The following is a 1,147,554-nucleotide window of genomic DNA, read 5'->3' as shown; positions in this document are numbered from 1 at the left end:
CAGAGGGCGGTTCTGTGTGGGAAGAGCCTGGGACCCAGCCCCGAACGTCTCTCCGTGCATCCATTCCACGTGTGTGTGGCTGGGTTGTGTGGACAGACAGCACACAGACCAGCACGCTCGTCACACAGCCATGTCCAGCACAGGAAGGAAGTGGCTGCTGGGAGGCAGAGACGGTGTGGCCAAGGACAGTGGGGACTGGCAGGGGTTCCCCCAGGAGGACCAAACTACAGGGGCCCAGAGCAGAGATCAGGGGGATGGAGGGGAGTGAGGGCCTTCCTTCTTTCCCCTTCCCTGGGACTGCCCCGCCTCCGCTGTCATCCATGCCCCGGCCTGTCCCTCAGCAGCTGCCCACTGCACCGCTGCAGCATGGGGACACTAAGCCACCTAGGGCCTCCCTCCGAATGCTGGCTGCCCTTGGCCTGTGCCAGCTGACTTAGCACTGAGTTCATGGCTGCAGGACAGCGTGGCCCCAGAGCTGTCTGGATGCGCGGCGTCATGACCACAGGGCTGTCTGGCTGAAGGACATCTGACCGCGTGGCCACGTGCCCTAGGGCCCAGCCAGGCCCCACACAGCCCTGCTGGAACCCAGGTGCCCCCTCGTATGAAGATGGACGGCCTCCCCTTCACACTGGCTCCCCAGGCCCTGCCAATGCTTGTCTGTACCTCATGCCTCCTGCTTTCCTGGGACAGAAATGTGGGCCTCAAAGCAATCCCAGATACCAAACACTCCCAACTCATGTGTGCAAGTGACCTCTGGTAAGAGGGGTGCCCCAGGGGTCACTAGGAGTCCTTGACTGCGGCTTCCTGGTGCCTGGCAGGTGCTCTCAGGAGGGAGGGCTGTGCCAAGGAGCACACAGAGGATCTGAGAGTGGGGCGCAGAGAATCTAGGGCACAGCCCTCGAGCAAGCGGAGTGGGTCCCGGCACAGTATCTAGGGCTCCACTCACCTATCAGCTGTAATCCGAGGCGGCTTTCCAGGCCAGGCCTCCCCACACGCACTCAGCACGGCCCGCCCCACCCCACCCCGCCCCGGAGGATTGGGCTGGATGGGGAACTAGGGGCTGGGCCTATGAAACAGCCCTTGGTTTGTCACTGTTAACAGCGCACCTGCTTTGAGCGAAGCTCCCTGGGTCTCAGAAGACCCCATATTCCAGCAGGTCCTGGGGGCAGAAAAAGCTGGTGCCCTTGGTCCAGCCAGAAATCCCAAGGCTGCTTCTCATTTCCAGGGGCACAAATAAGGCTGAAAGCAAGGCCCGGGGCCAGCAATGAAACAGGCGGAGAAGTCTTCAGACCCTCTGATATCAGCCAGCGAACTCATTCCCTAAACTGGGACCAGACTGGAGACTCCTCGCCCTGCACACATCCGGAAGGCAGCGGATGCCCCCACATGCCCGCAGGGCTGACCCCCTCAGCTCCTGAGTTGCCATCCATGTGGCCCAGGCTGCTGTGGCTGTGGCTGCAGCTGCATGGTAGCCCCCCCACCCCCCCAGGCCGGTTCCCCTAGGTCTGCTCTAGGGCTCCCTCCCCTGGCTCCTGCTAGAAAGCTCAGGGCGGGGGGGGGGGGGGGGGAGATGTCCAGGCAGCTGCCACCTCCCCTGGACACGCGCTGCCCCAGGATGCCCTGTACCCCGCAGGTGCACACAGGGAGGGGCCCCTGAGGCTCAAACAAAGCAGAGGACTATTTTGGAATTTCAAAAGACAACTTTATCCAGATAAGAACCTTTCAAATAGAACAGAGATGTTAGGCGGCAGTTATTAAAATACACTCTTTGCCAAATGCTTCCACATGAGACGACGACAGGAGCTGGGGAAACGCTGGCTTGGGCATGAACCAGCCCCACCCTCCTCACGGCCCTTGCCCCAGATCTGCACCTCCACCCCCAGCTCCTCCCCAGCCACCTCCAAAGTTGGAGGAGTCAGGCACCGCTGTCCTTCCTAAGGGGAGGTCACAGCCCCCTGGGCACCAGTGAGCAGGCTGGGTCTGTGCATTCCAGGGGGTCCCTCGGGCAGGCCATTTTAGGGGCAGGCCAACTCCTTTGATCAGCACAGTGCCCAGTGCAGAAGGACAACTGGCATATAAAATTGTTGGGCTGGGGGTCCTCAGAAGCCATGTAGGTGCCACCTTCTGGTCCAAGCAAGGGAAGTCAGGGCCTGGCACTTTGTGCCAGGGCAGTGGGACTCCCTGGGTAGGGCAAGAACCAGCATGCTCAGGGAAGGACCCCAGAGAACGGGACCCTGTCTGATAACACCCCAGCGGGGGCTTCTGTGGGGACCAGGTCCCAAGGGTGCATCATGAGCTCACGACCTCAGGAAGCACTGCAGGACGCGGGGAGGCAGTCTAGAACACGGCAGTGGGTCCTGAGGGAGTGGGCAGGGCTCAGGGCTGGGGCTCGTGCCGCCGGGGATGCTCTCAGCAGTGCTCCTGCGGGGGTCAGGCCACATGTGGGGCACTGGGAGTCCTCAGGAGGGCTGGTACCTGGTCTTGATGGTCAGGAACGGTGGCCACAGCAAAGGCCACTTGCTAAGGCACACAGGCCCCAGGTGGCCGCTAAGACAGTCTGGTTGCCAGAGAGGCAGGTAAACCCGGGTTGAGAGACAGCACACGCTGCTGTGACCTGGGCGGGCAAAACTAAGCTGTAAGTCAGGGCAAAGACCCCTGCCCCACACGCTGCGGGCATCTGTGTGACTTGTGGGTGGGCAGTGCCCTCAGCAAGCAGTCAGTCTGGCATGAGGACAAAGGGACCACTGCATCCGTGCAGCCCAGCTCCTCCCAGCGCCGGCCTTGGCCTGCTCACCCCCAGCCCTCGTGCCCGCCTGCAGATCCGAGCCCCCACTCTGCCCCCTCAGCCCTGCAATCAGGGCTCACCCTGACTTTACTGAGTTTCAATACAGTCAGCGCACAAACACAACCCTAAGGCGGACCGAGGACCAACAAGGCTGGCTCCAACCTCCCCGGGGGCCTCGCACAAGTCGGGGGCCCACGGGTTTCCCAAGGGTTAGAGACGAGCCCTTCAGTGTCTGTGTGAGTCACTCAGAGTTTATGGTTTCATCTGGCCCAAGAATACACCTTTGGGGGCCTCAAACGAGCTTTTCAAAAATCCCCAGACATGTAAATTTGAATGTTCCCCAGCCCCAGGCCCTTCCACAACCCCTCAGTTCCTGCCAGGAGCTCCCAAGTGAAAATGTGTCCCCACGCGGGTCTCTCCACGGTGGCTCTGCTTCTCCAGGGGCTGCGGGTCTGATGTGAATGGCCGGGCCATCTCGGCACAGGGGGCCTCCACAGGCCGCCGTCACATGATAGCGCAGCACGAGTTCTGTTTCCGGGCCTGGACACAAACACACCGGGGCTGGAGAGGCAGAGGCGGCCAGCAACCCCCCCCAAGGCACAGAGGCTGCAGAGTGGGCTAGGGGGACTGGGATCACCCCCAGGTGGACCGAGCATCTGACTCTGTGCCAGCCTGTGTCCCCCGGCGCCACCCGACCCCGTGTGCAAGGAGAATGTCTTTAGAGAATGGGGCGGTTCCCCTCTCCCCTCAGGTTCACAGATCCCGAACCCCACTGCTGTCTCCCTCCCAGACTCACAGGAAAGCACAGGGGCGTGCAGAGCCCTGCTGTGGTCCACGCCAGTGAACCACTTCTGTCGAAGGGAAACAGAGGCGCAAGGGCCGCTCTGGGAAGACTGGAGGCCTCACCACTCAGCAAGCAGCAGGAATGTGCAAAGCCCCGGGTGAGGGGAGAGCAGCCGGAGCGGGGGGGTTGGGGGGGCAGGCCTCTGCCCATGTCGGCTCCCCTGGCGCCTGAGTGACCCTGCACTACTGTCAGGCCTGGGCCACCCCGTCTGCTCTCCCCACACGTCACTGAACATCCTAGGGACTAATGCAGTGGCGAGAGCCCGCAGGACGACAGCACTCACTGTCTTATAGAAGGCTTTGGACTGTGTTCCCAGCACTTCGGATTTGGACACCAGGTCGTCTAGCTTCTCCCCTCGCTCCAGCAGAGACTCCATGGTGTTGTGCTGGACACAGAAACAAGCAAACACTCTACTGTTCACGAAGCAAGTGGACACGAGCCCCTCCTGCGGTTCCGCCACAGAAAGTGCTTCTCCTTGGGCTCCTCTCCCCACATGAGCGCTGGGAGCGTCCCAGGTGAGCAGGACCCAGTGCCCATCCTGGGGGACCCCCAGCACAGGCTCAGACCGCTGTGCTCTAGGAGGGGTCGCTTACATCCACGTTTACACACGCGTACTCCTACTGGACAGATCGGCCCCCGCTTCCCGAAGGGGCTGTGTGCCAACGTCGGCCCTTACGGAGGGCCTGCACCCTGACGGCTGTCGCTGGAGCAGCCGCGAGGCCCTCATGGGCTTCACTGAAGCAAGGAGCACAAGCCTAGGCACGTGAACATGAACTGGCTCAGGAGGAGGAACGAGTAAAAAGGTCCTTTCCCTCTACACAGAGCTCGACAACCCAGGTGGCTGGCACAAGGAGTGAACCAGACGAAGAGACACACGGGAAGGAAGGCAGTGCAACCTGCAAGCCCATTTCTGCAGGCACGTGGGGCCGGCTCCGCAGCTGCACCTGCTGTCCAAGCTCAGAGAGCAGGACCGGCGGACGTCCCGTGGCTCTGTGCAGCCCAGGGGCGCCCACAGCCGCGGTGCAGTGAGAACACACGGAGAAGCCCATGAAGAGACGGAGACACCTGAGGACTCTCACACCTCACTTTCGATCCAAAGCCCCAAACCACGTCATTCACAGCATGATGTCTGCAGCCCCCCAGTGGTTTCTGCAGAATGCAGCTTCCTGGGTCTGGCCCAGGCCGGCGTCCGACCCCAGGGGACGGGGACGCGCATGAAGCCCAAGGTGGAGCCAGCAGGGTTTTTCTGGGCACCTTTGCTGGGCTTTAGATCTACTCACTTAAGGTTCATTAGCCGCTGGACACTGGTGTCCCATGTCTGCCACGTACTGGGAGCAGGGTAGGTAAGGACAAGCTCCCGGTCCCGAGGGCTTACATGCCCTTCAGGGAGACCAGCCCTGCGCGTGGGGCACTTACACGGGCGCTGGGCAGGAAAGGGAGAGGCCACGAAGTGGTGGGGTGGTGCCAGGGAGCGTGCACTTGACCCCAGAGCTTTCCTGAGAGCTACTGAGGGACGGTAAGCGGAAGACCCACAGGGCGATGGCTACTGTCCGGACACACTGGTGGCAGGTGGGAAGCCAGGCACCAGTGACAAGGCAGAGGACACAGGACCAAACTCGAGGCGAGAAGAGACAAAGCGAGTGCCAAATAGAGCTCCAAGTTAGAGAGAGAAAGGGGGAAGGAGGAACAGACAGAGGAGGAGGGAGAGAGACAGAGACAGAGAAGGAAGGGGAGAGAAAAGCTGAAGCAGCAGCTACAGACCAGGAGAGCGTTCAGGTGAGACGTGGGCTTCCTGCTCTCCTGACCGGGCCTGAGGACCCCAGGTCTGTGTTTAGTGAGCACGGGCGGCTTCTCCTGCCCCCACAGCTCACACCCTGCGAGGGAGGCACCTGCTGGGCTTGGGAGGCAAACCGCGGGAGGCAGCAGTACACGGAAGCAGAGCCGCAGAACGGAGACCGTTGCAGCGGGGAGGGATCAGGGCCACACCAGGTCTCAGGTGGGGCCATCGTGCAACAAGAGTATTGAACCCAGACGGGTGCAGGCAACACAGACTCAGGGTCACCTGGGCGGTCTGGCTTTGGGGCCTCGGACGCTTGGAGAGAGGTGGGCAACCACCCTTCCAACAAAGCATTTGCATGAGGGCACCCCTCCCCCCCAGCTCCAGGATGCACTCGCCCCTGCCTCCGCTTACCAGAATGATTTTGGTCTCGTCCAGCTCAGCCTGTACTTTAGTCATGGGGTCAGCTTCTCTGGGGTTCTAGGGAAGAGCCAAAAACAACATCAGAATTAGAGTGACCCCCTGGAAACAAAGCTCAAACCAAGAGAGCCGGACACAGTTTGCCAAGTTCACAAACCATAGGCTGCACAAACGCACGGCAGAGAAGGGAAAGCCTGAATGGAGCTCTGGTTCCAGGTCCCCATGAGGGTCCCTGCGTGTTCCACGGGGACGCCGACACCAAGGCTGCCAGGAAATCGCCCACAGCCATGACCTGCAAGGCTGCTCTTGGAGGCTTCTGTCCACCCTACCTGGTACCGACTCAGGTGGCCGTCTAGGGCCGCGTAGTGAATGCTAGCAGGGGATCCGACTGGCCACTGTATCCTGTCCACTTGCTTGGAGAAATCGTCTAGTACCTGCAGGACAGAGGAGCCCATCAGCACCCGCAGCCGCAGGACCTGAACGGGGAGCCCAAGAGGCTGTCAGGCCGGGAGGAGGAGAACAGCTCACAGCCAGGGACAAACCTAGGCTCAAGTTTCTAAGATTTCTGGCAATTAAAAACGAAGGGTACCCAAACTAACACAAATCTCATCTGGAGAAAGATAAAAATATCAGAATTTTAAACTACAGATTTCCCCTTCTATCAGGTTATACAATTCTAAGAAAAAAGGTATCTAGCCTCTCATTTTCCAAAACAGTTCTTCAAAAAGGGAGCTAGATCCTTTGGATTGAAGGAACCAGCAGATCTCACGTGCCTGTGAACGTATCAGTGCTCAGGGAGGCCAGAGGCCGGCGTCCCCGAGAGGTTTCTGACGAGCACTGTGGCGCTAAGTCCCATAGTGGTGCTGGACGCACAGGGGGGAAAGGAGCGGCCTGGGGTGCAGGGATGGCCTGACCGAGGTGGGTGGCCACAGGGCAGAGCACGGAGTCGGCCGTGGCTTGGAGGAACCACAGCCCCCACCAGGGAAGGCAAAGTCAGGAAGAGTGGCCAGAGCGGTGGCCAGGGCTGAAGTGCAGCCACAGCTGACCTCAGGCCCCGTCCCAGGAGGAGGCTGTGATGCTGCTGTAGACAAGGGTCGAGGTGGCACCAGCGCCGTGAGCCCAGATACAGGCAGGATGAGGCGCAGATGAGGGGGAAGGGATGCCCGACCGTCTCTTGGTTTAGAACAAGAAGAAAAACTAAAAATGGGTTGATTTTGGACACACGACTCCATCCCTTCTACCTTGGACACTGTCCACACTTGCCCATCCAAGGCCAGCCTGGCCACACTGCAAACTCACCTTCTCCAGCAAGGAAAAGGCCACCCGGGACGGATACTCGCTGTCAGCGATGACCACTCCCGCGAGACTGTCGTTTCGCACGTAGACGTGGCACAGATATTCTAGGGAGAGGTTAGACACACGGAGAGTGACATGAGGGCTTTGGACATCTTCACCCTGATCATGAGAGCGTCACAATGCTGAGCCCTTGCCTGGTGGCTCAGTAAGACTCACACAGGACAGCACCGGAGGGAGGCTGCCACCAGCATGGCCCAACACCTGCTTAGGACGAGTAAATGCCCAGAGGCCCAGCGCGCAAAGCCACGCTCTAAAGGAGCCACCAGGGGTGCAGGAAACAGCCCAGGGGACGCAGTCCCAGATGCATTTCCCAGGCACACCCTGGAGCCCCAGCTCTAGCTTGGCCGTGTCTCCGGGAGCCACAACTCTCTGACGCTCTGCCCTGCTCCCGAGCTGGAGACCCTGGACAAGACCAGCAGCCTCCAACTGCTTAAAAATCCCTACGAGAGCGGCCCTGCGTCAGGTCCCTTCATCAGGAAATGACCTCTCCGGGCATCAGGTTTCCTGCTGTGGTGGGCTGGAGGGGTGAGGGAGGGAGAGGAGAGGGAAGAAGAGAGGAGGGTCCATCTACAAAAAATGTGGCCCTGCTGGCCATGCTCTCCAGTACTACTGTGCAAAATCATCAACTTATCCAAAGGTTCAGTCGGTACAAGGGCTTCTGCAAAATAGTCATCATTCGTGATATCAATTTTTGTCAATTCCAAAAAGCTTTAGACAGGACACAGCTAACTATGCCCCCAAGGAAAAGGGAACGTGAGGATTACAGTGGACAAGTAAGAACCTTCTCGTCCCAACAACGCTCACCCAGAACAGCCTGATGCCAACCACGGAGGAACAAAGAGGAGGGGGAGAGACCATGAGCTCCTGAAGTCAGATGAGGGCAGTGCTAAATAACAGCAGGGCCGAGGAGGACAGGATTGCCACCGATGCTCCCCAGGCTCTGTCTACGTCCCCCAAGTAAGCAAGGTGTAAACGTGCTGTCGAAGTGCATGTGCTCCCCACCGCGGAGAAGCTGGGTCAGTGCCGGAGGACACGGCTCTCAGCGATCCGCTGGGGAGGCTGACCCGGCCGGAGCGAGACTGACCACACACCAGTGTTCACCGTCCAAGCTCACCTCTGGGGTGTGGGCAGCACAGGGAGGCCGCAAAAGGCACACACAGGGAAACCCCCCCCCCATCCCTGGGGTGAAATGGACATTGGCATCAATGACACACAGCCTCTGGGGCCACGGCCCTGGTCTCTGCCCGGTGAGCTTCCCGTGATCTGTCTGGGTGACACAGCTGTCCTTCCCAAGTTGTCTGTGTCACACAGGCTTCTCAAAGAAAAGCCTCAAGATTCTTACAGGAAATCTGAATTATGAAGAAGTGAACATAAAGGCCAAGAGAAAACGAGTTTTCGGATTCCTGGTCAAAAACTTAAGGAGCACAGGATGCAGTCTTACTGCAACCGTTGGGAATCCTTGTCTGCAATGTGTCCAATGTGGGAGGAAAGACAAGAATTCAGGAAGGCCACTCGCTGCTCCGCAAGAGCTAGACCCCGATCTGCAGCAAGTCTAAGCTCTGGGGTAGAAACTGAATCAGACAGCTCAGATGCCAGCGGTGCGCGCAGAACCGTGTGTAAACAGAGCAAAGAGCAAGGAAGAGAGAACCGGGCAGCAGGGGAGCGCGGTCCTGGGAGCCTCGGCGCGGGGCAGTGCCTGTGCGGGGAGCTCCGGGCTACCCGGGGCGGGGCGGGACGGATGGTGCGGCACACGCACGAGGCAGCGGGTCCTCTTACCTTGCTCTTTGACGGAAGCTCTGCTGCCTTTCGCCGAGCGCTCCACAATCAGCTGACTTGTGAAGGTCATGAATTCCTGAACGCTAAGAAACATAACACATATTACCTCTTCCTGTCACCTTGTCCCCAGAACCAGGGGAGGTGACCTTAGAGTGTAGACACCAAGGGGCCGCGGCTTCTGGGTCTCATTCCTTTCCCTCCCAACCTTAGTCCCTCCAGACCTCAGTGACTAACGAGAGATGCTGTTTTGTCACAAAGCCTCACAGCCATTCAAGCCACACCTGTTTGCTACCTCGTTCACCAGGACAACCCGCTTCCAGCCTTGTGGGCATTTTCTACCACTGTAGTCAGGGCAGGATTTGGGACACGGGGAGAAGCAGAAGCCAGCGTGTGCACAACCAGCTATGGCCGCTGCGCACGCCACACGCTGCGCTGTGACACACGTCAGCCGTGAATGCGGGCCACAGCATGGAACATGGCCTCAGGCCTGCTGGCTCACCCTGGCATCCCATCCAGGGCACTCTGGAAGCCAACCGCTCAGCCAAGGAGGAAGAGGAAGTGACTTGTACACAGGCCGAGAGGGAAGAGGACACTCATGGGCCAACAGAGAGATGAACCAGAATGGAAGAGTCACAGGTGACAACAGCTCGGCTCATGAGACTCTCTGGCAGCCCTGCTGACTCCAGAGTGAAAACCTCCAGCCGTGGAGTGCATGTCCTGGGCTGGGAGCCGTGTGACCTCCAAACCCATTACTTACTGCCCCGTGCCTCACCCACAAAATCTAGGTTCGCTGTGAGGAGAGTACAACACATAGCACAATACCTGGTGCCCAGCATTACTTCGAGAGAGTGAGGTGATCAAAATCACCCCATCAAGAAAAACTCTCCAAGTAAGAAAGTACTGGCAGTAAAACCAAGCAGAGACAGAGCTCGCAGCGGGACTGTGTCCAGATACAGGGAGTCTGCATTCAGGGGCGAGAAAAGCTGGGGACCCATCTGAAGGTTTTATAGCTCGGGGTCTGGTAGCCACGAGGCAGCAAGAATGGAGGTGAGAGGCCTGGACTACATGCCGCTTTAAGAGGTGCCAGTGGGGGCGTGCCCAGAGTACGGAGCGTGTCAATCATCACAAACTGGCAGGGGTACCCCAAAGCAGGGAGCAAAGGTCTCACACTGAAACGTCGAGCACCTTCGGTATACGCAGGCAGCAAAGAAGAAAAACAGCCAAGTTGGCACGAAATGTTCCATCATAGAACAGCAGCGACACAGAACAGAGAGCAGAGACCATGGTAAAGAAAGCCAAGCATCAAGAAGATACTTCCCCAAGGACCCGGACCCAAAAGAAGCCAAAACGTTTCCACAAAACAACAGAAACGGTTTTAGATCCTCCCATAGAAAGCTGTGCTCAGAAACTACTGCCTGGAAGCAGCGAGGACAGAGCCAGATGGCAGCGTCCACTGGACTCAGAAACGGGAGGGTCCTTCTCTGGCAGTGCCTGAGTCACCCCACCCCTCCCACCAATGGGCTGAAGCGTCTGTGGCATTCCTCACACACACCTTCTTGCAATTACGATGTCCAGAAATACTTAAGACGCTTGTAAGCCCTACACGTCCCATGCTTCCTTCCACATCTTCAGCACACACCCTTCTGTACCATCAGAGCTCAATCAAAAAAAGCATAAAATGGGGGTTTGAGTCCTGGCTGGCTGTGGTATAATTTCTTGTCGCCTCACGACTTCATACATAAAACGGAACATAACAGTATCTCTCCTACTGAATTGTTGGAAATACCCCATCAGATAATATAATCTGGCTCTCAAGGTGGGGCCCCTAAGCCGCCTGGGTTCGCAACACTGGGAGGAAGGCGTCGGTTTAAAATACGTTCTCCTGGCCTCCACCTACTAGCTGACCACGTCTGCGCGTGAACCCGGGTAATCTGCACTTCTTCAAAGTCCCCTTGTGATTTTATTAGGACGAGAATGTGGAAAACACTGAGCATAAAAACAATCTTCCAAAATAGCATAAGCCTTTCTCCAGCGAGAGGAGGAGGATTCCTCACAGATCGAGTCCACACACCGAGCAAGAGGCCATCGCAGCGCTCCAGTGAGGGAGGGCGAGCCCCCCCGCCCACCCGATCCCAACCCCGGGCCTCACTCCGGCCTCCCCCGACCCCACGGCCCCGTCCCCCCGCCCCGCGGGCCTCCCCCGACCCCACGGCCCCGCCCCCCACCCCGCGGGCCTCCTCCGAGCCCCAGGGCCACCCCCGACCCCCGGGCCTCCCCCGACCCCCAGGGCCCCGTCCCCCACCCCGCGGGCCTCCTCCGACCCCCGGGCCACTCCCGACCCCCGGGGCCTCGCCGCCCGGGCCCGCTCACCTGGACCTCTGGAAGAAGCTGAAGGAGGACACGTCGTACGCGGCTTTGAGCAGCACCGCCTTGGGGTCGCCTTTGTACAGGACGCTGAGGCTGTACAGCTTCATGGTGCCGCGCCCTCAGGCCGCCCGCCCGCCCGCGGCACCGGCTCGCAGGGAGCAGCGCGGCCGCCGCCCGTGGGGACCGCCGCAGGCTGCTGACGGGTCGGACGCCGGCTTCCCCGCCTGGCTCGGGGTCCACTTCCGGTTCCGGTCAGGGGCCGCCGCCCTCGCCCCAACAGAGGGTTTTTCGTGTCCCGGATGCACAAAGAAGCAACCGGAAACACGAAGGCGGTGGGATGGGAGGGGCGGGGAAAAGAGCGCAGCGTATGCGCGTGCGTATAAGCCCGGCCCCGCCCCTCCGGCCTGTCTGGGGCCGCCCTCTCCCTCCTGCAGCGTCCGGAGTCCTCCCGGGCCTCCCCGTCTCCGGGACCTCTCCCCTCCCTCTTGGGGCGTCCCGCCCTCTCCGGGGCTTACCCCCCTCTCCCTCTTGGGGTGTCCCTCCCCCTCCGGGGCTTCCCCTCTCTCCCTCCTGGGGTGTCCTGTCCCCTTCCAGGCTGCCTCCTCTCTCTTGGGGTGTCCAGAGTCCTCCCAGACTCAGGCCCTCCCTCCTTCCTAGACTGTCCTGAGCCCGCCTGGGCAGCTTCTGAGAACATACCCAGAGCAGCACCCACACGCCAGTGCTCTAGGAACCCTAGAAAGGAGCTTTGATTTACAGGAGGATTGCCTTCCTGTATTTTGTAAATCAAATCTCCTTTAAAGCGAAGGGCAGGAAACTTTTTTTTCTGGATGCTCCTGCAGGGATGTGAAGGCATGCTTTTTGTCCTCACCAGCTCTCCCTTCCGCCCCTGTGGGAGCAGTCCCTGTTCACACAGGACCCCTCAGCAGGGGCCTGCAGGGGTGAGGGCTCCCTGGGCCTGCCCACTACCCGTCTAGGCACTGATGTAGGAGGCTGCTGACCACAAAGGGCAGAAAATCCGCTCCACACTTAGGGAGCAGCTTGGTGCACAGTGCCTTTTAGAAGGCCCCGTTTGCCTTGAAATAATGCTTTGCCGATGGGTGGGGACGAATCAGGCACAGTTCCATAAGAGTTCCACCTCTTGCCCATTTCTTGTTTATTAAATGGTATTACGTAATCGGCATCTCCCAGGCCACATAAAAGGGCCTTGGTCTTTGGCAGTTGGCAGTAAGCTCACACAGTCATTATGCCAGAAGCAGCCAGATCTGAGATGGTGGGAAGAGACGGCGTATCTGAAGAACCAACAGCATCACTTCTCAGCCCCAGCACTATCCATGTTTTGGTTGGATAATGGGGGCTTGTCCCCAGTTGTTGGGGGTGATCCCATGCAGTGCAGGCAGCATCTCAGGGTTCATACTCACTCGATACCAGCACCCCATCCGCCATTTGGCAACCAAGAATGTCTCCAGATGTTAGCAAATATGCCCAGAGGAGCAGTGGTTTAGAGAAAAATGTTTCTGTGTCTGAAGGAAGGTCCCGCCACCTGCCCCCTCACTCAGCACCTCCCTCACCAGCCCTCTTCCCTGGGCATTTTCAAGTGCAGAGCATGGAGAGGACTTTTCCACATCCCCCCCTGTTGGGGTGCAAAACAGCAGGAACAGATAGTGGCCAGCACCAGGCCAATCACCCGGAGACAGGCTCTCCAGCAGGCCAGGCGGGGTCCCTAGATGCTGTGCTGACACCGTTGTCCTATAGGGGGCGGGCGACAGCCGTTGCTGGAGAAGATGGAGCCCCTTTTCTCCTTTGCCACTGAAAGTTGTTCAAAATGACAAGGGAGGACAGTTCTTGCTTGGAATGGATTTAAATGTGTTCGCTTGTCCCATACCGGTGGATGTCTTACCGTTGGCCTTACACCAAGCGCCCCCCATGCGCTACCTCATTCAGTCCTCAGAGAAGAGAGGAGGATTTTATCATCACCTTACAGACAAAGAAAGAGACTCAGGTCAAGGAAATTGCAAGTCAACACCACAACATGTAACACAGCTCAGCTCCACTCCCAGGGGCTCTCCCCTCCTCTCTGGCCTGGCCCCGCCTCCACCTCTCCTCTCGGTCTAGGTGGTTATAGACTCCCCAACCTCATCATCCCTCTTACTGAGAAACAAGCCCACCTTCCACTTCATCACCCAGCTCGGGTTCGGTCCCAGCACTGCCACAAGCCCCCAGAGCATAAAAGTGAACATAGCACTAACCTCTCTCAGTCTCTCTCTCTCTCTCTCTTTTCATCTGTAAAACTGGAAATATAACCCTTTCCATTGGTGTGTTGCTGGGAATGGTAAAACACCATATTCCAAGCTCTGGTCTTAGTAGATGTTTTACGAGTAAAAACCATGACGATGCCCTGCATTGTTATCGTTTATGGCAAAAAGGAGAGATTATCATGGGTTAAAGGCATTGGGCATCCTGCAGGAAGCAAAGATCTGACGGGCTGAGTGAGGTCTACGGAGTGGAGAATACTATTGTATGTCTTATAATTTCCTGGTTTTGATCATTGTGTTGTGGTTATGTAAGAGAATTCTTGGGTTTTGGGAAATCCACACAAGCACTTAGGGGTACAGGGACACCACGTCTTCACCTTACCTTTGCAGGATTCAGAAGTGTTTGAGGTACGTGAAGGGTAACGCACACACGGTAAATCGGAGGAGTCGGGATGCAGGTATCCGGGAATGCTTTGTACTTTCTGTAAGTCTACAATAATGGGGATAGGAAAGATTGTAGGGAAGAGGCACTGAGTTATGCATGCAGCACCCGTGGGAGTGGGGGTGGCCAAGCTCCCTGAAGTCCAGACTCTCCCTCGTGCACCGGGCCCTAGAGGAAGAGCGCCCATGCAAACAGGAGTGGAGCCATGCTGCCCATGACACGTGGCCCGGGCCCATGAGTTCACCCCTGCCGGGCAGTCAGGTGCCCACCCACCTTCAAGGCCTTGCTCAGCTCACGAAGGGACCCATTTTTAGCTGCACAGCAGAACCCCCACAGAGCTGGATCAGAGCCAGCTGAGGGGCATGCCAGGGGTTCCCGGGGAGGGGGGAAACCTGGCCATGCCGTGGCCTTGGCCTCCCCACCCCCTTGTCCGGTCAGCCAAGGCCAGGGCAGCAGGGCTGTTTTCACTGTAGTTGTAACGTGAACTTCTGCAGCCTACCCAGGACAGGAGCCCTGAAAGGGACCACAGATGTGACCAGGGCCTGGCACTCCTCAATGTGCCGATTTGACATATTGCCTGCTTTGAGTTAGTGGCACCCAACAGACAGCAGAGGCAAGAAGCCCACTCTGACCCTCCTTTTTATTCTTCAAAACAGGAGATTAAACCCCCACATGAAAGGTGCCCTCTGGGTAACAGGAGGAAGACAGTCTTAGCACCAGAGATGAATGAGGCTGAGAGAAATGTGTGCAAACAAGCCTCCTCTTGCAGCAGCCCCCAGCAATGTCCTCTCCTGGCCCCAGCCCCTCTGTCACGTCGGTTCTTCACTAAGTGTTTCTTTGTCACCAGAGTGTTTGCTATTGATTGTTCCTGCTCTGGTCACTTCTCTGGGTCTTCATTCTCTTGTGAAGGCTCCCGTGCACCTGTAAAAACTTCAGTAAAACGTGTATGCTTCTCTCCTGTTGATGGCAGCTTAGTTCTTAGGTGCAGCTGGAGACCCGAAGAGGACAGAGAATGTGTCCTCCTGTTCACCACCAGCCTAAGGAGCACAGACTTGATGCCATCAGCCCACCCCGGCCCCCAGGAGCACTGCTCGCTACCATAACCCTCCCAGCAGATTCCCCAGGCCACCAGCCCGGAGGGAACAGGAGATGTCAGGGCAGGAGAGGACAGTGGCATACTACAAGAAGGTTTGCCTGGGGGCAGGCAGTGACCAGGAAGGGACCACAGCCGGGGAAGACTGGAGGCACGTGAGTCAGCTGGGAAATAGTGAGACAGGCCCCTCAGAACCGTCTCCCTTGTAGGGGCTTCTCGGAAGCTCTATTTGTATTCTGAGACCCCTCCCCAGCTCTGGGGCTAGGGGTGGATGTGTGGCCCAGGCTGGTCCCATGGTCATTTAGGCTGGGGGCTTGACCTTCTGAGGAGCTGCCCTGCACAGGAAGTAGGAGAAAGTCTGCAGAGAAGGAAGGGGGCCTGGGGGTGGGTAGAGCCCTGCAAGAGGGGAATCTGGGCCCCACAGCAGCTGGTCTCCAGGACTCCCAGGAACAAAAAGCAGGATGGGAGTCATCACAAAGGAAAAGTGGTCAGGAAGGATGTGAAAAGCAGGGGCGCAGTTGAGAAGATGCTGAGCACCCCCCTCCTTGAGCTCCCTAAGCTCCCACACACGCCAACAAAGGCCCTCTGAGGTCCTCTCCCCCAGCCCCGCTGAGTCCCCCCCATGAACCCAACCCTCTAGCCACCCCCTGCCCCAGCGAAGCCCCCTTCCATTTAGCCCTCCAGAGAACCCACGTGAGTCCCTTGGTGAGCCCCCAGCACTGTCTTCTGGGCCTCCCTCCAAGCCCGCCCCCTCAACCCCCCAGCCCCCCTTAGCCCCACTCTGAATACCACGCCTAGCCCCCCTCCCCAGCAAGCTCTCCTCCCCAGCTGGAGCTTAAATGCCCCCACCACTGAAGGCTCTGTGGCATCCCCCCCTTCCCATGTGCACCCCCCCCCAGTGCCCCCAGCAATCCCCCCCTCGCTGGGTATCCCCCTCCCCCAAGGCCCCCTCTGAGCACCCCCCTCCCCCTGAGCCCCTCTCTGAGTGCCCCAGCCCTCCCCCATTGCTGAGCACCCCCTTCCCCTGTGCACCCTCCTGAGTGCCCCTAGCAATCCCGCCCCTCCCCGCTGGGTACCCCCCTTCCCCCTGAGCCCCCCTCTGAGCGCCCCCTAGGTCTCCCCCACTGCTGAGCACCCCCTCCCCCTGAGCCCCACTCAGTGCCCCCAGCCCTGCCCCACTGCTAGCACGTGGGCGCCCACAGATCGCAGCCAATCAACACAAACCCATCCCTATTGTCACAGCAATTGGTTTACAGATGGGCACGTGATCCGAGCCTCAGCCACCCGGGGTGGTTCGTCCAATCAGAGCAAAGCCCAGGACTCAGCGTTTGGCCCTCCAAAGAAGTCCTGGGGTTTGCAGAAAGTCCGAGAACCGTGGAAAGTATTAAGGCGGACTTCCGGTTAAATGTGGAAGGTTCCATGAGTGTGTTCGTGTGAACACCCGGGCAAACCCTCCGCTGGCAAAGAGCCGCAGAAGCGCACGAACGAGCGGGAGATGCTTCCCAGGCCAGGCGGGGGCGAGCCGAGAGGAGGTGCGCGGAGTCCCGGAGAGCTTCCCAGCCCCGCTCCCCGCTCTTCAGATCCCTGTCCCGCAGCCCTGCCGGCACGTCCGTCTCCCGCCTGCACCACCACCGGCGGGGAGGAGGGCGCAGGATTGCCCTGGGGGGAGTTGATTGCTCGGAAGCTCCGCCGCTTCCAGAGTCCGCCTAGGGCACGTGTGTTCTGGGAGGTCACCCCCAGGGCTCTGGGGGCGCTGGATCGGGGCTGGATTGGGTGACAAGCCAGTCAGCTGCGGTGAAAGCTGCCACCTCTGCTTGAGGGACCGCCTTCCCCTGTCCTTGGCAGGAGGCTGCAGCAAGAGAACAGGCAGGCCTTTGCAGCCCGGTCCCCCAACCCGCCCAGCCTCAGCGACCTCAAGTGAAAGCGGTGGTGGTAATGCCATCCCTGCCTTCTGCCCCCAGATCTCTCAGCAAATGACAGGCTGAAGACAACAGTGCTTTGTTCATCACACATGTTTTAATCAACATGGGTTATAATGATAATTACCCTTCTAATAAATACATTGCTTTTCTTTAGGAATAAATCAAACACGGAAGGTGTAGATCTGTGTGAGAAAAACAACTCACCTGAAGGACGGGAAGGTAGACCTGAACAAACGGAGTCACGGACATTTCTGAGCGAGGAGACTCGACATACAGATGTCTGCTCCCTAAAATGTCTAAGTCCACAAACTGCATGCGTTCCAACGAAAATGCGCAGCGCCATTTTGTGAGGGAGGATGAGTAGATTCTAAGATTTACATGAAAGAGGAAAGGCTTATGGGAAAGAAAATGTGGGGGTGGGGAAGGTATACTTGTCCTACCTGTTGTGAAAAAGTTACAAAGTTACACCAACTGGAAAAGTGTGAATTGGCTGCCAGTGAGCTGGGAAAGGACAGAAGCCTTGGTTCTTTCCACCCCGGGGGGAGAATGACAGGACAGCCAAAGGAAAGGGTAGGAAAGGGTAGGAAAGCAGAGCAGAGTTTTATTAAAGTACACTCCAAGGGAGGAGGGGCCGGTCAAGTGACAAAGGCCCAGAACGTCCAGGGTGTGGGCTTAGATCAATGTTTTCTGTTGCGTGGGCCCTCGGGTTGCAACATTTGAGTGACAGGCCTGGATTATATAATCATTAGCCAACTAAGCACTGTCCTTTCTCAAGAAGTATTCAAAGTGCCTGCAAGGGGTAGGAAACCACAACATTATTTCTGTTCTGAAGACATAGGTCAGATAAGGACAAACGGCTGCTTTCTGCACAAGTGCAACTAGACGATAGACTTAACCCTTCCTCCGCCGGACATTGTCACGGAAAACCGACAGCTAGATGGGGGGACTGGGGTGGCCCCTGGGCGGTCCTCGGTTGGGGCTCTCCCGCAGGGCCCCAGGACGTCTGAGGTCCATCCACCTGTCGCTTCTGTCTAGCTTCTTGCCTAACAAATGGACAGACAGACATCCGACACACAGGCAGAGCTGAGGCCAGGCAGAGCATGAAGAGCCACGTTTATGTGCAGACGATTTGTTACTGACAGCAAAGAAAGAGGACCCAAAGGGGCCACTCTTTGTCCCGTGCACCACCAAGGACAACATCCAAATGAAAGGGGACAGCTGCCTGCACCCCAAATCACGGCGTCTCCTCTGGCTGAGAGCCCATTCTAGACAGCAGCCACACCCCACGGGGCCCGGGCAGAAAGCCTCACATCTCAGCACGGGAGACTAGAGGAAAGCCTCCTGACGGCCTCCCGGGCAAATGGGGAAGGGAGTGGGAAGTGGTTTCTGAGCCAGTTGCGAGTCTGCCCTCCCTTCCCAGAGGGGCACAGAGCTACGTGACAGGTTCAGCCTAGCTGCAACTCCAGACCTGGCTTCATAGCCTGTGGCTACTCCTGCGAGGTGACCAGAGCCAAGGTGGTCCCTTACAATAGAGAAAGCAAACAGTAGGGGACGAACCCTGTGCCGCCAACATTACACATCAGTGGGGAAACGATCGCCTACCCAACAGATATTAGACACGTATCTCACACCGCACATAAAAACCTAAAAACAAGTCCCAGAAGGAATAAAGTGCTCAACAGTTAAAAAAAGAAAAGAAAAGAAAAGAAAAAGAAAAAGAAAAATATTAGAAGGAAATGTGGGAAAGCATTTTTCCGATTTTGGCTAGGAAACGTTTTTCTTAATAAGACATGAACCTCAGAACAAGAAAACCAGGACTGAAATTCGTAAGAAGGAAACACTTCCTAGTGTCAAAGACACCAGTAATCAAGTCTGAGCTTAGGGTAGACTGCAGGAGACATCACCGTGGATTCCACAAAGGATTAGTAGGTATTAGAAATGGAACATGAGAAACCCGTTACTGGGTTTCTCCAAATCGAAAGGTAAAAGACATTCAATAACAAAATGGTTAAAAAGTATAAACAAATCATCCCTAGAGAAAAATGCAAATCACCCGTGAACCCACGAAAAGGACCCAGCGCTTTGCAGTTTAAATGATAATGAGACAACAGATCAGCAAAAAAATATCAAGATTTATAATCTCAAAGATGGGCCATCGTGCAGCCAAACTCCTAATGTCGGTGGAAGGATTAATAAATTGGCAGAGCCACCGAGGGAGCACCGTAATCTCATCAACCCGAACGTAAAATGTGCAGAATTTGATCTAGCAGTTTAGCCTCTAGGAATCATCTGGAAGAAATGTGCACCAAGAAGGGGAGCTGCCCAGATGACCAGCAGCAGGAAGTTGGCTTGAAATGTGACCACACGCCCATCTGGAATCTCACTGGCCACTGCTCTTCGCTCCCTCTGCTGGACCCCGGGCTTGGTCCTGACCCCACTTTGCTCTGTTCCCACACTCTCCCCAGGGCAACCACCGGCCCCGCGCGCTCCCAGTGTGTCAGCGCTGAGACGCCCTGAGAGGACGACGCACACCAGACTTCAGAGGCTGAGGCCAGAAACTCCGATTGAGACAGTCCTTGGTCTCCCACTGTTTGCTCCCGATGGTTGAGCTCCAGCACCTGGCCTCCCGCTGGGTTTCCGGGGTCCCGTCGCTGAGGTGCAAGTGGGTGTGCATGCATCCCGAGCTGAGGACCCAGGGTCCAAGGGTCTCTGTTCTGTCCGGGCCCACTGTTCCAGCCCAGGTCAGCAGGGAGGGTGCCCCAGAGCTTACAGGTGGCCAGGCTGCCTGCTCCCGACCCTCTGGGTTCCACACTCGCAGGGGCCTCTGCTCCTTAGGGCATGAGTTTAGAAGACCCTGTGACCCTGCCCTGGGAACTGGAGAGGTGGCAAAGTCCGCGGTGACAGGGTGATTGGGCTGTCACTATGGTGATGGGGACGGAGGCCTTTGCCATCAGCCCCAGTTTTCTGCATGGCAGCTCTAATGACAGGATGGTCAGCCCTGCAGAGGCCGGAGGCCTGCCAGCGCAGAGGCCCTGCTCCTGGTTGCCATGGCAGCACGGGCCCTCTGGGGAGCACAGAAGGCCCGGGTGGGGGGACTCCCCACTCCACACCTGGTTGGAGCAGGAAGTGCTGGGCGGCCTGGAGCCCGGGGAAAGCAGGTTGGGGTGTGAGAGGGACACGGTCACCTACAACCTAATTACTCAAGAGTTGTCCCTGGCCACAGGAGGGGAGCAGACCCTTTCTGCTGAGTCTGTCTAGAGCACGCCGCGCCGCCAGAGCTCTGCACAGTCTGGAGAGAAGGCTGACCGGCGCTGGCCAGCCCCGGCCTCCAGTGATGGCTGGACGGGCCTTGGTGGGGAAAGGTTCCAGCAGCGTCCCTGAAGAGAAGGCTCTCTGGCTTGCTGGTCAACAATGAAAAGGAGGAAACTCTATGTCTGAAGCTCAAGCCAGAAGCCGGCTGCAAGGTGGACCATAGCCTCTCTTCGGATCCTTTCTTGGCTGGCAGACGCCTCGCGGTCTTTCTGCTTCAGAAGCTGTCGGGGAACACTGAGGGGTCCCAGCTCACGGGAGCGGGCCGCCGCACAAATGCTGGATGACAGAGCCAGGATGGAGGTCACCAAGAAGGAAAAGGTAACGCACCAGCTCGTGCGCTTCTCCTGAAGTGGGGGTTGTGGTTTGTTCAGCACAGATGAGCCTTGGCTCCCCAGAATGGGACTCCATGCACAAGCTCCTTAGGGGAGGCCTGCTGGGGAGGGAGCCCAGGGCACTGAGTGCATCCGGCAGGAAGGCCCTTTCTTCCCAGCACGCCAGGCCCTCTCCTGCTGCTCCAGGCTCCAGCCCCGTGACTTGGAAAGTAGGCTGCCTGGAGGTCTGGCGACCGACCTGACCGACCGTTGGCTGGGGGGGCCTGGGGAATTTGGAGCCCCAGATCGGGGGTTGGGGGCCTGGGGTCTCCGTGGGCAGAGCCAGCTGCGGGCCATGAGGCAGCACTCAACAGGCACTGTGACAGGCCCCAGACCCCACACTTCTTCACAGGAATCCCTCCAGAAGGAGGACCGTTGCTCCTGGCAAGGAGCAGAGAACAGTTACTTTTTCCACAACAAAGAGAAATCCAGACGTCCTTGCAGCCAGCCGTGTGCCCAGGCAGTGAGCAAGGAGACAGAGCTGGTGCCAGGGTGGGGGGAGCATGCCTGCAGCCCCGGGCCAGGGATTGGGGCAGACCGGGGGAGGTCGGGGAGAGGGCCGGGATCCAGGCCCTTTGGCATGGTCTCCTCCTCACATGTCTTCACTTCTCCTTCTGTGACTTGACGAGGTCAGCACAAACACAGAGCTGGTTCCGCTCCCGGCAGAGCTGATGATGTTAGAGGGAAAACAACCGGCCGGAGCCAGGGCGCCGGCAGCCAGGGACAGCGAGGCAGCCCGAGGCCCATACTGGGTCCCGTATCTGCTGGTGTGGTGGCAGGAGTTTGGAGGAGAAACCCTGCCCGAAAAGGGGCCCCGGGAGGCTACCTGGGGAGAAGGGAGGCGGCCTCTTGGGCACAAGCAGAGAGGCGGCTTGGGGACTGTGGGCATTAGGGCCTGGGGCCTGCTGTGCAGAGCTGGCTCGAGAAGCCCATTTGCAGACTCTGGGGCTGGTCCTCGACCCTGCCCGTCCGTGCCAGGGGACATCGGGCCCCACAGGTGAGGGCGTGCTGGTCCCAGGCCCGGAGCCAGGGCTGGCTCCAGAGCCCCAGGCCAAGCGCAGAGGGAGGCATCAAAAACATCAGTCACCAAGACAAATAAGATTTTCATGCAAATTCTAGAGAATCAAAATTAATGCAAAAAAGTGGGAAGAGCAAAATAGCAAAGGTGTAATGAGAGGCAGCAGGACTATTACGATTTTTCCATGTGTCCCAGCCTGTGTGGCTGTTCTCTAGGGTCGGGGAGCCGGTGCAAGGAGGGGGAGGGGGGCGCTGGGCAGAAGACCCACGTCTTGTGTGGAGCAGTGGGGAGGCTGGCTTGGGGTCAGGGTCATCTGAAGGAGTGGAGGTTCCGCTGCTGGCCGGCTCTAGCCCTGAGTCCCCTGGGAAGTGCACCTCCACCCCAGGCCCGCATTTGCCCCAGAGCAGAGAGTGGTGCTCTGTTCTCGCCTTCCAAGGTGTCCCTCACCGTTCAGCTGCAGTTGTGTCTGCCTTAGGCTCCCAGGAGCAGAGTGTCCTGGAGGCTTTGGAGGGAACCCAAGTGCCACTCTGCTTCTGCTTCTCCTCTGCTTGTAAGCAGCTCTGTTGCCTGTGTTGACCTTTCGACCCTCACCAGCGATCACCCCTCTGCTGTCACCCTTCTAGAATCTGTACCGGCGGCTTCCCTATGCCTATGTCAGCCCCGACACGGCTTCTGGAGCTCCTTGGGGGCAGGATTGTGTCTGCTGCTGCCCCCACCCCCAGCCTGCTGCCGCCTGCAGCCCCATCACAACCAGTGTGTTCCTTTGGCGTGGAGCTCAGTCTCTTGATGGCGCCCCTCCTGCGTTGGCCCTGGGAACCCCCTCGGAAGCCTCTGTGTGTGGCTCCCTCCCTCCTCTGTGCTGGCCCAACACTCTCCAGGAGCAGCCAGTGGGCAGGAAGGAGGGGCTCCATAGCACGGGCAGTCAGCTTCTCGGGGTGGCTTTGGGGAGCACTTGCCAGGAAGAAGCTGGTAGGTGGCATCCCCCCCATCTTCGCTGGGGTGGCCATAACCAAATGCCACACACAGGGGTTTCAACAACAGCTGTTTGCCTCTTACAGTTGGGGAGACTCAAGCCCTGGGTCGGGGCGCCAGCGGGGTCGGGTTACGGTGGGGGCCTCTTCTTTGCTCTGCTCGTGGATGGCCACCTTCCCGCTGTGTCCTCACCTGGTGGAGAGACAGAAGTCTCTGGTGTCCTCCTCTGGGCCCCCTATCGTGACCCCATCCAGTCCTAGTTACCTCTGAAAAGCTGATCTCCTCATACCATCACACTGAGGGTTAGGGCTTCTGACATATGAATTCGGGAAAACAAAATTCAGTTCTGTAATCTGTAGAACGGAGTCCCCTGAAGTCAGGCCCTCCGGCTGCCTGGGTACAAGGCCCCGCAGAAGGAGAAGCTCAGAAATAGGATGAGGCTGCCCAGGGCCCTCTCAGCCAGGAGCCGCTGGCTTTGCACACACAGCCCCAGCTGTCCCCACGGACTCCTCCGCTGTAGGGGGCTGGCTGGAGAGGCCCTGAGGGCAGAGGAGAGCAAGCTCGATGCCTGTGTCCCTGCCCTCTGGTCAGAGCATGTCCCTGGGAGAGGCAGTGGTGTCTGGGGCACCTTGGGGCAGGAGCAGGCCGAGGGGACCAGCAGTGAGCCCCGGCCAGGCCCACGTCTGCTCCTGTGGCAGCTGGACCAAGACAGAGAGGCATAGGCCGCCTTCCCTGTGCTTCTGCAAAACTGGCCCGAAGCAGGCCAGAGCCAGACAGAGCCGGGCAGAGCTAGACAGAGCAGGACAGAGTGGGACAGGGTGGGACAGAGCCGGGCAGAGTGGGACAGAGTGGGACAGAATGAGACAGAGCCGGGCAGAGCCAGGCAGAGACGGGCAAAGCGGGACAGAATGGGACAGAACGGGACAGAGCCAGACAGAGCTGGGCAGAGTGGGACAGAGAGGGACAGAGCAGGGCAGAGCCAGACAGAGTGAGTTTTAGAGGCCTGGTCACAGGCTCTTTCTTAAGTAGCGGGTCCAGAGGTGGCCCTGGCAAGGTCTGAGTGGCTCTGGCCTTGCCTGCCTGGTCTGCAAAAGGGGTCAGAGCGGCATGTGTCCTGTAGGATGGGCATGGAGACTTCTCGGAGGTATGGCCAGAGGTAAATCAGCTGGGGACTTGTAGGGAACCAGGAGCTCCTAAGGCAGGTGCCGTCTGAGACATCCCACGGCTCTGAGGAGATGCAGGTGCTCCTGACAATCCCCCCAGGAAGGGAGGACCCTATCCATCCAGCTGCGGTGCTGTCCTGCCCAGATGGGTCACTGACTGCCCCGCAGGGTGGCGGCAATAGCTGGCTTTCCGTGTTTCTTGCCTGTGAGGCCCAGCAGACCCATGCTTTGTCCCAGAGGAGGAAAAGGGTGGGAGAAAAGTAAAGCCCCTTGCTGCCCCAAAGAGCAGAACTGAGCTGGGCACCCTGGAATGAAGGACCCCGTTTCCGCATCCAACAGCAGCCTTCTCCTTCCACCCCTGCTCTTCTGCTGGGCAGCTCCCAGGCTTCAGTCTCAAGCCTGCTCTTCCCGCTCCCAGCAGGGAGGCATTCCCCAGCCTGCAAATCCCTCCAGACCTCAGTCCCTCCTAAAGTGCCCCCAAGGCTGTTGTGAGAGGTGTGAGCCCCCAGCACACCTCCTCGGGGGCTCACAGGCCCGAGCAGGGTGGGAGGCTCGTGCCACGTCACCGTGCACTGGCCTTTCCAGAATCACTGTGCTTGCACTGTGAACAGAATTTCAAAACGGTCCTGCAAGTGTCCAGATGAGGGAAGGAATGTGTGCCCCCCCCATGACACAGTCTTTTCCAGAGGAGGCAGGACCCCGCCCAAGAATGACATCATTAACCCACAGACAGGCTCCGATCAAACCCGACACGTGGCTCCCGCCAACCTGCAGGGGGCCCAGCCAGAGCCCTCAGGGAGAAGCTCGGTCTCACACAGGCCATCCGGGCAGGCATGCCTGGGGGGAGCACCGCCCATCTCCCCCTGTCCCTGGCCCATGCAGCCCCCAGGCTCACCTGTGGGCATGGTGCCCCCTGAGCATACTATGGAAAACATGAATGCATGGTCGTAAATAAGAAGTACAATGAAAATGAGTGTTAGCCGGCTATTAAATTGTGCCCGAGAGGCCCACTAGTGGGCGGTGATTTCAGTTGATGACGAAGAAATGCTGGGCATTCCCCTGATGACACAGACACACACACACACACACACACACGCACACGCACACGCACCCACACATACTCAACTCCCGACTGACGCGTCAGCTGTTAATTACTTAGAAACGATACTAATCGCGTGAGCAAACATCAGCGGGCAGGACACCGGGTTCGCAGTAACCGAGCTTTTGATTCTGTCCAAAGGGGAGGGTACTGAACTCAGCCTCTGCCCTCCTGTGGTCCAGCCTCACTGTGGGCGAGGCCCTGCAGCCTCTGCACCTGGGAACCCCCCCGCCCCCTGAGCCCTCTGCTCCCTCACAGTCCCACCCCGCACATCCTGGGGGGCGGACAGCAGGCACCCCCAAGCCACCGCTAGGCCTCAGGCCCAGAGGTGTGTGCTGTGCAAGGAGCATCGTGGACACCCAGCCCTGCACAATTAAACAGAATGCTTCCCCAGGGAAGGGTGGCTGCCACCTGTCCACGTCCACCCTTTCCCTGGAACCCCTGTGCACAGTAGGGTCCGTGTGCCAGTGGAGAGCTTTGGAAATGACCTCTCAGTCCATGCAGCTGGGTGTCAGCCTCATCAGCAGAGGCTCAGACAAACTTGCTCTTTTTAGGAACAAAATGTAACTGGCTTCAAAACACAGCCCAATCATCAGGAGACTAGCCCCGGACCGGCAGCGACGAGCTCCAGCGTCTTTCCACAGCTGCCAGCGTCTGCCTGGCTCCCTCCTGACCCCTGCTCCAGGCTGGGGCCCGGCCCACTGGAAGGGTCTCCTTGAATTCCGCTTAACACTCGTCCTCCGCGGTGGGCACAGAGGTCAGCTCAGGCTCCGGCTCCGCCCCGGGCTCCTGGGTCTCTACAGCCTGGGGTGTGCTGTAGTCTGTGGCGTGCGCCCCCGGACTGAGACAAGATCTCATGACCTGGCCAAGTCCAGGAGAAGAGACGGTGGCCACCAGCCCATGAGCCAGGGATGCCGTGGCAGGGCCCATAGCCAGGTGACCTGGCCCTGAGCTTCCCCCTTCCCTTGTGCCCGGTTTCATCTCCTACGTCTCCGCCGCACTACCCCCTTACCTTTGGCCCCTCCTAGTGCCCTGGTATCTCCCAGGGCCTGCCAGCTGGAGCCCGCTACCCTGTCCACACCCCTCTGGCCAGCGCTGTGCATCCTGCTTATGGCAGTGGTCCTCCCTGGGGAGGTGAGCGCGTGGCCCCAGAGTGGACAGACAAGCCGCTGTGAGTCCAGCACCTGCCATTCGGCCTCCTTGGACATGCCTGCCTGCAACCAGAGAGAAAGGAGAGCCCTTCCCCATGAGTTTCAGCTAGACACGTCCCTCCCCTGTGCACCTTGGCCTTCTGGGTCTCCTGGAAAGGACCCAGGGCCACCGGGCCCCAACCAGTCCTTCTGCCTTCCTGTCCTCACACCTTCATACAGCTCTGCCAGCTGTTCTGTCCACGTCTGTCGTCCTTGCTGCTCGCAGAGCGGGTCCCCTACGTGCAGATCCAGACGTGCCTCCCCCCTTGCATAGATGCTTCTACAGCTCGAGCCTAGAGCCAGACCCTCAGCGGGCAGCCCACCCTCCAGCCTCACGGCCCCACGCCCACCACCACACTCTGGCTGCCCCAGATTCAGCACCCTTCCCCGCACCCCCTGTCCAGCCGTAGCCTTGGTGGTTGCTGGTGCCAGGCCCTCAAGTCCCTCCGTGTCGTCGTCACCGGGCTTTCCATGGAGCAGGCTTGGGGGGAGGCCAGAGGAGAGAAAAGAACCCAGAGGGAGCCTCTTCAGAGGCCAATGTCGCTCATCTCCTGGGTGTCCGGCTTCCTGGTGTCCTAGCCCCGAATCCTGGGGCATGTGATCAGGTAGTTACATTACTCAGCATGTGCTTCTCGAAGAGGAAGGGGATGCTAGGTGCGGAGTGCTGCGGAGATCCCACGGGGCCAGGATGGAAACGGAACAGCCAGGATTTTTGTCATGATCAATTTGTGAGACGGTGAGGGTGCAGGACCGTGCTGTTAGGCTTTGGGAGAAACAGGACCCACGGTAGGAATTCCCAGCAGAAAAGTTTCACTACAGGGCATTGGGTGCTTAAAGGAGCAGAGCCAGGGTCCACCCTGTCATTCCCGCAATCGAGTCCCAGGGCTGGGGCCTGGTGCTGTGTGGAGGGGTCAGTACCCCGTGTCTGTTTCACGTCAGGTTCCCCGGATGTAGAGGCTGAAAGTGGGGATTCCGGGGAGAGTGGCTTACGGAGGGAGAGCTCTCTGCAGAACCTGGGAGGCAGTGCGTGGGGCAGAGCAGGAGAGGGCCCACGCCGGGGGTGAGGTGGGTTCAGCCCCATCCCCGGGGAGCTCTGCAGGACCAGGAGCACCACAGAGGGAAGGGGGCCAGCCTTCCGTACCCCGGAGCAGAGCCCTTGGATAACCTTCCAGGCATTTCCAGCTCTCACAGCAGCTGGGGGCTGGGGGGCCCTGCCTGATTGGTGGGGGGGGCGCCAAGGGTACCCACTGCCTTCCACCCCTAACATGGCTCAGACCTACTGGATCTACTGGCCTCTCATGTCAAGCCCACTCCATCCCAGCACAGCGTTCCCAGGATTGTGGGGGAACCTGCAGTCGGAGGCTTGCCGAGGTGAACTACAGCAGCCCCCACATCTGCAGGTGGTCCCAAGACTGTAGATCCTGCTCCTTGCCGCCCTGAGCCTGGGGCGTCACACACACTCACGTCCGCGCCTCCCCTGCTCATTAGGAGGGCACTGAGCGAACCCGAGCTGACATTGGGAGCTGCTGGCGTCCCATCCGCCTGGTCATTTGTGGCCTCTTCTGTGGCACTTGGTTCCTGGCGGTGGGTAAGCCTCCGGCGTGCACCCCGCCCCTCTTCCCCACAGCTCTCGTGGTCCTCGAGGTCTGCAGGCTGCTCCTCACCCCTGCCCGTGGGTCTGTGCCCATCTTTACTTTGGGCCACTTGACTCTCCACGCAAAGTGAATAACCGCGTGCCATGTCCAAAATGCCGGCCCTCAAGAGGATCTGTCCTCACCATGGTCTCCCAGGGACACCCCTGAGTGGGGCTCTTTCTTCCCTGCTTGCACCAACACACTGAACTGAGCCGTCCGTGAGGCCAGCATTGGCGGGACTTCTGCCCTCCTCCGGCAGCTGGGCAAAGGGAGGCCTCTGCTGTGAGGCCCCACGTGGTTGAGCTGAGGGAGAGGCACGGGGGCCTCCCTGCAAGCGTGGTGGGTGACGGGAGGGTCTGGGCCACCCATTCCTGCAGCTGACCTCAATTCTGAATCTAGACGTGCCACCTCCTTCTAACGGGGGATGGCCACTGTGCCCCCTGATCGGATGGCTCAGTGGGCCCCAGCTCGTGCCAGGCTGTTCTGGGCACCCGGGCGCTTGGTGTCCCGTGGTCAGCTGCTCTGTCCCTCCCGGGGCCTGGTGGGTGCCCACACTAGTTGGTTCTCTGCTGAGGCGGCAGGAACTGGCGCCGTTCTGCTGACTCTCCTGTCGGGCTTTCCCCGCAGTCTGCACCGGGTCGCATCCCCGAGCCCGGCTGCCGGCTCACAGGACCTCACGGTCACAGCCGGCCATGCACCCTCTTGCTCTGGCTTCGCTTAAACCGTCAGCCTCTGTGTCTCCCGGGAGATAGGCTGGACCAGTGTCGCCGAGCGCACGGGATGCTGCCTCCGCCGTTTGAGGAGATCATTAAACAGGGGCCACCTTTTCTGGTGATAAGAGGAGGCACCACCGTTTGTCACATACTTTAGAGAGATTGTGCTGGCGTGTCCCGGGCCGCCAGGCCCCCACGGACTTCGCTGCTGTGACAGGCCCCTGATGTTTTCTCACCTGCACACCTCGGGGCCTGCTTCTCCTCGCTCCGGGGCGTCCTCCCAGTGTCGTCAACACAGCGACTTGTGCAGTGCTCTGTGGGAGGCCCAGGTAGCCCAGGTCTCGTGGGAGCGCAGACCACCCTGTTCTTCCTTCCCGAGGGGTCTTGAAAAAACAAATGCCTTCGCTCCGGCTGCCATCAGAAAATGCCACAGACCTTTCAGCCTGTTGTGGAGGCCGGAAGTCTGACATCAAGATGCCGGCAGGGTCGGGTTCCGGCAGGACCCTCCTCCTGGTTGCAGACGCGTCTGTGCCACGGTGGTGGGGAGAGCCTGAGCTCCCTCCCACCTCTTCGTCTCCTTCTCAGGGCACCAATGTCATGACCTCGTCTAACCGCGATCACCTCCAAGTACTGTCACGTCGGGGAAGGGCTTAGATACATGAACTTATGGGGGACACGTTCAGGCCGTAAGGATAAACCTGCCAGGTCAGTAGAGCCGATCTGCTCTGGAAGGATCTGCCTTCAGCACATACCTGCCACCAGGCCCCCCTTGAGCTGTTCATGCAGCCGGCGGTCCTCCAGCCTGGCCCCATCGGTCTGCGTGGGGACCAGACTGGAGAACTGAACGGTGACAGGATGGGACCCGCCACTCTGAACCTTGAGGTCTCTAAGAACCCAATAACATCTGTCATTCTTCTCAAGACTGATGCTTTCCTTTTGCCTGGTGGGTGTGTGTGCCTGTGCGCATGCGTGAGTGTGCATGCACAGGTGGGTGAATACGTGTGTGTGTGCGCGCATGTGTGAGTGTGCGCACATGGGTGTGTGCGCGTGCACAGGTGGGGGAGTAAGTGTACGAGTGGGGTGAGTGTGCGTGCGTGTGTGTGCATGTGTGAGTACGCGTGCATGGGTAGGTGGGTGCATGTGTGAGAGTGTGAGTGTACATGCAAGGGCAGGTGTGTACGTGTGTGCATGTGTGTGCGCGCATGCATGCAGCAGTTTCGGGGGCTCGCACTTGGCCGTTCCTATGACAAATCCTATAGGTCAGGAAACCAGTGTGCGGGTTCTTCCAATAGCTAAGTAAATCCATTCCAGTCCTACACCCAGGATCTCCGAGTGGGTCCAGGGAACGAGCAGATCCTGTGTGAGGCAGACGGAAGCCTCCTCACCCCAGTATGTCCCTACGCTAACCGGGGGGGTCATGATGGCACTTTGGGACCCGGATCTCAGTGTTAGTTTTCATGAAACAGTCATCAAAATCTCTGAGTGTTACTCTTACCCAGTGTATCCTGGAACAGGCACGCTCACTTTACTATACTTCACGGATTGTAGTGGGTTGGGTTTTGGGTTTTTTTCTGTTCTGTTTTGTTTTTTACAAATTGAAGGTTTGTGGCAATTCTGTTTGAGGAGGTCTCCCAGCGCCATTTTTTCCAACAGCATTTGCTCATTTCACGTCCCAGGGTCACATTCTGGTAATTGTCGTGATACTTCACACTGTTTTGTGATTAATGTATTTGCCGTGATGATCTGTGACCAGTGATCTTTGATGTTAGGGTTGTAAATGCATTGGGGCCACGGACCGCACCCATATAAGCTGGCGAACCTGGTCCCGAAATATGTTCTGACTGCTTCATCCCTAATCGTTCTGCTCTTCAGGCCTCGCTCTTCCCTGAGACACAAGGAGATTGAAATTAGGCCAATTAATTACTCTACAGTGGCTTCTACTTGTTCAAGGAAGAGGCACACATCTCTCACTTGAAATCAGAAGCTAGAGGGGTGCCTGGGGCGTTCAGTCATTAAGCGTCTGCCTTCGGCTTGGCTCATGATCCCGGGGACCGGGGATCGAGCCCCGCATTGGGCTCCCTGCTCAGCAGCGAGTCTGCTTCTCCCTCTCCCTCCGCCCCTGCTCGTGTTCCCTCTCTTGCTGTCTCTCTCTGTGTCAAAAAAATAAATAAAATCTTTAAAAAAATAAATCAGAAGCTAGGAATGATTGAGCTGTGTGAGGAAGACGTGTTGAAAGCCGAGAGTCCCAAAGCAAGGCCTCTTGCACCAAACAGTGAGCAAAGTTGTGAAGGGAAAGGAAGAGTTCTTGAAGGACCTTGCACGTGCTGTTGCGGTGAACGCAGGGCTGGCGAGAGAACAAAACAGCCTTATTGCTGACGTGGAGACAGCTGTAGTCATCGGGACAGGTGATCGAATGGGCCGCAGTACTCCCGTCAGCCAAAGCCTCACCCGGAGCAAGGCCCTGACTCTCTTTGGTTCTGGGAAGGCTGAGGGAGGTGAGAGGCTGCAGAGATGGGTTCACGAGGTTTAAGGAAAGAAGCATCTCATGGGGGAGCAGCTCGTGCTGATGGAGAAGCTGCAGCAAGTCACCCAGATCCGGCGAAGGGAATTCAGGGCGGTGTCTACACCCCACAATGGACTTTCAGTGTAGATGGAACAGCCTCCTGCTGGAAGAGGATGCCGTCTGGGATTTCCATAGCTGGAGAGGAGAAGTCAGTGCCTGGCTTCAAAGCTTCAAGGCACAGGCTGACTCCTGGAGGGGCGAATGCAGCTGGGACTTGAAGTAGAAGCCAGTGCTCACTGACCTTTCTGAAAATCCTAGCACCCTTAAAATTACGTCAAATCTGCTCTTCCCGTGCTCTAAAAACGGAACCACAGAGCACATCTGTTTACACATGTTTGACTGAATCGCTAAGCCCACCACGGAGATCCACTTATTGCGCAAAAAAAAAAAAAAAAAAAAAAAGGATTCCTTTCAAAATATTGCTGCTCACGGACAATGCCCCTGGTCGCCTAATAGCTCTGCCGGTGATAGACGATGGGATGCATGTCGGTCCCATGTCTTAGCACAACATTCGTTCTGCAGCGCGTGGATCAAGGGTTAATTCTGACTTGCAAGTCTTATCAGTTTGAAATACTTTCTGTAAGGCCGTAACTAACCCTTTTTTTTTTTTTTTAAGATTTTATTTATTTATTCGACAGAGATAGAGACAGCCAGCGAGAGAGGGAACACAAGCAGGGGGAGTGGGAGAGGAAGAAGCAGGTTCATAGCAGAAGAGCCTGATGTGGGGCTCAATCCCAGATCGCCGGGATCACGCCCCGAGCCGAAGGCAGACGCTTAACCACTGTGCCACCCAGGCGCCCCCGTAACTAACCCTACACAGGGTTAGATTCTGAGGAATCTGGGCAAAGTACATCAAAAGCCTTCTGGAAAGGATTCACCACGCTCGATGCCATTGAAAGCATTCATGATTTATGGCAGGAGGTCACCACATCGGCATTCATGGGAATTTGGAAGGTGATTCCAACACCTGTGGAAGACGCGGAGGGGCTCCAGCCTGGAGCGGGGAGTCCCTGCAGGTGTGCTGGAAACAGCCGGAGATCCAGAGTGCAAAGTGGGGCCTGAAGACCGGGCTGATTTGCGGCATCTCAGGATAAAGAGACGAAGAGTTGCTTTTGTGGACCAGCAAAGAAAGTGCTTCTTCAGATGGGCTCTCCTGCTGGTGAAGACCCCGGGAGGATCGTTGAAGTGACAACGAAGGGTTTGTGATATCACATGAACTGAGTTGATAAAGCAGGGCTCGAGAGGATGGACTCCAAAGCTGAAAGAAGTTCTCCCGCGGGTGAAATGCTGCAAACAGCATCACAGGCTACGGAGAAGATTTTCATGCAAGGGAGAGTCAGTCAATGCAGCCAAGTTCATTGCTAGCTTTGTAAGACAACAGCCCCAGCCTCGCCAACCTTGAGCCGTCACCGCCCTGATGAGTCAGCAGCCACCAACATCCAGGCAGACCCTCCACCAGCAAGAAGAGTGCGGCCGTCCGCAAGCTCAGATGACGGTTAGCATGTTTTACCAGTACAGTATTTTTTAAAGATTTGTTTATTTAGAGAGAGATGGGGGAAGGGGGACAGGCAGAGGCCATTCCTTGAGTCTCTGAGACATCTGCGTGGTCTTTAAGGGAGAGGAGGCGTCCCTCCTACAACCAGGCTGTTCTGTGAGCCCAGAGGGCTCATGGCAATCTGGAAGTTCGAAATCCTCGCATGCTCAGAAAACACCCCGCGCGCGTCTCCATCTCGTTCAGCGATGCCACAGTGACACGTGGGGAATCGGCCTTGGAGGGAAGACCAGCACCATGAAACCCAGAAAATGCTCCCGACCGGGGCCTCTGCCATCCCTGAGCGCCAGTCGTGGACCATTTGTGGGCTTGCTGCTGGCCTCCAGGTCCTCCTCTGGCCCCGCCGTGCGGCCCCCCTGCCGGCCCTCCAGCTCCGTCCGCCTTTGGCTGCAGGAGACAAATTCTGCCCTGCGACGCTCTTCCTCTGACACCTGGCTTTAGATCCAGAGCTCTGAGCCTCCCGTTTTCTCTTCTCAGTGCGTCATGCTTCATCAACAGCCCCTGGGTCGCACGGCCCTTGGGGCTGATCTCTCCCTCCGAGCCCTCGTCCCAGACACCACGCGGGTTATGCCTCCTCCCAGCAGCACTCGCACACACAAGTGGGGACAGGTGACAGCTGCCACCACGGCCCTTGAGGTGCCAGTACTGTCCCCTCCCTCCAGTCACCCTGCTGCAGGTAGCCGCCTCCACAACCCCACCTGGTTTCTAGAACCATCCCGGCACGAGAAGGGAGGTTCCGGGGAGCGTTTGACAAGTCTTCCGGGGCCCACCGTTCAGTGAGAGATGAGGCCCACGGGGCATGGGGGGAGGGTAAGACTGGGCCGGAGGCAGATTCGGGTCTGATCCCACAGGGAGCTCCTGGGCATGACCAGCACCATGAGCTGTCCCTCCTGAGGCCGGGACAGACGTGGTCCCCGTACCGCTCAGTCACTGGCTGGCACTCCTGGGGACCGAGGCTAGGGCCGCCGATTTTGGCAAATAAAACTTCCAGAATGCCCAGTTACATTTGAATTTCTTTTTTTTTTTTTAAAGATTTTATTTATTTATTTGACAGAGAGAGCGAGAGAGCACAAGCAGGGGGAACAGCAGAGGGCAAGGGAGAAGCGGACTCCCCACTGAGCAGGGAGCCCGATTCGGGGCTTGATGCCAAGACCCTGAGATCATGACCTGAGCCGAAGGCAGATGCTTAACCATCTGAGCCACCCAGGCACCCCATCTTTGAATTTCAGATAAACAACTAAGAAAGTGTTCATGTCTGTCCCCAGTATTGCAGGACATACTGTAATTCCTCTGCCCATCCTCGGGGTGCACGATGTGTTTCTGGGTGGGGTGACTTCGTGGCTGGACGGGGATCTTGGCAGCTCCAACACCGTGTGTTACAGGCGAGGCCAGGACGCAGCCACTGTTGAGTGCTGGGGGTTAACTTGCTTGCTATTGTGCAGAAATCCTTGGAGGATGGTTGTAGAGTTTTCATGACATTCGGAGACTTAGATGGAGTTTTCAGGGGCCTTCATCTTTGTCACTTAAAGCAAGTAGCATAGGCTCCTGCTGTTGTAAATTATCTCCCCCACGCATTTCCACGGTGGCTGCAAAGGTCATGAGTGTGGGTCAGCCACGACTAGGACATTCGTGTGGGGAGCAGCGTCCTCCCGAGTTTGGCCAGATGAACGGTTACCCCTGGAGCGAGTCAGAGGGGAGAACCGAGTGCTGGCCTCGATCTTTCAGACACAGCCCAGCCCACCCTGTTTCTAGTTGGCGGGGCCAGAGTAAGGGGGCAGCGTGTGGAGAGTCCCCGCCAGACCCTCTCAGATGTGGCCCAGGTGGGCCGGAGGATCAGATCCCGAAGCCTGGGGCGGGGGGGCATTCTGCTCACCTTCTCCGCTCAGGCCTTTTCCCTGGGCAGCTAGCTGCTTACCGATTTCCAGCACAGCACTGGGTTTCCCTCACCTCGAGGCCAGTCCAGCTCCTGCCTCGACTCCTGTGGGCTTTCTTGGGCCCACTCTGTTGAAAGTAACTACCTACTGTGCACCCCCCATACTTTGTTTCCCACGTGCAGCAGAACGGAATGCCTTGTTAGCCCCCCGTCCTTTAGGCTGTACCCGGAACCCAGCTAGCACGACTCTTATCTGCAGGGCCCGTAATCTCACATAATAAATAGTTGGGAGCAGGTGACTCCCAGACCAACACAGTGCCACCCTGATGCCAGGCTCTGGGTCAGCCCTGCTGATTTCCCCCGGCTCCCCCTTACGGCTGCAAGGTGCGGCCAGAGCACAGCGATTCCAACAGATCCATGATTCTCCAAAGCAAGGAGGGTGGGACTTCTGCCAGCATGTCTTCTCAAGGGGCCTTCCTCTTGGCATTTCACAGAAGACGGTGTGCAACGGTGAGCAGTGAGGCCAGGCAGGTCCATCCCCCAGAGCTGGGTGTACTGTTACCTGACCCTCAAATGAAACGGAGGGTCCCTGAGCAAGAAGAAGGGGGATGGGCTGTGGTGCCCAGAAACAGCGTCTGCCCCCACCCTTACCTAGGAGCATGGATAGCCCTGCTCACAGCCCAGGAGCATGCCCGTCCTCTGGCCAAAGCCAAGGCATGTGACAGCGGGCCGGTGGGACCAGACCCGGTTGCAGGGATGGCTCCCAGGTCGCCCTGGCTCCAGCTAAGCAGTGCAAAGCCACGGTAGGCCAGGATGTCCTCTGGTCCTGGGGCTCGGGATAGATGGGGTCTTGCTCTCCCGGGCACTACCTCTTAAGAGCACAAGAAGGCTGCTTTTTTTTTTTTTAGTAAGTTTCTTTTTTTTTTCTTTTTTTTTTCTTTTTAAGGATTTTATTTATTTGAGACAGAGAGATACAGAGAGAGAGAAAGAGAGAGAGCATGAGCAGATGGAAAGGCAGAGGGAGAGGGAGAAGCAGACTCCCTGCTGAGCAGGGAACCTAATGTGGGGTTCGATCCCAGCACACTGGGATCATGACCTGAGCCGAAGGCAGACGCTTAACCATCTGAGCCACCCGGGCGCCCCAAGAAGGCTGCTTATAGTGATGCTCTCCAAGTGGCCTTCGGCTGTGGCCCAGAGAAAGGGGAGCTGGGCACAGACAGGTGACGTGCCTGGGGACCCTGTTTCACAGGATCTCCTCGCCCAGTGGACACAGATGGCTCTGGCTTTGGCAAAGCTGACTGAGGTCGGGACACTGGACGGGGCGGGGAGATCTCCTGACCCCTTTCGGGCCCAGATCTGTCGTCCAAGTAAGAACAGACAATCTTGCAGAATGGGGGCCTTTGTCTGTGTAGAGCTGCAGCTCTGCGGGAGGGGGCATCTCACTCCTGCTTTATAGGCGCAGAAACTGAAGTTCCGTGGGAAGGAATGACTTGTCTGAGGTCAGGTAATTAGCCCTGAGGGAGCTGGAACCATGACTCCAGGTCCCACTGCAAAGGCAGGCTGGCGGTCCCCCGGGGCTCCTGTACCTTCGCACCTCTCCCCCTATTCACCCTACTCTTGGACCCCCGGACTCCTACTCTTCCAGCCTCACCCGCTGCTCTTCCTCTTGTAACTAGGGTATGATAATAAAATTCACCCCTTTACCGTACAGTCTGCTAAGTTTTGTCAGATGTATATGGTTTCATGACCGCCACTACCATCAAGATCCCAAAAAGTTCCCTTGTCCCGCCTCCTTGCTGTCAATCACCCCTCCCACTCCCAGATCCTGGAAACCATGGGTCTATTTTCTGGCTCTTTGGTTTTGCCTTTACTATGTAAATGGAATAATTGAGAACTTCCTCATCTCACCTTAGAAGAAACTGCCAAGCTGCTTTCCAAAGTGAGCTGTGCCATTTTGTATTCCCACCAGCAGTGTTTGAGGTTTCCGGTTGCTACATAGCCTCCTTGACTCTTGGCTTTGTCTGTCTTTTAAACTTCATTCATTCTGGCTGGTATGCGTGGGCATGCCATTGTGGTTTGCATTTGCATTTCACAGACTGATAACGTGTATATTTGTATATACTTATTGAGTATTCTTCACTGAGGCTTTTATAATTGGGGTGTTGTCTTCTTGTTGAATTGTCAGAGATCTTTATATATTGTGAATACAAAGCATTTAATCAGACATGGTTTTGCCGCAAGGTGAGAGTAACTCTACCAGGGTCCTAGTAGGAACCTGGAAGCACGTTCTTCCAAACTGGGTTCACAGCTCTCTACTCCCACTGCCTACACTCTGGCAAGAGCCCCTTGGCTGTCATGGTGGCCTTCCTAAGCTGATGTCCCAGCTGGCCTGTCCTGTCCCCGCTCCTCCAGAGGCAGGATAGTACAGTGAGTGGTAGGAGAGGCTCTGGTGACAGAACCTCGTGTTTGCAGGCTGTAGGAGGGGCGGCTGACCTCTCTGGGGCTTGATGTCTATGCTGCACAGTGCGTGCACGGCTGTGACCATCATCACTGTCCCCCAGCCTTGTCCCTCCTGGGCTCTGCCTTGTAACCTCCTTGCCTCTGGTCACTGTACTGTCACCAGCCACACAGCCTGGCGAATACTCGGCAGTGTCCCAGCTCTGGATCCCTCACACACAGCCCCTGCCTGGCAAGTTTTGTCTACTTGTCAGCTCATTAAATAAGCATCTACTAGGACTTGTCATGGGGGGGCACCTGGGTGGCTCAGTCAGTTAGACATCTGCCTTTGGCTCAGGTCATGATCTCAGGGTCCTGGGATTGAGTCCCACGTCGGGCTCCCTGCTCAGTGGAAAGCCAGCTTCTCCTTCTTCCTCTGGGGCTCCCTCCCTGCTTGTGCTCTTTCGCACTCTCTGTCTCTGTCCAAAAAAAAAAAAAAAAAAAAAAAAGACTTGTCATGGGCCAAACCTTGCATCAGACATTTCCGTGTCCATTTTTTTTTTTTTTTAACTAGCCAGCCAGGTCTAGTGTTCCGGTTAGGGGAAGGTTTTTGGCATCTGTTAAGTTTTTTCTTCTTCTAATCCATCTGGTTAGGCTTTTGTATGTCTTCCTGAGTCGATTCTGGTAATATGTTATTTTAAAAATCATCTCTTTTTCTCCAGATTTAAAAAAAGTATTGAAGCAAGTGGCATATATAACTCATAAAACTTTTCAAGCTCCCTTTCTTATCATTAAAGTTGTTTGTTGGTTACTTCTTTTATCCTTGATCAGATTACCAAGTGTTGGCTATTTTATTGTGCTTTTCCAAGAGTTGGGTTTGGGGTTTGTCAGTCAAGTTAGCCGTTGGTTTTGTTTGTATGTTTTCTGTATCATGCGTTTCTGCTTTTACCATTATTGATGTTCTAATTCTGATTTTCTTTAGGCTTACTTTTTCTCTGAATGTTAGGGCGTTTAGCATCCTGAGAAGCAAGCTGAGCTCGCGGATTTTGTCCTTATTTTCTCTATGTGCATGTGAGGGTATTAAATGTTCCTTTGAGCCCTGCTCTGGCTATTAGCCATACGTTCTGTACTCAGCACACTCATGGTTACTCATTTATAAAGGGTCAGTAACCCAACCCAAACTTCCTGTTTTGCCCAAAGGCCATTCACAACAGCCCCACTTGCTGGGGGTGCATTAGTTCAAGCCGCTCTAAATATCTGTGTTTCTCCAATTGCCTCTGACAGTGTCCTGCTGGGCCCTCTTTGGGGAACGTCCCTGTTTACCTGCCACTTTTCCCTCATATGCAGGGCTGTAGGAATGAGTGTTGAGAAGCCCTGTTCCGAGTGCCAGAACCCCATCAGTGTCCTGCACGGCCTCAAAAGATGCCTACCTCCACCCGCGTTGGCTTGTACTGGTTATTTGCTAGTCTCTCCTGCTAGATTGTAAGGCCCTGGAGAACTAAACATGAGTCACTTCCGTGACCTCAGACCGAGCACGAATCAGGTGCTCAAGAGTGTTAAATACACAAAGGCTTCAAGTCCCTTTCCGATCTCTGTTTTTGGTCATTGATGCCATCATTCTGGGTGTTAATTAAGGCATGTTTAATTGCTGTAACCAATACACCAAAACAGGACATGGATCTGCTCTGTAGTTGTCATTCTTGTGCCCATGATAGCCAAGTGCAGGTGTTAGCCAGCTGATGGGTTTCTCCCCTTCTCCTCCTCATCTGCGTGTAGCCCAGAGAAACGTGAGAAAAAACCCAGAAGAGCCCTTCTCTTCTGAAAAGCCTGGGCCCCGCAAGGGGAAGCATCATTTCTGCTCACATTTCACAGATGCTTCTCACTGCAAGAACCGCAGGCCAGCCGCACGCCTGGCTTGGTTACCACGGGGCATCTGGGCCCACAACTGGCCGTGTCTGTCACAGTCCACTGCAGCCACCACGTGTCCGTGCATGCCTTTCTTCCTTACACACAGAATGCACACTGACTCCTCCCCGAAAGCAGTGACCCAAGATCCCACACGGTCCCCGTACCAGGGGCAGGTGCAGGCATCTCGACAAGGTCTGTCCTTCCTCATTTGTGGGTGTGGGCTGCGTGTCCACAGCCAACATCCCCCGGGGGAAGGGAAGGATGGAGAACAGGGAAGACCGTACCCTGTGGGGAGACTCGGAGGCCCAGGCCCCACCCTGGGGGACATCCTTCTCTGCCTCCCACCCTCTACAAAGGTAAAACCCCTTCTTTCTGATAAAGGGCCCAAGGGTTATTCTGTGGCTTGAGACAGCAAAGGCCTATTCAGGCCACATTCATGGGGTTTGGGGCACTGCAATTCCTCAAAAACTTCCTAGGGGTCTTACCTGTTTGCTCCCAGGCAGTAACTGTAACCAAAACTCTCTCCCAGACACTGTTTTCCTAGCTACTCCTATTTCTTTCTTCTCAGCTTTCAGCCCCTTCTTAGCTTAGTGACATCTCAAACAACAGGTCACGGTAACAAGAGACTTTGCCACGGGGCTGAGACCCTTGTTTACCGAGATGACTGAAGGAGGCTTCTCAAAACACTCTCCAGGCTTACCTGCAGTTTGGGGGGAACTTGGAAGTAGCTGCCTTCCCCAAACCCTGTTCATACCCACGTATCGTCTACAACTGTGCAGGGCGCCTGCTGGGGAGTGTTGCTGAATGAACGAGTGCACGAGTGTGCTTCGGGGGGCATCCCATTTGGGGAAGTCAGAGACATGCTCTTGCCGTAAAAACAGACCAGCTTGTTAGTCCTTCTGTCTTTCTTTCATTGTGGTAAAATACGTAAAACATAAAATTCCCCATTTTAACCACTTTTTAAGTGTGCCAGTCGGTGGTGTTACATTCACAATATTGTGCAGCTCTCACCGCTTTTTCCAAAACCTTCTCCTTGTCCCAGTCAGAAACTCAGTGACTCCCCATCCTTCCCCCCACACTCCCCTGGGAACCACTGTTCTACTTACGGTCACCATGAATTTGTCTATCGTGCTATTTTGTCTAAGCAGAACCCTATGACATCTGTCCTTTGTGTCTGGCCCAGGTCACTTTGCATAATGCTATCATCCGTGGCTCGTGTGTCGGGATTTCATCGCTCTTTAGGACTGAATCGTGTTCTGCTGTAGGGGATACTGCACTTTGTCTACCCATTCACCTGTTAACAGAAAGTGAGGTCACTTCCACCTTGGGGCCGTTGGAGATGATGCGGTCTTGAGTACTGGCGTGCAGGCATCTTTCTGAGTCCCTGGCTTTGGTTCTGTGGGGAATATACCTAGGTGTGTCGTCTCTGGGTAACACGCTGTATCTAACGTTTTGATGATTTCCACAGCAGCTGAACCAACTTGCATTCCCACCAGCAACGTGTGTGGGTTTCACTGTCCCCACAATCTTACCAACACTTCTTTTCATTTTTAACCTAGCCGCCCTCAAAGGGTTGATGTCGTACCTCACGGTGGTTTGGTCTGCATTTCCTGAGTGACTAGCGATCTTGAGCATTTTCTCATGTGCTTACTGTCCACTCCTCTGTCTTCTTTGCAGAAATTCTGCTCAAGTCCTTTGCCCATTTTTAATTTGGGTTGTTTGTCGTTGAGTTGTGAGAGTTCTTATTAAATCCTGCACATCAGACCCTTATCCGATGCAAGATGTGCACAAGTTTTCTCCCACCGAGAAGCCCAGCTGACGGTGTGCTTTCTTGTACAAATTTTTAATTCTGATGAAGTCCAGTTTACCTCTTTTTGGTTTGGATGTCATATTTAAGAAGAATCACTGGCAAACCCAAAGCCATGAAAATTTACACTTATGTTTTCCTCTCAGAATTTTATTGTTTGAGCTTCTTGAATATGTATATTCATGTACTTCATCAAGTTCGGAAAGTTGTTTCCCCATTATTTTTTCAAATACTTTTTCTGCCCCTTTCCATCTCTCAGCACCTGCTGGGACTCCTACAATACTCATGGTGCTATGCTTACTGGTGTCCCACAGGCCCCTTTTTCCTTTCTGCCAGGAAGCCCGGATAGTGCAGTGGCCTTACCTTCATGTTCATTGACTCTTTCTTCCGCCTGCTCAAATCTGCTGTTGCCCCCTCCCACCCCCCTCCCACCCCATGCCAGGATTTTTAAATTTCATTTCAGGTATTGTACTTTTTGGCTTCAGAATTTTTGTGTGGTACCTTTATATAATTTTTTAAAAGAATTTGTTTGTTTATTTACTTATTTATTTATTTATCAGTGAGAGAGCAAGAGAGAGAGCACAAGCAGGGGGAGTGGGAGGCAGAGGGAGAAGCAGACTCCCTGCCGAGCAAGGAGCCCAACTCCAGGCTCGATCCCAAGACCCTGAGTTCAGGACCTGAGCCGAAGGCAGACGCTTAACTACTGAGCCACCCAGGTGTCCCACCTTTATATAATTTCTACTCTTTTTTGTCATTCTCTATCTGTTCATACATCATTCTCCCAACTCCTTTTAGATCTTTATCTGTGTTTTCCGTTAGCTCATCAAACATGTTTAATGTCTTTGACTAGAAATTCCAATGTTTGGGCTTCCTCAGGGAAAATTTCTCTTTTTTTAAACACATTTTTTTAAAGATTTTATTTATTTGTCAGAGAGAGAGAGAGCCCAAGCAGGGGGAGTAGCAGGCAGAGCGGGCAGAACAGGCAGAGGGAGAAGCAGGCTCCCCTCTGAGCAGGGAGCCTGATGGGGGACGCAATCCCTGGACCCTGGGATCATGACCTGAGCCGAAGGCAGATGCCTAACCAAATGATCCACCCAGGCGTCCCCCTCAGGGAAAATTTCTATTAAATTCTTTTTCTCCTGCGAATGAGCCATATTTTCCTCCTTCTTTGTATGCTTTGTACTTTGGGGTTGTTGTTGAGAACTTGACATTTTGAGGCATATCATGTGGCAACTCCAGAGGTTAGATTATCCCCCTCCATAAGGACTGGTTTTCCTGCTTATTCGGGGCTGCAGTTGTCCATTTGTATAGTAACTTTTCCAAATAATTTTCTACAAAGTCTGTATTTCTTTCTTTCTTTTTTAATTTTTAAAAATGTTTTTCAAAGTGTGTGTGTCTCACGTGTGGTCCCTGAAAAAGTTTCTGTTCTGATGTTTCTGTAGTCGGCCTTTGACCTGACAGAGAATTTCTTAAATATCTGGATCAAAAAAAAAAAAAAAAGAAAGAAAAAAAAAAGAAAGAAAGAAAAGAAAAAAGAGAGAGAGAGAGAATATTTAACTGGCATTGTGTTTCTCAGGCTGAAACAGAGGCAAGCTCTGCACTGAGCCCTCAGGGAGCCCAGACAACCGAAGTGCACAACCCCAGGCCCTGGCTGCCAGCCTCCCTCCAGCCAGCTGCTCTCGGGACATGGGTGCTGTCCCCGTGGCCGTGACAGGGATTAGGCGTGGGAGCTGGTTTGGGCATACTGCTCACTCACAAGCCATCAGTAACTTCTTTCCTCAAGCACTCCCCTGCTTGCTGTAACTGTCTGATTGGGCTCCCCAGTTCCCAAATCGTTTATTTTGATCCTTTATTCTAAGTAACGGCTGTTTTGCTGGAGGAACTAATCCTGGAGTGTCCTACTGCACCGTTTTCTGTGACATTACCCCGAATCCTTCTCTTTTCAGAAGAAAAGCCACACTGCCTTAGGGTAAGGCTGGCATCAAAGAGACGGTGCCACCTGCCTGTGTCCTTAGAACACTCCAAAATAATCAGCAGGCACAGGCTGGGAGTCCGGCTTTATACCAGCCGTAGATCTGGAGAATTGGATGGCCTGTGTTCTAAACTCTGACCCAGGGGCTAAAGCGTCCTCTGGGAGCAAAAATAGCTACAAGTTATTGAACAACTTGGACTGCCAAGAATCTTATCTGCATTACCCAGTCGGATCCTCTCAATAGCTCCGTGAGGGAGGTACGCTGTTATCTACACTTCACTGTTGGGAAACTGAAGCACAGGAAATTGAGGGACTTGACCAAGTCCTACAGGCATTGAATGGCAGAGGCAGTCTTCAGACTTTGGGCTGACGACCTCATGCTCCTGTCCTACCCTAGCAATATCCTGCCTCCCCCACATGGGGTCCTGGATGATCCCCTCACTCCGCCTCCCCCTCCCCAGCCAACAGGCAGGATGCTCCTGTTCCCTCCCTCTTACTCTGCCCCTTCCCCTCCCATGGTTCTGGCCTTTGGGCCTCCACCCTGACACCTGGCCCCAGGCCTCCAGCGCCACCCGCTGTCAGAGGCAAACACCGGGCAATGCCAACTGTGGTGGCCGTGACCACTCCCACCCCTGCCCCCTGAAGCTGAGGTCTCTGAACATTTCCAGCCTGGAAGCATCTCCAGAGGCTCTTTCCTGGCCCCTGGGTGTGCTTGGCCCTGCAGGAGCCCTCCATCTTGTCAAGACTAACGTGCCAGCACACCTAAAGTCAGGCCGAGCTGGGGATGAATCCCAGCCACATCACTTGCAGCTGTGGAATCTTTGAAGTCCCTTCACTGCTCTGGGCCTCAGTTTCCCGATTTAAATGGCAGCCCTAAGCTCACAGGTCAGTTGTGATCCACATAAAGCGTCGGCACAGCAGGCAGCGTGTGGAGGCCACTGGGTGCTCGTTATCGTGACCCGAGTATGGGCTGCTGTCTCTAGGCTCATTTCCTCCTTGCCTTTGTGCCTGACATCCTGGCCACACTGCCTGACGTTGTCCTACCCCCAGGCCCCGGCCTCCCTCACACAAGGGCACAGCCCATCTACCCTGCAGTAAGCAAACACTTGCGACACCATGCTGACCTCTAGGCCCCGTTGCATCAGTGCAGGTGAGTGCCCGCACAGGTGCCCAGTTGGTGCTGAGGGCCACCAGGCCTGGGGGTGGGGTGGGGCTGGCATGCCAGGCTCTCGGGTTCCCAGCCCCATTTTCTATCCCACTGGAACACGAGGTCTGGAAAGTTCCAATTTAACTGTGAAACTCCATCCTTCAGAGTCTGGGCCTCAGAGCTTCTGGGCAAACATGGCAGATGAGGCCTAACTACCTTTTTTGTTTTGTGAACTTTATTTGAAGGGGCGCCTGGGTGGCACAGCGGTTAAGCGTCTGCCTTCGGCTCAGGGCATGATCCCGGCGTTCTGGGATCGAGCCCCACATGAGGCTCCTCCGCTATGAGCCTGCTTCTTCCTCTCCCACTCCCCCTGCTTGTGCTCCCTCTCTCACCAGCTGTCTCTATCTCTGTCAAATAAATAAATAAAATCTTTAAAAAAAAAATATTTCTTGGGGTGCTTGAGTGGCTCAGTCGGTTGAGCGTCTGAGTTTTGGTTTGGGCTCAGGTCATGATCTCAGGGTTCTGAGACAGAGCCCCACATCAGGCTCCATGGTCAGTGTGAAGTCTGCCTGGGAATCTTTATCTCCCTCTCCCTCTGCCCACCCCCCCGCTCACGTGCCCCCCCCAAGATACATAGATGTTTAAAAATATATATTTGTCTATGACTCATCCATTGCAGAAAAGCGTAGGAAATACAGATAAGCAAAAAAGAAAATAAAAGCACTCCTATTTCCACCATCAAGATAATTACTCTTATCATTTTGTTCTATTTCCTCCCATGTCTGTATTATATGTAGTGTATACATCTATATGACAAAAATGGATCCTGCTGTATTTCCTAACCATTTTCCCTCTGTATTAGTCAACTCTTGCTGTATTAGTCAACTCTTGCTACCTCAGAACTTCGTGGCTTGAGACAACAAGTCTTTATTACCTTACACAGTGTCTGTGGGTCAGGACTCCAGGCGTGGTGCAGCTCGGGGGTTCTGGCTCGGGGTTTCGTGAGGTTGCAACCCAGAAGCCGGCCGGGGCTCCATCATCTGAAGGCTCGACTGGGGCAGGTGGATCTGCTCCCAAGGTGGTGCACTCACCTGCCTGGCAAGTTGGAGCTGAACCATTGGCTGGAGGCCTCAGATCTTCTCAGTAGCCCTCCCCGTAGAACCAGACTGTCCTCACACTGGCTTCTCTCAACGTGAAGAATCCAAGAGACAGCAAGGCGGAAACCACCATGTCTTTGATGGCCTAGCCTCAAAGGTCGCACTCTGTCATTTCTGCAATATCCTATTAGTTACACAGGCTAGGCCTACTCAGCATAGGTGGGGACCCCACGGGGGCAGATAACAGAGGGGGGGCTCACTGGAGGCCCTGATGGCGGGTAGCCACCACATTCCTTTCGCAGGATGTCAGGGACATCTTTCCGTGCTAGCGGAGGCAGATCAATCTTATTATTTTTAATGACTCATAAATGTTGCATAATTTATCGAACTGATTCCCTGTAGCTGGATATGAGGCTTATGGGCCATTTTTTCATCCTGGAATCTCCACCACTGAACTTGTCAGATTATTTCCTAGAGGTAAATCAAGAAGAAAATGAAATCGTGCCTGTTGCCCTCGCTTCATGAGTGGCCAAGGGGTGAGAATATTGGCTGGAACACAGAGCGAGGTCCCCGGGATCCCGCTCTTTCTCCCCGGTAAATGGGGAGCTCACTCTCTACCAAAACATCCCAGCGCATGGTCAGGCAGTTCTGTGTTGTCATTGTTTTTAACAAACCCTAAGCAGAAACTATGTTCCTCCATCCTCTTTAGGACCTCCCTTGAGATACCAAAGACTCTAAGTATGTGCCTCTTAAACCATTTACTCTGAGGTCCAACCTGTCCTGGACCCTCTTCTCTGGACAGGTCAGACCCTCACCTGAAGCCCAGAGCCACCGATGTCACCTCCCCATCTAAAGAGGAAGCAGTGAGATGGGGCAAGTGATGGGCCCACAGGAGGGCTGGTATAAGGACTGGGAGTCTGGCTTGGCAAGAATGCCTAGTGTGGGGAAGTGGGGACCCCTTCCTGCGCTACTGTTGCCGCAGAATGCAGGGAAGGGGCCCAGGGAAAGGCCTCTGGGGAAGGATGCTTGCAGCGGAAGTCCAACAAACGAGAAAGGGGGCCCGCGTGCCCCAGCCCTTGTCCACTCCAGCCTCCCCGAGGAGAGGGCTGGAGGATTTTGAGCCTCTTCTCAGGGGCTATGTGCTCGCTCCAGGAGAAGGGCAGCTGCTTCTTCACCTGGCTGGTCCAGAAGGAACCCTTCCACCCCCCATCCAAACCCAGGATGAGCCCCATCACAGCACACGCAGAAAAAACGGTGGCTCAGAGCCAGGGGCTGGTAGGTCAGTGACCTGTCACAAGTGGGTCTGGTGAAGGTGCTTTTGCTCTATTTTAGGAAAGGGATCGATCGTGTCAAGGGTTTTCTTCAGGGTGACCACACTAGCCATTGGCGGGAGAGTCTGGCATTCTGTCCATCCACCATCCCCACCCTAACCACTGCAGAACTCCTGCTAATTTTAGCAGGGCCTGGCAGGTGCCAGCGTGTGGCGTGTCCGGGGCGTAGCAAGTTCACTCCCCACAAGGACTGGGTCGGAGGGGAGGGGGAGAAGTGGGAGGAGTGGGGGAGGCTGCTTGCTGTTCAGCACCCAGAGCGAGCTCCCGCCTGGACCTCTACTGCCCAAAACCCAAGAATGATCTGCCGACCTTTAGAGGCAGACCCAGGTTTACAGTTTATAAGACCTGACAAAAGCAAGCATTTTTCACTTGCTGGGGGCCGGCCCTGGGCCAGGGGCAGCCGACTGGGGTGGCGTCCCACCTCCCAGTCTCGAAGATGCCCTCTTTCCTTCCCTGCCCCTCCCCAGTCCCCTGGCCCAAATGAGGGATTGAGCACAGCCCCCCCCCATCAATCCTGCGGCCTCATTGACCAAAGGGACACGGGCACCAGATTTGAGAGGGGTGGGGCAGAGAAGGGGAGGGGGAGTGCCTTTTGCATCCTGTGGATGGGGGGGGCAGGGTCTCTTCCGGCCTTCCTGAAAATCTGTCCGGGATTCCTGTGGCTGCAGTCTGACCTGAAGGGCCAGGACCTGGGGTGGGGTGGGGGGGCCTCCCTGTGCGCGGGGCTCTTCACTGCACTTTCCTGCCCACCCCCCTCCGGCAGTGTGGCGACCACCAGCCCTGGCACCTCCAAGGACTGGAAGGCAGATAGACTAGTTCTGTCCCCTCCCCGGAACCTGCGGGCAGCTAATCCCCACACCCACCGGGGTGCAGAGAGCATGGGCACCGCCCCCTGGCCTTGTCCCCTCGGCTCTGGTCAGCCCTGACCCTGTGCAGTCCTCCTTTGCCCTTCAGCCCCACCTGACCTGGTGGCAGTGAGCAGAGTATTTCAACAGCAGCTGGCTGAGCGCTCTCCCTGCAGAAGCACTCACCTGCACAGGTGGGCCTCGGTCTCCAGGCTGCAGCCCAGCCCTGCACCTCAGCAGGCCGGAGCATCTCCACCTCCCCAAAAAACCTACCTCTTGGCCCCTCAGAGAGATGGCGATGACTGCCACAAGAATCCAGGCCCAGCCAGCCTCGAATCTGGTAAGGACCATCCCAGAGGGAGAGAGAGTGCTTCCCCCCCCACACCATGCACGGGGGGTGGGGGGGCAGTTTGGCACTGGACCCCTGCAAGGAGGCATTCAGGCTGAGGGGCAGCTGGGCCTGTCACTGATGCCCTCCCCACGGCCCCCTCCTGACACCCACGGTCCAGACTTTCCAGGAGGGGTCTGTAGGGTTGGCGTCTTCTAGGGCCCTCGCTCCTGGAGCTGACAAGGCCAGACTGTCCCCTGAGCTCAGGCCTCACACAGCCATCTGCCACTTGGTACCAATGTCCCCTCAGCTAACAGACATGCCAACATGCTGAGACCAAGCTTCTGGTTTTCCCACCCCACCCACCCCATCTCAGGGAATGACACCTCTCCGGGTGCCCAAGCATCAGTGTGTAGACAGTCCTCAAAGCCCCAGGCCTGGACAAGGTCATCGGGTGTCAGGTTGGAAGCGAGCAGGAGGGGTCAGGCTGTGTGGGTGGGGATGATGGGGGTTACATCTGGGGGGCTCAGCTGGCAGGATGCCTGCCCCCTCTATGCAGTGTTCATTGCTCTGGGACCTCCTCCCCAGCACCCAGAGAAGAAGGCAGGATACCTAGGGGTGCCTCTACTTGACAGATGAGGACACTGAGGGGAAGACCCGAAGGCCCTTTCTACCCCAGCACAGTCCTGGGAGGCCAGCCTGTATGGAGCTGTGGGCCCCTGAGGACCAGGGAATGAGGTCCTTGCACAAATGCCTGGATGACCTGTGGGTTCCAGCACCTGGCCCCGTCTCTAGCGGCCAGTGTGAGCCTGTCATGGGTCCAGCGGCAGCCTGGGTCCTATGCTTCTGGGATCTCAGGTGGCTGTGGATACACAATGGGTGACCCTGGGCCAGTTGCTCACATGTTCCTGGGGTAAAGGATCCCTGGGCCGGGAGCCCAGACCTGCCCTGAGCACCAGGAGAACCAGGCAGGAGAGCCCCTAATTCAGAGAGCACTGGGCAGCCTGCCTATCTGCCCTGCGGAGCCCAGGCCGGGGCACGAGAAGCCCTGCTTGGAGCCTGGGGGTGACACTCAGGCAAGAGACCACCCCCTCATGCTTGGATGTAGCCATGAGCCCCAATGATGTGTCCTGTGACCGCCTGGCAAGTGGGGGGTGGGGGGTGGTTGTGGGAGGAAGGGGGGAGAGGCTCTGTCTGAGCTTTGTTTGTCCCCCAAGGTCTGGGGTGGGGAGGGGGGAACAGGCAGCTTCTCAGGGCTCATCGGGCGGCACCCGGCCTTTCCCAGCAGGTCCTTTAGGCCAGCTTGACTGACCCAGCAGGACACTTGCAGGAGACTTGTGTGGCTGGCTCTAGGCCCAAAGCGGGTCAGGAGGTAGCCCAGTGGGAGGTGGGGCTCGGAGCTGGCGCCCTAGGTGCAAACCTGGAGCCCTGGGCTGGGGAAGGCGTGCCGGAGTGCTCAGCTTCCTCTCTGAAAGAAAGGGGGCTCCTACAGTACTTGCGTCCTGGGGTGATTCCTCATGATAAGGGCAAACCGGGGGTGCCCTGAGCAGGGCCTGGCACCCAGGGCCTGCTCCTGGGCAGGCTGCAAGAGCTCTGTGAGGCAGACTCCCACCCCGTGACTTGAGCCCCACCCATGTCCCCCAGACACATGGTCCTGGGGGTTGAGGGGGCTGCACAGATCCGAGCCCCCTCTTCGCAGGGTTGCAGCGATGCATGTGAGGAGGAGGCTTGCACCCACCCCAGAGGTCACTCCTCACAGTGAGAGGCAAGGTGTGTCGGAAGCCAGTGTCAGTGGGGGGGCCACCTAGAGGAACCTCCCAGCAGCACCCCTCCCCCACCTGTACACACCGAGGAACAGGAAATGCACACAGTATGGGGGTCCAGGGGGCGTGGGTCCCCCACAGTCCTGTGGTGTGGACAGTGCTGGACCCTACAGAGCCTTGCCTGGGCAGGGCCCAGCATGAGGGCGGGTGACCAGGTGTCTCCTGCACACACCCCCACTGCCAGGGACAGGCTCCCCCCCACGCACCCTGCCCAGGTGGGTGGCCTCCCCACAGCCCCAGCGAGAACGCAGCCCTGCTTTTGCAGAAACACTGCCAAACCCAGATTTGTCTGTTGTACAAGTGTCTTTATTTAAATGTTGGCAGCAAACTTAAGCTTTTGAGAGTGTTGTACAGGACAAGTGAGATCCACAGCCAGATGCAACTTTATGGATAGAATGGAATCATCTCACCCTTCCACTCCTGCTGTGTGCTGTCCCGGCAGGTGTCCCTGCAGGGATGGGACATCCCGGGGCAGATGTGGGGTCTTTCTGAGTCCCTGTGTGCCCGTATGTGCTTCCAGGACCCTTTCTACAGAACGGATTCTTGGAGAGAAATGACTAGGTTGAAATTAAATGTTGCTAGGGACCCCAGGTTGCCCTCTGACCCAGTGGTAAGAGGCTGTGTTGTCTTACATCCGGTCCCTCTGGACACTTCTGTCTCCGGGGAGACACCCAGCCCGGCAGCCTCTCGGGGACTTCAGACAGCACCTCTGGTGCGTGCGGCCCTGGGTGCCAGGCATGAGGCACGCGGCTGCAGGCAGCTCACAAGAGGCTTCTGCGAGCCTGGGCTCTTCTCGAAGCCGCTGCCGGCACCTCCTCCCAGCCTACGGAGGAGGCACGGCAGGTGGGGTGTTAGTGTTTCTACTCCTTGCTGGCACATTTTACATTTGAAAGCGTGTGAAAGACAGACAGAGGGGGCCAGCCTGTGGCTGCGGGCCTCTGAGAACACCTGGATTGTTCTGCCAAGGAGGAGGGCGTCTCTGGGGCTGCGCTCCCACCCGGCCCCAGAGCTGCAGAATGGCTTGGCAAACACCAGTGCTTGGTTGTGTGTGCTTTGTCACGGACTCTGTCAGTCCCATCCCTTTGTGACCTTCCTTGGGTTTAAACTATAAGTGCGGGGACGCGGTCCCTAAGGAAGGACCTGTATCCATTAGGAAGGCTGTCGGCTGTAGGGAACCAAAAACCTGGCTTAACTATGGCTTCCAGTGATTCATGTTTGCTCCCACAACCAGCACATGGAGGTGGGAGGGTCCAGAGCTGGCCAGCACCTCGGGGCCAGGCTGCTCTGCCTCTCTTCCCATCATCCTGAACCACCAACAGCCTCGTCTCTTCATTGTCACAGGACAGCTGCTACAGTGCCGGCCATCACACTCTTACACCACCGTGTTCACACTTTCAGAGTGTGAGCTTCCCAGGAAGGGAAGATCCTGCTAAAATCAGACACCTCTTTCCCTGTCATTGGCCAGAACTGGGCTACATGCCTGGCACGAAACCGAACCACCAGCAAAAGGGCTGTCCCATGGGCTGGGGAGGGGCTGCCTTGCTTAAGAGAGCACACTGGCCCATTTATTCCCTCAGTGTTAATTCTGGTGGCAGAATGACCAGATCTTTGTGACAGGCCAGCTGCCCGCTGACCTCCAGACAGGCTCTTCCCGCCACGTCTCACCCACTCTGCTGGTTGGTGCCTTCCTCCTCCCCCTAGCGGGCGTCCGAGCTACGGAGAGGGGCTGCCACATCTGCCTTCGCCCCTCCCCTTCCAGCGTGCCTCAGGACGCACGTGCTTAGGGGCTACTCTTGGACCGCTACTGCCCTAGCTCTTCAGCTGGTTTTAATGGGGAATTTGAACTGAGGGGTCATCTCGGACCCAGGGCCAGAGAGCAAAGGAGACCCCCCTGTGGGTGGGGGACGCCCGCGAGTTGGGGCCTCCAGGCCTCCGGCCCACGCAGCTGCTCCCCCCACCCCTGCGCAGGCGGAGCAGATCCTGGCGGACTTCCAGCTGCAGGAGGCTGACCTGAAGAAGGTGATGCGGCGGATGCAGAAAGAGATGGCGCGGGGCCTGCGGCTGGAGACCCACGAGGAGGCCAGCGTGAAGATGCTGCCCACCTACGTACGCTCCACCCCGGAGGGCTCAGGTACGCCGCCCCGGGCGGGCAGGGAGGCGCCCCGCACGGCAGCCGGCGGCTCCTCCTTGGGAGGCAGCCGGCCCCAGGCCCCAGCAGGGAGAGGCCCCCAGGTCCTCGCTCATGGCTCGGACTGTCCCCAGAGACCCCAGTCTGGCCCTCCCCACGTCGGCCCCGACACAGGCTGATTCTCACCCCGAGCTCCCCCGCCCCAGCCCTGGGGTCTTTGCCCCCGCCTCCCGAAAATGGGCCGTGTGCATCTCACAATATGAAACTCGTTCTCCAGGGTCCGTGGGGGGAACCCCCGCCCAATCCTGAGTCTGGGCCATTTCACTCGGTCTTCACTGGAGACCTGGGCTTGGGATGGTTTCGGTCCAAGGCAGGGAATTCCCACCGAGTTCCCCAGTTCACCTTTGACCCCACCCACAGTTGACGCTAGGGCCCCCCCAGATGCCTGGCGTCAGCAGCCCCCGGTCCAGCCCCTCTGATTCCCCCCCACTCCCTCCTCTCCTTCTCTCCCTGGTCTTGGGGTCCTGCCGGGCAGTGCCCCGAGGCTGATGCGCTTCTCCCTGTGGCTGCAGAAGTCGGGGACTTCCTCTCCCTGGACCTGGGCGGCACCAACTTCAGGGTGATGCTGGTGAAGGTGGGGGAGGGCGAGGAGGGGCAGTGGAGTGTGACAACCAAGCATCAGATGTACTCCATCCCCGAGGACGCCATGACTGGCACCGCTGAGATGGTGAGCCGCGGGCCAGGGGCTGGGGGCCGGGGGGCCGGGGATCCAGTCTGCCCAGGATCTCTGAGCTCGCTAGTCCTGGTGGGAGGGCCCACCTGTCTACCAGGGCCAGGGCACCTGTGGGCAGGAGAGCCAGCCAGCCTCTGAGGGCCCAGGGAGGCAGCCGAGAGGCCTGCCTGGACCACCACCAGGCACGGCCACAGCAGGTCACCTCCCTGCCCAGTTTCCCAGAAGGATCACTCATGGGACAGGGCAGCTGAGAGAACACGCTGGTCCAAGCAGGCAGCACACAGCCCATACGTTCCGCCTTCTCCCTATGTGTCCCCCCCTCACCTGCCACCAGCAGGGACGCCAACTGGGGTGACTGCAGTCCTGATAGCTGCCCAGGCGGGAATGCTACCCTGCCCGTGGGGAGGGCTCAGGAGAGGGTATAGAATTACAAGGAGCCCTCCGGGGAGGCGGGTGGAGGCAGAGGCCATCCCCTGGGGGCCAGGGTTTCAAGGCAGGAGTCCAGTGGCAGCCTGGTCCTCGCCACACCCCTGCATGCCGTCGGACTGGCCGTGAATCAAGGCAGCGGGGGTGGTGTGGATGCCTCATGGGGACCCAGCACCCAGCAGGGCACTCAGCAATACCCAGTTCTGTGGTCGGACCCACACTAGCAGGGTAGGGGTTAGTCCTCAGCAGGGCCGGGCTTGGGGCGGCCAGGACACCTGGAGGCCGTGAAGGACACTCTGGGTGGTAGAGACAGAAATCCGAGTGATGGCCACAGCCATGCCTCTGTCCGAAGTCTACAGCTGATGTCACGGGGTCCAGTGAGAGGGACAGGCTGACAGCACACAGCTGGGCTGGGGACCAGACCAGTCCTAGTGTCACGCTGTCCCAGCGGCAGCAGCACTCAGGACAGGGAAGCCAAGGGCAGGCTTGGAGGCCGTGTTCTCCCGGGACCCACAGTGGGGCGCTGTGGCCAACGGGCAGCTTGGGTGTGTCTTCCAGCTCTTCGACTACATCTCTGAGTGCATCTCCGACTTCCTGGACAAGCATCAGATGAAGCACAAGAAGCTGCCCTTGGGCTTCACCTTCTCCTTCCCCGTGAGGCATGAAGACATAGACAAGGTGGGGCCAGGTCGGGGGGTGCACGCATTCCCCAGAGAAAGACGCCCCAGGAACTGCCCGTGCCTTCAAATGCAGCCCCGTGTTGGGAAAGAGCCTGGGGTTCAACCCGTGCCTCTGTCACTCACCTTTTGTGAGACTTTGGGAAACGGAGAGACAGCTGACTCCGTTTGCCCAAAGTCCCCAGAGCCCGGTGAGGCCGGTAGGATTAGGCTGAGCAAGCGGGAAGAGGGTGCTGGCAGGTAGCTAGACGCCAGCGCAGCCATGTGACGCTGGGGCCACAGGCAGGACTGTGCGGGGGCCGAGGCTCCACCTGCCACAGTCATGCACATACACGCACGCACACAACTTAGACACATACACACGTGCATATCCATGCACACGGCCATGGAGAAGTGAGCCAAACGCGCACCTATATGCACACACAGGTCAATCATATATACACTTCAACACACTCAATTCTACGTGTGCGTACACGATACATGCATACACACGTGTGTGCATGATACACATATCACTTCTGTGTGTGCAGGATACGTGCATACACATATGTGTGCATTATACACACACGCACACACATCAATTCCACGTGTGTGTACAGGGTACATGCATACACACGTATGCATTATACACATGTGCACGCATCAATTATACACACATACACATGTGTATAAATTACACACACGTCTACATACATCAGTTATAAATACATACAAAATAGATACGACCTCTCGGAGATAGTCAGTGCAGTGCTCCTTGGTTCTCCAAGCCCGGGCGCCACGGTGCAGGAAGGACAGGGACAGGCCGGCTGCTCCGGGGCACGGGGAGACTGTCCAGGAAGGGGTGACGCCACTATTGCTTACCCTTTTCCACTTGGGTGTACTTGGGGGGAGGAACCCCAACGTTATACAGGTCCGTTTCCTCCGGACCTCATCCTTCCTCTGGGTGATGCCCCTGGGCTTTCCATTAGAAACACTCTCACATGGGCAGAAATAGAAGTATTCATAGAGTCGTCTCCAACACTTCTCAAAGCCATGGTCTGCTGAGCAGGACGCCTTCACGCTGCCCCCAGCGGTCGTCAGCAGCCGCAGGCCCTCCTCTTCCCTCAGGGCATCCTCCTCAACTGGACCAAGGGCTTCAAAGCCTCGGGAGCAGAAGGGAACAACATCGTGGGGCTCCTCCGTGACGCCATCAAACGGAGAGGGGTGAGGCACCCCCTGATCGCCCTGGGAACCCGCCTTCCCTCCGGCCACGATGCCAGGGACGGCCTCCGGGGCATCCCTCCCCTGGCTGGATGAGCCCAGAGCGGCCCGAGCTGACCCCCCAGCCCCATCACTGCTGCCTCTGGGCCTCTTGGCAGGACTTTGAAATGGACGTGGTAGCGATGGTGAACGACACGGTGGCCACGATGATCTCCTGCTACTACGAAGACCGCCGGTGTGAGGTTGGCATGATTGTGGGTAAGGATTCCCGCCCTGCTCTCTCCGGGGGCCTCAGTGGCACAGCGCCTCTGCCTGCCTTTGTCTCCGGCCCCGAGGCGCGAGGGCCGAGAGTACCAGGCCAGGGATCATGGTCAGAGTAGGGCCCCTTGTGCCAGCTGTGGACCCCACAGGTGACAGGGTGTGGGGCGGTCTTGGGGAGATGCAGGGGACGTCCTGAATGCAGCTAGTATAGCCAACACTTGCAAGTCCCTGCATCACACAGTGTACGGGCTACAGGTCCGCCTGGCCCATCAGGATTTCATTAACTCCCCTTGTCTGGTAAATTGACCAAACTGGACAGATTTGTGGAAGAGGATAAGCACAGGTGGCATCATTCCCCACCCCCACCCCTGCCGGAAGGTCTTCCCATCCCTCCCCAAAGTGAAGGCTAGGAAGGGAGCCGCACCGGCCCCAGAGGGCCTCAGCCTTTCCCAGGAGCTCCTGAGCGTCAGTTATCTCCTGGGCACACAGGCATGTGAGCACTTTTCTGCTGTCTCCGGGCTCTGGCTCCCCAGAAAGTCAGTGGCGAAGTTGTTTGCTTCGCTGGGCCCCTCAGAGCCAGCCCTGACCCTGACTGCCCATCTGTGCTCACAAACCCGTCTCCAACAACCCATCCACACCCTCAGCTGCTGCCTGACCTCGCTCCGTCCCTCCTCCCGTTGCTCACATCTCCTCCTGGAGTCTGCTCTCCTGGCTGCCCCCTTCAGAGCTGCCTGGTGCAACTGAGTCGGGGCACGGCTCCCCAAGACACCCTGTCTTGGCGTCTGAGCTCTGCACCCCTGCCTCGAGCACACCCCTGCTGGAGCAGAGATGGCCGAGGGTGGCCTGGGCTCACGTCTGCCCTGCAAACACTCTGCTCAGTGCTTAAAAACGTCTTTATGATAATGACCAAGATCCAAAAATTGGGAGATGCACATCAAAGTCCGGATTTCCGGGGTTTTTTTCCCACACACGCACCAAAAAAATGGGAAGGCCCTGCCTCACTGCGGGGCAGGTCCACTGGCCAGCATTAAAGCTGACGTCCCTGATGGTGTTAAGGGCACGCTGCCCATGCTGTGACACTCAGAAACCATTTCGAAACGTCATAATTTCTCAGCAAAGGACATCACGTGTTCACTTTGCAAGGGACTCTGCAAATTACAAATTCCATAGCCAGTACCACCTGTAGTCCCAGGGACCCAGGCTGTGTCTTACTCACCTCGGGGTGCCCCCAAAACAGGGCACAGGACAGGGAAGCTCAAAGACATGTACGTAAAGCTGGCAAAACTAGTTGGCAAAGCACTTTGACACGTTTCACTCCATCCTCCTAAGTACGCAGGTAACATTACCATCCCCTACTGGGGGTGAGGAACAGCCCAGAGAGATGGGCTCATCAACGCCAGGTCACACAGCAAACCCAGGTCCTTCAGTGCCTGGGAGAGCCGGCTTTCTACTTCACCAGGCCAAGCAGGGGTGGGTGTGGCAGCAAGTTAGCAGGGAAGCTAGGGTGGTAGGGGGCTGCCTGCAGGGGTGCAGGTGAAGAGAATCAGGAGAGGCGGGCTCCCAGGACTGCAGCCCCTGCTCCACACACCCTGCCCCCCGTGGGGCCTGACCCCGCGGTCCCCACAGGCACGGGCTGTAACGCCTGCTACATGGAGGAAATGCAGAACGTGGAGCTCGTGGAAGGGGACGAGGGCCGCATGTGCGTCAACACCGAGTGGGGTGCCTTTGGGGACTCTGGAGAGCTGGACGAGTTCCTGCTGGAGTATGACCGCGTGGTGGATGAGAACTCCCTGAACCCCGGCCAGCAGCTGTAAGGACCACCCCCGCTGCCCCGCTCCCGCCCTGCTCAGGCAGGCAGATAATGGGCTTGTTTTTAAACAACTCTGGGGAAAAGCAAACCAAGCTGGCTCCTCCCTCCTTGCACTCACCGGCCCCCTGTGAACCCGGAACAGTGAGAGCCCTGAAGGTTTAGTCCCCAAAAAGAGGGTCTGTGGACAGATGGGCCAGGATCACCTCCCTCCCGGCAGGTGACCACGGCATAGGGAGGCTCTGAGACCCCCCAAGGAACGTTCACCGGGTTCAACCCAGAGTTCCCTGGAGGAGACATCTGTCCACGTTCACAGAATGAACAGTAGTGTTTCGCGGACTGATGTGGTTTGGCCTGGAAGGCTTGAGAACCAGCCCGCACAGGGCTTGTCCTAAGATATGGCTATCCTAATTAACCGCCTAGCGACCCGGCTCATGCTAATCCCTTCATCAGCTTCGTCTTTGGCCCTCAGAAACCTCCACTAGGTCAGTAGGATTCAGTGTACTTAGAGATGAAAATGCAGAGGCTCACAGAAGCCCAGCTCGGCAGATTCCGGGAGCCCAGGGCCCCAGGCAGGCCACCAGTCCTTCTGAGTCTCAGTTTCCGCAACCATACGGGGCAATGAGAACTGCACCCATCACGCGGCCGTGGGAGGATGCAGCGGGCTCAGCGCAGGGCCCTCGTGAGGAAGGTCGCAGCCTAGACCAAAGTCCCGAGGCCCCCGACCGCTTCCTAATCCTAAAATCCTGGTTGATAAATGAGGGAACGGGCACGAACCCAGGTTGGCAAGCAGGGTGTCACCGTGGCCGCGCGTGGGGACCTCCCTGCCGCGGATGACGGGGATGACCCGGCCGCCCTCTGGGCAGGTACGAGAAGCTCATCGGCGGCAAGTACATGGGCGAGCTGGTGCGGCTCGTGCTGCTAAAACTCGTGGACGAAAACCTGCTTTTCCGCGGGGAGGCCTCGGAACAGCTGCGCACGCGCGGCGCCTTCGAGACGCGCTTCGTGTCGCAGGTGGAGAGGTGCGCTGGGCGCGCTGGGCGAGGGGCGGTGTCCAGGGGGGCGGTGCGCAGGGGAGGGGCCGCGTACACGGGGAGGGGCCTGCGCCGCGGACGCAGGGGCCTGGGGCGGGGTTCAGGTGTGGGCGGGGCCCCGAGGGTCCGGAGCGAGGGTCTTGGGGCGGCGTGTGGCCCGCAGGGAAGCCTGCAGCCGGGCAGTTGACGCAGCCCACGCGTCCCCTCCGTGGCTCCCCACCACCGTGGACATCGTCTCACTTCATCCACGCGACAGCCCCGAGGCGCGCCAGTGTCGCCCACGTTAGAGCGGAGACCCTGGGCTTAGAGAGAGGCACAATGACCAGCTAACTGCTGGTCCCTGGCGGAATCGGACCCGCTCCCCTCCGGAGCCCGAGCCCCAAGCGCTTTGCCTGGGTGAGGTGGGCAGGGGGAGGGGAAGAGGCCGCCGCTGTCGGGGTTGGGCTGGCCCGGGGCCGAGCGACCCTCCAGCGACGCCCTCCCCCCGGCCGCCCCCGCCCCGCAGTGACTCGGGCGACCGCAAGCAGATCTACAACATCCTGAGCACGCTGGGGCTGAGGCCCTCGGCCACCGACTGCGACATCGTGCGCCGCGCCTGCGAGAGCGTGTCCACGCGCGCCGCGCACATGTGCGCCGCGGGGCTGGCGGGCGTCATCAACCGCATGCGCGAGAGCCGCAGCGAGGACGCGATGCGCATCACCGTGGGCGTGGACGGCTCGGTGTACAAGCTGCACCCCAGGTGAGAACACGTGGTCGCCTGCCCTCTCCAGGGGCCCAGCGGCCCCTCGCTGGCGCGCGTCTGGAGGGCGGAACGCGAGCGGAAACCAGCACTCCGGGGCCCCAAGGGTTATTCCTTCGTCCCCGCCCTGGGCCCCCAGACCAGGAGGAGGGAGGGTCCCCTAGGCTTACTCCTCGGCTGCGGGGCCAGCGGGGGCGAGGCGGTCTGGGAGTGCAGGGAGGAGGGGAGTGCAGGGCGGAGCGACGGCAGCCCTGCTTCCCCTGCTCAGCTTCAAGGAGAGGTTCCACGCCAGCGTGCGCAGGCTGACGCCCAGCTGCGAGATCACATTCATCGAGTCGGAGGAGGGCAGTGGCCGGGGCGCGGCCCTGATCTCCGCGGTGGCCTGCAAGAAGGCCTGCATGCTGGGCCAGTGACAGCGGAGGCCACCAGGCAAGGAGGAGGCAGTGGCTCGCTGGGGACTGGCTCCCCACAGGTGCCCCCAGCCTCACCCAGGAAAGAGGGCTCTCTTTGTAAGGACCCTGGATGCCTCCCATCCCCACTGCCACCGTGAAAGATGGGGAAAGGCCCATGGAGGATTTCGGGGCCACCAGCAGACCTCTTCTCTCAGAGGCGGTTGGTGGGACAGCCCAAGGCCCTGACTGGTTTGGGGGCTGAGGTGAGCAGGCATGGAGACCCCCAAAGTCCCTCACCTGTCTCGCTGGAATCAAGGACGCAGAAGGGAGTTGCTCACTCAGGACTTTGGTGCATTTCCGCACTGCCTCCTCTTGGAGCCTTCGGCCTGACTCAGCCTCTCCTGGGCCCTGCTCTGGGAGGGTGCTGTGCTCTGGACCTTCCTCCTGCCTGGGAACTCAACCCACTGGGGAGGCAGCCCTGCAGACCTGGCCAGACCTAGACCGGGGTTCTTGCCTGGTGGGGACCAGGAAATGGGAGAGGACCACCTCCACGGTGGATGCTGCTTGGGCCCTGAGACCTGGCGATGGTGGCTTTTCTGCTCTCCTGTAGCCATCCATGAGTGTGGTTCTGGAAGGGACCCTCCCAGGTGGTGCAAGACACAGAGCCCCCAGAGCCCCTCCCTGCCCAGAGGGACACAGGATGAGGAAACTCCCCCTCACACCCCCAGGCAGGCCTGGGAGCACCTCGGTGGTCGAGTCCTCGGCTCCCGCAGGGCTGGCCTGGAAAGAGATGTCAGCACTCAGCACCCAAGGGACCACCCGGGCCTCTCTCTTCTCACCAGACCTCCATGTACCACACCAACCTCTCATGCCCAACCTGGGACTGTGTGTTTTTTTAATTAAAAGTTTTAAAAGTTCAGAAGATGGTCTTGACCAGTGTTCTTTGATCTCTGTGCACAAGGGCCGTGGGACAATATGGAGACGTGGTCACAGGCGCACAGACGCTCCGCAAGTCTCAGTGTCTGGGAATTCGCCATCCCCTCCGGCCAGCTGTGTCGGGGAGCGTGCAGGGACACACAGGCTGTAGGGAGAGAGGCGGCATCGGCGGGAGGGTGGTCAGACGCATGGGACTAGCCCCGGGCCCCGGCTGGCCGTCTGTGGGATGTGTGTGGGGACCCATGGGCTCCGACAGCCTCCCGGAGTGCCTGGGAAGGAGCTGGGGGCCGGGGTGCTGCTCTGGGAGGTGGGACAGGGCTGGGCTCAGCAGGGGCCCCCTTGGAGCCACTTGGGTTGTGACAGTGACGGGAAGGGGATAGGGATATACGAAATCACATGATTGCCGAGGTCCTTCCGGATGCTCCTGGGTGACTGCCTACTCTGAGTTAGCCAAGCCGAGGGCCTAGCGCCACCTCTCAGCTCCGCCCCGTTACACGTCAACACGTTTGTGGGATTAGAACAGGCGCTTGCTCTTCAGTGAGAGGAACGGCCCAACAGCGACTGTCACTGCGTGGACTGTTACTTCATTCAGAACTTAATCCAGAACCGTGGGTCTGAGATGTTCCCTCGTTTTTCCGGGTGTCTCATGTGGGATCGGGTCAGATCTTTCTAGTTCTCTTGAATCTCAGTTATGCATTAGAAGGTTGTGCGAGTGGCCGGTTACTCCCTCCGCAGTGCTCGTGTTGTGGCATTTGTGCTGGACCCCATTTTGACGTAAACGACTTCTTAGCTGTTCTTTACCTTCAGCTCCGAGAATCCTATTGATTTTTAAAGTTCTCTTTGTGCACAGGTTACACATTTTAGGGATTTCCTTTCAGGAGAGTAAAGGAGGCATTGCCAAACACTTCTCATTACACGAAACAGGCATTGGGTCTCACGGACCATGCAAACTCCTGCTTTACCAGCTGGTCTCTTCATTTGTCCCCCTCCAGGAGCAGGCGACAGCCATGCAGAGCCAGGTTCTGGGAGAGGGAGTGTGGGCAGCCTGTGGGCCCCCTCCTCTGCTCCGGGTTCCAAGAGGGCAGCCAATGGGCCCACAGTGTTTGTTCTAGAAGGTCCCCAGCTCCCATTCCTTCTCTGGGCCCTAAAGGAGGAGGCAAGCCTGCAGCCCGGGCAGAACAGAGGGTGTCTGACCCCTGGCTCCACAGCGGAGCCTCACATGAGAGGCTCACGACCACTTTCATGGAGGTCCAAGGAGAGGCTTGGGGTCCAGGTCATGTACCGTGCTCCACAAGCATCACTCACAGGTTCTGTTGGGGCCACGGCCAGCTCAGGGCTGCCTTCTGCCCCTCTGTCCGAGGAGCCAGAGGCCAGGGCCACTGTCCACCCAAACTTCTGGGAATCCCTGGGGGACTCCAGCCAAAGACCATCCTTGGGACCACTTACTGCCCTTCCCAAGCCCTGTAGAGGCCCCAGGCCAGTCCTCCGAACGCTGTCCTCTTGGACTGGGCAGGTCTGGGCTGGACCTGCAGGAGGGACACTCAGATGGGGGTAACAGGGGAGACTTCTCATTCCTGGGGATATCTCATTCAGCACCCAGAGTGGCGAGAGCTGTGAGACTGTGAGCTCTGCCCTTGGAAGCCGTTGTAGCTGGATGTCCGGATGTTAGACATCAGGGGGCCTGAAGGTCACCAGGAACGTGGCTGGAATCTGCCTGGGGCCCTGTCCTCCCCCAGCCCAGGCAGGGCTGCCAAGTTTGGGCCTGTCTTCTCTTCCTGTCCTTATTTGGCTTTCCAGGTGATAAGGGAAGCATAAAAGGGGATGGGGGCCCCTTGCAGCAACCCAGCTGCCACAGAGAGAAGATGGTGAGTGCCGGGTGGGGTAGCCGGAGGCCAGCAGGCTCCCAGGTGCTGTCCCGTGGGATGGGGGAAGACAGCCAGTGACTTCTGTCCTTGCATTGGGCCTGGAGAGGTAGTCTCCAGAGACAGGAAGAGGACCCTGACCTAGGCTCTCCTGGGAACGCTCCGGGAGTGCGCATGGGAAGGGGGGAGTCTTTGGGGAGCCGGGGAGAGGACCTCTTCCCACCGACAGTGTTGCAGGCCAGCAGGAAGGCGGGGACCCGGGGCAAGGCCGCGGCCACCAAGCAGGCCCAGCGAGGCTCTTCCAATGTGTTTTCCATGTTCGAGCAAGCCCAGATCCAGGAGTTCAAGGAAGTGAGTGCCCCGGCCCCGATGGCCTGGAACCTGGTCTTGGCACCCCACCCTGCATACACCCCCTCATCTCTGTACTCAGTGGTCTTGGCCCCTGTCCTTGCTCCTTCCACCCTTCAGGACCCCTCCCCACCTCCGGCCTTCCCTGGGGTGGGGGCTCTTCCCACTCGGAGACTGTGCCCCCCACCTCGCAGGCCTTCAGCTGCATCGACCAGAACCGCGATGGCATTATCTGCAAGTCGGACCTTCGGGAGACCTACTCCCAGCTCGGTGAGAGCTTCTGCCTTCCCCCTGCTCTGGGGCCTGCTCACAGCGGGGAGCAGCTCTGGGTCAGCCGGCCGGGCTGGTGGGAGGCCACTGAGAAAGCACAGGCCCCCTCTGCCAGGCAGCGCTGGCCTTCCCCCTTCCCTGCTCACACCTCCCTCCCCCTCAGTCTCCTCACACACCCCTCCCCCACTGGTCACAGCTCCCCATCACTTCCCGCTTCTCCACCCCTCTGTGGCTGGGAAGGAGGGGAGGCCGGCCTGAGCCCCACGTCCATCGCGTGCCCCACCCCCACCAGGGAAGGTGAGCGTGCCAGAAGAGGAACTGGATGCCATGCTGCAGGAGGGGAAGGGTCCCATCAACTTCACTGTCTTCCTCACGCTCTTCGGGGAGAAGCTCAATGGTCAGCCTGCAATCTGCCTGAACCCCTCCTGAGCCCCACCTGGATGTCAACTGGACGCTCCCTGGCACTGGCCCACCCAGAGCCTGTGGAGTTCTCCCCTTCCTCCCAGACCCATGGGCACCGGTCACTCCTCCTCCCAGCTCAGCCTCACTCCCAAACCCCGAATCCCAGTCTCCTGGCCAGGCCTGCCCACAAAGAGCGCTGGTCTTGGCCTCTCGGAGCCCCAAGGGACACTTTGTATCAGGAAACATCCTTCCGCCTCTTCTGGGATGTGAAGGGCCCCCTGCGCCCTGGGGTCCTCCTGGGTGGGGGCCAGGGAGGCTGGGGGCACTGGTGCTCACCTGGCTCCCCCGGGCTCCCAGGGACAGACCCCGAGGAAGCCATCCTGAGCGCCTTCCGCATGTTTGACCCCAGCGGCAAGGGTGTGGTGAAGAAGGATGAGTAAGTGAGCGAGCTGGGAAGGGGCACCATGCAGAAGCGCAGGGAGGGAGACCCCCGGTGAGGGTGGCCGCTGGCCCATGGGAGCCTTCATCGCCCCCGTCCCCATCAGACCACCCCTCTGCTCTCCCCAGGTTCAAGCAGCTTCTCCTGACCCAGGCAGACAAGTTCTCTCTGGCGGAGGTGAGGATTCTGGCTCCTCGGACATCCCCCCCCCCCCATCTTCACAGGGCCCTTACCCTGCAGGGCGCCGGGCAGGCCTTGCTGACCCACCACCCTCGTGGGCGCCGAGCACGGCTGTGTGGAGGAGGGCCCACCTCCCTCGAGCCCCGGAGGGTGAAGGCTGTGGAGTCAGAAAGGAGGGGGGTGCGCCAGACTGGGAGAGCTGTGTGTGCAAGGCCCAGTGATGAGAGAGTCGCACTCCAGCATCTGGAAGAGGCTCCGTACATGCAGGGTCAGGGCAGCACAGAGAAGAGACGGAGGCACCCCATCGCCAAGGTGGGCCCTCCGAACCACAGCCCCCTTCAGACCCCCCCTCCACCCCCATTTCCCTAGCCTGCCCAGAGTCAGACAACAGAAACACATTAACTCCGAGTCTGGAGTTTGGAGCTGGGAGTCAGGGCGCAGGGTGAGGGGTCACAGGTGTCCCTCAGGTCATGGCCACTGGCCACCCCAGGCCTCCCTGGCCGGGCTGCCTCTTACCATGCCCCCCCAGGTGGAGCAGATGTTCGCCCTGACGCCCATGGACCTGGCGGGGGACATTGACTACAAGTCTCTGTGTTACATCATCACCCACGGGGACGAGAAGGAGGAGTGAGCCCGGCGCGGCTGGGACTCGGGGCAGCCTGCGCGGCCACCGCAATAAATGCTGCTTCCCAATCACACCTGCAGTGGTGGCCTGTCTGTGACAGATGGGGTGGGGACAGCAGGGGGATCGGAGGGACCCAGACCCCTCGCCAGCTCGGCTCTATCCACCCCACACTGCTCCGCGACGATGGCCTGGCGTAAGCCCATGTACGGAGGAGGACACGTCTCCAGGAGAGCGGCTGGTGGGCTTTGTGCGGCCTCCACCAGGCCCGCGCCAGCCACGTGGTGGGCCCTGTGCTCCGCATCCTGAGGCCACCGCACAAACCTTCTGCCAAGGGCCCAGGTGGGCCTCCCTGCACGTGTGTGTGTGTGTGTGTGTGTGTGTGTGTGTGTGTGTGTGGCAGACGCTGAGGAACCCATTTGAAAACACATGTTTACTTCACAAGCACGGTGCCCCCACAGCACACCAGAGCGTGCAGACTTCCACAGGAAATCGGACCGGGCCTCATGACTCCCGGGGATGGGGGTGGTGGGTAAAAGGTGGGAGAGAGGGAGAGTCTTTCTTTCTGGGGAAAGGACTGTTGGTGTCCCATCCCCCACCTCATCTGCAGAAACCAGGGGCTGGAGGGAGGACATGCCTTTATCCTGGAACTGGAGGGCAGCAGGGAGATATGGGGGGGGAGGGGAGGAGGGAGAAAGGGGCAACCCCTTGCACAAACCTCCCTTCCACCCCACCCCTCCCACAAGCCTGGCTGCAGCCCCCCAGCTGGAAGAGATGGGGAGCTGAACACGTTCCCTCCCTGAAGGCAAGCAAGAGGAAAGGCATTTTCCCCCGAGAGGTGTTCAGTTTTTATTTTTATCTAGGACTTGGCAATTTCAATCACGACATGGAGACTTGAGATTTAAAGTTCTAGCACTTTCTCGTACTTATTTGTGATCACGTTGGTCCTGGGATCGAGCCCCATGTCAGGCTCCCTGCCTGAGCAGGGACGGGACAGGGGAACGGGGACACAACCAGTCCCGCTTAAGATCCTCGATTCTCAATTCGATTCGCACACATGAGTTCTGCTTGCTCAACAAACCGATTTCAGAAAGTAAGGGGTATTATCATAATTTAAGCCTCTGCAGAGAAACCTTGTGAAAGACGCAGCAGACCACGAAGATCACGGGTGTCTTCCAAACGGGGCGCAGCAGAGCCTCCGGTTGGCTCTGCGGGGCCTCTAGGTGACCAACAGCAAGGCCACGGTGCCTAGACCTGCGGCCACATGTGGTCCCCCCTCCTCTGCGGGGGACGCCAGCTTTGCACCTGTTAGGAGAGCAAGTTCCTTCCAGCATCGCCGAACTGTTCCCCCGACCCTGAAACACACGGGTTTGAACTACAGAGAGCCACTTGCAAACAGATTTCTTCCCAAGCAATACAAGACAGCACCACATTTCCTCTTCTTCGTGAGGTTCTTCACATTTCTCTTCTCGGGCTTACTTCACTGCAAGAATATCACACGCAACACGCACAACCCACAGGACACGTGTCGACTGCGCACGTCATCGGCAAGGCTTCCGGCCACCAGCAGGCTGTTAGTACTAAGTTTTTTGGGGGGAGGGACAAAAGTTGTAAGTGGATTTTCAACTGTGGGGGGCGGGTTGGTGCCCCTCACCCCTGCATTGTTCAAGGGCGAGCTGTCTATGCATCTGCTATTTGAATGCCCCTCGGAGCCCCTGTAAGATGTTATTGGTCCCCTCGTGAATTAACGAGTACATAAAATCTGGGTGTTTTTTTTTTAAGATTTTATTATTTGAAAGAGAGAGATAGCAAGAGCAGGGGGAGGAGAAGAGGGAGAGGGAGAAGCAGACTCCCCGCAGAACAGGGAGCCCGGTGTGGGGCTCGATCCCAGGACCCCGGGATCATAACCCGAGCCGAAGGCAGATGCTTCTCCGACTGAGCGGCCCAGGCGCCCTGAGTACATAAAATCTTTAACAGGTGTTCATTGTATATCTGTATGCAGGTCACAATTCTGCTTTTCAAAAAGTTTTCTTTTCCCACCCCTGGTGTAGTTACCTGGTACGGTTAGTCCTTTCTGCACCCAAACTGCCTGTATTAATTAGTTGGGAGTAAACTGAGAGCAGAGTGTTTGTGTGTGGGGGAGACGAAAGACAGAGATGCGGATGCAGGGAACAGACTGGGGACAGGAGAGAGGCCTGTACTGTCCAAAATGGTAGCCACTGGCCACCTGTGCCTATGGAGCGCTTGAAATGTGGTGTGAGCTGAGATGGGATGGTATTCTCAAGATTTGTTGGGAAAAAGAATATAAAATATCTCATTGAGGATTTGCACACTGATTACATGGTGAAATGCTATTTTCGATATATTGGGTTGAAAACAAATACTACTAAAATCAATGTCACCTGTTTCTACTTCCTGGACGTGGCTACCAGGCAACTTTAGATGCCGTCTGTGGCACGCATTTCTGGCTCCCGCTCCCTCACCACCGGACGGCGCTGAGTTAGCTGTGCGGCCGGCCTGCAGTCTCTCGGGCGCCTGGATTCTAACCCAGTAAATGGGTCACGCCAGCGTTCTCTGCAAACCCGGCCCAAAGGAAGCCCATTTTGTTTGGACAGGCTTGCATCTGCTTGTTCTGCAGAAACGAGGGAAGGTTTTGTTTCCAGAGAGCAGAGACCATACAAACAGGCTCACAGAGGGGCCACCTTGTTGGACACACACACCTGAGGGGCTGAGCTCGAGCTTGGAGTCTCAGGGTCTGTAGCCACCTGGGCCTCCCCAAGGGGAACCTCATGGAGGCTGCATCCAAATCCCCCTGACTTCCTGTTTTCCTACAAGCTCTGGAAACCTCATTGCTGTGAGGACCACACCCCCCCCATTCAGGCAAGGCAGTGAGGCTCCTGGTCCTGGGGCGCCCTCGCCGCACTTCACCCACAACCTGCTCAGGGGAGTCCATGAGGAGGCCTCCGGGGCCTCCTGCCCTCACTGGGACCAGAATCTCCCAGGGCTCTCTGGGAGAACTTCCGACAGCTCCACCCCCTTCCTTCACTTCTGCCAGGGGCTCACGTTTGGGGGGGGGGGGTTGCAAGAGAAACACCATTCCATCTCCTCCAGCACCCTGCAGAGCCTAGATGCAAAGGCTGATGTCCCAGCAGCGGCCCAGACCTCACAGGGGGGGCTGGTTGGAAATACAGACTCAAGAGAGACACCCCCCCTCCCCAAACACTTTTGTTCAGGAAGGCCCTTGAGCCCGCTGGGCCTTGGAGTCCCTCAGCTGGGCTCGGAGTGGTGGCAGACAGGGACGCCTGTAAAGGCAAATGCACATTAAAAATAAGACGAAGTTAACACTCCCTGCTGCAAAAAAGGAAACAGATTTTCTCCTCCCTTTCTTAGCACATTCTCTTTAGAAAACGTGTAAGTTCTGTCCCTCTTTTTGCCTCCATCTATTTGACAACTAAAGAAGCTTCTGGCCAGTTCTACAACCCAGGTAGAGCCCCGAGCAGCTGGGAGCCGCCTCTCTGAGTTTTCCCAGTTTCCTGGGAGGGTCAGAGCCTCAGGCACAGGGACTCCAGCGAAGCCTACTTCTGGCCCTAAAGAGGGGACAAGTGTGGTTTTCCGGACGAAGGCAGTTAGCAAACCCAGGTGCCTGTGAGTGGTCGGTGCCCTCCCCGGAGAACCCTGTGGAAGGGCTGATCGGGCTGTGAACAGGCAAGACTCCTGGTCACTGGGATCTCTCAGCCGCTGCCTGTGATGAGTGCTGAGCTCTGGTTTAATGCTTATTCAGTGACTTTGGTGGAGAGGTTTTCTGTGTCGGGGGATTCTGTTTTGATTGCCTCCCCAGCTGGGCAAGCAGCTCTCTCCCCCAGAGCCGCAGGCTTGCCGGCTGGGTGGCCAGGGAGCTCCTGATTTTGTCCTGAGATCCCTCAGCCCCCCCGCCCCCCCTCCCGGGCTGGGCCCTGCCCCCACGCCACCAGAGCGGGGGAGTGGCAGCCGTGGAGCACACATCCTGCTCCAGGGTCACACCACTGATAAAGCTCAGGACAGGACACGCGGAATCTGTCTGCCGTCTGCCGGCGGCTCCAGGAGGCGTGGGCTGTTCTGAGGTTCCTGAGCTGTGGCCGTCCCCTCAGTCCCCTCCGCCCACCCTCCAGCTGACCCACTCCACCACGGGCTGAGCGGTCCACCTTCCCAGTTTGGGCGGGAGGGTCTGTGAGACCAGTGCTGGGGCTTTGCCCTGAAACCCTGCAGCGAAAAAGCAGGGGACTGTCGTCATGTAGAAAAGACTAGTAAATAACAGGTCCAAATACCCTGGCGTCTTCTCTGCAGCGAGCCTTCTGGACTCTGCTGGCCTGACAGGTGGGGGTTGTGGACATACAGAGGCACTGCTCTGGAGAAGGCCCTCTTGGAGGCTAAGGCACAGGCCTGGCTCCGGTCTCCCTCCCTGTGTGCGTGCATGACCTTGAACGCCCCTGCTCTGGGACTCGGTTTCCCCCTCTGTGCAGGAGAGGCTGGACTGACACTCACAGAGCAGTCCGGTGCCAGGCTGTGCCGAGTGCCTCTGTGAGCCTGCGGCCCCCTTCTCAGGCTCACCTGCTGGTGGGTGTGACCAGGCGGGTGTCAGGACCCGCAGCGTGCAATAGCTTCGTCTCATGTGCCCTCCTCCCCCTGCCTCCCTGGACCATGGCTGGCACGTGATCCTCAGGGCGTGGTGACCCCCCTCCGACAGCGGGGGGCACCGTGCCACACCTAGAGCTCCCGTTCATCTCTAACACGACGAGAAACTAGCTTCTGTGTGACCGAAGCCCTGTTACTTGGAGTTTCTTGTGCTTACAACGAAGCCTAGTCCCAACCAATGCAGTTTGACCGCCACCCCCACCTCACAGATAACCTGAGGCACCCCATGGCCGAGCGACTTGTCCACGGCCACACAGAGCCCGGCGGGTGTGGGTGCCCCTCTCCGGGAGTGTCGACTAGCCTGCTGACACACTGGGTCCCCAGGGGTTGAAAATGAAGATACCTGAATGACACAGCTCTTGACAGCACCCAGCATGCCTTCCCACCTCCCTGCCCAAGGGCAGCCCAGAGTGAGTCCCCACAACGCCAGTTCTAATTCAGGACCATGGGGCACGGCCACAGGGCATGGCCACCGTGACACTGGATTTTACATCTCTGACCAGATGCACTGATGGAGGGACGTGTGGTTGCACAGGGGGATGGGCTGGTGCCCTAGACAGTCTTGGGGTGCTGTCTGCTCAGGGGACCCAACCATTTCCTAGCACAAAGGGGCGGAGTGGCAAGGCCAGCCACAAAGCTGCCGGTCTCAAGAGCCTCCAGGGGGCAGGTCCCCTAGAAGCCACAGGTGGTGTCCACACACCCCCCGAGGGAAGTCACACGGTAGTTACAGGGTCCAGCGAGTCAAGTTTCTGTGGAGCTGCTCCGATCAGAAGTCCCAGCCTGTTTCTCTGCCTGGGAACCCAGGCTGGCTGGGGGCTTGTCGGCCTCGAGCAGCCTGGTGGTTCCGCCCTCACATCTGGGAAGCCAGAGGCCACCACACTGAGACAAAGTCCAGGATAAAAGCCCCCGTGAGGGAGAGGCATGGCCCTCCACCCTTGGGACAGGGACCCCAGTCCCATGCCTATGTCCCTGCTCAGGCGAGAAGAGATGGGGGCTGCCTGCACGCCGTGAGAAACGAGGAACTGACGTTGCTTTAAGTCGGGAAGACATGAGGTGGCTTGTGAAGCGTGTAAGATGAGTGACACACCGGCTTATGCTCTAACCTGCTGAAGACAGATGGATGTCACCAAATCTTATGAAGCAGCAACCCCAAACTGAGATTCTTGCATTCATTTTAACCTTCCATTGTAGGAATGGAGGCCGGCTCCAATAGGGTCACCACTCACAGACACTCCAGACCACTGTGGGTTTTGATTAGACTTACTGGGACCAGTGCCTCTGATGGAGGGCCCAGACTAGAGGGGGCTGAGCCAGAAGGTGCTAGAACAGTCCCGATGGCAGCCAGGGTCATGGCGCCTGAGCCTCCGTCTGGCGTCTGGCCTCCCTCGCTTCAGGCCCCAAACAGGCGGCCCCTCCCCAGGAAGCCACCTCCTGAGTCAGGTCTGGGCCGCTCGGCACCCAGCGGGTGCCCGGCCCAGCCTGACGGAGGTCAGCCTGGCTTCCCAAGAGCAACGTGGGGACAGGGACGTGCCCACCTCTAGCACCACGCCTGGCACGCGGCAGGTGCTCAGGGGGATGTGTGGTGATTGAATAGGGTGGTATTATGAATCTCCAGACTTCTGGAAGCTGAGACCAGGAGCCTTTGTGGACTCTGTGGGTCCAGAGACTTCTTTTCCGCAGCCTGAGGTGGTCTGTGTCCTGCTGTTTCCCTGGGCCCTCCCGCTTAGGGGGTGGCTGCAGAGAGAAGAGATGCCCTGCCAGTTCTTCTCCCCACCGCCCCCATCCCACTGCACCCTCCCTGCCCTGTCTCCCCCACCCCAGGGGTCTGGAACAGCCTCTGACCTCCCGCCTGCTGCCGGCCCTCCTCACCATCTGGGGACCGTCCCCACAGGGATGTGCTGCTGACGCGCAGAGCCACCTGGCACCAAAATAGAACTTTGTCACCCCGGCCTGCCCTGCTTCACGTCAGCAACACCTCCACCATCCCTCTCCCCGACCCCCTCCTCACTCCCTGCCTCCTCCTCCTCCTCCTCCCCTCCTGTGCCCCTCTCCCCAGTGCCGCCCCGGACCTGCCAAAGTGCCCCGGTCAGCCCAGCTGCGGCCTGTCCCGCCGCCCCCCTGCCAGGGCTGACTGGTCTGGACCACCTGGAGTTCCTGCCAGGCTCCATCCACAGCCCCCTTGCTGGGGCCCCCAAATGGGGACCCTGTGTTGGGTCACAGGTGACTGGACTGGAGGGGTCATTGATCCCAGAGGGACAGAGACCTCCCCGCCATCCTGTCTAACTGGCTCAGAGACACCACTCTCCAAATTGGGGGGGGGGGCGGAATCTCTGACCTTGGACAGCAGAGCCACACACTGTCGCCCAGCCCCATGGCTGCAAGGCTGCCCTCGGAGAGCCAGCACGGTCTGTAATAAACCTTACCAGGTTCCCCCCTCTGAACCTAGTCCCTTTGAGAGGCACTCACTCTTTTCTCCTCAGTCCCTCTGCCCCTACTCAATTACTAAGTTGAGATTCCCCAGGAAAGTATCGTGCCAGAATTCCTTTCTCCCCGGAAGGGGAAGATAATTCTGGAATCTGACAGTAGCTATCAAAATAGCCAACCAGGGGAATTCAATGACCCTCTGATGTCTTTTGTTTGCTCTGTCCCTGGCGGGACCATAGCTGAGTCTCGGGACACCGATCATTTAGTCCTATTGGATCGGCTACCACCCTCTTTCTGGGCACAATTCTCAAATGATACTGGTAAAAACCACAGCGCACCTGCCAACAAGATTCAGATAGATCCCTCAAAACCTCTCCCTAGAATTAATCAATGCCCTCTAAATAAAGAAGCCCTTTGGGGCATCAAGCCCGTGGTGGAGAATTTTGAGGCTCAGGGCCTCGTGATCCCCTGTACTAGTCCCTATCACACCCCTACATTATCTGGGAGGAAACCCGATGGCCGGGGACAGAGCTCTGTCCGTGACCTCTGATGCAGTAAGTAACAGTGTCACCTGTCAGGCCCCTGTTGTTCCTAACTCCCATGTGCTGCTGGTACCCATTTCCACTGACAGCAAAGTGTCCACGGTAATTGGCCTGTGGGGTGCAGGGTTAGTATTCCAGTCCAGAAGGACAGCCAGGGTCTTTCTGCCTTCACGTGGGAAGAACAGCAGGACGGCTGGGCAGTCATGCCCCAGGGTGACACGGAGGGTCCTTTAAAGGCTGATTTGCATGACACAGAGTTTTCTGCAGGCTCGACTTGGTTACAAAGTGTATAGATGATTGCCCTTCTGCTCCCTTCTCAGACCTCTTCACAGGAAGGCAGCAGCCCCCTGTCAAAATATTTGGCCTGAAAGGGACCTAAAGTCTCCAAAGAAAAAGTGTAGTTTGCTCAAACTCGCTTCCGAGGCCTAGAGCATCTGATCTTGAAGCAAGGACTACATCTGGATCCAGAGGAAACCCTTCACAATGGCTTAACGTTGACACATCACCTTTGGAATCCCTGTGACAATTGACAGAAAACTCCTCTATCCGATGCAGGTGCTTAAGGATCTGCCGATGGTTTTTTTTTTTTTTTTAAGATTTTATTTATTTATTTGACAGAGATAGAGAGCCAGCGAGAGAGGGAACACAACCATGGGCAGTTGGAGAGGAAGAAGCAGGCTCATAGCGGAGGAGCCTGATGTGGGGCTCGATCCCAGATCGCCGGGATCACGCCCTGAGCCAAAGGCAGACGCTTAACCGCTGTGCCACCCAGGCGCCCCTGATGGTTCTTGTCTAAAGGACGAGAATGGTACATATCGCGCGAGTCTGCCACTGCAACTCCTTCCCGAAGTCACGGAGAGAACACCGTTGGCTACGTCAGCCCGACATGCTTACCCGAGCGGGCGTCTGAGCCCAGGGGAAGGCTGCAGACGTTTATATTGACAGCTGGCGTGCCTTTGCAGAGGCTCAGGCCTTGGCAACATCATGGAAACATCGAGGCATCCTTACCTCCGATGGGATAAAATTAAAAATGGCTCCTGGGGGGGGGGCGGCTGGTGGCTCAGTTGGTTAAAGGTCTGACTCTTGATCTCAGCTCAGGTTTTGATCTCAGGATTGTGAGTTCAAGCCCTGTGTTGGGGGACTTTTAAAAAAAGGCTTAAAAAAAAAAGCTCCCCTGTCCAAAGCTTATTAGCTACCACACTTCCGCCAGCCGCTCTGGCTGTCATTAACGTTCCTGGGCGTTCCAGACTCGACTCCCTGGAGGCTGGAGTAAACCACCCCACTGATCTTTCTGCCAAAAACACTGTTCTCAAGCCAAACCTCTGTTGTGGTCCAAAGAGACGTCCTCCCAAAAGATAATTTGGAAAAACTGACAAGAGACGCCCAACAACGGGTCCCGGGAAAGGAAAAACAATATTGGAAATCTAAGAATTTTTGGATCCATAAAAAGACAACTCTGGTTTAGGTCAAATAACAACCTGGCCCTACCAGAAACTCTAAAATTCCCACTACTTACCACTGTACATGCGTTAAACCATTGGTCTACTGACAAAATGGTAGCATTCGTGAACCAGCATTGGTGGGCAAATAGGAATAAGGCCACAAGTGCCTATGTCATTTGTGCCAGCTGGCCGAAGTATAAATCCAGAGAAACCCGTTCAGACAAATGGACCTCATACAGCTTTCCCGTCTCATGGATAGCAATATGTTTTAGTCCCGTTTCCCTTGCTTTCTCACTGGACCAGAGCTTTCTCTTGTAGCCAGGCCGACATCTCTTCCGTGGTTAAACTTCTATTAGAAAAGATTATCCCCTACCTAGGGAACCCCTCTCACTCTTTACGGTTATCAGGGAACCCACAGTCAAGTCTGTGCAGTCTGACTGGCCTTATAATACTTTCACTGTGCATACCAGGCTCAGTCCTCAGGGTTAATAAAATGCACTAAGAGCAGTGTTAGGATGCAAGTGGCAAAATTCGTAAAGACCTTCCAAATACCTTGGCCTAAAGCACTGCTGTTGGCCTCTACATCTCGGATCCGCCCCCTTGGGAGCTCACAGATTCTCATACTTTGAGGCCATCCCAGGGCGTCCAGTACGCTTGGCCCCTGTCTCCTCTGACCCACACTTGATAAAAAAGGAGATGTGCTTTAACATTGCAAAGGCCTAACTGCTCCAATTAAAATAGTCATGCTTTGGGCGCCTGGGTGGCTCAGCCGGTCAAAGGTCTGCTTTCGGCTCAGGTCATGATCTCAGGGTCCTGGGATCGAGTCCCGGATCGGGCTCCCTGCTCAGCAGGAAGTCTGCCTCTCTCTCTCCCCCTACCCCTCCATCCTCTCATGCTCTCTCTCTCACTCACTCTCTCTCAAATAACTAAACAAAATCTTAAAAAAAAAAAATAGTCATGCTCTGGTGGAGCACTCTTCACAGTGCGTCCCCAGGAGACAGGGACCTGCAGCGTCACGCCTCGCAACCTGGAGATTTTGTCTGTTGGAAGAGACACCTCCAGAAAGACTCTTCGGCCTCCCTGCAAAGACCCTTAATCAGGATCTGCTAACCAGCCTCGTGCTGACACACTCCAGGGGACAGACCCTCAGATTCACGTGACGCATCTAAAGAAAGCACCCAGGACGCCATCTGGTGCAGAAGCCTCAGAGGCCGCACGGCAGGGGGTTGACAGCCTCACGAGCTAAAAAAAAAAAACTCCGTTGAGTCTGGAAAACTGTCCTTCAGAAAATGAGGGGAACATGAAGACATTTCCAGATACACAAAAGCTGAGATTTCATCACCACTAGGGCTTCCCTGCAAGAAACGCTCAAGGAAGTCCTTTGGGTAGAAATGAAAGGACCCTGGACAGTAACTCAAAGCCAAAGGAAGAAATAAATGTCCAGTCAAGGTAAAAATACAGGGACAATTATAAAAGCTAGTGTGAAATAGCAATATATATATATAGATAAATTGTTTTCTGCCCCGACTGCTGACACGGAGCTCCTAAAACAAATCCTTGTAATTTCCTAAGTAACCAGAGCACCGGAACATATTTTGTCCTGATATTTGGCCTCTGATGCCAGTTCCTGACACAGAGTTCCTAACTCTCTTGGAATTTCCTGGGTGAAAGGAATGTCTTTTGTTCTAATAAGGGGATTCTGAGTGAGCTCCTGGATAGCTTTAGGGGGAGGGCTGGTCACCAGAAAGATCAAGCCATGCTTAGGAGCGTGGAGTGTTCAGCCCTGCCCACCCCCAACCTCTGGGAAGGGGAGAGGGGCTAGAGAGTGAGCTGATGATTGATCATGCTTAGGTGAAAAAGTCACCATATAAATCCCTAATGTATGGGCTTCAGAGAGCTTCGAGGTCAAGGAGTACATCCACGTACCAGGAGGGTGACACGGTCCAACCTCACAGGGACAAAAGCTCCTGTGCACGGTCCAGCCTCACAGGGACAAAAGCTCCTGTGCTCACGATCCTTCCTGACTTCACTCTATGTATCTCTTCATTTGGCTGTTCGTTGGTCTCCTTCGCCATATTCTTTTGGATGATAAAATGGTGAACAGAAGTGCTTCCCTGAGTTCTACGAGCCATTCTAGCGAATTATTAAACTCAAGGTTCAGGATTGTGGGAACTCTGATTTACAGCTCATTGGTCAGAAGTATAGGTTACAGCTAGAACTGGAGATTGGCCGCTGAAGTGGGGGCGGTCTTGTGGGTCTGAGCCCCTCCTTGTGAGATCTGACAATAACCCCAGGTAGATGATGTCAGAATTGAAGCGAATTATGGGACACTCAGCTGGTGTCACAGAGAATTGCTTAATGTGTGGAAAACCCATACATCTTATGTCAGAAGTGAATGTGTGATAAAGGAGAAACACAGAGGAGTGTCCTTCCCACTCAGCTAGTAGTACTGTACTTGGTTTGTAATTCCATCCAATGGTCCATAAATCCACCAAGTGGGATTTATTTCCGAAATGCAAGAATGGCTGGACATATGAAAATCAATCACTGTAATACACCACATTAACAGAAAAAAAAGGGCCACATCATCATCTCGACTGACGCAGAAAAAGTACTTGACAAAATTCAACATCCTTTCATGTGAAGAAAAAAAACCCCACTCAACAAACGAAGAATAGAGAAAAGTACCTCAGATAATAAAATACAGACATGAAAGACCCACAGCCAACATCAAACTCAATGGTAAAAGACTTAAAGCTTTTCCTCTAAAATCAAGAAGACGAAGATGTGTGCTTTCACCAACATAGTACTGGAAATCCTAGCCAGAGCAAGTAGGCAAGAAAAGGAAATAAAAGGCTTCCAAATTGGAAAGGAAGAAGTAAAACGATCTGTTTGCATATTACATGATCTTATACGTTGAAAACCCTAACAATTCCACTAAACACAAACACACATGCATTAGAATAAATGAATTCAGCATAGTAGGTTGCAGGACACACACAAAATCAACATACAAAAATCAGGCGTATTTCTATACACTAACAATAAACAATCGGAAAATGAAAATCTTAAAATCCATTTACATAGCATCAAAAAGAATAAAATACTTAGGAATTAGCATAACCAAGGATGTGAAACACTTGTACACTGAAAACTAAAATACACCGCTGAAAACAAATAAAGACAGCCTCTCTCATCCTCCACTCCATCTTCCTGAAAACCTCCACGCCATGAGAGCCAAGTGCAGGAAGAAGCAAGCACTCAGTCTGAAAAGAGAAAGACGAAAGAGGAGGCCAAGGTCCAAGTAAACCGCTAGCTTGTGCACCCATGGAAGCCACAGGAGCAGAAACAAGGAAAGCCGGAGGCCAGGGACTCTGGTACCAATCATTGGACTGCACATCTACTTTCTAGAGCTTGAGTCAATGAATCTAGGACATCCATCACCATCTGATTGCAATGACCACCTTTCAAAGACCCACCTTGTTCATACCAAAACAGTCCCTTTCAGTCCTTTGTTCTGGACCAGTGACTTTCAGGACTAATTCTGTTTTCATTTGTGGCTGAATGTAACACGTGTACAATCAATCATCTCTTCTGCTGTCTCAGCTGAAGGAAAAAAACAACTAAGGACATAAGTGGAAAGACATTCCATGTTCATGGATGGGAAGATTTAATATTGTTAAGGTGCCAGTAGTACTCAAAGCGATCTACGGATTAAATGCAATCCCTATCAAAACTCTAATGATATTTTTTTGCAGAAATGGAAAAAAAACCCTTCCTAAGATTCATATAGAATCTCAAGGGACCCCAAATAGCCAAAACAATCCTAAAAAAGAACAAGGTGGGAGGACTCACACTTTCTGATTTCAAAATCTACAACAAAGCTGCAATAATGAAAACAGTGTGTTACCCGCATAAAGACAGACATACAATGGGGAGCCTGGGTGGCTCAGTCATTAATCGTCAGCCTTCGGCTCAGGGCGTGATCCCAGGGTCCTGGGATCGAGTCCCGCATTGGGCTCCCTGCTCTGCTGGGAACCTGTTTCTTCTCCCACTCCCCCTGCTTGTGTTCCCTCTCTCGCTGGCCGTCTCTCTTTCTGTCAAATAATAAATAAAATCTTAAAAAAAAAAAAAAAAGACAGACATACTGGCCAGTGTAACAGAGAGCCCAGAAATAAACCTTTGCATGTGTGGTCAAATGATTTTTGACAACGATGCCAAGACTATTCAATGAGAAACGGATAGTCTTTCCAACACATGGCATTGGTAAAACTGGATATCTACATGCAAAAAAATGAAGTTAAACCTTTACCTAAAGCCATAAAAAAAAATTAATCCTACATGGATCAAAGACCTAAACCTAAGAGCTACAACAATAAAACTCTGAGAAGAAACCATAGGGGGCAAACTTCTCGACATTGGATTTGGCAGTGACTTTTTGGATATGACATCAAAGGCACAGGAGACCAAAAAAAGAACAGAGTATGATTGGACTGCACCAAATTAAACTGTGTACGTCACAGGACAGGGTCAGCAGAGTAAAAGGCAACCCAGGGAATGGCAGAAAATATCTGCAAATTACATATCTGACAAGGGACTGATATCTGGAATATATAAAGCGCTCCTAAAATTAAAAAACAAAAATATAGGGGCGCCTGGGTGGCACAGCGGTTAAGCGTCTGCCTTCGGCTCAGGGCGTGATCCCGGCGTTCTGGGATCGAGCCCCACATCAGGCTCCTCCGCTATGAACCTGCTTCTTCCTCTCTCACTCCCCCTGCTTGTGTTCCCTCTCTCGCTGGCTGTCTCTCTCTCTGTCGAATAAATAAATAAATCTTAAAAAATATATATATAATCCAATTAAAACATGGGCACAGAACTTGAATGAGAATTTCTTCAAAGATACACAGATGGCCAACAAGCATAGGAAAAGATGTCCAACATCACTATTTATCAGGAAAATGCAAATAAAAAACAACTAAGGCGGCACTTCATACCCGTTAGGATGGCTATTATCAAAGAATCAGAAAAGACCAAGTGTTGGCAAAGATGTGGAGAAATTGAAAGCCTTGTGCACTGTTGGTGGGAATGTAAGATGGTGCAGCTGCTGTGGGCAAGTGTGGCGGCTCCTCAGATAATGAACCATGGAATTACCATTTGCTCCACCAATTCCACTTCTATCTATATAACCAAAAGTGCTGAAACCAAGGCCTCAACAGATACATGTACACCCACATTCAAAGGACCATTATTCATGATAGCCACAAGATGGAAACAAGCTAAACCACCACTGACGGACTGAATAGATACACACTAATGTGGAATCTATGTCCAAGGAGGTATTATGGGCTCCTAAAAAAGAAAAAAGTTCTGACACATCGTACAATATGGATGTACCTTGAAGATATTAAGTGAATAAACCAGATACAAATACAGACAAATACTGTATAACTCCACTTCTGCGAGGTACCTGGAATAGGCAAATGCATGGAGACAGAAAGAAGACGAATTGATAGGGGGTGGAGGGGAGTGGGGAGCCGGTGTAACGGGTGCAGAGCTCCAGGGTGGGAAGATGAAAAGGAGACGGATGCTGGGCATGGCTGCACAACACTGTGAATGCACATAATGCCATTGAGCTGTACACTTCATGAGGGTTCAAATGTCTTATGTCATACAGATTTTACCAGGATAAAGAAAAACACATTAGTGAGCATCATGGAAGGCCCTCTCCCTGCCATGCCGGTCCACCCGGCCCCGGCTTTCCGTGGAAACGCACTTATTTTGAGGTACCCCAAAGGTACCGCTTCCGTGAAGCCTCCCGGGAGCCCCAAGTCCTTTTGTCATCTACACATTTAAGAACATCTTTGGTTTCACGAGGAGAGAACAAATCGGGTTCGTCTCCTGCCGTGATGCGCGGAGTTACCACTGGTAGGTGGCGGGGCAGCCGCCACGCTGCAGCGGTGCGGCTGCAGGACCGGAGGGAGGGGAAGGGCTGCAGGCCGGCCCAGCATGGTGACAACAGCACGTTTCCGGGAATGCTGCACGGACGCCCCCCACACGCCTGTCCACCGTCCAGGGCGCCGGGGCGGCGGGTGGCGAGCGGGGAACCCTGGCACACACACACACACACACACACACACACACACACACACACACCCGGACCGACGGCGGGGTTCCTGCGGCTCCACACCGGCCCCGGGGGCCCCCGCCGCCTGCCCCGTCCTCACGGGGCTGCGGGAGCCTGAGATGCACTAGCCCGCCTGACGCGCCCCAGCCGCCGAGCTCTGGGGCCACCGACGTCACCACCCCCCGTCGTCGTGGAGACGAGGTCCGGCACCGGAAGCGGCGCGCGAGGAATGACGCGACGCATGTGCGACAGGCTCCGCAGCGTCGAGTATGAGCGAGCTCCACGGCTAGGGCGCTTGGGCTCGCCTCGGGGCCTCAGTGCCAGTGCGGAAGAGGGCACCCCGCAGCGGGGGCTGCGCGGGATGGAGGAGGAGGGAGACCCCGGTGGAGGCTAGGCCACAGCCCGTCCGCTTCCCTAACACTAACCCTAGCCCTAAGCGCTGCTCCGCCGTCCGGGATCCCAGTCCCGGGCCCTACCCTCCGCGGGCTGACCTTAGATACCCGCCTCCGGCCTAGCAAGCGCGTAAGTCCCACGGCACCCACAGGTCCGGCGTAGTCTGGGAAACCCGGGGCGCGTCCAGAGGCGGGGCGCTCGCGGATTGGCTGGAGGCGGAGGTGGGTGGGGTGGGTCGCGCGGGAGGCGGGGCGCGGAGGTGGGCGGGGCGGCGCGCGCAGATTGGCTGGAGGCAGTGCGCGGAGGTGGGCGGTGCGGTGCGCGCGGATTGGCGGGAGGCGGGGCGAGGAGGTGGACGGAGCGGCGCGCGCGGATTGGCGGGAGGCGGCGGGAGACAGGCGGCGCGCTGCTCGGGGACTGAGGTTCCGCGTCCCGGGAGCCGTGTGGCGGCGGCGGCGGCGGCGGCGGCGGGGCTGGGGCTCCAGTGTCCTCGCGTGACCGAGGGGTGGGCGGCGTCTCGCAGGGCACCTGCTGCACGCGCCGAGCCGAAGCCAGAGCGCGGGCCGGGGTGGCGGGGCTCCTTCCGGGGCCGCGGCCCGGCTCCGCACGTTTGGGCCGGAAGTTAGTTCGGGCTCCGCCGCGGCCCAGAGCCGTGAGGCCGAACCAGGGTACGAGCGCCTGGCAGCCGCGCTGAAAAGGTATACGGAAGAGGAGAGACTGTGAGCCGTGCCCTGCCGACCTCCGGTGGCGGCCCGGGCTGCTGCACTCCGGGAGCTCGTGTCCCAGTCACGGGAGGCAGACCATAAACTCACAAGAGGTTCCTAATGAATGCCACGAAAATCAGAATGGGAGACGTAGAAGTGCCAGGGGACGGTTGACAGTGAGATGTGAGCAAAGACAGCGGGGAATGGGGAGCCAGCGAGTCTGCAATGTGCAGGCAGGCACTCGGGAGAAGAGCTGGGGCAGATCTCAGGCCCTTGTAGGGACTTGGGGTTTCAGTCACTGCAGTGGGGAGCCTTTTGAGCAGAGGAGTGACTGTGTAGATTTTGTTTTATTTTTATTTAAAATAGGCATATTATTTCCTGGTAGCTTATATATAGTAAGGTTAGCCTCGTGCCTGAGATGGGGCAGGGGCAGGGGCAGATGCTATGTGGGATCTGAGTGCCAGATAGTTGTCCAGGAGTGAGGCAGGCAGCGGATGCCTGGTTTGGAGAGGGTTTAGGAGAGCCCCAGGTGGGAGACGCATTTCCTAGCTTTCCTCGTCTCCGTTTTTGAATGAGCATGACAAGGTGACACGTTGGGATCCAGCACCATTGATGTGCTGTTCTGAGCCATGTCTGGGATGGGCTGCCGCTGTGCCATCCTCCTCCCATGCCCCTAGGTGCAGTGGAGCCGCGGCGGGAAAGCCATGGGTGGGCAGGGGCTGCAAGGCTGCAGGGCTGCGTCTGTGTTTTCACAGTGACCGCCACCTCCTGGGCCTGAGCACAGCCATGTTTTCGGAGCAGGCCGCCCAGAGGGCCCACACTCTCCTCTCCCCACCATCAGCCAACAACGCCACCTTTGCCCGTGTGCCTGTGTCCACGTACACCAATTCCTCCCAGCCCTTCAGGCTCGGGGAGCGCAGCTTTAGCCGGCAGTACGCCCACATTTATGCCACCCGCCTCCTCCAAATGAGGCCCTTCCTGGTGAGCCGGGCCAAGCAGCACTGGGGTAAGTGATGCGTTCGGGGAAGTGCTTCCTCCCCGCCCGCCCAGAAGGGACCTGGGCTTTTGAGGAATGTCCTATGAGCGACCAGGTACAGCTGCAACCTTCTTTAGTTTACCCCACTTCCCGGTTATCTTGGGAAAGTAAACCTCTCTGTGCCTCAGCTTCTTCGGGTAGTTACGAGGATTAAATTAAGGAACGAGTTTAGTTCAGAGGCTGGGTTGGGGTAGGGCTTCGTTCTGGTGGGAACAGTGGTCATCTTACTGGTGTAGGGATGTTCGCCGTCTGGAGTGCAGATGACGTGCTTGTTTGCCCACGCGTGGCCACCCTGTGTCTCAGTGCAGCAGGCCAGGTACCTGGCCCCGGGAGCCCAGGTCCATGAAGACAGATCTCCCCCCCCTCAGAGGGGCTCCGTGTCTGCTGCTGGTCTGGGCCCTCCGTGCTGGTTGGGCATGAATCTCCCGTCCCACGGGCTCTTCTGTCTTTCCTAACCAGGGGCCTGGGCAGGGCTCGTCTTCTTCTTTCTTCCCCGGCTTGGTCCTTGACCTTGTCCTGCAGTTACATTATTTGTAGTGGTGAACAGGCCCCGCAGCTTCAACTTCCGGGCGATGCCACATTCCTCAGTCTTACTGTGGATCAGAGTGGCTTTCCGAGCCGTTTTCAGTTCATCTGAAATGTTTACAGGTGGGACTGTGTCTTATCCATCCACGTGTATTGGCCCCAGCCCTGGCCTTGGTGGTCCCAGCTCCAGACTGCACTGCAGAGAGCAGTGACGCTCAGACCCGTCCCAACGAGCCAAGAGAATCGACTCTGGTTTCATTACAAGGCAGCAAGGGGAACTAGACCATCACATCTGTTAGGGATGGCTTCTTTTGTCTCTGCGGGAGGCACGAGTGCTGTTCGCGTGTCCTCTGCCACGTAACGAGGTCTCCTTCCTGTGGCTCCCAGTGGCCTTTCCTTGCTTTCCTTGAAGTCCTTGGTGACATCCTCCTCGGCCCTGTGTCATTGCCACCTTTTAGGTTCTTTACGACAGCACCCACTCTGGTGCAGGTTTCTCTCGCAGTCACCACCTCTGCTGGCTGACAGCTGCCCAGTGACAGGAACACAGCCCCTCGGTCTGCCCACAGACGGGTCAGGAGTTCAGACAGTGGCCTGTGATGAGTGCAGCCTTGGCTGGGGGATGGATGGCGGCAGCACTGTCCGCTCGCCAGCCTGGTGGTGGATGCTGGCTGCTAGAACGCCTGCGTGTGGCTTCCCCGCGTGGCTTCCCCACGTGGCCAGGCTTTCTGACCAGAGGTTAACCTGTCTTGGGACTCGTCTCTCTCTCTCTCTCTCTCTTGAGCTTCCTGAACACGCTAAGCCCTTTCTTGTTGGCATTCCCTTCGCCTGGCACACTCTTTCCCTGTCTTCCCTCATGACCTCAGCTTAATGTCACATGCTTCGAGAGGCCTTGTCAGCCACCAGGGGCTTTCTCCTACCTTCTGCCTCAGCTTCTGTGTGTCCATGGCACTTGTCACAGTGGCCGAGCCCTTGTTCACTGCTGTCATCTCTCTCCCTCTGGGTTGTAAGCTTGGTGAGGGTGTGGATGGGCCATGCCATTCACTCTCGATGCTGGTGCTTGGCCCGATGCCCGCATGCCATCCAGCTAGACAGATGTCCTTCCCTCGACACAGGGATGTGTGGTTCTGCCTGGTGCTTAGGTGTGCACCTTAGATCCCAGCTGTGCAACCTTGGACATGTTACTTAACCTCTCTGTGCCTCCGCTGCCTCAAGCATGTGGTGGGACAGTAGCATCTCCCCTGCGTGTTGGCAGGCGCGGATGAGTGTCCCGGACAGTGCTCAGCACAGCCCCCGGGGGCTGAGTGAGGGCTCGGCAGATAAGCTTTGGAGTCTGTTGTTTCCGTGGGTGTCTGGTATTTCTCTTGGCTGCTGGCGCCCTCCTTATCTCGTTTTGAACTACTAGCCTTCACTCCCCAGGGTTTAGCTCTGTGGAATGTTCTTGCTTATTCCGGGGCAGAAGGGGCAGCTGAGCTCCGGAAGGGGCTGGTCCTGCGGCCACATTGTCCCATCAGCTCCTGGCAGCATTTTTCCCAGGCTCAGGGTCTTTACTGACAAACCCACAGGCCTTCTGGGACTTGTGCTCCTTCCTCTCGCCAGCCTGGGTGAGCCCTGCGCACCGTGCCTCTCTCCGGTTTTAGGGCAGGGTGCTTCTTTCTTAGAGTGAGTGTTACCACTTAGATGTACGTTGTATCCGTTTCCTGGTTGCTCCTTGCTGTCACAGACAGCAGAGTCCCAAACCGAGCAGCTTACCACACCAGAAACGTATTCTCTGTCCGTTCTGGAGACCAGGAGTCTGAATGCAGGTGTCTGCCAGCCGGGAGCTCCTCTTCCTTGGCTCTTCCAGTTTCCGGCAGCTGCCCATGCTCCTGTCTTTGCGTGTCTGCCTTTCTTCCAAGGACACGGGATACAGGGCCCGGCCACATCCCTCTGTCCTCCTGGGGCCGAAGCTGCTGGGCGGGGGGGGTCCAGTACTTGATGTTCTCCTTCCCCCTGGAGGCCGGGCCTGTGGTCTGTGGTGCAAACGGAGGCCTGTGCTCTGCCCCTTGGTGGGCGGTGGGGGCGGGGGGGGGGCCGGGTCCCTGAGCTCACGTCACGCCCATCATGCCCAGGTGGTGGGGTCCAGGTGAAGAAGCTGTGTGAGCTGCAGCCTGGGGAGAAGTGCTGTGTGGTGGGGACCCTCTTCAAGGCCATGCCGCTCCAGCCCTCCATCCTCCGGGAGATCAGCGAAGAGGTGAGGCCGGCACACTGCCTTGGGGGCACCGATGGGACCACCAGCTGAGGACCCAGGGAGTCAGGGCGGAGCCTCTGTCCCTGGAGGGAGGGTGGCGAGGGCTGCAATGCCATCTCACTGATGGGGCCTGGGAGCCCCAGGACCCAGCCTCTGGCACCAAGACTCCCTCCCGTCTCCGCCTTCCAGCACAACCTGCTGCCCCAGCCTCCTCGGAGCAAATACATCCACCCCGACGACGAGCTGGTCTTGGAAGACGAACTGCAGCGCATCAAACTTGAAGGGAGCATTGACGCGTCGAAGCTGGTCACAGGTGGGGGGCGGGGGGCAGGCCTGCAGGTGCTAGGACATCCCTCCGTCCCGGAGCGGTGGGCTTAGGGTCGGGCAGTGTGTGAGGCCCCGGGAGGGGGTCCCTGGTTCCTGCCTCCACCCAGAGTCTCGGTCCCGAGTCCTAAGTGAGAATATTCCGGCAGCTGGTTTTGCCCCCGCGGCGCCTGGAGGGAGGTGGCAGCCTCTCGGCCTTCCCTCCTGGAGCCTGACCCTGGTGCTCCCCAGGGACGGTGCTGGCCGTGCTCGGCTCTGCGAGAGACAGTGGGAAGTTCCTGGTGGAGGACCACTGCTTTGCCGAACTTGCCCCTCAGCAGCCCGCCCCCGCCCTCGACACAGACAGGTGAGAAGCAGGCGCTCGGGGGCCTGGCCAGGCGTCCCGGGGAGTCACGGCTGCTGGGCTCCGTAACCCCTGCTCACCCGTGACCGTGGCAGAGCTCTGCCAGTGGCCAGGGTGGGGGCGGCGGGGGTTGGGGGGCACCCGCTTTCTCAGCACCCAGGGGGACCCTGACTTCTCCTGCAGGTTTGTGCTGCTGGTGTCTGGTCTGGGCCTGGGTGGAGGCGGGGGCGAGAGCCTGCTGGGCACCCAGCTGCTGGTGGACGTGGTGACAGGACAGCTGGGGGACGAGGGGGAGCAGTGCAGCGCCGCCCACGTGTCCCGGGTCATCCTCGCCGGCAACCTCCTGAGCCACAACACCCAGAGCAGAGATTCCATCAACAAGGTGCGGCCCCCGCCCGCCCGCAGTCAAGCCCCTCCTGCCTCAGGGAGAGTCGGGGCACGGGGTCTTGCATGTCTGGTGGCCAGTGCCCCACAGTGAGGCTGGGGTCTCTGCTCTGGCCCTGCCTCCTGAGCGTGGCGGGGGTGGGGGCTGTGGCACAGAACCACCAGAGCAGGGGGGCTCTGGGCGTCCCTTTGATCTGAGCCTGTCTTGGGGCCTGACACCTGCGGACTTCTGTCCCCAGGCCAAGTACTTAACCAAGAAAACCCAGGCAGCCAGCGTGGAGGCGGTCAAGATGCTGGATGAGATCCTCCTGCAGCTGAGCGTGAGCGAGCTGGGGGTGGTGGCTGGGGATGAGATGGAGTCTGCGAAGCTGCAGCGGGCACCGGAAGGTGGGCCGGGGGGGGGGGGCGGATCTGGAGGGCACCGGGCCCTGCAAGCTCCCCTGCCCCTGTGCCCTCCAGGCGTCAGTACCCGTGGACGTGATGCCAGGCGAATTTGACCCAACCAACTACACGCTCCCCCAGCAACCCCTGCACCCCTGCATGTTCCCACTGGCCACTGCCTACTCCACCCTCCAGCTGGTCACCAATCCCTACCAAGCCACCATCGATGGAGTCAGGTAGCCGGTTGCAGCCACACCCCTGTTTGACCCCTGACCTTGTGCCTCTGTGGCACCAGGAGGGGAGGGTTGGGTCCAGGGCTGCAGAGGGCCCATTGGATCTGGGCTCTTTCTCAGAGTCGGCTTGGGACACCCACGGCGAGAGTGCCGGGGGAGCTCTGGGCTGCCTCCTGTGGGAGTACAGGCGGCGGCCCCCCGGGGTCGGAATCAGTGGAGCCTTGCCTTGCAGATTCCTGGGGACATCAGGACAAAATGTGAGTGACATTTTCCGGTACAGTAGCATGGAGGATCACTTGGAGATCCTGGAGTGGACCCTGCGCGTCCGTCACATCAGCCCCACAGCCCCGGACACGCTAGGTAACGGGACTCAGCCCCGTGGGCTAAGACCAGAGGACCAAGGGAGTCCTGATTGGGGGCCTTGATGCCCAGAGGGTTTGCAGCCTGAATTGGCACTCGCCAGTCCTGCCATGACCTAAGGGAAAGCCTAAAAGGTTGACACTAGTTCTGGAACCTCCTCTGGAATCTGAGCTCTGTCTACAGCCAAGGCCCTGCGTAGGGCTGAAGCCCACGGGGAGCATATTGGGAGCTCCGGCTGGCAGAACCCAGCACCCTGCCGCAGTGCCCACCCAGCAGGGCAGGCTGACCTGACCCCAGAGCCGTGGGGCCATGTCACAACAGGCAGGGCTGCTACCAGCAGAGCCCAAGCATGTGTGAGGGGCAGGGGTGGGGCCTTGCACCCTGACCGTGTGCAGCTGAGAAGCCCCAGCCACTGTGGGCTTTCTCCAGGTTGCTACCCCTTCTACAAGACTGATCCGTTCATCTTCCCGGAGTGCCCTCACGTCTACTTTTGCGGGAACACCCCTGAGTTTGGCTCTAAAATCTTCCGAGGTGAGTCCTGTCTTCTGGGGGCCCTGGGCCTGGGCTGTCACAAGGGACTCTGTCCTGGGGACAGGGCTCACAGAGAAGACCTCACTGGAATCCCCAGGCCCCGTGGGGTAGGCGGCGCACCTAGTGGCCAGCGGATGGAGCATGTCTGGGCAGGGGCTGATCGGTCCACACCTGTGCTGCAGGCTTAGTGCCCAACTCCGGTCAGCAGGGCTTAGCCTTTGACCTTTGTGCTGCCTTCTGTCCCTCCGTCTGGTCCAGAGGAGCTTCTGCAGCCAGCACTCCCTCGGGGCTGACAGGGATCTCCTGTTGGCTTCTGGTGACTTCCCTTGGAGCCAGGGCCCACCTAGAACCCAAGCGGGGGGTGCCTGTGTGGCTTCTTTACAGGCCCAGAGGACCAGAGGGTGCTGTTGGTGGCCGTCCCAGACTTCAGCACCACGCAGACCGCCTGCCTTGTGAATCTGCGTAGCCTGGCCTGCCAGCCCATCAGCTTCTCGGGCTTCGGGGCAGAGGATGAGGACCTGGGGGGCTTGGGTCTGGGCCCCTGACTCACAGAGACCCCAGCTGTCTGTTCTGTGCAACATTGACACTGCAGCGGCATTTACTTTATAATAAAAGCCCGAACAGGGGGCCTGGGTGGCTCAGTCCATCGAGCATCTGACTCTTGATTTCAGCTCAGGTTGTCATCTCAGGGTCATGAGATCGAGCCCCATATTGGGCTCATGCTGAGCGTGGAGTCGGCTTGACATTCTCTCGTCCTCTGCCCCTCCCCCCCCCCCCCCCGGTCTCTCTCTCAAATAAATAAATAAGATCTTTTAAAAAAAAGGCTGACCAGTGTGCTGGTGTTGGGCTCCGGGGCAGAGCTGGTGCGGGCTCCGGGGCAGAGCTGGTGCTGGCCCCGGCACTCGCGTGCATGCCGCTCTCCCTCCTCCCCCTCCCCGAGTGCTCAGCAACACGTCTGCCATGAGCTTGCTTTATTGGTGCGGCTGACGGGGCAGATGGCGGTGGAATCTGTGCGCACCGGGCCCTGCGGAGCCCGGCTCAGCCCGTCCAAGGCGGCCAGGAGCTTGCCTGCACAGCCTGGCTCCGCGGTGCCCTCCCGTGTGGGCCCCCTCCGGCCGGTCTACACCGAGGGCAGGGGGCTTCCGCGTGCTGATGGCGGCTGAGCGGGCTCGGGTGCTCAGAAGTCCCCAAAGTTCACTGTGTAGGTCTCGGCTGTGGTGAAAGGGAAATCTGGGCCCATGACCACCACCACCTCCTCCTCCTCCTGCTCCTCCTCCTGGTCCTGGTCCTCCTCCTCCTCCTCCTCGGGCCCCAGCTCTGTCCCAAACTCCGTCCCAAACTCCGTCACCACCTCCGTGTAAGTCTCCGTCTCCAACTCCTCCCAGCCCGCCGTGCCCGCCGTGGTGGCCTCGGGCGCCACGTGCCAGGGCCCCAGGCTGGCGCTGGGGGTGGGGGAGGCCGTGAGAGCGGGGGTGGGGGGCAGCGTGGCGGTGGGGGGCGCCGTTGTCGCGGGGGTGCTGGGGCCGGGGGTGGACGTGGCATTGAGGCGCCGGAGCCGCATCTGCTCGCGCATGCGCAGCCGGTACTGCAGGCGGCGCCGCTGCATGCGCCGCTGCTGGGGGGTCATGGGGCGCGAGGGGTCGATGCGCGGGATGGGCCGGTTCCCGTTCATGGCCATGATCTCGCGGATGCGCTTCCAGTTGGAGCGGGCCAGGATGAAGTTGCACTGGGTGGCCCCGATGTCATAATCCACGTTGCAGGTCTTGGCACTCGGAGTGTAGCCCTCTGCGTGGGCCGTCACGCGGTACTCACCCGGATTCAGGATGCGCCAGTAGTCACCACCGCTCGCTGCAGCGGGAGGCCGGGTGCTGCAGCCCAAGACGTCCCCCTCCCAGCCCCCAGCCCTCCCTCTGCCTCGGGCGGACCCCCTGGGGATGGGGGGGGGAGCATCTGGCCAAGACCTCGCACAGATCTGCCTCCCCACCTCAGGAAGGAGGGGCGGCCGTGTGCACACAAGGTACCTGTCTTCACACCGTGGTTAATGCCGCTCACGGAGATGGTGGCATTGGCGATAGGGATGCCCTGCTCATCGGTCACAACCCCCTTGATGCCACGGTGAACCTGCGGAGGGAGGCAAGGCCGGGGGTCCACATGCAGGCCCCACGCAGCCCGCACCCAGCTCCCCTGTCCCGCCGGGCCCCTCTGGGCCTGAGTTCCCCAGGACCCCAGCCCAGCCCAGTCCCCCCCCCCCACCTGCTCCATGAAGGTGAGCAGAGCCTCCTTGTTGTTCTCCCACTCGCGGGGCAGCTCACTCTCATGGGGGAACTTGTCACAGCCCAGGTAAATGGAGAGCTCCAGGCAGTTGGTGTGCAGGTAACTGAAGTCGTTGATGGCTGCGCAGGGGCAGACAGAGCCGCAGTCACCCGCGGGCCCCACCGGACGCCCCACCTGGCCCCTCCCAGGCTGACTTACTCCCAGACCGAGGGTTCCACTTGGCCCCGTTGACGATGCCCATGCCGCTGGTGTAGTCCTGTGCTTGGCACCCTCCCCGGTACGGCTCCGTCATGGTGAGGTGGGCAGAGGCGAAGGAGATGGCCAGCCAGCGGAAGATGGCGTGGTCCGGGGTCTCCTGGGCCTCAGACACCTCGTCTTCGTCTTCTCCCCGGGCAGCTGCCATGGCCGCGGCCAGCAGCTGCTCCTGGGTGGGCGTTCGGGCCATGTCGTAGGGGTAGGAGACGAGACGCTCACCACCGTTCAGGTTGGCCCCCAGCACGAAGGGGTTCTTCTCCATCCAGGCGATGATGGCTCGGACCTCTGTGGACACCTGGGGGCGGCCACTGTGTGAGGTCTGAGCCACAGCCTCCATCACCCTCCTTGCAGAAGTCCCCCCCCCAAGTACTCATGCCCCCTCTGTGTCCCCAAGCCTCTGCAGGCTCAGTGCCTAGCCTCAGTCACCCACCAGCGCACCCCCAAGTCCGGAGCTCAGGACCCCAGGGTCCGGGCTGCTCCCCCAGGCCTGCTAGCCAGGCTGTGGCCTCACCGTGGCGTCTGGGGAGAGGTAGCGTTCAGGAATGGGCAGGTTATTGTTGGGGACCCGGTAGGGGACCCATTTCCTCTCCTCCGCTCCCCAGAGCACAGAGTTGAGATCTGGGAAGTCTTCATAGATGTCAAAACCCTCCTCAGTCCACAGCCCCATCGCCCAGTTCCCAAACTCGGAGCCCTGGAGGAACCAGCGGGATTGACGTCAGCCTGCCCCCCCACCCCCCGCCCAGCCTAGCCCTGCCGCCCCCACCCACCAGCCCAGTGTCCACCCTCCCACCCCTCCGCTCCCCCACCCACCATCTGCGCTGCCACCTCGTAGCCATCGGGGTTCAGCGAGGGCACCAGGTGGATGCGCGTGTCCTGCACCAGGCTGCGCACGCGGGGGTTCCCGTCTCGGTACTCGCGGCACAGGTACTGCATGAGCAGCAGAAGCAGCTCTCGGCCCAGCACCTCGTTGCCATGGATCCCAGCCGTGTACCGGAACTCGGGTTCCCCTGCAAGGGCAGGAGCCTCAGCAACCCCCGGGGACCCAGAGGAAGGACCCAAACTGGCTCACACCCAGGCAGATGGGGGCAGCTGAGGTTTGTTGGGCCCGACAAGGCAGACGGGGACCCCCCGAGAGGCTCCAGAGACAGGCCCAGGGACCAGCTGCAGTGCCAGGGCCTTGCTCACATCCACGCCAGGGAGGGCCCTCACCCAGCTCGTGATCCCCAGGGTTGTCCGAGATCTCCATGGCGTAGATCTTGAGACCGCGGGAGCTCTTTCCCAGGCTGTACGTGCGGGTGATAGTGGGGCACTCCTCGTTCACTACCTTCATCAGCTGGACGCGGTGGGGGGGACACCGAATTACACAACCCACCCCCCATGGAGGCGGCCCTTGATGCAGCGAGTGCCAGGTGCTCCCACCCCCCTGGTCTGTTCCGTGGGGACGGCGTCTATGGTAGGAGTGGCTGCAAGCGACCCCAGCCCCTTTTGGGTCCTAGCACCAGAGGGAGACGCCCTGTGGGTTCCCCCTTCCCGAGGCGAGCGGGGGGCCAACCTCCCTCTCACAGGCCGTGTCTGGGATGGGAGCCCTGAACACAAGCTCCCCCGTGAGCCCTGAGCCCAGCTGCCGGACAGGCCCCCACGGCCCAGGGACAAGCGCCCTACCTGGCGCATGTCCTTGTAGCTGTGGTGTCGGAAGTCCAGATTGTCTGTGGTCACCACCTCGTTCTGGGTGTAGTAGCTGTGGACGGCTGCAGGAGGCGGGCAGGGCCCTGAGCCGGCCACCTGCCAGCCTGGCCAGCCCCCTCCCCGCCCCGGCTGCCCGCCAGCCCCCTGCACTCACGAGACATGGGACACCCCAGCACTTCCAGGCGCAGGCACAGGCTGCCGTTCCAGGTGAGCGGGTAGACGCGGATGAAGCGGGCCACCACCGGCTCCGGGAGCTCGCTCAGCACGGGCGTGTCCTTGTCCACATTCCCGTGGAAGGTCTGGGGAGAGGCCGGCCTCAGAGCAGCGTCGCCCCCGCCCCCGCCAAGAGCCCCCTCCAGCCCCAATGCCGGGGCAGAGCTGCGAGCTCAGGTGCCCACCATTTCCTCGTAGCCATTGGTGTACATCGTCCACGTCTGGCTGTCGTTGCTGAAGCCCACGAAGAAGGAGGTCACGAAGTCATCACTGGGGAGCAGATGGCAGTCAGGGCAAGGCTGCTCCCCCTGCCCCAGGTCCCGGGCACTCAGGAGCTGCCAGGGATGTGTGGGGCTTGCCCCAGGCAGCAGGAGCGGCTCCCACTCCCTCTACGTGTCATGGATGGCTGAATGCACATCCACGAGGATTGGGGGTGGCATGTCCTGCGTGGGACGCAGTCCTGGGCCCAGAGCCATCCACCCCTCGCTAAGTGCCTGTGTGTCTGGCTGACGTACTGGATGCTGGAGTCACGGCCCTGGGTGATGACGCCTGTGAACTTGGTGGTCCTTCTGGTGTCTATCTCGATCCACTGTCTCTGAGCGTCATCCTCAGCGCACCACGCCCCGTCATAGTAGTCGTCCTCCGTGGCCCCTGCCTGGTGCGGGTGGTGGGGACGATGAGCCGGGGAAGAGCCCCCCACCCAGCTGCAGGATGGGCGCCGCCCAACACCCACCTGCATGTTGAGCCTGCCTCGCTGTGCCCCCAGGCCGTGGCGCAGCATGGACGAGGCCCGGATCTGGTTGTCCTCGATACGGTGGGACTCCATCCCGATGGGGGGACACTCTAGGGACACGGCACCCAAGCCTGGTGGCCCACTGGCTCTGGCACTCCCTCCACAAAACCCAGAACGAGGAGCCCAGAGCCCAGGGCCCTTACAGCAGGGGGCGCTCGTCAGGGCAGCTGCGCCCCAGCCTGTGCTTCCCCTCCCTGGGCCTCAGCTTCCTCATCCGGAGAAAGGGCGGAGGCCGCCAGCTCCAAAAGGCCACATGCTCACATGAAACTACAGGGAACAGCTACCCCAGAGCTCAGCCCCTCGTAGGCACCGCCTGCATCAGGGCCATCTGCACACCTGCCTTGTGCTGAGTTCTGTCCCCGCGGGTTAATCCCAGGGCAGAGATACTCCAGCACCTGCCCCTTCTGGGTCCCAAGAATTTAAGAGCAGGAAAGGATTCTGGAGGCCTGGACCATCATCGGGAAGTCCAGGATGAGGATCCACATGTGACTTTGAGTCATTTGTCCAGCACCCTTACCCTGCTGTCACTGCATGGACCTCAGCCCCCCCCAGCCCCTTACATACTCCAGCCCCCACACACATGCCAGCCCCCCCACCAGTCCCCACACCGACTCCCCAGCTCCCCAAACCCCAGCCCCCACACCTACCCCTCAGTCCCCACACACACCCAATCCCCCCCACACCCCAGTCCCCTCAACCCCCAGACCCCACATATACCAGCTCCCCCACATACCCCAGACTCCCCACATATACCAGCCCCCCACATACACCAGTCCCCCACATACAGCAGCCCCCCACACACTCCAGCCCCCCAACCCCCAGCCCCCACACCCACCCGCCATTCCCCACCCTCTCCCCAGCCCCCGCAGCCCCCAGGCCCCTCACTCACTGACTTTCTCCGTGGGAGCCCACTCCTCCTCCAGCTCCTCACCCTTCCGGGGCCCTGGAGGCAACAACGGGACAAGTGGTACAGAGGGTCCAGGAGCCTCAGGAATGCAATTGCTCTCACACAGGGACCCCGGCTGTGTGGCTTCAGCCCCCAGACACACACCTTTGTGGTCCTTGCTCTTCTCCACAGTCCACTTGTCATCTGTCTCCTCTTCCTTGGGGCTGCCCTCCTTTTTGGGTTTCTCTGAACAGTGGAAGGTAGAAGAATCCTGTTATCTTAGCCCTGGGCTTCAGGGGGCAGGGGGCTCAGGGGGCAGGCCTGCACTGGGGCAAGGAGGTCAGGGGTCAGGTCTGCAGGGGGTTCAGGGGTCAGGCTTGTGGGGGCGGGAGGCACAGGGGATTGGGGGTCAGGCCTGCACCGGGGGCAGGCCTGCAGGGGGGGGTGGGCGTTAGGCTGAGTGGGGCAGGGGGGTCAGAGGTCAGGGCTGTATGGGGGGTGGGGGCAGGGGGGGTCAGGCCTGCACTGGGGGTCAGGCTGGGGGTAGGAACAGCTTGGTTCCACTCACTCAGCTCCTCCTTCTCTTCATCTGTCTCCAGCTCAGTGTGGGGTTTCCTGGGTCTGGGAGGCCCGAAGTAATAGTCCACTGTGGGGAGGCAGAGCCCTGCTGAGGTGGCCCAGATGCTGTCCCCAGGGCCCCTCTGCGAGCCAGAGCTCCTACATCCACAGGGGCCCGGCCGGCAGGACTGGGAAGGGGGGAGAGCATGAGGAGGAAGTGGGATCAGGGCCTGCCCATGAAGAATCCAGGGAGGCAGGGATGAGGAGGGAGGGTCTCCTGGGGGAGGCCCCCTAGGCACAGGTAGGATGAGCAGAGCCTGGGAAGTCACCAGCTTGGGGAAAGGTGGGCCATGAAGTCTGGGCAGGGAGTGGGGCACACACAGGACACACCTTGCGTGACACCTGACACCTGTGGCCCGGAGGGAGGGGGTGGTCTTGAGTGAGGGCTGAGCTGGGGCGAAAGGTCAGTGGGAGGGATTGGTGGGGACCTGGGGGCAGGGAAAGGGCAGGGCCCGGCTCAGGCCCACGGGGACACAGGCGCAAGAGGGAGAGGACAGTGGCTGCCCAGAAGGAGCTGGAGTCCTGTGCCATGACGCCAGGCAGAATGGGAGCAGGGGACGGAGAGTGAAGCCCACTAGGGTTCGGGAGGGACTGGCCCGAGGGAAGAGAGACGAGAGGGCTGTGAGCCCATGTGGGCACGGAGGGGCACGGGAGGGCCTGCGCCAAGGCAACTCCCACCAAAGCCCCGGAAGCAAGGGGGTGGCCAGTCGGGGTCCCGGGCACTCACTGTCATCATAGTGGGGGATCACGTAGCCATCCCCGTAGTCAGGAGGCAGGGGCGGTGGCAGCGGCTTCAGAGGCGGCTCTGTGGAGGCGGGAGGCAGGGGTGGGCCCAGAGGCCCCATGCCGGGCACCCCTCCCTCCCCCAGCTGTCCCCATCCTACCGATCCTCTCCTTGGGGGCCTCTGGCACAGGCCCAGGCAGCTCGGCCTTCTCCTCCGGGCGCTGCGGCCAGACCCGCTCGGGCCTCCTCCTGCTGGGGGGCGGCCGGTGCTGCTTCTGGCGCCTGATGTACTCAACTGAGGGGAGGGCGGGCTCTGAGCCAAGGCAAGGCCCCCTGGAGGGCGGTGGGGTGGGGAGGGCAGGGCCTCGGGGTGGACCCACCATCGGCGGGCCCTGGGGCCAGGGGTCCGGATCCAGACAGGGGCAGTGGGCTCCTACTCACAGTCCTCGTAGTCCTCCCTCTCTATCTGGTCGTTGTAGTCCAGCGTGGGCGGCTCGGCCTCCTCCTCCGGCTCTGGGGGAAATGCTCAGGGCTGCCTTGTCGAGGACACTCACAGATGCCCCTCCCCAGGCCCACGCTAGAAAGCCAGCCAGCCGAGGCAGCGAGTCCCCAAGGGCAGGTGGATATCGGCCACTCACCAGACTGGCGCTCCGGGTCAGTTTCTCCTCCTGGACCCAGCCAAGGACTTGGGAGGGCCCCGCCTGCAATGCAAAGCCCACAAGCCGGTGGACAGGAAGCCCGCCCTGACCACTGGTTGTATAGGGAGCCCCCCGCAAGACCTAGGCCCTGACGACAGCTCCCGAAGCCTGAGCTCACTCCCAAGAGGCTGGGACCGCTCTGGCCTTCAGCACCCTGCTGGCATCTCCTGGGGCCAGAGAGCTGGAGGGCTTTCTGGGGAGCCCAGGCCCCAGCAGGAGGGCTCCCCAATGGCTCAGGGCTCAACAACACACGGGAGGAGGGATCTGCGTGGGGCCCGGGGGACAGATCAAGGACACTGGAGAGCAAACGCCATTCACAAGGCTGCCAGGTGGCCCCTACCCAGAGGAGGCAGCCACCCCGAGGGAGCTCCAACCAATGGCTATGCACCTGACTACAGCGAGCTTCCCGAGCCCACCCTCTCTGAGGCCCTCGGGATCTAACTGCAGGAGGCAGAGGCCTAGGGACCCCCTCTCCCTCCCAGTAGCCTAGCAGCTCAGAGCCCCACAGCCCCAGGATTGCCGGCACACACCTCCCTCCTGCGGCAGCTCCTCGGGGCCGGGGCCGGGAGGCAGGGGCCGTGGCCACCACGGGGTTTCTGAGGGGGTCGGGGTGGGGGGCCTCTTCCCAGCCGAGGGCTTCTTGGTGGCCTTGGGTGGTTTCTCCTTGGGCTTCTTGGTGGCCTTGGGTGGTTTCTCCTTGGGCGGTTTCTCCTTGGGCTTCTTGGTGGCCTTGGGTGGTTTCTCCTTGGGCTTCTTGGTGGCCTTAGGAGGCTTCTCCTTGGGTTTCTTGGGTGGCTTAAGGGACCCCTCCAGGGGTTGCTTGGTCGCCTTGAGGCCTTTGTCCTTCTTCCCTTTCTTCCCTTTGTCCTTGGCCTTTTCCACAGGTGCTGTCACAAATGCAGGTGTAAGTCAAATCAACGGAGACTTCGCTCCATACCTCATGTAGCCGCCCCAAGGTGCCCACAACCCCAGGCACAGCGGCTCCTGCGGGTCCTGTGTTTCTTGGATTGGGAAACCGAGAGGTTAAGTCACTTGCCCTCGTGGCAGAGCTGGGATCAGAACCCAGGCTTTCTGTCTGCAGCTCTCTGCCGCCAACACCACAGCTTGGCCCAGGGAGCAGGCCCTCACCCTCCCACCTGCCAAAACTCAACAGAGGCCCCTCAGCATCCCCTTCTTCCCCACGTGTCCACTCAGCTGATCAGGGAGCGTTATCCTGTGCCGGGCACGGAACAGGCAGAGAGGTGACTGAGCCATCCAGGCCGGGGGAGTGCCCGGTGTAAAGGGGAAGGAGGTCTCATCCCTGCCAACTGCCACACAAAGTCAAGGGCCTGGGCCTGGGACCTCCTTGCAGGGGCAAGAAAAGCTTCAAAGAAAAGGGTCACTCATGCCTGTTTCAAAAAGTAAGGGGTCTGGGGTGGGTTGGCAGCTCTAACCAAGAGGGGGTCCTGGGGCCACACAGAGGATTGGGGGGCTCTCCCCCCAGGCACCCAGCTGCTCAGCCCTCTCAGAGTCTGGGGGAGGAAGCAGGAGCAGGGCACGGGGCAGTCTGTGGGAGTCCCCCAGGCCCCTGAACAAGTGCAATGGAGAATGTGATGGGGGTGGTGGCCGGAGGCCTAAACACAGAAAAATTTACAGAATGCACACAGCCAGGAGAAACAGGGCTGCCACAGCGGCATCCAGGAGGCCAGGACAGTAAGCCTGGAATGGGGAGTAGAGGTGGGGGGGGAGGCCATGTTGGGTCCTAGGACCCGCCCCCCAAGGGGTGGGGAAGGAGCCAGGAATGATCTAGAAGAGGACGCAGGGGAGGGGCCGCTGACCTCAGGAATGATGAATGGTGCTTTGGAGTCTCCTGGGAGAGAGAGATCAACAGGACCCTTGCCCCCCTGCAGAAAGTCACCACACACAGCTGAGGTTTACTGACAACTGATTATGTAAGAAGCCCTGGGCCACGTGCCCTGTGATGCACCCCCACAGTGAAGCCCCGCGCCACGGAGACTGTGCTGCCCACTGCTCCTGGCAGCCCCCTCACCTGCCTCTGCGCTCTTGGAACAGGAGGCCGGGCAGGAGGGTGCTGGAGACCTTCCCAAGGAAGGTCTGAAGCTGGGACTCTGGGGGTGGCGTGGGCACAGCCACACAGGGTGTGCCACACACAGGCCCCATGAAGACATGAGGGCAGCTCACAGGACAGACTTGGGGAGGGGGCAGCAAAGTCTCCACGTGGCTCAATGCTCATCCTTCTGGGGGGCAGAGGGGGGCTGGGGGTGAGGGACCGGAGGGCCCAAACCTCCGGCCGCAGACCTGCTGGATGTGCGTCCATGCCGAGGGCTACGAGCCAGCACTGACCTCTGTCTGGCGCAGGGTCCTGCCAGACATCTGGGCTCTCTTGTGCCTCACAGAGCAGACTGGACAGCGGCCAAACCCCTGCCAGGGCCTGCCATTGTCACCTGAGATGCGGGGCACCCCGAGGTCCCCCATTGCACGGTGGGCCACCCCCCAGGCACGGCGCCCCTGGGGATCTTACCCTCTTTGGCCACCCCCGGGCGCGCCCCAGGCTTGCCCCCCGTCTGGGCTTTGCGGGCGCGCAGGGTGGGCTCGGGGGGCGGCGGCGCCTCCAGGTCGTCCTCCCGGGTCTCGGGCTCCAGCTCCGACAGGAAACCCTCGAGGAACTCCTCGATCTCGTCGTCGGTCAGCACCGTCTGCGGGCGCCCCCCGGGGCACAGCGCCAGCAGCGCCAGGAGGCAGCCAAGCAGGGGCGCCCCGCGCACGGCCGCCATGGCCGGGCTTGCGTGGGGGGCAGGGGCGCGGGGGGCCCCGGGGACGAGGGGCGGGAGACTCTGGGGAGGGGCGGCAGAGGGGTCTCGCGTGGGCGGGGGCTCCGGGGTAGACGGAGGGCTCCGGGCAGGAGCGGGAGGGAGGATCCGGGGTGGGGCGAGAGGGTTCCGGGCCGGGCAGTGGCTCAGGAGAGAGTGGGGGGCTCAGGGGTGGCCGGGGGCCTCTGCGGCGCTGGTGGCGGCTGGAAGGTCCGGCCCCGCGTGGCGCGCTCCCGCGCGGACCGCCTCTCCAAAGCTCCAGTGGCGGCCGGGGCGGGGGCGCCGGGGCTTCCGGAGCCGGCTCCCCCCACCCCTGGGGAAGGAGGAGGAGGAGGAGGAGCCGGGCGTGGACGGAGGGGCTGCGGGGGCGGGGGGGGGGGGTGCGGCGATCTGTCCCGGCGCCGCGCGCTTGGCACTTTCCGGAGCGGTATCTGGGGCCGGCGTCCCGGGCCCGGAGGCCTGCGCCTAGGACGGAGGACCTGGGGGAGGGGGAGGGAGAGTCGGAGGGGACGGGGGTCTTGAGGACGCAGGTCCCAGGGGTCCAATGGCGCCCCCCACCCCCCGACGCTGGGTCTGCAGCACCGCGCTCTAGTAGGCTGGGACCGGGAGGCGAGATGCCACCAAGACCAACGGAGGGGATCGGGAGCCCTGACGGCAGAGCCCAGGGTCTGGGCTTCCTTCCGCCTCTGGTTTCTGAGACCCCCCATTTCAGGGCTCTGGTCTGGCGGTGAGGGCTCTTGGCCAACCGATCCTTCCCTCTCTCTGGAGGCTTGGGCTGGCAACTCTGGAACTGTCACCAGCTTTCCTTCAGACGCCCAGCTAGTTTCCCCGGTCCGTGAGCCCTGTGCTGGTTCCCGGTGAGGGACAGCTCTTCGGGAACTCACTCTCCAGTGGCAGGCAGGTGCAAACCTGCCCTCAGGGCAGGCCAGCTGCTCTGCTGGGGCTGGGAGTCTCTAAGTAATGTCCCCCTCCCCCCAGGTCCTGGCAAACAAGGGCAAGTTTGGAAGGGGGCAGAGAGAGGAGATTCCTTTCCAGTTGTATTAAATTTGTGTATAATTTCACAGGAATGGGACTCCGCACTCACGCAATGATTTCCATACAAGGTGAGGGGTTTCCTGCCCACTCCTACACCTGGATCCCCGCAGCCCGCTTACCTGTCCTCTCCAGCAAATGGTACAGCCTCAGGTCAAGCCAGGCCTGGTCAAGGGAAGATTTACGGGTAGTGCCTGTGTGCCCAGATCCACATGGAAGGTACAGGAGCCACAGAGGCAAAGTAGACCAGACGCTGCCTCCGAGGACCCAGCTGGGGAGAGACCTTGTGTGCCTTTAACCCACCAAAGCTGTGTGCTGGGGTGTGCCACGGGGACAGTCACTAGACACTGAGGCAGGAGGTGCTACTGTCTGGGGCCAGTCCCCTCCCCTAGGGTTTCTTCTGTTTCCTGCAGTGAACCCTGCCTCACCTCTGTGGACACACGGCTTTCCCACCAGCTCAGATCCCAGCATGGACGGCCATGTCTCTCGTTCCTCTTACCAGAACCTGGTTCTTAAAGACTGTTCACGGTAGCTGCAGCCACTGCATGGACGGGGCGGGGGGGGGCACATATATTGGGTAGTGGGAGAATTTCAGGATCAATCAGTAATATCTGTATGGGTGCCAGCATAGATCAGAGAATCCAAAATAGATTAGTAATGTCTGCCATGGGTGCTGGCGTAGGAAGTTAGGACACGTGTGTTTCCATAGGCATCTTGAAGGGCAAATGTCAGCTGGCCCCAAATGGGCCTCACACCTGAGGCTGGAGCTCCCAGAGCAGAGGGAATGAGGAAGCGAGAAAAAGCACAGCTCGATTCCACGGGTCAAGTTTAGCAGCAGTCAGCCCTGAGCCAAGGTTGGCCCCGTGTAGTAGCTGGGAAAACCCAGGAGCCCCTGGGATGATCGACAGGCAGTTTGGACCTTGGACTAAAGGGAAAGAGAAGGAGCAGGTCAGGAAGCCCTTGAGCCTCTGCACGCAGCCACGGGCAGCCTGAGAGATACTGTGGGGGCTGCTGGCTCAGCCCCCGGACCGGGAGCAGGACCCAGGAAGGCTCTGTACGCCTTCTGTTCAAGGCCCTTCCCTCCCTTCTCCCTGGCTCACCCTTGTCCGTGCTTAAAAAGGCAGTGGGACCATGTCAAGAGCTGGTCCCGAGGGTCCCACCCCAGCTCCGCCCTCTTGGCCATCTGAAGGCAGCAAGTAACCCCCTGAGAGCCTCAGGTGCAGAAAGAGCGTGTGCTCTGCCTGGCACGATGTCAGCGGTGAGAACACGCCAGCGCCCAGCTCTCGTCATGTCCCCCCAGAGACCACGGCTGCCCACCTGAGCTCTCAAAGAGCACCACCCACCCTCTGCCCCCAGCCAGGCCTCCTGGTCCCTGTGCTGTACTCGCCCTGTCATGTGTCCCCAGGCTGGTCCCGGCCATAGAGATGAAGCAAGCTCTTACCCGTAAATGTCCTCTGTGAGTCTCTGAATCATCGTTCTTGAAACTTTGTCTTGGAATTTGCTCTGCGGCCCCCAGTTGAGTGTGTCGAGCAGGGAGGCTCAAGGCTGGGGGTGGGGGTGGCGGGGGGGGGGGATGCTGGGGAACGTCACTTCCCTGGGAACGCTCCTGAGTTCAGCTGGCTCACACATGGATCAGATTTGGGCCCAACATCTCTGCCAGGGAAAATAGAAACCGTAAAAAAAATCAGAAAGGAATAGAAAGAAAGTTTTCCTCAGCCACAGTGAGTCACCAACGGGGACATGAGCAAAAGCCTCGTGGGGAGCTGGGCAGGGGGTGGGGGCAGGGAGTTGGGGGCCCTCTGCCCCCAAGTGTCTGGGCAGGTGGAGAGCAGGATGGACTGCTGTCCAGGCCGGGCCAGGACCCCCCGGTCCGTGGGTGGCGCTGGGACCCCTCTTCACTTTCAGACTCGCACCCTGGAAGGCCCTAGAGCTGGGCCCAGGTTCTGCCTGGGGGCAGGGAGGCAGCCACAGGGCCTGTGAGTCTGGCAACTAGCCAGACTCCCCAAGGGTAGCACAAGGGAGGTGGGGGGGGGGGTGGGAGGCTCCGTTCACCCTTTCAGGGCCCGGTGTCTCCTGCTCCCAGGTGCGGCATTGGTATGCATGTCCAAGGGCTCTTGGAGCTAGTGGGGGTCTGCTGGACACCCTGGCCTCTGCACCCCCACCTCCAACTTCCCGAGAGAAGCCTGGGCCTTCCACTCGCTCCCCAGAAGGGTCTGCCCACGGGGCCACAGTAGGACTGGACTTGCCAGGGAGAGGGAGAGGGAAAGGAGAGTGATCTCTCAGCCTGGTAGGCCCACTCTAGCTGCCTCCGGAGAGAGGAAGGAGTGTTCGCGGAGGAACCTGTGGGCTGATGGTAAGTCCTCAGGAGAGAGAGGTGGAGGGGCTCTCCCTACCCAAGGTCAGGAGTGGGGGCCCTCAGAGGTCAACACCAGCGCCGTCCGGGAGGAATGGGGAGTGCGGAGGCCCTAAGGCTGCCAGGAGGGCCAGGGGACATGTAGGCCAAGCTGTCAGGTGGGGGGGGCCCAAGGCAACGTTGCCCCTTTCAGTAATGCCCCCCTGGCCCCAGCAAGGTGTGCTGGGGGAGTCAGGAGCTCCCACATTGGAAGGGCAAGAAGAATGGGAAGGAATGGAACCCACCCTGTTTCCAGTCTCCTGGGGTCTGTCCCACAGGGCGGGAGGGGGGGGGAAGGAAGATGCTGTGGGCAGGGCAAGGAATGGGAGCTTTGGTTTAGATCAGGCAGGCTTTCAGATGAGGCAGCTTACCTCCCCACAGAGACCGCAGGATGGGCCTGGGGCAGGAGGGACAGGAGATTTCCCCCTTCCTGCCCCCATCCCAGAAGTCAGTCTTAGAACTGTGACCTCGAATAATTCTGTTGACTGAGTCTGTGTTAGTATCTGTCTCTGCAGCTCAGTTAGGAGGCTGTGCTGGCCTGGGCCTTGGAAAGTGTGAGGGTCACTCCCATCCTTGACCCCCACCCCGTGACCTTGGCCCTGTTCCCACCACCCACCAAACCTCAGGGTTCCTGCTTTCAAAATGTGGTCACTGGAAGCACTAGGGAATGCTGGTGGGGGGCCATGGGGTGGAGGTAGGGAGGCCTTGGGGGGAGGCAGGGAGAAGGCCCTCTACTGGCCCTTCTGGGGAAGAGCTGAGCTCTGGGCCAAAAGATGTCCCCAGACCAGCCAGCGGGCCAGCAACCCCAGCAGGGGACTGCCTCCCCCCATATTGCTATGGCTGCAACATCCATGGTCTCAGTGCCCTCCCCCTCCTAGTCTCCAGCCCACAGCCCCCCACCTGGTGCCAGCGCCCTCCCCTTTGGGCCCCCAGGCAACATGTGCCATGACTCCGTGGTCGTGTCTCCTGGACTGGCTCACTGGTTCCTGGAGCTCTCAGCAAGGGGCCAACCTAAGTGTGGCCCAGAGAGCCAACAGGCATGGAGGCAGTCTTCCCCTGGAGACGCTTAGGCTGAAGGGCACAGGACGTCAGGGACTGGACGGTCCAGAGACAGAGGGCAAGGAGAGGGTAACAACCCGTGGGGAGACAGCGTCCTGGCCTATGGGAGAAAAGGCAGGGGGGATCTCAGTGGGGGAGAGACTCAACCCCCTTCCCCCAGGCTGGGACTCCCCCGTCAGGCACGCACGCACGTCTCCGGTCCTGGCACATGGGTGGCAGACGGGGAAGTGATTCACGGTTGTCCAGTAGGCCGGCATCTTTCCCCATCCCTAAGTGAGAAAGCAGCCGCTCCGGGAGAAGTGATGTGTTCAGGTCACAGCATGTCACCGACGGGGGAGGGCCAGGCACAGACTTCTGAGCCAGACTGAATGCTCTTTCCATCTGGGCTCCACAGCCTCTGGCCCCGGGCCACGGGGCCGTGGTGGCTCTAGTCCCTCCTGCTGAGGCCCGAGTGTCACCAAGAGATACCCTGGTCTCGGCCTGGGCAGAGATGGGACATTGACCCACCAACAGCACCGCTTGCCCACGGTCTGGCTGGGGCAGCCGCAGGGCAGAGGAGCTGGGACAGGCAGGAGTGGCAGAGCCTGGGAGGCCTGGCGGAGACCCTCCTAGGCTCCCGGGGCGTCAGGGGAAACAGCTCAGGTACCAAGGCTGGGCCATGGGGGAAGCGAAGCCTCAGTACTAAGGTGGCCGAGTGGGGCCTTCAGAAGGGCCTTCCTCCACGGCCCGGCCAGCCAGCCCACGTGTGGGGGTGCTCTCTCTCTCAGCCCATGTGTGGGGGTGCTCTTGCTGGGAAGGCCTGGGAAGCCCGGGCTCTGGACGGCAGGCCCTAGGATCACATACCAGCTCCTCTCTGCCTCCTGGAGCCCTGGGTTTGTCTCCAGGGAGCAAGGAAGAAGGCCCCGGGCCCATCCCTCCTGCTCGCTTCCTCTAGGAGCGGCCCCTAGGAATGCCCCCTTGTCTGCAGTCTGGATGTTACTGGGGGTGGGGGGGTCAGGCCGCTTGGGGGCCATGGGACCTGGGGTCTCCCAGACAGTGTCTAGTCGTCCATACAACTGGCAGAACAATTTCCCTGGTTTCTGACATGTGATTTTCCACAGTTCGGTGTCCCCGCCCAGCTCACCAGGCCTGCTCTGCTGAGTGAGCAGAGTTCACCCGGATTCCTTCCACTCACCGCAGGACCCAGCCCCCCGGGGGACCGGGGTCACCGCAGCCGCGGGGGCGCTGCCCGCTGGCGGGGGGCAGGCTTCCAGCGCCCTGAGAGAGTCTGTGTCCGCAGACGGGACAACGGCGTGCGGCACAGGCAGCCGGACAGCCTGCCAGTGTCGCGTCCCAGGGGAGTGGCTCCAGATGGCGTCTGGTGGGAAATACAATGTGGATCCTAGTACCCCGTCCTCACCCAGATTAACTCCCGATGGGTGGAAGATAGAGCTGTTAAAAGAGAAGCCATCACGGTCTTCAAGGAAAACAGGGGTCTGAGTTTGGGTTCCTCTTGGGAGAAGTTTCTCGGCAGAAACGGCACAAGTTTCAAGAACTTGGGCTGATTAAAGTTTTAGCTTTCATTTCAAAACATACTGAAGCTTAAATTAACAGGCAAAAGAAATGCTGGGGAAGGACCGATGGCCCCAGACAGAGAGAGCATTGTAAGGGGTGCACCACGACCTCAGAGCGGCTGTCTGAGCCTCCGTTTCTCCCCTCCAGCAAGGTGTCACAAGGGCATGAGGACTCCCTCAGATAAATCTAGAAAGCTGTGCCCCCAAAAAAGCGTCTTTGCTAAAAGGAAGCTGTTCAATAAAATTCTTTACATTTTTAAACCAATCTGACTTGGTTTCCGTGATGACACAGAATCCGGCAATTCACAAAAGTACAAACGACCGTGGCCAGTGAATACTTGCAAACTGTCGACCTTCTTAAAATTCAGGAAAATGCAAATTAAAATATGCTTAGTGCTACTTTTCCTATGCAAGATGCTCCAGGATTGAACGGCTCCTGGTGTAGGCGGTGCTGGGGAGCCACTGAGCACTGTCACTCAGGGTCATTTGTCTGCAAAGAACAGGACGGTGTTGTGCTTGCTCACCGTGTGTGTCCGACGGGGCTGGGGACGCCCCAGAGCGGGTAAAACGTTACTTCTGGGCGTGTCCATGCCGCTGAGGCGCATATGCGCACTGGGACGGGCGGACCCAGGCGTCACTCGAGCTGAGATAGACCTCTTCTCCTATCCTCTGAATTCGGCACCCCAGGTTCCCAGGCCTTTGAGTTTGGACCGAACCACAACCCCCCCTGCTGTTCTGGGCCTCCAGCTGGCAGACGGCAGACCGAGCAAGACTTCTCAGCTTCCGTAATGGCCTGAGCCCCACCTGCATGAGAGATCAATCTCTGTCCCCTTCCCCTTCCCTCTCCCCCCCCACACCTTCTCTCTACATCTATGTATCTGTATATATAGTATGTACATACACATTTGTTTATAGTGATACACACACGTATACCCTATGGGTTCCATTTCTCTGGAGAACCCTGGCCAGTAATACCTCTTCCACAGCACCCGAGCCCAGACCAGCCATCCCACGGACCCCCCCCGCCGCCCTGGGGACCCCTTTCCTCTGCAGCCCAGCCTTCCTTGCCCCCCAGGCCCCCCCACACCCCAGGACGTCAGCTCACCACGTGTCCCTGGGAAGGCTGGGGCCAGGTGACTGGACTCCAGCCTACCCCTTGTTCCCATCGACCTCAGCCAGAGGACCGGCCACATGCACACCACACGGGGCTGCACCGGGTCCCCTCCCCGGGCACCACGAGAGGACCTGAGAGCGGAGCAGGCCCCAGCTCGTCATCTCGGGAAACTGGATGGCAGCCTTACAAAGAGCACAGGCCCCAGCAACCCCACCCACAACACTCTCCCACCCTGAGGTGGGCTGTGGCCACATGGAGGAGCTCTGTGGCCCTGGGGGTGACGAGCCTGGTTGCTCAGCCTGTCCACAGGGATTTTGGGGAGCAAGGTATTGCGTTAGTCCCTGAGAAATCCTCCCTGGGCCCACCCAGACTAATACAACACTTTCCCGATTTTAGTGGGAGAAAATGCCACCAACGTGGGGGGCGTGTCCTGTCTTGGGGATGCATTTGCTATTCCTTCTGCTGGGGCACCCTTTCCTCAGATATCACTACTTTCGGTCCTTTACCCAAAAACCCCCTCTCTGGGCACTGGGCTCCCCGCACTGCCCTGCACAGAACTTCAGCCCTGTCCCATGTCCCCCGAAACAGCCCACCCCATGCCCCCACCTTATAGCTGACATATTGACCCACGGGGCCATCCTGACAGCATTAATAGCTCCAGGTAAGTGGCCTTCCTGTGCTGATGGCCTTTGCCCTGCACCCTGTAACTTCGTAGGCCCCTCCCCCTTTGACTACAGGCTTGGCCACGTGGCTGCCCTGTCCGGTGGAACAAGGAGAGACTCGCTCAAATAGAGGCTTGAAGAAGCACTTGCAGTGTCCCCCTCCCTGTCCCCCCAGCCTTCCAGAACTGTGAGGGCAAACCTGGGCCGGCCCACTGGAGAACAGACCACAGCGGCAGGCTGAGGCCCTGGGGGGCCAGTACCCTGCCAGTGGGACCATGAGGGCAACCAGGGAGGCCAGCCAAGCTGGGCTCAGACAGGCAGGGCAGCCTGGGGAGCTGGCAGACATGTGAGCTAATAAATGTGATTGCTTCCATCTGCTGAGCTAAGTTGTTGGTCCCTCAGCAAGGACTGACACCTTGTGCATTACCTTTCTCCCACCACCGTGACATTTACTACACATCCTCCCTGTTTAGAGGATGGCCCAGCACACAAGGCCCGGATAAACATCTGTTAAGTGTCTGAATGCGGGACAGATACCTTCATAGGATCCTGTGAGCTGGAGAGCAGCATTGGCTGGAACCGTGTGAGGATAGGAGTATGGTCGGCGCTGGAGCTCACGAGGAGCGTGGCAGACCACGAGCACCCAGGGCTCTAGATAATTGATGTAGGTCATCCGTGAGCTTCACAATGAAGATTAGCCAAGAGTCCCCTTCCTCTTCTGGAAAGGAGTACCTTTGCCTTATAACAAACCCTGACGAAGCCTAATAGAACACTAATAAGAAACATCCACAGGAAAATGCTGATAGCTTAGACCCACATCGCTGAGAGGACAGTGCATCAGGCACTGCTGTCCCTGCAAGACTAAAAGACTACATCATCTCTGGAAAAGACACAAAGTCTCCAAAACGTAAAATCTACCTGAAAGAAACGATTTAAGGGCTCCATAACGTAGCAAGTAAAACTTTAATAAAAAAAAAAAAATTTCAGTCTAACACTTAGGTTTGAATAGCTTCAGATAACACAGAGGGTCCTGTTTCCTAATTGATTGACAAGGGGACAATTGATTAACAACTCGTAACCTACAACTTCTGCTTGCCCAAAATGGCTTTTCAATTACAATAGGATTAGCTATGAATGATGGAAAGCCCAATGTAACAATGGTTTACATAAGGTAGAAATTTATTCCTTCACATAAACAAAAGTCCAAGGCAAGCAGTCCAGAGCTGGCATGGCAACCTAAGAATCACCAGAGATTCCGGCTCCTTTCATCTTGTTACTCCCGCATCCTCAACTTATGGCTTCCATCTCTTGGTGCAAAATAGCTGCTTGAGATCCAGCCATCAGGCCATCATCCCAGCCAGCAGAAAGGAAGAAAGGAATAGCAGAGCACAATTTCTTCTTTTAAGAAAACTCTCTGGAAGTTCACACAAACCTCCAAGTTGATTCCATTGGCGTTGGCCAGAGCTCGGTCACGGGTCATCCCCAGCTACAAGGGAAGCTGAGCAGTGCAGCCTTTTTCCAATGGCCTCATGCCAGCTAAATCTCAGAAGTTTTGCTACTGAACAAGGTGTCGATAATAGATGCTGAGGAATAATTAGTCTGTGGCAGACGATATACTCTCCTGAGTCTGGCGAGATTACGAAACTCTTAGGAAGTTATAAAAAAAAATAGCCAGTATGTGGTGGAGGAAGGTGTCAAAGCTGCAATCCCAGGAAGTGTAGGAATAAGAAACGAACCAAGGCATTAGGAACGTTATGATCCGTGTGCAGGTAGGGTATTCACATTCCCGCGTGTTTGTCTGCAGACCTCAGCCGAAGGCCAGCCGACGGAAACAGGAAGCAGCACCCCGCTCCAATGGAGAAGGAGGGACCCCGGCAGGCGTGGACCCCAGCTCCAGAGCTCCTGCCGCCAGAAGGGGTTCTGGAACACCCCCAGGGCTGCTGTGGTGCTGGAAGTGCTCAGGGCTAAAACCTGCAGCGGCTCTCTCTCTCCCCTCCTCCTAACAGCTGAGCTTCTCGAAGACGTGGTCCACGCTCCTCTCTCTGCTTCCTGTCTCAGGCAGCTGCACCTGCATCCCCCGGAACCGCCCAGGGCCACCACGGCTCCTTTCATGACCTCCTTCTCCTGGACCTCTGGGCTCCCCCCCCTTCCCCTGCTTCTGGGGCGGGGGCCTCTGCCACACATGTCCCTTCCCAGTCCATCACCCAATGTAGGCCCAGACCCTCCCCCTCTTAAATCACCCACTCATAGTGTATAAACACTGTCCCCACAGAAGGGGAGTCAGACTCAGTGTCTAGAACCCCAAAGACGTGGAAGTCTGGGGAGACCCTCATCCCATGTGTATTCCAGGTCGACCCTCAGGGACTCCTGTGGGGATGTGTAAGCCCAGCCAGGCCAGCCCTAGGCCGCATGAGCTCACCACGGGCACAAGGGCATCTCCTGGTAGGAAGAGCTTGCCAAGGGCGGGAAAAGTCGGGTTGCATGCATTTTGGGCCAGGATGACTTGCTGAGTCAAAAAGCATTCATAGACTGGCTCCATGAGCGGGCACTGCCACCCCAAGCCCATGCAGGAGGGACCCCCACCCCTGGGAGTCTTCCGTCCAGCAGAGGAGACAGATGCTATCGTCCAGCAGGCTGAAGGACACGCAGGAGGGCCAGCCAGGGCTTCGTTACCCGCACAGGCCTCCTGGAGGGAGGGGCAACTGGGCTGGGCCAGGCAAATCCCTGCAGGGAATGGATGGTGTCCTGGAGAGGGGCATGCCCCTGCCAAGGTCCAGAAGACCCTGTTGTAGGGGAGCAGCCGAAAGGATTACAGGACAGGGACAGTGTGGACAGGGGTTTAGGGGCAGTGTGTGGCCTAGGTGGGTCTGCAGGAAGCTGACTCGCACTGGGGTTCTGTCCCGTGGGCAGAGGGCCTTCGTGTGGCTGAATGGAGTCACAGAGACTAGAAGGACTGCGGGGTGCAAGGATGCCAGGCTGGGGACGATACTGGGGCAGAGCCTGCAAAACCTGGGCTCAGCAGATGGTGAGGGAGGGGATAGCGAGGCCACTGGTTGTACCGGGTGGTTGGGGGTCAGAGGGGAGCCCACAGGAAGAGAATTTCCATGGGAGGGGATGGGCAAAACAGGGTGGGGGCATGCTCTGCAGACAGCTGATCACACATTTCTGAACCCAGGGGCATGACCTGGGCAGTGTGGATTTGGGGGTGACTGATGGGTGAGGGGAAGGTCAGACGCACCCAGGGAGGTTGTGGGGAGAAGTGACCCTACCCCATCCAGGTTTGATGTAAGGATCAGATGTGATGCTGAGGTGGCCACTTGGCCCTATCCCCCCTTGAGATGTCACTTCCCCCCAATGAGTGCTCGTGGGGCTGGCAGGGCCCCCAGTGCCTGTGCCAGGCTGGACGTCGGGTGGTCCCGCCAACCATGCCGTTGGGTCTGCAATGCTACCAGCTGGGGGTCATCAGAAACTTGGGTGGCGCCCCTACCTGCCCCACCCCCACCTTACCCCTGCACCCCAGCGGGCTCAGCGTCCCCACCTGCCAAACCACTGAGGGCTGCTGGCTATGGGTCTATTGAACACTCTGTTTATTGTGCAAGCAGTGTGTGCTTATTGCAGAAAAATAAGAAAATAGGCAAAACAACAAAGTAACTATGGTTAAGCAGTATCGAATGTATTCCACCTCCCAGAGAGAACAAGTAACAGTTTTCACATCATCAGCCCCTGCCTCTAGGAAGCACATCGGCTCGGAGGTCTGTGATGCAGCCAGGCTCTCTGGGTCCCGTCCCTGAAATAATAGAAAATACATACAGCAGTCTCTGTCCCCATACCTGACACAGAACTCCCGAAACCCTTGGACTTTTCCAAGCGACAAGAGCACTGGGAGCATCTCTTGTTCTAACTTACAGTCTTTGATCCCAATCCCAGAATAGAGTTCCTAAATCTCTTGGAATTTCCTGGATGAAGGGAGTGTCTTTCGTTCTAATGAGGCAACTCTGGGTGGGCTCCAGGATGGTTTCAGGAGGGGCGGTGGTCACCAGAAAGATCAAGCCATGATTAGGAGCTTAGAGCATTCCGCCTCACCCCCATCCTCCCGGGAAGGGAGAGGGGCTGGAGATTTGCTTGATGATGGATGTTGCCTCCCTGTGAAGAAGCCTCTATAAAATCCCTACGGTACAGGGTTTGAAGAGCTTTCCACGGTGCTCTCCAGCTCCGTGGGGCCAGAATCGACTGGGTCAGTACCCTTCTGGACCCTGCCCTGTGTGTCTCTTCATCATCTGTGACAAGTAATCTAGCAGGGAAACTGTTTGCCTGAGTCCTGTGAGCCAGGCTAATACATGATCAGAGGGGAACCCCAATTTACAGCCAGCCAATTAGAAGCACAGAAACACCTGGACTTGAGGCTGGCATCTGGAGTGGGGCGGTGGCTGAGCCCTTAACCTATAGGAACTGTAGGACAGTTTCTCCATCTGAGAATGGTCCAGGGTAGCTGTCAGAAGTCGCGTGAGCATCAAGGAGACGCAGGAGCGTTCTTCCAGGACAAGATTCCAACACTGCTGTGCAACGGCGGGCAAGTTACTTGAGCTCTCTGTGTCTCTATCTCCTCCCCGGCAACAGGGGAGGGAGCATGGAGGTCATCCAGTGATGGGAATGTCCCGGGCATCGATGAGCTGACACGTGTAAAGAGCTTAGGACAGCGCCCGGCAGAGAGCGCTGATCTCATTACATGTGTGCGCACGTGCCTAAAAAACGTTTTATTATTAAAATCTCAAACACGTGCACCAGTGGAGAGATGATATGCTGCACTGCCTGCCCATCACTAGCATCTAAGTTATCGATTCATGGCCCGTCTTGTTTCTTCCGTGTCCCACCCTTTCCTCTACTCAGCACCATTAGAAGCAAATCCCAGACATCATATGACTTCACCAGGAAACAGTTTGTTGTGCATTTCTGAAAGAAAGGACTGCCTCTGCCTCTCTCTCCTTAACGTAACCTACGATCAGTCTTCACCGCAATTCCCGTAGCAGTCACAGCAGCTACCGGTCAGCGCGCACACGTCTCCAGCCGCCCCGTGCATCCCACTTTCTGCAGCTGGTTGTTTGAACTGGGATCCAAACGAGGCCATGGTGCTGTGACCGATCGCTCTGTTCCTTGTATGTGTCAGGGGCACTGAGTCCACACATCCCCCGATGCAGGAACGCACCTGATCATTCCCTGTTACGAATCAGGACACAGGCCGGTTATTGCCCAGAGAACGGGTGATGGAGCCCAGCAGCACTCTGAAAAGGGTGGGGGAGGAAGGGCATCTGCAGGATGTGAGGACAGGCCCTTCCCCACTCCCCACCAGAGGGGCTGCGGGGTCAGCGCCCAGCCACCTTCACACCCTCAATCCTCACCTCAGGTGAGCCCTCAGGGGTCCGGGGTCTGACACAAGTGGTCACACCTGTCGGTTTCTAGGACAGCAGATTGCCAGTTCTCCCCAGGCCCGGGGACAGTCTCCCTCCTCCACGATGGGGGAGCCGGGCTCAGGCTCAGTGTCTGCACATGGGGGGAACTCCTCGCTCCCTTGCTGGAGCTGCAGACACCCCCATGCCGAGGGGCTGGCCCGATTCTGTCCTCCTCCCTTGGTTTCCACGGGGTCCCAAGGACCAGTCTGTAGCCCCACTCCTGAGCTCCTCAGGACTCGGCAATCCAGCCTTTCTGAGGCTGGAGGGGGTCCTCCCTTCTCCTCTCTGACAGCCAGATCCAACCCGCCGACGGGTCTTGCCAGCTCTACTCACACACCTCGCCCTGGTCTAGCACCTTCCAGCTGGCCTCCCACAGGGCTCTCCTGGCTTTCACCCTTGCCCTGAGCTGCTCTCTGGACAGCAGCGAGGGCTTGTGGAAGCTGAGTGGGGTCACATCCTGCCCCCGCTCAAAGCCTCTCCTCTGACTCTGGGTAAAAGTTAAAGACCTTCCTGTGGCCAGAGGGGCCTCACTTTCTGACCGTCCCCTGCTCACTCTGTGCCGGCCACACAGGTCCTTGCTCTTCCTGGCAGGTGCCCCCTGCGAGACCCCTTACCCGGACCTCGGAGGGGTCACTGCTCAGATGTCCTCCACTCACTGAGCCATTGTGGGCCTCGGATTCCAGCTCCCTCTCCAACCCCGGCCACACACACACACACACACACACACACACACACACACACAGCCTCCCTCCTCCTCTCTCACCATTGTTCCTGCTACCTGTTGCTGTGTAACGAGCAGCCCCGGAGCTGAGTGGCTTATAGCAGCAGTGAGAATTCTCCACGTGGCATCGGCTAGAGTCCCGTGTGCAATGGTGGCCAGCGGCAAGCAGGAGGCACACTCCAACCTCCGTTCCCCCAGCCTCGAGACACTCCGGGGCCAGCCCAAGCTTCCCTCCATGGCAGCTGCAAGCCGTCTTCAGACGAAACCCAGAGGTCCCACAGTGTCACTCCTGCTGCATTCTGTTGGTCAGAGCAAGTCCCAGGGCCAGCCCAGAATCAGAGGGGGCTAGACCCCGCGTCCTGCCAGGGAGAGCATCAAGGTCATGCTGGAAAAGGGTGTGCAGCTGGGAGGGCTCCATGCAGCCATGCTGCCGATACCCACCGTGCCATCTGGCATCTGGCACAGTACGTGTTGTCACTTCATCGCTGTCCCTATTGCTCCCACTAAAATGCAATGAAGGCAGAGATCTCCGTGTGTCTCGCATGCCGCGCCCACCGTGCTCAGACCAGAGCGTGGCACACAGCATGATTTTGCAGAAACGATGCCTCGGAGGTCAATCGGCCAGTGCTCAGTCATAGCTGTGCCTCTGTGCCCTTGGAAAGAGCACTGCAGCTCCAAGCCTCAGTTTCTCCATCTGTAAGATGGAACATGACAGTAGGACCAATTCCACACCACCGAGGACAGAAATACCAACGTAACAAGGAAGTAACAGAGTCCTTGACCTCTACCGAGCCTTTGGTAAATGACAGCAGTGTACTTGATGAGGACCCAGGGCCGGCCGCGGCACCCAGACCCCATCCCTTTCCAGCTGCACGGGGCCCTGACCTGGATGCCCCCCTGAGCTGCAGCCCCACTGCCTGTCTTCCTCTGGGAAAGGACGGACTCCGACCTTGACCTGCCCCACAACCTGGGGCAGCCTGCTGCCTCCTTGTCTGACTTCTCAAGACCCTTTCCCCTGTGGGCCGCCATCCAAGGCAACCTTGGCCATTTGGCCAAACTTACCAGCCCAGGGCTGTCCCTGGAGTCAGTAAGCTAGAACTCCCCGTCATATCTGTGTTTTATTTCAATGATAACAGTAGCAAATGGGAAAATACCTAAAGAACATGGGTTCTGTTAACCTTAACAATAAAAACTACCAGTTATTTTACCAGGAACAGATGGGTTTATTCAGGGATAAAAGAGAATTGCAATCCCGGACAAACAAGCTGGGCAAAACCCTAGGCAAGTCTGGGGAATGAAGGAGAAAAGGGGTGAATTGGGAGGGGCTGTTATGAACTCAAAGTGCGTTGGAGGAAGCTGGAGAGAGAAGTGTGGCGGCTTCTCGGTGGCGGAGCTGTGGCCCTGGGGACGGGGGAAGCGTCTCTCCCTCCTGCAGGGGTCACAGCCTTGGGCAAGGTCCCGTCCAGGTAAGGGCGAGGTGGGCTCTTCCTGTGGGGTGAGTGATGGACCCAGTGGGAGGGTTGGGAGCGCCCCCTGCCGGAGCTTCCAAACCCATTACTGATGTGCAGTCGTGTTCATTCAAGAACGTCGTGAGGTTATATTCTGTCGTGATACAAATGCAATAAACTGTGGTGGGAAGAGCAGACAATTTTGTCACTTTGGGATGGAGTTTGGGTCAGCAAACATCCCTCTGCTCATTAACCGCCTTCAATGGACCCCTTAGCTCCCCACTACCAGCAACCACACTGAGCCAGGGCTGGTTGGCAAAATGAACCCAAAAACTCCAGTAATGACATGCCTCTACTCCATCGTTCTTGGGCCAAATGCCCGTGGTGAGGGGAGTAGTCAGGGGCTGTCCTCCACCCTCTGGCCCCGAACGCCCACTCCAGATCCTGACCCCGGGGCCTCTTTCTTATACAGAACCCGTTTGTATAGACACCCAGGGTGCTGGATTTAGGAAGTGGGCTTTGAGACGTCATTAGGTCATAAAGGTAGAGGCCTCCCGGGTGCGATCAGGGCCCTGTGAAAGAGGTGCTATGTCTCACCCCTTCCGCCGTGTGGGGACACAGCCAAGACGTGTGTAACTCTCCCCAAAACGGAAACTTCAGTTCCAGCGTCCTGAACTGTGAGAAGTAAATCTCTGGGGTTTATAAGCCGCCAGTGCCAGTATTCATCACAGCTGCCCCAATGGGCCAAGACAGCATCCAACCAGCCACCCACCTCCTTCTCAAAAGGCAGTGTGGTTTCTCAATAGTAAAGCACGTCTGCGTTATATAACCTTCCAGGCCCTTGGCAAGCCGCAGCCCCTAACTCCAGCACGTCTATTCCTGTCACAAACAAAACCCTGTGGCTACGACAGATCTTTGCAGATCAGGGAAGGCTGGCCACAGAGCCCATCAGCAGAGTCGAGAGCTGAGCCCAGGTCCGAGCTGCACGCTCAGAGTGGCAGGGTGAATGGTGGTGCCCCCAGTTCATGTCCACCTGGAACCTCAGAATGTGACCTTATCTGGAATAAGGGTCTTTGCAGATGTCACTAAGATAAGAAATTTCAAGGGGCGCCTGGGTGGCTTGGTCAGTTAGGCGTCTGCCTTTGGCTCAGGTCGTGGTCCTGGGGTCCTGGGATCGAGTCCCGCATCAGGCTCCCTGCTCAGTGGGGAGTCTGCTTCTCCCTCTCCCTCTGCTGCTCCCCTTGCTCGTGCTCTCTCGCTCATTCTTTCCTTTTCTCTCTCAAATAAATAAAATCTTAAAAAAAAAAGATAAGAAATTTTAAGATGAGGTCATCCTGGATTAGGGTGGCCCGTAAACCCAATGACTGGGGCCTTCATAAAGAGGAAGGCACGGGGCGAGGCAGCCTTAGGGGTAATGCAGCCACCAGCCTCGGCCTGCCAGGAGCCCCTGGAAGCTAGAAGAGGCAGGAAGGGTCCCCTCTGGAGCCTCCAAAGGAAGCACGGCCCTGCTCACTCCTTGATCTTAGAACTCTGGCCTTCAGAACTGGGAAAGAATAAATTCCTATCATGTTAAGCCACTCGGTTTGTTCTGGATCTGAAAATACCAGGTGCTAAGGGCTGAATGATGTCTCCGCCCAACCCTCAAATTCATACGTTGCAACTTTAACCCCCATTATGGCACCGTTTGGAGATAGGGCTTTTAGGAAGTTACACGGTTAAATGGGGTCATAAGGGTAGAGTCCTGATTCAATGAGATTAGTGGCGAGTGGCGAGACAGAGAGCTCTCTCTTGCGGTCTCTCTCCAGAGATCACCAACAGGCCCTGTGAACCCGGAGAGAAGGCCTCGGAATGAAGTCTACCTGCCTGCATCTTGACGCTGAGCTTCTGGCCTCCAGACTGAGAGAAGTGTCTGTCATTCAAGCTTCCGGTGTGGTATTTTGTGACGGCCTGAGCTGACTGACGCAGCAGGTACCCCACACCCACAGTGGTGTGGAGGAAAGCTCAGGAAGGCCCCAGGCCAGCGGCCAGAGCCACAGGGCCAGCAGCATCAGCAGTCTGACCACGTGCCCTCCGGAATGCTGCCGGCAAGCAGCCCGAAAACACAGGAACCCAAAACCGGGGTGGGCCCCAGAGCCGGGGCAGAGTCCTGGCCCCACCGGCTAAGGGCAGGTGCAAATAGCACCAAAGGAACTTTGGAGAAGGTGGTCCACAGGGAGGTTTTGTGAAGGTCATGAGGACTGAAAGATCACCCCCAAGGACCTCTCTGAGCTGGAAATGGAAACAGGAAATAGCTAGATGGGATTCATCTTGGAAAAATGCAAACTCCCATATCTGGGCAAAACTAATGCACACCACAGTGGGAGACGGCCACAGCGCAGAGCAAGGGGGAGGACTGCAGTCCCCAGGGTGGCCGCGAGGGCCCAGGCGAGAGGCCATCGGTGTAGCCTCTCTGACTCTTGAGGGGTGATCTCAGCATGGGGAGAGTCCCCGAGGCTGGGGACTGACGTGTCGGGGAACCCCAATTTCCCAGTTTAGTGGGAAATAGAGGGCTAAGGCTTCTACTTCCCAGTGGGCCAGACGGTGACCTAATGGTCCAGGGAGTGGCAGGGAGAGCACCCCACCCAGCAGTGCTGTGGCTTTGCCCACTGGTGCCCAGGCCTCCACTCAGTGGGCACGGGGGTCCTCGTCCCCCTCACAGAACCTCCCCCGGCCTGTGGAAAGCCCTGTGTTCCTCAGTTTTGCAAGTTGCCGGGCATTTTGAAGCACGCAGATGTGATGGGTCATTAGAAGTTGCCTCTGCCTCTGGGATAGTACCCAGCTGCCCTCCCCATTAAGAGGGAAGCAAAGGGTTTCAGGGGAGAGATGGCCGCCCCCCTGAGGAGAGGCAGGACCGACAGGTGGGGAACGAGGCTCTGATCCCTTCTATAGGCCCTGGGAGTGCCTCCTTCCCTACTGGCCAGAGAAACAGGCACAGGGAAAGGAGAAAGAGGCCAAGGCCCAGGCCTCCTGGCTGGGGAGCCTGCGTCCTGTGTCCCAGGAGGGCAGGGAGGTGTTGGAGGTAGAAGAGGCCTGGCTGAGGAACCAGCCTCCCTCAGCCCTGTGCCCACCAGCTGTGACAGGAGGCGTCCGGGGAGAGAAGAGCAAGGAGAGGGGTGAGAACAGGGCTACACCTGGCCTCTCGCACCTGCTCACCTGAGCATGGGCTAAACCAGCTGCAGCAGGAGGAATCCACCACGTAGAGCCAGAAAATGAGAGGAACACTCCACCCTGTCAAGATGTCGGCTTTCCCAAACTGATCTAGACAATCAAAGCAACGCCAGTGTTGGAAAAGGAATGGCTGAGTGTGGTTTTTGTTTTCATTTTGTTGGCTATGGTTGCCAAACCGGCTTCCAAAAAGTCCTTCCTACAAATTGCCAACTCCCTCACACCTGACAGGTGCACAGATCAGGCAATCTGGTTCAAGTTTAGAGTAGGGTTCATCTGTGAAATTCCTACAGGTGTTCTTGCCAATTTTTCCATTATATCATTGTCTTTTTCTTATTTATCTGTGGACAGTTTCACAATTACAGGAATTAATCTATTTCAAAAATACATCACACACACTTTCCCCCCAGTCTGCCTTTTAATTTTAATTCTTATCACATTTTCAATTTGAATATGGTCGTTTACTATTAATTTTCTTCCCCTTCTCCAGGTTTATTGTGATAGACATTTGTCGACTTTCCAGGACCTTTCCTGTTTGCTTTTCAGATTTGGAAGTTTTATGCATCTGGATTTCATTTTGGTGTTAAGGAGTGACACAGAAAGCCAACTTCTGTTTTTCCAAATGGCCAGCCAGTGGTACGTACCAACGTCTAGGGATGGAGACACCTTCCCGGGTTTGCAGCCCCTCAACCAGCACGTTCCAACCTCCCGCTTCCGCCCCGCCACGGCGCCAGTGCCCCCACCCCCGCTCTTCCCCCGCGCCGCCGGCCGCCCCCCCCTCCGCACCGGGCTCCCCTCCTCCCCTCCGCGCTCCCTACCCCGCCTCCGCCCGCAGGGCCCCGGTACCGGGCTCCCCCGCCGGGCCCCCCGCCCACGCGCGTCTCGCCCCCGCCGCGCTCTCCACCCTGCCCCGCTCTCCCCGCCCCCACCCCACACGCTCCCGCGCCCCCAGCCTCTAGGGCCCCCGCTCCGGGCTCGCCTGCCGGGACCCTCTACCCCCGCGCGTCCCGCCCCCGCTCCGCCACGGTGGCCCCAGCTTCCGCACCGGACTCTCACTCCGGGCCCCCGCCCCGCCCCTCATCCCGCGCTCCCTAGCCCCGCCATCACTCCGCCCACCCCCATCACTCCGCCCCGCCCCCATCACTCCGCCCCGCCCCCATCATTCCGCCCCTCCCCCGCGTTACCCCGCCCCGCCCCCCAGACCCGCGCTCCCCGGCCCCGCCTCCGCGCTCGCCCCCGCGCTCCCCGGCCACCCCGCTCACGCCTCGCCGGCGCGCTCACTGGCCCCACCCCCGCCCCGCCCCCCTTCTCCCCGGCCCCGCCTCCCACGCCGGCGCTGTTCCAGTTCGCTCTGCGAGTTATTTACATAAAAGGCGTGGCCTCTGGTGCTATTTGCATGGAGACGGGGCCTTCGGCGCGAAAGCAATCCCTTAAGAGCCCCGGACCGCTCCGAGCGGCCTAATTTGCATGGGGCAGGGCCTGCTCTCAAGTACAGCCAGGTGCCGCTTCCCCTTCCAGCCGGCCTCCGCCTCCTTTCTTCCGATTTCCGCGCGCGTTTTTCCGGCGCTGACCAGCGGCCAGGGCCAGGATGATCCCGAAGCGGCGCCGAGCGCGTGTCGGGTCCCCCGGCCGCCCTGCCTCCTCCACCCCACCGCGCTTCCCCGGCGTCGCCATCTACCTGGCCGAGCCGCGCATGGGCCGCAGCCGCCGGGCCTTCCTCACGCGCCTGGCGGTCTCCAAGGGCTTCAGGGTCCTGGACGCCTACAGGTGCGCGGTCGTGGAGACGCTTGCGGCCGGGGGTGGGGCTCTTGCCCGCCGTGCCTTGCGGGGGGGGCACCCGTCTGGGGCTCCTGCCCGGGGCGCCTTGCCGGGGGGTGGGGGGCACCTGTCCCGGGGCCCCGGCCCGGGGCGTCTTGAGGGGGTCACCTGCCCGGGGGCTTCTGCCCGGGGCGCCTTCATGTGGGGGGGACGCCTGCACGAGGGGCGCGGGGCGCGTGCTGCGCCCACAGTGGACCGAGGGACGCCTGTGTGGGTATCGCCATGCCGTCATGCCCCGATGACACTGGTGCGTAGTGTGAGGGCCTAAGCACAAAATGCCTGTGCTCAGAACTTTGCAAGTGACCAGCCACTTTCACAAGCGGTGTTTCTTTTCAGCTGAGGATATTAAGATCTAAAACGACTCACCTGGCAGCTGATCCCCAGGGTGGAGGGGCACCTGAGGTTTCGGATTCCGAGTTAATCCTGGCACTGCATGCTAATGTGGCTTTTCTCTCAGTGTCCTCTTCTATAAAAGGGTGCTGGCAGTTAGGGCCAGGAGTGTTCTGTAGGACAGGAAAAGAATATATGCCACAGCCTCTGTAAAGAGCCATATGGTCGTGTGGGATGGTTAAGGGTATCACTGGCTAACTGGCTTCTGCCCTTGGTGAGTTCCTCTTGCCCTCTTAGCCAAACTGACCTCTCCCCTCGGGGCTAAGACAGTGATCTGAGTGAGGCTCCAAGATCAGCAAAAATTATGGGCTACAGAGACACCGCTGAGATTAAGGAAATGGGTTTCCATAGGTTTGAAGTTGGGAGAGCAAACAAATCAGGGGCCAGTCCCCCAGCAGCTTTTTTGGTTTTTGTTTTTTTAAGGGATTTAACCATTCCCAGTGGTTAGACCCGCTCAGAGAGGAGTTTAGTGTACTGGGTGCTGCCCTTTTGCTTATGAGTTTGTTTAATCTGTGTAACAATGCTACACACTAGATACATTATTATCTGCTTTAGAGAGGAGGAAATCAGGGCACAGAGAAGTAAGTGAGATGCCCAAGGCCACACAGCAAGTACGTGGCAGAGCTGGGGTTCAAAACCAAGCAGTCTAGATGCAGCACTTAGATGAAGAGCCTCTGGTCCTGCCCCCTAAGGACCTCCTTTCTCAGGGTCCAGGAGAGAGGAAGACAAACGGAAGACAGACGAGTTGACAGAAACTTGGGCTGGGCTGCAGCTCTGTGGGTGCTGGGGTGGCAGGCATGTGCATCTGCGAGAAGGGCTTTCTGAGGACGTGGCATTTAAAGAACGAATGGGTGCTCACCAGGCAGAGGGGATAGTAAGCAAAGGCCTGGACGCACCGAGCGAGGCAGGAAGGACCTCTGGGCATCAGCTCTGTCCCCTCTCTCTGCCCAGCTCCGAGGTGACGCATGTGGTGATGGAACAGACCTCAGCGGAGGAGGCCAGCTGCTGGCAGGAGCGCAGGACGGTGGCGGCCTCTCTCCGAGGATGCCCCCACCCGGAGCTGCTGGACATAAGCTGGTTCACGGAAAGCATGGCAGCTGGGCAGCCCGTGCCCGTGGAGCGCCGGCACCGCCTGGAGGTGACCTGGGTGGCCGGGCGTAGGGCCTGCGGAGAATGCCCCGGGGCAGGCTATAGCTCGGGGGCGGGGAGAGGCGCAGGTGGCTCGTCAGCAGCACCGCCCTGCCTACAGATGAAGTGAGCAGTGGGACTCAGCGCAGACCACCAGGGGCCCTGGGAGGCCAGGCCATCCTGGCTTCTCCTTTCATCATTCATATGAGCTCTTGGGGTCCACTTATTTTTAGCATCCTCAGGCCTTTCTTGTTTAAGTAGTGGGATGGTAACTCCCGGTGAGGTGACCCGAGGACCAGCAGGTGGGTCTGTGCCTCTGTCCCCGGGGATGCAGGTGTGGACTCAGAGTCAGGCTTCCCATGGTCCATTCCTGGCTCTGCCTGCGGGCCACGAGCCGGTGTTCCTGTCAGCGAGGTGGGGATGACATGCACTGCTAGCCCACTTGATTAAGAGGGTTTCGGGTGGTGGAGCACATGCGTCATATGTGGCGACAGGAATGGTCCTCCATGAGAGTCCGCAGGTGCAATGCCTCCTGCTGCTCTGAGCGAGGAGCCCCTCCTCGGCCTGCTCTGACCCTCCTGTCCTTGTCAGGGGCAGGGCTCTGGGGGCTGCCTGGCCCTGCCAGCCCTCAGCCTCCAAGTGGCCTCTCTATTGCCCCTCACAGGTGGCTGTGCCCGGGAAAGGGCTGCCCAGCCCAGTGAGGATGCCACCCTATGCCTGCCAGCGCCCCACACCCCTCACACACCACAACACCAGCCTCTCGGTGAGCCTTGGGTTCCCAGCCTCCCTGGCGTGGGGCCGGGCCTGTTCCCGGGAGCCCTGCCACGCTGCCCTGTCCCAGCCTGGGGACAGGTGGGTGGGAGCTGGGGCGGGGAGAGTCAGGCCCTTCCGAGCCGGGTCACGGAAGGGCCTCTCCTTGCAGGAGGCTCTGGAGGTGCTGGCGGAGGCTGCAGCCTTTGAGGGCAGTGAGGGCCGCTTCCTCTCCTTCTGCAGAGCCGCCGCGGTGCTCAAGGCCCTTCCGAGCCGGGTCACGGCCCTGAGCCAGCTGCAGGGGTTGCCCCACTTCGGAGAACACTCCTGCAGGGTCGTCCAGGTTGGTGCTCCGCACGCTTGGCAGGGTGGAACCGTGAGTGCAGGCAAGTGGGTGAGGCGGCCTGGGGATCGTGAGCGCGGGGGGTCGGGGCCGAGTGCAGCTGTGGAGGCCGGCTTCCGGGCCTGGGCAAGCGACCATCTGTGTAGATTCCTCGTCTGTAAGTGGGGGCCATACCGTGTGGCTGGGAGGGACCGGGCAGGACGGGTAGCTGGCATTGTTGGCATCGGCCCTGCTGTCTGGGATGGTGGAAGGGAACCCCTGACTTGAAGCAGCTCTTTTTAAAACACAAAGAATTTAAGGACCCAAAATGTTCGGTCCTTCACGTGTCCTGTTAAGTTGTACCATCTAAGGGGTACACTTGCTGCTGGGAGAATATGTGGGGACCAAACATACTTTTGAACTCAAGCTTTTAAGTGAAGTACCATTGCATACGTCACCCATGTCTGGAAAAACCATGGTTTACATATCTTGGGACTTGTCATTCATCGGAGAGGTCCCCTGTGTTCCCTGGGCCAAGGGCCATGAGGCCAGAAATGCTGGTGCCCCCCGGGCGTGCTCTCTATTTCCAAGTGCCCCGGGTCCTGATAGGACGAAGCTGCCCTGCTGAGTGTTGGGGTTCCGCCTGGTCCTTGGGCCCCAGCTCTTGTCTCCAGTCAGGCTGAGACTTTTGCTTGGTCCCCCAGGAGCTGTTGGAACACGGGGTGTGTGAGGAGGTGGAGAGGGTCCGGCTGTCAGAGCGGTACCAGACCATGAAGGTACGTGCAGGGCGGACCCAGCAGGGGCTCGGAGCCCTCCCCCGGATGACAGCACGGTTCCAGCCACGGACGGGAGGCAAGCCGGGGCACCCAGGGGTCAGAGAAGGTCTCACTGAGGAGGTGGCAGCTAGCTGACACCCGATATGCGTGAGGCAGCCCAACAGAGCGGGGCGAGGAGAAGCTTGTGTTTAGCACAGAGGCGTTTGTCGATCGCTCAGCACCATCTGTTCTTATTGGGCTGTCAGTGGAATATTCTCCAGTATGTTTTATCTGCCGGCATCTTAAACAGAGTGTGCTGGATAAAATGTGACTTCCTCCCGGAGCTGAGTCTATGGGGCTGCTCCTTGCACTCTCTCCCCCTATGATCTGGCGTCCTGCTTGTCGCCCTGCCTGCGTACCTTCCCCTGTTCTTACTGCTTCCGACCTGACGTGCCAGAGCTCGCCTGGCCGCTTCCATCTCGCTGCTCTGACCCCTGTCCCATCAGCTACCTGTTGGGGGTGGGGGGCTTCCCTGGCAGGGTGGGTCATCGGTGCTCTGGGAGGTGGTGCAGAATGTGGTGAGGACCAACGGGGGCCTTCAGAGAGAGAGAGGAGCCACGTGTGAAGGACGGAGGGTCCCAGGTAGATGCCCAGGCCAGCAGAGAGGTGGGTCAGCAATTAGGTTAACAATTGGGTTCTGAGCATTTCTTCTCTCCGGACCCAGGCTCTTGGTTCAGGGGATCGAGGGAAGGCCAGCCGGCATAGCCCAAGATGGCAGAGCTGTAGCTGGAGGAAGCAGGGCTCAGGGACCCAAGTGCCACCAGGGTCCTCCTCCTTTCCGCAAGCTGGCCCCCTCTGCCGGCCACCTGGTCACCTTCCGTGGGTTAGGCTTCCACCACCACACAGCCCTGACCTGCTTTGCTTCCAGAAATTCCTGGGGAGGAGATTGGCTAGAGCAGGTGCCTGCCTCTGACCAGTAAGCTGGGGTCAGGGAGGAAAGAGTGACTTGCTGGGGCTGGGGTCCGCCACACCCCTCCGCCCCATGTGGGAGATCCGAGTGGGGCCGGCCGCCCCCGACGAGAGGTTGGCTCCCACGCTGTAGTTCGTGTGGCCGGGCGGTGACTCCAGCTCCTGCTAAAACAACTGTCTGGTTTGCTAAGGAGGAGAACCCCAGTGCGAAGCCCTGGCTGCTGTTAGGTGGGAGCGGCGTGGTTCCCAGTGGACGGGAGGCTGTGGGGGTGACTCGTGTGTGGTGCCAGAGTCACAGGCTGAGCTGCACGGGCTCTGGGGAGAGACTTTTCCAGCACAGGGGGCCGAGGCCCTCAGAGGGAGGTCCGCTAGGGTCTGCCTGGGCTGTCCCCCTGCACAGGCCAGCCTTGGGGTTTGAATCCTCCTGTACGTGCACCGTGTGGCCTCGGGCAGGCTGCTTGAACCAGACAGCCGTGAGTGGCCACGGGGGCGGCCTGGGACGGTACCGCCCTCGCCGACGGCTGTGGCCATCTGTGTCTTCTGTCAGGACCTTGCTCCTGACCACACTGTGCTCGTCCCCCAAACAGCTTTTCACCGGGATCTTCGGGGTTGGGGTAAAGACTGCTGACCGGTGGTACCAGGATGGGCTGCGGACCCTGGACAGCCTCCAAGGGCAGGCCCAGAGGTTGACCCAGCAGCAGAGAGCAGGTGAGGCTCTGAGAAGGACGGGGCCCGGGCCCCCCACACCGCGGAGCCCGCAGCAGTGACACACGGCATGTGCCGGGGGGCTGCCTCGACGGCAGGGATGGGGTCAGTGCACGGAGGTCTCGGGGGCAGGCAGGCCCCTCTGTTTGGTGGAGTGGAGTCTGGAGCCACTGCAGCCCTTTTGCAGTGAACAGTGGTGGTCACAGTGGCTGCTGTGACGTTCACACCTCCCGGCTGGACCAGGAAGGGGAGGCTGTGTCTCAACGGCCCTGTGCACAGCTTGCCGGCATGGGGCTGGGGTCCTGGTGCTCTGGCGGATGGCATGGGGACCTGCATGGCGGGAGAGGCTCAGGATAGGGCCTGCTGAGGGCGGGGGGCCCTGTGCAGTGGAACGAACATGACCTTGAGAGCGTGTCAGGCCTGAGTTTGAGTCCTGTCTCGGCCACGTACTAGGTAGGTGAGCACGGCCCTGAGACTTAACTTCCCTGGGCTTCCCTTACGTTCTCTGGGAAGCACGGGGTTCTATGAGCTTCTCCGTGGGAGGCCAGCGGGTAGCAGGTGTTAGACTGTCCTCCCTGGGGGGCTGGGGTTAGGGCCTGCAGCCCTAATGGACCTTTGAAGGTCTTCCCCGGGCGGGGGGGAGGGGAGGGGAGGTCATGTGGGGTCGGAGGGCGGTGAGATCCATGGAGTCACGTGTCCGATGGAACAAGAGATGATATATGCGCTGGGGCCCCTCAGCCACCTGTCCCCATGACGTGGTCTAGAACCGCCTACTGAGAGCCGGGCCGCCAAGCGCCATCGCTGCCCCTCTGAAACCTCTCCTGACCGTGCGGAAGGCAGCGGTCCCCCCACAGGGGCGGAGGTGGGCCGGGGCTCCGGTGAAGGGGTTCCTGAGCGGCAGAGGCACCTCCGTCACGGCTTACCACCCTCTGGCCCATTCTATGGAGGAGAAAACTGAGGCCTTCAAAGGGGCGATCTGCCTCGTGACTGCATCCACACCAGCATCCTGATGGGACGGACAGTAGTTCTGCCAGATGTTGCCGCTGGGGGACTGGGCAGGGAGCACGGGGGGCTTCTGCCCTTTCGTGAAGCTGCCCGGGGGTCTGCGGTTTCCTCTACTTCAAAGGGAGGAGGGGACGATGGAGAAAGCGAGCGGGCGCGGCTGGGACAGTCAGGAGACCCTGCTTCCTCAGGACTGCAGCACTACCATGACCTGAGCGCCCCTGTCCAGCGGCCGGAGGCGGAGACCCTGCAGCGGGTGGTGGCGGCCAATGCAGCGCGTGTCCTGCCTGGGGCCACCGTGACGCTGGCGGGCGGCTTCCGGAGGTGAGGGGTCTGTCAGCCCTCCAGGGAAGGCACCCGAGCTGGGCCCCGGAGCTGGGCTGTCCCTCGCGGGCAGGACCTGGGCGCGCACAGCAGCCACACCCCCGTGTGGCCCACCGAGTCAGACGGCGCCCCCTCAGGGGGAAGTTGCAGGGCCACGACGTGGACCTGCTCATCAGCCACCCCCAGGAGGGCCAGGAGGCAAGGCTGCTGCCCAGCGTGATGCGCCGCCTGGAGAAGCAGGTGAGGGCTCCTGCTGCCTGAGCCAGACCATTGCCAGGAGGACCGCCGGGACCCTGGCCCCTGCCCCGCGGTGGCCTGCCATGCCTGGTCTGCCCACAGGGCCTTGTCCTGTACCACCAGCACCACCTCGGCCGCCCTGAAGACGCCGCCCACCGGACCCGACAGAGCTGCACCATGGATGACTTTGAGAGGAGTTTCTGCATTTTCCTCCTGCCACAACCCCCAGGCGCTGAGGTGGGGGGCGCCCAGAGCCCCGGCCCCACCGGGAGGGCCGTGCGGGTGGACCTGGTGGCTGTCCCCATCAGCCAGCTCCCCTTCGCCCTGCTTGGCTGGACTGGCTCTAAGGTAGGCACGTGCTGCAGGGGGCAGGGCCTGGGGCTGGGGTGGGGGTAAGCGGCCCTGCCACAACCCCGCTCTCCCCAGCATTTCCAGCGGGAGCTGCGCCACTTCAGCCGGAAGGAGAGAGGGCTGTGGCTGAACAGCCATGGGCTGTTTGACCCCGAGCAGGTGTGTGGCTGGGTGGCTGGGGGGGTGGGAAGGCCTGGGGAGGGACCTGCTGGGCTCCTGCTGCCCTTCCCGACCCCTCCCCACGCCTTTCTGGAGGAAGCCAGCACTATGGGGGGGGGGCAGTTCCCAGGTCATAACACCCCCCCACTCCTGTTGCAGAAGATGCATTTCCCTGTGGCCTCCGAGGAGGACATATTCAGGCACCTGGGCCTCGAGTACCTTCCCCCAGAGCAGAGAAACGCCTGAGCCTGCCTGCCAGCCCCACTGCACTCTGGCAAGCCGGCCTTGTGGGCTCCAGGGAGAGGATGCACTGCAGGCCCAGGTCCTGGACCTTCCCGACCCCCCACCGGGAGCCCCACTATGTGGGGCACAGCGCCCCACCCCCACTTCCAGTCCAGGATCTAATGAAATGAGCACGTGGACCAAACCAAGCTCTGTGTCCTGGATGTGTTGCTGTGCACCTGGCCCCCATCAGCTATGGGGTGATGGTTGGGGGCGGGGGGCACCATGGTGGTGTGCCACTGGGACAGCGAGGTTGCGCACGGCGCCGTCTCTGTGGTGGGGTGCTTGCAGAGCCCGAGGTGGCGGATGGCGGTATCCTGGGGCTCTGAGCTGAGGGATGAGGGCCTAGAGCTCTCCCCCACTGGGAGTCTTCCGTGGGGGGACTGAAGGGTGGCCAGCATCTAGAGAGGGATGGGACAGAGATAGGAGCTGGGGTGGGGGGGAACTTCCGGTGCTGGCCCCCACCTCCCAACCAGGCGTCCGGTCTCTGCCTTTGCTCTTCCAAGCTCTTCTCAGAAGGCCTGTAACAGCAGGTCACGTGGTGTCCCCCCTTGCTCCCTGCGCTCCAGCGGTTCCCTACCCTGCTCAGTAATTTCAGAGTTCTCACCACGGCCCCCAGGGGCCTGGCATTCCTGTGTCCCCCTGACCCCTGGCTTCCTCTGCACCCGCACTGCTCTGACAGAGCCGCAGACACCTGCAGGGCCAGTGGGGGTGTCAGCGTCTCACGGAGGGGCACTGGCCGCACGGTGTTGTCTGCTCCTCAGACCCTCAGGCCTGCTCTGGCTCCGGTGCCTTTGCCGCTGGACCGTCCGCCTGGAATACCGTCCCGACTCATAGGTCTCAGGTGAGGACCCCCCCCCAACCACTTCCTGCAATAAAAAAATATTCTTTAGAGTAACTTGCAGTAACGTTGACTCTTTTTGATATATGATTTTAAGATTTGTAACCTGTGTAGACCTGTCCACCTCCACCAGGCCAACCTTGAAAATAAAACAGCCAGTTATCGTATCGGCAAACTGGGTTTATTTGGGAGTGGCCAAGGAACTGCGGTCCAGGACAGGACCAGGAGGAGGAAGCTGGGAGGGGCTGCTCTGTGTAAGTCCAATGGAGGAGGTCAGGGGCTCGGGGTGGTGCCCGGGCAGCAGGGCAGGCTTCTTCCCGAGCTGGTGCACCGGCCGAGCCTCCCTTCGGCCTCCAGACTCTTCTAAGGGGGGTTGCCTTCGCTCCGTGTGCCCACTCAGCGTCGGGACGCCCCCGTGCTGTCCCATTACAGTCATGTGCTCTCCTGGTGCTTCCCTGTCCCTGTGGTTTTCCTACTGCGAAATGTCCTGTGAGTGTAGGCGGGCTCCGCGTAAGCCTCCGAGACTGGCCCCTCTGCGTGTGCCTCTGCGAGGCCTCCGGGTGGCCGCAGGGCCTCTGGAGTTGACCCGTGCACCCGTCGAGAACGTTGTGTCCAGGCTCCAGTGACCACGAAGAGAACCGCCATAGACTTGGACGTACAGGTGTCCATGTGAACATAGGTTTTCCTTTCTCTCGGGCACACGGTGAGACACGGGGTTTCCAGGGCTTACGGGGTGAGTGTGTGCCACTTTCTAAGACCGTGCTGGCTGTCCCACCTGGGCCAGCTCGGCGTCCCAGGAGCCCGGCTCTCTGTCCTCATCCACACTCGCTGTCTCCTGTGGGCGCGCCCCTCCGTCTACAGCGCCGAGCATTGTTTCACTGCTACACCATCTGTGTCTCTGCTCTGCTGACGGGACCACGTTATTCACTCATTTTTTAAAACATTGAATGCTTGGTTTTCTTACCGTAGGATTTTGAAAGCTCTTCCTGTGGTCTGTGTGTGGGTCCGTTGGTTGTTTGTGACGTGTAGCTGTTCTGGGTGTGGATTGTGTTTTCATTTCTTTTTTTTTTTTTTAAGATTTTATTTATTTATTTGACAGTGAGAGAGAGCCAGCGAGAGAGGGAACACAAGCAGGGGGAGTGGGAGAGGAAGAAGCAGGCTCATAGCAGAAGAGCCTGATGTGGGGCTCGATCCCATAACGCCGGGATCACGCCCTGAGCCGAAGGCAGACGCTTAACCGCTGTGCCACCCAGGCGCCCCTGTGTTTTCATTTCTTACCAGGGGATTTCTCAGAGCAGCTTTAACTCTTACGAAGTCTGGTTTACCAGTGTATCAGTGTACCGTTAGTTTTTCTCCGTTTTCTTGTAGAGCGAACAATTTACATTTAGATGGAGGAGTCATTTTGAGTTAGTGTGTTTAAGTGTGTGGTTTAGGTTGAAGATCTTATAACTGCAGTTAGATGCCGGTGGTTCCAGCACCTGTGTGTCGACAAGACCATCTTTATCCTCCCGAATTGCGCCAAACCTTCCTGAAACGTCCCTTGGCCATTTCTGTGTGGGGCTGCTTCTGTGTTCTCCTCTGTTCCATCTCTGTCTGTGCCCATTGCTTCAAAAGTACCATCCTAACTCGACTAACCTGAATTGGAGAGGAATGCCTAGTATCCGCTGGTGTGAGTCCTTGAACTTTGTTCTTTCCAAATTGTTCTGCCTGCTTTTCTTTAGACTTTCCGTATAGATCTTAGAATCAGCTTGTCTATGAAGGAATACTTTGGGATTCGTGAACGCAGGATGTCTCTGAACGTCTTTGATTCCTTCCATCAGTGTTTTATGGTTTTTCAACTTAGACACCCACGCCTGCTCTGTTAGGTTTATGCCTAATTCTCTTTCCCTTGGAGCTGTTTCAGATTGTTTCGGTTTCCAGTTGTCCCCTGTGAGCACTCAGAAACCCGTGCGTGGATGTTTGTGCTGATACCTGACAGAACTCACTGTGAGTCTGGATTCCTGGCGGTCTGTCTGTCCACATAAACAGCCGTCCTGTCTGTGACTGGGAACAATTTCAGGTCCCCTGTTATTTGCTTGTGTGGCCTCCAGGACTCTGCTGGGGGGTGTGGGCCTCTTTGTCCCGCACCCAGTCCTGGGTTCAGCGTTTCCCCATGAAGATGACGATAGGGGTCCTGCTTCTGTAGGTGCCCTTTATCAGACGAAGGAAGTTCAGTTTTATTCGTAGTTTCTGAGTGTTTTTCTCAGGAAGCGGTGTTGGATTTTGTCAAATGCTTTTTTTTTTTTTTTCATTGAGATGTTCATGAGTTATTTTTGTCAAAAAACAAAACATTCGGGGCACCTGGGTGACTCAGTCAGTTATGCGTCTGCCTGCAGCTCAGGTCGTGATCTCAGGGTCCTGGGATGGAGCCCCACGTTGGGCTCCCTGCTCAGTGGGGAGTCTGCTTCCCCCTCTACCTCTCACCCCTGCTCGCAATCTCTCTCGCAAATAAAGAAAATCTTTAAAAACAAATTCTACTGATATAGTATATTAATTGGCTTTCAGATTTAAACCTCCTGGCATAAATTTCTTGGTGTATAATCCATTTATTTGTTGCTAGATTCTGTGCTGAAGTTTGTACGTTCATAAGAGGTCTTGTCTGCAGCTGTCTCTGATGTCTTTGATGCGTGAGGTGTCAGGGTGACTGCTACCGTTCACTTGAACCAACATGCATTATTGTATTCAGGGCGAGTTCCTCGAAGCCAGCGTGGAATTGGGTGATTTTTAGGAGTCCAAACCATAACCTGCCTTTAATTCAATGTCTTTGCCTGTGATATTGCGATACAGTAAGAAATGCATAAGGGCATCTGGGTGGCTCAGGTGGTTCGGTGTCTTGACTCTTGATTTCAGCTCAGGTCATGATCTCAGGGTGCTGGGCCCAAGCCCCATGTCGGGCTCCCTGCTCAGTGGGGAGCCTGCTTCTCCTCCCCACTGTTGCTCTTTCTCTCTCTCTCTCAAATAAATAAAATCTTTTTAAAAAATAAAAAAATAAATACGTATTTTGGTCTTCCTGTCCACCTCCTGGCCAGAGCTCCGAAATCCCATAAAATGTCTTGGGTGAAAGGAGTGTCTCTTTTCCATGAGGCACTCGGTGGGCTCTGGGACGGCGTCAGGATGGGGCTGGGCTCCAGAAAGTTCAGGCAGTGATTGGAAGCCTCGACTGTACAGCCCAGCCCCATCCTCGAGGGAGGGGAGAGGCGCGGGGGATGTTCCAATCAGTCACACCTGCGTGAGGAAGGCTCCGTAGATCCCTGAAGTACGGGTTCGGAGAGCTGCTGGGCTGGCGAGCACGTCTCTGTGCCAGCAGGGTGGGGCACCCCAACTCCACAAGGTCGAGGAGCAGAAGCTGCTACAGTCAGCACCCTTCGAGACCTCACCCTATGCACCTTGTCATCTATAATCACTTTTATCAGATTATTGTATAACCAGCTGCTAAGTGAAAGAGTCCCCCTGAGTTCTGTGAGTTGTTCTAGCAAATTATCAAACCCAAAGAGGGGCTCGTGGGAAGCCCGATCGGTAGCTGATTGGTCGGAAGTACAGGTGAGCACCTGGGGCTTGCGATTGGTGTCGGAAGCGGGGGCAGTTTTGGGGGACTGAGCGCTTCCCCCGTGGGGGTCAATGCGGTCTCCGGGGAGATGGCCTTAGAGCCGAGTTAGGTGGTAGGACCCCTGGTTCGCCTTCTCGGTGGAGAATCGCTTGATGGGGAAAATTCACAGCTTGGGTGTCAGCGGTGCTGTGAGGAGTGGAAACAGCCTCGTTTCCGTCAGTTGCTGTGCAGAAGACGTGCCCGTGTCTGAGCCCAGACCCCTCCCGATTAATGAAGCGATTGCTTGGGTTGGGGTTAGGCAAACAGTTGTTCTCTGTTTCTTCTTTCCTGCCCTGCTGCTCTCTTCCCGACTGTATTTCTTTGTATATATAATATTTGTGGGGGCACCTGGGTGGCTCAGTCGGTGAAGCATCTGCCTTCTTCTCAGATCATGATCTCAGGGTCCTGGGATCGAGTCCCGCATCAGGCTCCCTGCTCCGTGGGGAGCCTGCTTCTCTTCTGTTCCCCCTGCTTATGCGCGCTCTCTCTCTCGCTCACTCACTCTCTCAAATAAATAAAATCCTTAAAGAAAAATATTTAGTGGTTCTAGGAATTATATACACACTTACCTTTCATAGCCTGCTTAGAATGAATATTTTACCGCTTTGTGTGGAATGGAGAACCTTCACCACGATACAGGTCCCTTTACCCTTCTTGTTGTAGTTTGATTCCCTCTGCATGCATTGGAACCCCCAGCGGACAGTGTTCTAATGATAAATTCTAAATGTATAAATATAGATATCTATGTGTATATATATTAAATATATATGTATATATATATTAAATATATATATATATAAAACTTAAGTTTAGCTATATAGCTAAACTTAATAAAAACTGCCAATTTATCAGGAACAGATGGGTTTATTCAGGAATAAAAGAATTGCAGTCCTGGACAAACAAGCTGGGCAAAACCCTAGGCAAGTCTGGGGAACGAAGGAGAAAAGGCGTGAATTGGGAGGGGCTGTTATGAACTCAAAGTGCGTTGGAGGAAGCTGGAGAAAGAAGTGTGGCGGCTTCTCGGTGGCGGAGCTGTGGCCCTGGGGACGGGGGAAGCGTCTCTGCCTCCTGCAGGGGCACAGACTCGGGCAAGGTCCCGTCCAGGTAAGGGCGAGGCCGGCTCTTCCCGTGGGGTCAGCGATGGACCCGGTGGGAGGGTTGGGAGCGCCCCCTGCTGGAGCTTCCGACTCCATCTCTGGGAGGTTTCCCTGTACTGATTCTCACTATACATGGTTTTGTGGGTTTTTTTATTTTAAAAAAAGGTTTATTTATTTTAGAGAGAGAGAACAAGAATACAAGCAGGAGGGGCAGAGGGAGAAGGAGAGAGAATCCCAAGCCTGATGTGGGGCTGGATCTCAGGACCCTGAGTCAGGCGCTCAACTGACTGAGCCACCCAGGTGCCCCAATATATGTATTTTTACAATTTGTGTTGCTTTTCTTGTATTCTTGATGTTCTCAATTTCCCTACAATACCGTTTCTCTTCTGTCTGAAGAATTTCATTAATATTTTCTTCAAGAGCAGCGGCTCTAGGTATGAATTCTCTTACTCTTTCTTCATCTGGGAATGTCTTTATTTCAGCATCACGCCCCAGGGACATTTTTGCTGTGTAGAGAATTCTCGGGCTACAGTTCTTGCACATCAACAGTTTAAAAATATCGTTCTGCTTCCTTTTGGCCGGCATGGTTTCTGGTGAGAAACCCAGAGCCTTGCAAAGAATTGCTCCCTAGGTGAAGTGAATCATTTCCCTCTGGCTGATTTCAGAATTTTTTCTTGGTCTTTAGTTTTCATACATCTCATCATGATGTGTCTGCACAAATTTCAATTCTAGAATACGGTTTTGTCAGTTGTAATCACCATGCTTTACATTAGATCTTTAGACTTTATTCATTTTACAGACCTCTCCCCGTTTCCCCCACCCCCAGCTCCTGACAATCACTTTTCTATTCTGTTTTCTTTATAGATTGGACCTTATTCTTTTTCTTTTTTAAAAGATCCCCATATAAGTCATACCATGCGGTATTTGTCTTTCTCTGGCTAATTTCACCTAGCATAATGCCCTCAAAGTCCATCCATGTTGTTGCAAATGGCAAGGATTTTCCTTCTCATGACTGAATAATATTTCATAGTGTGTGTATTATATATATAATATCTATGTATATATATGATGATATGTGTGTATCACATCTTTATCCGTTCATACATCAGTGGACACTCAGCATAGATTTCTACATCTTGGCTGCCGTGAATGCTGCAGGGAACATGGGGGCGCCAACATCTCTTAAAGATTCTGTTCTCGGGGCGCCTGGGTGGCACAGCGGTTGAGCGTCTGCCTTCGGCTCAGGGCGTGATCCCAGCATTGTGGGATCGAGCCCCACATCAGGCTCCTCTGCTATGAGCCTGCTTCTTCCTCTCCCACTCCCCCTGCTTGTGTTCCCTCTCTCGCTGGCTGTCTCTATCTCTGTCAAATAAATAAATAAAATCTTAAAAAAAAAATTCTGTTCTCATTTCCTTCACTACACACTCAGAAGTAAGATTGCTGGAGCATATGGTAGTTCTATATTTTTAATCTTTGGAGGAGACTCCATACTGTTTTCTGGAGTGGCTGCACCAGTTGGCATTCCCACCACAGCGCTCGGGGGTGTGGATAATCTCAGCAACACTTGTCATCTTTTGTCTTTTTGGTGAGGGCCATTTTAACAGGCATGGGATGGTATCTCATCGTGGTTTTGATTTGCATTTCCCTGATGCTGAGTCATGGGGAGCATCTTTTCAGCACCTACTGGGACTTCCTTCCCTAGGACTAAGGGTTGGCTTCCAGAGACACGTGGCTGCAGCACCTTGCAACTTCCAGGCCCTTCTGTGATACCCTTGGCATTTCCCAGGCCCAAGTTCAGGTCTAAAATACAGATATAGGGGCTCCTGAACTCACGTCCTTCTCTGGACATGCCAAATCCCCAGGTACCGAGAAGCAGTTCCCTCTAAAAAGAAATTCAGAAACTAGCTGAACGGGGGCGCCTGGGTGGCACAGCGGTTAAGCGTCTGCCTTCGGCTCAGGGCGTGATCCCGGCATTGTGGGATCGAGCCCCACATCAGGCTCTTCCGCTATGAGCCTGCTTCTTCCTCTTCTACTCCCCCTGCTTGTGTTCCCGCTCTCGCTGGCTGTCTCTATCTCTGTCAAATAAATAAATAAAATCTTAAAAAAAAAAAAAAACTAGCTGAACGATTCCTACATACTGGGCAAATGTGAAAATACCCACAGCAAACTGGTCACCAGTGTCTCCCTGGAAGGAGCTGGTGCCTGTGTCTGCTGGCCTGGCTTTGGCAGCTGCCATCCAGAGGACATGCCCCTTGATCACCTATTTCTGGTGGCCAGTGGGGTTGCATTTGGGGGGCCCCACAGGACTGTTCAAAGAAAGATACCGTGTTTAAACAGCTATCTGCCCAGGGCTCAGCCCAGAGTATGCAGACTGAAATCCTATCTCCCCGGGTTTCCATGAAAGAGGACTGCTAGGACGGTGGCCTCCACCTGCCAGCCTTGGGGTGCGGAGGCTCCCGTCTTAGGGGCGCAGACCTGGGAAGCTGTCCCCTGGGAGGACAGCAGGGCTGGAGGGAGAGATGTCAGGGCTTCACACACTCAGGTCCGGGTCTCAGTGTAGTAGCTGACCCCTCTGCTGGCCTCCGGCACACCCTGTTCCATTTTCAGGAGCGTGAGAAGGTGAGGGTGTGGTGGCTAGGGCAGTGGCATGGGAGGAGCCAGGGGACCCTGGGCAGGCTCCCTCATGAGGCCACAGCTTCTGCCCCAGTGGCCTTTATACCCCAAAATCTGAACGCAGGGGGCTGGTTCCCCAGCACCAACCTCGTCCCGCTTCTGGGTGCTCCTGCTGAGCTGGGCAGGAACCCAACAACCAGTACCTCCGGTCCTGGAGGCCCCTGGGGGCCATGACTCTGGGGTTTCTCTTTCTTTGAAAGGTGGTTTCAGTGGGGAGGGGCCAGCCTAGCTTGGGTGAGGGCAGATCGGCTGGGAGAGTGCGAGAGCACCCTCTGCTCCCCTCTGGCCCAACCCCTCTAGCTCCCTGGGTTGTCTCGGCCACGGCTCTGCCCTCGCTCAGCTCAGCCCCCTGCCCACATCACCAGGACAGACTGCCCGCCCCAGGGCTACGGCCCCCACCCGCTCCCCTGGCTCTGCCCACAGCGACCTGACCTTTTGCTCCCTTCTGTCCCTTGAGGGGACTAGTGGAGGTGACGTCTCAGTGCCTCCCAGCCTGGCCCTGGGCCACAGGCTCCCTCAGGACTCATTCCGTGGGCAGGGCAGGGCAGGGCAGGGCAGGGCAGAGGGAGCTGGGGAGGGAGGCCAGGACTTCTGAGGAAAGCCCCTGTGCAGCCCCCACGCCCGGCGGAGCAGAGCAGAGCCCCTGGGGGAACCTCCTGGCAGCTCACGGGCACGCGCATATGCACACACATGTAATAGACACGGACATACGTGTGTACATGTGACACCGGACACGCGCACCTGTGCACACATACGTGTGCACATGGGCAAAGACAGGGCCTGCACACACATGTCCCCGGGCTCCCCTTGACACGGGCCAGCTCCCTTAGCGGGATGCACGCTCGCCCGCAGTTGTGCCCACAAGGACTGGCAGGAAGCGGCTGGGGACTGCTCTGCTGCTGCCAGCCCCACCTCTAGGGCTTGGCTGAGACTCCTACCCTTCTCGCCGGGTCCTGCGTGCAGCCCCACCCAGCCCAGGCGCTGGTGGCTGCCGGGGCTATTTTAAGGCCAGCTCCGGGCCTGCCCTCCCCCCAAGCTTCGCTACTGGCCACCTGCCGCCGCCCGTCCTGCCTGGAATGCTGACTGGCAGTTAGCCGGGGTGGGGGCTGGGGATAGACTGTTATAAAACTGGGTGCACCTGGGAGGCCGCCGTCCCTGCCCACAGCCCACCACGGTCCCCCGGCGCCACCATGGCCACCCACCGCCTCGTGATGGTTCGGCACGGCGAGAGCACCTGGAATCAGGAGAACCGCTTCTGTGGCTGGTTCGACGCCGAGCTGAGCGAGAAGGGGGCCCAGGAGGCCAAGAGGGGCGCCCAGGCCATCAAGGACGCCAAGATGGAGTTCGACATCTGCTACACGTCGGTGCTGAAGCGGGCCATCCACACCCTCTGGACCATCCTGGACGGCACGGACCAGATGTGGCTGCCCGTGGTGCGCACCTGGCGCCTCAACGAGAGGCACTACGGGGGCCTCACAGGCCTCAACAAGGCCGAGACGGCCGCCAAGCATGGGGAGGAGCAGGTGAAGATCTGGAGACGCTCTTTTGACATCCCGCCGCCCCCCATGGATGAGAAGCACCCCTACTACAACTCCATCAGCAAGGTGGGGCTGCTTGGGGCGCCAGGGGATGGGCTGGGCGCAGGGCCTTGAGGATGGCAGCCCTGGCGGGCGGGGGGGTGCTGGCTTTCTGGGGAGGGAACAGCAAGTGTGGACGCCCCCAGGAGCGTCGGTACGCAGGCCTGAAGCCCGGGGAACTGCCCACTTGCGAGAGCCTCAAGGACACCATCGCCCGGGCCCTACCCTTCTGGAACGAGGAGATCGCCCCCCAGATCAAGGCTGGCAAAAGAGTGCTCATCGCCGCCCACGGGAACAGCCTGCGGGGCATCGTCAAACACCTGGAAGGTGAGGCCCAGCCGTGTGGGGGGTGTGGGCGGAGGCAGGTTGGAAGGGGTGGATGGGGCACGTGCCCTTGAACCAGCTGGCCCCCAAATTCTCATCTCAGGTACGTGCCCCTGCCCAGGCAGCTCTGCACACATGAGCACTCGGGATTAGGGTTCAAACTGTGAACTGGGAGGACTGAGAAACCACTTAAAAAAGCCACTTTGCAAAATTTTTGTTTCACTTGTTTATGTACTGGGACATTATATACAATGAGTTTCCTTCTGGAAGGAGATGGTGGGTGGAAACGTCTGCTGCTCTGACCCGGGGCCGGGAGGCCTGGAGCTGGCCTGGCTTCCCGGACACAAGCCTGGGAGAGATGGGAAGGCTGTGCCCAAGGACACACGGGTCCGGGGCCGAGGCGGGGCCATCTGGCTCCAGATCCATTTGCTGTGTGGCCCTGGTCAAGTCACTTCACTTGCTGGGTCTCAACCACCCTCTCTAGGGTCAGGGCGGGGGGCTTGCAAGGCCCAGGGCAGGGCCCTGCCCACGCTCGTCCCCAGCACCCCAGCTTACACCCACGCAAGGAAAAGGTAAGACCAGTCAAGAGGGTGCAGGGGTGGAGCAGTCCTTGCCCCCGGCCTGTAGCTGGGTTCCCACTAGGGAGCCCAGGCCGTGCTCCTCCACCGGGCTCCCTGATACTTCACAGAGCCTCGGCCTTCAAGCTTGTTGGGGTTGTGGAAAGGGGAAGAAGGCTGGTAGGGTGGGGGAGCCCCAAACCCCCTGCTCTGGGCGGGGGGAGGTCAATGGGTAGCTGGCCAGAGCACAGACAGGGGGGCCTCCAAGGCTGGGCCAGCCCCGGTCCACCATCCCCAAGACCCCCTAGCGCCCCTCCTTTCTGGGGGCCGGGTCTGGAAGAGAAGCGGCACTGCCATGTCCCACTGCCTGGAGAACTGGGGGGTGGGGTGTCAGAGCTGCAAAGGTCGAGCTGCTATTCCAGGCCAGGGGCTATAGAGGCCGGCAGGGTCAGGTTTCCCTGGGAAACCTTGCCCTTTCCACCCAGAGCCTCCCCTCCACCCTGGTCACAGGAGGCCCTTCTCGCTGTCCCTCCACCACCAGTTGTCAGGAGCACCCCTGCTCCTCCCGATGGCTAAAATTTAGACCGCTCTAGAAAGCAAACAGAAGAGACCAAGGGCGCGGGTCCGGGTCCCAGGGGCTCCCGGTTGGGGGCACGAGGTTCCCGTTTATCACAGCTATTTCTGCAGGCCCCTCGGTCTCTCACTTCTGGCTCGACCTCCGGGGGCGGGAGGGCTGCTGCCTGACTGGCCCAGCTCTCTGGCCCATAAAGGTCACGGGGCCTGCTGAACATGAGGGCGGGCGGCTGCCTGGCGGACTGGCCGAGGGGACTAAGGACCCTGTTCCCCCCGTCCAGGGATGTCGGACCAGGCCATCATGGAGCTGAACCTGCCCACGGGGATCCCCATCGTGTACGAGCTGGACCAGGCGCTGAAGCCCACCAAGCCCATGCGGTTCCTGGGTGATGAGGAAACCGTGCGGAAGGCCATGGAGGCTGTGGCCGCCCAGGGCAAGGCCAAGTGAAGGGTGGGCTTCTGGCAATAAAGGCCCCACCTTCTACCACCTAGAGTCCAGTGTGGCCCCGGCATGCCTGGCTCCAAGGCCTTGAGCTAGGGGTTCCACAAACCCTGCCCCAGGGCACTCAGCCCCTGCTGCCCACCCCCATGAGGTGTGAGAGCCCCAGGAACCAAGGACAGGAGTCTGTCCCAAAGCCAGGCTATCAGGTAACTTCTAACAGGCCCCCTGTGATGATGCCAAAAACCGAACAGCCCCCTAGTAACCTTGCTTTAGAATCGGGGTGCCCTAGCTCTCCCCAGTGAGCAGGGACTCCAGCGAGGACACCACTTCACGGCCAGCTTCCCTCAGATGGGCTGTCCTCCGCCATCCCTGCAGCTGCACGGTGGGCACGGTGAGGTGGTACCAATCCCCCCCGCCCCGGGCACCCCCATCTGAGGACAAGCCCACCTCGGCCTCAGAGCCTGCAATACGGGACTCCCGGAGCCTCCGTGCTGGGGGGCGGACAGTCAGGGCTGGCGAGAGGCCTGCCTTTGCAGCCTAGGGGACAAGAGGGGCCATCTGCCACCACCCGGGGCCAGTGGCCTTAGTGCAGCCGTCACCCCAGGCTGCTTCTACCTGGCACCTGCCAGAGCACCAGAGGAACGGTACCTGCCCACACGCAGCAGGGGCTGGGCACCTCGGCCCCTCCCAGAACACGGACACGCGACAGGCTGACTTGAGTCACATCTTTACGTTTATGCCTCTCCCAGTGGCCATGGTCGGCCTGAGGTCTGAGGGTGCGTGTGCGCACACACACGTGTCCGCACCACACACCGCGCACACACCGCGCACACACCCGGGAGGGGGTCAGCTTCCACACAGGGGCATTCAGGCCACAACGGGGCAGTTCTCGCTTGGAAAGCAGACACGGGTGGGCCGGGACAAAGAGGGTGAGACAGCGGACATCAGCGGCTCCGGTCCCTCTTCCAGAACGAGAACCGGTGACAGCACACACCGGGGCCGGCGGAACAGGGCGCACCATGGAAGGACACGGGTTCGCTGATCACACACTGGGGGGGGCTCGTCATCCCTGTGCCCATGGCCCATGCTCCGCAGCCCAGGCAGAGGGACAGGGAACTGAGAGCACGGGGGGGGATCCAGAAACATGACCTACTGCTCCCCAAACCGTCACCACCCACTCAGACTTTGGTCCCACACGCTAAGGTCACTGTTCCCGAGGATTACAGACAACTGGAGCCACCACCCTTCAGAGCCAAGAGGAAAGGGAAGAAAAGGCAAACCCCCTGCTCGGACGGCCCCACGCGGCAGCGTCATTCTCCTCAGGCAGAGGCCACCGAGGGGCCGGCCACGGGCAGGGCTTGGCTCCATGTCCTCTGGGGGTTCAAAGGCCAGGCTGGCTGGGAGGGCTGGTTTGGGAATCACGGGGTATTGCTGCATCTAGGGTGACAGGCCAAGCACCCTAGTCTGAGGGAACCCAAGGCCTTGTCTTCTTTGGGGGGTCCCATTCCCGGAGGACTGCCGTGTGGCTCTCGCGCCACGCGCACCACATCCCCGGCAGCAAGGAAAGCACGTGTGGGCGGGGAGGGAAGGACGGCCTCGGTGCGGCCAGCAGCGAGGGTCCTCACTCAATGAGCTCCACGTAGTTGGCAGGAAACATGCCAAAGTGGCCGTCTGGCCCGTAGCCACGCCACCAGCCCTCGTCGATCACCTCGATGCCCGTGATGAGATTCTCGGGGTCGAAGGAGATCTCCGTGTCGTCGGCTGCGGGAGGGGGAGCCGGGGGCTGCACTGGGGCTGCGGGCCTTTCCCGATGCCACTTCCCCCCGACACACCTTCCGGCACGACCTGACTCTGGGCCCCGCACAGCAGCCTGCTTCCTGAGCCTCTGGCCAGGCTCACTGGGGCCCGGTGTGGGGCTCGTACCCACCCCTCTGGTCACGCTTTCGGGCTCTAGCACAACACTGGCAACTGGGATTCACGCCCACAGATGCTGGGTAGCTGCCCAGAGTGGATGGGAAGGCCTGGCCTGTGTATGTGCAGGGCGTCCACCCCACCCTCCCCTCACCCTCCCGTCCCCCCACAGAAGCCTCCGATGCCTGCCTCCTGACGGGGGGCCCTGCAGTGTGAGTGGCCGGGCCGCCGCACATTACCTGCCTGGTAGTCGTACAGGGCCCGGGCACAGAGCCCTTTGCCGCTCAGCCCCGGGTAGTGGTCCACATGCTCAGAGCCGGCCTCTTGCTGCTGCACCTGTCCCCGCATGGAAAGAAGAGAACCCTGGGGTCCTCGTTCCAGGCTCTCAACAGGCCTGGGGTAAGGGGCACAGCACACAGAGGGCAAGGGCTGCTGCCATCCCACTGCCCCCACGGTCTTCCCCCCCCCCCAGGACCTCCCGCCCCGCAGAGAAGTGCCAGACAGCGTGTTCCACGGGGCTGCTCCAACGTCCCACGAGAGAATCTACAGGTAGCAAGCCGTCGGAAAGTCAGGCATCCCATGACTGGCATGGGTGAGGAGGGTGTTTCTGGGCACGGGCCCCTTCCCAGCCACGCCCTGCTGCAGGGAACCCACCATCGGGGGCTCCTCATAGAGCGTCTCTTGCTCTGGGGGCTCCTCGTACACAGCCTCCTCTTCGGCCTCAGCCGGACACGGCGGGGTGCTGGGTACCGGCTCCTCACGGACATCTGCACGGGAGGGTGCAGTGCACCCTGAGCGGACACCCTCCTTCCCCTCCCGCACTCCCACCCCCAGCCCCCCGCGGGGTGGCCAAACGCCTTGCCTGCCCTGGGCCTCGAGGAGGCCTGGGTGGGCTCTGTGCTGCGGTGCGTCTCTGGCTGGGTGAGCTGTCTCTGCAGGAACGGGCTCCTCAGCTTGCCTGCAAACAAAGGTAAACACACCAGCGCTGGACGAGGGCAGACGAGCCGCGTCCACGGTTTCTGTACCCTGCACTGCCTGGGAGTGGACCTGTCCCGGGACAGTGGCTGTCACACAGAGGGAGGGGGAAGGGAGGACGGGGGACACGCAGCCGCTGCAGAAACACATGACACACACACTGTACGCTTCGAGCAGCCCCCTAGCGTGGGAGAGCTGACGGCGGTGCCTGTCCTGTGTCCTCGGGGGCCAGAGAGGTGAGTGACAGAGGCTCCGGGGCCCAGCCATCACGTGCAAGCTGCACCAAGGGTTAATGGGGCCGGGCTGGAGGGTCTCCCCTCTGAAGTCACACGTGGCCCTTCCTTTCCCGGTCTCTGCAGGATGAGGCCACGGGCAGGAAAGGAACACCTGAGGCCCAGGCTCCCCTCCCAGAAGCCACCCTTAGGAGCACAGGCTCTCCTCGCTCACTCGCCTCTGTCACCTTCTGACACATCTGTCGCTACCTCTGGGGACCCTGCACTGGGACCCCAGGCTCCCCCTCAGCCTGCCCCTGCCTCGTGGCTAGACCCGGAGGGAAGACTCACCGGGCTGGGGGCTAGAGATGGATGTGGTGGACATGGCCCTCTCCTTCTGCTTGAAAATCTCGCGCGGATGTGCGGGCTGACTGCCGGGCTCCTAGAGGGGTGCGCGTGCATCTGGCCGTGAGGAGGGGCGCACGACCCTCATCCAGGACCGGGCTGAGGTCCATGCTGGCCGCTTCTGCCCTTCACTGTCCTCTCCACTGCCACATCCGGTGCACCCAGATGTCCCAGGTTCCACTGAACCCCCCCCCCCAGCATCACTGCAACAGACACTCCGGGGGTGGGAGCACCCAAGTCTCACCTGCTCCTCTCTGCTCCTTGAAATCACTTCCTGCTGCTCACTCTTCCTGCTGGGATGGGCAGAGGGACGAGCTGCAGCCCAGCCGCAGCCCACTCGGGACCCGCCCTCCACCTTAATTCTGGAGCCTCACCTCTGGGGTCCGGCCTCACTGCCCTGCTCCTCCCGATAGCGCTGCTCCCGGCGGGCGGCCTCACGCAGCTCCCGCTCCCGGCGCTCCTGCTCCAGCCGCTGCCGCTCCTCCTCCGCCCGCCGCTTCTCCTCCAGCCTGCGGTTCTCCTCCTCCTTCTGCAGGGAGCGCCGGGCCTGTCTGCCCCACTCTGCACGGGCACCGCAGGCCAGCCGGGCCTGCCCTGCCCCCCCCACGCCACCCAGACATCCGCTCAAGTGCCGCCTGGAAGGGCCACCACCGGCCTTGTGACCCAACCCCGCTTGGCCTTTGCTTACGCGCAGGCGCTAATGAGAACACACGTTCTGTGAGTTTATCGTGAGAACCGAGGCACGGCCAGGAAGGCACTGTGGCACCTGGCACGCGCCATCTCCGGGAGACGCAGCTGTGCTCGATGCACCTGGCAGCACTCACCTCTGCTTTGGCCCAGAAGCTATCTTTGCCAACCCTTTTGATCTCAGATATGGCGTTGGTCTTCTGGTACACGGAGCCCTGCGGAGGACAGAGGCTCACTATGGGGCCGCCCTCGGGAGCGCAGGACACAAGCAAGCCACGAGGACAGCGGCCGGCAGAGGCGGCAGCACTTGGCCTGGGGCCTCTTCAGGAGACCAGCAAGCAGCAAGACGGCCTGAGGGTCCTGGAAACCGCCATGCAACGCCGAGGGGGTCTCTGGCTGCACCAGGCCCCTGTGGATGGAAGCCTGTCCACCAGCCTGAGAGAGCTGATCACCAGCAGTGTCCAGAGACTCTCCACATACCCCAGCCATGCCTCGGGGAACTGGGCTCCCCAGAACTGGGGTGTCTGGTGTCCGCCCCTGACTGGGAGGGGCCTGCCCATCCCCCACCTCCAGTTCCTCTATGGCGCCCACCATCTGAGACTGTGCAGGACACGCTGGTGTCGTGGCCTCGTGACTGGGCTGTCCCCGGAGTGTAAGAAGCTCCTAACAGCCAGTGGAGCCACCAGGCAGGGTGGGGGGCTTGTTCCTCATGGCCAATTGCACCTGCCCCACAGGGGGTGGCTCCGGCTTCCATGCAGCACGGGGTCACTGTCTGCACCCTGATCTGGCTCAGGGACTGGAAGCCAGGCAGGCAGGAGCCCAGCCCCATGAGGGAGAAACCAGCCCATCTGCCGCTCCCGGCCTGCCACCCTCGGGCCCAGGCAGCACTCACCACGGGGGCCTGGGGGCCCGTGTCCTGGAAACGGCCACTCTCCTTGTGGAAGGCGTAGTTGGCACCGGAGGCTCTGGCCACCTTCTGCATGATGCACTCGGGCTCCACGTCCTCCTCGGCCCTCGCATTGATGGTCACGTGGGCCCCCTGCGGCAGGACAGCACTTAGGCGATGAAACTCCAGGAGAGGACAGGATGCACGCCTCAGTGCGGACAAGTGCTGCCCAGGGCTCGAGGCCAGGAGACCCCTCTGGGAACCAAGGCACACTCTCCTCAAGGCTGACAACCCGCCTTGAGGCAAGCACACTGCACTCGTCCCAGCACGGGCACGGGGCCCCCGCCTACAGCTCGTTCTGAGGGGCCGGATGTCCGCTGCCACAGGCCCAGGCACCAGAGAGCTCCTTTCTAAGAAGGATCTGGAAACACATTTTCTACAAAAAGCAAACTACCGATTTCTTCTTCTTTTAAAAATGTTAAGTTTTATTTATTCAAGTATCTACACACCCAAGCTGGGGCTTGAACTCAGAACCCCGAGATCAAGAGTTGCCTGCTCCTCCCATTGAGCCAGCCGGGTGCCCCAGCCACCAATTTCTTCCTGAGAAGTCAGACCCATGACCTCACTCACTGTTAGTAAAACCCAACGAGTTTGGGATCCTCTTTCAGCTCCTAGATGGAGAAACTGAGGCGTATCTGAAGCAGTGTTGGCTGACTAGAAATCAAAGTCCTAAGTCTCTTTCCCAGGAACCAGAGATACACAAAGTTACCTGACAAGTAAACAAATATTTGTGGACCTAACTGAGGTTCCACTGTGAGGACTGATGTTAATACACGCAAAGGTGGGCTGGAAAGGAACGCATACGGGAACGGGCACGCTGAGGGCTGGGCACACGCAACTCTCCCTCGCCTCTAGATCCTGACAACACGGCTGAATAAACCCTCACAAAACCAACAGAAGCCAAGGCCTAGCCTTGCCCCAGGACTAGCTGCAGACAACCCTCCCCGTGCTTGAAAAGGACACAGTCATCCATCCTTCCTCCCTGTGGAGGCCGGCTTGCTGGTGACTCTGGCCGCAGTGTGGCCTCCCAGGCGCTCGCTGAGCAAGACACAGCAGCCTCTGCTCACACCCTCAAGTCCAGAGAGAGAACTGGGGTGTGGACACACTTCCAGCTCCGGCTGCGGCTGCTGCTCGCGCTCGCCCAGGAACCTTGTGAGGCCCTGGGGGGTGGGGGGCAGCCCTCACCTTCAGAAAGCTGGCCATGGTGCTGACGTGGTTGGCGCATGCTCCCTTCCGCACATCGTTCACCCCCTCGCCTGTCTGCAACACAACACATCCAGTGTGACCCACCAACCCCCCCAAAGCCACTGCTCTCCCTGGGGGCCCAGCAGAGGGAAAACTGCGACCCTAAAGCAGAGGATAAAGCGAGCCCCACACCTCCACTGGGTGGGGGCTGGGAACTTCCTAGTCCTCCCCAGGGGTCCTGTGCTCTCTGAGCCTTCTCCAGGCCCTCTGCTCCCTGAGGACCACTACTCTGAAGGGGACAGAGGCAAGGGTGTCCTGCAACTGCACTCTATTCTGTCAGAATGCTTCTGGGCTGGGGGGGGGGGGTGGAGGGTGGGATTCTGCGCTGGCAAGGCCCCACTGTCCTTCGGGCCACAAGGACTTCACCCACTCTTCTGTTCATTCACCACCTCCGAGCTGCCCTGAAGGCAAGTCCTCCTCTGTTCCAATCACAGAAGGCAAAGGAGGAAAGAAGGAAAGGCAGTTCTTCTGGGTCACGCCTAGATGGGAACTCAGAGCCCCCCAGTTCTACGTACCCAGTTGATGAGGACAAACTTGGGCAGGCCGGAGTTGGGGTCCTTCACCCTGCAGAAGGCGTACATCACCTTCCCGCTGTTGAGCTCCTCCACCATCTCCTCCAGGCCCCCCTCTGCAGCAGGCACAGGGAGGGTCAGCAGGCCCGGCAGCTGCTGCCGGCCCTGGCACAGTGCCCACCAGGAAAGGAGACCCAACCTGCCTCTGAGCCAGGGTTCTCAGTGCCACCTGCACCGGAATCAGATTCCTGGTCCTGCCCCTACTAAGCAGACTTATAGGAGCTGGGGGGGGGGGAGCCCAAGGATCTGCATCTGTGACAAGGACCTCAGGGGATGGTTTCCACACCCCAGTTTAAAAACCATTCCTAGAAAACCCACAGGGAGTTTCAGAATTAAAAAATGTAATTTCTGCTACAAATTAGGCATCAGGCTTCCAAATGGATGGTCTCTGTAACAGCCTGCCTGCTGCGTGGACCCCACAAAGGGCCCTGAGCAGATGGGAATGTCCTGCAGTCATGCTCGGGCTCAGCTCTTAGACCCACCCCATAAAGATAAGGGAGTGACGGGGGCCCGGAAGCGGGCCCCTTCAGCCATTCTCCCGACACGGAGGTTGTGGTTATCAAACCCAAACCCTCCCAGGCTGCGAGGACCCGGGTCCAGTATCTTAGCTGTAGGGCTGCACAGATGCAGGGCAGTGCCGACCCCCGCCCCGGGCATTCACAGCAGAGCCCTGAGTACCACTGGGGGTGGCGCCTGAGGCATCGCAGGGTGCACGAGACCCCGGCCAGCTACGGTCCTCCGAAAAAGATGACCAGCAGGGAGCAGGGCTCACGAGGGAGCGGCCTTCTAGAACAGATGGCCAGAACCACTCTGTGGCAAGCGGAAAATGCACGGGTGAGTGTATGCTGAGTAACCAGGCGATGTGTGGCTCCCCGACACTGATGCTACCGTGGGGAGGTTCACGGCAGTCTCACCACACGAGGGGACACCTGTGTGCCTCCGGCTCCTTCTGTTCGCCGTGACAGCTGAAATGCCGGCCACCAGGAAGCACTGATGGCTACAACATTCTCCCTCCCCCACACCTGCTTCCTGATGCCTCCCACCCCCTACCAGCCCACTCGTGTCCTCACTGGGTCGTACTCACCCCCAGTGCCGGCCACACGGATGTCATTGCTGTTCCCCTCGTAGGTAAAGAGAGCCCTGAAACAAAACACAAACAAGCTCTGTGGCCAGCGTTCTGGGGGTCGCTGCCCTCACCGCACCGACCACGAGTGGAACGTGGCAGCCACGCGGGCCCCCCTCTGACCCACGAGGCAGGAGCTCAGCAGGGCTCCCAGAGCTGTGGCCTTCTCAGTTCTTATGCACAGCGGCTTCTCCTGAGCCTCTGTCTACTTTGAGAAAAACTAAGCTGTGAAGTTTGTTGGTTTGGCTCCACGTCCAATGTGGGCTGGAACTTACCACCCCAAGATCAAGAGTCGCACGCTCTACTGACTGAGCCAGCTGGGCTCCCCAGAGCTGGAAAGTTCTATAAACGCAATTTTCTACACCTTCCTGAACCCAAAGCACCCCAGGAGGAGCAGGAAGCCCCGTGTGCATATCAGGCGCCTGGGAAGGCCGCCCAATGCCCTCGTGCACGTCTGCTCTGCCTTCCGAAAGCCTGAGGGGTTGGTGGAGCAGGTCTCTCTGGGCTTGAGACTCTTCTGGAAAACCCAGAAGCCACACGGGCCATGACTCAGCATGAAGTCAGGCTCCTCACAGGACAGATTCCTTGGTCAGGCAAAATTCTCTTTCTGGAGGAGCCCTAAGTCTCCACAGGTGACCCTGGGCTGCCCCTTTCTTTTCCCGTGAGACTAATTATTCCTAAGAACTCTGGGAAGGATTCCTGCTTATGAACTTGAGCCCCAGAGGAGTTGAGGAAATATGGCAAATTTTATTATATCTGGAGCATGGAAAGTCCCTTGCCAGAGCGGAGGTTACCCATGGAGAACAGTCTGGAAAAGGTGGCTTATCTGCACAGTCCACACGGAGCCCAACCATCAACACCAACTCTGCCGCAGTTCAGCCCTAGGCAGTGCTGGCAGACCACGGGGTAGGGGTGCTGACCCAGCAGACAGCAAGTCCAAGGCAGAACCCGGACTAGCAGGCCATCCCCCATGCTCTGAGCACAGGCCTGCCAAGGACAGCCAGATAGGGGCTGCCGAGTAAGGGTGCAACAGGAACCGGGATGCCTGGCTGGCTCAGTTGGTGGAGTGTGCGACTCTTGATCTCAGGGTTGTGGGTTCGAGCCCCACTCTGGGTATAGAGATCACTTAAAAATGAAATCTGGGGGGAAAAAAAAAAAGAATCTGACAGGAACCAAATCAGCCTCCCCTCAGCTTCCCCAGGGCCTTGCTAAGGCCACCAGGCAGAGATGCCTAGCCTGAGAAAGTCAGGAGAAAGGAGACCCAGGCCCCGAGGGTCTGGGCGGCATGGAGGACAGGCCTCCGAGGAGGAGAGACACTAAAAGGAACACGCAGTCAAACAGGGAAAAGAACATGGGAGTTGGCGGATGTCCAGACTGGTGGCCAGGGTCCTGGTCAGCCCTCCTCCCGGAGGAAAGAAGCCCACACATCTCAAAGCCACTGAGCCCTGGCTGCAGAAGACGGGGACACTAGACAAGCAGCAGGAAGCAGAGACTGCTTCCAAGAAGGGACCTGACAGCTAGTTAAGAGCCAAGCTCCATGCCTGCCGCCTGCCCTCCAACTTCACTCCCCTCCACCCCGGGCTCCAGCATAAGCCACCTTCTTACATGTTCCCAGTTCAGAGGCTCATTCCTCCCATCCTTCTTTCAAATCACCGTGGAAGAGAGGTGTATTGGCCTGGGCACAGCACACAGAGTGTGCCACACTGAGCGTCTTGTAACGCAATCATCCCTTCCAAACACACGTATTGAGAACCTACTCCTTGCTGCTCATGGGCAGAAGCTTCCAATCAATCCCCAGACACCCTGACCAGTGAACTTACTTTCTAATGGGAGACAAAAAAGAAACACACCAATACTAATGTCCTGTCAGGTAGTGAAGTGGGTGCGGGAGATAAGCAAACGTGCCTCAATCTAGAACAATCTGGGGAACCAGGACAAACACCTGTGCTGGAGAGCTGACGTGCCTGCTCCCCGCCCCACCTGGCTTCAGGGCCCAGCCCGATGCCACCCACTCTGCCTGTGAAATCTTGCATGACCCACCAAACCGGAGACCACCTCCTCTTGCCGGTATCCTCTACCACATCTTCTGTACCCTTCTCAGGTCACTGTGCATCCGGGCGCTGACGGCACCGGGGACAGAGACAGAGCCCAGCCCTCCGGTGAAGGGAACGGTGCCAGGAAAACCAGCGAAGGTGTCTGGCACATGTCTGGGGAAAGTCACACAAGGAGCCAGGAGTCGAGGAAGGCCTCTCCAAGAAGGCAGTGTCAGAGCTGAGAAGTGTGGGGAGCCCCCCGGGACAATGTGGAAGGCGCTCTAGAATGGGGAAGCAGCAAGAGCAAGGGCTCTGAGGAGGAAGCAGCTCGCAAGTTTGAGGAAGAGAAAGACGGCCACCGTGGTGGCAAACAGGTGTGGCCCCAGTGTGGTAAGTGGGAGGGGTGGCGGGAGGGGTTCAGGAGCTGGCCATACAGGGCCTAGCAGCCGAGGTGAGGTGTCTGGGCTTTATTTAATGTGAAACAGGAAGCTGCTGAAGTTTAAGCACAGAAGTGACATGGCCCAGATACTTGTTCAGCTAATGAGTGGGGACCCGCCACACATTATCTGTTGAGATGCTTAATGCCTGTGACAGTGAGAGCAGAAGCCGGGGGTTTGTGCCCGAGTGGTACGATCTGGAGAGCTGCCAGACGGGTGGGCTCGGAGGCAGGGGAGGGGAAAGAGGCTCAGCACCCTTATGAGGGACGGAGAGAAGCTGGGCTGCCTAAGTTTCAGACCAGGGTGGTAGCATACAGCGCTGAGAAGAAGCCTGAGGAAAAGCTAGAAACACAGGAGGCCTGAGCTGCCAGCTGGGCAGTGAGACATCATCCCCAAACCAGTGGTGCCCCCTGAGGAGGAGGAGACCTGAAGGAAGTCTCGCAGGCACGCCAGAAAAGGCTACAGCAGATACTCAAGAGCACATAAAATAGCAACACCCTAACTGAGCAGGACTGGAGAGGGGCAGAGATGCTGCCAGCTCAAAGGCAGGTGGCCACAGGTGGACATGAAATGGGGCACTCAGCATGGTGACCCCATCAGCAGCGTTTGGAGTAACGGCCCTCTGAGAACAGGAGAGAGGTGGGGTGGGGGGTTGGCATCCAGAAACTCTTAGAAAAATACGTGCCTGAAGTGTGGCAGAGAAATTCCACCGGTTACCAGACACCTTTCCTAACTACTTAGGTGTGTTCCGAGCAGAGGAGCTGCTTGCCTCCCCCGTAACACTGCGCACAAGTCCCATCAGGGTCAACAGTGTCCCAGGCACGAGAGGAGTCTGCACACCCAGGCAGCAGGTGCTCTGAAGCTGTTCCCCAAAAGGCCCAGGGCTGAAGGAAAGGCTAGCACATCCTCACTGCACAACAGTACACAGTATGATGGCCCCAGGGACAGCTGCGAGCACCAGGGCGTGGAGACCAGCCAGGCACAACAGCACAGTCGCCCTGAGAGCGGCCTGCCCCTGCCATGGGAAGAGGCTCCTCACAGCCGGTCACCTTAGTTCATCATACTCAGCGTATTTCTTAGGACTGGAAGTGCTCAAAACTGGTCAGTGAAAACAACTTAAGTAAACGGGAGAGCGACCATGCAAAACAAGCAGAGGGCTGACCCTGGGCGTGGGCTGCCCAGGGCTATCCCAGAGAGGTCAGACCCGGCTTCCAGAGTTAGAAAGTCCCATCAAGTGCACGAGGAGAACTACACACTGACGGCCTAGTGGAAGGTGTCATGGGGAGACGGAGGGATGATGGGGTCTTTCTCCAAGTAGGTAGCCAGCATCGCTGTTTCATTCGTCTCCGCCTGGCTCACGTAAGAAAGGGTATTCTTGGAGAGAGGGAGACTTTGAAATTCACATTCCCAGAAACCCAGAGACCCAAACCCCTGACCTCCTGGTCTGCCGTCTGTGGGGCAGGGCTCCCGTTCCCGGGCGGGGTCCGGGACGTTCAGAGGCCCCTGCCTGAATGCAGCGCTGGGAAGACCCCGGGCTTGGCTTCCGCTCCCTCAGAGCGTCCTCCGCCGTGCGGGGAGCCCCTTTGTCCAGGGAAGTCCCCGGGCAGGGAAGGAGAACCTGGAGGAGCCACCGAGCCCAGCCAGCCGCACAATCCAACATGGAGGCCGGTGGAGAGGCGGAGCCGGGGCGCCGCGGGCCCCCCACGCACGGCGGGGCTGCGGGAACAGCAGCTCGCGGGGCGCGAGGGGCGCAGCTGTGGGGTGAGCGGGGAGCCCCCGGTCCCCCCTCCCGCCCAGGCCCGCCCCCCGCCCCGCCCGTTCTGGCGCCCACCAGTCAGTCGGGGACTTCTCCGTTACCACCCGCACGTAGGCCTCCTGCAGCGCAGGCCCGTTCCGGCTCAGGTTCGCAGCCATGACCGACCCAGCAGTCGCGGAGCCGCCACCAGCACTGCCGCCGCCGCCGCCGCCGCTTCCGGGCCCCGCCCACCCCCGAGGCCGGAAGCCCCGCCCCCGAGGCCGGAAGCCCCGCCCCCGAGGCCGGAAGCCCCGCCCCCGAGGCCGGAAGCCCCGCCCCCGAGGCCGGAAGCCCCGCCCCCGAGGCCGGAAGCGGAAAGCGGGGTGGGCGGGGCCGAGGGGAGGGGGCGCGGTTGGCCGAGAGGGAGGGGCTGGCATGGCCGGCGACTGGTTGGGTCCGCTGGGCGGAGGAGCCCAAGCGGGGCCCCTGGTAGCTGCGCCCACAGAGGAGCGTGCATTTCTCTCTTCTCTTGTCGCAGCCAGCTCACTGGTCTGAGAATCTTGGGCTCGTGACAGCCTCTGTGTGGACCTTTCGCGTGCGCCTGATCCTGTGACTGGAAGCGAGCACGAGCGAAAACGAACGCTACGTGCCGGCCACAGCAGCACCAGCCCAACTCGAGGTGCTGCCGAGCCTCCTCGCCCTCACCTGCATTCCCCCCTCGCCCTCACCTGCATTCCCCCCTCGTTCGTGGAGGATGGGGTGGCGCGGGGAGCCCCGCTCCCTGCCCTGCACACGCGTCCCCAGCACAGGTGCGCGAGTCTCTGGAATTTCAGAAAGGCGGCCCCGTGCTGATCTGTGCGCTCGGGGAGCCCTCCCGCAGGATCCCATCCTGCAGTCCAGCGCGCTCACATCTCCGCAGCGATGTCGGTGAAAAGTCACCGAAGCGGGTTATGGAAAGACTCCGTGGCCTCGTGGCAGTTCGGTCAGGACTTGCTGCGAAATGAGCTACCGTATTCTTAGGGTGTTGGGGTCTGATTATGCAAATAAAGGCTTGTCAACTCCATTTGGGCACAAACATTGTTCACAGGCTATGTCCACTTGCACTTCTGTACGTCATTGATGTTGGTCTCAGGCAGAAGCCCTGACATCCTCTGACGGCAAAGCAGCTGTCTCCTCCCAACTCCCGGACGTCTCAGGGCCTGAACAAACACTCCTTCCCTTCAGCAGCTTCTGCCTGCAGCCCCTTCCCTCCCCCAGTCCTTCCTGGGTCTTCCCTTATGCAAGATGCAGGTCTCCCCCATTCTCCACTCTGACTTCAGAAAAGTGAGCTCCAGCAACTGGAAGCCTCCCAGCTCTCCCAATTTCTTATCTTCCTCTCTCTTTTTAAAAAAGTTAAGTTCAATTAGCCATCATATAGTACATCATTAGTTTCAGATGTAGTGTTCACTGATTCATCAGTTGCGTATACCACCCAGGACACATCACATTACGTGCCCTCCTTAATGCCCATCACGTCTTTTCTTTTCTTTTCTTCAGTAACTTCTCCTCTGTCCTTGTTTTTCCCTCAGACCCTCTCAGGCGACTTTATTCTCCATATTCAGGGAGGTTCAGCCCTCAGTCTTACTGTTCTAAAGTCTTCTTTTTGGCCCCAGTGCATCTTTGTTTTTTCTTCTTTCTCTGGGAATGTTTTCTATTTCAACACCTCCTGTTATCAGTTTCTTCATTCACCTGGCTTCCAGGCCCCAGCTTGGGGTCCCTGGACCCCTGGGAGGTCTGGGAGCACTTCTCAACATTTCTGTCAACTTGGGGAGAACCCACCTTGCTTGAATCAGGCTATGCCAAAGAGGCAGGTCTCTTTGTTCTGGAGATAGGTCGGCTCAGTGTGGTCACCAGGTGCATCCACACGGATGAGGGAAAAGCAGGGAGACCTGGGCTCCACTGAAAGAAAGCTCTTAGGTAGGGGTCCCTGGTGTGGGAAGGTGGGGGCGGCAGAATTCTGCTTTCTGCTCTGGGATGTGGAAGTCTATTTCCATTTGACAGGCCAAGAAGGGCCTCTCCGGAGAGGTTAACACTGGAGCGGAGACTGAATATGGGGAGGGGAGCACGACCGTGGAAGATCTGGGAAGACATGCTCTGGGCAGAGGGAACAAGATGTGTTGGGCTCTGGGGTGGAAGGCAGCCTAATGGTAGGCTGATGATCAAGCACAGGGCGAAGGAGAGGGAGGGAAGCTGGGTCCTGGAGGACCCTGTAGGTCAGGGAAGGACTTTGTGCTTTGTTCTAGGTGTAACAAAATCCCTGGGGACCTCTAACCAGAGTAGTGTGATCTGGTGATGTTTTAAGGGGTCTCTCTGGTTGCTCTCTAGACGCTTCCATGCCTGTCCCTCCAACTGCGGCTTGTCTGCGTTCCTGTTTCCTCAAAGCCATCACCCTTTTTGGTCAGCCGCTCCTCGGTCTGAGAGCATGAGATGTCCCCAGAGGTGACCCTAGGACTCTGCTGTCTTCTCCTTAACTGACTTCCCTCTGTGGTCTTCTTGCACGAGGGTAGACACAGCTGGTTTACTCCTGGTGGGTTCAGATGACAGATCTAGGGCACAAAACTAGAGCCAGAGCCTGTGTCCTCCACGCTCTGAGGACAGTTGGCCATGTGTCATGGTGGCTGCCAGAGGGAAGGGTGGGTGAAATAGGTGGAGGGGATTAAGAGGTACAAACTTCCAGTCATAAGATAAATAAGTCACGGGGATGAAAAGTACAGCAGAGGGAATATAGTCAGTAATATTGTACGTAGTCACCTTGTGCGGAGACAGATGGCCACTACGCTTAGCGTGGTGAGCCCTGAGTCACGAATTGTGGAATCCCCCCGTTGTACACACTGTAGGTCAACTATACTTCAGTTAAAAAATACACATTGTCTCCCTGTAAGACATATAGTAACACTGTGTATACACACTTGTAAGAGAAATGACTATTGAATTAAAAAAAAAAAAAGGAAGGACCTGACAAGTACAGCAAGGCTCCGTGTTTCTGTCCATGTGCGCTTCTCGAACAGAACAACACACACTGGGGGGCTAAAAAACAACGGAAATGTATTTTTCACAGTTCTGGAGGCTAGAAGTACAAGATGAAGGAGCCAGTAGATTTGGTGTCTGGGGAGAGCCTGCTCTCTAGCTGATAGATGCCTGTCTTTCCTGTGTCCTCACCTGGGGGAAGGGGTGAGGGAGCTCTGTGGGGTCTCATTCATTAGTGCCCTAATCCCCTTCATGTGGGCTCCACCCTCATGGCCTAAAGGTCCCAGCTCCTAGTATCATCACCTTGGCGGGTAGGATGTCAGTGTGGGAATTTGGGGGGACACAGTCATTCAGACCATCGCAACCACTAAGAGGGGATAGCTGTGTATTCAAAGCCTTCATCAACAGGCGAGTCAATTCGCAGAGAAATCATTTTCTTAAAAGCCACCAGGATGACATCTCTCTGCTCCAGTAACCCATGGCCGCGTTACTGCAGTTAGAGAAATGGATGGATTGCTCTTCCGGCCCGAAACAGGAAACTCACTTGTGTTGCATGGTAAGCAGAGTCCAGTGAACAAAGACTTGCTTAAACAACACCACCACCTTCCTAGGGGAGTGGCAGGGAGGCGGGAGAGCTGGCTTCCGGACCCTGGACCCCCTGGACCGGGCGGGAGAGTGTCTGCAGGGGTCTGCTCAGCATTTAAGGCTTGGCTCTGAGGGGTGGCCCACAGGAGGGACAGTACGTCCTCCTGCAGCACTGCAGCACGGGGAGTGCTCTCTCCTGCCACGGCAACTGTTTACAAAGCCACAGAAAGGGCAGCTTGCCACATGTAGCTCTTGCTGGGAGGGTCTCCCGCTCCTCCGGGTTTCCTGAGACCCCTCCACCACCAAGACCGGGACACACGTGTGCGCTAGCCAGGCCCCCTGCTGCGCAGGCTCTCTGCTCTCCGAAAGGCTCAAAGGGAACAGGGACATGGGCGACGGGGATTTTGCAGTTTGACTACAACTTTGCTGACATGTTCCCCTAAAGATGTCAACAGATCCTGTTTCAGGGCGAAAGCATCCTGCCTGTGGTGCTGCTTCCCTCAGAAAGGCAGCTGGCCCCACGCCCCTGGCCTCTGCTGCGCTTCCAGCCGTGTCTCTATCCCCGTTCGGACAGTGGGAGCTGGTGGCTCATTTGGCCTCTGATCATTCCTGGCTTTCCTGTGCTCTGGCCAGGCCGTGATTGCTCCTGAGAACAAACTCTGAGGCAAGGCTGGCCTAAGCCCCGGAGGGCACTTCCTTCGTTTCCTCACACGGATAGAGGGACAGAGGCAGCTTGGTTCCTGTGCTGCGCCACTGAAAGGTCTCTGCTCCGATCGGTGAGAGTGATTGTTTCCCTAGGGGTCTAGGGTGGGAAATGGTCACATGCCAGCTGCCATGAATTGTGCCATTGACTTAACAGGAACATCTGTACTCATCTTGCCTGATGCTTCCCTGAATCCATTTACTCCGGTGATCCCTGTGGCTCCCAGAAGTCAACGGGGCCCCAGTTTGGGGAAAGCCACATGAGGGAGTGTCCCCAGGTGCCAAGCCAGCTCCCAGAATGCACTGTGGTTGTTCCAGAGCCCAGTGTGCAGGGAGGTGCTCCCTCCGTCTGCACAGTCCTCCTTCCCACCCATGTGTCAGGCATGGACCTACTTCCTTCTGAGGGTTTCTCCACCCCGTGCGTGGTCTCCCTAATTCTCTTGGCCTCCCTTCCACAACTTGCACACTGTAAGTGTTCAATCAACGCTTGGGTGAAGCGTCCCAATATCATTAGGAAGTGATCGGGATGGCTAGCCAGCAGTGACACACTTCTCCCATGGGCAGCCCCAGGTGCTGTTGTGGCGGGGGGTGGGGGGAGGCAGGGGGGTGCAGCAGGGTGAGAGGCAGGCTCCGAGGGGGGCAGCCCTATCATCACCTCCCAAAACGGAGCCCAGCCTGGCCCCTGCGTCTGGAAGCGGCTCTGTGGCAGGTAGCCTGTGGGCCTCTCTGAAGGGTGTTGAGTGGGGGTCTGGGAGAAGTGGGGAGGGCAGGGAAGGAAGGAGACATTTTTCAGGGAACTCAAGAAGTTGCTCTCTGGTCGGATAGGGGTTTTACAGATTCTCTATAGAGAGCATTAGCTACTTGCTCCCCTCACCAGCGGACCTGGCACCACAGGGCACCAGGCTGCTGTCGTGGGGAATGGCAGCCACAGCCTCCATGGCTCAGAGGACCAGCCCTCACCCAGCACTGCTGGGGAGGCAGCCTGTGTCCCAGTGAGAAGGGCCAGAGGAGGAACAGAGGCACAGGAAGGGGGGGTAAGGGCCCATGGTGACCTTGAGGCTCTTTCTCAGAACCACTTCCCCCTGGGTACCAGGGACAGACCTCAGGCTGAGAGATCTGTGGATGAGTCCCCCAGGCACCTCCCTGGCCCTTAAAGAGGTTCGCTCTTGCATCGCAGAGACAGAAACCTGCCGTCCTTGAGCATTTACAGCGAGGTGGTGTGGCATCCCACGGCAGGGACGTCACGCTCGGCGGTGAGCTGCTAGGACTGCTAGACATCTGCGTCCCAGCATTTTAAGCCCTTGCCAGAAGATTTTGACCCTGTGCCATATTCCTGGCACTCCTGGGTCTTCCCGGAGCCTGACAAAGGACCGAGATCTCAGCACCAGCCAGCAAACCCAGACGCCTCTGGCCGGAGTTAATAGTCATCTGTCCGTGGCGGATCAGTTGCTTAAGATCCTGTATCGTCCTGAGCTCTCTGGTCCACAGAGAAGAATAACACATCACCCCCCACAGCTGGGTTTTTGGATCTGCTCTCCACTTGCTGACCTGGAACTTGCCCTGGAAACATGGCATCTGAACATGAGTGACACAGGGGTTGCTGGCACCGCGGTGTTCTCGGGGCTGACCTTAGCCCTGGAAGGCACGGCCAGCAGGTGAGTTCCCCAGGGGAGATCCGGGGGACGTGCAGAGACAGGCCTGTGGAGTGGCACCGCGGGGACCTGTCCGAGGGGTCTGGCAGGTACAGGGTGGAGCTCACGCTTGCACAGGGTGAGGGGTAACGCACAGTGTGGACCCTGAAGGGCTGGCTTCGCTCACTCTGCTCTATCTCTCCAGCACAGAGCTCAGGCTTGCAGAAATTCTGCCTGGACTCAGAAAGTCACCAGCTTCCCGGGTCATAAGATTTAATGCTTGAAAGGCCCAGCGTGGCACCCATGGTCTCAACACCAACTTGGGCCTAGATTTTCCCTCTCTGAGCCTCTGATTTCCTCTGTGGAATATGAATCAGCCCCACCTTCCTGTGCTTTGTGATGCTTGGCTACAAGGTCCGAGGTGGCCACCGTCTGGAGTGGCAGAGCCGCCTGCTAATAAACTTCCCGGGGGATCTGGTGATGATGGCATTCTCTCTATCTGTTTAGATTTATCATCTTGTTTAGGCAAAGACCAAAGGGAGAGCAAAAAGACAGAAATGTAAATGGCAGTCCTCACCATGGTGAGGCAGGGAATGGGGCCCATGGAATCCAAATAGTAGCATTATGGTAGCAGAGGGTCCTCAGTGGGGACCCCCACGAAGGGGTCAGACCAGGCACAGACTGCTGCCTGTTTTGCTAAGGAAGCGGTGGCATGACTAACCTCAGTAATCTCATCGGAAAGCTTCAGCAATGAACTTGTGCTGTAATTTGGGAGTTTCTGGAGCAAACCAATGTCCTGTGGTAACCTTTTGCTGATCCCCAGGTTGAAGGTCTAGAGGCTTCCTTCTGAACTCTGCAGGCCTGTAAAGGCCCCATCTGGCCTTTGACTGCAGACCTTTACTGTTCCCAGTTCCCAGGGGGCTCATGGGCTGAGCTGAGACTTCTCAGGACAAGGTTTGCTGCAGACGGGATGGGAGGCAAGTCTGCCCAGTCTGCCCCAGACAATCCGAATAGAGCTGAGTTCTAAAAGGTAAAGAGCTGGGGCGCCTGGGGGCCTCGGTGAAGCATCTGCCTTTGGCTCAGGTCATGATCCCCAGGGTCCTGGGATCGAGTCCAGCGTCGGGCTCCCTGCTCAGTGGGGGGTCTGGTTCTCACTTTCCCTCTGCCCCTTCCCACTTGCTCTGCTCTCTCTCAAATATATATTTAAAAACTCTTTAAAAAGAGGTAAAGAGCTCATGGCAAGGGGCTCGGCTAAGGCCCCTGTGTGGCACAGTGGTGAGTGATGCTGGAAAGGGGACACACAGGGCACTGTCCCCCCAGGAGATCGGTGGTGGGTCAGGTGGAGGAACTGATTCCTGTGAAGCCAGGAAGGCTGTAGATCATACCATGTCTGCTGATTTGGCGTCAAGAAGTGATACTGTCCAAGGCACAGTGGCACCACAGGACACCATGCTGCTGTCATGGGGAATGGCAGCCACAGCCTCCATGGCTCAGAGGACCAGCCCCCACCCAGCGTAATGAGGGTGGCTCATCATGACTCTACTTGGTCTCTGATGGCCGCTTCTCTCTCTGTCTCTCTCTGTCACTCTCTTTTTAAATAGGCTTCATGCCTATCATGGGGCTTGAACTCACAACCCTGAGATCAAGAGTCACATGCTCTACTGACTGAGCCAGCCAGCTGCCCCAGTGGCCAGCTCCTCTTGAACAACGTTGCAGTAAAACCTTGGAGGCAAGCACATAGCATGTACCCGTGCTCCCACGAGTCCATTGTACCCGAAAGGAAAAGGCAGAGGGGGTGACACCCTCACCCAAAATGTTCGCGTCTTCCAGGGCAGAGTGGAGAACACACCCAATGCAGAGGGGGTGCTGCTGCTTCTTGTCGAACACCTGGGGCAGATGAGCGAGGGAAACAAAGGGCAGCAGGTCACAGGGCAGGGTACTGCGGGGACCAGGGATTCTGGTCGTTCCCGTGACTAGCTGCCACGGGACGTGATTCTGCGACAGACCTCCTCCCCTCCTCTCTCCTGCCTTCAGCTTGGGTGCGTGGGGTCGGGGAGAGAGGAAGAGACCCCTTGGGCCAGGGCCAGGCTGTCCGGCACACGGACTCTGGGGTGTGGGCTTTGGAGCCTGGGGGACAGAGCGTCCATGCTACCCTGGGGCAGGGCCAGCGAGTGTGGACATTTATCCTCCTGATTGGACCAAGATCTGGTGCCACGAAAATGTAAGTAAGAGAGATTTGTAGTCCGAGGAGGCAGTGCAGAAAATCATTCTTGGTAGGTCTAAAAATCTCATAAATGTTCAATAAATACGGACAAGTTAAAATCTAGTCAATTAAAATCACTGTCATTCAGAAAAGCTGAGCGAGGGAAATAATCAGATCTATAACGTTTTTGAGAAAAATATAAGTTGGAAAGACCACATTTCATTTTAAGCTCTCCAGACAGAAGAGAAGTTTAAACGAAGAGACTCACTGGAGATGTTCTTTGGAAGACCCAGCGATGCCCCCTGGCCCCAGGCCCCATCCGCTGAGATGCTACTCGGCTCCCAGGGTCCCTGCCCCTGATGCCTGTGCCTTTCTCGCCACTCTGTCCACGCTAGAAGTGACCACGTGGTGGAAGTGAGTCCCTCCCCGCACCTGCGTCACCAGCCATGGACGTGCATCCACACTGCCTCCGTGGTGTTGTGCCTGGCCAAATGGGCCGTAATTCTTCAATCCTGGGTCTGGTGGTTGGTGTTTAGACAGAGTGTTGGCGGGGAGGGTCTGTCGGTAAAGCAATGGCGTCCTGCTGAATTCTGAGCCTCTGTCTGCAAACTGACCACAGCGGTGTTTCCTGCCTTGACTGGCCTCGCCCTTGTACATCTGAGCAAACACTGCCTTGTCTTACACTAGAAACCTGAGAATTTCATCCAGAATTGTCTTTTTTTCCCAAAGATTTTATTTATTTATTTATTTATTTATTTATTTATTTATTTATTCATTTGACAGAGAGAGAGAGAGCGCACAAGCAGGGGGAGCAGCAGGCAGAGGGAGAAGCAGGCTCCCCACGGAGCAAGAAGCCGGGCTCGATCACAGGAACCTGAGATCATGACCTGAGCCGAAGGCAGATGCTTCACCGACTGAACCATCCAGGCACCCCTGGAATTGTCTGGCTGTCATTCTTCTGAGTTCATTCTCGGTTGACCACTGACTGTGCTGGCCTCGCAGGCAGGCTTGGCACTCAGAGTTTCGGGTTCGGTCGAAGCAGCTGATGGGCTGCCCAGGAGGGGGACCTGCTTCCACCACCTTCTCCCTCCCAAGAGTCAGAGGATATGTTGGCGAGAGGGACGGGGGTCCATGCCAAGGGCGCACACTCTGTGGGAACCTGGTTCATCTGGAGACCGCAGCTTGGGGTGGGGTCCCAGGGGCAACCCAAACGGGACAGCCACTTGTCTCTGTCGGCTGTCTCTGGCAGCAGAGGGCCGTTGGGGCTGAGGTCCCAGAGCAGGCAGCCGAGGGATACGTGCCTGGGGAGGGAAGACTAGCTGGGTTGGCTGCATCCGGGAAACTGCCATTTGGCCTGGGTCTGGGGAGCGCCCCCGCCCCCCTAGAGCAAGTCTTTCCTTCAACACGCATCTGAATTGTCCTGCTTGACATCCCAGCTCTGGGGCCTCGTTCTCTGCTCTGCTGGAAGCCACTATCTTCCCCCACACTCTAGCACCTGTGTTGCCTGGTCCCAGGGGACCCCTCCCGCTAAGAAGGACAGTAACTTTTCCAAGGTCACAGAGAAAGTGCTTGACTAAGGCCAGGGCTGCCATGTGTCACATTTCTACCTCCCCTGATGCCCTCCCCACCGTGGGGTGTGCGGCACGTCCCAGGGCTCTGAGGGGGAGACTGAGGACATCTGAGTCAGTCTTCTGAGGGGAGGGTAAACCCCAGGGTGTGGGCCTCATGCACGAGGCTGGCTGATTCCCTTCCTCCTTACCTGAATTCGGCCTGCAGCTGAGCTCACCCGCAAAGACACTCCTGATCCTACCTCACGTCTCTGGGCGTGCTGACCATGCGAGTGACCCCCCACCTCTCCGGTCATCCTGTGCTTATGCTACGCCGCCTCCCCCCGCCAAATATAATTGGCCACAGTGAGTATTTGCACCACAGAAGCCAGCAAGCACGAACGTCAGGGCCACATCTCACCCCAGAGTCTGGTTTTCAAACACCCACCACGACTCCACTGGTCAGTTCTCAGTATCCTGTGTGTCTAGATGGGTCATGCGTGGTCAGCACTCAGGAAGCAGCACAGTTGTCACGGCAGTGATGAACTTGGGGAACTAAGGTCATGTGAGGGGACCAGAGGACACACTCAGAGGTGCAGCGAGGCTCCAGATACTTCCGCAGGGCAGTTTCTTTCCTGCTCACTCGGGCTCCCAGGGGCTTGCTTGCATCGTCTGCAATGCTGCGTGAACGAGTGAGCTTCTTGACGCAAGGTCCGTTAGGGCAAGTCCTGGAGAAGCCGTGGGAACCACGGGGGGCAGGAGAAGCTGGCCGTACCTGCTGATTCCCTGATGCCCCCAGCCCGCTGGGTTTCTCCACAACACTGGCCATTCCCTGCCCCGAGAACACACGTCCCTCTTCAGGGAGGTGGTGAATGGAACATTCCCCGAAAGGCCAGAAGTGGTCTCCACTGAGACACTCCAACCAACAACGAGGAGCTTCAAATGCTGACTGGCATTTCAAGGGAGCACAGAGTGATTTGAAAGAAACTAGTTCACTTGTGTATCACATTTCTGTGCTTATCAAAGGCGGTTGGAAGACCCAGGTCTGAGCCCGAGCTCTATGACTGGGAACATCACCGTGGCCTCTTTGGGCCTCCGCATAGTTATCTGGTGCGTTGTAAGGACACTTGCCTGCCACCTGGCCAGCACTGTCATGCGGCTGTGCATTCTGGGGGGTGTGGATGACGTACATAAGTGTGTCTCGTACAGAATCAAGGATGCTGTCATCAGTGCTGTAAAGGGAGGGCTGGGGAGTGTGGAGAAGGTCTGCAGGACTGGAGGAGGAAGCCGCTAACCCAGGTCACCCTCAAGGAGAACAGGAGGACAGGCGTGGATGCGACTCTCCCTGGAGACCCCTTGGTACCTTATGAATTTTGAAGCCATGGGAATTTATTACCTACTCAGTATATATATAAATAAACTACTTGATTAATTGTAAAGGACCATACAGGGTGAAATTGTGTAGTAATTATTGTTACATGTAACAAAGATAAAAACAAGCCCTCGAACAGGGAAGGGCGAAAGCGCAGAGTATCACCTGAGGGAAACAGTCAAGCAAACCACCCGATACACTCAATCCTTTTACTGTGTTTCACTGAGTCCACGATGCCATCCCACGTAACATACAATTTTATCTCATGTGCGACTAAGAAACAAAACATACTGGCGATTAAATTAAGACCGAGTGCTTTCTTTACACACGAGACTTTTAATTTTATTTTAAAATTATTATTTTTTTAAGACTTTATTTGAGAAAGAGAGAGACAGAGAGGAGAGAATGAGTCGGGGGAGAGACAGAGGGGGAGGGACAGATTCTCTGCTGAGCAGGGAGCCCATGATCCCAGGACTCTGAGATCATGACCTGAACCGAAGGCAGACACTTAACCAACTGAACGACCCAGACGCTCTTAAAATTATTTATTGAAAGAACACTTTAAAGCTCTTGGGCATAGGCTGTTTATATTATTTTTAAAATCAAGTATTACTCGTGCATGCAAAAAAAAAAAAAAAAAAAGGAACAAGATGTGAAATAAACACATTGGTTCTATCCGTTTAGAGTCCAGAGCTCACCCTGGGTCATGGATGTCCTGTCAGTCACGCTCTGTGCCTCCCGGGCAATGTGATGTGCAGATTATCTTAGAGTCCTTCACTATGATTTCCGCCATGGATGCCCGTTCTGCAAAGCCCTGCATTATACAATCTGTCTGCACAAACATCAGCAAGTACAGGGGACCCAGCCTCCTGGGTTGGTGGTACCTTCCTTTCTGGGATCCACGGAGCGTTTGGTGGCATGGAGATAGGGATTGCAGTCCTTCCTCCAACAACAAGTATTTGCTCTGCTAACATATAACGTATTCCCTATGGTTCTGTTTCTGTGTCTGTGTCCACACAAGCTTTTCTTCTTAGTGCTAAACCACAGTTATCTTTCTGAAGACATTTTTAAAGCAATTAAACTCAATGCACCAACTATGACCTTAACACAGTCGTCACTGCCGTGACCGGCTCATACATACAGATGGTGACGACTGAGTCACAACTGTTGCCTGGCTGACGGCGATTTTAGGAAGCTTTCCAACTTCAGAGATGTGAAAATGTGAAAAAATGTTCACCTTCGAGTAGATGCAATATTGTATTATTCATACTTCCTTGGACTTCCAAGTTCTCTAAAGATCAGAAAACAGTTGACTAAACTTTTGAAAAGACAAATCAAGTGTTATGCAGTCATTGAAAATTATAGTTTCTAGGGGTGCCTGGCTGGCTCAGTGGGAGGAGTGTGCGACTCCTGATCTTGGGGTCATGAGTTTGAATCCCGTGTTGGGGGTAGAGATTACTTAAATAAATAAGACCTAGAAAATAAGAAATTATAGTTTTTTTTAAAAAAAAGATTTATTTATTTGAGAGAGAGAGAGCGAGAGAGAGCGTGAGTGCATGCACGCGGACGTGGGGTAGGGGCAGAGGGGGAGGGGGAGTCTTAAACAGACTCTGTGGTGACAGCACAGCCCCACGAGGGGCTCAGTCCCGCAACCCTGAGATCCTGAATGGAGCCAAAACCAAGAGTTAGACACTTAATAGACTATGCCATCCAGGTGCCCCCAAAATTATGGTTTCTAAAGACTACAGAGTAACACGAGAAAATGTCATGACATTAAGGAAAAAAGAGTGGAAAAAGCAGAATATAAAATTGGGTGTACCACGTGACTACAACAATCAGAAACACACATGTATGGCAGAGACTGGAATGGCATCTATTGAAATGTTAGCCACAACTACCTTATGGGGCTATAGATGATTTTTTTAAAAATTGCATTTCCAGGGGCACCTGCGTGGCTCAGCCAGTGAAGTATATGCCTTTGGCTCAGGTCATGATCCCAGGGTCCTAGGATTGAGTCTGGCATTGGGTTCCCTGCTCGGTGGGGAGCCTGCTTCTCCCTTCGCCGCTCCCCCTGCTTGTGCTTGCTCACTCTCTCTGTCAAGTAAATGAATAAAATCTTAAAATAAAATAAAATAAAATTGCATTTTCAGGAATATTCCAAATTTTCCTAAAGGACATGAATTGCCTAAAAAAGAAAAAAATTGTCATTCATTATCAATAATTACCATATAAACATTAACCTGATGCTGCCACAGAAATCTCTGTCCCCATTAAAGACATTCAGAAATGTTACATTGACACGTATTCAGATTTTTAAAATGTGCATTCTTGTTTAACGGAAGTAAGATTTTATCAGTGAAGTGAATGTTTATCTACAAATATTTAACTCTTTGGAAAAAGTTTTTACAAAGTTTGGTTGGCAAGGGCTGTGGGTCAGTAGGTGAGGGGGTAGCTAGTGGAGGCCACACTCTTGACTCCGGTCTCACACTGCTGCTAGCACCCACTCCCCTTTCTCCTTCCTGCAGAGCTCCTGTTCAGTTTGGTCCCTCAGGAGAGGCAAATTCACCCCCAGCAACAGGTGTAAGAGTAGCTAGACCCCTTGCTATTCACCGGCTCAAGAATGAGCAGGCGACTTAATTTATAACAAGGAGGAGAAAGAAAAATATATAATTGCTGGGCTTTTTGAGAATTTCTGGAACCCACCATGTCTCCTCATTCCCAGGGGATGTCCAGTGGGCCATGGGGGCCAGAGCTGGACAGTCCAGAGAATGTCCCAGAAGCAGAGCAGGAGCCCAGAGTTGCTCCCAAAGTAATGTGGCCCTCCACTTCTATGAGCAAGGGCAGCGGGGTCTCTGTCACTAGTCAGCCCGGCTTCCTGCCTCGTCCCAGACATGCCTTCGCAACATGCTCTTGAAGTTAGTATTTTCTACAGTTGTGTCGTTTCTTCCAGGACTTGCTACATTAATTGGCAAAATGAAAATGTAGGGTCTCTTGCAATTATTAAGAATTTCAAGGTAGTGACTGCACACCATTAAACCAAGGGCAGGACTCTTCATCACGAGGACCCCTTACCTGTAGTGACTAAATGCATGGGTGTGGGTGTCACAGGGACCTGGGACAGAGCATGTCACTTACAGTGGGACCTCAGGCAAGGTGCTAACCATTCCCAGCCTCCCTGTCCACACGTTTGTATAGAAAGTTAAATAAGATGACACATGTTTAGCAAGTACCTGGCATATACCAAGCACTCAATATGTGTTAACTGCCATTGATATTCTAAATCCTCATAAAATAAATAATGCCTTAATGAGCCTGGTTGTGCAGTGAGCTTAGGTTTGATTGCCACAGATGGAATTACAGGGTCTCTAAGCGTATGACTAATTTCTTACACACAGTTCTCCAAAAAGGAATGTTTTTGGCCCATTATTCTCTGAAAGGGGTCATCTGTCATCCTAGGACTTGGAAGCCGGTGAATCACATACTGCGATCTGTTACAAAAAGACACCTGTGGCTGCAATGTTGCTGGAGTGGGAGGGGGCATGGAGGGTACTGTGAACATCCCCCAAAGACTTGGCTCAGGTGAGTGACTGTGGGATGGGACACCGAAGCAGGAGCAGGACTTGGAGGACGTGACAGAGGTGGAATGGACAGGACTTGAGGAAGGGCATGTGGTGAAAGAGAGGGACGGGATCTGGGTGGGCAACTGGGTGGATGGCAAGGTCGTTGCCTAAGTGTGGAAACAGAAGTTCAGTCGGAGGGCTGGGAACAGGGTGGGGGAGATAAGCAGTGTCCTACAGTTTGGAACATGGAGGAGGATGAGATCTGTAAACAGGGAACTGGGAGGAACCAGTATAGACCGTGAGAATAATGTGGAAGCCACAGATACAGGGAACTCAAGTCCTTTTTTTTTTTTTTTAATTTAAGTTTTTATTTATTTATTTGACACACAGAGAGAGAGAGAGACAGGCAGTGAGAGAGAGAACACAAGCAGGGGGAGTGGGAGAGGAAGAAGCAGGCTCCCAGGGGAGGAGCCCGTGGATCCCAGAAGGCCGAGATCACGCCCTGAGCCTAAGGCAGCCGCTTAACGACTGAGCCACCCAGGCGCCCCTGGGAACCCAAGTCCTAAAACGAGTGAGAACTCCCCTGAAAGGAATCAGTAAAGGAAGACCCCCGAGCTGGCCTTAGTTACTACAGGTAATGGTCAGATAAGTCACTGGTCAGGTACTTATGCCATGTTAACATAAAAATTAGTTATGAATACTATTTCACAACATGGAGAATGGCCACGTTTAATGCTGTGAGAAAAAGTGGGATACAAAATACAGTACAATTATTGTTTTTTTTAAAGTAGAGGAAAGACTGGTAGCAGATATGCTAGACAACCAACGGTGAGGTGGCGGAGTTAGAAATTCTCCTGTTGTACGCGTTCCGGATTGTAGTTCATCCACGAGGACTCCCGGTTACCTGTGGGCTAAGACAGCGATCCCACCACTGCCCCGAAGGTCAGTCCCGCCAAACCACGCCCATCCCGGCCACAGCCACCCGCTAAGCCCCCGCCGTCCTCTCCCCGCCCCACGCCGAGCCACGCGGGCTCCCTGTGGCCAAGAGCATCCGTGTCCCTTTCTCCACCTGCAGAATTCCCACTTCTCCTTACGTCCCAGCTTCAATCTCGATTCCTCTGCCAGCCCTGCAGACACCCCGACAAGGGTAAGCGCTCCTTGCTCAGGGACTCCCGCCGTGTCGCGGTCCGGGGAACCCGGTCAGAAACTCAGGCTCCGCAGGGTGTCAACCAGGACCGCGGGCGAGAGGCCCCGCCCATTGCCCATCCGACCCCGCCCAGCATGACCCACCCCCTTCCCTTAGCTCCGCCCCTCCGCCCATCAGACCCCGCCCCACCGCACAGCTGACCCCGCCCACACCAGGATCCGCCCCGCCCCATCGGACCCCTCCCTCAGGCCTCGCCCCGCCTCCCATATGACTCCGCCCCCGCACCGCCCCATCTGGCCCCGCCCCTCCGTTCATCGGACCCCGCCCTCAGGCCCCGCCCCGCGCGACGAAAGTCCCACGTGACGCCCCTGCTTGTCGTGCCCTTTTAAGGCAGCGCAGCGGCAGTTCCGCCGGGCATCCTCGAGGTTGTTAGTCGCTGCGTTCTCCGGGGACCGGCGGTCTGCGCGTGCGCACCGCGGGGCGCTGTAGGACCTGCGCCGGCGAGCCGGGCGCAGCTGGCGAGGTGGAGCGCCTCACAGTCCGCTGTCTCCCGCCCGCAGCAGGCCTGAGCCTCGGATCTGCGAGGGCGCGGGGTGGCCGTGGCCTGTGTTCGCCCGCTGGGCTCGCTCCCAGGCTATGGGGCAGTCCCGAGGGCCGTGGTTCTGTAAGTACCGCCGCCCGCGCGTGTTCTTTGCTGGCGGAGATGCGCGCACACCTTCGGCCATGGGCCTCGGGGGACATGGCTGCCCCGCCAGGGCTCGGAGCCGCGGCCTGAACCCCAGCTGTGCCAGACTTCGTCCTCCTTCCCGCCGCGAGACGTGCGGGCACCCGGGTCCACGCCAGGAGCCCACCGGGTGCCGCGGGCGCGGTGTGAGGGATGCAGCCCACATCTGAGGAATGAGAGAGAGACAGAGTGTCAGGGCCTCCCGCAGTGGAGGGGAGAATTGTGCGGGTTCTAGTGTGTGCGCGGGTAGGGGAGAATACTTTTCCCTCCACACTTAGGCAGTTTGTATGTGTTTCTAAGATTTTCCTGTTTTAAGTCATCCCCACACCCAAGGTGGGCTCGAACTCACCACCCCAAGATCAAGAGTCTCACGCTCTACGACTGAGCCAGTCATACACCATAAACTTAGTTTTGAGTGAAAGGACGTGCAGTGTACTGACCCTAGGACATTTGCGACACCCTGGTCCAGCAGGACATGGGGTCACCCGTGTGTGCGTCCTCAGAATACAAAGTGTGTTGCAGACATTGCCCCGGCCCCCCAGCCGTATCCCTGGCCCACTCAGTTCTTTCGTTACTGAGCTGTCTCTTTAATAACATGTAAATTAATCAAGATGCACCCTTGCCGGGCACTCTGCAGGGACGCCCCGCGGCCTGCGGGGAGGAGTACGCCGTCATCTAAGGTTCTTCAAAATCGAGCATGGTCAGTCTGGCTTACAGTCGAGAGTTTCCGAGTTTCCGTCACTCCCCCTATTACCTTCCTTACTCTGGGCCACCTTCTGCCGGGAGAAGTCCCTCCCTCCCCTGAGGCAGAGCCATCACTCACCTTCCAAAGCCAGCTGAGGCCTCACCCGCCTGGGCAGCCCTGCTTGAGCATCTCTCCCTGCTGTCTCTGCATATAGATTTCTTAGTCCATAAGTTGTTACGTGGCTCTCCTCCTATAAAATAAATGATCCCAAGTGTTTATAAATAGTTATATATTTGTGTAAGACTAGAAACCTCCATGAAAACAATGGCTATCTGGATGGTGAGTTTGCTAATGATCGCAATTAATTCCGAAATTTCCGTAGAGGATTTGCATCAGTTGTATAATTGGAAAAAAGAAACAATTGTGTTGAATAGCAAATGAAAATCCATTTCTACGTCCTGTTGGTAATTTAGCGCATATTATTTTAGACTTTTTACATAAATTTTTATAGTTTTTTTATTTTGATCACTGCCTATTTTGTACATCATCTTTTTATTTTGATTGTTTATTTTGTTCTCAGTCTTCCGTATAATTTTCGATGTATGGAAGTGTTGCAAATACAGTAAAAGATTTAAAAATTGATAAATTGGACTTCATAAAAATTTAAAACTTTGGGGTTGCAAATAGCTCCATGAGAAAACAAAAAGACAACCCACAGAATAAGAGGAAATATTTGCAAAGTATATATTTGATAAGGGTCTGGTATTCAGAATATATAAGAACTCTTACAACGCAATAAAAAAGGCAAACTAATTAAAAACTGGGCAAAAGATTTGAATACACACTTCCTCAAAGAAGATAAGGAAATGGCCAATAAGCAGCAAAAAAGCTCAGTGTCCTTAGTCATGAGAGAAATGCAGAGTTGCAGCCACAGTGAGATAGTGCTTCACACCCGCAAGGGTGGCTCTAATCAGGACAGACAGTAACAAATGTTGGAAAGGATATGGAGAAGTTGGAGCCCTCATACAATCCTGGTGGAAATGTAAGCCGGTGCTACTGCTTTGGAAAACAGTCTGGCAGTTGCTTAAGTTCCTTAAGCATAGAATTATATGACCTAGCAATTCCATTCTTAGGTGTATACCCAGGAGGAATGAAAGGAAATAAAGAATTAATGCCCACACAGAAACTTGTACAAAAATGTGTATAGTAGCAGTATTCATGCTAGCCAAAAGGTCGAAACAGCCCACATGTTGAAGGGATAAAATGTGATATATCCACTCAATGGAATACTTTCGGCAATAAAAAATGAAGAACTGATGTGTGCCACAACGTGGATATGCTAGATGCTGGGGTTGCTGTGACAATGCACCACAAACCGGGCAGCTGAACAGAACTTATTGTCTCACAGTTTTGGAGGCTAGAAGTCTAAAATCAAGGTATTGGCAGGGTTGGTTCCTTCTTAGGGCTGTGAGGACTGTGCCTCTCTACCAGCTTCTGGTAGCCTCAGGCGTTCTTGGCCTGCAGATGGTGTTCTCCCTGTGTCTTGACATTGTCTTACCCCTACATGTGTCTATGTGTCCAAATTTCTCCTTTTTATAAGGAGTCCGTGAGTTTGGAGCCCACCCTAATGACCTCATCATACCTTGACATCTGTAGACATCCAATTTTCAAATAAGTCACATTCACAGGGCCTGGGGTTTAGGACTTCCATCTTTTGCGACATAACAATGGATGAAGCTTGGAAATACGGTAAATGAGAGACCATTCACGAGACTGCATACTGTATGATGCCACTTACATCAATTGTCCAGAATAGGCAGCTCTGTAGAGACAGAAAGTGGATTAGTGGTTGCCTAGGGCTGGGAGGGGGGAATAGAGAGTGATTGCTAAAATGTATGTAAATTATATGTATATGGGTGGCAAATTGTATCTCTGTAAAGCTGTTTAAAATATGACAACAACAGGGGTGCCTGGGTGGCACAGCGGTTAAGCGTCTGCCTTCGGCTCAGGGCATGATCCCGGCGTTACAGGATTGAGCCCCACATCAGGCTCTTCCACTATGAGCCTGCTTCTTCCTCTCCCACTCCCCCTGCTTGTGTTCCCTCTCTCGCTGGCTGTCTCTCTCTATTGAATAAATAAATAAAATCTTTAAAAAAAAATATGACAACAACAACAATACATAGTTCTTGTTCACTCACCCTGCTTATCCTAATGTTAGCATATTATGTAACTAATACAATTAGCTAATCCAGAAAATTAACATCTGTGCAAAACTATTAGCTAATTTACAGACTTCATTCAGATTTCATCAATTGTCCAATTATTGTCTGATAGGATAAACAAATACCATGTTGCATTTGTTTATCCTATCTCTTAGCCTTCTGCAGAAATTCTAGTCTTTTTTTGGTCTTTGATGACCTTGTCATTTTTGAAAAGCATGGGAAAGTTATTTTGTAGAATGTCCTTCAGTTTGGATTTTCTGATTGATGAGATTCAGGTTATACATTTTTGGCAAGACTGTTACAGAACTGATGCTGTGTCCTCAGTGATCGTATCAGAGGGTACATGACATTGATAAGTTTTATTACTAATTAAGTCTGATCAGTTTGTTAGGTTGATATTGTAATTGTAAAGTTAATTTTTTTTCTTTTTAAATTAACAAATAGCTTGTGGGGAGAAATGCTGAGACTATGTGGAAGTTTTTTTACCACACTTTCATCCACTAATTTTAGGTTACAGTCTTACCTCCAGCAATTATTACTGTGGTGTTTACCTGTGTTTTTATTTCTAGTTCTCTTTCTACATTTATTTTTATTTTTTTATTTTTTATTTTTAGATTTTATTTATTTATTTGAGAGAGAGAAAGAGAGAGCATGTGCAAGAGAGCGTGAGCCGGGTGAGGGGCAGAGAGAGAAGCAGACTCCCCGCTGAGCAGGGAGCCTGATGTGGGGCTAGATGCCAGGACTCCAGGGTCATGACCTGAGCTGAAGGCAGATGCTCTACGAACTGAGCCACCTGGGTGCCCCTCTTTCTACATTTATTAAATGGAATTCTGCTGTAAGGAAGAGCTGTCTTTTCTCCCCCATTTTTATTATTTGTCTATAATTTTTTGTTTTATTTTTTTAAGTAATCTTTATACCCAGTGTGGGGCTCAAACTCATGACCCTGAGATCAAGAGTCATATGCTCCACTGACTGAGCCAGCCAGGCACCCCTTTTCTCCCCAGTTTTTAAATTTACTTTTTCAGTTGTTTTATTTATATCAGCATGGACTCATGGATTTTTATTCTATTGATTTCAATCTGTTAGTGTCATTATTTATTATGTTGCTCAAATTGTCCCTGATTTGGCCATTGAGAGCTTGTTGTAGCGAGCCTCTAAGATAGCCCCCAACAATTCCCACCTCCTGGTATTCAGGCCCTTGTGTAATCTCTTCTCCTTGAGTGTGGGCTGGATTTAGTGATGTTTCGTGAATAGAAAAGGTGATGGGATGTCATTTCTGAGATTAGGGTAAGAAAAAGACTGGCTTCCATCTTAGGCAGCCTCTCTTGCTGTCTCCTTCTCTTGCTTCCTTGCCGCCTCACTCCCTTGCTTTGATGGAAGCTAGCTACCATATTGTGAGCTGCCCTATGGACAGGCCCCTGTGCCAAGGAACTGAGAGAGGCCTTTCAGCAACAGCTAGTGAAAAACTAAGGCCCTCAGTCCAGTAGTCCCCAAGATCATCCTACAACCTTACTACTATCCAATGGTGTACTGGATGTTATAGCCATTTCTATAAAGCAAGGAAAATAAATAAAATGCAGACAGTGGAAAGAAATAAAAATGTTTTTATTCACAGACCACATGCTTGTCTGTACAGAAGATCTGAGGGAGATTACAAAAAGCTTCTAGAACTATTAACACTTTAGCTGTTACAGATGCAAAATCATCTATAGACATTAATTGTATGTCTATGTGCTAGCAACAATCAGAAATTGAAAAAACATTTTAATGCCATATACAGTACTATGAAAAATATTAAATGCTTCTGAATAAACTTGAGAAAAGATATGGAAGACCTTTACACTGAAAGCTACCAAACATTGCTCAGAGAAATTAAAGGTCAAAGTAATGACAAGATAGGCTGTGTTCATGGGTTGGAAGACTCAATGTTGTTAAGATATCAGTTCTTCCTGAATTAGTCAGAATATTCAATGTAATGAAAATCAAAATCTCAGCTGGGGTGCCTGGGTGGCTCAGTCAGTTAAGTGTCTGACTTCAGCTCAGGTCATGATCTCAGGGTCCTGGGATCGAGCCCCACATCAGGCTCCCTGCTCAGCGGGGAGTCTGCTTCTTCCTCTCCCCATCCCCCTGCTCGTGCTCTTTCTCTCTCTCAAATAAGTAAATAAAATCTTAAAAAAAAATCCCAGCAGGCTTTTTTGGTAGAAATTTGCAGGTTGATTCTGAAGTTTATATGGATACACCAAGGACTCAGAATGGGAAGACCAACTTTGCGGAAAAAAAGTGGGAGGACTCAAGCTATATGATCGCAAGATATATTATAAAGCTATGCAATGAAGAAGATGTGTTGACATAAAGATAGCCAAGTTATCTTGAAATAATGAAAGAATAGAAGATGAAATATGAAAATGAAAAAAGAATAGAGAGTACAGAAATAAACCCACATGTTGATTTTCAGAAAGGTGCTGCCATAGACTGAATGTGTCCACCTAAATGTTGTATGTTAAATCCTAATCTCTAAGGTCATATGGTATTAGGAGGTGGGGCACTTTTCAATTAATTAGGTCATGAGTGCAGAGCCCTCCTGAGTGGGATCAGTGTCCTTATAAAAAAGAGACTCTAGGGAGTTCCTTTGTCCCTTCTGTCATGTGAGGATACAGCAAAAAAAAAAACAGTCATCTATAAATTAGGAAGTGGACCCTACAGATACTAAATCTGCTCGTGCCTTGATCTGGGACTTCCCAGCCTCTGGAACTTTGAGAAATCTCTGTTGTTTATAAGCTCCCCAATCTATGGTATTCTGTTACAGCAACTCAAATGGACTAAGATGGACGCCAGAACAATTTGATGGAGAATGGCTCTGGAACAATTAGATAGATGCATAAAAAATAATCTCAACTTTACCTCACATAAAAATGGAACATAGACCTAATTGTTAAATTAAGTTAGAACTATAAAACTTCTAGAAAAAAAAACACAGAAAATCTTTGTGACCTTGGGTATAACAAAGATATTTTAACTATAACTTAGGCATGAGCTATACAAGAAAAAAATCAATAAATTGGACTTTATCAAACCATGAGGAAACTCTGAAGTGTGGAGAGAAGATGGCAGACTTGGGAAGGGATCTTGGGATCTGAAAATGACATGACAGCGAGTTCTCTTTTTACTTAATACATCCTGGGTTTGGTGCTGGAGAAGCCAACAACCTGGAAATACCAGTGGGAGTTTGGGGAGGGGGGAAGCCCCAACAGATTCCTGTTCTCTTTCACCCAAGGACCAGGAAAGGGGCAACTTAGCAACACAGAAAACTTATAGGCAATAACTGCTTTGCTATAGCCAAACACCATGGAACAAAATGGGGCTCCATCCGCATTAGCAAAGGTTAAGTGGGGAGCCTAGACTTTGATGATAGCCATGTTGTAAAGAGGCAATCCTCCTTCCTTGCTGGGGTGATGTCAGAGGAGGCCCAGAGGAGATGGGATTGTCATGCCCCCCACAGTGATGATACCTTTTCTGTCTCACAGTGAAGGCCACATGGGGAGCAGTTACAAGGCATTCCTCACCCTCTGTATTGGTGTTCTTTAGAGAAACTAGGGTGGGGGGTGGGAAAAGGGAGATATATTTATTATAAGATACTGGCTTATGGGAATATGGAGGCTGAGAAATCCAATGATTGGCTCTGTACAAACTGGAGACCCAGGAGAGCTGGTGGTGTGGTTTGAAGGCTGAGCACTGGAGAACTGGTGGTGTGGATTCCAGTCTGTGTCTGAAGGCCTGAAAACCAGGAGCACTAAGATTGATGTCTTAGCTCAAGCATTTAGGCAGAGAGCCAATTTAACTTTCCTCCACTTTTTTGTTCTGTTCAGGCCCTCAACAGATTGGATATTACCATCCACATTGGGGAGGATCATCTGTTTTATTCAGTCCATCAATTCAAAGGCAAATCTCTTCTGGAAACACCCTTACAGATGCACTCAGAAATAATCTTTAACCAGCTGCCTGGGCATTTTGTGTCCCAGTCAAGTTGACATATAAAATTAACTATCACATTCTTGCAGCCAGGGTGGTGGATTTTCATCTTCAGTTGACTATAATAAGGTGGGGTCTTCCTTCTTGTGCTTGTGTGATGTCAGAGGAGGCCAACAACCTGGAACTGTGAGAAAGAAATCTCTGTTGTTTGTAAGCTCCCCAGTCTATGGTGTCCAAATAGGATATACCTCAAAAAAGACCATGCCAAGATGCTTCATAGTCAAAATTCTGAAAACCAAAGACAAAGTATCTTGAAAAAAAAATAATATATGGAAAACAATCCAAATTATAACAGAATTTTTACCAAAATCCAAGAAGGCCAGAAAAGAAAGTGGTATGGTATTTTCAAGTGTGAAAACAAAGAACTGTAACTCAGAATTCTCTATCCAGTGAAAATATTCTTCTGGAATAAAGTGGAAATCAAGGCATTCTCTGATGAAGGAAAACTAAGAGGATTTTGTCACCAGCAGATCTACCCATTCAAAAAAGAAAGAAAGAAAGAAAGAAAGAAAGAAAGAAAGAAAGAAAAGAAAAGAAAAGAAAAAAGGCTAAAGGCACTTCTTCAGTTTGAAAGGAGATGATAAAAGAAGGAATCTTGAAACATAAGGAAGGGATTATAAAACAGTAGAAAGAGTAAATATGTAAGTTAACACGATGGGATTTTTTTTTCTCGTCGAATTTTCTAAATTAAATTGGATGGTTGAGGCAAAAATTGTAACGTTGTCTGATATGGGTCTCAAAGCATACAGGGGGAATCTTTAGGACAACTTTATTATAAATGACAGGGGATAAAGGAACTTAAAGGATTGTAATGTTTTTACATTTCACTTGAACTGGTAAAATGTCAACACCAGAGTGCTATGAAAAGCATGTGTAATATAAAACCCAGAGAGCAATCACTAAATGTCTAGTCAAAGAGAAAATTTCAAAAGCACTATTTATAGAACAAAATGGAATTCTAACAAAAGGTACAAGGAAGGCAGAAAAAGAAAAGGCAGATGAAGAACAGAGGAAAGAAACAGAAAAAAAAAATGAAACAAAATCCCCACTGAAGTCCTAGTATATCAATAATTACATTAAATGTAAATGTCAGAATATGCTGATTATGAGAGAGGGACAGAGTGGACAAAAATATATAGTCCCCACAAAGAAAACTCAGTTCAAAACTAATGGTATAGGTAGGCTGAAAATAAAAAGATGGAAAAAGATGTGCAATGCAGACAATAATCAAAAGAAAGCAGTAGTATTCTGAGGTAGATTCCAGAGCAAAGAAAATTACAGGGACAGAGAGGAGCATTTCATAATGATAAAAAGGGTCAGGCTATCAAGACATAGCAATCCTAAATTCATATGCACTAAACAACAGAGCTGTAAAACATGTAAAGCAAATATAGACCTGAGAGGAGAAATAGACAAATCCATGATTATATTGGAGACATCAACACCCCTCTTTCATCAACTGATTAAAGTACCCAGAAAATCAGCAAGGACATATAATAACTCAATGGTACTATCAATCAACAGGGTCCAACACACACAATACCTCAATAGCAGAATAGGCGTTCGTTTCAAGTTCTCACGGACAGTTTACCAAGATAGACCATTTACCACAATAGGGCCACAAAACAAAATTCAACATATTTAAAATAATTGAAATCATACTGTGTGTGTTCTCACCACAATGGAATCAACTAGAAATCAGTAACAGATAACAGGAAAATCTTGGAACAGTTGGAAAATAAACAACAATTTGCTAAATAATTTATGAGTTAAAGAAGTCTCAAAGGATAATAAAAAAGCGCATATTGGACTGAATGAAAATGAAAGCAAAACATACCAAAATATGTAGTGAATATGTAGCGAATGTAGTGCTAGCAGGAAATCTTATAGCACCAAATTCTTACATTAGAAAGAGAGTAGGTCTCAGGGAAATAATCTAACTTTTCAATTTAAGATCCTATAAAAAGAAGAGCAAGATAAACCTGGAGGTGCAGAAGGAAGGAGACAAGAAAATCAATCAATGAAATTGAAAAGATAAAAACAGTGGAGAAAATAAAAGATAGTTCTTTGAAAAAATCAATAATATTGACAAACCTTTGATAAGACAAAGAAAAAAGGATGACACAAATTTCCAGGCAGGAATGAAATGTGATATCACTACAGATCTTGTAGACATCAAAAGTATAATAAGGAAATATAACTATACATATATAAGGTTGACAACTTAATGGACTAATTTCTCAGAAATCATCCAATATGAAAGATAATTTGTATAGTTCTATAAATAGAGAAATTGAAATTTTAATTTTAAAACATCCAAAAAAGCGGGGCACCTGGGTGGTTTAGTTGTTAAGCGTCTGCCTTTGGCTCAGGGCGTGATCCCAGAGTCCTGAGATGGAGCCCCATATTGGGCTTCTCCACCGGGACTCTGCTTCTTCCTCTCCCACTCCCCCTGCTTGTGTTCCCTCTCTCGCTGGCTGTCTCTCTCTCTGTCAAATAAATAAATAAATAAATAAATAAATAAATAAATAAATAAAATCTTAAAAAAGAAATCCAAAAAAGAATCATGTTTTCAGTGGAGAATTCCACCAAACATTTACAGAACAAATTCTAAACATTATCTTCCAGAAAACAGAAAAGGAGAAATTTCCCAACTCATTTTATGAGGTCAGTGTTATACCCAAACCATACAAAGACCATCCAAAAAAGGAAAACTACAAATTAATATAGCTCATGAATTCAGATGCAAAAATCCTCAATGAAACATTAATAAGTAAAATTCAGCAATATATAAAAAGTTATGAGATATGGGGAAGATGACAGAGTAGAAAACACAGAAATCTGTCTTCCTGCTTAGACAATTGTCCTGGCAGAATCTGCTTGATTTAATTATGTTGAAACTCCATAGTTTCTTCAAAGATTTGCAACTTCCTTGAGGCACCTGGGTGGCTCAGTACATTAAGCATCTGCCTTCGGCTCAGGTCGTGATCCCAGGGTTCTGGGATCAAGCCCCTCATCAGGCTCCCTGCTCAGTGGGGAGTCTGTTTCTCTCTCTCCCTCTGCATGCTGCTCCCCTTGCTTGTGCTCTCTCTCTCTCTGTCAGATAAATAAATTAATTAAATAATCTTAAAAAAAAGATTTGCAACTTCCTGAAGAAGACTTGAATGGTAGAGTGCAGTTAATTTTGGTCAGTTTCACCAGTGGTGACCCATCCCCCATCTTCAGCTCAATGGCAATCGGTTATGCATTTGTTCCAGGAGCAGCTAAAAATCTAGTTGAGCCAGGGTGGACAATATGGACCCTGTCCTCCAAAGATTAGGAATCTGTTTTCTCTTCCTGCTCCTGATCATAGAAGTGCAGATACAGGAGCAGGCAGCCATTGCTGCACCTCTCCCATTGTTTCAAGTACTTTGCCCTACAGCTGAAGTGGCTTCCAGGAGATTTAAAGAGCTGGCACCTCCCCACCCCACACCTTTATCTCTTTTTTTCATTTTTGGAGCCAGACGTTTAAGGACTAGGTGATTCCAAAGTGACCACACATACAGGGGAATTTAGGAAGTCATTGTGCATGCCTAGGGAAAAGCTAACCCTCAGAAAGAACTGAGAAGGCACTACGTTTACACCTCAGACTGATTTCTGGCACAGAGATACTCTACAACAATTAAACAAAGACAAAAACAAAAACAAAACCCCCAAAACCCAAAAGAAAATCCTAGGGAAAGGGGAGAATCTGATTTCCAGGCTTAATATATTATCAGATTCAAACATCCAAGTTTTCAGGAAAAAAAATCACAAGACACATAAGGAAACAGGGAAGTATGCCAATTTCAAAGAACAAGACAACAGACAATGTCCAGTGACAAAGGCCAGATGGCAAATCTACTAGAGAATGACTTTGAAAAACTGTGTTAAAGATGCTCGAAAAACTAAAGGATGTGGAGAAAGTCAAGAAAATGATATATGAGCAAAGTGGAAATATCAACACATCACAAAGAAATTCTGGAGCTGAGAAGTAGAAGAACTTAAGTGAAGAATTCACTAGAGAGATTCAAAGGCACATATGAGCATGCAGAAGAATCAGTGACCTAGAAAAGATCATTGAAATGATTAAGTCTGAGAAAAGGAAAGAATAAAGATTGAAGAAAAAGAACAAAACCAAAGGAAACTGTGGGAGACCTTCTAGAGGATTAATGTTCATTGTGGAAGTCCCAGAAGAAGAGAGAGAGGGGCAGAGAGATTATTTGAAGAAATAATGCCTGAAGACTTCCCAAATTTGAAGAAAGACTTGAATATAAATATCCAAGAACCTTAATAAGCTCAAAGTAAGATGAATTCAGAGAGACCCACATGGAGGCACTTAAATTGTTAAAAACAAAAAAAGAGAGAATCTTGAAAGCAGCAAGAGAGATGTGACTCATTACATTAAAAGGATGTTCAATAAGACTATCACCAGATTCCTCACCTGAAACTTTGGAGGCCAGAAGTCAGTGGGCTATCATATTCAAAGTGGTGAAAGGGGGAAAAAAAAAAACTCTGCCAAGAATCCTATATCCACCAAAACTGTCCTTCAGAAGTGGAGAAATTAAACCCAAAGCTAGCAGAAAGAAAGAAATGGTAAAGATCAGAGATGAACAAAATATAGAATAGAAAAACAAGTTTTTGAAATTGTTTCTTGAAAAGACCACCACCACCACCAACAACAAAAGACTAAGGAGGATTCTAGGAAGATGGTGGAGTCAAAAGCACCAGCAATTTGTTTCTCTGTCTGGACAATTGTACTGGCAGAATCATCTGATGTAACTGTTTTGGAACTCTGGAGTCTTTTGAAGGCTTGCAACTTTCAGGGGAAGGTTTGGATAGGAAAGTACTTGATTTCGGTTCTAGAATGGTAATAGCTACACATTGCCAACCCCCAGCCACTTGGCAGGCAGCTGTGTTCCTGGACCAACTTGCACACAACTTGTGGTAGCCAAGCAAGCAAGAAGGATTCTGCTCTCAAAATATCAGGGATCTTTCATCTGATCACTGATTGCTGCTTCTGAACACAGAGGTGCAAAGAGGCAGGGAACCATTTTATTGCACCTTCCCCATCTGGCTCAAGTGTCTTATAGGATATTTAAAGAGCCAATGCCCCCCCCCTTCATCCTTCATTTTTTGCTGTGTGTGTGTGTGTGAGAGAGAGAGAGAGAGAGAGAGAGAGAGAGAGAGAGAGAGAGAGAGAAAGAGAGGAGAGAGAGGTGGGGAACCAGGCATTAAAGACTAAGGTATTCAAAAACACCTGCATATACAGGGAAAATTAGAAAGCGATTGTGCATGCCCAAGGGAAGAAGGAGATGTTAAATCTATACCTTGGGCTTATCCTGGGCACAGAATGAATATAACAATAAAAAATAAACAAAAATAACAAAACCCAGCAAACCCTGGGGAAGGGAAAGAATCTGATTTTCAGAGTTATCACATTATTAGATTCAAATGTCCAGTGTGCAACAAAATACCACCAGGCAAGGAGACAGGAAAGTATTACTCATTCAAAGGAAGAAAAAAACACAACAGAACCTGTTCCTGAAAAAGACTTATTGGAAGATATATTAGGCAAAAACCTCACAATAATGTTCTTAAAGATGCTAAAAGAACTGAAGGAAGATGTGGAGAAAGTCAAGGAAACAATGTGAGAACAAAATGCAAGTATCAATTAAGAGATGGAAAATCTAAAAAGAAATCAAAATGAAATTCTGGAGCTGAAACGTACAATAACTGAGATTAAAAAAAATCACAAGGAGTCAAAGGCAGATTTGAGCTGGCAGAACATAAATCAGTACTTTAAGAAAAGACAATGGAAATTATTGAGGTTCAGGAATAGATAAAGATGAAAAATAGCAAACACAATTAGATGTCTATGGGAAACCACCAAGAGCACCAATATACGCACTGTGGGAGTCTTGAAGAAGAAGAAGAAGAATGGCGGAGGGGGAGGAAGAGAGAATATTTAATGAAATGATGGCTGAAAGCTTCCCAGATTTGAAGAAAGACATGAATATAAACATCCAAGAAGCTCAACAAACTCCAACTAAGATGAACTCAAAAAGACCCACTCCAAGACACATTATAGTCAGACTTTCAAAAGCCCAAGAGAAAGGGCTAACCTTGAAAGCAGCAAGAGAAGACGGTTGTCACAAACAAGTGATCAGGGATCATCCAGAGATTTTTTTTTTTTTTAGTCAGAAACTTTGGAAGCTAGAAGACAATGGGCAGGTATATTCTAAGTGCTCAAAGGAAAAAAAAATCAATCAAGAATCCTATGTCCAGCAAAACTGTCCTTCAAAAGCGAGGGAGAAATCAAGACATTACTAGAGAAACAAAAATTGAGGGAGTTTGTGACCACTAGAACTGCCCTGCAAGAAATGCTTAAGGGAGTCCTGCAAAGTGAAAGGACACTAGACATTAACCTGAAGCCATGAGGAGAAATAAAGATCTCAGTAAAAATAAATACATGGACAATTATAAATGCTAGGGTTATTATAATAGCTTGTAACTGCACTTTTTTCTTTTCTATCGGATTTATGGTACTAATGCATTTAAATGAGAAAAAACCTAATTACTAATATAATTATTACTGTAACTTTGATTTGTAACTCCAAATCGTATTTTCTACATAATTTAAGAGACGCATTTAAAATAGTAATTTATGTTTTGGAGCACAGAATGTATAAAGATGTGATTTGGTAATGTCAACAACCAGAAGGGTTGGGGACAATATAAAGGAGCAGCTGTTTTGTATATTATTGAAGTTAAGCTGCTGTAAATTCAATTTAGAATGTTACAACTTTAGGATATTAAGTGTTAATCCCCATGGCAGCCACAAGAAAATAGCTATAGAATATACATACAAGGAAAGTAAGAAGGAACTTAAACATTTTGCTACAAAAAATCAAACACAAAAGAAGATAGGGATGCAGAAAAAGAGGGAACAAAAAAAGCAATAGAGCATATAGAAAACAAATAGCACAATGACAGTAGTAAGTGCCTCCAAATCAGTAATTACTTTAAATGTAAAAGGATTAAACTCTCCAATTAAAAAACAGAGATTTGCAGATCAAACTATATGTCTGTCTACAAGAGACTCACTTGAGATCTAAAGATACAGACCACTTGAAAGTGAAAAGAGAGAAAGATATTCCATGCAAATAAGTAACAAAAAGAGAGCACAAAAGACTATAATTTCAGAAAAAATAGACTTTAAATCAAAAAAGCTTACAAGAGAAAAAGACATTACATGTTAACTAACATTTTAACAGCAAGAAGATATAGTAATTATAAACATTTATACACCTAATGATAGATTATCAAAATATACGAAACAAAAAGTGACAGAATTGAAGGGAGAAATAGTTTTATCATAATGGTTGGAGACTTCAGTACCCCACTCAAACTAATAGAACAACCAGGCAGAAGATAAAGAAATAAGGACTTAAGTAAGACAATAAACCAACTAGTTCTAACAGACACATACAGAGCACTCCACCTAACCACACAGCATATACATTCTTCTCAAGTGTACATGTGAGATTTCCCTGGATAGACCATATGGAGGGCCACGAATTAACTCAATTGATTTTAAAAGTTAGTTGTAATCCAAAGTGTCTTCTCTGACCACAATGGGTAAAGTTAGAAGCCAACAACAAACTAAAATACACAAAATTTTGGGCAGTAAAAACACTTTTAGGGACACCTGGATGGTTTAGTCTGTTGAGCGCCTGCCTTTAGCTCGGGTCAAGATCTCAGGGTCCTGAGATCAAGTCCCACATTGGGCTCCTTGCTCAGTGGGGAGCCTGCTTCTCCCTCTGCCTGCCACTCCCCCTGTTTGTTCTCTCTCTCAAATAAATAAATAAAATCTTAAAAACAAAAACAACCCCCCTACACTTTTAAACAACCAATTGAAGAAGAAATCACAAGGGAAATTTGAAAATACTTAGAAAACAAAAACAACATACAAAACTCACAGGATGCATTCAAAGTGGTGCTAAGGGGGAAATTTATAGCTATAAATGTCTACATGAGAAACAAGAAAGATCTCAAAACAACAACAAAACTTTACAACTTGAGGAACTAGAGAAAGAAGAATACGCTAAAGCCACAGCTAGCAAAAGGAAAGAAACAATAAAGATTAGAGCAGAGATCAATGAAATAGAGTGTAGAGAAATGGCAGAGAAAATCAATGAAACCAAAAGTCGGTTCTTTGAAATGATCAACAAAATTGACAAGCCTTTAGCTAGATGGACTAAGAGAAAAGGAAGTCTCAAATTACTAAAATCAGAAATGAAAGTGGGGACATTAGTATTGATTCTACAGAAATAAAAACTGATTATAAGAGAGTACATGAACATTGTATGCTAAAAAATTGGATAATGTAGATGAAATGGACAGATGTCTAGAAGTACAAAACCTACCAAGACTAAATCATGAAGAAATAGACAATCTGAATAGACCTATTATTAGTAAGAAGATTGAGTCAGTAATAAAAAAAAAATCTCCCAACAAAGAAAAGTGCTGGTCCCGATGGTTTCACTGGTGAATTCTACCAAACATTTAAAGAAGAATACTTTTTCAAACATTTCCAAGAAATTGAAGAGTACACTTTGTAACTCATTCTATGAGGCTGGCTTACTCTGTTGGCCAGACAAAGCCAGACAAAAACTACAGACCAATGTTCCTGATGACCATTGATGCAGAAATCCTCAACAAAATACTAGTAAACAATTCAGCATTTTAGGAGGATTTTACAATCACAACCAAGCAGGATTTATCCCTGGTTTGCACAGATGGTTCAAATTATGAAAATCAATCAATGTGATGCAACACATCAATAAAATGAAGGGAGAACACACATGATTATCTCATTTGATACAGAGAAAGCATTTGTCAAATTCAACATCCTTTTATGATAAACACAACAAACTAGGAATAGTAGGAAACTATGTAATAATGTAATAAATGCTGTGTAATGAAAGCCATACGTGAAAAACACAGCAAACTTAACACTCCATGGCGAAAGACCGAAAACTTTTCCTCTAAGATAGGAATAAGGCAAGGATGCCCACTTTCACTACTTCTATACAATATAGTAATAGAAGTTCTAGCTAGAGCAGTTAGGCAAGAAAAAGAAATAAAAGGCATCCAAAGTGGAAAGGAAGAAGTAAAATCTCTGCAGATGATACGATCTTATAGGAAGATCTTAAAGATGCTACAAAACTATTTAATAAATGAATTCAGCAAAGTAGCAGGATACAAAGTAAATACAGAAACCAGTTGCAATTCCATACTCTAACAATGAGCAAACTGAAAAGGAAATTATGAAAGCAATTCTTGGGGCACCTGGGTGGTTCAGTTGGTTAAGCATCCAACTCTTGATTTGGGCTCAGGTTGTGATCCCAGGGGTCATGAGATGGAGTCCCGTGTTGGGCTCTGTGCTGGGCGTGGAGCCTGGTTGGGATTCTCTCTCTCCCTCTCCCTCCCCACCACTCGCACACTCTCTTTCTATAATTAATTAATTAATTGATTGATTAATTAAATAAAAGCAATTCTATTTATAATAACATAACAAAGAATGAAATATTTAAGAATTAACCTAACCCAGGAGATGAAAGACATACAACGAAAACTTCAGAACATTGCTGAAAGAAAAGAAGACATACATGAATGAAAAATGGAAACCTATCCCATGTTCATGGACTGGAAGACAATATCATTAAGATGTATTACCCAAAGTGATCTACATATTCAGTGCCATTCCTATCAAAATCCCAGTGACTTTTTTTTCATTCCATTCTAAAATTTATGTGGAATATCAAGGGACAGTGAATAGCTGAGGCAATCTTGAAAAAAAGATCAAACCTGGACTCATAGTTTCTGATTTCAAAACCTACTACAAAGCTACAATAGTCAAAATGGTGTGGTGTTGGTATATGATAGACATTTAGACCAATGGAATAGAACAGCTCAGAAATAAACCTGTACATCTCTGATGATAAGTGATGATGAGCGTCATTTCATGTGTCTGTTGGCCATCTATTTTCTTTGAAGAAATGTCTGTTCGTGTCTTTGGCCCATTTTAAAAATTGGATTATTTGTTTTTTGGGTGTTGAGTTGTATAAGTTCTTTGTATATTCTGGATACTAAACCTTTTTTGAAATAAGTCAGAGAAAGACAAATACCATATGATTTCACTCATATGTGGAATTTAAGAAATAAAGGGAAAAAAATAAGAGAGAGAGAAATCAAGAAATAGACTTTTATATAGAGAACAACCTGATGGTTACCAGAAGGGAAGGGGGGAGGGGGATGAGTGTTGTGTGAGCACTTGAAAGAATGTATAGTCTATAGATATTGAGTGTAATATTCTATATATGTGTGTTAGGTCAAGTTCTTTTTTTTTCATGTATTCTTTATGCTTATGGGGTTTTTTTGTGTGTATGTTTCTCAAGTACTGGATGATGGCAAAGGAAAATTAAGGTTGCAGATGGAATTAAGGTTGGTAATCGGCTGACTTGAATATGAAACAATTATCTGGATTAGGGGAAGGGGTAATGTCATTAGGGGGTCCGTGAAGGTAGACAGGAGGCAGAAGAAAAGATGAGGAGATGCAAGTTTGCTGGATTTGAAGAATGAGGAGGGGGCCGTGAGATGAGATCAATAGGCCACCTCTAGAAACTGGGAAAAGTAAGGGAACAGAATTTTCCCCAGGGGCCTATGGCAAGAAACAGCCTTGCCGACACCTTCTAACCTACAGAACTGGAAGATGATGGACTTGTGCTGTTTTGCCATGTGACATGATGTATTCATAGGCGATGGGGATTAGGATATGGGTATCTTTGGGAGACCATTACTTTTCTTACAACTCTTGCTTTAAAAATTTTAAAAAATGTAACCCACAATACACTATTATTGTTTCTAAAGCCAATGTTTGTTTAAATTACTATTTTCTATGCTCTTTATTACTTCACGCAGCCCACATCTTCCATCTGCCAATTTCCTCTTACCTAAAGTACATCCTCTTAGTTTTATTCATTTCACTCTTATGTAAACAGGTGTTACATAACTAATTTGCTTAGCCCTTTGAAGCTGTAAGGTGGTATCTTTCACCAGTTTTGGAAAATTCTTAGTAACTATCTTTTCAGATATTGCTTCTCCGTTTTTCCTCCTTTCCCAGCTGGGTCCATAATTATATATATGTTAGACCTTCTGACTTTATCTGTTATGTTTCTTAACCCTTCTTCATATTTTCCTTCTCTTTGACTTTTTGCTCCGTTACTGATAATCTTTTCATTTCTATTTTCCATTTCACTAATTTCAGTGTGTCTAATTTGCTATTAAACCCATCCATCATGCTTGTATTTTCAATTCTGTTTTATCTAAATTTTGATTGTTTTTCAAGCTCATCCTCTTTTGTATATATTTCATGGCTATTTTTTATCTGTTTTAAAGTATTAAATATAATTATTGTAAAGTCTATGTCTGATAAGTCCATTTAACTGAAATTCTTAAAGGTCTGTTCCAGTTGATTTTTTTTTTTTTTCTCATTCATGGTGCCTTGTTTCCGTTTGTGTTATTTTTGACTCTGGAAGTATATTTGGAATTTTTCTTTGGGATTTTATTTTTCTTGGAATTTTACTTCATAAATTCTGAAGCCCATTTATCCTGAATCCACATTTATCCTGATGCCCAGGATAAATGTGGATTTTTCCAGAGGAAATTTGTGTGTGTCTGCCAGGCTCTGGAAGCACTCCCAACCCAGGATCACTCTAAAGTTGTTCTCAGTTTTCAGATTACCCAGGTGGTGTGAATTCAGGCTGTGCAGACTTGAAGGAGCCACTTGTGGTTTCCATATTCTCAGGGGTAATCCTCTCCTGAACCAGACTGGAGACAGTCACCTCTTCTCTGGGGTGGAGGCCAGTTATTTCTATTTCACTGTCAAAACCGTGGGTATGACCCTCTGGAGTCCCAACCCAAGGGAAGGAGGCTGCTCTTTTAGAGCCCCTGCCTTGGATTGGTCCTAAAGGTTGTTTTCTGTTCCTCAGACACCTGTAGCTGTGAAATCCCACAGGCAGGTCCTCTGGTCTGGCAAAGGCCCCCAAGAGAAGGAAGCGGTCGTCACTCTCTAGGCTCACCTCTTTGCTTCTATGACCTGACCAGAGGATCCCCAGCTTTCTTACCGATTGATAATTCTAATTTTAAAATAATTATCCAAAGTTTTAAGTTGTTTTTAGGATTACGGTCCAATTAGGTATATAGCCTGCATTTTCTGAATTAAAATTCACTCTTTCAGACCTTTTATTTCAACAATATATTTTTAAAATTTCTGAGATTTCTTTTTTTTTTTTTTAAAAGATTTTATTTATTTATTGGACAGAGATAGAGACAGCCAGCGAGAGAGGGAACACAAGCAGGGGGAGTGGGAGAGGAAGAAGCAGGCTCCTAGCAGAGGAGCCTGATGTGGGGCTCGATCCCATAACGCCGGGATCACGCCCTGAGCCGAAGGCAGACACTTAACCGCTGTGCCACCCAGGCGCCCCTAAAATTTCTGAGATTTCTAAATAGATTCTCTTCAAACATTTTTTTTTGTCTTGGCAAAATGTATACAACATAAAACTTACCATTGTAATCATTCTAAGTGTACAATTCCGTGGCATTCATTACATTCCCATGATGTCCAACCATGACATCACTATTTCTAAAACTTTATCGTTCCAGAGATTCTGTAACTACTAAGAAGCAACTCCCCATTCCCCCATCTCCAGCCCCTGGCAACCCCTAATTCACTTTCTGTATCCGTTTGTTAGTTTGCCTACTCCAGGTTCCTCATGCAAGTGGAGCCCAGAATATCCTTTTGTGTCTGGCTTATTTCACAAAGCGTGTTTTCTAGGCATATCTCTGTTGTAGTGTGTGTCAGAATTCTTATGAATGAATAATGTTCCATTTTATGTTTATACCATATTTTGTTTATCCATTCAGTTGTTGATGGGCATTTGGATTGTTTTCACCTTTTCACCATTGTGAATACCTACTACTGTGAACCTTGGTGTACAAGTAAGTATCTGTTTGAGTTCCTGCTTTCACTTCTTTGGGATATATACCAAAAAGCAGAATTGCTGGATCATATGGTATTTCTATGTTTAGCGTTTTTAGCAACTGCCAAACTGTTTTCCACAGTGGTAGAACCATCTTACATTCCCACCAACAATGTACTAGGGTCCCAATTTCTCCACATCATCATCAACACTTGATATTTTCTGTTGTTTGTTGATTGCCATTTTAGTATGTGGGAAGTGGTATCTCACTGTGGTTTTTTATTTGCATTTCTTTAATGACTAATGATGTTGAGCATATTTTCATTTGCCATAAGTTTATCTTCCTTGGAGAAATGTCTGTTCAAGCCCTTTGCCCATTTTTAAGTTGGGTTGTTTGGATTTTTTTGTGGTTGAGTTATAGGGGTTCCTTATGTATTTTGGATATTAATCCTTTTATTAGGTATATGATTTGCAAATATCTTCCCCATTCTGTGGGTTGTCTTTTCACTCTTTTGTTAATGTCCTTTGATGAAGAATTTTTTTTAAATTTTGGTGAAGTCCAATTGATCAAGTTTTTCCTTTTGTTGCTGTGCTTTTGGTATCATATCCAAAAGAATCATTGCCAAATACAATGTCATGAAGCTTTTCCCCTATGTTTTTCCAAGAATTTTATCATTTTAATGTTTAGGTCTTTGACCAATTTTGAGTAATTTTTTAAAAAGTTTTATTTATTTATTGTGGGAGAGAGAGCACACGTGCAGGGGAGAGGGACAGAGGAAGAAAATCCTCAATGGACTGAGCCACCCAGGTGTCCCAGTATTTTGTTGGTTTTGATGCTATCGTAAATAAGACTGTTTTCTTAATTTCCTTTTTGGATATATTGTTTGTGTATAGAAATGCAACTGATTTTTGTACGTGGATTTTTGTATCCTGCAACTTTACTGAATTCATTTATTCTAACAAGTGTGTGTGTATGTGTGTGTATGTAATCTTTAGTCTTTCTATGTAGAAGATCATGTCTTCTGTAAACAGAGGTAATTTTACTTCTTTCTTTCTGATTTGGATGTTATTTATTTATTTATTTATTTATTTATTTATTTATTCTTACTTAATTATCCTGTCTAGGCCTTATAGTACTGTGTGGAATAGGAGAAGCAAGAGTGGGCATTCTTGCCTTGTTACATACTTTAGAGGGTAAGCTTTTAGCTCTTCATCTCTGAGTATAAGGTTAGCTATGGACTTTTGTAAACAGCCTCTACTGTGTTAAGCTAAATTCCTACTGTACCTATTTTATTGAGCGTTTTTATCATGAAAGGGGGTTGAGTTTTGTAAACTGCTTTTCTGAATCTGTTTCAATTATCATGTGATTTTGATCCTTCATTCTGCTAATGTGGTGTCTCACATTGATTGATTTGCATAATTTGAACCATCCTTGCACCCCAGGGATAAATCTTACCTAGTCGTGGTGTACTTTCAATGTGCGTTTAATCCAGCTTGCTAGAATTTTGTTGAGGATTTATCACCTATGTTCATCAGGGATAATTATTTTTGTTCTTTCATTTAACTTCTTTAAGAAAATTATTTTGAGTTCTTTGTCAAGTAGTTCATGGATTTCTGTTTCTTTACCTTTATTAGGTTTCTTTGTGGTGTCATTATTCATGATCTTTCTAGCCTAGTGACGGTGGGTGTACATTTGAAGGACTCACCCCTCCTAGTTCTTACTGGCTGGTTTCAAGTAGGGAAAGACCTCTCCAAAGAGTGGTCAGAGATTCGGAGGGTGCTGGCTGATGGGCCTATGGATGGACTTACTGCTGAGGTCTTTAAAGGGACAGGCCTGCTGCAGGCGTCTGCAGGTGCATGGCCTGCTGCCATCATCACAACTGATTTTTGCATGTTGATTTTTCTACTTGCAACTTTGCTGAATTCATCTGTTAGGTATTATAGGTTTTTTATTGTTGATTTTTTTTGGATGTGGAATTTTTGGGACTTTGTGCATATATGATCATGTCATCTACAGAGATAATTTTACTTTTTCTTTTCCAATTTGGATGCCCTTTGTTTCTTTTCCTTGCCTAATTGATCTGACTAGGACTTCCAGTACTGTGTTGAACAGAAGTGGCAAAAGTGAGCATTTTTTTCTTGTTTCTAATTTCAGGGAAAAACTTGCAGGCTTTCACCATTGACTATGGTGTTAACTCTAGGGTTTTGTATGCAGCCTTTATTGTGTTGAAGAGGTTTCCATCCACTCCTGGTTTGAGTGTTTTTGTCATGAAGGTTGTTGAATTTTATCAAATGCTTTTTCTGCATACATTGAGATAATCATGTAGTTTTTCTGCCTTCATTGTATTAATGTAATATATTACACTGATCCATTTTCATATGTGGCACCATCCTTGCATTCCAGGAATAAATCCCACTTTGTCATTGTATATAATCCTTTGTCTGGATTCTGTTTGCTAGTTATTTTGTTGAGGACTTTTCTATCAATATTCATAATGGAAATGGTCTCTAGCTTTCTTGTAGGGTCTTTGGCTTTAGTATCAAGTGTAATGTTGATCTCATGCTCTTTAATTTTTTCAAAGAGTTAGAGGATTAATGTTACTATTTAAATGGTTTGTAGAATTCACCATTGAAGCCATCTGGTCCATGCTTTTCCTTGTTGGGAGGTTTTTTGATTACTACTTCAATGTCTAGTTATAGATCTGTTCAGATTTTCTATTTCTTCATTATTCAGTTGATTGTGTTTCCAGGAAATCAGTTTTTTCGTTTAGGTGATGCAATTTGTTGGTGTGCAATCATTTGTAGTATTCGCTTATAATTCTTTTTATTTCTGTGAAATCAGTAGTAATGTCCCTACTTCCGTATCTGGTTTTAGTGATTTATGTCTTCTCTCCTTTTTGGTGAGTTTAGCTAAAAGTTTCTTAATATTGATCTTTTCAAAGATTCAGCTTTTTATTTCATTGATTTTTCTATTCTTTATTCTATTTTTCTCTTTTCAAGTCTTTATTATTTCCTTTCTTTTGCTAGCTTTGGGATGGTGTGCTCTTCATTTTTTTCCCCCTTGAGGCATATAATTAGGTTATTGATTTGAGATTTTTCTTCTTTTATAACCCATATTTACCTGTATGCAGTTCTCTCTTAGCACTGTTTTTGCTATATCATGTTTTGCTATGTTTTTATTTTTGTTGAGGCATTTCCTACTTTCCCTTGTGATTTATTCATTAATTTGTCCATTGTTTATGGCATGTTGCTTAATTCTGACATATTTCTGAATTTTCCTGTTTTATATTTTTGATGTCTAGCTTCATTCTATTGTGATAAGAAAAGATATTTTGAATGATTGAAATACTTTTTTAATTTATTAAGACTTGTTTTGTGGCCTGACATGTGGTCTCTTCTGGAGGATGTTCCACGTGCGCTTGAAGAGAATGTGTGTTATGCTGCTATTGAGTGTTCTGTATGCGTCTGTTGGACACAACGGATTCGTAGTACGGTTGAGGTTCTCTGTCTCCTTCTAGATCTTCTGCCTGGTTTTCCTACCTACTGTAGAAAATGACTACTGAAGTATCCAAGTATTATTACAGAACTAGTTTTCCCTTCAATTCTGTGAATATTTGCTTCATATATTTTGGGGCTCTTTATTTGGTGCATATATGTTTACAATTGCTATGTCTTGGTGAATTGACTCTTTTTAAAAATATATAATGCCTTTCTTTATCTCTTACAACAGTTTTAAACTAAAGTCTATTTCATCTAAGTAGCTTACCCAGCTCTCTTGGTTACCGTTTGCATAGAACATCTTTTACCATCCTTTTACTTCCAGTCTGTTTCCATGTTTAGACTTAAGGTGAGTCTCTTGTACACAGTATATATTTGGATTATTTTAAAAAACCCATTCTGCCAATCTCTGCCTTTTGATTGGACAATTTAATCCATTCACATTTGAAATAATCACTGATAAGGAAGAATGTACTACTGCCATTTTGCCTTTTAAAAAAATTATTATTATTGTTATTATTTTGCCTTATAGCTTTCTCTTCTGTTACTGCTTTATTTCTAGTCAGCTGATTTTTTGTAATGACACGTTTTGATTCCCTTCAAATATATACTCTTCTATATATTCTATAGAGATTTTCTTTGTAGATACCATGGGGATGACATATAACATCCTATAGTTACAACAGTCTAATTTTAATGATTTGAACACCTCAACTGCATACAAAACTCTACACTTTACAGTCATTTCCTCTTCAAGTTATTAATATCACAAATTACGTTTTTATACCCTGTGCCCAGTAACATTTTTTTTTTTAAGATTTTATTTATTTGTCAGAGAGAGAGAGAGACAGAGTACAAGCAGGGGGAGAAGCAGGCAGAGGGAGAGGGAGAAGCAGGCTCCCCGCTGAGCAAGGAGCCTGACAGGGGACTCGATCCCAGGACCCTGGGATCATGACCTGAGCCTAAGGCAGATGCTTAACCAACTGAGCCACCCAGGTGCCCCCCAGTTATATATTTATAACATAATTACTTGTATGCATTTGTCTTTTAAGTCCTATTGAAAATAAAAAGTAGAGTTACTATCAAGATTAAAAATTTGGTTTTTGTATTTCCCCATGTATTTATCTTTATGATAGATCTTTACACTTTCATCCTGCTGTGAGTTCTGGTCTAGCGTTATGTCCTTTCAATCTGATGGACTCCCTTTACCATTGATTCTAAGGTCGTATGCAAATAAGGCCTGTCCAAGGCAGTAAGTATGTGGGGATTGGGAAACAGGATCTTATCTGCTAAAGGCCAAGACCACTGCTACCCTGCGGAAGGGGTTGGGCCATGCAAGTAAAAACGCCAGAAAACTTTCCTGCAATTTTAAATATGTCTTTTTCTTGCTTGAATGTTTACTTGGTTGCTGTAAATCTTTGGTGTTCAGAGCCCCTACAAAATTAGTTCAGACACTTTCAGGTTGTTTTCTTCACTTTTCTGTGGGGAAATGAGAGCTTGGAACTTCCTGGTCTGCCATTTTGCCAAAATACTGGTTTTTAACCTACCAAATTGGCAATAAAAGGAATTGTTAAATTTATAGAGCAAGTTTTGGGAAACTGGGACTATCATCAGTGTTGGTGAGTGTGCTGGGAGAGTAATCTATATGTGAGTGTATATATGTATGTATACATACGAATGTGTGTGTATACATGTATGTAAGCATATATAAGTGTATATATATGTGTGTTTGTGTATGTGTGTGTGTGTGTCTGTATATTATATATGTCTCTGAAAAGACTTACTAATGCTAATATCATCTGACCTAGAAATTCAACTTCTAGACACTTGGCTTAAGGCAATAATCATGGATGAATACTGGATGAAATAATCATGGATGGAGATATTTATTGCCATATTTCTTATAATAATGAATACTGGCAGCAATGTTTATGTGCAACAGTAGGGGTTGGTTAAAACATGATCATCCACCAGGCAGTGAATTGGCACATACCCACTAAAATTCATGTTGAGGAAGAATATTTCAGTGAACTTATATTTAGTTATTATTTTAAAGCACATTTTAAAATCAACTAAGTTGATTTAAAAAAATTATCTGCCTTCCCTCACTCCAGTAGCAATCATTACTATCTTGAATCAGGCCATTTAGCAGTTTCCCCTTCCCCAAACTCTTCCTAACTCTGGTCCTCTTGGATTTATTCCCAGTTTGGGTCTCACAGCCCCTGTGGCTTTACTTAGCTAACTTTACAGAGCATTAATTACCTTCTGAACTTAAGGCAACAATTTCTTGGCCTTCCATTTTACCCAAGGGAACAAAGATGCTCAAAACATTGGATGGATTCTCAGGAAGGAAAAGAGACCATGCACCAGCCAATGTATCACTCACTTTACAAATGCTAACTCCTTCAACCCTCAGAGAGAGGAAGGGACCTATTTTTACCCCATTTTTCCAGTGAGGAAAGGACAGCCCTGAGAAGGTTCTCTCTTGCAGGATCTCAGAGTTGCTGATGGGTGGAGCCCAGATTTCAACCCTGGTCTTCTGGCTCCTGTCTTGGCTTTGCTCTTACTCTTATTAGCAGTAAAAACAGAATAATTATCAGTAATGTCTAGTGTAACACAGAAATGTGATCAACAGTGGTTTACATTTTCCAAAGCTTTTTGTTAAGCGTTTTCACTTACAAGAGCTCATTTATTTTTGGAAACTCGTTGTGCTGGATCAGGAACCGAGGCTCAAGCACTCATACGTGGTGCCCACGAAATCCCCTGTAGGAACCCCAGACTCATTGTTATTGCGGAATAACACAATGTAGGGGATGATCAAAGCGCTCCACAGCCCTTAGGGCTGACCAGTGTAATTTTATACACATTCTACAAGAGGTAGCCGGCTCAGAGAGGCCAGCAACTCGTGCAAGACAGCACAGCAAGTAATAGCAAAGTTACCACTTGCTTAATAGTAGTGACTATTGGGGTGACAGCCTTGCTGTCCTGGGCTAAAGAAAAGGCTTTTCTTACGGAAATAAACTCCTGTGGTAGGAAGGTGTCAACTTCACCCGGTCCCGCAGCTGCTTCGTGACCCCGGGGCAGGTTTTCGGCTGGTTTTGCCCCGCAGGCACCTCTTCCGGAGTCCTGGCCTGCGGGCACCTGAGCAGGTGGACCGGTGGGCGGGTTGGGGCTGCAGGCCGCCGCGGCCGCTCCCGCTCCCGGTACCAACCTTGCACTGCCTGCCCCCCCCCCCCCCCGCATCCCTTCCCTTCGGCAGCTCGGGGGCGATACCGGGACCCTCCCCACGCCCCCCGCTGCCCCAGGCTCGCTCCCCGGGCGCCCCCCGCCCCTTCCCCGCCGCCCCGGGCCCCCTCCCCGAGCGCCCCCCGCTGCCGTCTCGGGCCTCTCCTCGGGCCCCCTCCCCGAACGACCCCCGTTCCCTCTCCGCCGCCCCGGGTCCCCTCCCCGAGCGCGGCCCCCTCCCCGCGCCCCCGCCGCCTGGAGCGGTCCGGGCGGGCGGCAGTGGCCGGCGCGAGGCCCCTCCCCGACGGAGGCGCTCGGCGCGGAGGAAGCGGAGGCGGCGGCAGCGCCGAGACCTCGCCGCGCTGATGGCGTCGCCCGGGTGAGTGCGGCGCTCAGGCCGCGCCGGAGAGGGGTCTGCGGGCCGCGGGGTGGAGGGGCCCCTGGGGTGCAGGTGCGGGCGCTGGCCGCGGGTCCCCGGACCCCCGCCCCCGGCCCCCGCCCGGATCCCCGCCCGCCGGGCTCCGCGGCCCTGCCGCCGACCTTGGGCGGGCGCGGCCGGGCAGGGGGGCGCTGGGGGCGCGGGCCGAGGCGGCCGGGAGGGGCGGGGGCGGGGGGTCGGGTGGGGGAGGGCGGGCGCCGCCCGGGGCCTGGGAGCCGCTGGGCCACGAACGCCCGGTGCCCGGCCGGCGCCCCCGCCCTGCCCTGCGCAGCTGTTTTACACTTGCTCGCGTGGGAGAGGATGCTGGGCTCTCCCCCGCGGGGCGCAGCCCGAGGGTCCCCGAAGGTCGCGTGCGAGGGCAGGGGGAGGCCGCGCACCCGCTGGGCCGGGGCTGCGGGTCTCGGGACTCCGGCCGGCCCGGTCGCGGGCCCTGCTAGGGTGGCAGCCCGGTTCTGACATCACCGCCTTCCACTGCCTCGGTGTTAAAATGTTCTTTTAGGGAAACATGGTGACACACGCCGAGTTTGTCATTTTTGAAAAAATCCTTACTTGCAAAATAAAACCTCTGCCATTAATTATCATTAGTTTTTGCTTCCATAATTTAACTAGTCGTGCAAACTGGAAATGACAGTCCAGTACCTTCACAGAGGAGCATTAGTCTCAAGGTCATTGCTTTAGTTGGTAAAATTCTTAGTTTGACCACCGTGCACATTCAGAGGGTCTTAGATGTGGTGGCTGGGGTAGCCGTTCCCCTGGGGTAGAGAGCACGAGTATCAGTCCTCTCACGGGGGAGGCCCTGCAGTGCCATGGAGTGAGCTGGCTCTGCCCACGGCCTTCATGACGCTGGCCGAGTCATGGGCATTCCCATCTACCTGCTGGCTTCCCAGCTTTGGGGAGCTCTGGTCATAAAGTACCCAGTACTTTGAGCTCATAAATAGAATAAACACCTGCCCATCCCTCCGAAGGCCAAACTGAGTGAACCGGGAGTTCAAGGTCCCACCCCATTCCTGCCCCTCTTGTCAGGAAAAGGGGAGGTGCGGTGGCCTGGCAGCAGCGAGATGTCTGGGACTGTGTGGGGCTGCCGTGAGGCCTGTCCGATGTGATGGTGCCTTTGGTGTCCAGACACACTACTCTGTAGAGCGGGGTCAGAGGTGGGCTTAACGGTGGCCTGCTCTGGGGCCAGCAGGCCCTACACAGTGTCCCTGTAGTAGGTGGCATTAGTGTAGATTTGATCTTGTCCTGTTGTGAATGACCCCATGAGTCTGCAGGTGGTACTCCTCTGTAACGCTCTGTACTCCCTGGAAAGCTGAGGTCACAGAACTTCTAGTGTCCTTTACTTCATTTTACAGGGAGAACTGTGCACTATGACGTATGACTGTGGCATGTATGCATTTGGGGATAGTCCACACGTGTCTACACTGCAGGTTTCACTGGTAGGGCAGAGTCCAGCCAGGAAGACCCGACTTCCTGGGACTTTCTGGCCTGTGTCAGTCAGCTGACCCGCAGATGCTCAGTGCTGTGGGAGCCAGGCAGAGCTTCGGGGCAGGGTTGCGAAGGGATCTGTGATTTCTGCCCGGCTGTGCTTGGAGGAGCCGTGCACTCTGGTGTTCTTCCCTCTGTGAATCACTGCAGGGGAGCTGGGAAGGACAGAGGAGGCCCTTACCGATGTGCTGGGCATTAGGCATAAGGGCCTGGCCAGGAGCAAGGCCTCAAAGGAAAAGATACGCTGGAGGTGACCCACAGCCCAGTGGGTTTGGGCCTACGTAGAGATGAAGATGCTGCGCCAGACTGTGTGACCTGGCCTCGTGTGTGGGCTCCCTGCCCGCCGCTCATGGAGGGGGAGTCCTCCTGACAGCAGCGTGGAGGGGGCAGGAGAGATGGAGCTTGGGGACCTGCTTCCATCCCTGCTTCCGTCCTGCGGGCCTCGTGGCTTGTTCCCTGTACTCTGTGCCTTCATGTCAGTGCTTCTCGGATTCTGTGGCCCATCTGTGCTAATCCCAGCACGTGTTCTCTGCCACACGGCTTCTGTTTTCTATGGCTTGAAACGTTGTCTAAGTCAGAGGTTCTTAACCCCGGGAGCCATGACTCACTGGTGGGCTTCTGGGGTTCCTGCAATCCCTTGAAATGGTGCGCGGTGTCAGGGGTCAGTGTGTATGTTGCTGGGACCAGGTCCTCCAGCCCATCTGGAAGGGGCTCTACTTCAACAGCTTTACGGCCACCCGTCCACACCCTCCTGGAATGCAGGTAGCAAGCCTGAATTACCTGGGCTAAATAAATATATTTTTCAGATTTTTCTTAAAGATTTATTTAATTATTTATTTGAGAGAGAGAGAGAGAGAGCACGAGCGGGGGGAGCCGCAGGCAGAGGCAGAGGGAGAAGCAGACTCCCCACTGAGCAGGGAGCTGGATTCGGGCCTCCATCCCAGGACCCTGGGATCATGACCTGAGCCGAAGGCAGATGCTTAACTGACTGAGCCACCCAGGGGTCCCTGTTTTTCAGATTGTCAATGGTAAATAATTAAAAAAAAAAAAAACTATTAAACAAAATAAAATTCAAATGTAATCTGAATTTCCATAGTTACCACTTTTACAATTTTGGTGTATTTTTAATTAGGTTGTTATTCTTATCAGAGAGATAGCCTTCAAGATACAGCTGGGGTATCCCCCCCCCACCCTGTCTTAGCTAGGCAAACATCCTGACATTTTCCTTTGCATTTACATGTTCTGTCTGTTCTTTGCTCTGTCCCCTCTAATTTTTTTTTATTGTGGTAAAATAGACATAGTAAGGTTTGCTATCTGGACAATGTATTTGTTCTGGTTTTACTTAAATGCTCTCATAACAGCTCTGCAGCTTGCTTTGTTCACCCGGTGGTACGGTTTGCCGTTCCCCCCATGTCAGAACAAGGATCAGATCTACCTAACTTTTGACATTCATAGAATATCGTGCAGCACGGTCCCGTTATGTAGTCAGAGGTTCCCAGTTTTCTCCGTGAGATAATGCTGCACATCGCCTTTCCCTCTGGACCCGTGCAAGAACTGGACGTTGGGGCCAGGGGGCCTGTCTTTTTTAGTTGATCCTACTGAAGCGTCCTCACGAGTGGTCGAACTGCCTTCCCCTCCCCCTGCCAGACTTTAAGGGCTCTCTGCACCTCCCAGCCCTGACATTAGACTTGAAAAGTCTTGCCTGTCTGATGGAATTAATTGAGCTAAGAACTAGGAATCTTTGCTCCCCGAGACTTCCTACCGACCTCTTGTCTGTCCCAGGGTCTTTGATCCCATTGTTAACATCAGGTTCTCAGCACCCACATCCCCTCAGGTTTTTGTTTCCGGAAGAAACCCAGTGAGGCCTGCCCTCCGAAGGGTTCAGCTTTCCTGCCAGAGCCTGGCCTGGTCCCAATGGGCTCTTCACACTGGGTGGAGGCCCAGGGGAGGGAGGGGAGGAGCAAGGTGGGGTGGAGACACTGGGGGACCCAGACAAGGTGTGTGTCTGCTCCAGGACAAGTCCAGCGGGAGCCCTTGGCCTGCTCAGTAGCTGCCGTGGCTTCTGAAGAAGAGACGTGGTCTTGCCAGCAGGACACAGACTTTGCCACCACCCCCCTCCCCCCCTACTCCTCATGGATCTGTGATGGCCCTGCGAGCCACGCCAGCTACCCAGTGTGTCCCCTCTGCAGAAAACAGGAGTGCTGGGACGGGGGTTGGGGGCAAGGCGTCCCTGGCTCTGCAGAGCAGCTCAGCAAACCTCCCTTACGTGTGGCCCACGGGCCGGCCAGCGCCGTAGGAGACAGTCGGCCATGCCACCAGCCTCCATCCAGCTCGGGGAAGGGCTTCTTCCCCAGAACCGCCAGGTCAGGGAATGTTCTCTGAAAGCCACATTCTGTCTGCTTCTGAGAAGAGTGTTGTCAGGCCCTCCTCCAGGTACCTCTCTGCCTGGGTCAAGTTCTGCGACCTTCCGCATGGGACAGACGGGGGAACCGAGGCTCAGCGATGCAGTTTAGGTTCAAACTGGATGCAAACTCACCGCGTTAATGATGACTGCACTTGTGTTAAATTTAGTCACTGAGGCACAAACAAAAATCTTGGTTCTATATTTCGTCCTGACCACAGAGCGCAGGTCGTGTCTCCGTGGCGTGCTCTGGGTGAAGCTGACCTAGGGACGTGCTCACACGGTTTATTGGAGAAGAAGCTGTATTCGCGGGGCCCCTGGGTGGCGCAGTCCTTAAGTGTCTGCCTTCAGCTCAGGGCTGATCCTGGCGTTCTGGGATCGAGCCCCACATCGGGCTCCTCCACTGGGAGCCTGCTTCTTCCTCTCCCACTCCCCCTGCCTGTGTTCCCTCTCTCGCTGGCTGTCTCTCTGTCAAGTAAATAAATAAAATCTTAAAAAAAAAAAAAAGCCGTATTCGCAGAGCGTCTGAGGCTCGGCGTAGGGTTTTGCAGAGAAGCCTCTAGATGGATGCAGCGCGGACACAGCTCTCGCTGGAAGAAGGGCCCCCACTTGGGGCTGTGTGTTCCCAGGCCCACCTGCCTCCTTCACACGGGCTGCTTCTGTTAGGCTCTCTGCATTGTGACGTTTTATGAAATTGCTGGTCGCCTTATTTTTAAAAACAAGTAATAGGCACACGGTACAGGTTTCAAAAGGCGTAAAAGGTGCAGGCCTGTCGCAGCCCGGGCACTGCAGGGCTCTGTGTGCCCTCGTTTGTTTTAAGCCCCAAATGCGTTTTGCAGAGGCCCTTCCTTGGCTTTTTCTCAGGGATTTGTAGTTCCTTGTATGTGGAGAAAATGAGCCCCTGTCATTTGTGTTACAAATACTTTTCCTCAGTGCGGGCGGCCTTTGCCTTGTGACGTTATGAAGCCTTCTTAACTCTGAGTTTTAAGGCTTTATATTTCCTTTCAGTGCATTTTTTGTTTCATTTTCCGGTTCACACCTTAAATCCAGTTGATATGCATTTTGGAGAAGGGAGTGGCCAGGATCTGCCTTTATTTTCTAGGTTCTCTCTCTCTCTCTCTTTTTTTTAAAAGATTTTATTTATTCATTTGAGAGAGAGAGAGAGAGAGCGTGTGTGCACAAGCAGGGGGGAGCAGCACAGGGAGAGGGAGAAGCTGAGCAGGGAGCCTCATGAAGGACTCGATCCCAGGACCCTGAGATTATGACCTAAGCTGAAGGTAGACGTTTAACTGACTGAGCCCCCCAGGCGCCCCTATTTTTCCAGATTCTTATGCCTTAATGACCCCAGACACTCTGAACTCCCAGGGTTGGAGACGAGGTTCCCGGCTGATTGGGGAACCGTGTTTCTCTGTGACTGAGCTGTATCTCACGAGCCAGGCCTGCAGCCTTAATTTCTGGCTGCTGGTCCTGTGTTTTCCTCTCTGCAGGCTTTGTCCTCTCTCGTTACTCTTCTTTTTCAGAATTTTCCTGATTGTTATCATACAAATATTTCTCCATAGAATCATCTTACCTGTTTTTCAACCTAGATGCGTCGGTAAGAGTTTTCCCTGACGTTTCTAACCTTCTGCTTGTCTACAGGGTGGCAGCTGGGTTTTGATTATTTTATTTGCAAATAGAGCTGGAAAACTGCCCCCCACAATGAGAGAGTTTGGGAAGCTGGAGACCCACAAATAGTTTCTTTACAACCGCTCCCAGGCCAGCAGCGCCAGCCGCGCAGGGTCCAGGCATCCCTGTCTTCCCATCGTCTGTTTTCTCACACACCTGCTGGGGTCGTTCAGCCCCACCCCGTGTCAAGGCCTCTGACCTTCGTTACCTCTCTGCTGTTCGCAGCACCAGACGGGCATGTCACCTGCACTCAGAGCGCTCTCCAGAGTAGAAGCGAGTCTAGTCTGTGGCCTGGAAAGCTCAGTCTTTCCCAGGGTGATGCCCTGGCCCCTGCGGCGCCTGCGCTCTTGTGCCCCTTCTCCAGGAGCCCCCCCCCCCCAGCAGTCTGTTCCCCTGCTCCCCAGCCCAGCCTCTATTTAAAACTTGAATAGTTGTGTCCTGCACTGAGCTATCCCCAACTCCTAGGGAAGTTCCTGGCAGGGAATAGATATGTGAGTAAGTCCTCGAGAACTTTCACTGCCTTCTGTGAACCTGCTTCACTCCTGTGCTTCTCTCCGGACCCTCACAGCAACCTGGGGAGGGGTGCGGGGCGGGGCCGGCCCCCTTGGCTCAGAGATCAGCGCGGGTGTGACCAGCGCTAGTGTAAGCTCCCGGAGGACCAGGCTGTGTTTTAGCGCCCCTTCCCCTTTCTCAGTGTGCAGGCTCCCCTGCCCTCGGCGTGGGGGGGGGGGTTCCAGGTGTAGAAAAGCAGGAGGGCAGCAGGGGGCCTCCCCGTCCTGCTCCCTGCATGCTCCAGCATGTTTGGGGGTGACGCTGCCAGGCTGCAGAGTCCTTGCGTCCTACCTGTGCTGTAACATCCGACCTCCTCGTGGACCCCACACCCACCCCCATGCCCCGGGAGGGAGCCTTGTCGCCGGATGTTTTCTCAGCCAAGGCCTCCACTGCACAGCGAGATGTGGACTTCAATGTGTGTGATCACCCTGCTGAGGTCGAAGGGCCTCTGGTTTGGGCTTGGATATCGCGACAGGTTGAATCGCGTCCCCTCCCAAACGTGTGTTGAAGTCCTAGCCCCTGGTACCTGTGAATGTGACCGTTTTTGGAAGTAGGCTCTTTGCAGATGTGATTAGTTAAAATGAGGTCAAGCTGGGTTCGGTGGGCCCTCATCCAAGGACCGGTGTCCCTACAAGAAGCAGGGAAGAGACGCGGACAGAGGCAGGGGCGAGTCCCGCTGTCCAGAGCCGCACGCAGGCCGTGTTAGTGGCTAGAGATGCGGTAACACAGCGTCACCGGCTGGACGGCCTGAAGACTCTTCTCCCGCGGTTCTGGGTGCCAGGAATCGGAAGCGGAGGTGTGGGCCAGTGGGTGCCTCCCGGAGGCTCTGAGGCCAGTGTGCCCCTGCCTTTCTGCTGGCTTCTGGTGGCTGCTGGCCGGCCCCGGGCCATCACAGGAGCGGAGACACGGCAACGCGACTGCCCTGTGTCTTTCTCCCTGCGTATCTGTCCTCACTTTCCTCTTCCCACGATCCCAGCTGTCGGGTCGGGACCCACCCTACCCGGTGTGACCTGATCTTCATTTAATTGCATCCCCGAAGACCCTTTTGTAAAGAAGGCCACGTTCGCCGTACTGGGGTTAGGACTTGAACATATCTTTTCGGGGGACATGTTTCAATGCACAGGACACCAAGTTGGCCTAACGAGGTTTAGTACTAATTTAGTGAGGCTTCCTGGGCAGAGCAGTTGGCTTCAGGTTTTATTTTGTTTCAGGGGCGGTAATGGGATGAGGGGTCCAGCCAGTGCCAAGGGAGGGAGTCCCCAGGCTTTCTTGTCAGCTGGCCTAGGCATGGGGCAGGAGGGGACGTGGTAGGACTTAAAAGCTGTCGGCATCAGACAGCAAATATCGAGTCAGCCTTTTTATTATCCAAAGCAATTAATAATATGTTGCCGCGTGCATGCCGGGAAGTGAAAGTACCTCCATTTGTCTAGCCTCCTCCTGTTTGGGATGGTTTTCTCTGTCTTCTGGTTTCCTTGGCACCACCTGGTGAAGGAGCTGGGTTTGTCACTGGGCATTAGCCCCGCCTACGAGGTTCAGACAGTTCGTTCTGGGCACTGAAGGACACTGTCCAAGGAGGGGACGGCTCTGAGGTGGGCAAGTGTCTCTGTTGTCAGAAGGGGGGTCAACGAGCATTGAACACCCTGGTCCCTGGAATCAGACTCTCCAGGTGTAAGTAGAAAAGTTCTGCAGGTCGAGCTGCTGGGCAGTTGGAAAAAGAGAGACAAAGGAGGGAAGAGGACAGTATGCCAGGCCGCGTCACCCAGCAGAGACAGCCAGTGAGGCTGCTGAGTTGTCAGGGCCCTCATTTCTCCTGCAGACTCGAAGGGAGCCTTCGAAGGGTGCAGACCAGAATGTCTGCTTACTGACTTAGGGAGGAAGAACCACTAGATGCACTGGGTCCTCAGGGCTGCGGGCAGGTCACCCCTTGTCTGTGCGGGGAGACTCCCCCCACCCCCACCCCCCGCCCAGTTCTGGTCAGCACGGAGGCCAGGGGCCCACGCCCACCCTGGGTCTCTGTGCCCCCGGCCCCCAGCAGGACCTGAGCTGGGCTCTGTGTTTGGCTCCACACCCTGTGTGGGCCTCACGAGAAGACTGACCCCTGAGTGGGGTTCACTTCACCCTGGGGGGGGGGGTGGTGAAACAGCCTCACAGAAGCTGGAAGCTAGTCCTCTAGGGCCAGTGGCCAGGAGGAGAGTGACTGGATGAAAGGAAGAGAAGATTGGTTAGTATGTGGAGTCATTTTCAAAAGGGCAAAGGCATTTTCTTGGTACTTTGCTGTATGTTATATTTGTCTTATTTTGGCGACTAGAAGAAGATACTAAGGATCTTAGTAGTTTTCCAAGCCTGCTTTGCGGAAAGCCCCCCAGGCTGCACGTGGGGCCCCGGGTGAGCGCACTCGGTTCCTGCTCTCTCGGCCACAGCGCGCTTATTAGCAGGGCTGTTGCTCATGACAGGGCTGGGTTGGGAGTTGGCAGATGGTCCGATTTTTCTGACTTTTGTAATGACTAGCTATAATTGTGCAGTTACCTAAAATCTGTGAGTCTTCAAAGTAATGAGCCCGAAGGGGACCGGAAGACTCACGTTTGGGTCTGGCTGTGTTTGCTCGCTGGGGGGTGTTGGGCAGATCTTCATGCCCTGGTCCACCTTGCAGGATGGTCTGGGGTCTTAACGCTCGTCTGCTCAGGGCGCCATCACGAGGCCCACGGGCTGGGAGCCTTCAGCAACGGGTGCTTGTTTCTCACTGTCCCGGAGGCTGGACGCCCCGATGGCCGTGGGGTCAGCGTTGGGTTCTCCTGAGGCCTCTGTCCCCGGCTCCTCGCTGTGTGCTCACGTGGCCATTTCTGTGCAGCTGCAGAGACGGCCCGCTCGCCGCCATCTCGTCTTGTAGGACGTCAGAGCAGGGACTCCAGCCTTGGGACCTCATTTAACTGGGATCACCCCCTGAGATGGTATTCTTGCCCCTGTTCTAATGTTGTATGTGTGTGGGGGTTCCTTCTACACCAAGAATTAGGAGACACCAGCAGGGTGTCTGACCCTGTCTACCTGGACACAGCATCAGATCCCTCAGGGTCAAGGTTCAGTCCTGTGGAAACCCCCCCTCCTGCCAGCTCCCACCCCCACCTCGGATGCTGCCATGCTTGTGGCTGACGGGCTACAGACTGGGGGTCCCGGGAGCAGCTCCAGCCTAGGGTTCCGGTGGCAAGAGTCCAGGTCATCATCTGTACGTGGGGCCGACCGGCTGTAAATCAGAGGTTCCTGTGACCCCTCCTTGGGTTCTTTGAATTTGCTGGCGTGACTCACATTCCTTACTAGATGACCCATCTATTATAACAGGATGTAACTCAGGAATGGCCAGATGGGAGCTGTGCACAGGGCGAGGGCTGTAGGAAGGGGCAGGGAGCTTCCAAGCCCTCTCAGAGCCTGCCCTTCTCCCCAGATCTCGAGTTCGCCGACCCTGTCCTCTTGGGGTTTTATGGAGGCTTCACGACACAAGCATGCTTGGTGAACTCACTGGCCATTGGTGATTGGTTCAACGTCCAGCCCCTCTCCCCTCCCCGGATGTTGGGGGGGGGTGAGACTGAAAGTTCCAATCACACGGTTGGTTCCCCTGGTAACCTGCCCCCCCATCCTTAGGTGCTTTCCAAAACTTACCTTTAGGAGCTGTGTGCCAGAAAGGGAGACAAAGACCAAATGTCACAGGCCCCGTCTCCAAATACAATGACATTGGGGGTTAGGGTTTCAGCATCGGGGTCTGGGCACAGTTTCGGCCACGCGAGCTTTGCAGGTGGCACAGGACCAAGCCGAGCTTCTGTGGTCTCCTGCCAGGCTGGGCCCTGCCTGCGGCTCCCAGCACAGGGATGCGATCACGTGTGGACTTTGTTGACGAGGATGGCAGGCAGAATTCTACGTACACGTCTATAAACCAGCACAAGCTCCGGTCATCCCTGTGATAATATCACTTTTGTGCTTTCCTGTGTGGGAAGGAACGGGTTGAGGTTCAGCCCGTGTCCGGGGAGCCCGTGTGCTGTGGGAGAAGGCCTGGTGACATGGGGCTGGAGACACCTGTCCTCTGCTCCCCCCCCCCCCATCTCAGGCGGGATCTCGGGGCTGCTTCTACTCTGGGGGTTAGTTTTAACCTATTGTATTGTTGTCTATTTTTAAGGGGTATTTTTTCTTACTACAAAAGCAATGAAAATTTCTCATTTTTCATTAGCGTCAGGGTCCGAGTGTTGCTTTAGTGTTCTGCACTGGACAGGGGCTGAAAGCCACGAACACAGTGACTGCAGCGGGCAGAGGACGAGACACCCAAAGAACATGCCGGAAGAGCCACCAGAGGGTTCCGGAGTTTCCTCTGGGAGGGTGGATTTGATGTGTTTTGTGGGAGAATTAAGGGGAGCTGGATCGCTGTGTCTGTGTGGGTCCTTGCACAGAGTTCAGGGTCAGTGCAGCGTTGGAAGAGGCCATGGAGAATCTGGTCTCCTCGGGGCACCCACATGTCTCACTCCCACCCAGACCCTGCTCACTGCCTCATTTTTATTGCTCTTTCAATCTTAGTCAATCAATACGTACTTCTGCTTAAAGAAACTCAAATAGGACAAAATAAACACATGTCCCTGCTACCCAGCGAGAAGTGACCACTATTACATTTTTATATTTTTTATTAAAATAATTTGTACCTAGAGCTAAATTATAAAAATAAAAGCCTCCTTATCCAGAGTCTGCTCTTTCCAATATTTTCACTCAGATTCTCATTTCTCATCCCCTCTCTGTCGCTGTTGTACGCACACACACACACACACACACACACACACACACACAGACACTCACGCGTCATGTTTTCTTGACCGTTAGAGAGTACGTAGCACACGTCGCCAGCCCCACGCTCTTCCGTGTTCTCCTGCAGAGCACTGCACTATCGTCAGTGCCCACAACACCTGCATCTCAGTTCTGTCCCTGGACCCCAAGGGTCCCCTTCCAGTTAGGGATCCAGTGTGGGCTCAGGGTCTGCAGCATTTCTCCCATCCTTGTCTGGTCCTTGGTGACATTCGTCCTTGGGGATCTCACGTAACTTTCCACGTTGAATTTGTCCCCATCGTCAGACCAGGGCCAGGTGACGGCTGTGCCCTCTCTCAGGGTAGGGCAGCTGGGCACACAGTGGCCATCTGTGTCACTGCCCCTGATCGGAGCCCCCAAGGGCCTACGTTATAATCGCTAGGGCTCTCCTCCCTGGCACCTAAGAAGCAGTCCGCGAGGAGCCGTGTTGAAACTGGGCAAATACCTTGCCCCCTATCCACACAGTCTCCTCAGAGCTGGCATTTGGTGGTGTTTCTGGCCTGAACCAATCTTCACTGAGGTTGAGATGGTTGCAGAACAACGCCATCCCACCGCAGCGCTCCTACACATCCGGTGGTTGTAAGCAAGAGCCCTCTGCCCCCGCCCCCAGTTCGCTTATTCGTTACCTGTATGGACTCATTCAGTCCTGCCCTTCAGTGGTTTTTCATTAATTGCTGTATTTATCACACCTGGGCTCAGATGGCCCCGGACTTGCCAGTTCCAAGGCAGGCCCTAGCATTTTTCAGGCACTTCCTTATTTTCTGAAATAAGATGCTCGGACTCCTCTTGTTCTCTCCCTGCCCCGGCCCTGGCCTCTGCCATTTCTCCAAGGAGACCTGGTGTCTTTCAGTGTGGAGTGGTGGCACAGGGCGCTCGGTGTGCTCGTCGCCACTACGTAGTATCTTCGGTTTTTGGCCCATGCAGTGGATGGAGCTGGGAAAGGATGCGTGAGAATCAAATGCGCATATGCAGGAGCACACGAGCGTGTGTGTAAAAATCGCGTGTTCACGCTACACCTCCAGATCCAGCATATCTATGGGAGTTCTTTCTCTAACCTCCTTCTTGCCATATTTGTTCGTTGTTTTTTAAAAGGTTTTATTTATTTGAGAGAGAGAGAGCATGAGCAGGGGGAGAGGCAGACGGCAGAAGGAGAAGCAGACTCCCCACTGAGCAGGGAGCCCGTTGTGGGACTCGATCCCAGGACCCCGAGATCATGACCTGAGCCAAAGGCAGACGCTTCACTGACTGAGCCCCCAGGCGCCCCCACCTTCTTTCCATATTTGTATGTCCCTTCTTCAACAGTGGAACTCTGGATCCTGACAAAATCAACACATTTACTCATTCCTATAATAAACCTCAAATAATTAATTCTTTTTTTTTTTTTTTAAAGATTTTTTTAATTTATTCGACAGAGATAGAAACAGCCAGCGAGAGAGGGAACACAAGCAGGGGGAGTGGGAGAGGAAGAAGCAGGCTCATAGCGGAGGAGCCTGATGTGGGGCTCGATCCCGTAACGCCGGGATCACGCCCTGAGCCGAAGGCAGACGCTTAACCGCTGTGCCACCCAGGCGCCCCTCAAATAGTTAATTCTTAAATGGACTACATTTCCCAAATCTGAAAAGAATTCTGGGTCACCCCTCCCTGCCCACACTATTCACTTTTGATGAGCACCCTTCTAGGTCTCCTTGTACACCTATAGATAAATATATAAATACACACGATTTCATTAACACGTCATCATCTTTATATATTCCCACCGTAAATATTCACGTATTTCCTCCCACTAGTGTACATGTCATTAACATCATTCCATAGCATCATCCACCATCTCTTTGTCCGCAAAATGAGATCTATACAACATTTCCTAATGACTACAGAATAAGACTGTACCGTACGTCTCTGTGATTGAACTTTGATTTTAAAAGGCATCCAGTTTTTCGCTATTATATGTAAAGCTGGCATCAACATCTTTGTAACTAAATCTTAATTATTTCCTTAGGGTAGAAGTGGAATTACTGGTCAAAGGGTATGTATATTTTTATGTCTTTTTGAATGGCGGTTTGTGCTCTGGCGTGCAGTGGTGGAGGACGCTGGTTTTTCTGGACTGGCGCTTGTCCATGGTGGCTGCACATGGGAATCATCGAGGGCACTCTTAAGAGCAGTGATACCCAGGCCCAACCCCCAGGTCGGATTTTGGTGGTCTGGGGCGTGGCCAGGAGTTGTAGATTTTAAAGGCTCCCCAAGAGATTCTGATATGCAGCCAACGCGATAGGTAGATTCAAAGTGTGGTATCGCTTCGTTACTTTAATTAGAATTTTCTCTTGCGATTGTTTCAGACGTTCAGATTTGGGAGACGTGGCCCCAGAAATAAAAGCATCTGAGAGACGAACAGCGGTGGCCATTGCAGGTAAATGTGGGGCTTGCAACCACGCACCCAAGCTCATGTGGCAGGTTCTGGCTTCCAGAACACCCGGGACAGGGGAGTGCAGGCCTCAAACATACAGAGGCTTAAAGCCGTTGTTTCTACTTTTATGAAAAGATTCCATCGCAGGGTGTTTTAAACTTCCTTCATCTCTTCCGAAGAGGATTCAGTTTCACATTGGTGATTATCCCACAGTTTACCAGGAACATATCGTCCCAATCCGAGGATGTCATAACTGCCACCCCTAGTCCAGCTTAGGGTGACTGTCTAGTTTCTGACCTGGGTGCTCCTGAGTGTTTGGTTGGGACAATAGCTCTAAACTGGAGCTGTCCTGGGCAGACTGGGGTTTGTGGTCTCCCTGGCCGTGGTTCGCGTGGGCTCAGTCTCTCTCTGTGGATCTGGGGGCTGGGTCTGTGGCTGCCCCTCATGACTTCAGCTTTAAGGTGTGGTGGCCACACTCCAGGCATCTTTTCTCTTAGAAGCTCATTTTGGATCTCTCATTAATTGGGCACGTCTCAAAATAAATATGTCCTATTGGATTTGATAGTGTTCTGCAAAGATAACCCGTAAAAATAGGCAAAGTAGCTTGGATTCACCAAATTTTGTTTTATTCATTTAAATGAATATTTACTGAACACTTAACATGCAGGCATCATAGTAGGCACTGTGAATATAGTAAACAGTAGTGAGCGAAATGGCCCCGATCCCTTGTCCTCGTGGAACTTACATTCTAGAACATAGGCACCGGGGGGGAAGTCATGGCCAGGTCAAGCCTCACAGCAAAATTGGGATCCAGCAGTAGTTGGCCAAAGCCCTTCAGTTTCTCAGGATCCAGAATGGTACTGTTCGGTACAGGAGCTGCTAGGCGCACAATGCAAATTTAAACGCTATTAAAAATCACATTGCTGAGTCACTCTAGCCGTATTTCAGGTGCTGAGGAGCCACATGCAAATAGAGAACATTTCCTTCCACAGGCAGCTCTGTTGGAACGAGAGTGTTGCTCTAGAGAGACTGGGGAGACAGTTGGGGTGGGCTCAGGGGAGGGAATGACCTCCCTGGCTGCCTGCTGTGAGCCAGGGGATTGGTTATCAGTGGTCCTTTGTTCCATCTGGGGAAACTGAGGCTCAGAGACACTCCGGTACTTCCCCAGAGTTCCATCTTTATTATCTCTCCAGTGAAGAAGCCTCCCATAATTATTTTTAAAAATTTTCTTCTTGAGGTATGTGACTTCCTCTTCAGTGTGTTTCATTAATAAGACTTAAAGCAAACTCTTCAACATACAGGATAAAAAGAAAAAAGGTGTATTGAGGCTCGATATACATGTGAAAAAGTGCCCATTTTACGAGTATGTAGCTTGATACATTTTCACAAGCAGGAATGGACCTATTTTGAGCAGCATCCAGATGAAGAAGACGAACACGTCATCCCCCCGTAGACCCCTCCCCACCTGCCTCTGCCCGGGATAACCGTGCCCCCGCCTTCTAAAAGCATAGAATAGATGTGCTATATGCAATCCTCCTACGGAGTTTATTTACCTTATCTCAGGTCTGAGGACGCTAATTACTTCATAGCTCATTCTTTAAAAGAAATTTTAGAAAACCATTTAAGAGGATTCTTGGAAGATGGCAGAGCGGGAAGCACCAGGAATCTGCCTTCCAACCCGGACCGTTGCACTGGCCATATCTTTCCATGCACTGTCCTGTACCTCTGGAGTCAGTTGGAGGTTTGCAACTTCCAGGGGAAGACTTGGAGAATAAATTTCCAGCTAATTTGGTCAATTGCATCTTTGAGCACAGTAGCAGCTCCCTGTCTCCTAACCCCAGACAAGCAGCAGACAGCCATGCACACAGCTGGTGGGAACCAGCCAGAGTGGGCAGAAAGAACCTGTCCGAGTACCGGGGTCTCTGTTCTGCCGAGACTGAAGCCACAGACTTCTGATCACAGAGGTGCAGACAGAGACGGGTGGCCGCTGCTGTTGTCACCCTTTCCTCATTGTTTCTAGCCCCTCCCCCTCCATCTGAAGTGACTTGCAGGGGATTTCAAGTCCAGCATCCTTCCTCCCATTAACTTTTTGCTCTTTCCCCTTTTGGGAGGCAGACATTAAAGACTAGGACATTCAAAAACAACTGCACATGTGGGAAAATTAGAAAGTGGTTGTGCGTTCCCAAAGGAAATCTCAGAAAAAAACCTCAGAGGACCTAAATTGTACACCTCAGTTTGATCCTGGGTGCAGAGATAGCCTGCAACAGTCCAACAAACAAAAACAATAACAAAAAGCAGCAAACCCTGGGAAAAGTGAGAGGAATCTGATTTCCAGAGTTACCACATTATTAGATTCAAATGTCCAGTGTGCAGCAAAGAAAATCACAGGGTATACACAGGAATAGGGAAGTATGACCCGTTCGAGGAAAAAAAAAATTATTGAACAAAAGCTGTCTCTGAAAAGACAAAGTAGCAGATGTATTAGATGAAGACTTTAAGACAATGGTCCGAAAGATGCTCAAAGAGCTAAAGGAAGATGTGGAGAAAGTCAAGAACGTGATGTGCGGACAAAACAGTAATATCAGCGAAGAGCTAGGAAGCCTAAGAGACCAAAGGAAAAGCACAGTAACCAGAATGAAAACTTCACTCATGGGGTTCAAAGGCAGACTGGGGAGGTGGAAGATAGAATCAGTGAACTTAAAGACAGGACAATGGACTGTATGGAGGCTGAGGACCAGAAAGAGGAAAGATTGAAGAAAAGCGAACAGAGCCTAGGACGCCTGTGGGATGCCATCAGTAGGTCTTCGTTGTGGGGGTCCCAGAAAGAGGAGAGAGAAAGGGGCAAGAGAAGATTTGAAAAAATAGTGGCTGAGAACTTCTTAAAGAGACATGAATTATAAAGTCCAAGAAGCACAACAGACTCCAAGTAAGATGAATTTGAAGAGACCCATGGAGACATGTTGGAATTAAACTTCCAAAAGACTGAGTCTTGAAAGCAGCCGCAGAGAAGCAGATCATCCATACGCAGGGTCCTCTGAGATCATCTCTCGATTTCTCATCAGAAACTTCAGAGGCCAGAAGACAGTGGCCAGATATATTTAAAGTGCTAAAAGAAAGAAGAAATTGTGAGCTAAGAATCCTATATCCAGCAAATCTGTCCTTCCAAAGTGAGGGAGAAACAAACATTCCCTGGGAACAAAAGCTGAGGGAGTTGTTGATCACAGCACCCTGCAGGAGATGCTCCAGGGAGTCCTGCGGGTGGAAAGAAGGGGCCCTAGACAGGGACTTGAAGCCGTATCGAGAAGTAAAGATCTCAGTAAAGGTAATACCTGGGCAGTTATAATAGCTAATTTAACAATTTTAACAATGGTTCATAACTGTGCTTTCTGATTTCTTTGTGATTTAAGAGACTAATACATTTATTTTTTTGGGGGGGGTTTGTTTTTTTATTATAATAATTTTTTAAATTATATTATGTTAGTCACCATACAGTACATCCCTGGTTTTTGATGTAAAGTTCGATGATTCATTAGTTGCGTATAACACCCAGTGCACCATGCAATACGTGCCCTCCTTACTACCCATCACCAGCCTATCCCATTCCCCCATCCCCCTCCCCTTTGAAGCCCTCAGTTTGTTTCTCAGAGTCCATAGTCTCTCATGCTTCATTTCCCCTTCTGATTACCCCCCCTTTCTTTATCCCTTTCTTCTCCTACCGATCTTCCTAGTTCTTATGTTCCATAGATGAGAGAAACCGTATAATTGTCTTTCTCTGCTTGACTTATTTCACTTAGCATTATCTCCTCCAGTGCTGTCCATGTTGCAGCAAATGTTGAGAAATCATTCTTTTTGATAGCTGAGTAATATTCCATTATATATATGGACCACAACTTCTTAATCCAGTCATCTGTTGAAGGGCATCTTGGCTCCTTCCACGATTTAGCTATTGTGGACAATGCTGCTATGAACATTGGGGTGCATGTGGCCCTTCTCTTCACTATGTCTGTATCTTTGGGGTAAATACCCCGTAGTGCAATGGCTGGGTCATAGGGTAGCTCAATTTTTAACTTTTTAAGGGACCTCCACACTGTCTTCCAGAGTGCCTGTACCAGCTTGCATTCCCACCAACAATCTAGGAGGGATCCCCTTTCTCCACATCCTCTCCAACAATTGTTGTTTCTTGCCTTGTCAATTTTTGCCATTCTAACTGGCGTAAGGTGGTATCTTAGGGTGGAAGAGACTAATACATTTAAAGAAAAAACAAAAAATGTAAATCTAGTATCACTGTAAGTTTGGTTTGTAACTTCAAATCTTGTTTTCTGTAACTTCTGAGACTAATGCATTTGAAAGAATTATTAGTTTATGTGCTGGGGCACTCAGCATATGAAGATGTGATATCAACACCCAAAGAGGTGGGGATAGAATTTTGTATGTAAATAGGGCATACAGAAAACAAATAGCACAATGACAGAAGTGCGTGCCTCCTTATCAGTGATTACTTTAAATGTAAAGGGATTAAAGTCTCCAGTGAAAAGACAGAGATTGGCAGAATGGATAAAAACAGGACCTAAGTATATGTTGTCTACAGGAGACTCACTTGAGATCCAAAGATACGAACAAGCTGAGAATGTAAGGATGGAGAAAGATCCTCTACGCAGACAGTAACCAGTGGATAGTAGGAGTGACTGTACTAATATCCGACAGAATAGGGTCCACATAAAAAAGGGTATGAGAGACAGACAAGGACATTATATATTAGTAGAGGTCTCAGTACAGTGAGAAGATACAATTAAACACTCACACATCCGATGACAGACCATCAAAATATTTGAAACCAAAACTGATAGAATTGAAGGGAGAAATAGACAACTGTACCCCACTCCCAATGATGGATAGAACAACCAGACAGAAGACAAGAAAGGAAGTAGAGGATTTAAACAACACAGTGAACCGTCCTCTTCTAACAGAGACGCACAACACTTCACCCAGGCACACACTTTCTTCTCAAGTGTACACAGGACATTTTCCAGCATAGATATATGCACGTCCACAAATGAAGTCTACATGGATTTTACAAGATCAATATCGTACAAAGTGTCTGAACACAATGGGATATAATTATAAATCAGTAAAAGAAAACTGAAAATTTTTTAAAATTGTGGACACTAGGGGCGCCTGGGTGGCTCAGTCATTAAGCGTCTGCCTTCATCTCAGGGCGTGATCCCAGCGTTCTGGGATTGAGCCCCACATCAGGCTCCTCCGCTCGGAGCCTGCTTCTTCCTCTCCCACTCCCCCTGCTTGTGTTCCCTCTCTCACTGGCTCTCTCTCTCTCTCTCTGTCAAATAAATAAAATCTTTAAAAAAAATTTTGGACACTGAACACACACTACTAACTAGTATATCAAAGAAGAAATCTCAAGGAAGTTAGAAAATACTTAGAGACAAATGAAAACAACAACACAATTTTAACAACGAAAGGAATTAGAAGAAGAACAAATGAAACCCACAGGTAGCAAACAGAAGGAAATGATAAAGATGGGAGCAGAAATCAATGAGACAGAGTAGAAAAGCGGTACAGAACATCAGTGCAACGAGAAGTGGGTTCTTGGACAAGATCAACACCACTGACAAACTTTTAGCTACATTGAGAAAAAAGGAGAGAAGACTCAAATCACTGAAATCAGACATGGGCATGGGACATTACTGTTGATTCTGCAGAAATAAAAGGGATTATAACAGAGTACTGTGATGCCAAAAAATTGCTTAGCCTGGATGAAAAGGACAAATTCCTAGGAACACAAAGCCTACCAAGACTGAATCACAAAGAAACGAGCAATCTGAATAAACCTGTAACTAGTAAGGAGACTGAATTTGTAATAAAGTCTCCCGACAAGGAAGAACCCTGGTCCTGAAGGCTTCACTGGTGAATTCAACAAATATTTCAAGAACTACTTTTCAAATTTTTTCAAACAATTGAAGGGAGGGATAACTTCCTAACTCATTCTTGAGGCCAGCACAACCCTGATAACCAGTCAGACAAAGAAAAGGAAGCTATAGACCAGTATCCTTTAGGATCATTGATGCAAAAATCTTCAGTGGTGTCAACAAAATGAAGGGGAAAATGATGCTTCAACTGATGCAGAAAAAGCATTTGATGAAATTCCCTACCATTTTTTGATAAAAATGCTCTACAAAGTAGTAGATGGAAACCAGCTCCACATGATAAAAGCCATACACGGACAATCCACAGTCAATGTCGTACTCAGTGGTGTGAGACTGAGCTTCTCCTCTAAGATAAGAAGCAAGAGGGGGAGGCCCACGTTCCCGCTCCCTTCCAGCCTCGTACTAGAAGTCCCAGGCAGAGCAGCTGGGGGAGAGGAAGACATAAAAGGCATCTAAACTGGAAAGGAAGACGTAAAATGATCTCTGTTTGCAGTTGATGTCATCTTATGTGTAGAAAATCCTAAAGATTTCACAAAAAACTGTTAGAACTAAAATAAATTCAGCCAAGCAGGAGGATGCAAAGCTAACACACAAAAATCAGTTACATTTCTGTTCACAAGTAGTGAGCACACTGAAGGGGAAATCACAAAAGTTGTTCCATGTGCAGGAGCATCAAAAAGAATAAAGTACTTAGGAATTAGGAATTAATCAAGGAGGTGAAAGAATTGTACAAGAAAACTATAAAACATTGCTGCAGAAAATAAAGAAGACATAAATAAATGGAAACACATCCCATGTTCATGGATGGGAAGACTTAGTATCGTTAAAATGTCAATATCACCCAAAGGGATGTGCAGATTGGTGACAGTCCCTATCAAAAAGCCAGTGACATTTTGCAGAAAAGGAAAAACCCATCTTTCATATGGAATCTTAAGGGCCAGTGAATAGCCAAGACAGTCTTGAAAAAGAAGAACAGAACTGGAGGACTCACTGTTCCTGATGTCAAAACCTACTACAGAGCTACAACAGTCAAAACAGTGTGGTACTGGCATCAAGACACACGTCTAGACCAGTGAAATAGCCCAGAAATAAACCCTCATGTATGGTCAAGTGGTTTTTGACAAGGGTGCCAAGAACATTTACTGGATACAGGACAGTCTTTTCAACACATAGTGTTGGGAAAGCTGAACGTTCACATGCGAAACAGTGAATTCAGACCCTTACCCAACACTGTAATCAAAAGTTAACTCAAAATGGATCAGTGTAATCCTAAATGTAAAACTTAAAACAGTAGAACACTTGGAAGAAAACATCGAACCAAAGCTTCACACATTTGGATGTGGCAGCGATTTCCTAGAGGAGACACGGTGGACAAAGTGGACAAGAACAAAACGAGACAAATGGGACCATGTGAAAAGTTAAACATTTTGTGCCTCAGAGGACACTCTCCACGGGGCATAAGGGCACCCACACAATGGGAGACAGTACTTGCAAACCATGTGTCTGGCGAGGGATTAATATCCAGAATATCTGGAGAGCTCCAAAAACTCCACAACCAAACCAACAGAATTTACAAATGGGCAAAGGTCTTGAATGGACATTTCTCCAAAGCAAGTGTATGAATGGGCGGTGAGCACTTGCAAAGGTGGTCACTAGAGACGTGCAAATACAAACCACAGGCCCACCACCACTCACCCCCACCGCACGGCCACTGTCACAGAGAGACCGAGAGCAGGTGCTGGCAAGGACGCTTCTGCCGTGTCCCCGCCTGAAAGTCTTCCCGACCGGTGCTGACCTGGGCTCCCAGCCGTCTCCGCCTGTGGACCACCAGGCTCTCCTGCCCCTGGGTGGTTCCCGCAGTTCGAGAGGCTGACCCTCTGGCCACGTTGTGCCTCCTTGCCATCATCTGTAATCTGTCCAGTCCAATCAGAGCTGTGTCCCATCCCTAATAAAGCGAGGGTGGGTCTGAGGTTTACTCCTTGATCCCTGCTCACAGCTGCTTCTCAAACTCACCTCCACCCGTTACGGGCTTTTTTCTGTGTCTTGTCCCCTCCTTTAACTGCTGTATTTTCTCAGAGGGCATTTTGAATTCCTTGGAAAAATCCTTCTGATGTCTTTTCTCCACTTTGGATAAAATAATCTTTTGATTGCTCAACGTTGCGGTTTGATGTGTGTGAATCATCTGTCTTTCATACTCTCATGATTTCCTGTTTCTCTTCCCTGCTCTTCATGTCTGTCTCCAGAGACAGCATCAGAGAAGACTGTTTGAAACGTCACATTTATCTACCTGACTTTATGGAAAGCATGAGAGGAGTTAATCTGAAAATATCAGAATCTTTTTCCGATTCATAAGCTTTAAAAAATGTAATTTTAATTTTGGATTGGATTAGCGATCGGATAGTTTTACTTGGATCTGAAGTCAGAACAATAAAAAAGTACACAACAGAGCACCTGGGTGGCTCAGTCAGTTGAGCATCCAACTCTTGGTTTCAGCTCAGGTCATGATCTCAGGGTGCTGGGATCGAGCCCCGCATCAGGCTCCACGCTCAGCACGGAGCCTTGCTTGTCCCTCTCCCTCTGCCCCTCCCCATGCTCTCTCTCTCTCTCTCTCTGTCCCTCAAATAAATAAACAAGTCATCTTTAAAAAAAAAATAAGAATGATGTTTGTCGGAGGTAATCTTGAAATGGAGCCAAGGAATTTACAATGACTTATGTTTTAAATAGTTTCTAAAATCAAAGATTAATCTATATAAGTTTCATGAGCTTATATTTTATTCTCAGAAACTTCAGTAAATTCTTACAGGAATATACTCTAGAGCAAATTACTATCCTGTATGCGGCTGTCACTACTCTGTGTCATGTTTGGGGCTGGACAACAGAAATTTACGTGGGAAGAACTGAAGCCAATCCTAGCACCAAAAGTAAACACGAGACTTTGGGTAGAAAGGTCCTAACTTGCTGATGAAAGTCATCATGTGTGTGCTTTCTTCCAGATTTGGAATGGAGAGACATGGACGCAGATGACTGTGAGTTTTGTCGTGGAGGTGGAGACGGCAGGGTTGGGACCAGCCAGGGGTTGGGCGCCTACAGTGGGGCGTGGCTGGGATGTTATATTGTGAGCAGGTAGAAGTTACTGTCTTAGCGAGAAGAAGGAGGTTCCGAGTTTAGCCTAATTAACTTGCGTCTATCTAAGGCGCTGATTTGATTGACACGTGATTTTCCTTTGCTTTTTTTAGATGGTACAAATGAGGCTCAGGACAGTGACTTCCCAGCAGGTACGCATTTTCTCCGCTCCCTATCCCGTCGCAGGAGGACCCGAGTGTGTGAGAGGTCCCTCTTGCCCCTGGCCCTGCACACCCCCACTGACCCTCCCCCCTCCGGGAGGAGATGGAGACTAGCATCTGCGCAGGGGCAAGCGCAGGACTCTTATTTGCGACCCGTTCCCAAAGTGGTTCTGAAAGCTCAGGTGGGATTGGGAAGCCCTCTGCTGTTCCCCCTGTCGCTCCCGCCACGGGCCACACACCAGGCGGGAGTGCAGGTGAGGTTTCTTGGTCGGGCTCTTCCCCAGCGCCTCTCACTGTCTGCTGTTTAAAGGACAAAACCAGTTGTTCACGTCTAGGTAAGAGAATCCACGTCCCTGTTCATTCAGGCAACACCCGGAAACCCGAGGAGCCGGCCCTGCGTGCCCCCCTGTAGCTCTTTTGTTTCTGCAGCAAGTTCCGAAGCCCCACCCTGTGCCCTGCGTGTCCGCTGCCTGCAGGGCCCTCGGGGGAGGAGACGCCTGTGCCCCAGGGCCGAGCCCTGCTGGGGGGGCCCTCCTCTGACTGCTCTCTGGTTTATGTGAACGCGTATGCAGCTTCATGATGGAGAAGATCCTGGAACTCAGTGGGATTTGCATTTTAAAATTTTGTTCATGTAGCTCACACTGAAAGCATGCTAATTGTATGCAGTATGACAGTTGGTGAGACGCCACGGCCGAAAACAGGGTTAGCGGGCGAAACCTAGCGCTCGTAAAAATTCATATTGCGTTGGGCGATGCTGGAAGGTCTGAACAAGTACAGACCTCTGATCATCTTTACCAAGTATGTCGCCACGGTGACACTGAAAACCACGTGATTGGCTTCAGATTTGCAAAATGGTTGTGTGACTGTATTCAGTAGTAACGTCCTGTTCCTTTTAAAAATTCTCCCAACTTGTTGAAAAGAACGTTACCTAGAAAATCCGACTGACCTCGGGGATTGTGTCCCCTGTGGGACATACCTGGTGATGGCATGAGGGCACCTGCTGCTGGGCCCAGGATGTGGGGACAGGCCACGGACGGGGTCACGTGGAGGGGTGGGCATCCCCAGTGCGGGTGCACGGCTGTGGACTCTACAGGGTTACAGTGGGCCCAGCATAGCTGTGTCTCGCGGATTTCAAGAGAAACTGACGTGTAGACCTTTTCACGGCATCTCGCAATCCTTAAACGTGGCCCCTGGGTGTCCTCTTCTCTCTCCGTTCTAACGTCTCACGTGTCTGCTGCGTTGGCCCCTGTTGGTTGCAGGCAGGCGGGGGGCACACCCCGCTTTCTGAAGGAGGCCGTCTCCCTCCCCACCTCTAACTGGGGCCCCTGACAGGCAGGGTGAGCACTGACGTCTTCTTTTCTCCCCGCAGTGGAGAGGAGCAGGCTGCAGGAAATGCTGTCGCTTTTGGGGCTGGAGACCTACCAGGCCCAGAAGCTCAGCCTCCAGGACTCCCTGCAGATCAGCAGCGACAGCATGAAGAACTGGGCCCCTCAGGCTCCCAAGGACTTGCCGTGGAATTTCCTCAGGAAGCTGCAGGCCCTCAACGCCGAAGCCAGGAACACCACCATGGTGCTGGACGTGCCCCCGGATGCCAGGCCCGCGGAGAAGGAGAGCCAGATGGAAGAGGAGATCATCTACTGGGACGCGGCCGACGACGTCTCTGCGGACATCTATTCCTTCTCTGAGCTGCCGACGCCCGACACACCCGTGAACCCCTTGGACCTTCTCTGTGCCCTTCTGCTGTCCTCGGACAGTTTCCTACAACAAGAAATCGTGCACAAAATGTCCCTCTGCCAGTTTGCACTCCCCCTCGTCCTGCCCGACTCCGAGAACCACTACCACACGTTTCTGCTGTGGGCCCTGAGGGGCGTCGTGCGGACGTGGTGGGCGCAGCCCCCACGGGGGGTGGGCAGCCTCCGAGAAGACAGCGCGGTCCTGTCGCGGGCGCCCGCCTTTGCCTTCGTGCGCATGGAGGTCAGCAGCAACTCCAAGTCCCAGCTCCTCAACGCCGTGCTCAGCCCAGGCCACAGGCCGCGGGACTGCTTCTGGCACCGGGATCTGAATGTGGGCACCAACCCTCGGGAGATCGCAGACGGGCTGGTGGAAGTGTCCTGGTTTCTTCCCAGTGGCAGGGAGGACCTGGACATTTTCCCGGAGCCCGTGGCCTTTCTGAACCTACGGGGCGACATCGGGTCTCACTGGCTGCAGTTCAAGCTGCTGACTGAAGTGTCGTCGGCCGTGTTCATCCTGACGGACAACATCAGCAAGAAGGAGTACAAGCTGCTGTACTCCATGAAGGGGTCGGCCACGAAGTACTACTTCATCCTGAGCCCCTACCGCGGGAAGCGGAACGCCAACCTGCGGTTCCTGAACAGGCTCATCCCGGTGCTGAAGATGGACCACTCGCACGTCCTGGTCAAGGTCAGCAGCACGGACAGCGCGGGCTTCGTGCGCAGGGTCCGCTCCATCGTGGCTCACGTGGCCCGCTCCCCCTGCAGGAGGCTGTCCGTGGAGGAGATGGCCCACGCGGCACGCAAGCTGGGGCTGCGGGTGGACGAGGACTGCGAGGAGTGTCAGCGGGCGAAGGAGCGCATGGAGCGCATCACCAGGAAAATCAAAGACTCGGACGCCTACCGCCGGGACGAGCTGAGGCTGCAGGGGGACCCGTGGAGGAAGGCGGCCCAGGTGGAGAAGGAGCTGTGCCAGGCCCAGTGGGCCGGGGACCCTCCGGACAAGGGCCGGGCCGAGCTGAGGCACCGGCTGCTGGAACTGCGGGCGCAGCAGAACGGCCACGAGCCCGCCGGGGGGGTGCAGGAGTTCATCACGGCCATCAGCGGCCCCTCGCTGGGCGAGAAGCAGTACTTCCTGAGGTGGATGGAGTGGGGGCTGGCCCGCGTGGCCTCGCCACGGCCGAGGCAGCCTCCGGAGACCATTCTCACGTTGAGACCGAAACACTGTGGGGTCGTGGACTTGAGCGAGCTGCTCTGGCCTGAGCCCCTGGGGGTGGAGCACTTCCTGCGGGAGATGGGACAGTTTTACGAGGCAGAGAGCTGCCTGGTGGAGGCAGGGAAGCTGCCGGCCAGCCAGAGGCGCTTTGCCCACTTCCCAGGCTTGGCCCTGGAGCTGCTGCTGAAGGGGCTCCCCTTGGAGCTGGTCGATGGGAGCACCCTGAGCACCCCCCTGCGCTGGGTCACAGGGCTCCTCAAGGAGCTGCACGCGCGCCTGGAGCGGAGGTCGAGACTGGTGGTCCTGTCCGCGCTGGGCGTGCCGGGAACGGGCAAGTCCACACTCCTCAACACCATGTTTGGGCTGCGCTTTGCCACCGGGCGGGGCTGTGGGCCTCGAGGGGCCTTCATGCAGCTGGTCACCGTGGCCGAGAGCTTCAGCCAGGACCTGGGCTGCGACCACATCCTGGTGATAGATTCTGGGGGCCTGATAGGCGGGGCCCTGGCCACGGCTGGGGAGAGGTTCGAGCTGGAGGCCTCTCTGGCCACGTTGCTCGTGGGGCTGAGCAACGTCACCGTGGTCAGCTTAGCCGAGACCAGGGACATACCCCCGGCCATTCTGCACGCGTTTCTGAGGTTGGAAAAAACAGGGCACATGCCCAACTATCAGTTTGTGTACCAGAACCTTCACGACACGTGTGCCCCCGGCCCCAGGCCAAGAGAGAGGAGGCAGCTCCTGGACCCGCCCGGTGACGCGAGCAGAGCTGGGGCGCAAATGGAGAAACAGGGCGGCGGCGGCATCCGGACGCTGGCGGACCTGGCCTTCTGTGACCCCGAGAAGCAGCATGTTTGGCACATCCCTGGCCTGTGGCACGGGGTGCCTCCCATGGCCGCGGTGAGCTTAGGGTACAGCGAGGCCATTTTCGAGTTAAAGAGATGCTTGCTGGAAAACATCAGGAACGGCCTGTCCAACCAGAACAAAAGCATCCAGCAGCTCATTGAGCTGGTCCGACGGCTCTGAGTGTCCGGCGGGTGGTCTGTTCCAGAGGCGGTGTCCTCACGGGGCCGGGCCTGGCGCCTGAGCGGGGGCTGGCGGCCGACCTGCGTGAGAAGGGAGAAAAGCGAAAGCCAGGGGGTCTGGGGTTCCCTACACAGTGTGGAGAAAGGAGGTGACCTCGAAGACCGGTGGGAGGTGCTCTCAGGAGCAGAGCGGCCCTGGGGTGGGGCGTGGGGACTCAGCGATTCGCTCTGTGTCCGGGCTCCCTCTCTGGGCCCCTGGAGCGCAGCCGTTCGCTGCCCGGTGGAAGCAGGGGCAGACCTTTGGCGATTCCATCCTGCCGGTTCGATGCCCTGTGAAGCTCCCTCGCTGCCCTGTCCCCCCACAGCCATCTGTTTACACCCCTGCCACACTCAGCCCAGTGAGTCCCTCCTGCCCTGCTCCCGTGTCTGCCCCACCCCAGACTGTGAGCTCCTTGAGGGGAGGGCTGTGTGTGACCTGACTCTGTCCCCCGGGGCCTGGCACACTGTAGGCACTTAATAAATGTTTGTTAAAAGAACGGAATGATTGCATGTGCAGATGGTGGTGACGGGCAGGTTCCTCTCTGCCTTGACTCTCCTGTTTCCTCAGAGGGGATCACGGTGTCCAAGGAGGGGTGTGGGACAGAAGGTCGGGAATGGGGGATGCCCGAGAGAAGTGTCTCATGGATGCCGCGCTGTCCCCAGTCTTTAAGCAGAGCTCTGCCCTGCATGCTGTTCCTGGGAGTGGGATCCGCGTCTTCACAGTAATGCAGGGCATGGCGGTGGCCATCCCCTCTTGCAGACAAGAAGGGAGGCCTAGAGCAGTGAAGCCCTCGCGCACACATCTGTGTGGGTCGGGGGGCTGATGGACAGGCTGTGGCCCTCAGCCCTGCCTCTGTCTGGCCCACGGCTCATCCCCAGGCCCCCACAGCTGCCACGCCAACCCCAGCCGGCCCCCAGCGTGCCCTTCATCTTGCTTCATGCCTGTGGGGCCAGGCTCCCTCCGTGACGGCATCCGTGGCCACTGGCCATGTGTGAGCTCCCCCACTCTGGATGCTGTGACTGAATCCTGACCTGCGCTGGCCCTCACCAGGGCCGGGGGCACCCCATGATCCCTGGAACCCAACCCCAGCTCTGTGAGCTCTGGGAACCTGCTGTTTAGGCCTTGCGGGCTCCTTCCCTCTGTCTGTCGTGACTTTGAGGAGACCGCCCCCCTCCCCCCGCTGTGGTGACTAGAAACCCCCTCAGTGTTCCTTGTCCCCCTTTTGCTGGACTCAGCAAGGCAGCCGTCTGGATGGGAACCCTTTCTTGAACTGCAAGCCCCTGGGCCCCTTTCCTGGAGCCCCAGGTCGCCACAGCTGCTGCTCCCCTGATATTCATTCAGTGTTGCTCCCGAGTCCTGGGAGCCTGGCCCTGGACGCCCAAGCTGGGGGCTGAAACAGTACTGGAACTCGGAAAACCTGACCTCTTGCTGATACATTTAGGAAAACCTTTTCCCTTCTGAGATGCAGAAAGAATCTCTAACCCTTGGCACTAGAAACTCATCTCTTCGGTATCATTAAGATGCTGGTTCACCTGGAAATACCAAAGCAAGCCTGCCTGCCTGCCTGTCTGCCTGCCTGCCTACCTGCCTGCCTTCCTTCCTCCCTCCCTCCCTCCCTCCCTCCCTTCCTGCAGAGCTGTGGGGCTACCCAGTTGCTTCTCTTGCACTGTAGCAATATCACCGGGATAATCATGGGTCCAGAGTTCAGGGAAAGCTCCCTTAGAATTGTGAATATCAGTTCCCTTACAAACTGGATTCGAGCTCTTCTTGAATCTGAACCAGGGAAGTTATCCCCAGTGGCTCTGTCCATCGCCCAAAGATAAGGTTTAATCATTGAATCACAGAAAATTACGTGTGTGTTTTGTTTTATTCTTCCTGGGGAAAGAGTTTGACAGACTTTTAAAAGGATGCAGGACCCAAAATAAATTAACTGCTTAGTAATCAGGAAAATCACTGTTTGTGAAATTGCATCCAATATTTGCCTAAAGCGCAACTTTTGAAAACAGACCAGTCTAAAGACTGGGTGTAACAGAATCTGAGCACGAGGGTGCCCTGGGCAGGACCCCGTGGTGGTGGGGGACTCGCCATCCAACAGAGCCCCGAGCTGTCTGGGCAGTGTGAGAGGACCACCGCCACGCAGGTGCAGGGACCGGAAAGGTTGCGCTGGAGCCTTGGAAAGCGTCAGTCATGGCGTTCCCCTCACCCTGTTTTAGGTGATGTTCAGTCCCATGAGAGGTTCTCCTTCAGACCCTGAAGTCAGTGCTGCTCCTGTGATTCCAATTTCCAGAAACCTGGGTCTTGCCCAGGGCCAGACCCCGGGGCTCCAAACACTAAGCATGAGTTTGCTCTGCCTGGTCCTGGGCTGGCCACAGCTTGAGGGCCCTGCCTTGGGCCTGAAGACATCAGGGGCCCAGGAGCCCTAGGGCTCCTGGGCACTCATGTCCATGGGGCCAAGCTTAGTGAGGCGGAGAGCCACCCAGAGACTGAAGGTGGACACGGGGGACCCTGGTACTTTGGTGAGCGTGAACCCTGTCAGTGATGGAGTAAATGTGCCTGCGAGTCTGAGACCAGGCACGAGAGCGTCTGCCCCTGGCCCAGGACACCCGGCTCTGGCATTGCTTCCTGCTAATGATGTCGCCCTGGAGCAAAGTCACTGACTTCCCTGTGCCTTGCCCCGCCCCCGTGCACACCTGCTCGGTGGTGGTGGGCCCACCAGCCCGGTTTGTGGGAGCGGTCTGTGCGCACACGCAAGGCGCTGTGTCTGCATCTGTCTGCACACCCACGAGGCTCGAGCGAAGGGAAGGGCCTGCCTGCTGTATCAGTCTCAAACATTTCAACATGCCAAACAGCAGCCTTCTCGTAATCAGTGGTATCTTAAAATTAATTGGCAGCCCTTTCTCTTAACGGTACCCAAAGCCATGTCTTCTAATCAACGTTACCTTAGATTTATTGAAACACAGGGAGGCCGGTGTTGAGATTCTGTACCAGTGTCAGCCTGATAGGGCTGCTCTCTCCCTAGCTCCTCAGATGTAACTCGCCCAATTAAAAAAAAAAAAAAAAAAACTATATATTTTTTCCGAGTCAGTAATAAAAAAAATGATTTTGGCTATAAACCTATCCTGAGTTCCTAAGACTTCAACCACATTACATCAGAGTGTGGCTTTACAGGCACGGATGAGTCAGGACCACAGAAGTGAGCCAGCTGATGTTGACCCTGGTTTTGGCAACCTTCCTTCCGCCCCTCACCCCACAGCACCCACCCTATGGAGGTGGCCTCACTCACGCTGTTGTCCGCCTGGGGCTCCGACCCATCCCTTGTCGTGGCCAACTGTGGCAGTCACCTCTCTCAGGAGGGCCTCTGGTGGCAGCCCCACCTCTAGCCCACCCTGGGAAGGGACTCCCGTCCTTGTCTGTGTCCTACTGCCTTTCACTTGTCTGCTTCTCTGCCCTCCCCTTCTGGGCTTCCTGGGGAAGGCAGAGCCTCGTGCCCATTTTTGTGGCCACATCTCAAACGGGGTGTGAGAACCAGGGAGGAAAGCTCCAGGCGCCTGCACACAAGAGGCCCAGTCTGCTGTCCATCCTTTCCATGCCCTGGATAGCTCCACTATGGGGGACAGGGCCTCTTCCCTCAGTGGCCCTACACAGAAGCATCATTAACCCACTGAACTTCCCCCTTCTTGCCTCAGCACAGGGTGGGGGACATGCCCCTCTGGCTACCCGTGCAAAAACAAGAGGACAATTCAAGACTCTGTTTTTAACTGGACTTCATTGGTGGTTGGCTTAGTTCCCGGAATAGAGCTGAGAGCCTCTGGGATTCTTCTTTGGTGAATGGTTGGTCATTAGGAGAAAATGAATTACCAGGAGTACGAAGAAGTACTGGATTTAGCAGAGGTTTACAAAATGCAAAACATCGGCAGTTCTGAGTTAGGATAAGTCCACATGAATAGGGCTGTCTTGGCCAATCCTGCATCCAACAGGAAGGCAGACGTCTCCGCTAAGGCATCCCTCCCCGAGGCTAGATTCTGGTGACTTCCAAGGTAATAAAACCACATTCCAGGCTGGACTGCTTTCTGCAAGTTCAGCTGGGCCCATGGTCTGCGTCTCACCCAGTGTCGCCCCCCAGCCTGGCTAGCACTCCATTCTCTGAGATAGGGGTACCCTTGAGCTGGGCCATAAACTTGGAGTTTAGGACGCTAGTTCTAACCCTGGCTGCACGTCGGGATCCTCTACGCAGCACTGAAAAAGCATGGGTGTTGTCCCCTGCGTTCTGTCATTCCCGTACTTGTGGTGGGGGCCCGGGGGACTCAAAATGACCAGAAGCCAGCCCTGTGAAAGCATAAAGGTGACTCTAGCTCTTCCTGGTTATCATGGAGAGCGAAGAGGCTCACGTCAGTGAAAAAACAGGTGTGCACCCTCATCTTCCCGGGGTTCTGGTGTGGGAACCTAGGTGGGCCCTTCATGGGGGTCTCTTGTTCCTAAATGTGGTTGCTCCATTGCCAGGAAGCCCCCGCCCCCCACAGCCAGTCCTGAGCTTTCTGCACCCACCTCCAGAAAACCAGGCCATTCCCCCATCCCACATGGTTCTGAATGCTCACCCCATGACGCAGGGGAACCCCAGATAAGGCACACGCTTTGGGACAAGGAGGCTTGCTACCACTGGCTAGTGCTGTGACCCCAGGTGACTCTCTGAGCCTCCATTTTCTGTTCAGCAAAACGACTGCCTCTTTTACATGGTTGACAGGAGAAGCAAAGTACATTAAAACACTAACAGGGGCACCTGGGGGGCTCAGTCAGTGAAGCGTCTGCTTCTGGCTCAGGTCACGATCTCAGGGTCCCGGGATCGAGTCCCGCATCGGGCTCCCTGCTCAGCGGGGAGCCTGCTTCTCCCTCTCCCTGCCGCTCCCCTTGCTTGTGCTCTCTCTCTCTCTAAAATAAAATAAAAACACAAATGGAAATGACAGAAAAAGAAAACATCCCCTTAAACTGTTTCCACGGGCGATTTAAAACAATGTAACGATCCATACTAATGTTTAAGAAAAATTTTTTTTCAGTGGCAACACACTTACCTGCCCCACCCCCAGCAAGGCCCCACTGGAACCCTTTTTGCAACAAGGCTTGGCAGAAAGATAATGAAATGGTAAGTTAGCAGGATGTTAGCAACTTAAAAGACCTAGGGCTGTCTGCATTTCCTAGGAGACACCTCAGGCCTAAGGGAGAGCCACCCGAATGAAGACAAACAAATCTGATGGTGTAACTGCCTGATGCCTTGGGGGTAGAACGAGCCACTGCAGCCTCTGCTCACCTCCGCTGCCTCCCGCCGCTCCAACAGATGTCAGGAGTCACCTTTGCTGCGACACCAGCCTCTTCCTTCCTCTGGTGGGGGTGGTGGTCCTGTGGGTTCTCATGAATCCCCAATAGGCAGTTCACCTCCCCGAGAGGAGGTGCATGGCAGGCATGACAGGCAGGTTTTTTTTTTTTTTTTTTTTTTGACTCTACATCCAACGTGGGACTCAAACTCACGACCCCGAGATCAAGAGTTGCATGCTCCACCGACTGAGCCAGCCAGGGGCCCCTGGCTTTATTCTTTTTAAAAAACACTTTTATTAGCTGCTCACTCTGCTATGCATTTCACAACGTAATTTCCACAACAACTGTCATTGTTCCCATTTTACAGATGAGAGAAACTGAAGCCCAGGAAGGTCAAGTCACTTGCCAGGAAGCTCTAATTCATATTCCAGATCCCGTATTCCTCACCACTTTGGGCAGATTTAGAAAACTTACCAAATTATGAAATTATCAAACTTTAGGGCAACTTTAAAAAGAAAAAAAATACTAAAAATACTATCAGTTTAAAAGGGTCCTTTGGGAAAAGTTGAGAGTTCTTATATTTGGCAAGTATTGTGATCTCATTCTCCTTCTGCCCCCTTATCCAAAACACAGAACAGCTGGAGTTTAAACATTTGGAAGTATAAATTTTCTTAGTGTTAGGAATATGCCCCACGGCATGAAAGACGCTGTCACTTTACTAAGGTTTTTTTGAGGACCTAGCTTCCAGTGGTCGGAGGAATCTTGACCATGGAAAATACAGTGGCCTGAAGCCAGGATACATGTCTTGGTCCTTCTCTGCCCCTCCCCTCTGTGACCTTGGCAACTCACCATCCCCCACCATTACCCCTCCACACAGATGATAAGCCAGTGCTCCCTACCACGGGCAAGCACAGACTTTGCAAGCAGCATTAGGGTAAATGATGTGCGTCAAAACCAGCCCAATGTTGGCAATTCCGTGTCATTCAGCCAAACATGACCAATAACAGCTATTTATCCTAACAGCTCTACAGGCTAGTACTGCTAATAAAACCCTTCTTATAGATTATGGAGCTGAGGCTCAACTGTGCAAAGACTGTCACTCCTGGGTCCGACTCCAGAGTCCACGCTTTCTCCATTTTTGTGATGAGTTGTGAAGTAAGTAATACCAATAAGAAATAATAGTAAGTAATACCCAGTGTTGGTATTTTTCCCTTGGACAATAATTACTGGATACCAATTACAGCGACAATGCTCTGGTTTGAGTATGAGTTTCCTTACCATCCAACCCCTTCTCTCTTATTTAACGTTTTCCTTCCCCAACGACCAGACACAGGGTGTGATCCCATGTGAAACTGTACATATTTCTCTGCATAAGTCATCCTCGAAGAACTGGGTGAAATTTTAACCAAAACGAATTTCTTCTTTGTGGATAAAAGCCAGGTTTGTTTGATTTCTTTCCTTTTTAAAGACGTATTTGGAAGCAGAACTCAGCAACCTGATTTCCAGAAGGTGGGGACGCGATGCACTCGCAGCCGAGCCCCAGGGCCCCGGGCTTGGCGCAGCGGGCCCAGCAGACACCACGTTGGCCTGGAGGCCCTGTCTCTGCCGCTGCGAGCTCCCGCGGGGCGAGACGTCACCTTTGCACCATCTGCGTTCCGGACCTGAACCACCACACACACCCCGACCGCGGCAGGCGGAGAGGTGCACGGATAGTCGTCGCTCGGCTGCTGGGCGGCGGGAAGAACCGGCTCCCTGCAAGGGCCGAGACTCCGCCCACTGCACCCCCGCCCCGACAGACAGGCCCCGCCCCGACCGAGACACCGCCCACCACGGGCCCGCCCCGACCGAGACTCCGCCCGCTCGCGACCCTACCCCGACAGAGAGGCTCCGCCCCGGCCTTGCAGGCCCCACCCCTCCTCTGCCCCGCGCCCATCAAGCGCCCAGCCCTCCCACGCAGGTTGCACTTTGGTCTTGTCCGCGGTCGCAGCCTCCCGGGGGTTGACCTTTGCCCTGAGACCGCCCCGCCTCGTCTCTCCGCGCGACGCCGTGCTACGTCCGGCGCGCTGCGCTGGGCCCAAGATGGCGGCGCCCGTGTGCTGCTGGGTGCTCGGGCCACGGGTGAGTGGGCGACGCTGGCCGGGTCCCGCGGTCTGTGGTGGGGACCTTAGTCTCCGTCTCACGTCCCCTCCTCTCACAGGTGCTTTCCTGGAGCCGAGAGCTGCCGTGCTCCTGGCGCGCCTTGCACACGTCCGCGGTCTGCGCCAAGGTGAGCGCGGCGGGGCTTGGGGGCCCAGGGGTCAGGGGGCCGGAGACCAGGGGGCAGAGGGCCCGGGGACCCGGGGGCAGTGGGGCCGGGCGGCGGAGAACTCAGGGACGGAGGAGCGGGGAACCGGGGGCCGGGGGGTGGGCAGCTTGGGTCGGTGGTCGCATAGAGTCACGACCCCTCTCTGCTCCTAGAACCGGGCGGCCCGAGTCAGAGTGGGCAAGGGGGACAAGCCGGTGACCTACGAGGAGGCGCACGCGCCGCACTACATCGCCCACCGCAAGGGCTGGCTGTCGCTGCACACAGGTGAGGGGCCCATCGTGGCTCTCAGTCGTGGCTCTCACACAAACACCAGATAAACACGTGCGAGAGGCTTGATTCAACTCCTACGTATTCAGAGGTTTTCATTCTCAGATTTCATCTTCGTGAAGCGCTGTGGGACGTGGGCAGAGCAGCCACCCTGTACACACCTTCCCTGCTGAGGGCCCTGCCTTCTCGTTTCTGCTCATATCGTAAACAAGTGTTCTTTCCGAGATCCACTCGCGCTACAGTTTTGTGCTTTTTGTCGGTGACTTCGCTCCCTTAAAATAGTGGTGAAGTGTGAAGCACAAGAAGGGCGTGACGTACATTGGGGAGAAAATATGCATGTTAGGTGCGCTTCCTTCAGGCACGAGTTACAGTGCTGTTGGCAGAGTTCAGTGTTAAGCGGTCGTGTAAACAGAAACACACATGAAACAAAGTTATATATTGATGTGTTGATAAAACTGGCTTAACCCAGGGCATCCAGAAACTTAACCCTGTGTTTTCCCTAGGAGCGAGGGTTCAGTGTTCCCTAACACATTGCTCATGGTGACTTTATAGAACGTAACTACTGGGAACTAACGAGAATCAGCTGTGTTTTGTTCGGTATGAGACTTCTCAGCTTGCGTGTTTTGAGATCCATCTGTATAGAGAACTTAAAATACAGATTCCGGTCCCCCCCCCCCCCCCCAGCCCGTTCAGGTTCTGGTTCAAAGGCCTGGGGATGGGTGTGGAGACTCTTAGTACTGCAGGAGGTGTAGAAGTTTCAGGATCTACACTGAGAATCCACTGGTTGAGGCCATAGCCCTGGCTGGTGAGAGAGCTCATGTCCCTAGTCTCAGAAGTAGCTGGTGGCCTTGTCTCTCTGGGCCAAAGGATGGCCAGTGCTTCTATAAGCGGTCCAGAAAGAGTGGAAAAGGGCGAGACAGGAAAGGATCATCTGAGTCTTGTGCCCTGCTAAGGCCTCATTCTTCCCTTTTGTAAATCCAAGATAACGAATTCTACTTCACAGGATTTGTTTGTGAATGTAATGAAATAATGTACTTTGGGGCTTTAAAGTGTTATTCCTTTTATTCTACTTGTAGAAGAAGAGAGAAGCAGCCAGGGTGGGGGTGGAATTGAGTGCCCGGTGCTCTTGGCTGTTACCTCTGGAGTTTCTGCTGAGTCTTCGAGGTGCCCTTCTCCTTTCAGGTAACCTGGATGGGGAAGACCATGCTGCAGAGCGAACAGTGGAGGATGTTTTCCTTCGAAAGTTCATGCTGGGCACCTTCCCAGGGTGTCTGGCTGACCAGCTGATCCTAAAGCGCCGGGCTAACCAGTTGGAGATCTGTGCCCTGGTCCTGAGGCAGCTGCCTGCACACAAGTTTTACTTCCTGGTGGGCTACAGTGAGACTCTGCTGTCCCACTTTTACAAATGTCCCGTCCGTCTGCACCTCCAGACTGTGCCCTCCAAGGTCATATATAAGTACATCTAAGACAGTCACCTATTTTGCATCAGGCTCTAGCCTGCGAAGGACAGAAACGTGTGGGAAAGGAGTGAAGGAGAAATGGGGAAATACATTCCCTCACTGTCTCAAGGATTCCTTTTCAAAGCTGCTGTTGAATAAATAGAGCTTCCATGTTGTCTTGCCTCTTGGTTTGTCTTTCCTCCTTAGAGAAGAGGACTAGTAAGGTTTCTTCGAGGATGCTCCGAGACTCCGCAAGAGGCTGCCAGTTGTTTGAGGTTTGGGTAATAGCTACAGTGCAATGAGTCTCTTGTCACTTTACCAGGAGCTTTACCTGAAGTTCTTTATTTTCTCTCAAAGGGGAAAAATCCATTTTTGGTCATTATAAAATAACATTAATTTTTAAAATTTTGAAACAATATGGACATGGGTCAAATCAACCATGAAAGTTTCTTGTAATTCTTCCACAGAGAGAACTACTGTGAACAGTTTATTTTATTGCCAGATGTACTTTTTCCTTCCAGAAATACCTTACTGGATACTCATTGCTTATGAAACAAGCTTTCGATTGAGCACCTGCCCTGTGCCACAGATTCTTCTGAGTGCTTGGAACCCATCAATGTACAAAACACTCTGTTCCAAGAGCCCTGCCTTCATGACGCTTGTATCCCCGTGGAGGTGGATGGGGAGGACCAGGCAGCACTGAGGACGCCAGGCCGGTGAGGGAGGTAGACCTACAGCTCAGTGCGGGAGAGCATTCAGGAGGTGGCATCTGCAAAAGCTGCAGGTGGCTCTGGGCACTCAGGCGGGGACTGCTGACCAACTTCACTGTGACACTGACCTTGACCCTCACCTTGACCATGACGCTGTTACACTTAACCCTGAACCTCAGCCTCACCCACCCTAATCCCAACCCTGACCTTGACTTACTACCCTGACTCTGCTTCTACCCTAAGCTTTACCCTCATTCTAACAGAAATGCTCTCCCTAGTCCTACCCACAGCTTGACCTTCACTCAACCTCATTCTTACCTGAGGGTCTCCCCTGATCATGTCTGACTCTGACACTGATGTTGACTATGTCCCTCACGTAACACTGACTTTCAGTCAGAACTTCACTCTGAAAATATCCTAATGCTGTCTGATCCTTATTACGACCCTGACTGTGACCTTATCCTAACCCTAACCCTGAGGCTTGCTTTGACTCTGACCATAATCCTCACCCAGACTCTTATCATGACCCTGAGTGTAAAACTGACAGTCATTTAAATTTGACCCTAGCCCTGATCTTCCCTTATTGATAAACCGGACTCTGACCTTGACCCTGAAACACAACCGTCACCCAGACTCTGTCCCTCATGCAGCTCTGAACCTACTCTTAACCCTGGGTCTTGACCCCCACACTAACCTTGACCCCTAGCGTGACTTTGACCCTCACCCCCAGCTGACCCTGCACCTAACCTCAACATGATTCTGACCTTAGCCCTCATCTCCACGCTGAATTCTTCCCTGCATTTGACCCTCGCCTTGACTCGTGCATGGATTTTCTATGGCTGGCATTATGAACTACCATCAGTGTGGTGGCTTAAAGTAACTCAGGTATATTTGTCACAGTTTTGTAGGCCAGAAGTCAAAACTAGGAATTGCTGAGTTAAAATGAAGATTTCAGCAGAGCCACATTCCTTTCTGGAAGCTTTGAAGATGCAGGAAGGGATTGTGAGCCATAGAATACAGGAATCCTCCACAAGTTGGAAAAGGCCTGGACAGGGATTCTCCCCCGGAGCCACCAGACACAGCCCTGCCCACCCACACTAGACTTCTGAGCTGGACAGCTGTAAGATAGTAAGTTTCTGTTGTTTTAGGCCACTCAGTTTGTGGAATTTTTTTAAAAAAAAGATTTTATTTATTTATTTGACAGAGACACAGCTAGTGAGAGAGGGAACACAGGCAGGGGGAGTGAGAGAGGAAGAAGCAGGATCCCAGCGGGACAGGGAGCCTGATGCGGGGCTCGATCCCAGGACCCCAGGATCATGCCCTGGGCCGAAGGCAGATGCTTAACGACTGAGCCACCCAGGCGCCCCATAGTTTGTGGAAATTTGTTCAGGCTTCAGTAGAAAACTAATACAGCACTCAATCTCTACGTTAGGGGTTAAGGGCTAGGGTTAGGGGTTAGCTTGGGTTCATTCATTTGCCTTTTAATAAAAGATGTCAATGCTTAAATAAGACATTTTTTAAAAGACCATTTAACAGTGAGGAAAAGTAAGCATGTATCCCCCCAAAATAGGGAGAAGAACCAAAGGTCCCAAAGCAACACCTAAGTCAGAACATCTCGACATTTAGGTCTTATCTTTAAAGTCAATACAAAATGTGCTTGCTCTGTTGCTCCTCTCACAGACGGATTTGCTCCCCCTTTCATTCAGGTCTTGGCTCAAATGCCACCTTCTCAGAGAGGCTTCCTAATGGGCCTCTCTGGATATGATGGCCCCCTTAGCCCGCACTGTTCTCTTTTTAGCCAGCATTCCTTTAGGTCCATTGATCCATTTACTATATCCTACGCTGTTTGTAAGCTCCCAGGTAGGACTAGAGCTATACATTTGCACACAGTAAATACTCAATAAATAAATATTAATTAAACCAGCTTTACTCTGTGGTATGTATGGCTTTCTTTTTAACTAAAAGTATTGATGTTTTATCAGTGAACTTTTTACCTTTTTCAGAATATATCTGGAGAAATCCATTGCTCCATGAATATATATCTGTCACTGCTGTGGCTTTGTTACGTCTCCCGTCATCCTACCCTGAGCTGCCAGGAGTGCTCACGACCCATGTACGAAGCCCAGCCTCAAATCCTAGGGGTGAGTTTTGTGGAGGTTCTGGGTGGGGGGGGAGTTGGGAGGCTTGTCCTGCTGGACACCACTGTGTCATCTGGGGCCAGAAGTGAAGTGAGCACCCATCTTTTTTCCTCTTCTCTTTCCATCTTCCTCTACCCTCTGTCAGCAAGTGGGTTTCCCGCCAACCATATCTTTGCAGACAAACTCTGAGATGGCCGATGGCTTGGGACTCCACTGACCTCACAGTTTCATGATAACCAGTGGAAGAGGTTTCTGTGACACTGACATGACCTATGTTTCCAGAATATGCCACATGAAGAGTCACATGGGAGCCTGGGAGTACAGAAGAGTTAAATGGGCGATTGTACCTCCAGCTACAGCCACTCCGGGGGATCCTGCTGGAGGCCATCTCAGATCTCAGTCTGGCTCTGTCACCAGTTTCCAGTACGATTTAGGAGAGTCGCTTAATCTGAGCTTCAGTCTTCTCATTTGTAAAATTAGGAAATGTTTTTAGATTAATGTATTCATTCAAGAACTATGTAATGAACTCCTATTAAGTTCTAGGCAGTCCCCAAGATTGATTCTATCTCAGGAATTCTGACTCCCATCCTCCCTTCTCATACTGACTTCCCCCATTTGACACAATGGCTGTTCCATGGAAATTCCCTAGGGCAACATTGGACTAGCAGTTGTCTTCAGGGTGTGCCCTCACCCATTTGATGTGGCTGAGGGGCCATGGGCAATTCTGAACCCAAACCCAAGGTTTCGGCTAATTCGCCTTGTGCTGTCTTCCTTGCACAACAATAACAGTGCCTGGATCAGGCCTTCACTGCAACAGCTGCAGAATGAGCCGGCTTAGCGAGGACCTTGCCCAGAACACTAGCGCCACGACACTGTGAGCGTATTCCTAGTCCCCAATGAAGTCACGCAATGCAGCAAGTGATTATACATCAGGGTGGATGATGCAAAGTGTAGTTTCACTGAGAACATGACCAAAACATTTAAGTGACAGAATAGCATGTTTAACTACATGTAAGTGAAGGGAAAAGCAAACACTGGGGTCAAAAAAGAGGAATGGGAGTTCCAAGAAGCAGGCTGGAGTAGTCAGGGGGGCGGGGGGTGGCTCGTGGAGGAAGTGACCAGGAGACTTGTCACTGGTCACAACAGTGCAGCATCAGGGTATGTGCTCTGCCTGACCCGCTACCCCCAGGGGGATTGGGGGCATTCTAGCTCCAGACCATCTACAGTCCATCGGCCTGACATAGCCTCCGTGGTATGTCTTCTTTGCTCCTGGGTGTGGCTCTTTTTCTGCTTCTTGTTTTGTTTTCCTCTGTACTGTACTATTTTGTGTGGGTTCAGTACTGTTAGTTGACACAAATTCTTCGGGAAAATAAGTGGAATATAAGTCATGCTTGTTTCCTAAGTAGATGCGAGCATACTCAATAATAACAGACTTTTCCCAGGCCCCTGGGTCTTCATTTGCTCATCAGTTCTGAGATTTTTAAAAACATATTATATTTTTAACAGTTTCAAAGAATTAGCTTGGTTTTTTAAAAATTCAAGAAACTCACACTTTTAATAATCTATGAAATGATCTATGAACATTGAATGAGCAAAGTTTTACAGGATGAAGAATTGGCTTTGTGGTGGGGTTTGCACTAATGTTGACTCACTGGTGCCCCCGTGCGGCCACTCTCCAGATTGCACGTGACAGAGTGTGTTAGAACCTATCAAATTCAAGGGAGAATAAGATAGAACAGGTTGGTCCCTGGGTCCCCTAACTCCTAAAAACCATCATATAATTTATAAGCCATATTGTAAATCGAGTATATCTTAACTACATGTTAGGGTTAGGTTCAGGGTCAAGTTGCATACATTAATTATGTACAGCTTTTTGTATGTCAATCATACCTCCATAAAGTGTTTTTAAAAAATAAAATGGGAGAGAATATAGTCACTCAAAGCACTGAGCACCTTACCTGTCACAGTACATATGTAAATAAACGTACTTATTGTTTAACCTTAGCTGAGGACCAGGAGCTGGTCCTACAGGTACTTGGCAGATAGTATCTGTGGCCAGCTGCCCATCTCCCCCAACACCCACGCCTAGCTCAGCACATCCTCTGCTATGCTCAAGGGCAGCCCAAACAGAGGGACCAGGCCCAGGTGTGGCTCCCTCCTGCCAGGCATGGTTTGCTTCCGACAGAGAAGGTAGCCTGCTCATGGACACATGACATTTTCTTCTGGTTACTTGCTTTCTGCCTCCCCTTTTTGTCACCCTGGTCCTTAGCCTTTAGCTCCTGTGAGAACCTGGTTGACATTTCAAAGTGCAGATCTGTGTTGCCTTTGTTCCCTGTCTTTGGGTCAGAGATGAAGGCAGGAAAAGTCATCATACTGTGAAAGCAACAAAAGTAAGTATCAGGTGTGCTTTGCCCTCAATACCTCAGGCTTGAAAGAAATGGCCAACTGTGTACGTCATGTCATTTGCAAGCAGCTGTAGGGACTCATATAAGCATGTAAGATGAAATTGTACCGAAAGAAATCTCATTACTGAACTTTTGCCTTGCAGAAGACAGTTCAGTGACGCCTCCCTCCCCCCCACCCCCCGCCCTGTCTTTTCCAGTCTGGCCAGTGCCCGGCTGCGCTGACCCGTGTAGTCATACAAGGACACAACTGTGATCATCCTCCTGGAGCATTCCCGGTCCCCCTGCCCCCTGGTCTGGCCAACCCTGCACACCCCCAGTCCTCCTGGGCATCCCCTGTAGTGGCACTTGTCACACCATGCCGTCATTTGTTGTCTCTCGGTCTGTCCTTCTGCTAGGAGTAGATCTCTCTCCCAGCTGCCTGGCTGGATGACAGGTGGGTGAATGGTTTCGGGATCTTTTGTCCTGGAACAGCAGACATCCTTCAAAACCCTGATGGGCAGGGTGGGTCTCTGTCCCTCTGTGTGCCCCCAGCCTCGGTGGAGCATGGTGACCAGGACAAGGGATTTGAGGGTCCTTCCAGGTGAAGTTTGTTCTGTGAAGGTGGATTCCTTCTGATATCATTATGTAACCACATAACGTGGCTGTTACCGTGAGACAGCGTGCTACTGTATTGTATTCTACTTGCATACCGTGGCTAACAAATAGTAAACACACGCTCACACTCACACCTCCGTTTCTGAGCATCACTACCGTGTAAACTACAGCGAATTCCCACTGCACGGCAGACATGTAGACGTGCCATTAAAGGTATAAACAGAGGAGGGTGGATATGGAGTTTTGGCTAAAATGATGGAGGTCCTTGCCTGTGGGGGTGAAGAAATTGATCTTACCCAGAATGCGCTAGGTTCTACTCAAAGGAGTGATATGATAATATTATCTTTTAGAACAGGGATCGGCACAGACTTTTCTGTAAAGATTTTCAGTTAGGTGTTGCAATCCATGGGGTCTCTCGGACAATGACTCCACTCTTGCACTGTGGCTTGAAAGCAGCCACAGTATATAACTCATGTTCCAGCCAGTTTTACAGAATACAGGAGGAGGTCACATTTGGCCCACGAGTGGTAGTTTCCCACACCCCAGATTTGCAACCTGATGGACGATGGGTGAGAGGGCTCTTATTTTCAAATGGCAGAGTGGGCGTACACTGGGACCTATCCTGCCTGACCCCAGCCATAAACTTGAAAGGAAAAAAGGATGATGGAGAGATTGGCCAACAGTTAAGGCCTCAGGAATCTCCCCTGCATTTATCTGTATGCCTGGAACTTCCCGCGAGATGTTTGTCTCTGGTTGAATTACATGTAGGTATTGTTTGGCTGAATATGTCCCCATTGCCTGGTGGGTATATCTTGCGGGTGATATACCACACAGATGGTCGTCTTGTTCAGGCCAAGACAGCGAGCACATTTATGGCTCCCGTGAGTCAGGGGAAGACCTAGCCCGTGCGGGCTTCAGGACGAGTTTGATTCAGCCCTCAGCAATGTTATTGAGCACCTGGCTTCCTGGGCCCTATGTGGTGCTGGCACAGGCCTGACCTAGGCTGCCACCGCCACGGTGATGAAAAAGCCTCTGGCCTGGGTGGTGCACCCCAAGCGTTGCTCTGCAGGCCTAGACCCAAGGTTCCTGTCATCTCATTGGTTGGGACCAGGTCACATGCCCCTGGGTGAGCCAATCGCTGGAGCCAGGGAGTGGAGCCGTGGAGATTGGCACAGGTTGTTAGGTCCTCTGTTGTAATGACTTTTCTAATTGCCGTGGTGGCAACGTCTTCTGTGATGCATGTGTTGATAAAACGAGTATTAATTTCTGGTAGTGAGTGGGTCCAAGGTGCTGGCTTAGTACCCAGCACCTCAGTCCTGGCACCTCGGTACTACTGTACTATTCTGCAGAGACAGTGGCTGAGAATGAGCAAAGCTGATGGAAACTGATCTGGAATGTACAAGGTAAGGCATGTGTGTGTGTGTGTGTGGGGGGTGTATGGGGATTGGGGATGATAGCTCTGGCCAACCTGTATCTCCAATTTACCTGGGTTCAGGAAGGTGCGAGGAATCCGTGGTGTTTCGCCATCAACAGTTTTGCAGAAGAAGAGTATGCCTTTTGCATGGAGTATGGCAAGACTTGTTCCAAGTATTTTCTAGTTGGTACAGAAGTCGGGGAGAGCGGCACCCTCCAACGCTAGGATAGGCGCTAGAGGCTGAGTGCTCTCAAGGAGGTCTGGCTTTCACAGGGCTCACGACTGACGAGGACGGTTAAAGGTTTTGTTCTAAGGGTGGAGTATTGGAAGAATGGGGCGCACCTTGTAATCCTGGGCAGAGGACAGATCTGGAGGCCACTGTGGAGTTGCTTCGTGCGAGTGCTGGTGATCTGCAGCGTGCGGCTAATGAGATGTCTGTCCTTTATTAAGCTGTGGGTGTGGTTTCTGCGACTTTGTCCTAACGGCTGGGATTTCCAAGCAGTGGGATTTTTCACGTCACTGTAATTTTTGGTCCCCCGGGAGTGGGCAAGTCCCGTTCTGCTGCTGAGAAGTGTGTCTCTAGCGGTTGGAATGTGTATTACAAGCCTATAGGTAAATGGGGTGGTTACAGGGTCAGCAGGCTATTGTTATTGATGATTTTCATGGGTGGATTCCATATGATGAGATGTTAGATCTTATGGATAGGGATCCTCATTAAGTGCCCATAAAGAGTGCTTTTTCTGAGTTTAATAATAGATATACTTTTATTACTTCTAATAGCCCTCCTTGTCCTTGGTATTCCAATGAGCAGTGCTTTACAATGTTGCCTGCATTTTATCTGTGTGTTGTTGAGGATTTGAGAATGGAAAATGTTGGCAGTGACTCCACAAATTGTACACTGGAATATCCAGATAATAACATTTTATTTTTGACAACAAAGTAGGAAGTATCCTTCTTAGTTTAAAATTGGGGAGAGGGGCGCCTGGGTGGCTCAGTTGTTAAGCGTCTGCCTTTGGCTCAGGGCGTGATCCCAGTGTTCTGGGATCGAGCCCCACATCAGGCTCCTCCACTGGGAGGCTGCTTCTTCCTCTCCCACTCCCCCTGCTTGTGTTCCCTCTCCGCTGGCTATCTCTCGCTCTGTCAAATAAAGAAATAAAATCTTAAAAAAAAAAAAAAAAGAAGCTCTGTGTCAGGAACTGGGGCAGAGGCCAAATTAAAAATAAATAAATAAATAAATAAATAAATAAATAAATAAAAATAAACCAGGGGAGGGGGATCTTTTGGTACTGGTAGTGAGTACCACAGTCCTTCCTAGGAAACTTTATCAGATTCTATTGGGAACTTGGTCTTTGCTATGGTGGAAGAATCAGGAGTTGACAAATTGTTTGTCTCCTGTTTCATTTTCCATGAACACTTCTATGATATTTGGTTTTACAGCTCTACCATTGTGAAATCATCCCAAATTTGGCACCAGCTCGCCTTCCCTGCAAAGGTTATGTTTGAGCCCAGAAAAAAGCCGCTTCTGGGTGACTGGGAGACTCTAGGATCAGAATGCTGTCACTACGGAGTTACTGTGACCCTAAATTCTGAACCAGCTCCTGACACCCAGACTAAATAGATTTCAGACTTAGAAACTTCAGACAGAAATTTTGTGTCCACGATGACAATGGAAGAACATGTATAATCCCTAACCCTAACCCCTAACTTTAACCCTAAAACCTAACCTGACCTTAAACCCCAAACTGGAACCCTGAATCCCAAACCTGAAATTGAACCTCACACCCAAACTCTGAACCCAAGTCCTGAATCCAAGCTCTGAACCGTGAAGCCAAACCCTAAACTGGAACTCTGAGTCATGAGCCCTGAACCCAAACCCCAGCAAGAACCCAAACTCCAAATTTGACCCTGAACTTTATCCCCTAAGCCCTAAGTCTTAAACCCTAAATCCTAAGCCTAAAGCCCTAAACTCTAACCATTACCCTGCCCCTCACCCTAAATCCTCACCCCTGATCCTAAACCCAAACCCTGATCTAGAACTCTGACCCAAACCTGAGCCTGAACCTAAACCCAAACCCGTAACCACACTTTGTTTATGCATTCACCATTGCTGGGCATTTGCATGGTTTCTACCTTTTGATTATTGTGACCATTGTTAGGGTTGGGGGCTAGGGTTAGGGTCTTGGGTTGGGATCAGGGCCAGGCTTGAGATCAAATTCAGGTCAGAGTGTGGGTCTGGGTCAGGGTCAGTGGCACTGTTTGGGTCAGGGACTGTTGTTTCCAATTAATTGTTGCTTAGCTGTTTTTGGAGAAGTTGGGAGGATATTGGGCTCCGTTCAGCTTGAATTTCCAGAATTTAATAGATTTCCCCTGGACCCAGGAAGGGAGCAGGTGCTTCCACTGAACGGCTGCGAGCTCGCCTTGTCCTGCATGGCCTCCGCCGCCTGCAGAGGGCGCCGGACCCACACCCGGAACCCGGCCTGCGCAGCCCCTGTGGCGGGAGCCCGGACTCGTCAGGACCCGCCGCGGAGGTTTCTAGAGGACATGGGGTGGTGTCCACACCGACAGGAGCCCGGCCTCCTCAGGACCCGCTGTGGAAGATGTGGGTCCGTATCCACGCTGACAGGCTCGCCGTGGAGGACGTGGGGCCCCGTCCATATGCACAGGAGCCTGGCCTCCTCAGGACCTGCGGCGGGAGGAGAAGGTGAGGAGAAGCCGCCCGAGCGGGGACCGCAGAGGGGGTGCAAGCTCACAGGACCCCGTGGAGGAGGGGTGTGCTGTGTAGACGCTGGGGTTTCCGTGGCTTTGTGTGCGGTGACGTGCGCGGGGCTGTAGGGTCTCCCCTCTCTGGGCTCAGGATCTGCTCGGTGGTCCGCGGGTCCGTGTTTATGCGCTCGCGGATTCGGTTCCTCGGGCTCCGCAGGCAGTCTGCAGTCAGGCAGCGGCCGCCCACCCGGGTCTGGTGCTCCCCCAGCCTCGGGCCTGTAGGGTCCTCCCCGCGTCCACACCCGGTCAGGGCTGTCGATTCGGTGTCTGGAAGCTCGGTAGCAGCGCGGACTCCGCAGACGGCTGTGGGGAGAGTAGCTATTTTCACAGCGTCGGTTCTTCCACGAGTGCAGAGTGTCTTCCCGTCTCCGTGTGTCTCCCTTGATGTCTGTAATCAGTGTCCTACGGGTGTCCGAGAACAGGGCTGTCACCTCCTTGGTTAAATTTACTCCTAGGTGTTTTGTTCTTTTTGACACCGGTGTAAATGAGATTGTTCTGTGTATTTCTCTTTCTGATGGTTTGTTAGGAGCACAGAGAAGTGCAATTGATTTTTGTATATTGGTTTTGTTCCTTGTAACTTTATTGCATTTATTAGTTCTGTTAACCTTAAACTAAAGCTGCCAGTTATTTTACCAGCCAAATGGGTTTAATTGGAAATAGCCGAGACTTGCAATCTGGGACGAGCAAGCTACTGCCACATCACAGGCAAGTGTGAGAAACAAAGGAGAGGAACATTATTTCATGGAGGAGGAGGAGGAGGAGGAGGAGGAGGAGGAGGAGGAGGAGGAGGAGGAGGAAGTTGGGAGGGTTGTTTTGAAGGACAGGCCACTGGAGAAAAGCAGGGTTCAGGGTGATGGAGGGTTCTCAGTGGCTGAGCTGCAGGGATGGTGGATTTCCTGTAGGAGGTGAAACCTGCATCTTCTCCTTTGGGGCCTGTAACTGACGAGTCTCTCCCATGGGGGCTTCTAATGTGGGTTCTGTAATTGACACTTGTTCCTGGAACTGACATTGAGTGTCAGCTCCCGCCTTCCAGCCTCCTCTTCTGGCATCTGCAGTTTGTTCTCTACGGTTAAGAGTCTCTTATGGTTTCCTTCCCCCTGGCTCCATCCCATATGTTCATCTGTTTTCTTTCTCACATTCCATATATGAGTAAGACCCTATGGTATTTGTCTTTCTCTGACTGACTACTTTCGCTTAGCTTAATACACTCTAGTTCTATGCACGTCGTTGCGAATGGCAAGATTTCATTCTCTTTGGTGCCTGAGTAATACTCCAGTGTGTGTGTGTGTGTGTGTGTGTGTGTGTGTGTGTATACCACATCTTCTTTATCATGGTGGTTTTTAAAATGGCTTTTTATTTTAAATTATGTATTACATATTGCCTGTCTTTATTCTGATTAGTGCTCTTAATTTTGTTTATTTTTATTTATTTTTTTAGTGCTGTTAAGTTAAATTCCACCTTTTTCTGATATTAATATTGCCACTTCAGCTTTATTTTTATTTGCTGATATTTTGCTTTTTTTGTTTAATCTTTATTACATTGTTAAGACATGCTTTTATAAACAATACATTTTACATGCAGTCTTCAATTCTATTTAATGGAATTAAGCTCATTCATAATAAGTATTTTAGTTGCTTCACTAAATTTTATTCTTTAGATCTAGTTTGTATTTATTGATTGTTTCACTTTGTTGTTTATTCTTATACTTCCTCTTAGTATTTTTTTCCTAGTTTGATTCTTTATTCTTTCCTTAAAATGTTCTAGTTAATTAAGAAGTTCCATTTTCTATTCTCCTACTCCATTAATGGTTACTACCATCCCTGTAACACTTATAAATTTCTCAACCATATGTGGAAGAAAGAGGGCCCCCACATTCCCCATCCAACTGCTTTGTCCCCTTGCTGCGTCTCTTCACAGGAGGAGAGGTTTTCAGATGCTTTACTTCCTCCCTCTTCCTCAGTAGGTAAGAACATTAGCATATTTATTTTACCTTCTCTCTCTGCCCCCCCATCTTATGCTTTGTAGAGGCTGTTCAGTGCTTTTGTTTCAGACTATGACATGTTTTCTCTTTTCAGACTGGCTTCTCTATGTCAGTAATCTATACTGAACACTTGTGACGAATGTGTGCTGGTGTGGATGGTGGTTGCTGACCCCAGTCACACTCTCACACATTTTTTAAGTTCTCCCAGGGCTCAGTTTTACATTTGGGATATATCAGAGGAGACAGCATGTGCAGTCCATTGTTCAGCATCAGTGGTGGAAATATGTTGGCTGGAATCGGGCCCCCCAGCCTGAGGAGCCTGACAGTCCCTGGAACAAAGGCTCCCAGCTTGTGCTCCACATTGAGTGGTACAGGAAGGTGATGGTAAACCCTGAAAAGTGTCCATTCAGTTTAGCAATTGGAACAATGTTTTTTTCCCAAGGAGACTCATTGAGTGGAGTGGTACGGATTGTTAGGAAGGCATGACAGTGCAGCTTGCTGCCACTGGAGGCACTGTTGAGCTGCAATTGGACAGATGCGGGGCAGCTTGCTGCCACTGGAGGCAGTGGTGAGCTGCGCTCCGCTGTAGAACAGGAAGCCCCTCAAATGCACCTTGCCGCCACTGGAGGCAGTGGTGAGCTGCAGTTGGAGAGATGCAGGCAGACGTGACAGTGCAACTTGTCGCCACTGGAGGCAGCGGTGAGCTGCAGTTGGAGAGATGCAGGAAGGCGTGACAGTGTGACTTGTCGCCACTGGAGGCAGTGGTGAGCTGCAGTTGGAGAGACGCAGGAAGGCGTGACAGTAAGGCTTGATGCCACTGGAGGCAGTGGTGAGCTGCTGTTGGAGAGATGCAGGAAGGCGTGACATTGCAGCTTGCTGCCACTGGAGGCTGTGGTGAGCGTCAAGTTGGCCACAGAACAGGAAACCGTGACAATGCAGTAACTACCTGGTGTAGTGACAGAACCGGTGTGTGAGTTTATGTCTCTTCTCCTTTAACAACTCTGGTCTTCATTCACCTGAAAGTGAGGCAATACTCCTATTTTAAGAGTAAGATAAGTGGGTAGTTGAGGTTAAATAACTTGCCCAAGGTCACAGTGGTTTTAACCCTTCTGTAACCCTCAGTTTGTTTCCTGGAGTCCAGAGTCTCTCATGGTTTGTCTCCCTCTCTGATTTCTTCCCATTCAGTTTTCCCTTTCTCTGTGGTCCTCCATGGTATTCCTTATGTTCCAGTTGTCTTTCTCTGCTTGACTCATTTCACTTAGCAACATCCCCTCTGGTTCATCCATGTTTTATGATGATGATGATGATGATGATGATCCATGTTTTATGATGATGATGATGATGATGATCCATGTTTTATGATGATGATGATGATGATGATCCATGTTTTATGATGATGATGATGATGATGGTGGTGGTGGTGATGATATATTAGTCACCATACAGTACATCATTAGTTTTTGATGTACTGTTCCATGATTCATTGTTTGAGTAAAACACCCAGTGCTCCATGCAATACGTGCCCTCCTTAATACCCTTCACCGGGCTAACCCATCCCCTCACTACCCTCCTCTCTAAAACCCTCAGTTTGTTTCCCAGAGTTCATAGTCTCTCATGGTTCGTCTCCTGCTCTGAAATCCCCCCCCTCATCATTCCCTGCCTTCTCCTAATGCCCTCCATGCTATTCCTTATGTTCCACATATAAGTGAAACCATATGATAATTGTCTTTCTCTGCTTAACTGATGTCACTTAGGATAATCTCCTCCAATTCCATCCATATTGATGTAAATGTTGTGTAATCATCCTTTCTGATGGCTGAGTAATATTCCATTGTCTATATGGACCACATCCTCTTTATCCATTCATCTGTTGAAGGGCATCTCGGCTCCTTCCCAGTTTGGCTATTGTGGACATTGCTGCTATGAACATTGGAGTTCATATAGCCCTTCTTTTCACTACATCTGTATCTTTGGGGTAAATACCCAGTAGTGCAATTGCTGGGTCATAGGGTAGCTCTATTTTTAACTTTTTGAGGTATCTCCATACTGTTTCCCAAAGTGGCTGTACCAACTTTCATTCCCGCCAACTGTGTAAGAGGGTTCTACTTTCTCCACAACTTCTCCAACATTTGTTGTTTCTTGCCTTGTCAATTTTTGCCATTCTAACTGGTATAAGGTGGTATCTCAATGTGGTTTTGATTTGAATTTCCCTGATGGCTAATGCTGTTGAACATTTTTTCATGTGTGTGTTAGGCATTCGTATGTCTTCATTGGAAAAGTGTCCGTTCATGTCTTCTGCCCATTTTTTGATTTGATTATTTGTTTTTTGGGTGTTGAGTTTGAGAAGTTCTTTATATATCTTGGATACCAGCCCTTTATCTGAAGTGGCATTTACAAATATCTTCTCCCATTCCGTGGGTTGCCTCTTTGTTTTGTTGACTGTTTCCTTTGCTGTGCAGAAGTTTTTTAACTTGATGAAGTCCCAAAAGTTCATTTTTGCTTTTGTTTCCCTTGCCTTTGGAGACCTGTCATGAAAGAGGTTGCTGTGGCCGATGTCAAAGAGGTTACAGCCTATGTTCTCCTCTATGATTTTGATGGATTCCATCTCACATTGAGGACTTTCATCCATTTAGTTTATCTTTGTGTATGGTTTGAGAGAATTGTCGAGGGTCATTCTTCTGTAGATAACTGTCCAATTTTCCCAGCACCATTTATTGAAGAGACTGTCTTTTTTCCCCTGGCGCTGGAGTTTTGCAGTTTTGTGGGATGTCTAAGCTTGTCATTCCTCTGTTCTTCCAGTCTGTCTTCTGGGGGAGGGGCCTGTTCTGCTGCTTCTCAAGTGTCTTTACTGGGGGGGAGTTGCCCAACCCCTTGTCAGGGGGATGGGCTCAGTGCGAGTGGTTCCTCTGTGTGGCTTTTGTTCCCTGGAGGCTTTCCATGCCTCTTCAGAGGGTCAGAGCAAAAATGGCCGTGTCTGTATCTCCGGCCCAGAGCCACAAGGTCATGGTCCCCCCTCTTCAGTAATCCCTCTGGGTCAGTCTCCATCTCTGTGTGCATTGCACCAAACTGTGCAGACTCCCACGGTTCATGTCCACTGCAGTCTTCTCCCGGGGGAGTTCCCAGGACCTGTGAGTGTCACCATGCTTTGTGCCTTTGTGACTGCAAGGTTGTGGGCTTGCACTTGCATCCTTCTCTGATGCTTCCAGGTCCCAGCCGGGGCCACCCTACTGTCATTTCCAGGGCCACCACCACCCTGAGAGCTGTTGCCCAGTCGTGGGCTCAGCCATTTGGTCCCTCTCCGTGGATGGTAAATGGCCTGCACGTTCCAGTCCTTTGCAGGGTGCTCAGGCCAAGAGTGGTCTCCCTACGGGCCCGGCTCATGGTTTATGGCGACCTGAGCTGAGTGTCCCCTCCTGGGCTCACTGACCATAACCAGTTTCCCTGCTCCACTGCTTGGGCAGTCTACCGATTCAGGCACCCCGGTTCATTCTGTGTCTCCTGGGATCCTGAGACCACAATGACCCACCGAGAAATCTGCCGTTTTCATCCCCTGAGTTCCTTTCAGAGCGGGATGTCTCTCACTGGAGCAGATTTCTAAGGGTTCCAACACTGCACTCGAATGTTCTATCCCTTCCCGGTAGCCAGCTTATGGAGGCTCCCTCCCCCTCCATCTGTCTTCCCATATCTCCCTGCAGATTTATGACTCTGCACTTCCTACCTTGGGAAAAGCAGTCGTTTTTCTGCTTGTAGAGATCCAGATATATTTTCTTACAACTCAGGCTGAATCCATGGGCGTTCAGAATCATTTGATAGATATCCAGCTAAATTTGAGGGACCAGATGAACCAGGTCCCCTACTCTTCTGCCATCATGCCTCCCTGAGATCTGCATTTTTTATTTATTAAACTTATGTTTGTCACATTAAACAGCAGGACTGATCATTGAGTTTGTTATTTGAAAATAACAGTAATTTTTCTGTGTGAGGCAGTGTATACCAAAACATTTCTATTTGTTCACAAGTATAATTTGCAGCAATATCAGGTCTCTAAGCAGCTGAAGAAAGCAGAGAAATGTTACAAGACTTCAAAGGAATTTAGGAAGTTAAGTTCATTTTAACGTCTTGCGTTTGACTAGTCATTTAAAGTTCAGAAACCCCTTCACCAACCCGTAGCTCAGGCCTCCAGTGCGTTCTTTAGGAAGGCTTTCCTAACTTCTTGCCTAGAAAAACCCTCCCTAGCGCAAGATTTTATTTTATTTTATTTTATTTTTTTTAAAGATTTTATTTATTTATGTGACAGAGAGACAGCCAGCGAGAGAGGGAACACAGCAGGGGAGTGGGAGAGGAAGAAGCAGGCTCCCAGCGGAGGAGCCTGATGTGGGACTCGATCCCGGAACACCGGGATCACGCCCTGAGCCGAAGGCAGACGCTTTAACGACTGCGCTACCCAGGCGCCCCAAGATTTTAAAATCTACTTTAGAATCTCCAGCATTCTTCATAGCCGTGCTTTAACATTTATTATTTGAGTAGCATTTTTCTTCCTTACTAGTCCACCACCTGCAAGAGACTGATACGCACATGGAATCACTGTGCAATCCTTTTAAAAGGCAGATTCTGGTTCAGTAGGTCTGAGGTGGGCCTCAGAATTTGCATTTCTAACAAGTTTCCAGGCCAAGCCAAAGCCAAGCGTGCTGGTCAGCATACTGCATTTTGAGTATCAAGGACTTAGGGGTCTTGGACCTCTTATTCCCCTCTTTCCATTAAATCCCTGTTAATTGCTGTGGCAGAGAGATGTGTCTTTTTTTTCCTTTCAGCCCATCAGCCTAGGTCCCAAGGCCTCCTCTTCTATTACAGTCCCCCCTCCTATCCCCCTCCGTGTCCACCATCAGCACTGCTGATAGTCTGGCTTAGCAGGGACTTTCCCAAAAAGAAGCCTCCTCTTGAGGAACTCTAGTGTCATTGACCGAGATGTTTTCTTTTCTTTTCTTTTTTCCCACTTGATTCCTTCAGACAATGGACCATAAGGAAAGAATTTACTGTTGGGATTTAAGGGACCAGCAAGGAACATTCCTTTTTCTCCTTTCCAATTCTGGGCACGAATTCAGCTATAAATGCAGGAGAAATATGAAGGTTTTTTTTTTTTTATAATCAGTTTTATTATGATAAAGCTGATTGGGGAGTGTGGCTGGGACCTACAGCCAAAAAGTTTGCCACTCTGCCCTCTCTTAGACTAACTTAACTTTCTTCCAAGCTTCCGGCCACCCCACTGCAGAGGAAGAGCCTACCCCTGTCACCTACCACATGGACAGACAGAGCCCTCAGGTACACCTACAGGGTGAGTGGGCTTTGTTGCTTAGTCTCTTTCTCAGCTTTACCACTAAGGCAGGTTGCTTTCACCACAGAACTGGGCGAGGAGCAGAGAGGGATCAGGGGCACCCCTGGAAGACCCCTAACACTTCCAAACGTAGTAGGATAAAGTACAAGTACCGTACGATACCTCCTGGCACTCACAGGTACAGTGGGATAAAGGGCTTTTTCTAGTTGGACAGAAAGCCAGATTTGTTCTGAAATTTCAGACCTCAAATCCCCCTCTTCCCACTAAGCCTTCCAAGGAAGTCAAGATAGCCTTAAGGCAAGGGAGAAAGCAAAGGTCACCATCTTTTGGGTACTCTATGCAAATGGCAATGGATACTTGTGGCTTCTTTACTTGAGTGAAACCCTGGAGGAGAGTTAGCATTGGAGGTGGGGGCCTGGCCTTCCGAGAAGGAGTATTCGGGAAATGCTGCAGTGGGTAGAGCCAGGATGGCTCCAGTAGCCCCAAAGGAAGATGCGGGCAGTAAGAAGGACTGCCGGTCCGTGACATGCGTGGAACTGGAGGGTATTACGCCGAGCAAAGAAAGTCCGAGAGAGACAAATACCGTATTTCACTCATATGTGGAATGTAAGAAAGAAAACAGATGAACATAGGGGAAGGGCAGGAAAAATAAAATAAGATTAAAATAGAGAGGGAGGCAAACCATAAGGGGCTTTGGAATATAGGGAACAAATTGAGGGTGGCTGGAGGGGAGGTGGGTGGGGGGAAGGACGTTAAGGAGGGCGCTTGATGTAATACGCGCTGCGTGTTCTAGGCAACTGATGAATCACTAAATTCTACCCCTGAAACTATAATACAGGCTACGTTAACTAAGTTGAATTTAAATTAACAATTTTTTTTTTTTTAAAAAAAGGACTGCTGCTCCAGCTCTCCAGGTTGTTTTCTCCTATCTCCCCTTCCTTCTCCTTCTGCAATTCTTGCCAATTTGTAAAACTAAGGGATGTTTTCATTTTTAATCTCTTGACCACACACGAAACAAGCTTGAGATGAGTAGCCATCAGTTAGTCACCACATATCCCATGACAGTGACTATGACCAAACTTCAGTCAGGCTCCTCTGAGTCCTTTTCAAGTAGGCCCTGACCTTTGGATTTCCATGTCTGTCTTTGCATCGGCTAATTTAGCAAAAATCCAACTAAGTCAGTTAAGGATCCGTACCCTCAATATCTGATCAAATCCCTCACCCCCGACCCCTGCTATCTGATCGTGCTGGCCTGCCTTCAGCAAGAAGCTGATCAAGCTGGTTTAGGCAGAATCCGCCCACCCCTGATGTTTCCTCTTAGTCATTTTCCATCCCAGGACCCCCACACTGCCCCTTGGCTATAAATCCCCCACTTGCCCATGTTGTATTTGGAGTTGAGCCTGGTTCTGGACTGGGGGCTGTTTTCCTCTGCTGCAGGAGTCTTGAACAAAACCGGTTTATACCGCTTGATTGTGCGGCTCTGGTTTTGATACCCATCTCCACCTCTATTATCAAGTATGGCCAGTATTTTTGAAACAGCAGAGTTATCAGCCCAAATGGGAGATGCTGTTGCACTGCAGTTTAATCATACTTGATATTTGCCTCATGCTAGATGCTGTACCGTATACAGAAAGAGATATAATATTTCCTGGTCTCAAGCGATATTCGATGTGAATAATAAAACAAGAGAACCAACTGACCAATATTTATTAAATTGTTTTATATGGCCAATAAAGGAATAACTTTAGGGATCTTTTTTTTTTTTTTTTTAAAGATTTTATTTATTTATTCGACAGAGAGAGACAGCCAGCGAGAGAGGGAACACAAGCAGGGGGAGTGGGAGAGGAAGAAGCAGGCTCCCAGCAGAGGAGCCCGATGTGGGGCTCGATCCCAGAACCCTGGGATCACGCCCTGAGCCGAAGGCAGACGCTTAACGACTGAGCCACCCAGGCGCCCCATGGATCTTTGTTTTTTATATTTAAATTAATATATCTGCCTGCCTTACCTTGTGGTATATGATGATAGAATAATGGAAATCGAGGTAGAAAATAGAGTGCTGACGTCAGTGACTGCCTAGCTCCCGGACCGGTTAAACCTCACGATGGGGCGGCAGTGGGCAAAAAGCAAGAGGGAGACATTTACAAAGGCAAGCAAACTAACGCAGGCTTTCAAGAAAACGCAGCAGGTCCACCAATGAAAGGAAAAAGCAGATTCCTGGGAATCAGCTGTGCCTCAAGGTCAGCGCTCTGCCTCAAGGTCAGCAGTCTCTCAACGGGAGCCATGAGTCTAGACAAGCCAAGGGCTGCAAGTATGAACACATTTGTTGGGTCTGAACTGGATGCCTCCTCCCTGTCTCCAGGCTCATTTCCTCCCGGCAGCCTTCCGAGTGCTTTACCTAAATTGGAAACCTGACCACACCACTCCCCTTTTAAATAACACTCTTCAGTGCCTCTTGCAGAGCCTAATGAGTAAGAGCCCAGCTCCTTTCTCTGGGTTATAGGAATCCCACAATCGGATTTACCTCTGGGACGCCCTCCTCCAGACACAACGCTCCAGCAACACTGTTCCAGGGTACTGACCAGGTTGTTCCTCACTTCCGTCGCTTTGCTCCTGTCAGTCCTCCGCCAGGAAAGCCCTCCTCTGACCTTTACACAGCTAACCTAGTTAGCAACATCTGGTTTGTAGGCTTTCCCCGAACCTCCCTCCAGATGACCAGGGGTGTATCTTTTTTACTGGACCTATTACATTACAGTGACTCGTTTGCGTGACTTGTTTTCCTTTCCGCGCTGTGAGTTATCGAGGGCAGTGGCTCTTGTCTTATTCATTTTTAGAATCCCCAGCACCCACCAGAGTCACCTAGTGAAAGTCTGTTGAGGGAAATAAACTTCCTTAAAGCAGGGAGGCTTCCATACACTATTTTGCAGTGGTTCCGTGCATGAGTGGGGTTTAAAGGCTGGCTCTGCTTTTTTGACTCCAAACCAGATTTTCCAACATACTAATGAAAACAAGCCCAGTAATTCCCACCTGACAGGGCTGCTGGGACGAGTGAATGCAATCAGGCAGATGAAGCACTGAGCTCAGTTCGACCAAGCTTAGTTCTTTCCTCATCCCTACAACACGTGGCCCCGACTCCCAGACAGCACTCCCAGCACAGCTCGGGACAGCACACAAAGCCTGTTTACCCAAGATATGTTTAATTGTAAGAATAGAGAGAAAGGTCAACTCTTCATAAAAAGGAAACCACGGTCCCGTCTGAGAAGGGCCGCACGCGTCCTTCTCCTACTTCTGGGCGGAGCAGTGTTTCTGGATTTCTTCCGCCAGCCACAGGCAGTGCAGGATGCGGCGCTTTTCAGCAGCCAGCTCCTTGTCAGAGAACTGGCCCAAGAGTTTCTGGACAAATATATTTTGATCTTTCAGAAAAATATTCTTATTGACTCCTACATTTGGCATATTCTCCAGAGACCCAGATTTGAAATGGAAGCTTAAGTGTCTGTTTCGCTTTAGACCAGGCCCTTTCTCTTCAATCCATGTGAGCGGCCTGCGAAGACAAAAGGATCGTAAAGGTTCGAGATTACAGGCGAGTGCAAGCGGATGTTTGCGGGCACCCGAGAACCCGCTCACAGCTTTTCATTCTGCCCCTGTCTTCCCTGGAACTGTGCTCAGTGTCGTGGCTCAGGGGGCACCCTGACCTCCACTAGCCTCCCAGAGGCCTTGGGTGATTGTTCCCAACGTCACCGCCAAACAGACCTTCGCTTAATTTTGCCACCAGGCAAGGGAATTCATTCAATGATTTTTGTGTGAACGTCAGTTTGTTTTTTCCTTTTGTGACTGGCTTATCCATAACTTTTTACAAAGTTTTTATCTTAATCCCAGTTAGTTAATATACAGCATTACATTAGTTTCCGGCGTACAGTATAGTGACTCAGCAATTGCATACGTCACGCAGTGCTCACGGCAAGCGCGCTCCCTGATCCCCATCACCTATTTAGCCCATCCCCAACCCCCTCCCTTCTCTCTCCCTCCCTTCCTCTCTCTCTTCTCTCAGTTGTTTTTATCATGAGTCTCAAAGATGAAGGCATCCAGACAGGGGCTACAGGCAATCCAGCATCACCGGAGATTGCGTGCGAAACTGTTTTTTTCCACGTGAATGTGCACTTTAATGGAAAGAAGTGCTTTCATCACATTCTCAAAGAAGTCTCTGAGCCCCACACACATGCCAGAAAACACCAGGCCATCCCTGCTGACTAACAGAGCACCTGTGTCTGTTTCAAATTTGCCTCCCTCCAGCTTCCTGCTAAGGTCAGCACTCACAAAAATCTAAAATCCAAACAGGACAGACTCCGCTTCTCTGAAGTCCCTCCTTTCTCTACGATTATCTTTTCTGTCTTTTTAGCGCGTCAGAGCCGTGTTACCTGCTTAGTGAAACACAGAGAACCCTAAGTGGGCTCTGACCTAACGTAAGAAGCTTCATTGAATAACATGACAGAAAAAACATAAAATCTGGGGCGCCTGGGTGGCCAGCGGTTAAGCATCTGCCTTCGGCTCAGGGCGTGATCCCGGCGTTATGGGATCGAGCCCCACATCAGGCTCTTCCGCTATGAGCCTGCTTCTTCCTCTCCCACTCCCCCTGCTTGTGTTCCCTCTCTCGCTGGCTGTCTCTATCTCTGTCAAATAAATAAATCTTAAAAAAAAAAAAAAAGAAAAAACATAAAATCTGCTTTTAAAAATACACTCTAAAACCAATCCGTTGTTGATTTAGGGATGTTTTAAATTAAAAAAAAATCACAATTCTTTCACCTAAATAAAAGAATCTTCAACTTGAGACAATCCTTTCAAATTTTTGCCGATATGCATATGGCATACAAATCGTAAAGCCTAATTTTTGATTTTGCAGCTTTTACTTATTTTAAAACATTTGTATGATCCTATAGTGTTTTGTCTGCATATCATGCACAATTGACTATATAATTTAATATTTTATTATTGCCAAATATTTAAGCCTCTTTCCAATTTTAAATTAATATGGATTTTCTGCATTCAACATTTTCACACATATATACATGCATATATATTTCCTCCCTCTTCTTCTTCTTAGAACAAAGTTCTGGGAAGGAGATGGCTTGTGGGTGGCCTCTAGCTACACCTCTCTGCTTTCCCCTTCCTCTTCTTTTCCTAAAGGGATGAGTCAGGGGGAAGGACAGAGCAATTTTGCTGGACTGTTGTGCTAATGATAAAGTTTTCAGTGTGAGTAGGGAAGGTGTTAAATCTTGAGTACACTTCAGGTTGTCTAGCCTTTCCCTTTCCTGCCACCATTCCTCACATTTCCTCCCTCCTCTTCCTTTGGGCTTCAGTAGGTCAGGCCTGGGCTGGGCAGGTTAGACCAGCATGGCTATAAGGAAGAAGGGAAGCTACCTCTTGGGTTTTTCTGCCTCTACACTGGTGGTCCTTGATAAAGCTTAGGATTTAGGTGTGAGGTTACAGGAAAAGGACCCAAGCAGGTCACTTGACAGTGTTTTGGGTGTTGCAGGCAGCTCAGGGCTGCCTTTGACCCGGGTAAAGGAGTCCTCCCCTTTGGCTGGCCTCACTTAACAAGACCTACGCTGGAGTGTGGAGCTGTATGTTTAAGAGGAAAAGACCTGAAGTACATAAAGGGGGAGCCAGGCCAATACCCATATATGTAGGGAGACATCGGGAGAGAGGTTGATAGAATAACTTCCTTATTTTGTGGTCCTATCTGCTAAAAACTTGAAAAGTCCCTGTTCCCTCATCTCCTAGTCACGTATTTAAGTGAGGATAGTGGGGCGCCTGGGTGGCACAGCGGTTAAGCGTCTGCCTTCGGCTCAGGGCGTGATCCCGGCGTTCTGGGATCGAGTCCCACATCAGGCTCTTCCGCTATGAGCCTGCTTCTTCCTCTCCCACTCCCCCTGCTTGTGTTCCCTCTCTTGCTGGCTGTCTCTATCTCTATCGAATAAATAAATAAAATCTTAAAAAAAAAAATTAAGTGAGGATAGTGAATGTTGGCACTTTACTGCCCGCTGAATGGAGTAGGGCTGAGGATGGGACCGGGTCCACTCAAGTTCTGAGCTGGGACAACACTTAGCTCCAGACATCCCGAACAAAAACACAAGCTTTAAACTCACAGCTTCTCCACTCTTCCTCTCTGTGAAACTTCCATTTGCAAATATCTGCATTGGCCAACTTGGGCAGGGCGCTACCTACAGAAATGCTTCTTACTTCTCACCTTGTTCAACCACATCCACATCCCTAGTACCAGCATGTGTCTGCAAGCCCGGTGGAGGTGGTGATTCCTACCAGTGCTTTCCCCCGGCCCTGAGGGATGAGCAGCCCGGGGAATGCATGGCTTCGGCACTACTCCTGCCAGCTGGCTCCAGCAGGAGAGCTGAAACTTGTAACTCTGCCGTGTACGGACTCTCCACATAAGATTTGGATTTAAAAAGTATTTTGCTTATTTGTACCAAGTGTGGAAACTGCTGGTAAGATGGAAAGAACACGGGCTTGAGAATCTGCTACGTTGGGATTTCCTGGATGACCTTGGGCTCTAAGACCACGACACCTGCCTTGCTGGCGGGTGAGGACGGCCAGAAGGGAAAGACAAGGCCTGGTGTGTTTCCTGGGATATATCTTTCTTGTGCTCTTCCCGTGCATTTTGGGGGAGAAGATGTGACAATTTGGGGACGGGAGACAGGCCTAAGTGTGACTCTCACACAATCACTTAGTTCTGTGCCCTTAGCAAGTTTCTTACCCGCTCTGAGCCTCAGTTTCCCAGGTGATAGTAATAATGCCCACTTCAGAGTTGGTATAAAAAATGTATGAGAAAATCCTTGTTAAAGGGCTCTGTGCCTCACACATGGTAAGCACTCGATAAACATGCACTAGCACTTGCACTGGCACAGTGGGGATTCAAGTAATGGTCTCTGTCCTGCTAGTCCTCTTACTGTAACCTTTCAAGATCATGCCTCCTCTCTTCCCATCCGCAGCTATGGTTCTGCTCTATCCTACTGTGTTGTTGGACGGTAGGTATAACTTAAATTGTGTCTGGAAACAACTGTCAGAGGCTCCTAATGTGTGGTAAGAACCCTAGAAGGACATCGTCTTGTAGCTTTAAGAAAATCTGGCCTGCAGACTGCAACAAGCTTTGGGGGAGAGAGAAGCCCACAGAACCCAAGCATTGCTCCCGGGTACTGTCAGAAGCCAAGACCGCATTCACAGCATAAGATCGCTTTTCTTTGTCACAGGGCACACTATACCAAGGGCCATGTAAGCCAGGCAAGGACCCGTTTGCTTTGAAGAGCTGCAGTTTAGCCAAGTTTTCTATTCTGGAAGTTATTAAAATGATTCATGTATGAATCAATGATAACCTATCAATCAAAAATTCACATTCAGGTCAAAGAATCTAAGAGACAGTAGTTAAATTAGTAAACTACTAAAACTAAGGTGGTTCAATCATCTAAAATTTTTGGTTATGACTTGGATTTTTAAAAATAAAAGATTTTTACAAACTCTTATGAAAAAGTTGGTCTCACTTCTAAAATATTAATTTCCGTGGCTAGTTTTGTTTTAACTGAGTTGACATTTAACATTGTACTAGTTTCAGCCCACAGCTAGTTTATTTTTTTAAGATTTTTATTTATTTGCTTATTTGTTAGAGAGAGAGAGCATGAGCAGGGGGAGGGACAAAGGGACAGAGGGAGAAGCAGGCTCTTCACTGAGCAGGGAGCCCAACACGGGCCTCGATCCCAGGACCCTGAGATCATGACCTGAGCCAAAGGCAGACGCTTCACTGACTGAGCCACCCAGGCGCCCAGCCCATGGCTAGTTTTAAAAGCACCCAGGCTTTAAAAAATTTCATAATGTGATGACAAAAATTAACATTAATGCTGTTTATTCACTGCTTTAACACTGGATACAAATAAGTTTGAGATACTCAAAATATTCTGATGCACCTAAGAAAATTTCTCACGTCCTTCCCTATAACATGAAGTCTTCAAGTTTGAGGAAATGCAAAATGCCAGATGTTTCCTCCACTTCGATTTCCTCCTCAGTGCACACGAATAAGAAGCGAATCGCTTTCCCCGTGCGGTTGTGGTGGTGCGAGATTAAAAGGACAATCGGTGAAGTAGAAAGTGGTATACGAAATTACGGATTTATAATATGGTGTTCGCCATCCGTCCCGACCCCTGCCCTGATGCTTGCCTCCCCTTAGCAATCACGGGAGTCAGTCTCTACTTCCCTCACATCGTTTCCTGTCTGACTCCTACTCAAATTTCAAGACTGAGCAAAGCACCGTTTCCTCTGCGAAGCCCGACCTGACCTCTCCAGGTCCCCCTTTCCTGTGCTCCTGCGGCACCCTGCACGACCTTCAGCTCTGGCTACAGGAGATGCACCCATCTGTGGGGATGGTCCGATCATAGCTGCAATACTTTTCTCTTTTTGTAAATACCCACCTGTTTCTTTTACTACCATGAGACCCACCTACCTGGAAACACGTGTAGAAACACTACAAAACACTTGCTGTTTTAAATATTTTACAGAGCTAAGTGTTTTTCAAGGAAAACTATGAATATGCTTTTGTTTTAAAAGACTTGGTATAGAAAATGAAGAATTAGGGGGCGCCTGGGTGGCACAGCGGTTAAGCGGTTAAGCGTCTGCCTTCGGCTCAGGGCGTGATCCCGGCGTTCTGGGATCGAGCCCCACATCAGGCTCTTCCGCTAGGAGCCTGCTTCTTCCTCTCCCACTCCCCCTGCTTGTGTTCCCTCTCTCGCTGGCTATCTCTATCTCTGTCGAATAAATAAATAAAATCTTTAAAAAATAAAAAAAAATAAAAAAAATAAAAAAAAAAAAGAAAATGACGAATTAGAACATTTTGCGAACAGTATGACCGTATGATATAAAGCTGAGAAACCAAACTTTAAATTTTGGTCACACCGAGGGATGAATATTTGGACCTGTGAAAAGAAGCGAGCTGCGTAGAATGTCAGCGGCAACATCTAGGTAGCAGTTTTGGGAATTCAGTGCAAAATTCTTCCAACGTCACCGTATGTCTGAAACTTTCATAATAAAACACTGGAAAACACTGGGGTCAGGGAGGTGACTGGATTTCTGCTCCTCCCTCTGATACTGCTTACTTGTGCGGCCTAGACAAGCTGCCCAAATTCTGTAAGCCTCTATCTGCTTCCCGGTAAAGGGGCTCATGTTTGTCTTACTTACCTTCCAAGGCTGCTGTGGGGATGAAACGAGGCAACAGAAGCGAAACCCCAGCACCTGTTCTGTCTACAAAAGCAGACGGCCCTTCTAGAGTTGGGGGCGGGGGGCTTAGGCCCTCTGGGCTTTGGCTAGATGGGCCTTTGTGAACACACGACCATGTCTTCAAGTTTCCTGCTCCTCAGTTTCTCACAACTTACCGTTTGTTCTCTGTCTCCAAGCACACGCTCATTTTCATGTATTGATCTTCCTTTCGCTCTTCCAAAGTGGCGGATACGAGAGAAAGCTCCCCGAAGAGGGAGACCAGCCAGGTCAGGCGAGAAATGCCACTGAACGCAGGGAAGCCAAACCGCTCTTCTTCCAACGGGCTAGCTGTGGGGAATGACAAAAACCATGGCAACTGTGGGCAGGGGGCTGTGGCAGGGCAGAGCAACCTTGCCTCCCGGCGTGGGGGGCAAGATGACGACGGATATTTAGAGGCCTGAATGGAAACTCTTTCATAAAACCATCTCTGTTTTTTCCTGTTTATTTAATTCAATTTTGTTAGGAAAATAAGGCATTTTATTGGAAACAGTAGTGAATCTAGCCCACAGGATAATACAAATATTTCAGGCTTCTCATATATATATATGAGATCTATCCATATATGGATATGGATGTATGGTTTACATACAGTAAACATATATACGCTTACGTATACCAACACCTACGCCCTCTTCAGTCGGTGACTTGAAGTCTTGTAAAAGAAGAAGAATCAAGGTATTGTAGCCCCGCCAATCTATATTCCTCCTATAAATACCATATAACCATATAAATCACAGTTTGGGGAAGGTGCCACGATAGCTATGAAGAAAACAGTAATACCTATCGACTATGTCAATATCCAGAAAATCGATACAGTGTTAAGGGTTTTCTTAGTCTTCATAATCTCCTATACAAAAGTACATTCAAAAGAATATTTGTGTGAGACACAGGTGTGGTCAAGATCTTGCTCCTGACTGTCCCCAGCCCAAATTTTAAACATAATCCAAACTACATACACACCTGTTACATTGTTTACACACCAACGATTTCTTGTAAATTTGATACCGACTAGAAATTCGTAATTATGACTATGCTTTAAAAAAGATAAGTTGTAAATAAAACTGTAAGTTTCATGGACAACACGGTTTGAAATCACGAGGACCTAGGTATCAGACTCACAACAGAAAGGTTTCTCCTTCTCAGCTGGTTACCGTCTGCTCTTGTGCTTTCGAGGACAGAGCGGCCATCACATGTCTGAGCCACGACGTCAGACGCCTGAGCTCTAATCTGGCTCTGCCACGGAGCTGTTTTTGTCAGCTTTGTGAAGCTACCCACGTCTCTGATCTTCCTTTTTTCCCAGTGTAATGGGGGCGTAAATACCCACTTTGTAGGATTACCCTATCAATTCACATGAACTAATGCATGTCACGTACTTAGCACAGTTCCTTGGTTATTATCATTGATGATTATTATTTGTTACAACAATCATTAGTTTAAAAGATGAAGGTGGATTTCGAAATCATGTTCCACTGTTATTTTCTGGAAGTTCACGAGGAGATGAATGGTTTTACCACTTAACAGTGCCTGGCCATATCAGGGTTTTGCTTCCATAAGGAGAGCCCTCAGGAGAGGTGCCCACATGCCCTAGGGTATAGCCAGCTAGGGAGTCCGTACAAAGGTAACCCCAAGAGCAGGAGCCTTAAGGATGCTCAATCCTGTTGCTAATGGAGCTACTCAGATAATGACCAAGAGAAATAATCACATACACGGTAGAGTAAATATTCTGGCTGCAGCCAATGTCCTTGTAACTTACTGGAGGAAGAAAGGGGCTGTGCATAACCAATTCGCTCTGCAGAGACAATAAAAATGTTCTCCTCCCCCAAGAACCTGTCTTGGCCCATTTTGAACCTCCTATGGAAAAATAATCTCCAATTTGTTAAGATTTAATGAGGAAAATTCTACACCTAGTAAGTTGGGACAGGAGCATTAGTACATTTCAGATTTCTAACATAATTTTTACCTAAGGCCCACCAAGCACTTAAATCTCATTTGAAGAAAGAAGAAAAATAAGTATTTTTATTGTTTGTGGAAGCGTGGGAAGATAACGTTAAATTGGCCTTCAGTGAGAGAATCTGGAGCAAAATGAATCCAAACTAACGTCCCAGAGAACTAGGAAAGAACCCACTCGCGGGCCAGCCTCACCAGGTCCACATGACCTGTGATCCCACCTCAAACTGACCTGTGAAGAGAAGGGACCCTTTCAGCAGGTCTTTCCCCACCACTTCTTTTTTCAGGAATGCAAACTCCTCCATCAAGAGTTCAACATGCTCCTCATGCAACACCTTCCCTGTCGTGACAAAAATTGGAGGAAAAAAAGGCAGTCATCATCGGCTGTGTATAGCTGTGCGTCCCAGATTCTAGGTCCGTCTTCCCACAGCACAGGACACAGAGACCGCAGAACCCCCCGGGATACCACTGCGCCCTTTCGTACCCCGCTGCAGGTGTGCCAGTTCTAGGCTTGCAACAGAAACCAAAATCTAAGAAAGATGGGCTCCACCTGCCCCAGAGGCAAGAGGAGATCGGGCAGTGTCTGAGCCGAGTGTTAATTTCTCTTCTAGCCAGAAGGGGGCAGTGCAGCCCTCAAATCTACAAAACAGAGCCACTAGGAACTGGGGGGACCGGAGAGAGCTAAAATTAGACTCTTCATTCCAAAGAACTGGAAGAACCAAGTGATTTTTCTCAAATTACCCAGGTTGGAGGGAGGATAAATAATATATTCACAACTAAAATTTTGGATTATAAAATAAAGCTGTTAGAAATTTTTGCTCTGGTACCTTTTTCTTATCTAGGCTAGAAGTTGCATAAAATACCAGAACTATCTCCCCCTCTTCGATAGCTCTTTATTTTCAACTAGTCTCACATGCCTATTTTTTTCATATATATTCCCCCCATATTACCGACCTCTTTTGTCCACAAAACGAAAACAAAACAAGGAAAAACTTAAAGCACGATTAAAGCTCTTTTGTTCAAGTATGTTTTGCTTAGTATTTCCCTTATTTTTATTTATTGATTTTTATATCTTTATGGCTTATTTACTACTTGTTACAAGTTTGTACCCTTAAACATTATAACTATTTCCCCCGCACACATCCTATCCCTTGGTAATCAACCATTTCACTGGTCTTTTTACAGGTCTGACTTTCTAGACTCCACATATGGGTGATATCACGTAGTGCTTGTCTTTCTCTGACTTAGCATGTTGGGCTCAGGAACTACCCATGTTGTTGTAAATGGCAGGACGTCCTCCTTTCCCATCACTGAATATTCCACTTTGTGTGTGTACCATACTTTTTAAAAATACTCCTCTGTTGATGGGCACTTGGGTTGTTGCTATTGTGAATAATGTGGTGATAAATAGGGGAGTGCATGTATCTTGTCAAAATCCCACTTTCATTTTCTTTGGATAAACACCCAGAAGTGAAATTGCTGGAGTGTATGGTAGACCTATTTTTAATTTTTTGAGGAACCTCCGTAGTTTCCCGCTAACAGTGTATATGACCATCCTTTTCACCTTTTACCGGCACCTGTTGTCTCTTTTCTTCTTGCTAACAGCCATTCTAATGGGTGTGAGGTGATGATAACTCACTGGGGTTTTGATTTGCATTTTCCTGATTCGGGACACTGAGCATCTTTTCGCGCACATTGGCCATGAGTCTGGAAAAAATACTTAAGAACTATTTTGTGATTCAGTATAAAGTGTGTTTAAGATCTATACTTTCACATAAACACAGAGGGAAATCTGGGACACTGGGAGATGCTCCTGGGACACTGGCCATTGCTTATCCCAGCTTCACAGAAAACTGCAGAATGTGGGGGGCTTGTTCTCGCACCTTATGAGTAAGCAGGCGTATCGCCTGAATCTCTAGAGAGTTAGGTGTGTGGGAGAGTGAGATTCCTTCGGGCCACTACCTAGCCCATGAATGTGGCAAAGAAAGCTTCTTACAATAAGCGGAAGCTTCTCTCCGGTGGTGGTTTTATCCATATTTATATGCCTATGAGGGGACCTGGGCATCTGGGAAGTTGGACCACGTTCTGGAGCATGTTCGATTCTCTTCAGAACTATTTTTATATTTCCATTTCTGTATTTCCGTATCCCTGGTCATTAAATAATTTTTTCTATCTTTCATCGCCTGGGTGGCTCAGCTGGTTGAGTGTCTGACTCTTGATTTCAGCTCAGGTCGTGATCTCAGTGTTGTGGGACTGGACCCCGTGTTGGGCGCCACGCTCAGCATGGCGTCTGCTTGAGATTCCCTGTCCGCCTTTCCCCGGCCCCTCCCCCCACTCATGTTCTCTCTAAATAAATAAATAAATAAATATCTTAAAAAAAGACTTTATCAAAGATGTGGTATATATCTACAATGGAATATTACTCAGCCGTCAAAAGGATAAACATCTTACCATTTACATCGACATGGATAGAACTGGAGTGTATTATGCCGAGTGAAATAAGTTCAATAGAGAAAGACAATTATATGGTTTCACTCAAATGAGGAATATAAGAAACAGCACAGAGGATGATAGGGGAAGGGAGGGGAAACTGGGAAGAAATCAGAGAGGGATACAAACCATGAAAAACTCTTAACCATGGGAAACAAACTGAGGGTCGCTGGAGGGGAGGTGGGCAGGGGGGTGGGGTAACTGGGTGATGGGCACTAAGGAGGGCACGTGATGTGATGAGCACGGGGTGTTATATGCAACTGATGAATCGCTGAACTCTACATCTGAAACTAATGATGTGCTATATGTTGGCTAATTGGATTTAAATAACAAATAAGACTTTATCTTTCAACTGCATCTTTGCTTCTTTTTCTCTCATTCACTCAGTGATCTATTGTGATAAACACACGTGGTAACCACAGCACACACACACACACACAAATTCATATACACATGTTCCTAGATCTTTCTATGGATCACACCTAGAGTACAAAGCTTGATGGCAAAATAGAATTTGTTGCACTGCTGCTGGGAACATAAACTGGTGCAGCCAGCACAGGAAACAGCGTGGAGTTGCCTCCAAAACTTAAAAATGGAGCTACCACACGATCTGGCAATCCCACGTCTGGGCACTTAGCCAAAGGGAATGAAAACAGTAACTCAATAAGGTATCTGCACCGTCCTGTTCACTGTAGTAGTATTTACTGAGACAGGGAAACAACCCCAGTGTCAACTCATGGCTGACTGGGTAAAGAAAGGGTGACATAAAGGTCCCCTGGCATGTTACTCAGCCATAAAAGAGAAGGTAATCTTGCCATTTGCAACAAAATAGGGGGATCTTGAGGGCATTATGCTAAGTGACATAAGTCAGAGAAAGCAGCACACGATCTCACTTACGTGTGGAATCTAAAAACAAACAAACAAAAACAAAAGAAGCCAGCAAACTGACAGATACGAACTGGGCGAACTGGGCGGATACAGAGAACAGATTGGTGGCTGTAAGAGGTAGGGGGTGGGGGGGTGGGCAAAATAGGCGAGGGTGGGCAAAAGGTCCAAACTTCCAATTATAACTGGGATGATACTGCCATGGAAATACAATGTACAGCATAGTAACAGTAGTTAGCACTGTACTATATACTTGCAAGTTGCTAAGAGAACAGACCTTCAAAGTTCTCCTCTCAAGAAAAAAACTGTAACTGTGTGGTGATGGGTGTTAACTTATTGTGATGATCATTTTACAATATATAAAAATATGGGATCATTACACTGTATACCCGAAACTAATATAATGTTATATATCAATTATATCTCCATTTAAAAATTAAAAAAAAACCATTCACCACTAAATGGACCTCAGCTCCTTGGAGAAATGGCTAAGGGCACCGCTGAGGCAGAGAAAGTACACAAGGAACACAAACCAGTTGATGCCGGAAAGCAAGGAACTGCTCAAAGAATAATGGAAATATGATTACATGACACAAGAGCTAGCGATGAAGAGGTCCCCACTAATCACATATGAAACAATTTTAATATCAAAACAAAGTGGACTATAATGCATTTAATTAAAAAAGGAAGCCATGAATCAATCCATGTTGATATAAATTCATAAATGAATAATCAGAAAGTGTGATAAATAACGGATATTTATCAAGTTTCAAACAACCTCCCCACAAAATAATCGTGAATACAAAGGGATAAGAAGTAACTTCCAGTGTAGAAACCTGGCAGACACCCCCTTAATCCAATGATATAATTATTAATGGACAAACTGAATGGGACGCCGCTTCTTTCACTTGGAAGAACACAGCACTGGTTCTACAATGTTCCTGTGAAGGTTGCCTACGCTGAATCTAATCACGAAGACACATCAGATAAACCCAAATTTAGAACATTCTACAAAATAACTGGCCTGTAATCTTCCTGACTACCAAGGAGACTAAGGAACTGTCCAGAGCTGAGACCGTGTGATGTGTCAACTGAAGACCATACGTGGTTTTAAATTCAATCATTTTGCTCTAAAAGATGTTATTAGGAAAACCGGGAAAATTTGAATGGGGTCGGAATCTCTAATCTGAGGCTTAGATGACAGTATGTAATTTCCTCAAATTTTTCCCCATTTTTTTAAACTGAGGAGTGTCACATATGATTATATATGTTTAAAGTGTACAACCTGTTTTGTGAGCATATACGCTGTGGAGTGATTACCAAGGGAAAGACAACACGTCCATCACCCTGCACAGTTAACTGTGTGTGTGTGTGTGTGTGTGATGAGAATGTGTAAGGCCTACTTTCAGCAACTCGCAAGCATATTAATTATACTTACGTGCTGTACATTATATGCTCAGAACTTAACCTTTTTTTTTTTTTAAAGATTTTATTTATTTATTCGACAGAGAGAGACAGCCAGCGAGAGAGGGAACACAAGCAGGGGGAGTGGGAGAGGAAGAAGCAGGCTCCTAGCGGAGGAGCCTGATGTGGGGCTCGATCCCAGTACGCCGGGATCACGCCCTGAGCCGAAGGCAGACGCTTAACCGCTGTGCTACCCAGGCGCCCCCTCTTTTGTTTTTTAATGACCTTGACCATGCTGAAGAATATTGCTCAGGCATTTTTGTAGAATGCCCCTCAACTGGGATTTTTCTGCTGCTATTTTCATGATCGCACTGAGGCTATGTTTTGGGGGGAAACTACAGAGGTAATGGGCCTTTCTCATCATATTACATTGAAGGTGCATCTTCTTACCATGACTTACCACTGCTCATGTTAATTTTAGTCAACTAGCTGAGGTAGTGTTTGCTTTCTCCAGTGTAAAGTGTATTCTTTCCCCTTCTTTCCGTATTCACTCTGGAAGGAAGTCACTAAGGGCAGGATATTATCTTTCTGGAGAAACTTGGCCTATTTTTTTGCAGAGTGTTCCATGTTCTAGTTTGCTTGATTTTTTTTACAGTGTCCTTTAATATGGTCCTTTATCCGTGTTTTACCTGTAAATCTCAATTATATGGTAGATGCTGTGTACATGACATCAGATGGTCTGTGATATCAGATGGACCCATGTCAGCAATCATTTGGTTAGGATGATAACAACAGAGTTCTTCATTGTAAAAGTACATTTTTTTCTTTGCGATTAGCAAGAAATCTATGGGGTATTTAGTATCTTGTTCTTTGTCCATAGACATCTGTGCCATGAGAAAAGAATACCAAAGGTGATGGCCTCAAAGCTCCTCTCACTCCCATCCATAATCGTCTATCGGCTCCTTCACCCAACGCCTCCTAAAGGCCTCCTCAGTTCTAGGCAGCGTTTAGCGCTGGGCTCACCAAGGGGAAAGATGGGCTCTGTTCTTCAGAGTACATCCCAGGGCTACAGAGTGCTACGAGAGTTCCAGCAAAGTCCCAGCAGTCTACACTAGTGACCAGCGCAGGGTGCTTTCTTTGGTGATTTTCATGTAAGTGTTCACCATACGTGGCTTATGTATTAAAGATTTTCAATAGCAAATGTTGAAACAAAGAGTCTGTTTATTTAACTAGATCCTGTAATCCCTAAATATTCTCGTTAATTCTTGCTGCCTCCATAAAGGGACTTGCGGGGGGAGCGTAAAAACAAAAATCTCTGGAGGGCAGTATGGCTTAAAGGAACGATGTCAACTTCAGAGCCGGAAAGGATTGAATTCAAATCTCATTCTCCCAGTTCGGAATCATGTTACCAATTTTGTAATCTGGCACAAATTACTTAACTTCTCTGAAGCATGGATGCCTTTACATAAGGAATTACGTAACATTCCTTTACGTAAGCCAGAGAAAAGAACCTACCTCCAAGGGTTTCTAGGAGAATTAAAAATAAAATGACACATAAAGTGCTTAGTAGAGTTCCCAAGTGGCTGGTATATAGTAAATACTTGATAAACGATACTCCTCTTAAGAAACAACACAACCGGGGCGCCTGGGTGGCACAGCGGTTGAGCGTCTGCCTTCGGCTCAGGGCGTGATCCCGGCGTTGTGGGATCGAGCCCCACATCAGGCTCCTCCGCTATGAGCCTGCTTCTTCCTCTCCCACTCCCCCTGCTTGTGTTCCCTCTCTCGCTGGCTGTCTCTATCTCTGTCAAATAAATAAATAAAATCTTTAAAAAAAAAAAGAAACAACACAACCTACAGAGTATGCAGATAAGACAATCAATTACTCTGATTTGGACATTTTTCCATTAGCAATGCACGTAACGTAAGAATAACAGCAGAATAATATGCCACTAGCGTAAGTCGAAGCTAATTCATACTTTTCATGAGCGTAAAAGAAGCTGATAAGTTTCTAACAGAAGTTTGCCAATTCCCACTCGTCCCTCTACCCTGCTGGCCCTCCACGCGCACCCATTATGCGTGCCTACGGTACAGGGGATGGCTAGGGCGCTGGGAGCCCACAGGACATATCTGACACAGGCTTACGTTTTAAAGGCCTAAAGATGGTGCCAAAGACATCTTAGAGGCAGAAACTCTAAAAGAGGGTCTGTGTTCGACAGACAGAACATACGTCACCTTTCTGCTCAGCCAGCTTCCACAGGTCCTGTGCTGCTGCCCAAGACAGTGTCATGGGATATTCCACAAGGACGTGTTTGCCAGCATTAAGGAACTGCCTTTGGAAAAAAGAGACAGAGAGAAAATACGCTTCAAGTAAGCGTCACTAAAATGCCCTGCATGCCAGAGAATGGGCTGTTCTAAAAACATATATGTCTCTGCGTCACGAAGGAATGCAGAGCATCAGGGCCAGAGGATAAGGAGGAAGAACTGTACTTCTGTTACTTTCTACTGTGCTGACGAGGCGTTCTAGGTGTGTGTTAATTTGAACACTCATCCATTCACCTACTCGTGTATTCAACTAGGTACTCTTGGCCGGCTACTCTGGAGGAGAAACAGAAGACATCAACGTGTACATCACGTGACAGCCATACCCGTGAACAGCCAGCTCCGCCTGACGCCCCCTGAAAGATTCCAGTAACATCTGGAAGATGCGTAGGCGTTTTCAGGAGCAACAAGCAAGATGAAGGCATTTCACTCTGGGCAGCATATGGAGGCTTGGGTGTTGAATGGAGACTTGCCCATCTGGGTAATACGTGGCAGGGGAGTAACTACCGGGAGTGGGGGGAAACCAAGTCAGAAAAGTAGCTGAGAGCCTGACGCTGAGGAACCTAGAATGTTGTGCTCCGAAGTTTAGATTTTATCCTCCAGATACTCTTAAGGTACAAACATTTATAAGAGGAGAATTACGAAATCACCTTTTTAAGGAAATATGCTCTGGGCTCAAAGAAGGATAAAGGGAACCAAGGAAAGGAGTTTCTTTCCACACTAGAGTTGAAGTGACAAGGAGGGAGCAGCTGACTCCCGGGGAACGGCGTGGCTGGCAGCTGCAATTTACCGTAAGGACCTGGAAGGGAAGTGAGATTCGGGGAAGAGGCTGGAACTGCCCTGTTAGCTGCCAGGTCATGCGTGGGGCTCCTCCTCCCAGGCTCAGCCCCGCCCAATGCTTGAAGGACTCTAGGCTTGGCATCTGAAGGTGGGGCAGGGGACGGGTCACTTCTCTTGCTCTGTCATGTCATCTCCCCCCCTCCGATGCCACCACTACGTTCTTTCCTCACTTATCTCATGGCAAAAAGAGTTCATAGGAAAGGAACTCTCAGAGAGATTTAAAATGTGAAAAGCACAAAGGACAGAGTTGGCACCACTGTAACTTACCCCTTCAATTATTAACACTTCTTTGCGAGGTTTCGGCTTGCCCAGTCATTTCCAAATTCCTTCACTACTGTGCAAGGTCAGGACTGCCTACGTTGAAAACCCACCTGATATAGTCCTCATGGCTGGAGCTTTCGCTGCAGATATAAGCAACCTCAACCTCTTGACTGGAGAGAGCATCTTCCAAAGAAATCTGCTGGACTTCATCAATGTTCCCAAGCTCTCGTCTATTTGAGAATAACAAAACTGTAACTCAGAAGTACACAGAATGTCACATAAAGGGACACCATCCTTCTCCTCTCCTCCCAGTGATGTCCTGGTCACCAGCTTTTGGAAATGAAGAAATTAATTCCCTCCCTCCCGCGTCCAGGACATTTTCCACCACAGGGTGAGAAAAACAGCCTCAGGGTTTAAGTCAAGAGACCCGGGGGCGCCTGGTGGCACAGTCGTTAAGCGTCTGCCTTCCGCTCAGGGTGTGATCCCGACATTCCGGGATCGAGTCCCCCATCGGGCTCCTCCGCTGGGAGCCTGCTTCTTCCTCTCCCACTCCCCTGCTGAGTTCCCTCTCTTGCTGGCTGTCTCTCCGTCACATAAATAAATAAAATCTTAAAAAAAAAAAAAAGAGACCCGCACTGTTAACAGCCTGAATGACATGGCAATCTTTGAATTTACTCCATCTCTAAAATAAAGGCAACTGATCTCCTTTCATCCCATGAGACGCGGTCTCTATGATCACAGCCGGCTCCAAGCACTCGGCCGAGCGCTCTGACTGCCAGACTTCACTCACAGTCTAAGAGAAGAAGGAAGACACATGTAAACATATAATATCAACCAAGATTAACAAGAGAAATGTCGTGTTTGGGGGTTCAGGTGGGTAATTCAGTGAAGGCAAGGCACATCTCATTTCGGGTTTCAGAGTGGGGTTCCTGGGGAGATGGTAGGACTTAGCAGGTAGGCGATGAGAAACAGAGTATGTGAGAAGGGGAACAGTGTGAGAAAGGCAGGGGTGAAGTAAAGCAAGTATGAGCTGGCCATCTTCCCACATGACTTGAGTCGTTCAGGGGTTGCCACTGTATCAGTCATGGCAGCCAGCTAGCAGAGGACTGGAGTTCAAGGGACAAGGAGAGGCCCCACTTCAGCCTGGAGCCCAAGCGCTGTGTTCAGTCCAGCCTCAGGGAGGGGTGCGACGGGAGTTACAGTGCTGGTTAATAATAATTTCGATCTCCTATTTCTGTGCAAAGATTGACCAAGGGCAGATTCCTACCACTTCCGGGTTTCTCTAGTGCCCCAGAGGGTCTGTGTGGACCATCTCAATAGTTAATCATGCTTTGATTTCTCGAAAGCACTACAAAGCAGAGAGGGGTGCCTAAGTAGCTCCCCCCCTTCTCCTCAGCCCACACACTTGCCCACATCTTGTCCACAGTGCACACTAATCAGTCACATTACAGTGTTAGTTTGGTGAGTGGCGTAAGTGAGGACGCGGTGAGCGGTGGAGGAAGGTGCTGACTGAGTGCGGGTCAGAGAAGAAACAGGGTGGGAAGTTTGGTTTTGACTGAGTTATCGGAGAGAAATGAAGTTACAGGAGATAAAAGCGAGGCTCAAAATTATCAAAGGGAAAAGAACACACGTTGCTTAGATGATGGGCTTTGGAATCAGTAGACCTGTATCCAAACCCAGGTCTTAGACTTGCTGGCTGTGTGGCCACAGGCAAATTACGTAACCTCTCTGTGGCTCAGTTTCTTTATCTGTGAGGTGAGGTTGATAATGGTATCAATGTCAAATAACTGGTAAGGCTTTCCAGCCCAGGGCCACCGCAGGGACCGCTACCATGGTGACTGATAAATGATTAACTGGCACCCCTGCTGGCCTTCTTCAGGCCAGCCCGCCATGTGTTCACTGTGGCCCTTCTGTAGGCATCAGGCCCTGCTCTCATCTTCCTTGCCTTTGTCTTCGCAGGCTGACTTGCTGTACCTCCCAGCTGCGGATCTGGCACCCCAGCTCCCAGCCCCACCCCAACTTGAGATCTCGTGGGGCTGACCCTGAGCGTGAACGCGGTTCTCTGGAATGACCCAGAGCCGGCTCTCTCTCTCCTGGGCCTGGAGAATCTCTATGTCCCAAGCCCTGGTCTTGCCAGGCATGACAAGGCACCTGGACACGAAGCCAATCAGGTTCAGGAATGCCGAGGAAGCATGTGGGTTCCGCAAGTCCCTGATCCGCACGGAGCCGGCCCTGCCAACGCCAACCACCACCACTCCGAACTTCCTCTCGGGCTGAAACACAAGGGACCGAGGTAGGATTTAAAAACAGTCACTGCATCTGGCAGAGAACAGCAAAGCAAAGACATGTCAGCGGGACCAGTCAGAGTCTAGACAAGGAAGGAAAGGAGTCAACCCAGAACACACCAGAAGCCATAGCGTACAAGGGTGGAACGAGACACCCCCTGAAATGAGGGCTCAGGGGGAAGTCAGCTCCACCCAAGACATAATTCTACAGGAGCTCTGACTGTGTCATCCACAGAGAAGGGTCCTCACGTTCGCCGTTCCATTTAGACTGCCACCTCTCCAAAGATGAGATCTTCCTCTGCAAGTCGTACCTCTGTTCTCCCTGAATCCTTCCTCCAGTGGACATGCAATCTGATACAGCGAGGAGACATTCAGGGCCACAGCTGCTTAGAGATGCTGGCATACAGGACACAGGGCAACCCATGAGCTGTCACCTTATTCAGACTCCCCGCTACAGCCTTCTGAGTTCCAACCAGGTTCACTCCCACTCTACTGGGGAAGCTTCCCTGGTATTCGGGTATACTGCTGGGGGCTGGGTGCAAACAGTGTTAGAGTGAAAAGTCCAGTCCCTTCTTAAGGTTACAGAGCCACTCAATTCATCCAAACTGATAAAATTACCTCTACACCTCCCTCAAACCCAGTTCTCCTTGGATGTCTCTGAGTAAGTGGGAATGTCATCTCGGATTCACCCCTCCCTGCCACCTGTGAGATCTGTCTGTCACCATTTCCCACCGATTCCGCCCCTTCCTGTGTCCACTGCTCTAGGGTTGGCCCAGGATTTCTTTGCCTAAATCACCACCCGGTCTGACTCCTTCTGATCTCATCCTTCCCACGCATGGGCCACAGGCCGCCAGAGCAGCTGCTTAAGATAAAAACTAAGTCCGTTCCCTGATTAAAACCCTTCATTTTCCCAACTGTTATCGACGGACCATGTCCTTCCAAAATTCATATATTGAAACCCTAACCCCTAGCAGGATGGTATGAGGAGATGGGGCCTTTGGGAGGTAATTAGGATTAGATGAGGTCATGAGGTAGGAGGACCCAGGAATGGGATTAGTGCCCTTAGACGAGTCACAAGAGACCTTGCTTCCTCTCTCCGCCCAAGTGTCAGCAGTCTGCAGCCTGGAAGACAGTCCTCACCAGAGCCTGACCATGGAGCCGGATCTCAGACTTCCAGCCTCCAGAACTGTAAGATACACGTTTCTGTTCTTTATCAGCCATCTGGTCTATGGTACTTTATCTGCTTTATCATCACAGCCCAAACCAAGACACCAGCTAAAGACAGAAAAATACTGAAGTCCAAGTTCTTTAAAAAAAAAAATACTGTATCATTAGGCTGTACACCTGAAACCAATATATTATTATATGTCAACTACATCTCAATTAAAAAAATACTTTAAGATGAAAAAAGGAGCCTCTTTGCCCCTTGGTGTTCATGGAACCAAAAACAAAAAATTTTCCACTTTCTACCCCAGCCCCTCCCCCAAGGTATATTTCCCTCAGACCCTCCCACCTCGATAAATGCTACCACCATCCACTCAAGTTGCTCAGGTCCTTAAACTTGGGAGTTATCCTTGCCTTTTTTGTCTGTCCCACATTCCATACCCAATTCACCAACAAACTGCCAAGATCCATCCATAAGCCTTCTATCTACTCCTGTCCATCTTCCTTGCTACCCCCTAATCCAAGTCACAATCTCATCCCTTGGACTGACTGTTCTGGTAACCTTTATAACTGGTTCCCCTGCTTCACTCTTTGCCCTGTTTTGTCTAGTCTTCATATAGCAGCAAGAATGCTCTTTAGATTAAATATAATCAGATAATTATCTGACCCTCCCTACCTGCCTCCCAGCTTACAACTCTCTGGAGGCCACCTATTATACTCAGAAGTAAACCCAAACCCCTTGCCGTGGTCTACAAAGGCCTTCGTGATCTGGCCCCTGCCTATCTCTTAGCTCATCTCCTGGCCCTCTCTCTCTCATCATACTGGCCTTCTTCCTGCTCTTTTAGCATGTGATAGTCATTTGCACCTCAGGGCCTTTGCATGTATGGTTTACTTCAAAAAGTGTCAGGCTCCAGGGATGTACTGTGGACAGACCCTGATCTTAACAGAGATTTTAAAGAAGGGAGAGAGCAAACAAGTCGACACATGAATAAACGTCAAGAGACTGTGCATTACCAGGATAAATGAAGTGGGGTAAAGGGAACAGAGGGAGATTATAGGAGGGGGTGCCTTGGTTTTGAAGGGGTGGTAAGGGAAAGCCTCTCTGAGGAGGCAGCTTTGAACAAAGACCTGAATAAACTGAGAAGGGGAGCCACACAATTATCTGGGGGCAAATGGGGCAGAGGCATTCTTTCAAAGGCTTCAAGGGGGGGGGGAGCAGATACCTGCAGGGCTTGGAAATAGTGGATATAATCATAAAACATGCAACAATGTAAGTCTTGTAATATCTCAAGGAAGTCTTGAGATAACTGGGTGATGGGCATTAAGGAGGGCATGGGATGGAATGAGCACTGGGTGTTACAGAAGACTGATGAATCACTGACCTCTACCTCTGAAACTAATAATACATTATATGTTAATTAATTGAACTTAACTTTTTAAAAAAAGGCAATTTAAAAACAAGCAAGCAGAAAGGCCAGACTTTTAAAATAAAAACAAACATTTTAGTTGGCTACGTTAAAAAAAAAAAAAAAGGAGAAGAACATTAAAGCTGTCTGGTATCTCCCATCTCTTATCTTAAAGCGTTTCTTCTTTATACAACACTTATCATTTACAGATTTTAAAACCATTTTTGTCTATAAAATAAACAAAATAAATATTTAATAAATAAAGAAGGAAGTAAGTAAGTAGGAAAATCTTTACCAAAGACTTCTTTTTTTTTTTTTTAAAGATTTTATTTATTTATTCGACAGGATAGAGACAGCCAGCGAGAGAGGGAACACAAGCAGGGGGAGTGGGAGAGGAAGAAGCAGGCTCATAGTGGAGGAGCCTGATGTGGGGCTCAATCCCGTGACGCCGGGATCATGCCCTGAGCCGAAGGCAGATGCTTAACTGCTGTGCCACCCAGGCGCCCCTTTACCAAAGACTTCTTAAGCAAATCTACCACATTTGCACCTCCGTGGTATTGTCTCTGTCTACTTCTTCTGGTCACCTCTCCCACTGCGTGCTTTACACTTCTGACTTTCCAAACAACTGGAAAGTACATAAAACTTCGTATGTTTGCTACCTCTAAGCCCTTGGAAATCCTGTGTCCCTTGAGCTCCTCCCTACCGCCCACCTGTACACCTTCAAACCTTTCAAGACCTGGGCATTTTATGAAGCCCTTTCTGATGGTATTGGTTAGATTGTTTTTCGCACCTGATAAAATTCACCCTGTTAGTGTACATTTCTATGAGTTTTGACCAACATACAGTCACATTACTCCCACAAATCAAGATCTAAGACAGTTCTATCACCCTCTTCCAAAATGACCTGTGCTCCTTGGTAGTCAAACCCTACTCCCACTCCAGGCAACCACTGCTTGCCTACCATCTCAACAGTTTTGCCTTTTCCAGAAAGTCCTATAAATGAAGTCATCCAATATGTAGTCTTTTGACTCTGGCTTCAACTTAGCACAATGCATTTTTTATCTGTGTTGTTACCTGGATCAGACAGTTCTTTCTTTTTATTACTGAGCAGCAATAGTCCATTGTAGGACTATACTGGTAGGTTTATCCACTTGGCAAACGAAGAACGTTTCTGATGCTCCCAGTTTGAATGACTTCATCATTCACTGTATTATGAATAAAGCTGCTAGAGTCAGTCATTGACTACTTTTGTTGTCAACATAGTTCTTATTTAACTTGGGTACATACCTGGGTAGAAGAGCACCAGGTCATATGTTAAGTCATATGTTTGAGACTTACATTAAGTCATATGTTAGGTTTGCGGGGTTATATGTTAAGTGTAGGTTTAACTTTATGAGAAATCGCCAAACTGTTTACCCAAGTGAACCCTGGAATGACTATATGTAGAGTTTTGCATTCTCCCCACCGATGGTGGAGTTCAACATTCTCACCAACATCTGGTACTATCAGATTTTTCTCCTCCTTTTCATTTTAGCCTTCATAATTGGTATGTTGTGGTATCTGTGGTTTCTACCGACATTTCCATGACGAGTGATGTCGAGGGTGGTCTCATATGCGCTTACGTGCCGTCTGTATATCTACATTGGTGAAGTGTCTCTTCAAAATCTTTTGCAAACTTCTATTGGGTTTTTTGTTTTCTTCTTATTTTTTAGAGTTCTTGATATATTTTTGATATTGAAGTCATTTGTCAAATCCGTAATTTGTAGTCGGTAGCATGTCTTTTCATTTTCTTAAGAATGTCTTTTGAGGAGCTAAAGTTCTTCATTCTGATGAAGTTCGACTTATCAAAAAAAATTTAATGTATCCTACAAGGACATAAAAACTTTTTCCTATGCTTTCTTTTAGCAGTTGTACAGTTTAAGGTTTATAGTTTTAGTTACTTCATGTTCTGATTTGAGTTATTTTTTGTATATGGTGTAAGGCATGAATCGAGGTTCTTGTAAAAAATTTTTAGGTAGAGAGGCAGCCTCTCGAATGTGTGTTCCACAGGCCACATGGACTTTGCCTACAGTGAAGCAGAGGTATGCCAGGCTTGTGTGTAAATACAGCCAGACTTCACCCCCAGCTCATGTGCCACCTGCTCTGGAAGCCATGAGGTTTTTTTTCTTTTCCTCTTTGCATATGACATCCAATTGTTCCAATGAAAATTTGTTGAGAAAAACTATTTTTTTTTTTCTTTGAAATGCCTTTGCACCTTTGTGGTATTGTCTCGATTGTTGTAGTTTATAGTAAGTTTTAAAATCAGTTACTGTCAGGGGCGCCTGGGTGGCCCAGCGGTTAAGCATCTGCCTTTGGCTCAGGGTGTGATCCCGGCATTATGGGATCGAGCCCCACATCAGGCTCCTCCGCTAGGAGCCTGCTTCTTCCTCTCCCACTCCCCCTGCTTGTGTTCCCTCTCTCACTGGCTGTCTCTATCTCTGTCGAATAAATAAATAAAATCTTAAAAAAAAAAAATCAGTTACTGTCAACCTTCCAACTTTTTTTTTGTTTTCCAAAATTCTAGTTCTCCTGCCTTTACATAAAAATTTTAGAATCAACTTGTCAATTTCTACCGAAAAGAAAAAATCTGCCAGGATTTTGAATGGGATTACTTCGAATCTACAGATTAGTGTGGGAAAAAATAAATATCTTGGAATAGTGAATCTTCAAATTCATGAACATGGTATATATCCCCATATATTTAGGTCTTCTTTGATTTCTTTCATTCTATCATTTTCAGTGTATGAATCTTGCACATATTTTGTTAAATTTATTCCCAAGTCTCTTATGATTTTTAGTGCTATTATAAATAGTATTTTTTAGTTTCCACTTCTAAATTGTTTATTGCAAATACATAATTGATTTCTGTCTATTGATTTGGATCTTGTAAACTTGCTGAACTCATCATTTCTAGAAGCTTTATTTGTAGGTTCTGTCAGGTTTTCTACATAGACCATAAGTCAGACATAAAGAGAGATGGTTTCGCGTCTTTCTTCCCGATCTGCAGTGTTTCATTCACTTTCTTGCCTTATTGCAAGGGTAGGTCTTCCACTATGATTCTTAGGTTAGTGAGAGCAGACATTCTTGCCTACTTTCTAATCTTCGGGGGAAAATATTGGGTCCTTAACATGAAAAATGACATTAGCTGTAGATTTTTTTTATAGATACCCTTTATCAGGATGTGAATATTTCCTTCTATTCATATTTTGCTGAGATTTTTAAAAACTATAAATGGTTTAATTTTATCAAATGCCTTTTCTGATTCTATTGATATGATCATTTAAATTTTTCTTAAATCTGTTAATATGGTAATACCGTTCATTCCTAGGATAAACCTCACTTGGCCATAATGTATTATCCTTTTTACAGACTGATGATTCTGTTTGCTAAAATCTTATTAAAAATGTTTGCCTCTATGCTCATGAGAGTTAGTGGTTCATAATTTTCTTATATGTGGAGTGATTCCTAGGATAACTGAAAGTATTGCCTTTTTTTTTTTTTTTAAAGATTTTATGTATTTTTGTGAAAGAGAGAGTGAGCACAAGCAGGGGGAAAGGCAGAAGGAGGAGACTCCCCACGGAGCAGGGAGCCCAACGCGGGACTTGATCCCAGGACCCTGAGATCATGACCCAAAGGCAGACCCTTAACCAACTGAGCCACCCAGGCACCCAGACTATTGTCTTTTATACTGCCTGTATAAAATATATCAGTTAAATCCACTAAAGAGCTGTCTTTTCTTTAAGGTACTAACTCCAATATTTGAGATACATGTCCTTAAAATAGATGTCCCTTATCCAAAAAAAAAAAAAAAAAAAATTACTGCTAAGTTTCTTGGTTTATGGCAAGATAAGAAGCTACTTGCATATTTAAGGTAAGTGATATTCTTCATTAAAAACTATGATATGATCCATTTAAAACTTTCAGAATAATTCATAGAAAGTATATTAAATTACACACTGAATGGCTGAACTACTAACTATAGATATTTATACGTGAAGCAGCTCTTTTAAGAAATTAGACCCACAAATATGTCTGTCTTGGTATAATATACATAAATGAAATGAATAAAGCTTGGAAGACCAATGTTCTGTTAGAATCTTTAAAAATCACACAATTAGTAATCCATTTGTGTTTACAATATTCATATATATAAGCTTAAATTTTAAAAACCTCTGTACGTGATGAAGTGATATATTTATATATATGTTAATATATATGAGTGCACTATTATTTAAAAGCCTTTCCTAAAGTCAAACCCTCCTCTTCAGCTGCAACAACTTTTCATGTCTAACTGTTGACACGTGGAAACCCCTCTGGTGAAGGACAGGAGACAGTGATAAAGGACCCAACTAAAGCCATTAATCCAAGTCTTAGAATTGACTGATATCTTCATCTGCACCTTCCCCACCCTAACCACCAAGCCCATCAACCATAAAATGACCCATTTCATCCCATTTAGATTGTTTACTTGTTTCTCATCATTTTTTTTCAATTTCCAATTAATACCTTTGTTTTGTGATCACTTTTTAAAATTTAAATTCAATTAGCCATCTTATAGTACATTATTAGTTTCGGATGTAGTGTTCAATATTTTATCAGTTGTGTATAACACCCAGTGCTCATCACATCATGTGCCCTCCTTAATGCCCATCACCCAATTACCCCAACCCCCTACCCACCTCCCCTTCAGCAACCCTCAGTTTGTTTCCTATAGTTAAGAGTCTCTCATGGACATATCCAAAAAAAAGAGAAAGGACCCAAGTTAATACAATCATGAATGAAAGGGGAGAGATCACAACCAAGAGCAAGGAAATAGAAACAAGTGTTAGAAGTTATTATCAGCAACTATATGCCAACAAACGAGGCAATCTGGAAGAAATGGATGCATTCCTGGAAACTTATAAACTGCCAAGACTGAAGCAGGAAGAAATAGACAATCTGAACAGACCAATAACCAGCAAGGAAATTGAAGCAATGATCAAAAACCTCCCCAAAATCAAGAGTCCAGGGCCTGATGCATTCCCTGGGGAAGTCTACCAAACATTCAAAGAAGAAATAATACCTATTCTACTGAAGCTGTTTCAGAAAATAGAAATGAAAGGAAAACTTCCAAACTCGTTCTATGAGGCTAGCATTACCTTGATCCCAAAACCAGACAAAAACCCCATCAAAATGGAGAATTACAGACCAATATCCCATATAAACATGGATGCAGGGGCGCCTGGGTGGCACAGCGGTTAAGCGTCTGTTTTCGGCTCAGGGCGTGATCCCGGCATTATGGGATCGAGCCCCACATCAGGCTCCTCCGCTATGAGCCTGCTTCTTCCTCTCCCACTCCCCCTGCTTGTGTTCCCTCTCTCGCTGGCTGTCTCTATCTCTGTCAAATAAATAAATAAAAAATCTTAAAAAAAAAAAAAACATGGATGCAAAAACTCTCACCAAAAGACTAGTCAATAGGATCCAACAGTACATTAAAAGGATTATTCACCACAACTAGTGGGATTTATTCCTGGGCTGCAAGCGTGGTTCAACACCCACAAATCAATCAATGTGATACACGACATTAATTAAAGAAAGGACAAGAACCCTGTGATCCTCTCAGTTGATGCAAAAAAGTATTTGACAAAGTACAGCATCTTTTCTTAATTAAAACTCTTCGAAGTGTAGGGATAGAGGGAACATATCCCAATATCATAAAAGCCATCTACAAAAAGCCCAGAGCAAATATCATTCTCAATGGGGAAAAACTGAGAGCTTTTCCCTTAAGGTCAGGAACATGACAGGGAGGCCCACTCTCACCACTGTTGTTCAACATAGTACTAGAAGTCCTAACATCAGCAATCAGACAAGAAGAAGAAATAAAAGGCATTCAAATTGGAAAAGAAGAAATCAAACTCCCCTGCTTTGCAGATGACATGATACTTATGTGGAAAGCCCAAAAGACTGCACCCCAAAGTTGCTAGAACTCATACAGGAATTCAGCAACGTGGCAGGATACAAAATTAATGCCCAGAAATCAGTTGCATTTCTATACACTAACAGTGTGTCTGAAGAAAGAAAAATTAAGGAATCTATCCCATTTATAATTGCACCAAAACCCATAAGATACCTAGGAATAAACCTAACCAAAGAGGTAAAGGATCTCTACCCTAGAAACTACAGAACACTTATGAAAGAAATTGAGGAAGACACAAAGAGATGGAAAAGTATTGCATGCTCATGGATTGGAAGAATAAACATTGTTAAAATGTCTATGCTGCCCAGAGAATCTACACGTTCAATGCCATCCCAATCACAATACTATCGACATTTTTCACAGAACTGGAACAAACAATCAAAATTTGTATGGAACCAGAAAAGACCCCGAATCGCCAGGGCAATGTTGAAAAAGGAAACCAAAGCTGGGGGGCATCACAATGCCTGACTTCAAGCTATATGACAAAGTTGTGATCATCAAGACAGCATAGTACTGACCCCAAAACAGACACATAGATCAATGAAACAGAAAAGAGAGCCCAGAAATGGACCCTCAATTCTATGGTCAACTAATCTTTGACAAAGCCGGAAAGAATATGCAATGGAAAAAAGAGTCTCTTCAATAAATGGTGCTGGGAAAAATGGACAGCCACATGCAGAAGAATGAAACCGGACCATTCTCTTAAACCATCCACAAAGATAAACTCAAAGTGGATGAAAGACCTAAATGTGAGATAGGAATCCATCAAAATCCTTGCCATCAGGGAAATACAAATCAAAACCACAATGAGATACCACCTCACACCAGTCAGAATGGCTACGGACAGATGTTGGCGAGGATGTGGAGAAAGGGGAACCCTCCTACACTGTTGGTGGGAATGCCAGTTGGTGCAGCCACTCTGGAGAACAGTACGGAGGTTCCTCAAAAAGTTGAAAATAGAGCTACCCTATGACTCAGCAATTGTACTACTGGGTATTTACCCCAAAGATACAGATGTAGTGATCCAAATGGGCACCTGCACCCCAATGTTCTTAGCAGCAATGTCCACAATAGCCAAACTGTGGAAAGAGCCCAGATGTCCATCAACACATGAATGGGTAAAGAAGATGTGGTATATATATATATATACGACAGAATATTACACAGCCATCAAAAATGAAATCTTGCCATTTGCAATGATGTGGATGGAACTAGAGGGTATTATGCTAAGTGAAGTAAGTCAATCAGAGAAAGACAATTATCATATGATTTCACTGATATGCGGAATTTAAGAAACAAGGTGGAGGATCATACAGGAAGAGAGGAAAGAAAATGCAACAAGACGAAATCAGAGAGGGAGACAAACCATAAGAGACTCTTAATCTCAGGAAACAAACTGAGGGCTGCTGGAGGGGAGGGGAGTGGAAGGATGGGGGGGCTGGGTGATGGACATCGGGGAGGGTATGTGTTGTGGCGAGTCTTATTGTGTAAGACGGATGAATCACAGAGTTCTTGGACAAACAAACATCAAGGGAATTTGTTGCCACTATACTGTCTTGCAAGAAATGTTGAAAGAAGTTCTCTAGAGACAAAGAAAATACATAAAGAAAGGAAGAGCACCAAAGAAGGATTAAATAAAGGTAAAATTATAACTTTTTCTAATGAATTCATCTAGCTGGTGACAATTTGTTCAAAACAGTAACAGCAACAAGTATTTAATTATGTATGTTTATACATTGTATCTTATGTACTTATATGCTATGTATGCTTACATATAAGTGAAATAAAGGACACAGAGTACGAGAAAAAATAGGAATATTTTGTTAAAGTACTCACACCCTGTGAAATGGTATAGTTGTTATTTGAAAGTGGACTCTGACTAGCTGTAAATGTATATTGCAAACTCTAGGGCCGCCACTAAAAAAGGTCAAAAAAGAAGTATAATCAATATGCTAAGAAAGGAGAACAAATGGAATCATAAAATGCTCAAATTAAAACCAGAAGAGTGGAAGACAAAAACAGGAACAAAGAACAAGGGCAGCAAACAGAAAATAGCAACAGATATTAATCCAGCTGTATCACTTTGAACGTTAATGGTCTCCATGCATCAATTAAAAGATGGTCACAGTGTATCAAAAAAAAAAAAAAAGACCCAATTAGATGCTGTCTGTAAGAATTCCACTTAAAATATAAAGACACATATAGATTAAAAGTAAATGGCTGGAGACAAATACACCACGTTAGTATTTTTAAAAAGCAGAATGGCTATACTAATTGCAAGGGCACTTACATAATAATGGGGTCCAATAATATTAACCCTTAACATGTACATGGCTAACAAGAGCATCAAACTACATGAAACATCTATCTACCCAATAGACCTACGGGGAGAAAAAGATGAACCCGATATCATAGTTGGAAATTTCAACACGCCTCTATCAGAAATGGACAGATCCAGCAGGCAGAAAAGCAGTAAGGACATAGCTGAACTCAACAATACCATCGGTCCACTGGGTATCACTGACATCGACAGCCTATTTCGACAACACCAATACACAGTCTTCTCAAACTCACATGGAACATTCACCCAGATAGACCACTTTCTGGGCCATAAAACACACTTCAACAAATTTAAAAGAACAGAAGTCATGCCAGGTCTGCTCTGAGACCCAAATGGAATTAAATTAGAAATCAACAACAAAAAGATAATTGAAAAATCCCCAAATACTGGTGGCTAAAACTTTGGGGGTGGGAACCAGCAAAAGGCAGAGGAAAGGACAAGAAGGAGGAGCAGAAAGGGGAAGATACACACAGGTTATGAGAAGGCGGAAGGATACAGAGAAAGGAGCCTGTAACGGGGGGGCAATGGATTTCTAGAAACCAGGATGTTTAAAATGCCATTTTCAGTTGTTTGCTTCGCTCTGCTATCTCGAACCTTTGGGAAAATGCCACTAAAGTACAGGAACAGGAGCAGTTTCAAGACTGCCGTGAAAGGGTACACATAAGGGACAGCAAAGTGACTCAAAGCCTACTTCAGGGTCAAACTGTAGTCACAGAGTGGGCGTGCTCCCCCTTTTGGACTCAGAGAAGCTGGTGTCTGGAACTCCAAACCTGATCATAGAATTCAGAGGAAGTTAGGATTAAGACAACACGCTCTGCCAACTTAGAAAAAAATTGCTTTGAGACGTTAAAAGGGTAAAAGAAAACATAAGGGGCGCCTGGGTGGCTCAGTTGCTTAAGCATCTGACTCTTGATTCCAACTCAGATCATGATCTCAGGGTGGTGGGATGGAGCGCCGCATGGGCTCTGTGCCGGGTGTAGAGCCTGTTTAAGATTCTCTCTCTCCCTCTCCCCAGCCTCCCCGCCCTCTCTCTCTGTTTAAAAAAAAAAAAAAAAAAAAAAGTAAAGTCATTTTGGAGGAACTTCAGGGGGTAAGGCATGAGGGCAAGAGCTGGACCACCACTCTGGGAGGGGAAAAGGGGATTCCAAATAGTCAGGAAGTACAACCTCGTGTTTTTCATCCACTGTTTACAAGGACCAGAAAGTTTAACAACACCCATTGGTGAGTGTGGGAAAACAGGTACATTCATACAATGCAAGAGGGAGAGAAAAATGGGCAACTTTTGTGGAGAGCAACTTGGAAATACACAAATACTCTGTGGTCCAGTAAATCGTTTTTAAGAATGTATCCTACAGGGGCGCCTGGGTGGCACAGCGGTTAAGCGTCTGCCTTCGGCTCAGGGCGGGATCCCGGCGTTACGGGATCGAGCCCCACATCAGGCTCCTCCACTATGAGCCTGCTTCTTCCTCTCCCGCTCCCCGTGCTTGTGTTCCCTCTCTCGCTGGCTGTCTCTATCTCTGTCGAATAAATAAATAAAATCTTAAAAAAAAAAAAAAAAGAATGTATCCTACAGAGCTACCCAGTGAAAAGACTTAGGTTTATTGCAGCCTTACTTGTAATAGCAGAAAATCGAAAATAACATAGATATTGTTAATAGCTGGCCGGTGATGTACATTATGGTACACCCTTAAAACGAAATATTACACCACTATAGAAAAGAACAAGGAAGTTAGCTCTTTATGTATTTAAATGGACTGATCTCTAAGAGAGATTGTTGGGTGAGAAGAGCAAGACACAGTAAGCTGTGTGCCACAGTTTGTGCAAAAGGAGGGGACAGCTGGAGAGAAAAAAAGAATAATTGTATATGTTTAGAATCTGTCTGAAAGGACAGCCAACAAACCAGTAACACTGTTTGCCTGGGAGCATGAGAAACAGAGTAGCTGGGAGGGAAGAGGACTTTTTAGGATACATCTTTTTTTTTTTTCTTTCTAAATTTTTAAAAATTTTGAACGATGTGTATATATTAGTTATCCAAAATAAAAACACTTAAAATACATACAGATATCTAAGGGATGCTCCAAGCAGATTAGAACTCTACAGATTGTGGACCTCTGGCTTACTCCCGTCTCCCTTCCTGGAGGTCCCTCGACAGCGCCCCGAATCTTCCGCTGCCCCACCCTGCGGACCTCCTGCCCCTGACTGCCCAGTCCACTGACCCCAATTATTTGGCTCGTCACACCTCCAGGCTACAACCGCTGCTTCCACTTCCACTTTCTGGACCAGCTGTAATCTGGTCTCCACTCCCACGACTCTCTGCTTCATCACAGACCATCTTTTCATTGATAAATTCAAGGTCTTTTTCTCAACTGCATTCTCCTGGACCTCAGACACATTTAAAACTTAACTGGACTTTCCCTCCTTTCTTGGCTTCTCTCGCCTCATACTGAGCTTTTCTTTTCACACTTCACCACTTCCCTTCTTCACCCCACTTTCTGGATGTGCGTATTTCCCAGGGCTCAATCCTTGTCCCTCTGTTTTTCTCTCTTCCCCATATTCCTGGAGTTCGGGGAGGAGGGGAATCCCTTCATTCTGAAGGTTTCCATGACCACCTTTATGCTGAGGACTCCAGCATCCCAAGCTGTGAGCCATCCTTTCCTCCCAGCTCCAGTCCTAAGAAGAAATGCCAACTGGGCATTTCCACTTTCCACCTGGCCATCTCATCATCATCCCGTGCCAGGTGCCAACCATCCACTCCACCTGACTGCCTGTGCTCTGAACTGCTGGGCAAAGGCCAGTGGCTCCACGAATTCCATAAGGGAGCCAGCTTGAAATGCTCGAAATCCTGGGAGTCATTCATGTAGTCAACAAACTTTCTCTGAGACCAAAGGGCTAGCTGAGGCTGACAGTCCTTCTCCACCCTGCACTCCAGCCAGCGTCTGAGTCACAGCAAGTTTTCCCTGACATCTTGTCACATGATTTCCTTCCTCTGCATTTTCACTAGCCCATCGAAGTTCCAGATTGCACGACAAGATTACTGAAGAGTTTCTCCACCATCCGATCATTTGACTAAATGATGACTGCCATTTGGCGAGGACAAACAATGTATGAGGCATCACCCCAGGTGCTGTGGGTATAGCAAGATGAGTAAGACACAGACAGCTGTAGTGGATGTCAGAGAGCGGAAGGTAACAAACACAGAGATAAAGTGCAACGGGAATTAACGGGGGGAGGTATCGCTTCCAGAAAGAAAGCCCTGAGAAATTTTTCACGTAGCAGAAATGACACGTGAACTGCGTGGACAAGATTAGCTGAAAATACACAAGAAGAAAGGCATTCAGAGTCAGAGCCATCAGGGCTTGCGTGACCGTTCTGCCCCCAACACCCCACGACGTGAGCAAGCTACTGAACCCTCATTTTCTTCATCCACAAAACGGAGGCAAAAATAGCACCTTGCTCACAGGTGTCTTGTTAGGATTAAATACGCACATCATGGGATACCGTGCATCAGATTAACCGCATGTTTTATCCTGAAAATGTGGTTCTGGGGGTGAAAAATAAGAAAGAGAACAAGATATAAACTGTAACACAAGACAGTTGCTGAAATTAAAAGTATACCACACAGCGGTTGCCAGGGGCGTGGGGTGAGGGTCCTGTGACAACAAAGGAACACAAAAGGAATATTCTGGAGTGGGGTCGAAATCCCGAATGTGGTAATGGTTATACAAGCTGATGCATGTGTTTTAATTCACAGAACTTGTGCACCAAAAAAAAAAAATAAAAATAAAAAATGAAAAAAAATTACCAAACGTAAAGGGTGTTTATACAAAACCAGTAACATATACTTTCATGAATACATGAAAACAAAAAGGTAATCATTTAATCCATTAGAAGCGCTGTCTTGGGAAGGGCGAGAACGAGGATGAAGACCACAAGGAATGAGAAAATAAATACCAGAGAGGAACCCTGCACACCCCAGCAGAGAGCACATGTCATGACAGGGGCTGAGGAGCACCTTCTCATATTTGGCAATATGGATGCTACTGGTGACTTTCGACTGAGAAGTTCTGGTGGAAGAGCGAGAACCACGTCAGACTGCAGTGAGGCGGACATAAAAGGGAAGTGAGAAAGTGCTCACACCGAACAATGGGTGTGTAAGGCTGAAGAGAAGTGAGGATAGTTAAAGGGGAACCCAAGGTCTAGGAATGTTTTCAAAGGTTGAGAGGGAAAAGCCCTCGAAGAAGGAAGGGTCCAAACGATGGGAAAGAAGGGGTAACTGATGACTGATGGAGCTGTTACCAGACCAGGCTGTAGAAGCTTATTATTAATGCAGAGTTTCTAATTCTTCTTCAGAACTCCTAAGACCATTTCCAAACGCTTTAATTTCTTTTTTGAAAGATTTATTTATTTATTTTAGACAGAGACAGAGAGGCACACAAGTGGGGGGAGAGGCGGAGGGAGAGAGAGAATCCTCAAGCTGACTCCGCACTGAGCACAGACCCCGACGTGGGGCCGGATCCCAGGACCCTGAGATCATGACCGGAGCCGAAACCAAGAGTTGGCTGCTTGACCAACTGAGCCCCCCAGGCGCCCCTTAGAAAGCTTTAGTTCTTACTTTCTTCAGAACAAAACAACATGTGACATTTTGTCAAGCTGCTATAATCCGATTTTTCTCCTGTCTTTCAAAGGGAGGCTTCTTGAAAGAGATGTCCATAGGTCATTTCTCCATGTTTTCCTCTCTCCGAGGCATTCTCAACCTACCGCAGTCGGGCTTCTTTCTTACTGAAATTAATCTTAAATAATAATTTTTAAAAATTATGTTTGTAATGATGTCAATACACATATATAGTACAAAGCTCAAAAGCCATAAAATGGGGAAAGTCAACAGTAAGTCTCCCTACTTACTGATCCTCTAGCCTTCCCCACTTCAGGGCTGACTTCTTTTAAGCACTTTCCGGGTGTCTCTGACCCCTCCACCCTGTGACTCACTCAAATTCTCATGGTCAAGACCACTTGTGCGCTCTTTCTCTGTCCAAAATAAATAAATAAATCTTTCAAAAAAGAAAAAAAAGCATTTGGAAATATTAATCAGAAAGAGTCATTAGAAATGAGGTTAACAACGTAGCTGGTAAAAGAGATAATTAGGGAGGCAGCGTGTGAGGTCTGAAGAGGCAACAATTTGCAATTCAGAGTACGGACAGGGGTTTCTAGGGATATTGGATGCGATAGGTCCGCTCCTCTTTTTCTTTTCTTTTTTCTTTTCTTTTCTTTTCTTTTCTTTCTTCCTCTTTCTTTCTTTCTTTTTTTAAGATTTTATTTATTTGACAGAGAGAGACACAGTGAGAGGGAACACAAGCAGGGGGAGTGGGAGAGGGAGAAGCAGGCTTCCCACTGAGCAGGGAGCCTGATGTGGGGCTCGATCCCAGGACTCTGGGATCACGCCCTGGGCCGAAGGCAGACACTTAACGACTGAGCCACCCAGGTGCCCCTCCTCGTTCTTCTTCCTATATCCAGCCCAGGCATGGGGGGGGGGGGCGGGGAGCTGCTTCATGGTGGGCCTGATTAGTCTAAGCCAGTTGGCAAAATCTTGGCTCCTTCGACCGAGTAATTAGTCCAGGCGTGGGCACGGGACATAATTCTTGCCAATAAGACCTAAGGAGGCATTAGGTGTGGCTTCAACAAAAAGAGGTTCCTACTTTTCTGGGAGAGCTGCTATCTCCTTCTGCTCAAAGCGAATGAGGAAGCGTGTGGCCCCAGCTGCTGCTGGCAGCCATCCTATAACCATAAGAGGAACTCTCTAGGAGAGAGCTGACATTTGGATGAAGAGCAAAGAGACGAAATGACCCTGGATCATCAAGATTGCTGAGCCGCTGGATCAGCCAGCCCCACGGCCTGCCCTCCATTTGGACTTCCGAGATAAAAACCGTATTAAGTTGGGTTTTCCTATTACACTCACAGCTGGGAGCTCTCTCGAGAAACATCCCTTTCACTGTGACAAGAGGAGTAAGACAAATGGGAAGGCAGGAATTGAGACTGATGATGTCTGATCGTTCTCATTTTTCCCTGTAAAGTATAAAGTGGTCCAGATACTAAGAGTGAGGAGGGGGCAGGGAGGAATGAGAAGACTGGAGCTGGCCATTCAGGGCAATGGGAAAGGGGGTGCAGCTCCCTGGAGGCCAGGCTGGCAGTGCTGGGCACCCACAGAGGGTTTGGAGACATTTGCCAGCTGCAAACAGCATGAAGCTGGGCCACTCACCCAAGACCACTGTCCTGGGTTTGGCATGGTGGTTCAATGGGACAAGAGGAAAAGCAGTTGGGGACAGCAGACCACGAGTGGTTGAAGAGATGGACCCTGGAGTTTGGCTGGACTTGGAGAGGAGTAAAGGCAGGAAGGAGCTGATCAGTCAGGCAAAAACAAAAGGGCAAAGTGACTAGAAATCTCAGCAGATCAAAGAACAGGGACAGTAGAACTGAGAGCCCCTAGGAGACGATGCAGAGACATGTCCTAGTAAGCAGAGGTTAAGTGTCCCCGGCATAACACAAAGCAAGGCTCTCGGCCCAGCACCCCTCCACCCTGCTGCCCACTCCAGCCCCGGCCCTTCAGTGCTGTTTCTGCTGTGACTGCAGCAGGTAAAGTCTGATCTAACTGAAGCTGGGCAGACACAGATAAGAACGCAGAAGGGCCTAATTCTTCCATAGCACCCGGACCCATGTGCGCGTCGGCAGGCTGGAAGGGAAGTGTTCTCAAGTTTGTGCCAATGTTTTTGAAAGTTCTGTAGGGAGAGAAGACACTCTGTGAAGGAGAAGCGAGGAACACTGCAAGAGAAGCATTCCTTAAACCAGTCCTTTGAAGGAACTCACCTCTGCAGTCATCGTGACCTCCTACTCCCGTGGCTGTGAAGACAAAAGCAGAGGTCAGCACTCTGACGACACCTGCCCCAGACTCCGTGCAGACACTCCCCTTTACCATCCCACTTTCTCCCGCACTCTTATTTTTTTTTTTCTAAGACTTTATTTATTTTAGAGAGAGAAAGAGAGCACGAGTGGGGGGCGGAGAGACAGGGAGGGAGAGAGAGAGAGAGAATCTCAAGCAGACTCGGCACTGAGTGCAGAGCCTACCACGGAGCTTGATCCCGTGACCCTGAGATCATGACCCTGAGATCACGACCCGCGCCAAAAGCAAGAGCAGGACGCTTAACCAGCTGAGCCACTCAGGCGCCCCTCTCCCACGCTACTTACTATCCCACTGGCCCTATCTTCCCCAAATGCCTCCACCACGTTTACCCCTCCAGTAATGGTACCCAGGCCAGTGTCTGATTCTGAGGCTGCTGGTGGCTGGGATGTCATACCAGGCATGCTTCTCTAAAGAAGGACGTTCCCAACCCTGAAGGCCCAGCTCCTATACCGAAAGAGTGACGGTAAATACAATGCCTACATGGACTTAGAAGAATGATGCTTGTCCCAAAGTTGGTGCTTGGAGAGGAGAGCTTCAGATCTGCCTTTCTTTTTTTTTCAATGTGAGGCTCGAACTCATGACCCTGAGATCAAGAGCTGAGAACAAGAGTCGGACGCTTAACCGACTGAGCCACCCAAGAGCCCCAGATCTGCCTTTCTCGTATGGCGACAAGCAAGGCAGTAGGAAATACATACTTCTTTTTTTCCTTCTCGCTGAGTTTCCAGAGGACTTAAATGTATTATGTTAAAAGAACAGTTTAACAGGCTACTCTGAACCCATAGCATTGAGGAGGAGGAAAGAAGGAGCAAACAGGTGAGGAGGAGTCAGAAGAAATGAGGAAAGAAAAAGGGAAGGGAAGGAGAAACAGGAGAGAGAAGGAGAAGAAGTAAGAAACTAGTAGGGACTAACAGTTGTTCCAAACTTGAATGTACTCCAAGGACTGCTTGTTGAAAATGCATATTTCTGGCTTCTACCCCCAGAGATTTCTGATTCAGGAAGTCTACAGGGGAGGCGAAGCTGAGAACCTGCGTTTTCGCCAGGCATCCAAAAGATGGCGCCCACGTGGTCAGACAGCCGCACTTGGAGTAGACTGACGGTAGAACAGAGAGGCCCATGCAAGTCAACATTCTCATTCATTTTTCAGAGCTGTTAGAATTGCCACTTTATTTCAACGAAGACTCGGGCAGGCGATGGCAGGGTGACCGCGTGACTAGAAGTGGCAGAGGAAGAACTAAAGCCTCTCCAGCCCTTCCCCCCCCCCCCCCCCATGTCCAGGAGGCCAGTGCAGACGATGCTCAGAGCTGGAAGAGGGAGGTCGGCCCTCCAAGCGCTCTGGGAAGGGAAGGCTGTGCTGGCCTCAGTCCTTGGACCCATCCCTGCATTTGATCCTATTCTCCTTCAAAATAGAGAAAGGGCTGGACATAGTGACAATAACCCTGAACAAGAACAATGAAATAAGTAACACCCATTAGTAAAAACAACAAACACAAACAAACAAAAAAAACCTGACTCTTGATAATCCTATGACCATCTGGGTTGGTCACCTGGGCTGTGTGTTGAAAAGAACCCATTCTCAGTAATCCCCCTTCCCTCTCTCTTCTCATTCCTCCTTTGTGCTTTGAGATTGGGTCTCAGGACCTAACCTAGTGTGCACACATGCTCTCTTTCCTTTAATAACCCAGAGCCTTTTCATGTTTCCTGAAAAATATGACAAAGGGAACTTGTAGAAGACAAACCTAAAAAGTTGGGAGTAACAAAGCAGGTAAGCTTTCCTCTCGGATCTCAGGGAGTCAGTATGGGGGTGGTGTCTTCTTGTGCATAAAATATCTCGGACAACTAAGGACAACTAAGACACTGACAGCAGAGCCGGGGGCGGGGGGGAAAGCTGGAACTAAGCAAGGATGTGTGTTAAGCAGCAGCCTGGATCACAGGGGGTCCCCAGAGGGCACACCCTGGTTGCTCTCCCCTGCAGATGCCCTACCCCAAACTCTACTGTGTTTTACTCACATTTTTAAGAACTTTAATTTAAGCCTCCCTTAGAGCTTACATGTGGGTGGGAAAGGCAGATAACAAAATGCACAAATACGAGGGGGATGATAACAGTTGTGAGCCTACTTATATCAACTGCTTTATATTAACACTAATCCACAGACCCTTGGCAAAAGAGCTAACACGAATTCTATTTTACAGATGAGACCCCCTGAATTCCGTGTGGGTAAAAGCATCTGGTCTCACAGTCTAGGTGCTGTAGCATTGCACCGTAGTTTTGAGACTTTCTGGTTCTAGAGCCAAACTCCAGAATATTCCAGAGACCTTTACAGGTCCTGCCTTACACTCACGCAGACAGCTGCTGTGACCCACAGGAGAGCTGGTGTTGGTCCCGCTTCAGTCATGCGCTAGCCAAGGGACCGTGTCCAAACAGGTTCCTCATCTGTAGGCTGAATGACTGGACTTCATCCCTAAGGCCTGTTCCAGCTCTAAAATGCTCTCTGATTCCCCCAAAAGGAAATTCAGGGGACTCTTAAAACAACTGGAACAATGCTCAACCACACTTATGATCACAGAATGCAAATTAGCGTTTCACAAAGATGCCCTATCAGACTGGAGGAGATCCACACGTTTGCCACAGTGCGGTGGTGAAAGGGTGGGGAGAATACACTCTCTGACATTACTGGGGGACTACAGATGGGTACCAGCTCTGCAAGAGGGCATCCGTTACAATTCCAGACGCACACAACCTCTGATCTGGCGATTCTACTGCTTCCGATTTGTCTCCAGTGTCCAAATCACATTCACGAAAAATCATTAAATTGCCCTGAGTCCTTTGTCCTTGTAGAAACATCGCTACTCCTTGCCCTTCCTTTCAAATGAGAACTTCCAGGAAAGTCTTCCTATTAAAAATGTCTACAAAACATTGTTTATAAACTGTACTGCTTTCCCACAGAACCTGGGAAAGCAAAACAAAAGAAAACAAAGAATGATTTGGAGAAATGCACATGTGTGAGACAGAATCCCACTTAGAAATCCTATCTCATTAGGCATCAGTAGTTTACTACCTAGGATGAATTACACTCTCAATGACAGCATGTTCAACTGGGGTATCCTTCCCATGCGCTCCCCTCCAGCTTTCAACTCCCCTTATAAACTGCCTCTGCCTTTCTACACCCTCCCTGCACATCACACAGCTCTCTTCCTCCCCACTGTCCTGCCAAGACCAAAGTTTGAAAAGAACCCAGGGAGAATTTTATTCTATATTTTAATATATTCTTAAATATCTAAGACCTAATCCTACAGCAAGAAGATTTAGGTTTGTTCATTTCAAGGGTTTAATATTTAAATGGTCAAACACTAAAAGCCTTTAAGTTTCTGACTATCAGGATTATGTTTAGAAACACTTATAGACACATTTTTATTTTTTAGATTTTTAACTTTTTAAAAAATTTTTATATTTTAATCCATCTAGGCTGTATTTTGGTGTATGGCATGAGATAAGACTCCACCTGTACTTCTCCCCCAAAGAGTTGAGTTGTTCCCAAATCATTAATGGACTATTTTATCATTTCCCCCAAGGACTCATACATAAGATCTTATGAATATGGTTATTCTTTTTTTCACGTTTTCTGCTGTGTCATTGACCTTTATTCCCATGCCTACAATACATTGTTTACATGACTGTGGCTTAACAGTATGTTTTGTTATCTGGTGGTTCAAGTTCTCTCATTAACTTGTGCAGTATTCTTATCTATTCTCGCTTGCTCAGACTTCCAGATTAATTTTAGAATACCTTTGTCAAGCTAAAGAAAACAGTTCCACTGGGACTGTGCCTATAACTGTATCAAACTTGTAAATTAAATTAATGTGAATTAATAGGTCTTCCCATCCAAAAATATATTGAGGAGCAAGCACTTAAAACACAAACAGAACAATCTTGAGCTAGATCCTGAATTACCACGTAATGACAAATGATAGTTCAGGCTGCAGTGGTTGACGAGGCAGCTAAAGAAAAAAGCCAACACGTTTGCATAAAAAACCTGCTTAAAGCAATTTAAAGTAGGCTTCTCCTTTCCCCACATCTGCCGCAGCAGGTCTACTGAACAGCGCTGGGAGTTTGAGCTTTGACCCCTACAGGTGACACACTACGGTGCATTCAGATACGCTATCACTCTGGGGGATACAGCCTGCCTGTGACACAAGAACCCCAAATCCTGGGGCGCCTGGGTGGCTCAGTCATTAAGCGTCTGCCTTTGGCTCAGGTCATGATCCCAGGGTCCTGGGATGGAGCCCCGCATCGGGCTCCCTGCTCGGCGAGAAGCCTGTTTCTCCCTCTCCCACTCCCCTTGCTTGTGTTCCCTCTCTCGCTGTCTCTCTCTGTCAAATAAATAAATAAAATCTTAAAACACACACACACACAAAAACCCAGAATTCTATACCGAGCATGGGCACCCACCACCAATCTGACCAAGGCCAAGGGACACGTGTTGGTTTCTGCATCACAAAAAAAAAGGAGAGAGGGCGGATGAACTTAGACATACTTAGATGACCCCTATGCTCTCTTTTGGTGCTGACATACTGTAATTCTAACCCGCTTTACTTCTATTTTTTTTGTTCTCCTTTGGTTTGGCTTCCTCAGTGTTTGTGTTGGTTAGCTGGAGGTCATTAACTTCTCTTCTGGTTCTTTCAGGGGCACAGACACAAATGAACTGGGATAAGGCTCGAGTTATCGGAGCCGGGGAAGCAGCTGCTATAGAAGCTAAAACACACAAAAGGGCTGAAGAGGTAAAGCTTTCCTGGACGCTCTCCCCAAACCTAAGCCACTCTCTTCCCCTCCCTGCCTTCCTGCCCCTCCTACCCGCTCTATGTTCGTTCTATTCCTCCGTATCACCATTTCGAAACCTTCTACCTTTTCTTGAAAGTACCATTTTTCAAAATTGTAGTCATGATGTTGACTAATAGAAATAGATTATTTGTAGGGTTTTTTTTAAAGATTTTATTTTTAAGTAATCTCTACACTCAGCAGAGGGCTCAGGCCCGCAATCCCAAGACCAAGGGTCCCTGCTTCACCGACTGAGCCAGCCAGGTGCCCCATCTGTGGTTTTCCATAATCTGTAACTCTGTTTTCTATTGGAATGGACCATAAAGCACTAATTGTTGAAAAAAGAAAAAGAAAGAAAGTGATCTTGATAGATATAATAGGAAAAATGAGGTAACAAGAGTCAAAACACTCTTATCAAGGAATAAATGTCTTGTGTACTGAAATTTATAAGGGTATGCCCGTGTTTTTTTTTTTTTAAGCGACTTAATTAATTCAAATAACGGCAAACAATGTGCAACTCAGTTTCAAAACTGGATTGAGATCAGGACATTCTGGGGCCCATAGGTGTTGTTAGACATGGGTCCCCCAGAAAGATCGGAACCTTGGTTCCCTGTTACTGAAAGACCAGTTCTTCGTGCTGGAGAGAGCCCCGGGACGCCACGAACTGCACAGCATAGCTGGCCAGTGGGGGAGGGCAACTGAATACAAACCTTCCGCACGGGCGGAACAAGTAGGGGTAACTTTTGTTTCTAACATTTTAAAAGCTCTTATAAACAGAGAACAAAGTGCTGGTTGCCAGAGGGGAGGTGGGGGAGAAGTCCCTAGCACGCTTTACGTTCCAAATGACCAGAACTATGTAACTAACCAAGTTTACCTTCCTAGAAACAAATCTGAGACCCAACTGGAGACTCGCGCTGTCCTGTTAGGTGGCCAGTAGACACATAAGGCTGTGGATATGTTAGTTAATTAAATACAGGACATTTCCATTGTCACAGAAAGTTCTGTCGGACAGCACTGACATACTTACTTTTTTTTTTTTTTTTGCGCCCGGACATATTTTCTGTTCTTACATTGTCTCTGCTTCCAAAGTCTAGGTATATATATTCTTATATTTATTTCTTACTATGCTACGCGATTTGTTGTCAACTACCGTAATTCCTTGGTCCAACAGTTCAGGGTATCCGTACTTGAAAAGATCTGTGTATATATTTAATCCTGTGGTTGCTGGGAGCTCAGCCTTAGTTGTTTAGAGTGCACTTAATTCATGGAACCCTCACAAGGGTCTAGGAAATACCTATATTTCCAGTTTCCCAAGAGGAAAGCGCGGCCAGGAGAGGTTAAGGGGCTTGCGCGGGATTCCTACTGGAGGAGCAGAACGCGGCCCCGCACGTCTGCCGTGGACCGGGGTGTCAGCCCACGTTCGAGCTGCGGCGACAGAACCGCGGGCTCAGCCCCAGCCCCTTAGACTACGCGGTGCACGTACACAGCACCCGCCGACTTACGTCTACATTACAGCTGAAACCATAAACACTTTCACAATAAACTACAGATTTAATTTTTTAAACAGTCTGTTTTTTGCTTATTTGAGGAAGCCCCTTCCAGGAACAGCTGGCCGCGATCCCCCGCCAGCCCGGCCTCGGGACTGCCTGCTCCCCTCCGGGCCCAGCGGAGCGAGGCAGGAGGCTCCCAGGCTGCGCCCGGGGCTTAGGCCTCGGGCCGGAGACCGCAGGGCGGAGCCCGGTCTCCCGCTGGCCACGTTTTCCAAGCTCCAGCCCAAAGGTTTTCGAAGAGCTGCCCGCGCCCCCCATTCATTCCCGCGCCGTGCGCCTTACCTGCGGCGGGGCACAAAGCTCGAGCTCCCGGCGCAGTCGCCGTGCAGCCGCCTGCTGTACCGCTGAGGCTGGCGGCCGCTCCGATTGGCCGAGGCGCGCGAGGCCGGCGGGGAGCGCAGCGGGGAGGGGAGGGGAGAGGCCCCGCCCCCTAGTGGGAGAGCCCCGCCCCAGCCCCCCCGCTCCGCCGGAGGCTGGCAGGGCTGGGGGAGAACCTGTTTGGCTGGCAAGGGACTCTCCCTGCTCCGCGACAGGAGGAGGAGGAGGAGGAGGAGAAGACGGTAGAGTCTGTTCCCAACCTGTGAGGCCTCCGCGCGGAGGGTGGTGGTGGGGCACCGTGCTCTCTGCCCTCTTCTGGGCCGCCCTCCCACCCAGTGAATCCGCTCGGTCCTTTTGGGTCCAGATCACAGAGGCAGCAACGCAGTTTTTCGTTTCTTTCTTTTTCTGTCGGTGTGGTAACATACACATACCATGAACTTTACTATCTTAAAGTGCGCAGTTAGTGATACCGAGTACATTCACATTGTTGTGCAATGATTACCACCATCCCTTCCCCGGGCTCCTTTTGTGAAACTGACACGCTGTACTCATTAAACAGTAACTCCCCCTTAACCTTGTCTTTATGATGCCATCACTCTTAAGTACCTCCTGTAAGTGGAATCTACAGTATATGTCTTTTAGTGACTGGCTAATTTCATTTAGCATAATGTCCCCAAAGTTCATCCATATCACCCTATTATAGAATTTCCTCCCTTTTTAAGGCTGAACATTTAAGGCTTATCCATCCATCCATTGATGGACACTTGAGTTGCTTTCACAGTTTAGCTATTTATTGTGAATATTACTATGAAAAGGGGTGTACAAATGCCTGAGATCCTTTTGATTTTTATATATATATGGAAAAAAATATAAATATATATATGAAGTATATACCCAGAAGTGGAATTGTTGGATCATATGGTAATCCTATTTTAAATTATTTGAGGAACCACCTACTGTTTTCCATAATGACTATACCATTTTACATTTCCACCAATAATGTACAAGGGTTCCCATTTCTCCACAGCCTCACACACACTCATATTCTGTTTTCTTGATGGTAACCATCCTAATGGGTATGAGGTTGTATCTCATTATAGTTTTAATCTGCATTTCCCTAATAATGTTGAACACATTTTCTTGAGCATGTTGGCCATTTTTATGTCTTCTTTGGAGAAGAATCTATTCAAGTCTTTTTGAATCGGGTTGGTTGGTGTTGAGTTTTAGGAGTTCTCTATATATTCTGGACATTAATCCTTTATTAGATATATGATTTGCAAATATTTTCTGCCATTCTGTGAGTTACCTTTTTACTCTGATGATAGTGTCTTTTGATACAAAATATTTTTAAATTTTCATGGAGTCGATTTCTCTAATTTTCCTTTTGTTACCTGTGCCTTTAATGTCATATCAGATATCATTGCCAAATCTGATATCACAAAACTTTTGTCGTATTTTCTTCTAGAAATTTTATTGTTTTAGGTCTTATTTTGGTCCTTGGCCCATTTTGAGTTGATGTGGATATCCAGTTTTCCCAGCACCATTTGTTGAACAGACTCCTTTCCCCATTGAATGGACTTGACATTCTTGTCAAAAATCATTTGACCATATATGTGAGGGTTTATTTCTGGGGTCCCTATTTTATTCCATTCGTTGATATGTCTGTCTTTTTGCCAGTACACACCGTTTTGATTGCCTATAACTTTGTAATCAATTTTGAAAGCGGGAAGTGTGAGTCCTCCTCCTCTCTTGTTCTGTTTCAAGATCGTTTCGATGATTCATGGTCCCTTGATATTCCATGAATTTTAGGATGAGCTTTGCTATTTCTGCAAAAAAAAAAAAAAAAAGTCGTTGGAGTTTTTGTTGGGACCAAATTGAATCTGTATATTAGTTTGGTTGGTATTGACACTATAATGATATTAAGTCTTCTAATACATGAACATGGGATGTGTTTCCATTTATTTACATCTTCTTTAATTTTTTTCGGCAAGGTTTTGTAGTTTTCATCGTGCAAGATTTTCACCTCCTTAGTTAAGTTAATTTCTAAGTATTTTATTCTATTTAATGCTGCTGCAGAATTAAATTATTGTTGTCATTCTTCTCAGATTATTCATTGTTAGTGTATAGAAATGCAAGTGATTTTTGTGTGTTGACTTTATCCTGCTACCTTCCTGAATTCACTTATTATTTCTAATAGTTTTCTGTAGGATTTTAAAATTTTCTACATATTAGATCATAGTATCCACGAACAGAGATAATTTTACTTCTTCCTTTCCAATTTGGAAATAATTGGAAGTCAATAACAAAAACAAAACTGGAATATTCACAAAATTGTGGAAATTAAACAATGCATGTTTTAAACATTGTTTTCTTTCTTCTGTTTGCTCATGTCTGTCTTTAACTCCCTCTAGGGAATTTTCCATTTCAGTTATTGTAGTTTTCAGCCCTAGAATTTCTTCTTGTTTTCTTTTTAGGTTTTCTATGTCTTATTGGTGTTTCCATTTTGTTCACATATCATTTTATTTATTTTACCTACATCTTCCTTTAGTTCTCTGAACATATTTAAGACAATTGTTTTAAAGATTTTCTAGTATATCTCCCTTTTTAAGGACAATTTCTGTTATATTTTTTCCTTTGAACGAGCCATACTTTCCAATTTCTTTGTGTGCCTTATGATTTTTTTGTGCAACACTGATCATTTGAATCTAATAGTGTGGTAATGCTGGAAATCCGATCCTCCCCCTTCCCCAGGGTTTGCTGATTTTAGTTATTTTTATTATTTTTTAAATTTCATAGGTTGCTTTGTGGTGAGGATCAACCTGAGGTGTAAATTTAATGTCTTCTCAGGTCTTTTTTGAGCCTTTTCATAGAAATGTGCAACCACTTTCTAATTTCCCCCATAGATGCAGTTGTTTTTTATGTCCTAGTCTTTAATGTCTGCCCCCCCCCCGAAAGGGAAAAGGCAGAAAAGGAATGGGGGGAAAGGCATTGGCCCTAAAATTCCCCTGAAAGTCAATTCAGGTTGAGGTGGACAGGGCTTGCAACAACGAAGGGAATTGCAACAACAATGGCTACTGACCTCTTAGTCTGAACTTCTGTGATTTTAATTGGCAATCAGTGATCAGAATACAGATATTTTGCAGACAGATTCCTGGCTTCTGCAAGCTGAATGTAAGCTGCTACAGGAACACATGCCTAGCTGCCTGCCATGTGGCTGGGGATAGGGGATGGGGAGCTACTACTGTGCTAAGAGCTGAAATGGACTGAAATTAGCACAATTTACCAAAGCCAAGTCTTCTCCTGTATGTTGCAAGCCTTCATCAGACTCTAGAATTCCAAAAATAGTTGCCTCAGACAGATTCTGCCAGTGCATTTATTGTCCAAGTGGGGAAACTGATTTCTGATTTTTCCTACTCTACCGTCTTCCAAGAATCAGGATTCTGGCCTGTAAGGTTGACTGTTTTTTTCCTCAACAAAGAGTTCTTATCCTTTATCCTATGACCTAATAAGCCTGCTTAACTAAATGAGGTTTTCATTCAGTGTGGAAAGAGAAGGCAAGCCTTTTTATCTTGGCTTTAAATTTTTATCCCCAGCCCATACCTGTCTCCTGAATTCCATACTCTTCTATCCAGCTCTCTACTTAATATCACCTCTTGGATATCTAAAATAGGTATCAATCATAACATGTCCTAATCTGTGCCCCTGAATTTTCCTCCCAAATTTACCTTTCCCAGATTATCACCACATCATAGGCAACTTCAGCCTTCCAGTTGTTCAGGTCAAAAACCTTGATGTTATCCTTCACTCACCTTTCTTTTCTATCCCATATCCATGGGTCAGGAAATTCTGTTGGCTGGATCTTCCTAACATGTTTAGAATCTGATTACCTTTACCCATACCTCCATCATCTCTCACTTGAGTCACTGAAGTCTCTTCTCTGGACTTCCTGCAGTTTATTCCCATGCAAGACAAGAATGACCTTGAAAAAAATGAAAGATCATGTCCCTTCTTTGCTCAAACCCTCCGGTGGTTTCCCATTTAATTCAGAGTAGAAGCCAAAACACTTAAAAGGCCCTACAAGGCCTTACATGATCTGTTTCTCCTGCAGCCTCATCTACTGACTATGACCCTCCCCTTGGATCACTCTGGTTCAGTCACTCTGGACTTCATGCTTTTCCTTGAACAAGACACACAGGTTTTTGCCGTAATGCACTGGCTGATCTCTCTCTGGAATGCATGGCTGATTCCCACTCTTTCTGATCTTTGCTCAGATTCCATCTCAGTGAGAACTACTTTGACCTCTGTATTCAAAATTATCACCTGCCCTGCTCCTAACTTCCTTAGTTTACTGTATTTCTTCCCATAGCGTTTATAACTTCTAATGTATTCTATTATTTATGTATTATGCTTACTGTTTATTGTCTATTGCTCTATCTATCTTAATACTTCCTCTTGTGTCATGATATACCCTTTCTTAAAAAATAACTGCACCAAAAGGATGCCATATTTTCACTGGCAAGGCCTAGGTCATAAACTAAATTCAGGGATCTGAATGCAAGATCACTTTAAATATGCAGAAGAGATGGTTCACCAAAATGGAATGCTGAACTCTGTTATTAGAAGGAGAGCTGCTGGCGAAGCAAAACCCACAGATCTTCACTTGCTGAGTCAGACCAGCATACCCAGAGGAACTTTGAAAAAGCCTGTGAGAGGGGCCGCATGTGTCCTCGAATATAGAGTGTAAGGATAGAACAACTAACACCCTAACTTTCTGGAAATGATGTGTTACAAACGTGTTAGTTTACTTCTCTTAATCCTTGTGAAGTCTGATTTTATGTTCAGTTTCTACCCCTTTTTTGAATAAGAACTTCCCATTGTACAAAGTAGTTGCCCTCTTTGGCCTAAAGGACTCTGGCAGGTTGTGGGGACAGTAACAGACTGCCTTAGTCCACAAGTAACAGAAAAACCCCACTAAAACATCGTTAAAAAACAAGGAGCTATGTTAGACCTCCAGTGCCATTTCTCGGTCATTCTGTTTGCACATGTCCCCCCTTCAATGAGTAACAGATTTTGTATAGATTTTGATTAAAACAACAGGGTACACTAAATGTAGGATCAGATCTTCAAGGATATAAGAAGGAATCAAAGTGGAGAGAAGATTTGGTGAAGAAATCTCTGATGACTTCTTATTGTGCTGTGAGTTTCCCTTTCTCCCCATTTGAGAAAAGCTGCAGCTAGCCTATTTCCCTCATATCACAGCCACGGGCTACCAGAGTCCGGCTGGGGAACCAGAGTACCAGAGTCAGTACACTTGGGGGACTCTCTGGACTGTTATCTATCTCCCACGAGGGAGAGACAGGCCTCAAACAGCTGGGGTGGACAAGCCAGCTGTGTGCTGCTGGGCTGGAGTTGGTCAACATGCACATAGCGTCAGTAGTTCATAGGACACATTGTGTTTCCCATGGATCAGGTGTGGGCCATGCGGGAGAGACAGTTCTCTTGGGTCCAGTCCAGCAAAGCTGCCTGAAGGGGCCAATGGATGCCCTCAGCAAGAAGCTGGAGGTGAATGTCAGATTTGACTTTCCCAATACAAACATCCCGCTAGACTTAGCCCCATCTTTGATAACTTCATTTTAGAGCGGATCAAAACACATTAACTCCAAGCTCCAGCTCCCTCCCTTCTAAGTCATCTGAATGCAGTTTTAAGGCTCTGTAACCCATTGGTTAAAACTAGTCCCATGGCTCCATCTAACTGCAGGACAGACTGGAGAATATAGGGGACCAAATGGAATGTTCAGCAGGTCATACTCACTCTGCCATCTAAGGCCATAATGTAGTCCAGCATTCTACAAATATTTATTGGGCATATACCAGGAGCACTGGTATAAGGCCCTAGGAAAATATGTTGAAGAAATAGTTCTAGATGACAGAGCTTTGAGGGTGTTGTAGTTTTGGAAGCATGTCAGGCAAAGTCAGGAGAGAGCAGTATCCAGCATATACTGGCCTGATTATGAATCTTCTAAGATACCACCTGAGGAGGGGGGGCCTATGAGGGTAGGAGTGATCATCTTGAAAAACATGGGGAATAAATGCAAATGTGACCTTATTTATAGAAACAAGCAAGGAAAATTTGAGGATATAAGAAACATACCTATATATTCTAAAAATTTTGAATGTGAGGAACACACAGCTAGGGAAGGATGACCACATTGTCCATTAGAACAGTAAAACCCTTGTGCCTTTGAGAGAGTTACATACGGATCCCCTTTAAGATTTGAAGGGATTCCTCCTTTCCTGGGAATACTTCTTAGGAAAACTGCCTCTATTTTATGCTGTTTAAATTGCCCGCCCAGAGAAATGGCTCAACTCCCTGCCTCATCGTTTACCTCTCTACCCCTTCAGTTTCTTCCACAACTGACATTGGGCTTTCTTTATTGACTCCTTGTATTAGCCCATATTTTCCCTACTCTCTGCAAAATGGACTGACTAATGCGAAATACTCACAGCTCTAGTATGGCACGTCCACTTTTGTACCCACCACCTGGGCAATGCTTACCAAATAGTGAGTGAACTGTTATGGGTCTCAACCCCTAAAAAGGGGGTGTATGTTATGTCCCCTGAAAAAGGTCTGTTGGAGTCCTAACTCTCAGGAGCTCAGAATGTGACCTGATTCGTAGTTAGAGTCTTTAAAGGTATTCAAGTTAAAGTGCGGTCATTAGGGTAGGCTCTAATCGAATATCCCTGGTGTTCTTACGAAAAGGAGAAATTTGGATGCAGAAATAGATATACACAGAGAGAAGACAGCCATGCGAAGACAAAGAATTGGAGTAATACTTCTATAAGCCAAGGAACACCAAAGGTTTCCAGCAAACTGGAAGCAGGAAGGGACAAGGAAAAATATACCCTTTACAGGTTTCATAGAAAACATGGCCTGCTTACACCTTGATTTCAGACCTCTAGCCTCCAGAGCAGTGAGACAATAACTTTATGTGGTTTTAAGTCACCGAGTTTGTGGAAGTTTGATATGTCAGCCATACAAAGCTAATACAGTCTGTGTATGCAAATGCCAGTATTAGTTATTATAATTATGTCATTTAAGTAAATATATAAATATAACAAAGAATTAATATTAAAAGAAGCTATTGTTTCTAAGATTTAAGTTGAATGCTTTAGAAAGACTTGACAGAAGTGAATCTATGTGAGGGGCACCTGGCTGGCTCAGTTGGTAGAACATACAACTCTTGATCTCAGGGTCATAAGTTCAAGCACCATGTTGGGTGTGGAGCCTACTTAATTAAAAAAAGAAGGAGAAGGAGAAGACAAGAAGAAGGAGAGGAAACAAGAAGAAGGAAGAAGAAGGAAGAAGGAAAGAGAAGAGGGGAAGAAGGAGGAGGAGGAGGAGGTCGAGGGGTAGAGGAGGGGGAGGGGAGGAGGAGACGAAGAAGAAGGACAAGAAAGAAGGAGAAGGAAGGAGGAGGAGGAGGAGGGGGAAAAGGGGAGAAGGAGGGGGAGGGGGAAAAGGAGATGGAGGGGAAGGAGAAGAAAGAAGAAGAAGAAGAAGGAGGAGGAGAAGGAGGAGGAAGAGGAGGAAGGAAGAAGAAGGAAGAAGGAAGAAGAAGAGGAGGAGAAGGAAGGTGGTGGTCTTTGTAAGGTTTGGCACTCCAATTGCTTTGAAAGTATCTTAAAGTTCTCCTTTAAAGAAATAAAAAGTAGAAATCTTTCATGATTTTTGGTGTCATTTATGCAGTAAAGATGATATGAAATGCTATACGCTCAAATGCCTTGAGCCTACAGAAAAGATTGGCAAACAAATACACATTTATGTGTTTTAAGTTAAAGTATCTGAAATATGTGTATATCATTTTTAAGTAATTCTCCATCTTGACTCTTTAGGTTAATCAATCATTTACATGCAGAATACATGAGTAAGAGGGCTTCCACTGTATTGTGGCTAGTTTGGAACAAGATATGAATTTGAACTTGGTTCTATGAGCCGTGCATCTTGTGCAAGCTACAAAATTTTTCTAAGTTTTAGTTACTTCATTTAAAATGAAAATAATACTACTAATGAGCCACAAGTATTGTGAAATTAAATGATACAATCTATTTAAAGTGTCTAAAAGTATTAGATATTTTTCTATTGAAAGTGAGGGAAAACCCAATCTACGATGGCTTAAACAAAAAATAGTATGTAGGAGGAAGAGTTAAGATAGTGGAGGAGCAAGGGGACCCTAATTTTGTCTCATCCCTCGAATACAACTAGTTAGTTATCAAATTATCCCGAACCCTGGAGAAATCAATCGGAGATCTGAAAAAAACAAATGCTGTCAAGTCTACCAGGAGAAAAACTGGTAGAACTTCCACCATTTGGAAGGTAGGGGATGCGGAGACTTGGATCCAATGTGATACAGCTGAGGATCTGGTGGAGAGGAGGGAGCCTGCTTCAGAAGGCTACCCCGAAGTATTAGAAGCAGCAGAGTGAAAAATTGGAACTTTTAAAAGTCTGTCTCAGTGGGGGACAAGCCTGGCTTAATGGTGCTCGGGTGGTGAAGCAGGGTGGAATCCCAGGTGGAACGGCATGGTTGGAGGATCTTTGGGGTTGCAAGAACGGGTGGTGCCTGAGTGTGGCAGAATTTCCAGGCATAGGAGCGAGGAAGCTCTGAGAACAGCAAGTCTAGGTACCAGCTTTTTTCTCTGTGATGCCATCAACTGTGAACCGCTGCACAGTCATGTGACCGCTTTCCTGGGAGGGGTACAGCAAAAGGCAGAAGTATGACAAGATCCCCTCCCTCCCCCAGGAGGAACAGCGTGGGTCCCTGCCATGGGAGTCCCTAAAATGTAGAATTTTGAAACTCAGTCCAGCGCCTGAAATAAAAACGCTTAGTCACAGGCCGGGTGAACAGAGTTCTGATGGAAACCAGGGAAACAAGAGGGATTGATTGCTTTTCTGTGAGGGCTCACTGAGGAGTGGGGGGTGTGTTTTCAGCCCTGGGGCTGGGGCGGGGAGGAGGCAGCCATATTCATCCTGCCCTTCAGTGCTCAAAGCCTTCAGGGAGCAAGACAGCACCACCTACTGGAGTCTGGGGCCACTTACATAGAACCCTGCCTCCGTGTACACTGGAGGCTCTTACACACTAGGGCAAGTTCACTGGAGAATCAGCAGCAACGGGCCCCTCCCCCAGAAGACCAGCACAAATAACCCATTGTCACAAAGATTACTGATCATAAAGGGCTGGAAAGTTTCAGCTCTTGGGGAAAACAATATATAGAAATCTTTGTATTTTTTTTTTAAGATTTTATTTATTTATTTGACAGGGAGAGACAGAGAGGGAACACAAGCAGGGGGAGTGAGGAGAGGAACAAGCAGGCTCCCCGCTAAGCTGGGAGCTGGACTTGGGGCTCAGTCCCAGGACCCTGGGATCATGAGCCAAAGGCCGACGCTTAACCGACTGAGACACTCAGGCGCCCCCCAGCAGCATACTTAATGGTAAAATTCTAGAGATATCCCATTAAAAGTAGAATAAGACAAAGTCTACTGTCTTCACTATTATTAAATACTTTTATTGGAAATAACTGGTCAGTACAATTAGATATGAGAAATTAGAGGTATAAAATTTGGAAAGGAGTAAGGTAAAACTTTATCTCAATGACATGATTGTAATCACGGAAAATCTAAAAGAATCAACTCCAAACAATAAAACAACTTAGTAAGGTAGTAGAATATTAATATACAGAAAATGATACATCCATGTATATGAACAACTACCATATGTAGTAACTTTATTCTGATTCGATAGTTCTAGGCGGCTGCTGAGAGATAGACCAGATATGCTGGGCTCGACCCGGTTGCTATTGAGTACATTTCTCAAAGTAGCCATTTCACCACTCAATATTACCTCTCATTGACAGCACTATAGCCAACCCCCCCTCATCTCTCCACCTCCTGCCCCTGTCCTGGCTCCTTGGAAGTTAAGAGGTAGCAAAACATATCCTTTCCTTAAATATATAGGAAAGAGAGAGAGAAAGTATCAGCTAGGATACTCGTGGCTGTAAGAAGATCCCTGTCTCAAGCTAACTTAATAATAACTAATATTTTTGAGCATTTACATCACCAGTGCTAACTTCATTTAATCGTCATATCATCTCTATCAGAAAATAAGGAAACGTATTAGATATCCCCACAAGAACTTCAGAAACACGGGGAGCTCCAGATTTGAAATGACATTAAACTTGACTAGTCTGGTTATGGAACATACCAAATTTAGGTGACCTACCAATACTGAGACTCTACTTTTTGGAGGAAAGGTACTTGGACTTCAAACTTGACGTGAAAAAAGTAAATGATGATAGTAATAGTGGGTGATGATAATGTGAGAAAGAAAGGCAGGAGAAATTGATTTCCTTAGTACATGCTGCCCATTGACAAGTCCTTGAAACCGGCAGAGTGACATTCCTCTAGGGACTCAACTGCCTTGATGTTGACACTTTGCTAAGGGCAAAATGCAATCCTAGCCCAACCCTCAGGACCCTGTAGGTCTTCTAGAACATAAAAATTCCTTTAGAAACTTCCTTTATCTTTACTCCACAAGACACAAGTTAGCAATCATCCTCCAAGCATATGACCCCTGGATATATATCTGGAGGGTCTCATGACTAAGGTTTTATAAGACAGTAATAAATGACCTTTTCCCAACAATAAGTAACACACTCAAGGTCCTGGAAACCTTGTTTCCAAAATTCCTTAGAGACTTATGCTATCCCTAACCCCTTCCCAACTTGAAGGTATATAATCACCACCCCTTACCCACCCCATTGCAGCTTTCTGCCCACAGGTCCTGTCCCTGTACTTTAATAAAACCACCTTTTTGCACCAAAGACCTCTCAAGAATTTTTTCTTGGCCATTGACTTCGAACTCTAACATCTTTCCTACATCAATGACAGCGGTGGAATGATCAAAATGACAATAAGGACAGCTAACGTTTATTGATTACTTACAAAGTGCCAGACCCTATCCTTAAAACAAATGTACGAGATAAATTCTATTATTCATTTTACTACTTAACTCAGGTAGTTCACATTTTTTTTCTTACCCTTGCATTCCCTTGAGCACAGTAGGAATTTAATAAATATTTGGTGAATAAAAGGAAATTTAGTGTTGCCAAATTTCTCAGCCGAATGGGGCAAGACGGACTTCAGAGCCAGAGTGGGACTCAGATGGCCGGTGGTTTCATGTCCTTGGAGGTCAGCCAAAGCGCCAGATCCGTGCCAGGAGCCATATAAACCAGTGGTTTAAATTTCCTCGACTATCGCTGCTGGACTGAATGTAGGCTGGGGCGTAACGGGGACACAGAAAACAGAAAGAGGGGATCTGAGGCGGGGACACCATTCCCAGGGAGAGTCCGAGCGTCAGGGAAGCTGAAGCCACAACCCTCCCCCTCCTCCGGGGAATCTCGGCCGGGGCCTCGGGTTTGACAGATTAGAGTTTGGAGGCTGGCGGCCGCAGGCGCGTCCTGACGCTCTAGACCTGCGAGGATGACGCACCGGAAGTCTCTACTGCTCCTCTGGGCATACTCGCCCGCGACCTTTTTCCGTCCCTTCTGCGGCGCCGGAAGGAGAGCACAAACGTTCTGCTGCGTGCTGCTCAGGTCCGTGACAGGTTAGGTTCCGCGTGGGTCCAAGCGTTCCGGTCTGTTTTACCCTTGCAGATGTTTGTTCCCTCCGTCTGGGCGGCTGCGTTTGCGCTCCGTGTGGGCTGCTGCAAGGGCACTAGTGCCCTTGGATCACCTCCTGGCGGCTGGCGCCCTCGCCGGGTCGCGCGACCTCCCGGCCGTATGCTTGGTGTCCGGGGGCCCGTGGTGGGCTCAGCGCCTGGGGGTGCTGCTGCAAAGTGCTTCCTCGCTCCCCGGGCTAATGAGGCCGTGAGTGGCGAAACCGTGGCCTTGCCCTGCAGTCCGTGTCGGGCGTTTGTGAAGAGTTGGAGTCCTAAAAGGTGGAATTGGGCCCTTTGTTGGTGGTCCTGAGTTACAACAGCGTTGAGGAAGACGCTGCCTAGATGATTGTAGAAATGTTTCCTGATAGTGGTCCTAGTGATTTTTGCCCCCGTCACACTTGAACTCCATACAGGGTTCCGACAGTAGAAATGATTTTTATTGTTAGGGACGGGACACAGGTGCAGTATGAGTGTCAGTCGGTGTGTTGTGTATATTAAAAATCCGTAAAGATTCTTATATTTTAATACTTGCTTCTTGAATCTTTCACATTCTTACCTGTGGGGTATTGCTCTACGTTTAAGACGTTTTATTGCTCTGTTTCACCTTTCTATGGAAGTGACAACTCTACTTAAATTTTGCACAGACAGAACACAGATCCGATTGTGTTATTCCCATGCTCAAAATCTTACTGACCTTCCTGTTGATTCCGGATAATACAAATTCCTTAGCCTGGCTTCCAGACCTTTCAGTGTCTTGCTAATGCTGAGTTTTTCAGTCAACTCTCCTTTCATGGAAAACACACCTACACATACACACGCTGTATGCAGGGATCTCATCACTTTGGGTATGACAACGTTTTACAATGCTTTACCTGCCTTTTGAAGTTTATTTTTCCATTCCATCAAAATTTATTGAATTCCCAATATTGCCAGGCGCTGTTTTAGGAGCTAGGAGTATATTAGAAAAAAATCCTTGTAAAAAGTAACAGCTTAATTGAGATATGGTTCACATATCCTAGAATTTACCGTTTTAAAATATGCATTGATTTTTAGTACGTTCACAAAGTTGTGCAGCCATTACTGCAATCAATTTTAAAACGTTTTCATCACCACCAAAAAAAGCTCTGTACCCATTAGGAGGAGTCTTCTGATCTTTCCCCTACCCCACCCCATTTCTACCCCTTTGCAACTACTAATCTGCCTATTCTGGAGAGTTCATATAAGTGATATGATGCAATATGCGGTCTTTTTTGATTATTGCCTTTCACTCAACATTCATGTTCATCCATGTTGTAGCTTGTATCAGTCCTTCATTCCATTTTATTGCTAGATAGTATCTCATTGTATGGATATACCACCATTTATTTCTCCATTCGTCAGTTGGTAGACATTTGCGTTTGGGCCATTGTGAGTAATGCTGCTACAAACATTCACGTACAGGTTTTTGTGTGAAGAACATGTTTTTTTTTAAAACTTTATTTTTAATTTATTTTATTTTTTAATTTAAATTCAATTAGCCAACATATAGTACATCATTAGTTTTTGATGTCGTGTCACTGATTCATCAGTTGTATATAACCCAGTGCTCATCAGATCACATGCCCTCCTTAATGCCCATCCCCCAGTTACCCCATTCCCTCCCCCCCCACCTCCCCTTGAGCAACCCTCAGTTTGTTTCCTGGAGTCAAGTCTCTCATGGTTTGTCTCCCTCTCTGATTTCTTCCCATTCAGTTTTCCCTCCTTTCCCCTATGCGTTTCTCTTGGGTATATACCTAAGATTAGAATTGCAGGGTCATAGGGTAATTCTGTGTTTCACATTTTGAGGAACTGCCAGACTTTTCCAGAGCATCTATATACCATGTTATATTCCCATCAGCAGTATATGAAGGTTCTGATTTCTTCATATCGTGGTCATTACCTGTTTTTTGTTTTTAATTCTAGCCACCCCATGTGACGTGATGAGCACTGGGTGTTGCATGCAACTGATAAATTATTGAACACTACGTCTGAAACTAAGTACGTAGTATATGTTGGCTAATTGAGTTTAAATTAAAAAAAATTCCAGTGGTAAACAAATTCTAGCCATCCTAGTGGGTGTGCACCGTGTCTCATTGTTTTGAATTGCATTTCCTTGATGGCTAATGATGTCGAGCATCTTCTTATGTGCTCTCAGCCATTTGTATATATTTGGAGAAATGTCTATTCATATCGTTTGCCCATTTTTTTTTTTTAAAGATTTTATTTATTTGACAGAGACAGAGACAGCCAGCGAGAGAGGGAACACAAGCAGGGGGAGTGGGAGAGGAAGAAGCAGGCTCATAGCGGAAGAGCCTGATGTGGGGCTCGATCCCATAATGCCGGGATCATGCCCTGAGCTAAAGGCAGACGCTTAACCGCTGTGCCACCCAGGCGCCCCTGTTTGCCCATTTTTAAAATTAGATTATTTGTCCTTTCATCATGGAATCGTAAGAGTTCCTTTTTTTTCTTTTTAAAGATTTTATTTTTAAGCAATCTCTACAACCAACGTGAGGCTCGAACTCATAACCCCGAGATCAAGAGTTGCATGCTTCATCAACTGAGCCAGCCAGGTGCCCCTGTAAGAGTTCTTTATATATTCCAGGTACAAGTCATTTATTAGACACGCGACAGTCTTGTAGATTATGATATAATTCCTTTAAATGAAAAGCACATGAGATTAATTTTTACTCTTCCTGGAGACCAGGTTATAGGTCTGTGTGGGTAATTCAGAGAGTCAGGTGAACAACAACTTTAATTTGTAGGGGACCAGGCCCAGGAAAACATGCCGTGAAGAATCTGTGAGCAACATCTTAAGAGTTGAAAAATGAAGCAGGGGGAAACAGTTTATATAATTTGTCCGTTCCTTATTGAGTTTTGTCTTTTCCTTCTTGATTGATGGGAATTCTTTGTGTAGAGAATTGACTGTTTTTATTGATTGTTTAGCTATGTGTCAGGTATTTTTGGTCTGTTTTGTATCTTTTACTTTACTAATGTTTTGCATTGTTGTGTAATCAGGACTGTCAGTGTTTTCCTATAAAAGGCCTCCATGGGGGCGCCTGGGTGGCACAGCAGTTAAGTGTCTGCCTTCGGCTCAGGGCGTGATCCCGGCGTTATGGGATCGAGCCCCACGTCAGGCTCCTCCGCTATGAGCCTGCTTCTTCCTCTCCCACTCCCTCTGCTTGTGTTCCCTCTCTCACTGGCTGTGTCTATCTCTGTCAAATAAATAAATAAAATCTTTAAAAAAAAAAAAAAGGCCTCCAAGTGGCAGTTTGGGATACTGTTCTTAAATTATAGGGGTTATATAAACCGACACTGGTTAATGTGATGTCTGAGTCCCTGGTACTGTATTTAACTTTATAGCTTTTATTGTTTCAGACACTGGTGCCTCCCTATCTCTCTGCCTTGAAAAATACACTATAATCTGCTTTAGCTTTGTTGGTTCATTTAATTTTCTATTTCAAACATAATCCTAGAAGCTATTCCCATATTCTCTTATTCATGTTTAATATCCTGCATTAGATTTGTGACAGCCATAGCGGACAGTTGGTCATCAAAGAGTGGGTGCTCACCTCATACTAGGGTCATCACATAGTGGGTAGTCACCTCTTCTAACAGCAGTTTATTTAAAGATATTATGTATGCAGAGCTCCAATGTAACTATGCTGCTTCTATATTGAGTGGGGCATGCTGGAGATAGTAGTTTTATAAAATCCTATTAAAATTATTTTCATATTTTTCTCATTTCATTGCATTAAAGGTAGTGGTAAAAAAGTCTTTTTAGGATCTCTGAGCATTTTGAGAAACTGAGGAAAGCTATAGAACAGACCTTCCTAGAAAAAGTTGCATCTCTGTTTTACATACGACGTCCAAGGCTTCATTATTACCCTTTGGCCTGATTTGTGAGGAGGACTCTTATTATATTTCTTGACTCAGTGTTTGTTTACCTCAGGTTTTTTTTTTTTTTTAATTGTAAAATATACATGTCATGAAATCTAGCATTGTAAACATCTTTACGTGTACAATTCAGTGACCTTAGGTGACATTGATGTTATTGCACAACCATCGCCACCATCCAGTTTTTGTCTCCGAGTTTGACTAGTCCAAGTACCTCATAGAAGTGGAATCATACAGCATTTGTCCTTTTATATCCGGTTAAATGTCTTTAAGGTTCATCCGTGTTGTCGTATATTGCAGAATATCCTTCCTTTTTAAGGCTGAATAATATTCCACCGCGTGCGTGTATCACATTTTGTTTGCCTACCTGTTCGTTGACAGACATTTGGGTTGTTTCTGTCTTTTGGCTTTTGTGGGGGTACGAGCATTGGTACACAGATACCTGTTCTTTTGGGCGGGTACCCAAAAGTGGAATCACTGGATCATAGAGTAATTCTCTGTTTAATTTTTTTTGAGGAACTGCACATATATTTCAGTGGTTTTTGTCATTCACATAAAATACGAAATTGAAAGGAATGGTATTATTTAGGCATATAGTATCATGTTTACCTTTCTATAAATAAAAGTCAAAGAGCCATCACCTAATCGAAGGGATATAGAAGTTTTTGTCTTAGGACATGGGGCTCTTTGAGCTTATTAAAATTATTAGAATTCAGACTAAATGAAAGGTTTACTTTGATAGTTTCTCAAATCCTAAAATTCTTTATAATTCATGCTCTTGTTTTTTTTTTCTTAATTCTATGTTTTTAATGTTTGGGGGCAAGTTACCCACCATGGCAGACTAAAATGGAGGTCATTTTGAATACTTGTATAGTTCCAAAGGTCTGGATTACCCTATTATTCTGTTGCTCTAGGTGGATACTTTGGCAGTTATTCTGGTATGCTGTGAATACTGCTGCTTTTGACAGGGGAGTTTTCCTCCCCCACTGCAAAAATATCCATGACATTTATTAGTGAAGAATGAGAAGTTGCTGTTTACTTTGGGGTATGGGCTGTAACAATGATGAGGGAATATTAAGGATTTGTGAAAGATGTTGCAATTGGAGGAGGGGGTATTAGGGAGCGTCTAACAGGCAGCAGGCAATTTCAATTCTCTAAGGTTTGGTTGAATTATACTGTTGTCTTTTTTTCTACATTTCCCCATTGGTCTCAGGGAGGTCACAGTTATTCAGAGGGATCCCAATACCCACAAAAATGTACAGTTCCAACATCAGGGGAGTACTTGAAAAAATAAAAGTGCAGTAAATATAATTTATTTCATTCTTTTGCATGTGGCTGTCCAATTTTCCCAGCACCAGTTTCCTTTTTGTTGAAGAGACTATTGTTTCCCCACTGTGTGTTCTTGCCCCCTTTGTCATACACTAATTTACCATATAAGTATGGTTTTATTTCTGTGCTCATTTCTGTTCCACTGACCTGTGTCTGTTTTTGCGCAAGTACCATACTGTTTACTGTGTAGTATAGTTTGAAATCTGAGATTGTGATAACCTCCAGCTTTATTTTTTATCCAGATTGCTTTGGCTATTCAGGGTCTTTTGTGGTTCCCTACAAATTCTGGAGTTATTTGTTCTAGTTTTGTGAAAAATATTACTGGTATTTTGATGGGGATTGCATTGAATCTGTAGATTGCTTTGGGTAGTATGGACGTTTTAACAATATTAATTCTTTCAATCTATGAGTGTGGAATATCTTTTTCATTTATTTGTGTCATCTTCAGTCTCATTCACCTGTTTTCTTACAGTTTTTAGAATACAGGTTTTTCACTCCTTTGGATAAATTTATTCCTTGGCCTTGGCATTTCATCTTTATGATGAATTGTAAATGGGATTTTTTTTCTTAATTTCTCTTTGTGCTAGTTTATTATTAGTGCATAGAAATGCAACAGATTTTTGTATATTAGTTTTGTGTTCTGGAATTTTACTGAATTCCTTTATTCTAATAGCTTTTTTTTTTTTTTTGGTGTAGTCTTTAGGGTTTTCTACGTGTAGTATCATGTCAGTTGCAAATAGTGACAGTTTTACTTCTTTACCAATTTGGATACCTTTTATTTATTTTTCTGTGGCTAGGACTTCTAGTACTGTTACATGAAAGTGGCAGGAGTAGGCATCCCTGTCTTGCTCTCGATCTTAGAGAAGGAGCTTTCAGCTTTCACCATTGAGTATGATGTTAGCGGTGTGTGTGTTTCAGAAATGCACTTTATTATCTTGAGGCATGTTCCCTTTATACCCACTTTGTTGAAAGTTTTTATCATGAATGGATGTTGAATTTTGTCACATGCTTTTTTTGCTTCTATTGAGATGATCATATGATTTTTGCCTTTCATTTTGTTAATGTGATGTATCATTGTTGATTTATTGTGGATATTGGACCATCCTTACATCCCTGGAACAAATCCCACTTGATCATGGTGAATAATCCTTTTAATGTGCTGTTGGATTCAGTTTACTAATATTTTGTTGAGGATATTTGTATCACGTTCGTCTAGGATATTGTTTGTAATTTTTGTGTGTGTGTGTGCTGTTTTTGGTTTTGGTATAGGGTAATGCTGGCCTTAAAAAATGAATTTGGAACCATTTCTTCTTTGAATTTTTGGAATAATTTGATCTTTAAATGTTTAGTAGAATTCACGGTGAAGCCGTCTGGTCCTGGACTTTTATTTGTTAAGGGTTTTGTGAATCCTGATTCAATTTCATTACTAATTATCAGTGTGTTTAGATTTTCTATTTCTTCCTGATTCCATTTTGGAAAAATGTATGTTTTTAGGGATTTAATAATTTCTTCTAGGTTGTCCAATTTGTTGGCATATAATTATTTATAGTAGTGTCATAATCCTTTGTGTTTCTGTGGTGTGTGTTGTAACTTCTATTTCATTTCTGATTTTATTTTAGTCCTCTTTTTCCTTGATGAGTCTGGCTAAAAGTTTATCAGTTTGTTTATCTTTTCAAAGAACCAGCCCTTGGGTTCATTCTTCTTTTCTGTTGTTTTTTTTTAGAGTCTTTACTTCATTTATTTTCACTCCCATCTTCATTATTTCCTTGTTTCTACTAGCTATGGGCTTTGTTTTTTCTTTTTCTATGTTCTTTGTGTACACATAAAGAAGAACAAGAAGTTTTTCTTGTTTCTTGAGCTGGGCCGGGCCTATATTGCTATAAACTTTCCTCTTAGTACTGCTTTTGCTGCATTCCAAAGATTTTTTTTTTTTAAAGATTTTATTTATTTATTCGACAGAGATAGAGACAGCCAGCGAGAGAGGGAACACAAGCAGTGGGAGTGGGAGAGGAAGAAGCAGGCTCATAGTGGAGGAGCCTGACGTGGGCCTCGATCCCGCAACGCCGGGACGCACGCCGGGATGCCCTGAGCCGAAGGCAGATGCTCAACCGCTGTGCCACCCAGGCACCCCTGCATTCCAAAGATTTTGAACGATTGTGTTTCCATTTTCATTTGCCTCAGTTCCATTGGTTGTTTAGTACCATGTTTAGCCTTCCTGTGTTTGTGTTTTTTCCAGTTTTATACTTATAATTGATTTCTAGTTTCATACTATTGTGGTCAAAAAAGATGCTTGAATTATCTCAGTCTTCTTAAATATTGAGATTTGTTTTGTGGTATAACATGTGCTCTATCCTGGAAAATGTTCCCTGTGCATTTTAAAAGAATGATGGGTCCTGTTTTTTATCCATTCAGTCACCCTTTGTCTTTTAATGGAAAATTTAGAACATTTACATTTAAAGTGTTGATTGATAGTTATGTACTTATTGCTATTTTAATTGTTTTCTGGCTGTTTTGTAGTTCTTCTGTTCCTTTGTGATTTGATGAGTTTCTTTAGTGGTATGCTTTGATTCCTTTCTCATTATCTTCTGTGTTCTACTATTTTTGCTTGGTGGTTACCATGACGCTTATATGTAAAAACTTATATTTATGATAGTCTATTTTAAGTTGATTAACAAGTTTAAATGCATTCTAAAGCTCCACATTTTTACTCTTTCTGCCATGATTTATGTTTTTGATTATACATTTTATATCTGTTTATTTTGTGTACTGTAATTATTATAATTATAGTTATTTTTACTATTTTTGTCTTTCAACTTTCACACTAGCTTTATAAGAAATTAATCTTCTACCTTTACTACATATTTACTTTGCTCAGTGACAGTAATACTTTCGTATGTTTTCTTTTTAAATTAATGCCCTTTGTTTTCAACTTAAAGAGATCTTTTTAACATTTGTTGTAAGGCCAGCTTAGTGGCAATGGACTCTTTTAGCTTTTGCTTGTCTGGAAGACTTTATCTTTATCTTTCCCTCAATTCTTTGCTGGGTACAAAATCTGATACTCTTATGGGGGTTCCTTGTTGTATAACGAATTATTTTCCTTTTTCTCCTTTTAGATTCTTTTCTTATCTTTAACTTTTGACATTTTAATTATACTATATCTTGATGCGGATCTCTTTGGGTTTATTTTATTTGAAACTCTCTATGATTCATGAATCTGGATGTCTCTTTCCTCAGGTTATGTTAAGTTTCCCCATATTATTTCTAAAAGTAAATTTTCTGCCCCTTTCACTCTCTGTTTTCTTTTTGGGACCCTTACAATGCAAATACTAGTCTACTTGATGTTGTCCCAGAAATCCCTTAAGGTATCTTTACTTTTTTTCATTATTTTTTCCCTTTTGCTGCTCTTAATGGGTAAGTTCCTCTGCCCTGTCTGCAAGTTGACTGGTCCTTTTTCTTCTGCTTTGTCTAGTTTGCTGTTAAATCCCTATAGTATATGTTTCCGTTTAATTATCGTATTCTTTAATTCTTTGACTTCTTTTTGGAATTTTCCCATATTTTCTACCTCTGTTGAAATTCTCACCGTGTTCGTCCATCTTCTTCTGAGTTTGGTTAGCATCTTTATGACCTTTGTGATCTTCACTTTGAACCCTTTATTAGGTGAATGATTTATCTCTGTTTTTAATAAGTTTTGTGTTCTGTAGTCTTGTTCTTTCATTTGGAGTATATTCCTCTGTTTCTTCCTTTTGCTTGCTTAGCTCTCTGTGTTGAGTTCTGTACCTTAGATGAAACACCTATTTCTCTCAGTCTTGAAGTGTTGGCCTTGTGTAGGAGATGAATCTTGTTGTTCAGCCTTCGCCCTAGGTCTCAGTTATCTCTTAAACCTTTGTGATTGCCCAAGTAGCCCATTTTATTCTTAGTAGTTCCCAGTAGTTGAGGGTGTCTAAGACCAGTATGCCAAAGGGGAGGACCTCAGTCAGCACCTAGATTCAGGTGATTGATTGGGGGCCAGACTCTCAGGCAACAGCTTTTAAAGTATGCAAATATATATATATATATATATATATATATAGTTATATATAGTTATATATAGTTATATATATATATATAGTTATATATATATAGTTATAGTTATAGTCCCATGGGACCACTAACGTAAGCCCTGCCAGGCAGTCTGGAGGTGTCCCCTTGCCAAGAGTCATAAAAAGCAGAACTCAGATGAATGTAAACTTTCTGGGAAATACTAGTGAGCTGTAGCAAGGCATAAGGAGAGTGTAAAAATGGTGTCCTCCAGCTTTAAGTACCTTTTAAAGAGTACTGGTGTAGCCTTCAGATGTGTGCCAAACCTGAAGCTCCAGGACTACCAAGTAGGCCTTTCATGAAAAGGCAAGGGGAATGTTTCAGTTTGCTGTCTGGGTATTATCTTGGGGGTGATAGTCTCCCACGATATGTTTCTAATTATTATGGTCCTGTGGGACCCAGGAAATGCAAACTCCCGTTGCCACCCGAGCCAGGCAATCAAGAGATATCTCCAGGGATTCAGATGTAAAAATCAGGGACCAGACTCTTTACTAAGTTTTTATCAAGTGTAGTGGTCAAGAAAGTGTAAAATCAACACAGTTCCTTTTTACGTTCTTTCAGAAATTCACAAATTTCCTCACAAACTTGATTAGGAATAAAAGCGTTGTGTTAGTGATGTTTTCCAACAGGTGGCAGTGTGGTACTATAGTAGGGCGTAATAATAAAGACTGTAATGTTGCTGCTGCTGCTGCTGCATCTTAAAGGTTTTATTTATTTGAGAAAGAGAGACAGATAGCGAGAGAGAGCGCAAGCAGTGAAGAGAGGGAGAAGCAGGCCCCTTGCCAAGCAGGGAGCCCAACACGGGGCTTGATCCCAGGACCCTAGGATCATGACCTGAGCCGGTGGCAGATGCTTAACAGGCTGAGCCACCCAGGAACCCCTGTGATGCTTCTTATCAGCTGGAAAATAATTGCTTTAAGTTTTTATTTCAAAAAAAACAATGAAGAATTTTTTGAGTTTTTATTTTAATTCCAGTTAGTTACCTACAGTGCTGTATTAGTTTTAGGTGTACAGCATGGTAATTCAGTAGTTCCATACATTACCCTGTGCTCATCTTGACAAGTGCATGGGATGTCTTTCCATTTCTTTGTGTTGTCTTGAATTTTTTTCATCAGTGTTTTATAGTTTTTAGTCTACAGGTCTTTTATCTCTTTGGTTGGATTTATTCCTAGGTATCTTACTATTTTTGATGCAATTGTAAATGAGATTGTCTTTATCCGTAATTTAAACGAGGAGGAAAAAACCCTAAGGTATAACACTACAGAAAAGCAAAGCAAACTGTGAAGTGAAGAGTGATCTAATGTTCTCAAAGTAGAAACGTGTGACTTTCATTCAAACTTTACACTAGCATGCTGCCAGGGTGCCAGCCGGCTCAGTCAGAAGAGCACGCAGCTCTTGATCTTGGTGTCATGAGTTGGAGACCCACGAGTCAACTTTATTTTATTTTATTTTATTATTTATTTATTTATTTATTTATTTATTTATTTATTTATTTATTTATTTGACAGAAGTAGAGACAGCCAGCGAGAGAGGGAACACAAGCAGGGGGAGTGGGAGAGGAAGAAGCAGGCTCCCAGCGGAGGAGCCTGACGTGGGGCTCGATCCCATAACGTCAGGATCACGCCCTGAGCCGAAGGCAGACGCTTAACCGCTGTGCCACCCAGGCGCCCCTACTTTTTTTTTTTAACATGAGCCTTTTGTGGCAAGAATAACTCCAGTGTTATGAATGAATCTTTGTCATCGATTCTTATCTGTGGGGCTTCAGATGTTTTATTTTCTGGCCTTCTCTATCATGTATGGGAACCCTATTCATAACATTCCCCGCAGTTGGTGGTGTTGATTCATCAACAGATGGAGCATATGCAGAAGAAAGTTAGCGATTTTGATTGCCAGCATCCTGACTTTGAAGATTTAATGGAGATTTTCAGTGAGAAATGATGAAGTGGAGCTCGTGAGACATTCACACGTAGATGACTCATAGGTTTTCAAGCCTAACCCACCCAAAAAGGGATTCTTCTTTTCCTTACACTTCTGGCAACTTATGTCTGGCAGTATATACTTCCCTGAGGACCGGGACCACCATTTATCCAAATGCTCATACAAAATATCTGGGATCATCTTCAAGACCTCAGCATTCTTTTGAATGCTCTTCAGTAGAATTTCTCAAATGTAGTCATATCTGCTTCTGTCATCCTAATCCAAACTACTATTGTCTCTTACCTGGATGCTACTTCCTAATTGGTCTGCCAAAATGTATTAGTAACTCCACTTTATTTTTCACACAAGAGCCATTTGAAGAATAGAAGATCTGATCGTGTCTCCTGCTTGAGAACCTACTATTATTTATTATTATACTTAGAGAAATATTTAACTTGAACCACAATATTTATCCTTCCTGAGCCTACCCTGTGATCTCTCTGCTTATTGCTACAGTCTCATATCATGCCGCTTTTCCCTTGCTCACTGTGCTCCATCCTCTCCGATGTTCCGTTCCTAGATGGGAGGAAATGAGGCAAATAGATGCAGGGAGGCTTGTTTTTTTTTTTATTCCTTCAATATTTTATTTATTTATTTGACAGAGAGATACGCCAAGTAGGCACAGCAGAAGGCAGAGGGAGAGGGAGAAGCAGGCTCCTTGCTGAGCAGGGAGCCCAACACGGGGCTTGATCCCAGGACCCTGGGATCATGACCTGAGCCGAAGGCAGACACTTAACCCACTGAGCCACCCAGTTGCCCCGGGAGGCTTGTTTTTTTTTTAATTTTTTAACCTGCTTTTTTTTTTTTTTTTTTTTAAGATTTTATTTATTTATTTGACAGAGATAGAGACAGCCAGCGAGAGAGGGAACACAAGCAGGGGGAGTGGGAGAGGAAGAAGCAGGCTCATAGCAGAGGAGCCTGATGTGGGGCTCGATCCCATAACGCCAGGATCACGCCCTGAGCCGAAGGCAGACGCTTATCCGCTGTGCCACCCAGGCGCCCCTGGGAGGCTTGTTTTTAAGCTAACCTACATTTTAGATAAAGAAAAGGAGGCTTAGTAACATATTAAAATTTGTTAATAGACAAATTTATAGACATTTTTATAGCAATCAGGAACCCATCGCTCTGCCACTTTTCAACTTTTCATAGACATTTTTATAGCAATCAGGAACCCATCGCTCTGCTACTTTTCAACTTTTCAAATTAAACGTAGGGATAAATGCACACCTGGGTGCTGATTCGCGTGGGGGAAGAAATTATATTCCAACTGAGAAAAGGAAATTTGGCACTAGCGGTCATTACCTGTTATGTTTCAAGTGTGGATAGTCTTTTATATTTTGTAGCTTTCTCTCAGTTTGCCTAAAATGATGTTAGTTTTGTAATTTCATCCTTTTAGCGTTCATTGTGCATTAATTTTATCTTTCACATGTGTTACCCTCGCCTCAGCAACCAGTAGTATCATACAGCTGTCTAGGTCCTAGATGCTCTTAGTGGCATCCTGAATAAATGAGAGTTGGGTGGCCTGTTCTTGAGAGTTTCCTAAGACGGTTGATTTCTTCTTAGGGTATTTCTATTTGTTAAGAAGTTACTTTCTATTTTGTACAAATCTCTGGCCTGTGGTTTTCTCATGCTGGCTGTAGTTTTCCTTGGAGGCATATAGAATAAGCCTCGCTTTTCTTTTTTTTTTTTTTTTTTTAAACATTTTATTTATTTATGTGACAGAGAGACAGCCAGCGAGAGAGGGAACACAGCAGGTGAGTGAGAGAGGAAGAAGCAGGCTCCCAGCAGAGGAGCCCGATGTGGGACTCGATCCCGGAACGCCGCGATCACGCCCTGAGCCGAAGGCAGACGCTTTAACGACTGCGCTACCCAGGCGCCCCCAAGCCTCGCTTTTCTTTCCCAGTAGCTCTTTAGCTGTTGAAGTGGCTATGATAGCTTCCAGAATATATATGTTTTTTGGTAAACATCCTCAGCTTCTTCAGCTATTTATAGTGTGTTCACTATTCTGGCACTTTCTACTGATTATTCTCTAGGTCAGTGTTAGAAAGTTTGATTTGGGGGGCGCCTGGATGGCACAGCGGTTAAGCGTCTGCCTTCGGCTCAGGGCGTGATCCCGGCGTTATGGGATCGAGCCCCACATCAGGCTCCTCCGCTGGGAGCCTGCTTCTTCCCCTCCCACTCCCCCTGCTTGTGTTCCCTCTCTCGCTGGCTGTCTCTAGCTGTCTCTATCTCTGTCGAATAAATAAATAAAAAATCTTAAAAAAAAAAAAAGAAAGTTTGATTTGGGGACCATGTGCTTTAGAATCACTTAAGATACTTGTTAAAAACGAAGATTTCTATGAGATTATGATGGTAGATTTACTCTTCTAATCTTGTTCCCCATTAAAACCCCACTAAAGTTATAGTAAAGCCCCAAGGGACAAGAACATTAGGAAAGGAGGCAGTAACAATACAATTTGGAAAAGTGAGAAGCCCAAGAATAAGTGGAAATTAACATAGGCACCAAAGACTCAAGGAAAAACTGAAACCTATCACAATTACCCTGTAAATCTACAGAAACCTCAAGAACTGGCAATGCCAGGGGTGTCTGGAATTTTGGACACAAGGGGGACAAAATAAGGAAGACCGGGTGACTGTGGCTGAGAGGTAATTCTCCCAATGGATGGTGTTCACCTTGGGACAAATTCTGGAGGTTCAAAGCAGATGACCTCTGGATAAAGTAGCATTTCCATATGAGAAGGCATTTCTGGTATTTCTCAGGAAATTTGTATATTTATTCAGTCTCAGATCCTAAGAAAGTCATTAAGAAGTCAGGAAAACAGAAAGACTTCAAGTTTTCCCAAGAATCAAAGCTCAGCAAACAGTATTATTGGGTACTATTGATTCCGCAAGCTCTGCTGATACCAGGCGGAAAGCAAGAGCAGGATATGCTGACCAAATGAGTAGAAAGTTAAGGTACATGTTTCTGGGAACTGAGATTGGAACTTCTACTAGCAGGAAGGCATCATGATCTAATCAGTCAGCCTTATTCATAATTGTTGCCATCTTATAAATATGTTTTTATGCTCTCTTGCTAACAATGAGTTACTCTTACAAATAAAATAAAGTATTAAGAAGTTTATATGCATAGTGTACTTCATGTAAAGCCTATGAGCAGTGTTCCAAGAATAACAAGATTGGGAGCAAAAGAAATCTGTAAATTGGCAGTACAACATGTTATTCTGGGTAGTGCTGTTAACCTTGCTATGAGATCTCAATGTTGTGTATATAAATATTACCTAGTAATGTTTGCTTGTGTTTTCATGTTCAGACTATTCACTATAGCCTATAGATTTTTTTTTTTTGGTAAGTATTTTACAAAGGAGTTGCAAAGCGAAGGCGGTATGAATGTTTTTGTGGAATACTCTGATATGAAATGAGAACTTAATCTAAAATCTGATTTAGTAAAAGCAATATTGAGTTCAAAGCAAAACCAAAATCAGAGTAAGCAGACAAAATAGTTTATCATTTAAAAAAGTGAAGGAGTTTATATTAAGCTACATGTACCCTAACACTCAACTTGATGCTTTTTGATGCACTCTGAATTTCACCAATGTCAACAAAATGAATGAAAATTTTTGGTCTTGGGAATAATTTTTTTTTGACATCTGGACTATTTGTCATGAAAGACTATTCAACAGGACAAGTAATGCATGGTACGTTTAAAATTTCACTTGAAGAATGCTAACTTCTAAAAATTCATAATATTTCAATTTTTCACAAGGATTTTTATTTGGCATTCATTTTATATTTCTTTTTTAAGGTCTTTGATTTTTTTCCCCCAGGTTTATTGAGATATAGTTGACATGTAACGTTTTGTAAGTTTAAGATATGCGATGTGTTTAAGGTATATATTAGGTTGAAGATATGCAATATATAAATATTTTGAAATGATCACTGTAATACAGTTAGTTAACACCTCCATCACCTCACATAATTGCCAATTACGTATGGGTGTGTGGTGAGAACACTTGAGCTCCACACTCTTAGCAACTTTCAAGTATATAATACAGTATTGTTAACTGTAGTCACCATTCTGTACTTAAGATCCCCAGAATTTATTTATCTTATAACTGGAAGTTTGTACCCCTTGACTAACATCTCCCCATTTCACCCACTCCCTAGCCCCTGGCAAACACCATTCTACTCTCTATTTCTATGAGTTTTGACTTTTTTAGATTCCACATGTAGTGATACAATACAGTAAACGTTTTTCTCTAGCTCATTTCACTTCATGATACTCTCAAGGTCCATTGAGAGTTTGGTATATATATATATATATATATATATGATATATATATCACATATCAGAAATACATATATGATATATCGCATTTATTTCACACACATACATATACCACACACATGTCGCATGTGTGTGCGATATATATGTCACATTTTCCGTATCCACCTTATCCATTCATTCATTGATAGACACATAGGTTATTTCTATGTCTTGGCTATTGTGAATAATACTGTAATGAACATGGGAGTGTGGATATCTCTTCGACATAGTGATTTTATTTCCTTTGGATATATACCCAGAAGTAATGGTAGTCCTATTTTTAATTTTCTGAGGAATCTCTGTACTGTTTTCCATAGTTCTGTACAAATTTAGATTTCTACCAAAAGTGCACAAGGGTTCACTTTCTCCACATACTCACCAGCACTTATCTCTCTCTCTCTCTCTCTTTTTTTTTTTTTGATAATAGCTGTTCTGACAGATGTGAGCTTATATTTCTTCCAGGTTTTGATTTCCATTTCTTTCTGATTAGGGATGGTGAGTATCTTTTCATGTACGAGTTAGCCATTTATATGTTTTCTTTGGAAAAATGTCTATTCAGGTCCTCTGCCCAGGTTTTAATCAGATTACTTCTTTTTGCTATTGAGTTGTATGAGTTCCTTGTATATTAATTCTTACCAGATGTATCATTTGCAAATATTTTCTGCCATTCTGTAGATTCCCTTTTCATTTTGTTTCACGTTTTGTTTGTTTCCTGTGCAGCTTTTTTTTTTTTTTAAAGATTTTATTTATTTATTTGACAGAGATAGAGACAGCCAGTGAGAGAGGGAACACAAGCAGGGGGAGTGGGAGAGGAAGAAGCAGGCTCATAGTGGAGGAGCCTGATGTGGGGCTCGATCCCATAACGCTGGGATCACGCCCTGAGCCGAAGGCAGACGCTCAACTGCTGTGCCACTCAGGCGCCCCATGCTGTGCAGCTTTTTGATATAGCCCCATTTATTTTTTTTTCTTCTGTTGATTTTGGTGTCGTATTTTCAAAATCATTGCCAAGACTAAAGTTAAGGAGCTTTTTCCCTTATGGTTTCTTCTAGGAGTTATATGGCTTAAAGTGTTACATTTAAGTCTTTACTCTGTTTCTTAATTTTTGTGAGTGATGTAAGATAATGTTCCGACTTCATTCTTTTGCATGTGAATGTGATTTTCCAACAACGCTTATTAAAGAGACTATCTTTTCCCCATTGTGTATTCTTGGCTCCCTTGTGAAATGTTAGTTGGCCATATATGCGTAGGTTTATTTCTGGGCTCTCTCTTTTGTTCTACTCGTCTGTGTTTCTGTTTCTATGCCAGTACTATATTGTTTTGATTACTATAACTTTGTACGTAGTTAGAAATCAGGAAATATGATGCCTCCAGATTTGGTCTTCCCTCTCAGGATTGGTTTGACTATTTGGGTCTTTTGTGGTTCCATATGATTTTTAGAATTGTTTTTTCCATTTCTGTAAAAAATGCCATTGAAATTTTTATAGGGATTGCATTAAAACTATAGATCGCATTGGGTAGTGTGGCTATTTTAACAATATTAAATCTTTCAATTCATGAACTCAGGGTAGATTTCCATTTATTTGTGTCTTCTTCTATATTCTTCATTAGTGTCTTATAGTTTTCAGAATATAGATGTTTTAGCTTCTCGGTTAAATATAGTTCTGAGTATTTTATTATTTTCGATGCTATTATAAAGGAGATTGTTTTCATTATTTCTTTTTTAGATATTTCACCCTGAGTGTATAGAAATGCAATTGATGTCTGTATGTTGATTTTGTATCTTGTAACTTTACTGAATTTGTTGATTAGTTTTAACCTTTGTTTTTGGTGTAATCTTTAGGATTATATATATATTAGAACAGGTTATCTGCAGAGAGAGACAATTAGCTTCTTCTTTTCTGACTTGGATGCCTTTTATTTCTTTTTCTTGCCTAATTGCTCTGGCTAGGATTTCTGGTATTACGCAGAATGTAATTGATGCAAGTGGGCTGCTTGTCTCGTTCCTGATCTTAGAGGAAAAACTTTCAGGATTTCATTGTTGAGTATGTTATTAGCTGTTGCATAGTCTTATATAGCCTTTATTACGTTGATGTACATTCCTTCCGTACCCTATTTATTGAGCATTTTTATCTCGAAAGGATGTGGAATATTTGTCACATGCTTTTTCTACATCTGTTGTGATGATCATATGATTTAAAGCCTCATTCTGTTAAATCATATTTATTGATTTGCAGATGTTTAAGCCATCCTTGCATCTCAGGGATAACTCCCACTTGATCATGGTGTAAGACCCTTTATTGAGCTATTGGATTTGGTTTACTAGTATTGTTTTGTTAATTTTTGCATACACATTCATCAGGTATATTGGCCTGTAGTCTTCTTTTGTTATAGTGTCCTTATCCGGTTTTGGTATCAGGATGATGCTGGTCTCCTACAATAAATGGCCTTCTTTTCTGTTGTTTGCAAGACTTTAAGAAGGACTGGTGTTCATTCTTTTCCAAATGTTTAGCAGAATTCACTAGTGAAGTCTGCTGATCCTGGCTTGTTGTTGTTGTTAGGAGTTTTTTGGTTACTGATTCAATCCTCGAATTACTCATTTTCAGTCTGTTGAGGTTTTCTCTTTGTTCATGATTCAGGCTTGGTAGGTTATATGTTTCTAGGAATTTGTCCATTTCATCCAGGTTATCCAATTTGTTGGCATATAATCTGTTGGTTGTATACTCTGTTGCTTTTATAGTAGTTTCTTTTGATCATTTATATTCATGTGGTGTCAGATTTAATATCTCCTATTTAATTTCTGATTTTATTTATTTGAGTTTTTTTTTTCTTGAGTCTTCTCAAGGATTGTGGATTTCATTTATTTTTTGAAAAAACTAACTCAGTTTTGTTGGTCTTTCTTTGTTTTTCTGGTCTCAATTTTATTTATTTCTGCTCTCATCTTTGTTATTTCTTTCCTTCTGTCAACTTTAGGTTTAGTTTGATCTCTTTCTAGTTTCTTGAGGTTTAAGGTTTGGTGATTTATTTTTGAGATCTTTATTTTTTGTTAAGGTAGGCCTTTATTGCTAAAACCTTCCATCTCATAACTGCATTTATCACATTTCATGAATTAGTATGTTGTGTTTCCTTTTTCATTTGCTTCAAGATACTTTTTGATTTCCCTCGACTTCTTTTGTGTCATTGGTTGTTTATGTTGTTTAATTACCACACATTTGTGAATTTTCCAGTTTTTCTCCTGTGATTGATTTCTGGTTTCATGCCATTTTGGTCAGAAAAGATATTTGCTGTGATTTCAGTCTTGTTAAATTTTCTAAGACTTGTTTTTTGACCAATCGTATCATCTGTCTTGGAGTATATTTTATATGTACTTGAAAAAAATGTGTACGGTGATGCCTTTGAATGGAATGTTCTGGGAATGTCTGTTAGGTCCATTTTGTTTAATGTATAGTTCAAGTCCAAGTTTTCCTTACTGATTTTTCTGAGTAAGCTATCTATTGTTGAAAGTGAGGTATTGAAGTCCCCTGCTATTATTGTATTTTTATTTATTTCTCCCTTCATATGTGTTAGTATTTGCTTAGTATATGTAGATGCTTCAGTGTTGGGCATAGATACAGATACAGATATAGATTTATATAAACACATTTATGATTGATGTATCCTTTGGTGAATTGATCCCTTTATTATTATGTTATAACCTTTTGTCTCTCGTTCCAACTTTTGAGTGAAAGTCTATCTTCTCTGAAATAAATATAGCTACTCTTGCTCTCTTGGTTTCTATTTGCAAGGAATATCTTTTTTATTTCTTAATTTTTTGCTGATGTAAGTACCTAAATCTGAAGTTTGCCTTTTGTATATATCACATAGTTGGGTCTTGCTTTTATCTGCACTGCCATGCTATGCCTTTTGGATGGAAAATTTAATCTAAGTACATTCAAAGTAATTTTTTTTTTTTAAGATTTTTTATTTATTTATTTGACAGAGATAGAGACAGCCAGCGAGAGAGGGAACACAAGCAGGGGGAGTGGGAGAGGAAGAAGCAGGCTCATAGTGGAGGAGCCTGACGTGGGGCTCGATCCCACAACGCCGGGATCACGCCCTGAGCCGAAGGCAGACGCTTAACCGCTGTGCCACCCAGGCGCCCCTCCAAAGTAATTATTAATGAGTAAGGAATATTAATGTGATCTTGTTTTTTGGCTGTTTTATAGTGTTCTTCTTTTGGGAATTCATGATTTTCTTTATCTTTGAGTTCCTTCTCTTTATATTTTGTCTATCTGCTACAAGTTTTTGCTTCTTGGTTACCGTGAAACTCACATTAACCATCTTATAGATATAATAGTCTATTTTATGCTGATAACTTAATTTTGAACACATACAAAAACTAGCATTTTATCCCTTTGTCTTTTGTTTTTGATGTCACCATTTATAACTAACTTACAAATTATTATAGTTGTAGTTATTCTTTATATTTTTGTCTTTTAACCTTTATTTTGAAGTTAAGTGGTTATTACATCCATATATTATGGTGTTAGAATATTCTAAGTTTGAGTTATACTCACCTTACCAGTATATGTTTTCATTTTACTAATTAATATCCTCTCATTTCAATTTATAGAACTCCTTTCAAGATTTTTTTGTAAGGCAGGTGTGGTGGTGATGAACTCTCTCAGCTTTTGTTTGTCTGGGAATGTCTTTATCTCCTTCATTTCTGAAGGACAACTTTGCTAGGTAACATATTTTTGATTGTAAGTTTTTTTTTTCTTTTAGCACTTTGAATATATCATACTACTCTTTCTTGGCCTTTAAGGTTTCTGCTGAGAAATTCGCTGATAGCCTTATGAAGTTTCCCTTGTAAGTGAGGATTTTTCCCCCTTCTTTTGCTTTTACAGTTTTTTCTTTCACTTTGATTGGGGGCAGATTTATTTTAATGTGTCTTGGAGACGGTCATTTAGGATTGAACTTGGATGTCTAAATTTTCCCTCCGATTTGAGAAATTTTCAGCTATTATTTCTTTAAGCTTTCTGCCCTTTCCCTCCGCTCATCTCTTTTTGGGACTGTAGTACTACCTAGATAATTTCTCTTAATGATATCCTGTACTTCACTTGGGCAGTCTTCACTCTCATTCTTTTTGTTTATTTGTTCTACTCCTACTGATAATTTCAAAAGTTCTGCTTTCTGTTTCACAGATTCTTCCTTTGTTTGATCTGTTCTTCTGTTGATGTTCTCTTGTATTTTTCATTTCATTTGCTGTATTCTTCAGCTCCAGAATTTGGTTCTTTCTTAATGACTTTTACCTTTCTATAAAGTTTTCATTTTTTTTGTCCATTTCCTGATTTCATTGAATTGTCTTTCTGTGTTTTCTTGTAGTTCACCAGGCTTCCTTTAAAACAACCTTATTGAATTTGTATTGGGTAAATTGCTGATCTCAGTTTCTTTGGGTTCAGTTGTTGGAAAATTATTGAAATTCTTTTGTGTTTTTATATTCCTTGATATTCATATTTCTTCATGTCTTGCATTGCTCCTCCAGACTTTATTCACTGGTTCGGGGAGAGAAATATCTTTTTCAGCCCTGTAAGAGATTTAGTCTTAGACCTCTTCTATGGATACACTTGCTGCACACTTCTTTCTCCCTCTTGTGGCAGAATTCTTAAGCTTGTATGCCTTCTTTCAATCCTGCAAAGCTGGACTAGATGATGACAGGTTCCCTTTTACTTTCTCTAGGATGATGTTGAATGTTTAAGTTTGTGATTTCTCCAGGACTGGCTTTCTAGGCATGCTCACCTGAAGACGCTTGTTCTCGCTGCCATAGGGAGCATGCAGGGTGCTTTCCACAGTGGTGTGTTTCAGTAGGTGAGGTTCGTGGAACACTGGGGGGGTGCCCATGGATTAGTTGCAGGGATCTGTGGGCAAAGCGTCCCCAGAAACTCGAGGGCATGCCTCGTTTTTTAAATCGAAGAATAATTGATGTACAATATCTTATTACTTTCAGGTGTACATAATAGTGATTTGATGCTCTGTATGTTACAAAATAATCCCCCCTAAAAAATCTAGTTACTATCTGTCAGTAAACAAAATTATTATAGTGTCATTGACTGTATCCCTATGCTGTATTTTTCATCCTCGTGACTTATTTTATAACTAGAAGTTTGTACCTTTTAATTCCCTTCATTTATTTTTGTCCTCCCCCCTCTGGTTACCAACAGTATGTTTTCTGTATCTATGAGTCTATTTGTTCATTTGTTGTGGGTTTTATGTATATATAAACTCATACAGTATTTGTCTTTGTCTGACCATATCACTGAGCATCATACCTGCTAGGTTCATCCATGGTGTCTCAGAGGGCAAGATTTTGTCCCTTCTTGTGGCCGAGTAATATTCCATTGTATGTATATTTTCCATCTTTTTACCCACTCATCTATTAATGGGGATTTGAGTTACTTACATATCTTGACACTTCCAAATAATGTTTAATGACCATAGGGATATGTATATATCTCTTTGGATTGTGTTTTCTTGGACAAATATCCAGAAATGGAGTTGCTGTATTGTGTGGTAGTTCAATTTTTAATTTTCTGAGGAACCTCCATACTGTTATCCATAATGGCTTCATGAATTACATTCCCAACAGTGTATGAGTGTTCTCCTGTATCTGTATTTTCGCCAACACTTTTTACTTTTCTCTTTTTGAAAATAGCCAGTCCGAAAGAGTGAAACCATAACGACAGTTTCATTATGGTTTTGATTTGCATTTCCTTGATGATTAGTGAGGCTGAGCATCTGTTCATGTGCCTGTTGGCCATCTGTGTATCTTCTTTGGAAATAGTCTATTCACATCCCTTGTCCATTTTCAAGTTGGATTATCTGTTTTTTGGGTGTTTAATTGTATACATTCTTTATATATTTTGGATACTAACCCTTTGTCAGACATATCATTTGCAAATATTTCCTCCCATTCAGTAGATTTTCTTTTAGTTCCGTTGATTGTTTCCTTTGGTGTGCAGAATCTTTTTATTTTGATGTAGTCCCAAAAGTTTATTTTTACTTTTGTTTCCCTTGTGTCAGAAGACACATCTAGAAAAATTTTGTACAGCTGATGTCAGAGAAATTAATGCCTGTGCTCTTTTCTAGTACTTTTTATGGTTTCAGGTCTCACATTTAGGTCATCATCAGTCCATTTTGAGTTTATTTTTGTGTATGGTGTAAGGAAGTGGTTCAGTTTCATTCTTTTGCATGTAGCTGTCCAGTTTTCCCAATACGATTTGTCTTTTTCCCATTGTGTATTTTTGCCTCCTTTGTCAAAAATTAATTGAATGTATAATTGTGGTTTTATTTCTGGGTTTTTATTCTGTTTTATTGAGCTGTGTGTTTGTTTTTGTACCAGTACCATACTGTTTTGATTATTATGGTTGGGTAATATAACTTGAAGTCTGGAATTGTGATACCTCCACTTTGTTTGTTTGTTTTTTCAAGATTGCTTTGGCTGTTCAGTCATTTATGTTTCCATGCAAATTTTAAGATTGTTTTCCTTCTGTGAAAATACCATTGACATTTTGATAGGGATTGTGTTGAATCAGTAGATTGCTTTGGGAGTATGGACATTTTAACAATATTCTTCCAACTCAGAGCATGGAATAACTTTCCATTTATTTGTGTCATCTTCACTTTCTTTCATCAATATCTTATAGTTATCTGTGTACAGGTTTATATCATCCATGGTTAAATGTGCTCCTAATTATTTTATTCTTATTTATGAAATTTTAAATGCGATTGTTTTCTTATTTTCTTTTCCTTGTAGTTTGATATTAGCATATAGATATGCAACATATTTTTGTGTATTGACTTTGTATCCTGCAGCTTTACTGAATTTATTTGCTCTATTTTTTTAGTAGAGTCTTTAGGGTGTTCTTTATATAGTATTATGCCAAGTATCATGCCTAATAGTGACAGTTTTAGTCCTTCCTTTCTCATTTGGATGCCTTTTACTTTTTTCTACTGCCTAATGGCTCTGGCTAGTGCTTCCAATATTATGTTGAATAAAAGTGGCTAGGGTGGATATCCTTATCTTTTTCCTGATGTTAGGAGGAAAACCTTCAGTGTTTTACTAAGTATAATGTTAGCTGTGGGCTTGCCATATATGGCCTTTTTCATGTTGAGATACGTTTCTTCTGTTCTTATTTTGTTGAGAGTTTTTATCATGAATGGATGCTGAATTTTGTTAAATGTTTTTTCTGCATCTATTGTTATAATCATGTCATTTTCATTTTTCATTTTGTTGATGTGGTGTATTACATTGTTTGATTTGTGGATGTTGAACCATCTTTGAATCCCTGAACTAAATCCTACTTGATCACCATGTCTAATATTTTTATTGTATTGTTGAATTCAGCTTTTTAATATATTGTTGAGTATATATGCATCCATGTTCATCAAAGATTTGGGCCTCTAATTTTCTTTTCTTGTGGTATCCTTGTCTGCTTTTTGTAGCAGGGCAATTCTGGCCTCATAAAATGAGTTTGGAAGTGTGCCCTCCTCTTCTACTTTTTAGAAAACTTTGAAAAGGTTTGGTATTATTTTTTCTTAAACATTTTGTAAAATTCACCCGTGAAGCCATCAGGTCCTAGGCTTCTGTTTGTTGGGAAGTTTTAGTTGACTGATTTATCTCCTTACTGGTAATTGATCTGTTTAGTTTTATGTTTCTTCATGTTTCAGTCTTGGTAGGTTGTATGTTTCTTAGAATTTATCTATTTCTTCTTGGTTGTCCAATTTGTTGGTGTGTAATTGTTCATAGCATTCTCTTATGACCTTTTGTATTTCTGTGGTAATTTATGTCTATTTATGTTAAAAACCTAATCCCAGGCTTTCTGCTGTCACTCACTGAAATTGAATTGTAAAAAGTGTAGAGTGAGATATTACATGGTCTTCTTCATTTGTTAAGTAGCTAAACATCTTTTGTTTTTTCCTTTTAAGCTTAAAGGTGCCAAAATTCAAGGGGGAAAAAAGGCAAAAAACAAAAGAAAAAACCCAAAAACAAAAACCAAAAACTAAAGGAAAAAAAAAAACCCACCACAAAACCAAAACCTGGAAAGAAAAAAAGAAAACCAACCAAACAAATCCAGTATTGTTTTCCAAGGTGACTTTGCTGGGGGCAGTAATGTCAAAAGTCTCCCGTGTGACTTACTGCTTTCATTTACAGGGAAACCCTGACAGCTGCCTGACTGTTGTTTTAGTTTCACTCATATATTCCCAAGTGGAAAATCTGGTCTTTCAGCTCAGTTGTGAAACAAATATCACACGAATATTAGCAGTTTGCAATGATAGAAAAGGCTTAGCAAGTGAAGGTTTTAGTTAAGATCTGATATCTAGTACTCGTTCCCATTTGTAATTCGAGGCAGCACTAATACCTGTTAGAGTTGGAAAGATGAAATGAGATCATTTATGTCAAGCACTTACCACACTGCCTAGTTGCTCAAGAAATATTAGTTCATGGTATCTTAGTTCTTGAGTGTGCTTTGCTCAAGCCAGATAGCTAAGATTCGTTCATGAGTCTTTTCTCTCCTTTATCTACCAAAGATCTATTTCAATCTTAATAGGCCTTCGAATGGGAGTTAGTCATAACCCAAGTTTTATAGCAACTGGACATTAGCAGGTAGTAACTAAATCCTTGCTCACCGAGTTCTCTTGCATCTAATTAATAGTAAACATTACTGGTTTTCTAGAACTTTAAAAGGATTGTAGTAATTTTCACTTCTACTTGCAAAATTGGTACTGTTAGTACCAATTTCATCATAAATTTGCCATCATTGACAGAATTAATTATCTTAAAAAGTACCCATAATAAGTTAAATAGGTATTAAAATAACAGTTTATTGTTATTTTTATTTGTGTATATTTTTATTTTTTGGCTTAACATTTCTGCATGTATGAATTTATAAGCATGCAGAATATTGTATTCTAAAGTATACACTTTGCACAAAGACACTCCAGGGTTCGTATTTAGACTTTGCAGTTTTATAGGCTCAGATAAGTTGTATAATTCTTCTAGGCTTGCTGTACCATACTTTTTAAGTAAGTTAGTTAGACTTGGTTACACACAGGGTTGTCATAGTCATTGAAATAGGTAAGTTTATATGAAAATGCAAAAGAGTGAGAAGAGTCAAGACATTCTTCAAGAACAAAGTAGAATAGCTTATTTGATTAGATATCAAGATATTAATGAAGCTAGATTAATAAAGACAGTGTTCTTGGTTCAGTAGATCAACCAAATAAAATAAGGAATATAGAAACAAGCACATGTATATATAGACAATTTATGGGAAAGGTGACATGTACAACAGTGAAACATCGTATTTCAGTAAATGGTTCTAGAGCATCATGCATATTTATAAGGAACAAAGTGAATCAAGTTTTATATCACAACACACCTAAAATAAATTCCCAGTGGATTGTGGATCTACTTGTGAGAGGTAAAACAATACCTATTTTAGGGGACACTATAGGAAAATATTTATGTGACCTTAGAATATAAAAAGTTTTCTTAAATGGGACGCCAAAAGGATTTTAACCCTAAAAGGAAAAAATAAAATTGGATTTTATTAAAATGAAGAATTTCTGTTTATCCAAAATCACCTTAAGAGAGTGAAAGGCAAGCTGCTCCTACAGAGCAGGAGAAGGTATTTGTAGCTCTCTGACAAGGAGCTCATAAAAAGGATATAAGTAAGACTACAGATTGGTGAGAAAAAGATAGCCTAATAGAAAAATGAGTAAGAGACTTGAACAGGTACTTCACCAAAAGGATGTCCAAATGTCCAATAAAAATAAGAAGCATTACTTGAGACCACAAGTCATTAGAGGAATACAATTTAAAACCACGATGGCGTACAACTACTACACACCTACCAGACTAATAATAATTTGTGGGAATATGGAGCATGAAATTCTCATACACTGTTGGTAGAATACATAGTGGCGTACCACTTTGGTAAATTGGCGGCGTGGAAGCTGAACGTATGTGTACTCTGTGACCCTGCAGTTCAGCTCCCCACAGAAATGCTATGTATGTGTGTAACCAAGTGGTGTGTATATGAATGTTTATGGCAGCATAATTTGGTCTACCTCCATATGGAGGGGGATGGGCGTCAATATTATAATAGGTAGTAAGTCATTATATGTTCCTACCTTGGGATATTGTAATAAAAATGAAGAAACTTCATACAACAAAATATGTATATTTAAAAAACATAATGTTGAGCAAAAGAACCCATGTGCGAAAGAATGCAGAGTGGATGATTCCAGTGTTTAGAAGTCATGGTAGTTGCCCTGGGAGAGGAGGAAGGGGTTAATGATTAGGCAGAAACAAGAAGTGTCTGCTGGGGTACTGGCAGTGCTCTGTTTCTAGTCATTCATGGTGGTTACATAGATGCTTGCTTTGTTATAACTTATTAAGCTGAATATTTATTTATGTTCTGTGTTCTTTTCTTTGAGTGTTAAACTTTGATAGAAAAATAAGGAAAGAACCACCCAGCTTTATAAGCCAGCAAATATTCAGTATGAGATTTTCCTTCTGACCTCTCAGTCTAATTTGTGAACACCTGCCTATGTCCTTTAATTAATGATTACTTTTGGGCTTGATGTTATACTTAAATGTATAAAAGTTACTTAAATGTATAACAGTGTAGGCTATCACACATACGCAAAGTGACTGTGCCCTTGACAATTCAGATACTCCAACTTTTTTTTTTTTTTAAAGATTTTATTTATTTATTCGACAGAGAGAGACAGCCAGCGAGAGAGGGAACACAAGCAGGGGGAGTGGGAGAGGAAGAAGCAGGCTCATAGCGGAGGAGCCTGATGTGGGGCTCGATCCCACAATGCCGGGATCACGCCCTGAGCCAAAGGCAGACGCCTAACTGCTGTGCCACCCAGGCGCCCCCAGATACTCCAACTTTTGTGTGACACACAAACAGTTTAGTTTTTTAAAGGATGATAGAAGTGTAATGAAATACTTTTGTGCCACATTTGTTGTTTTTTTAAAAATTTTTGTTGAAGAAAAGTCTTAATTGTAAATAGTTAAAGCTATCATTTTTTGGGTACTTTTTTCTATTGTTTTAAACCTCATTTTCACCCAGGTGGTTTGTGGTTTTATAAAAGTTACATATATTCTCTGTTAAATTTTAAAAATTTTAGTATGTATATTCTTCTAACTGCAAATGGAATATTGTTTTGAAATTTATATTTCCTAATTGTTGAGTATTTGCAAGAATGTTGTTGAGTTTTATGGTTATCATTTATATCACACTTGATTCAACCAGGATTCCTAGTTACGATTAAAAGGTGATTGAATTCATCCTTCTTGAGTCCTACCTCCACACACACTTTTTAAAATAGGTAAAATTTCTCTGTATTTTCCCCACTAAATTTCAGTGATGTCCTTCTCTAGGCTATTCATAAACCTCTGAATAATTAAGAAGGCTTATAGAGTAAATCAAAGGCCCAAACCAGAATTTAAACAGATTCAAGGCATAAACCAGAAAGGAAAATCACTCAAGATTCTCATTAGTGGTTTTTAGCTTTTGAATTGAAATAGTCTAGGCACTTATGTAAAAGAGATTTTCTTTCCAGTAAAAGATATAAAAGATGAATTTCTTCTCTACTTTTATTTTTTAGTTACTAAAAGAGCTTTTTATACTTTGTTCTTTCAAAATAATTTAGTGGTAAAGAAGTGTTTTTTTTTTTAATGGAAAGGATTCTTCAAAGTAATATGATTGATTTAAGTCTACATAAACTTTTTGGTTTTGTTTGTGGCTTTCTTTTGTAGGAATGAAAACAGGTAAGATAGGCTGTGTCAGCATAAACTCATTACTGCTGTTGATAAAAATTCATGTTAGTCGATATTATAATTTCTGCGAGGCAAGGGACCCCTTTAAGCTTCTGATGGCCTGAGAAGACTGAACTTCTTTAGAGAGCATCCAGTAGGGAGGTCTGTGTTCTGGGCGCAGAGGCCAATGTTGCTATGGCTTCATTTTTCTTAACTCACTATGTTTGAAAACGTGAAGAATATTTCCATCCCTTTTTTAAAAATTGAACTATTGTGATAAAATGCAGCAAGTCAATGTGAGCTTGAGTATTAAAGTATAAATTTAAAGTTTATGATATATGTGTGTATATATATACACATACACACATATATGTGTATATACACATATATGTATGTATAGGGATGTTCCTACAGTTTTAGAAAGCTGTTCAGTGCCTCTCTGCCAGTTTTTTTCTGTGATATTACTAGAAATCAAGGCCAAAATTAGATAAAACATGGGTCTAAAGAATTTTCTGTGACACAAATCTGGTTACTTCCAGAGCCTTACTTTTTTCATTCTTTATTATGGGAAATTTCTTACATACACAAAATTGGAGAGCATAGGGTAACAGATACCCATGTATTTATGACCCAAATTTCAACAGCTACCAAAAGCTTTAATTCGTAGTGATGTTGGAACATTATTACTGATTTGAAGTTTTACATCACTTTTTTGTGACCTACACTTTATTCTCCAGTTTAAAGGATAAATTTGCCACCAAATGATACTAAATATTTGGAGCCTAATTTGGATAAGATCCATCAAAATCACAGAGCATCCTGGCTTTGCTGGCACAGTCTTGATTTTTGTTTCATGAGGGACACTAAAGAGGTAGAAATTAAGTCTTCTCTTGTCCTTTACATGCTTACAAAGCTATGTTAAAAAAATATATATATGTATATGTATATATGTATGTATATATGTATATATTTTTATATATATATTTATATAGTGTTAATGTACTCAAAATAGTCTGAAGCTCGGGAAGCTGTATATTTGAAAAGTTAGACTAACTCTAATCTTGCCCCAAGAATTTTCTCCTCCTACCTAATTTTTCTTTCAACATATTTCTCAAATGCCTCTGGCTATAACTTCTAAGGTAGCTCTCATTCTGAAATGATAGTGTCTATGATATTGCTAATTACATGTTGGGATGTTAATAACATTCTAAACATATGTGGTATTATTTGTAAGATATCAAATAAGCTTCTATAGACGACATATTGAATCAATTAAAACATTTCCTAACAGAATTGCTTAACATTTCCTTTTTGTGTCTATGTGACAGTGGTATTGCCTGGGGTAAAGAGAGTCAAGTGGAAGTCTAGGCAGTCCTTCAAGGTTGGAAACTGTATTAGAGTAAATATAAAACACACCCATGCAGATTAGTACTTAGAAAAAAGTCTTCACTTTTTTTTTTTTTAAACAAATAACAGGTTGGCTCTGCAAATCCCATGGCTCACTTTAAACAGGTATAATTAACTCTGTAATTAATAAAGTGAATAAGAACTTTTAATTAAATCATAATTACTACTCTGGTTACAGCCCAAAGCATGAATTTCTCTTCTTAGAGACATATGAACTAAGTACTCCTCATTGTTGTGCTTCCTGTAAAATTCACCAAGTGATGGGTATATCCCTTTTTTCTGCATTGATCCTAGTTTATCAGAATGCAGGATTTATCTGTAAGCGTGTGTTCTCTTGCTACTGTCTCCATTAATGTCTTCACAATGTCTTCACCTCCCACTCCTATAATTTGATGAAGGCAGTCAAGATATAATTGTAGCTTCCCTAATCCATCCACCCCGTTCTGAGTTTTCCCTAGCCCTAGATGTCTCTGCAGTGTTAAAGAAAGCCCTGGGGAATTCGAAACTTTCTGGTTGACAATTGCAAAACTGTTTATGCTAATATAAAGTGGTGGTGTTGAGGGCTGTGACTTTCAAATATGCAGATGCTTTTCTAGAATGGATATATCAGCCCTTTTGCAGATGGGTCATATGTGTGATAGAACTATATGCTTGGTGTACCCTCCTAGTCATATCTAATTGTAAAGTTTATTTAATCGGTGACAACTGGTAATGGGCCTTTAAAGTACATGGAAGCTTCGATTAATGTCCTTGGAAACTAAGTACCCAAGATCATGTGCAAGTATGACACACTACTGATGATTCACACCTCAGAGCCACTAACACAATTTATACAAATAATTAGCATAATAGATTTGTTCTCCTGCTGTTTGGATCTCATCATTTTTGATTCATGGCTACCTCCTGCATCAACTCTTTTAACCTTCACTATGGTTATAAAGCAGGTTTTGCATTGCCTTTTGTCCTGAGATTCTCAAAGTTTCTGTATAAATATTAGTGAGTGGCTAGTATTCAGTATTTTTCCATTGTATTAAAGTAAGGAAACCACAGCATTAAGAGGTTTGTCATTTATACCAGTCAGCTGAGTTTATGCCTCTGCATTTGTGAATTGTGTCTCCGTTTTCATGTTTGAGATTTTTAAAAACAATCTGTTTGTTTTTAAATTTAATTTCAGTTAGCCAACATATAGTACATCATTAGTTTTTTGATGTAACGTTCAATGATTCATTAGTTGCGTATAATACCCAGTGCTTGTCACATCACATGCCCTCCTTAATGCCCATCACCCAGTTACCCCATCCTCCCACCCACCTCTCTTTCCACAACCCTCAGTTTGTTTCCTGGAGTCAAGAGTCTCTCATGGTTTATATCCCTCTTTGATTTCTTCCCATTCACCTTTCCCTCCCTTCCCCTATGATCCTCTGTGCTAGTCCTTGTATTCCACATATGAGTGAAACCATATGATAATTGGCTTTCTCTGATTGACTTATTTCACTTAGCATAATACCCTCCAGTTCCATCCATGTTGATGCAAATGGTAAATATTCATCCTTTCTGATGGCTGAGTAATATTTCATTGTCTATATGAACCACATCTTCTTTATCCATTCATCTGTTGAAGGGCATCTTGGCTCCTTCCACAGTTTGGCTATTGTGGACATTGCTGCTATGAACATTGGGGCGCAGGTGCCCCTTCTTTTCTATATCTTTGGGGTAAACACCCAGTAATGCAATTGCTGGGTCACAGGGTAGTTCTATTTTTAACTTCTTGAGGACCTTCCATACTGTTTTCCAGAGTGGCGGTACCAGCTTGCATTCCCACCAACCGTGTAAGAGGGTTCCCCTTTCTCCACATCCTCGGCAGCATTTGTTGTTCCCTGTCTTAATTTTAGCCATTCTAACTGGTGTAAGGTGGTATCTCATTTGGTTTCGATTTGTATTTCCCTGATGGCAAGTGATGCATTTTTTTATGTGTCTATTAGCCATTTGTTTGTCTTCTTTGGAGAAGTGTCTGTTCATGTCTTCTGCCCTTTCCTTGACTGGACAGTCTTGCTTATAAGAGCAAATGGGTTGTTTTGAGTCACTTAAATTAATCTAACCTGTGATTTATCTGCAGGCTAAACATTTGTTTTTCATGTTGTATGTGATTCCATAACTTTTGTTTTGATCTTGTGAAAGTCAGTTTTCCTAAAGATTATGCTGTAGTGTTCCTAGATTTCCATCCTGTATTAATCTAATTAACAAGTGATCATAAGGAAAATGTTTCTAGAACTCCCGCTTACACAGGCACTTTCTGGTTTTGGTAAAGGACTGAGAAAACAGAAGAGATATCTCTGGTTCTGTTATAATTCAGAAATCTGACTCTAAACGAAAAAGCAGTTATCTGCCTTTCTGTTAGTCACCTGTACCAACTGGTGGTTTGAGAAGCTTACTTGCACCTTGGTGCCTATGGCTGTGTCTGCGTCAGATTGCATTTCCACTTCACAGCCCTTACCGAGGGCAGTGTATTTGAGTGGTACTGTTTACAGATGATTAAGCAGAAATGTGCGGCTTTAAGAAACAAGAAGCTGAGGTGGAGTAGTGGGTGTGATGGCAAACAAGCCTCTTTTTGTGGAATTCCAGAATTTTCAGAAAAGCCCTGACAACTACCATTCATTTCAGTTAGAAGAAGCTAAGGTGGCCATTGTTATTTATGAAGGTTGGAAAGTATGGAATTTTAATCATATAATTTTTCTTAGAATATAATATGCTTGATTAAAATTATGACTATTTTAAGCATACAGAAGACTTCAGAGGATAACTTAACAAATACCCATGTACCTATCATCTGTTTCTGTCAGTCCTGATCTTTTTCCCATACTTGCTAGGCTTTTCTTTTTTAAGACATAAAACAAAACGGATACTGTTGAAGCATCCTGTATAATCCTCCCCCGAGTCTATTTTTCTCTCTCCTTCCTTTCCTCCTCAGAGATAACCACTGTCCTGATATATATTATTATGTGTGAATATAATCAGACATAAGATAGCCTCATTTTCCGTGTGTTCAATAATACATATTCATAGGAACATACTGTCATATATATCATTTTGCAGCTTGCTTTTCATTAGCCATTCATTAAAAACCATTGTGGTTTTTAACTACAGCCATGTGGATATTTGTAGGTTGGTCACTTATTTTAGCTGTTATATAGTATTCCATTATATTTATTGTAATTTCTACATTTTCTATTGGTTGATATTTAGATTTCTGGTTGTTTTGCTTTTACAAACGACGTGGCAGTGGGTATTCTTACAGTATGTGTAAGGTAATTGCTCTAGGTCCGAGACGCTAGGACTTTTATGCAGATGCGCGGTTGCTGGGTTGAAGGGTATGTGCATCTCCAGCTTTACTATATACTGCCGGGTTATTCTGTAAAGTACTCGCATTAATTTATGCTCCCCCCATTGGTGTATAAAAGTTTTTGTTCCATAGTCTGATCATTGGTTTTGTCAAACTTAAATTCCAAGCAGAGGGAAAAACAAATGAGAAGACTTTTCAGGGGTGGCGGGTCACAGACTGCAAGGAAGCCAGGACAGCCGGAAGTAAGGGCTTAAAAGGAGGTGAGGTGAGAGAATGAATAGGGAGGCTCAGCTCATAGGCTATTGTGAAGACTTTCTTTTACCTTGAGTATGATTACTCTCTGAAATGTGAAAGTTTTTAACAGAGGAGTGAGGAAATCTTATTTAGGTTTTAAAAGGATCACTGTAGTTGCTGTGTTAAGAGGATAGTATAAGAAAGGCTAAAAGGAGGAAAAAAGGAGACGAATTAGGAGGCTGTTGTTATAATGCAGGCAAGAGATGATGGTGACTTAGTCCAGGGTGTAGATGAAGGTGGTGAAGAGTGTTCAGTCTACATATAGTTTGAAAGTAGAATGAATAAGATATGCTGATGTATTAGATGTGGAATGTGAGAGAAAAAGTACAGAGTTTTGGGCCTGGACAAGTGGAAGGCTAGAGTTGCCATTTATTGTAAGGGTTCTGTGGGAGAAGCAGGTTTAGGGAGGAGAGAGAAATCAGGAATTTGATTTTGAACAAGCAAGTTCTAGATGCTTCCTTAGCATTCAGGTTAAGATGTCGACTAGGCAGGTAGATTCAAGTCTGGAATATAAAGAAATCTGAGCAAGGAGCCTGGCTGTCAGCATTGAAGAATGGTTTAAAGCCATGAGATTGGATGAAGGAATGAGTGCAGAGACAGGAAAGGAGTCCAAGAAGATCCCTGGGCCAGTCCAGCATTTACAGGTCAGGAGGATAAGGTTTACCAACGCAAGAGTGCTCAGTAAGGAGGAGGAGAACCAAAAGTGAGTAGTGTCCTGGAAGCCTAGTATAGAAACTGTTTCAAAGGAGAATTGGTTAGCGATATTGAATATGCTCAGATCAAGTAAGATAAGTGCTGAGACTTGATCTTTAGTTTTAACAACATGGAAGGCATTAATAACTTTCATAGGAGCTGTCTCTGTGGAGTAGTAAGGAGGTAAAGACTGGGATGGAGTGCTTTGAAGAAGGAATGGGAAGACAGGAGTGGAAGATAACAAAAATGGGTATCTCTTTTGAGGAATTTCTTCCCTAAAGGGAGTAGGAAAATGAGACCATTGTTGGAAGAAGATAACGCGGTTAAGAGTTTTTTCAAAGATAGGAGCTAGTATAGTGTGTTTGATGCTGATATGAATAGTATAATAAAATAGTATAATAAAGGGAAATTGATGATGCATAAGAGAGAGGGTGAATTGCTGGAATGAAGTTGAGTAGATGAAAGGAGATGGAGGGATACAATGGAGGGATTGGTCTTAAGAGGAACACAGACCATTCATCCATAATGGCAAAGGGAAGGCACGAGTACTTTGGCCAAATGTAGATAAATGGATAGATTCTGATTGCTCCTATTTTTTCAGTGAATTGGGAAGCAAGATCATCTGCTGAGTCCCAGGAGGGGGAAGGAGATATAGAAGTAAAATATAGGAAAAGGTATGACCTGATCATTCAGGAGACTAGAGAACTGGTCAGTGATTACAAGGCCACACCAGCTGTGCTGATAAGGTAGAGAATAGGGTTTATCTAGGATTGGGATTTACCTGGTGATCATGATAAGGGAAGAGCGGCAAGACAGTTGAGAGAGTATTCAAAGGAGGGGGGTTATAATAATTATTTGGGATTTTTCTTTTTTCTTGAGTTCAGCATTTATAGCTATGAACATCCCTCTTAGAACTGCTTTTGCTGCTTCTCATATTTTTTTAAAGATTTATGTATTTTGAGAGAGAGACAGAGAGAGAGGGCACGAGCAGAGGGGGCGACAGAGAGAGACGGAGACAAGTAGGTCTGACATGAGGCTTGATCCTACTACCCTGAGATCATGACCTGAGCTGAAACCATGAGTTGGACGCTTAACTGACTGAGCCACCCAGGCGCCCTGCATCCCATAAATTTTAGCAAGTCGTTTTTCTATTTTCATTTGTCTCAAGGTATTTTTTTCACTTCTTAGATCATCATGCATTTTGATAGGAACAGGGTCGGAGAGAGTCATGGCCAGGAACCAAAATATTTAAGGAATGATGTTGGAGATGTCATGTTGATGACTGCAGCAAGCATTAGGGATGGTGATGATAATTTGGTCTGATAATTTGGGATTGAAAGCTAGGATTTTAGGGAGGCAAGTGAGACAGTAGTTTGGAAGTAGCATAAAGAATAAAAACACCTACCCTGTCTTTAGGCCTAATTCGAAGAGGAGTCTGAGAATGAAGACAGTTAGGACTGGAGAGAGTTGCAGGGAGAGCCAGGGTTCAGTTGGCAGTGGCTTTCAACCCTGGCTGTGCATTAAAATCACCAGGGAGAGCTTGTAAACATACCATTTCCTTGGTCCCAGCCCCCAGAGATACTGACTCAGACGGCCTGGGGTGGAGCTCAGGCTTAAGTAAATTGTTTTACTCCCAGGTGGTTGTATGTACAGCCAGGGTTGTGTCCCAAGCAGGAATGTTCTGAGAAAAGGATGAGTAATTGAGGATGACAGATGTGTTTCTGAGGGCATAGGGAAAGGGTTTGGGAGTTCAAGAGGGGTGGAGCATCTTTAAAAGGTTATTGGCCCTTTGAATTTCTGTGAATTACCTCTTCATACCCATGAATCTTTTATTCTGTTGGTGAATGTTTGATTTTTGTTCTGGTTTGAGCATTTTATTGAAGTATTATGTGAATACTGAAAAGTAGGCATGGGTACATATTGTGTAATGAGCACCCAAATCAAAAAACAGAACGTTACTAGCATCTAGAAGCCATACTTGGCCCCTGTTATATTGACTCTGCCTTCACTGGGGGAGATTTATTTATTAAAAAGAATCTTGTGCTGCCTGTCTTGAGTAGCAAAATCGATTTCATATCAAAGTGTACTGGCCTTAGGTTATAGGGTAAACCAAAATAGTCCCAGCCATGATTTTTTTCTCTTTTCTTCTTAAAGTACATAGAATACACAGAAGAGGGCTTGCAAAATTCAAGAAAACATTTTTTTTTTTTTCCATCTGAAAACTGGCCTCCTGGCCATGCATTATAGTTGGAGATACTGTGGTCTTTGTGCTGCTGCTTCATCAGCTCTTTTCCTCTCTGACTGGAAATGAGTTGTTCCGGCGAGTGGAAACATGCTCTAAGTGATAGGGCCTCACCCAGTTGGCCCAGACAGTTTGGGTCTTCCATACCTACCTGATTGTACTGAGTCCAAAGTTTAGGGTTTGCAAAACAGCTGTAAGTCAGGTTTGAGTCAGGGAAGACCCCTGAGGAATGGTCACTATGGTGTTTCTTAGCTATAAAATATATTGAAAGACTGTAAATGGCCAGAGTCTGCTTTTAGCATTTGCAACTATTCATTTCCAGTATTTTGACCTCTGCTGAAAGAAAAAAGAAAGAAAGAAAGGAAGAAAGAGAGAGAAAAAGGAGGGAAGGAAGGAAGGAAAGAAAGAAAACTGGATTTTTGATCTGTAGAATTTGCACCACAGTGAACTTAATTTTTCATTTCATTTTTTTTTTATTTAAGATTTTATTTATTTGACAGAGATAGAGACAGCCAGCGAGAGAGGGAACACAAGCATGGGGAGTGGGAGAGGAAGAAGCAGGCTCCTAGCAGAGGAGCCTGTTGTGGGGCTGGATCCCAGAACAGGGATCACGCCCTGGGCCGAAGGCAGACGCTTAACGACTGCGCCACCCAGGCGCCCCTAATTTTTCATTTCTTAACAGAAAGCTGAGAAACAAAAAGCGGGTAGGATATTATGATGAAGACCTTTTATTGCTGTCAGGAACAGGAAATACCAGTTTCTTTTATTTTAGTTATTCTTTTAGCATGTATTGAAGAATAAAGTTAATTGAAAGTAACATTGTAAATATTAAAGACTACTGGAAAAAATGGTGAAGGCAAAAACACTCCTTGCTTGAGACGCTTGGCTAGCTCAGTTGGTAGAACATGTGACTCTTGATCTCAGGGTTGTGAGTTCGAGTCCCATGTTGGGTGTAGAGATTACTTTAAAATCTTTAAAAAAATACTGCTTGCTTGATTTTACATTACACCACATCCTCTCAAATTCTTTGAAGTTTAGATGAATACAATATCAGAATATTGTTACAAAGAAATACATCAATAACTTATTAAGTTTCATGGGTGGAATATTTTCTTACTCTTGTCATTTTCCTTATCCTGTACTACTTGTGTAATAGTGACAGCTCGAGTGCTCTGTGATGTTGTATGAGAGTGAGTGGAGACAGCCTAGGACATTGAGTGGTCCTCTAATAAGTCTTCCCAACTCTAGGCTACATTGTCCTAGGTAAGCATTTGGCCTTTAAGAAGTCATTTGAATCATAAGATCAGAGGTTGCCAGGTGTTATTGAGAGGTAAGGATGAATAGGTAAAGCTCAGAGGACTTTAATAGTGGTGAAAGTATTCTCTGTGGTACTTGTCATACATTTGTTAAAACCCGTAAAATACATAACATCAAGAGTAAACAATTTAACTATGGACTTTGGATGATAATAATTTGTCACGGTAGGTTTATTGTAATAAATGGCCCACTCTGGTGCAGGATGTTGATGGTAGGGAAAGCTATATGTGGAGGGGGCTATGCAGGGACATATGGGATCTCTCTGTACTTTCTGCTCAATTTTTCTGTGAACCTAACACTTTCCTACAAATAGAGTTTACTGGGGCACCTGGGTGACTCAGTCGTTAAGCGCCTGCCTTCGGCTCAGGGCGTGATCCCGGTGTTCTGGGATCGAGCCCCACATCAGGCTCCTCCGCTGGAGGCCTACTTCTTCCTCTCCCACTCCCCCTGCTTGTGTTCCCTCTCTCGCTGGCTGTCTCTATCTCTGTCAAATGAATAAATAAAAAATCTTTTAAAAAATAAATAAAAATAGTTTATTATTAAACAAGTAATTTGCAGGATTTTTATGTTGTTGTAGTATTTAACAATACTTTTTAACATAAATCCATTCCCTTATCCATCATAAGGCTTTCATTTGATAGTATATGTCTGTTTCTTAATATTTGCCATTAATGAATATAAAAAATAGCTAGCTGTCATCCTCTCAAATGTTAGAATCTTTTATTTTACAGGTGAGAAAATCTAGGCTTTTAAAGATTGTGGGCATTTAGGGCTTCAGTTTCTAAATGTCTAATTCATTGTCACCAGAACCACAATTTTTATTCCGTGATTGTTCTATAAATACCCTATTCCTAAATTCAGCTATAACATACTTAAAGTGTTGGCTCTCTATAGTTTTCTTTTACATATTGGCTATTTAGAACGTACAATCATTTATAAAAAACTGTAGCTCTCTTCTTAATGTATAAATTTCTCAGATAAACTTATTTCTGAATTCTCAAGGCTGCCTTACTAATGTTTAAGTGTTAATTGAGACCAAAAAGTAGACATCTAGATTATTACTTTAGAGGGGATTTCCCTTTGTTTTTAGGTTGACTATAATTTTTTATACTTTTCAGTGTTCCTCTGGTAAATTTATGTGGGATGGTTAATAATTATACTCAGTTCTTCCTGGAAAAAAAGTCTAGGTACTCTCTCTAGGGATTTACTTATTGAATACATTAAATTGCTACAATCAGTAAGTATTCACATATTATGGACAATATTCGTGTGTAATGAGGATTAATTGCATAATATATTTCAATACTTTATAATTTTAAAATTAGTATTCTGAGATCATGTGGAATGGCCGTTCATTTGATTAATTTTTGTTTATTTTTAGGGTTGTGTTCTGAGGTATTTATCGATCAGGTGGTTACCATTTCATAACTCATAAATTATTCTTCCTGAGTGACACTTTCTACTTCCCAGGAACTAGTTCCTCCACTTTTCTCATTTCTTTCTGCCCAACACTAAAGAATGGCTAACCTGAAATTTTCTTTCCTTTCTTAATGGCATAATATTATAATTTTCTGTATTTTGATTATCGGACTCACCCAAATATGTCATCTGTTGGCTGTTTTTACTCAAGTGGATTAAGTTGAAAAGTGATGAAAAGTGCTTTGGAGAGTCAGATTTTTCCACATACTTACTGTTTTCAGGGTATCATTTGTTTGGCCTCAAAATTTAAAAGTCTGCTTTTCTATTCTTCATTGCCAGTGGAAGATGAAGTGCTAAGCCCTGGTTTCAAATTTAAGGAAATTAAACTTCTGGTCTTTTTTTCCTTTCTCCTGTTTCATTTCATTGTAGTATTTTCACTTGAGACTTTAGAGGATAACTTAGATCAACTTTTTGATTTTATAGGTGAGGAAAGTAAAACATGGAAGTTAAGTGACTTGTCTAAGTAAGATCTTGCAGCTAGTGCCAGATTTTGGACTCCGGTATTGAACCCTGACCCTCACTCTGCTTTCCCTCTTTTTCTTTTTCCTCTTTGTGCTTCTGGTAGTTGGCACTAATGTTTCCCAGCCACTCTATTCTGGGCCAATCCAATGTGCAGTAGTGTTGATGTTTCCTTGGCAGCCTTGTCCACACCTCAAGATCCAAAAAAGTATGAACTTGGAACCACAGTGGTTACCCATTTCCCCCCAGTCTGTGCTGTTTTCCCCCTTTAACCAACATTGCTTTATCCTTGCAAACTAGTGAAGAAAAGGAAGCTGCCAGGGGCACTATGGTATGCAGAATAATGCCCTCTTCCCCAAAGATGTCCATGTCCTAATCCTTGGAACCTCTGAATGTTTGGTTACATGGCAAAGAGGAATTAAGGTTGCTAGTCTGCTGACAGTAAAATATGGAGATTATCTTGGATTAACGTGGCAAATCCAGTGTAATCATAGGGGTTTCTGTGGGAGAGGTAATTGGAAAAGAGAACTACTGAGATAGCAGCGTGATGAGTAGGCCTGCTGTTGCTAGCTTTGAAGATGGAGGAAAGGATCATGAGTCAAGGAAATTGGACAACCTCTATGAGCTAGAAAAGGCAGAGAAACAAAATCTCGCATAGAGCCCCCAGAAGAGAATGCATCCTACAAATACCTTGATCTTAACCCTTCAAGATTTATGTTAGACTTCAGATTAACAGAACTGTAAGATAATAAATTTGTGTTGTTTTAAGCCACTAAGTTTGTGATAATTTGTTGTAATAGCCATAGATAACTAATACAAGTACTTATACTGTTCCTTAGAAAAGGTCACTCATTTTGACTCTCCCTCTTCCTGCGTCATCTGATTATTTCATTAGCTACCTTGATTTCCCTTACACATCCTGGCTCCAAGTTTCTCATCTAGATCCTTGGATAAAACAACCCACTATAAGACTGTTCACTCTGAATCAACTATGAATGTCCTTAGGACACACCTTCTCCTTATTTGGTCATTAGCTTTACAAAACCGAACCAATGTTAAGAGGCTATATAAAATTGTGAAACTGTTTTGCTATTGGCTGCTGCTTTTCAGGAATTCAAGGTCAGATACTGATCCAGTACTTCTAAGTGCCTTAATGTAACTCTTAAGAGATTGCTTTTGTCACCTTGTGATGTTTATCAGGGAAACTACCTTTATGGCTATAAATGAAGCTGCTTGTGGCTTTGCTATTTATGAAAGAGACTCAGTGAGATGCATATTTTGTTTCTTACTTGACAGAGGAGGAAAATGCTGGGCCATAGCCTGGTTACCTGTTTTATTGGCTGACATGCTCAGTAGATTCAAGTGCACATTTGACAGCCTAACTTGCCAAGATGTGGCTGACACATGTATGAACTCGTGCGAAATCCTTGACTTGATGCCGCACCAAGTGTTTTTCTCATTGCCCAATGGCTGTTGTAGAATTAACTGGTGTTGGGGGCTCAATTTTGCAAAAGCCTCAGTGGGTATGATATGAATTAGTTTGGACAACTGAATCCCCTAACCTTTTCAAATTAATGTAATTCTTTATGTGGTTGGGAGGCTTGAATTCACCCAAACTTTGTCTTTTCAGGAAATCTGATTCTATGTTAGGGCTACCATAATTCTGACTTTCTGCATTTGTTCACTCCATAGCAGGGCAATTTTTTATTGATGAAAAATTTCTTAACCCACTGTGAAATGAGAGCCTTACTGAACCCTCCTTTTTGCACTAAGTCATTTCCCAGGTGGAGAGAAGAGGGTATTCCATATTTTTGTAAACCTGAGGGACAATAGTCATTGTCATGGATCAACTAATTTTGTCAGATGGTATATCGTTGAATCTTGTTTTCTTTTTTAATCCATTATTATAATATGTGTCTTGTAATCATCGTGATTAGACAGTTTACATTTAATTATCAATATGATCAAGTTTAAATTTGCCATCTTGCCCTTTGTTTTCTGCACTTCATCTTCATTCCCCATTTCCTCCTTTCTTTTGGATTAATGGAGTATTTTTTGTGATCCCATTTATCCGCATTGTTGGTGCATTAGCTATCATTTTCTTTTATTTTTTAGCAGTTACTCTAAGGTTTACAACATATATCTAACTTTATCAATTTATCATTAAGTAATATATCATTTCATACAAAAGCCTAAAACACTATACTTCTGTCTATATTTTTTGATTCCTTTCAATGTATTTTATTTCATTTTAATTTTATTTTATTTTTGTATATATATGTTTTTCTTTCTTATTTGGTGATCTAGTTTCTTTTAACAAGCAGACCAAAGCACACCTAGGATCTAGTTCTTTGTTTTGTTCTGTTTTGATTTTTGTTTCTTTTTGTTTGTTTTCTTTTTTCTTTTGTCATTGTTACTGTTCTTTTCTCTTTCTCTCTTCTTTTCTCTTCTGAAAAAAATAACAAGATGGAGAAATTCACCCCCCAAAAAGAAAAAGAGGTGGTACTCACTACCAGGGATTTAATCAATACAGATATAAGTAAGATGTCTGAACAAGAATTTTAATTAATTAGATTTATTTTTTTTAAAAGATTTTATTTATTTGACACAGAGAGAGCGCGCGCGCACACAAGCAGGGGGAACTGCAAGCAGACGGAGAGGGAGAAGCAGGTTCCCTGCCAAGCGAGGAGCCTGATGTGGGGCTTGATCATAGGACGGTGGGATCATGACCAGAGCTGAAGGCAGACGCTTAACTGGCTGAGCCACCCAGGCGTCCCTGAACTAGAATTTTAAAACAGTGAATATAAAGATACTAGCTGAGCTTGAAAAAAAGCATAGAAGACAATAGAGAATCCCTTACTGGAGAAATAAAAGAACTAAAATCTAGTCAGGCCGAAATTTAAAATGCTGTTACCAAGATGCAGTCCCAAGTGGAGGCTTTAAAAACAAGGATGAACAAAGCAGAAAAGTGAATCATAGATATAGATGATAAAATGATGGAAAATAAGGAAGCTGAAAAAAAGGGATAAAGAAAACTACTGGATCACAAAGGGAGACATAGAGACCCCAGCAATTCCATAAAGCAAAATAATATGTGGATAATAGGGGTCCCAGAAGATGAGAAGTGGGTGAGAGGGGCAGAAAGTTCATTTGAACAAATTATAGCTGAGAACTTCCTTAATCTGGGGAAAGAAACAGGCATTCAAGTCCAGGAGGCACAAAGAAGCCCCCTCAAAAGCAATAAAAATAGGTCAACAACCCAATATATACCAGTGAGGCTTGCACATTTCAAAGATAAAGAGAAATCCTGAAAGCAGCTTGGGACAAGAGGGCCTTAACCTACAAGGGTAGACATATAAGGCTGGCAGCAGACCTGTGCACAGGACCTGGCAGGCCAGAAAGGACTGGCATGATATATTCAGTGCACTGAATGGGAAAATCATGCAGCCAAGAATACTTTATCCAGGAAGGCTGTCATTCAGAATAGAAGAAGAGATAAAGAGTTTCCAGACAAACAAAAACTAAAGGAATTCGTGAACACTAAACCATCCCTGCAAGAAATATTAAAGGGGATCCTTTGAGCAGAGAGAGAGGCCAAAAGTAAGAAAGACCACTGGTAAAGGAACAGAAACAGTCTACAGGAACAGTGACTTTACTGGTAATACAATGGCATGCCTTCATATCTTGCAGTAATTACTCTGAATGTAAATTGACTAAATGCGCCAATCAGAAGACATAGGGTTTCAAAATGGGTAAAACAAAAAACAACAACAACAAAAAAAACCCAAAACAACACCCATCAATATGCTGTTTATAAGAGACTCATTTTAGACCCAAAGACACCTCCAGATTGAAAGCGAGGTGGTGGGAAATGTTTTATCATGCTAACAGGCATCAATAGAAAGCTGGAGTGGCCATCCTTATAACAGAAAAACTAGACTTTAAACCAGTAATAAGAGATGAAGACAGTAATAAGAGATGAAGAAGGAAACTATATCATAATAAAATGGTCTGTCCTACAAGATCAAGCAGTTGTAAATATTTATGCTCCTAACTTGGGAGCAGCCAAATATATAAACCAGTTAATAACAAAATTAAAGAAACTCACTGGAATAATACAATAATAGTAGGGGACTTTAACACTCACAGCAATGGACAGATCATCTAAGCAGAAGATCAGTAATGAAACACAAGGGCTTTGATGACACTGGACCAGATGGACTTCACATATATATTCAGAATGTTTCATCCTAAAGCAGCAGAATACACATTCTCCTTGAGTGCACATGGAACATTCTCCAGAATAAATCACGTACTGGGTCACAAATCAGGTCTTGGTACAGAAAGACTGAGATCATGCCATGCATATGGTCAGATCACAATGGTATAAAACTTGAAGTCAACCACAAGAAAAAATTTGGAAGGACCACAAATACATGGAGGTTAAAGAACATCCTACTGAAGAATGAGTAAGTCAACCAGAAAGTTAAAGAAGAATTAAAAAAATACATGGAAGCAAATGAAAATGAAAAGTCAATAGTTCAAAACCTTTGGGATACAGCAAAGGCAGTCCTAAGAGGGAAGTATATAGCAATACAGGCCTTCCTGAAGACACAAGAAAAGTCTCAAATACACAACCTAACCTTACACCTAAAGGAGCTGGACAATGAATAGCAAATGAAGCCTAAATCCAGCGCGAGAAGAGAAATAATAAAAATTAGAGCAGAAATCAGTGATAGAGAAATAAAAGAAAAAGACCAGTAGAATGATCAATGAAACTAGGAGCTTACTAATTCTTTGGAAGAATTAGTAAGATTGATAAACCTCTAGCCAGACTTATAAAAAAAAAAGAGAGAGAGAGAGAAGGGACCCAAATAAATAAAATCAAGAATGATAGAGGATAGATCACAATCAACACTAAAGAAACAGAAAAGAGTATAAGAGAATATTATGAGTAATTATATGTCAACAAATTAGGCAATCTGAAAGAAGTAGATACATTCCTAGAAACATATAAACTACCAGAATTGAAACAGGAAGCAATAGAAAACCTGAATAGACACATTACCAGGAAAGAAATTGAATCAGTAATCAAAAATCTCCCAACAAACAAGAGTCCAGGGCCAGATGACTTCCCAGCAGAATTCTACCAACATTTAAAGAAAAATTAATACCTGCTCTTCTGAAATGTTCCAAAAAATAGAAATGGAAGGAAAACTTCCAAACTCATTCTGTGAGGCCAGCATTACTGTGATCCCAAAGCCAAAGCCCTCACTAAAAAGGAGAATTACAGACCAATATCCCTGATGAACATGGATGCAAAAGTTCTAAGATACTAGCTAATAGGATCCGACAGTACAGTAAAAGGATTATTCACCACGGCCATGTGAGATTTATTCCTGGGCTGCAAGGGTAATTCAACAGCCACAAATCAATCAGTGTGTTACACAGCATTATTAAAAGAAAGGACAAGAACCATACGATCCTCTCAATAGACGCACAAAAAGCATTTGACAAAATACAGCATCCTTTCCTGATTAAAACTCTCTGCCGTGTAGGGATAAAAGGAACATACCTCAATATCATAAAAGCCATATACTAAAAGCCCACAGGGAATATCATCTTCAGTGGGGAAAAACTGAGAGCTTTTCCCCTAAGGTCAGGAACATGACGGGGATGTCCACTTTCACCACTGTTGTTCAGCATAGTACTGGAAATCCTAGTCTCAGCAATCAGACAAAAAAGAAATAAATGCATCCATATTGGCAAGGAAGAAGTCAAACTTTCACTCTCGATAGATGACATGATACTCTATGTAGAAAATCCAAAAGACTCCACCCCAAAATTGCTAGAACTCATACAGGAATTCAGCAACATGGCAGGATTCAAAATTAATGCACAGAAATCAGTTGCATTTTTATACACTAACAATGTGACTGAAGAAAGAGAAATTAAGGAATCGATCCCATTTACAATTGGACCCAAAACTGTAAGATACCTAGGAATAAACCTAATCAAAGAGGCAAAGGATCCATACTGTAAAGATTATAGAACACTTATGAAAGAAATTGAGGAAGACACAAAGAAATGGAAAAACTATTCCATGCTCATGCATTGGAAGAACAAATATTGTTAAAATGGCTGTGCTGCCCAGAGCAACCTACACATTCAGTGCAATCCCTATCAAAACACCATTGACATCTTTCACAGAACTGGAACAAACAATCCCAAAATTTGTATGGAACCAGAAGAGACTCTGAAGAGCCAAAGGAACGTCGAAAGAGAAAACCAGAGCTGTTGGCATCACAATTCCAGACTTCAAGCTCTGTTAAGCTATAATCATCAAGACAGTATGGTACTAGCACAAACACAGACACGTAGATCAGTGGAACAGAAGAGAGAACCCAGAAATTGACCCTCACTGCTATGGTCAACTAATCTCAAAAAGCAGGAAAGAACATCCAATGGAAAAAAGCAGTCTCTTCAACAAATGCTGTTTGGACTATTTGACAGCCACATGCAGAAGAATGAAACTGGACCACTTTCTCACACCACACACAAAAATAAACTCCAAATAGATGAAAGTCCTAAATGTGAGATGGGAAACCATCAAAAGCCTAAAGGAGAACACAGGCAGCAGCCTCTTTGACCTCAGCCGTAGCAATTTCTTACTAGACATGTCTCCAAAGGCAAGGGAAACAAAAGCAACAGTGAACTGTTGGGACATCATCAAGATAAAATGCTTTTGCACAGCAAAGGGAACAGTTGATAAAATTAAAAGACAACTTATGGAATAGGAGAAGATATTTGCAAATATCAGATAAAGGACTAGTATACAAAATCTATGAAGAACTTACCAAACTCAACAGCTAAAGAAACCAAATAATCCGGTCAAGAAATGGGCAGAAGACATGAACAGACATTTCTCTAAAGAAGACATACAAATGGCTAACAGAGAGAGTTTGTATTTGTCTGGTGTCAGTTGTAATTTCTCCTCTTTCATTTCTGATTTTATTTATCGAATCCTCTCTTTTTTTCTTGCTGAGTCTGGCTAAATGTTTATCTTTTGTTTATCTTTTTCAGAGAACTAGCTTTTAGTCTCATTGATCTTTTCTGTTGTTTTTTAAGTCTCTATTTCATTAGTCTCCACTCTGATCTTTATTATTCTTTTCCCTCTACTAACTTTGGGCTTTTTTTTTTTTAAAGTTCTTTAGATATGAAGTTAGATTGTTTATTTGAGATTCTTCTTGTTTCTTGACGTAAGCCTATATTGCTGTAAACTTCCCTCTTAGAGCTGCTTTTGCTGCATCTCAAAGATTTTGAACTATAGTGTTTCCATTTTCATTTGACTGCAGGTATTTTTTTATTTCCTCTGTTTCTTTGTGAACCCATTGGCTGTTTAGTAACATTTTATTTAGCCCACATGTGTTTGTGTTTCTTCCAGCATTTTCCTAGTAATTGATTTTTAGTTTCATACTATTGTGGTTGGAAAAGATGCTTGATATGTTTTTAATCATCTTGAATTAATTGAGATTTGTTTTATGGCCTAACATATGATCTAGCCTATAAAATGTTCCATGTTGACTTTAAAGAATGTGTATTCTGCTATTTCTGAATGGGATATTCTTTATTATCTGTTAACATCAAGTGGTTTAATATATCATTCAAAGCCACTGTTTCCTTAATGTGTTACTATCTGGATGATCTATCCCTGATGTAAGTGGGGTGCTAACATCCCTTACTGTTATTGGATTAGTGTCAGTTTCTTCCTTTCTATCTGTTAACACATGGATTATATATTTAGGGTCTCCTATGTTGGATGCAGAGATAGTTACAGTTGTAATATCCTCTTATTGAATTGATTCCTTTATCGTTATGTTATGATGTTTTTGTCTCGTTGTAGTCTTTGTTTTAAAGTTTATTTTGTCTGATGTAAGTATTGCTATCCTAGCTTTTTGTGGTTCTGTTTGCATGGAACATCCATCCCTTCACTTTTAATTTGTATGTGCCTTTAGGTCTGAATTGAGTCTCTTGTAGGCAGCTCATAGATAGATCTTGGTTTTTTGCCCATTCAGTTACCCCATGTATTTTGACTGGAGCATATGGTCCATTTACATTTAAAGTAATTATTGGTAGGTATGTACTTGTTTCCATTTTGTTAATTGTTTTCTGGTTGTTCTTCTAGTTCTTCTCTGTTCCTTTCTTTGTCTCTTGTTCTCTTCCCTTGTGTTTGATGGCTTTCTTTAGTGTTAATGCTTGGATTCATTTCTCTTTATTTTTTGTGTCTGTAGTATAGGTTTTTTGGTGTGAGGTTACCATGAGGGTCATATATAACATCTTGTGCGTATAACAGTCTCTATTAAGTTGATGGTTGCTTAAGTTTGAATACATTCTAGAAGCCCTACGTTCTTATTCCCCCTTCCATGTTTTACGTATATGATGTAATATTTTATACTTTTTAATTTTGCGTATCCCTTGACTAATTTTTGTAGATACAATTCATTTTACTTTTTTGTTTTAACCTTAATACTAATTCTGCAAGTGGTTGGTCTTGTACTTTTACTATATGTTTGCTTTTACCAGTGAAATTTTTTCCTTTCATAATTTTCTTATTTACAGTTATGGACTTTTTCTTTCCACTTAGAGAATTCTCTTTAACATCTCTTGTTAGGGCTGGTTGGTGATGAAGAATTCCTTTAACTTTTGTTTGCTTGGTAAAGTCTTCTATTTCTTCTTCAATTCTGAATGATATCTTTGCTGGGTAGCATTTTCTTGGCTGAAGTTTTTGTTTGTTTGTTTTTGTTTTTTTGTTTTTTGTTTTTCTCCCCCCTTTCAGTTGTTTGAATATATTGTGCTGCTTATTTCTGGACTGCAGTGTTTCTTCTGAAAAATTGGCTGATAGCCTTATGAGGTTTCCTTTGTATGTAACTATTTTCTTTTCTCTGGCTGGTGTTTAGGTTCTCTCTTTATCTTTAATTTTTGCCATTTTAACTATCATGTGTCTTGGTGTTGACCTCCTTGGGCTCCTCTTATTTGAGTCTCTCTGTGCTTCCTGGACCTGGATGTCTCTTTCCTTCCCCAGATTAGGGAAGTTGTCAGATAAATTATTTCTTCAAATAAATTTTCTGCCCCTTCTCTCTCTCTTCGCCTTCTGGGACCCCAGTAATGTGAATGTTACTGTTCTTGATGTCGCAGAGGTGAACCCTGCCTTCCAGATCTCTGATCTGTTCTTCTGCATCCTTTAATCTGCTGTTGATTCCCTCTAGTGTATTTTTTCATTTTAGTTGTTGTATTCTTTAGTTCTGACTGGCTCTTTTTTTTTTTTTTTTTAAAGATTTTATTTATTTATTTGACAGAGATAGAGACAGCCAGCGAGAGAGGGAACACAAGCAGGGGGAGTGGGAGAGGAAGAAGCAGGCTCATAGCGGAGGAGCCTGATGTGGGGCCCGATCCCACAACGCCGGGATCACGCCCTGAGCCGAAGGCAGACGCTTAACCGCTGTGCCACCCAGGCGCCCCTGACTGGCTCTTTTTTTAAAGATGTTCTCTTTGTTGAATTCTCAGAGTTCCCCCACTCTTCTCTGAAGTCCAGTGAATGTCCATATGACCATTACTTTGAACTCTTTATTAGGCATATTGCTTATCTCCATTTTGTTTAGCTCTTTCTCTGTGGTTTTGTCTTGTTTTTTCTTTAACCACATATTCTTTTATCTCCTCATTTTGTCTGACTCTCTGTGTTTATTTCTATATATTCTTTAGGTTAGCTATATTTCTTGGTCTTGAGAGCAGTGGCCTTGTGCCGAAGGGAGCAGTGGCCTTGTGCAGAAGGGATCCTTTGTATGCTGCATGTGCCCTTCTGTTGTGGTTGAGTTGTGACTGCTATGGGTATGCTGGTGGGCAGGGCTGGCTTTTAGTTCTCTGGCTGCAATGATTGGCCTCAACTGCTGCAGGCTCACTGGCCTACTGGCTTGTCCTCTGTGCAGTTGGCTAAGAAGTAAATCTCCCTCATGTATACCCCAGGTGCTTTTCAAACTGCTGCTTCTGTGCTGTGTTGGGCTGAGTTACTTAGCATGCTCTCTTTTTCAGGGGAGAGACTTGGTTTCCTGTAGCATTCCAGGTCTCCTGAAGTTAAGCCCTGATGATTTTTAAAGTCACATTTTAGGGGATTTGTCTTCCCAGATGGGTCCTTAGGGCAGGGGCGCCCAGTGTGGGGCCTGATCCCCTTGCTCCTCCATGCTTCTGATGTCCCTTTCCTTTGTGGGTGATTGGGCCTGGGGGGGTTGGTTTCCCACCCTTTCTCTGTCCCTCCTACCCTTTGTTTTTTGTAGTTTCAAGTTTTTCTTTAAATTTCAGTTAGTTAACGTATGGTATAATATTAGTTTCAGGAGTAGAATTTAGTGATTCATCACTTACATATAATACCCAGTGCTCATCACAAGTGGTCTCCTTAATCCCCATCACCCATCTAGCCCATCCCCCCCACCTCCCCTCTAGCAACTCTTAGTTTGTTCTCTAAAGTTAAGTGTTTTATGGTTTGCCTCTCTCTTTTTTTCCCCCTGTGTTCAGCTTTTATTTCTTAAATCCCACATATAAGTGATGTGGCCTTCTCTCTGTGACTGGCTGTGGAGAATCTGTTCTGCCAGTCTTCAGTTCATCTTCAGCGTGAGTTGGAATACATGTGGTTGTAGCCGTGATGTGTTGTGGGAGGAGCTAAGTTCAGGATCCTCCCACTCTACCGTTGTCCTCTGCCAGCTACCGTTGGAAGTTGTTGCTCGGATCGTATGCTAGAACTTCTCTGCTAGATTCCCGGCCTTCCAGAAAAGTACTCTTCCGTTGGTTATTGTCATAATTGTTCTTTGGTGGAAAGACAGAAAACTCTTACTCTGCCATCTTGCTGATATCACTTCAATTAACTTGTAAAGAGATTAAAAATGAGAAAAACCATCTTTACCATTTAGTCACATATTTGTCATAAGCCTTGTTAATTTTGTAATTCTACATTTCCATTTGATATTTTCCTTTTGCCAGAAAAACTTAAAAATTTCTCATATGTCAGAGAGAAAAAAACAAATACCATATGATATCACTTAATATGTGGAATCAAAAAAGCCAAATTCAGGGTACCTGGCTGCCTTAGTCAGTAGAGCATGGGTGGAGATTAGTTAAAAATAAAACTTTAGGGGCGCCTGGGTGGCGCAGTCGTTAAGCGTCTGCCTTCGGCTCAGGGTGTGATCCCGGGGTTCTGGGATCGAGCCCCACATCAGGCAGGCTCCTCTGCTGGGAGCCTGCTTCTTCCTCTCCCACTCCCCCTGCTTGTGTTCCCTCTCTTGCTGGCTGTCTCTGTCAAATAAATAAATAAAATAAAATAAAACCTTAAAAAAATAAAAAGTGAAATTCATAAAAGTAGAGAGTAAAATAGCATTTACCAAGGGATTAGGGTGGCGGTGGGGAAATGGGCAGATGTTGTTTAAGGGTATAAACTTGTAATGAGAAGTAAATAAGTCCTAGAGATCTAACGTACAGTTCAGTGAACATAGATAACAGTATTGTATTATAATCAAACTTAAGAGACTAGAACTTATTCAAAAGAAATAATAATTATGTAATGTGATAGAGATGCTAATTATTGCTACAACAGCAATTGTTACAGCATATGAACATATCAAATTAACATGTGTGCACCTTAAATTTACACAATATTATGTCTATTATATTTTAATTAAAAAACATTAATTATGTTTTTTAGACTTACATAATAATGTAAGTCTACTTTCAGTGAATTCACTTAGCTGTTATTTGTCTGGAAACGTATTTTTTTTGCCTTCATTTTTGAAAAGTATTGGTGCCGAGTATAGAATTCTAGGTTGACGGTTTTTTGATTCTGGCCCGACATGCTGCCTATTGGGAAGTATTTTCTGAAAAGCAGACGGATTTTCTGCCCTGTGAAGACCCTCATCTCTGACCACTAGACCACAGGAAGATTTTCCACAGCACAAACATACCACATTGCAGTCAGTCTCCGTGCCTTTCTGTAGGAGCCTTAATACATTTGCGTGGGAGAATGGGGAGTTCTTCCTTTGCTAAGATGTCTTGTGTGTTGAGCCTGAAGGAAAAGGCATAGAGCCTCCCACTCAGATGGCTCTTCATGCTTATGCCAGTTGGTATTGTTCTTTAGTTTCTGTGCCCAAATGGAATAGCTAATTTCCACCTCGGTGAAGGAGATCAGTTAGGATGTTATGGTTCAAGGAAAGGCAATGATGAGATGAATTAAAACCAGGCTGACTGGGTTGACTTAACTAAATAATGATAAAGAACTGAGGGGACTTGGACATATAGGGTAAGAGAGCAGTATCAGAGACTGCGACTGTGCCAATCCCAACTTTCAGTTTCTTTTTCTTTTGTATAAGAGAACCCTGATTTTTAGCTGGACATATTTTTGCACAGTGAAAAGAATGAATTTTCCGGTGATTAAGTAGATATGACCGTATCACCGAATTCAGACTAATGAGATGAAAGTAGAAGCACTGTGTGCAACTTCTGGAAAAATCTTAGGATTGACTCCTGCTTCGCCTCTTTCCTGCTGGCTGTTATGTACATGTGATAGCAGGAACTCAAGCGGCCATCTTGATGTCCTGGACCCGAAGCGGAAAACGCATGTTGAGAATGGCACATCATCACGTGGGAAAGAGTCCAGCACTCTGGACTACTCTATGCTGAGCTGACTACATCAGGGCTTCTTTTTTGTGTGTATAGGAATACAATCAATTTCTGTCTTATGTAAGCCATTGGTTTTGTCTGTATATCTGTTTTTGTTCCTGTTGTAGATGGCTATATGCAGCTGTACCTAGTCCTGACTAAGGAAAGCAGGGCGTAGAAGAGTCCCAAGTTTTTATCCTGGATGACTGAACAAGGGGTGATGCATGGGTCAAGAACAAATAAGCTAGGAACTTTGGGAAATAGATAATGCTATAAAACAATTATACACTAACATGGATAAGTCTCTGCAATTAAATTTTTTTTTAAATCATGAAAACATTCTATCTGTATTTGAATCTTTTTTTTTCTTTTGTTTTCTTAGGCATAAACATCGATCTCATGCTTTAATGACTTTAGGAGTTTGATGACTAGTCTTATATCATAGTGGAGTTCTGAAGTATCAGGGCTCTTTCTGCTTCATTTTCTTGTTAATGGAGGTATAGGTCTTAATCACATTCTTGAATTACAAAGGAATTTTTAAGTTTGGGGATCCTCAGAAGATAAATTGAAATAAAACATGGAGGATGCATCATATGATGGAACTATTAATGAAGTGCTGTTTTTACTTCGGATTAGGTCTTTTCCTTCAGTCACTAACTGTTAACCTTTATCACATGTTTTGAACTTTCTTTTTTTAAAAATTTATTTATTTATTTATTTGACAGAGAAAGAGAGAGAGAGCACAAACAGGGAGAGTGGCAGGCAGAGAAAGAGGGAGAAGCAGACTTCCTGCTGAGCAGAAAGGAGGACATGGGGCTCGATCCCAGGACACCAGGATCGCGACCTGACCCGAAGGCAGACGTTTAACTGACTGAGCCACCCAGACGCCCCTGTTTTGAACTTAACATGTCAAAATTACTGTTGAGCACACCTAGGGAAGATTAAATTCAATTTACATTTTGGCATTATTTATTATTATTTGGAATTGACTGTTTGAAATGACAGTAATTTTGGAGTGTACATTTCACTTTGCTTTTTAAATCTTCAGGCTAGTCAAGGAATTTTTAGGATGCAAGTATATTTTTAATCTATTTTCTCCCTCTATCCCTCCGGAAAAATATGATGGATTTGTGGTGATAGTTTTAAGCTTACAGCCATCAAGGAAGCATTTAAAATGTCTTTAAGCAAGCCTGCTTCCCTATCTTCTTGTCTGGTTGTGATAAAAACTGAGTGTCTCTTTTTGTAACCTTTTAAAAATATGTCTTCTTTAGATGCTGGCAAACAAGTTGGAATTTGACCTGTGAAATCTTTCACGGAGATGACTGTCTGGGAAAAGGAAACTCTAGGACAGATTTTGTGCTAGAGTTGATGTAACGCATCCCAGGGAAGCAGAACTTGGAACTCAGGTGGCTCTAAGCAGGTAAGTTAATAGCAGAGTAAACTTGCGAGAAACAAGCTTGTATAAAAGAATAAAAGAAAAGGAAACAGTAAGACCATTGATAACAAAATGTAGGGAGCAGGATTCAGGGCCTTTGTGGAAATCCGTAGAGGCCAAAGGCTCTAAAAGCTGAGACTGCTTCATTTTTCTTTTGATGTAAGAGCCTTAAAAAATAATAATAGGGCTCAGGCTGGGACCAACATGGAAACTCACTTATATCATATCAGTGTTTTTTTCTTTTTTAGTATTTGTATTATAGTACAGGGCGGTGTCATAGACACAAGGCCTTTTTTTTGCGCAAACTGCATTTCATTGAAAACAAAGACAGGCTTGCTTGAAACTGAATTGACAGCTTTGTGGCTGTAAAGATAAATATAGCACTTTTCAGGTAGTGAATTCATGAATAATCAATGAACCAGCAAAGGACCAAAAGTGACATATGGCAGCCTGGTGTGGATTAAGTGCGATTGTCACATTCCCTTCCCCTTTTTCCCTTCTCTAATTTATTGAAAGAAACAAAGCCAGTCTCATGTAGCCAGAACACAGTATCTCTGAAAAAGTCTACTTAGGCAGAGTGTTAACAGGGAAGTTTATTCATTAAATGTCTCCATACTGTTTGGTTGTTTCAATAGTCTAGCCCAATTTGTTTGTGTTAATTGAAATTTTATTCAGAATGAAAATTCGACTTGAGTTCTTGAAGTAGTTTTTGTTTTTTTAAAATTACTGTTATGTCAGTATTTCCAAATAAGTAACACTTATTGCTAATTTGCCAGAATGTTTCTCTAAATAAACGACAAATACATTATAGCTGTGTTTTCATGCCTTCACCTAGTGTATAAAACAAAATAGAGAGATTTCCCTTTGTATCAACCAACGCTTCATTGAAGATACTGATTTTATTAACAAAAAATAACCAGTTTTAATGGAAATTCTTTGGTAAAACTGGAAGTTTCTAGACTAGTGTTCTGAGGAGCTGTTAATGGGGAGGTATTTGTTCACAACCCAAGTAATAACGCTACCACTTTAAAACATTGGTCTTCCTTGGTGTCTAATGAAGGGTGAGGTGTTTAGTCTACTGAGTCTCTTTGCACCTTGTGTTTGTCTGGCTTTGTGCCAAGGATCTGATTCTGAAAGATTGAACGTTGGAGGGTCTCTAGATTAGCCTGATTCTCCAGTTCCCTCAGTTCCACTCCAGTCTTTCCAAACCCTTTGAAATTGGCACAGGAATTAGCAGTAAGTTTTGATAAAGTACATGTGATAGAAAGAGTTACTATCTGTTTTGAATTTCTCCTCCCAACTCCCACACAAAAAAGGTTCTGGAAACTTATTCTTAGAATTGTAGGTTCCCATATGAATATGAAATATTAATGGGTCGTAATTTTTAGAAATCTGTTAAAGGGCTTTTAATATTAAAGGAATCAGCAGAGCAGTACATTAATTATTTTATTCCAGTAGTACAAGTGAGCCACTGATTAACATCTGGCTTTATTCGACTTCATCGTAAGATTCCCTGATAAGATTTTTCATGTAAATTCTCTTGAACTGTGTACCAGTAGCACTTTTCCCCCTGTCGATGTGTAATTAACTTTCTCTGTGTGACCTCATCCCTCTGTAATTCAGAGTAGTGAATGGTCATGAGATATTTAGCAGGTAATTTGTTAAATCTAGGAATTGGATTAAGTTTGCCATTAATTTACTTCTACAATACAAATTAGGGTAGACTTACACTTAATTTTGTAGTGGTTTTCGACTTGTTTACTTGAGCATGGGAGGAGAAGGTGTTACTGTGAAGGCACTCACTTATTCTGTAGCCTGGCGTGTATTAAATGCGTGTATTCGTGCATTTAAATGTCACATGGCATGTATGTTGGAGGAGAAAAAAACATGAAGGGCTACTCTTGTGTAAACGGTATCTAAGAAAAACAAAGTGTGGTATCTCTTGGAAAATAAACTTGGCTAATAACCTTTAACCTTTACAATTACCTTCACCCAAGCAACTCTATCAGTTTATCAGCAGTTTTGAAAATGCCTAATATTTATGCCATGGTTCAGCTATGGAAAGCACAGATTGGGTTGGAATGAAAGTGGTCATGGGAAGCCTGGCCTTAGAAATCCTGAAGATAAACCCTATTACTGAATTGTGTATATTTACTCCCTCTGTGACTAACTCAGTAAAGCCTATTCATCAAGGAAATCTTGTCCTTGACTCAGGTCCATTTGTCACAAATCATACACTTCAGCTTTAGGATTACGTCAGGCTGAAATTATGAACAAAGCATGTTGCTATGTTCACTCCTTTATAACACAGAGTGGCTTATCATCGAATTGCCTACGGTAGTATCACCAGCAGTTTTATGTGTTAGAGTAATTTCTCCCAACTCTTCCTGAAAGCAATTGAGCTTTTACTTTTGGAACGAGAAAGAAAGAATCCCTGTTGTGTATTAAAATGCTTAATTTGCCAAACATTGTATTATGCTGACCCAAGACAAGTTAATACAGTTTCTACTTGTGGGTAAACACGGAGTATTGTTAGGAAGATATAACATACATGAGACAGAAGAAAAGCTTACCCAGAGCTGAATTTTAAGAATAGTTTTGATTTTTATCAAAGACCATCCTAGTCGTCTGAGGGTTATTAATCCACAAAACAGAAGTGTTTAGAGCTACTATTGGGTGGGGGAGGAGGAAGCCACATTTAAAAATTCTACTTAAGAAGCCATTATGGAACCTGCCTTTTGTTTCAGAAACTCTTTGATAGGCACTGGGGTCACAAACCTGATGATAACCCCAAGGTACTCAGAAGTATGGATGATACGAGCAACTCTCAGCTGCCTTATCGTTTACAGATCACAGATTGTTTTTGTGATATCGTCTCCATTGTTCTTTATAGCAGAACTGTTGGGGCTTTACAGTTCATAGGCCCAGAGAGATGAAATGAAGAACGCAGTAGGTATTTAGTCCCATTGCTGTGTTTCTGCAGAATCTTTGGGATATGCCGGCAGACCAAGTGAGGAGTTAGCTAACCTATTAACAAGGGGCCTCTAGAAGATATCCTGTCTTGGTCCTCGAGTGACTTTGCTAGGATAAAATGGGCAGCAAAGCCAGTTAGTAGTTTGATACTATTTAAAAAATGAGATCTTTATTTTTCTTTACATTATGACAGATACTTAAGTGCATAATGTGCATGAGACATTGTATTCATTGACTGTTCTTTTTGGTTCTGTTGTTACTCTTAGTAATTTAAGCTGCTTAATGCAGAAGATTTGAAAGTACAGATAAGTATGAAGATCCAGGAAAAGTTAACGCTGCCTCTCATCACCTAGAAGTTGTGAACATTTTGACCCATTTCCTCAGGTTCCTTTATATCCTTAAAAAATAGGTCCTATTTGATGGAGACCATGGTTGAATTCTACTATTATGTAGGAACTTTCCCTTCACATTGAAATAGTTAATACTTCTTGGACACTTACCATATGTTTGGCACAGAGGTAATATATTATTATTTTACATTTTAAAGATATGTTTTCGTAGACATTAAAATACATGCAAAAGAGCCTGTGTATCACGTATGTAAGTTACGGATTTCTATGAATGGATCACCTACTGTAAGAACGGTGTGAGAAGCTGGAATACTACTGAAGAGTGGCAGAATATGCCACCTAAGAATATGCCACTTGGGCATGAGGATTATTTTTAGCTAAAGGCACTTGAAAAACAGCAGGTACAAAGAATGGTGCTCTGACCTCCCAAGTGAAAGATCCCCTCCGTATGCAGGGAGGAAACATTCTTATCACCAAAGTCAGGAGTTGAAACTGAGTATTCCGTACAAAGAGACCTTGGTAAAATAATTCCTGTTTTCCTTCATATTTGCCATGTATCTTTTATTTTTTCCCCCACAATTGTCTGTCCCTCTTCAACCTAATATAGAAGCACTTGGGTTTTACCAGTTCTTTAGGTCTTCATTTCCTTTTGAAGACTTCCACGTCCATGTGACAGTAAGATCTGTATGCTTTTCTCCCGTTACTCTGGCTTAAGTCAGTTAGATTCCCAGGCCCAGCTGGAGACTCTAAGATGGCAGAGGTAAAATTTTACCTCCCCATCAGAAATACTGCTGTCCTCAATTTTATCATTTTTTTTTTTGCCTTTTAAATTTTTATTATTTTACCTTATTTTTAAAATTCAATTTAATTTTTTAGGATTTATTTTTTATTGAAGAATAATTGACATACAATATTGTACTAGTTTGGGTGTGGAACAGTGATTCAGTATTTATATACATTACAAAATGGTCACTACAATCTGTCACTATGCAGAATTCTTACAGTATTGCTAACTATATTCCCTGTAACTGGAATATTGTACCACTTAATCTTCTTCACCTGTTTGGTCTGTCACCACCACCACCACCCCTCCCCCACTCTAGCCAACCGTCATTTTGTTCTCTGTGTCTATGAGTGTGTTTCTGTTTTGTTTGTTCATTTGTTTCGTTCTTTAGATTCTACATATAAGTGAAATCAGACAGCATTTGTCTTTCTCTGTCTGATTTATTTCACTTAGCATAACACCCTGTAGGTCAATTCATATTGTCGTGAATGGCAAGATCGCATTCCTTTTTATGGCTGAGTAATGTTCCATAGTGTATATTTACCACATCTTTACCTACTTATTCATCCGTGGACACCTAGGTTGCTTCCATACCTTGCCTATTGTAAATAATGCTACAATGAACATAGGGGTTCCTATGTCCTGTTGCATTAGTGTTTTCATTTTCCTTGGATAAATACCCAGAAGAGGAATTGCTGGATTGTATGGTATTTTCTACTTTTAATTTTTTGAGGAACCTCCATACTGTTTTCTATAGTGGCTGTACGATTTACATTCTCACCACCAGTGCCTGTGTGTCTCTTTTCTCCACGTTCTCACCAACACTTACTTTCTTTCTTTTCTTTCTTTCTTTCTTTCTTTCTTTCTTTCTTTCTTTCTTTCCTTTCTTTCCTTTCTTTCCTTTCTTTTCTTTCTTTTCTTTCTCTCTTTCTCTCTTTCTCTCTTTCTCTATCTATCTATCTATCTATCTATCTATCTATCTATCTATCTATCATCTATCATCTATCTATATTTGATGATGGCCATCCTGAAAGGTACGAAGTGATATCTCATCGAGGTTTTGATTTGCATTTCCCTGATGATTAGTGATGTTGGGTATTGTTTTATGTGTCTGTAAGCCATCTCTGTGTCTTCTTTGGAAAAATGTCTCTTCAGGTCCACTGCCCATTTTTTAATTGGATTGTTTGTTTTTTTAATACTGGGATGTATGAGCTTTTTAATATATTGGATGTTAATTCCTTATCACATATATCATTTGCAAATAGGTTGCCTTTTCATTTGTTAATGGTCTCCTTTGCTGTGCAAAAAACTTTTAATTTAATGTAGTCCCTTTTATTGTTCTTGCCTGAGGAGACATATCTGAAAAAATATTGCTAAGATCAATGTCAAAGAGTTAACTGCCTATATTTTCTTCTAGGGGCTTTATGATGTCAGGTCTTTAATCCATTTGGGGTTTATGTATATGCTATAAGAAACTGGTCCAGTTTCATTCTTTTGCATGTAACAGTCTGGTTTTCCTAACGCCATTTATTGAGGAGACTGCCCCATTGTATATTCTTTCCTCCTTTTGCATAAACTGATGATACATGTGTAGGTTTATTCCTGAGTTATCTGTTCACTTCAGTTGAAGTTTATCTGTTCTGTGCCTGTAACATACTGTTTTGATTACCACAGCTTTGTAGTAGAGTTTGATACTTCTAGGGAGTGTAATACCTCGAGCATTCTTTCTCAAGAGTGTTTTGGCTTTTTGGGGTCCTTTGTGGTTCCATAGAAATTTTAGGATGGTTTTTGTTTTCTTAATTTCTCTTTCTGATTGTTATTAGTGTATAAAAATACAACAGATTGGGGGCGCCTGGGTGGCACAGCGGTTAAGTGTCTGCCTTCAGCTCAGGGCATGATCCCGGCATTCTGGGATCGAGCCCCGCATCAGGCTCCTCCGCTGGGAGCCTGCTTCTTCCTCTCCCACTCCCCCTGCTTGTGTTCCCTCTCTCGCCGGCTGTCTCTATCTCTGTCAAATAAATAAATAAAATCTTTAAAAAAAAATACAACAGATTGATTTTTGTATCCTGCAACTTTACTGAATTTATTAGTTTAACGGTTTTTTGGTGGGGGCTTTAGGGTTTTCTATATGTAGTATCATGTCATCTGCATATAGTGAAAATTTTGCTTCTTTCAAATGAGGATGCTCTCTCTTTCTTTCTCTCTCCTTTTTCTATTTTATTCTATTTTTTTGCTTAATTGCTGTTGAATAAAAGTTGTGAAAGTGGGCATCCTTGGCTTGCACCTCATCTTATAGGAGGAGCGTTCAAGTTTTCACTGAGGAGAATGATGTTAGCTGTGCGTTTGTCGTATTGCCATTATTGTGTTGAGGCATGTTTCCTCCATACCCACTTTGTTGACAGTCTTTATCACAAATTTTTGTTGAATTTTGTCAGATGCTATTTTGTCTGCATCTATTGAGATGATCGTATGGTTTTTGTCTTTCATTTTGTTAATTCGGTGAATCACATTGATTGATTTGTGGATATTGAACTTTGAACTATCCTTGCATCCCTGGAATAAGTCCCACTTATACTGTAATTATAGTTAAGAGTCAGTCTCTTATGGTTTCCTCCCTCTCTGCTTTTATATTATTTTTTCTTTCCCTTCCCCTATGTTCATCTGTTTTGTTTCTTAAATTCCACATATGAGTGAAATCATATGGTATTTGTCTTTCTCTGACTTAGCATAATACTCTCTGTCCATCCATGTCATTGCAAATGGAAGGATTTCATTCTATTTTTGTGGCTGAATAACATTCCGTGGTGTGTGTGTGACACACACACACACACCACATTTCTTTATCCATTCGTGAGTCAGTGGGCATTTGGGCTCTTTCCATAATTTGGCTATTGTTCGTAATGCTGCTATAAACACTGAGGTGTGTGTGCCCCTTTGAATGAGTATTTTTGTATCCTTTGGGTAAATACCTAGTTGTGCAATAGCAGGATTGCAGGGTAGCTCTATTTTTAACTTTTTGAGGAACCTCCACACTGTTCTCCAGACTGGCTGCACCAGTTTGCATTCCCACCAACAGTGTAAGAGGGTTCCCCTTTCTCCACATCCCTGCCAATACCTGTTGTTTCCTGGTTGTTAATTGTAGTCATTCTGACAGGTACGAGGTGGTGTCTCATTGTGGTTTTGATTTGTGCTTCCCTCAGGATGGTCGATATTGAGCATCTTTTCATGTGTCTGTTGGTCATCTGTGTGTTTTCTTTGGAAAACTGTCTATTCCTATGTCCTTTGTCCATTTTTAACTAATTTCCTGTTCTTTGTGATTGCCATAGCTATCTGTGAAGAAGCAGTCACTTCTTCCACATTCTGTGGACTGGGTTTCCGAAGGAGAGACCTTCACCTGGAGGTGGGGGCACACTGGAGTGTGCTGTGAACCTGGGTCTGGTGGTGCAGGGGTGCCGTGTGCAGCTCTGGGCCTGGGCGTATATGGTGTCTTGTCAGCTCAAGCAGCAGGTCTCCACTACATCTACAGCCGCTCCCCTTGGTTAGAGGTGGATGGGGTCTGCAGTTCCTACAAGGGCTGTTGAGGTCCTCAGCGGCACTTCTAGGCACAGTCTGTAGGCACCAGGGCAGGCACATTGGGGCCTAGAGTTGGTTTGCACGTGGTTGGCCACGGGGGGTGGCTGCAGGTGCCTGGGTGGGTAGGGTCAGTGGCAGATACATGTGCAGTGGCAAGGCCGGGGGTTCAGCAGCAGGGTGTGGAGCCAACTATAGACAACTGGCTGTCAGTATTTCCTTGTGCGTCTGCAGGGGCTAGCCGCTTGGGTGCCAGTACCAGCAGCTATACGGGTCTGTCTTAGATATGCATGATGGCGCTGGCTGATGACAGGAGTCACAGGGCCTGCTCTGGGTGCTAGAGTAGCTTCAGGGACTTGGACGGTCGCTGTACACTTGTGTGGCTTCTGGGCCTTGCTGCAAGCATACACATGACGTTGGAGGCCTTTGACAGGTTGGGGCCAGCAGCTTGCAGGTGCACAGCTGCGGGGTCTAGCTGCCTGTACATAGAGGTATGTAGGCCAGTGACCGGAGTCAGAGCTGTGTGTGGGCACACAAGCAGCTACGGGGTCCTTCACTGCTGGCATGCGCGTGTTGGCTTCAGGGTGAACCACACGTACGTGCACCGTGGTGGAGACCTGCTGCCGGGGCCGAGGCTGGCGGCTGCTTGTGCACCATGACCAGAGCTGGCTGCCTGCTCGGATCCCAGTTTCCAGCGGAAGGTGGGCGAGGAAGCAGGAAAGGACTGCAGGCAGTTGTCCGTGAATGTGAAAACCTGTGGATGAAAATGTCCGTGGCAAAATCTGGAGGAAATCCACTGTGGCTGTGCCAGCTGTTGGTTTTCTCAGTGGTGAAAGCTTGCTGATGTGCTCTATGGAAAAGTCAGCCGGTATTGTCCAAGATGGGGGCTCATGATGAGAGCTGATGGGGTCTCTAGTACCCACAAGGCCTGTTGGCCTCAGAGGTGAAGGCTGCTGGGGTCCTCTGCAGAGCAGGCCACTGGGAACTGTCGCTCCCGCTGCATGGCTCTATTGGTAGGCCTGCCCTTTTCCTTGTTCCTAGCTCTCTCACTACACGTCAGCTTTGCTGGTCTCTGGGCAGAGTAAAACTGGAGCAGGTCCTCCGAATGGCTGGGGAAGCTAGTGTTCACCTCGCTCGCCTTTTCCTTGCAAAGAGAACTCTGTCCCATGGGAGAGTTCCTCCTGGCACCGAGCAGCGCTGGCCTGGGGGATGGGGTAATGTGGGGAAAATGAAACTTTCTTCTTCCCATTTTTGTGCAGTTATTCTCAGGCTTTTTCATCCACTGTTGCTCAAGCTTTTTAAGTGGACTCCTGAGCTCTCCTACAGCTCTTTTTGTTCCCAGATAGCTAGCTGTCTCATTGTTCCGTGCTGGGGGAGGAGACTGGGGTCTCTTACTCTGCCATCTTAGTGAGGTCACTGTGTTATATGTTTTTTACTACAATTAAAAAAAAAAAAACCAAAAAACAACTCTGGAGAAGAAAAGTATTTTATATACAGAGCATTATTCAGTGTGCAGTATCTGGAATTCAGACTTCTTTTGCCCAGTATTGTGTTTCTAAGGTTTATTCTCACTTGTTCATTTTCATTGCTGTATCGCGTGTCATTATATGAATATACGAGGTTGTTTTGTTGTCCATTCTGCCGTTGATGGACATTTTTGTTTTGGAATTATTATAAATAACATGGCTGTGAATTCTTTTTTTTTTTTTTTAAGATTTTATTTATTTATTTGACAGAGACAGCCAGCGAGAGAGGGAACACAAGCAGGGGGAGTGGGAGAGGAAGAAGCAGGCTCACAGCGGAGGAGCCTGATGTGGGGCTCGATCCCAGAACGCTGGGATCACGCCCTGAGCCAAAGGCAGACGCTTAAGGACTACGCTACCCAGGCGCCCCGGCTGTGAATTCTTGTATGTGCCTTCTGATGTATGCATGTATGTTTCTCTGTGATACATGTATCTCGGAGTAGGATTGCTGAGTTACTGGATACGTAAATGTGTACTTTAACAGATAGTGCCAGTTTTCCACGGTGCTTTTACTAACTTACATTCCACCAGCAGTACATAAAAGTTCTAGTTGCTTTAAGAAGATGTGTGTAGGGGCGCCTGGGTAGCGCAGTCGTTAAAGCGTCTGCCTTCGGCTCAGGGCGTGATCCTGGCGATCTGGGATCGAGTCCCACATCAGGCTCCTCCGCTATGAGCCTGCTTCTTCCTCTCCCACTCCCCCTGCTGTGTTCCCTCTCTCGCTGGCTGTCTCTCTGTCACATAAATAAATAAAATCTTAAAAAAAAAAAAAAAAAAAGAAGATGTGTGTAAAGCTCTTACGTGTTTAATAAATACATGGTAGCTTTTTTTTGTTTTGTTTTTATAAAGCTGATTTCCAGGTAGCTTACTTAGGCGCTTGGGTTGGTTCCATCACCACAGTAGGGAATGCAGGAAGGGGAGGCATAAAGTAGAGAGAGGTGGGGGAGGGAGCTTACTTGGCCACGTGTGTAAGTATTTAATAGAGATTTAGTTTAAAACACAGAAGGGATGCCTGACCTAGATGTAGAGATTTGGGAATCATCTTATTTGATCCAAATTCAAACCTTTGAGTATGATCTTAGGTGAAGATTAGAGTGGGCACGGAGTGAGGGCGGAAGAGGGTATATGGAGTGTATTAGTTTACTAGGGCTGTCCTAACAAAATGCAACGGACCAGGTGGCTTGAGCAGAAGAATATATATATATTCCCTCACAGTTCTGGAGGCAGATATCCAAGCTCAAAGTATCATCAGGTTTGCTTTCTTTTGAGCCCTCTTCTCTGCTTGCAGATGGGACATCTTCTCCGTTTGTCTTTGCATGGTCTTTCCTCTGTTTGTCTGCATGTGTCTTTCCAAATTTCCTTGTATAAGGGAGTCACAATCAGGTTAGAGCCTACCATAAAGACCTCACTGTAACGTAATTATCTCTTTAAAGACCTTATCTTCAAATATGGTTATATTCTGAGGTACTGGGCATTAGGGCTTCAACATATGATTGGGGACAGAGCGCACAATTCAGCCCATAACACAGAATGAGAGACGATATAGAACAGAGAGATTTCAATAAGGAACTTGAGGACTGGCCAGAGAGGTAAAAGGAAAACAGAGAGTTGAGTCTGTAAATGATGGGAGAGTTTCAGGGAAGGACATTCATCCACAGCCCTCCCAGATTCCATTTCTAATGACCGATACCAAATTATTCTATTTTCCTATATACTTTCTTTTTCTAAAATGGAGGCTTTTAATAGAAATGCTGAAGTAAATGTTTAACAGGGTTTGCTTTACCATATTCACCTGCAAAATGGTTATGAATCAGAGTCCCTTATATAAAGTTTTTGATGCCAGAAAATACTATTTTCTTGTTATGTTTTCAAATCTGCAAGAGAATGGCCTTGAAGCGTATTTTTTTCAAACAGATGAGACATCATGAGTGATCAGATTTAGATGTCGTGGTCTACTATTTAAAGCTGTCTGCGACAACTCTTAACATTCCTAAAGTCTAACTGCATGGTCATTTTGAATGCTCAAAATATTTGTAAGGAGGTGTAAGGATCATAATGATAAATTCTGTGAAATCACTCTGCCTTGTCCTTCACTGCCCCTCCAATACCCAGTTCATCGGCAAATCCTGTTCTGCTTCACGTGTGTCTTTTCGCTTCTTCGCCTCTTTGCTGCTACCAGCTCGTCCAGGCTGCCAGCATGTTCAGTGTGGATTACCACTGGGTTTCACGCTTCCATTCCTGCCCCTTTTAGAGAAACCTTAAAAAAAAAGAAAAGAAAAGAAAGGCAAGCCAGAGGATAGCGTCCCCTACTTGAAGTCTCTAGCAGCACCTCATTACACTTGGAATAAAAGCCACTCTCTGGGATACCCTAGAAAGATCTACATGGTGAAGACCCCGCCCACCTGTCGGCCTTCACTAGCACACTTTGGGAACAGACACAGGCTGTCTCAGGGCGTCGCCGGCTTTACTGGCCCCTCCTCTGGTCTTCACGTTCCTCCTTCGGTCTCACCTCAAATGTTGCCCTGGCAGAGAGGCCGTCCCTCACGCCGCAGCTAAAATTGCTCTTTCTTTTATATTCTAGCATGGGTTAATCTTAAAAAGAAAACTGCCAGTTATTTTTACCAGCGAAAGATGGTTTTTCGGGGGAATAGCAAAGAATTGCAATCTGCATCCGGGTAAGCTATGTCAAAACCACAGGGAAGCCCGGAGAACAAAGGAGAGGCACACTCTTTCATAGAAAGAAATGGAAAATGGGAGCTTGGGAAGGCTGTTCGAAACAAGGAGTACATTCAGTAAACGGACTGGGAGCCGGAAGTACAGCGGCTCGTCTTTGGCTGAGTAGTGATCGCCTCTCATTGGCTGGGCTGTTGGGGGCGGGGGCGGGGGCGGGTGCTGCTGGGGTGAGAGAACCCTTTCTCCTTCCTGCTGGGATGGTAAGGTAGTCTCCACCTGCCCAGTCCCGCCCTTCCTGCTGAGTTTGCATTTGAGGATGAGTGATAGGGAGGAAGAGCTCCGCCTGCCCAACCTCCTGAGTCGTTTTAGGGAGGTTTCCCTTTACTGATTTTCGCACCTGTCACACACGTTTGTTTGTTAGTTCGGGTCGGTAGGCAGGTAGTTTTGTAAGCCGCTGCCAAACTGTTTTTTCAAAGCGGGTGTATCAGATTGCATTCTCACGTTAGTGGTTGCCCCACACCCAACACTGGGTGGTGGTAGTGTTTTGGGGTTTGTAGTTGTAGTTGGTAGTGAGTGTAGGTGCATAATGGTATCTCCCTGTTTGAATTTGGAGTTCCCCGATGACAGGTGACATTGAGTATCTTTGCATATGCTCATATGCCATCTGTATGTCATCTTCGGAGAGATCTTTGTTCACATTTTCCCCCCGGCTTTTAATTAGGTTTATTTTCCTATTGTTGATTTCTAGTGGTTCTTTCTGTACTTTGGGTAATAGTCCTTTATCAAATATGTCTTTTACTGATATTTTCTCCCAGTCTGTGGCTTGTTTTCTCTTTCTCTTGACGCTCTATTTTTTCCAGTGTATTTATCACTAAGTAAAATGATCTCATTATTGTTTATCTCCTCCCACTACGATGTAAGGTCCACAGACCACCTGTCTGTGTTGTTCTCTGCTGTATTTTCAGCGCATAGCCTGCTGCCTGGTATTTTGAGTGCAGTGGGCAAATATATGTTGATTGAATGACTGGACAACAACTTAACATTTTCAATTTGTTTTATTCGTTTTTTAAAAAAGATTTTATTTACTTATTTGAGAGAGAGAATGAGCCGGGGGGGGGATGAGCAGAGGAAGAGGGAGAAGCAGACTCCCTGCCGAGCAGGGACCCCAGTGCAGGACTGGATCCCAGGACCCGAGGATCGTGATGTAAGCTGAAGGCAGACGCTTAATCAGCTGAGCCACCCAGGCGCCCCCAATTTGTTTTGTTCTTATTGAAAATGGCATTTGCTGATTTTAAGTTCTTCCATATTCTTATTTGAAACCCAATTCAAATTTTACCATCTTAATATTCAAAATTAAGGATAATAGCCAGTTGCAATAGTGTAAGGTGAATTTCCACCGTGGTTCATATGAATTGGTTTAAGATACGTAATTGCTGGTCTGTACTTGCTTTGTCCTCTCAAGAGTTGTACGGATTTGTTCTCCAGGAGGTGGTCACGGGACTGGAAGTGGAAACAGGAAAGCATTTATGTCAGTCTCGTGAAGCCTTATGAAATGAATGCCACCTGCTAGACACTGAAAAATCTCAGTGTGTTCAAATATGTATTCACAGATATGTGTGCACATGTGTGTGCGCACGCATGCGCACACACACTGGACCTTGTAAGGTAAAAAAACATGTAGATTATTGGTTCTTGATTGCTTTTTTTGTTCATTGGATTTGCGAAAGATGGCAAATGACATTGTGGTTTCATACCATACTAATTTTTTTCTTTTATTTTTAGTAGTTTTTAGCTTTCTATATTTTCGTGTTGTGTCATTTGCTACGACTGATCATAGCTGTTACATTTTTGTCTGTCTTCGACTCAGTTAAAGGCTTTTTGCCTTGAATTCTACTCTTTGAATATTTCTACTGTGTTTTTGTTTGAATATGCCAAGTCTTCTATTTTTAAGCCTTTCATTGCTTTTTCAAATTGTTGTTCTTAAAAATAACATATTTTACAGAGTTTTTAAAATCCTTTCAGGAAGGCTTTTAAAGGATGTTTTGGTTTTCTCTTGCTGCATAACGAAGCATCTCAAACGTGGGGGCTTCAAACTGGAACCGTTTATTACCTGTCGTGATTCACGGGTGGTCCTTCTGCTCCCTGGGTATTCCGCTGGTGCTGTGGTCATTTGGTGGCTCACCTGGGCTAGGATGTCTGTGATTGCTCATGCACGTGGCTGCCGTGTTGGTAGGGACAGCCAGGCTCAGATGGGATGTTGGGACAGTGGGGCATCTGTATCTGTCTGTCTGTCTCTCTCCATCCAGTCTCAGACCTCTCCTTCACCGAGTAGTCACTTCACATGGTCTTTTTATGAAGTCCCTCCAGCAGGGTAACCATACTTCTTATATGGCAGCTTAGGGCTCCCGAGAGTGCGGAACTGGAAGCTGCCAGGCCTCTTTAAAGCTGAGGCATGGAACTGCCACCGTGTGGATTCCGCCTCATTCTGTGGGTTGAAGGGGTTCTTAGGGCCAGCCCCGAGTCAGGTGACAGGTCCGTGAAGGAGAGAAGGTGTGGTTTCCTGAGGGCCGTCTCATTGTGCCTACCACAATATGAGAGTCTAAACCCTTCACATTAATTGTTAGTCGATACGACCTAGTTCCTATGGCAAAGGCCTGTTTGCGTTTACTTCCCTTAGTGAATTTGTTTCATGCTTTTACTTCTATTAATTTCTCTGTCAACATCAAGACAAAAAACAGTATTTTTACCTCAGTTATGATGAATGAGTCCCTCTGCTTGGTTTTACACACACTTTATGTTTCATTTTCTGGAATTTTAGGCCATATTATAAATTAAAATATTTTATGTATTCTTTTTAAAAAGCACTAGATGTTTCCATGCATTTGGTAACTGTATAAATAATAATTATTTAGATCTAACTAATTTAATTGGCCTCCATGCATGCTGTCAGTCCAAATAGATACCATTATTTCTAAGGAATTTGGGTGTATTTTTGATAAAGTGTAATGTATCTTCAAATAGTGTTTCAGGAACGCTGTGTAGGTTGTATAATATAATAATTTATAATCTGCACACTCCGATGCCTTCCTCCTGTGTTCACACATTTGGGCTGTTCGTGGATTTCTTGGAGCACAGTCTTTGTTTCTCAGAAGTCATTGTTATATTGCATTTCTTTGGGAATTCATTGTTCTTTATAGATGTACCTTCTTGGGAAACTGATTTCTATTCGTTTCTCTTTCTTGTAATATAAAATTTTTGCCAGTAAGTGTTGGTGAATGGAACTGGGGCACGGTCTGCATTTTTGTCTTTTCTCAACTCTGTCAAGTCTCGACTGTAACTTCCTCATTATGAATTCAGCTTTTCTGCCGTGTTAATTCTGCGCTTTTTCTCCTGGGCTTTAATGTCGGTTCTGCTATTGCATTTTCAAGTTTCCTTGAAATCTCTCCTTATCTGAATCTCTTCCATTTCTTTCTCAGCATAATGTTTCCTTATTCCCGTCGCTCGTGGTTCTCATAGGCAGTAAGTTATTCCTATAAACAATGAAACGTCCACATCGTTTTTCTCCACATTATTTTACTTCTTGGAGTCAATTGTTGCTGCTGCCAGTCTTGCCTGTAATTATTGCAGGGTTGTGTTTATTAGGATAAGAGTCTCCAAATGGGTATAGAAGAAGAGTTTCTGGATGAGGAAAGGGAGAGCGGCTGTTCCGGACTCACCCGGTGTGGGGCTGACCAGCTTATTTGCCGATTGCTGCCAACCCAGAAACTTTGGAGTAGAAGTGGAGAGAGGTGAGGAGCTGAACCCTCTTCCCATATATTTCCTGGCAGCTCTGGCTCTTCCCCCTTTAGAGACCGTGGGTGTGTTTCTTGTTCTACATTTAGACTGTGGTTGGTAGAAATTTCTCCCAGACTCCAGCAAATGGTTACTGTTCAAAGCAGGCTCTACCTTCTGTCATTTCTTTTGTGTTTCTTTACAGATGTTTTATTTTTATTTTTATTTTATTTTTTTTAAAGATTTTATTTATTTATTTGACAGAGAGAGAGCCAGCGAGAGAGAGAACACAGCAGGGGAGTGGGAGAGGAAGAAGCAGGCTCCCAGCGGGGGAGCCCGATGTGGGGCTCGATCCCAGAACGCCGGGATCACGCCCTGAGCCGAAGGCAGATGCTTAACCGCTGTGCCACCCAGGGGCCCCGTGATATTAGCCTTTTTGTCTCCTGTATCAAATATAACACATTCTGTTTTTTTTTAAAGTTTACCTTCTTTTATTTCGTAATTTTGCTATTCATACTTTTTTCTTAAAATCTTATTTTTTTTCTGTATTTTTGTCTTTTTAATTTTATTTGTTATCCTTTCATTCCAATTTATATTCCTATTGATGTAATTATTTCATCTCTCTTTTCTTAGGCATTTGTTCTGTCCCTTCTCTTCCCCTACCCCTCATGGTTTGATTTTATAAAGGCTGGAAGGATATGTAATCCTCAGCGGGTAGTAGCAGTGGACTGTGTCACTCAACAAGCAGGGAAGATCTCTCCTCCTCTTCCTGTAGTGTCTAAATAGATTTTATATGTCTTTGTTTTGTCTTGAGCCCTAAAATTATAGTTTGGGGATATATTGATTAAACTGTTTCCCAGGTTAGTGATGATTTGCTTGCTTCCTGCAGATGGCACATGTGAACTTGTGGGGTGGCTTTTGGACAGCACATACCACCTGTATGGGAAGCTGACTGTTCTGAAACCTGTGGCCTGTAACATGGGTTTTGTTACTTAGTGGAAAAAAAAAACGTGGCCTCTGGGATCAGACGGATGCATGTAATAGCTCTGCTGTGGACAGATGAGCTGTTTCAGAACCTTTCTTGAGGCTTTCTTCCTAGCTCAAAACAGGCAAAAATATCTACCCTTCATAGATACTGTATTAGAGGTGCATATAACATATCCTGCATTGTGCCTGGCCCGTAGTAGTCACTCAGATGTGGGTGGAAGTAGTGCATATAACATATCCTGCATTGTGCCTGGCCCGTAGAAGTCACTCAGATGTGGGTGGAACAAGCCAGGCCAGCCACATGTCATGCAGAGGAAAGTTAAGTGAGTGGGTAGATTATCCCTGGGATGGGTCTCCCCCAGCGAAGCCCAGAGTTAGAGAGAACCGTGGGATGTCAGTAGTCTTGCTGGGAAGGTCACGTGGCTCTGGGTTCATGGATAGGCTCTGGCCTTTCTCCACTTCTGCAGAGAACCGTGGGATGTCAGTAGTCTTGCTGGGAAGGTCACGTGGCTCTGGGTTCATGGATAGGCTCTGGCCTTTCTCCACTTCTGCTGCCTGTGAGGCCCACATATTAAGGTGGTCATGGTTTTAACAATTTGGGGATGGTGGTGGAGAGGAAAGAATCACCGTGCTGTAGAGATTCAGTTTGTAAGACATAGCTGATTTTCAGAAATGCACAATATGAGAAAAATGCCCCTTAAAAATCAAGGATTTTTATCTCTAGATTGGTCCTTCTTCCTCAGTTGGGTTTTGGGATGATTGCCTTACTGTGAGGGCCTCCTGAGCTCAACTTTTATGAAACTCAGGGATTTTATCTCACGGACTGGCGGATCTCGGCCTGGGGTTCCCACCGTCCGACCTGGCCCCTAGGGTAGTCTGCGTCTTGCCCAGTGCCAGAATCCTTGGGAAGAGCAGTCCATTCCATTTATTGCCACAGGCTCTAAATCTCTCAAGGTGCGATGGGGGTAGGTGGTGTGTGTGGCATGGAGAGAAGAGCTGTTTCTAGTCTCTAACTTGCCAGGATTCCCTGTGGGGTCACCTGACCAGCCTTTGCACCTCAGGCCATGGCTGACTTTCTGTGCTTTGTTCCTGCGGACCACTGGCTCCTGAGCTTGGCCGCATCTTAGGATCACCTAAAGAGCTTAAAAAACACCCGGGCCTGGATCCCACCCCCATGGATTCTGTTTTAATTGATCTGGGGAGTGGCCTAGACATCTGTTTTTGTTTTTCGGGATTTTTTTAAAGCTCTTCAGATGATTCTGATGCGCAGCCCAGCTTGAGATCGTACCGCGAGACCGCTTCCATGCTTCCCTGGTCAGATCCTGCCTGTGGCTTGAACCCCTGGCTGCTTCTGTTTATCCCCCTAACGATACTTCCTGCACACGTTCATCTGGTTGGAGGCTCAAAGGGTGGCAGACAGGAGGGCCCTCCAGCCCTGTGCTGGCTTGAGCAGCTCTGACAGCATCTGTTTCCCAGATTGCCCTTTGATTCTAGAAAGGCGTTCTAGAAAGTTTGTAAGCCATTGGGCTTTGGGGGCCCAAGTCACCCTTTGTGTGTCAGAGCAGACCTACTAGGACTGCTTTCTGAAGAGAGCTTGCCTGTACTTTGTCCTCCCCTCTTGTGGCCAACCAGCTTAATTTTCAAAATGTGTCACAACCCTTGCCCCTTAGTTAACTGTAAAGCAAAACATCTTCCCTTAAGTGACTGTGTGTGAGGAACTGAAGTTGAGTTTCTTGCAGAGTTTCACATCAAATTAAAAAATTTTCCGTTCTCAAAAGCTCAGTTCTAAAATGAACAATCGTTGGAGGTAGCCTAACGTCTATCTCTAGTTCTCTCCTACGCCTTTTTGCATTTTTTGCGTGTGAGTTTGGGGGCTGCTGAACACTTTCTTCAAGACAGCTGATGAGGCAAGTAAACTGAAGCTGAGTGAAAAGGTGCAGGGCCTGAGTCCCCGGTCCCCCCCACCCCCACTCCCAAACCCCTCACCTCACTTTCACACACACACACCAGGTCAGTCGTGACCGTCTCGGTTCTCCTTTGAGGCAAGGCAGCCCATCAGAGCTCCCCACTCAGGCCTCGCTGTTTTGGCCACTTCGTTCTATTTTTTCTTGGACCGTGATTGTGGCTTTTATTGTGGGATGTTATAAAAAAAAAAAAAAGTAGTTCTTTGGACGTTGTGAACTTCTCAAAAAAAGTTCTGGGGATGTCGTGTGCAATACGAGCCACTTCAGAGGCCCCATTGCTGAGCGCGTGTGGGAGAGAGCTTGCTCAGGCTTTGTGTGGTCGGCAGAGGGTGTGATTTTGTGTACTAACTGTACCGCAGCTGCATTTCTTTTCTTAAAATTATTTTCTATTTGGCTTCGTTTTCTCATTCAGTTTTTTTCTCTTCTTCTAAAATATGCATCCTTGTTAGCCCTGTCGTCCTTTTGAGGATGACCTCATGTACCAATTAGTAAATAAATATTTTAAGAAACCGCCCTTTTGATACACTCTTCCTCCCTCAGTGTGAGCTCTGGGCTTCACTCTCTGTCATAGGTCTTCTGACCGGTCCTGCTGCGTCGCTGCTCCCCTGTCTGCAGCCCCTCGTCTGCGGACTAGAGCCCAGCAGCTCAGGGTGATGGCCTCTCTTAGCAGGAACTGCCTCTGTTTCCCCACCTAACGTCCTGTGGCTCAAGCCGCTCCCACTCCCCTGTACTTCTGTAGCTTTCTCTCTCTCTCTCTCTCTCTTTTTCGCTGCTGGGCCTTTGCTCTCCATTTCTACTGATCTGAAGCCTGTCTCCCTGCTTTCTCTGCTGAGTCGATTTTCTCTGTGCAAGCTTTGCTGATTCCCTCCAGGCAGAGTCGACGCTTCCCGGATGTCCCTTCCTCTCCTGGTGCACATCTCTGGTTGACTGACCAGGCTGTGGCTCGCCTCTCCGCACCTCTGTGCAAATTAGTAAAAAGGCACCCTCCCTTCCTCAAGTCACTTTCTCAAACTTCCAACTGTTGGAAAACTGTCTTAATCAATAGGAGTCTAGGATGTTTCACCTGGAAATGGCAGCCTGCGAGGACTGTGCTGTCCTGACCCGCACAGTTGTATTTGAGGCCCTTTTGTGACTCGTCCAGAGTCCCCTCACTGCTGCTTGTCCGACCAGAGCAGGCCCTCAGCAGCCATTTGCTAAACAAAAGAAAGAGTGAAAGTACAAGTACGTGCCATGTTCTTACCACGAAAGATAGCGGGAAAGGCATATATGAGAAGCCCTTCGTGCACTGAACATTATGAATATATTCAGAGACATATTTATTTTTTTACGTTTCAGTATTTCCGAAATCAGCAGGCATCTTCAAGTCAGTGTATCATGGTGGTTAAGAGCACAGATCCTGGGCCAGGCTGCCTGGGTCTGAATCCCAGTTCTCCTTCACCTCTCTGTGCCTCAGTTTCCTGATCTGTAAAATGGGGATGATAACAGTAGTTCCTACTTCATGTGGTGATTGGGAGAATTAAATGAAGTATTGTATGTATAGTGCTTAGAATACAGGTGCCACGCACCTGATAGCGAGAGAGATTTGTTACCTGTTATCATTATTGAAGTCTGTGTGTGCACTTAATGCACTGTTGTTTCCTTTTAACCCTGAGAAACTGTCTGTCATTCATGGTGCACAGCTTCTGTGGATAACGTCTCATTCTGGTGGGCGGCTGCCTGGGCCCGGGCTTACCCGCGCTGTGGTCAAACGCCTGTCGCAGGTCCTGCCCCTCCCCCACCAGTTTTCTGATTGCTGCAAGAGATAGTAGCACACACGCAGGAAACCAGCAGGCTTTGTTGTCGCTTCTTAACATGGCAGAAGAGAAAGGGGCGAAACCAGGGCCCTTTATAGGCAAGGCTTGTTTTGAAACTGAAACCTAACTCGTTCATGTTGCAAGGCTTGGCTTGGTAATAAATCTTGGCTAAAACTGGAAATCAGAGAGAATTGGGTGTGGAAAGTGACTTTAATGTAAGATCCTCATCTAATTGCAGAGCACCTTTCCTTTGATGATTTTCAAGAAAGCTGTGCTGTGGAGTGGCCAAGGTAATGAATATTCTGGGGCTGTGTTCCCCATTAGAACCCACCAGACTGTTCTCAAGTTAGGCGGTAGATGCGAGTTGCTCCCCCAACAGTTGTGTGTTTTTCCTGGTCTCTGGTGTCCACTTGTGACTGTAACTTCACGTGAGAGATGGGTGGCTATTCTCTGCATTGTTTCAGGACACTTCCCCCCACGCCTCCTGCCAGCTTAAGAAACTACAGCCTTGTGGGGAATTCTGCACGATTCACGCTCCCTGCCCCACCCTCCTCAACTGTCCTTCACATGAAGCAAGATCTGATTCACGCATTTTTTGGAGATGCTCTGACCATTTTCATTATGAGACTAAATGGCTTTTCCCAGATCACATTGCTATAATTGACTGACACTCATCTTTGATAAATATTCTTACACGCTACCCAGCACTGGCCAAAACTGTCACGGCAGCCCTACGACATGTGTCTGGGGTTTCGGTGGCCTTCTCTTAGTTGAATAAAACTGGATATAAGTAAATTAATACGAGGGTGATCTACATCTTTATCCTCCCTAATTTGATATGTTGATGAAAATCCTTTCCATACATAAATCTCGGTTTAATGTTATTGTAGTGTAGAACTGGTCAACTTTGGCCCAGTCTGAGGGTGTGTTTGGTTCTCAGTTCCCTGAAAGAATATCCACATGAGGAACTTTCTCCAACAGGCCTTCTTATGGATTCACGTACCTGCACGTTTCAGAAGTGATAAGCAGACTGTTGTTATTACGCTCTGTATTCTAGAAGGTAAAGGAGGAGATGGTGAAAATATGGATACCTTGACTCACAGGTCCAGCCGGTGGAGGAACTAGCATTATGCTCAGTTCTCTTGCACGGCAATGCCTTGGACCCCTTTACGTCACATCAAAAGCTTTGTCCTAAAGAAGCACGTAACATCTAAGGTTAAATCTTCAAATGGGGACATAAACACTTTTCATCTTTCCTTTTATATAAGCTGGGATTTCCATCTCTGTCCAAAATCTCATTTCTTTTTGGAGAAATATCAACAGAGACAGAGGAATTTACCTAAATCTCACAGCGTGAGGCTGCCCTAATGCAGCGTGTGTGGTCAAAGCAAACTGGAAGCTTCCAGAAAGAATCTGACTCACAGGCATTTTGTTGGTTTTTTTTTTTTTTTTTTTTTTTTTTTTAGTTGTCAACATTTAGAATTAGAACAGTTTCCCGTGAAAGACCTCTTGAAATACTGGGAGATCCATCCAGATTTGGCCCACATAACCATTGTCGGCTGGAGCCGGGTAGAAGCTGTCCCTTGGCTGGGCTATGCGCGCCTCACTTTTCAGTGTCTGCTCTCATTTATGTGACTTGTGTGGTCCTGTGGGCATTTGAATGGTGACCCGGATCTAAGCCAGTGTTCTACTCTGTTTTAGGGCCGGGAATCTTACAGCTTCACAGAATGGCCCAGGCCCGGTGTGAGCCGTGGTGAAATGGCCGCTGGGAAGGAAGGAGGCTGATGGGTGCCTTAGGCCCAGGGGCTGCTCCAAGCCCCACCCAGGCCTCCAGGAGACAGGAGTCCAGGCCAGGGTGGGTGTGGTGTGCCGAATTGGCTGAGCTGGCTCCTCTCCATCTGCTCGTTCATCCTGAAAGTCATGACCACATTTTCCTCATCCAGGGGGTGGGACATTTTTCAAAATATGAAAGAAAGCAACCAGTGACCACGCCGACCCATTCGTAGGCTCCTCAGACCAACCATTGCTACAAAACGAGAAGCTTCCTGTTTACCAGCCAGCGTGAGACAAAGTGGTTGTGCGTCCTGGCTGCGCAGGACTTGGCACGCAGGCTGGGTTCTGCCCCGAAACACAGCAGGGCTGAATGCTCGCTCTGTGCTCAGCCGTCGCCCCCACGGCCTGGGTCCTGGATGTGGGCCACTCTCGGGAGGGCCCTTTCGCTTTGGCTCCAGAAGCAGCCCTGGCTTTCTGAAAGGAAGCAAACAGGGAAGGTGGCCTCGCCTCCTTGCCGTCTTCCTCGTCAGCTTTCCTTTCTCTGTGGGGCCCAGGCAGGCAAAGGCCCTTGGCCTAACCCTGAATTTAACAATAACTTCCTGTCTTTTGTTTTCAAGTCTCCAGGAAGCAAAATGCCATGGTCTCTGGGGAAACTGGTCTTTTCTGCGAGCGTGGTGGCAGGCGGGGGCTGCACCGTTGCATATTACCTTATACAGAGTAAGTATCCAGCGAACCCGGCTGCCCCGGCCGGCTTTCTCCTCACTCTCTCAGCCCTGCTTCTCCATCAGAGGAGGTACTTGAGATGCTTTCAGCACATTAGCGAGAGAAGGAGAGGGCTATTTTTAGAAGCCAGGAGCCCATTCCCATTGGCTCTAGTTTCCTGCGCATCCTACGGTCCCTACACGTGCATATAAAAGGACCAGGTTTCGTTTGCATCAGAAGTTTTGTCGAAAGCAAGATGGGCTATCACTCCAGTGCACACTCCCGAGACCCCTTAAGATTTCTGAGATTACGGGAAGAGAGGGAAGGGGAACACCAGATGGCTCACAGGTGGGGAAAGCTGGCTGTTTCTCCAGTGTCGTCAGCCTGTTTGCCCTGCCGGTCTCTGCTATTGATTTAGCCGAGGAGGGGACCCCGAGCAAGGGACTCCGCTGAGAGCAGAAAATAAAAGCCGAGTCCAGGATGCAAAATGCTGACAGAAGCCGCTTCCAGCCCCACTGCACCCAAATTTGAATTTGTAAAGACAGGCCACAGTTCCTGTGGGCAGCCAAGACGCAGAAGGTCATTTCAGTGCTACTGGTTGCAAAGCATCAGCAGTTTTTTTCTAGACTGACTTTCTTTGAAGATCCTTTGTGCCTGCCCAGCTTGGCTTCTCACCCTGCCTCTGTGCCGTTTTCACTGCCTGCCAGCAGACAGGCAGAGAGAGCTCGGTGTCCTCTGCGTACGTCCTTCTCCACCTTCCCTCAGAGTTGGCCCGCAAGGCTCTGAGTCTTGAGGTGGCCTGCGATGAGCGCTGCCAGGGACAATTCAGCCCGGAATACCTCAGGCTCCTCTCCCCTCTGCCTCAGGGATGGGGACAGGACACAGCAGGGATGGATGCATTTTACGGGTCAGAGGACTGCCGGCCTTTCCCCCTTTTACGAGGCTGGGGTCGTCTGGTAGACACAGCTGAAGCTCGGTGCTGCTGTGCGGCCTTGTGGGGGGCCCTCCTCACCTCAGTCACCTGTGTGATGAGGGATAATATCAGTGCCGGGGCATGAGGTTGTCGTACAATGCATCTTACAACCTGTGAGATCCTGAGAATTGTAAGATACGTGAAATACTGAGAACAGTGTCTGACCGTGGAACTCCGGACCCAGCTTCTGCTTCTCCTTTTCCTGTCTTGGCTGGCACCTGGTCACACCTGCAGTCCCCTGCTCACGCACTCTTGGGAAGCAGCCCAGGGGGAGCATTCTCCCCGGTACCTCCAGGCTTAGGCTGTCTTTCCCTTCCATTCCTGGGATTGGGCCTAGAGGAGGGACGCTCTTTCTTGTTGCCAGACTGAAAGCCCTCCTTGGGAAGCCTACCTTTGCTCTCTCTATCTTTGCTCCCTCCCGAGGGCAACCCGTCTACCTTACAACTTCAGGGAGATGCTTCCTGGAGTTACTAGTAGCCTTTGGGCCAGGAAGTGTACCTGAGACTGAGAGAAGTTTAAAAGCTTTACCTACAGGAAGTGTTGCCCTAAATCTATAAACCTTGAAAAATGAGCATTTTCAGTCTCTGTTTCTTGGCCCAAGGGCTTTGTTGTTGTTGAAGTTGTGGTCTGTCTGATTTTGTGCTGCTTTATCAGGACCTTCATCTTAGTGGAGGAGCAGTGTTTAGAAGTCCGGAGTCCTCGATTTTGGTCCCAGCTCTGCCGCAGACGAGCTGTGTCACTTCGAGCAAGTCATGGAGTCCTAGCACTTTAGGACTGAAAGGAAAGCTAGAGAAGATCCAAGCCAACCCCTTAGATGAAGAAACGAGGCAATGCATGAGGCAGGAGATGAGAGAAGGAGAAATGGAGGCACAGAAAGATCAAGTCCCTTGCTTAAGTTTATCTGCCACAATCCCGCAGATACTGACTGACTTTCTCTAAAATGGGGAGCTTAGAGTAAATGCTCCCTACCTGTTTTTCCATCCAGAAATTTCACATTTGTTTCTGTTTCCATGCTATACATGAATCGTATCCTCTAACTTTCTACAGAGAGTCTACCTGACCTAGTTTCAAAAAGAAAAATAAACGTAACAACTGTCTTTCCCCTTTAGAAGCTTTTACCAAGACGTCCTATTATCAGCTGGCATTGGAGCAGCTGCACAGCCACCCCGAGGCCCTGGAAGCTCTGGGCGCTCCTCTCAACGTCCACTGTCTCCACCTCATCGACAGGGCCAACTTCGTGGACATCGTCAACGCCCAGGTAACGTGCTCCCCTTGCAGACTGCAGCCTGGGTGCCTGCTGAAGCTGGGGAGAGGGCTGCCGTCATCGGGGAGGGTCTTGGAGAAGCTGGAATAAGGATTCAGGATGAGAAAATTCACTAAGGAAAGCCGCAGCTAGGTATCACCGAGCACCTTCCATAAAGCGATATGGATGACTTTACTCTCATCTATTCGTCCTCCTTTCTGAGGAATCAGCGTGGCAGGGAAGGCGTGTTCTGGCTTGGGTCCCCGTCTTGAACTGCGGGTTGTAGGGAAGCGACCATGGTATGTGCCACAGTTTCAGCTTTGAACTTGAAGGACCTCTGCAGCCAGTCAAGGCTCGTTCAAGTGTGAGCGACTCTGGAAACTGTAGTTTCGATTCTCTTTGACCTGCATTGCTTCCATGGAATGCCGGTCCGTTCTCTCAGTTATGTCTTGTCTTTTCTGGTCCAGCTGATAAACTCGCCTGAGTAGGAAATGCACTTACTCTTCTGTTTAACAAATAGGTTTTGAGTTCACGTCAAGTTAGAGGAATGATTCTAAGCTGTGTGGGGCATACAGACATGCAGAAGGCCTTCGGGGGCTGTAGTTTAAAACTCCAAGTCAGACGGGATGAAGCAGGCGCTGTGGTCGTGGCCCAGGAGGGAGCAGTTAGCGAGCTGGGCTGTCGTTGTGCAGAGGCGCGCCAGGCTAAGGAGCAGCAGAAACGTGAAGGCCCGTGGCCGTGCTCCCTGTGGCCGTGCTCCCTGCCGGTGTGAACTCGGGTGGGCGGGGGGGTTCAGGCTGCCAGGGGAGGCGCGGGCAGGTCGGATGGGCTGGGCTACAGGGCTGTGACGTCATCGTGTGACGTGTGCACACCTGATTCCGGGGCCAGCAGAAGCCATGAAGGACTTTAAGGATAAGAGTGAGATACTCTGGTGTGAGTTATTTACAAATTTTTTGTTATTGTTGTTTTTGTTAATTTTTTAATGGGAATAGTTTCATTGGGATTTTTTTCTTCCAAAAGCCATTCATGCTCAAGATTTTGATAAAAATAGTTGGTCTAGCTTTAAAAGAAGGTAAATTCGTGCTGATTGACAATACCCAAGGACCCGGCACAGGGGACTGCCTTTAGGAAGGCAGTGTGGCCATGCAGGTGTACAGTGGTGAGAGCCCGAACCAGAGCTGTGGCTTGGTTCTGTCAGGAGGGGGGTGGGTCAGAGGTCATGCTTTAGTGTCTGACGTGGATGAGTGGAAAGGTGGCAGTACCACTAAGTGAGAGGAGGAGCCCAGGAGGAGAAAAGGGAAGGGGCAGACAGATCGCAGGTGCCCATTGGGTGCCACATGGCGTCAGGTCTTTCACACCACGTGGTATGGCTCCTGCGTGTGTCCGCATTGGCCGGGTCCCCGCAAGCACGAGAACGTGGAAGGCCACGGATGGGGTCCGGCCGCTCACGGTGTCTCCAGCACAGAGCACGGGGCCCGGCTCTGACGCTTAGGGGGCTGCGGGCGCCTTTGCCGAGGGCAGGGGTGCAGCGTCGGTTCTGCGGTCTGGTGCCCTCGTGAGCGCTGGGCACTGTGGTGGTCGCGCTGGGGCAGCTCCTCTGGTCGGGTCCGGCTTTCGCCTGGGCCCGGGATCTGGCACCGCCCGAGAGGAGCCGAGAGGACTTCCTGCCGGGCTTCGTGCAGCCCAGGGCCCTCGCGGAGCCGCGGCGGTGCTGGCCGTGGTGCTGGGTTCGGGTCGGCTGCGTGTCCGACGCCGTGGCTCCACCGTGACGGGTTCCAGGTCGGCCGCCGCAGAGCCACCTGTCACAGCGGCTCTCGCTCCTCCGTGTGCGGAGCGTGCGTGACATCTTCTCGGCATTCTTTGCTTGCTTCCCTCCGAAGCAGCTGTTCTAAGGAAGCCCGTATGCAGCACGTGCCACTTCGTCCCACGGCCCCCATTCGTGGTGCATTGATTTTGTCCAGACGTAAGAAGGGTCAGTGGCTCGTGACGTAGTCGTCACACCGAAGGATTTTTTCCCCAATGTATGTGCGGAATAGTAACTCCCAGCATGTTGGTTTAGCAGACGTTCAGCTGTGCTCTTCGGCAAGGCCTGGCCGGTGAAGAGACCGGTGTGCAGGGCGCCTCTGCACCCCCGCTGACTTGGCTCTCTGAAGTGCAGACGTTGACCCTGACGTTCGCTGTTCTTCATAGTCCTGCTTGCTTCTTTTGTTTTCTTTTAGCTGCTCAGTGCAGAGACGCAGGGCTCTGTTGCTTCATTTTATTTTATTTTTATTTTTTAAGACCTTTTTCTTCTCTTTTCCTTTTTTTTTTGTTTTTTAAAGATTTTATTTATTTATTTGACAGAGAGACAGAGAGAGAGCATAAGCAGGGGGAGCAGCAGAGAGCAGAGGGAGAAGCAGGCTCCCCGCTGAGCAGGGAGCCCAATGCAGGACTCGGTCCCAGGACCCTGCGATCATGACCTGAGCTGAAGGCAGACGCTTAATGACTGAGCCCCCCAGGCGCCCCTGTTGCTTAATTTTGTCATCCCGAGAAAAGCTGTGGCTCTGTTGCTAAAGGGGGACCCTGATGCGCTGTCTTAGCATGACTAGGTGACTGCTTATTCACGTGGGGTGTGCAGCCACCATTACAAAACCCATGTCTTCTGTAGAGTGGGTTTCAGTCACTGAAAGAGGGAGAAAAAACACAAAGGTTGCGTGTCTACACCAGGCAGTTCTTTCTCTTGGTGGCAGTGTGGGGCGGGTGAGATATGCCATCTCTCAGCTCAGGAGAAGTCAAAGAACGAACCAAAACGTTTGCTGGTCATAGCTCCTCCTTTTAAACTGTGGATTTTCCCCCTCTTTTATTATGAAAAGTTACAGACTTACAGAAAAGATAAAAGAATTTACACTGTGGCATCCGTGTAACTGCTCCCTGGATTCTACGATGAGAGTTGACCCTTGAATGACACTGCTTTGAACTGCGTGGGCCCACTGAACACACGGAGTTTTTTCCATTACAGGACAGCGTTTGCTCTTCCTTATGGTTCTCTTACCATTTTATTCTCTAGCTTACTTTCTCGTTAGAATCCAGCGTTGCATACATGTAACGCACGAAGTATGTGTTCATCGACTTTCTGCCATCAGTCAGGCTTCCCGTCAGCAGTGGGCATCAGTAGTTAAGTTTTGGGGAAGTCAAAAGTTAGGTGCAGATTTTGAAATCGTGTTCAAGGGTCAACTATAATGTTGTACTCGACTTGCTTTACCCCATATCTGTTCGTGTAGTCATATCTCCGTCCGCGAGCACATTATTTTCCAGCATCCATGCACTTGCTTTAAACACATAAGCAACATATCATTAACCAGAGTTTAATATTTGTTTATGGTTCTTTCCTTTTTTTTTTTTTTGAGGTAAAACTTGCATTCAGGGAAAGGTACAAATCTGACTCTCTTATCTGACGAGTTTTAACACATGCATACACCTGTCCAGCTCAAGCCCCCGTCCGATGTCGGCTGTTCACGTCACCTCGGAGTCCCGCATGCTCTTCCTACCTGGTCCTCTCACATGCCTCAGCCCCTCTAGAGACTGTCCGTTTTCTGGTACTTTTTTCCAACATGGTTTATCCTGTTCTGGACCATGAAATCATGCATTATATAGTTTCGGGTAAGGTCTCTCACTTGGCTTGTCTTTGATCTCGTGTTGTCGCACGTTCCTGCAGTTCGTTCTTTTGTAACGGTGGCTTTTTGAATATCAGTGTCAGTACTCAGAGCATTGAGTTTGCACATAGGGTCCCTTTGCCAACTAGGAGGACTGCCGTTGACCTCACCAAACCGTCCAAAGAGGGGCAGGACATTTGGAGGGAGCCAGAAGGAAAATCAGGTCAATTCTGCAGCGAGGCTCAGTTAGAAAACCACCAGTTCTATGAATGATCATTGGACTTCTTAGGGTTCACTCCGAAAACATCACGCTTTCATCTCGTTAGAGGACCACAGTGATTGCAATCGTGTCTCACATTTTTAACCCCCCAGTTGAAGATTCCTGTCTCTGGACCCAAGGCAGAGGGCCATCTCCATGTCAGCTCATCCAGAGACGCCCCCTTTCAGAGGTATTGTGGGAAGGTGGGTGGGAATGGGGCAGCGGGAGAACTTTCTGATGGAAACAATCCCGATTCCCATTTTCATCTGTAGTGAAATGAGTGCAGTAAGAGGGGTTTGTTTTTCGAAGCTTGAAAAGTTTCACAGCCTGGACACCACGCCAGTGTGTTGGCTCTTAGGTCCGTACAGACATTTTATCCAGTACAATCTACTGAATTGTCCTCTCCTCGTATTGCTGACCGTGAAGGACTTTACAGTTACCGTGGTCTAGATCTACGGTAGTTGATGCTGTGTTACAGCTTCTGACACCACTGCCTCGGTCGTTACAGATGAATACAGTCATGGGTTCCTGTTCCAGAATTATTCATCACATTCTTTATATAAGATCTCCACCCCATTAATTGGCTTTTCTTGTCTGGTTGCCAATAGCTACATTCACTCGCTTCCCCCTCGGGAAGCCTCTCTCAGAGATGCTTGCTGTTTAGCCAAGATGTGTTTTAATTCTCCAGGACAAAAGGAGCAGGCAGCCCTCAGGCAGCCCCCACCTGGTTCCCCCTGGGCTCACTGACCCCCGAGCCTGGGCTTAATGAAGGAGCTGGCTGAGTTCCAGCCAAGAATTGAAGGTTGCTGTGAATTAGGAAATGGGGAATAAGCTGCTTCATCTCTTTCCTGGTGCCCCTTCCATTCACCTGTCATTCACTCTTTGTTCAACTTGCCTTGACGGTGATGCTGGTTAAACAATGGGAGCCCGTAATACAATGGTAAAACGTGATGTCAACATAGCCCCAATATACAATAGTGGTTAAAACTTTTAAGACATTATTCAAAAAACAACTGCTTTTTTTTTTTTTTTTTTCCTGTCTTCCTTTTTTTTCCCCCTGACCATGTCTTTAGCCTTGGTGAACGTGAGTAGAGAGACAGTTCTTTTGGTTTCTCTCAGGTGGCGCCTTCAGGAAGTCTTCTTAAAGCTTGAGGACGGTCAGCAGATTCCTGTGTTCAAGGTCAGTGGGAACACTGAGCATGAAGTAAAAACGGAGTAAAGATGATCAAAAAGACTCCGCTTTCTCCAGACTCGGCCTTACGTCGTCACCGTGTGCCCTCCGGGGCTGCGAGCCAGGTGTCCAGCCACAGGGGGGATTGTACGTGCCGGCCTATGGTAATTTTGGTATAATTCTAATTTGACCGCGACTATTGTGGGTTTTTTTATTTAATCGGAAATGAAAATTTTACTATAGATTTATAAGAATTTATTTGAAAATTCACTGTCTAAAAACAAGGTACGGAATAAAAGGAATCAGTATCAAGAAGATGTTTGTTAATTTTTGCCAGCTCTCATCTTTCCTTTTTCCTCTCCCCCCACCTCCCCACGGTTTTCAGTTCCATCAGTGAGAAGACCAACACTTAACTAGCCCTGAAGAGGTCTTCAGTTGTAACATTAGAATGCCCTCCCCTGAATTCATGTTGCTAAGTAGCTTGTGAACATTCTCAATCCCTTTGGAATATTTTTTTTTTGCTTCACTGCTGTTGTTTTATCTTCTTATTTCTGTTTTAGTCACCAACTGTCTGCCTGATGGAAGATTTGCAAAATAACTGCTTTAATCCAGACATTTTGGAAGCTTAAAATATTTATATGTGTACATAGCATATGCAAAACTAACTCAGGAATGGTAGTTTAAAGCTAACAGGTCCTTATCCCTCCGTTTTACAAACAACCCCATATTCGAGAAGCTCGCCTTTCTTTTTCACCTGTTTCATAAGGGAACAGTATTATGAGGTCGAAGATCTTCCTTCCCTCTGAACACCGGAGCTGATGAAAACCAGAAATCTGATACCTTTGCTTTGCAAAGGCCAGTTTCACCCCCTCAGTGTTATTAGGCTTAATGTGGTTCTAATTGCCTACAATAAAGGACATTCATGAGCTCTTTTCCTACATTCTTAATATTCGTTGGAGGGAAGCCTTTCAGAAAATATTGAGCTTAAACATGCTGGTAGAGCGTGAGGCCTTTAATCGTTGCAAGTTCTTTCTATTCTGGAGCTTGTTTCTTTAAAAAGTACGTTCTTCGAATAGATTTTAGAGTGAAAAGCGAGTCTTTTTCCCTGAGAGCACTTTTGCCCTGTGTTTATTGAGAAACAGGACAGTCTGCACAGTCTTTTCAAGTAAATGGTAACGTCGTATACACAGTTTTGTGCTGCTTTATTCTTTAAAAGTTACACACTGTTTGTTGTGTATGTGTCGGTTTATATATTGCTTCATATCTGATTGTTCTTTAACTTTTACTTCCTTTGCTGGTTATTTTTCATGCTGTTGCCAAATCGTAGAAAACCAGGGCCTGGGTGGGCCATCTGTTCTGAAGTCAAAGCAAGTAACAGTTTTTGTTTCCGTAGAGCTTGAATTAATTAAGAGACTTTCTAATCTGACAGGAAATACCATGAAAAGATCCTTGATTTCTCTTTGGAAGTCACCATTTTGGGTGCTTTTTCCAGTTACGTTTACTTCCATGTATGTGCTGATTACCTTCTTGTAGGATTGTGAACAGGCCGGAACTTGGGTCATTGCAGTAGGCAGCCCTTGGCTTTCTTGTTTGAGCATAGCAATGACGTGTGTTTGCAGCCCACTGCTTCCTGTGTATCCAGTCATCACTGTGACTCAGCCATTGACTCCCATGAACTACCCTGAGGACATCTTGTCATCCACATTGTCATCAGAGTGAAAAAGCACCTCTTCCCCATAAGCAGTTTGAGCAAGTGCCCCTTGCATACACCCTGTAATCGACAGGACAGCCCAGGGACTGGAGAAGGGGACTCACTAGAATTTTAAGAATTATAAAAACCGTGGAAGAGAGAGCACAGCCAACAAATCAGAAATCACAGCCAACGAACAGTAGTAGGACTCCTGTGTGCCTCTCCTCCGCAAGACGTGGCCCACTCTCTCCCCTGCAGGTTGCTTCCCAGCTGGCATGCTGAGTGGCTGGGGAGGGACTGGAGAGTTACAGAGTATTAGGAGACTGTGCCGACAGAGTTGCGAGCAGTGGTGCTAACATGGTGTAGCAGGGTGAGTTCCTGTTCAGGAGGAGATCTAGGAGCGGTGCTCCGATGGGCCTTGAGAGCTGAGATTCCAGACAAGTGGAAAGAGCCACACAAGAAAAGGCCTCAACAGGAGAAATGTGAGCTATGCCCCAGAACGAAGATATCCAGGTTGGCCAGGGTATAGGTTAGCTGAAGACATAGTAAAAGAAAGCCCTGGAAAGTGAGTTGGCCATAGCATGTGCCAGCGTTAGCATTTTGCACGTGGCTTGTGGCCATCGTAGATTCTGGGGTAAGCACAGGAGTCTACAGTTACTGAAGGTTTAAGAGACTGTGATGAGTGTGTCATGACAGGGCCGATAGGACTATCAATAAATCCCACATCTTACTGTCATTTATGCCATTTTTCTAGAATTGGCTTCCTCGGACCTCTCTTCCCTTCAACCATCCAGCAGTCTGGAGATTTAATAATACCTGATAAGACAAGGTTTTATTACTCCTGGTTTTGGTAAAGTTGCTTACAGCAAAGATGAAACTGAATTAATTACACATACATGAAACAGCCAGAACTTGACAGATGGTGGGGCTCTGGTCTCTGGCATAGTGGAAAGGTCAAGGTAATGCTCGAGAGGCCTCAGCTCGAGGGGTTTCTGAAGGCAACCAGCCTTAGGCCACTTGACTGTTTGGTGTTTTCAGTTTGTATGAAAAATATGACTAAATACTGAGCAGGCACCTGCCTTACCAGTGAGGCCGTGTTTACACTGCTCGTTGGGCTGCTTGGGCAAAGCTGCTGGTCCACACAGGACGCCTGGTGACCGCGGGGGTCAAGGAGGCGGCGGAAGGATGTTGGGAAAACCTCCAGTCCCCACCCACAGGATTCTCACCTCCTTAGTAAGCTGCTCACAGCCCAGGCTTGTCTTTGGGCCGACTTCGGCCGAGCCGTTCAGTTGAAAGTACTGTCAGGAACACGTACAGAACAGCTGTGGCATTTTGCAGTCCAGGGTGGCAAAGCGGAGACGGAAGCACAGGCCTGTCGGACACAGGCATGTCTCACAGATCACATACAGCCTATTACATGTCCCTGTCACTGAGTGATACGCCTTTGGGGCAGAAATTATCCTTCCTTAGCTACCGAGTTCATGTCGGTCACCTTGCAGTCTTAATGAAAGTATTTACTTCCAAGTTAGTTTTATAAAGTGAGAAACTATGGACCAGTCTCTCCCATGAATGTTGTTGCAAAATTCTGAATTTTAGCAAACTGAATCCAGTGACCTGTAGTAAGTGGTGTGTTGTGTTATTTTGCACAAACTCCTGTGGTGGCCGTCCCTCGGCAGTGCCCTCCTCTGTGGGAAGATTGCATGTCCCCGCCTTGAACTTAGGCGTCACCCTGTGACTTGTTCTGGCCGATGAATTTGTGAGCGGAAGTGATAGGCAGGACTTCTGAACGCCAGCCCTTGGTTCACCATGGCCTCTTTTCTGTCTTCCCTAAAATCAGGAATGTTCTAGATAGTAGCTGCTCGGGGGCCTTAGGTTCTGGAATGAAGATGATATGTAACAGAGCTTACAGCTGACACACGATGGGACATGTAGCTTGAACGAGAAATCACGGTAAGCCCCTAAATCAGGGGCCATTTTTACTTCAGCTTAATCTAGCCTGTTGTAATTGTTAACATTGACTAAGAGAGATTTATTTCAGGAATGCAAAGTGGTTCAATACATTGATAGAGCTAAGGAGGAAAATTATGATGCTTTTATAGATACGGAAAGGCACTGACCTAGTAAAAACAGTTAAATGAGAATCGACAGTTCCTCTCGCAAGAGGGGCGTGTGTGCACATACGTGGATTCCCCAAAGTTAGAATCTTCCTCAACTGGAAAACCACCAGAGGCTTTTCCATTCAAGTCAGAAACAAGGTAAGCACACACTGTATCCACTATCATTTAACATCGTGTTGTAGCCAGTGTAGTCAGGCAAGAAATAAATGAAAAAAGCAAGAGGCCTAAAAACTGGGAAGAGTAAAGCAGGTGCTGTTTATGTAGATGATATGATTATTTATCTGCCAAATCCAGAAGACTCTGTGGAAAATCAGAGTATTTAGTGGAGATAGAAGATGAATATAGAGAAACAATCTTCACGTACACAGATAGTAACCAGTTAGAGAAATAATGGAGATCAGGCCCTATCTAGAGTAGCAAAACACAAATTATTTAGGAAAAAACTTAGCAAGAAATCTGCCAAACTTACACGAGAAGTACCGGAACACTTCTGACAGAGACAAGAGTAGAACTGGACAAATGGAAAGACCTACCACGTTCACGGAGAGCAAGGTTCTTCATCAGAAAGACGCCAGTCCTCCCGGAGTTAAATTTAATGTGTTACCCATAAAAATTACAGGGATTGTTTAAAGTTAGATAAGCTAATTAGCTGTAAACTCATTTGGAAGAATAAACAAAGGGAGCCAGAAAATGCGTACAGAGCAGGAGCAGGGAGGGCGGGCTTGTCTTGTCAGACATTAAAACATACTCGGAAATGGAATCCTGCAGTACTGACATGTGAAGGGATGACACAGCGACCCAGCATAGAGAATGCCGAAGCGTGTCCGAGCGCACAGGGAAACCTGGTTATGATGAGAGCGTCTAAGTCAGGGGAGGAGTGGAAGACATCTGAAAAATGACGATAGCTGATAGCCATATGCAAAAGATAACCTGTAAGCTCTGTGCGAAAAGATAACATCAGATCCGTTGTTCACATACGAATTCCAATTAGATCAAAGATCTACGTGTAAAAATGAAACCATCTAGACACTAGCAAAAGTATAGGTAACTCTTAAAACCTGGAAGTAGGGAAACTTCCAACCACGAGTCACCATCTGTAAGTGATAAGGGAAATTAATGAACTTGACTATATAAAAACAAATTTCTGCATCTCTAGAAATAACAGAGCGAAAAGCAAATGATAAACTGGGGCAAATATTTACTTTTTTTAAAAAGACTTATTTATTTGAGAGGGGGAGAGTGGGGGGTGGGGAGGGGCAGAAGGAGAAGGAGCGAGAATCTCAGGCAGATTCCCTGGCAAGTGCAGAGCCCAAGCCAGGCTCCATCCTGCAGGGCCCCATCCCAGGACCCCACATGCCCTGAGGGGAAACCAGCAGTCACTCAACCAACTGAGCCACTGTGTGCCCCAATATTTACAATTTAAGTCACAGAAGTTAATATCCCTAATTTGTAAAGAGCAAAAGTAGAGAAAAACAGTAACTCAGTAGAAAAATGAGCAAAAGAGACTAATGAATTCACAGAAAAGAAATGCAAGTGAATTTTAAACATATTTAAAAATAAAAAAGGCTCAACCTCATTCTTAAAAAGAATGCAAATTAAAACTAATGATACTATTTTTCTTCGAGCAAATTGGCAATAATCCCCAAGTTTGAGAACCTCCTTTCTTGAAAGGCTGCGAGGAAACAGGCTCTCTTAGATTGCTGGTGGGAACACAGCGAGACAACTGTAGAGGGGAGCTTGACAGCATCTAGAAAAATGTTATGTACCTTTACCATTCGACCCACCAATCCAATTTCTGAGACTGTATGCTAAAAAGAAGCTGGCAAAAATACAAAATGCCATGTATGTACTATTATTTAATGAATACTATTTGTAGTAGCAAAAAACTAGAGACAAATATGACCATATGTAACCAAACTATCAACAAACTTTGAAACCTTGGATACTTTCCCATAATTGAGTATATATGCATATGCATATTATAAATGTACGTTTATGTATACTTAGCTTCTACTTTAAGAAACAATGGAATAGGGGCGCCTGGGTGGCACAGCGGTTAAGCGTCTGCCTTCGGCTCAGGGCGTGATCCCGGCGTTCTGGGATCGAGCCCCACATCAGGCTCCTCCGCTATGAGCCTGCTTCTTCCTCTCCCACTCCCCCTGCTTGTGTTCCCTCTCTCGCTGGCTGTCTCTATCTCTGTCAAATAAATAAATAAAATCTTTAAAAAAAAAAAAAAAACAACGGAATAATAACTGCCTTAGGAAAAGCAGACAAATGGCGAGGGGACAGGTAGGGAACAAGGATGGAAACTATACTTACCCGAATGTACCTTTTTTTATAGTTTTGACTTTGAAATCATGCCGTTTAGTTTTGTTTTTATATAATTAAAAAAAATTAAATCACAAAGGAAAAAAAATTTAAAATAAATTGTACGGTATTGACACAAATGAACCTGTCGTGAAGAAGTATTTCAGGTGACGCTAAGACAGTTCTGACTCCGCATTCTTGGTGGGCTATCCTGTCATGGCGAGAGGAGACCCCAAGAAACCTTAAACTACCTTCGGTGGGCTAGCACACGTGCATAGCGCCCATTTTATTCACACACACACACACACACACACACACACACACACACACACACCCGAGACTTCTCTCCACATCTGTAACTTCCATCTCCCCCAGAAAGAAACTGGGCTCTCATCATCCTGGTAAATTTACGAATTTGCTCAAGTTTAGAGCATACGACAGGGAGTTCCAGAATTGCTAACTTGAAAAAGCAAAAAACCCCTACTGAGTTTCACTTTTTTTTTTTTACATTTACACCAGTAAATTTTACAAACGGTGAGAGGCACAATCTTAAAGTATACAAATCCATGTATTTGTACAAATGCTTGCACTCGTGTCATCCATATTCTATGAAATAGTGATCGTTTCCGTCCCCCAGGAAGATTCCCTCGGGCTCCCCTCTGGTCCGTTTCCTGCTCCTGCTCTGACCCCAGAGAAAGCCTCGTATTCATTTTTTTCACATCAATTTATTTTGGGTGCTTGAGATTTGCTTTCAAATACCCCACACATCAGTGAATCCAGATTATAAAGTCGTGATTGGTGAATGTTATTCGTGGATGAGTACACAGGGACTGATTTTACTGTTTTTTTCTATTTTTGTGAATTTTTGAAATTGTCAATCTTTATGTTAAGCAGTATGTCAGTGTTTGTTCAGGGGTAGTCTCCTTTCCTGAATATTAAGGCCACTAAAACTCTTTATGCTCTTTCATGAATTCTTACCATAAACCATGAGTTTTCAAAGTAAGTGATAAATTAGGTATCATAACATCTCAGGCAAAACACCTCCCTTCTCCCCAATATCCACATGACCTGTCCCCCCCCTACTTTTCTCGTAAAGCAAGTGATTTCATCTAAGTCAAGGTAGAAATTAGGGCAGGGATTTGCTTTAATATGGTGTTTATACAAAATAGTCGAGACATTAGATCAGCAAGATTTACTCAACAGCTCGAAGAAGGCTTTCAATATTAACCATTTCTAGTATACTAAATCCAAACTACTGTCCCAAAAGTCTACCCTGTTTACCAAAGAATCCCTTATCAAGCCGGGGGGGGCAGATTTCTAATATAGGGCAGTTTTTTAGGTCCCAATTTCAGTGGGATGATTTAAATGGAGATAAGAAAGAAACAACATAATCAAGGATACTTTAAAAGGAAACATCTAAGAATTATACCACTCTGAAAAGATATCTTAAAGGCTGTGAGCATCTCAAAGGGAACGACAGTGTTCTATTAAACACATGGGATAAGCAAAACAAAGTGAAAACTGTAAAAACTTCTCTCAGTCCCTAGAAAAGGAACTTGAAGCGAAGTATAGTGAAATACTTTATTGAAATTTTAACATTAGAGAGGGTCCTATTGTGTTGGGTTTCTTTATCTAGAAACACAATTCACCGTGGAGAAAATGGAGCAAAAGCCGAAAGCTTTGGGGGCGTGTGAAGGGTTCAGTATTCAGGACGCATGTTCCGAGGCTGTCCAGGGGCCTCGCTCAGAGACCCGTTCGGAAAGCGCTAGTTGTTTAAGACCTCACCTGGGGCTGGTGGAAAAGTCTTGTAGGATGGTTGTTAGAATCTTGTGTTGGTTTTGTTTTTCGTTTGTTTGTTTTTTGTTTTTAACCAGCAAAAAAGCATTTTGTTGTTTTTGCAAGAAAGCATTTTTAAAAAGTTAAATCACTGTATTTCCCTTCTGTTGCTGTATTGGTTGGCATAAAAGTTATATTACTTGTCATCTAAACCATTCCCCACGTGAAACTAGAAACTTGAGTGGCTTCCCTGAAAGGTATTCATGAAGTTTTCACTTTGTAATATTAAGCAGAAAGAAGGAAAATGCCAGATTTGTCCATTGCCATCCAACTGGGAAAAAAATAATGTGCTCTTTTCTAGAATACGTTTAATGCACTTTTTGCTAATTCTGTCTCGTTCGTGTGGTCCCCACTGATTTAGTTTTTATAGCCCAGGTAGCATCTTTCTTTGCCTCCGTACTGACTCTACTAGTAAACCACCGCCCAGATCCTCCCAGTTTGCAAATGCAGATGTTGACAGCAAGAGCATGGTGGTGGCACGATGAGCACAGACTAATCACAAGCGATGTGAACCGGCTACTCTACTGATGGTACTTCGGGAATTACGGCTTTATGAGAAAGTTGCTCTTGTCGGGGGCAAGAATAGTTGAGTAGACAAGACTGATTCCTGGTCCTGGTCCTGACATCGACTTTAGTATCTGGTGGGCTCTGTATTTCCCAAGTAAAGACCACTATTGAAAATTTTGCCAAGAGAAAGAAATAATTACAGTATTATAACCATCATCGTAAATTTTAGCCAAAGATCGTCTTGTGTCACTTGAAAACTTTAGAGATTTTTAAAACCTTGATTTTACTGTCATCTGGATTTGAGGTATGTCATTCCAGGATATCTGTCACGCAAACGTCAGCAGTTTGACGACTCCTTTACTCCTGTTAGTACTGCACACTGCACTTATGGTGTACGGGACGTGACTACACCGTGTGTCCTCAGCAGGTGCTGAACTCAACAGGAGGCTATAAAGGCTCGTCTGTGTTCCACGATACTCAAATACTGCGTCCATTTTATAGACTCAGTGTAGACAAAGCCACTTTTAGGGACATTTTCAGAAAATTCATTATTCAAAACAAAGCAGGAGGGCTAAGATGGAGTAGATATGCTTCTCCTTGGGATTCTTCCCAATAAGTACAGCTAAGAGCCCTGGACACATATAAAATAAAAATAATACAATTCTGAAAGATGAAGAGAAGAATGCAGATTGGCCGAGGACCTTGGAAATAACACAGCAGTGAGTTCCCTGAGGTTTGTTGTTGTTGTTGTTTGGTGGGGGGGGGGTGGATTGTTTGCTTTTGCCTACATATCTCAGGGTGTGCGTAGAATGAGCAGCCCAGAAATACCAATGGGAGCAGACAACAGAAGCCAGAAGCCAGCTCTTAAGCCAAAGGACCAGAAAAGGCAACCTATAAAGGCAAAGAACTTTTAGACACTAATTGCCAAACACCATGGAAAAACCATGGCCTCAGTGCCACCCCGTCCGCAAGGACCGTGTGGAGAGCCTAGACTTCCTCCCTTGCTTGGCTGTAGTGTGGTCTCCCCAGCCCAGTCCCCTGTTGGGGTGGCATAGAAGATCTAGGGGGCGCTGGGGCTTTCACTCCTGCCCCATGGTGTCAGTGGAGGCCACATGGGGAGCCTACACTTTCACCCCCCTCCAAAAGGAATAAGGCCTTGGTATTAATGGAGCCCATGTTCTGCAGGAGGAAGCAGTAATGAGGCACCCTGTCCTCTGCCTGGTGTCAGAGGAGGCTGAATGCTGAGCCTGACCCTTCACGTCGTGAGGCAATAGAAGGACCCCCAGTTTGCCCACCTGTGTGGTATCGGAGAAGGCCTGCTAAAACCGAAGATTTAAATAAGATCCAGAGTCTCACCCCCGATGTCCAGCACGAAAAGTCACAGTCATACCAAGAACGAGGAAAATCTCAACCTGAATGGGAAAAGACAACAGATACCAACACGGACATGACACAGATGTTGGAATTACCAGCAAGGATATTAAAGCAGCTATCAAAACATTTTTAAAAACCTTCAAAGAAAAATTATGAACATGCTTGAAGCATGAAAATGGTCTCAGCAAAGAAACAGAAGAATGGAAATTTGAGAACGGAAAAATAAAAATCTCACTGGATGGGCTGAACAGCAGAGTGAAGAGGAAAAGAAAGAATCAGGGACTCAAAGATAAAATGGAAATGACCCAATATGAATAGAGACAACAGCCCAAAAGTACCTGTGGGTCTCTAACAAAAAGATCTAACATTCATGTCATCAGAGTCCCAGAAAGAGGAGAGAAGGTGGAGGTACAGAAATATTAAAAAAAGAAAAATGGCTGAAAAGTTTCTAAATTGGCAAAAGGCATAAACCTATATATTCAAGAAGCAAAGTGAACTCCAAACAGCATAAACCCAAAGAAATCTATGAAAAGACAATCTTCTGAAAACTAAAGACAAAAAGGCTTGAAAACGGCAACACAGAAACACCACCTTACCCATAAGGGAAAGGTAATTCAGATCATAGATTTCTCCTTGGAAACCATGGAGGCCAGTGAACTATGAACAAAATTTTTCAAGTGCTTTAAGAACTGTCGATTCCAAATACATCTGGTGAAATTATCCTTCAGGAATAAAGGGGAAATGAAGACATCCTCACACTATGGCAGATAAGATTGTGGCTTGAATAGACCTACCCTGAAAGGACTAAAGTTAGTTCTTAAAACAGAAACGAGATTTAAAAAAAGAAAAAAAAAAAAGAGTCTTGGAACATCAAGGAGGAACAATGAAAAGAGCAAAAATATGGGTAAAAATAATAGACTTTCCTGCTCCTGAATTTTCTGAATTGTTTGATGTCAGAAATAAAGTGTATAACATTGTCTGATGTAATACTTTCCTCAAACTGGAAACATGTTGACCTCACTGATCTTTGTGGTAAAACAGTTCTGTATTTTTTTTTTTTAAGATTTTATTTATTTATTTGAGAGAGGGAGACAGCATGAGAGAGTGTGTGAGCATGAGCAGGGGGGAAGGGCAGCGGGAGAGGGAGAAGCAGACTCATAGCTGAGCAGGGGCTTCATAACAGGACCCTGGGATCATGACCTGAGCCCCCAGGCGCCCCGCCACAGTTCTGTGTCTGAATTGTGATGGTGGCTACAGGAGTCTGCACGTGGGAAGATGGCACAGAACCAGACACACGTTGTACTACTGGCGACTTCCTGGTTTTGTTACTATATAATAGTTACCTAAGATACACTGTACTGTCTTTGCAACTCCCCGTGCCCCCAGCTAGACCCCAAGACCTGGCCTTCACGGCCCACCAGCTTGTACTCACTAACCTTTGCCCTACATCTTTTCCTAAGTTCTTTCCAGCTTTCCCCTAACTCAGGCAAATGACACCCAAAAGCACCCCCCCAGGTGATGGGGGCTGCCCGGACATAATCTCCAACCTGCCCTGACCACCCAGACTCTTTGAGCTAAACCAGATTCGCTCCTGTGCAAATGGACCGTGGAGTGACCTCTGGAATGGACTATTACCTTTACCTCATTGTAATGCTAAAATCTTCCAAGGAGAAGACTCAGCCTCATTTACATAACATACAACATATGTGTAGGGCATGTTTCCTTAAGGCACATGCAGGACCTATGTCTGCCTCTCCATGGGGTGACAAGGTTTCCCATCTAAATACTCATTCTAACCCTGGACCGAAAGAACCCATCACCCTCTCTTGCGGAAGTCATGGCTTTGGAAGCCATTCCCCGTGATCCCCTCAGTTGCTGCAAGTAAAGGTTTCTTTGTGTGACAACTCAACCTGGGACAGTTTCTGAGTCACCACGGAGTGAACTCATGTTGGTTCAGTGACACCTGAAAATATGTAACTATTTCAAAATAAAAAGCTTTTAAAGGTGTAGGATAAGGACATTGAACGTGCTGCTTTGAAAGGGGCCGGGCTGAGGTGCTAATCCTCCCTCCTGAATAATTTCCAGCTCTCAGAGGGTTAAACCGATCTCTTCCCAAAGATCTTCATTCATTTTCTACTAGGTACATTTCTGTCACAACTTATTAGAAAGCTGGTTATATTATAGAGATACTGAGTGAAAACCCATCACAGTGTATTGAAATTAAGAGTATCCTTATGTAAAAACTATCCTTACGTAAAAAAATATTTTTATGGACATGAATTTAAAATGTAGCCAAAGGTCGAATCCACTGAGGTAAAAGCCCTTCACTAGCAGCAGGAAAGCTCAGTGATTCTAGCCTTTGTTCTGCCTGTGGCTGTAACATTTTGGGCAAATCCCATTCTTCCTGACATCCCATTACCTCATCTCTTTTCAAAAAAAAAAAAAAAAAGATTTATTGTTTAAGTAACTTGTAACATTGGTCTGACTAAGCGCAATGAGCTGAAAATGACCACTGGAAGATGAAGTACCAACCTCCCCTCTCCTGAGAAAACAGTATCCGAAACAGCAGCATCAAGCAACAAAGACAAGGGTAAAGTCAACAGGGTGTGTGAGATTCCATTACAATATATAAAACAGTGCTGAGAAGAATTAAAAGGAAATAAATGGAAACACTATAGATTAGATGACTTTGTTAAAATGTCAAATTCATCTACAGATTTAAGAAATCTCAAGTCAAAATCCCATGAGGCTTTTTAAGGGAGCAATTCTGGTCGAAATTGCCAGGCCAGGTGCCCGGGGGCTCAGTTGGTTAAGCTGCTGACTTTGGCTCAGGTCATGATCTCAGGGTCCTGGGATTGAGCCCCGCATCGGGCTCCCTGCTCAGTGGGAAGTCTGCTTCTTCTCCCTCTCCCTCTGTGCATGCCCTCTCTCAAATAAATAAATAAAATCTTAAAAAAAAAATGGCCAGATCAACTCTAAATTTTACTTGGAAATGCAAAGGACCTAGAATACACAACAATCTTGAAAAAGAAGGAATCGGAAGTCCTATTTTATGGCACAAGGCAAAGCTCTGACAAACGCATAAGCAAATAGGTGAATGGAACAGAAATGTCTGGAAGTAGATCCAGAGAAATGACTACATAAGGACAGCAAAATAATTCAACGGGGAAAGGAAACTCTGACAGACGGTGCTGGAACAACTGAATATTCACATGGAAAACAAAGATACTTGACCCCTACCTAACAGCCCCCCCCCCCCCGCCCCTGGCAAACAGTAATTCAAAGTGGATCGCAGACCTAAGCCTAAAAACTAAAACTCTAAGGTTAAAAAAAAGAAAAAGATCTTCATGGCTTGGGGTAGGTAAGGACTTCTTAAAGAAGGTAACAGAAAGCAAAAACGGATAAATTGGACTCCAAAATGAAAAGTACCTTCTCAAAAGGCACTAGGGAGGGAACAGATGAGTGGGGGGGGGGAGTGGGGGGACATTTAATACATAAATCTGACAAAGGACTTTAATCCAGAGTATAAAAGGACTGTCACAACTCACTATCCAATTAGAAAGGAGACAAACAGGCCGAAAGAAGGGTTCCACAAGCACACGCAGTAGTGGCCCTCGTTAGTCACCAGGGGCCCTCGCGCCCCGGCGGATGGCTACGAGGAGGGAGCGCAAGAACGCGCGGCCGCACGCGGCACCCCTGCGGGCACGGACGGAAGACCGGCGGGGTTTCCTACAAAGGTAAATACACACCTGCCCTACGGCCCAGCACGCTGCTCATGGAGATGACAACGCGGCCACAGAAGTTCTTGGACAAGAGTACGTCAAGCAGCTCTGTTCCTACAGCCAGCACCCGAAACAGCCCAGGGCTCCGCGGACAGAGCCTCGGACACGCTGTGCCGCGGGCCGTCCAGCCCTGCAGGGAAAAGGCACCAACGAGCCACGAGGCCCCGACGTGGATGGGTCTCAGGAAGCTCACGCTGTGGGAAAGCCGGACGCCAGAGACGCCTGTCGCAGTCGCCATCCGTGGGAACGTGAGGACAGGCGACTCTAACGGCCGGTTACGGGCGCTTGCACCCGCGGGACGGCGTCCGGCGTGACATGAGCTGCGCGCTTCCCCATCTGCGGATTACACGCCCGCCTCCCGCACCAAAACCGTAGCTGGAAATCAAGGCTCCTGAGGTGAAGATGAAGGCTTTAACCTAGTTTTTAAATTCTGCAACTAAGTGAGAGTGCTCGGTGTTAAATGACCTTGAACAATTGCGCCCATTTTTAGTTTCATCAATCCAATTTCAATTCTTACAAGCGTGTGTGAGTTTACGATGAATTTAGGATGAGTCTGTTACTACCCTGGCTGTTGACCTTTGCCCCTTCGGTAAACGATCTCCACTGGTGTCAAGATCAAGATCGAGCCCACTTTCGGCTTCCCCGGCCGAGCTACACGCCACGCCCTCCGTCCCTAGGCCTGTCACTCACCGCTTGTCCAACATTCTCTAAGCGACCTTCACTTTGTCTCTATTACGTTTTCTTCCACCCTGAGCTCAGGTGCAGACGTTGAGCAGTCTGTGGCGTCTCCGAATCAGCCCCTGAGCCTGCTCTATGACAAGAGTGTGGCGTTGCCTCCTACTTTTCGTGTGAAAACAGCCAAACGTTAAAACACAATTTCACAATTGCCTAAAACCGCTTCTACATTTTGCGTATGTCATGAACGTCTCATCGAGCTAAAATAGGACAGTGTCAAATTTTATTATGATTAAAAATGGACTTATAAATTCTATGGACACATTCAATAATACTGGTTTGGTTCTTTGTAACCTTGTTAAAAGAAAAAACTTAACAGCATTAGGGAAGTAGAGAGCTAGCTGGAAGTCATTCACGGAAAGATCTGGCCCAATTCTGTGGAGGCTCTTCACGCTCCATGTCTACCAGAGAAGTCACAGAACGTCGGGATACCTTCTTACAGGTGCTTACAAAGGCCCCTGAAGACGCGCAGCGCGCTGCAAGCGGCAGAGCGTGCAGCTGAGACAACAGGCTGTTTTTTTTTGTTTTTTTAAACAAGTACAGCAACTACATTACATATATTTATTTTGAATGTAATCTAAAATGGCTCGCAAAACAATCCGAATGTTACCGCGGTGATTCTGATTTTAAAACTGGACACATCGATCAAGTATTAAAACGCGTCACTCTATTTTCTCCCTCGCCTCCCTCCTGTTTTTGTCAGAGCCCAAAGATGTGCCCAGACTTGGTTTTAGCTCTCCCAGGACCTACCCGAGCTCACCGGCGTGGCCGTGGGCGCTCGCAGAGCCCTGCCCCTGCCGCGGCGTCCTCCTCCTCCCTCTTCAGCTCGGTGAGAAATGCTTCGTTTCCAAGCAACTGTGAAAACGCGGCCGACTTAGTGAGGCGCAGGGCGACCGATGGTGGGGACCGGCTCGCCGCTTTCACGTGACGACGTCCGAGCACCGGCAGGGCTCCGACCCCGTGAGGCAGGGTGGGGGCCGACCGCGGACCGGGGGGTCAGGTGCAGCCGCGGTCGGGACTTGGACATGTGAGAACTCGCGCAGGGGGGGCGCGCCGCGAGCCGCCGAGGCGCGGACTGAAGGGACCGGTGGCAGTTGCTCGCCGGAGGGAGCGCAGGACACCGTCCACCGCGAGAAACCACGCGTATTCGCAAGTATCTTAACGCCCTGGGCCTATAAAGATCAATAAGGACGCCACTCGGACTTTTTGGTGTGAGAAGGAGCTTTAGTTGCTGTAAGTTACAGGCGTACACGTGCACGTTTCCATTTTCACAGGAATGGACTGCTCACTGTGGGGCCTAGTACAATGGAAATGTTCGATCCTAACCCAGTTAAATTCTGTCGCGTATACTCTTGGCAGTCTTCTGGGAACATGGCTTCTTCCCTGATGACAAAGTATCCAGTGTCAAATGTTTTGTGAACAAAATAAAGTTGATGAATATTTTGGGGTTTTAGCACGTGTCCTAGTGTAGTCTGAGGACTAAGGAGACCCGCAGAAGCAGCGGCTCCCTGGCTCGGACAACACGCTTCATCTCTTACCCCTCCCTGGGGGGTCTGATTACCAAAAACAATAAAATAGTGTCTTTTCACTGACCAAAGCAACAACCGTGTTGATCAGATCACCCGACACTTGCAAGTGACCGAAGTTAGGGGACAAACGTGAGAGAAGATGGCAGGGGTGCCTTCTCCTGAGAGAGAGCAGACAAGTAAGGTGTGGTGAGGGCCACGGTGGAGAAGTCAGCATGGGTTTCATGTTACAGGATTACTTAACCTTGACCTTAAGTCAGCACTGGGTTCATGTTACAGGATTACTTAACCTTGACCTTAAAACCAGAATAGTTTGAGGTGAAAAATCAACACCACTCTTATTAGTGACACTGAAGAAAAACAAATTAGCCAGGGCTTTTCACTGATAGGTTACAAGCATTAGGCAAAGCAAAGACCACAGAAGTCAAATCAAGTCAACATAAAGCAGTAGTAAAATATAAAAATAAGACATTATCAAACTCAAGTGGATGTTATTCTAGGACTCAAAATTTGGAAGATACCTAATTAAAAAGCTTATTCCCCCCAAAAAATCTTATGTGAAAAAGTATCAATTTTAGCAAAGATATCAACATACATATATGCAGATACAGATACAACGCAAAATACATGTACAAAGATGTTAATTTGGCACTTTTACTTGGTTTTTAAAGAAAGTAAATACAGATACCTTTGCAAAACGAATTCTCATTCTGGAGAAACAAGATTTAGAAGTAAAAGGTTCAAACATCTCCCTTCTTAAAAAATAACATTGGCACAGATAACTTTACCCGTTAAAACTCCTGGTTGGCAACTTTACAAATCTGTCTTGATATGCCTAACTCCACAAGCTTGACAAAGTTATTTGACTTTCTATCAGTGATCCCTGGTTTATCCACTTTCAGGACATGTACCATTTGGCCAGAAGTCCATAAATAATAATAATGTTCTCAATGTAGAAATCTTAAAGTTCTAAAGGGAAGTACTGCTCAGTAGATAAATTCTCCTGGAATTTCTTGTAGCAAAGGTTCCTCAAATTTAAATCGTTTGGGAATGGCCTTTTGCTCCATTTTCTCTTTTTCAGACTGTCTGCATTGTCCTAAAGTATACGAAGTAAATACAATTAACTCTTCTGCTACAACTGATTGCTCGGTTTCAGGTTTCTGAGCATCTGAATGAATTTCAGGCACAGAATCACCTTCTTGGAGTGCATTTGCTTCTTCTAATGCCCCTTTCACCTTGAAAGAAGGATCCTGAATACTGCTCTCCGTCAACCACGGATGTTTTAGACATTCTTCGGCTGTGGCTCGATCTCTGTAAAAAGAAACATATTTCACACTCCAGACAAGATAGCTTAAAAACTTCACTTATAGGGGTGCCTGGGTGGCTCAGTCAGTGAAGCATCTGCCTTCAGCTCAGGTTATGACCTCAGGGTCCTGGGATCAAGCCCCGCATTGGGCTACCTGCTCAGCGAGGAGCCTGCTTCTCCCTCTCCCTCTGCCCTCGGCTTGTTCTCTCTCTTTCTCAAATAAATAAATACAATCTTCAAAACAAAATAAAAAATAAAACTTCAATTATAAATCAGAGCACACTGGGGGGCGCCTGGCGGGCTTGGCCGGTGGAGCACGCGACTCGACCTCAGGGTTGAGTTTGAGCCCCATATTGGGTGTAGAGATTACTTAAGAAATAAAATCTTAAATAAATTAGAGCATAAGGTATAGTTATTGTATTATATTTGGGGAAGTATGAGGAGTTGACAAGAATCGTACTGTGATTCCTGAATAAGCCTAGAAGTTTTGGCATTTGTGTGCAAATGCCATTCCCACCATGTTGAAAAATACTTTAAGTCCGAGATCTCGGAAAAGCCCTTTTGGAAGACCAAGAACGGATAGACAATATCTGTTACACTGAGGTGCAGCTCGCGTTTTCTAGTAACGTTCTCAGTTTTGACATTTTCTTTCAACAGATATGATAAGTTCAAGGCTTCGTCTAGTTGAATGTCTACATTTTCCTGCCTTCATTTTGGTGTTTTCAGTTTAACCTGCTTTTGTTCAGAGCAGATCACTCAAAAATTGACAAAGATCAATATTAACTCATACTTACTCAGGTTTTTTAACTAAAAGTGTCTTGATGAAGTCAATAGCTGACTCAGACACAACATCAAATTCTTCCTCAGAATAACTTAAACTCATCCGAGAGATGTTTAGGAATGTTTCTTGCTTATTATCACCTAAGAAAGGTGACAGCCCTGTGAGCATGACGTATGTTAACACTCCAATGCTCCTGAATCAGAATGAAAATGTAAGAAAAATTAGTATCATATTCATTTCTTGAAACCAATTTGATTAATTTTTCATAAATAACTCTTACCACATATCCGTTGCCATGCTGATAGGATCGTAACTAAGAATTTCGGGAGCTAGTGTCAGAAACAAGAAAACATTTAGTTGTGTGAAAAAAATTCCTAATTTGCTCTTTGAAATTAAAAAAAAATTTTTTTTTAATACTCATCAGAAACTCTAAGACACCATCAAGATTTGGGCTAACATGAAATAACATTATGTAAATTAATATGAATTCCTGTACAGTCTAACTAGATGTAATTAACTTATTTTCCCACCAGCACCCTCCACTGTTGGGTCTTAATATTTTTAAAATATCCGAATGCACAAGTACTATAATGGAAACGGACAACCCTGACCCCCTCCTCTTCCCATACCCTCTATGATCAAGCATCCTCTCGAACAAGTTCCTGCTTGTCCATCCTTCTCAGTGCCATCCAAGACTCCGCTTCCCCAGCGCCCCTCATCCCGGTCCGCGGCACCTGCCGCTCCTGACCTCCACTCATTCCGCCTCCCCGAGCTGTTCTCCATGCTGCAGCCGGGGGAGGGGGGCTTTTAAAACGTCCACCCACTGACAGAAAGTCAGTCAACAGGGTTAAAGAAAAACCTGGGCATTCGCAGATGACACGCACCACACACAAAGACCCCAAAGTCGCCTCCGCAGCGTCCTGAGAAACAGCGTGCTTCGATGACATTTAACTAAAACGCCGTCACACAAAAAGACACTCTCAAATGTGCAAGGACTCAGGAGAAATTCATGAAAATCCTCCTTGAAAGGAAAACTTACTCATTCTTACTCATTGATACAATCCAGTCAACCAAAAGATGATTTTTTTCAAAAGTCCGTGAATAGGAAGAAAAGACAGGCAATCAAGTCGTGAATTCACTTAAAATCAGATCAAAGACTAAACAACTGTGGTAATTACAATTAAAAAAAATAAGGGAATGAAGATGTTCTAATCGTAGGAAAAACCAAAACACTCAAGTCACATACTCATCACTGGTTGGGGAAACACACACACACACACACAATATGAGGGAGGAAGCAAAGGTTGGGAGAGAAGGTTGGGTAGGCTAACTTCCTCAACTTCAGTTTCTGATACTGAGTCGTGAAACGGAGGTTATGAATCTTAAAGTTAAAAGAAACTACTAGGAAATTGAAAATGAAATGCATAGCATCCAAATTACTGGAGGGGAAAAGCAAAAGAAGAGACCAAAGAGTAAAAGCTGCTGGGAGGAGAGGGCAGGAAATAACCGCAGCTCTCCTTGTGTTTACTGGTTTACTGTAAGCTGAACACGGGTATAAGCGCTTGATGGAGCGACTCCAGTAAGGGGGAGGATCACAGCCCCGTTCTAGGGCCAGACGAGTGGGAGTCTCGAGAGATTTGGGGACTGAGCTCCCGTGCACTGCCGGGCAGAGGACAACCAGCTGGGAGGCTTCCACTCACCTCTCAAAGCGCAGGAGAGAAAGACAGGAGAGGCCCCCTCGTTTTTCCCTATTATATAGTTCTGAATTATTTTTAGTTTTCTTGGATTGGGAATTATTTCTATAGTAAAGATAGTTCTGTTTTTTGGAGGGAAAAAAAAGTGCTTAGTAGAAAACTGAGAATTTACCCAAAGCACAGAAAGCACTACACGAACCCTAACAGAACTTCGGGGCAGTGACTACTACCGGGTCTCAACTTGCAGCCCTCAGGCCGCCTTCCCGCTGATTTACATGCTCCCGACCGGCTACAGGGTCTGGGCGGCTGCTTTCCCAGAGGAAGCCCCGAGAAGCCACATCCCTAAACCTCACTTAGTGGTCAAGACGCACACTGAAATTTAAGTATTCGAGCCCGCAAAGAACACATCAACATTCTGAACGTGGTTTTCCTGCCGGTGGTATCTTTTATTACCTAATTAAGGATCTGTTTCAAATCGTAGGACTTATTTTAAAGCTTTGAGTTCTATTTTGTACAATCATTGCCAAACAGCTTTGTTTTCTTCAACCCCGTCTGTCCTCTGGAATTGACTTTCCCTTGGAAACAAAGTCCCACGCTCCTCCCCTCCCTTTGAGAACGACCCCTTCCCGTCCGCTCTGAAAGGAGGCCTAGGCTGCCCGAGGCCCCCTCGACGGCAGACAGCCTGTCTGTCCACCTCACGCCTCTGACCTCAGGTAAATATGCTTCCCCCCTCAGGCCCAGGCCACAGCCTTCTCTACTGCCTGCGGCTGCTGTCAGTGGACACAAACCACTTCCTCTCCCGCCTGCCGCCACCCCCGACGGCTTCCCCACTCGTGTCTGTGACCCACGCGGCCTGGCATCCACGCCTCGGGACCTACAGGTCTAAAGCGCTGCCCTTCCACGGCGACATGTCAGGCCTAATAATTACGAAGAACTGTGTCTTCTCTGAAATTTCAGATGTTAATATCGTAAACTCTTGGTCACAACCTTTAGATTATTTCACTGCCTTCCTGTGCTTATGAATATCTTTTTTTATAAACCTCATTCAGGCCACAAACCCTTTTGCATCCTATTTTTCTTCCAGTCTATCAAAAAACTCACAGTTTACTTATTTTTGTACCAAACCTAAAAGCCACGGTTCATCACTTCCTGCTCTTTTCCTAGCGCCTTCAAGGCTTAACGCCTTTTTCTTTCTGCCGGCAGCTCTGACCTTGCATTAATCCCACAGAACGCCCTCGGTTCCACAGGGCTTGCGATTACTTTAACACTGTTGATTATGAACTTAAAGTTCTTCAAAGGTCCTTACTTGTTATATAGCCTCCCACCTTCAGATGACCTGATATCCTACACTTTGTTAAGAACATCCGCTTTGATTCCTTTAGGAAGCAATCCCTTCAAATTCTCTTGATTCGCTTCAGGAAAGGGGTCATCAGTTTGGGACCGTACTCTTTAATGTTCACCATTTTTAAATTTGTCTACAAAAGAAGGACTCTCTGATGGTAGAATTTTAACACAGCAGATGGCTGGCCCCACTGTTCGTCACGCCACATGTGAGTTCCCTAAAGAAGATGATGCCTGACCCCAGGCCCGGCACGTAACCCACTCTGGGGGGTACTTACCCACATATTCCGGAGTACCCATAATTTCTCGGAGCTCTTCACTGTTCTTCATTATTCTCGAAAGACCGAAATCAACTATCTTAATGTCACCCAGTGGAGATTCACTTGTCAGAAGAATATTCTGAGGCTAAAGAATAATACAGAAAGAGCAACCCATAAAACATAGAGCTTGCCCGTGAGACTGAGACTGACAAATGTCACAGTAAGCAGTCATTCATTAAACAAGTATTTTTACGACATATTTACGACGTGCAAGGCAACAGGCCTCCTACGGTGTCTGCCCTCATACCACCTCCCGCTCAGCACAAATGTGCCGCGACCCTGTCCTCAAAACAGAACCAAGCCACTCATAAGACATACCCTCTGAGACGCTGCGTTTCTTTCGGGCCAACACACTCACTCCCTGCTCTCCCCTCAGAGCCCAGCTTCTGGAAAGCACGGTCTTGCATGCTTGCTGTCACTTCTCAACGAGGCGGAAGCTGGATTTTGCCGCCTCTCCCAGATCTAGCTGTTCTAAGATCGCAAAATCTTTAATAATCAAACGCCCACCACATCTCCTGAGTGTCTTTCCAGGCACCATTTTTCACGCACCAGTTGCTGCACCCTCTGGCCCGGCAGCCACCCTCGTACGCGCTCTCGGGTATTCTCCTCCCCGACAGCTCTCTCCCCATTTTCTCAGGATTTTTTCCTTTTTCCCCCCTTTTAAATATTGGTGTTGCCCCAGATCTCTCCCTGGCTGGCCCTCTACTATCTCTACTATGGAAGCTTCGACCGCCGCTTATGTGCTGATGACCTCTACCCTAAGCCCTTCGCTGACTCACAGATCCCACGAACATCAGGTCTTTTCCTTTGGCGGAAACGGGCCACACCTTCAACTCGCACTGCTGAGCAAGGCCGTCAGTTCCGTACACAGCTCAGGCAAGGGCTCTTGCTTCAACCCCAGCAAACCTCTGCCTCTCCTTCTATACTCCCAATGTCAGTGCCCAGCTCGGGCACTGGGTGGGCGGAATCACGCGGAAGCACTCTGTCTCCTTCATTTTCAACCACGTCTCACCCTTGCGAAGTCATCAGCACGGCACTGCTATGTCCTAAATCTCAACACCCCCACTGCTTCAAGTTTGGGCTTTCATTATTTCTTACCCGGACCACTCCTCTCCTGCCTCTAGTTTCCCCCACCTTCACCCCATCCTTCACCGCATGATGATCTTGCCATAATGTAAGTCTGATCGTGATACCGGCTGCTAGTCCGCACCAACGGACACTGATGGACACACTCCCAAATGGAATGTATTTGACGACAGGCAAGAGAGAGCTACCCAAGGCCAGAGAATCAATAAGGTTCATATTCCTGGAGTCATTTTTTTTTTTTACCCAAATAACCTAAGACACTTTTTCATAAAAAGTCAAACATATACTATGCACTAGAATACAAAATTCATTTCGATTTTTAAAATAAAATGACATTTGAAAGAAAAGTTGATGTTGCTTCAGAAGGGGGCTGCGCTTACAGTCTTCTGCCATTAAGAACATTTCCAAAGATAAATGGAGAACCATTGGTACCAACAAAGTGTAAATACCTCACTACAGCACCCCCAGTGTTTCACGATCTGGCTTCTGCCTCCTCTTCACGACTACCCTCCTGCCACCGTCCCGCAGGCAATCTGTGTTCCAAATTCAGCAAGCTGTGATCCCTCGACAAGACGTGCACGCCCACGTCTCACGCCTCTGCCTTCCGTATTCCCTCTGGTCAGGGAGCCCTCTCCCCTCCTCCGCCTGGCGAATGTAGTTTCATCCTTCACTCCGTGCACGCAGTCTCCACAAAGCGCGGGTTCCTCCGAAAGCGTCTGGGCCGCCCCTCCGGCCCTCCAGGGAGGGTCTGCTGCCCCCTCTGCTCCACAATGTCGCTGCAGGACAGACTCAGGCCGCTGTTCGGTGGACTGTGTTTTCCTGTCCCCTGTGTCACACTGTGGTTCTCCAGACGTTCGTAATGAACGTTAACATTTCCTTTCGTTCTGCGCATATCCGACCACTCCGTCCGCCTTCCGTCTCCTCGTTCCTCTCCCGCAGGTCACTAGGTCACTACGACCCACTGCCCGAGTTCCACGCGTCCTGGATCACCGCCTCAGCGGGGCCCGACACTGCTCCCACCCCTGCCTTGTCTACACACTCTTCTCTTGGCTCCCACAACAAAACACTATCCTGGCTTTCCTCCTAACTCTCTGGCTGCTGCTTCTGTCTCCTTCGTTGGTTCATCTTCCTCCAACGGGCCCGTGAAACGGGTTTCTCACGGCCCGATCTGGAGGCGCTCTGCTCTTCACCTGCTGGGGGCGTCTGCACCCAGGCCTTAATCAGCACCCGTACCGTGTGAGTCACCGCTTTCCATCTCCGGCTCGGACCTCTGCAACCCCCTGCTTACCTAATCTCGCCCCTTTGATGTCTCACAGCGACCTCAAACTCAACGTGCCCAAACCAGACTATCTGCCCTCCCAAATCAGATTCCCCATATGCCGATGACTGTCACCTCAGGGACTGCCACTCTCCCCCGGCAAGGGAGAAGGAAACACGAAGCATCACGTTGGCCATTCCTCTCCCCGCTTTCTCCTTGTTTAGCTAACGTTTCACTACATCCTACGGAGTTTAAAGCGGAAATGTAAGCACTTCGAGACTTTGCTTCTCTCCAACCATAGAACGCTCATGCAAGGCGCCATCAATTTTGTGCTCGACTGCAACGGCTCTACACGGTTTGCTAGGATCCATTTTGCCCACACCGTAGACAGACGGATCTCTTGCACTATACAGGTCTCATCTGTCACACCCCCACCTAAACCCTTCAGTAGCTTCCCATTAGTCTCCACTTCCAAACTCCGGAACGTGGCATACACACCCCCGCTGGTTCGAGCTCCTGCCTGGCTCTCCAGACTCCGCATAAACCCGTTCCCCTTGACTCGACGACAGTGGAGACCGTCAGTGGACACCATTCGGTCTCTTCTACTTGCCACGCTTTCCCTCACAACAGTATCTCTGTATACTTTTTTCGTGTTCTTTGCCTAGTGCCAGCTTGCTGAGGAGGCCTGGGAGGGCAGTGAAGAAGATTCTCACACTGTCCAACAGAGAGGGGCTGCAGGAGGAGACAGGGAGGTGACGGCTGGGCGGCTCCTCTCTTTTCAAAGGGCTGCTGTCAAGCCCACCGTCCACCCTGCCCTTCTCTACGATCACATGCTCGTAGACTGATCGGAGTCTGGGTTCAGAAACAGAGAAGGAAGACTCTGGGGCTGCAGGAGTCACATGGTACTGGGCGCTGGGACCGCAGCGGGATCAGGGCCACGCACACGAGGCACATGTGAGCTGCTGCTTGAATGAAAGGGGGAGGCATGACTAACTATAAATAAGAATTTAAACGGTGTCTATTTTGTGTCAGGACAGAGGCACTGTAGACAGGAGTAGTAACAAGTCTCTAGTGACAGAGTTCACCAGCAGAAGGGGCAACGGGGACGTCCCCGTCAGGCTCGACTCCTCTGCCGTGCACTTCCAGTGCCGCTGCGGACAGAGCGCTCGGGCGATCAATAAATAAGAGGGTTATAATAAGGCAGCCTCCGGAGAATTGCACAGGAGATGAGCGAGCCGACCTTGGAGGAGAAACAGGATTTTGTCGCTTATGCAAAAAAAATTTATTGACCTCCTACTGGGAAAATAACAGAAAATGAGACATAAATCCCATGTTCTTTTGGAATCTTCCATTCCAATGGGGACAAACAAGTACAAATAAGTAAGAACACCTTGGGTGGGTTTTAAGCACTAAGGAGAACTCGGAGCAGGGAAATGGGGGAGAGAGTGTCTGCTGGGTGTGCGTCTGTGTGCACACACGTGTTCTGTTCAGCGTAGTCAGGGAAGGTGTCTCTGAGAAGGCAGGATTTCAGCTAAGAAGGAGCCAGTCACGGCAGAATAGTTTGGGGCTGCGGTGGGCAGGAAGCATCCAGGGAGAGGAAAAGACTCCACCAGCAGCAAGGACAAGCTACTAGTGGAGGAACTGCAAACGAGGACAGCACAAAGGTGGAAGGGACGAGCGTGGTGGCAGGGACGAGCGTGGTGGAAGGGACGAGCGTGGTGGAAGGGACGAGCGTGGTGGAAGGGACAAGTGTGGCAGGCACAAGACTGGTAAGCAAATGGGGGTGGAGGGACAGGAATCAGAGGGCTTTGTGAGCCATTCTGGAAGAACTGGCAAAAGGCAGATCGGAGGGGAGGGCAGGAGGACACTCCAGGGAAAGAAAAGGCCACATGCCAAAGTATATACAGGTGAGCTAATACACAGCATGATGGGTGCAGGGGATTATGAAATACAAGAATATGTCTTTGAAGAACGTGCCTCTACCCAAGGGAGAGAGAGAGACAGAGTGAGGAAGACAGGAGGAATAAAAAACCAAAAAACAAACAAAACCCAGAAACAACTTGACACATGACCGTGGCAAAACCCACACCCCAGTGTGACCGACGCTGTGTAGGAGCAGGAAGAATAAGTGCTTATATGATCCACTAACACAGTCAGGTCAGCAAGAAGGGACAACGGTTCAGTCTGGATTCTCAGCCCAGAGTCGGAGGTGCCTGCGGAACCACCCGGGACAGTTGGAAATTCAGTCTGGGGAGAACATAAGGCCGAGGTCACTGCTCTGGAGGACAAGGACACGGAGGCAAGACTAAAACCATGGCAGTGAACGAGAGCAAGAGCACACGGCAAGGACAGAAGTGGCGAGGACGAGCGCTGGCGGCTACCTACCGCAACGGCAGGCCACCAGAGTGACCCGGGCGCTCAGAAACGGAGCCCAGGCACCATGTTGCAGTAAGAAAGGCGGGAACGAGGGGGTCCAACAGGACATGGGGAAGCATGAGGACCGAGAAAAGGCCACTGAATACAGCAAATAAACAGCCTCGGAAAGACTTTTGAAGAAGTCATTTTTGGCAAAACCGTGGGAGAAAAACCTAGATTATAGTAGGTTGAAAACGAAGTTGAAAGGCTAACTGATCTTGACATTCCAGGTCATTCTGGCTGAATTATCTGTGGGTGTCCTCTAAACCAGGGCTGTCCTAGGCAGAGGTCATGCACGTCGCAGACGTATTATAGAAAGTAAAACGAAACAGGTGAAATTAATACTAATATTTAATTCAATATGTCTAAAATGTTATCTCTTCAACATGTAATATGTAAAATTATTGAGCTATTTTACTCCCCCCCCCATACTAAGTGCTTGAAACCTGGCATGGAGTTCACACTTTGAGCACATTTCTGCTCTCAAGCGCTCAACAGCCACAAATGGCCAGTGTTACCGGATTGAACAGTGCGGCTATAAACTCCTTTAATAATAAAAAAAAATTCAAGTGATACCCCAATAAATGTTCAGGGAATTCTTCACATCGCTTGCCTAATGTCCTCATTTATTACCACCCTGCAGTTATGGGATGGTAGCTCACCATAAACACTCCGACTTTCTGTCTATACTGGAAACCACGACCCTGTGGCCCAGCGTAATCTGTAAATTCGTACAACAAACTGTCTTCTTAATCATAGGAAGTTTTGGCTACAGTAAAAACTTAAAACTGAACAGAAAGACAAAAACCACAAATTGCTGTCCCTCCAGCAGTTTGGGCTGCAGACGCAAAGCTAAGCTGTTATAAATTAATCCAGGCCACATGAGGCACCCCTCCCACCGCGGACGAGAGGGCTGAAAATGCGCAACTGATAAGTGTTAGAATCAGTTTCTCTTTTCCGGGATAAAACGACGAGAGGTTTTGGTTATGTGTATAAACAAACTTCATTATAAAGCTATATTCTCTTTGCTAATTAGCTTCTGGCTATTTCTTCAGGAAAAAACCCAGGATTATGAGTCAGTCGCAAGAGTTCTCAAGGCAACTGTAGTGTTATTACATTAATGAAATACTGTAGTAAAATAAAATGTCATTATGCTGGCAAATTCGGTCAGAGAAGTTGCCTCTGTTATATACATTCATTACTGAACATGTTTTGCCCTTCCCAGTACATAAAAAATTCCAAGAGAAATACTGCTAAGGGGAAATCTTCACCACATCGTAACGGCCGTCTGTGATGACTAAAACGTACGCAGTCTGTAAATGTTCTTAAATACCATTTGTTCCCTTAAAATAGCTGAAATGTTTTTCCCTTACATTTTGTTTACACTTTACATTCCCTGGGAAATGCTTTCTTTAGTAATCGTGTAAAAACTAGTTGGTATGGTGGTAATACAGTAAATTCTAAATTAATGTGATCAAATTATTAAAACACTACTATGTTTGAAATCCAGGCCCTGTCACATGCATCCATCATCTACCAAAGTGAGAGACATTAAACAGTTGACGGAAGGATTGCTAGGAAAAAACGCGTCTCACAATCAGAGCTCTTTCATGGAATTTCACAGTTAATGTCTGTTACATGGTTTCTGCCAACTGTGCCTGGTTTGACCACAGATACATTATAAAAATAGAGCTTACTCTTCTAAATAAAACATTAAGTACAATTACAGGACTATAATCTGTCAGTCTTTGATGGTGAAATATACCCACTTCCAGGAAGTGAAACATCCGTGCTGAACACAAAGAGAAGTCCATTAGCGTTACAGTTAGACCTCCTTTCTAGGGAATCCGGTTCACCATAAAGAAGCTGTGGCTCATGACACCTAATTCTGTTTAAGATGCATGAATCCCAGGTGGTAAGAGAAAACAAGAAGGTCACCGGAGAGGCAATGACAGTGGAAGAAACAGGAGACACACACACTGTTCTCAAACAGACAAAGGCAGTAGGGAGATCTTTGTAAAATCTTATTTCTCTGCTTCGTGGGGGAATCCTTTCATTTATCTCGGTACCTTCATCTTTGTATACGGCCCACTTAACAGTTACTGAACAATCACCTCTGGATAAGATCACTGTCAAGTTGATGCTAACCTGCTTAATTAGCCTTAAGGTACCATGAGCAAAATTTTAAGGAACATTTTCATCCGGCAATGAAAATTCAAGTTGACTTTTTATTTATTAACACCCAGCTCATGGTACAAATAGATTCATACTACTGTCTAAATCAGTTTGGGGGACTGTTTAGGGATGTTACCCCTCTTTCAAGTAAATACACTGATGCTCAAACCGTCAGTGACCAACTTAAATCTCAAAGGGAAGGTTCCCGCGTCTAGCTCCTGGTCTGCTCCTCGGCTTCTCATCATGTACGTGTACCAGGGCGGACGAGCTCATCACTGAATACCTCGTACAGAACTTGAAAGACCTAACCAACGAAGACCATTCAAACGCAAGAGCACTGGGTTTTAAGACTGGATTTCTTTGTGGGTCGCCTGGGTGGCTCAGTCGTTAAGCGCCTGCCTTCGGCTCAGGGCGTGATCCCGGCGTTCTGGGATCGAGCCCCACATCAGGCTCCTCCGCTATGAGCCTGCTTCCTCCTCTCCCACTCCCCCTGCTTGTGTTCCCTCTCTCGCTGGCTGTCTCTGTCAAATAAATAAATAAAATCTTTAAAAAAAAAAAAAAGACTGGATTTCTTTGTATTCTTTCTGGTCGAGTCCGTCCCGACTGAAGGAAAAGCAGGCCACTATGCCAATGACTAATTCACTAGTTGAGATTATTTTAAGGCTTTTAGCTTTGTCCTGACTTTGGAAGAGTTGTTGTTTCTCAGATTCGTCAATCCGGCCGTGATTTACATGAAATGAATGGGCTTTCCCTTAATCACAGTTTAGTGTCTTTTCTATTTCTGCAGTCCTATAAGCAGTCCAAGATCTGCATCTGCCACCCCTCCAAGCATCTGCCATGTGCAATCTCAGACATCTGGCTGAGGGTCATCAGTGAATCAGTCTTTGGGCAAACTGCCCATCTGGGCTCTGACCTGAAGCCAAGTAGCATATTTCCCATTGTGACAATTATCTCTTTTACAGGAGCAACTACAATAGTTATTCTAACTCCTAACTACTTCTTGTCTCTGGGACAAGAATTTCCCATTCTAACCATAATGGAGAATAAGCAGTCTCCTAGCTCAAAGTTACCCTAGACATGGGGATTATCAATTTGCACAGAATTAAAACTGCAGAAAACATATTTAGCTTTGTAGCTTTCCAGCTCTTATGGAGACTCAGAGTCAACACTATAAGCATAAATTGTCACTGGGCAGATGGCCCTTAAAAGGTGTGGGAGAGCAGACCCTCTGTCCAGACTCCCAGAGGTCACAGAAAGTCAGCTGGAGAGGACCTATTCCCGTCTACACAGCCGTCACACCAACTCTATCTCCGACCGTCCCCCATCAGTGGTTCACGCAGGGACACATCTCATTGCCCCTGTGACCACTGTGAGGCAGGGGGACGGCTGAGAACCCACCGTGCCACCTAGTCTAGTTCCTCTGGGCCTCGGAAACATGAAGAGTCCAGGTTCCAACATCAAAGGCCCATCATCAAAGCCTCTATTAAATCCAGAAAGAATTCTACCCCAAGTGGACTGGGGAGAAAGGAATATGATTTATACGGAGTGTATTGGGGAGAAAGGGATATAATTTCCTTGAGTAAATACACAGTTAAACCTGGTATTCAAGAACTTAATTTTCACCTTCAGCTGCTTTCAAGTAACATCAAAGACCCATGACACACAGTGTCGGCAACCTGTCCGACCTGCTACTTAATTAGTCCCTGAATAACAGTTGAAGGTGGAGCTGTCATTAATCGAAAGCATACTTCCTATAGGTGCGATGTTATTTAAATTGGGGTTCATTCCTGGAAGTCCTTTTTACATCATAAAACTAGCACAACATCATAAAAAACATATGACTTTCCAAAGCTAAGTGTATCAAACCAAACATGAAAAAAGACCTGAGTACAAACGTTATTTGTGGCAATTCTTCTGCATGGCTGACACTAACTGAGGCTCCTTAAAGTCTGCGTCCACTGAAGTCGGGACTGCGGAGACCATCTCTTCCGGCTACATGTTCCGAGGGAGGCATGGGGGGTATTTCTTGCAGCAAGGATCTCTGAATTTTTAAGTATATGACAGACTGAAGGGAAAAAACAAAGGCCCAGTTCCCTCACGCATGCTATGAGGGTTCTACCTAGGTGATCTCTAGGGCCACTTCCGCTTACACGCCCTGGGACTCCATGCGGGTACACGCATGTCCACACCCGCCTTCCAAAAACGCCACCGTAACTACCACAGTCCACGGTGTTATCACCATGCATTTTAGCCACGGTACTAAAAAATTAATATCCTTGAGAAAAATATGTTTACAGAATGAATTTAAATTGGCATTTTTCAGAAAAGAACAAGGAAGTTTCCAAATCGTTTTCTTTCCCCTGTATTTTTCTGTAGGAAACCAGTATTTGAAGGGATATCTATTGCCCTTACACCTTATTTCAGATGGAATTTTATCAAGTTTACTTTAGAAGTCAACCTCCAGAGTACACACTGTGCACTCTTCCTTCATGCAGTGAAGATTAAACACCGCTCTTGATACTGTACTATCTATCGGGTCCCAGCGTGCCCCACAGCAGCAGTTCTCAAAATGGCGCCTGGACCCACAGTATCCGTATCCCATGGCCCTACCCTGAATCAGAAACTCTGGAACTGGGGCCTAGCAATTTGCTTTAACGAGCCTTTCCTGGTGGTCCTGATCCCTTGTTACAGTTGGAGAACCACCGCCACGAGCCACCTCCTTTCCGCTAAAGGCGAACTACAGCAGAAGTCACGATACATCAGCAGATGATGAGTAACAGGAGGTTGCAGAGTCCAGGATAGGAAAGCCTTTTTTGGGTCCAGGGGTTCAGTCTCCCCAGGTTACCTTCCTTCTTAACCCTATCTTCTCTGGCTGATACAGAACTGGAGTCACTGGTGTGCTCCTTGGGCAACGTTTCATTTCCCCACAGCCACACCTGGACTTGACATGGAAGCAACCATCAACAGGGATCTCAGACTCTTCCACCCCAGACGCCTGAAGGAAGATGCTAAGGATGCTCCTAGTGGACTGTCTGTCTCCTGAGCACCCACCACCCTCCGTTTTTTCAGAAACAGAACAGGTCTGAGAATCCAACCCTTCCCCACTCTTGGTCCAGATAAACATTGGGATGGGAGGAGGAATTTACCCCTCCAGGATTAGAGCAAACGACCCTGGTAATGGTGGCCTGGCCAGTCAAAACCCTGCAGCATTCCGACCCCCACTCCCCTCACCGCAAGCTTATTAGTTCCGGACCAATCTAAGTTGGTTTGGGGAGAGTGACTCTCAGGACCTCTGAAAGAGCTCATGAGTAGAACCTGGCTCTTTCCTGCTGCATCTTTGGACAATTGTGAAGGCTAAAATGGCAGCATCTAACTTCCCGTCTTATTACCATTTTGAGAAGGCAGAGCTGGGGACTGAAGAAAAACCAACTACTCGTCATATCTGAATTAATGAATAGTGTCATATCTTAAGTTAGAATTATACCAGGACTCTTTAGCCAATAAAATTTCCTTTTTTGCTTTCCCTACTTTTAGCTGGCATTTTGATTACTTGAAAGCATCCTAACTGATGTGCTGCCCTTTGTGTATGCTGTCCTCCCTCCTCCCCTGCCTTCTTTGATCATTTAAAATTATGTTATCTACCTGCCTCGAATCTCTTTAGTTCTCTTTTATTTACTGCTGCCTAATTTTCTACAACACTGTTTTCAGATATTCCTGCTAAAAAGCCATCTACCTCTTCACAACATTTGAAACCCCTGGAATCTGGCCTTTTCTCAGTTGTCAATACCTCCTATTTCATCTCTCAATTCCAGTGACGCTATCTCATTTATGTTTGCCCAACAAGTTTTCCCAACTCTTGTGATACAATTTTATCTTCTGTTTTCTACATTTTCCTATATTTTTTCCTATATTTTCTCTATCTAAATCCTAATTATTTTTTTAAGGTCTAGCTCAAACCCTGTCTCTTATCGGGAAGAGTTCCCCTATCCTACCAATATCCTCTAAGCTCCATTTTTTGGGGCAATGTAGTTACCTTTCTATGTACACACATGTGCATTACCTCCTTGTTAAAACTAACTGGCTAGAGGATAAGAATAGACTCAACCTTTATTTCCTTATTACCTAATAAAACACACAAACTTGATAAATATTTGAATAAATCACTGTTAAATACTTTACACCTGGATTGTCATTCTCCAGCAATTTCAAAATTATAAAGTAATTCAGAGCTTACCTTCAAATCAAGATGGACTACATCGTGAGCATGTAAAAAGCGGACACCTTCTAATATCTGCCTCATGAGCCTTTGAACATCTTTTTCTTTAAAGGCTTCTTCTCTGTCTGCAACACACTGGTCAAAGATTTCACCCCCAGCAGCGCTAGAGAAGGAAAGAAGCACACTAATTACACAGGAAAAGGACTCATTTATTTAGCCTTTTTTGTTCTTAATATTTTACACATTAAGGATCTTTATTTAGATAAACTATAATTTGAGTGTGTGTAAACTTCTGTCTACTTGCCCAAATCCATTTTCTTTTTTAAATAAAAATATGAGGCTTCTAATATGAGCTAAGATTAACATTTCCAAAGCTAAATAAAAGCATCAGTTTACTTCAAGAATTAAATAGTAAAATATATTAACACTCTTTCAAGTGAAAATTTCTCTCTTTTTAAGATTTTATTTATTTATTTGAGAGACAGAGTTAGTGAGAGAGAGAGAGAGAACACGAGCAGGGGGAGTGGGAGAGGGAGAAGCAGGCTTCCCGCGGAGCAGGGAGCCCGATGTGGGGCTCGATCCCAGGATGCTGGGATTATGACCTGAGCCGAAGGCAGACTCTTAACTGACTGAGCCACCCAGGCGCCCCTCAAGTGAAAATGTCTCAAGAATTTTTGATTACAAAATACACAGAAATATTTTTATAAAAAATACTAATTATGAAAATAAAGCAAATACCCTCCAATTAATTTAAGACCCCTTCTCCAATCCTAGCTAGAGCCACATCGAGAGGTTAAGTGCTGTTCTCCCTTTGGTGTACTATATCCTTCCAGATTAAAAAAAAATTATATATACACACATGTATGAAAATATATACTTACTAAATGTATACAAAAATAGTAGTTGCATGGAGTTTTAAAAAAACATAAATGGTAAATAGGACACATTCTACTGATGTTGTTCTCTTTTTCTTACTTAAACATGTCTTAAGAATCTTTCCTTGATGGTTTTATATTTATCTACCTACCTCATAATTTTGAACTCTTATATCCCTGTGAATAGATAGACCATAACCCTCTGAAGGATGTTTACTTTCTTTCTAATTATTCACAATTTTAAACACTGTTGCGATGAGAAGGCACATCACAGTTTCTCACATGTTTGCTCATGTGCCAAGAGCTCTTGCTGTAGATACCCAGAACGAAACAGCTGGAATGAAGGGAACGTGCCTTTAAAACTTTAATAGGAAGAGCCCATCCTCACCAATAATGCAACAGTGATTTCAACTTTCTTCCAGCCTCTGGGCGAAGCATCTTAGTTTGTTTGTTTTCTTCCAAATAATTTTGCCATTAAGAGAAAAAAAATTATCAACATTTAAACATTTTTATTTTTCTTTGGCAGATCTCAAAATTTCCTTTATGTGTTAAAAAAAAAAAAAAAAAGACCGGTTGCTTTCATAAAGTTGCTACAAAACTGACATGAAATATAGAACCCAAACACCACACTGCTGTCAGACCAGAGCTGCTTATTAATTTCCTTCCAGCATGATAGTTTCTTTCTTTTTCCTTTTCTGTTAAAGCAATCTATTTCCAAATGCTGCCCATATAAGGAAAGACAATTTGTCACCAAAATTAGATATGAACATATTTAAGTTTAGCTGAACAGTTGCAGGTGATGAAAGTGAAAGCAAATAATTCGTTGGCTAAGGTTTTCATTTTGGCTAAACCTATGCAACTGATTTTTTATTATATTTTGATCAGAGTATTAAAAAAACAAATATGAAAGCATTAAAACCATTTTTATGTATTTAATTGTAAAATGCTCATCACATATTCAGGCACGGTTAAAGTAATATACAACTCATAAGAAAAGAAACGGTGGACATTCGTGACATAGTTACAGAGTAAATTAATTGCAGCCTGGCAGTACCATATACTGTTAATACGGATCTGATGACCGAAAGCAAAAGTCAGTATGAGCTGGGTCAACTCAGTCCCAAGCAGCTAGAGATACACCATGACGTAACACAGGGCCCTCCGCGAGCACATACCACGATCTGGCCAGTTACAACTCAGAACTGTCCGTGTTCCTCCACTAAAACAAAGAACTGTATTTAGGTTGAAAAAGTTTCCCAATCACAATGTATCGTCCTGTGAGTCTCTCAGCTCATTACGACCATTCACAATAAAATTCAATAAAGGTCAATTTACATAAGTGAAAAGATTTCTTTACCTAAACTTTAAGAGCAATTTATTATTACTTCTTTCCACTCTAAGGTGTACCCATTCTAGCTTCAACACAAGGGTTTCCTTTGCTTTCCCAACAATTTAAGTAGTTTACGTAAGCAGAGAATATGAATTACAAGACTACAGTTTTCTGAAAAATTTCAAGGATGTATTTCAAAAGCAGACTACTAAGGAAGCTGTACGGGCTAGGCTTCAGTGACCAGCCAGACCTGCAGACCCTCTGATACGATGTGCGATCATCCCACTTTACATCTGCTTAAATGTAAGCTTGACCCCATTAACCGTCATAGTAACGAATGGAACTAAACAAAATTATACTGAAGAACAATCTGCAACATTGAAAAGCATCTGTTAAGTATGGTTAACATGAAATATAAGAATATTACCAACCACTTCACGTGAAGTATCGTCCTTCACATAGAAACCAGAGAAACACTACAAGTTTTGCTGTGCCCCATATTTTAACTACAGGAGAACTTCCATGGTTATGTTACAGTATATTTGCTTTAATAGTGCTTATTTTCCACTACTTAAAAATTACCCAGAAACTGAGTAACTTTATTTTGAATTACACATAATTTTTATCAAAAGTTTTTTTTTTTTTACAAAAACATTAATTCAAGAACTTTTCACAAAAAATTTTACGCAGAAACTATTTTTATAAAACCTATTAAGAACTTTTCATTTCAATGTTCTAGTGGCCCTTAGAAAGTTAAGGGATAAGTATCTTTTTCTTTTTTTTTTTTTAAGATTTTATTTATTTATTTGACAGAGAGAGAGACAGCCAGCGAGAGAGGGAACACAAGCAGGGGGAGTGGAAGAGGGAGAAGCAGGCTCCCAGCGGAGGAGCCTGATGTGGGGCTCGATCCCAGGACTCAGGGATCACGCCCTGAGCCGAAGGCAGACGTTTAACGACTGAGGCACCCAGGCGCCCCAGGGTAAGTATCTTTTGATCAACATTACGCAGAGCCATGTACATGATGTTTGCAGGCTAAGAGCAACTGTGTTTCCCTGGCTGCCTGCACCTTGGCTAGATCTTAGCCCCCAACCTCTAACACCAAACATTCCTTCTTCTATTGAAACTAGCATATCCATTTCTACCAGCTTCAAGGCTCAGTTCAGACCCCCCCCCCCCAAATTAACAAATACCAATCAAATATGTTAGGTCCTCTGCAATATGCTATGGATACAAAGATAAGTTATAAATAAGTACGGGGACGCCTGGGTGGCTCAGGTCATGATCCCAGGGTCCCTCACTGGGCTCCTTGCTCAGTGGGGAGCCTGCTTCTCCCTCTGCCTGCCACTCCCCCTGCTTGTGCATGCTCTCGCGCTCTGACACATAAATAAATAAAATCTTTAAAATAAATAAATAAATAAATAGATAGATAGGGCTTATAACTTCAGGTACTAAGTGGGAGAGAGAAAGATGAAACACATTTTAAAGAATACATATGCATAAATATATATGGGTGTGAAACTATATATCAAGTGATTTGATAAGTCAGCAACTGAGCAATTCACCGGAAAGGAGAAAAAAAGCTTAGAAAAATGACATGTATTCTAAGACTTGTAGAAGGAATAGGAATCCACTAGATGAAATGGTTAAGAGCACATGCCAGGCATAGTGAACACATGTAAAAGGGCATGGTGGTGTCAGAAATACATGATATGACTCACTAAGGGTTAAGTACCTACTCCCCCTTTCAGCCAAATGGCACAGAACTTACCCTCCAGCCATAAACAACTAGAAAATGAGCAAAGTATACGAGCCAACTATTTTCAGACATGAGAACACAGGCAGTTCGGACCATGATCCCTAAGAAGAGGGACGCAAACAAGTTGAGCCCTACTGTCTCTGTCTTCCTACTTGGAAGTAACTTATGGACCGTGTGGTACAGGGTGGAGGAGAAGCCCAGGCAGAATATGGCAGCCTTGCTAAACTGAAGACACAGACCAGGACTCTGACAAAGGTAATGAAGTGGGATTTCCAGAGGAGAGACCTACACAGAAGAAGATCGCCAGACATCTGCTTAGCTGTATCCTGAAGTCTCAGACAAAATATTAATAGGGGCAAGCGTAAGGTGAAACTCTGTAAGGTCAAGCAAAGAACTGCTGGAAAATTAGAAACTGAACAATTCCTAGCATTCACAGAGAACAGAATAAGATATTTGAATTTTGTCCAGTTGAAGTAGAAAAATCATGTGAACTGCTAAGGCAGTCAGCAGCCCCCCCTCACCGTGCCCCCCCACCACCCCAGAAGGGCCATACATTAGTAGTAAGATTAAGTAGCCTTTGAACTACCCCAACAAAGCTGATTCACAAGTAATTTAACTGCCTGCCAAAATGAACATCATCATTCTTTAATGGAAGATCATAAAATCCACTCAACACTGTGCCAATCTTAATGTATGGCATCATTCCAAAAATTACCAGACATCTGAAAATGCCACAAATTACAATCCACAACTTACAGGAAAACAATAAAAACAGACCCAGAAATAACAGAGATAATGGAACTGGCAGATAAGGTATTATAAATATACTCAAGGATTTAAAGTAAAATATGAACATAACAAGACAGAGATGATGAGTATAAAAAAAGGACCAAATGGAACTTCTAGAGATAAATAATAAAGTATCTAAAATGAAAACTGCACTGGATGGGCTTTATAGCACTGCACAAGAATCAGTGAATTTTAAGACATAGCAATAGAATTTTAAGACCTAGCAATTCAATCTTTAGAGAGGGGAAGAAAGACAATAGGACCCCAGGGACCTGAGTGACAATATCAAGCAGTTTAACAGACTGTAATTGCAGGAACAAGAGAAGAGCGGTGGGGGCAGACAAATATTTTTTTAAATAATTGGCTGAAAAATTCCCAAATCTGATAAAAACCGTAACCCCAAAGATGCAACAAAGTAGCTCAAAGTAAACCCGGAGCAGGAAAAACACAAAGAAAACCAAGGCACATTATGCTCAAATTACTGAATTACTGTCCTTTAAAAGACACGACATTTATAAGGGAACCAAGAATCAACGCAGACTTCTCACCATAAACAACACAAGGCAGATGACAATGCAATGATATCTTTAAGTGCTGAGAAAAGAGAGTTGTCTGAAATGCACGGTGAGCTTGGAAAAGGACTAGCAGGAGAGGAGGCAGAAGTCAGACAGAGAAACAGGAGATGAAGTGAGAACAATCTGAAATATCCTAGGTAAGGCAATGAGGGGTTAGTGTATAACGCTAAATGTCTCTTTCTCCAGAAGCACTCCGTCCCTCCAGGCAGCATAAAGCAGCACAACTAAGGCTAAAAGCTTTGGAATCACACCCTCCCAGGCTGAATCTCGGCTCTGCTATTTGCAGTGTGACCTCAGGTTGATTACTCCTCTGAAATTTTTTCTCATATAAAATCTTGTTCTAAAATTTACAAATAAACAAATTCAGTGAAGTTGCAGGATACAAAAGCAATATACCAAAATCAGTGTGTTTTTATACACTAACAATGAACTTTCAGAAAGAGAATTTAAGAAAATAATCCCATTTTCAATGGCATCAGAAAGAATAAAATACTTAGGAATAAATTTAACCAAGAAAGTGAAAGATCTATACAATGAAAACTATAAAACACTGATGAAAGAAATCAAAGAAGACACAAGTAAATGGGAAGCTATACCATGCTCATGGGTTGGAAGAATTAATACTGTTGAACAGTCCATACGATTCAAAGTAATCTACAGATCCAACACGATTCGTATCAAAATTCCAATGTTATTTTTCAGAGACACAGAAAAAACAATCCTAAAATTTGCATGGAACCACAAAAGACCCTGAATAACAAAGGCAATCTTGAGAAACAACAAATCTGGATTTCAAAATATATTTCCGATTTCAAAATAAATTACAAAGTGCTACTCAACCATTAAAAAGAATGAAATCTTGCCATTTGTGACAACACAGATAGACCTGGAAGGTATTATGCTAAGTGAAATGACAAATACCATATAATTTCACCCATCTGTGGAATCTAAAAAAAACAAAACAAATGAACTAACAAAACAAGATTCATAGATATAGAGAACATACTGGTGGTAACCAGAGGGGAGAGAGGTGGGCAAAATGGGTGAAGGGGGCCAATTATACGGAGATGGATGGTAACTAGACCTTTAGTGCTGATCACTTTGTAGGACACGCAGATGTCAAATTATGTTGTATATCTGAAGCTTACATAATGTTATATACCAGTTGTACTGCAATGACAAAAAATTTCTTGTGGAAAAAACTGTGTGTGTGTGTGTGTGTGTGTGTATCGAAGCCATAGCAATAAAAACAGTATGGTATTGGCATAAAAACAGACAGATCAATGGAACAGAAACAGAGAGCCCAGAAATAAAACTATGCACAGATGGCCAATTAATTTATGAAAAAGGAGCCAAGAACATAAAATGGGGAAAGGACCCTTATCTTACATCATGCACAGAAGTCAACTCAAAATAGATTAAAGATTTGAATGTAAGACCTGAACTGTAAAACTCCTAGAAGAAATCATAAGCTATACGCTCCTTGACATAGGTCTTGGCAATTTTCTTGGTTTGACAACAAAAGCAAAAATAAACAAGTGGGGATACATCAAATTAAAAAGTTTCTGCTCAGCAAAGGAAACCATCAACAAAATGGAAAGCAACCTATGGGATAGGAGAAAATATCTGCAAATCATCTATCTGATAAGGGCTTAATATCCAAAGTATATAAAGAACTTGTACAACCAATCTGATTAAAAAATGGGTTGAGAAACTAAACAAACCGTTTTTCCAAAGAAGACATACAAATGGCCAAAAGTGCATGAAACCGTTCTCAACATCACTAATCATCAGGAAAAGGCAAATCAAAACCACTATTGGGTATCATCTCATACCTGTTAGGATGGCTGTCATCAAAAAGAGACAAGTGTTGGCAAAGATGTGGACAAAAAGGACTCCGTGGGCACTGCTAGTGTGAATGTAAACTGGTGCAGCCACTATGGTAAACAGTATGGGAGCGCCTGGGTGGCTCAGATGGTTAAGAGTCGGCCTTCGGCTCTGGTCATGATCCCAGGGTCCTGGGATCGAGCCCCGCATTGGGCTCCCTGCTCTGCGGGGAACCTGCTTCTCCCTCTCCTTCTATTGCTCCCCCTGCTTCTTGTGCTCTCTATCTCTCTCTGTCAAATAAATAAAATCTTTTTTTTTTTAAGATTTTATTTATTTATTTGACAGAGACAGCCAGCGAGAGAGGGAACACAAGCAGGGGGAGTGAAGAAGCAGGCTCCCAGCGGAGCAGGGAGCCCGATGCAAGGCTTGATCCCAGGACCCTGGGATCATGACCTGAGCTGAAGGCAGATGCTCAATGACTGAGCCACCCAGGCACCCCTCAAATAAATAAAATCTAAAAAAAAAAAAAGGAAAAAAAAAGAAAAGAAAAAGAAAACAATATGGAGTTCATCAAAGAATTAAGAATAAAATTTCCATATGATCTAGAAATCCCACTTCTGGATATACATACAAAAGAAATGAAAACAGAATCTCAAAAAGATTTACATTCCCATGTTCACTGCAGCATTGATCACAATAGCCAAGATATGAAAACCCCTAAGCGTCCACAAACAGATGAATGGGAGAATGGACAACAAAGAAGATGTGTTGTACATATACTGGAATATTACTCACCCATACAAATACAGTCCACTTATATGTGGAATCTACAGAGGCAAAGCTCCTAGAAACAGAGACTAGCATGGTGGTTACCAGGGGGTGGGGAGGTGGGGGAAAAGGAGAGATAGTGGTCAAAGGGTACAACTGCCAGTTACAAGATGAGTAAGTTCTGAAGATATAATGTACAGCATAGTGCATGGTTAATAATACTATATTATATACTTGAAAGTTGCTAAGAGAGTAAATCTTCAACATTCTTCCCACACATACACGCACACGAAAGGTAACTCACGATAGGACTTGAGGCAGGTGTTAGCTAATGCCATGGTGGTAATCATTACACAATACATTAGCACATCAAATCAGCACATTCTACACCTCGAGCTTACCGAATGTTTTATGTCAACTATACCTCAATAAAGCTGGAAAAAATTTTAAAAATGAAAGAAATCGTGGTTATAAAGCATGTAATTTATATAAAGCTGGCTGAAAGGCTCAGCATAGTGCCTGGCACACAGTAAATTCTTAACACAACCATTATGCTTTGTGTTCCCACAGCAACTAGCAAGCATTTCTAGTAAAACACCACCTTGCCGCAATCATTTGTATTTCCTTCACTACACCTGCAGCCCCTGGAGGGGAGAGGCTGCGCTGTTTTTACGTTTAAACCACCAGCACCTATCAGCACCTAGTCATATGGCTGTACTTGTATGGGAAATGCATTAGGGACACAGTGGCCATAAACCTGCCTAGCTCCGTAACAACAATCCTGATGTGACCAAGAGCTTTGATATCTCAATATCTAAAAGTGTATTTCTAAGACTTTGCCTTCAAACAAAAAGTAGAACACAAACATTTTTAGCCAAATCATATTGATGTGTGGTTCTAAAACCATGATCACCGAATCAAGAGAAGCCACCAAAGATTTCTAAGCAAGGGAATAATATCACCACATCTGTGTCTTAGTTACCTAACAGAAGCCTGCGGAACGTCCTAGAATTGAAGCCAGGGTGATCAGCCACGAAACTACCGAGAGTCCATGGGAGAGACAATGAGGACCCAATACAGAGGAGAAACGGCAAGTACTAAGAAAAAAGGGACACAGGGGTGAGGCTTAAGTGGAAGACCTGGTAATTTATTATATATGAGCTTTTAAAGGAGATAAGGGAAACAAGGATAGTATCAAGGTTTCTAGGCTGAGCTATGAAATAAATGGGGGGTAACAACGGAAAGGGGGAACAAATGAAAAACAGGCATTATCAGGGCAATGCAGGAGTGCACAATTGATCCTGAACTGATGTGTGGTTGGATACAGAGATAGGCAGTAGGCAGTTGGAACTTAGAAAGTCCAAGGTTGGATTAGCCATCAAGGAAATTCAAATCAAAACCACACTGAGATACCACCTTACGCCAGTTAGAATGGCAAAAATAGACAAGGCAAGAAACAACAATTGTTGGAGAGGATGTGGAGAAAGGGGATCCCTCCTACATTGTTGGTGGGAATGCAAGTTGGTACAGCCACTTTGGAAAACAGCGTGGAGGTCCCTTAAAAAGTTAAAAATTGAGCTACCCTATGATCCAGCCATTGCACTACTGGGTATTCACCCCAAAGATACAGACGTAGTGAAGAGAAGGGCCATATGCACCCCAATGTTCATAGCAGCAATGTCCACAATAGCTAAATCGTGGAAGGAGCCGAGATGCCCTTCAACAGATGACTGGATTAAGAAGTTGTGGTCCATATATACAATGGAATATTACTCAGCTATCAGAAAGAACGAGTTCTCAACATTTGCTACAACATGGACGGCACTGGAGGAGATAATGCTAAGTGAAATAAGTCAAGCAGAAAAGACAACTATCATATGATTTCTCTCATCTATGGAACATAAGAACTAGGATGATCGGTAGGGGAAGAAAGGGATAAAGAAAGGGGGGGTAATCAGAAGGGGGAATGAAACATGAGAGACTATGGACTATGAGAAACAAACTGAGGACCTCAGAGGGGAGGGGATGGGGGAATGGGATAGGCCGGTGATGGGTAGTAAGGAGGGCACGTATTGCATGGTGCACTGGGTGTTATACACAACTAATGAATCATCGAGCCTTACATCGGAAACCGGGGATGTACTGTATGGTGACTAACATAATATAATAAAAAATCATTAAAATAAAAAAAAAAAAAAAAAGAAAGTCCAAGGTTGGAGACAAAGATTTGGCAATAATCACATGTAAACAGTAGCTGAAGCCACAAACATGGATTGTTATCATTGGGAGTAAATGTACAGAATATAAATGTATGACAAGAACAACACTAACGAACTCTGGGGAGCGCCTGTATTCATACAGTAGAAGCAGGGTAAAAGGCTGAGCGAGGCTTAAAAAAAAAAAAAAAAAAAGAGGACCATGAAAGCCAAGAAAGAACATCATTTCAAGAAAGAAAGTATGATACAGTGTTTACAGAGAGTAAGAAGCCAACACTAAAAAGAGGAGATGGATTTTGGCGAACCGGGTTTGGGAAGAGCTGGTGCGGCGGAAGGAAGAGTGTGCCGATGGGGATCGCTGAAGAACACCACGGACTAGAAGGAGAGGAGAGCCAGGACCATGGTTTAAAGACAGTCAAAGCTGAGGAAAAGGAATCTGAGGGTGAGAGAGCCACAACACTGGCAGACAAGGGAAGAGAACTGGAAGAGGGGCTGAAGGGCTGAGAGCGGCCAGTGAACTGATTTAAAAACAAACCAGCGGCCCTAGCCAAGGAACGAAGAGAATTAAAGAGCACAAGTTACGATCTTAGGCTCAGAGTTAAGCAGTGGAAACTTGGAACAGAAGGGAAGGGGTGAGGGATGCAGAGGGAGTGTGCCTACCGGCCTTTATTTCTCCAGAAAGGGGAGCAAGGGCTCAGTATCTGAGAAAAGACGAAAGCAGGTGATGTACTAAGTGTGTTACAGGTTCCGAGTAGATCCTGGTGGCGGAAGGTGGAGGGGTGGGGGGAATCCATTAAAAGAATGAGAAATTAGGTAAAGAATTACCCAATGACAGCAAAAGCCCATCGGTGGACTCTTCACACTTGGAACAAGCAGGTGGGAGACTCCACAGATCTGCCCCTGGGTGCGCAGGACGCGCACAGGCTGGGGTTTCAAACCAGCAAAAGCAGGTGCAGGGGAAGACTAGGAGGAAGAAGGAAAGAATGGGAGGGGCTGGCCAGAGATAAGCTGAAACAACTACCGAAGAAGAAAAGGGAATCAATCACAGGACAGCAAAAAGTCAGGAACTGGCCGAAAGACTGGAAGACCGGAGAAGAGCCCGGGACTAAAGGCTGAAGAGCAGGTTTGGTGAGAACAGGAGAGGAACGAGATCTGGGCAGACAATCATACCTCACAAAGTCTTTTCTAGATCAACTTCCAATTCTGCCTTAATTCTCTCCAAAACAAACTGGAAACCAAAAACCTAGGTAGGCTGGGGATTTACATAGGAGCTTTCTTAAACCAACTTTTTTTTAAGTTAGAAAACAACTTTATTTGGAAACGATCCACAGACATTATGTTTGTTAATCAGCCATCATTTAGTATTTTTACTATTATAATTAAAAATACCCCGCGGGAAACACTTTTTGTTCTTCTCATCGTTCACATTTTATAATTTCTTTAGAAGGGATTCCGATAAGTGAAGTTATGGAATTAAAATTTATGAGCACAGTGCTCTTGAATTACATTATCAAGACGGAGCCACTATTTTAGCCATCCAGAATTTGCTTTCTACAAACTTTTAAATTTTTAAAAAACAATACTACACACATTTTTAAACTTTTTCTTTTAACAACATTTTAAAAAGACTATGTCGAAAGATTTATATCCACCTTAGCTTTTTAAATAACTGCACAGTAATTCACTTTGTGACATTATCACTTCTTTAACCAACTAACCCCTTTCTTCTAAACAATTAGGTTATTTCTTTTTTGTTTCATTAAAAAGAAAACATTTCACTGAATATTTTCTAACACATCTTTGCCCAACTGCCTGATTATTTCCTTGTGAAAAAATATGTAAGTGAAATTGCTGGATTAAAGAGTGGTTTGTTTGTTTTTTTTTTTAAGTTTTTGATACATAACTCCAGTGTGTCCTCCAGAAAAGGTGCACCAATTAATAGTCCCACCTGTAGTATAAATCAGATGGTTCAATCCACGAATACCACTTTTTCTTTATGATCTTTGCTACTCTTCTAAGGGGAAATTGAAAACTTATTTTTAAATTTACATTATGAAAATCATATATTTTTCGTGTACATACAGGGCATTTATATATATGTATGTCTACGTGGAATTTCTCTTCATATCTGTTAAAAAGAAAAGCACAGGCCCAAAATGGTGTCACTTAAACCAAATCACCAAACTGGGGCTTAATACCTAATCTAATTGCAGTTTCAACCTTCTCCAGAAGTGTAAGTCCTAACCAGTCAGTCAGAAAATATCTGACCAGCATCAGTGAGGAATCTCGCATGGGCCCTATCTGTCCTCCCCAAAGAAGATGAGCTAATCCACCTAATAAGACCCCCTGCCCGTCCCATAAGGGAAGGTGATCTTGCCTGAAACAATCCTTTCTTTTCTTTTGCTAATAACTTCTTGCCACACCCTCCTTCCTAGAAAAACTGTCCATTTTGTACAACCCCTGGGAGCTGCCCTCCGCTTGCTAGAATCACTTAATAAAGCTGATTAGATCTTCAACTTCACTTGGTTGAAATTTTGTTTAACATATTCTTTTTTTTTTTTAAAGATTTTATTTATTTATTTGACAGAGATAGAGACAGCCAGCGAGAGAGGGAACACAAGCAGGGGGAGTGGGAGAGGAAGAAGCAGGCTCATAGCGGAGGAGCCTGATGTGGGGCTCGATCCCGTAATGCCGGGATCACGCCCTGAGCCGAAGGCAGGCGCCTAACCGCTGTGCCACCCAGGCGCCCCTGTTTAACATATTCTTTGTCCATTGTTTCTAAACTGGGAGATTAATGTTTTTGTGTAATTTGTAATATCTACTTACATAGTAAAGAAATTTTAAGCATTTTGGGTGAACAGATAAAACTATTCTCCCTGAGCTTGTCTTTTCATTTTGTGTTTCTTGTTGTAGTGAAGACTTCTAATGTATTCCAATCTACCAAACATTTCCTTTGGTCAGAGAAGCAGAGAGGAAAACAGGATTTCTTAAGAAGAAAAAAATGTTCATTTTCCAAAGCTGTCTCCTATGCAGTCCCTACTTACTCAAATGAAAACATGGTATGAATCAAAACAATTGTCTCTGAGAGAAAGGAGGTTGTTAACTCAGACTATATGAACAGGGAAGGGATTGTAAAATGTCTCTTATTTTAATATTACCTTGGTATTATTTACTTTCTGTAGAATGCCTCTAATAAGAACATAAGAGAACTTTACCATCAGAAGAATTTCATTAAAGAATGAAAATAAAAAATCTAATATACATGCAAATCCTTATTAATTTGGTATTTTCCAAATTAACAAGAGAAACACATGAAAAAGTTCTGGAAAATCGTCAGATTTCCAGAGCCAGGCTGCAAAGCATATCACAGATGACCAGCAGCCTACAAAGTGTGGACTGTCACACAAACTCTATCTAAGGAAAACAATACTTACTATTCCAGAACCAAGATCATTTCTGACGGAGTTTCATAGACTTCATGTAAATTAATGACCCAAGGATTGTCTTGTGCTAGTTCGAGAACTGCAATCTCATGAATTATTTCCATCCGACAATCTTGACCTTTTCTTCTTTTTCTCATGAACTTTGCTGCAAATTCTTTTCCAGAATCTTTCTTTATACATTTCCTCACCACTGCAAATTTCCCCCTAGAATTAAACAAAAACACTCACTGTTAAACTTGACAACTTTCTAGAAATGGTAAATTTTAATAAAATTTCCAAATATTCATCAGTGGATATTCAAATTTAGACCACATTCAATCACAAATGCAGCACTACCACTTAGGAATTTAATAGGTACATCTGTAATCAAATAAAATTTAACTTGCAAACCTGCAAAATTCCTTCTAAACAGAGAATAACCAAATATTAAAGTCAGTATTTTTTGCAGTTATACATAAAGAATTTTTTTTTACACATTTATACATAAGAATGATTCAAATCTTGAAAAAAGGCATTTGACTTATTAACAGAAACTGGTTATCAGAATTCCTAAAAGAATTGAATTGACTCTAATACTGTATCACCTTTTAAGACTATAAAGGTTAGGGGGGCGCCTGGGTGGCTCAGTCGTTAAGTGTCTGCCTTCGGCTCAGGTCATGATGCCAGGGTCCTGGGATCGAGCCCTGCATCGGGCTCCCTGCTCTGCAGGAAGCCTGCTTCTCCTTCTCCTACTCCCCCTGCTTGTGTTCCCTCTCTAGCTGTGTCTCTCTCTCTGTCCAATAAATAAAATCTTTAAAAAAAAATAAAACTATAAAAGTTAGGGATCTCATTTATATATTTCAACTACAGCATTAGCTGGAAATGTCTAGTTTTCCTATAAAGACAGATACAACAAGCATTATTTTGATACATTACATTATCACTTGTTACTAAACTAATAAGCAAGTCACAGGGGAATCGGTATAACAAACTAAGAAAATTAAGGCTATGAGCTCTGGAATCAGATGTGGGTTTGAATCCCACAAATAGTTCTGCGCCTCCTTGGGCAATTCATTTAACCTTTTTAAATCTCATCTTCCTTACTGTAAAAGAGGACACACCAGAATCCACTTCACAGGGTTGTGTGAGAATTCAAGTGTATAATACAGATCAATTGCTTAACATGGGACTTGCCACATAATAAGTGCTAAATAAAATACTATTAATCAAACAAATCATTAATTTGCGATAGTCATCACCCAAAAATAGCCAATCTTTAAGTTGGAAGGCAGCTTAGAAATCAGTTTTTTTTTCCCCTCTACCTAATGCCAAATGCCAATGTCAGTGTCTTCTTTCAAACTGTGAGGTAGTCTCTTCCACTCCTGGGTGCATATTATTTTAATAAGATTTTCATTCCAAGCCTGAAGTGAAGGGCTGTTAAGTCTGGCCTTTTGCGGAGCAGCAGTACAGAAAGAGCTTTCTCTTCCAAATACCGATCTATCGGGTAGTGACAGATTCTAAAGATCTGTTAAATGCCACTCCCTTTTCCAATCTTTTTTTTTTTTTAAGATTTTATTTATTTGAGAGCAAGAGGGGGAGAGAAAGAGTACAAGCGGGGCGGAGGGGGAAGCAGACACCCCTCTGAGCAGGGAGCTCAATCCCAGGACCCTGGGATCATGGCCTGAGCCAAAGGCAGAGGCTTAACAGACTGAGCCACCCAGGCGCCCCTCCTTTTTCCAATTTTGAATCATTCCTCACCCCCATGAAGGTTTTTAAGACTTTCTCATTATTATGGCTCATCAGGACTGCGGATAAAATGTGCCAACCAAATCTGCCGCAACTCCCCCAAGTATGCTCAAGTCGAAGGGTTACATCATGATTATTCTGTTGATGTTGGTACAATAAACCTAATATTTGCTTAAAAAAAAAAAAACACCTGACCGGTTTTTCATATTTCATATCGAGCTGGTAAATAAACCACCTAGATCTTTTTCCTTTTGAATTTTTTCAAGCTAGTGTCCTCATATTTTTAAAATATGGTTTTTTGTTTGGTTGGTTCTTAAAGACTTACTTGAGAGAGAGAGAGAGAGAGCGTGCAGGGAAAGGGCAGAGGGAGAGAGAGAGAGAGAATCCTAAGCAGACTCCACACAGAGCGTGGAGCGCTACTTGGTGTTCAATCCCACCATCCTGAGACCACGACCTGAGTGGAAACCAAGAGTTGCACGCTTAACCAACTGAGTCACCCAGGTGCCCCAATTTTTAAAATGTTTAAAAAAATTAAAGTCAAGGCTTTCATGTAAATTCTAATTTCTAGGTTCAGACCCAGCTTTCTAGACTACTGATGTAATTTTGAGTACTAATTCTTCCTTCCTAACTACTGTTAACCACAAATATATATTTCATGCGCTCTATACTTTTGTAACCACCACTAATAAAAATGTTAAAGGATATATCCTCAGGCATATCGGTGAACACAGTTGCTCACATAAGTAGCAATCTACCTAACTGCATCCTTGTTCAGATCAAAGTTTTGTTTACAAAATGTGAACGACTTCTATAGATTCTTAAGGGATTAAATCATAAACCTATTCATCACAGGTTAACGTCTTTTATTTTACCCCACAAAATCGTACACTAACATCTCCATCAAGTTTTAAAAGGTTCCTAAGGACCATTGGGTTCTTTTGAGAAAAAAACTCATAGATATTAAAAGAATCAGGGGCGACTGGGGGGCTCAGTCGGTTAAGCATCTGCCTTCAGCTCAGGTCATGATCTTAAGGTCTTGGGATCAAGCCCCACCTTGGGCTCCCTGCTCAGTGGGGAGTCTGCTGTTTCCTCTCCCTCTGCCCCCACTCGTGCTCGCTCTCTCTCTCCCAAATAAATAAAATCTTTAAAAAAGATATAAAAGAATCAAATCATTAATATGTCAGAAGTTTCAAAAGAAGAGAAAAAAAAGAGAAAGTTTCATTTATGAAAAAATAACCAACATATATAATTGACAGCAAGCATGTTCCTGGTAAATCAGAAATGACTCCGTTGAACTGCTTTCAAAATATTCCCCCATCAAACACACAAACATTTACTGTTCACACACTTAACATTCCAGGCAATATGGTACTCTGCAGTAAGTAAAATACTACTTAATATCTGGCCTGAATGCGTATTTTTGCACAGATGGGGAGACAGATGACTCAAAAGGGAAAAGGGACTCATATACATTGCAAACCTACAAACTCTGGGAGCCCTTGTTACAGAAAAGCTACTGCTAAATTCAGGAACCAGGGGCAAATACAGGAAAGAGACCCACACTTAATCCAGCATCTGGGGCCATACAACCATTTCTTAGGGTCACCAGCACAGCTCCCACGGCTCTCCACCCACACCTGTGACTACTCCTGACACAGCCTTTGTTTTTGTGGAAGCACTCCTCACAATTTCAGGTTTATTCTTTTCTTTCCACCGTGTCACGCGTTATGTTGGGAGCCAGCAAACTTTTCTGTAGAGGGGCAGATAGCAAATATTTTTGGTCTTGCTGGTCTCTGTTGCCATTAAGCAAGTTTGCTATCGTAAAACGAAAGCACAGACAAAAGGTAAAAGAATGGTTTTTAAAAAAAAAACAAAAAACAACTTTATGGACACTGAAATGTGAGTTTCATATAATTTCCATGTTATTAAACATGACTCTTCTGATTATTTCAACCATTTAAAAATGTAAAAATCATTCTATACAGCCCGTAAGCCTGACAAGAATAGGCGGCCAGCAGCAGTTTGCCCACCCCCCTGCATCATCCCACACTGAAGAAACTCTCCCGTCATTCTGATACTGAGACTGACAGCAAGCACAGCAGATCATGCCGGTTTTGAGGAAACCTGTATTGTCTTCATCTCTACATGACTGGTGTGATGGGAGGGGTACCCTTGAAGTGACTCAAGGAAGAGTCCAAAGGAGATAAAAAGATATTTCTGAAACTGTTCTTTCTGTAGAGCGACCCAGTACACAGAAATGTGAGATTCGGCGTGAGTCCTAGTGAACACATGAAGAATTACACCATCACGGTGTCTAAATTCCACATCCCACAAGGATTCCAACATGCTTGTTTTGCCACAGCTTCATGGTAAAAATCATGATTGTACCGAAACCCTGAATTTTAGGTTACTTAGGCAAAAGCATAAAATAAAGGTTTCTTCTGACACTAGTGGCCACAGTTAATATACAGATTTGAGGCTGATGAGGTTTGAAGGGCATAAAATGTTTGTTTCACTTCTACTTTCTTTATTGATTTAGCCAAAATTCTTCCTAGACTACAGTTACTATAATTTTCTGAGTTCTTCATCCATCTGACAAAAAGCTATGGTTTACTATTACTATTACACACTAAACTGACAACTCAGGTTTGTCTTAAACAGTTTTGGGGGGGGGATATAAAAAATCAATATATTTCAGAACTACTCAATGATAATACATTGCAGAGTGGTGGGAAAGTAAAGATCCATCAACAAATAATAAGAGGAAGGACTTAGACCCACCAGTCTAAGCCTCCCAACAACAAAGACTAGGTTTTAGTCATCTTCGCGTTGCCAAGGCCTAACTGGTAAAGCTTAGGAAGGTGTGGTGAGCATCTTTAAGAAGTATGCTAAGGAGTTTGGGCTTTCTCAGGGTAAAAATGGCTACTTGTTAGAATTTTTAAAATCATTGCTTTTAAAAGATAATTCTGATAGTGTTATGAAGAGTATATTGCAAAATGTCAACTAGAAACTAGGGAAAACAATAAAATAATTCAAGGTAGTGGGTCTCAACTAAAACAGCAGCGTAGAGGCTAGGAAAAGACAATGCATTTAAAAGAGGGTCAAGGTTCGGGCCGCCTGGGTGGTTCAGAACTTTAAGCGTCTGCCTTCAGGTCAGGTCATGATCCCACAGTGCTGGGATTGAGTCCCGCATCAGGCTCAGTGGGGAGCCTGCTCCCTCTGCCTGCCTCTCCCCCTGCTTTTGCTCTCTCCTGCGCACTCTCTCTGACAAATAAGTAAATCTTAAAAGAAAAAAAATTAAAAACAAAATAAAAGAGAGCCAAGTTTCATTAGCATTCCTAGGCAGATGGAATTGCAGGCAGAGATGAGGGGAAAAGGGAAAAGTGGAAGCAGAGGATGACTTGTAGATTTCTACCCGAGTACTGGATAAATCCACATTTACCATCAACTGACAGACTGATTTAAGAATGGTAACAGGTTTGGATGGGTTTATACATGTATCATGTTATTTAAATTGGTCTGACATAGTACAATTTGTTGTACTGTGCCTGTCTCCCTAGCTAGGCTATGAGCTCCCAGCTAGACCTCACTTATCCTTCATCTTTGTATCTCCATAGTGCCCTGCACACGACAGGTGCTCAAACAGGATATCAGATAAGCACCCTGAGTGTATACAACTGCTCCTGTTATTTTATTAAATAAAAGTTCTATGGCAACTTAATCTCATGAAGTTTAATATTTTAACCACATCGGACTATTTGCTATTCCCTCTTTCACTGAATTTTTCTGCCACTGTGCTTATTTGTTTTATTGCCAAGGCTGGAGGAGTATCTTTCATCACTACTACTGAAATTCCACCCATTCCTTAAGGCTCAGCTCAAATGTTATTTTCCCCATAAAATTTTCCCATGTGACATGTCACCTTGTTGATAAAGGGAGTAGTAACTGATTTGTTACATCTGACAATAAATGCCAGATCCTAGCAAAGTGCCTTATGTGCTTAATATATAACACTTACCTATTTTTTTTTTAAAGATTTTATTTATTTATTTGACAGAGATAGAGACAGCCAGCGAGAGAGGGAACACAAGCAGGGGGAGTGGGAGAGGAAGAAGCAGGCTCATAGCGGAGGAGCCTGATGTGGGGCTCGATCCCACAACGCTGGGATCACGCCCTGAGCCGAAGGCAGATGCTTAACCGCTGTGCCACCCAGGCGCCCCACATTTACCTATTTTAATAGCACTGGAGTACTATTAAATGTAAGAAGCTCCATTCAAGAAAGACCTAGAACAGACTCTACCTGTCTTCCTTACCTCTGAAAGGAAAACAGCAAAACCCAAAATATCTGCTGACCCTAAGTATGAAAATCAGTGAGTCCATCAGATCAGTTATCAGCATGAGTGGCAAGAACAGGCAGGGCTTTAAAAGACAGACTATTTTAAATTCTGGCTAGTAACTGGATAATCTTTGGCAATTTACCCAACCTTTCTGAGCCTGAATTCCTCATCTGTAAGATTAGGTTGATGGCACTTAACTCTGCAAGAAGATAGTAAAGGCTAAACAAAATTACATCTCTGCAGTGTAGAGCATTCAGCAAATAATCAGTAGTCAGTAGCTATTTTTATCGTTTGGGGCACGAACTTTAGATCTACGATAATGATAGTAATTTGCAAAAAAAGAATCTGAGAACAGAGGGGTTTTGAAGGTGGTCTAACTTGAATTCTCTACTTGATGCAAAATTTCCCTCAATAAATGTAGTTCTTTCTTCTTTACCAGAACAGGTGAATCAGTAACTATAGCTACTTAGCTTTCTAATGCACTTGCTTCCATAATCCGATTTTATAAATTTTTGTTACATAAAGCTTTATAAAGAGGCTGAAATTCATTAAATCCTTAAGTTTATGTATTTTATTTTTTATACTTGATCTTAGCCAAAAGGTGGAGAAGAGATTGTATTTTATTTTTTTTTAAAGATTTTATTTATTTATTCGACAGAGATAGAGACAGCCAGCGAGAGAGGGAACACAAGCAGGGGGAGTGGGAGAGGAAGAAGCAGGCTCCCAGCGGAGGAGCCTGATGTGGGGCTCGATCCCATCACGCCGGGATCACGCCCTGAGCTGAAGGCAGACGCTTAACTGCTGTGCCACCCAGGCACCGCTGTATTTTATTTTTTTAAAGATTTATTTCGAGAGTGTGTGCGTATGTGTGTGTGCGCACAAATGGGGGGAGGGGCAGAGGGTGACGCAGACTCCCCGTTGAGTGGAGAGCCTGATGTAGGGCTCCATCCCAGGACCCTGGGATCATGACTTGGGCCCAAGGCAGACACTTAACTGAATGAGCCATCCAGACACACCAAGTTTATGTATATTTTAAATTAAGATTTTAATTTTAACATTAAGTCCCAACTTTTCAAAATCAAAACAGTTGACTCAATGAAGTAATCTGCCTTAGAACTTCCTAACTAACCCTGTTGCTGAACCACAAACATAGCCAATTTTTTTCTAATCCATCCAAAAATATCAGATTACACACAACTGTTGGTAAATACTCTTCAAACTAATCACTAGTGGCCAAGAAGTCTTAAATAATACCCATCCTAAAACAAGGCAATTTCTACATGGACAATATTACTTACCAAGGGTCTTAATTTCTATTTTTTTTTTTTAGGTTTATTTATTTGAGAAAAAAAAAGAGAGAGAGGGTGGGGGGGTAGGGAGGTAGACAGAGGGAGAGAGAATCCTCAAGCGACTCCCCACTGAGCATGGCGCCCTATGCAGGGCTGGACCCCAGGACCCTGAGATCATGACCTGAACAGAAATCAAGAGTCAACAGCTCAACTGACTAAGACAGCCACATGCCCCAGAAGGGTCTTAATTTCTAAAGAAATTATGAATTACGATTCATGACACACGCTCAAGTAGTTGTAAAGTACAAAAACCTAAAGCCATTATCTACAGCCTTGAATCCAGGTAAAGAACACACAGTTCTGAAATACACCTGCCCTCCTTCAGCTTGAACACTCTCTTGTGTTCTGATAAAAATCCTTCCTTCCTTGTTTCTGTTACTCTCAACTGCTCTGGAGGGAAAGCGACACAACATCCCTGTGTACCATGAGGCGCAACTGAAGAGGGAACTATGACACAGAGGCTTCGCAGGGTTTGTCCCAACATAGAACTCATGTCCTCTCGTAAAAACTATGAGAAATTGCTTCACCTACAAGCCAGACTGCAGATTATTCTTTGAGAAACATCTGACTTATATAATAGAAGGGATTTCAAAGAGTTCCAGCTCAGCAGTCTTTCGTAAGACTCAATCAACCTCTGCCTTGGTTTTCTCATTGAAAATGGGGCTTTCTGGGGGCACCTGGGGGGCTCAGTCAGTTAAGCATCTGCCTTAGGCTCAGGTCAGGATCCCAGATTCCTGGGATTGTGCCTCATGTCCGGCTCCCTGATTGGCAGGGAGCCTGCTTCTCCCTCTCCCTCTGCAGCTCCCCCTGCTTATGCTCTTTCTCTCAGTACATAAATAAAATATTAAAAAAAAAAAAGAAAAAAGAAAAAAAGAAAATGGGACTTCCCAAACACACATGTAAGGAGAATTAAATAAGATAATACATGTGAAAGCACCTGTATAACTGTAAGGTATTTATGAAATACTCATTCAGCACAGAATTCATATTTTTTGTCTCATAGGGAAATTCAACTATCAGCATGTAATAATTTAGTAAACAAAAGATATTCTTCTGGCTTTAAAAATCCTTTTTTTTCTTAAGATAAAATTTATAAATGTAGCAAAAAAATGTTAAAGTTGAGGACTAGATAATGAAAACACATGTAAGGAAAATCATTCAATGTGAAACTGTATTACTTTAAATTTCTAGAAACGTGTTTTTGTTCCTGTACTTTCAAATTCAAGGGAAATCAACATTATGAAAAAATTCTCAGAACCCAAGGTCATGTCTCCTGTACCTTTAATCATTAATGTGGTTTACACTGGCACATATCCTGACTTAAAGAAAGGTAACAACCTTTACGAATAATAAGTCAAGCTTCATGCAACCAAAGAAAATTTTATGTCATATATTTACCACATTTAGGTTGTTATAGACTCTGCTGGAGACATGAAAGACTATGACACGACATTTCTAAAAAATAATCAACATCACATCCTGTTGTTACTAGAGAACCAAAATTGACCGCTTCAAAAATTCTCTTCAACCATTTCACTGAAAGCTTTAATTTTCTGTAAGCTAAAATAATGGTAACTTTTTAAAGAACACAGTTTTTTTTGTTTGAACAGTTAGCTCTTCACACCTCTTCAACATTTTTGACTAAATGAAAGGCCTTAGAATATAACAAATAGATCTTCTGTTTTTCCTATTACATTAAAATGTAACAGGTAATTTTGTAATTTCTGTATCAGAATGAGATCGATTAGTTATATCAGAAATGCAACCACAGTTCATAGTTGGAAAAAAAGACAACTTTCTTATTACAGAAAAGATTATGAATAAACAATTATGCCAGAACCATTATATACGGCAAAATTTATAAACCTTAAACAAAGACTGCTAATAACACAAAATAGAACTTTTGCTTCCTGACAGTTCTAAACAGTTCCTGTGTGTTTTGCAATGAGATTTCATCACTTTTGCCACAGACAGAAGCATAAGGTTGTGCAGGTTTTCTTATTTTTGCTTTCTGGTTACATGTAAAAGAACATTTATTGTTACACAATGAATTACATGTATTGAGTGCTCCCCCCCAAGAAGAGGCACAGCCTTAATAATGCTATAGATGTGCTCTATTTAATTCTCTCCACAACTGTGGGGCAATAAATGGTTAGGTAAGTTACTTAAGTACACAGAACTAGTAAGTAACGAGCTAAGATTCAACCACAGACTGTCTGACTCCAAAGCCCATGTTCTTCACTACTGCATTAAACTTCTCGTGACAAAAAAAAAAAAAAAAAAAAGAACCAAAAAGAAACAAATACATTAATTTTTTTAATCAGTTTTAGGCTCTTATATCAAGTAGCTATCTAACTGCATTGTTCTGCTCCTTCAGGAGTTATTATTTTTGTAAAATTTATGTAAGCATATAAATATATGTAGTATATATGTAAAAGAGAAAAATACTTACAGGCAAATGAATTTTATAATACAGATTAAAGCAAGAATTGAAAAGAACATTCCTGGAGGAATTAGTAACAACACCTGGTAGGGTGCAAATCAATTTTTTCAGATTAAATCATTTATTATAAAATATAAACGATACAGGACAGTGCTTGCCACCTGAAGATATTTCGGCTTTGTAATACCAGTTTTCCTTTTGTGGAATGAAGCCAGACAACCAAATAAGAGAAAGTCTAAGTTTTCCCTTTTCAGGGGATCAGGGCTACTTCAGAATGTCTGGAATTTCGATGAACTAGAATACCTAGCTGAGTTAGTAGCTCTCTAGGCCTCCTTTGTCAGATATAAAGTGTGTACAGATGCAGTTAATTAGTGCCCACCATAGTGAAGTCTATCTTGTTCTGAAAGGTATTTTTCCTTCTGTTAACATTTGGAATAAATATGACATGTTTAAGGTAGATTCCCCTCCAAAAAATCAACAACCACAACAAAAAACCAACCCCTATTTCTAAAAGCCAGCTTAATATATGTAAAATAGAGCATTTTAAATATTGTTTGTAACCAATTGTTACAAGGCCCTCCTTTTCCAAGACCCCAGATGAAGGCGGTTATAGTTGTCAGGCCCTTTCCCCATTACAACATGGTGCGATTTTGCAACGATAACAAATGTCTGCAACAACAGCTAACGTTTACTGAATGCTATGTGCCAGGACCTGTAGCATGTGCTTTACAGAGATGCCTGTCATCTGCACAACACCCCCATGAGGTAGGTAGGTACTGTCATCATTCTGATTTTATGCGTGAGAAACATGAGGCTGGGGCGTCTAAGTCACCCACTCGAAGGCACACATAGCAAGCAGGCCGGCGATAGGAGCTCAGGTCTGACTCCAAAACGGGTGCTTTTGACAACTTCTCCAAACTGTAAGGAAAAAGGGAGTCAGTCCCCAAACCCTATCACTCTATATCACCCCTCTTCAACATACAAAGTGTAAAGTATCCAAACAGCCTTTGCTTTTTACAATTTTACAAAGATACCAAATGAAGAGTGGCGTGGGGAGGAGAAGACAAGGGCCAGCTTAGAGCGCAGTAGAAAGCGCGAGGCAAGGGCCAAGTGCCTATGAATAAAACCAGTCCGAACTTAAGCCACAGAGACCACAGTATTTTAGAACTAAAATCGCACAAAACCGAGAAACCGAAAATGACGTCGGCCCACGGCGGAGAAGCTCACAGAGCACTGGTGCAAAGGAAGCTGTCACCCCTGATGTTAGCCTTTCTTACAGCCACATAAGGAGACAGAGAACACACACGAGTTGAAGGGCAAAACCACAGCTGACTCTACAGCTCCGGGGTTTCCTTCCGACTCACTAGTTCGGGGAAATACAAGCCCCGTGGCTCACACGCCCCCCCCCCCCCCGCTACCCTGCCGTGTGGAACACCTCAGATGCTGAAAGGGCCTGCGTAGAGGTAGGGCTGCTGGTCTCGGGAACCCGCGGCTGGAGACTTTCTCACACCCGCTTCCAAGTGAAAGCCACACGCCGGGGAGCGCCTCCCCGGCTCTGGGGACAAGCCTTGGCGCGCGGACGGCTGGCTGGTGCGACTCGACCGCCCCGATCGCCGCCCGCACCCAAGTTTGTGCCAAGTCACAGCGCGCTATCGGCCCCGGCACCGCCACCCCCACCGCTCCCGCCCGCCTCCTCCACTTAGCCGCCTCCGGTCCCCGCCCCACTCACCTGCCCAGCTCTCGGCCTGGGCTCAGGCTGTAGCCGTCCTGGAAGGGCTCGGTGCGCACGGCGGTGCGGATCTCCGTCAGCAGCCCGAGGGCCTGGGGTGCGGGCGGCGGACGGCGCGGCGCGCCCAGACTCCTGCCGGCCCGGCCCGACCCTGAGGCGGCGGCCGAAGGGGAGCCGCGGCTGCCGGGCTTCTCCAGGGGAATCATGGTGGACGGGCACGCTTCCTTTCCGGCCGCCCCGCTCGCTCCCAGCTGCCGGCGGGTAACGGTCCCACCTGCAGCTGCCCCGCACGGGTCCGCGAGCCTCCAGGAACCCGCTCTCCCCCTCGGCGCGCTTAAACTGCGGCTCGCGGACTCCCGGAGTCCCGCCCCACGTCCCGCCCCACGTCCCGCCCCACGTCCCGCCCCACGTCCCGCCCCACGTCCCGCCCCACGTCCCGCCCCGCCCCCTGGCAGAACCCCGCCCCGCCCCTAGTCTCGCCCCCTCGCGGGCTCGCTTGGCGTCGGGAGTGCAGGGTACCTCACGCGCTCCCTCTGCAGTCGAGAGAGAGAGAGTGCAGCCTGGGGGGACGCCCCGGCCTGGGGGGAAGCAGCACTACCCTTCAGATGGGAGGGCTCCCGACCTCGACCAGTTGCACACCTGTTGAGCGTCTGAGTGCTCCAAAACTTGATCCCTCTGTCAGTGAAAGGCGCAAGAGTTGCCAGCTGGAGCTTTACGTTGGGTGTGCGGGGAGGGGGCGGTGAGACTCTGATCCCAGCTGCTGTACACCACGAGGAAGCTGACCAGGGCACCTGGTTCCTTCGCGCACTGGGAGGAACTGTGGAAGCAGAAGTTGGGTAACTATTATTAACCCCTCACTCTAGCCCTATGCAATAGGCAGTATTATACGTCTGTAGTCTTCTCCCTATTTAACACGGTGCTCTCGTCTGGTCTGGTCTTTTTTTTTTTAAATATTAGATTGTTTTTTAAAAAATAGACTTTTATTTTAGAGAATTTTTAGGTTCACAGCAAAACTACGTGAAAGGTACAGAGATTTCTCACATACCTTCTCCCTCCACCCCCTCATCTGGTCTTTTTAAAATTGAATTATAATTGATACACAGTATTGTATTAGTTTCAGGTGTACAAGATAGTAAGATATTTTTATACATCATGAAATGATCAGCGCCATAGGTCTGGTTGCCATCTATCACTATCCAAAGTTATTACAGTACAATTCACTATATTCCCTATGTTGTGCATTACATCCTCATGACTTATTTATTTTATAACTAGAACTTAGTGCCTCTTAATCCACTACACCTATTTTGCCCTTCCCCTACGTGCCTCCCCTCTGTAACCACCTGTTTGTTCTCTGTATCTATAAGGCTATTTATGTGGGGTTTTTTTTGAGATTCCATATATAAGTGAAATTATATGGTATTTGTCTTTCTCTGACCTATTTCACTTAACATAATACCCTCTAGATCCATCCATGTTATTGAAAATGGCTAGATTTCATTCTTTTTTAGGGCTGACTAATATTCCATATACATACACTGAACCTTCTTTATCCATGCATCTATCATCTATCAGTGGACACTTAGGTTGCTTTCATATCTTGGGTATTATAAATAATGCCACTACAAACTTAGGGCTACATATATCTTTTTGAATTAGCGTTTTTGTTTTCTTCAGATAAGTATGCAGAAGTGGAATTTCCAGAGCATATGGTAGTTCTGTTTTTAATTTTTTGAGGAACTCGCATACTGTTTTCCACAGTGGCTGCATGAATTTACATTCCCACCCACAGTGCACACCCTCACCAACACTTGTTATTTCTTGTCTTTTTGGTAATAGCCATTCTAACATGTGTGGGGTGGGTATCTCATTATTGTTTTGACTTGCATTTCACTGCTGGTTAGTGATGTTGAGCATCTTTTCATATGTCTGTTGACCATCTGTGTTTTGTTTGGAAAAATGTCTATTCAGGTCATCTGCCCGTATTTTTTTTTAATTGGGTTGTTTGTTTTTTGTTATTGAGTTGTATGAGTTCTTTATATATTTTGGATGTCAACCCCTTATCAGGTATATAATTTGCAAGTATCTTCTCCCATTTGATAGGTTAAATTTTGTTTTATTGATGATTTCCTTCACTATGTAAAAATTTTTTAGTTTGAAGTAGACCCATTTGTTTCTTTTGGATTTTTTTGCCCTTGCCTGAGGAGGCATATCCAAAAAATATTGAGAGTTATAAAGAGCTTACTGCCTGTGTTTTCTTTTAGGATTTTTATGGTTTCAGGTTTACATTTAAGTTTTTAATCCTCTTTGAGTTGATTTTTGAATATGGTATAAGAATGCGGTCCAGTTTCATTCTTTTGCATGTAGCTGCCCAGTTTTCCCAAACCACTTTTATTTTATTTTTTTAAAGATTTAATTTATTTATTTGACAGAGAGAGAGAGAGAGAACAAGCAGGCAGAGTGACAGGCAGAGGGAGAGGGAGAAGCAGGCTCCCCACTGAGCAGAGAGCTTAATGTGGGGCTTGATTCCAGGACCCTGGGCTCATGACCTGAGCCAGAGGCAATTACTTAACCAGCGGAGCCACCCAGGTGCCCCTCCCAAATCACTTTTTAAAGATACTATCTTTTCCACATTGTATGTTCTTGCCTCCTTTGTTATAAATTGGCCATATAAGCATGGGTTTATTTCTGGACTCCCTATTCTGTTCTATTGATCTATGTGTCTATTTTTGTGCAAGTAACATGCTGTATTGATTACTGTAGCTTTGTGGTGTAGTTTTATCTGGAAGCATGATACCTCCGACTTTGTTCTTTCTCAAGATTGCTTTGCTATTCTAGGTCTTTGGCAGTTCCACACAAATGTTAAGATTATTTGTTCGAGTTCTGTGAAAAATATTATTGGTATTTTGGTAGGGATTGCATTGCATCTGTAGATTGCTTTGAGTAGTATCAGCATTTAAATAATACTAATTCTTCCAGCCTATGAGTATGGTATGTCTTTTCATTTATTTGTGTTATCTTCAATTTCTTTCATCAATGTCTCATAATTTTCAGCATATAGATCTTTCACTTCATTGGTTAAATTTATTTCTAGGTTGGGGCACAGTCGGTTGAGCATCTGACTCTTGGTTTCAGCTCAGGGCATATTCTCAGGGTCATGAGATCAAGCCCCCGAGATCAAACCCCACATCTGGCTCCACGCTCAGCACAGGGTCTGCTTGTCCCTCTCCCTTTGCTCCTTCCCCCACTCATGCTCTCTCTCTCTGTCAAATAAATAAATAAATAAATAAATAAATAAATAAATAAATAAATAAAATCTTAAAAAAAACTGACGGGAAACCATGGAAGGATTTAAACTGAAGAGTGACATGATTTAACACGTGTTTTATGATTATTTGGTTGCATCATCGAGCATAGACTGTAGCGTTGTGAACTGGATATAGGAAGGCTGGCTAGGAGACTGTGACAATCACACAGACATGCAATTACTGTGGCTCAGACTAGGGACATGGTGATGGGATTGATGAAAAATAATGGAATTCTTTTGAGCTCGGCCCAACAGGAATTGCTGGCGGATTAGGTGAAGAGTTTAGGAGAGGCTCTCTTTCTCCAGTGTCTCTGAGACTTGGGTCAGGAATGCGTGCAGCGCCATGATGAAAGGAACCATTGCCTTCAGAAGGTTACCAACCTGAGGAGGCTTCTAATTTGTTCTCATGGGTTTCAGTTTATCTTAGTTCTTTATTCTAGTTCATTCCTGCTTTATATCTGGCTTTTCTTCCTGATTCAGGTCAACCATTAGCTGCAAAGCTTCCATAGGTTTATTCCCCAGCTCCCACAACTGTGTAAGGTCTGTCTCTGTAATAAATTCTGGATCAGAGTGACCATACTTTCCTGATCAAAACCCTGAGTGATATAAGTATGATTTATTAGCCCACTAAATAGAGATGTTCATTGCCCGGTTGAATATGTCAGTGTAAGAGACGTTTTAGCTGTTTCCATGAGTTAGGGATAACACATGTTTTGTTATTATCTCATGGTAAATAATTTTTTTAAGTACCGGCTTTTAATTATGGTCAGAGAATGTGGGGCTATCATTTCTTTGGCATTTATTGAGACATTGTAGTCTTTTTTTGGGGAAATGTTTCATGTGCTTCGGAAGAATGCGTATTCTCCATGTGTTGGGTAAAGATCTTATGGGTAAGATGAATGTAGATATTCATAGGACTCTTAATAACTCTTAAGAACCAAGAGAGTAGAATTTTAGGTGAATACCGTTCGGGACTAAGAAGGTCATTACATATTTGTAAAAGAAACAAGCCACCAAGGAGACCTAACAATCATTAACTTATATACACATAATACATAGTCTCAAAATAAATGAAGCTTACTGAACTATAAATTCAAAGAATTTTGATTCATAAATTATACAAATTAATAACAATTGGTAAAAACCCAAATCATATTTATGTATACATATGTGTTGCTATGCCAGTGAAACAAATTATATTTACTATAACAGACAAATTTTAAAAACATTTATTAAACACCTATAAGTCTACTTTTTGAAAGTTGAAGTTCAACATTCTTAGGGTAGAAGTTCAGCATTTGTGCATTCTTATCTCAACCCGAACTTGAATTTGTAAAATAAAAACTAACAGAGCATTTATTTATTTTTACCATGCAATTCTGATAAAAGTACATTTTGTAAACACATGTATATGAAAAATATCCATTCACTTATTTTAGAAGCTACATCTTTCAAGTGCTGTGAGCTGCTACACATTTTCATACAAGTTAAATACTTAAAGACTTCAAGTGGCTTATTCCAGGAAAAAAAAAAAAGGAAAAAAGCACAGTATTGTCCTTTTCAAGCCTGCCTTTCTAGGTTTATAATTTCCTGTTTGTAATTTATGTGTTCTATTATTTCCTTGTCTGTTTGAACATTTAAAAGTACTTACCTTATACCTCTCTTAGATTGCGGTGTATTTCGAGTTTTTCCTGTTCATTCTATCTGTGGATTCTCTTTCCTAGCACTGGAGTTTCTCATGCATTTTATAATTTTTTGTTGATGAGCTCGTGTAAATATGCCAATTTCTCTTCTGCCTTCAGTATCATTATTCATTTAAATTAAGCAGTGGCTACCACGCATGGTGGATGCATTCGTACCATTAAACTGAACTTTCTGTGCTTGGTTTCAAAAGTTATCCCAGAAAGGAAAAGATGCCTAATGGTCTTTGAATTGGTTATCCACTTTCCACAACAATAATGTATAACAATCACAAAATCTTGACTGTGTTTACTCAGATACCTAGGGGGTCATCTCATCGTTGATTGAGTTAGCCTGGTCTCACCACTGCTCCCCATGTGTGTATACTCTTTTTACACTAGGCATGTACTTCCGTGACAGTAGAGTATAAAGAGAGAGACATATATAACATGATTAATTTCAACAGGTTTTGACACTAATTCACTTAGAGGTTCTGGGCATTAAAATAAATCTCTTCGTAGCCGTCATCTCCCAGGTCTTCAAGATATGAAGGTTCTTAGGCTGATTCAGTCATTTCCAGTTCCTTCTCTGTTTACTAATTCATCCCTGTCTGTCTTTCCTCTCCAATGGAGCCAATGGCTCCTGTTTTCTTTTCCCCATAGCATTTTGCTTATTAATTATTATTTTTTAGTGACATCATATCTTATTCAGGAGCTGGGGCGGGGTTGCAGGGGGAGGGAATATTCATATCAAAAACAGGGGCCAAATCTCACATGACGCAGAAGAATGAATTGAATATTGCTAGACCTTGAACTCCTTGAGGCAAAGACTGCCGTTTTCCCCCTGTACCCAGCACAGGACCCGGCACGTAACAAGTATTCAATAAATGGTTAATTCAAGAAAGGTAGTGTGTGTTGGTGGTTGAGTGTCTGGGCTCTGGAGGGAGCCCAGCCTCTCATTCAGATCTTGGCTATACCATTTACTTTGGGCAAATTAATTAACTTCTTTATGTTTCAGGGTTTTTTCACTTTAAGATAGGGATATAAGTTATCTCATAGGGTTATACATGAAAAGCAAAAATTAGTTCTTCTTAAGTAGTGAAAAATTTATTGTGATCACAGTCATCTTCATTAATCCATTGATTAGATACCACAATGTTAATTATTGATTTATTATACTAAACTATTGTAACAAGCAGTAAACTTATAGGCAATGATTTTATTCCTTCTGTGATTATTATTACAGCAATTAAAGAGCCTGGTGAATAGTGTGGTTCTAAATATAAGTTAGCTTCTATTATTATTACTATTACTGTTGGGGCTGATGACAGTGATTCATGGGGCCGGAAGGAGGATAGTATGGGATTGGATTGTGTCCCCCATAAAAGATACATTGGAGTCCTAACTCCCAGTACCTCAGAATGTGAACTTATTGGAAGTTAGAGTCTTTACGGAGGTAACCAAGTTAATGAGGTCATAGAGTGGGCCCTAACCCAACATGACTGCTGTCCTTATAGAAAGGGGAAATTTGGACACACACACACATACACACACACAGAATGTCACATGAAGAAGAAAGCCGAGGTCTCTAAGTCAAGGAGGACCAAAGATTGCCAGCGAATCCCTGGAAGTTAGGAGAGAGGGATGGAACAAGTTCTCTCTCAGAGGGAATCAACCTCACCATCACCTTGATCTTGAACTTTAAGCCTTAGTTAAGCCACCAGTTTGTGGTCCTCTGTTGCAGCAGCCCCCGCAAACTCATCCAGAGGGGCTATAGCCGTAGGCATCCTTCTTTGGTGAGTACACGTGGACATCCCATGGCATGCCTAACAGATAACCGCTTCCAGCTCTCCCACCCTCCTGGCCAATGTCTTGATGGTTATACCAGGTCCAGGAGCTCAGGAACCCAAGGGATATTTTGCAACAGGGCATACCTTTAGCTCTCAAGATAAAGCTTAGTGGCCTTGAGCAAATCATTTCTCCTGGTCTCAGATTCTTTGTCTCCAAGATAAAATTAGTCAGACAAAAGTGCCTAAATGTCTTAAAATGTGATGATTTCTGCAGCAGGGATAAAGGTTAGCCTGACCTTCCCTAACTCTCTCTTCATTTATTCTGTTGGGGAACCATCCTCTATAAACGTACCTAACTGCGTCTGGGCTCTAAAGTATATGTGTTTTTTGGTTTTGTTTGTTTGTTTGTTTCTTTTTTTTTTTTTACAGTTGTCAGCACGGCCTATGGGAAAAGCATGGCCATAGAAATCAGGAGATCTGAAATCTAATCTTGATTTCAGAATAATGATCAGATTAAAATATAGAATAATATCATCTACTGTCTGTAAATTATGGCTTAGGCTAATTTTTTTCTTATGCTCTAAGAGAAAAATTATTTTCAGTTATAATCTAAAGTAAACCCAGAATGTGCATAAAAGTACAATATTGAGACTTCTCAGGGTTTTTCTTTCTCTCAGTCCTACCCACACTTCCTAATAAGTTTTTTTTCCCCCTCAAAGAATAAATCAGCTTCTGACTGCCCGGTGACAGCCACACGATTTTTCTTTTACAGGCTCCCAAGACTGTTGTGATATTGGGAGTTCTGATATGTGCCACTGGACACATTTTTGCCTAGTGCTGACTCTTTTCTCAGGGTCCCCCTGGGTGTGAGGCTGCAGCCCGAAGTCTTTGTAGAAACATCTACACATGTAGGGATTTAGTAAGCCTGTGTATGGCTGGTTCAACATAAAGGACACTCACAAACGAAGCCCACGTGGCTTGTGTATGGTTCTAACAGGCATACACAAGGAACTCGTTACACAACCTGTTCCCTTATTCACGGATTTGTGCATACATACTCTGCTTTTTTGATAAATAATTTTCCAGGGATTGTTTATCACGGCAGCTGGCAGCCTTCCGTGTTGTTTCATTGCTTACATCCAGTGAGAGCACAGGCATGATGCAAATTGTTATGCATTACCCTAGACCTGTGTTTGCAATAAGGAGCACACACAATGCCATACCAAAGTGAGTTTATTGACATTCCTTGAAGGTGGTATGATGGAAGAGAAAGCTCGGCCTGAGTATCACGTGACATTTTTCTTGTTGATGTAAGCAAAATCAGCCCAGTAATGTGGACTTCTCCTGCTATGGACTAGAACAAAGACTTTTAACAAAATTGTTATAGACATTTCCTTAGATAAATTGGAAGCTGCAGGACGTAGGCTAATGGAACAATATTTACTCTATCTACTACCTCTAGGCACCTTTTTTTTTTTTCTACTAGAACAAAGGGACTACATGTCACTAACAGGAAAATAACATTTTCTCTTTTGGACCCTATGATGGCTAGAACATCCATCCCAGATTTTTATGATATAGTATTGCAGTAGTTTTAATAATGAACACTGAAGTACATAATAATAATAATAATAATAATAATAATAATAATAATAAAGCACCACATTTGTTATGTAAAGTTCTAACTACTTTCATTTGAAAGTGTTTCATCTTGACTGGGAAAACATTTGTGGCAACTGAGAAATTTTTTGAACCCAGATTTTGGACACATGGTTTGACACATGGACTGACAGATACCAAAGATGTAACATTAGAATTGTTCTGGAAAGTCTGGCTTATTGACTTGCCATACAAAGATACTTACCATTAATGGACATATGGTCATGTATTAAAGAGAAAAAAGATTTAGAAGCCTGCCAACGGATCCTTTGTCTCTTTTTCTTAATTTCCTCATTGTCCTTCAAACAATTGTGCTACATTGGTGATAGTGGTAAAAAGTTCTCATGACTGCTGCCAACTTATATACACAGGAAGTTACAAAGAACTCCCGACCTAGCAGAGGCAATTTCTATTTTTAGGATTATCATCTTCATATCATAGAATAAAATGTCATATCTATGAAATTATTATAATACTTCATAGCATTTTAAAAGTATTTTTCTACTTGAAATGTAAGTTTTCTCTTATTTATTGTTCTCATTTGTTCCCCAATTAAGGGTAATATGCTCTTACCCAAACGAGCTCTAAAAGGTCTTGTTTTAGGGGAATTGTGGTTTATAAGTGATTAATATTCTAATATGCCTCCATGGAGAAAACTCATACTTTAAATTAAAAAAAAAATTCAAGTGGTAACAAACAGGTCTGCCTCACTCACTGTGTCATATGATTGGGGGAGGGTTACACCTCCAGCTAGTGGAATTAATAGCATAATTACACACACACACACACACACACACACACACACACACACACACACACACACTTTACATGTATTCCAGCCTCATATATTAGGGAATAATAGCTAAAGAAACATCACTTGGAACATAGAGAAATCATAGGATCTTTCCATAACAACTATATGGGCTCTTTTTCTCTATGTTTACCTTCCTTTAGGACTCTTTGCAAAGCTGTAGTACAATCTGGGACCCTGTTAAGCAAGCTTTGCATCCTTTGAGCTGACTTTGACATCAGTATTTCTTTTTGGAATTTTATACTTTCACAAAATACTGATCCTGCAATGCTTTGTGGGATACGTTTAGAGTCAGGGCATCAGGGTGGGAGGAGGGGGAATAGGAAGAAGGAAAAGTTGGCTGAAAAACCATTTATGCCCAAGTTATCTGTCTCTATATATTTTCTAGGCTACCTTGTTCCTTCTGGGTATGGGTAGAATAGATATCAAGTAATCTAATTATTATATTAATTAGATATTTGTGTAAATTGCAAAGCTCCCAGGAGCAGGTTCCCTCTTCTGAACATTTTCCTCCCTTGCCAGTGCCTAACAAATAAGGACTAAAAAAAGAATCGAGTGCTTGAATTAATGTGTATTTACGCATGGGTAACACCAAGTTCTAAAAATGAAAGACACCCTATACTAGAGAAGCTGTTCAAAGAGGTAAAATGGTGAAATGATTTGCATAATCCGTATGCTCTGATTTTATAAATAATAGCTCCATTAGAACCCATAACTTTTCAGACACTGTAATGTGTACTGTATTTTACAGGTCCCTGAAATTTGTATTATGTAACTTACACATTCCATCTTATCTTGGTAAATATTCTTTTTAGAGGGCAATAGAAAGCTACATTTCTGTAACATATTATTTCCCAATTGGCAACAGATACACGCAGCAAAGGGTGCTGGGCGTTATAAATAATTCCTACTAAAAGAAGTTTCATTTTGGAGCCCAGGAAACACAACTCAGTGCCCAAACACACACTGATACAATGCGCACCAGGCACGGCTTCCTGTCCAATTAACTTTGTCTTACATTTCTCCTTTGTTTAATATATTGGAAGTAACAATGTGACATCTCAACAGTGGGGCCCCTCAAGCTCTTCTTTTCCCAGTGAAGAAAAACACTTTCACTTATGACACATTTCAGACAACATGGATAACAAGGTTAGAAAAATAGAAATGACCATTATGTTTGGGCTTATTCCAAATATAATCAAGAGGTTAGGCTGTCTTTGGAGCCTGCAACTGTTTTTCTGAAAACACTAAGTTTTCTGAGATATCTCTTTACTGAGTGCTCAAAGAAACTGGATATCTATTTTGACAAATCGACGTGCCTTGGGGGGTGTTAGGTGTCGGCTCCTGGAGGATTGTTGTGGATGGAGTGTTATATTGCCCTTGATCCCGGACAAGCAACAGCGCTCTCTGCAGCTTCTCATTTAACGTGTCCCTGTGGACAATCAGATGCGAAGGAATTCGAACACGACAATAAAGAAAAGAAAAAAAGAAAGTAGCGTGAAAAAAACAATATCAAAGATAAAACAAAAGTTGGTTGGCCAATTACCTTTAACGAAAGTCATGAGATTATCATAGTTTTTTTTTTCCCTTTGTGAAGGAGAACTGTAGCTAGACCGAAGAAAGCAAAGCAAAATAAAACAGTACAGAACTCAGGTATTCAAACCAACCTAATAGGGCCTTCTTCCCTCTCTCCTGTTTGCTTCATCACACCCTACACAACACAGTGGGGGTAGAAGCCTCATCTTTATGCTATGTAGCGAGATCTCCATGCGCACAAGTTTCTGCTTCTTGTGCGGTGGGCGTTCACCAAGGACGCGCCCCACCTAGACTTCTCTCAACTCGGGTTGAGCCACAATCCCCACCACCGTTGAGATGCACTGTGTTGCATCAGCAGGAGGCGTCTTCCTTGCTGTTGTCATTTGTTGGAAAGTGTAATATTTGCACCGTATGTCTAGGCTCATTCCAGCTGATGGGACTGACGCCACATAATGACTCATGAGTTGAATGTACAAAAATTTCAGCTTTGCCACTGCTGTTTTTGGATGGATGGTATGCACGGGGAAAAGGAGAGTGGGAGGAAAAGAAATTGTTGATTGGCTCCTAGACCTGGAGTTGGTTGTTAGAAATTATAAAAAATGGTGGCTCTGCTCAGAAGACATGGGCGTATAAAAGCTCGGAATGCTTAATGCTCAAATTTCCCTAAAATTATATAAATGGAAGTAAACTTTTATTACCATTTGGTCAAGTGTAGCATAACTTGCATTCCTATTTCATTGTTAGTAATGGAGGTATGTGGAGATGCACACAGACCTTGAGACAGCTGCTGTTTAATATTGCATACAGGCTAGCAGTTCATCGAGAATAGAGGAGATAAGCCTGAAGGTTGGATCTCAGAAGAAGGCAGTTCTTCATGCACAGCTTTTGTCAATCCTGATTTGGTTTGAAAATAAAAATCATGGGATACCAAAATCAAAGGAGATCGATTCAGGGAAAGGGCAAGCGGATCATCCCAGAAAGGGTGATGTGACTGCCGGGAAAATGTCAGGTGAGTTTCCATTTCCTCATTCAAGTCCAAAGGTGCTGGTTTCTTCTACTGCTGTCAGCAGCTTTTCGTACAACATGGAGTAGGAGGGATACGGTGGAAGATCCAGTCGGTTGAAGCAGGTGTGTGCCCTGAATGGGGAAAAAAGACTGGTGAAGGCGTTTGTTTCAAAGGTACAACTGGTACCTGTATCTGTGATCCGTCTGTAGCTATGAAGCAGAAGCAAAGAAAAAGTGAGCACAGCCGTGATTTGGGGAGCCCAAGAGGCCCAGAACAGGTTTCTCCTGTGGAACGTCAACTCACCTGACTAGTTTCTCCCTGTCAGATGTTCTTTGTTTTTATGGAATCTCTGGTTGCGGCCAAAGGCTGTACCAAAGTAGGGAGGAAGGTGGATGGGTGCAGCTCAAGATTAACTTAATGCGTTTTGCTCCCTAGAAGGGGTGGTGTGTTGCAGTGGTGGTTTGAGAAGCCAACCAGCACAAAAAAGGGCACATTAAGGTGAAATGAAATAAAATAATAAAAAATAAAAGAAGATAAAATATCACAAAACAAGTATATATACAAACAAATGAACAAAACTCTAACCAAAGCAACCTTTCTCCCTTCATTTGAATTTCATCTGGGATATTGAATTCTTCTAATTAGAAGATCCCCAGGGAAGTTGTGTATTATTTATACCTTTGTTTTCAGAGTTCCTGATGAGGTTGATGCAGTGCTCAGGGGGAGGATACTGCTGTGTTTGCCTCTCAACATTCATTCCTCCTTCTCCTGGTCATGGCTCCCTCATTGCCCTTGGGAAACTACCCCCAAACTCCTCCCCCACAAGCTCCAATGTTGGGCAAAGGATAGCAGTGCACCCGGCCTTAGGCCTCAAGGGCTTAAGTGGGAAGAAGCATCAAAACAAGCCACGATTAGTCGAGGTCTCAGATTATGATCTAAGAGTCCGGTAGGCCTATGTTGACTTCACAAGAGAATAATTAAAATATTTTACCTAAACTCATCTGAGTAAAAGTGGAAGAGCACTCGGTAGAATGAGTAGGATGACAATGACAGTGGCTTCTCTACGTTTAGAAAGATTAAAACTAGGACATACTTTGGGCTCTGGTTAAGTATGTTAAGTGGGGCAGGACAATCCCAAGTATGCTTTTGAACCTAGCTGAACTAGTTAGGCGTGAGATATGAACAGACACCAGTTTTTTTTTTAACTGGCACTCATGAGTGGAAATGTTACAGCAAGAAATCCCGTATTTGCAAACCAAATGAATTCTGTAAAAGGTAATTTCTGGGAATAGTCTGAAAGCATTAGCAAATGGCACCTCTTCCAAACCTTGTGTGAACACCCAGAGTTTCTTTGAATTGCTTTTACTGTATTTATCACCAACTTTGGTTAACTCTCTTAAATAGATTCTAGTCTGTAAACTAGAATGAACGAACACAATCACATCATGATTCAATTTAGCATTCTCAAATGCTTACAGTCCTCCAGGTGTGGTTCTGACACTACAGAGCGTCTGCTCACTTTCCTCCCTGGGCACTGGGCCCAGTCCTCCGGGGTGCGTTGGGGTGGTGGAGAAAGCATGAAACCAGGGGTTGCAAGACCTCTATCGCAGTCTAGCCACTTATTAGCTTTATCACCTTGGGAAAGTCAATTAATCTTTCCGAGCCTCAGTTTTCTGACTTGTAAAATGGGGGTAATAATATATGTTCTGTGTACCTCAGGGGTTTGTGGTGAGGACCGATGTTAGAATACACAGAAATGCCTTTTGTAATCTGTGAATCATCAGTTAAACATGAGAGTCTCTTGATGCAACCACAACTGCAGTTAGGATTGCAGGAACTGTGTCACAGCTGTGGCGATGCATGACCCTCAGCCTTTTCCACATAAACTACTGGCAAGTGAATCTCCCTGATCTGCTATTTGTGCATTGATATCCTGGAACTCCACACGGATCTTCTCAATCATGCCAGCTCAATTTTCACTCTGTTGCTGTTAATCTAGGATTCTGGCATTTTGAGATAATTCAGGATTTAGATCGTGTCAATCACTGTACTATTTGCCCTTCTCATTTGTACCGTCTGCACGATTGATCTCCCTGTCTCCTTGACTTTTTTCCAAGTTATTGATTAAGATGGTAACCAATGCCAAAGAGAGTATGCTTCCTCCCAGAAGAGACCACTTTGAGGCTGGTCGAAAGCAAACAATACTACTAAAAGCAAGCAAATCACCACTCTCTGCTGCTCGTTGTTCAGCGAGAGGTGAGGCCGGTTTTAGAAGTCCTGTCTTCCCTTCGTGCCATCTTCTTCCACCATCCAACCACAGCCTCGCTGTATAGATGGTTCTCACTCTCGTCACTACTGAACCTACGCCTGTCCAACCTTTTCAAGAACCTCTTGATCCCCAAATCCAGAGACCCATTCTCTACGCCCACGTCCTCAAGCTCTTTAAAAGCCTTAGGCATCTTTTGTTCTCGAACACCTCTCCCCCCTTGGTTTCTCTATGGCTTCTCAGTGGTTGTCAGTTTCTTTTCTGAAATCCCGATGGCTCTCTGAAGCCTCCCTTGTAGCCTTAGGGTCCACAGAGCAGGATTTCTCACCTTGGCACTACTAACATTTTAAACTTACTGTCTGTTGGGAGGGGCTGTCCCGTGCATCGAAGGTGTTCAGAAGCATCTTTGAGCTCTACCTGTTGGATGCCCATAGCACCACAAGGAATGTCTCCAGACATCGCTGAATGTCCAGTAGGGCGGCAAAATCACCTCTCCCGTCCCCTTGAGAGCCATCCCTAGAGAGTAAGCCAGCTGCCCACCTTAACCAGGCCTTCCCCTCCACCTGGGCTTGGGCTCAGTTTACACCTGCAGGGAAGCATGTTGTTAGAATTCTGTTTGCAACTTTTATGCCAATCTGCCTGTGACTCAGAGTTCTGGAATCCCTGATCCTTACTCCAAATGTAAACCCCTAAGTTTCTCTCCCCTCCTTTATTCCATCTCCATGCTGTCTTGTGCTGTGTCTACTCTGACCAGCTTCCATGCTTTTCTTTCCTTTGGAGCCTCCCCTCTGTCCCCTCCCCAGTCTTTGTTCCATAGTAAGGAAACTCTCCCACTCTTCCTTCCTGGACATGGCCTACAAGTCCTAGCATCCCTTCTCAGTCCCCATAAGTGGAGATGGCCAGTGACCACTCTGCCGCATTCTGTGACATGGGTGAGCACCCTGCTTTCTCCCCACTGCCAATTCTAGATCCTTGCTTTTCAATCTTTGATCAAAAGTTTCCGTTCCTTTTACTCCATAAAAAAAAGGATGAGATCTTGCCATTGGTGACAACAGGGAAGGACCTGGAGGGCATTATGTTAAGTGAAACAAGTCTGACAAAGAAAGACAAATACCAAATGATTTCACTTATATGTGTAATCTAAAAATTAAACAAAGCAAACAAACAAAAAGCAGAAACAGACTCATAAACGCAGAAAACAAACTGCTGGTGGCCAGAGGTGAGGGGGTAGGAGGATGGGCAAAATGGGTACAGGGGAGTGGGAGGTACAGGCTTCCAGTTACGGAATGAATACGTCACAATAATAAAAGGCACATTCAGGGAATATAGTCAGTGGCATCGCCATGGCATTGTAGACGGCAGCCACACTCATGGCGAGCACAGCATAACTTAGAGACTTGTGGAATCACCATGCTGTACGCCTGAAACTAACGTAACGTCCTATGTCAAGTATATTTCCATAAAACCGAATAAAGAAATAAAAAAATAAGAGGGAATCAAATGTTTAAAAAATCCTGTTCCTTTGAATCTTGTGCCATTTAGATATTTTTCCCTTTAACTACAGGTTTTATCTGGCATTTTATTTCAATCAGATAGGATAGATTAGAAGATAGGGCATGTTATCTGCAGGCAAGAAGGTAAAGTGTTGTTTTGAGGAACTTGCATTTCAGACACACACACACACACACACACACACACACACACACACACGCACATAGATATGCATGTACTGGGTTATGTAAAATACTGTTTTCTGTGGCCTGTGGTTAAAAAGTTTGGAAGCCAGGGACCTAGATATATCTTCCATACCTTCTGACCTTCCAGCTAATTACATTTATTAAAATCTCTGGTACTTTGCTTAAATCCTTCCCATTTCAGGTGTTCCCAGCAGACAGTAGTATCTGAGTCCACATGGATGACCTGTTCAATGCCCTAACCTGCCAGCACCTTGACCTCAACCCCAGTGACTATCCCACCCATCTGATACTGAAGTTTCTTCATCGGACACTGTAAAATTACACCCTGGAAACCACTACCCTCTAAGTCCTCCTTCCTAACTCTCCTACAGTTTTTAGGAGGCAAGGTCTTGAATTGATACAAAGGTTTTATTTAGCCTGGGCTAGGATTCAGGTTGGGTTGTGACACTATTTGGCACTGTCATCTGGGAAGCCAGTTGCCGCTCCATAGGGGGCAGATCTTAGAACAAAGCAGCTCCAGACCACCTCTCCTCCCAGTGTGGGCAGTGTGCACTGGGCTCACGTTCTCTGGGAAGTCCTGGGTCGCCCTGTGTCTGTTTGGCCCTCCTGCCAGCCTCTGGGCTTCCTGCCATCTGCCACGTGATCTGGCTAGGTCTACCCAAACTACTGTTCTTGGAAGTCAGAAGTTACTTCTTTCTCTGAACACATTGGTGACCCTTTTTAGGTTCTTGGATCTTCAGAAAATGTACAAGGAAGGCTAGTTAGGGGTTACTCTCCAGGGGGTCATTTTCACTGTCCTCCCAGAGGCATCTCAGCACTTGATTCTTGGGACCCTCTTGGCCCAGGGTAGAATCTCTGCCTCCCCAAGGAATCCTCTCTGGGGTTTGCAGAACGGCAACTTTTTTAGGAATGCCTTGGCCCAGATGTGAATAGCCCGATTATAAGCCCAATGTCCATCTTATAAGCTCTTTGTGTGGGTTAATAGTATTAATGTACATTTCAAAGCTTCTCAAAGGAAATATGTAATTAGACTCAATCTGTGACCCCCAAATGACAAAAGCGATGCCTAGTTCCATTCCCTAAAGAATCAAACAGAGACTCCTGAGCAGTCTTCTCTCTGTGACCCGCCAAACTATCTTTCTCAATCTCATCCCCTTTGAGTGTATCCCTTTGGGTATCTTGTCCTCCATGTTGGTTCAGCGATCCTTCCTGAATACATGCTGGCCATCTCCCACGCCCAGGCCTTGCCCAGGCGGCTGCTTCAGCTTGGAATTCCCCTCTACTCATTCACCGCCCCTCAATGCCCACCCAGGTACCATCTTCTTGTGGCATCTCCTCTTCCCAACTCGATCGGGGTTTGGTCTGTATTCTACATCTTCAAGGCACCTTCCTTTTACCTTCCTCTCTCAGTGCTCCTCTGATTCCACCTTGTGTTGTGATTTCTAACGATCAGGCTGTGTTCCTTCCTACACTATCAGCTCCTCTAGGAAGGTAGATGGTTGCGTCTTAGCCACTCTGCAGGGTGCACACGATGCTGGGGGTGGGGTGTGTGGGCTCTCATCAAAAGGTGATGCAAACTCATTTCTCTAAAACAAAAACAGACTGTTTCATCTTCCAAATCTATCATTAAACTAGACACATGGAAATCTTGCCCTTTTTTATCCTTATTTTCTTGCCAGATTTCATTCAGTAGGCTCAGCTCTCAGCAGACCCATGTGAATGAGCACCGAGGGTCTGCTGGGCTAGTGGGTGTGGCCAGGGCTGCAAATCGTGCCAAGGCTTTAGGCTGTTACGGACCAGCTGGGCATGTGCTCTGTTTCCTGGGCCTCCTGACGCTCACTGACATCAGGTGACTTGTCTTCAGGACGTTAGAAGGTCTGGGAGATCTGGAGGCAAATCATAGTTCAGTGAACCCTTCCACTGGGATTTAGCCATAGTATCTGGGAGGCCGCGTGGGAACAGCTGAATTAAATGCGAATCTTCTTTTATAATTAGAACATATCATAGTAGAAGAAAATAATATGGATCAATCTTTTCTTCTGTTGTCGAGCAGTATTTATTACTGTGGTACCTATCCAGAAGAATCTCTTTAGTGCTCTTTCTTTTACTGAGCAGGAAAAGGTGGCTCGAGGTGGCCTAGGAAGGACCCGGGAAGTGTTCAAACTCATGGCATAGGGAATTCATTCTGTGAAATTGCCTGGATCCCTAGGGTCTCCTTTACTGCATTTATCTCATAATAATCTTGACAGCTTGCTATACAGAAGTCACTGTAGAGACTTGAGATACACATGGTCTTGTCCTCACATGTGTTAAAACATAGTAGGAAAAATGTGACATGTACACGTGTGCATTCCCGTCCTACAGAGTATCAAGTGATGTGCTGGAGAAGTATGGATACAGAGCTGGAAGGGCTACTTTGGGCTTCCAGCCTCTCCTCCCGCCCTTACCAGGTGAGACATTCCTCCTTAAGTTAAATTGGGCTGCATACAGATTGGATCGCTTCCCACAACTGACACATGGACCATGACACTACAGCCCAAATACCATCGATAATCAAAAACCCATGAAGAATAGGGTCTAAATTCACCTGCCTTTCACCAAGAACTCATATAACAATAATCTGGGTGGCAGGAAAGAAGTCTATCCCAGAAGATCATCGCCCAAGCTCCAATATCAAAGTATGCTGGCCCTCTTTGGTGGGTTTCCTGAAGGCTGGCAGGAGCCCCTACCTGGGGAGAGATGTAATCTTCCCCCACTTCTCTATGCAGAAACGCCGAAGCCCGTTGCTTCCTCGGAGGGCTGCAAAACCTTCGTAGGGCACGCTCGATGTTCCCGTGACGAACTGGAGTAATCTCAGTCTCTGCTCGTTGTTGAAGCGCTCCACGGCGGCCCAGAACCAGCGGATCACAAGATGCCCATCGTGATAACCTGAACGGAGCAGAAGGACGGAGACGGGGAGGATGCGCAGAGAGGAGGAGGAAGGGAGAGAGGTGACATATATCGCAGGTGTGATGAGATCTGAACAGCTGCTGTCGGTCTGCCAGTTTCTCTAATGGTCTAAGACAATCTCTGCAACGAGGTCAAGTTTCACAGCAAAAGCAGATGCAGAAAATAGACATTTTATAAAAAGATCTTATGGTCTGAGGGCAGTCGTCAGAGATGTCTGCTTTCTCTGTGAACACCTGGGACCCCACCAGCCATTTTCCTGCCTCGTATACATGAGACAAGGAGTAGCTAGAGATCCTTGGGACCGTAAGAGACAAAACCCTCCATCAACCTATTATTTCACTGTATTTTCTCTGTTCTGATGTCTTAGCTCTTGGTAACCACATACGGTGGGCGAGTCTAGGACTTAAGAAGGGCTGGAGGTAAATGGCAAGCTTAGTGAACAGAAGAAGCCCGAATGTCCCCCAGCCGTTAGTGCTCCTGGAGCAGCTGCTCTCAGGCCAGTCGGGCCAGTCGGGCCAGTGTCACGGTAGAGTTGGGAGGGCAAGCTTGGGTCAGCCAGTTCCAGTAAATGATTCAGCAGTGCTGCAAATGCAAGAGGCACCCTGACATGGGAGAAATCTTTGTGGGCTGGGGCAGAAAGAGAGAAGTGAGGTGTTGAGTGCGGGAAGGCTTTGAGCGAGTGGAGGGCAGGAGGGCTGGAGGACAGCGAGAATGAGGAAGAAGTATGCAGGGAACAGCAAGCTGACTACAACAGAGCGGGGTCTGGTGAGGGCCGAAGGGAAGCTCACTGGGGGCCTTAGAGGGTTGGAGCAGCCAGGCAGAGACGCTGGGACTTGCCCCCTGAGGCCAGCAGTGTTCATACTATGCCAGGAAGAGCCCAGTGGTCCCACAGAGACTCTCAGGCCGGGTACACTGGGGAGAAGGGGGAGGCTGAGGTGGCAGGCCTCCCTCTCTCTCTCTCTCTATGGTTTTGATTGGTTTCTCTGTAATATTTCACACAAAGAAATGGTTTTGAACCTTAAAAAAAAACTTTCAAAAGCCTCTCCTATTAGTAATAAGGAGTTTGTTTTGTGGGTAAGGAAGGAGCCCGGTAAAAATAAGGTCTCAGGAAGACGAGTTCGGCAGTGTGAAGGTAAATAGGTGGGAAGGGCTGGAAATAGAGTTTGGAAAACAACAGAACCATGTTGTGGGAAACCGAGATTGAGGGGAACAGGGCTGCAATTCTACAGGAAGGGGGACACACTTCCCTGCCAGCACGTAACCCAGCTCAGGAGCTGGCCTCGGGTGGTGGGTCTCCGTAACGCATCTACGTGGAGTTAGGCCACAGACTATCCCAGTGGGGAGTCCCCTGAAGGAACATTCAGCATGGAAGTTACAGGAAGGCTTGTTATGAGAGCCCACTCTGCGCATGTACTGAAGTAAGGCCAAGTTTTTTGTAGTCTTTAAAAAGTGATGGAATATATGTTATATATGTAGATATAAAATGGAGTATTATTTTATATTTATATGACATATATATGGGATATGTGTGTGTATATATATATATAACGGAATATTATTCAACCACACCAAGGAATGAAGTACTGAAACGCTACAGCATGGGCAAACCTTGGAACGGTAAGCTGGATGAAGGCGACCAGACCCAAAAGGCCACATATTATGTGACTCTTTTTACATGAAATACCCGGAACAGGAAATCCACAGAGATGGAGTGCAGATCGATGGTTGTCAGGGCTGGGAAGGGAGGAGTGGGAGGTAATGGTTTAATGAGTACGGTGCTTCCTTTTGGGGTGAGGACAATGTTTTGGAACTAGCTAGAGATGGTGCTGACCCCACATCGTGAAGGTACCAAACACCACTGCATCGCTCACTTTAAAATGGTTAATGTTATGCTATGTCAATTTCACCTCAGTATACATTTTTTTTTTTTTTTTAAACAGTGAATGGTGTCTGTGCGGGCCCGGCGAGCTCACCTCCCCGGTACTCCGTGTTATTCCGCCAGTCGTTCAGGTCGATTTCTGCCGTGCCAGCTATCACCAGCTCCAGCTCCCTGGCGTCGAATACGGAGACAAGCCTCGAGTCTACAACCTGGAATACAGATCAGGCTTCAGCTCCAACCGCACTGAAGTTAGATTCCTTATTATTACTTCTGTGGGTTACACTGGGGCACTGACCATCATTTCCAACTTTTTTTTTTTTTTTTTTGATCAATGTACTGTCATGTTTAAGTTCAAAATCATGACCTGAACATTCTGAAACACAACCCATTGATGAGCTGGGAACTCAAAAAAGGCCCGAGGGTTTTCACTACCTCTGATACTCCCTCTCAGAATGAAGTTATAAGCAAATCTTTTTTTTTTTTTAAGATTTTATTTATTTATGTGACAGAGAGAGACAGCTAGCGAGAGAGGGAACACAAGCAGGGGGAGTGGGAGAGGAAGAAGCAGGCTCCCAGCGGAGGAGCCTGATGTGGGGCTCGATCCCAGAACACCGGGATCACGCCCTGAGCCGAAGGTAGACGCTTAACGACTGCGCTACCCAGGTGCCCCAATAAGCAAATCTGACTTGACTTTCTCTAGTCACATTTAAGTTCCCAAGTGTCATTGCATTTTAAAGGCAAAAGGTCCAAACATTCTGAAGTGATTTGAGGGCTTTTACTAGTATCATTTCACTTAAAAGGAATCCTTTCTTCCACACACAACTGTGACTTATTTCCTAGAAATGGGCATTCTATATTAAAACAACTATATTTCCCTTCCTTTCTCCCCTCAGTTCCTTCCTCCCCTCCTCAAAGATCTGGAAAGACCTCCTTTGCTAGCTCTGAGCTCTGACTTTATGCTTTGTTGCCAAATATTATCAGGCCCAACTGAACAGCTCCTCTGATCAGACTCGTGGAGGACGAGCCAGCGAGCCATGTTGTTCTCCATTATGGGCAGGGAAAGAAAACCTTCCAAGACCCTAGCCCTGAGAAAACATTCACAGCGTCTCGTTTCTAAATTGCAAAAGGTTAAGGACGTCAACATCTGGGGCACAGGAAGCTGGCAGCTGTCCCTGTCCCCTTGATTTACCACCTTAGTATGGATTACGTGGCACAAAGTGACACTATAACGCAAGAGAAATCTAGCAAGAGTGGAAAATGTCCTCCAAAGCCTTCAAGTCTCTTATTTTCATTTCACTGAATGGAGGGAAACACAGCATGCACATATCTTGACAGGAGATACTGAATGTTTTCCTGTCTGGCACACGGGGGCCACAGCAACGCCATTTTTGTGAGAGCATTTTTCACCCACCACAAGAGTTAGGCTTCCCAGAGAACTTTGACCCCTCCTTCATCTGTCCCAAGTGTGTTCCTCTTTGCAATCTGGTGACTGGAGCTGAGCCCTTTGCCTGCCTCGGTTCTTCTTCTGTTCCCCCCACAAGCTGTGTTGGTGATGAGGGCCCTGACTGCAGCCTGTCTTCCTCAGCCGGGCCTGGTCTCACCTCATAGAAGCCCCGCACCAGGGCCTCAGTTTGCTGTACCACACCGCGTTCCACCCGCCACTTCACCATCCTCTCGATGTATTCCTTCTTGTTCTTCTCCGTCACCTGGGTGTTGGCTCCTCCAGACTTCAACTCCCTTTCCGTTACCTTGGGTGGAAACAGAAAGATTGTGATGCTTGTCAACTCCGCTGGTCTTGCAGTGACACATATCAATTCTAGGAGGATGAACTATTTACAAAAAGTTTTCTTCACATGGGTTCAGCATTATAACCTCCTGAATTCTTTTTCCTTTCCCGGAAGTTACTAAAAAATGTGGTTCTTCTCAGATGATGGTTACGCCCCTCAGAAAAGCTGCATTTTTTGGTTTGTTTTATAAAGGGGAAACATATTTCTGTAACTCAAGAGGCATAATGGAAATAAAAGAAAAATGCCCCTCGTTGTCCCAGGGGAACAGATGGACCAGAAGGTCCTTTGACTCAATTCCCCCAAATCCCAATTAGATCACATTCTCAAAAGCCACCAGCCTCCCCACCCAGAACAGGTCATCGACAGGAAAATAGCAGAGGGTGGGAAGATGGTTTTTACAGCCGGTAGGAAATATTATACGTGAAGAATGGCAGACTGACCTTGAGAAACGAAACAGAGAATGACCTGGCCACTTAGTATGGTGGTGCTTGTTTGTTGGGACAAATGAATCATTAAGAAAAGTTAGGACCTGTGCTCTATCCTTTGAAAGGCAAGAGGGTGGATAACATGGTAGACATTTTTATCAGAAAGTGCTGGTGTTTAAAGAGAATGTCAGTCACTTAAGGGGTTCACCTCACCGCTCAAAGCTGTAAGGCAAATGAGACATAACTGTATTTAGCCATCGGTTTAAGAAATGTATAGGTATTTTTGGCATTCATTGACTTAGGTCCCTAAACACACAGGCCACAGAAGTCTAATGGTTATTTTTTCTTCCAGCACTTGGGTGACTAGTGTGAATTATAATATACTGGCTAATTCTAACATCCTAATTGCCATCCACATTCCTTGGAACCTGCGATTTTCAGCTGCCAGATAAAGACTGATTCCTAAGCTCACTGCAGCTAGGGGTGTCGTGGAACTGAGACACCCAGGAAGACCCCATGATGTCTTTCACCTGCGTCTACCTGTCTGCTCTTCAGGATCTCATAACTTGCCAAAAGAAGGGCTACAACTCAGTTTTCTAAATCCAAATTTATTGTTCTTAGTGACCTCATTTGAAGAGGAATGAGATCTGTTTATGCTTTACACAGACACACATTACTCTAAATCTACAACACATCCTTATTTTCATCAGGGGGCACATTGTAAACTTCTCCCTGAGTTGTTCCTATGTCACACACACACAGGAAGGATTGCTTTTTTTGTATTTTCAATGTGACTTTTTCCCTCTAATTTTATGTATTCAGTTATTTGCAGTTTGCTTCATTTTTTTGAGTAGGCAATATGTGTCCATGGAATAACATTCAAGTGGTATAAAAAGCCAGAAAGGAAAAGCAAGCTTCTCTCCCATCTCATCTCCCATATAATCTCCCTACCTGGAGAAAGTTGCCCTTACTTCTCTTCCAGGGAGAATCAACATATATACCAGGGAATATGTATATTTCATTTCTTTCCCCCCATAAACAGTAGCATATTATATACACTATTCAACACCACATTTTTTTCACTTAAAAATGTCCTTTGACAATTGTTTTATACAAATTCAGACCTGCCTTCTTGTTGTTGTTGTGTTCGCAATATCCCATTGACTGTTTAGGGTTTACCAGGAAGTTGATGGGCTGGGATGTCTTGCACGTTTTAGCCACACATCCCACTGGCTCACTATTCCATTGTGTGAATGTATCATAATTTATTTAACCAACACTCCATTTCTGGACACCTAGATTGTCTCAGATCGTTTGCGACTATCAACAATGCCGCAGTGAAGATCTTAATACAGTACTCATTGGAATTAGGTGTGAATCAGTAGGACAAATTCCTAGACATGGGTGCTGACCCAAGGGCAGGTACATTTATTTTTTATTTTTTTAGTTTTTATTTAAATTCCAGTTGGTTAACATACAGCGTAATACTGGTTCCAGGTGTAGAATTTAGTGATTCATCACTTACGTACAACACCCAGAAGGGCAGATGCATTTACAATGGAGGTAGCCATCACAAAGGTGCCTTTCATAGAGAGTGAACCAAACTGCCACTTACTTCCACCTACACTCCTGTACAGCATGCCTGTTCTCTACACCATCTCCGAAACGGAATACCGCTAAACATTCCGATTCACGACAACCGTATAAGGGAAAATGGCATTTCGCTATAATTGACATTTTTACAACTTGTGAATGAGATTATTCCCTCATGTTTCTTTTTGTGGGAACTACTTATGTTTTGCTAACTTTCTATTTGTTGTTGATCATTTCCTATGGATGCGGGGAATCTCTTCCTACATTGAAAGAATAGCCCTTTGTCCGTGCAATATAGTCTATTCAATATTATGGTACTTTTACTTTGTTTATGCTGTATTTTTGCCACACAGAATTAAATAGTAATTTTAGTTCACTATGTCAGTCTCTTCTTTTATGACTTTGAAAGTTGTGTCACATATTCGGTAGCATTCCTTACTGGAAGACTGAAAATAAAAATTCTAGCATTTTCTTCTTTTTAGTTGTTTATTTTTAACAGTCAGCTTTCTAGTACAGGTGCAATTTATTGTGGTGTAATGAGTTAGGTTAGGAATCTAACTTAAAATTTTTTAAGATGGCTACCCCATTGTCTTGATAAAACTTGCTAAATGATGGTATTTATTTTACAAATTTACCCTCTACTACAAGGCAAATGTAAAGAATGGGCTAAAAGAAGTCATGCAGAGGGAATTGTGTATTTCAGACTTTCACCTAGTACATGGCAGGACAGTTAAGTGAACTGGATATTCTTTGGGGTTTTTTTTTTTTTTTGAAGATTTTATTTTTAAGTATTCTCTACACCCAACATGGGGCTCAACCTTACAAATCCAAGATCAAGAGTCACATGCTCCACCGACTGAGCCAGCCAGGAGCCCAACAAATCCTATATGCTTGAACATATTTAAATGTGCTCTCTATAGTTGTAAAAAGAAAAAACATTCTCAAATATGGAAGAGGGTATTCTTCAGAGGTATGTTTACACGAAGGAAATTCAACAGAATGTGGATGTTTTCCAGGACCTGTCCAAAATTCTTGACTATGGTATGGATGCTGCGAAGTTCAGGGGGTTCCTCTCACACAGACTCAGCATGCGGTTCACATTTGGGCTTATGCTTATGCTTATAGGTACTTATAAAGCCTATCAACTCAGTTCTCACAACCACCCATTACAAATTATCACATGTCAGAGGCTTTTGAAATCTCTTGTGAATGACTCAGGCTATGGTTAACCTGATAAAACTGTAGCCCAGAAGATTCAAAGATATATCAATACTGGTGGAAAAAATGAGAAGCTTGATCTTATTAAATAATATTTATATACATGCATTTTGGAGAAGCAAATATCTAGATGCTAGTGATAAAAAGAAGTATTTCTGTAGTTGCAAAATCACTAAATACCTTCCAGATCACAAAAGCAGATCACAAAAATGCTTTCCGAATGTTTTTCACACGTCACAAAAATGTTTTTCTAATTCATCATCACTGTGATTTTCAAAACCTCTATAAAGTAGATTCATGTCATGAATAGGAAAAGAAGGAAGAAGACATGGGCAGCTTTATTAAAGGAAGTAGTCCTCAATGAATTATATTTTATATTTTAAATGAACGAGATTCTTTGTTTTCTAGATTAAAAACAAAATCCCATTACTTTATGATCCCAGCAATCCCATTTATGGATAAAAATCCAAAAGAATTGAAAGCAAGGGCTTGAACAGATAAGTGCATACTTATGGACACAGTGCATACTTATGGACACAGCAGCATTATTGACAATAGCCCAAATGTGGAAGCAACCAAAGGGTTCATCACCAGATGAATGGGTAAATAAAATATGCTACATATACATGTAGTGGAATACTATTCAGCCCTAAAAAATAAGGAAATCCTATCACGTGCTATAAAGTAGGTAAACCTTGAGGACAATGTGGGTAAGTGAAATAAGCCAGTCACAAAAACACAAATACTGTATGATTGCACTTATGTGAGGTGTCTAGAGCGGCCAAATTCACAGAAAGAGAAAGTAGAACGGTTATCGCCAGGGACTGCGGAGAAGGAAAAATGAGGAATTATTGTTTGACGCCTATAGTTTCAGTTTTGCAAAATGAACAAGTCCTAGAGATTGATTGTCTAACAGTGTGACTATACTTAACAATACTGAACTGTAGACTTAAAAACAAGAAGGTGGTAAATTTTGTGTTATGTGAATTTTCCACAGTACAAAACAAAGGCTCTTTTCCAAGCCCCACATCTCACAAACCTGTCCAAAAACTTCTTCATTAACAGTGAAAGTGAGGTCTAGGATATCTGTGATATTGTTGTCCTTCATCCATTGCAAACTCTGGTGGAACTCCTCATCCAAATATTCCAGGTCACTCAAATCACAGGGCCTGGATGCATTCCAAGGGCAAAAGGTAAACAGTTTGTTAAGCAAATGGATGCCCAGACCTGGCTAAAACAATATAGACTGATTCCAACAATTTGATACTCTTGAATATATTGATGAACTTTTTAGTTCATTCAATGCTTTTTTTTGAAATGACAATAATAAACATGGGACAACTACTGACTCATGGATTCTTGATGGCAATTGGAGAAACGTTTTTAAAAATATCTTAAAACAACTAAGTTTTAGACAGATTAATTCGACTGAGCGTAATGCAAAGTTTGTAATATTACTGTAATTATTTATTTAAACTGATTCATATCCATTATATGAAGTTATGAGTCTTCTCCTATGCTTACATAAAAACTCCAAATGCCTTTTTATTGTACTACAAGGTTTATGTGACCTCTAAGCACTCAGAAAAGTCAACAAATGGGAATGGTTAGGGCAAAACAAGGACAAAGAGTCCGAGGTACCAGGGAGGCCAGCACCTCGTGTCCTGCAGGCAGGGCTGGGTGGACCATGGCCTTCAATAATACACTTACAGTCTCAGGAGTGCCTTATAGAAGGGCCTTGTGAAGAAGGCGTCAAGAAGGTACTGATGGATCAAAGCCAGGCCTAGGATACGACCACTAAACCTGAACCTGAAACACAGACAAGGCAGAAAAATTTAAGGGCAGGTGGAAATTTACACTGTTAAAATTTTTAATTTTAATGTGTATTTAATGTGTTTCTTGCTAGTACACATTGCAAGCTGTTTAAGGAATTTGCCAATTGATGACACAAGGGAGGGACCCATTCTCCTCCTCCTTATTCTTGACCATAAACAATGCCTATGTGCTTGGTATGTACTAAAGGAGCTCTCCTCTCCCCCAAGTACCAGAAGAGAGTCATTATGCTGGAATCCTCTTCTCAGAACTGACAGTGTAAGGACCCAAGAGAAGAAACGCACTGGTCAAGGGGAAGTCTGGAACCCTAGATAAACAGTCCACGTTGAACCTGAGGAGGACCTGACCCCAAGGACATAGAAAGCTTTCTGGCCCAAGTGTCCTTATACCAGGGATACCACCTGAAGGTCTAATGTGTGCCCAGTACATGCCAGGAGGTAGGGGACTTGAGTATGAGTCATACATGGCCGTTGTGCTCTTGGTCAGTAGGAAGAGTTCCATGGAATCACATTGTGGTAAGTATAAGGTGAGCCTACATTGCTATTTAATATTGTCAGCCACACACAAACAAAGAACAGGTCTCTGCTGGGAAGAATTGGTCCTGTAGATCTGGTTACCTCCAGATATAAGGGCCTTTAATGATTCAAATCCTTATTGGGGCAAATCCTGGGATTTTTGCTAATACCCTGTTTGGCTGATTGCTGAGTCTCCCTGGAGCTTGAGCCCATTGTTGCCCTGCTCTAAACCAGATGCTTGTCTGCTTGGTCTGTCTAGCACCTTGGTTTCCTCACCATGTGGGCCTTGCCCATTTCTGGCTCCTGCTTCCATAACAGGGTCTCCCTGGTCTCTTTCCATCTAAGTAGATTTTCACTTAATTGTAGACTTAGTTGTGACTTTTTTCACATCCTCCCAGTTGGAATTTTCAACTAACCCATCTCCACCACCTTTCATGAGACTCTTTTCAGACCAGAAGATTTCCTACCCTATACCTACTATAAACATTGTTAAAATGAATAGATCACCTGATCCCACAGAATGAGCATAATTATAAATAACACTTCAAATTGCCACATTTCAAGTGGTTGATTCTATTTGCAGGAAATAACATACAAATATCAACATACAAATATTATTGACTCTGAAGAGATTGAAAGTGAAGGGAATCTCAGTGAAGGTGCATTGTGGATGGGAAAGCTCATAGAATAATCAGACGTCTTAAAGTCCTTGAGACCAGCGTGCCCCACTAGTGCTTTGTCCCTCAGTGCTCTATCCTGACCAGCTCAATAACTGACCAGTCCCCAACAGGGTGACCACAATCCTGTGTATACAGACACAGTTTACTTCTATCCCAATACAGGCTTGCCCACTCTAAATGGACTCTAAGCATGACAGCCGATGGTTCTTGCATGATGGTGGGGTTGTGACCATCCAGACGGAGATGACCAAGACCACCCAAAGTAGGAAGAGAGCAAACATCAACACCGGTGCCTGGCCAAGAACCCTCCTCACTTAGAGGTGGCCCCTGAGGGCCTAGTAAAGAAAAATAGTAATCTCTGCAGGCAGTTAAGTATCCACAGATATGGAGTAGATGAAAATATTACATAAGAATACAATTTTCAGCTCAATGTTAAAAAAATGGAATATTTCAGTGAATTGTAAATTTTCTAACAAAATATAAATTATTCAAATCTATTCAAGAAGAAGCAGAAAATGTAAATAGACAAATACCACAGTATGAACAAGAAAACTGTAAGGAAAAAGGACTATATACAAAATTGATGCTGGGACTGGATACACACACAAACACACACACACACACACACACACACACGTATTTAAAGACATATTCTTTCAAACTCTCCATGGAGAGAAAACCCCTCTGCTATTTATATAGTTCCAGAAATCAGAAAAGGTTAGAAAACTTCTTAATTCGTCATTATGAGCTACCATCACCACAAAAATGGAATCTGGGAAAAAGCAAAAGAAAGAAAACTAAAGACATGTCACTCATATTTTAAAAAATTAAATAATTAAAACACCAGAACCTACCAATCCATTCCTGGAACAATGCAAAGTGATTAAAGATATTTGATTTTAGGAAACTGAGGACAGTTTAATATTAGGTATTCTATTATTAAAATACATAATGAAATCAAAAGACAAAAATCATATGGCTTTTGTTATTGTTGTTGGAAGCTGATGTTACTTTGATAGTATCTGCCAGCAATTTCTGAGGACAAGATCTTCGTAGGAAACCAGGAATAGAAGAATGCTTCCTTACCATACTGCGGAACGTCTATCTCAGCACCCTATTTAACAGTAAAAATGCGGAAAGATGCTGGTTACCACCACCCTTTACAATTTGCCATGAGCTCCAGTGACTGCAATTACTTATGAGTGGAAAATTGGAAACAGGTTGGAAATAACTTTCACTGAATGCCTATTGGGCCAACATATTACTCGTGTTATCTCCCTGACCCCTGCAACAACTCTATTTTCACAATTCTAGTTATCTTCATTTCACAGATTAAGAAATTAAAGGTCAATAATTAGCCCCAAGCAAGTACTATGGTGAAGACACCAAAGCGTATCTGCTTGACACCAGATCAGGCCTTTCCCATTGTGTCCATCTGGAGAAGCCAAACAATAGGCAAGTTAATCCTCTGGTCTAGGGGCCGGGCTGCCTGGCGTGTGATCTCATGCAAGGACTTTAGCTGCTCTCTGTTTCCTCTTCTGGAAAACTGCACTTTTATATTATGTTGGCTTCTAACACCAACTTGTGCTCATTGGAAATATTTTGGTTCAGGTAAACTTCAACTAGCTTAAGCCAAGGGGGAACTTCTTTATAAGTTCCTGGTGGTATCTCACAGAATCCAGGGTCAGGAATGCAGTAGGGCGCCAGGAAGATGAGGCACTCATCTTCGCTCTCCCTCATCCACCTCCTCCTCTTGGCTTCTCTTTGGGCAAGTCTGCTCCTTTCTTCTCTCTCGCTGCCAGCACTTCCCGTGGTCTCCATCCTGGAGAGACCAACTTGACTCTCTCTGACTTGCTCCAAATTTCCAACATGATTCCTTGCTTGTTGCGACTCGCCCGCCCTGGACTAATCATGAGTGATCAGGGAAGCAAGGTCTGGGGAGCAGCCTCAGGGTTTGGTGTCTTGTGCAGTGCTGTGTAGCCAGGATCACCACTGCCCACCTCTCAACAAGGGGCTGCGACCAGATGGAGAGCAGCAGATGGCATGGTTCCTAGCACAGGAGACAGGCAATAGACAGTTGCTTATTTGCTTTGAATGGGTAGACCATAAGATGGAATGTCTAAAGACAAAATTATACTGGTTTCGCAGGCTGATGTGGGCCACTAGTAAGCCCCTGAGATTTTTTTGTAGGTGTGTGAACAATTTATGATTATGAGGTTTGGCTTTACATAAACACAGACAGGATGGCTCATAGCCAGACCAATATAGGTAGTAAAATATATTCCAGAGCAATGAATTAGGATCTGGGTTGTGTTTGTATGAAGCTCAATACAATCGTACAATTCAAATCCAAAAGAATAGCTTAAAAAGCACAGATTGAGATGGAAAACCTTTACCAGTTGTTGAATTGCCATATTTTGCCATAATTTCTTCTACGAGAAAACATCTTCTAGTAATTGTGCACTTCCTTTGTTTGTCTCACTTAGCTTGAACAATCACTTGCTGGGAAATTGATCATACTTGTTACAAATGTGTAGGAATTACGAAATGGAAAGAAATTATGTCTCTTTAGTCTCTGTATTGATAATTGAGGAAAATACACACAGAATTTAAGCAAAAAAGTTTATGTTTTGATCTAAATTACTTGGCACAAACAAAGAGTTATTTTTAAAGATTTTATTTATTTATTTATGAGAGAGAAAGAGAGAGAGGGAGTGCGCAAGCAGGAGTGTGTGGAAGGGTGGGGGGGAGGGAGAGGGACAAGCAGACTCTACGCTGAGCGTGGAGCCCAATGCAGGGCTCAATCTCAGGACCCCCAAGATCATGACCTGAGATGAAATCAAGAGCTGGACAACTGAATGAGCCACCCGGGCGCTCCACAAGTAAAAAGTTTTAAGGACAAATAAAAGTAAGTGCCTACAGAAGTGGCAGACGGTGCCTTCCCTGCCTGTGGGTGTTCATGTGTCACTTCAACATCCTGGCCCCAGGGTCCCCAGTTGCAGAGCCCCCATGTGTGAACTCGCAGGACGTCCAACCCTCCTTCCTCACCAGGGACCCCACAAGGAGTCTCAGCTGATACCGCAGGTGGGCTTGGCTCACAGCGTGTGGCACTGTTCCTCCTTTTCTGGGCTGCCATTTTTGAAAGCATGCTCATCTCAGCACATCCCAGAGACGGTTAAGGTGCCGCATGTTCCGGCGTGGTGCCGTTGCCATCAATCCCCAGGCTGCTGCTGTCCAAGGTCTGCTCTTCGGAGTGGCTTGTGCTCATTTTTATTTTGCTGGTAGGGAACAGCTCCTCTGTGTTGACCTGCTCTGTTAGAGGGACTTCACAGCAGAGTTGCAAGGGACCTGAGACTTTTACTAGTATTCCTTTTGAAGTTTACTAACTGTCCTTTAATCCCTAGGCTGGCAAAGTCAAGGTGGACCTAAGCAGCAGCTACCACCACTCACCAACATCTCAACCTCAGGCTGGCTGGCCGCTCTGGCGTGCTGTGCCATTCTTCTGCTTCTCTTGAACTGTGTTATGTCTGAGGACCCCGGATGCCCTGCTCACACTGGCTTTCTGTTGGCTCCCCTTTGCGAGCATATCAGACATGCCCACGTGTATTCAATTCCAATGAGGGGCACCATTCAACTTCCCTTCACAGGTAAATCAGCAGATGTAAGTGCAGACAGCATGGAGGTGTCTGAGGACATGAGAAAACAAGGGATGTCCCCCAACTGCATGTACCAGACCTGCCAGCTACACTATGGACCCTTCCCTTGGTAGTCGATGGCGGGTCTCAATCTTTTTTCCATTCCAGCCACCTGAAGGGTACAGCACTCTGGTGGGTCAGGAATGGGGCCTCCCTGCATCAGTAATCCTCAAGTCCAGAGAAAAGAGTTTCCCTCTAGCTCCACCTTGGGTATAATATGAAAACTCCCTAGGATATTCTAATACGCCATCACCTTAAGATGCATTCCTGACTCTTTAAAAACACATAAGCCATTTCCCCCTATTTATTTACTGATCAGAGATTAATCCACAGAAATCCACTCAGACTTAAGATACCACAAAAATATGATCAATATAGCAAAATACCCAAAACTCCACATTTAATAGAAAAAAACACCCCTTCTATTGAGAGTCAGTCAACTATGGGCTTCATTGTTAAGAAAACACGGTCTGTTTTCCTTCAGAGGAAGACGGTAGACAGCTCACAATGACATTTCTCAACCTAACCCCACCAAGCCTGTGACTTATAGAAACAATCCTTGGACTCTAAGTTCTTTTCATATCCTTGGTTTTCCATGTGTTGCAAGTTTTTGTTTTTTGGTATCATCAACCCTTACCCTCCTGCCAAACAAAACAAAACAAAACAAAACAAAACAAAACAAAACAAAACAAAAGTGGGTATTTTTTAGTGTAAAGAAAAATATACACAGCATCATAAGTATCAAATAAAAGTGTATCAACTCTGTCACATGAGGTAATTAATGTCTTTGACTTTGACGGGTCTTTCCCCTGCATACCAGTTGGTGAGCACAGACACACTTGTGTGAATGGGATCACCTTGCCACTCCTGCTTCTCTGTAGCTTCCTCTTTTCATAACACAGGACGGCACAGACACCCTCACATATCTGCAAATATAGGTTTTCTTCATGTGATTTAAATAAACTTGCAAAGTATTTCATTTCATAAATATTCTTCACTCGGTTTGGCCCTTCCCACTCTGATGGAAACCTAAGTGGTTTTCATCTTTATCCAACTGCTCAGAGGTATTGGGGGAGGCAGCATGCAGCCAGTTAACTCTGGGACCATCAGAGGATTTGGAAGTGGGCAGATGTCACTCTTCAAGCATCCTCCTCAACACCTCGCCAGGTATCTGGAGGGTGAGCTGAGGTTGCCTCTGATGAAAGCAACTGTAGCCACTTTGAGCCTTCATAAAGATATGGAGGGAGATTATGGCAGGAGATCTGAAAGGAACCAATGTTACTGGCAAGGATTTATCTCAGCTCTATCTGGGTTTTGTACATTTTAGGGAGTTCAAAAGGTAATGGAGTTTCACACATTTCTAGCACATCTTCCCACGTGGTTTGAAGGCCCAACAAAGACTCGACTCTCCCCTTGAGTGTATTACCATTTGTTGACTCATTATTCTTTGGGCTGTTTGCCAATAATCCAAAGAAGGCAGTGTGGTGGGAAGGACAAAACTGCAAGTTCTGATGTCAGGCTGCCTTAGTTTAACTCTTCTGACCTTTGGGCAAGATGCCAAACATCCATGGTCCTCCGTTTACTCATCCGCAAAATGGGGTCATAATGTTGTATAGGGCAACTGCTAAGACACTAAAAGACTCTGTCCAGGGACTAGTGGAGGGCAGTCCCCCTGGGTGTTTAATAAACACCATCTGCAGACTGGCATGCCTGATTCCTCAGAACCCCAGGGCCATACACCCAGGCTGCACTGAGGGGTGAGAATGAATGTGGACTGAGCCAGTGGACTAGTGTGCCCTTCGCTGCTGTTGGAGAACTACAACTTTGCTCTGCTTACACACAACATTCATGCATCACAATGCCTGGCAAGATTTGTTGAATTGTATTAAATTAAAAATTATCATCTGATTTTATCCCAGTAGAACACGACTCTATGAGCCTACTGAAAATTTCTGAAACATCATATACCATTTGATGCCCGTTTCCAATATCAATAGTAGGTCCCCATTCAGGGAGACAGAAAGACTGAACTACAGAGGAGACTGGGTGACTGAGTCAACGTATGGAAAGACATGGCGAATGTTTTACACCAAGAAGCCGACATAGCAGGCTTCTCCCTCCCTTCCTCTCCCTCTTCAGTCTCTCCAGTGGAACTCTGCCTGGGAACATGTTTTAGCAGGAGGCAATATGTAATGATTTCACAGTAGATTTTTCAACTGATTCTTTAAACAAAAGCAGTTTGCACAATGGCAAAAAATTTAAGTCAGGAAGTCTGGGAGAAGAAATTCTTGTTCACAGGCTGGATTTATGGAAGGGAGAGCAGATGGCTTGACAAGCGAAGAAAATAAGACCTAATGATAGCCTGGAAGGACATTTTGGATAGTGAAACAGAACACTCTTAAAAGGCTTCTAATTAATCCCTTTATATGAAAGTGATATAAAAATGGAGTAAAACCCTCAGTGCAGTACCCAGGTCATATGCCAAGTCGAAAAGGTTCTGCTGTGGTGTGTCTGGTAGTTGGATCCCCTGGCATTAAACTTGGACCCCTAATAATTATGGGTTTAGTGATCTTCTCAGTTTCTTCTTGACCTGTAAGCCTTCAGTCTCCTTCTGTGTGACTCTGGTTTCTGGAACTTTTGATGCAACACCGCTCAGCATCAGAGAGACCCCTTGCATCAGCTTCAGCCTTGAAAGACCTAAAGCTGACCTTATCTCTTGGCCTTCCTGCCTGGAAAGGTGATCAGACAGTATATTGATGGGGCAAGAGGCTGGACACTTGGTGATAATATGCTTGGTCTTGCTGCCTTTGGTGAGGGGATCGGGGCTGAGGCAGATGTTTCAGTGTTTGGCAGGAAATGGAGGTCTGCTCACAATCCTGTATACAGTCTGCAGACTTCGGAGGCCTTTTCCAAATGTCACAGGATCTCCTAGAGCACAAACACCTGTCGGAACCAGCACTATACTGGCAAATCCCAAGGGCTCAAAAACATTTTGTTGAGTCAGTGAATGAGGCCAGAGTGCTGCTAAAACTGCACCCATGCCTGAATGCTCCCAGGACACCATCACGACGGCCTGCCTCATAAGCTATGACTCTGTGACTGCACCCACCTGTGCATTACCTCTCACCTGCAGACTGACAGCAGGTGGTTTGTGTCAGCTGAATTCTAGAAGGTTCTCTCTGAAGCAGCCATGTTTTCCATTCCTGCTACTTTGTAGGTCATCCTAGGTTGCTGCTTCCCTGGCAATCGGCAGGACTTTGCAGGGGTTAAGGTCCTTTGTGACCCTCAAAAGAATAAAGCTGGTTCCTCAACTGTAGCCCTATTGACTATTGCTGTACTGTGCACTTTAAGACATCTGACACCACCAATGGCCTTTCCCCACTAGATGCCGGTACCAGTTGGGATAGCCCAAAGTGTCTCCAGACATTGCTCAATGTCCCTTGGTGGGGGTGAGGGCAAGGCCACTCTCTTGGGGGAAGACTGTCCAAATAGGTGATTATAGTCTCCTTCCTGACTGACACGTTGGTATCACATGCCTCTCTTGGGCCCTCTGTGGGAATGAAGGTCACCAACCTCAAGGCTTTTGTGTTCCACTCTGCAATACCTGAGCAGCTTTTCACCACTCCTAGAATCTCTAAGTATACCTTCCTACCCCACCAAATATAATTTTATATTCCCACCAGAAACTTGGTCTCCCGGTTTCTCTTGGGGAAAGGATGGGAGGCACGAATAATGAATCATGGAACATTACATCAAAAACTAAGGATAGACTGTATGATGACTAACATAACATAATAAAAAATTATTATAATAAAAAAAAAAGAACGATTCCTCCCAAATGCACCAGACTGTGTCATCCTTTCTCAGGGGATGATGTCTGATCTGAATTATTGAGAGGAGTGAGCCTCCCCCAGGAGGATGAGCATCATAAGTTAGGGGAATAGTGATGTCCAAGGTGGGAACACATACAGTTTGTTTGAATAACAGAGAAGGGAGCAATGGGACTAGACCCCAGACAGAGAAAGGGAGGAGGATAGAACATGAGTTTGGAGACACCCAGGGGACAGAACATCAGGGCTTGGCACTCCATAGTAAGGACTTTGGATTTTATTCCAAGTGTGATGGGAATCCCCTGGAGGTTTCATGCAGGGTCTATGAATGAACTGATCGATGCACTGAAATGATCACTCTGGATGCTGCATGGAGAGAGCTGAGTGTGGCAAGACCAATCTAGAGGTTCCTGCAGTAATCCAGGGGGGAGGTGATGGTAGTTTACACTAGGGAGGTGATAGTGGAGGCAATGAAGTCAGATTCAGGATGTATTTTCATGATAGAGCCAAAAGAACCTGCTGATGGATTGGATGGGAGATGTGAGAAAAAGGGAGGCATCAAAGACAGTCCATGGTCTTGGACCAGAGCAATTGTGTGGATGGGGGTGCCATTTACCAAGCTGGAAACACCAGAAGAGAAGGTTGCAGGAAAAACTTGAGAGTTCTCTTTCAGACATATTAAGTTTGTCATGCTTATTAACTATCTGGGTAGAGCTGTTGAGTAGGCAGCTGTGTCAATGAGTCAGTACTTCTGGGAACAGGGCCTGGCTGCAGGTGTTAATGTGAGGGTTGGCAGGCTGTAGATTGCATTCGAAGTTATGCAGCTGGACAAGACTTCCCCAAAGAAGGATGTGCAGATAGAGAGGTGGACCAAGGGCCGAGCATTTGTACCATTCACGGATCTGAAAGATGAGGAGGGACCATAAAATAAACTGAGAAGGAATGGCAATGAGGCTGGAGAGGAACCAAGAGAACATGCTTCAGGGTGTTCATGCTTCAGGCAGAGACCGACTGTGTCAAGTGCCTCTGAGATCAGGTAATAGGAGGTCTGAGAGCTGCCCAGTGGATGGGCAACCTCGATGAGAGCCGTTTCCGTGGGGGGAAGGGGAGGAAAGGCTGGCTGGAGAGAACGGGAGAAAAGGAAGTGGAGAACGTGGCACAGATAACTCCTTGTACAAATGTGTCTCTAAGGGGGAGTGGGAAATCAGAGTAGTAGGTGGAGGAGAGCGTGACACCAAAGGAGGCTTGGGTTTGTTTTTCACTTGTGAGAGAAATTACGGTGTGTTCATGCATTTTCAATTTCAATGGATTTACTGATTGCCTACCATGTGCCAGGTGTGTACCAAGATGCCACAGGTAAACGCTCACTTCGAAGAGTTTACAGGACAGTAGGGGGATGGATACAACAATGCAGCAATTCATAGCCACCTAAGATGTGCTGTAGCAAAGTACACATGGCGTGTGAAAACACGGAGGAAGGACACCTGCTGGTTTGGGAGGGATTACATCTAGGCTGGGTTCCTGGAGGAGGCGATGACTGAGGTGAGCTTTGAAAAATGAGTAGAAATTAGATCACTTAAAGCAAGGAAAGGCTTTCCAAGAAAATAAACTCACATGAGGAAAGAGGCAGGAAATAGAATGGAATGTGTTCATGATGACTAGAGCATAAAGAGTGAGGAGCGGCAAGATTAGGCTGAAGAAAGAGGAAGTGGGAGGTTCCGGAAGGTCTTAGTTTCCTTGCCAACAAACTCAGCTTTTAAATCCTAGAGAATGGGGACAGACCGAAGAGTTGAAGCAAGGGAGGGATATACTTGGTTTGGCGTTTAAGAAATCAGTCTGCAGTCATGTGAAGGACAGATTTGAGGAGGACAAATTGGGGGGTGTATTACAGTATGTCCAAGTCATTGTGAGAAAAATTTTGGAAGTAAAAATGTCAGGACATGGAGCTTTATGTGAGCAGACGGAGAAGTGAAGGATGGCAGGAAGTGGCTCATGGAGAGATTAGACAGATGCCAAGTTGGAGGAGGGTCAAAAGAAAGATGTCTAGTAGGTATCTGGATAAAAGAGTTCACAGCTCAACAGAGAGGTCAGGCTAAAAATAGAGCTTTAGAATTCATACTGTAACATGGAGAGAACTTTATAAAACAGTGAACTTTGATTCTACTGTTCTATTTTATACAGAATTATATCTACCTTTCCATCCATCCATCTAGCCGACCATCCATAAACTATCATGGAAGGACTTGAGTCAACAGATATTTTTTTGAGGATTAATGTATCTATTTGAGAGAGAGCGAGAGAGTGGCGGGAAGGGTGGAGGGAGAGATAGTCCCAGGCAGATGCCTTGATGGCCTATTGTGTGGGACTCCACCTCATTTCCCTGAGATCACAATCTGAGCTGAAACCAAGGGTTGGACATGTAACTGACTGTGCCACCCAGTGCCCCTCGAGTCCAAATATTAATAGCATTTATTTCTGTGTGGAGATACTGCCTTATACAAATTAAATTTCTTACAATGCACGCATATTATCAATGTTATAAAATCATACATGTTTATTTACGTATAAAATACATAAGTAGGGGCGCCTGGGTGGCACAGCGGTTAGGCGTCTGTCTTCGGCTCAGGGCGTGATCCTGGCGTTATGGGATCGAGCCCCACATCAGGCTCTTCCGCTTTGAGCCTGCTTCTTCCTCTCCCACTCCCCCTGCTTGTGTTCCCTCTCTCGCTGGCTGTCTCTATCTCTGTCAAATAAATAAATAAAATCTTTAAAAAAAATACATAAGTAAAAGTTTCCACTAAGGTAAGGAGTGATAATAGTTCACTGGGTTTGTTGATTAGGTGGTCTCTGCTGCTCATGGAAAGGGCAGTTTCGGTGATGAATACTGACGTTAGATTCAGTAGGAGAAGTGAGTGAAGGAAAGGAGCCATACCCAGGGGGAGAAGGTAAAGTGTAAAGACGGACGAGAAAGAGGAAGGTGCTGGAGCGAGGGCACAGAGGAGATGGGAGCGGATGAATCTGGAGCCTAAGTGGAAAGGTCTGTCTCGAACAAGACGAGGGTGATGCCGGGAAGGTGTCAGCACTGGGCATTTGTTGTTGGGGTGTGAAACTGAGGTGGGCTCCCCAGTGTTTCTACTTGAGCAGGATCTGAAGTCATCCCGTCAAAGTGAAAGAGCTCATTGGGCAGGGGCTTTCGGGATTGTGGAATGGAAGATGCATCAGTCAAAGGGCTGGTGAGCTTTGCCATAGAATCTGCTGATGTCAGAGGGTATGATTTAGGCTTGTACCATCTCTCAGAATTATTTCGTTTTCTTTGGTGCTAGAGCTACGGGAAACAGCTCTGGCACTGAATGTGGGAGAGGGCATTATGACATTGATCCAAGGTGGCGTTCTGCCCATCAGATGGAGTGCAAGCATGGAGGCCTGGGGTGAAGGAAGCCACGCCAGATGGGTAGGGGATGGTGAGTCTGAGGTGCAAATGAACTTGGTGAGCAGCTGTGGTAGGGGGAGGAGGTGGGAACGCTGGATGTAGAATGATTGATGGTGGGATTTTCAATTTTTCAATCTCAGATATGGCACGGTGCTGGGTGATAATGAGGATGGGAGGGCCATTGTGGGAGCAGGTGGCCAGAGTGGAATGTAGGTCAAGGCCTCTGGGGTTAGATAGATTAGGTCCGTTCTCTAGACCCACCCTTATTCAGATAATGTTTCAAGGAAAGTATAAAGAATCCCCTCCCTCACACCCCCATAGTTGTTTAAATATAGCAGATGCAAGGCATGATTTTTATTTGGTTTTCATAGCTCCTTGTGTGAGGAAACAGTGTTGCAATTAGCTGAGAAAACTTGAATTTTTCTTCATCTGCCGTGAAAGAGACTCTGCCAACACAAGATAATGACAGGATATTATCTTCTGATTGCTAATTAGCAGCTGAAATGAATGTCTAGCCCTGATGCCTGCCAAGTGCCCGCTATTAATATCAGCCCTGCAGGGGGCAAACGAGTAAGAACAGGGCTGCTTGCTCCTCAATATGGCGGCCAATTGAGTGACTCCTTTTTAGAGAAAGCTCTTCTAGAAGTATATGATGCAAATTATCTGTGCCTTTTAGTGGGTTGAACGTTGGCCCCCAAGAAGATATGTCTGCTTCCCAAACCCTGGAATCTGTGAATGGAAAAAGGGTCTTTGCGGATATGATTAAGGATCTCAAGATGAGATCATCTTGGATTATTCACATGGGCCCTAAGTCCACTGACAAATGTCCTTATGAGAGACAGAAGAGAAGACACAGAAACAGAGGGGCCACAAAAAGAGAGAAGCAGAGATTGGAGTGATGCAGCCACAAACCACGAAATTCTCAGAGCCACCAGAACGTGAATGAGGTGAGGAAGGATTCGCCTCTAGAGCCTTCAGAAGGAGATGTCTTTGCCAACACCTTGCTTTTGGGCTTCTGACCTCCAGACTGAGAATACGCAGTTTGTGGTAATTTGGTATATGGCAACTCTAGGAAAGGAATAGAGAACACGAATATAGAATCCGAAAATCCTCTTTAGCTTTCTGGAATGCTTCTCAAGAAGCATATTATTGCGTAGTTTGTAAGTTGAGCCACAAAAGTCATAGATTTTGTATCATGCAAGAGGAGAATTTACCTGATCTCGAAAGAGACATGGGCTTTGGTTCCATACCTAGAATTATGAAGAAAAGTTGACCACTTGCCTACATAACGAAAATGCTCAAATCCACTATATCCTCATCTGAGCAATCCAGGAAAGTGAAGGTTTAATGTCTTAATTATCTGAGCTACACAAAGCAGAGAATATAGGGGAGCAATGTCACTGTGCTCCGAGCAGAATCCATAATGCCTTACTGACCCTTTAAATGTTGTGTCCCGCTCTTGCCTGTGACTCATTAAGCAATGCACGATATTTTACTAAAACTCAGGTTTAAAGAAAACAATCAATTTGACAGAGCTTAAACAACTTCTAGGTCTGCCTTCGTTCCTTCTGACAAATCATAATGAGGTACCTCCCATTTTTGGGGAACTGGGCTAGTTGTTGGGCTACTTAGGGAATACAACAGACAAGGCTCCCGAGCTCCCATGGGGCATACCGTCTAGTGACATTATTACGGTTCAGGAAATTTTTAGACTCACTGAAGCCTCACCTTCAATGACATTCTATAATTTTCATGTGATTGGCAAAATAATGATGGCTTTGACAATATCAACGTCTTACGCTACACAGGTACTGATATAACCAGGACAGCAGGACTACTTGAAGCTATTTAAGTAATTGGTTCTGAATTAACTGTATGGATGGAGGGGGAATATGGGAAACATAAACCGAACAAAATAATAAATAAATATGATACTGAGGTTTGCAACTATGTTTTATATGGCTTTATTGCTTTGAAGATTTATCTACTGACTGTACTTTTCTTTAGATAATAGAATTAATTACTGGGACACCTGGGTGGCTCAGTCAGTTAAGCGTCTGCCTTGGCTCAGGTCATGATCCCAGGGTCCTGGGATTGAGTCCCACATCAGGCTCCTTCCTCAGCAGGGATCTGCTTCTCCCTCTTTCTCTCTCCCCACTCTCTCTGAAACAAATAAAATCTTAAAAAAAATAGAATTAATTGATATTCTTTGGGATTAGAATATAAAAAGACAAAGCCCCTAGAACTCTGGACAGTAGGGAAAGCCAATCTTGGAGTCTATCTCTGTTATTCATCATCTGAAAACGGAAAGCCCTTCTTGCCCCTTTTTTACCCTTACAGATTCCACGGTCCCAAGATCTGTGCCCAGCCTATGCCTGGGGATCTGTGTCCTGGATCGTATCATACACCTCCTTAAGTCTAGAGTGATTCACATGTATCTTTCATAAGGATATTCTTTTAAAAATTAAAAAAAAATTTTAAAAAGCTTTTAGTTATTTATTTGAGAGAGAGAGAGAGTGTACTAGCGAGCGGGTGGGGCGGAGCAGAGGGAGAGGGAGAAGCAGACTCCCTGCTGAGCAGGGAGCCCGATGCCAGGCTCAATCCCAGGACCCTGGGATCCTGACCTGAGCTGAAGGCAGCCATTTCACCGACTGAGCCCCCCCGGGTGCCCCATCACAATGATATCCTCGATTATTAGATTTGCACATCTGCACCAATCTTGATCTCCGTGCCTAGCTCACCTCTGAAATGCCATTTCCAACACTTTGTTTTTAGACGGCTTCACTATTCTCAATTTAGGAAACCCACTCTATGTGGTTTACATTGGCCCTGACCCTCCATTCATTCCAGCTTCCGCTGCTGTCCAACTCCGCCCTTCCCACAGCTCTGAATGTACATTTCCTCTCATGAGATTGAGGCTAAACAGAAAAGTAAACCTCTATAGTTTCACATAATTTATGTATTTTTAAACCTCTTCCAATAGACAAGATGCTGTTGACTCTGTTAATTCTATTTGGTATTTAAACAAATCAGAAAATGAACAAATTTCGTGGAAAGTGCCTCTTTCGGTGATTTCAATGATAGTCCCAACTTTGTTACTTTTTATCCCTAGAAAGAGTCAAGCTTAGGGATTTCTCCGCTGTGATATTTGCCACGTATGCTAATTTATTCTTGGACTTGGTGTTGTTACCAGAGTGCTTTCCTTTCCTTTGTCCTCAGAGCAAATTTTTAAGGTGGGCAGCATCAATTCCCACTTATTTAATCAAGTCATAATAATTGTATTCATAAAAAAGAGGTTGAGTCATGTAATCGAAGCAAAATTTTTAATCCCCACTTTATATGCTGGCTGCAGTAAGGTAACGTAAATAGTCTGGTCACATGAATGAACTGTGATTCTTTCAAAAGCCTGTCAAGAGAAGTCAATGGCTTCTCCCATCCCCGTGCAGCAGTGAGCTCCTTCTGTCCCACCAACAGGTAGGTGATCATACAAAAGCGACCGTAACTTCTTTTCCAATATTATAAGCACGTAGGAGAGCAAAGGTGAAGTAACAGCCTGAAAACCCAGATCTCCTGTCTGGTGGGAACTTTTTTTCTTTTAAGTCCTTTCAATGTTACGTCTACCCGGACATGTCACAGCTCCTCCACTCTTCTCTTCCCATCTACAAATAAGGGATAATAATGTTCACATTTGCTGACCTAACCTCATGGGAGAATGAAAAAGAAGAGTAATTTAATGTTAATAGGTTCTTTGAAGATGAAAAGCACTTCATAATTGCTAAGTTCTACTTTACTTTACAAACCTATCTCAAAGACACTCCTCTTTCCTTACGCTCGTAACAATTATTAATTAAAAATAATTATCCTTTCTCGACCTCATTATTTAAGTGCATGCAATATTTATGGTGTTCCCACACAATGTATGTTTCTAGGCTTTACCCAATATGATTGCCTTCATTTTTGGATCTTTACGTTTTCTAACTTGTCACATCTTGCTAAATGGACTGAAAAATCTGTTGTTGCTGCCTGCGGTGACTTCATTTCTCGGCGTGAAAACTGCATGGACATCTAGTTTCCTTCTTCTCACGCTGAGGGCTCTGGAAGCCGCCCGCATCTATGACGATGTTTCTCCAAGCGAGGCGACCCTTCTACGGTCATCAGAATCCCCGGGGTGCTTGTTAAAATATAGGTGCCTGGAGATCAGACTCTGTGGGGTGGGGTCCTGGAAATCTGCATTTAAAACAAGTTCTGCAGTTGCCAATGAAAGAGAACCACTAACTCCACATCCCTCAACCTTTTTTTTTAAACTGGAGAAAAAAAACAGTCTGAAAGTCACAAGGGACGTTTTGCCTTAGGCATCAGCCACTGCATTTTATGAACAGACACCAGAGAAGGGATGGAGTGTAAGCACCTGTCTCTTCTCAAAGCAGACGCTACACTTACCCTCAGCCCACTTACCTGCGGCCAAGGCATCTGTCTGTGCCACCCTCCACCCCAAGAAAGAGGGGAAGGGCTCTTCCTTCTGCCAAAGCTAATCCCCTTCATGTGTGGCCAGCCTCAAGCGTGGATCTGCAAACTACACTTGCCACTTCTTTCCCTCCAGCCAAAACGAGGGCAAGTCCTGGTTCAAAGTCTCTCTCTTCGCTAGTGTGACAGGTCTTCTTCCCTCTCGCCTCCTCAGGGCTCTGGTCCCATCAATTTCCGGCTCTCTCTTACAATTCAAGTCTTTGCGTCTTAGAGCCTCCTCAGAAACGTTACATGCTTTTGCTGTTCCACACAGCTAGGCTTCCAGAAAGAGCCATTTTTAGGGCTACTGATTGCGAATACAATTTTTTAAAATTGAAGTACACCTTACATGCAATATCCTACTAGGTTCAGGCGTATGTCATAGTAATTTGTTTTTGTACATTACGGAATGCTCACCATGGTGAGTCTAGGTATCTGTCACCATGCAAACTTATTACAATACTATTGACTATATTCTCTATGCTGTACCTGACATCCCATAACTTAGGTGAGCAGAACGCCCTCCGGAAAGTGAACACACAGTGTAAACAGCAGGGCAAGAGCCAACAGTAACGACATCCTTGCCATGGATCTGTTCTGGAATGGGTGTTAGTAAAGTGGAGTGTTGGCTCTTTGCAGTGCCCAGTCCTCCGGCAGGGTGACGTTTCCCTGCTCCTTGCTCCCATGCCACGCCCGGCATTGTTTTCATTCCCTTTGCCTGGTGCGCATTCCTTCCAGATGAATGCAGAGCTTGGCCCCAAGCTAGTCTTCCATCTCCACAGCTAATGGTGGGTTGGACTTGGCCCTGGAAGCCCCACCAGTGGTTTGCTCTGTTATCGCTCCCTCCTGGTCTACAGGAAGACTGCAGTGTGGTACTTGGCCCTCCTGCACAGCCGCAGGCCTGCTGGGAGGGAGACGGTGGCCTACGGGGCAGGTGACAGCACTCGGCCTGAAAGACCCTCCCAAGGAACTCCACGTGAATCCTGACTCCCGAGAGGCATGGCCTCTCTCTAAGCTTCGCCCCTGAGTCCAGGAGGCAAGTGTCCCGGAAGCAAATGATTAAAGCAAGTGGGGGGCTCCCTTCTGGATGGTATAGAAAGAATCAGAGCATGGAGTCAGGCGCCTGACAGCACCGAGCCTCTTGCCTGGTCCCCGCTCAGGGGCTGGGTTATGCTGATCCAGTAATCAAAGATGTCTAAAAAAATGACTTATTCCAATATTGCACGTGTTGTTGTGATACTATAGGCCTGCAGGAATATTCTTCATCCTGCAAAAATGTTGCTGCCCTTGTTCAGTCATGAGACACTCTGCTTTTCCCAGCCCTTTCTGTAGGGGAACATAAAAGCAGGGGTTCTCAACAGGGAGACATCTGCCTCCCAGGAGACATTTGGCAATGTCTGGAGACATTCTGGGTTGTCATCACTGGGGATGGTGGTGGTGGTGGTGCCACTGGACCCAGTGAGCAGAGTCCAGGGACGCCGCTAAACATTCTACAGCCCATGAGACGGTCCCTACAGTAATTATCTGGCCCCCACCGTCACTAGTGCTGAGGCTGAGAAACGGCGGATCGAAGGAACCACTCTAGGTCTCTCTAGCACCTTCCGATGTCCCTGCAAAAATATCAAGGATAGAATGATAGCATCTACATTTAAATATGTGCGGGGTGCCAGCCACTTTTGCTTTACGTTTACAACCTCTGTGCAAGTTGGCTGAGATTCAGATAGGTTAAGAACACTGCCCAGGTCCACACAGCGATGAAGAGCCGGAGGAGGAATTTACACGCAGGTTTGCCAGGCTCTGAAGTCATCACCTCTTGCTGGGTAGCACCCTGCCTCAGGAACTGGAGGGCTGCCTCTAGGCCAGAAACTATGCTGGGTGCGAAGGGCAAAGACAATAAGGGGTTGCCTGACCCAGTTTCAAAACTAACACAAATCTTTGCAATGCAAAGACCCAGGGAGGGAGAAGAAGGATCTGAGTGGGCAAGTGGGCAGCCACCCAGCACCTGATGGGGACTGGCTCTACTGTCATTGTTCTAGACACTGGGATTGAACATGAATTCCGTTGGCAAGCAGTTTGAGTTAAAAGTGTTTGAACACCTTTGTCTCTCAAAGAATTCAAGAGAAGATGAAGTTGTTTTTCAGAAGAAAGTTCTGGAAAGACATCAGGAAGGAACTACAAAATATTTTAAGTGGGTACTTTAAGGGCGGGGGAAATGTGGACCCATGTGATTGAGAGAAGGGGGACAGAGGAACAACAGGAACAATAGGGGACAGAAGAGAGTAGCGTGTAGCCCTGGGAGACGCAGCAGGAGAACAAAGGAGGAGCTGGCCAGGAGAGGCAGATGGTGTCTCAAGGCCAGCGGTCTCAGACCTTGAGCTCTCCTGAGGATTTGAGGAATCTGGACTTCATTCTGTGATAGTGGGAATTGGTAAAGACTTTTGTGCTGAGTAACCGGGGTGGAGGGGGGGTGGGGGTGGGTGGGTGGTGGCAGAATGGGGTAGAGAAAGGAAGACACCAGGTCGGGAGAGCAAGGTAGCGGCACGTACACATGGCATTTATAATATGCTCGGGGACGCTCACCGCCAGGCAGTCTGTGTGACCAGCACCAAGTCCCCAGGAGCGGGAGTGCACAGAGGAGTTCATGTCTGACACATGCTTCCCTCTGATAACTTAGCTAAGCCCTTTGTATCAAATGGCATTTTAGTCTTTAAAAATTTATTTTTAAAAAATTACACACATGTAATCTTTAGATAAATTCACTAAAATGATCATAGATCCATTTTTTTAAGCTTGCCTTTTGAGTTCGTTTATGGTATTTCTGCCATAAAAATTATTTTAATTTTTACATATATTCAAATATGTCTTTTCTACTATAGATTTGAGGGTTCCAATCATGATTTAAAAGGTCTCTACCACACAAGGTTTCTTATTTCTTTTACGTTCTCAATAATGTCTATGTCTAAAATATCTATAAATCACCTAGGTTTGCTTGAAGAAATTTTGTTATGATTTTTACATACGCTTTCAGATTAGAGAGAAATTTAACCCAACGTTTTTTTGCACAGCTCGTTGTATTGGCATCATTAACTAATGAGTCCATTCTTTTCCAACTGAATTGAATATATTAACTATATTAAATCCTCAGGTCTATTCTTGGAGAATGCAAGTGTTCAAAGTCAGCATTCTTTCTAATAGCTTTGAAGTTTTACCTAAAATATCTCACAAGTTCTGAAGAAAGCTGGCTTCACAAATGAACAGAAAGGGCGTAGTCACAACAGGTCATGCACATTTGAATAGTGATTTCTAAACTAGCTTATGTGCCAGTTTCTTGCCAGCGCTGCTGGGAAGGCTACTCAGATTCCGCCGATGGGACCCATGAAGCTCTTGGTCTATGGAAGACCCTAGCGACTGGTATTGGATGACTTGGGGTAAGGGAGTTTATCTGATCCTGACTCATATAAAAACTACACCCTGAGCTCGTCTGTCAGGAGGGGCCCTGGGAGGTTGAAGGGCCAGGAGACATCCAATGGGATCTTGTGATATTGTGGTTTCTACCTACTAATTCAAGCCTCTGCACCTGTAGCAAGGGATATTTAAAGTATGTTACCCAGGACTTCTAAAGTGCCATAAAACTCTACAATTACACTTAATACCCACTCGGCTAACCTCTAAACATGTTCAAAGGAGTCCCCCTCCTCCCCGCGCCTCCCCTTTTACCACCCAAGTAGTGTGTGCTTGGAAAGGGAGAGAGGTCAGGGCAGAGGCAGAAGGAGGGTCTATGTTGCAGTTAGCAAAGGCTCTTGGAGATTTTGACTTGAGAGGTCTTAGAATTCTGGTTATGACACTGATAAGGTGAGATCTGTCACTATCACTGACATGAAATGACCACAGGGACCTTCTAGTTGTTGAACAGAAACTGATTAAACAGTGTCAGATTTGAAACCCGGCTTCTGAAAATTCTTGTGCTGATGATTATATAAAGAGTGACTCATATCACAGTAACTGCTTACAGTGATGCGCGCTAATACTTCAAACAGAGCATGTCTGCCGTTCCAGCACTCTGCCCCAGAATACAGAAGCCGGTCACCTATTCCAATTGTTAAGACTTCAGTGCACCTTAGATTTGCTCTGGGAGACGTGGCATTTAGAATCACTGAGACAGAAAAAGAATTTCCAGTGGTGATTTTAGAGAGGACAATTGGTAGAATCTTAAATGACATTAAAAAATGAGCACTGTTTTTCTGAATCCCAAATATTTTGAACTAAAAATTGAAATAAGATTGAAACTCTCATAACCAAGGATTTTTAACTGGGGAGCAAGCCTGCCTCCCTTTCCTTCCTTCCTTCCTTCCTTCCTTCCTTCCTTCCTTCCTTCCTTCCTTCCTTCCTTCCCTCCTTCTTTCTTTCCTTCCTTCCATCCATCCTTCTATTCGTCCATCTATCCGTCCATCTGTCCATCCATCCACTCTTCTTGCCTCCCTCCCATACTTCTTTCTTTCTTTGCTTCCACGCATATTTATTGAGTGCCAAGTTTGTGATTAGGAAAATAAGACCCTGGTACTCCAGGGCTTACATTCTAGGGGGAGAGACAAACAATAATGAGCTATAAATATACAAGATAAATATATAAATACTTTATCTTATATAGCAATAAGTTCTGTCACTATGAAAGCTGTTAATTTGGAGAGTTATAAGGGGATAGGCTATTTTACATCAAGGATCAGGGAAGGCCCTTAGAGGAGATGTTTAGGCTGAACGTGAATCTTTCCTATTCAAGCATAATAATTTGAAAATATATGCATTTCGCACCATTCATACTTGGTATTAGACATAAAAATAAGTTTAGAGCTTTGCACATTTATAGTTTTGTGACCTCCATTCAAAATATATGAGAATTTTTTTACTTGGTATTTTCTTATACATCACTTTATAGCAAGTGGAAAATTTCATACACTTAACTCTCCATCATCTATAATTCATCACCAAGTGTTGCTTATTTGCTCCTTCTCCTTCTGAAATAACTCCATGCCCACTGCTTTTGTCCTAGTTTATTTTCTTTTGAAAGAACTATTTCAACAGTCTCTTAAATGACACCCCCATTACCCACTCCAATTCAACTACTTATAAGCAGAGTTGACTTTCTAAAATACAGATCTGGTCAAGACATTCCTCAAAAATACTGCCTTGTCATCTTCATGATAAAATCCAAACTCCCTGGAAGGCCATCAGACGCCCTTTCCTACTAACATGAGGAGGACTTCATAACCTCTTTATCTCTATTTTGTAGCCACGCCGAACGGACATATGTGTGTTCACGCCTCCACCTGCTGTGGATGTTGGGACCTCTATCTGGAAGCCTCTTTTCCCCACTCTTCCTTCCTTCCTTCCTTCCTTCCTTCCTTCCTTCCTTCCTTCCTTTCCAGAGAGAGAGAGAGAGAGAGAGAGAGAGAGCACAAGCAGGGGGAGGGGCAGAGGAAGAGGGAGAAGCAGGCTCCTCACTGAGGAGGGAGCCCAACATTGGGCTCAAACCCTGAGATCATGACCTGAGCCAAAGGCAGATGCTTAACAACTGAGCCACTCAGGCTCACCAATTTCCCACTCATTCTTAAAGTTCCTTGTACGTAATACTAATTATCATACAATGTGGTAAGTGCGTAATGAGGTATATATAGCAATGATCATATTGTATTGTAATTTGCCCAATTGAATACCTGCCTTTGCCCTAGTATGGGGTCTAGAGCCTGATGCTGGAGCCAGGTTGCCTGGGTTCCAATCCCTACTTGGTTGGTGACTATCTCTGTGACGTTGGTTTTATCTGTCCCTTACTATCTTCATCTATATCAGTATCTTCATCTACTCAGTATTTGGGTTATAATATTGTCACACGGAAGTGTCTAGAACAGTGCCTGGCATGGTTAGTAAGCTTTCAATGGATGTTTTATTATTTAGCTTTACAATAACTTCTGTATTTCCAAAGCCATAAAATCAGCATACAATAGGGATGAAAAGAATAAAAAGGTCAGCGTATGAACACCTCATTAATATGCAAATGGCAAGGGATGAAGATATAGACTTTGGAATATTACTTTGAGATTTCTGTAGTCAAAGACCACATATGCTAGACACACACAGTTTAGCAAATGGTAATATTTCTAGTGGATGGATTGAAAGTTCTGAGTTGTAGGGGCTCTTCTCGTTATTTTTAATCCTTGCCTTTCACCTTCATGGTTTTCCCACCATTCTTTGCCTTGCACAGTAACCTTGGGGACAGGCTGCTATGGGCTGCAATAGCTGGAGATCCCTTGCCCTCTGGTTTATGGGTGGTTTGGCCAATGGGGCTGGAGGATGGAAGAAGAGTGTCGAGATGCTCTTTCCCAGCCAATTGCTGCCTGACTCCTGTCTGGCAGGGCTACATCCATCGGTGACCACAGCTTCTACGGAAGGACCAACTGGGTCCAACTCCACATGAGGTTCACCGTATAGTCTGGCACCTGTGCTGGTTCTGCATCCCTCCTTCTCCCCCAGCCAGGGTGCAGGCCACTGGAGATTTAGAGCTGCAGCCTTGCATCGGACGGGAAGTCCCTGCTCCCTTTATAACAATTCGCCATCCAATGTGCAGCACTACGGGGCCCTCCTCTGCCTGGGCTCTGGGGACATTGCTAGTGGCTCAGAAAGCTACCTGCAATTTTGTTCTAGGCTGCACAGCAAATATACTTGACATGAGTGGGAACCCCAGCAGATGAAAGCCCCCATGTCCCTTCCTTTGGAAAGACAGTGGGTAGTTAGCATCTCTAGGGTCGGTGCTTCGGGGACTTTGACATTCATAAAGGATTCATCCAGAGAACTCTGCTAATGCTTGTAACATCCCTGTATAACACAGTTCCCTTCCTCCCCGCAGTAAAGTAGAACTTACACGTCGACACAGCTGTCTTCAGCCCCTCAGTGCCAGAGATGAGCAGAAGGCCACTGAGCCAGGTTGAGAGCAGGGGCTGGGCTGCGGGCTAGCCACCCTCCCCAGTGGAAAGTGACCGAAGCCACTCTCAAGTAGCAAGCCACCAGTCCAGCGAGACTTGTGCTTCTCAGTAGGGCTTCGTCTGTGGCCTTACTCTGTATTTGCACTAAAATGTGCTTGACTGCGAGGTTTCCTTCAAAACATTGGGTCCCAATAATGTCACCATGGCACTGACCTTGTGTACCCTGTGCCACCATCCACACGCAGCTCCCTTGGTCATCTGAATGCTCTTTCTTCCTTGATGTCCTCAAGTCCGTTTACCAAATCCTATGCTCTGCAGCCCTGCAGACCCCATTCTACTGCCTACACATCCCTTCTGCCTCCACCTCTCTAGACTGTCTCCCTCTTCCCCAGCAGGTGTCTCAAGAGCACCTTCTGCTTCCACCGGGGTGCTCCTTCCCTCGTCACGCTCCTCCCAAGAGCTTAGCTCTCTGGCTGCTCCTTCTTAGCTTTCTCAGGGACCTGCGAGTCTGCCCATGCCTTGCACATCCATGTTGTCCTCCTTGTTGTGGGCCTTGGCTCTGCGCTTCTTCCGCACAAGCTCTGAGGGCTCGCATTTCCTCTCAAAGTTGAGCCACTCTGCCATCTCCCAAATCTCAATTTCCAGCCCAGCTGCTTTCCAGCTAACCAAGGCCATAGTTCTAGCTACATAATACATCAATCTGTCCTTATAGAAGAAACTGCAAACTACCTGCCAAAGAGTGAATTCCTCATCTTTCCTCTAAATATCATTTAGGGGCGCTGGGTGGCTTGGTCAGTTGAGCATCTGACTCTTGGTTTTGGCTCAGGTCATGATCTCGTGATGGTGAGATCGAGCCCCGTGTTGGGTCCTGTACTTGGTGCAGAGTCTGCTTCAGATTATTTCTCTCTCTTCATCCCCCTCCTGCTCAAGTGCTCTCTCTCTCTCAAATAAATAAATAAAATCTTTGAATATCGTTTACCTCATGTAACTCCCATCACAGCTAATAGTATCAGTCCACCCAACCAGGCAACTCTGGACATACGCTATGCTTCTCTCCCTCCCTCACCTCTACATTACTTCAGTGAACCAACTAGTTCAATCTCTTCTCCCTCCAACGTGCCCCTCAAGTCAGTCTCTTTTCTTTCTTGGACACCACCTCTGCCTGTTTGAACCCCCTGACTTATCAATAGCTTTAGAGCTGGTCTCACTCTTTCCGGTCTACCCTCCTCAAATGTGCCTCCACGCAATGGCAAGATTTACTTTTCAAAACCACAAATCCAATGACAGTATTCTCCAGATAGGGTATGACCATTTGCCTCTCTCTTGGGTCCCCAGCCTCACTTCCCACCACGACCCTGGGGACATTCTCTGCTTTGATATATCTACACTGCTTGCTGAAGGCTCCATGCCCTCTCATGTCTTTCAATTCTTCATTCCCATTTTGGCTCCTGGGCATATCTTCTCTCCCCTTCTCTGTTGAGTCCCTTAAGACTGGGTGTCATCATCCCCTCTTTTTGTAAGACTCACTGGCTTCACTTCCCACACCCCACCCCCTACCTTGGGCGGAGTGAGACCTTTTCCTTGTGATTTAATACAATTCTGGGGGTTGTATATGCATACTAGGCTTACACACACATGTGCATGTGTGTTAAGTATGTATAACCTGGCATTTAAGACATTGTAGCCTAGTTGTTGGTCTACTCATGTGCTGCTCCCACTACCCCTCCACCACTCCTCGGGGGAGAGAGCTTGCTCATTTCATCTTTGTATCTTCCTCGCACATAGTGAGTGTTTGGTTTATAACTGCTAAATTAATGAAGGCATCCCCACAATATCTTAGCATAGTCATATGCGGCATAATGTTTGATGAAAATATTTCTTTATTGATTGCTGATTGTAATTCGTGACTTCTAAGACACCATCTTACAAACTAAGGGAGAATGGAGGGATCGTATTAAGGATAATCTGTGTGTGTATGTCTCTTGTGTCATGGGGGCTACAGCACTCTCTACTGTTGGAATGAACTCTGCCTGATGTGACCTGAGTCAGAGCTGGCATTCAATTCTCAGGGTCATAAATCCCCTCAATGGCCGCTTGTGTGCTCCACCTGCCCTGCCTCTGTGTTTCCACCTCATAGGCTTCAGCATCCACTTATTGGTAATTGACAGGAAAAGGAACAATCACGGGCGACTTGTGGTTCGTCGCTTGTATCTACTTAATGCAGATACACTGCTGACCCAGCTCAAGAACTTCAGAGCTAAGACTTTTTGGAGAGAGACGGCATGTGCAGGAGCTGGAAGTCTTAGCAGAAGTGGGTTATTCTGATGCTATAAACCAAAATACAGGCATTTGAGCTCTAATCCAGGAGGCCAGGAATCACCCCGGCAGCTCCCTTCCCCAGCAGCCATCACAACACATCATAAACGAGCAACATTAGATAAGAACCCACATGAACAGTTTCCGGGACTCATTTCCCTCTTAACAGCAGGAGCTCCTACAGTGAGAGAAGGAATAAATTTCAAATCAGGTGTGGTGGTGCCACAGCAGGAAAAAGCCTGCATCCTAGCTGTCTCATGCAACTTTCTGGAGACTTCTAACACCCCTATGTGAGATATCTCACACACAGAACTGCATACAGTTGACCGATAGTTATCTTCTTCCACATCTCAGTAAGTGGTAATAAATGTCCCCATAAAAGAGAACCAAAGGGATAATGGATTTTCAAGCCAGGAGGAAGTTCAGAGAGCGCCTGGCCCAGCAGCCTTACTTCACAGTAAGACGCAGAAGTTGGTATGTACAATGCTAGAGCCATTGGTCCACAGTCAACAAATTCCAAACCCATGAAAACCTCCAAGAAGCCTCCACCGGGGACTCATGACTTCGGTAGACTTTTCAACATTTGGTAAAAATGTCAACATCATCTATGTCTACTTACCTTAGTGTCTCCCCAGAAGGCAATCACTGGATCTTACATCAATTTACCATCGATAGTAAACTTGCAGTGTCTTTAGTAATTTATTTCATGTTCTGGGTGAAAACTAACAGAATCTTCCTTCGAGGGCTTTGTCGTTCACTCTCATCACCCCTCTTAATATCTGGCCCACTGCTCTGAACAAGAAACAGTGCTGCTCACGTCAGTACTACTGACTTCTGACTAAGAAAGCCCGGAACTTTCAAGCATAAGCAAGCAAGCCTTCCAGATCTTACCATTCAAGATGGTTTTCCACAAATGCTGACATGGGGCTGATCTGCACTGTGTAGGTATCATTTGCAGAGTACTCAAAGAGTCCATAGTAAGGGTTGAATAGCTCCTGAGACAAAAGGAAGAAGAACTCTCGCGAAGGACCACTGTAGTCCAGGCTGCAAAGGAAGCAGAGGCCCAGGAAGCTCGTTACACGTGGGGGGTGGGGGCCTGTTTCTATCCAGGTGCTAGTGTGTTCTTTCAGAGTCAGTGCAGGGAAAGCAGAGTGCAGCCTCTGTTCTTTACAGTGGATCCCTGTGGGAGCGTAATTTGCTGTAGAAAACGAGGACGCCATTTAGCGATGTTTCTTACTAGATGTCCATGAATCAATTCTTACGGCAGTGTTTCTTAATCTTTACTCAATCATATGACACCTACTGGATAGAACACACAGCTGGCCCATTAAAAAGAAGGACCTTGCTGTGAGAGGCATAAAAGAGTTTCCCATGATAGTACATGTGTGTGAATTAAAAAAATTTCCAAATTTGTTCTGATATGCCCTTCTAGATAGGCTTGTCCTCCACTGTTGAGACAGTTTTTTACCAAATCACTGAAATGCTATGAAAAATTTGCTACATAGATATATATGCACGCTCTAGGAAGAAGAGCTTTTTGATCAGATCCTCAAAAGTGGACACCACCTGAAAAAGTAAAGATCCAATAGCTTAAGTCTATATTTTGGCTTATGCACAGTGTAAGTGTGTACCCTCAGACTCTAGGACATTCCAATAATCTTAGGCTTTTGAAGAACATGAATTCTAAAGCTTGGCAATACCTGGAGAGAGAAAGACCCCCTGGAAGGGCATGATCAGAATCACCTTGGGGCAAAGGCTAAGAGCCACCCTGTTTCTTCTGGAGAAAAATCACCGAGATCCGGTGACTCTGGCCTGCCCACATCGAATGAGGTGTCTGCATAAAACTGTTGGTGCCTCACCCCTCCTCTCCAACAAAGGTGACGTAGAGCTTGTTTCGCTGAAGCTCCTTCCGGGAATAGGCCATCACCTGATTGAAGGTTCCCTCCAACAAATGGTCCCGACGAATGATGAGCCTGGGAAGAAGCCATATGGGCAGTGAGTAGTGGCTCTGAGCTCTGATGTTGGAGAGCGTTCTAGAGGAGTTGTGAGTGCCCGAGCTTATGGTCTCACTCCATGGCCTCTCCAATGAGGTGTAGATTCCATAAGTTCAGCAATGGATTTATTTTAATGCTCTTTTCAAAACACGGGGAGCACAAGGACAACATGTACATTTTTATAATTGGATGCACTCCATCATATTGGACAACTTTTAGGATTCTTTTGATCAATTCCAAAAAGAATCTCTTAAGTTGGATTCCTGAGTTTAGAGTTAGATTTTAAAGATGAAAATAATAAACCCATAGGCGAAAAAATTATAACTATTCACTTAGACCTCAGTTACAAAGTTATAAAATCTATGAACTTGATGAAGGAGTTAAATTTGTCCCAAGAATAAGTAAGAGGAAATACACAATTTTTTAAAATTTAGTTCAAGATTCCTGGTTTTCTGAAAAGTTGTACCATTAATTTTGTATATGCCTTTGTCTGAAATCTGTTTTTTATCTCTCTCCTTCTCTTCTCTTTCCTTCCTTCCTGCTTCTCTTCCGATTTAACTTCTTTTCTTCTTTCTTTCCAACTTTTTTTTTTCACCTTCCTCCCTTCTGTGAATATAACTGTTACCACACCATGGAATCCAATCTCCAAAAAATATCCCAAAGGTATAGGGGAGAAAAGGATAGGAACATCTAGCATCTGAACTCAGTGAACAAGCATTGGAGCACTCACTTAATTTTCCCTGGACCCTGACCAAATCCTTTGGCTTCCAGTTTTCGGTAGAAATTGCGGAGCTTGGCCTCAAAGTCTCTCCGGTAGGGTGAAGGGGCTCTTGCACTGGCTCTCTGTAAGCCTGGAGAGAGAAGCACATGGTCTGAAGGTCATCACTAATATGTGGAGCAATGTAAGAAGAAGGGCCAGTCAGGGAAATTCAAATCAAAACAACACTGAGATACCACCTTACACCAGTTAGAATGGCAAAAATAGGCAAGGCAAGAAACAGTTGTTGGAGAGGATGTGGAGAAAGGGGATCCCTCCTACATTGTTGGTGGGAATGCAAGTTGGTACAGCCACTCTGGAAAACAGTGTGGAGGTCCCTTAAAAAGTTAAAAATTGAGCTACCCTATGATCCAGCCATTGCACTACTGGGTGTTTACCCCAAAGATACAGACGTAGTGAAGAGAAGGGCCATATGCACCCCAATGTTCATAGCAGCATTGTCCACAATAGCTAAATCGTGGAAGGAGCCGAGATGCCCTTCAACAGATGACTGGATTAAGAAGTTGTGGTCCATATATACAATGGAATATTACTCAGCTATCAGAAAGAACGAGTTCTCAACATTTGCTACAACATGGACGGCACTGGAGGAGATAATGCTAAGCGAAATAAGTCAAGCAGAGAAAGACAATTATCATATGATTTCTCTCATCTATGGAACATAAGAACTAGGATGATCGGTAGGGGAAGAAAGGGATGGGGGGTAATCAGAAGGGGGAATGAAACATGAGAGACTATGGACTCTGAGAAACAAACTGCGGGCCTCAGAGGGGAGGGGGGTGGGGGAATGGGATAGACTGGTGATGGGTAGTAAGGAGGGCACGTATTGCATGGTGCACTGGGTGTTATACACAACTAATGAATCATCGAGCCTTACATCGGAAACCGGGGATGTACTGTATGGTGACTAACATAATATAATAAAAAATCATTAAAAAAAATATATAAAATAGGGGAAAAAAATGCTATTCCAACGGTAATCACAGCAGGATTTGGGGGGACATGACAAATCCTAAAATACATCTTGAAAAATAAATGCAAGAAAATAACCAAGACCATTTGGGAAGAGGAAAAAAATAAAAACAAAACCCCCCCCCCAAAAAAAAATACCTTGATGAGCATATCCGCTGGCTTAATTGTACTTAAATAATCTAAATCAACAAATCAACCTAGTCTAAATTTTTCTGGTAAGTTTCTATATTATAAGAAGTGATTGTAACTATAATGAGGCAACTCAGACTAACACACGTGTATGTCATACTTCTCTAACTATATTGACTCTAAAATAAACATAGGTGTCCAGTAGGGCCCAGAGCATTGAGGAGTTTATATTAGATTATCTTGCATCATAGAAGAAACATTTGTAATAATAATAATAATAATGACTTGTTGATTCTACATAGAAGAGAGTTTTTATATCACTTAGAATGCTTTGTGAATACTTTATTATCCTTACACACTTTTTAATGAGAAAAGGAGTGGAAAAAATAACATTCTTCTTCAAGTTTTACAGTTGGCCAGAATCATGGCTTGCCCCTTCAATAACTACTATATTCCAGGTATTGAATTAATATTCTAAAGAAGACTGATACCAACAAACTCACAGGAAGGAAAATATAATTACAAGTTGAGATGATTGCTACCCATGCAGGAAAGGAACTCAGTTCTTTGATATCACAGAACACTCTGGCCAAGTTCGGGAAGGCTTCCCTGGGGAATATCTGAAGAATAAGTGAGCATGAATTAGACTTAATTCGTTGGGAAAGGCTTCCATTGAACTAAGACAAGAGATGAGCTGGGAGAAGAGCAATCTTGGTAGAGGGTCAGCATGTGCAAAGGTACGGCAGCGGAATGGAAAGTGGTGTTCCAGTTTATCGGGAGCGCAGGGTACAAGAATCAGAGCGATGCAAAACAAGGCTTGAGAGGTGGGTAGATGATCAAACAGGTAAGGTCTATTCTGTTAAACAATTTTGTTTAATACTAAGCACGATAGGAAGCCATTGCACAAGGACTGACATGATGACACTTGAGTTATGGAAACATCAGTCTTTCTGCAGTAGAGAGAAAAAAAGGAGAATACGGGGGTGGATTTAGAGAGCCTAAATTGGACTAGGGTGGTGTCAGTGGAGGTGAGAAGTGGATAGACTGAGGTGTGTTTAGGAGGCAGTGAACCGGACATAGGTAGTGAGGGAGAGGTGGGCTTTAGATTTTGTAATTGAAGGGACTGCCGTGATAGTCACTGAGATGGGGAACAATGGACGAAGAACACACTTGTAGGGGAGATCTTGAGGTTGGCCTTGGATGGTGCTACCTGTGAATGTTCAACTGGAAAGAGACGTGGTCTGAGAGAGAGAAGAGAAGAAACCTGGGACTGAGTCTTGGGCATGGTAGGCAGTGAAGGATGAGTCTGCCTGGGTGGCCAAAGAAGGTTGAAATGCATACAGCAGTGTCACAGAAGCTTACGGAAGAGGTGACTTAAGAGGGAGAGCAGTCAATAATGTCAAATGTGGCTTAATGTTAAAGGTGAGAATTGCCCACTGGACTGTGTGTCTGGAGGTCATGGTGACCTTAGTGAAGACACCTCCTCTAATGCATCGGTGTGGAGTAGAAGGAGGGGTAGGCTTGGTAGGCTTGTAGGATTGGTGGCAGGCGTTTGGGAAGATGTCTACCTAATGGCTTCAATTTGCTCAGTGAAGGGAGAAGGGACATCATTTGCAGAGGGTTGGAGGTTGGAGGGGACATAAACATTCGAAATAGCAGTAGAGGGGCACTGGGTGGCTCAGTCGGTTAAGTGTCCAACTCTTGATTTTGGCTCAGGTCATGATTGCAAGGGTGTGAGATCAAGCCCCGTGTCAGGCTCCATGCTAGGCGTGGCGCCTGCTTAAGATTCTCTCTCTCCCTCTCCATCTGCCCCTCCCCCCTGCTCACTCTCTCTTTCTCTCGCTTTAAAAAAAAAAGAAAGAAAATAAATAGCAGTAGAGAAGTTGACCTAGGAAATGTGGTAGAGTTTTCTTTTGGGTGCTCAAGGTCCAGGTGAGGTGAGAGATGACTAAGTTATAATTTGTAATCTGCCCTGTCAGATAAATTTGCCCAAGAATGCCTGAGCAAAGATGCAGAGGAAGCAGACGGTATGTTTATCTAGGGGCAGAGTTCTGCAAACAAAATGGAGAGGACTGGGGAATTTAGGCCATTGGCACAGATGTTACCAAAAAAATGAACTGTGGAATCTATGCCGAATAAGTGAAGAACAGAAAGGAAAGGAGAGACATGCATGAACTAGAGGTCCTGGTGAGGACAAAGGACAGTAATGGGGAGAGTAGTTGAACAAGCATGTGAGATGGGAGTCAGATGCTTGAATCAGTGATTTTAGAGATGACAACAGGGGCGAGAAGATGACTGTGGGAACAAGTGGTTGCGGTGGGGGAAAGGTCATTGCAGACCAGAAATTCCAGAAACCAGGAGGCCAGGGAAATGAATGGGTGTTCCTTGTGTATGCTGAAGTCATTCAGGATGATGGAAGGACTTGGGAGGGAGAGGGAGACTATGAGACAGGTGACACAGTCTTTGAGAATGAGAGAAAGGCTGGTAGATGACAGCAATTGGGGGTGGTGGGGACAGACAGCTGAGTAGTATAAGTAAGGGAGCATGAAGGGCACCAGGCTCACCTTTGCACCCCCCAGCATCTGAGGTGTAAGGGAACCAACAGCCACCGCTTGAAAAGAGCTATCCTCAGTGAAATGGCAGGTTTCAGGTTACAGGTTGAACTAGAATACAAGTCTGTATGTGCAAGTAGCATTTTCTGCCCAGTAGAATGCGGTATATTTTATAATATGACTTTTATTACTGCTGGTACTTCTATGTCCATGACCACTACTAAGTATTTTTCTAATGATTTATGCTTTACAAAGTACTTTGGCAGAAATACCTATGATTTGCTATCTCTGCAGCACCCCGGTAAATTTCATGAAGGTCTAGAAAAATGGGAAGTATCAAATTTAACATCAAAATATTTGGATCACATAATCTAGGACCCCATGGTCAGAGCTAGGAGAAATAAGAATTAAAATGAATTGGATGATTGTTTGGGTTCATGGTATTAGTAATGCCTAATCAGGAAAGTTGATTCCTTTTATAAAATTTATGCAAGTAATTATCATTTAGCAAATAACTCTTTATTCTCTCTTATTTTCCTATTTGTCATATGCTATCTCCCCCATGTAATGATATTAAAATCATACTTTACAGTCAAATGTTTGGACCAAGTGCAGATACTTTATCGGGCTGGGACAGTATCTACAACAAAATGACAGATCGTCATGCAGGCCAATAGATGCCCCCAAATGGAAGGCTCTGCTCCCCAAAAGGAAGTCATCTTGTATGCGTGGGAAACATTTGACTGTCCTGATGTTGGCTCGGGCAAAGCTCATCATCCTCCTTTTCCCAGGCCATGGCATCTCCATTATGTCCTTAATAATGCCTTTGGTGCCCTGGTTTGGAAGAAGTGACGATGAGTAGATACTGACTTAGAAATAGATTCTAGCAATTAACAAAACTACCTCTAAGAGATAGTTCTGAGTGGGGAAAGAAGCATGAGAGACTATGGACTCTGGGAAACAAACTGAGGGCTTCAGAGGGGAGGGGGTGGGGGAATGGGATAGGCTGGTGATGGGTAGTAAGGAGGGCACGTATTGCATGGTGCACTGGGTGTTATATGCAACTAATGAATCATCAAACTTTACATCAGAAACCAGGGATGTACTGTACGGTGACTAACATAATATAATAAAAAAACATAAAAAAAAAAAGACATAGTTCTGAGTGACATGACTTGGAGGAACCAAACTAAGATATTCATTCTAGAGACCTGTGGCAGTACCAAGAAATGCTGAGGGAGACATCCCTTCTGAGGGACTGAGAACATTGCTAAATTCTGTATCTCTTGTGAATTTCTCCAGTGGCTTTAAAAGCCAAGCTTGGACTCTGACTCTAGAGGGTGTGAGATATGAACCTACTACATTTTTATTTTATTATTTTTTTTCTTTTTCTTTCTTTCTTTTTTAAAAAAATTAAGTTCAATTAGCCAATATATAGTACATCAGTTTTCTAAAAATTATATTCAGTTAGCCAACATATAGTATATCATTAGTCTTTGATGTAGTGTTCGACGATTCATTAGTTGCATATAACACCCAGTTCTCATCACAACACGTGCCCTCCTTGATATCCATCACGTGGCTCGCCCATCCCCCCACTCAAACCCTCCCTTCTCAAACCCTCAGTTTGTTTCCTGGAGTCCATAGTGTCTCATGGTTTGTCTCCCTCTCTGATTTCTTCCCCTTCGGTTTTGTACATCATTATTTTCTGATGTAATGTTCAGTGAGTCATTAGTTGGGCTTAACAACACCCAGCGCTCATTGGATCACGTGCCCTCCTTAACGCCCATCACCCAGTTACCTACCTACTAGATTTTTAAAACTAAATCCCTTTCCTTTAAAGTTATAAAAAGAAATTTGGGTTTACCACCAAGACTTTGTACCACAAGGCAGTACTGTAAACCAAACAGCTGAGGAAAAACTCTCCAATAGCTGGATCCCATTTGGGAGTATGGATTTTACTTAAACTCATTATTTTGATGAACCCGGGAGCAGTATCTTCTTTTTTCACTAAATGGTTCAGTATAGAGTTCCTTATTTGGAATGGAAAATACCTACAAAGAATTTCTGTATCATGCATAAATTAATCCTAATACATAAAACTGTAGGGGTACAATTGCACATGTAAGAAAACTTGTCAGTGTCTTCATGGGGGACATTATTGTGGTCCCTAGTAACCATATCACCGAGAAATTCCTTTACCCCTTAGCCAAAGGTTACTAAAATTGGTACCTAATAACATTCTGAGTCATAAGGCAGACTGTTTCAGCAAGGGCTCTTCCCTTTAAAGGCCTGCAGAGCACCTTGGAATACAAAAGCAATTTAGATCAGGAGTCAGCAGACTTTTTCTGCGAAGGGCCAGAGAGTAAATATTTTAAGCTTTTGCGGCTGTCGGGTCTGCTTGTTACTACCCATCGCTGCTGTTGTAGTGTGAAAGTAGCTACAGAAAATACATAAACAGGGGTGGCTGGGTCCAATAAAATTCTATTTACAGACCCTGACATTTGAATTCCATATAATTTTCACATGTCATGAAATAATATTTTTGAAAAAAAAATCAAATTATTTAAAAATGTAGAACGCATTATTAATTACAAAAACAAGCAGCAATTTGGCAAGAGCCAATTTTGGCGGTGTGCTTTCGGTCAGAAAATTGAGAGGGAGGAAGGGAGGAAGGGAGGAAGGACATACGTACAAGTGCCCTTCTTCCACCTTCATCTGGTGGAAACACGGAGAGCCGCTTACAGGGGACGGAATGCCAGATACTCAAGTTACCTGGGGAGTTCTGAGGTGAGGAACAGGGTGAACAGCGGGGAGAGAAGCTGTACCCGGGGTGGAAGGCAGCCTGCAGGGGGACGTAGGACATAATCTCTTCTTCAAAGAGACTGCAAAGTAAAAAAAAAAGAAGAGGAGGAATCACGAGAAGTAGCAGAGGAAGAAGAATGAGGAAGAAGAAAGAAAAAAGTTAGTTTTCTGTCCATGAGAGAATATTCACGAATTGGGGTCGTAGTGGTTACAGTTCTCACAAGGCAACAAAAGCACTTAGGTTCACGTAGATAGGCGCACGTCAGCATGCAAATTCTCAGTGTTATTTTAAACCCGAATGAATCCTGAAATAATAGAGTTTCCATCAAGTACGATACACAGTTCTTAACACCCCAGTTAGTAAATGTAAAGAAGGCAACGGACAGCAGGTACGAGCGTGGGGGCCCAACTTTAGCCGAAGCCGGTAGAACCCTCTAAAACAAACGGTGAGTGTCTCAGTCATGGCCGTAGTGGAGGAAGACTGCCCCGAGCGGCCTTTCCAGAAGCGTTTCAGGCTTAGCCCCTTACCTCAGCAAAATGACTAGATCTGCATCACAGGACAACTTTTCAAGCCCATGATTACCCTCAGTCCGAATGTAATGGATTTTCTCCCTAGAAGAATGTGGGAAAGAAAGTAAGAATTACCAACAGATAAGCTAGGGGATAAATCCCTTTCTGACTCATTTTTTTTCTCTTTCAATATGGCTGAATAGAGATGTTCTAATGTCCAGTGAATTTTGTGGTATTTTAAGGTCCTGTGGCAGGTTCCCATGATGCTCTGCAAGGGATCACCCATCCTCAGAATCACACAGGGCTGGAAGCTGAGGAACACTACAAAGGTAGGTCCTCGGATAGTCAGGAGGGAGGCTGCGTAAGGAGAGCTGCTGGAGGACTGGTGTGGGCTCATGGCGTCTTGGGAGCCCACATGGGGGGAAAGAGTCTGAGAAACCTTACGCCTGACGGAAAATGTGTAACGCCACACTGGGTAAGAGAGGGTCTGACATCCAGAATGGCAGAGTCTCCCAGGTCAGTCTGAGCACAGGCATCAAGTTCTCTGATTAATTACAATGTGCATTCTGACTCTCTTCCGTGACCTCCAACTCCAACCTCACAAATTATTACAGTCAATCTAGAGATAAATAACATTTATTTTGATCAAATGAACTTTGTACTTTGATTCTCTGACATTCAAACATTATAAATGCCACAGCCAAGGATCATTCTATCGTATGCACGCTTCAAAGAAATTAACTTTTCTTCCCTTTCTTGAAGAGATGCCCCAGAAATCTGAGAAAACTTAATATTTTTTAAAATATTTAACTCTCTTTTTGTGAAAATTTTAATTTGAGATGATTTTATTTTTTTATTATTTTTAAAAAGATTTTATTTATTTATTTGACAGAGAGACAGTGAGAGCGGGAACACAAGCAGGGGGAGTGGGAGAGGGAGAAGCAGACTCCCCACTGAGCAGGGAACCCGATGCAGGGCTCGATCCCAGGACCCTGGGATCATGACATGAGCCGAAGTCATGATCCAAAGGCAGACACTTAACGACTGAGCCACCCAGGTACCCCTATTTCGAGATGATTTTAGAATCACATGTAGTCCCAGGAAATTAATACAGAGCCATCCGGTATACCCTATGCTCAGTTTCCTCCAATGTATGACTTTAAAAAAAATCTATTTATAAAAATACTGCAGATACAAATTTTTCCTCTCTTTGATTATAGTAATGTGAACCCAAATGTTCATCGTTATTTGCATATTTTCCGGCAACAATATAATAAACTTGACCTTTTGGTGTGTGTATTTTTTAAAAGGGAAACTTTCTGGTTTCTACAAAGACATACAAAATAAGATCAAACAGAGAAATGCATTGGGACCCAACCTCCCAGTATAAGTAGTGTATCACTGCAGTAAAGGCTATTGCCAAAACCTGGGGGGTGTTCACAGTGTCCTCTCTGACTGGGGGTTTGAAAGAGGAGCAGAACTGTCTGCTCAGCATTTTGTGGGGAGGCTGTGGAAGCCCAGCCAAGAGGGAAAGCACCGTGCCTCCTCCACCCCCTGTTTCTCCCTCCATATCCCTGTGTTCTCGATTCCATGCTCCTGAGCTTTGGCTCTAAATCCTGATACCATCTCACAGACCTCTTGTTTGGAAGATTTTGTGGACCTGCATCCCTGCTTTACTGACTCAGCCCCACAAAGGACTCTCAAATTTATGTCCTCTCAATGACAGTGCCCCCGGAGTGGATCATCCTGTTGCCCCAAGGGACCTACATGTGGGTAAGGCCCTGGTCTCCTAGTTTGGAGGAAACATGGGGAGAACATTCTAGGGATGGCCCTTTGTTCCCAGTGTTCCTGAGGAAATGAAGTCCAAAGGGGGTCAACTCTACTAGGGCAGCAAAGTGCCCACAGAAAGTGGCACTGCCCTGCAGTGGTTCCATTACCCACCACCCACGTGAACCATATCCATGTATCAGAAAGCCAAGCACAGTTTTCTGAGACTTTCAGGGGCTCTCCATAGGACATTGCACCTCTGTCATGTATATGAAAATTTCATGCAGACGCAGTGGTCTGGGGGCCTCCACATGCCCCCGGGACTCAATCCCAAAGGGACTGGAACTGGGAAAGTTCTCTAAAGGCTAGAAGGCCAGCTCCCTCTCCTACATATACCCCTTGCCCACCAGGAAAAGTCCAGTGCAAAACCCTCCTCAGGGTTCAGTTCAGTAGAGCCACCCGCCTCCTTGACATCTTGACATCTTCCTTTGTGGCCTCAAAGACCTCAAAACTAATATCCAGATGAAATCCTTAACGTTCTTTTATTGCTATCACTGAATTCTGATCTTGTCCTTGGTGGCCTTTAATACACCCTAGAGCTACGTATTCGGCTTAAAAAAAAACCAAAAAGTCAAACCTGTCTACCATCTGCCTTCCTTAATAGATGGCAAATACCATGCCCAGTAGGGCCAACGTCTGTTTTGCTTTGCTACTGTTTACACAGCCCTACACAATTCTGACTCAGAACAATGGCACAATAAAAGCACCAGCTGAAGGAAGAATGAATGAATGAGAACGGCTACCACGACCCTTAAAGTGAACCAATGTCATGAACCTCTGGGTTTTCTGGCTCCTTCTTCCCTTTCCACAGGTGGCTTCCTTACAGTTCACTGTTGTCTGCTTAACAGTTTTCTGAGGACTCACACTCCACCCTCCCACACAGAAACTGGCTTTGTGGGTCCAGGATAGTGGGTCCATGGCTCCCTGAGAATAGTAATGGCTGAACAGGGGTCAGACTCCCCATGTAGAGACCCCAGAGGAAGCAGTGATTTCCTCCTCTGAACAGTGTCATGGGGAAAGAAGGTTTTCTTTCCAACCTTTGGAACCTTTAATATGGAGCTGACTCACCCTCACATCACCTCCAGGGGCAAGCACAGGCCCAGGCATAGCGAGTAGTGCCCGCTTCCCGGTTCCTGTAAGCCTGACTCCCTGAAGACAAATTTCTTCTTCTTGTTGTTCTCCCTTTTTAATTCCATAGCCTCTTAGTTACTGTGGGCCTTCTGCTTTTGGTGAGATATTTGGGTTCTCATCCTGGGCCTACAGGTCCTTAAAGGAGTCCATAATCCTAAGGAAGTTATTAGTTTCTGTACTAAGTAATTGCCAAGATTTTTCCAATTCCGAGAAGTCTTAATTCCAAGTTCCCCCACATCTGGAAAATCCTAATTGTATAATTCTGCCCTGCACAAGGCCTTTAAGGTTTCTTGAATTTAATTATAATGGGATACTATGGAATAGCACTGAAAATAATTTATTTTCACTCTTTTACCCACGGGATTACATTTTTCACTTTGAAAATGACTTAAATGAGACTCTAGTGCCTTTGGTGAGTTTAAATGACTCCAAAAAGCTAGCTGTGAACTCATTACTTAGTAATAGAATCAGGAACATAAAACATGTTCGTGAGCAGCAATCCCTCAGAAAGTTCAGATAGTACAAGTCCTCTGAAAATCCTTTGGGAATTCCCTTAAATTACGATATACTGTGCGTCAGAGAGTAGCCCACAAATACATGACCCACATGACTGAGTACGGCACTGCCTTCTGCGGCGCAGTGATAACATGGGCAGAGCTGAACGGAAGGGGAAATCACACGTGCTAGAGCTCATGTGTTCCTGTTGAAGAGCTTTCATTCACTCTAAATGTAATTAGGGTTTCTTATCTTCAAAGTAGAGGACTCGATTTGGAGGCGGAGAGTGATACAAAGGCAAAGACCAGAAGGTCCTGACGTAGTGAAGAGAAGGGCCATATGCACCCCAATGTTCATAGCAGCAATGTCCACAATAGCTAAATCGTGGAAGGAGCCGAGATGCCCTTCAACAGATGACTGGATTAAGAAGCTGTGGTCCATATATACAATGGAATATTACTCAGCTATCAGAAAGAACGAGTTCTCAACATTTGCTGCAACATGGACGGCACTGGAGGAGATAATGCTAAGCGAAATAAGTCAAGCAGAGAAAGACAATTATCATATGATTTCTCTCATCTATGGAACATAAGAACTAGGATGATCGGTAGGGGAAGAAAGGGATAAAGAAAGGGGGGGTAATCAGAAGGGGGAATGAAGCATGAGAGACTATGGACTCTGAGAAACAAACTGAGGGCCTCAGAGGGGAGGGGGGTGGGGGAATGGGATAGACTGGTGATGGGTAGTAAGGAGGGCACGTATTGCATGGTGCACTGGGTGTTATACGCAACTAATGAATCATCGAACTTTATATCGGAAACCAGGGGTGTACTGTATGGTGACTAACATAATATAATAAAAATCATTTAAAAAAAAATAATGGGAAAAAAAAAGAAAGTCCTGCTCTAAGGAGCTCACATATCATAGGGAGACATCAGTACAGACAGCATTCTAGAGATCATGGAAAAATACACTAGAAGGAGAAAAAAGGAATGCTATCAAAGCTGGGCCAAAGAAGTACTGGAGTTTGCCTAGGTCAGTGAATCTTTGCATTTGGTTTGAGTCTTGAAAATGAGTTGAGAGGTCCTTAAGAGAAAAGCCATTCCTGAGCGGGCAAAAGTAGGAGAGGACACAGCCTGTTTGGTGGAGGTGGAAGACACTAGAAGGAAAAAATTAGCATGGGCTAGAGAGTTAGGTTAGGGCCAGACTCTGGAGACCATGGAAACTGTGCTTAGAAACCCTGACTTTATTTTACACACAATGGGAAGCTTTTTTGAAGGCCAGGAGTAACATGATTTATTCTGTGCTATAAGAAGGTAATTCTGTCCTAGATCTAGGGGACATCTTCTAGGAGACCCCCTACAAAATCCAGGAGAGGAATGCTGAGCACCCACACACAGGCCATGACAGAGAAGGGGGAAAAAAGGCTGAAGGAGAGAAAGTGAGGAGGCAGATGTTCGGGTGTGGAGACAGAGAAAGAGGGAAGAGTGGAGATCTGGCAATGGGGACGACAGTGATTCTAATTCACACAGAGTAAAAAGCAGGAAAAAGAGGTGTCAGGGAGGGTGTGTGGGTGTGGGGGAACAAGAGTGAATGATCCACCCTGGCAGGAGTAATAGGAGTTTGAATAGCAAAGAGGCTATTTTCAGGTGTCAGTGATTCACTGAGGAAGTCAAATCAGAGCACTACAGTTGTCCACCAAATGGGAGATGAGGAGTCAGAGGTAGTCAGTGACTGCATTCCTGCCCACCTTCCCTGATCCTTTACACACATACCATAAAAGCATCTCCACAGTGCCCACATGGTAACTGTATCTGAGATCAAGGGCATATATGGGTCAAATAACATGCCCAGATCAGGGGCGCCTGGGTGGCGCAGTCGTTAAGCATCTGCCTTTGGCTCAGGGTGTGATCCCAGCGCTCTGGGATCGAGCCCCACATCAGGCTCCTCCACTAGGAGCCTGCTTCTTCCTCTCCCACTCCCCCTGCTTGTGTTGCCTCTCTTGCTGGCTGTGTCTGTCAAATAAATAAATAAAATCTTAAAAAAAAAAAAAAAAAACAACATGTCCGATCGATGGTCTCTACGAGCTGGAGCAAGAATTCAAATTCCAAGGGGACACACTTAACCATCATGTATACCAGTTTCCGAAATGCTGTGTAGTCAACTGAAGCAGAGAGATACCTGAATATCTGGGACAGAAAGTGGGATTTAAGTTCAGTTTATGTTCTCTTGTTATCATTTTGGGTGGCTATCCTTTCCAAATGAAGTAATTCAGTTTCAGAGACACTCATGCAACAATGACACTAATAGTAAGATATAAGTAGTTAGAACACATGATACTTTTGATACTTTTGGTTTGCTTGTTGGTTTATTTTTGAATATGTTCATCTACTAGTTGGTTTACCACTAAATGATGATATTTTAAAGATAAAAATATTTAAAGTGGATTAAAGACCTAAATGTGAGACCTAGAACCATAAAATTCCTAGAAGAGAACATAGGCAGTAATTGCCTTGACATTGGCTGTAGAAACATCTTCGTAGATGTGTCTCCTTTGACAAGGGAAACAAAAGCGAAAATAAGCTATCGGGACTACACCAAAATAAAAAGCCTTTGCACAGTGAAGGAAACCATCAACAAAACAAAAGACAACCTAGTGAATGGGAGAAGATATTTGCAAATGATATATCCAATAAGTGGTTAATATCCAAAATATTTAAAGAACTTATACAACTCAACACCAACCCCCCCGCCCCGAATAATCCAGTTAAAAATGGGCAGGAGACACGACTAGATATTTTTCTAAAGACACGCAGTTGGCCAACAGACACATGAAAAGCTGCTCAACATCACTCATCATCAGGGAAATGCAATCAAAACCAGAATGAGGTATCTCCTCGCACCTGTCAGAATGGCTAAAATCAAAAACACAAGAAACAACAAATGTTGGCAAGAATGTGGAGAAAAAGGAACCCCAAAGCAGTGCTGGTGGGAATGCAAGCTGGTGCAGCTACTGTGGAAAACAGTATGGAGGTTCTTAAAAAAATTAAAAATAGAATTACAACGTGATCTAATAATTCCAATAGTGGGTATTCCCCCAAAGAAAATGAAAACACTAATCCAAAAAGATATATGCACCCCCGTGTTTATTATAGCATATATATAACAGCCAAGATATGGAAACAATCCAAGTATCCATCCATAGATGAATGGATAAAGAAGAGGTGGTATATATATGCAATGGAATATTACTCACCCATCAAAAAGAATGAAATCTTGCCATTTGCAACAACATGGATGGATCTAGAGGGTATTATGCTAAATGAAATAGGTCAGTCAGAGAAAGACAAATACCACACGATGTCACTCATATGCAGAATTTAAGAAACAAACAAAAAAACCAAGCAAGGAAAAAAAGAGAAAAACAAAAAACAGACCCCTAACAATAGAGAACAAACATATTTACAAGAGGAGAGGTGGGTGGGGGAATGGGTGAAATAGGTGAAGGGCATTAAGAGTCCACTGAGCGTCATGAGCACGGAGTAATGCATGGAACTGCTGAATCACTATATTGTGCACCTGAAACTAATATTACATTAATTAATATGTTAATTACACTTGAATAAAAATTTTATATGGTGCTCTACATAAGTAATTTTTTGATGAAAGCTATTTTACTTTTTCTGTGCTTCCCCCTGAATCCATGGAAATCATATCAGCATTGTATAAATAGTATGTAACCTAGCAACATGGCTATCTCCGATTGTGACACTTCAGAGAATATGAGAACCCCCCGGATCCTTCATTTTGAGTATTCAAGACATAATTAAATACACGAACAAAACGCACGATAGGATTCTGCTTTCTCTCCACAAAGGTGCTGTCCCACCTGGCAGGCTAGCTGGAGAGACCCAGAGCTAGAGGGTGAGGGACAAGCCCCTACCTGAGTGCGTGGTTTCTCGCCAGGCTTGGCTGACGCTCTTGCAGCATTTCAAAAATGTTTGGTTGGCGAAGAAATGCCACAATCTTGTCATTATATGCTGAAACAGACAAAAGTGCAAGTTGTGGTTGAGTCTTCGGCCCAGAGATAATTTCTCTAATGGTTGGAAAATGGCTGCCGGACACCAGGATTAACACAGGAGTTTGAAGGGCAGGTAGCATATTCATCAGAAAATGTAAGCTCTCGAGGGCTTTTTTCTGTGACATAATAGCATTATCATTTTTAAAAGATCAAACCAAAAGTGAACCGGGTCTAAGTTAATTATCCTTAATATTCTGGGAACTTCACTGGGTGTTAACGCATCCCTGTGAAGGAGAACAAAATAGCTCTTCCAAGAGGGGAGTCGTACTCTCTTCCTTCTGACTTCTCTTGGTCATTTTGCAATAGTTACTATGGCAAAAAATTCTTTATGAGTTCAAAGAAATCCTTTTCTGAGCACTTGACCCTTACAACCTGTGGCCAAGGTTGATTTCCCAGTAGTGGTCACGGAAGTACCCAAATCCATTTTGGGCTTTCTCACCTCACCTCCCTTGATACAAGGGGCGTGGACCTCAGGAAGTAACTGAGGTCAGGAATGAAGACTGTGCCGACTTATCCTCACACACACCTGGGAAGGGAGTTCTAAATTAAAAACTGCATCTAACAGCAACAAGATCCATCACCGCATTTAAACTATGCTCTCCTGGGCTCGGCTAACAAATCACTGAATGGAAGAAAGAGGAAGGGGATGAGGGTCTGGAAGAGAGCAGAGAAGAAACAGGAAAGATGGAAGGTCAAACTCAGGAGTGAAGGGAAAGGAAAAAGGGGCACAAGGGGGATGGAAGCAAAGGGTAGGGGTAGATCATACCATAGGGGAGGAAAAAGAAAATACAGAATCCTGAATATTAAAAGACTCGTGACAAGAAAAAAAAAGGCTAAGTATTGGGTATCCAAGGGTCCCCAAAGCATGATACATACCTAGTGGCAATGACTCATGTTGATGTTGGCTTCGAATAGCAGCTACTAGGCTGTGTCCTGGCCTGGCCAGTAAAGAGGCTCCTCTGTTTCTAGACACTTCTGAAGCCTAATTTCAAAATAAAATTGTTAGCATTGGAAATCTTATCAATTTCAGATGGTCTTTTGATACTAATTTTTCGGTATGGGGGGTAAAAGATCCTGATATCACCTAAGTTAAAAACGACATGAAGGTACAATCCTCAAAGTGAGTGGAAATAAGCAAGTTAAAAAAAAAAAAGACTAAGTAGGATGGCTGATGGTTTTTTAAGAAAGTGACTGTGCTAAATGTTATCCGTGGTCACCAAATTAATATCCTGAATAGACTAAGAAACATTTCTCTTCATAAATACATTCAAGAGAAAAATAAATTCTACATAAAGACTACCAGTAAAGATAAGTTTATGACTTTTATTTCTAAGAGTTGGCACAGAACTTCAGAGCTGAATGTGGAAGGGACTTGCTCTTTTTAACAGCACGTGGCACCCTCAGATGGCCATTCTTTGCTTAGTGCCTATCATTGCATTCACGGTGCTGGCTACTCTTCATATAGTATCTTTTTATTCTCTCAAAATTCTGAAAGATAAGCATTATTCACCCCAGATTACAAACAGGGAAGCTGAGAATTGGATACATTAAGTTTTTACAACATTTTTAAGTGTAAGAGACAGAACCAGGGAACTAACTAATGTTTGACGGCGAAGGATTTGTCGACTCCTTTCCGGCTATTGGCCCGCACCCAATACCCTGGTTTTGGATGGGCATTTTGATAAAACTTCATGAAATACAAAACTTGCTTAGCTTAAAACTATTTATGATGATTAATTTAGCTCAATTTTTAAGTTTTAATAAACCCCCTAAGTTCTAGAGCATGGCGGTGAACTTTCTACCATGATTCCATGTACATTTGTTCCTTAAAGGACCCTTGCAGGGTAAGCTCCTTAAACAGAGGCCCTATAGATTTTCCACATCGGGGGACATTCACCATATATATGGGGTTTGCTGTAGAGTCTGATTCATTCTATGGTATGCCAAAATAGGCTTTAAAAACATTGACGAATTGCACTGAAGAATTACTTTGTAATATACTTACAAAGTACTCAAACATCTGGACAAATAAGGAAAGAAAATTCTCCCTCTGAGACTGGTATCCAACTCACTCCCACAGAAATCAGGAGATCCTATGCTACAAAGTCCCGAAAGGTCAGGTCAATCTCAAAGGGGCCCTTTAAGACTAGTCCATGTGTCATATTGCAATGACAAATAGGACAGATTACTCAAGGCTTACTCATTAAAGACATGGGAACTGCTGGTTTTCGTTTGGGTCCTACTTCCACACTCCACACAGACAGGGATAGCATCCTTTCTTTGCAGAGATGTGCTGTCAGTTCGCTGTCTATGTTCGGCAGTCTTTGACCTGCTCTTCTAGAAGCAGTAGGGATGAGGACCCATCCTTTCTCTCCTGGTCCTTCCCCTTGCCCACTGCTTACTTGAGGGACAAGGAAATAGATTCTGTGCCACTGTGGGGGACTTCTCACTTCGATGTCATCAGCCCTCAGCTCGGTGCTGCTAGTGTAGACAGCCACCAAGATCTAGAAGCTGGTACTACTGCGACAGCGCCTTCCAGTCCCACGTACACGGTTACAATGCAAAGTGACGAAAGAAAGGTTTGCCGATTATTCAAACAGGTGACACTGAGTCTCTACATTTCTTTCCCCTTGAATTAATAAATATGTAAAGCCTTTCTGGGACTGAAATGATAAGGCCTCTTTTCCTTGGAAGGAACTCTATCAGTCTGCTTGAATGTGTGTTTGAAATATTTTTGAGGCTGTAAAGACAGGAATCTGAAAGACCACTCAATTGAAGATTATCTACATGAAGTATTACAGAGGGAAACTGAGGAAGCAGATCTGGTAACAGACCTCAGGAAGGCATGGCTGTACACTGAACTCAGGTGACGCCTGCTGTCTAAACTGTCTCATTGGTGGGATGCCCCAAAATAAATAGCACTTTGAAACAGGCAGAGGCTCCCTTCTATGCCTGGCTGCCGTAGGGAATCCACACGTTACAGGTAGGTTCTAGGGAAAAATGGTGCCTACTTCTGAGGTCACCTGCTCACTGGCAAAACTAAGCCAGACTGAAAAACTTCAGAAACCAGATGAAGGCCAGCTACCCTGAAGGTAGACGACTGACTGATGAATATGCTTCAGGCCAACTCTGATCGAGATAGAGGAAACAGCACAGGGGAAGAGTAGGGCACGTGGGGTACCTGAACCATAGAGACACCTGCCGAGGGTAAAGGAGGTATTGGACAGTCTACAGATGAGGACGGATGGGAGGGTTAAAGAGAAACAGCCTTGTCCAATGAGGAGCCAGGAATTTACAGGGATGGAGACAATTTCAAGCAGGGCTGGAGATGATTCTGAAATTGGTCTAGAGTTTACTATGTGCTAGGATCCTTGTACCCCTAAAGTAGTACTAAATGGTCCATCCCAAGGAATGTTTGATATCAGCTGAGTGACCTGATTTTTATCTCACTGCAAACATGATGCTAACATTTGCTTTCCTAACTACCGAAAATGACTAGAAGAATGGATTTTCCATTTAAAACCAAAATTACATGACTCATTAAATTCCCTGGCATTTGACACTTTTGGTGTTACCTAGTGTCTCAGGGCTGTGTGTGTAAGACAGAGAGACAAAGAGGGGACCCCCCAAGGACCTGACTCTCCCCAGACAGGCTATGACTATTCTATGACTGGCTAAAACCCACTTTGCAGTAGGGACTACTTTTAAGATTTCTCTTCCTTTTGATGTTTAGATAGCTTTAATCATAATTGCAAATGTGAAAACTTCAAATATTTAGCTCTCTAGAAAAAAAATATGTGCTCAGAAAATAGTTTTCAGTGACTGGTAAACAAGCTTCTCTTCTGTGTTGCCATTTAGAAATGTAAACTGGTGGTTTTTTTAAGCCATGATTGGAAATTGCAGGTTTTAGACTGAATTTGGGTTAATAATCAGCTAATGCTCTCTTTGAAAACGCTGGAGACCTGATGATAAAAAAAAAAAAAATAGTGAGTTCAGAGAAAAGGCCCAAGTGACGAATTTGCATACATCTCTAGATTCCTTTTGTATTCTAAAAATAGATCAGTAACAAAGTTTTCAGAATTATCTTAAGGAAACAAAAGACAGAGATCTATGCTTGAGTTGTTCAACAAATTTATAATAGTGAAAAGTGAAGAAGAACCATAATGTACGAAGAAAGGCTCGAGTTAAATTATGGTAGATACATACAATAAAATACAGAAGAATTTTAATGGCACGAGAACAGTCTCCAAGGTCTTGTATTGGTAAAGTAGGATACAGAACCATAGACAACATGATTCAATTTTTTAATTTCTATGTAGACCAGGAAGTGCCTCCAGATGGGGTATTACACTCGCCTTTCAACTTCCTTCCCATCTGTGTCTGTGTTTTCTACGCTCTTTACTTATTGTTGATAGTTCAAAAGTGTATTTTCGTAGGTGTCTGAATTTTATAAACTTCCAATCAACCGATAATCGAGGATAGGTTACATGGAATCAAGAGAAAAACTCCCCAATGTTTAGAAGCAGTGCAGAAGTTACCCTCCCCAACGACAAGCTTCCTGAATGATGACTTCTCTGTGTTATCAGAGCCAATGAAATAACTTTTGTCATCCAGAAAGCTCACAGCAAAGAATGACCGAGAGTGACCTCTGCTTTGAAAGTGAAAAGTCAGTTTCTCTTCTTTTCCAGGTTCCTGTCCTTTCCTGAGGCAATTACTATTACGCTGTTTGGTATGTATCCTTCTGGAACTTTTCTATGACTGATGATTTTCTAATCTGACCAAGACAAGGTGGTAAAAGAAATAAAAATTATGTGCTCTGTTATCCTTCTTTATTCATGTTAATTTATATTGCTATTTGTAGTATAAACAAGACAAATGTGATCTTCGGTGGTTTCTTTACTGAGAGATGGGATCCAGTATTCATAGTCCTATATGCTCTTTCCATTTCCCGTGTCCATTGCTATTTGGACGTTATGGGAAGAGCTACGTCTGTTTTGTTGATACTTTTTTTGGTATATTGCAGACAGACGTGACACTGTAGTAAATTACAGGCTAATGCATCAAATAATGATCTCTTTGTGCATAGAGTATTATATTCCTGATAACTGCTTTCAGCAAACTGCCTGAAAAATTTCCACTTGAGGTAAAGACCAATCTAAAAGCCATTTGACAGAGTCTCTGCTAATAACCTATCATAGGGGTTTTGAGGGACATTTTTACCGTTTAGGATCCTGAATATAGAAACGGATTTCAATTCTGTCTTTAAATGCAATTGATAAAAACATTCACTGCTGAGCAATACTCAAGAGAATGGCTTATGAAGGTGAACAGAAAATACTGATTTCTAGGGTCACGTCTAGAAACATCTATAGTAAATCCCCCAGTGCTCCTGATATATGACATAGAAAAACCACGGATTATGGAAATATTTCACTGATTATTCTTGAGTCTCATATTTCCATCTGTTTAACTGTCATTGCAAATTGGATGTCCTACTGTTTTCATAGTCATTATCAACTTCTCTAACGGCAAACCTGCCATCCGCCCCACCTGGCTCTCCTGTTCATCTTACCTGAGCGTTGTTAACGTGCCTCGAGCCTCACAGACTGAGAATCACAGAACCGACCATCGAGTTCCCTTGTCTCTACTTGCAGATGAGGGAACTGAGGCCCCAGGAAGGAAAGGAAGGATTCATGACCCACATCTTCTCTGTGGAGAAGCTGGAGCTAAGACTTCATCTCCTAAGTGAAGTCCCAGGTACCCCTTCCTCCACCTCTTGACTTCTGTAGGCTTCCTCCCATGGGGTGTCCTTTGTCTTGTGTCTCTTGGCCACCTCCAGTGGCCTCTAATGGGCCTTTCTCTCGCACATCACTCTTTTCCTTCCTCTTCTTGGCCGTCATTGTCTCCTTTCTAAAATACTAGTTTATCCTGGACTGGGAGTTAGATCTGAACTGTGGTCTTGAACTCCCGGCGTGAGCTGAATTTTTGGTATTTAAGTTGACCCGACTATAAAGTACAATTCTTAACTGAAGTGGTATTACCACATGGGAATATTTGGAAACGCGTAGAGATGTTTTGGTTGTCACAGTGACTGGTGAGGTGAGGGCACTCCTGACATTTAATGGGTGTGACCAGGAAGAAAGGTCCTGCAATGGCATGGGACAATTCTATACATTACAGAAGTGCCCTCAAAATGCCAAGTCTTCTCCTCTAAAGCTCATTTTTACACAAAAATCATCATGTTATCCCTCTTAAATTTATTCAGTGGGCTCCTAAGAAAATGCCGACCATGTGATATTCAAAGGTTTACAAAAACTAAAACAAAACCCAAGTGGAAACAGTATTCTGGTCGCACTGAACTATTTGTTGTCTCTCTACTGACCTTTCTCGATCCTACCGCCGCACCTCTGCTCTTGTGGGTGCTCTGTGGGGTTGCCCTTCCTCTTCCTTTGCACCTGGCTAGATTCTACCAATTTCTGTTAGGTCAAGTACCTTACTTTAAAGATTCCTTTCCCTGGCCTCTTTTGAACTTCTGTGGCACTTGTCCTGACATCTCTCTTGGCCCTCAATCATATTCTAATTGTTCTTGTTACTTAACTCTGTGTTTTTTGGCCTGGCTTCAAACATAGAATATAAAATTCTCCCGGGCAGGGATCATGTCTCATACTTCTTTGCATTCCACGGTGCTCATAGCAAGCCACGCCCTTAATCAATGTTTGTGGAGCAAAATCCCATCACAGCAAACACAATTAGCATTTCCCACCACCCCCTCCTTCTGTTTTTCTACCAAGATCCTCCAGTCTTCCCATTCCCTAGGCTATGGGCTCTCACAGCAGGAAGAACCAGATATTTATTTTCATAAATGCTGGGTCTTTGTTTTCTCTGGTATGCTGCCCCTGGATCAGCTACTCTCTGCCTCCCAGTTTCTCTCTCTGTTGCTTTTCTTGATTTCTCCTTGTGTCAGTGCAAAGCCACCAGCAGACAGAGGATGAGCAGAGAGGGGTGGGAGGGGTTTAAAAACCTGATCAACTGAGTTGGCGAGGGGATGAATTAGGAAGAATACAGATGGCTGAGGCACACTTATGCCCTTTCACTGTTAGGTGTTACAGTCTTTCTCGGCTGGTGGCAGGTGGTACTTTGTCATTGATGTCGGTATTCAATGTAACTGGGCTTGGACTATTCAATCATATTAAACAAATGTTCCAGAACAGGTATTGCAAGTGGTACTTATGACTTTACTCTTGTTTCAACAGACATGCTTCAATACTTGTATTTTCAGATTAATTTCTTATAAATGTAAGTGATCTCTATCTTTAGGGGGTTCCTCTTACATCGAGTAAACTTTTCGTTTTATTGACAGTGAACCTAACTGCAGTACTCAGCTTCTTGTATCAAATGTCGTTACTCTCTATTAACGCTGAAATTGCCTTAATAATATTAAAGAGCTTGGACATTTTAAATAAATTAAATGGCATATTTGAAATTGATGCAGAATTTTGAATTTATCCATTATTATCTCATAAACAGTGTATGTTTTTAAGTGTTATGAAAGTGCCACAAGAGAGGGATACAATGCACGTTGAGCTGGAAAGTTGGGGCACTGCTTTTTGTAGTCTGCGAGCGTGTCCGCTGCTGAGTGTCTGCTATATGTGGGTGTCCGGACACCCACACAACCCAAGGGGATGTAGAAGGTTCTTCTCTGCGTACATACATGTACACATATATGCAGAAAGAAAGAACCAACATGTTTCCAGCCATATCCTAAAACAATGCCCAAGATGACCCATGAAAGAAAAATTCATTTTATCGCACTGGCATTAAACCATGAGCGCCCTTGGTTGGAAAGAGTTATGCACGTCAGAGTATACAGAGTATTCCCCTAAAAAAGTAGTAAACTCGTACCGATACAACAACAACAGGCTCTTCCCTTGAGACTTACGTTTGCTATCTGGGGGCTGCCAGGTGGATTGTTGTTCTCCCCATTCCTCCTGAGATGTTCACCCTAGTTCTCCCTGGAATGACCCCCGGGAGTGGTGGGGAGGTGTGCACCCTTACACACACACACACACACACGCGCATTTCTTCTTGTATCCTGTACCGCTTCATTTTTTACCTCACTGTAATCCAACTGTACAAGTTGTTTAATGAGACATGGTTCTCAGTGGCCACCATCTTGTGAGATCCTGGTGGTTTCCTGGATGGTACCAATACTTGGCAAATGTCAGTAAGGGATTTGCTCATAATACTGCCAGGAACTGACTAGAAGTAGAAAAGAGCTATGTTGGGGGTTTCGGTTTGAGAAAGGAGGCCAGGAAAGGGTATGGGATGAAGAACTAGTAGTTCAGAAAGGCAATGCACATGATGTGTAGGAAGAACGGCCGGTTTCATGATTCCGCGGAGGGTAACCATAGGCAGTGGATAAAGATATAAACCAGGAAAGAGCATGTGGTAGGGTGGGAAGAGAGGATTCATGTCCCCAGTGGATTTCCCCCAGTTTTTAGTCCATGTAAATGGTATTGATGCCTTCTCCAAGATCTATGAAGAGCCAGAAGTTTTATGTCAGACATATCCTGTATGATCTTTTAAGAATTCACGTGCGACTGGAAGGTCTAAGGAACCACAGCTCCGGCCATGGTGTACGGATCTCCTGACCCTGCATTTTCAATTTCCTCGAAGCTAGACAGATTTTTGGTAGTGGCGACTGTCAGGACAAAAGGGAAGGCAGAAGGAAGGAAATCTGAATATGGGCCTAGGGAGTTCGGTGGGTGTCCCTGACTTCTCATTCTTCTAAAGACCAGTGTGGTTACGGCAGAGCCCCTTGAGAAGCAGGCAATCCTAGATCCCAGCCTCTGAAAGAGTTCTGGCCCCACCAGAGGATGGGGCTGTGGAACTGTGAGGGTGGCTGTGGGAGCGAGGGTGTTACCTCTCCCGCGCTGTAGCTCCGGAGTCTTTGGAGGTGCTGTCGATGTGTCAGGTGATTGGGAAGACGGCCGTTCTGAAGAGGGATTCGGGGGTCAATGAAAGTGGTAGCTCGACTGTTGTGGTCCACGAAAAAAGACTGCAGATAGACCAGTAAAAAAAAAAAGCACACTGCATGAGAATAAGCCAGAAGGAAGTCAGTAACGTAAGGCAATGCTACAAGGCTCAGTCTTCATGTTTACTTCTGTCCCTCCTTTTTATCTACTCAAAACTAGACGGAAGACTGGGGCACCCTGCATCCGTTAGCTCAGTAGTTGAATGAAACACCGCCAGTCATCGATAAACACTTTCCATTACGGACTTACAGAGTCATGATCATAACATTTTATCCACCATGGAAAATAAGAGAAATAGAGCCTTTGATATATTAAAATAACAGTAGTAATAATTTATGGAGCATTTTATTTTTAAAATAGAGTCTCTTGTTTTGATTATAGAATGAGCACAATCTCACTGAGAAGAAATTCTTCAAAGGATAAAAAAGTAAGAAGAAAACCAAAATTATGGGTAATCACCAAAATATTTTGGTAACTTCCCCCCCGTTTTTTCTTTTCATATGCAAACATACAAGGATCTACATATTTTCCCCACATTGGCACCTACAATTTTATTAGAAGATTTTTTTCACCTATTATTTTATAAGCATTTCCTTAAGTTATTAGACATTTTTTAACACAGAATTTTAGTAGGATGCATAATAATTTTGGTATCTTCTGTTATTGGACATTTTAGTTTATTTCTGTTTTGAAAAGAACGCTTCAATAAACATTCTTGTCCATAAATCTTTGCAGCATGTCTGATTACATGTTCCGGTATGTGACAAAAGTTATTCTTTAAACCTAAAATTATCTCTGCTCAAAGAAAATTGGTACCTTTTCAGAAAAAAAAGAAACTCCTTTTGTACTACTAAACAATCTTTCAAATACTGTCTTGAACAAAATGTAATGTTTGGTGAAGGTGACATCCTCTTAAAGACCTCAATCAATGTTCATTTTAGACACATTTAGATGTCACCTGACAGAAGTAGTTAAAGTCAAATACAGATTTAAAAATTTTTCTTGGGAAAGGTATGAGCTTATAATTCCAAGTATTAGATGTCCTTGTAAACAAGTCTCTTTTATTAAAGAGCTCTATAAAAAGCTATACAGGAAGTGGTTTCATTATGGAGACCAAAAGATAGCCCCACAGGACATAGGAGATTAACTCCCCTAATTTCATGTGAATCAGTATCTGTGACTTGCAGTAAAATTCCCAGGACAGCATTCCACGCAGATTCAAAAAGGCCTGTATGGGGGCGCCTGGGGGGCTCAGTCGGTTAAGCGTCTGCCTTTGACTCAGGTCATGGTCTCAGGGTCCTGGGATCAGCCCCTACCCAGGCTTCCTGCTCAGTGGGGAGTCTGCTTCTCCCTCTCCCTCTCCCCTCTGCTTGTGCTCTCTGTCTCTCAAATAAATAAATAAAATCTACCAAAAAAAAAAAAAAAGAAAGAAAAAAAAGAAAGCCTGTATGCCTAACCATTTGGATGGGACTGAAGATGACGGGCCCTGAAAAACTGGGTTAGGTGGTTCGACAGCGACACTAGTGATATTGAAAATATGAGTAAAGAATCTGAAGAAGAAAAAATGTGAGTGGAAAAAAAACATTAATCAACATGTTTATACAACGTGAGATTTTAAACATACAAGTGCAAGCAAAAGTCAGTATTTGAAGGTGTCTTTTTGTTATGCAGGTGTGTGCCTGCAAGTTTAGAAACTTAAGTTAAATGGGTTTCTTATATTTGTGCTTATGGGGCAATTCTTTAGTATAAATTCCTAAAAGTGAGTTAATCACTGGGCTAAAAGTTAGAAAAAGTTTGCTTATTGGTCCATATTAACGAATTACCTTTCTGAGCACTGTCCAGATTTATCCTCTCGCCCTAAGTTCGTGAACACTTTTCATGGCCTTTACAAATGCTGAGTATTGGAAAGCCCTCTTAGAAATGTTGAACGGACGGGGCGCCTGGGTGGCCAGCGGTTAAGCGTCTGCCTTCGGCTCAGGGCGTGATCCCGGCGTTATGGGATCGAGCCCCACATCAGGCTCCTCTGCTATGAGCCTGCTTCTTCCTCTCCCACTCCCCCTGCTTGTGTTCCCTCTCTCGCTGGCTGTCTCTATCTCTGTCGAAAAAATAAATAAAAATCTTAAAAAAAAAAAAAAAAAAAAGAACTGTTGAACGGTGAATGATGCTGAATTATCGTTTGGCCAAGGGGAAGCCAAACATTTTCTCACCATCTTATTGGTCAGTTTCTTCCTCGGCATATTGTTGACTTTGTTCCCTTTTTTGTTGTCGATGTTGTTGGGATGTTAAGGTTTTCTTGTTAACTTAGAAATATGTTTAGTTACTCCTCTGCCTTCAAATAGCTTTTGATTTTTGTTGGCTTTGTTTTCCACTACACAGAATTTTTTATATTCCTCTGTATTCAAATCTCTCAATCATTTCTGACCAGAGGTCAGTTCAATGCTTAATTATATTTTTCTAGCTTTATTTTTGGTGAGTTGTTTCTGAAACTTATTTCAGTATGAATGTGAAGTTGTAATTCAATTATTTTCTCCAAGAGCCTATTTTTCCAAATCATTCATTCCCTATCATTTTTTACATATAAATTCTTAGAAATACCACTGTCTGTTTCAGGAATCTTATTTGTTCCAATGCTCTGTAGGATTTCATTGTTCCAATTATTAATGTCTGTAGGACAAGTTTCCTCTCATTATATATCTTTTCAAGATTTTCTTAAGGATTCATGCCTGCTTATTTTTCCAGGTGAACTGATCTTAATTTTGTTAAGTTCCAAAATAGTTCTATTAGGCTTTTGTTTAAAGTCACCTGAAGACTACAAATGATTTAGAGAGAATTCATTCTTTATAATAGTCATTGTATCCTTTCCCATTTCTGACCATAAAATGACTCTCTACTTAAGACCTTTTCTTCTCAGTAAAATTTTGTCGTTGTCTTCCTGAAAGACACATATTTTTGGTTAAGGAAGTCTAGAGATATTCAATATTGTCTGTTGCTGTTCTGAGTACTTCTTTTCCTGTAATGTTTGTAACCCGTCATTCCTAGTAGCCAGGAAAGCTATTGTTGGTATATTCAGTTCGTGTCTGCTTATAGTATTAAATCCTTCTATCGAATAAAGGACACTTTTAGGTATATCTTCTTTGATTTTAACTTGCAAATAATGATGATTTTGTCTCCTTTATAAGGGCCCTTTTGAATTTCCTTTAAGATTGGTGATAACTTCTAGAACAATATTAAAGAAGACGTGGCAGCTACAGCATTCTTGTTCTTGATTTTGATGGGAAAACTACTAGGGTTCAATTGTGAAATAGGATGTGGTTCATTCATTATATTAAAGGAGATTTTATAATGTCATGAAAACATATTTACATCCCTAGTTTACTAAAACTCTGTGTTATTTTTAAAATATAAATGTGTGCTTTTTTTATCATGTACTTTCATAGCATTTTTATAGCATTTCTTAAAGTGATCAACTAAAATTTCTCCTATAAACTATTCGTTAATATACAACAGATGATAGATTTACTAGTAGTGAAGGAGCCTTACGTCTTTGGGAGAAAACCTATTTGATTGTGGTGGGTCATTCTTTTAATATAGTGTCTAATTCAACTTCTTTTTTTTTTTCTAGAGAGAGCTTGTGCGTGTGTGTAAGTGAGTTGGGGGAAAAGGGGGCAGAAGGAGAGGGAGAGAGAGAGAGTCTTTTAAGTAGGCTTGATCCTGAGACCATGACCTGAGCCATAATCAAGAGTCAGAGGTTTAACCGACTGAGCCACTAAGACCTGAGCCGAAACCAAGAGTTGGTCATTCAACCAACTGAACCACCCAGGCAACCTTCAACTTTACTTTTTAATATGAGCTTTTTGGAACTCAGGTGAGTTTTGCCTACAGTTTTTTTTTTTTTTAAATCAGATTTCCCTACTTTAACTTGTATTCATCTGTGTGTGTGTGTGTGTGTGTGTGTGTGTGTGTGTTTAATTTCAAGCAATTTTATCACCCATGTAGGTTCACATATCCACCACGGTCAAGATAGTGAATGGTTCTCTCACCACAAGGATTCCTTATGTTGCCCCTTTGTGTCCTACCCACCTCCTTCCCTTATTCCTCCATCCCTCCCACCCCTGATCCCCGCCAATCACTGATTCATTCTCTTTTCTGTAATTTTGTCATTTCCAGAATATTCTATAAATGGAACCACACACTATGTGACCTTTCAGGATTGGTTTTTTTCACTCAGCACAATTCCCTTAAGCTTCATCCAAGTTGTACCAGCAGTTTGTTCTTTCTTTACTGCTGAGTAATCAGTACTCCATGGTGTGAATTTATTGAAATTTGTGCCAGCGATTTTTGCTTTTTGTCTGGTTTCATTAGCAAAGATATGATTGCTTCAAAAAATGAACTATGCTGTTTGTATTTTTTCCTACATTCTGGAATAGATTATAAAGATACCTGGGACCAGGCAAGTAATTCATTGTTGCATTTCCCAACTTATTCCGTTAAGTCCATTCAATTTTTTATATTTCTCAAGTCAGTCTTTAAATCACATATATATACTTTAAAATTGTCCATTTCTTCTAGATTTTCTAACTTTGATTTCAAACTTTTATATAACTATATATGCATTTTCTTTTTAAAATTTCCCTGCATCTCTCATAACTCATTTCTTGATTTTATTTACTATTTTTTAAAAAGATTTTATTTATTTGACAGAGAAAGACACAGCGAGAGAGGGAACACAAGCAGGGGGAGTGGGAGAGGGAGCCCGATGCGGGGCTCGATCCCAGGACCCTGGGATCATGACCTAAGCCAAAGGCAGACGCTTAACGACTGAGCCACCCAGGTGCCCCTATTTACTATTTTCTTTAGATTGATTTACTTCTCTTCTAAAACAAGTGTCACATTTATTTCTTATGTTGTTTTCCAGTTCACACACTTCTGGGTTTTTATTTTCAAATAAATTTTGAAATAAATTTTTGCTTTAATTACTGTTGCTCTTTAACCTTTGCTAAGTTATTAATTTGAAAGCTTATATTTTAATTTTTTTTTCTTGTTTGGTAATGAAAACCAATGTGCTAATCTTTTGAGTACAGTCTTTGTATATCACATGTTTATTTAAATATGGGTCACATGCATTTTCAATAATTTCTCAATGGTTTCTAGGTCTCGAATTTATTTAAAACCCAATAGTCATGAAGAGCATTGTTTTGAATCTCCAATTGGCAAATTGTTTTTCATGGTTGTGTTTAAATACATTCTCATTGTCATGCAACCATCACCACTATTCATCTCTGAAATTTTTAATCTTCTCAAACTGAAACTCTGTGCTCATTCAACACCAACTCCTCATTCCCTCCTTTCCCCAGACCCTGGGAACCTCTATTCTTTCTGTCTCTATGAATTTGATTATTTTTGGATACCGCATGTGAGATAAAATATTTGTCCTATTGTTTCTGACTTATTTAACTTAGCATGACGTTTTCAAGGGACATCCATGCTGTAGCATGTGTCAGAATTTCACTGCTTTTTAAGGGTGCATAATCTTCCATGGTGTGGGTAATACCATATTTTGTTTACCCACTCATGTAACCTCTATTCTTTCCACCCTCATTGAGGTATAACTGACAAATAAAAATTGTATGTAATTAAGGTCTACGTAAGCTCTATTTTTAACAAAAGAATATATTTCCATTAATACAAAATTATATTATTCAAATTCTGACTTATTTTGTCTATCAAACTAATAGAAATAAAATTCATTTTCTACAATGCATTTATTTCATTTCCTTTTGTATTTCTCTTTTAATTTTCTTTATGTGATATGATGCTATTTGGCTCATAAGATAGATGATTATTGTATTTTTATTTTAGATGTGCCTTTGATTTATATAAAATCTTACTTTGACTGCATTTAATGGTCCTGAACTTGAACTCTCCTTTCTATGATATTAATACACCACCACTGGTTTTCTTGTTACGGTTTCACATTCTATTAATATTTAATCTTTTATTTTTTAAACTCTCTGAATCATTTCTTGGGTATGTCTGTTAATAAGCTGGATCTGTTTGTTACCAAATCTGGAAGTGTTTTCCTTTTGGTACATAAGTTTATCCTAATTCCACCTACCACTATAACTATTATGCTTGGCTGGACTTTTGTTATTTTATTTTTATTATTTCCAATTTCTTTGCTTCCTGGTGGATTTTTGGGATATTTTGCTTTGTAATTTGTATTTTGCTTGATTTTATTTTTGTAGGAATTTGAAACAGAAAAATCTTGCTTTCAATGGCACAAGTAGTTGCCTGATAAGTTGATCAAATAACTATATTTAGCCTTTGTTTTTCAAATTACGCAATTGGACTCCCCTTACACTCAACCAGGAACTTAGCACAACTTTCCTTGCCCTGTTCATTGGCCCTCTTCCCTCCTTCTTGTCTATTTTATTCTAGGCTAGGAATATGATTCAGATAGTTCTTATACAATTATTCCATTTTTCTTATAATATTTTCCCATATTTTATTAAGTCTTTTCCAAAATATTTTAAAGCATTTTAACAGCAATTATTTACATTTATATTCATATATTTGATTGATTTAAATAGCCACCACCATAGTCCTTTTATACTATGATTTCCCCATTATTGATTTCCTGTTTTGCTTCATTTGTGAGCCATCTGGACATGGCTTTTGGTGTTTTCTTTGGACAGGCAAAAGAGTACAGTGAGCTCTGAAATCCTGCACGTAAGGTTGTTTTTCTAGTATTTTCACACTTGAATGACACCCATTTGTCTGGATATAGAATTTTGGGGCTATAATATTTTCTCACCAATAACCTGTACTCCTTGTTCTGTGGATTTCTAGAGTTGAGTTTCATGGATGGAAAATTTTAAGCTTGTCTGATTTTTGTTCTTTTTAAGGTAACTTTCATATTATCATGTCTATATATTGTTAAGATTTTAAAAATCTCCATTTAAAGACATTCTAGAGTATGTATACATGTAGAATTTTAATTAATTTTACTATAACTCAGTGAGCCCAATTAATCTGCCTACTTGAACAATTTATTTTAGAGCACAAAGTTTTATTTTCAATATTTAATAATTTAATTTTTATATTTAGAATTTAATTTTTGCTGTTGTCCCTATTATTCTGGTTTCTTCTTTCGGTACATCTGTAAGTCATTCATCCAACAGAGATTTTAATTGGGCCCTAATTATATGCCAGTAATATTCTAAGCCCTGGGGGTTCCCATCAATGAGCAAAGATCTCTGCTCTCAAAGAGCATGGATTTCTGTTAGGAGAAACAGACAAAACAGTAAACCTAACAAATATATAACTTTCATGGTGGAGCCCATGGGTTGGGGATCTTGGGTGCTTTTGGTATTAAATTGAGTGGTGAGGGTAGGCCTGGCTGAGAAAGTGAAAGTGAGATATGCTCTTTTTGGTTTTTACTTTTTTTTTGTTTTAACCTCATCCCTCACTGTTTGCCAACTGGTTTCTTCTCTCACTTTGGGGGTTGTTTCCATGTTTTCTCTCAGTGATTTCATTGTATATAAGCATCAGTTCTGTTTTATTCCTATGCTATTACATTTTGTTTTCCCTTGTAATCTTAAAACGTTTATTTTCAGCCCACTTTTTCTTTTAAAAAAATTGTAGAAGAGCATGTAATGTGAGACTTATTCTCTAACAAAATTTTCGTTGTACGGTATTAAGGGCACAGTATAGAACAGTGCTGTTAACACAATGCTGGGTAGCAGCTCTCTCGAACTTACTCATCCTGTATAACCGAAACTGCACCCCTTGAGCCCCCCACTTCCTCCTGCCCCCGCCCTGCCAACCACCATTCTGCTCTGTTACTCTGAGCCTATTTCAGATACTTCGCGCAAGGGGAATCATGCAGTGTTTGTCTCTCCGTGACTGGTTAACTTCACCGAGCATCATGTCCTCCAGGTTCATCCGCACTGTAGAAAGTGCCAGAATTTCCTTCATTTTTAAGGTTGAATACTGTTCCATTATATGTATATACCTCATTTTCTTTTTTTAATAAGTTTTTGAATTCCAGTGAGTTAAGACACAGTGTAATGTTAATTTCAGGTGTACAATATAGTGATTCGACGCTTTCATACAACACCTGGGGCTCATCGCAAGTTCACTTGATAATCCCCATCTCCTATTTCCCCTGTCCCCCCACTCACTTCCCTTCTAGTAACCATCAGTTTGTTCTCTATAGTTAAGAGTCTATTTCTTGGGTTACCTCTCTCTTTTTCCCCCTTTGCTTCTTCATTTTGTTTCTTAAATTCCACATATGAGTGAAATCATAGGATATTTGTCTTTCTCTGACTGACTTATTTTGCTTAGCATAATACACTCTAGCTCCATCCACATCCTTGCAAATGCCAAGATTTCATTCCTTTTTATGGTTGGTAATATTCCATTGCATACACCTCATCTTCCTTATCTGTTCATCAGTCGACGGACACTTGGGCTGTTTCTGTAATTTGGCTATTGTGGATAATGCTGCTATAAACATCAGGGTGCGTGTATCCCTTTCATTTAGTATTTCTGTGTTCTTTGGGTAAATACCTAGTAGCGCAATAGCTGGATTGTTGGGTAGTTCTATTTTTAACTTCTTGAGGAATCTCCACACTGTTCTCCAGAGTGGCTGTACCAGTTTGCATTCCCGCCAACAGTGCAAGAGGGTTCCCCTTTCTCCACATCCTCACCAATACCTGTTTAACACTAACCTCTTAATGAAAGAAGAGGTTACTGGAAAGACACTGTGCACTTTCATTAAGAGCAGCTCTATTCCCGTACGCTTCTACACGCAAGTTTACAACACATCTTTTTTAAAGTTTTTATTATAATTCCAGTTAGTTAACTTATAGTCTACTAGTTTGGGGGTACAGTATTGTGATTCAGGACTCCCATACCTCACCCAGGGCTCGCTCCTTAATCCCCACCACCTGTTTAACAACCCCCACCTCCCTTCTTATAGACCACGTTTTCTTTACCCATTCATCTGGCAGTGGACGTTTAGGTTGTTTCCATATTCTGGTTATTGTGAATAACGCTTCAAGGAACATAGGAATGCAGGTATGTCTTTGAGGTTTTGATTTCAATTCCTTTGGATATACACTCAGAAGTGGGATCACCAGATCGTATGGTAGTTCTGTTTTCTGACATCTTCTTCTTCTCAGCTTTTGTTCTGTTTGTGGCTGCTTCTTGCTCAACAGAAATCATGGGCTCCTAAACCATCTTGTGTATGATAAGCAGGTACCTTTTACATTTTTCTGTTTTCTGAAGAAGATTATATTTTTTTTCTCAGATAAAGGTTCTGTTTCCTTCATATAGTAGTACGTCTTCATAGGCTCCTTTTTATTTTGCTGTTGTGTGTTCATTCCTTAGTAGAGGTTGCCTCCGCCTCATGCTGTCCCCCCCCTGCAGCCCCACCCCCTCTCTGGATAACAAGCCTCCCCCCTCACTCAGGCCTGAAACCCACTTAAGGTCCACATCCAATCTCTACTGAAGTTGGGAGAAGGCTGTGACCTCCTTTCTCAGACTCCCAAGACAACAGATGAGTCAGATGCCATTTGGCCCTTCGCTCCATCCTCCTGAAGCGGTGCAACTCTCAGAGCTGTCCCCCTTTGTGGGGATGATCACGCATTCGAAGACATCAAGCAGCTAGCCCTGGGCCTTCTATTCCTACCACGGTATACACTAAAAACAAAGGCTCGTCTTTGCACGTGTCAATAAAGCAAGAAGCAGATTGGCTAGAGTGAGGAAACTTCTTAGGTGATGTGGCATTCTGGAACCTTCTCTGGCCATCCAGGAAGATGGCTTTTGCATAGAGAGCTATTATCACCCGATTTTTCAGTGAGTGGTGTTCCTAAAGCCCAGGCTCCCGTGTAAAACATTCTTTCCAAGTCAGAGGGGTGAGTCTGTAGGATATAGTCCAAAAATGGTTTTCTCAACCTAGTCCCCCATCATCGATGGGCGTTAGCAATGAGGTATTCTTGTATTTTCCCCAGTTGCCAGTCTGATGTTGTTTGTGTGGATAATTCCCACAGCATCAAGAGGAAGGACAGCAGGTATTACTAATCTGCCGTATTATCACGGATTCCCACATTCACTTATTTATTCTTTACTACTGGCTATAAACTCATCAAGGCAATAATAATTACTGCTGCCTTAGGATGAACAAAGTGGGGCTCCGCGCGGTAAAGGGACTTGCCCACGGTCACGTGTTTAGAATGGGATGGGGTGGTCCTTGAACACGTTCTCCACTATTTTCCCCACTATCCTCCATTGTTCCTCTCTATTCTATGGATTGTGATAACACATTTCTCATTTAAGGCTACCCCCCCCCAATTCAGTACCTGGTATGCTTCTTAGGAATTTTGTGTGCCAACCCTGAGTCCGTGTGTGCTCAATTAATAAGGAATTAGACCGTTTTATGTGTGTGTATTTAGTCACAGAGCTGGTCTGCATCCTAACTGAAAGCAGAACTCAAGTCCTCTCATTTCAGATTCAGACTTTCTTCGTTCTTGTATATGATACCATCTCACCAAACGGAATTGGGAGAAAATGTTTTGCCAGAAATCCCTTAGTATACATTTCAAAATGATGAAAATTCTTGGTGCCAGTCTCAGCTACCGCGCTTCTTTGCTAGAGTGATGTTCCCTGGAGGAACAGGGATGACGGCATTGCAGGGGGAGGGGGGGTTCCCTGGCATTCTGCTGGGCCTCCGGCTGTTTGCATCCTGGTGCGCAAGGGGCACGCACTTACGGCATTATAGAGACCTGAGGCTAAAGCAAGGTGTTTGCATTAGCGTGCTATTTGCATAATAAACCACGATGACCCTTTCTGTTCATTGATTCATACTCTTGGCAACCGAGTTAAGTAATAAATGTAAATACGGCCACGACAGACCACTGAGATGAGGCATGTGCACCCCACCTCTGATGAGATTTTCTTTCTGTTCTGGCTCAGGATTTATTTCCCACCCTAACACACAACCCCAAGTCCTTAGAGCATAAATCACTGTCATTCTCCAAGTGGAGGACACATCCGGTAAAAGCGAAGGGCCTCGGGAGCAGATTCTGGCTCTGGAGACTTTTCTACTATACAAAGCACGCCCCTCACCCCAGCCCCTCTTCCAATTCATCAGCTACACAGGAGCTGGTCACACAGACAGATCGAACTCACAGACTGGAGTTAGTGCACAGTCCTTCTCCACACACTTCGGACAGTCCAGGTACCGAGACATGCTAAGGGGTTTGTGGGGAGGAATTTGTGGTTCCCAGGGGACAGTGGTGTCCTATCAGCCCGCTTTGGGGAACTGTGGCACATTCAATGTCACAGAAGATAGGACCTGTGTAATGCAGGTGCCCACTGAGATATGTCTACCGACAAAATATCTGATTTTTTGACCCTAAAAGAGGGAGGGATTCTCTCTACCACAGATCATAAAAAAGATTACACAGAGACAATTCTTTAATAAACTGTGCGGCCTGTCCTGTAAACACATTATGTGCCTGGTGGTGATGAAGAAAGAACACGTTTGCCGTAGCAAACTCAGCTAGGCTTCTAAAGGATCCCGGGGCAAGATCAGTTTGGCTATGGTCACACAAAGGCAAAATGCAAGCCAGGAACATCATAGGGGCTCAATATACCTTGCCCGTTCGCCAGGCTGTTTTAATGAGAACTGAAGGATTATTAGGAAAATCACAACAAGTAATCTAATAATGTCATTCCCACTTAACTAATAATTTCATTCCCTGAGAGTTGGCTGTCTAAGGAGGCAGAACAATAGAAAGGTCATTGAACAGACTCTGGTTTCCATTTCCAAACACGTAGGCAGTAGTTCTTGACCGGGCATGATTTTGCCCTCCAGGGGACATCTAGCAAGATCTCAAGTTGGTGTGGATGTTATTGGCATCAGTGGGCAAGAGGCCAGGGATACACAGGATGGAAACACTTCTGTGAATAGTTACCCCTCTCTTCCTCCTGGTGGCTGATGGCACGTCTCTGAGACACAGACTTTCCTGTCCTCACTCATTGCCCCCCTCACTTTCTCATGGGTCTTCTTCAGATAAAGAGCCCGTTGGATGAAAGGCCACACGTCAGTCCCACTCACCTTTCCCTGCTGGTCTGTTTTGATCTCCCAGCCCCGGGGCAGTTCCAGCCGCGTGTCTGCAAACATGTTGATGAAATTCACCAAGTCGCGGTTGTGCTGGTAGCGCTCGAAATTGCGGGCGTCCCGCCGGACTTTCAGAATCATGTGCTTTAAGCAGGTGCTACTGGTGAAGACTCGGTAGGCACCCTGAGAGGGGGTCAGGGCGGATTGGGATAGGGTATTTTGGGGGGGGAGGTAGGAAAAATATAGACCAAGTACACCTTGAGCGCCTTAACGTAATGTTAAGCTGATTGCTAACGCAGTGATTTATCGTGAGCATCGAGAGGGCAGTCTCAGAAGGGCAGATCTTGCTCAGAAATTATATATGCACTGTAAACACACATGGATCTCTTTGATCTGTACAGGTATTTCCTCAGCCTTGGATACCGTCACACTCTGGGTGCATCGCAAAGGCTCCTCTTCCCCTCCTCCCCAGTTGGCGCTAGGCTGGGGTCTCTTGAGTCTCCCTCTGTTACTGGGAACATTGCTCCTCTCTCTTCTCCCCCTTTCCTTCTCTGCCTGCACCAGTCCTCCCTTGCTCCGCTTATGTGTCTGTAACAAGGAGGATTGATTTAGGGTCCCCGGGGATTTAAGGCTGGTCTTCAGAGGTCTGTCACCAACTTTTGTGTGTGGAGGGGTTGGAGATGAGAGGAAAGGAAAATGTTTCAGGAGTTTCCAATTGTGCCAAATGATGATTTTACGGTACCAGGGCTGGTACGCATGTGGTGAAAGCAAACACTGCTTGCGGCCAGAGCAGGCTGGCGCAGTGGCTCTTCCTGGCCAGGGCCACCTGGTGCCCAGTGCTTGAGGGCATCAACATCTGGCATCCTTGTCCCCCTTCGTGACTCACCCCTGCACCAGTGGGCAGCCGCTCTGGGTCTAATAATGGATGTCCCCGAGGCTTCTCAAATATAAACTGCTAAACACTGGTCTCCTCCCCAGCCACAGCCTCTGTCACCAAATCAAATAATTGCACCTGCTAATGCAGACACCCCTCCCTCAGGTGCCCAAAGCGGAAGGGACTCAGACTCTCTTGAGTCCTCACCCTTGCCTGCCTCCATCACAGTAGTCCCCCTTTCCATACTGCCAGCCCCTTCTTTACGGTGGGCCTCGATCGTCTCTCACTTGTGAGCTTGGGTCAGCCCCTAGCCCGGTAGCCCCTCAGTCTTTGCGCTTCTAACGGAGAAGACGTTTAATCAACCACCGGAGCCTGTAACGCAAATGCCTAGGGCTGCTCCTGGGGCTGCTCCTGGGGCTGCCGCCTTCTGAAGTACAGCTGGGCTCCTTTTCTTGACTTACCCCGAGTTTGGCTACTTTTTCTCCAGCCCCTCTTCCCACCTGTCATCCCATCCCACCCTCAGAGACCCAACCCCAAGCCCCTTCACAGCTGTGTCCTTTCTCCCTCTCCGGGAGCTTCTGCCCACCCACTTCCCGGTCAATCCAGCAGCCTCCTCCTCGGGGATGCTCCCCTATGCTGCATGTCCTGTGTTTGCAGAGCATTCCGTTCCTCCCTGAGGTGGGGCCCTGTCCCGTCCCGTCAGAGTGGTCTTTGTATATGTCTGTGGCTCCATAAATTGGGGAGCTCGTGCTGTTCAGGCGTCACACTGTCTCTGTGATGCCAGCACCTAGATCCGCATCTGTCTACCGATAATGTTTGTCAAATGAATTAATAAATATAGTGATAGCAAGTCATCGCTTTCTTAAAAATACAAAAAAAAAAAACCCTATACATGTAAAAATACGAAATTTACCTTAAGCTTCGTACTTGAACAACTAATTTCATTAAAGGGAAAACGAGATCTTTATCTAGGAGAAATCTATTTTAAAATTTCTTTAATGAAAGTGATTTTATAAAATGCTTCAGGCTGAGGGGAATCTGTTGACTTCATCATCTTGTTCCTTTAAAATTTTAACAATGATAGAAACGTGTATTTGTTTCCAAATGACTTTCACGGATATTAACGCATTTGAGCCTCACAAAAACACGAAGAAGCAACAGCGTTGCCAAATCCAGCTTTTCTCCTTTTTGGGAGACTCCCAGATAGTAAAAAGAGTGGCCTGAGTGGTTTGGTTTTTGTTTTTTCAATCTTGCCCGGTTAAAATGCCACCCTTTTTAATCTATTAAACACCTTGGCAAAGGAGTGTTTTGAGTTTTGATGGAAGCCAGGTGGGCTCCCTCTGTGTTCTGGAACACTCACGTAATTGGCGTGCAGCACAGTGAAGAACTCGGGGTTGGTGATGAACTTCACCGCTGGGGACTGCAGCAACAAGGTGATTTTCTGTGAATTCACTGGAGAAAGTGACCCTTCTCTCCTCAGATCTGGAAAAAGTAAAGCAAAGCAGAGGATGCATTGGAAAAAAAAGTCATTTCAAATACAGCACTTCTCTCTCTACACCAGCACTGCGTAAGCTTTGACCGGACAGCTGGAGCAGACTGTTGTTCTGAATAGTGATCTGACCAGGTGTCACCGTGATAGGGACCCGATGTCATATCACTTTGTGTGGGTGCCAGTTAAGAGTCATTATCTCCTAGGAGCGCTCCGGCATCACTTCAGTTAGGCTCAAGTCCTCAAACATCTTGTCCCTTTTATGACAATGATGGTTCTCTTATTGCTTTGATGAGTGGCTAAGCATAGTCATGGCTGTTTGCAGAAAGCAGAGCAATTCTTCCCCTCCCTGTATCCACACCCATCTGCACGAGGCTCTGTACTTCTCCCCTCGTGGAACTCAGCTAACCTGTGCCTTGCTTTAAGTAACAGGACTTGGCAGAGCTTGTAAGCCAGGGCTGCAAGAAGTCTTTGTGTTCCCACACTCTCTTAGAACCCTGCCACCACTGGGAGAACACGCTTGGGCTAGTCTGGTACAAGATGAGAAGCTCCGGGGAGCAGGGACAAGCCAGGCCAGCTGAGACCGTGTCAGGCCCGCCAGCCCGCAGCTGACTGGGTAGCTGACTAAGGACGCATGCGTGAGCCCCGCAGCAAATGCAATTGCTCACCTGTGGGATAAATGCAAGGCTGGGAGTTTAAGCTGCTATGTTTTGGGATAGTTTGTTACATAGCAAATGCAAAGGGATCCAACACCAAACTCAGAAAGAAATTTTCTGTTCCTTTTTTTCCTCTTGCTTTTAATTACTCGACCACTTGACCACATCTCTCTCAGAGGTCACAGAAATGAATAAATAGAAAAACCTAAACCAGTCAGTCCAGCTCACGTATTGTTGGTGGGACTGTGTATGCACACGAAAACCCACCGATCTGCATTGCAGTAGGGAGCGGGGAGCGCTGGCAGAGCTGGTAGTCCTGCTTGCTAGCCCTCACTGTTCCCCGAGCTTCCAAAGTGCCATCATTCAACCCAAGTCAAGAGAAAGTGGTTTAGGATGTCACTGCGATAATCTTATGCCATTACAGGTATAAAAAGCTGAAGCCAGTCTTCTCGGCCTTCTGAATATTCTCGTCTGAGTTCCACTCAGGCAGTTTCAAAGACATGAAAAGCAGACCCCTGGCCGACGCCTGGCCTACAGTATTAGGAAAACAGTCTCGGGGGCAGAGTGCAGAAGGCAAGCTCACCGGAAAACCTCTTTACTCCCAGGTTGCTTCCTCAAGGGGGAATTGTGTTTTATTCTAAATGCACACAAATAATTATTCCAATCTTGTCAGATAGCTTCTTTGAAGTAGACTGAATTTTCATTGCATGTTTTATTTATAAGTGGAAAATTCTTAGGACACCGACACATACATTCACTCAACAAGAAATGATTAGGCCACTGAAACAATGGCCTCGATGCACAAGAAGGAGTTTTCTTACTGCGAATTCACATCTCCTTTATGTTCCTGGTGAGAAACTCCTGTCTGTTTCTCACTGCTGGCACCAAGCCTCTTTTCCCTCCACCCTGACTGGCCTCCCCCATTCCACTGCTCTTCTCCCCAGGACCCAGTGCACGGCGCCATCCCCCAAGGCAGGGGCGGATGTCACACTGTCACACTGCCTCCGGATGCCATCCCAGGAGACACAGGTCCCTTCCTCCCATACCTAAGCTTGACTGAGAAGATTCGGCCTCTGAGTCGCTCCCACCGCCTCCTCCACTGCCTCCTGCCGGGACCGGCTCACAACTTTGGCTTCCAGAATCTTCTTCGGGCCTCTCTGTTGCGATGGTTCGCTGAATATTTTGGTACCTTTGCATCACAAAACGGAAAGACAGGAGTTAACCTTCGCTTCTTGGCTTGTTGGGGGCTGACACTCTGAATCAGGTAACTGGAGAAATCTGTAAAGAATTGTAAATAAATGCTTAAAATTCCCGCAAGATACCAAAACAATTGGCAAGGCAAGTCTGTCCAGATGATTGGACTTTCTGCTTTGTAAACTGTGGGAAGTGTCAAGTATGGTGACTTTTACCCATTAACATGAATAACTAGTCACAAAAAACAGCCCCTGCCTGGCATTAAACTAAACGAGACTAAGTCTAAAATAATGGTTTGGGAAATAACTTAAAATGTTACAACTAAGATATCAAATCACTTCTCCATTATTGTAATGAGTCCACAAACCAGAGAATAGTTCTACTCACTTCTTTGTATCTGACAGGTAACTGATACCACTGGCAGGAACTGTGGAAATATTACATACTAAAAGCACACTGGCCAACAAATGAATGTTTCCTGCTGATTTGAAGACTCATTTTATTTTTCCTCCCATGTTGAGGACGCAGCCGGTCAGCCGGCCAGTCAGTCACCTTCCCAGTTACCTACTAAATATTTACTAACTCGTCCAATATGCCCAGGCTCTGGGCTGGACTTTCAGATCCAAGTCAGGACGAGAATAGGGTATTACGCTCTGAACACACACCGTGGAGGTAGAACAAAGAGGAAATGGCATGTAAGCCATGACGCTAACAATGTCAAACAGCTGTCCTGAAGCGTAAGACACAGACGAAGAAACACCTAGACGCATATATTTTGAATCAGTATGAACCCTTTGGGGACCTTGCCGGGAAAGAATGTAGAATGACATGCACAGAAGAAGCTGGGTGGTGGAACCAGGATGTGTGGGCCTCGGGCAGCGGGAGGGGACCAGCGGAAGGGGAGGCAGGGAGCACTGCCAGGGTGCTCATGGCCCAGTTCGAATGCTATTCTCTAGGCATGGCTTCTCCAACTCGAACTGGAGCAGAATCACAGGAACCCGGGGAAACACAGACAGCGGGCCCCACTCCCAGAATTTCTCAGATTCAGGAGGTCTGGGGAGGGCGGAGGCAAGGATTTGCATTTCTAACTAGTTCCCAGGTGAGGCTGATGCTGCTGGTCCAGGGACCAACTTTGAGAACCATGACTTCCACCTAGATGGGGAATGTCCTGGAGGAAGAAAGCATGAATTGGGGAGAGCAGTTGGGAACCAACCACTGCTATAGTCTAGGCTGGAAGTCGTTAAAGACCTGGACACACGCAGGGATGGCGAGCATGCTGTGGGGGGAGGGGAATGCCCACCCACGGCAGGGACAGTAAGATCTCCTGTCTCTGCCCACAAAATACAGACATTCCCTAAACCTCCCTGCCTCTGAGAGCCCGCTCGGCCTATTTACGCTGTATTTTATAGGCAGCTGCCCAGCTGTGTCCTTCCTCTTTGCTCTACTTCCCTCCGTCCAAGCAGCCTCCTTCTCCTCCCCCACATGACTTCTCTTTTGCCTAATGTCTCAGCCTACCGAGGCATATGACCAGGATTCAGCTTCCCTTTTCCTCAAGGCACAGCAGGAACGGGAGAAGGAGCTGAATTCAAGAGAGACTTCGCTAAGTGAAATAAGTCAAGCAGAGAAAGACAATTATCATATGATGTCTCTCATCTATGGAACATAAGAACTAGGAAGATCGGTAGGGGAAGAAAGGGATAAAGAAAGGGGGGGTAATCAGAAGGGGGAATGAAGCATGAGAGACTGTGGACTCTGAGAAACAAACTGAGGGCTTCAGAGGGGAGGGGGGTGGGGGAATGGGATAGACCGGTGATGGGTAGTAAGGAGGGCACGTATTGCATGGTGCACTGGGTGTTATACGCAACTAATGAATCATCGAACTTTACATCAGAAACCAGGGATGTACTGTATGGTGACTGACATAACATAATAAAAAAAAACATTAAAAAAAAAGACTTCGCGGCCGACTTTGAGTAATTTTACATGTAGCCTCAATGACACTTGAGGCCTGTCTGGATGCGGAGGTTGAAGGAGGAGACAATCGTGAAGGTAAGTGAAGGAGCCCACACTGAAAAGGGGCACGCAGGAGGACAGGCGGGGCGGGGGGGAGATTTTGGTGTGGATTTGGACATGTTGACCGGGAGGTCGCTGATTTCATGCAAGTGGCAACAGGCAGAGGAATGTTGCTGTATGAGTCTTGTGCCCAGGAGAGAGATACGGGCGTGGAGGAAGAGGTGTGAAGAGGAGGAGGAGAGTGAGAGGTCGGGAGAGCAGTGAATACCCAGGTCTCCAGATGCAGTCCAACATGGGGCAAGGGGGCCATATCATTACAGACAAGGTCTGCTGTGGCAGGGTTTCTGAAGACCAGAGACCTCTTTCTTTGACCTCAAAAATGAATTTTTGTTTTCACAAGTGTGGTCTCTAGACCACTTGCAAGAGAATCAGCTGGGCGATTGTTATAATCCCAGAAATTGAAGCAAAATTGAAATCTGCATTTCTAAGAAGTCTTTCAGGTAGCATTACTTACATCTCGGTTTAAGAATCACTGGTTGCTTTCTTTAAGTTGTATTTTATCTAGAGAGGCTCAGCCACTCACTCCCGACACATGTCAGGAGACATCTTTGCCTGCAGCTGTTACGGTGAGGCATTCCTGAGAAGGCTTCTAATAAGAAAACATGGAGGGGGCAGGAATGAGCAAAGAATTATATAGAGAAATACCCATGTTTATTGACCACGTCAACACGTCTGTGGTCTGGAGGTTGTGGGGAAGGTGAAGGATGGCTGTCTGCCACCTGCCCCATCAGGGAGCGCCACCATGGCGGGAGGGATGGAGTGGCCCAGTGAGAAGCTGCCTAAGTGTGCAACCTTGACCAGGGGAGGAATGGGACAGCCACAGACCAAGGGAGCTGCTGTCAGGGGATCCCCTAAATGACTCATGGCAAGCTGCATTTTCCAAAAGTGGCTCAACAATATTTTTAGTCCTACGTGCTCTCCTAGAACATAATTACTCATCTATTAAGAGGTAGAATCAATGTTCCCTCCCCTTGAACCTGGGAAGGACTTGTGGCTGCCTTGACTAATTGAGGATAATATAAGTGACAGTTTGCAGTGGCCATGTGGTGAGGCCACGTGGGAAGTCCACGGGTAGGTGTTTTGGCTGACAGTCACAGCCAGCAACAACCTCCAGATATGTGGGTCGCCAGCCCCAGCCATCCTCTGACTACAACCACAAGACAATACCCCAAGAGAGAACAGCTTCACTGAACCCAGTCAACCATGAGAAATAAAACTGATATATAATAACAATGATGGAAACAATAAATTATCATTGTTTTATGCCCCCAAGTTTGGGTGGTTTGTTACTCTGCAATAGATATTAGAACAGGGCTCAGACAAATATAAAGTTGTAGCCTCACTTTTCCTTCCCGAAGTGCAGTGGCCATAGAAGAGAACTTCTATGAGTCAATGCAATCTTATTTGATGATGAAAGTGTCAGTAATTTCACAACCTGCTGTGTCCTCAGTTGGACTTTGGTTGCCTTGTGCCTTACTGAGCCAACAGCCTCAAATCCCAGGTGCCACACCCTAGCCCTGGTCTTTGCTGAAGTGCAAGGACAGTTTGGGGACAGCAGGACACACAGCAGTTTGTGGACAGGTCACTCAGCGAGGGCAGGATCGCAGCCTCAGAAGTTCGCTCTGTTTTCAAGATGAGAGAGGAAGTCAGAAAGCAGGTTCTGTCACATTTCATCAGGAATTATCCTTCCATGTCCTCCTCCCCCCCCTTTTCTTTTCCAGAAAAAGGCCACATTTTATATTATGTAAAGAATTTATGGAAATTGGTAAGAAAGTCAGCTGGAATATCTCATTTATAAATGAATACACACACAGGAACACACCAAACCAAACAAGAAAAAAAACCTTCCAAAATCGAGCCAAACCAAACAAAAACCAACCTCACAAAGCCCAAGACCATACAGTTTTCATGGGAGGAGCTACAATTGGTAAAAGAAAATCTTATGGAAACAAAAGTTGACCCTCCCTGTAAGAAGTGAAATGTAAGAACCAAAGTACCAGGAGTACCTCTTCGGTCAACAAAACCACACCAAAAGATGGGGTGGAAGTGAAGCCATTGTTGCTGGCAGAGTGAGCCCACAGAAACACTTTAGAAAACATTAGGCATTGATACCAAATACCAAAACCATAGTGATCTCCCGTGGCCTGCTCTTTTGAGGATGTAACCCCAAGGAAACACTACTACGAGACAATACTAATATTTAACAGGGTCTTTAGCCTTATCCAGAATAGTGATGAAAAGTCAGGAAAACACCCAGCAGAATGGTAAATGAAGTTAACTAAAGTACAATGCGTTCATTGGAATACTAGACAATCATTTAAATGATACTCTGAGGCTCTGTAGTGATATGGAAATGCTTATAGCGTGGGAAGTGAGAAGAGAATATAAAACTAACTATATATTATCATCCTAGCTACGCGAGGCCTATGCATGTACATGGAAATTCAAGACAAGATTTTTTAAAAAGGTAAACCCTGGGGTAGTAGCATTATATATATAATTTTTTTTTCATATTTAAAACTTCCATGTCTCAATAATAGAAAAATTTTATCCAAATAACTAAAAAACCAAACTTTAGTTGATTATTTAAAGTGAGAATACATATTTGTATTTTCTGCTTGTTCCATAAATATCTGTGAGGGTAAATTGAGTTAATTCAGAACATTCTGAAAGTGTAAGAATTCATTAGAGAAACTGTCTTACACTGAGTCCTGTTAGACGCTGGCACCACACCAGGAACCGGGAGGGGCCCCCAGCAGGACAAGGCAGAAGGTTTCAGTCACAGGGCTGTAGAAGAGATGACCACCAGCTCTCTGTGGAGGGTTCTGGGAGGATTTTGGGGACCACAGAACATTCTCCTGGACCTTAGCAGAGTGGAGATGTGACCACGTGACAGGCAGGCAGTGAGGGACGTCTCTGCGGTAGGAGCGCATGGTCAAGCCATAAAGGCCAGGAAGGGTGTGCTGCATTTGGGGAGTGGCCGAGGTTGAACGTGGTCACCATAGGCCACTTTGTGCCCTCCGCATTTCTCAGCGTACGTTTCCCTGCACAAACATTTGACTTTCCTAATCACGCAGTCAGGAGTCCAGGGAAACTCCTTTGATGGGGTCCAGGGCAGGCCACCTCAAAATACGCCATTCTGGCATGCTGATTATTTTGAATTCAAGTTACTTAAAAAACAACCAGTGCACAAGGACATGCTGACCCTCCTCTGTTCTCCTGAAGGCAGGAAGTGAGTTCCCCATGTGAAGGGTACTCTTTCTGCACCTGGACGGTGGTAGTCGTCCTTATCGCCCGGGATAGGGAATCAGGGTCAAGAAGGCTGTGTAAGCAAACCTTATTCGTCTTCGCTAATTTACTACCCCAAACCTGTTTGTCTTGTCAATCCTTCACGCACAAAAGATGTTTCTTTGTCTAAAAGGTATCAAAGCTGCCTGCTTTTGGTCATTTCTTTGAGTCTCACGTTTCTGCGAGCTTCCATACATACGAAATTAAATCTGCTTTTCTCCTGTTCATCGTTCTTTTTTTTTTTTTTTTTTTTAAAGATTTTATTTATTCATTCGACAGAGAGAGAGACAGCCAGCGAGAGAGGGAACACAGCAGGGGGAGTGGGAGAGGAAGAAGCAGGCTCATAGCGGAGGAGCCTGATGTGGGGCTCGATCCCACAACGCCGGGATCACGCCCTGAGCCGAAGGCAGACGCTTAACCGCTGTGCCACCCAGGCGCCCCTCCTGTTCATCGTTCTTATGTCGATTTAATTGTTAAGTCAGCCAAAGATCTTAGAAGGGGAGAAAGAAGGGTGCTCCTTCCCTACACCTTGCAACCCTGAGAAATATTTGTTTTGCTGTGAGACAGCGATTGTTGTAAATTCCTCCTGATAACCAACCGAAGGGTATCAGAAAACGACCCCCCGTGAGAGATCACATCCGTGGTGGAGAAAAGACTGGCAGTATACTTTCTGTGGCTGCCTTATCGCGCCGAATCACTGAAAAACTCACCATGCTCGAACGTATTAGGTTCAGATAAGGGCTGACGAGCTGGGATACTTATCTTAAGGTTATCTGGCCTTTCCTAAGTAGGTTTTTCCACAAGAAATAAGTACTTTCTCAAGCCGCCAAATTCCTTTTCTTTTTATCTGTCCAGATGCATGCAGGAAGTACCACTTACTGTTCTCCGAAGTCTGGCCGCCTCTCCCAGTGTGTTTAGCTCCACTGGGGGGCATGGGAATTTGCACATTAAAGCCTGTAAAACTTCTCTAGAGGCCTGATTCAGGATGGATTTGGCCTAATTTTTATATTATACAACCTAAACATGATGAGCTTTCATGGATTTTTATGTCCTAGGTCAAGGTGCTCCCTCCTGCTTCAATGTATTGTTTTCTTCTAGTGCTGGAACCGTACCTCCCACGGATGATAGCCTGGGGATGCTCTCCCTACTTCTCAGCCTGCTCCTCGAGTTCAGCTTCTCTGCTCTGGCAGGACAGACCCAGAGGCCTATGGGATCTCACTCTGGTCTCTACGTAAAATGAGCTTGCTGTGTCCGACACATTTTTATTTACAGGAGTTTTGTCGTAATCACCACGGAAGGGCTCTCCTGTGGATTTTTGGTGCATTCTTATCTAATAAAGCTGGGTTATCACGAGTTCGGTAATGTGTTTTCTTTCCGTGGGAATGACTGTAGAGAAATGTACTGCCAATGAAAATCCTTCACGGTTCTCATTAATGGCTTTAAACGCTTGGCTACTGATGGAGAAAGAGTGGAAAAGTGAATGTTTTCCAAGATGCTAAAGCAGTAACAGAATCCTGGGGATTTTCACCTAAGTAAGCTCCTCTGTGTGCAATAGTAACCACAACTTCAATTTGTTGCTTCCGTGTATTTTTCATAAGACTAAATTGTCCACTTAAGTTTCCTGGCTGATCCCGTTAATTTCCAGTTGCTAATTCTGTATAGTTCCTCTCAACTTTTCCTTTATCTTATCCTAATGAGATGGCATGTGGATTCAGCTGAATTCAAGCCTGCAGTTTGTGGTCCTGGCTACTCGAAGTATCCCAAGGCTGCCATCTTGGCCATAAAGAAGCAGGAGGTCGGATATGATGGTCATGCTAGCTTACAGCATGAGAGAAATGCTATTTAGGGTCTCATTTGCAGGTTAAAAACCAAAATGTCATTTTTACAATTTCACTAGTAAGGGTTTAGTTTTTAGACAAAACAATTCTCAAAAACCGTTTTTGAACATGTTTTTTTCCTAAGAGGAAAGCTTTTTAGGAATTACTGAGTATATAGCAATTAGGGGACCAGGGTAGACGTGAATACAGTGAAGGCACTGTTTTTTTCTCCAGGCAGCTTTTAGAATTCTATGGAACCCATCCTTGGAATGTTTTCAGGTTTTTGAGTTCTGGGCCCCTTTGAGAATCTCATGACAGATATGGACCCGTCTGACAGAAAAATGTGCATACAATTTCTGGAGGGTTCATGAGACAATGGCACCCTCAGTGAATACCTGGGGAAGAGGGTGGTCGAGGGGCCCTCGGTTAAGAACACCTGCCATCAAGAAGTTCAGAGGATTCTCCATCTTTAAATGACACTCAGGCTTAGTTTTTGTCCTGTCACCAAATTCTCAATCTAGCTTTCCAAGTACCCACTATAAATAGGTTTCCTGAGATATGTAATTACTTCCCAGTTTCCTCACACAATCTGAGCACCAAAGTGTAAGGGGGTTTCTCTGGCTGCCATTGTCCTTTCCCAGTGGTTCACAGGGGTTCCCTGCATATGCTGATCACCAACCGCCTGTTGAGTTGCTCCATCTGCTGGATGGACCCCGATCTCCGCATCCCATCAGGGGTGGCTGCTGCGGTCGGACGCTGCCAGGTGGTCGTGCGGTTCACGTGGTCCACATAAAAGACCCGGCCGTGGCTGTCAATGCGAGCTTCCCAGTCTGGTGTGTAATAAAGAGGCAAAAAGAAAAATCAAGGACAAACTACTGTTTCATGGGCAACAGATACCACTGCCAGGTCCTCTGGAGGTAGAACTCCCCGTTGGCTACCTGCTGGAGGCCACACACTGCCCAGGGCACCCGCCATGACTTCTGAGGGACTAGGAGCCTATTGGACTCAGCTTCTCTTGAGCAGTCACTGTGGTTCCTCCAACACGACCTATGTTACAATTCTACTATTTTCTAAAGAGAAAGTCTGGTGTTTATTTCTTCCTTTAACAATTTCCATCCTGTCAATCTTGCTGGCTACTCAAATTACAGCTGGAAGACTGGAAACATCCTCCAGTGAGAACTGACAGTCTGATGCCAGAGAATCCTTTCTTTGCTAAATCTGAGAGACACCGACTAGTCGGTGAGGGGATGATGGCTGTCATATTAAAAAACCGCTTTTATCTACAGTTCTAAGATACTGTACCTGAAACTTTAGATGACCTCTATCCAATACTTCGCAACTTTAATGGATTACCATTCCTCTTGAGGAAGAATGGAAGGATTTGATCCCTTCAAACCATCCTTTTGGTAAGTTGTGAGTTTACAGAGCCTTTCCAACCCACCTGCGGCTGCCAAATATCTCTTGGCAAAACAAAACAAACCCAGTAACAACTATTAACACGCTTCAAGCTTTTAAATACGTCTTTGTGGATAAAGAACCATCACGAACAGTAGAGGGAGCTCAAGACAAAGATAAATCCCTTTACCGCTCAGATTTCAAAGCCAACAAACTAGACGCGGAAGCATGGCTGATACACTACGTAGTGCGTGGAGGGGTGCGGTGCGGTGGGGTGGGGTGGAGAAGTCCTCCACACCGGGAGAGCTGGAAGTAATACATACGTATCTGAGCTTCACACGGAAGAGCAATGTCTGCTGTATAGCAATGGGCAAAGCTGTGAGAGTCCAAATGTGAACACGTGGTGGAAATAACAGCTTCACGAGAAAGTTATGCTGAAAAATGCGTTAGACTAAGGAAGAAAAAGCAAAAATGACTGCAAATGGAGGAAAAACTATTCAGCCTTTTAAGTAAGAAAATCCATAGCTTTTGGGAGTAGGTCAGATATTAATAATTCTATTGAAAAATTATCATTCAGGTAATGACATAGCAACTCTCAATTTTTTTTAAATGAAAAAAACCCCAATATATTTGGTATATTAATGGTTTTATGTATGGCTTATGTCTGACATTTACCTGAGGAATTGCCAAATAATGCCCAATGGAAACCAAGATACCAGAACACACCAAATCTACGTTGTCTAAGACAGACTGAAGGAAAAAATGTAGTCAGATTGTATAAATATATTCTAAAGGTGTTGATTAAAATTGACTACTAGATAATTCAGCTCAACCGTTAGTTGTCAATGTTAAATAGCTCACTGATGAAACTGTGTATACGTGTAACTACTAGGTAAGTAATCTTGATCCAAAAATTCTGAAATGTCAGGGATTCCCAAACTAGGAGCAACCGGACAATTTTTTTTTTCCTGAACTCAACATGACTGTCATTCAACAAAGAATGAACATTAATCTTTGAAGAGTATTGTGGTATCTGGTTCAGTTGAACAAACTCCTCTCAGCAATCCCTATGAACAAAAAACTATGCCAGGTCCCATGGGCACATTGCTGAGAAACTAATGCCCCCACCCTCCAGGTTCCCACAGGGAAGAAAGGGCTCCTTCAAAGACATAGCTCCAGTCTCATAAATTCTCCAAGGAAAACACTAGAGAATGGTGCAGTGCAGTGGTAATAACAATTCTCTCTACAAGTTTCCATATTTCCAAATCTCTCGTGGAAAAGGATGGCAAGCCAGCCAGACAGGCCCTTCTATCAATCTATTAAATATCTACTAGTGCTAATTATAAATGCATAATGCTAAATTCTTGTAAATATGCAGAAAGTAATAGCTAAGTGTACTTAGAGATTATAAGCATGTTTTCTGGGTTGCTCTGTAAAGAATTGACTTCCACATATTGTGTAAAGAAAGAATTTCCAAACAGAACTTCAGGCCTCAGCACGTCCTGAGGGACATGGCGCTGTGTTGCCTAGACAGATTCCTGCCAGCCATTACCTTTATGATGCTGGGGTAAGTTAGGGCAATTCAGTTGTGACTGCAAGACTTAGCAAATACAAAATTCTACCTTCTCCATGAAGTCTAGGAACAATGTAGAGCTTGATAATGTATCATCGTTAGTTACTATACTAACAAAAGCCTGTAGAATTATTCCCCCTTTATCTTTTTACTTTAACAAATGCAATACCATGTCTGTTGTCTAGACCCTTCTCTTGAACTTCAGTCACACATCCAACTGCCTCCTTGACATCACTACCTAGACGACATCTCCAACGCACCATGGTCAAAATCAAGCTCCAGATCTTTCCCAGCAAAACCTGCTCTATCTGCAGCCTTCCCTTTCCATCCCCATAGAAGGCAATTCCATCCTTCCAGGTTAAAATTCTCGAGATCATTCTTGATTCCTACCTCTGTCTGTCAGCAAACCTACCTCCGGAATAGATGTCTAGAATGCGACTACTTCTCCCCGCCTCCGCGGCTCCCACCCTGGCCCTGGCCACCAGTGCCTCTCACCGGGGCCACAGCATTAACCCTATGTTGGGTTTCATGCTTCTGTCCTTCCTCCTCAAAATTTAACGCCAACAGAGCAACCACAGGAAACCTTCCAAAACCTAAGTCAGAGAAAGTCACTTCTCTGCTCTAAACCTACAATGCTCCCCTTTCATCCAGAGGAAAAGCTGAAGCTCGTAAGGGGTCTACAGGGCCCAGTGTGATCTGGGTCCCTGATATGTCCCTGACCTTATCAGCCACTGCTGTTTCCCTGCTCCACACCCCCGGGTCTCCAGGCTGTTCCTCGGACCCACCAGGCAGGCTGTTCTCTTTTCTCAGGAAGCTCTTGCTCCCCACGGATGACCCTCTTACCTCCTCCAAGCCCAGCTTCCAATATGCCTCTCAATGAAGCCTCCCTGATCGCTTTATTTAAAACGGTGAAGCAGCCATCACCCCGCCCTCCAAACCCTGCTGTCGCGCTCCGCTTGTTTCCCCGTAGCACCTCTCACCGTCGAACATGGAACACTATTGCCTTGTTCACTCTTTTTATTGTGTGTGGGTCTCTGCCGAGCTAGACTGTATGCTCCCCGAGGGCAGGGATCTTTGTGTTTTGTTTACCTCAAACAGGGCTTCACAGAGCAAGCATTTAATGAATATTTGTTAAATGAATGACTCTCAAGAAAATTCTGTTGTTAGGCTTCACTGCCAACTTTTGTCATATTTTTCAGTGCTGGATGAAGAGAGAGTTGAAACCCAACTGGAGAAATCTGTTTTCATTGTTAAAAAACAGCTTACATAAAGTAAGTATTTAAAACAGACTTATATTCAATTATTTACAAGGTCTGTATGTATAACTAGTTTTTACTCTTGCATGGATTGGAAGTCAATTCATGCACAAATGAATTGATAGGTTTTTTTTTGTTGTTGTTGTGGGGAAAGCGTTCCTTTCCTGGGGAGAACATGTTATAGATATTTTTTACGTATGTGCTAAGTAGAAAGTGTAGTGACACTGAAATTTTACTAGTCATTTGTGGACTACCCATAAATGAATGTATAATGTCAAAGAAACATCGATTCCTTGTATCCTGGCAAGATTTCGCTGTTGTAAAATTTATCAAATCTTAGAGGTTATCTTTGCTTGAGAAACGAGCCTAAGCCAAAACAGAGATGTTCTAGAATTATTCATGAACGTATATGACACTAAGTGAATGTATAATGCCCAGGGTATCAGTTCCTTCTAAGAAATGTGTTATATCGTAGTATTATACTGTTAAGGCTGGAATGGTATCTAGGGACTACCTAGTCTGATCTAGCATTTAGCTAATGAGAAAATTAAGGCTTTACTTTACAAATAAGAAAACTGAGTCTCTGAGATATTAAATGATTTCCCCAAGTTCAAATGACTAGTTTAATAATGATTAGTTACACAGTTGTCAGGAGAAAATGATACGGAATACCATCCCTAAGATGATACTTTTTTCTGGAAGTCCCTAAGAACTGCAGAAGAAATAGGCTGTCACCTATAGATGGAAGTTAGAGCAAAGAAAACGCAAGTCCTTGCGTCCCGATGGCTTGAATGTTTTATTAGATAGAAGTGCCTGTGATATAACAGGGCCAATGGGGAACAACAGGACTATTCTACCTTGACCTGCGAACTTCTAAATATAAAATAGTAAAATTTGGGACTGTGAGGTCATGTACAGTTTGCAAGGCCTAGTCAAGTCTCGTAAAGAAATTCTGTTTCAGAAGTTGAGGGGAACTGAAGGTACTAGATTATCTCTTTGAGATCACATACTGAAATCATTAGTTAAAAACACCTATTTTTATAGCAGGTGCCATATATATATAAAATTTTAAAAATAGTATAAGGTATGGAATTGGGGAAGAGTTTGGATGTGTACACACAAGTTCATACTGACCTGTTTAGACTTGATAGGAAGAATTAAGACAGAGATTTTAAAAACTAAAGCTTACTTGGTGGAAGAGGCTCATCGATTGTTGGGTAGTGATGATGTTCAGGCCTCAAGGAAGGAAGCTGGCTTACTGGCTGGGAATTATGGAGTATAGGACATTCACCTACGGACAAGATAGTCAAGACATTCAGATTCACTCATGGCTGCAGCAATGTCATCACAAAAGCATGACTGTAAAACAAACCACTACAAGAAAAAACCCCCAGAGTGGGCAATCTATTTTTTGTGTCAGTTTGCTACATTCACAGTCATTCATGAGAGAGGAAATAGGGGGAACTTTTTTTTTAAACCCCAAGAAAATAAACACTGCACGACTCTGCTCTGTACCATACAGACCAATATGTAGGATCAGGGTCTGATTCTGTAACCGCCAGGCTTTTCTTTTTTTTTTTTTTTAAAGATTTTATTTATTTATTTGACAGAGACAGCCAACGAGAGAGGGAACACAGCAGGGGGAGTGGGAGAGGAAGAAGCAGGCTCCCAGCCGAGGAGCCCGACGTGGGACTCGATCCCGGAACACCAGGATCACGCCCTGAGCCAAAGGCAGACGCTTAACGACTGCGCTACCCAGGCGCCCCCCGCCTGGCTTTTCTTGATGGGAAGGTGGCATGAAACAGGGACACAAAAGAAAATGAACGGAGCCTGACTGGAGCCCAGCTAAAGAACCAAACTTCCCTGTTTGAGGGAAGTGCAGCATTTGTAAAGTCCCATGAACGCCTGGTGAGCCCATGCAAAACCAAAGGTCCTTATTTGGATAGGTTTCATCTGAGGACTGCCAAGAGGCTGTTTTTCAGATTTTGATTTTGGAATGAAACTCTTAGATGGTGGCTTTCCAAGATGGGGCGGAGGAATTGGTGGGCCAAGAAGGTAAATTCCTATAGTATGGAAGCTTAGGGACTTGGGTGGGGAGCCAAGTAGCTGTGGGATCTTGTGATGGTTCCAGATTATTCTGAGGAAAAATCAGACAAGCCAGGGTACTCTGGAAAGAGAAAAGGACAAGAGACGAAAGAAGTAGATAAGAGGCAGGAAGACTGAGACAGGAAAACTTGAAACACAGAAGTGGGATAGAAGGAAGAAAGACAGACATGGAAAGATTTTAGAAATGAACATATCCACAGAATGCGTGCCTCGATTATTATAGACATAGTTAATATTATTGTCAGTCAGACTTATGGTGAACTGAACAATGTTCTGAAATGATGTTCCTATTCCATGAAGTCCTCAGGTCGTGGTAATGCTCCATGAAAGTGGCTATGCGGAGGGGAGGTCCCCAGGGTTAGGCCACATCATCAGAGGCAATCACGCTTGATCTCTGGAGAGCTAGAAGGGCCTAAGCCATGAGACAGCCCCGGTTCAGAGCGATAACCCTCTGGCTCACATGCTCCTGGCTCTCTGGCAATAGCCTCTATTAGCCAGAGGACAAAGATCAAGCCTTCTCCTTCCTCTGCGCTCCAGGGCTGACGCAAATAGCCAGTGTCCCATTATCCTTTAGGTCTAGAAAAAGAGAAACTAAAAAACCGTGGTGAAGATCTTTATGAGATCTCAAATTTCAAACATTCCCTAGAATGTCCATACATGGAAAGGATGGTAATTTCTTCTTGTTCTAGATCCAAAAAAAAACTGATAAAAATTAATCAGTTAGGAAGGAAGTTAAGCGGGTTTAATTTAGCAGTTGAATTCCTAGAGCTGACTGTAAAACAAAACCAGAGATGTATTCAGGACCAATGGGGCCTTTTAAATGTTAAATACATAACATGATTTCTTGGGCAAACTTTGGGGTGTTACTCAAGCCCTTGGGGTCTTCCGAGACTCTGAGGAGACCGAGGAAGGGGCCCCTCACGCTAGCACACAGCTCCTTGTGAACGGACTCCTGTTTCAGATAGGGGCTCTGTTTTGAGTGGATCCCACACTCATGCTTGTTCTTCTATGTGCTCAGTGTCAGAAACCAAAGAGCAATGGCCCAGTTGTTATGTCACCAGCTGTTGCATTTTTAATTTGGTTTCTTAAGAAGAACAACAGACTTACCTCTTGTCATTAATTCAACCAATCAGGTTAATTACTCCTCCAAGCTAGTGGAAACATAATACTGCCGTTTGCCGTTCCCCCACCTGCTCGTGAACCCCAAGCAAATGCAATGATGTGACCGGAGCAGCACAGCCCACTGAATGGATGGAGCGCAAGGAAGAAGCAAGCCATTCTGTTCCGCAGGAGGCCACGGCTGCACACACTCACCCTGGCCTCAAACACAAAGCAAGTGTTCAGACCTGCTAGAATCCCTGAGAAGGAAACACATTCCACTTTAAAGGTGAGCCTCACTGCTTAGCTGCCTGGAAGAACGCTTACTCGGTGGGAGCCAAGCACTTCTCATTTCATCCTTCCCATAGCCCTCTGAAACAGAGTCTACCTTTGCACCCATTTCGCACACGAGGCACAGAGCATTCCAGCAAGTTGGCTTATGTGTCACCGTGGGAAGCACTGGACTGAACGAAACCCAGGAGGCCTGACTCCAGGGCCTGGACTCCCGAGCTCGAATCACATTATTATATTGCTCTTTTCATTCGCTCTGCAGACAGTTTTTAAAAACTGTTTTACGTGGAGGTTAAAAACGAGGTTTTCGCAGAGGGGGGGAAAGCAAAAAGGAGAAACAGAACACATCTTCCATCAGTTGCATGCGGACTCGGTTATGTGGGCACGTGGACAGTAAGTCTACCCTAGCTAACTTAGTGAAAGAATTTGCCGTCCTAGACGTCACAGGAAGGGGGCGATAGTGAGTCCTGTGGAAGAACAGGGCACACATGCGAAGGTCAGGCGGGTTGTGGTGAAGCCCTGGAAGACAGAGCCACATCACTGCCACCAGTAGCTCAGTGACTCACTTCCGAGAGGGGACAGGGCAGGCTGCGCCAGCATACGCCCAGCTGTCATGAGACTGACCATCTCGGGAATCTCTGCATCGCCCCTCGCGACCACCAGAGTGAGGCCTGCAGGTGCTTCTTAGCCATTGTTGAGTTCACAGTCAGCAGAATTCAGAAATTCAGAAATTTCTTTAGAAACTGCCCTGCCAAGACTTCCACTATGGCCCTGAAACACTTTCCCGTTCTTTCTGTTAAGGAGGATTTCTCCCAGTTGGGCTGGTAGTCCCCTCAAGGGCACGGACAGCGCTTTTGTTTGTTTTGTTTTGTTTTTGTTTTTGTTGTAAAACATGCCTTTGTATACTGAACCAATTTTCAATTAACCTTATGTGGATCGTCTCCCAACACGGTGGTCAAAATACACACCATAGGCTACATCATGTTGACAAACTATGACTCTGGCCTTGTTGTCATATGGCTCTGAGCTAAGAATGGTTCTTACACTTTTAAATGTAAAAACTGTTAACAAAAAAAGTAGCCTTTGATGAGAAGAGTTGTTTGATTTTGCCTCTTGACCTACGAAGTCTAAAATATCTATTATCAGGCCCTTTGTAGAATAGGTTTGCCAACCTCCGGACCAAAACACCCCTGCCAGGCCCTAGCTGTGCCCTTTTGGTGTGTATCCCCAGATCCCTTTATACTATAATTATTTTTAATTCTGCTGTAATTACTGAGCCCCTCTCACACCTTCTGACACTTATGTATCTTCCTGTGCTCAGCACGTAGCGTCTGGCCCAGAGCAAAGACACTCAAACATCCTCCTTAAAGAAAGGAATTGTCCCTCCCATCCTCAACTGTGCCTTTCCATATCGTATGTCACTATGGCTTTCCTCCCAGTGTTTCCCTTTCTTTACCAATTTCTGCACTTCTCCTTATCCCATGTGCCACTTTCCCTCGCTCCTTTCTCTGACATGAAGAATTGGGCACTGTCGAATACTCAGGACTAATTTTTGTGCTCACTTTGGTTCCTATAAAAATGTACAGGTGCCAGGCATTTGGTTAGGTGCTAAGAATCAAACAGAGAGAAAACACAGTTCTGGCCCTTGATGAGCTTACAATCTAGAGACAATACCACCACCTTTGTTCGGAGGCTAATGTAAACAGTAGAGCAGAAAAATAGCAGAATCTATATTTTTCTCCTTTACAGCAATTGAATTATTTCATATTATTATGTGACCTCTGAATTATTTCCCCCATGGCACTGTCACATGACTGGAAACGGTTCTCAAATCTGGACAAAGACATGTGAGTTAATTTTATATAAGATTCCACAGGCATGACTACGAAGAAACATCTTTGGTTAAAACACAGAATATACTTTAAAACTAAAGGTGGCCGCTTTTGGATTAGAATCCCCCTTGAAACAAAGCGATTTACGAATTCATGTTATTTTTCCCTTTCATTAGCCAAAATAGCCAAAACAAAACAAAACAAAACAAAAAACAACAAAAAACAAAACCAGAATTAATTACTATAGCTTTGTAGCTTGAAATCGGAAAGCGTGAGGCCTCCAGCTTTGTTGTTCTTTCTCAAGACTGCTTTGGCTATTTGGGGTCTTTTATGGTTCCCTATAAATTATAGGATTGTTTTGTTCTATTTTTGTGAAAAATGCCATTGGAATTTTCGATAGGGATCGCCTGGAATCTTGCAATCTTGTAATAACATGGCTTTGGGTAGTATGGACATTTACACAGTATCGAGTCTTCCAATCCATCAGCATGGAAGATCTTTCCATTTATTTGTGTCTTCAATTTCTTTCATCAATGTGTTGTCGTTTTCAAGGGAACAGGCAACAGACTGATGGTTGCCAGAGGCAGGAGTGGGAATGGGAGACATGGGTGAGCTGTTTTGTTTTTAGATTAAGCTGAATAATAGTAAACAAACAAACAAACAAAAAAACCCAACAACAATAACGAGAACTGAGAAGACAAATCATGACAAATACATGTAGGCTATACATTTCCATATGTACAGAGGCTAAGTTAAATTCTAAAGCAGAGGTAAAATCAATGTTCTTCAATTTATATTCACATTTATTGCTAATCTTCAATATGTTTTGGGAAGTCAGCAGATATTTATACATTACCCACCGAATGTTGCCGAATATTTTCTGCTTATATCATTCAGTGCTAGCTCTGGTGCTCTGGTCATTGTCAAGACTAGCAGGGTGACACGCACACTACCCGGCTCTAGTGAGTAGGTAAAACAGACGCACGCATACAAGAGCACACTCGCGTGAGTGCACCAGCTGCCATTCCTGGTCTGTATCTGGGAGGTGGTGGACGTCTGCTAGCCATTGTCACGAGTACGTACATACACATATACACAGGCACACATACATGTACAGGACAGGCATACATTGCCCCAGCAACCCCATTTCAGACTGATCCTCTCACTTGTTTTTAAACCTTGTTGGGGAGACCTGTGTCCCCCTGGTGGTCCTATTCTCACTCTGATCAGGTTTGAGGTCTAACCTTCTCTCCGATTGCTTGGCCCTGCCACAGGGGACTCCAGACCTTCCACGGTTCTTGCCACGCTCCCGGCGGGGGTGGCCAGCTCGTCGTGCCACGGCCCAGCACCGTTGGCCGACTCCGGCTCCAGCTCTGGGCTCTGCACCGAGTCCGGCACAGACTCGAACGCACTGTTCTCCTCGTCGTCGTCGTCTTGCGACGAGAAGACCGTGCTCTCCGAGATCTTGGCGCTGTCCACCGAGGAGAAGCGCGTGTGGCTGGCGAACCTGCTGCCGTTGTAGCAGGAGGGGCTGTAGCAGGAGCTGCTGTAGCAGGACGTGCTGTAGCACGAGGAGCTGTAGCAGGAGGGGCTGCAGCAGGACGTGTCACAGCCCTCGCAGCTGTGGTCCCCGCCCTGCCGGGGGCTCGAGTCGCTCTCGCTCCCCGTGCTGGGGAGCATGTCGCCATCGGGGACGAGGCCGTTGGTCAAGCCCGCGTGGCCGGGGGTCGCCGTGCCTGGAGTAGCCCCCTCGGCTTCCTCTCCGTCCTCTTCGAGGGCAGGGGGCGCGGCGGCGAGCGTGTCCACCTCGCTAAGCCCGTCCTTCTCCGAGGCGTCCTGGAGGGTGGCCTCCTCCTCCGGACCCTCGTCGCTCGCCGCGCTGCCGCCCTGGGCGGAGGGCATGCTGTGCAGCAGGGTGTGGATGCGGATGTAGTGTGTCCGCGGGGTCTCGGGGTCTCCGCAGGCCGACGCGATCACCGTCTCCAGCTCGGACACCGGCAAGGAGCACGGCCTGCTCTTCCTCTTCACCGATGCCCGCAGCGGCAGCCTGGCCTCCCCCTGCCCCAGGGCGGACACGTCGCCCTCCTCCTCCTCCGCCTGCGCCTTCTCCTCTCCCCCCGCCCGGCTCTCCGCGGCCGCTTCCTCCGCCTCGGGCTCGCCGGGGCCGCCCGGGGCTTCAGCGTCCGCCAGCAGCCCCGGTGGGGGCGCGTCCCCCCCCAGCTCCAGCCGCTCGGCCAGTTCTTCCGCGCTCAGGGCGGGCTCGGCGTCCTCGCGCTCCGGGCCCAGAAGCTCCCCAGCCCCGTCCGGTCCCACAGAGCCCGCGCCGTCCTCTCCTGCCTCGGTGGTACCTGCCGCGTCCTCAACCGGCTCGGCAAGCTCCAGGGTCTCGCTCCCGGCAGCGTCCCCGGCACTGGCCTGGCTCGGCGGCTCGGGCTCCGAGCTCCTGGCGGCCTCCGGGGCCTCCCCGGGGGGCTCCCTGCGTCCGCCGGCCACCAGGCTGTTCATGGGGCTGTCCTGAATTTCCGCGGACTCAGGATCGGCGCTCAGGGACACTTCCTCATCATCTGCGGGCGAGAAGAAAAGGTCATTTCTTCCAGAAGAGAGCATTGTGGAGTCAGTGTGTTAGTGTGCGCGCCTGGCCCTGGAAGCCACCCTAAAGGATTTCTGCATAAGGATAGTGGATGCAGGGGCCGATGAGGGTTTCTCATAGGCCAAAGATCTGCTAAAAAATTCTGTAAGAATGAGGCCTCCTTAGGTTAATGGCAATATTCAGTCGTGGTATATTTCAGAGTTCTGTTTCAAGGGAATTCATAGTTTTGGTTAAAATACCCAAAGCCTAGAAGTACCCCAGTTCCTGGCACATAGTGGGTGCTCAGCAGTGTCTGCTTCAGGGAAGACTGCATAGAAGCCCTTGGGGCTTATAGTGCCTTGTCATGCCAGGCAAGGCTAACGCTTGCTCAGAGTGTCCCCTCTGTCTGGGTCCAGCAGGTGGCAGAATGGGTAAGCCAGGTTCTTAGCAACTACAGAACAGAAAATGGCTAGTTGGTGGGAGCAACCACAGTCCTTCAGGAGCTCAGACTGGGAGGCCTCCAACATCTGGGGGTTATTGAAATGGAAAAGGAACAAGGTCTCCACATCAAGCAACCATTCAAGGAACAGCAACCACTGTTTACTTCTTCCTTCCCCCAGTTGCTTGCTCTGGGGATCCCTGCCTGGTGTGAACTTCCCATTTCAAAAGCACTAGTGCAACGCACTCTTTGAAGAGGAATGGTCTCGCTGGTGAGCAGTAGGGTCATCTTTACTGCTACAGTGAAGGAAGAGTCCATTTTATTCTCAGGCCAAGTGTGGAAGGAGAAAGCAGTCAGGGTGTTTTCTTACCATCTGTGTTATATATTGGGCATAGACAAGTGCAACTGGGCTTTAATGAGGGCTGATAAGCTACAGACTCTGAGCTTTCAAAGCCTTATTATCTTTAACAGCAACTCATAAATGAGGCCCAGTAGGACTGGCTAAATTCTCAGCGTGATCTACACTTAGTATGGGGGTTGTGGGAGAAGAGCAAAAGTGGAATTACGAGGCATCTCATCATTCATACTTGGAAATATGTTTTGGCTTGAAAAACAGAAAACTGGATAATTCTGAAGTTTTCTGTGTTTTCCTGGATAAATCCATTGTACAATAATAGTTCTTCAATAATATGATATGTATCATGTACATTCATGTTTCTCATTCATTCATTCATTCATTCATGCAATGATTAAGCATCTATTGAGAACCTCCTATGTGGGTGCTGGGAGTAAAATGATAAATTAGACACGGCTCCATACCCGTGTTGGCCTCATTGTCAATTCCCACTCCACTGTCTAACCTTCTACCTTTGGGTCACCAGAATGAAGAGGAGCCTCTCAATCAAGGGGACAGCAACCTGGCTTCCAGAACAGATCACTGGCTTCTGGGCCTCAAATGGAGAAGAGAGAGAACCACAAAACCTAGGACATGTCTGGAGAGAACCATGGTTATTGTATTTTAGAGAAAGGAACCACACCAGCCCTAGGCTAGGACAAGACATGAAGTTCATGCCAAAGATACCTGGGTGGATGGAGGAAGTGATCTCAAATCGGAACTGCAGCTGTCCACTCACATGATCTGTGGGAAGCCTGCGGCCAAGGGTATAGCTGACCACCCTATCCCTAGAAGGAAATAAGCACCATTACAGATCTGGTCAATACCTCTCCTTAAAGAGTATACAGCATGCTTTCTATGCCAGTAGGTGAGATAGGCAAGCCCAGGGAGGCCCTGCTAACAGGAAGTGATGATCCGCTCAGGTGCATAGAAGACGGTCATAAGGTAAAGGTGGGAAAGTACATCTGCTTAACAGCAATGAAAAAGTTTAAGAAAATCCTTATTGAATATTCTAAAGCGGGAGGAGTCAGCAAACTGTAGCCCAGGGCTCAAATCTGGCCCACGACCTATTTTTGTACAGCTATGAGCTTTTCACATTTTAAAATGGTTAGAAAAAAGCAAAAGAAGAGGCCTATTTTGTGACACATGAAAATTGTCTGAAATTCAAATTTCAGTTCCCCGAAATAAAAGTTTTATTAGAATGTAGCCAGGTTTATTAGTTTCCTTATTGTCTGGGGCTGCCTTCATGCTACAATGGCAGAGCTGAATAGTTGAAACGGAGACTACACGGTCCACAAAGCCTAAAATATTTACTACTTGGCCCTTCACAGAGAGTTTGCTGCCAACCTGTGTTCTAAGCCAAGAAAACCCAAAGAAGACAACAATAACAACAAAAAAGACATGGGTATCTTTGCTTGTTTTTCCTGTGTAGGCTGACATTTTCCAGTGCCCTCATGGACATTACCAGCAACAGATGCAGGCCTTGAAGTATATATACATAGTGTCTAGGAAAGGATGCTGTCATGGTTACTGGAGTGGTATGGAGAGCTGTGGAGTGCTTCAGAAAGGGACCTGCTGCATGATGGACTGAAGCAAGACTTGTAGGTTGGTTTCCAATGACACCAACTCCGTGGTCCCGCATACAGACTGAAACTCTACCCTGGAGCCTGGCTTCATCCCCTCTGCCCACTCAAGGCAATGTCTTGATTACTAAGAAGAGAATTATCCAGGGGGAATCGACTTGGATCTTTGCTTTTATGGGTTCATCAACAACGTAGCTTTAGCTGAGTACATTGTCCCCCCACCTTGGCTTAAGTAGGAAAGGTAACTACCTTGGATATTCTAGAATTAACAAATCCAGTTTATCTAATAATAATAAGACATATTCCAATGATTCTGTATTCACTCCATTTATTCATTGATTCACTAAAATAAAAAGATAAATCGCTGGCTGGTAGTGTTTTAATGTTTCTAGAAAATACCAGCGTTATGAAACAATATATATCCCAACGATCCACTAAGTTAACATATTTCTTTGGTAAGCCATAGTTTAGTGTTTGAAGTTCCTAGGAGGTCCATTAAATAAAGCATTATATGTAGGAAAACCAAATGAACCACAATATTTTGTTTATTTAGAAAGGATGCTGGTCAATATTATGAAACAAATCTACTATGACCACAGCAAAGAGCTCTTGAACCCCAAACCTAGTTGAAATCAGGAGATGCCCAAAGACAATCAGGCAGTGAGACAAACATTAAATTTGCTACGCTTTGCATTTGTTCCAGTCTTTTCTTTCCTCTGCTTCTCACTCACTTTATTAACAAATATTTTTGAGCCTGTGCCATGTGACAAGTGCCACAGTTTAAGGGCAGGCCTTTAAATAGCTTCCATCCAGCCAGAGGCATAAGGCAGGACTACTCAATAAAAAGTTCGAGGCAGCCAGTGATATGCCATGTGAAGCCGAGGTGGTCCAAGTATAGGACTCAGGGGAGGCGGAGAGCCAGCTTAGGGCTGGGGTGTCACAGGCAAAGGAACTGAAGGAGTCTTCTGAGTTGCCTTCATTTTAAAAGTCATGATCGTGCTATTTAAAAAAAAATGAATGGTTTAGAGTACTCTAGTCCCCATGTGCCAGGGACTGCTTTACGTTCTCTATGTACATTTTTGTATTTGTTTAATCCTCACACCATAAAAGGAAAGCGCAAACCCTGTGTTTAAGCAGGGGATAGGCAGAAGGAGAGAGAGAATGCAGCTGTAGCTGCATAAATGTCTCCCCCTTTGGCTTGAGAGTTAACGGCGTGCCAGTACGCACACAGCTAATCACATGCCATAAGGTTCTAATTAAATGTCCTTATGATAATTATTAGTGATTCCGTAGTCCTGAAAATCCAAAACGCTTTAAATGAAGACACTGGGAAATTCTGCAAATTCTCCTCATTCCTTCGATATCATTCTAAGGGTTACAGTGGTATAACGCAGCATACATTTATGGACAGAGAGAGAGAGCCATACCTAACATTTTCAAATATAGTTGCTGTTAACTAAGGTAATATATGCTATTTATAAATATTTCCTCTGGTAAGAGTCCATGTTAATGAGCACCATGAGAGGACGTGAAAAGAAAAGACACAAACAGAAACATTCTTATATACAACGGAATTCTGCAAGTAATTTAATTGCTGTTGTCCACGAGAATTCATGCTTTTAAAATTTCTTTCAGGTTATCTAGCATTTTCTACAAATACTAGCATTTTCTAAGTCTCTCTACTCTAGTGACCCAGAATTTCAACGTGTTATGGAAACATCCCAAATGATTAAATCCTACACACAAGCAGAAACAATATTTTTGATAGTAAGACAAATTTTAACTTCTACCTGTATAGAAGAATGCCCCACTAAGGGCTTCTTTCACGATTGTCTTGGGATTTTCTACTCTCTTGCATAAGTAACCAGGGGTATCAAGCAAGAGGAAAGGGAAGGGTTTTTTTGATGGAATGTCGTGGCTCAAGCAACATAATTCATGCGAGAAGCCAAGGAAATTCAGTACCACCATTTTAGTTTGAGTCTCCACTAGATTATACTGCTGCAGCTTGCAGGCCTCCCTCCGCCTGCTCACTGAAAACTTAGTGATATTGAGGTCTCAGTCACAGGTTTACCCTATGGCGTGTCTTTCCAGGAGTCTTTGAACGGGCATCGACAGCTTTCCCAAGAAGCGCTTGATGATCGGGCGGCTCTTAGCAAACTTGTCCTTCACCTCAATTTCCAGTACATCAGTGGGCAAGGACACAAAGCTGAATTGCTGCAATGAAATAATATGTCACATCAATTAACTGAGAGGTGCAAGGGCTGGCCAAGTCCCAGCCCATCTGCCCTGGATGAAGTCATTATACAACATCCCTGTGACAATATATATATATATATATATATATATATATATATATATATATATATATACACATATAAAACAAGGTCTTAGAAATGCTGGGAGTCCTGTTTATTCAGGAAATGAATAATAACAACATTGAGGTACTTCTTTGATGCTTAAAAACAAGGCTATTCACCAAGATTCAGATAATAAAAACAACTTACCTTCAAGAGAAAGAATCCACTTAGGCCTCACTATACTAAAGGTATTAACATATTTCAAGAAAGAACAAGCACAGACTCACCTATCATTAAGGAAATCCACTTTAAACCATACCAAAATACCTCTTTTTTCTTGATTATAACGGCGGAGATTTAAAAATGTTTCATAGTACCCTGTGTTCTTGACAGTGGAAAAAGAACTCTCACACTGTATTGATGCACAGTCCCATTCCATTGATTCAACTTTTGGGAAAGGAATTGACAATATTTATTGGCATTTAAGCTGCAAATTCCCTGCAACTCAGGATTCCAATTTTAGGAATTTTCCCTCTGGAAATTTTGCAAGTGTGCAAATTAACAATAGCAAAAGACCGAAAAGACCAAAAATGCCAATGAACAGCAACCAGTTACATCAAGGATAGTAAATCTTTGAAATAGAAAACTGTTGTCATTAAAAAGAAACAGGTAAATATGCGCTAACTCTCACCACTTTTATTCAACATAGTACTGGAGTCCTAGCCACAGCCATCAAACAAGAAAAAGGAATAAAAGGCATCCAAGTTGGTAAGAAAGAAGTCAAGCTTTTGTTATTTGCAGGTGGCGATGGTCTATATAGAAATTCAAAAGACCACCGACATGCTGCCAGAACCGGTAGATGAATTCAGTAAAGTCACAGGATACAAAACCGATGTACAGAAGTCTATTACATTTATTTATTTATTTATTTGTTTGTTTATTTATTTATAAAGATTTTATTTATTTATTCGACAGAGATAGAGACAGCCAGCGAGAGAGGGAACACAAGCAGGGGGAGTGGGAGAGGAAGAAGCAGGCTCCCAGCGGAGGAGCCTGTTGTGGGGCTCGATCCCAGAACACCGGGATCACGCCCTGAGCCGAAGGCAGACGCTTAACTGCTGTGCCACCCAGGCGCTCCTATTTATTTATTTTTTAAAGATTTTATTTATTTATTCGACAGAGAGACAGCCAGCGACAGAGGGAACACAAGCAGGGGGAGTGGGAGAGGAAGAAGCAGGCTCTTAGTGGAGGAGCCTGATGTGGGGCTCGAACCCAGAACGCCGGGATCACGCCCTGAGCTGAAGGCAGATGCTTAACCACTGCGCTACCCAGGCGCCCCAGAAGTCTATTACATTTCTACTTGCTAATAATGAAGCAGCAGAAAAAGAAATTAATAAAGCAAGCCATTTACAATTCACCAAAAAATAATAAAGTACCTAGAAACAGACCTAACCATAGAGGTGAAAGGTCTGTAGTCTAAAAAGTGTAAAACATATTGATGAAAGAAATCGAAGAAGGCACAAAGAAATGGAAAGACATTCCATACTTATGGATTGGAAGAACAAATATTGTTAAACTGTCTATATTACCCAAAGCAAGTTACAGATTTAATACAATCCCTATCAAAATACCAACAGCATTTTTCACAACCCTAAATTTTGTATGGAACCATAAAAGACCCTGAGTAGCCACAGCAATCTTAAAAAAGAAAAAACTGGAGAAAAACTACCTCCGGACTTCACATCATACTACAAAGCTGTAGTGATCAAAACAGTATGGTACTGGCACAAAAATAAACACATAGAGCAATGGAACAGAATAGAAAACTCAGAAATAAACCCACAATTATATGGTCAATTAATCTTTGACAAAGGAGGAAAGAATATGCAATGGGAAAAAGACAGTCTCTTCAACAAATGGTGGTGTGAAAACTGGGCAGCTACATGCAAAAGAATGAAACTGAACAGCCTTCTTACACCATACACAGAAATAAATTCAAAATGGATGAAAGACCTAAATGCGAGACCCGAAACCATAAAAATCCGAATAGAGCACAGACAGTAATTTCTTTGACATCGGCTATAGCAACATTTTTCTAGATGTGTCTCCTGAGGCAAGGGAAATAAAAGCAAAGTAAACTATTGGGACTATACTAAAATCAAAGGCTTCTGCACAGTGAAGACATTTTCAAATGACATCTCTGATGAAGGGTTAGTATCTAAAATATATAAAGAACTTATGAAACACAACATCCAAAAACCAGATAATGCAATTAAAAATGGGCAGAAAACATGAACAGACATTTCTCCACAGGAGACATACAGATGGCCAACAGACACATGAAAAGATGCTCAACACCACTCATCGTCAGGGAAATGCAAATTAAAACTACCTTATATCATCTCACACCTATCAGAATGTCTAAAATCAACAACACAAGAAACAAGTGTTGAGGATGTGGGGAAAAAGGAATCTTTGTGTACTGTTGGTGGGAGTGCAAACTGCGGAGCCATTGTGGAAGACAGTATGGTGGTTCCTCAAAAAGTTAAAAACAGAACTACCCTATAATCCAGTAATGGCTCTACTGTGTATTTATGCAAAAAAGCCCCAAAAATACTAATTCAAGAGGATATATATGCACCCTTATGTTTCTTGCAGCATTATTTACAATAGCCAAATTATGGAAGCAACCCATGTGTCCATTGGTAGATGAATGGATAAAGAAGATTTGGCACAGATATATAATTGATATATTAATATTATTAATTATTATATATAGTATCTAATTCTATATTATTATGTATATTTATATAAATTCATAAACATATACATTTATATAAATATAATATACAAAATATAATTATATATATAACACATATATATAATTCAGCCATAAAAAAGAATGAAATCCTGCCATTTACAATGACATGGATGGAGCTAGAGAGTGTAATGCTAAGTGAAGTAAGTCATAGAAAGACACATGATTTCACCATATATGGCATTTAAGAAACAAAACAAATGCGCAAAGGGGGAAAGAAGAGAGAGACAAACCAAGAAACAGATTCTTAACTATAGAGAACAAACTGATGGTTACCAGAGGGGAGGTGGGTGGGGGATGGGGGAATAGGTGTTGGGGATTAAAGAGTACATTTACCATGATGAGTACCAGATGTTCTATGGAATTGTTGAATCCCTATATTGTACACCCAAAACTAACCGTATGTCAACCATATTGGAATTAAAATAAAGACTTAAAAAATAAAGAAAAAGTGTAGAAAAGGAGAGGGTACATGTTGGCATTGCCTAGCCCAGACTATCTGGGGGAAGGGAGTGTTAATAATATTGAACATCACAGTACCCTTAATCATTAAGGGTTGTGTAACGGCTGAAATGTGTAATTATTTCCTTTTATTGTGATTAATTTCTTTTTTTTTATTTTCTTATTTTTATTTTTTTTTATTTTAAAGATTTTATTTATTTATTTGACAGAGATAGAGACAGCCAGCGAGAGAAGGAACACAAGCAGGGGGAGTGGGAGAGGAAGAAGCAGGCTCCTAGCGGAGGAGCCTGATGTGGGGCTCGATCCCATAATGCCAGGATCACGCCCTGAGCCGAAGGCAGACGCTTAACCGCTGTGCCACCCAGGCGCCCCTATTGTGATTAATTTCTAATAGCATCTTTTAACTTCAGTTGATTTCTAATTAGAGATTAAATATGTTAAACATGCTAATGTTAAAATCTCCTCTGTACCATGACAACAGGCCAAGTCATGCTCCAGTAACAGCCAAATTCCAAGTCTCTGTGACTTTTGATGGTTAAGTTTTGTTTCTTGCTCACTCTGCCATTGAGGGCCGGCAGAGGGCTCTGCTTTTTAGTCACTCAAGGAGCCAGGCTGAAGGAGCAGACACCCTCTCAAAAGTTGCCAGCCACAGTGACAGAGGAACGAGAACTCTGGAGGGTCTTCTCCCTGCAGATAAGTGTTGCTTCCAAACCCAATTCCTCATCACGATTAGAAACATGTCTCAGCCAATCAGAGGGAGGAGGAAATACAATCCTATAGTGTGTCTGGGAGGTGGAGAGCAGAAATATTTGACAAACAGCCTAATCACTTCCATACCTCCCTGTAGTAATTCTAATTTCCATTATACATTAGTATAGCTCAATTCTACACAATTCCTAAGAACCAATCATTTCTGGTACTAACGGAACAAAATTTGTAGACAGGCGAACTTGAGGATCAAACCAGGAATAGGTACTTCTCTAAGAAGGCCTATCTAACAGGAATCCAGCCCCACTAACTGTCTCAGGTCCTCAAAAGTTCTATATCTTTGATCCAGTAATTCCATTCTGAAATGTCTGTAATCAATATCTTTTTTTTAAAGATTTTATTTATTTATTCGACAGAGATAGAGACAGCCAGCGAGAGAGGGAACAGAGGCAGGGGGAGTGGGAGAGGAAGAAGCAGGCTCCCAGAGGAAGAGCCTGATGTGGGACTGGATCCCATAACGCCAGGATCACGCCCTGAGCCGAAGGCAGACGCCCAACCGCTGTGCCACCCAGGCGCCCCTGTAATCAATATCTTAACCTAAATGGTCAACAATAGTTTAGGTACATTGTAGTAAATGCATATGATAGAACAGTTTATAATTTTCTAAATCACAATAATTTATATTTGATTAATTTATATATAATTACAATATTATAACGTTAAACAAAAGAGAGAAAATGCTTGTTTTACAATGCTAAGTGATAGGAGCATCCTGTTCTTAACATTTAATTCACGATCACAAAAATATGAATTATATGAATAAAAAAAACTGGAAAGAATTACAATCAGTTTTAGTAGCAGTTGACTTACCAAGCAGGATTCCCCCCCCCCCCCATTTCCTTTTCTGTATTTTCCATACTTCTTGTAAGGAGCATGTATTATTTTCATAACGAAAAACTTAATCACCTTTATTAAAACACGAGTATTTCTGGTTATAGCTGTCTACACAGGACACCGAAGTCAACTTAGCAAAACTCACTCTGAAACTCAATAGCAATGCTTGAGTTCTTCCCTCTCTCCACAAGGACTTCCTTTTTAGCCTCTCTTCACAAATCCACCCACCGCCCCATGCATCAAGCTCCCCCCACTAGGCCGTTACTTCCATTCCATAGTTGTTGGAGTCCATGTAAACCCCCAGCGATGCGAGGTTCTTTGAAGAGCCAGTGAGCAGCTCTGAAAATAGAAAAGTCTGTCTGTTCATGAGCAAGCGGCTTGCACCGATGAGCCAGCGTGTCTCTCCTGGCTGTTTCTGCTGAGCCGGCTTTTATTTGAGGCCCTTGAAGAACCTTTGGAGCGGCATGGACTTGGTTTTTAGTTCTAACTCTGCACATCCAGATTCTTGAGTCTCATTCACAACCTCCCTGAGGCTCAGCATCTTCGATTGTAGAATGGGAAAAGAAGGCGCATGCCATGTTAAATTAAACTGTATTCTTTCCTTCCAATTCTGCTCTATCCAGACCCTATCTGCCACATCCACTACAGATCTTCAACTTACAATGGAGTTACATCCTGCTAAATCCATTCGAAGTTAAAAATATCATAAGTTGAAAATACATTCAATGCATCTAATCTACTAAACATCGTAGCTTAACCTGGTCTTACACACGCTCAAAACACATTACTTTACAGTTGGGCAAAATCATCTAAGGCGAACCTTTGTTATAGTAAAGTGTTGCATATCTCATGTAATCTATTGAATACTGTACTGAAAGCGAAAACAGAATGATCGTATAGGTACAGAATGGTTGTGAGTGTACTGGTTGTTGACCCTTGATGATCACATGGTTGATCGGGAGTTGTGGCTTCACCAGATAAGCTAAGCATCATGACAGAGTATCACACACATATCCCTAGCCCAAGAAAAGATCAAAACAAAAAAATCTGAAGTACAGTCTCTACTGAATGGATATCACCTTTCACACCATCATGAAGTCGAAAATTGTTAAGTCCAATCATCACAAGTTGGGGATCATCTGTCCCATCTCCTTCTCCTTTTGACTTTCTAATTATTGCTTTTTTCAAATTTACTACCTCATTTCGGCTGACCCATAATGACCAAGAATTCTACAGCTGTTTGTAGTAATCTACAAGGCCTGTTTCAAATGTCTACAGCACAGACAAAAGCTATAGTTTTCCTACCGCTAATGCCCCCTCTGTTTTTTTTTTTTTTTGAAGATTTTATTTATTTATTCGACAGAGATAGAGACAGCCAGCGAGAGAGGGAACACAAGCAGGGGGAGTGGGAGAGGAAGAAGCAGGCTCATAGCGGAGGAGCCTGATGTGGGGCTCGATCCCATAACGCCGGGATCACACCCTGAGCCGAAGGCAGACGCTTAACCGCTGTGCCACCCAGGCGCCCCCCCTCTGTCTTTTTATCCAGAGAAATGGCTTGGCTATTGGCCAAAAGAGAAATCTATGAACTATATCTGCAAAAGACTTTTTGAAAAGATGCATTATATTCTTAGGGTCTAAAGTCTGGCCATTTCCCACTTCATCCTCTTTTTGCTCATGGGCATCTAAAAGCAACGGTAACATTGTCGGGGAATGCTATAGAAAGGATCACTGATTGAAGGGCACCTGGATGCCTCAGTTGGCTAAGCATCTGACTCTTGATTTTGGTTCAGATCATGATTTCAGGGTCCTGGGATTGAGTCCCATGTCAGGCACCACACTCAGAATTCTCTCACCCTCTCCCTCTGCCCCTCCCAGTCTCTCTCTCTATCTCAAATAAATAAAATAAATAAATCTTAAAAAAAAAACCCAAAACACTGATTGACCTGTGAGCTGGACCCAGACACTCAGAGGCTCCTCACTGCACCCCCCCAATCCTTGGAATGTGGGTTTGCTTGTCTTTCTCACTCCCAGAGGCGGCTCCAAGGCCATAGCCTCCAGATGGTGATGCGATGTTGAAAACAGCTGCGTGGTACACGTGACTAAACCCATTTGGGGCCTCTTCATAACCTTTTAAGATTTAGAGGGTGGGTATCCATTCATCTTGCTGCTGCCCAAGACAACCCTCATATGCAAGTTCCCTTTGTTACTGTTAAAACTGCCACCTACCAACCTGAAGTGTCATGCCTCTTTCTTTCTCTCCCCCTGCCCTCTACATACGGGGGTCTGGTTTCAGACTACACCTGGGAAATCTCCCTAGAGAATTGTGAATCTACAAACACGTGCTTGGACCAACCAATACATAAATGGCTCCTTATCTCTGCCTAAACATGAGACTGTCCTGAACAAAGGAACTCCTGGTGTCCCAAGGGTCAGAGAAGTAAAGTTCCACAGGTTACCTTTCCATTAGAGCATTGGATTCCCTTTCTTGGCTGTACTTTAGGCAATAATGGTCAGATCTCTTCCACTTGGGCAGCAAGGGCAGGAAGAATGCTGTCCAAGGCCCAGCGCCTGGGTATGAGTTGGAGTGATATATGCAGTACCCCTACGGCATCAAGGCTCCTTTTGGTTAAAAGTAAACTTCACACAAAAGTAAACTTCCAAACACAAAGTAAACGTTTTGCTTAAGCATACATTGTTGGGCCTCTTATTTTTCGCTTTGGGCCATTGGTACTCAGCTCTGGCTCTCATTAGAATAATCTGGGGAGCTTTCACAAAAATACCCATAACTGGATCCCATTACTGACTACTTAAATTAGGTTTCCTTGGGGGCGGAGCTGGGCACTGGCAGTGTTTCAAGCTTCCCAGGTTACTTTGCTGTGCCTCCACAGTGAAGAGTCACGGTTCTCTCAATAACAATCCATTCTAACTTCAAATAATCTCACTGTTAGGAAAATAGTCCTGAGATCGAATCTAAATCTTTTTCTGTGGCTTAAATGTTTAGTCTGGTGATTGATAACCTCTTCTTCATCCCCAGTTTAATAATTTTTTATTTTGGTCTTGGCATTCCTAATAATAGCAGTGGATGTTAGTGGGTTTCTACCCAATAGATGTCAGGAATACCTAGTTGTGACAACCAAAAATATCTCCAGACATTGCCCCATGTCCCCTGAGGGACAAAATCACCTTTGTTGAGAACCACTGATGTAGGCCTGCCATGTTCAGGTTTCCAGAGCGATCTTAGGACTGGTGTTACAATCTGTGGGGGAATTTATTTATATTGGTTTGCACTGCTACTCAATAGGCCATTTATAGAAAGAAGATACTTTATTTATTATGTGACATCTTGCTTCAGAAAAAAATATGAGGCAGATCTTTTATAAAAAGAACTTCCATGAATGGAACTTATTGAAATAAAAAGAGTAGCTAACTAAAGGGAATATTTAGTTGGCAATTATGTGAACTGGCAGCAGTTCCACAATGGGCAAGAAATTAGGAGTGTCGCTAATGAAGGAGCCCATGATTCAGAAGAAGGGGAATGTTATATACTCACTCACAAACACTTGCTGAGCACTGGCTCTGAGCTGGGTGCTGATGGCACAGCCACCACCCTTAAGTGCTGGGGCCATAGATCTCTAACCTTAAGAGTCACAGAGACAACCATAAGACAGGAAGTGCTATAGTGAGGGTCCCCAAAGGCTCATCCTGATGAATGAATAAAGAGAAGAGCCGTGATGGTGGGGAGGAGCCTGATGGGACAGGTAGAGATGACATCCCAGAGGATGCGATGCTTTAACTGAATTTTAACACACAAGCAGACATCTGCTAGGTCAAAAAAATGTGGGAAGAACATTCCAGAGAGAGAAAGTACCATGGGCAAGGGGTTGAAATTCACAGAATGCACAGGTCCCTTTGGGGACTGTGGGCGGCTCAGTATGTCTGGGTCCTGGTGGGGGTCATGTTGTGAGATAAAACTGGATAGAGAAGTAGGATCCAGATCATGAATAGCCTCCTCGCCAGAACTTGGACTTATGCCCAAGGCATCTGGGAGGAACTGAAGGATCTGAATCATGCAAAAGACAGACACACTGAGGTCTTGCATTTGAGGAATGTAGTAGGCTGAGGAGGTGGCCCATACATATGTCAGACCTGAAGGTGGGCAGATCAGGTGAGACAAGTGAGATATGGGGAGAAAGCCTGGCAGAGAAGGAGAAGAGGGTGGCATATTTGTGGACTGGCTAAACATCAGCGAGAACCATGGTGTGTGGGAGAGAAGAGGCCATAAATTCCCAAGATTGGATTCCCAAGATTGAGGGCATGTGGGAAGACTGATAGTAGGAATGAAGAGAGGGGCTGAATGACTAAATGTCCCAAAGTAATCAGAGAACAGAGTGGTGGAAATAAAGGGTTGGGTATCGAAGGACAGTTGACTGTAAAGAGAGAGCTGGAGAGCTTGTGATATTTTAACAAGATCTAGGGTATAAGTGTTGGAGTGGATGATTGGTGACGAATGGAAATGAAGGTCAAGGAAACTGAGGAGGTTAAGGAAACTAGGATGTCTGATAGGTCATTCATGTGGACCGTGATCATCCATAATGATAGTAGGTCTTGAGTAGAAAGGGAAGATGTTACCACAGGTAGAAAGGTCTTTACTGGTCATGGCAGAGTAGATAATGGGACTCATTATCGCCTCAATGTAGCTAAGATGATACGGATATCAATGTGAGGGTGATATTGTAATAAAAAATGAGGAGATGGTTGTGGGAAATTTAAGAGATATGTTCAACATGATTTGGAAAGTATTTTTCACTTGGGTGTTTAAGGAAGGGCATGAGAAAAAGATGACCCCAGTCTAACAGCAGAAGTATAGTGTTTTATTTAAAAATTTATGCAAGTTGGAAAAGGTTGAGAATTGAAAAATGGTTGAGATGGTTAACTTTGCTTTCGAAGAGGTAGGAGGATATTCAGGAGTAAGGCAGGGACACCAACTAGAAGCCAAGATTATATACGTGGTAATGTGGAGTAAGAGTGGTCCTGTTTGGTGACACAGGTCAGTTAGAAGGGGCACCTAGTTTTGCCTCTCCTCTATTGCAGTGGGGCATAACAGGGAAATAAGTCACTAGCTCTGTTCACAAAAGGCTGCCTGGTACCACCCAGCCAACACTATTATTCATTGCTAATGAAAGTTGAATGGACTAGGTCTGCTGCTTCCTGTGCAATAGTTCTTCAAGGAGAAAGAAAGCAGGAGAAAAGCAAATGGAGCATACAAACTGCAACTACTCTTCCTTGGAACCTTGCATGGTACATGGCTTTCAATCCAGGTGGCACTATTCATTGAGTTTAAAAATGGCCCTTGTAAGCAGGACTGCCTAAAGTCAAGGATAGAAAAACAACTCCATCAGAAGAGCCATAATTGAATCAAGAGGAACTTTTTGACTCTCCCTAGCAACATCACAGGGTTATATACTAAGAAGTGATGCCCCTGGAGTCTAGGCATAGCGGAAGACCTGCCCCTTTAAGCGGTGTGTGGCTTGACTCTGTGCTAGGAAGGAAGCGCCAGAGACAGTCCTGCTGGGACATGCGCCTTGTAACTGCAGGGGTTCTAACTGTTTTGAACAGTAAAGGCTGCTCTTGCAAATTTGTGATATATGGGAAGTTTCCATTTCTTCTTATGCCTAAGAGCAAATGAACTGGATTTTGACAGGGCCTCAAGGATCACCATATGAGGCTCTAAGAATCCTCAGCGTCAGAATAGAGTATTATTAATTTCATTGGTAGGTACTGCTACTGCAAAGTCAGGCCAAGATTTACTCGTGGCTTGGTTGAGTGGGAAGCAAGATCTGTATGTGTGTGCATATAAATATGTCATGTGTATATGATTACATATTACACATAAAATATATCAAATGCGAAGGTATATATTATACATACATGTATTCCACTTGTATCCATAGCTATAGTCATATCCTTATCCACATCTATGTCTCTACCCTTTTGCTTCTGGAAATGATTCCCTAAGACACTTATAAAGAAGGAATGGGATTAGATGACTAGATTTGACCAAAATTTGCTATGTGATCATAAGCAACTTAACTAACCTTTCTGTTCCCACTTTATGGTGCCCCTAATAGAACAGAAAGAAAAGAGCTCTTTTTTCGTCTTCAGCATCTGTACGTGCTTTGTTGGTAAATTGCCATCATCACTGATGCGGGTCCTCACCTGTGCACCTTGGGCCACCCTGACTGCTCTCTCACCTGCAGAAGCCCCTATGCAGTCAATCAGAGTCTAAACTCTCTTGCTGACTCTCCATCCTCTTTTCTTCACTTTGGCTACACTGGCTTAGGTATGGCCCTTGTCTCCCCGTCTCCAGCTTCTCTCTTACAGTTGCCAGTAAAGGTCTGTCTCCGAAACACAGATCCGATCATTTCATTCTCCTGCATAACTACTTCCTTTTTCTTCTCATTTACAGGATGAAATCTAAATTTTGTAATGACATGTCCAGCTCCTGCCAACCTTGCCGGGTCCATTTAACATACTTCTTCCCTGAAACCTCAGTTTCTTTCACCCATTTTCAGACTTACTCTTTGCCTGGAAGTTGTTCTTTCCCAACTTCCTTGCCATGCTACTCAGGCTTTAAAAACCCATTCACATAAAATTTATTCTGTGAAGCCTCTTCTGACTTTGGGAACCACCAACAGGGACGGCGATTCTTTCTTCTGCTTCAATATCTCCTCTATAGTCAATTTATTTTCTTGTGGTTAATAAGCATCCACATGTAGCATCTGCTTTTAGGAAAGCTTTTTGTGCACAGAAGCCACACATTACCTCTGTGTTCGGCACATCAATAAATGAGGTAATGAATGACTGGCTAGTTCTTGAAGTAACCTCACTCCATACGAAACACCAATGCCGCGAAAGTGGAATGCAATCCAAGCTTGTGGGTAAGTCAAAATATTCTATGAACACTACATTGAAACATCCGTGCCCAAGCCACACTAGTTATCGTTCTGGCAGAAAACCTAAGGATTATAGTATAGTGGACTTTTCTGAAATAAAAGCAAAGTGAAACTCCTCACTTGGGTGTGTGATGCAGATACTCACTGGCTGGCAAAGATGAATAATAAATGTGGTAGGGAGAATTCTGAGATGACCCCTCCAGATTTTCCCTTCCCCACCCATCCCATCTAATCCCCTCCTCAGTGTGGGTGGGGCTTGTGAACATGATGGGTGTCCCACCCACAATTACATTACCAATCCATGGACTTTGAATTAATACAAAAGAAGATAACCTGGGTGGGTCTGACCCAATCAGGTGAGCCCTTTAAAAAAAACTGGGCACTTTTTGAAGTCAGAGAGATGAAAAGTGTGAGAGGGATTGGATGCAAGGGAGAGTCTTGATTACTGGCTTTGATGATGGAGAGGGCCACGTGGCAAGGGCCAGAGAACAGCCCCTGGTGGCTGGGAGTGGTCTTCAGCCAACAGCCGGCAGAGATCTGATTCTGCCAACAATCCTCATGATCTTATTAACAGTCTTTCTTCTAGACAAGCCTAGATGAAGACACAGGTCAGCTAATACCTTGATTTCAGCCTCTTAGACCTTGAGCAGAGAACCCAGGTAGGCTGAACCCACACTTCTGACTTATAGGACTGTGAGATAATAAATAGCTATGGTTTCAAGTTGCTAAATTTGTGGTAATTTGTTACACAGTAATAGAAACTTAACAGGATAAGATAGGGTAAGTAACAGCAGGATGAGACTTTCTGAATATGTATGGGGAGTTATTTGTCGACAGTATTTAAAATCAGTGTACTGTAGTATCGTTTGAACCGGTTTCCCCATGATGGTGAGAGTCCCCCTCCCCCCAAAAAAAAGAAGAAAGAGAGAAAGTTCTGATAAGAAACACTGAGCTAAACACGGAAAAGAGTTCTTTAATGGCAGGTGATGCAGGGGATTTAATTATACAAATGTGCATCGTGAGTCTGCAAGACAGAATGCAGTATTTACGTATCTGACTGTGGCACCTCTCTGGGCACGTGTGCGTGCACGTGTACTTGTGTGTGTGTGTGTGTGTGTGTGTGTGTGTGTATTGTTCCGTGGTAGACTGCTGTAAGGTAGATTAAAGTTTGGGAAACTGATGTTTTGTGTCTAGTTATAATTCAAAGTGCTGAGGGTAAAATAACTGTCAACCTAAACTCTCATTCAAGAGTGAAATAAAAATAAAAACTTTTCAAATAATAAAGACTTGGAGGAGGGAGGCAAGATGGCCGAAGAGTAGGGGCCTTGGTTCATCTGGTCCCTTGAAGTTAGCTGGATGGCTATTAAATCATTCTGAACACCTGTGAATTCAACCTGAGATGTAATGCTGGAATTCTACAAATAGAAAAGCGACCACTTTTTGCAAGGTAGGAGGTGCAGAGAAGTGATTCCGAAGGGATATATTGAAAGGTAACCGATGGGGGGGGGATTGACCTTCCATAAGCCAGCTTCCAGAAAGTGATATAGCCCGAGTGGAAAATTGGAACTTTTAGAAATTTGCTCCAATGAAAGAAAGGTGCCTGAAAGGTGCTCACATGGCAAAGTGGGTCCGAATCCTAGGTGGGGACAGTGTGGCCTCAGGATCCCTGGGGTCACGGAAAGAATGGGCGTGCCTGAACTGGCAGCGTTCCCAAGCATTGGACCAGGGAAACTGGCTATGGGCAGTGAGCCCGGGAGTGTGCTCTCAGCTCTGTGTGCCATAAACTGCAAACAGTGGCAGGATCGGGTGACCACTCCCCGTGTGGGGGCCCTGCAAAGGACAGAAACTGGGTGACCTCCCACCTTTCCCCAGGAGGACCTGTGCGGGTGGGCACCACAGGAATCTGCAGAGTTTGGTACACACGAAAGTGAGTACGAAAGTGAAGATTGTTTTCCTTGAGGGTTTACTGAAGAGAGGGGGCTGAGACCTTTCAGCTCCAGGGCTGGAGATCCGGTGGAGCCACCTTTATTTACACACTCTGAAGTGATGTGGAAAGCCTTCAGGGAACAAAAGCCACATAGAAGAACCCGAAGTAATTCACACTGACCCTGGCCCCTGGCAAGGAGCAGTGCAACTCTGTCCTGGCAAAGACACCCGAGAATCAGTGCGGCAGGCCCCTCCCCCAGAAGACCAGCTGGAACAGCAGGCAAATACCAAGTTGACAGAGCACACAGGACTGCAAAACGCCGGTGCTAGCGGAAAATAGTATATAGAATTCGAGGTTTTTTCCCCTTATGATTTGTTTATCTTTCAGTTTAAAATTTTCCTTTTCTTTTTTCCTTTTCAACTAGTTTCTTATTTTATCAACTCTTTGTTTTTAAGTCTTTTTTAATTTTCACTTCTTTACACTTACATTTTATAGATATATTCTTCAATGTCATAAGACCCACCTTCTCAAAGCCCATAGCAAATATCATTCTCAATGGGGAAAAACTGAGAGCTTTTTTCCTAAGGTCAGGAACACAGCAGGAATGTCCACGATCACCACTGTTGTTTGACATAGTACTAGAAGTTCTAGCTTCAGCAACTGGACGACAAAAAGAAATAAAGGCATTCAAATAGACAAAGAGAAGCCAAACTCTCACTCTTCGCAGATGACATGATACTCTATGTGGAAAACCCAAAAGACTGCACCCCAAAGTTGCTAGAACTCATACAGGAATTCAGCAACATGGCAGGATATAAAATCAATGCACAGAAATCAGTTGCATTTCTATACACTAACAATGAGGAAGAGGAAAGAAAAATTAAGGAATCAGTCCCACTTACAATTGCACCAAAAACCGTAAGATACGTAGGAATAAACGTAATCAAAGAGGTAAAGGATCTGTACTCTACAAACTACAGACCACTTATGAAAGACATTGAGGAAGACAGAGAGGAGTGGAAAAACATTCCATGCTCATGGATTGGAAGAACAAATACTGTTAAAATGTCCATGCTGCCCAGAGCAACCTACACATTCAATGCCATCCTGATCAAAATACCAACAACATTTTTCACAGAGCTGGAACAAATAATCCCAAAATTTGTGTGGAACCAGAAAAGACCCCAAATAGCCACAAGAATGTTGAAAAAGAAAACCAGAGCTGGTTGCATCCCAATGCCGGACTTCAAACTATATTACAAAGCTGTAGTCATCCAGAGAGTGTGGTACTGGCACAAAACAGACCCATAGGTGAATGGAACAGAATAGAGAACCCAGAAATGGACCCTCAACTCTATGGTCAGCTGATCTTTGACAAACAGTAATGAATATCGAATGGAAAAAGGACAGTCTCTTTACTAAATGGTACTGGGAAAATTGGACAGCCAAATGCAGAAAAATGAAACTGGACCATCCTCTTACACCATACACAAAGATGAACTCAAAATGGATGAAAGACCTAAATGGGAGACAGGAATCCATCAAAATCCCAGAGGAGAACACAGGCAGTAACCTCTTTGATCTCCTCTGCTAGTCCTTGCTAGACACGTCTCCAAAGGCAAGGGAAACAAAAGCAAAAATGAACTACTGGGACTTCGCCAAGATAAAAAGCTTCTGCACAGCAAAGGAAAAAATCAACAAAACTAAAAGGCAACCTATGGAACGGGAGTAGATGTTTGCAAGTGACGTATCAGATAAAGGGCTAGTATCCAGGATCTATAAAGAACTTATCAAAGTCAACACCCAAAAAACAAAGAATCCAGTCAAAAAATGGGCAGAAGACATGAACAGACATTTCTCCAAAGAAGACATACACGTGGCCAACAGACACATGAAAAAATGTGTGTCACATCTCTTGGTGTCAGGGAAATACAAATCAAAACCACAATGAGATACCATCTCACACCAGTCAGAATGGCTCAAATTAACAAGTCAGGAAATGACAGATGTTGGCAAGGTTGGGGAGAAAGGGCAACCCTCTTACATTGTTGGGGGAATGGAAGCTGGTACAGCCACTCTGCAAAGCAGTATGGAGGTTCCTCAAGAAGTTGAAAATAGACTACGGACTCTGGGAAATAAACTGAGGGTTTTATGGCGGGGGGGGGGAGGAGGATGGCTAGCCTGGTGGTGGGTATTAAGGAGGGCACGTATTGCATGGAGCACTCACTGGGTGTTATAGGCAAACAATGAATCATGGAACACTACATCAAAAACTAATGATGTACTGTATGGTGACTAACATAATAATAATAAAAAAAGAAATTGAAAATAGAGCTACCCTACAACCCAGCAATTGCACTACTAGGTATTTACCCCAAAGTTGCAGAAGTGATCCTAAGGGGCACTTGTACCCCAATGGTCATAGCAGCAATGGCCACAATAGCCAAACTGTGGAAAGAGCCCAGATGTTCATCAACAGATGAATGGATAAAGAGGATGTGGTTTATATATACAATGGGATATTACTCAGCCATCAGAAAGGATGAATACTTACCATTTACGTGGATGGAACTGGATGCTGAGTGAAATAAGTCAATCAGAGAAAGACAACTATCGTATGGTTTTACTCATATATGGAATATAAGAAACAGTGCAGAGGATCATGGGGCAAGGGAAGGAAAACTGTATGGGATCAGAGAAGGAGAAAAACCATGAGAGACTCTTAACTATAGGAAACACAGTGAGGGTTGCTAGAGGGGAGGTGGGTGGGGGGATGGGGTAACTGGGTGATGGGCATTAAGGTGGGCACATGATGTGATGAGCACTGGGTGTTAAGAGCAATTGATGAATTACTGAACATATCATCTGAAACTAACAATGTACTATATATTGGCTAATTGGATTAAAAAATAAAAGACTTGGAGAGTTTACCAGCCACAAATTTTCAGGGCCTTTTAGATAAATAACATCAGGGTATCACATTAATATAAAGAGATATAGGAGAGATATAAAAATCATACATATATACACAGACAGCATATAGCCTCCCCATTTGTATGTATTTTGTATATATTTTTATGAACAACTTTATAAAAATAAATAGAAAATATATATAAATAGATACTTTCTAGAAGAATTTTAAAATAGATTCAGGAGGAAATAGGAAATGTGAATAAATTAATAACATCATAGAATTGACTTGGTAATCAGACATTTTGTCACCAGGTCACTTTAGAGGTAAATTTTACCAAAACTCCTTGGAATACATAATCTCTATCTCATATAAACTGTTCGAGGAAAGTAAAAATAAAAAAAGACAAAGCTACCCAAATGATTTGCTGAGGACAAGACACCTTTTATACAAACTCTACAATGATGTAAGAAAAGAAAATTAAAGACATCTCATTTATTAACATAGATAGTTGCACAAATCCTAAATCCTAAATCCTAAATAAAATTAGCCGCAAATCAAAAGCAGCGTTTGTATGAAAAATACCAAAGTATGTCTTCCAGGCTAAACACTACCTGAGTGACCATTCCTCTGAGATCAGAAGCCTTTCTCTCCCCAGTCATTCCTAACTTTCTTCTAGAGGGTGCGTGAGACTTCGAACATTCATTTTACGTACTACCTTTCTCTTTGTACTAAAAATATTTATTCTGATTTCCTTTTTATCACTTATATTAAATATATTTTATCTTGCTACATTGTATGCATTTTGTATGTTTCCAGGCACGAGAAGAGAGTGAATATTTAAAATAATATATTAAACTGTGAATATTTAAAAGGGTGTATAAGCTGTGTGGCCTCAGATTTGGCACTTGTGGGCTCATAGGAAAAGTTGGGTCACTAAGGGCTCCATAGCTAAAGGGCTGGTCCAACAACTGGGGCCAGACTCCCTCCTCTTCCCATCTGCTTTTTCATGTTATGTGTGGGCTGGCGTGATATTCCCTTTCAATCGCTCTGTAAATCACTGGACTCGTCCTGTATTACTTCTGTCTGCATGTCTCTTTTACAAATGTACTAAGTTACACCCATACCCAGTAATGCCTCCCTTAAATACAACGGTTTCTTAGCCAAAGATGGATACAGTTAGCTGCCTAGTTTACCAGAAGATTTTTCAAGATAACTATACTTATTCTCTTTAAAACAAACAAAAACCCAGAAAATGTGAAATTAGCTAATTAATCATGGTAGCGCCATAATAATAATTTCATAATACATGAAATCAATAGCCTGATAGTAATAGTTGTAACAACATTGCAAATTAAAGTCATTGATAATATGACACGAACTCTATTGATTTTCCCTGATATTTTTAACATTAAAAATACTTTTGCCTATATTTGCTTTTGTTCGTATATCTTTATTAATTGTTTTTCAGGTTAATTATCTAAAGCACTGAAAAAGCTGACAAAGCTAAATAGATTAGAGGGGAATGGGATAGGCTGGTGATGGGTAGTCAGGAGGGCACGTATTGCATGGTGCACTGGGTGTTATACGCAACTAATGAATCATCGAGCCTTACATCGGAAACCGGGGATGTACTGTATGGTGACTAACATAATATAATAAAAAAAAAACGTTAAAAAAAAAAAAAGCCTGACAGGAGTTGGAACTTGTCCCTGGGGCACAGTGATTACTTCCTGCCAGACAAGCATGAGGGAGGCGAAGATGGGGATCTGCTGTAGGCCCCCTAGAAGGACAGGATCACTGTCAGAGATGGGCCTCGCTGAAGTAGGATTTCTGCTAAATGAATAAGGAAAGAGAGTACACAGGATTTGGAGTTTCTATGATTTAGTCCCCCACTGGCTTTTTTTTTTTCTTTTCTTTTTTAAAAATAAATGTGACCAGCTTCTATGGATATGCTAATAAGCACAATTGCATACTGTCTCTGAAATTTCCCAGGGCATCTCCCCACTGCCTGCTCCCGATTTCTTATCCTTGTCTTCCTTGGTTCCTAGATCCTCCTCTTTGGCTCATCTGTACTTGATTTCTTTCCTTCTTAAGCCTTTACGCTTGGGAATCCACTTAGATCTGTCTCTTACTGACTCTAGCCTCACCTTGGATTTTGGCATCAGACCTTTAGGACGTCATTAGCGTAACAAATGTTGATCCAAGAAAGAGGCACTACCAAATCCCATCTCTGATTGGTAGTGTTTGCAAGTTTCTTGGTATAAATACTTCCACACAGCTGACTTCACTGCTCAGTGCTGGGGAGAGATGTGCACAGTGGGCTCTGGGAGCCCACCTGAGCTGGCCCTAGCACATTCTGCCTCCATGGATGGATGTGCGAAGTCAGCCCTCAGCTCGCTCTATTCCTCCAGAGAGATCAGGAGGCACTGGGTTTTACTACATTCTCAAAACCTCCACTTCCACTTAGTTCCTCAGAGGCTGCAAAATGTTGCTAACAGACAAGACGTACTTCAGCCAGTTGACATCACCCTGCGTGCCTCTGAGTTGAGTAGATGAGCCGCAGGCGTCTCCTGGGAACTAGAGGCAGTGCCACTGGGGTCGAGCCCCTTGTGTTTTCACACTGGTGTCCCATTCATGAATTCCTTTCAGAAAAATGTTCAGCTCCTTATTTAATCCATGGAAATAACTGATTTGGTGCTTAGATGATCATTGTATTATCAGGGAACTTCAAAAAATCTTTTTTAAAAAGCTATTGTCCTGGGACAGAGCTGTTGGCTCGGGCTTCTCTTATACTCACCACCAGGGCCAGCTTTGCATTTGAAAGAATGCTTTTCTTCCATAAACGTGATTTTTGTGTTTATGAAACTGTTCATCTCGTCCAGGTTAAGAGTACAATTTGATTTCTGATTAAATTACCTTTCAATTTCTAATCAATCAGGACTGAGGTTAACAATCTATTTAAAACCCATCAGACTTTGGTTAAACCTGTTAGGGCAGCTGATTACAGTAATCATCTAGCATTGTCCTTACAGATCACGGGCCTTAGCCAGGCTCCTTTATTTATCTCTAGAAGGTGAGGCTTGTAGCCTGACCTGGTCCACTTGCTCTGCTTGGTCAGTTAGGTTTTGGCAATCTCTCTGACAGTAAGTCTCATTCTTACCCACTCGGGATGCTGTTGGGATGATTAAATGTAAAAACTCTGCTAACAACCTATTGGGATCTAGAAGAATACTCTAAATGGTGAGCCCAAGCCGACTCTGGTGAGTTTATGCCCACATCTGACACTTCCAGTTGTCAGGGCAGTGGTTCGTGGTTTGCTTAAATGTAAGCTAAGTTTTTGGGTTTTGGAACTAAGACGGACTTCTAGCCAGCCCCAGCACTAGAAGCCGCACTGAGCTACCTGTACTGTTTGAAGTTCCTCTCACATGCTAGCGCCCTATTTTCAGTGCATGGTAGCTGGGAGATGTGGAAGGTACCCGGGAGACAAAAGTAAGGCATGATATCTAATTATATCTACATCTGCACTTCTCCGTGTTCACCGCCACCATTCTGGTCCAAGCTTCATCGTCTCCCACCTAGCTTCTGCAACCTTCTCCTAACTGATGTCCTCTCTCCCCCTCCTCCCTCTCACTCCACCCCCAGCATCAGCAGGCTGTGAGTCTTATTTGTTGCATACCTCACCGACATTAGTTATTGTCCATTTCCTTCATTTTAGCCATGCTGGTGGGTGGGCAGTGGTATCACACTGCACTTTTAATTTTTAGTCCTGGATGACTAATGAAGCTGAGAAGCTTTTTATATGTTTATTGGCATTTGGACAACCTCCTTTGCAAGGTGCCTGTTCAAGACTTTGCTCCATATTTCTGTTAGTGTCTGTCCTTTTCTTCTTGATTTGTAGACGTATGGGTGCTATCTCGATAGAGTTCAATATATTTTCCCACTCTGTGGCTTGCTCTTAATGCAGGATTTTGATGAACAGATATTCGTAATTTCAATGTCATCCATCAATGTCATCCAATTAACCAAGCTTTTGCTTTACTGTTAATGCTTTCCATATTCTACTTCACAGCTTTTTTTGACTTCCATTAGGTCACGAAGGTATTCTCATATGTTACGAATTAGAAATCTTATTGTTAAACTTTCGTAGCTAGATTTACAATCTATTGGGAATTGATTTTTGTGTATGCTATGAGGCTGCATTCGAGACTCATTTGTTTTTTTATATGGATAGCACATTGACCCAACATCAGATTTTGAACAGGCTACCCTTCCTTTGCTATATATTGCAGTACCACTTTTGTCGTAAAACAGTGATGCTACGTGCGTATCTGTTATTCTAATCTTTTCAATGAGCTCTTTGTCTATTCTATGCCAATGCGTACCATCTTAATTCCTGTAGGTTTCTATTTATCATGGCATCTGGAAGCATAAGTTCTTTTGCTTTTGTTCAAGATTTTCCTGCCTATTCTTAGCCTTTTGTATTTCTATACAGATTTAGAATGAGCTTATCAAGTAACATTAAAAATACCTCTTAGAATTTTTTTTAATGATTTTTTATTATGTTATGTTAGTCACCATACAGTACATCCCTGGTTTCTGATGTAAAGTTCGATGATTCATTAGTTGCGTATAACACCCAGTGCACCATGCAATACGTGCCCTCCTTACTACCCATCACCGGTCTATCCCATTCCCCCACCCCCTCCCCTCTGAAGCCCTCAGTTTGTTTCTCAGAGTCCATAGTCTCTCATGGTTCATTCCCCCTTCTGATTACCCCCCCTTTCTTTATCCCTTTCTTCCCCTACCGATCTTAGAATTTTGATTGGGATTTCACTGGATCCACAGATCAATTTGAGAATGAATTAACACCATACAATATTGAATTTTCAAATCCTTAAACATATAATCTCTCTTTTATTTAGGCTGCTTTTAATTTCTCTTAGGAATGTTGCAGTACTTAGTGTAGAGGTCTTCTATATTTTTGTTAGATTTATTCCCAAGTATTTGATGTTTTGTGGTGCTATTATAAATTTTAAAAAATTTTATTTTCTATTTGCATGTATAAATACAGTTTGTGTTTATATATTAACCTTTTCTTTATTTAGTGACATTAAATTCACTTATTAATTCTAAGTTTATTATTTTACACTGTTCACTTTCACAACAATGTCATTTGAGAATAAATATAGTCTTCCTTTCCAATTGCGATATATTTTCTTTCTTTATTTTTGCCTTATTCCTTCAGATGGATCTTTAGTAAAATATTAAATAGGAGTGGGAAAAGCTTGTGTCCTTATCTTGTTCTTAATTTCAAGGTAAAGTATTTCAATATGATGTTTACTGTAGATTTTATTCTTATTATTCTTAACATCTTAAATCCTCTTTCAGAGTGAAGAAGTTCTATTCTCAGTTTTCTGAAAGTTGTTAAAAATCAGGAATGGATATTAAATTTTATCAACTACGTTTTCTGGATCTGTTAAGATAAATACGATTTTTCTCCTTCATTAAATTTAAATAAATTTTAATAGGACACTTAAAATGAACACCAGAGAAGCCATTGTTGCTTGTTTAAAATAAAATCCAAATTCTGGCAATGTCCAGAAAAATGGAAAAGGATTGTTTATAATTGTGATACGGCTGAATTGTGAAAACCTGTTCGCTGAAAGAAGAGACTGGGGCTCTTTGACTTGAAAGCAGCTACGGTCACTCGAATAGTGGTGAAAACTTCAGTAAAAACCCTACTATCTTTTTGGCTGGCAGAACCAGGCAAAGAAGCCCGCTGTAACCAGCATCACCAAAAAGTGAAAGAAGAATGCCAGAAAGAAGAAAGGCAAAGAAGGAAAGTGCCACATTCTTTTTGTAAACTCAGCCTAAGTTTCTGGCTGATCACAGAATTATATGTGCACAGGGAAAATGAAATCAGCTTGCAGCTAGGTCTTAAAGAACTGATCTGAAACCTGAACTGCTGGCCACCACATTCATGGTGGTGTGAGCCTACCCAAGCTAACTGCCTGCTATCACAAAAACAACAAAATAACAAATAACACCACCAACAAAAAGGCATACGTGTTAGATGATCAGAAAAGGACTTTAAAGCAGCTATTTTAACTACACTCGGTGAGGTAAAGGAAAATATACTTGTCATTGGTAAACAGATAAGAAACATCATCAGCAAAACAGAAATAACATACACAAATCCAAACTGCAATTTTAGAATTAAAAAAATATAATAAATGAAAAAAATTCATTGAATAGAGATAATAGTAGAATGGAGGTGATAAAGACTCAGTGAAATTGAGGACAGATCAATAGAAATGATCCAATTACAAGAAGAGAGACAATTGCCTTAGAGCCCTGAGGGACAATATCTAAAGGCCTAGCATATAATACTTGGAGTCCAAGAAAAAAAAGAGAGAGAGCATTCAACAGAAAAATGTTGGAAGAGATGATGGCCAAACTTCACCAGTTTGGTGAAAACATAAGTTTATAGATCCCAGAAGTGAACCAGTAGGATAAATTGGAAGAAAACTGTTATGGGTTGAATCGTGTTGTTCTCCAAAAATGTGTTGAAGCCCTAAACATGTGAGTGTGATCATATTTGGAAATAGAGTCTTTGTGATGTAGTCAAGTTAGGATGAGGTCATTAGAGTGGGCCCTAATCCAATGTGTCTGTTGCATTTAGAAGAAGAGAGGAATACGGACACAGAGACATATGGTGAGAATACCATGTGAAGAAGGAGGCAGAGATTGGAACAACACATCTACAAGCCAAGAAATGACAAAGACTGCCAGCATCACCAGAAACTAGGGCAGAGGCATGGAACAGATTCTCCTTCAGAGCAGTCAGAAGGAACCAACCGTGCTTTCTCCTCGATTTTGGACTTCTAGACTCCAGAACTATGAAATAATACATTTATGGATATGGCAGGACAATGTAGGTGGCAGGCCTAGAAAACTAATATGAAAACTATACCGAGGAATGTCATAATCAAATCTGAAAACCAAAAATAAAGGGACAAACTTAAATCAACCAAAGAAAAATGATACCTTCCATAGAGGACAGCAATAATTCAAATTATTGCAGATTTCTTACTAGAGACTATGGGGACCATAACACAGTGGAATTACATTTTTAAAGTGTTGGAGGGAAAATACCAGTCACCCAGAATTTTACATTCAGTGAAAATATCTTCCAAGATGAAGATGAAATTAAAACACTTAGATAAACAAAAAAGCATTGCCACCAGGCTCATTCTACAAGAAATGCCAAGGGAAGGATTTCATGCTGAAGGGAAATGATACCGGAAGGAAACTCAGATCTTTAGAAATGAATGAAAAACATAAGAAATAGGAAACAAGTGGGGGAAGCATAAGGGACTGTACTTTTTCTTAACTTCTTTTAAATACGTATGTCTGGTCTTTTTTTTTATTAGAGAGGGGGAGAGGAGGGAGGGGCAGAGGAAGAGACAAAATCTTAAGCAGGTCCACATCCAGTGCAGGGCCTGTTGTGGGGCTTGATCTCACAACCTTGAGATCATGATCTGAGCCAAAATCAAGAGTCAATTGCTTAACCAACTGAGCCACCAGGCCACCTAAAATATATATGTCTGTTTAAAGCAAAAACTATAAATAGTCATGTGGAGCTTATAATATATTATAAAATGTACTATATATGGCAACTATAAATTATCAACTAATGTAGATGATGAAAATATAAGAAGGTATATTATAGGACCTAAAGGAACTACAAAGAAAGTAATGCAAAAATGTTTAACTAAAAATCCAGTGGATGAATTAAAATGGAATTCTCGAAAGTATTCAAATAATCCAAAAACAAAACAAACAAGAAAAAACAAAAAAATAAAGACAGAAAAGAAGTAATAAAAAAATAAACCTAAATACAACCATATGGATAATTACATTAAATGGCAATGAACTAAAGACTCTTATTATTTAAAAGCAGAGATTATCACAGTCGGTGAAAAACTGTCTACAGGAAATGCACCTTCGATATAGGAACACAAATATGTTGAAAGTAAATGGACGAAAATAAATATATCATTCAAATACCAAACGTAAGAAGGCTGGAGTTGTAATATTAATGTGAGATAAAATAGCCTTCAAGACAAAGGATATTGCCAAAGATAGGATATTTCAAAGAGAGATATTTCATAATGTTAAAAGGGCCAATTCATCAGGACAACATTACTATGCATGTACCTAACAAAAGAGCCTCAAAATACATAAAGCAAAAGTTGGCAGAATTGGAGAAATGGATAATTCCATGGTCATAGCAGGGGATTTAAACATCCTTTTCTCAGCAATTCATAAAAAGCTAGTCAATAAGAGCAGTACCTTGAATTTAATTTTTATAGACTACATAAAACAACAGAATACGCATTCTTTTCGGTGTACATAATCAATCCACCAAAATATACCATATGCTGGACTATAAGACATGGTTCAATGTATTTAAGTAGACTGAAATCGTACCAGGTATGTTTCCTGACCACAATAAAGTTGAATTGGAAATCAGTAACAAGAAGATATTTAAGAAAATCCAAAAATTTGGACTTCACACAATCCATTTCAAAATGATCCATGGGTCAAAGAAGGGATACTAAAAAATGTGTTGAACTGAATGATAATGAAAATTTAAAAATATATCAATTTTATGGAAGGCAGCTAAATCACCACTTAAAAGAAAAATAGTACGCTTAGATGGTCATATTAGAGAAGAAAAATAAGTCTAAAATCAAAACCTAAAGTGTCACCTTAGGAGGCTAGAAACAGAAGAGCAAAATAACCCTAAAGTAAGTAGAAGGCAACAAAGAAGAGAAATAAAATAGAAAGAAAAAGGAAACAAAGAAAAATAGAGAAAATTATCAGCGTCAAGAGCTGGTTCTTTGAAAAAGAAAAAACACGACAAATTTTATAAACTCATATCTAGATTAGTTAACAAAAAGAGAGAGAGAAAGTGCAGTTCACCATTTAAAAAATGAGAAAAATGTTATCCTTAATGAATTTACAAACAGTAAAGGACAATAAAACACTATTTGGAACAACCCTATCAAAATTGCATGAGGAAAAATGTCAATATTCCTCGAAAGACACAAATTACAAAAGCTTATCCATGTAGAAATAATGAACTTGAATAGTCCTAGTTCTATTTAAAAATTGAACTCATGCTTTAACACTTTCTCACATATTTTAAAACTGCAGTCTAAAATGTCTTCACTCATATATTCTAGAAAATCAATCATGGTAATTTACCATATTAATAGAATAAAGGTGAAAATTGTGGAATCATTTCAAGTGTTTAACAAAATTCAACATCATCTATCATTAAAAAAAGAACTCTCAGTAAACTAGGAATAGAAGGAAACATTCTTAAGCTGATAAAGAGCATCTACAAAATATCTAGTATCACTATATTTTGTGGCGAGATATTGAATGCTTCCCCCCTAACATCAGTAATAAAGCCAAGATGTCTTCTGTGACCCCTTTAATTCAACATTGTCCTAGAGGCTCTGGACATTGCGATAAGGCAAACCACCAAAAACAAACAAATCAAAAGGCATAAGTTTAGGAAGGATTGAGTAAAATTACTTTTATTTGCTATAGTATGTTTGTTTACGTAAATACCCTCACATGAAATAACTAGTGAATTAGAGAATTTAGTATGGCTGCATGATTCAAGATTAATATAGAAACATTTATATAGAGGCAGCAAATAATTGGAAATGAAATGAACAAAGATTCCACTTACAATAGACCAAAAAAAAAAAAAGGATGCAAGACTTCTATACTGAAAACCACATAGCACTGCCGAGAGAAATTAAAGACCTAAATAAATGAAGATGTATCCTTTCATAGCACAGAATAATTAAGACTCAACAAATTTCCAAATAAAATTCCAGAACTTCTTTTTTTTTGCAGATTCAAAGGTCTTTCGAAAATTTATAAGAAAATACAAAAACTCTAGAGGAACCAAAGCAATTTTTAAAAGATTTTATTTTTTGGAGCCCTTTTAGATTTACAACAAAACTGAGAGGGAGGCACAAAGATTTCCCACACACCCCCTGCCCCACACATGCACAGTCTCCTCCATCATCAACATCACTCACCGGAAGGGCACCTTTTTTTTTTTTTTTTTTTTTAACCAAGGATGAATCTTCACTGACACATCATAATTACCCAAAGTCAACAGTTTCCCTTAGGGCTAAGTCTTCCTATTGTATATGCTATTGGTTTGGCCAAATGTAAAATGAGATATATTCATCATCATAATATACCAAGCATTTTCATGGCCCTGAAAACCTGCACTCTGCCTCTTCATCCTTCTCCCCTACACATTCCTGGCAACCACTGACCTTTGTGCTGTCTGTCTCTATAGCTTTGCCTTTTCCAGAATGTCATATAGTTGGAATCATGCCGTATGTAGTCTTTTCAGATTGGCTTTTTTCACTTAGTAATATGAATTTAAGTTTCCACTATGTCTTTTCATGGCTCGATAGCGCGATTCTTTTTAGTGCTAAATAATATTCCATTGTCTGGGTCTACTACAGTTTATATGTCCATTCACCTCCTGAAAGACATCTTGGTTGCATCCAAATTTTGGCAATTATAAGTAAAGGTGCAATTAATATTCTTGTGTGGGCTTTTGTGTGGACATAGGTTTTCAAATCCTTTGGATACGGAGGAGCTCGACTGCTGGATCGTTTTGTGAGAGTATGTTTAGTTTTTAAGAAACTGCCAAACTGTCTTCCAAAGTGAATATACCATTTTGCAAGCCCACCAGCAGTGTGGGAGATTTACTGTCCATCCACATCCTCTCCAGTTTTTGTGTTGTCAGTGTGCTGGATTTAAGCCATCCTAATAGGTGTGCAGTGGTATCTCATTGTTATTTTAATTTGCATTTCCCTGATGACATAAGATGTGAAGCATCTTTTCACATGCTGATTTGCCATCCATATATCTTTGGTGAGGTGCCTGTCAAGACCTTTGGCCCATTTTTAAATCAACTGTTTGTTTTCTTCTTATTGAGTTTTAAGAATTCGTTGTATATTTCGAGTAACCATCATTTATCAGATATGACTTTACAAATTATTTTCTCCCAGTTTGTGGCTTATCTTCTAATTCTCTTGATACAGTCCTTAACAGTGCAGTTTTAATTTGAATGAAGTCTGTCTTGTCTATTATTTCATTCATGGGTCACGCTTCTGGTATTATACCTAAAAAGGCATCACCAAATCCAAGGTCATTTAGGTTTCGCTTATGTTAATTTCAGAGATTTTATAATTTTGCATTTTACATTTACATTTAATCCATTTTGAATTAATTTTTGTGAAGGGTCTAAGGTCCGTCTCTAGACTTCCCTCTTTGCATGTGGATTTCCAGTTGTTTCAGCACCATTTGTTGAAAAGACTGTGTTTGCTCCATTGTACGGTTTTTATTCCTTTGTCAAAGATCGGTTGACTATGCGTGGGTCTAATTGTGGGCTCTCTACTCTGTTCTATTGACCTAGTTATCTTCCCCCCGCCCCGCCAATACCACATTTTCTTGATACTGCAGCTTTATAGTAGGCCTTGAAGTTGAGTAGCATTGGTTCTTCAATTTTGTTCTTCTCCTCCAATATTGTGTTAGATATTCTCGTCTTTTGCCTCTTCACATAAACATTAGAACCGGTTTGTCAATAGCCATAAAATAACTTCTTGGGGTTTTAAGACTGCATTGAGTCTATAGATGAAATTAGAAAGAACTTAACATCTTGATAATATTATCTTCCTATCGCTGAACGTGGACTATATATCCATTTTTTTAGTTCTTTAATTTCATTTAATATAGTTTTGTGGTTATCCTCATATAGCTATTGTACAAATTTTGTTAGATATATATCTAAGTGTTTCATTTTGGGATGGTAATGTTAATGCATTGTTTTTAGTTTCAAATTCCATCTGTTCATTGTCGGTATACAGGACAGCAATGGACTTTTTGTATCTTAGCCTTGTATCCTGCAACCTTGTTACATTTGCTTTATTTTTTTAAAAGAGTTATTTATTTATGTGAGTGGGGGGGAAGGGCAGAGGGAGAGAGAGAAGCTCAAGAAGACTCCCTGCTGATCATGGAGCCCAACGGGGGGCTTGATCTCATGACCTGGAGATCATAACCTGAGCCAAAACCAAGAGTCCAATGCTCAACCAACTGAGCCACCCAGGGGCCCCCCCAAACTGTTTGCTTTAAGATAATGTAGTTTTTTGTTGTATGTAATGAACTGTCTTTATGTATGTTAATTGTCCCTTAAATATAATGATAAAAATAATCATGTAAAGAGTATTTCCCATTTCCTTTAAATTTTCAAATTTATTAGCATAAATATTTTCATAATACTCATCTTTTTAATACAAGTACAATCACTACATTGGAATTTTTGTTAACTTTCTCTATGATGTATTTGGTTTCTAATTCAGTGATTTCTGTGTTCATCTTCTTCGTGGTACTAGTATAGTAGTTTAATCACATGGAAACTCACATCACCGGGATCAGCTGCATCCCACAAGTTTAGATATGCCATATACTCATTGTTACTCAGTTCAAAATATTTTCTAGTTTTTATTACGATCTCTTCCTTGACCCCTAGATTTTTTAGTTTTTTGCTTAATTTTCAAAGTGGATGGGCATTTTCTAGTTGTATTTTTATTATTTACATCTAGCTTCTTAAGTTTAAGACATAAAATAGTATTTAAAATCTATCTCTGATAATGCTAATAGTCACCCATGTAGTAAGGAGGGCACGTGTTGGGATGGGCACTGGGTGTTATATGCAACTAATGAATCGTTGACCACTACAACGAAAACTTATGATGGATATATATGCTGGCTAACTGAACATAATAATAATAATAATAATAATAATAATAATAATAATAATAATAAAATAGTCACCCATGGTCCATTCCTTTTGCTACTGAGGTAAGATACTATTTTAACTAATCAGAGACTGACTGGGCTGCTTGAGCTATCTTGAAATTTTCTACCATTGGTTGGCCTTGATTCCTTCATTGTAGCCAGCCAGGGGTCTAACTGAGAATCTAGGATTTTGCTAGGACATCTTCTCTGGGAGGATCCAGAACTTCGAGTTTTATCTCTTTAGCAGTCAAACTACGGAAAACTCCTCTTTGGTCTGCAGCAGCTTTTGGCCTACTTTTTTTTTTTTTTTAAGATTTTATTTATTTATTCGACAGAGATAGAGACAGCCAGCGAGAGAGGGAACACAAGCAGGGGGAGTGGGAGAGGAAGAAGCAGGCTCATAGCAGAGGAGCCTGATGTGGGGCTCGATCCCATAACGCCGGGATCACGCCCTGAGCCGAAGGCAGACGCTTAACAACTGAGCCACCCAGGCGCCCCTTTTGGCCTACTTTCTTATCCCTGTTATAAAAAGCAGTTGCAGGAAGTTGGCTCACTTGAAATTCCTGTCTCTCCAGGATCTTTTTTTTTTTTTTTAAAGATTTTATTTATTTATCTGTCAGAGAGACAGAGCACAAGCAGGGGGAGCAGCAGAGGGAGCAGGTGGAAGCAAGCTTCCCGCTGAGCAAGGAGTCCAATGCGGGGCTCGATCCTAAGACTCTGGGATCTCATGACCTGAGCTGAAGGCAGACACTTAACCGACGGAGCCACCCAGGTGTCCCTCTCTCCAGGATCTTGACCACACAAGTCGTATTGCCCTGACCAGCCTCTCATGATCACAAATCCTCTTTTTTCTTATTAATTTTATCTGGCTTTTCCAGGTGTTTTTTGTTAGTGTGCCCCATGCTGTTTCATGACAGCTAGAAGCAGATTCAACTACTTCCATTCTTGACTCTTTATAATCCATTCCACACACAGCAGCAGGAACATCTGGCTAAATTTTGATCAGAACATGATGCTTTCCTACTCCAATAGCTTCTTATCACATTTAGAATAAAATCCCAACCACTTTCCCTGACTTACAAGATGCTGGTCCTTGCCTCTCTCCCCAGCCTCATCTTATACCCCACTCCCATCCCTCACACACGGTTATTCTCCAGCCACAGTGACCTTCCTGCTGTTGTGTGAGTCGGCCAAGCTTGGCACACTCAGGCCCTTCATACTAGCTGCTTCCTCTATCTGCAACATACATCTAACCAGGTCTTCGTGTATCTCGTCTCTCAGTTCATGTGACAGCAACTCAGAAAGGACTTCCTGGACCATGGCCATCTACATTGGCTCTTCTCCGTCACGTACCTCATGTTACGATGTAATATTTCTTTCGTGTTGCTTATTTTCCCTTGCAATTGTGTCATTGGTTTATTTTTTGTTTTGTTTTCTTATATGAGAGTATAAGCTCTAGGAGGCAATATCTTGTCTTCTAGTCTTGTGACCAGATTGAAGCAGGCTGATACTGTACACGTGTGGGATGAATCCACCCAGCTTTGAAGGCCGAGACAAAGAGAGCGGAGTAGAGGCGGACAAACAGCATGGCCCCAGGCTTGATTTTAATATCTGCTCAATCCACATGTTATTTCTGAGCATTTGCTTTTAGGAGTTCCTTGTTTGATTTAGAGGGTTAAATACACTCTCCACTCTGAATAAATAACCCCAAACTCTTCAGTTGCTGCCATTTTCTATTTAACTTCTCTGTGTGGCTATAATCTTATAAGTGCTCATTACATCCATTCAGGAAAGTAAACAGACCTGAAAATCAAGGAGAGTTTTCCCTGGGTGAAAATAGTTTCTAATGACAGCAAGAATAATAAAAAAGAGATCAATCAACATGGCAGTCTTCTTTTAAAATTTTTTTAGTTGACATTACGTTTAATATGTATTTCTCTCCATTTTCCCTCCTCATTTTAAAATTCTGATAGTAAAAAAATAAATAAAAAATTAAATACATAAAATTCTGACAGCAACTGTATTTTCTAAGATTTAGCATGTTCCGATCAGCAAAAACATGTTTTAAGTTTGAACTTGCATAAATTTGAAAAAATCATGTAAGATTTTAATGCAACATTAACCACAGAAATAAATTTAGCATTTAAACTATACACTAAAGGATATTCTTGCTCTCAAGTGCAGGTAACTTCAATTACTTCTCACGAATGTCCTTTATATGTTAGTAGGTATCTACAGCAAGTAGGGCAGTTTGGTTCTCAGTTACCTGCTTGCATAGAAATTTAAAGATGTGCGTGAATTCTGTAGGAGCCGGGAATCTTCATTTCATTCACCAAGGTGCAATGTGAGACCCAGAACCCAACATTAGGTTTTGTTTGTTAGGAATAAGAGAACCAAACCATGACAGACTATGGACTCTGGGAAACAAACTGAGGGTTACAGAAGGGAGAGGGGTGGGGGGATGGGGAAACTGGGCGATGGGCATCAAGGAGGGCATGCGTTGGGATGAGCACTGGGCGTTACACGCAACTAATGAATCGTTGAACACTACATCAAAGACTAATGATATACTATATGTTGGCTAATTGAACATTAAAAAAAAAAAAAAAGAAAGAAGAGAACCAGGCTGGATGTATGCAACTAGAGTAAGCCCAGCCCAATAGCCATCACGCGTCTGTGTGCACCATGAGCTCCAACCCCATGGCATTCTTTCCTTTTTTTTTTTTCAACCACATGCCATTTCTATAGAGTTCTGCAAGTGTTTGTGAGATGCCTTGGTAGTTTTGCACATGCTGTTCCTTCTACCTGGAATGCCTGCCTCTCACTCCCCAAAAATGTCTCATCGCCCATCAAGACCTAAGTCCCACAGCACACCATCGGGGAAGTCTTCCCTCAGTATTCCGCTGCATTCTGTCCATACCTTGATTAGAATATTTATTTCATTGTATTGTCTTCTTCTACCAGCCTGACAGGTCTTACCTATCCATCATTTTTGTGTCCTTCCAGAGGTTTCTATTTCTGCTACAGAATAGATACTCAGTAACATTCCTTAAATTAATAATCAGCCATAAGAACTTCACCTGGCTTTCCCCATTAAATAGTTCTCATTAATCCTTCAAACTTATCCTCCAGAAGTAGTAGTAGTTCATACACTTAGCTGAAAGACCAAATTAAACTTTTCGATAACTGCCTTCAGCCTTATCATCCAATGCTATAGATTTAAACTTTATTTTTCCTCTGAAGGGGAGGGGTTGTACTGATCACTTTGATAGACTCTAGGACACTCTCCCCAGCATTTATCCACAGCCACCTACACACAAAACCGATCAGTATCAGGCTCTGAAGGCAGATGACCTGCTTTATAGTCTGGTTCTGCCATTTACCAGCTATGAGACCTGGGGAAAATTACTTAACTTCTCCGTGCCTTGGTTTCCCCATCTTTAAATGGGGATAATAATAGTACCTATCTCATAGATTGTTGTGAGGATTGAGTTAATCGTATAAAATGTCTACACTGCTTGGCATAGTAAGTCCTACATATAAGCCTCATATACCCTATTATTAGCAGGTTCCAGGGACTGGTGGTGCTGAGAAAAATTGGATATGATTCCTTCCCTTGAGGAGTTCAAAGGCTCACAGGAAAGACAAATGTGCAAATAAAAGACAGTAGGATAGAGGTCTGGACAAAGGGGCAGAGAGGAAGGGGCACTTTCCTCCGGAGGCCCGGGGTGGGGGGTCAAGGAGTGGCCTGCAAGGGAGGTGCTATTTTAGCTGAGTCTTGATGGACGAGCAGGAGTGCTGGTTGGATTCTTCGGGAATGTATCTTTTAGGCAGATGTGAGCAAAGACAGTCTATGCGGCCATGTGAAAGCATGAGGGGCAGTGGGGGACAGCAGTTACCGAGAGTGGCCTTAACATAACGTCTGAGGTGTAAGGTACCGGGAGTGGAGCTCAAGCACATTGCACACACTACAGATTGTTTTATCCAACACCCATGTTCAACCCCCTTCTCCCTTCGCTCTTCGTACTATAGGGTTGGGGAACCGAAGCCCTAGATTTTCCCAAACAGGGGACGGCCTGTGACAGGTAACAGGGCTTTTGCTGGGAAGGGCTTCTCTTACAGAATAAAAATGCAAAGCCTTACAAGGAGAAGGCTTTTTGCCTTTCTGCTTTCTTCCTACCTGGAACTCGACTTTGAGGCTTGAAGACAGGAGGGTGAGAGCCATCTGCTAACGGTGATGTGGGAAGACCCAGAGAGCTCCAGTCCCTCGTTGCTGTTCTCAGTAGCTGCATTGCCAGAACCACCTCCCTCTGGACTTCTTGTTGGTGAGAAATATCACAGCTGGCCCCACTTCCTCTAGCTTAGAGCCCCGTGCACCCGGAACTGACACTAGTGGTAAGCAATGCTGGGACAGCAGAGTCCTTGAACGCTCTGCATAGGACAGCATTTAGGGCTTGAAAGTGCAGATCTTCAGTCTAGTTATCTGATGTTGAACTTGAGAAATCAGTTCTCCTCAGTCTGAGCCTCATCAGGGAGACATGTGGCAAAATCTGTTTTAGAACACCAACTTTATTTGTTTTTACTTATTTAAATTCGATGAGTTAACATACAGTGTATCATTGCTTTCCGACGTAGAGTTCGGTAATTCATCAGTTGCGTATAACACCCAGTGCTCATTACATCACGTGCCCTCCTTAATGCCTGGCACCCAGTTAAGAAAAAAAAAAAAAAAAGGACACCAACTTGAACCACGGGATGCTGGATAGGATGCAGGAGGTCGGAAGCAGCGGACTAGTGAGAGTTTGCTAGGATCCTTCCAGAGTGAAGTAAATCTTAAGACTCAGAAATAATTTCGGAACTTAAAGTGGATTCTAGCTGACATTTTTAGACAAAAAAAAAAAAAAAAATTCTGATGGTGCTGGGTTTCTGAAATGTTCTTTGAGACTTATAATACCTTTATGACTAAATGTTTTAGAACAAGATGCTCTCAAGTTCTTCAGAAGAGAGAAGCCTTTTTTTTTTCATGTACTATAAATTCCCGTGGCATCTTGTGTTATCCCCAGGAATGCAGTGAGGAGACCAGAAATAAATGAGGAGAATAGCCGGGACTGAAGGAACAAATAATTTAAGATTCATTACTCCATGCTACTGGTACTCTCTATGCTTTAGACTCTGTTGACAACCAAAGTAGTAGGAAGTTTAAGTGCGATTCCATTTCTTTTACGTTGCTCTAACTTCAAAGCTGTACCGTTGCTCCTCTGTAAGGCCTGGGTCAGGGTGAATTAAGCCTAGGAAGTGGGTGGTGGAATTTAAGAGACAATGAGCAGGACTTGCCCCCAAATATCTAATTACACTTTCTAGTTCAAGGCTGCTTGAAAAGTCTACATCAGAGATGACCTACTCTAAAGAATAAAGGAAGGAAACCTGTCCAAAGCAAGTGCCGCGGGTAGGAGTAGCACGTTCCCATCAGTAACAGCCTGATGAAGGTAAACTGAGGCTCAGCTTGAGGATGATTGATTTCTGAAATCTACACAACTCGTAACTGACCATGCTTGGATTTGAACCAACGTTTGTGTGGCTGCGAAGGTGTGGTTTTAACACCAACATTATGCTGTAGCCCCTCCCGTGCCCTGAGCCTCCCTGCTTCCCAGCCCTCACAGAGAGCAGATCACACCCTCAAGCCAAAGCCGGAGAGTTAGCTGCCAGATGGGTTGTGACAACTTTCCGCCAGTTCTCCAGGAGACGACTCAGTCACGGCGAGGCCAAGCCTGACACGCATGTGGCTTTGCTGAGGAAAGTCCTCACCTGGCAGAGGGACACACATTGGGGAGTGGGGATGGGCCTGCATGAGACAGAACAAACCGTTCGATACTCCAGCAAGTTCTGTCGCACCGTGCAGACCAGGAAGATGGGAGGCACAATTAAGATTCATATTTATTTAAACCAAACAGTGTGTAACTCCCAGGGGTATTCTAGGGCTTAATGATTTCCCTGTCCCAGGAAACTGGCAGTTTTAGAATCTCTGGAACTGGTCTAGAGGGACACATTTAAAATTTGGCCCTCTTGCCTAAGGACTGCACACGTCGGAAGAGTGTAAGAACGCTTCTCTTCCTTCTCCCACACAGAGGTAGAGAGGGGCTGTCTTGCTTTCAGAGGCAGGTTCTGAACCAGATGAAGAAGCTACAGCAGGGCTACTGAGACCCCTGAGTTACAACCCACAGAGAACGCAGCTCCCTTCTAAGATCGGACAGCCATGAGCTTAGCCGCAGTCTGGGGCTCCAAGAAAGGAGGGCATGGCATGTGGGCTAGTTCACGGTCAGTGGTTCCCGTTGCCCACTTAGGCTTCTTCTCAGGGCCCACAGTACTCACCTCCGCCTGCCAGATGGGGTTCACGGTGTTGCCTATGATCTTGGATCTCCTCTCCTGTCCGTGGTGTGGGAGCGCAGGGAAGATGCTGTGCTTTCCAGGCTGAATGGAAATCTTCAGGTAAGGGTCTGGGTTGAAAAACATCCCTTTCTTCAACCCCATGGCCTGGAAATCTGTAAAATTAGGCACATTTTAATTTAAATGTGTTCTGGTGAGGGGAAAGATCATAATCAGGCTTTACACAAGGAGAAAGGTCCATCTAAAACATGGAAAAAGTCTTTCCAATCTTCAGACTATTTTCTACCTCATTACAATTATGGACTGGTATGTCCACAGAACCCATTATATGGAACACTTACTGGCATGTATAAAACCATTCTTTGTCAGAAATTAATACAATTGGTATTGTGGTCACTGTGGGTTTTGAGAAAGGATAGTTGGCCCTTCCAGCACTCCTCAGGAAGGTTGTGGTGAGGGCCTGAGGTCACCTCAGGAAACTTGGTGGACACTGAGGGAAGAAATCCAACAGAATATTCTATAGGTCTAAGTGAAAATTCCTCTGCAAAGTGGAGATGTAAGAAAACTCAGGGCTGTAGTCTCACAATGAATATAGTAGGTCTATCGCCCCTGTCTATGCGGCAGAACCAAAATGGGAACCGATTCAAGGAAATTTTGTCTCCTTCCCCAGCCCCATGCTGCCCATCCTGCATGGTGTCCCTCTCGCGCTTCAGGATTTCACTGAATTTTGGTTAATGAAGTTTCCTTTCAGGTTCTGGAAGGTAGTTGAGTAGTTTTCCAGGCTCCTGCCATTTCTGCAGGTTTGCACAAATAATTGTTATTTCTCAAGCATTTCAACAGGAACGTAAGAATGGCCAATCAGGAGTTGTTGGCTTTCTGCCATAGTAACACAAAAGGATTGAGTTTCTTCTTCCTTTTTCTTTTAACTTAGACACCTGCTAATGTCATCAACTGATCTTTTTTTTTTTAATAAAAGACTTTATTTTGAGGGGGGAATTGTAAGTTCACAGCAAAATTAAGAGGAAGTACAGATTTTCCCACATACCTCTTGCCTCACACATGCAGAGCCTCCCCCATTATCAACATCCCCCACTAGGGGCGCATTTGTTACAGCCGATGAAACTATACTGACGCATCATTATTACCCAAAGTCTATTGTTTACGTTAGCGTTCACTCTTGGCGGTGCACATTCTATGGGTTTTGACAAATGTATCCATTATTAGAGTATCATACAGAATATTTCTACTTCCCTAAAAAAATCCTCTGTGCTCCACCTCCCCCTATCCTCCCCCACCCCCACCCCCCCACCCCCAGGCAACACTGATCTCCTTACGGACGCTGCAGTTTTGCCCTTCCCGTAATGTCATATAGTTGGAATCATACAGTATGTAGCCTTTTCAGATGGACTTTTTTTCACTTAGTAATATGCATTTAAGATTCCTCCATATCTTTCTCTGGTTTGACAGCTCATTTCCTTTTAGCAGCGAACATCAACCCATTATCTGCTTGTACTACTGTTTATTCAACCATTAACCTACTGAAGGACATCTTGGTGGCTTCCAAGTTTTGGCAATTATGAATAAAGCTGCTATAAACATCTGTGTGCAGGTTTTATACAGAGCTAAGTTTTTAACTCACTTGGGTAAATACCAAAGAGTGCAATCACTGGATCCTATGGTAAGAGTATGTTTAGTTGTTTTTTTTTTTTAATTTTTAATTTTTATTTATTTTTTTTGATGTAAAGTTCGATGATTCATTCATTGCGTATAATACCCAGTGCACCATGCAATACGTGCCCTCCTTACTACCCAGTATGTTTAGTTTTATAACAAATCACCAAACTGTTTTTGAAAGTGGCTGTACCATTTTGCATTCCCACCAGCAACCAATGAGAGTTCTCATTGTTCTATATTCTTGTCAGCACTTGGTGTTGTCAGTGTTCTAGATTGTGGCCATTCTAATAGGTATATGGTGGTATCTCGTTGTTTTTATTTGCATTTCCCAGGTGACATATGATATGGAACATCTTTTCATATGATTATTTGTCTTCTGTATGAGATGTCTGCCAAGACCTTTGGCCCATTTTTCAAGTTGAGTTGTTTGTTTTCATATTGAATTTTAAGAGTTCTTTATATATTGGATAATGTTCCTTTAACAGATGAGTATTTTGTAAATATTTTTTCCCAGTGTAGCTTCTCATTCTCTTGACATTGTTTTTTGTGGTGTAGAAGTTTTAATTCTAATAAAGTTCACCCTTTATCAATTATTTCTTTCACACACCACATCTTCAGTGTTGCAGCTAAAAAGCCATTGCCATACCCAAAGTCACGTACGTTTTCTCCTGTTACCTTCAAAGAGTTTTATAGTTTTTCATTTTACACACAGGTCTGATCCATTTTGAGTTATTTTTAAAAATTAAGATATACTTGACATATAAGATTATATTAGTTTCAGGTATACACATAATGATTTGTCTATTTGTATTATATTTGTATGTAATGCAAAATGATTATCAAATAAGTCTATTTAACAGCTGTCACCACACATCATTATAATTTTTTTTCTTCTGATGAAAACTTTTAAGATATGCTCTCTTAGCAACTTTCAAATACACAATACAATATTATTAACTTTAGTCACCATGCTGTACATTACACCCACATGACTTATTTGTTTTATAACTGGAAGTTTGTATCTTTTGACCACCTTCACCCATTTTGCCCAGCCCCACCAACCTGTTCTCTGTATCCATGAGCTTGATTTTCTTTTTTTCAGATTTCATGTAAAAGTGAGGTCATATGGTCTTTGTGTTTCTCTGTCTGACTTATTTCACTTAGCATAATGCCCTCAAGGTCCATCCATATTGTCACAAATAGCAAGATTTCATTCTTTTTTATAGCTGAATATCATTGTACTGTGAATATATACCCCCCATTTTCTTTCCCCATTCATCCATCAGTGGACACTGAGGTTTCTTCTGTGTCGTGGCTATTGTAAATAATGCCCCAATGAACATGGGGGTGCATATATCTTTTTGAGTTAGTGTTTCATTTCTTTGGATAAACACCCAGAAGTGGAACGGCTGAATCCTATGGTAGTTCTGTTTTCCATAGTGGCTGCACTAATTTACGTCCCCACCAACAGGGCACGAGGGTTCCTTTTCTCTACCTTCCTTGCTAACACTTGTTTTCTCTTGTCTTTTTGATCCTAGCCATTCTAACAGATGTGAGAGGATATCTCATTGTGGTTTTGATTTGCATTTCCCTTATGATGAGTGGTATTGAACATCTTTTTGGGTACTTGTCGGCCACCTGTATGTCTTCTTTGATGAGATGTCTATTCGGGTCTTCTGCACATTCTTAGATCAGATATTTTTCTGCTTAGTCGCATGAGTTCTTTATATATTTTGGATATTAACCCCTTTTCAGAGATACAATTTACAATGATTTTGTCTTACTCCTTTTCATTTTGTTGACAGTTTCCTTTGTTGTGCAGAAGCTTTTAGTTTGATGTAGTCTCATTTATTTGTATTTGCTTTTGTTGCCTTTGCTTTTGGTGTCAAATCCAAGAAAATCACCACCAACACTGATATCAAGGAGCTTATTGCCTATGTTTTCTTCTACAAGTTTTGTGATTTCAGGTCTTATGTTCAAATCTTTAATATATTTTGAGTTATTTTTTGTGTATGGTGTAATATAGCAGTCTAGCTTTATTCTTTTGCATGTGGCTGTCCTGTTTTCCCAGCATCATTTATTGAATAGACTGTCTTTTTCTCATTGTATATTCTTGGCTCCTTGCTGTAAATTAAATGGCTGTAAAAGAGTATGTTTATTTCTGGACTCTCCATTCTGTTCCTTTGATCTATGTGTTTTGTTTTTATGTTAATACCATAATGTTTTGATTGTTATAGTTTTGTAATATAGTTTGAAGTCAGGAATGATTCCTCCAACTTTGCTCTTCTTTCTTCAGATTGCTTTGGCTTTTTGGGGTTTTTCGTGGTTCCATACAAATTTTAGAATTCTTTGTTCTATTTCTGTGAAAAAATGCCATTGGAATATTGACAGAGATTGCATTGAATGTGTAGATTGCTTTGGGTAATATGGACATTTTGACTATATTAATTCTTCTCATCCATGAGCATGGACTATCTTTCCATTTATTTGTGTCTTCTTCAATTTCTTTCATCAATGTTTTCTTGTTTTTGGTGTACAGGTCTGTCTTTCCTTAGTTACACTTATTCCTAGGTATTTTAGTCGTTTTGATGCAATTATAAATGGGACGGTTTTCTTAATTTCTCTTTCTGAGAGTTCATTGTTAATACAGAAACAGCAGATTTTTGTATTTTGATTTTGTATCCTGCAACTTTATTAACTTTATTAGTTCTAACAGTTTTTAGTGGGTTAAGTTTGGTGAAGGGTATAAGTTCCGGATATAGGTTTTTTTTTTTTTTTTTTTTTTTTTTGCACGTAGATGTCCAGTAGTTCTAGCACCATCTGTTGAAAAGACTGACTTTGTTCCATTGTATTGCCATTTGTCAATGATCAGTTGACTAAATTTATGTGGGTTTCTTTCTGGGTACTCTATTCTGTCCCACTGATCTGTCTATTCTTTCACCAATATGACGCTATCTTGATTACCATGGCTGTGATAAGCCTTGATGTTGAGTAAGTCAGTTCTCCAACTTTGATCTGCTCTTTCAATACTGTGTTGGCTATTCTGGGTCTTTTGCCTCTCTCTATAAATTTTAGAGACATTTAATCAGCACCCACAAAATGACTTACTAGGGTTTTAATTGGGATTGCATTGATTCTATAGAAAAATCAAAATCTTGACAATATGGAGTCTTTTAATCTATCAGTGTGTATATTTCTCCATCCATTCATTTAGTTCTTCTTTGATTTCATTCATCAGAGTTTTGTAGTTTTCCTCATACGGACCTTGTACATATTTTGTTAGATTTATATCTAAGCACTTCATTTTTGCAGGTGCTAATATAAAAAGGCATTGTGTGTTTAATTTCAAATTCCATTTGTTCATTGCTGGTATATAGGAAAGCAACTGACTTTTTGTTTATTAACCTTGTGTCCTGCAGTCTTGCTATAATTACTTACCAATGGATCTTCAGCACACATTTTCTTTTCTTTTTTTTTTTTTTTAAAGATTTTTTATTTATTTATTTGACAGCAATAGAGACAGCCAGCGAGAGAGGGAACACAAGCAGGGGGAGTGGGAGAGGAAGAAGCAGGCTCATAGTGGAGGAGCCTGATGTGGGGCTCGATCCCATAACGCCGGGATCACGCCCTGAGCCAAAGGCAGACGCCCAACCGCTGTGCCACCCAGGCGCCCCAGCACACATTTTCTTTACTGGGGCTCACTTAAACATGAAAAATGCCAGTTGACTGTCTATCTCCCAAAGACACTCATGTACTTAATTTCTGTGGTCTTAGATCTCTGACATTCATGGCCTGTAACATTTGTTGGTTGATAACAAGCTAAGGTAACAGTTTTCCAATTCTGTTCAATAGAGTCCTAGAGCTTCATGCCATCATGTCTCCTCAAAGACCACTTAGGATGGAATTTAGTGTGTGGGGCTCTGAGCTTTGTATATCATTTTAGGCAGGGTCATTCGGTTTTTCTTTGTACTTTTAATTTTGAAATTATTCAAAATAATTTGCGGTTAAGCAAATTATTAACCCAGAAGACACAGAGGTTAAGCGTCTGCCTTCGGCTCAGGGCGTGATCCTGGTGTTATGGGATCGAGCCCCACATCAGGCTCCTCCACTATGAGCCTGCTTCTTCCTCTCCCACTCCCCCTGCTTGTGTTCCCTCTCTCGCTGGCTGTCTCTGTCTCTGTCAAATAAAAAAATAAAATCTAAAAAAAAAAAATGAAATTATTCTAGATTTACAGAAGAGTTGTAGAGATAGTACAAAGATTTTCAACATATCCTTTACCCAGTTTGCCCCATTGTTAATATATTACAGAACTATGATACATTATGAAAACTAAAAAAATTAGATTACTCAACTAAACACTATTAAGTTACATAGTTTATTTGGATTTTCACTGACTTTTCCACAAATGTACTTTTCTGAGCAGCTAGGTTTTTATCTGTTTTGCCAATTGAGCTTCACGTGAGATTTCATTTAGACAAAGTCTGCTGGCTGCTTCTCTCCCCAGGCTTTCCCCTACCTCCACTTTGTAAACTTTCAGATAATGCTAGTGATGATGGAGGCAAAGTGAAACTGTAGCTTTTCTTCTCATCATCTCAAAGGGCTTTAGCATCTGTTACTTATTGACTCCTCCAGTGTCCTTATGAGGTCAAGGAAAACGGAGCAGATATTTTTAACTTTTGTGTTAAATTAGATGAGGGATTAAATGAACAGATTGGGAAACTGAGGCACATAGAGGTGGAGTAACTTGTAGGTAAGAGTCAAATTGAAGTAGGTCTCCAGACTGCTGGTTGACCTTCTTATTGTCTCCATCGGCCTTCAGGTGAGCAAAACATACCTGAGAGAGAAAAGCTGATCAGTCTCCGACTTCCTTGCCCTTGGACAGTCTCATCAGAGCCAATGCTCTTAAAAATCTGTAAGAAGAAGGAAAATGGTGATGGGTAGTAAGGAGGGCACGTATTGCATGGTGCACTGCGTGTTATACGCAACTAATGAATCATCGAACTTTACATCAGAAACCAGGGATGTACTGTATGGTGACTAACATAATAAAAAAAAAAAAAAAGAAGAAGAAGGAAAATGGGAGACAAGCAAAACAAGCATTGAAATAGATACTCACACTGCAAAACAAACATGCTTAATCACAGTTATTTCTCCAACTAGAGTCTACAAAGACAGCAGCGTTGTGATTTTATTAGGCTACTATTGACTAAAACAAGCTTCCAGCAATCTAATGTCTTTCCCAGTAACAGAGGTTCTGCTAGTGGGGATGAGGGGTATTTTTCAGAGTAACGGAAATCAACAAACACAATTACTGTAATATTAGAGGCTCTTTGTAACTACTTATGTAAACAACGTCTTTTCACATTCAAATTTGCAGACTATTTATTAAAGCAGACCCTAAGGCAATAGAATCATAGGTCAATAGATGTTCACTGTTGTAATTATAATGTGTTTCCATTTAAGCAAAGTATACTGTTAAACTGCTGTACCTCCATTTCTTCTGATCTGTATTATTATCTAGGGATTTCCAGGAAATTCTATGTATGAGGGAAGAGCCTGAGCATAGCATTAAGAAACTACTCTGAGGTCTCTTATTTAATTGCCTTCCTGGGAAATTTCAGAACATGATTGTTACATGGGTTATCTGTAGTCTAGTAGGTATTTGCAAGTCAGGTTGCTAAAATGTTTTATTTTCCAGCATTGCTCAATATATATCTACTAATGTAGTAATCAGAACATCTAAAGTCCTTGCTTCCATTTTCTTCTAGGAAAGTTCTACTCAGAAGTGATTCTGAATATTTATTCAAAGGCAGATTTACTATTTAATACATTGCATTTGCAGAAAATAATTTTTAAAATCAGAGTTAGTAAGCAAATTCATACAGTGTCCACTTTTTAGAAGATAATCTGTACCGAAGAAGGAAAAGATAGAAAACTCAATGACCTCTAGCTCAGAGTCTCTTTGTTGTAGGTCCTGTGGGCTGTTTCTCTTCCTATTGCCTTTCCGTATCCTTGATGCTGTTAAGAGTGTGATTGGATGTTACCTTCAAGCTGTCTTTATAAGACTTGGGTGTAACGACTGGGCACCACTAGGGCTCACAGCTTTGGCCCAGGAGAGTACAAAGGGATTTTTAGAATACTTCCTCACATTGAAGCTGGTGCCCCTGATGTGCCTATGTGCTTGGCTTCAGCAACTGTGGAAATCTCCTCTGTATGCTTCCTTTCAGACCTGTGCAAGGTGCATCTCAGGGCTGCTGGGCTGTTCAGCAGAGAATGGTCAGTGGCATAGGCAATGGATCTTGGCATCAAGTGAGATAAGAGACAGGTCTGTTCTCTAAGAGTCTCATTTGATAAGAAAGAATCAGAGGAAGACACGGCCTGGGATTGGTGGGTTGGGAATATGGACTGGTCCCAAGGCATTATCTCCCTCCAACTGGGAAAGCCTGATTCTTCTACTCTGTGTTTGTTCTTCACATTGCCTGGCTGACACGGAGCAACAGAGGTCAACAAACAGCTCAGAAACTGCACCCTTGGGCTGGACCCCTCTCCTAACTCTTGAAGTGGCCAATCCAGGGAGGCATAAATCAAAATTCCTTAATGTAATTTTTTCTTCTTTGTCAAACCTATCTCCATTGAAATGAAGGCCTTAGGAGTTTCGGCAGGCTGGCCACAGCCCCTTATGCTGCAATACTTGCCAAAGTAGGACAATGACAGTCGTCTTCCTAATTCTAGTTGAAAGATGCCAACATCGAGCTTATCTCCGCAGAATGTAAGTTCCTTGACGACACAACAAAAACTATAATTTTCGTAGACTTGTACAATTACAAGTCTAAAGTGCGTGCATTCCAATTTTTTAAAGGTGTAGGATCAAACTACACATTTCATAGTAGGCTAACACGAGCTTACACGTGCAATCAGAACAAAAGATAGTATATTTGTTCCTTCCTGTTTAAAGCATACATATTTTGTTTCTTCATATTGAATTATTCCTCTGCTGGCTATTCAGGGTATTTACAAAAAGTCTCTTCATCTTTATGGCATCAAAAAACAGGTCTGTAGGCAAAGAGAGAAACGTATATTTTTCAGCATCACCTGAGCTCAAAGGGGAGACACACATTTAAAACCCCGTAGAAGTCTACTTAACTCGTAGCTTTTTGCTCACTTTATGTACAAAGTCATCTCGGCACCAGATTGATGATATGAACATGGAGGCAAGAGTAACCGTGATAAACATTTTCCAGGAAGTAAAAATGTTTGCCCGTCTCGAGAAGGTTCTGCATCCTGACTTCTTGTTCATCTGTACTTTCCCTTAGTTCCCTTTGCTCTTCCCCATGTGTGAAGCCTCGCTGTTCCTCTAAATGCTGGGTGCTGGTCCTGGTGCCCCCTCTCAGATGCAGCCCTGGCAGTTTCACTGTTTCGCACACAAATGTTTCCACCACAAAGCCTCCTTGGCGAACGGTTTAACAGATTCAAAGCCGAATCTGTTGGTGGTGTGCGGAAGATCCCGTAGGATACTGAGAACGCCCTTGGAGGTGAACTAAGGGGCTCTCTGGGGTTAATTCTGATGTATCTCTCCTACTCCCATTCTCATTTTCTCTTTACGTCTGCTGTTGGAAAGGCTGTCAGTATGAATCCGCACCACGGTTGCAGACTCCCCAGACACAATTCAGCGAAAAAAACAGAGTGGCGAGCAGGCCCCCTCTGCCTTAACCCTGCCACGTTCTTTAAATTCTACCTGTCCTTTCATGGTACCACCTCTTGAAGAGGTGGCTGCTTGCTGGAAACACACAGGCCTCAAACACACGGTCATAGAAGCATGTTGGCCTAGATCCTTCGTCTTTCAGTCTCTGAGAAAACAGGTGTCTCAGACAGGGGTGCTATCATTGCCAGAGGTAGGCAGGTGCGCCCCGGGGGCAAGGGTGCCCGCCGTGGAACATTCACTGTACTCACAGTGTTAATTCCTTAGGAACGATTTTCTATCTCTGACCGCTTTGGGCAACACAGGATTGCAGACAGGAGCACCCTGAGCGAATCCACTTGGGGCGAGGGGCTGCTGCGTGAGAGAGGGTAGGCATTTGGCTCCCTACGAAGAAGTGAGAGACTGTGTAAGAGGCACCGCTCCAGTGAGAACACTAGCTGGAAGTAAGCAAATCCTGGATGTTTCCTGATGATTTTTAGTTTTTCCAGCTATTTCTTTAAACGTAGTTTTTTGTGTAGTGTAGACTATTCTGAAAGCAGGGATAGAACAAACGCTACCAAATTCTAAGACATAGTTGAGTCATTCTGTTTGCTCTGGGACTGAGGTCCCTGACCTTAGCGTGCATCGGAATCACCTGAAGGGCTTCATAAAATACAGACTGCCAGGGCCCATGCCCAAAGGTCTGATTTTGTGGGTCTGGGGAGGGCCTGAGAGTCTGTATTTCTACCAAGTTTCAGATGAGACTCATGCTGCTGAGGGGACCACGCTTGGAGAAGCATCAGTCGTAAGCGTCTACTTCTTTCAAATGGTAACAGAAAGATGACTAAAATTGTCCCTAACTCTCATCTCAAACTGTCTTGATCCTGGTTCCAAGCACCAGAAGCAAGTTCTATGATGCCTTGGGCAGTGCTCAAGCTTGTACCTGTTAGGGACAAAAAATCCAATTCTCTGCAGATCTCACTTCCTTGTCTGGGTAACTATCACCTTGCTGGTTAGTCCCTCAGTCTGTGACGGGCTCTTCACTCTGCTCTCTGTGAGCTGATCATTGTTGCCTGATTCAACCTGCAAAAGGCACTCTTTTTTTTTTTTTATGATATATTTGTCACCATACAGTACATCATTAGTTTTTGATGTACTGTTCCATGATTCATTGTTTGCGTATAACACCCACTGCTCCATGTAATACGTGCCCTCCTTAATACCCTTCAACAGGCTAGTCCATCCCCCCACCCTCAGTTTGTTTCCTGGAGTCCATAGTCTCTCGTGATTCATTTCAGCCTCTGTTTACCCCCCCCTTCATTTTTCCCTGCCTTTTCCTACCGATCTCCCTGCTATTCCTTATGTTCCACAAATGAGTGAAACCATATGATAATTGTCTTTTTCTGCTTGACTTATTTCACATTTCATAATCTCCTCTAGTCCCGTCCATGTTGATGCAAATGTTCGGTAATCGTTCATTCTGATGGCTGAGTAATATTCCATTGTATATATGGACATCTTCTTAATTCAGTCATCTGTTGAAGGGCATCTCGGCTCCTTCCACAGTTTGGCTATTGTGAACGTTGCTGCTATGAACATTGGGGTGCATATGACCCTTCTCTTCACTATGTCTGTATCTTTGGGGTTAATACCCAGTAGTGCAATTGCTGGGTCATAGGGTAGCTCTATTTTCAACTTTTTGAGGGACCTCCACACTGTCCTCCACAGTGGCTGTACCAACTTGCATTCCCACCAACAGTGTAAGAGGGATCCCCTTTCTCCACATCCTCTCCAACAATTGTTGTTTCCTGCCTTCGTAATTTTTGCCATTTTAACTGGTGTAAGGTGGTATCTCAATGTGGTTTTGATTTGAATTTCCCTGATGGCTAATGATGTTGAACATTTTTTCATGTGTCTGTTAGCAAAAAGCACTCTTTTGCACTCACTGGGCACAAGTGGGGCTGCCGGCTGTATGGCCCAGTGACATGTTTGCTTTGGTCAATACAGTAATAGAGTTTAAAAAAAAATTAGTTTCCCGACATATTTTTATTTTTTATTTTTTTTATTTTTTTATTTTTTTTTTTTTAAGATTTTATTTATTTATTCGACAGAGATAGAGACAGCCAGCGAGAGAGGGAACACAAGCAGGGGGAGTGGGAGAGGAAGAAGCAGGCTCATAGCAGAGGAGCCTGATGTGGGGCTCGATCCCATAACGCCGGGATCACGCCCTGAGCCGAAGGCAGACGCTTAACCGCTGTGCCACCCAGGCGCCCCTCCCGACATATTTTTAAAAATTAAACTGTTGATTTAAAATGTGCTGTTAAATTAATGGAATGAACCTAAAACCTCACAATTTATGATATAATATAAAAAGACAATTTTCCCTAAAATGATCACTATTTATTTTTTAAAATTTCCCAGGAATATTAATAACAAGTACTTTTCAACAACTTACAGTGAGAATCCTCATTTGGTTTTAAAATTCTGTATGATTATGAGTCAACAATGTTAAGTGCTTTGTGATACTTTTTGGGACTAATAAAACAGATTCAACTAAGCAAAAATAAAATAATAATAATAATAATAATAATAACAAACTATGGGTTTCAGACTTTTTCAGGATATCCAGCAGTAAGCAACTTAAGTTGAGAAACACCGTCCCAGGCCTTCTCTCTGGAGCTGCCTTCATCAATCCTAAGACGCTCATTGCTTTCCATGTTAATGCCATGAAATCTGGGTATGGCTAATCATCAAGTGTCTTATCATTGTAATCGGAAAGCTTTTTTCCAGCATGGTGGTATGAAAATCAATATGCATCTGAATATCCATGGCATTTTAGGTTCCATGGAGTGTGATACCAACCTGGCTCCCTGGAAGCTCTTGGTGTGTCTGTATGTGTGTTTATGGTGTGTATGTATGCACACGAGTATGCGTGTACACGTGTGTGTATGTGCACACATGTGTGCGTGTGTAGGCATGCACATACACACATGCACTGTAATCATTCACGCACACCTGTGTGTACATGTGTGCACACATACATGTGTCCATGAGTACGTATGCATGTATTTTTTACTTTTTTCTGTTTCATTTAAAATAATTTGTGAGGTGAAATTCACATAACATAAAATTGACCATTTTAAGTGGAACAATTCAGTGGCCTTTCACACCTTCACAATGTTGCGTGACCACCTTCCATCTGCTTCTTAGACATTTTAATGACTCAGAGTAAAACTCGTACCTTACGCCCAATAAGTAGTTTCTTCCCATTCTTCTCTCCTCCCCAGCCTCAGGAAACCTCCAATTTACTTTCCGTCTCTGTGGGTTTCCATGTTTTAGAGATTGCGTATAAATGGAATCATACAATATATGGACTTTCGTGACTGGATTCTTTTCACTTAGTATAATGTCTTTGACGTTTGTATGAATCCGGGCTCTTCAGAAAAACAGAACCAACAGGGTGTGGGCATGTACGTATACACACATAGAACAAGGAACTGGGTCATATTTATGGAGGCTTCCCTCTCTTACGTATTTCCTACTATCTGCGGTTAGCAAGCTGGAGACTCGCGAGAGCTGATGGTGTGATTTCCAGTCTGAAAGCCAGCAGACTCAAGACCCAGGAAGGGCTGGGGGTTCAGTCTGAGTCCAAAGGCGGGGAAAAACGGATGTCTTAGCTATTCAACGGAAGGTTAGGATTGGTCTAGTTAGCTCTTCCATTCATAGGATGAGGCCCACCAACATCAGGGAGGGCAATCTGCTGTACTCAGTCTATCAATGTAAACGTTAAGCTCATCCAAAAGTACCCTCACAGGAAAACCCACAATACTGTTTGACCAAGTATCAGTGCACCCTGTGTCCCTATCAGGTTGACACATAGAATTAACCATCACAAGGTTTCTCCAGGTGGTAGCACTGACCAACATATTAATCCTCTTTATGGCTGAATAATCCACTGCATGTATATGCCACAGGTTTTTTGTTGTTGTTGAAATCCTGTCAAATTATTTTTTCTTAGCATTGAGATATAACTGACATATAACATTGTTTGAAGTTTAAGTCGTACAATGTGTTGATTTGATGCACGCATATACTGCAAAATGATTACCGCCATAGTGTTAGGTAACACCTTCATGTCATAGGACTATTAAGATCTACTCTCTTAGTAACTTTCAAGTTCATAGTATAGTATTATTAACTATAATCACCATACTTGACATCAGATCCCTAGAACACTATTCACCTTATAATTAAAAATGTATATGCTTCGACCAAAATCTTTCCATCATCCCCCACCTTCCCACCCATGGTAACCCCACTCTACTACTCTCCGTTTCCATGAATTTGGCTTTTTTTAGATTCCACATATAAGTGGAATACCATACAGTATGTCTCTTTCTCTGTCTGACTTATCTCACTTAGCACAAGGCTCTCAAGATCCCTCCATGTTGTTGCAAATGGCAGGATTTCCTTTATTCTCATGGCTGAATATTATTCTTCATATATCTATATATCTATATCTATACTTATCTCACATTTTCTTTACCTATTCACTCATTGATGGACACTTAGGTTGTTTCCATAGCCTGGCTACTGTGAATAATGCTGCTATGAACATGGCAAGGCAGATATCTCTTCAAGATCCTGTTTTCATATTTTTGGATATATACCAGAAGTGGGATTGCTGGATTATATGAAAATTCTATTTTTAATTTCTTAAAGATTTATTTTTTTTTAATTTGTCAGAGAGAGAGGGAGGGAGGGAGAGATGGAGAGCATGAACAGGGGAGTGGCAGGCAGAGGGAGAAGCAGGCTCCCTATTGAACGAGGAGGCCAATGCCCAATGCGGGACTCGATCCCAGGACCCCGGGATCATGACCTGAGCTGAAGGCAGGTGCTTCACTGACTGAGTCACCCAGGCGTCCCCTATTTTTAATTTTTTGAGGAACTTCATACTGTTTTCCAGAGTGGCTGCACCAATTTACATTCCCACCAACAGTGCACAAGGATTCCTGTTTCTCCACATCCTCACATTTATCTCTTGTCTTTCCGATGATGGCCATTTTAATAGGTGAGGTGATAGTTCATTGTGGTTTTGATTTGCATGTCCCTGAAGATGAGTGATGTTGAGCATCTTGTCATGTGTCTGTCGCCCATCTGTATGTCTTCTTTGGGACAATGTCTATTCAGGTCCTCTGCCCATTTTTAAATTGAACTGTTTGTCTTCTGGCTATTGAGGTCCATTAGTTCTTTATGTATTTTGGATACTGACACCTTATCAGATACATGATTTTCAAGCACTTTCTCCCACTCTGTAGGTTGCCTTTTCATTTTGCTGACTTTTTTTTTTTTTTTTTTTTTTGCTGTGCACACGTTTGATGGGTCCCACTTATTAATTTTTGCTTTGTTGCTTGTCCTTTTGGTGTCATAGCCAACATATCCTTTCCCAGTCAAGGTCAAGATGCTTTTTCTCTATGTTTTCTCTGAGGAATTGTATGGTTGTTGGTATTTCACTTAAGTTTTTAATCCATTTGAGTTCATTTTTGTGAATGGTATGAGATAAAGTTCGAATTCACTTTTCTGCATATCATTATCCAGTTTCCCCAGTACCATTTATTAAAGACATGATCCTTTCTACACTGAGGATTCTTGGCTTCCTTGTCAAATATTAGTTGACTGTATATACAAGGGTTTATGTCTGAGCTCTTGTTTCTTTTCCATTGGTCTATGTTTCTATGTGTATGCCAGTGCCATGCTGTTTTGATTACTATAACTTTGTAGTATAGTTCAAAATCAGGAAGTGTAATATCTCCAGCTTTGTTCTTTCCCAGAATTTCTTTGACTATTTAGGGTCTTTGTGACTCCATATGAATTTTAGGATTGTTTTTTTCTATTTCTGTGAAAAGTGCCATTGGAATTTTGATAAAGATTGCATTGAATCTGTACAATGCTTTGGAAAGTTATGGACACTTAATAGTATTAATTCCTCTGCTCCATGAACATGGAATATCTATTTTTTGTGTCTTCTTTCCTTTCATCAAAGCCTAGTATTTTTCAGTGTAAAGATGTTTTACTTCTTTGGTTAAATGTAATTCTAATTATTTAATTGTTTCTGATGCTGTTGTAAATGGTATTTTTTCCCCCTTATTTCTTCGGCACTTTTTTTAAAAGATTTTATTTACTTATTTGACAGAGAGAGAGCATAGCAGGGGGAGTGGCAGGCAGAGGAAGAGGGAGGAACAGGCTTTCTGCTAAGCAGGGAGCCCAATGTGGGGTTCAATCCCAGGATCCTGTGATCATGACCCAACCCGAAGGCAGATGCTTAACCAACTGAGACACCCAGGTGCCCCACTCTGGCATTTTCTGATAGTATATAGAAACAACTGATTTATATATGTTGATTTTGTATCCTCCAACTTTACTGAACTCACTGATTGATTAGTTCTAACAGTTTTCTGGTGTGCTCTTCAAGATTTTCTACATATAAAATTGTATTTTAAAAAAGACCATATCATTGCAAACAAAGACAACTTTACTTTTTCCTTTCAAATTAAGATGCATTTATTTCTTTTTATTGCCTGATTACTCAGGCAGGCTAGGACTTCCAATACTATGCTGAATGGGGTAAGTGAGAATGGGAAAGCTTGTCTTATCCTTGATATTAGAGGAAAAGCTTTCAACCTTTCACTGTTGGGCTTTCACTCCGGGCTTGTTATACACAGCCTTTATTACATTGAGGTACGTTCTTTCTCTGCCCAATTTGTTGTATTTTTTTTTTTTATCATGAAAGGATGTTGTATTTTATCAAATGCTTTTTCTGCATTTATTGACATGATCACATGATTTTATCTTTTATTCTATTAATATTTATTTTACTTAGTGATTGATTTGCATATGTTGAACCATTCTTGCCTCCCAAGGATAAATCCCACTTGATCATATTGTATGATCCCTTTAGGGTACTGTTAAATTCTGTTTGCAAATATGTTTTTGGGAATTTTGCATCTATATTCATCAAAGACATTGGTCTGCAGTTTTCTTTCTTATAGTGTCCTTCTCTGGCTTTGGTTTCAGGGGATTACTGGCCTTGTAAGATGAGTTTGGGGGTGTTCCCTCCTCTTCATTTTTTTTTTTAAGTTTGAAAAGCACTGGTGTTAATTCTTCTTTAAGTGTTTGATAGGAATAACCAATGAATCCATCTGGTCCTGGGCTTTTTTGAGGGAAGGCTTTGGATCACTGATTCAATCTCCTTACTTGTTATTGATCCGTTTAGATTTCTATTTCTTCATGAATCAGTTTTGATAGGTTGTATATTTCTAGGAATTTCTCCATTGCTAGGTTATCAGATTTGTTGATGTATAAATAATCACAGTAATCACTTATTTCTGTGGTATTAGACTGTCTCCTCTTTCATTTCCGATTTTATTATTTCAGCCTTTTTTTTTTCTTAGGCTAGCTAAAGGTCTGTCAATTTTACCTTTTCAAAAAAATTAGTTCTTAGTTTTGTTAGTCTTTTCTACAGTTTTTGGGTCTTTTTATTTCATTTGGTTCTGCATGGATTTTTGTTGTTTCTTTTTTCCGCTAACTTTGGGCTTAGTTCTTTTTTCTGCTAGTTTCTTTAAAGTGTAAATTTAGGTTGTTTATTTGATCTTTTTTATTTCTTAATGTAGACATTTATCACTATAGAAGTCCCTCTTAAAACTCTTTTGCAGCATCCTACAGGTTTTGATATGTTGTACTTCCATTTTCATTTGTCTCAAGGTATTTTTAAACTTCCCTTTTGATTTCTTCTTTGGCCCATTGGTTGTTTAAGAATGTGTTGTTTTATATATAGGTATAGATAGATAAATAGTTGCTATACGTTCTTGGTAAATAGACCCCTTTGTAATTATATGATGACCTGTGTTTCTTATTACATTTTTGGCATGCACAGTGATGAAGGTCAGCCATGGGGCTCGAGGCTGGCACCTTGCACTTGCACAGCTGCAGGGGCCTGGGCTGGCTGCTGGTGTGGTTTGCAGGCTCTGGTGAAAGGGGGCAGAGAGAGTTAAGAGGGACTCTGGTAGTTTGCACTGGCAAACACAAGTACATATGGGGCAAAAGCTGATCAAATCTGGAGCTGTCCTGCCACAGCTGAGCTGGTCGTTAGTTCCTTTTACAGTGGCGAAAGCTGCTGGGTTTGTCTGTGGGATTACTCTTAGGATTTTTGCTCACGATGTTCACGAAGTTTCTTAAATGGACTCCATAGCTTTCCCAGAGCTGTTTCTGTTCATGGATAGCTAATCGTTGATCTTCGTGGGCTGACGGAAGCTAGAGTCTCCTATGTCACCACTTTGATGACATCACTCCCACAGTTTGTTTCTTGCTCTGGTATTTAACCAAAATATTTATACAGGTGGTGATAAGCAGGTGTTCTATTGGGTGGTGACAGCTCAAGCCAGAGTCTGTGCACCCCTTTCTCCGCCAGCTCCTCCTCGGTGTGTGGCCCAGGGCAAGACCTTCAACTCCTCTGATTCTCAGCTTCCCTTTCTATCAAATGGAAGCCAGATCAGAACCTACGTCTCTGATGCCCCCGAGACCTGAATGAGGTGGTGCATACGAAACGCTCAGCACAAAGGCTGGCACACAGTAAGTGCTCTCAATTAGGCCCGTGTTGTCATTTATACTGTTACTTATTTCCGAGCCTCTGACTTTTCATTGTTAAGTATTACGTTAGCAGATTATCTAATATGATTCTTTACTTTTCGGTGAAGAACGCGACTCATGAAGAGGTCGATCGGCGGACCTGCTTGGCTGGCTGTGAAAAGGAGACGTGACCAAAAGATAGTCTGAAAGCTGGGTCCAGGCCTTCTATACATCTGGGCCAGTGTTCTGCTCAGCCGGACTCTCATAAATCCACACCTCGGGTCAACAGCTGCATTGTCTGCTATGCCAGGCTCATCTGGATTAATTTAATATACGTGCAATCTTGTCCATATTTTTCTATCCTCAGTTTTCCAACAAATTCATGTCAAGCTGCTATTTTAATCATTTTGTAAATAACACCTGGCCATCCTGAAATAAACAATAGAAGCAACCGTGCAGTAAGCTTATGTCAGCTTCTGGACCCTTCAGTTGGCCCAGACAGCAGATGAGCACATCTCTCTTAGCGTGGAGCTGATCTGAGGGACCATGGGCCTGGCATGAAGGGTGATGGGTTGAGATTAGGGGTCACAGAGCTGCAGTAGGAAGGGAGGTGGGGGTGGGCAGAACTTCTGGAAGGGTTCCATCAGAAGATAGGGCAAGCATGTAAGGAGTTCTGAGCCTCTCCCTGGTTACTCTGTGATAAGGCTGGGCTTAGGGCAAGTACGTGGCAGCTCATGGGGAAGGAAAGATGGCAGCACTGCTTCTTCAGAGGCCACGCGCATCCCTGGGAGTGAACATCCACATAATGTGGGTAGTTAGGGACTCCAGGTTGAGTTGGCTTGGCTTGTCTCTTTTCTCCTCCACCTTCAACCCCCAAATACTGGGAGGACTGAAGGGGCCCTTTTAAGCCTTGTGGCAGGCAGAATTCTAAGAAAAGCCCCAAGGTTTTCTGCCCCTGGTATACCAGCCCGGCATAATCCCAGGGACGGATCCTGCAATTAGGTGATGTGATATGTCACAGTTGACTTTGAGAGGGGGAGATAATATGATGTATCCAATCTAATCACACGAGCTCTTTACATTTGGCTCTAGAGGCCAGAGAGAGAGAGGGAGTCAGAGTTTCAGAGTGAGAAAGGTTTTTGCACTATTGCTAGCTTGAACAGCCACCAAGGGAATGGGAACTACAACCACGAGGAACTGAATTCTTCCAACAAGACTGAGGTCGAAAGCAGAATTTCCCCCTGGGAACTCCCAGACGAGAACTCAGCCTGGCTGATGCCTTGATTTTGTATTTACCTGCAATCCACTGAGCAGAGAAGGCAGCCATCACGTGCTGGCTTCTGACCTCCAGAACTGTGAGCTACTAAGCGCTATTTTAAGCGCCTACCTTTATGGTAATTTGCTATACAACAATAGGAGACTGATACAACCTTCTTCACTCTATTTCCTCTACGAGCCAGAGCTCATTTTCAAGACATTCGTTTGCCTTGTGAGCAATATCTGCCCTATCTTAGAACCAATGGATGTACTTCTCCTGAGCAACCATGGCCAGTTTTCACCCCCTGGTAAACCGTGAACTGTATAACTGGACTCGTTCCTCTGTTAGCAAGGAGCACACTCACCTGACCCAGGAGCCCCACTCTTCACTGGTTAAAAGTACATGCTTGTGTATTCTCTACGTAGCTTGAAATCCTCTTGGGAGCAAGGCTGGGTATGTGCATGTCCACACACACACACACACACACACAATTTTCCCCGTGTTTCCAGACTCTTATGACACTTTGTAGGGGCAAGAAATAGACAGCTCATGATTAACTGGAGCCATTGCTTTAAATTTAAAATACCTGGAAAGGTATTTGGAGGGTAAAGACAAACATATTAATTGTATCGTTTGGAAATATAACTAACCTACTGTCTTAAAACGAATTTATGTTTCTCAACTTTTTGAAAATACGTATGTGTGCATAAAACATCATATAGTATGTAGAATAATTTATATTGTGTATTATAAACATGCATATTATGTGCCTGCGTATATGTACATATGCATAAATGTATACAACTTACCTCTCTAGTCTCCTTGAATGATAACATCCCCTTAAGTAACAATCCTTTCATGACCCTGTGTTCCTCCCATATCTGCAACCTCCCATATCTGCTTCATGCACTGATAGACCATCCGTTTACTAAGCCGAACCATGCCAGCATATACTCAGGGGAAGGAACTCAGGGAAAGGTGCCATGAAAGTACACCCGGGGGAGAATGGCAGGCGGAGACGTAGGGCCAGGGGGCTGCTGTGTGTGTCACACAGGGAGGGCCACCTGCAATCTCTCTCTCGTGACCGTGGAGTGCCACGGGGGACTTGGCATCTTCTGTTAAGGAAGGCGGCAATGGATTGCTTAAACACTCTACAGTTGGAGGTATGGCCCAGGTTTGCTCTGGAGGCTGAACACTCCTGAACTGGGCATCTCTGGATGAGGTGGAATGAGCCAGGGAAGGAAGGGGAGGAAGGAGGCTGTAGGCGGAGAGACCTGCCACAGCAAAGGCAGACCGATGCAAACCAGCCTGGTGTTCTGGGAGCCACAAGCATCACCCCATCCCTGAGCTGGAAAGCGTGGTGACCCCGAGACTCTGCAAGAGTCAGGAAATGCAGGCTGGTGTTGCCATGTTTGGGACATTTCAATTAGTTTATGCTTTATTTTTATTTCATTTTTATTGTGGTATGTGTTTCGGGATTGACCTTTACCTAGAGGCAAGAGAGAGCCACTGAATGTTTGGTTTTATTTTTTGGCTAATAACTTTGTATTTAAATGATCAAATTTACTTCAAGAAGGAAGATAAACTCAGTGCTCTGGACAGGAGTTCAATGCTTACATTGTGCTCAGAAGGCTCCCATGGTCATAGCCTGGAGGCTGACGTGCAGGGGATTTCCATACCTACATCAAGCCTCTCCAGACCGAGGAGGTGGACCGTCTGGGGGTGGCACGGGCATCCATCCTTAGGGTGAGTCTAGGCTGCACCTCAGGCTGAGAACCACGAGATCAGAAGGCACAACACTGAGGCAGCTGCCATGGTCCAGGTGAAACATAAAGAGGGTCCCAACAGTGTGGTAGGAGAATGGGGAGGAGGGGAACTTGCTCCCTTAAGTGGTAAATGAGGGTGTTCAGGGACAGAGGAGCCCTGTACTGAACCTCTGTCTTTGTATTCTCTTTGAATTTAGAATCTTATTCTAACAGATTATGAAATTCTGCAAATCCTTTGTCCTTCCAGACCTGGGTTTTATCCTTTACCACCAGCAAATGCGGCTAAGGAGGCAAGAGACCCAACAGTTAGGTCTTTGCATCTAAATCTACGAGGTTGGGGGGAAAAGGAAACTGTTTTAATTCTGCTTTTTAAAAACAGCTGTTAAATTCATTTACTGAAAACCTCTGGGTGAATTAAATCACGGAGAGTGTTTCAGCTGCTATTCCACGTGGGTCAAAAGTCTGCTGAATGAAGGCAAAGGACTGCATTTTGCACAGAGCGCTTTCTCGCCATCCGCTCCCTCTGACTGAACAGACCAGCAGTGTAAGGGATCAGCCAGCGAGGGATGTGCAGGGTTCATCCATTTCAGTGTTTGGTGAAACTGTGACAGGCTTTACTCCTCACCGAATGAGACATGTTCCCGAAAAGATACCTACAAAATGATTTTGCTTCCACACAAACCATCGCCCCCTCGCTAACTTGCTTTAACATTTCTAGGATGTATTCCCGCGTAAAAATGTATTTATGTTCAGGCAAAAAAGGTGTCCATCTCTCTCTAGTGTAATGTCCTTTGTCCCACGACATGCCACAGGGATACTCACTTTCCAAGAGTAACTAGGAAGAGCCCGCTGAAGTCCAAGGATGGGCTTGCTGTTGGTCCCCAGGCGCTCTGCCACCACAGGACCCCTGGGCAGCAGCTTCCTACTCTCCAGTTGCATCGGGGGCCTCCTGCTGCCTACAATTTGCTGGCTCATGGGATGAGTGGGGACTAACCCTTCTCTCACATATGGTGGGAGGGTTCTTGCTCTTTCATTAAGCACTACTCCGCATCCAAGCACCGCAAACTTACCTCACACCTCTGCATTTCTAGGGGCTTTGTGGAAAGTCAAGAACCTCCTTCTAGTTGCCTAAATTGTGATTTTCAAAGACAAGGTCTCTAAACAATAAGACTCACTTGTTCATTAGAAGAAATCCACACTACTTCCTATCTAGTTCTTTTTTTACAAATATTTGTTAAAGTAAAACCCACAATCAGCCATCATTTTGAACTATTCCTCATCCACCCATCCATCCTTCCACCCATCCACCCTTCCATCCATCCACCCTTCCACCCATCCATCCTTCCACCCATCCATCCTTCCACCCATCCATCCTTCCATCCATCCATCCATCCATCCATCCATCCATCCATCCATCCATCCACCCTTCCACCCATCCACCCATCTATCCATCCATCCACCCATCCATCCTTCCTTCCATCCATCCATCCATCCATCCATCCATCCATCCATCCATCCATCCATCCACCCTTCCACCCATCCATCCTTCCACCCATCCATCCTTTCATCCATCCATCCTTCCATCCATCCATCCTTCCATCCATCCATCCATCCATCCATCCATCCATCCATCCATCCTTCCACCCATCCTTCTATCCATCCATCCACCCTTCCACCCATCCATCCTTCCACCCATCCATCCTTCCACCCATCCATCCTTCCACCCATCCATCTTTCCACCCATCCTTCTATCCATCCATCCATCCATCCATCCATCCATCCATCCATCCATCCTTCCATCCATCCACCCATCCATCCACCCATCCATCCTTCCATCCATCCACCCTTCCACCCATCCATCCTTCCACCCATCCATCCTTCCACCCATCCATCCTTCTATCCATCCATCCATCCATCCATCCATCCATCCATCCATCCATCCATCCACCAATCCACCTATCCAACCACGCATTTCACAGGTACTATTCTAAGGCCATTAAATTCCTTTAAAGAGAACATCTTCAATGAAAGAATTAAACCCTTGCTTATAGGTACTAACTCACTATTTTTGGCATTTTCAAACTTTCTGTATATTATCCAAATATGCATTTAGCTTCTCTATATTCCACTGATACTGAAGTCTATGTATTTTGCAACCGGAGAGCTGGAGCAATCCCACAGAGAAACAGTGATAGGATCAGCTCATGCTCACCATAATATGAATTAATTCTTACCGTATCCACATTACATGATAGACAAGTGTTGAAAGCATCACAGGCATCGTTTCATCCTCAGACAACCTTTCAATAGTCAGGTGAAGTGGGTCCTATTTTTATCACCTATCTATATCATTGTAGACTCAGGAGTCTCAAAGAAGAGACTGAGTCTTTGAGTCTCAAAGAAGTTTAATAACTTGTCCAAGGCCACCAAGTTAAGTGGCTGAGCTAGGGCTTGGGCCCACATCTACTGGGTATGAATGTTTCTGGAGGGCCTCCTACATGCCAGATATTGTTCCAGCTGGTGCTGGTAAGCACCATGAATAGCACACGCAGGTGCCTCCATGACCCTAGAGGTTACACTCTGACAGGGGAGCAAACACAAATAAATTATAACCCAAATCAAAACAAAGCATGATAGAGAATGGAGAGTGACTGGAAGTGTGTGGGGAACAAATATTTTACTTTGGGTAGTTACAGAAGCCTGCTCTGAGGAGGTAATGTTGAGAAAAATCCTAAAAGAAGAGAGAGAGTATGCCATTTCAATATCTGGGAAAATATTCCAAGCAGAGACAGACCAGCTTGCCATATTCAAGGGTCAGAAAGACAACCAGTGAGGCTAGAATTAAGTGGAAAACAAGGAGGCAGCAGTAGGCTGACCATCCAGGGGCAGACCATCTAGGACTTGAGGGCTATGGCAAGAAATGTTGTTTGGAAAAAAGTCAATTTTGAGCAAGAATGTCATGTGATGACTTGGGAAAGTTCCAGTAGAAGGAGAGAATTGATTACGCAGGAGACAGATACTATTTTCAGCACCAGATTTTCTTAGAAGGCAAGATGGGATAGGATGCTGCACACATGGAGAGGCTGACCTGGCAGCAGTAGCAGGAAGGGGGCACCGCCCACAGGCAGGCAGGCTAGTAGACCAGTAGCGGGAGTGCAAGTTGGTTGTGTTCTGATTGCCTCCATTTTCTCAGTGAAGGAAGGCAGGTCATCAATTGACAGTGAAGGGGTGTTGAGGTTTGAGGAAAAAGAAGAAAATGTGAAATACTCTTCTCTAAGTGTGGGAAAGGCAGAGGACTTCTGGGGAGTGCTAAAGGGCGCCTGGAGTTTGTGGTCATAAGACTAACGGAAGATTCTTCTGCCGCTTAGAAGCAAGTAGAGTAGACGGAATTGGGTTTAACCAGGGCTGGGTTTTTCCAGTAGAGTGAGATATGGTAGAATCTTGGCCAAGGAGGGAGGAGAAAACATGGGTGCAATAGGCAGGGTGGGGAAGTGGGCTGCAAAGAGTCATGTACCGTTGGAACTGAGAATTTGGAAGTGATGCTGTCACTGGTGGTATGCAGGTGTGGAGTAGAACCATGGAAGTCCGCAGCTGGAGTAGATTGGTGTCAGGAACTGAAAAGCCAGTGTGGGACAGAGATCTCTTTTATATGATATGGAAGCCATCATATCATCAAGAATCACAACAGAATGATCTTTCAGCCCCATATTATAGTACAACTCTGGATGATAAGAACAGCAGGCACTGACTTTTGTCCATGCTGATATATGGACTTAGACCCATAAAGGACAAACCATAATGCCCAGTTCTGGACCCTAACTCTACATGAATAACCCTTCTGGCCTGGAGTATGAACCCATCTCAGTTTTTTGACATTCCCGCATATTGTTTGGGAAATACAGGGTAAAGGGCTATTTTCTTTAATATTTGGTGATGAATGAGGAAAGCATCAGGCCAATTTTAATTTGTACAATCCAAGTAAGAAGAAAAATTATGACAAAATGGAATTATCCGTTTCTTTATTCCATTTCCCCCCTGTATTATTATTTTAAAGATTTTAGGAGTGGGAACTAAGTATATGAAGGAGTAAGGCAAAAAATGCCCATACGACAGTTGGGGTTGGATATCTGATTCCCAGGTTCCAATGCATACAGTTAGTAGGTCAGAGAGCAGGGATTTGAATCCAATTCTGTTTGCCTTAGTGTGTTCTTAACTTCCTACTCCTATTAGCCTAACAAGGTGTGTGCCTGCACACGCCCGTGTGCACGCACACACCTACACACACACACAGACACACATATGCATACCCAGAAGCAATAATTAGCCCCCCATGTCCTATACCTGGGATGTAGGTTGCCCATATTTTCTTTTTATTTCACAGTGCTTCGTCATGCACCACTGGGATGTCTGAGAGAACACAGCAGAACCTTCCTAAGGCAGGTTCTCTGGGAGCACGCCACCCATAAACCATATGATTGTTCCAGGTTATGGAGTATCTCTTTGAAAAGTCAGATTCTCCTGCTCTTGAATAAACTTCCTCCTGAGAAGTCCCCTTTTCCCCCACCTAATAGTTACCGTGCACATAGGAGGGCAAAATCACCTTAGATTAGCTCTTTAAGTCCTTAAGAAAAGGCAAACTAAAGAGAGTTAGGCATTGCTAGAAAAGGTCTAGAAAGAGAAAGAAAAATGATTTCAAATAGCTAGACTAAAAAAAAAAACTTAGGTCAATGTTGGCAACTTTAAGCAAAGATGATTTCTTTTTTGGATCTGAAAGTGTAATACACACATACTGTACACTTGGCCAATAAAATTAAATTGGCTCCAGTTAAACTCAAGGAACTCTCCACAACAACCTATTAGTGATTATATAGAAATGCATCTATTTGGATGTATAAGTAAACGTACCCATACACCAAAGCATCAATGCTGAGGTCCTACTGGCCTCCTCTGAAATGCGGACAGAGTAGCCATTTTTCATAAAAGATGGCTGCAGTCAAGAATGTGGGAAGAGAAATTATCCACAGCCCCGAGAGAGGTATAAGAAAATCCAGAGGATCAACAAATCAAAAAATGGGCAGAAGATATGAACAGACACTTTTCCAATGAAGACATACAAATGGCTAACAGACACATGAAAAAATGTTCAAAATCATTGGCCATCAAGGAAATTCAAATCAAAACCACACTGAGATACCACCTTACGCCAGTTAGAATGGCAAAAATAGACAAGGCAAGAAACAACAATTGTTGGAGAGGATGTGGAGAAAGGGGATCCCTCCTACATTGTTGGTGGGAATGCAAGTTGGTACAGCCACTCTGGAAAACAGTGTGGAGGTCCCTTAAAAAGTTAAAAATTGAGCTACCCTATGATCCAGCCATTGCACTACTGGGTATTTACCCCAAAGATACAGACGTAGTGAAGAGAAGGGCCATATGCACCCCAATGTTCATAGCAGCAATGTCCACAATAGTTAAATCGTGGAAGGAGCCGAGATGCCCTTCAACAGATGACTGGATTAAGAAGTTGTGGTCCATATATACGATGGAATATTACTCAGCTATCAGAAAGAACGAGTTCTCAACATTTGCTACAACATGGACAGCACTGGAGGAGATAATGCTAAGTGAAATAAGTCAAGCAGAGAAAGACAACTATCATATGATTTCTCTCATCTATGGAACATAAGAACTGGGATGATCGGTAGGGGAAGAAAGGGATAAAGAAAGGGGGGGTAATCAGAAGGGGGAATGAAACATGAGAGACTATGGACTATGAGAAACAAACTGAGGACTTCAGAGGGGAGGGGGGTGGGGGAATGGGATAGGCCGGTGATGGGTAGTAAGGAGGGCACGTATTGCATGGTGCACTGGGTGTTATACACAACTAATGAATCATCAAGCCTTACATTGGAAACCGGGGATGTACTGTATGGTGACTAACATAAGATAATAAAAAATCATTAAAAAAAAAAAAAAAAAAAGAAAATCCAGAGGATCAGACTTCACTGTAGATCCTAGGGCTGCCTGAAAATTATGACTTCCCTTTTGTGGGAACACAGATAAGGCCTTTACACCACGGCCACATGCCTGAAGGCTTTATTAATTTTAGGGCTTCTGCCATCTTTGTCAAAAGTAACATAAGAAAACTCCAAAGGACAAAAAGTAATTATCTCTGTGCATTAAAATGCAAGGACTTGATTCTGACTTTTTGAGACTCTAAGGAGACAGCACCGGGGAACATGCCAGATCTACAAGTGGTAGTCCTGGCTCCCCAGTTGGCCACAGCACCTTAAATGCAGGGCGCTTCATGACCCAGTGCTGGTGGTCAGAGGACGTGGGACTTACCGATCTGCCAGAACCTGAGATTAATTATTGTGAGGGGGCAGGGTGAACAACGAACTCTTGAAAAAGCACATTTTGAGACCTTGGCTCCTTGGGTCAGTCTTCTGTGTTTATTTTCTTCTCTTCATTTCTTTGAAGAGATTGGAGTCAAACCACTTGCTAATCAGCCTGAATTTCACTCTCCTCATAGATCAAGGATCGCAAAAACGTTGGTGGCAGTTTGCTGTACATGACAACCGAGGACTTTTAATTAAGTTTGAAAATGTGGTTGGCATAAGGGTACGGTGGCCTTCCTGGGGATGCGGACCAGGCCAGCCTGGACTCGCTGTCTCTCTGCATCTCCCACGTGTGGCCCATTATTTTTCTGCTTGAAGTGAGGAGGAACGGGGACCTCCCTTCCAAGTCCCAGGTGTATTTCTGTCCAACCAGAACGCTTATACACCACATTTATTCAATCTGTGTACAGCTCAGATTTAATTTACGTAGTAGGCTCTGTGAGATCCTAGGGAAGTAAGAATATACTTGTTCTCAAGACTTTTTCCCTGAAGGAAGGTATTTTTCCGGAGTGTGACCACTGAGTTGAATACTGGAACTGAAAGTTGCAAGTCTGGAATTAAGATCTTTATACTTGAAATTTTTTATCCTTCAATGAAGTGTTAATAAGAAGAGTTTTTATAGAAAGGACATTTGGGATTTAAAAACCTGGAAGTTTTCAGCTAAATTTTTGCCGACCTGATGACCATTTATTGGGCACTTACTGTGTAAAAGCCATTGTGCCAGATGCCCATAGGAATCCACACGACCCAGATGCCGCTGCCTGGGACCCCCTCGCTGGGAGGCTTGTTAAACTTTCTCCAAACGCTGGCTCCAGGGCTGAGATAATCAAAAGCCCTTCATTTCTCTGAGGTCTTAAGGCTGTTAAGTGGTGGGATTACTAGTGATATTTTTATCTTTGTTTATATGTATTTCCAAAGAGCATATACTATTTATATACTTTTAAAATGTTAAAAAGGATATTCTATATACTTTAGTCCAATTTTTATTTTATTTTTTAATTTTTTTCTTGCATTTAAAAAATTTAATTCAATTAAATAACGTAGAATGTATTAGTAGTTTCAGATGTAGAGTTCAGTGATTCATCAGTCTTATATAATACCCAGGCTCATTACATCACGTGGCCTCCTTAATGTCCATCACCCAGTTACCCCATCCCCCTACCTCTCTCCCATCCAGGAACCTTCAATTTCTTTCCTGTGATTAAGAGTCTTTTATGGTTTCTCTCCCTCACTAATTTTGTCTTGTTTTATTTTCCCCTCTCTTCCCCTATGATCCTCTGTTTCGTTTCTTAAATTCCACAATTAGTGAGATCATATAATTGTCGTTCTCTGATTCACTTATTCACTTAGCATAATACCCTCTAGTTCCATCCACGTCATTGCAAATGGTAAGAATCTATTTTTTTGATGGCTGAATAATATTCCATTGTGTGGATATATATATATGTATGTATATATATATATATATATATATATATATATATATATATATATATATATATATATACCACAACTTCTTTACCCATTTATCTGTCCACGGACATCTGGGCTCTTTCTATAGTTTGGCTATTGTGGACATGGCTACTATAAATATGGGGGTGCAGGTGCCCCTTCGGATCACTACATTTGTATCGTTGGGGTAAATACCTAGTAGTACAATTGCTGGGTCATAGGGTAGCTTTATTTTCAACTTTTTAAGAACCGCCATACTGTTCTCCAGAGTGGCTTCGCCAGCTTGCTTTCCCACCAACAGTGTAAGAGGGTTGCCCATTCTCCCCCTCCTTGCCAACATCTGTCATTTCCTGACTTGTTAATTTGAGCCATTCTGACTGCTGTGAGATGGTATCTCATTGTGGTTTTGATTTGTATTTCCCTGACGCCAAGTGATGTGGAGCATTTTTTCATGTGTCTGTTGGCCATGTGTATGTCTTCTTTGGAGAAATGTCTGTTCATGTCTTCTGCCCATTTTTTGACTGGATTCTTTGTTTTTTGGGTGTTGACTTTGATAAGTTCTTTATAGATCCTGGATACTAGCCCTTTATCTGATATGTCACTTGCAAACATCTACTCCCGTTCCATAGGTTGCCTTTTAGTTTTGTTGATTATTTCCTTTGCTGTGCAGAACCTTTTTATCTTAGTGAAGTCCCAGTAGTTCAGTTTTGCTTTTGTTTCCCTTGCCTTTGGAGACGTGTCTAGCAAGGACTAGCAGAGGAGATCAAAGAGGTTACTGCCTGTGTTCTCCTCTGGGATTTTGATGGATTCCTGTCTCCCATTTAGGTCTTTCATCCATTTTGAGTTCATCTTTGTGTATGGTGTAAGAGGATGGTCCAGTTTCATTTTTCTGCATTTGGCTGTCCAATTTTCCCAGTACCATTTAGTAAAGAGACTGTCCTTTTTCCATTCGACAGTATTTCCTGTTTGTCAAAGATTAGTTGACCATAGAGTTGAGGGTCCATTTCTGGGTTCTCTATTCTGTTCCATTCACCTATGGGTCTGTTTTGTGCCAGTACCACACTCTCTGGATGACTACAGCTTTGTAATATAGTTTGAAGTCCGGCATTGGGATGCCACCAGCTTTGGATTTTTTTTTTTTTTCTTCTTCCAACATTCTTGTGGCTATTTGGGGTTCTTTCTGGTTCCACACAAATTTTGGGATTATTTGTTCCAGCTCTGTGAAAAATGTTGTTGGTATTTTGATCGGGATGGCATTGAATGTGTAGGTTGCTCTGGGCAGCATGGACATTTTAACAGTATTTGTTCTTCCAATCCATGAGCATGGAATGTTTTTCCACTTCTTTGTATCTTCCTCAGTTTCTTTAAGAGTGTTCTATAGTTTTCAGGGTACATATCCTTTACCTCTTTGGTTAGGTTTATTCCTAGGTATCTTATCGTTTTTGGTACAGCTGTAAATGGGATCAACTCCTTAATTTCTCTTTCTTTGGTCTCATTGCTAGTGTATAGAAATGCAACTGATTTCTGTGCATTGATTTTATATCCTGCCATGTTGCTGAATTCCTGTATGAGTTCCAGCAATTTTGGGGTGGAGTCCTTGGGTTTTCCACACAAAGTATCATGTCATATGCGAAGACTGAGTTTGATTTCTTTTTGGCTGATTTGGATGCCCTTTCTTTTTGTTGTCTGATTGCTGAGGCTAGGACTTCTAGTAGTATGTTGAACAACAGTGGTCATAGTGGACACCCCTGCTGTGTTCCTTAGGGGAAAAGCTCTCAGTTTTTCCCCATTGAGAATGATATTTGCTGGGGGCTTTTCATAGATGGCTTTTATGATAGTGAGGTATGTTCCCTCTATCCCTACACTGTGGAGAGTTTTAATCAAGAAAGGATGTTGTATTTTGTCACATGTTTTTTCTGCATCTATTGAGATGATCATATGGTTCTTGTCCTTTTTTAAAATTAATGTAGTGTATTACATTGATTGATTTGCAGATGTTAAACCACTCTTGCAGCTCAGGAATAAATTCCACTTGGTCATGGTGAATAATCCTTTTAATGTACTGTTGGATCCTGTTGCCCAGTATCTTGGTGAGGATTTTGGCATCCATGCTCATCAGGGATATAGGTCTGTAATTCTCCTTTTTGGTGGAGTCTTTGTCTTGTTTAGGGATCAAGATAATGCTGGCTTCCTGGAATGAGCTGGGAATTTTTCCTTCCATTTCTATTTTTGAAGCAGCTTCAGAGGAATAGGTATTAGTTGTTCTTTAAATGTTTAGTACAATTCCCCTGGGAAGCCACTTGGCTCTGGGATCTTGTGTGTTGGGAGATTTTTGATTACAGCTTCAATTTCCTTGCTGGTTATGGGTCTGTTCAGGTTTTCTATTTCTTCCTGTTTCAGTTTTGGTAGTTTTATGGTTCCAAGAATGCATCCATCTCTTCCAGATTGCCTAATTCGTTGGCATATAATTGCTCATAATATGTTCTTATAATAGTATTTCTTCAGTGTTGGTTATGATCTCTCCTCTTTCATTCACGATTTTATTTATTTGAGTCCTTTCTCTTTTCTTTTTGATAAGTCTGGACAGGGATATATCAATCTTATTAATTCTTTCAGGGAACAAGCTTCTAGTTTCATCGATCTCTTCTAAAGTTCTTTTGGTTTCCATTTCATTGATTTCTGCTCTAATCTTTATTAATTCTCTTTTCCTGCTGGGTTTAGGCTTTATTTGCTATTCTTTCTCCAGCTCCTTTAGGTGTAAGTTTGAGTTGTGTATTTGAGACCTTTCTTGTTTCTTGAGAAAAGCTTGTATTGCTGTATACTTCCCTCTTAGGACCACCTTTGCTGCATCCCAAATGTTTTGAACAGTTATGTTTTCATTCTCATTTGTTTCCATGAATTTTTAAAATTCTTCTTTAATTTCCTGGTTGACCCATTCATTCTTTAGTAAGATGCTCTTTAACCTCCATGTGTTTGAGTTCCTTCCAAATTTCCTCTTGTGATTAAGTTCAAGTTTCAAAGCACTGTGGTCTGAACATATGCAGGGAATAATTCCAGTTTTTTGGTATCAGCTGAAACCTGATTTGTGACCCAGTATGTGTTCTATTCTGGAGAATGTTCCATGTGCAGTTGGAAAGAATGTGTATTCTGTTACTTTAGGATAGAATGCTCTGAATATATCTGTGAAGTTCTTCTGGTCCAGTGTGTCATTCAAAGCCCTTGTGTCCTTGTTGATCGTCTGCTTAGATGATCTGTCTTTTGCAGTGATGGGGTATTAAAGTCCCCCACTATTATTGTATTATTATCAATGTGTTTCTTCAATTTGGTTATTACTTTGTTTATATAATTGGCTGCTCCCAAATTAAGAGCATAAATATTTACAATTGTTAGATCTTCTTGTTGGATAGACCCTTTAAGTATGATATAGTGTCCTTCCTCATCTTTTATTACAGTCTTTGGTTTAAAATCTAACTTCACTGATATAAGGATTGCTACCCCAGCATTCTTTTGATGTCCATTAGCATGATAAATGGTTTTCCACCCTCTCACTTTCAATCTGGAGGTGTCTTTGGCTCTAAAATGAGTTTCTTGCAGACAGCATATTGATGGGTCTTGCTTTTTCATCCAATCTGATACCGTGTGTCATTTGATTGGGGCATTTAGCCCATTTACATTTAGAGTAAGTATCGAAAGATATGAATTTAGTGTCATTTAAGATTCCTCTATGTCTTTCCATAGCTTGATAGCTCATAATAATATTCTATGGTCTGGATGTACCACAGTTTACTTATCCACCCACCTAATGAAAGACATCATGGCTACTTCCAAGTTTTGGCAATTATGAATAAAGATGCTATACACATCTGTGTGTAGGTTTTTGTATGGACTTAAATTTTCAACTTTTTGGTTAAACAATAAGGAGTGAGATCCCTGGATCATATGGTAAGAGTATGTTTGATTTTGTTCGAAACTACCAAACTGTCTTCCAAACTGGCTGTACCATTTGGCACTCCCACCAGCAATGAATGAGCGTACTTGTTACTCCACATCCTTGTCAGCAGCCAGTGTTGGCAGTGGCTGGATTTCAGCCACTCTAATACGTGTGTAGTTGTATCTTCTTGTTTTAATTTGCATTTCCTTCTTGACATATGATGTGGGGCATTTTTTCCTGTACATATTTGCCATCTGTATATCTTGTTTGGTCAGGTGTCTGTTCAGATCTTTTGCTCATTTTTAAATTAAGTTGCTCATTTTCTTATGATAATCTTGAGTTCTTTGTATATTTTGGATAACAGTCCTTTATCAGATATATCTTTTCCAAATACTTTCTCCCAGTGTGGTTGTCTTCACATTCTTTTGATGGACAGTCTTTTCATGTGTTTATTGGTGATTGTATTTTTTTCCCTAAAAACTGACTTTAGTTTCTTTGCCTGTTTCTAAAATGGTTTGATTGTCTTTTCTTTAAACAGTATAAATGAGTTCTATGTAAATTAAAGAAGTTAGCTTTTTGCCTGATTTTTTAAATCAATTTTCTTTCCTCTTTTTATTTTCTACTTTTTACTTTTTAGAGTTTCTTTTTCCATTCAGATTTTTTACATGTTTCTAATATAATTTATTGTTACTTTTCTTTTATGGCCTTAGCTTTTGTGTTCTGATTAGAAAGAACTATTCCTCTCCAAGATTTTAAATTATGCATGTCTTCTTACTAGAATTTCTATGTTTTTTAAATACTGAAAACTTCTATCCATTTGTACATAAGGAATTAGGCATAATAAGAGGGTTTGATGTATACATATTTTTTTTTCAAAAGTTTGTTTAGCTGCCATAATACCATGTATGGTAAAATTTCTCTTTCCCACACCGACTTTAAATATGACCTTAACTGTTAATTAAAGTTCCCAATATCCTGGGGTCTATTTTCTTACTCTTTTCTTTTCCACTGTTCTGTTAGTCTCTCTCTTCATTAACGATTTTAATTATTATAGCTTCATAGCCCGTTTTAATTCCTGGCAAGCTAGTTTTCCTCATTATTTTCATTTCCCAAAGCCATTATAACTTTTCTCACATATTGTTTCTGACAAAGCTAAGGTTACTCTGCTGTCAAAAACATCCTATTTATATTTTAATTGAAGTTGTGTTGAATTTGTAAATTAATTTACAGGGAATTTATACAGTTTAAACACTGGGCTTCTGAAACAGGGACACGGTTCGTCTTCGCATATATTCAAATATTCTATATCTTTCAGTAGTTCTAAATTTTTCATTAAATTGGTCTTGCACAGGGGCACCTGGGTGGCTCAGTTGGTTAAGCATCTGCCTTCACCTCAGGTCAAGATCTCAGGGTCCCGGGACCGAGTTCCGCATTGGGCTCCCTGCTCAGTGGAGAGCCTGCTTCTCCCTCTTCCTCTGCCTGTTCCCAACCCCACTCATGCTGTCTCTCACTCTCTCTTGCTCTATCCAAATAAATAAATAAAATCTTAAAAAAAATCAGTCTTGCACGTTTCCCATTTTTATTGAGATATAATTGACATATAACATTGTGTGAGTTCAGCCTTTTTAGATTCCACATATGAAATCATACAGTATTTGTCTTTCTTTATGGCTCATTTTACTAGCATGGTGTCTTTGAGGTCCATCTATGCTCTCACAAATGGCAGGATTTTCTTCTTTCTCAAGTCTGAATAATATTCATCTGTCTATCTATCTATCTATCTATCTATCTATCTATCTATCTATCATCTATCTATCATCTATCTATCATATAATCTTCATCCATTCATCCATTGACAGACACTTATGTTGCTTCCATATCCATATCCTATTGCATATCCTGAATAATGATTCAGGGAACATGTGAGTGCAGATAATTCTTTGAGATCATGGTCTTGCACGTTTCTTATTAAGATATTTTATTTTTCTTGGTTAATCTAAAATGAAAACCTTTTATTCCCATTATGTTTTCTAATTGGTTTTTCTTTGCTTATACTAGAGCTATTAGTTCTTATATATTAGAGATAATTTCTTGTTTCTAAGAGTCTCAATCAATTATTTTGGATAATATAGTCAGGTCATTTATAAAAGATGATATTTTTTTCTCTCTTTCCAATATTGGATCTTCATTTCTTGCCTATGTTTTCTGGGGGAACCATTTGGAAATTGTTTCATTAAAGTTGAGACCAAGACAAAGAGATCACTATTAATACCTCTAGTAATACCACTATAACTTAACATTGTTCTGAAAGTACAAGCATTACTAAGAGAAAGAAATGTCAGATGCTTTTTTTGTATCTATGGAGAGGATGATGTGGTTTCCTATTCACATAGTTTATTATAATAATAATTTTCTGAATATTGAGGCAACTTTACAACCTGGGTACAATATTTTATTTTAATAAGACGTTTGAAGTCTATTTGCCAATATTTAACTTAAGGATTTTATATTTGCATTCATCAATAAGACTGACCTACAGTTTCTATTTTAGTGCTCTCTTTGACAGTTCTGGTTTCAGTGCTATGGTGGATAAGGAAAGTTATTTAGAAGCTTTTTCTTTCCTTTGCTCTAGAATCCTTAAATTGTATCGGACTTACTTATACCTCAATCATTTGAAAGACATCACCTATGAATTCATTTTGCTTTGTTTTAGGAAGAACAAATACTTTTTAATTTGTCTACTCTGTGCCAAGCTCCTTGCCTCTAATCCTTGGGACGTCAACATCTGTATCCTGCTGCAGAAGAAAAACAAAAAGATTTCTGTTTAAGAGGCCTTCATTTAATTTTCATGTCCTCCTATATCAGGCTCACTGGATATATTCATGTCTAGGTTCATTGTTTTTCTAGATTTGGGTCTCTTATCTAGGTATTTACTACCTGTTTCCCTTCATTAAGAACATTTTTGGCTTTACATAGGGGTGCCAAAGACTAGGGTGTTTACTCCAATAAAGGCAAAGGGTAGACTTTGAACAGTACAAAGGCTGACAAATTAGGTCTCCATATCAGCAAAAAGTGATGTTGGTATTTTCTCGAACAGTGATAAGCTTTCTGGGACCGTGAACCCTGTTCAGAATCTGATGAATGCCTGGGATCCACCCCCTAGAACATGCATGAACACATCCATATAACATCAGGGCTTCACAGATATCCCAACCCTGGTGTAAGAACATGGCTCTTACAGAAAGGATCTCCACTTTCCATTAGTGATACGTGTCTATATGTATTTTCAAATGTGGTTTCTATGGAGAATGAAGAGAATGTGATTTGCCATTTTGCTTCCCACACCCCAGAAAGGAAGGATGTAACCACCCCTCCACGCCAAAACAAAGCTGGTAGAAGAACCTTATCAGGAAACACCACCTCCAGACTCAAGACCCCAAAATTCCACTTTAGTATAAGCTTCTTCCCCTAAAATAGAACAAATTTCTTAATGTTGGGCCACAATGGAATCCAAACTTTCAGGGTACCTTTTTAAGAGGTATGATTGTGGGCAGGACCTGGGTAAATTCTCTAGAAGAGGAAGCTTGGTGTGGCTGTGACTTCCTTTCCTCTTATTTCTCTTCTACAAGAATGAGTCCATCTGATCTGTTAGCCAAAATACAAATGTCTAAATATTCCCCTGCTTTTGTCTAATCAAACCCTCAAGGGACTTTTGCTGAAGATACACATGGGAATAACATGCCCCTACACTTGGGTAAAACGGTGTAGAAAAAGATGAAGGGCCTGATCAAGAATCCTGGTCATGACTACAGATAAAGGACTGGTATCCAAGATCTACAAAGAACTTCTCAAACTCAATACACGAGAAACAAATAAACAAATCAAAAAATGGGCAGAAGATATGAACAGACACTTTTCCAATGAAGACATACAAATGGCTAACAGACACATGAAAAAATGTTCAAAATCATTAGCCATCAAGGAAATTCAAATCAAAACCACACTGAGATACCACCTTACGCCAGTTAGAATGGCAACAATTGACAAGGCAAGAAACAACAATTGTTGGAGAGGATGTGGAGAAAGGGGATCCCTCCTACATTGTTGGTGGGAATGCAAGTTGGTACAGCCACTCTGGAAAACAGTGTGGAGGTCCCTTAAAAAGTTAAAAATTGAGCTACCCTATGATCCAGCCATTGCACTACTGGGTGTTTACCCCAAAGATACGGACGTAGTGAAGAGAAGGGCCATATGCACACCAATGTTCATAGCAGCAATGTCCACAATAGCTAAATCGTGGAAGGAGCCGAGATGCCCTTCAACAGATGACTGGATTAAGAAGTTGTGGTCCATATATACAATGGAATATTACTCAGCTATCAGAAAGAACGAGTTCTCAACATTTGCAGCAACATGGACGGCACTGGAGGAAATAATGCTAAGTGAAATAAGTCAAGCAGAGAAAGACAACTATCATATGATTTCTCTCATCTATGGAACATAAGAACTAGAATGATCAGTAGGGGAAGAAAGGGATAAAGAAAGGGGGGGTAATCAGAAGGGGGAATGAAACATGAGAGACTATGGACTATGAGAGACTGAGGGCTACAGAGGGGAGGGGGGTGGGGGAATGGGATAGGCCGGTGATGGGTAGTAAGGAGGGCACGTATTGCATGGTGCACTGGGTGTTATACACAACTAATGAATCATCGAGCCTTACATCGGAAACCGGGGATGTACTGTATGGTGACTAACATAATATAATAAAAAATCATTATAAAAAAAAATAAAAAATAAAAAATGAAGAGTTATTGTTGGAAGTAAAAAAAAAAAAAAAAAAAAAAAGAATCCTGGTCATGGTTTGGTTTTGGCCTTCCATCATGTTCTGGGTCTGCTCATCCTTGGTCCTCCCAAAGTGCCCCATGTGTCCACTCCCACAGCACTTAGAATAATCCTTTGTTATTGCCTGTTTTCTTGTCTCTCTCCCCACTACTCAACCCCATCCCAGGAAGACGGGCATTTATCCTGCTCAGTTTTGTATGACTAGTGGTCAACACAGAAGAGCTTACTAATAAATAAATAACTGAATAAATGAATTATAGAAGCCATAGGCTCCACAAAGACGTACAAAATAACTATGTTCTCAGCAGACTCCAAGGTCGGGGAATCAAAATGCTGCATATATGGGGGGGTGAGGTTGCTGCTGAGGAGGTGGGCGTGGTTCCTGGGGAAAGAGGATAAGAGGCAAGAAGTTTCGAGCACCATAAAACAATTTGCCAGATTACAAGCGAGACAAAAGGTGGCTATGGATTCTCAAATAGAAGAAATGATGTGTTATGTCAATATCTAACCATAATATTGGTGCAGGGGATCAAAAGGTTAAAAAAAATCTAACTACCAACTTCTCCTTATTCCCCTGAGAAATCCCTTTTCCAGTGCACCCCCAGACTTTGTAGAATGGAGACAGACTTTAAAGTTACAATAGTTAGGAAATCTTGTAAAATAAGCCCTATAAAATCATTCTATAGCTCGCTAGTAAATGTCTGGGCAACACTGATCCTTTGCATGTAAATAGATCACATGTGCTGTTTAAGCAGGTGCACTCAAGTTTACGTTTCTTGTGTTTTATCTGTAGCACTTGATTTATGGCTTCTGTAAATCAAAATGTTTCCTTAAGTTCTCTCCTAAAGAAAGGCTAACAGGCACAGATACGAAGGAAAGAAACGAAAAATTAGAATAACGTACAGTCTAATTATTTCAGACTTCTTGCCTTTCTAGCGTAACTGAGATTATTTCATTTAGAAACTGATTTCCAGAATTAAGTCTCAGAATTTCATCTCATCATAGGGTTATTGATGAAGTTCTCTTTTAATGCCTGGTTGGATAAGTACCACTGACGAGCTACAAAAATAAATTATGGATGTGTTCGTGAGAACACAGACAAAACAGAATTAATTCACAAAAGGCTCCTAGGGCTATTATAAAATCCAAATCATAAACTAAACACCATGTCACCTTCCCCAAATGTCATGGGTCCAGGATTCCAGAATCAGAACCGGGAAAGAGGGCAGATTTAAGAATATGATTGTAGGGCACAAGTCTGGTGAGATCACAAAAGGCTCAATTCTGACTAAATCCTTACAAGGCCCCGTTTTCTTACGATTTAAGGAAAATGGCTCAGAATTTTCCTCAAGTCCCTCTTTCACTGTGTAGAGGCAATTCTTTACACAACACAGTTCATTTAAAGAACTAAAATTATGGAAAAGTAGCCCTTTGGGAAGTGCGGCCATCCCAAGGTTGCTCTGCCAGGTCTCCCCTGGATCCAGGGCCGGGGCCACTCCAGCAGAGCACGGCCCTCCATCCCCGTTAACAAGAGGGATAAACTCTTCACTCCTCCTTTAATGTTGGGACTACTTCTTGACACATTTGGGGGTGAAGCTGAGACTCCATGTGGACACAGGATGAAGGGGACCCTTGGGTCAACTGGGAGACCTTCACCCCCAAACTGATGATTCATTGCAACTGATGCTTATCATGAAAGACTTCATTCAGCAACTTGTCTTGCCACTTAATCTCTCCCAATCGTAAACCACAAGATGATTTTACCATCTTTTATGAAGCTGATCAAATTATCGGTTTATGTCTAACAATTCTGTTTGACAGTTGGTCCCATCAGTCACTTGCTTGTGAGATAATTTTGCAACTAATTTGGCCAGAGTGTTTTCCAGGCTATTCTTTTTTTAAAGATTTTATTTATTTATTTGACAGAGAGAGGTAGCAAGAGAGGGAACACAAGCAAGGGGAGTGTGAGAAGGAGAAGCAGGCTTCCCACCCTGCGGGGAGCCCGATGCGGGGCTCGATCCCAGGACCCTGGGACCATGACCTGAGCTGAAGGCAGACGCTTAACGGCTGAGCCACCCAGGCAGCTATTCTATAGTTATTTTTAATGATTTAAAATATTTTTTCCAAAAAATCTGCTTTTAAAATTCCCAAGACAAATATTACTAGAACAAAATTTAATGACTTAGAGTTTGGGGGCTATTATTCACTTATTTGTCCACTGTCCATTGCAGACTGTTGTGAAGAAAATCTTAAGCTGATCTAATTTCACTTTATTTTTATTTTTTTAAAAGATTTTATTTATTTTAGAGAGAGACACAGAGAAAGAGAGCATGAGTGGGGAGAGGGGCAGAGGGGAAGGGTGGGGGAGAGGGACAAGCAGACTCCACATATCCAGGTTCTAGAGCCTGGAGCCTGATGAAAGGCTCGATCTCAGGACCCTGAGATCATGACCTCGGCCAAAACCAAGGGTCGGCCACTTAACCGACTGAGCCACCCAGGTGCCCCATGAACCCGATCTTATTTTACAGTACTAACTTAGCCTACATTTCCAGACCAATGACCTATTCAGTTTTTTTTTCCCCCAAATAGGAGAATATGAACTCTATATCTGCTTGGTGGCCTGACAAAGCAAATGCATCTGTGAACATGAACTTACAGAAAGATATTTCATGTTTTGGCAGAGAACTTTGCTTTGAACTTCCTGCTGTTCAATTATTAGCAAAAGCTTGGTTGCAGAAACACTGGATCAAAGTGGTGGGAGAAGGAGCAGAATGGATATATTCACTTCCAGTTTCTTATTGAAAAAGCTAGAAGATACTAGTAGGTAGCAAGACCATAGCAATGTGAGTTAGGGATAAAAGCAGTCCAGAATAACACAATTCTGATGGGATTTCCCCAAATTAAAATCTTGAAGCCTGAGTAAGAAGTACGTTCCCATTTAAATAAAAATCTAGGGAACTATCTAGAGCAGGCCCCAGATAAGGCAGGAACGAACGCCCTCTGTCTACCCCTTCCTGTGGTGGTGGCTCTTCCCCAGCTCCCTGGACCCTGGACCCTGCTTCCTGATCCTGCCACAGTTATGCCTCCAACGGCTACCTATTTTCTGTATCCAGAGGCTACAGTCCCCAGGCGTCTTCGGGGCTGGGGATGAGGGAACACGTGGTGGTTACTGCACTGTGCAGTGAACGCTCCTCAGGGATGGTTCTGGAAAGCTGGCGTGGGGACGGTTCTGGAAAGCTGGCGTGGGGACGGTTCTGGAAAGCTGGCGTGGGGACGTTTCTGGAAAGCTGGCATGGGGACGGTTCTGGAAAGCTGGTATGGGGAGCATACACTGAGAAGAACTACAGGTTACATCTGAAACTCTTGCCCTGTAGAGAACCCAGCAGGCAGAGGGAGAGCTCTCTCCATCCAGTAGACCCCACTAGAGGATGCCACTTGGTCCACAAAGAGGGAAGGGCAGATGGAAAACCTGCTGCGGAAGCATGGACCTTGAAGGGAAAGCTGGAAAATTCACAGTGTGCTGAGCTAAGGACAATTTACCGTTGCCATCTTGGGCAAATTGTAGGTATGGAGAGATTTCTGTCCTTCGATGTATAAACAGGGAGAGGAAGAAAAAAAAAATACCATGAGGCTTATAAGAGGGACTGTAATGCACAGGGAAAGGTGGCAAAGAGCTTATTTTGAACATGATTTTCTACCAAAAATAGAAGTAAAATATAAAACATATGCTAGGTGCTCCCAGTAAGATAAAACAGTATGGGAAACAAAGCACAGGGTGATAAGTGGCAAAAATTAAGTAAGTCCTATATTCTTCAGATCTAACGCAATTTAGGTCTCCTTCCCTGTCAGGCCTGTGGCACTTCATACTCCCCCACCTCGGCCCTTGGTGTCTGTCATTCTGCCAGTGCCTTGCCTCCCTCCAGGGCCTTGCACATCCCATTCACGCTGCCCGCCTGCCACTTCCTCTGAAGGCCTTCCCTGCTGCTGCTTACCCTACACACCGGCCCGATGGGTTTTCGCACCCCAGCACTGGACATTTCAAATAGTATTTATAATTCACGATAGAATAACCATAAGTTCTCAATGCCAGGACTTGTATTTCACTTATTTCTATACCCCTACTCATCATAGTTCTGATATATAATTAAGAAAAATAAATGAGAGCCTTGGAAAGATAAGGATAGGTGACCCCCTCTTTTTATTACTGGGGCCTCAATGATTGTCAGCAGGACAAAGGCAAAGGATAAGGGGCAATGAGGAAATGAGAAAAAGAATTAAAACAACCTGAGAATCTGCTGTGCTCAAAATATGGAAGTACTGGTTATATACTAAAGGGGCATTCGACATCTTTTCCTCCTTTTCAGAGAATTGTACTTCTAGCATATGGGCACAAACTAACTCATTGACCCTTGGGGCATGACATAATGGCCGTTGGCAGCCATCTTTTCCTAAGAGATTAATGCAGCACCAGAAATCCTCCTTTGAAAAATGGACACTCAAAGTTTATTGGCAAACTGATTTTGAAAAACTTGAACAGCATTTCTCCTTCGAAACAGCGTGCATAAGTCCTTAGACCAGACTGCAAACACTGATTCAACCCAGAAGGTTGCTAGATTGTATCAGAAATGAAACTGAGATTTGTTTCAGCTCCATCACCAGATAGCCAAATGGTCCTGTAACCAAAATGGGGCTTCCTGCCTGTCTCACAGATGTGCTGTGAATCCACTAAAATAAGGCGAGTGAAAGTCCACTGAAGAGCGCACCATGCTGTCCGAGCCGCTAGTTTCATTATTAGAAAACCCAACTGCGGAACACACATAAAAGGGTCCACCCAAGTGTCTACCGATGTATGGGAGAAAATCGTTATAGGGATGAGCGTCACGATGACGGCAACGTGTCATGTCTGAGACTTAAGTACGAGCAATGGTAGCGCAGGTGGAATGACAAGGGTGAGGGCAGGGCTGACTTGGATTCAATGCAGTCTCCTGAATTTCTTGTCAAATAATAGGTGGAAGCACCTTGTGTGCTGTTTCCTCCTCTCGGGCAGCCCTTGTTTCTTGTCGGCAGCCCCTGGAAAGCCTGTTGGTTGACACCTGATCCCACCTGGTAAAGCTTCTGCTGTGCAATCCGGGCAGTCTTCCGGGTAGTCGGCACCTTGTTTTCTTTTAGGCTCACACTGCCCACCTCTGCGATGATGTCTATTGCACTTTGCATTTGGTCTGAGAAGCACATTCCATCTGGAGTCTCTAGGAGGCTGAGTTTGGAGAAGACAAATGCTCCAGAGAGGCTTCTCCAAACAAGGAGTCCTCAAGATTCCAGAGCTGCCCAAGCTCACTCGTGGTACCAGTCCGAGCAGAGGCAGGCGAGGAACTCTCCTCTCCCATCCCAGCCTTGAGCCAAAAAGGCTCGTCCATCACTGGGCAAAACCCATCCTGGCTGAGAAATCAGTGTGTCTGGAGAGACGCTGTCTCATTGCGTGACATGCTGTGCCTGCGACTGGAAGGCTTTTCCTGCACCCGTTGCCTCCCCTCCAGCCTCCTTTCTTCTTCGTCTGCTGTGTGTTCAGGGCCTCTGTGCTCTGTCCGCCTTGCCTCTGGTTCCATTCAGCCCCAGCTCCAGCTTTGCCGCCTGGATTTAGCTGACCCTCCTGCCTTGATAATTGGCCACTTCTGTCAAGGCCTCTTTGGCTTTTCCAGGCAAGCCTCTTTTGAGAATTTCGCACACGTGATGGGCCCAGGGCGGCGGGTCTGGCAGTCTGGGAATACTTGCCCAAATCACCACACTTATGTTCCTGTCCTACACAGTCAAATGACAGACATCACCCTCCCATCTGTCTGGCTAGTGTAGGAGAAAACGGTACAACCAGTCAGAAGTACAGATGGTCCCTCTCTCTCCCCGCCCTGCCTCCCGCTGTATGTCATCTGACAGGGAGCCCTGGGACCCCCTGTCCGGCCAGCCTCCAGGTCTGCACCGCCTTTCTGGATGGAGGCAGCCCAGCCTGTGGCCCCGAGGCCACCTTATCTTGCTTATAGTACCAAGGACTCAAGTCACCCATCTTCCCCAGCCTGAAGGACTTGCGAAACAGCAAAACCGTGTCTTTTAGAGACAAAGTTCTTTCCAAATCATTCATATTTCACTTCAGGTTTTCTCACTGGAGCCCAATGTGGGGCTTGAACTCACAACCCTGAGATCAAGACCTGAGCTAAAATCAAGAATCCAATGCTTAACTGACTAGGCCACCCAGGCTCTCTCTCTCTCTCTCTCTTTTTTTTTTTTTTTGCATAGAAGAAACCAAATCTTTTTTACTTACGCACCACCCTGATGAAGTCCTTACTGGTGTTTGGTCAGCCTCCCCCACTGACTAGCCTTTATTTTATGTGAAAAGGAAATGGAATGCCACTTGAAAGTAGATGTCAGCTGATTGGATGTATTGAGAATGAAGGTAAGCCACAAAGATGTAAACTAGACTGTAATTTAAGAAAAGACAGCATTTATCACTGGAGTACTGAGCAAAACCAGAGAGCAACCAACAAAAGACTTGACTTAAATCTCTGGTCTGCAGCTGTGGGCTTAGGTATGTGACTGAGGCACTCCAGGCAGTTTCCTCATTCATATAAAGGAAAAAAGGACCAGCGATTCTAGTCTTTTCTAGGCCTACCATTTTACAATTTTATGACCCAAATCAGTGTGAGATTATAAATTTCTATTCCATAACGTTATTTATAATCCTAAAAAGAAATGAGAACATATGAAAATATAAATACTTAAAACCAAGGAATTTTTAAAAATGCGTTCCAAAGAAACACTTGTTACTCACTGCTATTAAGCATGAGTCAATTACAAACATCTCACAAACAAAAAGTGGTACGATTTTAATAAGTTTGCCTTTGGATCTCATTCCTTTTCACTATTTTGAGATGTGTTTCTGTCTATCTACTATAATCTATCTATCTATCTATCTATCTATCTATCTATCTATCACTATAATCTATCACTATATCTCCATATGCGTGCGCGCACACACACACACACACGCACACACACGAAATGGGAAAAAGCAAAGAAGCACCAGGATTAGCTCTGACCAAAGAGGAAGAAATAGAACTTACGGGAGCTGCGGAGTTTTTGACCGTGACACTGGGGGTGGTGGCTCGCAGGGCTCCACTCACACCATGGTAGTATTTGAAGCAGATCTTAGTTTCAGCTGAAAAACAAAAATCAAATGGCCCTGAGAAGCAGGGTCTAACCCAGGAAGAGATAACCATCTCCAGAGGGACACCCCCAGGAACTGCCCCGGAATTCCTCCCATGGGCCAAGCAGGCCACATCTGATGATGCTTATTCAACGCATGTCTCCATGGACAAGACTGACATCTTTCTAAAAATGTGTCATCAAAAATTGCTCTTTGTACCCAAGGGAAATCTGTTATTTCAACGTCTCAGCATCCATCCAATCCCATTAGAGGTTACTTGTAATAAACCCTTACTTGTAAGATTCTAGGTGGTTTGGCGCCTACCTCCGGTCTGTTCTGTAATTCTTGGTTATTTAATTCATTGTGATTAGTATCTTAGCAACTTGGAGGGGGACTTTGAGAAGTTACTGAAATACATGGATGGGAGGCATATTTTCTAAGCTCTGGTGCGCAGCAATGATAAGCTCTTTGCATCACGGTTTGTTTTTCTTCGAAGTCCTATCTATGTAAGTAGAAAAGATATGACCTTGGAGGCCCACACGGCCTGGGTTTGCTTTTTGGCTCCATTACCAACAATCTGTAAGACAACGAGCAAGTCCCTTAACTTTCCTTACCCCATGTTCCTTGTAAAATAAATAGAACTTACAATAGTACGTACTTGGATAAGCAAATAAAAGTTCTTAGAGTGCAAATAATGCATGAGGAGCGTGATGACTAAAGACAAAATCTGTGGCCACCCTGAGTCTAGCTCATTTGAAGGTGCCTTGCTTTTCCCAATTTACTGTTTGTAGGATTTTTCCTTTAAATTTGAAAAATTTGCCAGGCTATGTCTTAGTCCCTTTATATTATTTTTGCTTGGAACAACATGAGAAATCTCCAATTTGAGATCCTGTTTCTCAGGTCTGGGAATTTGTCATCAATTATAATGTTTCAAAAAAATAATGTCCACAATTTTCTTAGCATGCATTTTAGATATGCTTGTTATGGAAAATATGGACAATGAAGAAAAGTATAAAAAAATGTTCTATGAGTGTTTTTGTGCACATCTGAGAGAATAAGCTTTAATATTATATGTAATGTAGTAAAATAATAAAGTACTAAAACTGCATTTTAAAAAATTAACATTAAACAAATAGGTTCAATTATCAAAACTTTGTTGATAATATTCTTTGTTGTATGGAATCATTGAATTCATTTGTAATTGTAAATATTCCTGTAATTTTGAAAATTTGGGCTTTTCCCTAAAAAAGAATGATTTTTTGAAAATTATGTTGGAGTTCAAGTTTGCTCCCTAGGATAATGGAGCAAAACTTGCTGGTTATCTACCCAACACCCATTCTCCCTTTCCTCCCTAATGACAAAAATCTCAATTTTATTTTGAATGGTAATGTCCAGCTAAAGTACTATATTTTGGAGCCTCCCTTGCAGATAACATTTATGTTGTTTTCCACTGTTATTTTGGGGTTTCTGTTATCTGTAAACTTTACTATATATAGAAGGCTTTCTTGACATAGAAGATATGAGTACTACAATATTCTTCCTTAGAAGATGTGAATATTTCAAGGATTTCCTTCTTGTGGCCAGATTGCTTCCCCAAAAGCACTTTACACTTTCATTAGAAAATGTAGCTCTAACCATTTCATGCTATTGAGTATTATCGATTAAATATAAGTTTAAAATAGTATTTCATTTTTATTTCATGTATTTGATTAGCAGGGAGATTAAACATTTTTTCACCAAATTTTAATTAGCCGTTTGTATTTCCTCTTTTTTATCCATCAAACTGTACTTGTCAAGACTTCCCACTGCCTGGATGATATCTGGGTGCTCACCTTTTAGTGGGTATGTTCTTCCTTTAGATATGTCAATACTTTCCATTTCCCTCCTAAGTCATTCTTTCCCTGCAGTGATTTTGCATTATTGTTGATTGCCTTTTAAGCTCTTGGTGGACAATCTTACAATCTAGTTCCGTATTCTTCAAAGTACCTCACCGTTATCTGCACATTGTTAGGTATACACATCCAGACCCACTACTTCAGCCTGAAAGGCAGATATCTTGTAGGTTAGGGGTCATGGGGGAACGCTGAATAAAGCAGTGAGCTATATACCCAGGCAACCTCATTGAGCCAGTGCAATTACTGGTATTTTCTATAAAGAGCAGTTTCTCTGCTTGTAGGTGCCAGTGACATCAGCAAGGAGGGGCCAATGGCTTCACCTCAAGCACAGTTGGGTGGCAGAAAATTTTAGATAACAGGCATTCTAAACAGGCACTACTAGCTTTCCTTTCCAATAAAAGTATTCCAATGCCTTTAAGTTAGAAAGGTCAGGGTAGATAAGAACCATATGATCCTCTCACAAAAAGCATTTGACAAAATAAGTATCCATTCTTGATTAAAAAAAAAACGTATAAAGTAGGGATAGATGCAACATTCTTCAACATCATAAAGTCCATGTATGAAAGATCCAGGGCTGATATCACCTTCAAAGGGGAAAAACTGAGAGCTTGTCCTCTACAGTCAGGAACAAGACAGAGATGTCCACTCTCACCATTACTATTTAACACAGTACTGGAAGTCGCGGCCTCAGCAAATCAGACAACAAAAAGAAATAAAGGCAACCACGTTGGCAAGGGAGAACTCAAATTTCACTATTTGCAGACAACACAGTACTCTATGTAGAAAACCTGAAAGACTCCACCCTCAAATGTTAGAACTAATACATGAATTCAGCAAAGTTGCAGGTTATAAGGTTTATGTACAGAAATTTGTTGCATTTCTATACACCAATAATGAAACAGCAGAAAGAGAAATCAAGGAATTGATCCCATTTACAACTGCACCAAAACCCATAAGATACCTAGGAATAAATCTAACTAAAAAAGTAAAAGATCTGTACTCTGAAAACTATAGAATACTTATGAAAGAAACTGAAGAGGACACAAAGAAATGGAAAAGCATTCCACGCTCATGGATTGGAAGAACCAAACATTGTTAAAATGTCTATACTACCCAAAGCAATCAACATTTAATGCAGTCCCTATCAAAATACCACCAGCATTTTTCACAGAGCTAGAACAAACAATTCTAAAATTTGTATAGAACCACAAAAAACCCCCACTAGCCAAAGCAATCCTGAAAAAGAAAAGCAAAACTGGAGGTATCATGATTCTGGACTTCAAGCTATATTACAAAGCTGTAGTCATCAAGACAGTATAGTACTGGCACAAAACCAGACACACAGATCAGTGGAACAGAATAGAAAACCCTGGAATGGACCCACAACTATATGGTCAACTAATCTTTGACAAAGCAGGAAAAAATATCCAGTGGAAAAAAAAAAGATAATCTCTTCAACAAAATAGTGTTGGGAAAACTGGATAGCAACATGAAGAAGGATGAAACTGGACCACTTTCTTACACCATTTAAGGAAGAAAATAAATTCAAAATGGATTAAAGACCTAAATGTGAGACAGGAAACCCTCAAAATCCTAGAGAAGAACACAGGCAGCACTTTTTTTTTTTTTACCTTGGCCATAGCAACTTCTTACCAGACACATCATCAGAGGCAAGGGAAACAAAAGCAAAAATGAAGATAAAAAGCTTCTGCACAGTGAAGGAAACAATCAGCAAAGCTCAAAGGCAGCATATGAAATGGGAGAAGATATCTGGAAATGACATATCTGATAAAGGGTTAGTTTCCTAAATCTATAAAGAACTTACCAAACTCAACCCCCCCCCAAAAACCCATCCAGTTAAGAAATGGGCAGAAGACATGAATAGACATTTTTCTCCAAAGAAGACATCCAGATGGCCAACAGACACATGAAAAGATACTCAACCTCACTCATCATCAGGGAAATACAAATCAAAACCATGGTGTGATACCACCTCTCTGTCAAATGGCTAAAATTAACAACATAAGAAATAAGAGGTGTCGGCAAGAATGCGGAGAAAGAGGAACCCTCTTACACTGTTGGTGGGAATGCAAACTGGTGCAGCCGTTCTGGAAAACAGTACGGAGGCTCCTCAAGAAGTTAAAAATAGAACTACCACACAACCCAGCAATTGCACTACTAGGTATTTACCCAAAGGATGCAAAAATACAGATTTGAAGGAGTATATGCATCCTGATGTTTGTAACAGCGTTATCAATAATAGCCAAATGGAAAGAGCCCAAATGTCCATTGGCTGATGAATGGATAAAGAAGATGTGGTAGACACACACACACACACACACACACACACACACACACACACACACAGAGGAATATTACTCAACCATCAAAAAGAATGAAATCTTGCCATTTGCGATGACACAGAGGGAGCTGGAGTGTATTATGCTAAGTGAAATAAGTCAGAAAGACAAATCCATATGATCTCACTCATGTGGGATTTAAGGAAGAAAATGGATGAACATATGGGAAGGGGGAAAAGAAGAAAAAAGAGAGAGGGAAACAAGCCATAAGTGACTCTTCACAATAGAGAATGAACTGAGGGTTGGAGGAGGGAGATGAGTGGGGGATGGGCTAGATGGGCGGTGGGTATTAAAGAGGGCACTGGGTGTTGTATATAAGTGGTGAATCACTGAATTCTACTCCAGAAACGAATATTGCTCTGTATATTAACTAACAAAATTTAAATTAAAAAAAAAAGCAACATTGACAAGAGAAACTGAGGGTGCACAAAGAAATGGAAAGACATCCCATGCTCATGGATTGGAAGAATATTATTTAAATGTATTGGATAATTGTTTGGTAAATAAAAGGTTAAAAAGATTTTTAAGAATTAGACATGTACATACATAACCAGCCATACCCTGATCTACATGTCCTAACATGTAGCTTTTCTGATTCTAAAATGTTTGGACAAATAGAAACCAAATAAAATGATATCTCTCAAAAAGAAATCAAATAAAATGTATATACTACCAAAAGCAATCCACACATTTAATACAATCCATATCAAAACACAAAGAGCATTTGTCACAGAACTAGAGCAAAACATCCTAAAATCTGTATGAAACCACAAAAATCCCTGAATAGTCAAAGCAATCTTAAAAAAGAAAAGCAAAGCTGGAGGAAGCACAATATCCAGACTTGAAGTTGTATTACAAAGCCATAGTCATCAAAATGGTATGGTGCTGGTTCAAAAACAGACACATAGGTCAATGGAACAGAATAGGAAACCCAGAAATGAACCTGCAACCATATGGTCAATTAATCTTCGACGAAGTAGGAAAGAATAGCCAATGGAAAAAAGACAGTTTCTTCAACAAATTGTATTGGGAAAACTGGACAGTAACATGCAAAGAAAGAAACTGGATCACTTTCTTACAGCATACACAAAAATAAATTCAAAATGGATTAAAGACATAAACGTGATATCTGAAACAACAGCAACAAAAAAGCCTAAAGACAACACAGACAGTAACTTCTATGACATCAGCCATTGCAACATTTTTGCAGGTCTGTCTCCTGAGGTAAGGGAAATAAAACCAAATATAAACTATTGGGACTCATCAAAATAAAAAGGTTCTGTACAGTGAAGGAAACAATCAACAAAAGTAAAAGGCCACCTGCAGAATGGAAGAAGATAAAAGCAAATGATGTATCTGATAAAAAGTTAGTATCCAGGGGCGCCTGGGTGGCACAGCGGTTAAGCGTTTGCCTTCGGCTCAGGGCGTGATCCCGGCGTTATGGGATCGAGCCCCACATCAGGCTCCTCCGCTAAGAGCCTGCTTCTTCCTCTCCCACTCTCCCTGCTTGTGTTCCCTCTCTCGCTGGCTGTCTCTCTCTCTGTCAAATAAATAAATAAAATCTTTAAAAAAAAAAGTTAGTATCCAAAATATATAAAGAACTAATACAACTCGACACCCAAAAAACAAAGAATCCAATTAAAAACTGGGCAGAAGACATGAATAGATATTTCTCCAAAGAAGACATCCAAATGGCCAACAGACACGTGAAAAGATGTTCATCATCACATAACATCAGGGAAATACAAATCAAAACCACAATGAGATACCACCTCATACCTGTCAGAATGGCTAAAATTAACACAGGAAACAACAGGTGTTAGTGAGGATGCGGAGAAAAAGGAACCCTCCTGAACTATTTGTGGGGATGCAAAGGGGTGCAACCACTGTAGAAAACAGTATGGAGATTCCTCAAAAAGTAAAAAATGGAACGACCCTGCAATCCAGAAATTTCACTGCTGGGTATTTACAAGAATACAAAAACACTAATTCAAAGAGATACATGCACCCGTATGTTCATAGCAGTGTTATTTACAAAAGCCAAATTATAGAAGCAGCCCAAATGTCCATCAACTGAACGGATAAAGAAGATGTGGTATACATATACAATGGAAATTTATTCAGCCATAAAAAGGATGAAATCTTGCCACTTGCAACAATGTGGATGGAGCTAGAGGGTATTATGCAAAATAACTCAATCAGAGAAAGACAAATGCCATATGATTTCACTCATATGTGGAATGTAAGAAATCAAACAAAGGGGAAAAAGAGAGAGAGACAAATGGAGAAACAGACTTTTAGTTATAGAGAACAAACCGATGGGTACTGAGGGGGAGATGGGTGGAGGAATGGGTTAAATAGGTGATGGGGATTAAGGTGTGCACTTGTCTGATGATCATGGGGTGATGTAGAGAATTGTTGAATCACTACATTGTACACCTGAAACTAATATAACACTGTATGTTAACTTAACTGGAATTGAAATTAAAACTTTAAAAAAATAGAACTACCATATGATCTGGCAATCCTACTGGGTATTTATCCAAAAGAACTGAAATCAGGATCTTGAAGAGATATTTGCACTCCCATGTTCACTGTCCCACTATTCACAATAGCCAGGATGTGGAAACAACCTAAAGGTCCATCAATGGATGAATGGATAAAGTAAATATGGTGTATATATAACAATGGAATATTATTGAGTCTTCAAAAAGAAGGAAATCTGAAATATGCAACAACATGGATGAAACTTGAGGACGTTATGCTAAGTGAAATAAGTCAGTCACAGGACAAATATTGTGTGATTCTACTCATACACGGTATCTAAAATAGTCAAATCACAGAAGTAGAGAGTAGAATTATGGTTTCCGGGGGCTGGGAGGGAGAAGGAAATAGGGAGTTGATATCAGTGGTATAAACTGAAAGTTATGCAAGATAAGTAAGTTCTAGAGATTTGTTGTATTAAATTATTCCTAGTTATCAATTCTTTTTTTAATAAAGATTTTATTTATTTATTTATTTGACAGAGAGAGAGAGACAGCCAGCAAGAGAGGGAACACAAGCAGGGGGAGTGGGAGAGGAAGAAGCAGGCTCATAGCTGAAGAGCCTGATGTGGGGCTCGATCCCATAACGCTGGGATCACGCCCTGAGCCAAAGGCAGACGCTTAACGACTGCGCCACCCAGGCGCCCCCCTAGTTATCAATTCTGTATTATACACTTAGAGATCTGTTAAAAGGGTACATCTCATGTTAAATGTGTTTACTACAACAGAATAAAAGTAAAAGGAAAAAAAGCAAAAATAAAAAAAATAGGTTACAATAAATTGGTCTTCACAGTTAATCAGCATTTAACATGTACCAGAGCAGTCATACTATTTTCTAATTTGATCCTCACAAAATCCCTAAGAAGTGTAGGTAATTATTTTTAATCTTTTTTAAAAGTGCTTAGCACAATGCTTGGCATATAATAAGACCTCAACAAATGTCATCTGTTTCTTTTTTTTACATCTAAAAACAATGAGGCTACAATGTGAAGCTAGTTATACAAGGTCGTATATGGAGTTCATGGTGGCTAGGATTTCAGTAAACGCATTAACTTTCCATTTGGTGATTTGTCTTTTAAAGATTTTTAATAACTCAAGACTGTTGACTAGCTAGGCAAGCAAACTTCCACTTCCAGTAATAGTGTACTAGGTAATTCAGAAAACATCTAGAAAAGCTGGAAAAATATGGACATAGATCTGCCTGAAGTAGGAATGCCAGGTAAAATATAGAATACTCAGTTAAATTTGGGTTTCAGATAAACAGAGAATACATTTTCAGTGTAAGTCTGTTCCAATTATTACATGGAACAGACTTACACAGAAAAGATATTCATTGTTTTTGTCGAATTCAAATTTAGTTAGGTAGTCTAGGAATATTTTCCCTCTAAAATTAGAAATCCTAGCCTGGAGTCATCAGAGACCTGGTGAGACAAGGGGACTATTGAGGACAAGATCCAGAAAACGAAAACTCATAGATGAGCCTAGGATTTGGGGCTGCTGTTTCCCTAGTCGGGGCTGGGGGCTGTGTTGATTCCAAAAAAATGCACTGAGAAACTGGAAAAGCTAAAAGAACTTTTTTTCAGACTTGCAGGGCTAAGGGGATCAAACTTAAGGGTTCAGGGTCCGCCAAAGAGGAAGACTTTGGTAAATCCTTCATGATTCAAGTTGGAACCCTGAACAGCAGAACAGATATGCTGTTGAGAATATACTTGCCCTTGCCCTTCAAATCATTTCAAGTCTTGAAATTCAATTGAGCTTAGTCTGGATTGCTAGATATCACCCAGAAGGAAATGTAAATCCTCTCAGGAGGGAAATACCATCATTCTTAGCTTCAAATTATCTCTACAAGTTTTCATTTACAATGTCTAGTTCTCAACGAAAATTGTCCAGACACATGCAGATGCTAGGCAATGTATAAAACACCGGTAGAACAAGTAGGCATTATAAGCTGATTCCTATGGCTTCTAGATATTGGAGTTATCAGACACAAGCTTTACTGAACATATACTGAAAACATTCAAGGAAATAAAAGACAAGATTGAAAATATCAACAACGAACGAAGCCTATAAGAATGAACCAAACAGAAATTCTGGATCTAAAAAACTACAATTTTGAAACAGTGTACCAATAGATGGGTTTTAAAGCAGATTAAACAAAATATACAAGCATATTTAGGGAACTGGAATATAGGTCAGGAAAAAATCCAGAATGAAGCATGCAGAGAAAAAAGGGATAAAATATAAAAGAGAAGTAAGAAACATATGGGATACTAGGGGGTGGTCTAAAGTATGTATAAATTGGAATCCAAAAGGAGAGGAGAGAGACAGTGGTGTTAAAGCCAAAAATTCTCCAAAAGTGAAAAATTCTCCAAAAAGTTCCCAAAGTTATAAAAAACATCAAGCTACAGATTCAAAAAATCCTACGAATCCAAAAAGAACACAGCACACAGACATCACTATAAAACTTCAAAAAAGAAGAGAAAAATCACACCATCAACCAGTGAAGTTAAGAGCTGGATTATCGTCGTAGGAGCAATAATTTGACAGATGACTATTCAGTATCAACAGAAACCAGAGAGGACAAAGGAATGACAGCTTCAGTGTGCTAAAAAAAACAAAACAAAACAAAACAAAAACAACAACAACAACAAAAACACACAAAAAAAATCTGTTATATAGAATTCTGCAACCCAGAAAAATAATCCTTAAGAATAAGGTGATGATTCCTATTGCTGTCTGGACATTGCACAGATTGCCATCAGCACGAACACCTGAACTTCAGGGCAGGGTTTAGCTATCCGTATGTTACAACGTCTGCAATGCAGAAATGCCCACGTCTTATGGATCCAAATATGATCAGAGTAGATGACTGAGAAAGACATTTGGACCAGCATGGAAGTAAAATGCCTTCCTTTGTGAACCACTTATTTGTGCAGAAAGGACCAAATGATCTATGCAATGACATGCTGTAGCAAGAAAAATGAGCTTCCCTTTCTAATCTTTCATTTATAGGAGATGTGAAACTAATGCAAACCATATCTTCAACATCCATGAAAAGCAATTTTAACTCAAGAGGTTATAATAACTGTGAGAGAGTCAGTCCCAACAGTTATCTAAAAGGAGTAATGCAGAGTACAATATTTTCAAATGCTCAAAAAGGTCAAGAAGCAATGGAGAGGATGTGGAGATAAAGGAACCCTCATGCACTGTTGGTGGGAATGCCAATTGGGGCCGCCACTGAGGAAAACAGTATGGAGGTTCCGCAAAAATTAAAAAAATAGAATGACCATATGATCCCATAGTTCCACTACTGGGTATTTACCCAAAGAAAATGAAAACACTAACTTGAAAAGATACATGCACTCCTATGTTTACTGCAGCATTATCTACCATGGCCAAGATATGGATATTGATAAATGAATGGATAGGAAGATGTGGTATAAATGTACAATGGAATATTAGTCATAAAAAATGAAATCTTGCCATTTGCAACAAGGATGAAATTAGGGTATAATGCTAAGTGAAATAAATCAATCAGTGAAAGATAAATACCATATGATTTCAGTCATATGTGGAACGTAAGAAACAAAACACGCAAACAGAAAAAGAGACAAAGAAAAACACAGACTCTTAAGTCCAGAGAATAAACTGGTCGTTGCCAGAGGGGAGGTGGTGAGGGGGATGGAGAAATACATGACGGGGATTAAGGATGCACTGAGTGTTATACACAACTAATGAATCATCGAACTTTACATCGGAAACCGGGGATGTACTGTACGGTGACTAACATAATATAATAAAAAAACATTAAAAAAAAAAAAGAATACACTTATCCTGATGACCACCGAGAAAAGTATGGAATTGTTGAATCATTATATTGTACACCTGAAACTAATATAACACTGTATGTTAATTATACCTCAATAAAAAAAGAAGCAATGGAACCATAAGACACAAATTAAATTTTGAATCTGAAGAATCCTTAGCTTTAGTAAGAGGGAAAATGCCATTTTTAAAGAAATAATCAACATTAATGATATGAACCTTCTTAGGTCCTCCCAGTCTATCCTATATAGCAATATGCTCATTTGTATTTGTTTTTTTATTTTAAAATTGAATTAAAAGGAAAAAAATAAAATTGAATTAAATGGATTTTAAAAAACAAGTAGCTTAGAGAAAGGCTGTGATTTTTGACAAGAACAAAAGGGCTTTGTAATAAATGGGAATAAATGGAATCAGTGTTCATTGACAAGGCATCTAACATTGAAGATTCCATGATATAGGTAAACAGTTAACACTTGGAAAAGCCATTCTAATTTAAAGCTGATATTGTCTGTTGGATATTTTGAAGGTAGAGTTTTAAAGCCTCTCACGTATCAGCCCCTGGTTTTGGACTAACACCAGAACGAGGCAGTCACCTTTTATATATGCTTGCCCTGTAACATTTCATTTTAGCAGTTTGCATTCAAGAACTCACTCAAAAAAAGAAAATTATGTAAGTGTGAAAGCCATAAGAAGTTGTACCAAAAAAACTATTCTACTATAAATAGCTCTGAAAAACATGGTGTTTTCACTTGGCATTCAAATGATATTTTTGTAGTAAAATTCTCATGAAAGTAATATTATATTACAGAATATCAAATTGATTTGTCAAAATTTTGTAATTTGTAGGATATTATCTCACTTAAATCTGCACTTCCAGAAATGGTTTAGCATGCTCCATTACAGACTAATTATATTAGCTCTGTAATTTGAAAATAATTGAAAAAAACGAAGTCATACATTTTGAATAAACAGAGGAGACGTTCCCATCTTTAAGTATTTCAGATTTGCCTGACTTATAAAAATTGTCACGTGATAAGGCCATGTTTCTATAATAGCTAAATTACGATTACTTCAATGAAAAATATTTAATTGCAACTTCTTTCTGAAGTAATTGTAAAAACTAATATGTCTCTTTTTACGTGAAGAACTGTACATTATTTAAGTAATTTCCCATTTAGAACAGCAGCATAAATCCTAGGGTTAATGCTTTCAAACATGGTGCCACAGCAAAAGTGGGAGATTGCTCAAAATGAGCCATTACGTAAAATAACATTACCACTTTAATTTATGGGCAATATTTCTTTCAGGTGCTAGAGGGCCAATTCTAGACTCAACAACAATCCAATAAATGTATTTTGTTTCCTGTTTCAGTGCGGGTTATTAGACAAGTATTTCTGGTCTCTGGGATCATTGCATGTGGAGTATTTGCTAAAAGGCAATTAGAGCCTTCCTCTTCCTTCTAGAATAGAGTAATTACAGCAGATAAATGCTTCTGCTGCTAAGTCAGTAAGCTGGTTTTGAAACAAAATGTTTAAGGCACTGCAGAACAATGGAAACAAGAAGAGAAGGGAGAGACCAGTCAGGTGAACTGATAACCTATAGACCCTTTCCCTGGTGGCAGAGAACCAGCAGGCTGCTGCTGGCCATGTGGGGCCCCAGTGACAGGACTGGAGACCTAAATACCCAGCTGACTTCCCCTCACACCTTTGCCAAATCTTAAGCTTTTAGGGCAAAAGATGAAAAATCTAATCATGGAAACATCTGAAAAGTAGAGACCAAATCGTCTGTCTCTTGGTAGTGAGGAGACCTGGCAGGGAGAGGGTCAGGGAAGGGTCCCTTTTGAAAACCCTTGGCTCTCTATGCAAGCCCTGGAGAGGGGCTCCTAGGAACATGGTGAGCCAGAGGGAGATGCTGGCTTACCAAGACTTCACTGCACTTTATTCAGCTCCTCCTCTCATTGGTCTACCACCATCAGCACCTGCACCACTGAGCTGAGGAAAGGGCAAATGCTCTCCAGGAGAAAATGCCACCACCAAAGTTTCTACATTTCACAGCCAACATACGATGATGGGTAGAAAATTGCCAAGTATGGTAAGAGACAGAAATAACTGACCTAAAACAAGAACACAAATGGAAATAGGGTCCTGATACTGAAGTCATTAAGCAAAGACTTTATTTTTTTATTTTTTTTAAATTTAAATTCAATTAATTAACATATAATGTATTATTAGTGTCAAAGGTAAAGTTTAGTGATTCATCAGTTGCATATAACACCCAGTGGTCATTACATGAAGTGCCCTCTGTCACGCCCATCACCTAAGCAAAGACTTTAAAGAAAACAGATCAAGTGCAACCTTTGTCAGGAAGTTAGAACCAATAGAAATGAATCAAATAGTGACTTTATTATTGAAAAACAGAAGAGCTGAAATTAAGAACTCAGTACATAGGCTTAGTGGCATAGCACATATTGCAGGAAAAGGGTAAGAGGCATTCACAGAGCACATCCAGATTGAAGGAAGAGAGAGAAAAAGAATGATAAATACAGTGGAGAGAACAAGGGCCCTATGGGGCGGTGGAATGACTGGAGTCCCAGAGAACTGGGCAAAGTTAACTGGGGAAATAATAATAGCTTATCATCTAGCCTCAGGATAAAAAAAAATCACTCATAAAAACATCATAGTTCAACTGCTGAAAACTAAAGACAAAGGGCAAAGTCTTAAAAGCATCAGAGGAAAAAAAAACCCCAGATTATTTTCAAAGGAATGACAAAAAGAGTAACAGATGACTTTTCAGAAGACAGAGAAATGACATTCCCAAGTGCTATAGGAAATAACAACTGACCTAAAATTTCACATAACTGTGAAATTATTCTTCAGAGGTCAAAGTGAAATAGTGACATTCTCAAACAAAAACCGAGGGGTTTATCACTAGTAGGCCTGCACCAAAAGGAATAGAAGAACAAGGAAGCTCTTTCCTTTTAGAAGGAAAATGACCCCAGACAGAAACATAGAAGTGCAGGGGCTTGAGCTAAATGGCGGCATAGCAGTAGGACCCTAGGCTTGTCTCATCCCCCCCAAATAGCTGTATAACTATGAAATCAACCAGAGGAGTGACAGAAGAAACCCCCAAGTAAAGGGAGAGAAGAAGCCACATCAAGGAAGGTAGGTAGAACTGAGACTTGGTTTGGGGCTGAAAGGGTGGTGCTGTGGAGGGGAGGGAGCTGTGGTTGTGGAAAAAGGTGAGGGTGATAGAGGGAGAGAGAGACAGAGAGAGAGAGGAGCACACAGGGGAATGCACAAGGAGAACATTTCCTCAAAGTCACTGGCTGGGAAAATGAGAGGGGCCAATTTCCATGAGTTCTTGCGACCAGCAGGGCTTGAAGACTAGAGTGTTAAAGGTCTGTGGGCTCAGCTGGGATGGAGCCCTGAGGGTGCTGCCCCTCTCCTGGAGAGAAGGCAGGCAAGCAACCTGGGGGCAGACAGTGTGGAAACAGTGAAATGAAAAGCATCTGGGGCACACAGAGGGAGATTATTTCCTGTTCTCAGAGTGCTTCCCTAACAGGCAACATGTACTGAGACTCCTCTCTGGGGACAAAAGAGTTGACTGGTACCATTTTCCTCCCCCATCCCTCAGCAGAAGCACAGAGCCACCTGCAGGAGGCAGCACAGTGCCCACAATGGCTGCCTAGCCTGCTTACACCACCCCCCACACTCCGGAACTCTGGCAGGCCTGTGTTTTCAGGCAAGTGTGTCTCAGTCCCAGCACGGTGGGCCCCTTCCCCAGAAAACCAACAGAAACCCTTGCTCACACCATAGCTCCCAACCAGAGAGCTCTGTAGGGCCTCAGTTCTAGTGGAAGTCGTATCAGGTCTCATTTCACAAGCAGACCAAAGCACACCTAGTCAAAACTTTCCACTTCTGGCCAAGTATCAAACATTGCCCACTGCAGACAAGGAGAGCCTCTGCAGACAACTGGCCTGAAGGATAAAGCAGCCAAAAGACAGCAGCAGAGTGCACACAGCACACACCAGAGACACTCCCTGAAGCACCAGGCCCTGGAAGCTATATGATCTCTTCCTCACAAGGCTGTTACTTTCAGGAGCAGGAGCCATAACTGGCTTTTCTAATACACAAAAGAAGGCAGAGACTTAGACAAATGCCAAGATGGAGGAATTCATCCCTCATGAAAGATCAAGATAAGGTCATGGCAAGAGATCTAAATGAAACAGATATAAGGAACACGCCTGCTGGAGAATTTAAAAGAATGATCATAAGGATACTCCCTGGGCTTGAGAAAAGAATGGAAGCCTTTGGGGAGGCCCTTCGCACAGAGATTAAAGAGTTAAAAAACAATCAGTCGGAAATGAAAAATGCAATAACTGAGATTTGAAACAGACTGGATGTAATAGCCACAAGGCTGGAAAAAGCTGAGGAATGAATTATTGACCTAGAACATAAAATAATGGAAAATAATGAAGCTGAACCAAAGAAAGAATTATGGATCATGAGCATAGACTTAGGGAACTCAGTATCTCCATCAAACGTAATAACATTCATATTATAGAAGTACCAGAAGAAGAAGAGAGGGAAAAGGGGGCACAAAATTGATTTAAGGAAATAATAGTTGAAAACTTCCCTAATCTGGGGAAGGAAACAGATAGATTTTGGAGGCACAGAGAACTCCCATGAAAATCAGCAAAACAGTCCAACACCAAGATATATTGTAATTAAATTTGTAAAATATAGTGATAAAGAAAAAATTCTTAAAAGTAGCAAGACGAAAGAAGTCCTTAACTTACGAGGAAGACCTATAAGGCTTGTTGCAGATCTCTCCACAGAAACTTGGCAGGCCAGAAGGGATATATTCATGATATATTCAGTGTGCTGAATGGGTAAAATCTGCAGCCAAGAGTACTCTATCCAGCAAGGCTATCGTTCCGAATAGAGGGAGAGATAAAGAGTTTCTCAAACAAGCAAAAACTAAAGGAGTTTGTGACCACTAAACCAGTCCTGGAAGAAATATTAAAGAGGACTCTGAGTGGAAAGGAAAGACTAAAAGTGACAAAGACAAGAAAGGAACAGAGAAAGTCTTCAGAAAGAACAACAAAACAAGTAATAAAATGGCACTAAATACATATCTATCAATAATTACTCTGAATTACTAAACACTCCTATTAAAAGACACAGTGTATCAGAATGGATTAAAAAAAACAAGACCCATCTATATGCTGCCTACAAGAGACTCATTTTAGACCTAAAGACACCTGCGTAGTGAAAGTGAGAGGATGGAGAAACATTTATTATCAAATGGACTTCAAAAGAAAGCCAGAGTAGGAATACTTATATTTGGACAAACTCGACTTTAAACCAAAGGGGAAAATCCAACAAGAAGATCTAACAATTGTAAATATTTATGACCCCAAAATGGGAGCACCCAAATATATAAAACAATTAATAACAGACATAAAGGAACTCACTGATAATAACACAATAATAGTAGGGGACTTCAACACCCCACTCACAGCATCTAAGCAGAAAATCAACAAGGAAACAGTGGCTTTGAATGCCACACTGGACCAGATGGACTTAACAGATATATTCAGAACATTGCACCCTAAAGAAACAGAATACACATTCCTTTCAAGTACACATGGGACATTCTCCAGAATAGATAACATACCAGGTCACAAATCAGGCCTCAACAAGGACAAAAAGATTGAGATCATACCATGTATATTTTCTGATCAGAACACTATGGAACTTGAAGTCAACCACAAGAAAAAATTTGGGAAGACCTCAAATACATGGAGGTTAAACAACCTGTACTAAATTAGAAAAAATAAAATTAAAAAAGTACATGCAAACAAATGAAATTAAAGAAATACATGGCAACAAATAAAAATGAAGATACAACGGCCCAGAACTTTTGGGATGCAGCAAAAGTGCTCCTAAGAGGGAAGTATATAGCAATACAGGCCTACTGGAAGAAGCAAAAATACCCCTCAAATAAACAACCTAACCTTACACCTAAAGGACCTAGAAAAAGAACAACAAACAAAGCCTAAAGTCAGCAGAAGAAGGGAAATAATAAAGAGTAAGGCAGAAATAAATGATACAGAAACTCAAAAAACAATAGAACAGATCCATGAAGTAATAAAATTGATAAACCCCTAGCCAGACTTATCAAAAAGAAAAGAGAAAGGACCCAAATAAATAAAATCACAAATGACAGAGGAGAAATAACCAAGACCACAGAAATACAAACAATTGTAAGAGAATATTATGAAAAACTATATGCTAAAAAATTAGACAGCCTGGAAGAAATGGATGAATTCCTAGAAACATATAAACCAACAAAACTGAAACAGGAAGAAATAGAAAATTAGAACAAACTGATAGCCACAAAGAAATTGCATCAGTAATCAAAAACCTCTCAACAAATAAAAGTGCAGGGCCAGATGGCTTCACGGGGGAATTCTACCAAACATTTGAAGACTTAATACCTATTCTTCTCCAAGCTGTTCCAAAAAATAGAAATGGAAGGAAAGTTCTAAGCTCATTCTTTGAGGCCAGCATTACCCTGATACCAAAATCAGATAGAGTCAACACCAAAAAAAGAGAACTATAGGCCAATAATACTGATGAACATGGAAGCAAAAATTCTCGATAAAATATTAGCAAACTGAATCCAACAGTACATTAAAAGAATCACTCACCATGAGCAGGTGGGATTTATTCTTGGGCTGCAAGGGTGGTTGAATATTTGCAAATCAATCAACATGATACCCTACATTGATAAAAGAAAGGATAAGAACTATACGATCCTTTTAATAGATGCAGAAAAAGCATTTGACAAAGTACGACAGTCATTCTTGATAAAAACCCTCAACAAAGTAGCGTTAGAGGGAACATAACTCAACATAATAAAGGCCGTATATGAAAAACCCACAGCTAATATCATCCTCAATGAGGAGAAACGGAGAGATTCTCCTCTACAGTCAGGAAAAAGACATGGATGTCCATTCTCACTGTTATTTAACATAGTACTGGAAGTCCTAGCCACACCAATCAGACAGCAAAAGAATGTAAAAGGCATCCAAATCAGCAAAGAAGAAGTCAAACTTTCACTATTTGCAGATAACATGATACTCTATATTAAAAAACCGAAAGACTCCACCAAAAAATTGCTAGAACTGATGCAGGAATTCAGTAAAGTCACAGGATACAAAATCAATGTACAGACATCTGTTGTATTTCTATACACCAATAACAAAGCAGCAGAAAGAGAAATCAAGGAATTGATCCCATTAACAATTGTACCAAAAGGAATAAGATACCTATGAATAAACCTAACCAAAGAGATAAAAGAACTGTACCCTGAAAACTATATAAACACTGATGAAAGAAATTGAAGATGACATAAGGAATTGGAAAGACAGTCCATGCTCGTGGATCAGAAGAACAAACATTGTTAAAATGTCTATGCTACCCGTTTAACGCAATCCCTATCAAAATACCACCAGCATTTGTCACAGAGCTAGAATAAAGAATCCTAAAATTTGTATGGAACCGCAGAATTACCCTGAATAGCCAAAGCAATCTCGAAAAAAGAAAAGCAAAGCTGGAGGCATCACAGTTCTGGACTTCAATTACATCATAAAACTATAGTGATCAACACAGTATGGTACTAGCACAAAAACAGACACATAGATCAGTGGAACCTAATAGGAAACCCAGTAATGAACCCACAGCTGTAGGGTCAATTAATCTCCTACAAAGCAAGAAAGAATATCCAATGGGAAAAAGACAATCTCTTCAACAAATGGTGTTGGGAAAACTGGACAGCAATGTGCAAAGAATGAAACTGGATCACTTTCTTACACGATACACAAAAATAAATTCAAAATGTATGAAAGGCCTATATGTGAGACCAAAAACCATTAAAATCCTAGAGGAGAACACAGGCATTAACCTCTTTGATATCAGCCATAGCAACTTCTTACTAGACACGTCTCCTGAGGCGAGGGAAACAAAAGCAAAAATAAACGATTGGGATTTCATCAAGATAAAAAGCGTCTGCACAGTGAAGGAAATAGTCAACAAAACTAAAAGGTAACTTAGGAAATGGGAGACGTTTGCTAATGACGTATGTGATAAAGGGTTAGTATCCAAAATATATAAAGAACTTATAAAACTTAACACCCAAGAAACAAATAAATAACCCAACTAAAAAATGGGCAAAAGACAGGAATAGATATTTTTCTAAAGAAGACATCCAGATGGCCAACGGACACATGAAAAGATGTTCAACATCACTCATCATCAGGGAAATGCGAATCAAAACCACAATGAGATACCACCTCACACCTGTCAGAATGGCTAAAATTAACTACACAGGAAACCACAGGTGTTGGCGAGGATGTGGAGAAAGGGGAACCCTCTTACACTGTTGGTGGGAATGCAAACTGGTGCAGCCAGTCTGGAAAACAGTATGGAGTTCCTCAAAAATTAAAAATAGCCCTATCTTGCAATCCAGCCATTGCACGACTAGGTATTTACCCAAAGGACACAAAGATACTAATTTGAAGGGAAATATGTACCATCAGGTTTATACAGGCATTATCAACAACAGCCAAATTATGGAAAGAGCCCAAATGTCCACTGACTGATAACTGGACAAAGAAGATGTGGTATATACACACTATGGAATATTATTCAGCCATCAAAAAGAATGAATTCTTGCCATTTGCAAGGATGTGGACAGAGCTAGAGAGTATCATGCTAAGTGAAATAAGTCAGTCAGAGAGAGACAAATACCGTGATTTCACTCATAGGTGGAATTTAAGAAACAAAACAATCATAGGGGAAAAAAGAGGAAAACCAAGAAACAGAGTCTAAACTACAGAGAACACATTGATGGTTCCCAGAGGGGAGGTGGGGGGGGATGGGGATTCAGGCTAGAATAGGTGATGGGGATTAAGGAGGGCACCTGTGATGAGCACTGGGTACGCGTGGAAGTGTTGAATCACTAAATTTTACATCTGAATCTAATATTACACTGTGTGTGAAGTAACTGGAATTTAAATAAAAACAAAAAAAAGCAAAAAGCATGCAAGATTAAAAAAACACACAGATGTACAGGGAGGAGGGAGGAGATACAGAATGGGTTAAAATGTAAATAAGCTTTGCTTCCTGATTTGGGTGCTATGTACATGGATGCGTTCACTTTCTGAAAAATTCATAAGCTCTGCCTTTAAATTTGTGCATTTTTCTGTTGTGTTACGCTTCACTTAGAATTTTACCAAAACAAAGCAAAACAAAAACTGCTTAGTGGAAAATTTACAGCTTTAAATGCATACATGGAGAAGAATAGCTAAAAACCAATGAGCTAGGCAGCCATCTCAAGAAATTAGAAAAAGAACAACAAATTAAACCCAAGGAAAGTAGATGGAGGGAGATCATCAAAAATAAAAATAAGAGCAGAAAAGAAAGAAACAGAAAACATACATAGAGGATCAAGAAAACCAGAAGTGGGTTCTTTGCAAAGATTAATAAAGTAAAAAAATCTGAAACGAAAAGGAAGCATGAGACAGGGCTTCGGTCCTCTCTCCTGGGTGGAGCTGTCCCTAAGCCTCCCTGGGGGCATTCAAGCTGGAAGCAGGGATCCCAACAGATCCTCGGAGGCCAAATATAGGATCAGCCATAACACCACAAAGTCTAGCACCTTCTGTGCCACATATTTTTTATCCCAAATCCTGGATTACAGGCGTAGGTCTCTGCATTTCAGTCCAAGTAGTGGGGAGGCTTTTGACTGGTCAGATGGTGGAGAACCGAGTTCCTTAGGATTGAGACAGGACCCGTACACCAAGAATGACATTCCATCCTACCGAAGAACTGCTGATGGTAAGAAATACAGCTCCTGGCATCAAGGGAGAGGGTCAGATGGAGACCCTGCCCCATATTCTACCCTGATTACAAATGCCTTAAGCCAGCTCTTGACCCGCTGCTGCGTGTTCTAGAGGCTTTTCAGGGAAGTATGTACTTTTCTTAGGTATTAGCCAACGTTTTCCAGATCGGTGGTGCCAGGAAGTGCAAGGATGCATTGGGGCAGGGGTGTGAATGTATGAAGGACAGGGTTGAGAGTGTGTGGGTGGAGAAGGGAAGCGATCTCAGCATGACCTTTACAATGAACTGCTTCGGTTCAGTAAGAGCATTTTGAATACTGACTTACAAAACTGGATCAAGGTGAGAACCACAAGGGAACGTCAGGGGCCTATTTCGGAAGACCTAACTGTGGGAGAGTTTTCAGGACATTGGGGCTTGAGATGTATTACAGTACCACAGTAAAGCAGGTCAGAGCTCCACACCCATGGCTATTCGGGAGGTCGGGAGGGTAGCAATCAACCTTTAGGCGGAGTATGTCCTTGACCGTACACAGATCTTAGGGATGGTAGTATGAGGTGGTGTAATTTCTGATCACCAGATATTCCTGTGACACTGATATTTCACAGGGCTGATATGTTACCAGCGCCAGAGACACAGCTCACAGAACTCTACCAAAATAGCTCTCCTGGAGTCACGTAACACAGACGGTCACGCTTTCATCTTGTGAATGGGCTGCGTGACAAGGTAAAAATCCTCCGAGGTGGGCTAGCCTGGCAAGAAGTGAGGAATGTACCCTAGTAGAAAAAGCTGCTTTGCCCCTGGATTCCCCTTTGCCTCACGGGGTGCCTCTGTTCTCCCCCTACCCAATTTTCCCGTAGATTCTAGGAGACCTTCAACTTTCTCACAATGTGGTGCTCCGTCAGGACTAACGCGGTCAGCTGCAGATGGGACCAGAGTTTTCTGGGGAGAGAATTTTGCAGGCTAGGAATATTCAGACCTGCAGTTCCGGCCCAGGAGAGCCCACCCACCAGTCTGGCTCCCTGCCACGCAGGACGTGGTAGCTTGAAGCTCGTATAGAAATGCCAGGCCATCTGGCATGATGCATATTGAATCGGCTGCTGCTTTTCCCAGGTGCAGTTGATTCCAAAGCCTAGGATACAGCAACTGAATCCTGAGTCCCTCTAAGAGACCTCTGACATCAAAAAAGCAGCCTTATGGCAGGCAAATTCCTTTCCTGAAAAGGGGAACAATGCGCTCCACTGATGTGGGATTTCATGAAAAAATAATATTTGCAGGTTTAGAATTTACGGCCTTTTGGGAAAAACTCGATTTCTGAGTTGGAGGCCTTGAGCTTCACTATATGGCTGAGTTGGGGACACCGTCCAGGAAGAGAGTCTACACACACTGAGACGTATGATGGGGCAGGTTAGTGTCAGGGCTGTTAGATAAAAAAGTGATGAATGAGGGACACGTGCCATCCCATAAAACCCAGAACTATTAACCTGGTTAAGGGTGCAAGCCTTTGATGGGCTAGCAGGGCCTCCCTTTCCATATGTCTGGCATGCACGGGCCAATCTGTGGAACTGGAAATTTCAGCATCTTTTTCTGGGTGGGCTCAGAGATGAGTCTATACCAGATAACCAGGAATTGTCCGAAAGGAAAGTGTGTGGAGGTGGGAGAGGTGACAGAAGATCATCGAACGCACCAAGTTCAAGCTCTTGCTTGTGTCAGAGGTGGTCAAGCAAGAGGGGCATGTGTCATTAGAAACAGTCTTGATTTGACATAAATATCCCAATGGTAACTATTCCCTTACTTCTACACTCGGCGAGGTGGCAGGAACCATAGGCTTTGTGAAATTCTTACCACCTTGCATCTGGCTTAGCTTCTTGCCCGAAGCCAGCGTGGAACTTCCCATAAGCTTTGCATCATCCTTCCGCATTTCAGAGAGTCTCAGGACACCCTGATCCTTTAGGCGAGTTCTGGATTCCCTGGCTCCTTTCCAGCCTTGGCAGGTGCCCCGACGCAGGGACGACCTGCTCCTGTTCCTCTTCGCTCCGCCGCCGACAGAGGGCGCTGGAAGGGCTGTGCGCAGGGACCCCAGAGCCCCGCCAGGCTGAGCAGGTGAGGGAGCCACGTGTCAGGTATCCAGAGCTTCTATTTAACTGGCTCTGATGTTTTAATATTCATTTTTTGGTATTGAGTTTGCCTGAAATTTGTTTTCTCCAATTTGGGAACTACCTACGATTAGGCTAGTAGAAGGAGTGAGGTCTCATGGTAGATTATTTTGGCTGTTATTTTTCATGTTCCCACACCCTTTCGGCCTTTTCCCTCTGTTACTTTTTTATTTTTTTATTTTTTTGACATCATCTCCTCTTCCCCTTCTGGAAAAATATTTCATGTTATTTATATTCTTTGTTCTTTCATCTGCTCCTTTGTTAAAGGGTCAGACAGACCTGAAAATTTTCGGATTCACTAGAAATTCATATTCTCTATTATGGAAAACCCACACGGTAAAATAAGCCTCTTTTTTTCAGGGGTAACTATTAATGGAGGTGGGGAGAGATCAAGGGGTTTTAAATACAAGAAATAGAAGTCCCATGAAAGAAAGGCTTTGAATATATGGGTTCAAATTTCTAGATTTTGTATGAAAATGGCACTGCTTCATATATGTTATTCTCTGATAGATGGTGTGCTATTTCTAACTAGATTTTCTCCAAGGATATGGAGGGCATAATGACACAGTTCCTCCCTCAGAAGACACGATCTTTGGTTTGGATTTTAAAGAGAGATTGGCACTCATTCTGGTGAAGCTGAAACACAGCTCCCTTCCCCTTTCAGCTTTTTGTCTGTCCTCTTCTCTCAGGTAACAGCTGGTAGTAGAAACGTGGGTCTAAATATGGACCAGGACTGCCAACTCTGGTTTTGCTTGGAAAGCAGGAAACAGGGCTGAGATTAGCAGCTGCGACAATGGATGAGGCATTGTTTGCATTTTCTAGACCTTGTGGGTGCTGTTGGGTTTTTCAGTATTCTTGGGTATCATATCAACTCTAGGATTTTGAGAAAAAGTGAGATACATGAGAGACTGAGGTCTGGATTAATGAGAATTTGTGAGGAGTTCGTGCTTTTTTATAGCATATGAACTCTGAACTCTTTCTTGTCTGTGCAAAGGCCATACGGACGGCATTGCTAACAGCATTTGAAAATGGCCTTGGAGTTGACTTGGGGAAAACCCATCTTGGTTGATGACAGCAACTCCTGGGGGTAGCCTCTGAACTGGCCCCAGGTGTGTGCAAAGGAGCAGGGACAAGTGTGTAGGAAGGCACACATAGTGTTCAGGGAGGTTTCCCTGACCCCTGTGGGTCTCTGTCCTCACAAGAACACTACAGCCGTGCATGAAACAGACTTGCCAGAAAGGCTCAGTGGATCAAAAGGAAGACATGTAAGTTGGCAATGAAGTAGAAAAGGGAAAATTTTCCCTTCCCACTGCTCTTCGAGCATCAGCTTCCAGGACCTGAATCAAAGAAGGAAGAGTTGCTAATCACTAAACTGGTTGGTCCAATTCTCAGGGTGGACTGGCCCACGTTTACCGAAGAGCAGAGTAAATCTGCTTTAAAAGGTGGTACCTCTCTGCCACCTCCTTATTCCAAGAAGTTGGACAGATCAGAAGACTGCATTCTGTCTTTGTAGCACCCACTTGCCATACGTATCTGCCCGGGGACCACTTGGTTCCCTCCCTTACCCGTATTTCTCTGGCCTCTTCCTCTAGATGGCTCAGAGGCCATCTGTGGAAAAGACAAGACATAATGGTTGTCGTCCTTGAGCATAAGTCTCTTGCTTTCTACACTGGAGTTCTGAGCACTAGCTTAATTAATTCATTAATTAATTGAATAAATATTTATTAGGCCCCTCTTAGGGAGATGCTACTAGCAATAAAAAAAAATCTTAAAAATGTTGTCTTGGGGTGCCTGGGTGGCTCAGTCATTAAGCGTCTGCCTTCGGCTCAGGGCGTGATCCTGGCGTTCTGGGATCGAGCCCCACGTCAGGCTCCTCCGCTAGGAGCCTGCTTCTTCCTCTCCCACTCCCCCTGCTCGTGTTCCCTCTCTCACTGGCTGTCTGTCTCTCTGTCAAATAAATAAATAAAATCTTTCAAAAAAAAAAATGTTGTCTTGTGGTGAAATTATGGGTGATTTTTACTTTGATCTTTTCTTCTAATTTTGTTGGGAATAAGTAAACTTTAAAAAATGTTTATACAAACAGGATTCATACACACCTAACAAATACATTGAAATAGAGAAGATTCTGGATTTATGTGTGTGGAAGTAACTGACATCTTAGATAGTGTCTGTCTTCTAATTTGAATTTTCTCTATAGCTTTTAATGGTGGAGCCTACTGAGCTCCTCACTCAGAATCATCTGGATGGGAGGAAGGCCACATATTAGCCACCTCCACTTTCCTTCCCCTGCTCAAGGATTTGCTAGTGCAGTGACATCTGGGTTCCCATTTTGATGGCCATATAACTTCCCTGCCACTCATTCTGGGAGGTATGCCTCCAGCCCTGACTCTGACTTCAAAGTTCTATCTAGTTTATAACCTGATACCCCACCCTCCAGGGGACCAGAACCCAGCACTGAAACTCCACCTTACCGGTGGGGGCCCTTCTGGCCTACTTTGATCTTACCAGGACATCGTACTTAGTGCTCAGGTCAGACTGCCAAGGTTCAAGCCCGGTCCTACTCTGTGAATAGTGGACCAGTTGCATTATCTTCCTGCACCTCAGATTCCTTATCAACAAAAAGGGAAAGTATTATCTGCCTCCCAGGGTTTTCATGAAGGTTAAGTGGGATAATACGTCTTAAGCGCTCAACCTGGTGCCTGGCACACGGGGAGAGCTCAGAGATGTTTAGTTGCACGGTTACTATTATGACTCCTCTATTCAGGACATCAGCCTTATGCCAAGTGGCTGCCCAGGGGTCAGATCTTAGAAGCCATGCACAGATCCCCAGGGACAAGCACAGGCCACCCCCTGTGGGATGGCTGCAGCCACCTTCATGCCCATCTGCTCTGTCTATTTGGATATCGTGGTCATCAGCTGGCCATGCCCTTCGGACACGGCTTCACCTACCTGGCTGCAGGTCCAGACACAGTGTCATAGTTAGGTCAGGTTCCCTCGTCTGCCCCACATACTCTCCTGCCAACTGTGGCCTCTCTGCTCTCACCTGCACAGGCCTTTATGGGAGAGCTCTTGTGTCCCCATCTCATGGAGATGAAAATGGGCCGAATACTCCCTCCTTATCGTGTTGAAACACTGTCTTGAGGCAGAGGTGGGAGAGCCTCATCAACCCTGCTTGTTTCTAGCTCCCTGTGTCTGTGGTTTTGTGTACAGAGTGGCTTTGAGAGGGACGGAGAGAGTCTTTTTCTGAGGCGTGCTAATTTCACTCTCCCACGTGTGTCCAGGTGAAAATCACTCCTGAGTTCTTCCAGTTTCTTCTTATTTCCCCTCTTTCTGGGCAAGGTAGTCCGCACACACGTTTTGTCCTCGAGTCCTGTCGCTATCCTGCCCCACCGCACTTCTAGTCACCCGGTCCCTAGCAGGTCAAGGGCTTCCAGGAAAGGCTGGCCTCTTCACTTTCTCCGCATCCCGTTCCTTCTGACTCCTTAGGAGCCCCAGCCCGTCGAACGCCCAGCATCCCCATGACTCTTTCCTGAGGCTGACAGGCACAAGCAGGTGAGTGTGGCGTCCACCCCAGGTCTACTACACACACTACCACATCTCTCACAGACTGTTCGCTCCTCAGAGGCAGTGGTGACGGTGTCCTCCTCATGGTGCTGTCATGAGCATAACAGGATGTAAGAAAGTGGACACAAGTGAAATCAACGAGAGTTCTCACGTGATGGCTCCTTCCATATCGGTCCCCATGCTCGAGCCCATCTCAGTCCTGTTCCCCATGCTGCCGCCTCAGAGTCTCTCACTACCTCCTTGCTGGAGGAGCGTTCGGACGCTTTGATCTTCTCTGTCAATGCAGACATACGAGGGGACCAGCACCATTCCAGTGTGCCCAGGACCGAGAGGCTTCCCGGGACCGGGAACTTTCAGAGCCCAAACCAGGACCCCTCTGAGCAAGGCGGGATGAACTGCTCACCCTACTCTTCAGCCTGCAGTCTTTCTCATCAGCTTGTTGAATTTTCTTTTTACAAACACCACAGCCCCCCTATGGCAACTCTCCACAGATGCTTTCCACACTATGTCTTCCATGACTCCTCCATTGGCACTCACCAGGCCATGTTGTTGGTACCTCGTCTGATAGTTTCTTCTCCCTGATTTCCATGGCCCCGTTCTTTTGGTTTCTCTGATGGTACAGTTACTATCGCTACACAATAAAGGAACCAAAACCTTAACAGCTTAAAGCAGAGCTGTATTATGATCTCTCAAAGTTCTGCGAGGTGCCCGGGCTCAGCTGGGCAGCTCTCCCGTGGGGTCTCGCGTGCTGTTAGCATGGATCACAGCTGGGCTGCGCCTGTTATCACCTGGGTGGGCATGGCTGGCTGGCCAACGATCTCTCCATGCAACCTTACACATGGCCACCTTGGGCTTCTCCTAGCACAGCAGTCTCACAGCTCCAAGAGTGAGTGTTCTAAAGGGTAGGAAGTGGAAGCTACCAGTCTCTTCAAATCTGGGCCTGGAAGTTGGCCCAGCATCACTGTAGCATGGAAACTCGCACAGGAGAGGAGACTGGAACGGCCTCCTCCGAGAGGACTGTCAAGGAATTTGTGCCCACACTTAATCCTGCACACTGAATGATCTCTCTTCCTCCTCCTCCATTTCCTCCCCCTCTTTGTCAGGACTCTGTCCTCAACTCTCACCTATTCCTGCCTACCCACCCCCCAGGCCTTCCCGCCTTTGCAGGTGCTGTCCCTTGCCTGCAACGATCTCTCTACCGCTTGGCCCCCAACACCAGCCCTTCCTTCCCACTGACTCCGTCTGCCTACAAGCTCCTCTTATGCGTGGTTAATAATCAGGTCTGTACCGCAAAGCTGGCCCAGGCGCTCCTTCTCTCCACCGATACAGGCCACAGTAAAAGATATGTGCTTAGACGTAAGCACATTCCCACTGCAATACAACAGCCTTGGCAGGCAGGGACCAAGCCTCTACCTCTCGATCTGAGGCCCCGAAGATGAGTACAGTTCCCAGGAGGCCTCTAGCGCTATAAGGTTAAGAGAGGCAGGTGAATCTGTATTTCCGTTATTGACACGGTGACTCAAGTTTACTCCAGAACAGTCTCAGTCTGTGATAAGAGGGCCTGACCAATTATTTGTGTTGATGAAGAGCTTTCATTTCATTGGGAGAATCTGCCACAGGTCCAACTAGAAGCCAGAACTACCTGTATTGCTGCAAATTTGAACTATTTGGTCATACCTTTCTGTTGTCTGTAATAATGCTTAGTTACTCTTTGTATTGTCTGTGATTTAATCTGATAGACTGACACCTCTGTGCACTAAAGCTCAATGTTTCTGCTCTCAGGTGTAATGGAATGTTCGACATGGTAAGAAGCGGGTACAATCAACAGTTTGGCTTCCCCTATGGGGTAGACTGAGGGCAAGCCTGCTGTGTGTGTCTCCTCACTCGTATGTCCTTGCATGACTTATTTTCCCACATGGCTCTCTGCCCTCCCACTGCCGCAGTCCCATTGTCTCATTGGTCCTGTTCGGCCAGAACCACTGCACACTTAGGTCGGCCTCTGGTAGCCCAAACGTTATGACTGTGTGACTATTTCCAGCCATTTGACTCTGGCCTGCTAAAGAGTGAGTGATTGTATAATTGGTGACGGGGTTTCTTCCTCTACCATTCCAGGAGATTTATCTCCAGCAAGATTACTTCTTTTAGGCTTTTAAAGCAAAATGTGAAGGAAATAAGAAAGGGAGAGCATCATGAGTGTGAGCCACAATCAAGAGGAGGTTAATGGAGAAGTTTAGGTGGGAGGAAAACTGGAGGAATTATGTGGTGAAAGGGGAAGATGAGTTTTAGGAGTACACTCTTTTCTCAAACTTTGAGAAATATAAGAACATAGGCAATATTGAAATTACTTTATGATTGTTGTGGAGTGCAGCTTTGACCATGACTTCCCTCTGGGATCGTATTCGACTGGATGAACAATGGAGTTGTCATGGTGTCCCAGGAATTATATAATAAAAATAAGATGATATAATAATAGGAGTGCCCATTGTCTTGCATATATTTATATGGAGCCATACTTGTTCCTCACAAAAAACCCGTCAGGCAGTGTGAGTGCCAGGTTTACGTGTAGTCTGCCCAAGTAGACTTGAGACTTGTTGAGGGCTTGGAGCCTATGACTCAAGTGTTTACTGTACTACAAATAGAGACGTCTCCTTGGACATAACAAATCAGTGATTGAAAATGGCAGCCCACAGTGTAGTTCTTCACCAGACTGGTGCTCACACCAGAGTCGTCCTGGTAAAAGTATGCCCAGATTCAAATAAAAGGCTGCAACAATGTGTCACCTGAACCATCTGGATTGTCCACCTGACCAGATCCCTGTGTCTAATCATGGATCTGGGTGGCCTCCCAGCTCCAGCAGGGCTCGTCCTTGCTCTTGCTGCATTGCCGGAGGGGAGAAAGCATGTGCCAGAAATGCTAAGGAGGGGAAGCCAGCTAGTTCTCCTGGAGCCCTGCTTTTCCTTCAGTGCCCTTCGGTCTTCAACTCTAGCTGCAAAGCATTTCCCACAGAAAACTCCCCAAATAAAGCCATTCAGTTCACAGTCACCACCATGACACCCACTTGTCCATTCCCCGAGTAGAAATGCCAAGTGGAGTATACACTGCTGATGTGACCCCTCTCAGATCGGCACCGCAATCCTAGTTCAAAGCCTCCTACTTACATAGCAGGTGTGGCTCTACCGGACACATGCAGCACTCACGGGGAGAATCAGCTCGTCTCCGTGGGGCTGCCTTGTCGGTGCTTATGTTAACTTCATTTTACAAATGATCAGACAGAACGGGCCACACTGGGGGGGGGCGGGATATTGAGCTCACATACCTCTCGCTTGGAAGCCCGTTGCCTAAGTGTGGACTGAGAGGCAAATCCTGACCCCCTCCCACCTGTGTAACCCCCTCCTCACCATACTCAATGGGTGTCATTAAAAACTTACAGCAGGACTAGGTGCTTAGATTTGCTGTTCAGTATAACTAGGGGCACGGGGATGATGGATGGAAAAGGACTGGAAATGTGCTAATGTTTGGGGGACATTCTTCTGACACATGCTGGGTGACAGAATCAGCGCCAGCAGTGATCCGGGTGTGACTCTGGAGGTGAGGGCCAGCGTGGACGTGGGGTAGGACCAGTGACCTGAGCAGGGGCGGGAGACGGAGGCAAGGCAGAGCAGTCAAAAGGAGTGCGGATTTCCGGTTTACACCTAGACATCTGTGAGAAGGCCACGCTCATGACTGTGATAACATGACACAACCCAGGGAGGTCCCTTTGGGAGAAACTCTTTCGGTCATCATCAGCGGGGGCTGAAGGCACACTGCTCTATTCTTCCTGCTACCGATGGGAACTACAGCGAACAGGGAGCTACTTGAAACAGTTCTGGGCCAGGGATCAAGGAAAAGATGCCTTCCCTGGAGAATCATTGCTTCTGGGCAATGCAAGCCCCAATTTTGAAGGAGTCCTAATAGCAGCACACAATCAGCAAGGTCTGTGGTGACTCCTGAGGCTTGATTCTGGCCCGATCTAAGCCCCGCTGCATATATGAAAGACCTAGTAATGGGGTTACAATAATGATACAACATTGTGAGATTTGATCAGGATGAGAGGAAAGCTGAAACATCACTATTCTTTTCTTTTGTCGGTGTTAAAATTTGCATCTTTTTGCAGTTCTCATATTATAGCATTTATTACTATAGTCAAACAGCCAAGGGCCACTAGGGAAAAATTATGCCAGAGAAAAGGAAACCATTCAGGTTTTATTTCTTTTGTGTTTTATCATGCATGTAACTCATTGGAGAGTGCACGAAATATTTGTTTTGAATGTTCCTAATTTGGTAGTACTTTCCAAATCTGATTAAGTCAGACCTTTAAAAAAAATCATATAAATCAATAGCAATTACCTAATTCTAAATTGAATCATAATTCCAAAGAAATGTACTGTTAGAACATTATAGACTCCAGGTAATCAGCGACATACTCCCACTCTTATAAAAGGAAAAACGAAAAACAGAAAATAAAAATAAAATAAAAACCTCATTTATTACTTTATTTATTTAATTTATTTATTTTTATTTTAATTTAATGCTCGGATAGAAAGAATGGCCTTCTGTTGTATTTCAACATTTAAAACCTGGCCAGTGTGCAAAGTTTGTAAAATAATTTTTAATTTTAAGAACATATAATTTACTTACTAGATTAATATGTTTCTTACTATTTAGAGATCGCAAGAGTCTTATGTTTTATTAATATCAAAAATTTCTGTAACCTTCTGGATACTGGCCTGGCTTCTGCCTTTTATTATGGCGAGAGGACCTTTGATGTTTTGTTGCATTAAGGAAAGAGAGCCATATTAGAACATTTTGTACATTCAGTCCCTTCCTATTTGTTAATTTGGTACTTTTTCAATCATACATTTTTGCAAGTATCAGTTATTTCACATTAAAAATATAAATTCATATGGCATATTAGATACGGTTTTAATGCACTCAGACCCCTAAAGCTATAACCCATTACAGCCTTCTAATTTATTTGATTTATATGTGTGCCCTGAGTTAATATTCTAATCATGTGCAAACTCCATTAAGTTTTTTCTTGATGAATTTTTAGTTTTTGACAAATGATATTACATTTGTACGGAATAATACATTCTTTGTATATGGAACCTGAGCTTGCTGTATTTGTACCCACTTTCTCAACGTCAGTTTCATCCATTTGTCCAAAGCACTGAGATATTGCGAGTCCAACAGGAATACTGCCAAGTGAGAGCTTCTCAACTTTGCACCAGGACATTTGTAAAATGTCATTTTTCTAAAGTGCTCAATTTTTTAGTTATTTTGAATATGACTTGACAAGGCATTAGTTTATTCTAGGGCATTGTTACTTAACCAAGTCCGAATACACTTTCGCTCAATTATGACAATATTTTCTATAATTTACAGAGCTGGTTTTACATTGTAATATCTTTCTGGGGGTACTTAAAGTGTTTCTTCATACTTCTGATGAAGACAATTATATTACATGGTTTTTTATTTGAAATGAACATACGAAAAGATGTTCTATATGTCACAGAAATCTTGAAAAGAACTGCTTTGAAAGGAATGGCACTATTGCTAGATTAATTTATACACGAACCCCTCTTTTTCACATTAGCTCATAAAATTTCACATTATCCTTCGTACTTATTTCCTTGCCTCTAAAAAGACAAATATTTGCAGGGGCGCCTGGGTGGCACAGCGGTTAAGCGTCTGCCTTAGGCTCAGGGCGTGATCCCAGGGTCCTAGGATCGAGCCCCGCATTGGGCTCCCTGCTTCACTGGGAGCCTGCTTCTTCCTCTCCCACTCCCCCTGCTGTGTTCCCTCTCTCACTGGCTGTCTCTCTCTGTCAAATAAATAAATAAATAAATAAATAAAATCTTTAAAAAAAAAGACAGTATTTGCAGGATGTGCTCATTCCTGCACCATTTTGAGCTGATATTACATCTTGACCCTAAATGGTTTCTTTCTCAATTAGTTAGAACGCCAAAGAAGAAAATAGGTGTACAGTAAAGAAGTCCTCTCCACCCAACTTCCAATGTAGATTGGGGCATACAGTCCGCTATTGTGTCTACTATTCATTACAAATGCAAGCTTTTACCTTTTTTGTTCTTACTGCCATTTGGGAAGTCACTAGGTAGCACTAGCTGGAACCCATCTTTATCCCCAAGTTAAGCCCATTTGTGATAAATGATGCTATTTGTGGGGTGGGGAAGATACTGGCATGACTTGGGCAAAGGAGGGCATGCTGGGGAGGATGGAGAAGTAGGGTTGAGGCAGGAGGGTGGGTCTTTGGTCTTGGCAGCCCGGCAGAGAAGTTTCAGTTCGTGTAGTCAGAAAGCAGAGCCATGAGGCTCTTGGCCAGATGGTATCAGAGTTGAGTTCAAGGCATTTTGTCCGGTATCAGCATGCAAAATGGATTAGGAGGAGAAAAGCTTGAGGCAGGGAGATAAATATAAAGGAAAAGGAAATCTCTTGTTGAGAACTTCACTATGACTAAACCAAAGTCAAGGACCAACCACATCTCATAAAAGCATGTCCCCTCTACATCTGATAGTATCAAATCTCCTGTCTGTCTACACATTCCACATGTGCTAATGCAAAATAAGGGGGCATTTGTGTCCTTTCCAGGAGGAGAGATACCATACGCTTCTAACGGGCAGACACTAGACTTTTCATTTTCAAATCTCGGATCTTTGAAATATAGTAAGTCTTATAAAATGCCTACTGAGTGGATGAATGGAAATGAGAGTGAATAAAAATGGGTGCAAAACATGAGCATATAGAGCATATAGTTTTGTTTTGTTTTAATATTTTTTTATTATATTATGTTAGTCACCATACAGTACATCCCTGGTTTTTGATGTAAAGTTTGATGATTCATTAGTTGCGTATAACACCCAGTGCACCATGCAATACGTGCCCTCCTTACTACCCATCAGAGCATATAGTTTTGCTTGAACAATGAGTCAAATGGTAACAGACAACTTTGGGTGTCTGGCCACATGCTTTCCTCTGAGAACTGGACAGTTGGAACAAAGGAGTATTTCATCATTGCCTTTCAGAAGTGTTACACTGACTGAATCCCTGCTATGAACAAGAATTTGCAGGAAGGGACCTGTGCATTTAGCACTCTCCAGTACCCAAGTGGAAGGGAAGGACTTGTAGATAAGGGTCAATGGTGCATTCCTTCGGCTGGTAAACATGAGGCCTTCATGCAATGGGAAATATATCAGTATGGGGACCTCTGAAAAGAATCCCTCTTTAACTGTAAAAACGATTTTTTTCAAAGACAAAAGAAAATTCTAGAAAATATCTCAGTAAAATACATGATGACACGTTTATACACCCAGAAATGTCAGCAGATCAGGAATCAAAGAAACAGGTTGGTGGTAGTCATGTATCATCAGCATCCTGGGGAACCAGGGCCGGAGTCAAAGGTCAGGGCAAAGCGTGGACTCTCCCGAACATGATGGGGCCATGAGCAGGGAGCTTTGAAGAACGGGCTCAAGCGAAGCCAGAACTGGATGATAGGATACAGCAGGGGCAACTACTGCAAAGTTAGAGAGCAACTGGAGGGGCCACAGGGTGAAAGTTAAGAGATCTAAGCCAAAGGTCCTGAATCCAGAGGCCTATGAATGACCATGAGCCAAACTTCTCTTTGAAACGAAAAGGAACGGCCCCCTGGGCTGGTTTGGATGGCTGTTGCCCAACTGCTCTAGGGCTCACTTCTTACTATTTTGAAGCATTTCATAAATCTGTGGCTCTCTTATGTGGCATTTCTAAGGGAACACAATGCAACATCACAGAGAACAAAGCTGCTGATCTCCGCTTTATCCTGAGCAATGAGAATGGGAAAAGTACTCACGTTCCACAAAGTAAGAGCTGGCATCGATCTTCCAGACGATCTGGCCCCGATGAGAACCATTGACTCCACGGTTCTTATAGTCCAAAAAGTTTTCTGACAAGACCTCATCTATATTCCCAGGGAAGAAAGAAGCAGAAGAGAAAAAATATATCAGCTAACAGCATATTGAGGGGGAAAAAAAGGGGGAAAGAGCAAAGGATATTAATGCCAACTCCAGCTCAACAGAAGAAAAAGCCCCTAGAATCAGAATCAGAGAGCTGCAAGTATCCTCAGGTACCCTCCGAACCAACCCCTTCGTAATGCAGGAATCTCCTTCCCACTCTGCAATACTCCTAAGATCATCTAGTTGGTTTGTGAACACTTCCAAGAACAGAAAATAATTGCTTCTGTGGCAGTCCATTTCACTGTTGAACAGCCCTCACGTGTGTGAAATCTGAGTGTGAAAATCTTCCTCCTGAAACTTTCAGTAGCTGGTCTTTATTTGGGTCTGTGAATAAGTCATAAAGAAAACATCCAATCACACTTTCTATTTGGGTCCCAGTCATCATAGGCTCCAACCTATAGCATCTCTTCTCCAGCCTGAATACCTATCATCCTGTAATACCTGGGACTCATCCATGAATGTATTCAACCATCCTTCATGCACTCATACATTCATCAGTTCATTCCACAGATATGTATTGAGATCCAACCATCTGCCATGGCAGGAGCCATGGTTGGGCAAGACCAAGATGGTCCTTTTTCAATTAAAACTTACAAATAATTGAGGATACAGACTTTAAACACCAAGGAAAGAAATAAAGGTATGGTTACAACTTGTGATAGGGGTTAGGAAGGAAAAGAACGGGGTGCTCTGACAGGGAGTTTCAAGGAGGGAGGCCAACAGGGGTTCAGGGAAGCACTGAGGGAGAAAGAAGCCACAAGGTTAGAGATGCGGGTGGGTGTGTGGAGGGCAGAGAGAGAGGCTCTGACATGGTGTGCAGGACCCAAGTTGAGGGAGAGCTCCTGCATGGTGGCACTGAGAGGAGCTTGTGGGGGACTGTGTACTCTTCCTTTTCTGCTCTTTCTCTGCTCATCACACTGCAACTGACAATATCCTTCTGACAGCTGGTGACCAGAGAGGAACCCAGCATTCCTGGAGAGGACCGATCCCTGAAGACCCAGCTGACTTCCTCCTCTCTGGTGCTAGACCTCACGTTTTCAGTGCAGACTAAGGCAGGGATATGAATTTTACTTTGATCATCTATGGGGCTCTGGCAGTTTCCACTGCACCAGGAAGTAACCACTTTCGCTAAATGGATCGGAAGCTGTGGGAAAACCATGTTTGAGAATCCAAATCCACCAGTGACAGAGGAATAAAGAAAACTGAGAGCAGGCCCCAAGCCCCAGCTCTGCAGAGAGGAGCCAGGTCACTGTTATCCTTTTTGTAACTTAGATACCCTGAGGTTCACCTTCTGCATCTGACTGGACTGGGAGAACAGTCTAGAATGAGATGCAAAGAGGGCAGGGCTTGCAGCTGAAGGACCCAGCTCTCAAGGCCCTTTGTGCTGTGTACCAATGGCATTACGTCTACCATTTCGGGTCCTCACCTACAAAGTGGGGGCGTGGAGTCCTAATAACTGGGACCTCCTAATGGAGGACTAAATGAGATAACTGGTCAACCTGCTTGTGACCTGCCATGTTGAGTGCACAGTTTTGGCCGTCTCTTCTTTGGCAAAGATGATTTGGCAAAGCAACACTGTCTCTGCTTCATTAATGGCAAGAACTCTTTGTATCCCCTGGAAAACCACTTGGTTGCAAAATTTGCCCGTCTTAATATTCACAGTATGTGCTCACAGCCCTGGTTGGGTTATGAAGATGATTGCATAATATGTCTTTTACAGTAATTGCCTCATTTCTGCAAAAAAGACATAATATTTTCCTAGCTCCCTGGGTCTTCAGTACAGATATAACGAGTCTCACATGCAGATAGAGATTTGCCTCATTATGGCAATTCTCTAAGGAGAGGTATTTACTCGAATCTATCCACTCTGATCACCAGAATATTCATTTCAACAATTACAATCAGGTATCCATGTAAATAATACCTAGAAAGGGGATGTTCATTCATGCATTAGGCAATCGTGTATTATTTCCTCCACTTGAGGCATTGTGGGGACACACTGGTGAACAAGATACGGTCTATGTTCTCAGAACATTTCTAATAGATTTGGGGATTTATTCAAGAAAATAGGCAATTTCATTAAATTACAGTAAGTATAAGAATTGGGGCACAAGTGAGGAAAGGATGGGGTGAGTAGGCAGGAAGAATCAGAAAAGACTAATGAGGATGGCAAAATAACACACATTTTAAAGAGAACAAGATATATGTCACTGTACACGTTTAAACGCAGCACATTTTAAGAGACGGTCAATTGGTCCTGATAAGTAGTGCATTCTCTTACGCTAATAATACTTCATAACAAATACCACGCAAGAAAATAGAACAGTCTATATTCTTGCCTGGGCCATCTGTGCTGAGAGGTCAGCTCCTTCCCCAAAGGCATTTATTGCCAAATGTTAGAAAAGTTACTGGTCTTTGCTTGGAAATCAAGTGTATTGTGGGGGTCAGATGCAGAAAACCAGAACTGGCCCAGATATTTCATGCAGAAGGAGATTTAATGCAGAGAATTGGGTTTTGGAGAAATGGACTCTAGGATGGGCTTCTGGGAATAGCCCCAGAATAACTCCCTGCTTCTGCTTCACTCAGAGAGGCCTCATGGGAACTGCTGAGTTCAAGAACCTCATAGAACAGCCAGTGAGCAGGAGAGCAGGGGCTCCCGCCCCACTCACAGAGAGCAACCAGCCCGTGGCAGAATGAGTATCGGCCACCACCACGTTGCCCATGAAGTGACTGAGCGGACGGCAGGGCACCCCAATAGAGACCTGGATTTCTCAAAGCCATGCTTGAGTTAGCCACAGGCTAACCAGTAGGAGGAACCCCAGAGCTCACTTCCTCCTTCCCCATCTTGCATAAGTGCATCTCACGAAGGGGGAAGACGGTTGCATGGGAGCGTGAGACATGTCAGTTTTGAGGACCAGATTCTGGGCTAGAAGAAGGCACTGGAGAAGAGGCCTGAGATGGATGGTGGGGGTCCAGACAGGCCCTATGCTACCCCGAGGATTGGCAGCTCCTGGGTCCTATGTCCCAAAGTTCTTTTTCCCATGTTCTTTGTTACGGTGGAAGTCTTTTTATGAGAGCAATGTTTGTGTGATTACAGGGATATTTACAGCCCCTTGAGGCAGGAAGGCTAGGCTACCTTAGCGGCATGGGACCTTAGGCATCTGATTTTATCCCTCTGGGTCTCTGCTTCCTCACTACAACCTGGGTACGCTATCCATACCAACCTCAAAAGTCTGTTGTGAAGACTGAATGAATGAATACAGGTAGTGGACTTAGAACAGTGTCAGACATCACTAATAAGTAGGTATTTCTGTTTACAGTCTGGGCTAACAACAGGGCCTTTTTTGGCAAAGCTCTATGATGGACATGAAAATCCATTAATAGTAACCTAAAACATTAGCGCAGGCCAGTACTCTTCAAAGTTTTGTCATGACTCATTTCGTACAGAACACATAGAGATGTATTACGTTCCTGAAAAAAAAGATTCTATTCGCTGAATGATATTTATTTCTTCTAGCGTGTAGAATCCTACTCTCTGTTCCATAGTCAATAATAGAGAAAAGGGGGGCGCCTGGGTGGCGCAGTCGTTAAGCGTCTGCCTTCGGCTCAGGGCGTGATCCCGGAGTTCTGGGATCGAGCCCCACGTCAGGCTCCTCCGCTAGGAGCCTGCTTCTTCCTCTCCCACTCCCCCTGCTTGTGTTCCCTCTCTCTCTGGCTGTCTCTGTCAAATAAATAAATAGAATCTATAAAAAAAAAATAAGAAAGGGTCTTTACAGATTGTTAAAAATTTGTATCAGAAAGTTCCAGTGAAGTTTATAGAAACAGGACACCTGAGAAGCATGAAATGTATTTCTCTTGCTTTGTCTTCAAAATGAAAACTGAAGCTATGCTTTCTATACCCGAATCTGTAATAGAAAAATGTACAACAAAAAGACCATTGCTGTGGAGAGCAGCGTGGACAAGTGAGCACAGAATCAGTTAAAAAAGAGAATTGATGCCCTACCTACATCTCCTAAGTCCAACAGAGAAAAATGCAACCTGGCTTTCACTTCTCGGAGGAACTCATGCCTCCTGGTGATCGAGTGGGGGCAAAAACACCCTTGACTGAGAACGTCCGGTCTAGGATTAAAAGCATTCATTATAAGAACAATATAATTTTTAAATTGATAGATCTATCTAACGGAAAGAAGAAAAGAGAAAAACAAAAGAAACAAAAAGAAAATGCAGTCAATAAAGCATATGAAGAAATGGTAAAAGTAGGTCTTAATATAACAGTAAATACAGTAATGGAAATGTGCTCTTCTGGCCAATTAAAAGCCAGAGACCCCTAGATCAGAACACAAAGGCACACACAAACGGGTACATTAAAAAAAAAAGACAAAGTCTGAAAATGAAGAAAAGTAAAAGATTAAGCAAGTGTGAAGCAGAAGAAAACTGAGAGACTAATCTTAAACAGTTAAAAAAAAAACAAGAGAATTCAAGGCAAAGAGTAGCACAGGGAACACAGACAGAGCTGTAATAATAAACTGAGGAATTATAGAGGAAAAAGATCATGAATCTTTTTGGTAATTCACATCAACATATACCGAGCATAACATCGACAGAAGTAAAGGTAGAGATAGTTACATTAAGATTAAAATCCAAAAAAATTTTTACTAGCAAATCTGCACACACTTCATTCAAAAATCAGAAAAGACAGAAAGTCAGAATATACCGGATTAAACTTTCTACCTATTAAATACACAGGAGAGAGAGAAAATCCTTGGTTTGCAAGGCGCCCTGTGAACTGAAACTTGTATGTATCAGAATTGTGTCCTTGCTCTGCACGGTTCTTGGAAACTGTTACCATTGTTACTCAGCTGCCATGGAACTGGGCAAAGTAGGGACACAGCCTCGGGCGAAGTTTGGGAATGAAGGTAATTTGCCATCCCGCATCCAGAGAACGAGCTCCCTGACGAGGTAGAAGAAGACGCGAAGTATCGATCCACAGGCATTTGCAAACGTGCAGTGTCGCATCAATTCTGCTCAATGCTTCTAGAAGAAAGCTATGTTTCCCCCTCTGTCTTGGAGATAGGAAACCTGGATCTCTGGACGACGGTACCTGGCAGGGGCCCTCCATCTGGCCAGTGGCAGGGTATGACTGTCCCTGAAACCACATGATCTTTCCCCATTCTGTGTCACTGGGAGAGAGGATCCTTTATCACACTGTCTCGCGCTCATGAACACTCCAGAAAGGAGCGCAGCCACATGGGATTTCACGGATAATAGTAACGGTGATGCTACTGGCACTGCCCCCTCACTGGGTTCCTGGCTAAGGACAGCACTGGGGTCAGTGGGAAGGCCACACATCCTCTTGCACATCCAGGTGTCTCACTCTTCCTATGGCAGAAGAAAAGTCACGTTTGCCTGGGGAGCAACAAGGTCAGGGCTGAAAGCACCACAAGCCTGGCCTCACCTAGGCACTCAGATTGTCCGCGGACGTGGAGCGGCCGATACCTGATACTGCACTAGAATGTGCTGGGATGTTCCAATGGGCAGCATGGGGTGTGACACCAGCCCAGGCAGCTGTGTGGCCTTGGGACCCCCTGCACTGGCATTACTTCCACGGCAAAATGACAGATTAAATTAAATCATCCCTTCTAAAAATTCTAGGCCGACATCAGTGACTTGATCTTTGGCCAGGCACTGCAAAGCCGACAGATACGTTACTAAGGACCCACAAATTACGAATGCTTAAGACTCACAGATAATTTTGGATTTGGAAATTATTTCTGAAATGCTATGTTGCCGAAAGTGTTGGCGTTTCGCATTAAATAACTTCACAGTTATATATATGCAGCTACTATGAGAGGAACAAACTGTCAAGCTAAGATTCTAAGATGATGAGCTGTGTTTACTTTTGTCTTAGTCAAAATGTCATGTTAACGCCAGAGCTGATTCATTCCCAGAGTTTCACGACGTTCGATGCTGCTGACCACTCCTTCCTTCCTCCACCACCTTCTCTCAACTTCTGTGACGTGGTCTCCCAGTTTGGTCCTAAGTCTCCGTCCCTCCTCCACCTCCTCTGCCCCTCTCCGTCCCTGACAGAGGCTTTCTGGTGCTCTTGTCTGTGGCCAAAAATCTAATGGCCTCACGTGCTAAACACGTAACATTCCTAAGGGAAGTAGTGATGAGTGGGAGGGAGGCTGTGGCAGAACGGAAGGGTACAGACAGGCTACCCGAAGCAGCTAATGCTTCACTTTAGTGGACTAAGGCCAAGTCGAATTATGGGCTCAGTCTGCCAGATTGAGGGCTTTTGTGACAGAAGCTAGAAATTTGGATTTCAATGTGAAATCTCTACACTTTTCAATGTTGATAACTAATCAAATTTAAAACAATATGGACTAAAAATATGCTTGGAGGGCTGTTAGTTTACAAGCTCTGTTGTAGATTGATGGTATCCAAACAATATTATTCAAGAACTATTTTTAAGCAAATTAAATTTTACCTAAGTCCAATTTATCTAGTCGCCACTATTTGCGTACAAATTTCAAAAATTGCATTTCTCCATCTTTACAATACCGTGTGTTTTGTAAATACACCAGCCAAGCTGATTTCAAAACCTTTAAGAGAGCTAAAAATATTTCTCTGACAGCTAGTCAGATCAGATCCCCTTTATTTTATCAGAAAAACAGTCCAGGTTGTAAAATACTCATAATAAATCCATTGGTTTCTGTGTTATTCCATGAAATTAAAATGGGTATTGTGGATCTAAATGTGTAAATTGCTCCATGCACAGACTGACAGCAGAAGGCCTGGCCTCCCCCTGAATTTGATGCCTGACTCTAGAGACATCCCCAGCAACCACACCTTAGCTTTCTGGTTAACGAGTGTAAATGCACCAATTTCCACCACACCTGATTCTATCACGTACAATAGATCACATCCATTTTTCAGGTGATTTCAAATTTGTGAGCTCTGTCTTCTGGAGCACACAGACTTGTGCGTTTTCCTCTCAGCTCTCACTCTGTTCCTCAGCCTCGCTGTACGTTGAATCCAGTTACATCTTTTGAATACAGAGCAGTGAAATGTTGAAAGCGCAGGTGAGAAGGGGCACAGGATTATGTTGGAAACAAAGTGACATTCCCTCCACGGAGGAGTGCACCCATCCGTGGCTCTGGTCTTACGAACACATGAACTCGAAAACTGATTTTTGATACTAACTGATTGGTAAGTAGAAGAGCTTCTATATTTGCAAATGGCAATGACATTGTGTTCAACCATGCCTGGCCCTTCTAGCTTATGATTTTCTTCCACTGAATGGAGATAGCGAGAGAAGCCTTAGTGCACGGTCTGCAATGTGCGAGAATTTGGCGGATACCCCATCTGACTGCAAATCGTGTGAGTCTGTTGAAATATTAAAGCATATGTAAAAGTCAATGGTGAATGATATCCTTGAACACCCAAACCCCACCGCGGAGACCGTTCTGTCTGCAGCGCGCTGTTGGCTGGTCTGGCTAAGGGCTGGTGTACTCACCGATGAGATACATGCCAATCCAGTCTCCAGCATCGACTTCCTCCTTGATGTCCCAGTGGATCACCAGGTCCTGGGAGTGCCCTATGGAGTAGTAGGAGCTGCTGACCATCAGTGTGGAGCGGCTGTCGGACGTGACCAGGTCGGTGTCGCTGGTGGAGCGCGGGATGGTGACGGTGCCATGGGGGCCGTTCCTAATGGCCATGCTGTGGAACTGGCCGGGGTTGTAGCTGTGACGGAGCGGCTCCTTGCACCGGCGTCGATTCTGAGAGTTTCTAGATGGAGATGCCATGGCGGCCAGGCCTAAAAACCTGTTCTGGTACAGATTCTGTGGGGGCAAAGAGACAGTTAGCAGGGGTGTAAGACACCAGCTGCATAAGCACTGTCTGCGCAGAGAAAGGAGGATGTGCTGGGAGAAACGAGCTGTGAGTGAGCAGCTCTCCGAGGGAGATCTGAAATACAGCATAGAGCATCTTGCTTGGGCTTCACGCGGGGAAGGCAAGAACAAAAATGCAAGCTCACCAAGGGGCCGTGCGTTTCCATGCTCTGCTGGAGTCTGTCTCTCCTCGCTCCCTCTAGCCCGTGGGTATTAGAGGGGCCCAAATGGCTCTGGCGGTGGGCTGCCCCCACACAAGCTGTCATCTCTTGAGAAATCCAGCACCCATTCGATTAGATCTAATATTATCCTTCGTTAGGGTATTACGGTTATTATCACTGAACATTTTCGTGATCCCTGCAGCATTCAAGTCCCTACACACAGCCCGGAATGAGAGGTGGTCCCTGCTGGCTGAGGCCGCCAGTCCTCCGTTACAACTCTCTACCCTACAGAATGTCCCCAGCCATCTGAGATTTCTACTAAGGACTTCCAATACCTCAGTAATCTTCCGACACTATACTTTTCAACAAAATCCCATCTCAGAGGACTATGACTGCCTCGGAGCAGAAACCACCGTATCTGATGAGAAAAAAGACACGCTTTTTATTGTTTGCAACACTGAGCACTTAATAGGAGCTGAGCCGACGGACAGCAATAGCCGGAATGTTCTGGATACAGACGGCTTTTAAAACACAGGGAAAAGGGGTGCCTGGGTGGCTCAGTTGTTAAGCATCTGCCTTTGGCTCAGGTCATGATCCCAGGGTCCGGGAATCGAGCCCCACATCAGGCTCCTCGGCTGAGAGCCTGCTTCTTCCTCTCCCACTCCCCCTGCCTGTGTTCCCTCTCTCACTGGCTCTCTCTCTCTGTCAAATAAATAAAATCTTAAAAAAAAAACAAAAAAAAATCATATCGAAAAAACATCATATCGAACTAACACAGGGATTTTTTTTTTTTAAACAAGGAAGGGTGATTCTGACTTCATCCAAGTATATTAAAGTTGGGATTTAAATGTATAATTTTGGGGTGCCTGGCTATAAAAGTACATGCTCTTCTACAATAGAACACTTCTGTTTTCAAGAAGAGAAGATCAAGGGGGCGTCTGGGTGGCTTAGTCGGTCAAGCATCTGACTCTTGATTTCAGCTCAGGTCACGATCTCAGGGTTGTGAGATCAAGCCCCACGTCAGGCTCCGTGCATGGAGCCTGCTTAAGAGTCTGTCTCTCCCTCTCCCTCTGATACTCCTTGCTCTTGTTTGCTCTCTTTTTCTTGAAAAAACAAAAAACAAAAACAAAACCCCCCAAAAGACAACAGGAGAGAAGATTAAAGCCTGAGAACGTGTTGAGTCGTGCAGTGTAGATCCCAGGGACAGTTCCTGATTGCACACATCCATCAAATGCAAGTTTCTATTTACTGGTCACGAGGCCCAGGCCTCAGCAGCAGTCCGCTCTGCTCTTTAGATTGCCTGAGTCTGTTGCGCCGTCACTTAGGCCTGCACATTTTCCATCCTCCAAGACCAAGGCACGTGTAAAAAGTCCATTAACCTGATGAAGCCCAGTGTTGGCGTTCTCCATCTCAGTCCTTAATGGCCACGCGGCAGGCCTAGCCGTTCATTATCTGAGTCTCTTGTTAGGAATTCCTCAGGCCCCACTGGCGGTAGCCATGGCATTACTATAGGCAGAAAAGCCAGACTTCAGAAAGCATCTCATCATACTATTGGTACCATATGGTCTTATTTTTTTCAAAATGCTTGTCATTGTGACAATATGAAAATGGACAGACCACGGTGATGCCTGGAAACCAGTCCTCCTCTCAGGAAGATGGGTAAAGCCCAGGGAGCATGACCCGTCCATGCACCCAGCAGGCCCCCTGGCTCTTCTGAGCTGTTCAGAGAGGACGGCACTAACCTGACCATCCTGGGGGGGGGGGGTGTCCAGAGACTTTTTTTTTTTTTTAAGAATTTATTTATTTATTTGACAGAGAGTGAGAGACAGCCAGCGAGAGAAGGAACAGAAGCAGGGGGAGTGGGAGAGGAAGAAGCAGGCTCATAGCGGAGGAGCCTGATGTGGGGCTCGATCCCATAACGCCGGGATCACACCCTGAGCCGAAGGCAGACGCTTAACGACTGAACCACCCAGGCGCCCCGTGTCCAGAGACCTTTGTAACATCTCCAAAAAAAGAAAGGCTGCTGCTAGGGCATAACGTTTCTGCAGTTTACATATACTTTATGAATAACATCTTATGGTATTACTATGGAGATTAAAAACAACCCGGAATTAAATAGTCCAATTTATGATTACAGGTTAAACCAATGTTGGTGCGGACTTACCAAATTCCAACCTGGGTATCGCTAGACATTTAATCTTCCTGGTCCTCAGTTTCCTTGACGCAAATCAAGCTCTTAGCATAGTCGGTACTCAATAAATAAAAATCTACTAAAATACTCCTGGTATTGCTTTACTAAGAAAAGCTCGCTGAAACACAGGTCCTGGGCCGTCGGCCAGGCTCACTCACTGACCAAGGGTCTCCTCACATCATCCCCAGAGCTTCTCACGCTAAATTCCTTCCGCAACAAGTCCCCAGATCGTTTCTAGTCATGGCCCCGCAAGTTTTCTTGCAAAACTGAAATTCCAAGCTTAAACAGTCTAGTGTATTTATAAAGGTACCCAATATACCAATTTTTTGGAGAGGAAGGCTCCCTTTATCTGGAAGGTTTATGCTTGAATAGGATGTTTCTGCATTAATGTTGAGCCTGAGGGAATTTTATCGATGTGTATCAGTCGGGGCCTCAAAAAGGATTATAGATTTCTTTTCTTTTGTTGAAGAGACTTCTGCTGTGGTATTTTTATTAGAATTCCCCGGAAACCAGGCAACTCTCCTGAAACTGTCAAACTACACCAGTGCTCACTGTCCACGTGATGGGAACAAAGGCACAGAAGGAAACATTGTCAAGGAAGACGTTTGTCCGTAATTTACTGGATTGGAATAATGGCATTTGCCTGGAATAAGAAGCGCAGCCTCAAAGCTGCTCCTTGAAGACTGCACTCCCCCACCCTCCCCACCCTCGTCTTTGTCCACACCCTCTCCTCTCCATTTGTACTTGCAGGAATTGTATTTCTGCTTCAAGATTATGCCGCAGCACCAACTCTGCTATAACCTCCCCTGGCATCCTTTTCCGATTCCTCAAAATATGGGCCTCGGCTCTGTGATCCCAAAGGAATCCCCTTCCCCTGCAGAGTCTTGCTGTATGATTTCCAGTTGACCAATTCATGCACATCCCTAAGCAGTAAAGACTTCAAGCCAGTGTTCCCTGCTCTTGATATCCCCTGGAACTGGCATGACTCCTGGTACAAAAAAAGGCCCTCAAAACTTTAATTAATATGATTTATTTTAGTCAGTGATGTCCCTTCTTTTTGCAGAAAGGGTTTAAGTTGGCTATTAAAAATAGATAATATACAGAAAGACATAAGTTAGTAGATAGTGCAGAGAGAAAAGAAAATAAAGAGACAAAAGTTATGTACAGAGGCTCACATGAAACTGTATGCCATCATGTCCCTAAACAGGTGTTATTGTTAAAAGGCTCACAACAGCTGCCTCTCGAACCCAGCAGGTGGATGGTTGATTCCCAACGCGCGATTCCATTGTGGCTACATTTTCCCCAGGCATTCACAAGTGTTCCAAGCTCACACTATAGACTCATCCAGCTGGAAGAAACAATTTAATCATTCTCTGTTCACATCCGAACTGTGGGAGATGGAGGAGGAGCTGTCCTGTTTTTAAATAGCCCTGGATAAAAGACCACTCTCTTCCCAGACGGTGATTCTACTGTCTTACAACCTCGAAATTCTTCCTAATCTCTAAGGCGAATCTCGTGGGACAGAAACCTGCCTTCTCTTTCCTCCCTGCAAAGAGCAGGAGTGGCTTTCCCATTATGTACGAGGAGGACGTCAATAGTATCACTAAATTGCTTCCAGCTCTTTTTCTCCATCCCACTAAGTAATTCGAGTGTCTTTTCTTTTCCCTTACCTTGGTGATGGGCAATAGACATGGGTAAGAAACTGAAAGAATATTAGTAACCGTTTCAGTGACACTGTAATTTTCCAATTATTGGTTGTAACCAAGGGTCTCTAGTTATGGGCTTTGTTAAGTACAGATTTTAATTGACCCCTGAAAAAGTGAATCCAATGAGTGAGCCACTGAAGACAATCTGATCACATTGTGACCTACCTCATAGGGGGTAAGATTCCATTTGCTGGCTGGTTTCCTCTTTGGAGCTGAGGATCCAACGATGTTTTGTTTACTTATTTAGCATTCCGACTTGAATAACTTAAATTGTTAAAAAATGTTTTTAATTAAGTGATATGTTTTGGATTTTTAAAAAATCTTCCAACAGATATTGCATGTTTAGTGTTTTAAGTTATTCTTCTGCGTTATGGTACAGAGCAAAAACAAAACACGTAAGGAGATGGAACCTTAAAAGAAAAAATTGTCACTTCTAGGGAAGGGACATGTTATCATGGATTTTTTTTTTTCAGAACACAGGAAAACAAAAGATTCTGCTGTGTCGATTTCTAACTGACGAAGTCATTAACAGCTTTTCTGTTTTGAAATACATAAAGCTGTGAGTGAGTACCATCTCAGAAATGAAAAGAAAGTGGACAAAAGCCATATCTGTAATACAGAAAATGATTCTTAAAAATTGCTTCTACACTAAGAAATCAAAAACAGTGAGTGGAAAACACAGGCCCTGAAGGAAACCTCATTAAAGTATATGAGACGAGGTTAGGGAAAGTGGCATTATTTAGCTGGAAGAAGAGCATAACAGTTTTTGAGTTCAGGAACAAATTTTATTTTGAGCAAATAGATGCCTGAAGCTTTTTTATCCTACACTCAGCTCTGGTTATGCCATCAGGGAGGTAATGGAACTTACAAAAAATTATATATAACTTTTCTCTTTCTAACAACGGATTTGAGAAAATTTCCAACAAAAGAAATGTACAAGGAAATAGGGCAATAGAGACCAGACAGCAGGAAGTAGCAATACAAAAAAGGACAATAATTACGAACGTTCCGTTCACTCTATGCAGGGAACTTGGTGCGTTACCGCATTAAAAACCTGTCAAGTATCACTACTCCCTTGTTGGTGAAACCCAGCTCAGAATGGTGGTTAGTAAACATTCCCAAGGTCCTCTTACAGCGGGAAATGGGGATTTGAGCCTATTCTGTGTGACTGTAAGTGGGCACTTTTATCATTCTCAAGCAGTCTCTCCAAATTCTAACATGGGCAGAGAAACTTGCAGAAATTGATTCAGACGCTCCTCTGATATTCCTGACTGCTAAGAAGATGTAAGGACAGCATAGATCTCGGGGCGCCTGGATGGCTCCGTCGGTGAGGTGTCTGCCGTCTCCTTGGGTCATGATCCCCAGGTCCGAGCCCCGCATCGGGCTCCCTGCTCAGCGGGGAGTCTGCTTCTCCCGCTGCCCCTCACTCCACTCTCATGCTCTCTCTCACTCCCTCTCTCAGATAAATAAATGAAAATTTAAAAAACAGGAAAGCACAGTTCTCATGATCAGCATATTTGAATTTTTTTCTCCAAGTTCTTAATAAAAAGCTTCCTTTTAGACTTTCATCAGAGAACACCACATGATGGTGAACATTACCTTTAAAAAAACATGTTTTAAAACTCACAAACAGTGGCAGATTCTTGAGGTGATAATACAAAGAGTCTCTTTGGGGCTGTGTATAGCTGTGTTTCCTGCTGACCACATTCAAAAGCCCCCTTGGCTTATTCCACTCCCTTATGCCCCAATCCTCCTGCTCTCGATTCAGTGCCTGTTCTCAACCTCATCTCTCTCTCTCTCTGGCCTTGACGCAGATAAACGGGAGCCTCAACGGCCTGTTCTTTTTTTTTTTTTTTTTTTAAGATTTTATTTATTTATTTGACAGAGATAGAGACAGCCAGTGAGAGAGGGAACACAAGCAGGGGGAGTGGGAGAAGAAGAAGCAGGCTCCTAGCGGAGGAGCCTGATGCGGGGCTCGATCCCATAATGCCGGGATCACGCCCTGAGCTGAAGGCAGATGCTTAACCGCTGTGCCACCCAGGCGCCCCGTCAACGACCTGTTCTGTCTGCAACTGGCTCATTTACTTCTTATCAGTGCCCCTCCACTAAGAAGCAAGTGCCAGGAGAGCATGGGCCTTGCCCAGCGCCCCCCCCCCCGCCCCGGGCCTGCATTTCCATGGTAAGAATGTAGTGGGTGCTCAGTAGATGTTTTTTTGGATTGGGGCCCATAGGCCTGTGTCCCAGAGCCGTGACATGTTGCTCTGCTGCTTGAGTTCAGGAACGCTTCTCAGGGGCCATTTGCCTAAAGCACAAGGCTTGTTGTCCAGACTCCCCCGTGACCAGTTCCTCAGTGACGCTGGTAAGAAGGGAGAGGTGGGGATGCGATGAGATCCCACTCCTGGATTCCCTTCTGTGTCTCACATCCTGAGATCCGAGTCCTGCCTGTATCTTTGCCGTCTGCTTGGGAACAGCTGTGTGTGAGTGAGGTCATGGGACAGAGGCGGCCACGACCCACCAGATGGCCAAGCACTTCTGAGGAGGAAAGTGGGAGGCGGCTGCCATGTGACCATCTCTGTCCAGCTCTTCAGCTCCTCACACCTGTCTCTGAAACTGTGCCTCAAAACTGTGTTTTTAGCCTCAAAGCCATGTGTTGAAAGAGCTGTTTGGTGCTGGACATTGTGAAGAATATCACAAAATTATATAAACTAAATTGTGTGGGTTCCTTTTCTTTGAAGAAGAAATAGAATCCCACACATTGCCGACAGGAAGGGAACATTAGGCGGAAGAAATTTTAATAAGCAAATCAAACCAAGTCAGGGACTATCCACATAGGAAGTCATGATTTAACAGACAAGGGACTTGTTAAATGATAGTCCAATAAGTTATTTTAGGGACACAAAAAACCTTACCACTAATGAAAAAAATCCAAGGTTTAAGTGAGTGGAACAGCCCGCACCCCCACTTCTCTCTGGGGCCCCCAAGATGGTGGCAGAGAGAAGTCTTTGCTCCTTGCTGCTCCCATGCCCTTCTTGCTCCTTGTGCCTAAGAGAGGGGAGCAGGAGGCCTGGCCGTGCTGTGTGGGAGATGCAACTTTTACCACTTTGGTCTAACATGGAATTTCCTGGCGTAACTCCGAGCCACTGGGGAGGATTATGGTTGGAGATGTTCAAGAATGAAGCTGTCGAAATCTGGGCAGTTACTATGGCCAAAATGATGGGTGGGGGGTGTGGGTGAGGAGAGAGGGGAAGATAAGTGGCAGCGGGGGTGGGGTGGGGGTGGGGTTTGTATGTAAATTTTAGGGGAATTCCTGACCCTTAGCAGCGTCTCCTTCTGATCTACTTGAAAAGAAAGGTCATTAAAAGTGGTATTCCTCTGTGTGTGTCTGTGTGTGTGTGTGTGACAGAGAGAGAGAGAGAGAGAGAGAGAGAGAGAGAAAGGCAGACAGATAGATGGACAGACTGACCGAGACAGGGACAGAGAATGAACAGGAACGCACAGATGTCTTTCCCTTTTCAGTCTCAGATATGTCTTTTTCTTCCTCAGGACGGGGCCATCTTGACGCAGGTTGGGAAGTTCCCCTCTTTACGTGCTCACGCACGCCGAAGTAAAGGATACGCTTTTATTTCCCAGAACCACAGTGATGCTCCAGCAGGTCATGGCCCCCAAGCCCCAGGGACCCTGCTGCTGGTGGCAGTGCAGGGCAGCAATGTGGCTGCAGAACGGGACAGCCACACCCCTGACCACCAGAGCTCCACTCCAGCCGCTCCACGGGGCTGCTGTGCCAAGCGGGGTGACTGTGTCTCTTCCACAGCCACCTGCCTAACGACAGTCTAGTCTTCAAAACCTGACCCATAAAACTGAGCCACACAGACGCGAGTCACATAGTCACAGTGGCCTGCCGTGGGCCCAGCAAGTGACCAGCAGAGCCACGACTGGAACCCGAGTCCCTCACTCGGGAGGGAGCATCAGGCTTGTGAAGGACGTAAGCCATGGCATGTTTTCCTCCTCTGTTCACAATCCCCTTCAGATTTGCTAAGAGGCACTGTGTCTAGGCAATGAATATAGTTCTAAGAAGGACATTTCAGCAGGATTGCAAATGAGGTGCTAAGTTTGCATACACACTGAAGCTCAAATGTTCAAATACCTTATTATTTGTTGTGGAAGTTCAGGGTGCCGTATAGACGCTCTCTTGAATTCTTCCACCTTCTGGGAGGTTGGACCCAGCAAGGTTGGTGAGATTTTTAGGTAAACTGTTTTTTGTTTTCTTCCTTCCTTTAGCCCATTCAATGAGCACACGTTTATTGAGTCATTCGTATGTACTAGACACTATGCCAAGTATCGAGTATGCAGACAGAGATGAACTGAACAGGGCTCTTACCCCCAAGGAGTCTTGTGCAGGAGGCAAACATTGAGGCAGTCAACTTTGACACAACGACAAGGACCATGACAGGAGTGGTAGGCAAGGTCCTCATGGGAGAAAGAGAGATGCTGGAAATGCCCTCCCAGATGGGAGAACGGTGACACTGTATTTGGAAGAAGGAGTAGGAATGTCACCAACTGGTCAGGGGCGGAGGGAAATCCAATTTAAGCAGAAGGAAATCTGTGTATAAAGGCAGAGCTTTACAAACAAGCCTGGTGTACCTGTGTGTTCAGCAGAGCTCCTCCCAGCTGCCCACCAGTGTCAGCAGGGGCAGCGAGAAGCGCTAGAGGAGGGTGTCCCATGACACACCGAGACATAGGACCTCCCCCCTCATAGGATGGGAGGGCCCAGGAGAATTTTGATCTGGGATATGATATAATCTGTTCACCTTAGAAACATCACCCTGCAGCAGGGAGAGGAGAGCAAGCGGCAAGGAGCCCACTATGTCTGGGGAAGCCCGACCTACAGCAATCCTGAAAGTCAAGTCTACCTGTGGGGAGAAGCTTCATTAGAGGATCCCTTAAGTCTAAACCCACAGTGCCACCTGTGACCCAGTCTCTTTGTGGGAGGATGAAACATGAAGGTATGGCCTGCATCCTTGGGGGGGGGGTAAGTGAGGGAACAATCCAGGGGCACAGTAATAGAGACCACGGACAGCACCACGTGTGGCCTGTTTCTACTGGAATCTTGTGGCTGTTGCATTCACCCTGGAGCCGGGCAGTGCCATGTACCATGCAGTGCATTCTAAGGCAAGTGATACATGTGTCTAATTTTATCACTGGGGACACTGCATCATTTAACAACATGTGCCCCAGCATCCTTTGCTCCTCAGAACTAATCAAGAGAAGTACATTTCAGGACTTTCGTATCTGTCATTTTCAAAGCTTGGACAACACATCAATATGAACTGATGGGACTGACTTTCTGGAACATACTGTATTTATAATACAAAGGCTATTCTTCAGTGTTTTGGAGCAAAGTCATGTCACCAGTGGTGTAGCATATAACTAACATATAAGCAGAACACATGTGAGCATGTACACGTGACCTGTACCACACTGGAGATGAGGCATCTGCGGTGGGCTGGATACTGTCTAGTGATGAGAAGATACAGAAATTAATCATTTCAACGTAGGGTGAAAAACAAACACGTTTAGAGGGATTCACCAGATAGGAAGATAATTACTCATTTTGTCAGATAGGGAAGGAAATAAGACTTAGGGAGAAACGGAGAAAGTATTTTTAGGGAGCAGGAAATTATACAAAGGCACGATGACAGTTATAAAGGCTGCCCACACATGTCCAGGGGACTGGAAGGCCAGTGTGTCCCGAAGCAGACGGTATGTGCAGCAGGAGCAGTGGGGAGTCACGGTGAAGCCAGAGCAGAAGCAAGACCAATTTTAAGGCCAGGTGTTTCAAGGTCAGGAGAGAGGTATTTCTTTTGGGGACATGGAGCCCTTTGAAGACAGGGAAAGAGGTAGTGGTGGGCTCACCTACATTGTGCGTCCATGAAAGCTGTGATGCCGAACACCGTCCTTCAGAAGCAACATGGCGGAAGTTCCTGCCAAAGCACTAGAGGAACTACCGGCCGGGTACTGAGATAAGTTCAGTGTTAATACCGGAGACCATTTTTTGGAAGACAACTCAGAGCAGTGACGAAGAGGCAAGCAAATAGCATCTGGTCTCTCCCTTCTGGGTCATTCTTGTTTCTCTACCTCCCTTGAGGAGTGACATGGCCGGTTCATATCCCAGATGGGGTCACAGGTCATACATGCCTTCCCTCCCATCACTGTGCCCACTCCTGCGGTATTTCTAGTCCAGGATACTCAAGTCCAATGCTAGCTGTCACTCATTCTCTCAGCCACATCAGGCTGTACCATCGTGGCACCCAGGCTATAATATGAGGGCCTGCAGAGATGGCTTAACTCGAGAGATTTCTGTTGGAAAAAGAAGGAAATAAGGAACTGGTGCTATTAAAACAGAATTAGGCTTATCTCCAGTGATTTAAGATACAATGATTGGGAGAGTTGGAATGACAGAGAGAAAAATCAACCCACCAGCACCTCCATCAAGCTTCTGACATCTATAGAATAGAAAAAGAATACAAGAGCGGAGACAGAGCATTGCTTTTTAAGCGAACCACAACCAAAAGGACAAAGTGTCTAAATCTGTGAAAGTCCCCTGGAAGTTCCCACAGCATCAAGATATTCCCCAGTCAAAGGAGCAATCAAGTGACCTAGTAAGTGACATATTACTTTATTATCAATTATTTGTGGAAATGACAAAAGGAAGGAAGAATTCTATTTTGAAAACAACAACAAAAAAATAGGATATGTTATTTAGCTCTGTGGGCTTTGGGGAAATCATCACTAAGATTATGGCTAAAGGGGATTGGGAGCTCACATCCAGGCTGTGGTTATTCAAATATCTGGGTTCCCTACTTGACTTCTCATGTGTAGGGACCACCTAAGTCTGAAGTCTTGCTTGGTTTTACGAGAACATTAAGAGTAAAGGAACATTTAGCCATTACTTTTTCAAACATGACACACTGCTGAAATTCTTGAATATCTTTCATAGAATGTCCCTTCTGACATTTGTCATACTGATGAATCTTTCTTTCAGAATTAAGGAGAAGGGGATAATCAATTGAGGCTGCTTGGAACCTTTGAATCATGGACAAAAGTTACCAGCAGACAGCATTTTCAGTTTTCCAGACTAAAGAAATATAATGTTTTTCTCCTAATCTGTCTCTTGTTTGGATGCCTGGGACCATCAGCTGAGCTTGTCTATGATACCCAAAAATGCAGCCGACACAGTGAAATTATAAGCCCCAGTGCTTCTCCCAACAATTCCCAGCCACAAGGAATCTTTGCTCAGTAGTATGGTATAAGTTTACATTACATTCAATGAGAATCCAATTTCATTTGATTCTCCGTAGCAATCACCAGAAGGCAAACTAGATTATCATCTGGAAGCCATTTTTCACTCTTAAGCGGATGCCTAGAAGTCGTGGGTCTCAATGATACGGTAATATATTCGAGAGTACTCACTGTCATTTCTATTAGTTTAAAGATAAGCTGCCTACCCAGACAAATAGAACTCAGAAGTCTCAATGATCTGGATATTTTAGAAAAAAATCTTTTTTTTTTTCCATTTGAGACTTGAATTAATTATTCAGATAACATCTCTAATTTTCCCTTTTCCCTTCTAGGTGGGAAGATTAAAGTTCTGTATCCTTCCAGGGAGTGACAGCTGTAGGAGAAGTCAGGGGAGGTAGGAGACACAGCCCTCCCTTCTTGGGGTGGCAGCCACAGAGACAGTGTCATCACAATGAAGGTGCCTCGGCTGGCACTCAAACTACTCATTAGGCTTTTTCCCAAAGCCCCAAGAGACCGTGGTATTAAACGGAAAATGAGAAAATGAAGTAATCTGGGTTTCTGAAAGGCTGTTCAAGATGAAACATTAGCTCTGAGCAAGTCAGAGCCAAGGGTACGTGCCAATGAGTCTGAAGTGCATGCATTTCCAATACCTGAGCTTTGTTCTCTGCAGAGGACAAGTCTCATCCTCCCTGTGACCATGTGCTCCATGTCAGAACCTCAATTATGACCCACAGTCAGAGGCCCGCATTTCACTCTTGCTTTATTAACATTACTCGAAGGTAGCTAGAGCCACATTTCAGAATGGCTTTCAACTGCTCGTGATGCATTTCCCAGACAATCTTCATTTACTTATTCATTTGGTCAACAAATGCATGTGTCAAACACTGGAAAATGAACACGGGTATAAGCTATGGCAACTGCCCTGGAAAACGGGAACACACTTGGGCGAAAAATTAGTGGACCCAAGGTACTCCGTGGAGTCTGACCTCCCCTACGGCCAAGGTAAGAGTTACCAGAAGAAACAGAAATCCAGGGTGAGAGCAGGGCAGATATTCCTGAGAGGGAGAATACTGCTCAGAAAGTAAAGGAACCAAGACACGCATTTTAAGTCGTACCCAATTTAAGTTTGCAAATATCTTCTCCCATTCAGTAGGTTGCCTCTTCGTTTTGTTGATGGTTTCCTTTGCATGCAGAAGCTTTGTAGTTTAGCCCAATTTGTTTATGTTTGCTTCTGTTTCCCTTGGCTTTCAAATCAGATAAAAACAAAACCAAAACCAAAAAACACCACATCGCTAAGACAAACGTCACATAGATCCTGTAAGGAGTTAATATCCCAAATATATGAAGAACTCACGTAACTCAACAACAAAAGCCCAAACAACCTGATTTAAAAATGGGCAGAGGATCTGAACAGACATTTCTCCAAAGATGACGAACAGATGGGCAACAGGCTTGTGAAAGATGCCCAGCATCGTTAATTATCAGCGAAATATGAATAAAAACCACAGTGAGATATCACCTCACACCTGTTAGAATGGCTATTATCAAAAAGACAGAAATAATAGGTGTTGGAGAGGATGTGCAGAAAAGGGAACCCTCGTGCACTGTTTGTGGGAATGTAAATTATGCAGCCACTGGGGAAAACAGCATGGAGATATCTTTAAAAATTAAAATAGAACTACTCTATGATCCAGTTAATCCACCTCCGGGTATTTATCCAAAGACTATGAAAACACTAATTTGAAAAGATACGTGCACCCCTGTATTCATTGCAGCTTTATTTACAATAGCCATGATGCGGAAACTATCACTATTTGAGGATGACATGATAGGAAATTCCTGCCTAGGTTTTCTTCTAGGAATTTGATGGGTTTTAGGTCTTACATTCCAGTCTTTAATCCATGATGAATTATTTTTGTGTATGGTAAAAGAGAGCAGTCTTTTTTCATTCTTTTGCATGTGGCCTTCCAGTTTTCCCAACACCATTTATTGGAGAGATTTTCCTTTCCCCATTATATATATTCTTGGCTCCCTTGTCATAAATGAAGTGTGTGGGCTTATTACCTGAGCTCTCTATTCTGCTCCATTGATCTACGTGTTGCTATGCCAACACCATACTGTTTTGATTACTACAGTTTTGTCGTATAGTTTGAAATCTAGCTTTGTTCTTCTTTCTCAAGATTACTTGCTTTGCCTTTTTGGGGTGCCTTATGTGATTCCATACAAATTTTAGACGTATTCTAGTTCTATGAAAAATGTCATCGGGATTTTGATAGCGATAGCTTTGAATCCGTGAGCACAGAGCATCTTTTCATGTATTTGTGTCTTCTTCAATTTCTTTAATCAGTGTCTTACAGTTTTTAGCGTACAGCTCTTTCTCTTCCTTGGTTAAATTTATTCCTTAGGTATTTTATTCCTTCGATGCCATTGTAAATGGTAGTTTCCTTAATTTTTCTTTCTGATAGTTCATTATTAGTGTATAGAAATTCAACAAATTCCTGTATATTGATTTTGTATCCTGCAGCTTTACCGAATTCTTATATTAGTTCTAGCAGCTTTTTAGTGAGTCTTTAAGGATTTTCTATATATAGTATCTGTAGATTGCTTTGGGTAGTATGGACATTTTAATGATTTTTTTTGAATCATTCATTGATTTTTTTCTATTGTCCTTGTAGTCTCTATTTCATTTATGTTTACTCTGATCCTTTTTCCTTCCTCTACTTACTCGGGCTGCATTCTTTTCCCTAGTTCCTTTAAGTATAGATTGCTTATTTGATACTTTTCTTGTTTTTTGAGGTAGCCTTGTATGGCTACAAACTTCCCCCTTAAAACTGCTTTTGCAACATCCTACAGATTTTAGACTATTGTATTTCCATTTTCATTTGTCTCCAGGTATTTTTCAGTTCTTCTTTGATTTCTTCTTTGACCCATTGGTTGTTCAGTAGCATTTTGTTTGATCTTCACATATTTGTGATTTTTTTCAGTTTTCTTCCTATAATCACTTCTAGTTTCTTACCACTGCAGTTGGAAAAGATGCTGGGTATGATTTCAGTCTTGTTGAATGTACTGAGACTTACTTGTTAAAAATGAGGAAATTAAGAAGCAAGAGGGTAAGAGACTTGCCCAAGATTGCAGATCAAGCAAGAGACCGAGAGCCAGGACAGGGGCAGGCTTTCTAATTCAGAATCCCCAAAGGGGAGACAAGCAGGTTGACCCCCACCTTCCTAGCCCCTTCCCACCTTCCAGGGCCTTCCCTGGCCAAGTCCCTGGCTGGTGGGAGGTGGGGAAGGCTCCTGGGAACAGCAAAGCAGGACAGAGAGGAGCTTTGAATCCTGTGTTCAGTGCCTCACGTTCTGGCTGTTTCCTGCTGTGCCGCACTGCATGGCCTCAGCCCCTTCCTCATCGCCCCATGGGTGGGGGTGGGGGGGCATTCCTGTTTGTCCCAGCAAAATTACAAAGTAGCTCTGTGGTTACAAACTGGCTAAATTGCAGAGCCGAAAAGAAACTTTTTATTTTAGGCCTTCTCCCCTAGGATAAAATAAAAATACGTTTGGGGGGTGGGGCGAACAAAACTTTTAAAGCCTTTAGAAGAAGATGGATGAATGGATGTCATTCAAGTTGCAACCCGATTCTTTGCGAAATTGTGAGCAACTGCTCTTAACTTACAAATCTTTGCAAAACTAGCGATGTAACTCTAATCCTTTATACCTCACCCAGAGTCTCCCCTATGTCTATGAAAAGTCTCGTAACTTGCCTTCTCTCCCTGTGCCTTTGAGACATAAATGTTAAAAGTATCAACTTCAGAGAGCTAATCCTTATCAGAAGAAAAACCAAAGGTCATTTAAAACTTAGCTTTAGGGGCTCCTGGGTGGCTCAGATCGTTAAGCATTTACCTTTGGCTCAGGTCATGATCTCAGGGTCCTGGGATTGACCCCTGCAACCCGCTCCCTGCACCACAGCCTGCTTCTCCCTCTCCCTTTGCCTGCTGCTCCCCATGCTTGTGCTCTCTTTCTGTCAAATAAATTAATAAAATCTTAAAAAAAAATAAAAAATAAAACTTAGCTTTAGACATCTGAGCAGGGAGCCTTCACTTTATCTACCGGAGAAACAATGTAGATCCTATTTCTTTTGTAACTCATAAAATAGAAAGTATAAAGTTTCTGTTTATATATTTCTGCATGTTTACATGTGTCTGTACCTGTGTGCTCTACATGTGTGGTCTTTTCTACCTTTGGATGATATTGCTAAAATTAACTTGTAAAAAAAGCTCTATGTAATTAACTTAATAAGCCCTTATATGAATTAAGTATTCATAAAGGAATCCAAAAAATATAATAGAAATTAACCCAACTACTTTTCAGATTCATGTGCTCTGGGATAATCTTTGCAATAGAAGGTAGTTTAAGTTTGGTTTAATTAAAATAAGCATGTCTTCAAAGTTACCAGCATTAAATATAATGCAGACGTACAACTTCTATTTTACCTGACTTCATTAGTCAAAAAAGTTCACGTTATTTCACGAAATTTGTCGGCAAGAAAAATAGCTTGTGATGATGGCTCATTTTCATGTCTCATGAAGTTTAGTGGGTAATCTAAACATAATTATTAAGAACAAGTAGATTAAACAGATGTAAATAGAATAAAAATGTTTTAGATGAACTTTTTAAATAGTTGCCTTCAAATCTTTTTAGTAACCTGAAACCTTAAAGTTTCGGTAAGTTAAATGATGAATAGTCATAAAATATTAAATATATAAAATTAAATACCTAGATTATTTCCAAATAAGATAAAATACTAAAACATTAGTTACTAGACATAGGCTTTCTTTTACAGAGGAACTAAAGATATTTGCGTCTATTAATAGACATGTTTTGTGCCATGCTGAAAAAAAATTTACTATGAGAAAACATGTTTCTAGAAATTATAAAAAGCATTTTTAAATTTGCTAAGCCACAGGATGCGAATATAAAAGACAATTCATAGTTGTTTACTTATTTATTTTCACTAAAAATTAAGGTTTTAAAAAATTTGTAAATTCTACTATATAATTAAAGCTATTAGAAATTAAAGCTACCAAGGAAACATCTGTGAATGCAAGTGAAGTAGAATGTGTGTTTTCAGTAAAAGAAGGTGTGAGGAATGGAAATGCATTTTTGTGGAGGAAAATGAAAGTAATTTTGTCACAAAGAGAGGCTAATTATTTCGAAATGGGAAAGAAGAAAAACATAGGACAAAATCTTAATGTAAGAAAGAAATTTGTGAAAGGCTTATGGAAAAGGAATCTTTGAAAAAGAATTTTAATGTGTGGTTAAGCTAAGATTAGAATGAACTCAATTAAGTGAAATGAACTTTAATACCCAAAGGAGGCTGGTGCAAAATTAAATTTGGTTTATTCTCTGTTAAAGGACTATTGGTTTGCTTTTAATAAGAGATTTTAAAAGGTTTTCCTTGACCTTTTAAGTAACATGCCTAGAAAACAGATTTGTCTTGTCAAAATAATTTCCTATGTTCCTGTGTATTTGTCAGTTCTTTCATTACTTAAAAAAACCAAGTCCATTAAAAAAGCTAAGTTTTGTTTGTTTTGTTGTTGCTGTTGTTTTTCACAATTTGACAAGTCACAGAACTATTTAACTTTTTGTATTTGCCTGTGAAATCTGTAATTATAAATATTGTTTTACAATGACCTATAATCCTATTTGACTAAGTGTTTTAAAAATCTTTTGATATTTTTGACAAACTTCCCCCAAATCAAATTCTAAATAAAGTGTTTTTGAAATCAAACTAATTTTGGGATTTTTTTTCAGACGATGCCTGGAACACCTCAAAAGATTTATTCTCTCTCCTTATAAAAAGGGAGATAGGGGCGCCTCGGTGGCATAGTGGTTAAGAGTCTGCCTTCGGCTCAGGGTGTGATCCCGGCGTTCTGGGATCGAGCCCCACATCAGGCTCCTTTGCTATGAGCCTGCTTCTTCCTCTCCCACTCCCCCTGCTTGTGTTCCCTCTCTCGCTGGCTGTCTCTATCTCTGTCGAATAAATAAATAAAATCTTTATTAAAAAAAGGAGATAAAATAATTAGGCATGTTTGATATGTGAAATTACATGGGAAGCACTCCAAAATAAGTAATACTAGGCCTTCCCTAGGTTGTATTTGCATATGTAATTAGTTTCCTAGACATTGTGTGAAATCCTTAAAGTCTGATAGGTCCTAGCATAATGTTATCAGTCTGAACTCTAGTTATTATCTTAAAACGTTGTATGTTACAGATATAACTAAATTTCCTTGTCAATTTCATTATGATGAACGCTCATTAGATCTTTAGCAATGGACTTTTTTCTCTTTTTACAGTTTTTTGGTCATTTGTAGACAGTTATTGTTTTACTCTGATGATTTGCAGAAATATTCCTGCAAAAGTACTTCATCTTAAGGAGATTCAAAGAAAGGATTTTGGCAAGTACAGGTTTCTGATCATAAGAGGCCTGTAAGGTCATAAAACTGAACTGGGTAAGAAATTCCAGAGCTAATGGAGAAAATGATACAAGCAGAATAAAAATTACTTGGGACTGAATGAACTGAGGAGGATGATAACCATTTTTATGACTTCTCGTTTGAAACAGTACTGGCTTTTTAATGTTTTGTTTTTCCAGATTTAAGGACATCTTTTCTCTTGTCTATGACTTACAACAAATTGGTAAAGTATAACTTTGTAAACAAAGATGAAACATTTACTTTTTCTCCCTACAAGATCCCTCCAAAATTCTTTTCATGGTGAAATAGTTCTTTACGTGTTCAAGAAGAATCTGTTCTGAGTCTGAGCAGACAGTTAAGAACTCAGGTTGACTTTATGGAGCCAACAAAGCCCCTTGGAAAAATTGGCCTGGTATTTTCCTGACAAGGTTCCAGCCAAGCAATCCAAAAAAGAGCTGACATCATCAACCACTATTCTTGCTGCCCTTATATAAATGACCAGTTCAAGTCTAATACAAGCAAATTAGTTTAACTGTGATTACCCTTGGAAAAATTGGGGATAATTATAGAGAAAAAAGTTGTATTTGCACCTTAGTCTATATTAGATTCTGATCCTGTTAATTATCTTTAAAATTTTGTTATATACCTCTAAACCGGCCTAGATCCTGAATCCTAGTTTCATCAAATATCTGGCAACAACTCACCAAACGAATGTTCCCGATTTTCTCCAACCCTACTGATCTGGAATCACTAAAAACAAAGACTGCCCTTGAATCTCTCTAGAAGGAGGTACCAAATTCTTTTCACTACCCAGATGGCAGCCAAACTTAAGGGACCTGAAGCTTAGAGACACATCTCACAGCTGAAGAAGGCTCCACTCTATACAGACACTGGAAACACCCAGATCAAGCTGGCGAAGAAGAGGCTGGCATTCAGGCAGACTGCTTATATGCAAGATGCCAGATCAAGACTTCATACTTTAGGGGCGCCTGGGTGGCACAGCGGTTAAGCGTCTGCCTTCGGCTCAGGGCGTGATCCCGGAGATCTGGGATCGAGCCCCACATCAGGCTCTTCTGCTATGAGCCTGCTTCTTCCTCTCCCACTCCCCCTGCTTGTGTTCCCTCTCTCGCTGGCTGTCTCTATGTCTGTCGAATAAATAAATAAAATCTTTAAAAAAAAAAAAAAAAAGACTTCATACTTTAACTGAACATAAAACCTTTTTTTTTTCTTCTCTTTCTTTCCTTCACTCTGGCATCAGCCTGGAAAGCTAATGCCCCCATATTTTTCTCCCGGGCCATTGCTAAGGCGGTGGTAAACTCTGCCTTTCAGACTGCTGGATTTGTCCTCAAAAACTCCTATCTGCCCTTTAACAGTGCAACCTTAGTGGGGGTGACCTGTGCCCTGAAAGGATCTGTCTTTGTCTATGGTGGTCATCGTGCTCCGTGAGCCTCTGAATGCCTAGTTGGCAAGACATAACCAGATAATGTCTCTTAGATTATCTAACTGTGCCCCTAACTTTCTATAAATAAACGAAGACACCTCATTTGTCGACTACCCTGGATCTACACCAGCAAGTTAGAAAGGAATTACCAGGAGGCCTTCAGGACTCAGGATCAGGACTCACTTCCTTTGGCAGGGCCATGTTTCCCTGGTTCAGAGTAAATGTAAATGAGAATATGATCAGAAACCTCTCCTCAACTCTTGAAAATACTGCAGAATCCATTGCTAAACAATAGCTTCCCACAAGATTCTCTGGCCAAAGTTGTTCTTGGTAAGAGGATAGCGCTCGATTATCTTTTAGCTGAGCAAAGAGGTGTCTGTGCTGTGGCCAGACCACCTATTGTACCTGGATCAACACTTCTGAAGAAGTTGAAACTCAGTTGCATAAGATCACGGAGCAATCCACTTGGCTTAAAATGGTGACTCCTTCAGCAGAGTCTTTCTTTGACATCTTTGATTTTGATTGGTTTGAGTCTTGGGAACCATGACTCCAAAGTGCACTAAAAATATTGGGAGTTATCCTGTTTATAACAGTCTCAATGAACTCCTTGGTGCATTGTATTTTCTCAAAAGCTTTAAATGCATGTTTACAGCTGCTAAACACCAAGAAAATGATCTCCCTGAGACTGGAATATCAGAAAAAGACCAAAGGAAATGGCCAACTTAAAAACTGTGAACCTGAATTCATGGCCTGTGAATATCACAGAGATTGAGCAAAAAATGTAATGACCTGTGACTACCACATGGAGGACTGACAAAAGCTACAAGAACTACAGAGCAGTAGCCGAGTGGTGCCTAATGCCTTACATTTTAATCACATCTCTCAGTCAAGCTGAGAGTCTGATCAAGAGGGAGAATTGTTAAAAAGGAGACAGCATACCCAAAATGGAGTCACTTGTGCTACATCCCACACCAGCAAACCAAGGCTTAATACCTAACCTAACTACAGTTTCAATCCCTCCAGGAATGTAACCTTTAACTAGACAACATGGAATTACGACCTCAACACTAGTGAGATGATCTACCCAACAGACCCCTCCCATTCCCCTTAGGAAAGCGATCTTGCCTGAAACAATGTATTCTTTGCTAATAATTTCCTTTTTCCACCTTTCAAAACCTTTTCTTTACTACAGTCTGGCAGTCTGAAGGTTCAAATGTCTTGAGAGGTGCCAGGAAGAACTTTGGGACAGCTTCTAAATGGATTCACCAACCTTAGTGCATACTGGCCTCATTCCTCAACCTAGAATAGTGGAAAGGGACCATAAAGCAAACTGAGACAAGCAAAATGGGACGGCTGAGTTTGCTCTAGAACCGAGAGCACCAGTGTTGGACGAGCAGGGACACAATCACATCCTGGTCCTTCTTTCAGCTCTATCATCCCACGGGTGTCCGTGGCTGTGCTGCTGACCTCCGAGCTGAATATTCAGGTGTATGTCTCAACCATGGGCCTCACTCTTACCACTGGGGCAGACACGGCCACAGTCTTTCCTGGGAAAGGAGAAAGTTGAGCCACATTCTGCAAATTTCCAGAACCCAAGGAAGTCCAGAGTTGGAATTTTGGAATGTAAAAATAATACATGCTAAAAATTTGAAAAATACGCAAATTAAAAAAATATCACGTCCCCATAACTATACCATTCGGAGGCTCCCAGAGCGGTCGTTTACAATATTTCCTTCTTTTTTTCTTTACCCATTTTGTCGGGTAGTTGAGACTACACATTTTGATACCTTGCTTTGCATGCATAACAGAGTATAAGAATTTCTGCATGTTATTAAAAATATGCTACAAAAGTCATTTCAATAACCATAATTATTAGCACATGGGTATTTATAGTAATTATCACACTAATTTTACTTTTGGAAATTTAGATTGCTCGATTTTTCTCCATTGTAAGTAATGCTAATTGAGCTGGCATGACCATGTACTCGTGAAAATGTCCAAGTCAAAAGCAGCATTTTGAGATTTTTAAAAGTAATCTGTAATTTGAGATGTTAAAAATAATTTATAACAATATGCTTTTGTCACAGATGCCATTGATTATTAAGAACAATTTAGTGGAACTTGGTTTGGTATGAATGGGCTTACAACCACTTGTTTCTCTCTTACCAAAGTATTCTGGGAACTACTTCTCAGAGCTATGAGAGATAATCAGATATTACCAAAGGTCAATTTGAAAGTCTTTCGATTGGCTGGAAAATACAGATGCAAATCAGATGTCCTCTTCCTTCGCGGGCCCCTGCCTGTCCCTCCATCAGCTGCCCCCACCCTCTCTCCTTACCCTCTGGTCTTCCCCTCATTCTGCGGAAAACCTCTCTCCAAGAGTGGGCTGATCCAGGTCCATTGCCCAGAATGTTCTCAGTTCTCAATCCTGCTGCCAGCCCAGGATGGCAGAACAAGACCATGTCCCTCCCAGTAACATAAAGGCCGGGATGGGGGGTAAAAGCCTTTGAAGTCAGACTGAGTAGGGCTTAAGCACACTTCTAACTGCTGTGTGATCCTGACCTTTCCAAACTTCGGTCGATTCAGTAAAATCAGACCTGATCTCAGGAAACAGGTGCTAGAGCCAAGGCGGAGTCAGGGATAAGGACTGGAGCCAGGTATTTGTGAGCTGAATAGCCCAGGAGTGTTTGGCCTTATATATGCTGCTTCGGTGGGACGGTTAGGAGGTCGTGTTACCGTGACAGCGGCAGCCAATCCCCCAGGACCTCTCTGAATCGAGTTACTTCTCTCTGCTAAGTAATGCTTTCTCAGAAATACCCTCTCTCCCATTACCTGCCCCACGCCCCAGAAAGGCTGGGTGCAGGACGGCTGCCATTGTCTTGAAGGTTTCCCCTGTGGGGGTTGCCTGCGTGGCCACACGTGCTGCTCTTGAGAAGACGGGATGCAAAGTTGAAGGTTCCAGAGTATCTGAGGTCTCAGGGGGTGCAGCAGGGTCTCTGCCAGCCGGCACCGTGAGGTTTCCACTTGAATGAGTCCCAGACTTTTCCCCTCTGGGTTTAAAGATTATATAATGCACTAGAAGTAAGCTCTTTCCAATTAAAAAAAAACACACACACACAAACAAAACCCAAATCCTACCTCTGCTCAGAGGACTCTCTTTAGATCTGGAGAGTACCCCAGAGCACGCAATGATGAAGACTGAGGACGGGGCCTCGGGAAGGTGCCAAGGACAGCAGTAGAACATTGTCTGACATGAACACCTAGATTTTGCCTTAACTATCAGAAAAGCTGAGCTGAATTCAGGGCACCCACAGCTCCCCAGGAAACACTGCCTCACACACACGATGAAGTCAGAGAAGTCCAGGGTGGCCTGAGGAGCGCTCGATGGAGGAGAAGGTCACCCAACAGCGACCTGCCCAGCTCTGCCACCCCTTCCTCACCCCACATCGTGCCACTTGCTGCTGGGTGTACCCGGCCACCCCTGTGATTAGTCCTTAGAGAGGAAGTATGGTGACACGGCAGGAAATTCAATGTGCTTCTATTCTGTTATGATGTGTGACCCGGGTTATGAACCGGATTCCAGTTGTTTTTGTGTAACTTATGTCTACTTTGGTGTCCATCACCATGGCTGGTTCCCTGGGGCCACAGGACGTGAAGGAAAGAGAACTTGTTTTGGATCAGACTTATCTGTGCAAAGTGCTGGCTGTATATCTTACTACCAACGTGATCCTAAACCAGGTATGCTGTCGGGTAGGCCTTACGCTTCCTCTGAGTCTCACTTTCTTTCTTTTCTTTTTTTTTTTTTTAAAGACTTTATTTATTTATTTGACGGAGATAGAGACAGCCAGCGAGAGAGGGAACACAAGCAGGGGGAGTGGGAGAGGAAGAAGCAGGCTCATAGCGGAGGAGCCTGATGTGGGGCTCGATCCCAGAACGCCGGGATCACGCCCTGAGCCGAAGGCAGACGCCCAACCGCTGTGCCACCCAGGCGCCCCTTGAGTCTCACTTTCATCTCATGAATAATTATCCTGGATGGTTGTAAAAGTTAAGGAGAATTGAAGAGAGGTGCCTGGCCCATCAGGCTGTCGATATGGCATATTACTATTGAGTAGTCTTACATCTTGTCTTGTGGAAACCTCACTGCTCTCCTGAAACTGGGTCCCTACCTTGTCCTGTCCTTCTCCTTAGAGAGAGAACAGACCCTGATACTCAGTCCTACATTCAGCTCTCAGATCTTCCCCAGGAGGTCACTGACCAGGCTGGATCCCCAAACCCGGCCTCCCAGCTCCCTTTGCAGGCTTGCAAACCAATTAGTCCTTGTTGGGCTTCCTAGATACTCTTCCTGCATGGATCTGCCCATTTGTTACTGTTGGCTCTGGACATTACGACCTTCCTGTCACCTCCCTTACACCACCTATGGGTCAGGTCGATCCTGCAAATACTTGGTCCATTGATAGTACTTGAGTAACTGTCTCCAGATCCTCATTCTCTTCTACTCTAGCCTATGACCTCCTGAACCCTTGAGTTATCATTCCGGCAAGTGAGAACACCAGAGAGGGCTCAGGAAGTGGCTAGAACCCAACCTCAAAAGGGGTAGTGCTTCCACCGCATATAGGAATAGCATCAGCGTTAAAAGTCCATACTCTATTCCTTCATTGAACGAATATTGTTGAGTGCCTGCTACCAACCAGATGCTGTTGTAGGCAGTGAGAACAGGGTTGGGGAGGTTCGAATGTTGGGAAATTGTACTGGGGAGTCATTACTAACAATGGCATGTTCTTTAGGAAAGGTAGAGAGTAACAGGATGAAATGGACTGTCAGAAAATCTAGACTGATGGTAAAGAGTGAGCAGATGGTAACAATGAGCTTTTGTACAGCATTTTCCAGTTTCTGAGAAATCATGGTATCATGATTTTCAGGTATCATGTCACACAATCATCTTGGTGACAGTGGCCCAGGAAGATAGATTACAGTCCATTCTGGGGGGAGGGTGTCCTTGCCTGGGGTCCCAGTGAGCAGCAAAGTGGGGCCTCAAACCTCTGGCTTGTGGCTCGCAGTCTTCCCATCTGTATTTCTTTTCCCAGCAAAAATGTTATTTACTCCACATACATTGCATGTTTTCTCTTAAAACAAACAAACAAACAAACAAACAAACAAACAAACAAACAAAACAACAATGACAAGACAACTACAACAATAACAAAAAACAGGGCACCTAGGTGGCTCAGTCGGTTTAGCGTCTGCCTCCAGCTTGGCTCATGATCCCGGCGTCCTGGGATTGATTCCCATATTGGGCCCCCTGCTCAGTGCGGAGTCTGCTTCTCCCTCTCCCCTTCCCCCTGCTCATGATCTCTCTCGCTCACTCTCAAATAAATAAATAAAATATTTTAAAAAAACCCTCTCAATTAAAAAATCTGTAAAGCTTTATCACAGTGTTCCCACAAAAATGACAAGAGGGAGGAATACTATCAGAATTATCCTGGGGATTTTTTCCAAATACATACGGGTACTCTGTTTCTCCCTCTGTCCTCTGCTCCCAAATTCTGACAGTGTCATTGTGATACATCTGATTTGCAAGAGTGCCCTTAAAATTTTTTTAATTGTTTTTTTTTTTTATTTAAATTCGAGTCAGTTAACATATAGTGTAGTGTTGGTTTCAGGAATAGAATTTAGCGATTCATCACTTACATACAACACCCAGTGCTCATCCCAACAAGTGCCTTCCTTAAGGCCCATCACGTGGTTAGCCTATCTCCCCACCCACCTGCCCTGCAGCAAACCTCGGTTGTGTTCTCTATATTTAAGAGTCTCTTACGGTTTGCCTCCCTCTCTGTTTTTATCTTATTTTACTTTTCCTTCCCTTCCCCTATGTTCATCTGTTTTGTTTCTTAAATTACAATGAGTGAAATCATATGATATTTGTGCAAGAGCTCCCTTGACTCTGCTGTCAGCCTTCCCTGCAGTGTGTCCTGCCAATCCCCTCCCCGACTCCTTGAGGAAGCTTAGTCCTGGTGGTTTCTGCTCTGTGTTCAGTTGTGCAAGCACTGGAGAAAGAGAAGATGTGACTAAAACACTATCAGTGAGAAAAAACATGGAGAATATGTCCCCTGCCCCCCCCCATGCGGAGAATCATATGATTAATACGGGTGGGTTTTCCCCCCAGCCAGTGACATCTATTTGGATATCGACTCAGCATCTCAAGCACAACACGTCCAAAAAACAAGTTCTTGGTCAATCCATCCCCAAGCCCTCACTTCCCCATTTCAGTAGATGGTAACTCCATTCTTCCCGGTGCTCGGGCTGAACATCTGGAGGTTTCCTTGACTCTCCCTCCAGTTCAGCACATCTATTCATCCCTAATCACCCCGCACCAAGCAACATCCTTTCCCTGTGTCTAATAGCTTCCCCCTTTCCCCTGCACTGTCTTTACAGCACTTAACATGGACAAACAGATATGGATCCACTTGTTTATTGTGTGTCTTCTTCCACTACAAGGCATAGTTCATGAGAGCCAGCACTGTTTTGTCCACTGCTGTATCCTCCTGGTGCCCATAGCAAACCACCGAATTACCTTTAAGTAGGTGAATAAATAAATGTTACTGTTGTCATTGTATGTAAATCATTTGCAAATCTATTGCTTTTCCCATTTAATTAGTATGAAGTTAAGCGACCACCCCATTAGTACTCAGGGCCAGCATCTCCGCAGCATCTTGGAGCTTCCTGAATTCTACGACTCTCCAACTGTAAGTAGCCTGGGGACTCTGACTTTCCTGCAGAATTAAAAGTGTGGCTCTGGGTGATGCTAGGTCAGTAATATCCCTCCTTTTGAGCACTCTTAGGGGTGGTAGTTCTGATTTCTGTTGGATACAAAAACATTTTAGAAGTGGCAAACAGAAACTCTGTGCATTTGTCAATAGGTGTAGAAAAGGAAAAAAAACAGGTACCATTGTTGACAGCCAGCAAGATTAATAGATTAAAAACACTTTAGCTAAATATTATTTTAAATATTTACTATAAAGAAAGTGACATTATATTTATTCTTTCAGGGAATAAACTGAGCAGAGATGAACTGCACAATCAGAAAAGAAGCGAGGGCAGGAAACACTGCAGCTCTGAAGGCTTGAGAACCAGCCTAGCCACAAACTAAAGGAAGAGAGAGTTGCACAGGCTCCCTGCCACCTCAGCAGAGGTCAGTTTTGGTGGCGTGATTGCTGGGCTTCATGCTTTGTGCTTGGCTTAGTCCAAACCACTGGGTCCCTGCAGCCTGCTGCTCTGTCTCTTCCTCACTGAAAGTTTGTTTGGACTCTTTTGACTTCTCATTCCATCTCTATTCAATTCAATTCTCCACCTGCCCTCCTTGAACCCCTACCCTCCAGGCTCCTGAGCTCCTTCCTTTGGAACCCAGGGCAATGACGCACTTGCTCTCAGTCTGTCCTTTTCCTTGTGGACACAGCTTCAAAGTCTCTGTGATCTATCTTTGTGGTCTTTCATTTATAGGCAAGGTGTAAGTATAGACAAACACACCATGGACCAAGAGACCTCTGACCAGTTCCCGCAATTAGACCAGTGGCCTTTGTCCAACTTGGATTCCTGGTGCTTTCAGTATGACTTATTCTTCCATGTCTAGGCATTTTCCTGGGATCAAAGAGATTAAAGCTTGCGGCTATTTGTTACTTGCTTTTTTTTTTTTCCCCAGCCTGCTCTGGGTCATTTATTTTTTATGACTCAGAGCAAGTTCATTCCTGACTGTACTTCTCGTAAGTAGTTGGAATCCAAGTGGCATATGCTTCACAAAATTCAGAGAGCCTCACTGATCTTTGCAGAGCTGTATTTTGATTTTCTAGTCCACTAGTTGTCAACCTGAGAAAGTGCTTGGAATAATCTGAGTAGCTTCAACAAATACATGTAAATGCCTGGACCCCAGCCCCAGGGATTCCGACTTAATTGGCTGGTGACCTGGCCTGGTCACACAAAGGTCCTCAGGTGAGACCCGGATTCAGTTTGTCTCGATATCTAATCCCAGGAAGCTCTGACGACAACCCATCCCAATCCCACCCCACTCCCCGCCCTTTAGCTGCTTTTTATAGTGAGGGCTCCAAGAATCACACCATGTCTATAAATATCCTCCAGCAATTCCCAGTTATTTGTAAAATCTGCTCTTTTAAAAAGCCAGCCAACTTATTTTATAGCAAAAAGTTATACTACATTCATATAACTATGAGTTTAACAAAATAAAAATTAAAGCTTTAAAGCAAGAAGAAAAATCCATATTGAAAGCACATGAATGTGAATGAAACACAGTGGATAAAATCAGACCCCTTGGGATTCTGAATTAGAAAGCCTGCCCCTGTCCTGGCTGTCTCTTGCTTGATCTGCAATCTCAGGCAAGTCTCTTACCCTCTTGCTTCTTAATTTCTTCATTTTTAACATCAAAATGAGTAAGGGACAGGTGGGGCTAGGTAGGGAGAGATAGGTAGGGGGCCATGGCATCAGGTTCACAAAACTCAGTGTGGGCGATGTGAGGAAACCAGAGATAAAGGAACAAACCAGACCATCCTGTCCTAGATGTCAGATGGGGTGTGTGTGTGTGTGTGTGTGTGTGTGTGTGTGTGTGTGTGTCTTGTTCTAACAGCTACTTGTGACCAACCAAAAATTACTGGACCCTAAAAAGGAAGTAAGCCATTGAAGGTGTTATCACTAGTCCTTACTCAATGGGGCTATCAATAGGGCTGTTAAATAGATTTAAGTTAACTGGTTAGCTTTCTATAAAAGACCATCCCTAAAAGCCCTCAGTGGCAACCCTGTTGGGATCCCTCTCACTCCTGAGAACTTTTTTTCCTGTATCCTTGCTTAATAAACTTCTATCATTTAACTCACTCTCCGTTGTCCGCGAGATTCATTCTTTGGCTCTGGGAGACAAGAACCTAGCTCTCCCGCATCACGTTGGTGCTGAAATCCAGCAACACTCCCACTGAAGGGTGACTCTTTTCTTTCCTGGGAGAAGTCTCTCCCTTAGACGACCTCTTTTAACAAACAAAATCCAGGCACCTGTTGGCCAGATAAAGGAGAGTAGTGCGGCTGCCAGTTTTAACCCCCGGGTGACAGGCTTCTGGAGAAAGATTTGGTCAATTTCCTTTCCCCAGAAGAAGGGAATGTTAGCCTAACCCTACCCAGTTCTGCTTTCTGTTCATTGGCTTTTCTTAGGTGGCTTTCTCCCCCCTCAGGGGCTTGGCCTCAGGTCCTTCTAATCTCCAATGATCAGTATGCCCTTCTAACCAGGGATTCATTTCAGGGTTGCCTTTTATCCTGCAAAATTCCTTCTCTAAGCACCTGGGAATTTTAGGGATTCAGTGGGCCCGGGGAAGAGTGTTGCCTACGTAGATGTAAGTTTTTTTTTTTTTTAATTATTATAATTGATGAGGGAACGGAAGGCAAACTGAGGACAAAGCAGAAGCTGACACCCTGTAATCCCCCCACCCCTGGATGTATGCAACATGCCTCAGGCACTCCTGGCTGCCCTGAAGGACAAAGAAAGTCCTTGCTAACTACAGCCCATTGACAAGTCCTTGAAACAGGCATGGTGACATTCCTCTGGGAATTCAGCTGCCTGGATGTTAATACTTGGCTAAAGGCAAAAGGCAGTCCTAGCCTGACCCCCTCCCCTCCACCAAGATCCTGTAAGTCTACTTTAACGTATAAAAATTCCTTTGGAAACTTCCTTTATCTCTAACCCCCCAAGATACGTATTGGCAATCATCCCCCAAGCATATGGCCCATCGATATACATCTGAAGGGTCTCATGACTAAGGTTTTATTAGACGGTAATAAATGACCCTTTCCCAACAGTAGCTAGCCCCCTCAAGGTCCTGGAGACCTTGCTTCCAAAATTCCTTAGAGACTTACGCTACCCCTAGCCCCCTCCCCACTTGAGGGTATAAAATAGGCCATCCCTCACAACCCCAGGGCAGTATCTCTTTCTGCCCACGGATCCTGTCCCCCTGCTTTAATAAACCACCGTTTTGCACCAAAGACGTCTCAAGAATTCTTTCTCGGTGGTCGGCTCCGGACTTCACCCCACTGAACCTCCCCTGTACTTCATCAATAATCATATTTTTTTATTATATTATGTTAGTCACCATACGGTACATCCCTGGTTTCTGATGTAAAGTTCGATGATTCATTAGTTGCGTATAACACCCAGTGCACCATGCAATACGTGCCCTCCTTACTACCCATCACCAGCCTATCCCATTCCCCACCCCCCTCCCCTCTGAAGATGTAAGTTTTTTCATTTAAAAATGTCTTTCGTGGGAACTTGGTTCAGGAAGGACAGGAAAAATGCCCAGGGTTAAGGCGAGGAAGCATACCTGAAATTGGTATATTGGTATACTTGGCTTTACTGGTCAGGCACCTTGGGGCTAGGAATGCAAGCAAATTTACAGGCTCAAACCATGAGGGCTCAATCAAGTGAGCTCTGAAGACCAGGGAGCGCGTGTAAGGACTGGCAGTCCGGCGCTCTGAACCTAACCTTTGGTTACCATGGGTGACCTTGGGGTCTCCGAGACTCGCAACAGGATAGACACTGGGCCCTGGGGGGGGGGGGGTCACACCCCGGGGAAGCCTCATCCATAAGCAGTACACGCCTCCCACTAAGAGACCCTACCCGTTTCGCTCGCATTCTTAGCCTTCTAAAAAGAATATCAAAGAATCTATATCAAAATATTTAAAAAGTATATTAAACTGTTAACTTCGCTGAGCCCTTATGATTAGGCCAGATTTTTTGGGGGGAAATCCAGACAAGAAAAGGAGGATCGGGTGACGGCCAGGTAAGAGTGGCTACTCCCACCAGCCTGAGCCCTCTTCAACCCAGGATGTTAGGCCACTCTTTCACTTTGGGTAGGAAACCAGGGGACTCCTTGGTTGACAGGGGAGAGCTGATAGGCAGGGAGCCTTCATAGTCACCTCTCTATAACAGAAACGGGGTAACTCCCGCTGGGATCGTGAAATGGGAAACAAACCACTCCCCGCAGGGACTCCTCTGGATTGGGTACCGCAAAATTGGGTAATTTCCCCTTGTAAAACTTTTCTAGTGTTTTTCATGGGTTAAACATGGCGGGTTCTTGAAGGCAAGGTAAAATAGGGAGTGACCTTCTTGCCAAGGCATGGTCTCTTCTCCAGTTCCCAAGGACTCTCCCTTGGGGTGCCTTTGAACCCACTGGAAACAATCTGGATTGCAAATTTAGGAAAGGCTTGAGCTCCTGTGATGTTCACTGCATGGCCACAGTGGTATCTATCCGGTGTCTTCTGCAGGAAACAGGGCAAATAGATGGAAGTATCTGAGTCCATCCGGGCTTTCAGGGCTCTCAGTCAGGACCCAGACCCAAGGTCCTCTTGCAGAACGTGTCTGGTGGTAACCAGACCAGTACACTCCCTCCTGACATATTGGGTAATTGCCTAAATAGGCCTCCTCCAAATAAAAATGTTCATTCTAGAAATTTCTCCTTATATAGTAAGTAGTCACTAGAAAAAAATTAAAGAAAAAGGCAGCAGTACAAAAGCCCAAGGCTGTCCTTTGTCTGCTACTTGTTCAAAATGAGTTCAGGAAAATGCAAAGAAACTCAGTTCATGATCTCAGAGTCCCCTCGGCTGGAAGGAAAGGGCCCCTACTTGTAACCCCAGTTGACTACCCGTCCTGAAGCCCACCTAAATGTTGCATCTAAGATAAATGAGGAGGAAACGCAACCTAGACCAGCTCAAAAGAATAAAAAAATATGCGTCTACACCGGTGTCCTCATTCTTAATCACTGAAAATCTTTGGGTTTATTCGTTCCTGCCTCCGTGCCAGGCACTCTCGACTGGGCAGCAAACAACAGACAAAAATCTCTGCCCTCTGAGAGCTCAAATTCTAATGACGGAAAGACCATCAACAAGTCAACTGAACCCATTGGAAACTATATTAGGAAGGGATAAGAGCGTAGAGAAAAACGAGGCAGGAAAGCGAGTTCGGGAGTGGGGCGCTTGCAATTTTAAGAGGGTGGTCAGGGAGGCTCGTGTCCGAGGAGGAGAGGGAGCAGGATGTCTGGACATCAGGGAACAGAGGGGAGACCAGGCGCGAACCGCCAAGCAGCTGTGCAGGCAGTGTGAGAGGACCAGCAAGGAGGCCTGTGGGGCTGGGGCAGAGCGAGCAAGGAGAGGAAAGCGGGAACCAGCTCACAGCGGGTCTGGGGGCTGCTGAACTGGCTTTGGGAGCCATCCATCCGAGGCTCAGACAGAGAAGTGACCCATCCCAGAGCAGCTTTGCAAAGGGGCACGCTGGCGGGAGTGTCCCCAAATGCGCCAAAGGTGGAAACAGGAAGAGCAATTGGGAGGCTGCTGCTGAGATCAGGGGAGACACGCCGATCCCCCCCACCAGGGTGCTGGTTGTGGAGATGCTGAGAAACAATCTATTTTTGAGGATAGCGTTTTGGATGTGGGGTGCAGAGAAAGGATGAGTCAGGGATGACTCCGCAGGTTTTGGCCTGAGAAGCAGGAAAGATGGAATTGCCGTCAACTGACACACTGGGGAGACTGTGACTGGAGGAAGTTGGCAAGCCGATAAGGACGTCAGCTCGAGAGTTAAACTGTGGGATGCGTATCGGGCACCCGACTGGAGCTCTCAAGCAGGAGCTGACCCCTCAAGGGTGCGCTTCAGGGGAAAGGTCCAAAATGGACATAGAAATGTGGGAGTCACCAGCTTACAGACATTCTGTAAAGTCATGGCAGCGGATGAGACCACCCACGGGGAGGAGCGGGCCAGGGTCGGAGCTCTGGGGCAGCCCACAGTTCAAGGTTTGGGGGAGTCAGAGAAAGAGCCCAAGAAGCAATCAGTGAATTAGGGGGAAAAAAAACAGGAAAGGATGTTTTCCTGCAAGCGGAGAAAGCCGTGTTTCATGAAAGGTGCTGCCAACAGTGTCAGGTGCTGGGAGGTGAGCACTGAACATTGACCAGTGGATTTTCCAATGTGAAAGCCAATGGTGAGTGTAACAAGAGCTAGAGTTCGGGAAGCCTGATCGGAGGATGGAGGAAAAGGAATGGGAGGCAGTCCAGAGCCCTCTGAAGAAGTCCTGCGGGATGGCAGGGGAGAAGGTGGGGGCAGGGGGAGGCGGGAGATGCGAAGGTCTGGGAGAAAGAGCTGGTTAGGGAATGATCTAGCAGAGGGTGGGGGGCAGGGGTGTGTGTGCGCTAGGGTGACGTCCTCCGAGGAAACAGAGAGCTAGGGCTAGTGCACAAGTGGGTTTAGGGAAGGGTGGGCAGTTCACTTGCTCTGAAAGGCAAGAAACTTTCTCCGATCATTTCTGACCCTCTTTTCCGACCTTTGCAGTTGTTTCAACAAGTGTGAAGCAGGGGCCTCCCTCATCTGGATAGGAGGATGGGAAGGGCGTGGCGGAGATTTGGTCATCATCACATTTGAATTCATGGATTCATTTTTCTTTCACAAATACAAAATCTGTTCTTACATAGAGAGAGGAGGAGCCGGACTAGAAGGGGGAAGAGACAGAAAGCCCTGAGCATCCTGCAAACCCAAGAGCAGCCCAGCCAGCACTGAGAGTATCCAGCTGATATTTTCTGAGTGACAAATGTACGTGGGATAAGAGATATTTGCACTTCTGCTAAAGTTACGTTCTATTCCACAGGCAAAGGAGGGCTACGGAACATTCCTTCTCATTCAGATAGCTGACTTCACTTTAGAAAAACAAAACAGAGCAAAGACATGTGCCCTAAAAGGAACTGCCCCTCGGGGGACAGCAAGCTGAACTAGTTTTGCACATACTATAAAACATTCATCAGTTTTGGTGTGAGGTCTGTTTTCAAACGTAGACTACGCCAGGGGACAGGCGTGTTCCACGAAGAGCTACCGACGCATCCCCAGCATTCTAGCATATTCCCAGAAGACCATTTGGCCGATAGCTGTGCAAAAATGAATAGTATCATCTAAGAAATGAAACACTTTTTATTGGGATTAATAATAATTCATAATTACATAAAGATGGTAGAATTCCCCTTAACATAGGAAAAGACAGGGCTATTTAGCACAACTTTTAAAAGGTAATAATGAGGTGAATTTCTGCTTGCATTTTATTTGGAATAGTACCTGATAACATCATTTTTAGAAAGATTAAGTTTAACACCCAAATTCTAAAAACCACTGTGTGAGACCTTTGTGTGTGTGTGTGTTTTAATTAACGACAAACTGGGAGCAATATCACAGGAGGTCTCTGGTCACTTGCTGTGACAGAAGGGGAATTCTCAGGGGAGCCACACCCCCTTGGAGTTTATGAGTCTCGACGTGGAAATCAATGGCGCTGTCAGGCAGCTGTTAGATTGATCCAAAGCAAACTGTCCGTTGCACGGTTTTTATGCAATGTGATTTCCCACAGTTTCTGGCATCCTTTACACAGGCAGCAAAATAAATACAAGGGTCACTTCTTGCCACAGGGCCTGCATCAACTAGACCGGCCCCTTGACCAGGGGCCTTCTGCACAATCAGTTCTGCAGACCATGATCTCCCCCTCCCTCCACTTCCTTCTAGCACCTTCTAGTATCGAATGCCATTCCCTGCAATAGATCTCAATTTATGAAACAATTCTAACAACAAAAATCCAGTAAGGAAATTCAATAAAAGCTGACACCATAAAATGCCACAAATCACTAGAGGAAATGGGCCCATGGATCAATGAGCCGGATATCGGAAAAACTCTTTAAAGCATTTGATTGAATAAAACAAAAGCCACCTTCCGGTTTTTACATTGTTCTTTTGAACAGTGATTACATTTGTTGCAGGGGTGAGTGTGTGTGTGTGTGTGTGTGTGTGTGTGTGTGGCGGTGGGGGGCTGGGGTTGGGGAGAAAGAGAACTGTAAGGTGTAAGTAACTCCTGGAGGCGAACTACGTGGATTAAATTAACCACCAAGGGGCGCCTGGGTGGCACAGCGGTTAAGCGCCTGCCTTCGGCTCAGGGCGTGATCCCGGCGTTATGGGATCGAGCCCCACATCAGGCTGCTCCGCTATGAGCCTGCTTCTTCCTCTCCCACTCCCCCTGCTTGTGTTCCCTCTCTCGCTGGCTGTCTCTATCTCTGTCAAATAAATAAATAAAATCTTTAAAAATAAATAAATTAATTAATTAATTAGCCACCAAGCTGCAAAGCAGCTCCGTAATTTGGGCCAATGCCTCCTACATTTACATGACTTCTTCCTCTTGCGTTTTCAAAACTTATATATAGCATTTTTTTCTAAGCCATAGTTTTTATAAAAACAATGCTACCTAATTAAAAATAGCTTATAAAATAAACAAAAACATACAGAGACAAACCAAAACCACCTCAAGCCCCAGGACTTCAAGAATTGCACATCAGGGATTTCCTCTCCACCTATTTTCAGTGCGTGCGTAAGCAATTTTCAGCCAAAAAATGTTGTGCCATATACGTCGTACTTGACTTACATAACATTATATCATGGGCAATTTTTATTTTATAAATATTCTTAGATTTGTTTTATAGACGTTACCCACTATTCCATATTATGGTATTACGGTAAACATTTTAAGTAATCTTTTTGTGGGATTCTGTAAGACAGTTCTAGTTTTTCACTATTGTAAATGTATGTTGCAAATGAACTATTTATAGTGTATTTATTTACTTTTCTAAAGATTTTATTTATTTATTTGACAGAGAGAGAGACAGCCAGCGAGAGAGGGAACACAGGCAGGGGAGTGGGAGAGGAAGAAGCAGACTCCCAGCAGAGAAGCCTGATGCAGGGCTCGATCCCAGAACGCCGGGATCACGCCCTGAGCCAAAGGCAGACGCTTAACGACTGTGCTACCCAGGCTTCCCCTATAGTTTATTTTTTGTACCGATACCTGAGTATTCTGTTATGTTATTCTCTGAAGACCCTGATAACTCAGTCAGTCACGCCACTGATGCCTGCACACCGCCAGCCAAAACCTATGACTCACATCGACTCATTTGTCTCTGCATATTTTGACTGCCTATCCCTGAGCACATTTAACACATTTTTTAATTTTAGTCTCACTTAAAAAATTTTTAGTTTGATAGGCAAAATGGCAGAGTGTTTTTCATTAATTTTTGTTTTGTGTTTTAGTATGGCTAAATATATCCTCAGTGGTTTGATAATCTTTTCCATGTCTGACTCATACCTATCACGGGTCTGTCATAGGTGCTCAATTAATATTGAATGAATAATCAACGGAGAGAAAACTCATGGTTTTTCTATTTTGTCAGACGATTTTACTGCTTTCCTTATCATAAAAACATATTTTACTACTCGTATATTTAGGATATCCACACCTTTCCATTGATATGACAAAATTTGCCGATATTTACCTCTTTAATTTTGCTTATGGTGTTTTTTTTTTAACTTACAGAAAGTTTAACATTTTGTATTGGCAAATATCTGGATTTCTTTCCCATTGTTATCGTTCTGTTATTTTATGCTGAAAAGATGTCTCTCTTTCCAATTCAAGATAATATTCATCTGTATTTTCTTTTGACTGTTTATGGTTTCACATTTTATATTTAATGCAAATCTATTAGGAACTGGTATATGGCTAATGGAGAAAATGATTAAGTTTTTTCAAGTAGTTAATTAATTGTATCTAACATTTATTGTGTAATATATTTTTTACTCAAAGAGTTTTTTATTTCATCACTATTATTTATAAAATTTATGTTTGGGTCAATTTCTGGCCTATTTATATAGTTTCACTGATCTTCCATTAAAATACTGTACTAATACCACAATGCCTCAAATTACTTTAGAATATATTAATGTTAAACTAAACATCCGCACTTCTTTCCCTACTTTCTATTTATTCATCTAGGTAGTTCCCGGAATTGTTTAATAAAATACATACACATAAAACATATAGGAAATTATATTTATATAAATCTCTCCCCATGGATTTTAGATTTGCATCTAGTCTATATATTAATTTGTGAAGAACGAAGTTATATAAAGTTCAGTGTTTCCATCCCAGCCACATGATTTCTCTCTCAATAATATTCCAATCTTTCACGTCCCTTTGTGAAATTTTATATTTTTCTTCAAAGGGTTTCCATGGAGTTCTTTTTGCAGCTAGCTCTAGATACTTTATAACTGGATCTACTTTCACTCCTATTTTCTAACTTTATATCACTAGTTCAGATGAAATCTACTGACATCTATTATGTGTATTTATTTTGTTTCCTGTCACATTATTTGACTCTTTCTAATTTTAATATTTCAGTTGACAGTTTTTCAGTTAGACAATTGGACATCTCCAAATGTTATACTGATTTCTTTTCTACTATCTGTACTTGTTTTTGTAGATTTTTAGCCAGCCTCATAGATGACTCCCAGTGATCCTCGCCTGCTGGTGTTCACAGCATTACAAAGTGCCCTTCTGCACTAAGTCAGAGCTGGTCTGTGTGACCAATACAATATGGCAGGAGTGACACTTCTCAGGCTAAGTCATAAAGGCATCGTAGCTTCTGCCTTGGTCTCTTAGCTCACCTGCTCTGGAGGAAGACACCTGCCAGGCTGTGCCAACACACACACACACACACACACACACACACACACACACACACTATGTTTACTGTATTTCTCAACCTTGCTTTATATTTTAAGCAAGATGGTTCTTTATTACGGGAACTGTCTTGTGCACCGTAGGGCTCCTGGCTTCTACAAGTCAGATGCCAACAACAGCCACCCAACTGTGAAAACCAAAATGCCTCCAGATATTGCCAGTTGTCCCCTTAGGCCACCCCCCCGCCAGTTGAAAACCACTGCTTTATTCTCCTGGCTTCATTAAATCAATCGTGTATTATCAGACATTTCAGCCTTTGGGCAGCTGTTACAAGTGCTCTAGAAATGCCCCAGTGTTCTATGTGCCAGTTATTCCTTAGACTTGGTGTATTCATGGATGGGTGAACTAGCCATTTTTCTTAATTTATTTTCTTGAGCTCTCCAAGTGTTGTCTCCAGTTCGTTCACTCCTACACTGAAATTGGCTTCCTAACCCAAATCTGTCCCAAGTTTTAATTTTGTATAACTCTAGAATAAAGTGTGTACTGTGTCAGAGAAGTGCCAAGGAAGAGTAGTAGATGGCTACAGGCCTGAAGTTTCATTAAAAGCCTCCTGGAGGAAATGACATCCACACTGATACCTGAATGAGCTCGTCAGGTGAAGTGTGTGCAATTGTAGGCAATGCCAAACCGTCATAGCCCCAAAGAGGAGAATATGTGAGGGCCCTGTGGCCAGTACAACTAAAACATAGAAGGTTCCCAGCATGTTTATTACAGGAGGGGCAGAAACAGGAATGGTAGGAAGACTGGAGAAGTAAATAGAAGCCCCACAAAGGAGCTTGGTACATGCATTCAAGAGATATTTAAGAAGTGGGTTGTCAGAATTTTATTAAAGACAGTATTTCCATGGTGAGGGAAAGGATGGCACTCAGAGTTCCAGTGTGAGCAAATGGGCAGATGGTGATGTCATTTACTTAAAACAATGAACTTGAAAGGAGGCAAGATTTTCAGAGGAAGACATATTTTGAGTTTGAAGTTCCAAGTGGAAAGACCTAGTGAACAGTTAGATATATGGCTCTGGCTCTCTGTCCCCCACTAGAGAAACATGTTTGTCATTCATCCTCATATACTCGGGTTTCTCAGCCTCAGCACTATTGATATTTGGGGTCAGAGAGTCCTCTGTCGTGGGGGCTATCCTGTGCCTACAGAACGTTGTCTGGCAGCATCCTTGACCTCTACCCACCAGATGCCAGTAGCGGCCTCCCAAGTTGTAACAACCAAACGTGTCTCCAGACATGACAAATATCATCTGGGGAGCAAATTAATTCCCTGTTAAGAACCACTGGGTTAAAGTTTCCATCACTAATAAAGCAGCAGGCCTTTGATTCCAGCCCTGGAGCTCTGGCTCTGAACTATACAGCTCTGAACTACTGAGCCCATAAGCAAGTCACCTCATCACTCCCTGTCCTAGCCCATAGTGGGTCTCCTAGCATTTACCTAGTTCTGTAGTTACTTGTATGTATCTGTTTTCCCCACTAGAAGGTAAGCTCCCTGCAGACAGTGACCCTATATTCGTTGTGCCTAGAAGCATGGCTTGCACATTAGAGAAACTCAATAAATACTTTTTAAATAAAGGAATGAATTATAGACTGTTGATTTTGATTACTGATGATCTAAAGGGATGTTAGCGCCTATATTTATGAAAGATGTCAGTTTCTAGTTTTCTTACTTTGTGATGTACTTGTAGGGTTTGGGCACTGGTGATGAGAGCCTCAAAAAATAAAGTGACAAGTGTTTCATTTTCTCTGATTACTACTACTGATAATTACTACTCATCTCTGATAACTATTATGTGAATTACATATTTCCTGAAAGTTTATGAAGATCCATTTCTAAAATGGTGTGGTTTTGGAAACTTTAATAGGTATTCCCTGGCAAGTTTTGTGATTTCTTTCAGAATTTTGGTATTTGAAATTTTCTACTTTGCAAATATGGTAATTTTCCTCTTCTAGGAAATTAATCCAAGTCTTTAAAAGATAGTATTACAATTTTGAACATAAAAACTTAGGTTATTTTATCTCTTTGAACTTTATGTAATTTTATATGCCTTTTCTGATTCTAATCATGGATATTTATTTTCTTTTAATTAGGTCTGTCTGCCAGAATGTTTCCTTCCCCCAAATAAGTGCTTTTAGAATTAGTTATCAATACCACTGTTTTCCTGTATTTTATTTTAGTACCTCAATTTCTTCTTATATTTTAATTATTTAATTTTTCTTTCTAAATTTAGGTTTTTTTTGGCTGGGGGTTCTCTAATTTCTTCATCTGAGTGTTTAGCAATTTTCTTTGATTTTAAGTAAAAAAAACATAATTGTGAATTTTTCCTTATAAATAATTTCAGCAATACTTGATAAGTTTCAATGTATAATGATCACATTGGCATTATTTTCTAAATAGTCAAAATTATAGCTTTGATTTCTTCTTTGGCCAACAATTATTTTTCAATTTTAAAAATTGTTGGGATTTTTAAAAACCTTATTGTCTAATTGTATTGTGAGCAGAACTGTAATTGTAATCATTACAGTTTCATTGATTTTCTCAATTAACTGTTTTAAGTTTCCTTGATTTCTGCCCTAATTCCTATTATTTATTTTCTTCTGCCTACTTTGGCTTTGATTTGCTGTTCTTTTTCTAGTTTCATAAGGTGGGAACTTAGATTATTGATTTTAGATTCTTTCTTCTTTTCTAATAACATCTTTTCAATAACATCTAATTCGATGTTAAAAATCTCCTTCTAAACACTGCTTTTATTGCATTCCATGAATTTTGATAAGTTGGTTTTCAATTTCAATTAGTTAAGAATATTTTAAAACCTCTCTTAAGATCTGTTCCATAACTTAGGGTGCCTGGGGATGGCTCAGTTTGCTAAGCATCCGACTCTTGATTTTGGCTCAGGTCATGATCTCAGGGTAGTGAGACTGAGCCCTTTGTGGGGCTCTGCTCTGGAAGTGAAGCCTGCTTAAGATTCTGTCTCTCCCTCTGCCCCTCCCCACCGAAAAACAAAGACCTTTTCCATGTGTTATACTGAAGTATTTGTTTAATCTCCACATATTTGGTGGTTTTACGTTTCTGTTACTGATTTCTAGCTTAATTCCATTGTGGTCTGATAGCAGCTATTGTATTATTTCTATTATTTCATAGTTGGTAAGGTGTGTTTTATGCCCCAGAATGTGGTCTGTCTTGGTGAACGTTCCATGTTAAGAAGCATGCACGTTCTGCCATTGGATGAAGTTGTCTATCTCAATTGTATCCAGTAGGCTGACAGTCTGTTAGGCTCAACTGTCCTTACGGATCTTCTGCCTGTTGGACCTGTCCATTTCTGATACAGCTGTGTTGAGAGATCTGACTATGACAATGGACTCATTTATTCCTCTATGCAGTTTTTTTTTAAAGATTTTATTTATTTATTTGACAGAGATAGAGACAGCCAGCGAGAGAGGGAACACAAGCAGGGGGAGTGGGAGAGGAAGAAGCAGGCTCATAGCGGAGGAGCCTGATGTGGGGCTCGATCCCATAACACCAGGATCACGCCCTGAGACGAAGGCAGACGCTTAACCGCTGTGCCACTCAGGCGCCCCCCTCTATGCAGTTTTTGTCTCATGTAACTCAACATACTGTTTTAAGGATGTCATGTCTTCTTGGAGAACTGACTCCTTTATCCTTATGTAATGTCCTTCTCTATCTCTGATAACTTTCTTTGCTTTGAATTCTGCTGTCTGAAATTAATACAGCTACTCCTGTTTTCTTCTGATTAGTGTTAGCACGGCACATTTTTCTCCATCCATTTACTTTCTTTTTTTTTTTTTTTTTTTTTTTTTTTTTTTTTAAAGATTTTATTTATTTATTTGACAGAGATAGAGACAGCCAGCGAGAGAGGGAACACAAGCAAGGGGAGTGGGAGAGGAAGAAGCAGGCTCATAGCGGAGGAGCCTGATGTGGGGCTCGATCCCATAACGCCGGGATCACGCCCTGAGCCGAAGGCAGACGCTTAACCGCTGTGCCACCCAGGCGCCCCTCCATCCATTTACTTTCAATCTATATATCCCTTTATATTTATATTTATATTGGTTGCCTGTGGACAACATATATTTGGGTCCAGTTTTTTGACCTACTCTGATAATGTCTCACATTTAATTGGTACATTTAGACCACTGGTCTTCAAAATGATTACTGATATATTTAGATTAATATTGACTATTTTTGCTCCCTGCAAAAAAAAAAAAAAAATTGACTATTTCTGTTACTGTTTCCTATTTGTTGCCCTTATTCTTTGTTCCTATTTCTATCTTCCACTCTGTGGCTTTAAAAAGAGTGGCTTATGTGATTCCATTTTTTCTCCTTTCTTAACTTATTTTCTTGGTTGTTCTAATGTTTCCAATATAAATTTACAATTCATGTAACTCTACTCTCAAATATCACCATACCACTTCCCGGGTAGCGTGAGTACTTTATAACAAAAGAATCCTAATTCCTTCCATCCCTCTATTTTATCATTACTGTCATTCGTTTCACTCATATATAAGCATACGTAAGTATATACATATATACGCACAGATACATAATAAACCCACGTAAGTGTATACAATCAAATACATTGTTGCTATTATTACTTTGAACAAGCCTATCCTCTGAAATCCTAGGCCCCTACCCCTTTCTCCTTAGTTCAGAATGGCATATACACCTCATTTTGTTTCTGACTTGGGAACTTCCATGTCTGTGTGGATCCCCCATATGTACACTATAAAATTTGATGTCCTCCTATTAATCTGCCTCATGTCAATCTGATCCTTAGTCCAGCTAGATGGACCTTTGAAGGGACACAATTCTTGCTTCCCAACAACTTCCCAAGTGTTTCTCTGTATTTTTCTCCCCCATTAGCTGAGACAGGATAGCCTGAATGGGCTGAGTTGGGTATTTCCCTCCCCCGCCCCACCCCCAGTCACTTAGGCTCTGATAATAATCCAGCAGGTTAGACTCTGGTTAACCAGTTTCCACCGAGGGCAGGCTTTGTTAAGAAGAACAGAGCGCTCTGAGGTATTCCAAGATGTTCCTTTTCCCCTCCCTCTGCCAGAAGATATTTATTGTCAGAACCTGGTTGAGCTCCTGGAGATAAATCTCTCAAAACCATGGTGGCCCCTATGACTAGGTCCCTGGAGTTTCTCATTCTCAGAGTTGTCTGCACTGAGCCTCCGGCAGTTCCTCAAGTACAGGAGAGTTTCTCTCACCTCAGCATGGTTCCTGTGGCTGTTTCTTCTCATGAGTCTTTGTTCCGGTAAGCCATGACTCCCTGTAGTGGTCAGTCTGGCTCACCAGTCCTGAGGGCAGCAGTGTGCCCTATGTCTTCCCCTCTCTTATTATTTATTTATTTATTTATTTATTTATTTATTTATTTATTTGACAGAGCGAGAGACAGCGAGAGAGGGAACACAAGCAGGGGGAGTGGGAGAGGAAGAAGCAAGATCCCAGTAGGGAGCCCGATGCGGGGCTGGATCCCAGGACCCTGGGATCACGCCCTGAGCCGAAGGCAGATGCTTAATGACTGAGCCACCCAGGCACCCCGATGTCTTCCCCTCTCTTTAACACTTAGGAGGAGTGTTGATTTTTCGGTCTGTTCAGCTTCCTGTTGGTTAGGATGGAGTGGAAACTTCCAAGCTTCTTACATGTGGAATCAGATACCATCATGCAGAACCAAAAACCGGTATAATTTTTAACTTTATATATTATTTGGTCTCTGGGTAATAATATTTATGTCACATGTGTATGCCAAAGAATGAGTTAAAGCCCTCAAGGGAAGTACACTGCTGCTCACTTCCTGCAGCTTTCCCTATTTTAATGCTACATTCTTAGGGGGAACATAGAGGTTCGTGGCTCTTTCACTGGGGACTGTAACTTTCATCAATATAATATTATCATCCTCGTCACGTTAAGAACCTTTCCCCAGAAAATAGTACATGTCTTGATAGTAAGCTTTTGTTATTTTTTTTTTATTTCTCACTTTTCTCTCTTAATCATTTACTTTATCCACATCTCTTTGAAATATGATATCCATGGGGCGCCTGGGTGGCTCAGTCAGCTAAGCGTCTGCCTTCGGCTCAGATCATGATCTCACGGTCCTGGGATCGAGCCCCACATCAGGTTCCCTGCTCAGCGGGGAGCCTGCTTCTCCCTCTGCCTCTGCCTCTCCCTGCTTGTGCTCTCTCTCTCTCTCTTTGTCAAATATATAAATAAATCTTTAAATATGATATACATAAATTTTGTAGTTTGATTCAGTTTGAGAATTTTCTGTTGTTAGGAGAAATGTATTTATATTTATTCTTGTAAGAGGTGTGTGGTTTCAGGTATACATTTGGTGTTTGTCTCAGTTTCTGGCACAGACCAACTTACACCCTTGGACTTTCCTCAGTGATCAGATCATCCTTCTTATTTGTACAAGCCCCTGTCAACCGCGTCTGAATTTATGCTGATGAGGTGACTCTTGGTGGACCCTGAGCTTTACGATGGGTCTGGTCACCAGAAAAACCAAACACTGATCAGAAGATGGGAACTTTCAGATCACTTGCCAATGGCCAATGATGTAATAATCAACCACGCCTACCCAATGAAGCGTCCATTAAAAACCCCTAACGACAGGGTTCAGGGCAGCTTCCCAGTTGGTGAATAAATCCATATGCCAAGAGGGTGGTATATCCCAACTCCCAGAGACATAGGCTCCTATGCCTCAGGGACCTTTTAGGACCTTTTAGGACACCTTGTGTCTCCGGCTGTTAGCTGGAATGCTCTGTGATACACTATAATATTACCTATAGTGTTTTTCTGAGTTCTGCAAGTCTTTCTACTAAATTATTGAACACCAGGGGAAGGAGTCATGGGAACCCTGGAACTTATACTTGGCTGGGAAGAATTTAGACTTGGCACCCCATTTCTAGGTAGGGCGTAAAGTGGGAGCAGTGTGGTGGGACTGAATCCTTAAGCTGTTGGGTCAGTGCTAACTCTGAGAGTTAGCATCAGAAATGAATTGAATTTTTGGACACCTCGTTGGTGTCGGAGAATAGGAAAAGCACATGTTTAGCGTCAGAGAAAAGACAAGTCTTTTTAATCCTATTAGTGTGATCTTTATGAAATTGCAGTTTTTGTAGATCAAGATAGAAAACCAGATCAAGATAGAAAACACTTACGTTATCTGATACAAGGTTCTGTTTATGCTTTCTTTCTTTGCAGTATTATTATTGTTATTTTCATTTACAGATGAAAAAATCGAGCTTTAGAGAGGTAAGGTAACTTGCCGCAGGTCATAGAAATCAGCAGTGGCAAAACACGGATATAAACCTAAAAAATCCGAAGCAAGAACCTATAGACTTTATCCACTCTGCTGCAATTCCTGGTACTTACTGACCCTCAATGCCTCGCTTTTACTATTAATATTTCATATTATTAAAATTACTAATGCAAATAAAATAAATCACCACCAAGTTTGCTTGGTCTATATGACTGTGTTTGTCTTGGTTTCTATCTCTTCACCTCTAGAGGTTTGCCACTATCCCCGCATCTGAGTCAGAACTCTGACCCGAGCCCCATGCCTCCTGCTAGTGGTCCTAAGCAGCCCTGCTAATATCAGCTTCCTTACCTGGAAGGCAGACTCCTGCTCAACCGCTTAGATGTACAAATCGGGAGCGTAACCAAAGAATCACGAGTGAGTAGATGACGTTTAAAAAATGCTACCTTGGGGCGCCTGGGTGGCACAGCGGTTAAGCGGCTGCCTTCGGCTCAGGGCGTGATCCCAGCGTTCTGGGATCGAGCCCCACATCAGGCTCTTCCGCTAGGAGCCTGCTTCTTCCTCTCCCACTCCCCCTGCTTGTGTTCCCTCTCTTGCTGGCTGTCTCTCTGTCGAATAAATAAATAAAATCTTTAAAAAAAAAAATGCTACCTAAATGCTGCATTTCTGAATTTCCCTCTCATCACACATTAAACTCTCTGAGAGATCCTGAAGCAAAGAAATCAGATTATGTTTGTTCCACCCAGTGTTTCTCAAACTGACTTGACCACAAAAGTCTTTTATGAACAATGACTAATATCTCATCTTGCAATATCGACACAAATACCATATGTACGTAAACATTTGTTTGTGTCTTGTCCATTTGGGTGGCCCCATGGTCCTCACTACAGTCATCAGTTAAGGTTCACAGCATGAACGAACAATGGAAAGAATGAGCAAAGGCCTAGTAGTCATACCATAACAGAAATTGTTAATTCTGGAACAGGAAGAGAGTCAACATTTTTCCTTTTTGTTTCCTGATTTCTCTATCAATGATACTAAAATGCGTAGCTCTCAGGTTGCAATTGAGCCTTACAGGCCTAAATAGAATCAAACAAATTATTCACAATACTTCTCCATATCCATTTTTTTCCCTTTGAGGGGAGGGGAGGGGGAAGCCATATGGAGAGAAGGGAGATAAAGAGGAGAAATACTCTCTTCTAGGAAATATTGCTTCTTGTGCAGTGGCTTTCACTTAACCAATTACTCCCTTGGCACACATTAGGCTAATGTGGTGCTTATTAATTATTCCCGTATTTCACTGTGGTGTTAGTAATTGGGAGAAATTACATTGGTGCTCGTTTTTACTCTATTTTTACTTGGCTTGCGCTGTAATTCTTCCTTTTTATGGTGCTCAGTAGACCTCTTCCGCCACACGTGGCTCTGTGACGAACATACTAACTCAGCAAATTTATTCTTTTGGGGAGCAGCATAAAGGAAATAGCCAGTCATTATTCTTTTCCTTGAAGACTCTCAAAATGTTTCTGAGAACCTACCGCAGATCTAGAGTGCGTAATAACTCGAAGAACAATTGCCCAGAAATACAGGAGATGGTTTGCAAGGTGATGAGCAGTGCACTTGAAATAGTACAAAGATTGTTCTGGAAAGATGAACTCAAAAGTATTAACTTCCTTTATTTTTCATACCTCTCCGTATTAAATAATGAGGTCAGATTTTCTTGGAAGCTGATGACATTAATTCTTATACTAAGAAAAATCTTCCTCTCTTACCTAATGAACTACAATTCCTTTTTTTTTAAATATGAAAGATGTTTACGTTTATTACCATGCAGTAGTAACAGAGAAAGCATGTGTGTGTGTGTAATTAAGATAGAACAGTTCCAGAAAAAGGAGAAAATGTGTAAAATATGTGTAAGGTCATGGGTTTACTTTTTTTTTTTTTTTATATATTATGTTAGTCACCATACAGTACATCCCTGGTTTCTGATGTAAAGTTCGATGATTCATTAGTTGCGTACAACACCCAGTGCACCATGCAATACGTGCCCTCCTTACTACCCATCACCAGCCTATCCCATTCCCCCACCCCCTACCTTCTGAAGCCCTCAGTTTGTTTCCCAGAGTCCATAGTCTCTCATGCTTCATTCCCCCTTCTGATCATCCCCCTTTCTTATGACCAGGAAGATCAGTAGGGGAAGAAAGGGATAAAGAAGGGGAGGGGGTAATGAACCATAATTCTTATGTCAGCTCCCTAGTAAGTGTCCCTTCTTCAGGTACACTTCCTAAATCCCAGTCTAGGTAAGTACCCCCCCCCCCTTATGTGTGCTCATAGAGCAATGTTTTTTTCCTTCTGAATACCCATATAGGTTATGGTTTGCGTGACTTTTCTCTTTCAGTAGACTGTAAGCCTGGAAAATTAGGACTGGCTTTGCTCACCATTTTATCCCTTGCATACAGAACTGGCCCAGAGTAACTACTCTACAAATATTTATGAATGAATGAATCTATAGTATGAAAGTATCTGTAGTATCCTCAATCGTTTTCATTTCAAAGTCTCCGTCTTGAAAGTAGGATTCCACACATATTGCATGGTGCACCGCGTGTTATACGCAAATAATGAATCATGGAATGTTGCATCAAAAACTGGGGATGTACTGTATGGTGACTAATATAACAAAATAAAAATTATAAATAAAAAAATTAAAAACTGAGGGAAAGAAAAAAAAGAAAGTAGGATTCCAGATGAGGAATCAGTATAAATGGGTTAGCGATGTGGATTACATTGGGCACACCTGTTGAGCTTTTAGATGTCTAATTCTTAAATAATACAGAGTTGGGGCTTTCATTTCTAATCTATCATAATAATTAACCAAGACATTGTGCTCCCCTTCTTGACTTGTAATTATACTTTTCACACATGAATACTAAAAAAAATGGAAAATGGGTACTGGACTGAGTGTGCAGAGACACCACCGGGCAACCCAGTGAGCCATGAGGGAGTGACCTGAGAGAAAGTAATTAAAAACCCCTCCTTCTAGTGACACCACAGGGCCTTGGGGTATAAGTGATAATGGTGGACACAATTTCAGACAGATAACAGTTACAGTTGGTCCTGTGGTGTTCAAGAGAGTAGAGAGTGGTCATTTCTCTAGGAGGTAGGACCAGTGCTGGTACAGAAGAGACAAGGGATGAGAATTCAACGGAGATGTTGCTGAGAGGGCCCCGGTCCCCCACACACTTTCACAGATCGTGTTCTGGGAGCTGGAGGCCTGAGCTCTCTGCTGAGAAAAACCAGTGGAGGAGGCAAGGAGGTTTCTGTCGAGGTTTCCAGGAGTGTGGTGTCAGTAGACTGTGTATTGACTGAATATTTGATAGGTGTGCTTTCTAATACATTCTGCAAAACTTCTTGACATAGCTTTCCAGTCTGAGCATTTGTCAGATATTTCCAAGAGGGCTGGGAAAGTAGAAAAGTGCCACATGGCAATATTTCATAAAACTAATTACCTTAGGGAATTCATGAAATATTGCACATACAAGTGCTATAATATAGGGTTAGTGGACCATGTCATATTTTCTTCTAACAATTACCTAAATCATATTATTTTTTCAGTTAAGTGGGCCTTTGTTATTTTGCTGTCAGTGGTCATTGATTCTCCACCAAAAACGAAAAAAAAAAAAAAAAACAAAGAAAGAAAGAAAGGAAGAAAGAAAGAAAAGAAAGAAAAGGATCCTCTGTGTTTGGCCTCCTCGGATTTGAAAAGACCTAAAAATAAGACTAAATGAGGGCTTAACCCAGGAAACAAAGATATTTCCCAGACAACTGTTACTCTAACAATTGGCGGAGATTCATCAGCACTCAACCAAAAAGATCTGCCAGGGAAACTCTCCTTAATATGAGCTTTTAGTAGAAATACAGCAGGCTTTCTACAGAGACCCAGGGTCCAAAGACCCGAGCCCTTCTCGGGTTGTGCAGTGAGCCTCTTTAAGCAAGCCCCTTGCTTCTCTATGTGCTTCTCAAGTGAGGTTAAGATCATGGGAGAGCTCTGTGCACCCCTTAAGATCAGACGGAATGTCAAGGGAGAGGATGTACGACAGAGCACCTGGAAAACTGAAAGTACAAAGCAAACATGAAACACCATCATTATTATTATTCCCTATGCTGTACTTTTCACCCCCATGACTGATTTATTTTATAACTGGAGACTTGTTCCTCTTGATCTTATAGGTCAGCTATACTTCAATTAAAAATAAGTCTAAAAAAATTAAAATTAAACACCTAGAAGTATTAAAAGGGAGGATTCAAGCCTGGGGGAAGACCTAACAGCAACCGGCATAAAATAATCATATTGATTCTGACCATTTCTGTTAACGGGCTTCCACACAGACCCCTATATAAAGTAAAGCTTCTATTTCAGAAGAAGGAATGTAGATTTGTGCATATCCAGCAAGTGTGTCGATGGAACCGACATCATCATCATCATCGTCACCACGGCTCCCACCACCACCATCTTCCCCGTCACCTAGTAAAGAATCTATTAGCCATCGTCATAGTCATCACCATCCCCATCTTCACCATTATCACTACCTGTGTTGAGCAACTACTCTGTGTAAAGCATTTGACATAATCTTTCTCTTTGTGTTACCATTAAATTCTCTCCAGAACCCATGTTATTATCCTCATTTGAGAACCGGGGACTTAGAGGCTCCATGAGGGAGCCACTGGTTCCCAAACTCAGCTGTGCTTCAAAATGACCCAAAGATTTTTCAGAAATCTAGATGCTTCCATCTCAGCAGAAAGCTACTGAGGCAGGGTGTCTACTGGTGGATCCCAGGCAGCTGAAAATGTATTTCGAAGCCCTACAGACAATTCTACGGAGCAGGTGAACTCGCCAATGACCGGGCTAAGTGACATCCTCAAGGTCACATAGCTGGGAGCAAAACAGGACCCTAGCTGTTGGCCATTTGACGCCCATGTCAGCTCGTAACCACTTTTCTCTCTCACCTGACTGGTAATACCATTCTAATTAATTTAACGACTGTTTTTTAGTGACTTTAATTGGTTTTCCCATGTTCTACATAGGTTCAACTATGCTGAAAGATGACTTGTTCCTTAGTGACCATTTAGATGTTTTGATGAATTCCTTAGTTCCCAAGGACATTTTATACTATGGTCAATGCTTCAAGGTCTACATGAATTTCCTGGGAATCTTATTTAAATGCAGATATTGACTTAGCATTTCCCGAGTGGGCCTGGCGGTCTGCATTTCTGAGCTCCTGGCTGGCGCCAAAGTTGCTGGTTTCTGCGTAGAGGCAGGTGCAACCCTGGGGTGGCTGCGAAGACGTGCACTCCCAGAAAGTGAGCACAGGCCTATGAGTGAGGATCAGAGTGCCCCTCACCGACAGGGATACTGACCAGGGCAAAATGTTGTAACGGATGCTCAGACGTGTGCTCCTGACATGAGGAGGGACACGTGCAACACGGGAGAGGACATCACCTAGTAAAGAATCTAGTATCCATTATGGAGTAAGGAAAGGTTATTTAAGTGACAATTACACCTACATACTGATTAGGGGGACTGCAAACATATGGTTATGACAGTAATGTATCTCTGGAAATATCTAAACACTGGTTGATCCCGTGGAGACCACTCCTGAATGCTGACATTCTTGGGAGGGGAGCTGAGGATCCCAGGGCACGTGCCCCGTGGAGCATCAGGTCTAGGTCAGAGGACACTGCCTCTTGCACTTGCTGTGGTCACACTCTGATGCCAGGTAACGAATGGCATCATACTCTGAAAAACCACACTGAAATGAAATAAATGATCATTGGAACAAAATAACATACTTTGGCTGATTGCATTTGGGGGAAGAGAAAGTCTGGGAAGGTTTTGTTGGGCTGAACTGATAAAGGACAGAAGACATAACAAGAGAATGGGCTTGAGTTTTAATTAGGTGGGAGTGTAATGGACCCGTAACTCCAAGAGCATCTTAGTTACTTAGACCTGGAACTGTCATGCATGAAATAAATGTGAATCATTGAGTCCCCTGCTCTGCTGGGCTATGTGAGACCAGGTGGGAAGAGAAAGCTCCACCGTGCCCATCCAGGAAGGAAGGCTCCCTCGTACCGGAGACATCACTGCTCTGAGTATTGCGGGGTTGGCATCAGAATGGGGCTGCCTTCAGAGGCCAGCAGGAAGTGAGCTCAGTGGGAACAAGGACAATCAGAAGGTCGTACGCCCCCTCACCGAACAGGGACCTCCTCACTCAGCTCCTGACAATGGCTGCCAAGCAGCATGTGGACCAAATACTGTAAGAACTATTGACTTTTTTTTTTTTCAAAAGAAGCTCAGATTTTGAATTTTTATAAAGACTGTCTGTTTTTTAATAAATTCATCAACAGAATCAAACCCTTCCTCAAAATAAAACCCACAACACCTACGAAAACCACTGGCAGTCAAATATAATAATCTTGCCAGGGAGTATAGAAGTGACGACTTCTGGGTTCTGTTTTTATGCAAATTCAAAGACAGCATGAGTTTTTGGAGATTATACCCAGAGGTGGGGTGCAATGGCAAAGCAGGCAAACACAGGGTGTCCTGGGTCCTCTCTTCTCCACCTATCCCTACGCTGCTCTCTCTTTCTTCATAGAACTTCCCAGTTCCTGACATCATGCTGCATACTTACTTTAATTTCTGAAAAACCCCCTCTCCCAGCTAGAAAGCAATCTCCATGAGGGCCGGAGCCTGTTTGTTCACGGCCGTGTCTCCAACACGGCTGTGTCTTGTACATAGTAGGTGCTCAATAAATACGTGCCAAATTAATAATGAATGACGGGTCCGTGCCTCCATCTACATCATCCAAAACCAGGGTGAGCCTGTGTCTTAGGACCCTTATTCTGGCGTCTGATAGCTAATTCCTAGCAGTTCACGAGGCCAGAGTGACACGGATAATCTGTATCCAAAACTTTTACAGAGATTAGAATACTCCAAAATCCTTTCCACTTTGTGGGGAAAACAAAAATCTGCAAGAGACAAAAGAAAATACGTACCCGTTCATGGTACAGGATATAGTTAGCCGTGATCGTTAAAATACGAACTTATTGTTTGAAATCATGTAAAACTAGAACCTTCATTAAGAAAGCATAGCTAAGCAGACAGACCCAGAACCCACATCTGCTGACACACAGGGCTGGACCCAGACAGCAGCAGGATACCAGGGACACCGTGTTCACTAACGATTCTGCACAATGCAAATGGGCATAAGGGGATAAAAAGCAGTACTGAACGACTTTCTAGGTCTTGCTGGAAAAGAAGATTCGGGTTCTAAATCCGGCACTACCAAGAAGAGGCATCTCATTTCTGGCTACACATAAAGCCGGCATTCCCTGGCTTGAACCAAACCACTTACTACACACTACTTCTAACAAGCAAAGCTCAGAACAATTAGCTACGCACGCACGTTGTCGGCCACCTGCTGTCTGAGGAAAAGAGCTATGCGGTGCACATGCCCTAATTTAAACCACTCTTTGAGTCCCCCACAAGAGCATCCTTCCCCTACCTGTCTTCCTTTCTCGAGTGGAGTCCATAAAGAGACCAGAAATAACTAGAAATACATTTCCCCTTAAGTGAGAGAAAAATATGTTGAAAGGACATTCCAGACCTTTTATAAAAGCACTTACTTTGAAAGAACAGGACAGATTATGTATTCAAAACAAGACCCCTTCTAAGAGCAGACCGAGAGGATGTTCAATGCCACAGCCTTGCTCTGTGCCGGCAGCTCTGGTCCTGCTGGGCATGGTTAATGGAAAGAGTTGAGCCTCTGTGGCCTGTTCTGCTGGGGCCGCTGCGTCAGGATGACGCTCAGAACAATTATTGGGGCAGGCTGCGAGCAAGTCAGCAGGGCAGTTTTATTTCTGTGCTGAGATGGCTGCTTCCTACTGGGAAAAAACTGCAGAGCTCCCCCCAGGTATTAGGCAGAGCCAATACTCCCCAGGTGATGTGGGTTCTGAGGGAGTGGAGGAGGGGGTGCCCATCACTTGTTGGGGAGCAGAGGGCAAGCAGCCCCTGAAGGAGCCCTCATCTGTCAGGGCAGACCCCTTCTAGGTTCACCTAAGGATATTGGTCTCCTTGATGTCATTGCTTGACTCTGCCGAGGGCATGACTCAGCTCCCCACGAGCGGTGCCGGACTACATAATTTCTCTCCCATAGTCCAATAAAGCTGAATTCAAGGCATTGGGTGGAGAAGAGCTGGGGGGAGAGCCTGGTGGTCCCCAGCTCAGTGAAGTCTGGAGCTTGTGGCTTCACATGCAAGAAGATGTAGAGCTTATCTCTTCAGTAGTTCAGGGAATACAGTCAGTGGCTTAGGACTTCAGAATCTGAAATCTAGGAGGGGGTGAGGGTGGGGGAGGAGGAGGAGAGCAGCGGATCTTTCAGTGGAGTTCCCAAGTCAATAAATGTAGAGAATTAATGATTCTCTATTGCTGATTTTCTACTGGTGGCAAGATGACACACTGTGGGGTGGAACTAAAGGCCTCTGATGACTTTCCATTTATGCCTGAATGACACTATGACTGAAAAGCAAGACAGGGATACGGTAGCTATTTAGGGAAGCTGGCTGTGGGCTTCCGAGCCCCAAGGAGCCACACCTCTGTCTACTAATACATTCTAGATACTGAGCTCACCTCCAGGACGTGATGGTGTGGGGATAAGGTGTAGGAAACTCTGGGATCGTTTTCAGTTAAGCAAAGAACACCCAAGTTATGGAGACATGCAATTTCTTGTTATCATACAGAGTTTGAGGCCGAGGAGAATGAACACACGAGGAACATTCTGTTTCAGGAGGGGTGAGTGGTCTCAGGGAGACGTGAAGCTGGGTAGAGCAGACGCTGACCCCCAGGCTCCCTTGAGTCCTGCCTCTCTGGACGACCTGGGATAGCACACAACCTCTCTGGGCTTCACCTCCCACACGAGGCGATTTTAAGATCCCTCAAATCTTAATGCCCTGTTCTTCCAAGTCCTGACTTTGAGCACATGCCCTGACACAGAGAGAAATCTCACGAGCCAACATCGTCTCCCTATTTCTTCCATTCCCCTCTCTCCCTCCACAGAAGGCTGGGAATTCCGGCAAAGGACCACAGCTTAGCTCTGCCTCCCTCTTCCAGCTGCTTCTGACCAGCCCAGAACTGATTTTTTTAAAGTCTCTGGCGAGTGTGGCAAACAATGGAGAAGAGGACTCATTGCTTGGCTGCCAACTCCCTCAGGGACGCCTCAGCTTATGAGGTGTGGCCGTGGTCTTCTCATACTGCTCTGAGCTTGGTGAGGGGCCAAGGACCTGGCTGTTGCCCACCCAACATGGGTGTTTCTCAGCAGGCAGGCTTTGCTCCTGAGGGTTCCACTGGGTGGAAGAGACTGTCAAGCTGAAGCTCCCAGCCCGTTTCTACTTCCTCTCTTTTTCTTTCACAGGTGTTAATTCTCTCTTGCACAACTGTTATCTATGCCCCGGGGGACCCAACAGACACAGCGATGCTAGTCATTGTAACATGTAAGCTCTAATGTCTATTTTTTTTTGCTTTTCCAAAAAAGGACACTTTACAAGCTTTAGGAAGCCTATTTTTGAGCAATAAGATTTTCTTTGTAGCATAAAGATCCGCAGTGTAGATTTCTGTTCTGTTCTCATTCACAGAGAGGCTTAACTCCCATCAGTTTGAGCCAGTGGTTCTCAACCAGGGATGCATATAAGAATCACCCCAGAGACTTTTAAGAAAGGCAGATGACCAGGTTGCACACGCAAAGCTCTACTTGGTGATCTGAGACGTACCCCTGGTTGAGAACCACTAGTCTTAGTGTGAAATTCCCCCTTATTTGGGCTTCTTCCAGAGATTAGCATTCATCCCGCTAAGGATCATTCCAGAACCTGAAAAGTATATCTGCATTAAATGGTCAAATATCTGCAGTAAGTGAGCTCTCACTTGTCTCCAGATATTTTTATAAATCCACCTAGTAATGCAGACTTCTTTTGGACCACGGTGAATCTTCTTGGAAAATATTCCAGAAAGGCATAGGAAACCTTGGGATTATTTTCAATTTTGAAAATCTAAACAAAACCCACAAAAGTAATGGGGCTGTAACATTTCCTTTATCACGCAATCTGGGACAAGGAGTTTTGCGCTGACTTTCCACGGAAATTGGGAATAAGGTTGCTGCGTTCTGTCCCTTGGGGTTTCTAGTGTCATTGTTATGAAGGAGGTTGTAGTTATGCTTATATTCCACTAACTAAGTCCTTTGGGAACATCAGTCTGATCTCTGTCTTCTCCCTGCTGTTAATCAGGGAGAGCTCACTCGCATAGATGTCAAGGGAGAATATTTGGACATTGTGTTTCTTGGATTGCTGAATAAAATCCCCTGAGATTAATCTGGGTGCCCACTTAGCTTTGCAGTTACATTCGAGGCCAAGTTGGTATCTGAAGATGCACGTAATCTTTATTCTCTGGGACAGGGAAGCCCTAACTTTCCAAGGATACCAGTCCTGAAATAAGGAAAGTGAGAACATTCTCCCAGAATGTTAAATGCATCCAAAAGGTATGTTTAAGACTTCCTATTGTCTCTTTATAGCCAAAGAGAAAATTCAGACGTCCCAGGGGAATGTAAACAGACAAGAGTGCTGTGCATTGCGGAAAGTGTTTTCCTAGAGAAAGTCAAGCCTTCCCCAAAGGGGAAGACTAGTGGGGGGGCAGCTGAGTGAATGCAGAGAAAGAAAGCTGCTGCTGACAGCACACCAAACTGGGAGACACAATAAGAAAAGTTTAACATTGAAAGTACAACATTTAAAGTGACTGCACTATGATCGTCCCCGCACATTTGACAGCACATGATTAAGAACGAATTTAATGCTTCCTGAACACAACACATAAAATGCTCATTCCCTAAGTGAGTTACTCCAAACTTACTAATTAAGACAGCTCCCCTGGGGGTGAGTTGGAAGCGGTGCCCTGCGGTGGGCGAGAGACCCGAGCTGGAGGGCTGCGTGCCTCCTGCGAGCTGACCAAAGCAGAGATGCTCACAGAACATTCCAGGGCTTCGCTCTCCTTCCCGCAGGGCTATTTCCGGATTAGCCGGATATGCGTGTGGATATGCTTAGTACCTTTGCGAAATACTATGCGGATGTGAGCTTTTAATTGTTTTTAGACAAAAGCCTTATTTCAGGGTTGCCACACTAGGGCCCGTGGGTGTACATTCCAGCTCAGACAGGCAGGTCCCTGCTTCTCACTTACCCACCCGGGGACTCAGCCGTGGTACGGCCCTCTATGCCCAGTTCCCTCGAAAATAAGATGGGAACAATGGTCATACCTACCTCTTCAGATTGTTGCGGGTAGAGAGGATTCATGCAGAAAAAGCATCTAACACATATCACGACACGTAGTGTGCACTAATGTGAACTATGATCGTCATAAACCAGGGCTGTCCCCAACAGTCATAAAGCTGTGAAATACGGGAAGGAGGGGACTTGGCACGAAGTCTGCGGGGATCTGGGGAAAGCCCTTCCGTGGAGAGCCCCTCCCCCAGCTGCAAGAGGCCCCCTCCAAGGAACTGACCACCTCCTGGGGGCTGGCCTGCCCGAGTCAGCAGGAGAAATTGCTGCTCCGGCCCCCGTGTGAATTTCCGTGCATTCACATCCACCGTAAGGAAATTCCCCGCAGCCCAGCAGAGTTCTCAGCTATCATTTTGGAAGGACCATCACAGAGTGCTTGTTTCCAGGTACAAATTCACTTGCGACAACCGTGGGTTCACATCACACAAGGGAAACTTGACATGCAAAAAACATCATCTCAAAATGGAGCACAGTCGATAGGGGGGGATGCAGGTGGCGGGGGAGGGACGGGTGATGGATCTCAAATGTCAGAGCTGCACTTGAGAGAATTCCTGGGCCGGGCAACCACAGTGGGCTGTGGGCTGAGGCACATTCCATTATGAGTGGAGTGGGTTTATAATGGAATGACATGGATGGGTTCTTATAATCAGAAAAACACACTGACCTTCACACTACACAGGTGCAGCAGCATAATGACCCACCACGTGTACGCGCATCAATTCCTGGGGAAAAGTCCAACGAGGTTAACTCAGCGTGTATCCCAAGCAAAAACAACATCAGCGACATTACCCGAAAGAAGAACGCTGTGCCCCCACCCCCACCGAGCTACCTGGCTTGGGCGATTCACACATAAAAGGAAAAATCACACAAGGATCAGAATCATTTTCATGAAGTGGACAAAATGTAGCAAGCAACATTATTTTAGGGCCTGAGGAATTTGATTTAGATTTTTAAATTTAATGTTGAGTCAGAATCGCGGGACTAGAAAAAAAATCTTTTTTTTTTTTTTTTTCTTTTCAGGAAACTAGGATTTGGTGTGCGGTGTGTAGGGAGGGGATGGGAAAACTACCTAACAGCATCCTTAGACACGCTCCACTTGTCAGTCTCCCTCAACCACAAAGGAACCGGATCTACAGTTAGAAAACTGCTGGAAATATCACTGACTCATTTCAGTGCACTTACTCGGATGTGAAAGACTCAAGAGGGAGTACTGTCCCTTACATGGCCAGTAGAGTATTGCCCCAAATGGCAAGCACTGGTCACACTATCTGCATTTTAGTAGAGAGAAACCATGTCAAAATTTAGGACTTTAACGGAGAGATGCCAGACATAGGAAAACTGTTAAAGGTGTTCCACCAGGGTCCTGTTAATCCCAGTATCCCTGTGCTGCATGAGTCTTTATTCTGATTTGATGGACTCATCTGCCTCTGAAGTTGAAGTTGCTATGAAAGGAATCGATATGGTCTCACTCCAGAAAAAAGTGGTGTATGATTCAGCTTTCCAAAAACCCCAGTGGAACCTGAAGCTTTGCTGACAAATGGGTTTGCGTAGGAAACAAGTCGCAAGCTTGCATTCTGAATGCATAGATTATATCCCCGCCCCTGGTCTGAGCAGATTTGCACAGGAGAGAGCGACAGTTTAAGGTCCATGTACTCAGATCCTGCTGTGGGCCCTTCCCGCCCATTCTGGACACTATCTGGGGTGTTCACGCCTTTCGCTATGGTGGCCACTGGCTTCCCAGCTGCTCCTGGGGCTGCCCCAGCCCTGCTCCCTATGCAGGCTCTTCCTCACTCACTTTTTCCTTGTTGGAGGTTCTCAGACCCTCCTATATTCACACTAGGGACCCACATTCCCATCCACGGCCTCCATCACTATCTGAGCATTGATAGTTCCCAAATTCCCATGACAACTCAGAGCTCTCATCTGAACTCCAAAGCAACATCCACTAGGGCTTCTCACAGGCCCCCAAACACAGTGCGAAAGGAAGTCAGGACCTTTATCCTCAAACCCAAAGCCCAAACTCAGTAACGGTTCCTTACCCACTGGGTCTCCCCCTCAGTAACTTTTTCCCCCTGTTAGTACCCTTTGCTACTACTTCTTTACCACTCTAGAATCCATGGCTTCTCACCTACTCCTTTGTCATGGCCCAAGCGTCTCTCCTTCCCAATCTCAGTTGACCCAAACCCATCTCCTCACCCTGCCCATGCCCCATATACATTCTCTACAACAGGTATGATTTTTTTTTATAAAAGGACATCAGATTGCAGCACTTCTCTGTTCTAGCGCCTTCACACTTCTTTTCGGCTAAAGTGTGAGACAGGTTGAGACATTTCCTGCGAGCATGCAAAGTGGATCTGGCCCCGCCTCCTCCCTGGCCCACCTGCCTGCCTCTCCACACCCCAGGCACGACACCCCAGCCTCCTGGGGAGTTTTACAGTCTTCAGAGGCACTTGTTCCTCTTTCTCTTGGAGATGTCAGCACGCTGTTCCCACTGTCTTGGGAGCTGGGGCCGCCATCCTCAGTACTGAGCACAGACCTGGTATAAGGACTTGCTTACCGCGAGCAGCGAGAATCGGGCGGATGAAAGAACTGCTGAGTGACGGGGGACTGACTGTTTCTGTCCTTGAGGAACTCACAGTCTAGACTTTAGAAGATACAAAAGAAGCCTCTTGACACACCTGTCCCCAGCCAAATGTTGATCCAATTAATCATTCATATGCATATTAGGAGAGTAAGCAGAACAGGAAAAAAAAAAAAAGACCATTCAAATTACACATTACCAATTTAGCACTTAACCTGGGGGAATACTGGTGTATTTTACTTTACAGTTTACTGTAAATTGTTTTTTTTTTTTTACAGTTTCCTAATAGTTTAGCTGCAAAACTTGACACTGGCAAAGAATGAGAGCAGAGTGGAGACTTTATAAACAAAGTGAACGGGGATTTAAAAGGATTCAGCTCTAGATCCCAAAATCTCATGCCACCGCACCAACCAGGACCTGGATGGACCCTCTTCCATCAGGAATAAGTTGGAACCCAAAGAAGTTAAGGAATGAAAAGGGGACCAAGTGACTTAATGCATGAACACAACCAGAAGAGTGCTCTACCCTTTGCTTTTGGCCCATCTAAGCTTCCAAATCCACTCAGGCTCTTCCAAGATTTTAAGGAGAGGAAAGAAACCCCAATAGGAAAAGACAATTGACGGCATTGGGGATCCACAAAGTTGTACCTTGAAAGTAACCTGACATTAGATAATTCTTCCTTCAAATGCACGAGCATTTATATGCAGTTATATCAATTTCTGCTACCGCGCTCAAGGGGCTATGACCCTTGGGCGACACTCTCAGAGCCCACTGCGTGGGGCAACAGGAAACTCAAGTACGAAGGCTGCCTCTGAAAAGTATCACAGCAGGGCCCGTGGGAGAAGCCCTAACAGCACAGCAGGGACGGCGTGGCAGGCCCAGTCCTCCACGAGGCCAATCCTTCACGGTCCCCGAGTCAGCTCTCTGAGGCCCCAACATCCATGCACGTGCCCTGCAAACGTGGCCTCCAACAGCGCCATTCTAGGGATCGAAGCTGAAAGGCACCAAATACCCTGCTACCGCCCCTGCTACCAGGTCACCAGGGTAGAAGTTACCATGATTAAAACTCAAATACACCGGATAAGATAGCCGTACAGGGCCAGTATCGATCCTGCCCCTACCCAAATGAGCTAAGGGTAACAACGAATACGGAAAGCCTAACACAGCGATGTATCGCGTGCTAAACAAAATGTTGTTGTTCTGCTTGCCTCCTGCTCCATTTGGTCTGCATTTAGGAAGTGAAGGGTTTTTGAGGAAGAGAGCAATCTCATTATGGGTGGAATGGATAAAAGGAAGCAATATAAAAGATGACAGATTTTTTTTAAACGCTTTTTTGGTAATTATAGAAACAATGTACGTTTGCTGTTTAAAATGCCAAGCCATACGGACAGTATGATGAAAAGTCACTCCTAAACCTACCCCTGAAGAAATCTAGGGATTCTGGTTGGGAGTGGGTTTCTCATTTCTAAGAAGTGGTTTGAGGGAAGCCTCGTCAAGGTGCCACCTTCTGGGTGGCCAGGTCCCAGCAGGTCCCACAGGCCTGGGGTGGGCATCCTGGAAAAGCCCCACAGTGGCTGGCCTTCCAAAGAGGCTTGCGATATTTAAACAGAATTTACACTTACTCTAAGTGGATGTATCTGATATCCTCAGAAAGCTGGCCAGCTAGCACAATCACTCCCCCCATAAAAGACTGCAATTGTGACTATCAATAATTTTAAGTTGTCCTCAGAACGGACGATTGACAATAGGATCGATTGAATTCCACCAGAAGATGCCAAGTTTTACGTGGGCAATTCCAAATACAGCACAATAGACCCGCCTGGAAGGACAGATTGCACTCAACTGTACGTGTTGTGAATGAGATTTTTAAAAGCTTATTTCTTCTCGGAGACCAGAGTATTACACTCGCTGATTGAATAAAACGATTCTCGTTGAGAGATCCCAGTAACGAGCTGCGTCACTAGAACGTCCCTCACGCTGGTGTCCCAGCAAGGACTCCTCTACTAAGAGTCAGGGGGACAATACCCTGGCACAAATGAGTCTGGCCCTCTTTTCAATCTCATGACCGTGAACTCGTCAGCATTACTTGGGGTCCAGCCTGTCCCGTTTCATCCCGAGCTCATTTCTTTCAGTCCCTTGACTTGATGCCATTTACATTTTCCGGACGTGTAAGATTTACTATCACATAACCTTAAGGGCACTACTGTCATTGAATTCCTTTTCCTGGGAGGAGGTGTCTTCATGAGTCATGCCCTGAATGACTTACGATGCCTTCCAAATTCTCAGGCCCTACCATTCATCTAGAACATCTCTCTTAAATTAAAAAAAAAAAAAAAAAGGCTTTGACAAACTAGCGAGGCTCTTCTCAACAAACATGGGCTCAGTGGCATACTCACGGAGCTTCTCATTTTTTATACTAATTTTATGAGTGTATTTTTTATTTTCACTTATTCATACACTTCTCCAGTTCTCTAGCATGACCATGACCAAATCTCTACGAATAATGATATACAGAAGGAAAATAAAGATGTATTGACTTTAAACTTCCAAGTTCACCAAACTTCCCATTTGACATTTTCTTCCCAACCCAATGATAGGCTGATTCTAAGGAAGACTAGTTCCAAAGATGGCCAGTTTGTCCCCACGGGGATGGTTCCAACCCCACGAGCAAGCATCGTAAATATGTGAGTGCAGCTTCCCCCTCCCAGTCCCTTGTTCCTCAGACCCCAACTCCGAGCAGCAGAGGGGCAACGCCAGGAAGAGGGGTGAGGCTGAGTCCTCCAGCCAAGGTGGAGAGGACAAATGGAGGCAGCTTCCGGCAGCCCTCCTGCTAGGGTCAGCGCTCATGGCACAAGCTGGGTCCCCGCCCCACCACCTCCATCCTTCCCAGGGCTGAGAGTTCCCGCTACTCAGCCCACAGCTGCTTTTCCTCGACCTTCGTGTTCCCTCCACAGGACATCTGTGATGGGGAAACTCTCCTCGCAGAACTCCATACTTGACTAACTCCACAACAAAGCTGTCTTCTAAGAATAATAGCTGATCCCAGGAGGTTTCCATTAAAAACAGATTTCAGTGACAGACTATCAAAACATTTTCCTTGTACAATAAGCAATATGATGGGGCAGAATTATGCAAAACATATGGGCTTAACACTGCCCTCGGCAGCTAGGAGCTCACTTACGCTGTTTTCAATAGCTCATTTAACTCATGTATCACAGAGACCAGCAGACTTCATCCTGCTCGGTGCTTTTCATGCTCCAAGTGGCAGAAGAAAAAGATAGGCTGGTGGACTGCATTTCCGCCTCTATTTTCAGCATCTGTCACCAGTTGTGTCTGTGTCTGGGGTTTGCCTGTATCCTTAGAGACTCAGAGAGGTGCTAGGTAACAAAGCAGCCTCAGTCGTTCATTTGTTGACAGTTTACCACTTGCCTGGCATCATTTTGGCAATGGAAAAACACCACGGTGAGAGCTAATATCTAGTATTTATTATATAGCCCCTTTCTAAGAGTTTACATCCCCAGCCCTTGCAGCAGCCCCGTGAGGCAGTGGCTATGACTGTCTACAGTTTACAGGTGAGCAAGCTGAAGCATGGGGTGGGCCAAAGAATAAGGAGCAGACCTAGGCGTCAGGCTCCAGAGCGCAGACAGACCTGGCCCCTGCCCTTTAGGGGAACTTTAGGAGCCAGTATAGACAGACCAGATCAACTGAATACACAACCTGTCTTAGATCACTGAATTTAAGAGCTGAGGAGGGTCCGGGCAGTTCCTGTTCAGTGATTAAAAAGTTATTTGGGTCGGTAATACCTTTAAGACACTAATGGGGTTATGCCTTCTGGAATCCCAGGATGGTTTATTATATTTAACATCTGTTTCAGTTCTGGTTTTTGCCCCTACAAATAGTTTTCTTTTTTCTTTTTTTTTTTTAAAGATTTTATTTATTTGACAGAGATAGAGACAGCCAGTGAGAGAGGGAACACAAGCAGGGGGAGTGGGAGAGGAAGAAGCAGGCTCCTAGTGGAGGAGCCCGATGTGCGGCTCGATCCCAGAACGCCGGGATCACGCCCTGAGCCGAAGGCAGACGCTTAACCGCTGTGCCACCCAGGCGCCCCTCCAAATAGTTTTCTAAGTGCTGTTTGTTAAGCAGTCATTTACTATATTAGAAATCAGTACATTTTTTTATAAACTCGTGTATTTCAAGATCATCAATCTCTTCTATTGTTCCTTCTAGTCATATGTTGACACACAAAGTTTTCAGGTTTGCAGGTATGTGTGTGTACACGTACACAGAGTAAAACATAAAACCGAATTTACTATGTATTTATAATAACATATCACATTGGGTAGCATAAGTACACCCTTTATTCATTTTTGAAATAAATTCTTCTGCTTGCTTTTTTATTTGTCTAGAATCTGGAGAACCAGGGCTGCTGTGGACACAGGGGGACGTGTAAAAATGCCATAACGCCATTACGTTACTCACAAGGCACTTACAAGGCAGGGGGCCAGAGAGCGCTGGCAAAACCACACAGAGGGCTCTGCCCAAGATTCAGTGGAACTCAGTCCTTACACTCAATTAACCACGTTCTAGAACACAGAAATCCCATGGATCTTGTTAGTGGGATTAAGTTAAACCAACAAATGAATAGGGGAAGGGTTTATACGTTGAGTTATTCCAACCCAGAGCACGATCTGTTTCTCCATTTACTAAATTCCTGTTTTGATTTTTTGAATTAATATTCATAGCTTTCTTCGTGTAGGTCCCACAAAGTCCTTGCTGTTTGTAGTTCACGTTTTCTTTCTTAAGATTTCAAGATGGTTTCTAAAATTATCATGGGTTTGGGCCAAAGAATAGCTTCCCTATTCTGCATTTTTTAAATAATGGCACTTTATTCCCTTCTGTTTTAGATTCTTTTATCACTCTAGCACTGTGCTCAACTTTTATCATATTTTATTACCACGTGTGGCCAAATATTAGTATGTTTGCTGAGCTGGGGTTCACCACCAGCCAGAGAGGGCAGACTCCCTCCCATATCCCCCTGTAGAAAGGACCAAAGTCTCTTTCCCCGCAGCTGCTCCTGGAGTAGGGGCAGGCAGTTCTCTGTGGGGTTCCCCCAGGTGAGGACCCTGTGTGGTGAGCTCCACCTTCCTTCAGAGTCTCAAAGGGCAGAGCTCTAGAAGCCCTCGAGCAAGGTTCTGCCTGGTTCCAGGTGAGGGTTCGCCCTTAGCCAGGTCTTCTCCCTACAGGTATGTTGGGGCCAGGTCTCGCAGGTCGGAGGGTAGTCAGGACTGGAATCTGGACCATGGCTCTGGCAGGGGATTGGTCTGATTTGCTGGTCAACCTCGAGTCCATGAAATTAGGTGGAGGAGGACTAACAGGACCTTGCTTTGGGTCTGCTGCCTAAACCCCCAGAAATAGTCACAGTGTTTTCATTTGCTGTGCACATATTTCCCTCTAGGCCTTCGTGTGGATCAGTCTTTCATTCCGCCATATATTCAGCAAGTGTTCCTTGAGGGCCAACCACACACCAGGCCCTGGAGATGAGGCAGTGTTTGTGAACACCACAACTATGAGCCCTGGCTGTGCAGCTCACGTTTGAGAGGAGAGAGAGGGGAAAAAAAGAATCACAATAAATAAGTAAAATACACATGTTAGATGGTGGGAAATTTCAAGACAAAACAGTAAATGAGAAACAACATGTTGAGATGTAGATAGGAGGTGACATTTCAGATTGGGTTTCTCAAAGGAAAGAAGAACAGAGGAGTAAAGAACAGAAGGAAGAAAAGGAAGTGTCTAAGGAGAGGTCTAGGGAAAGATGGTTCCAGTCAAAGAGGACAGTAAGTGCAAAGGTCCTGAGGTGGAAAGTGCCTGGGCTTTCTTTGAGGAAAAGCAAAGAGGCCAATATGGCTAGGCAGAGCTAAGAAAACAGAGAGGAGAAGAGTAGGAAATGAAGTTGAAGATGTCAGTTGGGTCTGGATGGTGCTAGGCTTCCAAGTTCAGTGGAAATGCTCTGGTCTCCACATGGAGTGAGGTAGGGAGTCACTGGAGAGCAGGGAAGTGACACGACCTGGCTGGCAATGAGCAGAGTGTCTCTCGCTGCTGGTTTAAGAGCACACTGAAGGGGAGGCAAGGGAGAAAGTCGGGAGACCCTGCCAGAATCCAGCACAGACATAAAGGTGTCATGAACAGAGTGGGGGCAGGGGGAGCTGTGAGAATTCGGTCAGAATTAAAGGGAGAAGAGCGTTGTCACAGGCAAGGCTGTATTGCATTTAATTGGTAATGCCTCTAGCTAAGCTTGTGTTTGTCTAGCAGCCTTTTATCATGTGCAGCTCTTGCAGACTGAAGGGGAGACTTGCTGCTCCTTACCTGTGCATCTGCCTACAGTGAAACTTCTTGCTGGATAACATGAAGCAACTTTCCTTTCCTTGCTAGAAACTGTAATCTGTTTTCATGCTTCTCGCCCCCTGTATCTCTATGCCCACATCCAGCTTCACTGCATTTTGGGGAGTGAAAGACCCCCAATGAAAACAGGAAGAGAGGAGCAAGTGGAGGCTGGCCAGGTGGTTGGTTGGTGCTGGTCTGGAGCTTCTGAGGGCAGGTGATGTCCAAGTTCACAGAGGTCTGGCCCTGGTTTTCCAGGGGCCAGCCATACTCTGTATCCTGGAAATCAGTTCTGGAGACAAATATATCAGTCACTATTCCTAGGCTCCAGAACAGTATCATGGCGCATCATTCTGGAAACTTTCCATGAAATTATTTTCACAGAAGTTGTACTTGGGGGAGGGAGAGGCATCTAGTGACCTCTGTCACTACCAGTCACTTTGGTAACTGAATATTACCGCTATCTCTTTCGGTCACATGTTTTCCCACTGGATAACATTTTAAGACTCTTCAGACACATAGAAGAGTACCTCAGACATGGAAAAACAATAGCAGATTTTCTTTGAATGCATAATCCATAAAGATATTAAATCCACAGCCATATGCTGACCCAGATATATGTGACCATGGGTGCTCAACGCCCGTCTTTTCCACAATAGCATCTCGAAAGTTCTAGGGACCAAATATAAAAAAACTGCCACTCAATGGGAAGATGTTGAGGGCTTAGAGGCAAGAAAAGTTACAATATCCGGGTTGTGGTTTCTTCAGTAACTTTATCTTTTCCACATTGATGGTGTATACGAACATGAGGAATTTCCAGATGTAATATCTAACCCAGTGATGTTAACCAGCTGGGATAGGGAGACAAGTGTGAGATCATCACTCTGGTCTCAGCATTTCAGCTGGAGAACACTCACCTACCAAGGACTGTGAGCCGAGGGGTTCTCATTTCCACCTCTGAAAATGGGTGTCTGCTAAAACTTAACAAATTTAACAATCTTAAAAATCAGAACATTAAAAAGTATGAGTATCATGGAAAATGGCCTACGCATATGATAATGTTTCTGGTGGTTAGGGGTTTCTGAGCACTGGTACCTGGGTTAGAGAGTGATTTACGGCCACCCTAAAGATAGAGACCTCTAGAAAGATGTAATCTTACCTCCTCTGGAAACCTCTGTTTGCATGCTGGGGTGTAAATCTTTTGCCTTCTCTCCTCAGAAAGGATTTCATTATTTTCCAGAACAAAAGTCTTTCTTCCTTTCTCCAGAGAGGCACATAGCCAGATGTGCCAGTAGCTTCTATATAAGGGCTAAGATTCATAATTTCAGGGTTTCTCTCCTGTGGCACAAACCCCTGCCTGTACAGGGAACATCTGGCTCCCATCACTTCACCCCAAGGGGAATTGATGGTAAAATTGCATAGAAATCAGTCTGTTCTCTCATCCAAAGACCTCCTGTTTTTTGTCGGAATAAATGAAGACAAGTGGATGTATAACTTAACATCAAAAGGGTAGTTGGCTGTGACCTCACCCCTACCCACTATTATAGAGCGCATTATGATGCCCTCCATCATTCCGCTCTCCTCCGCAGGGATCGCACCTCCCCGCCTGCCATGCAACTTGCTCACGCTACCCGCGGGAACACGATGTACACCAGCCTCATAATCTTTGGACTTGACCATGTAATATGGACTATGCTCCGGCCAATGAAATGTGACGTTCACTTCTGAGCAAGAAGCTTTAAGGGGTATGAGTTTACCGCACCCCTCCTGCTCCTGTTCCCTCTCCCGCAACAGCACGTGCCGGTTCTAGACTGGGTTATGCCTTCAGCCTACACTTGAGAGGGAAGAATATACATGCCGCCCAACCCAGAAAGTGAAGGAGAGCGGCAGAGGACCCACAGGCTCAATGCCAGTGAGGGAGAAATAAACATGAGGAGCAGAAGCCATGAGCTGATGAGATGTTTATTTCACAGCCTACCTAGGAAAGCACACTGTGTGGCTATTTGTTTCACAACAGAACCAGCCAAAGCAGACTAACAGCGGCACACCAGCCTCCATTCTACACCCCCCACCTCTAAATTGAACCCCCCTGCTCAGTGGAAGGAGGCGTATCCTGATTCTTCTTACCAACCAGCATTTGGCATTTCCCTACACTGACCTGCTTTAAAGGAAGGCTCTTCTATTTCATGAATGGGGAAGAGGTGTCAGCACCGATATAAACTTGTGAGATGGCAATGATCTAAGAGACATCTTTCTTCTCTCCTGTGTCCCATCAAACCATCCCAATCCACCAAGTTCTCTCTGCTTTTTATGTTTTGTACTTGCTGGTTTCTCGCTTTCCTTGAAATTCCAAGCTCTTTAGGACCACTTTCCCCTACAAACTGTCAACCTCAGGTCAAATTTGTCCCAGTAGTTCTCAGGTCCGGACATGCATTGTATCCTTCCCTCCTCAACATTTCCCACAAAGAAAACATTCTTCGCTAACAAGGGAGAAGATCGGGCTCTACTCTGTGGCCTCAGTGCTGGGTTGCTGCTAAGGGCTCGTAGGTAAATTCTTGTATTTATTAAGTTTTTATCTCAAAACATGGAAAACCACGGGAAATAGTCTCCTGCACAATCCAAAGGCTACATTTCCTGCTTAGATCTGTGGTCTTGAGTCCTTTTCAATCTCTCAGCTGGCCACCAGAAAGTCCCCTTCAGGGCACTAACACAGTTACAAAAAATTGCAGTTTAAGAGACTTAAAACTGGGTCCTCCTGGAGGCATTTTCACTTAGAATAGGAGCAGTCTCAGATCATAGCAGCTGGGACAGGGAGACAGGAGGAGGGAGAAGACCTGCCAGGAGAGGTTAGAGTCTTGTCTCTTTTCACTGCCTACCATGGCCAGGAGGGGCTTCTGAAAACCAGGGCCAGAGTATGTTAGCGATTGCTCACTTTAAGTCACAGAGCTTAAAGGACCTCAAATTTATAGACTTCATGAAATGGGTCACTGCTTCATTTTCCCTCTCCAGAATCCAATAGTTTAAGGAATAATGGGGCAGAGCCTCCACGTGATTTTAACGGCGGCACACTGAGCAAATGGGATAACATACGCTGGTACAAACCAGTTCAGTGAATCTACACCATGTTCGAGAACCACAGGGATGCTTTTCGAGGTGTAAATACCCAGAAAAAAGAGTTGCATTGAAAGGGTTGTGACGGGAGAGACAGATGGTTCCCAGATGTGGAACAAGCAGAAGGGCAGAGGGAGGGAGAGAAGCCTGAGCTCAAGTCTCCTTCTGGGACCATGGGAAGTCACACAACCTATGCAAATGTCGCTTGTAAATGAGAACTACAAATGTATCGAGTCCACAGTGCTCTTAGTGGATTTAAGTCGGAAATATATAGAAAGTACCAGACACATGGCACCTCCAGGACCAAGAGAGACAGAACCTTCACACTCCAGCCGGGGCCTTAAAGAAGTACTAACGCTTGGCTGAGCCTGTAACCACCCAGCCACTTTCTGCTTTACTTTTTTTTTTTTTTTTAATTTTGGCAAACTTCCAGACTTACAGAAACGTTGTGAGAATATTACAATGAATTCCCTAATATATTTCACACAGTTTCTCCCAATGCTAGTATTTAGCTATATTTATTTCTCCTTTCTCTCTCTCTGCCAGGGTGTGTATACACGCACATTCATGCATATATACATATATAATTTACATAATTATGCATATTGATATGTGTGCATGTCTAATTTTTTCTGAACCATTAAAAAGTAATCCGTAGACTCTTTACTCCTAAATACTTTGGTGTGCATTTCCTGAAAGCAAGAAATTATTTTCTATAACTACAGGATAATTGTAAAAATTAGGAAATTAATATGGACACTCTTCTGTTATCTAATCTATAGACCTTATTCAGATTATGCCAATTTTTTTCAATAATGTCTTCTATGGGAAAGGAAACCCAGAAGATCCCACGGCACGTGTTGCATTCAGTTGTCTTTCTTCGGATTTCATGGCACTGATAGTCTTCCAGGGTACAGACCAGGGATTTTGTGGAATATCTCTCACCTTAAATTTGTCTGATGTTTCCTCGTCATCAGCACAGGCTCTGCTTTTTGGGCCAGAACACCACAGAAGGGGTGCTGAATTCTGCAGGCCCCATATCCGGTGCCCATGCACTCCCCGTTTCTGGTGTTGTTATCTTTGATTACTTACTTAAGGTGATGTCTGCCCGGTGGCTCCGCTGTAAAGCTCTTTGGTCCTTTGCAATTAATAAGTATCTTGTGGATACCTTGAGATTACGTAAATACACTATTACTTCTTAAACTTTCACCTACTTCTTTTAGCATCAATTAATAACTTTGCCTCGATCAGTTTTTATCTTGACGGTCCTAGCCCCTTTCTTAACAGACAATTTGAATTCCGTCTTTTGAGGAATATTTTCTACGGCAGTGAATTTTATAATGATACTCACTAATGCTCCTATTCCATAAAACATCTTTCCAAAATGTGAGCTCCTGCCTGGTGTCAGCTAGTTGCAAAGACTAATTTAGGAAAAGTGGGCACAACCAACACTGGAAATATATTTTATTTGCCAGAGAGTGGGTAAAAATTAAATTTCTCTCGACTTTAATTACAGTAACCATTTCACATTTGGTTTCAGCATAGCATTGCCTTGCTTTTCTTTTCTCTTTCTTTCTTTCTTTCTTTTATGAAGGAATCTTGCTCTTATTGTGGAAAACATGAAAGCAATCAAAAACAGAAAACAGGAAAAAAAAAGGACACCCATAACTCAGAATCTCAAACTCTAAAGCATTATTTTATATAACTATAGTATAAGTATAAAAAATAGGAAATTCCTATTACTCTTTTGTTAACTGTCTGGTCTTGTTCTTTGAGTGCTTATCTGCAGAACTCAGTATTTTTTTTTTTTTTTTACTTAAGTATAAGGAGTTCTATGCATCCTAAAATTCTAAGCTTTTGTCCAACATGCTTGTTGCAAATATTTTCCTAGTGTATTATTTGCCTTTTAATTTTGTGTATTTGGAAATGAATGGGAGATTTCCAATTTTATGTAGTTAAACTTTTTCTTTCTGACTCCTTATCACATGGTATCTTAGAAAGCCCAGTGCTCCCTTTCTCTTATACCAAGTAGCTGCTGTGGCACTACTGAAAACCTCGGCCCTCAAGGCCATCTGTGGCTTATTTGGGAACATGTGAATAACATCCCTCTTCCTTGTTGATACCTGCTGCCTCCGGTCATGTAGCAGAATTTCTATGTGTTAGAATTTATTCTCATTCTGCAGTTCCATAAATTTATTGCTGTTTTCAGAATCAAGACCATATTCTACTCATCACTGTAGCTTTGACTATGGTGACATCAACCTTATTTCATTCTTTCTCTTTTGTCCTCTTTAAATGTATCTCTTCTGTGGGCACCTGGGTGGCTCAGTTGGTTAAGCATCTGCCTTGGGCTCAGGTCATGATCTCAGTGTCCTGGGATCAAGCCTGCATCAGGCTCTCTGCTCTGCAGAGTCTCCCTCTCCCTCTGTGCTCTCTCTCACTCTCACACTCTCTCTCAAGTAAATAAATTAAATCTTATATTAAAAAAATAAAGAAAATAAATGTATCTCTCTGACCTCCTTATTCTTTCAGAATACTTTAGAATAATTTTATTGATTTAAGTTAATCAAAAATTTTAATTTCTAGGAAAATTGAGTGTATTTTTATCATAACACCATACCCTGTATATGAATTATCATGAAACATATCCTCAACCTTGTAATATTCAGTTTTCTCCTGAAAGAACATGGAATGTCTGTGGATTAATGTAAATCTTTTGTGTTTCTCAGTAAAGCTTTGTAGTTTTATTTACATATTTCTTGCACTTATTGGTTCCATATGGACATTTTATGTTTTCATTACCACTGTGAATAGGATGCTTCTTAAATTACTTTTAAATTTTATATTTTGAATATTGTTTAATTTTATAAACTGCCTTAATTATTCAATTAACTAGCTATTTCTCTTCCATTTTACAAGTGTACCATCATACCCCATACACGTAATTACCCCTTTTTCTGAACTTTACAATGGCTATGCGCGCTGCTTTGGTTCTGTATTCCCTTTCATTAGGCACAACTCCAGGTCAACGTTAAATCACCACTAAAAATGGCGGTCGATTTTATATTGTTTCTGACAGTGACAGAAATACATTTAACATAAAGCAGGACATTGGCCGTTAGTTCAAAATAGACATTAATTTCCATCTTATAGTATCTGGATGCATGTATATTTCAATAAGTCATTTTACTGTGAATAATGGCAATCATGGTCATCAAACATAAAATATGATAACGTATTTTCATGACATCGTGGCAGTCCTGAAAATGTAACTCGCACTTCTGACTGCTGGAGATGGGTCCAGCCCTGTGCCCTGGAACCCAGGACCCATCACAAGTGGCTCCTGCCAGGGCGGGCCCACTCCCAGGAGATGAAAGTCCGTGCCCTAGCGCCTGGGAAGATCCACCCAAGCTTCTTCCTTCTCCTGACAATGATCAGCATGGGTCTGCTCAGCCTCACAGCCCTTCCAGCCCCGCTCCTTCCTCCCCTTCCAGGGGCTTCACCTCATCAGTCCCCTGCATGGTTAATCTCATCTTGTACCTGCTGCTCAGAGGACCTGAAGTAACACAGATATTAATAGTTTTGATCTGTGAATAGAAAAGTCAGGCTGCCTATATTGGGATAGGCCAGTGATGGGTATTAAGGAGGGCACGTATTGCATGGTGCACTGGGTGTTATATGCAAGTAATGAATCATGGAACATTGCATCAAGAACTGGGGATGTACTGTATGGTGACTAATATAACAAAATAAATATTACTAAAATAAAATAAAAAAAAGAATAATAAAAAAGAAAAGTCAGGCTGCTTTACTGCCCTTTCAGATCTGCCAATTGAGTAAAACGTTATTTCAAAATATATTACTTCAGTAAGATAAAAAAGTAAAGCGTGTGGTCATTGAATTGATAGCAACAAGCTTGGAGGGCATTTAAACTTCACAAAACCCTTTCCTCTAACAGTTTCACTTGGTCCTCACCATCACACCGTCAGCATCGGGGCAGGTAACCCTGTCCTCATTTAAGAGGAACACCAAACAACAGAAATCTCAGAAAGTTCAAGGGACCTGCAGCTACAGAAACAAGGAAAGAGCCAGGGCCAGAGCTTATGTCTTTTTAATTTTTATTCAAAACTCTTTCCATTTTAGGCCGCAATTCCCTAAATTCATATTGAACATACTATCATTATGATTTGATTTACAAAAGAAGATATGTTATTTAGTGGCATTTTGAGTTTTCAGGTAAGTATCCAAAAATAATCTAATAATGCAAATCAAAGATCTCTTCAGCTAGTAATCATGTATCCTGTGCATAGTCTATGTTACAGAAATCTCAGAGAACATTTTCTATTATTTTCTACTATTATGATTTTTAACTAACGTTTTTAATGGCATGAATGATTTCACACTAGTTTATAAAAAAGTTCCTCACGTTCTAGAAATAACAGTGTTATATTTGGGATAGTTACCTACATTAGTACATAGGTCTAGACTTCTGGTTTATGCATTCTATAGTATTTCTTGGCTGGATATCCCAAAATTTATTTATCTATTCTCCTACACATGAGCGTTTAGATTTGTTCCCGTTTTTTTTCTTTTGCTATATAAGCATGTCACTTTTTTTACCCATGACCTGTGACACACACGTGTGAGAGGTTCCTGAGAGTGTGCACAGGCATGGGTTTGCTGGAACAGTAGGACAACTGATCCTTCACTTTCCTGGGGGGTGGGGGCACAGTGCTTGCCAAACGGGCAGAACCCATTCATTCCCCCACAGCAGTGTGGTTCCCATGTTTCTACATTCTTGCCAATACTTGCTGTGGTCAGCCTCCTTTTTTGTGCTGATGGGCGTGAAACTGTGTATCACTATGGGTTTGATTTATATTTCTCTTATTATTAGTGCTTAAGACTTTATTCCCCAGTTGGAGTTTTGACTGTTAAAACTAAGCCAATCACGCTTTCACATCTCTGTAAGTTCCTTGACCCTCCTCACTGCACTGCCAGGTCCTGGACCAATCTCCATCGTCACAGTGCTAGCCTTCATTCACCTTCATCCTCCCTCTAACTTTCCGCTGGAGGTGTTTACCTGCCATCAACTTAATCTTATTATTCCTTGCTTAAAACACTTCACGGTCCCCCACTGCTTACTAGATCAAATCCAAATCCTCCAGTCCAGAAAACTCGCCCTCCATAGTTGTCTCCTTCCTCCTCTTTCCAGGATTATCCCGCCCACTCCCGCCCACATACCACACTGCATCCTGCTGTTGAGTGATTCTAGAAATACTTCCTACCAGTGTCCCTTTTCATATGGTGCTGTCCCTGCCTAAGATGCTTTCCTTTTCTTTCCCGGGAGACTCCCACTCTTCACCACATTCAATGCCACATCTCCTACCTCAGCCAGATTGTTGGTGTCCCTCCGAACGCCCAGGGCGTTTGTTTTTTAGCTATAAGCCCATGATTCACATTATACTGTGCTTGTTTGCACATCAGACCCTAGTTAGGCCTTGAGCTCAGAGATCCGCAGATAATGTCTTAGTGATCCATGCTGCTGGCAGGGCCTGGTAAGCACTGGGTGACAAACAAGTGATGCTTTACATTAAACGGGGTCCAGTATTCTTTGGAAGAGCAAATATATCCATCCATTCATTTTATGTGCCTTTTCTTGGCACTAGTAATACAACAGTGAATAGGACAGTTGAAATGTCTTTTTCTACCATCTTGGAGTTTACATTAAGACCGAGAAGACAGATGATGAACAGAAATGAATGAGTTATGTAGTGTAGTGGAAAGTGATGTGGGCTTTGGGGAAAACAGGGCTCAGACACAGGATGAGCACCGCCAGGCTGTGAAGGGCTGGATTGTAGGTGGGGCGACAGGACAAAATGGAAGGGAGGGAGGGAAAGAGATATGCGGATATCTGGGGGAAGAACCTTCTAGGCAGAGAAATGGCAAGAGCCAGAGCCTGAAGGAAGGGACATGCCTGGCACAATGGAGGAAAGCAGGAGCAGAGATTGGGGAGGGAGGTAGAGACGTGCATGGGGAGGGAAGGAGGGCAGCCACCTGGGTAACACTTCTTTTTTTTTTTTTTTTAAAGATTTTATTTATTTATTTGACAGAGAGAGAAACAGCCAGCGAGAGAGAGGGAAGCAGGGGGAGTGGGAGAGGAAGAAGTAGGCTCCCAACAGAGGAGCCTGATGCGGGGCTTGATCCCAGAACGCCGGGATCATGCCCTGAGCTGAAGGCAGGCGCTTAATGACTGAGCCACCCAGGAGCCCCTGAGTAACACCTCCTAAGTCCTAGTAAGGACTTTGATTTTGCTCCTACGAGATAGGAAACCATTGAAGGGATTTGAGCAGAGGTTTTAACGGGCTCTCTCAGAGTGTGAAGGTGACTAAGAGAAAAAGCAGGGAGACAACTTAGGAGTCTTTGCAATAATTCCAGTGAGAAATGTTGGTGGTGTGGACTAGGGTGCTGGTGAGAAGTTGTTGCTGGATTCTAGACGTGCATCAAAGATAGAAGCAAAGGCTCTGCTGCCAGATTGGCTGTGGAATGTGCGGGAAAGAGAAGGAGGACATCATTGCTTGACCAGGGCCAACTGGATGGACAGACTTGCCATGAACTGCGATTGGGAAGGGGTGGAACAGGGCCTGGGGAGAAAAACAGGAGTTCAGTGTTGGACATTTTGTGTTTGAAAATGCTTATGAGACATCCAGGTGGAGAAAGCAATACAAGTCTGGCATTCAAAGGAGAGATGTGGAGTGGAAATATAAATTCACAAGTCATCAGTACATAGGTGAAACTGACAGTCTTCAGGATAGATGGAACCACCAGGGAAATGAGTGTAGAGAAGACAGGAGGCCAAAGGCCTGAGCCCCAGAGCGCAAGAAAAGGAAGAAGAACCTGCAAAGGGAACACAGGGGTCAAGATGGTCATGAAGGTCATTGAGTGGCCAAGGGAAGATAAACCGAAGGTCATAAACCTCATACATAACAGGTTTCCAGATTAATTTTGTAAACTGAAGCATCTGTGCAAATTGCCCCCTACTGAATTTGGCTCTTTATAGAAAGCAAACAATTTCTCCAGACTAATTCAGTGGTGGCAGCAGAAGAAAATATTATTGAAAGATCTGACCTTGCAAGTTTCTGGTAAAGTTCCTCAAAGTACTTCAACCATTCTCTTCAAAGTCCACATTTTGAAAAGAGCTGGTCCTAGATTAAACACGGCTCACATGCAATCCCCTCTGGCACAGCGTGTCTTCCAGATATGAATATTCTATAATTTTGCAAGATGTGCAAGACACTGAGATAGAACCGGATTTTATTGGAAGGAAAGGTGACTCAGTTTGTGACTGTGGCATCTGATTCTCGGAGCGAAAAGCCAGATTGTCCAGCTACATGCAAAAGAACAAAACTGGACCACTTTCTTGCACCACGCACAAAAATAAACTCAGATGGATTAAAGACCTAAATGTGAGAACTGAAACCATAAAAACCTAGAAGAGAGCACAGGCAGTAATGTCTGTGATATCTGCTGTAGGAACATTTTTCTACATATGTCTCCTGAGGCAAGGAAAACAAAAGCAAAAATAAACCATTACATCAAAATGAAAAGCTTCTTTTTTTTTTTTTTTAGATTTTATTTATTTATTTGACAGAGATAGAGACAGCCAGAGAGAGAAGGAACACAAGCAGGGGGAGTGGGAGAGGAAGAAGCAGGCTCATAGCGGAGGAGCCTGATGTGGGGCTCGATCCCATAACGCCGGGATCACGCCCTGAGCCGAAGGCAGACGCTTAACCGCTGTGCCACCCGGGCGCCCCCAAAACGAAAAGTTTCTGCACAGCAAAGGAAACAATCAACCAAACTAAAAGGCAATGTACAGGATGGGAGAAAATATTTGCAAATGACTTACCCAATAAAGGGTTAGTATCCAAGATATGTAAAGAATTTATACAACTCAACACTGAAAACCAGATAATCCAATTAAGAATGGGCAGAAGACATGAACAGACATTTCTCCAAAGAAGACATACACGTGGTCAATACACACATGAAAAGTTGCTCAACATTACTCATCATTAGGGAAATGCGGGTCAAAAACCACAATGAGGTATCACCTCACACCTGTCAGAATGGCTAAAACCAAAACCACAAGAAACAACAAGTGTTGGCAAGGATGTGGAGAAAAAGGAACCCTCGTGCACTGTTGGTGGGAATACCAATGGGTGCAGTCAATGTGGGAAATAGGATGGAGGTTCCTCAAAAAATTAAAAATAGAATTGGGGCGCTTGGGTGGCACAGCGGTTAAGCGTCTGCCTTGGGCTCAGGGCGTGATCCCCGCATTCTGGGATCGAGCCCCACATCAGGCTCTTCTGCTATGAGCCTGCTTCTTCCTCTCCCACTCCCCCTGCTTGTGTTCCCTCTCTCGCTGCCTCTCTCTATCTCTGTCGAATAAATAAAATCTTAAAAAAAAAATAAAAAAATAAAAAAAATAAAAATAGAATTATCATATGATCTGATAAATACCCACTACTGGATATTTACCCAAAGAATACACAAACACTAATTCAAAAAGGTATATGTGCCCCTATGTTTATTGCAGCATTATGTATAATAGCCAAATTATGGAAGCAACCCAAGTATCCATCAATAGATGAATGGCTAATGAAGATATGGCGCACGCACGCATGCACACATACACACACTGGATTATTAGCTACAAAAAGGAGTGAAATCTTAGCATTCGCTATGACGTGGATGGACCTAGAGGTTATAATGCTTAGTGAAATAAGTCCGTGAGAGAAAGACAAATACCATATGATTGCATTCATATGTGGAATTTAAGAAACAAAACAAATGAGCAAAGAAAAAAAAGACAACCCTCCCCCCCACCAGACTCTTAACAGTAGAGAACAATCTGATGGTTTTCAGCAGTGGGGAGGTAAGTGGGATATGTATGAAATAGGTGAAGGGGATTAAGAGTATACTTATGGTGAGCACTGAGTAATGTATAGAATTGTTGAATCACTGTATTGTACCCCCAAAACTAATATAACACTATGTTAATTTTACTAGAAGTAAAATAAAATTTAAGAAATAAAGAGGAAAAAAACTGCAGATTGTCCAAAATGACTGAAGCTGCTTCCTCCAGAGTTAGTGTGCTACCCTGTGGTTTTCCTTGGGAGTTGTGAAAAATACCGAAGCCTGGTTTCTTTCGCTTTTTTTTTATAATAATATTTTTTATTATATTATGTTAGTCACCATACAGTACATCCCTGTTTTTTGATGTAAAGTTCGATGATTCATTAGTTGCATATAACACCCAGTGCACCATGCAATACGTGCCCTCCTTACTACCCATCACCAGCCTATCCCATTCCCCCACCCCCCTCCCATCTGAAGCCCTCAGTTTGTTTCTCAGAGTCCATAGTCTCTCATGCTTCATTCCCCCTTCTGTTTACCCCCCCTTCCTTTATCCCTTTCTTCCCCTACCGATCTTCTTAGTTCTTATGTTCCATAGATGAGAGAAACCATATGATAATTGTCTTTCTCTGCTTGACTTATTTCACTTAGCATTTTCTCCTCCAGTGCTGTCCATGTTGCAGCAAATGTTGAGAACTCGTTCTTTCTGATAGCTGAGTAATATTCCATTGTATATATGGACCACAACTTCTTAATCCAGTCATCTGTTGAAGGGCATCTCAGCTCCTTCCACGATTTAGCTATTGGGGACAATGCTGCTATAAACAGTGGGGTGCATATGGCCCTTCTCTTCACTACGTCTGTATCTTTGGGGTAAATACCCAGTAGTGCAATGGCTGGATCATAGGGTAGCTCAATTTTTAACTTTTTAAGGGACCTCCACACTGTTTTCCAGAGTGGCTGTACCAACTTGCATTCCCACCAACAATGTAGGAGGGATCCCCTTTCTCCACATCCTCTCCAGGAACTGTTGTTTCTTGCCTTGTCAATTTTTGCCATTCTAACTGGCGTAAGGTGGTATTTTAGTGTGGTTTTGATTTGAATTTCCCTGATGGCTAATGATTTTGAACATTTTTTCATGTGTCTGTTAGCCATTTGTATGTCTTCATTGGAAAAGTGTCTGTTCACCTCTTCTGCCCATTTTATGATTTATTTGTTTCTCACGTATTGAGTTTGAGAAGTTCTTTGTAGATCTTGGATACCAGTCTTTTATCTGTAGCATCATTTGCAAATATATTCTCCCATTCCGTGGGCTGCCTCTTAGTTGTTTTGATTGTTTCCTCGGCTGTGCAGAAGCTTTTTATCTTGATGAAGTCCCACAAGTTCATTTTATCTTTTGTTTCTCTTGCCTTTGGAGATGTGTCATGAAAAAGGTTGCTGTGGCCGATGTCGTAGAGGTTGCTGCCTATGAAGCTTGGTTTCCACCCACAGAAAGTCTGATCTAATTGTTCTGGGATTCCAATTGCCACTAGGCTTGAGAAAATGGTCCAGAGTGGGCTTCTTAAATCTAAATGCACATGAATTTCTCGCATTGCTAAAATGCACATTCTGATTCAGTAGGTCTGGGTGGGAGCCTGACCTCAACATTGCTATCAATTTCCCAAGTGAGGACATGATTTAGTCTAAGGACCCCACTTCGAGTAGCAAGCATCTACACTACATAATCACCTCTACCAAAGTCAACCAGCATTACTACCTATGATAATAAAAGGTACTCAACTGTTAAAAGCTAGTTCTCCAGACTTTTGCTTAGGAAGTATTTCCTGAGCAGTTCTATGCATGAGGCTTGGCTTTAGAGCCTTCTAGAGATACAGATATTAAGAGGGGAAAAAAAGTTATGGTTCTGACCAACGTTAGAAAAGGTCAAATAGGCTTCCAATTCAAGGATCTTGTCTGATTGAATGGTACATATGTCATCCTTGGCCTAAAGAGGTCAGAATATAAAATAACCCTGGAAAATCAGCATCAGAAACCACAGAATCTCCCCAAACCTCTAATGTGGTACCAGGTACCATTGTTTCCGTCTAACACACGTGAAATGGGACCCTGGCAACCATCTGTCTCAAGTCCCTTAGCTTTAAAGCCCGGGTAATTAACAGCAAACTTCACTGTTTGACAAGCGACCTGTCAAACCATGTTCCAAGTGCTTCCAGGCCTTCGAAGAAAGATTCATTAGAGACTTCAGCAAGGCCACGGCATCTTGCATAGGTGGGCACCAGATGCTACACCTGCATGTCCCTCTAGAGTGTTAGGATCTGACCATGACTTTGTGTCTCGGTGCTTCCTTCTGTGACACCAGCCACACCTGACTATGCACAGTGAAGCCTGTAAATTTCTGGCCCCAGTCCTGCCCATTTTTAGAGCAAAGATACATCTTATCTTCTTGTTTGGAAAAAGCAACCTGAGCTCTAGAGGAGTCAAGAGCAGGGCTCTCAAGGTGACCCTGTGCCACTGCATGAGGAAGGAACTGGGACCCGACTCCCCTCCTGTTCTCTCATATCACGTTGCCACTTAGGAACAAAATTCAACCTGTGATCTAAATATACCTGAAGATGAATAGTCCAGCGTTGTGATATTGATTTTTTTTAAGTTAAAAATACAAGACGAACTATCAGTTTTCACTTGCAAAATTCTGTTCCAAAAGCTTCAAAATCCTTTTTGACACGGACTCTTGGGTCACTTATACAGTCCCCTCCAAAGGGAAATGTAAAATGCCTCCTAATGTCTCAGTGCTACTCTGCCCTTCTCCCCATTCCGCACCACACAAGCCTCACTGCCTGTCCTTCCAGCTCAGAATTTCCTCTTCTTGGAAATTCTTCCCTCTCCAGCCCCACAAGGAGCAGGTGCTGGCAGCCAGGTTTGCCCTAGATGACACCACTCCCAGGCTGAAGCGGACTGCCAGAGATGGACATGGCTCCAAGTGGGGCCAATGAATTGGCTGGTCAGTGACCAAAAAGAGTTCCTTTCCTGATGGTTCTAAGATCCATGAGTGGTGGGTGTTAGTTCTGTGAGGTCATCCAAACCTTAGGCCATGCAAGGACATAGACAAGCAAAGGAATACCGTCCAAAAAGAGAAAAGGAGAGAAACGTAAGCTCCTCATGATTTTTCAAGCGAAGTTGTAAGATTTTACAACACTGATCCTCTATAATCCCCCTTTTTTGAATTAGCTCCAATAGGTTTCTTTTCCTTGCAAGCCACGATTCTGGAGGGAATAAGACACCTTCCTGTCCAGGACACCACGATTCATCTATAAATGGAAAGAAACTGCGACAGATCTCATTAATTTGATATAGACATTCAACTATAATCCAACACCAACCTATTTAACAGAATTCATGCATTTTAAATAGAAAAAAAATATGTTTCTTATTTCTTACCGGCATTCCCGGGGAGAGACTTCATTTAGCTGAAGCCAAGAATCTGTTTTACACGTCTAACTGAGACTCAATTACAGTTTATAGTACTGGGCTCAGGATTGGAATTCAAGCATAAATTGTCTATGAAGCAAAATATGGAGAGAAGATAGAAGTAAGCGAGTCTCTACATTTTTTCTATGACAGCGTAATTGATAAAAATAATCGATAATTGATAATAATAACTGATAATAAGTTGCTGTCATTAAAAAGTATGCGTGGTATAGAGCTGGGAAAGTGAAATCACAGAAGGAGTTGTTGAAATGGGGCCGCAAAGGACTCTAATTCCACTTAGGACCCGATATTCCCTTGAGGGCTAGTCCAGGATGCTTTACGATTACACAGCGTTTGTTACTCTACTAAAGGTGAGCAGGACAAGTTCTAGGAGACGGCTGTCTCTGGGTAGACGAAGCTTCCAGAGAGCTGGACCAGGCACTGCCTTCGGCTAGCTGACTGTGGCCCAGGAGAAACTGAAAAAGTCAGCAGTGCTGACAACTAAGCAGAAGGGACTGCCTTCTGCCACGGCTGAGATCTTAGGTTTTAAAAACCTGTTTCAGGGGCGCCTGGGTGGCACAGTGGTTAAGCGTCTGCCTTCGGCTCAGGGCGTGATTCTGGCGTTCTGGGATCGAGCCCCACATCAGGCTCCTCTGCTATGAGCCTCCTTCTTCCTCTCCCACTCCCCCTGCTTGTGTTCCCTCTCTCGCTGGCTGTCTCTATCTCTGTCAAATAAATAAATAAAATCTTTAAAAAAAATAAAAAATAAAAACCTGTTTCATGTCACCAGATTCAAATTTCTTCTCATAAAACCCAGATCATACAATATGGCCTTCAGACCCATATGACTTCCAAGTCCATTTCTGTGCCTCAGAGAGCCTGAGTCTACTCCTCTAAAACACTGGGCAAGTATGTCTTCTTTGTGGCAGTCAGGCATTTTGAAGAACTACAGTGATTTCTGTCTGACTCCCCCTTGTGCCTGGATCTCCACACGCTGTCATCACATGTCCTCAGGGACAGCTATGACCGGAACAAAGGTATTGAGGAAAGCCTTCAAGATCCTGACCATCAAAGAATAGATTTGTTTTCTAATAGTCATGAACGATTTACAGAATCTAGTTATACACGGACCACCAAGAAAACCTAAATTACAAGATATGGAAAGAATGTGGATAACATATTCTGACCACAAAGCAACTAGGCTAGATATTAATAATGCAAGTTTGAAGTTTAAAAATACCTTGACCAATTTAAAATTAAGAACCTAAATAGCTTCTTGGTTAAAAGGAATTTTATTTATTTATTTATTTATTTTAATGATTTTTTTATTATATTATATTAGTCACCATACGGTACATCCCCGGTTTCCGATGTAAAGTACGATGATTCATTAGTTGCGTGTAACACCCAGTGCACCATGCAATACGTGCCCTCCTTACTACCCATCACCGGCCTATCCCATTCCCCCACCCCCTCCCCTCTGAAGCCCTCAGTTTGTTTCTCAGAGTCCATAGTCTCTCATGCTTCATTCCCCCTTCTGATTACCCCCCTTTCTTTATCCCTTTCTTCCCCTACCGATCATCCTAGTTCTTATGCTCCGTAGATGAGAGAAATCATATGATAGTTGTCTTTCTCTGCCTGACTAAATTGCAATTGCAGCCTTAAGAAATTAATGATGATGAGAAGGTTACAAAAGGAACACGAGCAAAACTATATTCAAAAGGAGAATCCATGGCATTAAATGGGACTTCTGTCCATCCAGTGCTCACTGGGTCACCATCTGAGGGTTAAAACATGCAAATGTTTCTGTATAGGATGGCAAATAACACCACCCTCTCTCCTAGGAACACCAACCCTCTCAATTGTAATGGGTCAGATCCTATGCAAGACCGGTAATTCAATATTATATACTTAACTGCGTCTGCTATGAAGTAAGACAAAAAGCAAATAAAGGAAATGAGAATTAAATTCTTACATTTTTCAAAATTAGAAAAAAATAAAAGCATATTACTGATGTTGTTTATCTACCTTACTCTCTTAATTTTACATATATATGCACATATACATGAAAAAACAGAAAAAATATTTGAAAAACGATAAAATTTGGAAATATATATGAAAAAACTAGAGCAATATACACATGTGTGCCCTTATATATGCATATGCACATACGTACAAGCACACACAAATTAAGAAAAGAAAAACTAGAGAGAAAAAGCAAATAAGCAACATTAGTAATATGAAAGCAGATTATAACTACTAGTGGTAGGGAAAGCAGTTTGAAGTATAAAAGAAAAGCATTGAAAATTCTAACATAATAAATTCCAAAAACCTGATGAAATGTTTCATTTTTCTAAAAATTTGACTTTTCTTCTAAAATTTGAGAACTGTAAATATGGAAGAAATTCAAAACAATTTTTTTTTTTTTAGAGAGAGAGGGGGGAGGAGGGGGAAAAGGAGAAAGAGAATCCTAAGCAGACTCCATGCACAGTGTGGAGCCCTATGCAGGGCTCGAACCCATGACCGGGAGATCATGACCTGAGCCCAAATCAAGAGTCTGACGCTTAATCGAATAAGCCACCCAGCCGCCCCTGAAAACAATTTTAAAAGTGTGTTTTGCAGAGACTTCCAGGAAAGATGACAGAGTAGGAGAATCCTAGGCTCCCCTCATACCACAGATACAACTAGTAACACTCACATCAGTGTAAATAATCCAGAAAATAATGCAAAGACTGGCAGATTCAACTCCACAACTAAAGGTAGAAAAAAAGGCCCCCTCAAAGAGGGTAGGAAGGTTGGAGAAGCATTTGGCCATTAACCAGACTGTGGGGCTGTCCCTGAGAGGAGGGATGCCCCAGCCATGGAGAGGGGCAAGAAAAAGACCCCCACACTGGGCAGCACACGGGGGAGACAAATCCCTTTGAAACCATTTGGCTTTGAAAACCAAATGGATCCAATTTCTTGAGTACCTATAGCCAGCAGACTAAAAACCTAGAATTTTAAAAAATCAGCAAGTTGGGCTCTGGAGAGGGGGTGGGCAGCAGAACCAGAGTTCCCGTCCTTAAAGAGACAGCACAACAAACGGCCCATGGAAATAAGGCATAAAAGCAGCAGTTTGGAAGGTGCCTGGAGCACATGGCAGAAAGAGTTGTTTACTAAGCTCAGAGCATGTCCTAGAGGGACAGAGATCACTAGAGAACAGTAGAGGAACAAAGGAACTGGAATGTGCCCTTTCCCTCCCCTGCTCCCCAGGGCATGCAGGGCTCTAGCAAACTTGCAACCACCCTCCCTAACTCCCACACCCTATTGTGATTCCACCAATCCACCAGGACAGCCTGTCTCAGTCTCAGGGCTTCAGGGCCCTTTCCAGAGAGGACGTGAGGCATGCAAAGTTGGCTAGCACCACTGCCTTGCCACACTGCCCTCCACTCTGTGTTTCCGTGGAGTCAGACAGGCTGCTTTAGTCCCAGCACTGCAGGGTCTCTCCCACAGAGCACCAGCTGCATGCAAAGCTTGCTAGCCCACCCCCCGGCCCCCCCCCCCCACCCGTGGATCTACCCTCCCCAGTACGCTCATGGCCGGAGCCCATACAAGGCAGTGCCCCAGTCCGGCAGTGTGCAAGCAGACCCTGCAGAGGCCAGCACCACTCCAAAGTGACTCCTGCCCTGGGGAAGGGGGAAGATAACCACACACACACCAGTCAGACTGTAGCCTCAGCATTGGGCTGGGGGCAGACATCTTCTCTGACTGCAAGCCCTGCCCGCTAACGAAACCTTATCAGGGGACAACACAGGGAAAACACTCTGCTGTTGGTGTTACCACATCTCTGGCAAACACGTAGTCTGACACAACTTGAGCCCAAGGCATCCCCAGGCTGTCAACTAACACCCTAGGGACCAAACACTGCCCACAACAGGCAAAGAGAAACATTGCGGATGACTGCACTGAAGGAAAAAGTGGCTCAGCCACAAGAGCAGGGCACACGCATCACATATAGTAGACACCCCCAAAGTGCCAGGTCCTGGTGAACAGGGGACACGACACAGCAGAGCACTATAGGACCGCTTCATAAAGCCACCACCTTCCAGGGCAGGAGACACAGCTCTCTTTCCCAACACAGAGAAACAGACGCAGAGAGTCAGACAAAATGAGGAGACAGAAAAACGTGTCCCAAATGAAAGAACAGGACGAAATCACAGCAAGACACCTGAGTGAAATGGAGATAAGTAATATGTCTGACAAATGAGCGAGAATTTAAAGTAATGATCAGAAAGATACTCGCTGGGCTTGAGAAAACAGTGGAGGACATCAGTGAGACCCTTCACAATGAGATTTTTTAAAAAAGCCAATCAGGGATGAAGAACACAATAAATGAAATTACAAATACACGGCATAGGATAAATAGCAGATAGGCTACATGAAGTAGAAGAACAAATTGGTGACCCGGAGAACAGAGTGAGGGAAAGTAATCGAGCTGAAGGGGTGAGAGAAAAATTATGCAACAAGAGAAAAGACTTAGGGAACTCAGCAACATCATTGAGCATAATAACATTCACATTATAGGGAACCCAGAAAAAGAAGAGAAAGAAGAGAAGGCAGAACATCTCTCTGAAGAAATCATATCTGAAAACTCCCTGAATCTGGGGAAGAAAATAGAAATCCAGGGGCGCCTCGGTGGCACAGCGGTTAAGCGTCTGCCTTCAGCTCAGGGCGTGATCCCGGCATTCTGGGATCGAGCCCCACATCAGGCTCTTCCGCTATGAGCCTGCTGCTTCCTCTCCCACTCCCCCTGCTTGTGTTCCCTCTTTTGCTGCCTGTCTCTATCTCTGTCAAATAAATAAATAAAATCTTAAAAAAAAAAAAAAAGAAAATAGAAATCCAGATCCAGGAGGCACAGAAATTCCCCAACGAAATCAACCCAAAGAGGTCCACACCAAGACACATAGCAATTAAGATGGCAAAAAGTAGCGATAGAGAATTTTAAAAACAGCAAGAGAAAAGAAAGGAGTTACATAGAAAAGAAACCCTAGAAGGCTATGAGCTGATGTTTCCACAGAAAAATTGCAGGCCAGAAGGGACTGGCATGATGTATTCAAAGTGCCGAAAGGAAAAAATTTGCAGCTAAGAATACTCTTATCCAGCAAGGCCATCAATCAGAATAAAAGAAGAGATAAAGAGTTTCCCAGACAAATAAAAGTTAAAGAATTTCATAACCACTAGACCAGCCCCACAAGAAATATCAAAGTGGACGCTGAGTGGAAAGGAAAGACCATAAGCAAAAGTAAGGACAGTAGGAAGCACAAAAGCAGTGAAAAATAAGTCTATTTATAAGAATCACACAAGATAAAAGATGTAAAAATTAGTATATCTGTAAGAATCATACAAAATAAAATGATGTAAAATATACACCATCTATCTAACATGTAGGGAGAAAGGGAGTAAAGAATGGGCTCGAACTTAGGCAACTATCAACTTAATAGAGACTGCTATATGCAGAACGCGTTACATACTAACCAAATGGTAACCACACGTCACAAAACCAGTATGCAAAGAATAAAGAGAAAGGAATCCAACTATATCATTAAAGAAAGCCAGCAAACCGTGAAAGAGAGCAAGAGAAGGAAGGACGAGAGAAAATCTACAAAAACAACCAAAAAGACAAGTAATAAAATGGCAATACAGACATATCTATCAATAATTACTTTGAATGTAAAGGGACTTAATGTTCCAATCAAAAGACATAGAATGATAGCATTGACCAAAACCAAACCCAAACAAAACAAAACAAAAAACAAAGCCATAAATCAAAAACTAAACAAACAAAACAAGACCCATCTATAAGCTGCCTACACGAGTCTCACTGCAGACCTGAAGATGCTTGCAGATTGAAAGTGAAGGGATGGAAAATAATTCATCATGGAAACGGAGGTGAAAAGAAAGCTGGGGTAGTAATGCTTATTTTGGACAAAATAGACATTCAAACAAAGACTGCAACAAGAAACAAAGGACACTATATAATCATTAAGGGGACAATCCAACAAGAAGATATGACATTGTAAATATTTATGCACCCAACGTGAGACCAAATACTTAAAGCAGTTAATAACAAGCATAAAGGAAGTAATCAATAGTAATACAATAATAGTGGGGTATTTTAACACCTCTTACATCAATGGACAGATCATCCAAGCAGAAAGTCAATAAGGAAACAGGGACGTTGAATAACACATTGGACCAGAAGGGGATTTAAGAAATATATTCAGAATATTCCATCCTAAAACAGCAGAATACACATTCTTTTCAAGTGCACATGGAATATTTTCCCGAATAGATCATATATTAGCACAAAAAACACACCCTGACAAATTTAAAAAGATTGAAGTCAATCTATGCATATTTTCTGCCCACAATGCTATGAAACTACAAATCAACCACAAGAAAAAAATCTGGAAAGAGTACAAAATATAGAGGTTAAATAACATGCTACTTAATAATGAACAGACCAAACAAGAAATCAAAGATAAAATAAAAAAAATACATAGAGACAAATGAAAATGAAAACACAGCAATCCAAACTCTTAGGGATGCAGCAAAAGTGGTTCTGATAGAGAAGTTTATAGAAATACAGACCTACCTCAAGAAGCAAGAAAAACCTTAAATAAACAATTTAACTTTATACCTAAGGGAGCTAGGAAAAGAAGAACAAACAGAACTTAAAACAAGTAGAAGGAAGGAAATAATAAAGATTATATCAGAAATAAATGAAATAGAAACTAAAAAACAATAGAATGGATCGATGAAACCAAAAGCTGGTTCTTTAAAAAGAGCAACAAAATTAATAAACCTTTAGACAGATTCATCAAAAACAAAAAGAGAGAGAGGAGACACACAAAACTAGAAACAAAAGAGAGGAAATAGCAATTGACATCACAGAAATACAAACGATTATAAGAGTGTATTGTGAAAAATTACATGCCAGCAAACCGGACAACCTAGAAGAAATAGATAAATTTCTAGAAATGTATAATCTCCCAAAATCGAATCAGGAAGAAATAGAAAAATTGAACAGACCGATTACCAGCAATGAAATTGAATCAGTGATCAAAAAACTCCTAGCAAACAAAAGCCAGGACCAGATGGCTTCCCAGGAACTTCTACCATACATTTAAAGAAGATTTAATATCAGTTCTTCTTAAACTCCCCCAAAAAGTAGATGTGGAAAGCAAAGTTCCAAATTTATTCCATAAGCCCTGAATTACCCTGATACCCAAACCAGATAAAGACACCGCAGGAGGGGAGGAGTTGAGATGGAGAGCAGTAGCGTGGACCCTAGGCTTGTCTCATCCCTGGAACATGGCTAGATAGTTATCATGTCATTCTGAACATCCAAGAAATCAACTGGAGGTCTGAGAGAAGAAATTCTGCAAGTCTAAGAGTAGAAAAGTGAAAACCTTTTGGAAGGAAAGGGGTGCGGAGTTGACTTGGGGGAGATATGGCTGTGGATACGGAGGCAGAGAGGAGCTCCGCTTAAGGCTACCACAAAGTATTATAAGCAGCAGAGCACAAAATCTGAACTTTTAGAAGTCTACTACCCATGGGCGATGTGCCTGGCTTAAAGGCGCTTAGGTGGAAAAGTAGAGTGGAGTCCCAGGCATGTCAGCGTGGTCAGAGGATCTACTGGGTCTCAGGAATGGGTGGTCCCTAAGTACCGCCCGGTTCCCAGGCAAAGGAGCTGGAAGGCGGCTGAGAGCAACGAGTCTTGGTGCCAGCTTTCTCCTCTGTTTTGCCATAAACTGCTGCAGTCGTGGGACTGCTTTCCTGGCACGAGGGGCAAACACCAAAAGCACAGCAAGACCCTCCCCCAGAGGAACAGCTCAAGTTTGCACTGCAGAAGTCCCCCAAATTTGTAGTTTTGAAACTCAGTTGTGTGCCTGAGATAAAAAAAGTTCGGACACAAGCAGGGTGAACGCAGGGTTCTGATGGAACACAAGAGGGCTGACTCAAGAACACAAAAAAGGTGATTGATTGCTCTTCTTGTGGGCTCCTGAAGAATGAGGGGCGCAAGCTTTCTACTCCAGGGCTAGGGAGCAGGGCACTGCTATATCGATTCCATCCACAAGCACGGAAAACCTTCAGGGAGCAAAACAGCACCACCTAGTGGAGGCCAGAGCCGCTCATGCCAAGCTCCGCCCCCCTGCACCCTGGAGACCCAATTAGATTGAAATAAGTCAGCCTGAGAATCAGTGAAGCAGACCCCTCCCCCAGAAGACCAACACAAACAACTTGCTCATAGCAAGTATAGTGACCATCAAGTGCTGCAAAGCTTCAGCTCTAGGGGAAATAGGATCTAGCCTCCTAATTTTATTTTTATTATTTATTTGTTTATTATTTTTTCATTAATTTTCTTATTTTTAAAAATTCCTTTTTCAATTTTTTACTATTAACACTTTTAAATTTTTATTTATATGTATTTTTATATACTTCTTAAATTTTTTAATTTTCATTTTATTTTATTATTGTTTTTTTTAATTTTTGAAACTAGATTCTTTCAAAAAGCAGACCAAAACACACCCAGAGACTAGTATTTTTAGGTTTTTTTTGTTTGTTTTTCTTTCTTCTTTTCTTTTCTGGACAAAATGATGACATGGAGAAATACACCCCAAAAGAAAGAACAGGAAGTATAAATAATGGCCAGAGATTTAATCAATACAAATATAAGTAAGATGTCTGCACCAGAATGAAAAAAAAAAACCCACAAACGATTATAAGTATATTAGCTGGGCTTGAACAAAGCACAGAAGACACTAGAGAATCCCTTACGGCAGAGATAAAAGAACTAAAATCTAGTTAGGCCAAAAATAAAAATTCTATAACTGAAATGCAAACTCAAATGGATTCAATGAAAACAAGGATGGATGAAGCAGAGGAGCAAATCAGTGATACAGAAGATAAAATTATGGACAATTAAGGAAACTGAAAAGAAGAGGGAAAGAGAAATAATGGACTACCAAAATAGACTTAGGGAACTCAGTAACTTATTAAAATGTAATAACATTTGTATCATAGGAGTCCCAGAAGAAGAGAAAGAAAAAGAGACAGAAGGTTTATTATGTGAACAAATTATAGCTAAAAAATTGCCTAATTTGGGGAAGGGTACAGACATCAAAATCCGAGAAGCACAGAGAACTCCCATTAAATTCAATAAAAGCCAACCATTGCCAAGACATGTCTAGTCAAATTCAGAAAACAGACAAGGAAAGAATTCTGAAAGCAGCGAGGGAAAAAAAGTCCTTAACCTACAAGGGAAGACAAAGCATGTTGCCAACAGATCTGTCCATAGAAACTTGGTGGGCCAGAAGAGAGTGGCAGGATATATTCAACATACTGAAAGGCAAAAATCTGTAGCCAAGGATACTCTTATCCAGCAAAGCTGTCATTTAGAAGGGAAGGTGAGATAAAGAGTTTCCCAGAGAAACAAAAACCAAAGGAGTTCATGACCACCAAACCAGCCCTGCAAGAATTTTAAGGGGGACTCTTTGAGTGGAGGGGAAAAAAAAAGATGGAAAGCCACAAAGACTAGAAAGGACCAGAGAACATCACCAGAAACACCAATTCTACAGGTAACACAGTGGTACTAAATTCATATCTTTAAATAATCACTCTGAATGTAAATTGACTAAATGTTCCAATCAAAAGACATAGAGTATCAGAATGGATAAAAACAAAACAAAACAAAACAAAAAAAGATCCATCTATATGTTGCCTACATGAGACTCATGTTAGACCTAAAGACACATGCAGACTCATAGTGAGGGAGTGGAGAATAATCATGCTAATGGATGACAAAAGAAAGCTGGAGTAGCCATACTTATATCAGACAAACCAGATTTTAAAAACAAAGACTGTAATAAGAGACAAAGAAATACATTATATCATAATTAAGGGGTCTATCCATCAAGAAGATCTAACAATTGTAAATATTTATGCCCCCAAATTGGGAGCACCCAAAACACAAATCAATTAATAAAAAACATAAAGAAACTCATTGATAGTAATTCAATAATAGTAGGGGACTTTAACATCTCACTTATAGCAATGGACAGATCATTAAAGCAGAAAATCAACAAGGAAACAATGGCTTTGAATGACACATTAGATCAGATGGACTTAACAGATATATTCAAAACATTTCATCCCAAAGCAGCAGATAACACATTCTTTTTAAGTACACATGGAACATTCTCCAGAATAGATCACATCCTGGGTCACAATCAGGTCTCAACAAGTAAAAAAGATCGAGATCATACCATGCATGATTTCAGAACCCAACGCTATGAAACTTGAAGTCAACCACAAGAAAAAAATTGGAAAGACCTTGAATATGTGGAGGTTAAAGAAGATCCTGCTAAAGAGTGAATGGGTTAACGAGGAAATTAAAGAACAATTGAAAAAAAATATATATGGAAGCAAATGAAAATGCAAGCACAACAGTCCAAAACCTTTGGGATGCAGAAAAAGCAGTCTGAAAAAGGCAAATATATAGCAATACAAGCCTACCTCAAGAAGCAAGAAAAGTCCCAACTACACAGCCCAACCTTACATCTAAAGGAACTAGAAAGGAACAGCAAATAAAGCCTAAAGCCAGCAGAAGAAGGGAAATAATAAAGGTAAGAGCAGAAATAAACGATATAGAAACAAAAAAGAAAACAGAACAGATTAATGAAACTAAGAGATGGTTACTTGAAATAATTAATAAAATTGATAAACCCCTAGCCAGACTTATCAAAAAGAAAAGAGAAAGAACCCAAATAGATAAAATCATGAATGAAAGAGGAGAGATCACAACCAACACCACAGAAATACAGACTAAGTATAAGAGCATAGTATGAAAAATTATATACCAACAAACTGGACAATCTAGAAGAAATGGACAAATTCCTAGAAACTTACAAACTACCAAAGCTGAAATGGGAAGAAATAGAAAATTTGAACAGACCCATAACCAGCAAAGAAATTGAATCAGTCATTAAAAAAATCTCCCAAAAAACAAAAGTCCTGGGCCAGATGACTCCCCAGGGGACTTCTACCAGACATTTAAAGAAGAGTTAATACCTATTCTTCTCAAACTGTTCAAAAAAATAGAAATGGAAGGAAAACTTCCAAACTCATTCTACGAAGCCAGCATTACCTTGATTCCAAAACCAGACAAACACCCCACTACAAAGAAGAATTATAGGCCAATATCCCTGATGAACTTGGATGCAAAAATTCTCAATAAAATACTAGCAAATCAAATTCAACAGTATATAAAAAAATTATTCACCATGATCAAGTGGGATTTATTCCTGGACTGCAGGGGTGGTTCAATATTTGCATATCAATCAGCATGATACACCACATAACAGAAGAAAGGATACAAATCATATGGTCTTGTCAATAGATGCAGAAAAATCATTTGACAAAATAGCGCATCCATTCTTGATAAAAACCCTCAACAAAGTAGGGATAGGTGGAACATACCTCAACATCATAAAGCCCATATATGAAAGACTCACAGCTAATATCATCATCAATGGGGAAAAACTGACAGCCTTTCCCCTACACTCAGGACAAGTCAAGGATGTCCACTCTTACCCTTACTATTTAACACAGTACTGGAAGTCTTAGCCTTAGCAATCAGACAACAAAAGGAAATTAAAAGCATCCAAATCAGCAAGGAAGAAGTCAAATTTTCACTATTTGTAGATGACATGATATTCTATATAGAACACCCGAAAAATTCCACCAAAAAATTGCTAGAACTAATACATGAATTCAGCAAAGTTGCAGGATACAAAATCAATGTAAGAAATCTTACATTTCTATACACCAATAATGAAGCACCAGAAAGAGAAATCAAGGAATCCATCCCATTTACAACTGCACCAAAACCCATAAGATACCTAGGAATAACCCTAGCTAAAGAAGTAAGAGATCTGTACTCTGAAAACTGTAGAAGACTTATGAAAGAAATTGAAGAAGACAGAAAGAAATAGGAAAACATACCATGCTCATGGATTGGAAGAACAAACACTGTTGAAATGACTATCCTACTCAAAGCAATCAACACATTTACCGCAATCCCTATCAAAATACCAACAGCATTTTTCAGAGCTAGAACGAACAATCCTAAAATTTGTACAGAACCACAGATGACCCTGAATAGCCAAAGCAATCCTGAAAAAGAAAAACAAAGCTGGAAGCATCACAAATCCAGACTTCAAGATGTATTACAAAGCTCTAGTCATCAAGACAGTATGGTACTGGCACAAAACAGACACACAGACCAATGAAACAGTATAGAAAACTCAGAAATGGGCCCAAAACTATATGGTCACCTCATCTTTGACAAAACAGGAAAGAGAATTTGATTGAAAAAAAAAGACAGTCTTTTCAACAAATAGTGTCAGGAAACTGGAGAGCAACACGCAGAAGAATGAAACTGGACCATTTTCTTACACCACACATAAAAATAAACTCAGAACGGATGAAAGACCTAAAGGTGAGACAAGAAACCATCAAAATCCTAGAGGAGAGCACAGGCATTAACCTCTTTGACCTCAGCCATAGCAACTTCTTACCAGACAAAGCACCAGAGGCGAGGGAAAGAGAAGCAAAAATGTACTGGGAATTCCCCAAGATAAAAGTCTTCTGCACAGTGAAGGAAACAATCAACAAAACTAAAAGGCAGCCTATGGAATGGGAGAAGATATTTGCAAATGACACATCTGACAAAGGGTTAGTATCCAAAATCTGTAAAGAACTTATCAAACTCAACACCCCAAAATCAAATAATCCAGTTAAGAAATGGGCAGAAGATATGAATAGACACTTTTCCAAAGAAGCCCTCCAGATGGCTAACAGACATGAAAAGATGCTCAACATCATTCATCAGCAGGGAAATACAAATCAAAACCATGATGAGATACTGCCTCCTACCTGTCAGAATGGCTAAAATTAACAACACTAGAAACAATGGATTTGGCAAGGATGCGGAGAAAGGGGAACCCTCTTACAGTGTTGGTGGGAATGCAAACTGGTACAGACACTCTGGAGAACAGTATGGAGGTTCCTCAAAAAGTTTAAAAACAGAACGACCCTACAACCCAGCAATTACACTACTAGGTATTTACCCAAAGTATGGTTTTGAAAATAGTTTTGAAGGGGGACATGCACCCCAATGTTTATAGCAGCATTATCAACAATAGCCAAACTATGGAGAGAGCCCAGATATCAATCCACTGATGAATGGATAAAGAAGATTTGGTATATATAACTAGAACATTACTCAGCCATCAAAAAGAATGAAATTTTGCAATTTACAACAATGTGGATAGAGCTAGAGTGTATTATGCTAAATGAAATAAGTCAGCCAGAGAATTAAAAACACCATAAGATCTCACTCACATGTGGAATTTAATAAAGAGAACAAGTGAACATAGGCGAAGGAAGGAAAGCAAGAAAAGAGAGAGGGGAACAAAACACAGGAGATTCTTAACGACAGAGAACAAACTGAGGGTTGATGGAGGAAGGTGGGTGGGGGAAGGGCTTAGATGGGTGATGGGCATTGAGGAGGGCACTTGTGATGAGCACTGGGTGTTGTATATAAGTGCTGAATCACTGAATTCTACTCCAGAAACCAATATCGCACTCTATGGTAACTACCTCAAATTAAAATTTTAAAAAAGACACCACAAAAAAGAGACCTATGAAAGATGAATTTAGATGCAAAAAAACCTCAACAAAATATGAACAAATCAAATCCAAGGATACATTAAAAAAATTATTCACCATGATAAAGTGGGATATATTCCTGAGCTGCAAGGGTGATTCAGGATTTGCAAATCAATTAATGTGATAAGTCACATCAAGAGAAGGGATAAAAACCATAGGATCATTTCCAACACACACACACACACACACACACACACACACACACACACACACCACATCGGATCATTTCAATAGATGCAAAAAAAAAGCATTTGTCAAAGTATAACATCCAGTCATGGTAAAAACATCAACAAAGTATGTTTATGGGGGAACATACCTCAATATAATAAAGGCCATATATGAAAAGCCCACAGCTAACATCAGACTCAATGGTGAAAAACGGAGAGTTTTCTCCCTAAAACAGGAACAAGACAAGACAAGGATGTCCACTATCACCAATTTTAATTCAACATAGTACTGGAAGTCTTTGCCACAGCTATCAGACAAGAAAGGAGAATAGAAGTCAGCCAAACGAGTAAAGAAGAAATGTTAACTGTTACTATTTGAGGATGACATGATTCTATAAATAAAAAACCCTAAAGACTCCACCAAAAAACTAATAGAACTGAGACATGAATTCAGGAAAGTTGCAGGATACAAAATCAATGTACAGAAATCTGTTGCATTTCTATACATTAATAATGAAACAGCAGAAGGAATAATTAAGACAACAATCTCATTTACAATTGCACCAAAAATAATAAGATACCTAGGCATAAACTCAAGCAAGGTGAAAGAACTGTACTCTGAAAACTGTAAAACACTGATGAAAGGAATAGAAAATGACACAAACAAATGAGAAGATATTCCATGCTCATGGATTAGAAGAACAAATATCGTTAAAATCTCGATACTATCCAAAGCAATATACAATTTAATGCAATCCCAATCAGCACACCAACAGCATTTTTCACAGAGCTAGAACAAACAATCCTAGAGTTAGTCTAGAACCACAAAAGGCCCCGCATAGCCAAAGCAATCTTGAAAAAGAAAAGCAAAGTCGGAGGTATCACAATTCCAGATTTCTTTTTTTTTTTTTTTTAAGATTTTATTTATTTATTTGACAGAGATAGAGACAGCCAGCGAGAGAGGGAACACAAGCAGGGGGAGTGGGAGAGGAAGAAGCAGGCTCATAGTGGAGGAGCCTGATGTGGGGCTCGATCCCGTAACGCCGGGATCACGCCCTGAGCCGAAGGCAGGCGCTTAACCGCTGTGCCACCCAGGCGCCCTACAATTCCAGATTTCAAATTATATGACAAGGCTACCGTCATCAAGACAGTATGGTACTGGCACAAAAACAGACACATACGGTCAATTAATCTATGACAAGAAGGGAAGAGTATCTACTGGGAAAAAGTCTCTTCAACAAATGGTGTTGGGAAAACCGGACAGCTGTATACAAAAGAAGGAAACTGGACCACTTTCTGACGCCATGCACAAAAATAAATTCAAAATGGATTTAAGACCTCAATGTGAGACCTGAAGCCATAAATATTTGAGATGAGAGCTCAGGCAGTAACTTTTTTGACACAGGCCACCGAAATATTTTTCCAGATATGTCTCCTGAGGCAAGGGAAATAAAAGCAAAAATAAACTACCGGAACGACGCAAAATAAAAAGCTTCTGCACAGCGAAGGAAACAACAAAACTAAAAGGCAGCCCATGGAATGGGAGAAGATATTTACAAATGACACATCTGATAAAGGGTTATATCCAAAATATATCAAGAGTCTATAGAACTCAATACCAATAACCCCAAATACCCAATTAAGAAATGGGCAGAAGACATGAACAGGCATTTCTCTAAAGAAGACATACATACATGAAAAGATGCTCAGCATCACTCATCATCAGGGAAATGCAGATCAAAAACCACAATGAGGTATCACGTCATACCTGGTAGAACGACTAATATGAAAAACTCAAGAAACTGCAAGTGATGTGGAGGATATGGAGAAAAAGGAACCCTTGTGTGCTGTTGGTGGGAATGCAAACTGGTACAGCCACTGTGGAAAACAGCATGGCAGTTGCTCAAAAAATTAAAAATAGAACTACCCTATGATCCAGTAATCACACTACTGGGTGTTTACCCAAAGAACACAAAAACACTAATTTGAAAGGATATATGCACCTTATGTTTAATGCAGCATTATCTATAATAGCCATATTATGGAAGCAGCCCGAGTGTCCGTCGATAGATGAATGAATAAAGAAGAAGTGGTGTATATAATGGAATATTATTCGGCCATAAAGAAGAACGAAATCTTGCCATTTACAAGGACATGGATAGAGCTAGAGAGTATAAGACTAAGTGAAACAAGCCAGTCAGAGAAAGAGATATATCATATGATTTCACTCGTATGTGGAATTTAAGAAACAAAACAAACCAACAAAAGAAAAAAGAAGAGAGATACAAACCAAGAAACAGACTCCTAACTACAGAGAACAAATTAATAGTTACCAGAGTGGAAGGGGGGGTGAGTTAGGTGAAGGGGATTAAGAGTACATTTATTATGAGCAATGTATAGAATTGGTTTTTTTAAAGATTTTACTTATTTACTTGTCAGATATAGATAAAGAAAGAGAGCAAGCACAAGTAGGGGGAGCGGCAGGCAGAGGGAGAAGCAGGCTTCCCGCTGAGCAAGGAGCCCGATGTAGGACTCGATCCCAGGACTCTGGGATTATGACCTGAGCCAAAGGCAGACGCTTAACCGACTGAGCCACCCAGGCGCCCTGAGCAATGTATAGAATTGTTGAATCACTACATTATAAACCCAAAACTAATATAACACTGTATGTTAGCAGTGGAATTAAAATGAAAAGCTTAATTTTAAAAAGTAAACAAAATAAATAAATAAATAAATAATAAAAATAAAAGTATTTTTTGCTTCACAGAAAATTATTTCACAAATCCAAGGAACTGATAATTATTATATCGTTTCCAACTTTCAGAATGTCCAAGATAGTTTCCTAATTTAACAAAGCAACCCCTATGGCATGCCTCCTCCCCTCAAAAATTACAACCTAACCATTCTTAAGGTAAATGATGGCGAAAATTCTAAATCAAGATGTAGAAAATGAATCCAGAAATATATGTAAAGAAAAATACTACATGAATGGATGGGAATTTGGCACTTTTCCTCCAGTGCTGTGCTACAGCAAGCAGGCTTTCCGGGAGTAGCAGGGGGCATTTGCTGATTTCTGTGGTATGAGTTCCCTCCCCTTGGTCAAGTTCAAGTTATCCTGGGTTTAACAGCAGGCTCCCAAAACTCCTGAAATTGTAGCAATCATTTCTTGCACACTTATGCCTGAGAGGGCAGACTCCGGTACCCCAGCGTTATTCTACTCAGCAAACACACTTCTAGGAAGGTATGTTGAAGACACATGACCAGAATATGAAAATACAGATGCACGAGGATATCCATTGCAGCATTGTCGTAATTAAAAAATACCACCTAATGACCAAGCATTGGACACTGAATACATTTTGCTTCCACTATACGTGCACGTCTACAGCTCCCCCAAATCCTCCCCGAAGTCCTCCCCATATTCTGCTTAGGTTGGCTCCTCCCCTGCTTTTCTAGTCCTAGCTCAATTACCAGTGACTCCATTTACCTACCTGTCTGAGATATGTGCCATACATTTATCATACTTATGATTATATTAATGGAACCATGTGATAATTGTTTTATTTCTAGGTGAGCTCTATTATAGTTCTTTTGTTCTCTTCAAACATTTCTGTTACCATAACTACTAACCATGAAAAACCATGTAATTGCATGTATATTTTTAAATCGAAGTAGAAAATTTTCATCACAAATTTCAATCACAGCAAAGGATGTTAATTCTGGTATATTGTATATATTGACTTTTTACAATTAAATGGTTGCATGATTCTTTTAAATGTATCCAACGGACTCTAACACACTCCTTTGATGTTCGCAACATACAGAAATCTTATACCTTTTGTTATTCTTATTGCACTCGTATTGCCATTGCAATTCCCTGACATAATTGAATCCTAACGCTATATATTTACGATGTAAACTCTTTTGTTAGTTATGCCTTTCTGTGACAAAACAGAGAGATTGAAGTGTATTAAAAGATACGAATGACCCCAGCTCTAATTATTAAACAACTTCTTCCAGTTGGGTAATCAACTTTTATTGTTGTTATTATTATCAGTAGTATATATTTGATCCAGATCTAATAAATTTGTTACAAATTTGGATTTAAAAAATACTAACATAAACCATGATCAGAAGAGTATCTATCAATATATAGGAATAAAGGCTCTTTCTCAAGTAGCCTATGTAGCCATGATTAATATGACATTGCTAGAATGACTCAGGCTTCTAAGTTAGTGTAATTCCTACTGCTGTTGTTGTTGTCGTTATTATTATTATTATAGAATTAAGCAGTAACATATCTTGGTAACATAAATAAGTATAGGTGAGTGGAAAGATTTTAATATAGTGATACTATACAAGTCTTTGAACTATTTCCAAGGTTTATAATCCAAATCCTATAGTTATCCATCAATGAAATTATTTTAATGATCATAAGCCAACAACGCTATTAGGTCCCGCTTCCGTTTGGTGAAAGGAAAGAACTGGAAAACACCTGACTTAGAAAAGTTTGTTACTTGTCATCGGAGTCATTCGCTTTCTGGGAAGTAGGAAAAAAAAGGTTACCAAGATTTATCAGAATATCAATAGTCCTCTTTCACTTAGAAATATATTGATTACATCAAAAACTAAGGACATACTGTATGATGACTAACATAACATAATAAAAAATTATTATAAAAAAAGAAATACATTGCTTAATTCATGACAAGTTGGGAAAGTTATTAATTTCATTGCACTTTTCCCAATAAAACACTTTTAATAACACGGTTTTATATTAAATATATTTTTGGCATAATTTTGGAGCTATCTATTTAATCATTCCATCTATGGAAATATTTACCATTTAACATAAATGGTAAAGCCATCTTTGTCAAACTACATAGCCAAATCAGATTTTTTTTTGCCAGAGAAACTCTGACTTTATTTTTAAATTCAAATCAATGTGCTAATGTGTATTTCAAAATATTACAGACGTGACTAGATATAAAGTAAAAAATGTAATTTGTAAGTTAGATGACTAAAAATATTCTGGTAAGATTAAAATGATATGATCTAATATATTTACCCTTTTTAAAGTAAGTTATATAAACAAGATAATAAATCCTTCCCATTATTTACTTTGTTCTAGTGCCATGTAATTTACAGCTAAAATTATCAGTTACTTGAGAAGAGTGGAGCATGACAATACCCTTGGCATTCCTTCCGTAATTGTTTGTATACGATTTGGTTTTGAAGGCCAATTACGTGAGTCCCATGTATAAAAATCTGAAATAACTCCGATAATTTTGTTAGACATAATTATCAAAACTGTTATATTTATTTTAAAAAGTGAAAAGAATATATTGCTAAAGATAGTCTAGTAGCTAGCATATAATTACAATTTTATTTTGTATAGATAGTCGTAGGAAGGAAATATTAGACATTTTAAACATGACAAATGATTAGAAGAAAGAGTTTATGATATGATTTGAAAACCTAGGTTCTGACTATGTCCCTTACTAACATACTGCTAATCTAAGGGAAGTTGGGTAAAAGTTGCATTCATGCATTCTATTTAAGAGCCTTGCAAATGGGGTAGTTTCAGGAAACATCCTGATTGCATCTGCAGGAATCAGGGACTGGCCAGGAGGAGGAGCACTGAAAATGGGTGTGAAGAGTTGCTCGCATTTAAATATGGTGGCCTGTTCTCAGTGTTTATTATTTCATACAGAAGCTCTCCTTGCTTTGCTCTCCAGTGCAGCTCCCTTAAGAACTTCTTTCGCTATAGGCAGAGAAAGGAAGAGGCCAAGTCATTAAAACGAAACCTGTCATTTCTCTACATACCATACACCAGAACATCACAGAATGAGGAGCCAACCGTCCCCTTTCCACCGCCATGCCTCACTCTACACTCTTAACGGACCTGTATAAGACAGGAACAGAGGAGGAAACTCCAAAGACTTATGATGTCTTGATTTATTATTTACAAAAGAGTTTTCTCTTTCTTTGATGTCCTTGGAGTTTTGTCTGTGGGTAACGCATCAGGGTAAGATTTGAGGTAAGTGAGGGGAATGCCTTCTTTTTGTAAAAAGTTACTGTGAGCACAGGTGCATCCAAACAAATTAATTTTAGAGAAGAATAAGTAGAAGCTGAGGGTTTCAGAACAGAATTCTGTAAAATAGCCATGCCCGAGTACCCCTTAGAAAGTCTTTTGCCCCAGAGAATCATGTCCTCCATTTTGAGGACCACGGCCGCGTGGAAGTATGAGTTCCCTGGGGACGGAGGCAGTTGACCTCTCCCTGCATCTCTGCCCCCCCCCAGGGGGCCTGGTACATAGCACTGCAAATAAAAACTCAATGAATTAGTTCATTCATTTACAGAAGAGAAAGGTACCATTTCAGGAGGGATTTAAAAGTGAGAACTGCCTGTATAAGCCCAAAGCAAGTTGTACTTACGTAAAATTGTAAAGGTTAGATATTTTCAACCTGGTTTTTAGCTTATCTGCTCCCCTAGCTCTCTCTCTCTCTCTCTCTCTCTCACACACACACACACACACACACACACACACACACACACACACACACACACTTCTCCTTAACCCTTCTTGAGTCCTGTATCAGGTTCCTCCAAGCATACACATATTCTGTCTTCTAGATGGCCTGAGTCCCTCTCTACAATATTCTACCAGAGCCATCCATCCCAGGCCCCAACCTTCGAAAGTTTCCTTATACTCACTCCAATATGGACTGAATGTTTGTATATCCCCAAAATTCCCATGCTGAAGCCCTAATCCCTAATGTGATGCTATTTGAAGGTGCAGCCTTTGGGAGGTGATGGGGTTGAGATGGGGTCAGGAGGGTGGAGCCTCCATGATGGGGTTAGCGTCCTTACAAGAAGAGGAAGAAATCAGTGTCCCTGTGCTTTCCGTCACTGAGGACACAGCAAGAAGGTGGTGTCTGTGAACCAGGAAGAGGGCTCTCACCAGCCAGAACCTTGAGCTGGGACTTTCCTGCCTCCAGAACTGTGATAAATAAATGTCTGTGGATTCAGTCACCTAGGCTAAGGCACCCGTTACAGCGGCTGACTAGAACACACCCCATCACAATGTATCCATTCAAGGACCCATCTCCACAAGTTATTTTTGGGCAGTGACCCATCTATTTCTACGAAACTCCTCCACTAAAGACTTGCTGACTACCAAGGTCTCCCAATCGTGCCTGGCTGACAGGCTGCAGGGGTCCTTTGGTTGAAGAAGGCCCCACATCAGATTAAACAGGTGGCTGGCGCCAGCCAGGCCAAGAACTACCCGTCCCTAAAGTCGAAAATCGAGGACAGTGATTTCAAATCCCTCTCAACGCTGCCCACCCTTTTGGAGAAGAACCCAAAGTTAGAGCTGTGGCACTGTTCCTTTAGTTAATGTTCTCCCTCCAACATCGTCCCATGCATCACCTTAAGTGGAGACACTGTGGGGCTGTCCATCTCAGGTCACCCCACAGTCGAATGCTGTCCTGGTCCCTCATGACTTTGTTCTCTTAGTTACCTTCCACTGTCCAGGCTCCTTCCCACCAGGGCTCTGATATGCTCACTCCTCTCCCACGTTCCTCTCACTCAACCTATTTATCTTCTCAGACCCTTCTCAGCAACCTTGTGGAAAGACATTTATGGTCCTGGTTTCCCTTCCCCATGTATCCCTCAAATCTTATCCAGTTGTATCCTGGCTATGAACTCGCTCTCCCACTGAAACTTCTCTCACAGAGGAAACAAACAAACAAACAAACAAAACAAACAAACAAAAAACCCAACAGGGTTGAGGGGGCACCTTCTTGCAAATTCCAATCTGTTAAGAGTCAGGAGACAGGGGAAGAAGTTCCCTTGCAAGTATTATAGGATTTACAGAGGAGGCATGAGCCCTAAGGAAGAAAATAATCACCAGCCCGAAAGAGACAGAACCAGAATCCAAAATGAGCTACTCAGGAAGCAGAGTGATGCTTCTTCTGTCTGGAGAATGTCACAGGTCTCTGATCACTGACAGAGGACACCTGTCTGTGAGGGGTCACATGCTTCTGAGTCAGCAGGAGTGACAGGGAAGCATGGATCTTCTGTGGACCAGTGTGACCAATGCCATCTCAAAACCACTCATCACCATAGCATTGTGAGCAAGGCTATTAAGGGGTCTCAGCAGCTTTGATGTCAGTGCTATGCTGGCTTCATGGAACATTCTGGGGCCTCATACAATAAGGCAAGCCAAGTTTATATGAAAGTCCTTCTGCCTCCCACTCCTAATGCTGCCCCACCTGCTTCAAATACATCAAAATGCTAAATAAGAGATACTGTTCTGTGTATATATCCAAGGTCAATACCAAAAGAGGTGCCAGGAATGGAAAGATAACTAGAAGCTGGAGGAGCTTGGCTAAAGCTGAAGCCGAAGCCACAGGCATTTTAGAGCTGGACACAGGCTTAACCTCTACAAGTGCGGCTTTTGATGAATGCAGACTCTGGGTTCCCCGCTGCAAGCCACAAGCCTTGGAGGGGTGACTTGTCACTTAGTGGAGAAAACACGAACACTGCCCACCAGCCCAGGGACATGGTGGCTCCGAGGAGGCCGTGAGTGGTAAGAATTATGTAAGAGAATCAGGCTCCAGACCTAACCCACCAACAGAAATGGAGTCAGAATTCACATACGTGGGACGTAAAGAGACATATGACACCTTCAGCCAAAAACTGACATAGGAGATTGCCCTGAACTCATGAATTGCATGATGCCCAGAGAGGTCAATGTGAACTGTTCCACTGGGAGGCAGTCATGGCCCAGGCCCATGGGACTCAGTGAAGAGGAAACCACCATAAGACACAGTTAGTAGGTAAGAGAAATGGGAGCCTTTGAACTCCAAAAACCAAAAATAATAAAACCATCGGAGATAACCATTCAATTAAGACTGGCACCTTAAATTAATGCTCAAAGAGTAAAGGAAGAAATACAAATCCTAAGACAGGAACTTATGGGGAAAAGAACAAGGTGATTTACAAAAGATGCAAAGAAATTTCATATATGAAGTATCGAGCCACTGAAATAGTGAAATCCACAGACGGGCTGAAGAACAGACCTCAGAGAACTAGTCTACTGGAAGAAAGATGTGAGAAAAGCATCTAGCGTACAGCACCTGAGAGCAAAGATCTGGAAAATCCAAGACTTTAAGTAATATGGAGGGAGAATGAAAATATCCACTATATATAAACAGGAAGCATAGAATAGAGAGAATGGGGAAGGCCTAACGGTGGAGATGTTTCCAGGTGTGAAGACTGACACGATCCCTAAAGACAGGCCACACAGCAGATCTCAAAGAGAATAAGCAAATCTACACACATACAGCAAGATGAATCTGCGGAACATAAAAATACTTTAAAAATGGCCAAAAGGGGGGCGCCTGGGTGGCACAGCGGTTAAGCGTCTGCCTTCGGCTCAGGGCATGATCCCGGCGTTATGGGATCGAGCCCCACATCAGGCTCCTCCGCTGGGAGCCTGCTTCTTCCTCTCCCACTCCCCCTGCTTGTGTTCCCTCTCTCACTGGCTGTCTCTATCTCTGTCAAATAAATAAATAAAATCTTTAAAAAAAAAATGGCCAAAAGGAAAGGAAAGGTGATCTAAAAAATAATAGCCATTAGGCAAAGGCACATTTCCCCAAAGCGACAAAGGACTCCAGAAGACAGTGTAATGGTACCTTCAGAGTGCCAACGGCAAATAGAAGCGCTAGGCTAGAATTATATACTTAGTGAGTCTGTAATTCAAGAGGAAGGGTTAGCTTTCAGATAGAACAAAGACCCAGAGATTTTCTCCCTCTGAATAGCTTAAAGATTATTTCAGCACACAGGAGATTAAACCTAGAAGTAAGTTGGATTTAAGACACCGTATGAAGCCAAGAAATGGACAAACATGTTGGATCACCTAAATGTGAACTGACTGTAAAAATAATGATAAATGACCAGACAGAAGTTCACAAAAAGAAGAAAGTAAAAGCAGCACCAAATGCGGGAGGCGGCGGAGGAGAGCCCACACTGTAAAGCCTTTGTGTTGTTAAGGACATTGCAGAGATGAATAAGCTATGGTGTTTGTGAAGTTAACTATGCCTCTTAGAAACAGAGAGAGAACCACTGAAAGAACTCAAATAGAACACATCATTTTGTGGAGGTCAGGGAGAAAGCTGTAAAGCAAACCTAAGTGACCCAATAGAAAGCAGAAGAGATCGGGGGGGGGAAAATGGAAAAAGCATGGTAGGTCTCACCCCAACTCACCCCTTTGCACTGTAGTTTGCTCTCTTCTGCCTAACTACCTTTGTTGTATGGAAGTGCCTCCTGGAAGGCTCGTTGTCTCTGCTGCAGACTGGCTGATGCACCCTGGTATCTGCTCCCAGAGCTCCCTTACTTTCCCCCCCAGAACCCTTAAATTGCTTCCTTGTAAGCGCTTTTGGCAGAGGCTTATCTGGATGTATCAACCCAGGTATTTCCTGCATTCCTTAATTTGCTCTTCTCGCTGCAAAGCGGAAACAGAGACTGGAAAGAGCCACAATCTTAGGTGTCGGACAGTGTCTGCTTATGGAGATGTTAGTCTCCAAAGAGAACAGCAGCGGGGGCAGAGAATATTCTGGACGGGGAAGGTAAGTGAAGACTTTCTCCGTGGAAGACCAAAGGGCAGGATGGAGGGCAGTAGGGGCTAAGTTGTATTCAGGGCATGGACCCACCCACTCAACACTGTGGACCAGGACTAGTCCAAGAGTCCCATCGTCTCAAATGACAGTGAGGGACTCAGACATCTTGGGTGGAGATAGGACAGGAGGGACCTTGCCCACTGACCAAGATGGAACTTAAGGGAACCAACTGGAAATTCTCCTACCAGCTCAGGCAGCTGTGGCCACAGGACTGCCGCATGTGGCCACGCAGGCTATCCACCACACAACTCAGGTGTAGGTAGTCATCCGCATAGCCTATGAAGTAAATGGCACTCCTAGAGTTGTACAGTGTGCAACTTGCACACCTTTCCCGGCAGTGCAATAATTAGCCTCATTTTAATTGGCTGTGGCCTGACAAAGACTCTCTCCTTAATCAAACTTTAGTCAGTCTCCTGAGCCCACTTTTCAACCAGGCCTCAACCTTGGCCTTTAAGAAGTACAACTTTCAGGATAAGAAGCATATGGTCATTTTTTAATAGATGCAGAAAAAACATTTAACAAAGTACAACATCCATGCATGATAAATACCCTCAACAAAGTAGGATTCGAGGGAACAGACCTCACCATAATGAAGGCCATCTATGAAAAACCCACAGCTAACATCATCTTCAGGAGGGAAAAACTGAGAGCTTCTCTTCCATGTTCAGGAACAAGACAGGGAGGGATGTCTGCTTTCACGATTGTTATTTAACATAGTACTGGAAGTCCTAGCCACACCAATCAAACAACAAAAAGAAATAAATCAGCAGGAAAGAAGTTAAACTTTCACAATTTGACAATGACATGATATTCTATATAGAAAACCTGAAAGATTCTACAAACAAAACAAAACAAAACAAAACAAAACAAAACACCCTCCTAGAACTGATAAACAAATTCAAGCAAGTCACAGTATATAAAATCAGTGTACAGAAATCTGTTGCATCTATACATCAATAATGAAGCAGCAGAAAGAGAATTTAAGGAATCAGTCCCATTTACAATTGCACCAAAACCCATAAGGTACCTGGGAATAAACTTAACCAAATAGGTAAAAGACCGATTACTCTAAAGACTATAAACACTGATGAAAGAAATTGAAGAAGACACAAGGAAATGGAAATACATTTCATGCTCTTGGATTGGAAGAACATTGTTAAAATGTCTATACTACCCAAAGGAATCAACACATTTAATGTAATCCCTATCAAAATACTCCCAGTACTTTTCACAGAGCTAGAACCAGCAATCCGAACATTTGCACAGAACCACAAAGACCCCGGATACCCAAAGCGACTTAAAAAGAAAAGAAAAGCTGGAGGCATCACAATTCTGGACTTCAAGTTATATTACAAAACTGTAGTGACCAAAACTATATGTTACTGGTACAAAAATAGACACAGATACCAATGGAACAGAATAAAAAAACCCAGAAATGAACCCACAACTATATAGTCAATTAATCTTTGACAAAGCAGTAAAGAATACCCAATGGGAAAAAGACAGTCTGGTCCCTTCAACAAATGGTGTTGGGAAAATTGGACAGCAACATGCAAAAAAAATGAAATTGGACCACTTTCTTACACCATACATAAAAATAAATTCAAAATGGATCAAAGACTTAAATGTGAGACAGGAAACCATAAATCCTAGATGAGAACACAGGCAGTAAGTTCTTTGACATTGGCCATAGCAACTTTTTTTCTAGATAGGTCCCCTAAGGCAAGGGAAATAAAAGCAAAAATAAATTATTGGGATTACATCAAAATAAAAAGCTTTTGCACAGCAAAAGAAACAATCAACAAAACTAAGAGGCGACGTACAGAATGGGAGAAGATATTTGCAAATGACATACCCAATAAAGGGTTAGTATCAAAAATATATAAAGAATTTATAAAATTCAACACCCAAAAAAACAAATAATCCATTTAGGAAATGGGCAGAAGACATGAACAGATGTCTTTCCAAAGAAGATATACAGATGGCCAACAGACACGTGCAAAGATGTTCAACATTGGGACCCCTGGGTGGCTCCGTCGGTTAAGCGTCTGCCTTCAGCTCAGGTCATGATCCCGGGGTCCTGGGATCGAGTCCCGCATCAGGCTCCTTGCTCAGCAGAAAGTCTGCTTCTTCCTCTGCCTGCCAATCCCCGCTTGTGCTCTGTATCTCTCTCTCTCTCTCTCTCTGACAAATAAATAAAATCTTAAAAAAAAGAAAAAGATGTTCAACATGATTCATCATCAGGGTAATACAAATCAAAACTACAATGAGATATCATATCATACCTATCAGAATGGCTAAAATCAACAACACAAGAAACAAGAGGTGTTGGCGAGGATGTGGAGAAAGGGGAACCCTCTTGCACTGTTGGTGGGAATGAAGAACGCAGTCTGGGACAAACTAACCCACAAAGAGAATGACTTAGGATTCTTGACTATATCTACTGCAAATGAAGAACTGGGGTGATCTCACCAACTTAGATTTCTTTTGTTTATTCAGTAAACTGTACATGAATCATGCAAAGTGGTCCCTCCTTGTAAGCTTTCTTCAGAGATTTCCTCCCGATACGAATGAACTTACATAGCAGCAACGTCCACAATAGCTAAATCGTGGAAGGAGCCGAGATGCCCTTCAACAGACGAATGGATAAAGAAGATGGGGTCCATATATACAATGGAATATTACTCAGCCATCAGAAAGAATGATTACACAACATTTGCAGCAACATGGACGGGACTGGAGGAGATAACGCTAAGTGAAATAAGTCAAGCAGAGAAGGACAATTATCATATGGTTTCACTCATTTATGGAACATAAGAAATAGCAGGGGAATCGGTAGGAGAAGGAAGGGAAGAATGAAGAGGGGGTAAACAGAAAGGGGAATGAACAATGAGAGACTATGGACTCTGGGAAACAAACTGAGGGCTTCAGAGGGGAAGGGGGGTGGGGGATTGGGATAGACTGGTGATGGGTATTAAGGAGGGCACGTATTGCATGGTGCACTGGGTGTTAAACGCAAATAATGAATCATGGAAAAAACTACATCAAAAACTAAGGATGTACTGTATGGTGACTAACATAACATGATAAAAATTAAAAAAAAGAAAAAGAATGAACTTACATAATGACAGGGCAGCAAAATTAGCTGCTCCGACATCTACTGTTGAAGAAAGCAAAAATATTTATTTATCGTGGTGCAGGGGTAGGTAAAACCATAATCTGCCAAGGACTGCAGGAATTACTCAACCCTTGAGCTAAATAGCCACAATCAGCCTTCTCATAAAATGAAATTTCATTTGTTATTAATCACACCTTCAAAATACATCCTTTGGGAAAGACAGAGTTCATTTGCAATTCAATTAGTGCCTTTTCTCAGCAATACACACCTAAACACAATGAATAAAAGATATTACTATGTAATAGCCAGACTCGTCTGCTATTAAACATATGTAACTTAAGAAAGTGGGGGTACACCTGCAAAAGATAACACTAAAATATGCCCATCCATGAGAGATTATGGAGGAACAGGTTGTATATCCCAGGACTGATAACCACATGCAACTACCCATTAGAAAATTAGGGGTGCCTGGGTGGCTCCATCGGTTAAGCCTCCAACTCTTTTTTATTTTTTTTTAAAGATTTTATTTATTTATTTATTTGACAGAGAGGGAGAGAGAGCCAGAGAGCACAAGCAGGGGAAACAGCAGAGGGAGCAGGAGAAGCAGGCTCCCCGCTGAGCAGGGAGCCCGATGCGGGGCTCGGTCCCAAGACCCTGAGATCATGGCCTGAGCCGAAGGCAGACGCTTAACCGACTGAAGGCCTCCAACTCTTGATTTCGACTCAGGTCGTGATCTCAGGGTCCTGAGATAGAGCCGTATGTCTGGCTCTGCACTCAGCAGTGAGTCCGCTTCTCCTATCCCTCTGTCTGTCTCCCCTCTCCCCACTCTCTCTCTCTCTGAAACAAATAAATAAATCTTAAAAAAAAAAACAAAAAAACAGAAAAGTAATGTGACTTTATTTTTGCAACAAAAATGTCTTTATCCTTTGTCTAGTAATCTCACCCCTGGGGATTTATCTTTAAGAAACAGCCCAGATGAATTAAAAGAAATAATCTTTGAGATGATCACTGTAACATTATCTGCAGTATCACACAAAAAGGAAACCAAGAGAGGATTATCTCAATAAATTATGGAACATCAACTTATTGAAACATTTTACAACTATTAGAACAATTATTAGGAAGACAATATAGCAAAATAAAAATATTTGAAATAAAATAAGTAGAAAAAGCAGGGAACAAATTTTATCTATCTGATGATTATAATCTTATGATAATTATGAATGTATATGAGCCTGGAAAGGAATATGGAAAATATGGAAAAGGAAAATGCTTTTCCTTTTATTCTATAATTATTGTCATTATTGCAATGGTGTTTTAGTGTGCACAAAACCCCAAAATATACATGCAACTTTTTAAAAGTCAGAGAGAGTGACCCTGTAGGGTATAGATCCTGGCCAAAACGGAGTGAGAAACTTCTAAAGGCAACGTGCATTGTATAGGCTCGAGAACCAGAATCGAATGTTCAGAGTCTCGCGCTGCCACTGACTAGCTTGATATCCTTGCAAACTACTTAACCTTCGTGTGCCTTGATTTCCTCATCCGTAAAATGGGACTCTTAACAGAAGCTATGTGTCCTTCTCAGAGTTACTGTGAAGATTAAATAAATGCTTAAAACGATTTTGCCGAATATATATATATATATATATATATAAAATCAAAAACCCTCTGACGTAGAGAAAAAGAACGCTCTTGCTCTGTTGGTGGAAATACAAGCTGGTCCAGCCCCTCTCGAAAACAGTATGAAGATTCTTCAAAAAGTTAAAAATAGAGCTACCCTGTGACCTAGCAATTGCACTACTAGGTATTTACCCCAAAGGGTACAAACATAGTGAATCGAAGGGGCACCTGCACCCCAATGTTTATAGCAGTCATGTCCACAATAGCCAAATTATGGAAAGAGCCCAGACGCCCATCGACAGAAAAATGGATAAAAAGATGTGGTTCATATATACAGTGGAATATTACTCAGCCATCAAAAAATGAAATCTTACCATTTGCAATGATGTGGATGGAACTAGAAGGTATTATGCTAAGTGAAATAAGTCAGTCAGAGAAAGACAATTATCATATGATTTCACTCATATGTGGAATTTGAGAAACAAAACAGATGAACATAGGGGAAGGGAAGGAAAAATAAATTAAGATGCAATTAGAGAGGGAGATAAACTATAAGAGACTCTTAGCTACAGGAAACAAACTAAGGGTTGCTGGAGGGGAGGTGGGTGGGAGGATGGGGTAATTGGGGGATGGGCATTAAGAAGGGTACATGATATAATGAGTCCTGGGTGTTGTATGAAACTGATGAATACTAAATTCTACCTCTGAAACGAAAAATACACTATATGTTAATTAAATTGATTTTAAATTTAAAAAAACCCTCTTTGCATAGAAAGTTCCTTATAACAAATTTCTCTGAAGTTTTCATAAAGTTTGAAGTTTGAAGTCTGAAGTTTCCAGTCATAGGTTACAACAGTTCACAGAATCACAATTAACTTCTCTCTTAAATATATTCAGACATTCAAGTATTTTTGTTTTACATTCTAATGTTAATGACATCTTCGTACATGTAATCTTTCCTTTAGTAGCAAGCGTATAACACAGTCTCTCCACAGCAGACCATTCTCTATATGCAGTTCATCCCAAATTCCCTAAGATTCTCTACCATCAGATCCACCAGAATGGCTGAATTTCTTTGGCAACTCTGTGCAGGAAAAAGACTTGGCAAGTGTGAGTGTGAAGAAAATGTAACTTGAACCAATTATGGGTCACAAATCTACCGCGAGAAGTGTAAAGATGAATTCATGCTGGCTGTTACTATTTTTCTTATAATAATTATCCTAATAATTTACAGAAAGTCCCTGTCACATAGACTTCAGCTTCCACCTGTCCTTCCTCATGCTGTGAACACAGCACAGCTTTGCGCTGGGAATTCACAGAACCCCATCTCCTCACATCTCACCTTGTAGATTTGTGGGTGTCTATGGCTCACCTTTATGACAAAGACTCAGAAATCTGCATTTCTAGCTTCTAAAACCCTCTGTATTGGAGCCCCATGATTGGGACAGTCTCCTAGACCAGGATGGTTCTTCATCAACCAAACTATTGCTCTGCCCAGCATGCCGAGGACCCAGCAGGCCAGTCAAAGGGCTCTTCGGTGAAAAGGAAGGTGTGAGGGCCGGTACGTGATGTATTTAGCCCAGCCTAGGGTAAGACCATCACTTCGTGTCCATGGTGCTCCAGCTGGGTTTGCATACAACTCGCCTTCCACAGCTGCACTCCTCCCACGTTCCAAAACACCCATACCTCTTCCCTGCCATGAAGCCCACCCCGACTCTGGATGTTAAAACCTTCTGGAAATCCACCAAGAGTTGATGTAAAAAATCTCTTTCATGAAGCTTCTTTCAATCAAAGTGCTTCGGTAAAGTTTCCTGTATTCCCAGTTGTATAGCTATTTTTGTTAAGGGTTAAGCATGGAAACACAGAATCAGAAACGAGCATTTGGGCCCATGTTGCTGTATTCATTGCTAAGACATACTATCAAGTGGGGATGCAAAAGAGGTAAGGATTTTTAAAGACCCTGACTCTTCTATTTCCCAGCTCAAGCCAAACCTAAGGAAGCCTCCCACAAAAGCAAAGCAAAGGGCCTGGTACAAAATACTGGCGGCAAAAGAGTCTTAATTTATGACAAGACATGTGTGGGAAAGCTCCCTGTCTTCTCTATGTGATTATCTTAGAAGGAGAATTCAGAAGTGAGCTGGCTGTCTTAGCAATATGGATTAACACACACTGTTTGAATCTAAAAAAATAGGGAGATAATATTTTCCGGCAGAAAGCAAATCTGATTTGGCTAATTGATTTGCCAAAGAGGACTGGCTTTGCAAATTTGGCTAAAAGTGATCATTTTACCAATTACACAACGTACATGAGCTAAAATTGGCAACCTAAGTTTTTGACAGAAATATTTAAAAATATATATGATGAAAAACATTGCGTTACATTGGCAAAGGTGTACAAAGTTAAAAATATTTCAATCTTACCTTTTCTAACTATATAGACCAACTTAGAGAAGGTCCCTCTAAGTTTAAGAGTAACAAGCATTTTTAACAGTCATTTAGGAAAGCCTTCTTGGTTTCTAATACTCCCAGAAATAAACTGAAAGACAACCTAATCAACTTGTCAGATGACAGAACCCTAAAAATAAGGGCACCTGGCTGGCTCAGTCGTTAAGCGTCTGCGTTCGGCTCAGGTCACGATCCCAGAGTCCTGGGATCGAGCCCCGCATCGGGCTCCCTGCTCAGTGGGAAGCCTACTTCTCCCTCTCCCACTCCCCCTGCTTGTGTTTCCTCTCTATCAAATAAATAAATAAAATCTTAAAAAAAAAAAAAAAAGAACCTGAAAAATAATTGTTGTGATTTTTGGCATGGGCTCTAGAAGGAGTTTAAAAAATTGAGGAACTTCTTCTCGATATTATTCACAGATTATTCCTATAACTGTCACCCAAACCAAACAGAAGTAAAGTGAAAAATTGTCCTTACTTTCCACTGTGAATTTTTTTTAAATGTGTAGAATTGATGCTGACAACTGTCTCATTCTAGCCGCAAATAATAGTCATCCATGGGTACGTGAACCTGGGAGAAAGAAAAGCCCCTTCCCACTCAGGAAGAAATACATACACTCATGGGACGTTTGAGTGGTGTCGTTGGTTAAGCATCTGACTCGGTTTTAGCTCAGGTCGTGATCTCGGGTGAGATTGAGCCCTGCTTGGGCTCCGTGCTCAGCGAGGACTCTGCTTAAGATTCTCTCTCCTCGGGCAGGTATTGCGTGGTGCACTGGGTGTTATATGCAACTAATGAATCATCGAACTTTACATCAGAAACCAGGGAGGTACTGTATGGTGACTAACATAATATAATAAAAAAAATTTAAAAAAAAAAGATTCTCTCTCCTCCCCTTCCTCACCCCCCACTCCCACCTCTCTCAAATAAGTAAATCTTTAAAAAAATAAGTAAAAGAAAATACATATGCCCAATGGAATGTAAATACTATAGTACTTTGATAGTCATTGTCATCAATTCATAAAATCCATGTAAAGCTTTCCTTGAACATGGAACGTTTGCATTTCTCTTTATCTCCTGGAACTCATGTATCTGTTTCACGGACCCCACTGAATTTTATCCTAATATAAATATATTTTTCTGCAGGAAGTCTTATTGACCATTGTGTCATATTTTGCTGCCCAAAAATATGCACGTAAGTAGGAATTAAGTGTTTCAGATTTCTCGTGAACATGAAGTGTTCCTGTATGTGAAAAATATCTGAGCGGATGAATTGTTACAAATATGATTACTGCACAATAGATCTCAACGACATATGTTATAAATCTTGATCAGGAGACACATAAAACTTTACTAGGAATCTCTCCCTGGAGGTGCCTGTCCCCGTGCCACAGCATTCAGACCCCCCTAGGAAGCCCAGAGGGAGGTGACACACTGCACATCTTAGACCGTGTAGCTTTGTCACACGCCATTTTGCGAGACTGAAGTGAAATTCCGCCCCCCCTCCACCACCCCCCGTAAGCCTGAAGCTCCAGGAGTAATCACCGTGCCATTCATGATTCTTTCTTTTTCTTCCCAAATAAATGGAATCAGCAAAACCTGCCAGTTACTATTGATCTTGTCATTTTTACGATCTGGGTGTCCCTCTATCAAGAAAACAAACTAGGCCTATGGCAACAAGGAAGGGGAACACAGTAATTACAAACTCCTGTGGGGAAAAAAGTCTCTCCCTCACTAAAAAACAGGCTTGTTTGCTCTTTTAATGTCTCCTCCTGAGACCACTTCCTCATTGCACCTCCTTATGGCACCTGCCTCACCTGGGCGCCATAACCTAACTTTCTGGCTCACGGACAGCAATAAAAGGTTACAACACCCTCTCCCCTCCTCTGTAGGAAGCATTTGCTACCTACAGAGCTTGGTCTCCATAAAGAATTTTGAAAAGAGGGATGTTAACTAAGGCAAGACCATCACTTCTGAATCTGATCGGGTTTTGTGGAAAAGAGGAAGAGGTGAAGGCACAGACACTAGAGTTTATGGTTTTTCACGTACTGCATCTGATCAGAGAAGAATGATAACACTATCCCAGATTCATAAGGACAGAGGAAATCTCATATTTGGTCAGCATTTATCAAACAAGATTAAATTCCCACTGAGAACAGAAATTAAACTATGTCCACAACAAACCTTTCTAGCTTTAGAAACTATTGCATGGGTATGTAAACTGCAAAAACCCCACTGGAATATAATTTTCCAGTATCTGTGTCTAGAAACAGCAGTTAGGTCCTTTCAACCAGCTATCCCACCATTATCTTTGCAAATAGTAATATGAAAGAGAGAAAAATAATATATGATACATAAATATTATAGTTATAGTATAAAATAAAATAATATGAAAAAGAGAAAACCTAACGTTTTACATATGTTATACATAACATATATGTAATATACAACATACATGCGACACATGTTCTATATATAACATGTGTTACATATATGTTATATATATAACATATATACATATAACATAACATATATATTACATCTATTATGGACAATCTGAATCAGCCAATAATACCCAAAAACAACATGGTTTGTTAAACCTCAAACTCTAAAAAAGATATATTTGCACCACTAAATGGATATCAAGAATTTATAGTAAGCTAGGAAGAGGCATATGTTATCACATCTAGGGAAAAGATCAGGATATAGAAATCTATGTACACTCTTAACAGTTGAAGAAGACGTCTACTAAAATAAGACTGTAAAAATAAAGTACGCCACAATGTTGACATTAATTGGCACAAATTGGTGGCCTCAAGGATGATTTTTTTCTTCTTTGTACTCTTCTGTATTTTCCAATTTCCTCAAATGAGCATGTACAACTAACAATTACAATAATTAACGAATTTCTTTAAAAAGAATCTTCAATAATGTACCATTTGTTGAAGCAGTAGCAATTACTGGCTAAGCATTGAAAATGGCTTTTCACAGAAAAAAAATGTCTTTTCACATCGTGTTTTTCCACCAGGCCTATTCTACTGGATGACATGAACTTGCCGTATCATTTGACATTACTCAGTCCTGCTAAGGAAGACAAGAAGTGCAAATAAAACGGATGAAATGCACAAGGAACGTAAAGCATCATCAGTGAGTTAGCCAGTGGCTTGTAAGCCGTAGGAGGAACTCGCGTTAAGTACAAATAATGATTAAACAAGCGGCTTGTGAGGCATGGGCAGAATCCCCAGCGTGTGCTAAATGCTGACTAAGTTAAAAACCTATTATACTAAAAATAGAGAGCAGAATATATGATGGCACAGATGTAAAGGTTACTCAGACTAGGAAAGGATGGACAGACCAAGTCATAAGCTGACAGCTGGGTGACCGCTGACATCGACCATCCATTGGTAACACACCCTGTGTCCCCATTCTGGGTCCACATGTGCTTTGCCCAAAAGGCGCAATTGGAAACCATGGCTGTTTAGCAGCTAATTGGCAAGCTGCAGCGACGGGTTAACCACGGTTCTCAGATAGAGCAAGGATGCATCAATGGCCCCAGGCACCTTCGGCCTGTGGGTCCCTTTGCTCAAACCCAACCCTGGCCATCACTGGGGAAGGCTGCTGCCTCAGAAAGACAGGACACATCACCTTTACTCGCCTAGGATTCAGACTAGCCCTCCCTTCGGATACCTTACCCCAATGATATTAATCTGCCCCTTTCCTCCCCTTCTTTTTATTTTAAATTGATTTAATAAACTGTGGGATTCAAGCATCTTCATTTGGTCCAGAGCCTTCCTGTATTGGGACTTCAGGAATACCTTGCCTGGTAGGTTCTTGCCTGAAGTCCTTCCCTAAACACCAATGGAAGGGACGTGCTTTCCTCTACTCCAGTCTCAGAAACGATGCTTCAGATAGACTCAGTTTGGGGATTTGATATGAACTCACACAATGAACCTAATAGCAGCCAGAAACTAAGACTGGACTTAGATCAGTAATGATCCTTTACAAATGTAGCGGAATTGAACAAGGTAGGGGTTTGGGATACGGAGGGTAGAGCATCATAGGAGGAGATGTGCCTACAGGCCGGTTTGTTTGTAAGCCATAAGACTGTCCCACTTGGGGTGGCCGGCAGAGGGGCCATCTCTTGATTTACCCTATGGCAGGAAGCTCTGTGATTCTTGGACGAGTCTAGATGAGCACTGAAATTATTCTTGTTGTAAATACATCACTAATCAATTGAATACATTATGAGAAATCATTCTTGATCCATGGCTCCCCCATATCAGTGTCATTATTTTTTTGAAAATCCCTCAGGCTTATCAGGATTTAGTAGTACAATGAAGAATGCATTCTCCCTTCCCTTTCCAACTGTGAGCATAAAATACATTGCCTCAGCCGTGACCATGGGTGTGCGAAGACGATGTCAGAGCAGAGAGCATTTATTTTGCTTTGAATCCGCTCAGCACGTCTTCCTCTCTCCCCAGATTAACTCCAAAGTGTTGAATCTCTACCACAGGTAATAATCTTCCCTGTATTAGAAAATAAAATACACAAAAACCTCCAAGGTTCAAGAGGTATTGTAGGTCTGCTATCATAGCCTATGTAAAAGGCACCCCTGGAATTGAGCAGTGAGGTGGCCTTGACAGAGACCTTGTGAGATGCATCTACTTAAAGCCTGGTTAATTGCTGGAAGAGTCTTAGTAACTTCCAGTGGTAATCATGCATTCCAGGTAATACGGTATAAGCTCTTCTCTGGTATATAGGTCTACTAATGCGAAAAGTATTTTGAGTAGAGAATAACTTAAAAACAATAAATGAACACCTGAAAATTTTACTTCTAACCACAAACATCTGTTTTTCATGATAGGATAAAGGTCTTTTTGACTATGCGTCTCCAAAGTGGAAGTCACATGGTCCTGACCACATAGCCAGCTCTCTAACACAACTTCCCTGCACTCCAGAAGAAGCTTCTAGAAAGTGCAGCAAGACTTTAGAGAACTAGTAGCACAGGCAAAGCAACCCGAAGGCAAAGTCCTTCTGGACATTAATGATGTTCTAGAAGCCTTTTGTAACTGTCTTGTATTTTGCTATTACCCGTGTGATCCGTGGACCAGTAGCTTCAGCATCACCTGGGAGCTAGTAGAAACGTGGGCTCTCAGTTCCCACCCAGATCTGCAGAAAGCCAGAGTCTTCCATAAGCCATGTCTGGGTGGCTCGTATGCACATTAAAATGTGAGTAGCACTAAGTGAAATAAGTCGGTCAGAGAAAGACAAATACCATATGATTTCACTCACATGTGGAATTTAGGGAACAGAACAGATGAACATAGGGGAAGGGAAGGAAAAATAAGATTAAAAACAGAGAAGGAGGCAAACCATAAGACACTCCTAACTCCAGGGAACAAACAGGGTTGCTGAGGGGAGGTGGTGGGGGATGGGCAGATGGGTGATGGGCATTAAGGAGGGCACATGAGGTAATGAGAACTGAGTGTCATATGCAAGTGATGAATCACTAAATTCTACCCCTGAAACTAGTAATACACTATACGTTAACAAAAAAAGAAAGAAAGAAAGAAAGAAAGAAAGAAAGAAAGAAAGATGCTTTCTACACGCACAAAATTTGAGTAGCCCTGATCTAATGTATACCTATTTCAGTAGCAATTTTTTAAAGAAGATCCCCTCTTTCTTTTTGTCCCATATTTAATAATATTATGTCCAATCTAACGGAATTGTATATCATACAAGTAAGTATAACTAGTATAAACAAGTATGAGAGAAGCACAACTGACTCTCTAGAAGCATTCAACGCCACCAGTGAGAATGGAAGAGCGTGAGCATGATGAGTGAGGTGCTCGCCACACTGGGCATCAGTCACGACGTGTATCGCTGAGGTTGTGTGACACAGGAAGGAGGACATCTATTAATCTGGTGAGTAATTTACATGTAGCTGTTTGGAAGCACCGAGACTGACACAGTAATTAATATCCACTGATGAATTTTGGTGAATGGTTTTTAACCCGAACAACCACACCGTGGGAGGGCAACTGAGGTAGGCAGTGTGCACTTGCCAAATGTCTCCAGTTCTCCAGCTTGCAGGCACCCACGGGATTGCCCTTCCTGGCCCACTGTGGCATAGAGGCTGGAGGCTCAGTCGGTTGGTGAGTTGTGAGCCAGAGTGGCACGTGTCATTCCAGCCAGAGCATCTAATTTTTACTGGGAGGCCCTCCAGAGCATACTGTTTTCCTTTGGCCCAAAGACGAGCAACATCAAAGAGACTGAGACGGAGGGGAAACCCTGCTGACATATAAAGTCCCTGCGATTCTGAGGTCTACTGCTACAGCACATAGTGGGTTCTGGCTACGACAGTACTCTTACTCTCCCTCACGCCACTGGCTTGCCTGTGTTTCCGGGTTGCATATGGCAGACGTGGAACGTCTCAGCCTCCATAACCATGCGAACCAATTCCTATAATAAACCTTCTCTTATATATCTCTATATATCGTATTGGTTCTGCTTCTCTGAAGAACCCTAACTAACACAGCTACATTACAGGATGTAGCTTACAAAAGGTGAGAATGAAACTTGATGACAAACAACACAACTTCAATGACTCAAATGTGTGTTTTCTGGAATGAGACTCTTTATGGGCCCACAAACACTTTCAACCTGTAGGTGTCCATGATTAAATAAAATGAAATTGGGGGGAGGTGGCCGGAAATATTAAATTTATTTTTTAAGGAAATATTAAATTTATTAAGGAAGTATTTATTTATTTTTAAGGAAATATTAAATTTATTAAGGAGACGTAGCTGCAGAGAGAAAGTATCCTTCAATTTCTACTGTGTATAGGGGTGGACAATGTTCTCCACGCTTACTGCCTGTGATTATGAAACAACCATAAAGTAAAATAAAATAGAATGTAGATAATAAATCTATATTAAATAAATGTGAAGATAAAAAATGTGGAAAACAAAATATAAGAGGCTAAAGGGGCACCTGGGTGGTTCAGTCGGTTTTGAGTGTCTGACTCTTGGTTTCAGCTCAGGTCATGATCTCATGGGTCGTGGGATCAAGCCCTTTGTCAGGTTCCACACTCAGTGAGGAGTCTGCTTGAGATCCTCACTCTCTGCCCCTCCCCCACTGGTGTGCATTCTCTCTCTCAAATAAAGAAATCATTACAAAAATATAAAAGAGACTAAAAAGTTAAAGATGGGAAGAACCCAATAAACAGAATAAAAGGAATGATGAATATATAAGGTAAAATAAAATTTAAGAAATTAAATGTTGTGTTTCAGGAATTAACTCTGACATACCTCAGTGCATAGGCGGAGTGCTTGAGTTCATCTCTAACCCGAGGGTAGTTAATATGAACACCCGAAGCTCCCTGACCCAAAGTCCCTGCTCCCAGATGAACAAGCATAGTTACCTAGCATTGGAAGGGCTGTAGTGGAGTGTTCTCAACCCAGAGTATGACTGTCCTTCAAAAATCCCAATCTAAATCTGCCTCTGGAAGATCATTAACTGGTCTATGGGATTGGGAGGTAACTCTTCATAGACCAGAAGTACCGTTTAGGCAACTTAAACCTGGTATGAATGGGGTTGAATAATCCAAGGAGCCAGGAAAATAAACCCCTTTGCAGAGATACCCTTTATCTGTAATTCCTCTCAGTGCTGTGCCCACAGAAGATTCTCTCACCTGAACCTGCTACAAGTTTAGCTGCGTCAGGATGTTTGCTATGTTTGCACCAGAATTAGTCTTTCCCACAAGGTGTGTAGGAGAATGCCGGAAAGGTTGTGGGTGAAATCTTCACTGAGTTTACAGACAGGACACGCACATGTCGGAGACTTGTTCCTCTGGTAACATAACCACTCTACAGTGTGGCTGTGGAGATAGGTAGCTCCCATTCACCTCTAAATGTCAGAGGTTACCCATAATTATTGAAATAGTTAACAATTTTATCAAAAGAACCTATTTAGTCAAATTGGGTCAGTTTGCAACAACTGGTATGTAAAATAGTAAAAAGTTTCAAATTAAGAAGATAGATGAAGAGAGACAAGCAAGGAAAGCATGAGGAGCAAGGAATAAAGCCAATTATTGAGAGGTCATTGTAGTTAAAATAAAAAATCAAGTGATAATACAAATGAAAACCAAAATCCAATCACAGAAAAACAAATGTTTCAAACAACATTAATTAAGAATATTAGTGATAAAAGTCACAAAACAAGACTTCAGAATGAGTAAAAGGTAATAGTGTCTATAAAAACAAAATATAGATAATGTAATGAACTATTAGAAGGAAAACAAAAATCCTAAAATTTGAAAGCATAAATTTAGAATAACAAAATGAACTAAAGTTATATAAAAGTATGGTATGTGGTCGTTCAAAATAAGCCCACGAATTCCTTGACACTACCGTTAAAAGATGGAGCCTACTTTTCCTCTCCTTGAGTGAGGAGAGGAACATGGTGACTCACTTCTGAAGAGCAGAATAAAGCTGAAGTGATGGTGTGTGATTTCTATGAGGAGGTCGTGAAAGCCTTCGTGGTCTCCTGTCTGCTCAGTCTTGGATCTCTGGCTCTGGCAGAACCAGCCACCATGTTGTAAGGACACTCAAGCAGCCCAGTAGAGAGGTCCGCATAGCAAGGGGAATAGCCACGTGATGAGTCATCATAGAGGCAGATCGTCCAAGACCGCCTCAGTCAGGCCTTCAGAACCTCTACTCTTGGCTGACATGCGGCCTCGTGAGACACTGAGCCAGAACTTCCCATCTAAGCCGCCCTCAGACACCAGACTCTCAGACACTGTGTGAAAAAAATAAGTATGTGTTATTTTAAGCTACTAAGTTTCAGATCACTCGTAAAGCAGAAATAGATAATGAATACAAATTGCTAGAGCTACTTTTAAAATAAGCAAATGTATCATTTGTAGAGGTTAAAAAGGAGTCAAATAAGGTGTGTCCTAATGGAGCCCTTTCATTCGAGATAGAGGCGATCTCAAAGTATAAAACTCCCAGAGAAACTCTCAGGACAATCTCCCTCTAGATCTTTGAGCAGGGAAGCCCCAGCAGCTGCCCCTTATCTAGGACCTACCAATAAGAGTAGGCCCATCCTTTCCTGCAAACAGAACTCTCAAATCCATGGCCTAACGCATATGCTCATAGTGGCTTGCGGGAGAAGACTGCTGTTCTTTCAAATTATGCATGCCAGTTGTTAACTAAAACCATGAAATCATCATGAAAAGTTAAATGATATAAACTTAAAATTAAATCAATGACATTAAAGAATAAGGCAATAAATACTGAAGGCTCGTCACATCCTAATTATTTTACTACTTTATACTACTATTTGTGCTTTTAAGGTAACTTACGTATACTGAATCTATATGATGGAAATAACTGCTCTGCCCATCTCTTCCCAAATGCTTGTTCAGTGGGAATCACACGGGTAGCTGGAAATCACCCAATGGTGGAAGTAATCACACCCTAGGAATTGGAAAAGGCTAGAAATCAGGACTGGATTTACTTTTTTAAAAAACTGTCTATTCTTTAGGAAGGGAGAGGGAAAATGTTAATAATGCAGATGCTTTTGCATTATTCTGTCATTTCTGTACCTGTTACATGCGGAACAGCACAAGACTTTGAGGAAACATTCTTCCAGTCTTCAAAACATTTCATCCAATTCATCATGGAAGAATGAGCGAAGTTCTAACATGTGTCTTCATTGGTTTACTTTTTTTTTTTTTTTTTTTAGAAAAAGAGAGCGACACAGAGAGGAGAGAGGTGGTGGGGGAGGGGCAGAGGAAGAGAGAGAATCTTAAGCAGGTTCCACACCCAGTGCAGAGCCTGAGGTGGGGCTCGATCTCACAACCCTGTAATCATGATCTGAGTCAAAATCAAGAGTCTGATACTTAACCAACTGAAACACCCAGGCGCCCCACCATTGGTCCACTTTTACCTTACTAGTTAAGGTCAATGAAAATGCCAAACAACATGCAATTTGAATGGCATTCATCTGTCCATTACAACTATAGGATGCAAAATACAAAAATGTGGCAGAAATTAACATCAACATTCTATGAAAATCAATCGACTTTATGGAATTTCTAACAAAGAAGATTGTATATTTTATTATTATTTGTAAACTGTGTGCTACATGTCCTTTATGTTGGCAAAATTTTTAATAAACGTGTATATATGCATATAGACTTCATTTTCTTAAAATAGCCAGTTTTTAAACATTTGCCAGTATACCACTGACACTAACTCATGCTGACTATAACAGGTGAATTTTTTTTTTTAAAGATTTTATTTATTTATTTGACAGAGAGAGAGAGACAGCCAGCGGGAGAGGGAACATAGGCAGGGGGAGTGGGAGAGGAAGAAGCAGGTTCCCAGCGGAGCCTGATGTGGGGCTTGATCCCAGGACTCTGGGATCATGCCCTGAGCCAAAGGCAGACGTGTAACTACTGAGCCACCCAGGCGCTCTGAATTATTTTTCTTAAAATAAGCCAACATCGTGTATGGCAGGGACTGTGCTGAGGGGCAGGGATATTTGGGCATCGTTCTTGAGGGCAGGAGCATTCAGAACAAGGCAGGAGAACCGGGTATCTATTTCCCTGATGCCATCTACCGATCTACAGGATGGAGGGGCAGGAAGCAAGAGCTGGAAGAGTTTTCACAGGGGAACGGTTTTGATTAATGTTACTGTACGTCTTCTGTACTCTAAGTCATGAAGGCAAATGCAAACGCCAAGTGAGCACCCGCATACAAAGACCTTATTTTGTACCCTTTGCTCCCACAGCCCAGCACCTACCCTTTCAGGGCACTGAGCCTACTGGATACTCAGTAAATATTTGGTGAAAGTCTGCATTGAAATAAGGATGTATAATTGTATACAGTTGGTAAGGGTTTTATGTGTATTCTGCAGGGATGCTTGGGGAGGTGCCCTTGGAAGTTACACCCAAATTTGCACTTAAATCGCTGAAAATATACCGAAAGAAGAATATACTCCACAGAAATGAGCCTAAGTCAGTTTGGATACTCAAAGCTGTTGGGTTCTTTGGATAGCCGCTACCATTAGATGCATGGGGACTAGAAGACATTGTCTCAGGAGCCACATCTCTGTCCTGAGCAAACACTCCTTATCAGTAGGTTCAAACACAGTCACCCAACCTGTGTATAAGGCTAGGGTCCTCAAACTTCTTCTGATTATTTTACCTTCTGCAGACAAATGCAAAGATGCCTGCATAACCTTCCTGGACAAATTTCACCAATGAAAAACTTCTTCTCCTCCTTCTTCCTCTTCCTCTTCCCCTTCTTCTTTCTTCTTTCTTCTTTCTTCTTCTTCTTCTTTACTTCTTATATCCCTTGAGCTAATTAGTGAACACTTTAGGACTAATTTGAATGTTAATAAAGCTCAACCATGCTCTGGGTAGTGAACTTCTGGTAAGTTCTAGCGACACAAATCCTGAAGTATGGGCACCTGATTAGGAACATTCGGTTATCCCTAGGTATGAATAAGGCAGTCATAGTCTACGCTGCAGCATCTAATATAGATAATATACAATATTAAATAGATTAAAAACACATTTCTTTGTATTCAACTGTTCTTAAAACTGGAAGTGCTGGGGCGCCTCTGGGTCTCAGTCAGCTGTGTCTGACTCTTGATTTTGGCTCAGGTCACGATCTCAGGGGCGTGGGATTGAGCCCTGCGTCTGGCTCTGTGCTGGGCGTGGAGCCTGCTTGGGATTCTCTCTCTCTCTCTCTCTGTGTCTCTCCCCATGGCCCTCCCCACTCATCGTGACGTGTTCTCATTCTCTCTCTAAAAAAAAAAAAAAAAAAAAAAGTGGAAGTGTAATCTTTGCTTTTGGATATATTTGATTTCTCAGGCAAAATAATAAATAAATAAATAAATAAATAAATAAATAAATAAATAAAGGCATAAGTAACACTCCCCCCTGCTGGACTTCATTTTAATAATCACATTAAGGGATTTAGGTGCCAATAAAATATAGAGACTGATCAATTTTAATACCATATCTAGGCTCTTAAACCCAAGGAAATTCTTCTGAAGTACAGTACAACTCAAAGGTTGGCATTAACATTGTCCTTGGACTTCTCAGTCTTGGGAGTAAGAACATTCTACTACAATCTCCTTTGCTCTATGCAGCGGATTCCAGCTTCACCTTTGCTGTTGCCCAAATAACACAGCTGGATTTGGCCTGGAGCCCTTGGATACAGCTGTCAGCCACTCTCTCCAGCACGCTAGGATGGCTGTTTTCCATTTATTATTTCCTGTGGAAAGCAAGATTCTCTTTTGAGGGTCAACAACCTTGATGGTTCCTCACCACAGACGAAAAGAGGATGAATTATTCTGGAGAAAATGCTTTCTCCTTTCTTGGTGATATTTGTGAAGGGCCTGGCGCTTCCAAGAAAGCAGCCGATATTCTCCAAGGCCTTGTCCGCTAGATAATATTATGTTCAGGGGTTTATTTAAATATTCTTGAAGTGATTTAAACACCTTAGGAAGGTATTAGCTTCCACAAGGAAGATACTTTCAGGAAGAGCTCTGCAAATGCCATTTTTTGCAGTTGAGCTTGCCTATGTCGCCAAACCCTCTCTAATTTAAAGAATGGACAATGAAAGAAACTTTGTAAGATTTAAAAGTCCGAGGGGGTCAGGGTGGGGCAAGGGACATCATGTAGCACCGTCCTTAAGGCACGAGCTCCCCTTGACTATACACCGTCTAAGTGTGGGACCTTGGGCACAGGTTCTTTGCCTCTTTAAGCCCCAAGATCTCACCTTTAAATTGGGGGTGTTGGAGAACGCAAGTCAAAAAGGCCATTGCAAGGGTTAGAGCAGAGCTTCACACAGTGACTAGTGCCTAATAAACAAAATAGCTCAATAACTGCAAGCTATTTAGAGAGCAGACCCCTGGTAGACAGCTGTCTGGAGGCCAAGTTGTGGAATCATTTGATATTTGACCATTTCCTCCATGTTACAAAGTGCCTTTTTTTAACCCAGAACATTCCTAGGTAACAAGAAAGACATACTGAATTCCTCTATTATGAATAGCATTAAAACCGACTTTCAGTTGAGCACCTTTTGTGTGCAAGAAGGCTTTTGTCTGGGTCCATGAGGATAAGCAGACGGGAAGCCTGTCTGGAGGGACAGGGTACGTAAGACAGGTACAGAAAGTCACACAAAGCAGGGAGTGGTAAATGCCAAAGAAAGATACAAATAAAACGTTACCCATGTTCAGAAGAGGGAGGAGTGCCTCCTGCAGGGGGAGTGATGGGAGACCCAAGGAGACTTCTAGGAGATGATGGATGTGGGACTCGTAGTTATGGGAGAAGGCAGAGGGACAGGAGGAATGTGCCAGCATTGAGCTCTTCCCTGTGTCCAGACGCTGTGCAGAGCTCCATGACTTGCTCAATTCTCCCAAAGTTTTGCTGAGGTCGGTGCAATTATTCTTATGCCATTAAGGATGAAATTGAGGCTCAAGGTGATTAAGTCACTTGTCTAGAGTCACACTGCTGACAAGGAGGAGTACCAGGACTGAGCTCAGGTTTGACTCTGCAGCCTTTTTAGAAAAATTTTAATTTAGACTAAATTTAGTTAACATATAGTGTATTATTAGTTTCAGAGGTAGAGTTCAGTAATTCACCTGCTGTATATAATACCTAGTTCTTATTACATCACGTGCCCTCCTCCATGCCCATCACCCAGTTACCCCATCCCCTACCCCCTCCCCTCCAGCAACCCTCAGTTTGTTTCCTATAGCCAAGAGTCTCTTATGGTTTCCCTCCCTCTCTGTTTTTATCTTATTTTTCCTTTTCTTCCCCTATGTTCATCTGTTTTGTTCCTTAAGTTCCACATATGAGTGAAATTATATGGTATTTGTCTTTCTCTGACTTATTTCGCTTAGCATAATTCCCTCTAGTCCCATCCACGTCATTGCAGATGGCAAGAGTTCATTCTTTCCGATGGCTGAGTAATATTCCACTGTATATATAAACCACATCTTCTTTAGCCATTCATCTGTTGAGAAACATTTGGGCCCATACTTTGGCTAGGGTGGGGGTACCCTGCAGCCTTATTTAACCACAGTACAGGAGGGATAGAATGGTGAGTGGCTTCTCCTGGCACGAAGACTACACAGGGAGGAAGACATGGGGAATAAAACAAAAACTTGGGGATTAACGCAGCCCGGACTGCTGCTTCTATCAGGCTATGAAGTCATTAAATAGTGGGGAGCACAGGAAATTTTGGATTGAGAAGTAACATGATCGGAACTGAGAACTGGAAGAATAATTGTTGAGGTCCTCGCCACTGACGGTCTAATGAGGGGAGTGCTGGGGCTTGGTTCCTACATGTTCTCCTGGCCATCAAGCCTCTTTGGGTGCCATTTCCCACAGAGGCTGAATCACTCAATCCCAAATTGTAAGGCAGTAGGATTGACTCCTTCAGGGCCCATGGATTCTATTCTCTAGAGTAGTAGTTCCAAATATTTTGACAGTCCTGGAAAAATGTTCATATGCAAATCCCAAAAATATTTGGATACAATTTCAGGAAATGTCAAACTCTGAAACTCTAGAGAGGTGGTTCTCAAACTTTAATGTACTATAAAGAACAGCCAGAGCGCTTGTTTACGATGCAAATTCCCAATATCTAGCCCCTAAAAGAGTAATCTAGGAGATCTAGGGATGGGGCCCAGGAACCTGCTTGTCAACGGACACTGCCAGGAGATCCTATCACAGGTGGCCTCTATAGAAATTCTGGAAACTCTGACCTAGGGGGTCCCCAGACCCGAGGGGAAGAACCCCTGTTCTGGAGCCTCACAGACACATACTGAAAAATGGCTCCCAAATACAAAATTAGGACTGCTTCACAGCTTCTCCCTACAGTTCCACTGTATAGTTCTGGCTGTAGCCTGCCTGTCTCTCTCTTTCTGAAAAAATATGGCATAGAAAAAGAGACACTGGGGGCTTCTTTTACATTCCCCCCACGAAGCACTCTGCACACAGTAATGGACTCCAGAATGCATCCAGGGGTACAAAAGGTCCACCATCCTTTATCAGTAATTGCCCCTATTTGCCAGTCTTTATCTGCAAATACCAACTCCATCAGGTAATCTATTTTTCCTCCTCAAGGAGTACTTACAAAATAGGTAAACATTATGCTAAGAAAATACCATGTGGCTCTCTGAGAAGAATTATCGAAAAGGTTACTCAAATGTGAGCAGGCCATTAGCCCCTAGGAACATTGAGAGGAAACGTGGTCGGGTGGGCAAGGGAAAAAAAAAACACTTGAGACATAATTAGCTATTGAAAAGGTAGGGGAAGCAAGAGACTGTTAAAATGTGGTATGCCTGTGAGAAGGAGAAAGTGACTGAAATATTAAAAACATTCACCCATGAAGGGTCTGTATTCATCAAAGAGAGCAGTCGACTGAAAGGACGTGAGTAAAATGTCGCCCCAGTGCCTCTGTGGCTTCTTTGTTCCATAAAATCTTCCATGCTCTTCCCAAAATATTTCATCTTCCATGCCCAGAGAACATATAGCGAATATTAGTGGATTTACTCGGCCTGCCTTCAAATCAGTTGCATTTTGGTGGTGATTTGTTGTGCTTGCAGAGTTGAAATTTCATCCGAGGGTTCCCCACCCGCATGGTGAAGGGACCTCTCCTAACTACCCACTTGAGTAAGAATCACCCAGCAGTGACACAGGACTATGTGGCAGAAACCCCACCTTCAACATTCAGACGAAATTTTTACTTGAAACATAATGGAAATGTTCACAATTAAATTCCTTCAGCCTTCCTGTATATGTGAAATTTTTCATAATAAATTCTATGGAAAATGATACGAAGAAAACAGGAAGACAGGCTAAGGGGTAATTAGGCACCTGTACCGTCAGCTGTTGTAATTCTTAAATTGTGAGATGGATTTATTTATATGCCTCGTCACTTACGTATACATAGAACATTTATTTCTTTCATCAGATATTAGAGGATAAAAATTTTAATTAAATTGAACAAAAAGAGACATGAAATTAAGTGTATTCCCTTCGAGTTGCTTTGCGGGCAGAGCAAATGTCAACTATTTTAAATCATTCTTGTTTTCTCTCCACTGGCGGCACAAAAGAGACATCTTGATAGTGTTCCCCTTGTGTCAGTGAGTTGGTGGAGATAAAAACTTTGTGCCTCCTGCAGTAAAGAAACACAATTCTCTAGAGGTGTTTTTGTTCCTAGAAGTTGACAAAAGAGACAGTGACTTTGGGAGGGTGTGAAGTGGCGGCTGGGGGTTCCTCTCAGTTCACACCAGCGCCTGAGCATTAAAAACCCTGGTCCTAGGCTGGGTTAGAGAGTTATTTCCCGGTCCAGGCTAACCCTGGGACAAGACCCGGGAAGCAGAGAAGGAACTGGGGTCATCTCTGAGTCGTGGTTTAGAGCAGGGAACAGAACAGCTGCTGAAGCTAAAGAAGAGCCCTTGGGGGTTGGCTGGGAACAAGGGTACTGACCCGAAGCCACCTACCCACGACCCAGGAAGCCCAGACTGATAAAGTTCCAGCTTCCTCACAAGGGATTTCCATGGTTCCTCCAGTGGCAAGAATGATGGCTTAGAAACTGGGGTCTGCCAGGCTCTGGGGTATGGACCCCTTCCCTATGTGGTAGGATATTTACGTCATCTTCCCAATCTTACCTGAAATTTCAATTATCAAGATTCATTGAAGATAACAGGCATCCAGGTAGTGGGGTATACTGTGAGTTATCACACCCTCAGTAAGTTTATTTAATCAGACTGTTTTCCTGAGCACACAGTTAGGAGTGGACATCCTCTGGAGGGGGCATATGGTCCCTGGGTGCCAAGGGAGAAACAACCCATTTCCACACTGTACATTTAATCGTCCAGAAGTAGACCAATCCTCCTTCCTTTCCAGGAGCCAGCCAGCAAAACCTTTCTTTCTTGTTCAACATTCTAAATGGCCCTTTAGTTTTCCTCTGGCTCTTTCGCCTTTGCTTCATGCAGGGGTGGGAAGAGACGCCTTTATAGAATCTTTGAAGCTATCCACCCTCTCTACCTCTCCACCCTGTCTCGTCCTCTGGGAATGAGAAGACTGGTGTCTTCTTGAGTCCCAGCATTTACTGCTTTCTTCCTCGGGTGCCTCCACTCCTGCCTCACTTGCCACAGACCTGAGAATGGTTCCCAGGTGGCCCAGGTATGACTGGAACATTCTTACAGTGGTCATTTACATCGGAAAGCTGGGGTTTGCTGTCTTTGTTCATGTTTTTCCCCAGAGAACCCTAGTTTCGGATTATATTTTATACAAAATAAAAAATATACAGACAATTAAAGCGGCTCCACTTGTCAAGGGGTGGGAAGGCTGAGCTCTCCTCCGAATCTGAGACTGCGGTGCACACAGTGTGAAAACCATCACCTTGCAGGGAATGAGGGTTAGGAACCAAAAGCAGTGGGCGCTTAAAGACACAGTGAGGGATTTGACAAGGGCACACAAAACACCCCAGGGGGAGTGGAGGGGTCTAGCTGTTTGTGTCACCAGCTGCTCATCCCATTCACCCTGGGATGAAAAGCAACCCTCTCACTGGGCACATGGGCACATGGCTTTCTACAGAGCCTCTGCATGCTGTGTCCAAGGATTCCTTATAATGCAACTGAGCAAATAAGAGTATTTCCCAACACCTTGTATTCCTTTGAGCCTCTTCTAATGAGGGCAGACTTCTAATTGTCACATTGGTTCCCTGTAGGGATCTGTGCCAATTAAGAGGCTTCTCGGCGCCGGGGGAAGGAATGAGGGGGGGGCAGGCACCAAGAGTCTCATGCCTCTTTTGATTGTTTATTTTCCTCAAACCTAAAGCACGCTATTAAAAGTGATTTTGAACATGAAGTAACGCATTGCATTCAAGTGCATTTAATAAGAGTTTAATTAGTACGTAAGTGTAATTTGACCTGTTTCTTGGAGTGCATAGAATACTGCTTTAATGAGTACACAAGTAAGGTCTGACCCTGTCTAGAAGGGTGCATATATGTGATTGATGTCAAACAGACATAAATGAAAAGATTTTTATGAAAAAAAAGTCTAGAAGCTTCTAAAGCCCAGTGGTGAAAATATGGAGTTGTAGAGATTTTTTGTTTTCCACGTATAATAAACATAACTCTCAGTGACTGTGAGAGTCTTGCACCTGCTTAAATATTCACCTCCTTGGACCTTAAAGCTCACCAGCACATAAGTAACATTAAACTAATCTCAAAAGCTGTCAGATGAAATACCGAAAAGCATTTTATTTTTATTATCTACAAAAGGCATCTTACTGAAAAGATTTCTTGTAATGCAGCTGACAACAGGGAGAAGGGATAAGAACGCCCAACCCTTTGAGGGAGAGTCTATATTAAACACTTTCAAGTCTGGTCATTTATCATTCACAGGCAATTCTTCAAATTTCAGGATTGTAGATTTTTCTAGGATATGAGCTAAAACTCCCAGGAGGGGAAAAAGGATTTTCCTTCCATTGCTTCTCATATATCTTTTCATATCATTGAATTATATTTTCTGAGACTGTCTTTTCCCAATAGACTGTCCATGCAGAGCTCCTAAGTGTCCTATCCCTGGGGCCTGGCTGGTGGATTTGCTGAAAGTGAGATGCCTAAAATTCAAATGTTCATTCATATTTTCAACAAGACCTAAAGAAATTCCAGAAGTAGACATTAGGAAATACAACTTGAAAATGAGATCTTATAAAACAGCAGACCAGAACGTAAATGTGTGTGTGTGTGTGTGTGTGTGTGTGTGTGTGTAACTAGTGACTTTGAACAGCTCAACACGTTGGTGGAATTACACTTCCCATCACTCAGAACAGCTTGGGAGCTCCTTGACTGTAAAGTCGTAATCTTCATTCCATACAACAAAATCAGGCACTTTATTCTTTTATAAATTTACACACTTATCTTGTTTTTACTTTAAAACGAAAATGTGAGGGACAGAAGAATCCAGAACACGGATTCTCCATGCTGGCACTCTCCCATCTCGGCCACAAGCGTGCGCCCATCAACCTTCTGTAAGAAGGCAAGAACGCACAACACACCACGATGGCGTCACCACCTCTAAGTTAGAGGACAATGGTTCCATCAATGTCCCGTAGCTGCCTAACCTTTCACGGTATAGTCTTTCTTCCCTGTTTGCAGGACACTTGCACTGCACACGTGCTGCTCTGGCCCTACGTCTAGGTGAACCCATCATCCGATTTCCTTGGGATCCGTGTCCTTGCTCTATCCTCTCTGTCACCAGTCAGCTGGGCCACCTTCTCTCTCAGGGCTGCTGGCACCCACTTAACAGATTCCTCCTAACGCTGCTCTTGCTCCCCAAACCAGCCTCCAGGCCTGGGTGATCTGCGACCTAACAGCTCTTCTTCTTTGGACAAACAAAGCTCATTCCCTAACACAACTGACGGGGCCCTTTAAAATTCAGGCCCCGCTACCCCTCCGAGGTTGTTTCCAGAACTCTAATCTCTGCATGTGTGCTCCCCATTCAGGGCCTTTTCACAAACTGTAATCTTCTGGTGACTGACGCCTTCCTTTTTTGTTTGGTCTAAGCTAGTTTGTGTGGATTTCTGTCACAACCAAGAGCCCTGGGGCATCTGTGGCTGAAAACAAAGTGTGTCCACTGGAATGATCTTCTGTCCAAAAGCTCTGATGATGTCCAACAGACAAAATAACTACTTTCTCTCCATAATCTCATGGCTCTGAGCTATCCTGCGGGATCACAATCCGCACTCTTGTCAGGCAGAGAGTTGTCCCTACGTGGCCACGGGAAGTAGATCGAAGATACAAAGAGAAGACGCAAAGATAATTTTGTCAAGGAACACACAAGTAGTATAAGGAATAGCAAAGTACTAGCACATAATAATTAGGTCCCTAATTGTTTTCTCATAGAAGTGGAATTGGGCTGAGTGGAGAAGCCTAACTTCTTTTTCTGGGCTTTGCCTAGACTGGTGGTTCGTTCCCACTCAGGAGGTGGGGAGAGGACAGGGGTCCCCCTGAACATTCTCCTCAGCACAGGACAACCTCTAATGACTCAGAAGTGTTGACCCCGTGCCAAATAATAGCGCTCTTCTTGAAAAACCCTGCTCTAGACTCTATTTTCCCTATTAACAGGTATTTCCTTTACTTCCAGATTCTGTATCACTCATCACTAAATGTGGTGATAATAGAATTAGTAATCACATCCTGAGTCTTCCTTCCTGCTGTGAAAGCAACCATGAGTAACACATGTCATGACTCCTTGTAATTACCCAATAATGTAAAATGAGGGAGAGGCAATGATTTCTCTTATTAATTTTAAATATACAAGCAACGCATGAACACATTCTCCTGCTAAAACAATTCAAACATCACAGATAAAAGTTGTTTCCCTAGCAACCACCCTCCTCTGCCCTCAGAAGTAGACATTGCAGTTTATTCTCAGTGTGGTCTGTATCTTTCTGTGCTGAAGAAAGACCCATTTCCTGCTCCTCTTAAACTGTTTATTTCACCGTTCCGGTGGGAGTAAAATAACATCCATTGTTGCTTAACTTGCATATTGCTAATTACAGATGAAACTGAGTATCTTTTCATATGTTCATTGACAATTTCTAGTTCCTCTAAGAATTGCCTGTTCATTTTCTTTGCTCATTTGTGTCAATATAGGAATGTGTCCCTTATCGCCATTGATTAGTACCCTAAATGCTTTGACAAGCAGATGCGAGTGTTGCAAGTGGATTCTCCCAGCTCCTCCTCTTCACTTGTATTTATTTTTATATTATCCTCCTTTAGACAGAAGCTTTTGATATATTGATAAGTGTCAAATTTGTCAAGTGTTTCCCTTTAAGGTATTGCTTTTGTCGTTTTGTTTAAGGTCTTCCCAACTCAGGGATTTCTAAATTCCAAAATCCAGTTCCTTCTTCTAGAGTGGAGGCTACCTGCCATTCAAACAGCTCCTACAATGCAGGGTGCCCAGGATGTAGGACCTAAAAACCCAGCCACCCTTCAGACATCCACACCCAGAGTCCCAAACCCACCAAGTCCCAAACAGAATTAATGACTTCCCTCTGGCCACAAACTGCTCCCCAATGACCACCCCCCAAGTCATCCTTGCCTCCTCCCTTCCCTGACTCCTACATCTGCCACCAAGTTCTTTTGATCCTACCTTCTAGTGATCTCCACTTCTCACCCCTCTACATGATATATTGACACTTATCAATATACCGAAAGCTGCCACCCCACTTTCCATTGCCCACACTCTCCTCACAGATTCACAGCTGTCTCTCAACTGACACTCCTGCCTCCAGTCCCAGCCCCCCATAGCCCATCTCCCACCATGCTGCTGGAGAGCCATTCCCAGAATTCGAGTTTGATTCTTCAATTCTTCAACTCTTTAAAGTCTTTCAGCTGTTTCCTCTGAACGAAGGTCAAACCCCATAACACAAGAGAAAAGGTTCTGATGGCTTTGCCACTGCCTACCTGCCCACGTTTATTTCCAGCCACCACCCTTTCCTCTTTCCCCTTCTCCAGACCTACTGAGCCATATATGGAGCTTTTGCCTCTGCCTGGAACTTTCCTGGGCGACCTCTACACATCCTCTCAGGTGCGGTACAGGCCTCAGGCCCAGAAAGCTGCCCTTATCTTGACCCTACCCTCCACTCCCTTCCCAGTCTAAGCGCCCCTCTTAAGCTCATCCCAAGGTCCTTAAGCTCACCTCAATCTTGGCACACAACAAACTGTTCAATAATTGTATGTTTCCTTGTCTGTCTCTCACACAGGCTGGACATAAAATTAAGATTTGAATTAATAATATTCCTTTATTTGGTGAACATTCAGGAATATCTTTGTGCAATGCAAGGTGCAAGATACTGGGGACACCATGCAAAAGTGAAACAGGTCCAGATCCTGACCTCAAGACTTGCACACAAATCTCCTTACAAAGATAAACGAGTTAGAAATTGACAAAGGCCAAAAGAGAAATATATCCCATGTGGTATTGGGGGAGGGGGGGCAAGGGGTGTTCCAAGAAGGAGGAATAACTAACTACTGGTAGGGGTGGAGCGGGGGCATGTGATATGTGAGTATTCAGGGGGCTTTGGAGTGTGGTTGCCTGGTTCAAATCCTAGCTCCAACATTTCTTTACTAGCATATCACTTGGCCTCCCCAAGACTCAGTTGTTTCATCTCTACAGTGGGGTGGATCATAACGGTACCCGTTTCTGAAGACTGTCTAAGAATGAAATGAGATAATGCTAATAACACTCTTAGCATAGTGCTAGCCATAAAGTAAGATAAAAATAAACGTTACTAGCCATTATTATAGAAGGAGGGGAGGGGTGGCATATGAGTTAGGACTGAAATGACATAAAACACTCAGATGTGCAGCACGCAAATTTTGTGAAGATTAGTTTTTTACTCCATAACCCTCAACCTTCTTTTTACCCTCTCCTCCCTTATTTTCCCTAAACATACATTTTCTAAAAATTGTCTTCCACCCCACCCTACCCATGCACCCATTCCATCTCCTTGTGGGTGCCTCGTTATAATGTCTTCCCAGGTCCTTCTGGAATCTGAGTATCTGGACCTCTCCCAACCTGTTCCCATCTGGAGTTGGTTGACAGCATGCTCCTCAAATTCATATCTACCTAGAACCTCAGGATGCGACCCTGTTTGGAACTAGTCTTTGTAGGTGCTATAACTAAGGATCTCGAGATGAGATCAACCCGGATTTCGGGTGGATTCTAAATCCAGTGACTAGTGTCCTTATCAAAGAGGGAGGCCACAAACACACAGGGAAGAGGGCCATGTGAAGGCAGACGTGCAGATTGGAGAGATGCTGCCATAAACCGAGGAACACCTAGACCCAGCAGGAGCTAGAAGACAACAAGGGCAGATTCTGCCCTAGAGCCTTTGGAGGAAGCATTGCCCTACCCTCACCTTGACATGAGATTCCTGGCCTCAGAACTGGGAGAGAATCAGTTCCTGTTGTGTTAAGCCACCAAATTTGTGGTAATTGATCAGCAGCCCTAGGAAACGAATCCATCATCCCACCAAAACGTAATCACACAGGATCTTTCTGGAACATCCTACTCCGATCATGCCTCTTACCCGCCTAGCATCCTTCGGTGGCTGGAATAACCTCTTGGAGGAAGTCCTTCCCATTGGGTGCCCTCAGACTCTTCAGGTGCTTCTGCCATCACACTTGACCAGACACACCTGGCCACACACCCTGTGCCTGTGCCGCCATTCCTGGCCCCACCACCCAGGCCGGCATCTGGTAACCGCTACTTTTCTCTAAGACCAAGAATTCCAATGGACCCCTCCACTCAATGACCAGAATGCTTGCAGAATGGTTAAGGTCATTCACCTTAATTCCTTATTATTCTCGAATGCCCAAAGATTCCTACCAGACTTTCTCTCAAGTCACTAATCATCTCTAATAATCTATAAAGGGTAATCCGAAATGTAATATATAATCATATATCACAGTATGAATTAAACAATTACTAGAATTTTTTTTTGGCATAAGGAGGCTTTTAAATGTGACTAATCACTATCCTCTCTAAAAGTATCAATAGTAATAAAAGATTTGGCTCAGGGGTCAGCTTTTCCAGGCAGCCTTCCCTCACTCACCTCAGCCTTGCAGTTCACTAGGTATTTCTTCTAGAACTAGATAACATTATATCCTAGGCAGCTTCTAAATTCACATTTACCATGTTAAAGACTTCTGACCTCTTGTCAGTCTCCTTCACCAGATTGTAAGGGTTTTGACCATGCCCCATTCATCTTTAGGACCCAATGACTATCATTGCTTGAACCATATGGGTGCTCAGAGACACTGGTTGAATAATTGGATGAATGAATGAGTGAGCAAGGAGTTAGAAGGAAGCTCTCCTCTTGGGACCCAGAATCTCAACAGGTGCCAATGGCTTAGAGCTTGCTTTCTCACCTCTGACATGACTGATGGATGGACATAGCCTCTAACTCTATTTGTCTGACTATAAAGCTCATAGCATGTTTTCATAGCTGCTGGCATGTTTGACTGATAGGGAAACCATTGCCAGAAAAGGTAAATGATTACACTGAGTTCACAATGCCTGTCCATGGATAAAAAGCCCCAAAGAAATGTCCTTTTCAAATGCACAAAGAGCAAAAAATAGAAACACTCTAATGTCCCCAAAGTAATCTAAACTTCACAGAATAAATGTCTCACACTCTTTTTTTCTTTTTTAAGAGAGAGAGAGGGCACATGTAGGGTGGGGAAGGGCAGAGGGAGGGAGGGAGAGAGAGGGAGAGAGAGAGAATCTTAATCAGGCTCACTCAGTGAGGAGCCAAGGCAGAGCTCAATCCAACGACCCTGAGATCAAGACCAGAGCCGAAATCAAGAGTGGGTTGCTTAACTGACTGGGCCACCCAGGAGCCCCAAACGTCTTACACCTTTATGGATAATCTGTTGAGTTGGTATTAATGACTTGTGATGAGTGGAAGAAGCTTGGATGTCAGAAGAGATTGTAGTCATTCACACACACAAAACCCGTTTCCTGGACATTATGTTACTTTTCTAACTTAATGATATATACTCAAACATAATTCACACAGAGTACACTAAAATTAGAGATTTCATGTAAGGAGGGGCACCTGGGTGGCTCAGTCGGTTAAGCATCAGACTCTTGGTTTGGCTCAGGTCATGATCTCAGGGTTGTTTGATCAAGCCCTGTGTGGGCTCTGCACTGAGAAAAACCTGCTTAAGATTCTTTGTCCCTCTCCTTCTGCCTCGCCCCTGCTTGCCCTCTCTCTCAAAATAAAAAAAAAGAGAAGAAAGAAAAAGAAAAAAAAAAGAAAGAGAGGAGAGAAAAAGGAAAGAAAGAAAGAAAGAAAGAAAGAAAGAAAGAAAGAAAGAAAGAAAGAGAAAGAAAATGAAATTTCATGTCGGTGGCTACCAATGTGTTTTAGAAATCTCCAGCTGTGGACACACAGAACTTTGAAAACATAGGAAAGAAAATACATACACACACACACACACACACACACACACACACACACACACATATACACAATAAACACAAACAGTTCCATAATGCACTGTAGTCATACTTGAAATACCTGCCAGTGAAAGATTAAAATCTTTCATTTTCATTATTTCGTTATTGAGGGACTGAAAAGCCCTTGCCATTAAAACTGAACTTACAGCTAAACAGAGTTAGGGCATTTCTCCAACAGTGGAAATGTTCTAAAGCAGGGGAACAGTTAAGAATAAAGGCAGGTGCCTTCCCAGACACACAGAGGGGATGGGACCTATTCTTCCTTCTGCCCTCCCCGGGGGCTCCTCACTCCTAAGACTCCCTGATGAATGAGCTCTTGCTTGACGCGCGCACTGCGTGACGGGATTTTCTAAATAACGCACCAGCTAAGTCTGTGCCACACTTGGTGTCTCCTCTAATTCTGGAAAGAAGAGTCTGTGCCCAACCCCTCTGCACTGCCCCCTCTTTAGTCACTCCGGGAGACCTGAGCTAGGTCAAGGTTGTGGCCGTGGGTGGTGCATGGTGAAGGCTAGAAGGTGGGGGTGGGGGAGTAGGGGGGTAGTGGGGGGAGTCCATGACCCCTCAGCTCGATTTGTCGTCTCCGATCTATGCCTCCAGTTCAGAAAGGGACTTCCCTGTTTTGTTGTTTATGTAGCTTTTATTAGCTGGCTTAGTTCTTTTTCTTAAGTAATTGAGGCATAAATAAATAAAAAAATAACCAATAAATAATGAATGGTGATGGAGCAGCCTTCTCCCCATTCTTTCCCCCTGCTTCCATGTCTCCTGCCCACTGGGAAGAGATGCCACCTCCCTCAGACTGACCCTCATTCCCCAGCCTGGTCTGCAGCCCCCCCTTCGGGGAGAGATAGAAAACCAGGAGCACGTGGGAGTCCGGAGGCCGTGGGTGACCCATGGCAAGCTCCCTGGATGACTGGACTGTGACCCGGCCCTTCCCGTGGAAGGTCTGAAGTTTGGTCACGGTGGGTTAGGAATACAGACAGAAGCAGACCCTACTCTTCACAGCACCTCCTTCTAGACAGAACAAGGGAGGCGGCTGGGGTACAGACAGCATTCCTGTCTGTGCTCATGGATGCGTGTGTGTGTTTGGTGTGTGGGAACACCCATGTTGAAGCCGATCAACCACAACCATGTTCTCATTTCCATATATTATTTACAATCCTCCCCAAGATGAAATGTGATGGAGTTTGCATTCATTCTTCCAGTAGCTTGGCAGTGGAAGGAAACTGTTCTGGAAACAGGGCTGGTTATTTTTACTGGGATTCCTTGGCACAAACAGGCACAGCAGAAGACTCTGGAGACTTTCTCCAGCTTGTCTGTGCCTCGGTGCTTCTAGTCACCCCCCTTGCCTTTGCTGGACAGGTTAGAGGGGATGATACTGGGCTGCTTCTGTTCATGAGCTTAACGGTCACGGTTACGCACATGGTTAAACACGTCAGTGACTCTTCCGCCTACTGCTCACGTGACCTTAAGCAAGTTCCTCAACTTCCCTAACGCTCATTTTCTCCATCTGTAAAATAACAATACAGTTGTTGGGAACTGATTGTTTTTGTTTTCCCAACAATCACTTGTTGAGAAAATTAGCCAAGATGATGCTTGTAAAGTTAGTGAGAATAGTGCCTGGTACGTAACAAGTGCTCAATAAATTATAGCTGCTATTACTATTACGTAATTATTACAGTGACATGGGATCTCTGTATACAGACAGCAGTAACTCAGTATACAGTGGCTGAGTTCTATATACACTGTACTGAGGTCTTACTCAGTTTCCTTTTCTCCCTATGAGACCTCCTGGCTTACTGCCTGTAAGTGGCATGAATGGGGGCCCCTCCAAAAGAGTTCCTAATCCACAGGAACTGTGATTGTGACTTTATTTGGAAAATGGGTGTACATGTGATTAAGTCAAAAACCTTGAGATGAGGCGATCATCCTGGACTGCCCAGGCAGGCCCAATATCCAGTGACAAATGTCCTTATAAGAGACACAGAGAGGAAAGACACAGAGAGAAGAGAAGGCATGCGACCACAGAGACGCAGATCAGATCCACGAAGCCCACCAGCCAACAAATGTCTAGAGCCACCAGAAGCTAGAAGAGGCAAGGAACCAACTCTCCCAGAGCCTCTGGAGCGAGCACAGCTCTGCAACATCTTGATTTCAGACTTCTGGCCTCCAGAATAAATTTCCGTCGTTTTAAGCCACCAAGTTCAGGTGAATTTGTTACAGCAGCCTTAGGAAACTAATACCCTTATCCATAAGTTTTAAAAAGTATCTTACACTGATTTTTTAATTCCGTTTTAATTTTTAGTTTGTTTCCTACAGCAAAATGCGACAAAAAGTAGCAACAAGGGATTCAATAGTCAGGTAAACGGACTGATCTATAAATCTGGATGTTTGCTGAAATGGATCGCCAAATGTTTACGGTGTGAATAACATGCAATCGTTTTTCTCTCCCTCCATCATTTATGAAGAAAGAGAGATCACAGAGCAAGTGACAGATGTTTCCATCCCATTTGCATATTCAATAAAGACGAATGGGCTGCCAAAGGAGCAGGGAGATGAAAAACACCAGCATTTCCCAAGGAATTAACAGGAGACGGATTGTCATAATTTAGAGGACACAAACACACACGAGTCACGTGACAAACAAACTTTGCAGAGATATGAACAAAGGGAGTTAGGGCAAGGGAAAAAACGAGCAGAAAAATGTAAAACATAAGCTTAATCAGCCAAGAATAATAGAATCACTGACTCTTAGTGACACAGGGACCCCAGAAGTCATCTAGGTCACCCTCCACGATGATGAAAGCGGGCATCACCTTCACAATACCCACTGTCAGTTGTTATGCAGCCTCTGCTTGAATACTGCCAGGAATGGGGAGTTGACTGCCTCACAAGCCTGCGTTCCTTAAAGCTTTAGTTGAAATACCTTTCTTAGCCAGAGCAAGACAAAATGCATCTCCCAGTATCATCCAGCCATTAGTGGCGGCTCTTATTTAAGAACTGTACACAATTCTGGCATTCGTTCATTTGACAGGTAGTCTCCAGGTCTGTGCTATGAGCCAGGCCCTGTAATAATGAGGATCTGGAAACTCAGGAGCCGGTCTGCTCTCAGGGCCAGGCCAGTCGCACAGTCGTGCAGTGGGAGGCAGTCAGTGAGCAGGCAGGTCCTCTGCAGTGTTGCTCCCAGGGTTACAGTGGGGTATCTGGGGGAGGGGATTAACATGGAGAGCTTTCTGGTGGAAATGACCTATCAGCTGGGTCCTGAAAGCTGATTAAGTCTCAGCTTAATGTATGCGTGCGCGCGTGCGAGCGTAGAGGAGGCAGGATATCCCCAGCAGGAGGGGGGTCCAGGCTTTCAATCACTTAGTCAAATATTTTTGAGCCCACCTAATGTATGCCAAAGATAGTTTTAGACGCTGAGGATGCGCCGAGAAGGAAAGGCTCTGCAGCTTTCATTCTGCAGGAAGACACAAGCAGTAAACTACATCGTTGACGACACGGCCAATAAACAAAATAAGTAAGAAAATATATAGTATGTCAGGTGATGACAGGTGCAACGGAATAAAATGTTGTAAAGCAGGAAAGGGGGACAGAGAGTGTCTGGGGTGGACGGGCTGTTTTAAACAGCGCGTGCCCAGTGGAACACACTGAACCAGGCAGAAACCCAAGGAAAGGCAAGTGCTAAGTGTTCTTTTCTCCACGCCCCCAAACTTGACCCTCAACACATCTACCTTCCCTCCACCAGCTCTTCTCATTCTCAGGTCAAGTCCAAAACTGAGGGATAGGAATGCCACTCAACAGAATAAAGAGAAAATAATTATATCAAGAGCATTAAAAAAAAAGAAATCCTATAATACAGTACCATAGAAACATGCAAAAGGGAGCCCTTTCAGAAAAGCGACACTAAGATTATTCTGTCACTTGTCATTCCCAGTCAGGACCCATAGCTCCACCTGGGCCTGGTAAGAGAGACCCCTGCACTGGGCCCCACACCGTCAAGGTCCTGCCAGCCCCTTCAGCCCTGCCTCAACCCTCTAGCCCAGGGACACACACACGCCCAGAGCCCACATCCCCTCAAGACACCTGGAGATTCGGAGGGAGAAATAAGCTACAGACATGAAGGAGAGATAAGTCATAAAAATTAAATAAGGTAATGAAATTGAATAAGGTAAACAAAACAAATTAAACGGGAAAAGGGCCAGAACAGTCGGAAGCCCGAAATTCATGGGGAAAAAAAGGTTACAAAATATATTTAAAGGTCCTTGAGGTAAAATCTGACACAATTTGACACAATTTTATTGGCCCTTCTGAGGGAACTAGACAAAATGACATTTTATTTGGAAGTAGCCATTATAATTGCTAAAGAAATTTTGAGGAAATCAAAGAAAGTCAATGAGATGCATTCAAAGCATTTTAAATGTTCCATAATTAACAGTGTTGTCCTGGGCGGAAGTAGACAGATCAATGGAACAAAAAGAAGTGAAAAACAAACCCTAATACATTTAAGACTCTGCAATTGATAGAAGAGGTGTTTCTGAATAACGGGGAATGGACGAATCACTCAAGGGTGGGTCTAGAAGATTTATGGAGGAAAACTATACCTCCATCCTATCAAAATAAAGTCTAAACACCGAAACACGAAAAGAAATCCATTAAAGTAATAGTAGAAACCACGGGTAGAGAGTTACATCCTGTTGGGAGTAAAGGTGGCTTTTGTTTTTCTAACCATATGGGCTAAAACCTGACACCGTGAAGTGAGGGGCTGAAAGCTCTGACTACAGAAAGAACAAAAAAGGTTTTGTCTGAAAAGGAATCATAAACAAAATCCAAAGGCAAACAACAAACTGGGAGAAATACTGAAAATGTGGAAAAGACAAAGGTGGGAGTTGCTGACAAATAAAAAGTATCTCAAATTATAAAACAAACAACAAATAGACACATAGACAATGGGCAAAGGTCTCCAAAAATCAGGCAGTGCAGACAGACAAAAGCATATGCAAAGCTGCTTCAGCTCACCAGTTACCAAAATAACTCAAAGTGATCTGATGAAATGAATGAATGAAATGAAAAAAATGTTGCACTACCTTTGTAAAGAGAGCACAGAAATGCTGATTTTCATATTTGTTGCAATTATAAATTTACAGAAACTTTCTAATGGGCCATCTGGCAACAAAGATCCCAAACCTTAAAACTTTGCATATACATATATTACCCAGGTTCTACTTTAAGGAAAATTTTTGAATGAAACTAACAAGTCTGTGTGTAAAGATTCAGCAAAAAGGACATAAACGTCAAAGTAACTTGTATTAGGGAGAGATGATTGGTTAAACAAACTATCACACTCCCACGATGGAATGAATGTTTAATGCACTCGTTCTCAAAGTATGGTCCCTAAAGGAGCAGCTCCAATATCATCTGGGAACTTGTTAAGAATGCAGACTCTCTCACCTTTCCAGACTTACTGAGTCACAAATTTCCCAAGGTCATGCCCAGCAACCTGGTTTAAGAAACATTCCAGGTAGCAAACCATAAGAGACTCTCAACAATAGAGAACAAACTGAGGGTTGATGGAGGGAGGGGGTGGGGGATGGGCTAAATGGGTGATGGGGATTAAGGAGGGCGCTTGTTACGATGAGCACTGGGTGTTAATATGTAAGTGATGAATCACTAAATTCTACTCCTGAAACCAATATTACACTATATATTAACAAACTAGAATTTAAATCAAAATTTGAAAAAAAAAAAAAGAAAGAAACATTCCAGTTGATTCTGATGCACACTACAGTTTGAGAACCTCTCACTTACTATAACAATCAGGGTCCTAGGAGGACTAGACGGGACGCTCAAATTGGATGGTTTGAAGCATCTGAAAAAGGGACCACTTACAAAGGTGAGTACACCACAAGGACGCACGATTCTGAGATTGGTAACAGTGAGGCTGCATTATTATCCCAGGAAGGGCTGTAACTAGACCCCGAGAGAGGCAGCTGCATGGGACTGCCTGACCAGAGCTGCAAACCCCCAGCAGTCCCTGCCTCGCTTTGCTTCCCCTCTCTGGTCTCTTCTGGTGCTCCTCACCGAGTGAACCCAGATTGAGTCCCATGCTCTTCCAACTGAGCCAGCCAGGTGCCCCAAGAAGTATCAAATTTTTAAAAAGCAGAATATGATCCCTTTCCCATGAAAAAGTGTATATCATACATAGTCTGTTTACATGCACACTTACACAGGAAAATCCTGCTTGCAGGACATCTACCAAAGTATTAACACTAGTTATTTCTAGATGTTGAGATAATGGGTGAGTTCTTATTACTTGATTGTTTTTGCTTGTCTGTATTTGTTACTTGATTCTTTTTACTTATCTGTATTTTCTCAAAGTTATTCAATAAACATGTAAGTTGAAAAGTTAAGGCACTCACCAAATCACGAATAAAAGAATCTCAAAATTGGAGAGCTGGTATATGTCCCTCGTACCTTAATTGTTTAGTGTTCATAATACTCACGCGTATTTGGTCAACATGTACTGCCTTTTAACTTTAAACAATTTTGGAAACAATGTGGTTAAAGGGAGTAAATGCAGTGGGTAACAATATTAATTAGTACCACCTAATACACATTTCTTGAGGGGATACTATGAATAAAGCACTCTGCACAAAGTGCTTGCTGACTTAGTAAGGATGAGAGTTCATTACTTTCGCTCCATCGCTAAGAAAACGAAAGCTCTGGTATGTGAAAGCTCCTAGTCTCAGACTTCGCATCTCATCAGTGGGGGAGCAAAGACTCAGATCAGACTGAGCTCTGTATTTCCGCAGATGTGAATCAATTTGATTTTGAAAAGAACATATCAATTCTATCTCTATAAAAATAAACCTTGTGACAGAGTAATTCAGTGCATAATATCACACGGTAGTTTATTACCTGAAGAGTAGAGCAATGGTTTCACATCAATTAGTATTATTGATCTTATTATTATAATAATTTCTTTAGAATAATCTATTTAATAATATTTAAAATTTATCATTATAAATTATAAGTTAATAGGCCACTCAGAGAAAATTTGTATATCAAATATGAAAACATTTTAAATACTCTAGTCTTTAATAATACAGCCAGAAGAAGGAAGCTGCTGATAACATATTTTCTGAGTGTTTGATAAAAGCCACTGGAAGGAATTCGTTTCCAACTATGAAATCACTGGAGTTTATAGCTTTTTAATTCAAACCATTGTACCCGAAGCAATACCTCCCACAACTTTTAATCTATCCTATAAATGTTTGATTTATTATACTCTATCGTACTTATTGTACTTTATTGTATTTATAGGCTGAATGGTAGCACCTGACTCTCTCATTTGAGTGGAAACTGCTCTGAAGTAAAGGTGCATATGTTACTAGTGTTGGTTCCCACAATAACTAGAAAAATGCCCAGCTTTGTGAATGTGAATGCACCAGTCAGGACAGGTTAGATTACACTGTGGTAGCAAATAATCACCCTAGATCTCATTGGCTTAATCCAATGAAAATTTCTTTTCTGAATCACACTACATCCCAAATCTCGGTCAGTCGTAGAGGTCTGTTTATCAGACACCGATGGCAGCATCAGCTTAGCACATGCTGTCCGGATCACCTCTGTGTGGAAAGATAATGTGCTAAACAGCGTCGTAAATCTCCCTAGAGGTAAGACATATCACTTCCACCCTTATTCCATTGGCCACACTAAGGCACATGACCATGCCTAACTTCGGTGTGCAGGAAAGTACAATCCTACACACTCCCAGAAGACAAAGAGCCAGAAATACTGGATGGCAGTCTTCAGGACTGCCGTAAAAGGTTGAAAGAATGAATCATAAGGTTATTAGTTAGTACTCTTAATGTATTGACTCACGGATGGCGGTCTCCTATGTCAGTTTCTCTTTCTTAATAATAATCGAAAGAAACATAGAAATAGATGGCTTTATATATCTCCTTAACATTATAGTTGTATTGCTGCTGAAATATCTATTACTTTTATTTCATTATGTGTGGCAAATTCGTATTTACGATACATTTTATTCATTAGTTTCACCTTTCCATAGGTACAAAGATAAAAGCAACAACCATTGATTAACAATGACCAATAAGAGGGGTGAGAGAAGAAAGAATGGCTTGAAGACATCCCGTAATGGATTCACTTAATTCCGTGAACATCTATGGAGGGACTGCTCCGACCCACTTTCCTGAGGGACTCTGGGAGCGTGAAGGTAACTAAGATGTACATTCTGGCCTCAGGCTAAAAGAAAGTGCACCGAAATGTTAGAGCCTTATAATGAATAATTTATTCTTTATATGGTAGTTTTTCATATATTAGACTTTTGTTATCATGTGTTTCTTTTATAATTTTGTTCAAAGGTAATTTAAAGAAGTCAGCTATCCTTTTCGCAAGAGTTCAGAATTGGTGTAATTTACGTTCCCTAATTAAATGTCCTTAGGTACTTAACTGCAGTTGTTAATTTTCTTCCTGTCTGGCTGTCATAGGATTCACTCTGGATTTACCACTTTAAACACTTAAACAAGAAAGGGACAAGTGAAATGTAGTTGCTTGCCGCTTCCAATGGCTTCATCCATAAATCAAAGACATCGAGCATATGACTTTCCTGTTCATTCATAAATTCAGTAACCGTTACACCTGTGAGATTGTGCTGGGCACACGAGGTTGGCAGGGCCCATCTGAGCACAGCAAGCCAGTAAGTGCAAGGGTTCCTACCAAATCCATTCCATAAAATAGGTGACCTTGTATTCCATCATTAATGCCTGCCATATTTTATTATCTTGGAGATATAATTATAGTAGAGAAAGACCAAAACAATATTTAATACTTAAATGTGGGAATACATACACGGTTAAGTCTATCAAATTCAGCATGTTTAAATTGATTTTCACATTTTCACAAAGTATTTAAAAATATATATTTATAATTCTTTTGCCAAAGTAAAATATAATTTCCATAAACACCACATAGTAATTTTTAACAAGCTCAAATTTCTTTTTTTTAAACTTTAAAAAAAAAAGATTTTATTTATTTATTTGTCAGAGAGAGAGACAGAGCATGAGCAGGGGAAGCGGCAGGCAGAGGGAGAAGCAGGCTCTGCACTGAGCAGGGAACCCACTGTGGGTCTTGATCCCAGGACCCTGGGATCATGACGTGAGCCAAAGGCAGACACTTAACCGACTGAGCCACCCAAGCGTCTCCAAGCTCAAATTTCTTATCATACACATTGCTTTTCCCTGTTCACTAATTTCTTTCTATGCTTTTCTATGTGTGCTCTTCTTTTCATGTTTTATTCATCCAGAAAATATCTTTGACAAGCTCCAAACCGTTTTTGTCCCCAAAGTCTCCTTTGCTCTTCCCACTTCCGGTTGCCATGGGTCCTAACGCTCTCAGTGTGGGCTGTTAATTGTTTGTTTAAAACAATTTCACTTCCTTGAGGACATCTGTAAGCGCTGTTAAATTTGATGGCAGGGTACAGCATCTCCATAGAGACATTACACCCATACGCAGTTTCATGATTTCTAAGGACTTGCCTATATGTGATCTCTTTGGTAGAGCAAAGGACAGGGGTGTTATTTTGAAGGTTATGCTGCAAGGTAGCCAGTCAGCCACAGGCCGCTCTTCTAGAAGTGTATGGCTTTACTGCACAGTTTGAAAGTGAAACGCAGACTCACTAAGTACTATAACGTAAAGCCTGGAGCTGCAGTCTGTACCCTTTGTGGGTCGTGCAAAATACCAACTTGAGGACTAGGGAGAAACACTCAGGTGGATTCAGCACGGTTAGTAATGTTCTAGGCCTGAGGTTACCCGTCTTCTTCGTATATATCACATGTTAATAATTTTTAAAAGAAAACGAAAAGATAACCCCTAACATTTCCACAGAGAATGACTCTTATTTCACTATGTAAGAAACGTTGTTCCAAAAATGCATCTCGAACCTACCAACGAGAGAAGCTGTAAGAGCGGAGATCCCCATCAGGAATGGGGCCTGGCCTTTGATTGAGCCTCGAGTAAGACACACTAGGGCATGGCTTAAACACTCCTGCTTCCGGTACTCAAATACAGGGAGTTCTTAAAATTTTCTCATTGATGGCAAACCCGAGAACTGCTTCTAAAAATACTACTAGAATTGGGATGTAATTCAAGTTACACATCGGGATTAACAATATTTCTCCAAAGACAAACTGCTTTTCTTCAAAACTATTAAAAGACAATGAAAATATTGAAAGTAAACATTTCATTTATTTAATAAGAAAAAAACCAAAATACATAGCATGTACTTGGAAGTATCCTATGCTAATGAAATAGTAAATAAGGACCATTACATTTTTATCTCAATTCTGTGTGCTTTACACAGACTCTTTCTAATTCTCACTACAACTCCATAAGGTGGTTGTTGATGTCCCATCTGGACCCGAGGAAAATGAGTTCAGGGTAATGAGCTGTCAGATGCCCACACCGCCCCTAGCCAGGTCAGGCCACGCACCTTTGTGTTTTCTTCAAAGCCCTCCCACGCCCCACTGTCCCCTGGTCAGCTGCTCAACCCGGGCAGAGAAAACTGAGATGCTGTCGAGGACACTTGAACTGAATGTCGAGTCATCTGTGTTCCCAGCTGGGAAAGCACAATATTAAAAAGAAGTTCTTTTTTTCTCAAAGTCATGGACAGATTTAATGTAACTTCAGCCAAAATCCAAATGGGACTTTCTGGGGAGAAGAGCCTTTTGGTGGCAATGTTACCCCAACGTTCACTGGGAGGCATAAACAAGGGATGAATGCGTGTGCTTACCTCTGCCCTCTCCTTTCAAGCTGATGAGACAGCCGAAGACTTTAGAAGCAATGAAGTCACAAGAACAAAAAAATACAACAGACAGTGACAGTGAATGAGAGATAACCCACCCACCCGTTTTTGAACAATGGGTGGTAAAGGGAAACATGATTTAAAAAAAAAAAAGCAGATACCAAAGAACTAGCCCAAAGAGAGGGCAGTCAGCAGGAAACAAGCCAATTCACATCACAGAACCCCAGAAGATTCCAGAACTAGAGAGTAAAAAAGAGGGGGCCAAAAATAGGAGATAGTATCAATAGGGAAAGTTGTCTTTCACGTCCTCTTCCCCCACCTCACAGCAATACACAGAAAGTTCATCCTCAGAAGTAATCTTTTAAAAGAAGTCCCAGATTACAAGGCACCAAGCATGGAAGAAGGGAGAGGTGTGTCACTGAACTGAGCCATGTTGACCCCTGCCTGATCGAGCTCCCGGAACTCCAGCAGTCAAGCTCAAACCCACAGGCAGGAGTCTGGAGGTTTCTTTTCCAGGAGAAAATGACCAGCCCAAGGAAAAACACCTATAGATATGAGGATTGGAAGGCTCTTTCAAGGAAGCGAGGTCAACCAACTGATAGACTAAGTCTCATTCTTAAATATGACCAGACAGCCAAGCGTGACCGCATATCTGCAGACAAGCTTCTAGTAGGAAATAAAGAGATTAAAATAAACAGGCATGTTAAAAGGATTTGAAAGAAAAAGACATCAAGGAACAGAAGAAAGCTAACAGCAAGGGGAAAAAAGTAATGTTATATGAGAGAGTTCATCCATGAAACAAGAACAGGAGTCTGTAAAAAAGAGCAATAAAGAGTAATATAGAGCTCTTAAAATTAAAAATGAAATATTTACTTCACCACCATACAATTTTTTAAACCAGTTAGCACCTTAGTTTCAGGTTATGATGATACTGTTCATTTATGTCTCTTATTTTAGGATTTTTTTCTATCAGAGTTTCATTAAAATTTCTCCAAATACATGTTTTAAAATATATTTTGGCTAATCTATAAGATTAGTGGCATCGGTGCTTGATACTGTTTCGTGTATGTGCTGACTTTTCTTTTGTGGGTTCTGCATTGAGATGGATTTTAAGGAATAGTGTACTTCCTTGAACATCTTCCCAGAAATAATGCGTCGACAGAACATTTCCACGATACTGTCATGTCACAAAGCGTATTCTTTGGCGTGGCCATACACCTACTACTTCGTCTGCCTGAGGCTCTCTAACCTCACGATCCTGGTGAATCTTGTTGCTTTGTCACCAGGTAATCAGTGAAGCAAATGAACTGTTGAGAGCACTATTGGTCTCTTTCATCTTTTTTTTTTTAATTTAAATGTTTATGAATTTTTCTCTTTTCCTATGAAATTAAAACATATTGTTAGGATATGTATGTGTGTATCTTTTTCAATATCCTACATGGGCTCAGGAGGACTTCTTTTTTATTATTATTCATTTATTTGAGAGAGAATGAGTAAGAGAGTGAGGGAGAGCATGAGAAGGGGGAAGGGCAGAAGGAGAGGGAAAAGCAGACTCTCCTGCAGAGCAGGGAGCCTGATGTGGGGCTCGATCCCAGGACTCTGGGATCACAACCTGAGCTGAAGGCAGACGCTTCACCGACTGGGCCACCCAGGCGCCCCTCAGGGGGACTTTTATACCAGAAACCTCAACTCTTTCTTTAGCACAGGTAACTTTTCTTCTGGTTACCTTAAATTTTTTTTCTTCTTTGTATCTTTAAATGTTGTTACTTCTCCACCTGTTCCAAGTTAGAGTGGGTGAGGAGAATAATGTATGTTAGATACTCTAAATTCGTCCTCTAAGTCATTTATTTTTTATAATGCCTATTTATTTACATTTTCACTCTATGTTCTGTGAACATTCCTCAAATTAGATTCTAAATCCCCAACTCAATTCCTAGCAGTGTCTAATTGGTATTTGTTGCTGGTATTTGTGGGGCTCTGTCAGCAAGCAAATTTTCAATTTCCTTTTTCATAGCAGCCTACATTTTTTTGGCACAGGATAACCCTCAACTGTCCTTGAGATAGCTAATCGAGGTGTGTTTAAATGACTCTTCAATTTTTTTTTAAGATTCCTTCTATTTTATGCATTTTCCCTGAACATGTCACACCTTACCCCCATCAGTTTGATCTGCTGCGTCTCTTCCAGTTGTCTTCAGTTAAGATTCTTCATGGTTTGCCCATATTTACCAAGTGAAAATATCAATCAATCATTTTTTACAAGAACAGGTTTTTACTAAGCACTTTCCTTGTGCTGGGCATAGTGCTTAAATAAAATAATGTTATCTCACGTAAACCCCCCAAAATAATTCCATTAGAGAAATGTTATCACCCTGAGTGTCACCTCCAGGTGACATAGGTGGCCCTGCGGAGTTATGAATTTTGTCCAAATTACTGAGGTCTTTGGCCCTTCGACCCCACTCGGTCCTCCAGCCTCTGTTTGGGGCCAATGGGATATCTGTGCAGTCGGAGCTTCCCAGAGGAAGCACCAGAAGAAACACCGGAATTGATTTTTCTTTCTCTTTTCTGTATTTGTTGTGTGAAGCACAGTCATGGAGACCTCCTTCCTTTTGCTCAAATAGGAACCAGCTGTGACCCATGCCCACTACACCTAGTGAGCCAGCTACCAAGTGGAGCCGGGGGCAAGGCCACAGCTACCTGGGGGGGGGGGGCATGCAGAGACATACACCTAAGTCCTTCATCACCTACCCCAACCCTCCCAAACTCATGACTCAGGGTCAGGATTCTGAGGGGTCTCCTAGGACACCTATCTTCTCTGGACACCCTGCTTTACCTATACCGGGTTGAGGATCACAAACCACTGGCTGGTTTCTCGGTCATTCTGATCTCTTTAAAATGTTCGTTCAGTGATGGTACCCTTCCATGTTAAAAAATCTGAAATCAATTGTTGTTATTATTATTAAGCAGTATTATGGGCAATGTAACTAAAAGCTTAGGTTCCAAAGTTAACCTTGGTTCAAATCCTGGCTTTATAAATTACTATGAACTTGAGCAAGCTATTTTACTTCTCTAAATATTTGCTTTTCTGTAAATTAGCAATAATAGCAGGTTATTGGGCAGGATAAAGCATTTAGCACAGTGCTTGGTTTGCAGTAAACACACTAAATGTTTCTTATCATTATTTTTGACTCTAAAACCTCTAGAGTCAGCAGTGCTACCAGGATATCTAAGACCACCACAATAATTTTGAATTGCTTGAGTTCTAGCTTCTGTGGAGGGAAAAGAGGTATAAATAATAGAAAAGTAAAAAAACTATCATTATTGACATGATATGTAAATTCTAAACAATTCTATTGTATAAGTGTTTTTGCACATAAAAATAGCTGAAAATTTTCAAAGACTATACCTATCGATGTGTTTACTTTTTAAATTTTTTAGTTTTAAATAATTTAGGCTCACAGAAAAGTTGCAAAAATAGAAGAGTTCCAGTTTGCCTTCCACCAAGCTTCTCTTAAAGTTAACATCTTATATCACCATGATGCATTTGTCAAAACTAAGCATTTCTGTAGTAGTATAAACTAGAGACTTCATTTGCATGTTTTATTGTCCTTTTTCTGTTCTAAGATCCAATCTAAGACCCCCCCGTTGTATTTGTCATGTCTCCTTGGTCTCCTCCAATCGGTGACAATTTCTCAGTCTTTCCTTATCTTTCATGATCATGACACTTTTAGAGTTCTGGTCACCTATTTTGTAGACTATCCCTCAGTGTGGGTTCATCTAATACTTTTGCATCAGATTGAAGTTGCGTGTTTTACGCAAGTGTACACAGAAACGATGTGCCCCTCTTAGTGCATCTTATAAGGAGGTGCATATCAATATGTGTCATTACTGGTGATACCAACTGTGATCACTTGGTGAAGGTCATGCCTGCTATCAACTTATTATTTTTCCTCTGTAATCAATCAACACTTGGGGCAAGATGCTTTGATATTATGTAAATATCATGTTTCTCCTCAAACTCTGACCTTCTAAATTTAGCGTCCAGCCACAGATCTTACCTGAAACAATTACTACCAGGGGGTGTTCTCACGGTGATTTTCTATTTCCTTATTTCCTCTCTGATTACCAACTGGAATTCTTCACTAAGGACGAGCTGTCCCTACGTGTTCAAGACCCACTGAATCTCAGACTGGAGGCATCTTCAGGGTCTTCCGAGCCCTCAGATGCCAGAAGCGTTGGCATTACCTGAGAGCTTGTTAGAAACGCAGAATCTCAGGTTCTACCCGGGACCTGATGGATCAAAGCTGCATTTGAACAAGATCCCTGGATGATTTATGTGCTTCAGAGCTCATTTGAGCTCCATGTTTATTGATTTGACAATTGAAGTCACACTTGGAGTTAGCGGCAGTGCCAGTCTACAATCTGTCTCCTGACTCCCAGGTCAATGCTCCTCTTCTTACTTGGTTGATTCACTCCCAAAAGAAACACCCGGCATGCAGGCTTCAAACTCAGAGCTGAATTTAATTTAAATATTTAACACTGCTTATTTGAGATATACACATATACATATGTGTGTGTATATATATATTAATTTTTTTTAATTCAAGTATAATTAACACACAGTGTTATATTAGTTTCAGGTGTACAATGTAGGATCCAACAATTCTATACATTACTCAGTGCCCATCACAATACACGTACTCCTAATCCCCTTCACCTACTTCATCCATCTCCCACCCACCTCCCCTCTGGTAACAGCTAGTTTGTACTCTGTATTTAAGAGTCTGCTTTTTTTTGGCCTTTTTTTTCTTTGTTCATTTGTTTTGTTTCTTAAATTCCACATATGAATGAAACCATATGGTATTTGTCTTTCTCTGACTGCCATATGTCACTTAGCGTTATACCCTCTAGGTCCATCCATGTTGTCCTGAATGGCAAGATTTCATTCTTTTTTATGACGGAATAATATTCCATTGTATACATACACCACATCTTCTTTATCCATCACGTATTGAGCGATGCTTCAGCTGCGGCCATACCTTGGCTATAATATGTAATGCTGCAATAAACATAAGGCTGCATGTATCTTTCTGAACTACTGTTTTCATAGTCTATGGGTAAATACCCACTAGTGGAATTGGTGGATCATATTACGACAATTCCTTTTTTTTTTTTGAGGACTCTCCATAGTGTTTCCAGAGTGGCTGCACCAATTTGCATTCCCACCGACAATGCGCAAAGGTTCCTTTTTCTCCACATCTTCACCAACACTTGTTATTTCTTCTATTTTTTTTAATTTTTGCCATTCTAACAGGTATATCACGTGATATCTCATCGTGGTTTTAATTTGACTTTCCCTGATGATGAGTGATGTTGAACATCGTTTCTCATGCGTTGGCCATCCATATGTCTTCTTTGGAAAAATGTCTATGCGGGTCTTTTGCCCATTTTTAATTGGATTATTAGTTTATATTATTTATTTGTTACCTCTCTGAACCGCAGTTTCCACATGTGCAAATTGAAGGAAATATTAACCAACTTGAAGGATAACAGTGAAGACGAGATAGTATGTGGAAAGCACGTGGTGGAGTAATGGACACAGAGATGTGCAGGTGCGTGTGGGCCCAGCTGCTGAGAGTGCACGCACCTTCAGCTCTGCTTTCTGCCCCTTCAGGGTCAGCCTCAGTGGCAGAGAGCTGCCTTACCTGAGGTCATGCCCTTCCAAAGGTGACTCATAGCCAAAGATAAGGATACAGAGGCCCAGCCAATTGGGGCCCCACAGAAAACAACCATGACCATCATTTCAGCGCTGGAGGCACTCCCTGTTAAACATCCCAAACACCCAGCTGCATCTCAGAGTTCATTTCCAGGAGATCCGAAAACTGCCAAAAGATTAAAAAAAGAATGTTCTCAAGAATTGGGAATAACTGTTATGAGTATGATTGCTATGCCTTTGGGGGAAAAACTTTTGCATATTGTCCATATCACTAAATATGAATTGATCCTGTATGTACTAAGTACTGATTTTGCACCTGGTACACTGCCAGTGACAGAGACGAAGACTCTAGCAAAACAACGTGTGCTGTCAAGAAAGGAAGACTGAAAACTAACCAAGATTGTGCAATTAACCAAAACACGGCTTTGGAAAGAGTCCTGTGACCAGTGGGTGGTGGCTTCCCAGCCCAAACTCTCCTAATAATCACATTCCGAGATAGCTCCATCAAGGGCCACATCAAGGGCCACCACTGGGGAACCCTGGGTCAGCAGCTGGAGGGTCACACTTGCTTTCTAACAAAACAAAACGAAACAAAACAAAACAAAACAAAACAAAAGGCACATCTGATTTTAAACTAATATAACTCATTGTTTCCTGAACGACTCTTTGCTTACCCACCTTGACACAAGTCCCCAGACACGTCAGCAAGTTCTAGACACCGAAGTCATGAAGAATGTAGAACTGAATTTTATAACTCTGCTTTTTAAAAACGCTTCTGAATGTTTCTCTAAACCTTTATTTCAGCTATTCTGCAATAACAAAAGAAAAACTCCATCCTGCTTCTATTGCAAAGGAATGTGCCCTGGAAGCGAAATGAAATCGCATTTCTTCAAGCAAAGGGCAAAATGGGCTCTATCACTATCTCAACAGGTGGAAACAGTGTACAACCCAGTTCTTTACTCTGATGAAAGATCTCTTAGCCTGAAGTGTTGTTAAAACACACACATGCACACAACACATTCTTGCATGATTAAATCCCTACTGCCATTAGAAAAATCAGAACGGGCATGTGAAAAGGCTTGCCTGGGTACTGTCTATTATTCTTCAGCTCTGGCTTTGAAAGCTTAGTAAAGATTTCCTTGGAAGATAGACAACTTTAATGGTCTTTCACAGAAAATTTTAAAAGTACAAAATGTCCATTGCCCACTGCTGGCCAGAGGCAAGTTGCTCAAGGGATACGAGATTGTACTAGTGCAGAAAGCAGCCTTAAAATAGTCTTTAGAAACAATAAGGCCCCCCGAGGTGCCAAATAACCCAATTCTTATGTCCCCATTTACGATCTCTGTGATCTACCCGTGTTCTTTGTCTTCATTTTCCATGTCCATGTGCTCTGAATTATGAACCGTACCGTACCAGGCAGTGGAAACAGTGGAAAGCCCTGCCTGTGCGTGGACACGGGGCTTGACCGGTGCCCTGCGAATGATGGCAGCTGATACACCTCGCTTGTCTTGTTTGTCTGTAACGGAGTGGGCGTAGCCAAAGGAGCCTGGGCCATTACACATCCTCTATTTCTCTGCTTCAGAAGCTTCTCTCTTTAAAAGCATGACAAGTTCATGGACTAAATGCTGGCCTAGAATCTCCAGGTGAAGACACTCACAGGGGTTCAGAGCAGTTGCAGTGATGCTTGGGCTCTAGGCTCCCTAAATTCGGTCCATATGTAAATGTTCCGCTCCCCATTTCTTTACCCATTAAGGCTTATTCATTTCATTATTTATTATTAATTTAAAATGTTATACTTTGCCTTATAGCTCAAAATAGTTTAGTGATGACATAAATACATATAGTCCAGTGATTCTTAACCAAGGAGCGATTCCGCTTTCCAGGCGACATCTGTAAATGTCTGGAGAGATATTTGCTTGTTACAACTGGGGGTAAGCGGTGCAGCTACCAGAGACGCAGAGGCCAGGGATGCTGTTAAACATTCTACAAAGCATAGGGCAGATCCCCACAAGCAAGGATTATGTGGCCCAGGACTTCAATAGTGCAGAGGCAAATAAACCCTAAACCCAATACTAGAAAATTGAATGGGAAAGGCAATCAGGACAAAGCAGAAATTGGAAGCAGGATGGTATAATTCAGTCAGAGGCAAAGATTTTACTATAAGTGGACCACGGATTTGCCTCTGAGCTTCCCAACACCCAAACCAAAGACAGAAATACCATCTGGTAGAGGAAACAGTGCCCACAAGATAAAAACTAACCACCAACCACCCTGGGGAAGTTTCTGCTGGCCCACAAATCTGGTAAGAATTCTTCCTAAGGCCAGCATAAAGGAGACATAGGGTGATGGAGAGGACCACATCTTCCACCATAAAAGCCCCAAAGGATAAATCCAAGTGTGGTTTCAGGGCAGCGAGTTCTCATAGCAACCCATACTGCAAGGTTGGGACAGAAACCAACGCAAGAACAAGTCTACAAAAGACCAAAACTGGTAGACCCAGTCCACTTCGGCTCTGTCTGTTTTACATGAAAACATGTAGAGTATAAAGAGTATTGGACAGACCATAGATCTTTCAGAAAATGTTTCATGGACTCTGTTTCTCACAATCACACCCCAGGAGCACGTGAGCGACAGAGAGTTTGAAGTTATCTCCTGCTAAATTGCAACAGATAGGCTTTTCAATAAGGGAATTCTACAGAGGTACACTGAAAGAATGCTCCACGGCCAAAGCAAGAGGCCAGACTTCCCAAGCAAGAAAACAGGCATCCATTGCATCTAGAAACTGTTCATTAAGATATATGAAAACAGGAGGGCAAAACAACTCTGATTTTACCAGTGACATATCTCTCACCTGTATTAAGGGACAATATGGAATAGACTGAGCTCACACAGCTTAACCCGTAATCCAATCAATCCATACCTCAAGATTCAAAGACCAAGGAACAGTTACTTAAAAAGTATAAAATAAATCCTATTGAGAGAACTAGTAATTTATTTTGGAAAAAAAATGTAAAATATCTACTTGATACCATGCACCGAAAGTATAGCTTATATACTTAAAGATTCAAATGTTAAAAAATATAGCCAAGAAATCGTTAAAAGGATATATGTTATTTGGTCTGAATTGACATCAGCTATCCATCTATTCGTAGAAAGGAGAAAGCATTTTGGGAGCCTGGGTGGCTCAGCTGGTTAAGCAACTGTCTTCAGCTCAGATCATAATGCTGGAGTCTCAGGATCCAGTCCCGTGTCAGGCTCCCTGCTCACTGAGGAGTCTGCTTCTCCCTCTGACCGTCCCTCCCTCAAGCTCTCTTTCATTATCTCTCTCAAATAAATAAAATCTTAAATAAAAAAGAAAGAAAGGAGAAAGCATTTTAAGGTTACCCCTCTTGGGGCGCCTGGGTGGCTCAGTCAGTTAGGCATCTGCCTTTGGCTCAGGTCATGATCTCAGGGTCCTGGGATCGAGCCCCACGTGGGGCTCCCTGCTCAGCGGGGAGTCTGCTTCTCCCTCTCCCTCTGCCCCAAGTTCGTGCTCTCTCTCTTGCTTGCTTTCTCTCTCAAATAAATAAATAAAATCTTTAAAAAAAAATAAGGTTACCCTTCTTGCAAAGCAAGAAAGCAGTGAGTAAAATATCGATAATTTTACTAATCAAATTTAATGCCATGGGTTTTTGAATATCAAAAATGTCATTAAACCATAAAACCTGGGGTCCAGATTTCAGTGTCCAATTCCATTCTCCAATAAAGAAACTAGAGCTCCTTGGAGAAATGGCTGATTCTAGCATATAAATATACAAGATGGGCCTAGGTGCCTTTTGTGGTGCTGGGAACTAAGGAAATGCTCAAACCAAACCAAACCCAAAATCCCACATGATGAAGGGGTATGTCAAAAGAACACAGGAGTCAACTGCAATAGCTCCCAACGCCCCAAACTGGAACAATTTGAGCAACAAGATAAATAATGTATCATTGGACTGCAACTTGAAATATAAAATAAATAAATATTCATGAGTCCATACCGACATAAATAAATGACTGAATGAACTAATAAGTGGAGGAGAAGAGACAAATCTCCTGTGGAGAAAATTTCCAAATAATTTATGTAGTAGGTACTCTGCGCCCAAGGAGAGGGAGCACAGTCCTGACCCCCTCAGTGTGAGCTGCACATTCCAACTTCCTTCCAAAGAGCACTGTGAGGAAAGCAGAAAGAAGAAGACTTTACAGCGGAGAAACCTGACAAACACACCTCAGACAGGTGATCAAGGTCAGCGTCCACAGTGGCAAGTCACACAGACAGCATGGACCCTTGATCCAATGTGATGAAAATGGCGTTCTACGTCTATGGTCGTCTTCCTCAGAACACACCACCTCAGGCTAATCCTGAGAAGAAATCCCAATAGAGGCATGTGTTACAAACACCGGACCAGATCCCTCAAGATGGTCGAGGTCGTCAAAAACAAGGAAAGTCTAAGAAGTTATTACAGCCAAGAAGATTATTAATAATAGGGGAAACTGGGTGTTAGGTATATGGAAATTTTCTGTCATACCTTCTCAATTTTTGTGTAAATCGGAAACTGCTGTAAACTTAAGTATTTTTTTAAATGCCATAATCCTTCAAATGTTGAACATAGAATTACTCAAGAACCCAGAAATCCACTCCTGGATTTATACCCCAAAGAAGTGAAAAAAACAAAGACGTGTTAATGGCAGCATTTTCACACTCGTCAAAAGGCGGTAGAAAGAGCCCAAAGTCCATCAGCTGACGAATGGCTGAGCAAATTTGCATACATACATATAACTGCACATCGTTCAGCCAGAAGAAGAAATCAAGTACTGACATGGGCCATAACTGGAATGAGCCTCAACTCGAATGAGCCTCAAAAACCTTATGCTAAGTGAAAGATGCCAGACACAAAAGGTCATGTATTTAAAACAGATCACACAGATTTATTTAGAAGGAAGGTTATCTTATTAATAAAACAGTGAAAATTGGCAAGAACCTCAATACTCAGCAACAGGACTTGTGTTAAACAAACTGGAGTGTATCTATATCTAAAACCAACAACACAGGGTCAAAGTCACCTCTCATTATTTGATGATGTCATCACAATAAATAATGGGGAAAAGTGACTTGCAAAAGGTTAAAATATACGTGTGTTAGGAGTGTATATTCATATGGTGATAGGAAAAATACTTAAAACTTCTATAATGAATATGGATCTCTATATACAGAGAAAAATATTATTTAGAAATAGCAAAAGGCTTAAACAATGTTATAGTATCCTGGCAGATCTTTTTTCGCTTCGTGATGAAAAATTTACGTAAGGCCTCCTGCTTCTGCACCTTAGCTCTGGTCAGGGAGCTGGCTTGAAATTAAGAACTAAAGGGGAAAACAATTTGGGAATCACTGAGAGCCAACCAAGGGCTTGATAAGCGAAGGAATAGGGGACTTCCTTTTACAAAACAGTGGAGGCCATACTGTGGGTATGTGGCCTGGGACCCTGCCTGCTGTGTTCCCGAGGATAAATAAACCAACCCTCAGAGTGACACTTCTGTTGGCAGAAAGTCTACGAACCTCTATCTACTTTGTAGATTAACGGGGTACATAAGGCAAAGTTACTAACACCTAATCAGAAAGGGGTGGGAGGCCTATAAAATTTAAATAAATAACCTGCCCTTTGGGGCGCCTGGGTGGCACAGCGGTTAAGCGTCTGCCTTCGGCTCAGGGCATGATCCCGGCGTTATGGGATCGAGCCCCACATCAGGCTCCTCCGCTGGGAGCCTGCTTCTTCCTCTCCCACTCCCCCTGCTTGTGTTCCCTCTCTCACTGGCTGTCTCTATCTCTGTCAAATAAATAAATAAAATCTTTAAAAAAAATAAATAACCTGCCCTTCAAATAAAAAGCCGGTAAAAATTCTTCAATTCAGTAGCATCTTCTTTGAGCCCTAAAGGGGCAAGAAAAAAACGTTAAACTGGCAACCAGATCTGGGCTGGCCCTGGGAGATCCCCTGCCATTAGCTAAACACTGCCTCTCCCCAACGTGGGCGTGCTTTGTGTTTTATTTCTTTAAGTGATAGCACATTTTTAGTAAGATTTAAATTAGCTCCACAACAGTGATCGCCTTTTCAATTTTTTTTTTTTGAAGATTTTATTTATTCATTTGACAGAGAGACAGCCAGCGAGAGAGGGAACACAAGCAGGGGGAGTGGGAGAGGAAGAAGCAGTCTCCTAGCGGAGGAGCCTGATGTGGGGCTCGATCCCATAACGCCAGGATCATGCCCTGAGCCGAAGGCAGACACTTAACGACTGCGCCACCCAGGCGCCCCCGCCTTTTCAAATTCTGATTCGCACGTCTGGTTACTAACCTGGTCAATGTTTTCTGGGTGCGGGTGGCTGGGTGAGGATAAATGTGTGGTAAGCTCATTAATAGTTGTTTTCAAACTAGGAACTGGACGATAAACCGCCAGGGGAGCACATAAATCATTTATTCAGAGATAAAGGTGAAATCCCTGACTCAGGCTTCAGAGCTCCTCGGAGAGCAGCAGGTCTCCCACTGAGTCACACGCCTCCTCGGGCTTTCTCCTCCACCCCGTGTCGCATGCAAGTAGCTTCAGGACACCTACGGATAGACGCAGATGACGGTGGGTGACTACTTGTCAGTAATAGTGACCGATGACTGAGACTTAGGAAGGGCACGCTCGGCAGTCCCAATGTTAATTGTATTACACATATGGCCTCATTGATGCCAATAACACTCGTAGGAAACGAGGGCAACAATTATTCCAATTTCGCAGATGAAGAGACCCAACCTTTACACTTGCCCAAGGCCCACGGCATAAAATGGCTGCAGAGCCCATCCTGACCTCCAGGTCAGGGCACCCCACTTGATGCTCCGCTCCCCTGCATGAGGTCACTGCACGGAGAGGTCCATGAGCCCTGAACAAAGCTGGAGGAAACGTGGGCAGAGCAAGGGAGCTGCTAAAGGGTGGGAGGTCCAAAATCAGGACACTCCTCTTTGGACGAGTGAAAAAGTGTAGCCTGCAGGGGGGGGAATGGGAGGGGTAGTGATGTCCCAGGTGCTAATGCAGCACCCCTGCCCCAGGGAGGGTGGGGCAGGGGCAGCAGCAGGGAGAGCACGGAAGTGCAGTAACCAGCCCATTCCTTACACGGCCATTGCAGCAGGAGAGACTCTGGGCCGTCCCACTGCCACATTCCCTCCCTGCACAGCAGGCAGTGGAGCTGGGGTCGGCAGGGTGGTTGCCGACAGAGGAGCAGGCAGGCTGCCAGCTCCATGAAGACCGACCTTGGGTCAGCAGAAATGGCAGCTGGTCCTAGCAAACATTCCTCACTTTTCCCCTTTGGGATCAGCACTGGGAACAGGTGGTGGGCTTGGAGAATCCACACGAGGGGGTATCTCGGTGTTTGTGGACAATGCTCACATCCAGCTTGATGATGACAAAGGCAGCCAGGGGGTCTGTCTCAGAGCTACCCTCTCGATATGGTGCCTCATCTCCAGCCTGTCAGAAGGCCCCTCCTTGGGGTAGCATATCAGGCCAGAACTGAGAGGTAGGAAACACACCTGAGAGTTCTCTGGGGATGTCAAAGTCAATGTTGGTGACCACACTGAGATACAGTAGAGGGTTTGGGTCTTCCAGATGAGGGTGGGGTTGAGGGTTTATAAGAAGGAAAGACTGAGATCCAGGGAAACCATGACAATGAATGATAGCCCTACATCTGGGAGCACAGTGTGGAGGTGTGGTCTCATGGGCTGTCAGTCGCCACCATATCCAAGAAAGCAGGTTGGGTCCAGGTGGGCAGTGGGGCAGGTATGACAACAGCTTGGCTAAACACTGCACGGCATCCTGAAATCCAGTCTCAACCTGGAGACCTGTGCCCTTTGATCTAAGCGTGAGGGATGTGGTACTTTGTCTCTTAGGCTGGGAATGATGTGTAACGAGGACCTTGAGCAAGTCCTCCATAGTCCTTGGTGGACATGCCAGGCTTTTGTGGACAGAAGCAAAACCTCCCCCTCCCCCCAGGGCACGCATGGCCATCGTGCCAGAAGGGTGCCCAGGCTGAGGCATTATAAGGGAGAAAGTCTACGTCCACGTGGATGGATAGAATAAATGGGGGTAGGCTGTGTAAAATAGGAACTTCAGGTGCCCTGATCCATTAATTTAATAAGACCCCTCCAAGCCTTTTAAAAATTGGGGCGGTGAGAGAGACAGACAACTCATTCTGTTCCAGATGTGACTGTGAGGTAAATGCTGGACCCAGCCAACCAAAGGACTCTGGTCAAGTCCTGTTTTGTTTTTGTTTTTGTTTTCCTCCCCTTAAAGTATGCACTTTTAGTGAACTGCCTCACCATCTCAGCCAAAGCCCAGGGAGACCCAAAGTCTTCATACACTGAGTGTTTGGTGGCAAAAAAGGGGGTCATTATGACTGACCACTCAAAACCTCCAGCCACAGCAATCGGACAAAACGAAATAAAAGCCATCCAAATCAGCAAGGAAGAAGTCAAACTTTCACTATTTGCAGATGACATGGCATTCTACATAGAAAACCCAAAAGACTCCACCAAAAATGTACTAGAACTGATACATGAATTCAGTAAAGTCGTAGGACACAAAATGAATATACAGAAATCTGTTGCGTTTTTTTACACCAATTATGAAGCAGCAGAAAGAGCAATCAAGGAATCTATCCCATTTACAACTGCACCAAAAACAAGAAGGTACCTAGGAATAAACCTAACCAAAGACATCTGTACTCTGAAAACTAGAGAACCCTGATGAAAGAAATTGAAGAGGACACAAAGAACTAATTTGAAGGGGTACATGCACCCCGATGTTTATAGCAGCATTATCTACAATAGCCAAATTATGGACACAGCCAAATGTCCAATAAGTGATGAATGGATAAAGATGTGATATAAATAATGGAATATTACTCAGCCATTCAAAAGGATGAAACTTGCCATTTGCAATGATGTGGATGGAGTTAGAAAGCATTATGCCAAGTGAAATAAATCAGTCAGAGAAAGACAAATACCTTATGTTCTCACTCATGTGGGGAATTTAGAAATAAATGAGCAAAGGGAAAAAGAGAGAGAGAGAGGCAAACCAAGAAACAGACTCTTAAGTATAGCAAACAAACTGATGGTTACCAGAGGAGAGGTGGGGGGGGGGTTAAAAGGTGATGGGGATTAAGGAGGGCACTTGTGATGAGGGCACATGACGTATGGAATTGCTGAAGCACTAAATTGGGCACCTGAGGCTAATACTACACTGTATGTTAACTAATTGGAATTTAAATAAAAACTTAAAAAAATGATGTTAGCTGAAAGACACGTAACAAAAAAATTTTAAAAATAGGTATTCAATTGAAAAAAAAAAAGAAAGAAAGAAAGAAAGAACCCAAACAGGTGTTCAGGCAGAAGATGAAAAAAATGGAACTACGTAATTTATATAAAAGCAATGCTATCACCCTCCCCTGAGTAGACTGGGCGAGGTCTCGGCCATTCTCCTTAGGGAGATGTGGGGAGGTATTTGGGAAGGCATGGAACTTCCTGGAATAATGCATCTCATGGCATTTGGAAGGACTCAAAAAAAAAAAAAAAGGGTACGATCAAAACAGTCACATTACAGAACTTTAGGGACTAGAATCCCAATTGACTTACTGTCACCTTCACCATTCTAGTTCTTAAATCCTGAGTCAAGCAGCAAAAAAATAAGTCAATTCAGCCATGCCAATGTCATCTCATTTTCTGCACAAGTGAGGTTTGGTCAAGAAAGAAGGTAACACGCTGTCTGCCTGGAAGCATCTGTGGGGGGCGGGGGTAGTGGGGAGGGGTTCTCCTGCTTGCCGATCCACATCTGCTGGGAGGTGGGCAGTGAGGCCAGGATGGGACCATTGATCCACACAGATGCCTGCGCTCAGAAGCGGGATGATCTCACCCTCATCATGCTGGGTGTCGGTGGTACAGCTGGTCCCACCAGATAGCACCGCACGGGTATACATGTCACGTGCTGTGGACGGTCAACGTCACACTTCACACTGGAGTTGCAGTTAGTTTCATGAATGTCTTAGGATCCCATGCCCAGGAAGGAAGGCTGGAAGAACCCCAGGGCAGCAGAACCACTTGTTGTTGCCCGCGATGAGTGATGGGGGAGCAGAAGGCTAGCTGAAGAAAAAGCATAAGCCTACACCCTGCAACGTCCCCCACCCCCGCACTCCTGGGTGGGATATGTGATGTTCCTCCAGGAGGTTCCCAACTATCTTAATGCTAATGCCTTGCTAGAGGCAAAAACAACCTTGACCAGGGCAAGGCCTCCTGGTATCCTGTGAGTCTTTAACATATGAAAGTACTTTCTCAACCTCCCTTTTTCCTAACCTCCCCCAACCCCATAGTATATAATCAGCCACCCCTCACAATCCAGGGCCTCAGCTCTTTCTGCCCAAGGGTCCTGAACCTGTGCTTTAATAAACCACCATTTTGCACCAAAGATGCCTCAAGAATTTTCTTGGTTGTCGGCTCCGGACCTCACCTCACCGATACCCCAAAACTACATCAGTGAGGACTTGACCTTCCCAGGCTCACAGCTCTTCTCCAAGGGCAGAGCGGGAGATCACTAACCATCGCCTGCTCCAAGTCCAGGGCAAAACTGCAGGGCTTCTCGAAGTTTCACACAATTTCAGGCCTGGCCTGGTGGTAAAGCTCCGTGAGGATCTCCTAAGGCAATCTCTCAGGTCCCGGCCAGCCAGGTCCAGACACAGGATGGCATACCCATGTAGACGGGCACAGTGTGAGTGAGCTCATTGCTGGAGCCCATCACACGCCAGTGGTATGGCCGGAAGTGTAAAGGACAACATGGCTGCTAGGGTATTGGAGGTGGTGAATATTATCTGGGTCGTAGTCTCCTAGCCTTAGGGTTTTGGGGGAGGGGTCTCGGTCTGCACATGGGGTGCTTGCTCCTCAGGGGCCACATGCAACTTGCTATAGAATGTAGGGCTAGATCTTTTCTGTCATCCCAGCTGATGACAATGGCATGTTTGGTGGGATACTTCAGGGTTGGGGGTCCCCTCTTACTATGTACCCAGTAATCCACCTACAAGTCCTTCTAGCCCATGTGCACGGTCATGCTGAGGGTGTCCTACAAGGGAAGGAAAAATGGCCTCAGGGCCATGATCCTCCCTGACAGATGGAGGTAGGGTCCAGACAAGCCAGGACCCCTCATTTCTGAGCTTGAGGCAGACGAAACTAACAAATGGATGCTAAAATTTTGTTCCTAAAAGAACCTATATTTAAGCATGGCAGATCATCCAAAAATTGTGTTGTCAAATTCCAAGTGTAAAACAAAAATGTAGAAGGCCTATCTGGTGGGGAGAGAAGCCGGACCCATAGGGGAGGATTATGGGAGGTGGGCAGCCAGCATGGCGTCACTCCTGAGCTGACAGTAAGAGGACACACAGGCTCTGTTTGTGAACCGGAGAAAGGCAGGGTGGTCTCCTCAAAATAACAGCCAATCATCCTGGCCCAAGGAGGGGCTAACTTCCTCAGGCTCCTTTCCGGTACTCTCATTCCTGTAGTAGATTCTGTGTGTGAATACATTTCTAAGAAGTCTCTGTGTGCGAGAAAGCAGCCCTAGAGGAACCCTGGTGTGTGCATAAGAATTGCCCGGGAACTTGTTTTGAAATGCTGATTTTAGGCACAGCAGGGGACAGATTCCAGGGCCTCCTTCCAGGAGCTCGGAATCTTCATTTTTTAATTAGCCCCCCTCAGGGGCTTCTTCTGTAGGATATCCAGGTCACATGTTAAGAAACAAAAGCAGACATCCCACTCCTCAATCAGACCCCAATGCTAGTCAACCCTAGTGTTCAGGTTCTCAGAGAATTTTCAGCATCATAGATTATGTGCCACACAGGGCAATAGATAAATACGGACAGACAGACAGACCCCAGTCCACACATATTGTGAGCATTGTCTCAGGAGGAATAAAACATTGTAGTCAATTGTATCCAAAAGGCCAGAGACTAAATTAGGACCAGAGGCAAAAATCCTGTGGTATGATTTAGATTCTGGCAGTGGTCCCTCTGGGGCTGACATAATTCAAGTGGTTAGTTCTCCTTACTGTTACCAAAGATTTTTATTTCCTCAGTTCCTTACAAACTGCAAAGTAAGTTTTCTAAAATCTAAAGATCTCACACACCTATGATATTAAAACCCAAGAGAACTGTCAGTGTTTCTCGGCTGCATTCCAAGAAAAACACACTCCAAGGAAACCACCAGCCCCAAAGGGCACAGCCCATCACCTCGTGTAGCTCAACTCCCAACTGTAAATGAAGCTGTTTGATGGTCAGTGGGCCAAGGTGCCCTGCCTTTGGGCAATTCCTGCACAGGTGACTTCAGCTGGATTCCAGAACCATGTGGGTGGTGCTCCCTAGTGAGCCAACGGAATCAGGAGTTTCCTCAGGACTCCACTCACTGGATTCAGGCAAAAAGCATCACAGCCAAGGGGTGCATGGCTAGAGTAGGGGGTGGAGGTGGAAAACGTCACCCCCCAGTGCTGGCAGACAGACATGCCAGCTCTCTCATTACCCAAGAGGGCAATGGCCAAAAAGACTACACTATGTTGGACTCTCCTGATCTGTGGGAGAAAACTGAACGAGATATATTGAACCGTCGTTATAATCTAAGACTAGACTGATCATGACACCTTTAAGAAACTACCTTCCAAAAAGGATGACGAAGGCCAGAAGTGATGGATGTGAGAAGTCTTCGCAGTGGATGCGTGCTGCGAGGAAATGTGCTCCTGGTGAACAGAGAACTGGCATTCCCTCACGAGGAATCCATGACTAGAGCCCAGTAGGATTCTTCTGGAGAACTGATATAAAAAGACACAGGCGGGGGCGCCTGGGTGGCACAGCGGTTAAAGCGTCTGCCTTCGGCTCAGGGCGTGATCCTGGCGTTCTGGGATCGAGCCCCACATCAGGCTCCTCCGCTAGGAGCCTGCTTCTCCCTCTCCCACTCCCCCTGCTTGTGTTCCCTCTCTCGCTGGCTGTCTCTATCTCTGTCGAATAAATAAATAAAATCTTTAAAAAAAAAAAAAAAGACCCGGGCGCTTTCAGAGGGGCAGCAGTCACTGGTGTGGAAGAAAAAGCCCTTGGACACTGCGCTCTCCTCAGTGGTCCCGGGGCCCTCTTAATTTCAACTCTGCCTCATCCCTTCTTCAGGTAGCCAGATAAAGGGAAGCCATCATAAAAATTACAACATTCGACAGAGATCAAAAAAAAATTAATGAGTTCTACAGATTAAATAAAATTTAAAAAAAGAATTTCAAAATCCTAAATTTCAAGGATTAGAGATGAATAGGAAGAAAAAAATAAGAAACAAAATCATCAAAAATATCAAAGAAGTACAAATTTAGCAACAAAGAGAGATAAAGCAGCTTAAAATGCAATGATATTAACATAGCTGTGACGAACTTTCCTCAGACACTTGTTACCTAGGGACTGGGCTAAGAACGTCAGATGCATTTTGTCACGTAGTAGGCAAAGTGACTCATCACTACCTCCATTTTACAGATCAGAAAACAGGCATAGACGGCGGTTAAACAACTTGCCTAAATTAGCCACATAGAGAGGAGCTGGTGGAAAGAGCAAGCAAAATCCCACCCTCTGACCTCAAGGCCTGTCCCCTGGATCACGGCACTGTACTTCTTTTTCCAAAGATGAAACTGATGGGGTCCAGGACAGGCCATCCCAGTATCCCACTTTGGCATACTGATTATTTTGAATTAACATTACTTGAGAAACAGCTGGTACAAGAAGGATGCTGACCGTCCTCCGTCCCCCTGAATGCAGATAATACAATTTCCCATGGAAGGGCACACTCCCTGCACCAGGAGTTAGAGAAATGTTCTTACTGCCAGAAAGAGGGAATTCAGGGCCAAGAAGGCTGTGTGGACAGACTCTGCTTGCTTTTTTCACTAATTAGTAGCCAAGTCTAAGTTTCTTTGTCTGGACGGTTCTTCAGAAATGTATTGTTTCTCTGTCTATAGGTATAAACGCGGCCTTTGTTCACTTCTTTGCGTCTCATATTCTTATGGGGCTCTCTTATGTATGTAATTAAATTCCTTTTACTCCTATTCATCTGTCCTCTGTTAATTTAATTATTAGACTAGCCAACAGAACCCAAAGGGATGGAAGAAAATTTTCTACTTCCCAACAAAACCCTCAAAACTAATAATGACATAAAGCCATTAAGATAAAACTCAACTGAAGTTGAATTAGGAAAATAAAAGGCTAGAAAGCTGGGAAGAACAACAGCAAGTGGTGTGTTAAACTTCTAAATCAAGGGAAATTTAAAAAAACAAAAAGGAGAAGAATTACCAAAAAAAGGAGTTTTTTATTTTTTTTTATTTTCATAAAATGCAGGAAACAAAAAAAAGCAAATTAAAATGGCATAAATGATGTGAAAAATACCTTATTAAAGCAATGTCAAAAAAAAAAAAAGCCAAGTGTTCTGAAAGAGAGAATGGGGCACTAATAAAATAGAAAACAGGAGTTCCCACAGCATGCTCTCCCCCAGTGGCACGAGGACTAACACTGGCATCCTCGTCACACATAATGCTACAAAAAGGGGCTTTGAGCACTTGTAAGCCAAACTGGCAGAGAAATTCTAGCAAACCTCCAATTTTACCTTGATTACGGGGTTGACAACAGTCCAGGCTGTTTGACATGGTGTTTCCCATAAAACACTTCTTCTAAAAGACATATTCTTAAAAAAAAAAAAAAAAAAAAAAAAGTGCCTCACACCAGATACCTCTGGAATGCCACTGGAGTCCCCCCTGGGGTTGTGTCACTGGACCCCTCCAAGAGGCACAGTTCACATCAGAGCTGCGCAGTGCACAGCCCGACAACCTGCCCAGCTAGAGCTTTGTGCTGCAAACTAGCCTGCCAAAAGCCCTGAGAAGTCCTGCAACAAAGAAACCTGTTTCTCCTTTTTTGAGCCACTTTATTTGACCTTGAAAATCCCACCCCTTTTTCCACGAATAAGCTCTATTCTCATCCTAAAGTAGGTTTATGGGAAGCACTCCAGAAAATGTGGTCCTAACGATGGGTCACCTGGTCTCAGAGGGAGGGTGGCATACCCACACCAATTTAAAAGCAAATGCTAGAGACACAGGTTAGGAAAATGAAGCTTCTGTGGGGAGTGGTAAATATATTATGCAGACAAGTACATGTGCAGACAGAAAAGTCAGGCCTTTTAGAACAGCAATTCTAGGAATGAGAAACGTGGGGGAAAGGGCATGATAAATGAACTCCACCAACAAGACCCTAAACGCCTGCCTCCCAGAAGAAAAATCACTGGTGCTTCATGATTAATTTACTGGCAGTACTAGAGTACTTTGCTTTAGGAACCAAACCAAAACAAAACAAAACTCATGTTTTCAGTAAAGAGATATTTCATCATCGACAGAGATTAAGCCATTGGCTACATGTGCCGAGAAAGGAAAAAGCATAAAATGAGACCTTCCCCTGGCATCCCAACAGTCCCCATCCAACTGGGTTATGCCAACCTGAGCAGCACAATTTCAACTACAGGAAAGAATGACATCTTACATTACCTTTCAAAGTCAGATGGCTATGATCCTGACGTTTATAGCTGGACAAAAAGGAGGTCTATTTATTGCCATTCTTTAGAGGAATATAGGCACTTGAGTGATGTAAAAGAAGTTACACAGAAATCCAATGAAATGATTTCCAAATATATAAAGATCCTATCCAATTTCTTAACGACTGAGACACCCAGGCACCCCTAAGATCGTATCCAATTTCTAATGGTCATTTTTTTTTTAAAAAAAGTATTGGTCAGAACAATCTGACAAATGGATTTGAGCTGGTCTTTGAGAAGGGGTAGAATTTAAACTGGGGATAAAGAATGCAGAAAGCATTCCAAGCAGATAAAAAACAACATAAATATGATTTTAAGAGCTGAGGAGGAGCACTGAATGGGTGTGCGAGATCCGCTAATGAGCTGAGTATCTGTCTTCGACAGCAGTGGGAATCAATATGGGGCCGATGAATGTGGAATCCAGCTGCGGGATGTCTCTGAACCTGATACCACACATCAGAGGAAGCAGACAACAGTTTCTCAGCAAAGCGGCAGCATGACTGAGGTTCTGCTGAAAGAACATGAAACCGGAATTGAGATGCTTGTTGAAAGGAAGGGGAGAAGAAAGCAGGCATGCTCGTCTGCTGATCAGTCACGAAGTAATTAAATCTTGCGCAAGAGTGGCAGCCATGAGAATGGAAATGGTGGAAGTGGAATTCTGGAACAACCTCAAAGGTATTGAGAAGGTGATACTTCTTGTGTCTGGCTGCTTAACTCCTGTATGTGCAGTTGGTCATGGGTAAGGTTGCGTTACTACAGGTCATAAGGGCTAGGAGAATTACAATGTCATTACCAAGACAAGTCATCAATTTGGCTTTATACGTATTCAACTTGAAATAATAAAAGGATTTCTCCAATGAAATGCCTTTAGATCTCAGTGGGCTCAGACTCAGGTCTAGAACATCCTGGGCTTGATTTGGCCACCACCAAAACAGGTGGGAGTCACCTTCCATTGAGGGTAATGCTCCCAAAGCAGAGGCCTGGGGATTGATAATGGCGATCGATCTTTTCAGCTCCCTGGAAGAAATCTCTCTTAGCTGCAGTGTGGGTGGGCTGGATCGCAAAACTGTGATCTGCTCAGGGGGTAACTTTGCAGAAAGCAAGAGGCGGGGCACACCACCAGATTTCAGAAAGGAAGCAAGAGCCACACCCCCTCCAGAAAATGCGCCTGGCTCTTGCAGCACTCTGGAGGAACTGCTTCCACAGGTTACCTGTCTGTATAGAGATGAGAGTGCCTCCCTATATTTCAACCCCACCGAGGAGGGGGCATTATGCAGGGGTGGACTGCAATCAGCCTCCCTTGGGAATGGGAGAGGAAGAGTCTTACAAGTTCATCCTCTTGTATTGTGATCCAGGAGCCAATTTCCATCTGGTGATCACAGAATCACATACAACAATTGGGAAGCTAGATAAACCCCAGCAGATAAATGCCAAGGAGGCATTAAAATCTGACTGCAGCTAGGTGTGTCACCTTGTCTCCAGTTAATCCGGGGACCCTCTGATTCTGGCAGAACACACACGGAACCCAGGAGAACAGACAGGAGACGATGGGCCCCTGGGACGCGTCAGCCTAGATGGTTTTACTGTCCAAAGGTGAATAAACTGAAGAGAAAAATGTGTAAAACACAGACAAGTGGGGATTCAGGGGAAAGCGTCCTTTGAGAGGTGGCATAGCAAATAGTAGAAAAGTCTGGACTGAATCTATTTTGCATTCCAAATAAATGTCATAAATGCACAGAAGGCCTTGTGAACCCACATGACAGGTGAGGTGAAAAAACTTAAGAAACAATTTCAGAAGACACTTAAATTCAGACCTCACAAGAGAAACTGGATGAAATGTAAGTTGAAATAAAAAAAAGATATGGCTCAAATTGAGGACTAGATCAAGAAGAATTAAAAGCAATAACAGAAATAAAGTCTGCTTTGGAGTGGAATTCAAATTAGAGGTGTCGAAAAGCAATAAAAAGTCCTCTAGGGGCGCCTGGGTGGCACAGCGGTTAAGCGTCTGCCTTCGGTTCAGGGCGTGATCCCGGCGTTATGGGATCGAGCCCCACATCAGGCTCTTCCGCTATGAGCCTGCTTCTTCCTCTCCCACTCCCCCTGCTGTGTTCCCTCTCTCACTGGCTGTCTCTATCTCTGTCAAATAAATAAATAAAATCTTTAAAAAAAAAAAAAGTCCTCTAAGAACACAAAAGAAAGGGTCAAAGGACAAAGCCATGTGTGAGAAGATGGTAAATGTAGACAGTTCACTTTTATGAAACAGGCATTTGTTTTATCAGAGAGAGATCTGGTTCAAAGACGCTGATCGAAACAAAACAAGTCATCAATGGTGGCTTAGCCGCGAGACAAGTTTGCTTTCTCTCCTGTGACAAGAAGTCCAAAGAGGACATTTCTGGGCTGGTAGGGCAGCTACCCTATCAGGGACCTGAACTTATTTTTAGGCCTTCTTCCACCAGCTTTAGTGTGTGGCTTTCTTCTCCACCTCACAAGATGGCTGCTGGCACTCCAGCCACCCTGACGACAGTCCAGATTAAACATGGAGGAACAGTAAGAGCAAATGTGGCATGTCAGATGAGACAGCCCCCCTTAAAGAGGTTTCCCAGAAGTCCCACCCAGTGACTTAGACATACATCTCACTGGACTCACATATGTCCTGTGATTACCTCTACATGCAAGGAAGATTGGAAAATAGAGCTTCTAAAATGGGACCATTCCAAAATTAAGTCAGAGTTTATAAGTAAAAAAGAGAGAGGAGATACTGGCAGATAAATAGCCTATAACAAAACTCCTGAGATAAATACAATGACAAAGGAGCAGGACCGATACACACAAATATAACAGGTGACGATTTTCCTGTGCTGCATATGCAAATAAAGAGTTTGTCATGTTTCTAGTAAGGTCCAATAAAAACAACAATAGCAACAAAAGCCTATGTACCTAGGTATCTTGGTAAAATGCTCAAATTCCACATAGAGTTTCTACAAAGAATTTAAATTTAGGCTCTCCTCAGACTTCTCCATGATTCTCAAAGACAGGGGATCATAAAATACTACAGCAAGAGTCTTGGGGAAAGAGATATTACACGAACATGATAATCACAGTCAAAACACTGCTTATAAAAGTAAGAGGAAAAATTCCCCATACGGTGAAAGCATCAAAAAATAATCCCATAAAAACTTAATGAAACATAGATTTTCCACCCAAATCTATGAATGAGAAACGCATTACACTCATATTTAAGAATAAATTTAGGGGCGCCTGGATGGCTCAGTTGTTGAGCGTCTGCCTTCGGCTCAGGGCGTGATCCTGGCGTTCTGGGATCGAGCCCCACATCAGGCTCCTCCGCTATGAGGCTGCTTCTTCCTCTCCCACTCCCCCTGCTTGTGTTCCCTCTCTCGCTGGCTGTCTCTCTCTGTGTCAAATAAATAAATAAAATCTTAAAAAAAAAAAAAAGAATAAATTTAGTCTTAAAATTTACGAATGGGAAACCTGTGCTGTAAAAGACCACAGTCTGGGTAAATGTGAATCTGTTAGAGACGTCTAGTAGCCAACTGCATTTTCCAAAGGCCGACACAGTGGCACCTTCTCTCCTACATGTGACAACGTATGGCTTGGTGTTGAGAAAATCCTGCATCCAAATCTGGGCTCAGCAGGAAAGGATGACTGGTGTAGAATTACTAACATCACAAGGTGGAAATAAATAAAATTAGCTTTTTATCCAAGACAGCATAAAGAGAATAGCAAAAGAGACTCACAAAGAAGGAATTATTAAAAATGGACACATCGGTCTTTGGGGAGTAATGCAGGTGGGCGGAAAGGGACAACTTCTAGTTTCCATTTTATATTTTTTGAAAATTTTTTTGGTTTTGCTATATGCTTCTATATTACTCTTATGATTAAAGAAAACTAGTAATTAATTATTTAAAGAAAATGTATGCAACAGAAAAAAATTAGACACATCAATAACAACATTAGATATAAGAGTGATAAAGTAAATATTAGTTCTAGTTCTTGGGTTAAAAAGTAAAATAAAATAACAAATTTCTAACCAATCTTATTTTGAAAAGGAAGGGAGGAACAGAAGGAGACAGGGAAAGAGGGAATCAAGGGAGGGAAAATATGAAATAAAAAAAAGTAAGACCACAGTTTAGGATGCAATTAAAAATTTACCAAAAAAAAAAGTTCAGTAATTTCAATTTAGGCAAACAGATAACTTTCTAGGAAAAGAATTTGTCTCAAGTACAAGTAGAAACTCTAAATAGACCAATAGCCATGAGATTAATGAGTTAATTTATCATATTGCCTGAAAAAGGCATAAAGCCCAAGGAGATTTTCCAAGTAAATCCTGTCTGAATTCCAGGGAATAATAATCCTACATCACATTCATTTTGGGGAGGATGAAAACAACAGTTTCCTAATTCATTTTTGCAAATTTCAAATATATAGCATAATAAAAATATAGACTAATCTCATTCCTTCATTTATACAGAGTTATATGTAAGTACATTTATATATAGTTTATATTTAGCTTTAAATAAAGATATTATTACATGTATATATATAAAACTAAGCATACCAGATCAACACAGAATTAAAAAAATAATAACGCTCAGGTTGGGTGAATTTGAAGACAATACAAATAGTTAGCTATTAGGAAATATAGTAATGTAGTGGATCATTTCATTAGGTCAAAGGAGAAAACGCACTGGTTAAACATTGTAAATTCCCCCAAATTCTGTCTTTACAACATGATTAAAACACATGTACTCTAGGAATAGAGTAACACTAACTTCTTTTTTTAACTGAAATAAACAGCCTATACCATTTAATAGTGAAAAACTGAATCCATTTTAATTAAGGACAAGAATAAGATAAGACCTCCTCTTACCATTTTTACTCAATACAGCTCTGGTTTTAGCCGAGGTTATGAACACCTCCCACTCCAATGGGAGAGAATGAAGGGAGGGAGGAGGGAGGACTGGATGGAAGGAGGGAGAGGGAAGAAGGGAGGAAGGAGGAAAGAGGGGAAGGAAATTACAAAGAAATCTAAGCATTCAATTTCTTGTGCTAGAAATAGCATAAAAGGCTCCCACTGGCCAAAATTGGGTTAATTTGAGCATTAAAAAATGACTATAATTGACTGGATCACACAGAGTAAATAAAAATTTATGGGAACGCAGTGATTCCTTTCTTCCCCAAAGAAGAGAACAGAAGAAAGAGAAAGCTCTTTTTCACAGAAGAATGACAACTAATAAATGTAGAAGGAATTATATCATGGGAAAGTCAGCAATTTGCACCCCCCAATGTAATGATGGATCCAGGGAAAGATTCATGGGATGATAAAAAAATTAAGTGCAAGGTTATGGGAAAATAGGAATTTGTCCCTATTACGGTGAAGACACATCGTACCTTTTGATGATGACCTCTAAAGATCAATCACCACCTTAACCAATAGATCATCGTAAATAAAATTACAAGACACATTATAACCACACCATACATGACAGCGTTAATATCGATAATATATAAAGACTGCATACTAATTGGAAAGAGATCAAGCCCTTACCTAGGGAGAGGGTGTTGGCAAAACACGGGTACGGAGAATTTGCAGAATCAGAGCTTCACATCCCTTTGTCTTTTCACTGGCAGGTAGGAGAAAGAGCACTGGATGGGATTGCCTCTGTCTTCGTATCAGAACCCTGGCAACAGGCCCTTCTCTATATAGGGGTGTTTTTCCCACTATATAGTGCTCCCGGGCCCCCAGGCCCCCAGGCCCCCTTTCTGTTTTCCTGCCATTCTTAGCCTGAAGCTTCCCATCCTTGGTCACAAGAAGCTGGAAGAAGTGGAAAGGCAAAGATTTGTGACAGCTGAGCCTGTCCTTTTCTATCCAGAAAACATCTTTCCCAGAAATCACTGTCAGAGGAGTCACTTGGCCACAACTCCCTATAAAGAGTCAGCCTCCGGGATCCCTCCTCCGTTGACGAAAGAGCAAAAACAGAACGGCTAAATCATAGCACTCCGTCCGGAGCTCCCTCACGGAGCATCAGCGTATGGTATATGTTGTTACGACTTGCCCAAAAGCAACTCTTCAGCCTATTAGGAAACCACGATGTACTTTTAGGATTGATCTGTTCTGCTTTGGGGAGTCATTTCTGAGGAAATGATGAGACATTCAGTCAATGACTTGTATACACTGATATTCATCAAAGCAATATTTCCAAGATAGACCCTCCCTCACTACACCGATAAACAAAAAGGGTAAATCTAACTTCAGTGCCCAGTAACAGGTGAATGTCTGAACATGCGGGGCTGGGTGTCGGAGAGGCCAACTGTGTGAGCTGGTCAGGTCACAGAAACACTCTACACCTCAGTGTTCCCATCCGTAAAATGGACTTAGTAATATTTCCCATATGAGTTTAGAAGGATTAAATACAATTTTATATGTAAAGCATACAGCAAAGTACCACAATAAAAATCAATGCATAATTGACAGACACAAAGGCACGGAATATTATAGGGATTATTATACAGTCAATTAAAATAACACATATAACCATCAAAAACTGTATGACAAGAGAATGCGTCTGATACACTCTTGAACGCACATGAATGTGTAGTGATGGTGGGATTTCAGTATCATACATACGCCCAGAGGAAATGCATTAAGATAACAATGTCCTTACACCGGGGCCATTGCATTACAGGTGGTTGTTATTTTATTCTTTATACATGGTTTTGTTTCCAAGTTATCTGTCTGATAAAGTCAAGGGTCAGGAAACATTTTCTTAAAGGGCCAGTGAGTAAATATTTTAGGTTTGCCGGCCTCAGGGTCTCTGCACCACTACAGCCAGAAAGCAGTCACAGATCACATGCAAATTATGGGTGTGGCCATGTGCCAATAAACTACAAAAACAGGAGGCAGGCCCCTGCATAATGATAGATACATGTTGTATTTTAAAAATAAAATTTTTAAGGTGGTATAGCAAAAGTCAAGAAAAGAGGAGTTTTCCTAGGGGTGAGGAAGCCTTGCACAACGCTTTACAGACAAGAGAAAACAGCAATTAGAGAGGGAGACAAGAAGTAATCCCTTAGTGGAAGAAGGAATCAAGCCGATGGGGTTTTACCAAAAAAAAAAAAAAAAAGTGAGAACAAATTATACAGTTGACCCCTGAACAACAGCTTGTAACTGTGTGGGTCCGTTTATACGTGGATTTTTTTTTAATAGACACAGTACAGTACTGTCAAAGTATTTTCTCTTACAATTTTCCTATCATTTTCTTTTCTCTAGCTTACTTTATTATAAGAATACAGTATGTAATACATATACAAAATATGTGTTAATCGACTCTTTGTTCTCGGTAAGGCCTCTGGTCAATAGTAAGCTCTTAGTGCTTAAGTTTTTTGAAGCACCAAAAGTTATACTTGGATTTCAACTGCATGAACGGTTGGCGCCCCTCACCCCCATGCTGTTCAAAGGTCAACTGGATTCCCCCTGAAAGCTTTGGGCCCTTCTCCCACGGCACACTGAGGCAGTAGGAAGCTCACAGGATTATGGCAAAACCAGGTTACAGGGCAGCCTTACAGCTTATCGTGGAGGGGGTAATGGAAGGTGCAGGACCCCAGGCTTCTACCCAGCATCCCAACAAAGGGCCCTATGCCCCTGCTCAGGGGGACACTGGCACGCGGATGCCTCACTGCTCTCAAGGAATTCTGAGTAACAGAAAATACTTATGATTACTGAATCGAAATCCCCTGCCTGCTTCTTCTCATTCTGGACTCAGAGAAAGTCTCTGCCACATTTCAGATTTTAGTTATTTGAAGCCATGATCATGGTCCTTTCTTTCCATTCCAGAAATCCTCAAAGCACAGTTTTTCTAGAGCAAAAGTTGTAAGTTGGAGGCTTACAGTTACGCCTGGCCTGGCCCACGGAGTATTGCCATATCATCAAATTGAATAAGTGAAAAAAAAGATCTGAAAAAATGAAAATTCTCTTACCTATTCAGGCTTTTGGTTTTCTTAGAGAAATGGAAAGAACTAGCAACACATTCACACGTGTCAGCAATTGGCTTGAAACTAAGTAGCCAGCAGCACAGGCCCTGGCTCACAGTCCCCTGCCTGCAACTGTTCCCCCTCCCCCAACCCTGAAACCCATTATTTGCCTGGACTCCAAGGATGTACAAGTTTCCTGCTCAGCCCTAAAAGGAGCTAGCAAAGTGCTGCAAAGCGTCATGCCTGGAGCCCAGAGACAGCTTCTCATCCGAGGTCTCACAAATGCAGGGGCTGTGACCCTGGGAGATGGCTGCCTCACTGTGGGGAACGTGAGAGGGTTAAGTGGGACATGGCTGAGGTGCCTTCCCCAACCAGCATTCTATGAATCTATAAATGGCCTAGCTAATTTTCAAACCTCACTGAGCTCATTGCCTGAAAAATACCGGAAGTCATGAGTTCCACCTGCTAATGGCACTTGGAAAAAATAGATTTGAAAAATAAAATATCTGGATCCCTCAAAAGCCCTCTGCAAATTCATACCAAGATGTGCTAAATGTAAAAACAAAGCCATTCACTCTACTTTGCCTCTGCAATGAAATTTCAAAGGCAAGACTTCTTACAATTAAGAAAAAAATCCTATCACAAAGTTTAATGTTTTTATAAAAATAGTCCGTCGATTACATTATTCAATCGAGACCAGTGAACACTTGAAAAAGGGAGGGGTCACGACCCCAGAATGACCTTTCCTTCCCTTGAAGTGTGACACCCCTGACCCTAATTCCTACCCTCCCCTACTACACCCACAGTTTGGGCTTAGATTTGTTTCATTTCTCTTGCCATAACCCCTCACCTCTCTCTAGATAGCTGAAATGGTTCCTTCAATACTTTCTCTAGAAACTAAAACATACCTTAAGTTAGCATGATAAATGTCATTTAACCCAGAGCAGGAGGCAGACCTCTGGGGAGGAGAATCTGGCCTTCTTCTGTCTTCTTGCCTCCCTTCCCCACTCACAGCAGCCTGAGGTGTCCAGTGTGGTCTCCATCACAGGCCTCGACCACTTGCTAACAATGTGCCCCAAACCAGGCCATTCACTTCACCTGGTCCTGGAAGCCTAGGGTCCTGAGCGGGTGGCCAGTCTGAGCTACAGAACAGCCCTTGGCACAGCGGTTCACTGAAGTCTATATAAAATATTTAGATAAAAAAGCACTTCCTGCTCCAGAAGATTCTCTGGATCACTGGGGAAAAATACCATTAGTGGCAAAGTTCTGAGTCATGAGGAAACACGATTCTATAACAGTGGGCTCTCCAGTAACAGACCCAGTGCTTTGGCCCTAAGGTGCCTAAGATCAATGACAGGAGAATTAGATTTGGTAAAATTAAGTTTAACTGAAGAACAGCACAATGATTTCTAAATCCCTGACCAGGGTGATGTTCTGTTTAATGACCAGACTGTAGGTATATATACTCTCAGAAGCAAGATCGTACACTTGAGGGCCTCACTCTCAGCTCTGTGAAGACAAGAACTGTGGTTGCGTATCCATTCACCAGGGTAACCTAACCCCCAGCCCAGTGTCTGGTATACAATAGATGCTCCGTGAGCAGTGTGAAAATAAAACAATCACCCTTGGAGCTCCTGGTTCAGTCACGGGAATGTAGAACTCTTAATCTCAGGGTTGTGAGTTCCAGCTCTACAGTGGGTGTAAAGACTCATTAAAAATTAAAAATCTTAAAAAAACGATCCCTCTTAAAAGACACAACTTTTTCAATTTGTTTTCTCAACTTAAATGTTTCTCCACTGCAGGGATTTTATTCTGCTGTACTTTTTGCACATTTTTGCCTTAAACTTCAAGTCGTTTTTTGTCTAGACGTTAAAATGCCGCACACTAACATAAATACTTGTCATAGAATAGAAACTCAAGAAATGTCTTCTAGGTGAATAAAACATTTGAAAATCACTTGAAAATAATTAACCAGAATTTTAAAAGATTATGTACATGTACTTATATATTATATATGTATTTCTATATTATCTGTACAGAGATATGTGTGTATACTTACACACACTGCATTTTTATTTAGTTTGTAATCCAATAGTCCCCAGGTCAAATTTTTCATTAGAAGCTTAAAGCCGTTTCAGTAAAGATAGAGGGATATTTCTCCTGTCTCTTGGGAAAAAAGCTGAAAATATCCATTAGTGACTTTCAACTACTTTCCCAAGGATGTCACACCAGGATCTGAGTGTATATTTCCAAGACGGATACATTTTACTTGCTTGCAACAGAAGGATAGAGAATGTTTGCAAAGTTCGTGTGAGCTCATCAACAATTGCGCTAGCTTGCCACTCAGAGTTGTCCTGAAGATGGTGAACAGCACGATCAATAAAATTCCCGGGTGAAATTGAACCAGGTGACTTCATGGTGAATTGATATGCCACCAGAGAGGTTCTAAGAAACACTGATCACCTCATTCTTTCAAGAAGACACCAGATTTAAGCAAAGTCCCCTAGCATGGCCCTCCAGAGCCAAGGGGCCAGATCTGCTCAGGCATTTCCAAAAATGAATGCACCAGGGGCGCCTGGGTGGCACAGCGGTTAAGCGTCTGCCTTCGGCTCAGGGCGTGATCCCGGCGTTCTGGGATCGAGCCCCACATCAGGCTCCTCCGCTAGGAGCCTGCTTCTTCCTCTCCCACTCCCCCTGCTTGTGTTCCCTCTCTCGTTGGCTGATTCTATCTCTGTCGAATAAATAAATAAAATCTTAAAAAAAAAAAAAATGAATGCACCACGCAAGCAGCATGGGAACATGTTTCCTATTGCCTGGGCTCTGAGTCCTTTGAAATTCTGCAGTTTCTTCTCTATTGCTTCTTTCAGACGATCTAAAAAGTCAGCTTTCTTCTGAAGAAGGAAGTCACTCAGATATTGGTAAGAAAAAAATACTGTGAGCATCCCTTTGGGAAACGTTATTAGGCATTCTTCCATTCATGGTTGGGCTGGACAGCAGGGAGAAGACAGGTCCCATGCCTTACTACTGCGTGATCTTGGGAAAATCTCTCTAGTCCCCAGGCTTGCTTATTGATATACAAGGATATTAAAAATTTAAGATTTGGTCCAACTATAACCTGCATTCAGTCTTTAAATAGTGCGTTCTGTTCCTGGGCACTATTCTTGGCACTTAGGAAAATCAATGAAGAAAGCAGGACAGAAATTCCTGTCCTTGCCGAGTTCACCTCTTCCAATTTTCCACTTAGCGTTATGATATGCATTTCGGATGCAGACACAGTGCAAAATGCCATTCTAGAAGCAATAAAATACACACCTTCTCAACTCTGGCTGTTCCTTGGGGCACTCATTCATTTAACATTCGAGACACACTTGCAATGGCAGATACCAGGACAAGTATTTTCAGGATACTAAGATAAATGTGACACAGTCCTTAACCTTGGGGACCCTGTCATTTAGTAGGGAGGCTGAAAGGCGGGAGTTAATAGCGAGCATACAGTGATCCCTATCACATGGGAAGTCAGGGCACAGAGAATCCTATCAACCAGGAAACTTAGGACGTGAAGAGTTAAGCTAGATCTTAAAAATGAGTAAACGTATAGAGGGCTAGGGAAACTAAGAGTAAAACACAGTGGAAGAAAGAAAGTACATAATTAGAGAAAATGCAGAGCATGTTTGGAGAAATGAAAAGAAGGTCCACTTAGCAGCAGCAGAGATCAACGGGACATCCTGGGACATGGCCGGCCACCACCCACAGACCTGCAAGGCCAGCCTGGGAAGTGGGCTCTTTATCGTGTAGACTTTGGTGGCTCTTGCTGGTTTTGAACACAGGAATGATATGCTCACATTCAAGACGACAAAAATCAGTGTGGAGCAGAGGAGACAGAGACCGGAGGGCAGAGAGTTTTATCTAGACCTAACAACAACACATAACTTATTCAAATTCAACAATAATGGAGTGATCAACTGGTACTTGCTGGGTGGTGAGGAGGAAGCAAAGACAAGCTCGAGCTTTAACTGTGGGAGAATGCCAGCCAGAATAAATAACACCGAGATTGAGTACCAACAAAATGCCCAGGCAGTAATGAGGAGCCCAACCCTCACCTTGTGGAGTGGGAGAAATCATTTATGGAAAAGAAAAAAAGAGTGTTCTTGGAGGATCCAGGGACCTGACACTACCATCCAAACTCTAACTCATCAGATTCTTGAAAGGTTTTATTTCATGTCCAGACACATGAAAAAATGCTCAACATCACTCGGCATCAGGGAAATATAAATCAAAACCACAATGAGATACCACTTCACACCAGTCCGAATGGCTACGGACAGATGTTGGCGAGGATGTGGAGGAAGGAGAACCCTTTTACACTGCTGGTGGGACTGCAAGCTGGTACAGCCACTCTGGAAAACAGTGTGGAGGTTCCTTAAAAATAGAGCTACCCTACGATCCCACAGTTTCACTACTAGGTATTTCCCCAAAGGATACAAACATAGTGATTGGAAGAGGCACCCGCACCCCAATGTTTCTAGCAGCAACGTCCACAATTGCCAAACTGTGGAAAAAGCTGAGATATCCCTCAACAGATGAATGGATAGAGAAGATGTGGCTCATAGATACAGTGGAATATTACTCAACCATAAAAAATGAAATCTTACCATTTGCAACGATGCGGCTGGAGCTAGAGGGCATTACGCTAAGTGAAATAAGTCAATCAGAGAAAGACAATTATCATATGATTTCGCTCGTATGTGGAATTTAAGAAACAAAACATAGGGGAAGGGAAGAAAAAATAAAATCGGATGAAATCAGAGAGGGAGACAAACCATAAGAGACTCTTTTTTTTTTTTTAAGATTTTATTTATTTATGTGATAGAGAGACAGCCAGCGAGAGAGGGAACACAGCAGGGGAGAGGGAGAGGAAGAAGCAGGCTCCCAGCCGAGGAGCCTGATGTGGGACTCGATCCCGGAACGCCGGGATCACGCCCTGAGCCGAAGGCAGACGCTTAATGACTGCACTACCCAGGTGCCCCAAGAGAGACTCTTAACTCTAGGAAACAAACTGAGGGTTGCTGGAGGGGATGTGGGTAGAGGGATGGGATAACTGGGTGATGGGCATTAAGGAGGGCACTTGATGTAATGAGCACTGGGTGTTATATACAACTGATGAATCACTGAACTCTGAAACTAATAATACACTATATGTTAATTAATTGAATTTAAATTAAATTAAATTAAAAAATAAAAGTGTGTGGCTATGTTCCAGGCACTGTTCCAGGCACTGAGCTAATAAACAAGCCCCTGCTTTAATGAGTTTACAAGTTAGAATGGGAGACAGACAACAGACACATAAGGAAGCAAATATATCACAAATCGAGTGGTGCTAAGTGATGTGAAGAAAAAGAAAGCAGGGAGATGGAAGAGAAGGCATGGGTGGTCAGGGAAAGCCTTTCTGAAGGCGTGATCTGTCATTAACGGAGGCGCAAGCTTGCAGACACCTGGGAGAAACCCCCCTCTCCCACACACACACCCCTTGCAGACACCTGGGAGAAACCCCCCTCTCCCGAACACACACCCCTTCCAAGTCAAGAGAACAGCATGGGAGATGAGCATGTGAGTGGCCATGGCTGAGGAGGAATAGGAGGCTGGGGACATGGGCCTGGTGAGGCAGGAGTGCGAGGCCCAGGTATGCAGAGCCTGTGGGCCAAACTGGAATTTTGGATTTCATATTGAGATGGATGGAACCATCGGAAGATTGTGGGCAAAGAAATAACAGAGATCTCCGACTGTTCTGTGTTGTATTTGCTGTATGCCAACACCTAAAATAATGCCTGACACATAGCAGACATTTTGTCAATATTTGGTGAACGAATGAATGATCATTTGGGCCGCCGTACAAAGAACAGATTGCAGATGGGCAGGGAATGCAGGAGACTGGCCGGGCATCCACGCAGAAGTTGAGAGATCATGGTGGCTGAGATAAAGCTGGTCCTGCTGGCCAGAGGGGGTGAGAGGAAGGGAGAACCGTCTGCAGAAAGCTAGATTAGATGAGAGACAGAAGTCCGGGGATCAAAGGCATTCAGCCTGACCAATAGGAAGATCAGAGGTGTCCCTTTACTCAGACGGAGAACTCTGAAGGGGAAGCAGCTTTGAGCAGTGAAAATTGGGGGTTGGGTTTTGCACCGACAAACTCAGATTGCATGGCATTCGGGGAGATGCTGGTGGTGGCATTCTAGGAGTGAGTCAGGACCACTGAGATAAACTTGAGATCAACGGCATGAAAACAGTGTTGAGACCAAAGGCAGGAATATAGGTAAGGAGAGATGGGAGAGCCAAGCCCTAGAGGATTCCATCATGTAGGGATAAAAAGTCAGGGGCCATCAAGAGAGCCGAACAAAGAGATCCAGGGACACAGCAGGAAGCCAGGCGAATCTGGTTGTCCTGGAAGCAAAGGGCTCAAGATGGAAAGTGGACCCCAGTGCATGACCAGCAGCCCTCAGATGGAGTGCTGACCTGGTCCTGGATGAGCGGAGACCACCAGTTACCATCATCCATCATGGGGACAGCGGGAGGAAAGGATGGGGACCAGAGCTTGGCTGGGTGCCCTGAGAGGTGGAAGAAGAGATGAAGCAGTCTTCAAATGAACCGACACTATTCTGGAAGAAGAGATGAAGCAGTCTTCAAATGAACCGACGCTATTCTGGTCTCAGGCTACACGGCCGGCCGGTATTTGTTTTATTTTATTAAACATCTTGTTAGTCTCAATCAAACATTACACAGTAAAATATGCTTTCACAGGCTTAGACAGGGAGAGTGAAGAAAGCCAGTGTAGACAACTTTGTCCAGGTGCGTTTTATAAGAGGGAACAGAACACTGCCCAACCGTGCGTGGTGCGGAGTCTGGGGAGGGATCCGTAAATGTCATATATCACAGCACATTTCTGCGCCAACAGTCTCTTCCCCTCAGCTCCTTTATACGCAGGTCTTATGCCTTGTCAGGGGCAGAAGTGACACTCAAAGCTACTTTTTTCTCAAATTCAAAAAGCTCATTTCCACAAAAATCACTTCGGCTCAAAATTGAGGGGAGAATTTTGTTAATTTAGTAGTCTTAAATTTTGATGGTAAAAGGAATGAAGAATAACAATAAAGAAAGAGAAGTCCTTCTAAGGGTAAAAATCTACTGATCATGTCCTGTGGTTTTCCAGCTGGTCAGTGTGCAGCGGGAAGGACCCTGGTGGATGGCTGCCGGGCTCCAGCGAGCAAGCAAGGTCTGATGTGCTCAACCCTAGTCTCCCCTTAGCCTGAATCTCTGAATTGCAGGACTGTGACTTCTGTTTCTCAAACCGCTGTGGCTGAAACCCCGAAAGCAAAAGCAGGGAACATCTGTGCAAGTTAAATGAGTGTCAATTTAAGGACAAAGTGATTGAATCACAATCGCTGGCCATGGATGTGAATTTTGGTCTTCTTTTTTTCCCTTCCACACACATGATATTTCCCTGACATCTGTTCAATACAAATAGATCTAGAAAGTGTGAAAGGGAAAATCTGCTCCACTAAATATATAAAAGGGACCCCGAGTGAAGTCTCCATGATGGCATTCGTCATCATGGGCACAGATGGCGTCCTTTTCCAGCCCCCCCCCCATCAGCTTAAGTTCCATGCACTGAATTCTCCCCAAAATATTGCAAGGCAAAAGGTGTTGGATAACACCAGAAGAGTCTGTCTGTACACCATATCCTTATTTATCAATCCTCTGAGTACATCAAGCTTTGGGCCAATAAATCAGGAAGAGCGTGGGTTCTCAACTAATAATTTGGACAGTGCACATCACCTGTTATGGGAATCCAGCTGTTTTTCTCTAGTGACCTGGGGGTGTAGTGGCGCTTGTGATACCTTGCCAATAAGCAGTGCCATGATTGTCATCCTGCACGGACTACTTATCATTTTCCCTATTGCGTCCATGTCACAGAACATAACAGCCACTTACCAAGAAATACCCACACACCCAAACATTATGGTGTAGGACATATAAAACACCTATATATTGCTTTGTTTCCTGAAGTGTTTAAGGAGGCTTTAAGACAAATGCCCAGTGGTCAGAAAGTCTGTGTTCAAGTCCAACAAAATCATCAGACGAGCTGGTCTGCCTCTAAGCCTCATTGTATATTAACTTGAGAAGCAGCGTTTATGAAGGAAGTAGAAAGGGTTCAGGCAGGTAGAAGGTTAGGAGGCTCTGACTCCTGCGTCTAGTGGGGCAGGGTATGGGTGGGTGGAAGCGCTACCAGCCCCCTATGAGTTATGGCTGCGACAGGAGGTCAGCCAAGCTCAAGAAGGGGCAGAAACACACAACAGTAAGTAAATAAGTAAATAAATAAGAGCCAAACAAGGGAGCAGAAGGAAATGGGAACATTGTTAGATGAATCCCAGGGAACACTTCGGACAGCCAGCGTTACTCAACTGTGAAACACACTCCATGGTGAGAGCAAAAACATTTTACTATAGGTCCTGGAACCTTGACTATCAAACCATAAACTTACAAATGTTGTACACAGGAATTGGGGAATGTCCACTTTTTCACCACTGCCCTCCTCACCGGGAACAGAAACGCCACAGATCTTTTCCTTTAATATAGTAAATCTAATTTTACAAAGAAGAAAGAACTTTTATAGCTACTTACAGACAATAGTGTTAACAGAGGGCCCAAAGTCATTATTAGATAACCCAGAGGCTAACACACATAGCCTTAAGTATTTTTAGTATATATACTGCCAAGTTAAATTTCTAAATAAATGTAAATATTAATATAATTATAATGAATACTAATCTTTTTCTTCCTCTAATTCACTCAATTGAATAAACCAACCAAAACCAACAAAATCCCAGAATCATGGCGTTAGACATGACCTTTGGGGTTACCTGGTTCAACTCCTTACTTTTAAAGAAGAGGAAACTAGACCTCAGAGAGGAGAAGTGATTTTAAAAAAAGTCATGCGGAACATTCCACACTGTTTTCTCTAAAAGTCCATGAATGTCAAGCATGCCTTACAGTAGGGCACAGGGGTTGGAACTTTCTGGTTTCCTGATGGTAACCTGTCTTGCTTTTCAGGTTGAAAAAGTAAGGTGGTGATGGGATGGAAACAAGGGGTCTCTCTGTAAGTCACACCTGTTGGCATAGAAATCCACCTTCGAGGAGATTCAGTCAGGGGGGGCTCGCCCAGCCATGACAGTTGTCTCGGGTCTAGCTGCTGGCTCATTTCAGAGGCACAGCTCACAGTGGTTAAATGTGATTCGAACAAACAACTGTCAGTCAGGGACATTCCCTGGACAAGCGCATCATCCGAGTGAGCTGTGGGTGGTGGAACCAGCCTTGGAGAGGAAGTGGCAAAGGGGGCTCACTCTCACTGTCTAATTGCTGGTTGGAGTGCTGGGAGCTAATTCCCTTCTAGGGCCACAGCAAGACAGAACCAGGCAGCTATCAGATCAATTTTATCAAAGGATAATCCAGGTTTTTCAAGTAAGAAGAACCCAAGCATGCAGTATCTGGACTTGCAATCTACCTGATTTCTCACTGAGAGTAGGGGGAACCCTTCTCTGGGGCGGGGGGGGGGGGGGGGGGGCGGCGGGGAAGGCCCGGATTTGAGTCCTGGCTCACCTGTTCCCTCAGAGGCTTACATAACCCTCTGATCTGCCCATCTGACTCACAAAGGGAAGAATTCCCACCTACCTCCTGCCTAAATGAGTAGAGGGCATTTCTATGCCCTGAAATGCACTCAATCAACATTCCTGAGAACATACCCCCGTCCAGGGCAAAGTGCAACGTGCTGGAGAGATGAGAGATGAATTGAACAATATCCTTGTCCTCAAAGTAGCACGTTCAAGAGGAGGGGGCTGTGGCCCTTTCACACCTCATGTAAGTGCAATATAAGAGGGGACTTAGCCGTATGAAGGAGAAGGCTATGGAAACAAGAGAGGGAGTGATTCATTGTGCCTGGCAGGTATGCTTAGTCCAGGATGTTATTTTAATTGTAACTTTAAAACAAATGAGCACACTACAGTGGAAAATGGAGTAGATAAGCATAAATCAATGACCAAATACCTCAACCATTCCCAAACCGTAAAAATTACTACAAGCACATGAAAACACTTTGCTTGCCTGTCTAGAGTAATTGTTGCCTCATTTCTATAACGAGCATCAGTGCCAGCAAGTTCTGTGAACAATATCAAATTTTACCAGGGAAAGTAAGTCAGACGCTATTGACAATTGCCAATTAAACAGCTACTTAGAATCTTTCATTAAAAACAAACACACAAAAAATCAATCATTGGAAAGAAGCTATAGTGTCCATTACCAACAGAAGATGGGGCTGTAATAAATAACGAATCCACAAATAAGGAGAAAAATCTGTTCCCCAATATTCTTCTAGGTACCCCAGACCCTACCAAATCTTTTGCTCTAGTGAACAAAAACAAGCAAACAAAAATTGGACCTGTTTGAGTCATTGGCTAATTTCATTTAGAGGAAAATGCAGATACCAGGGTCAAAGCAAATTGCAAGGTGTAAAAATAAACCATAAATTCTATAATCGGTCCCTGGCTTGTTTGCATAATTTGGGCCCTAATTATCAGCCTTGTTAAACTGGGTAACTTTTCTTAACTCCTCCACCATTATCACACGATGCTAGAACTGGAAGGAACCACAGAAATCCACCCGTCCAACTTCCTCACTTTACTAATAAGGAGGGGTGATGGCAGAGGCTGGCCTTCCAGAATCCCATCTGTCCTTTTAGTACTTCCTATATTGATACTCATATCTGATGCAAGCATCACAGAAAGTAGAGCTTAAATGATCTTTTAAAACATCCGTCTTTAAAAGCCAGAAGGCGAAGGGAAGCAAATGATGGTACAGACACAAACCACAGGAGCTGCAGTACTGATGCATTCATCGGCTGTTGTTCCAGCTCAGAACGTGGTCTCCCTACCAAGTCAATAATGTCACAATCTAAACAAACTTAGGCAATTTGCCTTCCTGAAATAACTACCTGAGACAAAAAGAACTGTCATGCCACAGAGCCGTTAAACTGCACTAGACTGGGATTCCGGAATTAGTCAGAACACGGTTTATTAAATGAAACACTCTGAAGTTCAATTTGCCTGTAGGTCTAGGAACTAAAATAGTGCTACGTTTTTTCCAACGCCACATTCCGGAGGAGCTTGCAAACAGAGGGAAGGGGCGACAGGGAATTCTGCCACACTCTTCTGCTCCACCAGACAGGCACACACATTCATACCAGGGTAGGCATTTGGGCTCTAATCCCTTCTTAGTGGAAAACACACATTTTCAAAATGAATCCCCGATCTAGAACGAATTACCGTAATAGCCACAGCCGGAGCGAGTCCGCTGATGAGAAACGCAGATCTGGCCACCTGCTTTGAGACGCCTTGGACCACGACACTGCCTGGGTCTTTAAAGTCTGGCCTTCTCAGGTAGGGCATCTGCCCTCCTAAATCGCGTTTAAATCCCAGGAAAAGAGAGAAGATGCCTCCCTTAGTCTTTGAACTACGCTGCTCCTCCTGTATCCATTTCTGCTGAACACAGCCTTGTTAGCTTTTCAAAGAGAAAACATAAAAACAAGGAGAGAATTGCACCACTGCAGATCCCAAGAGAAGTAAGCACAAAACTATAGCAACGTCAAAGAGCTTCAGCAACTAGGAAAATCCCCACATGCTATCTGGTGTCAGCTCAATGCAGACTGGGGCGCTCTGTGCCCGGAACCACAGGAAGCCGGGCATCTCTGCAGCCTGTGTCCCTGCCAGCTCCCCCCCCCCCCCCACACGCGCTCACATTGGGCAGGGAAGTTATGGTCTCTGTGTGCAAGACAGAGAGACAGACCACGCACCCACACTCCGCAAATCCGCCAAGTGGCCGGGACGTCAAACGGCAGAGCAATCACAAGGCACGGGGGGGTGGGGGGGGGGATGGAGGGACCACATTGTTTGAGCCCTCGGATTTTGCTGCATTGTCACCGCCCGAGAACGTAGGGGTAGAAGCAAGGCGCACCTCCAGCTAAACATGGACCGGACGCGTTTTTTTCCCGGTGGCTCCCTCCCCGCCGGCGTGCAGGTCGCAATACGGTAGGCGACAAGACGGGCTGCTCCCGCTAAAACTCAGGTGGCAGGCCCGGATGAGCGGTGCAGCCGGCGGGGGACAGGGAGGCGCTTGGAGAAGCACCCACACCCCGCATCCTTCCCGCCGGCCACCACCCAGGGGAGCACGGCCCCGACCTGCCACGCGCCCCGAGAGAGCACTAGCGAGCCGGTGCGGGGCTGCCGGCTCGCTCGGCCACCCACGGCAAGGCATGGGACACAATTGTCTGAAAGCGAGCCCGAGGCAAAGCCCAAATTCAGAGCCTTGGTTCACAAGGGGTGGGTGTGGGCTGGGAAGGGGGATTACGTAGGTCTCTCCGCCCCCTCCCCTGACACCTCCTCGCCACTGGGAGGGCGCCGGGGGGCGGGGGAGGCGCCACGAATCCGCTTGGGGGCTTCTTTGTTTCTCTCCGTACCCCGCAGGAGGACCCGGGGTGCCTGCAGTACCCTCGCCGGGGTCGCCAGCCGGGATGCCTGCCCGGCCCCGGGCGGCGGCGCGTCCCAGGCTGACAATTGAACCTCGCGGGAGAAGCGAGAGGGTGGGGAGGAGGGTGGATCCCGGGCCCTGGGGAGGGAGGGCGCTGCCGGGGCCTTGGGAGCGGCGGGGAAGCCGCCCAGAGAAGGGCGGGGGAAGGGGAGGCAGGCAGAGTCCCCGCACGGCGCTCGCTTACCTTGGCAGCCCCGGCCTGGGCACGGATCATGCTCCAGTCGGCGCGCGGGTTAGAGCCGGGGGGCGCACGTGCCCTGCATGGCGCGCCGGGCACCTGCCGGGGGACCGGGGCGCCCACCCGCTCTCGCCGCGCTCCGGGGGCTCGCGGCCAGCGGCAGCCAGCGCCAGGGCCCCGGCGAGGGGGAGCGCGCGGCTCGGCGAGTGTACGCGCGAGGATTGGGCCGGCTCGGTCAGAGACGCACCGTAGTCTGGCTCCCACAACGGCGCCTGATGCGCGGTAACGCAGCACACTTCATCGCTTTATCCTCCCGCCCGCATCCCCTCCCTCCCTGCCTGCTCCTCTGTGGGTACCAGACTTCCCGAACCAACCACAAGCCGGGTTTGCTCTCATTAGCGCTGCCCCGCCCTGCAGCCTCCGCGCACCCCCCGCCCCCGCCGTAAATATATATTGATTCTTGTTACCGCCGGCCCCATCCTTCCTACACCCAGCAGGCGTACTGGGCACATCCAGCAACAGCCCGGGCCCACCGGCCCTTTTGTGTCGGTGCAAACAGTATGTTCAGAAAGGAGCTGGTATAGACACCCTAGCAGGTACCCTATGACAGGTGTTCTTGGCCGCTGTCTTACACACTTTCCCCACCTACCCTATACACAGTTACGAACACTCACACACGTCTGGGCACTGTCCTGTGTCTGCACCGCAAACACACCAAACAAACACCGTAATTGCAAACGCAAAGGGTGAAAATACCCGCCCTTCCCCGAAAATCTATTGTTGGGCAAGACTAGCTTTCAAACCGGGTTTAATACTAAACTGCACGCAGTGTCAGAATGCTAGAACTGGAAGGAAGCAAAGAATAAACCCCTCCTTAGACAGCTAAGCAAGATGCACAGAGAACTGAAATGCTAGTCGCTGTTGGCTGCCGGCTTGCTCCATCTATGTAAATCTACGTGCATTTGGTCGGTATCTGGCCTGATGTGTTCACATAAGATGCAGTGGTTTTGAGCACTTAATCTCCATAAAGTCCATGAACTAACTGCATTCTTCAGAATGCTTATTTATTTCTTCCCATTCTCCTGCCCAGCATCCCCTGTATGAGACATTTTACACACCAGGAGAAATCTTCTTTCCCATGCCCCAAACTCAGTCTTCCCCTAGAATAAACAAAGGACTGGCCCTGACTCCAGAACTCCTCATTGAAGTCCGTGCACAGACTTCTCTAAACCAAGTCTTCGCCCCCAACACTGCAGGATGGGGTGCTTCTCAGTGACTCTCCTTTCACTGACCCAACTCTTGATTTCTCTCTCACCACCAGAAGTTTTCAGAAGTGGAAGCCCTGGAAGATGTGGAGGCAGCTTCACCAGCTCTACTCCTTTCTCCAAAAAGGCACACCTCATCCTCCCTTCCCTATCCTCATTCTCCTGGGGCTGGGGGTGCCCGGGACTCCTCTTTTCCTGACAGACACCTTCTTGCCTGACACTGTTAGATGTCCTCGTCAGATGAGCTCGAAGCTATCCCTCCAAGAAGAGACTAAAAGCAGGCCGCCCCAGGAAATAGGAACATCAGCTCTGTGAAGTTTGCGACCAGAGACTTGAACAAAAACAAAAACTCGGTCATAAACCAGCATCCATGGTTTCTAAGTTCTCACAATATCACCAAACCACAATAAAGGACATCGTTTACTTCAAATAATGATCGAGATGTTCACCTCTTTATTTTTAATGATGCAGTATCAACCTGGCTCAGGGAGAATTCTTCCTGTTCTCTCTTGTCATGGAGCTAACTTGACAAGTCCACATCTTTCATAATCCTGAAGTGTGCTTTATTTTCCTCTGGAGAGTTTCCTTTTTTATACTGAAAGCAAAAGACAAGAAAGCAGAAGCACACAAACTTTCACATTTTAACATGCTGAGTAGATAAACTCTTTATAAAGCAGCTTCTCCATGTTGGGGGCAATGGCAGCCCACGCACGCACTCACGCTTACTGTCCTCTGTGTTCTCCACACTCACACGGCCATGTTTATTCCTGACAGGCCCCCCTGCAGCCTGGGTAGCCTCATCCTGTTTTGCAGAGCAGAAAACCAAGGCTACATGGGTTCTATAACTGCCTTAAGGTCTCACGGTCAGCAGAAGACCTCAAATCTAGAATTAACTGGCTTTGGCTACCTGAACCTTAAAGCGAGGCCTATTTGGTGGAGAAATAAAAAGACTTGTCATAAATTTTAAAACCATCCATTTGTGAATCACATTTATGAAGCTTCTAATATACTCCGAACAGTATTACGGGTGCCATATAATCAAGCCTCAGTCCCAGTGCCCCCAGTAGTACTAATCTTACATCAGGGCATAAGATGCTGCTGCATTTTGACAAGCAGATTCAAACACCGGGTGTCATCATGAGAGTGATGTAACCTCGTGTTTCCAGCTTTTGTAACTCAGGGAGGACCTGGCATGCGCGCTCCTCTCAGGCCGTATGCAGATAAAGACAAGCAAACAGCATCCTTTGTAAGTGCTAAGAAAGCTAGTGTCTTGAACTAACCAAGGGATCAGCAACAGACCTCTGTCATAATATCAGAGGTGAATGTCTTACAGCGAAGTACCAGGCAGCTGAAACTGTTCACGGCCTCATGTGACATTTTCTCCAGAAGACCAATTGTAGCCATGATACAAAATTATCATTTGAGGACGCCTAAGGCTAAGGGTAGTAATCCAGAGGCCAGGGTGTCCAGCTTTGGCCAGCTGAACAAGCTACCTAGAGAAAGCAGGCCTTCCTTGTATGAAGGAAAAAGGATTTTAACTAGCAAATGACGAGGGTATGGCAGTGACTGTCTTGGCAGCTATGAAAACCTTATGGGGGTTTGGGATCCAGCCTGGGTCAAACAGAGACTGAGGTTACATGAAGGAGCATGGGACTTTTCTTTTCTTATAGGAATTTATCTACTCATTCAACAATGTTATTTAATGTGCTAATTTCTAGGGATATAACCTTGAAGAAGACAGAGTCTGACTTCATGGAGATCAAAGTTAACAGTACTAAAACCTCTAATTAAAGAAGTGAGCGCTCTATATTTGATAGATGAGGGGATAGGTAAAACAGAGGGCCCATCATCACATATTCCAAGGGCCACAAATTCAGACCCACGTGTGGGGAGTGAGGTAGGGTCAAAGGACAGACTTCTTAGAATTAATGGTGCCTAAATTGATGGAGTCTTAAAGGATCAGTAGGAATTGGCAGGTGAAGGGAGTGAAGGAAAAGGACTCTGGATTAATGTAGGAAGGTCAGAAGATGGGCAGAGTAGTGTATAATATATTCAAGAAAATTTCAGTCTGATTGAAATGCAGACAAATGCATAGGTGTGTAGCAGTGTCTTATTATGGTTTTAAATTGCATTTTCCTGTTAATTAATGAGGGTGAGCCCTTTCTCATGTTCTTATTTTCCATTTTTAGTGAAGAGTCTGTTCAAAACTTTTGCCCATTTTTAAATGGGTTGTTTCTTTCCTGTTGAGTATTAGAGCTCTTTAGGTGTTCTAGATACAAGTTCTTGGCCAGAAATGTGATTTCTAAATATTTCCTCCCAGTCTGTGGCTTGTCTTTGCATTCTCTTAGTTTCTTTTGCAGAGCAAAGTTTCTAAGGTTGAAGGAGTTCAACTTACCAATTTTCTTTTATGAATCACGTGACTAATCTAAGGTTACAAAGAGTTTGGCTGATTTTTTTTCCCCACTTTTCCACTTAGGTCTGTGGTCCACTTGGAATTATTATTATTTTTTAGATGTGAAGTATAAGTTATGGGGTCTGGTTTTTTGTCTGTTTTTGCATATGGATATTAAATTATTCCTGCACTATATATTGGAAAGACTATCTTTTCTTAATTGAATTGTTTTTGTCACTTTTCAGAGATGAACACTGGTAAGGGTCTCTTTCTGGATTCTGTGTTTTGTACCACCGATCTGTTTGTCAATCCTTTTACCAGTATTACACTATCTTAACTACATAGGTTAATCCTAAGTCTTGAAATCAGGGAGAGTCTTCCAAACTTGTTTTTTTTCAAAATCGTTTTGTCTATTCTCTCTTATTTGCTTTTACATATGAATTTTAGAATCAATCTATCAATACCTACAAGAAATTCCTGCTACGGTTTTGATTTCAATTGTGTTAAATTTATATATCAATTTCGGAAGAACTGACATTTTAACAACCTTCCGATTTCTTTCAGTGTTCCAATCCCTACACTTGACGTACCTTTGCATTACTTTTGATTTCACCGATGTTTGAGGTTTTTAGCATACAGATCATACACGTGTTTTCTTAGGTATATACCTAAGAGTCACATTTTTGGGTCCTACTGTAAAATGTATTAATTTTAATTTTGAATTTCACTTTGTATTGAAATGTACCTGGATTTCAGTTTTAATCAGTTATGGACAGGTAGCTGTGCAGGCACAGAAATTATTGCCACGAAGGAAGAAGCTTACAGATTCCTAGAAGCACGAAGCAGGACATGCCATGCAGGGCCACGTGGTAAAGTGCCTGGAGAGATCAGGAGGCAAAAAGGACAGGGGGAGACCATAGCCCAGAGCCTTTTTCTTGTTCTCTGCAGGAAGATATCGGGGGAACAGAATGGGCAAATTTGAACAAACTTAGAATTGGATAGTTTGAATAGTTTTAGTGGGCTCTGGGCTAGAGAGGTGGTCTAGTTGTTCTGTACTTGGCCCTAGGGAAATACTGTCTTGGCGTGTGAAGTTTAGATAAAGGAGGCGGTTAGGAGTATGGACACAGAATTAGCTGGCTTGTATGTGAAAGGTGTATTCATAGGAAGGTTGTTCACGCCCCAGGCAGCAAGGCCCCTAAAATGTCAAAACATCATAAAATATAGAAAATTTTAAAAAATGATTAATACAGACTTGGTCATTACTAAAATGGAGAAAAAAAATGAAGCATTTTTTTTGGTATATATATCTTTTATCCTGTGATCTTGCTAAACTCATTTAATAAGTCTAGGAGCTTTTTTTTTTTTTAAGATTTTATTTATTTATTCGACAGAGAGAGAGACAGCCAGCGAGAGAGGGAACACAAGCAGGGGGAGTGGGAGAGGAAGAAGCAGGCTCATAGCGGAGGAGCCTGATGTGGGGCTCGATCCCAGATCGCCAGGATCACGCCCTGAGCCGAAGGCAGATGCTTAACCGCTATGCCACCCAGGCGCCCCTAATTCTAGGAGCTTTTGTGTAAATTACTTGGGATTTTCAATGTACACAATTATGTTGTCTGTGAATAGAGAGAATTTTATTTCTTCTTTTTCAATCTGTATGCTTTTTTGTTATTATCTATCTTTTCTATTTCTTGAATATATTTTAAAATTATTAACTCAATAATTTAGTATTTGTTGAGCTTCACTGTAAGGATGAATAATACTTAAAGAGCACATACACTCGCGGTCAAGTTAAACACATAAATACAATATGATATAGGTGCTAGGACAGAGCTGTGCTGTCAGTGCGTTGGGACTGAGCACCCTAATTATGGTTGGGAAGCTAGAAAAGCCTCCACGAACAGGGCTTTAAAGGAAGAATAGGACTTTGTTGCATGGCCAAAGGGGGAAATACATCCTAAGAAAAAATAACAGCGCATATGAAAGTGCAGAAATACTAAAGGAATAGGGGCGCCTGGGTAGCGCAGTCACTAAGCGTCTGCCTTCGGCTCAGGGCGTGATCCCGGCGTCTCGGGATCGAGCCCCGCATCAGGCTCCTCTGCTAGGAGCCTGCTTCTTCCTCTCCCACTCCTCCTGCTTGTGTTCCCTCTCTCGCTGGCTGTCTCTCTGTCACATAAATAAATAAAAAATCTTAAAAAAAAAAAGAAAAAAAAGAAATACTAAAGGAATAGAATGTACTTGGAAATGGTGAAGAGTTCAATAAGTGGAGCAAAAAGAGAGGTGATCGAGGATAACTGGATAGAAAGATTCGGGATAGATTGGGGTGAGCTGAATATGCCCTGCTCTAGATTTGACACTTAATTCTGTAAGTAATGGAGAACCATAATACTTTTTAAAGCCAGGAAGTAAAACAACAAGATTTGTCATTTAAATGTAACAAAATAAAAATTATAAAAAATAAATGTATAGTAAAGAAAAATTTACAGTGTGCTTTAAAGTTTGTAATAATTTTAGACCATTAAGATGTGTTGATAACAGCATGGTCAGGACAGGATGGCAGCTGGCTAATTTGCCCTCACCCACCTTTCCATCATGATACTTATTAAGGAGCATTAGACAAAGAAAAGTGACAGACTGTTATGAACTACGAATGCTTATCAACAATTTATCATCCTCCATAAGGATTCTTCACTCATCAAAGCATGGCTTAGGCATTGAAACACAGCCAGACAGAAAAAACAAAAATATAGAAACAAATATTGCTGTGTTCCCCTTTCTTGGAAATGCAAAGCCTTCATTTAGAAAGAGAAGTAGAGGACAGTGGTAAAGAATATGGGCTCAGATCAATGACTGGGTTTGAAAACATGGTACTGCCATTGCTTTATGTTGTTAAAAAATTCACTTAAATTCAATGTTCTTATCGATGAAGTCGATTATTAATATTATTTACCTTAAAAATTGTTCAGGTTGAAGTGGGATGACAAATGTGAAGTTCATAGCATTGAGCATAATGGCATTCAACATCCCGTAGCTTGTTCCGTCAGTAATATTTTTTTTTTTAAAGATTTTATTTATTTATTCGACAGAGATAGAGACAGCCAGCGAGAGCGGGAACACAAGCAGGGGGAGCGGGAGAGGAAGAAGCAGGCTCATAGTGGAAGAGCCTGATGTGGGGTTCGATCCCGTAACGCCGGGATCACGCCCTGAGCCGAAGGCAGACGCTTTAACCGCTGTGCCACCCAGGCGCCCCCCATCAGTAATATTTTTTATATAAATCCATTTGGGAATTTCAACACGCTGCAATGCATATACTGAGTTTGAAAGCATCTGGACAAAAGTTAGATATTTAAAATACGCAAAAGGTTTTTCAAAGAGATTTTTAAAAACCAATTTATACAAAAGAAGAGTGGGACAAAGTACACTCAAAAATTTTAATGGATGATTTAAAATTAACAAGGAAAGCATTAAAAAACTTTTAAATAGTCCCGTGAATCAAATACGTGCAAATCAAATCGAGAGACCATTTGCACTAATTTAAGTTGCTGCCCCCCCCAAATACGTATGAAAAAAATTACTAGTTAGGATGCAGTGCACTTCTGCTAGTGAGTGCACTAGAAAGTAAATTATTCCAACATATCTGAAGTTCAATTTGTCTCTTGTTTATGAATCTTTAAATAGCTCATGTGTTTAAATGTAGCTGTATCAGTTAGTTTTGGCTGCATAACAAACCATCCCAAAATCTAGTTGATTAGGACAACCACCATGTGTTATTTCTCATTAGTCTGTAGATTGGCTATAAATTGCTGATCTGTGCCAGACTCAGCTGGTCTCAGCTGGGCTCATCTGTGTGGGCAGTTGGCAGGTTTCTTGGAAGCTGGCTGATCTAGGACAACCTCATCCAGACAGCTTGGCTCTCTTCCATATGATCACTCATCCTTCAGTGAACAGTGCAGGCTTGTTCTCATGGCAGCAGCTAAGGCTTGGGGCAGGGCAGGGGAGAGGCAGCAGGGAGCAGGGGGAATATGCAAGGCCTCCAAGGCCTAGGCTCAGAATTGGCGCACTGTCATTTCCACCATATTCCATGGGCCGTAGCCTGTCATGAGGCCAGCCCAGATGGGGAGTCAAGAGATGGGGAAATAGACTCCACCTCTTGATGGGAGGAACTGTGAGTTCACAATGTTAAAGGGTATGAACACAGAGAAAGATAGAGAATTGGGGCCCAAAAGTGGCCGTAATATGAGAAACAAAAGATACAAGATCACATTGGCCAAAACTTGAGCAGGATTCCAACAACTGCCTCCTTGATATGAAGGACTAAGAAGTACATTCCTGGACTATGTATCACAGGCTCTACCCTGGGGGAGCTAGATGATTGACGCCACATGACACCAGACAAGGTAAGATACAATGCAGAGAAATTTGAAGTACATATGGTTAGAATAATGATGAAATAATGGTGAAACAATTCAATTAGTTGACATATTATCAAAAGTTCTAAATATTAAACAGATATGTTTAATTTAATCAGCAATGGAATATTTATAAAAATGGACAAAGCTACAAAGTGAGCCTCCAGAACATCTAAAGTGACACCCATACACACATACACACACGATGTCGGAAAAGAGAGGGCTGCAGACGGTCAGAGAGATTTGGGAGAATATGCATGTGACATCTTTTCTGGCTGTGCCTCAACACCACCTGGACTTCAGAGCCTCCTCTTGGATAAAGCCCATCTGACACAATCTTGTTTCTATGCACGCTGAGGGACACTCTCTCTCCTAAGGAATGTTGGGAGAATGTACTGCCAAAGTCCTGGCAGAGCCTTATTGGGGGACTGCGCTCCTCTTTTTCTTTGGCCCCCGGAAGTGACTTACATTCAACATTTGCCTTAGTCAGATGGCTAAGACAAGCACTGTGCCTTAAATAGCATTCTTATAATTAGAAATATGAATGCAAAGATTAATTTAGGAATTTATGCCTTTTTTTCCCTGAAAAGCATAATTTTCTAAAATCTCGGAAAATATAGTTCTATGTTCTTGCACCTTTTTGAAAAAAGTCTCGAAGAGCCTTCTTGTTCCCTCCAATTTCATCTTGCAACCTGAATTTTATAAGTTGAGAATAAATATAAAATATAAATGGTAGGAAAAACTAACCAATTTTTTGTCACCCATAAGATGGAGAAATCCATTACGTTTAAAGAATAATTACAAATTAATGAAAAGAAAAGAATAATCCATTAAGAAAAAGAAAGAATGATCTAGTTAAGAAAGAACTGCAAGTTACCAAGGAACACGAACTAATGTTCTGCCTTAATAGTAATCTAAGATGAACGAATTTAAGAACAATAATGATGGGTCATTTTTTGCCTAAGAAATGTGCCAATACTACTATTAAAATAAAAAGAAAAATACCTGATTTGGGGATAGCGACAATGATGATAAACGATACTCTCTTAATATATAGAATAGGAGGATAAGTTGGTTCAAACTTTGTAGAAGGCAAATTGGCAATGCTTTCAAACCTTATTCCTTGGCCCCCAAATTTCCATTTATCCTAGAAATATATCTAAGATATATTTAAATATGTATTCCTGGAGATGCTTAATGGAGTATTTTTTGTAATTAAAAAAATTATAAACAACTTAAAATTCCAAAATAATGTATTTGTTAAATATAATATGATATATATATTTTTAAAAAGATCACTTATTTTTGAGAGAGAGAGAGAATGAGGGGAGGGGTAGAAGGAGACAGAGAGAGAGAGAATCCTCAAGCAGACTCCCCACTGAGCGCCCAGCCCAATGTGCGGCTGGATCCCAGGACCCTGAGATCATGACCAGAGCTGAAACCAAGAGTCAACTGACTGAGCCATCCAGACACCCCTCTAATATGATACATTCTTAAAATGGACTACTATGCAAAAGTTTGAAAATGCTAATGTAGGAAGATTAGGTGTGATATGGAAAAAGTATTTATGGCATTTTAGGGGAAGGTGAAGGTGAGAAAACTATGTCCTTAGTTATACTTTCTTCTTAACACAATTCAAAACGTCATCACTCTTCAGATTCCTTATCCAACACACTTTCTTCATTCACAGGTAAAGTTCTCAACTCTTACTTTAATTAAAGGAAAAAAAAATCTGCTCAATAGGACCTCTCTAAACCTCTATCATGACATCTACAAGTTTCTCGACTTACCCAGGGCCGCTTCATTCTCTCTTGTGACATGATCGAGGCATTCCCTCTTCTAGCCTCCAGCTCCTTCTGCCACCTGGGCTTTTGGGAGCTATCTGCCCCCCATAATATGTGAGGGGCAGGGCAGACATTAAGGTACACGTATCTGTGTCTAAATAGTTTAAAGTTTGTAAGTCAAACCAACTCTTATGTAAAATATGTTTCATCATCCTGATGAACAAATATGCTTCCCTAATACCCAGAAAGCCCGATTGCCATCCAAATTCTTGGGAAGTTCTGAGCCAGAATGGGATGGGTGCTGGGAGCGCCGGGCCTGGCACCACTCTCAGCCAGCCGTCCTGTTCCTCCCACCTCAATCTTCATCCCACACTCTAAACGGGCCTCACATGCAGGTTCAAGCTCTGTGCAGCCACCAAGACGTCCACCTTTGACCTCCCTGCTGGCTTACAGGTGGCACACACCTGCCACATGTCCACTTGAGGGAGGAAGGACTCTGGGAAGAGGCCACTTGGGCCCAGAGGGAGGTTCTGCAGGGTCTTACAGGCAAGAGGTGGGCTTCAGATGGGCACCAAGTGGGCCTTACATCAACACAATACCTTGGTCCATGGACCTTGCCTGCCCTTCAGGGAGGCGCACCATCAGAGGAGAACCAGAGCCCCCCCAGGACCTGGTCTCTTATCTTCTCCAACCACAGACTGACCAGGACGAGAGTGTTTGCTAGAGAGAAATTGCTCTACTTCCTATTTTGAATAAAAGGCTATGAGTTTTGGCAATATGGAAGAACAAATAAAAATGTGATAGTTTCATAATTTAATGCATCTTATTTCATGTATTTTGAATAGTTCTATCTTATTTATAGAAGGTAATACTAACTGCCTCAGGTAATTCACTTTACCTGAAAACCCTCTCCTCAGTGGACTTTTTAAATTGTCATTCACCTGCGTGAGTCTTTTATCTTAAAAATCAAAAAACAAAAATATTCCTTTAGATATATCATTAGTGATTATATTAATTCTTGAACAATCTTATAGATTATAAATATTTTCCCAGTTTATCATTTATATTTGTATGTTTTTTTATATAGTCATTAAAATTTGCATACACTTCTACAGATTTTTTTTTTAAGATTTTTTATTTATTTATTTGACAGAGATAGAGACAGCCAGCGAGAGAGGGAACAAAAGCAGGGGGAGTGGGAGAGGAAGAAGCAGGCTCATAGCGGAAGAGCCTGATGTGGGGCTCGATCCCATCACGCCGGGATCACGCCCTGAGCCGAAGGCAGACGCCTAACCGCTCTGCAACCCAGGCGCCCCGCATTTTTTTTTTTTTTTGCAGTGTTGTGTATTTATGGATCACATGTCAAAGCACATTCCACTTCTCAAGAATCCTCTTCCCTCAAGGTTATGTATTCTCCTATATTTTCTTCTTGGACCTTAAATTATCCCACTTTTACATTTAATTATTTAACTCATTGGGATTTATTTTACTATATGGTGTGAAATAGTATCTGACCTTTTCCTCCAGAACTTAACCAAATGTTATAACTTAATCGGTTGAAAAATTGCTTTTCTGCTTTCTTTATCATTTTCTATTAAAGTATAATACACATAAATACTGCATAAATCATAAAGATACAGCTGGATAAATTATCACAAAGTGAACACGTTGATGAAAACACCTCAACGGCCCAAGAAATTAGAACATTGCCAACAGCTGGGACACTCTCCGCCATGCTGTTTCTCAGTCACTATGCATTTTCCCAAAGGTTAGTGTTATATGTGTAAACGGTCTGACACAACATGCGTTCTTTTCTAATGTGCCTTCTTTCACTTCAAATTACACTTGTGAGATTCTTCTACATTGTGTTAAAATCTATTTTTGTTGTATAGTGTTCCATTACATGAATATGTAATGACTTATTTATCCATTCTACTATTTGGTAGACACTTGGGTTTTTTCCAACTTTGGGCTAGATTGCTACTAGAAAGGTTTTTGTACATTTCTTTGATATAAATATATATATATATTTCTATATATATAATATATATTTAATATATATTATATATAATATATTCAGTATATATAATTATATATATTAATAAATCATAATTTATTAATAATAATTATAATTATAATATAATTATATATTATATAATTATAATAAAATAAATAATAATAAATATATTAATAAATATATATTATAGATAATATATTTAATATATAATTCTATATAATATATATAGAATATATATATTTCTATTAAAAAATGGAATTGCTGGATTGTATAGTAAATTTCTGCCAAACGCTTTGCAAAGTGGTTGTACTAATTTCCGTTATCATCTGCACAAGAATTACAGGTACTTAACACCTTCACCAATATTTGGTATTGTGAGTCTTTTTAATCTTAGTTTTTTTGGACAGCGTATAGAAGTATCTTATTGCAGTTTTAATTTTCATTTCCTTTATGATCAATGAAGTTAAGAACATTTTCATAGGTTTATTTGCCATTGGGTATCATCTTTTGTGAAGTGTGTGCTTAATTATATTGCCCCCTTTTCTGTTAGATTCATGCTTTCCCCCCTATTTTAGGAGTTTTTAAGCATTTTGGAAAAGAAACCCCTTATATTTATGTATATATGTGTTACAAAATCTTAGTATAGTTTGCGACAGCTTTTTTACCTTTATATTACTTTCCTTTAACAAATTACCACAAACTCGGGGCTTAAAACAACAGAAGTTTATTCTCTCAGTTCTGGAGGCCAGAAGTCCAAAATCAAAGTGTGGACAAGGGGGGTTCCTTCTGGCGGTTCTGAAGGCAAATCCATTCCATGTCTCTTTCCTAGCTTCTGGTGACTCCAGGTGTTCCTTGGCATTCCTTAACTTGTAGACACATGACCTAAGTAGCTGACTGCGTCTTCACATTACCCTTTTTGTCATCGTGTCTCTGTCTTCATATCACGGTCTCCTCTGTGCCTTTGTGCCCATTTCTCTCCTTGTCTATCTCCCAAAGGACACTCCATCATTGGATCTGGGGCCCACCATAATCCAACATGATCCAGTCGTGAGGTGTTCAATTCAATCACATTTTTTGCCATATAAAGTAATATTCACAGGTTTTAGGTGACATGAATTTGGAGAAATACCATTCAAACCACTACACCCTTGTAATTGTATTTTTTCCCTCATGGTTGGTGCTTTTTTGCATCCCTTTAAAGAAATGTTTTCCTCCGCACCCCACTCCTCATTATGAAGATATTCTTCTGTGTTATCTTCTGTGGAAGCTTCACATTAGATATATTGATCAGGAGTTGATAGTTGTGCATGGTATAAAGAAACGGTCAAACTTCACTCCATTCCAAATAGATATCCAACTAACCAAGGAACATTTTACTGAACAGAAAATACATTTTTCAGTGTCATTTATGTTGTTACTGAAGTGCCCATAGATGTGTGGATCTGTTTCTAGACTCTTAGGTAAAATTTGCCCATTGGTTAATCCTTTTATCACTTCCACACTATCTTAATTACTGTAGTTTTATAAGTCCTGATATCCAATAGTGGAAATTCTCTTCTTTTTCAAGATTGTTGTAACTATTCATAGTTTTTTCCATTTCTATGTAAATTACAGAATCTTCTTAATTTTTTTCTTCTCAAAATTCTTGAATTTTGATTGAGATTGCATTGAACCTTACATCAATTTTAGGGTACACTGAAATTTTTACCCTATTGAATGTGTATATTTTTCCTTTTTAAGTCTCTATTTCCCCCCAATAGTGTTTTGGATTCTGTGAAGGACTTTTACTTATTTTTTGTTATGCTTATTCCCATGAATCAGTTGTTTCAATATTTTTTAATGCTATATTTAAACTTTTTTTTTTTTCAATTTCTAATTGCTTGTTGCTGGTATGTAGAAATACATTAGATTTTTTTAAAAAACTGGTCTTTATAGACCTTGCTAGTTCATTTATTAGTTATAATGGTTTATCAGTAATTCTTTAAGCTAATTACACACATAATCTTATCCTTTGAGAACAGTGAGAATTTTATTTCTACCTTTTCAATCCTCTATCTTCTATTTCTTATTCTTGTCATATTACATATCTAGGATCTCTAGTACAATACTGAACATAAGTGGGTAGAAATCTTTATCTGAAAGGGCTGGTATCCAGGATGTATAAAGAACTTCTCAAACTTAAGACCCCCAAAACAAATAATTAAATTAAAAAAATGGGCAGAAGACATGAACAGACACTTCATCAAAGAAGACGTACGAATGACTAACAGACACATGAAAAAATGTTCAACATCATTGGCCATCAGGGAAATTCAAACCAAAACCTCATTGAGATAACACCTTACACCAGTTAGGATGGCAAAAATTAACAAGGCAGGAAACAACAAATGTTGGAGAGGATGTGGAGAAAGGGGAACCCTCTTACATTGTTGGTGAGAACGCAAGTTGGTACAGCCACTTTGGAAAACAATATGAAGGTTCCTCAAAAAGTTAAAAATAGAGCTATCCTATGACCCAGCAATTGCACTACTGGATTTTTACCCCAAAGATACAGAGGTAGTGAAAAGAAAGGGCACATGCACCCCAATGTTCATAGAAACAACGTCCACAATAGCCAAACTGTGGAAGGAGCTGAGATTCCCCTCAACAGATGAATGAATAAAGAAGACGTGGTCCATATATACAATGGAATATTATTCAGCCATCAGAAAAGATGAGTACCTACCATTTGCATCGACATGGATGGAACTGGAGGGGATTATGCTAAGTGAAATAACTCAATCAGAGAAAGACAATTATCATATGGTTTCACTCTTATGTGGAACATAAGGAATAGCAGGGAGGACGCTAGGAGAAGGAAGGGAAAAATGAAGGGAGGGAAATCAGAGGGGGAGATGAACCATGAAAGACTATGGACTCTGGGAAACAAACTGGGGGTTTCAGGAGGAGGAGGTGGGTGGATGCATTAGCCCGGTGATGGGTATTAAGGAGGGCACGTATTGCATGGTGCACTGGGTGTTATACACAAACAATGAATCATGGAACACTACATCAAATACTAATGAAGTACTGTATGGTGACTAACATAACATTAAAAAAAGAAAAAAGAAGAAGTAAAAGCCTCGATCATCACCTGTGAGAGAAGAAAACAAGAATTTAAAATGTATCAGGAATAATAACCAGTTCCACCTGTGCTGGCTATGCAAATAAACACATATGGGTGAACTGAAAAAAAAAAAAAAGATATTGGCTAATGTGTGACAAGGTCTTTACTATAACCAATGTCAGTATTAATTAAATTGAACATGAGATAAAAACTCTATTAAAACATACATGTCTTTGAAAAAAAATCTTCATCTGGTTCCCAGTCTCAGAAATCTTCCAACATTTTATATTTTACCATTCAAAGATCTGCTATAGGTTTTTGCAGATACTTTGGGTTAAAAAGTTAATTCTCTTCTCTAATTTGCTGTTTTATTTTTCTAATAAATTGATGTAAATTTTACCAAATAATTTCTTCACTTTCATTGAGATTATTATATAAATTTTCTTTATTTGTTAATTTGGTCATTTATATTATAAATCACTATAATGGTTTTGATGTTTTTAATGTTAAATCATCCTTACTTTCCCAGAATCCCACATTAGTGATGTATTTTCTTTTCCATATATTACTACATATACTAAAATTTTATTTTTTATCAGGTAGCAGTAACAAAGTTTGTCTGGCTTTATGCTATAAATTGCACAGTTGTCTCTTCATAAGATTCCGTTTTTATAATTTTATTGTTTGCAGGATACATAACAAAGTCCTTTTTTTCATTCCGGAGGTGAATGAATAACATTGTTTTTTTTTTATTTTTGATCAGCTTCCCAGGAGGTTACCAATTTTAGTAGTATTTACAAATCCAGTTTTGGAATTATTGACCTCCCCATTTTATTATTATTGTTAATATATTATTATTATGTCATTAGTTTTTACACTTAGCTATATTTACATTAGCTATATTAGTTCATTTTTTCTGAGTTTGGGTAACTGGCTGTTCTTTTACTAGTTTCTTTAGATGAATACTTACATCCTTGTTTTTCAGTCTTCTAATAAGTGCATTTAAGGGTACAGATTTCAATAAACATGGCTTTAGCTGCATTTAAGACATGTCAAATTTTGATATATTGGTCTAGAAGTAGAAACCCTTTTTTGTACTACTTTTTAATTGTCACATTCTTTTTTTTTTTTTTTAAGATTTTATTTATTTATTTATTTAACAGAGAGGGAGACAGCCAGCGAGAGAGGGAACACAAGCAGGGGGAGCGGGAGAGGAAGTGGGCTCCCAGCAGACGAGCCTGATGTGGGGCTCGATCCCAGAACGCCAGGATCACGCCCTGAGCCAAAGGCAGACGTTTAACGACTGAGCCACCCAGGTGCCCCTTAATTGTCACATTCTTATACACTTGACCATTTCTGGACTTCCTTTTCTATTCCGTTATTTTTCTGTTTCTTCCTGCAACAATCCCACCTTGCTTTCCTTTTCCTCACTTTATAAGATGGTTTGATACCTCACAGAGTGAGACATTGTTCAATGTAGTAATTGTAGACAATTCTCTTGTCTCTTCTTATAAATTCACAGGTATGAACTTTAAAATAATTTTGTCAGACTTTCTAAAAAAATCTCATTAGAGTCCTGTTCTGAGTAGAATTGAAATTGTAACTGGGATTGGTCCCTTTATCATTATGTAGTGCCCTTTGTCTCTTGCTTCATTCTTTGTTTTAAAGCCTATTTTGTCTAAGTATTGCTACCCTCGCTTTTTTTTTTTTCCCCACTTCCATTTGCATGGAATATCTTTTCCTATCTGCTCACTTTCAGTCTATATGTCTTTAGGTTTGAAGTGAGTCCCTTGTAGACAGCATACAGATGGGCCTCGTTTTTGTTTGTTTGTTGCTTTCATCCGTTCAGTCACCTTATGTCTTTTAATTGGAGAGTTTAGTCCATTTACATTTAAAGTAACTATTGATAGGCAGGTAGCCATTCCCATTTTGTTCACTGTTTCCTCGTTGTTTTTGTAGTTCTTTGCTGCTCCTTTCTCATTCTCCTACTCTCTTCCCTTGTGATTTGATGACTCTCTTTAGTGTTATGCTTGAATTTCTTTATTTTTTTGTGTATCTATGATAGGTTTTTCATCCGTGGTTACCAGGAGCTTCATATATAATATCCTATGTATATAGCATTCTATATTAAGTTGATAGTTGCTTAATTTTGAACACATTCTAAAAGCACTACATTTTTACTCCCTCTTGCACGTTTTATGTATATGTAAAGTCATGTTTCACGTCTTTTTATTTTGTGATTCTCTTGACTAACTTTGGTAGATATAATTGATTTTACCACTTTCATCTTTTAGCCTTCATGCTAGTTTTATAAATTATTGGTCTACTGCCTTTATTGTATATTTGCTTTTACGAGTGAATTTTTTCCTTTCATAATTTTCTTATGAAAATTCTAGTTATGGCCTTTTCTTTTCCATTTAAAGAAGTCCTTTTAACATTTCTTGTAGGGCCATTTTAGTGGTAATGGACTACTCTAACTTTTGTTTGTCTGGGAAACTCTTTATCTCTCTTTCAATTCTGAATGATAAACTTGCCAGCTAAAGTACTCTTGGTTGTAGGTTTTTTTTTTTTCTTTCAGCACTTTGAATACGTCATCCTTCTCTCCTCTGACCTGCAAAGTTCCTGCTAAAAATTCAGCTAATGCTTTCCCTAGTATGTAACTGTTTGCTTTTCTTTTGCTGCTTTTGAGATTCTCTCTTTACCTATAATTTTTGCCATTTTAACTATTATGTGTCTTGGTGTGGATCTTTTTTGCATTCATCTTATTTGGGCCTCTCTGTGCTTTCTAGACCAGGTTATCTGTTTCCTTCCCCACGTTAGGGAAATTTTCAGCTCTTTATTCCTATAAGTTTTCTGCTCCTTTCGCTCTCTCTTCTCCTTCTGAGACCCATATAATGAGAATGTTATTATGTTTGATATTCTTATAGGGGTACCTTAACTTATCTTTGTTTTGTTTCTTTTTTTCTTTTCGCTGTTCAGCTCGGATGCTTTCCACTACCCCATTTTCCAAATTGCTGTTCATTTTTCTGCATCCTCTAATCTACCATTGATTCATTCTAGTCTATTTTTCATTTCAGTTTTGTATTCTTCAGCACTGACTGGTTCTCTTATCTATGTTCTACCTCCTTGTTGAAGTTCTCACTGTGTTCATCCACTTTTCTCTCAAGTCTAGTGAATATCTTAGTGACAATTACCTTGAAGTCTTTATTAAGTAGATTGCTTATCTCTGTTTCATTTAGCTCTTTTTTTTCTGGGGTTTTGTCTTGTTCTTTAGTTTGGATCATATTTTTCTATCTTCCTGTTTTGTCTCTCTCTCTGTTTGTTACTATGCATTAGGTAGGTCGACTATGTCTCCTGGTCTTGAAAGTGGTGGCCTTACATAGAAGGAGCCCTGTGGTGGCCAGTAGTGCAATCCCCCTGGTCACCAGAGTCGTGCATTTCAGAGGTGTCCCCTGTGTGAGCTGCAGGCAGCCCCTGTTGTGCCTGGGCCATGACTGCTGTGAGTGCGCTAGTGGGTGGGGCCAACCCTCAGCCTGGCTGTCAGCAATGACTGGCTGCAACTACAGTGGGTGCACTGGTGGATAGGGTTTGTCCTTGGCCCGGGTCACTGGGAGGCCCAGCTGTATCCACTACAGAGATGCTGGTGAGTGGGGCTAGCTCCAGGCTCAGCTGTAGCTACTGTGTTCATCCTGGCACAACTGCCCTGCTGCCCCAGAGGCTGGGCGTGTCTCCTGCCATTCCCCCACTTCTTTGTTTACCTAGTTAATTTCCCTTCAAACCCAGTGTCGGTGAGGTTGATCAATCCTAGGGCTTGTACTCAAGCCCTGGATTTAGGAGAAGCTGGAAAAACTGATTTCATCTTCTGCCTCACGCCAATACCCACAAGACTCAGTATTCTCCAAACATACAAAGATGCCAGATAGTAGCCCACACACAGTCAAAAAGATGGCTTTTCCACTTTAATTAAGACTAATGAATGGGTTGTCTCCTTTAATCTATTAATGTGAAAAAAATATACTAGAGTCCCTAATGTTGCATATCTGGAAAATCAATTCTACTTGGCTACATTAGTCTTTAAATATAGTCCTGTTTGCAACTTATTCATACTTCCCTATATTTATCATTGAGAATGGCCAAGAGTTTTCTTTTCTGTGCTAACTCTGTCAGGGTTTTCAGAGCTATATGAATTGTGTTGGAAAGACTTCCCATTTTATTTAGGCCCTTGAGAAATTCGTGTAAGAGAAGCATCATCTGTTCTTGAAGGGATTGGTCTCAGTGATCAATAAAACAGCCCAGTCTAGTTTGGGACAGGTCTTTGACAACATTCCCAAATTTTTCATGATTGTCGATCTATTCAGGTTTATGTCTCTTCTGGAGTCAATGTCTTAGAAAATGTCAAGGATTGAAGTTAGGGTGTTAAAAGCTGTGAGATGCCAGAAAGAACCGGTTTGTAGTCCATGAACATGAGTGATAGGGATTGCAAATGGATTATTTTTAGAAAGTGTGTACGAGAAGCCCTTTCAGTCCCATAAGGTAAGGTTGTCAGTAAGGTTGTCACACGCTTTGTTAAGGTACCTGTGTTGTTTGTATTGAGAAGGTGTCTGTCCAGAGATTGAATACGGGACGTGTTTGGTTTGAAGTGTTGAGTGGATTTCTTCCTTATTAAATTGGTTCATTTCTGTTTGCTCCAGTCCCCCAAAGTTCTAGGCCTTTGCATATATTCACATCCTCTCCAGCATCCCTGAAAGAATGTAGTCTGTTTTTATTTTATGGCACCATTTTTTCATTTTTTATGCTTTGAAAATTATAAAAATAATACATGCATGTTATGTAATAAGACAAACAATACATTACAAATACGTATAATGACAAAGCTAATCCTCTCCCTGCCACCTCACCCATCCCTATGAGATAAACAGGATAAACAGCATGCCAACCCTCGGTTCCCTCTTTCATACATGTACCTTTAAATGTATACGCTTTCTTTGTGTCTTTGTTTGCTTTTACTAAAAATGGAATCATATTCTACCCAGTCTACAAATTATTTTTCTTTAAAGTTTTAATTTTAGAAAATCTCAAACATATACGAGTAGTATGATGAATTCCTGTATAGAGACTAAAGAATTTCAACACTTACCAACTTATGGTTAATCTTGCTTCAAACTCTACCCTTGCCTGTCCACACCCCTCCATATCTTGGATTATTATTATTTTTAATATATAGCATCTCTCCCCAACATTTTAGTTTTTTTTTTAAGATTTTATTTATTTATTTGACAGAGATAGAGACAGCCAGCGAGAGAGGGAACACAAGCAGAGGGAGTGGGAGAGGAAGAAGCAGGCTCATAGCGGAGGAGCCTGATGTGGGGCTCGATCCCAGAACGCCGAGATCACGCCCTGAGCCGAAGGCAGACGCTTAACCGCTGTGCCACCCAGGTGCCCCAACATTTTAGTTTTTAAATATTCAAACTTATAAAAAATGTTGGAAGGCTAGTACAATGAACAATCATCTACCCATCACCTGTATTTACCACTTGTTTTTCATTGAGAACATTTTATGAACATCATTATATTATATAACTTTACCCTTTCCCCCCAATTCCTTGATACAAAAATACACATATATATTACTTTATATAATTACTAATATTTTCTAGAACACTCTTGATGTGCAGAAGCAAGAGTTGGCTGAGATGCTTAAAGCAAGGTGGACGAGTTCACCCAAACAGAAAGATTTAACCAAAACAGTTGCCAAAAGGAAAAAAAAAATCTCTATGCAACAACAGTGTAGACAGGCAATTTTTCATGCTTAGCAGGGGAACTCCAAAAACCTCTTCCGCCAAAGTGCTCACAGACACGTAGCTTGAGGCCCAGGCAGCCATCTATGCAAAGTGGCCTCACTCCTTGAAGAAGAGAGGGCATATGGGAGCGCTGAGTCCTGGCCCTAGGCCAAAACATGTGGTTTTAATATGGGACCATTTACTTGTTCACAATTCTATGTGTTGGTGATTAAAGTGTGTTTTTTTTTGTTTGTTTGTTTGTTTTACTGGATTAAGAAGTTGTGGTCCATATATACAGTGGAATATTATTCAGCTATCGAAAAGAACGAGTTCTCAACATTTGCTGCAACATGGACGGCATTGGAGGAGATAATGCTAAGTGAAATAAGGCAAGCAGAGAAAGACAATTATCATATGATTTCTCTCATCTATGGAACATAAGAACTAGGAAGATCAGTAGGGGAAGAAAGGGATAAAGAAAGGGGGGTAATCAGAAGGGGGAATGAAGCATAAGAGACTATGGACCCTGAGAAACAAACTGTGGGCTACAGAGGGGAGGGGGTGGGGGAATGGGATAGACTGGTGATGGGTATTAAGGGGGGCACGTATTGCATGGTGCACTGGGTGTTATACGCAACTAATGAATCATGGAACTTTACATCAAAAACCAGGGATGTACTGTACGGTGACTAACATAATATAATAAAAAAATTTTTTAAAAATAATTACGTTTTTTTTCTTAGATTTTCTCTTTTTAAAATTTTATTTATTTGAGAGAGAGAGAATGAGAGAGAAAGAGAGAGCACAAGAAGTGGGAGGCTCAGAGGGAGAAGTAGAGCAGGGAGCCTTACGCGGGACTCCAGCCTCGGATGTAGGGATCACGACCTAAGCCAAAGGCAGAAGCTTAACTGAGCCACCCAGGCACCCCATTCCCTAGCATTTTGAAGACAAACATGTATGCATTGATTATTGTGACAAAAATGGCCAGTGTTCACAATATCCAGTTCTACCCTCCTTCCTGGGCTCAAAACTAACTGCATTTCCCAGCAACGATCCCTTCCCCACCCCACATCTGATTGTGACCTTGTGATTGCCCAGTGGAATGTCAGCCCTGGTCATGGAATTGTCTGATCTCCCACGTGCATACTCTCTCCTTTCCTCTGTATGGCTGATGTAAAGGTCTCCAAGATGGTGGAACCATATGTTGGAAGAAGCCCCAATTCTTAATAAGAGCCATTCAAACAGAAAATTAGCACTGTACTTTGGATGGGTGAGAAATAAACCTGTTCTGTGCTAAACTACAATTTTGCTATGGTGACTAGTTGTATACTCAAACTAATACAGTTACCATCAAGTTTCAAAAGTGTTCTTTAAGTTTCTCTAATGTCATAGTGAAGAACAGAATAGTATGGTTTTATCCATGCCACTTAAAATGAGGACACCATAGCTTTCAAGTTGTCTTCCTTCCCTTTCCATGCAGTTCTGTTTATTATATTTGTTAGTATAATCTCTGATATATTATTATTACAGGCTGTAACTAATTAATAATATATAATAATACAATGTAATATAATAATTTTAGATCTAGGCCTAGATTATTGCTAAAACATCAATATTTTATACTATATGTATTCTTCTTTGAGAATAATTCATCTCAGTGTTCAGTTTTATGTTCAGAATGACACAGTTATGTAGGATTGCGCTGGCATTTCACTTGTTCAGTGCTGTTTACCACAAGTCTTTTGGAACATGACTTTCTCTTCCTGGGTTCTTAATTCTATTTCCTTTTTCCAGTTAGCTACAATACATTTGAACGTGAATTTTTCAGAATCCTTGAACATTTTTCTTCTTTTGCCTGTAAAATTTGTGTGTTTCACATTTTTTGTAGGAAGGATCTAGATACAAATCTTTTTGTTGGCTTTTGCTTGGAATCCCGTGAAACTTTTTATTTTAACTAAGGAAAATTTCGAAATGTCTAATTTTCACTGCTTTCATTTGTCTTTGTGTCTTCCTTCAAGAACTCTGTAATTCTTTGTAGCTCCTCTCTTCTCTGCATCTCTTACACAGACTCTACAGTTCCTTGTAATGATGTATTTTTGCCCTTTGTCTCACTCTCTGGAAGACCTAACCAGATTCGTTCCTCATAGTACTCTGTGGTGACAGACGTTGTCCTTTCCTTCGTTTCTTGCCATAATGAGTGCTTTAACTCCATTGTATTTTGGGTTTCCTTGCATGATTTTCCTACTTTGACCATTTCATTCTGCATCTTCAAACTTTTCTCAGGCTCTTTTCTCCTTATGGATTTATTTCAGAGGTCGTGTTTTCAACTTGATTTGGGGATATAGGAAAAAAAAAAAACCCCTCCTGATCTAAAAGATATATGAGTAAAAGAACTTCAATGATATGTCTTTCCTTTGATGCCTTATGATCTTATTCCACTTGCCTGATTTTGCATACTTTTTTCTTGGCCTTTTTTCTTAACATACTCTCATGGCCACACTACTTCTCGGGCTGGTGTAAGGGGCTATTTGCAGACATGGTGTTAACTTGCTGTATAACCCTTTTCGTGCCAAATTTTCCAAAAAAAAGGAGCAGATGAAATACATGTCATACAGTCTATTCTTGTTATTCATGATAGGTATTCTATAAAGTCGCCCCGGACACTGAATTAGTGAATACAGAACCATTGCTCCTAGGGGACATTTGAGGTTAACTCCCTACATACCTCTAGAAACATTTTTGTCCATTGATGAAAACAGAACCTTGTCTTATGTGTTTCTGTTTAAGGCAAATTATTTAGCATATATTGTCGATTCATTAACATTGAACTTATGACTAACAGCATCATAAGTCATGCTTGGATGAGACTTCTCCATATACATTCTTTCTCCATAAGGCATATGGCAGCCCTCTTGTGTTGGCAACAACTGGACGCTACTTGAGCACTACTATTAAACAAAGGAATCACCATCAAAAAGCACAAACACATGAAAAATGTGGGGCTCACTAGACTGAAGAAAGCACACCTGAAGAAAGTAGAGTGTTATTCGGCTGGGACCGTGTGGGGGGCAGCCCAAATTTTTCACTGCTCTGCACATGTCCAGGAATGACTGGGAAAGTGCTGTCAGTGTGGATTTGGGGGTTACAAATAAATTGTAACAAGCAGGTAAATTCTAACTTTAGAATTAGCCAATAATAAAGAAATATTAAAAGCTATGTTGGTCTTTGATTATCTACCGTGTCAAATCCATCCAACTCAATGAACTATGTTAATGAAGCACAGATGCAATCGCAAAGTTTACCTACGTTTTCACCATCTACTGATCTCTTTCTTCCAGAATGTACACAGCAGATTATGTATTCACTGCTGACCAAGCGCCAAGCAGGATGTATCAAGTGGAACAGAACCAGATACCTGGACGTGTATTTTTGAGTACTTTGATGTATGTTGATGGAACCCTACCCCACTGCTACACGGCCTGAGGCTGGGTGAGAGGCAGCACTCATGAGGCCAATTTACCCTGTCTGATTGACACTTTCCTGAGGTCGGGTTAAGGCATAATTTTCTCTAGTCTCTCTTGCTCTTAAGCTTTAAAACTATGGACAGGGTCTAATAGAATTTTTTTTTTAAGATTTTATTTATTTATTTAACAGAGGTAGAGACAGCCAGCAAGAGAGGGAACACAAGCAGGGGGAGTGGGAGAGGAAGAAGCAGGCTCCCAGCGGAGGAGCCTGATGTGGGGCTCGATCCCAGAACGCCGGGATCACGCCCTGAGCCGAAGGAAGATGCTTAACAACTGCGCCACCCAGGCACCCCAGAATTTTTTTTATAACACTATAAAATATCTAGCAATATTTACCAAAGTGCATTTTTAATTTGCGGTAACTATAACTACTTGACTGCAACCTGCCACCGTGTGCAACCTGTTACCTGCATTCCTTTTTTCTGATGGCTGTGATTTCTGAATGCATGTAGAGTTTGGCAAGCTGTACTCAGGTTGGAAGGGCTAATACTGAAAGAGCATCTCAGAGAGAAGGGAATGGAAGCCCGCCGGCTTTCTGGTAACACCTGGAAATCAGAGAGAGAAGCGTTGCTCAGATTTTAGAAGGCAATGCCATGTAGGACCTTGAGAAAACTAATCATTAGACACCAAGGTGCCCAGACTTCAGGAAGACCTTTTATTTTTTTATTTTTTATTATTTTTTGAAGATTTTATTTATTTATTTGACAGAGAGAGAGATAGCCAGTGAGAGAGGGAACTCAGGCAGGGGGAGTGGGAGATGAAGAAGCAGGCTCCCAGCGGAGGAGCCTGATGTGGGGCTCGATCCCAGGGTTCTAGGATCACGCCCTGAGCTGAAGGCAGATGCTTAATGACTGAGCGACCGGGGTGCCCCAAGGAAGACCTTTAAGCACCTCACTACTTTTAAGACATCATGGGGCTTTGGTCTCTGGTTACTAGTGTGAATCAAAGGCCACAGGAATTATTCTGGACAGCACAATTTCCTTGGGACTTTTGTATGAGCCTCTTAACAGTCAGGGATCTGGCACTGTGATTAAATTTGACTTAGAAAATTTTAAAAAAATGTATTTCTTACATTTGTATTTCATACATCCTATATAGTGGTACAAAACTTATTAAGACCAACTTACTATAAAACCTTAGGCAGATTACTTTGCCTTTTTATTTTTTTATTTTTTATTTTTTTTTAAGATTTTATTTATTTATTTGACAGAGAGAGAGAGACAGCCAGCGAGAGAGGGAACACAAGCAGGGGGAGTGGGAGAGGAAGAAGCAAGCTCCCAGAGGAGGAGCCCGATATGGGGCTCGATCCCAGGACCCTGGGATCACGCCCTGAGCTGAAGGCGGACACTTAACGGCTGAGCCACCCAGGTGCCCCTACTTTGCCTTTTTAATTTTCAACTTCCTGATTTGTAAAATAAGGACAGTAATGTTTACTGTAGGGTTGTTTTGGAGATTGGTTATTTTACGTGTAGGTCAACTTGTAGGTCTTAGCACCTGATGTCAGTATTGTGCAGAGTTTTCTCCTTTCAGCTGTCCTCTGAGTTCTCTGTCATTTTAAGGACATCCTTGCTGTCAAGCGTTTGTATTCTCCCATGTTCATTTTTATAGAAGTTGGCATGTATAACACCAATATTTTGATAGGTTCGTATCATTTCATCCACTGGTTAGTCTTGGGTCCCCTGGGTTGACTGCTCTGCAATTCTGTTCTCAGCATACCTGCAATTCACTCCAGATCTAGCTGGGCAGGAAACCCCTTTTCCTTAAGTAAAATGACTCTATCAACTTCATTTCTAGTTTATTTAAATAGTATGTAGGTATAAGTACATAGTGTATTTTATCAGTTATTTTATTCATTTATACCTGAAATCATCTTACAAGGGGTTTAAGGACACTCACAAATATAGTACCATTAAAATCACATTAAAGCTAAGTAGGCAAAATATGGGCAAAAGAAAAAGCGGAAAATTGGGATGCCAGATGGTTTCAATAAAAACACTGAACATGCTGGGAAAAAATGTGTCAAACATATAAAAAGTGTATTAATGTGTCAAACGTATAAAAATTGTATTATGTTTCGTGTCAGATCAAGGTGCTGTTTCTTTTGCTGCCCAAAAGATTTTTAAAAATCCTCGAAGATAATTCAGTTTATGCTAACTTCACAATCTGTTATACTCATTGATCCATAGAGTAATTGCGACACTGAAATGAATCTTTATGCTTGTAGATCACAGGAATTTAGAAAGAACATTAAACCAGATTTTGACAGATTTGGGCCAACGAGTAAATCTTTATTGAAAAAAAACCCTGGCTATTTTAAGAAATGGGAAGCACGAGGGAAATAGTAATTATGTCCCTAAAGCATCAGTATTTACAAAAGAAGACTGTAGAAGAAGATGGTTTTCCATGATTTTAACAGAGCACGTTTACTTCTCTCTCCAAAGGTGGCACTTCCCTGTAGCTCTCTGAAAGTGTGCAGGGCACGCTGCAATCCAATTTCAAAAGGAAACCACTATAATATAAAAAAAATATAAAAAAAATAATGTGATGTATGTAATTTAAAAAATAAATAAATAAATAAATAAATAAATAAAAAGGAAACCACCCCTTAGAGAGTCTTACCTATTCTGATGTGCACTGATAGCTTCAGAGGTAAGATTATTGACTATTTAAACAAGAAAGTAGTCATTACACAATGCAAATTTAAATTTAACATCGCTAACGAGATATCTTAGAACCAAAAATAGTAAATTGTTTTTCAAGTCAGGTACCTTAAAAAATGTTTTACTGACTTGCTTTTGTCATGTAGTAGTTGAATTTTTGTAACATTTACTTAAGCTATAAACGTAATAATGAAATAAACACCTGCGAGCCCTCTATTCAAATTATGAGCTAAGACCCTGCCCATATCACTGAAATTCACCTGTGTGTTTTCAGGCTTCCATCTCATGCCTCCCTCCCCAGAGGTAGCGACTACTCCGAAATCCTTCTAGTTTGCCACATATTCGTGGATCTTTGAACATAATGCAGCTCACCTGTACTTGGTTTTGAGCCTTAAAAAATGTTATAATACTTAATGTGCTATGTGTTAATACATTTGTAATCCTCACTTTTAAAATACATTAATTACATTTAATAATATATAAGTATTACATTTAATAACCCATTAATTATATTAATGTATTATTGCAAATGCAATTTGTATTATTACAAGTGTAATTATAAATGGAATTAATATTTATAATTTGTCATACATTTGCAGTTTGTAGTGCAATCCGTAATTTGATTTGTTTTTACTCATCATTTTAAACTGAATAATTATTGCTAGGATGCATCCATTTTGCTTTATTTAGCTGCAGACTTCCAGAACACATATACACAAGTATAGAGCTGGAATGGAATTTGTGGATTTCAGGAAACTCGAATGCTCACCTTTTTAAAGTAACGCCACTTCACATTCTCATCAAAAATCATTGCTGTTTTCCTTCCTCCACATCTTTTCTAACTCTTGGTATTGTTACACCACGTGTTTTTGTTTTCGGTATTTACCTATGCATCTTTTTATCTGCCTATTTACCTACCCATCCATCTATTTAAATCAGTCAATTTTTATTCCTTTTCTGTACGATGCCTGTTTGGTACTTTGCCCAATTCCCATTGAACTGCTGATCTCTTTATTATTAAATCACAAGGATTCTTTATATTGATAGATTCTACTCTTTCGTCAGTTATATGTGTTGTAAATATCTTCTCTCAGATTGTGGATTATTTTAAATTTTTTATTATAGTGTCTTTTGGAAAACAGTACGTCTTAATTTTAGTTTCTTTAAGTCTGTCAGTCTTTAATGTTAATGTGTTTTGGCTCTTGTTTAAGAAATAGTGTTCTATGGGGCGCCAGGGTGGTGCAATCGTTAAGCGTCTGCCTTCGGCTCAGGGCGTGATCCCGGCGTTATGGGATCGAGCCCCACATCAGGCTCCTCCGCTAGGAGCCTGCTTCTTCCTCTCCCACTCCCCCTGCTTGTGTTCCCTCTCTCGCTGGCTGTCTCTCTCTCTCTGTCAAATAAATAAATAAAATCTTAAAAAAAAAAAAAGAAATGGTGTTCTATTTTAAAGTGAGAAAGATAGTGTTTAGTATTTCTTCTGAAAATTTTAAAAGCCTTTTATATATATCTTTTATATTTAAGTCATTGATTCACTAAAGTTTGTGCGTGGTATAAGAAAGAAATTCAATTTCCTTTTTTCCATGTGGATTAGCTGATTATTCCTGCATCATTTGCTGAAAAATCGTACCTTCTCCCATGGATGGGCAATTCCATCTCTGTTGTATATCATTTTCTTATATGCACTGTGTATTTCTAGGCTTTTGATTTTGTTTCCTTGGTCAGTATGTTTAATTCTGCATCAAGAAACTTATTTTAAAAATGACCGTTCTGGAACAGTTGAATCTGTAGAGAGAGAAGTCAGATCAGAGGTTGCCAGGGGCTGGGTATTGGAGAAGGGATTGGTGAGAAGGGGTCGGGGAATTTGGGAGAGAAGGTAATGGGGATTTTCCATATCTTGATGATGGTGATTATAGACTATATTTGTCAAAATTCAAAACTGAACAATTAAAAAGACTGAATTTTACTGGATAGAAATTTTACTTCAGTAACCAACTTGGCAAATTTTCCAAAATTTCCAAAATATTAATGGAATATGTTGCTTTTTTCCTTCAGGAATGGCTTCCCTCTTATTGGGGCTTCTGCTTTTCTGTCTAAATTTTAGAATCCTATTTTGAAAATTTCACCAAAAATAAACCTGTTGGGATTTTGATTGAAATTACATTGTGCCTGTAGATAAATTTTGGTCTGCTTTGTATTATCCATGAAAACAGTATATTTCTCCATTTAGTTAAGTTGGCCGGGAATGGCCAGCAATCCCTGTACACATGGGTAAAAGACGACTCCAAACTTTGCCGTGAAAGAGAGAAGGGCAAGGGGGTCAACGCTTAGAGGCGAAGACCCTTTGCTCTTCTTTGCTCCCGCTTTTATTGGTCCTTCAAGATAATCACAAATCCTTATCACTGTTCCTCAAGCCCACGTTGACAAGGGGTCTTCCTGAAAACTGGGAGGATCTGTTTACGGGAAAGATATGATACACTCTTTGGGGGTGTTGTATTAAACATAGTCTAAGGGACAATGTCTACACCTCTTAGATCACAGGGCGACTGTTTGGGCTGGAAAAGCTTCGGGAAGGCAACTCCCCTTGGCATTCCAATGGCAGAGTGATCACATAGGCCTTGGCATTCCAAAGGCCTACGCGCTTCTCCAAAACCTTCCGTGCCCTTACCAGCCTCTGTGTCACGTTTTAGCGAGCCAGGTATTACGGCTGATTTCGTGCTCTACATTAACCCCAACAAAGTCTACTTATATCATTTTGTAATGAAATATTCTAAATATTCTAATATTCTGAATACCTAAATATTAAATATTGGCCCATTAAAAAATGGGCTAGATTATTAAGCTATTGTCTCTCGTTCCAAGCCCATCCCTCCATATGCCGCCATATGATGCTGGGCTAGGTCACTGCAAACTGTAGGTCTCCTTTGCCAAATGGATTCTTTTTCAGTTCTGCAATAAGGAATATTAGAGGGAAGGTGGGAGACAAGAGGGTAAGAAAAACCTTCATCTCTGCTCTATTGTCCTTGCCAGGATCACTCAGGCAATAGGTCTCACCATGGCAGGGGTTGTGGGTTCAGTTCCCAGATTCTTCTTCTTCTCATACCCAACTTAATTGTCTCCTGTTAGACGTATAACCACCACCTGGGTAGGGCCCCTTCTCAGAAGCCTGAGCTCCATTCCGTGGGTCCCCTATTCAGAGATTTTGAGGCACTAACACCAGTCAAGCAGCTCCCCTTGATTTGTGTATAGAAATTAATTAACTTAGGGACGCCTGGGTGGTTCAGTCATTAAGCGTCTGCCTTCGGCTCAGGGCGTGATCCTGGAGTCCTGGGATCCAGCCCCACACAGGCTTCTCCGCTGGGAGCCTGCTTCTTCCTCTCCCACTCCCCCTGCTTGTGTTCCCTCTCTCACTGTCTCTCTCTCGGTCAAATAAATAAATAAAATCTAAAAAAAAAAAAAGAAATTAACTTAGGTCTATTGATCTTATATACAGAAACCTTGCTATATCCTCTCTTATTTCTTATAATTCGTATGTATATTTTTTTGAATTTTCTAGGTAGCAACCATATCATATACAAATAATGACAGTTCTTCTTTTCTATTCTTTATGATCTTTCTCTTCTCCCCAACCTTACTTTGCTTGATAAGGTCTCCAGTATAATGAAAGATAAAAGTGGTCATAGTAGATACCCTTGTTTTATTCTGGGTTTTCAGAAGACACTTCTAATGTTTTACCATTAATAATTATATTCTTGTAGGTTTTTTTATAGATATCATCTGTTATGTTAAGGAAATTCACTTATATTCATAATTTGCTAATATTTTTAGAATCTACTTACTATTCATTGTTTAGGATTTTGGCATGTATGTTTATAAATGATATTAGATTATGAATTTTTCTTTCTCATTAGTGCCATTTTTTGGACTTGGTATCAAAATTAGTTAGGAATTGTTCCCTTTTTTCTGATTCACTAGAAAGTTTACATAAGATTGAAAAGATCTGTTCTTTGAAGATTTTGTAGAATTCGACTAAAACCATCTGAGAGTGATGTTTCTGTGGGAAGATTTGTAGTCTCTTTAGTGGTTGTACAAATATTCAGGCATCACCCTTTGAGTTAGTTTTGGTTAAGTTATATTACTCAAGAATTTTGTTGACTTTGTCTACATTTTAAAATGTGTTGGCATTAATTTTTTCATGGTATTATTCCCCTTTCACTTTTTTTTTTTTAAAGATTTTATTTATTTATTCGACAGAGACAGAGAGAGCCAGCGAGAGAGGGAACACAGCAGGGGGAGTGGGAGAGGAAGAAGTAGGCTCATAGCGGAGGAGCCTGATGTGGGGCTCAATCCCATAACGCCGGGATCACGCCCTGAGCCGAAGGCAGACGCTTAACCGCTGTGCCACCCAGGCGCCCCCCCTTTCACTTTTCATTCGTAAGTTGATTTATTTGTATTTCTTGCTCTCTCCTCCCCACTCTTTTCTTGATCCATCCTGTCAGGAATTTGCCATTTTTATAAGGATGCAGTGACTTTCAGCTTTGATCTCAGCATTTGGTCAAAATATGCTATTAAATTTCTGCTTCAATCCAGGTCTCTAGAAACCTAAGTAGCAAATCATTATCATTTGCAAATCCCTGAATTTGTGCATGATCAGTGATTGTTTAATTGGGTGGGCTAGTTACCAGAAGAGTAATGATAATAATAATATAACAAACATATATTAAATCTTCATTATTTTTTCACTTTTTAAAAGGTGATATAATGCACCTAGATAATTTTAGATAAATAAAAGCCTCAAATGTCCCCATTTCCAGCCAACAAAGCCATTTCCACCATTACATTATCTATCTACTGAAACTTGGAAATTTACAAAGAACAGAAATTTCAGAGAACTCCCAGACCTCAGATTGTTTAGTAATTTTGCGTTTCTAAAACTCCTTGCTTCTAATTCCATCATAGGTGGTATTTTTTGGACATACTGACCAGATTTTCTCCTTGCCTTAACCAGCAAACCGATGCTTATTTTCAGAAGTCTTTCTATCTCTATAATGATAATAGTACCAGTAGTAGTAATAATAAATGGGTTAACCCTTATATGGCACTTTCTATGTACTAGACATTAATCTAAGCACTTTGAATTTATTAAATCATTTAATTCTTACAACAAACCTATGATACTATTATTATTCCATTTCCAGATGAATAAATGGAGGCAGAGAAAGGTAAAAATAACCTACTCAAGGGTCACCTAGTGAATAAGTAATGGAGCCAGGATTTGAACCCAGTCTTCTGGAGTTCTTGCCCTTGATGGTGTATTAGATTAATTGCCACTTGGCACGGGTGATCCAAGTACCAAACATATCAAGTACTTGATCCAAGTACCAAGGCCAATATGCCTAAGAAGGGCCAAGAATTTCTTGCCATGATTACATGTTCATAAACTATATTCTTATGCAAACATATATGTGCTTTTGGTCAGAAACGAATTTTCTCTCATCTATGGAACATAAGAACTAGGATGATCGGTAGGGGAAGAAAAGGATAAAGAAAGGGGGGGTAATCAGAAGGGGGAATGAAACATGAGAGACTATGGAATATGAGAAACAAACTGAGGACCTCAGAGGGGAGGGGGGTGGGGGAATGGGATAGACCGGTGATGGGTAGTAAGGAGGGCACGTATTGCATGGTGCACTGGGTGTTATACACAACTAATGAATCATCGAGCCTTACATCGGAAACCAGGGATGTACTGTATGGTGACTAACATAATATAATAAAAAATCATTAAAAAAAAAAAAAGAAAAAGAAACAAATTTTCATTCTTTCTAAGAGTTTGTATTGGAAAAAGGGAAAGTGGTTGAGATTACTTTGATGCATGTTTAATCTGTCTATAAATGGGCTGTCTGCAGATGAACTCAAGGTGAATGGGGATTTCAGGTGACCAATTCCATCAAAGAATGTAAGAAAGAAGTGAAACTCTACTCAGGGCTCATACTTATACAAAATCTCCTTGTAGACTATATAGACTGAGTAGTGGTCAGGAATGGTATACAAGGAGTCCCAAGAAGAACCCATGTGTCCCCGAAATGCTGGCTACTCCGAAGGAGCCAATAGTGATCTTCCAGGATTCTGTCTGCAGGAGAGCCTAACGTGTATGCTGTCCCTTTCTTTCCCACAACAATTTATAAGGTAAGCAGATTAAGTAGGAGACAAAGTCTATGACTTAATAAGATGTTAGAAATCCACTACTCTGGAGGGACTGGATGTCTTGAAATTCTTATTGAAAATGTCTTGGGAGGGGCAGAATGTGGAGAAGATAAGACTGTAGGGAAAGTAGAACCATAACACTTAGCCATTAAAGTTCTAGTCTTTTAGGAATTATGGGTCCATCAGTTGGCAGACCTTCTTGAAAAACGAGAACTCTTTTTCAGTCCCGCAGGTCTACTCACTTTGGAAATGGAGAGGAATAACTTGATGTTGATGGCTGCTAACTGATCAGGGTGATGGTTGCTGAAGGTGGGGTGGCTGCGGCAATTTTCTTAAAATAAGACAACAGTGATGTTTGCTGCATTGACTGACTCTTCCTTTGTCAAATGATTTCTCTGTAGCATGCAGTGCTGTCTGACAGCATTTACCCACAGTAGAACTTCTTTTGAAATTGGAGTTGATTCTCTCAAACCCTGCCTGCTTTATCAATTAAGTTTCTGTAATATTCTAAATCCTTTGTTGTCATTGCAACAACCTTGTTTGGCGTCTTCTGCAGGAGTAGATTCCATCTCAAGAAACCACTTTCTTTGTTCATCCATAAAAAGTAACTCTTCATCAATGAAACTTTTGTCATGAGATTGCAACCATTCAGTGACATCTTCAAGCTCCACTTCTAATTCTAGTGCTGCTGTTTCTATCACATTTACAGTTGCTGCTTCCACTGACGTCTTGAACCCCTCACAGTTACCCATGAGGGTTGGAGTTCTTCCAAACCCCTGTTAATGTTGATATTTTGACCATTTACCACAAATTACAAATGTTCTTAGTGGCATCTAGCATGGTGAATCCTTTCCAGAAGGTTTTCACTTTATTTTACCCAAATCCATGAGAAGGATCGCTATGGCCTTAAAAAATATATTTCTTAAATAATGACACTCGAAAGTTGAAATTACTCCTTGATCCATGGGTTGCAGAATTACTTTTGTGTTGCCAGGAATGAAAACAATGATCTCATTGTACATCTCCATCAGAGCTCTTGGGTGACCAGATGTATTGTCCATGAACAGTAATATTTTGAAACAAATCTTTTTTTCTTGAGCAGTAGGTCTCAGCAATGGCTCAAAATATTCAGTGAGCTATTCTGCAAACAGAGATGCTGTCATCCAGGCTTTCTTGTTCCATTTGTAGAGCACAGAGTGGATTTAGCATTATTAGCATTATTTGTAAGGGCCCTAGGATTTTCAGAACTGTGAATGAGCACTGGCTTCAACTTAAAGTCACCAACTGCATTAGCCCCTAACAAGAGAGTCAGCTTGTCCTTTGAAACTTTGAAGCCAGCCATTGACTTCTCTCTAGCTATGAAAGTCCTACATGGCCTCATCTTCCAATGGAAGCCTGTTTTACCCACCCTGGAAATCTGTTAATTAATGCAGCTACCTTCACGAACGATCTTAACTAGATACCCTGGAAAACTTGCTGCGGTTCTGCAGGAGTTCCTGCTGCTTCACCTTGCACTTCTGTATCACGATGACGGCGTCTTTCCTTAAACCTCACGAGCCCACCTCTGCTAGGTTCAAACCTTTCTTCTGTAGCTTCCTCACCTCTCTCAGCCTTCACACAATTGAAGAGAGACTTAGGGCCTTGCACTGGATCAGGCTTTGACTTAAGGGAATATTGAGGAATATTGGTTTGATCCAGACCACTGAAACTTTCTCCATATGAGCAATAAGGCTATTTTGTGCTTTTCTCATTCATGTGGTTACTGGAGTAGCGCTCTCCATGTCCTTCAAGAACTTGTCCTTTGTTTTCACAGTTTGTTTTTTTGGCTCAAGAGGCCTCGCTTTTGACCTAACTCATCTTCTGACGTGCCTTCCTCGCTAGGTTCAATCATTTCTAGCTTTTGACTTAAAGTGAAAGGCGTGTGATTCTTCTTTTCATTTGAACACGTAGAGGACATTGTAGGGTTATTAATAGGCCCTGTTTCAATATTGTTGTGTGTCAGGGAACAGGACGGCATGAGGAGAGGGAGAGAGATGGGGAACAACCAGTAGTGGAGCAGTCAGTACACACGACATCTGTCAGTGAAGTTTGCTGTCTTACATGGCTGTGGTTCATGGCACCCCAGAACAATTACAACAGCGCAAACATTGTTGCTTACAAATCACCATGATAAATACGATAATAATGAAAAAATGTGAAATATTATGAGAATGGCCAAAATGTGACCCAGAGACATGAAATCAGAGAATGCTGTTGAAAAAAAATGGCTCATCACAGGGTTGCTACAAACCTTCCATTTGTAAAAAATACAATATCTTCAAAGCACAAGAAAGCAAAGTGCAATAAAGTGAAGTATGCCTGTATTATAAATTATTATAGCATGGCGTATAGAAAAAATATTCTTCAGTAAAGGAATGCTTTTATCATGAGCATTTCATGTAAGGAAATACTTATTCTATTTAGTCTCTCTCTCTTTTTTTTTCTGGACTGTTTGGAGTTAGACTTCCCTTGTGATCTACAGTCCAGCTTTTTCCAAATAGCAGCTCAGAGGGTAGAAAAGAAAAATGGGATGAAGTGCTAACACCCTTGGCTACCTGTTCTAAATTCACACCCTTTTGGAAAAAGCAAGGGACAGGAAGAACTGTCAAAGTAGCAGCCTTCCTACACCACTAGCAAAGACAGTCCACAAATGCCACCTCGCCAGGAGAAGAGTGCCAGGGTCTTCCTGCGGGTTTCCTCCCGTGTATCAGCAGCCCCCAGGAGAAGCCTGGTGTGGTTATTTGTCCCGATTGTCTAGGTCAGTGGGATACACAGCAGACCTGCATTAGCAAGCCTCATTCCATTGTTTTTATTAAGAACCCTGAGATCATCCCACAAACCCTTCCAAGTTTGGTTTCCACCCTATTCCAGGCCTCTTTGTTTATGAATGGCTTTCCTGATGAAGCCAGAATCAGTTACAAAGACAGTAGTGAGGGAGACATGTGGAGCTTAAATATTTGTAGAGAATTTTCCACCATTTGTATGAATCCTGGCCATATGCTTAATTAGCTGTAAGTATAACCGAGATCTTTTTCTTCTTTCTGTCAACCATACAGTCTTTCTATTCATCATGCCGCCCAAGAAAGATACTTAAAACACTCCAAGTGTGTCTATCTACAGAAGACCTTCTCTCCCTTATAAAGTTTCTCACCAAATACAATTATAGCTTTATGAGTATTCATACACTTCACTATAAACTAGCTTTGTTTCAGTCTAACACAATAGCTTTCCTTTTAGAAGATGCCTCTTTGTTTTCTCATCAACTTTTCTCATTTTTTAGGCCTAGCACTTCCACTAAATGCCTGATTTAAACGTTCAGTGCAAACTGAGGGCTTCAGAGAGGAGAGGGGTGGGGTGGGGGAATGGGATGGGCTGGTGATGGGTAGTAAGGAGGGCACGTATTGCATGGTGCACTGGGTGTTATACACAACTAATGAATCATCGAACTTTATATCGGAAACTAGGGATGTACTGTATGGTGACTCACATAATATAATAAAAAAATATTATTATTTAAAAAATATTTTAAATTCCAATAAGATTAACATACAGTGTTACATTAAAAAATAAAAATTAAAAAATTAAAAAAAAAACTGTTCAGTGCGAAAGTAACCATGTTTAACCCTTATGAAACATCTCTGGTCAGATTTCAGTACTTGCAGTCCCTGAAGCAGCGAGCCAAAGAGGTTAGACAATTGCTTGGTGTAATTCTCTAGAGACTGTGGGTTTCCTTTATTTCAAGGAGCAGCAGCCTGATTCACAGGCTGAAAATACCTTCTCAACTCAAATTGTGCTCAAGACATTTGCAGAAGGTGACTTTCAGCTGCCCACAGGGAAGCCAAAGGAGCTTGGGCCTTGTTTTACAAAATTTTTTGACATGACGGCTAAGTTTCAGAAAAAGCTTTCCATATTATCACATTCTTTGACATCCTCCTTTAAAGAGATTGAAAAAAATGTGGGTTTGGTTTTGTTTTGTCTACTTAGCCCCATGAAGTGTTGGAATGAAAGCCTCAAAGCTTTGCAACTGGAAGGGTTAAACCAGTCCGATTGGCAGAATATTAAATCCCACTGCTTCTTCCTGCCAAACGGGGGAGGGGGGGGGTCAAAGCAATAAGAAGGAAGAGAAAAGGGGAGCACATCCTTTTTAGTAAATCAATCCGTTTCTGTACAATAATCCTCTTAAATCTATCCCCCAGGGTGGGGAGACCCCTCTTATCGGGGTCTTCGGTGAAATCTGTACCAAGGTCTGTCAATTCTCTCACGGGTGACAGTCCACATTTAGTCCTATTTACCTGGATTTCGGGATCATCCGATGGAAATGATCCACTAGTACAATTATAGGAGTACTTAGTAATTTTATCCCTTTCCTCATTAATATTAATTAGTGCTTGGAGGGGAAAGAGGACAAGGAACAGCTTCTCATACCCAAGCTAATTAACTTTGTCTAGCTTGTAAGAAAGTGAGAAAGTACTTTATTAAAAACGATAAGATAAGCACACAAGGGACTTTTATTTTCTGCTTAGGCTAAGCTGTGATAACGTTTGGCTCCCCGCGAGCATCCTAGAATTGCCAGCAAGAATAAAAGGATTGTTACTGGAAAGTAAAGGCTCCAGCATGGTTTCCAAGGCACCCACTCTGCTGGTGGTAACGTAGATTTGACGTTTTCATGCTATTTTGGAAAATGAAGGGTGGTTTCCAAGCACCATATTTAGGACATGATAACATTACAAATGACAGAAAAGTAAGGTAACAGAAGTACTTGTTACTTCTTTTTCAGTGTTATTGATTTAAATGTTATCTAATCTATATTGACACAGTGAGTTGAAACCCTGTTTAATTTAATGCTTAAAATGTATTTGGTTTCCAGTTAGGATTAGGAACATTTTTTTAAACCAAAGATTTCAGTAGACATATTTCTTCTCCTCTGTGAATAACACACTGCAAGAAATATGTAAGGTTAGTACCATTAGAAGCTACGTATTCCACACATTTTTTTTTTTTACTGTAATATTCATTGATTCACTTGTTCTTTTGGAAAATTTGATTGAAGACACTGTGTTGAGCTCTAAAACTTTAGAAATAAATACAAAATTTAAAATAAGCTACCCTAACTTTTCCTCATGTTCATACTTCGTGTTTGCCCATGACCTTTGGGAAGCGGACACTGAGACAAGAGCCAATGTGAGGATTTTGTTGGGTAATAAAATAGAAAATGAGGAGCTAGGAACTGGGAAAAGCCTGGGGAGCCATCAGACTGCACTGCAAGCCTGCCCCTGAATGAAGGGGAGAGGGAAGGAAGGCTGAGCGGGACGCCTTCCAGATCCCCAGGCAGCCAATAAGGAAGATGAAGCCAGACTGTCAGGGGTCCTTGAGAAACAGTTACCTCTCAGGAGAGCCATGTCTCCCTAAACAGGCCTGCTTTAGTATCCTGGCTGCTCAGTTGATGGCTGGGAACAGCCCATGAGAAACATGGCTTTGGTTCAAACATGGCGCTGAATTTCAGAACAAGTAGCTGGGCTCTCGGTCAATTATGCTTCTTGTACTTAGAGGCTGTGAGATGCATTCTTATGTCTGCCATAGGCCCTCTTCACATCTTTATGAAAACATTACCTATTTGAATTCATCTTCCTGACATTTTTTTTACTGACAGTAAAAATTGGAATCTTATTTATGCCCAAATCACAAAATGTTGATTTGTAGAATTAGATTTTGGAAACGTCACTGTGAAATCCCTAAAATATCTAATTCTTCAGTCCAAAATCTAAACATATTTGCGGTTTATATATTCAGTGCTTGATTCCAACCTGAAGGCAATGAAATGCATTTGCAAAAAAAGAGCAAAGCTTTCAAATCTTTCATAACAAAATAGCATGCAAAATATAGACTATAGAGGAAAGCATCAGTGATATTCTAATGTGACTTTCATTTCTTCTGAGCATCTTGAATTGGTATCGTTGAATTGATATCAAACTTGGTGTCTTTCTGCCATTGAAACGAAGGTCATTGTGAATTGAAAGCATTGTCAAGCCTTGTCGACAGGATATCAACTTAATTGGAGGCCATTGGGTCTTACTGACTTTTTGCCAGTTTGGAACTTGAGTTTTTGTTTTTGCTCTTTGCTTGAAATAATTCTCTATTTTCAAATGGCCTTACTGGTTTAAGTATTTGTCTATATATTTTAGTGCTTTTGCAAAGTTTTGAAGTTTTGTGTCTTATGTTGGAAAGACCATGGTTTTTGAGGTCCAACAGACCTCCATAAGCTCATCTCGGCTACTTATTCATTACGTGACGTTAGACAAACTGATGAACCTTTCTGAACTTGCTTCCTTTTCTATCATTTGGGGACAGCAAGTCCCACCTCGTAGGTTGCTGTGGGAAAGAAATGAGGCCGCTACACCAGCTAAACTTGAGGACCCCCATCTGCACTGTTATCCTGACTGGCATTTTGTCGCTGGAGATGGGCAGGGCCCAAGTTGGCAGCTGAAACCCCCAGGTGCCAAGCACAGTCCCTCAGCAGCTGGTTGGGCAATGCCTGGGCCAACAACCTGTGGCCTCCCAAGGTCTGTGCTCCTCCATCCCTCCTTCAGCTCATGTGTCAAATGCTACTCCATCCCCTCCTGCCCGACACTGTCCCATGACTGTAACAGTGAGGGAGTGTTGTCTGATAAGGTCCAGGAGGGCAGGAAGCAACACCCTCAAGGTCTTATTCGTCTGGACCATGGACCAGTCTACGGTCCCGGGTGCCAGCCATCAAGCGTGTATATATGGCATGGCCCCTCCTGCCTGGTTTTTCACTCATCTCCTAGAAACTCTTCCTCTGCCAAGGCTCTCATCTCCATCTTCTCCTGCTCTTTTTTTTTCCTATTAAGTTTGTATTTATAATTCCCGTGTAGGTGTAAGATCTAGTGACTCAACACTCCTATACATTACTCAGTGCTCATCATGGTAAATGTCCTCTTAATCCCTGTCCCTGATTTCCCCCATCCCCCACCAACCTCCTTTCTGGTAACCGTCAGTTTGTTCTCTGTAGTTAAGAATCTGTTTCTCTGTTGTCTCTCTCTGTCTCTCTCACTTTCTCTCTCTCTTTTCCCTTTGCTCATTTGTTCTGTTTCTTAAATTCCACATATGAGTGAGATCATATGGTATTTGTCTTTCTCTGACGGACTTATTTCACTCAGCATAATATTCTCTAGCTCCATCCATGTCGTTGCAAATGACAAGATTTCATTCTTTTTTTTTTTTCATTCTAAATTTTTATTTAAATTCTAGTTAGTTAACATAGAGTGTAATATTGGTTGCAGGAGTAGAATTTAGTGATTCATCACTTACATACAAGACCCAGTGCTCATCATAAGTGTCCTCCTTAATGCCCATCACCCATCTAGCCCACCTCCCACCCACTCCCCTCCATCAACCCTCAGCTTGTTCTCCATTGTTAAGAGTCTCTTATTGTTTGCTTCCCTCTCTCTTCCTTTTTCCCCCTTCCCATATGTTCATCTGTTTTGTTTCCACATGTGAGTAAAATCATATGGTATTTGTCTTTCTCTGACTGACTTATTTCACTTAGCATAATACACTCTAGCTTCATCCACAGCCTCACAAATGGCAAGATTTCATTCTTTTTGATGGCTGAGTAATATTCCATTATATACATAATAATACATCACACACATATATATATACATATACATATTATATATATATGTATATATATGTATATATATATATACATATATATATATATACATATATATATATATATATATATATTCCCCACATCTTCTTTATTCATTCCTCAGTCAATGGACATTTGGGTTCTTTCCATAGTTTGGCTATCGTTGATAATGCACTGTAAACATCCGGGTGTGTGTATCCCTTCAAATCTGTGATTTTTGTTCACTTTGGGTAAAGACGTAATAGTGCAATTGATGGATCACAGGGTATTTCTATTTTTAACTTTTTGAGAAAACTCCATACTTTTTTCCAGAGTAGCTGTACCAGTTTGCATTCCCAAAGTAAGAGGGTTCCCTTTTCTTCACATTCTCACCAACAGTTGTTGTGTCCTGTATTGCTAATTTTAGCCATTGTGACAGGTGGGAGGTAGTATCTCATCGCAGTTTTGATTTGAATTACCCTGGTGAGTGATGTTGAACATCTTCGCATGAGTCTGTTAGCCATGTGTATGTCTTCTTTGGAAAAATGTCTATTTGTGTCTTCTGTGCATTTCTTAACTGGATGATTTGTTTTTTGCATGTTGAGTTTGATAAGTTCTTTATAGATTTTGGATACTAACCCCTTCAGATATGTCATTTGCAAATACCTTCTCCCATTCAATAGGTTGCTTTATACTTTTGTTGATTGTTTCCTTCACTGTGCAGGAGCTTTTTATCTTGATCAAGTCCCAGAAATTCATTTTTGCTTCTGTTTCCCTTGCCTCCAACAACACGCTTAGCAAGATGTTTCTGCGGCCAAGGTAAAAGAGGTTGCTGCCCGTGTTCTTCTCTAGGATTTTGATGGTTACCTGTTTCACATTGATGTCTTTCCTCTATTTTGAATTTATTTTTGTGTATGGTATAAGAAAGTGGTTCAGTTTCATTCTTCGGCATGTTGCTGTCCAGTTTTCCCAACACCATTTGTCAAAGAGACTATCTTTTCTCCATTGGAGATTCTTTTCTGTTTTGTTGACCATAGAGTTGTGGGTCCATTTTTGTTTTCTATTCTGTTCCGTTGGTCTATTTCTCTGTTTTTGTGCCAGTACCATACTGTCTTGATGACTACAGCTTTGTAATACAACTTGAAGTCTGGATCTTCTTTTTCTAGACTGCTTTGGCTATTCAGGATCTTTTGTGGTTCTGTACAAATTTTAGGAGAGTTTGTTCTAGTCCTGTGAAAGGATTTAATTCTTTTTTATGGCTGAATACATCTTGTCCTGCTCTGAAATACTGTTTACCCTACTCCCTTCACTGCATTCACTAATTTCCTACTTTGCCACACCTGAGTTACATACCCTCCCAGGCAGGGGGTCCTAACAGTGTTAGGCACGTGCATGGTGGGCCTCCTTAATGCCCTTTCACCTGGTTTCCTGCCTCTCAGAAGCAACTCTACAATCTAGGTGGTCTGACCCTGGAACTTCAGCTTATCACGCACCCTGGAGATTCTCCTACAAAACTGTTTGGTCTTTGAGAGATGGTTGGGTTGGACATTCCTGACAGACACTGAAAGGCAGAACTTTTGCTGAAGTTTTTTAAAAGGTTTTGTGGCACATGCAGAGGGGCAGATTAGTTTGTGTGCCTACCTCTCAGTACTTTTGCTTTTTTGTTCATGAAATCATGGAAGGAAATACGTGTTGAGCAAGGAGATGCTTCCAGTTACACAGATTTCCTGATCTGTCGTGGAAGGGAATCTCTAGGGTAGGGCATTTGTTATACATCTCCCGCTTATTTGGTTCCTTTAATTTCTCGTATCTAACAGAACACAGTCTCAGTTGCAGTGAGGGGTCTGGTGAGTTCAGGGGCTCTGAAAGGGCTGGCGGAGGCGGGAAATCCCCATGCTCAGGGTCTCCTGCACAGCCCAAGGTTTATCACAGATGTTGGTATCTAGGGATAGACATTGGTGAATGTTGGGAGCCAGGACTAGGGTGAGGTAGGTAGGCATTCTTCTTGGGTGTGAAATTTGTAAATAATAGTCTAATGCAACATTTTTGAAAACGAACACGTATGCAGAAAACTACATCATGAACGAGATATCAAAATTTTAAGTGGAGAGAGGATCAGTAACAGTGTCATGCCAGGCCAGATTGGAGCTGGCAGCAAAAGGAAAAACCAATAATGTTAATTCTGACTTTATTAAAAGTTTTTAAAAAATAAATAGAAGTTTTAATAATTTATTGATCATGAACTTTTTGCATTCGTTTGATTTTTCGAAAGACTGCATTAAAATATTACTTTTCTTCGCTATTGAGTCTTTTAGCACCCTTAAACTTGGAGCCCAAGGCGAGTCCTCACCCACCACACCGTAGTTCCAAACTTGCTGACAGCCCCTGGATTTAAAGAGCATCCCTCTGGCCTCCTTTCGTCTTTCATGTTGTTTCCTTTCATCTTCTGCCTACTGGTAGAAGGTAGTTAGTGGCCCGAGGCCACAAACGTACCATATATCAGAAGCCGTATTGACAGTATTTAATATTAATCTGCATGTGATTTATTTTTGGCTTTGTAACGCAACCTGCTTCTCTACCAGAAATCCTTCAGGGGAACATTGAACAGTATTAGAGTAAATTAATCATGAAAAAAATAAATGATTTTTAATAATAGATTTTCGAACACTATAAACCTTCAGGCTGTTTTAAAATAAGAACTTTACTTCTCGCTCCAACACATTTTCTAAGTGGACTGATATTCCTCTTGTTTATGAGATTATCGCATGACGGTGTATCTGAGGTATATTTCACCCTTTCACCAACTGGGAGCCATTGTTGGTAGGGCAGCCTGTGTGGGCAGAGCAGCTGTAGGGCGCATGCGCTTTACGCGGTGCCTCCCATTCATATCATAAGGTAGCATGACATGAAAGGAAGTGCACAGGATTGATCAAAAGCCATTGATTCCTCGTTTGTCACTTATTACCAGGGTAAGCTTCAACTTCCCTAAGTCTTGATTAACTAGATTCTTTCAATAGAAAGAACAATAGATTCTTCCCAGGGTTGTTGGAAAGAACAAATTGAACCACAGGGGGAAATGCTTTGAAAACTGCCAAAGGGCTCTACACATAAAACACGTTCTTTCCTTGATCGATGTGCAGCCATGGGGCTGACGAGGCTCTGCAGGGAGCTGAGGCTGACTTCTCGAGAAGCCCAGAGAATATCTAGGTTGCATGTTTAGTGGTAGTGTGTTATTCTGAAACACACTAACTATATAAAAAAAATGGTGAAAGGAAATCCTTAGAGGTCTTCACTGAGAAGTTCTTCCTTATAAAATGCAAAGTAATCATAAAGAGTAGCTTGCCAGCAAAGCTTCCTGAGAAAGGTACGTGGACCTCAGATACACCTAGCTAATTGCGACGAGATTTTCATTGACGTAGCAGTGTCAAAATAATGAACAAGAAGTGGAAAATGCTCCACAGAGAAGATAACTTTTTCTTTAGGACATGAAATAGTTGCACCAATTCCCGGAACTAAAGAGCCAATGCATCTTAACTAATTGGGCTAGAAATGGGTCATCTCTGCTTTAAAAGTATCCTAGCTATCGGAAACTGGAATAGCCCCTTAATACATCCGACTGGAAAACCAAAGAGATGAAATTATCCGCTAGGGCTTACATCTGTCAGATAAACAGATGCCATTTTTGAAGAGTAATTCATTTAAAAAGGCCTCAATTTAGAGAATGCCAGTTTTATTGATTTCACTGCCCTTGTATGGGCAGTGAACAGGTGATGTACAAAAGTCTTGTCTTGAGTTAAGCTGATGGCAATGGCCTGTGACAAAGGAAAAATATTCATTTTTTACTGACGACACCATAGGATACGCTGCTTGAACATGAAGTTAGAGATGGAGCAGCTCCTATCTGACAGGGTTCTTGACTGGCATTAGTTGAATCTCTGGGAAACCAGAAGAACCCTTTCAGGAAAATATCACTGCCTTGCAGGAGAAAGTAGACAGGTGCTGCTTATGCTAGGCACTCATCCCAGATCCCAAGGATGTAATTTCTTGCAGTGAAGGATTTATTCGGTCTGACATAGTGGTCAGGTCTCCTAAAGTATTTGCCAATTGTAAACTAAAATATCTTCGTGGGTGAGGCTATTTATAAATGTCAGCGCTTATCAGGCAGCATTTTAGAAACTTGAGCATTATATAAAACCCGTTATAGGAAAGACACTTGCTATTGATTTAAATTATTTTTATTATACTGTTACTTAAAATACAACAAACATTGTGACACACTGAGCAGAATTATCATGAGCGCACGCTGGGTTGCCTGGGCAATAAGCAAGAAGGGACCAGGAGTTTCATCTTCTCCCCCTCTGCCAGCAGCTCCCTTCCTCTGACGGCAGGGCTTGGACTGGCCTTTGCAGACTATTCCCGAGATAGCTGGTGCTCGCATCCCCAGTGCTGTTCCATTTAACCCCAGCAAGACTTCATTCACATACCTGCCCAGTAAAGAGGAACACCCACATGGGAAAGCTCCACCACGTGTCCATCAAATTACACTGGCCTTGGCTTTCCTCTCTATGGGGTGATGGGAAAAGGGTGATCCCGTACCTTCCCTTATAGTAACCTGGCCTCGTTAGTTTTTCTTTCCTCAATAGACCCTATCCCTTATCTTTTTTCCTTATGCAATTTGTCCCAAACTCTGATGGAGACTGTTGGGACCTAGTTCTTTTTTTTTTTTTTTAAAGATTTTATTTATTTATTCGACAGAGATAGAGACAGCCAGCGAGAGAGGGAACACAAACAGGGGGAGTGGGAGAGGAAGAAGCAGGCTCATAGCGGAGGAGCCTGATGTGGGGCTCGATCCCATAATGCCAGGATCACGCCCTGAGACGAAGGCAGACGCTTAACCGCTGTGCCACCCAGGCGCCCCATGGGACCTAGTTCTTATGACAAACATGAAACTAGGTGAAAATGCCCTAGGAGTTTGGCTCTTCTGCAACCAGGAAACTAAATTTTTAAAAATAAGTACAAGTGTAAAAAAATCATACTAACAACATTAATGTCATATATAATGGATTGTTTTCTGGGTGAAACTAAATCGTCCAAACTGAGTTTAATAAAAGAAAAGAATAACCTTAATTTCAGTTGTATGTTAGTCTATTTCTGTATTGTAACTGGAAAGATGCTAATTTTAGAGAATGCCTGTTTGGAGAAGTTCAATGGGCAAAGTGTTATTCATAACTTCAAGGCTTTTTCAGTAAGTAGACCTCCTATTTGACCAAAATTCTGCCAGCAAGTAATTGTTGAATGCATATTTTGAAGCGATGTCACATGGTAATTTGTCTTTACAAAGATGACCAGTTCATCTTAAAATAAGGTCAGCATTGTGATGTTATGGAATCTCTAATACACAGGTGCTTTATCCGCTTATTCCTGGCATTGCAAAAAGAAAAAAGTCTTCATTATAATTCCAGTAGTTGCTGCTAATGAATTGTTCGTTAGTATAGAGCAAGGTGGGCTAGACAATATGCCACGTACTTGCCTGAAAGGGGAACACGAGGCCAACTGCCCACTTGGTGTGGGCTCTTTGAGTTTTATGAACTCTGTACCATGAGCTGTGTGAAAACCCATATCTTCCACCATTGTTCTCTAAAACATGATAAAACATAAAACTGATGTGTGATTTAGCCTATGTTCCACTCATTTATTCATTCACTCATTCACTCATCCATCAAAAACACTAAGCACATATCATGTGACAGGCACTGTTCTAGACAATTGTGCACATCACTGAACAAAACAGACAACATTCTGGTCTTCATGTAGCTCATACTCTAGCAGAGGTAGAGAGAAAACAAGAGATATTTTATAGTGTGTTGGAAAATGATAAATGCACGTTATAAAGAAAAGTAGAACAGGGCTTAAGGAGTGCTAGGGCTAGGATGGGGCAGGTGGCTGGGGGATGGTCTGGGCCTCACTGAAAAAGTGAGAATGGAGAAAACATTTGTAGGATGTGAGGGAGTGGGCCAGGGCTGATATCAGGGGAAGAGCCATCCCAGCAGAAGGAAGGCCAGGGCAAATCATCCAGATGGGAATGTACCTGGTGTGTTCGGGAAACAGTCCCTGTGGCTGCTCATGAGTGAGTTAGGGTAGGAGAGGAGGGTGGAGAAAGAGGGCAAGGCTGTGTGAACTCTGAGAAACCACAGCACCCACGTTGGCTTTTACTTTGGGTGGAAAGGGGAGCCATTGCAGCTTTTTGAGCAGAGGCATCATGTGACCTGACTTACAGTTTAGAAGGGTCACCCTAGAAGGAGGGAGGTGCCTTCAACCAAGGTGGGAAGCTGCAGGTAGGACAGGTATGGGAGTGAAGAGAGATAAGGAGTTCAGTCTTGAGCTGATTAACTTGGGGACATCTGGTAGACATCCAAGGGGAGGAGAAGCTGGGCACAAGAGTCTGGAGTTTGCCAGAGAGGTCTGTGCTAGAGATCACGACTTAGGAGTCAGTGAGTGTATAGTTGGCATTAAAGCCAAGGGACTGAATGAATGAGTCATGGGGAGTGGATGAAGCTAGAGGAGAAAAAAAGAGGACAAAGGTCATAAGTGGGGGCCTTCATAACGTGGAGGATGTATTCCCTGAAACCTGCAGGAGGTCTCAGGATCGTCATCAGATGATCCAGACTACACAATAATTACATTATTCCAAATTATCATTAAAGTGAAAACATAATTTCTATGTTACGCCAGAGAACTCAGAGCCCCATATCCATCATCTGTGGACCCTCATTTGAGAAATCTTGCCCCACGGAACTCGACCGTGAGCCAGATATTTCTTCAAACTGAGATGGATTAATGTGATTCTATAATCATGCTTATAACTGACTTGCTCTGGAGAAGTGCTTTTCACATGTATGGCCTTGTTCTACTTTATCAATATATCAGAAAAAATAGTAAAAATATTCTACACCACAGATAATGCAGCAAATCTAGAAATGGGAGTTTGAAAAAAGAGTTATGATATTTTCCTGCCATAGCCCAGTGGGATATATCCCACATACCTTGGGGAGCCTTAGCCCAGAGCAGAGCTGTTCATAGAGGTTCATGTCTCCTGGACTTCAGTCTTCAGATCCCGAGGCTCTCAGACTCTTCCTCAACACCGAACTGTCTGGAACTCACCTGCAGCAACAATGCTTTCTCTCATCCCCCTCAGCACATCTTTTCATGCACCTTACAAAGGATTTACCCATCTGGAATCTGACTTTGGTACAGGGGCTCAAGGTGTAAAAATCTCTAGGGCTTCTTTTAAAAATATAAAGATCAAAGGAGAAGCTGATCCCAAGTGGCTTCTACCTCTTGCCATGAAAACACAGCTAATAATGTAGGGATATGTGAGAAAGAAGCAGAGAGCCAATACATTCGGTGAAGAAAGGGTGTGACAGAAAATCGGCCTTGCCTGAGAAACCATTCCCACCTTCCCAGGCCTTGCCCACTGGCAATCAAAGAGAGGTGAAGTCAGAGTGTCCTCTTCCCCAGCTGATATATGTGGGACATGTGTGGACCAGTCATCCCGGGTAGAACTTGCAGCACGTTCTTCTGCAGAAATACCCTGAAACAAGTTCTCCTTCATGCGCTGACAAGGTTCCGAGAACTATTGATTAAATGAGCTTCTGCAGGTTGACCGAATGTATTTTTAATTCAATGAGAAAGTTCATTTCGCATTACAACGAACCTAGACTACAATAAACTGTAACAAAAGATTTATTCATTTCTTCTAAGTTGTTACAATTTACAATCTGCGGAATTATTTATCAATATTTTTCCTGTATGATTTTTATATGTTAGTACATTGCACCTAAAACACTTTATAAGCAGTATTCATTGCCTGTGCAATTATTTTATATATCATGATCGATATTCTTTGCACATGTATTTTTCCAATTTGTCAGTGGCTTTATTTAGAAAATTATTATCTTGAAATGCTAAATATTTTTCAAAGGATGTTGTACTGGGCCCAGCAATTCAAGGTGCATTTCATGGAAAAAGAATAGGGAAGCAGAAGATCGCATTGATTTCAGCTCTGCTTTCTAAAAGAGACCAATTACAGCACTAAAAATGCCAATTCATTGCTATATTACACAAAACAACAGAATTTGGTTGTTATAAATAGCCAAAGTAGTTTTTCTGTGATTGCATGGAGGGAGAATTTTCCTATCTTATATTCCAAGAGTGTAATTTGATATGCAGGATTTAATTCCTGCAAATAAAACTAAAATGCACGATTTCTTTCTTGGCATTATTTCTAAACTTTTACATCAACAAGAACCACAGTGATGTTTTCAACAGACAGGCTCATGATTTAAATATGGCTGGAAGTATGTTTCTGTCAATTAGTTTATATATATCTATATTTTTTTCCTCCTAACAAAAATAGTACAAGTTATTGTAGAAAATTAAGAAAATTCAGGCAGAGGATAATGCTGCTTGTTACAAACAGAGAATGCATTTTTTTTTTCAGTTAGCACGAATTATTTATATAAATGACTCAGGTCACAATCTTCGAGGGCAGTAGATAGACCTCGAATTCATTTAAGAAAGAAAATTAGTGGGAAATTAAAAGTAGATACTCCGAAATAAGTCTCGAGTAAAAAAGAAAGTTGAAATCAAACCACAGACTATTAGATAAGACATTACATTAGGCAAAATAATGAGATCAGGTTAAGGTTATACTTAAAAGAAAATCCTTGGCTTTATTTCTCTTTATTTTATTTTTTGGTGTGTGCACACACAGTCATTTTATGTACAACAAAGGAGCGGGGAAGGGGGAAATGAAAGCACAGAGAAAACTGTATTGTAGTAGGCAGGATGTGGTGGAGCCAAATTGCGGGTTTTGTTTTGTTTTCTTTTTTTAAGATTATTTATTTATTTATTTGACAGACAGAGAGAGACAGCCAGCAGAGAGGGAGCACAAGCAGGGGGAGTGGGAGAGGGAGAAGCAGGCTCCCAGCAGAGCAGGGAGCCCGATGGGGAGCTCGATCCCAGGACCCTGGGATCACGCCCTGAGCCGAAGGCAGACGCTTAATGACTGAGCCACGCAGCCTTCCCCAAATTGCAGTTTTTTGATAGAGACTGTGTTCTTGGTCTGGAGGAGCAGAGTTCTGGAGTAAAGTAGCAGGTTCCCTTCTTAGTAGACACCTCTGTCTTCTGCTGGAGCACATCGCCTGTATCTTCAGGCTCCATTTCCAGCTGTGCAGGTGTGTGGTTTCATTGATTGGCTGCCCATCAAATTCGGAATCTGCCTCATTGACAAACCCTGCCATTGCCAGTAGGCTTTGAACAGTTTACTAAGTGGTGTAGCCTCTGAATCTTACACTACACCACCGAACCATCCTGCCCCATCACCTTCGCATTAACGTGATCGTTGTTCTCAGTCTTGACTCCAGCCTTGGGCTTTTCATTGGCCATGGCGCACGCTGGGGTCACCTCTGGGGACGCTTCACGAAAGGGATACCCGGTCCGCCCCATGGGGGCACCCAAGCAGTCCCAGGAGGACGCGGTGGCCTCGGCAGAGAGCGAAAATCCTTGGCTTTAAATATGATTATTCAACAAGAAACAATATTTGGTTCAGCATTCAATAAAATAATCCAGGAAACACAAATAAAGAAAAGACGCCATAAAGAAAAAATAGAATTAAACATCAATAACTTCTTTAAAAAAACCCAAAGAATGGACTTGTCTCATCTAAGAGCAGCTGATCTCCCACTGTTTTTGGTTTTGCTCGTTGGGGGAGCATTCCTAAGAGAATCAGCTTCATATTTTTTAGCGGTGTTTTCATCGGTCGCTTCATTATTCACGACAATCACATCTTTGTTTTAAATTCTGCCTTCGGGGCGCCTGGGTGGCACAGCGGTTAAGCGTCTGCCTTCGGCTCAGGGCGTGATCCTGGCATTATGGGATCGAGCCCCACATCAGGCTCCTCCGCTATGAGCCTGCTTCTTCCTCTCCCACTCCCCCTGCTTGTGTTCCCTCTCTCGCTGGCTGTCTCTCTCTCTGTCAAATAAATAAATAAAATCTTAAAAAAAAAATAAATTCTGCCTTTGATTTGCGAAATGCCCCTCTTGTTCAAGTGATTCCTTTTCTTCATTCCAGTTGGTCCAGTATTAATAGTCACGGCGGCTTCTTATTTGCGCTCCTCTGATGTCTTTTTCCATCTCTGTGAAAAATATGTTTCGCTTCAATTTGTTTTACATGTTTTTCTGAAACGACATTTAGCTAGGTTCTGTTCTCCCAACCCGACTGGACAGCTATTCTCTTCTGATGGTGGAATGTGGCCCATTTGCACTTATCTTAGGTAACGCGATTGTGTTTCATGCTTGTCTGTTTTATCATTCTTTCCTTTTTCTGTGCTTTCGTGGGTTTTATTTATTTTTTTGATGTATTTGGCCTTCCTATTGATTTGGAAAATAAAATCTATTTGAGAACATCTTTCACCAAAAATAGGGAAACATTTATTGCCCTGTCATAGTAGTAGTATGCCTCACATAAGGTGAAGAATTTGGATTGCTTTAATTTTTTTCTTTTTTCTCTGCCTCTCAGATTGCGGTAGAATTATCTCAGATTTTAAAACCCCTTTGACATTGTAATTACATGTAACCATCTAAACAATAATTATTCACTGAGGACTTTGTTCCCTTGTTATCACTATTATTCACCTCATTTACCTTCTTGAGTATTTTTAATATGATACAGGTGTTTTCTCTCTGAACACTTACATACCTCGGTGTATGGTCATCCTTTCCTAGTGTTGTGATGATAAATTGTTATATTTGGGAATCTCTGGCCACATTCTTTTCCCTTAAAAATTCTGTGGGTCTTCTTCCCCTGCCTTGGCATAATTCCATTGCAGAGAAGATGAGCCAAAGTCTGCAGTTAACTTGGTTTTACAGCTTTTGTCCTTTATCTTTGAAAATCTGAAGTTTTATCAGGATACATTTAGGTGTGAGTCTCTTTTTGGTTTCAAGATAAAACCCAAAACCAACCCTGATGTTCTGAAAGCTTCTTCAATCTGAAGTCTCGAGAATTTCTTTTACTATTTCTTCAATTGTGTGGGTATTTTTTCTCCATTTGCTCTTTTTCTTTACTGTGAATTTTCTTATTCCATAACGTCAATTCCACTGTCTTCCTCGTTGGTATTTTAGTGTCTATCTAAATCTCTTCTTCCAGCACCTTTGGAAGGTTACAAGGTTGAGAAGGAGGCCGGGAGAAATGCAGGTGGCTTGAGCGGTCTTGCAAATTAGCATCACTCATAGGGCAGGGGTGGCCTCTTAGCCCAGGCTGCGAGATGGTGTTTGAGGAGGCTGGATTCCCAGCACTTACATCCCCAGCACGCTTGGGCTGTCTCTGACAGAAAGATCTATCTTTCTGTGGCACCTGAACCTCTGTGTCGTAAATCTCCCTCGTAGTAGGTGAGATTAAGCTGCTGGCATTAGCCTGCTGTGCACGAACTCTCAGGACCCTCGATCACCATCTTGGGCAATTTCTTTTTCTTTCTTCCCCAGAAACACAGTCCAGGAAGGAGTATATTCTGGTTGCCTTTGCAGAGTTCTGACCCACAGTGGAGCTCTCGGGGCTTCTCCTGCCTTCACGTCCCTTTTCTGGAAATGTCTTCTTCCATTCCACTTCTCACTTTTATTCTGGAAGTCTCTGGTCAGAACTTTTTCACTTTGAAGCTTTTTTTGGGGTTGTTTCCTTCCCTCTTCCCACCAAATATCCCAAATGAAATATTTGCAGCTTTTTGACCAGGGATTCCTGCTTTAGGTGATATGAAAATTGGCAGGGGGTCATGTTGTTGATTTTAGAGTTGTTTGTTTTTACTTTTCAGCCAGGAAGTTCATAAACGGTCTTTGCATATGGCCTCCAAAATGCCCTAAATAGCTTAAAGAAACAGGAATGGTACTCCCATTCATGACCCGCGTTCAGAAATAATCCAAAGGAAAGAAAATGGGTTTCCACTTATTTCCACTGGGAATAGGATCTTGCTTTGCTCAGATGCAGGAGTCCTTTAGTTCTGTGGCTCTGTTCTTTCTGACACCTCTAGGGTTGCATTGTGAGAAGCAAAATGTCAAAAGACAGTCAAATATTTATTAATTCCCGTGGTGATGGAAGGGCTGGTGCTCCAAGCACCATGTTTCAATCTCTCATATATCCTGCTTCTGAGTCCTCTGCTTCACTACCCTCTATACCTCAGCCATCCTCTTTTAGGAAGGATTTGACACATCTGACCCCAAATTCGGTTTAAGGAGTGCCTTTCTTCTGCCCACCCTTGAAGCCTAAGGGGGTTAAATGTCCTTCTCCCATTTATAGATTATTTCTCTGAGACCTCTGAATTGAGTCCCTTCCTTCTGTTGCCTGCATTTTCTCCGTGGGTCTCCAATGGCTCCACACACGATAAGAACTTAACCCGGGATGAACAAATTCTACAACAGAATCCAGAAACCTTCTCACAGCTTCTGTCCTTTCAATGGCATTGCGGTATGCAGCTGAATCCTACCTTTGAGATGTGCAAAACTGATGTCTGGTTTGTATTAACTAATTACTTGCTAGAACAGCAAGTGTTAGCATGGGAGGCTGGCCGGACAGTCACCAGGGCCTGGAGCACTTATATTCTTTTTTCCCCTGACCTCAATTATTTAGGAGGATTGTGACTCTGTTCTTCCTCTTGTCATGAAAATGACCTTCTGTCTTCCTTTCCCTACCAGGAAGCCAGTTAGGAATGGAAACCCCGAAGCCATATAATGAAGGATTTGCAATAATGGAATGATTTCTTTACCAACCTCTGTAGTCTCCAGAGACCCCCACTTTTGTGCTGATGGTCCACAATGCTAAATTGTGGATTTACAGATCTTCTTTGGAAGTGCTTCTAGAAAAACCCAGGTATCAACAAATGCAGCCAAATGAATCCAGTGCGACCGCCAGTTGCCATGGAGGAAGCCTATGTCTTTAACTCTAGCTGCCGAATCCTCTTGGGAAAAGAGAATGATAGTAAAAATTTCTCTTCCCAGGAGATTTCATTTAGCTGTCTCTGTCTTATTTTCATGCAGGATTTCCCAGCACGAGCCATAGTACTTTTTCCTCTTACCGCTCTCCATAGACTAAGGTAGTCTAATTAAAACAATGGATCATTCACGCTGCTTTTCAAAAAGCTTATAGTGAGCAGGGTACAGCCATTTCAAAATGGGTTTTTATGTGCTGCATTCTAATTATACACGAGTACTGCACAATTATACTGAGACACTCGTAGACGTTTATTTCTTTTCCTCTTCAGAGAAAGAGCAAACATTTAGTGAGCCCTAGCATGATCTGGGAAATGAACATTTTATGTAAGTTTTTAAAAATCTCTAGTAATAAGTACCATTCTTGTTCGTGTCAATTTTTAAAATTGTCTACAATGAGCGCGTACTATTTTTGTTAAGAGACAAGGGATACAAAAATTAATTGGCATAAAAATCCTTATACCTCTCCTTAAGTCGTGAGTCTGATTGAAAGTAACACTAGAGTTCTTTGCTTATTGATAGAAAAGATTAGGTATATTTCAATGAGAGAAATAGTGCATAATAGTTTTGAACCTTGAAACATGGAGACAACCTGGAATTCTAAGGAAGGGAATCTGAATTCTGAGATGCATACTGCAAAGGGGAAAGAACGAAAATGTTGGAGAGAGATTCCAATTATGTAACCTGATTATTAATACAAGACATGCTTTTAGGTAATCTTTCTTATTGAACTCATTTTCAATGAGATCGCTTGTTAAAAGTCTTAATTTTTACAGGAAAAGGCACTGCAAAAAGTAGCTACATATCTATATTATTAAAATAGTTATTTGACTTGTTACGGTTAACATTCTGGGACTTCTAGCAAGCTCTGTGATTCTGAACATCCCTTAGCTGCGACACGAGGGAAAAGACATCCATCAGGATGACAGAATGAGACGAAATCGTACGCCAGAGCCACAGTTAGCACGTTGTGAGTGCAGACCAAGTCCAGGCAGCCTGCGCGGGCCTCTTTCATCACTGGCTGTCTCTGGGTGGAAATGCTGGGAAATTCTCTGGGCTCTCAGAGCTCAGTTGTTCCTTTGGTAGAATGAGGAGGAGGAACATATCAGATATGGTCTAATGCTCTTCGGTCTTTAAGTCTCTGATTCTGTTGCTGTGGTACTCATAGAGACTTCCAAATGGCCAGTATTCCACAAAGATCCAAAGTCTATTTTACAAGACCAGGGTCCTCCAGAGTTCTCAGACCTTGGCTGGGGCACCGTCACACACACACACACACACACACACACACACACACACACACACACACGTTGTCTTCAGCATCTCCTGAATGCTTTGAGTTCTGATCACACTCATTGGGTAGCTTAAATGCTCTGACATGACTTTAACTGGCAAGGAATAAGAGAGAGGAACAGAGGAACGGGGGAGAGGACAGAAGGTTCATCTTCCCCCTCACCCTTATCCCAGCACCCCTGCAACATCCCTTAGTGACCTACTGTCCAAGGAGCTCATATCACCACAGAATTTGGATGTTTCCTGACTTTGTCTTGTGATAATCAGATAAATGCCATAACAATTATCTAAGATCCCACAATTTGCCAGACGCACACAGGGTAAAAATCTGAGGCTACAAAAATGAGTCCTTAGACTTTGTCCTCAAGGTCTTAATCAAGTGTGGAAAGAGAAAGACACCAGATCAACAGGAACACAGTACTGGTCGTACCGAGGTCAAGATGGGGAAGCTCTGCAGGCAGCCCATGCGCTGAGGAATGAAGGCCAGCAGGGCTCTGCCAGGTTTACCAGGTAGAGGTGAGTAGGAAGGCATGGAAACACATCTGAGTGTGGAATGTTCGGGGGAGGACAGGCTGCTCTCTGTGCCTGGTTGTAAAGTGCTTATTAGGGAGGCACCAGAGAGATGAGCCTAAGAAGACAAGCGAACTTGAAATAAAGAGCTTTGGATGGTAGACTAAGAGGTCCAGAACTCGTCCTGGGCAGTAGTGATTCTCAACCCTGTAGAACGAGTGACTCTCTTTATAACAAATACTGTGCAATGCCTCCTATACACTGCAGCCTGAGATGAAATTCCTATCACTGTAACCTATCTACATACTTCATGAAAAATTACATAAAAAATGAGAGTCACCATGCTGTCCTAGCTAGGATATGAAGGAGACAACAAAGGAAAATGTGTTTTCAATATGTAAATGCCTGAACCTCACTAAAATAGAAGACATAATGAAGTGGCTGGATGTTTGTACCCATACATAGAATCACCAAGGACGTGGCAGCTACAAATACACATGATACAGGGGTGGGTTCTAGAGACTCAAGGACCTTGTCATCAGTGCTGGGATCTTCTGAAGTGTTGCAAAACCCTTGGAGAAGTCCTGAACACAAAGTACACTATTCTCTTGATTTCCTTAATATTTTCACTTCTGGATAATCAGAGTATATGAAAACCACGCAAAAATACTTTGTGTGTCTTTGTAAATTTATATAATTATAAATGGTTTTTTCAATTATAGGAGTGTTTGGTGAGACATTCGAAAGCCACACTGCAGGTGGGACTGTTACTTCTTAGAAGGGACAGTTCTGTGTGTGTCTGGAGGCCCTAGGCATGTACTTTTGGGGCTGAAGTGAGGGAACTTGTGAGGGGCTGTGAAGGTGAGGTTCACAGCCAGGGGAGTTACAACCGCCACAGCCCAGAGGGGAGTCTCTGAGAAATCCACAAGTGCCCCAGAGAAAGACTCAGTTTGAAACTCCTGCCCTGACCCGAAGAAACCAACAACAGATTATATTGGTTATATTGGAGTCAGCCAGGTAAAAGCTCTCCTGCATTTGACTTCTCACCCCTGGCTCTGCTTCGACCCTGGAGGAGCCTCGTGAGTAGGGGGAGGAGATGCAGAAAAGTTGAAGTGTGAGAAAATTTCATTAAGCCCTTGGGAAAAAAAGTAAAGTGTTAGACTGCTTTGTATACCATATATAATATTAATTCCAAGAGGAAATAAAATCTAAAAATAAAAAATAAAATTATAAAAGAACCAGTAGAAAATATTGTTAAATATTTTAGAATCTTGGCTTAGATTAAGTCTTCTTAATATCTAGATGACACAAAAATGGAGAGAGTTGGCTATGTGAAGCTTTAAAATTTTCTGTGTCGTGAGATACTAAAACCAAAGACAAATGACTACATAATAGAAACTAATCACAAAATTTATTATAAATAAAAACACGTTGAAAGTATGCTGATGATTTCTGGATAGTACTGATAAGAAACAGAAAAGAAATTCCTTACAAAAAGCTAAAGAAAACGAATAGGCAATTCTCCAAAGAAAAAATACAACCAGAAAACTTGACAGAGGAGCACTAAAATTAGTGAGAAAAAAAGGTCTCTTTATTTACTAATTCTGTTAGGTCAGTTGTTTATGCACATGGACGAAATGAAACTAGATTGCTAACACATATTACAATAAAAACTAATTTCCAAGTGAATAACTCCTTACATGAAGAAAAGAAAATGTTAAAACACTTAGAAGAAAATATTTTTTATTTTAATTCAATTAATTAACATATTAGTTTCAGAGGTAGAGTTCAGTGATTCATCAGCCTTACAGAACACCCAGTGCTCATCATATCACATACGCTCCTTAATGTCCATCACCCAGTTACCTTACCCACTCTCCCCACTCTTCTCCAGCAACATTCGATTTGTTTCCTATGTATGAGTCTCTTATGGTTTGTCTTCTTCTCTGATTTCATCTTGTTTTATTTTTCCTCCCTTCCCCATGCTCCTGTTTTCTTACTTAAAGTCCACATATAAGTGAAATCATATGATAATTGTCTTTCTCTGATTGACTTATTTCACTTAGCATAATACTCCCTAGTTCCATACACGTTGTTGGAAATGTCAAGATTTCATTTTTTGGATGCTATACTTTGTCAAACATTTTTCTGCATCATTTGAGAGGATCATATGGTTTTTTCATTTGATGGCTGAGTAATATTCCATTTTATATATATATATATAGTTATAGTTATATATATAACTACATCTTCTTTAATCTTTCATCTGTTGATGGACATCTAGGCTCTTTCCATAGTTTGGCTCTGTGTACATCGCTACTATAAGCATTGGGGTGCGCATGTCCCTTCAGATCACTACATTTGTATTTTTGGGGTAAATACCTACTAGTGCAATTGCTGGTCACAGGGTAGCTCTATTTTCAACTTTTTGAGGAAACTCCACTCTGTTTTCCAGAGTGGCTGTACCAGCTACCCTCTTACCTATAGGGTGAGAGGGTTCCCCTTTCTCTGCATCCTCGCCAACATGTGTCCTTTCCTGAGTGGTTACTTTTAGCCATTCTGACTGGTGTGAGGTGGTATCATTGTGATTTTGATTTGTATTTCCCTGATGTCAAGTGACGTGGAACATTTTTTCATGTGTCTGTTGGCCATTTGTATGTCTTCTTTGGAGAAATGTCTGTTCATGTCTTCTGCCCATTTTTTGACTGGATTCTTTGTTTTTTGGGTGTTGACTTTGGTAAGTTCTTCATAGATTTTGCATACTAGTGTTTTATCTGACAAGGCATTTGCAAATATCTTCTCCCACTCTGTCAGTTGTCTTTTGATTTTGTCAACTGTTTCCTTTGCTGTGCAAAAGTTTTTTTTATCTTGGGGCGCCTGGGTGGCACAGCGGTTAAGCGTCTGCCTTCGGCTCAGGGCGTGATCCCGGCATTGTGGGATCGAGCCCCACATCAGTGTCCTCTGCTATGAGCCTGCTTCTTCCTCTCCCACCCCCCTGCTTGTATTCCCTCTCTCGCTGGCTGTCTCTATCTCTGTCAAATAAATAAATAAAATCTTTAAAAAAAAAAAAAGTTCTTTTTTTATCTTGAGGAAGTCCCAGTAGTTCATTTTTGCTTTTGTTTCCCTTCCCTTTGGAGACGAGTCCAGCAAGATGTTGCTGCAAGTGAGATCAAAGAGGTTGCTGCTTGTGTTCTCCTCTAAGATTTTGATGGATTCCTGTCTCACATTTAGCTCTTTCATCCATTTTGAGTCTATTTTTTTGTGTATGGTGTAAGAGAATGGTCCAATTTCATTTTCTGCTTGTGACTGTCCAATTTTCCCAACACCATTTATTGAAAATACTGTCTTTTATCCATTGGATATTCTTTCCTGTTTTTTAAAGATTAGTTGACCGTAGAGTTGAGGGTCCATTTCTGGGTTCTCTATTCTATTCCATTGATCTATGGGTCTGTTTTTGTGCCAGTACCATATTGTCTTGATGATTACAACTTTGTAATAGATCTGGAAGTCCAGAATTGTGATGCCCCCATCTTTGTTTTTCTTTTTCAACATTCTTTTGGCTATTCGGGGTCTTTTCTTGTTCCATACAAATTATAGAATTATTTGTTCCACTTCTGGAAAAAAAGTTGATGGTATTTTGATAGTTGCATTGAATGTATAGATTGCTCTGGGCAGCATAGACATTTTAACAGTATTTGTTCTTCCAAACCATGAGCATGGAATGTTTTTCCATCTCTTTGTGTCTTCCTCAATTTCTTTCATGAGTGTTCTGTAGTTTTCAGATCCTTTGTCTCTTTGGTTAGGTTTATTCCTAGGTATCTTACGCTTTTGGCGCAACTGTAAATGGGATCAACTCCTTAATTTCTCTTTCTTCTGTCTGATTGTTGGTGTGAGAGATGCAACTGATTTCTGTGCATGGATTTTGTATCCTGTCACTTTGCTGAATTCCTGTATGAGTTCTAGCAATTTTGGGATGGAGTCTTTTGGGTTTTCTAAATATAGTATCATGTCATCTGCAAAGAGTGACAGTTTGATTTCTTCTTTGCCAATTCTGTTGCCTTTTAATTTTTTTTTTTGTTGTTGTTGTCTGATTGCTGAGGCTAGGACTTCTAGTACTACGTTGAACAACAGTGGTGATATTGGACATTCCTGCCGTGTTCCTGACCATAGGGGAAAAGCTCTCAGTTTTTCCCCATTGAGAATGATATCAGCTGTGGACTTTTCACAAGCTTTCATGTGGCTTCTAGATACTGAGGGATGTTCCCTCTATCCCTACACTGTGAAGAGTTTTAATCAAGAAAGGATGCTATACATTGTCAAAAGTTTTTCTGCATCATTTGAGAGGATCATATGGTTCTTGTTCTTTTTTTGTTTTTATTAATGTGGTGTATCACATTGATTGAGTTGTGGATGTTGAACCACCCACGCAGCCCAGGAATAAATCCCACTTGGTCATGGTGAATAATCCTTTTAATGTGCTGTTGGATCCTCTTGGCTAGGATCTTGGAGAGAATTTTTGCATTCATGTTCATCAGGGATAGCGGTCTATAATTCTCCTTTTTTTGTGGGGTCTCTGTCTGATTTTGGGATCAAGGTAATGCCAGCTTGATAGAACGAGTTTGGAAGTTTTCCTTCCATTTCTATTTTTTTGAAACAGCTTCAGAAGCATAGTTATTAATTCTTCTTTAAATGTTCGGTAGAATTCCTCTGGGAAGCCATCCAACCCTGGACTTTTGTTTGTTCTGAGATTTTTGATTACTGCTTCAATTTCCTTGCTGGTTATGGGTCTGTTCAGGTTTTGTATTTCCTCCTATTTCAATTTTGGTAGTTTATATGTTTCTAGGAATGAATCCACGTCTTCCAAATTGCCTAATTTATTGGCGTAAATTCTTATAATTGTTTGTATTTCTTCGGTGTTGGTTGTGATCTCTTCTCTTTCATTCATGATTTTATTTATTTGGGCCCTATCTCTTTTCTTTTTGATAAGTCTGGCTAGGGGTATCGACCTTATTAATTCTTTCAAAGAACCAGCTTTTAATTTTGTTGATCTCTTCTAGATGTTCTTTTGGTTTCTGGTTCATTGATTTCTGCTCTAATCTTTATTAATTCTCTTCTCCTGCTGGGTTTAGGCTTTATTTGCTGTTCTTTCTCCAGCTCCTTTCAGTGTAAGGTTAGGTTGTGTATTTGAGACCTTTCTTGTTTCTTGAGAAAGGCTTGTATTGCGATGTACTTCCCTCTTAGGACCACCTTCGCTGCATCCCAAAGGTTTTGAACAGTTGTGTTTTCATTTTCATTTGTTTCCATGAATTTTTTTAATTCTTTAATTTCCTGGTTGACCCATTCTTTAGCAGGATGTTTTTTAGCCTCCATGTATTTGAGTTCTTTTCAAATGTCCTCTTGTGATTGAGTTCAAGTTTCAAAGGATTGTGGTCTGAAAATATGCAGGGAATGATCCCAATCTTTTGGTATCAGTTGAGACCTGATTTGTGACCCAGTATGTGATCTATTCTGGAGAATGTTCCATGTGTAGTTGGGAAAGATGTGTATTCTGTTGCTTTAGGATGGAATGCTCTGAATATATCTGTGAAGTCCATCTGGTCCAGTGTGTCATTCAAAGCCCTTGTTTCCTTGTTGATCTTCTGCTTAGATGATCTGTCCATTGCAGTGAGAGGGGGGTGTTAAAGTCCCCTACTATTATTGTATTATTATCAATGTGTTTCTTTAATTTTGTTATTAATTGGTTGATATAATGGCTGCTTCCATTTAGGGGCATAGATATTTACAATTGTTAGTTCTTCTTGTTGGTTAGACAGGTATGATATATGATATAGTGTCCTTCCTCATCTCTTATTACAGTCTTAGTATAAAATCTAGTTTGTCCAATATGAGGATTACTACCCCAGCTTTCTTCTGATGTCCATTAGCATGATAAATGGTTCTTCACCCCCTCACTTTCAATCTGAAGGTGTCTTTGGGTCTAGAATGAGTCTCTTGCAGACAGCATATCCATGGGTCTTGCTTTTTTCCAATCTGATACCCTGTGTCATTTGATTGGGGCATTTAGCCCATTTACATTCAGAGTAAATATTGAAAGATATGAATTTAGTGCCATTGTATTACCTGTAAAGTTACTTTTTCTATATATTGTCTCTGTGCCTTTCTGGTTTATATTACTTTTGGGCTCTCTCTTCACTTAAAGGATCCCCTTTAATATTTCTTGCAGGGCTGGTTTAGTGAGCACAAACTGTTTCAGTTTCTGTTTGTCCTAGAAGCTCTTTATCTGTCCTATTTTGAATGACATCCTTGACGGATAAAGTATTCTTGGCTGCATTTTTTTTTCCTCATTTAGCACCTGAATATATCATGCCAGTCCTTTCTGACCTTCCAGGTCTCTGTGGATAGGTCTGCTGCCAGTCTAATGCTTCTATCCTTGTAGGTTATGGACCTGTTGTCCCAAGCTGCTTTCAGGATTTTCTCTTTGTCTCTGAAATTTGCAAGCTTCACTATTATTTTTCGAGATGTTGACCTATTTTTATTGACTTTGAGGGGGGTTCTCTGTGCCTCCTGGACTTGAATGCCTGTTTCCTTCTCCAAATTAGGGAAGTTCTCAGCTATGATTTGCTCAAATATACCTTCTGCCCCCACTTCTTTCCTCTTCTTCTGGGATCCCAATTATTCTAATATTGTTTCACTTTATGGTATCACTTATCTCTCGAATTCTCCCCTTTGTGAGCCAGTAGTTGTTTATCTCTTTTTCTAAGCTTCTTTATTCTCCATAATTTTGTCTTCTATATTACTAATTCTCTTTTCTGCTTTATTTATCCTAGCAGTTAGAGTCTCCATTTTTTATTGCATCTCATTAATAGCTTTTTTGTTTTCACTTGATTAGATTTTAGTTCTTTTACTTCTCCAGAAAGGGATTCTCTAGTGTCTTCTGTGCTTTTTTCAAGCCCAGCTATTATCTTTCTAATTGTTATTTTGAACTCTAGTTTCAACATCTTACTTATATCCATACTGATTAGGTCCCTGGCAGTCAGTACTGCCTCTTGTTCTCTCTTTTGATGTGAGTTTTCCGTCTTGTCGTTCTGTCCAGAGAAGCATAGTTGAATGAGAGAACAAAATACTAATTTAGCAACAACGACCCCAGAAAAATATACGCTAAACAAATCAGAAGAGACCTGAAACCAAAGAGAAAAAAAAGAAAGAAGGAAAGAAAGAAAAATCAGACAGGCGAACAGAGCACAGCAATACACTAGATCCTGGGTGCATTCTGGTCTGTTGGTTAGAAAACTAGATTCCAAAATTGTAAAAAAAAGAAAAACATATACACACACAAATAAAATTAAATACAATGAAAGGATAGAATGTAACTGTAAAGATGAAAATTAAAAAAGACTTTTTAAAAAAAGAGAGAGAATATATTCAGATAAGTGAACAGAACAGAGCTATGCACTAGATCCTGAGTGTATTTTGGTCAGTTGTTAGAAGAAACTACATCTCAAAATTGTAAAGAAAGAAAAACTTATAGATATGTATATATTATATATATATATATATATAATTAAATACAATGAAAGGATAGAAGGATAGAATGTAACTGTAAAAATGAAAATTAAAAAAAGACTTAAAAAAGAGTTGATAAAATAAGAAATCAGTTGAAAAGGAAAAAGAAAAAAATTAAAATTGAAAGACTAAGGAATCAGGAGAAAAAAACAGGAATTCTATATACTATTTTCCCCTAGCACTGGAGTTTTGCAGTTCTGTGTGATTGGTAAACTTGGTATTAGCCAGATGTTCTTGTTGATCTCCTGGGGGAGGGGCCTGTTGTGCTGATTCTCAGGTATCTTTGCCTGGGTGGAATTACGCTGCCCTTGCCAGGGGGCCAGGCTAAGTGTATAAGTGGCTCTGGGTTGCTCTATGTGGCTTTTGTTCCTCGAAGGCTTTCCGTGCCACTTTAGAGAATGAGAATGAAAATGGTGATCTTCCAATCTCCAGCCCTGAAGCTGAAAGCTCAGGCCCCCACTCTTTGGTGCTCCTTCAGGAAAAAGCAGTCAGTCAGTCTTATCTCCTGGTCTCCATCCATACTCTGTGCTCACCCAGCCTGTGACCAAGTGTTTCTATCTCAGGCACGTGACCCCGTTTGGAGTCTCCAAACTTTGCAGACTCCTGCATTGCATATCCGTGCTGCTACTCCCGGGGGAGGGAGGGCCGTCTCCCTGAGGTTCTGCCACTTGCTAGGATAGCAGTCACCCAGACCACACAGTGGTTGGGGGTTTATGGCAACACCAAGCTGAAAGCCCACTCTCGGCCTCGCTGATTGCAGCCAGCTTCCCCACTCCGATGCCTAGGAACTTTCCAGCACTCAGGCACCTTTGTTCTTTCTCTGACCATGGAGATTCTGAGACCACAGTGTCTCAGGTAGGATTATGCCCCTCTTTGCCACCTAAGCGCCTTTCAGGCAGGGACACCACTCACCAGAGCAGACTGCTACAAGTTCCAATTTTGCATTCACTGATATATCACCTTCCGGTGTCAGCTTAGGGAGGCTCCCTCCCCCTGCCGTATATCTTTCTATATATCTCCTCAGATTCACTTCTCCGCACCTCCTACCTTGCAGAAAGTGGTCACTTTTCTATTTCTAGAATTGCAGCAATTCTTTTCTTAGATCACCAGTTGAGTTCACAGGTGTTCAGAATGATTTGATAGTTATCTGGCTGAATTCCAGGGAATCGACAAAACTAAGGTCCTCTCCTCCTCCACTATCTTCCTCCCTCCCAAGAGTCTCTTGAACATGTTTTAATATTTATGTTTTAATAACATTGGGGCAGAAAGGGATTCCTTAAAACACAAAAACTGCCTAATAGAAACCTAAAATTTTACAGATGTGATTATATTTTTAAAAATCGTTTTTCTCAAAACCATCATTTTCCGAAGAACTATAAAAAGACATCCTACAAATTGGGCAAAGGTGTTTGCAACGTGCATAATTGAGGAAGTGCTAGTTTACAAGATGTATAAAGTCATTTCACATAAATTAATAAGAAAAAAACCCACTCAACTCCCAAAACATTGACAACAAATGGGTAAAAGATGATCTGACCGTTTGCAGAAGTGGACCAATGACTCACAAACATCTGAAAAATCTTCAACCATACGAGTCATCAGGGAAATGCAATTAAAATCATAAGTTGGTACCTTCTTACACTTACACGACTGGCAATATTTGAAGCATCTTAACAGACCAGGTATTTGTGAGGACATGGAGAGTCAGAACCTTTCAGGCAATGCTGAGAATATATGCCGGTATAAAACTTTGGGACAGAAGTTTGTCAGTGTTTAACAAAGTTGAAAATGTCTTAAAATTACAAAAAGATGTTCAACTTCATCAATAATTGGAGAAATGCAAATAATGTCCAGTATATATCACCAATGTGACAACATGCAAAATTGATAATATTCAATGTTGTCAAGGAATGTGGTATTATCAGCCTTTAAAAATTATGTATTGTGAATCTGGCGATTCTACTTACAGATCTTTCTCTTTGTGAATAAATATAGAGAAAGCACGGTAAACATTTTTATTGCAGCATTGTTTCTAATCGGGAAAACCTGGAAACATTATATATGTTTATCTATAGGAATGTGCTTGAATGGATTATTGCACCTTCCATACTGTAGGATAATCTGCACAAGTTAAAGAAAAAGGTGTGAATTTATAATGATATGAAAAACCCCTCCAAGCTCAGTAAATAGAAAAGTAAATTTCATAGCAATATAAGCAAATAATCCCATTTACGTACGGAGTAAAAGTTACACACATATCCTTATATACACAAACACACATAATCGTATACATATATGTACATTGAGGAACTTGCCTAGAATAGGTATACAATGAACGTTTCTTCTTTGTTACAGAATAAGACTGGGGCATGATGAGAACTTCATGCACTATCTCTTTTTTAACTGTTATATGAGAAAATGTTGGAGTGTTTCTTGTGCAAACTTTTAACAAGCACTTAAAAATTGGCAATCACATTTTTTTTATCTGGGTATCGTGTATGGGGTCTTCCTGTCTCTCAGTGTGGCAGTATCCCAGTGCTCAGCTAGGAAAACGATTCTTTCTTAGCCAACGATTAGTTCCTGCGTATTCACAATCCATTCCGTGGCTCTGTTGACAAGTCCTACCTTTCCGTGCCAACCTCCAACTTTGCCCTGAAATGTTGAGTCTTACAAACAATTGTGTACTCAATGTTGGATATCTGAGAGCATCTCTATCTTAGAGAAGACAATTATTTAACTTTTTCTCTTCCCACTGAGGTCCTTATATCAGGAAATGGGACCTCCTTTCATCAATGTGCTCAGGTCGAAACCCTTCAAGCCACTCTTGACCTCGTTTTCTTTCAAACCTCGACTCCAGCCCATCAGATAATTCACTTGTCCTTCAGAACAAACTGAAACACTGTCTCCACCACTTTGACTCTGGTCCAAACCACATTATTTCTCACCTGGACTATTACAATAGCTTCCCCTAAAGGGTCTTCCTACCTCCACTTCTGCCCCATCTATGATCCATCCTCCACTCAGCTGTCAAATGATCCTTCTAAAATCTGAATCATTCTCCTACTCAAAAGCCTACAACGGTATATTACACTTAAGATTTCAAATCCCTTATTAAGGTTCATTGCATCTGATAAGGGCTAGCCTCCAACGAACCTCGCCTATTGACCTGTGCTCCCACCACTCTCCCCCTTAGTTATTGCTTGTGATTCCAACTACACTGGTAAGCTAGCTATTCTTTGTGTAAACCAGGCAGGGTCCCGTATTACAGCATCTGCTCTACACTTGACGACTGAGCCACCCAGGTGCCCCTCAGCTGCCAGCTTTCTGAGAGCAATGACGTGGTTGGCTGGCAGGGAGGAGAATGTGACTCCAGAGTCAGCATTCCGTAGACATGCTGTCATTTAACTACACCGATTTTGGTAAAGTCCAAAGGCTCTCACCAGTACTCCCAGGTCAGAGTACCTATTTTACATTTGCTCATGTTTTTACTTCCAGGTATTGTTGATTGTGGGTTCGGGGGAGCAGGAGGGGTGGCTGCCCAGTGAATGGAGTAGGGGACCTACAGATGTGTCACCCAAGCGACTTATGCAACCGTCCTTATTTTAGCAGTCCCCTTTGTCCCATGAGCCAGAGATTTTGTGCTGGTAGTTCTCAAGCCTTCTGAGGATTCTGCACTGTAAACCAAGGTGGACCGTCGGCAGGATCCCCAATAAAATGTATGAGTATACAGAAGAGTCACCTTCTAGACAAAGGCATACATCTGGGCAGACATATCCGCATGCCAGGGTGTATTCCTTGGCCAGGGTTTCAGCTCCAACTCAGCCCCTAGGCTGGGTGCATTTATTCAGTGAACAAGCTACACACAGTTGCCCTATTTCTCAGCTTCCTTTATGACTGTTTTGTGTCCCCCTAATTGGTTTCCTTGCATCCATTTTCCGGAAACGTGTTGCTATTGTCTTTTCCCTGTTCTCCCTGTTCTCGTGGATTTATGTGCTCTTGGTAAATGTCCTTTTTAATGTGATTTTAGCAGGGTTTGGGGAAAGAATAAAATTAAGAGAATGTATTTAACCCATTATTTAACTCGGAACCTTTCTCCTTCGTTTGAACTACTGCATTTTTCCAGGTTTTTAAATTTCCTGTTTGTTCATCGTTACACGGGAGGCATTTGTCTTTGTTTCCTGCTGGGAATTGACATGGGACCTGCCAAAATGGTGTCCAAAATATGTGAACATGTATCAGGCCAAGATGAAGGAAGGAGGTAGAATTTTATGCTTCTTGCTACTAAAATGAATGCCTTTATGAGCACCTTTGAAGGTACCTATTTTGTTTAATTTTAGTCTTCATCTTACCTTTTAATAAGAACATCCAATACATTTACACTTCATTTACACTTCTTCATAATTGTATGTATAACTTCATGTTGTTGGCCTTGCTTTTGCTTTCTCTTTTTTATCTTCCTTCTCCATATTATTTTGTTCTCCATCTTGTGTTATGTATTCTCTATGCTTTATTTTCCTTCGATATTTTTTTGCTGATAAGAATGATTTTGGTACATGCACTAGTTTTAAAGTCTACATTTAGTTGTTAATGTTGCACGTGCAACATTTATGTGGACCTGGAACTTGTTTATATCACAATTTTTCCTATTCTCTTTGTTTCTCAGTTAACTGGAATGTCTTTGATACATATTTATAGAAAGGTTACATATGAGGTTTATTTCAGAATTGGTTCATATGTGACCATTTTTCTGTTGCCATCTTTTGGCCCTATTGTTTTATATCCTGTAATACTGTGAAGATGAAATCTGAAGAAAGCTTGATTTTCCCTCTATGGATGAGTTAGGTGGACATTTTTTCCTATGCTGAAGTCGACTTTTTAACTTATATGTGGGGTTGCTTTGTATATGTGTGTGTGTAAGTATCTGAATGATTTGCTAAATTCTTTCTTTAATTTTGAAAATCAACATTTCTTTACAATTTGTTGAGGTGTCTTTTGATCAATGCATAGAGTGGAAATTCAGATGACCTTTTTAAAAAAGATATTATTTATGTATTTGTCAGAGAGAAAGCACCAACTGGGAGAGTGGCAGGCAGAGGGAGAAGGAGAAGCAGGCTCCTTACTGACCAAGGAGCCTAATGTGGGACTCAATCACAGGATCCTGGGATCATGACCTGAGCTGAAGGCAGGTGCTTAACCAAATGGGCCACCCAGGCACCCCATATGGATGATATTTAAGAAAAACTATTATTATTATTATTATTATTATTATTATTATTATTTTCAGTTAGCCAACATATAGTACATCATTAGTTTTTGATGTAGTGTTCAATGATTCATTAGTTGCATGTAACACCCACTGCTCATCACAACGTGTGCCCTCCTTAACACCCATCACCCAGTTATCCCTTCCTCCTCACCCCCTCCCTTCTGTAACCCTCAGTTTGTGTCCCAGAGTCACGGTTTGTCTCCCTCTCTGATTTCTTCCCATTCGGTTTTCCCTCCCTTCCCCTATGATCCTCCATGTTATTCCTTATGTTCCACATATGAGTGAAACCATATGATAATTGGCTTTCTCTGCTTGACTTATTTCGCTTAGCATAATCCCCTCCAGTTCCATCCATGTCAATGCAAATGGTGGGTACTCATCCTTTCTGAGGGCTGAGTAATATTCCATTGTATACATGAACCACATCTTCTTTATCCATTCATCTGTTGAAGGACATCTCAGCTCTTATTGTGGACATTGCTGCTATGAATGTTGGGGTGCATGTGCCCCTTCTTTTCACTATGTCTGTATCTTTGGGGTAAATACCCAGTAGTGCAATTGCTGAGTCATAGGGTAGCTCTATTTTTAACTTTTTAAGGGACCTCCACACTGTTTTCCAGAGTGGCTGTACCAACTTGCATTCCCACCAACAATGTAGGAGGGATCCCCTTTCTCCACATCCTCTCCAACAATTGTTGTTTCTTGCCTTGTCAATTGTTGCCATTCTAACTGGCGTAAGGTGGTATCTCAGTGTGGTTTTGATTTGAATTTCCTTGATGGCTAATGATTTTGAACATTTTTTCATGTGTCTGTTAGCCATTTGTATGTCTTCATTGGAAAAGTGTCTGTTCATATCTTCTGCCCATTTTTTGATTTGTTTATTTGTTTCTCGTGTATTGAGTTTGAGAAGTTCTTTGTAGATCTTGGATACCAGTCCTTTATCTGTAGTGTCATTTGCAAATATATTCTCCCATTCCGTGGGCTGCCTCTTAGTTTTTCTGACTGTTTCCTTGGCTGTGCAGAAGCTTTTAATCTTGATGAAGTCCCATAAATTCATTTTATCTTTTGTTTCTCTTGCCTTTGGGGATGTATCATGAAAAAGGTTGCTTTGGCCGATGTCATAGAGGTTGCTGCCTATGTTCCCTTCTAGGATTTTGATGGATTCTCCCATTTAGGTCTTTCATCCATTTTGAGTTTATCTTTGTGTATGGTGTAAGAGAATGGTCCAATTTCATTCTTCTGCATGTGGCTGTCCAATTTTCCCAACACCATTTATTGAAGAGACTGCCTTTTTTCCATGGGATATTTTCCTGATTTGTTAAAGATTAGTTGACCATAGACTTGAGGGTCCATTAATGGGCTCTTTATTCTGTTCCATTGATCTATGTCTGTTATTGTGCCAATACCATACTGTCTTGATGATCACAGCTTTGTAATAGGGCTGGAAGTTCAGAATTGTGATGTCCCATTTTTGGTTTTCTTTTTCAAACTTCCCCTGGCAATTCGGGGTCTTCTCTGGTTCCATACAAATTTTAGGATTGTTTGTTCCAGCTCTGTGAAAAATGTTGGTAGTATTTTGATAGGGATTGCATTGAATGTGTAGATTACCTGGGGAGCCTAGACATTTTAACAATGTTTATTCTTCCAATCCATGAGCATGGAATGCTTTTCCATCTTTTTGTGTCTTCCTCAATTTCTTTCATGAGTGTTCTGTAGTTTCTAGAGTAGAGATCCTTTGCCTCTTTGGTTAGGTTTATTCCTAGATATCTTATGCTTTTGGTGCAACTGTAAATGGGATCAACTCCTTAATTTCTCTTTCTTCTGTCTCATTGTTAGTGTGAGAAATGCAACTGATTTCTGTGCATTAATTTTGTATTCTGTCACACTGCTGAATTCCTGTATGAGTTCTAGTAATTTGAGGGTGGAGTCTTTGGGTTTTCCACATAAAGTGTCATGTCTATCTGTGAAGAGAGAGAGTTTGACTTCTTCTTTGCCAATTTGAATTCCTTTTATTTCTTTTTGTTGTCTGATTGCTAAGGCTAGGACTTCTAGTACTATGCTGAACAGTAATGGTGAGAGTGGGCATCCCTGTCATGTTCCTGACCTTAAGGAAAAGCTCTCAGTTTTCTGCTGATGGAATGATGTTCACTGTGGGCTTTTCATAGATGGCTTTTATGATATTGAGGTATGTTCCCTCAATCCCTTTGCTTTAAAGAGTTTAAAACAGGAAAGGATGCTGTATTTTATCAAATGCTTTTACTGCATCGGGTGAGAGGATTGTACGGTTCTTGTCTTTTATTAATGTGCTCTATCACGTTGATTGATTTTCAAATGTTGAACCCCCCTTGCATCCAAGGAATAAATCCCACCTTGTCATGGTGAATAATCCTTTAAACGTACTGTTGGATCCTCTTGGCTAGGATCTAGTTGAGTATTTTGGCGTCCATCTTTATCAGAGGTATTGGTCTGTAATTCTCCTTTTTGGTGGCGTCCCTGTCTGGTTTTGGGATCAAGGTAATGCTGGCCTCATAGAATGAGTTTGGAAGTTTTCCTTCCATTTCTATTTTTTGAAACAGCTTCAGAAGAATATGTATTATTTCTTCTTTAAATTTAAATTCTTCTTTAAAATATTCTTCCTGGGAAGCCATCTGGCCCTGGACTCTTGTTGTTTGGGAGGTTTTTGGTTACTGCTTCAATTTCCTTACTGGTTATTGGTCTGTTCAGGTTGTCTATTTACTCCTGTTTCAATCTTGGTGTATTATAAGTTTCCAGGAAGGCATCCATTTCTTCCAGAGTGCTTAATTTGTTGGCATATAGTTGTTGGGAATTATTTCTAATAATTGTTTCTATTTCCTTGGTATTAGTCATGATCTCTCCCCTTTCATTCACAATTTTATTGATTTGGGTCCTTTCTCTTTCCTTTTGGATAAGTCTGGCCAGAGATTTATTGATCTTATTAATTCTTTCAAAGAACCAACTTCTAGTTTCGTTGATCTGTTCTACTATTTTTCTGGTTTCTATTTCATTGAGTTTTGCTTTAATCTTTATTATTTCTCTTCTCCTGCTTGGTTTAGGCCTTATTTGCTGTTCTTTCTCCAGGTCCTTAGGTGCAAGGTTAGCTTGTGCATTTGGGATTTTTCTAATTTTTTTGAGAGAGGCTTGGATGGCTATGGATTTCCGTCTTAGGACTGCCTTTGCAGTATCCCATAGGTTTTGAACTGACGTGTTTCATTAGTTTCAATGAATTGTTTAAGTTCTTCTTTAATTTCCTGGTTGAGCCAATCATTCTTTAGCAGCATGCTCTTTAACTTCTATGTGTTTGAGTTCCTTCCAAATTTCTTCTCGTGATTGAGTTCAAGTTTCAAAGCATTGTGGTCTGAAAATATGCAGGGAATAATTTCAATCTTTTGGTATCAGTTGAGACCTGATTTGTGACCCAGTATGTGGTCTATTCTGGAGAAAGTTTCATGTGCACTTGAGAAGAATGAGTATTCTGTTTTTTTGGGATGGAATGTTCTGTATATATCTATGAAGTCCATCTAGTCCAATGTGTCCTTCAAAGCTCTTGTTTCTTTGTTGATCTTCTACCTAGATGATTTTTCCATTGCTGTGGGTGGAGTGTTGAAGTCTCATACCATTAATGTATTATTATCAATATGTTTCTTTATTTTACTTATTAATTGGTTTATATAATGGCTGCGCCCATGTTGGGGGCACAGATATTTACAATTTCTAAATGTTCTTGTTGGATAGACCCTTTAAGTATGATGTAATGTCCCTCTACATTTTTTACTACGGTCTTTGATTTAAAATCTAATTCGTTTGATATGAGAATTGCTACCCCAGCTTTCTTTTGAGGTCCATTAACATGGTAAATGGTTCTCCACCCTCTCACTTTCAATCTGGAGGTGTCTTTAGGTTCGAAATGAGTCTCTTGTAGACAGCATATGGATAGGTCCTGCTTTTTTTAGCCTATCTGTAACCCTGTGTCTTTTCATGGGAGCATTCAGCCCATTTACATTCAGAGTAAGTATTGGGAGATATGAATTTAGTGCCATTTTATTGCCTGTAAAGTCCCTGTTTCTGTAGATTTTCTCTGTTTCTCTCTGGTCTATGTGACTCTTGGAGCTTCTCTTCACTTACAGAATCCCTTTAATATTTCTTGCAGGGCTTGCTTGGTGGTCACATATTCTTTCAGTTTCTGCCTGTCCTGGAAGCTCTTTATCTCTCCATCCATGTCAGCCTTGTTGGATAAAGTATTCTTGGCTGCATGTTCTTTTCATTTAGTGCCCTTAATATGTCTTGCCAGCCCTTTCTGGCTTGCCAGGTTTCAGTGGACAGGTCTGATGTTATTCTGATGTTCCTCCCTCCAAATGTAAGGAACCTCCTCTCCCTGGCTACTCTCAGGGTAGTTTCTTTGGCTATAAAATTTGCAAGCTTCGTTATTATATGTCCGGGTGTTGATCTATTTTTTATTGATTTTGGGAGGGGCCCTCTCTGTCTCTTGGACTCGAATGCTTGTTTCCTTCCACAGATTTGGGAAGTTCTCAGCTATGATTTGCTCAAATATACCTTCTCAGCTATGATTTGCTCAAATATACCTCTCTCTCCACCCCCTCAGGGATCCCAATAATTCTGACATTGGAATGTTTCATGGCATTATTAATCTCTCCAATCCTTTTTTCATGTGCTACTAGCAGCTTATCTCTGTTTTCCTCAACTTCCTTTCCATCAGCTTATCTTTTAGATCACTGATTGTCTCCTCTGCCTCATTTACCCTGGCAGGTAGAGTATCCAGTTTAGACTGCATCTCATCCATAGCATCTTTTCTAGTTTGGCCTGATTAGATCTCATTTCTGCTCTTAGAGATTCTATATCATCACTAAAGCTTTTTTCAAGCCTAGCTATTGGCTTTATGATTGCTGTCCTGAATTCTATCTCTGACATCTTGCTTATATCCATATCCATTTGTTCCATGGCAGAGGACATTGTCTCTGGTTCTTTTCTTTGTTGAGAGTTCCTCCTCCTAGTCATTCTTTTGAGGGATGGTTGAGAGAATGAGCAGAGTCCAAAATATCAACCACGACCCAAGCAAGATGCACCCTAGTGCATCTGAGTGGTCAGAAGCCACCACCAAAAAACAAAGCCAAAACGAAACACAAGAATAAAATTAAAAAAAAAAGAAAAGAAGGCGGAAAGGAAGGGGGACTACTCTAACACACAGACCAAAACGCAGCCAGGAACAACTGGAATGCCCTACCTTGTCCACACTGAGAGACATCCCAAATTTACACGGAAAATAAAACTATATATATATATAAAATATTTTATATATAATTATATATTAGATTATATATTAACTACATATTAAATTAGATTCTATATTAATTATATAGTATAGATTAGATTAAATATTAATTATATATTATATATTAGATTTTATATTAATTATAGATATTAATTATATATATTATATATGATGTAACATATATAAAGGTAAAATTGAATAGAGTGGAAAAAGGATTAAAATGAAGCATATATCTATAGAAAAGATAGGTGTGAAAAAATACAAGTTAAAAGGCGACTACGAAATATAAGTTGATATAATAAACATCCAGTTGAAATGAAAAGGTAAAAAGGAAAAAAAAAAACAGAGAAAAAGCATAAGAAAAAGAAAGAAAAAGAAAAGGAGAATTTTATCTGAAAAATAAACAAGTCATAAGGTGGTGTGAGCTCAATATACTATTTTCCCCTGGCCTTGGGATTTTATAGTCTTATGGGATCCACAGGGTTGTCCTGCCCCTGTTCTTCCAGCCTATCTTCTGGGGGAGGGGCCCCGCAGGGTGTTTCCCAGGCAACCCAGTCTGGGCAGAGCTGCCCCGCCCCCTATCAGGGGGATGTGCTTAGTGGAAATTGGTCTGGTCCTTGGTGTGGTTTTTGTTCCCTGGAGGCTTTCCGCACCTCTTTGGAGGATTAAAGCAAAAGTGGCTGCACCCACACCTCTGGCCCAAAGCAGAAAGATCCGCAGTCTGCCCTCTTTAATAAACCCTCCAGGGCAAACAGTCTCCACTTTTGTATGCACTGAAAAATCCAGCCTCCCACCCTGCGCGCCCTCTGCAGCTATCTCGCCCTCTGCAGCTATCTCAGAGGTAGTCCCAGGGGCCCGGGAGTGCCCCTGCCCTTTGTGATTCTAAAACTGTGAGCGGCCCTGGGGTCATTCGTGCACCCAAACCTCCTGGATTATGTCTGGGTGCTGCTGTAATGTCCTTTGCAGGCTGCTACCCGCCCCCCCCCCCCACGTGAGTTTTTGGCCTTTCATGGGCGCAGATTCCAAATTTTTTCAAGCTGCTCAGGAAAAGAGCAATTATCGACTGGCTCCCAGTTTATGGCGATCCAAGCTGAGAGTCCTACCTAGGATTCTGCCTTTTCATTTCCAGAGCCCCTTTTCAGAGAGGGATGTCTTTCACTAGAGCAGATTTCTAAGGGTTCTGATTTGTTACATCATTTTCCAGTAGCCAGTTTATGGAGGCTCCCTCCCCCTTCTCTGCATCTTTCTGTATCTCCCCGCAGATTTATGACTCTGCTCGTCCTACCGTGCAAAAAGCAGTGGCTTTTCTGCTTGGAGATCCAGATATATAGTTTTATGTCTCAGGCTGATTTCGTGGGTGTTCCAAATGGTTTGGTAGATATCCAGCTAAATTCAGGGGACCAGTTGAAATGGGGTCCCCTACTCCTCGGTCATCTTGCTTCCTTCCTTAAGAAAAACTCAAAAGGTGCTCAGTCCTGGGGTAATTGGGGGAAGCCAAGTTAAAATGATAACAAGGTACTTGATTTAGATTGTCAAACTTTTTGACTGAAGTATAACATATGTGTGTATCTTAATTATACAGCCTGATAGATTGCCACAAACTGAACCACAGCTCATAACCAGTAGCCAGACCCAGACTGGACCCTTTCCAGCTCCCTGGAATCCCCCCTTGAACCCTGTTCAGCTACTCCCCTCCATCAAGCAACTGACTTCTGACAGCCTACATGAAATCTGTTTGCAAACAACATAAAGTTCGGGGACATCGAGCAATTGCAAGATTGGAGGGGAGAGTTCTCACCTTCACTGCTGGGGAGAATGTAAATTTAAGCAGAAATTTACAGTGCAGTTAGATAAGGCCCATGTTCTTATTTTCTCAGTCTTCCTTTTCCATCACTCATTTTGGACTCTCCTTGTCCTCTTTAATACAGATTGATCTGAGTTTCCTCTTGTCTAATTATGATTCAGCCAACCAACACCTGCTAGTGGGCTTCCTGATAAAATAAGCTTGCTCTGAGAGCTGACTGCTAATGTTGACCCGTGGTGCCTCTTCTGTTAAATTCAGAGCTGCCTGCCAAATGTACGTGGCTCAAAGTATCTTTCCCAATGCTGTCCTGTCCTTTCCGTCATCCCCAATTCCATTTATTATTTCCCTGATGGACATGGAAATTTCTGCCAATTGCAAGCCAATTTCTGCCAATTGCAAATGCCCCACACACGGAATAAAATGGAAATAATACCTATGAAGCATCTCCTACAGCATCCAGCACAGGGTGTGTGGTCAAAAATGTGTTTCCTTCCTTTCCCTTTTGCTTAAAAAGCCTCACTTACCCTCAAAACAGCTCTGGACATCATGAAAAGCCAGACTGGGGCACTTGCATAAAGTATGAGGAATCCTTTTCTCTTTCAGAGAAATGTTCATTGATGGACCAAAGTCTTTAAATAATAGTTTTGCTTATTTTTTGACAGTAATAAAAATACAATCTGTGAAATTGTCATTTCTTGCAGATTAATTATATTAGGCTGTTTCCAGTTAGTAAAATCCTTGTGGTGTTTCATACTCAGATAAGCAAAGTGGTAGGGACTGAGAGCAAGCATGTAGCCATGACCCGAAGTGTTGGTCACCTACAAAGGCAGGGGAATAACTGTCCACAGTCAATGTCAGAACCACTCCCGCTGCAGGACCTGCTGGACTACAGCAGGTATTTCGGTGTGGTGGCATTTAGCCAGATTCTCCCCGTTTTCCGTATTCCTCTGATATGGCTTCGTGTACCTCCCTGTGGCTTAATGTGTCTGACTTACCCCGAGTTACTCCACGATGCCCTAGAAAATATTTATTCTGATGGTGGCCCAATTTTCTTGGGTCTAGAGAAATAGGCAAGAAGGCTGGGAAGTGGACACATCCCTTCAAAAATGAGCTGCTGAAAACTTAAAGAAAGAGTTGTAAATTCCATGAAATCATTATTGGTAGTTAATAGACACCAAAAGAAGATGCTGTCCTGCATTCAAGAAGACTCTTTTCTCTATATGGTTTAAGTGAACCTCCTCGAAAGGATACGTGTTTGAGCTATCATTTATTCCTGATTGAAAGGGATTTGCACTAAACTCCTTCATCTGCCTCTTGTTCCCACATGGCCAGAGCTTTTAATTTATTTAACGTGTTTATTTATTACCAAAAATGTAGAGAATATTCTACAAATAAACAGCCTTTTCAAAGACTTCATCTTTAATCGTGGTGTCATTAGCACTCCTACCCTTGGACACAACCAACATCTTGGAAGGATACAAAGATTTTTATGATAGATTTAGTCACAGACAAACCCCCAGTCTTTGAGTTTCACCAGCCTTGATTAGTTTCACCATCAACACGAATGTTAGTTGAATATATTTTTGGCCCTTGATCTTCTGACCCTCTCAAACACTTTTGTATAACTATGGGGATAGTAATAGGAGTCTATGACTAATTAGAACTGGAGGGAAATGGGGGACCTAACTTGGAAACGACTATTCTTTTTCTAACTTCTCTGTCCTGTCCCCCAATCATAGCCATGCCCTGCAACTCTATTCAAGGACGTCTGCTTGTCTCTCACTGTACTTGGCCCTGCAAAGGCCTTGTTCACTTTCGTGTCTTCTTTGGAAGGGGTTCAGGACATGCCACCACAAAATGTCCCCCTTTAGTATATCGATTACTTTGAACTGAAGACACTTGACAAACAGCAAATGCAGAGAGAGGCTTTCGCTCTTGAAGCTCCCTTATCTGCCTAAAGACAGGTCCTCTAAAAGGAATTCAACTGTCATAAATCCCCCTCCCAGAAGTTTCCTCAACCAGGAAGGTGGAGTCATCACAGGAGAGGAGACTAGAAGTTGACAGCACACCCAGAAACGCTTGATCACACATTATCACAACTCCTATCTTTTCTTTTATGGTCCCATTCATCTCTCCTAAAAATCACTCACTCTCCAAATTGTCTACAAAGCCTCTCCCACTCTCCTATTAAGACGGGTATATAAGCTCTCAAATCTTACTGCTTTTTGGGGTATTCACTTTTTCCCTGTGGTGTAATGTTAAAAATTAATAAATTTGGATAGTTTTTCTCTTGCTAATCTGCTCGTTGTCAGTTTATTTCACAGAGACAGCTACAGAACCTAGAAAGGTAGAGGTAGGGTCTTTTTCCCTGAACTGTGATCCCTATAGCCTGACTCGCCCCTGTGTAGTACACATACCCTGGGATCTCTAGTCTTATCTTAGGACATTGCTATTCACACGATCCCACTACACTCAGAGCTAAACTTATCCCTTCCTGCCTCTTAAAATCAACTTCTCCTTCCCATTTCTAGGATTATTCTGGTTAAATTTTCCAAAGGCTAGTGAGCTGATCTGGAACCAAAAGAGGACTAAATATTTTCTTTGGTTAGAACAGGAGAGGATGAGTTTCTTGAGGGCAGGAGTAATCCTTTATGATTTTTATTTCCTAGAGTACCCAGTGAAGCATCTCAATGAATACGTATTAATTACTGACTGATTGATTAAAGCGTTGTATTAAATGAGGCAAAATATTATACTTCCCAAATGTAATGCCCTTTAGCTAAAAATTGGTAAAAATATCTAAAGAGATCAGAGCCTATCCCTTTCTGCTACTATCAAAACAGTTGGGTGGCAGAGTTTCTAGCCTCTGACAACATTGGTCTTGTTTAATGAAACTTCTGGGGTGGAAAGAGATGAAAATGAATTATGTTTTATTCATCTCATTTTAACTGGCCCTTTACAAATAAAAAATAATAAATGAACCCCAAATGGTGAAATAGTAAAACTATCTTCAATCACGGCATAATCATTTTAGTACTTGAAGCAACTAAAAACAAAACAAAACAAAATAAACAACAACAACAACATAAAACCCAACAACCCTTATTCTAAAAATATTCCAGCTTTCTTATAAATATAATAATTCTGTGTGCATAATTACTTCGTGCAATACACCATTACTGGGACTGGGTATAGCCGAAATTCTTCAAAGGCATTTTATTCTAAGAAGGAATAGGTCTTCAGAGACTCTACCCTACGGTGATACATGAACTCTTTACTTTGATGCAAGAAAAACATCAGCAGAGGCTTACCAAGAACTGCATGAGATTAACGCTCCTCTCCCCTCTTTAAGAATTTCCCTGGAGTCCTAGATAATTAGTCTACTCTGTAAATTTTTTCCCCAGCTTTCTGAACTGACTATATTGCCACACAGGATTGGAAGGTAGGCTGCAGGATTAAGGGCTTTGCTATCCGACAACAATGGCTTGAATACCTAGGATGACTTTGTTAGAAAGATGCCACAACTCCCTTGTGTGTTGTCTTTAATGGAAGTGATAAAATGAGAACTGCTTTGGAAAATGACTCCCTTTCCAAATGATGGTTGTGAAAGCTATTTACGGTATTCTTTACTTAATGTCTTCCTGCTTATTGTGTTTCCTTTTTCTAATCCTGGAATTAACAATTAAATGTGTTTTGCTGGCTATCAGCTAACATTTTTTTCACTAAAACATGTTCCATCTCTTTTTTTTTTTACATTTATTTTAAAGCTGATTTATTGAAAGGAACGTGGTAGTAATGAAAACTCTGTGAATAAGTCTACTTTATGACAACAGCATGTTACGACTACTTTTTCTCTGACAGTTCTGTGTTGATCTAGGTCATTCTTTCATTTAATTAACCATTTGCTGCCACCGTTATTATTATTAAATTATTATTGAGCACTCATACTAAAAGAAGCAATGCTTGTGTTGAGAGGGATGGAAGATGTATACTTTCTTAAGTTTACGAAGAGTTTAGATTCTAATAACAGAGTAGAACTTGCAGTCTGGATAGCCACAATAAAAGCAGAGAATTAGAAATGTCACCCACCTGCCCGCTCACTTTGCAGTGCTGGGCGTCCCATATTTTATTGCCAGCGTTCAACTCTGTCCATTCTAGTCACCCCCACTTTGCACATGAGCGTTTCCCTCCTCGCCAGGCTCCCCAGCCCCTGAATCTAGACCTCATGTCCTGTTCAGAAGAGTGGTGCTCAGAGTCTTTGTCTCCAAGTACACATGCCCTTATTCTTCTGTGTTTCATCCCCTTCACCCACCCATGCATTGTAGGGTTGGGTCGTTTCTAAAGAATCACCTCTATTATTGCCCACCTGTCAGGCTGTGTAAGGGGTTGACTTTCTTCTCCATCTCAGCACTGAGGTGTAGCGATTCCCTGCACTTTCTACCCAGAACACGTCATCCCACAGCAACCATGCCCCCTCCCACTCCTTACAGCATCCTGGATCACCAACATGACACCCTCTGACAGGCCAGGGTACAACACAAAACAAATGCAAACAGGCGAGGAGTTCAGGGGAGACCACCTGGCTACCTACCAGCATCATAGCATTCGACCCCTTTGCCCACAGCTTCCTCTGGAACCCATCCACAAAAGGGCCCAGTGTGAAACCCCAATAACACGAAAGGGAGAAATACTTGAGCACATGGAGGAGGAAGATGAGACTGGCCAGCATCACACTCAGTTCTACTGCCAGTGATGATAGGAAAGAGGTGGGCTGGAAAAACTGTTACTGAATCTTCCATCTCAAGAATGGTCTGAGAGGCACCAAAGAGTCCACTGGATAATCCCCAGGCCTGGGGAAATTTGGGATGGGATGGGGTAGTAATGGTATCTCCTCTATCAAGGACCTTTATGGAGGACTTAACAAATTATTCATTTCTTACTTTCCCCACCCTACATCTTTCCCAGATCTGACAGTTATGATTCTCCTGTCCTTAGTAGTTTCAACAACTTGCTTCTAAACTCCACAGAGGACCTGGATGCTTACAGTTTACTTGCTCTTTCTGCATCTCTTCCATCTTTTGCAAATAGCTTTTCGATGATTTCTGGAGGTCCTCGCATTAGAGTCTTTGACTCATGCTGACTCAGAGGAAGATCCCTAGCCCTGGTTCCTGCTTCCCCAAAGCCACCTGCCCTTTTCTTTTTAGGGTTATGAAGTTCAGATAAAGAGCAGGTATTGAGGACCTTGCCAATCGAAAGTTTTAGAACAGAATTCTTGGGTCAAGGCAGTACTAGACAAGCTGAACTAAGATGTATTAGCTTTTGCGTCAGTGATGAACAACGCCAAGAAACCTGGTGGCTTACAAAAACAACAAAAGCGTTTCTTGTTTAAGTTACAAAAAGAAGGTTGTAGATCTGCTTCCGTTCTGCTAGCACTGGGAAGTTCTTCTGAGCTCTGCTCAGTTCTGGCAGCCAGAGAAGGAGAAGTTTCTATAGGAGACCTGTTATTCCCACAGCAGAGGACATGAATGCCATAGAGCCTGGGCCAATCCATATCATGTAAAACATCTAGTTAAATAAAGCTAATGTCATAGACGTTTGCAACCCATTGGCTAAATCAAGTCCTGATCACATGTCCTCTTTCCCAGGCACGTGGGGCAGATCACTTAACACAGGGTGGGGATGCATAATCCTATTTCAAAGAAAAAGCAAATATTTGAAAACAATATCATAGGGGATATAGGTTAAGGGAAGGGAGAAGGAGAAAGAGTCCCAGTGACTAGAATGAGGTACAAAGCAGGGTTTGGGCCAGAAGAGATGGACAATAAGTCAACTACTAATTTCCATGGTATAATTTTTTTGCTTAGAAGCAATAGACCTAACTCAAATTAATTTAATTGAAAAAGAACCTAATGGGTGCTCATCTCCAGATGGAACTGAGGGATGCCAGCTCTATGCTCACAAATAATTTCCCCAGGAATCACTTTCTGGAGGTGCCTGGGTAGCTCAGTTGTTAAGCGTCTGCCTTTGGCTCAGGGCGTGATCCCAGAGTCCTAGGATTGAGCCCCGCATCAGGCTTCCTGCTCTGCTGGGAGCCTGCTTCTCCCTCTCCCACTCCCCCTGCTTGTGTTCCCTCTCTCACTGGCTGTCTCTCTCTCTGTCAAATAAATAAATAAAATCTTAAAAAAAAAAAGGAATCACTTTCTGTTTCGGCCTCTTTTATATAGTTTCAGGATGGCTTCTGGAAGCTCTAGGCTTACAGTTTATCAACTTAACCCCAATCAAAGAAAAATGCCCATTTACCAATAACTCTAATGACAATGGCAATGACACTCATTGGTCTTGAATGTCTCACTTGTTTCACATTCCTAAAACTAGTTCATGTGTCAGACGAATGTGATACTTACCTAGACCTGGGTCACACGGTCACAGCTAGGAATGGAAGTGAACTCACCCACACCTGAAACACTTGGGTGAAGACTAGGGAGGAGTTCCCCAAGGGAATTTGAGGTCCTCTTACCAAATGGGAATGTTGAGTGTCCCACAAAGTCACTAGGGAGAGTTGTTGGTTAAATTAAATTTATTCTTGTGAGGCAAGGGAAAACCAAGTCTCACCAACAGGGAAAGTTATGGCAGGATTTTGATAGGAGTAGGGCTAAAAAGGTCAGGTGGAACTCTGCTGATGTTGGGCGGGACTTTGGAAGTGAAGAATGAGTAGGGCAGGTGGAGACACTATCAATAGGTTAGAAGACATAAAATGGGGATTTTCCCATTAACTGTTTAATGTAACATCTCTGTCCTCCTCTAAGACTGCTTTTTTCAGAGCAGTTGGAACCACTAGCTTAGCTCTTGACTGACTGCAGGTTGCATTCTTGGTAAATATCTATTTCCTAGTAGGGCGATAGGTGTCTGGCTGATAAAAAGAGCAGATGCCCACAAGATGGGTCACAGTACCAGCCTGAGGACAGCCATTGGGCTGACTTGGTGTGGAGTCACTTAAATGACTGACCCAAGGCCCTTTTTAGCCCTCGTGCCTGAGTACAGTGTTAGATCAAGAGCTCGGTGAGCATGAAGACTTTTGAGCTGTAGTTATTGGCTCTCCAATATTGGTTGAGAGGCAGTGATGAAACATGAGTGACATTTCTCCGAGTTGCTCCACTGGTCACTGGAATAGCCTCACAAGCTTCAATTTCTCTTTTCATTCCTGAAAGCTATAGGCAACATGGTGTTTCAGGGGGACCATGAAGAAGGTTTAGGATATTGGAGAATAAGACAGAGAGTGGATAGTGGAGGACAGGGAAGGGAAGAGAGTGTGTGATTAAGAAGAAAGTCAAGCTATTCCTTTTAAAATGATTTGGGGGTCACTATACGAAGAAAGGTAAGAGTCAGACCATTTAAACGAAATATCACATCCACTTTCCACCAACAAGCACCAAATAATTTCTTCCTCCCTCACTCATGCTAAAGACTCTTTTTCCTTAAGGAGACTCACATGTGGGTTTTAAAAACTTGAAAAGTGCTCATTAATTCCTGAGTTCAGAAAAATTCCCAATTTCAATGCTCAGTGTTGCATCCCCTAATAATTTTTGTCTGATGAAAAAAAATTATTTTTCTTTCCTTTCTGACTGCCAGAGAATCTTAACAAAGGGTGCTAAAGAAATAGGACTCAGGCCACCCCTGTGCGGTAGAAAGGACCTTACCAGTCACCATGTTGTGTGAACAGTCATTCAAAGGTACCCTTCTCTGTTTGTGCAGGGTCTTGGACCTCACTTCCAAACTCCTTTGTTTCCTAAATTGTTCCTTTCTGTCCCGTGCCTTTCAAAAACAATGAACACAAATTAAAGGGCTAATGGCAGAAGCAATGAGACTCTTTTCTCTATTTTTCCAATGTCTTTCCAAGAAGGGGCCCTCATGTAGGGCAATCATATGCCTTGATTTTTGACAGTAATGATTTGGTGAATTATTCCAGAAAGACCAATCCAGAATTAAAAGCATTTTTCTAAAGAAAGAGGAAGTTTTAAAAGGTGTTTTCCTGGTGTTTAATGATAGGGTTATGTATGTGTGAGTAAATTAGGTTCAAATTGCAAAACTAAACATAGATATACATACTGCTTTATGGTTCTCATCGTTATGGGACCCATTGTAATGGTCTTTTTCTTACTCTGCTGTACTCAGCACAACAGATTGAGCCAGAAACTTGTATTTATTGTATTCTGCGAATGTGTGCATAGCTTGGCACCTGTTCACTTTTGAATAAGGGCAAAATGAGATTAGTTCCTCCCCTGTGCTCTGTGCACAGCGCATCCTGCATGGAGAGGCAGAGTTGGGGCCACTGTTTCTTTCCCCATCCACAACTGACCAAAGAAATCATACCACTTTTCACTGTGGTCGTCAATAAGATTCTCTGTTTTTCAAAGATAAAAGGGGAATAGGCATCTGTTGAAAGAATGAACAATATTTCATTTTTCAGCAAAAATAGAGGCGTTGATATTGAAAAGCAAGACACATACTTGGTTTGGAATATCATTAGGATGGGCTTTTTGTCTTGTGCCCTCCCAACAGATATCTATTGCACATCCAACATTTTGATTGTGCGCATGTCTCTTCTATAATTTTGAGGATGCACTGGAATCCCAATTGCCTAACCTCTGGCCAAGGGAAATATGAAAGGATAAGAGAAAATCAATGAAAGGTAAGTAAGGACTTACCATGTACTAGATATATTTTATTGGTTATAAATACTTATAATAAGTCCACTGTAAATATTAGAAACTACTTTGATTAGCTCTGGGTAGTATTAGGGAAGGTTTGCAAGAATGGGTTATAAAATGTTGAAGTTGACCAGATGTCTTGACTCTGCAAGGGAGCCATGCTGCTTCTCTCCTCCCCTTTCAGATAAAGAGGGATGGATGCCTAAGGTGGGTGGTTGAGTCAAAGCATCACAAGAAAGCATAACGCATTGCTCTCAGTCTAAACATTCCTTGCCTTAACCTAAGTCTCCCTAGCAGGGAAGCCAACCATCCCCCAAATGACATTGTCAGAACACGGGCAAGGGATTTTTTCTGTAAGCCTGGGCTTCCTCCTCTTTCAAATGAGCAAATTCTCCCAGCTGATCTCTAAGGCCCTTTCTAGTTCTAAAATTTGATTATTCTTTTTATCTAGACTTGCCCTCTCAAATAGCTCATGAGATTATTATTTTTAACACCCCATGAGAAATGAAAGACAATTATTGTTAACCCTCCTTATGGATGATTAAAGAAAGAAGGAGGAATTAATTTTGTACTTTACACATAATAACACATTAATGAAATAACCAGAAATAGATTACAAATCCACAGATGACTTGACTTCTGTGAAGTGTATGCTATAGTGAAGTGTGGGCTATGAAGGGTGAGAATGGACTTTGGAGTCAAGCAAACAGGAATCTGAACTCCAGCTCCTTCTCCACGTGACCCCAGCTTACTTTCTTCCTTTTTGGGGAGGTGGGAGACTGTGCACAACCCAGAGTGGTTACGGGACTGAAATGATTAAGCTGTGTGACTAGTGAGATGTCTGGTGTACGGTAGTCCTCAGTAAGTCTTTGTTTCTCTCATACCCACCCTCTATTCTTCCTGTTTATCTTCATTTCATTAGCCTTTCTAGGGGCCTATTCAGTAAAGCCTTTGAATCACAGTTGTATTGTAATAAACTTTGCCCATAATTACACTGTGATTATGTGCCTGACACTATGCTAAATCTTTACTGGCATTTCCTTATTTAACATTTACAAAAACACCATGAGGTAGACACTATTCTTACTGCCCACATTTTCTAAATAAGGAACTTCTGTGTTTAGAGATGTATAATTCTCCAAGATCACATGACTAGGGGGCCCCCGGATTTGAACAAAGCTTAGTTAAGTACTAAAGTTCATGCAGTCGGCCACCACTCTATGATTTCTGATTTATTATCATGGAAAGCATAGAATAAAAGGACATCATTCTTTTTCCTAGTGTAAAAATATCAAATTAATATTCAATCAACTGAAGTGACAGCTTTGGTTTTATGACCAAAACAAAGAAGGTAGGGTTTAGACAGTGGGTTTTCATAGATAACAGATGTCCAGATAATCTTCTGGTTCTTGCCTTTTAGGTGATATTTCCAGGGGCTGCTATCACTGGCAAAGTGCATGCATTTCAAAGGTTAATTGTTGCTATTTTCCCTCCTGAGATCACATTGACTAGAAGAAATATACATCAGAGAGAGAGATTGGAATAAAATAAATTATTATGCAAGATAATAATCTTTGAAAATTGGATTCATATCAAGTTTACTAACTGATACATACTTTCCTTTATTGCTATTGTGTTGAATACTAAACTCTTACATGCAGCAATGAGAATGTACAAAAAGGTAATCTGAAAGTTTTTTCTGAGATATGCATTGTTATTTGAAGACTTTGGAGTAAGTTTCCTTCTTTACCAGGAAAACAAAATTTAAACCTTTTGCTTTTGTCTAAGACTGCTCTACATTAAATTAATGGATGTTTTTTATTTAAATGCAAACTTTAATTAGAGGAGGTGTTTCATAAGGGCAATTTGTCATGGTAGAGCATGATGGCATATGCTTCAGCATAAGACAGATCTGTGCTCCAAATATAGCTTTACTCCCTACTAACTGAGTGACCATTAAATTTCTAACATAAAATTAGTACAATTATTCTTTGTGTTGTCGAGGAACTTACGGAGCTTCAGGTTAAACGTGAAGGCTTAAACACACATTACTACTACGACTCTCTCATCAAAATGAAAGCAATAGAGTAAAATGCATATACACCCTTAAGGGAAAACAGAAGAGGAAAGAAAAGTATAGCAGATGAAGGATAGTAACACAGTTTTTGGAAAATGAAAAGTTGAAGAAAAACTGGCCTTTTACCTAACACAGAAAGTTAAATCCTATGTGTTTGAAGAAGGGGGTGACTAACAAGACACAAGCAGACTGTGTTGCAGAATTCCAGAAAGATCCAGAAACGGGAGGCATGATAGGCAGTGGATTAAACATGGGAGGATTTATGAAAAACTTTCATAAATCTACTCCTATCCTGACACAGCCAGGTGACTACCTCTCTCCTACTCCAACATGAGAAAGGAAATGTATTTTCCTAAGGAATTGTGGACTGGAAGCACAGAATTCAGAGGCAACCGGTGCAGCAGAAGGTAGATGTAAGGTGCACACTAAAGCAGGAGGATTAAGTGGAAGTCTACTCACTGACTGGTGACATTATTTTAATTGATATAAGACAGAGAGACACATTTAAATTTCACTAATGGAAAGTATGAAAAATCAGAGAGAAAATTACATGAGCAGAGGAAAATATAGCATGAGCCCAGGTGGACATGAAGGTTTCTTGGGACTCCTAAGTGTTCTATAAAAGATACAGCTGCCATTATCATTTGCCATGCATGAGGTAAGGATTCTGCCAAACTAAGGATGACACCATTTGCTTTCCCCAGTTCCACTTCAGCGTTCCACAAACTGCTTGTAAGTCCACACAATCACCAAATGGAAGTCAATACTGCAAAGCAACCCCAATATATTCTTAAATTTTACTACTAATCTGGATGTACTGAAGGTCAATTGTCCATCATACTGCACTTTAGAATCCAAGGTTCTTTCTGAAGCCACTTTCCCAAAAGTTGCACCTTTCCCTCCAGATTACTCCACTTAGAAATTCACAAAGGACAAGATTTGAGCACATAAAAAGATTGTGATCAATTTTTACGTGTGTCCCTCTTAAACAATGTACAGTCCAAGAGAAGTAGTCATTTGAGAAAATAATTTTCTAATTAAAAATAGAAATAAAACCCAAACAGAAAAAAGAAATAATGACAGCACAAAGATCATGAGAAAATTACATATATGTGAATGTGAACATACACGTGTGTGCAAATATGTGTGTGTTCTATGCAGAGATTTAATAAAATATTATGAAACAGTAAGGTGTTATATAAAAAAGGAAAAATTCTAGGTAATTCAGACAAATTCTTATACTAAATGCAGTTAAAGTGCTGGGGAAAAAATCTGCTTACTGAACCAAGGTGAAAGACTTATACACTGAAAACCACAAAACATTGCTGAAAGAAATTAAAGATATAAATAAATGGAAAGGCATCTCATGTTCATGGATTAGAAAACCTAACATTACTAAAATGTCAACACTGCCCAAAGCAATCTATAGATTCAGAGCAATCCCTATCAAAATCCCAAGGACTTTTTTTTTTTTTTTTGCAGAAATAGGAAAATCCATCCTAAAATTTATATGGAATCTCAAGGCACCCTGAAAAGCAAAAGCAATCTTGAAAATGAAGAACAAGTTGAAGGACTCACACTTTCTGGTTTCCAAATTTACTACAAAGCTTCAATAATCAAAACAGTGTGGTACTGGCATAAAGACCAATGGAATAATAGACACCCCCCCCCCCCGGCAATAAACCCTCATATATATGGTTTTCTACAAGGGTGCCAAGACCATTCAATGGGAAAAGGCTGTTTTTTCACCAAGTGCCATTGGGAAAACTTGATATCTAGATGCAGAAGAATGAAGTTGGACCTTTACATTATACTATATTCAAAATGGATCAAAGATTTAAGATCTACAATAAGAGCTAAAATTATAAAACTCTTAGAAGAACACATAGGAGAAAAACTTTATGACATTGAATTTGGCAATGATTTCTTGGATATGACACTAAAAGCACAGGCAACAAAAGGAAAAATAGAAAAATCAGACTTGATCAAAATTAAAACCTTTTATGTATCAAAGGACACTATCAACAGATTAAAGAGTCAACCCACAGAGTGAAAGTAAATATTTACAAGTCACATATAGATTAAGAAATTAATATCCAAAATACATTTAAAAATCCAAAAGGAGGATTATCATCTTATCCAAAGAAGATACACAAATGGCCAATAAGCATATGAAAAGATACTCAACATCACTAATCATTAGAGAAATGCAAATGAAAACCACAATGAGATGTAACTTCATACCTTTTAGGATGGCTATTTAAAAAAAGAAAGAAAGAAAGAAAGAAAGAAGAGTGTTGGGAGGATGTGGAGAAATCGAAATTCTTGTGCAATGATGGTGGGAATGTAAAATGGTGCACTTCTTGAGGAACACAAAATGGAGGTTCTTCAAAAAATTAGCAGAAAACTACTATATGATCCAGTAATTCCACTTCTGGATATATACCCAAAAGAATGAAAAGCGTGATCTCAAAGAGATATTTGTATACTTATGTTCATAGCAACACTATTCATAATAGCCAAAAGGTGGAAGCCACCAAAATATCCACTGATGGATGAAGAGATAAACAAAATGGAGTATATACACACAATGGAAAATTATTCAGCTTTAAAAAGAAATGAAATTCTGATATATGCTACCACATGGATGAACCTTGAAGACATTATGCTAAATGAAATAAATCAGGCATAAAAGAACAAATATTGTATGATTCCACTTACATGAAGAATCAAGAATAGTTAAATTTGTAGAGATAAAAAGTAGAATGGTGATTACCAGAGGCTGGGGAGGAGGGAATGGGAACTTAGTGTTTAATGGCTACAGATTTTCAGTTTGGGATGATGAAATTTTTCTGGAGATGAATAGTGGTGATGATTGCACAACAATGTGAATGTTTTTATGCCACTGAACTTAAGAATGATTAAAATAGTAAGTTTTATGTTACATATATTTTATCATAATAAAATAAATCTACTGGAGGTTATCAGAGGCCTGAACAGAAGGTGAACATTACTTGGTTAAGTCTGAGAGAAGGCAACCAAAGCCAACACCAAAACAAACAAAACACTGAAACCAACCAACCAACCAACCAACCAACCAACCAACCAAACAAAAAACCCAGAAGATAATCCTATCACTTTGGACATATTTCTCCCCAGGAACAATTGCCAATTCAGAAGAGGTAGCTGAGAATCCAATCAGCATTTTTCAAAGCCATGTGAAGTTCAAGACCATTAAAGATGAGACCTCTGGTAAACTCAATGTGCTCTAGATTTGGGTCCTAAAAGACTGGTACCTTAGGAGTAAGGGAAAATTGGAAGTAAACTAGTGCTCATTCAGATGGAATCCCAACTTCAAATCATCTGAGTGGCCCAGGAGACGTCAAACTCTAAAAATGGAATAACGTGAGCCTGTATTGTTAGCCCCCACAGGAGTGTGGCAAGAGCACATGAAATTGTCTTTGGAGGAAAATGACATGACTTTGTGCTTTGAATTATTTCTACAAATTTTAGATACAATGCTTGTATCCACACCACAAAAAGAAAGAGTTAAATCAGTTAAGTCAGTACTACATGAAGGAGACCCAGCAGAAACAACACTCGGTGTTTAGAACAGATCTATAGGCTCGAGACACTGCAATTATTAGACAGACTTTAAAATAACTCTTTTAATATGGTCGAGGAACTAAAACACAAGATTGAATATTTCTGCATAAAACTAGAAAAAAGTTAATGTTAAAAATAAAATATAGGGCACCTAGCTGGCTCAGCCAGTAAAGCATGCAACTCTTGATCTAGGGATCATGAGTTTGAGCCTGCGTTGGGCATAGAAGTTACTTAAAAAAAAGATAACAAAATGTAATTCTATAAATAAATAAATAAATATTATATATATAATTATAGAAATAAAAATATAATAAACTAATAAAAATAACTAAATAAAACTAACTAAAATAAAAATAAAATAAAATAAAAATAAAATAAAATAAAACTAAAAAATAAAATAAAAATTAAAAAAACTAACTAAATAAAAATAAAAATAACTAAAGTTAAAAACTCAATGTTAAGGCTTACAGAAGGTTAGAAAAATTTAAAGATAAATTTAGTGAAATGGATAAAATATCAGAAGAAAAATATCCAGAAGAAAGCACAAAATAAAAGGATGAAACACACAGAGGAGAGGGTAAGAAGTATAGAGGATACAGTTATAATTCCTGACATACATAATGGCTTTGAACTTTATAAGATTAATGACAAGCATAGATTCGCAGAGTCAAGAATTCCCAAAAATACCCAAGCCAGAATATAAAAATAAATTGACACCTAAAAATATCCAAGTAAAAGGGAAGTGAGAGGAGTATGGAGGAAAAGAGAGAATAAAGGAAAAAAAAAATTCAGAAAAGAAAGATTACTTTCAAAAGAGTAATGAAGCCTAACGTTAGTGAGATACTATCTTTAATATTTGGAATCCTACTTTGCAACAAAACTGTCCTTCAAAAATGAAGGTGAATTAAATGTTTTTTAAGCAAACAAAAGCTGAAAGAGTTCAGCAGATCTGACCTACTGGGAAAACCTAAAGATATTCTTCAGGCAGAAGAAAACTTCTCCCAAATAGGAAATTTGAGATGTGGGAGGAATGAAAATGATGAATATAGAGATTAATCGAAATAAATATTGACTGTCCATTATTATTTTCATAAGCTTTATATTGTAGGCAGAGGTAAAATTGCATGACACGAGGAGCTGATGAACACTGAATTAAACGTTCTGATGTCCCTGCATTGCCCAGGAGGAAGGTGAACGTGTAACGTTCAACTGTGCTGTGATCTCAAGAACAATTGGTAGAAGAATCCTAACATGTGTCACGCATATCTTCCAAACTGCCGACGAGTGGAATCATTTATTTTTAATCCGAAGAAAAGTTAAGAGAGGAGTGACAAGAAAATATAGAATAAGTAGAAAAATAGAGATTATATACCAAGGTTATGGATCTATATTCAAATGTACAGATATATTCGATATAAAAGAATGATAACTCAAAAGGCAAAGCTTGTAAGACTGATAGAAAACCTATGCGCAATTGAGGAGAGATACATCTAAAACACAAGAATACAGAGAGAGAAAAAAATACACGAATAGAAAAAATATTTCATATACACACAAGCCAAAATAAAATTGAAATGGCAATATTAATATCAAAGTAGACATCAAGGTAAAAAAAAAAACCCTACTAGACAGGAGGGAAGGCACCTCAAAATGATAAAGTATTTGATTCACCTGGAACATATAGCAATTCTAACTATGTATGTTTCTAAAAACAAGCCTCATATATAAGAAAAAGAGAGAGGAATATAGGGATAAATAGACAATTAGCAGTAAATGATAAAACAAAAGGGCAAAATATCAGTAATGATGTAGGTTTGAATTACCCAATCAGCAAATCAGACCGAAAGGACGTACATAGAACACTGCACCCAACAACCGCAGAATAAGCACTATTTTCAAAGGCAAATGGAGCAGTTACAGATATTGATCATAAAGCAAGTCCCTACAAATTACAAATGATTAAAAGCATACAGTATCTTCTTTGATCATAAGGCAATGAGGCTAGAAATAAATTTTATTTTTATTTATTTATTTTTTTTAAAGATTTTATTTATTTATTTGACAGAGATAGAGACAGCCAGCGAGAGAGGGAACACAAGCAGGGGGAGTGGGAGAGAAAGAAGCAGGCTCATAGCAGAGGAGCCTGATGTGGGGCTTGATCCCAGAACGCCGGGATCACGCCCTGAGCTGAAGGCAGACGCTTAACCGCTGTGCCACCCAGGCGCCCCCAGAAATAAATTTTAAAATATAGTTAGCAAAACATGTGGAAAATAAGAAAACATTTACAAATAATCTAAAGCTAAGAAATGTAGCAATAAGTTAAAATTAAATTGAAATTAAAGAGAAAAGAATAATGAAAATCAGAAAATCTTTCAAGGTAAATGTCAATATTTCATATCAAAACTTGGGGGAAAATTTTTTCCATACATGAACTCATCTACCTTAAAGATACCTTATGAACTAGGTGCTATTATTATCCTTGTTTTTACAGATAAGGCAGTGCAGGCTTGGGCCTAAAATAGTGTGTCCCTATCACACAGCTAGTGTGCACCCTGGGCCATCTGACTGTGACCCTCACATCCGAAGCCCTAAGACACACCCCCAATTCACAAATATATTACTCATCTAGTTACCACCAGAAATCAGACAAGGAACCCAGACTTTCTCACTAATTATCAAGAGCTTTGATATATTTTTAGTGAAATAAATTGTCAAAATTTTAACAGGATTTTTTTTTTTGGCAGAGATTAACACGCTGATTCCAAAATGATTATGAAAACCTAGTCCTAGAGCATCCAAAGCCATCTTGAAAAAGAACAAAAGTGGAGGACTTACACTACCTCATATCATGAATTACTATAAAGTTAGTCATCAGGAGAGTATGAATTTGATACAGCTTAAATGAAAAGTCAGAACAAAAGCCAAGAAATAATTTGTACTAACAGATTCTAGATTTTCCGTATTTTCCACAAATTCCCCTTAAGGACGAGAAAGACGTCTCAGGGGCATGCTATTCACTGGGAATTTTATGCTGCTGATTTAGATACATGGATATAAGAGAAAGTAGACCCAAGAGAAACAGAAGTAGGAGCCCAGGCCTCCAGGAGGCCTGAGAGAAACTCAGCCCATGGACCATGGACAGCGACCGTCCCAGAGCTGCTCCAAGGCTGGAGGCCCTTGCGGTTGCTTTACAAACAGCAGGGAGCTCGCTCAGAACTTCATGTAGGGTGACAGTGAGAAAGTGGGGGCTTTAGAAAAAGCTCTTGCATTATTCAAGTGATGCTTCAAAAAATTAATGAGTTTGGTCTTTATTAATTTCATAATCAGATGTTTAAGAGTCATGGCGAGATCCAGGCAGACTGTATTAGTAAAGGGGAACAGATACAGAATAAAACAAAGATAAGGAAAAGAAGTTCTTCTCTGAGTACAACCCACCATTCATGGCAGGCCGGCTTGCACTCATTTTCAGAAATCTATGTCTAAAATAAATATGTCCTTTGGGTAACTTATGCTGAGAATGAAAGGGAAATATTTTAGAGCCTCAGAACTCCAGACTAGATGTTTCTCAAATCATTCCCCATGGTACAAATAAATTTAACAGACGTAGAGGAAGTCACTGTTCCTGAGAAATTACTTTCCCTTTTCATCCTTCTTTGTCATCAAGGTTGAAGTCACCTGGGAGACAGTTTCCCTGTAAGCTCTGGTGGTCCAGGGTACTCTCCCTCCCTCACTCCATTCCTGGGCAGCTGGCAAAGTTCACAACACTGCTGTAATATCATTCCCGGACTGGAACAGAAAACCCCTGGACACAATGGACATTTACCACCCTGAGAGGTGATCTGCTCTTTTTTTAGTTGTCTAGGGGTAAACAAGGAGGTGATGGTCGCTGAACCTTTGCACAGAGCAGTGAGACTCCCTCTCTCCTTTTTTTTTTCCTAAAAAAAATTTCTTTTCTAGAAAAATTTTCCAGTAAGTCATAGAGTAGTAGAATGTCCAGGGGCTTGATTAGGTAAACTAGAAATAAAAGACATTCCAAGTCACTAATATGAAACTAACAATAATCAAAATGTAGGAAACAGGGGCAGCTGGGAGGCTTAGTTGGTTAAGCATTGGACTCTTGAATTCTGCTCAGGTCATGATCTCAGGGTCCTGGGATAGAGCCCTATGTAAGGCTAGCACTCAGTGGGGTGTCTGCTTATCCTTCTTCCTCTGTTCCTCCCCCTGCTTGCTTGTGTTCTCTCTCTCTCTCAAATGGATGAATAAAATCTTTAAAAAAATAAAAATAAAACTAAATAAAATGTAAGAAACATAAAATAGGACAAAAGGAAAAATGACATGCATCCAGTTATAATATCTATATTGCCAAACCTACAGAATAAGGGAAACCTAAATATAAAACTAAATAGTGGAATATTACTCCACCATCAAAAATATGAAATCTTGCCATTTGCAAAGACCTGGGTGGAACTAGAGGGTATTATGCTAAGTGAAATAAGTCAATCAGAGAACGACAATTATCATATGATTTCACTCATATATGGAATTTAAGAAACAAAACAGAGGAGTATAGAGGAAGAGAGGGAAAAATAAAATAAGATGAAATCAGAGGGAGATAAACCATAAAAGATTCTTAACCATAGGGAACAAACTGAGGCTTGCTGGAAGGCCGGTGGATGGGGGATGGGGTAACAGGGTGAAGGGCATGAAGGAGGGCACGTGATGTAATGAGCAGTGGGTGTTATATAAGATGGATGAATCACTGAACTCTACCTCTGAAATGATTAATACATTATATGTTAATTAATTGCATTTAATTAAAATTAAATTAAATTTAAAAAACCAAAAACCTGAAAGTATAAAAAACCTAAACAGTATTGTGTTTATTAATTTAAAGATAGAAGGAGTTTAAAGATAAAGAAATAAGGTTTGCTAAGAGACTCTATCCCACTTTGCAGGTGAATTTTAATTTGGACAAAAAAATTAATAACTGTATAAACAGAACACCTGATCCAAACCATTTTTAATATTTCCTTGTTCCAAAATGTCACCCTCTAGCTTTTCTTTTGAGAGAAGGAGAACACATTTTTCTCCTGGACATAGCCCGTATGTCTTTTTTTTTTACAGAATTCCTCAGTTGAATACCTGAGTTGCAATCTGGGCTTACTGCCTAAGAATCTCAAGGGTGGAGTAGAAGCATCCCTAAATTCTTTTTATTCCAGAGGTGATTTACGGAGTCCTTCTGGTAGCATTAATTCCCAGCTTGGCTGAGAACAACGTAATGACCCTATGCGGTATTCAAATTCCAAAATATCCGTTTTGTTGTTGACCAATTCATCCCCCCACCCCAAATTATAAAGGGAATCAGATTTCTTTTCTCATATTTCATCTGGATGTTTCTCAAAAGCAAAAGAACTCAGAAACACGGGAGGAACTTAGACACGAGAAGGTTCAGTGAATGGGTTTTGTAAACCTAGTTAACGTCAAAGTAAACTCAAAGTAAGATATCAGGGGGAGAGTGAAAACCTTCCCTGTCGTGCTAAAGCACTGTAAGTAGACATTTCCACCCCGATCATTATAAATTCAGGTTGCATCTTCGGGTGATTCTTTGAAAAATAACAAAGTAATAAAGAAATAAAGAAGAGGGAAGCCACGTTAGTCTTGTATCTTGAATCAGCTGGCTGTATAATAAAAGGTTGAACATTGGAGGAAAGCACACGAGGCTGGAAACCTATTACTAATTCAGGAGCAAATGCATTAGGAGGACTTCAGAGCAGCAGCCCATCAGATACTATATTTGAGACAGCCTCTTCATAATTCATGGGGCAATCTCACTTTCTTTTGGGGGAGAAGGTTTCCTATCAATAGAAATTTGTCCTTGTGAGTGAATTGTTAGGAATACCAATAATGGGCTTGACTCTAATTCTAAAATTCTAATTCACGAGAAGTCGTGAAAGTGTGTAGATAGTTGATCAAAATCGTATTTTAGCATCTTTTTTACAGTGTTGCTTTTCAAGAGCTCCAGTCTTGTTAAACATGAGTTGATACAAAATTAAGTTTATTAGGAACTACTTTGATGTTCAAAATAGCTCGCAGACCAGAAAAAAAGGGAGAAAAAAGAAGCCACTGAAGTATCAATGCTCCAGCCACCCCCTCCTCCTAAAATATTTCTAGCTTTGATGCAAGTTAAGTAACATTATTTTTTATTCCATGCTTAATGTTCTTGACTTGCAATAAAGAAAAATGTCCAGCTAACACTACAGGTGAAAACAAGGGGCTTCATTTAAAATCAGTTCCTATGTATTTAAAGACATCAAAAAGGAAAGGGAGTTCTGGTGTAGATTATGGTCTCTTGTCCCTATGAAATTGGGATTTCTTGTTCATAAGTTTATCTTAATGACTCTGTTAAAAAAAAAAAGTTCCCATCTACTACTAAGAGTTACTGTGTGTGTGTGTGTTTTAACATTTTATTTATTTATTTGACAGAGAGAGACAGCAAGAGAGGGAACACAAGCAGGGGGAGTGGGAGAAGGAGAAGCAGACTCCCCACTGAGCAGGGAACCCGATGCAGGGCTCGATCCCAGGACCCTGGGATCATGACCTGAGCGGAAGGCAGATGCTTAACAACTGAGCCACCCAGGTGCCCTGAGAGTTACTGTATTTTAAGTGCATATTTGCTGGAATTCAGCCCGGTGCCTGCAGCATTTGGGTACATATTCTCACATAACAGTAGTCCAGTTCACAACTGTATAGGGCAAAAAAAGTAAAAATTTTAAGTGGAAAATGATGAAAAGATTCCTTAATGTCTGAGATTAGAAAAACCCTAAATATTACAACTGGTACCAATTATGAGATAAAGGGACAAGTTCCTTTTCTCAATGTAGGAATAATCTTAGGAAACCAAAAGGAACTTTGAAAAGAAGGTACTTAGGAAGAGTACTCTTTTCAAAAGATTTATATTTGGGAATATTTCACTGGAACATGACCAAATACCCTTGCTTTTTTTTTTTTTCCAAGAGTATACATTTTGATACTCTGTTTTTGAAACAGACATGAAAATCAATGAATGTGACATATAACCACTGGAATGTTGAGTGATCTCTAACAATTCTTTATACACTGGAAATTCAAAAGTAGGCATGAAATAATTACAGGAACTTTGGGCAATGGGTTTTCCCTAGGAGGTCTGAGTGGGGTCACCTAGCATAGCAATAGATCTATGGATTTATGGTAAAGAAGATCTCCCAAGTGGACTAAAATGATCAGTGCTTCCCTTTCTACCAAAAATGGTAAAGGAATCAAGATTTTGGTGTTCTGCAAGATGGCCGATGTCAACATCTAGGGAGAAACAGTGGTTTTAGTTAAGAGACCCCTAATGGCAAACATGGAGTTTGGTGTGCCCTCCAAGTTCAAGAGGGTGATTGGTTTGACGATGGAGCCATACTAGTAGATTAACCATTAGGTTGGGATGGTTTGGTTGAGAGGAGCTGAGATCAAGACTTAGATTTGGGGGGCGCCTGGGTGGCACAGCAGTTAAGCGTCTGCCTTCGGCTCAGGGCATGATCCCGGCGATCTGGGATCGAGCCCCACATCAGGCTCTTCTGCTATGAGCCTGCTTCTTCCTCTTCAACTCCCCATGGTTGTGTTCCCTCTCTCGCTGGCTGTCTCTATCTCTGTCAAATAAATAAATAAAATCTTTTAAAAAAAAAAAAGACTTAGATTTGGGATATATTCAGCTTGAGTGCCAGAGACAGGCTTTTCCATGGCTTTTAATTCAACATGCATTTGATTCTCAGTATAGAGATTTATTTACAAAGTTGAATTGCTTTCTTAATATTCAGTAGGGAGAATCCATAAGGGGTTATGTTAATCACTAAGTTTTTCTAGGCTTAAAAAACACAACCAACATTTCACACGTACTCCCACTGCATGTGCACGGTAGTAAATAATTTAACACTATTCAGCCAGGCAGTGTTTTTTCTCTCTATTCATGACCATGTCCAGGGATGAACAACATTTTCTTACTCTGTTTCTTTATCCTCCTCACAGGTCTCGAGAACAGAATTAATTTTTTAACCTGAAACAGGTGAAAGGTTGCTGACTTGAGATGGTTTTGCATGTTTGAGTTGTAATAATATTGTAATATTTTTCCTCCGAAAAACTTTCTGCATTTGACTGAAGATTAACTCATGCCTTAGCTAATATTACCCGATTCTAATAGAATGCCTTTTTAAAATCCGAAACAGTCAAAGGACCATGATGATTTCAAATCATATGAGTTTAGTTATGGAAATGAAGCTCATTCAAGTCTCTAATATGGCTATTACACTCATATGGTCACAGCAGTGGATGCAAAGACAAATTCATGATTTGGGGATGAGACCCTGTCTTTCGCTCTATTTTACCTTGTATTTCTATTTGCTTCTATCTTAACCATTGGAAGATATTACTTGAAGGGAGTATGGGAGTGGGGCCAATTGCCCAGAGTGAGGTGGGTCTCTCAGACTCGGGGCTGGGAGCAGGAAAGTACCACCTAAGAGGAAGGGGGAAATCGGAGAACGGAACAATCGGATAATCCAGGGCCCATAAAGGAAGTTTGAGGACTAAGTGCTTGGAGAAGTGAAGATGGAGTGGGGTCAAGGATGAAAGCTGAAGTTGAGTTTGGGAGGCAAAAGAAGGTGAATGGAAGTTCAGGCAGAGGGGCCCTGAGCTCCACTCTGGAATACTACTTTCTGAAAGGCTTCTTTGATTCCTCTAGCTATTGTCTCCAGCTTTGAATCTCCCTATTAGTGACTTTCTATGGCACATCTAGTGATGTGTTTATGAGCAAGTATATTCACTTTGCTGAATCCTTAAGGTCTTTCCTTCTGTGCCTAAGGAGAGGTAACAGGGAGGTAAGAAAGCTGGCAGTTACCGAGCACCTGTTAGGCAGCGTGCACCAGCTTAAGCATATTTATACATTATTTAATTGTGCACACTTGACAGATGAGGAAACTGAGGCTCATATTGCTGAACTCACAAGCAAGGGAGGGGGGCAGGACCGAGTTCACCCCCTTCCCTTGCCCCAGTGGTTTACCTTTCACAGCACCATGAACCTGCTGTCCGGGTATGAAAGAGTGAGTCCTGCAGGCAGGTCCTCTCTGTTTTTGCTCTGGAAACAGGAGGAAACCGAGGGGCCTCCGCTGACTGCTGACTTCTGCAAAATAGATGTTCCAGCGTGTGCCTTATTCAGGCTTGATTTCTTCCTGTGCCTGTTCTCAGGGTTTTGATCACTTTACTCGCTCTTTAGTAGAAATTAGCAGGCAGTCCCTGTTAGCCAGGGAAGCTGAGGAAGGACCAAGGAGAGCTCTGGTGAGGATTTCACTCTCCCCTAACATCTGTATCATTTTAATAAAGGAAGGGGGACAGGCTAAGTATCTAGAGTGCCTTCCCTTTGGGCTCTAGGACCTCGGGAGGTAGATATTTAGCAAGAAATCTCCCAAACTGGAGACTAATTCCTTCCAACTGTGGTTAAATTTCTGACCCTTCTGTCAAAACCTCCAAAATGCACTGTCATTGGGAACATTCGTTCCTCCCCTTGAGAGCTAGGGCGTGCATCCCACATAGCTGTGTTGTAAGCACAAAGGGCCCACGATTTCCAGCATCATGTAGAACCCTTCTGAAACTTCTCATTCTAAAAGATACTTTCTCTTTGTGGCCTCTTCTCCACTTCTGTTATTATTATTTGCCCACAGGCCCTGTCTCCTTTGCAACCTCTCAGATGAGTGAAAACTGCACTGCTGTCTTTGAGTGCCAGGAAACAAAATGAAAAGTAATGAGAAGTCTCTGCCAGAGAGATCTGTGTTGCTGCTTTCTTCCGTTTATGCATTTATCAGCTTTTATGATCTTGATGTAAAACCTTAGGTCACAATTAGGAGGTAAAACAGAAAGGCCCAGATTTACATGGTGCCAGTCACGCCCTCCCCATTTCATTCTCTTCTCCCTTTGATTTCATTTCCTCATTCCGTATTATGGTGCCTAGATCTGCCAGTGCAGAGAATGTGTTGTGGGCTCTCTTGTTTTTAGTTAATACTATACTTTTTCTGCATTAACTCCAGCCCACCAGCTTTATGTTTGTGTCATTACATGCCTGGTTTGCCCACATTCAGTTAGACGTACCATGAGCGACTCATAGTTTGCTGAGCTGGTTAGGACAAGAATCATGATAAATGACATGTAGTGGCTTTAATTCATCATCCAGAAGTTTTCATTTTCCAGCATCCATCAGGGAATTAGGAGTAGCTATTAAGCTGACCTAATGTGAGTCTCTATTCTTTTGTATCACTTCACATTCATTACGGCTCACAGTACAGAACGATGACACTCGTTCATTCGCACCAGGTTCACTGAGCGTCTCCTGGCTGCCAGATACCAGTTGAGGCATGGGGGACATTAGTGAGATAACAGGCAAAATCCTTGTTCTCAGGTGGCTAACAAGCAAGGAGCAGAAAGGACGACGGACCAATGAACAGTCTGCTGGTAAGCTATGCAGGGGAACAACACTAGGTGGGGCAAGGGGTTCATGAGGAGAGGGAAGGGAACTGAGGTCACAGTGGTGAGGGAAGGCCTCTCTAAGAAGTTGACCTGAATGAAGCAGACCAAGCTCTGTGGTTACTGGGGAGCCTTCCAAACAAACATAGGGAACAGCACATGTCAAGGACCCCAGGATGGAGCAAGGGTGGCATGTTTGATGAACAAAAAGGACACAAAATCTGGAGCACAAGGAGCATTGGGAAAATGGCTGAGAATAGAGAGCTGAGGGACAGATTCATCTAAGGCCTGTGGGCCGAAAAAGCAGCTTAAATTTCATTCTGATAAAGTTGGGATGCCACTGGAGGGTTTTGAGCAAGGAGACATAATCGGACCTTTATTTTAATAGAGTCATTCCAACTGTGATGAGGAGAATGGACTACAGGGGTAAGAGTAGAAGCCAGGAAACCAGGAAGGAGTTACACAGTAACCCCACGAAAGGTAATGGGAGTTGGACCAGAATGGGGTGGGAGAGGGGAGGCAGACAGGAATGGGTTCAAGCTGTGCTCCAAAGGTGAAGCCAACAGGCTTTGCTGGAAGATTGGGAGACAGAAGAACCCCAAGGACTGGGGATGCAGAACTCCATGAATTAAGTTGGTGTTTACTGAAAGAGAGAAACTTGAAGGAAGAGACATTCAGAGAGAGGGAGGAAGACATTGAGGGTTCTCCTTTGGAGATATTAACTTAGAGAAGGTTGTTGGACATGTGGGTGGAGATGAAGCTCAGAGCTGAGGACAGGTTGAAATGTGAACCAAGCCTCTTTCGGCATCTTAGATCTTGCTAACCTTAAGGTTGAATCTATTTATGTCTGAGTTTTGTCTCACTTTTTTCTCTCCCCTTATTCCCACATCCTTTTTTCCCCCCCAGGAATACACCGTCTGAACTCTCCTGCCCCAAAGCCACAAACCAGGTATTCCTAGAACACTGATATGGGAACTAGAAAACTCTTTTGGAAAAAAGCAAATTCTCCCTCTCTCTTCATATGCTTCATATGCAGTATGACTGAGAGCCTTTACCTTTTGAGCAACGAGAGAGATTCTTATTGAGAAAAATAATTGCCTATGGAATAAAGTCTGAAGTTGTCAGGCTGGCATTTAAGTTTCTGAATAATCTGACTCCATCCCACCTGTTCAAGGCTCCATGTGTTCAACTTCAGAGGGCACCTCTATAAATCCAAGAGCTGGTCTGATCTTCACTCAGTGGGAGGAGACCATTACTCCTGGGCATCCAGGGAGAGCAGGTGGTGGCAGCATCAAAGGAAGAAACACATGGACAGAAGTTCAGTCCTAGGGGGAAAGAGCCTTGACTTGGAGAACACAGATAGCCTAGTCCCTGAAGAGGTGACCTCTGGTGCAGGGAAGAGCAACATTACCACTGCTCGGACTGAGGACCCAGCTTCCGTGTTCTTCAGTGGACCAGCAGTGTCTTGTTCCTGAGAAAAGGAGTGCCTTAAATTGCAGAAGAAGTATTTGTGTTACTTGAAATGGGGCTCCCCACCTCACAATAATCACTAATTAATACACTGCCATTCTTCTTACAGATGAGTCTTGTTTGCTGAATAAAGCTGTGGTTGAGTGTAGTCTCTGGAACCTGTCTCCCTGACCTAGGAACCCACCCGTACTCGGTCTGTGATGTGGAAGAAATTACCTAACATTTTGTAACTCAGCTTCTGCACCTCTAAAACCTCCTCCAGAAGGCTGTGGTGAAGCTTAAATGTTTTCATGTGAACAAAGTGTTTAGAACAATCCTGAGCATGGAGCAAATGCTTACAAGTGAGAGCTGTTGTCGTCATCAGTCTGCCAGTCCTGAGATCATCATAACAGATCTCTGGGTTAGGGAGAAAATGCAATCTAAGGAACTGAGACACTGCAGGGGAAACGTTGATTTAGAAATGGACTCAGTCATGTGGCATTCTGGGAGGTTCTGCCAGTGAAATGCCACCTCTTCATACCCCTCTCCTCTTAGACCCTATGATGACCCCATCAGTGTAGACCCATACTCTTTATTTCCCCCTGAAAAATACTTCTTCATTGGTGTATTAGTTATCAAATTACTAATTACACAAATTACTCCAAAACTTTGTGGCATAAAACAATAAATATTTAATATCTCACAAGGTTCAGAATCTAGGGGCACTTAACTGGGAGGTTACTATGCTCAGGGACTCTGCTGAGGGTGTAGTCAAGATAGTGACCAGTCATCTGAAGGGCTGGCTACGGGACTTACCTCCAAAATGGCTCCCTCAGGTAGCTGTTGGCAGGAGGCCTCAGTTCTTCACTCACAGAGTTCTCCATAGGGTTGCCTCATGACATGGCAGCTGGCTTCCCCTAGAGTGGGTGATTCAGGAGAACGAGAATGAAGCCATCATATCTCTTACAATTAGTTTCAGAAGTCACCTGCTGTCACGTCTGTCACATTCCATTCATTAGATGGAAGTCTCTATGTCCCATTCATATGCAAAGAGATAGAAATTGAGCTCCATCTTTTGAGGGGGAGATTGACAAAGAGTTGTAGACATTTTAAAATGGCTTCAATTGGTGACTGAGACTCAGAGCCAGTAAGTTATAATAATTAGGACAGTACAAACTCTGCTGTCGTCATCTTTAAACCTCATTGGTTTATGGAACCTTGGCACATCTACCAGGATATTCACTAAAAACTTGAGAACCCCAAAGTATGTGGTTGGCCCAAATCAGACCCTGTTAAGAGCCCTGACCACATACCAGTCCCTGAAAGCACACATGACAACAGTACCCATTGGGGATGGTAAGGAGAGCAGTTGTGTCCCTGTGAGTGCCTCACTACCTGATAATTGTTGCTCAGTTATGGTTAAGCCCACGTCTTGTAACTCTTCACATTAAAAGGGTCTTTTTTCTTTTCAGTCATGAGACTAAACTCTCTTTTTTTTTTTTTTTTAAAGATTTTATTTATTTATTCGACAGAGATAGAGACAGCCAGCGAGAGAGGGAACACAAGCAGGGGGAGTGGGAGAGGAAGAAGCAGGCTCATAGCGGAGGAGCCTGATGTGGGGCTCGATCCCGTAACGCCGGGATCACGCCCTGAGCCGAAGGCAGACGCTTAACCGCTGTGCCACCCAGGCGCCCCTTGTGACTAAACTCTCTTAAGATAAGTTTTGGCATCAGTGGAGAGCTGCCTTCACGATGTTTAATTCCTTCCAATCCACGTGATCTCAAAAGCATAATATAGTAAGTAAATTATAAGAAAATGATGGCACACACTTGTCACAGAATCATCCACAGAAGTTGTAGAAGGATCTTTACTGACAAGAAAAGATATTCATAACATTAGAAGTGAAACAAGCAAATTATAAAATAATATATAAACCAGATCCCTTGTTAACTTAAAAATGTATTGTGGGGGCACCTGGATGACAGCCTTTGGTTCAGGTCATGATCTCAGGGTCCTGGGATCCAGCCCGGCATCGTGCTCCCTGCTCTGCAGGGGAGCCTGCTTCTCCCTCTCCCTCTGCTTACTGCTCCCCCTGCTTGGGCTCTCTCTCCCTCTGTCAAATAAATAAAATCTTTAAAAAAATTTACTGTGGGTTTATATCTATGTATAGATCTATATCAATAGATTTACATTTTGAAGCATATACACCCAAATATTAACATTGGGTAACAATAGTTATTTCTGATTGATAGGATTAGAGGGACTTACGTTTTAGCTTTTGCTTATTGCTTTTTTCCTAATTTCTCAGTGATAAATACATATTGTTTATTTTATAAAATAGTTTGGTTTTTTTTTTAAGATTTTATTTATTTATTTTTACAGAGAGAGAGACAGCCAGCAAGAGAGGGAACACAAGCAGGGGGAGTGGGAGACGAAGAAGCAGGCTTCCAACAGAGTAGGGAGCCCGATGTGGGGCTCGATCCCAGGACCCTGGGATCACGCCCTGAGCTGAAGGCAGACACTTAATGACTGAGCCACCCAGGCACCCCTAAAATAGTTATTTCTTAAGGAAGAAAGTCTGGGGACAGCAGAAATTATATACACTGGAGAGTATAGTTACTCAAGTTATTGTGTTAGTGTCAGATGACAAAACTAAAACAATTCATAATGAGTTTGATGTTCTTTATTTAAGGAAAGACAACCCATGGATGGGGGAAAGTAGTGTCTTGGACAGTGGAGCAATCTCCCCAAGGGATTTAGGGTGAGAACAAGTTGTACACAGCTAGAAGAGGTAATACGGAAACAGTTGGCTAGGAGGTCCTATTTTCTAGGATAGAGTAGGCTAGCCAAAGCTAAGTTGGAGGATTTCACTAGTGTAGGTTGGGTTTCCTTGACAATGAGGCATTTCCTGTAAGCGCTGCAGCTGACTTCAGTTTAGATTTGTAACTTGACAAACTGAGGGCTTCAGAGGGGAGGGGGGTAGGAATGGGATAGGCCGGTGATGGGTATTAAGGAGGGCACGTATTGCATGGTGCACTGGGTGTTATACGCAAGTAACGAATCATGGAACTTTACATCAATAACTAGGGATATACTGTATGGTGACTAACATAATATAAAAATATTATAAAACAAAACTGTCAGTACAAAGCAAAACAAAAAAAAGATTTGTAACTTGAGTCAGCAGACTGGGACGGCCTCTATTTTGTGGGTACTGATATACAAATTAATTTTATCATTAGAAACTTTAAAATCACATAAAGACTGGACTCAAAACCTTGTTTGGATCCTGATGTGAGCTGAAAAACCAGCATGATATTGCAATTTATAAAAAGAATTATATATTTGGTTTTCCTCCCCATTTCAGGCACAGAGCTCCTAAAACCATTGGAATTTCAGGACTGATGAGAGCAATACGGATGTTTTTGTTATGTTAATGAGGCAACTTTGGGGAAGCCCCTATAAAACCCAAGAATGGGATGGCTACCAGTGAAGCCAACCATGTTATTAGAGGATTGGAACTTTTGGGCCAAACTCCAATCTTCGGGGAAGGAAAAGGGGCTGGAGATTGAGTTCAATAACCAATGGCCCATAACTTAATCAATCATGCCTATGTAGTGAAGAGTCCATAAAAACCCAAAAGGACCGGGTTCAGAGAGCTTCCAGGTTGGTGAACAACCTGGAAATTTGGGGAGAATGGAGCACTTGGAGAGGGCACGGAAGCCTTTGTGCCTTGCCTTATGGTTCTCTTCCATCTGGCTGTTCCTGAGTTGTATCCTTTTATAATAAACCAACAATCTAGGGAGAAAACTGGTTTCCTGAGTTCTGTGAGCTGCTCTAGCAAATTAAGTGAAGGGAGTCATTGGAACCTGTAATCTAAAGCTAGTTGGTCAGAAGCACAGGTAATTGACATTGTAATTGACATCCAAGGGGAGGGCAGCCTTGTGGGACTGAGCCTTTGGCCTTGGAATCTGATACTATCTCTGGGTCAATAGTGTCAGAATTGAGTTGAATTGTAAGACACCCAGCCGATGTTCCAGAATTGCTTGGTGGTGCGGGAAAACCCCCATCAGCATTGGTGTCAGAATCATTAAATAGTAAAAAGACATTTTTGAGGCAATCTGGGAAATTTGATTATGGACTAGATATTAGATTGGGTTTTGCAAACTATGGCCTGATGCTTGTTTTCATGAATAAAGTTTAGTAAAACACAGCCAAATCCCTTCATTTATGTATTGTCTAAGGCTGCTTTCTCTCCATGGCAGTAGAGGTCGAGTAATTACAATAAAGAACACCGTGCTCACAAAATCAAAAAGTTACTACCTGGCCCTTTACAGAAAAAAAAATGCTCATCCACTGATGCTATTTGGAAAACATCCCTAACTTTTGAAGATGCAAACCGAGTAATCCCTATATCCTTTACTATGCATGTCTGCAATTTGCCTTAAAATACTATAGCAAAGGAAAAAAAAAAAAGCAAAACAGGTTTGATGAAACACATCTTAATGACAGTTGAAGCTAAATGAAGACTCTATGGGGAATCATTGTATTATCCTCTCTATTTGTTTGAATTTATTTGTACCAAGGATACAGAACTGTGTTTAATTTGAATCAATTAACATGTGTGATGGCAACTAATGAATCATCGAGCCTTACATCGAAAACCGGGGATGACTGTATGGTGACTAACATAATATAATAAAAAATCATTATTAAAAAAAAAAATGTGTGATGGATTATTTGCCAAAATAGCTGCCACTAGTTTCCTCCTCGTCCCCCACCTGGGCGACAGCTGCAGCACACCCATGCAACGACGTGGTATTCCAGAATGGAAAGGAAGAACTACCGATGCCCTCAACAACATGGATCAATGTTCAGTGCATATCGCTAAGTGAAAGAAGCCTAGATTCAAAAGACAACATAAGAATACATGATTCCATGTATATGACTTTCTGGAAAAGGCAAACTAGGGGTATAAAGAAGCCATCAGCGGCTGTCAGGGCTTAAGGGTTGGGGAGGGATTGACTGCAAAGGGAACATTTTGAGGCATATGGAGAATTTACAGTATCCTCACGATGGTGTGGCATGATTTTACACCTGGTCTCGGGTGGTTCTAGTTATTGTCAGCCTATCCCCAGTGATCTGATCAGTTCCACATTAGAAAGAGCATCCAGTTTCAGAGAGGCTGGCACTGGAACGCTCACTCTCTAATGAGGTGCTGCTCTGAAAAGGTTACCGTCCTTTACTATATTCCTTTTGGTGTGCACTCCCCCCCCACCATAAAAACTGTCCATACAAGATTTTGCTCTGATAGCCTCCTCTCCTCTGAATGCTAACTTCCCTTTGCATTTGCCTGGTAACCCTTTGTCCCGGGAATAGAGAGCTTTGAATGCAGAACCTTACGCTGTCACTTAGGTGTCTTTGGACCAACTGTTGAGAGATTTAGGCCTAGTTCTTAAGGAAAAAGTGATTGAAATAAGCTGAACAAGTCAAGTGAAGGAGCTGTACCTCAGAAGATGCCAGAAAACTAAAGATCTGCCCCGCTTAGAGTCTAACAGCAACAAGTATATTTACCCAGGGAGGCAAACTTTGGAGTGTACGAGAGACTAGTCCCACAGAAGGAGGAGTTCCGACAAGTGAACAAGCAGGATGTGGATGGTGACCAAAGTGAGGCCACCAGGGGCCATTTTGGGTACAGCAACCATGACAAGTAGGACCACTGGGGTGTCTGTGGAACACAGAGGGGTCACAAGAGTACAAAAGGGTGACTCTGTTGACATTGTGGCAGAATGTAAGCTCCTCTAGGATCTTGCTGTAAGGAAAAATGAGATAGAGAGCTGAGAGGCATTCAGGGAAAGGATTCTGTGATGATGAAAATCTCTTAATTGTATCCTGCGTTACAGAACCAGGAAATGTGGTCTCATGACCAGCATTTTCACAGATGTGCATGATATGTTGGGCCCTCCTGGACACCATCCCACCCAGGACTATTCTTGCCCCTGCTATTTAAGCAGGGGATTTGAGGCTCCTTACTACCATAGACAACCTCAAATGCCAGCTCCACAGGGAATAAAGCCTTGTCACCTTTTCTGAGAGAAGATGTGTGTTCCACTTGCACCTGCTCAGAATCCCACCCCCTTTAGCCATCAGTGGCCTGCAGTGCAAACCTCTTTTATCATCTAAATTTTCGTTCACTATGCTGTGTCTTCTTCCATAATTCTTCCTAATTATGACCTTCATTTGACCCATCACCTTCTGAATCCTTCATTCCATCCCAATAACTTTCCTTCATCTTCAACTTCTTCCAAGAATATTCTCTCCATGCCCATGCCTGGCACATTCTCCCATCTCTGCATTGTTACTTCCTCTTCCTCCATAGGCTTAACCTCCTCCACCTTTGAGGTCTTGTCACTTAACCCTATCTCCCTGCTGCAGATTCCTGGCCACTCTCCCTCATTCACTGAGGACTTAGGCACCAGAATCTTCCAGCTCAAGGCTTGTTATCACTGGAAAACTTCAGCATTCATTTGTTCTCTGAACTTTGTGTTGTTTTCACTACCATTCCTCATTAGCCACCATTCCTGTGATCATAACCTGCATTGGGGATGGCAACCATGTGACATTATTGCCAAAATTCCCGCAGCCTGAGATCTTTGAGATATCGTATCGTTCTTTCCCCTGACCTGGATAGGGTACTAGAACTCTTCCCAACACAGTGCATCTGAGGGGAATCTTACCCACATTCCTATATGAGATGATTACCCAGAACTGCACAATGTCTGAGATCTTAAATTCCAGGAAACTGCTCTTGCTCTTGTTACCACCTGCTCTTCCAATTCATTGAGAACATCATTATTTCATCTACCTCTTTCTAGGCCGCGTGACATCTAGTAGCCTTGTTCTTCTGGCCACTATCTCAATATGGCATACCTAGGACCAAACAAACCATCCCTGGTCTATGTTCGCACTTGGCTTTGCTCAGCAAATCACAGCTGAGAGTGATTTCACAATCATGCTAAAACAAAAGCATGGCCTCCATAAATGATCAAATGGTTCTTCAGTGCATTTTGAAATCTTTTTATGTCCATATTTTCTGCCTGGCACATTTTAAATGCCTTTCCAGTAGTTGGAGAATTTAAGAATTTGCACTCTCTTTTTCCAGGCCTCCTTTACAACTAAACCACAGACCTATGATCTAGGTGCCCCCAGTTCAGCTCATCCATGCGAGACCTTAATTTGAAAGTCAACAATGAAAAGAAATGGGCTCCTGTATCAGTTCTACTGGTGAGGGCAGCAGCAAAAGCGTCCAGATGTTGAAGTTGGCAGTGGCTACAAGGTTGAGGGGACAGAAGTTCCTTCCCCTGTGGGCCAAGATAGACACGTCAGGGGAATGGGAAAACGTTTCCCATATTGCAATGCAGTAAGTTCCTTGACTGTCCATAATTTACCTTTACAAGCTCCATTCTTAGGTACCTGGCTTACAGTAGGTGCTTAATACATTCTTTGTATTGATTAGTTGCTCAAAGTCACTCAAGGTAGAGACGCCAAAACCAAATTCATTCTTTCAGCTCTAAAGCCACTAATCTTTCCCAGACATAGCTGGCAGAGCTATTTTCTGTATCTGACTCCCACCATTAGGTCTGGGATAAATAATGATGGGTGCTTACAAATGAAGTACTCGCACCCTCTGGCCTTCCTGCTTCTGGCTCGGCAGCAGACACGGTAGGATAGTTGCAGAGGGCATAGTGCATTCCATATTTGCTAAGGGAGATGATTCACCGTACCTTCTAAAAGAAATAGCTAAACTTGTGTCCTGGGAGACACAACCTTGAGACAAGTGTGAAGTCTGACTGGAAAGAAATGACCAGTTGTTTGGAGGCCTTCCCAGTGCCAGAGAAAGTTGCAGGGGAAATGTTCAGGGTTAAAGGAAAACAGTTCTCTTCCATCCCTAACAACCATAACAGCTTGAAATGCGTGCAACTAACTCTTCAGTTGTTTCAAAAGTATTTTAACAGGAGTGTTCCTCAAGATTCTCTGCGTATGTTGCAGTGTGAAACATGGCGGGGACAGTGCTGTGTGTTGGCCCATCCATTTCCTTTTTTTCCTAGTACAGAAAAACTGCACTTCCCAGGCAGTGTTTTTCTCTTCCGCAGAGGTCTCTGTATTGCTGTTGGTGCCACCGCCCCGTCTCGGGGGATCTCTTAGAAGCTCCAGGGCATTTGCGAACACTCAACGCCAACACCGATGGGTGGTGGAAAATAGCCTTTGCCATCATTGCAGTTGAGAGTATGGGGCCAGATATGCTCCTGTTTTGTTTCCCCATTGAGGGAAGCAGATGTCAACCTCAGCAACGCTTTAATGTTGTTCACGGAGGCTGAGGTGGAACATATGATCACCGTTATGCAGAATCCATACCAGTACCAGATCCAAGACTGGTTCTTGAACAGTTAGGAGGTGATGGATAGAAAATACAGCTAGGTCAGGCCAATGGTCTGGACAACAAGCTCTGTGAAGACCTGGATTGACTGAAGATTTGGGCCCATGAGGGCTACACCGCTTCCCATATTGTAGCCCCATATTGCAGTAAGTTTCTTTTGTTTTCTTTTTTTTTTTCAAATAAAGATTGTGTTTATTTATTTGACAGAGAGAGAGAGCACAAGCAGGGGCAGCAGCAGGCAGAGGGAGAGGGAAAAGCAGGCTCCCCGCTGAGCAGGGAGCCCGATGCAGGACTCGATCCCAGGACCCCGGGATCATGACCTGAACCAAAGGCAGACACTTAACCGACTGAGCCACCCAGGCGCCCCTGCAGTAAGTTTCTTAATTGTCCATAATTTACCTTTACAACCTTGGACTTTGTGTCAAAGGTCAGCACACAAAGATCACAGGCTGCTGTGGCCGCACCACAGGCATGCCCAAGAAGAAATAAAACTGTAGGACTTTTCTGTTAATATACCTACAAAAGAAATGGAGTCATGTGACTTCTAGCCAACGGAATGCAGATGAAAGTGATGTAAGCACCTTCTCCGCCTCCAAAAACCTATGAGATCCTCCAATTCCCCTTTGCCCAAGGCTGGGAGTGAAGATTTTGCAATCTGGAGCCACACAATAGGAGGAGCCAGAATGTCCAGTTTCACCACTTGGAGAAGAGGTTCCTGAGGAATCACCCTGGAGACCTGACTAACTAAACTTTGTTAGGCTGTGATGTGTGTGAGATATAACTCTTTCAGTGGGATGTGACAGACACGTCATGGATTATATCAGTGACTGGCATTAATCAGCCTGACTAACATAGACCATGACCAAGATTCTCATCTACTGCTTAAAAAAACCAGAGGATGGTACCATTTAAAATAAAGCTTACATGAGAACAATTCAGTTTGGAAAATATTTATTAAGTGTTTACACTGTAAGTTCCTTTTTGCCTTGGGAAACTCCTATCTGTCCTCTGCATGGAATTTTCTTCTGCTCATGGCCCACCTCTCACTCATCCTTCAACTCTCAGCTTACCTCCCATGCCTGCAGAGACACTTTTTCCAAGAGCAGGCTCCCTCACCATTTTCTCTCATCACACCCTGTTGGTTTCCTTACACAGCACTAATTACAATTTCTTTAAAAAAAAAAAAGATTTATTTGTTTATCTTAGAGAGACAGAGCACACAGCAGGGGGAGGGGCAGATGGAGAGGGAGAGAATCTCAAGCAGACTCCCCACTGAGTGTGGAGCCTGACCGGGGCTTGATCTCATGACCTTGTGATCCTGAGCCGAAATTAAGAGTTGACCGCTGAACCGACTGAGCCACCCAGTGACCCTACCATTTCTAATAACACATATTTCTCTCTATGTGTGTTTATTCTCCATCAGAGAGTAAGCTCTGTGAGACTGAAGCTCATCGCTGCAGAATCCTTACTCCTGGAATGCAGCACGTGGTGGGAGACAGTTGTACACTGCAGGGAACAAAGATGCATACAATGAATTAATGATTAATAGTGAGGCTTAGTCAAGTATATAGGTAAGAACAAGATAAAATGCAACACAGTATTTTTCAAAAGTAATAGAATAAGAAGCCAAGCTGAAGGGGTTCCCAATGGCCAACACTGGAACGATTTGCGCAACCAAATAAATACTATAGCACTGGATTGTAATCCAAAGTATAAAATAAATATCCTTGAGTCCATACTGACATAAATAAATACTTGAATAAGTAAATAAATGGGCAGAAGAGACCAACCTCACATGCAGAAGAATTCCAAATAGCTCATGTAGGTCCTTCCCCTCAAGGAGACGGCATCTAATCCCTGCCCCTTGAGTGTGGGTGTGCTTAGTGATTGCTTCCAAAGAGCAGAGTATGGAAAGAGGGGAGAAAGTAGCTGGACAGTGGAGGAACCTGGCAAAAATCACCTCAGCTAGGTAGGGATCAAAGTAACACCATCGTGACAAATCATGTTGAAAACATGTACCCTTGCTGTGCTAAAGGCACTTGACCTCAACGGTCTTCCTCCAAAGACCCATAACCCTGTCTAACCATGAGGAAAACACTAGACAAAGCCAGTCTGAGGGGCATTCTACTCCTCAAATGTCATCAGAAAGAAGGAAAGTCTGAGAAACTATCACAGCCAAGAAGAGTCCGTACTAGTCAGAATTCTCCACAAAAACAGAATCAAGATACTATGGTCTAAATGTTTGTGTCCTCCCCAAGGTCTCATGTTGAATCCTAACCCCCAAAGATGATGGTATTAGGGTGGGGACTTTGGGAGGTGCTTACGTCATGGGGGTTGAGCCTGCATGGATGGGATTAGTGTTCTTAAAGCAGAGACCCTGCAAAGATCGCTTGCTCCTTCCACATGTAAGGACACAGCAAGAAGTAACTGGCTATAGGGGCGCCTGGGTGGCACAGAGGTTAAGCGTCTGCCTTCGGCTCAGGGCGTGATCCCGGCGTTATGGGATCGAGCCCCACATCAGGCTCCTCCGCTATGAGCCTGCTTCTTCCTCTCCCACTCCCCCTGCTTGTGTTCCCTCTCTCGCTGGCTGTCTCTATCCTGTCGAATAAATAAATAAAATCTTTAAAAAAAAAAAAAAAAGAAGTAACTGGCTATGATCCAGGAAAGCCCTCACCAGAACATGAGCACATGACCGTGCTGATGTCTTGATCTCAGACTTCCCAACATCCAGACTGTAAAACAGAAATTTCTGTTGTTTAAAAGACACCAGTCCAGGGGCGCCCGGGTGGCGCAGTCGTTAAGTGTCTGCCTTCGGCTCAGGGCGTGATCCCGGCGTTCTGGGATCGAGCCCCACATCAGGTTCCTCCGCTCGGAGCCTGCTTCTTCCTCTCCCACTCCCCTGCTTGTGTTCCCTCTCTCACTGACTGTCTCTGTCAAATAAATAAATAAAATCTTAAAAAAAAAAAAAAAAGACACCCAGTCCAATCTGAGGTATTTTGTTACAGCAGTGTGAAGAGACTAAGCCCACATATGTGTATATATGTGTGTGCACACACACACACGCATGCACACGTGCACACACACACACCCCCACACACATATAAAAGAAATAATTATAAAGAATTGGCTTTTGCAGTTATGAAGGCTGGCAAGTCCAAGATCTGTGAGCCAATATATACCCCAGTTCATCCAAAGGCTGGCATGGCAGACTGCTGTAGACCCAGGAAGCGCTGATGCCCCAATTCAAAGGTCATCAGGCGGAGGCAATTCTATGCCACGTGGGGGAGGGTCATCCTTTTGCTATATCCAAGCTTTCAACTGATTGGGTGAGACCCACCACATTGTGAGGGCACTTTGCTTTACTCAGTCTACTGAGTTAAATGTTATTCTCACCTAAAAACACCTTGACAGAAACACCCAGTTGGTTTGCTCTGGGGTTTCAGCACAAAAAAACAAACAGAAAAGCAACAATAAAACCATCCAAACAAACAAACAAAAAGACCACCCAGAATAATGTTCGACCATGAAATTAACCCTCACAGAACCTAGGGAAACATGATGAATAAATGTAATGTGGTTTCCTAAATAGGATCCTGGAACAGAAAAGAACATTAGGCAAAAGTAAGGAAATTTGAGTAAAGTACAGACTTGATTTAATAATGATAATGTATCAATATTGGTTTATTGATTGTGACAAATGCACTACACTAATGTAAATTGCTAGTAATAGAGGAAACTGTGTGAGGGGTATATGGGAACTCTCTGTACTAATTTTGCAATTTTCTTGGAAATCTAAAACTATTCTAAAATAAAAAATACATTTAAAAATGATAGAATAGTATGTGTATAGGAAATACCACATCTGTCCAGGAATGGTGTCAAGAAAGGCTTCCTGGACAAGGTGGCTTTTGAAATATATATATTTTAAATGCAGGTGAGCACCAGAATGTGGAAGCCCTTGAATGTCAGGATGGAAAGTTTTTGGTTTTGTTTGAATATTTTATTTATTTATTTGACAGAGAGAGAGACAGACAGCAAGAGAGGGAACACAAGCAGGGGGAGTGGGAGAGGAAGAAGCAGGCTCCTAGCGGAGGAGCCTGATGTGGGGCTCGATCCCAGAACGCTGGGATCACACCCTGAGCCAAAGGCAGATGCTTAACGACTGAGCCACCCAGGAGTGCCTTGGGCAGGAAAGTTTTTATGTGAATGTCTTAGCTGGAGCTCTAGATATTAAAAATCAGATCAGAGAAAAAGTGGGGAAAGGGAAGCCAAACAGATTATTGCTGGGTCCAGGGAAGGTAAAGAGGGATCCGATACGATGCCTAGCGGAAACAGAAAGGAACTAGTAGATTTGAGAGACACCAAAGAGTGAATTGATGGGATTTTGGAGCAGACTGGATATAGTGAAAGATCCAAAGGATTTTAAAGGATTTTTCAGGGATTTAGGCTTGAGAGACCTGAAGAATGGTAGTGACCAAAATGAGGGTAAGACAAGACCAAGAGCAGATTTAGAAAAGAATGAAATTTTACATTTGCATTATCCTCAGACTATTCTGGACAGACATCTGGAAAGCCTTGGAAAATACATATGTGGTATTTGGGAGGTGCCTCTGGGTTAGAGATAGAGGCATTAGAGTCCTTGTCAGAGGTGGGAAATAGCTGGAGTCCTGGATATAGAAGAGACTGCCCAAAGGAGGAGGAAGGAAGAGGGTAAAGGACACAACGCTGGAGGATATGGACCTACGAGGGGAAAGAACATAGAAACCAGAGGACTTCAGGAGGTCAGAGGAGAAACAGCGATGTGACTGACGCTTGGTATCACCTGCCTGCCCGCTCCCAGAAAAAATAAAGCAAAAGAAAACCAACAACCCTGTAAAATATGCTGCAGCTGGTCAATCTAAACCAAAAAATCAGGGAAGGAGAAGTTATAGCCTACTGGCAAGTCTTTTACTGTTAAGTAAAAATGATCATTGAAGGTGTGGTTAACAAATTGAATGCAGAGGCAAAAAAAAAAAGAAAGAAAGAAAGAACGAACGAACGAAAGAAAGAAAGAAAGAAGAAAAAGATTTGGGGGAATGGGCAGTTGTTGATATAAAGAAGGGGACATTCAACAAAAATCCAGACCTGAAAGTTAGAAATAAAATAGTGAATCACAGAATTAAAGGTAACTTTATATTTAAAGAATAAGCAAAATTTATTGTATTATCCTGATATGGTTTATTATTTACTTGATACTTTTTTAAAAAAAGATTTATTTATTTATTGGACAGAGAGAGACACAGCGAGAGAGGGAACACAAGCAGGGTGAGTGGGAGAGGGAGAAGCAGGCTTCCCGCCAAGTAGGGAGCCCGATGTGGGGCTCGATCCAAGGACTCTGGGATCATGACCAGAGCCGAAGGCAGACACTTAACAACCGAGCCACCCCGGCGCCCCTATTTACTTGATACTCTTAAGAGTACATGGTATTAAGCTAATGATTAAAAGCATGATTTCTAATATCTGTTACTTCAAAAGAGAAAATAAACAAAAACACATCTCAGATAGAAAACAAATTATACAGCAAAGAAGAATGAAAAGGAGGAAACAATGTTTTAATACACTTTAACAGGCACCAGAAGTAGAGAAAATGTACTAATCTGACTGTAAGTACAAGTCAGTTAATCAACATTATTAAAATGCAAAAATATCAGTTTAGGCTAAAAATGCTCGTTCAAAGGAAAACACAATAATGTACCACAGAAAAGTTAAGAGTATGTAAGCTGGGGGTGCCTGGGTGGCACAGCGGTTAAGCGTCTGCCTTCGGCTCAGGGCGTGATCCCGGCGTTCCAGGATCGAGCCCCACATCAGGCTCTTCTGCTATGAGCCTGCTTCTTCCTCTCCCACTCCCCCTGCTTGTGTTCCCTCTCTCGCTGGCTGTCTCTATCTCTGTCGAATTAAGTAAATAAAATCTTAAAAAAAAAAAAAAGAGTATGTAAGCTGATTTGTACACAAGGTCGTTCATCGTGACATTAACAATACCAAAGCAATACAAACACCAGGTGTGTAGCACTACGACTTTTGTTGGGTGGATTGTGGCACATTCACAGGGTGCCGAACTGCGTGCCCTTCAGGCCTTTCCTGCTATAAGGCTGATCCCTCCATCCTGCTGCGGAGAGGCTCCCGGGACACATGGCTGTAGGGGTCATTTGGGGATTCTCTCTCCCCAGACAGTGACAGCCGTGCACTTCCACGCCCACTTGGATTTTGCTTTTGCCAACTCAGTGTGAGTGGAAGCATCGTGCCCCGCCTCTGTGCGGAGCTGTTGTGAGGCAGTGTGCGACTGGACTTACTCCTTTTCCTTCTGTTGAGCCCACACACTGTCCCAGAGGGTAGTTGCTCCTTTAGCTTGGGTCCCCAAGTCAGGATGACAGTGACACAAAATAGGGTCCCTAGCTGATTGGCAAGGGGCGTGTAACATGAGTGAGTCACAGACTTCTGCTGCATGAAGCCCCTGAGATTTTGTGTCAGTTCGTTGTGCAGCAAGACACAGTATCTTAGCAGATACATAAACTTGTGGGATTCGAAGGATGTAGTGGATAAAAAAAAGTAGGATGGGATATTGTCTAAGGCCCAGCTGTAGAGGGTTTGGAAACTAGGTGGAAGCTGGAAGTGGTAAACCAGTGGTAAAACATCTGGTCACATTTGGTCAAAGAGGATAATGGGTAGAGAAGGACCTTCCTGAGGTTAAAGCCCAAGAGTCATAAAAACAATGGCCTGGGAGCCCCTGCAGAGAGTAGAGCAGTCCCGCTCAAGAAACAGCCCCGAGGTAGAGGTCCTCATGACTGCTGCCCAGTGGGATCTCAGTTGCTACGGAGATTGCTATGTTCCTCCCATTGGTCCACTTCCTAAATGGGAATGGCCACCATGACAATCTTACTCCATCCCTTCAGCGTATGTTGTTGGGTGTATGAGTGTGTGTGTGGTGGGTAGATGGTCAGATAACTTGTCATTTTGGCTCGTGAGTCTCTGGATCCAGGAAGCACATCAAATGTGAATAGACACAAGACCTGAGAGAACTATTTAATAGGTAAATATAAATATGATATGAATTATTAAAGGTAAAATATATTTCTATCCCATAACCCAACAATTTCATTCCTAGATTTAAAAAAACCCAAGAATGCATACAACCCCCAAAAGACAGTCCAGCATCTTTCTCCAAGATAATCCAAAATAAGAAACAGCTGGGGGCGCCTGGGTAGCGCAGTCGATAAGCGTCTGCCTTCGGCTCAGGGCATGATCCCAGCATTCCGGGATCGAGTCCCACATCGGGCTCCTCCACTGGGAGCCTGCCTTTTCCTCTCCCACTCCCCTGCTGTGTTCCCTCTCTCGCTGGCTGTCTCTCTGTCACATAAATAAATAAAATCTTAAAAAAAAAAAAAGAAACAGTCGACATGTCCATCAATAGTAGAATGAATAAATAAATTGCGATTTTTTTTACACTGGAATAGTATTCAACATTATACAGGAATGAACACTTATTACGTAACAATATCTCATGGATATGATGTTGAGTGAAAGGAGCCAAACATAAAAAATTATATACTGTATGATTCTATTTATATGAAATTCAAGAACAGGCAAACTATATTGACAGAAATCAGAATAGTACCTATCTCTGTGTTGGGAAAAGGGCACAGAGAAAACTTCCGGGGTGCTAGAAGTGTTCTGTTATACCTCAGCAAGAAAATTTCGAACAAAATAAAATATAAACAAAATAAGAAAAGCCACGTCTGGATCAGTGTAGAGACATACACCCGACCCTCAGTGTAGGGGCTATGACCAATCATCCAAGGAGTCTGGACTTGGAGACTAATGCCAGGAATGGGTTAACAACCTCAGGTTAGACAAGTGTATTTGTATGCAGGAAAGAACTTGAAGCAAATATTTACTGCCAAGAAAAGTGGGCTGTGATAGTTATTACGGCTGTTCACAGGTGTGCTGACTTTCTTTCTTCCCAAGCATATAATAAAGTTGCACTTCTCTGAAAATAGCTATGGCCATATTTTCTACAGCCAATGAGATGTGAGTGAAATGTGGCGAGTCCCTTGAAAAGCAGAGCAGGCTCCAGCACATTCCCTTCCCTCTGCAACTCCCCAGGTAGAGCTGCTCCCTCAGCTTGGGCCAGAGGGGGCACAGCGATGACAGCAGAGCCCCAGCCACGGGAGAGGGACATGGACCCTGAGTGGACATAAGTGGACTTGTGTTTCAAACTACTGAGGTCTTGGTGTTGTAGGCAAATGTACGCACACAGGCAGACCCCAGCCTATCCTGATAGCTAGCAATTGTTAAGTAGAAAAGGTGAGTGGTAAGAAAACTGTTTTTCATGTATCCTTATATGAAAGAAGGGGGAGGAATATGAATAGATATGCATAATTGCTTGAAGAAACAGTGTAAGAAAGAAAGAAAGAAGCAGTGGAAGAATACCACAAAAACTAATTTAAAAAAATTACTGATAATGGTAAAAAAGAAAGGGTTAAGAGGACACAGAGAGAAGCCAGATTCCCTTGACTTGTATGTTACACCTTAACATACAACCGTATGTTACTCAACTCAGTTTTGAATCATGTAATTATCTCCCATATTCAAAATATGGAAGTAAATCAAAAGAGAGATCCTTCCGGGGATAGAACTGTTCAATATCTTGACAGCAACAAAATTATTTAGAGCCAAACACACACACACACACACACACACACTCATGAGTATAAGTAAAACTGGCAGAAGGTGAACAAGATCAGTGGATTGAACACTGCTGATATTCTGGTTGTGATATTATCCTATAGTTTTACAAATGTTACTGTTGGGGGAGACTGAGTGAAGTGTGTGTGTGATGTCTCTGGACTATGTCTTACAACTGCATGCAGATCTATGAATATTTCATTAAATATCAAAATAAATCCAGAAGAATAAAAACTATTCCTTAAATATGAAAGCAAATTGTATCAAATGATTCAATTGAGTTCAAGTTAGTGACATAATCATCGGAAGAACAAAATTATTTCAAATAACTTTAGAACGAATATTTTGATTGCACGTCCTTAGTGAAATATAGAGGCAAATTAAGCTATGAAGAAATCTTTTTTTTTTTTTAAGGTTTTGCTTTTAAGTAATCTCTACACCCAATGTGGGGCTTGAACTTACAACCCTGACATCAAGAGTCACGTGCTCTACTGACTGAGCCAGACAAATGCTCTAGCTATGAAGAAATCTTAAACGTTATTCAGTAAACTTACCATCCTTAGTAATAATGGTATGGCTATGAAATACATTTTTCTAAATTGTAAGTTAAAGCAAATAAATACTTACGTTAATACTGTTAGGAACTAAAATTCTCAACATTCTGCAACAAAGCTGCAAGTGTAAAATCAAAGAAATAAAAGTCCTGTAGCACTGCATTTAAAATGAAAATTACAGTATGAAGTCATTATTATTTTCCTTTCAAAAACAATGTATTTCTTAGTTTTTTTCCATTTAAAAATCCGGAAGGCAGTGACAACCTGGGAGCAATCAGCACTCCAAGCAAACAGATTAGAACCTCTAAATATTATTCACTCTGGTGATAGATTGTTTGCAATAATGGGCACAACCATTCCTCTGGTCTTCATACCCTTGAGCGTTTCCCCTGGAGACTGGTCTTGGCCACGTGACTTGCTTTGGCCAATAGAACATTAGAAAATGTGATGCAAGCAGAGACTTGAAAGCACTTTCTCCTTGAGATTCATTCTCTTGCTGCTCTTGGCGACTTTGTGACCGTCAACGTATGAAGAACTGACCGGATGAAAGAAATATAGCCTATTTGCCCCTAGTGTCCTGGCCTACTGCGCACCAAAGGCTTGCCATGTGAGCAAGACCACCTACATAACTTTCAGGGTTAGTACAAAGTGAAAATGTGGGGCCCTTTGTTTAAAACATATTAAGGAGAACACTTGTTATGATGAGGACTGGGTGTTGCATGTAAATGACGAATAACCAAATCCTACTCCAGAAACCAATATCGCACTGCATGTTTACCTAAAATTCAAATTAAAAAAAAAAAAGAAAAAAAACCAGCAACAGCAGAGTCCTGAGGCTAAGTATGAGGCCCTTCAGAGCATGGGGCTCTGTGTGCCTGAACAGGTCACAAACCTACCTGGCCCTCCATGCAAATAAGACTATCTTAAATCACCTAGTTACCTGCACTGTTTATGACAGATGTATGAGAGAGCTCAGCAGAGGCAAGATGAGCAGTCCTGGGCAACCCACAGATCCATAAGCTAAAACATTGGTTAGTTTCAGCCCCTAGGTTTTGGGACAGTTGAAGCAGAAGCTACCTGATCTAAGCACCAATGTCTAAAATATTATGAACTACCGTCTAAAGCACATCAGAAAAAAACTAGAAATAAATATTGAAATCTAGTTAACATATCCACAATGAAGTATTTAAGGGGAAGTGTACTGATTTCTGCAACTTACTTTGAAATTCACTAGAAAAATAGCAAGAACTAGTGGACCAATGCAACATGGATAGATGGACACATGTGAAAAAACAAGGATACTGATGTTAGTGGCTGAATCTAGTCGATGAGTATATGGGTGTTCACTGTACAATTCTTCCAAACTCTCTTTAGGTTTAAAAATTCTCAAAACAAAATCTTGAATAAGAAAGGATGCAAGAGCCAAACGTTGATTGAAACACATGTTAAATATATAAAATCTTGTGTAGTTACAATGATATTCAAAAAATGATTTAAGACTGGTCACCGTTATTGCTAACTAGGACACCAACTCCGTGTCCTAAAAATTGGCCAGGAAAGGGAAGGAATTCCATATCTACCCTGCTTTTCCTGTATGCCAATATTTATCCTCACTGATAAGGGAAAGGATAATTCCAACTACTAAAAATGAGTGGGTGATAGTTAGAAACCCATCATTTTGCAAGTCCTAATGAAATAATGATTCAGACAAAGCTCCACTAATAGATGAAACCCTTAGATGAAAAGTTAACAGGGAACTTGACAGTAGAAGAATCAGACTGTTGCCCATTGATCAGACCTCACATCATTGAGAGTATGTCAAACACACATTATGTGCCTTCCGATGTAATATATCAAGGACACAGAACTACCTATGTAGTAATTGTGTCAAATACAATTGAATCTGCATCCAATCAATCATTAAGGCTCACTTCCTGTTTACATGGAGGGGGACAGTGGAACAAGCTAAACAACATAAGAAAGTAAACATAAAAATTCAAAATGTGAAACATTCTACAGAACAATAAACCAAGGCATGACAAAGATGGGGGTGGGGACCACACCAGATTAGTGATATGTAAGAGATCTAATGATTAAATGTAGTGTGTGGGTTTGTTTGCTTCCTAACTCAAACAACTCACCTATAAAATGATATATTTTTAATTAATTAATTAATTCTTTTTAAGCTGGGCATGGAGCCCAACATGGGGCTTGAACTCATGACCCTGAGATCAAGCCCAGAGCTCAAATCAGGATTTGGACACTTAACTGACTGAGCCACCCAGGTGCCCCTAAAGCAATATCTTTAAGCAGAGAAACTTTCATTTGGATTGGGTAATTGAGGATAACAAGGAATTGGTATGTTTTGTTAAGTGTGATAGTATTGTAACCATTAATAAAAATATCCATATCTGTAAGGGTAAAATGATAAAACATCTGGGATTTGTTTGAAATACTTTAAGAAAAAATTTAATTCAAAAAAGGAAAAGTGAAGTAAGTATAGAAAAATCTTGATACTTGTTGGCATATGGGGGAGTGGTTATACTCCTTTTTAAAAATTTTTTAATTTATATTTGAAAAACTTTTTCAAAATAAAAATAGTAGCCTCCTGGATATTTAGGTGAAAAATAGCATATCATCCCAAGAAATTTTTAAATATTCAAAATACAAGGAGCAAACTTCTAAAACTGAATTGTCACAGAAAGCTTTAAGACATTACTCCTAGTCTGTGACAACAGATTAAAAACATATTTAGATTTGACTCATTTTACTATCCTTTGGATGGATGGATAGTTACAAAATAATGAAGGTAAAACTCTGATTAATGAATTGGACAAACAAAAGAGGGTTAATTTTATAAATAAGTAAAGAAGTTGCTTCTTTTAAAGAAAACATAACAAAACAAACACATCTATAAAATACACTCAGGGTTGGTGATGTTAACAGTGAGATGATTTCACACATAAATCTGGGAAATTGTAAGTTAATCATTCATTTAACTAATATTGTCTTATGTATAAAATAGAGAAATGAGTACAAGATGTTTTGACCTCAACATTTTGATATTAGGAACATTTTGAAGATACTTGATAGTGTTCAGAGTCAACTCCATTAGGTCCACTTAATTCCTTGATCAATTTCTATCCAGCAGTGCTGACCAATAGAACTTTCTAGATGATGGAAGTATTCTACATCTGTACTACTTAATGCTGTAGCCTCTAGCCACACAGCTCCTGAGGACTTGGAATGTGGCTATGGCAACTGAGAAAGTGAACTGTTCATCTAATTTTATTTTTAGTCATTATTCATTTAAGTGTAAATAGACACGTGTGGCTCATTGTTACCAACTGGATAGCGGCTACCAACCACAGTCAAACCATTGCCAGTTACTCGAGTATTTATTTTTATTTTCCTAAAATAATTTTCACAGAAATGAACTATTTTCCAGTAGTATTTTAGAAAAAAAAATGTTTGGTTCATTAGGCTTTATTTGTTTGTTTCTACCAAATTTTACACATCATAGCTTCTACCACCGTGTGTGTTGTTTTCGTTTTTGCGTTCTTTCTTCCAAGTCCTTCTTTCTCCAGTAAAAATGTTAAGATCTATATTTTATCAAGAAGATTTAATTCTTCAATTTATTTTTATTCAAAAACAAAATTTACTTTTGTAGTCTTGTCCGTTTTAGTGATAATCCTTAGACAGTCACTATGAATTGAATACACGATTACTAGTTTATAATTTTTTCTTAGACACTAAGAAAATTGTGAAAAATTTTGAGATAGATATAGAAATAATGAGATAAATAAAAAGACACAGAATCTGAGAATAGATGGGCATAGGGTGAGGGGTGACAGAGAAAGACATGGTGACAGCTCTAGAGTGACAGATACAGACACAGAGGAAAGCATGAGCTGTGGCATTCTAGGCCTCATGTCTGCAAACAAGGTAGGAGAGGAGAGAAGGCTCCCTTGCAAGGTATCCCAAAGGGCCAGCACTTCTTTCCAGAAGTCTTCTGGAAACCTAGCCTTACTCCTCACCGAGTGACATGCAGAATCTCTGTAACCAGGAAATTCCCATGTTCTGATGGGCATTCCTGAACTTTTTCACCTTTAAGGATGAGGAGGTAATCTTCAAGCTCTTAAACTAATCGGAGCCCAGATTCCCCAGGCTGGATGTGAACGAAATGGCTGCTCTGTCATGGGGTTTGGGTGCAACGGATGTTTGGAGGGTAGGGTGATAAGTAGGGCTGGCCTGGGACAGTCCCCGTGTATGCCCGTTGTCCTAGTATAATGATTTATATATCCCTCCATTTCACTTTCAAAAGCAACGTGGTTTAGATGACAGATTATATGGTAATCTTACTATTAGGAGAAATTCACAAGGTCTATTACGATTACTACTCTTTGTATAAATTGGTAATAACCCTGAGAAAAGTAATGTTACTTCCAGAAGTTACAATGAGAATGTGTGATTATCTCAATATTCAATGAATCTTGGTATTTATATTGTTAAAGAATTAACATTTAAGGGACATCTGGGTGGCTCGGTCGGTGAAGCATCTGCCTTGGGCTCAAGTCATGATCTCAGAGTCCTGGGACCGAGTCCCACATTGGGCTCCTTGCTCAGCGGGGAGCCTGCTTCTCCCCCTGCTTGTGCTCTGTCTCTCTTTCTCTCTCAGACAAATAATTAAATAAAATCTTAAAAAGAAAAAAGAATAAACATTTAAAAAAGTCAAGTATGGCTGGGATTGTGGTCTGAGTAGATAGTCCTAGACCCGCCTCTAACATTCGCTAGCTTTGTGATCTTGGTAAGATCTAGGGTTCAATTTCCTGAGCTCCAAAATAAAGCCACTGGACTACATCATTTTCTTTCAAGCTCTAACAACCTCTTCTACCATAAATATCCATATGCTTTTACATTAGCACGTGCCAACACCAAGGAGGCAACGAGACACATGGGGGAGCCCAGGCTGGCTTGAGATACCAGCTCCCCTCCAGAAGCTCTGGGCTGGGGGCAGGTTTGTGCCATGGCCGCCATCTGTGAATCCCAAGGCCGTCTACCGTAGTGCTGAAGTCCCTAGGATTTAGGATTTAGAATTGGTTTAATCTCAGACCTTAGCCTTTTTGCTGCTCTGACAATGGCAAGGCTTGGCTTGGGTGCCTGAGTCTACCTCACAGCATGGCTGAATTTCTATGGTGAGGCTCCATTCTACCAGGTGACAGACACAATTCAAGGTGAACAGATCCCACTTTGTTCCACCACATACGTACGTGCAACCTGGAGAGTCATCCTTGGTCCCCGTCTGCCAGACCCTGTCAGGACAAGACATTCTGTGGTTCTTCACCTCTCCATGATACCACAAAAGGCTCTGGCTGCCTAAAAACACCACACAGACACTTCTTTCCAGGAGTCTTTCTGCCTCCCTGAGGCTGTACCCCAAAAAACAAACTCCAGTCCTCCTTCCAGGGGTAGAGTTTCACTGGGGACTGGGTGGGATGGGCAGGGCACAGAAAACTTTCTCAGACTCCTGCCCTCCTCTTCTCTGGCCCCAGGGCTTTTTTATCTGGTCCCTGGGGCAGGGCAGCCAACCTACTAAATAAATATGTGTCTTCCCTAATCATTTTTCCTGACTTAATTCTTCTCTTTCTCCCCTAACGGCCAAGATTTTGAAAAAAGTCTTATTTTTTCTCTCTTTCTGCTTTTCCTTCTTCTAGAAAGTAAATAAAATGTTCTGGCTCCCCGAATCAGATAAAGGCCAAAAGATACAGGAAGTATCACAGAAAAAAACATTAAATTTTTACAGCAATATATGCTGTAAAATTTTAATTAGCAGTCTATATAAAACATTCAGCCCTGCACCTTACGCATCGGACACACTCAGCTGTAATTAGCAGTATCTGCTCTACGGTGTTATTTTAAAGGGTATTTATAACATATGCAAAATGCTTGACATGTTCAATAAACATCCGTCATATTGAAGAAAAATAATTTTGAGCTTAATATAAAGACTAATATTGTTCTTAAACGAGGAAGTTAACTGGAAATCATAATTCTTTAAAAGCTTTAAGAATTTGTCTTTCCTATTGCTCATTTTTACCTCCTATAAACCACATCCTAGGCTAACTCAAAGTGTACAATTAGATGTCCCTGGCCTTCATGTTCTGGAAAATAGTATCAGCAAAAATAACCATTAAGCCTCCCAAATGACACCTGACTTATAACACCAGCCATTAAAGCATCAATACACTGGACTGAATGGAATTATTTGCTTTACCTAAATCTAATGGCAGGAAAACCAGAAAAGCAAAAGTATAGATGAGGCTGAGACAAGGGCAGATTCAGAGACGTAGGCTTCTAGGAATATTCCAGAAAAGTATGAAAATGAATCAGCCTTCTCAGATTTCTTCCAGCCTCTGGGGTGACTTCAGTAAATAAAACATGCAATGAATGTTTTATTTACTGAAGGAGGTGAAAGCCACTCCAGGTAACTCACAGGACACAATCTCTCTCCACTGCCAACGGTTTGAGTCAAGGGCACTGGGGTGGCCCTTGCAATGAATGTGTGGGACTAGGTGTGGCAAACCAAAGAACCCTCATTAAGGCTAGGAAATAAGATTGGAACACATAAAGAAAAATACCATGTTGCTACGTAGAAAGACTATGCCAGATTCATCAAGTTTTAGGGTTAACTTCTTGCGCAAAGTCTCAGAGAGTACAGAACTAGACCTCTGTCTGTCTGACTGTCCATCATTTCATCAACAGTCTCTCTTTTACTGGATAGTTCCCATGAGCATAAACACGTTTGAGCTCTAGGTTTGCACGGCGCACACGTGTGTGCCTACACTGACCCCGTCATGCCCTATCCTCCTCTAGCTTTTACCTCATTTCTCTACTCCGTTGCAGAGGAAAGCTTTTGGAAAGAACTATCTAGGAAACTGCTTCTCTCCCCAGTCTACCTATTCTTCAGCCCACTTTAATCTGGCTTCCGCCGCCAACACTCAATGATATGGGTTTTGCCAGGTCACGAATGAGATTTGTCATGATCATGGCACCTCTTCTGTCCTCATTCGGCTGCATTCGACAGAATGGGCACTGCCTCTTCCTGACATGCTCTCCTCTCCTGGAATCTGTGGCTGGACAGCCTCCTGATTCCTTCCTCAGTTTACGGTTCTCTCCGCTCTCTTGAGTACGTGCCCGGGATCATCTCATTCATTTCCATGCTTGAAATAGATGGCTTTGATAGAAACAGACGAATGTCTCCTTCCTTGCAGGACCTGGAGGGCTGTTATTTGTCCGGAGAAGAGGCAATGCAGTTCACCTGCTGCCCCCTAGTGAGGCGGCTCGGGACGCCTGGTAAATTGTGGCACTTCAGGGTTTGGTTTCCAGGCTGAAACTGTCAAGCTGGCTCTGAGTTTCAGTAACAGGGTCCGGGAGACCGGATCGTGCTGGCCTCCTAGCTTTGCTCCCGACCTGGCTCCAAACTGCATCCCTAACACTCACGAGCAACTTCACGAACATGGAGAAGGAGGGGAAGGCAAAGGAGGTCAACGGGACAGGAGAGGAGCGGGTGACACAAGGGCATGGCCACCGCAGGAAGTGTTTCCTATACGGTATAAATAGCCCCGGGCGCCAGGACACGCTCTCTGTTGCCCTCTGCTGTAGAGACGAGTGAAGACAGCCCCTGGAAGGGACGCCACTCCCATTAAGAGAGGCCCAAGCTGGATCGGAATGCAATATATAGGCCAGGGGATGACAGGGCTCCTTGAGCTGCGGTAAAGGCAGAACATCTATTTTTGTGTGTTTGCCCGGGAAAGAAACACTCATCATAGATACTAGAGTTCCTGAGCACAGATTTAGAAATTCTGAGGGACTAATCCTGTCCCTGAAACCTACCAACTGCATATGGGAGGGTGGGGGCTGGGATCGAAGAGCACTGTGAAAGGAGTGTTAGTGATCCCCACCCAGGAATGTCCGAAAGTCCCCTATTTTTGTACTTCATAAAAGAAATCTTGAATTCCAAGTCATAGCTCACAAATGATGAAAAAAACGATACATATTTTTAATAGATTTATCACGATTTCTTTAAATGGGGGTCATCCATAGTACACCTAAGTATTTATCAAAACTCAGTTTACCTACAAAAAATATAGATATTACATAATGCAAAAGTCCTCATGTCTGTATCTGAATGTTTCATTGGAGTTAAGGTTTTGAATAAAGGAATTTAAGGATAGCCATGACTTGCCCTGTTTTGAAACGATCTGGCTGCTGTGTAGGGGACAGACTATAGGAGACCAAGGTGGCAGCAAGGACACCAGTTAGTGGGAGACTTTGATATTCTAGACAAGATAATAGGGGCTCTGATTGGGGTGGCATCAGTGCAGATGGTGGAGAGTGGTCAGATTCTAAGTATATTCTTAAGTATAGAACCGGTGGGATATGCAGATTTGCTCAGACTGAATGTGAGAGAGGAAGAGACAGAGAGATAGCAAAGTCAAGGATGACTGCGGTAGGTTTTGGTACTGAGCAACTAGGAGAATGGAGTTGCCATCAGCTGGGATGGAAAGGTCTAGGGAGTAGGGGAAGTAGGACTGGGAGAGAAGGGATTCCGAGTGGGAGATACTGAGTTTAAGATACCCGCTAGACATTCGACTAGAGATGCCATGTGGGCAATGGAGCGTGAGTCTGGAATTCAGGGGAGAGGCCCATGCCAGAAACATCAGATTGGAAGGAGTCAACCTATAGTGTTATTTAGGGCCATCAGACTGGATGAGATCACCAGGGATGGCGCCTTGGGCACTCTAAAGGCTAGGAAAAAGAGGAGGAACAGTAAGGGAGTCCGAAGGACCTAGTGAAGGCACTGAGAGAGGAGTGAAGCCTGCTGAGTGCCTTTGAGCGCACTGTGGAAGGGGGCAGGTGCAAAGACTTGGACAGACTGCAAAGGCCTGAGAGGGTTGAAGGAGGAGCCTGGTTTTGGCCGGGGGATTGGCACAATCCCAAGTGTGCTTTAAACTACCTTGTGGCAGTGACATTCAGAAGCAGGTGTACCAGGATAGGTGTAGCAGCGGAGAAAGGATTCGTAACTTTTGCTTATATACTTTGCATTGTTTCATTAACTACAATCATGTTATCACTTTTGTAATTTAAAAGCTATTAAAGGAAATTAATTAGAAAGGAGAAGACTGGAAACTAGTAATTGGAAAGTGCAGGGTAACAATAGCTCAGGAGAGAGATGAGGGGGTTAGAATAAGGACACTGGCTGGGAGACGGAATTAAGTCAGACCCCAGATTTTCAGCACCCGATGATCTGCTGGGACCTGGTGGAAGAGGAGACAGGAAGATGGAGGGGAGCGCTGGTACGCTCGGAGGGGACGCGCGCCTCCTCACCAGCCTCTCCCAACCACAACTTAACGTGAACCCTTGTAGACTTATTCTCCAAAAGAGAATAATGCCTCAACGTCTTGAGGGCAGGGGGCAGGCAGGGAGGGGGGTCATTTCCAATGTTCAGAAAAATGAACAAATCAGTTACATGCGTGATTTAATTCAAACTCATGATGGCTTTTTTTCCTGATCGTAAACACTGGTGGTAGGAAGTATTAAAATGTATTTCAAAGATGACTTTCAGGGGACAACCTCTTCCAAAAAAAGAATGATAAGCACTCTTTTAGGGCACTGTTTCCTCACAGAAACCAGACATCTGGTTTTGCTAATTTGGGGATATATAGCAGTTGGCTGTCCAAACAAGAAGTGGCCCTCCCCACATACGCTCACAAGGTCTCCCCGCATGCAGAGCGCGCTGCTCAAAGGACAAGGCGTTAGCTGGGGACGCACGATGCCACGAATCTGCTCCATAGGCAGCTGGGATGCGGAGCAGCAGTGGAAGATTCAAGGGTGTACGTGGTTGGCCTCAGATGTCATGATACATGGGTTGTACTTGGGGTATATTTATCTTAGGTTTGACACACAGCACTTCCAAAGCTCATCAGAGTTTAAGACGTAATTATCCACCGAGAATTGCCTTAGTGTAAATACCCAGATAACCAATTCCTCCAGAATCTCAACTTCGCGCTTAGAGCGAGCCAGACCTTGGAAGAATTATTTACTGGGATTCCAATACTTTGGAAGTTTTAAGGATTTGTTTTTACCAAATTGTACTTCAAAACAGTGTTGGTCTCTACTGTACCTCATGAAATGGATTCATTCTGCGTCCAGGAATACCAACCCGGGTTACTCCAGCACAGGATGGTCCTTATGCAGTCCCATGGGAGAAATGGCCCTCAGGTTTTTGTACCAAGATAGTCGTGTATTTCTGGAACGTGTCTTACCTTGTGTAGATTTAGCCACATAGGTTCTTTCAAGGGAAAGTAAACTTGAGTTTGAATTCACTGCCTGTTTCCAGTGAGTATTCAGGCTAATGTGGCACGCATTTTATTTAAATCTATCTCTAGGCTTTATGTTATTTTACCTACTGATTTTCCATTTAACTGTAATTCCCTTACTTATCTCAGTGTGTGTGGTTTTTTTTTTAAATTTATTTATTTTAGAGAGACAGTGGGTGCGCACAGGTGGGGGGAGGGGCAGAGTGAGAGAAAGCAGACTCCCCATTGAGCACGGAGCCTGATGTGGGGCTCCATCTCAGGGCCCTGAGATCATGACCTGCACCAAAACGAAGAGTCAAACGCTCAACGGACTGCGCCACACGGGTGCCCCCTCAGTGTGTTTTAATAACTTAGCTCACTTTTTTTGGGGAATAAGCCAGGAAACACATAAAATAGCAAACTCCGGGTTCAGGATAGATATAAGAAATGGGGCAGGCAGAGGGAAATTTGAAATGAATTACCTTAAGTTAAAAAGGCCATTGCTGCAAAGAATAAAGATGATAAAATGAAAAATAAGCTAAAAGGATATACTGGAAGGAAAATGCAAAAGACAACATTCTTGGTACATGCTCTGTATACTAGTGAATTTACTCACATCTCCTTTTAAAAATTTCTCCCCAAACTATAAAATACAAATCTCATGAGCGTAAAATGTGAAGAGCTCTTTCTAATTAACATAATACATCCCATATAAAGTGAATTCCACCAAAGGCAATTTTAATTTGCTAAAACAAAACAAAACTGCAGAGAACAAACCTTTTCTTACTGCCACAACCACCATCTTAACAAACAATACCCAAAATTCAAATAACCCATTTCCAGGTGTTACTTAAATGAAAATATATGGGTATTTCTGTGTAAGAAAAACCACTGGCAAACAAAATCAGGACAAAAACACATAATTCTTGTTACGATTTTAAATCATTTGTTTTATTTCTCTGTCCTGGAAATTTTATGTTTAGTTAAAACCGTAGAGTGTAACGAAAACAGACATATTAATCCACTGTGCCTCTGTATAAACAAATATTTTCAGAGTTTACTCCCGGTATAGTCTTCAAATTACCCACACAAAACCAGCTGCTTTAAGAGAACGTTTTAAACTAGGCTGATGATTTAAAAACAAGCACAAAACCAACATGAAAACAAAGAATTTTCCTCTTTCAAGACAAATGTTTTATGAAGTTATCCTCTTCAAACACCTTTAGTCTTAATTCTGGGTGAACCAGGATGGTCGCTTTCTGTCTCGTTCAATGATTCTCTTACCCCGATCTTGTTCAGACGGTGCCTCTCCTGTGTACAGCACCACAGTCTCCACGGAAGGAGCCTTAAAAGGGCCCCCTTCTTGCTTCCCTATCTGTCTTCTGATTTCTGCAGTCTCCTTGCACACCTTCTCATAGCAAAAGCCACAAAGGACGTGTTTCAGTTTCAGGTGACCACATTCAGGACAAACGTCGATATTGTTCTTTAAAAAAACAAAAACACAACAGAAACATATTGTAACAAGAGGCCTAATAATGCACATGAAATCACGGACAGGAATGGCGCTTACACTTGAACTTCCTTGGACTGTTCATGTTGCATAAGGTCATATACCATCTAGCTCAACCTCACTTTATTTATTTATTTTTAAGTAGGCTCCGTGCCCATTGCAGAGCCCAACGCAGGGCTCGAACTCATGGCCCTGAGATCAAGACCTGAGACGAGATCAAGAATTGGACACCCGACGGACTGAGCCACCCAGGCACCCCTCAATGTCACTTTAATAGGGGAACTGAGGACAAACAGCTTTGAATTAATAGAAAAAGTGGGACTAGAACTCAGGTCTACCAACTATGAATCTTGTACATTTTTACTTAAAACACTGCAGTCATGTTATGTAAAAGGATACTCTAGTCCCCCACCTTCAAATACTAAACATCTAATAAGGAGTCCTTCAACACAATGGGGGGATCCACACGGCCAGCATCTTAATAAGAGACCAAGGGAAAGGGAACTTACTTTTATTTTTCAACCTACCTCTGGGGAAAACAAGGTGACAAACATTACAGTTGGCTTCCCCTCATTTCTCAGTGTAATTTAAATTCCTGTATGAAGCCTCTGGTGTACCATCGTATATGGTATAAGAGTCGGTATATGGTGTAATTTTTCTTTTTACGCATGAACACTGATTACTCCTTAACGTAAAACTCCCTTGTTATGCTACAATTGGAGAATGAGTTTTTACACACATCTACCCAACTTTAATAAGACAATTATAACCTCTGAAGAAACCTTTTCCATGTGCTCTAAAGGTAGGTTTGAAGTAGAAAAGAAAAATTATAAATAGGAGCATCAAAGAAATTCCAAGCACTTCATAAGATTAACATATAAACACCTGTGAGGCAATGACAAAAAAGAATGTCATTATCTGGAGGGAGTAAAGAACCTTGCAAATGACTTGCCTCACCCAACTTCTCATTTTCCTTGCTACAATGGACACTAGATTGGATGTCTAACTGGAGGTATGGGAACAACACCCAAGGTCGGCGCTCTCTTTCTGATCAGAGCACCAGCATAATACACTATGTGCAGCAAAAAGCAATTCAGTGAAGCAAGTGAATCCAGAGGCTGCTACTCTTTTCCCTCGGAATAAACGCAGTGAGGGAATTCACGGAACAGCTTACTCTCATTCCTGAAGTTGCAAATTCTCTCAACCAAACTGTATATGTTATTGTTTTAATGACATACTTTTCAGTTCTAGACATTAAGTCCAGTTCCAAATGTGACTCAGTAATACTTTTTGGCTTAAGTTCTGAGGGTGTGGTTTGATACTGAAAGCTGCAAGTTTACGGAAGTCAGTTCTCTGTTCTTGAGTTTCACCTGCACTGTGCTGCTTGCTGTGGAATGTCCTGGAGCAAACTGTGACTCACATCATGGCTGTTAAAACCATAAGTGAACAAATCAAAGGTAATACGCACTATAATTTTTGTTCACCAGATCACTGAAGAGTATATCCACGGGGGGTGGGGAGAAGGGGGGCATGCATGTGGAGATTGGAGATTTGGAATTGTCTGAGGACAGGAACACACCAGAAAGTTTCAACAGAAGAATGGGAATTCGAGAATCAGACTGCCTAGGCTCACCTCCTGGCTCTGCCACTTAATAATTGTGACTACAGGAAAATTCTTTTTGCCTTAGTTTCTTCAATCCTAAGAATGAGCAAAGCTACATTTACTCTGGAGGGCTATTGTGAGGATTTGGTGAGATAATTCACATTAAGCACTTAGACACATCAGGGGCACTTAATAGATGTTATTTTTATTACCTACCTAAGGATTTTCTTTCACAGTATTTTATTTGTCACAGTGAAGGATAGAATAAATATGCAAGGGTTAGTAAAACTTGAGATCCAATATACCTACTGCTTCTGACTTTAATTTTAGACTCTGCTATGATTAAGATGTTTACCCACATGTGATTCCAAATGACGAGCTCCTAACAGAAGTCACATAGGTTAGTCACAACCTAGTCCTCCGTCCAGACTCCAAACTCTCTCCTTGACTGTGGTCCTAATATGTAGGCTATAGGACAGGAGACATATAAACAGACACAATGTGAATGCTGTATTTTATTTAGGCCAGAGGAAAGTACATGTATAAGCTCTAGGAATGACTTACCCATAGGCTCTGTAAGTACTAAGAGGAGATGCAGTGGTAGATGTGAGAGAAAGCACACCCACAAAAATCAACATATTACCTTAACTTTAATAAGCTTCTGCGGGTTTCTTCTCCTACAGCGGTTAACTTCAATGCTGCGTCTGCTCTTAGGAGCTGCCATCCAAAAGATACTATCTGAAAGGCCGGAAATCTCCTTACTTCCATTGGTATCATTTGCTAGTTCTGTAAATACAGCTGGACCTTGGACTGCTAATGCTGGTCCTACAAAAACAAAACATGGAAATGCAGAATGGATTTCTAGTTCCTAAATGACTCTTGACGTATCATTCTCCTTAACAATCAACAGTGATATGTCAATAGACATATAAAATTTAGAATATTATGGGGCGCCTGGGTGGCCCAGTCGTTAAGAGTCTGCCTTCGGCTCAGGTCATGATCCCAGGGTCCTGGGATAGAGCCCCACATCGGGCTCCCTGCTCAGCGGGAAGCCTGCTTCTCCCACTCCCACTCCCCCTGCTGGTGTTCCCTCTCTCGCTGTGTCTCTCTCTGTCCAATAAATAAATAAAATCTTAAAAAAAATTTAGAATATTACACTCAATAGAAATTAAACAGAAGCCTTAGCTATTAAAATGCACTAAAACTCATACATAAAGCAATATTAAACAACACAAATAGAATTTTTTTCTTACAGGCACCTGCTGAAATGAATCAGTAAGATTCTACCAAGAGTTTCTCACCTTCTGAAACACAGAACTCAAGGGTTTAGTGGTAAACATGAATAAATCACTCCAACTGTCCACGTTCTACTTGGTAGGCAGTACCTATTTATTTTAAAAGTAAATGTAAGCTTGAGATTCCCAAAATATATTTCTAACCTGCACTGAGATAACTGCCTCTTGGCCCCTTTTTATTATATTCCAACTGAGTTAGTTCCTTTGTCATATAGCCTAGTAGGCCCTTTAAGTCACTCAGTTCTTCATAATATTCGATTACTGTCTGCTCTCTAAAGAAAGTAACTAGCTCACCACTCTGCATAATATTTACTTATATGACTATCAACATTTCAGCTTTTTCTAAATTTTGCTTATAAAATCAAAGAAATTTCTTTATCCTTTCCCTGCAATTCCTCAGACCTAGAATACGGCTTTTGGTTTTAGGAACTCTTGAAAATATACAAAGCTGCCTAACATTTAGCAACTGGTATTCCTTTTCAATATATCTGCAAGTATTGCGAAGCACAGCTCAGTGGTTAACAGCCCAGGCTCTGGCCGGCCTGTGTGACCTTGGGACCTTCAGGAGCCTACCTCTGCAGCTGAAAAGTGGTGATACCTAACGGGATGGTGTGGAGATTTCCCAGGAAGCACATGTAGTATTTGGCTTATAGTGGGCTCTGCGTTCAGACTCCCCGGGAATTACGTCCGGGAAACCTTACAAACAAGCGTAGAATGTAAATGACAAAGTAATGACAATTTTAACATCCAAGATACTTCCAGCTAAAATAAGCTTCCGGGGGGAAAACACAGGAATCAGCAGGATTCAACTGCAGAGCTCAAACACCACAAACGACAAATTGCTTCAGGGGATGAGAAGACTAATACGGAAACAAGATTTAAATAGTGGCAACCCTGATCTAAGCTAATAAGCTTCGCTTACATTCTGTGTATGAATGGGACAATCAGAGGACTTTTTCTGTTTTTCGGGGCTGGGGGAGGCAAAACCAACTGTTTATTTTCGTTTCTAAGCAAGGAATTATCCCGGACAACGTCTCTTCCCGCCACGGAGGATAAAAACGCGGGAGGAGAACGAAATATAAGCTGTGTCCCCCAAGCTGCCTGGGGTCCCCCTCAGCCAATCTCTCCTCCACGGAGGCCTTCCTTACGTACCCCACAGAGGACTGGGAAAACCTGGCCCGCTCTGCTGAAGTTTCCGCTGTAGTAGTTCCCAACAGCTCCGGAGGAGTCCCCGGGCTGCCGGCCACGGTGAAACGACAAGCACCAGCATGGCCGACGCCATCTTCCCCGCCCGGAGGCCACTCCCACCTGGCTGCTGCGTCCCGCCCCCACCTCGAGCATGCGCACAGACGCAGAGTCAGGCAAACCTGGATGCTGGAACTACAGCGCCCAGCATGTCCCTGGAGCGGCTCTGACTCTCCTCCAATCAGAGAGAGAGAGAGGAAGGAACGGGGAGGGGAAATGAAAAGAAACCGGTTCCAGTGCGCATGTGTGCGGATGTGCTTTGGCACTCCAGGTAAAGATGGCGGAGCGCGGTTACAGCTTTTCGCTGACTACATTCAGGTATGGAAGGGGCTCCCAAAGTCCTCCGCGGAGCCGAGGTTGTAGGAGTTCCCCCAGCCAGGTTTTTTTCAGTCCTAGTCTCTGGCTTGATGCTTCCGGGGGACCCAATAGGAAATAAGGATGGAAGTGCGACTTTGCAAAGTCATTTTCTTGGCCCGCCCGCGGCCTTGGAGCAGCGGTGCCGGGAAGCCGCGGGAACGAGGGTTTGGGGATCCAGGGCGACCTTGAAGCTGCGGGAGGGTAAGCCTTAACCAGGGATTTACTTTCCCTTTGGAGACTGGAGAATAAGGCAGTTTTGGATTAGCTGCCTCCGGGTGTCCCGTTCGGAACTCAGGATTTCCTTCCTGACCCAAGTAGGCCTGATTGGGGAGCTTCTGGACCTTGGAATCTTGGTCAAATCTTTATGGTCCCTTTTTGCTCTTTGGAAAACCCACTCGTTACAGTTTGATCTGAGTCTTAGTCTCCATTTGGTACTTCGAAATCTCTTCCCGCTTTCGGTTTCTTCCATGCCCGTGTTAGAAGTTTAAGGACTAAAAATGAAAGCGCTAATCTTTCTGTCAGCTAGTGTTTGTGGGCTCCACACTACTAGGCTGCATTTCCGTTTTGGCCATTTGCGGGGGGGGGGTTATGTTTACTTTACAAAAGATTGTAGGCTTTTCTATGGTAGAACAAGGGACTAATAATAGTATATTTTTTAAAGTACAGTTGAGATAAACTACTGTTCCAAATGTAACCATCAGCGAAGGGTTTAATAAATCGACCCGGTAATGTTTTAGTCTAACTATTTTCTTACGGATCAGTAATCTCCCGTTTAGCAGTTCTATTTGACAGCTCCAGGCAAGCGGGATCCAACTTGTTGAGTACTTTCTGTGTGGGTGCAACTTAACCTACTCCCATGTCTTTCTTCTACTACCATGTGGGATAAATGCTACTTCAACATCTTACAGATGAGCTAACCGCAGGTCGAACAAATTAAAACTTGTTCAAAGTCATAGATGAGTAGCTGAGTTCACATTCAAACTGGGTTCTTTGTGATGACAAAATTAATACACTTTCTGTTACTGTATGGTGTCTTCTTAAAAATACTAAAATACTTTCCTTACACTTGGCAGTCTTTAGTAATAAATGAAGATTTTTTTTAACCATTGTCTGTAACAATATACAATGATAGAGAACAATATTTGCTAAATAATCACTGTTTTTAAGCAAACTTGGTTCTTTAAGAAAGTGTAATCCTTTCTTTAAGATAAGTGGAGCTTATCCATAGGGACTGAATCCATCTTTAAGAATTTATTAAAATAAACTCTTGTTTTTTAACATAGTGGTACAACTCTGTTTTGAATTTAAAAATTTTCTTTCTAGCCTGTTGTAATCAGAACTAAACTATTAATGGTGGAAGTTATGAGGCTATGTTATAGGATGAAAAAGTGTTCTTGTGGATTACATTCAGTTGAGGATAGTGACGATGAGTAAACAAATTGGTGTCTACTAATGCATTCTGGAAAAAGTTTTTCTCTTACTCAGGAATTTTTATTAAAAGAGAGTTAAAAAAGAAAAAAAGAAACATAACTGTATATTGGATAGTCAGGAAAAGCCAGTGCTTGGGGGTGAATTTTGAGACCAGAAGGTGAAGATTTAGGGGTAGAGAGACTGGTGGACAGAGGAAAGAGGATATGTGGAAAGAGCTTCAACTACAGGAATTGATAATAAGGCCATTTTGCTTGAGTATAGTGAGCAATGAGTTAATGTGGGTAGGGCCACTGTTGCAGAGAGCCCTGGAGGCTAGGATAAGAAGTTTGTGAACCAGGAAGTTTTATAGGATTTAAGTGAGAGGTGACATGGTGCAATGGTAACTCTGACTAGGGGCATTGAAGTAGGGTGGAAAAGAGGAAAACTAGCTGTATCAGTTATCCCAGGTAGAGATGCTGGTACTTTGGAATGGGCTAGTGGCATGACTGACTACAAAGATGGTTGATCGCTCAATGAGCTCACAGACTAGGGAGCTATCATATGGGAAGATGCAATGGTAGATGTGTATGCAGGTGATTGTGGGAACAGAGAGAAGGTATATTTAGGTTTACCTGAGCCTTTAAAATGTTCCCCAGGAGTATTTGAGCTAGTTATTGAACAATAATTGAAAGCTGGATGGACCCAGTGAGTCATGATATTATTGAAATAGTGACTAATAAAACATGTGCAGCCTAATTTTAAAATTTTAAATACTGATTGATGTTATTTCATTCAAGTTAACTAATTTTGTCTTTAAACTGCCACACCTAGACTTATTCCATACATAGGTCTATTTGTGTCTCTGTCACAGAGTGGTCTCTGTGTCACAGAGTGGTCTCTGTGTCTGGAGCGAATTTGAGGATTGAATGACAGAGTATCCACAGTTTTATGAAGATGAAACAAATGACCTTCTGAAACTGAAAGTTATATTTTCACTAGTAGACTGGAGATACGGACCAAGCTGTGTCATTCTAGACAAATTACTTTTACTCAAAACCTTTTTCTTTATCTGTAAAATTAGGTTAGTCTGCGAGTTTGTGATGTTTTAACTCAACAACTGGATTGAAACAAAGTTATGATCTTAAAAGCCAGTTCAGGGCTAGTATTTGGCTACAGAACCCATGGAATCAGATATGTTAAGTATCACTAGCTCATAGCTTCTATAAATAACCTTATATAGAAAATATTTTGTCATGGGCGATAACTAGGTCTTACGTCTTAGGCCATGTCTACCTTCTAAAATGTGTAACTCCACCCATACGAAATACATCCTGTTGTTTGGTATTTAACAGACACATATATGTTCTTAGTAACAGTACTATTTGGTATTCACTTACTGCGAATTTTTTTGCCAGGAACAAAAAGCATCACTTTATTTAATCTTCACAACAATCTTTTGAAATGGGCATAGTACTATTATCTCCCTTTATGGATGCGAAAACTGAGACACAGTGGGGTTAAGTAACTTGCCTGAAGTCACAAGGTTGGGAAGTGGTAAAAGGCAACAGTTATGATGCTGCTGCTTTAAGAGGCAGATAAGAAGGGGGGGGTGGGTAGAAAGGAAAAATAAGTGCTTCACTATGAATATGTTCAGATTGCCTGTTAAACTCAATTTCTGTACAGCTTTATAATGTGAAAGCTCAGTTATTCCTTGGTATTTGGTTAATGGATTTGACCTATATATCTGCCCTCTCTCAGAAATATTTCTATTATGCATATATGAGGATATGTGAATTTAGCAAATACTTTTGTTTCTTTTTAAGCCCATCTGGTAAACTTGTCCAGATTGAATATGCTTTGGCTGCTGTAGCTGGAGGAGCCCCTTCAGTGGGAATTAAAGGTAATTAAATGTTTCATTCATTTCAGATGCCTGTTAATAGTTATCCTAAAGTTCTTCTGGAATTAATTAGTAATTAATACAAATAAATAGCTAGGACAGCATAATTTTTAACAATTCTTTCTGTTGATTTACAGTATTTTGAAGTTTAAGAAAAGGAATAAGCCAGTAATCATCTAAGAAGATGATTACAATTTTTTTTCAAAATAAATGTAGCTCCTTTATCTCTTAGTTGTAATAACGCACAAATAGTCTTTCCCATTGAGAAAACTGAATATTTTTTTGTTTTTCCACTAATTATATAGTTTTTATTCTTTCTATAATTTAGAAAAAGTTAATGATAAATTTTAATCTAAAGATACCCCCCCTTTTTTTTAAAGCCTGTATCATTGATTAAATTCATAAGAACAGTAGCCAAGTAGGCAGAAGTCCATTATTTTAAAATGTATGGACCCTTAGGTGTCCTGGAATACTTTAAGAGATGTTGGGTAATGCCTTTAGCTGTAGGGATTCCTTAGCACAATATAGATGACCAGTGAGGGGAAAATGGGTTTACCATTTCTTAGGTGATTTTAATATGGAAAAGGTTTTATAAATAAGAGGAAATAAAGGAGTTTGGGTGAATTGCATCCATAATTAGAAAACTGTTGAAGCAGAGTCTTTAAGTGATGAAACATTTAGCACCTTTTTTTTTTTTTTTTTAAGCTGCAAATGGTGTGGTATTAGCAACCGAGAAGAAACAGAAATCCATTCTGTACGACGAGCGAAGTGTGCACAAAGTGGAACCAATTACCAAGCATATAGGCCTGGTGTATAGTGGCATGGGCCCAGATTACAGGTACTTTTATACTCTTTGTTGTGTTTTTCACCATTTTGCAAAGTGTTTGTAATTTGTACCTTGAGGAGAAAAATTAAGAGATGGTTTTCCTTTACTCTCCCAACCCTTTATTTTTGGACTTTGTTTCACAACAGCAGCATCATTGGCAGCTGAATTTTGAGCTGGCCCGCATGGAGTACACTAAGGGTCGCTTAGAGGATAACTCAGTGCCACTCCGTTGTAAAAGAGGAGATCCAGACCTCTCTTAACCTCCGTTTAGTGATCTTTCCCTTCCTCTCACAGCCCCTCTTCTTCTATCCACGGGCTAGGCTGTTCTCTAATGCATTTTTAAAACAAAAGCAATACAAGTTATAATAAACTAGATTTTTAAAAAGTTATCAGGCAGCAAAAGAAAGCATTACCATTCAGAGTTAGCCCCATTATATTTATTTGTGTTCTTAGCAGAGGGACAGAATTCTCAAAGGCCACTGATGTTTCATATCAGGGCCCTTGTTATATCAGGGTACCAGCAAGTTGAAAGAGACTGGCAGCTTTCTATGTTTGTCATTTAACAAGTAAAAGGGGTATTATTACCTCATTCCTGATTTTTGGGAAATAACACAGGTAGAACCAGAGTTTCACTTTAATGAATCAGAAAAAGCAACAGTGTTGCTGGGATGAGGTCAGGCTTCTACAGTAGATCCTGTTACCATTGTGTGGAAGGGATGCCTCCGTGGCATACACGGAGAGGACAGGACCGCTGAGGATAAACTGAGTCTTACACAGAGGGGTAATGTGCATGCTTCCGACCCGCAGTGCAGGACAAGGTACATCTGTTTATCTTGCTAATGTATTTGATTATCCTATAGAATATTCTTACTATTTTTTAATAATTTTTTTTAAGTTATGAATAGTTTCTTGCTGTTCCTTAATCTCTGAAGGGTACTCTTTGAAGTGCAGTCTGTGGAAAGGATTGAAGCAGAGTGAGAAGAATATGCTCTAAGTTGTGTGTGTGTGTGTGTGTGCGTGTGTGTACATACGTACTTATGTACATACGTGTACTGTCGTGTGGCCTTCTGTGTGTTTTGGGTTGACTGCCCTCGGGAAAGGGGACACAGTCTTGAAGAAGCCATGGAGGGAGGTGAAGCTCGCATGGTATACACTAAATCTATTACTGCTGAGCTGACTGGTACCCCTCGGCCCTAATTTTCTTCCTTTCGTCTTATGCTTGTCCCATCCCCTGTGGCTCAGCTCCTCTGTGTTGCTCCGGTGTCGTCTTGTAAGTTCACTGGAATCAGATGTCAGAGCAAGACTAGCTTTGAGCTGACCGTTACTATTACACAGATACACTTAAGACTTGTGCTGTAGGTATATGCCTGTAGGAAGAGAAGAGTCGTTAAATAGCAGAGTGTCGAGATCTTAATGAAGTCTTCTTTCTTCCTTGTGTGTCAGAGTGCTCGTGCACAGAGCTCGGAAACTAGCTCAGCAATACTATCTCGTTTACCAAGAACCCATTCCCACAGCTCAGCTGGTACAGAGAGTAGCTTCAGTGATGCAAGAATACACTCAGTCAGGGTAAGTTGATTTTGTTATTTGAAATGTGTCACGGATTAGAAAAAAGACAATTTTAGAAGAGTGGATGTATTTAAAAAGAGGACTTACTATTCCTGTATTTATTTAATAGGTAGAGAAAATCACTATGATGGATATTTCTGATCTTAATTGGAACTAGAGTATTTTCTTAAGGAAAAAATTAGAGTGGTTTCTTGCCGTTGATAGAATTGCAAAAGCAGCTTCTAGATAATTTCTTTTGCCAGTGATTAAAACACTTCTTTGTGGGCAGGCAATTACTGCTGCTTCCAAATTTATCTTTCCAACCAGAAATGATTGTAAGCACGTGATGAAAGCAAGAAACTCTTTGACGCATCCATGTTCTTTGAATTCTCTGGAATCTGTGCGTGCGTGTGGATGAAGTAGTGTAAAGGTAGTCGCTGCTGTGTAAAGCTAGTGGAGAAGCTGCATTTGTTGAAAGTTGTCATTTTGTTAAGACACAGAATGTTACTCCATACTTATTAACCCCAATATTTGTGTCTCTCCATTTACCAAAATGATTTGATTAGTGTTCCGTAGTACCATAAAGAGAATTCGTTTTGAACTGATTTGTTCAGAAGGGTATGAAATACTTTTTAAGGAACTTACGAGTCTAATTCATTTTACCTGATGATATGCTTTATTAATACCTAAGAGTAGTAATAAATCCTTACCTTAGGTTGCCTTTAACAACGTGAAGATGCCAAGTCATTCCATTTTTCTCTTCTTCAGTGGTGTTCGTCCATTTGGAGTTTCCCTACTAATTTGTGGTTGGAATGAGGGGCGACCGTATTTATTTCAGTCAGATCCATCTGTAAGTATTGTCAGACATGTTGGAGGGATTTATTAAAGTACTGTTTGAACACCTAATAAAGACAGTAACCACAGAGAGATAGAAATTTAGAAGTAGGTTCTTTTCTCTTTTCCACTGGGGCTTTAGAATGAGCGGAGTAGTGCATAATCATTGGCACATGTAAAATGTTGGTAATACAGTCTTCTGATGCAGAGGGTACATGAGTTCTGCCCTCTGTTGTTCGCCTTCTCTTATTCCTGAACTTCACATGCTTGAGCGATTTGTTTAAATGGTTGTTATCAAATCTCTTCAAGTCGGTGGAATTTTGTCACCTTGACAAATGTGACGAAAGATGTGAGTCTAGAGGACAGAGCTGTACTCCTTGCCATCTGTTTAATCCTGGGGCTGATTTGCGTGTGACTCTTCCTGCACAAACACAGACGTAACTCTTGAAGCCAGGGTTTTGCAAAGTGGGTGAGTTTGTCTCGTCTAAAGCAGAAGCTGATCTCTGAGTCAGAAGGTGTGTGCAGATGCCACTGCTGTTCTGCAACCATCTCATTTGCTGTGAGGACAACTGGAAGAAAAGAATTCATGATTAGGAACAGGTCTTTCCAAGTTTGTGGATCATTACATAACTGCAGGTTCACTCAGTGTCAAGCTCACACTCTTAACCTTGTCATCTAAAAAAGCAAAAGAAAAATATTTTGGTTGCTTGTTACTTAAATGAGAAAACTTAAGTACTTTGAGAGGTAACGGTACCCCGTCTCTGAGCTGCTGAAGCTGAGTGACAAGCCCCCTTCCCTTCCTTCCACTGGGGTAGCAGAAGCCACCATCACTGGGATCCAGGTTTCATTTTTTGCCCTTTTCTTCCCTGTTTTACCTAAAGGCAGTTGTTTCTTTTAAAGTATGTTTGGTATGTTTCTTTCAGTATTTTTCTTGTGTGTGTACATATGTATGTCTTACAACAGATGAGGCCGTGTTGTATACAATATATTGCTGCTTTCATTTAACATTAGGTTAAAATATCAGAACTATAAAATATTTTTAACGAAATGCCCTTTTTAATTTATTCAATAATAATAAAGACTTGCTCACCATTTATCGCACATATATGATAGATTTTTAGAGCCCTTCCATCCTAGTAAGCTGAAATAATACTTTTGCTTATTTGCCTGGAGCTAACTTATTTCCTTTAACCAACCTTTTCACATAAATTGTATACCATAAATTACACATATTCAAAGTGTACAATTTGGTGAGTCTTGGTGGGTGTAAATACCTGAGAAAGCTGTCACCACAATCAAAATACTGAACCTCTCCATAACCTCCAGGAGTGTCTTTAACGCCTCCTTGTTACTTACCTTTTCTAAAAATAGCCTGTTTTGTGACATACGCCATCGCATTCCAGTAAATATTCTGTGAATTTAGAAGTCAGAGACAAATTTATAGAACTAAAAAAGAAATGGCAGGGTGTTATATTCAGAGTAATGATTTAAAATATGGTTTATCCTCTTCTCTTCCTGATTAGGGAGCTTACTTTGCCTGGAAAGCCACAGCAATGGGAAAAAACTATGTGAATGGGAAGACTTTCCTAGAAAAAAGGTAGGCTAACTGTAACTAGATTTAGCAAGCTTACTTCATGGTTCTCAGCTCTTTTTAAATCATCAATATCATGAATCTAAACATGTTTGTTTTATTACTTTGTAATCAAATACCCATTTGTGTAGCCTGGTCACAAAGAAAATAAACAAAAACTTCTCTCCACCCTGGCTTCCTAGCCTTCAGTGTATTAAGTGGTAATATTATATATTTCCTAAGAACTTTTCTTTCTACATTCTTACAGTTGTTTCCTAAATGTTGTTTCTTTTTTTTACGTGGTTTCTCCTCCTACAATCTAAAAAAAATTAAAAATCTTTGGATTTGGAGTAAGAAATTTGGGAGGAAAGTTTTGAGTCAAGTGACAACAGTTTACATTATGACAATTACAGAAAAAGATGGTGAAGCCAAATACCTGGTATGGATGGTAGATTGAGTGTATGATGTATGTGCCTGATGAACAGTGGAGTACTGTGTAAAAGTCTGCTGTCACTACCCCAGCACAACAAACTGCTTTTATTTCCAGCTGTATTCTGGACTCAGCATTAGTCCACCAAAGTATGTCGTACATTTTGAATGGCAGAAGTTTGTAATTGACTAGAACCAACAGATGAACCATCTCAGTACGTTTTTCACATAATGTGAAGATTACTAAAAATCTTAAACCTGGGGTTAATTGGTAACCTTAAATAATTTTAAGATCTTTCTTAAAGCGCTTTCCTTTTACATATTAATAGTGAGTCTTCAAACATTTCACATGAAGTTAAAACTTGTAAGAACAAACATAAGAAATTTTAGCAAAGGTCTGATTTCTTTATTTAGAAAATTATAATATTGCCACTATATTCTGGTTATATTAAAATATTTATACTCCTGTTAGGGTTACAAACTTCATGATGTTAGGAATGCATGCCAAATAATTCTTATTTGGGGACAGCTATTGCAATGAGTGGACTAAAAGAATTAATCTGTACTTAATATTTTTAGGAGCGTTTCAGATTTTTAAAAATTCTTATGCTGCTGCTATCAGGTTTAAAGAATCATAAATAATGTAAGTCGTGCCATAAATCATTGTTTTTTCAAAAAATTCTTTAGATATAATGAAGACCTGGAACTTGAAGATGCCATTCATACAGCCATATTAACCCTAAAGGTTAGCACAATTTCTAACAGTGGGATTTATAATGAGTTTATAATTAAGTGCTTGCAAAATTGACCTTTTGCCCTCTCTCTTCAATAGGAAAGCTTTGAAGGGCAAATGACAGAAGACAACATAGAGGTTGGAATCTGCAATGAAGCCGGATTCAGGAGGCTCACTCCGACTGAAGTTAAGGATTACTTGGCAGCCATAGCATAATAACCAAGTGACTGAAAAATCCGGAATTTCAGATAATCCCTCTACTTAAACATGTTTAAAGTATGTTTTGTTTTGCAGACTTTTTGCATACTTATTTCTACATGGTTTAATGGACTGATGTTTTTAAAATGACACTTATAAATCATAATAAACTGTTAAATCCAACTTCCAGCTTTTTAGGAGTTAGTAAAATTTTAAAATAGTTATTTCCTGCTTTTTATCACAGTTGACTTCTGCAAACTACATTGCAGAGCAGAATGGTGAAATCACGCTTTTAGTCTTCATGCAATTTTGGTTCAGTCAAATCTTGTTACACTTGTCAGACGTTGTCTGTGTGTCAGTAAAGCAAAATGCTGATTTTGGCAAACACCACTGCATTTAGAGCTGCGAGAATCTGCAGGCTTTCCTGGGTTCCTGAGACAATAGGAAACATGGGTGTTTGGTAGGCACTGTTAGGTGTGCATCAGTGAAACCCTCGGACGCTGAGGTTGCACTGGAGCCGTGAAGGGTGCTAGGCCGAAGAATCTCCCACAGGAAATCCGTGATGCAAGTAAATAAAAAATGGTGCACTGGCTCCTGTTGGTTTCTCCATCCCAAGTAGGTAAATGTATTTAAAAGCGGTCCCTTAGATTCTACTAGACTTCTTTTTTTTTTTTTTTTAAAGCTTTTTTTTTTTTTTGAAGATTTTATTTATTTCTTTGACAGACAGAGAGACAGCCAGCGAGAGAGGGAACACAGCAGGGGGAGTGGGAGAGGGAGAAGCAGGCTCCCAGTGGAGGAGCCTGATGTGGGGCTCGATCCCAGAACGCTGGGATCACGCCCTGAGCCGAAGGCAGACGCTTAACGACTGAGCCACCCAGGCGCCCCTAGATTCTACTAGACTTCTTAAACTCGAGGATGGACATAAGTGCTGGAAATAAAATCATAATACTTTGAGCTATGGCTTAAGGGTCTCCCTCATTCATGTAATCTCATGTAATCAGAACCTTTGCTGCAAATTAAGGCTCATACAAGTAGGCAAATAATGTGAACTCTGTTTTCATTATACATACTGCTGAATTTGTTCGTTTTTAAGGCATTTAGGATAAGAGAAATCATCATTAGTCTGGCCCACGGAACAGAGTGTATGAATATCATCATTTCTTACCAATAAACATGTAGTAAGCAGTTCCATGATTCGAATGTGGCTCAAAAGGTTTTAAGATTTAGCTGAGTGTAGGAGAAAAGAGTCTTACCTTCGCGGGTTTGCAGTTCTGCTCCTCACCGTCATGACAGCTCTGTATCTTAGTGTAGGCAGCAGCTTTATTATGGGAGATGAGAGACGGCAACTTGACCTCTCACGTCAAGATGTTTGCATTGAAGGCCGTATCTGATCATCTCTCCTATGGGCTCTTGGTCTAATTGAGACTCTGGCACACTAGAAAGAGAACACAGTAGTGGGAAGGAGTGGTTTTCGGGTCAGGTCTTCACTCTCCCACTTGTTGCCTTAGAGGGTTTTCTAAGGACAAAATTTGATGATGAAAATGAAAGGTCTGCAGGGTTCATGGTCAAGTACGGTTTAGCTGCCTTTGGATTTGTTTAAGCCCTCTCTAATGTCCAATATTCAAAACCCAGAGGAATACCAAAATTCTGTAAGTCAAAGAACAGAAAGGTAAAGGCAGGCATATTAAGGGGAAAAGTGTGTAGGTTCCTACTGAGGGCTGACCGAGTAAGTCCACAGATTAAAAGGAGGAAGAATTTACGGAAGCAGATCTGTGTCCATATTCTGTTGTGTGGCTCTTGCCCCATGAAACGCAAAGCCTTATTCAATTGAAGCTGCCTTTTACCTTTGTTCTCAGTTGATTCTTTTCATTGACCTTAAAATTAAGCCATTCCTTTCTGTCCCAGTTCTTGGGGAACTCAGTTCTTTGGTCTTGCAACCCACTGCATCCCTGAATGTCTCACAACTCTTCAGTCATTCTAGCTTGTGGAGTTGAGCTGCTTTCAACCTTCAGTTTTATCACAGTGCTCCTAATGGTCATAGCCCCTCTCCGATCTTGGTTCATTTTTTATCTTCCCACTCTTAAAAAGTTTGCCTCTACTTGTTCTGTCCTTTCTCTTTTCTAGTTCCTCAGTGAACCACGAATTTAAGTTTGCAAAATAATTATTAGTTATGAAACATGGAAAATGTTTAAAATTCACCTGTGGGGGCAGGAAGGAGCTGGAAAAGGGGAATAGGGAAAAGGAGTAATACTGATTTTTATAATTGTCGAGTGCCCGTTCACTGGTCTCTAACTGGAGAATAAGGTGGATCAAAGGGGTTTTCATCTGTTCAGTTATGTTCGTTGGACCAAAACTGCCAACTCAGTCCTTAAATCTCACCGCTTTATCAGATATCCAAGCGAGTGATAGCTTCCGAAGCATGAGCGTATTTTAAAAAGTTAGATAATTTTAACACTTCATTTGAGGCCATGCCTCCGAGTTTCATTACTTTTAATTTTTTTAGGTATTCCTCCATATTTTATTTATTTTTATTATTTTTTAAAAATATTTATTATTTGTCAGAGAGAGAGCACAAGCAGGGGGAGCCGCAGGCAGAGGCAGAGGGAGAAGCAGGCTCTCTGCTGAGCAGGGAGCCCGATGCGGGGCTCAATCCCAGAACCCTGGGATCGTGATCTGAGCCGAAGGCAGACGCTTAACTGACTGAGCCACCCGGGTGCCCCGACTCCTCCATATTTTAAATAGTAGGCTTACCTCTGGATCCCTGAGGGCTAGCCACTATATACACTTTATATTCTGCAAGATGAGAATTTAGAACACTTAATAGCATCTCCGCTTTCTGCCTCAGTTTAATTAGATCACAATGTTCAGTTTAAAAGTGTTTATTATGGCTTTGTAAGTATACTGTTAGTACATTTCCTAAATAATTTTCCTGGAGGTGATAATCGCTTCACTTTTTTGTATTCTGTGTAGTTGTCACCAGTTCTTCCTGGATTCCCCCAGCAGGATTGTAAAACCTTTTGCATAGTGTTCCTCAGTATATCATGTCACCTGATCTTAATGGTTCTCTCCCTAATCCTCCAATGCCCTTCCTCCCTTCCAAACACCTCTAGAAGTTTCTCGCTTAGAGTCCTCTTTCTACTCTGCTCCAAGCTAGTTGCAGGTTTGAAACTATATTCTGTCTCAGTTGGCTGGGTTTAAGAACTGTAGGTCAGAAATGATCTCCACATTTTGCAGGTATCACTCCGAGATTCCAGTGTTGCTGGTGAGAAACGTAATGCTCTTGTGTATGTGTGCCAAATCCTTTCTTTAGAACTTTTTTTCCCCTCTGCAGTTCTCAGGACCTTTTCTTTTATTTGCAACATTCTGAAATTTCACAGTGACATGTCCTTTTCTGGGGGTTTCTTAACATTGTGCTGAGTATTCAGTAGGCCCTTTCACTGTAGAAACTAAGATCTTTCCGTTTCGGTAAATTTCCTAGTGTTTGAGAAATTTCCTGTTTGTTTTTGCTGTATTTTTTGTCTTTATTGTACATTTTAATACAGTTTTACCCACCCTTTCTTACTCTGATTGATATTTTAAAATTGGGGTTATCATTTTTAATTTTGAAAAACTCTTTGTTTTACTCTATCACCTCCCCTTAAAAAAGTCCTAAAGTCCTCATGTTTCATAAATGAAATACCTTTTATCTGAGGATGCTAGTTACATAATGCTGTTGGAAACCATTTTGTTCTGCTTTCTGGTTTACTCAAAATCCAAACAGAAGAAGGTTTGGAAGTGCTGTGTTTGTGAGTCCCAAACCTCCTTACTGGGGGATGTTGCTGTAAACCATTTCTCTGTGGTCTTTCATTTGCTCAGTTTCCCCAGAGAAAAATAGGGCTCGGGGAAAAGAATGTCAGTATTCTGGGAGGGGCAGGGAAGGAACTAAAAGTATTTCATATTCCACAGAAAACTCAGTCTTCATAATGTGTCTGGAGCCCCTCTGACTCTCCCTTCAGCGTAGTGAACTCTAGTTTTTGGCCAGGGGAGGGGTGGCTCACTGCCCAACTGCATTGGACCTGACAGAGGACTTGGATGTTTTTTCTTACAAACTTGTAAGCAGAGCCCATTTTCAGTCCTGCCTCACTGCTCCCCTCCCTTCTGCGTTCTAGGCACCTGCAGTTCCAAAGCCTTGCTGGGGTTCTGCTTTGTGAGTCATTGCTGCAGACACTTTTCTCCACTGTGCAAACTCCTCCATTTACAGAGAGGCTGCCTGGGTTAAATAACCTCTTTGTGGTGGACTTAGCTTTAAAATATTTGTGACGAGGATTAATTAAGTTAGTACGTGAAAAGCACTTAGAATAACGCCTGCCATATAATAAGCATGGAATAAGTGTTACTATTACTCGTCTTCCAAAAATGTGTTGACATCTCATGTGCAGTCGTTTCTTGTTCTTGTTACTTCTGTGGGTTTATTCCTTTTCCTTTCCTAAGGCTGTCAAGATTTGGGAACAGAGATAGATAGGATTAATGTTAATTTGGAGTCCTTTTAAGATTTTTTTTAAAAATTAGCTTTACCTTATCAAAAGTCCTAACCTCTTGGTTGACTTTGGACACTTACTAGGCGAATACAAGTTTCTCCCTCAGAAGCCATTCGATCATTTGCCCTCCCGAAAGCCATCTCTGGTCCACTTTCTATGGAGAGCCAGAGTTGCGCAGTAGAAAGTGCTTTGGCTTGGAATCAGGAGCCCCAGCTCTAGCACTTAACGCCTGTGAAACCTCTGACAAACTTTCAGCCTGTTTCCTCTTCTTTTAAAATGAGCCGAAAGTTTTTCCAAGCCAACCACTACCTGCCACTCGGTAGGGGTTTGAGCTTGATCGCAGAAATAAGGTAGTTGGGCGCCGCCGGCAGATATTCTCCACCAAAATGCACGACTTCCGCCCCAGGAAAAGTCCAAACTGAGCCTAAGGTTTAGGGCGCGGGGTCAGCCTGCCAGACCGAGTGGCCTGCGCCCTACTGGGAGTAATGCCCGGCCCCGAGAGCTCCACCTCTGCTTCCCCGGGGCGAGGCGGCCACGAATTCGCCTGCTCTTCCTGCTGCGAGAGTAGGAGAAGCCGGGTGCCCTCAACAAACATGGCGGCCGCGCTAGCGTCAGCCACGCTCGGGAGGCCACGCCGCCGCCTGGGACTCGCGGACTCGGCGTCACCCGGCGCGGGACCACGTGACGCAGGAGGCTCCGGAGGCGGCGGCGCTCGCGCTGGCTGAGCAGCCGCGGCGGCTAGAGTGGGGTGGGGTCTGCCCGGCGAGGTTTCCCGGCGGGTCCCGGCCTCGCACGCGCACGTGTCTGCCTGCTCGCGTTCGCGGTCCTGGCGCTGCCGGTGAGGAGCCCGGGAGGCGGAGGGAGGGAGGGAACGGGGCGCCACTTCCGAGGCCGGGAGGGGGCTGGGCCGGCGGGCCTGGCCGGGAGGGAGCCGGCTCCGGGCGGCCGCGCGCCCTCCGTCCTGGCCTCCACGCCCAGCGCTCGTCTCGGGGGCGTATGGAGCCCGAGTGTGCGTGGCCGGGCCCAGCTGTGCGGGCGGACCCGGTACGGCTGCAGGGCCCGATGCCCGCCCGGAAGGCCCCGCCGACCTCCGGGTCGCTGCGGGCTGCACTCGCGGCGTCTAGTTTATCTTCGCGCTTTTTCTTCTCCTGCGAGCGGGAACCCAGTTGGTGCGCCTCTTCGATCTTATAAAATATAGGGGATTGACGTCAAATGCAGGAACGAGGCAGTCTTGATTCCTTGGCGGGTGTACCGTGTGCCCGTGGGATAGCACGAGGCAGTCGGGTAAAGGAGACCCACTCACGAAGGAGGAAATGGTTAGAAAGAATTAGAGTGGTCATTTTAGGAGACACTTTTGGTTTGGACAGTTTGCTAACCAGCTAGTCCGTGTGGATATGTTTAATTTAATCCCGTTCTCTTCCCTTTCCGAGCCTTTTATTGAAATTGTTCTACAGCCAAACAGTAAAGCTGCTGATAAGGGAATTCCTTACATCGTAGATTGCCGAACACCTGCATTTTATCCCGACCTGGGACATGTTGAACATGACCTTCGAACTGAAGAAATGAAGGTCTGAAAAGTGTGTCAGAATCCAACATACCAAAAGAACGAATTCAGAAATATAGGTAGCATCCTTTCCTTAGTGGTCACAGGAGGGAGTCCCTCCGAAATCAGCCATGCAGAAGTCTGGGTTCATAAATTCTGCCTCCATAAGCTTTGTTGCTAGATCGAAGTTTTATAATCCTCAGTGAAAAATTGATTTCCATAATTTTTGAGGACTGTTTCGATTTGCCTTGTTTCTTTTCTTTTCATAGGAAAGGAATAATGCTGTCAGCATGTCTGCACACTCCATGCTCTGTGAACGAATCGCCATAGCCAAGGAACTGATCAAGAGAGCAGAATCACTTTCTAGATCAAGAAAAGGTGGCATAGAAGGTGGTGCAAAGCTGTGCAGCAAATTGAAGGCAGAATTAAAATTCTTACAGAAAGTGGAAGCCGGGAAAGTAGCTATTAAGGAATCCCATTTACAGAGCACCAATCTAACACACCTAAGAGCCATTGTGGAATCCGCAGAAAACTTGGAAGAAGTTGTCAGTGTTCTTCATGTCTTTGGTTACACAGATACCTTGGGAGAAAAGCAGACCCTTGTGGTGGATGTAGTTGCAAATGGTGGCCATACGTGGGTGAAAGCCATTGGCCGAAAGGCTGAAGCTCTCCATAACATTTGGCTGGGCAGGGGCCAGTATGGTGACAAAAGTATCATCGAGCAGGCTGAAGACTTCCTCCAGGCCAGTCACCAGCAGCCAGTGCAGTACAGCAACCCTCACATCATCTTTGCATTTTACAACAGTGTCTCCAGCCCCATGGCAGAGAAGCTCCGAGAAATGGGCATTTCTGTGAGAGGAGACATAGTAGCAGTTAACTCTCTGTTAGATCACCCCGAAGAGCTCCAACCGAGTGAGAGTGAGTCGGATGACGAGGGCCCTGAACTTTTGCAGGTGACCAGAGTGGACCGAGACAATATTCTAGCGAGTGTTGCGTTTCCAACGGAAATTAAGGTCGATGTGTGCAAAAGAGTAAATCTGGACATTACTACTTTAATCACCTATGTATCTGCTCTCAGCTATGGAGGCTGCCACTTTATCTTCAAAGAGAAAGTGCTTACGGAACAAGCAGAGCAAGAGAGGAAAGAGCAGGTTTTACCACAGCTGGAGGCGTTTATGAAGGACAAGGAATTGTTCGCTTGTGAATCTGCTGTCAAGGACTTCCAGTCTATTCTAGATACCTTAGGAGGACCTGGGGAGAGAGAGAGGGCCACTATGCTGATTAAGCAAATTAATGTGGTGCCAGACCAGCCTTCTGAGCGTGCCTTGAGACTAGTGGCCAGTTCCAAAATCAATAGCCGCTCACTAACAATTTTTGGGACAGGAGACACACTAAAAGCCATCACAATGACTGCCAATAGTGGTTTTGTCAGAGCTGCCAACAACCAGGGTGTTAAGTTTAGTGTGTTTATCCATCAGCCCAGGGCACTAACTGAGAGCAAAGAGGCTCTAGCCACCCCCTTACCAAAAGACTACACAACTGACAGTGAACACTAATGACACCCTTTAAATATTGTCATGGAAATAAGTTATTGATACCAAAGGCTGGGTCTTCCCATCTTACATGGGGAGGAAGAAAAGGTCTATAGTAAAAGTCAGACTTAGAACTCTTAAACCAGTAGAGTTGATTGTATGTGTCATCTATAAAATATATAACCTAAAGTAGAAAAAGCACAAGAGACAAGCTGATTTCTCAAACTGCCTACATTCTAGCAAGTGAGAACAGAAATACGTCTATATAAAGCTTTTAGCTATGTTGCAGTCCTTTTATTCGATTCAGTTGGGTAACAACCCCCTAGTGGTAATCAGCATTTCATGGGATATGGCTATACTGCGTCTCGCGTAAAATAGCTGGAGGAAGCTGAAGCTCGTTTTTCGTTATATTGGTTCATCAGTTCATGTGGTTTGAGACTGCGAAGTTTATAATTAGTTTTCAGTTATAAAGTTATGGCCATTATTAATGAAAAGAAACTTCCTTGATTGCTGTATGTCAAGCATACTCTGGTGGGTGCGTTTACAAAGAGTCCATTAACGGAGAAGAAAATAAAGTGAATACTGGTCATGTGCGTCCCATGAACCTGTGTATACACCTTTGTGAAAAGAAAGTCCCACTACTATACACCTGGGACATTGAATGTAAAATGTTAATTTGAATAAATTGTAAAAGAATTATAAGAATCATTTTAAAAGAATTCAAATTTTTCTTTTAAATACAAATAGTTCCCATATTGAAAGTATTTGACTTATAAATACTGCCTTTACTTTTCCTTTTGCAAGTGGCAAGTGACAACTGCATTACTTCACTCTTGTGAAATGGTGGTGGGAGATTCCATGCCTGTTGCACGACACAAGTTGTGATTAAAAATAAATTTTTATGTCCACGTTGCCCTAGGTGCTTTATTTGCAACAAAACAAAATTGATTAGCAAAGGACATACGTACTGACCGTATTTTAAAAATTGGGACATTAAGTCTAAGTATTAGAACACATTGCCACAGCCTGACCTCTTCTTTTGGGCCGACTTTACTGTTTTGTGAGAAGGGAACTCAGTTTCCAGCCACAGTGTTTTTTTGGGGGGGGGAGGAGTGGGGGTAGAATTTGATTATAGGATGTCCATGAACACTGAAATGAAATGCAAAAGCAAACTTGGGGATGTTTCTCTTGGGAGAGATTCCATTACTAACTCAGAACACATTTCCTAGGGGAAAAGGCTGTGGTTGGGATTCCAATTTAGAGAGGTGGATTTAACTTGTATTGCAACTGAAATTGTATAGTCTTAAAAATTAAGCTTAGGCCTTTTTGAGCACCTATTAAGGTACTGAGGTGCTTGGTACCAAGCATTATAATAGTTTGGTCTAAAAAAAATGAATAATTGGTCTTTGCTCCAAGGAATTCTTAGTCTGAAATGGAGTTGAACAACTGAAGTGTAATTAATTTATTGAGTGTCGTCATAGTACGAAGGGCTGAGCTTTCAAGGAGTAGTAGGAAGAAGGTAGATTTCTATCCCTTTCCACTAGGAATTGATACCAAAGAACTTGAATCCTTGCCAACCAGAATGTATACAGCCACAGCACTCTTTGAAGAAACTGATTTCTGAAGGGATCATAGCTGTGGTTCTGCCATGATCACTTTCTTTTTCTAGACATTCAGTGATTACAGTTCCTAACAATATAATCGATAATGCAGGCCGTGGATACAGACACGTGGTGGGGCACTGGATCCTGGACTATAAAGTAAGGAGTAGTGCCTTCTCCAGAAACGCACTCATGACCTACATGTATCCTAGACCCGCCCCAGCTGAGCAAAATTATATATATAATATATATATATTATATATATGCGCAAAGGTAAAAAAGAATGTGTAATGTTACGAGAATGTTGTTAAATAACAGTTAAAAACTGTCAAGTCCAAGGAATCATATGGTTATAAAGCAAAGCAAATGTCCAAAACATTATGAAACGTGAAGATGTGTAATGTAAAAGCTCTGGTTGAGACCAAGAATTGGAAGCGGTGGGTGAAAGAAAAAGCATATTAAAAAATCCTCATCTTATTTAGAAGGGAATCGACAGCAACTTGGTGATTTTTGCCATTGAAAAATAGCACAATATAATTTGAGGTGTTGAACAGGAAATGTGACTGATGGTACAAGTTAAACCAAGCTGACTCGCTTTCAAATGAAGGGTGAGTTTGGAGAGTAAATGCGGTGCATACGGGGAAAGACAAGTCAAAGGAGTTCCCGAGGAAGCATAAAAACCGGAAAGCATAAAATAAGAGATAAGACCAAAAAGGATATAAAATAGCTGGGGAGAAGATAAATTATTACAGGGAAATACACTGTATCTATATACTGTTTGGATAAATTTGGAAATCTCAATGAAATAGGGGTTAAATAGAAGACCTAAATAATAGCTGTTGAAAAAATTGTTGACGTTATTAATTAATGACCTCCAAAAAATGACTAGGCCCAGTTAGCTTCATTAGGTAAGTTTTTGCTTACTTCTAAATACCAAGTAATGCTCTTGCCCTAAAAAGTACTAGGGAGCACAACACCATAAGCGCGGCGGACAGTTTTCAACATGGTAGCTGTGGTGTTCTTCTTACCACCCCGCCCCTGTCCTAAGAGGAGAACTCTGGCCTGCTCCAGCTTGAGGACAGAGCCTCAGTGGGGGATTGGAGCCCATTTGTGTAATAGTAGCCTGGTCACCTCAGATCATTACTGTATCGGGAATGTTTTCAAATTCATTTTATGGAACATAAGCATAATTCTGATACTAAAACCTGACATGGTGACCTAAAAAAGAAAGCTGCCGCAAAATTTCAGTTTAAGAATATATGCACAAGCATCCCAGTTAAAACGGAGCCCAGGCAGAGAACACCTCACCCTGTGGGAATTTCGTTTCCCGTTTCCGGAGGATGAAAGGCAGGGATGAGTTTCCATCTTTAATCCTGGGGACTTGGGGATTAACTTCCATGCTGAGAGGCCTGCATGAAGCCAGAACCTTCGAAAATGGGCAGCTCCCATGAAAGAAGATCTTGTAAACATTGCCCAGGGAGACAGCAAGGGAATTTGACTCTAGTGGCTCTGAGTGGAGGAAAAGGCGAGAAATCAAGCCCAGCTCATGCTCTGCATGGGTTTAGAGTCTAAATTCTATTATCTGTTTCCTGGGGAAGACCCGGTGATGTGAAATTAGTATTAAAAATGTCCAGGCATTTTTATTCATATAAAAAAGGTTCCTCAGACACTGGACAGAAACATACATGGTATCATTCCGGACTTGAGGACACTTCAGTGTCCCAAGCCTTACAGAATCCAGTGGAAAAATGAAACTCTGCTTGGATGAGCTGTTCAGTGAGACATGGTAAAAACATATGAAGAAACCCACCATGAGTGAGTTCCTCAATATTGGGGTCTTTGATGTGTTCCACATGTATGTTTTTGGGGGAAGAAAAAGGAATAATTCAGTGGCAGATGGAGGCTAAAATACCACTTGCAACAAAACATGGCATATAGCTAAGTTGGAGAACGTGGTTTATATCTGCGGAAAGAGAGCAGAACCCCAGGGTTAGAGAGATGCTACCTACCCAGTCCCAGGTAGTGCTGGCCACGTGACAGGGGAGCTTGTCCCCTGCAGAGCTGCAGAGAACACCTCAGCCTTGCGAAGCTTGTTCCCAAGGGGAAAAAGGACGGAGATGAGCCACCCATCGCAGGCAGTCTTCTCAAAGTTGGTGATCCCATAAATGACCCTTTATTCCCGTAGCAGAAAAGGGACAGGAGTGTCCTGGTGGGGGAGGCAGAGAGCCCCCACTGCCCCCCATCATGGAAATCACAGTAGGAAAAAGGCATTTCTGTCTCCACATAAATAAAAAAAATGATAAAAGAACGTAAGATAAAGAGAGTGTACAAACAGGGCTTCTAGAAATAGGAAAACTATCACTAAAGTAAAAGCTGAGAAACAAACTTTTAAAGAGTTGATTAGAAAAAGCTAAAGCAAAGATTCTGAACTGAAATATCGATCTTTATAAATTTCCCAGAACTCAGCAAACAAGTGAACTGATGGACAATGTGAGAGGATGACACAGAGGACACAAAGAAAGGTCCAGCAAGGGTCAGAGCAGATATGGGCTGACACTCTGAGCCGGGTCCCAGTTCTCCCTTCCTCTGCCTGCCTGTCCTGTAGAGACAGGAAACCCTCATTCCCCCGTTCGTGCCTTTATCCAGAAGTGCCTGAATTCCTTGCTCATGAGACAGAAGTGGACCTCTGTTTGTGCTGCCTCCTCCCCCTCGTGCCTTCTTCCTGGTCAGTGTGGGCGATGGCCAGGCTCGCTTGCAGGAAAATGATAGCTAATAAATGTAAAGGAGATGGTAGAATTGGGGACATCACCATGTTGTCGTTCTAAATTAAATAACTTTAGGAGACGAGAGAAAGACCAATGGAATCTTGTAGACTTTGGTGCTGATTGCCGTACGCTTCCTTCAGGATTTGTTGCTGTGTGAAAAAATAAAACTCCAATTTATTTAAGCCACTTTGGCTTTACGGCTACATGTAGTTGATTTCTAACTGCCATTAAGGTCAGGCAGGATTTCCTTCTTTTTTATGACTAAATAATCTCCCATTCCATGTAAATACGCCACATTTTCTTGATTCGTTTATCCATAGACGGACACCCAGGTTGTTCCTGTGTCTTGGCTGTTGTACAAAATGCTGCTAGCTGCGAACATGGGGGTGCAAATATATTTGCAAACTTCCGGTTATTTACCAGAAATGAAATTGCTGGAGCAGCTCTTTTTTTATTTTTTTATTTTTTGAAGAACTTCCATATTGCTTTCCGTAGTGGCTGCACCAGTTTGCACTCCCACCAACCGTGCACCATGGGTCCCTTTTCTCCTCATCCCTGCCAACACTTGTTATCTCTTGTCTTCTTGATGATTGCCATTCTGACAGGTGTGAGGTGATCTCATTGTGGTTTGATTCCTGATCTTAGAGGAGAAGTTTGTAGCTTTTCACCTTTGAGTAGGATGTTGCCTGTGGGCTTGCCGTATATGGCCTGTATTATGTTGAGGTACCTTCCCTCCAAACTCAGTTGTCTCAGAGTTTTTAATCATGAATGAATGTTGAAATTTGTCAGATGCTTGTTTTGCATCCATCGAGGTAATCCTAGGATTTTTATTCTTCATTTTGTTAATGTGACATATCACATTGATTGATTTGTGGATGTTAGACTCTCCTCGCATCCCTGGAATAAATCCTACTTAATCATGGTGTTGTTTTAAGGTATTGTTGAATTTGGTTTGCTATATTTTGTTGAAGATTCTCGTGTCTATGTTCATCATAGATGTTGGCTTATAATTTTCTTTCCTTGCGTTGTTTTTGTCTGGTTTTGGTATCAGGATAACGCTGGCTTCATAAGATGAGTTTGTAAGTGTTGCCTCCTCTTTAATTTTTTGGAAGAGTATGGGGATTGGTATTAATTCTTCTTTAAATATTTGGTAGAAGTCACCAATGAAGCCCCCTGGTTCTGGACTTTTCTTTGTCAGGAGATTTTTGATTACTAATTCAATGACTTTATTAGTAATCGATCTGTTCAGATTTTCTATTTCTTCATGAATCAGTCTTGGTAGGTTATATGTTTTCAGGAATTTACCCCATTTTTTCTAGATTGTTCAATTTGTTGCTGTATAATTGTTAGAGTAGTGTTTATGGTGATATGTATTTCTGTAGTATCAGTTGTAATGTCTCCTCTTTCATTTCTTATTTATTTATATGCGTCCTAGCTCTCTTTTTTCATGGCAAGTCTAGCTGAGGGCATATATATATATATATATATATATATATATATATATATATATTTTTTTTTTTTTTTTTTAAGATTTTATTTACTTATTTATTTGAGAGAGAGAGAGAGAGCACGCAAGCATGAGCAGGGGAGAGAGGAGCAGAGGGAGAGGGAGAAGCAGGCTCCCCGCTGAGGAGGGAGCCTGATATGGGGCTTGATCCTAGGACCCTGGCTTCATGACCTGAGCCATAGGCAGACGCTTAACCGACTGAGCCCCCCAGGCACCCAAGGCATGTATATTTTGGTTAACTTTTTAAAAACTCAGCTTAGTCTCATTATTCTTTTCTATTGTCTTTTTAGGGTCTATTTATTTCTGCTCTGATCTTTGTTATTTCCTTCTTTGTACTAACTTTGGGCATAGCTGATACTTCTTTTTCTAGTTCCTTGAGGTGTAAAGTTAGGTTGTTTATTTCCGGTTTCACAATTCAAAGTTATCTCTTCTGGTGTCGTACAGGTAGATGCAGTTTCTTTAATACACTGTGGCTCATGTGTCTGTGTGGGGGTGTGTATGTGTGTGTGTTTGTTCTGGATCCCTATAATTCTTCAGGGTAACACATTTTAGTAGGGCCATTATCAACAGCTTCTCCCTTCCTTCCTTCGTTGTCAGATTCTCTCTCCAAGCGATTCCACAGTCTTGCTCTCTCCCAAACTCAATGCCTGCTCAGTACTGCCACTTCAAGTAAGGAGTTCTTTCAAGTCTTTTCTATTTGATTCTGCTATTTGCAGCCCTCAGACCCTCCTGGTCTCAGATTGGCTCTCCATAGTTTCCACCTTTTTTTTTTTTTTAAGATTTAATCCATTTATTTTAGAGAGAGAGTGAGAGAGCATGAGTGGGCTGACGGGTAGAGGGAGACTGAGAAGCAGACTCCCCTGCTGAGCAGGGAGCCTGACACAGGGCTTGATCCCAGGACCTGGGGATCATGATTAACCAGCTGAGCCATCCAGGTGCCCCTGCCCCTTTCCACCTTCGAAAACCTTTCCTTTCCTACAGCTCAGCAGAGCTCTTTCCTATTGCTAGATGGAATGCTTCACAATTCACGAATCATTGAATAAAGCCGATTTGATCTTTAAATTTACTCAGGTGGATTTTTGTTTTTTAATAATGGTGAGCAGCACATACCTTTCTACCTGCATCATATGGTGATTTGAGCAAGACATGAACACTGATGATCCACTGATGGATAGTCACTTTCCCTTAGTTAATGGTATTTTTTTGTCTCGGAGATGTTTTGCATTTCATAAATCAAATTATTAGTCTCTCTTCCTTCCTGGTTTCTGCATCAGACTCGAAAAGGCTCTCCGAAAGTCCTCTTGTCAGATTGCCAGTTTCCATTTCCACAAATAATATACAGTAGTGCTAACTCCCTATAGCCTTACCGGAATTAGGCCTCTTTAATTTTTTCAGTTGTTAAAAAAAAAAAAGAAATCTCATTTATTTGATTACCAGTGAGTCTGGGATTCTTTATATATGTTTAACGGTCGTTGTATTTCTGCCATAAATTGCTTGCTAATGTCTTCTCTCTCTCACCTGATTGATTTTACTGATCTTTTCATTGATTTATAAAATCTTTATATAAATTAAAGATTATACGAGTTATCTATTGTTATATAATAAACTATTCCACAATTTAGTGGAATATCTTTTCCTGAAATTTTTTTTTTGGTTTTTCAATGTTTTCAATGTTGTGTTTTTTTTTGTTACGCAGATATGTTAAATTTTTATGTAATAAAATATGTTGGTTTTTATGTTTCACATGGCTTCTGGATTTTGTGTCATGTTGAGAAAGGCCTTCTCCATCCAAAATTATTTTTAAAAAATTCCCCTATACATCTTTCTGGTATTTGGTTTTATTTTAGTGTGCATATGTTTGAGATATATGTAACTTACATATGAAGTCAGAACCTATACAATATTTTCCAAAACAAGAAAATGAATATCAATTTTTTAGCTCTTTTTATTCAATCATATTATTGCTCTATGAACAAAATTCTCTTTTGTGCTTCCATATTATACTAATAAAATAGCATTTTAGATGTACTTCCACATAACTTTGAGGACCAGCCTAATATAAATGAGCTCGACTCATAGATGTTTAAAGTTGGTATTCTACTAAACTGTTGAAAACTATTTTTTAAAAAGATTTTCTTTATTTGAGATCGGGCAAGAGTGAGAAAGAGAGAGAGAGAGAACAGGAGCCGAGGGGAGTGGCAGAGGGAGAGGGAGAAGCAGGCTCTCCACTGAGCAGGGAACCCGACACGGGGCTCGATCCTAGGACAGGATCCAAAGGCAGTTGCTTAACTGAGCCAACCAGGTGCCCCCAAACGACTGAAAACTATTTTAAGAGCATTTCCACTGGGTCTAACTGAATTGCGCTTCCATTTTTCCTCCATTACTGAGCTCCGTTCAGTTTTTAGGGGTCTTATCTTCACACTTCATTGTATTTTGAAAGTTCTTTGGATGTGATCTGTTTTTTTCTCTCTTTCCAGAGTTTTGGCTGATCGTTCAGGTCATCCTAAAAAGAAAGCAATTGCAGATATCACCATAAAAGATTTTCCAACTTGGATGTTAGGATTAGCCTAGGAGACAGACACTTTTACCACAAAACATTTCATTTTAAGAAAGAAGTTTTTTCGTACCCCCAACTGAGTATATGTAAACAGAGGGTCATACAAAATGACCATAGATCCAAACTAAAATTAATTTCAAATTGAACATTTTTGTCCTTTTTTTTTTTTATTTTGGTGGACAACTGCATATACCAGTGAAGCATATGGCAAACACAACACACACCCACAACACAGACCTATGCAGTTATGCACATACACACGTGTGTATATATTTTGCAGTTTTCTCCCTTTAAATAAAAAAGCAAAATGAATTTTTTTTTACAAAATTTTCTTCAAAAAATCTCTGTTAAAGGAAATAATTGTCCATAATTTATGAATTAAGAGTGGAATTTTTTTTGGAGTGCTGTGTGTGTTGTGTGTGGAGGGAGTGGTCAAAGTGGCCAGAGGGTTGTGGTTCCTTAATCTCCGGTTCAGATGACAAAGCAAAGAGCTTTTGAGGCTTCTTTTCTCGGGATTTTTCACTGTGGATGAAAGAGGGGCGCCTGGGTGGCACAGCGGGGGTGCCTGGGTGGCACAGCGGTTAAACGTCTGCCTTCGGCTCAGGGCGTGATCCCAGCATTATGGGATCGAGCCCCACATCAGGCTCCTCCGCTATGAGCCTGCTTCTTCCTCTCCCACTCCCCCTGCTTGTGTTCCCTCTCTCGCTGGCTGTCTCTCTCTCTGTCAAATAAATAAATAAAATCTTTAAAAAAAAAAAAAAGAAAAAGAAAAAAGAATTCTCAGCCAGTAGGACTCCCTTAGAAGATGGTGCCGATAAGGACAATATGACTAACAATAACAATATCAATGACAACAAAAATGTTGTCTAACTCAGTCCTAACTCAGTCACAGAGTGAAAAAATAAATTATTCTTAATTCTAATTCTAGCTCCTTTGGTTTCAGTTAAAAAAAAAAAAAGTGAGCCCAGATGTGGTTTATGGTTTAATGATCTTACATTAATCTCTGAGGATAGGCTAGTCATGCAGAAGCCCCTTTGGTGGGAAAGACACTGTTCTCCGTGCCAGGAATGCAAAGGTGAATGAGGTCGTCTTGGTTCCGGTCCTCACGGCGCTTTATGTATATCACAATAATTATATTCTCAGGACTAACATGCAAGACACACTGATTAGCCTTGCTATGGAATTTATAAATCCAGGCTCAATGAATTGCCATCAGTTTGGTCATAAAGTCAGGATACTTAAGAATCAATTTGCAACGTGAACGTGTTTTCCTATCTCTGGTGCAGGTAAGAATGCTGGAAATAAAAAGGACTTTGGGGATCATGTTTGCCCAACCCATCTCTGAGGTGAAAACAGAGTTCTAGAGAAAGGAAGAGTGAGAGAGCCGGAGATCCGGTTTGCTAATTGCCAGCTCCTCCCACTGGGGGGCAGCACACGCAGCTGTCAGACCTTAGGAGTCGCCCGGACCCGGGGTTTCATGCCTCCGTTTGCACCTTTCGTGAGCCTGGGCAAAAGACTTAACCTCGCCAAGCTTTAATTTCCTTATCTGTAAAGTAAGAAGAGTACTTATTTTATAGGATTGTTACGAGGATTTAAATGAAGTAAGAGACTGTTTGCACAGCATTTAAAACAGAACCTGGGTCGGTCCTAGTAACCATCAGTTCTTATGATCATACTTCCTATACCTTTTCTATATAATTGCCTTAAATCTTGTGCGAATTACAGGTGGTCGGCGCCCCTAACCCCCTCGATGTTCAAGGGTCAACTGTCCTCCCTTTCCCTTAACTTCTGGTAGTGATTCTGGTGATAATTCAGACATGGTTTGAGATTGGCACTCCACGACCACGCAGCTCCCCAAACAGGGTCCTAACAAGTTTTAATGAAGGCTATTGTCCTTTTCTGTGATGAAGAGCACATTGGCCTGGGATCTTTTCCGTATGTCTCTGTGTATTTGGGGGTACAGGGGTATGGAGTGGAGGGGAGGATGGGGCCTCTGAGGGCAGGTAAACTATATGTGGGGGGCAGTTTCAATGCTAGTGGCATACAATTCAAAGATTCCAAGTTATACAATTAGATAGTGTTCCCCAGATTCAAGAGCTTTCCTTGACACGTGTGCTGCTTGCTAGCTGTTCAACCAGTTCTGGGTTTTACCTCTACCCACCACCATACCCGAGCCCTCTGGTGGGCGTGGTGGGAAAGAGGACGCAGCTCCTTCTCAGTCGTGCACACTAGCGCCACCCAGAGGAAGCATGGAGAGCTACCGTGGCATCTAGTTAAGATGAGTTTCTGTTCTGGTTCTGGTTAAAGTTCTTGTCTGTGTTTATCCTTCGTCCTTCTCAACTTATAAACCACCTGAAATTCTTTTTTGAATCAAAGTGGTGATACAAATAAAATAAGCTCCTACTAAATATTCTGTGATTTTAATACCCACCAAGTTATTGTTCAAAGGCGCGTATGACAAGAGTGAATCTCAGTGTCGTCAGCAGAGCATTTTTACATGTGATGTGTGATTCCATGTTCTGTATTTTTTTTTAAAGATTTTATTTATTTATTCCACAGAGATAGAGACAGCCAGCGAGAGAGGGAACACAAGCAGGGGGAGTGGGAGAGGAAGAAGCAGGCTCATAGCGGAGGAGCCTGATGTGGGGCTCGATCCCATAACGCCAGGATCACGCCCTGAGCCGAAGGCAGACGCTTAACCGCTGTGCCACCCAGGCGCCCCCCATGTTCTGTATTTTACCACGAACAGTACAAAGGAAATGAAAATATTTGGCAAATAGGCTTATTTGGGATGGAGAGGGCCACCTCACCATATTGATATTCTTTGTGTCATTTTCTGCCTTTGTCATTAGCTCTATTTGCTCCATTATTAATACCACCATCTGGTGAGATTCTAGCCCTCTTGGCCCTTCTTCGGTTGAAGATTCTTGTGATCTTCGTCGATAAAAGCAAAACAAATGGGTAACGTGTGAGTTGGGACCAGAAAGTAAATTCAGTTCTGCCTGCTTAAGAGGGTGCCGGTGTCTTCTCTGCTGTGCCTCTTTCTCTTTCAATTTTGCACAGTGCGCATTGAACTAAGGGAACTTACTCTTCCTGCATAATTCCTAGAATAAAGAACATTGGTTCAAAAGAAAAAAAAAACGTGACAGTAGGACACGGTTATAATCCTGAAGAAAATCCTGCTGGAAGAAAATCAAATGGGAGATGCTAATAGATCTTAATCATTTTTGAATTTCCGGGAACAGAGGCGGACTCTGGCTTGACTACCACAGAGGGGTTGTTCTTATTTCCACATTTATCAAGGGTGATAGGATGGGAGCCAAGCGGAGTGGTGGATTATAAAAGGTGCCTGAGTGAAGAGGGAAAACCTACAAAATCGGCTAATGAAACAAAAGCGAAATTCGAACTTGAAAGTCAACCAAGTGTCTCTGTGTCAAGTCAGGCAGCACAATGTGCTTGCAGGCAATGGAATCCCCAGGTGGGTCTGTGGTCGGTGTTTCCTCAGTCGTGCCACTGGACTCCGAGCAGCTGTCACCCTACTCAATGACACAGCCAGCGCCTGGTGCCTGGATTGGTGCTTGACTGGTCTCCTCAGTGGAGATGGCAGACGGGCCGTCTGTGGGTGTTTTGTTTTCCACGGGCTCTGTAACCACAGCCTAATCATCCATGGAGCCTTGGCTGGGCGGACTAGTTATTTCTTCTGGAAGCATTGGACTTAGGATCTCAGGTGGCAAAGTTTAAGATGACTGAAAATTAACAGCGATGACAACAACTGTAAGGACAATGAATGAAATGTGGTTCTATACTAGTTTGTCTTCTCCGTTCTGCTGAGTTTATCCTATTTTTAAATCAAGGCAATTAAATCATAGAAAGGGGACCATGACAAAGTATTTCAGAGAAAATTTGCTTTCACTTCAGAATCATGCCTGCGTCACAATGGTCCAGTTAATGTAAGCCCTCCTTCACCCTCTTTCATAAGGATTGTTCTCGGCCTCTAACTGTTGGTACAAGTGATCAGATCACCAGGTCTGGAAAGTAACGAATTAACTAGACTTGTACCCCGTAAGGCATTTTATATGATAAATCAAGGCATTGTCTGTCCATAAAATCAGCACTTGTATTTGAATGTGTCCTAGGAGGGGAAATAATCTTTCCTTCATCTAGAAATCAATAGAAACACACAACAATCAATGCAACATAGTTAATTCCCAAAATAATTTCCCCAACCACCCTCGCTTTTCCTGGTTTAAATCTATTCAAACAGTGGTTTAGGTGACTGGAGAGTTCTATGTTTAGCCATCAATGGGGCAGTTGCAAGCCAGCAACACAGAGAACAGACTTTTCATTCAGGAAGAACTAAAGTCGTATTGAGCATATTTTCTTATTAATGAACTCCGAAACTGAAAACTCTAGAACGACAGAAAGTTTTCAACTTCAGAACTGATGTAGAAAAATACAAGCCAGGAAAGAGAAATAAAGTTTATACCTATCTCACCCCTTTTACTGATTCCATTCAAATCAGAATTATTGAACCTGAAAGGCTTAAAGATGCTTCAGCACTTGGGCCAGTTTTTGAAAGTGTGATAGTAGAAGGAACTTGAGGCCCGTGGCAGCTAGTTGAGTCAAACAGGTCATCTTGAGAGAGACTCTTATCCTTTGATATTTTGAAGTGTTGCTGCAAAGGTGAATACACTTTGTAAATAAAAGTGCACATTCCACCAGTCCCATCACCACAGAAAAATCTGGAAGTTTCCATGAGTTTGCATACAGAAGGGCCCAAGCGTGAGGTCGGAAGGTGTAAGAGAGGCGTGCAGGCATGACATGTGGTTACAGAAGAGGCCAGGAGGTGGGGCTGGCCAGAGGGCAGGGCATCCTCGCGGGGCCTGCTGTTGGCGGCTGAGCACCAGTCCCCCCTGGATGAGGGAGGCCGAGCTTCTGGAAAGTCAGCACCGCCTGCTGTGAAATGGACTGTCTCGGCATTTCAGCTCTGCCTCTGGGAGCTGGGTGGCTTCCGCCTGGTTGTTGAACGTCTACTTCTCCGACCTGTCCCCTCATGTAGGACCCGACCAATGACAGGTGGGGCATAATTCAAAGGTAGCAGGACCCAGTTTCCAACTACGTGTTTGTTCCTATAACTCATGTCATCTACACAACATTGAAAACTGGGCATACACCCTTCAGCTTTTGATCTTTGGTAATGGCCATAGTACCAAGGTCCTGATTCCAGCTAACATGTTGAATGTAAAGAACAATTACTTGTAAATGACACCAACAGAAATAACTTCGTTCAACATGAAAACCAATGCTCTAATCCCATAGGCTTCCTTTCCAAAGACTTTCCGGGGGGTGGCTACCTGGGAAGGTATTGGTGGCAGACAGGAAAAGTTATCATGTCCACTTAGATTTAGCACCTTCTGACTTTCCCTTCTTTGCTTGAGAAAGAAGTGTGGCCATATGACAAGTCCGCTAGCTCATCTCAGGAACGTGTGGTCTACGTACACAGTCCAAAGGCAGGTGTGGGACCCAGGGGAAGGTCACATGTTATGTTATTACAAGTCTAGGACAGACAGTTGGTGAAATTAGGGTCACACCAGGGACTGAGAGCAGGTTATTGGATAGAAGCATCTGGTTTTACACGCGAGTATTGAAAAGGAGATAGTGATTGTTATTGTGCAATGTAATATTGATTGCAATAAGTGGTTATAATAACTAAGTCCAATTAATACAGACCCTAACGATTGAAACCTACTTGTAATACTATTTTTTTTTAAAGATTTTATTTTATTTATTTGACAGAGAGAGAGACAGCCAGCGAGAGAGGGAACACAAGCAGGGGGAGTGGGAGAGGAAGAAGCAGGCTCATAGCGGAGGAGCCTGATGTGGGGCTCGATCCTACAACGCCGGGATCACGCCCTGAGCTGAAGGCAGGCGCTTAACCGCTGTGCCACCCAGGCGCCCCCTACCTGTAATTCTAAAACGTGCATGTGCGGTTTATTGCATTGCTGATGGGGGCGGGGGAGAGGTTTGCGAAACCAACTGGTAATGCGAAAGGGGAGAAAGTGAACAGGATGCGCTGGGCCCGGTGCCAGACACTCTTCTGTCTCATTTACTCCTGACAAAAGCTCTGTGAATTGCTACCCTTATCCATTTTTACAGATGACAAAACTGATGCTCAGAGAGGCCACTCACTTGCCCAGTGGAGCCTGAAGCCCAGGCTCTCTAAGTACAAGGCCCAAGTCTAGTATTTTGAGAATTAAGGGCCGCCCCCCATTTTCAGTTACTCTCATAGGGGTCTCTGCTTGATAACGCAGGAGGCGCTCACTGCAATATTTTTAAAATATGGTCGAAAGAACGCGAAGGTGTCTGGCAGCCCAAAGTCAACGAGACGGTAGAAGCACTACATTTTTTTAAAGGACTCATTTTTTTTTAATGATTTTTTATTATATTATGTTAGTCACCATACAGTACATCCCCGGTTTCCGATGTAAAGTTCGATGATTCATTAGTTGCGTATAACACCCAGTGCACCATGCAATACGTGCCCTCCTTACTACCCATCACCAGCCTATCCCATTCCCCCACCCCCTCCCCTCTGAAGCCCTCAGTTTGTTTCTCAGAGTCCATAGTCTCTCATGTTTCATTCCCCCTTCTGATTACCCCCCTTTCTTTATCCCTTTCTTCCCCTACCGATCTTCCTAGTTCTTATGTTCCATAGATGAGAGAAATCATATGATAATTGTCTTTCTCTGCTTGACTTATTTCACTTAGCATTATCTCCTCCAGTGCCGTCCATGTTGCAGCAAATGTTGAGAATTCGTTTTTTCTGATAGCTGAGTAATATTCCATTGTATATATGGACCACAACTTCTTAATCCAGTCATCTGTTGAAGGGCATCTCGGCTCCTTCCACGATTTAACTATTGTGGACAATGCTGCTATGAACATTGGGGTGCATATGGCCCTCCTCTTCACTACGTCTGTATCTTTGGGGTAAACACCCAGTAGTGCAATGGCTAGGTCATAGGGTAGCTCAATTTTTAACTTTTTAAGGGACCTCCACACTGTTTTCCAGAGTGGCTGTACCAACTTGCATTCCCACCAACAATGTAGGAGGGATCCCCTTTCTCCACATCCTCTCCAACAATTGTTGTTTCTTGCCTTGTCCATTTTTGCCATTCTAACTGGCGTAAGGTGGTATCTCAGTGTGGTTTTGACTTGAATTTCCCTGATGGCTAATGATTTTGGACATTTTTTCATGTGTCTGTTAGCTATTTGTATGTCTTCATTGGAAAAGTGTCTATTCATATCTTCTGCCCATTTTTTGATTTGTTTATTTGTTTCTCGTGTATTGAGTTTGAGAAGTTCTTTGTAGATCTTGGATGCCAGTCCTTTATCTGTAGTGTCATTTGCAAATGTATTCTCCCATTCCGTGGGCTGCCTCTTAGTTTTTTTTACTGTTTCCTTGGCTGTGCAGAAGCTTTTTATCTTGATGAAGTCCATTTTATCTTTTGTTTCTCTTGCCTTTGGAGATGTGTCATGAAAAAGGTTGCTTTGGCCGATGTCGTAGAGGTTGCTGCCTACGTTCTCCTCTAGAATTTTGATGGATTCCTGTCTCACATCGAGGTCTTTCATCCATTTGGAGTTTATCTTTGTGTATGGTGGGAGAGAGTGGTCAAGTTTCATTCTTTTGCATGTAGCTGTCCGATTTTCCCAGCACCATTTATTGAAGAGACTGTCTTTTTTCCACTGGATGTTTTTTCCTGCTTTATCAAAGATTAGTTGCCCAAAGAGCCGAGGGTCCATTTCTGGGTTCTCTGTTCTGTTCCATTGGTCTATGTGTCTGTTTTGTGCCAGTACCATGCTGTCTTTGTGATCACAGCTTTGTAGCACAGCTCGAAATCCGGCATTGTGATGCCCCCAGGTTTGTTTTTCCTTTTCAACAGTTCCTTGGAGATTTGGGGCCTTTTCTGGTTCCATACAAATTTAAGGACTATTTGTTCCAGTTCTTTAAAAAATGTCCTCTGTATTTTGATCGGGATAGCATTGAAAGTGTAGATTGCTCTGGGTAGCGTGGACATTTTAACTATGTTAATTCTTCCAGTCCATGAGCATGGAATATTTTTCCATCTTTTTATGTCTTCCTCAATGTCTTTCAAGAGTGATTTATAGTTTCTAGAATATAGGTCCTTTACATCTCTGGTTAAGTTAATTCCAAGGTAACATATGGTTTTTGTTGCTATTGTAAATGGGATGGATTCCCTAATTTCTCTTTCTTCAGTCTCATTGTTTGTGTATAGAAATGCAACTGATTTCTGAGCATTGATTTTGTATCCCGCCACGTTACTGAATTGCTCTATAACTTCTAATAGTTTGGGAGTGGCTTCTTTTGGGTTTTCCATATAGAGTATCATGTCATCTGCGAAGAGAGACATTTTGACTTCTTCTTTGCCGATTTGGATACCTTTGATCCCTTTTTGTTGTCTGATTGCTGTTGCAAGGACTTCTAGTACTATGTTGAATAATAGTGGTGAGAGTGGGCATCCTTGTCGTGTTTAAAGGACTCATTTGTTCTGAAAATACGAACCTCACTAAAGGAAATTGAAAATTCAAATTCAAATTTGGGAGGAACCAAACTGAGGTGCGGGGCTGGAGGCATGAAAGCCACCACACGTGGGCGAGAGGGATGACCTTGCCCAGCAGGTGATAATCAGCCCTGCGTTTGGATCACAATGTCTGTGACTTCCGTCAGCCCAGGTATCGACTAATTGTCCACCTTTCCCTCCATGTTTCCTTGGTGGGGCATCGAGGAACCACCTCCAAATGTATCCTGGGAGGGATACAGAAGACAGAGGTAGGAGGGAGAGAGAGCAGGTGTAACTTCTGAGCTCACCCTCCATTCCTGCTGCTTCTCTACACTGGATATTTCTTCTCGGATCTAGTTAATGATTTCTCCTGCCTTAGTACCACTCCTGAGGCCACCTGGGGGCTGGGCCCTTTCCAGGGCTCAGAGTGTTTTCGGATCTGCAGCAACGAGGTGGCCCTCCCAGGACCCGGCTCACTGCTCCTGGGTGCCACGCCCTGGTACCCTTCCTGGGTCCTTGTTGAACACGTCGCCTCTGTAACCTGAGTGGCCCAGTGGCCCAGGCTCAGGGTCACACCGCGCTTTAGGAAGCGCAGGCCAGTGGGCAGAAGTCATGAGCGAGGACATCGAGGGGTGCTGTGTTTCAAGCCCTGAAGCACTTGGATTATCTCCTTAGGACCCTTCCCTTTTTACCACAACCCTCAAAGTATAGACTCTTTCATTTTCCAAGCACCACCCTCGTCCTCCTCTTCCACCATTTCTCCACACCCATCTTCCATTCTTTCTCAGTCTCAGCACCCCCACCCTCTTTCTGCACTCATCGTCTTCTCCGTGACTTGTGGGGCAGACCTTCCTGGTCTTGTGGGGCAGACCTTCCCGGGTTAGCTGAGGGACATCTGGTGAGAGTGGGTGCAGTGAAGATAAGGGCATAGAATGGGGACCAGGGGCTGACAAGCACATGACTCTCTGAGGCAGGTAAGAGTTGGGCAGACTGTGAACGCCCCCCCTGCCCCCGGGGCTAATGAATTCATTAACAAAGGCCTGTTGGCAAAGCCATGGTGCTCCTTTCCTAGCGAGGCACTGCCCTCATCCCCTGGCTGTCCTGCTGTCCTGCTGTCCTGCTGGGTGAACCGTGGTCAGCGTGGGGCTGGGGAGCAGAGGTATGGAGCACGCCATCTTGCCTCCTCTGTACTTCCACACGGGGCCAAGCCTTTTCTAGCGTAAGTGGTTATTGGGCAGCTTTTCTCTGCTGGTTTCATTTGTGTGGGCAAATCTGTACTTTGAAATGAGATTATCAAAATAACCTACTTCCAATACCCATAGCATAGAGCACCTCCATGTAAAGCCAACTCTTTGTTCTGATTACAAAAGCTGAAAGCTGGAAGCTTCACAGAAATACGTAACATAAGACCTTGAAAGGTCAACCATCTGGTTATACACCGACCCCGATATGTTCATCTTAGGTGCTGTGTCATCGTTATAAATGGGGGGAATACTACAGATATCGCTGAGGAATTCGCTCCCCCCCAGCCCCTAATTAAAATGCATGTATCTTGGGCATTAATTATGTCAGTTCCAAAAACCTGTCTTCAGCCATCCCAGGGCAAAGGGCCAATTTTTTCACACACACAAAAATGTTTTGTTTTGTTTCTATAGAAATGTACCTTTTCTCTTTCTAGATCTGGTTTTTGCATTATGTAAATGGAATAGTTTTTGGAGGAATTCACCATTGTGTTGTGCTAACTAAAGACCTTGTGTATCTCTCTTTTATCTCTAAGATAAAGGGGCCCAAATAAGCCTAAAGCAAGAGCCCTTCTAAAGACGGAGTCTACCACCTCCCCTAGAACCAGCGATGCACATTTCTGACAGTTTTATTAGTTTTTGCTCCTTGAACTTTCAGGATGCCATTAAGGATTTAGAAATGTCAAGGTCCAGTCTTAAAGTAGCAATACATTTCCATAAAATATGCAATATTAATAAATAGATATTAGACAAGAAGCTAAAATCCCGGACTCTGCTTTGTCACACACACAAAAAGAAATCCACGAGAATTCTAAATCGAGAAAGGAATCATTGTCCTACCAAAATAATTTTTGGTTTCTTTGCCAAAACTTCTGTTCTCTATTCTGTTCAATGTTTCTGCCACAGCCTGTGAGATTGTCACTGACCATGTAGGTTCCGTCAGAGACATCTCCTCCCTGTGAAGATTATTCAAGACGTTTTTAACTAAACAAAAGGAAAGTCAAAAGGGCCTGAAGACAGGAGATGTGAAATGGCTCACCAGTTAGCCATCTGGGTGAGATGTTCAGGAAATGTGAGTGAAAGGATTTGGTTTATGAGCACTTTATTTTTCCTTCGAAAGATTATCGTTGACTTCCGCAGACCCTAACACACATCTGATCCGTCTACAAGGTCTCAACTATTGGGGGCTTTGTCTTGCTGCGTAGATATAATAGTAACCTCCTAACCCTTTGATTGGGGATGTCTCTGCTCTGACCAGCCCGCTGGCTCCATTGCAAGGTTTCATATTTCTTTTTGTTCTAGGCCCATCCTGCACCTGGAAAATACACACAACAGGAGTGTCCTACCAACAGCTTTCTTATCACAATATTTTAGTAAGGTGTCCGAGGATCCAGACACCGCAGCCCCAGATGCTCCCTACCAGTGAACCGGAGACACTCACCGTGTCCCCTGGCCCCTCAGGCTCCCTCCCATCTGAGTCACGGACAGGAGCTGGGCCAGACCTCTGAGTGGCCTCTGTAAGAACTTCACCAGGGAGCCCACTGGCCACTGGCTGTCCTTGTTGTCCCAAACACCATGGCCCTGCTCTAGTGCGCCACTGGTCTTCATGGGGACTGCTTTGGGAAATGCTGTCACTTTGTTCTTTCAACTACCCCTTGCTTTGGGAAAGGAGACGAACAAATGTTCCTCCAGGTGCGTCTTTCCTTCCTCCGTTCTCTCCTCTGCTTGTATCAGGTGACATTGTTACCCTCTAGGGCTCTTCTTTTTGGGGGTTCTGAAGTGTCTTCCCAGAGCTCCTTGAGAGCGCTGTCTGCTCCCCAGGGACAGTGTGCTTTCCTCCGGACTTGGTTCATTCCTGAGTGAGAGGGACAGAGAAGGACAGCCACACCAGACGTTAGGGACGGTGCCGTTAGCAGGCGTGGGGCCCACATGGCCATGCACCGAGGTGCTCAGTGCTGCGGAACCCAGTCTTGGTGAAGTGGAGGCTCTCGGCTGATGAGTGACAAACCCGCAGTGACGGGGTCCTTATCACGCTGCTCGGACAGTGGACGGGCTCTCCTAATTCCTGCCCATTTCCGTTCCCACCGTCTACAAAGATAGCTCTGCTGGAAACAGATACAACCAGGCAGGATGGGAACATGAGTGTTACGGAGAATTTTGAGTTAAAAACACATTTATGCTTCAGAAATGATGAAAATATACATGTGTCTTTAAATCAGGAAATCCACCGAGAATGTAACTCTTTACGGAGGTGACGCTCTATGACTTGAGAAATATATCTACACAAGGCTTTGTGTTTCTAAGAAATAGCTAGAGTGTGTTTCTACCACAGATAATCCCTGGGAAGAGAACTTTTCTATAGTCTCTTAATTATGGGCTCCTACCACTCTGACAATTTCTAAATTCCTGTTATATTTTAAAGCATTGTAATAGACACTCCTGGTTTTGAAAATCCAAATTTGGAGCATTGGCTCTAAAAGTGCCCTTGTTTTCCTTGTATTCGCCAGCTTTCATAGATAACAGGCATGAACATATTAAAATACAGAATTACGCTTATTTTTATTTTTCCAATTATAAAAGTAAAACGTGTTGTAAGAAGATATTCGGGAGCCATAGAAAGTAGAAAGAATTTTAAAATATCCCATAATTCTAGTCCCGTAGTTACACTTTTAATGCTGTTTTCCAGGCTTTTTGTCTTTTTTAGTGATGTTTAATATTATGTATGTGTAAAATCTATATTGTAGGTAGTAAATTATATGTAATTTCTTATATGTAAATTTCATATATATGAAGATCACTGTATATATAAATATATATGGTAATTTGTACATTTGTAATAGTAATACTGAAAAAGATTATTGAGATGTTATTAGAAAAATATAGATAGTAAAGGCAGTTTGTTTTTAAAATAAGGAATGTGGTTAAAATGATGGAGCTTGTCTTCAGATGGAAATAATTACACTGAAGGACAAAAACAGCTATCTTTAATATATGATAGAAAACAGTTTTGCTTAGTAGGAAGTATAAATATATGCATACCAGAACTTGAGGAGGAATTTAAACAGTATGTTTATAAAGCATTGTGTTCCAAAATGTCATTTGTAGATTGTGCTGGGAGATGGGAATTGGGAGGCAGAGAATACCTCCCCTGCAAAAGGGCAGGTCCTTCCACGTCCCCGCGCTGGCTGAGGGTCCTGGGCTGGGCGGGGCAGGCTCTCAGGTGGAGGCAAGGAGCAGGGAGAGGGGAGGAATAGAACGGGGCTCCAGGGAGGGTTTTCTCTGTGGCTGCTGCTTTCTTTTTGCCTTTCTCCTCCCTTCCCCATCTCCTCCAGGCCACTACCTGAAGTGAAAAGGGGTCAGGGAAGGGAGATAGTGAGGGGTTCCCTTCCCTTTCTTTCATTGTCTTCTCTCTTTCTTCTTCTTCCTTTTTTCTACCAGATCTGCCTCCGGGAGACTAGGATTGCTGGGCCTCAAGACCCAGGATAATGAGCAAAAAGGAGTAAGTAAGGTGAAGGGGGACTGAGTTTGTATAGGGTGGGGCACATGGAGGAGACCCTCTTAGCTTCCGAGAGAGAAGAGATATATGCAGGTCGGCAAACAGCCACCGACATACGTGATTTGTGGCCGACAGTCCAACTGGATCACTGATTAAAATTCCGGTCACATCAGTCAGTAGAAATAAACCCAGCTCCAGGTGGTGAAAAGAAAAAAGCTAAATTCTACGAAGTACAGGGAATTGAGATATTCTTTCTTTTGTTAAATTGGAAAGTTAACACACAGTGTTAGATCAGTTTCAGGTGTACAATATAGTGACTCAACAATTCTACACATTACTCAGTGCTCGTCACAGTAAGTGTGCTCTTAACCTCCACCTATTTCACCCAACCCCCCACCCACCTCCCTTCTGGTAACCACCAATTTGTTCTCTGTATCTCCGAGTCTGTTTTTGTGTTTGTTTCTTTTTTCTTTGCTCAGTTGTTTAGTTTCTCAACTTCCACATATGAGTGAAATCATATGGTATTTGTCCTTTTATGACAGACTTATTTCACTGAGGATCATACCCTCTAGACCCATCCATGTTGTTACAAAAGGGCAACTCTCATTCTTTTTTATGGCTGAGTAATATTCCCTTGTGTCTATGTACCATATCTTCATTATCCAGTCATCTATTGAACACTGAATTGTTTCCATAGTTTGGCTATTGTAAAAATGCTGCAGTAAACATAGGGGTGCATATATCTTTTCAAACTAGTGTTTTCATTTTCTTTGGGTAAATACCCAGTAGTGGAAATACTGGATCATAGGGCAGCTCTATTTTTAACTTTTTGAGGAATCTCCATAGTGTTTTCCAGAGTGGCTGCACCAGTTTGCATTCCTACCAACAGTGCAACAGGGTTCCCTTTTCTCCACATCCTCACCAGCACCGTTATTTTTTGTCTTTTTGAGTCTAGCCATTCCGACAGGTATAACGTGATATGCCTCATCGTGGTTTTGATTTGTGTTTCCCTGATGATGAGTGATGTTGAGAATCTTTTCATGTGTCTATCGGCCATCTGTATGTCTTCTTTGGAGAAATGGCTATTTAGGTCCTCTGCCCCTTTTAATAGGATTATTTCTGTTTTTCGATGCTGAGTTTTAAAGTTCTTTATATATTTTGGATGCTAACTCCTTATCAATATGTCATTTCAAATATCTTCTCCCATTCAGTAGGTTGCCCTTTCATTTTGTTGATGATTTCCTTCACCTTGCAAAAGATTTTTATTTTGGTGTAGTACCAATAGTTTATTTTTATTTTGCTTTCTATTACCTAAAGAGACGTATCTAGAAAAATGTTGCAACAGCTGATGTCAAAGAAATTTTTGCTTATTTTCTTCTAAGAATTCTATGGTTTCATGTCTCACATTTAGGTCTTTAATACACTCTTGAGTTTATTTTTTGTATGGTGTAAGAAAGTGGTCTAGTTCCATTCTCTCTCTCTCTCTTTTTAAAGATTTATTTATTTATTTGAGAGAGAGGGGGGGGGAGAGACAGAGTGAGTGTGAGTGGGGTGGGGAGATGGGCAGAAGGAGTGAGAGAATGTCAGGCAGACTCCCCACTGAGCCCGGAGCCCAACGTGGGGCCTGAGATCACGACCTGAGCTGAAACCAAGAGTCAGACACTTAACTGACTGAGCCACCCAGGCTCCCCTAGTTCCATTCTTTTGTATGTGGCTGTTCAGGTTTACCAGCATGATTTGCTGAGGAGATTGTCTTTACGCTGTTGTATATTCTTGATCCTTTTCATAGATTCGTTGACCATAAAGTATGGGTTGATTTCTGGTCTCCCTGTTCTGTTCTATTGATCCACGTGTATATTTTTGTGCTAGTACCGTACTGTTTTGATTGTTATATTTTTATAATAATATCTTGAAATCTGGGGTTATGCTACTTCCAGCTTTGTTCTTATTTTTTTCAAGATTGCTTTGGCTATTTGAGGTCTATTGTGGTTCCATAGACCCTTTAGTGTTATTCTCTTTCTGTGAAAAATGCTGTCGGGGGAATTGAGATATTCTCAGTCAAACAGTCGAGAGCAAATTGGAACATTCACCAGTTTAGAAGAAAGTGACTCAGACCATACACATTGACTTGCGAAATTTTAGCGTTGGCTCTTCCTCATCGGTTCGTAGACTTCCAACCCAAACCCCATTTTCTTTTAAGAGATTCTGGTGTGTGTCATGTCCTTATTCATAGATGCTTCCTGTCATGTTTGGCCAGGTGACGCCAAGTGATTAAATGTATCCAGATTAACTGTCCAACACCATTGAGGGCTTAGGTGGTCAACCCTTCAGTTGTGTTACCAAGCATCAGAAAAAAAATTATAGTGGTATAGTTGGGGAAGAAAAGTTATGCAAAACATTATATTATTTCCAGATTATGCCGAGGGTGGAAGGAAGGCAGGGAACAAGCGATGATGTGGCTGCACAGTAAAAATTACAGAGCTTTTGGGGAAGAGGTTCACTTGCAAAGTTGAATTGGGACAGACACAGAAAATGTGAAAATAATCAAAATCAGGCATAAACAGCCAATAACTCTTTATTAAGTGCCTACACGATGTTTAATATTGTTCCAAAGATATGATATAAAGTGTGGAGAGACTGTCCTAACTAGATCTTTCTAAATGATTTGGTTGGTTTCACAGTGTTAGGAAGAAAAAAGGTCTGGCATCTGTATTGACTCTCAATTCGGAGGCAAGGAGATTTTATTCTTGGCTGGAAAACAGGAGTGAGTAAGTCAAGTCTGAAACAGTAAGACCTTGAGAAAGCCCTGGCAACTGCCCGAAAAGATGGGCTGTCCCCGAGGAGAGTGGAGGCAGCCCGGCCCCAGGGAGCAGTTGCCACAGCAAACCACTGGCTTTGGGTCTCAACTTCTAAAGTCTGTAAATTTGGTCTCATCTGTGTCAGGGGCCAGAGCAAGGGCAGAATTGCCAAAACAAAAGTCCCAGGAAAATGATGACAGCCAGACATGCTCATGTGTTAGTCTTTATGGAAGACTGACTGTTGAGCCAGCCAGAAGGCTCTTGTCAGCCGGTCACATGGTATCGGGGAGGTGGTGACGCCCACGAGGCCCAAGTTCCCCTACAAGTGACCCAGGAGCAAGGGCACCCTGGGTAACCGGATGCCCGTAGCAGCTCATGGCACTCCCCAAGGGACACAGGAGGCAATGCTGGTGCCCCGACTTGCTTCTCTACCTTTCAGCCGTTTAGTTCATACTGCTTTTCTTCAGATTAACAAGAATCTGTTTTCTCTTCTGTTTCATCATTTTCTTGTGTCTTAGCCTGGCTTCTCTGGATCCTGCTTGGAAGGTGGTGTACCTTTTACAAGTGCAGATGACACTTTTGAACAGATCGGCATTTTTTCACTAGTGAACTCTCAGGTCAGGGGCTGGGCATGCCGAGTCACGAACACTGGGTACTGACGAGAGGGAGCACAGTCACGGAGAATGTATCCTCTCCAAGGATGGGGAGGCAGGCGGAGCAGACTCAGGTCTGCTGCCTCAGAGCCTGGTGCCCTTTGCCCCACATGACACTATTGCTTGGTTGGTCTGAGAAGGAGTGGAGGCCAGTGGGCCGCTCTTCACTGGCTGTGAGGAAAGTGGAGAGGGTCTGGGAACATGTAGGGAAAGCTCTAGTACGCTAGTTTCTTGCAGGAGACTTAGCAGGAAAAAGTGAACAAACAGGGATCACTGATGGGCATGCCAACCAAATTTGGGGAATCCACATACCATGAGGTAACTGGGCTCCAGGGGCTCCTCAAGGCAAGCTGCAGGTAGATGTTTCTATAGATGGAGGCCCCAGAGACTAGTAGAGCTGAAAGAAAGAGCAGTTGATGGTTAAGGGGCGCCTGGGTGGCACAGCGGTTAAGCGTCTGCCTTTGGCTCAGGGCGTGATCCCGGCGTTCTGGGATCGAGCCCCACATCAGGCTCCTCCGCTATGAGCCTGCTTCTTCCTCTCCCACTCCCCCTGCTTGTGTTCCCTCTCTCGCTGGCTGTCTCTCTCTCTGTCAAATAAATAAATAAAATCTTTAAAATAAAAAAAAAATACGTCCGATGACGCTGATGCAGGTTGAATTGGACCTTATAAAGAGGCATCTCGCCATGTGTGGCTCTGAGGTGCGATCCGAAAGCCTGGACAAAGGGCCATGCTGCAGACAGAGGTCACTCCATTTCGGCGACAGGAGACGCCCTCTGTACATAGGGACTCTCACCCACTTCCGGGCCCTAGACCATACCTGCAGGAGCTCATTGCGAATCTTCCTGGGTGGGCTAGCCAGGCAGGAACCAGGAGCCAGGAGCATGAGGTGGGGACCTGGCCTCAGAAAGGGAGACAACGGAACTAACCCTAGACCCCCTACCACGTGCCAGACGCTTTTCAGAGCCTGATCCCTGAACACGCACAACAGTGATGCACGGGGCACGTCTCCACTCTTGCTGGGGACACGAGATCAGAGAGCCTGAGTGAAATGCCATCTCACGGAGGTGGGATGCAAGCATTTTGGTGTCTAATTCCCTATCCTTGCTACCCTCCACCCTCTCTTCCGTTCCTTCCAACGGCACATACGGAGCGTTAGGTTAACCATACTCCTCAATTCATTCCCATCCTTGGTCCATATGGAGCCCTTATCTGGTTTTATTTCAATTAATTAATTAATTAATTAATTTCTTCTTTTTTCCCATCCTCCATTTCCCCCATCAGCTCTCTGGGTGATTCTGATGTCCTAGATAGTTTGAGAACCAATGCTACAGGGTGGGAAGGAGAGAAACAGACTAGAATCATAAGATTTGGGGCTTTTTTCATGGAAATGTTAGAAAATATTAATGTCGCAGCTCCTTATTGGTGACAAATATGTCTTTCCTGTGTAACTACTCTAAAGGTCTCATGTGTCCTTGTGAACTTTATTGTGCTCTGGTGTGGGTATGAATTTCTAGGAAATATGAATAGCACTGTAATATAAAGCTCTCGTTTTAGTTCCTGCTGTTTCCACTTAGTGCTCTTTGGATCAACTATCCACACTGCTTTATTCACATTTAGGTTATTGCTGCTGCTTCTTTTTTTAATAATAATTTTTTATTATGTTATGTTAGTCACCATACAGAACATCTTTAGTTTTTGATGTCGTGTTCATGATTCATTATTTGCGTATAACACCCTAGGTTATTGCTTCTAATTGCATCTGTCATATTTATCTGTTCCCCTACAATGGACCTCTTGGCTGCCTCCAACTTCCCATGACCACAGAGAACTCTGGGATGAGAATCCTGGTGTGCATGAGTTCCTTGGGGAACATTCCAGGGAGTGGGACTTAAACTCCAGAGTGACTGTTCCCCTTTATACTCCCTAGTTACACCTACCTAGGTTCTCAGCAAACACATTTTCTCTTCACTGTATCCTGCGATCTTCTGGAATAATGTGGAAACACCCTTTCTAGAATGGAGCTCCAGGCTGATTTTGGCTGGCCGTGTGGAAATACCAGTTGGATCCCTTCAGATCAGGGTCAACACTAGACCCTGGAGCCGGCTGAGTCTGTAGGTGGGCCTCAGGGGAAGGAAGCCATGTGCTTGGGGCAGGCTTCTCAAAGTGCTGTCCAGGGACCACCGTATCACCCCGGGCTGTCCTAGAGCCACTAAAAGACACTGTCTGTCCACCCCCCTTTATCTGCTCTGCAGCAGAGCTTGGGAACCACTAAGTTGGGTCAAGGTTTGAAAGAACAGAAATAGTTAACCTGATGGGTGGGACATTAAGCCATTAACTTTCACTCACCATCATCCTCTTCCTCCTCTTCCTCATCACGTCATCATCACTGTCAACATCAACACCACGATATGATAACAGTACAAGGACAAAAATGTTATTGAGCTGTCTGTGTTACAGTCCTATTTAATTCTTATGAGAGGTCTACACCCGAGGATCCCTCCCACGTTGGAGATGCGGACCCCTGCCCAAGGATATAAAAGTCTCAGACATACAACTAATACATCAGGCTCCTGGGACCCCAGAACCTGACTCTTATTCCCCTGGTGCTATCTTTACTGAGCTCCTTCTGAGATGGAAGTTCGTGTGCCTAAGGAAGTCTATTGGGGTGTATCCTTGACCCCAAGCTATAACTCTCCACTGCGAGGAGTGAAGGAGGTAAGATTGGGCAAAGGGACTAGTTAAAAATCGATAAGCCACAACAGGGGCACGGGGAGCCCAGGAGCAGGGGCAGCCCCCTACATGGGGCAGCAGGGCCTGGTCTCTGTGCCCTTCCTTAAGTCACTGGGTGTGAGTTGTTGCTCAGTAGGGGTACCCCTCTGGGCAAGGAGGCTCCCCTGACCCAGAGCAATTTGAGGAAGGGCTCATGTCAAAGAAAAGCCAGAGCTGGACAGCACTTAAAGTAATGAAGACAAATTTTATTCAGGACTATAGCAATAGGGGAAAAGAGACTTCAGCTTAGACCCAAGCTTGATTCTGAATATTGCGTGGGTGCGGTCAGTGGATAGAAAATGACTAAGAGGAAACATCAGAGGTAGGGGGATTCTGGCTAACGGGGCCTGGCAGGGTCTTTGCTGAAGGTAGGCTGGCGTGATCCATCTCTGGGGAATGGTGAAGGGTGAGGACCTGATCAGATGTTAAGGGCGGGGGTTCTTGCCAAAGTTCACAGATGGGCCTACGAGAAAGCTCAGGGACCTGACTAAAGTTGGGTCAAGCAGAGTCTCGGGCTCTACAAACATCAGAGAAATGATAAAGGCTTAGCTGTGGAACAGAATGCTCATCTAGCCCAGTGCCCTCATTCTGCAGAAAAGGACGCAGAGGCTGAGGGTACCGTGACCTCCCTGAGGCCTCATGGAGAAAGGGGGGTCATCGTGCTGTGGGAAGAGCTCGCCTGGGGTGAGGAAGTCCTGGTCTTGGGGGTCCGCTCTGCTGTGTGTTCCTGGGCGGGTCGGGCCCTCTGCATCACGAAGTCAGAAACACAGTCCCTCTAGGGCTGCCTTGAGGACGGAGTCCAGAGCGGTCACTCCCTCTTTCCTGCTCTAATTCCCAAGGATTTATAGGAAGTCAGCGCTGTCCGAGAAAGTCAGATTTTTCACACTGCTCACTTTATTAGGATTGTTCTTTCTCCATTTGGACACATTAATACTTTGTTACGAAGCAGAACAAAGTGTCTACACTTTTAATGTGCCAGAGTTCCGTGGAAATTACCTAAAACGTGCAAAAACGGACACATCAGACCATAAACATGTATAAAATAGCTAACCCTTTTAGGACTGTTATTGTTGAAGAGTTTTTGATTGTTGTTCTCTGACAAAGGAAACCTATTTCTTTGGAAAATTTGTTTTATTGCTCTTAGGATGGGAGAGCTGGCTTAACATTCAGGAGTGTATCAGGCCTGGCAACGCGAACGCTCTTAGGACACCTCCGGCTTGTTTTAACCCGAACCAGCCACACGGGGGAGCTCTCGGCCTTTTCTGCACAGCGCTGCTGGCCTATGGTTAACGGTGCGGTCACCAGAGCCACAACCGTGTTTAGACCAAACAGATAATCCCTCTTCTGACAGGACCACCAAATCTGGTCATCCGAGGTGGCGTTGTCACTAAAAATTAGTATCAATTTAAAGTTACGGAGGAAGACAAGGCAGACATGGCAAGATTCCTTTGTGGAAATGGCTTGTGTGCAATATGTCACCTTGGTAGCCAAAGGCAGAATTAAATTTGCAAATAGGCCCCAGACTGCATATGTTCTATTCTGTTTTACAGGATCAATATATATAGTTTGTCCCCAAGTTTGGATGAGGGAAAAGATTTGTGGGGGTCTGTTGAGCTCTTGTAAAACTTTTTTATTATTGAAAATTTCAAGTATATATATATATATACACATAAAAATATATTTGAAATTTTTACTATATATATATGTATATAGTAAACCTGATCTATCGTTACTTATTTATACATATCATACACAAATATAATTATTAATGCCTGGGTAAGCTTGTTGGAACTATACTCTCTTCAGTGTTATTTTGAACCAAAACCCAGAGCAAATCTAATTTTATCTGAATATACCATTATGCACCTCTAAAAATAAAAGAACCAAAATACTATTATCCCATCCAAGTAATTAACATTCATTCCTTAGTATCACCAAATATCCAGTTCTGTGTTCACAGTTTCCTGATTGTCTTGTTAATTTTTTAATAGTCTGTTTAATCACAACCAAAATCTAGTCCTTACATTGTGATATAGTGATTATTTCTCTTGTGTCTCTTAGGATCCATTATGTTCTTTGAGTTGTTGAATAAACTGGGTCTTTCGTCCTGGAGGATTTCCCTCAGTTTTGATTTGCTGTTGACTCTCGGGGGCGTAGTTTCACATATTTTCCTATTCCCTATAATTCCTATAAATTGGGGGTTTAGAGTTACTGGCTCGATTAGAGGCAGATTACCCATCTGATCGCTGCTTGGATTCATTAATACTGAGAAGTTGCCAAATAGAGTTACTCTCTTTCTTTTCTGTTTATTAGCTGGAATAAAAAGACTTTCCCCCTCATCAACTACATGGATAGCTTAGGTTCTGATTATATAAAAAAGACAAGATAAATGGTTGAGGCTTTCTATTTACCAATTTTCTCAACAGTGTGTTGATTCCCTAGCACCTACTAAAAGGTGACCAATAAGGTTCTCGTTACTGTATCATTATGAAATCACGGATTTGAACACATTTGATGTGTTTCAATCCATTACAGTTATTGTGTTACCTTTGCCAGGTGGGGGCTTATTCGCATTGACTTCTGAGCCCTTTTGTCACGATCCCAGTAGTCACCAAGAGCTTTGTTGCTGTTTGGCGAGACCAGATGTCCAGGCTCCTCTTAGACTCCTGGTTCCTTTGGTGAGATGGTATTTACAGACCACAAGCTGGGTGTGCCACACATTTTTTGAAGAGAAGCTATTTTTCATCTCCTGACAGGCATAAGGAGAAGGGGACCAGGCATCACCAACCACTTGTAGACTTACTGGTAATGTCCAGCAGCCGTGTGGCTTGTGCTGTCCTGCCATTTCTCTCCTGTGCAGGCAGCCAATGCCACTGAGACGGTGCAGTCAGCAGGGGACCGAGGGCTGCGGCTGGGCAGCTCTGCCCAAGACGTTGGGTGCACTTGTTTCTTCCTGGAAGCTAAAGGGAGACCAACTCAACTGTAGACGGTAGCTTGACATGGTGGGAAGAGTGGGGGGGCACTGGACTCACTAACACGTAAATCCAGATCATGGCCAGCCGCTTATGAGCTCTGTGCTGTGGCAAAGTTATGTAAGCGCTCTGGGCCTCAGTCTCTTAATCTATAAAATGGAATTAATAGCATCTACCTAATACATTTTTTATGGATTAAAGCAGATGATCTTTTCTAGCTTAATGAATTTAACTTGTAAAGAGCCTAGCATAAAACTGGGCACACATAGGCTATTATCTCACACCCCAAATAGTAACTTGGGAATGATAATTTTAACCTTAAATAGTAATTATGTACCCTACTCCAAATTAAATCAAGCATAGTGTGGTTGTGAAAGCAATCAAACCATGAGGAAGAAGTCTGGGCAAGGAAGCAGGTGAGCTATAGGCTGGTCTGGTGTTAACCGTGAGAGTAAGGTCCAAAACATTTTCTGTCTTTAGATGAACTTGTTAAGGGTAAGTACCTTCCCATTTCTCATTTCCCCCAAATTAGTGGCAAGTGTATAATACACCTTCAATTTATGAAGTCAGGCAGGAGTCCATTGCATAAATATTAAGCTAAAAAGGCCGTGTCCGGGGCGAAGGGCCCCAGAGACCACTGGGTCTCCTAGTCTCCGACATGGTACCATCTTTGTTCCTGTTCGGTGATCTGGGAAGTCACCTTCTTCCTTCCCTGCTTTACCTCTGCCCAGTGACAGCAATTCCTTACTTTTCAAAGTCTTCTTCTTTGACCCTGTTTCTCACATTCAGAAAAATCCCCAGAAGTTGGGCTGAGACCGTTGCCCAAGTAAATATCTCTATGTGAGGTCAAGCCTGTGACCAGCTCTCTTATGCCTTTTGTGTAAAAAAAAAAAAAAAATCAGAAAAATGAATGCAGGTAGAGGTATTCTTGTGTGTTTCACCATCAACATGTAGGTAAGATAGTCCAAGACATTATTATATATTATATATTACAATTATTATATATTACAATATATGTACAATTGTAAGGGGTACTTCCCTCAATGGCAGGGCCCCCGCATATGCACAATACATCCGGCACGCATAACTCACCTCACCGTGTTCTTTGTTTAGTTGACTGAGGGTAAAGACGATTTTTCTTCTAATGTTAAGTGCCTAGGGTAGTGACTATTACATAGAAGCTTAGAGATACTTATTTAATGGTGATCACTACAGTTTGTTAAGATGCCTTCAAAAAGACTTGTTTTCATTTAAAAATACCATTCAAATCGTACAAAATTTAGAAAATAGTAACGAGAAAAGATAAATGATAATCTCATCACCTATGTGACTATTGTGGGCATTTCGCTTTCTCTACATAATGACAGTTTAGAAAGTAAAGTTTGCACATATATTGGGGGGCAGAGGGGCAGCGGGAACGGGAGAGAGAGAATCCCAAGCGGACTCCACACCCCAGTGTGGAGCCTGATATGGGGCTCGATCTCATGACCCTGAGATCATGACCTGAACTGAAATCAAGAGTCAGACGCCCAACCAACTGAGCCACCCAGGTGCCCCTAGTTTGCACATTTTCCATATTATATTTTTCTTAACCTAACATGATGTCATAAGCATTCTGTTATTATAATGTTATAATCATATTTAAATAATTGCACTATTTTGAACTTTCAGATTGTTTCCATTTTTCTGATGTAATAAATAGCCCTATAATAACTATGTTGATACATAGAATTGTTAAATGAATTTCAAATTACTTCCCTATGAGAAAGTTAAAGAGGGGGTATTATCTATATTAAAGGATATGAATATTTTTATGGATTTTGACACCTATTATCCACTTACTCCAAAAAACATTATATCATCGTATAACCCCTATCACACATATATATGAATATCTTTTTATCACACCTTAATGAGAAGTGGGTATTTTAAAAAATGCTTTTTAGAATAGTACCACGAGAAAAATGAGAAATTGTGTTTGTTGCTGAGGTTATGCATTTTTCCATGTTTCGTTACTATTTGTGTTTCCTTGGGTTATGTGTACAATGATGGATCTTGACTACATCTTAGCAATCATCTGCTCCAGTGTTCTTCAATTTTTTTAAATCAACAGTGGCATGCATTCTCAAATGAAATTTTACACACTCGAATTTCTAGAACAGTTGCAAATACAAGTGCTCTGGTTGGAGTGGGAATGGAGGGTCCCTTGAGCTCTATGACTCAACTTTCCCGCAATCCATGCGATTGTTCTGCAAAACCCTAGCCCTCTGTGAAACAGTCTGCAAACCACCCATTTGCCTCTAGTGTGGTCTTATCCCCTTGGCAGATATTCCTGCTGAATCCCCGCAGAGGTAGTCATAGTGATGTGTGGAGCCCCATTCTGCATGCGATCTGGGAGGGGGCAGAGTGCTATGTGGACGACCAGGGACCATCCACAAAATCCCTGTGGGCGTGTGTGCAGGGGCGTGCGCTGGGAATATTTCTGCTGAGAAGGTATATGACTTTCTCTGCTAGGATAGCCTTTTACATGACTGAACAGTATACGTAACAGTGGTAGCTAAGCATCTCTCTCACAAGTGACACAATAAAGGGCATAATGACTCACATTATAAAAGGACCATGGGGTCTCTTTACGTGGCATCTTCTCAGGAGCTGATTTGCAGATCATTCGATACTTCATAGAGGGAGAACGAAATAATCGATGTGTTCTGGGCCGCTGGCGTTGAAGTGGCAATCAGATATAAAAACAAAGCAGATCTGAAGTTACCCTGATTTATGTGTCTGATTTGGAAATGTTGCCTTTTACTGGCCGGGGAGCTGAGGAACGCAACGAGGCAATTCAATATCTAGTAGTTACCTATTAGAAGTTGTGTCTTCGATCCACACACAGGTGCTGGTTTTGCCTCTGCAGTGGGGTCTCCATTGTGCACACCAGTCTCCTGGGGATCTTGTTAAAATGCATATTCTGATGCCAAGGCTCTGGGGTGGGAGTAGGGCGTTTCCACTTCTAACGAACTCCCAGCGCTGCCATTGGTGTTGGTTTCCAGACCACACTTCAAGTGGTGAGGGTCTAGGGAACATTTCAACAAATGAGTAAGAGATTCAAAATTTCTTCCATCTCTCTCTTTTAGAACCAATGAGGACCACTTTTTTCCCCCCATACAGAGAACAGCATTCAAAAATTAGACTCACTCGCTCAAGTTAAACGAAGAGATACCGCTGACCAATGAATCAATAAACCAACCCAATACCGACGTCCCAGGAAGGTTTGGTGCGCCTTGCAATGCTCTTGCGCTCTTCTCCCCATCCGCTTCGTAGTTGTTATCTCTTCACCTTGAGGTCGAACACAAGCAACTCAGAGTTAAAGGACCACACATTGAACAGATACTGAGCACGTGATGTGTTTCTGGGGTTTCGCAACCTTGGCACTGCTGTATTTTGGACTGCGTACATCTTGGCTGTGGAAAGACATCTTGCAGGAGGTTGAAGAGCCTGTCTGGCCTCTACTCATCAGATGGCAGTAATACTCCAGCTGCACCTCCACTTCCCCAGCAATGTGCTGGCTCCTGACAATAACAGTGACTCCAGGTCATAACAACTGTCCCCTGGGGGATGGGGAATCACCGCCGGTTGAGAAGCACTGCTCTAGGATGTGCATGGCTTGGGAAACAAACAGAAGAAACTTTTGAGTAGAGCAAGGAAGAAAGCAACGTTTTTCGATTGCTGATTCTCAACACCAGCAAAGTCGGGGATGGGAATTCTGCTTCAGCCACTGCAGAGAAAGGGCGACCACACTTCAGGACCTTCACTGCCATGTTCCAAACTTCGTATGTGTGCATCTCATTGGTGGAACCCAAATCATTTGCTAAACCCTAGTTACAAGGGCGTTCAGGTAATGTGGGGGTTAGATTTTCCCCTCTGCAGCGAAGGAAGTCTCGGTAGATGCATCTGGAATGGATGGAGGGTGTGCCGGTCTACAGGTCCGCCCCTTTCCTGAGCCTCAGACTTCCCAATAGTGACCAAGCCTGGAGAAACTGAACTTTGGCTAAGCAAAAAGTCTCATTAAAGCTTTTTATAAACAGCAGGGCTGGGGTGTCTGGGTGGCTCAGTCGGTTAAGCGTCTGCCTTAGGCTCAGGTCATGATCCCGGGGTCCTGGAATCGAGCCCCAGCTTGGGCTCCCTGCTCAGAGTGGGGAGGCCTGCTTCTCCTCTCATTCCCACTTGTGCTCTCCGTCACTACGTCTGTCTCTCTCTCTCAAATAAATAAATTAAATCTTAAAAAAAAATAAAAACAACAGCAGGGCAATTCTCCTGAAAAGCTTTATTTATTTATTATTATTTTTAAAGATTTTTTATTTTATTTATTTATTTGACAGAGAAAGAGACAGACAGCGAGAGAGGGACCAGAAGCAGGGGCAGTGGGAGAGCAAGAAGCAGGCTCCCAGCGGAGGGGCCTGATGCGGGGCTCGATCCCAGAACGCTGGGATCATGCCCTGAGCCAAAGGCAGACACTTAACGACTGAGCCACCCAGGCGCCCCATCCTGAAAAGCTTTAACATGATTATTTTCTTCTTCTCTACAAAAATAATTACAGCTCAGTAAGATTAGAATTAGTAGAGAAATATAGAAGGCCTGTACTAGGCATCTTTCACCAGGTCTATCTTATGGCTGATTCTTTATGATTACAAAATGGGCAGACTTTCCATCAATAAAATAACCTTCTTCATGAAAGATTAACAGTCATTGCTAATGCTTATAGAATTCTTCTTATGTGCCAGCAGCTTTAAGAGCTTTTTCCAGATTAACTTAGCTAAATCTCACAACAATCCCCAAATTATAGCTTTTACAGATAAGAAAACTGAGGCCCTGAGAACTGAACTCTTATACCCAAGGTCACCCAACCATGCCGTGGTAGGGCTGGAACTCCAAATCATGGAAATCTGGTTGCAAAGTCTGTTTTTAGTAAGTAGGATTCAATTGGACATTATCTCATTATTTATAAACATTATGTGGTCCTAACAGGGAGAATATGAAGAAAGTAAATCTGTCAAGTTCAAGGTCTTTACACTTGTGAACAGACATTTCAATATTTGTATGAAGGAAATCAATGGGAAATCCAGCTAAGTGATACAGCCGCATGAATGGGGGTAGCAGATTTTCAGACAGAATTCTGTTAGATGTAACCTGAACTTAAGAGACGTAGGCTCTCTGTGATGCCAACCCATTCACCGTGCTTTGGAGCCCCTGCTGCAATCTGTATGTATGGCGGAAAGGAGACTACTGGTCTCCTAACTAGAATTTAATCAACTTCCTGCCTGATAAGTCTAGCTTTAAAAACTGCTAGTTATCCCCTAAATTTTGGAGAGTGATGTAATTACATTCTAGTTGGTTAGCATACTTTAATTTCAAAAAGATTTAGATTAAACATAAAAATATTAATAGACTCAAGATGGCTGAGTTAATATTTTTATATTAAGGGATCTGAATATGTTTGTAAGAGTTGGTGTATTAGAATAGTAGCCAGCTTTGTTAATAAATTAAAAATGTGTGATTGACTAACTGATTTAGGCTTTTAATTTCTAGGTTGAAACGTTCTAAGGTTGTAAATGATATTAAACCATTAAAGAAAACCTGAAGTTCCTGTTTATAAGTTTAATTTATTAAATACATACTCCAATATTTATATATTAAGGAAAAGGTTGGCGGCATATATATTCCAATTGTTAGATTTTCTTGTTGGACAGACCCTTTAAGTACGATACAGGGTTCCTCTATATCTCTTCTACAGTCTTTGGTTTAAAATCTAATTTGTCTGATATGAGAATTGCTACCCCAGCTTTCTTTTGAGGCCTGATGGCATGATAAATGGTTCTCCATCCCCTCATTTTCAATCTGGAGTTGTCTTTAGGTTCAAAATGAGTCTCTTGTAGAAAGCATATGGATGGGTCCCGCTTTTTTATCCAATCTGAAACCCTGTGTCTCTTGATGGGAGCATTCAGCCCATTCACCTCGAGAGTAACTATCGAAAGATATGAATTTAGTGCCATCGTATTGCCTGTAAAGTCCCTGTTTCTATAGATTGTTTCTGTTAATTTCTGGTCTATATTACTCTCCGGGAACCAAACTGAGGGTTATAGAGGGAGGAGAGTTGGAGGATGGGGTAACCAGGTGATGGGTATTAAAGAGGGCATATGTGGTGATGAGCACTGGGTGTTATAGGCAACTAATGAATTGTTGAACACTACGTCAAAAATTAATGATGTACTGTATGTTGGCTAATTGATAATTATAATTATATATATAATACATATAATATATAAATTATAATATATATAATATTTTAATATTTAATATATCTTTATATTTATATAAATATATACATATAATTTATATTTACTATAATATTTACTGTCAATATAATATTAAACATATTAATTATTATCAACCAATATAATACATTAATTAATTATATATTATTATATATCATAATAATTAATTATATTACAGTAATTATATTATTCATTTATATAATTAATTATATTAATTAAATTATATCATAGCAATCATATTAATTATATTCATTAAAAATTAATATATTATATCAATTATATTATTATTTTACATATAATTAATAAAGTATAAATAATAAATAAAGTATATTTATACTTTATTTATAATTTATATATTTATAATTTATAAATATATAATTATATAATCTATAAATTTAGGTATTTATTTAATAAAGTATATTTAAATATATTTTATTTATTATGTTGATAAACATAAATATATAATTAATTAAAATTAATTAAGCAACATATTATATTAATTATATTAATTTAAAAATATAATATTTAATATAATATTTAATATAGTTTAATGTTTAATATAAATAAATTATAAATAATAATTATAATATATAATAAAATATATATAAAAAAGGAAAAGATTGTTTGTTCAATTGGACAACTGATTTAAAAGGGAATCACTTGTCTGAAACTCATAAATGCCAATACACATATTTGAAGTTTAAAAATTAAGTTTGTAAATAAAATCAAATATGAACCAAAGACCCCTTAACAGTGATTGTTAAAGTGTTGGTGAGGATGTGGAGAAAAGGGAACCCTCATGTGCTGTTCATGGGAATGTAAAGTGGTGCAAACACTATGGAAAACACTGCGGAAGCCCCTCAAAAAATTAAAAATATAAATAACATATGACCCAGTAATTCCACTATTGGGCACTTACCCAAAGAAAATGAGAACACTAATTCAAAAAGGTATATACACCCCTATGTTTATTGAAGCATTATTTATAATCACCAAGATAATGGAAGCAACCCAGCTGTCCATCCGGAGATGAATGGGTAAAGATGTGATCACACACACACACACACACACACACACACACACATGCACGCACATACATATATAATGGAATATTACTCGGCAATAAAAAATAATGAGAGCTTGCCATCTTGTAAAACATGGATGGACCCAGACGGTATTGTGCTAAGTGAAATAAGTGAGACAGAGAAAGACAAATACTATATGGTCGCACTCAGATGTGGAATCTAAAAAACAAAACCAATGAACAAACAAACAGACTCTTAAATACAGAGAACAAACTCGTAGTTGCCAGATGGCAGGTGTGTGGGTGGGGATGGGTGAAACAGATAAAGGGGATTAAGATTACGAACTTCCTATAAAATAAATAAGACACAGAGATGAAAAGCACAGCCTAGGGAATACAGTCAATAATTTTGTAATAGAGTTATGTGGTGACAGATGGTGACTGCACTTGTCATTGTGGTGAGCACTAAGTAATGTATAGAATGGTTGAATCAATCCAAGAGTTGTTGTACACCTGAAACTAACAGCATTCTATGTCAATTATACTTCAATAATTTAAAAAAAAAGGTGATTGTTAAAGCTTTTTAGACCTACACAGTACATGAGATGTATAGGTTGAACCTGAAATTTTAAGGGAAGACCTAAATGGTTTGAATTGGTGACTTTAACAACTTGAATATTGATTTTTAAATACCGAAATAAACGTCTGATTGATCCTTTCTGTCTCAGGCACTCTCCTTGAAGACATTACACCTCCACCCCCTGGCAGTCCCCGCAAAACCTCAAATGCAAAGTCATGGAAGAAACAGCAAAAAGGTTCTTGGGGTAACCAACAGGAAGACAGATGAATTTAGGAAAGGACAAGACAAGCTTTCTCTAAATTAGGAGTCCAAGGTTTCGATACGAACGAGAAAAATCAGATGGAATATTTTGATCAATAAAGTATTTCAACCCCTTTGCATTTCGTATTCTGCTCTCTTCTTTTAGAAACATCTGGATGAGTGTCACCATTCAAAGATCAAAGCAGTGAAGCAACTCGTAATAGCAATTATGAAGCTGATGTGTTTCATAATAGACTCATCAGGGCCGGCTATAAGTGCTTTTCACGATATTTCCTAATCTACTCATGCAAAGGAAGGCCTTCCACTTTGAAACCTTCAGTCTTGAGGACAGGGCTAAATCAATACATTGCTCATGAAAAATTCAGATTTAGATTTGATCCATTTGGCTTAGGATGGAATTGTGGTTTTATTATAATTGACCCGTGTCCGTTTTATAGATTCTGTAAACTTCTAACTGTAGAACTAGTTTTTATTACCAAAATTGGCAAATGTATTCAGCGGAAAAACTAAACAATGTGTTGAAATTGTCAACATATGAATATTCTGCAATTACACGAATTAATGCAATTATAGAATTGTATACACAAACATGTACCTTATTTCTTCACTGAAATTGTGAAAACTCATGTCTTCTACGCATATGCATTTTGGTTTCTTTTCTAGAACCAGGACTGGCTCTTGGTCCAGCCTTCATAAGGGGTGGGGCGGGGCCGTGCACCAGCCGAGGTACGCAGTTTTGTGTCTTTTGCCCCATCTGGGCTTCAGATTCTTCATCTTTGAAGGGAGAAGATTAGAGATGACCCCCAAAGGATGTCCTGCGCTCACGGCATATTGTTCTGGGGTTTAAAATCTGGTTTGCTCTTCAGAAATAGTTTGGTGGCAAAAGCAGTGGAAAAGTTGTAATGACTCCATTCCTGGTCCTTTGAGCAGCCCCCATGAAGGCCATTTAGAAGGCACAGGCTTTTTCCCAGAGCAAAGCTACTTAACCCCGGGTAAGACGCGGAACCTTGTTTTCTATCTGTGAGATGTCAGGGTTCAGAGCTCCTCACCAGGATTCAGTGATGGGGAACTTGGCACCTTGGCTGACTCATGATAAAGAGCCACCACGAATCAATCATTAGTAACAGAACAGCACGCCCTCACTCCGCGAGACTGGAAGGTGACCCAAGGCTCTGCTTAGCCATTTTAAGATTCTCCTTTCCAGAAATCTCCCACTTGGTGTTGTCACCCCTCCCCCAACTCCTCTTTACATTAGATGCTCACTGTCTTAAGGCTCATTGCTCCCCTTGTTCCCCAAGAGTCTCCTAGTTTTAGTCTCTTGCCCTAAGCCTTTGTTTTTAACTACGGTCCATGAGTCGCCTGTAACAGGTTCATCTAGGGCACTTCCGAAAATGAGACACCTTGGCCTCAGCTAAGACTTAGGCCAGGTTCTTATTTTCAACAAACTCTTGAGCTTTTTCTTTGTGTCCTTGCTGTAGGTACGAATGACATCACTACTGAAAATATACAAAAGTACTTAAGAGGGACACATGGCTTTAGGCCAAAAAAAGTGGAGCTTAAATTCTGCATTTCAGGCATTAGGAAGCAAGTAGGGAAGGTGGCAGAGTGTTTGAGGCACATGTGCGGACTCTGGAAAATCGCACCCAAGTCATTGTTCACCTTTGCTGCCACCTTGCAAAACCAGCCTCAGCAGACCAAGTGATTTCTGGCACTTTCTGGCCCCTGTGAGCCATTTCTGAGGTTAGAGTGACCTCTTGGGAGAGGAGTGAGTCAGGAATGACCGTCTTTCAGGAGCCATGACTCAAAGCCTTCGGGCAAGGGCAGGGGGTGGCATAAGTACCAAACTGAATCCCGATTTTTGATTCGAGTATGCTGACTTTAAAACTTTGGAATGCTTGATTGTGTGTGTGTGTTAAGTGTGAGTGTGTGTGATGTGTGTGCACGTATGTGGTGATGTGTGTGTAGGTGTGCGATAAGTGTATATGTGATGTGTGTGCAGGTGTGCGTGTATGTGGGGTGTGTGTGTGCACGTGTGTGTTAAGTGTATATGTGATGTGTGTGCAGGTGTGCATGTATGTGGGGTGTGCGTGTGCATGTGTGTTAAGTGTATATGTGATGTGTGTGCAGGTGTGCTCGTATGTGGAGTGTGTGTGTGCACGGGTGTGTTAAGTGTATATGTGATGTGTGTGCAGGTGTGCATGTATGTGGGGTGTGCGTGTGCATGTGTGTTAAGTGTATATGTGATGTGTGTGCAGGTATGCGTGTATGTGGGGTGTGTGGGTTAAGTGTATATGTGATGTGTGTGCAGGTGTGCGCGCATGTGCTGTGTGTGTGCACGTGTATGTTAAGTGTATATGTGATATGTGTGCAGGTGTGCGTGTATGTGGGGTGTGCGCGCAGGTGTGCGATAAGTGTATATGTGATGTGTGTGCAGGTGTGCACGTATGTGCTGTGTGTGTGCATGTGTGTGTTAAATGCATGTGTGCTGTGTGTGCAGGTGTGCATGTATGTGGGGTGTGTGTGTGGGTGTGGGTGTGCGGGTGTGTGTGCGTGCGTGTGGCACGTGTTGCCCTCCGCCGAAAGGCAGTGGAGGTGATGCAGGCCTCCTGTTCAAGCACAACACAGCTTGTTTTCCTCCCAGTGCTTTGGACGTTGCTGGTGCTCGGAGCCAGGATCACTATCTTTCCCGTGGAGAGGGAGTTCTTTCCAAATAAACACTGTCCAGAAGGCGGACAGATTCCTGAAACTAACTTGAGTTTGGGTTCCTATTTACTATAAGAAAATAGCAAGAAAATGATTTGAGAGCTAAGGAGATGCTTGGAGAAGACAATATGGGCACAGAACACTTCAGCTCGGGTGGATTGTAGGATGGAAGAGACGAGTTCATGAGTTGAGTGTTAAATCTGTGAAAATACTGTATCGTGCCTTTTTTTTTTTTTTTTTTAAGATATGTTTTAGAAGCAGCTCGGGCTCCATCGGCAGCATTTTCTTCCCTGGCCAAAGGCCACTTGGTTCCTTTCCTCTTCGGCTTCTCTTTCTGCATCACCACCCGTGTTGCTCACCCAGCACATACTTGCTGGCCAAGGGCCACATGCCCGGAGCTGGGGGCGTGCTGGGTGGGCGCCCTGCACGCTTCCAGCGCTGCCAGGAAGGCGCTCTGGGCCAGCAGAGGGAGCTTTCCGCCCGACTTGGAGCGGCCTCTGAATTTGCTGCATGGATTCATAGTCTCTCTCCTTTTAAACCTTTGGAAGCAATTTTCAGGCGGCTTAAACTTGAAATTCCTGCCGGGCTTTGTGCATCAAATGGCACGTGTAATGCCACATCCGAGGCGTATATGGGATGCTTCTCGAGAGAGCCTTCCACGCAGTCGTTTGCTGGGAGGGACAATGCGTGTCACTGTCCTGTGTGTTGACTTCAGGTTGACTTTCTGCACCTTGCCTCCGTGTCCTGCCCTCGTCAGAAAACCAGGGTGTGAGACTGGACTCTTGATGAACTTTCTCGTTCTTTGTTCCTTCATTTTAAGAAGCGAGGCTGCTGCAAGCATGCGATAGCATAAACAATGACCTCAGCAATCTAGCACGACTCAGGGCTAGAGCCAAAACCAGGATCAGAGAATCACAGCATCTCCACACTGGAAAGAGACTGCGGGAGGGGGCACCTGATCCCAGCCCCCATCCGAGGAAGCAGAACAGCTTCCAGGCTGAGAGAGTGGTTTTCCCTTGGCTGGAGTCTCAGGGCTTGGGATGGTAGCCTATTGTTGTCCAGTTTATTGAGTTTCTGCATTGTGTGTGTGTGTGTGTGTGTGACTCTGAGCAGCCACAGTTTTTGACTCCAGGGAATGGAAAAAGGAGCTCTCTGATGTGGCTGATGCAGGAACCCCAGTCCTTCCAAGAGACCACACCATTCTGAGCAGAAGCAGCCACGGCCAACCTTCCTCTGCTTTTACTCCGCCTGCAGAATCCACTTGTGTAGGGGCTTCTGCATTCAGATACTTTTCAACTGCTTCCTGACTAGCAGTTTCTGTGCTGGATGGTGGGGCTGGAGCACAAGACAAGCATTGCCTCTGCATGGCTTACAAAGAATGCTGGGATGATCCAGCCACTCGGACCCTCTTCCGATTTTGCCTCTTGCCATTTCCCTGCAGACGGTGTCCTGCATCGCCATACTGCACTTTGATGCCTAAGGAGTCCCTGTTACATTTATTTTTGATGGTACCATATCACACAATCCCCCAAACCTCCCCAACTCCATGCCCTGCGGCTCCACGGGCAGGCTGCATGTCTTCGCCCTTTGGGTTTTGAGTGGGGCCGTGAGACGAGTTCTGGCTGGTGAACTGAGGGCATGCTGTGCTTTCTTTCGAGGCCGCAGCATTTCTTATGGGTTCCCGGCCCTCCAAACAAGAGTTCTGGAGAAGGGAAGGCACCTGGTACCCTGAGTGACCGTAATGAGCAGAACCACCTGCTGGCTCACACGGGCTCTGTCTCCCGGATGAGAAACACACCACTGGGCTCTTTCTTACTGGGAGCCTATCCCAAACGATTCTCCTTTTATGGAACATAGCAGTATGGTTCCTGCTTTCTCTGGGCTAATCACCAGGATGAAATCATTTATCTAGTCATTAATTAAAAAATAAGTAGTGAATGCCTGCATGTCAGTGCTCTGGGGAGGCAGCGTGAACACAGAATCAATAATTTGGCCTCTCACTGAGCTGATTTTCCAAAGGAGAAGAAGAGGTATGATCACAGTCACCTCCAAATAAGCCCAGTGGGCTTTGCGGTTAACGAGACTATTCCTGATAAATCCTGGCATTTCAATGCATTGTGCAGCAAATACACATGTGACAACTCCAGAAACCCAAAACTGTCATCTAAGTGGCTTGCGTTTGAAGGAAACCCCACAAAAGGTCAGAACACCAGAGCATCTGAACTTGTGGGGGGCTGTGGGCAAATGCTTCAAGGCAGCCAGTCAGATGAGAGAATCACCACGAGGACCCCAAATCGTCCATAAACCCCAAGGCAGGATATTCTCTCCACTCTCCCACTTCCCCCTCTCCTGCCCTCACTCAGTTCCATCTAGCCCGTTCTTTGGCCACAAGGGAGTCAGTAGGGAACAAAAAGGAAAGTGGTCTCAGAAGGAGTAGGGGGACCATCTGTGAAAGGTGGGGTGGTCCCTTTCCCCCTTTCCTCAGGTGCAAAGGGGAGAATCCTGCTCACAGAGAATGAGGAGACTATGGAGTCACTTTCAGGCAGAATCCCAAGCCTTCGTTTTCCAGTTTCTATGGTTTGGCAAGTCACTTCCCCTCTCGGAGCCTCAATTTATTCCTTTAAAAATGGGACTCGTAGCGACTTTACAGCATTGCTGGGTAGGTGAGAGGCAATATGAAGAGTGTCTGGCCCCACACAAAGCACTGGTAGCCGTTATTTCACAGAGGTGGGATGTTTTTTCCCCAAGCCTGTTAGGATCTGTTGTCTCCTTTCTTACTCACAACACTCCTGAAATGGATGGTGAAGAGGAGCTCATGGGGTTGCAATCCCCCAAATAAGACAGGTGCACAGGGTCTAGAGAATATTACCTCTTCGTTATTAGGTCACTATGGTTATTTCTTGAGATGTCTGCTTTCTACTGAACATCAACTTCCATATTTCTTTTCTTTTTTTTATTTTTTAAAAAGATTTTATTTATTTCTTTGACAGAGAGAGACACAGCCAGCGAGAGAGGGAACACAAGCAGGGCGAGTGGGAGAGGAAGAAGCAGGCTCCCAGCAGAGGAGCCCGATGCGGGGCTCGATCCCAGGACCCTGGGATCACGCCCTGGGCCAAAGGCAGATGCTTAACGACTGAGCCACCCAGGCGCCCCAACTTCCATATTTCAAATAAAGAAACACCTGTAAGGATGATGTCTGATTGAGCACGTATAAGATAAGCCCTTAAATACCTGGATATGTGGGTTCTGAATACCAAGTTCTGGCTTGTACTTAGAACTCATGAATGAAGAGATACTTCCTTTTTTTTTTTTTAAAGATTTTATTTATTTATTTGAGAGAGAGAGAGAGAGAGAGACAGACAGAGAGAATAAGCCCACAAGCAGGGGGGCAGCAGAGGGAGAGGGAGAAGCAGACTCCCCACTGAGCAGGGAGCCAGATGCGGGGCTTATCCCTGAACGCTGGGATCGTGACCTGAGCCAAAGGCAGATGCTTCACTGACTGAGCCACCCAGGTGACCCGATGCTTCCTTTTCTGTAAAGATTTTATTTATTTTGAGGGAAGGGGCAGATGGGGAGAGAGAATGGCAAGGAGATTCCATGCTGAGCACGGAGCCAGACTGGGCGTTCGATCTCATGACCATGAGATCATGACCTGAGCCGACATCAAGAGTTGCATGCTTAACGGACTGAGCCTCCCAGGCGCCCCAAGAAATATTTCTAATGACACTTGTTAGTTGGCACCGTGGGGAGCTACACATCCAGCACAAGTATTTACACCTGTCCCTCCTGTGGTTGTGAGGCGTGGACTCCTAAGGACTGATGTCAGCTTGGAGGCTGTGAACTTGTCCGTGCTCATCTCTGCTGATTTCTGCTGGGCCTGCAGGCTGCCCTTCCTCCTGAACTCGAATTGGCTCTTCAGTGTATTCTGTATGGGCGATATCTTAGAATCTAAATCCTGAAACGAGCGTCCATCTGATTCTGTTTATGGTAGCGTGTGCGCAAAAATAACCCTGGCCACTTGCCTTTTCTTTTTGGAGTGTTGGTTAAGAAAGGATGGTGCCTTGGGCACATTACACCTTAGAAGACCTATTGCTTTCTAGAAAATAGTTTCTTCTTTTCCATATCTCGTGAGACCATATGTGAGTATCAACATTTGGTATTTTAGATGGTGAATAGTAAGAGATACTAAATCAAGTCAATACTTTTCGTCATCACTCTAACAGAGTGCTGGGCATTATTCCTACAATGCCCTTAACATAAGTGAGTAAAAAAAGAAAAGAAAATCCTCTTTCTGTCCAACAGCAGCCAGTTAACTTCCTTATATATAAATGTAGGTTCTTTTTTTATTAGGCTACAAAATTATTTCAAGCAAATGAAAACCAAATGTATACCAAAAAAGGGCCATGTGTATTTGCAAGCATCTATGTCAGCGGTCCACTCTTTGGGCTCTGGAGCAAAGAGCAGCCAAATCTCCCTCCTTCCTCTGTGCCATTAGAAGGGAATCCAATTCATACCTGTTGAGAACACGTTTGTGTCATTGTATTAAGTAAACAATATATTATAAATAGCTCCAAGCATTTTGAACAGAACCATTCCAATGTTTGGTTAAAAACTACCAAAATAACAAATACATGCTCATTTAGCTCTAAATACTTACTATAGAAGAGATAATTTCTTTACAAATAGAAATTAAGCTTATTTTTAAATAGTACAGACATTTGAATATCTCTGATTTTTTGAAGTCTGATGACCAAGGACCTCCGAATCTCTTAATCACAATGTGAATGACACTTAGTGCTCTTAAATTAAAATTTCCCCTTTAAATCAATAGGAATGACTTTCATATCACGAAGATCTGTGGTAAGTAAGAAACGGGTGTGAGGGAAGAAACGGATGAGATTATGACTAGAACAGCAAGTAATCAAGGGAAAGAATTAGATCGTACAAACCCACACACATACCAAAACCCACATTCACATGCACAGACATGCAACTTGTAAGGCTAAGTTCAATTCACGGAAACACTGGACTGTTAAAACTTTTTGTTTCCAAAATGGAGAAAGTGGTATTCAGTGGCAAATATTTTGAAGAAAATATCTTGAGTTTTCTTGCATATTATTCTTAAGCCCTCCCTGCTGTCTTTACAAGACTGGATTCACATAATGGTGTAATCAATAAGCAAAGAAGAGCCCTTTTATGAGGAAACATGGCAGCCAACGGGAGTCTTCCCTGTCCTCTGTATTTGTTGGACTTCACATTACCCTTGCTCACAGTAGACTAAATAAAGGTTAAAACGGGTACCAAAGAGGGACGCCTGGGTGGCTCAGTCCGTTAAGCATCTGCCTTCAGCTCAGGTCATGATCCCAGGGTCCTGGGACCCAGCCCTGCATCAGGCTCCCTGCTCAGCGGGGAGTCTGCTGCTCCCTCTGCCTGCTGCTCCCCCTGCTTGTGTGCTCTCTCTTTCTCTCTCTGACAAATAAAAAATAAAATAAAACATGATAAAATAATAAAATACGCACCAAAGAATAGATTCGTTGAATACTTGATGCTTGCTTTTTTTCATTAAAGCATCAGCTCTTAATAAGAGAAGCACTGTATTCAGCAGGAGCTGAAGCTAGAAGTAGCATCCGGTGAGAGATTTCAAGTTCACAGATGTGATCTTCGAACAACAGAAAGCAAATGAGCTAATGTTGGATCAAACCAGATGTACGGCCCCCGAGCTCAACCAAACGAGTAGTAAAGACGTGGTGGTTCTGCAGAGGTGAAGTGATCCCGAAGTTATTAATCTGGACTTACCTCACCCCCACAATGCATTATCTTGATTTTGCATCTCCCTTTCCCCGAGATGGGGACATCATCTCAGCACAAGTGTTGTAAAGGGGACGCACAGAGGATGACAATCTTTCATAGTCTTATGGTCCAGGGTCTAGGGGGCACTCCTGGCATAGCTCAGACCCTCCACTTATCACTTCACCCAGAGATAGTACAATTCAAGGGAAGTGATTCATTCTGTTTATTGTGGTAGTCTGGAACCGAACCGGTAATATCACTGAGGTATGCTTGTATATAGTTTTGTTTATTTTCTTTAATTAAACTCTTATCTTTGAGATACTTGTAGATTCACATGCAGTTGTAAGAAATAATTCAGAGATCCACTTCCATTCTGTTGGGTTTTCCTCCATGGTAATGGCTGGAGAAGGTATAGTACATTATCATAGCCAGGATATTGACCTTGACACGGTCTAAGACACAGAGCAGTGCCACTATCACCAGCCGCCCCGCATCACCCTTCTAGAGCCAGACTACTTCCTTCTCTACCCCTCTCCTCCATTATGTAAATGAAATTTTAAGTACATTACTTTTTTTTTTTAAGATTTTATTTATTTATTTGACAGAGAGGGAGAGAGCCAGCGAGAGAGAGAGAGAGCAGGGGGAGTGGGAGAGGAAGAAGCAGGCTACCAGCGGAGGGGCCTGATGCGGGGCTCGATCCCAGAACTCCAGGATCCCGCCCTGAGCGGAAGGCAGACCCTTACGACTGAGCCACCCAGGCGCCCCAGTATATTACGCTTTGGAATGGGCTTCTTTTCATTCCGTGTAATTCTGGGGGGATTCGTCTGGGTTTTGGCACGTATCCATAGTCTGTTCTTTTTGTCGTTGAATAGTATTCCAAGGCGCGGGTTTACCACACCGTCTTCAGCATCCACCCACTGAAGCACAGCTGGGTAGTTTCCAGTTTTTGACAATTCCGAAAAATGTGTGAACATCGGCTTTCATTCCTCTGGGATAAATGCCGAGGAATGAACTGGCTGGGAGGTACTGGTGCTTACATGTAGTCTATTAACTGCCAAATGGTTTCCCAGAGTGGTCGCCCGGTTGGACGTTCCCACCAGCGGTATCTGAATGATCTGGTTTCTCCACACCCGCACCAACATTAGAGTATCATTATTATTTTTTTTTTATTTTAGCCATTTTGAAAAGCGTGTTGTGACTTCTCATTGTGGGTTTCATTTGTATTACTTTAATGCTAAAAATATATAACAAACATCTTTTCGTGTGCTTTTTTTTTTTTTCAATCTGTATATCTTTTTTGGTAAAATATCTCTTCATCTCTTTTTTACCAATGTTCTAATAAGATGCTTTAATTTTTACTGCGGAGTTTGAGAGTTCTTGATATGTTCTCACCCTTTGTCAGATACGTTGTTGGCAAATCTTTTCTCCCACCATGTAGTTTTCCTTTTTGTCTTAAAAAGGTCTTTTTATAGAACCAAAGATTTCATCTTCAAGTACAATTCATCAACTTTCCCTTTCATGGATCATGTTTCTAGTGTCAAGTCTATGAACTTTTCATCTAGCCCTAGATTCTGAAGATTTTCTCTTATTTTTTTAAAAAATGTTATAGTTTCACACTTTATTCTATGACCTATTTTGAATTAATTTTTGTATAAGACACAAGACTTAGGTCGAGGGTTTTTTCTTGTTTGTTTGTTTCATTTGTTTTGCCCAATTTGCTCCAGCAACATTTATTGAAAAGGCTATTTTTCTGGGCGCCTGGGTAGCACAGTGGTTAAGCGTCTGCCTTTGGCTCAGGGCGTGATCCCGGCGTTATGGGATCAAGCCCCACATCAGGCTCCTCCACTATGAGCCTGCTTCTTCCTCTCCCACTCCCCCTGCTTGTGTTCCCTCTCTCGCTGGCTGTCTCTATCTCCGTCAAATAAATAAATAAAGTCTTTAAAAAAAAAAAAAAGAAAAGGCTATTTTTTCCTCTATTGAATTAGTTTTGCACCTTTATAAAAAACCCATTGGGCATATCTGTACAAATCTGAGTTCTCTGCTCTAGTCCATTGATTAATGATTCCACCCCCCTGCCAATGCCAAGCAGACCTGATTCTTGTCACTATATAGTAAGCCTTGAAAATGGGCTGATTTCTCCCACTTTATTATGATTTCAAAAATTTTTTATATATTCTAGTTCCTTTGCCTTTTCATATAAAATTTAAAATATTATTGTCTATATTAACAAACATTTTGGAAGAAATTGCATTAAAACTGTCAATTTGAGGAGATTTGACACCTTCCCTATGTTGTATTCTAATCCACAACCATGTTCTTTCCATTTCTTTACATCTCTGTTTCCTGTCACTAGCACTGTGTAGTTCAGCATACATGCCTTGTATGTGTTCTGTTCGATTTACCCAAGTACATCATTTTAATTGAGATATAATGGACATATTACATTGTATGTGTTTCAGGTATACAACATAATAATTTGATATTTGTATATACCGCAAAATGATCACCACGATAAGTCTAATTGGCATCCATCAACCCACAGTTACAATTTTTTTTCTTGTGATTGGAACTTTTGCGATCTACTCTCTTAATAACTTTCCAAATATGCAATACAGTATTATTAACTATAGTCACCATGCTGTACACTGTATTCTCAAGACTTATTAATTTGTAACCGGAAATTTGTACCTTTTGACCCCCTCACCCATTTCGCCCTCCCACCCTCCACTCTGCACCTCTGACAACCACCAATCTGTTCTCTGTATATATGAACTTGTTCTGTTCTGTTTTGTTTTAGACTCCACATATAGATGAGATTATGGGGTATTTGTCTTTCTATCTGACTTATGTTACTTAGCATAATGCCCTCAAGATTCATCCATGTCATTACAAATGGTAAGATTTCTTTCTTTTTTTTGTAGCCGAATAATATTCAATTGTATCCATTTTCTGCACTTTCTCTATCCAGTCATTCATAGATGGACACTTAGGTTGTTTCCTCATGTAGGCTATTATAAATAATGTGCAATAAATATGGGGGTGCAGATATATTTGCATGTTAATATTTTTGTTTCCTTCAGATAAATACCCAGAAGTGGAATTGCTGGATCATAGGGTGGTTCTATTTTTAATATTTTGAGGAACCTCCATACTGTTTCCCGTAGTGACCGCACCAGTTTGCAATCTTACCAACAGTAGTGCACAAGGGTTTACTCTTCTCCACATCCAGGCTAACAATGTTATTTCTTGTCTTTTTGAGAATAGCCAATCTAACAAGTGTGAGGTGATATCTCATTGTGGTTTCGATTTGATCCCCTGCCTGTTTTAAATCAGATTTTGTTTGTTTGTTTTTGCTATTGAGTTGTAGGAATTCTTTCTATATTTTGGATATTAACCCTCTATAGGATATATGGTTTGCAAATATTTTCTCCCATTTTTATGTTGCCTTTTCATTTTGCTGATGGTCTCCTTCGCTTTGCAGAAGATTTTAGTTTCACGTGGTCCCACTTGTTCATTTCTGCTTTTGTTTTTGTTTGCCTTTGCTTTTGTGTCAAATACAAAAAAAAAAATAATGTCAGTAGTGATGTCAGGGATCTTACTGTTTATTTTTCTTCTAAGTTTTATGATTTCAGGTCTATGTTCAAGTCTTTAATCCATTTTGAGTTCATTTTTGTGTATGTGGCTTGTTAATGGTTTTGCATGTGGTTGTCCAGTTGTCCCAACACCATTAATTGAAGAGACTGTCCTTTCTCCCTTGTATATTCTTGGCTCCTTTGTTAGAAATTAATTGACTAGATATGGGTTCTCTATTCTGTTCCACTGATCTATGTATCTGTTTATATACCAATATCATACTGTTTTGATCACTATAGCTTTGTATTATAGTTTGAAATCAGTAAGTGTTATGCCTTCAGCTTTGCTCCTCTTTCTGAAGTTTGCTCTCAAAAAGAACGATTTCTCAACATTTGCTGCAACATGGACGGCAGCGGAGGAGATAATGCTAAGTGAAATAAGTCAAGCAGAGAAAGACAATTATCATATGGTTTCTCTCATCTATGGAACGTAAGAACTAGGAAGATCAGTAGGAGAAGAAAGGGATAAAGAAAGGGGGGGTAATCAGAAGGGGGAATGAAGCATGAGAGACTATGGACTCTGAGAAACAAACTGAGGGCTTCAGAGGGGAGGAGGGTGGGGGAATGGGATAGGCTGGTGATGGGTAGTAAGGAGGGCACGTATTGCATGGTGCACTGGGTGTTATACACAACTAATGAATCATCGAGCCTTACATCGGAAACCGGGGATGTACTGTATGGTGACTAACATAATATAATAAAAAAATATTATTATAAAAAAAAAGGAGGAAATGAGAGGCTGAGACTGGGAATAAACAAACAGGAAGAAACAAGAAAAAATGAAGTTTGCTCTGGCCATTTGGAAATCTTTTGTGGTTTCATACAAATTTTAGGATGATTTGTTCTCCTTCTGTGAAAAATGTCATTGGAATTTTGGTAGGGATTTCATTGGATCTGTAGATTGTTTGGAGAGTACGGACATTTTAATAATATTAATTCTTCCAATGCATGAGCAATAATTATTTTTCCATTTATTTGTATCTTAGTCAATTTATTTTATCAGTGTCCTATCATTTTTAGTGTACAGGTTTTCTCCTCCTTGGTTAAATTTATTCCTAGTATTTTATTCTTTTCATCAGGGATATTGGCTTGTAATTTTCATTTCTTTTGGAGTCCCCCTTATTCTATTTTTTGGAAGAGTTTGAGAAGAATTATTAATTATTCATTAAATACTTGGTATAATTCATTAAGGAATCTATCTGGTCCTGGACTTTTGTTTGTTGGGAGATTCTTGATTACTGATTCAATCTCCCTATTAGTAATCTATTCAAATTTTGTTTTTCTTCATGATTTAGTCTTGATAGGTTGTAAGTTTCTAGGAATTGTCCATTTTTCCTAGGTTGTCCAGTTTGTTGGTGTATAATTATTCATAGGAATCTATTACAATCCCCTGTATTTCTGTGGTATCATTTGTAATGTTTCCTCTTTAATTTCTTTCTTTTTTTTTTTTTAAAGATTTTATTTATTTATTCGACAGAGATAGAGACAGCCAGCGAGAGAGGGAACACAAGCAGGGGGAGTGGGAGAGGAAGAAGCAGGCTCATAGCAGAGGAGCCTGATGTGGGGCTCCCATAACGCCGGGATCACGCCCTGAGCGGAAGGCAGACACTTAACCGCTGTGCCACCCAGGTGCCCCTCCTCTTTCATTTCTGATTTTATTTGAGTCCTCTATTTTTTTGGGGGGGGGGAGAATCTAGCTAAAGGTATACATGTTTTGTTTATCTTTTAAAAAAAACCAGCTCTTAGTTTCATTGAATTTTCTATTGTCTCTTAGTCTCTATTTCATTTATTTCCATTCTGGTTTTTAAATTTCCTTCCTTCTACTAACTTTGGGCTTGGTTTGTTCTTCTTTTTCTAGTCCCCTGAGGTGTAAAGTTAGATCGCTCATTTGAGATGTTTGTTGGCATTTATTACTATGAAATGCCCTCTCAGAACTGCTTTTGTTACATCCCATAAATTTTGGCATGCTGCATTTTCATTTTTTATTTGTCTAAAGGTGTTTTTTTATTTCTGTTTTTATTTGACCAATGAGTTGTTCAGTAACGTTGTTTAGTTTCCACGTACTTGTGAATTTTCCATTTGTCTTCTTTTTTTTTTTTAAGATTTTATTTATTTATTTGACAGAGATAGAGACAGCCAGCGAGAGAGGGAACACAAGCAGGGGGAGTGGGAGAGGAAGAAGCAGGCTCATAGCGGAGGAGCCTGATGTGGGGCTCAATCCCGTAACGCCGGGATCACGCCCTGAGCTGAAGGCAGACGCTTAACCGCTGTGCCACCCAGGCACCCCTCCATTTGTCTTCTTGTAATTGATTTCTAATTTCATACCTATGTGGTCAGAAAAGATGTTTGATATGATATCAGTTTTCTTAAATTTATTAAGACACATTTTTTGGCCTAATATATAATCTATCTTCAAGAATGTTTTGTGTATGCTTGAGAAGAATGTGTATTCTGTGTCTTTTGAATGGAATGTCCTATAAATGTCTAAGTCCATCTGGTCTAATGTGTCATTTAAGGCCAATATTTCCTTAATGATTTTCTGTCTGGCTGACATATCTATTGTTGAAAGTGGGGTATTAAAGTCCCCTACAATTATTGTATTCTTTGTATTTCCCCCTTTAGATCTGTTAATGTTTGCTTTATATATTTAGGTGCTCTTAGGTTAGATGAATAAATATTTACAAATATTATGTCTCTAATGGATTGACCCCTTCATTATTATATAATGACCTACTTTGTTTCTTACTATAGTCTTTGTCTTAGAGTCTGTTTTGTGTGATATTAAGTATAGATACTCCGGCTTTCTTTTCATTTGCATAAAATAGCTTTTTCCATCCCTTTAGTTTCAGGCTGTGTGTATCCTTACATCTGAAGTGAGTTTCTTGCAGGTAGCATATAATTGGGTCCTGTTTTTTCATATATTCAGCCATTCTATGTATTTTCATTGGAGAATTTAATCCACTTATATTTAAAGTAATTATTGAAAGGTATGTACTTACTGAGATTTTGTTAATTGTTTTCTCGCCATTTTGTAATTCCTTTGTTCCTTTCTTCTTTTCTTGTCCCTTCTGTTGTGATTTGATGGTTTTCTGTAGTGGCATGCTTAGACTCCTTTCTCTTTATTTTTTGTGTACCTACTATAGGTTTTTGCTTTGTGATTACCATGAAGCTTCTATAAGACAACTATATTTATGGCAGCCTATTTTAAGTTGACAACAACTTAAGTTTGAATGCATTCTAAAATTCTACATTTTAATTCCCCCCACTATATTTTATGTTTTTTGATGTCACAATTTATATATTTTTATAATATATATCCATTAACAAATTTTGTAATTACACCAATTTTTTTTACTAATTTTGTCTTTTAACCTTTCTACTAACTTTATAAGTCATTAGCTCATCACCTTTACATTACAGTATTCATAATTTTACATAATTCATATATATATATATATATATATATATATATAACTAGTGAGAATTATACTTTCATGTTTTCCTAATACTAATTAACGTCCTTTTGTTTCAGGTTAAAGAGAGCCTTTAACATTTCTTGTAAGAGCTGTCTAGTGGTGATGAACACCTTTAGCTTCTGTTTGTCTGGAAATCCTTTATCTCTGCTTCAATTCTGGATTACAGTTTTGACTAAAAAATATGCTGATAGTTCTTTGTGCAGAACATATTTTTAAAATTTTTCTTCTTTCTTACTGCTCTTAAGATTCTTTTTTTGTCTTTAACTTTTCACATTTTATGTTTCTCGGTGTGGAGCTCTTTGGGTTTCTCTTATTTGGAACTCTCTAGGCTTCCTGGATCTGGATGTTTTTTGCTTCTCCAGGTTAGGGAGGGTTTTAGCTATTAGTTTTTCAAATAAGTTTTATGTCCCTTTCTCTCTCTTTTCTCTGTCTGGGACCCCTAAAATGTGAATGTTGGTCTGACTGATGTCGTTCCACAAGTCCCTTTAGATATCTTCACTCTTTTTTATTTCTTTTTTCTTTTTGCTGTTCTTATTGGATAAGGTCTACTGTTCTCTCTTTGAGTTCACTTATCCTGTCTTCTGCTTCATCTAGTCTGCTGTTGAACCATTCTGTTGTATTTTTTTCAGTTAAATTATTGTATTGTTCAGTTTTGTGACTGTTTGGTACTTTCTTACATTTCTAATCTTTGTTGAAATTCTCACTTTGTTCATGTATCGTTCTCCTGTGCTTGGTGAACTCTATGTTATTTCGAACTCTTTATGGGATAAATCACTTATCTCTGTTGCATGAAGGCCTTTTTCTGAAGTTTTAACTTGTTCTTTTTTTAAGAACACACTTTCTTTATTTTCCTCGATTCTCGGTGTTGGTTTCTATGCATTAGATAAAATAACCACTTCTCACAGCTTTATGGGAGTGGCCTTTGTAGAAGACGAAATTTACTGTGTAACCCTGCTTCCGCTCTTGGTTGTCTCTCAAACCTTTGTGATTAACCAAACAGCCTACTTTATTCTTAGAGGCTCCCAGTAGTTGAGGATGTCTAAGACCCGTTATGTCTCAAAGGGGAGGGTCTCAGTCAGCTCCTAGATTCAGGCTAATTGGAAGCGATATCCTCAGGCAGCAGTTTTTAAAGTGTGCAAATATACCTCTTTCAGAGAAGACTCTCTGCTCTTTTTGTACTGAGCCCTGGGGTGATAACCAGTTAAGAACTGCTTCTGTTTATTCTGTCTCAAACAGCCCATGAATGGTAAACTCTACATGGCAACAGGAGCCGGGCTATCAAGGGATGTGTCATCTGGGCCTCAGCCACAAAAGCTGGAGTATCGGGCATGTATACAAGCTCCTTTTTCAGAAACACTGGGGACCAGAGATGGGGCAGAGGGAGAATGTGAAGGTGACACCTGCTGGCCTCCCTAGTCTCTGCAGAAGATTGTAGTCAGCCCCTAGATGTGCATTTAATTAGAATTCTGCCCTTGGTCCACAGCTGTGCAGAAAAGCTAAAAAGCCTCTTTCATGGAAAGACTAGGGGTGTGTTTCAGTCTGCTGTCTTTGAGCTGTGCCAAAGGGCAGGGTAGCCAGTTAAGAACTGTTTCTCCATTTGTTACAGTCCTATAGGACCCATGAATATAAGCCCCATTGGCCACAAGAGCCAGACAGGCAGTCAAAGGGTATCCCCTGGGCAACAAATACAAAAACCGGGATACCAGCTGTGTGCATTAACTCCTTTTTAAGAGATACTGATGACTTGGAATGATGCAGAGGGGGATGACCATGATAGCATCTACTCTCTGAGGTCTCTAGTGAAGAAGACCATGAGCCTTTAGATGTATATTCAATTCAAAGCTGCTTCTCAAGTTGCAACTATGAAGATAAGCTAATAGGCCTCTTTCACAGAAAGACTGGGAGTTTCACTCTGCTGCCTCTCCACTGTGCCCTGGGGTGTAGGTAGTTGGAATGCTTTTTCCATTTGTTATAGTCTTATGGGACCCACAACTGTAAGCCTGCTGGCCACCAAAGCCAGGAGGTCAAGGGGTGGCAGCTGCAAAAACTGGGGTGCCAAACTTGGGCACAACCTCCTTTCTAGGAGATACAGGACCTGGAGCGAGGTAGGGAGAGAACACAAAGGTGATACCTGCCAGACTCTGTTTTTAGAGAGTATTTCAGGAATCCCTTAGCTGCGTGTTAAATTAGATGCCTGGCCATCAGACTAAAGCTTTAAGATAAGCTAACAGGTCTTTCTGAGAAAGATTGGAAGTGTTTTCAGTTGGCTGCCTCTGTACTGGGCCATGGGGTGAGTGAGTTCATATGAGCCCTCTAAGAACAGTTTCTTAGTTTGCTGTAACCTCGTGGGTCTCTTGGATGTAAGCCTTGTTGGCGTTCAGAGCTAGAAGCTTACAGTTTTGTGTCTCAGGTGCAGGTCTTAAAATAGGAGATGTCAGGTGTGGGTTTCAAACTTCACTGCTTAGGAAGAAGCTTGGAGTTGTGAGTTCCCTCCAAATTGTGTGTTGCTGCACTGGGGGTGGGGTTTATGGCAGAATTGAGCCTCAGCTTCTCCTACTTATTTCATATGAGGATTTTTTGTTTGCCTGCTGTGTAGGAGTCACTAAGCTAGATTTTGGATTTTTTCCAGAAGAAAGGCTCTGTATATAGCTAAGGACTAGGTATTCTATGGGAAGAGGTGAGTTCAGGATCTCCTACATCACCATCTTGAACCAGACCTTCTAGTTTCTCTCTACATAATTTATATTCTGGAGCAGACCCACTCTTTCCTAAAGAGTAATGTATATGTTCCTCTTTTGTTTAGCTTTTCTCTTTTTTTTATTCTTATGTATCTTCTATTAAATTCTCGAAGGGAACTTTGTGAGACCTTAATATCACACACAGTTCATTCTTGTAGACAACAGAAACTTACTCTTTGTACCCTAAGAAAAAAAGAATAAATCTATTGGGCTCTTAGAGAATTCATGTCTGTTTAAGAGGAAAACATGAAAGCAGGAATCAAGGAACATAGCATTATCTCCCTAGGAGGACCATCTTGGATAAGATCCCACCGTTATTTACTCTTCCTGACACCACTGGGAAGAACATGAGCTCCAAGAGTTTGCTTAGTCTTTGTGTTCATGGTTCAATGAGGGGTCATTTTGGTTGACTAGATCACGGACCTATACTGTAGCACATACCACGTGGCATTTAGAGGAAGAATTAGCTCTCAGATTTTTTTTTAATAGCAAAATATCTTCTGTTTTATTTTTGAATATAATGACTTTATATCCAGTAGGATATGCATGAAAAACAATGAAGTGTTTTCATTAATTAAAAATGTATTTATCAATAGAATACGCAATAAAGTATAATCTGTAGCATAAATACAAATTAGCCAATTTCTCTCCGTTACCTATGTTATGATTTATCTTTATTTTATGGTTATAGTGTTGCAGATCACTAATCGATGCAGAAATATGTGACGTATTTACAGGGGAATCTAAAAATAATAATTCCGTCTATTAGTTACATAATACTTCATCAGCATTTAGTCTGCAATCTGAATCCAACATCAGGAGATAGACTGGCCCTTGGATGGCTGTTCATAGGTGATATTATTGGTGAAGTACTTTTGATGGGTGGATTTTTGCAAATGACTTCCTGAATATCTCATTAAATGGTACCATGCAGTATTTGTCCTGTCACTGGCCTATTCATTTACCTTAATGTCCTCAAGGATTATCCATGTTGCCACATACGACCGAATTTCTGTTTTTAATACTGCATAGTATTCCATCATATGTATACACCACAATTTCTTTTGTCATTCATTCATTGATAGACATCTAGGCGTTTCTACATCTTGTTTATTGTGAATAATGTTGCAATGAACACGGGAGTGCAAATATCTCTTTGAGATCCTGATTTCAATTCTGCATAGACACCCAGAAGTGGGATTGCTGGATCACAGGGTCATTCTATTTTTAATTTTTGAGAAACCTCCTTATTGTTTTCCATAGTACTATGCATCTTACATTCTCACCAAGGAGTGCAAGGGCTCTCATTTCTACACATATTTGCTAACATTTGTTATCTTCTGTTTTTTCATAATAGTCATCCTAACAGTAAGAGGTATTATTATCTCATTGTGGTTTTGATCTGCATTTCCCTGATGATTAGTGATGTCGGGCATCTTTTCATGTGTCTGTTGGCCATTGATATGTCTATAAGTCTTCTTTGGAAAAGCCCCTCGACATTAGTAACAATGAGTAGGTAGTCAATGAATAGGAGTCAGGACTTTCCTCCTACTAAAGGTACATGTAACAGGAGAGAGATAAAGGTCTGTAAGAATTTTGAGATCCTATTAGGAAGGAAGTTGAGTGCTGGGCAGTCCAAATCTGACAAATCCAGTAACCACGACATGGTCTATTCTTTACTCCTACTTGATTGACTGACTTGAAGGCTGAGAACGACTTGTGGAAGGCATTGATCCATCATCTGCTGACCTTCAGTGTGCTGCTGAGAAACCTAATATTTGTTCCTTTGTGGATGAGGTTTTATTTTTTAAACTTTAAGGAAGTTTATATATCCTGTTCTTTATCTTCAGTTGTCCTGAAATTTCACACCATGTGTCTAGGTCAGCACCTCTATTCATTTACTGTCTTGAGAGCTTGGGTCCTTCAATCTAAAGATCTTTACCTCTGCGGAATTCTCTTCTCTTATTATTTAATAGTTTCATTTCTCTCCATTCCTTAATTCTCTCTTTCTGAAACATTAATCCGGAGGATGTTCGGCTTGCTGGATTTCTTCTCTATGTCATTTGTTTTCTCCTCCAGTTTTTTCCTGCTTCGGTGATTATTTGTAGTGGATTTACTTTATTTCACTCTGCACCTTGTCTCTTAAATTGTTTCTGCTTCATAATTTCCAATACTTGTTTCATGGATAGGTATACTTTCACTTTTTTGAAAATACTAATTAAACTAGTTTAAACTATATGTCATATCATTCCTTGGATATTTCTGTCTTTTTTGGTGGGGCCACTTTTCATATCTAAGAATGAGCACTCATTCAAAAAATCATTCTGTCTTTTTAACAGCTTTATTGAGATGTACTTCTCATACCATACAATTCATCCATTTAAAGTGTGCAATTAAATGGCTTAAATATATACAAATGTGTGCAGTCCTCACCACAATCAATTTTAGGACATTTTCATCACCTGAAAAAGAAACTCCGTACCATTTAGATATCAGCCCTCTGCTCTCCACCTCCTCCAGCCCTGAGCAACAACTAATCTACTTTGTGTCTCTCTATATTTCCTTATTCTAGACATTTCATATAAGTGGAGTCATATAACACGTAGTCTTTTGTGACTGGCTTCTTCCACTTTGCATAATGTTTTCAAGGTTCACCCATGTTGTAGAATGTACTAGTATTTCATTTCTTTTTAAGGTTGAATAATGTTCCATTGTATGGGTATACCACATTTTGCTTATCCATACATCAGCTGATGGACATTTGGATTTTTTCCACATTTGATTTTTATGAATAACGCAGCTATACACGTTGATGTAAACTTTTTTGTATATTTTTATTTCTCTTGGGCATATACCTGGGAATAGAGTGTGTGAGTTATACCACAACTCTATGTTTAATTATTTGAGGAATTTCTAGAATGTTTTCCAAAGGAGCTACACCATTTTACATATTTTACATTCCCATCAGTGGGGCATAACTATTTCAATTTCTCCATACCCTCCCTAACACTTGTTATAATCTGGGTCTTGATTTTACTCATCCCTACTGCATTTAGACTGGTATCTCACTGTGGTTTTGACTTACATTTCTCTGATAACTAATAAAGTAGAACACTTTTTATGTATCTATTGGCCATTTGCACTTTTTCCCTGGAGAAATATCTATTCAGAGTCTTTTTTTTTAAATGGGTTATTTGTCTTTTTATTATTGAATGTAAGAATTCTTTACGTAGTCCATATGCAATTTCTTTACCAAATATACGATTTGTGAGTATTTTTCCCCATTCTTTGCATTATCTTTTCACTTTCTTGGTGGTGTCCTTTGAAGCACAAAGATTTTTAGTTTTGATGTAATCCAAGTTGTATATTTTTTCCTTTTGTTGCTCATGGTTTTGACGTATCTAAGAATATTTTGCCGCATTCAAGGTGATGGAGAATTATCCCTATGCTTTCTTTTAAGAGTTTTATAGTTTTGGTTCTTACTTTTGGTCTTTGATCTATTTTGAGTTAATTTTTGTATATGGTGTAAGGTGACAATCCAAATTCATTCTTTCCAGTTCTTTGAACATAGTTTGTTGAAAAGACTAGACTTTCCCCATGGAATGATTTGGCACTCTCAACTCTATTCCATTGATCTGTATGTCTATCCTGGTGTCAGTAGCATACTGTTGGTTACCATTGCTTTATAGCACATTTTTGAGGCTTCATCACCCACAGTAACTTCCCTAAGTTTTCTGAGAAATTTCATTTTTTTCTTTTAAAAAACTTTTTATTGTAGAAAAAAACACAGACGTAGAAAACCATATAAAGTAAATATATATCTTAATGAGTAACAAAGCGAACACTTTTGCAACTACCACTCGGTAAGGAAATAAAACTTTACTAATCACATGAAGTCCCTTGATGTGTGATCGAAAATTACAGCCTTCTACCCGCAGTAACTAACTATTATCCTGACTTTACATTAATCACTTCCTTTCTTTTCCTCATAGTTTCATCACGCTCCTATGCATCCCTAGAAATTACCACACACCCTTGCATTAAATAAATGGATATGTCTTTAAGTCTCTTTTAATCTATAAGTCACTCCTCTATCCCTTTATTTTTCTTACAATTTTTCTGTTGAACAATGAGAGTGTTTGATGGAAGAGTTTATCATAGCCTAGATTTTGCTCATTGTATTCACTTGATTCAGGTTGAAAGGTTCCACTGTTCCATTTCTCATAAACTGGAAGTTGGATCCAGAGGCTTGCTCATATTCACGCTTGATCCCTTTGGCAACACGGTAGGTGTTGTTATGTATTTTCATCAGGAGGCGCAGAATATATTGTTGCTTCTCTTTTTGTGATGTTCGTGGCTGTTGGTGTTCAATGCCTAACTTCATTAATTCCCTGGATAGTACAAATGGTGATATTCTAATTCTATCACTACTTGTTTTTATTAGAATGGCTTCATAAATAAGATGAAAATAGAGAGGGAGTCAAACCGTAAGAGACGCTGAACTCTAGGCAACAAACTGAGGGTTCCCAGAGGGGAGGTGGGTGGGGGATGATGGGCATTAAGGAGGGCACTTGAGGTAATGAGCACTGGGTGTTATATGCACCTGATGAATCACTGAACTCTACCTCTGAAACTAATAACATACTATATTTAACTAAATTGAATTTAAAGAATTAAAAAGAAAAAGAATAGCTCTAGAAAGAGCTGTACTACCACATCTACTATTTTGTTACTCTGATATAAGTCTAATGGTGAAGAAAGAATAATGCTAGATTTTTTCCTTTGCTTTTTTTTTTAAACCAATTTTTCAAACAATGAATTTGTTCCTTATCTTCTTCCAAGGAAACCAACCAGATTATCTTAATATTATTGTAATAACATTAAGATAAACTTATGGATTTAAACGTAGTCTGCATTTCAGTCAACTGTAATTGTCCTTTTTGAAATAGTTCCATGTTTTGCTTAGGAAAGCTTCTGCAAGCTGGCTTCTAAGTTATGTTTGATGTCCCTAATGATCTTTAATAACTTACTCACTAGCTGGTATGACAAGATGATCAGGGCTGTCTTGTACATTTCCTTCCCTAAACATGGAATCAGCCAAAAAGTTCTTCTTTCTTTTAGTGGGAAATGTTATTTGAAAACAAAATGTGAATTCTATCGAGAATCACTGCTTTATGGTTGGTCAGTGTATTGAAGCCTCTTTGGTGGAAAGAACTAAAAAGTTTTTATTCTGTGTGTGAACGTGTATCAAAGGTATTTAGAATTAGTCCTACAAGGAACTGTATATTTATTGTTCCCACCAATCCTCATGTCAATGTCTCTCTAGTATTTTGTTTTCTGAAACTTGTACTTAGTAGATTTCTCAAAGGGATCTTGGGAACATTTTCCCCGAGTATTTACATTTTGATAAAAGTATACATGTGCCCTTTAAACTTGAAAGTGAGGTTTTGAGATATAAAAATCCTTGACTTGTACTTTTTTTCTTCTTGCTATGCTATATACATTACTCAATTTACTGTCATAAAATACTAGTTTCAAAAAAAATCTGATAGTAATCTAATTCTTCCCTTATTAGTCCCTTGCTTTTTAGCCTACCTGTCCAGAAGATTTTTCATTCTTCTTTAAAGTACAGTTATTTTACTAGACCTCTCTTGGTTTTGGTCATCCTGGGTCAGTATTCTCAGTAGTCTTAGTGATATGCTCTTTTTTTTTTAAAAGATTTTATTTATTTATTTGACAGAGAGACAGCCAGCGAGAGAGGGAACACAAGCAGGGGGAGTGGGAGAGGAAGAAGCAGGCTCCCAGCAGAGAAGCCTGATGTGGGGCTCGATCCCAGGATGCTGGGATCACACCCTGAGCCGAAGGCAGACGCTTAACGACTGTGCCACCCAGGCGCCCCCGATCTGCTCTTTTGTATATAGTTTCAAATAACTTCAGTTCAGAAGAGTTTTCTTGATTTAGACATTTTGTTGTTTGCTCTTTCCCCTTGATTTGGTTTTCTTCTTCAGGGACACCTATTATCTGTGTGCCAATTCCTCAGTGCCTTTCTTTAATATTTGTCACTTAAAAAATCCTTTCGTTCTTTTTACTTTTATTTTTTATTTTTAATTTTTTTCTCCTCTCTACTTTTTCCTTCTCTTGAGGAATGATCTGTATGTCTTCATTTGATATGATCTTTTTCTATCCTGAATTCTGCTTCTTAACTCTAAGTACTTCTTTTTTTTTAATTTAAGATTTTATTTATTTATTTGACAGAGAGAGAGACAGCCAGCGAGAGAGAGAGAGAGCAGGAGAGGAAGAAGCAGGCTCCCAGAGGAACAGGGAGCCTGACACGGGGCTCGATCCCAGGACCTCGGGATCATGCCCTGAGCAGAAGGCAGACGCTTAACGACTGAGCCACCCAGGCGTCCCCTTAACTCTAAGCACTTTTAATTCTGATTAGTTTGCTTATTTCTCATCTAGGGGCCAGGAATACAAATATGAAAACAGATAGTCCTTGCCTTTGATAAGTCCATCCTTATCAAAGATTATAATACATGCACTACACAGAGTATACAAATATACCAAAAAAAAAAAAAAAGGATGAGTAATTCGAAGAAATTTAAGTTTTTGAGTACTATGTTTAAATCACCAAAATACAGTGTTTTACACTCTGTGTAACAAATTATAGCAAGGTTCAATTGTCTTTATCATCTGTCAATAATCCATCTCAGCATAAGGCCATCCGTGTATTTATTGTTTTTTGCTTTAAACGGTGTTTTAAAATATAAATATAGAAATTTTGGCTTGAACACCAAGATTCAATAAATGCCACAGCTCATTGATATGTAATTATAATTTTTGTTCTGCAGGAAGCAGGGTTAGTGTTCCAGATATTTGTGAAGAAGTTCCCTTTACATCAATGTCTATAAAAGGTAGAGGGAAAAAGCAAGATTTGTTAGAGGAAGAAGTTGAGCTACGATGCAGGCCTGACAACGTCAGCCAACCCCATGGGGAATTGAAATTGCCTGCCGAAGTTTTATCCACGTTATGTCAAAATGGTCCCCTTGATGCCTCTGTCTCAATTAGTCATTGGATGTTAGCTGTCCACAGAGGGTGTGACCAGAGGTGAGACAGCTTTCTGTCGCTGAATTATTCCTGAAGGGGCTGTGGACTGACAGCACTCCCAGAAATTGGGGCGGTATGTCCCATCTTGAAGGGGTAAATGGATAGCACTCCTCCATAGGAACCACAAAACACCATGAAGGACTCACCAAGGAGGCAGTCATAATGTGATCTTGTGTCTCTTACATATCTCACCCACATCAAGGTTATAAAATAGTTGAAAATGAGATTATGAGTTCCATGTTCCATTACAGATACAGTGAATTTTGGCTCACACCCTCGTGGACAATCTATATCTTGAGATATGTGCCAACAAGTCAGTTTAATGGGAGAGTGAAAGAGCAGTGGTTTCTGTGGGTAATTTGAACTCCGAGTGACTGGGCAAGTGTTTTCCAGTTGTGGGGTGGCTACAATAGAGTCAGTGTGGGCTTTCTAAAGATTTTCATGAGTAACATCTGGAGACGAGGAGAGATCTTAGCAGGAAGAAGTTCCAGTTTAGCTAAAGAAGGTATAAGTGACTAACTGGGGAAAATGTACCACCCACATCACAGAAATAGTTGATTAAGGATTTCCAGAGACAAAGGAAGGGGGGATCCCCCAAACCCATGCAAAGCCCTGCAAAAGACCCTGGTTTAGGCACCTGCAAGGACCAGACAGCAGGAAATAAACAGCCACTGTGCTAATCAAGTAAAAACTTCCTGTTCCTCTCTTGTCCTTTCTTCCTCCACTCCAAAGCTGGAGAGGCCATAATCGAGGTTAGCAGTTGGGGGGAGAATACATAATGTGGTATACAAAATGTACAATAGGAAAGAACGAGTACTCCAACAGCGCCAGCTTTCTTGACTTCAGGACTTCATCTGCAATTGTCCTGAGCTTGTAGAAGGAGTTAATATTTAATTCAACTCTAAAGTAAGATCACCTCCGTTTCATGGAGCTGGAAAATTTCAATGACTAAAATAAGGCTTCTTTAAAATTGAAAAATACTGGGGTGTCTGGTGGCTCAGTCACTTGGGTGCTAGACTCTTGATTTTGGCTCAAGTTGTGGTCTCAGTGTCGTGAGATGGAGCCCCATGTCGAGCTCCAGGGCGAGCCCCATTTCAGGTTCCGCACTCAGCATGGAGTCTACTTGTCCCTCTCCCTCTGCTCCTCCCCCTGCTTGTGTTTGCTCTCTCTCCTGTAAAGGAATAAATAAAATCTTTTAGAAAATAAATAAATAAATAAATAAATAAATAAATAAATAAATAAATAAAAGTTTCCTGAAGAGTCATGGAATATGTCTTAAATTTCATTCAAGTGAAGGACTGGACCCAGAAAAAATTCAAGGTATAGTGAAAAATAATAAAATTGCCTTCTCTCTATATCCCATAGTACACCTGCCTAGCTAAATTTTTAGACTTTTTAGAGTTCTGCTCTTACTCAGCTGTTGTTTTTATTTATTTATTTTTTAAGGTAAATTCAACTCAAGGGCTTTTTGAATCCTCAAAGAAAAATTAATGCTATTTGATATAATTAATTAGAAGAGACTTTCATGTTTTTTTTAGAGAAGCCAAGTTTCACTTTTATTCCCTCATTTTCTGAATATGCCATAACATTGAGTGTTAGCTTATGTTGGAAGCAGGACAATTCTAGGCCAGAAAGTTCCTCAGTGTTACAGAAATGAAAAAGAATGTTGGAGAAAGGCAATGGTTAATCTGAGAGTTTAGTCAGCCTTGGGACTGGTAATGTCACTCAGGACTGTAAGCTGTGGTGGGTTTATCTTTCCTGGAAAACACTTTTAACCTGGTAATATCACTAACTTACAATCTACTGTCGCTTGCTCCCATATTTTAGGGTTCAAGTTAAATTATATCTCTGCTCTGAAGCCCAGACCTGTCAAGCATGCCCTGATTTTTTTTCTTCTATTGAACAATCCCTTGATGTGGTACTTATATGACCCTTAACACAGATGGAGTCATACTTCAAGTTAAAATTTTAGGCCAAACCTTATTTTTATCAAAACATACATGTATATAGTTTAAAGAGTCAAACAATGCTATAGTGCTAATAATAAAAATGTTCTTTTGCTCCATTTTTCCTGAACTTTCCTATCCCCAAATACCTTTCCCCAGAGATAAACAATTTCAATTCCTTTTTTTAAAAAAGATTTTATTTATTTATTTGACGGGGGTGGGGGAGCACACAGCAGAAGGAGAGGGAGAAGCGGACTCCCCACTGAGCAGGGAGCCCGATGCGGGACTCGATCCCAGGACCCTGGGATCATGAACTGAGCAGACACTTAACTAACTGAGCCACCCAGGTGCCCCAACAATTTCAATTCTTTTAAATGTTTTCTTTTGTGGTTATTATCATATTTGTATACAGTATATATAAGTTGTTATTTCTGGATTTTTTCAATGTTAGACTATAATTTGGCTTCCTACTATGGAAGATGGGGATTTAGCTTTCATACTAATCCCATACCTCACCTCTAATTTTAGACTTCTTCCCATCCTACCTATATAGCATGTATATAATACTTTCTACTAAATAAATATTCAGTAGTTACTTAATATGACCTTGTAAGTATTGTTTGTACCTACAGCCATAAAGTATTGGTCAGGAGAGAAGAAACCATTCTAGGTTTTTTTAATAGAAAAAGTTTAATCTAGAAAAATAAAGAATTAAAAAAAATCATTGGAAATACATGCATTGTAGAAAATCTGCAACCAATTAGCTGTCTGCAATTCCGAAGTTGACGGTTCTTAGAGAACACCTTTCTGAAAGTTGCTGCTGCTGTTAACAATTGTAGATGTATATACAACTAATTGTTCCAGAATACACAAGGCAGAAATTGACAGAGTCAATAGGAGAAATAGACAACTCCACAATCATAGTTGGAAATTAAAACATTTCATTCTTAACAATTGAAAAAATTAAGCAAGCATTCAGCAAAGACAGAAGGTCTGAATAACCATCAACTGTCTTGACTTAATTGATATTTATAAGATACTACACTAACAATGACAGGAAACACAGCTTTTTATCATTAGACTTATCAAATAAGAAAGAGAGAAGGGGCACCTGGGTGGCTCAGTCGTTAAGAATCTGCCTTCGGCTCAGGGCATGATCCTGAGGTCCTGGGATCGAGCCCCACATCAGGATCCTCTGCTGGGAGCCTGCCTCTTCCTCTCCCACTCCCCCTGCTTGTGTTCCCTCTCTCACTGGCTGTCTCTCTCTGTGTTAAATAAATAAATAAAATCTTTAAAAAAAAACTTTAAGAAAGAGAGAAGACAGAAATTACTCATATCAGCAGCAGAAGAGGGGACATCACCACAGAACTTACAGATATTGAAAGACTAAAAAGGAAATATCAGCAGCTTCATGCCAGTAAATCTAACAACCTAGATGAAAGGGAAACCTTCTTTAAACTAATGAATCATGGAACTTTACATCAAAAACCAGGGATGTACTGTATGGTGACTAACATAATATAATAAAAAATACTATTATAATAAAAAAATAAAAATAAAAAAATATAAATTATTATAGAAGAATTAGAAATGAGAAACATGAATGACCAAAATAGGAGTAGCTCTCTCTGTATATTACAGAATATATATATTTGAATATATGTATATTCAAAACTTGAATAACTCTACATCAATTAAAGAAATGAAATTATAATTTAAAATTTCCCACATAGGAAACTCCAGTCCTAAATGCTTCCTATCAAATATTTAAAAGAAGAAAATAAAGTTATTCTTATAAAAGTTTTTTCAGAAAATAGAGGAGTAAGAAATTTTTTTCAATTTATTTTATGACATCAGTATTACCCTGTTACAGAAAGCCGATAAAAATGTCATAAAAGAGAAAACTACAGAGCAGTATTCTTTTTTTTTTAATAATGATTTTTTATTATATTATGTTAGTCACCATACAGTACATCCCCGGTTTTCGATGTAAGCAGAGCAGTATTCTTAATGAATATAGACACAAGAATCCTTCACAAACTTAGTAAATTGAATATAATAGTACTTTCATCCCAGGAATGCAAGATTGCTTTAATATTTGAAAATCAATTAATGCAATTCACCATCTTAACAGAAAAAAAAAGGAGAAGAAAATATGCCATCACTTCAAAAGGGAAGAAAAATACTTGACAAAATGTAACGCTCATTTATGATTTAAAGAAATCTTAACAAATGATGAATAGAAGGCAAATTTCTCAACCCAGTTAAGCTATCTTCAAAAAAAACTACTGCAAACATCATATGCAATGATGAAAAATTCAATGTTTTCTACCTAAGATCAAGCATAGACAAATAATTCTCTTTCAACACTTCTGTTTATCACCAATTCCAATCATGGAAAATATATTCAGCGGTGATTCATTAAGCTTTTCATCACTCACCAGTATGTACTTATGGAGGACATGCTCTGTGTCGGGCGCTGGGTCAGGCATAGAGGATGCAAGTATGAATAAGACATGAACTTGGCCCTCAAACAATCACACACAGACCATTTTGTAAGCAATAAGTCACTGTGCAGTGGGATAAAGACAAACAAAGTTGTATACGTGTTTCCATACGAGCATAGGGGAGGACTGGCGAGCTTGGTGTGAGTAGAATGTTGGATTTACAGAGAGCTTGATTTTGAACCGTGTTCCGAGTGGTCTGGTGTGAGGAAGTATGCGGTATGGGGGCTAGCACGTTTCAAAGCATGGAGCTGTACCAGAAGCCTGATTTATTCTATAACAGTGATACCTAGTATGGCTGGAGTAAGATGGGGGTAGTCATTGGCATGATACGAAACCAGAACATCAGCAAGAGAGTACTACTCGTGAAAGATTAAATACAATTTTCAAGGTAATGAAGATTTTAAAGTAGGAACATGACAAGGTCAGATTTGTGTTTTATTAAGACAATTTGGGATATGGTGTTGAAGATGGATTGCAGAGGGAGAGATATTGGAAACTTCTGCAGGAGGCCCAGGGTGATGAAGAGGGGCATGTTTGGAAGAGTGGGGAAGGAGAAGCAGGGATATATTCATTTGGCAGGACCTCAGAAAACATGAAATTTAGCAAGTGAGGGAGAAACAGCATTAAAAGTTGGCTCTTAGAGTTCTGACTTGGGTCACCAGATGGAAAATGGACCCATTAACCAAAATTGGGTCTATAGGAGAACATCTGGTTAGATCGGTGACCAGGACACTGAGTTAAGTTTTGGAAATGTTGAATTTGAGTTGCCCATGGGGCATCCAGAGAGAAATACCCAGAATGCCAATAAAAGTACAGGTCCCTTACACAAGAACAAAAGCATGACTGGGGATATCTTTCTTGTTTTTTTAAGATTTTTTATTTATTTATTTGACAGAGATAGAGACAGCCAGCGAAAGAGGGAACACAAGCAGGGGGAGTGGGAGAGGAAGAAGCAGGCTCCCAGCAGAGGAGCCTGATGTGGGGCTCGATCCCATAACGCCGGGATCACGCCCTGCGCCGAAGGCAGACGCTTAATGACTGAGCCACCCAGGTGCCCCTGGGGATATCTTTTTAAAAGTCATCATCATATATATAGTACTTAAAATTATTGAATCAGATGAATTTGCCCAGTGTGAGCATGAGGAGTGCGAGGCTCAGTGCACAGAAGTGGAATTGTGAGTAGTAACGTGCAGAGTGAATACAGAGCTTCTGTGCTCAGTCTTGCAGCTGGTACACGGCACATTTCTAGGCACTGATCGTATCAACGTCTAGATGAAGGGCAAACTCCAGAGGTGTGTGGTGCACAGCCAGTGTGGCTGTATGTGGCTACTGGCTGAGGAATATACTGTGCAAGCCTAAGCAAGCATTAAAGATAGGAGTAGAACGAGGAAAGAATGTGACACAAAAACCACAGGAGCAGAACATTCTCTAAGAGGAGTGAGCAAGAAACTATGTCTGAAAACTCTGAAGAAATCTAGTAGTTTAATCTTAAGGGTTTTCTTGATAGGAGCTCTTTGGTGACTGTAGGGGGAGCGCTTTCCATGCACTGGTGGGGACAAAAGTTCTGAGTCCATGGGTGGCCGCGTGGTTGAGGGTGAGACCATGGAGACTAGGATGCAGACCAGTTAATGGTGTCAAGTCTGAGGAAGAGAGGGGAGAGAACCCAGCACTGAGGGAGGCTTTGTTCTGTCCTGGTTGTAATTCGGTATGTACCATGAGAGGAGCCAAAGTCAGAGGACTGTTTGGTAAGAAAGGAAGAAGGTGCTAGAAAGGGTACTTTGTCAGGACAAGTGAGAAGGATGGAGGAGGACTGAGGTACAAACAAAAGACTAATGGAAACATAGTCACCACCATCACCCCAGATAAGGTCTTTTCCCTCTAGCACTAGGAAGTTGGGGAAGGCTGGTTTGTTTCAATGGTGTATGCAGTATGTGTGTGTGCGTGTGTGTGTGTGTGTGTGTAGCCCGTTGTGGTGTAGGCACAAGAAGGTGGGGTAGATGACCTTATATGGCAGCCTTGACAAGCAAGTGTCCCAGGAGAACACTGCCAACCCCATGTGAGAGGCAGGCCTCCCACCAGCAAATGGGAGGTCTGCAAGGCTCCCCTGCCTCTAGGACTTGTCCACATCAGCTCCCACCCGCCCTGTCCCTTCCCTCCACCGTGTCCTCCTTGCTTGTATGCAAGGGGCCCTATTGCTCTCTGACTGGGAGTCTACCATTTGTCAAGAATTTCTGAAGTGCCCATCTTTCAGGCATGACTCTAGGCACTGAGGTTACATCCAGAATGCAGGAGACCACGTTCCTCCTCATATCCTAGAGAGGGTTGGCTGTTGGTACACGGGTATAAACTATGGCAGACAGTGATAAGAGCTATGAACAAAATACAATAAACGGAGGTGGGAGAGATAGAGGAATGTGGGGATGGAGAGTGGGTTTCTCTGATTGGTGACATTTGAACAGAGACCTGGGCAAGAATAAAGTGAACCAGGAGGAAATGGGCCCACGCAGAGGACACAGGAAGTGCAAAGGCCATGGGGTACACACCCGCTTGGGCTTCAGGGAATGGCCAGCAGCTCATCGGTGGCTGGTCACAGCATTGGGGGCTGCAGTGAGGAGTATGGATTTGACCCAGATGGTTGGGAAGCCATTAGAGGGGGTTTTCTTTAATGGCTCTCTCCGTGCTGTGGGGAGAAAACACCGTCAAGCGGAAGGAGTGAGACCAGTTACCATTGACAGCAAGCAAAAGGTCATTATTTTTATTAATTCCCTCGCTCTAGCCCTCCTGCTTTGGCTCAGCACTTTGTTAATATAAGATTTTACGTTTATTCTTACATTTTTTTTCCTGTCTGTGGATTGTCCCAGTCAAGAGATACTGAAGTCATCTGGCAATATCCCAAAGAGCTTCATGGGGGAGGATTAGAACCCAGGACTCTGCTGGAAGAATCCAGTAGGAAATATGACACCAGGTTATAACATAAAGATTAAAATCTTGCTTCCAAAGAGGTAATGAGTGAAAAGAGCAAAGCCAGAAATCATTTAAATGCTAACAAAGCTTAATACTCCCTAAGACTCTGAAATTCAGTCTGCATCTCTAGGTAAAATTGCCAGATTTAGCATATAAAAATACAGGATTTCAAATATTGCATGGGACATACATATGTTAAAAAATATTCATTGTTTATCTCAAATTCAAATGCAGCTGGGAATCTTCTTATCTCTGGAGAAAGTTGAATCTGGAGACCTTATCTCTAGAACTAGGGACCCCAGGGAGGATAGTTATCTGGGGGGGGGAGGGCAGCATATTTTTAGACAAAGCTCTCCTTTGCATTGGAGATTCGTGTAATACTTTCAGAGGAAAGAAGAGCCAACTTTTGGTAATGTTTCCTTAGACCTGCCTGGAAAGATATTTGTTGCTTCAAAATCTCACATTTCTGGTCAAACAAGGCTAGGTCTGCACCATCTCTTTCTAGCTGGGTGCCCTTGAACATGTCGGTTTTCTCAGCTCCAGCTGCCTTGAGGACTGAATTGTGATTTATAAGGGAAAGTACGTCATAAAATTACGAAATGTTCTATAGATACAAATTATTATTATTTCTTCACCAATTTTTCTTTTTTATCTCTTCTCCCAGAATGATAAAACATGATGTATTTTTAATCTACTATAACCCTCCAGATTTTTCAGAAAAATGTATTCTTTCACAAGAAAAGATGTCCCACTGGGCACCACTTACCATGTGTTCCAAATTTACTTGCCTCCGGGAGTCCTATCCTCCATTCCCCAGAAAATCACAGAAGTTTGGGCTTCAGATAAATACAGAAAATGCTTCCAAAACATTTCTTACTCTTCTGACCCAAGTGCTAAATTGCATGAATTTTCCAAGGCCCACTATTTCCTATTGACCTCACACTCCAGAAGGCCCCCTGGCTATCTAACATGGCTTCATTAACGCTTTGGGGTGGGCAGTTAACAGATTCAGGTTGCTGTAAATCCTCTCTTTAAGCTGTCAGCCGGTGGACTAGGGCCAACCCCAGCCCCCCCAAACTCTTCCACCACCCCCTTCAAACAAAACCCAAAGAACGTTGTGGGTTAAATGTAGAAAATGTTCAAAATGCAAAAAAGTATGATTATGGACTTAAAAGTAATCCTTAAGCTCACTACCCAAAGAAAACCACTGGTGGCATATTGATGTAGACAGTTAAAAAAATTTTTATAGAGCTGGGATCATATACTGTGGAGTAGAGTTTAGACTCGTACTTTTCCCGCATACCATCATAATTATTTTCTAGGCTGTTCCATAGCTTTCAAAATAATAAAAACCATGAAATTATCTTCATACTGCCCCCTCATATGGGTGTGCTATGACTTAGTCAAGCATTTTCTATATTTTAAGGCATTTTAAAGCATAGGAAGTTCACTAAATAGGTACTGTTCTGGAATGTGCTCCTACAGCATATTTATTTTTGTGTCCCAAGTCTTTCTTTATCCTATGGCAGGACCCATGACTTCTCTGTTATCTCCTAGGTGATAGAAGGTCCTCAGACTTTCCATTTGATAATTACAATGCTCAGCCTGTGTATATTTCAATACCAGTGTATTGGACTTAGAGTTAAGTCTCCTTTACCAGCTGGTTGTAGGCAAGAAGCCACAGTGTGGAGAGTGAGGGTGGCATCTCCCTGTCATGCATTTTGGGCCTGGCTATTGTTGAAAGCTGATGATTTTCCTCAGGAGCACTTCCTGGTCTCCTCAGAGGGTCCCTGCTCTGCAGTCTTTGTGAGTCTGCCCTGCGATTTGAATCTGCCCCCTGCCATTGCCCCCTGGACTCTCTTCATTCCCTCATCCAGTGACAGGTGTCCTCTTGGGCAGGATCCTGTGAAAAATGACCCCAGGTCCATGTTCCTTCTCTGGATGCCACATCTGATCTTTGGGCCTCAGGCAGCTTGGATGAGACATCACTCCCTGTGCAAGTCTCTACATTGCAAGCACTCAGCTCTCTTTGGTAAATACCTAGCAGGGGAAAGCCTGGGGGGTTCGATTTTACATTCCCACGAGATGTGTAGGGGAATTACAGTTAATCTGTATACCCAGAACACTTGCTGGGGTGTCTTTTTAATTTCAACCATTCTAATACATGTGTAATATATCATGCTGTGATTTTAATTTTCATTTCCCTAAGGAATAACGATGTGACATTTTTTTGGTGACGGCCATAGGGTGGAAGGTTAGGGTTGTAGAAGTTTTGTGTGTCCTCTTTAGGGTGAGAGGGCCATAGAAGTGCTGATGGAACTGTAGGACGGAAGGGTTGGGGAGAGGAGGTGTGGGAGGAGCTGATAATGGGGAGTATGGTGGGAGGTGCAGACTTCCACAGTATGTGTCCGCTGGACAACTTGAAGACTAGACACACCTGGGTGACATCACTTAGAGAGGACTCATGGCCTGGGGAATCAGGGAAACTTCACCGGTCACCAGTGGATGCCCAGGGGACAGCATGAAGGCAAGACTCCTCTCCTCTTCGCTCTGAGGACATGTAGAAGAAATAGAGGAGGACCCCACTGGAGAAGAATCGTCCCTGATAATCATTCCTGAACATTGTTTTTTTGTTTTGTTTTTGTTTTTAAATTTATTTTATTTACATTCAAGTAATTAACATATAGTGTATTATTAGTTTCAGAGGTAGATTTCAGTGATTCATCAGTTGCGTATAACACCCAGTGCTCATTACAGCGCGTGCCCTCCTTATGTCCATCACCCAGTTACCCCATCCGCCCACCCACCTCCATTCCAGCAACTCTCAGTTTGTTTCCTATGGTTAAGAGTCTCTTATGGTTTGTCTCCCTTTCTGATTTCATCTTGTTTTATTTTTCCCTCCCTTCCTCTATGCTCCTCTGTTTTGTTTCTTAAATTCTGCGTATTAGTGAAATCATATGATAGCTATCTTTCTTTGATTGACTTCTTTTGCTTAGCGTAATATCTTCTAGTTCCATCCATGTTGCTGCAAATGGCAAGATTTCATTTTTTGATGGCCGAGTAATATTCCATTGTACAGATGAATCACATCTTCTTTATCCAGTAATCTGAACTTTGAATTGACCAAATATTCATTTGAAGGAAACTGATTTAAGGTTAAGGAATGAACACACTGAAAATAATGGATAAGTCTAAGCTAACTGAGAGTGGAAAGGTGGGACAGATGAAGACATAGGAAAGAAGTCATTATTGGCGGCAGGGTACTATGTGGCCCCATGACGTGATGGATTCATGAGTAAGTCAGCTGGTTTAAAGCCAGATCAGGGATGGACATCACACTGTTGATCAATTCAGAGTATATTCTCAAATAATATTGCTAATCTCATTTTATAGGTCTATGTTTAAGTCATTTTTTCCCATCCTTCTTGTACAATGTCTTGGATTCCAAGTCAAGAGTCTTACACTTATGTATTGTGTGTATCTCGTTGAATTTGGACTTTATTTGAACCCGTTAAAGGCCTTTCATATTCTGATTTTCTCACTGACAGAGCACATTGTGGGAAAACTACGTGTGGCAGACAATGTTTATGTTTATATTTGGTCTTTATTTATGGACATTAGGAAAGTCGTTCAGCCGGACAGTCATTGCCCTTCCCTTTCTTCTTTGCAAGATGCAACACAGGTAATGATATAATGTGAATTAAATAAGATCTCAATAGAGATTGGTGGTGGTCAGCGGTGTTGTGGATAATTGTTTAACAGTGGGCTTTGTGAAATATTTGTCAGTCTCTGTGGTTCAAATACTCCCATCATGGCTGATCTCAGGCTCGATTGTGATGCCATGAAGCATGAGGTTGGGAAGAGACGTACACAGTCTCCTCTTGTGAACTTATGCGCGCCACCTCCAGCACTCTACTACTGGTAAGAGTATTTTTATTCTATCAACCAAAGTATTGGATAAACATATAAGTATTACTTTAATATCTTTATCCAAATCACATTACACATTTCTATCAGAACAGGAAAGAGATCTGTAACTTGCCAGAGAAGACTCCCTTGGGTTATCAGCAGTCTATTTTAGCCGATTTTTTAATTTGTTACCAATTAAATTTTAATCAACATGATTATAACTTGATTCACTCAACATTTGTCCATCTTGACTGTGTGAAGCCATCCTGCATTTTGTTAAATGTCTTGTTTAGGTTGAGTTACATTATTTCTACTAACCTGGCAGTTTTCAGCACCCGCTACCATTAGAATCACCTGGAAAACTTCAGCGTACACTGAGGGTCCGGCCCTGGATTGGCTGTGTAATTCGTGGGGCCCAGTGCAAAATGACAATGTGGGGCCCCTTGTTCAAAAACAAAGGAAACAATCAACAAAACTAAAAGGCAACCTACAGAACTGGAGAAGATATTTGCAAATGACATATCAGATAAAGGGGTAGGTATAAAAAAATCTATAAGGAATTAAACTCAATGCCCCCAAACCAAAAAACCTAGTCAAGAAATGCTGTCCATTGAACAGATATTTCTGCAAAGAAGACATACAAATGGCCAACAGACACATGAAGAAATGCTCCACATCACTCAGCACCAGGGACATACAAATCAAAAACACAGTGAGACACCACCTCACACCTGGCAGAGTGGCTAAAATTAACAAGCCAGGAAATGACAGATGTTGGTGAGAAGGTGGTGGGAATGCAAGCTGGTGCAGCCACTCTGGAAAACAGTATGGAGGTTCCTCAAAAAGTTAAACATAGAGCTACCCTACAACCCAGCAATTGCACCACTAGGTATTTATCCAAAGGATACAAACAGTGATTCGAAGGGGCACATGCACCCCAATGCTTCTAGCAGCAATGTCCACAATAGCCAAAATATGGAAAGGGTCCCGACGTCCATCAACAGATTATTAAAAAATGTGGTTTATATATACAATGGAATGTTACTCAGCCATCAAAAAGAATGAAATCTTGCCCTTTGTAAAGATGTGGCTGGAACTAGAGGGCATTATCCTAAGCAAAGTAAGTCAGTCAGAGAAAGACAATTATCATACGATTTCACTCATATGTAGAATTTCAGAAACCAAACAGAGGATCATAGGGGAAGGGAGGGAAAAATAAAATCAGATGAAATCAGAGAGGGAGACAAACCATAAGAGTCTCTTAACTCTAGGAAACTAAGGGTTGCTAGGGGGGAGGTAGGTGGGAGGATGGGATAACTGGGTGATGGACATTAAGGAGGAGGGGGCTTGATGTAATATGCACTGGGTGTTATACGCAAGCGATGAATCACAAAATTCTATCCCTGAAACTAATAATACACTATATGTTAACTAAATTGAGTTTAAATAAACAATTTTTAAAAACTATTAAGAATTTCAGAACGGTGACAGCAGAGGGTTAAACCAAGCATGGACTCCTCCGAGTTTGGGAGCCGGGGTGACTGAGCAGGTCGGAGACCGAAGAGAAGACTGCTAATGTGTAGACAGTGTTGCAAACTCAGAGCTTCTTCAGCTTGCTGCGTCAGAATACATTGGAGAGGTTGCTAAAGCCTAGGGGGCTGAGCCCCACCTTTAGAGTCTCTGATTCAACAGGTCTGGGGAAGAGCCCTCAATTCTGCATCTCTAACAAGATTCCAAGTGCGGCTGCTGCTGTTGTTCTAGAAACCGCCCTTGGAGAACCATTGACCTAACAGATTAAGTCCTTGCATGGCCTGCATGGTCTTTATGATATGACCTCTGCCCCCCTCCAGGTGATGGAGCCTTGAACGCAAGCCACGTGGACCTCCTCACCCCTGTTCAAATTTCTCCTGCTTTTGCATGCCTCCATGTAAGAGCTGCAGTGCTTGTGTCTGCAGGAACTTTTCTGACTCTCCCTTCAAGAGTCCTTTCTCAAGTCCCTCTCGTCCTGTTCTCAAGCGGAGAGGCTCCCGGGCTCTGCTGTACATCAGCAATCATTCTGCTGACTGGCCACGGGTCTGCATCTTGGAGAGCAGATGACTGTCTTTCATCTGTGTCTTCTCAGGGCCGGCACACGGTGAACATCCAACAGTCTGTTGAGAGAATACATTCATTATTCATTCTAAATAAATACATGATTGGTCATCATGATTACTATGACCTGGATAGAGTTTCAGAATGAGTGAAGGAGCTTTTCTTCCAGCCCCTGCAAGATGTCTTAAAAATGCATGCTGTTGGTCCCACAGAGAACCAGGCTAGAGACAGAGATAAATCATTGGAGATCCGTTTCTGCAGCTGGAAAAACAACTCAGAACATTCTCTCCTGAATCAGCGTTTTGATTTTTGCCCTTTACTGAACAGCTCTTGAAGGGACACCTTCCCCTCTAAAGCTAACACCATCGTGTTTTCTACAGAGCGAGAGAACCTTTTGCAAACAGCAATGGCAGCTTAAGGAAAAAGTCCATCCGTCTGTGCTATTTTGTGTTTCCACTTGACTGCATATGATCGAACACTGAGTGGGTTGGAAAATGATATGAAAATAAGAATATAAATATATACGTACAGCTGAAAGATTCGTGAACAAATATCCAAAGTGTTTGGTCCTTTGTTGGTCCACAGAGCCCTGCTTTGGAGTGTGTGTGTGGCAGTGGTAGTGTGTGTGGCGGTGTGTGTGTGTGGTGTGTGTGTGTGTGTGTGTGTGTGTGTTGCATTGTGGGGCTGTGTGTGGTGCTTGTGTGGGGCGTGTGGGTGGGGGAGGAGGTGGGGAGCAGAATACAGGTTCCTTGAGGTTTCTCCCTTGAGGGATCACGCACACCCACATAAAATCCAAATATAATAAATTTTGGAATGCAAGCACAGATTATGCATCTAACTGCAGAGGTGGAAGGCTGCCTTCAGACACGGAAAATGACAGATAATTATCCAGTCTTTTGACAGCATGTCTGCTACCTAATAATTCAAACTACTGGTATGAAGAAGAAAGCCAAGAATCTTGACGAAGTTGGAAGAGAAGCCTAACAATCGTCCTCCAGCCCCTGTCCTGCAGTCTATTCTTCCACGTTCAGCTGCGGGAGGGGTATCAGGTGGCCCGGGAGAGAAGAGCCAGAGACTCATGGGAGCTTGGCTTTATCTTTTGGTTCATGGCCTTTTTTCTGCAAATGGTAAGACACAGTACCATTCCAGAGAAACACTGAATAAGAATCCCTTACACTTGCAGAGTGCTTCCGAAGTTGAAAGAGATCTCATTTACTTCTTAGAACAATCTTGTAGGGGAGGTGGGATGGGCATCATGGTTCCTTCTTTATAGGCGAGGACCGACAAGGCGTGGCAAGTGCGAGCCACATCTCTGGTTTCTTGTTCACATAGTCCATTTTTAGATTAAAAGGAAGGGCTACTTTTATTTTCATGGGGTTGGATTTTTAATAAGGGGCACTTTAAAACAGTGCCTGAATAATTTTATTGGGAATTTCACTTGATTAGTGTAGATCGATTTCACAAATTCCCTTTCATCAAAAGGAATATTTAAAGAGAGAATGACGTGCATAGTTGTTTCAAAACTTCCCTTGATTTTGCTTCCATTTACTCACATGTTCTTGATTACCTTACTTTTGCTTTAACAAAGTTTGAGTGATACAGAAGTCTCTGGAATCCATCGAGGGGCCACGGATGCATTGTGACATTCCTATGGCTTTAGTGACCTGATTGAAGTCTCTAGAAAGAAACTTATAATGAGATTGTATGATAAACATTGTTCAAGTGTATTTTCTCTATTTGTTAAAGCTCTCTCTCTCTCTCACACACACACAGACACACACACACACGTGTGCACACACACATACACACATTCCTGAGTCACTTCAGGTGTAATCAGTAGGCGCCTATAACAGAGGTTTCACAGTATAGGAAAGCTTTACAAAATGTTTTCCTGGGTCTCAAGTGAACCTAACTGAAGGGTGATATGTAATTAACTAAAACTCATGCTTTCTATTTTCTCTAACAGGAAAACCAAGTAATTATTTAAGAAATCAGGAGGCGTTTATTATACTTACTTAGAAACTATTATTTATTTTCATCTTTTCTATTGAAATAGTGTGAGCACTTTCTACCATATTTTTGGTTGAAATGAATATAATAATAATTTCCAAGTGGATTTCTCTTTTTTTATATTTGAGGACACTGGCATCACTGTCTCTGGGGCCAATGGAAAGAAAGCACTTGGCTAAATTCTTCTCCACGTTGTTCCCTTCAGCCAGGTTTGAATTACCCCACAGGGGTGTTCTCAAACTTTGAGAAACAGCCGAGACTTTTGGTAAAGCCATTAGGCATCCCTTCTGGGGATGCGGCTGTGTCCCGGGGGTCACGTTTAGCCTCTCTGGGCCCATCATTCTTTGGAGGTGAAAACAGCAGGGAAAGGGGGTTTCCCTTTTATCCCTCCTTTCCCAGGACATAGAGGGCAGACAGCTCTCAGCAACTTGGTGCACTCAGACAGTTCTAAGGTGATTGTCCTACCAGTGCCAAGCATCATCAGTGATCCTAGAGAAAAAGGAGGGTTTCAAGAGGGCAAAGCATAACAGGGTCACATACCCATCATTGAAGATGTGGTCACCATGATCTAAATGGGCATGGCTCTTTCTCCCCTTCGTGCTTTTGCTCCTCTATTTGAAATTCTATTCTTCCATCTTTCCTCTGAGAGCCACCTTTGATGTCCTGACGACTAACCATTATCTTTACTCGTGCTTCTGGGAAACAGTTTTCCCAGGGACCCCAATAGCTTATTCTGGTTGGAACCAGGGCAAAGGCCAATCTGCTGGAACCATCGTTTAATGAAACAAACTGAGGCCTACAGGGGCACTGACTTTTCTTAATCACAAATTCCATTTGGAAGTGCAATACAGTTACTCCTGCAGACCCCAAATCCGGTCAGACTTGGCCTCTGCCCCGAGGACCCAGTGGTCATTTAGCTTCTCCTAATGCCCTAGACCCCCTTTCAAATCCCACCTCCCATTCTCTCCTTGCCTCCAAACTCTCCCTCGTGCCCTCTGCCCCGCCCTGTTCCAACAGAATCAAATTCCCTTGCTGTCCGCTGACTCTTCATAGAACACGAGCCCTGGTCCTCATTGCCATCTTTCTCTCCCCGAGGACATTTGCAGGAGGGCTCCCCATCCCACATCTAGAACAGTAAAAGGTCAGGAGAGAGACGTTACAGTTCAGCTTGTGCTCTTGCAGCTGTAATGTATCCCCGTGGGTTCCTGTTCTCTCTTAACTAAGGCATTGGCCATCCACCCTCCATCCCTAGCCCTGCCCTCAGTCAGGCCAACTCCAATGGCCAGCGAGTGACCTCAGCAACTACCTAGCCTCAGAGTGCCTTGACCAAGATGGGTGCATTGAATTTTGCCTCCGTGTTGGCAGCCCGTAATCACGGCCTCGTCCTGGGACTGGGCGGCATATATATCTTTTACATTAAGAACCCCCACTTTGGACTCAGTGTTTTATTTTTAAAACTCTCCCCACTGCCTTATTCCCATCATGCTTCTCTGACAACTTCATGAGCAATTCCCCTTTAATCCAGCTTTTCTCCATAATGTGGGTGGGCCTCACTCCATCAGTTGAAGGTCTTAAGAGAAAAAGACTGAGGTCCCCAATGGAAGAGGGAATTCTGCCTCCAGGTTGCCTTCAGACTCAAGTTACAACATTAACTCTTCCCTGGGTCTCTAGTCTGCTCGCTCGTCCTACAGAATTTCGACTCTACAGAAACATACACACACGTACCCACTATCGATTCTGTTGTCTCTGGAGAACGCTGACTAGCATAGCCATATAGTTCTATGTCTATTTGAATAAACACATCCTTAGGGTTCTAGGCTTCTGTCTCTGAGCTGCTGAACCACACCTCAGGGACTGAGAACACCACAGCATCGCGTTCTTCAGTTCCGCAGGGGTCTCCCTATTCCCCGGCCATCCTTCAGTACATCTGTGCATTCTGCAGCTCGGAGTTCCCACAGCTGCTTTTTCAAACCTCACCACTGTCCTCAGAGCTCCATTTCTAATCATCTCAGCTATAGATATTGACTAATGACTGGTCTCCCACTTTACAGAGAAAACAGAAGTCGAGTTAGGAACTTTCTCTATTTCTTACCCACCATTAAGTTTTTCACTGTGCGTTTATCGTTTGGTCTGTTCTTTGTGGACAAGGTAAGTCCAAGATGGATAGTTTCCACTTGGGATTCCATCCTTTCACTCCTCCTCCAAGGCCTTTTCTACTCTATTAATTGCCCACAGTTCTCCACTGGCCCCATTTCTCCTGCCTATTTCTTCAGCACACTCAGTCCACACCACCTGCAACAAGTTATAAAACTTCCCTCCTCGTTCCATGCTCTTTTCAGCTACTACCATTTCTCCCCCATTTATCACTGCCTCCTCTTTTCTACTCACAATCACATAACAGCTCCTAAAATTTGACTACTACTCCCACCATCTCACTGAAAATGCTCTTGTCAAAGTCATCTTCTAGCTGCTAAATTCAGAGAAATATTTCCAGTCCTTATCTGGCTCTCTCTCTCTGCACCATTTCGCACTGTTGGTCAATTTCTTCATGAAACTCTCTCCTTCCTCTTGATTCTCTCCCAAGACATCGGACTGTATTGATTTTCTCCTACCTAGCTGGTCTTTCCTTCTATCTTAGTTTAGTTTTTCCCTCCAAGACTCTCCGGCAGGTAAATTTCGGTGGGGGTGGGGTGGGGGTAGAGAATACAGGTAATTTATTTGGGAAGGGATCTGGGAAGCACAAAGAAATGGGAAGAGTGAAATAGGGATGGGAAAACAAGGCAATAAAGGGTGCGGTAAGGGTCAGGTTAGTGTGGCAGGCACCCTGGGAACTCCGGTGAACCCTGCAGAACACACCTCAGAACTGATCCACTAAGGAAGGGGAGCTGGATTATTTCTCTGCCTGAATTCATTAAATTCTCAGTACCTGTGGGATGCCCTTCTGCTTGCTGAATGGGTTCCCCTGACACCAGAGAAAGTCCTCAGACAGAGCAGAGAGGAGGGAAGTTGTCAACTTTCCAGGAAAGTCTCCAGCACAGTTGCAGATGAACCCAAGTGTGGGGCAGGTCAAGGAAAGAGGGGGTATCTACAGTCTCCGAATCTTTTGTGAGCTATTCTCTCTTCCTTTCCTTTAAATGCTGATTTCTCAGTGTTTTGTCCTCGCTCCATTTTTCTCTGTGTCTACATACACTTCCCAGGAGTGCTTACCTACTTCCATGTCTTCAATTACGTCTTGATTCTGTAGTGTATATTTTCTACCCAGATCTGTCTCCCGAGTTCTAGACGTATATACCGAACTGTCGGTGGCACTCTCCTCCTTTGTGTCCCGTGGGCATCTCAACCTACACAAAGTTGAATCCATATGTCCATGAGCTGCTCTCTCTCTATCCCTAGACTCCAAATTCACCCCTACTCCACGATTCTCTCTTCGAGAGTGGTGCAGCCAGGTACCCATTTACCACAGTGGGAAAACCCAGAGAGAAGCTATCCATGAAGCCACTGTTAGCATCATATCTATTGCTGAGTTGGCTCTCTTTAGCCTGACTTCTCCTTATCTCTCCCACAGGCATCAGTTCAGGATCTCATCAATAATGCCCCCTCCCCAAAAGGCTCCCTCTTGCAGTCTTACTCACGCCTTACATAAGTATGGCTTATTTCCCAGCCAGGGTATAATATGCTTCATCATAAAGACCCAATATTAACTGATTTTCACCTAAATAGAACATATTGCAAGTTAAAAAATATTTTCAATTCCCTCTTCCTCTTCACCTCCTCCATGCTGTCAATGATTAGGTCCAGAGTTATTTAGCAAAGACCGCATTTTTTTTTTATAATGATTTTTTATTATATTATGTTAGTCACCATACAGTACATCCCCGGTTTCCGATGTAAGGCTCGATGATTCATTAGTTGCGTATAACACCCAGTGCACCATGTAATACGTGCCCTCTTTACCACCCATCACCGGCCTATCCCATTCCCCCACCCCCCTCCCCTCTGAGGCCCTCAGTTTGTTTCTCATAGTCCATAGTCTCCCATGTTTCATTCCCCCTTCTGATAGCAAAGACCGCATTCTTGAAGTTGTACTCAGAACCTAGAGTCCATTGTCCGATTACGATCCCAGGTGATCCGGCCCCAAATACGGAAGGAGCACATTTTATTAAATCCTCAAACAGTTTGAAGATTGTTTACTCCTGCCTTGATTCCAAAAAGGGTTTGAGGAAAATTATGGAATTTTTTCTTTTGTAGAAGAGCAATAAATAGCAAATGTTAAAAGATAAGATGCAGAGTCTTGTGACTGATCTTCCAAGATTAAATGAATAAGTAACATCAGCATTGCTGGTTACGGACAGAGCATGACTCTGCCCCCCCTCCATGCATTATCAATATGCGTTTCCTATCTTAATAACTAGCTTAACATTTATAAAATGAGGGGTTCCTGGGTGGCACAGCGGTTAAGCGTCTGCCTTCGGCTCAGGGCGTGATCCCGGCGTTATGGGATCGAGCCCCACATCAGGCTCCTCCGCTGGGAGCCTGCTTCTTCCTCTCCCACTCCCCCTGCTTGTGTTCCCTCTCTCGCTGGCTGTCTTTCTCTGTCGAATAAATAAATAAAATCTTTAAAAAAAAACATTTATAAAATGAAATGGAAAACAGACTAAGTCCATAAATCCAGGTGAACCAAATGAATTTCTAGGAGGGAGTGCACTTCACTTGTAAATAATTCTCATTTAAATCTTGTAACTTGGAAAGGCTGAAACCCACAATCATTAAAATGACATTTCCTGTATTTTTATCATTTTAGTGGGAATGTCAGTAATCACCATATTAAAGGTCTCTGGGGAAGAGGATTAGTAGGAGGATTGACAGATCCTAAAATACTCCGGAAGCATAAATCCAAAATGCAGCTTTATATCCTTGGATTTTCTAAAGAGAATACTTTTTGGAAAACTCAAAGTTTCATGTTCCGTTATTTTGAGAACTTCGACAAGCCTCTCACTACATTTATAAAATTTAACTAATGTTAAAACAAACAAATAAACCGGAAGATATCGTTAGAGCAGGGCATCTAATTTCTCTCTCTAAAAGAAAAATTTCAAAGGTTTTCATTGATCATTAGGCACAGTCTTGCATTCAGTAAATAGTAACCGCCTTAACATTAGATATTAGGTTGTCAGTAAATGTCTGCTCACTGAATAGGCAGTTTTTCCACACTAACATTCCCAAAACACTTCCCTGATTATATTGGTTCCTTGCTCAGAAATCTTTCATGGCTCCCTCTTCTTTGGAGCCGTGCTGTCCAATACGGTAGCCAAAAGCCACATGTGGTTACAAGTTCCTGAAACGTGGCTGGTCCAAAGTGAGGTATGTTGTAAATGTCAAACATACCCCGGAATTGGAAGACTTAGTCTAAGAAAAAGAATGTTAAATAGTTTAGTATTTGTTATATCATCAATTGAAATATTTTAGATATATTGAATTACATAACATACTTCATTTTTCTGTTTCTTTTTACTTTTTGTTTTAAATATGCCTACTAGATAATTTAAAACTACTTTCACGGCTTGAATTTGTGGCTCACCATCAATTTCCATGGCTGGTATAGAGACCGGATTCTTTTTTTTTTTTTTTCCCTCTTTACTTAACTTCCAAACCTTATTTCCTATTTTGTTTTCTTTGTTGCTTTTCTCTTGCTGCTCCCTCCTCTTAGAATGCTACTCCTTATAAAGAATTACCACTCTTCAACAGATGACTGGATTAAGAAGATGTGCTCCATATATACAATGGATTATTACTCAGCCATCAAAAAGCACGATTTCTCAACATTGGCTGCACCATGGATGGGACTGGAGGAGATAATGCTAAGCAAAATAAGTCAAGCAGAGAAAGACAATTATCATATGGTTTCACTCATTTATGGAACATAAGAAGTAGGAAGATCGGTAGGAGAAGAAAGGGAAGAAGAAAGGGGGGGTAAACAGAAGGGGGAATGAACCATGAGAGACTATGAACTCTGGGAAACAAACTGAGGGCTTCAGGGAGGGGGAGAATGGGAAAGACCAGTGATGGGTATTAAGGAGGGCACTTATTACATGGTGCACTGGCTGTTATATGCAACTAATGAATCATGGAACACTACATCAAAAACTAGGGATGTACTGTATGGTGACTAACGTAACATAATAAAAAAGTATTATAAAAAAATAAAGAATTACCACTCTTTTTGATCTAGCTAAAATCCTCCGTTCTCTAGGAAGACTATCTGTTCCTCCTAGCTAGAAGCACTTTTTTCTCTTCTAAGCTCCTAAAGCCTCTTATTTATAGCTTTTTTATAGCCCCATTCAATATCTGTATTATAGCTGTTTGTCCATATGTAGTATTTCCTCACTAAGCTGTGAGTCTTTGAAGGGAAGGAGCATTGTTAGTTCTGTTTCAAATCCCTCAAACTGGGCAAAGACATCGGTGTATCAGTCAGAAACCACTCTAGCTGGTTGAGAAGAAATTATTTAGTGCAGGGAACTGGTTCAATGGGGATGGGAGGCTGGAGAAGTGAAAAAGGGAATAGCAAGGTGATGTAGAGTTTGTAGTGGCAAGAAGTAGCTCCCACCCTCAGGCAGCAGGATCCCGGAGAAATGATGCCATGATCAGGTGCTAGGGGCTGGGAGAAGGGTCTGGTGGAGGTGGAACTCAGACCTCAGAAGAGGCTGCTCTCAGGCTGGTGCATGTGGGAGGGGCCCCATGGAGCCGCACGCCAGCCTCTAATGAGAACATGCTGGCGTCATTACCTCTGAGGAGGTGTGATGAGACTGGCTCTGGGAGCATGGAAAAATCTGGAAACTGTAACTAACTGCTACCCGTTCCAACTTCTACTTCCAGATGAAGAGCCCTCGCGGCAGTGACACTAATAGGAATCGTGGGAAAGACAGCGTGCCAGATTCTCTCCCTCTCCTGCCTTCTGACTTCCTCTCAGGCCCCTATATGGATGGACCTTAACAGGAACCAACTGAGAATGAATAAATGTAGATTCCCACCATCCTGGTTTTTCTCCCCTTGAGTGTGGGCCAGACCTAGGGACTTGCTAGAATGTGGCAAAAGTTAAAAGATCTCATTTCTGTGTGACTGCCATCTTGCTGATATACTCCGTCTATCATCTTGGTGTTCATGCATCGATGAAACACACTGCCATTGGGAGAAATCCAGATGTCAAGTGATTGTGGGTGGTTTCCAGCCAAGAGCAGGTGAGGATCTGAGGTCTGTAGTTCAATAGCCTATGAAGAGCAGATCCTGTCAGATGCCACTGACTGAGCTTGGAAGCGGATCCTTCCCCAGTTGAGCCTGAAGATGAGACCATAGACTCTGAGCTCGACACATGGACTACAGCTTTGTGAGAGGCTATGAAACAAGGGATACAGCTGAGCTACACCTGGATTTTTGGCCCACAAAAATTGGGAGATAATGGATGTGTGTTGTTTAAAATGGCGAAATCTTGCATGGCAATAGCTAACTAATACATAGCTTTAAAATCACAGACCAAGATACAGGAAGATGGATTTAAAAATAAGCGATAATAGCTTAATAATTGGCCAATCTTGTATCTAGAATATATATGTATATCTATCAAGATATTTGTATCTATCTATCCATCTATCAATCAATCATCTGTCTGTCTTTCCTATGAATTAATTAGTAGTAGGTACCAACAACCCAATAGAAAAATAGACAAAAGATTGAACAAACTCTTAACAAAAGAGGAAATATTTGACCAATAAATATATGGCAAGAAACCCATGTCATCAGTAATCAGACAAATGAAAATTAAAACCATAATCAGAGGAATGAATAAATTGTACTATTTTCAGATAATGGAATAAATATGACACCAAAAATGAATGGACTACAACTATTCATATAAACATACAAAAATCTCAGAAATAAAAGACAGCAAAAGATGGAAGCCACAAATGAATGCATAGAGTATAATTCTTTTTACATAATATTCAAATCAGGCACCCTAAACAAATAATGTTTTGGGATGCTTCCATATACAGTAAAAGTACTAAGTAGAGGAGGAAATGATTATTGCATAAGTAATGGAGGTGAAGTGAATGTGACCTGGGAAGACCCACAGAGAGTTTTTCATTTCCTAACCTGGGTGATATCACGTGGACGTCCACATAAGCATAATTTTTTAAAATATAAGATTAATTTTATACATTTCATTTTCAAAAACTTCTCTGGGGCTCAGCAATTCCTTTAGTATCATTTTCGTTCTTCCCTTTTCTGTTATATTTGAGAAAATTAGATAAAATATCACATACACATGAAAAGAACCTATGACCTGGCCATCATTCCTCCTTCCATCTATCTGTCCATTTATCTTTGACAGGTATCTAGAAGGATGTCCACTGACTTTTTTTTTTTAGTACAGTTAAAAACATTTTGATATTACTATATTGGTCAAGGGTAACAAGCAAAATTTAATATTTAGATGTTATGGTTGCAAGTGGTAGTCAGAAAGTATTTTAATATTCACAGTTAAGGGAGTTAGAAAATGTTGAGAAAATTTGACCTCACACAAAATGGTAAAAAAATCATACTACTTTTCAAAACCACTCACCTTCAGTCTCAGGATGTCCTTTATTCAACTAGAGAGTGATAGCAGAAGTAATGCCACCCCTTAGTCTTCGGAAAATCAAGTTAATTTACATACATGGGAACAGGTAGGTAAATCTCCAAGTTGGGTTTTTTAAACGGCAGTTCTAAAAAAAATGAAAACTGTTTAAAACGTGAAATTTGAATCAAATATTTGTGGAAGTACCTCTGGGGTCGGCAGGGGGCACTACTTTTACTGGGCATTTTGCTAGATTTTGCTCTCTCTACTTAACGTAAGACGGCGATTTAGCAACCCCTTTGCGAAGTTTATCAATATAGAAGAGCCAATTTAGATGAAAGCAAATGCATTGTGTTTTTCCCTGGGCAATTAATTTAGTAATTAATAATTTAAATTGGTCAGGGAAAACTTCAAACTGTTAACATAGGCATAGAATATTCACCAAATTTTAATGCAGATTATTTTTATATGATAGCAATTTGTGTGATTTGTTACTTTACTTTTCAAGTTTTCTCCATTGCTTGAGATGTATGTAACAAGCAGGTATAATTTTACGCAAGTAATAATGTAATTGGTAAAAACAAAGAAAAAAAGCGTTTTCATTCATTGCCTCAGCGGAGCCCCAGGATAAACATAAGAAAATGGCACCTGGATAAGCGAACTTGCCCAAGGTCACCCATTGAGAAGCTATCAGAATTAGAGGGCAGATCTGGAATTTCTTTGGTCAAATCTGAGCTCTATCTAGTGCCGACATTATGTAGTTTGACGACCTGCCCATGGTCCTTACTCATGAAAAGCTCAGAGTCCTTCCATCCCCCAAAGTCCCGAATGTCAGGCAGCAGCTCTGCTCTGGGACTACAATCATTTGCTTCTACCTTGATGTCTCCGGAACACTCCATAAACATTTAAGGCTATGGCCAAGCACACGTGCACCAATTACTCCTCGGTCTGATCATTTCTTCCATTCCATCATGCAGTGACGGTGCTTTGTGAAGCCGGCAGCTCAGCCCTCTTAATGAATGATGTAATGGAAGCAGGGCACCCCAGCCTTCTCGTCTGACTTGAACAAACCCTTCCCTTCTCTCCATCCCTTGCAGGTGTCTCAACTCTCACAAGTGAGATCAGATTTTCCATGTTTGGACCAAATTTCTCAAGTTTCCTACTGGAAGGGAGTAAAGCTCTAATTAGTTCACGTGTGCCAGCTCATTAGGTAAGAAATTATTTTGCTAAGACTCTCACGCAAGCCATAACTGGGGTCAACCCGACTGTATTTGAATCAGAAGCTGCATACTGTCATGTCCCTGCTCTACTGACAAAGTGACGAGATGACACTTTGCTTTAGAAAGAAGAGACAAATGGAGAATATGATTTTCTCTATGATTCAAAGCACCCCCAGGCAAAACTGTGCCCAGGCCAGGTTTTTCCCAGGTCACGCCAGGATATACTCCATGACCTCCCCCGCAGACTCTTCTCTTACCCGGGAAGTTCTCTCTCGATTTTTTTTCCCTCCAAAGCTTCTCTTTGCAAATGACTGATGATCTTATTCATTCTCATGGTAACATCTTGACTTCATAATGGCATAAATTCTTGAGCCAAATGGGTATTTTTCTAATGATGGTTTCAGATTTGAGCCACATTTGTAAAACGAGATTAATTTCTAGGTAATCATTTGTGAATTTCACGTGTTTCCGTATTACCCATTTCTAGATGAAGGACAAGAACATTCCACTCACTTTCTCACGCAGCAAACATTTGGACAGATGTTTTTACAGCAACTCTAAGATGGCTTAATTGACCATAGATTCAGTTAATTTTGTCTCTGTCCTTATTAAGAACTCATTAATCACATGTGCATGCAGTTGTCTAAACAGCAGCAGACCATTAGGTCCAGAGGTGTTATTCATGATTATCTGGCTCTCCCTCCTTATCTTAGGAAGAAACGGACATCTAGAAAAGCAAATGGGACAGGCCCCAGATCACAGCTGGCTAGAGGCCCAACAGGGATTAGAACTCAGCTCAGCCAGTCAACAGCTAAAAGAAGGAGACGGACGCCCAGCTTGCCCTAACGGCACAGATAGGGAGGCTCCGTGTGTGCCCCGCCTGAGCCCTTGAGTAATGAGCCAGAGGAGCTCCATTCCAGGGGGAGCTGCTCTTCCTCAAAAGATTATTTTGAATCCTTTGTAGACGTCTGACCCTGATAGTGAGCATCTAATACTAAAAAATGAAGTAATGCGTGTATTTAAAACTTGCACTGATGCTGGGCGCCAGCCAAAGTTGAAAAGAACAGCGGTGCTGTTTATTCTGTCCAAATGGGCATGCATCGTAGACGACCACTATTGTTTTCTCGTGCAAATAGAATTAAAGCGTCAGGCACACAAAGCTGATCTCAGATCCCTATGATTTAACAGAAACACGAGGAAGATTCCCAGAAAAGCAGTAATTTTCCTTCTCTGCAAGAAATATTATTCCTTTTACTGGCTTCACATTTTCGTGGCCATTGAAAGAACAGAGAAGGGTAAACTTCCTTCATGTAACTTTTATTTATCTAGGTCTTTACTGTTGGGAAATATTATCACACACTACCTTGTTTGGAGTAGAAGAGAAAGCTGTGCGCACTAAAGCTACTGAGATGAGCTCTTTATTCCAAAATAGTGTGTAGATTTGAGACATCTACCTTTTCATAAAATCTCTTGCACGAATAAACTTGTCACAGTCTGATTGAGTTCTGGCTTGTTTCTCCGATCTGTGGCCATCTCCTACTTTATTTAGGATAATACTTTCTGGGATCGTGAGCTGGCTGTAAGTGGTGATACATGCAAGCCTTGTTTTCCTATTTCCTGGACTTTTGAGATAAACCCACTTCGTAGTCGTTATGGGGAACCCTATTTCTGTGAGTTTCAGAACTTCTGGTACTAAAAAAAGAAAAAGCTGCAAGGTCTCGTCTAACATGTCAAGTACATTAGTAATAATTTTAGGAAGGCATAAACATTTTAGAAGTTAATATTAAAATTGGAATAGTGGGAGCTAATACTGATGTGTTAGTCAATGCTCCATGCAAGACGGCACTTGAGATTTAAACTCTTGGCATTGGAATGCGGTGAGGGTCTTTGCCTGGTCAGAGTTAACGACATGGGTCAAGGATGCCAGGCAGGCTGGCAGTTCCTCATACTGAGGGTGACAATTGTTATTAGCAAAAGTCATCTGCAGAAAGTTCTCTCCCCCGCTGGAAGAACCGAGAGCGGATGTGGGTGGGGAGGGGGTCACAAGGACGGAGTTCTGGAATTCATTCTCCTTAGAAATAGGTCAATTCTGTTTTTCCTAGGAAGTCCCCTGGGCAAAGACCCCATCTCCTGCACTCTTTCGAATATAAATTGACCCTGACAGTGAAACGGCCTCCAACTTTTGCAACTCCCTTTGGGGAACAGCTTTAAATGTAAGTTCAGAAAGGACCTTGGTGCTCTGGGGAGCTTGGGCTCAAGGTTGTAACCTCCCTTAGGCCCTGGGGCTTAGAAATCCAGAGGCCAAAAGACCCAAGAAAGTAGGCTCACTGGCTTGCATTTCCTTTACTCAAAGGGTTGAAAGTGAACACTTTCCTGCATCCTGTAGAGCCTTTTCCTTCCCTGGGCCTAGTGTTTCACATACCTGATGCTATCCAGACAGTGCTAAGCTCTGGACTCCATGAGAAGCCGTTTAGCTAACCATGCCACCCTTAATAGTCAAGCTGATGCGGATTGAACTGATGTGAATAACTTTGGTTTTGGTTTCTTTGAAGAATTTTTTTTTCTTGTTCCTTTGAGGAAAATGAGCTCTTTTAAATAGATTTTCCTTTATTGTTGAGAATTATGGGGACGGGGAAGAAAAAGAAATAATTCATACTTACGTTGATGAAGGAACATGCTAGGAATCTCAGAAACAAGTACGCACTGTTGGAAAATATTACTTAATAAATGCAGATTGTCTCCTTATAACAGAAACTCGCCTCACCCCACACTCTGCAGTTGTGGTTAAAAGACACACTATGTTCAAATTTGATTATTTACAGAATCAAAGGACACATGTCAAATTCTGATTGGGCAAAGGCCCTTCTGTTTGTGTTTTGAAACCAGATCAAAGGGGCCCTTTATTTAAAACAATGACTGTAATGCTCAGCTTGGCCCAGACACCAGTGATCCAGCCTCTTGGGAAGGGAGAAAGAAATGGTCTCGAAACCCTCTGGTCTGCTTTGCAGGTTTTTTTCCCCAGATAAAGGGAGATTCGTTTGCAAAGTTCTGACAGCCTAGTGAGGCTAGAGCTATTCTCCAGGGCTGGTTCAAAGGGGATTTGGGGTGGGTGAGAGAATGTCTTCTGAGCTCACTCCTTTTCTTTGGCTGGCCTGGCTCTCTATATAGAAGAGAATCTGCATACATAAAAAAGCCAAGAAAAATTGCTCAAATGCTTATTTCAAAAAAATTACCATCACCACTATCCAACAGATTGTATTAAGGCCCTTTATCTACTGATCAAGTTGAAAGCCATAATCCTTGCCTTAAACATCTTAACGTCTAAATATACAATACCGGCAGAGTCAAAAACAGAGCTAAAAATAGAAAATAAAATAAAGAGAGAGAGAGAGAAACTATACAGAAACCTACAAAATGAGTTTAGTAATGGGATGCTCATGGGTGAATTTTAGCAAATGTCTTAGTAAAGGTCAAACGAATATATCTAACTTGGAGATTCTTGGATTTCAGGGAAGGAGCTGGTTTGCCTCTTCTATACCTTCTAGTAGAAATATTGAAAAGGATTCTGGGATTCACTGCTAGGCCCTTTGGGTACCAGGATTCATTCACTTATTTGATCTGACAGTATTGACTGAGCACTTGTTATATGCCAGGCACTGTTTTAAGTCCTTGTGAACCACAGACTTAATTCCCTGTTCTCATGGAGCTTATATTCCAGTGATATTATACCAGATAATAAAATAAATATATAAATTCTGTAGTATGTTGGAAGAGGACAAACATCATGAAGAAAATAGAGTGGGGAAATAAGGAATGTGGAGTGCAAGGGTGTGGGGGGCAGAATGTGCCCGGGCAGCCCTCACTCAGTGACAACTGAGCAGAGACTTGAAGGAAGAGGGGAAATTAGCCCTGCAGAGATCCAGGCATTTTAGGAGGAAGAAACAGCCAGTGCAAGGGCCCTGACGTGGGAGCACGTGGAGGTATCTGGGGAGTGGAAAGGGAAGAAGAGTGGTAAGGTTGGAGACATAATATGGGGGAGCAGACGTGGAGGGCGTTGGAGGCCAAGGTGAGAATGTTGACTCTGAAAAACACTCACTCTGAGTGAAATGGGACAAGACACGATTGGACCCATCGTTAACGTGAGGACTCTGACTGGTTTTGAGAATAGATTATAATGGGGCAAGGAGGAAGCAACAAACCCAGTAAGCAATCTACTGTCCTCATCAAGATAGCAATGGTGGAGGCCGGGAACACTGTGGAAGCAGGAGAGGTGGTGGTAAGTAGTTACATTTGCAATATTTTGAAGGCAGAGAGAAGAGAATTTCCTAAGCAAGTGGATATGTGGTATCAGCAGGGTTGGATCTAGGATTTAAAGGGCTGGAATTTATATAATTTGAGGGCAGACACTGGCAAAATGTTTCCTTCCTGCTCTCTCCCTTTTGAATACACAGAAAGATTTTATTTCCCACTTTTTCTTGCAGTTCTCTTGGACAGTGTGATTGAGTTAGGGCAATGGGATATGAGCTGAAGTGAGACTCTACTTCGAGTCTCAGGTCATCAATAGCACGTGTGTATTCTCCTCCCTCTTTCTCACCCGTGTGGCTGGACGTGAAGGACTTTAAGATGGTGGAATAATAAAATGGAAACAACCTGCGTGGCCGAATGGCCATTTGGGGGTAAGCGGGGTAGAAGCCCCCAGAGCAACAACAGATGATGGTGTGAACAAGAAACAAACTATTGGTATTAAGCCTTTGAGATTTAGGAATGTATTAGTTGTTGCAGAATGGTATGATGTTATCCTTACTGATACGGTCAAAGTCTGAAAAGATGTGAACACATCTCATAAGGAGGAAATGTACATGTGTGTGAGTATGTATATATGGATATTTCTGTGACCTGAGTGGTTCACTACCAACATAGAGATTTTTTCGTGCTAGCAACCTCACATCCCACAAGTATTTCCGGATTGGGTCCCTGGAGGTCATGAAAAAGTAAATATCGAAGCCAACAGAACAAAGATATTTTATAATGGCCTAAAATTGATGTAATTAAGGTTGACCTAAAATGCTCAAATTATTGGAAGTAAAAGTTTTTCTTAGTCTGGAAATTGCAGAATATAGAGGATCAGTAATGAGAGAGAATAGAGCATTGGGCTTGAGTGCAGGGAGAGAGGTAATAATAAGCTTGGAGCAAGCATGTCAGCCACTCCCAGAAATGGAAAGATCTGAATGGTTTGGAATCTCTGCCATGCACATAGACACCTGGGTGAGACGGTGGCCACAGAGGAGTCCAGAAGCATCCATCACCCTATAGGCTCCATAGGACTCCACAGCTCAAATGGGCACAGGCATTTGGTTCATGGAAGGATCACATACTCTGAAAGTTTTACAGCACAGTGAGCACGAGCTTTGCAATTAGATCACCAGGTTAATTATCTTTCCAGCTCTAAGTCTCGGTTTCATTTTCCGGAACAGGAGGTTACTCCTTAGCCCATTGGCTGGCCCACGGTACGTGATCAATAATTAGAGCTATTGTTGTTATCATCGTCTTCATCATTATTGTCATTTTTCATTTGCTGAGAGCTGGAATTATTGATGTGAGAGGTCTGCCCTATGGAATGTCGACGAGCATGTTGTGATGTGTTAGAGAACTGGCACAAGAGTACTGATCGATAAATTCCAATGAGAATCAGCCTGCGATTGAGGGTACAGCATAACTGGATCTTGGGTAGACTCTTAACTGTGCACTCTACTTCAGTCGTTCCAAGGTCCATCTGCATGGCTGTGGTGTAGTCCTTCGGGGTAGCTGTGGTTTCCATCTTTCTCATTGCCGGCTGTCACTCTACTGGATCTTCTCCCGCCATGATTTAACTCCGAGGGGAATCTCTGAACTGACCTGTTCTGCCACAGCTCTTTGGCTCTGAAGAATTCCCTTTCCTGCTTTGGAGTTGTTTCCTCACATATAAAATTAGAGCATTGTTCTGGACTATTCTACTGGCACTGGCTGATACGACAAAACCTTATAAACTCAGGGGGTATTCTGGGTTCGATGCCCCCACATGGGCACATGTGCACTTTACAATCATCACTGAGAATATAATTAAGAAGACCCCTGATGATATTTATTGGCCATAGTCACAAGAGAGTCCAACTTATGACTGGAATGGAGTTAGCCTCTCTATGATCCTCAGAATGGCCAACTTGGAGAGACTATTTCTAAGACTTATTCTTGGCTTGCAAAGAAATCTAACTTGTCGTGTTGGTATAAGCATGTGAAGCAGGATGTCTTCGGAACATTGTAGCCTGTGATCTGTCATAGAGGTCACAATTTCACCATAAGAAAACCATCCTTTTCGGGTCGCCTGGGTGGCTCAGTGGGTTAAGCATCTGTCTTTGGCTCAGGTCATGATCTCAAGCTCCCTGCTCAGCAGGGAGTCTGGTTCTCCCTCTCCCTCTGTTCCTCTCTCCTGCTCATACTCTCTCTCTCTCTCAAATAAATTAAAAATCTTTAAAAAAAAAAAAAAAGAAAACGATTCTTTTCTTTCCGAAGCCTTTCCAGCTTTTAAAAGATTCTTTACATGAACTCAGCAAAGAAAAGTAAAATGATTATAAGAATGGCATTGGAGTAACAGGAAAGGAAAGATAACTTGAGAGAGTTTGATTGTTTAAAATATTCATGTTTGTTGTTACATAGGGAGAAACTGCTATGGGTAATAGTCTCTGTTCACTGCGAAGTCCCTCCTCTTGACCATAGAGGGTCATGATGCTAAGGTTGCAGTCCATCATGGATTGACGAGGAATGCCTGCTCAGTCTCTTTCCCTTCCTGAAGGTACCGTTTGATACCTGCCCGATCGAGGTTCTCCGCCCCAGATCTTTTGGACTGTGTAATTTCCATGGTTACTGATGGGCATCATTTCCTCTCCATGTCTCTCCCCGCTTCCATGCACCAGGGAGATCTCTCCAGTAGGGATCTGAGGGATTTCATGATCTTTGACAAAAATCATCCAAAGGATTCCTCTATTTTGATTTCTCCTTTCTGGCTCAGAATAGATGGCTCTCCAAATTTAGAAAAAGGGTGGTCTATTTTTGAGAGTGATTAGAACAAAGGGAGAGTCTGCTGGGTGCCAGGAGTCCAGAGTCAAATCTGTTACTCCTCGGGTAAAGTGAATGGAATAGAATCGGGCGTGGCTTTAAACGGGTGAGTGGAAACGTTTTTTAAGAATGCTAAAGTAATAGCAAGCGAACTAGAAATATAAACATGAAAAGTAATAGAATAAAATAAAAAAGTATTGTACAGTAGTGATAAATATCAATTTCTTCTGAGATGGTCTTATCTTGGCACGCGGGGTCAGCCTTAGGTATTTAGGAAAGATGCCTTTCTGTTCTTTGCCTCCCACTTGCTAGTTACATCGCAGTCAATAAACTTTTATTCTGTTGCCCCTGTCTCCCTACTTCTCCCGGCTTCCAGTGAATTATTTCTACTTGGTCAAAACATGTAACGTTTCCATAAAATTTGTCCACGCTTTTTCTCCATCTTTGTTTTATTCTAAGCTCCACTAAATAGATTGTGCTCTTAGCACCAGACTTTCTGCTAGTTTCTCCAGTCATCTCTCAGGTGGAAGAAACTTACCTGATAGTAGATTTGTCAGGAAGGAGCTACGAGCTCTGTATTTTCTGAGTTCTTGCAGATTAAAACCTTTTTTCTGTACCATCGATGCTTGAAGGAAAGCTTGCGTAGACCAAAGATCACACCACTATGCTTTCTCACCTTGAATTTTCAAAAATGTTGCTGCAATGTTGTCTTGCGTACACGTGGTCTCAAGAAGTCTGAGACCCACTGATTTTGGAAGTGGTGTGACCTTTTCTGCCTAAAGTTTTGTTTAATAAAAAAATAAACTGTGTTTAATAAAAAATAAAGTTTGAAGTCTTAAATATTTTACAACAATATGCTTTGTAGTTGACAATAGTATATAAGTTGTAGGTATTTTTAGTGCGTAGATTCAAGTCTTTTATTTTTAGAAAGCAGTTTTGGGTGTGATTTTAAGTATGTTCAAATTAAATATATGTTGGATCTTCTTTGTAATTTTCTCTCTCATTTTTTTTTTTTATATCTTTATGCAGTTTCTTTGCCATTCCTCTCTTCCACGTCTCTGACTACCTTTTCATCCAAATATCTTTTCCTTTGGGAAACTTGTAATTTAGTGCTCATTTCTGAGCTGAATTCTTTTAAAAAAATTCAATTGCTTTACCAACTTCGATCAACTAGTTTCACATCTTTTTGTTGTTGTTCATTTCTTCACTGAGTTTTGAAACTCTGACTTGAGATATTCCTTCATGAAGCACACGATCAAAAATCCTTGTATAATATTTAATTCATGTGGGATGTAATGTTAAATTTTTAATATTTTTCCTGGTTAGCAATTAGGGGAGTGGGAACTGAGTGGTTTACTAAGTGTCTTAGTCTAAAAGCCCGTTCGTGCAGTAAGGAGATATTTCTTTAATAGAGGATGCCTTTTTTGGGTGAGGGGTTGGGATATTTGGTGTGTGTCTTTGTTTTTATTTTAATTTTCCTTTTCCAGCAATTGTTCCTTCTTTTCCTTCACCGCCATGCCCTCAAGGGCTACCACTCCTGTCCAGGTCTCCCTCTGTCCCAGAAACTGTGCCTTTCCAAGACCACCCTCTCTGGTCACACACTCTTGTAAGAAGCTTCTTTTCAGATGTTTAATAGTCACAACTCAGCTTTACCACCAGTGATCAGATCTACTTTCACTCTTTTTCCATTCAGGGTGGACTCTTTTGGGGTGGTTGTGTCTATATGCTATCAAGGGCGGTCCTTTTTTTCTGTTATGGACTGAATGTTTGTGTCCTCCCCAAATTCATATGTTGAAGTCCTCACCTTCAATATGATGGTATTTGGAGGTGGGGAGCCTTCATGAATGGAATTAGCGTCCTTGTGAAAGAGATATTTGAGAATTCCTTTGCTGTTTCCTCATTGTGAGGACACAGTCATCTGTGAACCGGGAACAGACAGCCATCTGCAAACCAGGAAGTGGGCCCCATCAGAGGCTAAATCTGCTGGTGCCTTGATCTGGGACTTCCCAGCCTCTGGAACTGTGGAAAATAAATTTCTGTTGTTTATAAGCCAGCCGGTCTATGGTATTTTGTTACAAAGGTCCACATGGACACAACACTCCCAGTCCTCCTTTCTGCAGGAGTCCCACTCAGTCCTTGTCTGCCTCTTCATTCCAGTGGGGGATTTAGAAGCAAGCTCATATAGTCTGGAGTATCTATTTCTCCATTTTCACAAAAGTAAAGTTTGCAGTAGCCTTGGTCTTCAGGCATGGCAGAGAAGTGAGGCTAGGTAACTTGACTTGGATAGGGAACTCCTTCTTGATCTCAGTGATTTGTAGTGCCGTAGGAATTGGCTCCCCCATTATCCCATGGGAACTTGGCCGTCCAAGGATGACCTTGGCTCTAGAGGTCTTTAATAAATTGGGAATAGGCAGACAGTAATGGATACCTTTATTTAACACCTACTATGCCTGTCATTTAATCCCACATTCCCAAATGTCTTGAGCACAATCTGGCCCATGGTAGATGTTTATCAAATACTGACGAATTAAAGTGCAACAGGGAGCTGATGTACGTATTATATCTGATCCCACATGGTGGGGACTACTATCACCTGTGGATAGAGGAGGAAGCAAGGCTAAGGAAAGGTGAATAATCTCTTCTTGGGGGGCGCCTGGGTGGCTCAGTCGTTAAGCATCTGCCTTTGGCTCAGGGCGTGATCCCAGAGTCCTGGGATCGAGCCCTGCGTCGGGCTTCCCGCTCTGCTGGGAGCCTGCTTCTTCCTCTCCTATTCCCCCTGCTTTTGTTCCCTCTCTCGCGGGTTGTCTCACTCTCTGTCAAATAAATAAATAAAAATCTTAAAAAAAAAATCTCTTCTTGGTTACACAGCTAGTAAGTAGCAGAGTGAGTCTGAGCCCAGGTCCATCTGACCCCACGCTACACATGTTTTCATTCTTACTGGGCTGCCCTGGAGGCCTTAGGACAGAAGTGCTGAACGGAAATGAGGAAGAGAGGCCTGGGAGTGTAGAGAAAGGAGTAGATGAAAAGGAGTAAGGGCTGTCAAGAGAGCAACACAGATAAAATTAATCAGGAGGTAAGTTTCCCTTTTCTTTGTCTTCATCTGAATTATACCAGGAGAGGGGACGCTGCAGAAAGGGTGCAGTTGCTACATTATGTGTTGATATGGTCACATAGTAAGTCAACCTCATTCAAAGTCTGTAAACTCCTAGACTGCTTCATCATATATGGCTCGAAGGCACAATCATTCTTCTGAAGGCCATATTGAAGGTAGAGCAAGAACAAGGGGAGGAGAATGAGCACTGCAGATGCAGAAAGTTTCCAAACTTGAACCTCAGGTTGTAATGGCAGTGTTTGATCTTTGCTACATGCTTTACAGTGTACGAAACACCTTCCCATAAGTCATTGCTATCAACCAGTCTCTCAAGGTCACGGGACCAATGTTATTAACATAATTTTAAATACAGGGAGACTAAAGCTTAAAGAAGTGAGGTGGCTTACCTAAAAGTCACAAAGTAGAAAGCAATGCTGGGGCTACAATTTAGACATTCTGATCGCTTGAGCAGGGCTTTTTCCACAGGGATATATTCAAATACAGATTGACGTGAGCAAGGAAGGATCTATCATCACTTTAGAAACAAACTTGATTTTTCAAAAATATGGTGGGTCTATTTGGCCCTCTCCTTTGGGTGAACAATCGTCCCTCTTGCTTGAGAGAGACTTGATCCCTCTTTGTATTTTGTAAGATTAATCAGTTCCTGAAATAAAACAATAAGTACTTTCTACAACGATGACAATAAGTAGATTAACCTTATTTCACTCTTAAAGCTGATTAATGTCAATATGGTTTGATTTGTTCATTTTATTATGAACACTGTGAACTCTAGGACAATGAAGAGAGCAAATATAAACAGGTAAAAAGTTGATTCATGGCGATCTGGTAGTGGTAGTCCAACTGTTTGCCTCCAATATAGAGATCAGCCATTATTCTAGAACACAAGACTCTATTGGCTAAGTAGGAGTCATAATAATAGCACCGTGTGGTCTATTTCTGTGGCTTTTGCCTAATCTGCTATTGTAGGACTTTACCATGCCCTTGTAAGTAAGTCCACACTCGGTATTCCTTGTCGTTTTGAGAATATCTTGGATGTACCCACAAATGCATCCTTTTAGCTATCACCTAGAAGCCATCTTTTTCTTCCTGCTTTTCTGAGATCTACGCTTAAGGCCTCTGAGCCCTGTGAAGCAGCCAGTGTCCACCAGGGGCGCTAGACTTTGGGTACTAGACAAAGGTGTCACAGCTCTCGGTCATACTTAATGGGTGTCTGAATTTTGGTGACTGATACTTGCTGTCAAGGGCACTGGTGTCTGTCTGCCCAACAGGGTTGCCAAGAGCTCCAAAGAGCACAACAAGCCCATGATGGTTGAGTCTCTCTCTCTGACTTTCGTGCTACAAGATTCCAAAGCAGAACTTCCTGATGCTTCCAAAGTCTTCCAGACACTCAAGTGACATAATTCTTTCTGTTGTCACTCCTGGAGGGTCCAGAAATGAGTCCTTGGGGAGTGGGCCAGATACCTACCCATACCTGCCTTCATTGCCCCTCCTCACCGCTGGGGAGGCAATGCTCTCACCCACGCTCTCTTTCTTCATGGTCTGCTTTCTGCCAGGAAGCTCCTTAGATCCTCACGCAAATATACTCCTCAAGCCCCACTTCGTCAGCCCTGCTCTATGTCTCTCCTCTTTGAGCCTTTGAATCGAAACATTTTTAAAAAGTCAAATTTATACCAATGTCTGCTCCTTTTCAGTACCTTCCTATTAACCACTATAAAGTTATCAGCATTATCATTATTTATCCCCCTCAGTTGTTAAAAAAATTAAGTTTTTCCTACCCCTGAGATTGCAGCCTAGGGAGTTCAGTGGTTAGTGTGTGATTACACTGGGGGAACAAAAGGCTCCTTTCCAATTAAAGTTAATAGTGGGATAACTTCAGACACACAAAGGGAGAAAAAGGCACTTATGAGTCATGGTGAGTTCAAAAGGAAAGCGTTAAGGTGGAATCACAGAGCATCATGGGAAGGGCTATTCAAGCCACCATGTCAAAAAGGCTGATTAACAGCCGTTCCCAGTCGGCCTGATCACCAGGGAGTCTTACTGATAAAATTATTTCCCCTCCAGAGAGAATCTCCCTGAACCGAATAAACGTTTCCCTTCTGAATAGGATTCATGAAAAGGCAGGGGGATGGTGGCGGCAGGAATAAAAACCGCATTCACTGAGCCATTTGCAATGTGTAACCCGATCTTGTTTATCGGTCTTCACCCCCTCAATGAAGACGAAATCTATAGTTTGTTTTAAGTCATTAGAGCGCCAGCATTTCAAGTGACTTTCTGTGGCTACAAAGTTAATAAAGCTAAAACATAAGGAAAGGTCATTCTAGAATATTCAAGAATATGATTGGATGGTCTCACAACTTTCGAGTCAATATTTTTAATAACACCTTAATAAATCCTGCTAGGTATGTAGGTTGAAACAGCTTACTGTTTGTAGTAATTTAACCATATTTTGAAATTCTTATTGTAAATGTTTCTTCTGCTCTGGATCCACTTGTTTCAAGACGTTCATAATGCCTTATTTCTTCTAAACACACTTTCATTTCTTTTCTCTGGAAGAAACAAGCAAACAGCATTATGCCGCATGTATAGGAAATGACACAAACTATAAGGAAAAACTGTACAGGGAGGAAAAAGGGTATTTGTGTGCCATATATGAGCGCGTGATTTAAAGGGGCAATATGCTGTTCTTGAGTCCTCTAAATATGTCATCACTCTAATGAAATGATAATGAAGTATTTGTGACCGCGTGTTTGTTACCCAGGCAACAAACCATGACATCATAAGCTCAAATGACTGACATAATTGTAGGCAGCAGCTGGACAATGAAGGAGGGACTCTCGTATATGTCTATTTCTGACCGCAACAGCTGAAATAACACTTTCTAAAATTAAATGCAATAAAATGATACAGAAGAAAATCTAATGAGAGTCAATGGCTGCAGGTAAAACAAAGGACCTTCTCAAATCTTTATCAAATATGGAATTCCTTTACGAAGAAGTGCCGGCTTACATACACAGAGTTTTTGCCAAGAAGCCCAATTAAAAACCTGCAAATGATCTGGGGGGGGGGGCGCCTTTATTTAGGGACTGTCCAGAGAAGGAATTGGGAAATTTGGACAGGAACTGGGAAGTTGGCTATAAGAGAGAACGGATGCTATGACTCTCAAACTGGCAAAGCTAGCAGAGCTGCAGATGTTCGGGAATGGCCAGCGTGGTTCTGTCCTGCTGAGGGCAGTCGGTATAGAAAAACAGTAGAACCCGGAGAGAGGGAGCGTGTGCTGCGGGAGGGCAGCTGGGGTAGAAGAAAAAGAGCAACAGAACAAGAGGGTGGGGAGGATGTGGATAGAGACCTCAGTGGGGCCTCCTCAACTTTTGGTGTCTAAGAGTTCATTCTGAGCACCGATAGAATTTTCTAGATTGTTATTCTTCCTCCTCAGTGCAAATTCTTTCTGCCTCTCCTCCAAATCTTCACCAGGTATTTCTCTGAGCTTCGGAGAAGAGTGTTACCAGGGCTCAGAAATAAATGTGTTCCCGTTCTTCTTGAAACTCCAGATTGCTTGTGGGGTTTGCTCTCTGCACATTATTGGAGGGAAGTACTCCGACAGCAGGTCTGGCCGTGATCAGGGAGAATACGCCCGGCCTGCTCCCGCTAGGCCACACACTGTCCATGGGCACGCGGGCTTGCCACTCGTGTTTCCCACTGTGTATGGCAGAACTATGTGGTGGGGAGGAAAATGGCCCCACCTATGCTCAGGAACTCACAAAGTCTCTCAAGAAAACCGATATCCATCTTACCAAGGTGTTCAATATAGTGCAAAGTAGGGTCAGACATTATGCCACTCTATATTATCCTTCTCCCTTCTACCTGTCTCTCTGGCACCAATATGGGCCTCTTCCCACGTTGTCTAGGGAAAAAACCACTCATCGTACACATTGACTATATGTAGGGACCCAGACCTGGAGGAGGGGAACACAGGGTGGTGGGGTGGGGGCACCTTATACATTTTAAAGTCGTTGTGACAATGGGATTACTCTGACATGTCACAGTTGACCCTTTACCCTCCGTCAGTTACCTTCAAATGGGTGTTATGTTTGAAGTTTTTGCCCTGTTCCCAAGTTCCTCCTAGATAAGGAATTTTTTATACTGATTTCATAGATTCGCTTAAAGTCATAGAATCCTTTGAGAATTACGAATTATCTCTTCAGAAAAACACACATATTCTCATATTCATATAATATCGTATTTGATTTGACAAAATCTGAAGTCCTTTCTTGGGATATACATTAATCACCCCCAAACCGGATTTGGAGTTTAAATTAGCTTGCTGATCAAAATCACTGCTTCCCCCAAAACAATGGTGAGTGCTGGGGTACACCCTCCTTTACATTCATCAGGTAAAGTTAATATCACTCGAGCAAGCATCTGTGAAAAGAAAGAAAAATTATTAAGTTGATGCATTGGATTATCTTAATGATTCCATTGTAGCAGATAATAACTTCTCTTGCATATCAGAGCTTCCCTTGGGTAAAACTTTCAGTGACAACGAGTAAATAAAAATGTGGCTAAGCTTCCATGAGTTTAAATTTCAAACACATGGCTGAAATGGGAGCAAGGTTCAAATAGAGTTTTCACACGCCGATAACTTCGCAAGGTCTTAGGCTCAGTACAAACACTAGGGTCACTGTGGAATTATAATCTATGAATTTGCTAGTTCTCCTTCCTTGCTGGGATACTTGGGTATCTTTTCATTCGGGACTTGGAGCCAACTAGTGTTCTTGTTGCAGAACCAAGGAACATGTGTATTCAATGAAGTCAAAACCTAGTATGGGGGCGCCTGGGTGGCACAGCAGTTAAGCGTCTGCCTTCGGCTCAGGGCATGATCCTGGCGTTGTGGGATCGAGCCCCACATCGGGCTCCTCTGCTGGGAGCCTGCTTCTTCCTCTCCCACTCCCCCTGCTTGTGTTCCCTCTCTCGCTGGCTGTCTCTATCTCTGTCGAATAAATAAATAAAATCTTTAAAAAAAAAAAAAAACCTAGTATGGACTAGATCTCCTACTTTGAACCCCACTGGGCTCGGTTTGTGAATTCCGGCCCACGCAGTAAAATGTACTCAACCAGAGTGGATTGAAGTAAAGTGCAGTTGGATAGTCTTCCTTTCTGAGTCATTTCTGGGAGCAAAGTCTAAAAATTGATTTAATGTCTGTATCCCAGATAACAATTCAAAAAGAATCTTTTTTTTTATTAAGATTTTTTATTTACTCGACAGAGATAGAGACAGCCAGCGAGAGAGGGAACACAAGCAGGGGGAGTGGGAGAGGAAGAAGCAGGCTCATAGCGGAGGAGCCTGATGTGGGGCTCGATCCCACAACGCCGGGATCACGCCCTGAGCCGAAGGCAGACGCTTAACCGCTGTGCCACCCAGGCGCCCCTCAAAAAGAATCTTTTAGCCCTAAGTAATGATCTTTATTTATAAGTTTGGGGAAGAAACCCTACACCTACGTAGTTTTCAAATTTCCTTAGAAATGCATATATTATAGGAAAAGACGACTGTTCTCAATGCCCAGCCATCGAATTCATCTTCCCCAGAGGCCTCAACTGAGGGCTGGCTTCTCGCTTGAGACTTTGGGGTGGAAATTTCAGGAATTTCTTACTGTTTGCCCTGCTCCCAGCGTCTGATAGACTTGGTCTCCTGGAAGCTCAGTGTTTGGGGTGGATTCTTTCAAACAGTGTTGTCCAGCTCTCTTCTTACAGCTGAGAAAACAGGCTCAGTGCTTCGTTCTGACTGAATCTCTCTACCTGCTCAGCTTCTTTCCTGTTCCTCTTCTCTGGCTGTACTCATCGTCCCCCCAAACCCCAACCAGCACGCACACAAAGATCAAAACCCGCTCTCCTTTGAATACTTTCTCCAGCTCCCCTCCCCACCCCCAGCAGGAATCGAGTCTTTATAACAAAAGAATTTACACCATGTGTGCATAGCAAAGATGTTCCCTGGTAATCTAAATTTATAGTTTATCTGAAATTTTTGTTGTTATTTTTCTGTTTGTGAAAGTGTGGGAATAAACGGAACGGTCACTTCAAGGGGCCAAGTCAAGAATATTTCAAAAACAATCAAATAAAAAATTAAAAATCGTGTTTTATAGCCATCAACATTATTTTAAAAAATCCATATGCAGAATCTTGTGAATAATTACACCGTGTCTTTGAGGTTAACTAAGTGTTAGATGACCAAAGTCACCAAAAAAAATGCTTTCACAGGCTGCCAAAGTCAGCAGGGCAGCAGCGGGCATGTGCGGCTCTCTTCTTTGGAAAATATGTTTCAGACAGTGATGAAAACGTAAACCACATAAACCACTTGGTTTCTAAGAGAACAAGTTTTGGGAAACCATGTTTTGGAATAAAGCCTCAATTTTCCATTTCACAACAAAACTCTCCAAAGAAATGTTTTCAAATTATAAGGGATACTGAGGATAGCATGCATAAAGAAGGCTTAAAAAAAGAAAATACAAGCCTTGGTTAATCACGAAAGACTCGATTGCCCAACCAACAGAACTTGTGTTATAAAGCCCCTCTCTCCTATCTCACAAAACCCTAACAACCAGCCATAACCTTCAGCCCAAAGCTCCCTGAAATTTCATTCTTACGATTAAGCTCCAGAATTTTATTACAGGTTGAAATTCTGATGGAAGAGGTAACACCACGCGGTATGCTAATACTCACTGAGTTTAAGCAGAGGTGCGACTAAGAAATTAACATGGGAACGAGGACACTTACAAAAATCAAACGGAAAAGTTACAGAAAGGAGAGTTTGGAGGCATGGAAACATTTTGCCCATTTTACCAGGTCCTGTGAGTTTTGTGCAGCCACCACGCCTTGTCCTTCTTACTGCAAGGACTGCATGGGAAACAGAGCAGGAACTGAAACTCTCTGGGCTCTCACTGAGCAGCCCTGAGCAAATAACTCAGCTTCTCTGAGCCTCAGTTTCTTTCTATATAAAGTGAAGTCATACCTGTCTTCAACTTAAGAGCATTATTAGAAGTCACAAACGTGTAACAAACGGAAGCACGCTCAATAAATTATTAAGGGCTATTCAATCTTAAGGATAAGCTTACACACAATTTTGTTCTTTTCACTTTGTGATTCGAATTTACGTTTTTGAAAGAGTAAAAAGAACAAAACAAACTGTAAATGGGTTGGAGGTACTCTTCTGCAGCAATTAACTTAAATGCTTTTCTTTTTTGTTATTTTAAATAGACATTGAATCATTAGAAATGATTGAAAATCGGTGTCTATCCAATTTTAATATATAAAAGCAATGTAGAGGAAAATCTGAAGGTTCCCCAAAAATGTGAAAATATGGTACATGAAAGAAGAGGTCATTACTTTAAAACTGTTACAACTAAGTGTAGTTACAGTGCTGTGTGTGTGTGTGTGTGTGTTCACATTAACTTGATTACCATCAAATTTGAAAACAAATCACTCAGGCATACAACATATCCATTTCATAGCATTTGTTCAATTTTCTCCGTGTAAATGTCAAATATACAGAAAAAGACAACTCCGAATGTGGAGTACCCGCTCAGCTCATTAGAGGACACACACTAAGCTGTCCCCTTACAGATTGGTGACCTCCCCAAATCCTGCAGTATATGCTCCTCTAAATAGTGTGGGTATGATGAGCAAAGTCAAAAGGCAAATTTTGTCATGTTGTGTCCAGGGCAACACTTCCGTAGGCAGAAGACAGCTGATAGAGAGGATCTGGGGGACATGCATGTGCATGAACGGCCAAGATGGGATCTGGTTGTTTCGCAGCCCACATCCCCAGAGCAAAGCCAAAGGACTGTGAACGGCAGCACCTGATTCTGTCTCCTATCTGTGCCTCTCCCCCTCCCCCCCGCCAGTTCTGATTTCCCAGGGGCAAACTTTTATCTTGAACCAGAGTAATTTGCAAACTCAGCGTCTGTCCGAGCATGTACAAATCCACTTCAAGGATTCCCAGGAAATTTTGTGAGTCACAAGTTTTCCTAAGGTCAAGAACTCATTCCCAAGGTCAAGAACATTTGCAGTCTGGCATACTTGATCAATTTTTCCAACTTCCCTGTGGTTGATTAAGGTCTGATTTAGCCGGTTCTTGGTTTTCCCTGGTTAGTGTCCCAAGTCAATTGCAGGCAGCATTCATTATAATTACAGCCTTCCATTAAATAATTCGTTTTTGTTTCCTGAGACTTTTTATAAGTGAGCTGTGTGTTGACATTTAAAATTTGAGTTGGGGCAAAGTGGCTGTTTGCAGCTGCCCCCTGCTTTGGTGTGGATTTCTTTTATGAAATGTTTAAGGAAAGGCACAGCCCTCGCCAGGGTGCATGTCCTGAAAACTCATGGAAAGCAGTGTGTCTGAACTGGAGGAATTTTAGAGTTTATTTGGTCCAACTTCTCAGATTGGAAGTGGAGTTCAGACAAGTGTTTGGCCCAAGAATTCGATGCTGTGTGGCAGATAAAAGGCATGAACCCAGATTTCTGGTTCTTGGTCCTATAATCCCATTATGCCACTCCTAACAGAAGAGGGGGAGAGATTATGAAGGACTCATCAATTGCTTCACATTGACTCTGAAATATTAAATTGTTTCTTTGTGTAAGAGGTGCTGTTGGCACCTCACCCATATTTCTTCAGCAATCATGTCTCACAGGCTTGCTGGGCTGTCGCTTCCTCCTGGAAGCTTCTTCTTCTTCTTCTTCTTCTTCTTCTTCTTCTTCTTCTTCTTCTTCTTCTTCTTCTTCTTCTTCTTCTTCTTCTTTTTTTTAAAGAGAGAGAGAGACACGGAGCTCACGAGCGGAGGGACAGGGAGAGAGAGAATCTTAAGTAGGCTCCATGCTCAGTGTGGAGGGCAACTCGGGGCTCATTCTCACGACCATGAGATCATGACCTGAGTCAAAATCAAGAGTCAGACATTTCACTGACTGAGCCACCCAGGTGACCCCCTCCTGGAAGCTTCTAGGACTCTTGGCCTGAGGACTTTCAGGAAATGGCCTCAGGAGTAGCCCCTCAGCCAATGGTTGACTGATAAGTCGTCCTTCAGAGTAGGACAACTCTGAGGGGAGTTCTAAACCATCTCCCAGATGGCCCCAGTGGGGTGGAGCCCCAGTGACCTGGTCATTAATGTGCTCTGGGGGCATCCTTCTCTGCTGTCTCGCTCCATGCTACTTGTGGCAGGTAGAATAATGGCCCCCAAAGATATCCATACCCTACTCCCCAAAACCTGTGAGTGCATTACCTTACAGGGCAGAGGGGACTGTATAGATGAGATTAAGGTTTCGGGACTTGAGACAGGGAGATTATGCCGGATTATCGAGGTGGACTTGATGGAAGGACATGAGTCTTTGAAAGCTGAGAACATTTCCCAGCTGTAGTGAGAGACAAAGATGACAGACGGAGGGTCAGAGAGATGTGACATTGCTGGCTTTGAAGATGGGGGTCACCACCTCCGACTGGAAGAAGGGGGCCATGAGCCAACGAATTCAAGTGGTCTCTAGAAACCGCAAAAGTCAGGGGCTGCTGACACCTTGATTTTAGCCTAGTGAGATCCGTGTCAGACTTCCGACCTACAGAACTATGAAATAATAAATTTGTGTTTTTCTAAGCCACTGCCTGTGTGATCGTTTATTATGGCAATAATGGAAAGCTAATTCATGCCTGTACTCATTCCAGAATTACCTCTGAAATAAATCTCTTGCATTTAAACCCCTGTCTCAGGGTCTCTTTCTTGGGGCGATCCCCTCTACAAGGTGCTATATGGAGTCTTCTGTTGTTACCTATTCTTTATAGATCTTAGCTCCGCAGTCAGGAATTAGACTTCCGTGTTTCTTAATGTGCCTCTTACGATTTAGTGTAATGTCTAGCAGTAAACAAATATCCCGTCAGTGTGTGTTGATTCGATTGAAGGAATAAAAACATCCATTAATTGAGGGGCCAGGGTGGCTCAGTCTTTAAGCGTCTGCCTTCGGCTCAGGGAGTGATCCCAGAGTCCTGGGATCGAGCCCCACATCAGACTCCTCTGCTGGGAGCCTGCTTCTTCCTCTCCCACTCCCCCTGCTTGTGTTCTCTTTCTCGCTGGCTGCCTCTCTCTCTGTCAAATAAATAAATAAAATCTTAAAAAAAAATCCATTAATTAAGTTCAGCAGCTATATACGCAGTCACGTGCTGGCGGAGAAGTGGATTCTTAGGGCAATTCCATCTCAAATGCCCTGACAGGGGCAATCGCATTTCTGTTCTGGTCATGGCAATATTCAGAGTTTCTAGTACTAAGTCATAAACTTCTAGTACTAAGTCTAGTACTATGGACCAACCAAAGAGGCAACTTGTTCTGAGTCAGACAGCAAGGACTACTGTGATCAGCTTAGACATATATCTTGTACTTTGCATTTGAATTCATGACTTTGTTTGAAATAATAAGCACTTAGTAATTTTTCTTTTAGTGGAACTATGCTAGTAATAGTCTTGATTTCATTTGAAACCACAGCTCCTGCCACTTTTAGAACAATGTTGGCAGAGTGGATTTCAGCTGTGGCAGAGACCCTGAGTTAGGCATTCTGAGAGCTCGCCAATAGCTCGTTCTCCCCTTCTGAGCGCCCAGAAGGCTGCACTTCCCTAGTCCTGTGGTTGGACAGGGCTAGGTGATTAGTTCTGGGTCAATGTCACCCTCTGGCGTGAAGCACTTAATGGCCAATATGATACCCTCTCCTTTCTTTTTTTTAATGATCATCGAGGTGTCTGTGTGTTCCAGATGTTGTGGTTTCAGCATATGGAACCGCCTTCGGTGTGGACTGGGTATAGAGGAGAATTGCTCTGAAGATTTGGCTGGGTTTGCAGTGATCTTTACACCAAAAAGAAACAAGCCATTGCTGTGCTAAACTGCTGAGATTTTGAGGTTGTTCCTTAGCATAACCTAGCTTAAACAGGCCTCTCTTAGTGTTACTATAAATATAGGCAATGCCTCTTCGAAAGATCGTCTGTGTGAATGGCGTCCCATGCTTATGGCCTTGGATGTGTATCAATTAGTAAATGTCACTCAAGTTGGATGAGTAAACTCTGGGTGAGGGGGTGTATTTACCTCTTGTGAGCTATTGCATATTTCACATTAACAAGGTGAAATTTTTAAATGTTTGCTGTATCAGCTATTCTACTGATCAGTTCTGCCCAGTTTCGGGGTGATTCTCTTTCGAGTGGAACCATATTGTGTCCCTCATGTGTAAACTCAATTGAAGCCAAGTCAGTCTTTTCTGGGCATTCATTCTGGGTTCCAAATTATCCCAGGGCTCTGAGAGGCCCTGAAGCAATGAACTTGCAATGCACTTGAGAACCTAGGTCAGGGTCTCTCACCTTGGCACTGTTGACATTTTGGGCCAGATAATTCTTTGTTGTGGAGGACTGTCCTGTGAACTGTAGGACGTCTAGCAGCTTCTCTGGTCTCTACCCACTAGATGCCAGTAGCTCCCTTAGTTGTGACAGTCAAAATGTCTCCAGATACTGCCACTTGGCTCCCAAGGAGGCCAAATTACCCTGGGTGAGAATCACCGGCTTAGCGAGATAACACGTAGGGACAAGGAATTACTTGACTGCAGTACACACTATACCATTAACAAGATATGCACTGAAATTAAATTCAAGTCAAATGGTACCAATAATTGCAATAAAGTGGCGGGAAGGGTAACTGGAGTGCTTCACGGAGGGGCGAGGGAAGGACCTCTGCTCTACAGCCAACAGTACCTCGATGCTTTCAATTAGTGTTTGTAAAGCTCGTATTGCTAAAATATTTTTTGGAATCAACTCTTATGTTTGCATAAACATACACTGATATCATCATCATCTCTGGAGGTAAATTGGGAATGAAACATGGTGGTTCCTTGTTTCTCTTTTGGTTCTCTATTTCAGTTTCCCTAATTCTCATGTTCTTCCTAATCTTTCACTCCCTCTTCTTCTCTCCTGACCCTTTACTTTCCCCTTGTACCTCCTACTTTCTCCTCCCATTCTTAGGGCGTAATGGAAAGGGCATAATGGTGGATGCTTGTTGGTTATTCATCTGACATTCACTTTCCTCTTTCCCCTTCCTAATGGCACCCAGATTTTCCTTTGGTTGTTTAGCACCCATAATTTTGGGGAGGATTCCTCCAGTGGTCAGCTCCCTGGGTGAGCTTGGACCACTCGTAGCCGGACTAATTTCATTGCAATAGCTCCAGTTATCAGTTCAGGGATTGGTGTATAGCCCACAATAAGCCAGTCAGTGATCAACTTTCTCCTGGTCAAAGCGATTCATTCAAAAGTAGGCAAGTGAATGGAGGAGAACCAAATAATGAAGGCCAGAAACTTTGACCGTTGGTTGGAGAAGACAAGGGCTATCTTCTGGAGAATGTGGTATGAGGTGGTGTAACAGCTGTAGTTCTCTTGGCTAACATGCAGGGACCTGTGGATAGAACTCACATATGGAAGTGAAAAAGAGCTGAGAGAATGGGGAGGAAATGGGGTGCCCATCCTCGCTCCCTCTCGCTCAACTCTGTTGATCAGTTGACTGAGGAAGAAAAATCGTAGCTTTGGTTTGTAAATGATTCCGGCCAGTATGTTGGTGCCCACTGGAAGAATGAGGGATGGCTACATCATATGCCAGATAGGAGTGTCTATAGGCATTGGGGGAAAGGAAATATTCTCAGAGGGCAGAACTCTGAACGATACATCCTGTTGTTCACTTTGTCTAGATGACTCGATGGCCAGAGGGGTACACATATCTACACTGCTTATGGTTGACTGTATAATGCATGCTGGCTTGTCCGAATAGTCAAAGTCTTGGAGAAAAAAAGAGTGGACAATGGTGACAAGGAAGTGCTTTGAAGGGACACACGGATGGATATCTCAGAATAAGCACAATGCACGAGGACATTTGTGCCATGTGAATGACTCCACAGAAAGGCTCTCTGGAATCACATAAACCATATGCCCCAGGACTAGGATTGTGCCTGCTCTTGTCACATGGTCACTCTGCAGGGGTGGTGGCCCGATAAACCTTGATTGGGAAAGCCCTTGTTATTGGCCCCCTCATAACCTCTATGTTTGGATGGCAGCTTCACGGCTACCTCTGCTCAGTCCTGACACCAGCAATCGGAATCTTCCTGCTAGAGAAAACTACCGCTGTTTGAGCACCTATGAGGTATTTTTTAATTTAGTCCTCCCGTCATTTCTAGAAGGTGAATGTTTTCCTAGTACTTAGATAAGGAAACCAAACATTGGAGAGGAAGTCACTCATAGCCACAAAGCTGATGAGCAAAGGAACCAGCACCTTCGTACAGATCTGACTCTGCAGCCTGCATTCTTTTCATGGTTCCTTGTGATCTCTCAGCTGCATGGGTGAAGTGACTCTTGGGAGGGAGTTTGGGTCCACTTGGAGGCTTCTGATCCCCACCGGGGACTGCCCTTTTGGACCTGAGCTGTCCTGCAACTCTGGGATCTTCATTCCAGTGTAACGGGACTATGCATACTTCTCTCCACTTTGCTGCTGTAGCCTCCTCCAAGCCTTCATCGCCTCTTGCCTGGGTTATTGTAATGCTTCCTCCCTGTCTTTATTCTTTCCCCCATATATTTATTTTCAACAAGGCAGCAGCATGATTCTGTTATGAGTCAGAAGATGTCACTTCTTCACTCAAAACCTTGTGGCTCCATTTCACTTGGAGTAAAACCATAGTATTGTCATGGCTACAAAACTTCGAAGATCTTGCTTCATGCTTACTTTCCCTCTTCTCTGACCTTAACATCTTCTAGTTCACACTGGTCCAGCCACAACAACTTACTGTCTTTTCTTTCAACTCACCGGACATGCCTAGAATTATATTTTTCTAGATTATCCTTTGGTTTACTCCCTCACTTCGATGTGTTCAAATATCATCTTCTAAGTGAGCTCTTCCTTCACTTCTCTGTGGAACATTCCATTGCCCCTTCCCAGAAGAGCACTCTTACCTCTTCCCTGGCTTACTATTCCCCATAGTACTTATCACCTACTACTATATTCATTTACATGATTTTGTTTGTTCACTGGCTTTCCACACTTTCCACCTCTCTCTTTCCCACAGGACTACCAGTTTCATGAGACTAGGATGTTAAAAAAAATTATTAGAATTTACATTTTAAAGTAGTTTTAGGTTTATAAAAATATTAGACAGCAAGTGCAGAGTTCCCATATTCTCCATCACCCTCTTCCTCTCTCTCTCCATCGTTCCCTCTCCCCTTCCTCTCCAGTCCAACCCCTGGCAGCCACTGATCTTTTAATTGTCTATAGTATTGCCTTTTACGGAATGTCATATTGTTGGTATCATTATAATACATAGCTTTTTTTCAGATTGGCTTCTTTCGCTTAGCAATATGCATTTAAGTTTCCTCTATGTCTTTCTATGGCTTGTTAGTTCATTTCTTTTTATTGCTAAATAATATTCCATTGTATGGATATATTATGGTTTGTCGTTCACCTTCTGAAGGACATCTGGTTGCTTCCAAGTTTTGACCCTTATGAATAATGCTGTTACAAATATTCATGTGCAGGTTTTTGTGTGGTAGTGTGTTTCAACTCATTTGGGTAAATACCAAGTGGTGCAATTGTTGGATCTTACGGTAAAAATATGTTTGGTTTCATAAGAAACACAAACTATATTCCAAAGTGGCTATACAATTTTGCATTCCCACCAGCAGTGAATGGGAGTTCCTATTGTGCCACATCCTCGCCAGCATTTGGTGTTGTCAGTGTTTTGGATTTTGTACAGTCTTGTAGGTATGTAGATGTATCTTACGGCTGTTTTACTTTGCATTTCCTTGATGACGTATGATATGGAGTATCTTTTCATGTGCTTATTTCCCATCTATATATCTTCTTTGGTGAGGTGACTGTTCAGATCTTTCATCAATTTTTTTTTTTTAGGTTATTTGTTTCCTTATTGTTGCGTTTTAAGAGTTCTTTGTATATTTTGGATAACCGTCTTTTAAAGGTATGTGTTTTTGCAAAATTTTCTGCCAATCTGTGGCTTGTTTTTTCATTCTCTTAACTACGTCTTTCACAGAGCAGAAGTTTTCAGTTTTAATGAAGTCCAATCTCATTCAGTTTTTTTTCTTTCATGAATTGTGCTTTTGGTATGAGACTAGGGTTTTTCACCTGTTTTTTTTTTTCATTGCTTTATCCTTAGCTCATAAAGCATTTCTTGGCGCATAGTAAGGACCCAATAAATATTTGCTGAATGACCAAGTGCTGTTACCTTGGGGAATTATATGCTTTCTTTTCTTTTCCTTCCTTTTCTTTCTTTCTTTCTTTCTTTCTTTCTTTCTTTCTTTCTTTCTTTCTTTCTTTCTCTTTCTTTCTTTCTTTCTTTCTTTCTTTCTTTCTTTCTTTCTTTCTTTCTTTCTTTCCTTCTTTCCCTTTCTTTCTTTCTTTCTTTCTTTCTTTCTTTCTTTCTTTCTTTCTTTCTTTCTTTCCTTCTTTCCCTTTCTTTCTTTCTTTCTTTCTTTCTTTCTTTCTTTCTTTCTTTCTTTCTTTCTTTCTTTCTTTCTTTCCTTCTTTTCTTTCTTTCCCTAAGGGAAGTATTCATTTACTGTATCACCCTTGAGAAACAACTCTGGCCCAAAGCACATCTAGTCAACCAAAGGGCCCATAATGCTGATGTGAATATTATCTACCTGAACGATGTGAATAGCTGTAGTTTAGAGTGCGTACTTCTTTTTTTTTAGAATGACAGGATTTTGAGTCTCCTTATTTTCCAAGCACCTTTGGTTAATGTGGGTTTTCACTCTTTCAGGTTAGAATAAAAATGAGGTAATAAGGCTAGAGTTTATGATGACATGTAATATACTAAGTACGTAAAACTAAAACATGGATTTGTCTTTATGAAAGAGACAGCTTGTCTTGTTTGTGGGCCAGAATGAGCATGCTTTTGATTCCCTTAAAGAAGTACGTTTGCGAAGTTGAATTGCTGAGTAGACTCAAGAGACGGTGTCCCACCAAGAATTGAGCCCCTCAACTAGCAAAAGCAAGAGAATACTCTTCCTTCCTTCCTTCCTTCCTTCCTTCCTTCCTTCCTTCCTTCCTTCCTTCCTCC

The 1,147,554-nt window shown here is 44.4% G+C and overlaps 17 protein-coding genes, 2 long non-coding RNA genes and 1 pseudogene across 35 annotated transcripts; 12 read left to right on the top strand and 8 right to left on the bottom strand.

Annotated features, from left to right (window-relative positions):
- Window positions 1-3,016: 3,016 nt before the first annotated feature.
- Window positions 3,017-11,594, bottom strand: YKT6 (YKT6 vesicular SNARE protein). Its single transcript, XM_045793537.2, has 7 exons — window positions 11,329-11,594; window positions 8,959-9,041; window positions 7,126-7,226; window positions 6,156-6,260; window positions 5,821-5,886; window positions 3,913-4,014; window positions 3,017-3,325 (listed from the first exon to the last, which is right to left on the bottom strand). The coding sequence occupies exons 1-7, from the start codon at window positions 11,430-11,432 to the stop codon at window positions 3,290-3,292; spliced, it is 597 nt and encodes a 198-aa protein (XP_045649493.1). The 5' UTR covers window positions 11,433-11,594; the 3' UTR covers window positions 3,017-3,289.
- An 8,514-nt stretch (window positions 11,595-20,108) lies between these two features.
- On the top strand, window positions 20,109-59,507 carry GCK (glucokinase). Of its 3 annotated transcripts, none has more exons than XM_045793536.2 (10): window positions 20,109-20,664; window positions 51,157-51,319; window positions 51,889-52,043; window positions 53,034-53,153; window positions 54,260-54,355; window positions 54,511-54,610; window positions 56,240-56,423; window positions 57,287-57,442; window positions 57,960-58,193; window positions 58,462-59,507. In XM_045793536.2, the coding sequence occupies exons 1-10, from the start codon at window positions 20,620-20,622 to the stop codon at window positions 58,604-58,606; spliced, it is 1,398 nt and encodes a 465-aa protein (XP_045649492.1). In that variant the 5' UTR covers window positions 20,109-20,619; the 3' UTR covers window positions 58,607-59,507. The 3 variants fall into 3 exon arrangements, with proteins under 3 accessions (XP_045649492.1, XP_087717346.1, XP_045649491.1); XM_087861220.1 differs by having other exon boundaries at window positions 20,113-20,664; window positions 51,852-52,043; XM_045793535.2 differs by lacking the exon at window positions 20,109-20,664 and adding an exon at window positions 47,090-47,377.
- A 1,843-nt stretch (window positions 59,508-61,350) lies between these two features.
- MYL7 (myosin light chain 7) lies at window positions 61,351-63,720 on the top strand. The gene is made up of 7 exons (XM_087860632.1): window positions 61,351-61,386; window positions 61,621-61,734; window positions 61,926-62,001; window positions 62,294-62,398; window positions 62,761-62,839; window positions 62,971-63,019; window positions 63,552-63,720. The coding sequence occupies exons 1-7, from the start codon at window positions 61,384-61,386 to the stop codon at window positions 63,651-63,653; spliced, it is 528 nt and encodes a 175-aa protein (XP_087716758.1). The 5' UTR covers window positions 61,351-61,383; the 3' UTR covers window positions 63,654-63,720.
- A 15,373-nt stretch (window positions 63,721-79,093) lies between these two features.
- Window positions 79,094-87,085, top strand: POLD2 (DNA polymerase delta 2, accessory subunit). 2 transcript variants are annotated; one of them, XM_045793534.2, is made up of 11 exons: window positions 79,094-79,369; window positions 80,700-80,950; window positions 83,614-83,735; window positions 83,922-84,045; window positions 84,288-84,402; window positions 84,583-84,781; window positions 85,023-85,103; window positions 85,243-85,400; window positions 85,630-85,757; window positions 86,187-86,288; window positions 86,673-87,085. In XM_045793534.2, exons 2-11 carry the CDS (start codon window positions 80,731-80,733, stop codon window positions 86,831-86,833), a joined length of 1,410 nt encoding a protein of 469 aa, XP_045649490.1. In that variant the 5' UTR covers window positions 79,094-79,369; window positions 80,700-80,730; the 3' UTR covers window positions 86,834-87,085. The 2 variants fall into 2 exon arrangements, with proteins under 2 accessions (XP_045649490.1, XP_045649489.1); XM_045793533.2 differs by lacking the exon at window positions 79,094-79,369 and adding an exon at window positions 79,686-79,938.
- Window positions 87,086-87,244: 159 nt separating this feature from the next.
- On the bottom strand, window positions 87,245-99,834 carry AEBP1 (AE binding protein 1). Of its 2 annotated transcripts, none has more exons than XM_087861218.1 (24): window positions 99,719-99,834; window positions 98,706-99,202; window positions 98,400-98,442; window positions 96,957-97,724; window positions 94,966-95,322; window positions 94,376-94,438; window positions 94,179-94,250; window positions 93,898-94,032; window positions 93,741-93,818; window positions 92,964-93,041; window positions 92,561-92,641; window positions 92,399-92,452; window positions 91,450-91,559; window positions 91,232-91,371; window positions 90,902-90,986; window positions 90,658-90,802; window positions 90,480-90,565; window positions 90,027-90,150; window positions 89,628-89,824; window positions 89,329-89,508; window positions 88,761-89,112; window positions 88,542-88,681; window positions 88,310-88,409; window positions 87,245-88,136 (listed from the first exon to the last, which is right to left on the bottom strand). In XM_087861218.1, the coding sequence occupies exons 4-24, from the start codon at window positions 97,207-97,209 to the stop codon at window positions 87,466-87,468; spliced, it is 3,501 nt and encodes a 1,166-aa protein (XP_087717344.1). In that variant the 5' UTR covers window positions 97,210-97,724; window positions 98,400-98,442; window positions 98,706-99,202; window positions 99,719-99,834; the 3' UTR covers window positions 87,245-87,465. The 2 variants fall into 2 exon arrangements, with proteins under 2 accessions (XP_087717344.1, XP_087717345.1); XM_087861219.1 differs by having other exon boundaries at window positions 98,706-98,818; window positions 99,719-99,807.
- A 17,462-nt stretch (window positions 99,835-117,296) lies between these two features.
- On the top strand, window positions 117,297-125,168 carry POLM (DNA polymerase mu). 3 transcript variants are annotated; one of them, XM_045793530.2, is made up of 11 exons: window positions 117,297-117,644; window positions 119,037-119,223; window positions 119,878-119,976; window positions 120,136-120,306; window positions 120,990-121,061; window positions 122,597-122,717; window positions 123,908-124,040; window positions 124,178-124,280; window positions 124,401-124,625; window positions 124,704-124,787; window positions 124,947-125,168. In XM_045793530.2, the coding sequence occupies exons 1-11, from the start codon at window positions 117,466-117,468 to the stop codon at window positions 125,031-125,033; spliced, it is 1,461 nt and encodes a 486-aa protein (XP_045649486.2). In that variant the 5' UTR covers window positions 117,297-117,465; the 3' UTR covers window positions 125,034-125,168. The 3 variants fall into 3 exon arrangements, with proteins under 3 accessions (XP_045649486.2, XP_087717343.1, XP_045649485.2); XM_045793529.2 differs by having other exon boundaries at window positions 117,298-117,644; window positions 124,380-124,625; XM_087861217.1 differs by lacking the exon at window positions 119,878-119,976 and having other exon boundaries at window positions 124,380-124,625.
- A 9,244-nt stretch (window positions 125,169-134,412) lies between these two features.
- Window positions 134,413-136,823, top strand: PGAM2 (phosphoglycerate mutase 2). The gene is made up of 3 exons (XM_045793528.2): window positions 134,413-134,909; window positions 135,029-135,209; window positions 136,618-136,823. Exons 1-3 carry the CDS (start codon window positions 134,496-134,498, stop codon window positions 136,782-136,784), a joined length of 762 nt encoding a protein of 253 aa, XP_045649484.1. The 5' UTR covers window positions 134,413-134,495; the 3' UTR covers window positions 136,785-136,823.
- Window positions 136,824-137,493: 670 nt separating this feature from the next.
- Window positions 137,494-149,301, bottom strand: DBNL (drebrin like). 2 transcript variants are annotated; one of them, XM_045793526.2, is made up of 13 exons: window positions 149,156-149,301; window positions 144,816-144,871; window positions 143,675-143,787; window positions 143,100-143,174; window positions 141,861-142,007; window positions 141,106-141,183; window positions 140,656-140,810; window positions 140,526-140,574; window positions 140,228-140,318; window positions 139,552-139,647; window positions 139,344-139,456; window positions 138,929-139,025; window positions 137,494-138,539 (listed from the first exon to the last, which is right to left on the bottom strand). In XM_045793526.2, the coding sequence occupies exons 1-13, from the start codon at window positions 149,236-149,238 to the stop codon at window positions 138,400-138,402; spliced, it is 1,293 nt and encodes a 430-aa protein (XP_045649482.1). In that variant the 5' UTR covers window positions 149,239-149,301; the 3' UTR covers window positions 137,494-138,399. The 2 variants fall into 2 exon arrangements, with proteins under 2 accessions (XP_045649482.1, XP_045649483.1); XM_045793527.2 differs by having other exon boundaries at window positions 140,526-140,571.
- Window positions 149,302-153,172: 3,871 nt separating this feature from the next.
- Window positions 153,173-161,505, top strand: LOC123789625 (uncharacterized). Of its 2 annotated transcripts, XR_006778851.2 has the most exons (4): window positions 153,173-153,426; window positions 153,510-153,820; window positions 154,530-155,007; window positions 157,970-161,505. It is a non-coding gene; the product is annotated as an uncharacterized LOC123789625 (long non-coding RNA). The 2 variants fall into 2 exon arrangements; XR_006778852.2 differs by lacking the exon at window positions 153,510-153,820.
- Window positions 161,506-165,244: 3,739 nt separating this feature from the next.
- Window positions 165,245-219,770, top strand: URGCP (upregulator of cell proliferation). 4 transcript variants are annotated; one of them, XM_045793523.2, is made up of 7 exons: window positions 165,245-165,476; window positions 185,481-185,555; window positions 205,631-205,657; window positions 205,968-206,038; window positions 214,971-215,003; window positions 215,214-215,252; window positions 216,631-219,770. In XM_045793523.2, the coding sequence occupies exons 5-7, from the start codon at window positions 214,988-214,990 to the stop codon at window positions 219,225-219,227; spliced, it is 2,652 nt and encodes an 883-aa protein (XP_045649479.1). In that variant the 5' UTR covers window positions 165,245-165,476; window positions 185,481-185,555; window positions 205,631-205,657; window positions 205,968-206,038; window positions 214,971-214,987; the 3' UTR covers window positions 219,228-219,770. The 4 variants fall into 4 exon arrangements, with proteins under 4 accessions (XP_045649479.1, XP_087717341.1, XP_045649478.1 ...); XM_045793522.2 differs by lacking the exons at window positions 165,245-165,476; window positions 185,481-185,555 and adding an exon at window positions 192,514-192,638; XM_045793524.2 differs by lacking the exons at window positions 165,245-165,476; window positions 185,481-185,555 and adding an exon at window positions 192,554-192,638 and having other exon boundaries at window positions 205,636-205,657.
- A 6,705-nt stretch (window positions 219,771-226,475) lies between these two features.
- On the top strand, window positions 226,476-228,760 carry MRPS24 (mitochondrial ribosomal protein S24). The gene is made up of 4 exons (XM_045793525.2): window positions 226,476-226,691; window positions 226,771-226,839; window positions 227,031-227,142; window positions 228,328-228,760. The coding sequence occupies exons 1-4, from the start codon at window positions 226,653-226,655 to the stop codon at window positions 228,609-228,611; spliced, it is 504 nt and encodes a 167-aa protein (XP_045649481.2). The 5' UTR covers window positions 226,476-226,652; the 3' UTR covers window positions 228,612-228,760.
- A 1,670-nt stretch (window positions 228,761-230,430) lies between these two features.
- Window positions 230,431-237,101, top strand: LOC148110437 (uncharacterized). Its single transcript, XR_015724072.1, has 2 exons — window positions 230,431-231,435; window positions 231,715-237,101. It is a non-coding gene; the product is annotated as an uncharacterized LOC148110437 (long non-coding RNA).
- Window positions 237,102-249,095: 11,994 nt separating this feature from the next.
- On the bottom strand, window positions 249,096-292,635 carry BLVRA (biliverdin reductase A). 3 transcript variants are annotated; one of them, XM_045793520.2, is made up of 8 exons: window positions 292,162-292,275; window positions 285,423-285,455; window positions 267,525-267,646; window positions 265,484-265,603; window positions 264,186-264,283; window positions 257,407-257,514; window positions 255,344-255,515; window positions 249,096-249,459 (listed from the first exon to the last, which is right to left on the bottom strand). In XM_045793520.2, the coding sequence occupies exons 2-8, from the start codon at window positions 285,432-285,434 to the stop codon at window positions 249,201-249,203; spliced, it is 891 nt and encodes a 296-aa protein (XP_045649476.1). In that variant the 5' UTR covers window positions 285,435-285,455; window positions 292,162-292,275; the 3' UTR covers window positions 249,096-249,200. The 3 variants fall into 3 exon arrangements, with proteins under 3 accessions (XP_045649476.1, XP_045649477.1, XP_087717342.1); XM_045793521.2 differs by lacking the exon at window positions 292,162-292,275 and adding an exon at window positions 289,947-289,968; XM_087861216.1 differs by lacking the exon at window positions 285,423-285,455 and having other exon boundaries at window positions 292,162-292,635.
- An 11,052-nt stretch (window positions 292,636-303,687) lies between these two features.
- Window positions 303,688-388,150, top strand: COA1 (cytochrome c oxidase assembly factor 1). Of its 4 annotated transcripts, XM_045793518.2 has the most exons (7): window positions 303,688-303,843; window positions 357,534-357,682; window positions 378,321-378,372; window positions 380,473-380,572; window positions 382,640-382,788; window positions 386,778-386,854; window positions 387,784-388,150. In XM_045793518.2, exons 4-7 carry the CDS (start codon window positions 380,488-380,490, stop codon window positions 387,881-387,883), a joined length of 411 nt encoding a protein of 136 aa, XP_045649474.1. In that variant the 5' UTR covers window positions 303,688-303,843; window positions 357,534-357,682; window positions 378,321-378,372; window positions 380,473-380,487; the 3' UTR covers window positions 387,884-388,150. The 4 variants fall into 4 exon arrangements, with proteins under 4 accessions (XP_045649474.1, XP_045649473.1, XP_045649475.1 ...); XM_045793517.2 differs by lacking the exon at window positions 378,321-378,372; XM_045793519.2 differs by lacking the exon at window positions 378,321-378,372 and having other exon boundaries at window positions 303,751-303,854.
- Window positions 388,151-403,386: 15,236 nt separating this feature from the next.
- Window positions 403,387-445,817, bottom strand: STK17A (serine/threonine kinase 17a). The gene is made up of 7 exons (XM_045793516.2): window positions 445,464-445,817; window positions 433,872-434,084; window positions 420,320-420,464; window positions 409,110-409,236; window positions 406,077-406,125; window positions 405,810-405,989; window positions 403,387-405,020 (listed from the first exon to the last, which is right to left on the bottom strand). Exons 1-7 carry the CDS (start codon window positions 445,667-445,669, stop codon window positions 404,696-404,698), a joined length of 1,245 nt encoding a protein of 414 aa, XP_045649472.1. The 5' UTR covers window positions 445,670-445,817; the 3' UTR covers window positions 403,387-404,695.
- An 11,254-nt stretch (window positions 445,818-457,071) lies between these two features.
- On the bottom strand, window positions 457,072-876,998 carry HECW1 (HECT, C2 and WW domain containing E3 ubiquitin protein ligase 1). Its single transcript, XM_045793669.2, has 28 exons — window positions 876,876-876,998; window positions 688,097-688,421; window positions 680,418-680,525; window positions 646,205-646,299; window positions 607,980-608,055; window positions 601,456-601,625; window positions 565,276-565,418; window positions 562,309-562,409; window positions 559,464-560,783; window positions 554,082-554,183; window positions 549,348-549,498; window positions 541,343-541,485; window positions 539,512-539,633; window positions 537,275-537,460; window positions 525,039-525,173; window positions 516,992-517,097; window positions 515,978-516,074; window positions 508,600-508,683; window positions 508,042-508,151; window positions 501,566-501,686; window positions 500,701-500,814; window positions 499,733-499,885; window positions 472,776-472,874; window positions 472,105-472,234; window positions 467,644-467,790; window positions 466,137-466,251; window positions 463,944-464,142; window positions 457,072-457,382 (listed from the first exon to the last, which is right to left on the bottom strand). The coding sequence occupies exons 1-28, from the start codon at window positions 876,996-876,998 to the stop codon at window positions 457,271-457,273; spliced, it is 4,887 nt and encodes a 1,628-aa protein (XP_045649625.2). The 3' UTR covers window positions 457,072-457,270.
- A 51,207-nt stretch (window positions 876,999-928,205) lies between these two features.
- On the bottom strand, window positions 928,206-928,592 carry LOC123788726 (small ubiquitin-related modifier 2 pseudogene; annotated as a pseudogene).
- An 80,703-nt stretch (window positions 928,593-1,009,295) lies between these two features.
- MRPL32 (mitochondrial ribosomal protein L32) lies at window positions 1,009,296-1,014,079 on the bottom strand. The gene is made up of 3 exons (XM_045793515.2): window positions 1,013,921-1,014,079; window positions 1,012,117-1,012,298; window positions 1,009,296-1,009,843 (listed from the first exon to the last, which is right to left on the bottom strand). Exons 1-3 carry the CDS (start codon window positions 1,014,048-1,014,050, stop codon window positions 1,009,589-1,009,591), a joined length of 567 nt encoding a protein of 188 aa, XP_045649471.1. The 5' UTR covers window positions 1,014,051-1,014,079; the 3' UTR covers window positions 1,009,296-1,009,588.
- A 160-nt stretch (window positions 1,014,080-1,014,239) lies between these two features.
- On the top strand, window positions 1,014,240-1,023,995 carry PSMA2 (proteasome 20S subunit alpha 2). Its single transcript, XM_045793514.2, has 8 exons — window positions 1,014,240-1,014,331; window positions 1,017,604-1,017,680; window positions 1,018,383-1,018,515; window positions 1,019,947-1,020,069; window positions 1,020,817-1,020,898; window positions 1,022,406-1,022,479; window positions 1,023,569-1,023,626; window positions 1,023,714-1,023,995. Exons 1-8 carry the CDS (start codon window positions 1,014,291-1,014,293, stop codon window positions 1,023,828-1,023,830), a joined length of 705 nt encoding a protein of 234 aa, XP_045649470.1. The 5' UTR covers window positions 1,014,240-1,014,290; the 3' UTR covers window positions 1,023,831-1,023,995.
- Window positions 1,023,996-1,028,996: 5,001 nt separating this feature from the next.
- Window positions 1,028,997-1,032,317, top strand: C3H7orf25 (chromosome 3 C7orf25 homolog). The gene is made up of 2 exons (XM_045793512.2): window positions 1,028,997-1,029,167; window positions 1,030,142-1,032,317. The coding sequence occupies exon 2, from the start codon at window positions 1,030,163-1,030,165 to the stop codon at window positions 1,031,426-1,031,428; it is 1,266 nt and encodes a 421-aa protein (XP_045649468.1). The 5' UTR covers window positions 1,028,997-1,029,167; window positions 1,030,142-1,030,162; the 3' UTR covers window positions 1,031,429-1,032,317.
- The last annotated feature ends 115,237 nt before the right edge of the window (window positions 1,032,318-1,147,554 follow it).

This window comes from Ursus americanus, chromosome 3 (assembly GCF_024610735.1).
Source record: "Ursus americanus isolate L20-20 chromosome 3, mUrsAme1.1.p, whole genome shotgun sequence".
Classification (NCBI taxonomy): Eukaryota; Metazoa; Chordata; class Mammalia; order Carnivora; family Ursidae; genus Ursus; species Ursus americanus.
This window is presented reverse-complemented; position numbering and strand designations above follow the sequence as displayed.

What these genes read in the sequence shown, in the direction of transcription:
- YKT6 (XM_045793537.2), bottom strand. Translation starts at nt 11,432, where the DNA reads ATGAAGCTGTACAGCCTCAGCGTCCTGTACAAAGGCGACCCCAAGGCG. An exon ending in AGCTTCTTCCAGAGGTCCAG is followed by an intron (nt 9,042 to 11,328) that starts GTGAGCGGGCCC and finishes TATGTTTCTTAG; the next exon opens with CGTTCAGGAATTCATGACCT. An exon ending in AGCTTCCGTCAAAGAGCAAG is followed by an intron (nt 7,227 to 8,958) that starts GTAAGAGGACCC and finishes ACCTCTCCCTAG; the next exon opens with AATATCTGTGCCACGTCTAC.
- GCK (XM_045793535.2), top strand. Translation starts at nt 47,330, where the DNA reads ATGGCGATGACTGCCACAAGAATCCAGGCCCAGCCAGCCTCGAATCTG. An exon ending in GGCATGAAGACATAGACAAG is followed by an intron (nt 53,154 to 54,259) that starts GTGGGGCCAGGT and finishes CTCTTCCCTCAG; the next exon opens with GGCATCCTCCTCAACTGGAC. An exon ending in TGAGGTTGGCATGATTGTGG is followed by an intron (nt 54,611 to 56,239) that starts GTAAGGATTCCC and finishes CGGTCCCCACAG; the next exon opens with GCACGGGCTGTAACGCCTGC.
- MYL7 (XM_087860632.1), top strand. An exon ending in AGATCCAGGAGTTCAAGGAA is followed by an intron (nt 61,735 to 61,925) that starts GTGAGTGCCCCG and finishes CCCACCTCGCAG; the next exon opens with GCCTTCAGCTGCATCGACCA. An exon ending in GGAGACCTACTCCCAGCTCG is followed by an intron (nt 62,002 to 62,293) that starts GTGAGAGCTTCT and finishes CACCCCCACCAG; the next exon opens with GGAAGGTGAGCGTGCCAGAA.
- POLD2 (XM_045793534.2), top strand. Translation starts at nt 80,731, where the DNA reads ATGTTTTCGGAGCAGGCCGCCCAGAGGGCCCACACTCTCCTCTCCCCA. An exon ending in CCCGCCCTCGACACAGACAG is followed by an intron (nt 84,403 to 84,582) that starts GTGAGAAGCAGG and finishes CTTCTCCTGCAG; the next exon opens with GTTTGTGCTGCTGGTGTCTG. An exon ending in CACAGCCCCGGACACGCTAG is followed by an intron (nt 85,758 to 86,186) that starts GTAACGGGACTC and finishes GGCTTTCTCCAG; the next exon opens with GTTGCTACCCCTTCTACAAG.
- AEBP1 (XM_087861218.1), bottom strand. Translation starts at nt 97,209, where the DNA reads ATGGCGGCCGTGCGCGGGGCGCCCCTGCTTGGCTGCCTCCTGGCGCTG. An exon ending in GAGGGAGGACTACGAGGACT is followed by an intron (nt 94,033 to 94,178) that starts GTGAGTAGGAGC and finishes CCCTCCCCTCAG; the next exon opens with TTGAGTACATCAGGCGCCAG. An exon ending in TGCTCACCTTCATGGAGCAG is followed by an intron (nt 88,410 to 88,541) that starts GTGGGGGGGGGG and finishes CTCCCTCCGCAG; the next exon opens with GTTCACCGTGGCATCAAGGG.
- POLM (XM_045793529.2), top strand. Translation starts at nt 117,466, where the DNA reads ATGATCCCGAAGCGGCGCCGAGCGCGTGTCGGGTCCCCCGGCCGCCCT. An exon ending in AGCGCCGGCACCGCCTGGAG is followed by an intron (nt 119,224 to 119,877) that starts GTGACCTGGGTG and finishes TGCCCCTCACAG; the next exon opens with GTGGCTGTGCCCGGGAAAGG. An exon ending in GGCTGTTTGACCCCGAGCAG is followed by an intron (nt 124,788 to 124,946) that starts GTGTGTGGCTGG and finishes CTCCTGTTGCAG; the next exon opens with AAGATGCATTTCCCTGTGGC.
- PGAM2 (XM_045793528.2), top strand. Translation starts at nt 134,496, where the DNA reads ATGGCCACCCACCGCCTCGTGATGGTTCGGCACGGCGAGAGCACCTGG. An exon ending in ACTACAACTCCATCAGCAAG is followed by an intron (nt 134,910 to 135,028) that starts GTGGGGCTGCTT and finishes GGACGCCCCCAG; the next exon opens with GAGCGTCGGTACGCAGGCCT. An exon ending in CATCGTCAAACACCTGGAAG is followed by an intron (nt 135,210 to 136,617) that starts GTGAGGCCCAGC and finishes CCCCCCGTCCAG; the next exon opens with GGATGTCGGACCAGGCCATC.
- DBNL (XM_045793526.2), bottom strand. Translation starts at nt 149,238, where the DNA reads ATGGCTGCGAACCTGAGCCGGAACGGGCCTGCGCTGCAGGAGGCCTAC. An exon ending in CCATGGCCAGCTTTCTGAAG is followed by an intron (nt 142,008 to 143,099) that starts GTGAGGGCTGCC and finishes GTCCTGCCGCAG; the next exon opens with GGGGCCCACGTGACCATCAA. An exon ending in CGGGCCCCCAGGCCCCCGTG is followed by an intron (nt 141,184 to 141,860) that starts GTGAGTGCTGCC and finishes TGTCCTCCGCAG; the next exon opens with GGCTCCGTGTACCAGAAGAC.
- URGCP (XM_045793522.2), top strand. An exon ending in AGACATGGACGCAGATGACT is followed by an intron (nt 215,004 to 215,213) that starts GTGAGTTTTGTC and finishes TGCTTTTTTTAG; the next exon opens with ATGGTACAAATGAGGCTCAG. An exon ending in GGACAGTGACTTCCCAGCAG is followed by an intron (nt 215,253 to 216,630) that starts GTACGCATTTTC and finishes TTCTCCCCGCAG; the next exon opens with TGGAGAGGAGCAGGCTGCAG.
- MRPS24 (XM_045793525.2), top strand. Translation starts at nt 226,653, where the DNA reads ATGGCGGCGCCCGTGTGCTGCTGGGTGCTCGGGCCACGG. An exon ending in GCTGGGTGCTCGGGCCACGG is followed by an intron (nt 226,692 to 226,770) that starts GTGAGTGGGCGA and finishes CTCCTCTCACAG; the next exon opens with GTGCTTTCCTGGAGCCGAGA. An exon ending in CGTCCGCGGTCTGCGCCAAG is followed by an intron (nt 226,840 to 227,030) that starts GTGAGCGCGGCG and finishes CTCTGCTCCTAG; the next exon opens with AACCGGGCGGCCCGAGTCAG.
- BLVRA (XM_087861216.1), bottom strand. Translation starts at nt 292,626, where the DNA reads ATGTGTATGTTACCACACCGACAGAAAAAGAAAGAAACGAAAAACTGC. An exon ending in AGCCATGAGGACTATATCAG is followed by an intron (nt 264,284 to 265,483) that starts GTGGGTTTTCAA and finishes TTTTTTCCAAAG; the next exon opens with GCAGTTCCTTAATGCTGGCA. An exon ending in TTGGAGACAGAGAACAAACG is followed by an intron (nt 249,460 to 255,343) that starts GTAAGTTGTGAG and finishes TTGTCTTCGCAG; the next exon opens with GCCGCTCACATGGATTGAAG.
- COA1 (XM_045793517.2), top strand. Translation starts at nt 380,488, where the DNA reads ATGCCATGGTCTCTGGGGAAACTGGTCTTTTCTGCGAGCGTGGTGGCA. An exon ending in TGGACATCGTCAACGCCCAG is followed by an intron (nt 382,789 to 386,777) that starts GTAACGTGCTCC and finishes TTAACCCCCCAG; the next exon opens with TTGAAGATTCCTGTCTCTGG. An exon ending in AGAGACGCCCCCTTTCAGAG is followed by an intron (nt 386,855 to 387,783) that starts GTATTGTGGGAA and finishes GGTTTCTCTCAG; the next exon opens with GTGGCGCCTTCAGGAAGTCT.
- STK17A (XM_045793516.2), bottom strand. Translation starts at nt 445,669, where the DNA reads ATGATTCCCCTGGAGAAGCCCGGCAGCCGCGGCTCCCCTTCGGCCGCC. An exon ending in TAGTCCATCTTGATTTGAAG is followed by an intron (nt 409,237 to 420,319) that starts GTAAGCTCTGAA and finishes ATTATTCTTTAG; the next exon opens with CCTCAGAATATTCTTCTGAC. An exon ending in GGGTACTCCGGAATATGTGG is followed by an intron (nt 406,126 to 409,109) that starts GTAAGTACCCCC and finishes TTCTGACACTAG; the next exon opens with CTCCCGAAATTCTTAGTTAC.
- HECW1 (XM_045793669.2), bottom strand. Translation starts at nt 876,998, where the DNA reads ATGCCCTACCTGAGAAGGCCAGACTTTAAAGACCCAGGCAGTGTCGTG. An exon ending in CTCACCTCAGAACTCCCCAG is followed by an intron (nt 501,687 to 508,041) that starts GTAACTTGAGTA and finishes TTCTCTCTCCAG; the next exon opens with GCTTACAGAGAGCCAGTGCA. An exon ending in TATAAGGCACTCCTGAGACT is followed by an intron (nt 472,235 to 472,775) that starts GTAAGTGTATTA and finishes GAATGCATCCAG; the next exon opens with GCCCTGTGATTTGAGTGACC.
- MRPL32 (XM_045793515.2), bottom strand. Translation starts at nt 1,014,050, where the DNA reads ATGGCGTCGGCCATGCTGGTGCTTGTCGTTTCACCGTGGCCGGCAGCC. An exon ending in TTTTCCCAGTCCTCTGTGGG is followed by an intron (nt 1,012,299 to 1,013,920) that starts GTACGTAAGGAA and finishes TTGTTTTTGTAG; the next exon opens with GACCAGCATTAGCAGTCCAA. An exon ending in AGAAGCTTATTAAAGTTAAG is followed by an intron (nt 1,009,844 to 1,012,116) that starts GTAATATGTTGA and finishes GTTTTTTTAAAG; the next exon opens with AACAATATCGACGTTTGTCC.
- PSMA2 (XM_045793514.2), top strand. Translation starts at nt 1,014,291, where the DNA reads ATGGCGGAGCGCGGTTACAGCTTTTCGCTGACTACATTCAG. An exon ending in TATTTCAGTCAGATCCATCT is followed by an intron (nt 1,020,899 to 1,022,405) that starts GTAAGTATTGTC and finishes CTTCCTGATTAG; the next exon opens with GGAGCTTACTTTGCCTGGAA. An exon ending in CAGCCATATTAACCCTAAAG is followed by an intron (nt 1,023,627 to 1,023,713) that starts GTTAGCACAATT and finishes TCTCTTCAATAG; the next exon opens with GAAAGCTTTGAAGGGCAAAT.
- C3H7orf25 (XM_045793512.2), top strand. Translation starts at nt 1,030,163, where the DNA reads ATGTCTGCACACTCCATGCTCTGTGAACGAATCGCCATAGCCAAGGAA.